At 43.9% G+C, this 1,153,433-nt stretch overlaps 1 protein-coding gene and 1 pseudogene across 6 annotated transcripts; both read left to right on the top strand.

Moving 5' to 3' along the window:
• The first annotated feature begins 213,226 nt into the window (after positions 1-213,226).
• Positions 213,227-955,185, top strand: TBC1D5 (TBC1 domain family member 5). 6 transcript variants are annotated; one of them, XM_073677951.1, is made up of 24 exons: positions 213,227-213,349; positions 249,136-249,200; positions 320,853-321,155; positions 368,262-368,337; positions 474,985-475,092; positions 544,222-544,288; positions 592,415-592,523; positions 606,307-606,396; positions 606,487-606,561; positions 619,846-619,913; positions 628,070-628,172; positions 635,492-635,580; positions 637,894-637,944; positions 639,717-639,786; positions 651,113-651,285; positions 717,102-717,244; positions 738,830-738,936; positions 800,534-800,619; positions 806,398-806,687; positions 857,627-857,790; positions 908,096-908,195; positions 941,162-941,241; positions 943,169-943,333; positions 954,273-955,185. In XM_073677951.1, the coding sequence occupies exons 5-24, from the start codon at positions 474,999-475,001 to the stop codon at positions 954,564-954,566; spliced, it is 2,418 nt and encodes an 805-aa protein (XP_073534052.1). In that variant the 5' UTR covers positions 213,227-213,349; positions 249,136-249,200; positions 320,853-321,155; positions 368,262-368,337; positions 474,985-474,998; the 3' UTR covers positions 954,567-955,185. The 6 variants fall into 6 exon arrangements, with proteins under 6 accessions (XP_073534052.1, XP_073534049.1, XP_073534054.1 ...); XM_073677949.1 differs by having other exon boundaries at positions 213,228-213,349; positions 474,981-475,092; positions 954,273-955,184; XM_073677948.1 differs by lacking the exon at positions 320,853-321,155.
• Positions 955,186-1,137,434: 182,249 nt separating this feature from the next.
• LOC141264630 (uncharacterized) lies at positions 1,137,435-1,146,056 on the top strand (annotated as a pseudogene).
• Positions 1,146,057-1,153,433: the final 7,377 nt, after the last annotated feature.

Below are 1,153,433 nucleotides of genomic sequence, written 5' to 3'. Positions count from 1 at the left end.
GGACCTGAAACCAGGGAAGGCCGTGTGCGACAATGCTGCAAACCTGGGTGCGGCCCTTCGCCGGGGCAATGTCACACACGTGCCTTGTATGGCTCACGTGTTGAACCTGGTTGTCCAGCAATTTTTAGCCCACTATCCCAGACTAGATGGCCTTCTGCAGAGGGCACGGTCGCTGTGTGCTCACTTCCGCCGTTCGCATCCCGCAGCTCAGCGACTTACATCTCTACAGAAGTCGCTGGGCCTGCCACTTCACCGGCTAAAATGCGATGTGCCTACCCGGTGGAATTCAACTCTGCACATGTTGCAGCGACTGTGGCAGCACCGACAAGCCCTGGTGCAATACGTTCTGACGTATAGCCTGGGCCAACGAGATTCAGAGGTGGGGCAAATCACGCTGGAGGAGTGGTCTCAGATCAGGGACCTATGCACCCTTCTGCACAGTTTTGAAATGGCGACGAAGATGTTTAGTGCTGACGATGCCATTATCAGCATGACTATTCCGGTGATTTACATGCTGGAGCACATGTTAAACAGAATTCGGAGTCAGGTGGTGGCACAAGAGGAGGTGGAGGAAGTAGAGGAGGAGGAGTTGTATGCGGAAGGGCTAACATCCGCAAGGTCCAGACGGTCGGCAGCACCAAGGCGGCAGGCATGTGAGGGTGGGGGAGATGGTTTTACCAGGGCGCATGGTAGCAGCCAAACTAGTGAGGAAGGTAAAGGAGCCCAGGAAGAAGTGGAGGACGAACTGATGGAAGACTCATCAGATGAGGGAGACCTTGATCACATTTCTGTTGTGCGAGGTTGGGGGGAGAGGACAGAGGAAGGAAGCATGATTGTTACCTCGCCACCAACACAACAGGGACTTGGTGCTCCTGGATGCGCAACACACATGAGTGCCTTCTTGCTGCACTACCTGCAACATGACCCTCGAATTGTGAGAATTAGAAATAATCCTGACTACTGGGTTGCCACACTGTTAGATCCCCGGTACAAAAGTAAATTTGCAGAAATTATTCCTGTCATAGAAAGGGATGCACGCATGCAGGAGTATCAGCAGAGACTGTTGCAGAATCTTACATGTGCTTTTCCACAAAATACCAGTGGTGCACGTAGTGAATCTCACAGTTCCAACTTGCCAACCGTGGGACCGTCAAGTGTTCAGCACTCAAACCGTAACAGAACCACAGTATCTGCTGGTAACATCAATTTTGCGGAATCCTTTCACCACTTTTTTAGCCCATCCTTTGCAAGGCCACAGGAGACAAGAAGTCTGACACATAGTCAACGCCTAGAGACGATGGTACAGGAGTATCTCCAAGTAAACATTGAAGCCACGACTGTGTCACTGGACCCTTGCTCTTTTTGGGCTTCCAATCTGGATAAATGGCCGGAGCTAGCCACTTACGCCTTGGAGATCTTGTCATGCCCCGCAGCCAGCGTTCTGTCTGAACGTGTGTTCAGCGCTGCTGGTGGTGTGCTGACAGATAAGCGCACGCGGCTCTCCACTGATAATGTAGACAGACTCACGTTTATAAAGATGAACAAATCATGGATCCGAAACGACTTTTCTACCCCTGTGTCATCCTGGGGAGAGTAAAAGCTTGATGATTGTTTAAAATCACCCTACCAACCGTTTTAAGCTTTCAAATTACTAATCATGTTTATCTGTATCTTGACTGGAAAATAATTTGGGCTTTGTAGCAGTGTGCAGCACTGATCCTATTAGGCCATCTATAATAAGCTCCACCAGATTTAAAATTAAAAATAATTTTTAGCTGCATCTAGCCCGGAAAATAATTTTGGGGCTCCGAGATGCGCAAGACACATAAGTGCCTTCTTGCTGCACTACCTGCAGCATGACCCTCATATTGTCAGAATTCGAAGTAATCATGACTACTGGGTTGCCACACTCTTAGATCCCCCAAACTTTTCGATCAACCTTTTCATTTTAATAAAGACCAAAAAAATGGTCATTTTTGAAATTATAAGCATTAGCAGGTTGTTAGAAACTGAAATCAAACAGTTTTCAACTCAAAACTTTATTCTAGGTGATGTTACATTTTTACATAGGACCCCTTGTTCGAAAGGAGCTTCTGAACTCTCTCGTCCATTGAATTTGTCAGGTTTTGGATGGTTTCTGCTTCAATTGTTTTGCATGAGGACAGAATACCCTCCCAGAGCTGTTGCTTAGATGTGAACTGCCTCCCGCCATCATAGACACTCCTTTTAATGATGCTCCAAAGGTTCTGAATGGGGTAGAGGTCAGGGGAGCATGGGGGTCACACCATAAGTTTGTCCCCTTTTATGCCCATATCAGCCAGAGATGCAGATGTTTTATGTGCAGCATGAGATGGTGCATTATCATGCAGAAAAATGATCTTGCTGTGAAATACACGGTTCTTCTTCTTGAACCATGGCAGGAAGTGCTGTTTGAGAAAATCCACATACATTATCGAGTTCATCTTTAGCGCCTTCAGGGATCCTAAAGGGGCCGACAATCTCTCTCCCCATGATTCCAGCCCAAAACATTACTCCACCTCCTCCTTGTTGGCGCTGTAGCCGTGTTTGCGTGGGGTGTCCATCAACCAGCCATCCTCCACTCCATCCATCTGGACCATCGAGCGCTGCACGGCACTCATCCGTGAACAAAACAGTTTTGAAATCAGTCTTCATGTAATGTTTGGCCCACTGGAGCCGTTTCTGCTTGTGTGAAGTGGATAGAGGAGGTCGACAGGATGGCGTATGCACAGCTGCAAACCTCTGAAGGACCCTGCATCTTGTTGTTCGGGGGACGTTGGAGGCACAAGCAGCTTCAAAAACTTGTCTGCTGCTATGACAAGGCTTTTTTGCCGCTGCTCTTTCAACCTGACGTAATTGCCTGTAGGAAAGAGTCCTCAATTTGCCCTTATCAGCACGCACACGTGTGTACTGTGAATCAGCTACATACTTCTTGATTGCCAAGACACTTCATCCTGATCATCGCACAATGTTGATTGTAGTCATGCCTTGACCTAAACACTCCACAATTTGTTGCTTCTCAGCAGCCGACACATCCTTTTTCTTTCCCATTTTGGCAGAAAATGTAGGCTGCTGAATAATGTGAGAGAGCCTTCTTAAGTAGTCTTGCCTTTCATTGGACACACCTGACAAACTAATTAGCACTGGTGTCTGCAATTGCTTACAGTGATATAAAGAGCCCTGACACACATCACCATCAATGAGTTTAACTGACAAACAAACAAATTCTTCCCTTATCACTCCTAAACACTTTTTGCATAATAATTTGGAACACAGTGTACATGTGCTTTTCCACAAAACACCAGTGGTTCACGTAGTGAATCTTACAGTTCTAACTTGCCAACCGTGGTCTGTATGGAGTTGTTCAATAAAGGGCCCAAAATTAAGATAACATAGATGGGAGAGGTCTCTATGAATAGGAATTCCTAAGTATTTGATACCCTGTGAGGGCCAGGCAAAGGGAAAGTTGGACTGGATGGAATCCTATATGGATTTGGGGAGGGAGACATCGAGGGCCTCAGACTTCGCTGCATTGATTTTAAAATTTGACCATGTAACAAAGTGATCTATTTCAGCCATAACAACATGGATGGATATATGTGATTGAGTGATATATACTAGGACATCATCAGCAAATAGAGAGCACTTGTACTCGGTGCCTCCCACCTCAATCCACCTAATATTGGGGTTATGTCGAATTGATGAGAGCAGGTGCTCCGTCACTAGGATGTATAAGAGAGGGGACAGAGAACATCCCTGCCTTGTCCCATTGGTGATTGTGAAAGGTGATGAAAATGTTCTGACGCGCCCCCTGGGCCTTGGGACACCCGGAGCCGGACCCTTTTTGGTGGATGCTGGTGGTTGTAGTCTCCGTGGCGGCAACCCGGTTCCGTGGCTCAGGGTGGTCAAACCAGTGGCGGAACTATTTATGTGGTTTTGATGTTTAAATGTCCGACTACGCCACCCGTGGATTGCGGTCAGAGTGAACCGCCGCTCCAGGGCAGACCGCTGAGGCTGGTGTTGTGGGTGCAGCAGAGCGTAGCATAACTCCCCACGGGAGGAGTATAGCCTCAGGGCAGTGTATGCGGAGGATGGGGGTGATGGTGCAGGGCAGCAGCAGTAATGACACGGAGTCAGTGATGCAGTCCAGGGCCTTTACTCACAGTTCTTATTATCCAGACCACGTCTGCAGGTAACGGCTGCCCACGTCGTACTGTGCTCACCAGGTGAGGGGCTCAGACAACTCCCAGATAACTTTGGAGCGCTTCACAGGACCCCCTTTGTGTGTCCTTTATCTGGCCTTTCTTACCAACCCTTCTGTCCGGCTGCCTCGGGCCTCCTCTTGGTAAACTTGACGCCAGTTTCCCTGACCCTATGTGGTGCCTTCCTAGCGGGTGTAGCGAGGGGCTGCGCCACATAAAATGTCACAGCCTCCTGTTTCTAGCTGAGGGTCGTTTACTGCCTCCACTAGTTTCGGGGACCGGTCTCCCCCTTTGGCCTGACCCCTCCACGCAGGTGGATTCTGGCGTGCGGTGGCGACTCGCCCGTCCGCACCCCTGAGATCCCTTCATTCCTCGTTCCTGGAGCCTTCTCCGCTCCTCTTCCTTCCTTCTCCCTCTTCCAGGCCTGGGCCTCTGTTACTAGGCCCGCCTCCGGAGCAGAGCTCATGCAGAGCCCCTGCTCCCTGCCACTTCTGCTCAGACTTCTCTGCACTGAACTAAGATGGTGCCCACCTTTTATACTCCCTTCTCAATGCACCCAGGAACTGCTTCCTCCCTGCTCCTGCACTACAGGGTTCCCCTTCCTCAGTGTTCCCTCCCCCCACTCCAGCCAGGGACAGGGACTGTCGTGCCCATCTCAGGGGCATATTGGTCGCCCTGCCCCACGGCAATGTGGTGTAATGCATGCAGGTGTCGGGTCCTGATCCACACTACATCCTTACCTGAGAGTGAGATATCACACCTCTGGGTGAAGTGCAATACCTCTGTAGCAACCGAGCCCTCAGGGTGCTACAGTTCCATTTATCTTCAGCCTAGGTGACGTATTGCGATACAGGGCCGTGATTTTGGCTATAAAAGGGTCCCCTAGACCCCTACCCCAAGCTTTTTAAGAGAATCATATATGGCGTGCCAGGAGACTCTATGGAATGCTTTCTCAGCATCCAACGAGAGTATCTAATTACAAATTTTTAACTGCATCTAGCCCAGGAAATACTTTGTGCCTAGTAGCAGGGTCTGCTAGTCAGCGGATTATCCCGGCTGTTAAGCAAGCTACACCACCTGTAGTTTGGACACTTAATTTTTTCAAAGGAAATGCTTCGGGACCACGGGATACTCAGTGAAGAGCATCAGGAGGCACCCCAAGGCATAGGGGCTGGGACTGGCAGTAGGATGCCTTGCGGTGGACAGCCGAGCTCGATCCTTATAAAAGCTTTTTAACTGCAGCAGCTTTAGTGGACGCTACTGGAGCTGGAATTACGCGGCTGCTGGCATGAGACTTGCCCTCCAATAGATCCTTGTAAATGGATTTAAAGTGTATTCATTCAAATTAGAGAGACAATTTAAATTAAAAAGCTTAGAGCTGCCTCCACCACAGGGGGGCTCGCTCGACCCACCAGCGGACAGGCACCAGTATTGGGAGAGGGGGGCTGGCCATCAGGGTTCACCGCGGCTCTGGCACAAACCCGGCGACAGGGAGGTGGCACGGGCAGGAGCGGACTGGCCGTGTCGGCTTCTCACTTTTTGGATTTTAGAAGGGCATGACATGCCTATATCTGTGTCTCCCCCTCCTTTTACTCCTCCACCTCTTTTATTTTCGCATGACTATATGTACTTGTCACTTTTCCATGTGTTAGTTATGTCTTCTGAGCAGTTTGTCAGCTTTTGGACACCTTTGAAGGTGTCTTCTATGTGTTTCTATGTGTTTTTGTTTGCCTGCCATTGGTTTTAACGGTGTTCGAAGGTGTTCGACGAACAGTTCGACGAACAGTTCGGCGAACACACGGGTGTTCGACGAACCAAACCGAACTCGAACACTACGGGGGTGGCTCAACACTACTCCAAACTATCTTCTCCCTGTCCAGCACTGACAGCCTGCATGGCACAGGGATGGTGCTCCATTCCTATGCCATGCAGGCGATCAGAAAAAAAAATGTGAAAGTCCCACAGTGGAACAAAGTAAAAAAATATAAAAACTGTCAGAAAGTAAAAAAAAAAATTGTAAAAATATAAAAAAAAATAAAAAAAATAATCCACCAAAAATAAAAATATAATGTACCCATCAATAAATATTATTATAAAAAAATAAATAAATAAAAATAAATAAAAGTACACATATTTGGTATCGCCGCGTCCGGAACGACCTGACCTATAAAACTGTCCCACTAGTTAACCCCTTCAGTGAACACGGAAAAAATAAAAAATAAAAAACGAAGCAAAAAACAATGCTTTATCACCATACCGCCAAACAAAAAATGGAATAACACGCGATCAAAAAGACAAATATAAATAAAAATGGTACCGCTGAAAACGTCATCTCGTCCCGCAAAAAGCAAGCCGCCATACAGCTCCATCAGCCAAAAAGTAAAAAAGTTATAGCTCTCAGAATAAAGCTATGCTAAAAAATATTTTTTTCTATAAAATTGCTTTTATTATGTAAAAGTGCAAAACATAGAAAAATGACATAAATGTGGTACTGCTGTAAATGTACTGACCCGAAGAATAAAGCTGCCTTATCAATTTTACCACACGCGGAACAGAATAAAAAAAAAAAAAAAACAATTACTGAATTGTTGGTTTTTGTTTATTCTGCCTCCCAAAAATCAGAATAGAAAGCAATCAAAAAATGTCACGTGCCTGAAAATGGCACCAATAACAACATCAACTCATCCCGCAAAAAACAAGCCATCACATGACTGTCTGCCAAAATCTGGAAAAATTATAGCTCTCAAAATATGGCAATGCAAAAACTAGATTTTACAAAAAATGCGTCTTTTAGTGTGTGACAGCTGTCAGTCATAAAAACCCCATATGATTCTGGTATCACTGTAGTCTCACCGACCCGAAGAATAAGGTCGTCTAATCACTTATACCGCACGAGGAACGGCGTAAAAAAGAAACTCTCGGGTTAGGGTTGGGCTAGGGTTAGGGTTAGGGCTAGGGTTAGGGTTGTGATGGGGTTGGAGTTTTTTTCAAAAGTAAGAAAAAAAGATGACGATATGGCGACTAGTGTTGAGCGCAAGTGCTCGCTACTTGAGTTTGCATCGGGTGCTCTGGTATGCATTGAGTATCGTGGGTATTTGAGCGATATGCTCGAGTCTCCGCCCCATATGCTTAGCGGGCAAAAAAACTTTGCGGGGATTGCCTGCCATGCACGAGAGATGCCCGCATGTTTTTTTTTTGGGTGTCTAATAACCGTGAAACATGCGGGGCAGGGACTTGAGCATGTCACTCAAACACACGCAGTACATTGTGCATCCCTGAGTACCCGATGCAAACTCAAGTAGCGAGCACTTGCGCTCAAGACTAATGACAACTTATTCAATATGATGACCTAATGTTACCAAATTCTGTGTCGTACCTCTGGGTTCAAAATGTTCACTATACCCCTTAATAAAATCCTTGAGGGGTATAGTTTCCAAATTGGGGTCACTTGTGGGGGAGCTCCACTGTTTAGGCACATCAGGGGCTCTCCAAACGCGACATGGTGTCCGCTAACAAATTAGAACCATGTCGCGTTTAGAGAGCCCCTGTGTGCCTAAACATTGGAGCTCCCCAACAAGTGACCACATTTTGGAAACTAGAGCCCCCAAGGCACCTATCTAGATGCATAGTGAGCACTTGGAACCCCCAGGTGCTTCACAAATTGATTCGTAAAAATGAAAAAGTGAAAAAAAAAAAAACACTTTTTCATTTTTACGAATCAATTTGTGAAGCACTTGGGGGTTCCAAGTGCTCACTATGCATCTAGATAGGTGCCTTGGGGGGTCTAGTTTCCAAAATGGGGTCACTTGTGGGGGAGCTCCAATGTTTAGGCACACAGGGGCTCTCCAAACGCAACATGGTGTCCGCTAACAATTTGAGCCGAATTTCCATTCAATTTGTTAGCGGACACCATGTTGCATTTGGAGAGTCCCTGTGTGCCTAAATATTGGAGATCCCCCACAAGTGACCCCATTTTGTAAACTAGACCCCCCAAGGCACCTATCTAGAGTGAGCACTTGGAACCCCCAGGTGCTTCACAAATTGATTCGTAAAAATGAAAAAGTGAAAAAAAAACACTTTTTCATTTTTACGAATCAATTTGTGAAGCACCTGGGGGTTCCAAGTGCTCACTATGCATCTAGATAGGTGCCTTGGGGGTCTAGTTTCCAAAATGGAGGTCACTTGTGGGGGGAGCTCCAATGTTTAGGCACACAGGGGCTCTCCAAATGCAACATGGCGTCCGCTAATTATTCAAGCAAATTTTACAATCAAAAAGTCAAATGGCGCTCCTTCCCTTCCGAGCCCTGCCGTGCGCCCAAACAGTGTTTTTTCCCCACATATAGGGTATCTGCGTGCCTAGGGGAAATTGCACAACAAATTTTGGGGTCCATTTTTTCTTGTTACCCCTGTGAAAATAAAAAAATTGGGTCTAAAGTAACATTTTTGTGAAAAAAGTTAAATGTTCATTTTTTTCTTCCACATTCAAAAAATTCCTGTGAAGCACCTGAAGGGTTAATAAAGTTCTTGAATGTGTTTTTGAGCACCTTGATGGGTGCCGTTTTTAGAATGGTGTCACTTTTGGGTATTTTCTGTCATAAAGACCTCTCAAAGTGACTTCAAATGTGATGTGGTCCCTAAAAAAATGGTTTTGTAAATTTTGTTGGAAAAATGAGAAATTGCTGGTCAACTTTTAACCCTTATAGCTCCCTAACAAAAAAAAATTTTGGTTCCAAAATTGTGCTGATGTAAAGTACACATGTGGGAAATGTTATTTATTAAGTATTTTGTGTGACATATCCCTCTGGATTTAAGGGCATAAAAATTCAAATTTTGAAAATTGCAACATTTTCGCCAAAATTTCCGTTTTTTTCACAAGTAAACGCAAGTGATATCGAAGAAATTTTACCAAAATCATGAAGTACAATATGTCACGAAAAAACAATCTCAGAATCAGGGGGATCCGTTGAAGCGTTCCAGAGTAATTACCTCATAAAGTGACAGTGGTCAGAATTGTAAAAATTGGCCTGGTCATTAACGTGCAAACCACCCTCGGGGGTTAAGGGGTTAATTAAAGGTATGTAATTACACTGCCGGGAAAAAGGTCCCAATGTTATTCCACTAGTATTACTAAAAAATATAGAATTTGGCATAAGCACCATTTATTTGAAAGTCTCCACTTCCAAATTATGCTGTTTATTTTTGTAAGGCTACATTCATATATTACAGCTGGGAAAGGATGATATTAAAGCCTAACTTTTATTTGAGTCATCATAAAATAGGAATAATACCTGAGTAGGATCAATAAAACGAAAAAAGGAAACCTCATATATGTAATAGCCTTGGGAAGGTCTCGTGTACAATCAAATGGTTATTGTGATGTTAGTCACTACTCAATGTGATGCTAGTCACTACTCACGGGCTTGCCCTGTGGCAGGATAGTCAAGAGTTCTGGGTTCAGTACCAAGAGGGCTCATAATAGACAAAGGGAAAAGACAAAAGAATAGTCAGGTCACAGTCCAAGGTCAGAGTATCAGGTAGGTAGATGATCAAGGCAAAGGGGTAAGTCAAACGGATGGTCAAAGGTAAATCCAAGGTTGGCAACAAAGATCAGAATACAACTCAAAGCACAGAGCAAAGACAATCCACTTGAGCAAAGCTACAATTGGCAATGGTCTGAGTATTGTCAGAGTGCTAAATAGCCCTGACAAGTACATGAATGAGGATAACACCTGGAGGAGATCCCACAGACCAAGCCAAGCTGAGCTGTCATTCACAATACTCACACCTCTAACTCAGATAGAGTGATTGAGCTGTCACTCACAATCCTGACAGTTCAGAGAGCCCTACATGCCATAGGGCTATCATTCATAGCATCCATAGGACACCCTGAGTGGTGGGATCGTGACAGTTATTCAGATTGTATCCATAGGTAAAAAAAACAATATCAATATATCAGCGCCCAAATATAAAAGTGCTCATATCGAAAAAATGGTTGGATCTCACCCAATCTGAGTGAAGTTGCTTCACATTTCAGAAAGCTCTACGGGGACTATAGGCAGAGTAAATATGATCACTATGATTAATAACCACGTCTGTCATGCCCTGTGTGATAGCTTCCACCCCTACAATGGCAGTGTCAAAGGGTCGGTCTATCACTACCGTGAAAAGACCCCTTAATTCATAGTTACATAGTTACATAGTTTATAAGGCCGAAAAAAGACAAGTGTCCATCCAGTTCAGCCTATTTCTTGTGCACTGCAGCTATTCCGCAGCGTTGATCCAGGGGAAGGCAAACAAAAACAAAAAAACATGCGATATAGGCCAATTTACATCATTGAGAAAAAATTCACTTCCCGACACCAATCTGGCAGTCAGATTAAATCCCTGGATTAATTAACTAAGCATAAGATGTAATTTTATTGTTCTCAAAAAAAGCGTCCAGGCCTCTCTTGAACTCATTAAGTGAGTTGGACATCACCACTTCCTCTCCCAGAGAGTTCCAGAGTCTCACGGCTCTGACCGTAAAGAATCCCCTTCTATGCTGGTGCAGGAACCTCCTTTCCTCCAGACGCATAGTGTGCCCCCTCGTCTTTGTCACCATCCTTGGTATAAACAGGTCATGGAAGAGATCTCTGTACTGCCCCCTGATGTATTTATACATGTTTATGAGGTCTCCCCTAAGCCTTCTCTTTTCCAACGTAAATAGGCCTAATTTTGACAACCTCTCTGGGTATTCTAGTCCCTCCATTCCCTTTATTACCTTAGTTGCCCTCCTTTGTACCATCTCTAGCTCCAATATGTCTTTCCTGAGCACAGGAGCCCAGAACTGTGCACAATATTCTAAGTGCGGCCTTACCAGCGCTTTATACAGAGGAAGAACAATGTTCTCATCATATGCCCCTATTCCTCTTCTGATGCATGCCATGACTCTATTTGCCTTCGCAGCTGCTGCCTGACACTGGGCACTCCAATTTAATTTGCTATTAACCAAGACGCCCAGGTCCTTCTCCATGTCAGATTTCCCCAACGGTTTCCCATTTAATATGTATGGGTGACTGCTGTTTTTCTTTCCCATGTGCATGACCTTACATTTATCGGCATTGAACCCCATTTGCCATTTTTTGGCCCAACTCCCCAATTTATCTAAATCCTCCTGTAACTGTGCCCTATCCTCATCTGTATTAACTACTTTACAAAGTTTAGTATCATCTGCAAATATTGCTATTTTACTAAGCAACCCTTCCACTAGATCATTAATAAATATATTAAATAATATAGGGCCCAAGACAGACCCTTGAGGCACCCCACTAGTAACCCTGACACACCCTGAGCTTACTCCATTGATAACCACCCTCTGCTTTCTATCACTCAGCCAGCTATTTACCCACTTGCACACATTATCCCCCAGACCAAGCATTCTCATTTTATATACCAACCTTTTGTGTGGCACGGTATCAAACGCTTTGGAGAAGTCAAGGTATACAACATCCACTGACTCTCCCCGGTCCAGCTGTGAGCTCACCTCCTCGTAGAAGGCGATCAGGTTTGTTTGGCAGGAGCGATCCCTCATGAATCCATGTTGATATGGAGTTAGACAGTTATTATCATTAAGATATTCTACAATAGCATCTCTAAGAAATCCTTCAAACAATTTACCCACAACAGACGTTAAGCTGACTGGTCTATAGTTCCCAGGGTCACTTTTAGACCCCTTTTTGAGTATTGGTACCACATTTGCTTGGCGCCAGTCTAGTGGGACAGTCCCTGTCCATAAAGAGTGCTTGAATATAATATACAGCGGTCTGTCTATCACATTACTTAATTCTTTTAGTACCCGGGGGTGTATGCCATCTGGGCCTGGTGACTTGTCTATTTTGATATTATTTAGGCGTTTCTGAACTTCCTCCTGGGTTAGGTGGGTGATATTTAGCGGAGGGTTTACTTTATCACTCTGCATTTCCTCCGATAAATTGTTTTCTTTTGTGAAAACAGTGGAGAAGAAGCTATTGAGTAGGTTTGCTTTACCCTCATCGCCCTCTATGATTTTACCCAGGTTATTTTTCAATGGGCCAACTCCATCAGTTTTAATCCTTTTACTGTTTATATAGTTAAAGAACAGTTTGGGATTCGTTTTACTTTCCTTGGCAATTAGTCTCTCTGTCTCCTCTTTTGCTATTCTTATTTGTTTCTTACAGATTTTGTTTTTTTCCCTATAAGATATTAGCGCTTCCTCGCTGCCTTCTTGTTTAAGTTTACCGAAAGCCCTTTTTTTGGTTTTCATTGCCCTCTTGACTTCCTTATTTAGCCACATTGGCTTCCTCCTATTCCTAGCCCTTTTATTCCCATAAGGTATGTACCTTCTACAGTGACTATGTAGGACTGTTTTGAAAATTTCCCATTTTCTATCCGTGCTCCTATTACTAAAGATACTATCCCAGTCTATAAGGTGAAGGGCATCTCTTAGCTGATCAAACTTTGCCCTCCTAAAGTTCAGTGTGTTTGTGACTCCCTTGCTGGGCACCCTACTGAAGCACATGTGGAATTGTATAATGTTGTGGTCACTATTTCCCAGTTGCCCCCCGACCTGCACCTCAGTTATTCTGTCTGGCCTGTTAGTTAATATTAAGTCTAAAAGGGCCGTCCCTCTAGTTGGTTCCTGCACAAGTTGTGACAAATAATTGTCTTTGATAATTGACAGAAACCTGTTTCCTTTCTGAGATATACAGCTTTCGGTTTCCCAGTCTATATCGGGGTAGTTGAAGTCCCCCATAATAATCACCTCGTTATTTTTTGCTACTTCGTCTATTTGTCTCATTAATAGACTTTCCGTGGCTTCTGCTATATTTGGTGGTTTATAACAGACTCCTATGATAATTTTATTATTGTTTTTTGCCCCATGTATCTCCACCCATAAGGACTCGACCTCCTCATTTCCCTCCCATACATCCTCCCGTATTGTAGGCTTTAGACATGTCTTTACATATAGACAGACTCCACCCCCTTTCCGACTTATTCGATCCCTTCTAAACAGACTGTAACCCTGTAAGTTAACTGCCCAGTCATAGCTTTCATCTAACCATGTCTCGGTTATTCCCACTATGTCATAGTTACCTGTAGATATTTCTGCTTCCAGTTCATCCATCTTGTTTGTCAGGCTCCTGGCATTTGCTAGCATGCAGTTTACACGATTTTGTTTTGTTCCAATCTTCTCCCTGTGGATTGTATTAGAAATTTTCTTACCTCCCTTCCAAGTATCTTGTCTTGGAACTTCTTTGTCGCACTTTATATCTTTCATTAGTATGTTCTCTGGTTGATGTTTGTGTCCGGCGTTTTCTTCCAATCCCCTCTTCTTCTAGTTTAACGCCCTCCTGATGAGTGTTGCGAGTCTCCTGGCGAATGTGTGTTTCCCGGGTTTGTTGAGGTGTAGTCCGTCTCTGGCAAGGAGTCCGTCATAGAGGTAATTCACACCGTGGTCCAGGAATCCAAATCCTTGTTGTCTGCACCATCATCTCAGCCAGTTGTTCACATCAAGGATCCTGTTCCATCTCCTGACGCCATGCCCGTCTACTGGAAGGATAGAAGAAAAAACTACCTGCACATCCAGTTCTTTTACTTTCTTCCCCAATGCTTCAAAGTCCTTGCAGATTGTCGGTAGGTCCTTCTTTGCCGTGTCATTGGTGCCAACATGTATCAGAAGAAATGGGTGGACATCCTTGGAACTGATGAGCTTCGGTATCCTATCGGTAACATCCTTGATCTTCGCCCCTGGGAGGCAGCATACTTCTCTTGCGGTTATGTCCGGTCTGCAGATAGCTGCTTCTGTTCCTCTCAGTAGTGAGTCTCCCACCACCACCACTCTTCTTCCCTTCTTGGCTGTCCTTTTTCTTGTCGCTTTTGGGTGTTTCTGGGTGCTCTTTTCTTTTTTGCTTGCTGGTAGTTCCTCATCCTTAGGTGTGCCATCTTCGTCCTCCACAAGTCCTTGGAATCTGTTTCTCAGTTGTGTGGTTGGTGGTGTCTCCATGGTCTTCTTGCTTCTTTTGGTCACTTGCCTCCACTTGTCTGCCTCTGGAGGTTCTCTGACGCTTCCTTCACTTTCCGTGACCAGTAGTGACGCTTCTGTTCTGTCCAGGAAGTCTTCATTTTCCTTGATGAGTTTTAATGTCGCAATTCTTTCTTCCAGTCCCCGCACCTTTTCTTCTAAAAGAGCCAGTAGTCTACACTTCTGGCAGGTGAAGTTGGTTTCTGCTTCTGGTCGATCTGTGAACATGTAGCACATGTTGCAGCTCACCATGTAGGTTGTCACATCTGCCATGCTGCTCCTTGTCCCTGCTGACTTGATGTCTGTCTTCTTTCTTGTGATACCCTAGGATAAACAAATTAAACAAATTTGCATGCCGTCAGGCACGCGGTTTGGCGATGCTTTCCAAGCAGCTGGTCCCGGCTGTACCCAACGATCTTCTAGCTGAAGGAGACTCTTCGCTTTTCCCAGAAGGCACCTGGAATATGCAAATTGTCCTCTTCAAGCTTCAATCCCTGGTTTGGCGATGCTTTCCAAGCAGCTGGTCCTGGCTGTACCCAACAATCTTCTAGCTGAAGGAGACCCTTCGCTTTTCCCAGAAGGCACCTGGAATATTCAAATTGTCCTCTTCAAGCTTCAATCCCTGGTTTGGCGATGCTTTCCAAGCAGCTGGTCCCAGCTGTACCCAACGATCTTCTAGCTGAAGGAGACTCTTCGCTTTTCCCAGAAGGCACCTGGAATATGCAAATTGTCCTCTTCAAGCTTCAATCCCTGGTTTGGCGATGCTTTCCAAGCAGCTGGTCCCGGCTGTACCCAACGATCTTCTAGCTGAAGGAGACTCTTCGCTTTTCCCAGAAGGCACCTGGAATATGCAAATTGTCCTCTTCAAGCTTCAATCCCTGGTTTGGCGATGCTTTCCAAGCAGCTGGTCCCGGCTGTACCCAACGATCTTCTAGCTGAAGGAGACTCTTCACTTTTCCCAGAAGGCACCTGGAATATGCAAATTGTCCTCTTCAAGCTTCAATCCCTGGTTCATCACAGCGAGTTTCATCCTCAGTCCCCAGGAATCATCAAGGGAGTGTACTTGTGGGGGTGCTCAGAGAAGGGGACCTGTTGTGGAAGGGAACCTTTGTTAGGTGTGCAGAGTGCTGTACTGCTAAGTAAAATGGAGGTAGGAGGGTGTTGAAAACTACAGTGGCATTTAAAAGTTTCGGTACCCTTGGTCAAAATTACTGTCATTGTGAACAGTTAAGCAAGTTCAAGATGAAATAATCTCTAAAAGGCCTAAAGTTAAAGATAACACATTTTCTTTGTATTTTAGGCAAATATATATATATATATATATATATATATATATATATATATATATATGTATATATATATATACTCATTTTTTACATTTTAAAAATTACAAAAAGGAAAATTGGTCGATGCAAAAGTTTGAGCATCCTTGGAGATCTGTGTGTTCAGATAAAATTGACTAAGGTTTCAGACCTTAATTAGCCTGTTAGGGTTATGGCTTGTTCACTAACATCATTAGGAAAGACTAGGTGAGGCAAATTTCCCAGCTTTATAAAAACCCAGCCTCTTCTAACCTTGTACCAAAATACAACAGTCATGGATTCTTCTAAGCAGCTGCCTAGCACTCCTAAAATAAAAATGGTAGATGCCCACAAAGCAGGAGAAGACTATAAGAAGATAGCAAAGTATTTTTAAGTTGCCCTTTCTTCAGTTCGAAATGTAATTAAGAAATGGCAGTTAACAGGAACAGTGGAGGTAAAGATATGGTCTGGAAGACCAAGCAAAATTTCAGTGAGAGCTGCTCATAGGATTGCTAGAGAGGCAAATCTGAATGCCCGCTTGACTGCAAAAGACCTTCAGAAAGATTTAGCAGACTATGGATCTGTGGTACATTATTCTACTGTTCAGAGACACTGCACAAATATGGCCATCATGGAAGAGTCATCAGAAGAAAACCTTTCCTGTGTCCTCACCATAAAATTCAACATCAGAAGTATGCAAAAGAACATCTATACAAGCCTGATGCATTTTGGAAACAAGTCCTGTGGACCGATGAGGTTAAAATAGAACTCTTTGGCCACAATGATCAAAGGTATGTGTGGAGAAAAAAGGGCACAGAATTTTAGGAAAAGAACATCTCGCCAACCATTAAGCATGGGGGTAGATCAATCATGCTTTGGGGTTGTGTTCCAGCCAATGGCAAAGGGAACATTTCATGGGTAGAGGGAAGAATCGATTCAATTAAATTTCAACAAATTCTTGATGCAAACATAACACCATCTGTAAAAAAGCTGAAGTTGAAAAGAGGATAGATTCTACAAATGGATAATGATCCTAAACACAAGTCATAATCCACAATAAACTGCCTAAAAAGGCGCAAGCTGAAGGTTTTACAGTGGCCCTCACAGTCCTCTGATCTGAACATCATTGAAAATTTGTGGCTAGACCTCAAAATAGCAGTACATGCAAGACGACCCAGGAATTTCACAGAGCTGGAAGACTTTTCCAAGGAAGAATGGATGGAAATCCCTCAAACAAGAATTTAAAGACTGTTGTCTGGCTACAAAAAGCATTTACAAGCTGTAATACTTTCAAAAGGGGGTGCTACTAGGCACTAACCATGCAGGGTGCCCAAACTTTAGTATCGGCCTATTTTCCTTTTTGTAATTCTTAAAATGTAAAAGATGAAAATATTTTTTTTTGCCTAAAATACATAGGAAATATGTCATCTTTAACTTTAGCCCTTTTAGAGATCATTTCATCTTCAACTTGCTTAACTGTTCACAATAACAGTAATTTTGACCAGGGTGCACAAACTTTTACATGTCACTGTCCATTCACACATTTATGTGAGTTTTATTATCCAAGAGATAATCTTTTTTGCATCCTAGTGACTTCATTTTTTTTCTCTTTTCCGTTTTTTTCACTGAGGATGTGTGCTTGCTTCCAAACCAAAGATCATATGCTTTTATTCAAATTTATTCTAAAGCAACAAATCCTTAAGACATGGATAAAAACAGAAGTATTTCAATTTGAATCCGGGTTTCATGTAACGGGACTTGCTCTGAGTCTCACAGATCTCACACATTTGGATCTGTGATTGTCACAGATTTGTGAATGGATCAATTCAACTATGTGTTCGTGGGGTGCTCACTGTCATTTCACATGGATGAGTGAATGCAACTTTAGGGAAGAAGACAAAGCTTTCCACTCAATTGAAGTATGACATATTTACAAAATGTTAACCTCCATTTCTTTGTAAAGAGTGAGAGCAAGTGAGACTTGATATTGTTACATACTGTAATTTCCATTTGCCTTCTTGTCAACAGTCCTAATTTTGCCAGGCTGTAACAGGGGTGTGGCCATTTAGGGGGTGTTCTCAGTTGTTTCTTGGAATCTGACTTAAATTTACAAACTTTGCTATTTTATGTGATGCCTCAGAAGCAAAACTTCTGGTGAAATCCTTGATTAGGTCATAATTCTAAATTACTACAGTATTCATAAAATTATATTATCTAAAATTTGATTATTTTCTTGTTTGGTGTAAAAGAAGCACCTCCACCAATCAGCTGTTATCAGCTCCGATAGCATGGCTGAACAGTCACACTACCGGGTGTTGCAGTATTAAGGTAGTGGACAACCTCCTGTCTCATTGCTTGACAATTCATTTTAAAATTCTATAGTTGAAGCTATAGCAGTAGGACACTTAGGTCGTGTTCACCTATTCCTGTCCTGTACATTTTTTTGTTGTGATTTTCCAGATAGGAAATTAAAATTGCCACATTTTACCAGAAATCAGAGGAATTTCTATATTTGCAAAGCTGGACAAAGATATAATAATTATTGTTCACAATCCAAATGATCATTAAAAATAATTGTTACATCTAAGGCATTAAATACAATCAGTTCTCTATGGAAAAGTTTCAAGTGCTCCCTCACACAAGAACACATTATAGTTCTAAGAACGTAATGTATATTGCTATTTTTACTTATGTCAAAAGAGATGTTAAATCACTTTCATCTCCATTAATTTAAGTGCTTGTATCTGTTTTGCAGCTGCAAGCTACAGGTCAGGCCAACAATATTTTTCTTGAACAGTTTTTTTTATAGTATATGTCAGTTTTAACACTTTTCAATGTATTACACTAATTAGGAACAATCACATAAAGCGTATGTCTGTTCTTGTGTTTTGATTATGGTATTATAATAAATGCAGTTTTTATCCTGCAATGTTTTTCACAACAAAACTAAATGATCAGGAATAATGACCCAGTCAATTGTGGTATTTACCACCATGTGCCATAGAACAAGATGGTCCACTGGCTCCTGGATATGGACACAGTTATTATTACTAATCATACAGTCTGAAAAAATAATTATTTCTATCTACCCGCAAAATGTACAGATAGGTAAAGCAAACTGGGAGCAGAAAATGAGCCCAAAAATGTAAGGGTCTAATGGTGTAGCTACATGCAATATGTATGATGAAATAACAAGTGAAAACTTTAAAATGCTAATTATAAAAATGATTGGAATTCATAACAAATGATATTAGTAATATAGATATATATAACATGATAAAAATGGTAAATAAGATCAGAGCCATAATGGAGGATAAGACGGCATCAACAAGGACCAAAGGAGGAGCAAGAGAATGGCCATTACAAAAAAAAGATAATAAAATAGTAACATTGTTATTAGTAATAAATATAGATATATAAAGAAAAAAAACATCAAAATCTGTGACTGGATGTAGTGCGTAAGATAGCAAATAACGTATGGATGAATCATTGCATATTACGTTAACAATGCCAAAATTAAGCAAAGAGAATGTGCAGAAGTAGACCCACTAAACATTACACTTTAGTTAAAATATTAAGTGCTCTTTAGTGTTGAGCAAGCGTGCTCGTTTAACCTTTTAAACTTGATGGTATGGTGTGGTATATGGGGTACAAAGATAATGGGGCCATTCTTCATCAATGGAAACCTCAATGCCACTGGATATCTGAAATTGCTACATGATGATGTGGTTCCCTCTTTATGCACTGAAGATGGCACGTTCCCTGAGTTTTTCCAACAAGATGGTGCACCACCACATTATGGGTGTCAGGTCCGAGCATTCCTACATGAACAGTTTCCTGGAAAGTGGATTGGTCATCGTGGGCCAGTTGAATGGTCACCAAGGTCTCCCGATCTGATCCCCTTAGACTTTCATCTTTCGGGTCATCTGAAGGCAATTGTCTATGTTGATAAGATACGAGATGTGCAGCATCTGAAACAACGGATACTGGAAGCCTGTGCTAGCATTTCTTCTGCGGTGTTGCTATGAGTGTGTCAAACGTGGGAGAAGAGGGTTGCATTGACAATCTAACACAATGGGCAGCACTTTGAACACATTTTATAAGTGGTCATAAACTGGTAAAAAACTCATGAAAGAATAAAGTTACGTTAAAACCAAGCGCACCATTGTTTTTCTTATGAAATTCTCAATAAGTTTGATGTGTCACATGACCCTCTTCCCATTGAAAACAATAAAGTTGGATCCAAAATGTCCGACTTCAAAATGGCCGCCATGGTCACCACCCATCTGGAAAAGTTTTCCCCCTCCCATATACTAATGTGCCACAAACAGGAAGTTTATATCACCAACGATTCCCGTTTAATTTAGGTGTATCCATATAAATGGCCTACCCTGTATGTCCATCTGAACTAACAGTCCTTCTAATCCAGCTGCATATAATCAGTGTTAGGCAGGAGTTAGGCAGGCAGGCAGTGTATGTGGCAGACTGCAGTGCATGTAGCGCAAGAGGGTGCATTGAACGTCCTGCCATTTCTACCTTCCATTTCGTTGCAGTGTGTTGGTCAAGCTATTCACACTAGGTCTCTGTACAGAATAATATTAGTAAATTACAGGCCTGCTATTTAAAACCGTGGTTCTCTGTCAGACATACCACCTAGAACAATGTACAAAAATCAGCCATTTCTTCCATTTTCATTTCGTTGCAGTGTGTCGGTCAAGCTATTCACACTAGGTGTCTGTGCAGAATAATATTAGTAAATTACAAGCCTGCTATTTAAAACCGTGGTTCTCTGTCAGACATATCACCTATAACAGTGTTCCAAAATCAGCCATTTCTGCCTTACATTTCCTTGCAGTGTGTTGGTCAATCTATTCACACTATGTTTCTGTGTAGAATAATATTAGTAAATTACAGGCCTGCTATTTAAAACCGTGGTTCTTTGTCAGACATATCACCTATAACAGTGTTCCAAAATCAACCATTTCTGCTTTCCATTTCGTTGCAGTGTGTTGGTCAAGCTATTCACACTAGGTCTCTGTGTAGAATAATATTAGTAAATTACAGGCCTGCTATTTAAAACCGTGGTTCTATGTCAGACGTAACACATATAACTGTGTTCTAAAATCAGCCATTTCTGGCTTCCATTTCCATTCGTTGCAGTGTGTCGGTCAAGCTATTCACACTAGGTCTCTGTGTAGAATAATATTGGTAAATTACAGGCCAGCTATTTAAAACCGTGGTTCTCTGTCAGACATATCACCTATAACAGTGTTCCAAAATCAGCCATTTCTGGATTCCATTTTGTTGCAGTGTGTTGGTCAATCTATTCACACTAGGTCTCTGTGTAGAATAATATTAGTAAATTATAGGCCAGCTATTTAAAACCGTGGTTCTCTGTCAGACATATCACCTATATCAGTGTTCCAAAAACAGCCATTTCTTCCATTTTCATTTCGTTGCAGTGTGTTGGTCAATCTATTCACCCTATGTCTCTGTGTAGAATAATATTAGTAAATTACAAGTAGTGTTGAGCCACCCCCGTAGTGTTCGAGTTCGGTTCGGTTCGTCGAACACCGGTGTGTTCACCGAACTGTTCGTCGAACTGTTCGTCGAACACCTTCGAACACCGTTAAAACCAATGGCAGGCAAACAAAAACACATAGAAACACATAGAAAACACCTTCAAAGGTGTCCAAAAGCTGACAAACTGCTCAGAAGACATAACTAACACATGGAAAAGTGACAAGTACATATAGTCATGCGAAAATAAAAGAGGTGGAGTAGTAAAAGGAGGGGGAGACACAGATATAGGCATGTCATGCCCTTCTAAAATCCAAAAAGTGAGAAGCCGACACGGCCAGTCCGCTCCTGCCCGTGCCACCTCCATGTCGCCGGGTTTGTGCCAGAGCCGCGGTGAACCCTGATGGCCAGCCCCCCTCTCCCAATACTGGTGCCTGTCCGCTGGTGGGTCGAGCGAGCCCCCCTGTGGTGGAGGCAGCTCTAAGCTTTTTAATTTAAATTGTCTCTCTAATTTGAATGAATACACTTTAAATCCATTTACAAGGATCTATTGGAGGGCAAGTCTCATGCCAGCAGCCGCGTAATTCCAGCTCCAGTAGCGTCCACTAAAGCTGCTGCAGTTAAAAAGCTTTTATAAGGATCGAGCTCGGCTGTCCACCGCAAGGCATCCTACTGCCAGTCCCAGCCCCTATGCCTTGGGGTGCCTCCTGATGCTCTTCACTGAGTATCCCATGGTCCCAAAGCATTTCCTTTGAAAAAATTAAGTGTCTAAACTACAGGTGGTGTAGCTTGCTTAACAGCCGGGATAATCCGCTGACTAGCAGACACTGCTACTAGGCACAAAGTATTTCCTGGGCTAGATGCAGTTAAAAATTTGTAAGTAGATACTCTCGTGGGATGCTGAGAAAGCATTCCATAGAGTCTCCTGGCACGCCATATATGATTCTCTTAAAAAGCTTGGGGTAGGGGTCTAGGGGACCCTTTTATAGCCAAAATCACGGCCCTGTATCACAATACGTCACCTAGGCTGAAGATAAATGGAACTGTAGCATCCTGAGGGCTCGGTTGCTACAGAGGTATTGCACCTCACCCAGAGGTGTGATATCTCACTCTCAGGTAAGGATGGAGTGTGGATCAGGACCCGACACCTGCATGCATTACACCACATTGCCGTGGGGCAGGGCGACCAATATGCCTCTGAGATGGGCACGACAGTCCCTGTCCCTGGCTGGAGTGGGGGGAGGGAACACTGAGGAAGGGGAACCCTGTAGTGCAGGAGCAGGGAGGAAGCAGTTCCTGGGTGCATTGAGAAGGGAGTATAAAAGGTGGGCACCATCTTAGTTCAGTGCAGAGAAGTCTGAGCAGAAGTGGCAGGGAGCAGGGGCTCTGCATGAGCTCTGCTCCGGAGGCGGGCCTAGTAACAGAGGCCCAGGCCTGGAAGAGGGAGAAGGAAGGAAGAGGAGCGGAGAAGGCTCCAGGAATGAGGAATGAAGGGATCCCAGGGGTGCGGACGGGCGAGTCGCCACCACACGCCCGAATCCACCTGCGTGGAGGGGTCAGGCCAAAGGGGGAGACCGGTCCCCGAAACTAGGGGAGGCAGGAAACGACCCTCAGCTAGAAACCGGAGGCTGTGACATTTTATGTGGCGCAGCCCCTCGCTACACCCGCTAGGAAGGCACCACATAGGGTCAGGGAAACTGGCGCCAAGTTTACCAAGAGGAGGCCCGAGGCAGCCGGACAGAAGGGTTGGTAAGAAAGGCCAGACAAAGGACACACAAAGGGGGTCCTGTGAAGCGCTCCAAAGTTATCTGGGAGTTGTCTGAGCCCCTCACCTGGAGAGCACAGTACGACGTGGGCAGCCGTTACCTGCAGACGTGGTCTGGATAATAAGAACTGTGAGTAAAGGCCCTGGACTGCATCACTGACTCCGTGTCGTTACTGCTGCTGCCCTGCACCATCAACCCCATCCTCCGCATACACTGCCCTGAGGCTATACTCCTCCCGTGGGGAGTTATGCTACGCTCTGCTGCACCCACAACACCAGCCTCTGCGGTCTGCCCTGCAGCGGCGGTTCACTCTGACCGCAATCCACGGGTGGCGTAGTCGGACATTTAAACATCAAAACCACATAAATAGTTCCGCCACTGGTTTGACCACCCTGAGCCACGGAACCGGGTCGCCGCCACGAAGACTACAACCACCAGCATCCACCAAAAAGGGTCCAGCTCCGGGTGTCCCAAGGCCCAGGGGGTGTGACGCGCCCCTGGGCCTGTGTCGCGCTGCGCTGCGCATGCGGGAGCTTACCCGGAGCCGGATCTGTGGAGGGTTGTAGTCTCGTGGCGGTGACCCGGTCCGTGCCCAGGGAGTCAAACTAGACGGCAGTCCATTAGTAGTAAATGGTTGAAGACTACGCCACCCGTTGAGTGCAGCCAGGGGGCTGCTGCTGCAGGGCAGACCGCTGAGGCCGATGGTGGGATTGTGCAGCGTGATAGTATAACCCCCAACGGGAGGGGTATGGCCTCAGGGCAGCCGACGTGGATGATGGGGGTAGCAGGAACCACTCAGAGACGGTACGGTGTAGTTCAGGGTCTTTACTGGTAACAACAAAAGACCCTCCCGGAGTACTTGCTAGCGGATGGGGCCTGGTCAGTCCTTGAGCAGATGGGATCTCCCCTGGCCAGGCGTAGTTGTAGGCCTCCCAAACTGACTGTACTCTTCTGGCTACCTTGCTAGGAGCTGATGTAAGTAGCCCACGTCCCTGAGTGTACCGTGTGGTGCTCACCCGTATGGCCGGTGACTCGGGGCCTTCTAATGGCTTCCGCTCCACGATGGCGGTGCTGGTCCCACGCGTGTGACCGTGCCTTCGGGCTTCTGGGCCAGAGGACCTGAAATCCCCTGCCTGACGGATTCTGCTGCTGGGCAGGAATTAGTCCCCACAGCCTCGGACTCCGGGTCCGGTAAAAAGTCTTCTTAGTCAGGGCGAACTCTGCAGCTGCCAGCCCCTGACTCCTTGTAACTGCTGTTTCTTCCTATGCTGTCTCTACTTCTTCTCTTCTTCTACTCACTCACCCTGCCTCAGCCCCAGGTTTATATAGGGGAAGTTCTTCCCCTCCCAAGACTGGGCAGGAGGTGTGGCATGCACAGGATCCCTGACTAAAGGACCTCCCACCTGCTCTCAGACATAACATTACGTTACTGTGGCAACCAGACCCCTGGGGTGTCACATTCCCCCCTAGTAAAATTTAGTACTCCGGGACTAAACACATTTAGAAAACATAACAAGGCAAAACATTAATAATACAATAAGAAAACACATAAAGATGGTTACGGCGTGTCCGCAACCGGGTGCAGTCTCTGAAGAAAGCAAGGTGTCCATTTCACCAACACAGGGAGACGTAACCAGGTAGGGGTCTGTTCTACCCCGAGTCCTTGACAGTCTTTAGTCCATCCTGGGTTACGCTCCAACTATATACAAGGATTCCCGGTAAATCCACCAAGGATTCCTAAAAACAACTAGAAATACAAAATTACACACAAGCAACTATAGACAGGTAAACATTATAAAATAGCTTAAACATTTAGATCCTCCAACGTGCGGGTAACTGGCCTCTAGTGGCCCTAGTGGACCTACGGAGCTGACTGTCTGGCCCTGAACTACAGGGTGTAGGAGCTGTCAAGGGTAAACTGGGCAGCTGTCTACCGGCTCTTTGTCTCACTAGGGGTACGGCAGGCTCACTATAAGCAGAGGGTTGATTCTCCTGTTCTACTTGTGTGGAGTCTTCTGCCTCCTGGACCGGCTGTTCTTCCAGCTCTACCCGTTGCTCCGTAGGTTCTTGGGATGATGGTTGGAGGAAGGTGAGTACGGGTACCACAACTGCACCATTGACTTGAGTCCAAGACCGAGGGAAGTCCCCGAGCACGGTACTAACCATATCTTCCCTTTCTCCCACGGGTCGATGGTCTTCTTGTTCCTCTTCAGGGTTCCTCAGTTGTTCGGGACACTTCTTCAGGTGGTCCCGGGATACAATGGCTGTGGTTTCCCCTCCGTCTTTACTGATGGTACAGACCTTCGGGTTCTCGTGGCTTGAGGGCAGTACGGTGTACGGGTCCTTCTCCCACTGGTCATCCAACTTGTGGAGCCGTCTTTTCCTCTTCAAGACCTGCTCTCCGGGTACCAGGGGAACAGCGGGAGCATACTGGTTGTAAGTCTTCTCTTGTCTTTCCCTAGCCTGACAGAGACTTCGCTCCACGCTCTTCTGTACTCTCCGGTACTGCTGCTGCCTCTCTGTGTCCCAGTCTGTTTCTGGTGAAGTGTCCTCAGGTGTCAGGACTCCCATTTCCAGGTCAACAGGTAACTTACCAGGTCTCGCCCTCATTAGGTAAGCCGGGGTACAGTTGGTGGAACCTACCGGGATGTGGTTGTATAGGTCCACCAGATCGGGCAACTTCTCAGGCCACAGACTGCGTTCTTCCAGGGGCAATGTTTTTAGAAGATCCATTACCACCTGGTTCATTTTTTCACAAAGTCCATTAGTTTGCGGATGGTAGGGTGTCGTCCTTATCTTCCGGCAGCCATACAGATTGCAGAATTCCTGGAAGACCTCCGCTTCAAAGGCAGGTCCCTGGTCCGTCAGCACTTGGTCCGGGTACCCGTGTGGACGGCAGAAGTGCTGCTGGAAGGCCCTAGCTGCTGTTTGAGCCGTTAAGTCCTTGACGGGGACGACAACCAAGAACCGGGAGTAATGATCCACGATGGTTAACGCGTAGACGTAGCCACTTCTGCTTGGGGTCAGTTTTACATGATCCAAGGCTACCAGTTCCAACGGTTGCCGGGTGACGATGGACTGCAGGGGAGTCTTCTGGCTGGCCCGGTCCTTCCTTCTCAGATTGCACGGGCCACAGTCTCTGCACCACTTCTCGATGGTTCCCCTCATGCCTACCCAGTGGAACCGCTCGCGCAGCAGGAACTCCAGCTTTTTCCACCCGAAGTGTCCAGCTCTGTCGTGGTATGCCTCCATCACCATGGCTGCGTCTCTTCGGGGCACCACTACTTGCCAGAGTAGTTCATGCGTCCGGGAGTTGACCATTCTGCGGCACAACTTCCCCTTGTAAAGGAATAGTCGACTCTTCTCCGCCCATAGTTGTTTGGCTTCCTCCGGAGCGTCTGGTTCAAGGCGAGCCTCCGGCCGAGTCAGCATCTCCTTCACCAGTCGGACGGCAGGGTCGCTGTCTTGCGTTTCCGCCCAGTTGTAGTGGGGTAAGGGGTTCAACGTAGCAGCCTGCTTACCCCTTACCCGGTGGGAATACTGGATAGTCCCATGACGGTGGAACGCAGGGAGTTCAACTTCTTCCAGTCCCTCCGGATCTTCTCCTTCGTCCGGCAGGTTGGGCATCCTGGACAGGGCGTCCGCGTTAGTATTGGAGCGTCCTGCCCGGTATTTGATTGTGAACTCGTAGTTGGACAGACGGGCCATCCACCTCTGCTCCAGGGCACCGAGTCTTGCCGTGTCCAGGTGTGTCAACGGGTTGTTATCCGTGTATACGGTGAACCGGGAAGAAGCGAGGTAATGCCTAAAGCGCTCGGTGACTGCCCATACCACGGCCAGGAACTCTAGCTTAAATGAGCTGTAATTTTCGGGGTTCCTTTCGGTGGGTCGCAGTTTTCGGCTGGCATAGGAGATTACTCGTTCTCTCCCCTGCTGAATCTGGGACAGTACGGCTCCTAGCCCGATGTTACTGGCGTCGGTGTAGAGGATGAAGGGCTGGCTATAGTCCGGGTACGCCAAGATTTCATCCCCCGTGAGGGCCATCTTCAGCTGGTGGAAGGACTCTTCTTCTAGCTTTTCCCATTTGAAGGGCGGCTTCTGGTTCTTGGCCTTCCGGGACTGGCCTATCAGGAGGTCCTGCATAGGTGCTGCCTTTTTGGTGAAACCGGGAATAAACCTTCGGTAGTAGCCTACCAACCCTAGGAACTGCCGCACTTCTTTTACGCTGGAGGGGCTTGGCCATCCCTTAATTGCGGTGATCTTATCGGGGTCGGGAGCCACTCCGTCAGCGCTCACCACGTGTCCCAGGTATTGCACCTTTGGTTTCAGGAGGTGACACTTGGAGGGTTTCACCTTTAGGCCGTAACTCGCCAGAGCTTCGAACACCTCCGCCAGGTGTTTCAGGTGGTCCTCATAAGTTTTGGAGTATACGATGACATCGTCCAGGTACAACAGGACCGTCTCGAAGTTTCTGTGGCCCAGACAGCACTCCATTAATCGTTGGAAGGTTCCTGGGGCGTTGCAGAGTCCGAACGGCATGCAGGTGAACTCGCTAAGTCCCATCGGGGTGGTGAATGCGGTCTTCTCCCGGTCCGCCTCTGCTACAGGAACCTGCCAGTACCCGCTAGTGAGATCCAAGGTAGAGAAGAAGTTAGCAGATCTTAAAGCAGCCAATGACTCCTCTATCCTTGGTAAGGGGTACGCATCCTTGTGTGTGATACGGTTGATTTTCCGGTAATCTACACACATCCTCATGGTGTTGTCTTTCTTTTTGACTAAAACTAGTGGGGCTGCCCAGGGGCTACAGCTATCCCGGATTACCCCAGCCTCCTTCATGTCTCTAAGCATCCCCTTGGCGTGTTGGTAATGTGCAGGGGGTACGGGTCGATACCTCTCTTTTATGGGAGGATGATCTCCCGTGGGGATGCGGTGTTCTACCCCCTTGACTCGCCCGAAGTCTAACGGGTGTTTACTAAACACTCTCTCATACTCTTGAACCACCCGATAGACTCCTTGTTTCTGATGTGAGGGAGTGGAGTCAGTACCCAGATGTAGTTGCTGACACCAGTCCTCCATGTCTTTCTTAGAGCCGTTACCTTCCTCCGGGTGAGATGGAGGCAAGGGTTCCACAGATTGTATAGAATTTTGATTAGTGGTATATAATTTGGCTAGCGTGGCATACCGGGGCAGGTACACTTCCCTCTCCCCGATATTTATTATGCGAACGGGCACCCTCCCATGGCGTACATTGACCACCCCCCGTGCTGTCAAAATGGTGGGCCTACTGTCTGAGTAAACTGGTTCTACCATTGCCTGGTAATCTCTACCTCTCAGACCAATAGCTGCCCGGCACCAAATCATCATTTCACTTTTTGGGGGCATGGCAATAGGAAAAGGGTCACACATTCTTACGCTACCAATCTCACCGCCGGAGAGTTCCACTTGTTGCCGTTGCATCAGTGCCCGGATCTCTTTCTGGAGCACCCGCTGCTCGCCGGAGCTGGCGTTCTTGGCAACCTGCTGTAAAAGGAAAATCACCTCTGCAAGACAATTTTCAATTACGTTAGTTCCTAGAGTTATTTTTGGGTGACTCTCATGTTTATCAATATCTACAATGATCAGTCCCTGTGCGGCCAGTTCGACTCTACCGATTTTGAGGGTCACCTCTTTAAATCCGATCTGTGGCACGGGCTGGCCATTGCTGGCGATGATACTCAAGTCGTCGTCAGGGTAGCGGGTAATATCCGAGTCATTCCAGTACTGCTTGAAGAGCACGTACGGGATGGTGGTGACCTGTGACCCGGTATCCAGTAGGGCACTCATGGGAATGCCATCCAGTACCACAGGCAAGACTGGACGTCCTCCCACATATCTGTCGCGCCAGTTCGATGGGCCTGGTGATCTTTTTCCTGGGGGTTGGCCCTCTACCCCAGGTTGTGCCCGTTTAAAGAACAGTACCTTTCCATATGTCCGGGTTGATTGCAGCGGCGGCAGATGGGTCGTCCATCCTCGCTGTATCGGTCACTGGGTCTTCCTCTGGCCGGTGGGGTCCTCCTTGGTCGACGCCACGGGATGTCCTCCGGTCCGGATGCCAGCTGGATCTTCCCTGGGGTGGAAACCTGTAAAGACTGCACAGTTCGGGTTAGCGCAGCAACGCTCTTAACTAGCTCTTGGACCTGATGGTGTAGGTCTGGAGCCGGGTCATTGTCCAAAGCCTGCGCATGAGCTCCCACAGGCCCTGTCGACAAGGGCGCCGCCTCCTGGTGGTAAGTGATAGCTGGGCGCCTGTGGGTCACAACGCCACCCGGTGCTGGTTCTCGGAGCACCCGGATAGCTCTATCCTTGAACTGTGCAAAGTCCAGATGGGGATCCTGTAAGGCCATTGCCCGCAACTGGGTTCGGTGGGCATTGCAATATAAACCCTCTATAAATTGTTCAGTCAACAGCCTGTCCTCGTTTCCCACCCCATCAGGGTCGGTCTGCTTTATGGCCCTCAGGGCCTCTTGTAGGTTTAGTGCATAGTCCCTTATACTCTCATGCGCTCGCTGCTTGCACCCGTAGAATCTAAGCTTGATCTCGGCTGAGGTGCGGGTATCGAAGGTGTCCCTCAGCCGGGTTAGTATCTCTGCGACAGTCCTCCTCCCAGGTGGCCAAGATTTTACTTCTCTTTTGGCTGCCCCGGTTAGTTGGGCCACCAGGATGCTCACTTTTTGCTCTTCTGTGAGGGGGTACACCTGGAAGAGGCTATCCAGCTTTTCTCTAAAGTCATGCAGGGTATGTGACTCCCCTGAGTACTGGGGTAGCCAAGCTGCTCCCGGGATATAGGGCATGGTGAAGGGCATAACTGCAGCAGCGGTAGCGCTGGCGGGGGTTGAGGCAGTGAAGCTCTCCTCCGTATCCGACATCTTTCTCCCCCCTAGTGGACCGTGGCCTACCTTGCGATGATCCTCTTCCGTAGGCCGCGGCTCCGCAGTGGATCGTCAGGGTTGAGGACCTTCCGTCGCGCTCCTGTGACGTCGGCGTCTGCTGGGCTCCTTCCAGGACCTTACGCAACGTCCGGACGTGAGGCGGGGCTTCAGTTCTCGCGCGCTTTCGGAGTCCACGCCCCTCTTCTTCCCGCGCGGCGTCCTCAAGATGGCGTCCAATGGCGGGAAAACTCCACGGATGGCGGGAAGAAGGTCGAAGATGGCGCCGGATGGCGGGAAAACTTCGCGGATAGCGGGAATCTTCACCACTGGTAAGTTTGAACAGTCTTTGCTTTTCAGGCACGCAGTACCCGGTGGTTGCGGGCACGAAATCCTGCCGACTACGCCAAAGTTGACGCGCCCCTGGGCCTGTGTCGCGCTGCGCTGCGCATGCGGGAGCTTACCCGGAGCCGGATCTGTGGAGGGTTGTAGTCTCGTGGCGGTGACCCGGTCCGTGCCCAGGGAGTCAAACTAGACGGCAGTCCATTAGTAGTAAATGGTTGAAGACTACGCCACCCGTTGAGTGCAGCCAGGGGGCTGCTGCTGCAGGGCAGACCGCTGAGGCCGATGGTGGGATTGTGCAGCGTGATAGTATAACCCCCAACGGGAGGGGTATGGCCTCAGGGCAGCCGACGTGGATGATGGGGGTAGCAGGAACCACTCAGAGACGGTACGGTGTAGTTCAGGGTCTTTACTGGTAACAACAAAAGACCCTCCCGGAGTACTTGCTAGCGGATGGGGCCTGGTCAGTCCTTGAGCAGATGGGATCTCCCCTGGCCAGGCGTAGTTGTAGGCCTCCCAAACTGACTGTACTCTTCTGGCTACCTTGCTAGGAGCTGATGTAAGTAGCCCACGTCCCTGAGTGTACCGTGTGGTGCTCACCCGTATGGCCGGTGACTCGGGGCCTTCTAATGGCTTCCGCTCCACGATGGCGGTGCTGGTCCCACGCGTGTGACCGTGCCTTCGGGCTTCTGGGCCAGAGGACCTGAAATCCCCTGCCTGACGGATTTTGCTGCTGGGCAGGAATTAGTCCCCACAGCCTCGGACTCCGGGTCCGGTAAAAAGTCTTCTTAGTCAGGGCGAACTCTGCAGCTGCCAGCCCCTGACTCCTTGTAACTGCTGTTTCTTCCTATGCTGTCTCTACTTCTTCTCTTCTTCTACTCACTCACCCTGCCTCAGCCCCAGGTTTATATAGGGGAAGTTCTTCCCCTCCCAAGACTGGGCAGGAGGTGTGGCATGCACAGGATCCCTGACTAAAGGACCTCCCACCTGCTCTCAGACATAACATTACGTTACTGTGGCAACCAGACCCCTGGGGTGTCACAGGTGCATCAGAACATTTTCATCACCTTTCACAATCACCAATGGGACAAGGCAGGGATGTCCTCTGTCCCCTCTCTTATACATCCTAGTGACGGAGCACCTGCTCTCATCAATTCGCCATAACCCCAATATTAGGTGGATTGAGGTGGGAGGCACCGAGTACAAGTGCTCTCTATTTGCTGATGATGTCCTAATATATATCACTCAATCACATATATCCATCCATGCTGTTATGGCTGAAATAGATCACTTTGTTACATGGTCAAATTTTAAAATCAATGCAGCGAAGTCTGAGGCCCTCGATGTCTCCCTCCCCAAATCCATATAGGATTCCATCCAGTCCAACTTTCCCTTTGCCTGGCCCTCACAGGGTATCAAATACTTAGGAATTCCTATTCATAGAGACCTCTCCCATCTATGTTATCTTAATTTTGGGCCCTTTATTGAACAACTCCATACAGACCACGGTTGGCAAGTTAGAACTGTAAGATTCACTACGTGAACCACTGGTGTTTTGTGGAAAAGCACATGTACACTGCGTTCCAAATTATTATGCAAAAAGTGTTTAGGAGTGATAAGGGAAGAATTTGTTTGTTTGTCAGTTAAACTCATTGATGGTGATGTGTGTCAGGGCTCTTTATATCACTGTAAGCAATTGCAGACACCTGTGCTAATTAGTTTGGCAGGTGTGTCCAATGAAAGGCAAGACTACTTAAGAAGGCTGTCTCACATTATTAAGCAGCCTACATTTTCTGCCAAAATGGGAAAGAAAAAGGATGTGTCGGCTGCTGAGAAGCAACAAATTGTGGAGTGTTTAGGTCAAGGCATGACTACAATCAACATTGTGCGATGATCAGGATGAAGTGTCTTGGCAATCAAGAAGTATGTAGCTGATTCACAGTACACAAGTGTGCGTGCTGATAAGGGCAAATTGAGGACTCTTTCCTACAGGCAATTACGTCAGGTTGAAAGAGCAGCGGCAAAAAAGCCTTGTCATAGCAGCAGACAAGTTTTTGAAGCTGCTTGTGCCTCCAACGTCCCCCGAACAACAAGATGCAGGGTCCTTCAGAGGTTTGCAGCTGTGCATACGCCATCCTGTCGACCTCCTCTATCCACTTCACACAAGCAGAAATGGCTCCAGTGGGCCAAACATTACATGAAGACTGATTTCAAAACTGTTTTGTTCACGGATGAGTGCCGTGCAGCGCTCGATGGTCCAGATGGGTGGAGTGGAGGATGGCTGGTTGATGGACACCCCACGCAAACACGGCTACAGCGCCAACAAGGAGGAGGTGGAGTAATGTTTTGGGCTGGAATCATGGGGAGAGAGATTGTCGGCCCCTTTAGGATCCCTGAAGGCGCTAAAGATGAACTCCATAATGTATGTGGATTTTCTCAAACAGCACTTCCTGCCATGGTTCAAGAAGAAGAACCGTGTATTTCACAGCAAGATCATTTTTCTGCATGATAATGCACCATCTCATGCTGCACATAAAACATCTGCATCTCTGGCTGATATGGGCATAAAAGGGGACAAACTTATGGTGTGACCCCCATGCTCCCCTGACCTCTACCCCATTCCGAACCTTTGGAGCATCATTAAAAGGAGTGTCTATGATGGCGGGAGGCAGTTCACATCTAAGCAACAGCTCTGGGAGGGTATTCTGTCCTCATGCAAAACAATTGAAGCAGAAACCATCCAAAACCTGACAAATTCAATGGACGAGAGAGTTCAGAAGCTCCTTTCGAACAAGGGGTCCTATGTGAAAATGTAACATCACCTAGAATAAAGTTTTGAGTTGAAAACTGTTTGATTTCAGTTTCTAACAACCTGCTAATGCTTATAATTTCAAAAATGACCATTTTTTTGGTCTTTATTAAAATGAAAAGGTTGATCGAAAAGTTTGGGGGATCTAAGAGTGTGGCAACCCAGTAGTCATGATTACTTCGAATTCTGACAATATGAGGGTCATGCTGCAGGTAGTGCAGCAAGAAGGCACTTATGTGTCTTGCGCATCTCGGATCCCCAAAATTATTTTGCGGGCTAGATGCAGCTAAAAATTATTATTAATTTTAAATCTGGTGAAGCTTTAGTATAGATGGCCTAATAGGATCAGTGCTGCACACTGCTACAAAGCCCAAATTATTTTCCAGTCAAGATACAGATAAACATGATTAGTAATTTTAAATCTGGTGGAGCTTATTATAGATGGCCTAATAGAATCAGTGCTGCACACTGCTACAAAGCCCAAATTATTTTCCAGCCAAGATACAGATAAACATGATTAGTAATTTGAAAGCTTAAAACGGTTGGTAGGGTGATTTTAACCAATCATCAAGCTTTTACTCTCCCCAGGATGACACAGGGGTAGAAAAGTCGTTTCGGATCCATGATTTGTTCATCTTTATGAACGTGAGTCTGTCTACATTATCAGTGGAGAGCCGCGTGCGCTTATCTGTCAGCACACCACCAGCAGCGCTGAACACACGTTCAGACAGAACGCTGGCTGCGGGGCATGACAAGATCTCCAAGGCATAAGTGGCTAGCTCCGGCCATTTATCCAGATTGGAAGCCCAAAAAGAGCAAGGGTCCAGTGACACAGTCGTGGCTTCAATGTTTACTTGGAGATACTCCTGTACCATCGTCTCTAGGCGTTGACTATGTGTCAGACTTCTTGTCTCCTGTGGCCTTGCAAAGGATGGGCTAAAAAAGTGGTGAAATGATTCCGCAAAATTGATGTTACCAGCAGATACTGTGGTTCTGTTACGGTTTGAGTGCTGAACACTTGACGGTCCCACGGTTGGCAAGTTGGAACTGTGAGATTCACTACATACACCACTGGTATTTTGTGGAAAAGCACATGTAAGATTCTGCAACAGTCTCTGCTGATACTCCTGCATGCGTGCATCCCTTTCTATGGCAGGAATAATTTCTGCAAATTTACTTTTGTACCGAGGATCTAACAGTGTGGCAACCCAGTAGTCAGGATTATTTCTAATTCTCACAATTCGAGGGTCATGTTGCAGGTAGTGCAGCAAGAAGGCACTCATGTGTGTTGCGCATCCACGAGCACCAAGTCCCTGTTGTGTTGGTGGCGAGGTAACAATCATGCTTCCTTCCTCTGTCCTCTCCCCCCAACCTCGCACAACAGAAATGTGATCAAGGTCTCCCTCATCTGATGAGTCTTCCATCAGTTCGTCCTCCACTTCTTCCTGGGCTCCTGCACCTTCCTCACTAGTTTGGCTGCTACCATGCGCCCTGGTAAAACCATCTCCCCCACCCTCACATGCCTGCCGCCTTGGTGCTGCCGACCGTCTGGACCTTGCAGATGTTAGCCCTTCCGCATACAACTCCTCCTCCTCTACTTCCTCCACCTCCTCTTGTGCCACCACCTGACTCCGAATTCTGTTTAACATGTGCTCCAGCATGTAAATCACCGGAATAGTCATGCTGATAATGGCATCGTCAGCACTAAACATCTTCGTCGCCATTTCAAAACTGTGCAGAAGGGTGCATAGGTCCCTGATCTGAGACCACTCCTCCAGCGTGATTTGCCCCACCTCTGAATCTCGTTGGCCCAGGCTATACGTCAGAACGTATTGCACCAGGGCTTGTCGGTGCTGCCACAGTCGCTGCAACATGTGCAGAGTTGAATTCCACCGGGTAGGCACATCGCATTTTAGCCGGTGAAGTGGCAGGCCCAACGACTTCTGTAGAGATGTAAGTCGCTGAGCTGCGGGATGCGAACGGCGGAAGTGAGCACACAGCGACCGTGCCCTCTGCAGAAGGCCATCTAGTCTGGGATAGTGGGCTAAAAATTGCTGGACAACCAGGTTCAACACGTGAGCCATACAAGGCACGTGTGTGACATTGCCCCGGCGAAGGGCCGCACCCAGGTTTGCAGCATTGTCGCACACGGCCTTCCCTGGTTTCAGGTCCAGTGGAGACAACCATTCATGAAATTGGTTCTCCAGAGCTGACCACAACTCCTCAGCTGTGTGACTCACATTTCCCAGACATTTCAATGTAAAAACCGCCTGATGACGTTGAGCCCTACTGCCAGCATAGTAAGGAGGTGTGCAGGATCCCTTCTGCGCAGTTAGAAAGCTTGTGGCATGACCAGACAGGCTTTGGGTGCAGGTGGAAGACCGAGAGGAGGTTGAGGAGGCAGAAGCAGTGGAGGAACTTTGACATAAAGAGGATTAACGCACAACTCGTGGGGACGGCAAGACTTGGACAGCAGCCCCTTGTCCTGCTGTCACCATAGTTACCCAGTGCCCAGTCAGCGACATGTAACACCCCTGTCCATGCCTACTCGTCCAAGTGTCTGTGGTGAAATGCACCCTGTCACACACAGAGTTTCTCAAAGAAGCGGTGATGTTGTGTGCGACATGCTGGTGGAGCGCAGGTACACCTTTCTTTGAGAAGTAGTGCCGACTGGGCATCTGGTACTGGGGCACTGCGACGGACATAAGGTCTCGAAAATCCTCTGTGTCCACCAGGCGGAAAGGCAGCATTTCTGTAGCCAAGAGCTTGCAGATGGTGAAATTCAACCTCTTAGCTTTCTCATGGCTAGGAGGAAATGGTCTTTTACTTGTCCACATCTGAGGGACCGAGGGCTGGCTATTGTGCTTAGACGGGGTTGATAAGGGTGTCCCCGGCAAACTGCCGGTCTGTGAGGAAGATGCAGGCGGACATGTTAGGTTGCCTTGATCCAAAGGTGGTGCTATCGATGTCGGACAGCGCTCAACACCAGCTGGTGTTACCACCTCCAAAGAAAATGATGACCTGCCAATCACGCTGGCTGTTGCGGGTAAAGAGGTGGCAGGTCTGCGCCCCAAAACAGGTGTGACTGCTGTCCCCCCAGTCACAGAGGATGAAGAGGCCGCGGATGCACAAGATATGGCAGACGGTGGTTGGCCCGGCCGGCTAGGCCGCATTGTAGCACACTGAGCTTCCCACTGCAACTTATGCTTCATGTCCATGTGCCGGTTCATGCATGAAGTACTCAAACTATGTATTTTTTGGCCTCTACTTAGCTTTTGCTGACAAATGTTACAGATAACACGAGTTGGGTCATCTTTATCGATCTGAAAAAATGCCCAGGCTATGCAAGGCTTAGCACCCATGCGACCTGAAGAGCCACCACGACTTGTGGTGAGAGGCAGAGTTGTGTTTGAGGATGCAGTTGTTGACGTGCTTCCAGTACTACGTCTCTGTCCAGGAAGGCGCAACCTGACCTCGTCATCACTAGCATCTTCCTCCACCTCATCTGCTGACCTCATCTCTTGGCTGACTGTGGGTTGACAGTAAGTGGGATCTCCAACCTCATCATCATCACCCTGTGCGTTATCACACCCGTCGTCCTCAGAGCCAACCTGTTCCTGCCCTGACAAAAAACTAAAGTTGTCGCTCCAATCAGGTATTTGAGTCTTATCATCGTCTTCCTCATTGTCTCCACCAACAGGAGTTACAGTTTGGGAATGAGGGTCTACATTATGGTCAGAACCTTCTGCGTCTGGTCCTGGATCCGACTCATAAAGATTCTGGGCATCAGTGCAGATCATTTCCTCGTCTGGATTCACAGAAGCGCTGGAGTCGACCTCTGATTCCCAGGCTATAGTATGAGTAAACAGCTCTGCAGACTCAACCATCTGTTCTACCTCATACTCAGACGGGCAGCTGGAGATTTGGGAGCTGTGAGGAAGCAAGATCGATTGGGGTGACACCTTTGAGGACTGGAGTATTTGTGATGTTGAAGTTGATGTGGAGGAGAGCCCACTTAAAGGAGCACTTGATATCCGTTGAAGCACCTGCTGTTTTTGTGCCTCATCTGGAATTTGTAGCGATTGGCGTGGCCGTAAGAAAGGGATCTTATCACATTGTCCGCTAAAAGAAGTAGACATTTTAGTTTGGCTGGAAGATGGTCTTTCTTCTGCAGATGTTACTGTTGCTTTAACACCTACCCCACGGACACAACCTTTTTTCCCCTTCCCAACACGCCTATTCCCCTTTCCACCAGCAGCAGGCCTTTTTCCACTCATTTTGGTGGTTAACTAATTCACAACTCTGCACAAAAAAACAATGGATGGGAACCGAGCAGAGCTGAGTGGCCAAACTGTGGTATTAGGCCAAAACTATTGGCTGGGTTAGATGCAGAAAAAAATTATATTCAATTTGCAACCTGATGGAGGTCTGTATAGATGGATTAATAGAACAAGTCCCACACACAGCTAGAAGCCCAATATTTTTTCAGAGGTAGATGCAGAAAAAAATATATTCAGTTTGCAACCTGATGGAGGTCAGTATAGATGGACTAATACAACAAGTCCCACACACAGCTAGAAGCCCAATATTTTTTCAGAGGTAGATGCAGAAAAAAATATATTCAGTTTGCAACCTGATGGAGGTCTGTATAGATGGATTAATAGAACAAGTCCCACACACAGCTAGAAGCCCAATATTTTTTCAGAGGTAGATGCAGAAAAAAATATATTCAGTTTGCAACCTGATAGAGGTCTGTATAGATGGATTAATAGAACAAGTCCCAAACACAGCTAGAAGCCCAATATTTTTTCAGAGGTAGATGCAGAAAAAAATATATTCAGTTTGCAACCTGATGGAGGTCTGTATAGATGGATTAATAGAACAAGTCCCACACACAGCTAGAAGCCCAATATTTTTTCAGAGGTAGATGCAGAAAAAAATATATTCAGTTTGCAACCTGATGGAGGTCAGTATAGATGGACTAATACAACAAGTCCCACACACAGCTAGAAGCCCAATATTTTTTCAGAGGTAGATGCAGAAAAAAATATATTCAGTTTGCAACCTGATGGAGGTCTGTATAGATGGCTTAATAGAACAAGTCCCACACACAGCTAGAAGCCCAATATTTTTTCAGAGGTAGATGCAGAAAAAAATATATTCAGTTTGCAACCTGATGGAGGTCTGTATAGATGGATTAATAGAACAAGTCCCACACACAGCTAGAAGCCCAATATTTTTTCAGAGGTAGATGCAGAAAAAAATATATTCAGTTTGCAACCTGATGGAGGTCAGTATAGATGGACTAATACAACAAGTCCCACACACAGCTAGAAGCCCAATATTTTTTCAGAGGTAGATGCAGAAAAAAATATATTCAGTTTGCAACCTGATGGAGGTCAGTATAGATGGACTAATACAACAAGTCCCACACACAGCTAGAAGCCCAATATTTTTTCAGAGGTAGATGCAGAAAAAAATATATTCAGTTTGCAACCTGATGGAGGTCTGTATAGATGGATTAATAGAACAAGTCCCACACACAGCTAGAAGCCCAATATTTTTTCAGAGGTAGATGCAGAAAAAAATATATTCAGTTTGCAACCTGATGGAGGTCTGTATAGATGGATTAATAGAACAAGTCCCACACACAGCTAGAAGTCCAATATTTTTTCAGAGGTAGATGCAGAAAAAAATATATTCAGTTTGCAACCTGATGGAGGTCTGTATTGATGGATTAATAGAACAAGTCCCACACACAGCTAGAAGCCCAATATTTTTTCAGAGGTAGATGCAGAAAAAAATATATTCAGTTTGCAACCTGATGGAGGTCAGTATAGATGGACTAATACAACAAGTCCCACACACAGCTAGAAGCCCAATATTTTTTCAGAGGTAGATGCAGAAAAAAATATATTCAGTTTGCAACCTGATGGAGGTCTGTATAGATGGATTAATAGAACAAGTCCCACACACAGCTAGAAGCCCAATATTTTTTCCGAGCTAGATGCAGAAAAAAATTATATTCAATTTGCAACCTGATGGAGGTCAGTATAGATGGACTAATAGAATGATGCTATGCCCAAAAGATTTTACTTCACTAGGTGCAGTAAAAAAATTGGTATTCTATACACAGGTGGTATATCTTGCAACACAGATAGGCTACTCCACTGACTAACACACTCTGCAATAGGCCAAAAAGGATTAGCTTTGCTAGATTCAGCCAAATGTTGTGAAAAAAAATTGCACAGCACTGGCACAGACCTGCCTGGCAAAAACTGATAGGAACTGATGTAACCTAGTCCTGAAAAGGACTCCAATTCCAATTAGTCTTTACTCCCGCAATCTATCTATTTAAGAGCACAGACCTGCCTGATAAAAGTCGTAGGAAATGCTGTAACCTAGTCCTTAAAAGGACTGCTATCACAACTATTCCCTACTCCCAAGCTATCTGTAGATTTGTGCGAAAATTGGCTTGAAATTAACAAGGTATAGCGCACACAGCAACAGCGGTGCCGTCTAACACGCAGCTGCAGCAGTGAGAAAATGGTGGTGACGGGGAAAATGGCTTGGTCTTATAGGGCAAGGACATGTGACATACACTGCCAATGACACATGCCCTTGCTTGTGTGAAAAAAGCACTTCGCTCCGTGTGTGCGCTGCTGATAGGCTGACAGATTGCACCTCCCCACTGCAAATGCGGGAAAGAGAAAAAAAAATGGAGATCTTCATTGTTCCTGCAGAGATCCATCCCCTGCCCCTCCCCCCACCCCGCTGTACACTCAAACTGCGTATTAACATTAATTTTCATCATTACTGAGAAAAAATCCAGTTATGATTTTGGTGCACGAACAGTTATCGAACATAACCTCGAACAGCCGAATTTTTCTCAAATTGTTCGTGTTCGCCGAACGGCTCGAACACCGCCCAAAACAGCTCGAATTTGAGATTGGCGAACAGTTCGAGTAGAACAACGCTCATCTCTAATTACAAGCCTGCTATTTAAAACCGTGGTTCTCTGTCAGACATATCACCTAGAACAGTGTTCCAAAATCAACCATTTCTGCCTTCCATTTCGTTGCAGTTTGTTGGTCAAGTTATTCACACTAGGTCTCTGTGTAGAATAATATTAATAAATGACAGGCCTGCTATTTAAAACCGTGGTTCTCTGTCAGACATATCACCTATAACAGTGTTCCAATATCAGCCATTTCTGCCTTCCATTTCGTTGCAGTGTGTTGGTCAATCTATTCACACTATGTCTCTGTGTAGAATAATATTAGTAAATTACAGGCCTGCTATTTAAAACCGTGGTTCTTTGTCAGATATATCAAATATAACAGTGTTCCAAAATCAGCCATTTCTGCCTTCCATTTCGTTGCAGTGTGTTGGTCAAGCTATTCACACTAGGTCTCTGTGTAGAATAATATTAGTAAATTACAAGCCTGCTATTTCAAACCGTGGTTCTCTGTCAGACATATCACCTATAACAGTGTTCCAAAATCAGCCATTTCTGCCTTCCATTTCGTTGCAGTGTGTTGGTCAAGCTATTCACACTAGGTCTCTGTGTAGAATAATATTAGTAAATTACAGACCTGCTATTTAAAACCGTGGTTCTATGTTAGACGTAACACATATAACTGCGCTCCAAAATCAGCCATTTCTGATTTCCATTTCGTTGCAGTGTGTCGGTCAAGCTATTCACACTAGGTCTCTGTGTAGAATAATATTAGTAAATTACAGGCCTGCTATTTCAAACCGTGGTTCTCTGTCAGACATATCACCTATAACAGTGTTCCAAAATCAGCCATTTCTGGATTCCATTTCGTTGCAGTGTGTTGGTCAATCTATTCACACTAGGTCTCTGTGTAGAATAATATTAGTAAATTATAGGCCAGCTATTTAAAACCGTGGTTCTCTGTCAGACATATCACCTATATCAGTGTTCCAAAAACAGCCATTTCTTCCATTTTCATTTCGTTGCAGTGTGTCGGTCAAGCTATTCACCCTATGTCTCTGTATAGAATAATATTAGTAAATTACAGCTGCTGCTGTCCTCGCTCTGTATATCCCCCTGCCAGGTTGGGTCAGTTGTCCCTAACCCAGTCCTTGGAACACAAGCGCAAATACGCAGCCAATGCCCCTCAGTCCACGCTACTAAATTCACACATTTCACGACTGCTTGCATTCAAAATGTTGCCATTTAAGCTCGTGCAGACGGACGCTTTCTGCAACCTGATGGCGGGGGCCATCCCTCAGTACTCGGTCCCCACAATTTCTTTAGGTGTGCCGTCCCCGCATTACACGAGCATGTGTCCCACAACATTAGCCGTGCGCTCAACAATGCAGTTACTGGGAAAGTCCACCTAACCACAGACACGTGGACAAGTGCTTGTGGGCAGATACGGTACATTTCGCTGACAGCACACTGTGTTAATATAGTGGAAGCCGGGACCCAGTCGGACCTTGGGACGGAACACGTCCTCCCGACGCGGAGGGTTGCGGGCCCTGGGTCAATCAGGGTTGCCTCCACAGTCTACTGCTCCTGCAGCTCCTCCTCTTCCTCTTCAGCCTCCATCTCCGAAATAACCACATCAGTCGCAAGCTGGAAGCAGGTCCTCGGCCAAGCGGCAACAGGCTGTGCTGAAGCTAATATGCTTAGGTGACAAACCCCACAACGTTGAAGAGTTGTGGGCAGCTCTGAAAGAGCAGGCAGATCTGTGGCTGACACCGCTGACCCTACAGCCAGGCATGGTCGTGTGTGACAATCGGCGGAACCTGGTGGCGGCTCTGAGGCGAGGCGAGATCACACACGTACCATACCTGGCCCATGTGCTTAATCTTGTGGTTCAGCGGTATCTGCTTGTCAAAGTACGCCGCCTGTGTGCCCATTTTAGAAAGTCAGCTACAGCTTCTACCGCCATTGTCGTGCTTCCAGCTCACCGACTGATCTGCGAAGTCCCCACTCGTTGGAACTCTATATTGCAGTTGTTGGGAAGGATTTGTGATCAGAAGAGGCAGCTGTTGACTACCAGCATCAACAAGGCTGTCGGTATTCAGGTCAGACTGCGCACATAAGACCTCAGGAGTGGACATGGATGTCAGATATATGTACCATCCTCCAAAACTTTGAGGACTCAATCAAGATGGTGAGCGGCGATGACGCCATAATTAGCGTCACCATCCCGCTTCTCTGTCTTATGAAACGCTCTCTGCTCATAATTAAAGAGGATGTATTAAAGGCGGAGCACGATGAGATGGAGCAAGGAACCATACAGGGTGATTACACACAGCCCAGTCTCATCTCATCCCAACATGGATTGGGTGACAATGAGGAAGAGGAGGAGAAGGAGGAAGAAGAACAGGAGCTAGCTTCCTGCACTATAGATGGTATTACCTGCACAACTGTCAAACCGTCTGTTCAGTGTGGATGGTCTGAGGACAGGGAGGAGGAGGATTAGAATGAGGAGGAGAGCATGGTCAGTCGTCCTCTTGGTGAGGACATGAAAGTCTTGCCTGTTAGCAGTCTGGCACACGTGACTGAGTTTATGTTACGCTGACTTTCCTGTGACCCTCGCATTGTCCAAATTTTAGGTGACAGTCATTACTGGTTGGTGACACTTCTAGACCCACGCTACAAGGAGAACTTTCTGTCTCTTATTCCCTTGCAGGACAGGCCTAATAAAATGGTGCAGTATGAGAAGGCCCTTGTTGCGGAATTATTTAAAAAATTCCCATCTGAAGACGCTGGTGGCAGAAGTCACAGTTCTTTGGACAACCAAGGAATAAAGGCGAAAGAGACACAAATGCTATTCAGCAGTGGCAGGGGAACATTGTCAAAGCTCTGGGACAGTTTTTTCAGACCCTCACATCGCACAGGCCCTGAGGTGCGGGGTACTCTCCCAAGGAGGGAAAAGTTTCGGAAGATGGTGAGGGAGTACATTGCCGACCGTACCAAATTCCTCCGTGATTCCTCTGGGCCTTATAATTATTGGGTATCCAAGCTGGACACGTGATATGAACTGGCTCTCTACGCCTTGTTGGTCCTGGCCTGCCCTGCCGTTAACGTTTTGTCAGAGCGGGTTTTTAGTGCCGCCGGTGGAATTATCCGCCTGTCAACTGAAAATGCTGACAGGCTGACTCTTATAAAAATAAACAAGGGCTGGATTGGGCCAGACTTCTCAACACCACCAAATGATAGCAGCGTAACATAAACTCAAATACAGTGTCTTTTTTTTGGGAGGTTTAACTCTATTCCCATGCACCTCTGTCTTCACACCCAGACAGATTTTGTCTATTTGCTCTTGTCCTCCTCCTTCTCCGCATCCTCATCCTCCACATCCTCCTACATATCACCACCATATCTACCATATCACCATATCTACGTCTCTTGCAAGGGACATTGGAGTTCCTCCAAATTTTGGCAGCCATTGCATTCAGTGCATAGGCAAACAGTATGGGAGACCCACTTCCTAATAATGGGAACATTGTTTTCAGGAGGCCCTCTGACCTTTATGTCTCATGCAAGGAACACTGGAGTTCCTCCACATTTTTGGCATCCGTTGCATTCACTCCATAGGCAAACAGTGTGGGAGACCCACTCCTTTTTAATGGGAACATGTCATACTCGTTACTGTAGCCCAGCTCCATGTGTCTTTAAATTGCTAGTAGGGTTTTTCCTAAATTTTGGCAGCCGTTGGACTCACTGCATACCCTATAACTGGATAGCAGACCCTCTCATTTCTAATGGTAACGTGTCGTTACTGTGGCCCAACTATATGTGTCTTTAAATTGTTAGTGGGGTTTTTCCTAAATTTTCGCAGCTGCTGGACTCACTGCAAACCCTAAAACTGGATAGCAGACCCTCTCCTTTCTAACGGGAACATGTCGTTACTGTAGCCCTGTGTTTAAATTGTTAGTGCTAGACCCTTCTCTATGTCTCTTCAAAGGGGTATTGGGTTGCATTCAAATTTTCGGCAGCCCTTGCAGTCACTGCATACGCAATAACAGTATAAGAGACGCACTCTTTAATAATGGGAACAACAAAGCATAGCCGACTGCTGGCCCTTTAAGAATAGTAAGGCTGTAAAAATTGTGTTTGTGACTTTCACAATCCTTCCTTCATAAATGAAACAGGATGTGTCTGATGATGTGTCACATATCACATGGCTAGATAAGGTTGTAAAATTTAAAATGAACCAGGGATTGAAGCTTGAAGAGGACAATTTGCATATTCCAGGTGCCTTCTGGGAAAAGCGAAGAGTCTCCTTCAGCTAGAAGATCGTTGGGTACAGCCGGGACCAGCTGCTTGGAAAGCATCGCCAAACCAGGGATTGAAGCTTGAAGAGGACAATTTGCATATTCCAGGTGCCTTCTGGGAAAAACGAAGAGTCTCCTTCAGCTAGAAGATCGTTGGGTACAGCCGGGACCAGCTGCTTGGAAAGCATCGCCAAACCAGGGATTGAAGCTTGAAGAGGACAATTTGCATATTCCAGGTGCCTTCTGGGAAAAGCGAAGAGTCTCCTTCAGCTAGAAGATCGTTGGGTACAGCCGGGACCAGCTGCTTGGAAAGCATCGCCAAACCAGGGATTGAAGCTTGAAGAGGACAATTTGCATATTCCAGGTGCCTTCTGGGAAAAGCAAAGAGTCTCCTTCAGCAGGAAGATCGTTGGGTACAGCCGGGACCAGCTGCTTGGAAAGCATCGCCAAACCAGGGATTGAAGCTTGAAGAGGACAATTTGCATATTCCAGGTGCCTTCTGGGAAAAGCGAAGAGTCTCCTTCAGCTAGAAGATCGTTGGGTACAGCCGGAACCAGCTGCTTGGAAAGCATCGCCAAACCAGGGATTGAAGCTTGAAGAGGACAATTTGCATATTCCAGGTGCCTTCTGGGAAAAGCAAAGAGTCTCCTTCAGCTAGAAGATCGTTGGGTACAGCCGGGACCAGGTGCTTGGAAAGCATCTCCAAACCAGGGATTGAAGCTTGAAGAGGACAATTTGCATATTCCAGGTGCCTTCTGGGAAAAGCGAAGAGTCTCCTTCAGCTAGAAGATCGTTTGGTACAGCCGGGACCAGCTGCTTGGAAAGCATCGCCAAACCAGGGATTGAAGCTTGAAGAGGACAATTTGCATATTCCAGGTGCCTTCTGGGAAAAGCGAAGAGTCTCCTTCAGCTAGAAGATCGTTGGGTACAGCCGGGACCAGCTGCTTGGAAAGCATCGCCAAACCAGGGATTGAAGCTTGAAGAGGACAATTTGCATATTCCAGGTGCCTTCTGGGAAAAGCGAAGAGTCTCCTTCAGCTAGAAGATCGTTGGGTATAGCCGGGACCAGCTGCTTGGAAAGCATCGCCAAACCAGGGATTGAAGCTTGAAGAGGACAATTTGCATATTCCAGGTGCCTTCTGGGAAAAGCGAAGAGTCTCCTTCAGCTAGAAGATCGTTGGGTACAGCCGGGACCAGCTGCTTGGAAAGCATCGCCAAACCAGGGATTGAAGCTTGAAGAGGACAATTTGCATATTCCAGGTGCCTTCTGGGAAAAGCAAAGCGTCTCCTTCAGCAGGAAGATCGTTGGGTACAGCCGGGACCAGCTGCTTGGAAAGCATCGCCAAACCAGGGATTGAAGCTTGAAGAGGACAATTTGCATATTCCAGGTGCCTTCTGGGAAAAGCGAAGAGTCTCCTTCAGCTAGAAGATCGTTGGGTACAGCCGGGACCAGCTGCTTGGAAAGCATCGCCAAACCAGGGATTGAAGCTTGAAGAGGACAATTTGCATATTCCAGGTGCCTTCTGGGAAAAGCAAAGAGTCTCCTTCAGCTAGAAGATCATTGGGTACAGCCGGGACCAGGTGCTTGGAAAGCATCGCCAAACCAGGGATTGAAGCTTGAAGAGGACAATTTGCATATTCCAGGTGCCTTCTGGGAAAAGCGAAGAGTCTCCTTCAGCTAGAAGATCGTTGGGTACAGCCGGGACCAGCTGCTTGGAAAGCATCGCCAAACCAGGGATTGAAGCTTGAAGAGGACAATTTGCATATTCCAGGTGCCTTCTGGGAAAAGCAAAGAGTCTCCTTCAGCAGGAAGATCGTTGGGTACAGCCGGGACCAGCTGCTTGGAAAGCATCGCCAAACCAGGGATTGAAGCTTGAAGAGGACAATTTGCATATTCCAGGTGCCTTCTGGGAAAAGCGAAGAGTCTCCTTCAGCTAGAAGATCGTTGGGTACAGCCGGGACCAGCTGCTTGGAAAGCATCGCCAAACCGCGCGCCTGATGGCGCTCAAATTTGTTTAATTTGTTTATCCTAGGGTATCACAAGAAAGAAGACAGACATCAAGTCAGCAGGGACAAGGAGCAGCATGGCAGATGTGACAACCTACATGGTGAGCTGCCGCATGTGCTACATGTTCACAGATCGACCAGAAGCTGAAACCAACTTCACCTGCCAGAAGTGTAGACTACTGGCTCTTTTAGAAGAAAAGGTGCGGGGACTGGAAGAAAGAATTGCGACATTAAAACTCATCAAGGAAAATGAAGACTTCCTGGACAGAACAGAAGCGTCACTACTGGTCAAGGAAAGTGAAGGAAGCGTCAGAGAACCTCCAGAGGCAGACAAGTGGAGGCAAGTGACCAAAAGAAGCAAGAAGACCATGGAGACACCACCAACCACACAACTGAGAAACAGATTCCAAGGACTTGTGGAGGACGAAGATGGCACACCTAATGATGAGGAACTACCAGCAAGCAAAAAAGAAAAGAGCACCCAGAAACACCCAGAAGCGACAAGAAAAAGGACAGCCAAGAAGGGAAGAAGAGTGGTGGTGGTGGGAGACTCACTACTGAGAGGAACAGAAGCAGCTATCTGCAGACCGGACATAACCGCAAGAGAAGTATGCTGCCTCCCAGGTGCAAAGATCAAGGATGTTCCCGATAGGATACCGAAGCTCATCAGTTCCAAGGATGTCCACCCATTTCTTCTGATACATGTTGGCACCAATGACACGGCAAAGAAGGACCTACCGACAATCTGCAAGGACTTTGAAGCATTGGGGAAGAAAGTAAAAGAACTGGATGCGCAGGTAGTTTTTTCTTCTATCCTTCCAGTACACGGGCATGGCGTCAAGAGATGGAACAGGATCCTTGATGTGAACAACTGGCTGAGACGATGGTGCAGACAACAAGGATTTGGATTCCTGGACCACGGTGTGAATTACCTCTATGACGGACTCCTTGCCAGAGACGGACTACACCTCAACAAACCCGGGAAACACACATTCGCCAGGAGACTCGCAACACTCATCAGGAGGGCGTTAAACTAGAAGAAGAGGGGATGGGAAGAAAAACGCCGGACACGAACATGCAACCAGAGAACATACTAATGAAAGATATGAAGTGCGACAAAGAAGGTCCAAGACAAGATACTTGGAAGGGAGGTAAGAAAATTTCTAATACAATCCACAGGGAGAAGATTGGAACAAAACAAAATCGTGTAAACTGCGTGCTAGCAAATGCCAGGAGCCTGACAAACAAGATGGATGAACTGGAAGCAGAAATATCTACAGGTAACTATGACATAGTGGGAATAACTGAGACATGGTTAGATGAAAGCTATGACTGGGCAGTTAACTTACAGGGTTACAGTCTGTTTAGAAGGGATCGAAGAAGTCGGAAAGGGGGTGGAGTCTGCCTATATGTAAAGACATGTCTAATGCTTACAATACGGGAGGATGTATGGGAGGGAAATGAGGAGGTCGAGTCCTTATGGGTGGAGATACATGGGGCAAAAAACAATAATAAAATTATCATAGGAGTCTGTTATAAACCACCAAATATAGCAGAAGCCACGGAAAGTCTATTAATTTGACAAATAGACGAAGTAGCAAAAAATAACGAGGTGATTATTATCGGGGACTTCAACTACCCCGATATAGACTGGGAAACCGAAAGCTGTAGATCTCAGAAAGGAAACAGGTTTCTGTCAATTATCAAAGACAATTATTTGTCACAACTTGTGCAGGAACCAACTAGAGGGACGGCCCTTTTAGACTTAATATTAACTAACAGGCCAGACAGAATAACTGAGGTGCAGGTCGGAGGGCAACTGGGAAATAGTGACCACAACATTATACAATTCGACATGTGCTTCAGTAGGGTGCCCAGCAAGGGAGTCACAAAAACACTGAACTTCAGGAGGGCAAAGTTTGATCAGCTAAGAGATGCCCTTCACCTTATAGACTGGGATAGTATCTTCAGTAATAGGAGCACGGATAGAAAATGGGAAATTTTCAAAACAGTCCTACATAGTCACTGTAGAAGGTACATACCTTATGGGAATAAAAGGGCTAGGAATAGGAGGAAGCCAATGTGGCTAAATAAGGAAGTCAAGAGGGCAATGAAAAACAAAAAAAGGGCTTTCGGTAAACTTAAACAAGAAGGCAGCGAGGAAGCGCTAATATTTTATAGGGAAAAAAACAAAATCTGTAAGAAACAAATAAGAATAGCAAAAGAGGAAACAGAGAGACTAATTGCCAAGGAAAGTAAAACGAATCCCAAACTGTTCTTTAACTATATAAACAGTAAAAGGATTAAAACTGATGGAGTTGGCCCATTGAAAAATAACCTGGGTAAAATCATAGAGGGCGATGAGGGTAAAGCAAACCTACTCAATAGCTTCTTCTCCACTGTTTTCACAAAAGAAAACAATTTATCGGAGGAAATGCAGAGTGATAAAGTAAACCCTCCGCTAAATATCACCCACCTAACCCAGGAGGAAGTTCAGAAACGCCTAAATAATATCAAAATAGACAAGTCACCAGGCCCAGATGGCATACACCCCCGGGTACTAAAAGAATTAAGTAATGTGATAGACAGACCGCTGTATATTATATTCAAGCACTCTTTATGGACAGGGACTGTCCCACTAGACTGGCGCCAAGCAAATGTGGTACCAATATTCAAAAAGGGGTCTAAAAGTGACCCTGGGAACTATAGACCAGTCAGCTTAACGTCTGTTGTGGGTAAATTGTTTGAAGGATTTCTTAGAGATGCTATTGTAGAATATTTTAATGATAATAACTGTCTAACTCCATATCAACATGGATTCATGAGAGATCGCTCCTGCCAAACAAACCTGATCGCCTTCTACGAGGAGGTGAGCTCACAGCTGGACCGGGGAGAGTCAGTGGATGTTGTATACCTTGACTTCTCCAAAGCGTTTGATACCGTGCCACACAAAAGGTTGGTCTATAAAATGAGAACGCTTGGTCTGGGGGATAATGTGTGCAAGTGGGTAAATAGCTGGCTGAGTGAAAGAAAGCAGAGGGTGGTTATCAATGGAGTAAGCTCAGGGTGTGTCAGGGTTACTAGCGGGGTGCCTCAAGGGTCTGTCTTGGGCCCTATATTATTTAATATATTTATTAATGATCTAGTGGAAGGGTTGCATAGTAAAATAGCAATATTTGCAGATGATACTAAACTTTGTAAAGTAGTTAATACAGATGAGGATAGAGCACAGCTACAGGAGGATTTAGATAAATTGGGGAGTTGGGCCAAAAAATGGCAAATGGGGTTCAATGACGATAAATGTAAGGTCATGCACATGGGAAAGAAAAACAGCAGTCACCCATACATATTAAATGGGAAACCGATGGGGAAATCTGACATGGAGAAGGACCTGGGCGTCTTGGTTAATAGCAAATTAAATTGGAGTGCCCAGTGTCAGGCAGCTAGAGTCATGGCATGCATCAGAAGAGGAATAGGGGCATATGATGAGAACATTGTTCTTCCTCTGTATAAAGCGCTGGTAAGGCCGCACTTAGAATATTGTGCACAGTTCTGGGCTCCGGTGCTCAGGAAAGACATATTGGAGCTAGAGAGGGTACAAAGGAGGGCGACTAAGGTAATAAAGGGAATGGAGGGACTAGAATACCCAGAGAGGTTGTCAAAATTGGGCCTATTTACGTTGGAAAAGAGAAGGCTTAGGGGAGACCTCATAAACATGTATAAATACATCAGGGGGCAGTACAGAGATCTCTCCCATGACCTGTTTATACCAAGGATGGTGACAAAGATGAGGGGGCACACTATGCGTCTGGAGGAAAGGAGGTTCCTGCACCAGCATAGAAGGGGATTCTTTACGGTCAGAGCCGTGAGACTCTGGAACTCTCTGGGAGAGGAAGTGGTGATGTCCAACTCACTTAATGAGTTCAAGAGAGGCCTGGACGCCTTTCTTGAGAACAATAAAATTACATCTTATGCTTAGTTAATTAATCCAGGGATTTAATCTGACTGCCAGATTGGTGTCGGGAAGTGAATTTTTTCCTCAATGATGAAAATTGGCCTATACCGCATGTTTTGTTTTTTTTGCCTTCCCCTGGATCAACGCTGCGGAATAGCTGCAGTGCACAAGAAATAGGCTGAACTGGATGGACACTTGTCTTTTTTCGGCCTTATAAACTATGTAACTATTTCCCAGTGAATGCATTTGTAACGGTTGAAAGCAATGCAAAAGTGCAAAAACGCATCAAAATCGCTATGTGTGAATATAGCCCAAGGTGTGGAGGAACATTTTTGTTTTTGGCTATTTATTTTGCCTTATATACAATTCATTACCCTGGAAAGGATGTTCCTTAACATCTTTCCCAGGAAAATCCATTTTGTTTTTGTATGTTTTATAGTGAGTACGTAAAAGTGGGGTAATGCCTCTGACAACATTGTTGACAGAATTGACCTGGGAGTCAGAAATTCTTCCAGGGGTCTCCACCATGCTGTTCCCATGTCATTTGAGCACTGTTCCCATCAATTTTGGCAATTTTTAGGCCCTCTGAAGACCGCCGGGGGAGGGGGGGGGGCAGAAAAAAGCTTGAGTTTCCCATAGACTTACATTGGGCTCGTTACTCAGACCGAGCACTCGAGCATTACAATTTGCTCAACCCGAGCAACGAGTACCCAAGCATTTTAGTGCTCGCTCATCACTAATGGCTTCAGTCCTAATGTAAGTTTTGGTGCTGCCTTCTTCTGGGGCATGAACAGCTGAATGTCCAAGCATAAGCATCGCAATGATGTCAACATCCAGTTACTTGGGATGTATTCATATGTTAAAGGGAATCTGTCAGCAGTTTTTTGCTATGTAATCTGAGGACAGCATGAATCATAGAATGTTAGAGTTTGAGGGTACCTGCAGGGTCATCTGGTCCAACCCCCTGCTCAATGCAGGATTCACTAAATAATCTCAGACAGACTGTCCAGCCTCTGTTTGAAGACTTCCATTGAAGGAGAACTCACCACATCTCATGGCAGCCTGTTCAACTCATTAATCACCCTCACTGGCCGCTCACAGGCATCACGTGACCCCTGGCTCTGACATCCGCTGATGGCACGACAAGTGCTGGCAGCAGCAGGGGGTCTTTGTCCTCCTGGCTCCACGGTGGATGCCAGGCTGTGGGCGGGGTTGCCCCCCCCCCCCCCCCGCTTCACACCCGGCATCCATCGCTCTGCCTCTCCCCATTCATTGGGAAAGCGCTGGATGTGACACGGGGGGTAACCCCTCCCACAATCCAGCAGCCACCGCGGGGACCCCAGCGCTGAGTCACGCCTCACTTGTTGTAACGTCAGCGCGGTGTCACGTAATGCCTGCGAGCGGCCACCGATAACGCCGCTCACAGGCATTATCTGCAAACGGAAGGTATTTACAAAAACTCTTAGGGGCCCCCGGGGGGATACATTGGGGAAATAATATAAAGTAGTGCACAAATTCTTTAACCACTTCGAGCCAGAGCCTGTTTTCGCCTTCGTGACCAGGCCAATTTTTTCAATTCTGACCACTGTCACTTTATGAGGTAATAGCTCTGGAACGCTTCAACGGATCCCCCTGATTCTGAGATTGATTTTTTGTGACGTCTTGTACTTCATGATAGTGGTAAAATTTCTTCGATATCACTTGCGTTTATTTGTGAAAAAATCAGAAATTTGGCGAAAATTTTGAAAATTTTGCAATTTTCAAACTTTGAATTTTCATGCCCTTAAATCAGAGAGATATTTCACACAAAATAGTTAATAAATAACATTTCCCACATGTCTACTTTACATCAGCACAATTTTGGAACCAACATTTTTTTTTGTTAGGAAGCTATAAGGGTTAAAAGTTGAGCAGCGATTTCTCATTTTTCCAACAAAATTTACAAAAACATTTTTTTAGGGACCACATCTTATTTGAAGTGACTTTGAGGGGCCTTTATGACAGAAAATGCACAAAAGTGACACCATTCTAAAAACTACACCCCTCAAGGTGCTCAAAACCACATTCAAGAAGTTTATTAACCCTTCAGGTGCTTCACGGGAATTTTTGGAATGTGGAAGAAAACAATGACCATTTAACTTTTTTCACAAAAATGTTACTTTAGACCCAATTTTTTTATTTTCACAAGGGTAACAGGAAAAAATGGACTACACAATTTGTAGTGCAATTTCTACTGAGCACGCTGATACCCTATATGTGAGGGAAAACCACTGTTTGGGTGCACTGCAGGGTTCGGAAGGGAAGGAGCGCCATTAGACTTTTTGAATGTAAAATTTGTTTGAATAATTAGCGGACGCCATGTCGCATTTGGGGAGCCCCTGATGTGCCTAAACAGTGGAAACCCCCCACAAGTGACACCATTTTGGAAACTATACCCCTTAGGGAACTTATCTAGATGTGTGGTGAGCACCTTACACCCACAGGTGCTTCACAGAAGTTTATAATATTGAGCCGTAAAAATAAAATTTTCACATTTTTCCCACAAAAATGTTTTTCATTCCTTAATTTTGCATTATCATAAGGGTAACGGGAGAAATTGCATCATGAAATTTGTTGTGCAATTTCTCCTGAGTATGCCGATACCCAATACGTGGGGGAAAACCACTGTTTAGGCGCACTGCAGGGTTCGGAAGGGAAGGAGCGCCATTTGACTTTTTGAATGTAAAATTTGCTTGAATAATTAGCGGACGCCATGTCGCATTTGGGGAGCCCCTGATGTGCCTAAACAGTGGAAACCCCCCACAAGTGACACCATTTTGGAAACTATACCCCTTAGGGAACTTATCTAGATGTGTGGTGAGCACCTTACACCCACAGGTGCTTCACAGAAGTTTATAATATTGAGCCGTAAAAATAAAATTTTCACATTTTTCCCACAAAAATGTTTTTCATCCCCTAATTTTGCATTATCATAAGGGTAACAGGAGAAATTGCACTATGAAATTTGTTGTGCAATTTCTCCTGAGTACACCGATACCCCATATGTGGGGGAAAACCACTGCTTTGGTGTACGGCAGGGTTCTGAAGAGAAAGGAGCGCTATGTTGGCAGGGATAGGTTGCAGACACCATGTCACATTTTAAGAGTCGGTGACATGCCGAAACAGCAGAAACCCCCACAAGTGACCCCATTTTGTAAACTACACTTCTCAAGGAATTCATCTAGGGAAGTAGTGAGTATTTTTTCAATTTTAAATTTATACCATTGGGCAGTGAAGAAAACATAATTATATTTTTACCACAAGAAAATGTTTCACCCTCAGATTTTACATTTTCACACAGGGCAATGGGTAAAAATGGTGCCGAAATGTGTCACACAATTTTTTCTAAACGTGGCAATACCCGATATGTGGCTGTACCGTACCGCTTAGCCATACGGCAAGATCCAGGAGGGACGGAGCGCTATTTGACTCTTGAAGAACAAATTATTGTAGAATAGTTTGCGGACTTCATATACACAGCCCCTAAGTGCTAGAAGAGCAGAATCCCCCCTCAAGTGACCCCATTTTGGAAATTATACCCCTTTGGGAATTTACCTACAGGTGTAGTGACGATTTTGACTCTATGGGTCTTTTCCAGAAACAAGCAGCAGTGGATGTTGCTGAGTGAAAATTTCAAACTGCTGTTGAAGTGACCAGTACGCTGTAGTGACCAGTATGCTGTATTTTCTGAATTTCTTTTGGGGGACAAGGGCCATTTTGCTTTTCCAGAGCCTTTCTGCTACCAATTACTTGGAAGTCATTATATATTTTTAACAGATAACGACCCTGAGTGGGGACTAGCTTTTTTTGAGGACTGAGTTGAAGCTTTTATTGGGAACATTTTACATAACATTTATCTGGCGCTCTAGGCTGAGCACTTACATCTGGGTTTCCATCTAAATTTCCAAGTGATGTAATTCAGATGAAGCCCCTGCGGGATCCATTCACTATAATGAGGCAGCATAGTTACTCTGGACTCCGTCTGGCCTCTGTTTAGCAGTGTCCTTTTTTTCAGAAGTGCACAAAATCGTGGCCAACCGCACTTTTATGCACGCCTAAAAAAACTGACACCGTGGGATCACAGGACAGACGGCATCCACAGTGCCTATATCTGCCTCATTACAGGGAATCTTCCGTCATGGGTTCCGTCTGAATCACGTATTTCAGAGATTTACATGGAAACCCCGGTGTAAGTGCTCAGCGCAGAGCACAGGATAAATGTGAGCAGAGCCTTACTGCGATCTTTGGGAGACATAATAAACAAATCAGCAGCAGGTGAAGAATTGGTTTTATTTATTTTTTACGCCGTTCCTCGTGTGGTATAAGTGATTAGATTACTTTATTCTTTGGGTCAGTGCGATTACAGCTATACCAGATTCATATCGGGTTTTTATGATTGACAGCTGTCACACACTAAAAAATGCTATTTTTGCAAAATCTAGTTTTTGCATCGCCATATTTTGAGAGCTATATTTTTCCATATTTCGGCCGACAGAGTCATGTGACAGCTTGTTTTTTGCGGGACGAGTTGACATTTTTATTAGTACCATTTTTGGGTACCTGACATTTTTTGATCGCTTTCTATTCCGTTTTTTGGGAGGTAAAATGAACAGAAACCAACAATTCAGGAATTGTTTTTTGAGGGTTTTTTTATGCCATTCTGCGTGTGGTAAAATTGATAATGCAGGTCTTCGGGTCAGTACGTTTACAGCATACTACACTTATATCTTTTTTAAGTTTTGGCGCTTTTACACAATAAAACTATTTTATAGAAAAAATAATTTTTTTGCACCGCTTTATTCAGAGAGCTAGAACTTTTTTATTTCTCGGCTGATGGAGCTGTATGGCAGCTTTTTTTTTGCGGAACAAGATGACGTTTTCAGCGGTACCATTTTTATTTCCATTTGTCTTTTGGATCGCATTTTATTCCACTTTTTGTTTGGCAACATGATGAAAAAGCATAGTTTTTTGCTCCGTTTTTCATTTATTTTTTTTACGATGTGCACAGAAGGAGTTAATTAGTGTGACAGTTTTATAGATCAGGTTGTTTCAGACGCAACGATACCAAATATGTGTACTTTTTTTGTTTTTGCATAAATATACAGATTTTTTGGTGTAATATTTTATTTATTTATTTTTATTTATTTTGTGATTTTTTTTAACAGTTTGAAAACATTTTTTTTTATTTTTTTTACATTTTTACTTAGTCCCTGTGTGGGACATTAATTTTTATTTTTCTAATCACTGTTCTCATGCAATGCAATAGACATGTATTGCACTGCATGAGAGCTCTGCTGACAGTGTAAAACTGTCATTATCTCCTGCTAGACTCAGCTACTGAGAGAGTAATGATGGGGGTGCTGAGAGAGAGCAATGATGGAGGTGGTGGGAGAGAGCAATGACCGGGGTGCTGGGAGAGAGCAATGACGAGGGTGCTGGGAGAGAGCAATGATGGGGGTGCTGGGAAAGAGCAATTATGGGGGTTTCACTTTGCTTGTACTGTGAAGCCTTGTATGTTTTCCGTGTGCAGATAGCCTTACAGTTAATTGGGGAGAGTCACAGAGACTGAATAATTTATATTATTGGCCGGTGAAGATTATAGTTAATGGGGGGCACAGTGCTGCTTATCACTTTATATTTTGATTACTAAGTAGCTAATAGTATATTAATGGGGGGGTTACATATCTGTATTCGAGGACGCAGAGCGGGGGAGACACATGTATGCATACAATATGTGACCTTGTTATTTTTTAGGCTGGAGATCATCGTGACAAGACGAGTCATGGCTGGGAGATGTCGACATGATGGTCTGACCAGATGGAGAAGAAGCAGCAGAAACCGGCTCTGATCAGATGAGACATCAGCGGTAAGTGCCTGGATGTAAATATTATTCTGTGTGACTTGGAGTGATAATGTTATCTGTAAAATCCCTTAGGCCACATTCTCACATTTGTGTGAAATGTTTGTGTGCTGCCAAATCTTTTTATCGGATGGTCCACAGACTCTTACAGTTTTATAGATCCATTCACACATCCATGAAAATCACAGATCTGAGAATGAGATCTAAGAGGGTCAAAGAATGTCCTGTTCTGATCCGATTTTGAGGTTTAGAATAGGACATGCTCAATGCATCAGTAAAACAGGGCAGCACACCGACACTGCACACAGATGCAGGAATGTAGCCTTATTATGTATAGCACAGTCCCTTAGTATATAGTGTACTCACTTATTATGTATAGCGCCATCCTTAGTTATATAGTTTCCTCTTTTATTATGTATAACACCCTCCCTTATTATGTACCATCCTCTCTAGCGGCTCACAGTTGGGGGATCATACTGTGTTGGGGTCAACATACTTTACCCTGGGAGTTGAGGTGGGGTACAGTAGGGTCATTATAATGTGCATGTGGAGGAATTCACCATGGGGGTTTCATACTGTGTTTGGGGGCCCCTTTTATTGGCATCACACTTTATGGGGCAATGAAAGAGAGATCTAGGACGTCAGCAGGAGGAAAATTACTATGTAAAGGATGGAAAGTTGTGAGATCTGATCTTTGGTGACCCCGACAATTATTTCATTTTTTTTTGGGGGGGGGGGGGCAATTAGAGCTTCTGCTATGGGGCCCCATGATTCCTATGTACGCCCCTGGTCAGAGGCCACAGGCTAAAAAGGCTACAGTGGACACACTTGGTACAAGCCACTCCTTCAGGCAGATTCCAGAGGAACCCCAACACCCTTTAATCCCTGTACAGGGATCTGGACTTTCAACGGGGCCCAGTGGATTACTACTGCGGAAGGGCTGCTGTCCGATCCAGAGTCAGGATGGTCTCCAAGCAGGGTCAATGCCAAGATCAGAATCAGACACAGGAAATACAAAACAGAACAAAGGAGCCAAGTTAGTGGTCACTAGCTGAAGACCAACTAAGAACTGGCAGCTAGAGACTGTCTGCTGGGGTTTATATAGAAGGGAGCCCTGCCCATGGCTTCCAGCAGAGAGCTAATTACCTACCAGCTCACTGCAGCAAAACACAAGTGAATAACAAAGGGGAAGCTAGTCTCAGCAATCTGAAACTTACAGACCCACACGCTGTCGTTGTCCAGCAGTAACCATAGTGTTACAGCAATAGATCCAGACACGGATGTGACAACTACACAGATTAAAGTTACAGCCAAGTCAATGCAACATGGAATGGTTCAGGATGATTAAAAATAATTTAGGCCTTGTGTTCTTGTTAAATACTAAATCTCTGACACCAAAAAATGCAGTGACACTAACACTGACATTAATATGGTTAGTGGTGGTGGAAGTTTTTATGATGCCAAGGATAGCACTGACAACTGCACTATACTTGTTTTAAAAAATATTGGACTGACCAATGTATGCTCCTGACACATGTGAACACAGTCTAGTAAAGGCTCCCATACACACTAGAGTAAAATATGTTGCTGGTTTAACAATGTTTTAACAAACAATCATTTAACAAATGCCAACACAGCCATACGCATTTTAGTCCATATTGCCCATACAAATTGGTCAATCTGGCCATAGATAGGTGATGAATGGACATTCTTTCTGGGAATAGTCTTTCAAAGAAAGATCATTCAAGGACAAACAGTCTATCATTGAACAAAAGATCTTTTGTACGAAACAATCAAATACGACCAACTTCACTTTTAACTATGACAGTCTATGGTTGGCTGAAAAGATCGTTCATTCTTAGGCTAAGACTCAAGAATTGATCATTTTGGTTAAAATCGTTCATTTTCATCAGTTTTAAGCCAATGTGTATGGGAGCCTTAAAACCATGCCACAATGACGATTACCCATACACAGTGCCAAGACAGTAAACTTTTCATGAAAGTTAATCCTGACCATCCTACACAAACCTCTGATTTGTTATACACCTTTAATATAGTAACAGCAAACTTCAACAGAGGGCAAAACTTCCATTTTTTGAAGTAAAATTGGAAGAGTTGAGGCAGAGCATATGAGTAATTAGATGAATATTGGGTGTTAATGGCATTGTATAGATAGCGTGGTGAAGAAAAGATATATTAAATATATACCCTAAAAATTAAATATAAAATACATAATTCTGTATTAGAAACAATTGAGAGAACTGCACAATACCTTCATGTATGCATGCATGTTAAAGAACATTAATACTAATAATGGATGATAAATAACTGTTCATATTATATTAGTATATTCAGAAATTCACAAACGAGCCCTCAAATATATCATATAGATACCATTGATAACAATTCTTAAATTTTTTCAGATATTTTTTACTATTACCTAGACATTGTATCTTCCAAGTTTGAAGCCATTGCTGTCTACATCTGATTGCAATACAGGAGCTCATTCACTTTAGCACATTCAATCCATCAGCTTTTCAAACAATTGCCAGGGGCTACAACAATTGCTGTTTGTGTTCGAGAAACACTGATTAATGAATGCAACAATTCTCAAATTTATCAATGTTACTGTAGCAATTTACTCCTTACAAAAATGCATTGCAAATGTATTTTATATACATCTCGCAACAAATGGCATTGCCAAAATTAATCCAACTGCCCCTAAATTCTTGATAATGATATTGAAATTGTACTTATGGCATTAAATGAAGTTTGCAACTGGCATGATTGTAAAATAGAGTGAATAGTAATAAATCAAAAAGTCAAATCATTATGATTCATTAGAGAAAGGAAGAATAGACATAAAATGTGCCATCCCACAGCTGTTTTGCCTTTACTCTGCTAATCTATTCAATATATATACAGTATATGCATTCCTTCAGGTATGTTTCCTGCATCACTGAGAAATTGTCAATGTAAGATTATGAAGCCAAATAAAGTCTCAGGTTCACAGTTCTATTCTAAGATAAACTACAGACCACTCAGAAAGCCTGAAAAAAGAGAATGAGATATTAGCATCAATCGACATTATATATAAACAATACAATAATTTAGAAACTAGATGCTAATTGTGCTTAAATGCCCATAAACACAAAATCAGACCCACAAATGAACGTCCTAACAATCAGGTCCCTTAAAGGGCTGTGCACCACTTAGATATTGATGTTCTATCCTTACCCGACACCTGGCACTCCCACTGCTCTTAAAGAAGTAGTCCAAAACACAAATTAATTTTCATTCTATATCCCTATCTAGTTAATGCCATAATCTAATCTATTTTCTAAGATATTTCAATTAAAAAGTCCCTATCCTTCACTAACTAAACTATCTAACTGCTTTAATTTTTTTTTCTACCACTTGTATCTTGATGACACTTCCTTTGAGAATCCCAGTGCATGCTGGGATACTCAAATGAAGGGTCAACAGGGGGCAGAGGCTGCAGACACTTCCGCAAACTCTGCACCCTCCCGGAAATGAAGCGTCATCAGTGACCTTCATTTCAGGGTCTGTTCTAGTCCCTGCTCCACTGAGCATGCATCGATTGTCAATTTTGATGGATGCTCAGTAGATTCTTGTCACTGTGCAGTGTGTACAGTGACCGTGCGCTCTCTTTCTGGCTTTGATCAGAAGTAATGAACCAGGAACAGAGCGCACTGTCGTTGCAAGATGAATATCTGCCATGCAGAGACAAGCGCCGCAGTTTGTGTAGTTAGGGAAGGATATGGACTTCGTATTTAATGTATATTAGAAAATAGATTCGATTATGGCATTAAATAGGCACTTAGAATTAATATGAATGTGTTTAGGACAACCCGAGATTAGGAGATTAGGAGCTGAGCTTTAGTACCCAAGAATGGCAACTACACAGTGTATGGAGCTATAGTGTACTGCTTCTGTACACTGTTTACTTCCAGTCAGCACTGCAAACAGCTAATCAGAGGAGGTGTTTTTTGTCAGACCCCACTGATATACAGTGGGTACGGAAAGTATTCAGACCCTTTTAAATTTTTCAATCTTTGTTTCATTGCAGCCATTTGGTAAATTTTAAAAAGTTCATTTTTTTTCTCATTAAAGTACACTCTGCACCCCATCTTGACTGAAAAAAAAACAGAAATGTAGACATTTTTGCAAATTTATTAAAAAAGAAAACCTGAAATATCACATTGTAATAAGTATTCAGACCCTTTGCTCAGACACTCATATTTAAGTCACATGCTGTCCATTTCCTTGTGATCCTCCTTGAGATGGTTCTACTCCTTCATTGGAGTCCAGCTGTGTTTAATTAAACTAATAGTAAGACAAGAGGGGTGGGGTGGAAAAGCCCAATACTTGCGTGAACCTGTGTGAAAAAGGGGTTGTTACAAGCAAATAAAGGGCTGTGCAATGGGGACGAGGGTAGCTCCGAGCTACGCGAATATCTTCATGGGACGCTTTGAATCTTTGTTCATTACGTCTTCTCCTCTAACTCAAGGTCGTATACGATTATATCATCGTTATATCGATGATCTGTTCTTTATCTGGGAAGGGACGGAAAAATCAGCCCAGGATTTCTTTGAAACTTTGGATAGTAACCCATGGGGTCTTAAGTTCACTGTGTCCATGTCAAGTGACTCCATACAGTTTCTTGACTTAGTTTTGAAGTTGGATGATTTGGGGAACGTTTCTACGTCCACCCATTTCAAAACGGTGGATGTAAATAGCTACCTCAGATTTGATAGTGGCCATCTTCCAAGGTGGATTAAGAATATCCCGTATGGCCAGTATTGGTGTATACGGAAAAACTGTACGCAGGATGAGGACTTTGAAAAGGAGGCTGATGTCCTTGAAAAAAGATTTTTGAGGAACGGGTATGCAAAGAAATTGATTAGGGATGCACATAAAAGAATTAAGCCGTTTAGTCAGGAATTATGTTTAGCTCGAATTTCTAGCCCCAAATGTGAGCATGCGAATACTGGGTACAGAGATTGGAGTTTAGTGACCACTTTTAATAAATCTAGAATGTATATACAGAAATTACTAAATCGTTATTGGTGTGTCTTGTTGAACGATCCGGTTCTGTACAAGCATCTGCCATACAAACCCAGGATTATTTATAAGAAGAATCAGAGCTTACAGTCCTTTATATCACCTAGCAATACGAAAATGAAATCTGCAGCTTTAGTACGGAAATCTGGTAGGCAAAGGCAAGAAGGAGTAGGTTGCTTTGCTTGCAGATCTCCTGCTTGTTTATGTTGTAGCACCATTAATCATGGGGCAGTGTTTTTCTCTTCACAAACCACTGGTGAGCAATTCCCCATTACCTGTAAAACGGACTGTCATTCTGACTATGTGGTCTATTTGTTGCAGTGTGGATGTGGTTTACAATATGTGGGCCGGACCATACAAAGAATGCAGGCCCACCTCAATAAACATCGCTCTAATATTAGAAATGGGTATATGCAGCATAGTGTTTCCAAGCACTTTTTGACTGCCCACCAGAAAGATCCCAGTAGCTTGAAACTCACAATTTTAGAACAAATCCCTGAAAATGTAGCAAATCGGCTTAATTATCTTATGAAGAAAGAGAATTTTTGGATTTTTAAATTAGGTACATTATATCTGGAAGGATTGAATCTAGTGATTGATAATGTGTGTAGATGAGTCATTAATATCTCTGAGATAAAGAACTGATGACGGTACAGATGATTATGGATATGCTTCACCAATTTTTATGTATGACACAGAAAAGAAAAAAAGGAGTTTTTTGGATATTATAAAAATTGTATAAATTTTATTAACAAGAAATTAGAGCAAGACAAAACACATCATAAAAGAAAGGACATGTGCCAGAGGGCTGGAAAAAATAGCAGCAGGGCACAAGCAGTGTCGGGGGAAGGCTACAGAAAATCACATGCTATAATTGCAGTCACACATTGGCAAATACAGATAACACCCATGGATCCCATAATATAGTTGCTGTTGCAAACTAGCTCAGCTGAATTTGCCTCTGTAGGTTAAATATTAAGTATGGCAATTTCATAACTATTCAGTAACTGAGGAGTATATCAGCCATGATGAATTTAGTAATGTGATAGAAAACCACATCAGCATTCAGCAGCAACAGCATAAAATGGATGGAAGGTGACAACGCTTACCCCAGGCCGATGTGCCAAGAAATGAAAAGTGTAAGCCGCTTCCCAACGCGCGTTTCGCGTGTAATCTAGTCGGCTTTCTCAAGGGAAGGTAGATTTGTGTAGGTAGAGGACCTTAAAATACATCAGGTGGGCGGTTACATGGTGCACCATGTGACCGTCAAGCCACCAATAGCATCCATAGTACGGCGCGTGCGCAATGGAACAGGCAGGTTCCGCAGCAGCTACACGGCGGTCACTTCCGGGAGCACGCAGCAAGGGGCTGCGTGGTCACAGAAGGGAGAACGTCGGGCGCCGCAGCTCGGAACATGATCGCGCCAAGCGCACGCACACAGGATGCTGGTAGAAAGGTATACACAAAATGTTTTAAAGCAACAAAGCACCATGTCACCCCATAAATAAACTGCTTGCATATAAATAGAACATATCAACACATTTATAAGTATACATACACAGCAGTAATACATGCAAATAGTCAAGAAATAAATTCTGAAGTAAGATAGGTGTATAGCTGCATATCTTGGGAAGATGAAAGACACCTGGACAGAAAATAAACGGAACAAAATGCAGAAGTTAGAAAACACCATAAACACCACACAAGAAAAAAGAAGATAATAAAAAATGTGAATAAAAGCTGCTAACGTATCACCCAACGGGTCTTTGGTTCAGACCATGATATAGTTTCATCAGGAGAAGGAACCCACGTGGCTTTTCATAAGAACGAAGCAAAACTAAGGGTCTCATTCAATCCCTTTGGGGACAGTGTATCCAGTGTGACTATCCACTTTGTTTCTCTCTGTGCCAAAAGGCGCTTCATGTTGCCCCCTCTTGCCCCAAGATGAACTACATCTATGCCCCGAATAGAAAGTGATGAGGGATCACAATTATGAAAGAGGCGAAAGTGTCGGGAGAGGGTTTTTAACTCAGAAGGGTCAGTCACTGACCTGGCAGCAGCAATGTCCCTAACGTGTTCCCGGACTCTAACTCTGAGTTCCCTAGATGGAAGGCCAACATAGATAAGTGAACAGCCACAAGTGGCGTAATAAATGACATTAGTGGAACTGCATGAGATACGATGTTTAATGACATATTGTTTATCACCTGCTGCAGAGTCAAAAGTCCGGGTACGTAGGACATTACTGCACGCCAGGCAGTGGCCGCATGGGAAGCACCCCAGTGTAGGTTGAAATGCTGAGAGAAAGGTCTTATTAGAAGGAACATAGTGGCTCTTGACTATCAGATCACTGAGATTTTTGGCTCTCCTAGATGTCATGGACGGGAAATCTCCAAGAGCGTCCGCCAAGGAGGGTTCCGTTAACAATATAGGCCAATGTCTCTTAAGAATGGCACACATCTCATTCCACTTAGTATTATATGTGGAAATGAAGCGGGTCTGATTGTCAGTTGATTTAGTACTTCTCTGACCATACAGTAATTGGGAGCGAGATGTTGCCTTGGCTCTATTATATCCTCTTTTAATCGAGCGCTTACTGTAGCCGCGTTGGAGAAATCTTGACCTTAGGGACCTGGCCTGATCTTCAAATGCCTCCGAGGAGGAGCATATCCACCTCACCCTCAGAAACTGTCCAACCGGGACGGCCCTAATTGTTGCGGGATTATGTGCGGAGGAGACATGAATCAGTGAGTTTACAGCTGTTGATTTCCTAAATACGTCAGTCCTGATGGAGAAATCGTCGTCAACCTCCAGGCTGACGTCAAGGAAGTCAACTTTAGCTGTGTCCGCTTTATATGTTAAGCGGATATTCAAATTATTGTTGTTAATCTCACACATAATCCTCTTGAGCTGCTGCGGTGTACCCCTCCACAAAAAAAGGATATCGTCTATATATCTATACCAGCATAAGACATGGGTGGCGGCCCACGCCCCCTCATCGCCAAAAAGAGATCTCTCCCAGGCCCCCAGGAAGAGATTGGCGTACGAAGGCGCGCAGGCCGCGCCCTTTGAGGCTAATATTATTGACAAAAAGGTCCTTGAGGGACTTACAGTGCGGTTCCCTAGGGTCCCTAATCCCGCAACAATTAGGGCCATCCCGGTTGGACAGTTTCTGAGGGTGAGGCGGATCTGCTCCTCCTCGGAGGCATTTGAAGATCAGGCCAGGTCCCTAAGGTCAAGATTTCTCCAACGTGGCTACAGTAAGCGCTCGATTAAAAGAGGATATAATAGAGCCAAGGCAACATCCCACTCCCAATTACTGTATGGTCAGAGAAGTACTAAATCAACTGACAATCAGACCCGCTTCATTTCCACATATAATACTAAGTGGAATGAGATGCGTACCATTCTTAAGAGACATTGGCCTATATTGTTGACGGAACCCTCCTTGGCGGACACTCTTGGAGATTTCCCGTCCATGACATCTAGGAGAGCCAAAAATCTCAGTGATCTGATAGTCAAGAGCCACTATGTTCCTTCTAATAAGACCTTTCTCTCAGCATTTCAACCCACACTGGGGTGCTTCCCATGCGGCCACTGCCTGGCGTGCAGTAATGTCCTACGTACCCGGACTTTTGACTCTGCAGCAGGTGATAAACAATATGTCATTAAACATCGTATCTCCTGCAGTTCCACTAATGTCATTTATTGCGCCACTTGTGGCTGTTCACTTATCTATGTTGACCTTACATCTAGGGAACTCAGAGTTAGAGTCCGGGAACACGTTAGGGACATTGCTGCTGCCAGGTCAGTGACTGACCCTTCTGAGTTAAAAACCCTCCCCCGACACTTTCGCCTCTTTCATAATTGTGATCCCTCATCACTTTCTATTCGGGGCATAGATGTAGTTCATCTTGGGGCAAGAGGGGGCAACGTGAAGCGCCTTTTGGCACAGAGAGAAACAAAGTGGATAGTCACACTGGATACACTGTCCCCAAAGGGATTAAATGAGACCCTAAATTTCGCTTCATTCTTATGAAAAGCCATGTGCGTTCCTTCTCCTGATGAAACTATATCATGGTCTGAACCAAAGACCCGTTGGGTGATACGTTAGCAGCTTTTATTCATATTTTTTATTATCTTCTTTTTTCTTGTGTGGTGTTTATGGTGTTTTCTAACTTCTGCATTTTGTTCCGTTTATTTTCTGTCCAGGTGTCTTTCATCTTCCCAAGATATGCAGCTATACACCTATCTTACTTCAAAATTTATTTCTTGACTTTTTGCATGTATTACTGCTGTGTATGTATACTTATAAATGTGTTGATATGTTCTATTTATATGCAAGCAGTTTATTTATGGGGTGACATGGTGCTTTGTTGCTTTAAAACATTTTGTGTATACCTTTCTACCAGCATCCTGTGCGCGTGCGCTTGGCGCGATCATGTTCCGAGCTGCGGCGCCCGACGTTCTCCCTTCTGTGACCACGCAGCCCCTTGCTGCGTGCTCCCGGAAGTGACCGCCGTGTAGCTGCTGCGGGACCTGCCTGTTCCATTGCGCACGCGCCGTACTATGGATGCTATTGGTGGTTTGACGGTCACATGGTGCACCATGTGACCGCTCACCTGATGTATTTTAAGGTCCTCTACCCACACAAATCTACCTTCCCTTGAGAAAGCCGACTAGATTACACGCGAAACGCGCGTTGGGAAGCGGCTTACACTTTTTATTTCTTGGCACATCGGCCTGGGGTAAGCGTTGTGTCACCTTCCATCCATTTTATGCTGTTGCTGCTGAATGCTGAAGTGGTTTTCTATCACATTACTAAATTCATCATGGCTGATATACTCCTCAGTTACTGAATAGTTATGAAATTGCCATACTTAATATTTAACCTACAGAGGCAAATTTAGTTGAGCTAGTTTGCAACAGCAACTATATTATGGGATCCATGGGTGTTATCTGTATTTGCCAATGTGTGACTGCAATTATAGCATGTGATTTTCTGTAGCCTTCCCCCGACACTGCTTGTGCCCTGCTGCTATTTTTTCCAGCCCTCTGGCACATGTCCTTTCTTTATGATGTGTTTTGTCTTGCTCTAATTTCTTGTTAATAAAATTTATACAATTTTTATAATATTCAAAAAACTCCTTTTTTTCTTTTCTGTGTCATGCATGTCTTTGGAGTTTTACATTCATAGTTGCACACAGTCAGTGGCTTTTACTGTGTGCTCCTGGGCAATTTGCCTTTGGGATTTTTTGTTGCAACAATTTTTATGTATATATTTTTTATATGTATTTTTCTTATGTATATTATTTATTATTGTTTATATATGCATTTTATACATGTATGCATTTAAAATGCATTGCCGCTTATATTCACATTTTTATAGTAAGTTTATAATGTGTGGATATTGACCTGTAATGTCTTTTTAGCTCTTTTTGTTACAAATTTGAATTGTCTTTCATGGATAGTGATTAAGGGGTTAAGTACCAAGTGTGTTTGGTACCTCCCATCTAGTTCCTTTGCTTTATGCATAAAGTGCCTGTCTCTGCCATTTCCCCATAACTCCACCTAATGAAGGCAGCAGACCACTGCAGAAACGCATTGTGGGAATAATAATACCAATAAAGAGGTTTGTTTTTACATCTTTTCCCAGCGCCTTAGCCAGTTTTTGGCGCCCCACTGACCCCTTCATTTTGCACACCTAATTAAACTGATAGGACTTGATTTGGAGAGGCACACACCTGTCTATATAAGACCTCACAGCTCACAGTGCATGTCAGACCAAATGAGAATCATGAGCTCAAAGGAACTGCCCAAGGAGCTCAGAGACAGAATTGTGGAAAGGCACAGATCTGGCCAAGGTTCCAAAAGAATTTCTGCAGTACTCAAGGTTCCTAAGAGCACAATGGCCTCCATAATCCTTAAATGGAAGAAGTTTGGGACCACCTGAAATCTTCCTAGACCTGACCGTCCAGCCAAACTGTGCAATCGTGGGAGAAGAGCCTTGGTGAGAGAGGTAAAGAACAAACCCAAGATCACTGTGGCTGAGTTCCAGAGATGCAGTAGATAGATGGGAGAAAGTTCCACAAAGTCAACTATCACTGCAGCCCTCCATCAGTCGGGCCTTTATGGCAGAGTGGCCCAATGGAAGCCTCTCCTAAGTGCAAGACATATGAAAGCCCACATAGAGTTTGCTCAAAAACACATGAAGGACTCCCAGACTATGAGAAATAAGATTCTCTGGTCTGATGAGACGAAGATAGAACTTTTTGGTGATAATTCTAAGTGGAATGTGTGGAGAAAACCAGGCACTGCTCATCACCTGCCCAATACAATCCCAACAGTGAAACATGGTGGTGACAGCATCATGCTATGGGGGTGTTTTTCAGCTGCAGGGACAGGACAACTGGTTGCAATTGAAGGAAACATGAATGCGGCCAAGTACAGAGATATCCTGGATGAAAACCTCTTCCAGAGTGCTCTGGACCTCAGATTTGGCCGATGGTTCACCTTCCAACAAGACAATGAGCCTAAGCACACAGCTAAAATAACAAAGGAGTGGCTTCAGAACAACTCTGTGACCATTCTTGACTGGCCCAGCCAGAGCCCTGACCTAAACCCAATTGAGCATCTCTGGAGAAACCTGAAAATGGCTGTCCACCAACGTTCACCATCCAACCTGACGGAACTGGAGAGGATCTGCAAGGAAGTATGGCAGAGGATCCCCAAATCCAGGTGTGAAAAACTTGTTACATCATTCCCAGGAAGATTCATTGCTGTACTAGCTCAAAAGGATGCTTCTACTCAATACTGAGCAAAGGGTCTGAATACTTAGGACCATGTGATATTTCAGTTTTTCTTTTATAATAAATTTGCAAAAATTTCTACATTTCTGTTTTTTTCAGTCAAGATGGAGTGCAGAGTATACTTTAATGAGAAAAAAATAACTTTTTAGAGTTTATCAAATGGCTGCAATGAAACAGAGTGAAAAATTTAAAGGGGTCTGAATATTTTCCGTACCCACTGTAATATTGAGGACCTACATAAAGGATAGATAATTCAATATCTAAGTGGTAGAAAATCTATTTAAGGCTCCAATAGTAACATTTAGTAACAATTAACCACAACCTAAATACATTTTGAAAAACTGGTGAAATCGTAACTAAAATATTGTTTGAAGCCTTCTGGTAATGTTTAGGAAGGTGTCTCATGTGTCATCATGTCTCATGAAGCAAATACTTAAAGCGTAGTCATTTTATAATTCAATAGCACTTGTAAAAATAAGAAACTTTGTAATATATGTTTTTAAAGAAATCTGATTCTTCTTCCTCCTGGATCATTCATTCCCTAAATTATCAATTCACAGGTAAAATGTGTTTTTATTGAATACAGATTTTCACATTACTGAGATAGGAGATGGCAGTTATTGCTTATAAATTTCTATAAAAAGAGGAGTAGAGATAGAGAAGGGAGGAGCTATAGGCAGACAGATATTCTGCTGCAAGTTCTCCTGAAATGACTGTTACACTCTAAATGAAGTGAAGGGGGATTATCAAACAAATCAAATAAATAAAAAGTCCTAGATAGCTATTTATACATTTTTCAACTTTTTTTTCCTTATCTTTCTAACTCCTCAGCACCATTGCCAACCCATGCTATTGTGGACAAGCTGCTGGGCAGTATGACATGATCCATGTCTCTATTTTCTGCGTAAAACCCTTAAAATGCTTTGAACACACTCTGTGGACCCGTTGTACATGCCAGTTGTGATGTGATGAGGAGGTGTGCTGGAGTCAAACGCTCCTGATTCATGAATCATAAGCATCGGGCAAGCTACGTATACCTTTGGGGGTACCTCACCACAAATCCTACTCCAGTCCCTGCTGGAGTTAGATTTGTGGAAGGCGTAGCAATAGCAGCAGTCATCACACCCCCATCCCACCCAGCTTCATTCACTTTGTCAGAGCTGGGCGAAAACAACTTGAAAATGGCAAATATTGCATAATTTTAGCGCAGCCTCGAGTTTTGCCAAAATTTTGTACCTTAAAATGCTAGAATTGGGTTTTTTTTGGTCAGAACACCTCTCTACAAAAATGCAATAAAAAGCGACCAAAATGTTATATGTACCCTAAATTGGTAACAATATAACAATCAGCTCGCCATGAAAAAACAAGCCCTCACACAGCTCAATCTATAGAATAATAAAAAATGTTCCAGGTCTCAGAAAATGGCGTGACAAACCAAAATTTCTTTTAAAAACTTCATAATTTAAAAAAATCTGTGTTAGTTTGGTATCATCCTAATCATACTGATCTGGAGAATCATGTTACAAAGGTCAATTTTGCCATAACGTAAAAACTAAACCCAGAAACCAATTGCATTTTTTTTTTCACCATTTCATCTCACTTGCAATTTCTTTCCCATTTTTACTTTACATGGTAAAATGAATGATATAATTCAAAACTATAACTCGTCCAGCAAAAAAATAAGCCCACATGAAGCTTATGTCACAGAAGAATAAAAAGTAAATGGTCTTGGAAGAAAGGAATGGAAAAATAAAAATGTTAAAAATTTAAATTGTCTGCAAAGAAAGAGTAATAATGAGTATGAAACAGAGTATTTTTACAAATAGCCTTGAATAAAATACCCTACTGTGATTCCATAAGAGAGACACAACTCTCACACAAAAAATGTTTGTCTCCATTGTGACAGTCTACTTTGATCCTGCAACCATATTATGCGCAATCAGTCTCCTACTTTTTGCTAATCTACATTCAGATGGTTAAGATAGCTGTTAAAAGAACTATAATTGCATAATTTGACTACATTGGGTTTGTTTGTAGTCTGTTACCATGGAGACATCTCACTCTGAATAAGAACTGTATAAACCAGAGATGTCAAACTTAAACACACAGAGGGCCAAAATGAAAAATTTGGACAAAGTCGCGGGCCAGCCAGTATACAGTATAGTTGGGTTCTACAAAATCCTCCATACAAAATAATTGGCACCACATAGTCATCCATACAGAATAATGGGCCCCACATAGTACTCGATACAGAATAATGGGCCCCACATACTCATCCATACAGTATAATGGGCCCCACATAGTCCTCGATACAGAATAATGGGCCGCACATAGTCCTCCATACAGAATAATGGCCCCACATAGTCCTCCATACAGAATAATGGGCCGCACATAGTCCTTCATACAGAATAATGGGCCCCACATAGTCTTCCATACAGAATAATGGGCCCCACATAGTCCTCCATACAGAATAATCGCCACACATAGCGGTGGTGGTTCTGGTGTCGCGGGCCAAATAAATCCACCCTGCGGGCCAGATTTGGCCCATGGGACAAAGTTTGACATGCATGGTATAAACGAAAACTTCAGGATATCTTTAAATAGGACTAGAGATGAGCGGATCGATTTGCTGGACTCCGTTAAACATACACTCCAGTGGTACTTGGCAGCTAGATGGGAGGCCCACAAATCTCTTACCTTCCGACATCTCCGGCATGGCTTTTCATTACCCAGGGCTGGGGCGACTTCATCTGTGCATCACGTTGCACAGATTATGTCGCGCCAGCCACGACAAATCAAATCCCATGCTGGAGACACTGGTAAAAGATAGGTAAAAGATCTGCGGGCATGCCGTCTAGCTGCCAGGTACCACTGACGTGGGGCCAGAGTCCCTCAAATTGATCCGCTTATCTTATTTAAAAATATCCTAACATTTTGGTTAATGCTTTTACCTTGCAGACATAGATGTCTTCATGGTAACAGACTGCAAACATGGTAACAGACTGGAAACAAACCCAATGTAGACAAATTCTGCAATTATAGTTCTTTCTAGAACGAAGTCCTGCAAATCGATCTGCTCATCTTTAGGACTGTTTGCAAAGTTGTTTCAATTTATAATATATTTTTAAATAATTTTACAAATACAAATAGTTGAAATTGTAGACATACGCCTTACTACCTATATTTTTTTATAGAAAATAAAAGCCCGCGGAGGAAATTTCCCCTAAATTTCCCCTAAAATTCCAATTCTTGTAAACATCCTGAATCAAAAGCTATAACAAAACATAATGGAAACACTTTGTTCAGTGTGCCCCTGCTAGTCCTAAACTTTAACAAAAAAAAATCTAATGGTAATTCCCACGTACAATATCCCAGGGAGAAGAACAGCTCGGTCAATGAACCTGTGCGGTATTTTTAAAATGCAAATATTGATGCATTGTTCTACTAGGTCTTATTTATCATACAGGAGCAGATTTATATGACATCCTCTATATGCAATTGTAACTACAATTTACCATGTCAAACGTACTTGACTAAACAAAATGCCACTAAGTAGGCTATTCAAATCTGTTACTATAATACAACCGCAGAATTATGCAGGTAAAGGTTTCTTCCTGCCACTAGTGCATAGTGACATGTTGCTATGTTTTTTCTTTATTTTACAAAACATTTGTTTTCAAACTATATTGTTTCCTCAGTGCATCTGAATCAGCAGTATTTAAATACCCAGTATATCAGAACAGATACGCACACAACAAATACAGCAGGTGTTTAATTGTGGTTTAGGATCCGCATTGTTCACATTTTATAATCACAATTAAAATCAAACAATAACACCAAAGGAATTTCAGTACATGACAATAATATTTAGCCATATAGTGGAATTGATAAGGATCCAAATATTTCCCTGCCTATTGTGGTAACCCTGTGGTGACTGATTGCTGTTATGCAGTCAACAAGCAACTAAGAAATGCTTAATTTTTTTATTTTATTTTTTCTTAAATTATCAATTTGTTTCATGGATATGAGAACAATGTAAACCCCAAGGAGAGAGCAATAGTTAGTGTGGTATTAAAACAGTTATATAACTAATAAAAACACTAAATCAACTTAGATATGCAGTAGTGTGTCATTTTCATTTTAATAAAAAAGGACATTATTCTCCTCTCAAAATTATAAAATTGTGTTTTTTAACTCCATGCCAGGACAATCTGGAAGTGAAAAGTAATAAATCCACGGATTCTAAAATTGCTGTTTGAGCCATTTCACTAATCTCCAGAAAGGTAAAAAAGTAACAATAGAAATGCTTGCCAATATCAGTATTCTGCATTAGAGAATTTAAACAATTCAGCTGCTTCATGTTCTCGCTTTCTATTTTCAGCTGGGATATGCATTCGCTAATTTGTCTAGCTGGGTATGTACTGTACATAACTAAATAAATACAGTAAGTCTGGGTAACCAGATCAAATGGCGCTATTGAGAAAAACAAGTCATTTGTCTCATAGCATAATATAAAATAAGCCATGGCCCATGGGTTTTATTATAAGGGGAGAAAATGGAAGAGACCTATATGCAGATAATGCATGTTTATCCTACCAAAAGCATAGCTCAATTAAAAATTGCAAAAAATATTTTTAAAGGGGATGCTTCGTTTAGATATCCCATTTGCAAACACCCTATTAGGGCATTCAGGGTTAATAAAAACCTCACTCCTTTGGGATCTCTACCTGGAGCAAAGAGCAGTTTCTCCTTGGAGGACCCAGAATATATATACCCTAAAGGACACTATATTTCCTGCATGGTTGGACTTCAGATTAAGGATATATTGATTAACTTTTTCAGAACAAGGTGCTAGAACTGAAATAAGATAAAAAAAGAGATGAGCTAATATTCGTTAGAGGCCAATCAAATTCGTTATGGATTTTACAAAAAAATAGGATTTCCCCCAATTTTTTTTTTTTTTTGTGATTTCCTTTGTGCCAATACAGAAGGTTGGCACCCATTAAACTCCCATTTTGTTTGAATGCAGAAGGCTGCTAATGAGGTTAAAAAAAAAATTACACTCAGCTTGTCGATTACCGGTATCACCGGCCTAGCTCCCATACGGTTCCTCTGGTGACTCCGTTCTCTTCTGGTCTTCATGGCAGACAATGTCCTCTTCTGCAGCTTCATTCACTTTGCTTCGGAGCTATCTGTGTAGTGCTGTGTAGGCCTTGGGTGATACACGTCATGCCTTCGATCACCTGAAGCCTACTCCATGCAGGCACAGAATGAAGGAAAAAGAGGAAGAGGAAGCCACTTGCCATGTAGACTAAAAGAGACAAGAGTTGGAAGGAGCCAGTAGAGAAGAGGGTGGCGAGCTGCGGTGTCAAGACAAGTAAGTATTATGTTTTTTCAATCTTAGTATGAAAAGACCCCACATCATAATAAGACACATTTGAGTAAATTTAATGCAAATCGAATTTCCTAGCTAAATTTGAATAAACTGCCCGATAGGAATTTATTTGAAATTAGAAAACCGATTTTCATTCATTAGTAAAAAATGGGTTCAATAGCACAATATCCACAAATGTATTTCTGAAAAAAAATATTTTTTCAATGATATGTGATTGTAACAATATTAATTGACATTATTTTTATTTATGTAAGATGGATACATTTTCTGGAGAATGGAGTACATTTAAATGTATTGGAATGCAGTGTTTTTTTTCCTATTTATGGTACATAATATGTTCATACAAACCCAACTAAAAAAAAAGGTAACAATGCTGATTAAAATATAAAGACAAAAAGAATGCAATGATTTGGAAATCTCTTATAGCCATATTGTATTTACAACAGAACACAGATCAGAATGGAATGTTAGACATTTTTCCATTTGAAAAAAGTTAATGGGTTTTCCCACGAACAAAAGTTCATTTTAAAAATTGTCTGTGTCTGACCGTGTACGGATCATACCACATTTCCTGGGCAGGGGAGGAAGCAAAAGAGTATACAGACATGACAGCATGGGATTGCAGCTGATTCTTTCTTTGAAGTAAAACATTATTTAAAAACAGGCAGTGAAATGTTTTACCTTACAAAATGAATCCTCTGTGATCCCCTGCTGTATTGTCTGTATTGTCTTTTAAGTCATTTAGAAACTGATGGCAGCAACACATCTCAAAAAAGTTGGGACAGGGCAAAGTCCACCATTGTGTAGCATCCCCTCTTCTTTTCAAAACAGCCTGTAAATGTCTGGGATATGAGGAGATCAATTGCTGGAGTTATGGGCGAAGAATGTTGTCCCATTCTAATCTGATGTAGGATTTTGCTCACCAGTTTTGGGACTTCCGTGCTATATTTTTTCATTTCATAATGTGCCAAATGTTTTCTATTGGTGAAAGGTCTGGACTGCAGGAGGTCAGCTCATCACCTGAACTCTCCTTCAAAGTAATACTGTTGTGATGAATGCACAAACCTCCCAATGAGAACAGTATTTTTTTTTCAAAGCTAAAAAAACTCAAGATGCTCTGTTACAAATTATTATGCACAACAGAGTTCCCAAACATTGTATAGGTTGTAAAGAACTGAAAATGGTCATTTGTTGAAATTGCAGCATTAAGAGATCACATTTACTGAACTCAAAACCTTTCCCAAGAAAAAACATCTTAACAGGCCAACCTACATTTTAACAGGCGACACCTTCTTTGATATCACCTTCACAGTTCTTGCATCCATTGAACTTATGAGTTTTTGGTTAATTTCAGCTTGATTTTTTTTGAAGGATGTCAGAATAGCCTCCAGAGCTGCTGTTTTGATGTGAACTGCCTCCCACCCTCATATATCTTTTGCTTGAGGATACTCCAAAGGTCCTCCATAGGGTTGAGATCAGGGGAGGATTGTAGCCACACCATGAGTTTCTCTCCTTTTATGCCCATAGAAGCCAATGACTCAGAGGTATTCTATGCAGCATGAGATGGTGCATTGTCATGCATGAAGATGATTTTGTTTCTGATGGCATGGTTCTTCTTCCTGTTACATGAAAGAAAGTGGTCATATATAATTCACTGAGGTCATTTTCACATGTTCAGGGACCCTATAGGGACCTACCAGCTCTCTCCCCATGATTCCGATCCAAAACATGACTCCACCACCTCCTTGCTGAAGTTGCAGCCTTGTTGGGACATGGTAGCCGTCCACCAACCATCCACTGCTACATCTATCTGGACCATCCAGGCTTGCACCGGCACTCATCAGTAAATAAAACTGTTTTAAAATTAGTCTTCATGTATGTCTGGGCCCAGTGCAACCATTTCTGCTTTTGAGCACTGTTTAGGGGTGGCCAAATAGTTAGTTTATGCAAACTGCAAGCATCTGGAGGATCCTACACCTTGAGGTTTGCGGAACTCCAGAGGCACCTGCAGCTTCAAATACCTATTTGGGGCTTTGCAATGGTTTTTAGCAGCTGCTATCTTAATTCGATGAATTTGTCTGACAGAAACCTTCCTTATTATGCTTTTATCTGCACAAACCCATCTGTGCTCTGTATCAGCCACAAATCTCTTCACAGTACGATGATCACGCTTACGTTTTTGTGAAATATCTAACGTTTTCATACCTTGTACAAGGCATTGCACTATTTTATGTTTTTTGCCAGCAATTAAATCCTTTTTCTTTCCTACTGTATATGGCTTGAAACCTATGGCCTGCTTAATAAAGTGGAACAACCTTCTTAAGTAGTTTTCCTATAGTTGGGATCACCTGGCAAGCTAATTATCAAAGGTGTTTGAGACTGATTCCAGTGATCAAAAGAGCCCTGAGACACACTACCATCCATGAGTTTTTTTGATAAACAAAAAATAAAATCTTTATGACACTAAAATTCAATTTGCATAATAATTTGGAATACGGTGTAATCATGTAAAAACAAAATTAATCAAAACAAAGTACACACATTTGGTATCGGCTTGTCCGTTACAACTTGATCTATAAAACTGTCACACTATTTTATATTTATAGTGAACTTCATATTTAAAAAAAACATGGCAAAAACTATGTTTTTTCATCATACTGCCAAACAAAAAGTGTTTTTGCGATCAAAAAGCCGTAAGCAATTAAAAATGGTATCCCTGAAGACATCATCTATTCAGCATAAAAAAAAGTCCATCAGAAGAAAAGTAAACAAGCTATATCTCCCAGAATATGGAAATATAAAAACTTTTTTTTCTATAAATTTGATTTTATTGTGTAAAAGCAGCAAAATCTAAAAAACATCTACATTACTGTGGTATCAATGTCAATGCACTGACCAAAAAAATATAGTTGCTTTATCATTATTACCATACGGTAAACAGAATTTTTTTAAAAAAATTGTGAATTACTGTTTTTTGTTCACTTTCCATCCCAAAAATCAGAATATAAAGTGATCCAGGCATGATATGTACTCCAATATGGAACCAATAAAAACATCAACTCATCCCGCAAAAAAAAAAGACGTCATGTGACTCTGTTGGCAGTAAAATTGAAAAATTATAGCTTTCAAACTATGGTGATACAAAAAAGTTTTATTTGTAAAAATGCATTTTTGTGCCTTAAATTAGCAAAACCTAAAAACTATATAAATCTGTTATTGCTGTAATCTGACTGGCCAGAAATATAAAAAAGAAAAATGAAAACAAAAAGGTAAATGAAAATTTCCTGCTAAACTTAACTATCCTAACAAAAAAGGCATTTCAAGCATTATGCTGATGTAAAGTACAGTAGATATGTTGTAGGAATGCCTCGCCGAGACCGTGAATGACGAACAGTGTGTTGTCTGCCGGATGCTCAGGTTCGACATTACGAATCTAATAGATACCTGGGTGGGGCTAGGGAAAACCCAGTGGTCATGGTACACATTGGTACCAATGACAAAGTTAGAGGGAGGTGGAAGGTCCTTGAAAATGATTATAGGGAACTAGGAGAGAAGCTGAATGCCAAGACCTCCAAGGTGGAGTTTTCAGAAATAATAATAATAATCTTTATTTTTATATAGTGCCAACATATTCGACAGCGCTTTATATACATTATCAGATACAGAGATATAACCCAGCACCACCTTATAGCTAGACATACACCTGTGCCAAAGTCCCTGAAAAGTCAATTAGAAAGGGGAGGTTAAGGGCAAAACAGGCACCAAGCATAATCAATAATCAGATATAGAGGCAGTGTAAAGAAAACATTATTGTCATTATCATAATGTTTTCTATACACTGCCTCTATATCTGATTATTGATTATGCTTGGTGCTTGTTTTGCCCTTTGCCTCCCCTTTCTTATATACATTATCATCACTGTCCACATTGGGGCTCAAAATCTAAATTCCCTATCAGTATATCTTTGGAGATGTTGCCAGTGTCACGATTGCCTCTAGAAGACAGCGGGAGCTAAGGTAGATAAATAAGTGGCTTAAAAATTGGTGCAGGAAGGAAAGGTTTGGGTTCATGGAGAAATGAGCTGACATCTCTGCCGCCTACAGGCTCTACAGTAGGGACGGGCTGCACCTCATTGGGGAGGGTGTAGCTGTGCTTGGGGATAAAAATGTTCAGACGGATGGAGGAGTTTTTAAACTAGGATCTGGTGGGAGGGAGGGTATTTGTGCTAATAAGGGGATAGATAGTGTAGACAGAGAGAGTGAGACAGTAGGAGTTAATGAGGATTTAGAGGGGACTGGGATATGGAAGAAAAGTAGGGAAATGAGTAGGAGCAATAAATGTGCTAATAGTATTAAATGTCTGCTGGCAAATGCAAGAAGTCTCGCAAACAAAATGAATGAATTGGAGATTCTTATGTCAGCCACAGAGTATGATGTGGTGGGCATGACGGAAACCTGGCTGGATGAAAGCCATGACTGGGTGACAAACATGGAGGTTTACACTACATTTAGAAAGGACAGGAAATACAAAAAAATGTAAGGGCTGTTTATTTTCATTAAATCCAACTTAAGACCTGTGCTCAATGATGACATTGGGGGAGCTGCGACAATGTAGATTCAGTTTGAGCAAATGTACACGGGGATGGCAATAATGGAAAGCTGCTAATTGGAGTTTGCTATGTCTCCTAATATAGTTGAACAGGTAGAGGATGAAATGCTGGAACAAATTAAAAAGGTAGCAAATAATAATAGGGTCCTTATTATGGGGGATTTAAACTATCCAGACATTTAATGAGACATACAGCACAATCTTCTGATTGTGCTAAAAGCTACAAGTTCTTATCCACATTTCAGGACAATTACCTCTCTCAGCTGGTAGATGAACCAACAAGGGGAGGTAATCTGTTGGACCTGGTGCTGTCAAATAGACCAGATACTGTTTCAGATATACAGGTCCGGGAGCATTTGGGATGCAGTTACCATAATATGGTAAGTTTTAATTTAATTTTCAATAAAACATTCAAAAGGGGAAATGCGAAAACCTGGAACTTTAGGAAAGCTCATTTCAACAAATTAAGGGAAGAGCTTAATTGTGTAGACTGGAACCATAATGATAAGAAGTTGGAAAAGTTGGGCTTGTTTAGCTTAGAAAAAAGACGTCTCAGAGGAGATCTCATTTACATATATAAATACAGTCATATGAAAAAGTTTGGGCACCCCTATTATTCTTAAGCTTAATGTTTTCTAAAAATTGGTGTTTTTGCAACAGCTATTTCAGTTTGATATATGTAATAACTGTTGGACACAGTAATGTTTCTGCCTTGAAATGAGGTTTATTGTACTAACAGAAAATGTGCAATCTGCATTCAAACAAAATTTGACAGGTGCATAAGTATGGGCACCCTTATCATTTTCTTGTTTTAAATACTCCTACCTACTTTTTACTGACTTACTAAAGCACTTTTTTTGGTTTTGTAACCTCATTGAGCTTTGAACTTCATAGCCAGGTGTATGCAATCATGAGAAAAGCTACTTAAAGTGGCCACTTGCAAGTTGTTCTCCTGTTTGAAGCTCCACTGAAGAGTGCCATCATGGGCTCCTCAAAACAACTGTCAAATGATCTGAAAACAAAGATTATTCAACATAGTTGTTCAGGGGAAGGATACAAAAAGCTGTCTCAGAGATTTAACCTGTCAGTTTCCACTGTGAGGAACATAGTAAGGAAATGGAAGAACACAGGGACAGTTCTTGTTAAGGCCAGAAGTGGCAGGCCAAGAAAAACTTCAGAAAGGCAGAGAAGAAGAATGGTGAGATCAATCAAGGACAATCCTCAGACCACCTCCAGAGAGCTGCAGCATCAACTTGCTGCAGATGGTGTCACTGTGCATCGGTCAACTATACAACGCACTTTGCACAAGGAGAAGCTGTATGGGAGAGTGATGCGAAAGAAGCCGTTTCTGCAAGCACGCCACAAACAGAGTCGGCTGAGGTATGCAAAAGCACATTTGGAGAAGCCAATTTCTTTTTGGAAGAAGGTCCTATGGACTGATGAAACCAAGATTGAGTTGTTTGGTCATACAAAAAGGCGTTATGCATGGTGGCAAAAAAACACAGCATTCCAAGAAAAACACTTGCTACCCACAGTAAAATTTGGTGGAGGTTCCATCATGCTTTGGGGCTGTGTGGCCAATGCCGGCACCGGGAATCTTGTTAAAGTTGAGGGACGCATGGATTCCACTCAGTATCAGCAGATTCTTGACAATAATTTTCAAGAATCAGTGATAAAGTTGAAGTTATGCAGGGGATGGATCTTTCAGCAAGACAATGATCCAAAACACCGCTCCAAATCTACTCAGGCATTCATGCAGAGGAACAATTACAATGTTCTGGAATGGCCATCCCAGTCCCCAGACCTGAATATCATTGAACATCTGTGGGATCATTTGAAGAGGGCTGTCCATGCTCGGCGACCATCAAACTTAACTGAACTGGAATTGTTTTGTAAAGAGGAATGGTCAAAAATACCTTCATCCAGGATCCAGGAACTCATTAAAAGCTACAGGAAGCGACTAGAGGCTGTTATTTTTGCAAAAGGAGGATCTACTAAATATTAATGTCACTTTTCTGGTGAGGTGCCCATATTTATGCACCTGTCAAATTTTGTTTGAATACAGATTGCACATTTTCTGTTAGTACAATAAACCTCATTTCAAGGCAGAAACATTACTGTGTCCAACAGTTATTACATATATCAAACTGAAATAGCTGTTGCAAAAACACCAATTTTTATAAAACATTAAGCTTAAGATTAATAGGGGTGCCCAAACTTTTTCATATGACTGTATATGTGTGGTCAATACTGAAGACTAGCACATGACTTATTCCTTCCAAAGACCATACTAAGGACCAGGGGGCACTCATTACAGGTGGAAGAAAGGCGAATCCGGCTAAGCAGGAAAGAGTTCTTTACTGTCAGAGCAGTCGGACTGCGGAATGCCGACCACAAGAGGTAGTAATGGCCGACACTATAACAGCTTTTAAAAAAGGGCTGGATGATTTCCTCAATAAGTATAACATTGTGGGTTATAATTAATTGAGTGACAAAATGTACAATTGGTGGAGAAAGGTTGAACTTGATGGACCTAGGTTTTTTTTAACTTATGTAACTATGTAATATTTTGTGTGGCATTACTATTTGTTTTAAACAACGGAAAGCCAGAAAGGATAGGAATGGTGCCAATTAAATCCGCGCTCCTCCACACATGGATAAGGTATCAAGGTTCAATTACAGTTCATCTTTTATTTAAGGCTAAAAAACTACGAGTTTCCTTGACGTCCTGTCCACTTCCTCAGGTATATAGCCAATATAGCCTGGATGTTGTGATCTGCAACATGTACTAAGGAAAGAAAGGGGAAAGCTGTCCCTACAGTAAGACTAAGCTGAATCCCTACGATGTAGTGGGCTGCCTGTTCTTTGCGAACAGACCCGCCTTAGTCCTCGGCTAGTCTGAACGAAGACCTATAGCATAAGGGGAGGGGTCCCTAAAAGAACTAAGGACTGGAACAAAAATGGGACACCTCCTGAACAGAGAAAGTTGATGCAGAACACAAAAAGACAAACTGACAAAAAGGTACTAGAGATCTCAGATGGACCAAGCGAACTGACAGAGAAAGGCACCAAAGCACCTGGCTAGCAAAACAGTCAAACAACACTGAAGTCCAGCACAATCAAAAGGGCGGAGCTGGAATATAAAGGCAGATGGTCACGTGACCGCAAAACACAAGATGGAAAAAACAAACAGGAGGGTTCTAACACTGGATTCCTTATCCATGTGTGGAAGAGCACGGATTTAACTGGTACCATTCCTATCCTTTCTGGCTTTCCGTTGTTTATCCCTTTGTGGATAAAGTGCTGCGTGCAGCCCTCCATTATACCTACCACATGTGTTGTGCATTTCACAACCCAAAAAGGTGAGCAATTCTCTTTCTGTTTTCTCACGACTTAATCTGGTAACAGCGCTATTTACGCTCCTTTCTTTATTTACTTTTAGTTTATTTGTTTTAAAGGCAAAAAAATATTAAATGCGTTTGAATTTGAATTTTTTAAATTTCAGATATTTTCATAAATAAATGCAAATCATATAGACCTACTGTAAATTTTCGACCATTATGAAGTACAATATGTCACAAAAAATATTCTCAGAATCACCTCAATATGTTGAAGAATTCCAGAGTTATTATCACATAAAGAGATACATGTCAGATTTGAACAATTTGGCCTGGTCAGGAAGGTGAGACTAACTTCAGCATTAAGGAGTTAAAATATCAAAACTATAGAATAGTAGTGTATATTATAAGACCATCAAAACCATAACATACAAGTATTCATATCTGTAAATATATATTTCTTATATTGGTAAAGCTTCAGGGGAAAAAAAACAATAAAAAGATACTACCAAACAACTAAAATGACCAGGGCTAAAAGTTTATATTAATGTGTATACTTGCTACAGTAATTAGTTCTGTCAGTATAATGCAATATTGTATTTAAAATACCTGAAAACCCAGTGAAACCAATTAAATAGATGTGAAAACAGAAATATATTGTCACTAGGTGCACTGACTCACATCTAACATAGTATATGGTGAACTCCTAGGTGAACATGCAGATTTTAATATTCAAAACAACATATTTCCAGGTTGGCTTACAAATTGAAATGAAAGTATTAGCTAATGCTACACATACAATTATGCTGACTATTAAATTCTCTCATGTATGTACACTTATATAATGTTTTCTAAGGAAGGTTTTACTTCATGCCTATATTTATACTGCCATGCCGCATCTACATTGGAATTTTCTAAAAGGAACGGTAATTAGTCTATTAAACACTCTTACTTAAAAGACTAAATAGATGTTATTTATTTTAAAATATTTTAGCTGTTATTTACAACGCCATATTTAGAGCTCATGGTGCCCAAGACACTCTTAATACTCAGATTCCCTATTAGGGAATTCAGGCTAAAGAAATTGATCTCGTTGCGGGAGATTGAACTAAATAAATGCCACCTTCAGAGATTGACAGTGGCATTGGAGTGGTTAATCTGCAGTGAACAGAGCTAGCTCCGATTGCTGCTGTGAGGGTACGTCCCCACGATTAGGAACCAGCATCTCTTTGGACGAAGCGCATTTTCACTGCGTCAAAAGCGCTGCATTCTAATGCCGCACTTGTTTTGTTGTTCAGTACATGCGGATCCATTGCATGTAATGACATTTCAGTCGGTCAAAATCAGCAGCTGAGACTTGCGTCTTCGCTACAGAAATTGACATGCTGCTGCTGGTATAACCGCACCACGGGTGAGTTTATGCAGCATAAAAAACAAGCACAGTGGGTATGGGATTTCTCTAAATCCCATCCACTGTGCTTGAACTGTAGAACGCAGCGTTTTGAACGCAGCACAGCTGAGCTGCGTACAAAGCGCTGCTATTCCTTGTCGTGGGCACGTGCCCTTAGAGGCAGGTTGTCATGGGGATACCGAGACAGAGAGGGTCCAGAAGACCAGCGTCTGGTTACATGAACCCCTGAACTGATTAGAACTGCTTCACCTTTCTATTAGCAGTGCAGGTTTTCCTTGCTCTGTTATTGCAAGGGTTAATCAGTTCTGTTAATCTCCTGGAGCTCTCCATCCTGAATTGTCTTAGCTGTTCTGTGCTGGCCACATATCTCTGGTATATATGCTCACCATTTGCACTTGGGAGTTGCCAGTGATTGTTTACTACTACCTGGTTTACAATTGAAGGAGAAGTTCAGTTATTGGAGTAGGCGGTTGGTGTGTTTTTCAGGAGATATCTGCATGGAGTTGGTTTGTGTGTTTATCTCCCTATCCTCTACCCATTTGGTTTGTCCCTCCTATTCCTCCCGATTCCAACTTGGTTGTTTTGTGAGTGTATTTGTATGACTGTTGTTTTCTTTTATCCCTGTCTGTTTACCCCTGTCGGTCTGGTTTGTGTTATCATATACACTTCTGTCCCATACCTCCCTAGGTGGGGGAGAGAACAGAGAAGAGTTTATATAGGAGCATTGCAAGATACGAGACTCCAGTGTCTCCACCCATGGGACAGGGGGGTTCCCCTAGCTTGAGGGACAGAGTAGTTGCCCATTGTTCCTTGCAATTATGTGACACAGGTACAAGCTGTATAACACCTAAGTCCCCTCCATACACAGGAATTCAACAGTTGCACTACATTTACTGTGAATGTCAGGAAGTACTTAAAAGGGTGGTCCTGAACTTAAAATAATTTTAATCCTAAAAGCCTATTTATTGAATATCATAATCTAATCTCTTTTCTATATATTTTAATTAAAAGTCCCTATCATTCCCTCACTACTCTATCTAACTGCTTTGTTTTTTCTCTCTTTTACTTCCTCTTTGATGACGCTTCAATTGAGAATCCTAATGCATACTAGGATAGTCAAATGATTTGTCATCAGGGGGCAGAAGCTGCAGTCACTGATACAGTCTCTGCCCCTTCTCTGAAACAACATGTCATTAGTGATGCCCGTTTCAGGGGCTGGGCTAGTACCTCTTCTACAGAACATACTTCGGTAGGGCTTCAAATTCACCCGGATATGGGGTTCTGTCAGAACCTTGTGTTTAGAGATGAGCGTTGTTCGACTCGAACTGTTCGCCAATCTCAAATTCGGCTGTTCGAGGTTATGTTCGATAACTGTTCGTGCACCAAAATCATAACTGGATTTTTTCTCAGTAATGCTGAAAATTAATGTTAATAGACAGTTTGAGTGTACAGCGGGGCGGGGGGAGGGGCAGGGGATGGATCTCTGCAGGAATAATGAAGATCTCCATTTTTTTTTTCTCTTTCCCGCATTTACAGTGGGGAGGTGCAATCTGTCAGCCTATGAGCAGCGCACACACGGAGCGAAGTGCTTTTTTTCACACAAGCAAGGGCATGTGTCATTGGCAGTGTATGTCACATGTCCTTGCCCTATAAGACCCAGCCATTTTCCCCGTCGCCACCATTTTCTCACTGCTGCAGCTGCGTGTTAGACGGCACCGCTGTTGCTGTGTGCGCTATACCTTGTTAATTTCAAGCCAATTTTTGCACAAATCTACAGATAGCTTGGGAGCAGGGAATAGTTGTGATTGCAGTCCTTTTAAGGACTAGGTTACAGCATTTCCTACGACTTTTATCAGGCAGGTCTGTGCTCTTAAATAGATAGGTTGTGGGAGTAAAGACTAATTGAAATTGCAGTCCTTTTCAGGACTAAGTTACATCAGTTCCTCTCAGTTTTTGCCAGGCAGGTCTGTGCCAGTGCTGTGCAAGTTTTTTTCACAGCATTTGGCTAAATCTAGCAAAGCTAATCCTTTTTGGCCTATTGCAGAGTGTGTTAGTCAGTGGAGTAGCCTATCTGTGTTGCTAGCTACACCACCTGTGTATAGAATACCATTTTTTTTACTGCACCTAGTGAAGTAAAACCTTTTGGGCATAGCATCATTCTATTAGTCCATCTATACTGACCTCCATAAGGTTGCAAATTGAATATAATTTTTTTCTGCATCTAGCTCTGAAAAAATATTTGGCCTTCTAGCTGTGTGTGGGACTTGTTCTATTAGTCCATCTATACTGACCTCCATCAGGTTGCAAACTGAATATAATTTTTTTCTGCATCTACATCTGAAAAAATATTTGGGCTTCTAGCTGTGTGTGGAACTTGTTCTATTAGTCCATCTATACTGACCTCCATCACGTTGCAAATTTAATATAATATTTTTCTGCATCTAGCTCTGAAAAAATATTTGGCCTTCTAGCAGTGTGTGGGACTTGTTCTATTAGTCCATCTATACTGACCTCCATCAGGTTGCAAATTGAATATAATATTTTTCTGCATCTAGCTCTGAAGAAATATTTGGCCTTCTAGCAGTGTGTGGGACTTGTTCTCTTAGTCCATCTATACTGACCTCCATCAGGTTGCAAATTGAATATAATTTTTTTCTGCATCTACCTCTGAAAAAATATTTGGGCTTCTAGCAGTGTGTGGGACTTGTTCTATTAGTCCATCTATACTGACCTCCATCAGGTTGCAAACTGAATATAATATTTTTCTGCATCTAGCTCTGAAAAAATATTTGGCCTTCTAGCAGTGTGTGGGACTTGTTCTATTAATCCATCTATACTGACCTCCATCAGGTTGCAAATTGAATATAATTTTTTTCTGCATCTAGCTCTGAAAAATATTTGGCCTTCTAGCAGTGTGTGGGACTTGTTCTATTAGTCCATCTATACTGACCTCCATCAGGTTGCAAACTGAATATAATTTTTTTCTGCATCTACCTCTGAAAAAATATTTGGGCTTCTAGCTGTGTGTGGAACTTGTTCTATTAGTCCATCTATACTGACCTCCATCAGGTTGTAAATTGAATATAATATTTTTCTGCATCTAGCTCTGAAAAAATATTTGGCCTTCTAGCAGTGTGTGGGACTTGTTCTATTAGTCCATCTATACTGACCTCCATCAGGTTGCAAACTGAATATAATTTTTTTCTGCATCTACCTCCCTCTGAAAAAATATTTGGGCTTCTAGCAGTGTGTGGGACTTGTTCTATTAGTCCATCTATACTGATCTCCATCAGGTTGCAAACTGAATATAATTTTTTTCTGCATCTAGCTCTGAAAAAATATTTGGCCTTCTAGCAGTGTGTGGGACTTGTTCTATTAGTCCATCTATACTGACCTCCATCAGGTTGCAAATTGAATATAATTTTTTTCTGCATCCAGCTCTGAAAAAATATTTGGCCTTCTAGCAGTGTGTGGGACTTGTTCTATTAGTCCATCTATACTGACCTCCAGCAGGTTGCAAACTGAATATAATTTTTTTCTGCATCTACCTCTGAAAAAATATTTGGGCTTCTAGCTGTGTGTGGGACTTGTTCTATTAGTCCATCTATACTGACCTCCATCAGGTTGCAAATTGAATATAATATTTTTCTGCATCTAGCTCTGAAAAAATATTTGGCCTTCTAGCAGTGTGTGGGACTTGTTCTATTAGTCCATCTATACTGACCTCCATCAGGTTGCAAATTCAATATAATTTTTTTCTGCATCTAGCTCTGAAAAAATATTTGGTCTTCTAGCAGTGTGTGGGACTTGTTCTATTAGTTCATCTATACCGACCTCCATCAGGTTGCAAATTGAGTATAATATTTTTCTGCATCTAGCTCTGAAAAAATATTTGGGCTTCTAGCAGTGTGTGGGACTTGTTCTATTAGTTCATCTATACTGACCTCCATCAGGTTGCAAACTGAATATAATTTTTTTCTGCATCTAACCCAGACAATAGTTTTGGCCTAATACCACAGTTTGGCCACTCAGCTCTGCTCGGTTCCCATCCATTGTTTTTTTGTGCAAACAACTCCACAGTTCTGAATTAGTTAACCACCAAAATGAGTGGAAAAAGGCCTGCTGCTGGTGGAAAGGGGAATAGGCGTGTTGGGAAGGGGAAGAAAGGTTGTGTCCGTGGAGTAGGTGTTAAAGCAACAGTAACATCTGCAGAAGAAAAACCATCTTCCAGCAAAACTAAAATGTCTACTTCTTTTAGCGGACAATGTGATAAGATCCCTTTCTTACGGCCACGCCAATCGCTACAAATTCCAGATGAGGCACAAAAACAGCAGGTGCTTCAACGGATATCAAGTGCTCCTTTAAGTGGGCTCTCCTCCACATCAACTTCAACATCACAAATACTCCAGTCCTCAGAGGTGTCACCCCAATCGCACTTGCTTCCTCACAGCTCCCAAATCTCCAGCTGCCCATCTGAGTATGAGGTAGAACAGATGGTTGAGTCTGCAGAGCTGTTTACTCATACTATAGCCTGGGAATCAGAGGTCGGCTCCAGCGCTTCTGTGAATCCAGACGAGGAAATGATCTGCACTGATGCCCAGAATCTTTATGAGTCGGATCCAGGACCAGACGCAGAAGGTTCTGACCATAATGTAGACCCTCATTCCCAAACTGTAACTTCTGTTGGTGGAGACAATGAGGAAGACGATGATGAGACTCAAATACCTGATTGGAGCGACAACTTTAGTTTTTTGTCAGGGCAGGAACAGGTTGGCTCTGAGGACGACGGGTGTAATAACACACAGGGTGATGATGATGAGGTTGGAGATCCCACTTACTGTCAACCCACAGTCAGCCAAGAGATGAGGTCAGCAGAGGAGGTGGAGGAGGATGCTAGTGACGACGAGGTCAGGTTGCGCCTTCCTGGACAGAGACGTAGTACTGGAAGCAAGTCAACAACTGCATCCTCAAACACAACTCTGCCTCTGACCACAAGTCGTTGTGGCTCTTCAGGTCGCATGGGTGCTAAGCCTTGCATAGCCTGGGCATTTTATCAGATCGATAAAGATCGACACTCGTGTTATCTGTAACATTTGTCAACAAAAGCTAAGTAGAGGCCAAAAAATACATAGTTTGAGTACTTCATGCATGAACCGGCACATGGACATGAAGCATAAGTTGCAGTGGGAAGCTCACTGTGCTACAATGCGGCCTAGCTGGCCGGGCCAATCACCGTCTGCCCCATCTTGTGCATCTGCGGCCTCTTCATCCTCTGTGACTGGGGGGACAGCAGTCACACCTGTTTTGGGACGCAGACCTGCCACCTCTTTACCCGCAACAGCCAGCATGATTGGCAGGTCATCATTTTCTTTGGAGGTGGTAACACCAGCTGGTGTTGAGCGCTGTCCGACATCGATAGCACCACCTTTGGATCAAGGCAACCTAACATGTCCGCCTGCATCTTCCTCACAGACCGGCAGTTTGCCGGGGACACCCTTATCAACCCCGTCTAAGCACAACAGCCAGCCCTCAGTCCCTCAGATGTGGACAAGTAAAAGACCATTTCCTCCTAGCCATGAGAAAGCTAAGAGGTTGAATTTCACCATCTGCAAGCTCTTGGCTACAGAAATGCTGCCTTTCCGCCTGGTGGACATAGAGGATTTTCGAGACCTTATGTCCGTCGCAGTGCCCCAGTACCAGATGCCCAGTCGGCACTACTTCTCAAAGAAAGGTGTGCCCGCGCTCCACCAGCATGTCGCACACAACATCACCGCTTCTTTGAGAAACTCTGTGTGTGACAGGGTGCATTTCACCACAGACACTTGGACGAGTAGGCATGGACAGGGGCGTTACATGTCGCTGACAGGGCACTGGGTAACTATGGTGACAGCAGGACAAGGGGCTGCTGACCAAGTCTTGCCGTCCCCACGAGTTGTGCGTCAATCCTCTTTATGTCAAAGTTCCTCCACTGCTTCTGCCTCCTCAACCTCCTCTCGGTCCTCCACCTGCACCCAAAGCCTGTCTGGTCATGCCACAAGCTTTCTAACTGCGCAGAAGGGATCCTGCACACCTCCTTACTATGCTGGCAGTAGGGCTCAACGTCATCAGGCGGTTTTTACTTTGAAATGTCTGGGAAATGTGAGTCACACAGCTGAGGAGTTGTGGTCAGCTCTGGAGAACCAATTTCATGAATGGTTGTCTCCACTGGACCTGAAACCAGGGAAGGCCGTGTGCGACAATGCTGCAAACCTGGGTGCGGCCCTTCGCAGGGGCAATGTCACACACGTGCCTTGTATGGCTCACGTGTTAAACCTGGCTGTCCAGCAATTTTTAGCCCACTATCCCAGACTAGATGGCCTTCTGCAGAGGGCACGGTCGCTGTGTGCTCACTTCCGCCGTTCGCATTACACAGCTCAGCGACTTACATCTCTACAGAAGTCGTTGGGCCTGCCACTTCACCAGCTAAAATGCGATGTGCCTACCCGGTGGAATTCAACTCTGCACATGTTGCAGCGACTGTGGCAGCACCGACAAGCCCTGGTGCAATACGTTCTGACGTATAGCCTGGGCCAACGGGATCCAGAGGTGGGGCAAATCACGCTGGAGGAGTGGTCTCAGATCAGGGACCTATGAACCCTTCTGCACAGTTTTGAAATGGCGACGAAGATGTTTAGTGCTGACGATGCCATTATCAGCATGACTATTCCGGTGATTTACATGCTGGAGCACATGTTAAACAGAATTCGGAGTCAGGTGGTGGCACAAGAGGAGGTGGAGGAAGTAGAGGAGGAGGAGTTGTATGCGGAAGGGCTAACATCTGCAAGGTCCAGATGGTCGGCAGCACCAAGGCGGCACGCATGTGAGGGTGGGGGAGATGGTTTTACCAGGGCGCGTGGTAGCAGCCAAACTAGTGAGGAAGGAGCAGGAGCCCAGGAAGAAGTGGAGGACGGACTGATGGAAGACTCATCAGATGAGGGAGACCTTGATCATATTTCTGTTGTGCGAGGTTGGGGGGAGAGGACAGAGGAAGGAAGCATGATTGTTACCTCGCCACCAACACAACAGGGACTTGGTGCTCCTGGATGCGCAAGACACATGAGTGCCTTCTTGCTGCACTACCTGCAACATGACCCTCGAATTGTGAGAATTAGAAATAATCCTGACTACTGGGTGGCCACAATGTTAGATCCCCGGTACAAAAGTAAATTTGCAGAAATAATTCCTGCCATAGAAAGGGATGCACGCATGCAGGAGTATCAGCAGAGACCGTTGCAGAATCTTACATGTGCTTTTCCACAAAACACCAGTGGTGCACGTAGTGAATCTCACAGTTCCAACTTGCCAACCGTGGGACCGTCGAGTGTTCAGCACTCAAACCGTAACAGAAACACAGTATCTGCTGGTAACATCAATTTTGCGGAATCATTTCACCACTTTTTTAGCTCATCCTTTGCAAGGCCACAGGAGACAAGAAGTCTGATACATAGTCAACGCCTAGAAACGATGGTTCAGGAGTATCTCCAAGTAAACATTGAAGCCATGACTGTGTCACTGGACCCTTGCTCTTTTTGGGCGTCCAATCTGGATAAATGGCCGGAGCTCGCCACTTACGCCTTGGAGATCTTGTCATGCCCCGCAGCCAGCGTTCTGTCTGAACGTGTGTTCAGCGCTGCTGGTGGTGTGCTGACAGATAAGCGCACGCGGCTCTCCACTGATAATGTAGACAGACTCACGTTCATAAAGATGACCAAATCATGGATCCGAAACGACTTTTCTACCCCTGTGTCATCCTGGGGAGAGTAAAAGCTTGATGATTGGTTAAAATCACCTCACCAACCGTTTTAAGCTTTCGAATTACTAATCATGTTTATCTGTATCTTGGCTGGAAAATTATTTGGGCTTTGTAGCAGTGTGCAGTAATGATTCTATTAGGCCATCTATACTAAGCTCCACCAGATTTAAAATTACTAATCATGTTTATCTGTATCTTGGCTGGAAAATTTTTTGGGCTTTGTAGCAGTGTGCAGTAATGATTCTATTAGGCCATCTATACTAAGCTCCACCAGATTTAAAATTACTAATCATGTTTATCTGTATCTTGGCTGGAAAATAATTTGGGCTTTGTAGCAGTGTGCAGTATTGATTCTATTAGGCCATCTATACTAAGCTCCACCAGATTTAAAATTAATAATAATTTTTAGCTGCATCTAGCCCGGAAAATAATTTTGGGGCTCCGAGATGCGCAAGACACATAAGTGCCTTCTTGCTGCACTACCTGCAACATGACCCTCAGATTGTCAGAATTCGAAGTAATCCTGACTACTGGGTTGACACACTCTTAGATCCCCCACACTCTTCGATCAACCTTTTCATTTTAATAAAGACCAAAAAAAATGGTCATTTTTGAAATTATAAGCATTAGCAGGTTATTAGAAACTGAAATCAAACAGTTTTCAACTCAAAACTTTATTCTAGGTGATGTTACAATTGCACATAGGACCCCTTGTTCGAAAGGAGCTTCTGAACTCTCTCGTCCATTGAATTTGTCAGGTTGTGGATGGTTTCTGCTTCAATTGTTTTGCATTAGGACAGAATACCCTCCTAGAGCTGTTGCTTAGATGTGAACTGCCTCCCGCCATCATAGACACTCCTTTTGATGATGCTCCAGAGGTTCTGAATGGGGTAGAGGTCAGGGGAGCATGGGGGTCACACCATAAGTTTGTCCCCTTTTATGCCCATATCAGCCAGAGATGCAGATGTGTTATGTGCAGCATGAGACGGTGCATTATCATGCATGAAAATGATCTTGCTGTGGAATACACGGTTCTTCTTCTTGAACCATGGCAGGAAGTGCTGTTTGAGAAACTCCACATACATTATGGAGTTCATCTTTACCCCTTCAGGGATCCTAAAGGGGCTGACAATCTCTCCCCATGATTCCAGCCAAAAACATTACTCCACCTCCTCCTTGTTGGCGCTGTAGCCGTGTTTGCGTGGGGTGTCCATCAACCAGCCATCCTCCACGCCATCCATCTGGACCATCGAGCGTTGCACGGCACTCATCCGTGAACAAAACAGTTTTGAAATCAGTCTTCATGTAATGTTTGGCCCACTGGAGCCGTTTCTGCTTGTGTGCAGTGGATAGAGGAGGTCGACAGGATGGCGTACGCACAGCTGCAAACCTCTGAAGGACCCTGCATCTTGTTGTTCGGGGGACGTTGGAGGCACCAGCAGCTTCAAAAACTTGTCTGCTGCTATGACAAGGCTTTTTTGCCGCTGCTCTTTTAACCTGACATAATTGCCTGTAGGAAAGAGTCCTCAATTTGCCCTTATCAGCACACACACGTGTGTACTGTGAATCAGCTACATACTTCTTGATTGCCAAGACACTTCATCCTGATCATCGCACAATGTTGATTGTAGTCATGCCTTGACCTAAACACTCCACAATTTGTTGCTTCTCAGCAGCCGACACATCCTTTTTCTTTCCCATTTTGGCAGAAAATGTAGGCTGCTTAATAATGTGGGACAGCCTTCTTAAGTAGTCTTGCCGTTCATTGGACACACCTGCCAAACTAATTAGCACAGGTGTCTGCAATTGCTTACAGTGATATAAAGAGCCCTGACACACATCACCATCAATGAGTTTAACTGACAAACAAACAAATTCTTCCCTTATCACTCCTAAACACTTTTTGCATAATAATTTGGAACACAGTGTACATGTGCTTTTCCACAATACACCAGTGGTTCACGTAGTGAATCTTACAGTTCTAACTTGCCAAACGTGGTCTGTATGGAGTTGTTCAATAAAGGGCCCAAAATTAAGATAACATAGACGGGAGAGGTCTCTATGAATAGGAATTCCTAAGAATTTAATACCCTGTGAGGGCCAGGCAAAGGGAAAGTTGGACTGGATGGAATCCTGTATGGATTTGGGGAGGGAGACATCGAGGGCCTCAGACTTCGCTGTATTGATTTTAAAATTTGACCATGTAACAAAGTGATCTATTTCAGCCATAACAGCCTGCTGATGGATATATGTGATTGACATCATCAGCAAATGCAGAGCACTTGTACTCGGTGCCTCCCACCTCAATCCACCTAATATTGGGGTTATGGCGAATTGATGAGAGCAGGTGCTCCGTCACTAGGATGTATAAGAGAGGGGACAGAGGACATCCCTGCCTTGACCCATTGGTGATTATGAAAGGTGATGAAAATGTTCCGATGCGCCCCCTGGGCCTTGGGACATCCGGAGCCGGACCCTTTTTGGTGGATGCTGGTGGTTGTAGTCTCCGTGGCGGCGACCCGGTTCCGTGGCTCAGGGCTGTCAAACCAGTGGCGGAACTATTTATGTGGTTTTGATGTTTAAATGTCCGACTACGCCACCCGTGGATTGCGGTCAGAGTGAACCGCCGCTGCAGGGCAGACCGCTGAGGCTGGTGTTGTGGGTGCAGCAGAGCGTAGCATAACTCCCCACGGGAGGAGTATAGCCTCAGGGCAGTGTATGCGGAGGATGGGGGTGATGGTGCAGGGCAGCAGCAGTAACGACACGGAGTCAGTGATGCAGTCCAGGGCCTTTACTCACAGTTCTTATTATCCAGACCACTTCTGCAGGTAACAGCTGCCCACTTCGTACTGTGCTCACCAGGTGAGGGGCTCAGACAACTCCCAGATAACTTTGGAGCGCTTCACAGGACCCCCTTTGTGTGTCCTTTGTCTGGCCTTTCTTACCAACCCTTCTGTCCGGCTGCCTCGGGCCTCCTCTTGGTAAACTTGGCGCCAGTTTCCATGACCCTATGTGCTGCCCTCCTAGCGGGTGTAGCGAGGGGCTGCGCCACATAAAATGTCACAGCCTCCGGTTTCTAGCTGAGGGTCGTTTCCCGCCTCCACTAGTTTCGGGGACCGGTCTCCCCCTTTGGCCTGACCCCTCCACGCAGGTGGATTCGGGCGTGCGGTGGCGACTCGCCCATCCACACCCCTGGGATCCCTTCATTCCTCATTCCTGGAGCCTTCTCCGCTCCTCTTCCTTCCTTCTCCCTCTTCCAGGCCTGGGCCTCTGTTACTAGGCCCGCCTCTGGAGCAAAGCTCATGCAGCGCCCCTGCTCCCTGTCACTTCTGCTCAGACTTCTCTGCCCTGAACTAAGATGGTGCCCACCTTTTATACTCCCTTCTCAATGCACCCAGGAACTGCTTCCTCCCTGCTCCTGCACTACAGGGTTCCCCTTCCTCAGTGTTCCCTCCCCCCACTCCAGCCAGGGACAGGGACTGTCGTGCCCATCTCAGGGGCATATTGGTCGCCCTGCCCCACGGCAATGTGGTGTAATGCATGCAGGTGTCGGGGTCCTGATCCACACTCCATCCTTACCTGAGAGTGAGATATCACACCTCTGGGTGAGGTGCAATACCTCTGCAGCAACCAAGCCCTCGGGGTGCTACAGTTCCATTTATCTTCAGCCTAGGTGACGTATTGCGATACAGGGCAGTGATTTTGGCTATAAAAGGGTCCCCTAGACCCCTACCCCAAGCTTTTTAAGAGAATAATATATGGCGTGCCAGGAGACTCTATGGAATGCTTTCTCAGCATCCGAGAGTATCTAATTACAAATTTTTAACTGCATCTAGCCCAGGAAATACTTTGTGCCTAGTAGCAGTGTCTGCTAGTCAGCGGATTATCCCGGCTGATAAGCAAGCTACACCACCTGTAGTTTGGACACTTAATTTTTTCAAAGGAAATGCTTCGGGACCACGGGATACTCAGTAAAGAGCATCAGGAGGCACCCCAAGGCATAGGAGCTGGGACTGGCGGTAGGACGCCTTGCGGTGGACAGCCGAGCTCGATCCTTATAAAAGCATTTTAACTGCAGCAGCTTTAGTGGACGCTACTGGAGCTGGAATTATGCGGCTGCTGGCATGAGACTTGCCCTTCAATAGATCCTTGTAAAAGGATTTAAAGTGTATTCATTCAAATTAGAGAGACAATTTAAATTAAAAAGCTTAGAGCTGCCTCCACCACAGGGGGGCTCGCTCGACCCACCAGCGGACAGGCACCAGTATTGGGAGAGGGGGGCTGGCCGTCAGGGTCCACCGCGGCTCTGGCACAAACGGAGGTGGCACGGGCAGGAACGGACTGGCCGTGTCGGCTTCTCACTTTTTGGATTTTAGAAGGGTATGACATGCCTATATCTGTGTCTCCCCCTCCTTTTACTCCTCCACCTCTTTTCTTTTCGCATGACTATATGTATTTGTCACTTTTCCATGTGTTAGTTATGTCTTCTGAGCAGTTTGTCAGCTTTTGGACACCTTCGAAGGTGTTTTCTACGTGTTTCTATGTGTTTTTATTTGCCTGCCATTGGTTTTAACGGTGTTCGAAGGTGTTCGACGAACAGTTCGGCGAACACAAGGGTGTTCGACGAACCGAACCGAACTCGAACACTACGGGGGGTGGCTCAACACTACTTGTGTTCTATGATATCTGTATACCCCGTCAAATCTGACCACAGGTCCCAATTTTGCTGCTGCAATTCCTGACATTGCTGTTTTTGGGCCTTCGACAGCGTCTCAGCTATTGTGATATCTTCAATGTCCCCTTCTGGCTTAACTGGCAAACATAGAGCTTCAGCGGGGTCCCTTTCTTGCCATGCGTTGATGAGTAGTGGCACAAGGGGATTGCGAAAGTGAGAGGTGGGAGCGGTTTATTGGCAGGTGGGACAGGACTTGCAATACCTTAGGATTTTCTGGAGACATCTGGGCCAATAAAACCTCAGCCTGACCCGTTCTTGGGTTTTGTCGACACCCAGATGGCCACCCAAGACATATGAATGGGCCCTGTCCAACACCCTCTGTCTATAGGGTCCTGGTAGCAACAATTGCTCCACTATTTCCTCTCTGACCTTAGTAACCCGGTACAATAAATCCCCACTCATCATAAAATAAGGAAATCTGGTGTCAGCCCATGGCTCCTGTGTTATGCCGTTTATAACAGTTAAATTATTGAGCTCTTCTTTTAGAGTTAGGTCCCTATGTTGGCCGGACCCAAATTTTCTCTGGTCACCCCATCTCAGGAATGTCGGCTTCCGGGAATACTACCTCCTCATCTCCCATCATTACACAGATGTTAAACCCGTCAGGCTCTGGGATTGGTGAGACTTCTTTAGGGCCAACCTGTCTCTTACTTGAGTAATTAAGGTCTCCACCCCTCCCCCACAAGTCCCAAAACAACACAAAGTCTCGACCTATGATAATTGGGTGCAAGAAATCCTGGACCACGCTGACCTTGGGCCGTCACAATGACCACTCTGGCCACTGGATAGTCTTTAGCAACCCCATGAATGCAGCATACACCCATCTTCTTCCCAGGTATCAATTGAAGAGCAAGTGTGGCCCTCATGAGGGTCACCAAACTCCCTGAGTCTAATAATCCAGTCATTTGCAGACCACTCACTTTTACAGGATATGCTTGGGGCCCCTCGCCGGGTGGACAGTCTACATTGCAAACCAGATATGTGTAAAATGAACACCGGCGTTCCATGCTACAGTCCATTTGCTCAGAGGTCAGGGGACAATGGGCAGCTATATGTCCTGGGCCATAACATCTCCAGCAAATTACATCCCCCCATGAGACCCTCGGCATGACCTCCGCTGTTCTCTTGGATTTTGGACATCCCATCCCCTTTTTAGACTTTGCACCCCAGTATAGAGAGGCTTGCCTCCCCAAGGCACCGTCGACCCCCTGATACGTTTCGGCCAGTCCAAGTCATTGGCGTTCAGGGGATCTCCTTGGGTAACCAAAGTCTGCATAGGGCTCGGAAGGGAGTGCACGAAGCGGTCCATTACAACTCACTCTACCATCTGCACTCAGGTAGAGGACTCCATCTGCACCCTGTTTTGGACGAGGTACAGCAGATCGAACATTTGGGAGTGAGGGGGTTTGGCACAGTGATATGCCCAGCGGTGGACCCGTTGTGCCCTGACAGACATCGTCACCCCCAAGCACGCCAAAATTTCTGTTTTCAATTTCGCATATTCTTTGGCATCCTGTAAGGCTAAATCTTAGTAGGCCTTTGGTGGCTCCCCCATTAAGTATGGTGCCAGGACTTCCGCCCACTGCTCTGGCGGGTGTTTCTCCCTATTGGTGGCCCTTTCAAAAATGGTTAAAAAGGCCTTTATATCGTTACCCAGGATAATTTTCTGCAAGGCTCTCCTCATTGCTGCCGCCGTGCCACGAACTGTGTCTGTGAGTAATTCAATCTGCTGCTGCTGTTGTCGTTGCTGTTGCTGGTGCTGCTGCTGTTGCTGAAGTTATTGCTGCTGCTGTAGCTGTTGCATCAGCAGCTTACTTGTCTCCTGTTCTGCCAGCTGTTGCTGCTGTAGCTGTTGCTGGTGCTGCTGCTGCTCCTGCTGGGCTTGCACCAGGTGTTTAATCAGGTTATCCATGCTGTCTGACATTGCTCTCTGGCTTAAAGCTGGCTTCACCCAGGACATGCAGTACCTCTGGAGCAGTCACACGTGTTCCCTGGGAACGCTGCCCACACTTCTAACACCAAATGTAACAGTGCTACTCACTTGTGAGCAATATGAGGTATCACAGGAACCATTTCTATTTAAACTATATCACAGGAAACTCAAATACAGCTCTTGTCCGGCTCAAAGTACAAAATAAAGCAAAAAGACCACGCAATAGTGCTGGTTAGCCCGCCTGGCTTAGAGTCCAGCTTCTTAGTCTGTTAGCAAAGGCACTCAATTCAGATGAACTGCACACCTCCATACACACCGCATGTGTGAGACGAACAGGTCTTAATTTATCAAGTGAACCACACCCGGGGTGGAGATATGGTGAGCAACCATTCAGCTGCTCATAATCAACCTGTCATGGCCGAGTATCCCCTTATAGTCCTACATGCACTAAAGCATTACTCCAGGTTTATCTCTTATCCATTGTGTGTAACAGCCACCTTAGAATGGTTTTTGAGTGCATAACATCATTCAACTTACTGACTGTGATGAACTAACTTTAAAATGTAATTTTATTAGGATATTAAAAACTATTATTCAAACATCCACCATGCTTTTGTACAGTCTATGCCCTCTGTATCCTCATTCAAGGACAGAACCGGATACTAACAATAAAACAATGTGTATAACCATCAATCTTGAATGTCTCTTATAAACTTTGAACTAATTCAGCAGAGTATCACCTACACTCAACTCATTCATATTGCACAATCCCCAATATCTTTATTTGTGCATAGATATTTATTTCATTTTCAGTCAAAATATAAAAGACCATATATTACACTTAGCCCTAAGGCCATAGATAACAAATCCCCTACTCGTTCCACTATCAGGTGGCCATTCACAAACTCCCTTAGATGCATTGGGATATCTGTGCCCACTACCTAGGGATTTTTGTGTTTTATGACACAGTGTCATTATTTCCCCTTCATCAAGATTAATGGCTTGCACATTAAACTATCTTGCTCATAGTTCATGGAAACAGCAGTCCCTATTTCCTTTTATTTAGTCCAGCTGTAGTATATGAGGTCATATATCCTTCTTAAGCATAGGGCATATATTACCCCTCTACTGCCTACTCCTCCGCTCACTACACCTCATATATTAGTTTTTGGCTGTTTTACTGCCAGGACAGCGCTTATAGAGACTTCCTACAGCATGACCATCTATTTAATCTACCTCGACACATTTCACCCATTCATATTGTGGGTACATCAGGAGGTTTTTATTACTGTCACTACTATAAACTGTGCCGCCTAATTCATTTCGCCGCACAGACGCTATTTCTCCCGGTCATGATGCGAGCCGCAGCTGGCGGTATGAACGCCGAACTTAAATAAAGATTCCCCCGGCCACCAAGCTTGACGCATCCACATTCCAGCCAATCATCGATGGTCTCTCTTCAGACCAATCGCGTTCGGCCACGTCGGCAATGCGTGTCTACACATCGGCTGTATTGTGGCGGTAACCTAGATACATAACGCTACAGAAGAAGCGCCTAAGGATTTAACCCTTTCTCTATCGGTTAGTGCGTAATCGTTCAAACTCCCAATAACAAATCCATACTGCAAACCCTTATCACTTCCTCTTAATTCACATTACAGTACAGGCTATATGGTCTGTGCATGACCCTTATTTAAAGCATTTTTAATTCTAGAAACCAGATGAAATGCTTATCTACTAGTGGAGCTACTATTTTACCATGATACTTTTAGAATATATGGGGCATATATATATATATATATATAAAATGTTCCCATCTTTTAAACCTTATGGCTATATATGGGGCATATATAGAATGTTCCCTTTTATATCATAGAGCTTCTAGATTTTTGATACCCCCTTCCTCAAATGTGGCACCACTTATGGTCTATTCCCCATATGGACCTTATTCTAAATCCCACAATCCCATACCACTTACATTAGATAAATGGGATATATGAGATCTTCTCATTTAGGCCCAAGGGGGCTACTGTTTTTAGCCTAAATGTCCATTGAGTTTCCTTTCTCAGGATTTTGTTGTCATGATCCCCTCCCCTTGGTGATGCCCTTATCTTTTCTATTCCCTAAAATTTGATTGCCTTTACATTATCATTATGTTTTTGCCATATATGCCTCGAGATGGGAGTATCCGCTTTTCTTCTGATACTGCCTATATGTTCCAAGATCCTCCTCCTAAATTGTCTATCTGTCTTTCCAAATTTTTGGGCAGTCACATTTTGCCAGGTACACAATCCCCTCCGTCAGGCAATTTATGAAATCCCTATTCAAGTTTCTTTTTCTTGTCACATCACTTACAAATGAGTCACTCTTTAAGATAAACTCACAGGCCTTACATGACTCACACCTGTAAGTCCCCGTTGTTTTTGTATGGTTAAGCCACGTTGGATCCACTTGCTCTGGCTACAGATGACTATGCACCAGCCGATCTTTGATATTACGTCCTCTTCTATATGTGATAGATGCCTTGGGCGTCACTAGATCTCTCACATCTGGGTCCATCCTAAGTATGTTCCAATACCTCTTTAGGATACTCATCACCTACCTTGACCCATGATCATACATCTCTATAAGTCTGATATTTCCATCATTTTCTTCCCTTGGTTTTGGGACCAACAGAGAGGTTCTATCCTCTAGCATGATGATATGCAGATGTCAGGACCCACTCCGGGTATCCTCGTCTAGCAAACCTCAATCCTAAATCCTTTGCTCCCCTTTCAAAATCATCAAAGGAGGAAAAATTCCGTCTTAACCTCAGGAATTGCCGCTTCGGGATTCCACGCTTTAGAGGTAAGGGGTGATGGCTTCTCCATTCTAACATATTGTTAGTCGCTGTAGACTTCCTATAAAGGTTTGTGGTCATATGACCTTCAGAATTCTTTTACTATGACAAGATCTAGAAATGATAAACGATACTCATGTATCGAAGACGTCAGCCTTAGGCCCACACTGTTGTTATTAAGGACATAAACAAAATCTTTAAACTGTTCAGTCGTTCCAGTCCACAGGATCAGGACATCATCTATGAATCTCGACCATAGTAATATCTTAGATGTTCACTCCTCCTGACTCTCACAAAAGACTAGAACCTCCTCCCACCAGCCCAGGAATAAATTTGCATATGTGGGAGCACAAGGGCTCCCTATAGCTGTACCCCTGAGCTGGTGGACGTAACGCCCAACAAACAGAAAGTATTTCCGGCTCAAAACAAATTTAACCAAGTCCATTATCAGTGCATTATGTCGTCTCAGATGTACTCCTCTCGCATTAAGGAAGTACTCCACAGCTCTACAACCCGCATCATGTGGGATTGAACTGTACAGCGCCTCCACATCCAAGCTTGCAAGGAGGACCCCCTCATCTATCTGCAAATCGTCTAACTTCCGCAGGACATCCATTGTGTCTCGGACATAGGAAGGAAGCGCCATAACAAACAGCCTCAAGATAACATCAACATAGGTACTAATCCCCTGTGTTAAACTCCCTATGCTCCAGACAATAGGATGCCCCTTGAGGGGCATACACCCCTTGTGCACTTTTGGTAGGCTATAAAATGTTGCCGTTTGAGGGCATTTTGGTCTTAGAAAGGAAAACTCATTTTTATCAATAAGGTTGTCATCCATTGCTTTTAATAGTATAACCTCCAATTCCTGTAGATACCTTTCAGTTGGGTCTTGTTTCAACACCTCATAGCATTCTTTATCTGACAGTAAACTTAGGCACATTTGTTTATATTGTAGTCTGTCCATAATTACAATATTGCCCCCTTTATTTGAGGGCTTTATTATAATTGCATGATCTCTTTCTAGACTCAGGAGGGCTTGCAGCTCCAAGGCTGTCAAGTTGCTTCTAACGTTCTCCACTTTAATTTCCTTTAGGGCTCCACCAACCAGCTCCTCGAAGATATCTATATGACTAAGACTACATTCAAATATTGGTGGAGGCTTAGTACTTTTCACTCTAAGCTTTGTAAAATGTCCATCTCCTACACCTCCTTGCCCTTCATGCCACAGATTTTCCAATAACCTTAAGTTGGGTAGTTCATCATAAGGGAAACCTATATCCCTACACTTGCTTCGTTCATTCTGTTTCATGAACTTAGCCCATCTAAGTTTCCTTGTGAATAACGCCACATCCTTAGCCCACTCGAAAACTTTGTTGTCGGGACAAATGACAGTCCCTTTGACAAAAGACTCAACTCTTTATCGCTGAGGACTCTACTCGATAAGTTGATCATCCTCAGCTCACCATCTCTAAGTGCGGTCTCCAGGTACATAACATCATTCATACACAAATGCAATTATCATAAGCAAATGTGAGCACTAGGATGGGCTGTTTAGAGTAGCTAAGTGATTTGGAGCAGGGTATAGTTGAAGGACAATATGCCACCCACCCAAGATGTCATGCAATGTCAATATTCAAGCTCCATGATGATCTTGATGGTGAATGGTTGCAAATACCCACAACTATGTTTCAAAAATCCAGGGACTCCACCACATGCACTTAGCTTTAGAATACAGTGTTTTAAGTACAATTATTATTTCCTTATGACACTTTGTCTCAGGTCATTTAGTTATTAGTCTTTCCTAAAAGTGACCTTGTTAGACATTCAAAAAATATATTATTCATTCTATTTTACATTTCTTTTCCACCAAACCAAGTATATACATACAATAAATACATGTATTCAAAATGAAACACCCTTGCATGGTTGCTTGTGAATATTTGCACATTATATGCAAGAACAACATAACCTTAGGCAATGCAAAACACATTAATATACACAACTGTCAGAGATGTAGCAACATAAGGGAAAGTTCACACATGTAATTTGTAGTATAGGTTTCAAACAATTTGCACTACAGAATCTTATGAATCATTGTGCTTCATGTCAAATGCAAATTACTAAACATAAACTATATTTCATTGTGCATGTTAACATTCTAAATCCATGCAGGTCCTATCCAACATGTAAATTTATAGCTGTATTAATTCAGTGGTAGAATGTAAAAATATGTGAATCTGATCAGACGTGTTAAGAATTGCACTGATTTAATGGCACATTATCTGCAACTCCCATGGTGCTGGGGCCATTTTATCTTGCTCTTCATGCTGGTAAGGATTGAATCAATGAGATTTTTAATAATGTGATCATTATGACATGTCTGGCTATGGAAGAGTGTAGGCATGTAGTAACTAACCAAAAAATAATAAAATAAAAGGTGGATATCTTTCAGGAGATTGCACTACTTTCATAGCCCTAATATTTAGAAAATTAAAGTAGGTAAATGCTAGGTTATGAGGTGGCTTTATAAAAATACTTGTCACTTGCTGGCTGATTCGTTCGTGACATTCAACTTAACCCTTTTCTGACATGATACGTACTAATATGTATCTGCGCCCTGGGCCTTATGGATCACATTCCTATTACAACGCATGATCTTTAATGCTGCACTGCGACTTCGGTCGCGGTGATCACATTAAATTTCCGGCGCCATCTTACCTCAGGGTAGATGGCGTCGGCATCGGGGGGGGTGTCGCTGCCCCCCTGCAACCACGATCGCTGTGATTGGCTGTTCAATTCTGAACAGCCAATCACAGCATTTCTGCTTCCGGCAATCAGATTGCAGGAAACAGTGATGTGCAGCCTAGAGCACCGATCCTACGCTGTTGCCTAGTAACGCCAGCCCTCTCCCCAACCCGTCCTGATTGGTGCAATCGCCGATTACATCAAACGCACCAATCAGAGCGACGACCGCGAGGTTACCGGGCGGTCACAGGGTGGTGACTGGCTTGTGACCTGCCTGTCACCTCTCTGTGACCCCCTGTAGTGTCTGTCCAGGCCCAAGCCGGCTCTGATTGGAGCGATCGATGATGACATCGATCGCTCCAATCAGAGTGCCTGACTGGGAGGTGACCGGGTGGTGACCGTCCTGTGACCTGCCTGTCACTACACTATCACCCCCCTGTGACCGCCCTGCAGCTCCTCACGCTTGGTAAGGATTTGTACAGAGTGGTCACACTTTTGATTGCTGGTGTGTTGGGCCTTGTTGTGCCACAGAAGCCTCTGTGACACCACAAGACCATCTCTTACCTGCTCCGGTCGCTGCTCCTGCTGGGCCTGCTGCTGCTCCGGTCTCCTGCTGCTGCTCCCATCCCTGATCGACTGCTCCGGTCTCCTGCTGCTGGGCTCCTGCTGGTAAGCTGCTCCCACTGCTGATCCTGCTACAGAGCCTGCTCCTGCTGTTGATCCTGTTGATCAGAGCATGAAAGAAGAACAGAGAAGACCTTGGTAAGTCCATCTCTGATCTCCCCTCATCCACCCCCAATTACCTTCTCCTCCCTATTCTTACCCCCCTCCACCACCTTTTTACCCCCCTTCCCACTCCTCAGGTTTTTTTTCCGTGCGTCTTGCAGCGGCCGAGCGCTGGCCAGTGACTACGTCACTGATCAACGTCCGTGCTCGACTTTTTTTTGTCCCTGTCCATTTCCCCCCCCCCACTGTGCACCACCTCCGTGCGGGCATCTAGCAGGCGCCGAGCGTTGATTGGTGACGCAAATCACCGATCAGCACTCGCACTCGTTACCTTACACTTTTTTTTCCACTAACCTTTTTTCTTTTGTAGAGGGCGGTCGCGCTGTCCGATTGTGCGCCGTGCTGGGCCTTGCGGTAACACCACAATCGCCACTCCTGCTCCAGAAGACATCTGACAGAAGACATCTTACAGAAGATATCTGACAGACGACAACTGTAAGTAGAATTTCTTGATCCCTCCTCATCCACCTCAAACCCCCTCTCCCTCCCTCTCCCCCTTCCCTCGTTCCCGTCCGCCTTTCTGCCACCAAGTGCTGATCATTACTTGATCAGTATTTGATCGCTCGACTTTTGGCCGTTTTTTTTTCGTGCTTCCTGCAGCGACCGAGCGCCGATCAGTGACCACAAATCACTGATCCGCACTCATGCTCGCTGTTTTACACCCCCCCCCCCACCTTTGCACCACATCCAGCAGCCGGCTCACCGATCCACACTCGTGCTCGCTGTTTGCACCACCTATGGCTGTTTCTTTTTTTCTCTTTTTTTTTTTCAGAAAAAAAAAGTTCACACCAAGCACACTGGCACACACACACACTCCAAATAAAGTACTGACACACACGCACCACATACATAACAAAAAGTGTCCCGCTCATCCCAAACTCGCTATTCAGCGGAGCAGTGCCTCCAACACTGACAGCGAGGGAGAGAATCCCACATTTCTTTATTTTTCTGACTCCTCGTCGTCTTCATCCTCGTCCTCCTCTTCCTCCTCCTCTTTCTCCTCAGGTGCTGCTGGACCGCCACGCAGTTGCCCCAGGAGAGAAGATGAACTAGCGCCCCCCACTACTGACACCATATGGACCTCGTGCCCCGAAAATTATGAGCCATTGATTCCTGATTTCGTGGCAGAATCAGGAATCAAGTTTGACACCACAGGCCTCACAGAACTAGACTTTTTCAAAGTTTTTTTCTCTGAGGATTTTGTAAACCTCATGGTGGGCCAAACTAATTTGTACGCTCATCAATGTTTGGAACAAAACCCCTCTTCATCATTTTCTAACTGGTCTCCTGTAGACGCAGTAGAAATTATGAAGTTTTGGGGCCTGGTCCTTCATATGGGGATCCTGAAGAAGCCAGAAGTTCGGCAATACTGGAGTGTTGACGTTTTGTATAACACTCCAGTGTTCCGCATGGCTATGATCCGGACACGTTTTGAGGCCATCCACAAATTCTTGCATTGCAACGATAATGCAAAGTGTCCTGACCCAAACTTTGATCGTCTATTTAAAGTTCGGCCGGTCATCGAGCACCTCAACAACGAGTTTGCTGAAGTGTACGAGCCCCAAAGGGACATCTGCGTAGATAAGTCCTTAATCCATTTTAAGGGGCGGCTTGGATTCCGGCAGTACCTGCCCAGTAAAATGGCCAGGTACGGAATCAAGCTGTATAAATTGTGTGAGAGTACCTCAGGGTACACTCACAAGTTTAGAGTTTACAAAGGGAAGGACTCCCGGATTGAATACCCTGAAGGCCCCCCTATTCTGGGAGTTAGTGGGAAAATTGTGTGGGATTTGGTGCACCCACTGCTGGATAAAGGTTATCACCTCTACGTGGATAACTTTTATACAAGTATCCCGCTCTTCAAGTCCCTCTCTCTGTGAGGTGCCGCAGCCTGCGGTACGGTGCGCAAAAATCAGAGAGGCCTCCCAAAGACGCTAATTGGGCAGCTGCTCAGAAGAGGTGAGAGCAGAGCCCAATGTAGCGACCACCTGCTGGTGATCAAGTACAAAATCAAGAGGGATGTCCTTCTCTTGACTACCATACATGGTGATGGCAGCACCCTCAGCAATGTATGAGGTTACACTACACAGGTCGTCAAACAAGACTGTGTAGTGGGGTACAACATGAAGACGGGGGAGGTGTCCTCTCTGATCAAGTCCTCCAGCCGTACAGTGCTTTGAAAAAGGCCAGGGTGTGGTACAAGAAGCTGGCTGTGCACATCGTACAGATGGCAATCCACAACGTTTTCCTTCTTTCACAATGTGCAGGCCAGACTTCTACCTCGTACCTTCAATTCCAGGAGGTAGTTATCAAGGCCCTGATATTTGGCAGTGGTGACAGAGCGGGCCCCAGCACTTCCGGAACTGAAGGACCATGAATTGTACCAGGCCAGCATTTCCTGGGGGTGGTCCCCTAGAGTGGAAAAAAAGGTAAGTCACAAAAGAGGTGCCGAGTGTGTTCCAAAAGCGGAATACGCAAGGACACCATTTATCAATGCGACACCTGCCCCAAAAAACCTGGCCTGTGCATGAAAGAATGCTTCAAAAGGTACCATACTTCCATGCACTACTAAATTAATTTTTGACGTATGACAACCTGATGAATACTACACAACTGACGTAGTGTTCGTCAGGTTGTCATTAGAGATGAGCGTTGTTCTACTCGAACTGTTCGCCAATCTCAAATTCGAGCTGTTTTGGGCGGTGTTCGAGCCGGTCGGCGAACACGAACAATTTGAGAAAAATTCGGCTGTTCGAGGTTATGTTCGATAACTGTTCGTGCACCAAAATCATAACTGGATTTTTTCTCAGTAATGATGAAAATTAATGTTAATACGCAGTTTGAGTGTACAGCGGGGCGGGGGGAGGGGCAGGGGATGGATCTCTGCAGGAACAATGAAGATCTCCATTTTTTTTTCTCTTTCCCGCATTTGCAGTGGGGAGGTGCAATCTGTCAGCCTATCAGCAGCGCACACACGGAGCGAAGTGCTTTTTTTCACACAAGCAAGGGCATGTGTGATTGGCAGTGTATGTCACATGTCCTTGCCCTATAAGACCAAGCCATTTTCCCCGTCGCCACCATTTTCTCACTGCTGCAGCTGCGTGTTAGACGGCACCGCTGTTGCTGTGTGCGCTATACCTTGTTAATTTCAAGCCAATTTTCGCACAAATATACAGATAGCTTGGGAGTAGGGAATAGTTGTGATTGCAGTCCTTTTAAGGACTAGGTTACAGCATTTCCTACGAATTTTATCAAGCAGGTCTGTGCTCTTAAATAGATAGATTGTGGGAGTAAAGACTAATTGTAATTGGAGTCCTTTTCAGGACTAGGTTACATCAGTTCCTATCAGTTTTTGCCAGGCAGGTCTGTGCCAGTGCTGTGCAAGTTTTTTTCACAGCATTTGGCTGAATCTAGCAAAGCTAATCCTTTTTGGCCTATTGCAGAGTGTGTTAGTCAGTGGAGTAGCCTATCTGTGTTGCAAGATATACCACCTGTGTATAGAATACCAATTTTTTTACTGCACCTAGTGAAGTAAAATCTTTTGGGCATAGCATCATTCTATTAGTCCATCTATACGGACCTCCATCAGGTTGCAAATTAAAAATAATTTTTTTCTGCATCTAGCTCTGAAAAAATATTTGGGCTTCTAGCAGTGTGTGGGACTTGGTCTATTAGTCCATCTATACTGACCTCCATCAGGTTGCAAATTAAAAATAATTTTTTTCTTCATTTATCTCTGAAAAAATATTTGGGCTTCTAGCAGCGTGTGGGACTTGTTCTATTAGTCCATCTATACTGACCTCCATCAGGTTGCAAATTAAAAATAATTTTTTTCTGCATCTAGCTCTGAAAAAATATTTGGGCTTCTAGCAGTGTGTGGGACTTGGTCTATTAGTCCATCTATACTGACCTCCATCAGGTTGCAAATTAAAAATAATTTTTTTCTGCATCTAGCTCTGAAAAAATATTTGGGCTTCTAGCAGTGTGTGGGACTTGGTCTATTAGTCCATCTATACTGACCTCCATCAGGTTGCAAATTGAATAAAAAAAATTTCTGCATCTAGCTCTGAAAAAATATTTGGGCTTCTAGCGGTGTGTGGGACTTGGTCTATTAGTCCATCTATACTGACCTCCATCAGGTTGCAAATTAAAAATAATTTTTTTCTGCATCTAGCTCTGAAAAAATATTTGGGCTTCTAGCAGTGTGTGGGACTTGGTCTATTAGTCCATCTATACTGACCTCCATCAGGTTGCAAATTAAAAATAATTTTTTTCTTCATTTAGCTCTGAAAAAATATTTGGGCTTCTAGCAGTGTGTGGGACTTGTTCTATTAGTCCTTCTATACTGACCTCCAGCAGGTTGCAAATTGAATATAATTTTTTTCTGCATCTAGCTCTGAAAAAATATTTGGGCTTCTAGCGGTGTGTGGGACTTGGTCTATTAGTCCATCTATACTGACCTCCATCAGGTTGCAAATTAAAAATAATTTTTTTCTGCATCTAGCTCTGAAAAAATATTTGGGCTTCTAGCAGTGTGTGGGACTTGGTCTATTAGTCCATCTATACTGACCTCCATCAGGTTGCAAATTAAAAATAATTTTTTTCTGCATCTAGCTCTGAAAAAATATTTGGGCTTCTAGCAGTGTGTGGGACTTGGTCTATTAGTCCATCTATACTGACCTCCATCAGGTTGCAAATTAAAAATAATTTTTTTCTTCATTTATCTCTGAAAAAATATTTGGGCTTCTAGCAGCGTGTGGGACTTGTTCTATTAGTCCATCTATACTGACCTCCATCAGGTTGCAAATTAAAAATAATTTTTTTCTGCATCTAGCTCTGAAAAAATATTTGGGCTTCTAGCAGTGTGTGGGACTTGGTCTATTAGTCCATCTATACTGACCTCCATCAGGTTGCAAATTAAAAATAATTTTTTTCTTCATTTAGCTCTGAAAAAATATTTGGGCTTCTAGCAGTGTGTGGGACTTGTTCTATTAGTCCTTCTATACTGACCTCCAGCAGGTTGCAAATTGAATATAATTTTTTTCTGCATCTAGCTCTGAAAAAATATTTGGGCTTCTAGCGGTGTGTGGGACTTGGTCTATTAGTCCATCTATACTGACCTCCATCAGGTTGCAAATTAAAAATATTTTTTTTCTGCATCTAGCTCTGAAAAAATATTTGGGCTTCTAGCAGTGTGTGGGACTTGGTCTATTAGTCCATCTATACTGACCTCCATCAGGTTGCAAATTGAATAAAAAAAATTTCTGCATCTAGCTCTGAAAAAATATTTGGGCTTCTAGCGGTGTGTGGGACTTGGTCTATTAGTCCATCTATACTGACCTCCATCAGGTTGCAAATTAAAAATAATTTTTTTCTGCATCTAACCCAGCCAATAGTTTTGGCCTAATACCACAGTTTGGCCACTCAGCTCTGCTCGGTTACCATCCATTGTTTTTTTGTGCAAGCAACTCCAGAGTTGTTAATTAGTTAACCACCAAAATGAGTGGAAAAAGGCCTGCTGCTGGTGGAAAGGGGAATAGGCGTGTTGGGAAGGGAAAAAAGGTTGTGTCCGTGGGGTAGGTGCAGAAGAAAGACCATCTTCCAGCCAAACTAAAATGTCTACTTCTTTTAGCGGACAATGTGATAAGATCCCTTTCTTACGGCCACGCCAATCGCTACAAATTCCAGATGAGGCACAAAAACAGCAGGTGCTTCAACGGATATCAAGTGCTCCTTTAAGTGGGCTCTCCTCCACATCAACTTCAACATCACAAATACTCCAGTCCTCAAAGGTGTCACCCAAATCGCACTTGCTTCCTCACAGCTCCCAAATCTCCAGCTGCCCGTCTGAGTATGAGGTAGAACAGATGGTTGAGTCTGCAGAGCTGTTTACTCATACTATAGCCTGGGAATCAGAGGTCGACTCCAGCGCTTCTGTGAATCCAGACGAGGAAATGATCTGCACTGATGCCCAGAATCTTTATGAGTCGGATCCAGGACCAGACGCAGAAGGTTCTGACCATAATGTAGACCCTCATTCCCAAACTGTAACTCCTGTTGGTGGAGACAATGAGGAAGACGATGATAAGACTCAAATACCTGATTGGAGCGACAACTTTAGTTTTTTGTCAGGGCAGGAACAGGTTGGCTCTGAGGACGACGGGTGTGATAACGCACAGGGTGATGATGATGAGGTCGGAGATCCCACTTACTGTCAACCCACAGTCAGCCAAGAGATGAGGTCAGCAGAGGAGGTGGAGGAAGATGCTAGTGACGACGAGGTCAGGTTGCGCCTTCCTGGACAGAGACGTAGTACTGGAAGCACGTCAACAACTGCATCCTCAAACACAACTCTGCCTCTCACCACAAGTCGTGGTGGCTCTTCAGGTCGCATGGGTGCTAAGCCTTGCATAGCCTGGGCATTTTTTCAGATCGATAAAGATGACCCAACTCGTGTTATCTGTAACATTTGTCAGCAAAAGCTAAGTAGAGGCCAAAAAATACATAGTTTGAGTACTTCATGCATGAACCGGCACATGGACATGAAGCATAAGTTGCAGTGGGAAGCTCAGTGTGCTACAATGCGGCCTAGCCGGCCGGGCCAACCACCGTCTGCCATATCTTGTGCATCCGCGGCCTCTTCATCCTCTGTGACTGGGGGGACAGCAGTCACACCTGTTTTGGGGCGCAGACCTGCCACCTCTTTACCCGCAACAGCCAGCGTGATTGGCAGGTCATCATTTTCTTTGGAGGTGGTAACACCAGCTGGTCTTGAGCGCTGTCCGACATCGATAGCACCACCTTTGGATCAAGGCAACCTAACATGTCCGCCTGCATCTTCCTCACAGACCGGCAGTTTGCCGGGGACACCCTTATCAACCCCGTCTAAGCACAATAGCCAGCCCTCGGTCCCTCAGATGTGGACAAGTAAAAGACCATTTCCTCCTAGCCATGAGAAAGCTAAGAGGTTGAATTTCACCATCTGCAAGCTCTTGGCTACAGAAATGCTGCCTTTCCGCCTGGTGGACACAGAGGATTTTCGAGACCTTATGTCCGTCGCAGTGCCCCAGTACCAGATGCCCAGTCGGCACTACTTCTCAAAGAAAGGTGTGCCTGCGCTCCACCAGCATGTCGCACACAACATCACCGCTTCTTTGAGAAACTCTGTGTGTGACAGGGTGCATTTCACCACAGACACTTGGACGAGTAGGCATGGACAGGGGCGTTACATGTCGCTGACTGGGCACTGGGTAACTATGGTGACAGCAGGACAAGGGGCTGCTGTCCAAGTCTTGCCGTCCCCACGAGTTGTGCGTCAATCCTCTTTATGTCAAAGTTCCTCCACTGCTTCTGCCTCCTCAACCTCCTCTCGGTCTTCCACCTGCACCCAAAGCCTGTCTGGTCATGCCACAAGCTTTCTAACTGCGCAGAAGGGATCCTGCACACCTCCTTACTATGCTGGCAGTAGGGCTCAACGTCATCAGGCGGTTTTTACATTGAAATGTCTGGGAAATGTGAGTCACACAGCTGAGGAGTTGTGGTCAGCTCTGGAGAACCAATTTCATGAATGGTTGTCTCCACTGGACCTGAAACCAGGGAAGGCCGTGTGCGACAATGCTGCAAACCTGGGTGCGGCCCTTCGCCGGGGCAATGTCACACACGTGCCTTGTATGGCTCACGTGTTGAACCTGGTTGTCCAGCAATTTTTAGCCCACTATCCCAGACTAGATGGCCTTCTGCAGAGGGCACGGTCGCTGTGTGCTCACTTCCGCCGTTCGCATCCCGCAGCTCAGCGACTTACATCTCTACAGAAGTCGTTGGGCCTGCCACTTCACCGGCTAAAATGCGATGTGCCTACCCGGTGGAATTCAACTCTGCACATGTTGCAGCGACTGTGGCAGCACCGACAAGCCCTGGTGCAATACGTTCTGACGTATAGCCTGGGCCAACGAGATTCAGAGGTGGGGCAAATCACGCTGGAGGAGTGGTCTCAGATCAGGGACCTATGCACCCTTCTGCACAGTTTTGAAATGGCGACGAAGATGTTTAGTGCTGACGATGCCATTATCAGCATGACTATTCCGGTGATTTACATGCTGGAGCACATGTAAAACAGAATTCGGAGTCAGGTGGTGGCACAAGAGGAGGTGGAGGAAGTAGAGGAGGAGGAGTTGTATGCGGAAGGGCTAACATCTGCAAGGTCCAGACGGTCGGCAGCACCAAGGCGGCAGGCATGTGAGGGTGGGGGAGATGATTTTACCAGGGCGCATGGTAGCAGCCAAACTAGTGAGGAAGGTGCAGGAGCCCAGGAAGAAGTGGAGGACGAACTGATGGAAGACTCATCAGATGAGGGAGACCTTGATCACATTTCTGTTGTGCGAGGTTGGGGGGAGAGGACAGAGGAAGGAAGCATGATTGTTACCTCGCCACCAACACAACAGGGACTTGGTGCTCCTGGATGCGCAACACACATGAGTGCCTTCTTGCTGCACTACCTGCAACATGACCCTCGAATTGTGAGAATTAGAAATAATCCTGACTACTGGCTTGCCACACTGTTAGATCCCCGGTACAAAAGTAAATTTGCAGAAATTATTCCTGCCATAGAAAGGGATGCACGCATGCAGGAGTATCAGCAGAGACTGTTGCAGAATCTTACATGTGCTTTTCCACAAAATACCAGTGGTGCACGTAGTGAATCTCACAGTTCCAACTTGCCAACCGTGGGACCGTCAAGTGTTCAGCACTCAAACCGTAACAGAACCACAGTATCTGCTGGTAACATCAATTTTGCGGAATCATTTCACCACTTTTTTAGCCCATCCTTTGCAAGGCCACAGGAGACAAGAAGTCTGACACATAGTCAACGCCTAGAGACGATGGTACAGGAGTATCTCCAAGTAAACATTGAAGCCACGACTGTGTCACTGGACCCTTGCTCTTTTTGGGCTTCCAATCTGGATAAATGGCCGGAGCTAGCCACTTACGCCTTGGAGATCTTGTCATGCTCCGCAGCCAGCGTTCTGTCTGAACGTGTGTTCAGCGCTGCTGGTGGTGTGCTGACAGATAAGCGCACGCGGCTCTCCACTGATAATGTAGACAGACTCACGTTCATAAAGATGAACAAATCATGGATCCGAAACGACTTTTTTACCCCTGTGTCATCCTGGGGAGAGTAAAAGCTTGATGATTGGTTAAAATCACCCTACCAACCGTTTTAAGCTTTCAAATTACTAATCATGTTTATCTGTATCTTGACTGGAAAATAATTTGGGCTTTGTAGCAGTGTGCAGCACTGATCCTATTAGGCCATCTATAATAAGCTTCACCAGATTTAAAATTAAAAATAATTTTTAGCTGCATCTAGCCCGGAAAATAATTTTGAGGCTCCGAGATGCGCAAGACACATAAGTGCCTTCTTGCTGCACTACCTGCAGCATGACCCTCATATTGTCAGAATTCGAAGTAATCATGACTACTGGGTTGCCACACTCTTAGATCCCCCAAACTTTTCGATCAACCTTTTCATTTTAATAAAGACCAAAAAAATGGTCATTTTTGAAATTATAAGCATTAGCAGGTTGTTAGAAACTGAAATCAAACAGTTTTCAACTCAAAACTTTATTCTAGGTGATGTTACATTTTCACATAGGACCCCTTGTTCGAAAGGAGCTTCTGAACTCTCTCGTCCATTGAATTTGTCAGGTTTTGGATGGTTTCTGCTTCAATTGTTTTGCATGAGGACAGAATACCCTCCCAGAGCTGTTGCTTAGATGTGAACTGCCTCCCGCCATCATAGACACTCCTTTTAATGATGCTCCAAAGGTTCTGAATGGGGTAGAGGTCAGGGGAGCATGGGGGTCACACCATAAGTTTGTCCCCTTTTATGCCCATATCAGCCAGAGATGCAGATGTTTTATGTGCAGCATGAGATGGTGCATTATCATGCAGAAAAATGATCTTGCTGTGAAATACACGGTTCTTCTTCTTGAACCATGGCAGGAAGTGCTGTTTGAGAAAATCCACATACATTATGGAGTTCATCTTTAGCGCCTTCAGGGATCCTAAAGGGGCCGACAATCTCTCTCCCCATGATTCCAGCCCAAAACATTACTCCACCTCCTCCTTGTTGGCGCTGTAGCCATGTTTGCGTGGGGTGTCCATCAACCAGCCATCCTCCACTCCATTCATCTGGACCATCGAGCGCTGCACGGCACTCATCCGTGAACAAAACAGTTTTGAAATTAGTCTTCATGTAATGTTTGGCCCACTGGAGCCGTTTCTGCTTGTGTGAAGTGGATAGAGGAGGTCGACAGGATGGCATATGCACAGCTGCAAACCTCTGAAGGACCCTGCATCTTGTTGTTCGGGGGACGTTGGAGGCACAAGCAGCTTCAAAAACTTGTCTGCTGCTATGACAAGGCTTTTTTGCCGCTGCTCTTTCAACCTGACGTAATTGCCTGTAGGAAAGAGTCCTCAATTTGCCCTTATCAGCACGCACACGTGTGTACTGTGAATCAGCTACATACTTCTTGATTGCCAAGACACTTCATCCTGATCATCGCACAATGTTGATTGTAGTCATGCCTTGACCTAAACACTCCACAATTTGTTGCTTCTCAGCAGCCGACACATCCTTTTTCTTTCCCATTTTGGCAGAAAATGTAGGCTGCTTAATAATGTGAGAGAGCCTTCTTAAGTAGTCTTGCCTTTCATTGGACACACCTGCCAAACTAATTAGCACAGGTGTCTGCAATTGCTTACAGTGATATAAAGAGCCCTGACACACATCACCATCAATGAGTTTAACTGACAAACAAACAAATTCTTCCCTTATCACTCCTAAACACTTTTTGCATAATAATTTGGAACGCGGTGTACATGTGCTTTTCCACAAAACACCAGTGGTTCACGTAGTGAATCTTACAGTTCTAACTTGCCAACCGTGGTCTGTATGGAATTGTTCAATAAAGGGCCCAAAATTAAGATAACATAGATGGGAGAGGTCTCTATGAATAGGAATTCCTAAGTATTTGATACCCTGTGAGGGCCAGGCAAAGGGAAAGTTGGACTGGATGGAATCCTATATGGATTTAGGGAGGGAGACATCGAGGGCCTCAGACTTCGCTGCATTGATTTTAAAATTTTACCATGTAACAAAGTGATCTATTTCAGCCATAACAGCAGGGATGGATATATGTGATTGAGTGATATATACTAGGACATCATCAGCAAATAGAGAGCACTTGTACTCGGTGCCTCCCACCTCAATCCACCTAATATTGGGGTTATGGCGAATTGATGAGAGCAGGTGCTCCGTCACTAGGATGTATAAGAGAGGGGACAGAGGACATCCCTGCCTTGTCCCATTGGTGATTGTGAAAGGTGATGAAAATGTTCTGACGCACCCCCTGGGCCTTGGGACACCCGGAGCCGGACCCTTTTTGGTGGATGCTGGTGGTTGTAGTCTTCGTGGCGGCGATCCGGTTCCGTGGCTCAGGGCGGTCAAACCAGTGGCGGAACTATTTATGTGGTTTTGATGTTTAAATGTCCGACTACGCCACCCGTGGATTGCGGTCAGAGTGAACCGCCGCTACAGGGCAGACCGCTAAGGCTGGTGTTGTGGGTGCAGCAGAGCGTAGCATAACTCCCCACGGGAGGAGTATAGCCTCAGGGCAGTGTATGCGGAGGATGGGGGTGATGGTGCAGGGCAGCAGCAGTAACGACACGGAGTCAGTGATGCAGTTCAGGGCCTTTACTCACAGTTCTTATTATCCAGACCACGTCTGCAGGTAACGGCTGCCCACGTCGTACTGTGCTCACCAGGTGAGGGGCTCAGACAACTCCCAGATAACTTTGGAGCACTTCACAGGACCCCCTTTGTGTGTCCTTTGTCTGGCCTTTCTTACCAACACTTCTGTCCGGCTGCCTCGGGCCTCCTCTTGGTAAACTTGGCGCCAGTTTCCATGACCCTATGTGGTGCCTTCCTAGCGGGTGGAGCAAGGGGCTGCGCCACATAAAATGTCAGAGCCTCCGGTTTCTAGCTGAGGGTCGTTTCCTGCCTCCACTAGTTCGGGGACCGGTCTCCCCCTTTGGCCTGACCCCTCCACGCAGGTGGATTCGGGCGTGCGGTGGCGACTCGCCCGTCCGCACCCCTGGGATCCCTTCATTCCTCGTTCCTGGAGCCTTCTCCGCTCCTCTTCCTTCCTTCTCCCTCTTGCAGGCCTGGGCCTCTGTTACTAGGCCCGCCTCCAGAGCAGAGCTCATGCAGAGCCCCTGCTCCCTGCCACTTCTGCTCAGACTTCTCTGCACTGAACTAAGATGGTGCCCACCTTTTATACTCCCTTCTCAATGCACCCAGGAACTGCTTCCTCCCTGCTCCTGCACTGCAGGGTTCCCCTTCCTCAGTGTTCCCTCCCCCCACTCCAGCCAGGGACAGGGACTGTCGTGCCCATCTCAGGGGCATATTGGTCGCCCTGCCCCACGGCAATGTGGTGTAATGCATGCAGGTGTCGGGTCCTGATCCACACTCCATCCTTATCTGAGAGTGAGATATCACACCTCTGGGTGAGGTGCAATACGTCTGTAGCAACCGAGCCCTCGGTGCTACAGTTCCATTTATCTTCAGCCTAGGTGACGTATTGTGATACAGGGCCGTGATTTTGGCTATAAAAGGGTCCCCTAGACCCCTACCCCAAGCTTTTTAAGAGAATCATATATGGCGTGCCAGGAGACTCTATGGAATGCTTTCTCAGCATCCAACGAGAGTATCTACTTACAAATTTTTAACTGCATCTAGCCCAGGAAATACTTTGTGCCTAGTAGCAGTGTCTGCTAGTCAGCGGATTATCCCGGCTGTTAAGCAAGCTACACCACCTGTAGTTTGGACACTTAATTTTTTCAAAGGAAATGCTTCAGGACCACGGGATACTCAGTGAAGAGCATCAGGAGGCACCCCAAGGCATAGGGGCTGGGACTGGCACTAGGATACCTTGCGGTGGACAGCCGAGCTCGATCCTTATAAAAGCTTTTTAACTGCAGCAGCTTTAGTGGACGCTACTGGAGCTGGAATTACGCGGCTGCTGGCATGAGACTTGCCCTCCAATAGATCCTTGTAAATGGATTTAAAGTGTATTCATTCAAATTAGAGGGACAATTTAAATTAAAAAGCTTAGAGCTGCCTCCACCACAGGGGGGCTCTCTCGACCCACCAGCGGACACGCACCACTATTGGGAGAGGGGGGCTGGCCATCAGGGTTCACCGCGGCTCTGGCACAAACCCGGCGACACGGAGGTGGCACGGGCAGGAGCGGACTGGCCGTCTCGGCTTCTCACTTTTTGGATTTTAGAAGGGCATGACATGCCTATATCTGTGTCTCCCCCTCCTTTTACTCCTCCACCTCTTTTCTTTTCGCATGACTATATGTACTTGTCACTTTTCCATGTGTTAGTTGTGTCTTCTGAGCAGTTTGTCAGCTTTTGGACACCTTTGAAGGTGTTTTCTATGTGTTTCTATGTGTTTTTGTTTGCCTGCCATTGGTTTTAACGGTGTTCGAAGGTGTTCGACGAACAGTTCGACGAACAGTTCGGCGAACACACGGGTGTTCGACGAACCGAACCGAACTCGAACACTACGGGGGTGGCTCAACACTAGTTGTCATACGTCAGTTGTGTAGTGTTCGTCAGGTTGTCCTACACAACTGACGTATGACACTACATTCTAAAATTCACAAATCAAGAATCAGTTCCAAAAAGGGGGCACTTGTTGGGCATTTCCACTGTTTAGGCACATCAGGGGCTCTGAGAACGTGACATGATGCCCGCAGACCATTCCATCAAAGTCTACATTCCAAAGCATCACTCCTTCCCTTCTGAGCCCTGATGTGTGCCCAAACAGTAGTTTTCTCCAACACATGGGGTATCAGGGTACTCAGAAGAAATTGCACAACAGATTTTGACGTCCACTTTCTCCTGTTATCCTTGTGAAAATATTTTTTTTAACATTTTTGTTGAAAAAATTAGATTTTTTTTTTATTTTCACAAGTCAACATTATAATTTTCTGTGAAGCACCTGGGGGTTCAAGGTGCTCACCACACATCTAGATAAATTCATTAGGGGGTCTAGTTTCCAAAAAGGGGGCACTTGTTGGGCATTTCCACTGTTTAGGCACATCAGGGGCTCTGAGAACGTGACATGATGCCCGCAGACCATTCCATCAAAGTCTGCATTGCAAAGCGTTACTCCTTCCCTTCCGAGCCCTGACATGCGCCCAAACAGTAGTTTTCGCCAACACCTTGGGTATCAGCGTACTCAGGAGAAATTGCACAACAACTTTTGGAGTCCAGTTACCCTCGTGAAAATAAAAAAATTGTGGCTAGAAAATCATTTTTGTGGAAAAAAAGTGATTTTTTTTTCACGGCTCTAAATTAAAAACTTTTGCGAAACACTTGGGGATTCAAAGTGCTCACCACACATCTAAATAAGTTCCTTAGGGGGTCTAGTTTCCAAAATGGGGTCACTTGTGGGGGGTTTCCACTGTTTAAGCACATCAGGGGCTCTCCAAATGCGACTTGGCGTCCGCTGTAAATTCCAGCAAGTTTTGCCTTGAAAAAATCAAAGGGTGCTCCTTCCCTTCTGAGCCCTGCCGTGCACCCAAACAATGGCTTTTCCACACATATGGGGTCCAATTTCTCCTGTTACCCTCATGAAAATAAAAAAATTGGGGTCTAAATTAAAATTCTAGTGAAAAAAAGTTAAATGTTCATTTTTTACTTTCACGTTCGATCAATTGCTGTGAAACACTTGAAGGGTTAATAAACTTCTTGAATGTGGTTTTAAGCACCTTGAGGGGTGCAGTTTTTAGAATGGTGTCACTTTTGGGTATATTCTGTCATAAAGGCCCCTCAAAGTGACTTCAAATATGATGTGGTCCCTAAGAAAAATTGTTTTGTAAATTTTGTTGTAAAAGTGAGAAATCGCTGGTCAACTTTTAACCCTTATAGCTCCCTAATAAAAAAAAAAAATTGGTTCTAAAATTGTGCTGATGTAAAGTAGACATGTGGGAAATGTTATTTATGAACAATTTTGTGTAACATACAGTATCTCTCTGATTTAAGGGCATAAAAATTCAAATTTTGAAAATTGCTAAATTTTTGCCAAATTTCTGATTTTTTCACAATTAAACACAAGTGATATTGAAGAAATTTTATCACTATCATGAAGTACAATATGTCACGGAAAAATAATCTCAGAATCAGCGGGATCCGTTGAAGCGTTCCAGAGGTATTACCTCATAAAGTGACAGTGGTCAGAATTGTAAAAATTGGCCTGGTCATTAACATGCAAACCACCCTCGGGGGGTAAAGGGGTTAAAGCCCCCGATACTCTTTAGACTAATGTCAGCAAAACCCTCCAATTTTGACACGTTTGATCAACAGTCTAATGTGTATGGGAGCCCCGGACAATTTATTTTCAAAGGAAATATCTATCCAGTGTGTGACACTGCCTGCATGCTTAGGATTGGATACATGCGTCGCTCATAGTCCGTGACTGGGTTATACGTGGCGCTCACTCATTGGTTTGGGGTTATATATATAATGTCTCCTGCTGGTCTGACGCCACACTCGTTGACAAAGGTTAGCGCCAAAACGCGCGTTGGGACCTGGCGACATTCCTGCAGAAGGAGATGAATACAGGTTTGTGCATCTTCTTGCCTTTATTAAAATAGGTAACCTTTAATTACATTTGCAGTCTTATACATTGTTTACTGACTGATGGGGTAATTGATCTTTCAGTCATATATTTACTCTACATACTTGTGCTGAGATGTTCATCCCCTCCTGCTGTTTTATGCTGCCTTTAGTATGTACTCACTGTGCCTTTTTAACCTTATGTTAATACCATTACCAAATAAATATTTATATGATATATTATCCAATTTGTCTGGCTAAATAATTTTGTCAATAGGTTTATGTTGGTATCCTATATAGCCCCAATATAATATTTTTTTGCTTTTTGGTGCCATAATGTGTCTTGATACATATATCTTTATTTAATGTGAATTTCTCATACCGAGTGCACTGTTCTTGCTGATAATTAGCTTGAAATAGCTATCCGGCATATTTGGTTTCGGACTGACGATCGTATTGTCTTCTGAAGATAAGCCGCTGCCAGGCATGCATGGTGGCAACTATTTCATGAAGAGCATATGAACACTTGGCCAAGATGTATGCCAGCCAAATGACTGGCCAAACCATCGTTCGGCCTGCAGCCATCTAATATATATTGCAAGCTGAACTGTCCAGTATGGGAAGCAGTATATGAATATAGAAGATAAGAAAATACTGCTTTAGTTTTATACAGCATTTTAAATGGTCAGCTAAATTGTTAACTAATTAATATAATATTTTACCATCAAAGCTTGAGCAGATGACCAGATTTTTGGTCCGAGTGCAATCTGACAAAACATCAGATTGCACTCAGACCAATGTTAGTTCACGGGGTCGTGCAGATGTCCGATCTCCTCTGAGTCTGTCCAAGGAAATAATTCACAGCATGCTGTGACAATGTTACTGGTTTTATATGTGAGGGGAGGTATGTGTCACTCAGGATGCTCTCCTGTGTGAACTAAGACCTACTTTATTTCTGCCAGCATGTTATATGCTGGTGAGTTTACTCTGATAAAGGGTGTGCGGTTTTATGGGAATGGCAAAGAGGGCGGGACGCCATTCCCCATACCTCCCCTCAGGGTGTGGCTGAGCAATGTGTAAAAGCTCAGTCCCTTCTTTTTCTCTGGAGTGTGGTCTGGAGAGTGAAGTCTCCATACAGTGTTGTGGAAGCTATAGAGCTTTTCACAAGGACTTTGTCTGTGCAGTTTATGCTACCGAGAGCGGGTGGAACCTGCTCACCTATGGACTGAGCTATATTTTGTTTTGTTTTCCCTTTTAACCCAGAAGGGTCTTGTTTATTTTTCCTGTGGAACCTTGCATGAGTTTATGTCATAATAAACCATCAGAAAGGTAACCTGAGAAAGTGTGTCCTGAGTCTGCCTTCGGGAGAGCCGAGCGAGTCGTCTTGCCACAGTTGGTGTGAGAGTGCGTGCAGGATTCCAGGAACACGTGTACCTGCCACAAAGACCGGTGGATGTCCTGGGTGAAGGCCGGCGGCCAGCCAGAGAAGTCCGGCAGCATGGAGGAGCTCTTTAAGCACCTGGTCCAGAGCCAGCAGACCATGCAGCAGCAACACCTGCAGAGCCAGCAAAGCATGCAGCAGGCCCAGCAGAGCATGCAGCAGCAGCACCAGGAGATGACCAAACTGTTGCTTCAGCAAATCCAGTTGCAGCAAAAGTCTCAGCAGCAGCACCAGCAGGAGGCGCAACAGCAGATACAGCTTCTGGCGGACGCCATCGAGAGCAAGACGGCTGCCCCACCCCCATTGCCGACTGATGATTCTCACGTCAGGAAGGCGGTAAGGCGGGCCATGCAGAAGATGACCCCTGGGGATGATGTAGAAGCATTTCTGACTGTTTTTGAGAGGGTGGCTGATCGGGAGAAACTTCCACCAGGACAGTGGGCACAGGTTCTGGCGCCATATTTATCGGGTGACCCCCAAAAGGCATATTTCGACTTGGCGCTGCAAGATGCTAAGGAGTATCCCAAGCTAAAGACAGAGATCTTTGCACGCCTGGGAGTAAATATGGCGGTGAGAGCCCAACGAGTTAATCACTGGGCGTATGCCAGCGACAAACCCCCTCGCTCGCAGATATTTGACCTACTGCATCTTGTTCAGAAGTGGCTACAACCGGAATCCTCCACTCCGGCCCAGATGGTTGAGCGTGTGGTGATTGACAGATTCATGCATTCCCTTCCCAAGCCAGTACAGACCTGGGTTGCCCAGGGTGATCCCCAGAATGCAGATGACTTCATCGGCCTGGTAGAAACATACCAGGTAGTTGAGAGATCCCTCGGGAAACCGGATACAGTCATTTCTCCATACTGGGATACCCAAAAGGGGGCGGGTTCAGCACGGAAGGGGTCTAGAGCCACCACTGGGGGACATCCCACTCCCACTGAAGGTGCCGTTAGGACTGTTGGTAAAGATATAGTCTGTTGGCGGTGTCACAACCCTGGACACATAGCCGCCAGGTGTCAAATATCCCCTGAGCCCATGGACTGCAGCCTAGGCAGACGGGTCTCCTATTAGGCCTATCCAGCCTGTAGCGTGGACTGTCGACCTGGCAAGAGGCCGCAGATGTGTGCAGTGTCCGTTAATGGAGTAAAAGTGCTTGGGCTGTTGGACTCCAGGAGTCTGGTGACCTTGATTAGAGCTACCCTTCCCCACCAGTTGATCCCTTCCAAAACTGTGGGCGTTCGGTGCATCCATGGTGACGCCAAAGACTATCCCATGGCCACAGTGACAGTGGGGACAGACTGTGGTGCCCAGTCCCATGAAGTCGGGGTAGGGAAGGACCTGATACACCCCGTCATATTGGGCTGTGATTTTTCCTTATTTTGGGACTTGTGGGGGAAGGGAACTGGACTAAGCAGCGTGGGGAAAAATCAGGTCCTTGGAGAAGAATCCCCGACGAAGTCTCAGGTGGAGGAGTTCCCACTGTGCGTCCTTATCGGTGACGAGGGTGAGATGGTAACCGAGGAGACCGACCTCCCTGAGTTAGATATGTCCAAAGAGAACTTTGGGACTGCTCAAGTTCGAGACCTGACCTTAAAGGGGGCGTTCGACTAGGTTACTGTATGTAATGGGGTTGCCCAAGAGCGGGGGGCCGACACAAGATTCCCCCACTTTGCAGTGCAGGGGGAGTTGCTATATCGAGTGGCCAAATTAAGGGGCGGTGAGATAGTGGAACAGCTGTTAGTGACGGGGCCATACAGACGGAGGGTACTAGATATGGCCCATTCACATGTTCTGGGGGGACACCTAGGGGTGGAGAAAACTCAGGAGAGGATACTGAGAAGGTTTTATTGGCCAGGGTGTTACCGAGAAGTTCAAAACTATTGTAGGTCCTGCCCCACCTGCCAAATAACCGCTCCCTCCTCCCACTTCCGTAGCCCCTTAGTCCCACTACCTGTGATAGAGGCTCCCTTTGAGAGGATTGCCATGGAACTCGTGGGCCCCTTAGTTAAATCCGCTCGGGGCCACCAATATATCCTGGTCGTCATGGACTATGCTGGGAAAGGAAGTTGTTTCTGCGCTCTCTGGACTCACGACAAACCATTAGTATGGATAAAAAAGTAGGTTTATTGTCTACGCGTTTCAGAGTCCACCGACTCCTTCCTCAGGACAACCATATATAACCGAATTATAAAGTCCTTTCCCAGCACCTATCTCTGACATATCCAGAGGAAGCTGCAGCATTTGGAGTCCAGGCTTTATAGGTGTTGTGTCCCACACAACCCTACTAGGTAAGCAGTTTTTAATACTTTTATGTAACATTTATTTATTGGATAAGACCCTATTGCGCTCTTGCATTTTTCCATAGTCATGGACTATGCGACCCGGTACCCTGAAGTGGTTCCCCTAAGGAATTCGTCCAGTAAAAGTATAGCCCGAGAGCTGATCCATATTTTTCCTTGGACAGGACTGCCAAAAGAGATTCTGACAGACCAAGGAACCCCCTTCATGAGCAAGGTGATGAAGGAGCTTTGCAGAGTCCTTCAGATAACTCAGATTCGGACCTCGGTTTATCATCCACACACGGACGGCCTAGTGGAATGCTTCAACAAGACCTTAAAGGCGCTGCTCAGGAAGGTTGTTGAAAAGGATGGGTGAGACTGGGACTACCTGCTCCCATTCCTGCTTTTCTCGGTCAGAGAAGTTCCTCAAGCCTCCACTGGCTCCTCTCCATTTGAGCTCCTATATGGGCGGCATCCAAGAGGTCTCCTAGACATCGCCAAGGAAACTTGGGAGGCCGAAGTCACGCCACACCGGAGTATCATCGAACATGTCACCCAGTTACAGGAGAGAATGTCAAAGGTGATGCCCATCGTGAAGGAACATCTCCTCCAGGCTCAGGAAGCCCAGGCGAGGGTATATAACCGGTCGGCGAGACTAAGACAGTTCCAGCCCAGGGACCGTGTTTTGGTGCTAATCCCTACCGTCGAGAGCAAGTTCCTCGCCAAATGGCAAGGTCCGTACGAGGTGGTGGAGAAAGTCAGCGAGGTTAATTATAAAGTCCACCAGCCTGGCCGAAGAAAGCCGCATCAAATATATCATAAACAAAGGAGGAGAAAGAACTCAGCAAATGTTGCAAAAAATATTTATTTAGTTATACACAATAAAAAGGGTAGAAATAGAAATTCAGACAATGAGGTAGTGTCAGATGATAAAGTGCTTTCAAGTAGGGTAGATGTAATATATTTAAAATGAATCCATGAGACTGCAAAATTGCACATTGCCCACAGAAATAATTTAGTTATAAGTAAAAGTCAATTTAAATAAATAAACTGGGACAAAAATCACAGGATTATCATGATTCACATAATCTCACTCAGATATTAATGGAACAAGTCTGAACGGAGACCTATAGAGAAAGGGAGGGGTCCCTAAAAGAACTAAGGACTGGGACAAAAATGGGACACCTCCTAACAGAAGTTGTTGCAGAGCAAAGGATAAACTGACAAAAGTACTAGAGGTCCCAGAGGACCAAGCAAACTAGAGATAGATAGGCAAAAAAGCACCTGGCTAGAGAGACAGTCAAAACAACACTGAAGTCCAGCAAAGCCAGAAGGGCGGAGCTGGAATATATAGGAAGATGGTCACGTGACCGCAAAACACCAGATAGAAACAAAAACAAGCAGGAGGGTTCTAACAGTACCCCCTCTTTTATGAGGATCCTCCGGATCCTCCAGGCCCAGGCCTATCTGGAAATCTCCTGTGGAAAGCTCTGACAAGTCTAGCGGCAGAGACATCATCCGCCTTTACCCAGGAGTTATCCTCGGGACCGAAACCTTTCCAACCTCTCCCTCTATGCCCTCTGGAATTCAGGATACGAGAAATTTCATATTCGCCGTCTTCCACCACCGGAGGAACTGTGACAGTGGCCTCCCTATCCAATACATCAGCCTTTTTCAACAAGGAAACATGAAACACAGGATTAATCTTCCAGGAGGTGGGAACCTCCAACCTAACAGCAGACTGGTTAACCACCTGAAGCACCTTAAATGGCCCCACAAACTTCGGACCCAATTTTTTAGAGGGAATCCTTAACCGCAGATTCTTTGAGGACAACCAAACCATGTCACCTACAGTAAACAAAACCTCTTTACATTTCCTGTTAAATTACTTCTTGGACTTTTTGTTAGCCTCTTGAAGGTTACAACGTACATTAGTCCAAACTCTCTCCAAATCACCGGAAAAATTCTCCTCCTCCGGCACTGCCGACCCCAATTTGGAGAACGAACCAAAAGACGGATGTCTCCCAGTACAACAAAAAAAAGGAGAACACCCAGCAGAGGAGGATGTATGGTTGTTAAGAGCAAATTCTGCGAGTGGCAGAAACTCAGACCACCCCTCTTGATTGTCTGCCACATAACAACACAAAAACTGTTCAACATCCTGGTTCTTTCTTTCAGTCTGTCCATTAGACTCAGGATGATAACCAGACGAAAATGACAAATGGACTCCCAACCTGTCACAAAAAGCACGCCAAAAGCGAGCCACAAACTGAGGTCCCCTATCAGAAACAATGTCGGTGGGAACGCCATGGAGCCTGACAATTTCCTTAACAAACACCTTAGCGAGTGTCTTAGCGCAGGGTAGCTTAATGAATGGAACCAAATGACACATCTTGCTAAAACGGTCCACGATCACCCAGATGACAGTGAAACCCTCGGACACAGGAAGGTCAGTAATAAAATACATTGGCAGATGCGTCCAAGGCGCACTAGGAACCTCCAGAGGGCAAAGCAACCCCGCAGCAGGGGTATGTGAAGCCTTTGACCTAGCACACACCGTACATTGACGCACCCACTTGATGACTTCCTTCTGCCACCCAGGCCACCAAAAACTGCGACTGATAAGTCTCTTAGTCTCAGAAATTCCTGGATGACCTGCCAACCGAGACTCATGATACTCCACAAACAAATCTCTCCTAAAGGTTCTAGGCACAAACAACCTCCCATGAGGAGTGTTAGATGGGGCATCCTCTTGGGCTTTCAGAATCCCATCTTCCAAAACGGAGTCCAATGCTGCTACCACAACTCCTTCCTGTAAAATGCTCTCCTCCTCCTCGGTACCAGTCATGGGAGAAAAGCTGCGAGATAAAGCATCGGCATTCTTAGTACCAGGGATATAGGTAACAGAAAAATTAAACAGAGGAAAAAAAAGTGCCCACCTAGCTTGACGGGCATTCAAGCGTTTGGCAGCATCCAGATAAATCAAATTCTTATGATCTGTGAAAACCTGAATAGGAAATTTAGCACCTTCAAAGAAATGACGCCAATGTTAAAACGTGAGTTTAATAGCCAGCAATTCCCGATTACCAACATCGTAATTAAGTTCGGTTTCTGAAATTTTTTTTTAAAAAAAAGCACAGGGATGTACTCCATCCTTGTTCTCCTGAGACAAAACTGCACCGACCCCCACCGAAGAAGCATCAACCTCGACCAAAAAAGGCTTGGTCTCATCAGGCTGCATAAGGATAGGGGCAGAACTGAACCTCTCCTTGAGATACACAAAAGCTTCAATGGCCTCAATAGTCCACTGGACCGTATTCGCACCTTTCCTGGTGAGATCGGTCAGCGGCTTAACAATTATAGAAAAATTCTTAATGAGTTTCCTGTAATAATTGGCGAACCCCAAAAATCTCTGTATCGATTTCAAACCAATAGGCCTAGGCCATTCCTGCACAGCCTGAACCTTCACTGGGTCCATCTCAAAGCCCTCGCTGGAGATAATGTAGCCCAAAAAACTAATTCTCTGCACTGCGAACTCACATTTCTCCAGCTTAGCAAAAAGTGAATTATCACTCAATAACTGCAACACCTCACGTACGCTCTGTCAATAGGACTCCAGATCTGGTGAATAAAACAGAATGTCATCCAAATACACAACCACATTCTTACCAATCAAAGGTCTCAGGATGTCATTAATAAGGTTCTGAAAAAACGCGGGTGCATTTGTAAGACCAAAAGGCATCACCAGATTCTCAAAATGACCTAACGGAGTGTTAAAAGCAGTTTTCCATTCATCACCCTCCTTCATTCGTAACAAATTGTATGCCCCCCGGAGATCAATTTTAGAGAACCACTTGGCTCCCTCTAACTGGTTAAACAAGTCAGGAATTAACGGCAATGGGTAGGAATTGCGTACGGTAATCTTATTAATTTCACGAAAGTCCAGACATGGACGTAAACCGCCGTCCTTTTTTTAAACAAAGAAAAATCCAACGGTCACAGGCGACTTAGAAGGTCTAATGTGACCAGCAGCCAAGCTCGTCTGTATGTATTCCTCCAAGGCCTTTCTTTCAGGGATAGTCAGATTAAATAAGCGACTCTTGGAAAGAGTAGCTCCAGGAACAAACTCAATGGTGCAATCATAGTCCCTATGAGGAGGTAAAACTTGCGACTCCTCCTCTGAAAAAACCTTCCAAAAATCCTGAATAGGTACAGGTAATTCCCCTTTTTCCACAGCCGCAATGCGACCATTACAACATTTATCATAGCACTTAGGACTCCAAGACTTAATCTCATTAGTAGACCAGTCCAGTAAAGGATTGTGCAGTTTTAACCAAGGCAAACCTAAAACGACTGGAGAGGGTAAATTATTTAATACCACCAAATCCAAATTTTCTTTGTGAATGCCGTTGATAGTGAGGGGAAATGCAGCAACCTTGTGAGTAATACATTTCAAAGGAGTGTTATCAATTGCAATCACAGAAATAGGTGATGACAAAGGCTTGGATTCCAATTTAAGTTTTTCCAAAAACCCCTTATCAATCACATTAAGTGTTGAACCACAATCCACAAATACCTGAAATTCAATCAAATCTTCCTGCAATGAGGTACTCCCTGAAAGAAATACTCCCTTAGAGCTCAAACAAGCAATATGGGCGTAACTGACCTTTTTTTTATCTTTACTTAAACGAAGCTCACAGTTCTTAATCAAATGTTCAGTTTTACCACAATAAAAACACAATCCCTTGGAAAACCTGCGGTCTCTTTCCTGAGAGCGGAGTGACATCGCCCCAACCTCCATCGGTTCTCCGCTGTCCGAGCAGACCCTCTGGGGACTAGGAGCTGCCATTGCAGGAATTTTTTCATCATTAACCCTGGCACGCAGTCTCCTGTCCACACGTATAGCTAATTGCATGGCTTCCTGCAAGGTCTCAGGTGCAGGAAATGCAATCAGCAGATCTTTAACCCTTTCACTTAGACCAGCAAGAAAAAAACATTTTAACGCCGAATCATTCCATTTCACTTCTGAGGACCACCTTCTGAAGTGTGTACAATAATTTTCAACATCACCTGACCCCTGATTCAAATGCCTCAGTTCTGTCTCAGCAGATGAGACTCGATCAGGATCGTCATACAATAGCCCCATAGCAGAAAAAAAATCCTCCACTGACCTAAAACGCAGATCATTAGGTTGGAGAGAAAAGGCCCACCCCTGTGGTTCCTTGCGCAAAAGTGACATGATAAACCCAATGCGCTGTGATTCATTCCCAGAGGACCTTGGTCTCAAACGAAAATATAATAAACAAGCATTTTTAAAGGAAAAAAAATCTTGTTGTTTACTATAAAAAATATCAGGGAGTCCTACCTTGGGTTCGACAAAATGCGCTCCAGAACAGCTACTCACGTGTTGCCGGAGCTCGGACACCTCCAGAGACAATCCCTGCAGGCGTTGAGCCAAATCTTGAACAGAAACCATACTGATCCCTGGATTTCTTTCCTTAAAGTTTTTGTTTGGGCTGGACTTACTGTTATGATCTGCAACATAAACTAGGGAAAGATGGGGAGAGCTGTCCCTACAGTAAGACTAAGCTGAGTCCCTACGTTGTAGCGGGCAACCTGTTCCTTGTGAACAGACCCGCCTTCGTCCTCGGCTAGTCTGAACGGAGACCTATAGAGAAAGGGAGGGGTCCCTAAAAGAACTAAGGACTGGGACAAAAATGGAACACCTCCTAACAGAAGTTGTTGCAGAGCAAAGGATAAACTGACAAAAGTACTAGAGGTCCCAGAGGACCAAGCAAACTAGAGATAGATAGGCGAAAAAGCACCTGGCTAGAGAGACAGTCAAAACAACATTGAAGTCCAGCAAAGCCAGAAGGGCGGAGCTGGAATATATAGGCAGAAGGTCACGTGACCGCAAAACACAAGATAGAAAAAAAAACAAACAGGAGGGTTCTAACACTGCCCACTCAGTATTACCTCCAGCCCACTCTGTCTGAGTTGCTAAGCTGTTCACGTGATCGCAAGGGGCTGTCAATAAAGTTCTGCTTACCTCATTATAGTGATATGAATGCTGATAACACGACTTGAGGTCTCGTGGTCATTAGTGATGAGTGAGCGTGTTCTGTTAACCCTTTCGGCGAGCATGCTCGGCTGCTCACCGAGTATTTACGACGTGCTCGAATGTTATGTTTGAGTCACTCTGTGTGCATGATTTGCAACTGTTTGACAGCTTTAATACATGTGAGGAATGCCTAACAACTAGGCATTCCTCACATGTATTAAACCTGGCAAACAGTCGCAAACCATGAGCACGGAGTGACTCTAACATAAGTCTAACGTAACGTAAATCTCGAGTAACGAGCATGCTTGCTCATCACTAGCGGTCATGTCATTATTATAGTCTGTTATACTATGAAGCTCCAGGTGTCATAATGTTGAATTATATTGGTGAAAAGAGGCAATATCAGACTGCAAGATATACTAGTAAGTTGCTGCACGTGGATATAGAGACACTATGGGAGGTTTCATATTTCCCCTATAAACACTTTAATTCATATTCTATAAGGGCTAGTAAAGAATTTTTTATGTGTTTGATTAGTGTCTGACTTTTGACTCAGTAGATCATTCAGCGTGTCATTTCACAAAAAGAACCAAAGCCGGATACAATGGCAGCTTTCAATTCTTGAGATGTTCAGACACCTTACGGTGCTACCAAAAGCTCTTTCGGCTGACCGCTATCTCTGCTGACTATCCCATACGCAAACATGCACAGTTTTAGCGTTCATGGTTTCATTGCTTGTCTCTCAAGGAACGAAAAGATCAGGCCTAAAAATTGAATATGCCTGATCCTTCTTTCTCCTGAAATCATCTGTTGGATAAAAGTTCGAAGACTCCCATACACATTACATTGGTTTCTCTGCAGACTTACTTATAAACAAGTACCCCCTCTCTGCTCAGACATCGAAGCTTCTAGCCGCGGCTTATTTCCCAAATCCTGTGTTATCAGTGAAGTCAGGAGCCCCCATAAATGTCACATATGATAGCATCATACAACTAATCTAACGGGCAGCACGGTGGCTTAGTGGTTAGAACTGCAGCCTTGCAGCATCAGGGGCCTGGGTTCAAATCCCACCAAGGACAACATCTGCAAGGAGTTTGTATGTTCTCTCCATGTTTGTGTGGGTTTCCTCCAGGTTCTCTGATTTCCTCCCACACTCCAAAGACATACTGATAGGGAATGTAGATTGTGAGCCCAATGGGGACAGTGCCCATAATGTCTGTTAATTGTGCTGTGGAATATAAATAAAAAGATTATTATTATTATGTTGAAGAGCAGATTGAGGTATGTTACCCGACAAATGTCAGAAGCCAGGTGGGTCTAACCATGGCCATTTTCATGAGAAAAAAAATTATTCCTACCCAATTATAATTACAATCCTTTAAGTAAATGATAATGGCAATATTATTGTATGAAAGAAAGAAATGTGCAATAAGTATGAAAACACTCTGTAGTCAGAAAATCCTCTGGGAAAGCGAAAGGAACAAAAAAAACCTGTCTATGACACTTAATGTAGATTGTTCCAATATAATGAAGCGTGATTGGAATAATAATATTCAGAGAACACTTTTTTCATCAATCCGGAAAATATCTCAGTACTTTTAAAGAAAGTATAATTAATGGAATAAACCTGTTATAATAATAACTCCTTCTTCTTGTACAGTGGGTATGTGTTTAATAGATTTGCAGTATATTAGCATAATGTGGTGCTTTTACTTTCTGCAGCTAATCTTTAAGAAACACACATTAATATACTGTACTGTATTCTTCCTGAGATAATATTACTTATACTCAGTTGATGTTAATAAGATTTAGGTTGCTAACACTTTCATGCCGAGATGCAAATAAGGCTTTTTCTTTACTGATTATAAAAACAGCAGAACAGCATACAATTATTATGGTTTTCTGTCTCGTCAAAGTGCTCTTTTCTGTTTCTGCCTATCAAGAACGCCAGCTCGGGATGTCTTTTTGTTATATTTTTGTTGATTTTTTTCCTGTATGTTTGTTTCTGTTGTTTGTGTCCTTTTTTTGGGGGGGGGGTGGGGGGGGCATTTAATAGCTGGCACATTTCAGAACTGACACATTCAGATATGTCCAGTACATGGGCAGGAAGAGTATGGAATTGATGAAATTCCTTTTTCATCTTATAAAAGACCTTTGAAAGTTCTTTATTGTTTGAGACAGAGGCATTTCTTTGTAAATAGAATTCCTTAGAGCTTTGTATGGGTGGTGTGCAGTATCTTTGGACCACATGCCCAAACTACATCCAAGCCTGGTAAAGAATTGAAAACAATCCCTCGTTGATGTCAAATTGCATTAGTTTGTTTGGAACTGCGCTTTAATATTATGTTCTAACTTATTAATGGACTTAAAAATAAAATCAATGTAAGGCTATATTCACACCACTTTGGATACTTACATACTCAAAGTAAAGACATGTGCATGTCATTTTTTGACTATTAACTGCTATTAAAAAAATAAATAAATTTTAAAAAGCATATTGCTCAGTATATGTTTTATATTGTGGCTACAGAATCTTGTTTACTGGCCAAATGAATAATAAAATTATACGTATTTTGAAGACTATGGATCGATTAATGTCTATTGGCATATTGCCATATTTACAAAATACTGCAAAAACTAGGAAATGTACTCAGTATATAATCCAGGCATCTACCACATGGTGTGAACTTACTCTTCGGCTACGTTCACATATCAGTTTCTGTTTTTACGTCCATGTAAAATGGACCATTTTTCTTCCTTGCGTTATGTGTTTTGCCTATTTTTTGCATCCATATTATATCCGGGTTTTTTCTCATCCATTTTTAGACTGTCTGAAGTTTTGACAATGGATCCGTAAAAAATAGATGCAGCAAATATGGAAAACTGAAGTAAAAAGATTATCTTCTGTTTTTCATCCGTGTTCAAGGGAACCCCATAAACTTTAATGGCCGAGTCTGCTGCGCAAAACATATGAGAATAGGATGAGAAATGGTCGTGCTCTGAGCCTCATAAATGAGACATATGGATCTGTTTTCAAAATGGATGTGTGTAAATATCTCTAAAACTGTATGGGTCAGTGTGCTGGTTGAGAAAAAAACAGACAGCATACAGATCGGTACAATGGATGTGTGAATGAAGCCTAATTAATATATATTTACAATTGGTTCTGAAGCTGTGAAACCAATCAAGAACTGGGATGTGTTTGTATAGAAATGACTTTTAGTACAGCAGTATCTGCAAATGCTTGCATATTTATCACCCAAAACGACCACAGCGAATGTTTGCATGGACAGGCATCTTGTGAAGCTATTTTTTTCACCCAGAAAACACCATCAGAGTACGTGCACATGATGTCTTTTAGATGCTGGCGGAAACACAGAGTTTTCCAAGGTGACAACCCTTCAGAAATTTGCCGGTGGTGGTTTTCATGAAGGGTCTTTGCTGGCACCTTTTCAGCCATTATTGCGATGGCTCCACCACCGATATCTTTGCTTTATACGTACTTTCAAGAAAATAGAAAAAGCGGTTTCCAGAGCCCTAAAGCAATTAAAAGAAGTGACATAAGATGGAACATATGCACAGGAATGTCGGGGCGGTGTTTGTTTATTTGTTTTTTTAAAAAAGCCAGGGTCGTATTTCTGTCTAGCCACTTCACCGATGCCTCCGCCTTGTGCCAGTCATTGCACTGGGTACCCATCCGCTACAGAATACGATGCAAACTTATCTCTCTCACCCATAAGTTTTGCACTACCTTATATCTCAACCCTTATTTCTGTCTATCACCCTACCCATGCCCTCCATTCTGCAACTGATCTAAGACTACCATCCTCCATAAGCCTGACCTCGCACCTTCGTATCCAAGAAGACTACACTGGTGCTGCTCCAGTGTTCTGGAATGCACTACCCCAAACGATCCCACTAACATCTAGCCCCCATGTTTTTAAGCATGCTTTAAAGACACATCTGTTTAGACAGGCCTATCACTTCAACTCACTAACCTAATTCTCCCCTGTTCCCTTCTTCTAAATGTTAATCATAATCTGGTCCCTCCTTCATCTGTTTCCACATCCTCCATGCACCCAATAGCATACTGACTGATGACTGGCTTCATATGAAAACCCTTATTTATTATATTGATGGTTAGATCATACATGACAAGCAAGTTCTACCTACTGTGTCCCCCCTATTTCCTTATAGTTGGAAGGTTGCAAGCAGGGCACTCACTTCTGTAACTGTTGAACGATGTGGTACTTTATATTGTTTTTATTGTCTGTACATGTCCCCGCTTCATTGTAAAGGGCTGCGGAATATGTTGGCGCTATTTAAATAAAATTATTATTATTGTGCACATACCCTTATAAGCAGATTTCCACTTCACCCTTCACGGGTCCAGCTCTGGCTCTCCACTGCTGCTCTGGTCTCTGTGTGTTGGCTTCAGTGATGACATCATGACTACAGAACATATCACCGCTGCAGCCAATGACTAAGCTGAGCAGCTCATGTAGTCTATGTCAGTAGAGCCGCTGAGCTCAGTGATTAGCTGCAGTAGTGATGTCCTTTGTAGTCATTGTTGATGTAGCCACTACACACAAACCACGGAGGCATTTAGATAAAAATCTTGTAGCCATATGCTACTTTTTATTTCCAATTGAGTGATTTTATCATCTTGGCTGCAGTAAGTTCATTTCTGATGCTTTCTGATGCAGATTTTCTGCAGCATTTCTGAACCTATTAGCTAAATCATGTTATTTGCAGATTTTCATTGCATTTTGGAGTGCATTTTTTTACATGCGTATTTATCACGTTTTTCTGTGTTTCAACCTACATATGAAAACGATGATCTTTATCACCTGTTTGGTACAATTAGTAACTTATTCACCTGCCTTTCATCCTACAAAATCCTTGACTTCATGTAAGTGTACCTTGCTGTTCTCAAGGCAAAGGGTGATGACACCAAATATTGATTGTATGTAGATTTCATTTTTGTTCATTCACTTTGCATTTTGTTGGTTGAAAAAAAAAACCTTTAATACATCTATTTTTTTACAGCATTTTTACTTTCCACCATTTTTCCACATCTGCATAAAGAAATGTACACAGTACTTTGTGCAATGTTGTTTTTCAAATAAATTCATGGATGGTATTGTGTCTCAGGGCTCTTTGGATCATTGAAATCAATCTCAAACACCTGTGATAATTAATTTGCCAGATGAGCCCAACTAATGGAAAACTACTCAAAGGGAATCTGTTAGCAGTTTTTGTTACCTCATCTGACAGCAGCATAATATAGGCAAAGAGAAGCTGAATCCAACAATGTATCACTTACTTTACTGGGTGCAGCCGTTCTGACACAATCAGAGTTCTTAGATGCAGCATGAAGCAGAGCTGAGAAAGCTAACCCCGCCCACACCAGGATCTCTGTGCACAAAGTCCATAGACAGTGAGCTGTTTATCACAGGGGGAGGGGGCCGTTGCCGGACTAATGTAGTCCTAAAATGTTAATCTCTTAGTGATAAATCCTTCACTGATAGTAAACAACAGCACGCACTTTGACAAGTGACACATCCCTGAATTCTGTGTTTCAGCCTCTATCTCCTGCTGTCTTCAGATTACATAGCAAAAACCTGCTGACAGATTACCTTTAATAAGGATGTTCCACAATATTAAGCAAGACGGAGGGAAAGCAAAAGGAGCTCTCTGCTACTGAAAAGTGTCAAATAGTGCAATGATATAAACAAAGTATGAAAACATTAGATATTTCATAAAAACGTAAGTGTGATCATCTGTGAAGAGATTTGTGGCTGATAAAGAGCACAGAGACGGGTTCATGCCGATAAAGGCATAATGAGTAATGCTTCTGCCAGAAAAATTAATCAGATTAAGGGTAAGTGCCCACGATACAGATTTGATGCACAGCGTTTTTGCCTCTCCCTGGCAGAAAAAACGCATGCAGGTTTACATGCATTTTTTCTGCCAGGGAGAAGCGTTTTTTCAGCGTTTTTACCTGCGTTTTCGCATGTGTTTTTTCAAGCGTTTTTCCAAGCGATTTTGAGCATCACTTGGAAAAGTGCTTGACAAGTTGGTCACACAATATAAATCCATGCAACTGGCATGGATTTATATTGTGTGACCAACTTAGATGCTTTAAATGCAGCATCCATAGTAAAAAAAAAAGAATTAAAAAGTTAAAAATAAAAAAAACCTGTATACTCACCTCTCCGGTCTCCTCCCGGCAGCGATCCTCTCTCCTCGGTGTCCCGCAGTGTACTGGCAGGACCTGCGGTGACGTCATTTAGTCAGCTGATGGTCACGCGACCATGACCTGACCGCTGCCATCAGCGGTCTCGTGACCATCAACTGATTAAATTACGTCACCGCAGGTCCAGCCAGTACACCGTGGGACGCTGAGGAGAGACGATCGCCGCCGCCGGGAGGAGACCGGAGAGGTGAGTATACAGGTTTTTTTTATCGTTAACTTTTTTTATTTCTTGTTTTCACTGCGTGGTAGCCGGGATGAGGAGGAGTTGTAGTCTCCACTTCATCCTGGGTACCACAAGCACCGCGATTACGCTGCAAATTCGCGGCCATTGAATTTAATTGAAACGCAGCAAATCCACATATACCTGCATGTTGGCTGCGTTTCAATGTTCCTCAATGGCCGTGAATTTGCAGCGTAATCGCGGTAGAAATGGTCATGCTCTGTTTTGCAATGCAACGCAAATTCGGCGCGCTAATTAGCACATCATGTGCACAGCACATCCGAATTCACATTGTTTTGAATGGCAGATGGTTTTACAAGCGTTTTTGCGGCCATAAAAACGCTGCAAAAACGCTTCAAGAACGCTAAATGGGCACATAGCCTAAGAGAACAGCTGCTAAAATACCATTACAAAGCAGCAAACAGGTATTTGGAGCTGCTGATGCCTCTGGAGTCCCGCAAACCTCAAGGTGTAGGATCCGGCAGAGGCTTGAAGTTGTGCATAAACCTAATAGTCGTCCACCCCTAAACAGTGCTCACAAGCAGAAACTGTTGCCCTAGGTCCAAACATACATGAAGACTAATTTAAAACAGTCCTGTTTACTGATGAGTGCCGTGTAATCCTGAATGGTCCAGATGGATGGAGTAGTGGATGGCCACCATGTCCAAACAAGGCTGCAACGTCAGCAAGGAGGTGGCAGAGTCATGCTTTGGACCAGAATCAAGAGGAGAGAGCTGGTAGTTGCCTTAGGGTCCCTGAAGGTGTGGAAATGACCTCAGCAAAGTATATAGAGTTTCTGACTAACCACTTTCTTCCATGGTACAAAAAGAAGAACCATGCCATCCATAGCAAAATCATCTTCATGCATGACAATGCACAATCTCATGCTGAAAAGAATACCTCTGAGTGATTGGCTGCTATGGGCATAGAAGGAGAGAAACTCATGGTGTGGCCACCATACTCCTCTGACCTTAACCCTATTAAGAACCTTTGGAGTATCCTCAAGTAAAAGATCTATGAGCATGTGAGGCAGTTAACATCAAAAGAGCAGCTCTCGAGGTTATGCTGACATCCTACAAAGAAATTCAAGCAGAAACTATCCCAAAACTCACAAGCTCAATGGATGCAAGAATTGTGAAGGTGATATCAAAGAAGGAGTCCTATGTTAACATGTAACTTGGCCTTATCTACAATGCTGCAAATTCAACAAATAACCATTTTCAGTTCTTTACAATCTATAAAATGTTTGGAAACTCTGTTGTGCATAATAATTTGAGGGTCTTTTTTTATCTTTTAAATAAATACTGTTATCATTGCCCAATAAAATTTAATTTATACTCTAATGGTTGATGATTTGAACATTATACTCGCTCATTTGCATAGACCATTTAGGAAAATCAGAGTAAAATATCATTTGCATAATAATTTGGAGCATGGTATATACAACAAATACTGCATATAGACATTCTCATTGATTTTCTGCTGTGCAGTAGGGTGATTTTGTTTGATTTTGCTTTGAGTGTCAATGGTATTCCATGTTACAGTAGTGTTCAAAATAATAGCAGTCCAATATGACTAACTAGATTAATCACTGTTTTTGGTATAAATTATATTACCACATGTCAAACAATTTACCAGTTGGTGCAGTAGATTCTAAGAAAACCAACAGACTCAGCATTCATGATCTGCATGTTTTTGAGTCTGTGTATTTTAATAATTAATTGAAAGGGTGTGTGTTCAAAATAATAAGAGTGTGGAGTTCAATTAGTGAGGTCAATCATTCTGTGAAGAAACAGATGGGAATCAGGTGGCCCTTATTTAAGAGTGAAGCCAACACTTGTTGTACATGCATTTCTCTTTGAAAGCCCGAGAAATATGGGTCATTTGAGACATTGTTCAGAAGAACACCGTACGTTGATTAAAAAGTTGATTGGAGAGGGTAAAACTAATAAAGAAGTGCAGACAATGATAGGCTGTTCAGCTAAAATGATCTCCAATGTTTTAAAATGAAAGCAAAACCAGAGAGACGTGGAAGCAAAAGGAAGACTACAATTCGATTTTATCGAAGAATAGCCAGAATGGCAAAGGCTCAGCCAATGATCAGCTCCAGGATGATCAAAGACAGTCTCAAGTTACCTGTGAGTACTGTGAAGGTTAGAAGACGCCTGTGTGATGCTAATCTCTTAGGAAGAAGTCCCACTGTTAAAAAAAAGACATGAACTGAAGCGGATACAATTTGCCAAAGAACACATTAACTGGCCTAAAGAGAAATGGAGAAATATTTTGCGGACTGATGAAAGTAAAATTGTTCTTTTTGGGTCCAAGGGCCAGAGACAGTTTGACAGACGACCCCCAAACTCTGCATTAAAGCCACAGTACACTCTGAAGACAGTGAAGCATGGTGGTGCAAGCATCATGATATGGTCATGTTTTTCTTACTATGGTGCCGGACTTACTATGGTGCCGGATTTACCACATACCGGGGATCATGGACAAGTTTTCAAGTCTTCATATATTAAAATACTTGAAGAGGTCATGTTGCCTTACGCTGAAGAGGATATGCCTTTGAAATGGGTGTTTCAACAAGACAACGACCCTCAACACACCAGTAAAAGAGCAAAATCTTGGTTCCAGTCCAACAAAATTGAGGTTATGGAGTGGCCATCCCAATCCCCGGACCTTAATCCGATAGAACACTTGTGGGGTAACATCAAAAATGCCATTTCTGAGACAAAGCCAATAAATGCCAAAAAAATTGTTGGATGTAGTCAAAGCATCCTGGACTGACATAACAGTTGACAGGTGCCAGAAGTTGGTTGACTCTATGCAACATAGATGTGAAGCAGTTCTAAAAAACTGTGGTTATACAACTAAATATTAGGTTAGTGATTCACAGGAATGCTAAATCCTCAAAAAATAGTACATATTGTGAGTTTGTAAAGACAAATGCAGACACTGCTATTTTTTAGAACAGCCCAATGTTCATTTTTTGCTATTTTCTGTAAAGTAGTTAAAATTATATACATTTCTCTTCATGTTTTGAATTAGAAAACAGTGTGCAATGTTCCCAATGCATGGAAATAAAAACTAGTATAAAGATTTTGTGCTTAACTCATGTTTTTGAACACACTGCTATTATTTTGAACACTACTGTATATGTTCCATGTCATGGCTCTTTGCTCCATTTATAAACTCATTTTATAAAAGCATGCCGAAATGGCCAGTGTTTCATTTGTTCTTGGGCAAATCACCATCATGTCAAGAACATGTGATCTATGTGACTTTGACAGTGGCATGGTGCCAGATGGAGTGATGTGTGATCAATTGAAGGCAGATGGGGTGATTTGATCATCTCCATCACTACTAATCTCTTGGGAAATTCACACACAAAAGTACCAGCACTGGTGCACAAAGCATATTCTGTGAATAAAATATTCCATTTCAGTTAGAGAAGTCACTGATTTTTGACCAGACTTGGACATATATACACCATCTAATGTATACTGTCGTAAAAGCTGCATATATGTGACTATAGTCTCTTCTAGAAGTAATGCTTGTAAGGCAGTATGTCTCATAACATACAGCATTGGATGAAGCATGTCACAATTTCATTTCTGTTAAAATTGAATGGAAAAAACAGAAAATACTTTTTATGGGTTCACAGACATACAAAGTTACAGTAAGAGCCCATACTTTTGTTTGGGTACCACATTATGGCACTGTACAACTCAGAGGTTGTAAAGTCATAATTCAACCATGTGGAACTGGTAGTTAATTCTGCCACAAACTTGCAGCAAAATATGTGTAATAATGCAAATTGTGCCACAGAATTGGAATTTTTAGAAATAATTTAGATTTTTCCTTAACAGTCTAATTGCAATACTGATTTTTTTTATGAAGGGAGACTTTAAGGGTATGTTCACGAGTAGCATGGTTTGCTTTGTATTAAAAAAACAGAGTGTTGGCAGGATAAACACTACAGTACAATATGCGCATTTTTGACTCGTTTTTACATGCATATTTGCATTTTTACTTGTGATTTTTTTCTTGATCATTTGTATGGGTGAAAAATGCTGCAAAAATGCAGACAGAATGAATATGTTTACAAAACCGTCACAGTGGATATATACAAATCTCATAGTCCCGAAAAAGGAAGAGTGGTTTTACTCCCTCAATATATATAGCCTATAAATGTTTGGAGCTCTGAACCCCAATGAAAAATTGTACTAACAAATAACCTGTAGTGTATAAAAAATATAAATAATAATAAAGAAACGGGGAGCAGTCATAACATAGTCTACATCCAGCCACAAGGCTGTGTTGTGATATCCACCTCAGAAACAGATATAGATTACAAGTAATAATCTACTGATCATAAAGTAACAATTCCACAGTGTAATAGAAAATCTATCTACTCACTGAGGGCATATAGTGTAAAGCTATATCCCTATCTCCCATTCTAAAGTGCAATATAGTGCTTACCCATGTTTGCAGAGTATCAAATAACCGTTTGTGGCGTCACCCCGACGCACGTTTCGAATGTTGGGCTTCCGCGGGGGGGCAGAATGAATATGTTGCAGTTTAAAAAAAGAAGTGCCACAGTTCAAAAAATAAAAATTGCACAGTCCGTTTGAATGAAATTTTAGAAATCATTTATTTTGCTGCTACTGTAAAATGCTGCATTTTTTCAGCACATAAAAAAATGCAGTAAAACCGCTATGTGTGAACGTACCCTTAAAACTAAAGTCCCCTATTGCTAAAGTTACAACATGTGGATAATTGAACCCAGAGGCTGATAGATAAAATATTTCATAGCTGTTATTATGGTTATAAAAGAGGTTCTTCACTTTAATAAAAAAAAACAGAGAAAAAAAATGTAAATGAGTTTTTCTGAAATTTTATATTACTTACTACTTTACTTCTGCCAAAGCACCACTGATATCCCCAATTCTCCCACAGTCCCAAGTCAGAGCAGCTCAATTTCTATCCCAGAGAAAGTTTCCTGTATTGGCTGTGTTGTGTTAAGAAGGCTGTTTAACTGTTCATTTCATTAGCTAAGCCAGCCCACCTTTTCCTTTACAGTCAATGCATAAACAGAGAATTCAGCTGTCTTAAATAATAAAATGAGCAGCTCCCTTAACACATAGCTCAAATGATGATCCATGTGGGCAACAGACAGCAAACTGACCCTCTAATGATCTATTGTCAAATTTGACAAATTAAGGATTACCTCACCTACATTACTACGGTACCAGAACCACAATCAGTTCATAAATAGATCACCAGAACCACTCACAGTACAAGAATGCAACACCAGAACTATCATCAGTACATGAATACATCATCAGAACCACTATTAGTACATAAGTAAATTACTAATATATTAATATATCACCAAGCTTATCACAGCGAGTAATTGCAACGTCAGGTCGGCCCCTGCCAAATAGAATTGTATTGCAAGAATCTGCAAATCCCATTATGCCCTTAACAATTGTAAGGAGATGATGGAAGTTGTTGTTACCAGCCATCATCAGATTGCGTAACATACAGGAACCACTGTGCTGATTAGACGCAGGCAATAACACTATTAAACATTTAAAGATTAACTAAACTTTTGGGAGATATTTATTATGCTTTAGGTATGTTTCCTCAGAGCAAATTGGTGGGGGTCTGGGTCCTGAGACCCTAAAATTGCTTAAAAGACCTGCTTGAAGTGCACAGCTCAGGAGACAGGGGCATATCACTTTTAACGGCATCTGTACTCTGATGTATGATCTCCTGTCTCCTGAGCTGTGCACTTCTAATAGCTCTTTTGAGCAATTGGTGGGGGCCTCAATATTTGAACCCCCATCGACTTGCTAAGAATTAAAGAGCCTAAAACATATTTAAAAAATTCCCAAAAGCTTAGTTCCTCTTTTAGGTGCATTTTCCCTGGCTGATAATTGGGGACCAATTACCGGCCTATCTAAGCTGGCTGCCAATCATGACATCTTCTTTGTTTGGAGTTGTTCTCATCCCTTTCTTCTTCATCTGGTCCTGATGCAAGGGTGACTTTTCCCAGTCACAGCTCACCTTTTCAGGTTTCCCTAATCTCCATTCTTCTGCAGCACATGCTCACACACTGCCCTTGAAATCAATAGTGTCAATATAATACCCCATGAATAAAAATATCCGCCCATTCTGTTCCCCTGAATAATTAATTGACCCTCACTATGCTCCTTGCGTAAAAAATTACCCCCATACTGTCCCTCTTATAGTACATAGCCTCCACACTGTACTCTCCTATAGAATATTGTCTCCATATTGCCCCCTATTATATACTATAGTCACCACACCAACCTCGCTTACGTACTATACGCGCCACGCTGTTCTCTCTTATGTTCTATGAGCACTATACCATATCATACCCCTTGATGTACAATGAGCACCACACTGCCACCTTATGAACTATAACTGCCACAGTGTACCTGTATAATTATACTCACATCATCCTCCCTTATGACTTATGGCCTCCACACTGTTCCTCACATGCTACCCTCTCTCCATACTGTGCTCCTTCTTCACACTGACCCCCGATACACTGCTCTCCCACCACACTGTGCTGGCACATTATCGCTACATCTGTACACTGACCTCCCATACTGTGCCCTCACACTATATACTGCCTGCAATACTGCTACCCCTCCCATTATATACTGTCCCACATATTGTGCCCTCACTATATATACTAACCTCCATACTGGGTCTTCACACTATATACTGACCCCCATACTTCACACTACATACTGCATCCCCATATTATTCCCTCACACAATATAATTCCCCCCAATACTGTGCCCTCACACTGTCCCTCCTTCTGTATATTGCCCCTGCATTCTGTGCCCTTACATTATATCCATCCCCCATACTATATACTGTCCCTCCCATACTATACCCTCACACTATATACTGCCCCTCCCATACTGTGCCCTCACAATTTATACTGCCCCCCCCCCCTATATTGTACACTCATACAATATCCTGTCCTCCATCCACCCCCGGCCCTGCATGACATAGGAAACACAATCTGGAAGTGGAATTTTTGAGATCTGATACCAAGTAAGAAACGGGGCCATCGGTGGACTTTGGTAACAGAAGTAGGGTAAATTAGAAAATTATAAATAATAGCAAAAAGAACAAATCAAAATGAGAGATGATCAAAAAGGTTTGCAGACCCTGGTCCATTCGCAACATCGGTAATCCATGCCAGAGCTCTGTGAATCTCCTCCATCTTGCCGGAATCCCCAACACTTCTTTTGATTAGTAGGCCTAGCGCCCAGTCCTATTAATCAGTAAAGGCGCTGGAGATGCCAACAAGTAGGAGGAGGTTCACAGGGCTCTAGCCTGGTGGCCACAGACTAACGACATGGCCACTGTACCGAATCCTGTGAATCTGTGTGATCATCTTTAATCTAAATACATTTTTGGACAAACGCTTTAAGCCAGTAAGCAAATGAAAAAAACCTACAAATTTACAATACCTTCACCTCCTATGGCTCTATAGAACAATACTTTCCCTTTTGTACCTTTTTAAGGAAATTATTTGTTTTAAATATATTTTCTATTATTGCTGTGATACTGCAATAATCTCTGTGTATCCAGAACATTAGTGCAACATTTTCCAGGGTTCTATCTAGTTGCATTCCTCAATGACATTAGTGCAATTGATAGTTCTTATATTGCCTTAAGCCGAAATCATACTTTAAGTGATCCATGATGAAAATTATATTTGACTGATTTAGTTGCAATGCATCCAACAGCATTAGCCAGTGATTAAATTATTAAGTGAAATACTGCTAGGAAAATCGAGCCAAAGCAGATAAACTCTCTATAGAAGGGCTTACTGCCTTACATAGGATAAATGATTATTAGGACATATTCATGTAATGTTATTCTCTAAAATCAGGATACTTTAGGTGGTTTCAAACAAGTAATGAAGACTAGTTTGGACATAGGCACTAAAATTGACCTGTTAGCATATTTAACATGTAGGATATCCCTTAGCAAAAGCAATTTTTGGGGATATTTTTCTAGATTTCCATGTTGTTCAATTCGCCATGAGCTTGTTTGAACACACTGTCCTATCATTAGGACTGGCAAACCACAGTACCAAAGGATTTTCCAGTAGGACCAGCCTCTCATACAATATTATACCCCTAATACAACATGACCTCAAAAGTCTATCATTAGACAACCAATGAGCCACTAAAGTCTATTTATGAGGTAATTACCTTATTAATTAATAGTAGTTACTATTGGACCTTTTAATGTCATGTTCTGCATTTACAAAGATAGCAACAAATTAAACAATTAAAAGTGAACTGGTACAGATGGTGGATGAACCTTAGAATAATTTCCCTTGGTGGGATCAAGAAAAAAAATGTTGTACCTTGTAGTGTAGCGTGGATGTGTTCAAATATCTACCATCTGCTGTTGTCTCATGTTCCCAGCCCCGTTCTGGTCCTCCTCTGTACCAAGTGACTGCAATTCACACAAACTAGCTAATACAGCATCTTCTGTGTGGACTGGAAGATGCTTTCCCAATATGTCTATAAGACTCATCAAGGCTCTTATGACCTTACATCGAGAAATAGACTTCCGGTCTACACAGCAAACACTGTATAAGTCACTTAAGTTTCGGTCGTGTGGTGCTGAAAAGAACCAGAATTGGGACCACTCGGAACAGGAGAATAAATTAAAATGGTGGGAATTATTACTGTAGGATCAGACTTTATGAACTTTTCTGTAGTCTCTTATCATGAAGATCCACTGGTCTACATGGGAGCTGTAGATACAAAAATATTTGTAAAGGTATTTTGTTTTTCATGTTATACAGGCTAGAACAATAAAATAAAATTTGATGCAAAAGTGTAATCTGGAAAGACCAAAGTTTTATCTTTTGGACTCCATTTGCCCAATTAGAGTGATTGGATACATTGGCAAGACAGTTTTTTATATGTAGCTCCCTGACATTTTAGCAGAAAGTATTTACATATTATGAACCCAGAATTAGGTTTGCCTCACATGTTCGAGTTTTACCATCCATGGCCCTGATTCATCAAGACCGGCATTGTTCATGCTGCTCTTGCTGAGAGGGCATGTTGGAGTCATGCCTCTTAATGAATCAGGCCCGTCTGCAAAGTTTTGTGCAACCACCATGCGCCTAGCCACAAATCTTACTCCAGTCAAAGACTGGAGTAAAATTTTTAGTGTAATGTATACCACAGCTTATCATGAATTAGATAATCTGGACCATCACACTCCTGTTCCACCTCTGTCCTGCCCAAGTTCTGACCATTTTGGCAGAGCTGGTTGAAACTGGTGTGAAAATCCCAAAAGTCGCTTAATTTTGGGGCAACCTTGAGTTGTTCAAAAATGTTATGGCTTATCAAAGTGTTTTGCGCCAGCTTTATGGCAGAAACATTTTGATGAATCGGTCCATGTACGTAGCATGATTTCAAAACCAGTAGCAGTTCTCCTGACACAAACTCAAAAGCCTCAAATATGTCTCCGAGGCTGTTCAGTTTGGGTCTTGAGACCCACACCTAGCCCAGAAAGTGCAGCCCGTACATGGACCGCAATACTCAGACTTGTGAAGTTAGCAAATTAGAAACAGACTAGGCGGGGAAAGTAATATAAAAAGATGAATAGTAAGGGATGTAAGTTTAGAAAATTTACCTCTAAGGAATCTTTGAAAATTAGTCCCCAGCATCAGATATGTATATGATCTTAGCAAATATTGATTTTTTTTTTAAAGCAATGTGTTATTTTGTAATGAGAGGCTAAGAACAAGTATGAAGAAAAGAACCAGTCATGATTTCATGCATTTCTCTTAACACTTATGATCTTTAGTAAGAATAGCAGTGGTCTAACTTCACTGGTGTGTTTAGTTATATGGTTATTTATTCGTAACAATTGAATCTAAAAACACCTAATTAAGTTGAAGAGCTGTGACAGCAGGGAGATCTGGAATAATTGTGTTATTTACACTTGCTTAAAAAAATGACTGTGTTTGTGATATGTCGGGAATGTAAAATAGAATGTTTTAGAAAACTATTCCTTCCATGTCTGATTTTACAAAGAGTCTTGACCTTAAAATATTTAAATTACAAGATTAGAAGCACTAATTGCAGTTTAAATTAAAGAAATAGTTAAAAATACCTGTGTCATAAAACTGCTATAGAATTCACAAGAACAGTAGCTGTCAAAAAATGCAACAACAGATAAGCAATTCACTACATAGAGATTAGATCTACACACATAAGAAAGTAGTAGTCAGAAATATGTTTACTTGTTCAATTGCATATATATTTATATATACAGTATATATATATATATATATATATATATATATACATATATATATATATATATATATATATATATATATACAGTGGGAATGGAAAGTATTCAGACCCTTTTAAATTTTTCACTCTTTTTTTTTCTCATTAAAGTACACTCTGCGCCCCATCTTGAAAAAAAACAGAAATGTAGACATTTTTGCAAATTTATTAAAAAAGAAAAATTGAAATATCACATGGTCATAAGTATTCAGACCCTTTGCTCAGACACTCATATGCTGTCCATTTCCTTGTGATCCTCCTTGAAATGGTTCTACTCCTTCATTGTAGTCCAGCTGTGTTTAATTAAACTGATAGGACTTGATTTGGAAAGGCACACAACTGTTTATATAAGATCTCACAGTGCACGTCAGACCAAATGAGAATCATGAGCTCAAAGGAACTGCCCAAGGAGCTCAGAGACAGAATTGTGGCAATGCACAGATCAGGCCAAGGTTACAAAAGAATTTCTGCATTACTCAAGGTTCCTAAGAGGACAGTGGCCTCCATAATCCTTAAATGGAAGAAGTTTGGGACCACCAGAAGTCTTCCTAGACCTGGCTGTCCAGCCAAATTGAGCAATCGTGGGAGAAGAGCCTTGGTGAGAGAGGTAAAGAAGAACCCCAAGATCACTGCGGCTGAGCTCCAGAGATGCAGTAGGGAGATGGGAGAAAGTTCCACAAAGTCAACTATCACTGCAGCCCTCCACCAGTCGGGCCTTTAAGGCAGAGTGGCCTGACAAAAGCCTCTCCTCTGTGTAAGACATATGAAAGCCTGTGTAATACAGGTACTTAAATGCAGTGACACAGAAACACAGAGCAGCCAATACAGGGTTAATAAACAGGGGAGGTTTATGATAACAAGATGAATCTCCACGCAGGGAGCAACAAGAAAAATATGAGGGAAAAACAAGGGAAATAGCAGGTATCAGTCTGTAACTGACAGTTTGCAGTTTAACTGGATGTAGCAGAGTCAAACTGGTAACAAACGACAGTTTTTTCACTTAGCTGACTTGTATCCTCCACAAGGCAGTTGCCAACTGGTAACGCTGACTTCAAACAATGCTCCGTCTTCTGGCGGCAGCGGGCGGTCTCCAGTTTTACCCGCTGAGCCCCTAGTCCATAACACAGCACTTCACGTGCTCAACTCCACCGTGCCTGCGTCTCTTCTCCCTACAGTCGGCTTGACTCCTCCGGTCCACTGCACTCAGATCCCTTGCTCCAAATACTGTAGCCAGGAGCCTGGACCCTCTCACACTGCTCTGCTCAGCAGGACCCAGCTTTTCCGAGCACACGTTCTCGTCTCTTCCTCTCTCTAGTCACAACCCAAGTCTGTCGGTCACCTGACTTCCCAGCTCTGTCTCTGGACACACACCCCACTTCCCAGTCACATAATTCCTGTGCTGTCAGTCTGTCTTCCCCCTGCAACAGGAACTACGGCCCCGGCAGTTCCGGATTCCTTGCTCTGAAAGCACTTACACCCCGGTCTTCCCCCTTACACCTGCATAGAGTTTGCTCAAAAACACATGAAGGACTCCCAGACTATGAGAAATAAATAAGATTCTCTGGGTTGATGAGACGAAGATAGAACTTTTTGGTGATAATTCTAAGCGGTATGTGTGGAGAAAACCAGGCACTGCTCATCACCTGCCCAATACAATCCCAACAGTGAAACATGGTGGTGGCAGCATCATGCTATGGGGGTGTTTTTCAGCTGCAGGGACAGGACGACTGGTTGCAATTGAAGGAAACATGAATGCGGCCAAGTACAGAGATATCCTGGATGAAAATCTCTTCCAGAGTGCTCTGGACCTCAGATTTGGCCGAAGGTTCACCTTCCAACAAGAAAATGACCCTAAGCACACAGCTAAAATAACAAAGGAGTGGCTTCAGAACAACTCTGTGACCATTCTTGACTGGCCCAGCCAGAGCCCTAACCTATACCCAATTGAGCATCTCTGGAGAGACCTGAAAATGGCTGTCCACCAACGTTCACCATCCATCCTGACGGAACTGGAGAGGATCTGCAAGAAAGAATGGCAAAGGATCCCCAAAACCAGGTGTGAAAAACTTGTTGCACCATTCCCAAGAAGACTCATGGCTGTACTAGCTCAAAAGGATGCTTCTACTCAATACTGAGCAAAGGGTCTAAATACGTATGACCATGTGATATTTCAGTTTTTCTTTTATAATAAATTTGCAAAAATGTCTACATTTCTGTTTTTTTCAGTCAAGATGGGGCGCAGAGTGTACTTTAATGAGAAAAAAAAAAGAACTTTTTAGAATTTACCAAATGGCTGCAATGAAACAAAGAGTGAAAAATGTAAAGGGGTCTGAATAATTTCCGTACCCACTGTATGTATATGCTCCAATATAATCCCCAATATACACAATAGTGCTGTGCAGAAATTATTACCACTCAAATTGGGAGCTGGGCTCATTTGTGCTCACAATCTAATTTATTGATCTCAAAAATACACACAGGCCAACTGACATAGGCACAAATTTTATTAATTCGCTGAAATTAGTGAATTCAAACAATGTGATTCACTTCCAATGGAGAGCCTAAAATAGCCACCGACATTTTACACATTGCAGAAGATTACATCAGAGAAAGCTCATATTAAGCTGGGCATGGCTGGGTAGTGGGAGGAAGCAGAGGACATTATGGAATATATGGTTCAGAGTAGCAGAGTGCTACTTTGTTAATTGTATATGGAGATGGCTACTCCTAGTAAGCACCTGTACACACCTATTTCTTGTTTTGGAAGTGAAGGTCAGTCTTTTTTGTTTATATGCATAGGCCCTCTGACTGTGCACTCCGCCTCTAAGCCACGGCAGTTTTAATTATATCAGGATCTTAACTTCCCATACACATCAATATATCAACACTATGTTGAGCCTAAGGACATCGGCTCAACAAACAAGAAGAGAATTCAATACTATAAAAATATTCTTTTTATTTAAGTTTCGCCTGATGCTTCTTCCAAGGGGCGTTAACAACAAGAAGGGGGGATGTTCCATAAATACCCAGTGGTCTGGATCTGGCCAATCCCAGGAACGTTGTCCCAGACAAAAGGCGGCGCATGAAGCACTCAGCGGCCGCCCACATGAAATGTGACTTCCGTCTGCGGCACTGTGGAACGCATGGTGGACCGCATGCAGTTCCTGTAGCGACGGACCGGAAGTCTGTGGGTGCCGTGGGTGCGCATGCGCACTGACTGGGACAAGGAAGATGACAAGAATGTGGCTGCAACATACCGCAAGAGGTACAGAAGGGGAGGGGTTTAGGGGAACCCAGGAGGTAGTGTGAAAAAACATAACAACAGCCCAAACACACAAACAAAGAAAGAAGACAGGGGGGAAGAAAATATATAATGAAAAATAAAACGGGAATACAAAACGGGGAAATTACCTTTCCACCAATAAACCATAACAATTGACCAAATGGTCACTATCAGGGAAAGGTAAAACCCACACAATAAAGAGACCCGAATTATCCATACAAATGAATAAACCGACATAATAAACAAAATAAGAACACAATAAAGAACTTTCCCTCTTCCTCCCCCTATCCCAAATAATCCAAACCCATGTTCCCATTACAGTCACCCACAGGCTAATAGAAAAATAACACATGCAGACTTTAGTCTCTAAGAGAGTATTCACATTGGTAGGTTCCTGGTAACGAGAAACGCCTTATTGTGGCTACCAGGTACACATGAATTGACCAATTTATGTGCTAAGATTTCTCAGTTATTTCTATTTTCTTGAGCAGTAATGCAATTCAAATTTCATATATTTCATGTTTGCATACTTAGCGTTGCAGAGTGCTACTTTATTTGTTACTTGTAAAGGGACCTTAGTCATACTGGCATGCATGGCAATCTGCATGCTCTATTGCTTGTGGGCTTAGGTATTCGGTATTGTTAGGATCAAAGAAAGGGATATAGCCATGCTTTTAGACCCTCGTTATAAAACCAAAATGAGGGAATTTTTCCAGTTTCCCAAAAGGAGTCAAAATTTGTATATTACCTATTATTATTATATATTATTATAGCACCATTTATTCCATGGAGCTTTACATGTGAAAAGGGGTATACATAGCAAATACACTTACAATAATCTTGAACAAAACGAGTCAGCGACTGATATAGAAGGAGAGAGGACCCTGCTCGCGTGAGCTCCCAACTACAAGGGATGGGTGAGGATACAGTAGGTGGGGGTAGAGCTGGTCATGCAGCGGTATGTTGGAGCGGTGGTTACTGCAGGTTGTATGCTTGTCGGAAGTGGTGGGTCTTCAGGTTCCTTTTGAAGGTTTCCACGGTAGGCGAGAGTCTGATATGTTGGGGTAGAGAGTTCCAGAGTAGGGGGGATGCACGGGAGAAGTCTTGTATGCGATTGTGGGAAGAGGAGATAAGAGGGGAGTAGAGAAGGGGATCTTGTGAGGATTGGAAGTTCCGTGCAGGTAAGTACCGGGAGACTAGGTCACAGATATATGGAGGAGACAGGTTGAGGATGGCTTTGTATGCTAAGGTTAGGGTCTTGAACCTGAGTCTCTGGGCAATTGGGAGCCAGTGAAGGGATTGACAGAGAGGAGAGGCTGGGGAATAGCGGGGGGACAGGTGGATTAGTCAGGCAGCAGAGTTTAGGATAGATTGGAGGGGTGCAAGAGTGTTAGAAGGGAGGCCACAGAGCAAGAGTTTGCAGTAGTCGAGGCGGGAGATGATGAGGGCATGCACTAGTGTTTTTGAAGAGTCTTTGCTGAGGAATGTGCGGATCCGGGAGATATTTCAGAGTTGGAGTCAGCAAGGAAGTGGAGAGGGCTTGGATATGTGGTTTGAAGGAGAGATCAGAGTCCAGGGATACACCGAGACAGCGAGCTTGTGTTACTGGGGAGAATGGGCAGTCATTAACTTTGATGGATAGGTTAGTTGGGGGGCGTTGAGTGAGGCAGGGGAAAGATGATGAACTCAGTTTTGTCCATGTTAAGCTTTATAAATCTGGTGGAGAAGAAGGATGAAATAGCAGAGTGCTACTTTATTTGTTACTTGTAAAGGGACCTTAGTCATACTGGCATGCATGGCAATCTGCATGTTCTATTGCTTGTGGGCTTAGGTATTCGGTATTGTGGGACATTGTAGGTTTCTGGTTAGTAAGGAGGAGATATCAGGTCCAAAGAGGTAGATCTGTGTGTCATTAGCATAGAGGTGATACTGAAAACCATGAGACTCTATGAGTTGTCCCAGGCCAAAGGTGTAGATAGAGAAGAGCAGGGGCCCTAGGACTGAACCTTCGGGGACACTGACAGATATGGGGCGAGATGAGGAGGTGGTGTGTGAGTGGGAGACGTTGAATGTCCTGTCTCTTAGGTATGAAGAGATCCAAGATAGGGCCAAGTTTGTGATGCCAAGAGGAGAGAGAGTCTGTAGTAAGAGGGAATGGTCCACTGTGTCAAAGGCAGATGACAGGTCCAGGAGGAGGAGTACACAGTAGTGACGCTTGGATTTGGCGGTTAGTAGGTCGTTGGTGACTTTAGTCAGGGCAGTTTCAGTAGAATGGTGCGGTCGGAAGCCTGATTTTAAGCGGTCAAAGAGGGAGCAGGAGGAGAGGTGGGAGGACAGTTCAAGTTGGACGTGTTGTTCCATTAGTTTTGAGGCATAGGGGAGGAGTGATATGGGGCGATAGCCTAGACAGAGAGGATGGGTCGAGGGAGGGCTTTTTGAGGATGGGTGTGATTGAGGCATGTTTCAAACATGAGGGGAAGACATCAGCTGTTAGTGACAGGTTGAAGAGGTGGGTTAGGGTTGGGATGAAGACTGTAGAAAGGTTAGGGATTAGGTGGGACGGGATTGGGTCGACTTCACCGGTGGTGAGGTGTGATTTGGAGAGTAAAGCGGAACCTTGATCTTCTGTAATGGTGGAGAAGCTGGTTTTGGTGGAGGAAGGTTGGGTAGATATGAGGAGGGGCTGTGGGGACTTAAGGCAAACGCTTTGTCTGATGGTGTCAATCTTCTGCTTGAAGAATGAGGCAAAGTCTTTGGCTGAGATGAGAGGAGAGGGAGGAGGCACTGGGGGACGGAGGAGAGAATTGAAATTGTTGAATAGCTGTTTAGGGTTATGAGACAGGGAGGATATGAGAGATAAGAAGTAAGTTTGTTTTGCTGCAGTGAGTGTGGACTTGAAAATGGTGAGGGATTGTTTGAATGTGATGAAGTGCTCATTGGAGCGGGACCTTTTCCATCTCCGCTCAGCAACCCTGGAGGCCCATCGCAGTTCTTTAGTCCGGTTGGTGTGCCAGGGTTGCCTATTGAATGTGCGAGCTTTGGTGGATGTGAGAGGGGCGATCGAATTGAGAGCTGCAGCTGTTGCGGTGTTATATAAAGCAGCAGCAACTTCTGCATCGTGTAAGGAACTTATGTGTGTAAGAGGGAGGAGGGATTCAGAGAGTGAGTGTAGGTCAAGGTGTTTGAGATTTCTGCAAGGATGTGTAAGTTTGTGGAATGGAGTTTGTGGACCTGGAGAGGAGAGGGAAGAGAATGTAAGTAGGTTGTGGTCAGATAGAGGGAGAGGTGAGTTAGAGAGGTTAGATAGGGAACAGAGGCAGGTGAAGATGAGGTCCAGTGCGTGGCCATCTTTGTGAGTGGCTGTGGAAGACTACTGAGCAAAGCCGAAGGAGGAAGTGAGGGATAGAAGCTTAGAGACAGATGAGTGGGAAGTGTCAATGTGGATGTTGAAGTCGCCCATGATGATAGTGGGGATGTCAGTGGAAAGGAAGTGAAGTAGCCAGGTGGTGAAATGGTCGAGAAAGGTGGAGGCTGACCCTGGGGGATGGTAAATGACAGCTGGTTGGAGGGGGAGTAGATGCGCATACAGTACACCTCAAAAGAGGGGAGAGTAATGGAGGGTGGTAGTGGCATTTGGATGAAGGCACAGGAATCAGACAGGGAAAGGTGGAATCCACCGTATGAGAGTGCAGTTGGAGAAGCTGTGTCAGAAGGGGTGAGCCAGGTTTCGGTGATGGCGAATGAAAGTTTGTTAGTAATGAAAAGATCATGAATGTAGGAAAGTTTGTTACAGACGGAGCGAATGTTCCATACAGCTCCTGTTAGTGCGACTGGGGAAGTGGGGGCTGAGTGAATGTTAATGAGGTTAGATAGGTTGCGAGAGTTTGTGACAGATCGTGGATAGGAGGTGGAAGTGACTGTGGGGATGTCGTGAGGAGGACCAGGATTTGGAGAGATATCTCCAGCAGTGAGGAGGAGCAGAGAAAGTGTTAGCAGGTGGCAGTAGGAGAGAGCATGAGGTGGCTGTCTGTGCTTAGAGATACAAGATAGAATGAGGAATAGATCTGAGGAGAAGGTGAGGTGGATGGGGAGGATGGAGGGAGAGATGAAGAGTTCATTACTAGGTGTAGGGATTAGGGGGATTAGTAGAAAGTGAAGGATTATGGGGGTGAGAGTGAAAACAAACAAAAACATGGTTAAAAGAGAGTAAGCAAAGTGTGAGTTACCTAGTAAAGCCATGTTTCCAGTCGCCAAAGCTTTTGCCAAACAAATGCTTGTCGGCCACATGTCTGACCAGGATAGCCCTCTCCTTTCCCTACAAAGTCAACATTCTCCTTGGCAAAAAAGTAGCTTTAACCCCTTAAAAGCCCAAGGCGTACTAATACATACCTGCGCCCTGGGCTTTAAGAGCCAAGTACATATTAGTACACCCTGTTGATTTCACCCGCACACAGGCTGTGCGGGTGCGATCGCCGACGGGTGTCAGCTGATTGTCACAGCTGACACCCGGTGCTATATGCTAGGAGCGGTCCCGCACCGATGCCAGCACATTATCGAAGTCGATCGCAGCATTGCGGGGGCAAGGGGAGGTGATCGCAATACTCACTTCTCCTGCCGGAGTCCAATGCTGTCTGCCGTGACTTCCCGGATGCTGCCATGATGACCCAATGTCGTCATGTCAACATTAGGGTCACCAGACAGCAGGAAGATACTTAGGTCATGTGCAGTGCATGACCAAAGTATCTTCTGCATCTGCAGCGCTGACAGCCTGTATAGCACAGAGATGGTGCTCCATCCCTATTCTATACAGGCGATCAGAGTAAAAAAAAAGTGAAAGTCCCATAGTGGGACAAAGTATAAAAGTAAAAAAAGAGTTAAAAAATAAAAAGAAAAAAAAATTTTAAAAATATTTTTAAAAAAATAATCCTCCTAAAATAAAAATATAATGTACCCATCAATAAATATTATTATGAAAAAAAAAAAAATAAAAGTACACATATTTGGCATCACCGCGTCCGGAACAACCTGACCTATAAAACTGTCCCACTAGTTAACCCCTTTAGTGAACACGGTAAAAAAATAAAATAAAAAACGAAGCAAAAAACAATGCTTTATCATCATACTGCCAAACAAAAAATGGAATAACATGAGATCAAAAAGACAAATATAAATAAAAATGGTACCGCTGAAAACGTCATCTTGTCCAGCAAAAAACAAGCCACCATACAGCTCCATCAGCCGAAAAATAAAAAAGTTATAGCTCTCAGTATAAAGCGATGCAAAAAAATTATTTTTTCTGTAAAATAGCTTTTATTGTGTAAAAGCACCAAAACATAGAAAAACTATATAAATGTGGTACCGCTGTAAACGTACTGACCTGAAGAATAAAGCTACCTTATCAATTTTACCACACGCGGAACAGCATAAAAATTTTTTAAAAAAAACAATTCCTGAATTGTTGTTTTTTGTTTATTCTGCCTCCCAATAATCGGAATAGAAAGCGATCAAAAAAATCTCACGTGCTGAAAATGGTACCAATAAAAATGTCAACTCATCCAGCAAAAACCAAGCTGTCACATGACTCTGTCAGCCAAAATATGGAAAAATTATAGCTCTCAAAATATGGCGATGCAAAAACTAGATTTTACAAAAAAATGCGTCTTTTAGTGTGTGACAGCTGTCATTCATAAAAACCCAATATGATTCTGGTATCGCTGTAATCGCACCAACCCGAAGAATAAAGTCGTCTAATCACTTATACCGCACGAGGAACGGCGTAAAAAATAAACTCTAGGGTTAGGGTTGTGCTAGGGTTAGGGTTGGGCTAGGATTAGGGTTGGGCTAGGGTTAGGGTTGGGCTAGAGTTAGGGTTGTGGTTGGGCTAGGGTTAGGGTTGGGGTTGGGCTAGGGTTAGGGTTGGGGTTGAGGTTAGGGTTGGGCTAGGGTTAGTGTTGGGCTAGGGTTGGGCTAGGGTTAGGGTTGAGCAAGGGTTGGGCTAGAGTTATGGTTGGGCTTGGTGTTAGGGTTAGGGTTGGGCTAGGGTTGGGGTTGGGTTAGGGTTAGGGTTGGGGTTGTATTAGGGTTGGGATTTTTTTCAAAAGTAAAAAAAAGATGACGAAATGGCGACTAGTGTTGAGCGCAAGTGCTCGCTACTTGAGTTAGCATCAGGTGCTCGGGTATACACTGAGTATCGCGGGTGCTCGAATGACATGCCCGAGTCTCCACCAGATATGCTTCGCAGCCAAAAAAACCTTGCGGGAATTGCCTGCCATGCACGAGCGATCCCTGCATGTTTTTTTTTGGGTGTCTAATAACCGTGAAACATGCGGGCGGGGACTCAAGCTTGTGACTCGAGCACGCACGATACATGGTGTATACCTGAGTACCCGATGCAAACTCAAGTAGCGAGCACTTGCGCTCAAGACTAATGACAACGTATTCAATATGATGACCTAATGTTATCAAATTCTGTGTCGTACCTATGGGTTCAAAATGTTCACTTGATAAAATCCTTGAGGGGTGTAGTTTTCAAAATGGGGTCACTTGTGGGGGGGTTCCACTATTTAGGCACATCAGGGGCTCACCAAACGTGACTTGGCGTCCGCTCTCAATTCCAGCCAATTTTGCGTTCAAAAAGTCACACAGTGCTTCTTCCCTTCTGAACTCTGCCATGTGCCCAAACACTTGCGAAAATAATAATTTTTTGCGGAAAAAGTTTGATTTTTTTATTTTCACGGCTCAATGTTATAAACTTCTGTATAGCACTTGGGGGTTCAGGGTGCTCACCACACATCTAGATAAGTTCCTTGAGGGGTCTAGTTTCCAAAATGGTGTCACTTGTGGGGGTTTTCCACTGTTTAGGCACATCAGGGGCACATCCGCTAATTATTCAAGCAAATGTTACATTCAAAAAGTCAAATGGTGCTCCTTCCCTTCCGAACCCTGCCGTATGCCCAAGCAGTGGTTTTCCCCCACATATGGGGTATCGGCTTGTTCACGAGAGATTGCACAACAAGTTGCATGGTGCAATTTCTCCTGTTACTCTTATGAAAATGCAAAACTGGGGGCTGAAAAACAATTTTGTGGGAAAAATGTGAAAATTTTATTTTCACGGCTCCATGTTATAAACTTCTGTGAAGCACCTGGGGGTTCAATGTGCTCACCACACATCTAGATAAGTTCCCTGATGGGTTTAGTTTAAAAAATGGTGTCACTTGTGGGGGGTTTCTACTGTTTAGGCACATCAGGGGCTCTCCAAACGCAACATGGCGTCCGCTAATTATTCAAGCTAATTTTACATTCAAAAAGTCAAATGGCGCTCCTTCCCTTCCGAACCCTGCCGTGCCCCCAAACAGTGGTTTTCCACCACATATGGGGTATCGGCGTGCTCAGGAGGAATTGCACAACAAATTTCATGGGGCAATTTCTCTTGTTACCCTCATGAAAATGCAAAATTGGAGGCTGAAAACATTTTTGGTGCAAAAATATGAAAATATTATTATTACGGCTCAATGTTCTAAACTTCTGTGAAGCACCTGAGGGTTCAAGGTGCTCACTACACATCTAGATAAGTTCCCTGAGGGGTCTAGTTTCCACAATGGTGTCACTTGTGGGGGGTTTCCACTGTTTAGGCACATCAGGGGCTCTCCAAACGCAACATGGCGTCCGCTAATTATTCAAGCAAATTTTACAATCAAAAAGTCACATGGCGCTCATTCCCTTCCGAACCTTGCCGTGCGCCCAAACAGTGGTTTCCCCCATATATGGGGTATCTGCTTACTCAGGAGAAATTTCCCAACAAACTGCATGGTGCAATTTCTCCTGTTACCCTTATGAAAATGCAAAATTAAGGGCTGAAAAACATTTTTGTGGGAAAAATGTGAAAATTGTATTTTTACGGCTCAATGTTATAAACGTCTGTGAAGCACCTGGGAGTTCAAGGTGCTCACCACACATCTAGATAAGTTCCCTAAGGGGTCTAATTTTCTAAATGGTGTCACTTGTGGGGGGTTTCCACTGTTTAGGCACATTAGGGGCTCCCCAAACGCAACATGGCGTCCACTAATTATTCAAGCAAATTTTCCATTCAAAAAGTCAAATGGCGCTCCTTCCCTTCCGAACCCTGCCGTGCGCCCAAACAGTGTTTTTTACCCACATATGGGGTATCTGCGTGCTCAGGGGAAATTGCACAAAAAATTTTGGGGTCCATTTTTTCCTGTTACCCCTGCGAAAATAAAAAAAATTGGGTCTAAAGTAACATTTTTGTGAAAAAAGTTAAATGTTAATTTTTTTTCTTCCACATTCCAAAAATTCCTGTGAAGCACCTGAAGGGTTAATAAAGTTCTTGAATGTGGTTTTGAGCACCTCGAGGGGTGCAGTTTTTAGAATGGTGTCACTTTTGGGTATTTTCTGTCCTAAAGACCGCTCACAGTGACTTCAAATGTGATGTGGTCCCTAAAAAAATGGTTTTGTAAATTTTGTTGGAAAAATGAGAAATCGCTGGTCAACTTTTAACCCTTATAGCTCCCTAATAAAAAAATAAAAATGGGTTCCAAAATTGTGCTGATGTAAAGTAGACATGTGGGAAATGTTATTTATTAACTATTTTATGTGACATATCTCTTTGATTTAAGGGCATAAAAATTAAAATTTTGAAAATTGCTAAATTTTCAACATTTTCTCCAAATTTTTTTTTTTTTCACAAATAAACGCAAGTGATATCAAATAAATTTTACCACCATCATGAAGTACAATATGTCATGAAAAAAAAATCTCAGAATCAGGGAGATCCGTTGAAGTATTCCAGAGTAATTACCTCATAAAGTGACATGCGTCAACCTGACACACATCAGTAAGCATTTCCCTTGTAACTGGGGCTAGTATACCAGCCCCAGTCACAAGAGAAATGAGATGAAAATAAAAATATTTCAATATTAAAATACCCCCTTTTTCCCCACCCCCGAAAGGTCTTTTATGATGTTATGAGGGGCACAATGTGTAAAATAAATGAAAAATAAATAAAAAAATAACAAGTAAAAAAATAAATAAATAAATAAAAATGCCACTGTCAATCCAAATTGCTGTATATGTATTAGCCATGATATAATTTCTCAACATAAGGCAAGAATGTCTAAAACAAAAGCTAAAAATGTATTGAAGATTGTGGTGTGTAAATAGGACTGGGGAAGTAGAGAGGGCACATTGAGAACATACGGATAGGGAGTGACATAATATTTTTAGGACCAAAACTGGGCATTTTTCATCGGGAAGGTTTATACTTTTGAATTTGAGTAAATGACCTGTGAAGCATTGTTGCATTATAAAAACCTTTATATGATATATTACATACGCTTTATATGTCAACACCTTTAATTAAGAACTAAAGTTGAGACTTTCACACACTTACTATTTTGGATACAGTCATCTTTTGGCACCATCACAATGGAATGATTCTTCGCTTTGTTGAGAGGTGCTGTGAATATTTTCACTGCTGGCTGACAGACTGTTGGTGATTAATAAAAAATCACTTTCCACATGTTAAATGATTAGGCAAATTCTGTGACAAAGTTTACAGAGATAAATATTATCTGATGACAATTTGTTTTCAGGATGTCTGTAAATGTTACGTTTCATTGGCTGCGTACAATAATGCCAGAATTCACAGCTGCTTTGTAAATTATTGTGGACTTGGACTCGGGGAAGACATTCTTCATCATTAAATCTATGAAATTGTCAAAAGTGTTTCTAAATTTCCGTAATCTGGATTTTGATATATAGGAAGCTCTGTAAGCAGAAGTCACCGCGCAGAATCTAACATCATAATAAAAACCTAACTACAGCATCACGAAAACTTTGTCCATATCGGGATACGGGGGGATATTTAGACTTTTCTCAAGGTGGTTCAGTAGCAAATACAAAGACATCTGAGCACACACAATTGCCAGTCACAAATACCTTTAAGCCAAGTTCACACATTCAGTATTTGGTCAGTATTTGAAGCCAAAATCAGGAGTGGAACAATCAGAGGAAAAGTATAATAGAAACACATCACCACTTCTGCATCTTTCACCCACTCCTGATTTTGGCTTACAAATACTGATGTAAAATACTGACAAAATACTGAATTTGTGAACGTGGCCTTAGAGCAACCCCCTATAAATGTGCCAGCTACAGCGCTCAATAACATTGCCAGCCATTTATGTAAGCGGTTCCACCCTCAGAAGGCACATGACAATAATTAAAGCAACATGCACCCAACGCTTTGGTATACATAGTGTACTTCAGCATTATTGCCTGTCAGTAGTAAACTGATAGGCAATTAGGCAATGCTTGGTAAGACTAGAGGTCTATGTTAGGCCACTAGCTGCCATGACAATTCCGCAGCACCCTATGATTTTTGGATAATAAAGGGAGTCCCCTACATCAAACCACTTAGATGTGGCAACAACGCAACAACTATCAACAGCTGCGCCAAAGACATCAAATGTTGGGGATTAAATTTACCTTTGATCTGGCCTGGAAAGGCTAAGCTATTTGTTATGAGTGACCACCATCACTAGACAAATTAGGACCTATTTGCACCACGTTTTATCATTTATGCCCAGTATGTCCACCAGGTAACATACTGACATTACAAGCTAAAAATGTCTGCAAGTATTCATATCAGATGGAGGCAAAAACAGCGTTCTTTCAGTCTCCACCTGGCCCGTATACAGTAGTAAACTAAACCACTAAAAAAAAAAAATTGGGGGCATAAGTAAGTAAACTATGTAAATCCAACTAAAGGAGTGCAGTAAAAAAAAAATTTATACAACTTTTTAAACATGAGAATTCATGGGAGATAGATGCCACTGTTTCACATGTGGTTTGTCCTGAGGAAGAAGTCTGATGACTTAGAACCACGTAAACAAAAGCGCTTTTATCATTGTTTGTGTCCTGGACCTCACAGTGAAATATCAGCAGCGCAGGTAACCCTCTTTTCCATTTCTACTTATCCTGGTTCCTGTGGGCGTGCAGCAGCTGATTACAAGCGTTTACAGTGGTTGTGTCTATCACAACCCCATTAGATGAGCTCATTTTTACACCTCTTGTTCATTTTATACCCAGATATGACCCTATTGAGCCTTTCTTGTCTCTCCAGCAATCCTATAGATGCCAATGTTTGGCACTCATTACAAGCATCTATTAAATGAATATGTCATGAGGTTTATAATACCTTTTCCCAGTGTATGTGTTAAACAGAGAAAACAAAAAATGATGTGAGCAGGGCCCTAGATGGTATGCCAACTCAGGGGCAATTTAGTTCATGGAATCACTATCTTCTTGGTAAGATGGTTCTCAAACAAAGTAACTTTTATTCTAATATGGTGAAAGGCTCCAATCAGCTTTATTATCTTCATGTATTGCAAAACAAGGACATCACCAGGGCTGTGGAGTCGGTAAGCCAAACCTCTAATTCCGACTCCTCAATTTCCCTGACTCCGACTCCGAACTACTGAGCATGTACATAAAGTGCAGTACAGATTCATTTCAACTAAATGCCGAGATCCTTGGATCAGGAACAGAACAGACATTTATAGGACATTTCATAACTTTCCCAAATTCTTATGAAAACATTTACAGCACTTACTGCATTGTACTACTGCACCAGGGGGACAGACAGGGCAATCTGTCACAAAGACTGGGATCGCCGAACGGTGTGCTGCCTCCCTGGCGCTCGAGTCCGGCACATCGCGGATCGGGTTGACAGGTTACTGGGTGGGGCTGGCGAAGACCCAGCGGTCATGGTCCACATCGGCACCAATGACAAAGTGAGTGGTAGATGGAGGGTCCTTAAAAATGATTTCAGGGACCTAGGTAGGAAGCTTAGGGCAAGGACCTCCAAGGTAGTTTTCTCAGAAATACTACCAATCCCGCGAGCCACACAGGAGCGCCAACGGGAAGTTAGGGAGGTGAATAAGTGGCTAAAGAGTTGGTGCAAGGCAGAAGGGTTTGGGTTCATGGAGAACTGGGCCGACTTCGCGGTCGGCTACAGGCTTTACCGTAGGGACGGGCTGCACCTCAATGGGGAGGGTGCAGCGGTGCTGGGGAAGAAGATGGCTAATAGGTTGGAGGAGTTTTTAAACTAGAGACGGGGGGGGGAAACCAAGAAAATAGGTGGGATGTGAGGCAAGAAAGGGGGAAGGGGAGAAGTGAATATAATGAGGGTGGAGAGGGGGGTGGGGATAGTACAGTTAGATCGTTAGAGAAGAATAGGATGCTAAATAACCCCAAAGTTTTATCTTGCATGCTGACCAACGCAAGAAGCCTGACAAATAAGGCGGATGAGCTGCGGGCACTTATATCGGAGGAGAGGTATGACATCGTAGGTATAACAGAGACTTGGCTAGACGATAGCTACGACTGGGCGGTAAATTTATTAGACTATAGTTTATTTAGAAGGGACCGGAAACAGGGGAAAGGCGGAGGAGTCTGCTTATATGTAAAGTCATGTCTAAAACCCAGACTAAGGGAAGATATAGGAGAGGGAGAAGAGGGGGTCGAGTCCATGTGGGTAGAGATAGAGGGGGCAAAAAATAATAATAAAATATTACTGGGGGTCTGCTATAAGCCACCAAATATAACAGAGGAGAATGAGAATCTGCTATTAGGACAAATAGACAAAGTAGCAAAACATAATGAAGTGATTGTAATGGGGGATTTCAACTTCCCGGATATTGACTGGGAAACAGAAACCTGTAGATCTCAGAAAGGAAAAAGGTTCTTGACAAATATTAAGGATAATTATCTCTCCCAACTAGTGCAGGAACCAGCGAGAGGGAAGGCCGTGTTGGACTTAATATTGACTAATAGGCCTGATAGAATAACTGAGGTACAGATAGGGGGGCACCTAGGTAATAGCGATCATAATATTATCAATTTCAAAATGCACTTCAGTAGGGTTATCAATAAGGGAACAACAAAAACATTAAACTTTAGGAGGGCGAAGTTTGATCAGCTGATAGAAAACCTTCAACTTATTGACTGGGACAAAGTTCTTAATCAATGGAATACGAATAGTAAATGGGAAACCTTCAAAAGAATTCTGAATACTCAGTGCGAGAGGTATATACCGTATGGGAATAAAAGGGTCAGAAATAAGAGGAAACCAATATGGTTGAACAAGAACGTAAAAGGGGCGTTAAATAGCAAAAAAGAGGCATTCAAGAGATTAAAACAGGAAAACAGTAAGGAGGCACTAATGTGTTACAAGGAAAAAACGAGAACCTGCAAAAAACAAATAAAAATAGCGAAGGAGGAAACAGAGAAACGTATTGCTAGGGAAAGTAGATCAAATCCCAAACTGTTCTTTACGTATATAAATAGTAAAAGGATTAAATCGGATAATATTGGACCGATAAAAAGTGAGGAAGGCAAAATAATAGAGAAAGATGAGGATAAAGCTAATCTATTAAATAATTTTTTTTCGACAACTTTCACAAAGGAAATAGAACTAACAGGAGAAATGAGAAGTGACAAACTTAATCCTCCACTAAGTATGACAAATCTAACCCAAGCTGGGGTACAGAAACACCTCAGTAACATTAAAATAAACAAATCACCAGGACCTGATGGCATACACCCACGGGTACTAAGGGAACTAAGTAATGTGATAGACAGACCGTTATATCTTATATTTAAGGACTCTGTTGAGACTGGGTCTGTACCACTTGATTGGCGACAGGCGAATGTAGTGCCAATATTCAAAAAGGGAGCGAAAAGTAACGCCGGAAACTATCGGCCAGTGAGTCTGACGTCCGTTGTGGGCAAAATTTTTGAAAGCTTCATTAAAGAGGCAATTACGGAGCATCTTGATGCTAATAATCTTTTAATCCCGAACCAACATGGATTCATGAGGAATCGCTCCTGCCAAACAAACCTGATTGACTTCTACGAGGAGGTTAGCTCTCGAGTAGATCAGGGGGAACCAGTGGATGTCATGTATCTCGACTTCTCAAAAGCGTTCGATAGCGTGCCACATAATAGGTTGGTATACAAAATGAGAATGATGGGGCTGGGGGAAAATGTCTGCAAGTGGGTAGCTAACTGGCTAAAGGATAGAAGGCAGAGGGTAGTTATAAATGGAATATACTCAGATTGGGTAAGCGTCACTAGTGGGGTACCACAGGGGTCTGTACTAGGCCCAATGTTATTTAATATCTTTATTAACGACATAGTCAACGGGATAAATAGTAAAATATCAATATTTGCAGATGACACAAAATTATGTAAAACAATTAATACAAAAGAGGACAGTGCAGACCTACAGAGGGATTTGGATAAGCTGGGTAGGTGGAGCATTAAATGGCAAATGAGGTTTAACGAGGAGAAATGTAAGGTCATACATATGGGAAGGAAAAATGGAAGTCACCAGTACTCACTGAATGGGAAATCATTGGGGAATTCAGAGATGGAGAAGGACTTGGGTATCTTGATTGATAGCAAACTAAATTGGTGTGCCCAAAGTCAGGCCGCTGCTGTAAGGGCAAACAGGGTAATGGGATGTATCAGAACAGGTATAGCTGCAAAGGATGAGAACATTGTTCTTCCACTGTACAAAGCACTGGTCAGACCACACTTGGAATACTGTGCTCAGTTATGGGCCCCAATATATAGAAAGGATATAAATGAGCTTGAAAAGGTACAAAGGAGGGCAACAAAATTAATAAAGGGAATGGAGGGACTGCAATACCCAGAGAGGTTGGCAAAACTAGGACTATTCAGCCTGGAAAAGAGAAGGTTGAGGGGGGACATAATAAATGCGTACAAATATGTTAGGGGACAGTATAGAGATCTTGCCCGGGATTTGTTCAAAAGGAGGGATATTACGGTAACAAGAGGGCATTCGCTAAGACTGGAAGAGAAAAGGTTTCAGCACCAGCATAGGAAGGGGTTCTTTACGGTAAGAGCAGTGAGAATATGGAATTCACTGAGTGAGGAGACGGTAATGTCAGATTCACTACACCAGTTCAAGCGGGGACTGGATGCATTTCTAGATACGAGGCAGATTTCAGCATATACTTAAAAATAAAATAAAATAGTAGGTTGATACAGGGATTTATTCTGACTGCTGGTTTCACAGTCGGGAGGGAATTTTTCCTCAGGTGAAGATTGGCTAAATCATTTGGGGTTTTTGCCCTCCTCTGGATCAACTTTAGCAATTACAGAACTAACAGGTCGAACTTGATGGACGCAAGTCTTTATTCGGCTTTACAAACTATAACTATAACTATAACCAATTTATTATATACAGGGTGGCCCAAAAGTAGGTGGACAGAAAGTGTAATAAGGTTATCAAGGGGGAGATTTATCAAACACTAAATTGCAGCCGCCTGTCTGGATCATCCTCCAATAAACCATGAATTAGACGTGGACGATAAGCTTTCCACCCAATAGATTTCAGGATTCGCATGATAGAAGCTCATGAAATTCCCAATTCTAAAGAGGCTCTTCTGGTGGACTTTTTGGACTCTGAACAAATGTTTCAGCAAAAAGTTGTTTATTATCTTCTGTACAGACTGTTTTGGGTCGACCAGTTTTTGGAGCATTAAGGATTGAGCAAGTGACATTGAATTTGTCACGAATGCGGTAAATGGTTTGTCTCTTTGGGGCTTGAGTACCAAATGTTTCAACCCAATTTGCTCTAACGGTTTCAGCATTTTGAGATTTCCAATACTCTGTTAAAATCCATTTTCTTTGATCTTTATTTAAAATATTTGCCATTATGTGTTATCTGAATTATCTGAAAAGAAAACAGATTTGGGGGAGATCTATCTGTGAAAACTAGATCTGTGAAACTGGCTCAGTTGCCCTTAGCAACCAATCAGATTCCACCTTTCATTTTCCAAAGAGTCTGTGAGGAATGAAAAGTGGAATCTGATTGGTTGCTAAGGGCAACTGAGCCAGTTTCACTTTACACCATGTTTGATAAATCTCCCCGTTCATAACCTTATTACACTTTCTGTCCACCTACTTTTGGACCACCCTATATTTTAGGAGTCAGAGTCAGTCCATTTTATACCGACTCCACCAAAATGGACACCGACTCAGACTCCACAGCCCTGGACACCACAGTACATAATAACAAAAAAGTTGGTCACTAACTAAACATTTCAATGTCCCTCACTATAAGACCCTGGTCCTAATAACAAACAAGTCAGACCCAACAGCATAGTCCATATTATTCCTGACGCTGACTCTCATAGACCTAATCTCAACCTGTTTCTCAGATTTGAAGCACTTGTGGGATCAGAACAGATGTTTTCGTGAAGCCCTCAATACTGTTATGAAATAAACTTAAAGGGTCATTTTCATCTCAGCTTTTTATGGCTGAGACAGAAATCATTTTGTCCAGGCTCTGACCTGTGGAGGTGGCGCTTTGGAAATAGATGAAGGTAGCTTCATCTGTGGTGGTCAGAGCATTGACGGGGTTAGGCCTTATTCACACAGCTGATTTTTCTATTTCATATATAGCCTGTATAAACATCAACTCTAAATCGAGCAGCACACAGACCATACTACAATCAATGGACTAAAAAGCCCAGTACGCACAATCACATTCTGATTTCTAGAATAAAATTGACAGCAAAAATTTATGGAGTCAAAACAAAACACAGAACAGTTAAATGGATCACCCAAAAGCATCTAATTTTAATCCATATAAAAGATCTGATCTTAAAATAATCAGTGAATTTAGACAATAGAGAAAACATTTCTAATGTAAAACAGATTAGAGAAACAATTAGATATGGCTAGAATTTGAAAAAGAAAAACAGGCCTAAAAAGAACATATGAACTTGAAGTTGACATACATATGGATGAAAAAGACATTAAAAATGATTTTCACATTACACCATATTTTAGGATGAAAATAATACGATTTCGAAATTGGTCGTGTGAATTAGTACTGTCTCGGTCATGAATGCCTGAGATGGAAATAACGCCTTAATCAGTGTTATTCACCTGTCTGAACTCAGGCTCCGGGCCTTGTTTCCTTCCCCTTCCTGTGTTTATGCGCATGAATGGTTCTTCTTCATCTGGTTTTTCATGCTCAGTTTGTCTGTCTGTCCTCCTGCATAGCCTCCTTTCCTGGTCCTCATTGATTCCTGTGCTGTCAAGGCCTGCTCCACTGCACCATCACTTCCGGTCCATGATTCTCACCTTGACCTTAGAGAATCCACCTCACTAGATGAACCCATAACAATCAACCATCTTAAAACATGAATCTAAAAAGAACTGTAGTCCTATTCTGGGATTTAGTCTGAACCTGAATCTGAAAGAAATGCTTCTTTCTCTACTGCATATACCCTGGTTGTCACTCAACGACTTGCATGACCAAAGTAGACGAGGAAAATAAGTATGCAACCGCAATATCTAGACACAGGAGGACTTTTATAAATTATTCCAGAGGAATAATTTCTTATGCTTTTTTTTGTTATCTAAAAGGGTTACTCTATATTTAGAACATGAACAAATTAGGAACAATTTCTACAGAGTATGTTTTGTTATGATGACTTTATTGAAATCATCCCATTTAGTAGTCTAATGAGTAGAAAACGGCAAAATTTCTCACTAATGACGTGGATCAATAAAACAAATGTTGGTTTGGTGTCAGCAAGACTGATATGTGGCATGTAAGCAATCTCCATGTTCTAAACCCTTAAACCTAGCAGGGGGGTGTGGACTTTCCTCATCAAATGACAAGGTTGTGGTAGAACCGCAACATAAGTACTTTGATTTATAGGCAATTCACACAGACTGGATGTTTTCTTTAAATAAACAAAGTAGACACTTGATATTTAAGAAGTTCTTAAATATATTCACACGGGCACTTTGGACTACTAGCAATATATTTGTCACCTTTTAGTCCTTTAACTTACTGCTTAGCACATTTTCTTACCTTACATCTATTATTTATCTTAATGCTTGCTGTATAGAAGACATTTCAACCTATAGCTAAACAGGTCGCCAACTCATGATAACATACAAATAAAATCATTAGCACTTATCCAGGCAAGGAAACATGTATTTGCAAATCTTCTTTAATACAGTTAATACAAGCCCCCAACTAAAAATCTCACCTTTTTCAAGGACTAATTAGATAATACCAGCCATTTATAATTTTTCAATGTACTTGACCAATATAACTAAATTAAGCAAAAATCGATTGCTTCATGATGCTTAAAATATAAAAGACACTTAAAGTAAAGGTCAGTACACTGACAGTTGCTGTTAATGATTCAAGAGTCTCTAAGGTCATCTTGAAAAGGAATCATATTAAATCTTTTCCAAATGAAAAGTTTTATGGAGTATATAATCAAAGCAAAAGAATTATATTTTGGCTGTTGAGCCATCATCATACAAACTATAGACTTAATTCAAACCTATTTTTGAAAAGTAAATGTATGATTAATAAAGAAGAACTAACCATAAGAGAGAAAGAAAATGTATGAAATTTGTTGGGTTCATAATTGGGGTACGACCCACCAACTGGCTGCATAAAATACAATGTCAGACCATTAAGGTTATATACAGAACAAGTTTCCTGATTTAACTGATGAAAGTAACATAGTATATGATATGTGTATATGTCGCAGATGCAGACTTGATATTGGCTCATGTCTTCGACTTGACTTAATTTTAATACTTCTCATTCGACCAAAGGTTATCTAAAAATCATTTTAACACTGCAAAATATCATGGGACAGTTCAGCTTGCTATATATCTATTAGCTGAATTGCATCCTTTATAAGAGGTGTGTTTCTGCTAATAGAGAAGAGAATCGGTGAGGCAATAGAATTCCCTATGCCCGTCTTCCCTTGACCACTTGTCTAATACAAGTATTGCTCAAAGAGATTCTATTATGTATTTGAAAGTGCTTATGGCAATCAGTACAGCTGCTCTGCTCTTTCCGCTGTAAATTTTCTAAAGACATTGGAAAAGGAGACACGTGAAACACAGCATTTATTTTGCCACATTTGTCCTCTTAGTCACTTTAACCCCTTAACGACTGCCAATATGCATTAAAACTACGGCCGCTAAGGGGCCTTATTCCCTCATTGCCGTTTTAAAACGATGATCGGGAATATGGGTATAGCGACCCCCCCAGAGTCAGAAAATCTCCGCGGGCTAAGCTATAGCTGTCATGACTTCCCTTGGCAAAATCCACTATTTGCTGCAAACTGGAAGTGAGATTCTAATGTCAAAGTAAAAACAGATAAGATTGTGCTTACTATAGTTGTTACTTAGCTACAGATAGAAAAGAAGGAGTGCCAACCGACACTACTTCTGAGCATATGTATTACAAAAGGTACAATGTCATTTTACTTACTTCACGGGGGGAGAGAATGCACCTTTACCCACTAATCCTGGTAACACACATAAGCTCCTACTGAGACCTCCCCCTGCAGCAGTCCTCTGGAGGCGCACTCTTCTGCTTGATGAGCACAGATCTTCTTGGTCCACCTTTCTTCTTCCTTAGTCTGGATGGTAAATTCACTCTGTGATTATCTCCCTTGCAATCTTCACTGCTTCAAATCGACCACACTTCAGTGTTCAAAGGAAAATTTACTTAATCATAAAAAAAAAAACACAAACTAGCTACACGGTGTTTCGTGGAAAAAGCCTTCTTCAGGCATATCAGAAGTCTAAAATTAATCTCTCTGTGTACCCTCCCTCTGATGATTACCAGTAGTGATGAGCGAGCTTGCTCGTTTAACCGAGCATGCTTAGGTGCTTAATGAGAATTTTCGGTGTGCTCGTATATTATATTCGAGTCCCTGCGTCTGCATGATTTATGGCTGTTAGACAGCCTCAACAAATGCAGGGATTGCCTCTTTGTTAGGGAATCCTCACGTGTTGAGGATGTCTAACAGCCATAAAATGTGCAGACGCAGGGACTCGAACATAATATACGAGCATGCCGAAGATACTCGGTAAGCACTCGAGCATTCTCAGTTAAAGGGTTAAATGAGCATGCTCGCTCATCACTAATTACCAGACATCATGAGACTGCGGACCATACAGGAACCACAGAACTGATGAGATATAGTCACTATCACAAATAAACATTCACATCCAGGTATCTTACAGATGACATGTTCTCTTATTGAAGTTGTTCTCCCTTTTTTTCTTCTCCATTTTGTCCAGACACAATGATGAGATTTCATGCCCAAAACTCATCTCTGCAGTCTTCAATCTTTTGCCTTCAGCAGCAGTTCCTGACAGTGCCTTAAAAATAAAAGTATCATTTTACCGCCCCAAAAAGAAAGGAATGGCGTCTCCCAGACAACTTTACAGGCCGCACAATATCCTTCAGTGGGCCGCATGTTGTGCAGGCCTGTCTTATTTTGATGTAAAAATGCTAAGAGAAATAGGAAATATTTAATAGGACCAGAGGAAGAGGAAGGCAGGGTAGAAGTAGTTATCAAGGATTAAAAGGAATCTGTCAGAATCTCACAGGATTTCACACTTTAAATTATTTATATGTGCATGTAGCTCTTTCAAAGTCAAGCCCAGAAATACATTTACCTAGATAGTCTAATCCTTCAAGAGAAATCAGTGTTTGAATTGATATGCAAATGAGGCTGTAGATCTGTAGCCTCTTTCACTCCAGCTCTATTGCCCGCTCAGCGCCGTCTCCTCCTGCGTGACTGACAACTCCTTTGCCTGAAGTCACAAAGCATGGAATCTGTCAGTCAAGCAGAAGGAAGCTGTGCTGGGCGGGGAAAAGAGTTGGAGAGACAGAGGTTTCAGATCTATAGTCTCATTTCTAGATCAATTCAAACGCTGATTTCTCAGTAATCGAGGAGTGGACTGGCCATGTTAAGTTATTGCTGGACATATCTTTGAAAGAGCTACATGCACATATAAATAGTTTGGGGGGGGGATACTTCTGATGGATTCCTTTTCAGTTTTATGCACCTTCCAATCCCTTGCAATACCCATTTATTCTGGGTTGGTCACCAGTTTTAGCTTTAGTCTAGGATTGCACGGTGAACAATGACAGCAATACTCAGACAAGCAGTGCAGCTACAAACATTTGTACAACTTGCCTGCAACTAGTTTAGAGCTATGATTTTGCTGAAAACATCTAAAAAGCAGACAAGTTGGATGTGGATTGCAGTCAGTTGTGAATTGCATTGTAGTCCATGGCAAGTAAGTTGTATGAAACTTTAGACCACTGACAAAAAAAATCAAACCAATTTGGAAACTTTTAAAACATAGCATCACAATAACTGTGGGTTGCACTGCGACACCCTATGAAATCATAAGATGTCGGGGGACACAATTCACTGTGTGGCCACAGCATTATGGCAGATAAAAGCTCAATTGTTTTTGGGTGAAAAGCTAAAGAACATGTGAGCTATAAATGTATATATGAACTGTAATTGGAGAAGCTTCACTACAGCCCTCCTAGGACCTTTCATAAATTACAGGGTAGGCGTTTGCCAACTTTACAATGTGACCCATCAGGAACAATCATTATTTAATGATAGTAAGTGACATGACCACTTATAATAGCATCTATAAGATTAACAAAAAAGGGCCCTATCATAATGGGAGATGCCCATGAAACGTACTGTAAAAAAATATGAGAGCAAATTCGACCCTGTAAAAAATATTGAAATATTTACCCCCTTATTGATTGCCTGACTTGTCATCTTTCATTGACCATATATAATATGTCCAATAGCTGCAGCAACATTTTGTACCGGCTACCAAAGATTAGTTTAAATAAGTAGCATTCAGTATTAATTTCTCCCTTCACATCCCTAATACAGTTACTTTTTCTTGTTGTGGGAAGCTCCCGTCTCTTTGTGTTTTCTCATTATAATGCACATGGTTTAAAAGTGAATTAAAACATGTCTGGGCTTTATAGTTTTGTTGGACCGTTAGAAGTCCCCTGTGATTAATCACAAATAATTTAAAAAGATGCAGCTTGGTTATATCTTTGCTCTATGTATTTTGGCTTTTGTTAGCACATTTTAATTAGTATCTGGTATCTGCAATAAACAGTAAACATAAAGAGCTTTGCAAAAATGTATTAGACTGTTTGTTTTCACACTCTAATGCATATTTGCACAATTTTACCATGAAAAAGGAAAAACATGCTAAGCTCTTGGGCTCCTTCCCAAATATCCTGGAACAGAATGTAGAAATGACTAAGAATAAAACGGAGTCACATCATGCTTCAGGATTTAACCAAACAGAACTGAGCAAATCCTTTACAAAGAGAGCTGTATGAGAATATCCCCCTACCTCTTCTAGAGAGGGCTGGAAATCATTGGACCTCAGTATCTGGAACAGAATAAGTGATAATGAGATCAGATGCTTAATATTGTGAACATGGAGATAAGTACGGCTTCTGGTATTGATGTTGTTGTGACTTTGGTCAGGTGCAAAATCCACTGATATCAGCTACATTGCATTATATAATCCACTGATTAGCTACATTGCATTATATATTGTAATATAATTTAGAACGTAGATCTTAAATAGAACCTGCTATTTAAAGTCTAAAAAAATTAAAAAGTTTGTCCCAACTTTAATAACAGTACTTTCACATTTTGACCTCTTCAAGTCAGATGTTCTATCATAGTGAATTTGAGTTTAAAGGATGTTTATTCAGATTTTTTTTATTAATATTATTGTTCATTTGCTTCCAAAATGTTTGGCAACTTACTAGTAATGAGCGAGCACTAAAATGCTCGGGTCGAGCAAATTGGAATGCTCAAGTGCTCAACCCAAGCAACGAGCCCAATGTAAGTCTATGGGAAACTTGAGCATTTTTCCTGCACCCCCTCGGAGGTGTACAGGGGGCCTAAAAATTGCCCAAATTGATGGGAACAGTGCTCAAATGACATGGGAGCAGTATAAGGAAGACCCCTGGAAGCATCTCTGACTCCCAGGCCACTGCTGTGAACAATGTTGTCAGAGTATTACGCCACTTTTACGGACTCACAATAAAACATGCAAAAATTAAACCAAAATGGATTTTCTTGGGTAAAATGTTAAGGAACCTCCTGTACAGGGTAACGAATTGTATATCAGGCAAAATAAATTACCAAAAACAATAATGCTCCTCCACACCTTGGGCTATGTTAGCGTTTTTGAAGCCTTTTTGCACTTTTGCATTGCTCTCAACGGTGAAAAATAAATTTACCAGTAAATGTCATTTTAACATTTTACTACCTTATCTGACCATGTGGTGTGTGAAACATAATCAGACACATGCTGTTTCATTTATGAAGGAGGGACTCTGAAAGTCACAAAGCCTATTGTTACAGGGCCATCAGGCGGCCCTTACTATTCTTAAAGGGCCAGAAATCAGCCCTCACTATTGTTAGAGGGCCATCAGCCGGCTATGCTTTGTTGTTACCATTATTAAAAAGTGGGTCTCCTATACTGTCGTTGCGTATGCAGTGACTGCAAGGGCTGCCAAAAATTTGGATGCACCCCAATACCCTTTTGAAGAGACCTATAGGAGGGTGTCCGTAACAACATGTTCCCAATAGAAAGGAGTGGTTCTGATATACAGTTATTGCATATGCAGTGACTGCAATGGCTGCCTAAATTTAAGAAAAAGCCAAATACCAATTTAAAGACACATAGAGGAGGGCCTCGGTAACTAAATGTTCCCTTTATAAAGGAGTGGTTCTACTATATAGTTATTGCATATGCAGCGACTACACCGGCTGCCTAAATTTTGGACACAGTCCAATGCCTCTTGGAAGAGACTTAGAGAAGAGCCTCATGAAAAAAATGTTCCCACTATAAATGAGCGGGTCTCCTATACAGTTATTGCGTATACAGTGACTGCAATGGCTGCCTAAATTTAGGAAAAACCCCAATACCAATTTAAAGACACATAGATGAGGGCCTCCGTAACAACATGTTGCCATTATAAAGGAGCGGTACTGCTATACAGTTATTGCATATGCAGTGACCATAACAGCTGCCTAAATTTTGGACTCACTCCAATGCCCCTTGGAAGAGATGTAGAGAAGTGCCTCATGAAAAAAATGTTCCTATTATAAAGGAGTGGGTCTCCTATACTGTTCTTGCATATGCAGTGACTGCAAGGGCTGCCAAAAATTTGGATGCAATCCAATGCCCCTTGGAAGAGGCATAAAGGAGGGCCTCATGAAAAAATGTTCCCATTATAAAGGAGTGGGTCTCCTATACTGTTCTTGCATATGCAGTGACTGCAAGGGCTGCCAAAAATTTGGATGCAATCCAATGCCCCTTGGAAGAGGCATAAAGGAGGGCCTCATGAAAAAATGTTCCCATTGTAATGGAGCGGGTCTCCTATACTGTTCTTGCATATACAGTGACTGCAAGGGCTGCAAAAAATTTGGATGCAATCCAATGCCCCTTGGAAGAGGCATAAAGGAGGGCCTCGTGAAAAAATGTTCCCATTATAAAGGAGTGGGTCTCCTATACTGTTCTTGCATATGCAGTGACTGCAAGGGCTGCCAAAAATTTGGATGCAATCCAATGCCCCTTGGAAGAGGCATAAAGGAGGGCCTCATGAAAAAATGTTCCCATTGTAATGGAGCGGGTCTCCTATACTGTTCTTGCATATACAGTGACTGCAAGGGCTGCCAAAAATTTGAACGCACTCCAATGCTCCTTGGAAGAGAAGTAGAGGAGGGCCTCATTAAAAAAAATGTTCCCATTATAAAGGAGCGGGTCTCCTATACTTGTAATGTCCATGCACTAAGTGCATGGGCTGAAAAACATTTACCCCTGAGGGGTATACATGAGCATACTGTATAACAAACATTTCCTACGGGCATCATACACACCCTTCAACAAAATTATGTGAGTGCTGCATTATGGTCAATCTGCTGATATGGTGGTGGAGGATGAGGAGAAGGAGGAGGATAACAGAAAATAGACAAAATCAGGAAGTGTATACACATGTCTGGGTGTGAAGAGGTGCATGGGAATAGACCTTCCAAAAAAAAGATACTGGATTTGAGTTTATGTTCTGCTGCTATCATTCGGTGGTGTTGAGAAGTCAGGCCCAATCCAGCCCTTGTTCATTTTTATAAGTTTCAGCCTGTCAGCATTTTCAGTTGATAGGTGGATGCGCCTATCAGTTATAATTCCCCCAGTGGCACTAAAAACCCACTCTGAAAAAACGCTGGGGCAAGGCAGGCTAGAACCTCCAAGGCGTAGAGAGCCAGTTCATGCCACATGTCCAGCTTGGATACCCAATAATTACAGTTATATGAAAAAGTTTGGGCACCCCTAGTAATCTTAAGCTTAATGTTTTCTTAAAATTGGTGTTTTTGCAACAGCTATTTCAGTTTGATATATGTAATAACTGTTGGACACAGTAATGTTTTTGCCTTGAAATGAGGTTTATTGTACTAACAGAAAATGTGCAATCTGCATTCAAACAAAATTTGACAGGTGCATAAGTATGGGCACCCTTATCATTTTCTTGTTTTAAATACTCCTACCTACTTTTTACTGACTTACTAAAGCACTTTTTTTGGTTTTGTAACCTCATTGAGCTTTGAACTTCATAGCCAGGTGTATGCAATCATGAGAAAAGCTACTTAAAGTGGCCACTTGCAAGTTGTTCTCCTGTTTGAATCTCCTCTGAAGAGTGGCATCATAGGCTCCTCAAAACAACTGTCAAATGATCTGAAAACAAAGATTATTCAACATAGTTGTTCAGGGGAAGGATGCAAAAAGCTGTCTCAAACTGCCCAAACTTTTTCATATAACTGTATAAGGCAGAGAGGCATCACGGAGGACGTTGGTACGATCAACAAGGAAAATTCTCTTTGTAGTGTGGGTCTAGAAGTGTCACCAACCAGCAATGACTGTCACCCAAAATTTGGACAACGAGAGGGTCTCGAGAAAGGTAGCATAACATAAACTCAGCCATGTGTGCCAGACTGCTAACAGGCAAGACTTCCCTGTCCTCACCAAGAGGACGACTGACCATGCTCTCCTCCTCATCCTCCTCCTCCCTCTCCTCAGGCCATCCACACTGAACAGATTGTATGACAGTTGTGTGGGTAGTACCGTCTATAGAGCAAGAAACAAGCTCCTGTTCTTCCTCCTCGTCCTCTTCCTCATTGTCACCCAATCCACGTTGGGCTGAGATGAGGCTGGACTGTATGGAATCCCCCTGTATCGTTCCTTGCTCCATCTCATCGTGCTCCGCCTGCAATGCCTCCTCTTTAATTGTTAGCAGCGATCGTTTCAGAAGACAGAAAAGCGGGATGGTGATGCTAATTAAGGCGTCATTGCCGCTCACCATCTTGGTGGAGTCCTCAAAGTTTTGGAGGACGGCACCGATGTCTGACATCCATACCCACGCCTGAGCTCTTATGTGCAGAGGCTGACCTGAATACCAATGGGCGTTTTGAAGCTGGTACTCAACAATTGCCCTGTGCTGCTCATAAATCCTTTCCAACATATGCAATGTTGAGTTCCAATGCGTGAGAACATTGCACACCAGTCAGTGAGCTGGAACCTGCAAACACTGCTGAAGCACTGCAAGGGCGTGGAAGCTGTAGCTGACTTTCTAAAATGGGCACACATGCGGCATACCTTGACAAGCAGATCCGGGTAGGTTTTGAGAAACCGCTGAACCACGAGGTTGAGCACATGGGCCAGGCATGGTGCGTGTGTAAGCTCACTTCAGAGCCGCCATCAGGTTCCGGCCATTGTCACACATAACCATGCCTGGCTGTAGGTTCAGCAGTGACAGCTACAGATCTGTCTGCTCTTTCAGTGCTGTCCACAACTCTTCAGCGGTGTGCGGTTTGTCACCTAAGCATATTAGGTTCAGCACAGCCTGTTGCTGCTTGGCCGAGGCAGTGCTGCAGTGCTTCCAGCTTCTGACTGACGTGGTCATTTTGGAGATGGAGCCTTAAGAGGAGGAGGGGGGGTGGAGGAGCTGTAGAATGTGGGGGCAACCCTGATTGACCCAGGGCCCGCAATCCTCGGCGTCGGGAGGACGTGTTCCGTCCCAAGGTCTGACTGAGTCCCGGCTTCCACTATATTAACCCAGTGTGCCGTCAATGAGATGTACCGTCCTTGCCCACAAGCACTTGTCCACGTGTCTGTGGTTAAGTGGACTTTCCCAGTAACTGCGTTGTTGAGGGCACGGCTAATGTTCTAGGACACGTGCTTGTGTAATGCGGGGATGGAACATCGGGAGAAATAGTGGCATCTGGTGACCGAGTACCAAGGGACGGCCACCGCCATCAGGTTGCAGAAAGCTTCCGTCTCCATGAGCCTAAAAGGCAACATTTAGAGTGCAAGCATTTATGAAATGTGTGAGTTTAGTAGTGTGGCCTGTGGGTCGTTGGCTGCGTATTTGCGTTTGTGCTCCAAGGACTGGGGTAGGGACAACTGAATGCTGCGCTGGGACAAGGATGTGGATGTGATTGCTGATGGTGGTAGTTGCAAGTGTGCAGCGACAAGTGCAAGGCGGGAGGCATCTTCGCGGAACAAGCAGTGGTGTCACACGCAGACACTGTTTTTGGACCCTGGCGTTCGGCCCACCTAGTCGGGTGCTTTGCTGTCATGTGCCTGAGCATGCTGATGGTGGTCAGGCTACTAGTTTTGCTACCCCTGCTGATGCTGGCCTGGAAGATGGTGCAAATGGCCTTTTTGGGGTTATCTGCAGAGTCTTTAAAAAAGAACCAGACTCTGTCTGTGGCCACCACAATGCTTGTTCCTGTCTGTTGTGGTGTTACGTCTCCCTTCCCCTGTGTGCTACTGTCCTCGCTCTGCATGTCACCTTGCCAGGTTAGGTCAGTGACTTAACTGTCCACCACTTCGTCTTCCACTTCCATACCCTGGTCCTCCTCCTGACTTTCTGGCAATAGTGTCTCATCATCATCCACCTCTTGCGACAGTAATTACACTTTCCCACCGTTGCCTTCATGTGACCGTGGCTGCTCAAATATTTGGGCATCACTACACGCATTCTCCTCTTGCCCCGCTTGAAGCTGGCCGGGTGAGAGGCCCGAATCTATAAATGGAAAAGTGAACAGCTCTTCGGAGTGTCCAAGTGTGGGATTAGTTGTCTCCTGGCACTCGGCATGCTGGAAGGAAAGAGGATCAGGGTGAGGAATATGCAGTCAAAACTCACGGCTACTGAGACTTGACAGGGTGGTGGTTGCAAAGTGACTAGAAGCATTATCTGCTCTTCAACCAACAACCTTTTGACACTGCTCTGGGTTCAATAGTGGTGTGCTGCAGTCCCCTAGTAATTGGGACATGAAGGTCGGGCGACAAGATGTGGGTGTTTGTTGTGGCATAATTTCAGCTTGCCCACGGCCTCGGCCTCTGCCTGCACCATCACCATCACGTCCACTTCCCCATCCCTTGCCACACGCCTTGCCCATTTTAAATGGAGGATAATATTTTGCACGGTCACTAAAAATGGCTGGATTTGTACTGCAGTTATATGTGATACGTCTGACGGACGCCCATGATTTTAAATGGCAGGCTTGTGGTTTTCTATTATTGCCAGTGACCAAGTGTGAATAGCTTCACTGACACACTGCTGTCAAACTGTAAATGGAAGACAATATTTTCCAAGGTCGCTACAAATGGCTGGATTTGTACCACAGTTATATGTGATACGTCTGACAGACACCTACGGTTTTAAATAGCGGGCTTGTAGTTTCCTATTATGGCCAGTGACCACATGTGAATAGCTTCACTGACACACGGCTTTTGTAGTGTCCACACCAGGTACTGCAGTTTATTCTCATTTTCTTGAATAGGACTGATTTGCAGGGAGCTGCAGTACCAGGCACAACTTCTAAAAACTATACAGAGCTGTGTGCCATAAGCAAAGAGGAAGATATGGCAAGCACGTTAGATAGATATCTGCTGAACCGCTATCTCAGCTGAGGACTATCTCTAACTACCTATACACATTCAAGCCAGAGCATATCTGCATATGTTTTATACAAGGAAATGAGAGTGAGCCAACACCTTTAGCAGCAACTTATCTCCAGGAGAAATAAAAGGAACAAACATTTTAATTTAAAATACCAAATCCTCCTCCTCCTCCTCAAAATAACCTATCAGCAGGAGTTGGGAAGCCCACATACACATCAGGCTAGATTCACCTGAATGTACTCTAATGTGTAGGGTGGTCCTTAAGTGGGGTGAACCTGAGGTCTATGATCTAGAATAGAGGTGGCTACAGAGAGCCCTCATGTGATGGCACTGCTGCCTCTGATTCTGCTCCTCTGCATGCTGATCAGGGCTGTGCGTCGGTAAGTCAAACCTCTGACTCCTCAATTTCCCTGACTCCAACTCCTGACTCCTACTCCCTCGTACATGGCTCATGTTTAAGTAATACAATTATTCTAGTAAAGTGGTAAGATTGGGCTTTTCATTACCATTATGATACAATAATCAAGCTATTTAGAACGTAAAATAAAAAAATTACTATTCACTCTAGCAGTTCTGAGATGAGTGCAGGCATTCCTTCCCAGCGCCTCTGATCTGTACATGAGGAGCTTCACTATTGAGCATGTACATAAAGTAGAACACAGATTAATCTAAACTAAAAGCTTAAATCCTTAGATCAGGAATAGAACAGACATTTATAGGACATTTCACAACTTTCCTACAGTCTTATGAAAAAATATTCAACCCATAATGCATTGAACTACTGAACCCAATTTCTAATATTTTTTAGGAGTCGGTCCATTTTATACCAAATCCAACTTCACCAAAATGGACACTGACTCCGACTTCACAGCCCCGGTACTGACTACATCTATGCCAAGAACTAGATTTCCTGTTGGATGAGGTGAGGTGGCTGCACATGTATGATTAACTTACTATATATAAACCTAGACATATAAAAACAAAACAAGGAAATTGTGCATAGGATATATACTTTTCAGCCCTCAGATGGCGTTAGAGGCTATGTTTGGTGAGGAAAGTAATGCTTCTTCAACCCCTTCACCCCTAAAAGTTGTTTGCACGTTAATGACTAGGCCAATTTTCATAATTCTGACCAGTGTCACTTTATGAGGTAATAACTCTGGAACGATTCAACGGATCCCACTGATTCTGAGAATGTTTTTCTGTCACACATTGTACTTCATAATAGTGGTAAAATTTATTTAATATGACTGGCGTTTATTAGTGAAAAAATCTGAAATTTGACAAAAATTTTGAAAATGTTGCAATTTTCAAACTTTGAATTTTCATGCCCTGAAAGCAGAGAGATATGTCACACAAAATAGTTAATAAATAACATTTCCCACATGTCTACTTTACATCAGCAGAATTTTGGAAACAAAATTTTTTTTGTTAGGAAGTTATAAGGGTTAAAAGTTGACCAGTGATTTCTTATTTTTCCAACAAAATTTACAAAACCATATTTTTAGGGACCACATCACATTTGAAGTGACTTTGAGGAGCCTGTATGACAGAAAATACCCCAAAATTACATCATTCTAAAAACTGCACCCTTCAAGTTGCTCGAGACTACATTCAATAAGTTTATTAACCCTTCAGGTGCTTCACAGGAATTTTTGGAATGTGGAAGAAAACAATGAACATTTGTTTTCACAAAAATTTTACTTTAGACCCCAAATTTTTTATTTTCGCAAGGGTAACAGCAAGAAATGGAACACAAAATTTGTTCTGTAATTTCTCCTGAGCACGCCGATACCCCATATGTGGAGGAAAACCACTGTTTGGGCGCACGGCAGGGCTTGCAAGGGAAGGAGCGCCATTTGACTTTTTGAATGGAAATGGAAATTAATTTATTCTTATTTTTACACCAGGATACAGGGGGAGCAGAATACTACTCTCATCATTGTCCCTTGCTCGCGCTGATCGCAGCGCAAGCAGGGGACAATGATGAGGACATCGTTCAGCACCCGGTGCTTGGGAACAGCGCTAACTGTACACGGATTCCCAGGCACCAGCACGTGTCACACTGATGACACACGGATGTCATTCGTGTGTCACCAGTGTGGGATGTTTTGCGGCCCATGCAGCCCGAAAAAAATGGACATGTCAACGTGTTTGGCCCACGGACACGGTCCATGGAAATACACTGAGATCTGCACAGACCCATTCATTTCAGTGTCTCCGGTACTTGTGGAAACTGTCACCACACGTACCAGACACACTGACGTGTGAAAGAGGCCTAGCCCTGGTGCCTCATTATAGTGAATGGATCCCTTGGGGATTTATCTGAATTACGTAGGAGCTCTGTATATGGTGTCTGCATACTGCTCTAGGAAAATCTGCGCTGCAGGAGGCAAATAGCTCTCTGTCCCTCCCGAGTTTGACCGTGTGGCTGAGCAGCACTGTACAGCCACATATGGGGTATTTCTACATTCAGCAAAAATTGTGTGACAAATTTTGGTGCCATTTTTACCCATTTCCCAGTGTGAAAATGTAAAATCTGGGGCTAAAACAAAACTTTGGTGGTAAAAATGTACCGTATTTTTTGGACTATAAGACGCACCTAGGTTTTAGAGGAGGAAAATATAAAAAAAAATATAAGCAAAAAATGTGGTCATAATGCACTGTTAAGGGGAGGGGTTCTGCTGCTGACACTGTTATAGAGGTAATGTCCCCCAATTCTGTTAATATCCCCCATCCTGGTATATATGGCCCCCATCTTCCTATTATACGTGGCCCCCATACCCATCCTGGTATGCATGGCACCGCTCCATCCTCGTATGCATGGCAGCCCTGATCTCCATCCTGGTATGCATGGCACACCTGATCTCCATCCTTGTATGCAAGGCACCCCTAATCCTGGTATGCATGGCACCCTTCATCCCTCTTCCTGGTATGTATGGCCCCTTCATCCCTCTTTCTGGTAGGCATGGCACCCCTCCTCCTTGTATTCATGGCACCCCTCATACCTCTCCAGGTATGCATGTCCCCTTCATCCCTCTTCATGGTATGCATGGCACCCCTAATCCCTCATCCTTGTATGCATAGCACTCCTCATCCCTCTTCCTGGTATGCATAGCATCCCTCATCCCTCTACCTGGTATGCATGGCACCCCTCATCCTGGTATGCATGCCAACACCCCCCCAATCCCCATCATGCTGCACACAAAAAAAATAAACAATTTAACTCACCTTCCTTCTCTTTCCTCCAGCGCTGCGTCCTGCTCTTCTGCCAGCACTGGTCTCGCCGTGTGAGCCGTGCATGACATCACTGCCATGCGCCCTCACAAGTTGAGATCAGCTGCCAGAATGATCACTGCTCCCCACCCCGAGACTGTGTGTGGGGGGAGCAGTGACTTCATACTCCTTAATAGCCGGCACACAGTGTAGCCGCAGTGAGGCTCCTGCAGCTGCTGGGCAATCGCGTGTGCCAGCTATTAAAGAGCATGAATATTCACCCTTCTCCACGCCCATGGGAGTGAAGAGGGGTGAATATTCATGCATTTTAATAGCAGGCACACGTGATCGCCCGGCCGCAGCAGGAGCCGCACTGCAGCTACACTGTGTGCGTGCTATTAATGGAGATGGCACGTTCCCTGAGTTTTTCCAACAAGATGGTGCATCACCACATTATGGGTGTCAGGTCCGAGCATTCCTACATGAACAGTTTCCTGGAAAGTGGATTGGTCATCGTGGGCCAGTTGAATGGCCACCAAGATCTCCCGATCTTTGGGGTCATCTGAAGGCAATTGTCTATGTTGATAAGGTACGAGATGTGCAGCATCTGAAACAACGGATACTGGAAGCCTGTGCTAGCATTTCTTCTGCAGTGTTGCTATCAGTGTGTCAAGAGTGGGATAAGAGGGTTGCATTGACAATTCAACACATTGCCAGCACTTTGAACACATTTTATAAGTGGTCATAAACTTGTAAAAAACTCATGAAAGAATAAAGTTACGTTAAAAGCAAGCACACCATTGTTTTTCTTATGAAATTCTCAATAAGTTTGATGTGTCACTTGACCCACTTCCCATTGAAAAAAATAAAGTTGGATCCAAAATGGCCAACTTCAAAATGGCCGCCATGGTCACCACCCACCTGGAAAAATTTTCCCCCTCCCATATACTAATGACCTTGACGTTGGTAGAGTGGCTTAGCATACATTTTTTGCAAAAAACGTGTCAACTAAATACCCTGTTTTTTATCACCTTTTTACTAGCACTTGCTGTTTACTGTTACTTTTTTACAACAGAGTATTTTTATTTTGTTTTACTGTGTCCTTGTCTGTTTCAGTCTTTTGGTGCTGTGAACATTGTCCTACAGACTTGTTCACTGTGTGCATGGCCCATGTGTTAGTATTCAATTCAATTTGTTTCTTGCTTTTGCAAGATTAGTGAGGTCTCCACCCCTCCCTTGTGGGCCATGCACATAAAATGCCGTCCTCTGCAGCGTGTCCACATGGACATTACCTGTTAGATCTTCTCATATAGGTACCATACACATGATCAGTTTTTAAATACATCAGATAGGGACTGCTCTGATCTGGGTTACCTTGACTTTGGTAGAGCGGTTTAGTATACATTTTGTACCACAAACAGGAAGTTGATATCACCAATCATTCCCATTTAATTTAGGTGTATCCATATAAATGGCACACCGTGTAGTTTTCAACCACATATAGGGTATGTGCGTGCTCAGGAGAATTTTCACAACAACTTTTGGGGTCAAATTTCTCCACTTACCCTTGTAAAAATAAAAAAATTGTGGCTAAAATATAATTTTTGTGGAAATAAAGTGATTTTTTTATTTTCCCGGCTCTACGTTATAAACTTTTATGAAACACTTGAGGGTTGAAAGTGCTCACCACACATCTAGATAAGTTCCTTAAGGGGTATAATTTCCAAAATGGGGTCACTTGTGGGGGGTTTCCACTGTTTAGGCACATCAGGGGCTCCCCAAACTAATGGCGTCCACTAATTATTCATGCAAATTTTACATTCAAAAAGTCAGATGGCGCTCCTTCCCTTCCAAGCCCTGCCATGTGCCTAAACAGTGGTTTTCCTCCACATATGGGACATCAGCATGCTTAGGAGAAATTGCACAACAAATTTTGAGGTCCATTTTTTCCTGTTACCCTTGCAAAAATAAAAAATTTGGGGTCTAAAGTAAAATTTTTGTGAAAAAAAAGTTAAATGTTTATTGTTTTCTTCCACATTCCAAAAAATTCCTGTGAAGCACCTGAAGGGTTAATAAACTTCTTGAATGTAGTCTCAAGCACCTTGAAGGGTGCAGTTTTTAGAGTGATGTCATTTTTGGGTATTTTCTGTCATAAAGGCTCCTCAAAGTCACTTCAAATGTGATGTGGTCCCTAAAAATATGGTTTTGTAAATTTTGTTGGAAAAATGAGAAATCGCTGGTCAACTTTTAACCATTATAACTTCCTAACAAAAAAAAAATAGTTTCCAAAATTCTGCTGATGTAAAGCAGACATGTGGGGAATGTTATTTATTAACTATTTTGTGTGACATATCTCTCAGATTTCAGGGCATGAAAATTCAAAGATTGAAAATTGCGAAATTTTCAATTTTTTTTCCAAATTTCTGTTTTTTTTCACCAATAAACGCCAGTCATATCAATTAAATTTTACCACTACTATGAAGTACAATGTGCCACGAAAAAAACAGTCTCAGAATCAGTGGGATCCGTTGAAGTGTTCCAGAGTTATTACCTCATAAAGTGACACTGGTCAGAATTGTAAAAATTGGCTTGGTCATTAAAGTGCAAAAATCCTTTAGAGGTAAAGCGGTTAAAGAATCATTACTTTCCTCACCAAACATAGCCTCTAATGCCATCTGAGGGCTGAAAAGTATATATTCTACGCAAAATTTCCTTGTTTTGGTTTTATAAGTCTAGGTTTATATATAGTAAGTTAATCATACATGTGCAGCCACCTCATCTCATCCAACAGGAGATCCAGTTCTTGGCGTAGATGTAGTCAGTACCAGGGCTGTGGAGTCGGAGTCAGTATCTATTTTGGTGGCTTCGGAGTTGGTATAAAATGGACTGACTCCTAAAATATATTAGAAATTGCAAATTGGATGAGGGGTGACATGCATACCAGGATGGGGATCAGGGGTGCTATGCATACCAGTATGGGGATCAGGGGTGCCATGCATACCAGTATGGGGATCAGGGGTGCCATGCATACCAGGATGGGGATCAGGGGTGCCATGCATACCAGGATGGGGATCAGGGGTGCCATGCAAACCAGGATGGGGATCAGGGATGCCATGTATACCAGGATGGAGGGATGCCATGCTTACCAGGATGGAGGGGTACTAGGAATACCAGGATGAGGGATGCCTTGCATACCAGGATGGGGATCAGGGATGCCATGCATACCAGGATGAAGGGGTGCCATGCATACAAGGATGGAGGGGTACCAGGCATACCAGGATGGAGGGGTACCAGGTATACCAGGATGGAGGGGTACCAGGCATACCAGGATGGAGATCGGGGTGCCATGCATACCAGTATTGGGATCAGGGGTGCCATGCATATCAGGATGGAGAGGTGCCATGCATACGGGGATGGAGGGTGCCATGCATACCAAGATGGGGATGGTGGCCACGTAGAATAAGAAGAGGGGGGCCATATTTACCAGGATGGGGGATATTAACAGAATTGGGAGACATTACCCCATAACAGTGTCAGCAGCAGAACACCTCCCCTTAACAGTGCATCATGACCACATTTTTTGCTTATAGTTGTTTTCTATTTTCCTCAGTGTGACACGTGCCGGCACATGGGAATCATTGTGCAGTTAGCACTGTTCCCAAGCGCTGGGAGATGAACGCTGCCCTCATCATTGTCCCCTGCTTGCGCTGCAATCAGCGCGAGCAAGGGACAATGATGAGAGTGATATTCTGCTCCCGCTGTGTCCTGGTGTAAAAATAAGAATAAAATAAAAAAATGGTCATACTCACCTGTCCGAATATGTCCCTCGCTGTAAACCAGCTGACCGCTCACGCAGAGGAGTCGGGTAGAATGATTCGCTCCAGCGAGCCCCGGAGCTTCGCTGAGCTCAGTGAGTGTGTTACGGGTCCAGGTGGCGGAACCCCTGTGCTTCGGTGCAAGGAGGGACCAGAGGGGCGGGACTAAGTGCCTACTCGGCCTGACCAAGGTCGCACGGCGGCTCAATCGACTCCGTGAACCAGGGAGGGACCGAGGAGGGGGACCAGGTGCTACTCTGGGACCAACCTTGTGTGAGAGCAGTTGACTCCCACGGGTCAGATGGCAGGAACTGACCGGTACAGCGGATGAGCACGGCAGGAAGGCTGACGGGTGGTCCGGGTAGATAAGCAGGCTGGTTTGGCAGATAGCCAGATGGGTGCTCCGGGTAGGCGGGCACGACAGGTAACTGGCAGGTGCTCTAGGAAGGCAGGCTGGCGAGCAGAACTGTAGACAGACTGGCAAGCAGGACTGACAGGCAGCGGGACCTGAGGGCTGAAGCAAGTATTAGCACTCAGAAAAACAACCTTGCACAGGCACCTCTATTTTGGAGAAGGTGCCTTATATGGGAGAAGTCCTCCGGCCATTGGCCGGGGACTCTTTAGGACGGCGCACGCGGCCCCTTTAAGAGGGAGGGAGAGCGCCCTAAGCACAGTACCCGGGAAGCTGCGCGCGGTGCGCGTCAAAGCAGCAGGGGGGCGGGAGGACGCCGGACCTGGACCTCGGTGGTGAGGAGAATGGCGTCTCTGCCTGGCATGAGGCAGAGACGCCGATGCTACAGTACCCCCCCTTTACGCCCCCTCTTCTTCAGGCCCACAATAAATTTTTTAAGAAGATGAGGGGCCTGAATGTTCTCCCTGGGTTCCCAATACCTCTCCTCAGGGCCAAACCCCTTCCAATCCACAAGAAAGAAAGTCTTTCCTCTTACCCTCTTGGTGGCCAAAATGTTTTCTACCTCAAAGATGTCCTCAGCAGAGACTGGAGCTGGAGTGGTACCTGGATCGTCAGAGAAAGAATTAAGGACAACAGGTTTGAGGAGGTATACATGAAAGGAGTTGGGAATCCGTAAGGTGACCGGGAGTTTCAGCTTGTAAGCCACGGGATTGATTTGGTTCAGAACCTCGAACGGACCGATGAACCGCGGACCTAACTTATAGGAAGGTATCTTGAGACAAACATATTTGGAGGAAAGCCAGACCTTGTCTCCCGGACGGAATTGAGGCGGATCCAGGCGTCTCTTATCAGCATGTTTCTTCATCCGCTCGGAGGACTGAAGAAGTGCAGATCTAGTGTCTTCCCAAATAGCTGAAAATTCGCTGACCAGAGACTCTGCGGCAGGATTGTCCACTGAAGAGGAGACGGGAAACGGAATCCGGAGGTGTTGACAGTAGACCACAAAGAACGGGGATTTGGAAGAGGACTCCCTTTCATGGTTATTATAGGAGAACTCGGCCCAGGGCAGGAGCTCAACCCAATCGTTATGGTGAGTTCCACGTTCCACTTGACCATTGGACTGAGGATGATAAGCAGAGAAGAAATCCAAGGAGACATCCAGCAGTTTACACGTAGCTCTCCAGAAGTGCAAAGTGAACTGAACCCCACGATCAGACACAATGTGGAGGGGTAAGCCGTGGAGACAAAAAATGTGATGAATGAAGTCCTTAGCCAGCACAGATGCAGATGGAAGACCAGGCAGAGGGATGAAGTGGGCCATTTTTGAAAAGCGGTCAGCGACCACCCAAATAACAGTACAACCAGCAGAAACAGGGAGATCCGTAATGAAGTCCATTGCACTGTGTTGTCACGGAGCTAAAGGCACGGGAAGAGGAAGAAGACGGCCGGATGGAAGGTGCCTGGGAACCTTGTTACGGGCACCGGAGGAACAAGCCGCGACGAAGTCCGCAACATCCTTGAGCAGGGAAGGGCAGGGATGAGCAAAAAGGTCTTCCTCTGGCCAGAATGACTGGCCAGTTTGGATGAATGGGCCCAGAGTAGAACCTTCTTACGATCCAGAACTGCTACAAAGGTCTTACCGGGTGGAAGATGAGACAGGTCAAACGTGGCCACGGTCATTACTTTAGAGGGGTCGATGATATGTAGAGGTTCCTCCTCTTGGTCAGAAGACAGGAATGAGCGGGATATAGCATCAGTTTTAATGTTCTTGTCTGCTGGGCGGTAATGCAGAGTGAAGCAGAATGGGGCAAAGAAAAGAGACCACCTGGCCTGGCGCGGATTTAATCTTTGGGCGTTCTGCAAATAAGCAAGGTTTTTGTGGTCAGTGTAGATGACCACCGGGTGCAGAGCCCTTTCCAGCAAGTAGCGCCACTCCCCCAGCGCTAATTTGATGGCCAGCAACTCACGATCTCCTATGGAGTAATTGCGCTCACACGAGGAGAATAAGCCGCAGGTTACCATTCTCCCGGACAAGGACTTCTGGGTGAGCACCGCTCCGGCTCCGGAGAAGGATGCATCAACCTCCAGGAAGAACTGCTTGTTGCAATCCAGACAGTGTAGCACAGGGGCGGAAGAGAAGGCTTGTTTCTGGGAGACGAAAGCCTCCTCCGCTTCGGAAGTCCATTCCCTGGGATTTGCTCCTTTACGGGTGATCGCGGAGTTGGGAGCAGTCTGTGAGGAGAAATGAGGAATGAAGAGACGGTAATAATTTGCGAAGCCCAGGAATCGCTGAATCGCCTTCAACCCCTCCGGACAGGGCCACTTTAAGACGGCAGAAACCTTCTTGGGATCCATCCGCAGACCAGTCTCGGAGATAATATAGCCCAGGAAAGGTAGAGAGGTCTGCTCAAAGAGGCATTTCTCGAACTTAGCGTATAGGCTATTCTGCCGGAGCCTTAGCAGAACCTGACGAACATCCCTCTGGTGTGAGAGCAGATCTGGAGAGAATACCAAGATATCGTCCAGGTATACCACTACGCAAGAATACAGAAGATCATGAAAGATGTCGTTAACCAGCTCCTGGAAGACGGCTGGAGCATTACAGAGACCAAAGGGCATCACGCGGTACTCGTAGTGACCATCCCGGGTGTTGAATGCCGTCTTCCACTCGTCTCCCTGGCGGATCCGGATCAAATTATACGCCCCACGAAGCTCGAGCTTAATGAAGATCTTCGCACCTTTAAGGCAGTCGAACAGCTCCGAGATGAGAGGCAGGGGGTACTTATTTTTGATGGTAATCTGGTTAAGACCCTTGTAATCGATACAAGGACGTAGGGAGCCGTCTTTCTTCTTGACGAAGAAGAATCCTGCACCAGCCGGAGAGGTGGATTTGTGGATAAATCCCCTAGCAAGATTCTCCTCTATGTACTCAGACATGGCCCGGGTCTCAGCCAGCGACAAGGGGTAGATATGCCCGCGGGGAGAAGAAGCGCCAGGTACTAGGTCGATGGGGCAATCATACGGCCTATGAGGTGGTAGTGTCTCAGCTTCCTTTTTGTCGAAGACGTCCGCATAGGACCAGTAGGGTGCCGGCAGACCAGGTAGATTAGCAGGAGTTGACGGGGGTCGAGCTGGACGAACCGGAACCAGACAGGACTCATGGCATTCCTGACCCCAATGGAGCACTTCACCAGATCTCCAATTCAGGACAGGCTCATATCTTTGTAACCAGGGTAGACCAAGCAAGAGGGAGTGAGAGAGACCGGAGAGCACATGAAAGTAGATCTTCTCCGAGTGCAGCATTCCCACCTGAAGGGTTACAGGCTCTGTGACGAATAAGATGGTCTCCGGAAGAAGCCTTCCATCTACGGAGGCAACCACCAACAGTTCAGCCAGGTGTACAGTAGGACTCTGATACCGCTTCACAACTGCCTGTTGAATGAGATTCCCAGCAGCTGCGGAATCTAGATGGGCAATCTCAAAGCGGGTCTCACCACTGGAAATAGAAACAGAGTCAAGGACAAAGACGGTTTATTCTTGCCTAGGATGGCCTCTCCGAGCGGTCCTAGACACCGGAGTTTCCTGGCCTCACCGGGCAGGAACATCTCAGATGCTCTTTACTGCCACAGTAGAAGCAACTCCCCTCAGTTCGGCGCGTCTCCTGGCAAGACTTGACCATCCTGGTTTGTTAAATTTGCATGGGCTCAGGCGAACATGCCCGGGGAATTGCAGGTTGCGAGGCTGGCTTTTGGAATAGAGGAGCGACACGCGGAAATCTTCTCTCCTGGGTAGTCTCCTTGGCACGTTCCAGAAAACGGATGTCAATCCGGGTAGCTAATGACACCAGGTCGTCCAGAGTGGAAGGGATGTCACAACCGGCTAGCTCATCCTTGATCCTTCCAGAAAGACTCTCCCAGAAGGTGGACACCAGGGCCTCGTTGGTCCAGGCAAGCTCAGATGCGAAATGTATGGCATACTGGCCCACGGAGAGACTCCCTTGGCGGAGACGGAGAAGTGAGGAGGCAGTAGAAGATTTTCGTCCAGGCTCATCGAAGACCTTCTGTAAGGCAGTGAGGAAAGCCGGAAGATCGGACACAGAGGGGATCCCCTCTTTCCCACAGAGGGTTTAACCATGCCAATGCCTCCCCGGTGAGGTGGGACATGATGAACGCCACCTTGGTCCGGTCGGAGGGGAACTGATGTGCCAGGAGTTGAAAGTGCAGCGTGCACTGATTTAAGAAGCCCCAACATAAGACGGGATCACCACCAAAATGTGGAGGCGCAGAGAGCCGGGTGCCATAGCGCCAGTAGTTTGAAGTGCCGCCAGAACGGGTGCTGCTCGCTAGAGTCGGACACAGACGGGATGGACAGCGTGTCCAGGCGGGAGTTGAAAGTCCGCAGATAGGACAGGATAGTCTCCTGTTGGGATCTCTGACGTGAGACCACCTGGTACAGGTCAGAGAGTGTAGGACTCTGGGGGCCACGGGTTCCATGGCCTGTGCAAACTGTTACGGGTCGGGTGGTGGAACCTCTGTGCTTTGGTGCAAGGAGGGACCAGAGGGGCGTGACTAAGTGCCTACTTGGTCTGACCAAGGTCGCACGGCGGCTCAATCGACTCCGTGAACCAGGGAGGGACCGAGGAGGGGGACCAGGTGCCACTCTGGGACCGACCTTGTGTGAGAGCAGGTGACTCCCACGGGTCAGATGGCAGGAACTGACCGGTACAGCGGATGAGCATGGCAGGAAGGCTGACGGATGGTCCAGGTAGATAAGCAGGCTGGTTCGGCAGATAGCCAGATGCGTGCTCCGGGTAGGCAGGCACAACAGGTAACTGGCAGGTACTCCAGGTTGGCAGGCTGGCAGGCACTACAGGTAACTGGCAGGTGCTTACAGGTAAGCAGGCTGGCGGGCAGAACAGTAGACAGACTGGCGAGCAGGACTTACAGGCAATGGGACATGAGGGCTGAAGCAAGTGTTAGCACACAGAACAACAACCTTGAACAGGTACTTCCATTTTGGAGGAGGTGCTTTATATGGGAGAAGTCCGCGTGCGGCCCCTTTAACAGGGAGGGAACGCGCGCCCTAAGCACAGTGCCCGGGAAGCTGCTCGCGGTGCACGCCACAGCAGCAGGGGAGCGGGAGGACACCGAACCTGGACCTCGGTGGTGAGGGGAACGGCGTATCTGCCCGGCCGGAGGCAGAGACGGTGATGCTACAGAGTGATAGGACACTGTTCACTGAGCACAGCTCCAGGGCCCGCTCGCGAGTCATTCTCCCTGGCGAGAGCAGTCAGGTGGGTTACAATGATGATGGGACAATGATGAGGGCAGCGTTCAGCACCCGGCGCTTGGCAACACACGGTTGCCACACGTATACCACACAGGTGCACACGGAGACGGGTATCTCCAGTACTGTTTTTTCCGGTACCAGAAATATCAGGATGTGTGAAACCGGCCTTACTCTGGACTCCGTCTGGCCTTTGTTTAGCGATGACCTTTTATTCAGAGGTTCACAAAAACGTGGCCATCGGCACTTTTAGGCAAGCCTAATAAAAAGACGGACACCATGGGATCACAGGTCAGATGGCGTCCACGGTGCCTCCATCTGCCTCATTACAGGGAATCTTCCGCTTAGGGTTCCATCTGAATCACGTATTTCAGAGATTTACATGGAAACCCCAATACAAGATGACGTTTTCAGCGGTACCATTTTTATTCACACTCATCTTTTGGATCTCGTTTTATTACACTTTTTGCTCGGCAATATGATGAAAAAGTTTCTTTTTTTTTTTTACGGTGTTCACTAAAGGGGTTAACTAGAGGAAGTTTTATAGGTCACGTCGTTTCGGACGCGGCGATACCAAATATGTGTACTTTTATTGTTTGTTTTTTTCATAATAATATTTATTTATGGGTACTATATATATATACATTATTAAGTTTTTTAAAAATATTTTTACAACTTTTTTTTTATTATTTATTCTCAGTTTTTTACTTAGTCCCACTATGGGACTTTAACTGTTAGTAGTCTGGTCACAGTTATAAGGTATAGCAGTACAAGATCACTACTATACATTATTACCTGTCACTGCTGCAGAGACAAGTTAGTTTGATCATGCAGAGGGGCTTTTGTCCCTCTGCTCGCTTGCTAAATGATGCGATTGCAGCATTTAGGGGGTTAAAGTGCTGGGAGCGGTGCAGGCATCGCTCCTGGCACTTAGTGCTGGGTGTCAGCTGTCAGAATCAGTGGACACTCGTCGGCGATCGCGCCCGCACAGCCTCTGTGCGGGCGCTATTGTCTGGGTGTAATAGTACATACCTGATCCATAAGGCCCAGGGCACAGGGACGTATTATTACATACCATGTTAGAAAGGGGTTAATCTTCTAAACTCATCCTGAGCCACAGGTAAAATATTTGTTTTACACATGACTAAATGACATCATGGAAGGTCCTTTTACATCACCGCGAACAGCTGAAGAGCCAGCAGCGCCGCCGGGAGCAGACAGGGGGCCATCAGAAGGTAAGTATATGTTTTTTTTTTTATTTTAATTCTTTTTTAACTACAGATACTATGGTAACTGGGTCTGGGGGAGAGTTCTCTTCTCCAGACCCGGGTACCATCCGCACATTGAATCGCATAATATCCGCATGTCTACGTCTAGTCATGCGGATGTTATGCGGTCCAATGCAAGTCAATGGCGGTGATTTTGCCGCGATTCAGCAAAAGTAATGGTTGCGCTGCAGATTTCTCCGCAATGATGCACAGTACATGCGGATTATCATTGGGAAACATGGCAGACAACTTAACAAGTGTTTTTAATGCGTTTTCGCGGCGGCAATGGCGCCGCGGAAACGCATTAAATCCGCATCGTGGGCACGCAGCCTTACACTGCTCAATATTGCAGTATAATGTCTGCCAACTCAGAAAAAAATGAAAATTAGAGATTGAGCATGCAAATGGAAAAAAGTGGTGAATAACCAGGCTGCATGTCATAATGGCCAGAAATAGTGCTTATTTTGAACATTACCGTAACCTGAAAAGAGACATGCCATGAATCATGTAACTTGCAAGGTGGACCCTCCATGGATCCTACTTGGGTTATTTTGGCACATTGCACAGATGCTCAAACAGTTTGACATCTAGGGGATTTTGAGACCAAGTTAACAAAGTGGACCCTTTGTCATATTACTCAAGACATTCTTTTTGCAGTGTCACAAAGTGTACTTTTTTCCTAAAAAAGGAAGCTGGCATTATAAAATACTGTGGCCCAGGAGAAGGGTCCTTCTTCTCTAACAATGTTTAGGTACAGTATGTGGTTTATGTCAAACTAACATCCACTTGAATGCCAAAGTTCAATTGTTATTGTTGTATCAGAGGTGACAGACAGTCGCCCTGCAGTTGGTTTCAGGAGATCTCTACGTTTGGCATTACAGACATCTTCTTAGATCAGAGGCTGTCTCTACGACCTAGCGGCTACCTCCCTTTGGTAATTAGCTCCCTGGCCTGGGTGTATATATACCTTGTGTGTCTGAGAGGGAGGTGCCGCCTATATTCATTTCTACTTGTGAAGGCTTAGCAACAGCAGTACTTCGTCCTCTCTGGAGCTTGAGGCCGAGTTCGCACTTGTCTGGAGGCGTCTAAAGCTAAGCATTCTCCCCCTGTTTGTCTACCCTTGTTGTCTATAGAGTTTAGTGGAGATCGACTAGTGCTCATCTCCTCCCAACCCTAGCCTTAGCCATGCGCCAGAGAAAGTCAAGGCGAGGCACGCATGTGGCGATTGCTGAAGAGGCAATATAAGGACGGTAGTTGAGACAGAGTGACACTAGACCAGACTAGGAGGTCTCCCCTACCTCCTTTCCCTAGTGTCTGGGCTCCCTTTCCCTCTGTGTTGCAGTAAGTCTTTCCCACACCTGGCGTGACACCAATGTGTTCAAGCAGAACATTTGCCCAGAGCATTTCACTGCCTCCCATAGCTTGTCTTCTTTTCATGCTGTGTCCTGGTACCCTGGAAGGTAACCATATACACTTGGCCGCACACAAAATAAAAAAGAAAACCAGACCACCTAATTCTATTGCTAGGAGAAAAAACAACTAAATATTATATAAAAAGTACAATTTTAATAGAACTGCTAGGAATTGCCCTGCAATGATGGAAAGGTACCATATGTATTGTACATTGAAATATATTATTATTTCATTTAAATTATTTATTGGAGACTATAACTGTTGTTTGCTCAAGTATAATTAAAAATAAATAAATATATATAAAGAACATTGATTGAAACATTTTTATTAATTAAAAATTACATGCAACTTATTAATTTAGCAAGATAATTGAAACTGACATATAATCATCGCTGTTACCTTTCCTTGTAGGTGTAATCTTACTGTTTGGAAAGGCATTAGTATATCAATTTTACCTAATTGGAATCAGTCACACAAAATGTTCCGTTCTGATGATATACCACAGATCAAATCAGGTAACACATTTATTATTTCACTTAATGTGTTCTAGAAGGTCTAGCAAAACAAAAACTACAAAGAACATTTTAATTTATACATTAAAAGTTTAAAAAATATATGTTGAGTCGCAATCTAAAGATTGAAGTCTGGAAATACCAAGAAGTTTTATGTGAGTCTTAGATTTGTCTGAAAATGTAATGATATGTTTATTCCCCTAAGAATTGTTAAAATGCAGTGCGCAAATTATATAACCCTGTCTGCTATTTGATTCTGATGATTGGTATTTTTAGCTCAAAACAAAGACTGGCATATTCTGTAATAAATCATTTCCACTGAGAGAAGATTAGACAAAAAATACATATATGACATTATTTTTTCTGAATTGTGAACTTTCTATAATAAAGACTTTCGTCATTGTTTCATCCAATGTGGTCCTTTTGTGCCTCTGTAATGTCCAACAACTACTGGGGGTGATTTCTGTCTCTCCAGCAATGTTCAAATTGATCATCCCTGGCAAAGTTCAGCACCCGATGTGGAAATACTAGGACACCGGCTGCATCCAAATCAACTTGTGGTGTGCCCATAACTGCACAACAAGACAAGTTGAGCCTCCTCAATCCCACCTACATGGAAAATACTGAGCCTTTTAAAGGGGTCCCAACCCTATGAGCACCCCCAATTTTGATGCGGATCTGGGAAGATAATGGTTTTCTTTAAAAGACCAAGCTAGTGTACGATACTTGCAAGCAATTTTCCATGGGAAAAAGTATGCAACTTAATTCTCCACCTGTTCTTCACCTCTCTCTGGCAGGAAATCAGCTGCATCAAAAACGCTGGTTTTGCTGCATTTTTCAGCATTTTTTCACTGTCCTTGTGTCTCTATTTATGGATGTACAGTCATGGCCAAAAGTATTGAGAATGAGACAAATAGTAATTTTTCCAAAGTTTACTGCTTCATTTTTTGTAATGGCAATTTGCATATACTCCTGAATGTCAAAGAGTGATCAGCTTAACAGCAATTACTGTACTTGCAAAGTCAATATTTGCCCAGAAAATGAACTTTAACCCCCAAAACACATTTCAACATCATTGCAGTCCTGCTTTAAAAGGAGCAGCTAACATCGTTTTAGTGATTGATTCATTAACACAGGTGTGGGTGTTGATGAGGACAGGGCTGGCGATCAATCAGTCATGATTAAGTAAGAATGACATCACTGGACACTTTAAAAGGAGGCTGGTTCTTGGTATCATTGTTTCTCTTCAGTTAACCATGGTTATCTCTAAATAAACACGTGCAGCCATCATTGCACTGCACAAAAATGGCCTAACAGGGAAGAGTATCGCAGCTACAAAGATTGCACCTCAGTCAACAATCTATCGCATCATCAAGAACTTCAAGGAGAGAGCTTCCATTGTTGTCAAAAAGGCTCCAGGGCGCCCAAGAAAGACCAGCAAGCGCCAGGACCGTATCTTAAAACTGTTTCAGCTGCGGGATCGGACTACCAGCAGTGCCGAGCTTGCTCAGGAATGGAAGCAGGCTGGTGTGAGTGCTTCTGCACGCACTGTGAGGCGGAGACTCTTTGAGCAAGGGCTGGTTTCAAGGAGGGCAGCAAAGAAGCCACTTCTCTCCAGAAAAAACATCAGGGACCGACTGATATTCTGCAAAAGGTACAGGTGTTATGTTCTGCTACCAGAGCTAAGGAAAGAGAGGAGATCTGTCCCTACGATAGAACTCAGCTTTATCCCTACGATGTAACAGGGGACCTGATCCTGCGATCAGACCTGCTAAAGTCCTAAGCTAGTCTGTACGGAGACCTATAGATGTGGGGAAGGAATCCCTACAAGTACTAAGGACTGGGAGGAAAATGGGACACCTCCTAACAGAAATAGTAGCAGACAGACAAACAAACAAAATATATAGAACACTGAGGTCCGTAGACCAAGCAAACTAACAGAGTTAGATACAGAGCACAGGCTAGCTAGAAAGTAGTTATACAATGAAGTCCAGCAAAGCCAGAAGGGCGGAGCAGGATTAAATAGGCCAACAAGGTCATGTGACCAGCAAAGGAAAAAACCTAAGAGCAAGGTTCTAACAGTACCCCCCCTTCTAAGAGGATCCTCCGGATCCCCTAGGACCAGGCTTATCAGGAAATCTCCTGTGAAACGCTCTGATAAGTCTGGACGCGGAAACATCATCTGACCTCACCCAAGAGTTATCCTCGGGTCCGAAACCTTTCCAGGCCACAAGATCCTGCAAACTACCTCTATACCGTCTAGAGTTAAGGATGCGAGAAATTTCATATTCCCCGTCCTCCACCACCGGAGGAACAGAGGCAGAGGCGTCACCATCCGACACAACAGCTTTTTTTAACAGAGAGACATGAAATACCGGATTAATTCTCCAGGAGGTAGGAACCTCCAACCTAACAGCAGATTGGTTGACAACCTGAAGCACCTTAAAGGGCCCTACAAACTTGGGACCCAATTTCTTAGAAGGAATCCTCAACCGCAGATTCCTAGAGGACAACCAAACCATGTCACCAACAGCGAACAAAACCTCCTGTCGTTTCCTATCAAAGTAGTCTTTAGATTTTCTGTTGGCCTCCTGAAGATTACCACGCACATCCGTCCAAACTCTCTCCAAATCACCGGAAAAATTCTCCTCCTCAGGCACGGCAGATCCCAACTTGGAGAACGGCCCAAACGACGGATGTCTCCCAGAACAACAAAAAAAAGGCGAACAACCAGCAGAACAAGATGTATGATTGTTCAGAGCAAATTCAGCAAGTGTCAGAAACTCAGACCACCCCTCTTGATTGTCTGCCACAAAACAACGCAAGAACTGCTCAACATCCTGGTTTTTCCTTTCTGTCTGGCCATTAGATTCAGGATGATATCCGGACGAGAACGACAAATGAACTCCCAACCTGTCACAAAAGGCACGCCAAAAACGAGCCACGAACTGAGGACCCCTATCAGAAACAATGTCAGTAGGAACGCCATGAAGTCTGACAATTTCCTTGACAAAGGCCTTAGCGAGAGTTTTAGCGCAGGGCAGTTTGACGAAGGGAACCAAGTGACACATCTTGCTAAAACGGTCCACGACCACCCAGATGACAGTAAAACCCTCAGAGGGGGGAAGGTCAGTTATAAAGTCCATAGCCAAATGTGTCCAAGGAGCACTGGGAACCTCCAAAGGACAAAGCAACCCCGCAGCAGGAGTATGTGAGGACTTAGATCTAGCACATATAGTACATTGACGCACCCACTTAATGACTTCCTTCTGCCATCCAGGCCACCAAAAACTGCGACCCACCAGTCTCTTGGTCTCAGAGATTCCGGGATGACCTGCCAACCGAGATTCGTGACACTCAACAAACAAATCTCTCCTAAAGGTCCCAGGCACAAACAACCTCCCATGAGGAGTGTTAGATGGGGCATTCTCCTGTGCTTTAAGAATCTCATCTTCCAAAACGGAGTCCAAAGCAGCTATCACAACACCTTCTTGTAAAATGTTCTCCTCTTTCTCAGCACCGACTATGGGAGAAAAACTGCGAGACAAGGCATCCGCCTTAACATTCTTAGTACCAGGGATGTAAGTAACGGAGAAATTAAACCGCGAGAAAAACAGTGCCCACCTAGCCTGACGGGCATTCAGGCGCTTGGCAGCATCAAGATATATCAGATTTTTATGATCCGTAAGAACCTGAACGGGAAATTCCGCACCTTCCAAGAAGTGGCGCCAGTGTTCAAATGCGAGTTTAATAGCCAATAATTCCCGATTACCAATATCGTAATTCAGTTCAGTCTCCGAAAATTTTTTTGAAAAAAAGGCACAGGGATGTAATCCATCCCCGTTATCCTGAGACAATACTGCGCCAACCCCCACAGAGGAAGCATCAACCTCAACCAAAAACGGCTTAGTCACATCAGGCTGCATAAGGATGGGAGCAGAGGTGAACCTCTCCTTGAGATACACAAAAGCTTCAATAGCCTCAGAAGACCACTGAACCGCATCAGCACCTTTCCTGGTGAGATCGGTCAGAGGTTTGACAATACTAGAAATTTTTTTTATGAATTTTCTGTAATAATTGGCGAAACCTAAAAACCTCTGTATCGATTTCAAACCAATAGGCCTAGGCCATTCCTGTACAGCTTGAACTTTAACCGGGTCCATCTCAAAACCTTCGCTGGAGATAATGTAACCCAAAAAACTAATTCTCTGTACAGCGAACTCACATTTCTCCAGCTTAGCAAAAAGCGAATTGTCCATTAACAACTGTAATACCTCACGTACGCTCCGCCAATGAGACTCCAGATCCGGCGAATAAATCAAAATGTCATCCAAATACACAACCACATTTTTGCCGATCAAAGGTCTAAGGATGTCATTAATAAGATTCTGAAAAAATGCAGGAGCATTAGTAAGACCAAAAGGCATAACCAGATTCTCAAAATGACCCACAGGAGTGTTAAAAGCAGTCTTCCATTCGTCACCCTCCTTCATGCGCAACAGATTGTATGCCCCCTTAAGGTCAATTTTAGAGAACCACTTGGCCCCCATTAACTGGTTAAACAGATCAGAAATCAATGGCAGTGGGTAAGGATTGCGTACAGTAATTTTGTTAATCTCACGAAAATCCAGACAAGGACGTAAACCGCCGTCCTTTTTTTTTACAAAAAAAAATCCAACCGCCACAGGAGACTTAGAGGGCCTAATGTGACCGGCGGCCAAACTTGTCTGTATGTATTCCTCCAAAGCCTTCCTCTCAGGAATAGTAAGGTTAAATAAACGACTTTTAGGAAGAGTCGCTCCAGGGACAAATTCAATAGAACAATCATAGTCTCTATGGGGAGGCAAAACCTGCGATTCCTTCTCAGAAAAAACTCTCCAAAAATCCTGAATAGGAACAGGCAATTCTCCCCTATCCAAAGCTGCAATACGCCCGTTACAACACTTGTCATAACATTTATGGCTCCAGGATTTAATTTCACTGGTAGACCAATCCAGTACAGGATTGTGAAATTTTAAGCAGGGCAATCCCAATATTACTGGAGAAGGCAAGTTATTCAAAACTACCAAATCCAATTTCTCATGGTGAACACCATTAATAGTGAGAGGAAATTCACAGACCTTGAGAGTAATATTCTTCAAAGGGGAACCATCCACAGAAACCACAGCAATGGGGGATGATAAAGGTTCGGGTTTTAAATTGAGTCTTTCCAAGAATCCCCCATCAATTACATTCAGAGTAGACCCACAATCAACAAACACCCGAAATTCCATTAATTTTTCCTGAGCAATCGTGGAAGCAGCTAAAAATACACCCTTGGAATTTAAACAGGCAATACGGGCATGACTGACCATTTTTTTTTCTTTCCTCATACGAAGCTCACAGCCTTTAATCAAATGACCAGATTTTCCGCAATAGAAACACAAGCCTTCAAAAAATCTACGGTCTTTTTCTTGAGAGCGAGGTGCCACCGATCCAATCTCCATCGGTTCACCACTGTTAGTACACACATTCTCATAACCAGAAACTAACATAGCAGAGGATTTGCTCTCATTAACCCTTGCACGCAGTCTCCTATCCACCCGTATAGCTAATTGCATAGCCTGTTGCAAATCTTCAGGTGTAGGATAAGCAATTAGCAGGTCTTTAACCCTTTCATTGAGCCCAGCAAGAAATAGACTTTTCAGAGCAGAATCGTTCCACCCTGTTTGAGTAGACCAACGACGGAAATGAGTACAATATTTTTCCAATTACCTGATCCCTGTTTCAAACGTCTCAACTCAGTCTCAGCTGATGCGACACGGTCAGGATCATCATATAATAGTCCCAAAGCAGAAAAAAAACTATCCACTGATCTGAAGCATGTATCACTAGGTTGCAAAGAAAAGGCCCACTCCTGAGGCTCTTTGCGCAAAAGTGACATTATGAACCCTATGCGCTGGGATTCATCCCCAGAGGACTTGGGTCTCAAACGAAAATACAATAAGCAAGCATTTTTAAATGAAAAAAATTCTCGGTGTTCACCAAAAAATAAATCCGGCAAACATACCTTAGGCTCCAAGAAATGTGCTCCAGGACAGTTACTCACGTGCTGACGGAGCTCGGCCACCTCCAGAGAGAGTCCCTGCAGGCGATGAGCCAAATCCTGAACCGACACCATGATGGAACAGAAAAATCTTTCCTTAGAGAATTTGCAGGCTGGACTTACTGTTATGTTCTGCTACCAGAGCTAAGGAAAGAGAGGAGATCTGTCCCTACGATAGAACTCAGCTTTATCCCTACGATGTAACAGGGGACCTGATCCTGCGATCAGACCTGCTAAAGTCCTAAGCTAGTCTGTACGGAGACCTATAGATGTGGGGAAGGAATCCCTACAAGTACTAAGGACTGGGAGGAAAATGGGACACCTCCTAACAGAAATAGTAGCAGACAGACAAACAAACAAAATATATAGAACACTGAGGTCCGTAGACCAAGCAAACTAACAGAGTTAGATACAGAGCACAGGCTAGCTAGAAAGTAGTTATACAATGAAGTCCAGCAAAGCCAGAAGGGCGGAGCAGGATTAAATAGGCCAACAAGGTCATATGACCAGCAAAGGAAAAAACCTAAGAGCAAGGTTCTAACAACAGGGAGTGGACTGCTGAGGACTGGGGCAAAGTCATTTTCTCTGATGAATCCCCTTTTCGATTGTTTGGGACATCTGGAAAACTGCTTATTCGGAGAAGAAGAGGTGAGCGCTACCACCAGTCTTGTCTCATGCCAACTGTAAAGCATCCTGAAACCATTCATGTGTGGGGTTGCTTCTCAGCCAAGGGAATCGGCTCACTCGCAGTCTTGCCTAAAAACACAGCCATGAATAAAGAATGGTACCAGAATGTCCTCCAAGAGCAACTTCTCCCAACCGTCCAAGAGCAGTTTGGCGCCCAAAAATGCCTTTTCCAGCATGATGGAGCACCTTGCCATAAAGCAAAGGTGATAACAAAATGGCTCATGGAACAAAACATAGAGATTTTGGGTCCATGGCCTGGAAACTCCCCAGATCTTAATCCCATTGAGAACTTGTGGTCAATCATCAAGAGACGGGTGGACAAACAAAAACCAACAAATTCTGGCAAAATGCAAGCATTGATTATGCAAGAATGGACTGCTATCAGTCAGGATTTGGTCCAAAAGTTGATTGAGAGCATGCCAGGGAGAATTACAGAGGTCATGAAGAAGAAGGGGCAACACTGCAAATATTGACTTGCTGCATTAACTCATTCTAACTGTCAATATAACCTATTGGTACTCATAATATGATTGCAATTATATTTCTGTATGTGATATAAACATCAGACAAACACTAATAAAAACCAGAGGCCAGCAGATCATGTGAAAATATAATTCTGGTGCCATTCTCAAAACTTTTGGCCATGACTGTACATAAAGTTTCTGTGACAAAAAAGAACCCCATCAAAAATGTTTTTTTCACCACCCATTACTTCCTATGAGTGAAAAAAAACACTGAAAGAAGTGACATGCTCTATTTTCCAAAAACTCAACCAATGCACAAAATACGCGGCAAAAAAAAAACCAAGAGGTGTGAACATTCTAGTTTCTCATTGACTTTGCTAGTACTGCAAAACGAAGCTGAAAATTTGATAAAAATCTGCAGCAAAAAATGCTGAAAAACCCAACATGTGTGAACATAGCCTAATTTGGCTATATTGATGGAAAAATAAAAGTTATGAAACTCAAAATGGATTCATGAAAGATTTAATCTTTTCAGGTGTTGTCTGTTTTAAAGCATAAACAGTATTGGTAATATGGATGTGATGAAAATGACAATATTTTGCATAGTCACCTGCAGTCATCCCTGTGGATCCAGCACATGCACTGGTAGTGATGCAGTCGCTGTTCTTCTGTCATAGTATCACTGAGCCCAATTACTAGATGTAGAGGTCTGTGACTCCCCATTACAGCAACCTGGTTAAATGGTCAAGTATTTGGCATGCGGAGTGAGCTATAGAGCCTTCAAATAATATACACCCTTCAGTGTATATTATGCAAATCACAAAATCCTTATAACACCGCCAATCATCGGCTCAATATTGGCATTTAAAGGGGTTGTCAACAACATGTAAACCCTTTTAACTAGGCAGAGGATTTTACACAAAAATAAAATAGAAGAACAATGCTCACCTAATGGATGGGCACTGCTCCTCCAGTCTGCTGATAGTTTCCCCTTTTTTGGTGTCATGTGACTTATGGAACCAGTGGTCATTGATCAGCTGCAGCCGTGACATTCAGTCCAAAAAAGGACAGTTTCTAACAGCTTGAAAATGTCAAATCCACAGCACCATTTAGCTAACGTTGTGGATTTTTCTGTTCAGTGTAAACATACCCTTAAAGTCAAAGTAATAATCAGCTTTATGTGTCATTGTACATGAAAAAGAGAAAAGTGTAGCTAAACAGTTTTTCTTTACATGTCTGTGCAATTCTTGTCTTTTAAGGGAAACAGCTAAGCTACAGATAGACACTACTGACTTAGAATGAAGTTTGTTGTGTTCTGACGTGGTGCCTATTATTTTGGCAGGAATAGTGCTGCATGCTGTGCTGTTCTGCCTTTCACAATCTGACTTAAAAGAGTAGTCCAGGTTTGGCACGAAAGTCTGCAGTCTATGTAACTGCAGACTTGTGAATCCTCAGTGCGCCCAGCATGCTGTCAGGATTCTTCGGCACTGCCTCGCTCAATACAAGTGAATTGAGCAAGGCCACGCAAATCTAGTCGGAATGTGGCTGGGAGTATGCATATCGCATACTTACGGTCACATAACTGCTCGTCGAAAGCTATATAATCTAAATGCACAGCCCACAAATTGGGAGCCATGCCCTTGTATGTACAAAGTACAAAAAAAGTTAGCAAGAAATGAGATGGAACATATGTTGATATGAGTGCAAAGTGTAGGTGCACATACACACAGTGGCCATTAAAGGGAACCTGTCACCTAATTTTTAGCTATTAAACTCGCCACAGTGTGCTGTTAGTGATGCATCACTAAAAAGTTTTTGCCAAAGAAAAGCTCCAAGTATTATGTTTAAAAAAACACTTTATATCATTAGGGGATCCCCTCACATGCCTTTCCTTTTAGTCATAGGGGTGGCGACTTTATCTGTTCAGTCACAGACTTTTGAAATTAGGCATGCCCACAGCATTGTATTTCATTCCCTTGACTGTCCCAAAGTCACGGCACATATCAAATCCCGCAAGTGCGCACTGCCCATATGCTCTCAGGGCATGCGCACTGACTCTGGGTGTACAGTCCCAGCTTCATGTCAGATGCACGCATGCGCCGGAGCCGCTCTGCATCAGTGGCTACATGACATGTGAGCGTGCACACTTTGCGTTATCACTGTGGGTGCCCTATTCCTTGTGAATAGCCTCACCGACGCTCCTGCACTGAACTCAAACAAAGACCTGAAGGAAGGGGAAAGGGTGTCCCTAAAAGATCTAAGGACTGGGAGCAAAAACAGGAGACCTCCTAAAAGAAAAGTTAGTTGCAGAAACGAAGATAAAAGGAAACAAAACTGGTGGCACAAGAAGTCCCAGGATATCAATTGTCCTAAGCACAAAGAACTAACAAGTCAACTTAGCCAGATAACAAGCGTAACAACTCTTGATGTCCAGCGAGGAATGGGAGACAGGTGCTGAGTAATAAAGAGTGAGGAGATCACGTGACGAAGACACCCAGCACCAGAAGAAAAGACTTGAAGCCAGCAAGCCACAAAAAGATGGCTGAAAAGTAAAACAACATGGATTCTAACAGTGGTTGCCGTGACTTCGGGACAGTCAAGGGAATGAAATGCAATGCTGTGGGCATGCCTAATTTCAAAAGTCTGTGACTGAAAAGATAAAGTTGCCACCCCTATTACTAAAAGAAAAGGTATGTGAGGGGATTCCCTAATGATATAAAGTGTTTTTTTAAACCTAATACTGGGAGCTTTTCTTTGGCAAAAACTTGTTAGTGATGCACACTGCATCACTAACAGCACACTACAGCCAGTTTAATAGCTAAAAACGGGGTGACAGGATCCCTTTAAAAAAACAAAACCCAGGATAAACACAAAATTAGCAAATATCCTGCAGTAAATATATAAGTATATAGTAATAATACATGTAAATAACATAGGGTACTTAGTTAACAATATTTTCATACAAAGTGTAAAAGCCATCCCACTAGCCATACTATATACAGATGCACACATACTGTGTGTATATACTATATACAGAGATTCACATGCTGTGTGTATATACTATATACAGATGTACACATACTTTGTGTATACACTGACGAGCAAAAGGATAACACAATGCTTTGAACTTTTGGCTTTCAGGCTCCATATCTCACCATCCACTACTGCTTTGAACATGAGACCATCATTTAAAGACAATCATCTTGGCTATCTCATACATACATTTGACTTTGAACTATTTAGTATATGATTAGTTATGCAGATTTTGTCATGTCACTGCATTGTTACTGTTTTGCTCCTAAAAATCTAAATTAAAATTTTTATTATTTTGCTAGTATTTTGTAAATCCACCTTTGGCTTTCAACACTGCCTAAATCCTTCTGAGCATGCTCTCAATCAGATTCAAACATGTTCAACCGAAATCTGATACCAGGTCTCTTCTACATGTTCCCATAGTTGGTGCATACTGTTCCACTAACTTGGGTATTGTCAAGTATTCCACAGCGACAACATCACGGTGTCATGGATTTTGTCCGGAATCGCGAACACACGATCCAGACTACTCCTTAGGTATCAGCAAGCAACCAGTGAGAGTATGGCGTCACACCTCCAGATTCCAAAGCATGGAATATGTGTGCACGCCCCGTACTGTCACTGTCAGCTTCACGATAGGCCAATTATTAATATTCTCTGCCACCACCATCCAGATTTGTAATATAATACAGGCCTGGGAGGGGGCCTGCGTTCTAGTAGTGTATGGCTTCGGGGGAGGGCGCGAACAGAAGAAACAGAACTATTAAATTTTAATATTAAATTATTTAATCCAAAAGGGAGGCAGTGTTTAAGAAAAATATACAAGATTTTACAAAGGAGAAATTACAATACAGAATATACAGTTACACAAAATAATAAGGATTAAAGAAGAAACTTACTCTATAAAGATCGCTGCGACGATTCAATATAGCCGGAGGGGAGCTCTCCTTATTACCGTTCAGCGGAATGTGACCTCTTGCTTATGATACATATGCTCCCTGCAGTGAGTATTGATCAATCTTCCGTCGGCTCTCTTATGCCGAAGGGGGAGATCTGCCCACACCCTCCTGTGATGACATCATGTGGGTTTGGATCCACCCTTCGTATTTGTATTAAAAATCTGGTTTTTGGAATAACTTATCGCTGGTTGATCTCAGAAACCCAAAAGTGGTACCATGTGTTCTATTATGATTTTATCTTCATTTAGAGATCACACATGATGTATTTGCAACTTGTCATTCTGGTGCTTTTGCGCTACTGCTCCACACAGGGTTTTACAGTGAGAGGGAAATATGCATATTGCTCCTTGGCTGACGCTGCCACTAAAAATATAGGTCCCGTTATTACCAGAGCTATGGAACTTACAATATTCCATATTCCGGATCGGTGCCGGCCTGTCTATAGATTTCTTTTTGAAGCTCGGGAGTACATTTTACTCATCTCACTGTAAATTATTGCAGGCCAGCGTCAGTGGGAAATACATTTGCATTTTAATTAGGTTGTAAAACTTCTTGGCTGGCATTTGTTTGCGCAAGCTATTTTGGCTCTAAGTGATAATTTGCAGATTGTCATCTCTGGACAAAAGCGATAGGAGATGGGCTTTGGAGAAATGGCTAATATTCTCTTAATATCTCCCTGACAGGTATGTATACAGCTTTTTCTTTAACTCTACCCACAAGTGTTCAATTGGGTTGAGATCTGTGCGGGCCTATCCAGCATCTCTACTCCATTGTCATTGAACCATTTCTTCGCCAATCTCAACATATGCTTTAGGTCGTTGTTGTACTGGAACAATATGTCGTCCTTTTCATACCCATAGTACTCGAGTGTACAAAGTAACTAGTCTTGTAGGATGTCACGCTGGCGTTTGTGGAACCACTGCGCAGCGGACAGGGGAGAGCCTGGTGGGGCGTAACTAAGCAACCACCTGGTTCTTCACTAGAGCTCCTGGTGGTGTGGTTAGACTTGAGCCCATGTGGACGCCAGGTGCTACTCCAGGACAGATACCGAAGCCACAGCGGCTGACCCCAAAAGGACAGGGAAGCAGGACTGGACTAGGAGACTCAGGCTGGCCAGGAACTGGTTAACAAGAGGAATGGATGAAGTACGGCTGGTTAAACAGAGCAGGTTCTGTAGAGGACTGCACGGCTGGTAGACAGAATGGATACAGGATCGGGCATGGACAGGACAGGTTCAGGAACACAGGGCAGACTCGTGTGCAGGATCACAGGTGCTGGTTCAGACTGGACAAGTGGGAATAATGGTACATGTGTGCACTAGGCAAATCAGGCTCAGGACTAGGTAAAAGGCAGGACGGGTTCAGAAATAGGTTCAGCAGAATGGACAGGATCAAGTTCAGACTCAGGGAGCACAGGTACATCCTCCTATAGGGGAGGGTGCCTTAAATATCTGATGTCACACAGCTACTGGCTAAAGACAATTCAGAAGAGCTGCCCTTTTAAGAAGCGGGGAGGGTGCACGTGCCATAAGCACGCACCCAGGAGACCTGCATGCCGTGCACAGATCCTGGGAGGAAGCAGATGCGGCAGGGACAGGAGCAGAGCGGGTGAGTGAATGAGCCGATTGGCGTTCCTGCCGAGAGGAGGAAGCGGGATCTTGCAGGGATGCTGGTGGTGCCATTACATAGGATACTCACATATAGCTCAGTATTGAGACCACCCACGATCCTGGTTAAGTATCCAATGCCTTATAGGGGTTTTCCCACGAACAAAAGTTTATTTTAATCAATAGATCTTGGAATAATAATAAGTTCCACAATTAGATGTGTTAAATAAAATGTTCCTGTGCTGAGATAATGTGTAATGAGATAATGTGTGATGTGTACTGTGTAATGGCTGTGTCTGACCTTTCAGGAACATGGTCTGATCATACCACATCTCCTGGGCAGGGGAAGAAGGAAAAAAGTATACAGACAGCACAGCAGGGGATCACAGCTGATTCTTTCTGTGAGGTAAAACATTCCCCTGCCTATTTTTAAACCATACCTTTTCTTTTAGTCAAAGGGGTGGCGACTTTATCTTTTCAGTCACGGACTTTTGAAATTAGGCATGCCCACAGCATTGCATTTCATTGCCTTGACTGTCCCAAAGTAACGGCAACCACATATTAAATCCCGTGAGAGCGAACTGCCCATCCGCTCGCTGGAGCGCAGAATGGAGAAGGAAAACAGTGACGCGCATAGCGTGCGCGCTCACACGTCAAGTAGCCACTGACGCAGCGCGGCTCTGGAGCATGCAGCTGCACTGAGACTCTGCGACTGGCTGCTTTGCAGCGTGCAGTCTCAGCTCAGATGGAGATCAGGCATCATGCATGCAGTGTGCTGCCATGTCTCTGACACATCATAGAGCCGCGACTGCCTTCTGCTTCATGACAGTGACTCTGAGTGGGCCCCTCTATGTGACGGGCCTAGGGCAACCGCCCCTCTGCCCTCACCAGTAGCTACACTACTGCCAACCCCATATCATCAGGCTTTCTCCTCCAAACTTAACAGTTCCTTCAATTTCATGATCCAATAGCCCCTTTTTCCCTTGTTTCTTCTGTCCACTTTTCGTACTTTTTTGCAAACTTGAGCCACCGCTTCTTATGACTATATTGAAGTCGAGGGTTCTTCATCTTTTTTTTCATCTCATTGCAAAATGCAAAAAAATTTATCTAATTTATACAATGTGTTTTTCTTGATTTTTTGGATATTCTCTCTCTCAATGTTAAAATTAACTTACCCTTAAATTTATAGACTGTTCATGTCTTTGTCAGTGGGCAAACTTACAAAAACAGCAAGGGAACAAATAATTATTTCCTTCACTGTATATCTCTCCATATATATCATGTTCCCTACTTGAAGTCCTTTTATATACAGCCCATTCACTAGTTCTCTGAACATAATTCTCCATCAAACTCGACCGCACTCAAAAGCATAACAAATACTGTCTGGTGACTACGGTAGTTCATGCAGCCTTTACCTATCCCTCATTCCCTCAAGATGGCTGGACCATCATTGTACATTAGCCCCTGTACTTTTTGTCACCCTATATATATTATATACAGATGTGCACATATTGTGTGTATATATCTTATACGGATGTATACTGTGCATATATACATATTTACTCATACTGTGTGTATATAGTCATGTAAGTATTCTGTGTGTATATACCATATACAGATGTAAGCATACTGTGTGTATATACTATATACAGATGTAAGTATTCTGTGTGTATATACCATATACAGATGTAAGTATTCTGTGTGTATATACCATATACAGATGTAAGTATACTGTGTGTATATACCATATACAGATGTAAGTATTCTGTGTGTATATACCATATACAGATGTAAGTATTCTGTGTGTATATACCATATACAGATGTAAGTATTCTGTGTGTATATACCATATACAGATGTAAGTATTCTGTGTGTATATACCATATACAGATGTAAGTATTCTGTGTGTATATACTATATACAGATGTAAGTATTCTGTGTGTATATACTATATACAGATGTAAGTATTCTGTGTGTATATACTATATACAGATGTAAGTATACTGTGTGTATATACTATATACAGATGTAAGTATTCTGTGTGTATATACTATATACAGATGTAAGTATTCTGTGTGTATATACCATATACAGATGTAAGTATTCTGTGTGTATATACCATATACAGATGTAAGTATTCTGTGTGTATATACTATATACAGATGTAAGTATACTGTGTGTATATACTATATACAGATGTAAGTATTTTGTGTGTATACACCATATACAGATGTAAGTATTCTGTGTGTATATACCATATACAGATGTAAGTATTCTGTGTGTATACACCATATACAGATGTAAGTATTCTGTGTGTATATACCATATACAGATGTAAGTATTCTGTGTGTATATACCATATACAGATTTAAGTATACTGTGTGTATATACTATATACAGATGTAAGTATTCTGTGTGTATATACCATATACAGATGTAAGTATTCTGTGTGTATATACCATATACAGATGTAAGTATTCTGTGTGTATATACCATATACAGATGTAAGTATACTGTGTGTATATACTATATACAGATGTAAGTATTCTGTGTGTATACACCATATACAGATGTAAGTATTCTGTGTGTATATACCATATACAGATGTAAGTATTCTGTGTGTATACACCATATACAGATGTAAGTATTCTGTGTGTATATACCATATACAGATGTAAGTATTCTGTGTATATACCATATACAGATGTAAGTATACTGTGTGTATATACTATATACAGATGTAAGTATTCTGTGTGTATATACCATATACAGATGTAAGTATTCTGTGTGTATATACCATATACAGATGTAAGTATTCTGTGTGTATATACCATATACAGATGTAAGTATTCTGTGTGTATATACTATATACAGATGTAAGTATTCTGTGTGTATATACCATATACAGATGTAAGTATTCTGTGTGTATATACCATATACAGATGTAAGCATACTGTGTGTATATACTATATACAAATGTAAGTATTCTGTGTGTATATACCATATACAGATGTAAGCATACGGTGTGTATATACTATATACAGATGTAAGTATACTGTGTGTATATACTATATAGATGTAAGTATTCTGTGTGTATATACCATATACAGATGTAAGTATACTGTGTGTATATACTATATACAGATGTAAGTATACTGTGTGTATATACTATATAGATGTAAGTATTCTGTGTGTATATACCATATACAGATGTAAGCATACTGTGTGTATATACTATATACAGATGTAAGTATTCTGTGTGTATATACTACATACAAATGTGCACATTCTGTGTGTATATATATAATATACAGAGGTGAACATACTGTGTATATACTATATACAAATGTAAGCATACTGTGTATATACATTTTATACATATGTGCACATACTGTGTATATACATTACATACAGATGTAAGTATACTGTGTGTATATACCATATACAGATTTAAGTATACTGTGTGTATATACTATATACAGATGTAAGTATTCTGTGTGTATATACCATATACAGATGTAAGTATTCTGTGTGTATATACCATATACAGATGTAAGTATTCTGTGTGTATATACTATATACAGATGTAAGTATACTGTGTGTATATACTATATACAGATGTAAGTATTTTGTGTGTATACACCATATACAGATGTAAGTATTCTGTGTGTATATACCATATACAGATGTAAGTATTCTGTGTGTATACACCATATACAGATGTAAGTATTCTGTGTGTATATACCATATACAGATGTAAGTATTCTGTGTGTATATACCATATACAGATTTAAGTATACTGTGTGTATATACTATATACAGATGTAAGTATTCTGTGTGTATATACCATATACAGATGTAAGTATTCTGTGTGTATATACCATATACAGATGTAAGTATTCTGTGTGTATATACCATATACAGATGTAAGTATACTGTGTGTATATACTATATACAGATGTAAGTATTCTGTGTGTATACACCATATACAGATGTAAGTATTCTGTGTGTATATACCATATACAGATGTAAGTATTCTGTGTGTATACACCATATACAGATGTAAGTATTCTGTGTGTATATACCATATACAGATGTAAGTATTCTGTGTATATACCATATACAGATGTAAGTATACTGTGTGTATATACTATATACAGATGTAAGTATTCTGTGTGTATATACCATATACAGATGTAAGTATTCTGTGTGTATATACCATATACAGATGTAAGTATTCTGTGTGTATATACCATATACAGATGTAAGTATTCTGTGTGTATATACTATATACAGATGTAAGTATTCTGTGTGTATATACCATATACAGATGTAAGTATTCTGTGTGTATATACCATATACAGATGTAAGCATACTGTGTGTATATACTATATACAAATGTAAGTATTCTGTGTGTATATACCATATACAGATGTAAGCATACGGTGTGTATATACTATATACAGATGTAAGTATACTGTGTGTATATACTATATAGATGTAAGTATTCTGTGTGTATATACCATATACAGATGTAAGTATACTGTGTGTATATACTATATACAGATGTAAGTATACTGTGTGTATATACTATATAGATGTAAGTATTCTGTGTGTATATACCATATACAGATGTAAGCATACTGTGTGTATATACTATATACAGATGTAAGTATTCTGTGTGTATATACTACATACAAATGTGCACATTCTGTGTGTATATATATAATATACAGAGGTGAACATACTGTGTATATACTATATACAAATGTAAGCATACTGTGTATATACATTTTATACATATGTGCACATACTGTGTATATACATTACATACAGATGTAAGTATACTGTGTGTATATACCATATACAGATTTAAGTATACTGTGTGTATATACTATATACAGATGTAAGTATTCTGTGTGTATATACCATATACAGATGTAAGTATTCTGTGTGTATATACCATATACAGATGTAAGTATTCTGTGTGTATATACTATATACAGATGTAAGTATACTGTGTGTATATACTATATACAGATGTAAGTATTTTGTGTGTATACACCATATACAGATGTAAGTATTCTGTGTGTATATACCATATACAGATGTAAGTATTCTGTGTGTATACACCATATACAGATGTAAGTATTCTGTGTGTATATACCATATACAGATGTAAGTATTCTGTGTGTATATACCATATACAGATTTAAGTATACTGTGTGTATATACTATATACAGATGTAAGTATTCTGTGTGTATATACCATATACAGATGTAAGTATTCTGTGTGTATATACCATATACAGATGTAAGTATTCTGTGTGTATATACCATATACAGATGTAAGTATACTGTGTGTATATACTATATACAGATGTAAGTATTCTGTGTGTATACACCATATACAGATGTAAGTATTCTGTGTGTATATACCATATACAGATGTAAGTATTCTGTGTGTATACACCATATACAGATGTAAGTATTCTGTGTGTATATACCATATACAGATGTAAGTATTCTGTGTATATACCATATACAGATGTAAGTATACTGTGTGTATATACTATATACAGATGTAAGTATTCTGTGTGTATATACCATATACAGATGTAAGTATTCTGTGTGTATATACCATATACAGATGTAAGTATTCTGTGTGTATATACCATATACAGATGTAAGTATTCTGTGTGTATATACCATATACAGATGTAAGTATTCTGTGTGTATATACTATATACAGATGTAAGTATTCTGTGTGTATATACCATATACAGATGTAAGTATTCTGTGTGTATATACCATATACAGATGTAAGCATACTGTGTGTATATACTATATACAAATGTAAGTATTCTGTGTGTATATACCATATACAGATGTAAGCATACGGTGTGTATATACTATATACAGATGTAAGTATACTGTGTGTATATACTATATAGATGTAAGTATTCTGTGTGTATATACCATATACAGATGTAAGTATACTGTGTGTATATACTATATACAGATGTAAGTATACTGTGTGTATATACTATATAGATGTAAGTATTCTGTGTGTATATACCATATACAGATGTAAGCATACTGTGTGTATATACTATATACAGATGTAAGTATTCTGTGTGTATATACTACATACAAATGTGCACATTCTGTGTGTATATATATAATATACAGAGGTGAACATACTGTGTATATACTATATACAAATGTAAGCATACTGTGTATATACATTTTATACATATGTGCACATACTGTGTATATACATTACATACAGATGTAAGTATACTGTGTGTATATACTATATACAGGACGTATACACACACGTGAGAACACCAGCCTACATATGCCCCAGCCCCAGCCCCGCTCTCGGCCGCGATACACTGTACGCTCTCACTTCCGGCATTCTGCTCTGCAGCGGAGAAACTGCTTGACCCTCTTCGGCCACTGTAGAAGCTCAGTCGCAAAGGCTGCTGGGATTTGTAGTTTGCTGCTCTTCCTAGTGTCTCCCTGTCATGGCTGCTTCCAGTTAGGTACTGTGCTTTTCCTCATTTCTAATGGCACTTGTGTGTTGCTTTGTACAGTACACCGTTCAGGTGGTGGTGCAGGGGAGACCGGGGCTGTGTACACGTGTGTGGTACAGATGCTGGGGTCCTGGGGGAGTGTCAGGCAAGTGACCACTACAGTGTGTGCCCTGCCATGTACGTGCCCTTATGTACAGACAGATGCCGGTCAAGCAGAGGTTTATGGAGGTGACAGTCATATGATGGAGGACGTGCAGTGAGGGTCGTGCTGCTGCCAGGACTGGGCTTTACAGCTCTGCCCATGTGTATCACAGCTGTCCTCATCACACAGGAGCTGGGGGTCTGATTTGATGGGGAGTGGGTGATGAGGGGCAACGGTGCATTATTACACATGTGAAGAGATAATGTCACAGAAAAGCTCAGCTCATCACTTATGACAGTGTAGTTCCTTATGTACCAAAGCCCCAAAACCAGCCGCGAGACTGGACGACCGCATAACCAGCCACGAGACAGAGCGACCACAAAACCAGCCGCGAGACAGGGCGACCCCGAAACCAGCCGCGAGACAGGACGACCCCGAAACCAGCCGCGAGACAGGACGACCGCATAACCAGCCACGAGACAGAGCGACCACAAAACCAGCCGCGAGACAGGGCGACCCCGAAACCAGCCGCGAGACAGGGTGACCCCGAAATCAGCCGCGAGACAGGGCGACCCTGAAACCAGCTGCGAGACATGGTCGACCCTGAAACCAGCCGTGAGACAGGGCAACCCCAAAACCAGCCGCGAGACAGGGCGACCCTGAAACCAGCCGCGAGACATGGTCGACCCCGAAACCAGCCGTGAGACAGGGCAACCCCAAAACCAGCCGCTAGACAGGGTGACCAGGAAACCAGCCGCGAGACAGGGCGACCCCGAAACCAGCCGCGAGACAGGGCGACCCCGAAACCAGCCGCGAGACAGGGTGACCAGGAAACCAGCCGCGAGACAGGGCGACCCCGAAACCAGCCGTGAGACAGGGCGACCCCGAAACCAGCCGCTAGACAGGGCGACCCCGAAACCAGCCGCGAGACAGGGCGACCCCGAAACCAGCCGCGAGACAGGGCGACCCCGAAACCAGCCGCGAGACAGGGCGACCCCGAAACCAGCCGCGAGACAGGGCGACCCCGAAACCAGCCGCGAGACAGGGCGACCCCGAAACCAGCCACGAGACAGGGCGACCCCAAAACCAGCCGCTAGACAGGGTGACCAGGAAACCAGCCGCGAGACAGGACGACCGCAGAACCAGCCGCGAGACAGGGCGACCCCGAAACCAGCCGCGAGACAGGGCGACCCTGAAACCAGCCACGAGACAGGGTGACCAGGAAACCAGCCGCGAGACAGGACGACCGCAGAACCAGCCGCGAGACAGGGCGACCCCGAAACCAGCCGCGAGACAGGGCGACCCCGAAACCAGCCGCGAGACAGGGCGACCCCGAAACCAGCCGCGAGACAGGGCGACCCCGAAACCAGCCGCGAGACAGGGCGACCCCGAAACCAGCCACGAGACAGGGCGACCCCGAAACCAGCCACGAGACAGGGCGACCCCGAAACCAGCCACGAGACAGGGCGACCCCGAAACCAGCCCCAAGACAGGGCGACCCCGAAACCAGCCGCTAGACAGGGTGACCAGGAAACCAGCCGCGAGACAGGACGACCGCAGAACCAGCCACGAGACAGAGCGACCGCAAAACCAGCCCCGAGACAGGGCGACCAGGAAACCAGCCGCGAGACAGGGCGACCCCAAAACCAGCCGCTAGACAGGGCGACCCCAAAACCAGCCGCTAGACAGGGTGACCAGGAAACCAGCCGCTAGACAGGGTGACCAGGAAACCAGCCGCGAGACAGGACGACCGCAGAACCAGCCCCGAGACAGGGCGACCCCGAAACCATCCGCGAGACAGGGCGACCCCGAAACCATCCGCGAGACAGGGCGACCCCGAAACCATCCGCGAGACAGGGCGACCCCGAAACCAGCCGCGAGACAGGGCGACCCCGAAACCAGCCGCGAGACAGGGCGACCCCGAAACCAGCCGCGAGACATGGTCGACCCCGAAACCAGCCGTGAGACAGGGCGACCCCGAAACCAGCCACGAGACAGGGCGACCCCGAAACCAGCCACGAGACAGGACGACCAGGAAACCAGCCACGAGACAGAGCGACCACAGAACCAGCCCCGAGACAGCGCGACCGCAAAACCAGCCGCGAGACACGGCGACCAGGAAACCAGCCGCGAGACAGGACGACCAGGAAACTAGCCATGAGACAGGGTGACCAGGAAACCAGCCGCGAGACAGGGCGACCGCAGAACCAGCCCCGAGACAGAGCGACCACAGAACCAGCCCTGAGACACGGCGACCAGGAAACCAGCTGCGAGACAGGGTGACCCCGAAACCAGCCGCGAGACAGGGCAACCACAGAACCAGTCCCGAGACAGGGCGACCGCAAAACCAGCCCCGAGACAGGGCGACTACGGAACCAGCCATGAGACGGTAACCGCGGAACCAGCCTTGAGACAGGGCGACCGCGGAACCAGCCATGAGACAGGGCGCTCATAATACATAATTATTATTATAGCGCCATTTATTCCATGTCGCGTTACATCCAACTGTATTCAAAACGTATTATAATCCACATGGAGCCAGTGTGTATGGACCTGACAACTGGCTGCCCGACTAGCTGTGTCCTAATATACAGACCTGACACCTGGCTACCAGACTGACTGTGTCCTAATATACAGACCAGGCTGCCGGACTAGCTATATCCTAACATACGTACCTGACACCTGGCTGCTGGACTACCTGTGTCCTAATATACGGACTTGACACCTGGCTGCCAGACTAGCTGTGTGTCCTAATATACAGACCTGACACCTGGCTGCCTGACTAGCTGTGTGTCCTAATATACGGACCTGACACTTGGCTGCCGGACTAGCTGTGTCCTAATATACGGACCTGACACCTGGCTACCAGACTAGCTGTGTCCTAATATATGGACCTGACACCTGGCTGCCAGACTAGCTGTGTCCTAATATACGGACTTGACACCTGGCTGCCAGACTAGCTGTGTCCTAATATACGGACCTGACACCTGGCTACCAGACTAGCTGTGTCCTAATATACGGACCTGACACCTGGCTGTTGGACTTGCTGTGTTCTAATATCCGGACCTGACACCTGGCTGCCAGACTAGCTGTGTCCTAATATACGGCGCTTTTTATACCCACGCAGTAAAACCTGCGACGTGCGCTGTAGACAGGTATTCCCATTCACATGAATGGTCAGCTTGTTGCCAGCAGATTTTAAACATTTTTTATGTGGATTTTGGTACAGAAACCGTTTCAAGATATTGTGTGTGAATATAACCCTAATAAATTCAGCTGCTGTGAGGATTCTTAATGCCGCATGCCAATTCCTGTGCAGATTGGTCACGGGTTTATTGTACATATTTTTCTCTATTGAATTCTACTTAGAAGAAGAACTCTGCCTTTTCTTCATAGATTTGTGCAGGAAAATCCTCAGGTACTGGTTTAAAATAAAAGCGGTGTACTCACTTTAATAATCTGCTGTCGCTCTCATTATGAGGATTGCCTGCTCCCTGCTACCTTGTATGCAGATGTCATTGCAGGACACCGACACTGGTCAGAATCGATATGGGAGCAGCTTAAAGGGGTTATCTAGAACAATATATTACTGGCTTAAGAACTAACAGGCAGTTGCCAACTACCTGCATATTGCGCCCGGAGCTGATCTCTGTTGGCACAGAGTGGTCATAGAGCGTTCCTACCGGCGAGTTAGCAGCTTCTGCTGAAGTCACTTTGACAGAGCAGCGACTTCTCTTCCGCCCTGTTCATAGGATGTGACTGTTGATGTCATGCTGATTGACATCAAGCTTCCCACTACCTAACAGCGGGGAGCCAGCTGTCAATCCGAATGGCGTCGGCAGTCACGCCCCGTCGACAGACCAGTCCAGAAGAAGAAGAGCTGCTCTGTTGACGTGGAGCTCCTGAATAGCTGACAGGACTGGTCAGTGACTGCTCTGAGCCGGTTCTGGGTAGAACAGGCAGGTAGTTGCTTTTGTTAGCAATTACCTGCCTGTTAGTAAAAGAAAATATAACTTTCCTGGAAAACCCCTTTAAGATCAGGTAGCAGTCTACTCCTCTTTTAAAGGTAAGCAGTCAGAAGGATTTTGCTAACCAAACTACAGCAGTGTCATGTTGGGGCTGCTGCACTGATTAAATTGATAACTGAGGTGAAGAAATTCATCTTGTGGTTCTTGTGTAATCATTATTTGCAGTTCTGAGTTAATGATATGCCGGTGCTCCGGGGCAGGACTGTAGACAGGTCTTATCATAGTGCTCTAGGCCAGATCAGCAAATTAAGATCTGCCTACAGGCCGGCCTGAAGCACAAGGATGTTCCTCATCACAGAGACAGATAGGGGCAGCCTGTGGGCAGGTGTTTTCTTGCTGATCTGGCCTACAGCACCAGGATAAGATCCTGCCTACAGTCCGGCCCCGGAGCACCGGCATATCATTAACTCAGAACTGCAAACACTGAATACACAAGAACCACAAGACTGATTTCTTCACCTCATGTATCAAATTAATCAGTGCAGCAGCCCCAACATGACACTGCCTGTAGTTTGCTTAGCAAAATCTTACTGACAGGTTCCCTTTAAGCAGATTCTGAGCAGATTTCCTTTCAGATTTGCTGTGTAAATTTTTTGCAGCAAATCCAATACATGTGATTCTATTTGAATGGTGCCCTTAGTTGTTGCTTATACATCATAAATGACATCCTGGATGTATTCTCCCAGTGTCTGCTGTGGACTTGTGATCAGAGCTGCTGACTTCCTCTTCTTCAGCGTTTGTCACCACAATTTCCTGCCTGCTGCACTGTTATAAATGGTATTGGAGGGACAATTAATACTTCCGGCCATATCACAGATCGTTGTTATACAGATAGCCTACCGTGTGCTCATATTGTACCTCCATTTACCTCTACATTGGCACAAACTTGAATTTCTCTCATGGATCCATATGTGGCGTGTCCCATCACCTGCCATGTTCGTCCATAGCAGCCATACAGCTGAGTACAGTGTAAGTTACCAGTGTAACTATGGGATGGTCATTTGAACTTAATGTTCCTAAATACACTCTGTGTGCAATGAAGGTGACATAGAGGTATATGGCCAAGAAGGCCGCTGTGGAGGCGTGGGTAGTGATGTTGTAAGTATGAACCTTGCCTCCTTGCTTTTCCATGGGTGTGGAACGGGCCGGTGATAATGACATTGGTGTTGTATACATTCAGCCTTCACCGCAGCCATTTTTAACATGAATAGAACAGGTCACTGATATGAACGAGGCAACAGAGCAGGAGTCGCATTAATTACACATTTTCCATTGTTTTGTGTCTATTGCTCCTATGCAGACTCCTGTATTTTCATAGTAAAGGACTATAAACGAACCCTGTGGAGTCTGGTCCTGCAGACACTCTCTTCTATATGTCATTTGCTTCCTCCCCTGCCCAGGAGTTGTGTTATGATCAAACCATATTTCTGCACTGTCAGACACAGCCATTATACAGTACACAGCGCGGGCACATTTATAAGATTATCTCCCCACAGGAACATTATTTTTAATCACATTCAATTGTAAAAACTATTATTATTCCAAGATGTATTGATTAAATTGAACTTTTGTTCATGGGAAAACCCCTTTAAGTTTTGTCTAGGCAATCCTCCACCATATTGCCATAACGTTTATTTTATAATTGTTCTCTCTCGTGCAGGGCTGTGGGGTCGGTAAGCCGAACCTCCGACTCCTCAATTTCCATGACTTTGGGCTCCGACTACACGACTCCGACTCCACAGCCCTGCTCTCGTGTGGGGGTCCTATTCCCAAATCAGTGGCAGTATCAGGTCTATACAAGAATGTGGTCGTCCCCATGTAGCTAAAGAAAGGCTTCATTATGGTGGTTAGAGGGGCTTCCCGGCATTGCACTCCAATAATTGAACAACAATGGCCTGTCCTATTGATAATATCGAAAGGCTTTTAATGTTTTGCTCCTACATAATTCCTGCTCACTTCCTATATATCACAGACTGTGTGTTTGTGTGTGTGTGTGTGTGTATATATATATATATATTATACATATACAGTACAGACCAAAAGTTTGGACACACCTTCTCATTTAAAGATTTTTCTGTATTTTCTTGACTATGAAAATTGTACATTCACACTGAAGGCATCAAAACTATGAGTTAACACATGTGGAATTATATACTTAACAAAAAATTTGAAACAACTGAAAATATGTCTTATATTCTAGGTTCTTCAAAGTAGCCACCTTTTGCTTTGATGACTGCTTTGCACACTCTTGGCATTCTCTTGATGAGCTTCAAGAGGTAGTCACCGGAAATGGTCTTTCAACAATCTTGAAGGAGTTCCCAGAGATGCTTAGCACTTGTTGACCCTTTTGCCTTTACTCTGCGGTCCAGCTCACCCCAAACCATCTCGATTGGGTTCAGGTCTGGTGACTGTGGAGGCCAGGTCATCTGGCGTAGCACCCCATCTCTCTCGTTCTTGGTCAAATAGCCCTTACACAGCCTGGAGGTGTGTTTGGGATCATTGTCCTGTTGAAAAATAAATGATGGTCCAACTAAACGCAAACCGGATGGAATAGCATGCCACTGCAAGATGCTGTGGTAGCCATGCTGGTTCAGTATGCCTTCAATTTTGAATAAATCCCCAACAGTGTCACCAGCAAAGCACCCCCACACCATCACACCTCCTCCTCCATGCTTCACGGTGGGAACCAGGCATGTAGAGTCCATCCGTTCACCTTTTCTGCGTCGCACGAAGACACGGTGGTTGGAACCAAAGATCTCAAATTTGGACTCATCAGACCAAAGCACAGATTTTCACTGGTCTAATGTCCATTCCTTGTGTTCTTTAGCCCAAACAAGTCTCTTCTGCTTGTTGCCTGTCCTTAGCAGTGGTTTCCTAGCAGCTATTTTACCATGAAGGCCTGCTGCACAAAGTCTCCTCTTAACAGTTGTTGAAGAGATGTGTCTGCTGCTAGAACTCTGTGTGGCATTGACCTGGTCTCTAATCTGAGCTGCTGTTAACCTGCGATTTCTGAGGCTGGTGACTCGGATAAACATCCTCAGAAGCAGAGGTGACTCTTGGTCTTCCTTTCCTGGGGCGATCCTCATGTGAGCCAGTTTCTTTGTAGCGCTTGATGGTTTTTGCAACTGCACTTGGGGACACTTTCAAAGTTTTCCCAATTTTTCGGACTGACTGACCTTCATTTCTTAAAGTAATGATGGCCACTCGTTTTTCTTTACTTAGATGCTTTTTTCTTGCCATAATACAAATTCTAACAGTCTATTCAGCAGGACCATCAGCTGTGTATCCACCAGACTTCTGCACAACACAACTGATGTTCCCAACCCCATTTATAAGGCAAGAAATCCCACTTATTAAGCCTGACAGGGCACACCTGTGAAGTGAAAACCATTTCCGGTGACTACCTCTTGAAGCTCATCAAGAGAATGCCAAGAGTGTGCAAAGCAGTCATCAAAGCAAAAGGTGGCTACTTTGAAGAACCTAGAATATAAGACATATTTTGTGTCATAAGACATGACTTTTGTGTTTTCATTGGCTGTAAGCCATAATCATCATCATTAACAGAAATAAACACGTGAAATAGATCACTCTGTTGATAATGACTCTACATTATGAGTTTCACTTTTTGTATTGAAGAACTGAAATAAATTAACTTTTTGATGATATTAGTGAGATGCACCTGCGTATATATACAGTGCAGACCAAAAGTTTGGACACACCTTCTCATTTAAAGATTTTTCTGTATTTTCATGACTATGAAAATTGTACATTCACACTGAAGGCATCAAAACTATGAATTAACACATGTGGAATTATATACTTAACAAAAAAGTGTGAAACAACTGAAAATATGTCTTATATTCTAGGTTCTTTAAAGTAGCCACCTTTTGCTTTGATGACTGCTTTGCACGCTCTTGGCATTCTCTTGATGAGCTTCAAGAGGTAGTCACCGGAAATGGTTTTCACTTCACAGGTGTGCCCTGTCAGGTTTAACAAGTGGGATTTCTTGCCTTATAAATAGGGTTGGGACCATCAGTTGTGTTGTGCAGAACTCTGGTGGATACACAGCTGTTAGTCCTACTGAATAGACTGTTAGCTGCTTTTTTCTTGCCATAATACAAATTCTAAGTAAAGAAAAACGAGTGGCCATCATTACTTTAAGAAATGAAGGTCAGTCAGTCCAAAAAATTGGGCAAACTTTGAAAGTGTCCCAAAGTGCAGTTGCAAAAACCATCACGCGCTACAAAGAAACTGGCTCACATGAGGACCGCCCCAGGAAAGGAAGACCAAGAGTCACCTCTGCTTCTGAGGATAAGTTTATCCGAGTCACCAGCCTCAGAAATCGCAGGTTAACAGCAGCTCAGATTAGAGACCAGGTCAATGCCACACAGAGTTCTAGCAGCAGACACATCTCTTCAACAACTGTTGAGAGGAGACTTTGTGCAGCAGGCCTTCATGGTAAAATAGCTGCTAGGAAACCACTGCTAAGGACAGGCAACAAGCAGAAGAGACTTGTTTGGGCTAAAGAACACAAGGAATGGACATTAGACCAGTGGAAATCTGTGCTTTGGTCTGATGAGTCCAAATTTGAGATCTTTGGTTCCAACCACCGTGTCTTTGTGCGACGCAGAAAAGGTGAACGGATGAACTCTACATGCCTGGTTCCCACCGTGAAGCATGGAGGAGGAGGTGTGATGGTGTGGGGGTGCTTTGCTGGTGACACTGTTGGGGATTTATTCAAAATTGAAGGCATACTGAACCAGCATGGCTACCACAGCATCTTGCAGCTGCATGCTATTCCATCCAGTTTGCGTTTAGTTGGACCATCATTTATTTTTCAACAGGACAATGACCCCAAACACTCCTCCAGGCTGTGTAAGGGCTATTTGACCAAGAAGGAGAGTGATGGGGTGCTACGCCAGATGATCTGGCCTCCACAGTCACCAGACCTGAACCCAATCGAGATGGTTTGGGGTGAGCTGGACCGCAGAGTGAAGGCAAAAGGGCCAACAAGTGCTAAGCATCTCTGGGAACTCCTTCAAGATGGTTGGAAGACCATTTCCGGTGACTACCTCTTGAAGCTCATCAAGAGAATGCCAAGAGTGTGCAAAGCAGTCATCAAAGCAAAAGGTGGCTACTTTGAAGAACCTAGAATATAAGACATATTTTCAGTTGTTTCACACTTTTTTGTTAAGTATATAATTCCACATGTGTTAATTCATAGTTTTGATGCCTTCAGTGTGAATGTACAATTTTCATAGTCATGAAAATACAGAAAAATCTTTAAATGAGAAGGTGTGTCCAAACTTTTGGTCTGTACTGTATATTTGCGAAGCAGCACAAAAAATACTATAGTATGGTTGCAAAGCTTTTTGGACATACGGTATGCCCTTTTAGTCCAATATGATATAAATAGAAAAATAAGCAGCTCTCCTAATAATGTGAAAAAGGGAAAGGACTTTTTTTTGATTGGATGGATAGACATGTTAATGATATGCAAATGACGAAGCAATAGAATCAAAATTTTCAAACCATCTCGATTTATTCAGTATCAAGTATGATTGCCATGCACAGAAAAACACGCACCATGGCTGCTATCATTGAGGTTATTAATAGTTGTCTGAGGAATGTTCTGCCATGTTTAAGGCAAGATCCGCTTCTGGCAGCTCCTTTTTCAATTGCTGACCAATGGTGTCCTAGATGTGCTCTATGAGAGACAAGTCCGGAGAAACTGCCAGACATGGTAGCACGAGCAACATGCGGCCTGGTGTTGTGTTGAAAAACGGCCAAGACTTAAGCCTGTGTATTTCCTCATATGGCATCATACTCATTACTGAATAAATCTAGATGTTTTGAAAATGTTCTTTCCATTTGTTCATCCTTTTCTTATCATTAACACGTCTATCAATCCATATTTCCACGACTTTTCCTATTTGGTGTTGTAACTTCAATGTTGAGGAAAGTATATAACCGAGTGAAGCCTCACCCTACAGCGTGACATGAATAAATGTGCTTAATGGGCAGCAAAATTACAGATAAGGTTCAATGTTGAGAAGTGTAAGATGTAGCCATATTTGGGTGAGTAAAGAACTGTAGGCAGGGCGGGTGTAACTGTAGAGAATAAACCAAACTGTATCCCTCAATGCCAGTCAGCAGAATCAAAAGCAAACAAGACAATGTTCTGTATTAGTAATGTCAAGTCACGGCCACTGGAGAAGAAAGTGTTGTTTGACCCCTTTATAAAGCATTGGTGGGAATCTTGAGTATTCAGTCCCGTTTTGGGCAATAGTGCACAGTTCAATATGTTTGCATGAATATCCAGAGTTCTGTTACAAGAGTCAGACATTGACTCACAGAGTAGCTACCTCCTGTAGATGGCACTAGAGAGACAGCGATCTTGGTCCATGAGGAGATCATGGCCCAGGAAGCATTGCCTCGCCCATATGTCCCCCTTCGTCAGCTGGCAGTCCCCACACTGAGACACAGTGCCCCCTAAACCTCCATCAAAAGTTTCTCACATAGCCAGCCAGGTGCCTTGCTTCTTCATTGAGGAGAGCTTATTTACATACCCTTTTCCCAGAAAAGCCTAGAAGTCTCCACAAAGAGAAGCAGTATCCCCTAGACCTATTACAAATTCTGCAAGGATTACTTTAAAGAGGTTGTCCACTACTTTTTCCTTAGGATAGGTCATCAATATCTGATTGGCCGGGGCTGACACCTGGAACCCCCGCAGATCAGCTATTATTAGTGTTGGCGGCTGCAAGCCGGAAGTAGTTACTTGCAAAACTTGGCCGTCTACTTGTAGTGGTCGCCGTAGGATACTGCACATCCGCCTCCTATTGATTTGAATAGGAGGTGGATATGTAGTACCCTCCGGCTGCCACTACCAGAAGACAGCCGTCTCCGCAAGTATTACTGGCCAGCGGTCGCTGCCAACACCGATTGCAGCAGATCGGCAGGACCCCGGCCGATCAGACATTGATGACCTCTCCTAAGGATAGGCCATCATTGTAAAAGTAATGGACAACCTCGCACCAGTCCGTTGTCCAGAAGTGACCTACTCTCATTAGGTAATTTTCTGCTTTTCTCTCCCAGTCATCAGCCGCGGGGATGATTGCTCCATTGCTGGGTATCTGCCTCTGTTTTTGTCTCTCTGTGCCACCGACATCCGTGTTTAGGAGGCTTCACATGTGACACAGTTGTCTCCCCTCTGCTTTGCTGATTGCCTCATTTTTTGTGATTCTTTACCTGCCGGATGAGGGAAGCGAGTGATGGCTGACAAGTTTTTCACCTGATGTTTTTGAATTTTCAATGCGGTTTTGAAAATGAGTGTTCTTCCGGATTCAGTAATTGCAAGTGATTATAATTACTGATTATACTGATTATGAGTGATTTGTTTTTGGAATGATGATATCTTTAAGGTGTTTTATAGTTTGGTGTTTCATTGATTTTTTTTCTTCTTCCTGGGGGTGAATTGACAAGGAAGATGCAGTTGACATAGATTTGATTTTTAAATGCCTGGATCACGCATGACAAGTAGCTGCCTCAGTGCTGTAGTAAGCATCTGATGAGTGTATGGAGCATTGGCTATCCAGGTGTACAACTTCTACTACTACTCCTCATCTCCAAATCTGAGGAATTATAACTATTCCCACAACATAGACATAGGGACGCTTCCTCTTCTCATGTGACACCATGTGATTTTTGACTGTTGTTTCTAGTCACGAGCTGAAAACTCACATTCCGAGCAGCAGCATGTGATTTTACAATGTTGGAAGGAAATCCAGATGATTCTCATTTTTTCTGCTGTCAGTGAATGGGGTTTGTTAATGACTGCACGTTTCTGTAGTGCACTCATTTTTGTGGGACTTCACGTTTGCAGAAGTTCAGTTTCTTTTCAAATGTTTTACTGTACATCTCAGGTCATTATAAATCAGTGCAAAGCATGTTTTTAAACCATAATTATATTCATATTTTTGGTCTTAAATGATTATTCCTCATTCATGTACATGTACTATCTGTAATTTTCCAATTTAGAACACGTACCCTTTATAGTCTATGGAGCTGTTCACACTTTCGGAGACATGTCCGTTTTGGATCCGAGTCACAGATCAAAATTACAAACACAAGTCTGTCATACCACAAAATCACTTATGAAACTCTGATGGTAAAAACCGCCACACTGATGACCCGTCAATCCGAAACACAGTTCTGGTCTCTGGTGTATAAGAAAGACATAGCTGAACTAGAGAGGGTGCAGAGAAGAGCGACCAAGGTTATTAGAGGACTGGGGGGTCTGCAATACCAAGACAGGTTATTACACTTGGGGTTATTTACTGTGGAAAAACGAAGGCTTAGGGGTGATCTTATTACTATGTACAAGTATATGAGGGGACAGTACAAAGACCTTTCTGCTGATCTTTTTACTCTGAGGACAGAGACGGGGACAAGGGGGCATCTTCTACGTCTGGAGGAAAGAAGGTTTAATCATAATCACAGACGGGGATTCTTTACTGTAAGAGCAGTGAGAGTATGGAACTCTCTGCCGCATGATGTTGTAATGAGTGATTCACTGTTAAAATTTAAGAAGGGCATGGATGCCTTTCTTGAAAAGTATAATTACAGGTTATATATACTAGATTCCATGATAGGGCGTTGATCCAGGGAACTAGTCTGATTGTCGTATGGAGTCAGGAAGTAATTTTTTTCCTCAATGTGAAGCTTAGTGTTTGCCGCATGTTTTTTTTTTGCCTTCCTCTGGATCAACATGTTAGGCTATGGGCTGAACTAGATGGACTTAGTCTTCCTTCAACCTTAAAAACTATGTTACTGATAAAACTCGGACCGTTTTTTAACGTGCAAGAAAAATCACTGACTTCCGAATTATGTCCTTAGTTTCAACATTATTGAAGGCGTTGTCCACTACTCGGACAACCCCTTCTCAATCCCTATGTTTTCTCCTTGTAAAATAATAACACCAATACTCACCTCCGGTGCGAGCATTCCAGCGGTGTCGGCACTGGCTCTGCCGGGGATCACGTAGTGTCAGAGTAGTGGACAAACTAATTAATGGTTAGAATTACCAAGTGCTGGTAAAAACAATAAACTTTGCAATTTACCTCTTATTAAAAATTCTCTCCATTCCCAAGAAAATGAGCAGTACTTCCAAGCTATTTTAATTAGAGCTCGAAAGCCCTGGTCTAAAGCTGGACAGATAACTAGGTTCGGACAGCTTTAAAGTCACTGCATTCATTTGATGCAGAAGAGACAAAGCTCTGACCAAAAGCACAGAAATGCTGCAGAGATAAAGATCTGACCAGGAGCACAGAGATGTTGCACAGACAAAGCTCTGACCAGGAGCACAGAGATGTTGCACAGACAAAGCTCTGACCAGGAGCACAGAGATGTTGCACAGACAAAGCTCTGACCAGGAGCACAGAGATGTTGCACAGACAAAGCTCTGACCAGGAGCACAGAGATGTTGCACAGACAAAGCTCTGACCAGGAGCACAGAGATGTTGCACAGACAAAGCTCTGGCCAAGATAGCAGAGATGCTGAAGAGACAAAGAGCACACAGTTTGGGCCAGTGGTCATATCATGCCACTGGTCAGAACTGTCAGTCTACGGTATCGCACCGCCCCCTTGGTAAGTACAGAGACAGGAGCGTTTGGCTCCTGTAGATGAGAAAACCCCTTTACGACCTTTAACATACCCATAAGTCATGGTCAAATAGGGGTTCCCGACCTTTGACATATGGGTACGTTCATGGCAATCATGCGGGGCACACAAGCTGTGCCCGCGCGATCGCCGAGTTAAGTCGAGACCCGGCTGTCATTGCTAGGAACCGTATCTGCACTTATCCAGGCATTTTAACCCCCTCAATATCGATCACAGCATTTAGAAGGCTGGTTGAGAGAGGGTCGCAGCATTTAGAATGCTGGTTAAGAGAGAGGGCTCCTTCTGCCTTCCGATCGGTGCCACCGCCGGGACCTCATCGTGAGGTCCTGATCATTGCCAGGGCAACTTGAGGTCATCATGACGACCTCCGGGTCAGCCAGCTGCAGCAAGCCTGTTAGACTATTCCAGGAGCATGGTCTAAGAGGCTTCTGTCAGTGCAGCCACATATTTATTTAGTCCCATAAAGGGACTAAATAAATTGTAAAAATATTTTTTAAAAACAACAAAATAAAGAACAAAAGAAAAAAATATTATACCAATAAATACACATATTTATGTAAAAAAAGAAACAATAGTACACATATTTGGTATCGCCACGTCTGGAATGTCCCGACCGATAAAACTGTCACACTAATTAACAGGGCTATGGAGTCGGTATGAAATGGACTGACTCCATCTCCTAAAATATATAATAAATTGGGTACAGTAGTACAATGCAGGATGTGCTGTAAATGTTTTCATAAGAATTTGGGAAAGTTATGAAATGTCCTATAAATGTCTGTTCTGTTCCCGATCTAAGGATCTCGGCCTTTAGTTGAGATGAATCTGTGCTGCACTTTATGTACACGCTCAGTAGTGAGGCCGGGCTGTGGAGTCGGGAGTTAGGGAGATTGAGGCGTTGGAGTCGGTGGTTTGGCTTACCAACTCCACAGCGCTGGCCACAACAGTGTCACTTCACCCGCTGATACTAGCTGACATTGCGGGAAAGAGACCGCTGCGGAAGAGCCAGATCTGCAATCCTCTCAGGTGATGTCTTGCATGTTAATATCAGGAAAGCTCCAGCTCCTAATAAACAGAAAACCATTATACGTTTATCAGGAAATTGCTTTTCGAGCCATTCCCCATCCTAACGTTCACATAGCTTTTCGGTAACATCCCGTCTTTTAATTTTTAGAGATCTTGTAGAATCCATAGTGCCGCCATCCAAGTGTCATTTATTATTGTTGACCAAAATCAAGACCAAAGTTTTAGTTTTGCAAATTTGGCATTTTTGTTGATTTAGAAACTATTCTAATGCAATATACATGATGAAGATACAATTCTGCTCTCTGCATCAATTTGTTGACTAGATGCTATTGATGAGTGTAAATTACTCTGGATTCATACTTTATTACCTATTGATTGTATAAAGCTTTATTCTTTAATAAAATGAAGTCTTCTTTTAAATTATATTGTTTTCTACGTGTCTATTCCAGATTTTTTTTTCACATTATCTTTTTGCAATGATGCAAGTATTGAACAATTCAAATCTTGCAACGTTTCATTTTTTTGAGTACTGGGGTGGGGCTTTTTTTTTTAATTATTTTTAAGTAAAATATAAATATTGCTAAAATGACATATGTGCCATAGTAACAGTGTTATAGAGAAATAATCATTTTTAAATTAATTTTTATTATTGTTTCATCATTTCTAATATATGAATATGGCTTTGGCTCTGTCCCAATTTTTGCCAGATAAATGACCATGCATACTTTAATAGGAAATGAAGGTGCTGGGCCCTCCAGCATACCTGTTGTGGGGGTCCCATAAACTGTTTGCTCCTTGGTTATTTTCATACGACCTATACTGTGGATATGCTATAAAATTATTTTCTTTAATAGTAGCGGAGCCGCAGCATCTGACAGCGGTCAGTAAACAGTGTATTAAGCTGGGGGGTTCTGTTCTGTACACATTTTACATCCAGGGGTAAAAACAGCTGATCAGCGGGGGTGCCAGTTCACAGACCCCCAACATTGTTATTTTTATGACCTATCCAAAGGATATCAGTGTAAAAGTAGTGGGCAAACCCTTTAAGGGTGACATGGCTGAGCTTCTGGAGCACATATAGCAGATTCCTAGTTCTTTGTCTGAATTGCGCTCTGTAGAGCTCTCTGTGTCCTTGTAGGTCAAGAGCATTATCTGCCTTATTTAGTGGGGATTTAAACAGGGCCTGGATGCAGTTCTTGATGCAATATAAGCATTTATTAAAAAAAGCCCTCGCTCCTCATATTTAACCCATTACGAACAAGTGCAAGCTGTTTTCTTCAACTGACACCTGTCTGTAGCTGAGATAAATCTCAGCAATTTAACCCCTAAATGCCTCAGTTAAAGAATTTTCTATCATTTTTTTCAACTATAGGTATTAAAGGGAATCTGTCACCAGGTTTTTGCTACATCATTTAGAGCAGCATAATGTAGGAAAAGAGACCCTGATTCCAGTGATATACCATATAGTTTACCGGGTGCAGCAACAATGTCTATAGACAGTGAACTGCTTATCACAGGAACGGGTGTGGTCGGACCACTTGGCACAAGGGAGCTAGTCTGTACAGTGATAATCTCTTGGTGATAAAACATTCATTGTATGGAAACAACAGCACTCAGCCTAATAAATGACACATCCCTGGAATCTGTGTCTCAGCCCCTACATAGTACTGCTACTCCCCTGCAATGTAATTGTGTGTTGCTGATGAGTAGTTATGACATTTGAGAGCCTAATGAAAGCCCCTAGGATTACCATTTTAATTCTCTCTATTAAGCCCTGCCATGCATCTTACTATAATAACACTGATAGGACAATACATTGCAATAAAGAGGTATTTATCCAGGAGATAGATGGAGCTATCACTTAAGAACTGGGAAGGGTGCAATAGAGCATGCCGAGGAAACTTCTCAGAAAGGAATGGTCACTAGTTACCTGTGAGGATGCAGGTATTAAGGAGAATCTGTCACCAGGTTTTTGCTATCCGATCTGAAAGCAGCATGATGTAGGGGCAGAGACTCTAAGTATAGCGATGTGTCACTTACCGGGCTGCCTGCTGTCTTTTTGATAAAATCCCTGTTTTCTCTACTGTAAGGCTATGTGCCCACGATGCAGAAATGAAGCAGAAAATTTCTGCAGCATTTCTGCATCTCCCTGGCAGAAAAAAACGCATGCAGATTGTGCATGCGTTTTTCCTGCAGAATACATGCGGATCCACATGCGGGTTCACATGCGTTTCCGCATGCAGATTGACAAGCGCTTTCCAGGCGATAGCATCACTTGGAAAGTGCTTGACAACTAGGTCACACTATATAAATCCATGCAAACAGCATGGATTTATACAGTGTGAACCGTAAAAATGAAAACAAATAAAGCTATACTCACCCCCGAGGCCCCGGCGTGTGCTGCAGCGCTGCTTCCTGGCTGGTTCCCGGCTGCCGGCATATCGCGAGACAGAGCGGTGAAGGGCCTGCGGTCACATGACTGTGACGTCACCGAAGGTCCTTCAGCGCTGCTGGCATTCAGAGAGAAGACGCCGGACAGGTGAGTATAAACTTTATTTGTTATTTTATACTTTTTTTACAGGTACAATGGTATCCAGGTCTGGATGAGAGTCTCCTCTCCTCCAGAACTGGGTACCATCCGCACATAGAGACGCATAGAAGCCGCTTGTAAAAATGTACAGTCGCGGTTTCTATGCGTCTCAATGCAAGTCAATGGCGGGAGTTCCGCTGCGCTTCCGCAAAATTAAATGACATGCTGCGGATTTTTGTACGCAGCATAAACGCTGCGGAAAAATCCGCAGCATGTGCATAGAACATGCGGAATCCCCTTGGGGACCATGGGGTGCGGATTACCTAGCGTTTTACAAGCGTTTCCGCTGTGGAAATTCCGCAGCATAAACGCTTGAAAAACGCTACGTGGGCACACAGCCTGAATCTAGCAGTTCTCTGAATGCTGAGCTCTGTATAACTCCGCCCACACCACTGATTGGCAGGATCCTGCCCATGTACATTGTACAGATATACACAGCTCATGGATGTGGAGGACTACCTGGTAGCAGGATTACTAGTCCTATAGTAATAATCTCATGCTGATAAAACAGAGATATTACCAAAATTACAGCTAGCAGCCACGTAAGTGATAAATCGCTGGGATCAAGGTCTCTGTCTCTAAATTATGCTGCTCTCAGATTAATTGGAAAAAACCTGGTGACAGATTCCCTTTAATATACAGTAAAGTAACGGAAGATATTAAAACATATTTTCATGTACAATAGGGGAGAACATATCACCAGGTCAAAAGTGGCCAGTTTTGCTCTTATTTTCTTCTCTCTGCTCCTCGTATTATTGAGCTTTTTTGTTTTGTTTTTTAATCCGCCATCAGTTGCAGAGACATGGGCCTTATTGTTTAGTGCTAATTCTCATGATCTTTACCAAGAGCTGTGGCTCACAGATTAATAATGTAGAGCAGCCTAAAGACACATCTCTAGAGGATCCTGTCAGCCGCGGCACCATAGTAAAAAACATAAAATTTGCACTAAATAAAACATCCCTGGAACTGTTTTGCGGATTAAAAAAAAACATTTTACTCAGAGGAGCAAATGGAATAAAATAAGAGCAAAACTGACCACACGTGACCTGGTGACGGATGCTCTTTAAAGGAGTTGTCCACTTTTCTTCATTTTAATAAATGTGTTGGGGACATAATTTAGTGGCACTTACTAATATATCAGTATTACAGGTTCTCCTCCTGCACTCGTAATAAAGTCTTCTGCTCAGACAGCACAGTGTCCTGTTCTGAAAATGGCCGCTGGTGGAGGAGCATGTGACCAGATCAGTCCATCAGCCTCCTCTGGTTGAGAAACACCTCACATAGAAAATCTGTTTTTCTATTGGAGGAGGCTGAGGGACGAGTCTGGAGACATGCTCCCCCAGAAGCCATTTTGATAACAGAAAAGCATGCAGTCTGTGAGGAATAGGGCACTAACAAGTGTAGGAGAACCTGTAAAACTTCTATATTAGTAAGTGCCAGAAAATCATGTCCCCAACACATTTGTTAAAATAAAGATAGGGCCTCATTCATAAAGACCGACGTTGTTCAAGCGAGTCTTGATGAGGAGATGTGCTGGAGCCAGACACTCCTGATTCATGAGGAGGCGTATGCTTCTTCATGAATCAGCAGCGTCGGACGAGTGACGTACACCTCTCTGTGCACCACAAATCATATTCCAGTCCCTGTTGGAGTAAGATTTGTGCCGTAGTGAACTTGACGCTCGTCATGAATTTGACAAGTGGCGGTCGACACCCCCCCGTCCTGTCCCAGCTCCATTCACTATCTCGGAGCTGGGTGAAAATGGCGTGAAAATGCCAAAAGTCTCAAAATTTCAGCGCAGCCTCCAGTTGCACCAAAATTAAGTGATTTTTCAAAGCTTTTTACGCCAGCATAATAGCTTTGTAATCTTCTGTTATGTTATTACTTTTCTTGGTACGAAATGCAATAGTTTAAAGGGGTTGTCCACTACTCAGACAACCCTTTTCAACCACAATATTTTCCCTTATAGAGTAAAAAGACCTTATACTCCCCTCCAGTGCTTTTCCAGGGACATCGATATCAAGTCTCCTGGTGCTAGCATGACATTATGTCAGGTGAGCCCTGCGGCTAATCAGTGGCTGCTAATGGCCCGCTTCACTCTCACTTCAGTTTCGGGCGAAACTGACATCCCTGAGGAAGTGAGAGTGGCTTCTGTTCTCAGACCTCCTCCACGTGTCAGTTACATCAAAAGGAAATGAGAGTGAGGTGACCCATTAAGAGCCACTGATTGGCTGCAGGGCTCACCTGTCATAACAATGTCACGTTAGCCCTAGGGGCCCCAACATCGCTGGAACGGTGCCAGCACCAGAGATGAGTAGAAGGTGTTTTTACTCTACATGGGGGAATATAGTAATGGGGAAGAGGTTGTCCGAGCAGTGCACAACACATCCTGTGATGAAGGTCTTATCAATATATTGCTCAGAAATATAGACGTAGGCAGAAAGAACACCTAGTAAATACACGTGTAGCCTAAAACCAGTTTAGTAATTAAGAATAGTTTTTGTGACATTTAAGAGTAAATTCATTGTGGAGAGCATTAGTTACTCTGGAGGCTTAATCCAACTCTGCGCACAGAGACATTGACAGATAGCCGCTACTAGCCTCATTTCATTTGCACAGCGAGGCATCCTGCCCAAAGTTTGGATGCTCAGCCAAAACAAATACAAAGCCTATAGCTAAGCAAGCATCTTATTTTTTTATTTATTTTTTTTTACTTTTATTTCATTCCCGAGAGGCATGTGATACTTGTTAACTAAAAGTTAACCAAGTGTTACATGTTAATTTTGTCCTTATCCGTTTTTCTCTTTACATCTGAATTGGTGCCAGGTTGCACAGATTGTATGTCAAATTAAATGCAGAAAACAGGGCTCAGTCTGCTATCGCGTTTCACCGAAATACTCCATAAGAGTAGCCCGACTGCAGACAATCAAAAAAAAAACCTCGCAATTGTTATTTTGATTGTTAGGATTATTATTAACAGAGAGAAGAATTGAAAGCAGACATTCAACATTCAGGAGCTGTTTCCTATAAAGAGACCGAAACGCGCTGCCAAAGATTTGACGGAGCTATTCCCCCTCCACCTGTGGCAATAATTTTTAAGTGTTCAAAATGGCAACAAGACTGTATAACGTTACAAACTGCTAATGATGTGTTTACTGCAACCAATTTATATTTAAGGTGCAGCTTATATCACGGTGATAGGCTCCTGTATCTTAATTCATTTCCCTTACACAGCTATCCATCATAAAAGCCTGTCTAGCCTCGCAGAGCATTTCCCAGCACGTCTGACATCTGCAGGATATACATTTATGCAGCCCTTTCAACACGTTTTTTTTCGGCTACTGGACCCTGGAATAAACAGAGTTAAAAATGTATGCTTCCTTCGACATTTGCTTACTACTTCACAATTTCCTTTATATTGCAGAATTATTTATTTGCTGGTTTATTTATGTATTTCATTATTTATTTGATTATTTAGTAAATTATTTATCTGATGAATTATTAATACTTTTTCATGATGTGCTTTAAATTATTTATCCCTTAATTTTGAGTTTATTGCTTTTAGATGTTGCCTTGCCACTAACTAGTTTTTAGTGATTTTATTTTTTTTTTATACTTGCTTATTGAAATTTAACCTTTTTCCTGCCACAAGGTCTGTAAAAGAAGTTGTTTTTTTCTTTTTTTTAATCTTTAAGAAGACTGTTTGACAAGTTTTGATAGTTCAGGATAATCCTGTGCAAAAACATAAGAAACATTTCTTATTATTTTTGAGACATTTTAGGGAATTTAAATGTTAAACAACGCTGCACATTAGTTATAAAATTGTCAGTTATGTTGGAATTGCATTGTTTTTTTTTTTTTTTTTTCTATATGTTTGAAGTTTTATTAAAGTTACTCTTGAAACAGAAGCGCTCACCAAACACATCGGAGGCAATTCATCAAAGCTTTTACACTAGAATACTGGATTCTGCGACTTTTTGGCATGTTCACACCAATTTAAAGGGAACCTGTCTCGTCCTAGCTACTATCTACACTGCCCCCATTGCTTTGTTAGTGATGCAATGTGCATCACTAACAGGCTTTTTTCATTAAAATCGGTGGTAGTATAATGATGATATAACTTTATATACACTTTGTCCTACCTGCTTTTATTCAGTCATAGGGGTGTGATTCTCTCATCCAGTCATTGCTGGTGCCGCCCATGTATTTGAATACTGCTCCCGGCAGGGTCGCGTCTACATCGGAGGTGATTTTTTGTTCTCCTCATTTTAGCCACCGATCTAGACGCTTCACTGCTGAGGAGACTGGATCGGAGTTCCTTGAGTGAGGGCCTCAGTAATCCCCTCCAATGTAGACAGTTCAGCACTGACACCACTAGATCGGAGTTGCTGGAGTGAGAGCCTCAGTAATCCCCTCCAATGTAGACAGTTCAGCACTGACACCACTAGATCGGAGTTGCTGAAGTGAGGGCCTCAGTAATCCCCTCCGATGTAGACAGTTCAGCACTGACACCACTAGATCGGAGTTGCTGGAGTGAGAGCCTCAGTAATCCCCTCCAATGTAGACAGTTCAGCACTGACACCACTAGATCGGAGTTGCTGGAGTGAGGGCCTCGGTAATCCCCTCCGATGTAGACAGTTCAGCACTGACACCACTAGATTGGAGTTGCTGGAGTGAGAGCCTCAGTAATCCCCTCCGATGTAGACAGTTCAGCACTGACACGACTAGATCGGAGTTGCTGGAGTGAGGGCCTCGGTAATCTCCTCCGATGTAGACAGTTCAGCACTGACACCACTAGATTGGAGTTGCTAGAGTGAGGGCCTCAGTAATCCCCTCCGATGTAGACAGTTCAGCACTGACACCACTAGATCGTACTTGCTGGAGTGAGGGCCTCAGTAATCCCCTCCGATGTAGACAGTTCAGCACTGACACCACTAGATCGTACTTGCTGGAGTGAGGGCCTCAGTAATCCCCTCCGATGTAGACAGTTCAGCACTGACACCACTAGATCGTACTTGCTGGAGTGAGGGCCTCAGTAATCCCCTCCGATGTAGACAGTTCAGCACTGACACCACTAGATCGGAGTTGGTGGAGTGAGGGCCTCAGTAATCCCCTCCGATGTAGACAGTTCAGCACTGACACCACTAGATCGGAGTTGCTAGAGTGAGGGCCTCGGTAATCCCCTCCGATGTAGACAGTTCAGCACTGACACCACTAGATTGGAGTTGCTAGAGTGAGGGCCTCGGTAATCCCCTCCGATGTAGACAGTTCAGCACTGACACCACTAGATCGGAGTTGCTGGAGTGAGAGCCTCAGTAATCCCCTCCAATGTAGGCAGTTCAGCACTGACACCACTAGATCGGAGTTGCTGGAGTGAGGGCCTCGGTAATCCCCTCCGATGTAGACAGTTCAGCACTGACACCACTAGATTGGAGTTGCTGGAGTGAGAGCCTCAGTAATCCCCTCTGATGTAGACAGTTCAGCACTGACACCACTAGATCGGAGTTGCTGGAGTGAGGGCCTCGGTAATCTCCGATGTAGACAGTTCAGCACTGACACCACTAGATCGGAGTTGCTGGAGTGAGGGCCTCGGTAATCTCCTCCGATGTAGACAGTTCAGCACTGACACCACTAGATTGGAGTTGCTGGAGTGAGAGCCTCAGTAATCCCCTCCGATGTAGACAGTTCAGCACTGACACTACTAGATCGGAGTTGCTAGAGTGAGGGCCTCAGTAATCCACTCCGATGTAGACAGTTCAGCACTGACACCACTAGATCGTACTTGCTGGAGTGAGGGCCTCAGTAATCCCCTCCGATGTAGACAGTTCAGCACTGACACCACTAGATCGGAGTTGCTAGAGTGAGGGCCTCGGTAATCCCCTCCGATGTAGACAGTTCAGCACTGACACCACTAGATCGGGGCTGATTCCAGGATCCTCATACTCACTGCTGTCTTGTCGCCTCTTCTGGCTTTTTATTGTTTTTCTTATGCTTTTTTATGCAATTGCTCATGTTTTTAATGGAGCAAACATCACAAGTCAAAAATGATTTTCTTACACTGTTATAGAATTTATGTATTTTTACACGGTTATATATTTTATGGATTTGGGCAAAATTCTTTTTTTTTCTTGATGAATGAAACTTACATTTTTATTGTCGTTTTATGTAATATAAAAAATTCCCCTTATTGCTGATTGTTCAGTTTTGCCTGAATGTGACTCTTCCCATTTGTCCACAGTCCTGTCCGCAGCACCGACATTGTGAAGAGTGGGCAGAGCTCCGCGGGGAGAGGCGTAAAAGAGCGCCCCCGACAGTCACCATAATGTACAACACAGAAGTGCCAAATTATTACAGGAATGTCTAAGGTCACTGGAGAACACTGCTAGTATAATTTATGCCACTTTTGTGATGTCAATTATGATGATTCTGTCGACTGCTCCGTCACTGGCTGAGACTTGTGGACATACAGGAAAATTTAAATTCTATCAAAACTGAACAATCAGAGCTATGTGTAATTTTTTATATTACAGAAATCGATAATAAAAAAATTCACGAAGGGGCCGAGCTTTCTCCCTCTCACCCTTCATTAAAGGGGAAATCTGGGACTTTATGAAAAACAAAAAATGTGCCTAAGCACTAACAGGCAGGTAATTGCTACTTACCTGCCTGTTGTGCCTGGCGGCGTTCTTCCCCGGCACAGAGCAGTCACAGACCGTTCCTGTTAGGGATTCAGCGCTGCATTTGCTGACGGGGCAGAGCGTGATGTCCGACTCATTCTGATTGACAGCCTTCTCCCCCAGTTAGACAGTGGGAATCCAGCTGTCAATCAGAATGACGTAGTCAGTCTCGACCTGTCAACACTGTGGAGTGAAAAAGAAGCCTCCGCTCTGTCAACGTGACGTCAGCAGAGGCAGCTGAACGACAGGAATGGATATCCCCTTTAATGAAGGGTGAGAGGGAGAAAGCTCGGCCACTTTGTGAATTTTTTTATTATCGCTTTCTGTAATATAAAAAATTACACATAGCTCTGATTGTTCAGTTTTGATATAATTTAAATTTTACTGTATGTCCACAAATCTCAGCCAGTGACGGAGCAGCCGCCCACTCTTTACAATGTCGTGCAGTGGACAAATGGGAAGAGTCACATTCTGGCAAAACTGAACAATCAGCGATAAGAGGAATTTTTTATATTACATAAAGCGACAATAAAAATGTAAGTTTCATTAATCAAGAAAAAAAAGAATTTTACCCAAATCCATAAAATATATAACAGTGTAAAAATACATAAATTCTATAACAGTGTAAGAAAATCATTTTTGACTTGTGATGTTTGCTCCATTAAAAACATGAGCAATTGCATAAAAAAGCATAAGAAAAACAATAAAAAGCCAGAAGAGGCGACAAGACAGCAGTGAGTATGAGGATCCTGGAATCAGCCCCGATCTAGTGGTGTCAGTGCTGAACTGTCTACATCGGAGGGGATTACTGAGGCCCTCACTCCAGCAACTCCGGTCTAGTGGTGTCAGTGATGAACTGTCTACATCGGAGGGGATTACTGAGGCCCTCACTCCAACAACTCTGATCTAGTGGTGTCAGTGCTGAACTGTCTACATCGGAGGGGATTACTGAGGCCCTCACTCCAGCAACTCTGATCTAGTGGTGTCAGTGCTGAACTGTCTACATCGGAGGGTATTACTGAGGCCCTCACTCCAGCAAGTACGATCTAGTGGTGTCAGTGCTGAACTGTCTACATCGGAGGGGATTACTGAGGCCCTCACTCCAGCAACTCCGGTCTAGTGGTGTCAGTGCTGAACTGTCTACATCGGAGGGGATTACTGAGGCCCTCACTCCAGCAACTCCGGTCTAGTGGTGTCACTGCTGAACTGTCTACATCGGAGGGGATTACTGAGGCCCTCACTCCAGCAAGTACGATCTAGTGGTGTCAGTGCTGAACTGTCTACATCGGAGGGGATTACTGAGGCCCTCATTCCAGCAACTCCGGTCTAGTGGTGTCAGTGCTGAACTGTCTACATCGGAGGGGATTACTGAGGCCCTCACTCCAGCAACTCCGGTCTAGTGGTGTCAGTGCTGAACTGTCTACATCGGAGGGGATTACTGAGGCCCTCACTCCAGCGACTCCGGTCTAGTGGTGTCAGTGCTGAACTGTCTACATCGGAGGGGATTACTGAGGCCCTCACTCCAGCGACTCCGATCCAGTCTCCTCAGCAGTGAAGCGTCTAGATAGGAGGCTAAAGTGAGGAGCACAAAAAATCACCTCCGATATAGACGCGACCCTCCCGGGAGCAGTATTCAAATACATGGGCGGCACCAGCAGTGACTGGATGAGAGAATCACATCCCCATGACTGAATACGAGCAGGTAGGACAAAGTGTATATAAAGTTATAACATCATTATAATACCACCAATTTTAATGAAAAAAGCTTGTTAGTGATGCCCATTGCATCACTAACAAAGCAATGGGGGCAGTGTAGATAGTAGCTAGGACGAGACAGGTTCCCTTTAAAGCATTTTCTAACAAAATGAGTGGAGCTAGGGAAGAGCTGGGGCGCGACTGTCACCCGTCAAATTCAGCAAAAGTGCCTGCATTTTTATGTTTTTTATTTTCCCAAAGGAGCATGCAAGGTGTTTAAGGCTCCTGCTACTGTCACGCCAGACCTGGCATGTCACTCTCCACAAGGAGAAACCTTACCCATTTTAAATGTCTAAGAAATGCTTATTCCCACCTCCCGCATTGGTACCGTGTCTCCCAGCATGGCGTGACATTATTATGTGGTGTGAACGCTGAAGCCAATCAGTGGCTCCTGACTGGCTGCAGACTTTATTATTTTGTCAGGGTGGATGTCCAATCTGATGGAGTAATGATGGGCTGCAGCTAGTGTTGAGCGAGTATGTTCTATTAACCCTTTCGCCGAGTATGCTCGGGCCGAGCTCCGAGTATTTATAGCTGCTCGGTGATATGGTTGAATCGCTCCCGTGTGCATGATTTGCGACTGTTTGACAGCTTTATTACATGTGAGGAATGTGTAAGAAATAGACATTCCTCACATGTAATAAAACTGTCAAACAGTTGCAAATCATGCACACGGGAGCGATTCAACCATATCACCGAGCAGCTGTGAATACTCGGAGCTCGGCCCGAGCATACTCGGACAGAACATACTCGCTCAACACTAGCTGCAGCTAATCAGTGACTACTGATTAGCTGCCATGCACACGTGACAAAACAATGTCACATGAGCTTCCAGGAGACCTGGTGGCAACATTGCTGAAACTGTTAGTATAAGATTTTCTTTACTCAAAGGACTTGAGCATTTAAGAAGGGATTGTCCAATGAGTGAACAATCCCTTTAAGCGTTTGTTGGAGAACTTTACCCATTTGTTGCATTTCACACTATAATAGTCCTGTATAATATTATAGCTGATGTCTATGCATTAATAGCTTAACAGAACTAAGTTAGTGGACTATGGGTGGTTTTTAATAGATAATCCAGTCTAGCCCCATGGTTTTTTAAAAAACATTTTTAAAGCCTAATTGGGTCTAAACTTTAGAGAAGCTAAGTCATATGTACAAACGAAAAGATCAGTTCAATAACACCCCATAGTCATTATGCTGTTTGTTTCCTCTAACAGCAGGGGGGGGTTGGAATTCTGTTGTTTCTCTTTGTAGCCATCACAATGTAGTATTGGATTCAAACCTTCATGGGAGGAAAATGAAGCTGTGCTAGAAGTTTAGAAAGTAAAAAATAATTTCGGTAATATTTAAAGTGGTGTCCAGTTGTGAGCTCAAGATGTGTCGCTAGATACTGTTAACATGCAAGTTATTTTGCTCAGTACTTGTTGTTTAGCAGCCTTTTAGCACATCTTCATTAGGGCAGAGCTGAGATCTGTGACTACAGTTTTCCTGCAGTGCCCACAGGAGTGTTGGTAGTCTTAGACACACCCCCTGCCTCGTCATTGGCTCAGGCTGCTGCTCTGTCCCTCCCCCAGCAGCTCTGCCTTCTCAGATAGGCTGCGGTGAATAACCCAAGTCTGCTACAGGCTGATTGTGAATTCAGTGCCTATAAATTGTATTTCTTACAGCAATGACAGAATGGTTGGAATATACAGATTATTAAATTTTGCATTGAGAAAAAGAGGAATATTAGATATTTACTGCACAAAGACTGAGAGGAACTAAATGAGAGGGAACCTGGAGTCGCTCTAAGCGGTATTGTAGGTCCACTTTTCAGCCAAATTATGCTTTAATTGGAACCTCACAGTTATACTACCCGCACAAGCACCGGTAGTGTAGGATAGGGGACTGTATAGCATTATGAAAGAAAGCTAATATGGTGCCATTCACTGTGCTTTTACCCTGAAATTTGGCTTTTATTGATATGCAAATTAGGTTCACAAGTGCACTCTCATAGATTGTAAGCTTGCGAGCAGGGCCCTCACTCCTCTTGGTATCTGTTGATTTATGTGATTATTGTTATTCTTCAATGTCTTTTATTGTGTCCACAAGTCCCCTGTAAAATGTAAAGTGCTGCAGAATATGTTGGTGCTATAGAAATAAAATTATTATTATTATTATGGGCGTATCAGTACACTTGCAGTCAATAGCTCTTCTATACTTCTCCCAGCCAACACCACCCCATTCTTCTTGATTGACATTGGAGACAGAGACTCTGCTGCATAGCGTCATTTTTGTTCTCCACTGTCCGTCAAAAAGTGGGGGCAGCACTGGCAAGGACAAGCACTCGGAGCCAGTGACTGCCATTGCAATGATATGCCCAGCTGGGCACTTGTGAGCCTAATTTACATATAAATAGAATGCAATAGCACCACAATTAGGTATCTTTCAGAATGTTTTTCACTGCCCTAAACTGCACTACCTGTGCTTGCAGGGCTCATTTTATTAACAGATTCCCTTTAAACATCTCATTGTTTCATTAAAAGAGGATCTGTAATCTCTCCTGACTTATCTGTATTTTTTATTACTCATGTTAACCGTGAAATAACATGCTGGAGTAGCTTCTTCAGAAAAATATGCATTACCTGATTCCTCTGTTGGTGCTCCTGGAATTCAATTACAAAATTGAGAACTGGGTGCTTCTGTTCCTGTAACATCCCTGGCGGCGTGCTGGCATGGCTTACCACCTCCCACCATGCAAGACCGCCATCTTACCTATCAGTCCAGGCTACACACTTTGCTCCAGTACCTGCTGTGTCTCTTGTCTGATTGCTTAGAGCGGCGGCGCGGTTACTGCCTGATTCTTATAGTTACTGTGTGCGCACTCCTAATGCATCCCCAGCCTATTGCTGTGAGTCACTGGATACTTAAACCCCCTCCACCCAGTAGGAGGTGCCTAAGCAACACTTTCCTTCAGTGTGTTCCTTGCAACTGAGTTGCCAGGTCCTGTCCTGTATCTTGTCTGTTTCCGCCACCCTGGGGGCTGTATACCCAGGCCTGTTACCTGTATCTGTGACTTCTAGTCTGTTCCGCCACCCTGGGGGCTGTATACCCAGGCCTGTTGCCTGTATCTGTGACTTCTAGTCTGTTTCCGCCACCCTGGGGGCTGAGTTCCCAGGCTCGTTCTTGTATCTGGCTCCTGTCTGAACTGTGTCCTAGCCCGTTACCTGTTTGTGTCTCTGTCTGAACCTTCCCTTTTCCTATAGTGTCTGAACCTGCACCTAACTCCAACTTGTTGTCTCTGTACTTCTGTTTGTGAGTTTTGTGTCCACTCGCTACTTCATTGTAAGTACCTTGTGTGTATCTGGTTCTGCTTGTCCCGTTTCCCTGCCTCCGTATCTACCTCCTGTGTTCTAACTATCTTCCTGTATTTTCCATTCTGTTCCATGTGAACAGAGCCCTGTCCTGTCTGCCTGCACCTTCTGCTCTGTTCTGCTCTGCTTGTCCACCGCATCTGCGCTTTCGCTCTGCTCTGCTTGTCCACCGCATCTGCGGTTTTGCTCTTTTCTGCTTGTCCACCACACCTGCGGTTTCGCTCTGCTCTGCTTGTCCACCGTACCTGCGGTTTCGCTCTGCTCTGCTTGTTCACCGCACCTGCGGTTTTGCTCTGCTCTGCTTGTTCACTGCACCTGCGGTTTTGCTCTGCTCTGCTTGTTCACCGCACCTGCGGTTTCGCTCTGCTCTGCTTGTTCACCGCACCTGCAGTTTTTCTCTGCTCTGCTTGTTCATCGCATCTGCGGTTTCGCTCTGCTCTGCCCGGCTTGTCCTCCGCGCCAGCGGTTCTGCTCTGCTAGTCCACCGCACCCGCGGCTCTGTTCCTGTATCCCAGTCTGTACTGGTCCCTATCCAGCCTGCGTTCATACCTGCCAGTATCTGCCAGTCTTCATTCCAGCCGTGCCTGTCAGCACCCGCCTGTCTGCATACCAGCTGTGCCTGCTAGTGCCCGCCTGTCTGCATACCAGCTGTGCCTGCCAGTACCCACCTGTCTGCATACCAGCTGTGCCTGCCCATTCCTGCATTCCCCGGTGTGGGTCAACAGCTGTGACTGGAGTCTGACCTGGAGTAGCACCTGGTCCCTCTGCTCGGTTCCTCCCTGGTTCACGGAGTCGACTGAGCCGCCGTGCGACCTTGGTCGGACCGAGTTGATACTTAGTCACGCCCCTCCAGGCACTCCTCGGTTCATGGTCCAGTGGGATCATTAACCACGCTCACGCCAGTTAGTCCGGGCGTGAGCGTAACAATTTCCCTTTTTAATGGGGTGAATTCTAGTGTATAGGACCATAGTGACTTTCATGTTGATAAAAAATATATACATATTAGGCCAAACTGTGTATACTCTACATATATTCTCTGGTAGCCACTTAGATAAAGCAGCAAAAGGTTTATTGTCCATCATAAACTTTTTGGCTTCAAAACGAAAATGGCCTTCCTTCAGCACAAATGAATAACATAAACAGTCCTTTCCTCAGGTACAATAAACAAAGTAAATGTAGCAGCCTCACCAATCTCGGTATTCCCGGCAGAATTAGTACAAGTTGTATTAAACACGTTCACCAAACAAACACTTCTCTTCAGTTCCAGCACAACTCCACTCTGCTGAGCTAACACAGCTGCTGTTATTAGTCCTGTAAACCCTGGGCTGGATTATGGGAACAAACTTTTCCATCCAGACTCCTTTGGTTGCTCCTAAAACCTGAATCCAAAATCCAGTCAAATTAACCCTCTCAGTACCGTAGTGATACTGGTACAGATTACAGATTTTTATATTACCAAGGCCAACCACCTCGGTGGCACATATCTGCCATCTAGTACCTTACCGTCTGCTTTCTTACAATATATGTGTGTGTGTGTGTGTGTGTGTGTGTGTGTGTATATATATATATATATATATATATATATATATATATATATATATATATATATATATATATATATATATATATATTATATTATAGATTTTTTTTATGTACACATATATACTGTACCTACGTATATTTATGTACGAAGGTGTAAATTTAGGCAGTAACAAAGCTTCTGTGTTGTGATATCTGCTCTTTACATTTTGATTTTGAATCCCAAATTTCTCTCTGCTTGTAAACATGTTTTTTAAAAAAGAAAGATCCTTTATAAATAGCACAGCATGTGCTCCGTATTTTTCTAATTCTGACATATGTTATACAGTAAGGCAACTGAAGTAACATATTTGGCCTAGCTGTAATAATTTAATATTCTTGCTAACTTTACAAGAGAGAGATGACAATGAATGTGGACAGTGACATCAATTCAAGTTTCAGAAATGCTCGTTACGGGTCCACTCACACATTCAGGATTTACTACGGTTATTTCTGTAATAGGTAGAGGTAACTGTCCATCAAGTATGGTCAGTGGGGTGATCGTATGTTATCTTTGCTCATTTTTGGATTAGCAGTGTAGGTAGCTGTCCTAATCATTGATTCACAGCTACAGTGTATGAACAAAAATATTGGGTCACCTCAACATTACACCTACAAAAGCTTTTATGACATCTTATTCTAAATTGTTATGAATTACTATCGAGATGCTCCTCCCTTTGCAGCTATAACCGCTCCCAACCTTCTGCTAAGGGTTTCTACAAGATTTTGGAGGAGTGTATGTGAATTTTTGCTCATTCATCCAGAAGAGCATTGGTGTAGCGTTACGTTGGGTTCAAGGACCTGACTCAATCTCTGTTCTAGTTCATCCCAAATCTATTGGATGGGGTAGTGGTCAGGACTCGGTTCAGGACAGACACATTTTTCCACACTAAATCCACCAACCATGTCTATATGGACTTTGCTTTGTGCACTTGGGAACAGAAAAGAGCCTCCCCCAAACTGTTCCTGCAACAAAAATTTGGAAGTAAACAATTGACCAAAATCTGGTGTGCTGATGTGTTAAGATTTCATTTCACTTGCACTAAGGTGCCAAGACTGACACCTGAAACCTATCCTCTACTGTGAAACAAAAAATGGTAAAGCCTCAGTTTTTTTTCTCATTTTGCCTCCCTACTAAAAAAACCAAACATGATTATAGAAACACAGTGATAATGAAAAAAGAAGAAAAAACAAAGTCCTAAAATAACTACATCCTAATTGGGTAAATAAGAGGGTTTCCTCTACGAATGCAAGCAGGGCATTTGTGATATCTCTGCACAGGCTCGGCATGAGATTTATTCCAAAGCTGGCAAGGCTCCTCTTATAGTGCATGCAGTGATATGCTGGCAATAAATGAGCAATACTGGAACCATTCTATCCAAAGACCTGGTTGATTTATTAGTGTTGTAGGCACTTTGCGATTTAAAGGGAATCTGGTCATTTTTGTGTAGTATCCTGAAATAGGGCTTGGGCAGTCCTTTCAGGCTATGTAACTTTTATTTCTATACGTGGCCCCTTTGTGTTCCTGTAAGCCCCGGACACATTTATTGTCTCGTGCTGGCAAGTCAAGCGTATGTAAATATCAAATGAATATTCACCCCTTCTCCCGCCCATAATCACGTCCACCACTCTGCACTGGAGTCTCTGATTCGGTCAGACTGCCGTATGCCTGAGGATCGCATCGTGATCCTCGGACTGGCTGTCGGCTCTCCTGACCTGAAAGTGACAGCTGCAGGGAAATACATGCTTTCACGCTCATGTTAGGAGAGCAGACGGCCAGTCCAAGGATTGTGATGCGATCCTCGGGCGAGTAACATGGCAGTCTGACTGAATCTGTGATGGTGGGTGGGATTTGGGGGAGGGAGGGAGAGGGTATTTATTTGGCATTTACATACTTTTGATTTGCTGACGCCTATGTAAATGCGAAATGAATATTCACTCCTTATCCTGCCTATAATCCTGCCCACTCCTCAAGGCCAGCGTCACTGATTCAGACTGTTGAGTTACTCATCAGAGGATCGCCTCGCAATCCTCGGACTGGCCGTCTGCTCTCCTGACCTAAGCGTGACGGCATGTGTTTCTATGTCACTCTCTGGTCCGGAGAGCCAACGGCCAGTCTGTGCACTGTGATGCCTTCCTCGGGCATACGGCAGTCTGGCTGAATCAGTGATGCCAGTGCTGAGGGGTGGGCAGAATTAAGGGCGGAGGAAGGAGTGAATATTCATATGCAATTTACATGCGCTTGACTTGCCGGCGCGAGGCAATAAATCTGTCCGGGGCTTACAGCAACACAAAACGGGGCCACATACAGAAATAAGCGTTACATATCCTGAAAGGGCTGCACAAGCCCTATTTCAGGATACTATTAGTACACTACACAAAAATGACCTGACAGATGTCCTAAATTATACAAAATATGGTCTATAGAAGGCCAAGCCATAGGTGGAATAGAGAATAGAGAAGTGTTTAAAGATGTGCTGAATTTATCAACCAACACCGCTGTGAAAAATTTGGATCTTCTTATCTAACTCTAAAGCTGGCCATAAACATTAGACGGCTGTCGACTGAACAGTGCTTTGGCTGATTGCTCAGCTGACCGTCAACTCGGCCGGCTCTCCCATACAAAGGAGCGCTTGCTTAGCCGGCAATTCATACAATGTATCTTTGGGAGAACAAAGAGATTGGCAATCCAAAATCAGATATGCCCAATCGACATGTCCTCTGACGATCATTTTGCTGGAGCCCCTCATTTTAGCCTATTATAGTTGAGCTTTCCAGATTTGAGATATATGAACTATGCATAACTTTTTACAAGTAGGTTTTCTATAAGTTTCTATGACTTTCTGATTATGTGGCAGCCTTCAGATGTCTGTATATATACAGTACAGACCAAAAGTTTGGACACACCTCATTTAAAGATTTTTCTGTATTTTCATGACTTTGAAAATTGTACATTCACACTGAAGGCATCAAAACTATGAATTAACACGTGGAATTATATACTTAACAAAAAAAGTGTGAAACAATTGAAAATATGTCTTATATTCTAGGTTCTTCAAAGTAGCCACCTTTTGCTTTGATGACTGCTTTGCACACTCTTGGCATTCTCTTGATGAGCTTCAAGAGGTAGTCACCGGAAATAGTCTTCCAACAATCTTGAAGGAGTTCCCAGAGATGCTTAGCACTTGTTGGCCCTTTTGCCTTCACTCTGCGGCCCAGATCACTCCAAACCAACTCGATTGGGTTCAGGTCTGGTGACTGTGGAGGCAAGGTCATCTGGCGTAGCACCCCATCACTCTCCTACTTGGTCAAATAGCCCTTACACAGCCTGGAGGTGTGTTTGGGGTCATTGTCCTGTTGAAAAATAAATGATGGTCCAACTAAACGCAAACCGGATGGCAAACCGCATTTGCCACAGAACAACAGGATTGGCAAAGTCGCCACTAGTGCCCTGTGCTCTTCACTGATGAAAGCAGGTTCACACTGAGCACATGTGACAGAGTCTGGGGACGCCGTGGAGAGCGATCTGCCTGCAACATCCTTCAGCATGACCGGTTTGGCAGTAGGTCAGTAATGGTGTGGGGTGGCATTTCTTTGGAGGGCCGCACAGCCCTCCATGTGCTCACCAGAGGTAGCCTGACTGCTATTAGGTACCGAGATGAGATCCTCAGACCCCTTGTGAGACCATATGCTAGTGCGGTTGGCCCTGGGTTCCTCCTAATGCTGGACAATGCCAGACCTCATGTGGCTGGAGTGTGTCAGCAGTTCCTGCAAGATGAAGGCATTGAAGCTATGGACTGGCCCGCCCGTTCCCCAGACCTGAATCTGATTGAGCACATCTGGGACATCATGTTTCGCTCCATCCACCAACATCACGTTGCACCACAGACTGTCCAGGAGTTGGCGGATACTTTAGTCCAGGTCTGGGAGGAGATCCCACTGGCGATCATCCGCAACCTCATCAGGAGCATGCCCAGGCGTTGTAGGGAGGTCATACAGGCACGTGGAGGCCACACACAATACTGAGCCTCATTTTGACTTGTTTTAAGGACATTACATCAAAGTTGGATCAGCCTTTAGTGTGTTTTTCCACTTTAATTTTGGGGGGTGACTCCAAATCCAGGCCTCCATTGGTTAATAAATTTGATTTCCATTGATGATTTTTGTGTGATTTTGTTGTCAGCACATTCAACTTTGTACAGAACAAAGTATTCAATGAGAATATTTCATTCAGATCTAGGATGTGTTATTTGAGTGTTCCCTTTATTTTTTTGAGCAGTGTACATTTAGTTTACTCTTCAAAGGGAATCTGTCAGAAGGATCAACCCTCCTAAGCCGTCTATATGGACACGCAGGTTATAGGAAGCTGAATAAAATGATACCTTGATATCTACGATCCAATGTCTTATTCCAGAGAAATACATGTTTTTCTTAATATGTAAATGAGCTGTTAAGATCTATGGGCCGGACATAGATCTCTCTGAGAATCTGCCTCCAGAGCTTATTTTAAATATAAAGGGGCATTACCAATGTGAGTCTGTAATGACTGACTGACAATGTAATGACTGACAATCTGCTCTTATTATCTACATGTCTCACTCTTGTAACACCTTCTTTAATTTAAAATAATCTCTGAAGGCAGATTCTCAGGGAGATCAGTGTCCGGCCCATAGATCTTAACAGCTCATTTGCCTATAACAAAAACGTGGATTTCTTGGGAATAAGACATTAGATCGCAGATATCAAGGTATCATTTTATTCAATTTTATATGACCTGCATGCCCACATAGACGGAGGGTTGATTCTACTGACAGATTCCCTTTAACCATATTTAATAAGTATAAGAACATTAAGAAAGATCTTGAGACTGTGTAGATGAAGTGCGTTACACACCCCGCTCTGCAGAGACGCTTTCAGATTAATTATGACTGGTAAAGAACTAAACATGTTTGTGTCTTTCTTAGGGAGAAGGTGGACAGGTTGTGCTTTGGAATCAGCCGGACCCAGTGGGAGACGTGCATCTGCCAAGGTAATGTTACTAGACAAATCTAAAATAAAATGAAAATAGTACGGTACATCTGTAGAAAGTATCATTTGTGGCTAGTGTAGACTTTTCGGGGTGTTCGGTAACATCTGTACCGATTACCCAGAGGGAATGTCATGAGATTACACATTGCACTGTGGTACATAGTATTAATAATTTGCATGGTTTTTGCTGATGTCTCTGAATATCCGCAAGAAAAAAAATTGTTATATACATTTAGTTTTTTTCTCTATTATAAATTCTTTTTTTAATTTTTTTAAGTTTATTATAGAGATACTTCCCAGTGTGCACAATTTATGTGACATATATTTCAATAAAAATAACATTTTACTTTTGTTATTATTATTGATATTTTTTATACCAGACGTTTTCTTTATTATCATCATCATCATCATCTTTAATATTATTTTATCAGGAAAAATGTAAGGATTTATTGTTATTTTTTTGGAACTACCTTTAAAAAGTGAACCATTAAAGGGAACCTTTAGGTCTATAGGGTTAATCTGCATGCTAATACCATTATGAAGGTGCCTGACCTCAGTATTGAAAGTGCGGCACCTGGGAGAAAATGAGCTTTATTTCTCCCAGAATTCGCTGGTTTTCAGACATACAGGCGTGCCTGGAGCAATTACAGTGCATCAGTGTGGAGCCGGCTGTCAGTCAATGCCGGCGCATGCTTACAGCTACGGATCTCGGTGCCGTGAGCGGTGACTGTAATTCCTCCAGGCACGCCTGCATGACTGAAGGCCGGAGGCTCCCAGGAGAAATAAAGTTAATTTTTTCCTGGTTGCTGCACTTTTAGTACTGCGGCCAGGCACCTTGATAACGCTATTAACCTGCAGATTCACCCTATGTCTGCAGGTTAATTGCTTTATCGGATCTGACAGGTTCTCTGTAAGGTTACGTTTTTCAATAGTTCTCCAAATGCACCGTTTTATATAAATAAAGCCTAAGAAGCTTTTCCTATACCTAGAAGTAATAAATCTATCTTCACTGGTGGCTCCACTGATCTCGATGTCAGGAGAACTGTGTGAATACATCTGCTACCTTGACGTGTTATATAAGGGATTTGTGAGGGTTTCAAGTTAACCACATGGTACTTCCAGCAAGGTCTCAGAGGCAAAATACCTGTTTGACAGCTCATTTTTCTCCAGTATAATATCCAAAATTTTCTTGCGGAACCTTAAAGTGAACCTGACAGATGATAGATGCTGCCCAATCCATGCTTACTAGTCGGACATGCGGATCCCCGGCTTCTTCTCCCCGCCCGCTGCCCTGGAGTGACAGGCTTCTGCCTGTACTTGCACGTAGGCAGAGACCTATCAATCCAGGGCAGCGGGCGGGGAGAAGCTGCCAGCTATTAAAGTATATTTTTTTCTGAAACACTACAGCATTTCAGTGCAAACATACCTGACTAAGTTCACACAGTGAGTACCTATTACATGCTTGATTGGTCAGCATGTATCAGCTGACAGATTCTCTTTAAATTATTTGGCATGAACTAAACCCGCATATCCTCACCCCATCACCCCCGAGGAGGTCGGCTCTGTACATTATGGTCCGATAGTACAAGTATGTGACGTGTTGATCTTTGCTGCTACCAGTAAGCCTCTTTAACACACAGTACAATTCATGATGCACAGTAGTGTTGAGCGAGTATGTTCTATTAACCCTTTCGCCGAGTATGCTCGGGCCGAGCTCCGAGTATTTACAGCTGCTCGGTGATAAGGTTAAATCGCTCCCGTGTGCATGATTTGCAACTGTTTGACAGCTTTATTACATGTGAGCAATGTCTATTTCTTACACATTCCTCACATGTAATAAAGCTGTCAGACAGTTGCAAATCATGCACACGGGAGCGATTCAACCATATCACCGAGCAGCTGTAAATACTCGGAGCTCGGCCCGAGCGTGCCAAAAGTCTACAGTCACACAGAATGACTGCAGACTTTTCATTTTAGACCGGACTGTATAGTCCTCCATACAGTATTATGAGCCCCATATATTATTCCATACAGTATATAATGCCCCCATATGTTGCTCCATACAGTGTATTATGGGCCCCATATAATGCTCAAAACAGTATAATGGCCCAGTATATTGCACCATACAGTATAATAGCCCCATATATTGCTCCATACAGTATATAATGGCACCATATATTGCTCCATATAGTATGTAATCGCTCCCTACTATATAATGGGCCCATATAATGCTTCATACGTAAAAAAATCTAATCTCCTCATTCCCCGCTGGCTGCTGCTCCTGTCTCCTCAGCATCTTCTGGCTTTCCGCACTGCTCTGCATAGAGGGCACGCTGTACCGACGTCATCGCGCCCTTCTGCCCTGAGATGTCACAAAGAGTCAGAAGACGCTGAAGAGAGTAGACTGGAGCAGCGGGGAATGGGGAGAGGTGAGTATTTGAGGGAGGGGACCTGATGCCAGCGCTGGTACCCGGCTCCCGGGACTCACGGCCCCATAGTGTCCCGATGTCCCCGACGGCGAGTCATCATCTCCCGTTCGTACAGGGCCCCAACACTTGCCTGAGTGTGCCGGGTGGTGACCCCGGCCCTGGCGGCCGCCCACCCAGCTGGTGTTAGAAGAGTAGCGGTGTTGGTTTGGTAAAATATATTGTAGTTTTTCAGAACCCGCTGCAATTGTTTTTTTTTTATTTTTAAAGTAAAGGGTGGAGAAGACCTTTAATTTACTGTTCTTCATGCAGTGATTAATCATTACTTCTATGATTCGTTCTATTTTCTAAGCCTGGACTAATAGTTTCACGGTTATCAACACAACTAATAATTAAAGGAGGTGTCCCTTATGAATAACCCCAGAGTGCTGCATAAAAAACAGTATTCTGACTTCCCGGACCAGTGCTGCTCTTTTGTTCTTAAACTCTGGGAACCCACTTTTAAGGTGCATGCAAATATTACATTTCCCTCATTCCCAGATTTACTTCTGTTTCTATATAATAATAAGCTAGGTAATTTGTTGAATGAATGATGAGCTGCTGTTTTCATCTGTACATGGTGAATCAAATGTATTGGGCCAACTACTGCTCATGTTGGGGGGTAAGTGGCTTATTCCTGCATCAGGGCCCACCAGGGGATTCACCGCTTCCCCTATGGGCCAGTCCGTGCCTTCCCTGGGGCCATTAATCAGGGGTTGTCCAGTGTTTAGAACTTCTCCCAATCAAATTTTAAATAGTAATTCCCTTTAATCTTCTGTAGTTTCTCTGTGTGCAGTTGTGCTATAGCAGCCTTATACATTTCTAGAGAGGAAACTGATTACACATTTGTATCTTTCATAAATCGGACCCACATCTTCATGTCTGTTTGGAAATAGTTTTGAAGTGTCCGTGCAAAGGATCTTTACAGGTAGCCACTTGTAGTTTTCTTTGATACTATTTTCACTTCAAAGCCTTGTAGTCTACTGAAGCGACAGCTCTTGAGAACATTACATTCCTTCATAGTCAAAGAAGTCAGTGTCTGCTTCTTATCAGTCTGCTATCTGATTTTTCACTTTATACTTCATAGCATACTTTTACATCTTTTTGAAATAGGAAATACATATGTGGGGTCAATAGTGTAAGTCTTAACTCGAGTTCCTGGAAATATGCTATAATCATACTTATTCCTATTGAAAAAAAATATATGTATGTTATCATTTGATTATTATCTATTAGTTTGTGTGACATATTCTGGAGGACAATGCTGTGCTCCTTCACATCAGACACAAGTTTGTACTAGATGTTTGTAAAATCTTTGTAAAAGTCTTCCCTATACTAATCTAACAAGCCCCTGAGAAATGTCCACATTACCACCTATTTTTTTGTTACTGATCTGTCTTCCAATCTTTACTTGAAATCTTCATCCGCAGAATTTATGCTCTTGTAGACAAGCCAATAATTTGGGAACGAGCACTCATGGGAACATGTCCCGACTATTGGCCTCTTTTATTCTGGTAGGCCGGCAATCACCTGAAAAATGGGCAAAATGCTCATTCGTTGGGTGTAATAGTTTTTAGGCAGGCTTAAAAATCATCGTTATGGACAGCACATCACCCCCATGTAAACAGGTGATGTGCGGCCCATAATATGATATTTTATGGGCACAGAATGAACGTACTAACGATCATTCTGTGTGCATGGAATGTTAGTCAACCTTTCTAAACAGGCCTTCAAGCAGCCCTCCCTATTGGTATGCATGTAGCTAATTTATGGTTGTGTAACAGCATGGATCATCCTGTCTAAATGGGTCATTAGCTTAGGACTGGGAGCCAACTTCCATAACTCTGGTTTTATGGGTGCAGCATCCTTGCCCAGTTCGCTCCCAGTCCGTTGCTTGAATTATTGTGTCCACGGCAGTCTATTAGGAGCTTAGATTTGGATGACCAATAAGACAGAAAGTCATGTAATTTCATTGGCAGATGAAGACAGTGAGACATCATTTGGTGTAAAAGGGACATTATTTTATCACTTACAGTGGGGAAAAAAAGTATTTAGTCAGCCACCAATTGTGCAAGTTCTCCCACTTAAAAAGATGAGATGCCTGTAATTGACATCATAGGTAGACCTCAACTATGAGAGACAAAATGAGAAAACAAATCCTGAAAATCACATTGTCTGATTTGGAAAGAATTTTTTTTCAAATTTTGGTGGAAAAGTAAGTATTTGGTCACCTACAAACAAGCAAGATTTCTGGCTCTCACAGACCTGTAACTTCTTCTTTAAGAGGCTACTCTGTCCTCCACTCATTACCTGTAGTACTGGCACCTGTTTGAACTTGTTATCAGTATAAAAGACACCTGTCCGCAACCTCAAACAGTCACACTCCAAACTCCTCTATGGTGAAGACCAAAGAGCTGTTGAAGGACACCAGAAACAAAATTGTAGCCCTGCACCAGGCTGAGAAGACTGAATCTGCAATAGGCAAGCAGCTTGGTGTGAAGAAATCAACTGTGGGAGCAATAATTAGAAAATGGAAGACATACAAGACCACTGATAATCTCCCTCGATCTGGGGCTCCACACAAGATCTCACCCCGTGGGGTCAAAATGATCTCAAGAATGGTGAGCAAAAATCCTAAAACCACACGGGGGGGGCCTAGTGAATGGCCTGTAGAGAGCTGGGACCACCGTTACACAGGCTACCATCAGTAACACACTACGCCGCCAGGGACTCAGATCCTGCTTAAGCCATTACATGTCCGGGCCCGTCTGAAGTTTGCTAGAGAGGATTTGGATGATCCAGAAGAATATTGGGAAAATGTCATATGGTCAGATGAAACCAAAGTAGAACTGTTGGGTAGAAACACAACTCTTTGTGTTTGGAGGAGAAAGAATGCTGAGTTGCATCCAAAGAACACCATACCTACTGTGAAGCATGGGGGTGGCAACATCATGCTGGTGAGGAGCTGCCCACTTACTAAAGACTATGATACTTTTCCAGCAACGGACCACCATTTTTGTCAATATTATTATTGTGTTTTATTAGTGATTTACTTGTTATGTTTTATATAGTTCTGCTAACTTGTCAGTATGTGCACTAGATTCACTTGTAAAATGTCCAGCATTCCACTAATCTGTATCTCAGGCTATCTGTATCTCAGGAGTATCTAACCATTGTTCCAACAGCCAATAATCTCATTATGTGTGTGTAGATTGTAGACACAGTGGAGCCGTCACCACAGGGGGTCTTACATGCAGTCTCAGATGAAGGCTTCTAGAATATTCTTCATTGTTTTCAGCTAACAGTAAATGTTTAAGGGGGAGGGTGATCACTTCTGACCTGGGAGGGGACTGATCCCAGTGAAAGAAAGGAGAGTCATGTTTTAGGAAGAGTTGGTGGAAGGATGCCGGAGGGTTAGGATCTGTGGCTGTGGACCTGGAGCTATTGGATGGATGACTTACGGAGTGTTGGAAGATCTGTTATCAACTAAAGTAGATAAACGTGCTTCAGTTGTGGATATGTCATTTGGATTTAAACTTTATTGAAGGACTGCTGCTACTGGATATCTGTGCTTTCATAGTTTTATCTGTCATCTGGAGGATCATGGACTGTGGCTACAGACTATACTGGCTGGAGATACGAATTCTGTGGGTCAACCAAAAGTTGGGAGACAGTGGGTATCACCTGATACAAAGCCAGTGGAACTACTGATCCCAGGTTGAGAACTTAAGGACTGAGAGAACTGTATTTTGGCCATTTACTTGGAATTGCTGCATTACCATGGAGGTAATTAATAAAATATTGCTGCATTGTTAACCTGCCTAGGTGATTACTTACAACCCACAACCTCAGATCTCTACAATGCTTTAGGGCTGTTTCTCTGCCAAGGGACCAGGAAGACTGATCCGTGTACATGAAGGAAAGAATGGGGCCATGTATTGTGAGATTTTGAGTGCAAACCTCCTTCTATCAGCAAGGGCATTGAAGATGAAACATGGCTGGTCTTTCAGCATGACAATGATCCCAAGCACACCGCCAGGGCAACAAAGGAGTGGCTTCATAAGAAGCATTTCAAGGTCCTGGAGTGGCCTAGCCAGTCTCCAGATCTAAACCCTATAGAAAACCTTTGGAGGGAGTTGCAAGTCCGTGTTGCCCAGCAACAGCCCCAAAACATCACTGCTCTAGAGGAGATCTACATGGAGGAATGGGCCAACCTTGTGAAGACTTACAGAAAACGTTTGACCTCTGTCATTGCCAACAAAGGATACATAAAAAAGTATTGAGATGAACTTTTGTAGGTGACCAAATACTTATTTTTCATCAAAATTTGAAAAAAAAATTCTTTCCAAATCAGACAATGTGATTTTCAGGATTTGTTTTCTCATTTTGTCTCTCATAGTTGGGGTCTACCAATGATGTCAATACAGGCCTCTCTCATCTTTTTATGTGGGAGAACTTGCACAATTGGTGGCTGACTAAATACTTTTTTTCCCCACTGTAACTGAAGGCTTGCATACACATTAGATTATAATTGGCCAACCACTTAATGTATATGGGGAGATTTCATTACTGCGTGCTTAATTCTATGTGCCTGATTGTGGGTAAAACACCTCAGCTCAATAATTATTTGGGATGACCACATATTTCTGGCCAAATACTCTATGTAGGAATGATATGTAACATTTGTAATTAAGAGGTTACAAAAATAAAAAATAAAAAAATCAATAAAATTAGTGGGGTTATGTCATGAAGACATCCCGCTGGTCTGCTGATCAACATGGATCCAACTTCTCTAACCCAGGGTCAGTCTGCTGATACCCCAGGGAAGCCATGTTTAGGCAATACCTTTTCATTTCCGCAACTGTGCAAATAAAAACAAGCATTGCATGGCGATTATTCAAATGTATGGGGGCCTTTGAACAAGATGGTAGCTCTCTGTCCACCTTAGCAGAAGTGGTGTGCTCTAATTGGGCATATAGACGGGAATTAATGTTGTGAGACAACCCCTTTAGAGTAAAAGGAAGGAAAAAAATATATATATATGATACTCAATTCCTAAAGGCAAGTCAGTAATGTAATGAATGATTGAGATTGATCTTAAAACACCACTCCATCGTTTTTTTTTTATTTTTATTGCAGCGCTGGTGTGGTGCTTTAAATGTAAGTCCTCTGTCTCATACTCACCTGCTGCCGCCGTCTTCATCATTTTCCAGCAGCGCTTCAGTCGAAAAGTGATCTGCTCGCAGATCCAGTGTTTCATGGAGCGGCGCGGAGTTCACTTTTCAATACAAGTCTATGAGAGCCTCTTTCTGGCTTCGTTCTCGCTCTCATGGACTCGCATTGAGCTCTTGTGATGTTCTGATTTCCGGCCAGTCAGAAGTTACAGGCACGAGATGACGCCACGGGACTGGAGCGGCGTTGGTAAAAGGAGAAGCATGGGGCTTGCATTTAAAACGCCACTCCAGCCCTGAAAAAAAGAATGGTGCATTAAATAGCTGAGAAAATAATGTGGTTGTTTTAGGGCCTGTTGTTTATAAAATTAGGTTCTTCTGTGCCACTTAATTATGTTCTGGTGAGTTTTTGTCACAATTTTAGAATCATTTGCAAATATTTGACAGTTTTCCAATAAAGACTGATTAATAATGAGTAGTTTCAAGCTTTGTAGAATGTGGAATATTTTAGTGATATTACCCTATCAAGCTGTGAGAGGTTTTGTGATCAAAGAATATAATTGTTCAGCTCTTCAGTGAATCGACTTACATACATTCATACCAAATTGTTTATTTCTGTAGTTGGAGCTTTGCAATAAAAATTACATTCAAGTGAATTGATTCTCTTAGGCCACATTCACACTTTCAGTATTTGGTGATTTTTTTTACTTCAGTATTTTTAAGCCAAAACCAGGAGTGGGAGAAAAATACATACGTGGTGACGTGTATCTATGATACTTTACCTCTGATTGTTCCACTCCTGGTTTTTGCTTACAAATACTGATGTAATAAACTCCCCAAATATTCAACATGTGAACGTAGCTTAATATTTGATGTCACCCTATCAAGAACAAAATAAGACTATTAGAAATTGGAGAGTTTTTTGGACACACCCACACACAAAAAATCTGGCTGTTCCTGTAATGGTTCCCCAAATCCTCCTGTTAGCTTTATTTTGTTTCTTGTTTTGTCTTGTTTTTTAGCTCTCCTTCAGCCCTCTGCAGCCATTTTTGTGGTTTGTTTTTGAACTTCCTGCCAGCTTTCTCTCTGTGCCTCTAGACTACATTTTTTCAAGTCAGACCTGTATCTGTCCCACAGTTTGTTCATTCCTTCTCTTAGTACCTGCCTACTCCACCTACAAAGCACCATCTAGAGACTCCTATCCAGTCTAAAGATGGAGAAATCACTGCATATATAGTTTAATCTTCCTAACATTCCTCTCACTTCACCAAGTATGTACTATCATGACACTCTCCTGCAGTTAATACCCTTACTGATACTTGCTGGCTTCTTGTACTGTAGGACAACAATGTATTCATGTAGTGTCATGTAAACCTAGCATTCAGGAACACCCAGCTCTATGCCCTATTGCTAATGTCGCAAGTTGATTACTTTGTTCTTTGTGGAGCCTGCAAGGTGCTTTCACTGCTGTCTCTCCCTCCCTGTGCACATCCCCGGTCACTGTAAACTTGCTAATGATCACGGGCCATGCCCACCATGATATCACCATTTAGAGTTCCCTGCAGAGCTGCCGCTGACCTGTTCAAAGCACAGAGCACAAAGATTTCTTGTCTGTGCTTTGAACAGCTCAGCCAGTAGCTCTGCACTGTGCTCTGAATGGTGATGTCGTGGGGAGGCTTGGCCTATGATGGACTGTGTTAAGGAGCTGGATTGGATGTCACATTGCCACATGTGACAGCTCAGGAGCACAGCAGAATTTTAACAGTAAGTAAATGATGAAGTTTTTTCATTTCTGATAGCCTTTAATGATTTAATAATTCATGTTCCCAAAAAACCCTTTAAAATATAGCAGTTTTTACCTCCAATAATAAGCAGAGTACACACAAACATAACTTCTAAGTTCAAGCCCGAAAATGACAATTTAATTCTGATTAATTGCATTGTTAGACCCCAATGTTTTTTAATTTATGTGTATTTTACAAGAACATTTTTAATGTCACACTAAGTTTTAGTTTCGAAAATTCTCAATTAGAGCAGCATGGTGTTGTAGTGGATAGCTCTGGTGTCCTGGGTTAGATCCTGATCTGCGTCAATATCTTCATAGAGGTTATATTAGGCAGTTATGGATTTCCTTCCAAATGCCAAAAACACACTTGTAGATTAATTGGCTGCCTATTAAATCTGGCCTTAGTAATTAGGCTGTGGGCCACTTTGGGGACGTGGATTGGTGTGAAGAATGACAACTTCTGTACCGCTTTGCGGAAGACATTACAACCTGAGTGAATAAATAGGTGATAGCCTGCTTAGTTCATAGTTGCTGCTCAGTTTCTACTCATTTCATTAAAGGATATGTAGCATTTTAAAAAAAAAATTCTGACTTGTCAGAAGTTTTGATCAGTGGAGGGTCAAAGTCCTGAGATCCCCACCGATCACTAAAGTAAGGAGACAGTCACCATTAGGAGACCCACCTCTGGGACCCACTGATCCCCTCGTCTCGCCCATTGACTTTGTGACTAATTGGATGAGTGGTCACACTTGACCATTGACACTGTTCAGTGTGTATGGGACTGACAGAAATAGTCAAGAGCACTTTCTCCATCTGTCACAGAGACTGGAACGTGTGGTGAGTGGCGCATGATGATGTCTGTAGCCGTGTTTATCACAAAATTGAAAAGTTAGAGGTGAACATATATGCGGAAGCTGCCTGGGCATACGTACCTTGAATGAATCTTGAGTTCCACGATATCTGGATAGGCTATTTTAATTCTATGGTGTAAAGTAAATATTCTGGTATATTTTACAGGTGGGTAAAAAGAATTGCCGGACCCTGGTCCAGCAGCAGGTAGTTTGTGGCCGCTGGTCTATCACCCTGCGAAACTCCTTACGTGTTTCAGAATCCGTTGACTCCTTCTTCAGGACAACCACAAATCCTCATCTGTGGTTGTCCTGAGGAAGTAGTCAGATGGACTCTGAAACACATTGACATTAAGCCGCTTTTTCCTGAGATCATTTGTATTGTATTAAATCAGCAGTGCATATCAAAAATCCACTTTCCCTGATATTTCTCTGAAAACACTCGTGGATATTGCAGCAGCTGACATTTTCGCCTCATCAGTGGTTGTGTCTTACACAACCCCTTCAGGTGAGCTTATACCTTTTTTTTTTTCCTCACCAGTTTACATGGATTAGACCCCATTGCGCTCTTGCATTTTTTGTCCAGAATTAAAAAAGATAGCAGATCCTGTCTTTCACTTGACAGGTGATGTGGGGGAAGAGAAGGATCCAGCATGGTACATTTCACTGGTTGATCCTTATAATCTCCCTGGAAGTAAGCTGCTGCCAGACTCTCATAGAGAACACCGGAGCGCTCGGACGAGTGTGAGAGTTCCCGTGTATGGGGGCTTTGAAAAAGATCTATCACCCGAACAATCAGTTGTCTAAGGTGTATAGGGGCCTATAATCCTCTCTTGAGGATCAAAAGTTTCTGTTGTCCAGAGTTTTTCATGGACTTCTTGAGAGTTGTGCTGACTGTAGAAATCCCGCGTTAAGCACTCTTTTCTCCGAAAATTGTTGGGGCGAGGTTCTGAACACAAGCTCGAGAGTAGAAAAGCGGGAAATTATCTTTTTTTTCTTTTTTTGTAGCTCTTTGCAAACATGCCTCACACCCGTCTAATAAAGCATTGCTTATAACTATTGGACATCTGTTTAGCTACGAACCAGTTTGTCATTTGAACAACAGTGTTTTTAGGTAGAAATTGAGTGAGCCAAACACATAAATAAACATATTCATCTGGAATTGGGAAATCTGTTAATTCCACTCATGTACCAGTTGTTAACTGGCCTTACATATGACTGATGTCGGTATAATTTTATCTTTATGCGCTTATCCAGAATATTGCAAGTGTCTGCGAAGAAACAGTTAATTCATTTTCTTACTGTTTTTCTCGAGCTTATAAAAAAAAAGCAAGAAATATACATTTGGAAGCAAAAGGCATACTTGTAATATCATCAAAGTTTGGATTGTTCTTTCCATATGATTAGAGTTTCTTAAAGCTGAAAAATGTGTTATGCTTTGCAACAAACAGATGCTGCTCTAACAATGCAATACATTATGTACCAAAAATGATCTCTGTTTTAATCATAGATGCTGATTTAATGAGATAAGACTCGCTTACATCAAAAATGGATTTTGGATGTGATTTTAGTTTCGGTATATTTCCTCTACATAATTAATAGAAATATGGCACAAGCAGGCTGGAAAGTGCATTGTTGTATTATTTTTGTTCTGCGGTGGATTTAAGATATACTCGGCTTCTTTACAGCAGCGTTCACAGCTTGTGACTCCTATAACCCCCGAAATCTGATAGTTAAATAAATTACCAAGCACAATTTTACACTCTTTTCATTTTTTTCACCCTTACACTCATTTATTTAAGGGGTTAACCAGGATTTTTTTTAACTATGTATCGTACCTAAAAACTAACAGGCATGTTAGTTGCTAACAGAGGCATCTACCTGCATGTTGTACCCAGCGCCGGCTCAGAGCAGTCACTGAGCGCTCCTGCCAGCGAATCAGCTGCTCTGTGTTAACTGACTGCTGTCGTCTTGCTGATTGACAGCCAGCTCTCTGCAGATAGGCAGCGGGGAGCCAGGTGTCGATCAGCATGATGTCAGCATTCACGCCCGTCAACAGAGCAGAGGGGAAAAGAAGCCGCTGCTCTGTCGACGTGACGTCAGTGGAAACTGCAGAGTCGCTGGCAGGAGCCACTCTCTGCCGGCAGAGATCTGCGCAGGGCGCAACAGGCGGGTAGTTAGCAACTATTTGCCTGTTAGTGCTTAGGCACATTGTAGAAAAAAATTCCTGGATAACCCCTTTAACTGATTCATGACTGGACTCGAGTAATGGTGAAAAATTATGTAATACAAGCATTGGCTACTTCGAAGGTTATTTTTTACATGTATATTTTATAATTTTTTCTATATTTATTTCATTTTAATCCTAATATTTTAATGGGGTGCAGATGCTTTGCGTAGAGGGAGCTGCACACAGAACGTGATCTGTGAAAACATATTTTCATATACCCTAATAGCTTATTCTTAGTTAACAAAGGGGGTCCTCTATTCCATGTCCTCACTTCTTGGCTCAAAATGCATCTCTTTCTCTCTATGGAGAAGCCGTCTTTTATTACACTGACAAGCCGTAGCTTTAAATGGATATGGTGTAATGCTTCATTTCTCCTGTAGTGGCGCTGCAGATAAACACGTACTACAATGTTTTTCCAAAGAATAATGCTGACTACTTTGGGTCCCAGCTTTGGGATACTTTGTGATCAGTTTATTCAAGGGGCCCATCTAACAAGTAGGAATTGGAGAGTGGAGAAGCCTTTTAAATTGTTCACCTTCTAACTCTATAGAGATTTCTGTACTGATGATGTCACAGTCATTATTCGCAGTATTGCAGTATTGATACAGTATTGCAATATTAATATAGAATTACAGTATTGATACAGTATTGAAGTATTGATACACTATTGCAGTATTGTTACAGAATTGCGGTATTGTTACAGAATTGCGGTATTACAGAATTGCGGTATTGGTACAGAATTGTAGTATTGTCTATAAGGACAAACTGGCAGTCTAGGAAAAGGAGAATCTGGAATATTAAATTGTTATATGAGAGAAGCAGAAATATGGCTAAGAGATGAAGTTAGCATTTATGACGTGTGGCTATTATGGGGGTGAAACAGAAACCATAGGTTTAATGTATATTTATCCCTTTAATCACCGTGTTACATATAGTTTTGATCTACATATCATGTTATGTAGCTTTTTATGTTGCACTACTTGTCTTCTGTTGGTAATGAAAGTGGTTGTCCTCTTTGAGAAAACTTTTTCCTGTCTACAAAGTTCGTTGTAAGTAAAACCTCCCCAAAACTGCATTATTTACCTTCTTGGTCCAGCGCTGTGTCTCCGCTGTTACCACGGTTTCCGCTGTTTGCAGCTTTTACATCACATCAAGATTGCTGCAGCCAATCATTCAGCTTAGCGGCTCTGTCTGTGAAGAGGACACAAGCCGCTCAGAACCTCTGACCTCAATGACTGCCTGCAGTGATGTTGATGTGGCATCATTGCTGCAGCCAAACAACAAAGACCAAGCATCAGTGGAGACACTGTGCTGGTCCCAGGGACGGTAAATAAAGTTTGGCTTGTTTTTTTCCTTTTACCATGAACTGTACATATAGGAAAAAGTTCTCTGAAAGGGTACAAACCATTTAATGGAAGTAAATACATACTTGATGTCAGAGAGATCCCTAGCAGTTTAGAAGAAATGTCGTAAAAGTGGTTATCTATGATCAGTGATGTTGCTGTTGAGGTCAGTGGCTGCTGTGGTCGCCTGTTTCAACAGGACATGAACTCTACAGTCAAATGAGCAAGGACCGTCAGGGTGTACCGGGGTGGCAGGGCTCAAGCCTCAGGGTCTAAACAGGTGAGTAATACTTCTATTAGGCTAAGTGCCCACGATACAGAAATGCTCCGGATGTGAAGCGTTTTGATCATGCGATTTCGCATGCGGGTTGACAAGCGCTTTCCAAGCGATTTTAGCATCACTTGGAAAGTGCTTGACAACTTGGTCACTCTATATAAATCCATGCAACCGGCATGGATTTATATAGTGTGACCAAGTTAATAGTTGAAAAAAAGATAAAAAATGGCAAAAAAAACCATTATACTTACCTTCTGATGGGCCCCCGGTATTTTCTCCGCTGCGTCCGGTCTCTTCTACGGCTCGCGATGGTCTGAAAGGACCTGCCATGATGTAATTTAGTCATGTGACAGGTCACGTGACCGCCGATGTCATGGCAGGTCCTTTTAGACCATCGCGAGCCGTAGAAGAGACGCAGCGGAGAAAAGACCGGGGGCCATCTGAAGGTGAGTATAATGTATTTTTTTATTTTAATTCTTTTTTTTTTTTACAGGTACCATGGTACCCGGGTCTGGAGGAGAGTCTCCTCTTCTCCAGACCCGGGTACCATCCGCACATTGAATCGCTTAATATCCGCATGTGCACATGTAGTCATGCGGATATTAAACGATTCAATGCAAGTCAATGGCGACGAAAACGCCGCATTTGCGCAAAATAATTGGTAGTGTTGCGGATTTTTCCTCAATGATAATCCGCAGCGGAAATTTCCGCAGCATGTGCAGAACACATGCGGATTATCATTGGGGGACATGACAGGTCTTCTACCATGCGTTTTTTAAGCGTTTGTGCCGCGGAATTGCCGCTGCAGAAACGCTTAAAAAACGCATAGTGGGCACACAGCCTAAATTTATTGCATTTTCCCCACTGATATATTTCCTTTTGATTCTGGTTCAGCCCTTAATTTTTCTTATGTAAAATCTCTTTATGATGTGATGGCAATACTGATGCCTGTAGATTAATGAGTGCAGATCTGGGCTGTATCACAGTCTGTAATGCAGGAATAATGACTAAAGCCCAATGACATGGGCAGCACGGTGGCTCAGTGGTTAGCACTGCAGCCTTGCAGCGCTGGGGTCCTGGGTTAAAATCCCACCAAGGACAACATCTGCAAGGAGTTTGTATGTTCTACCTGTGTTTGTGTGGGTTTCCTCCGGGTTCTCCGGTTTCCTCCCACACTCCAAAGACATACTGATAGGGAATGTAGATTGTGAGCCCAATGGGGACCGTGCCGATATTGTCTGTGAAGCGCTGTGGAATTAATGGCGCTATACAAGTCAGTAAAATAATAATAATAATAATAATAATAATAATAATAATAAAGCATGCTTACAGAGTTACCTAACTCTTTATGTAGATTAATTATATGTCATTGTGTAAAGCGACCATGTAACAGTCGTACACTGGATAATCTGTGTAGATAAAAGTTAGTTTACCAGTAATGTGGAGCACATCTTTTATATGTAAAGGATAAGGTAATGGTGATAAATAAGTTGAGCCAGAGGATTCGCAGAACCCTGGTCCAGAGGCCTTGTAAGTAATATGTGGCTGCCGGACTAGAGCCCTGCGAACCTCCTACTATCTACAACATCCCCCGGCACCTCTTCAGAGTAGAAGGCACTGGGGATGTTGCAGCTAGTAGGAGGTTTGCATAGCTCTGGTCTGTTGGTCATGGACTACTGACATGGCCTTTGGACCAGGTTCTTGCAAATTTTTTTGCTCAACTCTGTTAATCACTGTTAGCATATCCTTTATGGATGTTACCTTTAAATTCACTGATTTGTATAGGGGTACAATTGAAGTGATTGCTGCAAGTGGAAAATGTAGGTTATCATCACTACTCACGATACTGTGAGCGTGGCTGTAATCACTACCCAGCACTTTGACAGCCTATTCTGCAGGGTGTGTGTGTAGTGTATGTGTGCAGTACGTGTGTGCAGTGTGTGTGTGTGTGCAGAGCAGGCCATCAATTAAAGTGCTGTGAGTGATGACTGTAACTGTTCTGTGCACCATTTCTATTACTGAAAGTGATCGGCTACAGGGAGGATATAAGTTCATTTTCTCCTTGTAGCCGTGCTTTCAGTAAGGCTGGCAAGCTTGATTTTAACGCTATTTACCTACAAATTGATCCAATTTCTGCAGGTAAATAGGGTTTCCCAACATGACTGGTTCTCTTTACAGTACTTTAAGGTGCAAGATTTTGCAGACCAATCAGATATGACTTTGGAGATGTCATCAGTATTTTAAGCTTGGATAACCCTTATAATAAGTGTGTATTAGCTTGGAAGACCCTTTTAAAGGGAAATATTAGCAGGATTTCACCTCCTTAAACTATTTATATGTACATGTAGCTCTTGCAAAGACATCTGAAGCGATACCCTTACTTGGCCAGTCCTCCATTATTGAGAAATCAGCGTTTGAATTGATATGCAAATGAGACTATAGATCTGAAGCCTCTGTCACTCCAGCTCTACTCCCCACCCTGCGCCACCTCCTTCTGCTTGTCTAACAGCCTCTATACTGTGTGATTTCTGGCAAAGGAGTAGTGAGTCAAGCAGGAGGAGGCGAAGGCTGGGCAGGGAATAGAGCTGGAGTGACAGGGGTTTCACATCTCCCATAGTTTTTAAGCCTCATTTGCATATCAATTTGAATGCTGATTTCTCAGTATCGGAGTAACAGACTGGCCATGTAATGGTATTGCTGGACTTGTCTTTGGAAGCGCTACATGTGCATATAAATAGTTTGGGGTGTAAAATCCTGCTGACAGATTCCCTTTAATAATTGTGCATTAGAAGATTGGTCTTAATGAAATGCCTTATAGTCAATAATCCACTCAAGACTTCTGTTTTATGTAGTACTTTAACATTATATTAGGGAATTGCTTTTTATAGACCACAATTCCCTTATATATTCAGTTCTGTTTCTCCAAAGGTGGAGTATCACTTCAGTTTAGGGAATTCAACCTTGAATTAATACCAGAAACATTCAACCAACAACACTTAATGTATTTAACACAGTCTCCCCATAAAGGGCTCTTCTTGTCAGTACCATGCTGTGCACTGCGAAGGCAGGCAGGATGTTTTTACATCAAATTTCAGATGTTTGCTCTTTGCTACGGGCATACCCCTTTACATAAAAAAAATGGGGCGATAACTCATGGCAGCACCTATGCCTTGCCGCGGTCCTTCGCTGCCTTTTTATGTGTGCTTTTTCACATTTGAATACAGTTAAATAATAATACACTTGAAGCAAGGAAAAAAAAAATCTTCATATTGTATTTTTAATTCAGCTGAATACCCAGCAGAGTTAAATGCAGTTTGGATGCACAGGGAAGAATTAATGATTGGAAGATACAGAGTTGGTAAATTATTTATTCTGGCCCTGAGGAAGCTGAAAAGCTGAGTGAAAGACTAATAAATCATTTGTGGTAGTGCTGGTTGTCACTTCCAATTATTTTAGACGGTTTTGTGATAAACTACAGCACCTGCTATATATCCCTACGCTATCCCTTGATGCTTGCAGGGCAGCTTGTTCAGTTGATTATCAAAGGCAAGTTTGTCTAAACTTTCCTTGAGCAGCAAAGAAAATTACTTGAGATTTTCGTGGACTTGTTCCATTTTTAGTTTGATTTTATTTGTCGTGCGTCGGTAAGCCTCCTGACATAATCGAGCCCGGCCCTGTTGGTGTAAATAGACGAGTCCCTGTCTGCTCTTACTGAGATTCGTCAAGTCTTTCCGAATTCCCGTCGTGTTGTATCCTAGGTAACTTTTCACTGTTTGATGCCGAGAATGTGCAACTTCTGGATAAACATTAGAACTTGCCACCTTTTTATCCTCTTTGTATGTTTAATCTGATTTCCAAAACTTATCGAGGGCAACGTCTGTCTCCGCATTATAAGTAGATTGCAGGGAGGTTGGAGCTGACATTACGTTTTCTCCAGATGATGATTGTGGGAGTTTTTATGATTCTAATAGACATATTTATGACCTACCAATAATGTTTTAATTATTTTACTTAGACTTTAATTTGGGTATTAAAAGGGTGGTCCCAAACTAATATTGATTTTCATCTTAAATGTTTCTCTAATTATTATAGTACTTTAATAGTTTTTCTAATATGGTTTAATTAAAAAGTCCCTGTCCTTTCCTCTCTAATCTAACTGCTTTATTATTTTATTTTATACCCATTTCCATTTTGATGACGCTATGTTTGAGAATCCACAAATGCATGCTGGGATACTCAAACGGGATATCATCAGGGGGCTGAGGCTGCGGTCACTGCTACAGCCTCTGTCCCCACCCTGAAATGTAGCATCATCAGTGATGTCCGTTTCAGAGGCTTGTCTATTGAGTATGCGTTGGTTGTTAATGCCAATGTATGTTCAGTACAAGATTCCTTCTTACTGTGCGATATTCTTCTCGGGGCATAGTGACAGTGTGCTCCCTCACCGACTCTAATTAGAAGTGATGTGCTGGCACCAGAGCTCACTGTCAGTGCGCATTGTAAGGCGAGAATGTGGCGAGCAGAGAGCAGCCGTACCTCGAAAGTGACGTCTGTTTCGAGGCTGGGTTGGGCTCTGCTCACCAGGTTAATTCCCTACAATGCGCAATGACAGTGCGCTCTGTTGCCGACTCATTGCAGCTCAGCCCTATTTACTAATCTCAAAAGGGTTGCCCCATGAATAAATATTATTTACGCCAAACATTCACCTAATATTTTCCATGCTAGTGAGAAGAAGGTTCTGCTGGAGTGTAAAAATCACTCTCGGACAGTTTGCTGAAGCAGCGTTGGCTCAGCATGGGAGAAGCAAAGGGAGCAGAGGCTGTTTGAAATCAGTCACCCGGCCAGCTTCAGCGGGGCAAGAGCAGCATAGTACCTGCTACTGGCACTAGCTCCCTCAATAGGTAGCTGGCCACATTGAGATGACCAGTAACCTAGTCAGCAAGTTGTACACTATAAAATTAAAAATCCCTCCAGTTTTGATAAACCACAGGATTTTTAAGAAGAAATAATTTGAAAAATTGCTTGTTTTTCTAAGCACTTTTCAATTTTAACCACATAAAAACTTTAAACACCAACAACATTTTACTATAATCCAATAGAGATGAGTGAATCAATTCACTGTGAATTGAAGTTGTCAAATGTTTTGAAATTCGCAGATGCTGTCGAATTCTAAGACTTTGCAGATTGATTAGTCAAATCTCAAGTGCTCAGTTCCATTTTACGCATTGCAGAAGATTGAACCAGCCACAGAAGGCGTCCTTTGCATCTGCCAAGCATATTCGTGGTGTGAAAGCGGAGGACGTTATGTAATATATGGCCAATGACACGTCTCAGTCACAGCAGGATAATGTTCCCTCTGGCAGCAACACTGTCAGTGTCAGTCAGTGTTCTGCCCAGAACGGTCTGCATGATCATAATTGACCAAAAGGGATCATTTTTTAACCATTTTCTAATTTTAAAAAACATGAAAAAATTGTCAGTGCGCAGTGTTGTTAAATAGGTTGTGGATTACTACTGGGTTAGCATCCATCTCTATGGTGAGGTCACGTTTCACATTATTAAGGTTGTGTTTGTGTTTAAGATCTTGAAAGGAGTTAGATATAGTTCTAGGAGACCTCTAAGTGTGAAACATGTCTTTTCAGAGTGCAATTGAAAGCTTTGCATTACTCATGATTCATGGTGAATAAATTCGGTGTAAATCAGATTTTTTGGAAAAATTTGTCGAACCTGGAAAATTCAAATTTCAAAAGATTTGATTATCTCTCTAATCCAGGCACTTGGTCAAAACACATATTTACTATGAATATACGACCATGCAGTTCACAACCTATGCATAACACACTGCTTTGACATCACATAATTATTCTACTTTTGTCAATGTAGCAATTTAAGGACTTGTTCTTGGGGAGATCAGGGGGAAAAAAGCAGCAATTCTGCCCTTTTTATAAGCAGTATTTACAGTGCATGAGACATAACATGATACTTTATTACTTTGAATCGTTATGGCCGTGATACAATGTTTTTGTTTAAAATCCATTTTTAACAAATGGGAAAAGTTATTTTTTTTTTTTATAATTTTCCCTTTTTAGTATTTTTCTTTTTTTTTCAGCCAACTAAGGGACTTGAACATGTGATCGATTGCTAGACCGGTACTTATGTAATGCAGTATATTGTCCCGTCGCAATCTTCTAATGTAGGAAAGCTAAGGACTACCAAATCGGCAGGCCTTACGAAGGCGTCCAGCTGCCACAACAGCTTATCTGCACCATACAGTCACATTTCCAGGAAGAGAGTAATGGGATGAAAAGGATGACCTACCCTCCATCTAACTGCTCAGGTGCTATTGGTTTTATCCAGACAGTTGCAGGCCGGTGTCTGCTGTAAAATACAGCCTTCACCAGCCATGTATGAACGGTCAGAGCTGGCGAAACATCATTATGCATCATGTTGCACAGATGACATTTCACCAGTGCTGACCAATCAAATGTTGTGTGGGGGACACCGGAAGGTAAGGGGTTCGGAGGCCTTCCGTCTAGCAGCTAGGTGCCACTGTCCCGGGTGCTGGACCGGAATCCCACGAATCGATCCGCTCATCTCTAATCACTAGACCATGCTGTATTACTCTGAGTACTTAAGGGGTGAGAAGGAGTAAGAAAAGCATATGTTGATTCTAGGTTACCATTATTTTCTAATCATTGAATTCTTAGTCTTGTTTAGTAAAGTTTTTGCCTTCTACTCTGTGCTCTTACTACACTACAGAATGAACGGTACATTTCCTAAAACTGTTGCCTTACAGGCATCCAGCAGATAAGGTGTTATGTGATGCTTTCACTTCATTACCGGTAGAGTATGTTGTGAAAAAGGGATGCTTCATTAAAAGTGTTGATAGTTTCCGTCTTAAAAATTGTGCATTTTTCTGCTTCATTTACTACGTTTAATATATTTAAATTAAAAAACAAATTTTTTTTAGAATGGTTAATAAGGGGTGTGAATGTTTCAACTTTCAGCATCAATCGGTATAAGGTTTATCAGGGTATAAAAAAAATCAAGTTTATATTGAACCGTGGTAAAATGTTTTATTTTTACATTGTCTATACTGCTGTAATTGTTAGGCTCGTAGCATACTTGGATATACAGACTATAGCACAGCTTTCTCTATAGCCTTTTAAATTGCCCACCATACTTTATAATTAAAAATAAGTTCCAAATGCAATAAATAGTTCATGCCTTGAATATCTTAGACCTTCATTTGTCATGCAATCAGCATCTGCCGCTGCATACTCACTTGTTTAATGCATGTAAATGGCATGAGGAGTAGGATCGCTCGCACCAGGCAACCTTTAAGAGCAGTGTGATTGCGAAAGTGACTTCAAGAAATGGAAACTTAAGTTGGGAGTGTAAAATTAATTCCATAAAACAAACAGTATTCCATAATAAAATATTTCTTTGACACAACTGTGTATACCCTATTATCAGTCTCATAATTAAAGAGCACTTGTGGTTGGGGCTATTTCTCTGACATGTATCAGGTAATTACATAAGAAAATACCCAAGTGCAGAGTTCCTCCGGTTATGTGGTCTAGAGATGAGCGAACCCGAACTGGAAAGTTCAAGGGTTTGTACCGGACACGTGTCCGGTGCTGAACTCCGAACACAGACTCCTCCTGGAAGTCCATTTTACAGTTCGGGAGTTCAGAGAGAGAGCGAGAGAGAGATTTTCCAGCTCCAAAGTTCGGGTCCCCATTGATTTGAATGAGGCTTGTTTTTGGGTTCCGGGTTGAAGTTCGGGTGCAGTTCTGGACTAAAGTTTGGTTGGGTACCAGAACCCGAACTTCCACAGGTTCGTTCACTCTTAATGTGGTCACTTTTACCAAATACTAAAAGTAGTAGCTGGAAGTGAAGAGACTAGAGTGCGCAGCAGCCCTAGATGACCATATGCCCACAGCGCTGAGAGTGTAGAGTACTTTTATCTGCTTTCCTTCTCTAGATAACAGTTACATTACTCTAACTAGCAGCAGAGAATAAAGGAATATTCACATTTGGTCAATCTTAAAACGAGAAATGGCTACCATGCATATTAGGTTTCATTCATCCAACAGCTATATCTGTCAGCCTCCACATACACTTGCATACTTGATTTGTCCAAGCATGCTTGTGTTCTGTATAGATTGTCAGCTGGCTTTACAATAGTCATCATGTTCATACTTTTTTCATCGAATATGTATGACCAGCCTATGACTGCATTTGGACTCCGGTTGGGATTACAGTATCATGTTGCGTTGTTTTGTGTATCTTTTATTTCTTTTTCCCCTCAACATAGATGTGAATGGGAAAAGTTACTTTCTCAACAGCTTTGATTCCAGGTCGCTTGTATTGGGCATGGACTTTCTCCCCAGGATGTATGTTGCACCAAAGTGGCAACTTTTGTTTATCTGCGACTCTCTTATACTAAATACTAGTGATCTGAAACTTGTGGCACCCCAGCAGTTGTAAATCTTCAACTACCAGGGCACGCTTAGAGAAATAGTTGCCAAACAGCAGGGTTTACTGCATCTGAGTATATCTCATCCCTCATTTCTTTCTATCACCCTTCCCGTGCCCTTCCTCCGTTCTGCAGCTGATCTAAGACTAACATCCTCCATAATCCTAACCTCGCACCTCCGTCTCCAAGATGTCTCTCGTACTGCGCCTTGTTTTCTGGAATGCACTACCCCAAGTGATCCGACTAATATCTAACCCCCATGTTTTTAAGCATGCTTTAAAAACACATCTGTTTAGAAAGGCCTATCACCTCAACTCACCAACCTAACTCTCCCCTGTTCCCTCCTAAATGTTAATCTTCATCTGCTCCTGTCTATTCATCTGTCTCCACATCCTCCATGCACCCAATAGCACATGGTAACTGTAGTTAGACAGATACTGGCAAATGACCATGTTCTACCTATCTATTGTGTCCCCCTATTTCCATATAGATTGTAAGCTTGCGAGCAGGGCCCTCACTCCTGTAACTGTTGAAATGTGTTACATTGTATTGATTTTATTGTCTGTACAGGTCCCTACTTAATTGTAAAGTGCTGCGGAATATATGTTGGCGCTATAGATCTAAAAATTATTATTATTATATAAAGTGGTGTGACAACACAGCTTCTAATCTTAATTAGCCAGACGTCTAGATTTGTTAGGCCAAGAGAAATACACTATTGTGTTTGTGTTGACTTTTGAATGTATGTGTTTCTTTGGCTGGTCAAGAAGGACAGTGACTCAGGGTAGAACAATAGTGTTTGCTAATATGCTAATTACATATTGTACTAAGCCAGCTAGTTGTTGATTTACAGAGCAGAAGGATACAAACTATGTAAATTGATTAAATGCTTAAACAATGAGACCTGAACCCTGCACCTTTCCCCCTGACTTGTGAATGATGACCTGAGTCACAGAAAAATATAAAAAGGGATTTATATCATGCTGCAAGGAGAATCAAAGAATCGGAGAGACACTTCTGGACAGTTTTTTGGCAGCATGGCTCCATCCAGAGAGACACAGATTTGGATTCTACAGGATTCCAGCCTAAGGGTACACGGTCCTGGCTGGAAGGATACAGATCTGCTCAGTTGACCATCAGAGAACTCATGGATACATTTGGGGAAACCAGGTTGGACATTGAGGTCTATAACATTGTAACATTGACAAAGCTGTACTGTGCGGCTTCACAACTGAGTACTTCCAGCTGCTGTTGGCACTGGGAACAGCTAGTTAGTGGAGGTGCTGGGTGTCCCACCCTCACCTATCAGATATTGATGACCTATCCTAAGGATAGGCCATCAATGTAAAGGTCTCGGACAACCCCTTTAAGAAAGGATATCTATGAAAGCAATACATTAGAACTATAGCGTCAACATGGGAAAAGTAAGATTCAACAAAGAGCAACTTACATGTAACTTAGTGCAACACTGAAATATGTAATCAAAGTTGTCTTTCTAGCTTTACCACGATTACATTTTTTAAAATATCTAATATAGAAAAACTTTGACCACACAATAGCATTATATCTATAAAACCTCAATCCCAAATTAAAGAGCCAGTTTATCTACCTATGGCAAAACACAAAAAGGAATCTGCGCAAAAAAAAGATCTGGCACCTTTGATTTTGGAACCCATGATTACTTTTTTGGCCGCAGTTGCAGTCCTAATGATCTTATTTCCTACGCTATGGCTAGATGACAGGATAGCTTTAGTAATTTAGTGTTATGCAATGCAATTGATCCCCACCCCCATTGAATCTGTTTTTATAATTTAAAGGGGATCTGTCAATGGATTTTTTTAAATGACCTCAGTATCTCCTCCAGATGGTGGTGCTCCACTGGTCTTGGAACAGCTTATTTTTTCCTGTACCTCACCATTCCAAAGTTATTCCCTTTGTAATAAAGACCAGTATGCAAATTTACTCTTCAACCAATTGGTGATTTACTACAGAACTTCTCTGTGGGTGTTCTCAGCTTGATGACAATGGGCAATCAAAAGTGGCCGCGTCGTAGAGGGTGAAAAAAAAAACGCTCTCAGATAACTCTGCCCTTCACCTCGCCAAACAGACATACTTCACCACCCTGATCTCCTCACTATCCAACAACTCAAAAAAAACTCTTGACACTTTTCACTCCCTCCTCAGTCCCCTATCACGGACATTTGTGCTGAGGACTTGGCCTCCTACTTCACAGAGAAAATAGAGAACATCCGTCAGGAAATCAGCTCTGAGCCACCAAGTGCCGTGACTCCCATCCCTACCCTCATCTCCTCTGGATCACTCTGCACATTTGACCCAGTCATAGAAGAAGTCTCCAGGCTCCTCTCTTCTTCTCATCCCACTACATTCACCACTGACTCCATCCCCTCACATCTACTCCAGTCTCTCTCTTCAGTCGTTACTACTCGCCTAACTAAAATCTTCAACCTCTCCCTCTCTTCTGGTATCTTCCCTTCCCCTCCTCCTTCAAACACTCCATCATTACTCCATTATTAAAAAAGCCCTCTCTTGACCCTTCCTGTACAAACAACTACAGACCAGTCTCCAATCTCCCCTTCATCTCAAAACTCTTGGAGCGCTTGGTCTACTCCTGCCTTTCCCATTACCTCTCCATTCTCTCTCTTCTAGACCCATCACAGTCCAGCTTCCGCCCCCTACATTCTACAGAAACTGCATTCATAAAGTAACCAGTGACCTTCTGACAGCAAAACGTAATGGTGACTACTCTCTGCTCATTCTTCTTGACCTCTCTGCAGCTTTTAACACCGTTGACCACCACCTCCTACTCTCTATGCTCCACTCAATCGGCATAAAGGACACTGCTCTCTCCTGGTTCTCCTCCTACCTTTCTGACCGCTCTTTCAGTGTATCGTTCGCAGGCTCCACTTCTTCCCCCCCTCCTCTCAATATTGGGGTTCCTCAGGGTTCAGTCCTTGGCCCTCTTCTCTTCTCTCTCTACATGGCCCCAGTTGGACAGACCATCAGCAAATTTGGCTTTGAGTACCATCTTTATGCTGATGACGCACAACTATACACCTCATCCCCTGACCTTACCCCCACTGTACTACAGAACACCAGTGACTGTCTGGCTGCAATCTCCAACATCATGTCCGCTCTCTATCTGAAACTCAGCCTTTCCATAACTGAACTTCTGCTCCCACCGTCTGCTCACCTCCCTAAATCTGACATCTCCCTGTGTGGCACCACAGTAACGCCGAGCCAGCAGGCGCGCTGTCTGGGCGTTGTGTTTGACACCAATCTTTCCTTCGCCTTCCATATACAATCTCTTGCTCGCTCTTGTCGCTTGCACCTGAAGAACATCTCTAGAATCTGCCCCTTTCTCACCTTGGAAACAACAAAAACCCTCACTGTTGCCCTGATCCACTCCCGCCTTGACTACTGTAACTCTAACTCTATATTAATTGGCCTCACCCTCACTCGAATTTCCCCTCTCCAGTCCATCCTTAAGGCTGCAGCCAGGGTCACCTATCTGGCTAATCGTTACTTGGACGCTTCCGCTCTGTGCCAGTCATTGCGCTGGCTGCCTATACATTATAGGATCCAATTTAAATTGCTTGTTCTCACACACAAAGCCCTCCACAGTGCGGCACCCCCCTACATCTCCTCCCTCATTTCTGTTTATCGGCCTACCCGTTCTCTACTCTCCGCAAGCGACTTTCGACTAACATCCACACTAATCCGTAACTCTCACTCCCGGCTCCAAGAATTCTCCCGAGCTGCACCAAACTTTGGAATGCTCTACCCCAAGAAATTAGGAAGAACCACAATTTACACAGTTTTAGGCGCTCCCTAAAAACACACCTGTTTTAGTACATTCATTATTTCTCCAAACATAAGTCTCTACCTAAGTCCAGCCAAATGCTGGCTGGTGACGATCTCATGCAGCCTTTATCTATCCCTCATCCCCTCAAGATGGCTGGACTATCATTGTAAATAAGCCCCTGTATTTTGTGTCACCCCCACCTCATTGTAGATTTTAAGCTCTTACGAGAAGGGTCATCATTATTTTTGCTTTAATTATTGTATTATCTGTAGCTATGTTACTTATGACTGTTGTATATGAATCTCTGAATTCTAAAGCGCTGTGGAATATGTTGGTGCTATATAAATAAAGATTATTCTTATTATTAGATAAGATCACAGATGCAGCCTTGCTCATCATGTTCTCCTAAAAGAACACGGTTACTGCATCCCTTCCTGCTATTGGAGCACAGGAGAGCAGCAATCCTGTATCATTGCTGCCAGGGCTGTGGAGTCGGTAAGCCACAGTTGCGACTCCGACTCCTGGATTTTATCAGGCTCCGGCTCCGGCTCCGACTCTGACTCCTTCATAAATGGCCAATTCGTAACAATAAATTTACTGTTGTAAAATATTAACATCGTGCTTATTCAGTTTCTCACCATCATATCAGTAATCAGACCACTTAGAGCAAAAACTATATTTATTAGAATATAGCAAATAACTTTTATAAACTTTTCTAAACTCTTGTAAGTAAATATGCAATAAACACTGTTATGCAGTTAATAGGAAGAAATCTATAAATTTGTCCTCAGAAAAACTATTGCCTCTGTCAGATCCTCCTTCATGGATGCCCTCAAATCTGATCTAATTATTTTGAGAGCAGAGAACAACCTCTCTACAGTAACTTGGTGGCAAAGCAGTAACCACTCGGGCAACATCTCTGACAATGTCAGGATACAGAGGATTCGCTTGTTGCACTGTTATTTTTGATGAACGGTCAAATTTCTCAATTTCTTTTAGTGCACATGAAAAATTCTGCTGAAATTTACTGGCTGTGTTCTTTGATGGGGATGACTCTTCTTCTATGCGGGAACGCTTTGCACGGTCCTTGTGATCCAAATATTTTTCGAAATTAAATTCTTCATCAGTTGATGATGAGGGTGAAGATGTGGCAGGACGACCAAATTCTTCTTGTTCCTCCTGACTGTTCTGCAACCCTTTCATCCTTACTGCTATTTCAAACAGAGCTTCTTTTCCTTTAGTTAGCTGTTGATCATCTAGAAGAATCCGATGCATTGGGTCTACATAAACAGCTGCCAAAAGAATGGTATTTTGTAATAGTAGCTCCTCTCTCCGTTTCATTGATGTAGCAATGCCACTTGCAATTAACTCTCCTCTTTGGGACAGGCGAAACATCAGGTTCTTCCACTCCTTTAAGAAAATACCTGGAGTTAAGTCCTCTGCTTGTAATTTTTTAGTCACTGTAAATGGGTGCTCTAGCAATTTTTCCAGCTCAGTCACCTGATTCCACTGACTTTCATTTAGCGTCAGTTGAGGGTTAGCCATGTCTACAAGAAAGGTTTTCAGTTCAACCAAGCGCTGAATCATTAAGTAAGCACTGCCCCATCGTGTGGCTTGATCAATAATTGCCCCTTTTCCAGCACGTCTCTATAAATTGAGTCAACTTTAGGGGTTCTGGCAACAGTAGCCAATTTTCTCACCTTGCCAATCAGTGCAGCAGCATGTCCTTCTTGCAGACTGTCTCTTATAGCCAGCTGTAGCGTATGCACAACACAGCGCATGTGATGAATGAAAGAACGTATTGACACAGTTTCAACAAGATCATCTAAACTATCATGTTGCTGTTCATCTGAAGCAACTTCAGTTTGCTTCTCAGTTACAATACTGTGTTCCTCTATTTCAAACATTTCTGTGTCTGTGGACCCAGAATGTTCTTCTAGTTGCTGGTCACCATCATTACTCTCATTCATTAGTTTAATAGTACTTATCATATTTGAAGCATTGTCAGTTACGACAGAAAGAACTTGCTCTTTTTGAAGTTCATAGTCTTGCAGAACCTTTTCCACCAAGACCTGGAGAAACTCACTGGTGTGATGAGCTTTGGTGTCTTTTACTGCCAATGTCTTGGTAACTATTTCATTTTTGTCACAAACAAATTGGACATTGATGGCAAAATAGTTCACTCTGTGACGTGTGCAGGCATCCATTTTAAGAAACAGAAAGCGTCCCTTGAGAGTTTTTTTAAGTTCTTCCTTTTGTTTAAAAGCTTCTTCGATTACTAATTTTCTAATACTCTCTCTCTCCAGAGAAGCACCAAGCTTGCGGGCCATTTCCCCATTCAGACACATAAAATCTGGTCGTGAAAATAATGAAATAGGCACACTATCCTTTACAACAAGCTCTATGATCTGTTTTTTAAATGTATCTACTGTCATTGTCACAGTAACTTTGTCACTGACAAAATATCTTGCAACTGATGGCTGCAAAGTTCTCTGCTCCTTTGTTTGGCTGGAAGAGCTGGGCACTGGTTCATTGGTTTGGATGCAGTCTTTCTCATCCACTGCTTTCAGTACTTCTGGATGAAAGCGCTGTAAATGTCTCTTTAGATTAGAAGCTCTGGTAGGAGCATTTTTATCTTTGCCTGAATATGCACTGATCTTGGCTTCATAGCATTTGTTTCCGTCTGGATCATTTGTCATACACTGACAGACTTAATGTTTTCTATCTTGAGTGATGATGAAATGTTCAAATACAGCTGATTTAATGTGACACTTCTTTGACATTCTCAGGTTTTTATTTCTGCATTCACAATCCAAATGACAATTGTTTTTCCTAAAAACAATTGTACAAAATTATTGCCAGGTCGTACAACTGATATAGTGGTCAGAAATACTGTTATTCCTCATGTACTCACAGTTAACTGTTGCAAAGTTTGTTGAAAGGATAATGCTTCTTACAGTCTTCCTCTTCTGAGTAGCAGCTGTGAGATGCTTGGAAGATGCACACCTAGTAAGCATCTAGTCTAGAGGAGGAGCTTTACTACTAAGAATTTGCAACACATTTTCACTTTCAGTTTCATACATTGTGAGTAGGGGGGTTGGGGCAGCATGAGGTTAACCAAGTATAAGGTTAGATAAGGGCAGTGGAGAACAGTGACACACAAGAAGTAAGAAATGTCTCTATCTCAAGCAGAACTGCTTATCACTGTTGTTCATAGTTTGATAGAACATATATATTTGAGTAACATTTATAAAATTCATATGAAAGTTCAATTCTGAAATATTACTAAAAAATTTTTAAAGTTGGAGTCGGTACATTTCTACCGACTCCGACTCCAACCAAAACTAACTCCGACTCCACGACTCCGACTCCACAGCCCTGATTGCTGCAGTAGCAGGTGGTAATCAGTTTAAAGGAAATAATCCAGTGAAAGGTCCACTTAAGACTGGGGCTGCACAGCGAATTTGGCTGCAACACCTGTCTTGTGACCAAAGTTTGCTAGGTGTCATTGCTCCATCACAGTGCAACTGGGGTCGCATCACAACCTCCGAGGATACTGTGATCACGACAAGCAAGTCACAAAAAGTCCAACCTATTCGCTTATATTGTATTATGATGTAGTAGCGACACCTAGCGAACTTCGGTCGTGCGAAACATGTTGCGGCCAAAGTCACCATGTAGCCCCAGCCTTAGGAGCCATGGATCCAACATTCACACCCCAGATCTTAACAATACTGGGGAGTTACAGAGCACACATTTTTTTTGTGCTTTATGGTAAATTAACCATCTCCACTTCAATTTGCAGCGGATGAGATGATAACCTAATTTTGTAGAATAAAAATAATAGTTTCTTGTCATGTAGACTTGGCTTGAAGGTAGCAGATTACAGACCACTAAGACCACTGTGCTACAAGTGAATTCAAAGTCCCGTAATCCTTTCTAACAGAAAATAATAGCAGTCTGTTGTGATATTTCCGTATTACTTTGCAGTTCTGTGTCTACCAGCACTGCGGAAATTCTCATTAATAATAGTGTAGCACGCTCACAAATGAGGGCTCCCCACTGAGTTTACCTCCAGCTTCTCTTCTCACTTCTTGATATTATGTTCACTTAATCAGTAATTATAAGGAGGTGCAGCAATTGTTACACGCACCGAAGCTTCAGTGCTTCACTCCAAACCCTCAGATTTAATCTCCTGCTAAGGCTCTTCAAATTCCCCAAATACATGTATAACTTGGTGTGCATTGTTTTTAACTTATTTGATAAATGATAGAAGGTGGTCTAGCCGGAAAAAATACCCCATATCATTGCAACGAAAATCAATGTTTGTACCAAGGTGTTTTATAAATTGTAACAAATGATGTAATAAAATAGCAAATACAGATAAGTTCTATAATGGTAATTCAGGAGTAATGGAAAGATAGACATGTATGTCATGGAACGCTGTCCCCTGTTTTACATGAATACGAAAAAAGGAGTAATTTAATATTTTTCTGAAAGTCCATTAATGTTCCTGCATGTTTCTCCTGATACTTATTATGCCTGTACAAGTTTACGACATAGGGTTATATTGCTGTGCCATGCATGTGTTATAAAGACCTCATATTGATCGCAAAGGCTCACTTTGATGAGCGGACCCGTGGAAGTTCGGGGTATGGTACCCGACCCGAACTTTATTCCAAAGTTCGGTTCTGGTACCAGAACTGTACCTGAACTTGGACCAGACCCTGAACCCCATTGAAAACAATGAGGAGCCGAACTTTGCTGAAAAAAAAAAATCTCTCTCTGACGGACCGCCTACGGAACTCCGAACATTGCAACAGACTTACTGGAGAAGTCCGTGTTTGGTGTTTAGCGCTGTCTAGCTGCCATCTTGGTGTTCCTATGAAGCCCAACCTGTAGCTGGACTTCATAGGAGATCAGTCATTTTCTATATATTACAAATATGGTATTGCAGTATATACTACAATATATAAAATGATCGCAAGGTCTTGACCTCTAAAACTAAAAAATAAATTCAAATAAATATCGTATCCTGAAAATTGTTTAAACGACATAGTAAACACCATAAGGCAAAAAAAAAAATATATCGATGAACCAGAATTGTCGTTTTCGGACACTGCACTTCTCTAAGAGAAAAAATCTAATAACTGGCAATCAAAATGTTGTGTATATACCCCAAAATTATACCAATAAATATGACAGCTTGCCACGCAAAAACAATCCCTCATGCAGGTCCATCAATGAAAAACTAAAAAAAATTATGGGTCTCAGAAAATAGATTTATTTTTATCCATGAACAGATAAATAAAAACTTAATAAGGGTATGTGCACACAGCGTGTATTCCGCCCAGAATCCACCTGAAAAAGCACAGCAAAAATCCCTTATTAAATGAATATAGTGCACAGCAATGTCAAAATGACATTGCTGTGCACGTGTTCCTTATGTCACTACTTTTAACCACTTTAGAGACCCCAAAGAAGTTAGAGCAGGGACGTCAAACTCAAACACACAGAGAATTGAAAACCTTGGACACAGTCATGGGCCAACCAGTATACAGTATAATAGACCCCACGTAGTCCTCCATGCAGAATAATGGCTCATAGTGGTGGTGGTTCTGGTGTCGCGGGCCAAATGTAATCACCCTGCGGGCCAGATTTGGCCCACGCGCCAGAGTTTGACATGTATGAGCTAGAGGAAGTGACATGCTCATTCATTAGGCGAAACCTCCTTCTATCTGTATTTAACATTATAAAGGGAAGGCCGCAAATGTTTTCCTGAAGTGGCTTTTTCTGGTAAGAACCTAAATTTGGTATGATTAAGGGTGTCACGTACCAAAAACGCATTGATGTTTAAAGGACTTATTGATACTGATATTTTAATCTTGTTTGCACGGCTTTTTTGTGTTACTCATCCACAAATAAACATTTGCGTGTTTGTGAAGCTGGACCTCTTCCTCTTTTTCTCGCTATAATTGTACTGACCTGAAGGATCATGGTGGCAGATCATTTTTACCGCTAATGAACACTAAAAACAAAACCCCCAAAACATGGTGTACTGAAAAGTCAACAAAATAATAAAAAAGTTGCGGCCCTTAGAAGAAGGGGAGGAAAAAATGGAAGCACAAATACAAATAATGTCTTTGGCAGGAAGGGGTTAAAATTGTGGAAATGTTTTTAGGGAGAAAATATGGCTCGTCACAGAGGCACCATGTGCTTTGCAGTCTTTATACTGGTTCATGAAGATGGACAGGTAGGATATGTGCATACTGACTTTTTTTTTTAAGTTTAAGTGGAAACTCTCCAAAACTTGGACTTGTTGCTCCGTTTCTGCTCCGAAAACACAGCAAAGAGACTAATTGTGCACATACCCTTATTAAAATCTCAAAACGCCAAAATGATTCCGCTATTTGTCTTGTGCATCACCTGGGATTTAGCCTGAAAAGTCTCCCAACTGTGTTATCTTCTGAAGTGAGGACATTGTTAAATATGAAATTTCCATTTAACCTCATCAGAGGGAAAAAAATGATTTTATAATCCGAAAAATACGGTAATTTTTGCCTTCAGGTGGCTGAAAATTTTCAAGATTTTCTTGTTTCAATACTCTAAGAGGTGTAATTAGTTTTTGCTGCTTTTCGTGGCTGAGGATTGTGATTTGTGGTTGGCACTGTTTAAAAATGGAAGCTTAATATATTTTAATTTAGATGTCTGATTTCAGGTTAAAGGGGATTTTAATTCCTTTACGACCTATGACTTATAGGTATGTCATAGGTTTCCCCCCCCTCTTTGATGCGGGCTTCAGCGCTGAGCCTGCATCTTTTCAGGCACATGTGCTCGTAACAGCCACGGGTGGAATCGCGATCCATCGGCTGCTGTTAACATGTTTAATGCCGCTATCAGTCTCTGACAGCGGCATTTAACATGCAAGCCCCGGAAGCTCGTCATAAGACCCTCTCATCGGTGCCCCTGTCACATGATCGCGGGGTGCCGATGGGTTAGCATTACAATCCAGGATCTGTAGGAGACCATTGTGGTTGTCATTTCCGATCTGCTATGAGTGTCACCCAGTGGCTGGCGCTCATAGCAGATGATCATTTTTCCTACATGTAATGAAATGGCACTAGAGAGACCCCGCAGAATCCCACATCTGCCACCACTTGCGATGAATCCACACCCCGCCTGATGTCACAGTTATGTCAGACGGAGCACATGATGCGGATCTGCCCTTTGCACCAGCGTGACATTCTGCACCCCCTCGAGGACGCATAAGGTCAGATTGGTACAGACACCCCCTGTCCACACGGGTATAGGAAGGCACCAGGGAGTGAGAAGAGGTGGCCCACTCAGTCACTGACGTGGCACCACACTCGCTCACACCCCTGACAGGCTGAGAGGCTCCTTCACTAGCTCCAGTGAAGCAGAGCCTGGTTGGCCTGGGAGAGCTGCCACCAGTTTCTATTAGATATAGCAGACTTATATCGGGCTAGGAATCAGCCCGGTAGTGTGATCGTGGACCGAGATAAAAGAGCAGCCCAAGGTTAAATTATATATTTAATCGCTGTAAGGGCACACTAGACAATACACTATATACATAAGGGTTAGACATACACATTGGTCAGAGTTGCAAACACAATAGTAGGGATACAAAAGATATAAAGCAGTTATTAAGAGTCAGTTACCAGTCAGATGGACGACCTGGCTTTCGGGGGAAGGGCTGCCACATGGGAGGCTTGTGGGGGCCCGATCTTTATTGCCGGACTTCTCCCACACGTTGTGACGTCACAACCTCCCAAGGAAAAAGATACTGGCTTCTAGCTGCAGGGACTCTTCTCTGGGTCACTTCCACTCCTGGCTGCGCCCAAATCTCCACCCCTTTTCTCTCCCAGCTAGAAACTCCCAAAAACTAAAATGGGCTATACCTACTTAATGGACGGTCCTAGGGAGCCGGTTCTGGTGTCATCTGACCTTGCTACGCATGGATACCAAGCACCGGGGCCCTAGGGGCCCCCGCAAGGCTGTGCCGAGTATCTCCCTTTCCCTACGCACTGGACTGTGCTGAAAGCCAGGGTGACATTCCCCATTCTCTTGGGTCTCCAAAAATCTAGTTGGTTTATCACTGGGAGGTATCTTATTCCCATAATTCGGTGTTGAATTGTAGTATCTTACACAAAGGACCGCATTGCCTGGGGGAGGGGTCGCCACTCCCTACCTCTCAGGTCCCTCCCTTGCAGCTGAAGTGTCGAATTATACTGTGCACTTGAGTTCTCTATAATCACCTCCAAACAGGGCACAGTGATTGACATGGGATTATCTTGAATATTCTTCACACTACACATTGCGGGCCTGAAGCCCTGCTGTGTCTAGCACAACCAATCAGAAGATTGCAGCTTCAAGTCTCCTAAGGAAACTATTGGAGCATGTAAAAAAAAATAAAAAATGTTTTTAAAACAATTAAAAATATATAAAAGTTCAAATCACCCCCATTTTGCCTCATTCAAAATAAAAAAAATACTCCCAATCTATCAAGCTATGAAAAGAATTAATCCGATCGGTAAAAAAAGGCGTAACGAGAAAAAAAATCAAAACGCCAGAATTAAGGTTTTTTTGGTCGCCGCAACATTGCAATAAAATGCAATAACAGGCAATCAAAACATTGTATGTACCCCAAAATGGTATTAATAAAAACGTCAGCTCGGCACGCAAAAAATAAGCCCTAACCCAGCCCCAGATCCCGAAAAAGGGAGACGCTACAGGTCTCGGGAAATGGCACCATTTTTTTTTTTACCACTTAAATGAAAAAATAACCTATACATGTTTGGTATCTACGAACTCGTAATGACCTGGAGAATCATAAAGGAAGGTCAGTTTTAGCATTTAGTGAACATGGTAAGAAAAATCTCAGAAGGTTTTTGCTACCTCATCTGAGAGCAGCATAATGTAGGCAAAGAGAAGCTGAACTTAATGATGTGTCACTTAGATTACTGAGTGTAGCTGTTCTGACACAATCAGAGCTTTTAGATTTAGCAATACAGCAGAGCTGAGGAACCTAACCCCGCCCACACCAGGCTCTCTGTGTACAAGGTCCATAGACAGTGAGGTACTTATCACAGGAGGGGGCAGAGTCGGACCAGGAGGCACACTCTACTGTGTCCAGCAATGATAAGCTCCTGGTGCTAAAACAAGTATTGCAAGCAAACAAGACCACTGGAGCTTGATAAGAGAGGCATCACTGAAATCTGTGTTTTAACCTCTACAGCATGCTGTCTTCAGGTTACATAGCAAAGTCCTGCTGACAGATTCCCTTTAAATAAGAAGCATGCATGTACAGCAATGTCCAGCGTAGTACATTTATTATTCTTGGTGTTAAGCATACGTCCTAAAAGAGAAATATATTTAGATTTTAACGTTAGGTTGTAATTGTATTCTTATTTTCCCAGTATTGACTCAGCGTTAATACAACGGCTAATTCCTTCTGAGATATTTTATAATAATGAATACAGCTTATTACTTTACTATTGAAATTATTTGAAATGATCGGTATAATTAAGCTGAGGAATGGGTTAAGCAGCTGATAAATGACTTAAAATGGCATCACACAATTTGCATTGATTTTTTTTCCTCTTTGCAGTCTTGCTGTATATCCTGATAGGGATAATAAGGTTTGAGTGCCAAGCACACTGCTTTAGTTAACAAAGAATTTAACACAAATGCTTCCTTTGGCAGGAAGACTCAAGGGCTGCCAACTATGAAATTTCAGTAGCCTTAGGCTGCTGTTAAGTTCAATTCCTGCTTGTAAGATCAGGTGGCACAACCGATTGTGCTATTTCCCGAGACAAGAATGTTGCAAGTTTTATTAGAAGAAAATTAAACTTTCTTTAAGAAAATTGTGACAGGCCTACGCTAGACATTTGGTAAAAGTTTATAGCCCGGAGGCATAATAATATTTAGTTTGATCTACTTTTTAAAGTACTCTTTGTCCATATTTTATTTGTGTTTTTGAGGATCTGCACAGTTGATGACTCGACTAATAACATCAATTGTTTGAAGAGTTACCTTTATTTTAATATTTTTTTTCATACATCAATAATACACGTGAAAATAAGAAACTTTGTAATTTGCTTTATCACAGAAATTTGCCTTTTTCTACTCCTGGACTGATCATTCATTCTCAAAATTCTCTATTGATAGGTAAAATCGGTCTTCGATTTTCCCATTACTGAAATAAGAGATGACAGTTGGTGCTCATAAGGTTCTATGGAGAACTGTAACTGTTATTTCTGGAGAACTTGCAGCAGAATCTGCCTCTAGCTCCTCCCTTCTCCATAGAATTGTAAAAGCACCAGCTGTCATCTTTTATCACAATAATGGAAACATTTGTCTTCACTGAATTACTCATGAATTGAAAGGGAAAATCAGTCCAACAAAAGAAAGAAGCAGATTGCTCTGATTAGATATATTACAAAGTTGCTTATTTTCATGTGTACTAATCATGTTTCAAATACAAATGTAAAATGATGATTACTTTTGAAGCTTTAATTTAAGTGCATGTCGATATTTAAGATATGTTCCATATATTGCTAAATGTACAAGTATCAGATCTGTAGCAAATTCACAAAATATCTGCAGTGGCAAATCTACCTAAAACTTGTGCACATTATGCAGCAGGTAATAGTTTGCTTCTGCTGATTTTGAAAACAAAAAAATGTCAATGAGTTTGAAAAATTAAGATATTTTCCTGCTGATTTTGCTACTGATATGCAAGGAATTTGTGGCAAAATCCTCAAGAATGCATTGTAATGCTGATTCATTGACAAATAGGTATCATATGGACAAGCTGCAGACATTACAATGTGCAGTGTGGGGCAGATCCGGCGTGGGAATACTTGCAACGTGTAGACGAGGCAGATTTATCATGCAGCAGATTTCATTCCATGCTTTGGAAAAGGGGAATTTTGCCATGAAAGTCCACAACAATACTGCAAATTATCACCCCGGATCCACCCAACCAGATAAATTCTGAGCATTTTTCTTGGTAAAAGTGGGATGAGATTTGGTAAAATCTTCACCAATTTGCAGTGAATTTTCTGCCCTGAAAATACTGACATGAAATCTGCAACATAAGAGTATGGAAAATAAAAAGTCATCATGATGCCAACAAATGATGAGAACAGTGAGGCTGCTGTGCATAGTGGAGCACCATGGTCCCTGCACTCATGACCAGGGCTTAGGCCACGTTCACACGTTCAGTATTTGGTCAGTATTTTACATCAGTATTTGCAAGCCAAAACCAGGAGTGGAACAATCAGAGGAAAAGTATAATAGAAACACGTCACCACTTCTGTATTTATCACCCACTCCTGGTTTTGGCTTACAAATACTGATGTAAAATACTGACCAAATACTGAACGTGTGAACGTGGCCTTGTACTGATCACTTATTGCTGGATTTTTCCAGGGGGACAGAATGAATGAGTGTAGTAAATAGGAATTGAAACAGCTTTTATTACACAAAACCATTTTATCGTGTGTTCACTGGGGGTGCATTATGTAAGATTCGTGGTCATTGGAACACAACCATATAACAATAAAAATAGGTGAACTAATGGGGAGTAGGAAAAAAAAAACACATTTTCATAGGTCCCACCTATATGTATCTTGCAGTATACCATAGTCTTAAGTCTGGTTTATTGTAAATGTCAGCAAAGACTTTCCATGATCTTATTATATACAGAATAATGGATGAATAAATCTGCCTTTATTGACCTGTAGCTTTCTAGTGTCACCGTGACCTGCGATTTTCAGTTCTCACTGATTTGTCTTGTTGATAAAGTAGATTGTTGCATTATTATTTGCTTTGAGAATATCACCTATTTGTCTCATCGGCAGGGGCACATCGCGTGTGGAATGGCAATACATATTTTTACAGTAATTAGGATGTTATCTAACTTTTTTTTGTGAATTTATGTAACAGTCTGAAGTTGACATTTGTAGAACTAATTTAAATGGACTGAAAAGAAAAACATGTGTTCACAAGTTGAAGGTGTCTGAGTAATTCTTCTTTTATCCCTTCATTGAGTATGTGGATTGCCATTAATATTGAATGTTCTATGTACTTTTTAGACGAATGTAAAGCTGTGAATTTACATGTCGCTGTGTTTGTTTTGCTGGAGGGGAGGGGATGGAAGAAAGTATGCAAGATAGTGTAAAAGCCTTCATTCCTATGGTGGTCAGATCTATCATGCCATCGTTATTGGACATAGAGGGTATGACCTGCAGTTTAATTGCAAAACGATGCGGGTTTCGCTTAAGGTTTTAGCAGCTCCTTAATTTTATTTCTAAAGCAGCTAATAGCATGGATGGAATGACTGTAGTTTAGCTGCAAAATCACACGCTAAGTAAGTCACTCTGATCCTGTCCCAATTTTTTTGGCCACTCTTTTTTTCCATGCCAAAAGGGTTCCCGGACCAATGACAGTTTGTGACAGGTAGATGTGGAGCTCATGGTTTTTAGGTTCTTCACCTTTATATGCTATATATTGGAAAAGTGCGTTGCAATCAGGGCTGTGAAGTCGGAGTTGTGGAGTCGGAATCTGTGTCCATTTTGGAGGAGTCGGTATAAAATGGACTGACTCCTAAAATATATAATACATTGGGTTCAGTAGTTCAGTGTAGTATGTGCTGTAAATGTTTTCATAACAATTAGGGAAAGTTGTGAAATGTCCTATAATTGTCTGTGCTGTTCCTGATCTAAGGATCTCGGCTTTTAGTTGAGATGAATCTGCTGCACTTTATGTACACGCTCAGTAGTGAGGCCGTGCTGTGGAGTCGGGAGTCAGAGAAATTGAGGAGTCACTGTCCCCGTTGGGGCTCACAATCTAGATTCCCTATCAGTATGTTTTTGGAGTGTGGGAGGAAACCGGAGAACCCGGAGGAAACTGATGCAAACATGGAGAGAGCATACAAACTCCTTTCTGATGGTTGTCCCAGATAAAGTCCTACCCAGGAGGATAGCTGACAAAATAATCCACCACACTCTCTGGAGTTTGGAAGTTGCAAGTCATTTATTGTGAAATAAGCAGAAAAGCAATAGTGTGTGATAAAGGTACATGGACGACCAAATAGACGTTTCATCCCTTCCCAGGTCTTTAGTGTGTAGTCGCTGTGCCCAGCGTGTAATGGTGAAGGGAGAAAGCAAGTGCCGCCCGCGCTAATGTAGGAGGATCAGCCAATCATATAATATAAATGCATTTCCACTCCACCCTGATGGCTGATGTTGGAAGAAGGGAAGGATGGGCATGTTGGATATTAACCTGCCTGATCATTTTTTTTCCATCGTTGTCCGCTGCTTATTCTTTTCCCTTTATAAATCCACTTGGCAGAATCTGCATAGGTATTGTTATGCTCCAGTATTTGCACCAGACGTTACTCTACTAGTATGTCTAGCCAATCTTAAATTACTAGTAGGGGTACAAAAGAAAACTGTACCTTTTATGATGTCTGCAAAGCTGCAACAAAAACTACTAATCCGGGTATTTTGTACCGCAGTTCAGTTGTCCACTGTAGTCACTACTCAATGGCTATTCAGGAGTAATGGAGAAGGAAAGAAAAGGACATTGACAAAGCCGTAGTTTTTACTGCCAATTGAAAGGCCCAGAGCACTATAATCAGGTGCACTCGGAGGACATGGAATTAATCAAAGGAGGCTTAGATCTGGTAACATAGCAGTCAAACATGGCCCAAAGCTACTACCAGGGAAAGCACAGGGGAATCTGGAGTGCTAGCAGAGCAATCAATGGAATCTCGGAGCAGGCAGCAGAACAATTACCTGGGAACATCTAAAAGCCTCTAGTAGAGCAATCATTATTGTAACCTGGGCGCGAAGATGAGTAATAAGTAGGGACTTGTTGCAATCACTGGAAACCGCTCCAATTCTAGCAGGGTAACAAGTGGAGGCTCACAGGTGTCAGCTTTTGGGACTTGGTAAACAGATGTAAAAGCAGCAAAGTAAGGCCTCATTCAGACATCAGTGATTGTTCTCATGCCAAAAAAAAACGATCCGAGTTGTACCAGTAGTTTTTTTTTTTTTCCTGATTTTGATCAGTTTGGTCGGTGTGTCAGTTTTTACCATGAGAGTTTCATCGTTTTTTAGCATGAAAAAAAAATGATGCAGCTTCTCCTATCAAACAGTCCGCGAAAAACGGCTAGCACGTGGATGGCATCCGAGTGCTTCTGGCTTTTTTCATTGATCCATAGACTTACATAGACTCAGATTGGACATGTCTCATTGATTTGTGAGTACTACTCGATCCACAAACATACAGTACAGACCAAAAGTTTGGACACACCTCATTTAAAGATTTTTCTGCATTTTCATGACTATGAAAATTGTACATTCACACTGAAGGCCTGAAAACTATGAGTTAACACATGTGGAATTATATACTTAACAAAAAAAGTGTGAAACAACTGAAAATATGTCTTATATTCTAGGTTCTTCAAAGTAGCCACCTTTTGCTTTGATGACTGCTTTGCACACGCTTGGCATTCTCTTGATGAGCTTCAAGAGGTAGTCACCGGAAATGGTCTTCCAACAATCTTGAAGGAGATCCCAGAGATGCTTAGCACTTGTTGGCCCTTTTGCCTTCACTCTGCGGTCCAGCTCACCTCACACCATCTCGATTGGGTTCAGGTCTGGTGACTGTGGAGGCATCACTCTCCTTCTTGGTCAAATAGCCCTTACACAGCCTGGAGGTGTGTTTGGGGTAAGCCAAACCTCCGACTCCTCAATTTCCATGACACCGACTCCAACTCCGACTCCACAACTTCGACTCCCTCATACATGGCTCATATTTAAGTGATAAATTTACTGTAGCACAGATTCATCTCAGCTAAAAGTCTAGACTCTTAGATCAGGAATAGGACAGACATTTATAGGACATTTCATAACTTTCCCAAACTCTTATGAAAAAATATTCCCCACAAACTGCATTGAACTACAGTACCCAATTTATTATATATTTTAGGAGTTGGAGTCGGTCCATTTTATACCGACTCCACCAAAATGGACTCCACAGCCCTGGTACCGTATGTTACATACATGATGAAAGTGCAAAAAACATTTGGTGAATGCAACAAATTATGCTTGAAATTCATGATGTTTCTTTCCTCTTACTCCAATTCTAACATTGACTCAGAAAAAAACATCAAAAACTGGACCTCAAACTGCAGCTAAAAGTTCGTATGTGATTTTCACCCTAATGAGGATCAATTACCAAATCTAACAATATAGTCTGTATACAAAATGAAATAGATCACCTGGTCCTGATGAGGCTGGTATACCTACTTTGCAAAACCATACCAGAATGAGTCTTTAATCCTTTCTGAAGACTCAGAATTTTATGAGTCAAATTATACACTACTAGTCCTATACAGTCCAAGTGTATTCAGGCTGCAAACTATTTCCAACCACCTAGCTTGCTTGACAAGCTTTTTCCCCTGTTCTCCTCCCTGCTCCTGATGCTGTAATTTTGCACTTGCTAAGTAAAAGCTGTAGATTTCATAGCAATACAGTCAGAAAAAGCCCCGGCTTCCAGCAGCACCTTTATGTGTAACAACAGCTTCTAACACCAATTTGGAAGAACCATATTCACCAAAGATAAGTCTTTCCTTCTAACTCCATTGTCACTCTACTCCCTTATCATCCTTGTATCAGACAGTCATAATTCATCAGTAATGAAGTGCCTGTTACAGGACCTGCAGTCCCTGTATCTTGCTTCCCCAGAGATGAGCTCCGTATGCTCATAGTGACTTGGTAAAAAAAAGAAAAAAAACAACTTATTTCTTTCATAAATTTTGAAGGTATATTCAAGCAAATGTGGGGTCAAACAAGGACTCAAAACCTTAAAAAGTTTGTCCACTACTGTGCAACCCCTTCTGAATCCCTGTGTTCCCCCCCCTGTATAATAATAACACCTATAAACACGTCCAGTGCCAGCACCGTTCTGCCAATGTCGGCACTAGCTCTCCCAGGGATGGCATGACTTTGCTATGTCACACAATCCCTGTGTCCAATCAGTGTTGGCTTCACTCTCCTTTCCTATGAATGTAATTGACAACTGGAGGAAGCAAGAGCTGCGGCTGCTCCCTTACTTCCTCCAGATGTCTTGATTTGTCCGACGGAGAGAGTGAAGTGGCCCATGATTGTTCGCAGTGATGGCGTGACATAATAATGTCACACAAGCCCTGGGAGAATCAGTGCCAACACTGCTGGAATGGTGCCGACACAAGAGGTGACTATTGGTGTTATTATTTTACTTTTGCCTTGCGTTGCTTTTCAAAGACCCATAAAAGTCAAAGTAATTGTCACACACTGAACTACAGCTTGCAGCAGCACTTATGTGGATGTGATTACATTCGCTACCATAAGCTGCTGCCAAGACCATGTCTTTTTCCTTAGCATAAATCATGTCTAAAGGACATGTGCGCCAGTTTAGAAGTTGGTATAGAGATAATAATAAGTGTGTTATAGGTATTTGCTTTACACTTTTATACTCCGTGTGTTCAATAAAACATACAAAGTTCGCAACTAATTTAAAATGTATTTTTAGTGTCTAATTTACATGACATTACTAAAAGCTAATTGATAACTGGTTGCTGGAGGTCATTACACTTACTAATTTTCTTTTTCCCTGTCCATATACATATGTTTGGGGTGATGTGTGAAATGCTTATACTTATAGCTGATAAACATGAAAAAAAAATTGTTTTTCTGCAAGGCAAAATGCGTATTTTTAGATTTTTACTTTGTACGCAACAAATATCTTCTGTCAGATGTCTGGTAAATTGCACTTTAGTAAAACCAATGGTGAATGATAAGCTCTTAAAGGAGACGAACATCTTTCAGATGGCTGTATCTTCTGTTCGGCTGCGTTCCCACGATGAGTATTTGGTGAGTTTTTGATGTTGCAGATTTTCTGCGCTGATTAGGTAAATTAAGTTACCGTACTTTTGTTTCTTTCATGGCATTTCTGAGTGCAGGTTTTTTTACATACATTTTTACTGTGTTTTTTTTGTATATCATGTTTTAAATGAAGCTACTTTGTTTTTTATACCTCCTGGTATGTGGATTTGACTAAACTTTATTGTGGGGATTAAATGCGTTTTTCACCTGCATACTTTCCGTATCTAATGCAATTCTATGGGGAAAATCTGCACAAAAGGGTACTCTCACATCCGTGTATAAAAAGTAGCTGAGATTCTCAGCCAGAAAAGTTGGAGAGTGTTAGGCTAGTGTCATGCGTTTTTTTTCTCACCTAGCATCCATAGGCTATTAATATCAGCCCGCAGCTGTCTGCTTAGCCTTTGCTTGGGAAGCTCCATGTTTATTACCCCCTTCTCAGACTATAATCTTCAGCCTCCAGCTGTCGGCTTTCCCTGGTCAGTGTGCTGTGCGATTTTTTTTCTTTCGCACCCATTGACTTTCATTGGTGAATCTCAACCGTTTTACGCAGCCATACGCAGCATGTTGCAAAGTTTTCCTCGCCCCAATTCCAGGTGAGGAAAAACTTGCCGATGAGCCATTGACTAACATTGTAGTGAGTACAATGCTGCAATGCTAGGTTTTCTCACATTACACTTACCGAGTTTAAACGCAGATTTGAGCGAACCCTAAAGCTCAGCATACCCGCAATAGAAATTTACATGTTTTGGATTTCAAAAACACACCGCAGGTCAGTTTACTTTGCGATTAAAAAAAAAAAAAACACAAAACACAATGGGCATGAGATTTCCATAAATCTCATCCACTTTGCTGGAACTGTAAAAAGCTGGTTTTACACCTTAACCACTTTTATAATTAGCTTTATTATACAATACCCAACACTTCTCCCTATCTAGCTAATCCCTAAATGTGTTTTTTTTTTCCCTGTGATGTTTTGAGAGGAGTCTTAAACATGACCTCGAAGGAGGCTGGTGCTGCACTTACTTCCCTACAGTTTCTATCACCCACACACACCGGAACAGGACCTTGTCAGGGGGGCCGCACACTGCAGCTACTACAGTTTATTGCATCGCCACCCTCTGAAAATGTCCTGGATCCATGGGGATAGACGCTGTGAGAGAGGTGAGCACAGTGCTGGTACTCTGCCTCTGCTCCTGTGACAAAAGACATCAGGGGGCGGAGATAGAAGCAGTGAGTAACACCAGCGGATCCCCACAGCTTCTAGCACTGCCATCAAACGGGGGCAACACTTGTGTTACTCACACAGCTTCTAACACCGCCCCCTGATGACTGTTTGTTTGTGGGCAGTGCTAGAAGTTGTGGGGGACGCTGGTGTCGCTCACTGTCTCTGTCTTCGCCCCCTGACAATGTCTTCTATCACAGTTACACGATGCAGCGGAGATAAAAGCAGAGTGCCGGTGCTGCACTCTCTCATGGTGTTTATCACCATGGATCAAAATCTTCAGAGGGTGATGATTCATGAAACTGTAGTAAGCTGCCCCCTGACGTCCTGTTCCAGTAAGGGTCATTCCATATCAAGTGATTCAAATCTGAATATTTTTTTTTCTTTTGTTTTTTTTGTAAAGTTCTACCTTAGTGAATTAGAAAAAAAGTTCTGCATTTTTATCTTCATTAGTTATTTTTTTATAGATTTCTAAAGTTTTGAAAAAGTCTGAATTTTGGGCTTGTATTTTGGGCTTGGGTTAGAAATAAGATAAAGAGATGGGAGAGGCATTGTTTTGTTTAGAACGATAGAGGCTTTATTTTGATATGTCACAAGATTATGTGTGTTGATATTTTGTTTTTGAGAAGTCAAATTCAAAATTTTGATGCACAATTTTGAAAAAACAATATGTTATAAAATTTAAAAAAAAGGGTGATGTTACTTGAGTTCTTGGTTACATTTGTACAAGGATTCAAGTTGGCTCTCCTTGGTATCATATTTTTAAGTGTGATTTTCTAAATACAGTCTCATCCTAATCATATGTTTAATACTAAAGTAAAAGAAGCAATATTACATTTTTAAATATATGTTTATCGATTTTTTTTTTTAATATTATGACACTAGACATGTCCTTTTTCAAGTTTTTAAATAGAGTATTGTAGTTACAGTAAATCATCACGCTTTATGATAAAACAAAATTAACTAGTCTGAGCAATTAATAGTAAGTCTTTACACTGAGCTTTTATCATCAATTTGTCCCTTCTACTGGGCAAGATTTAATCTTGTCCACAGTCTCTTACTCACAATGGCCGGTTCCATTTTGGGCAGTATGTACGGCTTTTATTGGGTTTGGATCCACCTGAGTTCTATCTGATTTTTGTTTACTTTAAGGCTATGTGCCCACGATGCAGAAATGCTGCTGATTTTTTCCGCTTCTCCTTGGCAGGAAAAACGCATGCGGATTTTACATGCATTTTTCCTTCCAAGTAGAAGCGTTTGTCAAGCGTTTTTGCATGTGACGCGCCCCCTGGGCCATATTCTTTAGGGGGAATATCCGGAGCCGGATCAGATGGGAGTTGTAGTCTTCCGAGTGGCTGTGACCCGGTCCGTGCCCAGGGTGTCAAACTCAGTTGTATGTGGCAGTCCTACAGATGTTAATAAGTTCTTAATGTCGACTACGCCACCCGTTGTATTGCGGTCACTATGGCCGCCGCTGCAGCAGGGTCCGCTGAGGCTGATGGTGTAGGTGCAGCTTTTGATGGTATAACCCCCAACGGGTGGGGTATAGCCTCAGGGGGTCAGGTGCAGAGGATGGGGGTTGTGGTGGTGCAGCATAGATGTTAAAGGAAGACAGAGTCGGGTTATGCAGTTAAGGGTATTTACTCACTGCTGATGTTCCGGTCACTCCAGCTTCAAGTGACCTCCCGAGCCGTGCTGCATCCACCAGGTCCTGGATCCAGCCAACCCCCAAGCGAGTCCGGAGCGTGACCCTGAGCTCTCCTTCTGTCCTTTCTCTGGCCGTCCCCACTATTGATCCACCCAGGTCCAGCTCCCTCGGGCCTTCTGTTGGGAGACCCTTGGCCTTGGGTTCCCTGACCCTCCACGTGGTATGCCTTCGGGGTGGATGTGGTGGGTGGCCGTGGCAGACGCTGCCCACGGCCTCCGGTCTCTGGCTGGGGTGTGTTTTTGCCCCCACCAGCTTGGGTTCCGGTACCCTGATGCCAACTCTTCACCCGGTGATGGACTTTGGGTTCTCAGAGTCCTTTTCTTTTTCCCCCTCTGGGTCTTTCTCTCTTTTCTCCTCTCTCACTCTGGCTCAGGCTTCTCTGCTCTGCTCTTCTGCTCTCCAACAGACTCTTTGCAAAAGGCTGACTCACTCCTCCTCTACAGCAGACTGACCCTGTTCTTAGTTGGTGCCCACCTTATATACACCCTCTATGTGTGAGCTCAGGTGACCAGCACCCAATGAGCTCCTATCTTTACCCAGGCTGCTCCCCCTATCTGCCCCTACACTACTTGGGATGTACCACCCCCCTCCCACTCCAGCCAGGAACAGACTCGGTCGTACCTGCACATTTCTAAGTGGGAGTACCGTCGGTCTGCTCCTCGGAAATGGGATGTGTGTAGTGCATGCAGCCTACCGAGCTCAGTTCCACACTCCTTCCCTACCCGGGAGTGGAATATCACACCTCTGGGTTGAGGTGCAATACCCCTGTAGCAGCCGAATCCTCAGGGTGCTACACATGCATTTCTGCATGCGGGTTATCAAGCGCTTTTCCAAGCGATTTTAGCATCACTTGGAAAAGTGTTTGACAACTTGGTCACACTATATAAATCCATGCAATCCATCATTAGCATAATATTTGGAGAGTCCATTAGCCACCAGTGCCGATCATATGCACAGGGCACATAACCAGTTATGTCATCCATTGCCAATCGTGTGCCATCTTTAATCGCGTCATAGACATCACTGTCGTTGCTGAATGAAAAAATCATTGTTTTTATTTTTGTTTCTCTCAATGGAATGAAAGTATGGTATTGCTGAGTCCCTTTAATGGGTTCTGTTCCTTTAACCGATGTTTAACAAACTCTCCTCTTCTTCGTAGTCCTGGTTTGCACATTACATGAACTGTATGTTAGGAATATTTTGCTCACTCCAGTTGAAAAGTTGCATGGGTGTTCAGATTTGGTCTGAAGATGGTCTTTGGCGGTCTTTCTGTCAGTACTAACCCCTTAATTTCCCCTTTAGGTATTTATTAATTTGTTCCTTTTTTATTTTAATTATTGCTATATTCCACACCCCTTCTGGGATGTGCTTGTGATACTCACCTTTCTAGAATCTGCTCAGGTTGTCTGTTACTGGGCAGATCTGGGAGATGTGACTGGATTGGTGGACAGCAGCCTGAGCGGGAAGATTTGCGTGTTTATAAAGCTCCTCTCAAGGTCCGGTCATCTGTTTGTCATGTGAAGAAGCAGTCGAAGCATCCCTCCACGCTCCCAATATCTAAAAAAAAACCATACGTTTTTTATATGGAAAACATAGACTCTACTTTTAGACCACGGGCTGAACAGATCTGAATTCAAGATTTTCAAATTGACTGTGTTCATATAGGGTTTTTTTTTATTTTTTTATGTATGATCCCATTGAGAGCCCAACTCTTTTGGTACAGATGTGGCTAGGAGCATAGGAGGCACATGTGATTTTTTTGCAAATTTAATATCCTATTGATTTCTCAAAAATGCGTTTTGAAATTTTGCGTTTGATTCCACATGAGTAAAATATTACCAAAGATACCCTTGTTACATATCTGTTGAAAGCCTGCACTGGTCTGAGTTGAATGATGTTTTTCTCATTTCTCTATCTTGTTTCTTGCTTGAGTTATGAGGAGAAACGTAAAGGCATGCAACACAGAAATTAACATTTTTTTACAACTTTGAAAATTAAGAAAAAAAAAATTACAATTTATAGAATTTTTTTTTTCTTCACATTTTGCATAATCTAACACAGTATTACCAAAGAACAAATTCTCAAAAGAATTAAAAATATAGTGATAATATTCATTGGGTCGCTTGACCCGGAGGGGAGATGGACACTGAAGGGGAGTGAGTGCAGCCCCAGCCTCCTGTGACGTCCTGTTTGAGACTCAAAATGAAACATTGCAAGAAGTGAAGTTTAAAGGGGTTGTCCACTACTTTTACATTGATGCCCTATCCCGCATCAATGTATGATAGGTCAAGGTCCCGCACGCTGCACCCCGCCAATCAGCTGTTAAAGGTGCTGCCGCCCGGAGGTGCTCACCCACGGGGCTCCGCCATCAAGTGGTAGTGGCCGCTGCGGTGTACTGCAGTCATGGGAGGCGGATCTCCAGTACACCGCGGTGGCCACTACCACTTGACAGCGGAATCCCGCAGGTGAGCTCTTCCGGCCGGAGATCGATAACAGCTGATCGGCGGGGGTGCCGTGTGCAGGCCCCCAGACGATCATACATTGATGCCCTATCCTAAGGATAGGGCATCAATGTAAAAGTAGTGGACAACTTCTTTAAAAAAACACATTTAGGGATTGGCTAGATAGGGAGAAGTGTAGTGTACTTTATAATAAAGCTAATTACAAAAGTGGTTAGGGTGTAAAGACAGATATTTAGAAAGGACATTTTAGGCACCGGGTCATCCCTTTAATCATAGTGTTCTGTACAAGTTAACATAGAGAGCACGCTAACCAATTTTAGTCTATTGCCAACACACACAAACTTCTGTATTTTCTATAAAGACTAATGGTCACTGCATGCACTAGTCTTGTCAGTTTCAATTATAACTAATCTCTAATTTTATTTTTTGCAATTGCTTTATGTGATCCATCATAGGATCTCTTGCTTAACAGTTTGCTTAAGGGGTTATGCACCACAAACATAAGTCTTACTTCACATACTATAGGAATAGAATTAACGTACTAATATAGTTATATCAGCCTAGGTGCCCTCTTTGGCAGGTCCCCTCAATCACACTTCCCGTCCTGTACCTGGCACCAGACAGCATTTACGGTGTCACTTCACCACCAAAACAGTCAGTAAAGAGGTCCAGTTGACTACTCATTTCAATAGCTAAACCATATCTGGACAGAGAAGGGGGCTGGCTTAATTATTGAACTTAGTAGTCAGATGCCCCCTTCACACACTGCTGTGGTTATGAGCCAGCACAGAAAACCATGTGTCGAGGGTAGGTGTGTTATTCCTACAGAATAACTCTAGTAAAGATACAAAAGGTCAAATCACAATTTGATTGGGTCACATCCACCAGTTGTTTTTTTTTATATCATGTAACAGATTGGGCGCAGCAGACTGTGACTCTGTGACTGCAGACTTGTGAATCCTCACATCGAGCCCTCTGCACACTGTGAGGATTCTCTGATGCCGGCATAGTCACAGGTATGTGCATTGCATACATGCAGTCATATGCCAACTAGATGGGCGTGACCTCGCTCAATGCAAGTGTATTCAGTGAGGCCGGATATAGTCTAGTCGGAATGTGGCCGGAAGTATGCGAATTGCATTCTTGTGGTCACTTGCCTGCCTGCTCTGGGCACCAGAGAATCCTCAGAGCGCATGGTGCACGCAATGTGAGGATTCACGAATCTACAGTCACATAGAGTTACTGAAGACTTGTAGCTTAAGACCAGACAACCCCTTAAATTATGATGGACATTCATCTGAATATTTACAGATCCATTAAAGTTAAAAAAATTTTTTGAACAGCAGCATTTGAAAAGGATAGTGATGTGAACCGGCCACAACAGTGTGGCGGTCTACCTACTCGCTTCAACCCTGTTACTAAGCCTCAATTGGTGCCTCCCCTCCATTTTGACCATCCCATTTTCTGGATAAGTGAGGTTCTCAGTGGTCTCATGCCCACTGATCCACAAGTTGTAATCTATATTGCGCATAGCTTTAAATATTGGGAGTAATTCTTAAAGGGGTTGGAAAGAACAAGAATGAGTAATTAGAGTAGGCAAATCCAGCTTGTCAGACTTTTTCTTAAAATAATAGAATTTTTTCAAATCGCATCATTGCAGAGGAGATTAGCAGGAAGACGGAGATAAATTGTTATTTGTGTAACCTTCATTTATATGTTATAGCTATTTATTTTTTGTTAGGGGTTTAGTGATAGATGACTAAGTGGCTTATTTCTGCTGTAATGCCACTGGGCAGCTGTTGTATTACTGAATGGAGCGCACTTCCGGTGTGCGCTCCTGTGTAGTAAGCATGCCTAATGTCCCTTTCAAGTGAAATAGTAATATCATTGCTGATAAGAAGCGTTAGGATTCATTTTCTGGTTGAATTGTAGATTGTTTAAACAGCATTTCTTTGCCTATTAGACTAATTCAGTGTATGTCGCGCTTCTCTTAACTTTGTACAGCGCAGGACATTTCTTTTTGCATTAATTGGCTGACACTGTTTGACCTTAATTCAGAAAAAGGGCTTTAATGAATTTCAGAGGCATGGAAATATTTTGGGTAAGTATTGTTGTTGAACTATCGAAAAAATATGTATATCTTCCAGATTGTTAAAAAGAATTGATAGGTTCATTCCAGTCTTCACTTATTGTCCAACCTTCCCGGCTGCAGAAACATGGCTACAGAGAGAGTCACAAAACTGTGCTTCACGTGGCTTGGCTTTGGAGACAGCTGGACACCTAGTAGTAGAAAAGGTTATTTTTTTATGTCTTGTCTGTTTTTTCAGTTTTAAATATTTTTATTTTAAAAAGTTAAACTTGTTTTCAAAGATTTACTTGTTTTCTTCCTTATTTCTTGCAGACTATAAAAATAATAAAATACGGTTTGCTCACCAAGCACAGGTATAGCATCTCCCATATACTCTGTTAGGCTACATTCACACGTTCAATATTTGGTCAGTTTTTCACATTTGTATTTGTAAGCTAAAATCAGCAGTGGGTGAGAAATGCAGAAGTGGTGACGTGTTTCTATTATACTTTTCCTCTGATTGTTCCACTTCTGATTTTGGCTTACAAACTCAACGTGTGAACATGGCTTTAGTTTGCCTGTCTGCACTGAGGAAAGTATGAGATCATGAATCACCTTACAGTTACCTCGGTTTTAGACGAGGAAACTACATTTGTGGTTCACTTTCTCATTTTTCCTTTCTACCCAGATAATTCTTCTCTTTTCTCTGCTCTATGTAGAAACAGGAAGTCCCTGAATTTATCATTCTTCTCTTCAACTCCTCCCTCCTGTCAGAGACTTTTGCAGTGACTTATGACTCATACAGGTAAAATTGACCTGTTTCTTCATAGAGCTTAGAAGGATTCAGCTAGTTAGATTTTAATCATGTGACATCATAGATCTAATCGAAAAATAGAAGAATTATCTAGGTAGAAAGGCAAAATGAGAAATTGTAAGTACACAGTGGTGCTATATAATATGATGACTGCAATATATTAAGATGACAAAAATGTTGATGGGAGTGCTTTTTTTAAGCTCCATTAGTAGTGTAAAAAACACGCTGTGATTTGCTCAGCTTGTCGGGTCTAGCGTTGAGTCTCCACCGCAGCTCCTGGTGTCTTTTGTTGTCAGCATCACTGACATCAGGTCGACAGTAATGTAACAACTGAGCTCATCAACTCAACTCAACACAAGCCGCTCATAGCCGCTGAGCTCACTGATTTGCTTCCGGCAATATTAGCATATATATATATATACACAGTAGGGAAAATATGTATTTCATACACTGCCAATTTTAAAAGTTTTCCAACCTACAAAGAATGAAGAGGTCTGTAATTTTTATCGTAGGTACATTTCAACTGTGAGAGACAGAATCTAAAAATAATAACCAGAAAATCACATTCTATGATTTTTACATAATTAAATTGTATTTTATTGCATGAAATAAGTGTTTGATCAGCTACCAGCTAGCAAGAATTCTTGCTCTCACAGACCTGTTGTTTTTTCTTGAAGAAGCCCACCTACTCTGCATTAATTGCACTTGTTTCAACTTGCTACCTGTATAAAAGACACCTGTCCACACACTCAATCAATCACACTCCAACCTCACCACCATGGCCAAGACCAAAGAGCGGTCTAAGGACACCAGGGACAAAATTGTAGACCTGCACAAGGCTGGGATGGGCTACAGGACAATAGGCAAGCAGCTTGGTGAGAAGGCAACAACTGTTGGCACAATTATTAGAAAATGGAAGAAACACAAGATGACTGTCAATCTTCCTCAGTCTGGGGCTCCCTGCAAGATCTCACCTTGTGGGGTAAGGATAATTCTGAGAAAGATCAGGAATCACCCCAGAACTACATGGGAGGACCTGGTCAATAACCTGAAGAGAGCTGGGACCACAGTCTCAAACATTACCGTTAGTAACACACTACGCCATCATGGATTAAAATCCTGCAGGTCACGCAACGTCCCCCTGCTCACAACAGCTCATGTCCAGGCCCATTTGAAGTTTGACAATGACCATCTGGATGATCCAGAGGAGGCATGGGGGAGAAGATCATGTGGTCAGATGAGACCAAAATAGAACTTTTTGGTATCAACTCCACTCGCCGTATTTGGAGGAAGAAGAAAAAGGATGAGTACAACCCCAAGAACACCATCTCAACCGTGAAGCATGTTGGAGGAAACATCATACTTTGGGACTGCTTTTATGTAAAGGGGACAGTATGAGTGCACCATATTGAAGGGAGGATGGATGGAGTCATGTATCTCAAAATTTTGGCTAAGAACCTCCTTCCCTCAGTAAAAGCATTAAAGAGTCGTGGCTGGGTCTTCCTGTTATGATCTGCAACAAGTACTAAGGAAAGAAAGGGGAAAGCTATCCCTACAGTAAGACTAAGCTGAATCCCTACGATGTAGCGGGCAGCCTGTTCCTTGCGAACAGACCCGCCTTAGTCCTCGGCTAGTCTGGACGAAGACCTATAGCATAAAGGGAGGGGTCCATAAAAGAACTAAGGACTGGAACAAAAATGGTACACCTCCTGAACAGAGAAGATTGTTGCAGAACACAAAAGATAAACTGACAAAAAGGTACTAGAGGTCCCAGAAGAACCAAGCGAACTGACAGAGATAGGCACAGAAGCACCTGGCTAGCAAAACAGTCAAACAACACTGAAGTCCAGCAACTCCCAATTTCCAACATCATAATTCAGTTTGATTTCCGAAAATTTTGTCGAAAAAAAGGCACAAGGATGTACTCCATCCCTGTTCTCCTGAACAAAACTGCTCCGACCCCCACCGATGAAGCATCGACCTCAACCACACCTCTTGATTGTCTGCCACAAAACAACGCAAAAACTGTTCTACATCCTGGTTCTTTCTTTCTTTCAGTCTGTCCATTAGACTCAGGATGATACCCAGACGAAAATGACAAATGAACTCCCAACCTGTCACAAAAAGCACGCCAAAAGTGAGCCACAAACTGAGGTCCTCTATCAGAAACAATATCCGTGGGAACGCCATGAAGCTTGACAATCTCCTTAACAAACGCATTAGCGAGTGTCTTGGTGCAGGTCAACTTAATGAATGGAACCAAATGACACATCTTACTAAAACGGTCCACGACCACCCAAATGACAGTAAAACCCTCGGAGACAGGCAGATCAGTAATAAAATCCCTTGTGAGATGCGTCCAAGGCGCACTATTATAACGGCAGTGACCGCAAAAAACAAGATGGAAAAAACAAACAGGAGGGTTCTAACAGTACCCCCTCTTTTATGAGGATCCTCCGGATCCTCCAGGCCCAGGCCTGTCCGGACACCTCTTGTGGCACCGCATATATTTGTATTTCTAGGTTTAACATTTGCTCAGTGTTTAGCACAACAGCTTTCTAGAACTGTGGTCATGGATTAGAAACTTACCAGGACATTTTTGCTACTGTATGTGATAAGGAAATAAATAGTCTGCCCCTCTGAGTATAAGATTACTGTTAGAACCCTCCTGTTTGTTTTTTCCATCTTGTGTTTTGCGGTCACGTGACCATCTGCCTTTATATTCCAGCTCCGCCTTTTTGGCTTTGCTGGACTATAAAGGCAGATGGTCACGTGACCACAAAACACAAAATGGAAAAAACAAACTGGAGGGTTCTAACACTTCCAGCATGACAATGACCCGAAACACACAGCCAGGGCAACTAAGGAGTGGCTCCACAAGAATGCTTCTGCATTTCATGGTCCTGGAGTGGCCTAGCCAGTCTACAGACCTGAACCCAATAGAAAATCTTTTGAGAGAGCTGAAACTCAATGTTGCCCAGCGACAGCCCCGAAACCTGAAAGATCTGGAGAAGATCTGTATGGGGGAGTGGGCCAAAATCCCTGCTGCAGTGTGTGCAAACTTGGTCAGAAACAACAAGAAACGTCTGACCTCTGTGATTGCAAACAAAGGCTTCTGTACCAAATATTAAGTTTTTTTTTCTATAGTATCAAATGCTTAATTAATTTGCATTTTATTGAATGAAATATGTAAAAATCATATAATGTGATTTTCTGGATTTTTTTTTTTAAGATTCTGTCTCTCACAGTTGAAGTGTACCTACGATGTAGGTGGGAAAACGTGCAAAATCAGCAGTGTATCAAATACCTATTTTCCCCACTGTATGTAATATATATATATACAGTACAGACCAAAAGTTTGGACACACCTTCTCATTTAAACATTTTTCTGTATTTTCATGACTTTGAAAATTGTACATTCACACTGAAGGCATCACAACTATGAATTAACACATGTGGAATTATATACTTAACAAAAAAGTGTGAAACAACTGAAAATATGTCTTATATTCTAGGTTCTTCAAAGTAGCCACCTTTTGCTTTGATGACTGCTTTGCACACTCTTGGCATTCTCTTGATGAGCTTCAAGAGGTAGTCACCGGAAATGGTTTTCACTTCACAGGTGTGCCCTGTCAGGTTTAATAAGTGGGATTTCTTGCCTTATAAATGGGGTTTGGACCATCAGTTGTGTTGTGCAGAAGTCAGGTGGATACACAGCTGATAGTCCTACTGAATAGACTGTTAGGGTATGTGCACACGATGCAGAAATGCTCAGGATTTTTTCCTGAGCCTTTCTGCATCTCCCTGGCCGGAAAAAACGCATGCGGATTGTATATATATTTTCCTGCCAGGGACATGCGGATGTGAAGCGTTCTTCACTTTCATTTCCACATGCGGGTTGACAAGCGCTTCCCAAGCGATTTTAGCATCACTTGGAAAGTGCTTGTCAACTTCACACTATATAAATCCATGCAACCGGCATGGATTTATATAGTGTGTGAATGTCCAAAAAATAAAAAAATAAATACATACTACCCTCCGATGGCCCCCGGTGTCCTGCTTCCCTCCGTCCCGGCTGCCGGCAGTGTAAGACTGAAGGACCTGCTGACGTCAGCGTCACGTGACCCGTCACATGACTCTGACGTCAGCGTAGGTCCTTCATTCAACCGCGAAGTGCCCGGGAAGCCAGGAGGACGCAGCGCGGGACGCCGGAAGGTGAGTGTATATATATATATATATATATATATATATATATATATATATATATATATATATATATATAGTTTTTATTTTATTCTTTTTTTTTAATGGTACCTGGGTCTGGATGAGAGTCCTCTCATCCACACCCGGGTACCATCCGCATATTAGAACGCATGGAATGCGCATCTACATATACAGTGATGCGGATTCCATGCGTTCTAATGCAAGTCAATGGCGGCGAAAAAGCAGCGTTTCCGCAAAATTAATGGACATGCTGCGGATTTTTGATCGCAGCGTTTACGCTGCGGAAAAATCCGCATCATGGGCACAGCACATGCGGATTTCCATTGGGGAACATTGCTGCCCTTCTACCATGCGTTTTTAATGCGTTTCCGCAGCTGCAGAAACGCCGCGGAAACGCATTAAAAACGCATCGTGTGCACACAGCCTTAGAATTGGTATTATGGCAAGAAAAAAGCAGCTAAGTAAAGAAAAATAAGTGGCTATCATTACTTTAAGAAATGAAGGTCAGTCAGTCTGAAAAATTGGGCAAACTTTGAATGTGTCCCCAAGTGCAGTTGCAAAAACCATCAAGCGCTACAAAGAAACTGGCTCACATGAGGACCGCCCCAGGAAAGGAAGACAAAGAGTCACCTCTGCTTCTGAGGATAAGTTTATCCCAGTCACCAGCCTCAGAAATCACAGGTTAACAGCAGCTCAGATTAGAGACCAGGTCAATGCCACACAGAGTTCTAGCAGCAGACACATCTCTACAACAACTGTTAAGAGAAGACTTTGTGCAGCAGGCCTTCATGGTAAAATAGCTACTAGGAAACCACTGCTAAGGACAGGCAACAAGCAGAAGAGATGTGTTTGGGCTAAAGAACACAAGGAATGGACATTAGACCAGTGGAAATCTGTGCTTTGGTCTGATGACTCCAAATTTGAGATCTTTGGTTCCAACCACCGTGTCTTTGTGCGAAGCAGAAAAGGTGAACGGATGGACTCTACATGCCTGGTTCCCACTGTGAAACATGGAGGTGGAGGTGTGATGGTGTGGGGGTGCTTTGCTGGTGACACTGTTGGGGATTTATTCAAAATTGAAGGCATACTGAACCAGCATGGCTACCACAGCATCTAGCAGCGGCATGCTATTCCATCCGGTTTGTGTTAAGTTCGACCATCTTTTAGTTTTTCAACAGGACAATGACCCCAAACACACCTCCAGGCTCTGTAAGGGCTATTTGACCAAGCAGGAGAGTGATGGGGTGCTACGCCAGATGACCTGGCCTCCATAGTCACCAGACCTGAACCCAATCGAGATGGTTTGGGGTGAGCTGGACCGCAGAGTGAAGGCAAAAGGGCCAACAAGTGCTAAGCATCTCTGGGAACTCCTTCAAGATTGTTGGAAGACCATTTCCGGCGACTACCTCTTGAAGCTCATCAAGAGTATATACAGTACATAACAAAAGTTTGGACACACCTTCTCATTTAAAGTTTTTTCTGTATTTTCATGACTATGAAAATTGTACATTCACACTGAAGGCATCAAAACTATGAATTAACACATGTGGAATTATATACTTAACAAAAAAGTGGGAAACAACTGAAAATATGTCTTATATTCTAGGTTCTTCAAAGTAGCCACCTTTTGCTTTGAGGACTGCTTTGCACACTCTTGGCATTCTCTTTATGAGCTTCAAGAGGAAGTTGCCGGAAATGGTCTTCCAACAATCTTGAAGGAGTTCCCAGAGATGCTTAGCACTTGTTGGCCCTTTTGCCTTCACTCTGCGGTCCAGCTCACCCCAAACCATCTCGATTGGGTTCAGGTCTGGTGACTGTGGAGGCATCACTCTCCTTCTTGGTCAAATAGCCCTTACACAGCCTGGAGGTGTGTTTGGGGTCATTGTCCTGTTGAAAAAGAAATGATGGTCCAACTAAACGCAAACCGGATGGAATAGAATGCCGCTGCAAGATGCTGTGGTAGCCATGCTGGTTCAGTATGCCTTCAATTTTGAATAAATCCCCAACAGTGTCACCAGCAAAGCACCCCCACACCATCACAACTCCTCCTCCATGCTTCACGGTGGGAACCAGGCATGTAGAGTCCATCTGTTCACCTTTTCTGCGTCGCACAAAGACACGGTGGTTGGAACCAAAGATCTCAAATTTGGACTCCTCAGACTAAAGCAAATATTTCCACTGGTCTAATGTCCATTCCTTGTGTTGTTTAGCCCAAATAAGTCTCTTCTGCTTGTTGCCTGTCCTTAGCAGTGGTTTCCTTGCAGCTATTTTACCATGAAGGCCTGCTGCACAAAGTCTCCTCTTAACAGTTGTTGTAGAGATGTGTCTGCTGCTAGAACTCTGTGTGGCATTGACCTGGTCTCTAATCTGAGCTGCTGTTAACCTGCGATTTCTGAGGCTGGTGACTCGGATAAACTTATCCTCAGAAGCAGAGGTGACTCTTGGTCTTCCTTTCCTGGGGCGGTCCTCATGTGAGCCAGTTTCTTTGTAGCGCTTGATGGTTTTTGCAACTGCACTTGGGGACACTTTCAAAGTTTTTCCAATTTTTCGCACTGACTGACCTCCATTTCTTAAAGTAACGATGGCCACTCGTTTTTCTTTACTTAGCTGCTTTTTTCTTGCCATAATACAAATTCTAACAGTCTATTCAGTAGGACTATCAGCTCTGTATCCACCAGACTTCTGCACAACACAACTGATGGTCCCAACCCCATTTATAAGGCAAGAAATCCCACTTATTAAACCTGACAGGGCACACCTGTGAAGTGAAAACCATTTCCGGTGACTACCTCTTGAAGCTCATCAAGAGAATGCCAAGAGTGTGCAAAGCAGTCATCAAAGCAAAAGGTGGCTACTTTGAAGAACCTTGAATATAAGACATATTTTCAGTTGTTTCACACTTTTTTGTTAAGTATATAATTCCACATGTGTTACTTCATAGTTTTGATGCCTTCAGTGTGAATTTACAATTTTCATAGTTATGAAAATACAGAAAAATCTTTAAATGAGAAGGTGTGTCCAAACTTTTGGTCTGTGCTGTGTATATATATATATATATATATATATATATTTATATATATATAATATACAGGGTTGTCCTAAAGTAGGTGGACAGAAAGTGTAATAAGTTTATGAAGGGGGAGATTTATCAAACATGGTGTAAAGTGAAACTGGCTAAGTTTCCCTTAGCAGCCAATCAGATTCCACTTTTCATTCCTCACAGACTCTTTGGAAAATGAAAGGTGGAATCTGATTGGTTGCTAAGGGCAACTGAGCCAGTTTCACAGATCTAGTTTTCACAGATAGATCTCCCCCAAATCAGTTTTCTTTTCAGATAATTCAGATAACACATAATGGCAAATAATTTAAATACAGATCAAAGAAAATGAATTTTAACAGAGTATTGGAAATCTCAAAATGCTGAAACCGTTAGAGCAAATTGGGTTGAAACATTTGGTACTCAAGCCCCAAAGAGACAAACCATTTTCCCCATTCATGACAAATTCAATGCCACTGGCTCAATCCTTAATGCTCCAAAAACTGGTCGACCCAAAACAGCCTGTACAGAAGATAAACAACTTGTTGCTGAAACATTCGTTAAGAGTCCAAAACAGTCCACCGGAAGAGCCTCTTTAGATTTGGGAATTTCACGAGCTTCTATCATGCGAATCCTGAAATCTATTGGGTGGAAAGCTTATCGTCCACGTCTAATTCATGGTTTATTGGAGGATGATGCAGACAGGCGGCTGCAATTTAGTGAGATTATGCTTAACGAAATTGAAGAAAATCCAGTAATTTTAGATAACATTATGCAGCGTGATGAAGCTTCTTTCAAATTATCCGGCCATATTAACAGACATAATTGTATTTACTGGTATAATGAGAACATGCATTTAACATTAGAGCAACAACTAAATGAGCCTGGTGTCAATGTTTGGGGTGGTATTTCAAGTTTTGGTGTTTTAGGACCAATATTTTTTGATGAAACAGTCACAGGAGATAAGTATCTCGAAATTCTAATGAATCAAGTTGTTCCCCAGTTACAGCAACAGCCTAGTTCAAATGACCTATTTATTTCCAACAAGATGGGGCCCCTCCACATTATTCAAGAGTAGTCCGCGAGTATCTTGATGAAACATTTCCTAATAAATCGATTGGCCGAAGAGGTCCACTTGATTGGCCGGCACGTTCACCAGACTTGACCCCAATGGATTTTTTCTTTTGGGGAGTACTCAAGGACAAAGTTTATAGTCGAAAACCAAAAAGTATCAGTGATTTGAAAAATTACATAAGAGATGCATTTCAAGAAATTAATACCCAAAGAGACTTGTGCAAAAAAGTTTGTCGAAGCGTAAGAGGCAGACTTCAAAGCTGTGCAAATTGTAATGGAAAACATTTTGAGCACCTGCGTTGATAAAATTTAAGGGCTTTTGTATTATTGTTCAGAATAAAATGTAATTGTCAATGTTATGCTTTTGTTAGTAAATATAATTTTATATATAAATCAAAATAAATGTTATTATTTTCTGGCCACCTACTTTTGGACCACCCTGTGTGTGTGTGTATGTATATATATATATATATATATATATATATATATATATATATATAATATATGAAATATTCTCATTGAATACTTTGTTCTGTACAAAGTTGAATGTGCTGACAACAAAATCACACAAAAATCATCAATGGAAATCAAATTTATTAACCAATGGAGGCCTGGATTTGGAGTTACCCCCAAAATTAAAGTGGAAAAACACACTACAGGCTGATCCAACTTTGATGTAATGTCCTTAAAACAAGTCAAAATGAGGCTCAGTATTGTGTGTGGCTTCCACGTGCCTGTATGACCTCCCTACAACTCCTGGGCATGCTCCTGATGAGGTTGCGGATGGGATCTCCTCCCAGACCTGGACTAAAGCATCCGCCAACTCCTGGACAGTCTGTGGTGCAACGTGATGTTGGTGGATGGAGCGAAACATGATGTCCTAGATGTGCTCAATCGGATTCAGGTGTGGGGAACGGGCGGGCCAGTCCATAGCTTCAATGCCTTCATCTTGCAGGAACTGCTGACACACTCCAGCCACATGAGGTCTGGCACTGTCCTGCATTAGGAGGAACCCAGGGTCAACCTCACCAGCATATGGTCTCACAGGGGGTCTGAGGATCTCATCTCGGTACCTAATGGCAGTCAGGCTACCTCTGGCGAGCACATGGAGGGCTGTGCGGCCCTCCAAAGAAATGCCACCCCACACCATTACTGACCTACTGCCAAACCGGTCATGCTGAAGGATGTTGCTGGCAGATCGCTCTCCACGGCGTCTCCAGACTCTGTCACGTCTGTCACATGTGCTCAATGTGAACCTACTTTTTTCTGTGAAGAGCACAGGGCGCCAGTGGCGACTTTGCCAATCCTGGTGTTCTGTGGCAAATGCCAAGCGTCCTGCACGGTGTCGGGCTGTGAGCACAACCCCATCTGTGGACGTCGGGCCCTCATACCACCCTCTTGGAGTCGGTTTCTAACTGTTTGTGCAGACACATGCACATTTGTGGCCTGCTGGAGGTCATTTTGCAGGGCTCTGGCAGTGCTCCTCCTGTTCCTCCTTGCACTAAGGCGGAGGTAGCGGTCCTGCTGCTGGGTTGTTGCCCTCCTACGGCCCCCTCCACATCTCCTGATGTACTGGCCTGTCTCCTGGTAGCGCCTCCAGCCTCTGGACACTACGCTGACAGACACAGCAAACCTTCTTGCCACAGCTCGCATTGATGTGCCATCCTGGATGAGCTGCACTACCTGAGCAACTTCTGTGAGTTGTAGAGTCCGTCTCATGCTGCCACGAGTCTGAAAGCACAACCAACATTCAAAAGTGACCAAAACATCAGCCAGAAAGCATTGGTACTGAGATGTGGTCTGTGGTCCCCACCTGCAAAAACACTCCTTTATTGAGTGTGTCTTGATAATTGCCAATAATTTCCATCTATTGTCTATTCCATTTGCACAACAGCATGTGAAATTGATTGTCAATCAGTGTTGCTTCCTAAGTGGACAGTTTGATTTTGCAGAAGTTTGATCTACTTGGAGTTATATTCTGTTGTTTAAGTGTTCAATTTATTTTATTGAGCAGTGTATATATTGTCAGAAAGCTGCCGGACAGGTCTTTGAGGGGGAGATATGTATCATCGAGGTTGGTAGCTTTGGTGATGTAAGCCCGGGAAAGCATTTTCCAGCACTTATAGTGCTGAGAGAGTTAATAGGGCTTATCAGGACCTGGTTTTATGAGCAGTCAAAGAGATGGGTGGGAGTGGCTGCTCACATATCCCCCCCCGATGGGCGTGGTTTGGCAGATAAAATGGAGACCGAGTGTTTCTTTCAGTGTCTGTGACTGGAGGTGTGGAGACCTCTAGGGTGTTTTCTTATAGGACACTGACCTTATCGGGCGAACCCGCCATACTGTATGGACTGTTTATTTTCTGTTTTTCCACTCTGTGCCGGAAAAGACTGTAGTTAGTTTACTTCTGATGTGCAGTGTATGCAGTTATAATAAACCTGTCGGGGCATTTTAATGGAAACTGCTTCCTGTGCCTACCTCAACCGCAGTGATTACAAAACCCTACAAGTGGTGCTAGAAGCATGGACACGAATCCCGAGGGGGCAGTGTGACTGCCGCAGAAATACCGCATGTCCTGGGTAAAAGCGACTGCAGGAGCAAAGGCCAACAACATGGAGGAATTAATAATGCATCTGGTGCAGGCTAATCTCCAGCAGCAACAGATATGGCAGCAGCAGTACAGGCAGCAGATGGAACTCCTAGCTGAGGTGATACATGGCAGGGCACTCGCCGCACCTTAAGTCCAGGTGATGACTCACACGCGAGGAAGTCGGTAAGGAGAACCTTGCAAAACATAACCCCAAGTGATGACGTTGAGGCGTTTGTAACGGTTTTCGAAAGGGTGCCGGAATGGGAGAAATTGCCTCCAGATCAGTGGCTGAGGTTCTGGCGCCATATCTAACGGGGCAAATTAGTGGTCTGTTGGACTCAGGGAGTTTGGTAACCCTAGTGAAGGCCACAATTCCTCATCGGCTGATTCCTGGGAAAATGGCGGGCGTCCACTGTATCCATGGGAACACTAAGGACTACCATGTGGACTGAGTGGTCATAGACACAAACTGTGGCACCAAGTCCCATGAGGTGGGCGCAGTCAAGGACCTATTCCACCCTGTTGTAATAGGGTGGGACTTTGCCTTGTTGTGGGACTTGTGGGGGAAAGGGAGGACTCCGGGTTGTCCGGACAACAGCCAGGTCACTCCTAAAGAAACATCGGCGCAGGCCACAGCTGATAGGTTTCCCTTTTGTGTTCTTGTTGGCGATGAGGATGAGGCAACATCCCCGAGGCCAGCATCCCTGAGCTGGAGGTGTCCAGGGTAAACTTTGGAACCGCCCAACTTTGGGACTTAACCCTAAAAGGGGCGTTTTATAATGTGTCTGTACTCAATGGTGTTGCTCAAGAGCCAGGGGCTGACACCCAATACCGGTACTTGGCCGAAAATGGGGAGTTACTATATCAGGTCACCAAGCTGAGAGGGGAGGAAATCAAGCAGTTACTGGTGTTAGGGTCATACAGACGCAAGGTGTTAGAAATGGCCCATACACATGTGTTAGGTGGTCATCTTGGGGTAGAAAAAGCACAGGAACAAAGCCTCCTGAGGTTCTGTTGGCCCGGTAGTCACAGAGAAATTTTTAATTATTATAGGTCATGTCCCACCTGCCAGCTGACCTCCCCAGTGGCTCACTTCCATAGTCGATTAGTGCCATTGCCGATCATTGAGGTGCCATTTGATCTCATAGCCATGGATCTAGTGGTACCCCTGGTCAAGTCCACCAGAGGGCATCAGTATATCCTGGTAGTACTGGACTATGCTACACGGTACCCGGAGGCTGTACCACTACGAAACTACTCCAAGTGTATAGCCCGGGAGTTAGTCCACATCTTTTCTAAAACGGGGTTGCCAAAGGAGATCTTAATGGACCAAGGGACACCATTTATGTCAAGGGTGATGCGGGAGTTGTGCAAAACCCTGCAAATCACACAACTCCGGACCTCCGTCTACCATCCCCAGACGGAAGGCTTGGTGGAAAGGTTTAATAAAACCTTGAAGGCCATGTTAAAGAAGGTCATAGAGAAGGAAGGCCGAGACTGGGATTGTCTACTGCCGTACCTTCTGTTCTCCATCAGAGAAGTCCCTCTGGCCTCTACTGGTTTCTCCACGTTTGAGCTGTTGTATGCCCAACACCCCCGCGGACTCCTGGATGTAGCAAAGAAGACCTGGGAGGCGGAGTCTACACCCTACAGGAGTGACATTAAACATGTGGCCCAGATGCTAGAGAGGACTGTCGAATTGATGCTCATTGTGAAAGAACACTTCCTCAAAACACAAGAGGCACAGTCGAGGGTGTACAATAGATCGGCGAGGGTAAGACACTTCAACCTTGGGGATCTGGTATTGCTGCTTGTACCTACGGTGGAGAGCAAATTCATGGCCAAGTGGCAGGGCCCCTATAAAGTAGTTGAAAAGGTTGGCAAAGTCAACTATAAAGTCCACTAACCAGTGAGAAGGAAGCCCTACCAGGTGCACCACTTCAACCGGATTAAGCGAGATAGGGAGCCCGTGGAAGCTCCCTGTTTGGCGGCGAAGTCTGAAGTAGATGTGGAAGAGGTCAAGGTGGCAGAGTCGCTGTCACGTGCCCAAAAGCAACAGTGCTGAGAGTTGCTTCATCGGAACTGAGACCTGTTCTCAGAACTACCGGGGTGTACTCAGATCATAAAGCATGAGGTTCTTACGAAGCATCATATCCAGGTAAACTTGAAGCTGTATCGGATTCCCGAAGCCTGCCGAGAGGTGATCTCGAAAGAGGTGAAGCTAATGCTGATCCTGGGAATAATTGAAGAATCCAAGAGTGGCTGGTCCAGTTCCATAGTCTTAGTGCCAAAACCTGATGGAGAATGGCAGTTTTGCAATGACTATAGGAAGCTGAATGAGGTCTCAAAGTTTGATACATACAAAATGCCCCATGTCGATTCATTTATTGAAAGGCTATGGCCGGCCCGGTACATTACCACCTTTGACCTCACGAAAGGGTATTGGCAAATTCCCTTGTCCCAAGACACCGAGGAAAAAACTGCCTTCTCAATGCCAGATGGATGCTTTCAGTACACTAGGATGCCATTTGGAGCACCAGCCACCTTCCAGAGAGCCATGGACCGAATCCTATACCCCCACAAGAGGTATGCAGCAGCCTATCTGGATGACATTGTGATCTTCAGGCCAGGATTGGGAAGCCATCTGAGCAAAGTAGAGGAGATACTTGATGCTCTACGGAAGGCTGGGTTTTCCATAAACCCAAAGAAATGTGCCATGGGAATGGAAGAAGCTAAACACTTGGGCTATGTCATAGGCAGGGGCGAAACATAGCCCCAAATAAATAAAGTTGGCTACAACCCCTCTCAAAGAAACATGTCAGAGCATTCTTGGGCATTGTGGGATATTACCGCCGGTTTATCCCTAACTTCACCATGATAGCCGCCACTTTGACCGAGCTCCTTAAAGGGGCAAAGTCGGCTGTGGCTAAATAGTCTCCAGAAGCTGACACGGCCTTCCAGGAACTGAAGCTAGCCCTCTGTAAACGGCCAGTGTTGGTGGCACCGGATATCTCTATGGAGTTTGTGGTCCAGACGAACGTTCAGTTGTTGGGCTGGGTGCTGTCTATCACATGAAGTGAACGGGGAAGAGCACCCCATAATGTATTTAAGTCGGAGTGAAGAAGGAATGTTTGGCCATCAAGTGGGTGTTGGATACTCTAAGGTACTACCTCTTAGGCAGGAAATGCAGGCTAGCATCAGACCATGCCTCACTAAGGGGGATGAGGGAGAAGAAGGAGAACAATGCCGGAGTGACCAGGTGATTCCTAGCCCTTCAGGATTTTAGCTTTCATGTAGAGCATAGGCCTGGGAAACTGCATGGCAATGCTGACGCACTGTCGAGAGTCCACTGTTTGATGGCAGAAAGTGCCAAGCTTTGGGCAAAGGGGTGGAGTATGTAGTTTAGCTGCTGCACAGGTTCTTGAGGAGAGATATGTATCATCGAGTTTAATAGCTTCAGTGATGTAAGCCCGGGAAAGCATGTTCCAGCACCTATAGTGCTGAAAGAGTTAATAGGGCATATCAGGGCCGAGTTTTACGAGCAGTCAAAGAGATGGGTGGGAGTGGCTGCTCACATAATCCCACCCCAGGGGGCGTGGTTTGGCAGACAAAATGGAGACCAAGTGTCTCATTCAGTGTCTGTGACTGGAGGTGTGGAGACCTCTAGGGTGTTTTGTTATAGGACACTGACCTTATCGGGCGAACCCGCCATACTGTATGGACTGTTTATTTTCTGTTTTTCCACTCTGTGCCGGAAAAGGCTGTAGTTACGTTTATTTCTGATGTGCGGTGTATGCAGTTATAATAAACCTGTCGGGGCATTTTAATGGAAACTGCTTCCTGTGCCTACCTTAATATAAATAAATAAATAAATATATATATATATATATATATATATATATATATATATATATATATATATACTCACACATACAGTGGTGTGAAAAAGTGTAGCCCCCTTCCTGATCTCTTATTCTTTTGCATGTTTGTCACACTTAAGTGTTTCAGATCATAAAACAAATTTAAATATTAGACAGAGATAACACAAGTAAACACAAAATGCAGTTTTTACATGAAGGTCCTTATTATTAAGGGAAAAATAAATCCAAACCTACAGGGCCCTGTGTGACAAAGTGATTGCTGCCCCCCCCCCCGGTTAAAACATAAATTAACTGTGTTTTATCACATCTTTGACAAGCTGAGTTCAATTTCCCTAGCCACACACAGGCCTGATTATTGCCACACCTGTTCTCTATCAAAAAAATCACTTAAATAGGACCTGCCTGAAAAAGTGAGGTAGACCAAAATATCCTCAAAAGCTAGACATCATGCTGCAATCCAAAGAAATTCAGGAACAAATGAGAAACAAAGGAATTAAGGTCTATCAGTCTGGAAAAGGCAAGAAAGCCACTTCTAAAGATCTGTGACTCCAGCAAACCACAGTGAGAGCCATTATCCACAAATGGTAAACATGGAACAGTGGTAAACTTTCCTAGGAGTGGCTGCCCGACCAAAATTACTGCAAGAGCGCAGCGAGAACTCATCCAAGAGGTCACAAAAGACCCAATAACAACATCCAATGAAATGCAGGCCTCCCTTGCCTCAGTTAAGGTCAGTGTTCATGACTCCACCATAGAAAGAGACTGAAAAAAAAATGGCATTAATGGCAGAGTTCCAAGCCGAAAACCACTGGAGAGCAAAAAGAACATAAAGGCTCTTCTCAGTTTTGCAAGAAAACATCTTGATGATCGCCAAGACTTTTAAGAGAATACTCTGTGGACTCACAAGACAAAAGTTGAACTTTTTGGAAGGTGTATTACATCTGGTATAGAAGTAACACAGCATTTCAGAAAAGGAAAAGGAACATCATACAAACAGTAAAATATGGTAGTAGTGTGATGGTCTGGGGCTGTCTTGCTGCTTCAGGACCTGGAAGACTTGCTGAGGTAAATGGAGCCATGAATTGTGCTGTCTACCAAAAAATCCTGAAGGTGAATGTCCCGCCATCTGTTCGTGACCTCAAGCTGAAGTGCACTTGGATATAATGATATAAAAATACATCAGCAACCTCTGAATGGCTTAAGAAAAACAAAATTAAGGCTTTGGAGTGGCCTAGTCAAAGTCCTGACCTTAATCCTATTGAGATGCTGTGGCATGACCTTAAAAAGGCGGTTCATGCTCGGAATCCCTCCAATATGTCAGAATTACAACGATTTTGCAAAGATGAGTGGGCCAAAATTCCTCCAGAGCGTTGTAAAAGACTCATTGCCAGTTATCGCAAATGCTTGATTGCAGTTGTTGCTGCTAACGGTTGCCCAACCAGCTATTAGGTTTAGGAGGAAATCACTTTTTCACAAAGGACCCTGTAGATTTGGATTTCTTTCTCCCTTAATAGTAAAGACCTTCATTTAAAAACTGCATTTTGTGTTTACTTGTGTTATCTTTGTTTAATATTTAAATTTGTTTTGTGATTTGAAACATTTAAGTGTGACAAACATGCAAAAGAATAAGAAAACAGGAAGGGGGCAAACACTTTTCACACCACTGTATGTAAATACAGAGATGAGCAAAAGGGTAATTTTTTGAAGATCATTTTATAGACTATCATCTTGGCTATCTCCTACATAAATTTGACTTGCAACTATTTAGCATATGATTAGTTATGCAGATTCTTGTCATGTCATTGCATTTTTACTGTTTTGCTCCTAAAAATCTAAATTTTAATTTTTATTGTTAGTATTTTGTAAAACTACCATTGGCTTTCAACACTTCTGAATCCTTCTGGGCATGCTCTCGATCAGTTACAAACATGTCTCGACTGAAATCTGATCCCAAGTCTCTTATACACGTTCCCAAAAGTGGTGCATACTGGTCGACTCATTTGGGTATGTATACAGTTTTTTCTTCAACTCTGCCCACAAGTGTTCGATTGGGTTGAGTTTTGGGGATTGTGGGGGCCAATCCAGCACCTCTACTTCATTGTCATTGAACTATTTCTTCATCAATCTTGACGTATGCTTCGGGTCGTTGCCCTGCTGGAACACTATGTTGTCCTTTTCATGCTCATGTATGAAATAACTCGTCTTGTAGGATACTCACATATAGCTCAGCATTAAGACCACCATTGAAGCTGGTCAAGTATCCAATGCCTTTGGCTGTGAAACAACCCCACAACATCAGGCTTCCTTCACCGAACTTGACAGTTCCTTCAATTTCTCTAACGGTTAGCCCCTATTTCCCTTGTTTCTTCCAGACCGATTTGCACCCATCAGAGCCTAGTCTATTGACTTTCGTCTCATCGCTCCAAATCGCCTCTTTCCATTCTTCTACTGTCCACTTGTCGTACATTTCTGCAAACTCGAGCCTATGCTTCTTATGACGATATTGAAGTCAAAGCTTATTCACCTTTTTTCGAGTGACCATTCCAGATTTGTGTTGCACCATACTTGCATGGACATTTGTGATCTCACTATTACGAAGCATACGAGCCACCTCCACTGCCATTTTTGTCGTGCCAGAACTGATAGACCTTGTGATGAGCCACTTGTTGACTCCAATATTTTGTCTGGATGTCCACTTCTTGGTTTTTGTATGAATGGGCTGACTTCTTTTCGTATTCTTCCAACTGTCATGGCTCTCACATGATACAGTTTGGCAATTTTCTTGGCCGAGAGACCGCTATTGATGAGCTGAATGATGCTGTTTCTCTTTTCTTGGGAAATCTCCTAGATGGCTGCTCCTTGATTCAAACCCGTGACCTTTCGCTTGGGAATCAATCTGATAACACAATGAGCCGTTAGGGAATGTGAGAACAGGTTGTATTTTGTATTATAAAGGAAGAAAAACATATTTCCACCACCGAGAGAAAAACAGTAACAATGAATGCAGTGACATCACAAGATTCTGCATAACTAATCATGTGCTAAATAGTTGCAAGTTAAATGTCCTTATGAGATAGCCCAGATAATTGTCTATAAAATGATGGTAGTCTCGCATTCAAAGCAGTAGTGGATGGTGAGATATGGAGCCTGAAAGTCAAAAGTTCAAAACATTGTTACCCTTTTGCTATAATATTTAGGGAGATTTTTTAAAGCCATTAAAAGCACATGTATGTTTAAAAAAAACATATATATGTATTTATATATATATATATGTCATCAATGTCTGATCGGCCAGGGTTCGACACGCTGCACTCCTAACGATCAGATGTTATCGCTGTTGGTGGCGGCAGCCATTGGCCGGAAGTACTTACTTGTGGAGCTGGCTGTCTATCTGTAGTGGCCGGGGCTTGGTACTACACACGGTACACTAACATGTTGCTAATTTTCTCACATGCCACTGTAGCTGGCAGACCTTGAGACAATTATTTGGCCTTGAATTACCATCTCTGGATGCCGATTTTGTTAGAGGAAGCTCCTTCCTATGATAACCATCTGGATGCTGCTGTCACTATCGACAGCAGCATCTAGGGGGTTGATCAGTCTCGATCGATGCTAACACTGATCGCACCAATCCAGCTGGGGGTCAGCTATAGCATACAGCTGACACCCTCCGCTTTTTATTTGTCGAGGATGCTATTATTTTCATTCCTTAATTTAGTAACATGGGTGTTGGGATTCATTAAGGGGCTAATGTAATGTACATTTAGTTTGTAGGAAGTTGTCAATTGTTTTACATTTTGTCTTAAAAGTTTACAATGTTAGATATATTGCACGCCAGATTAAAATATCAATCTATGGATTTTATATAGAAAACAGGTGGTGCCTCATGGTTTCCTGCATCTGATACATCAAAATATGCTGAAAATAAAATCCGCTTTGATGATGATAGACTAACATAACCTGAAGAGATATCATTGTACCTAAAGTGAGATATCGCTCATTTTACTAGAGCTCAGGGCAATAAAATCTTTACCGTGTGCAGAAAGTTTCCTGTAAAATGTAATAGTGTGAGAAAAGTACTAAAGATATAGATTAGCCATATTTCAAGAAAAAAAAATATTTTTTATCTTCATTATTCTCAAATTCTTAAATTGTGTGACTAGTTAATAACCTTTAAGTGAATGTGTCATCATAAAATAAAATATTGTTTGACGGTTTATACTGCATGTTAAACATGTCGTTTAAAACAATTTGATATGTTGTTTTTTTTTTTACATTTTTAGATCATTATTTCTATTAAAAAAAATCTTGAAATTTTCACCCTGTCCACTTAGACTAAAACTAGAGTCACACCTCCTGTTCTTTACACAGGAGATTTCAGTAGTCTCATTATCATGACAGACAGGATTGCAATGAAAACTGAGACCAGTATACAAACATAGATAACACAGGATGCACCATTCACAGTAGGTAATGGTCACAGCTCTGTACTCTCCTTTTCTTCACAATAATGACTGCCCTAATACAATGCCTGTGGTTGTTAGGCATTATAACTCTAGCAAGCTGACGGTCATGGAATGGTTTTATTGGAATGTGCACATTGTAGATTCTTACTAAAGACAACAAAACCACGGAGGCACACATATGGAAATAAGTAAAGAATCACATGATAAACAAACCCGAATGTGTGTTAAAACTTTTATTGCTACTTTTATTGCTCAAAGTACCCACTTTTATTTTGATGACAATTTTAGCCCCCTTTGGCATTTTCTCAAGCAGCTTCATCAGGCAGTCATCTGAAATGGCTTTTCAGTAGTCTTGAAAGAGATGCTGAGCACTTGTTGGCTTCTTTGCCTTCACTCTGTGGTCCAACTCATACACAACTTAAACACATGCTAAAAAGAAAGAAAGAAATGTTTATTAAATGGAAAGAGGGAGGCATATCTAAAGAAGATTATAATGCAGTCTGCAGATCCTGCAGGGCACGTATCAGGTTAGCTAAAGCTGACAATGAATTAAGGCTTGCAAGAGATGTCAAAAGCAATAAAAAAGGATTTTGGGGGTATGTCAAAAGTAAAAGAAAAGTCAAAGATGCTATAGGATTTTTACAGGATGAAAATGGAGAAATGGTAAGAGAGGATGTTGAGAAGGCCAAACTTTTTAATTCCTATTTTGCATCTGTTTTCTCTCAGAAAGAAAATGTAACATCAACTGATCTTCACTGTCCTTTTAAAGGAATAGAGGAATCCAAGTTATCTGTAAACAGAAAGATTGTGAGGGAATATTTAGCTAACATAAATGAGTTCAAGTCTCCAGGTCCAGATGAATTACACCCCAGAGTACTGAAGGAGATCGTAGAAGAAATTTTAGAACCACTCTCCATAATCTTTGAAAATTCTTGGAGAACAGGAGAAGTCCCAGAAGACTGGAGAAGAGCAAATGTTGTTCCTATCTTCAAAAAGGGGAAGAAGGTGGACCCAGGGAACTATAGGCCGGTGAGTCTGACTTCTATACCAGGAAAGATCTTTGAACAAATTATTAAACAACATGTATGTAAGTACATGGATAAGAATGAAGTGATTAACCAGAGTCAGCATGGGTTTGTAACTAACAAGTCATGTCAGACTAACTTAATTTCCTTCTATGACAGAATCACTGACTGGGTGGATCAGGGAAATGCTATAGATATAGTATATCTTGACTTCAGCAAAGCATTTGACAAAGTATCTCACACCATCCTTATTGAAAAAATGACCAAGTATGCAATGGACCAGGCAACTGTTAGGTGGATTCATAACTGGCTTAGTGATCGGACTCAAAGGGTGGTTGTAAATGGCTTCACATCCAGCTGGATGAATGTCTCAAGTGGGGTACCACAGGGCTCCGTCCTGGGACCTATATTGTTCAACATCTTTATCAATGATTTAGATGAAGGAATTGAGGGTAAGCTGATTAAATTTGCTGATGACACAAAGCTAGGAGGGATAGCTAATACTAGAGAAGAGAGAGAGAGGATTCAAAAAGACCTAAATAAACTGGAGCAGTGGGCAGCAACCAACAGAATGGTTTTTAACAGGGAAAAATGCAAAGTACTACATCTGGGCAATAAAAATGAAAAAAGCATATACAGAATGGGAGGAATAGAGCTAAGCAACAGTACATGTGAAAAAGACTTAGGTATACTAATAGATCATAGACTGAACATGAGTCAACAGTGTGATGCAGCAGCAAAAAAGGCAAATACAATTCTGGGATGTATTAACAGAAGCATACAGTCTAGATCACGTGAAGTCATTATCGGTCTTTACTCCTCTTTGGTCAGACCTCATCTGGAATACTGTGTACAGTTTTGGGCACCACATTTTAAAAAAGACATAGACAAACTGGAGCAAGTTCAGAGAAGAGCGACCAGAATGGTGACTGGTCTGCAAACCATGTCCTATGAGGAACGGTTGCAGGATTTGGGAATGTTTAGGTTGCAAAAAAGAAGACTGAGAGGAGACTTAATAGCTGTCTACAAATATGTCAAGGGCTGTCACATTGTAGAAGGATCATCTTTATTCTCATTTGCACAAGGAAAGACTAGAAGCAATGGGATGAAACTAAATGGGAGGAGACACAGATTAGATATTAGAAAAAACTTTTTGACAGTTAGGGTGATTAATGAGTGGAACAGGCTGCCACGAGAGGTGGTGAGTTCCCCTTCAATGGACGTCTTCAAACAGAGGCTGGACAGACATCTGTCTGAGATGATCTAGTGAATCCTGCTTTGAGCAGGGGGTTGGACCAGATGACCCAGGAGGTCCCTTCCAACTCTACCATTCTATGATTCTATTCTATGATTCTATGATAACTGTTAAGAATTGTGGTTCTGTGCTCCCACCTGGGAATGGAGCAGGTCCGGTGCTATGCTACTCCACAAGCGCTGCCGTTGTTCTGAACTTGGAGGCGGAGCTACTATGTGTGCAGGGAAACGGTCCCAATCTTGTAGAGCGTCGCATTCTGGTGTTGTGGGATGTGTGAGGACGCGGGACCTCGTGTCTCTCACTGATTTCTCGGCCCAGGGAAGATGGGACTCTGTTTTCCCTGGTTGCCAGGCAACACAGGATGCTGTTGTGTCTGGTACTAAGCAGTGGTGTGATTATGTTCAGTCTGCTGCTGAAGCTAGCGGGGAGTGCCTGTCTGGGGATGATTGGGAGGTAATAAAAACCTGATCATTAGGCTGGCTATATAATCATGCTCCCTGCTCAGTCCTTTGCTGTTTATTGCAGTTCCTATGTGCCTATATTGATGAGTGGTGCTAGCATTAGGTTTACTATCTTTTCAGGGATTTTCTCATTTTCTCTTCTGGCTTCACTTCATGGGGTTCTTGCAGAGGTACTCATCTAGTCCTCGACTAGGCACCAGTCGCGTTACCAGACACCAGCTGTCTGGCGACAGTGGGCCTGGGAAGGGATCTGCCAAAGTTTTGCTTCCATTTACTGGATGCTGAGTGTTCCCGACCCTCAAGGGCTCGACTAGCTGAGCAGCTTGTGCCATGTGCGTCTGTGGCTGCGCATTTGCTGGTTTGGTGTCGGTCTTGCTGGGTCCCTCTGCGAAGCGCATAAAAGGTGATTGTGGAGGCCATCTCCTTTTTGGTCACATAGCCACATAGGTCACATAGTCACATATAACTGGTATATTTTGGATCATTGTCCTGTTGCAACGCATATGATGGTCTCACTATGTGCAAACATATGGCATGGCATGGCACTGCAGAATGCTGTGTAATCCATATTGGGTTAGTGTGCCTTGAATTTTTAATAAATCACCAACAGTGTAACTAACAAACCATCCTCACACATCTCACAGCTTCCCCTCCTTTCTTCACAGTGGGCACCTCCCATAGAGAAACCATCCACTCACCTTTTCTGCGTTTCATAAAGACATGGTGGTTGGTACCACAAATCTAAAATTTTGGTTCATAAGACCTGCTTGTCCTAAATAAGTAGTGGCTGTTTTGAAGCAATATGACAATAAAAGCCTACTTCTCATAGTCTCCTCTGGACAATGGATGTTGAGATGTGTCTGCTATTTGCTATCTGGGCAGCTGAGTGCTGTCTGTAGTGTGGTCAATTTGCGGTTTATTTATTTATTTTAATCACTTATATAGCGTCATTAATTCCATAGAGCTTTACAGACATTATGGGCACTGTCCCCATTGGGGCTCACAATCTAAATTGCCTATCAGTATGTCTTTGGAATGTGGGAGGAAACCGGAGAATCCGGAGGAAACCCACGGGAAGAACATTCTGAGGTTGATAACTCTGTTGAGCTTATCCTCTGCAGCAGAGGTCATTCTTGGTTTTTACTTTTCTGTGGCTGTCCTCATGAGAGCCAGTTTCATCACAGCAATTGATTTTCATGTTTGCACTTGAGGATAACATTAAGGTTCTAGCAATTTTCCGAATTGGCTCAGCATTGTATGGAATTGTATACCAACGTTTCCTCTGCAAAATACACCTGATAACAGCAGACACTTGCTGAAGACAGATGTTTCCACAAATTCCATGGAAGCCATTCCGGGTGATTATCTGATAAAGCTGCTTGAGAGAATTAACGCTGTCATGGAATTAAAAGGGGGACTAGAACTTTGAACACATATTTTGGTTTGTTTCGCATGTTTCTTTGTTTCTGTATGTGTTCTCTCATGATTTTGCTGCCTTCAGTATGAATCTTCTATGCGGACATTCCAATAAGAACAAGGAAAACCATTGCATGAACAGGTGTGTGCAAACTTTGACTGGTACTGTATGTTTAAAGCCAATAATTTTAATATGGAGACATTAGCTGCATCCACTGTAAACTGGAAAAAGATGATAATTACAGTCATAATAAGCTCAAGCTGCAAAGAGTTACAAACATAAGATTTTTACAATGGGCTTGGAAAAATTTCCCAATTTCTACAGACTGTCCAGGAATTTTTGGACGGTTAGCGACCCTGGCGCTGAACATGCACATGAAAATCATTGCAGAGGCTTTCTAAATACATTGATGACTAATGGTAGCCTCTGACTATCATATTGGGGAAATGGTAAGTATGCAGTTATGTAATACAGGTGTTTCCAAATAAGTGGTCCTGCTTTCTAAGTTGCCCTGTGACATCGCAGCTATGATGCTGTTGGTAAAATCAAGTAGTATAGCAGCTGGGACATAGGACAATTCATATATTCTAGTATATACTGTATGTATGAGGTCATTTTAGGGGGACTGATTATTTTGTCAGTTGGCATTGCCAACTTTGTTTTATGAGGGGCAGAAAAATGACATTATGGTCTTTTTATAGATGGGTTGATATATAGACCAATAGACACCTTGTTCAGAGTTTTGCATACATTTTATACATAGACGTAATAACTTTAGATGTGATTATTTTATAGGTTAATCAAAGTCCATTTGAATAGCCAGAAAAAGAACTTGCATTTCTCATATTGAGTGGTCACTGGCCCGCTGTATTAAGGTTACTTTGTAGCTCATCACTTAGCTCTCTTATTAATATTTGGATGGCTTCAGCTATTAACATTATGTGCACAGTCATCAATTATTGCCTTGCCAATAAGAAGTTTAGCCAATGTTTTAACCTTTACAGTACTGCCGTCATTAAGTTCATAGCGGACTAACTTCACAGAGTCTTCAAAGAGTACATAAATACTGTGGATTTGAGAGGAGTGAAACGATGTACTGGACCCAATTACAGCGGCCAGGTCAGTATTCATTGCCGCTGTATAGGAGCCTTGTAAGCCTCCTTCTACCTACCAGCATCTATGGCTCATATTTTTGATTAACCAGCCTGGCACAACGTCATCATTACGGCGTGGCGAGCACACAACGCCATTCTAGGCCACTTAACCAAAAGTGGAGCTGCAGATGCCGGAAGATAGGAGGTGGTTCGCAGGGCTCCTGTCCATCTTCTGACCTTGCCACTGGACCAGGATCGTGTCCATAACTACACTGCTCAAAAAAATAAAGGGAACACTCAAATAACACATCCTAGATCTGAATGAATGAAATATTCTCATTGAATACTTTGTTCTGTACAAAGTTGAATGTGCTGACAACAAAATCACACAAAAATCATCACTGGAAATCAAATTTATTAACCAATGGAGGCCTGGATTTGGAGTCACCCCCAAAATTAAAGTAGAAAAACACACTACAGGCTGCTCCAACTTTGATGTAATGTCCTTAAAACAAGTCAAAATGAGGCTCAGTATTGTGTGTGGCCTCCACGTGCCTCTATGACCTCCCTACAACGCCTGGGCATGCTCCTGATGAGGTTGCGGATGGTCTCCTGTGGGATCTCCTCCCAGACCTGGACTAAAGCATCCACCAACTCCTGGACAGTCTGTGGTGCAACGTGATGTTGGTGGATGTAGCGAGACATGATGTCCCAGATGTGCTCAATCGGATTCAGGTCTTTGGAACGGGCGGGCCAGTCCATAGCTTCAATGCCTTCATCTTGCAGGAACTGCTGACACACTCCAGCCACATGAGGTCTGGCATTGTCCTGCATTAGGAGGAACCCAGGGCCAACCGCACCAGCATATGGTCTCACAAGGGGTCTGAGGATCTCATCTCTGTAACTATTGGCAGTCAGGCTACCTCTGGTGAGCACATGGAGAGCTGTGCAGCCCTCCAAAGAAATGCCACCCCACACCATTACTGACCCACTGCCAAACTGGTCATGCTGAAGGATGTTGCAGGCAGCAGATTGCTCTCCGCAGCGTCTCCAGACTCTGTCACGTCTGTCACATGTGCTCAATGTGAACCTACTTTTATCTGTGAAGAGCACAGGGCACCAGTGGCGACTTTGCCAATCCTGGTGTTCTGTGGCAAATGCCAAGCGTCCTGCACGGTGTTGGGCTGTGAGCACAACCCCCATCTGTGGACGTCGGGCCCTCATACCATCCTCATGGAGTGGGTTTCTAACTGTTTGTGCAGACACATGCACATTTGTGGCCTGCTGGAGGTCATTTTGCAGGGCTCTGGCAGTGCTTCTCCTGTTCCTCCTTGCACAAAGGAGGAGGTAACGGTCCTGCTGCTGGGTTGTTGCCCTCCTATGGCTCCCTCCACATCTCCTGGTATCTGCTCCATGCTCTGGACACTGTGCTGACAGACACAGCTACCCTTCTTGCCACAGCTCGCACTGATGTGCCTTACTGGATGAACTGCACTACCTGAGCAACTTCTGTGGGTTGTACTGTAGACACCGCCTCATGCTATTGTACTGGACAGGTAGATTTCATAGAAGTGTTATTGACTTTGAGTTACATTGTGTTGTTTAAGTGTTCCCTTTATTTTTTTGAGCAGTGTATAATAGATGAAGGGGTTTTAATAACTCCCAGGTCTTTGAGCCTAGGGGGCTCAAAAGGGCCCTTTTGCCAATATGAAAAGACTATTGCTATTAAACACATGCAATAGCTGAGGGCCCTGTTGAGAGATTTAGCATTGGGTTCCTCAAGCTTCAAGTTGACTGACCAGGATCCTGCAAATGTATTCACTTATCTCTACTGTAGATAGATCAGTTTGTTGCTTGAACTTTTTAACATCTTTATATTACCGTATATTATTCTTTTTAAAATAAAAATAATGCTTTTACAGAGTTTAATTAAATGACTTGCCTCTTGGTTCAATTATTTCATAAGTCGCAGCCTGACCTATTTTTTCCTGCTTTTTTGTGGTTGATTTTCCAGTAATACAGTATATAGCCAAGCAGACGACCTTATATATAGGCTTCAAATAATTTATTTTTAAACCCATAATGGTGTTTTTTTCATATCGGGAAAATTGAGCCAAGGGAAAAATGACTTCAAATATGCCTTATAAAATAATATGGTAAACCCCCTGCTGTTCCAGCTTCTCCAGTCTTTCTTTACTTTTCTGTTACGATGTTATCACAGACTACCCTGGCAACTGCTGCAGCAGCATCAAAGCAGAGCAGTAAACAAAGACTGCCAGGGAGCACTGTTTTTGATTTGTGTTGGTTTTATCACATGAGTAAGCTTTTATGATTTCATTGCATTTCCATTCCTTTGGCCAAATTTTTTCGGTCTTGGAAAAGCCCTTTAAGGAAGTATTCTGGGTGCACCTTGTAAAGTTCATGTTGCTCTTTTTTTTCCTCAGCTTTTATCATCATCATTAATGCATAAATGTATAAATTCCAGGACTTTTCTGAGTCTTTATACGAGTTATGTTCATGCTGGGATGACTTTTTTCAGCCTATGCCTTGGTCAACTTGCTTTTTTGCAAGGGTTGATTTTTCCTTCTCAAACTGTGAGACTGCACATTACATAGTACTTATCCAGGCTCCAAAATTCTCTGGTTTCCCAGGGTCATACCGACAGTGTGTCTTCTGCTGTGGCAGAGCAATTGAGATTACTTACAGACACCAAGCTAATACTCAATGCTGGACCCCCGGGAAGGATGCGTAAAGAACATCCATAAAAAGAAAAACTGCATTTTCCAATTAAACAAAAATTTTTTTTATACAAAATTCATTAATTCATCAGCATGGCAGTCCATGATGTTTTTTTTTTGAGGGTTTGCATCAGTTCATGCCTACAACTTTGAACATTTGGTTTTCTTTTTATTGTGAAGCAAACACATAGGACAAAATTACTGAGAACTTAAGTGTGCATATCTATTCACCCCCCTAAAGTCAGTACTTTGTAGAGCCTCCTTTTGAGGCAATTACAGCTGCAAGTCGCTTTAGATAAGCCACTATGAGCTTTAAACATCTTGCCACTGGGATTTTCACCCATTCCTCAAGACAAAACTGCTCCAGCTCCTTCAAGTTAGATAATTTCCTCTGGTGAACCACAATCTTCAAGTCTGACCACAGATTCTCAATTGGATTAAGGTCTGGGCTTTGACTAGGCCACTCCAAAACATTTACAAATTTCCCCCTAAACCCCTCGAGTGTTGCTTTAGCAGTATGCTTTGGGTAATTGTCTTGTTGAATGGCGAACCTCTGTCCCAGTCTCAAATCACTGACAGACAGAAACAGGTTTTGCTCAAGAATATCCCTTTATTTAGCACCATCCATCTTTCCCTCAACTCGGACCATTTTCCCTGTCCCTGCTGCCGAAAAACATCCACACAGCATGATGCTGCTACCACCATGTTTCACTGTGGGGATGGTGTTCTTAGAGTGATAAGCTGTGTTTTTTTGGCGTTTACCTTGGTGGCCAAAAAGTTCAATTTTGGTCTCATCTGACCACAGCACCTTCCTCCATACATTTGGGGAGTCTCCCACGTGTCTTTTGCCAAACTCAAACAGAACCTTACAATTTTTTTGTGTAAGTAAAGGCTTTTTTCTGCCCACTCTTCCGTAAAGGCTATCCCTATGGGGTGTATGGCTTACTGTGGTCATATGGACAGATGCTCCAGTCTGTACATGAGAACTCTACAGCTCCTTCAGGGTTACCTCTGGTCTCTGTGCTGCCTCTCTGATTAATGCCCTCTTTGCTGAGTCTGAGAGTTTTGGTGGGCGGCCCTCTCTTGGCTGTTTTTTTGTGGTACCATGTTCTTTCCATTTGATGATAATGGATTTGATGGTGCTCGGGGGATCATCAGAGATTGGGATATTTTTTTATAACCCAACCCTGACTAGTGGTGCCTCTTGCTTAATGGTGTTGCAGCCTCTGTGGCCTCTCAGAAAAGGTGTGTATATACTGACAGACCACTTGGCACTTAGATTGCACACAAGATGGGCTTCCCTTCACTAAGCGTGTGACTTATGAAGGGAATTGCTTGCACCAGAAATTTTTGGGGGCTTCATAGCAAAAGGGGTGAATACATATACACATGCCAATTTTTAGTTATTTGATCCCATAAATTTCATTTATGCCTATATTTTTCTCACTTGACCAACTAAGACTATTTAGTGCTGAAGCATCACACACAAATCAGATTACAAAAATATTTAAACACAGGTTGCAATGTAACAAAATAGGTAAAACGCCAAGGAGGGTGAATACTTTTGCAAGCCACTGTACATTAAATCATTACAAACGTTCATTCCATTTGGGAATCTCATATTTAATTTCATAATCCATGATGCTTCATTCATAAATAAAACCTTTCTCTAATCTCCTCCCGATTTGGGTCTGTTAAACCTTACAAAGCAATAAAAAAATCAAATGACTTTAAACTACCTCTACGTGTCTCTGAAAAATGTTTAGCAGCACCAGAGGTATTAATTGTTTTTCTTTTTTCTTAATAATATCAGCAATATGTTCTGCGATTCTACTCTTTAACTCCCTAGTGGTGCATCCAATATACATCAATTTATACTGATCGCATATACACCACGTGAAATGATCACAGTTGATAAATGAATTGGTGTAAAATACCTTACAATCATTTATTTTTCATTGTGTTACCTTTGATAGTATGTCTGCACACAGTACATTTGATACCTCTACATTTAAAAAAAATCCATTTGGAATGTTTTCTTGTAGAAATTAGATTGATTGCTCTTGTAGAGGCTAGGTGATAACATATCCCTCAAAAAAACGTTCTTTTTAAATAAACCTCCTGTAAACTGGGTTTTTTCTTAAAAATGGAAAACCCCTTTTAACAATTTGGTATTTTAATGAGAAAAATTCCCAGGTGGCAATGACATTGTAAATTGTAAAAAGATTCTCCCATGCATGTCCATAAGTGTCTGGCAGGAGATGGTCTTACTTCTGGGGGCCTCACTCATCAGGGGATTAGAGTTGAATCAATTCCAGTTGCCAGTTACTGGCCACTGATGTACGAGGTTCTTTACACAGCTACATACACTTGGATGGAGAGGGCAGTGCAGAACAGGGTTTACCAGACTCCTCGTTCTTCTGAAGTCAAAGGTCCTAGAGGTGTGACCTGCACCAAAGATGGGAATACCCCTTTAACCTTTACATCTAGACTAGTATCAATTAGATATAGCCTAGAATAAAAACAATGCAGAGAAAGACTGCAGTAAGTAAATAGTAACACATGTTAAAAACATAGGGCACTTAGTTGACATTTTTTTTAATAAAGCGTAAAAGCCATCCCACTGTGACAAGGTGTACCCAATCAGGATAGTCACTATCTGTAATATCTCATCTTATGTGCCAGCAGGCCTTTAAATAGGAAGGTGCTGAGCAGGACTTGGGTCTGACTGTGATTAACACCTGCCCATGGAAAGAAGAGCAGATAAGGTGCACAGCCTAAAGAGGCGGCCACAACCCCATTAGAACGGACTATAAGAAACTGAAGCAAAACCAAAAAGCAAGGGCTAGCACCTCTGTTGGTATGAGTGTAACGTGTAGGTGCACATTCACAGTGGCTGTTAACAAATATAACCAAGAATAAAAACACTGTAGTATGTGAATAAATAGTAACAGGTAAAAAACGTACCGTATTTTTCAGATTATAAGACGTTCTTTTTTGCACCTAAATTTGGGTCTTATAATGCGAAGGTACTGTATTTTACCTGGGGGACGTCGTCGGTGGAGCGGGTTCACAGATACAGAAGGTTGGCGGCGGCTGCGGCAGGAGTGGGGCGATGCTGCGGGCCCCATCCTCTCAAAAGAATTCGGCGGTGAGCTGAGGTTTCCTCTCCCGTACATAGCCCTGCGGTGGGCTTCGGGAAAATGGCCACCGGAGCATGCGAAGATTAAGATCTCAGGAGACTATTTTTCACCCCAAAATTTGGGTTGCGTTTTATAATCCGGTGTGTCTTATAATCCGCAAAATATGGTACATAGTTATATATACTTCGATGGAGAGGACAGTGCAGAATAGGGTTCACAAGAACCTTCTTCTAGAAGGTAAATGTCCCAGAGGTGTGACCTGCACCAAAGATGGGAATACCCTTTTAACCTTTATATCTGGACTAGTATCAAGATATAACTAGTATCAAGATATAAAAACAATGCGTAAAAACACTGCAGTAAGTAAATAAATAGTAACACGTGTAAAAAGCAGAGTACTTAGTTGACTTTTTTTTAAATAAAAGAAAGCATCTAAGCCATCCCACTGCAACAAGGTGTACCCACTGATGATCATCCTTATCTCTAATATCTCACCTTGCTACATGCCAGTAGGTTGGTACTAAGTAGATAAAGTAGGGCAGCACGGTGGCTCAGTGGTTAGCACTGTTACTTTGCAGCCTTGGGGTCCTGAGTTCTAATCCCACCAAGGACAACATCTGCAAGGAGTTTACATGTTCTCCCTGTGTTTGCATGGGTTTCCTCCCACACTCCAAAAACATACTGATAGGGAATGTAGATTGTGAGCCCTAATGGGGACAGTGCCGATAATGTCTGTAAAGCGCTGTGGAATTAATAGCACTACATAAGTGAGTAAAATAAATAAATAAAGTAGATAAAGTGTACTAGCCAAGGAGGTGGCCACAACCCCAAATATAGTGAGCACAAGAAACTGAAACAAAACAAAAAAACATACTCTTAGGCTATTTGCCCACGTTGCGAAAGTGAAGCAGAAAATTTCTGCTTCATTTCCGCATGTCCTCTCCCGGAAAAACGCATGCGGAATTCTGCACACGTTTATTGCGCGTTTATCACGCTTTTTCAACATGCGGAATTGCCTTGCGTTTTTTCATGCATTGAATACGGCAATTCCGCATGCTCAAACGCAAAATTAATGAACATGCTGCGGATTTTTGAACGCAGCATAAACGCTGTGGAAAAATCCGCAGCATGGGCATAGAACTTGCGGATTCTCATTGGGGACCATGGGGTGCGGATTAACAAGCGTTTTACAAGCGTTTACGCTGCGGAAATTCCGCATAAAAAATGCTTGTAATCCGCAACGTGGGCACGCAGCCTTAGTATGAGTGTAATGTGTAGGTGCACTTATACACTGTGACCCTTAATGGAAAAATATAACCTAGAATAAAAACAATGCATGGAAACACTGCAGTAAGTTCATAAGTAGTAACACATATAATACATGTACATAGTTACATGTACTTTGATAAAGAAGGCAGTTCAGAACAGGGTTCACCTGACCCCCTTATCCCATAAGGTGTGACCTGCACCTAACATGGCATTACCCTTTTAACCTTTATGTCTAGACCAGTATCGAGTAGATTTACAAATATTATAATGCAGCTTCTACCCTCGGTCCCATTGTCACTGACTGGTGGGATTTCCATGTTTTCCATTAATGTATAATTCTGAATATTGTTTTGCCACAACCAGTCATTGTAGGTTTTCTGCAGCGGGGATGTTTTTGCCGTGCATCAGAACAATTTTCATGCCTCACTCAATTTCTAATGTAAATTAGTAGGAACATTGGTTATCCATTTGAGAAATTGAGTTGGTTTAAAAATAAAAATGCACTTATGGTGTGTGGTGCTTTGTGTATCATCCAGGGAGTGTTTTTCTGTTTATCTGTCACTTACATTAGAAGAAGCAGTCACTGGCTGCAGGTGACATTAAATATTAACCATTAACCTCAATTCCTTTACTGACCAAACATACTAGAGAAAGTTCTGCTGGATGCGTGCCCTGCAAGCGCTCACAGCCGGGGAGCAGCACACTGTGCTGGCTCACTGGTGTAACCCTGTGTGTGTGTATGTCTGTGCCTACGTGTGACTTTAAGCCTCTCATCCATCATAAACCCTCGTTTTACATTGGAGATGTCACATTTACGTCTCAGGACCACTTGCTAAAAGCAAAAGGCAACATATTTAAATATTAATTTGTATCAGTGACATACTCCTTGTTGATCTGCTGCCACACTGTTTTATATTCATACATGGGCTGCGGATATTAGTGGAAAACTAAATCCCCCATCATTTGCACAATTACAAAAAATTTCATTATGAGAAGGATCACCCGTAGATTTGCCAACCAAAATCTGAATAGATAAAAATAAGTGAAGGGTAATAAATAACCTGTTGGACTGTTAAAGAAGCACTCCCATCAAAGTTCTTATCCTCTTAATATATTGCGATCATCATATTATACAGTACTGTGTACTTACAATTACTCATTTTGCCCTTCTACCCTTTTTAATTCTTCTCTTTTCTATCTAAGGTCTATGACATCACGAGTTAAAAACTGACTTGCTGAATCCTTCTAAGTTCTATGAACAAAAAGGAGGTCTCTTTTCTACTTCCATGAGTTATCATTAGAACTACAATTCACTGCAAAGTCACTGGCAGCCCAGCTCCACACCCTCTTCAGCTCCTGACCCAGCTGCTCTTCTCCTCCCCCCTGACAGGGACTTTGCAATGATGTTGAATTATAGTTCTAATGATGACTCATGCAAAGAAAAGAGACTTCCTATTTCAACATAGAGCTTAAAAGTTTTCAGCTAATCATTAATTAAACAGGTAGAAGGGCAAAATGAGAAATTGTAAGTACACAGTGCTATATAATCTGATGATTTAGAAAAACTATGAAAGGTGTCAGTAATTCCGCGCTCCTCCGTTAAAACAGATTATACTGAATCCAGTCCTTGTGCTGTAAGTTTATTCTTTTGACAAGCTAAAAACAGATTCGTTTCGTGGACTTCATCAAGTGCATAGCTTAAGAGATGTTGGCGGCAGAGAACGTATATACCATGGAAAGTGAAAAAAAAATGCAAAAAAACTGGCGTCAAAGTGCCAGCAGCCGTTTTTGTTTAAAACCCAAACCTTTACATATTCCTTAAAACAGTGTGTATATTAGTGTCATTAGAAGAACACTCTTAAAAAAGTAATGAGAATTGTATAAAATCGAAATAAACTTAAAACATCTTCTATATAAGCTATAAAAAATAAATAAAATAAAAAAGTTTTTGTATATGTGTAATGATTCGAACCCGTTGTTTCTTGGTATTATATACCTTACCAGGACAACGTCCATGGTTAGTGCCTCTAGACCACGGAGGTATGATAGTTGGTCAACATTATTTAGCCGTCTTTTAGGAGGGATATAACGGTATGACACATCAACAAAGAAAAATATGATTAGCATGATTAAAATGTATGTTCATGGTGCAACCCTGGCCAGTTTATGCATATGCTTCCTATCTTGTCCATATCCCTATCGTTAGGATGAAATATAAATATGCTTCATGTCATCAATAAAACCAAAGCAGTGATTAGATTAAATTAACCACATCATGGGGAAAGAGTATGATAGTATTTTGTGCTCCTCCTGAGACCTAATTTCATATGACTTACTATCCCAGGTAGTGGGGATAATGAAAATGGGTACTCAATGATCCCGTAAGTCAATTGGATATAAGATGGAATATCCCCTTGTGCAACGCGTGTTGCAGTACAGTCTAAAGTAGTTTTGCTCCATTAGGCGGTGATAACCCGGCAAATGAAGAATTGAGCTGGCATGGGTTGATCTTTTCTATACTTTTGATGATTGCGGACCGTGCTGGTACGTTACGGTCCTGAATGCAAAGAAAGCCTATGACCACACTGGAGCGTTGTGGCTGGTGTGGGAGATCACTTATTGGATGGAATTGAGAGATATCTTTTTGAGAGTGCTGGAAGGAGGCCAGCTACAGAGGAATTGGAAGTGGAACCCATGATGACAGGAGGCGCTGTGATGCAACACCCCAGGAGATGAAAGGGAATGTTGAGCCACCGTATCACTGTTAATGTAACAAGTGTTGACAAGGCGCTGCACTGCAACATCTTAGTAAGAGGAGATATTCAGCCTTTATACCTGTGTTTTTGGTGTTTATATGCTATGACCAGTATTTTAGGTGTTTTTTAGAGAAAGGTCTCTGTGATCTCATATAACCCTCGTGGTTTCAGTGTATCCAGTTTGTATATCCAGTAAATCTCCCTTCTGTTGAGAGTTTGAATTCTGTTAGGGGTGTTATCTGAAATATGCTCTATAGGCATGATTTTCAAGCTGCTGAAATCCTTGTTGTGTTGATGGGCCATATGCCTTGATAGCCCATGTTAGGGGAAACCCATGACTACATTGTGTCTATGAGAGTTCATCCTTTTGTGAAAAGTCTGTGTGGTCCCACCTATATATTGTTTACCACAAGGGCATTCTATTAAATATATAATAAAGTCCGTATCGCAGGACATATTATGATTCATTTTAAACCCCTCCCCAGTCGATGATGAGACAAAGGTGTCAGTGCCATGTGTGATGTTTCTGCAGCACATGCAATTCCTTTTCCCACATTTGATGATAATTCTTTTCTTAGATTTTGTTTCATCTTTTTTTCTCCATGTGGGAGGAGTGGATTCTGCTGGGAGCTAGAATGTTTCTGAGGGTAGGTGCCCTTCTATAGGTAATGGAGGGTTTCTTAGGTAGGATTTCTCTGAGACTCGGGTCATTTAATAAGATGAACCAATTCTTATGCAGAATTTCTCTAAACAGTTTATGTTGACAGTTATAGGTGGTGATAAACTTCACATTATGTTCAAATTCTGTATTTTTTACTCTGGAACCGGTGAGGAGGGAATCCTGGCTACAAGTGTCTCTTACTTTTTCAAAGGAATCCCTGACCAATTCCTTGGGGTAAGCTTGTTAAAGAAATTTGTCTTTCAGAGTACCTGATTGGTCTTTGAAGCCTGATTCCGAGCTACAGTTCCTCCTAATTCTATGGAATTGGTTATATGGTATATTGCACAGCCATTTGTTGTAGTGTCCACTGTTGTAGTGGATATAACTGTTAGTGTCTACCTTTTTGAAGAAAGTTTTAGTGTGGATGGTCTGTGTGAGATCTAGAAAGTTAATGCTGTCTTCGCCGAGTTCAGAGTTGAAAGTAATGCCCCATTGATTGTTGTTGAGGAATTCTGTGAAGGCTAACGGTTCTATAATGCTCCTATTGATGATAAAAATCAGATCGTCAATGTACTGTTGATAAAAAACAATCCCCTTCCAAAAGGGGCCTCCATAAATGAACACAAGTTCAAACACCCCCATAAAGATGTTAGCAAAAGTGGGTGCGAACTTTGACCCCATCGCAGTCCCTTTAATTTGGTGGTATGTGCGATGGAGGAAGGTGAAAAAATTATTACTGAGAATGAATGATAACCCCGCCCGAATTAATGACTTGTGGGCGGGGGATAAACGAGTATCTTCCGTGATTATGTACTCTATGCATAGGAGACCAATTTCCCAGTCGATGTTTGTGTATAATGATGTGACATCTAGGGACAAAAAAATATATGTATCTTCCCATTTTATGTTCTAAGTGAGTTTGATGAGATGACTCGAATCACGAAGATAGCTCTTTAAATTTTTAACATGGGGCTGCAGGGGAATGTCAATATATTCTGCTTAATTGCTGGTTAGATAGCCTATGCCCGATATGATCGGTCTCCCCGGGGGTCTGTCAATATTCTTATGTATTTTTGGTAGGTGATAATAAAAGGGCATGCTAGGGTTTTGTATTAGCAAAAATATTTTCTCATTTTCATTTAGGACTCCTTCGTCATAGCCTTTTCTAATAAGTTTGACATACAGTATGTCGCTTGGATTTGTTCTAGGGGTTGTGATGGATTTCTCTATAATATGTTCTGTCAGTCATAATTTTATTTGCTTCCTCTATGTAATCATTGTAGTTTTGTATTACAATTCCTCTCCCCTTGTCAGCTGATCTAATGACTATGTCTTTGTTACCCTGAAGATTTAGAAGGTTTTTTTTTCACCATTGGTGAGGGTTCTATTTTTCCGGAGTATTGGGGTTTCAGTTAGTTTTTTGAAGTCATGCATGGTGACTTCACTAAAGGTATCAATTTGGTGGCTTCGGCTTTCAACTGGATAAAACTTGGATTTGCTTTTTAGAAGGGTGTCCAGTTTGTCTTCACAGACCAGACTTATGTCTTTGTGCGGGGTGTCAGTTGTGGGCTTGTTGGCAAAGTGCCTTTTCAGGGTGAGTTTTCTCACAAAATCTTTGCTCTTGTAAGTGGGACAAAAAGATTATCCTTTGGATAGTAAGGCAGTATCATGTTCACTAAGTGTAATGGACGACAGGTTGTATATACTGGATTTAACTGCTATGCGGGGCTCTATTTCTCTACGAGTCTTCTTTTGTTTGCCTCTTCCTCTACTCCCTCTTTTGTGTTTTTTCTTTTCCCTAGTCTCTTGAAATAGTAATCTAGTGTTTCGTGTCCCGGGACCAGGACCCGGGGTAAAAAATTGGTTATGCATGTGGTGCAATTCTTCTGAGTGTTATCGATTAACGTGGTGGTGTTAATAGGAACCTGCAGAGGTGTCTCTACCTCCACATTGGTGGTCTGACCTGCAGGTGCAGATGTGGATGCATCAGGAGTACAGTGTATCGAAAAAATTCAGCAAATCGGTAATATCCATCGGTGTCATATTAAGTGAATTCCCTTCATTGAGTGAAAGTTCACTTATGGTGCTGAGGGATTTCCTCCTCTCCTCTTATCTGAGACTAATCTGTTTGATTTCTTCTAAATTCTTCTTGGTTTTTGCTAGTGTCTGATAAGCAACTAGGGACTGGACAGTCCTGGAAGAACTCCGACTCACAGGGCTGCGGTCAGGAGAAAATAGAATGATGGGGCTGGCAACTGTTATGTTGTTGGGTGTTGGTGCTTTGATAGGGTTTTTAGGGGAATCAGAACTTCTTGGAGGTGACGTGGACCTAGCAGGGGGATTTATAGTAATTCTTTTGTGGGTTGGAGCATTCCCTGTCCTGGTTGCCTCTTTCAGGATCGTGCCTGTTTCCATGGAAGGCAGATCAGAAGGTGTATTTGTGAAGTTTTTGATGAAATCAATTTTGTGCAGAGGTGCAGTGGGAAACGGAGGGGAAACTTTAGTGATACCGGTATGGAGTGGGGTATTTTCCCTACTTGTTGTTTTTTTTAGGCATCATGCCTGTTTTCATAGAGGGCTGGTCAGGATTGTTCCTTTTTATATGATACCTACTGTTGGAGAAGGTTCTGTCTCTGTTTGTAAAGTTTTTACCTTTATTTGTATCAGTCCTATCAAGGGTCCCAGTATGGTGTGACTTGGTGGTATTGATGCCTAATTTGAGCGCACCATCATCATGATTTAGAAGATTCAATCTGTAATCTTCTCTATCCCTATGTAGTTTTTTTGCTTTCTGCAAAATGATTTCATGCTCATTTTGCAGAATACCAGCAGTAATGCTGTTGTTTATCTTACTGAAAAGATGGTGTGTTTCAAAGGATAATAATTCCTTGGAAATATCAGATATACTGTTGGTAACCAGCAAGCATAAATTGGATCTTTTTTTGTGAATGCATCTTAACATATTCTGCATGCAAAGTTCAAGAATACCTGACCATTCCACTCTAAAATCAGAGTCCTCTTGAAAGGGAGGGGGTATATTGATCCTGAGTCCCCTCGGGCAAATCTTTTCATCTATGGACATTGAAAGAAAACGTAGTTCCAGTTCAAGACGCAGTTCCTCTTTTAGATTTTCCTCTAGTCTATGGAATAAGGTTTTCATCGTTTGAGTCTCTCCTTCACTGAAAACAGCTGTATCTTCACCTGCTGTTTCGACTATGTGAGTTATGGGGGTTCCAACGGCTTGTAGTATAAGCCTTTCCCGGGACGAGAGTTGGTGATTAAAATAATCCATGTTGAAGGTATAATATTGCTGAGGCACAGATGCAGCTCCCCACCACGAATAATCACTGTCACTTGGTTGAACTGTCTCCAGTCCAATCAGTAAAAATGATTCTATCAGGACATTTACCTGACTACGCTTTTGTCTCTTTCCTCTGTATGACGTACCCTCTTGGCTATTGACCTCGGACTACTTGACTACCCTGGCTTTCTGCCTGTCCGTGAGAAGTGACTCAGCATCAAAGTATCCATCTATTATCTTTGTTGAAAACTGTGCTTGTTTCGCTATACTTTGAGCACCAGTGGCCAAATATTACTGCCTGTTGCTGAGACTGTCCCTTCTCTGACTGATGTCACACAAAGGTAGTGCCGACTACTTAAATATATTGAATTTTAACCTTTTAAAGGTACTGTTCCTTACTCAGAGGCAATGGGGGCAATTCATTCCTGCTACAACTCATGGCAGCCCAATAACAGACACGGGCTGTTTTAAGGTACGTATTCTAGTGACTAGTTCTTCGGGAAACCACATGAAATCTGACCTGGTGTATTATTGGGACAATCTCATAGCTCACAGGGATTTTTATTTTTCTTATATGGATTGTACCAGATCAAAATATGTTTGATTACTTCCAGGGGATGTGTATAGCCATTCAGTCTTATTCCCTTAAAAAGGACTTAGCTGAAATATAAGAGACCGCCCATGGAAAAGAGCTGTGCTGTATCTCTAAGAAAGTAGTCATGCTGTCTACTTTCCTTCAACGTTAATAAAGTGAATTACCGCAATATTGGGTTAAATTGATACCCCTCCCCCCAAAAAAAGTATGGCTAGTAGTATGACAGTTAAATACATATTCATTCTTTATACAGTAGTACCTTGATAAATTAAATTAGTGCCTAACTCTATTATTCCAGAAAGTACTCTCAATATAAGAGCATGGCCGGTAGCGGGTCTGAGGATCCAAACTGATTATTTCATAGGGATCTTACGGGACTTGTATCTGTGAGATGCACAAATAAAAAGTTAATGATAAAGTTGCCTGAAACTGACCTACCGTATGTCATTGAAATGGTCGCTGCACTTTCAGACAAGATCTGATTTGATAATTAGCTAAATTCGCAAATCATGTTATTTAAAAGTAATATTTTAACGCTGAAAAATCACTCCAAAGTGCCAGCCATCATGAGATGCTTCTCTTCTGTAAATCTTGCGTAATCCATCTCTAGTAGAAGAAAGATCGAAACGGACTACAAGAACTGAATGTAGGTGATCTTTGTCTCGCTGCACCTCCACTCATATCTGTCAAACAGTATCCATGTGTAACAGACAGGTGGGCTTTCAATTCAAGCCACTGGAAAAAGCAATAGCAATGCATGCTGGGGAATAAAAAAGATCAAGTTCTAGTACATTCAGTGCTGACAGAATGCCGAAGAGGAATAGAAAACAAATGGAGAACAAGTTACAGAGAATGAGAATTGTGAGAGTTCTAGAACATATTAGACTGATATGAGTATTGAAAGCAGTCTAAACTTTAAGTGGAGGATAAAAGTAACAAGACATGCTTTTCTAAGGGTTGTGTATAAAAGGAAATAAACGCTTTAAAGAAGCACTCCTCCCATCAAAGTTTTATCCTCTTAATATATTGCAATCATCATATTATTCTACAAAGAGATAAGAATGGGGGCACAATAGCGCTGTTACCCAGGTAAACAAAATTAATAAATGAAAATATGCTTACCTTGCGGGGTTGTGACATGCACAACTCCTATATTAAGCGTGAGAGAGGGCTGCTGGAGACACCAAACCTTGGTGGTTAGCAATGTAGAAGAACGATGAAAGGTGTCAGTAATTCCGCGCTCCTCCGTTAAAACAGATTATACCGAATCCAGTCCTTGTGCTGTAAGTTTATTCGTTTGACAAGCTAAAAACAGACGCGTTTCGTGGACGTTCCGTCCACTTCATCAAGTGCATAGCTTAAGAGATGTTGGCGGCAGAGAACGTATATACCATGGAAAGTGGGAAATAAATGCAAAAAAACTGGCGCCAAAGTGCCAGCAGCCGTTGTTGTTTAAAACCCAAACCTTTACATATTCCTTAAAGCAGTGTGTCTATTAGTGTTATTAGAAGAACACTCTTAAAAAAGTAATGAGAATTGTATAAAATCTAAATAAACTTAAAAGATCTTCTATATAAGCTATAAAAAATAAATAAAATAACGTTTTTGTATATGTGTAATGATTCGAACCCATTGTTTTTTGGTATTGCACTTGATGAAGTGGACGGAACGTCCACGAAACGCGTCTGTTTGATAGCGCCGCTCACAGGCAGTAACTGCAACAGAAGGTATTTACAAAAACCCTTATGGGCCCCGGGGGGATACATTGGGGGCATAATAAAAAAGTAGTGGACAACTCCTTTAAGGGTTGGAATTGTGACAGATACCGCACTTACCAGCTGGATCTTTAAACAGTAGAAAGCGCTTTATTCAATATATGTGCAAAAACAGGTGGGGTGGGGGAAAGTACAAAGCGGATATCCTACAGCCATTTCACATGATCCGCACTTTCTCACTGATGATCAGTGCTGCCTTGAGAAAGCATTGATCCTGTGAAAAGGCCGTGGGCTATTTGCGTTCCTCTACCTCCTGTCTTTACACATATTGTATAACGTGGATTCTACTGTTTAATGACCCATCTGGTAAGTTCCACATTTATCCATTCTCTACGTTGAAGACAACTGTTAAAGGGACTCTGTCAGCACAGACAGTTCCAACCAAGTACCTTCGCTCAGTGCATCATGGCGGGGCCAAACATTTAATCTACACCTTCCCACCTGCTTGTTTTCCATCTATTTCCTCCCTTCTCTGTCTCTATGAACTCACAGCTGACAATCAAAGAAGAGGGGGGAGGTAGAGATTGAGGGGAAAACAAGCAGGTGGGAAGGTGTATTTAAATGACTGGTCCTAGCATGAAGCACCGAGCGCCTGTATTATGTTTGAACAGTCATTCTGTGCTGATAGTCCCTTTAAAAAGGTTATACTCATGTTCAATCTTCAGGAGCGGACTGCTCCCCTGCCTCACGGCTTCCTACTTCTGGGGGGTCAGTGATCTCCTGATGATCGACATTTCACACCAGCGGCATGGAAGAACTGTTTACCCAAATTGTGTTCTCTGTAATGCTGCTACATGAGGCAATTTTGCATTTCCAGCATCAGAAGAGCACAAGGTTACTGAAGTTGATCAGATTCAGTGATCTGGCCAGCCTCGGAGCAGCGCTTTCAAGCTCCATAGCAAAGAGCTTGCAATCGCTGCACTCCTAGCTTAGGAGACTGGCCACCTTTTATACACCACACATTGCATTTAAAATCCCTCAGTTCTTCAAAACAAAAAGATTCTTTAATAAGGAGTAAATTGCAAAGTTCCTTATTTTTACAGACAACCCCTTTAATTCCCCTGTATTATAGAATTTTTTATGTAAGCCATTTCCTAATATATTGGTTAGCATAGGCTCAGATCACACCTTACTTTTTTAGTTTGGTTGCAGCTACCTTTTCCTTCAGATGCAGTATGAAGTCTGCCGGCTCTTAAAGGGTGTCAGATCGTTAGATTTCTCTTCCAATTGTTTTATTATGCCTTAAAATAACTTTCCCCAGTAAGTATGAAAAGATAAAAATGAGCATTTATTTCCAGATGAAGATCCATGTCTGTTATTAGATATAAATATTGCAATTATACCATCATCCCAGAATTGTTACTTAATGTGGATCTTGTCCAAATGGAAACACAAAACAGAGTTCCCATTAATGTTTATTACAAGACAACGCAAAGAAACAATTACATGGTGTTGATCAAATATTTCTGTCTAATAAGTGGCAGTAACCATGGTAAGGATAACAGGCGGTGGGTGGGCATTAGGCAGCAAAATCCCTAAAATTCTAATGCTAATTATAAGCACGAGGACAATTACCTCCCACATACTGAACTGTTGTTCTGTGCTGTTTCCTTCTCTAGAGTTCATCAAACACTACATATGGCTTTTGTTTAACACTTTCCACTTTCCTGTGTTATGCCTCACACGCGGGAGGAAAAGGAAGTAATAGAAAATGAGGGATACATGAGGTTTATGATCTCGCTTGTCAGGGAGCCAAAAAGCCTGCGTTCTCGTGTGTCTGTATCCAATATGGCTGATGTAAAGTATGGATAAGGATAATCTGAGCAATCAGTTCAGAATGGAATTGTTTTCAATAAATGTATCATTTTATGCCTAAGTGTCCTTAATATATTTCTTTAGTAAATTAGTTGTAAGACTTGCATAGTCCATAATCTATACCAGTGGTTCTTAAAGTGGAAGGTGACCTTCATTATCAGAAATTCATGACTGGAGAGGGATCTTTGGGGTTCTGTTCGCACGTTGCTTTTTTTTTTTTTTGACAGCCATACCTTTCTTGGTATTAAAAAAACTGTAGACGAAAAGCATGTTTTGCTGGCTTTTTTGCTGATTTTCTTGCTGCGTTTTTCAGGATCCCAAAGTTCAGCTTTGCTTCCACCATACAAGATGTTACACCACCAATGTAAGACGTATGTGAAAAACATTTTGTGAAAAAAAGGGCAATTTGATCCACTTATTTAGTGGAAAAAGTTTTTTATGTCTGGAAAAATAGTGACTATTCTGAACAAAAAAGTTCATGAAAATATACAAAGTTGCAAATGTAAAACTGCAGGGGGGAGTTGAATTGGTCAGGTATAGTTTACCTAAGACATTAGCAGTGCATGGAGTATGTCCGACACTGTCAGACTTTGTTTACTTTAACACATGTCACTAATTTAAGGACCCAGCCACTTTGTACATTAATGTAGTAGTAGTAAGAGTCGGCACTCTGCTGGCTGTTGTGGTGCTCGTGGAAGAAACACTGTAAAGTCTTTATAATAAATCCTGGCACTCACGTGTAGATTGAATTTCAATTAATGAAGATCCACATACAATTGACAAAAGCCTGGGAAGGCTGAAACGTTTTGTATGTGGATCTTCATTAATTGAAATTCAACCTACACGTGAGTGCCAGGATTTATTATCAAGACTTTGTACATTAATGTCCGAGCCTCATTTTTAAAATCTAACCAGTATCGCTTTAAGAGGTAATAACTCTGGACTGCTTCAATGTATCCCAGTGATTCTGTGAATGTTTTTTCTTAATATGTTTTAAATTTTGTTCAATATGTTTTGCGTTTATGAAAATATCTAAAATTTGGCAAAAAATATAAAAATTTTGCAATTTTCAAACTTTGAATTTTTATGCCCTTAAATCAGATAGTTATGCTATACAAAATAGTTCATGAATAACATTTCTCATATGCTTAAAACCACAATCAAGAAGTTTAAAGTCAAGAACTTTATTAACCCTTTAGGTACATCACAGGAATTAAAACAACGTAGAAGGAAAAATGAAAATGTTACTTTTTCCCACAAAAATATTGCTTAAGGCCCAAATTTTTCATTTTCGCAAGCGTAGCAGGAGAAAATGGACAATACAATTTGTTGTCCAATTTCTCGTGAGTATGCTGATACCCCATATGTGATGGAAAACTACTATTTGAGTGCAGGGCTTGGAAGGGAAAGAGCCGCATTTAACTTTTTTAGTTCAAAATTGTCTTAAATAGATAACGGACGCCGTGTCACGTTTGCAGAGCCCCTGATGTGCCTAAACAGTGGAAACCCTCCACAAGTGACACCATATTGGAAACTACACCCCTCAATGAATTTATTTAGATGTGTGAGGAGCACCTTGAACCTAAAGGTGATTCACAGAATTTTATAACGTTGACCCATGAAAATGGAAAAATACATTTTTCCTATAAAAATGTTGCTTTAGCCCCATATTTTTCATTTTCACAATGGTAACAGGAGAAAATGGGCCATGCAATTTATTGTACAATTTCTCCCTGAGTACGCCGATACCCCATATGTGGGGAAAAACTACTGTTTGAGTACACAGCAAAGCTCGGAAGGGAAGGAGCACCTTTTGACATTTGGAGGGCAAAATTGTCTGGAATAGATAGTGGACACTATGTCACATTTGCAGAGCCCCTGATGTGCCTAAACAGTGGAACCCCCCCCCCACAAGTGACCCCATTTTGGAAGTAACACACCTCAAGTAATTTATCTAGAGGTGTGATGAGCATGTTAAACCCAGAAAATGGGTATTAGGAGAAAATGGACCACATAATTTGTTGTGCAATTTCTCCTGAGTACACGGATACTCCATAGGTGCTCAGAAACTCTTGTTTGGGCAAACAGCAGAGCTTGGAAAGGAAGGAGCGCTATTTGATTTTTGGAGTGCAAAATTGTCTGGAATAGATTGTGGATGCCATATCGCGTTTTGAGAGTCACCAAGATTCCAGAAGAGCAGAAACCCCACAAGTGACCCCATTTTGGAAACTACACCTCTCGAAAAATTCCTGTAGGGGTGTTTTGAGTATTTTAAACCCACAGGTATTTCTTAGAATTATATAACTTTGGGCTGTGAAAATGAAAAGTTACATTCTTTCCACTAAAATGTTGTTTTAGCCCCAAGTTTTTAATTTTCAAAAAAGATAATAGGAGAAAATGGACCAAAAAAATTGTTACGCAATATGTTCTTAGTACGACAATACCTCATATACGGTCAAAAAGTACTTTTTATTCACACTGCAAATCTCAAAAGGGAAGGAGCTCCATATCGGAGTGCGGATTTGCCTGGAATGGTTTGCGGGTGCCATGTCGGATTGTCAGAGCCTCTGAGGTGTCAGGACAGCAGGACCCCCCATAAGTGACCCCATTTTACAAACTACACTTCTTAATTAAATCATCTAGGGGTGCAGTGATCATACTGACACCACTTGTGTTTCACAAAATGTTATACCATTGAGCGGTAAAGAAAAAAAACTTACATTTTTACCACTATAAGGTTATTTTAGAACCTGGCATGTGAACAAAGCCTTAGTCCCCTGATTCATCATTTGCAGGGTTTTTTAAGACACTTTCCTTTTTAGTCTTGTGATATTGGTGACAATTTTTGTTGCCAAATTCTTCAAAGTAGCGCACACTTGTCATGAATTTGGCGCAAAGTCAAAATTGTCTTTTTTTTTTGTTTTGAACTGTTTTTGTGACTCTTGGTGCCCAAAAAATTACGGCAGAATTGCAACATGCTCACAAATACACCAGAAGGATGGGTGGGGTGGTATTTCACCAAATTTTGCAACTTTAAAGAGGTTGTCCACTACTTTTACATTGATGGCCTATCCTTATTCAAATCAATAGGAGGCGGATGTGTAGTACCCTGCGGCAGCCACTACAAATAGTCGGCCAGCTCCGCTAGTAAGCACTTCCGGTCGCTGACACCGATAACAGCTGATCGGAGGGGGTGCTTTGTGTCGGAACCTGGCCGATCAGACATTGATGACCTATCCTATGGATAGGCCATCATTGTTGAAGTCCCAGAAAACCCCTTTAATATCAGCACAAAGACTGAGCACGGGGAGCTTAATGGCATGTTTTTTTCTTTAAATATCACAATTGATGAATCAACTGAAAACATCTGGAATTGCCAAACTAGGTCAAATTCCCAACATTGCCGGAACGCGGTCAGTCCAGGAGGTGAGTATTATGTGTTTTTATTTTGTCCTGTAGCTCGGAGTTTGGCTTTCCTTAGTGGATAAACCCTTTACCAGTGTATTGCACACTGCTGATGTGTCATAAACTGTACACATATTTCTTAACATCTTTTTGATTGAATACAATTTTTCAATTTTTTTTTACAATTTTGTTTGTGTTGAGTCGGGCACTTACCCCCCTTTATACCCTGATACTTGTTTGACTTCATGTCTTCTTCTTCAAACATAATTTTTATGTGCAACTACCATTGAGCGAGGCCGCGTCCCGTCCAGTGGGCATGGTCTCGCTCAATACAAGTGTATGGAGTGAGGCCGTGCCCACTAGATGGGTTATGCTCGGGAGTATACATATCGCATACATCACCTCCATTCCCAGATCAGAAACCAGTGACTCCTTGCAGCACACAGTGCGTGCTTTGGGGGGATTCATAAGTCTACAGTCACACTGAGTGACTTCCAAGTTTTCATTTTAGACTGGACAACCCCTTTAAGTGTAAGTACAAGTCCTCACCTACCATAAATTGCATGTATTATCGGATGTGCATAGGTAGGACCACTTTACTTTAACAGTTTTTTTTTCTTCACTTAAAGGCATGTATTTTGGGAAAAAAATAATTTTAGCAATTGGGTTTAGTTATAAATTGTGCACCATTTGGCTTTTACAGGCTCTTTGTTTCCTGCACATTGCTGACTGCAAAATTAGTTAAACAAGAATCCATCAGTGAGCTTGTTCTCTTCCTCTTTTTTTAAGCTCCTCTCAGTCATTTTATGACCATAGCAAAGTTCTGCTCAACTGTGATGTGGTTTGTAGACTTAAAACTGCATAGAGGAGGTTAGAAAAAAAACCTGATCAAGATTATTACAAACTCTTAAGTTGGAACTAACTCACTGATAGAGTCCCAGTTAGCTCATTTTGCAGCCAGCAATTGACAGGGCAACACAGAGACTACAAAAGGCAAAGTGGAAAATCTTTAATGGAACCCAAATGCAAAGAAAGTAATTTTAGCACAAAATAAACGCATTTAGGTAAAAAAAAAAGGTGTCCATATCCTTTAAATCCAAAGTCAAATCTTTAGCAAATCTGCATTTTTGTGGATTTGTCTCGAATTTGTGACGAAATCTTCAGACTGAGTTGCAGTGGACTTCTCAGTACCATGTGGACGTATCATTAAACATCACTGTCACATCTGAATACAAACAGGGTAGTCAATCAGCTGCATGAACTCATTACACAGGTCTGCATAGGAGCTGTATACGCTAAACGGCAGGACATTTAAATTCTTCTTTATTTTTTTCTTCGTTGTATTGAAACAGTAATAAATGTTTGCAACAGTTCTCATAGATTTTTAATGCGAACACCCATTCCAAATACTCCGTCACACATTAATTTCTACTCCTTGATATCTTACACTCACGTTAGAACACCTGTGTCTGCCTTCTGGCTGATCTAAAGCCACACTTTATACCATCTACAAAAAGATGGCAGCTAGTTCTTCCATTCTGAGACACGCAGCTGCTGCTGGTTTTTTGATATCCTTCAAAAAATTCCACTTAAATTTTGTTTTCTGTCTCAGTCCTTTAATCGTATTATTTTCTGCAGTTTTAGTTTGGTTTTTGTAATGGAAATTAGTAGTGTACTGTAAAAAAAAAGCACTTGTAAATTGTGTAGAAAACAAAACCTTCTTTAATTAGGAGATGTTCCTTAAAAAAAATGAAAAGTATTGCCTCGTCCTTACGTTCCTAGAAAACTTTGTCGTTATGAAGAAAAGAAAAAACCCACAAGTTGTAATCTGGCTTTATGGATTTTCGTAACTTGTAATTTAAGATCAGTTATTAGGTGTGTTTCTGCATTTTATATATTGTTCCCAGATGCTGCAGTATTAGTTTTTATCACTGCATATTTTATGAAATGTCAGCCTTCTGTTGACTGTTCACGCAGCATTGTTAGTGATCAAAGCCGCAACATAAAGGGGAAGAATCTAAACAGTTGGCTTATCTTTGTCCTTCACCGTGACACAAATAAAATTGCTTCAGCAATAAAAGAAAAAGAAAAAAAAAAAAAGCCCCTGTGTTAGGAGCTTTCGGGAAAAAAAAGGTAAAATTGTTTGTTTGTCTCACCGATAGGTTGAAGAACCACCAGATTTGCAGATTTGTAAGAAATGTTAAAAAAAAGGAGTAGTCGAGGCTGGGGAGAAGAATCTGAAATGAGGAATGATCGAGAAAGACGTTTTTGTAAATAGTTGTCCCTTGATCTTTACAGACGAGTCTATTTTAAAGCACCGCTCCAGCATTTTTTTTTTTTAATGCAGCTGTTTTTGTTCTGACCCAAAGTCAGATAACGGGATGATCTCTGAGGCCAAATTAAAGCACCACTCCTGCGGAGGTTTTTTTCAGCGCTGGAGTGGCTCTTTAAATGTAAGCCCCCTGCCCCCGTTCTTATACTCACTTTACGGTGGCTTCACCTTTTACTGACGCTGCGCAGGTCCCTCGGCGCCATCTTATGCCCGTAACGTGTGACTGGCCGGAAGTCAGAAGCTACGTCACAAGCTCTCAATACAAGTCTATGAGAGACAGATTGAGGCTCTCTGAGGCTATGTGCCCACGTTGCATTTATGAAGCAGAAAATTTCTGCTGCATAAATGCAAGTCCTCTCCCGGAAAAACGCATGCGGAATTCCGCACGCGTTTATCGCGCATTTTTCGCGCGTTTATCACGCGTTTTCCACATGCGGAATTGCCTTGCGTTTTTTATGCATTGGACAAAGGCAATTCCTCTTGCGGAAACGCAAAATTAAATGACATGCTGCGGATTTTTGAACGCGGCATAAACGCTGCGTAAAAATCCGCAGCATGTGCATAGAACTTGCGGAATCCCATTGGGGACCATGGGGTTCGGATATACATGCGTTTTTCAAGCGTTTACGCTGCGGAAATTCCGCAGCATATTCGCTTGAAAAATGCTACGTGGGCACACAGCCATAGACTTGTATTGAAAAGTGACCTCCGGCGCGCACAAACAGACACTGGAGCAGCCGGCAGGTCACTTTTCGCCGGAGATGGACCGGAGCGATGCTGGAAAAGAATGAAGGGGACGACAGATGAGTATGAGACAGGGGACATGGGAATTACATTTAAAACACCACTCCAGCGGTGCAATAAAAAAAAAACTCAATTCTGTGTATTCTTCTGTGAGGAGTTTTTCTTATACCATTTACAGACAAACATAGTTCCCATTAGAAATTTTACTTACCCCCCCCCCATCCTTCTGATGAACATGTTATGAGTTCTTTACCTTATTATGGCTTTGTCTTAATAGCTACCCATAACACGCACAGTTTCTCAAAACATTATATATGAGATATGAAGATATTAGACCAAATATTAGACCTTAAAAAATTAGTAAACATAATATGAGACTTTGCGACTTGTTAACGCTACACAAAATATAGAACTTAGAAAAATATTAACCCTTCTATATCAGTTCCCCCTTTTGTAAATGGTATAACCTTTATCACAGTGTAAGTAATATACTTTAGTTTAGTATATACAGCACTTTTTTTATTTCAGTGCTGGAGTGGTGCTACTAATCTCAGTTCCCTGCCCCTAGTATTATACTTACTAGCCGCCATCTTCATCTGTTCTCGGCACTGCTCCGGTGGTGTTCTGCAGTTTGGGACCTGCCGGATCACTCCAGTGTTATCTGGGCGATCCAGAAATCACAACTCATTGTAAATCTATGAGAGCCAGAACGAGGTCAGAACCAGGCTCTCATAGACTTACATTGAGAGCTTGTGATTGTTATCTCTGACTTCTGGTCAGTCCGAAGTCGCAATCATAAGAAGGCGGTGCCGGACCGGAGCGGCACCGGGAGGAGCTGAAGAAGTCTGCTGGTAGTGATAATACTAGGGGCAGTGGATTTAGATTAGTGGCACCAATCCATCGCTGAAATGAAAAAAAATGCTGGAGTGGTGCTTTAATATATACTAAACTAAAGTATCTTAACTCCCACATATAAGGAATAATCCCTAAAAGCAATGGGGCACCAAGATATGTTTTATCTTTATGGGCTGTGCCATTTTGATATTTATTGCACTTGTCTGGCTCCTTGTAAAGCTCATGTATTCCTGCGCTTCCTTTCTGAATTGTAGCTCAGAATCAGAACAGTATATGGTGACTATTATCACAGAAGGGCTGCAGTAGTAGCTACTTTATACAAATGGTAGGAAATTGCACAAATAGCAGCTCCTCAACTTACTGTCATAGGTCGAATTCCTCCTGCTGGTTTGGGAAGTGATCTGAGAATGGAAGTCTGCCAGTAACTTTGCAGCCAGCCTGCCAATAGTTTGTAGCCAGCAGTCTATTAGCTAGGACTGAAGACTAGACAGCTGTAAGAACAGTGTAGCTGCTAATAGGACTCCTGCCGCAAGGAATGTGACTTTACACTAGCGAGCTGCTCGATTTTCAGCTATAAAATATTTCGGAACGGGAAGCAATTGCTGATACTTTACAGGGAATCTGTCAGCAGGATTTGCTGACCAATCAGCTGTGCCTATATAGAGGTCATCAGTATCTTGGATGACCCTTATAATAAGTGTGGATTAGCTTGGAACACTTATTTATACGGAATCTGTCCACAGGATTTCACCCCCAAACTATTTATATGTACATGTACCTTTATCAAAGAGAAGTCCAGCAATAGCAATAGCTTTACTTGATCAGTCCGTTCCTCCGTTACTGAGAAATCACCATTTGACTTGTTATTCAGATAAGCTTGAATAACTATATGTAGATCTGACGCCTCTGTCACTCCAGCTCTATTCCTTGCCCGATACCGCGTCCTTTTTCTTAAAGGGGTTTTCCCATGAACAAAAGTTATTTTTAATCAGTAGATCTTGGAATGATAATAAGTTCTACATTTGAATGTGATTAAATAAAATGTTCCTGTGCGGAGATAATCTTATACATGTGCCCCTGCTGTGTACTGTGTAATGGCTGTGTCTGACCGTACAGGGACATGGTCTGATCATACCACAGCTCCTGGACAGGGGGGGGAAGCAAAAGAGTATACAGACATTACAGCAGGGGATCGCAGATCTAGACAAATAGACTGGGGAAAAGCCAGGGTTTGGAAACCACTTGCATGCAATATTTTTTTTTTACAAGAAAAAACTGGAATCCCTAAGAAAGTAATTTGCGAAGTATCAGATCTTTCCAAGATGAACATAATTATTATTAAAATAAACTTTAAGTACCATTGTACATTGGTGGTATAGATTCACCGATAAAGTATTATGTCAGCTAATGTATTGTCTGTACTTTGCTATAGAATACTTTGGTGCAACATGAGCAGCATGAAATAAATTACTATTCCCTCAGTATTGTCCTGAGAATTTGTCAACAGGGACTAAGAGTCCTGAGATCTAGAACCTACAGACTGTCAGTAGCTTATTACCGCAGACTACCACTGGTATCAAAGTAAGCTTCTTTTGAAGTTGTGAAATTTAGTCTATTGGATATTTATATTATTATTTTATTGTAACCTTAAATCCAGGGCGCTGTACATATGAAAACTGGGTTAGGCTATGTGCCCACGATGCAGAAATGCTCAGGATTTTTTCCTGAGCGTTTCTGCATCTCCCTGGCAGAAAAAAACGCATGCGGATTGTACATGCGTTTTTCCTGCCAGGGACATGTGGATGTGAAGCGTTCTTCACATGCATTTCTGCATGCGGGTTGACAAGCGCTTTCCAGGCGATTTTAGCATCACTTGGAAAATGCTTGACAACTTGGTCACACTATATAAATCCATGCAACCAGCATGGATTTATATAGTGTGACCGAGAGAATGTCAAAAAATAACAAAATAAAAATGTATACTTACCCTCCGATGGCCGGCGGTACACTGAAGGACCTGCCGATGTCAGCGTCGCATGACCCGTCACATGACTCTGACGTCAGCGCAGGTCCTTCATTCCATCGCAAAGTGCCGGGAAGCAAGGAGGTAAGTATACATTTATTTTTTATTTTATTCTTTTTTTTACAGATTTTTTAGTGGTACCTGGGTGTGGATGAGACTCTCCTCTCCTCCACACCCGGGTACCATCCGCACATTAGAACACGCCAATTACGCAAGTACAGATGCAGTCTTGCGGTATTGGCGCGTTCTAATGCATATCAATGGCGGCGAAAACGCAGCACTTCCGCAAAATAATTGGTATTTCTGCGTTTTTTTCCGCAATGATAATCCGGCGCTGAAATTTCCGCAGCATGTGCACAGCACATGTGGATTATCATTGGGGAACATGGCAGGCCTTCTACCATGCGTTTTTTAAGCGTGCCGCTGCGGAAACGTTTAAAAAACGCATCGTGGGCACACAGCCTTACAGTGCATGACAATCACTTAACAAAACATACGGTAGGTAGAAAACAAGTATAACTACAGGTTCAATTGGAGAGGGGAACCTGCCCATGAGAGATTGCAGTCTACAGGGGAAGTGGAAAGGATACAGTAGATGAGGGTAAAAAGCCGCAGACATGACAGTGTGGGGGCAGCTGGGTTATTGCAAATCGTAGCTTTTCTCGAAGAGATGGGTTTTGAGGTTGCTTTTGATGACTTGAGGGGGCAGACTGTGAACATCATGCTAAGTAATTGCCCATATTTTTAACTGTATTCTCTCGGTAGTGGGAAACCAATGGAGAGATTTGCAGAGGGCAGAGCCAGAAGACTATCAAGGTTATAGGTGGATTATTCAGGTGACAGAGTGCTCTATGGAAAGCCACAAATGAGGATGTGGCAGTAGTCTAGTCAGGAGATGATGAGGGCATGCATTAACATTTTTAATAATTTAAAGGTGAGAAAATATAGGATTTGAGAAATGTTTGAGTTGGAGTCAGCACAAAGTGTTGGTTTTTCCACTATTTTGTGACCCTCTTTTATATGTCCAAACTTTTCATAACAATAACTTTTCTAATATTCTTCTTTCCTTACCTGTGCTTCTTCTATGAGCACATCTTGGTGTGAGTGGGTCACGTAACCCTCTGTCTGTCCCTCACCTGGGCACAGGATTCAACCGAAATGAGAAGAGAACATCACTGCTCATAATTGGGGTGGAGTGGCCTTTAAATGGTTTACAGGAGTCTGAGTGTAAGATCAGTCCTCATGGATCTTGCTGGTGTTTTGGAGCTCTGGTCCTTTCAATTGAGAAGTTTTCCGATATGGATTGTTATTAGAAAGCACATTGCAGGACTTGTCAATTGAAGAGTCAGGCATCAGCTCTCCAAAGCATTGTTAAGATTAGTCTGCTTTCATCAGCAAGCTTAGATGTCAGACTTCACTGTTCTCTGTCCCAACCCTGACAATGATTTAGAGCAGAGGTCCCCAACCGCCGGTCCGCGGACCAGGACCGGGCCGTTGGGGTTTTTCAGCCGGTCCGCGGGGAGAGGGGGCCCCTCCAGCCTCCAGCAGGGCCGCCATCAGGGCATGACTGCCCTGACTCCAGTGTGGGGCCCGGCCGGTAGGAGCCCCCCTCTTGTGCGTCTCTATCCTCATGGGGCCCCCGGCCGCATGCTAAGCGCCGGGTCCGGGACATCTTAGCGCTGCGCTGCTGCGGCAGCACCTTCATGATTCCCCTGACTTCCGGTCATGTGACGGCGCCGTCACATGGCCGGAAGTCAGGAGAACCTGGTGTCAGCGATTTGGACGAGCGCCAGGATTCTGCAGGGATCGCATGGGGGTAAGTATAACAAGTTTTATTTTTTTTTAAATACAATTAACTAGGAGTGGGGGGAATGGGAGATGCACATGGGGGGAGGGGAGAGATGAGAGATGCACATGGGGGAGGGGAGAGATGAGAGATCCACATGGGGGGGAGGGGAGAGATGAGAGATGCACATGGGGGAGGGGAGAGATGAGAGATGCACATGGGGGGGAGGGGAGAGATGAGAGATGCACATGGGGGAGGGGAGAGATGAGAGATCCACATGGGGGGAGGGGAGAGATGCACATGGGAGGGAGGGGAGAGATGAGAGATGCACATGGGGGGAGGGGAGAGATGAGAGATGCACATGGGAGGGAGGGGAGAGATGAGAGATGCACATGGGAGGGAGGGGAGAGATGAGAGATGCACATGGGGGGAGGGGAGAGATGAGAGATGCACATGGGAGGGAGGGTAGAGATGAGAGATGCACGGCGGGGTGAGAGATGCACGGGGGAGTGAGAGATGCACGGGGTGGATGAGAGATGCACGGGGTGGATGAGAGATGCACGGGGGGGGTGAGAGATGCACGGGGGGGATGAGAGATGCACAGGGGGTGGATGAGAGATGCACGGGGGGGTGAGAGATGCACGGGGGGGTGAGAGATGCACGGGGGGGATGAGAGATGCACGGAGGGGATGAGAGATGCACGGAGGGGGATGAGAGATGCACGGAGGGGGATGAGAGATGCACGGGGGGGTGAGAGATGCACGGGGGGGTGAGAGATGCACGGAGGGGGATGAGAGATGCACGGGGGTGAGCTGCACATGGGGGGGTGAGAGATGCACATGGGGGGGTTATGTTTACATAACTTTGTTGCCTTATGAAGGGCGGGGGGGGCCCCCAAAAATTTCTTGCACAGGGGCCCACTACAGTCTGTGTCCGCCCCTGGGATGAAGTAAATGCAGCTGAACAGCAGCTGTCAGGACAGCTGCCCTGTCCTGCTGCAGGGCGTGATGGGGCCTCAGTGATGCGGCTCCTGGCACAGCACATTATGTGGGGCTCCTGGCATAGCTCCTGGCGGGGACCTGGTCTACACTATATGATAAGTATGCACTAAACTCCAAATCCCTCCATTACCCCGCCCCCATATGACCAAAGCCCCGCCCACCCCACCCCCTCCTTGCTGGGCCATGGAAAAATGATCTTGCTTCAAGCCGGTCCCTGGTGCAAAAAAGGTTGGGGACCACTGATTTAGAGCATAAGTGCCAGCCCCTTTAATTAACAAGCACTGCAATGTTCTTTCTAATAATAAGCACTTTGCTGCAGTTATTAATTTAAGGGGCCAGAACAACAAAGCATCAGCAGGATCAGTGCAGAGGACAGCAAAAACTATCATCTGAGCTTCCATGCCCCGACACACTGTCAATCATTTAAAGGCAGCTTCGCCCCTATCAGAGGCAGAGTAACATGCCCTTGCTCTACTCATTCTGTCCAAATCCTGTACTCAGAAGAGGGGTGGATCAGATGTAACAGAGCAGGAAGGAATGCCTGCATGTCATCAAAGGATGACCTAACCCACTAAAATCCCTGTTTCCTCTGCTACAAATCTAGCAGATCTCTGAATGCTGTGAGTGACAATTGTCTGTGCATGCTGTGCATAGGCAGAAAGCTGCCAATCAGTAATGGGGCTAAGGATAAACAGAGATCAGGAATATCAAGCAGTACATTGCTGCAGGTGGGCTAGTCCTCTCAACAATAATCTCTTGCTGAAAAAACAGTGTTTTATCAAAACTATAACAAGCAGCCCAGTAAGAGATACATCGCTGGAATCAGGGTATCTGCCTCTACATTATACTACTCTTATATGGGGCATCAAACACTTGGTGGGAGAAGTGGTGGGAAAATAATATAGCTTTGTCCATGTTGAGTTTAAGAAAGCGGGTGATACAGCTGATAGACTCTCTGAAATTCTGAATAGTGGAGAGATGACATCTGGGTCAGAGAGTTGTACTGTCACTACAGTAGGTGGCCAAGGCTAATGAGTCCTGTGAAGGCTAGTGATTCTAAGCTCACTTGTGGGACTCTGTATGCTCTATTATACTTACACTTTAAAGAAATTGACTCCATTTAGTAAGCAACAATATGCAGACATGAGGTCCATAAGTTTGACAAGTTTTAGGTAATCTTTGGTCCATAGGTGACCCACAAAATATAGGCTATGGGCCTGGACTTTTCATTTTTCTCTGTTTCATGTCAACAATAAGGACCTACGAATGATGAAACCTGTGGCCAGCTCTGCATTGGTGGTGGTGGGGGGTGTCTCCAGAATGATTGTGTAATTTCCTTAAAAATACGGCATCTTAAAACCCTCCATAATATGTGTTAGGGGTTTTAAGACGTGAATAAGAGCTTGCCTATTCATTTATTTTAGGTACTGTTACTCTTTAAGTAAATTGTCATGTGAATGGAGCATTTAGTCATCACTTAATATTTTGTGTATTCTGTCAATATATATTTTTCATGCAGAACATAAAATTGCTATTACCATCATTAAAAAACATGCATTTCTCTACTGAAACCTCCTGACATACATTGTTGTATAATAATGCTCATATTCCAATTCATTGCTTCACTGTGTATGGAGCTACTGTTGATTGGTGTAAAAAGAGCGAGAAAAAAACTACAATAAAAGTACAGAATTAGGAACTAAACAATATGATCGGAGCCCCAGACACTGCCTCAAACACTCTCCTATGCATCATTCTTAGGATCTGTGCCCACAAAAGGAATGTAATGTCCATTATTATGGAGTTATTAATTCTTATATATCACAATTGAAGCACTATGAATCAATCTGCTAGGCTGGCAGAAGAGCACGGGCCCTTTATATGCTCCTAGGAAAGAAATAGTACGGGAATAAAAATCTTGAATGATTTTGATCAGCTGTTGTGTATGCCCAGCACAGCAGTTGGTTCAATCAATTTTATGTTTTGGGATGTTTTTATTAAAACGAGCTGCTGCTTTCTGTAAATCACAGAGAAAGATGTGATCAGTACGCATGGCTTCATTTCTCTACCTATAACTTATCTGTGGTACTCAGTAAAGTTAAGGAGCAAAGTTTTTTTCATGTTTTTTTATAGCAAAAGAAGATATATATATAGTTTGTATTTTTTTCTTGTTCTTATTGTTCTTAGATATTTATTAGATTTAGCAATTATTATCCTATCATAGCAGGGCTGTGGAATTCAGGAAGCGATCCTTAGATCAGGAACAGAATAGAACATTTCATAACTTTCCCAAATTCTTATGAAAACATTTACAGCACATCCTGCATTGTACAACTGTACCCAATTTATTATGTATTTTAGGAGTCGAAGTCAGTCCATTTTATACCGACTCCACCAAATTGGACACAGACACCAACTCCGACAACACAGCCCTGATTGATAGCTTGTGATGTCATAAGAGCTGACCAGTCAGCCGCACACCGCCATTGTAACAGTAGATGGAGAAAATTGTTCAATAACATTACAACTTATATTTAAATTGTCTTTTTTTGACATGTCGACATGGTAGACATGTCTTTACCAATAATGTGTTAATGAGTTGATTTATTTACTTCTTCAACACTTTTCTGAGACTTTTGACATGATTTTACGCCGGGCGCCACAGCTGCTTATTTAGCTCTTAAGACCACCATGAATTTGTATTAAAGTGGATATTTGGGACTAGTTTATTTTTATTTTACTATGGGCTTAAGGACTAACAGGCAGGTAGTTGCTTCACTAGTCAGTGTGTCTTACCCAGTAAAGTAGACTGGAAGAAATGTCCGAGTGTATCCATAGAGTTTCTCTTTTCATTAGCTCATATATCAGTGCAGCTTCTATTTCTATAGCCTGTTTTCTCTGCCCTCCCCGAGACTCTATCTCCTGTCTTTACGATGTGGAGTTCTGTGTACAAGTCCCTTCTGCACTGTTACTGTCTCTAACAGAGAGAGAAGGTGAGAGAGAGCAGAAAGAGCTGTCAGAACCAGGAGGTCTGACAGATTTGTAAATTTTTTTGCATTTGGGTAGCTAAAATACTTAGACACTCTGCATCAGCAAAATTTTCTAAATATTTTAATTATTATTTATGTGACATGCAGAAGTAGTGCTGTTGCTTTAAAAACATTCAGCAACTATTAGTAGTAACACAAGCACATGAGACAGGAAGTGTTGTGCTACAGAAGAATCCAGCAACTAGAGGGGTTAACACAGTCACAGGAGAAGGGGAGTGTTTTAGCAGAGCCCCAGGGGAATTGTGGGGAAGTTGTTTACTGTTTGGCTGGAGCCAAAGAGAAAGGTGGTGTGTGTGTTCTGTATCTCACAGAAGCGCCCCTGCAAGTGAAAAGGATTCAAGTCAGGAGTGAAGCTGAGCACAGGTCAGGTAGAGTTCCTGAACTAGCAGTGCAGAGTATTGTCAGGCAGGAAGATAAGTACCGGAAGAAGTGGTGTCACAGGGATCATCTCCTTCAGCAAATCCTCCCCACTCCTCCATCTCACTGTGCTGTAAAGAATGCTGTGTTCATTAATGTGCCTTTGCATTAGAACTGTGCTGTCCTGTACTACTGGGAAGACTGTGAACTGCTGTGCTGCTAAGGAAACTGTACTGTTTGTCACTGGAGCCCGTTGCTCATAAGACTTAAGTTGCACTGGCTGTGCGGCTTCTTATTAAATGCTACTGTTCTACCGTTTATGAGGACTCTTGTCAAGTGTGTCTGGTCTGCAAGTGAAACAACCTACATGTCTGTGCCTGAGGGTCAATACCCCTGTGTGCCTGAGAGAAGCTGCAGCGAATGGTCTATGGCCGCCCTGAGTAACGGTTCCCCCAGGATTCCAAAGAATTCATGTCACCTGTCATGCCCGTATCTGAACCCAGCAGCGTGCGTATAACATTTAGAAAGTTTCTTAACTTTGTGTTTAAGAAAGAAATAAAAAATCTTTGTGAAGGTGTACTTTAACAGTGAACTATGTTTCCTCTGTTAATATGCATGTTGGCCTATAAATGGTCTGATTTAAATAAGGTCTACCACTAAATAGTTCACCTGGTATCTATATAACTGGCCACATTTAAAGCTGCATTCACACAGGTTTTTTATGTAGATTTTTAAGCTCAAATTCGAAAGTGGATTCAAGAGAAGTCTTAGTCTCTTCTTCCCAGCTTTGACTTCATAAAGGTCAACATGAAGACACCCTCTATAGCCTCTACTCATATGGTTTTAAATTGGCGTTTAATATTCCTTTGCATTCTTTGCTTGCATCTTGTATTGTCATCCTTGGCTAAAACACTAATTAACCCATTGATTTTTATACACTACTATCAGTTCCCCTATAGTAGTTCAATTGAACGCTAACATTTAACTTGCCTAGCTAGCCATAGGTCAGATAATCATTCTGTCTCTGCTGCTAAAATGATCTGTGCCAACCAGCGCTGACAATTTTTGGAAATGCTTTGTTTTTTTTAAATTTAGCCATTTATTTCCTGAAAAAATGGGTATCCCTATAGTTCAGTGATCAGTTAGGAGTTAATCTAACTTTGTACGGGTCCTTTTCAATGGGCTTATCAATTGCCCTTTAAGGAAACCCGTCACCATGAAAATGCAGTCTAATCTGCAGGCACCATGTTATAGAGCAGGAGGAGCTAAGTAGATTGATAAATTGAGATTCTGTATAACCTGTGTTTTTATCATTTAATTCCCTGCTCTTTCCAGGATTTTTAGTCCAGTGGGCTGGTCCTCTCTGTGACTGACAGCTTCCTTTGTATTCAAGCACATACAGAGGTAGCGGTCGACCCACTGGCCTGAATGTCCTAGAAAGAGCAGAGAATTAAATGATGAAAACTCAGGTTATACTGAATTCTTTCTCACAAAACTCTACAGTGGGTACGGAAAGTATTCAGACCCCTTTAAATTTTTCACTCTTTCTTTCATTGCAGCCATTTGGTAAATTCTAAAAAGTTATTTTTTTTCTCATTAAAGTACACTCTGCACCCCATTTTGACTGAAAATAAACAGAAATGTAGACTTGCTAATTTATTAAAAAAGAAAATCTGAAATATCACATGGTCATAAGTATTCAGTTTTGCTCAGACACTCATATTTAAGTCACATGCTATCAATTTCCTTGTGATCCTCCTTAAGATGGTTCTACTCCCTCATTGGAGTCCAGCTATGTTTAATTAAACTGATAGGACTTGATTTGGAAAGGTACACACCTGTCTATATAAGACCTCACAGCTTACAGTGCATGTCAGACCAAATGAGAATCATGAGCTCAAAGGAACTGCCCAAGGAGCTCAGAGACAGAATTGTGGCAAGGCACAGATCAGGCCAAGGTTACAAAAGAATTTCTGCATTACTCAAGGTTCCTAAGAACACAATGGCCTCCGTAATCCTTAAATGGAAGAAGTTTGGGACCACCAGAAGTCTTCCTAGACCTGGCCGTCTGGCAGGTCCAACTGAGCAATCATGGGAGAAGAGCCTTGGTGAGAGAGGTAAAGAAGAACCCCAAGATCGCTGTGGCTGAGCTCCAGAGATGCAGTAGGGAGATGGGAGAAAGTTCCACAAAGTCAACTATCACTGCAGCCCTCTACCAGTCAGGACTTTATGGCAGAGTGGCCCAACGGAAGCCTCTCCTCAGTGCAAGACTTATGAAAGCCCGCACAGAGTTTGCTCAAAAACACATGAAGGACTCCCAGAGTATGAGAAATAAGATTCTCTGGTCTGATGAGACGGAGATAGAACTTTTTGGTGATAATTCTAAGTGGTATGTGTGGAGAAAACCAGGCACTGCTCATCACCTGCCCAATACAATCCCAAAGGTGAAACTTGGTGGTGGCAGCATCATGCTATGAGGGTGTTTTTTAGCTGCAGAGACAGGATGACTGGCTGCAATTGAAGGAAACATGAATGTGGCCAAGTACAGAGATATCCTGGATGAAAACCTCTTCCAGAGTGCTCTGGACCTCAGACTTGGCCGAAGGTTCACCTTCCAACAAGACAATGACCTTAAGAACATAGCTAAAATAACAAAGGAGTGGCTTCAGAACAACTCTGTGACCATTCTTGACTGGTCCAGCCAGAGTCCTGACCTAAACCCAATGGAGCATCTCTGGAGAGACCTGAAAATGGCTGTCCACCAACTTTCATCATCCAACCTGACGGAACTGGAGAGAATCTGCAAGGAAGAATGGCAGAGGATCCCCAAATCCAGGTGTGAAAAACTTGTTGCATCATTCCCAAGAAGACTCATGGCTGTACTAGCTCAAAAGGGTGCTTCTATTCAATACTGAGCAAAGGGTCTGAATACTTATGACCATGTGATATTTCAGGTTTTATTTTTTAATACATTTGCAACAATTTCTGAATTTCGTTTTTTTTCTGTCAAGATGGGGTGCAGAGTGTACTTTAATGATAAAAAAAAATTAACTTTTTAGAATTTACCAAATGGCTGCAATGAAACAAAGAGTGAAAAATTTAAAGGGGTCTTGAATACTTTCCATACCCACTGTATATTAATCTAGTCAGTTCCCCCTAGTCTATAACATGGTGCTTGCAGATGGGACGGAATTTTCATGGTGACAGGTTCCCTTTAAAAGAATTTTATCAGCCGAAACTGACATTTTAAACTAAGCATATACCATAATGGGGGATAAAGCCCCTATAGAAATCACACCTTTTAGTTTTCTTTTTCTGCTGTCCTGAAATTGTAGTTAGATCAAATATGCTAATTAAGGTGCTTGGTGCACCCTTGGTGTGACTGAGCGCCTCGGTGCACCCTTGGTGTGGCTGAGCGCCTCAGTGCACCGTTCATATCATCGGTTTTGCATGTGTCTGCCTCCCTCTTTGTTGATTGACAGCGCTGTCTTGCTTGGAGTGAGCGCTGTCTACCAGATCAATCAACATAGAACGAGGCGGATGCATACAGAACGTATGTGCGGGACGGTATATTTAGTCATTTGGCCTCACTATGCGTGCACTGAGCACCTTAATTACTATATTTAATCAAATTCATGGAGAATGAAGGAAGCGATAAGAAAACTATAGGTTTTTTCTGCTGTAAGACCTTTTAGTTCAACATGGTGCAAGTAGTGAAAGACATTTTCCCCTCCCCCATGACAGCACACCTTGAGAGAGGATCCGCCCCACCAAGGACAGGAAACCGTCTGAAATAAAAGGGCGGCACCTCTCCCTCGCTTCAGTTGGTTTCCTGTCCTTGATGGGGAACCTGTCGGGAAGAAAGAAGACTTACCTGGGGCTGTCCCGGTGTGGAAGAGCGGACACTGGCCTGTGCACCGGGTTCAGTATCCCAGAAGCACCGTCCGCAGCTTCCCCTGGGGTCTCTGCGTCGAGCGAGGCGCACGCGGTGAAGCAGGCTCTGTCCTCCCGGAGACCGCGGCGCCGTCCTCGCCCTAAAGTGTGGAACGCTTCCGGGTGTGACGCGCCTGACGTCACGGCACAGGGCACGCTGGGAGCGGCACGCTGGGTGATGTCAGGAGGCGGCACCGATCCAAGATGGCGGCGCCCATCGGAGCGTTCCAGGCCGGTTTTTTTCGATGGAGCTCCAGCCTGAGGAAGGGGGAGGGCCCACAGAGAGGCTGGATGGCCCTATTTTTAAGGGGGGGAGCTGTCCTGGAAGCGTGGTGCGCTTCTGAAACATGGCTGACCCGGATAGCCAAGAGCAGCAGCTTACCCCCCCCCCTCAGCAACAAAAAAAGCAGAGGGATGCATCGCATACAGACAGCCGCTCGAGTAATCGTAGTGGCAGCCGCAGGAGTAAGGCTTCAAGTGCCTCAGGACCATCCAGAATGGAATCATCAGTTCCGCGGCAGCCTCCGAATCCGGTACCCGTTTGTGACCTCCAGGGGTAAGTGAGCTTCGTGAATGTCACTGGTTAGTAACGGGAAGTCTCTTATGTGCTTCCTTTTTTTAGGAGCCTAAGAAGTGTAGTGCCAAGCAAAAGCATAGAATGTGTGCCCTTTGCCAAGCTTCTCTCTCAGTAGAGTGGCAGAAACCACTTTGCCAGGGCTGTGTGACCAAAACCATAGCTGAGAATTCCCGGGATTTTGCTGCAAATTTAAAGTCCATAGTACATGCAGAAGTTCAGGGGTCCCTGAAAGGGTTCCTTAGAGGGAAGAAAAGACCCCGTAGAGAGATTTCCTCCGTCTCTGATTCCTCCCAGTCCGAGGAGCAGTGGGATTCATCGTCCTCTTCCTCATCGGGGGGCGGTAGACCCTGCTTCCCCATTGAGAATACAGACAAACTGGTTAGGGCAGTAAGATCAACCATGGGTCTGGAGGAAGAGAGAGCATCTAAATCCCAGGAGGACATCATGTTTGCGGGCTTGGGAGAGAAGAAGAGATGCTCATTTCCGGTTACCAGTAAGATTCAGGGCCTCATTGACCGGGAGTGGAGGAGACCAGAGAGATCAGGGGCTTTACCTTCCTTCTCCAAAAGAAGGTACCCCTTCGAAGAGAAGGATGTGGAACCTTGGGATAAGATCCCCAAGGTGGACGGGACTGTGGCAAGGTCATCGAAAAGATCTTCCCTGCCCTTGGAGGACTCTGGTGTTCTAAAAGATGCCCTGGATAAAAGAGCTGACTCCTTCCTGCGCCACACGTGGGAGGCGGCGGCAGGAGGCCTAAAACCGGCGGTGGCTAGCACCTGTGTGGCGAGGTCCTTGATGGTGTGGCTCCAACAGCTGGAAGACCAGCTTAAAAATAAAAACGTCTCCAGACAGGCAATACTTGCGGATCTACCTCTAATACAAACAGCATCGGCCTTCCTGGCCGACTCTTCAGCAGACTCGGTCAGACTGTCAGCTAGGGCAGCGGGACTATCCAACGCAGCCAGGCGGGCCTTGTGGCTCAAAGGTTGCCCAGGCGACCTATCTTCGAAACAGAAGCTGTGCTCCCTCCCGTGTGACGGTAGACTCCTGTTTGGCCAAAAGTTAGAAGACCTGTTAGAAAAAGCAGGCGATAAAAGCAAAGGGTTCCCGGGATTTTCGGGGGAACCAAGAAGATTTAGTTTTCGGAGGAGGAAATTTAATCGGGGTTGTCCTCCGGGAGACAAAAGGAGATGGGAAGCCAAGTCCAAAAAGGAGTCGGGCTACATGTTTGGAGGACCATCCTCGAGTTCAAAGAGATCCTCCCAATGACGCCAGGCTGGAAGTGGGTGGAAGGCTTTCCCACTTTCTTCCAGCTTGGGACGCGATAACAACAAACCCCTGGATTCTGAAAATTATCAGTGGGGACCTGAAGATCCGGTTCAGCCAGACCCCCTGGCGGACCTTTGTGGTTACCCCCCTACGAAAGGTCCAGGAAGAACAGTTAGCCCTGGAAACAGAAGTGTTAGAGTTAGTAGGAAAGCAGGTCCTTCTCGAAGTACCGGCACCACAGAGAGGGAAGGGGTTCTATTCCCCACTATTCATGATAAAAAAAAACAAACGGGTCCTTAAGGACCATCATCAACCTCAGGAGTCTGAACCAAGTAGTAGAAAACCAGACTTTCAAGATGGAGTCAGTAAGCTCGGCAGTGAAGCTCTTACTTCGCAACTGCTTTATGGCTGTAATAGACTTGAAGGACGCATATTATCACGTCCCAATCCATCCGGAGTATCAGAAGTATCTGAGGGTAGCCCTGTTTATTCAGGGGAAGCTGAGGCATTTTCAGTTTGCTGCCCTACCCTTTGGCCTCTCCATTGCCCCGAGAATATTTACAAAACTAATAGCAGAAGTGACAGCCTTCCTATGGATCAAGAATGTAGTGATCGTGCCATATTTAGACGACTTCTTGATAATAGGGAAAACAGAAGCCCACTGCTCCAGTCAGCTCCTAGTGGTCACGGAAGTGTTGCATCAGCTGGGGTGGTTAGTGAATTTCCAAAAATCAAGACTAACCCCCTCCAGGACTCAGACCTTTCTGGGTCTAATCCTAGACTCTCGTCACCAAACCTGCTTCCTCCCAGAGGACAAAATCTGCAGGTTGATTGCATTAGTCTCGAAGGCCATTCAAGCTCCAGAGATGTCTCTGAGAGAGGCAGTGTCCCTCCTGGGTTCTATGATAGCCTGTCTCCCAGCAGTAATGTGGGCCCAGGGGCATATGAGGCAGCTACAGTGGGAGGTCCTGTCAGTACAGAGGTCCTGCAACGGGCATTTAGAAGGCAGGCTCTCTCCCCAGAAGTAGTAGATTCCCTTTCGTGGTGGACAGTCAGGGGAAATCTGACCGCAGGCGTTCAGTGGTCCAGACCAGTAGATTGGGTAATTACGACCGACGCAAGCAGTTCCGGATGGGGGGGTCATCTGGCAGAACTCTCAATACAGGGTCACTGGGCTTACCACGAGAGGGGAGCATCCTCAAACATAAAGGAGCTTTGGGCAGTAGAAAGATCCCTCAGGGGCTTCCTCCCTCACATCCAAAGTCACCATGTCCAGGTCAGGTCCGACAACCAGACAGCAGTAGCCTATGTGAATCACCAGGGAGGGACAAGGTCACGCCCTCTGATGATGGTGGCAGACAGGATCCTTCGTCTAGCAGAGCGAAACCTCCCATCCCTCAGCGCCCTTCACATAAAGGGGGTAGAAAACGTGAAAGCAGATTTTCTAAGCCGCCATACCCTAAGACAGGGGGAGTGGGGGTTAAACCCGGAGGTCTTCCATCAGATTGTCCAGTTATGGGGGCAGCCAGACATAGACCTGTTCGCCACAAGGGCAAACAGGAAGGTGCAGAGATTTTGCTCCCTAAATCCGGCAGAAAATCCCCATGCCGTAGATGCCCTCCAGATTCCTTGGGGGTTCAGGAACGCCTATGCCTTTCCGCCATTAGTGATGATCCCAGTAGTGGTGAGGAAGATCCGGGAGGAAGGCGCCAGGGTGATTTTGATAGCCCCTTTTTGACCCAAGAGGCCTTGGTTCTCTCTGCTTCGGCTAATATCGGTGTCAGATCCCTGGATTCTACCAGAGAGGCCGGACCTTCTCATGCAGGGACCAGTATTCCATGCCCAGGCCAGGGGGTTCCATCTTTCGGCATGGAATTTGAGAGGTCACTATTGAGTAACAAGGGGTTTTCACCAGGCTTAGTTTCTACTTTATTGGGGAGCAGAAACCAATTACAACTAAGATTTATAGCAGGGTTTGGGGTAAATTCCTAGAGTTTATAGATATCCCACTATCGAGCAAACCTCCGATCAGAGGGATCCTGGAATTTCTGCAAAAGGGGCGGGACCAGGGTCTAGCTACAGGGACCCTTAAGGTTCAGGTTTCAGCTTTGGGAGCACTCTACAATTGTAATCTGGCTGGGAATAGGTGGATCTCGAGGTTTATCAAGTCCTGTGCCAGAGCAGGACCGGTTAGGTCCATGGGTGTTCCTCCTTGGGACCTGAATTTAGTCTTGAACGCTCTTACCAGTGAACCATTCGAACCCCTACACAAGGCCTCACCGCTAAGACCATCTTCTTAGTGGCCTTAACGTCAGCCCGTAGGGTGGGTGATCTGCAGGCCCTCTCGGTTAATCCTCCTTACACACAAATCTTTGAGGATAGGGTCACCTTGCGGCCAGATCCAGCATACCTTCCCAAGGTGGTATCTAGATTTCACCGTAGTCAGGTTATTGTGCTACCCTCGTTCTGCAGCAATCCCAAGAACCCAGGGGAAGTCAGATTCCATAGCCTAGATGTTAGGAGGTCCCTGCTACAGTTCATTCACATGACTAGTCTGTGGAGGAAAGACTATTCTTTGTTCCTGGCCTTTCAGGAGTGTAGGAAAGGTCACGGGGTTTCCAAGGGTACGATCTCTAGGTGGCTCAGGGAGGCCATTTGCTTAGCCTATACGTCCACAGGGGTTCCAGCCCCGGACAATGTGAGGGCTCATTCCACCAGAGCCGTCGCAACCTCCTGGGCAGAGAGAGCAGACGTCTCAATCGAGCAGATATGTAGGGCTGCTACTTGGTCTGCACCATCCACCTTTAAGCTCTATCGGTTGGATCTGTCCTCTTCTGATCTCACCTTTGGGAGAAGGGTACTTCAGGCGGTGGTCCCTCCCTAGGGTGCTCATAAATTCTCAAAAATTCTCTCAAGGTGTGCTGTCATGGGGGAGGGGAAAACACCAAGGTTACTTACCGGTAGCCGGTTTTTCCTGAGCCCATGACAGCACCCGTAGTTTCCCCCCTTATTTTTTCTATGTTTCTCACACCCTGGTGTGCACTGTTTTGGGTGGTGTGTATATGTATATTGTGGTGTTGGTTATATGCCTAACCTGTTTAGGAAGGTCCTCTCAATGCTCTGTAAACAACTGAAGCGAGGGAGAGGTGCCGCCCTTTTATTTCAGACGGTTTCCTGTCCTTGGTGGGGCGGATCCTCTCTCAAGGTGTGCTGTCATGGGCTCAGGAAAAACCGGCTACCGGTAAGTAACCTTGGTGTTTTTTTTGCGAATATTATGCCAGAATACTGGCACATTTGGCTTTAATCAACCTCCCCCATTGTGTCCTAACCAGTGGGATGTTGGACAGACCTTTGAGTACAGCCTCTGCCCGGAGTTGTGAAACTATTGCAGTGATGCTAAAAATCATGACTGTCTAGTCGTATCGATAAAGTATTATAGTAAATAAAATATTTAATTGTGTGATCTGAAAACCATTTATGTCTTTTTCCTCATTTCAGGTTTACAGAGTCCTTCAATTTGAAATATCAAAAGGTTAAAATTTACCTTTCACCAGACAGGAGACTATAAAGCAAGGTATTGTGTTGGGAGACGTCTATGTTGTATGTGTCTATATGTGAACACCCAGTGGTTGTGATGTGAGTTTCTTGCATGTCAAGTGTTTTGCTTGTGGTAATGTATTGCATTTTTATCATGAGAAATTAGGGTGCTTACTGAAATATAGGTAGACGTGGGCACATCTGTAATGGTATGGCGAAGGGGATGTAACGGGGTGGTTGGACTCCTTCTCCTCTGTTATTAGACTAGTGCAGGCAATTTTTGATGACTTATCCATAAATGCTGACTTAAACGGGTTGTCCAATTTCCCATTGGATTGTTGTTCATGATAAAATAAGATATCTCCTGAAAATAAGTCCGAACCCATCTTTCGGAGCAAAAATTAATATAAAACCCTGTCTTATTTTCAGAGAAACGCAGTAAGTGATACTAACATACATAGTTAACGTGGAGGCCTCTCTGGTGGTCCTTGTTTCGATATAAAGCTATAATTTCATTTTCCAGTCACTTGCCATTTATAGGATTTTTGACAAGGACCACTTGAGTGGCCAAAACCAGTGAGTGGACCTCTTTTAGTTTTTATAGCCATTTCTGCCGTTTCAAACTTTTTTTGAGGGATAAGTTGGACAACCTCTTTGAGGTCATAATGTTTTTGAACATATTTCCTTTTCAATGTAGTAAACTTAGCTACAAGTTCCTAAATGTAGCCACTCGTCCGCTAAGACCAGCTTGCGGGTTGCTATGCTCAAGTTGTATAGCAACTCATGAAGCCATCCATTCCACGGCTGGGATAGGCATTCTCCCTCTCGTATATGTTAATGGTCACCAGGGATTACGTGGCATAGACTCCTTTTGTAAATTGGAGATTAGAGAGTATTGTATTCCTGGATTGGTACTAAAGCATTGACATTGTTTTTTAATCTGATAACGTATGGCTTTAAATTCATGTTCCTTCAGTCGCAGGCGACAAATCTAAAGCAGCATTTCTTGGATTTATGAGGATAAATCCTGTTTGGCAATCTTGTAGATCCTCCAGAGAATAGTTAAACAGTGATTAATCATTGTTTCTTCACTGAGTGTGCAGAAAAGAATGGGGAAGCCGCATTTCACACCTCTGAAGCAATTAATCCCCATGATCTTAGCCAGGCTTGTCTTGTAGATAAGTCAGGATACAAAACTGTACCTAATTTATCAATGTATGCATGCCATAAAGTATAAAACACACTATTTATTTCATATCATTTATAGTCAAATGTAAAAAAAAAAGTGACTTTTCCGTATCCAAGAGTGTTTTTTACATTGCCTTCATATAAACTAAGTACCAGAGATTACAATGGGATTGCTGTTTATTGTGCACATCTGGTGCAGTCACTATGCATTTTCTCATTCACTTGCTGGCATTTTTAGTGATTGTGGCATAAATCATTTTGCTAATCAGAAACATAAGTGACGGGAAGTCATCTCCTTTTTTTGAACAATGGGAAAAAACATATGGCTTCTTAGACAGGACTTGGCTGTTATGCTATTTATGTGGCATTGTACTCTGTATTTAGAATTTCATATTAATTGCAATGGTTTGATTGAAGGCATACAGTGCCCAAGGTTTACGTTCAAAGTATTTCTTTTATGCCTTGTATATGGCACACTTTGAGCTTAACTTTTATGGTCCACCTGCTTGCAAAAATAAAGTTGTAACATATTATGTTATCAGATTCATGAGCAGACTACTTTAAGTAGCTCGGCTACAATGACTGCGTGTTATAATTGGCAGCTCGGATCGGCATGCAGAGAGTGTCGGCTCTATCTGGTAAAATAGATGTTTACATTGATTAGATGTTTCTGACCAAGGAAATCTCGTAGGGGCTGCATCTAACAAATTGTGGTGCCGCTAGGTTAAGGTATATGTTGGAGAAATATATATATATTATAGGATATACTAATATGATCAAATACAGTAGAATGTAATAGAGTATGCTGTTTGTTACTCCTTTATATGCTCCTCAACATTAAAATTGCAACACCAAGAAGAAAAAGTCATGGAGTTATGGAAATCGCAGGAAGGATAGACAAGTTGTTAAAGAAGTTGTCCACTACTTTTACATTGATGGATGCCCTATCCTTAGGATAGGGCATCAATGTCTGATCGGCTGGGGTCTTACACCTGGCACCCCAGCCAATCATCTGTTTTCGGCGGTGGCCACCGGCCAGAAGTACTTACTCGCGGAGCTTGGCCGTCTACTTGTAGTGGCTGCTGCTTGTTACTACACATCCGCCTCCTAGTGAATTGAATAGGAGGCGGATATGTAGTACCCTGCGGCAGCCACTACAAGTAGACGGCCAAGCTCCGCGAGTAAGTACTTCCGGACTGCGGCCGTTGACAGATGATCTGTGAGGGTGCCGGGTGTTGGACCCTGGCCGATCAGCCATTGATGCCCTATCCTAAATATAGGTCATCAATGTAAAAGTTGTGGACAACCTCTTTAATATGTAATTGATAAAAAAAAATTCTAAAAATATTGATTTATTCAGTATCGAGTATGTAGAAATCCCCACACTTACACACCTTGGCTGCTATTAATAAAGTAATTAATTGTTGACTGAGGAATGTTCTGCCACACTCGATGCACTTGGCCAAATCATAGAGATCCGCTGCTGGCAGCTCCTTTTACAATCGATGAGTATTGACGTCCCATATGTGCTCGGTCTCGGTATGAGACAGGGCCAGAGAGTCTGCAGACCATCGTAGCACGTGAAGGCCACGCAGGCTGCTCACAGTAGCACAAGTAATATGCAGCATTAAGTTGTCATGCTGAAAAATGGCTCCAGGGACACTAGAGAAATGGCTATATTACTGGTTCCACAACCAAATTAATGTATAGCTGAGATATTAGTGAACCTGGAATGAAGGCTAGAGGGGCCTGGCTTTAGTATATTATGCGATCTCACATCATAATAACGGGAATAGGATCAGTGTAATGTTCCCTCGTTAAAGCCTCTTAATGGCGATAGCCACGTTGTCTACAGACCAATATCTGGCTATCATTGTGTCCAAGGTAAAAGTGGGACTCATCACTCTAGAGTACAAACCTCTATTCCAGCCTCCATTGATGTCTTGCTTTGTTATATGATAGCCTTTGAAAGCGGTGGTGTGACTGACATCAAACCTGTAGCTGGACATGTGGCTCGTGGCCCAATTGTCGTGCACATGTCTTTTGATGGTTTGTGTAGACATTGTTTGGTTCTTTAGGCTTGGTATGTAACTTCCAATTTCTTTTGAGGTACAGAATAGATCAGTAGTGTAACCGGAGGTACGTCCATTTCCCAAAGTGTCTCAGGAGCCTTTTTTTAACACAATGTCAACCTGCATTTTGCTGTCACACCTTTTATACACAGCTGATTACACAGGATCCACCATTCACAATAGGTGGTATCACAGCTGTCCCTGCTTCCCCTCCCTTTGCACTGGCTCATTAGATGCTTCATTACAAATGATAGGATTGTACTCTGCTCAATGTGGCATTGTGCATATGTTGTTTCCTGAAACAACAGTGGCCAGTGTAATAAATGCAAGGTTTCAAATTTTTATCTTTAATACAGAATGTGATATATATATATAATAGCTTCCCTTTAAGGTGGATCTTTGTGTGCTTATGCAGCTTAACTACAACCAGGTTTGGAACTGTAGCGATAGCAGCCACTCTACCCTGGACTGCGGCTGGGCCCGGGACACCAGTAAAAAATGTAATGTCCTGCGGCTGTTCTGCAATAGTATGTGCCACTAGGATGCTTGCCAAACCAATGAAAGAAACAGCCTGCTGAGCATTAGGCCGGGGTCGTATTAACGTATAGCAACAGATGTGAGATGCTAATGACACTCAGCTCCTGATCTGCTGTGAGTGTGAGCCGAGTGTCAGCTCCAATCCTCTCGCATGAGAGCATCGCAGCACAGGTGCCGAGGAAACGGAGAAAGTAATTTCTCCAACTCCTCCTTTGCTGGCGTCGGCGGGAATCGCACTGCACTCAGATGATATCCGAGTGCAGTGCGATGTTTCATATGCACCCATAGGGTTATATAGGTGCGTGTGTGATCTGAATTGTGCATGCAATCCCAGCATGCTGCTTTTTTTTTCTTTGCAATCATAATCTGATCGGAGCAGGAAAAAAAACACCACTGAGAGCGCAAGCATAGGATTAAATTGGTACGAATGCAATCCAATTTTTAATCGGATTGCATTAGTCCGATTTAATCGCAAGTGGGAGCGAGCCCAAAGTCTCTCCTTACCAATACCCCACTTTGGGTTTGGTGGCTGATATGTCGTGGACTAAAAAAAGATGACTGATAAGGAAAAAGATTATGGGGACGATTTATTAAGACTGGTGTTGTGCACGCCATTCTTAATGTAGGGTGTGCTGCAGTAAGGTGCACCGAATTAAGAGGTGCATGCCACTGATTGAATTTGGCACATCTTCTCAGTGGCGTACGCCTCCTTGGGCCTCAACAGTAATGTTAATCTAGTCAGGGATTGAAGTAACATTTCTGGGATAAGTAACACTGGCACTACTGATGAATCTGACAGGTAGGCGTGCCAACACTTAGGCTATGTGCCCACGATGCAGAAATGCTCCGGATTTTTCCTGAGCGTTTCTGCATCTCCCTGGCAGAAAAAATATATGTGGATTGTACATGCGGATTGTACATGCGGATTGTACATGCGTTTTTCCTGCCAGGGACATGCGGATGTGAAGCGTTCTTCACATGCATTTCCACATGTGGGTTGACAAGCGCTTTCCAAACGATTTTAGCATCACTTGGAAAGTGCTTGACAACTTGGTCACACTATATAAATCCATGCAAACATCATGGATTTATATAGTGTGACCCCAAAGAATGGTTAAAAATAAAAAAATAAATCTATACTTACCTTCCGATGACCCCCGCAGTCTTGCTTCGCTCCCTCCTGGCTTGCCGGCAGATCGCGGTACACTGAAGGACCTGCCGTCACATGACTATGACGTCAGCGCAGGTCCTTCAGTCCACCGCGATCTGCCGGCATGGGAGGACAAGTGCAGCGGGGGCCATCAGAAGGTAAATATAATATTTATTTTTTATTTTATTCTTTTTTTTACAGGTTCTATTGTACCTGGGTCCGGAGGAGAGTCTCCTGTCCTCCACACCTGGGTACCATCCGCACATTGAAACGCTTGGATTCTGCATGTACAGATGCAGTGATGCGTAATCCATGCGTTCCAATGCAAGTCAATGGCAGCGAAAGCGCAGCGCTTCTGCAAAATAATTGGTAGCGCTGCGTTTTTTTCCGCAATGATAATCCGCAGCGGAAATTTCCGCAGCATGTGCACAGCACATGCGGATTATCATTGGGGAACATGGCAGGCCTTCTACCATGCGTTTTTTAAGCATTTCTGCAGCGTTTTTGCCGCTGCGGAAACGCTTAAAAAACGCATCGTGGGCACACAGCCTTACTGTAGCTTCTCCCCAGCTCTGATCATTTTGGCATAGCATAGCTGCTTGAAACTGGCATGAAAACTTTAAAAGTCACACAATTTTTGCACAACTCTGTGATGTGCATACATTTTGGGACTTATCAAGGTGTTTTATTGAAGTTTTCTTGTGACAATACTATGCTGAATTAACTCCATTGGACATATACTTTTGCCTCGGGACACAATTGTGGTAAAATCTTTGAGTATTTTCAGGCAGTTTTGCTCCATGTGTCCCATGTTTTGCCTCTAGTTACCTTGTAGTGAGGTTGCCTTGCTACCTCTGTAAACAAAGCACTTTCATGTACACATTTCCTAAGTTTTTACTGCAAGCTACCTTACAATCCGAGTAATGACATCAGCCCCTCCTACTTCCCCAGTAATCGTAGCAGGTCCCGACATCAGCCCCTCCTACTTCCCCAGTAGTCGTAGCAGGTCCCGACATCAGCCCCTCCTACTTCCCCAGTAGTCATAGCAGGTCCCGACATCAGCCCCTCCTTCTTCCCCAGTAGTCGTAGCAGGTCCAGACATCAGCCCCTCCTACTTCCCCAGTAGTCGTAGCAGGTCCAGACATCAGCCCCTCCTACTTCCCCAGTAGTCATAGCAGGTCCCGACATCAGCCCCTCCTACTTCCCCAGTAGTCGTAGCAGGTCCAGACATCAGCCCCTCCTACTTCCCCAGTAGTCGTAGCAGGTCCAGACATCAGCCCCTCCTACTTCCCCAGTAGTCGTAGCAGGTCCCGACATCAGCCCCTCCTACTTCCCCAGTAGTCGTAGCAGGTCCACGATCTTAATGATCAAAGCAGAAGCATCTTCAACAAGCAGTGTGAATAAGACACAACAATGCCTCTGAACAACCCATCCTACAACTAGTAATCATAACCAAATTTTTCTCAACCCCCTCTTTCTCCTAGAATTCACAGCCAAGCTGCCCCAAAGCAATCTACCCTCTTTTCAGTAAACTGGACAAATTCCATCACACAATCCAGCGCTTGTTTAAAATGGTAACTTCTTTATTTCATAATGATAACTATTCACATAGGCAGATAAGAGCCAGAGCTGAAAACTCCAGCAGTTCTTACTCATGGTTACCACGTCTCACCTTTGTTGTATTTTGTTCCTCTTTTCAGTAGTCAAAGCTAGATTTTTTCCCAGTTGCCCCTCTCCCAGTGTTCATAAAAAGATTTTCATCCTGGTGCATCACTTCCCCTCAACTTTGTAGCCACAGCAAAGTTTTTTCCCCTATCCATTTTGCCATTTTGTTCTAACATCTAGGCTTTTCCCTAGCATCATCGTATACATATTTCAGTGAGTATAAAACATCTACACACCTGTCAAAATGCTAGGTTTTTGTCATGTAAAAAAAATCATACCAGAAAGAATAATTTCAGAACTTTTTCCACCTTTAATATCAACCCGTAATCTGTACAAATCCATTGAGAAACAAACTGAAATCATTTTGAGGAGGAAAGCAAAAAAAAAAAAAGACTTCATAAGGCTATGTGCGCACGATGCAGAAATGCTCTGGATTTTTCCTGAGCGTTTCTGCATCTCCCTGGCAGAAGAAACGCATGCGGATTGTACATGCGGATTTTACTTGCTTTTTTTCCTGCCAGGGACATGCGGATGTGAAACGTTCTTCACTTGAATTTTCGCATGCAGGTTGACAAGCACTTTCCAAGCGATTTTAGCATCACTTGGAAAAGTGCTTGACAACTTGGTCACACTATATAAATCCATGCAGCCGGCATGGATTTTATATAGTGTGATCAAGTTAGTTAAAAAAAAGAATAAAAATGGTAAAAAAAAAAAAATTATACTCACCTTCCGTCCGGTGTCTCGCGGTGGTATAAAAGGACCTTCCATGACGTCATTTAGTCATGTGACCCGTCACATGACTAAATGACGTCATGGAAGGTCCTTTTAGACCATCGCGAGCTGCCAGGACGCATCGCTATGGAGACCGGGGGCCATCAGAAGGTGAGTATAATGTATTTTTTTATTTTAAAGTCTTTTTTTTTACCGGTACTATGGTACGCGAGTCTGGAGGAGAGTCTCCGCTTTTCCAGACCCAGGTACCTTCCGCACATTGATTCACTTAATATCCGCATGTGCACTTGTAGTCATGCGGATATGAAGCAATTCAATGCAAGTCAATGGCGGCGAAAACGGCGCAATTACGCAAAATAATTGTTAGTGCTGTGGATTTTTCCGCAATGATAATCTGCATCGGAAATTTCTGCAGCATGTGCAGAACACATGCGGATTATCATTGGGGTACATGGCAGGCCTTCTACCAAGCTGTTTTTAAGCGTTTCAGCGGCATAATTGCCGCTGCGGAAACGCTTAAAAAACGCATAGTGGGCACACAGCCTTAGAGTGAGCATCCTCTTTTAATTGGAGATGTGGTTGTGTTCAGAATTAGCCAATCACATATAAACTCATTTTAAATAGTAGTCATTACACAGCTGCCAAATTTTTTTAATAACCGCATATAAAGTTTAGCTGTTTTAATAGGATTTTCCTCTGACATTTTCTTAGTTCCATTTAATAGCAAATGCCATGGTCCATAAACAGCTTACAACACAGCAAAGATATCTTATTATTGAAAGTTATGAGCCATAAGACGGGTACAAAAAAAGTCCAAGGCATTAGCTATACAAAGTGACATTACCTAGAACTGGACGACTTTCTAAAATTGGTGAAAAGATAAGAAGAAAATTGGTCTGTGAAGCTGCCAAGAGGCCTACAGCAACATTAAAGGAGCTGCAGGAATTTCTGGAAATTACTGGTTCTGTACTGCATGTGTCAACAGTTTCCTGTATTTTTCATATGTCTGGTGTGTGGATTAGGATGGCAAAATGGAAGCCTTTTCTTACAAAGCAAAACATCCCAACCCGGCTATATCTTGCCAAAAACGACATTGTCTGATGAGACCGAGGTTGATCTTTTTGGCCATTGTTCCAAAAGGTATGTTTGGTGCAAAGCCAACACGGCGTGGCATCGGAAGAACACTATACCCACAGTGGGGCTGTTTTTCGATAACTTGAACTGGGGCATTAGTCAATGTGGAGGAAAATATGAAGTGTTCCAAATATCAGTCCATTTTAAAAACTACACCTTCAGACTGCTGCTAAAAAGCTGAAGATAAAGAGGAGTTTCACTTTTCAGCACAACAACAACAACTCTAGGCATACCTCCAAATCAAGAAAAGAATGGATTACCCAGAATAAAATCAAAGTGTGAGACTTTCCACGCTAGAACCCAGACCTGAATCCAGTTTAAAATCTGTGGTGACCTGAAGAAGTACGCAGGAGATGCCCCCCAGTCTGACAAATTTGGAGCGCTGCTGAAAGGAAGAGCCGGTAAAGATTGCCAATTCTAGGTGTGCCATGCTGTTGGACTCATACCCAAAATGACTGTCATAATTTCAAAGGGTACTTCAACAAAAAATTTGTTTATGGGTGTGCATATTTACACAACTGCATTATTTTAGTTCTTTTTTTTGTCTACCCAAAAAGATTTTAATTTATTTTTCAATTCACTTGTACAAAATAAAGTTGGAAGTTCTGAAATAATTCTTCTTGGTGTGGTTTTGGTCTACATGACCTAGACCTGCCACTTTAACAGGGGTGTGTAGACTTTTTTATTATATATCCACTGTACATAGTAGTTACAGCAGGACTTTCCTTCTTCCAATTTCTCACCCCCATTGTTTCTGCAAAGTGCCCTCTGCAGACGGGTAGTGACTTACTGCTGACGTAGCGTCGGGCATCAGCCTTTCCCAAGACCCTATGCGCCTCTCGTCACGGCCTTACACCTCACCGTATACCTCTGAGAGAAGGCTCAGACATAGGTCACTATAGGGCTAAACAGTGCTATACACCTTCCATTGGCACAATATTATTTACATTTTTTTACTGTTGGCTTATGGTTTTTCTTTCATTTGCAGTGGCTCACTATATGGCCACGGCCCCACGATCAGTATTTGGTCAGTATCCGGTCAGTATTTTTTCTCAGGAGTGGGAGCCAAAACCAGGTGAGGAACAATCAGAGGAAACGTATAATAGAAACAAGTCACCAATTCTGCATTTATCACCCACTGCTGGTTTTGGCTCCCATTCCTGAGAAAAAATACTGACCGAATACTGACCAAATACTGATAGTGGGGCCGTGGCCTATAGGAAATTGTAGTTTACTGCGCTTCCTATACAGAAAAAAAAATTCTTCTGACGTCTATCACCAATACGGAGACCAAAAAGACACTGATCTCTATTGTGCATGGCATTTTATTTTGGTCATATAGTTTCTAGCACTTTTTGATACATTTTGAAGCAATGTATTTTTTATATATATATATATATATATATATATATATATATATATATATATAAATAAAATATTAATAGATTACTTTTTAGATTTGATGAAAGTTGCCCGTTCTCCTGCTGCACATTTTGCCGGCTACCTACTTGATGGCTGTATATGAGTTATATTATCATAGTGATACTAATATTTGGGTTTCATTATCCAGGTGACATTTGTTATTCAGAATCTGTTCTTAACATTTATGTATCTTCAAATGAGCAGGATTAGTCGCCATCCATAAACATAGTGAATTTTAAAGAGCACGCCGACGCTCTTAAAATGCCACACTAGCAGTCCTTATGGCCAATTTCAACGTGGCCTTTCTGCGGCGTGTTTGTATTCATTTGTGTTTGTTATATAGAAGATAAATGTGACGTATGTCGGAGTAAGATTAGCTCATCAATGCATACTATTGGGAGAGGGGAAAAAAAAAACCTGCCTAGAAAAGAGACAAATTAACGGAGGTTGAAATCTATGTCTCACTGATTACAATTATGCACATTGCTTGCAGTTCAGACAAGGGGTTTCAGGCGCATTCGTTCTGCTTCCCCTGGAAACATCTGTGCAGACAGTGCAATAGGGGGTGTATGCTGTACAATCACACTCCAAATAAGTGGTCCGGCTCCTCTTGATATCATGTTCTCACATTCACTTGAAAATCACGCTTAAAATTGACTTTCTGCAGTTGGCAGCTCCTTATTTTGGCCAGTTTCGCAATAAAGGGCATCATCCTAATCACTCTTTATTTATGATGGTTTTTATTCTGGTATCTAACGACGTAACTAGTGACATCACAGTGACGCGGTGCTTTATAAATAATTGCTGTAACTAGTTTGGTAAAATGTGCAGCGTCATTGAGTCGACCACTTTCTGCCTCCTTTCTTTTAACCCTAGTGTACTCTGTGTATCCGAAATTTGAAATGCCATATTTATATATATTGATTTCATTAATTCATTTATTTATTAATTTCCACTAAGGATCAGGTTGCATTCCCATTAAAATCCACATGTTACATTTATGTATTTTATTATTTGCATTGCAAAAAAACTGCAGCAAATTTTTAAAATCCATTAATTGTCTTCAAATCTCCCACAGAAAAATGTAGGACATGAGAATGAGGTTTTCTAAACCCTATTCCCATGTATTATATTTTCAGTGCAGAATCCATCCATTCGATGCAGGGATGAGGAATGATGGAGACATCTTGTTGGTAATTTGGGGCACAAAAATGAACCAGTTGTTTGTGACAACTATTTGCATTTTTCAAAAGACTCTTAAAAATTTGAGATTGAATCTGGTTAGTCAGTTACTTCACTTCTCATTTACACCAATGTATTTAGTAAATGCATGCTTTATATGTAGCAGGGACCTAGCATTCATTCCAGTTGTACAAAATGCATCCAAGTAAGAATTCTTTCAACAATAGAAGTGTTAATAGTTTATTTTTTTTCAATTAACAAAATGCAAAGTCAATAAACAAAAGAGAAATCCAAATCAAATCACTTTGCCTTAAAAACAGCATTAATTCTTCTAGATACACATGTACACAGTTTTGGAAGGAAGTTAGCAGGGAGGTTGTTCCAAACATCTGGGAGAACTAACTACAGATCTTCTTTGGATGTACACTTGTGCAAATCCTTTAAATACAGATTTGATGTGACCACCTTTTGCATTCAAATGAGCATTAAAGGGAATCTTTCTGTAAGATTAACCATCCTACATGGGCATGCAGGTCACAGAAAGTTTAATAAGATGATACCTTGATATCTGTGATCCAATGTCTTATTTCAAAGAAATCCACGTGTTTCTTAATATGAAAATGAGCTGTTAAGATCTATGGGCCGGACACTGATCTTCCTGAGAATCTGCCTTCAGAGATTATTTTAAATGAAATTGGGCGTTACCAGTGTGAGACATATAGATCAGGAGAGCACACTGTCGGATATTACTTGTCTCACACTGGTAACGCTCCCTTTCATTTAAAATAATCTATGGAGGCAGAATCTCCTGGAGATCTGTGTCCGGCCCATAGATCTTAACAGCTTATTTACATATTAAGAAAAACATGGATTTATCCAGAAAAAGACATTGTATCACAGATACCAAGGTATCATTTTAGTCAGCTTTCTATGACCTATATGCCCATATAAACGGCTAAGAAGGGTTGATCCTAATAACAGATTCCCTTTAAAGCATTTTCATATAATTTTTGAAGGAATTTGGCAGGGAGGTTGTTCCAAGCATTTCGGAGAACAAACCACAGATCTTTTGTGGATGTAGACTTTCCCAAATTCTTCTGTCTCTTTATGTAAAGCCAGACAGATGCAATGATGTGGAGATCAGGGCTCTATGGAGTTACTTCCAGGACTGCTTATTCTCTTTTACACTGAATATTGTTCATAATGATATTGGCTCTATGTTTGCGGCCGTTGTCCTGCTAAATTTGAGTGAAGAATATCTCTAAAACAGCCAAATGGATTTCTTTAAGCAATATATGGATTTATTCAGCATTACAGGGCCTTTAAACATGAGATTAGTTTGGGGTATGAAATTCTGATGACAGAATCTCTTTAAGAGGCACATCTTTCAGCTGCCCATACACCAGAGTTAGAAATATACTCCAGTCATGAGCTGGAATACATTTTTGCTATAATTTACATAAAGATTCCAAAACTTGTAATATTGTTGTGCGTTGCGCAAAAATGTGCAAGTTTTAATCAATTGTTTATAAGATTTTTGGTGTATAATGTTTGTTAAAATTAGTGTGCAGTTTTTTATAATGTTGATAATCTTGTTGATTACTCTGCTTTACTATTATCTACGATTTGGGTGAAAGTTAAAGGGGTGTTCCCATCTCCAAGCTCATATCCCAATATGTAGTAGGTGTAATAATAATAATATTAGCAAATACCTCCAATTAGAAATGTAGAATAGTTCTTCTGATTCGCTTTATCTCTTTCCTCCTGTGCAGGGCATTGCAACAGCAATGGTTACGACCACTAACAACTAACTGTCACTACATGAGTATTCAGAACCATGGATACATACAGTGAAGGAAATAATTATTTGATCCCTTGCTGTTTTTGTAAGTTTGCCCACTGACAAAGACATGAACAGTCTATAATTTTAAGGGTAGGTTCATTTTAACATTGAGAGATGGAATGAAATGCAAATAAATTTGTCTAATTTATTCAATGTGATTTTCTTGATTTTTTTGGATATTCTATCTCGCAATGTTAAAATTAACCTACCCTTAAAATTATAGACTGTTCATGTCTTTGTCAGTGGGCAAACTTACAAAAACAGCAAGGGATCAAATAATTATTTCCCCCAGTGTAAGCTACTGCAATACCCTGCACATGGGGTAAGCAAAATACTGAATCAGAACAACTATTCTACATTTCTAATTGGAGGTATTTGCTAATATTATTATTATTACACCTACTGCATATTGGGATGGGAATACCCCTTTAATCCATTTTTGAGTATATTGATTTGGATCTGTTAGCCCAATATTCTGTCCTTTGTATGGACAGCAGATTGCAGCTAAATTTATATTCCTAGTTCCTAAAATGACACAAGGAACGGTGTGCCGCTTGGTTTCTAGTATCAATGAGAGAATACACAGGATACAGAATTGATGGGACTCATTCATCAAGATTGGCGCTTGATACACCAATGCAAATAAAGCGAATTAGTCAGCAGGTTTTTGCTGTGTAATCTGACAGCAACATGGGGTAAGGACAGAGACCCTGATTCCAGAGATGTATCACTTAGTTAACTGGGTGCAGCAGTTATGATATAGTCACAGTTTTCTCTGCAGCAGATCTGGCAGAGCTCAGTTGTTATTCTGTGTATAACCTGCCCACACCACAGCTTTCTGTGTACATTGTATAGTGACAGAGAGCCACTAAATCATTGCTGGGGGCGTGGTTAGAGTAGGATGCAGAAGGTCATTTGTCCTGCTGTGATAATCTCCTGCTGATAAAACACTGATTGTATTGAAACAGCAAAATGCAGCCTAGTAAATTACACATCACTGTAATCTGTGTAATTTTGGTGCTCTCATATTATAAAGCAAAAACTTGCTGACAGATTCCATTTAAGAGGTGTGCTCCTCTTAATGAATTTGGCACTTCTTTCAGCTGCCAATCACCAGAGTCAGAAAGGTACTTTTCAAAAATTTGGCAGATGCCAGAAGTTGCAAAATGTTTGCAAGCTATGTGTTGTGCAAAATTTTTGCTGCAGTTTTATGACAGTTTTCTGGCACAAACTATTGGATGAATCTAGTCCTATGAATTGATGGGGCGAGATCTCCCCTTCCTCTGGTGATGCACAGGCGGTGCTGTATACTTGCATTCCCTGGAGGATTTGGGAAGGCTCCTTGCGCCTAAACTATTGATCTGATTTATGAAGCTAAATACTCCAGAATTGTGATTGTAATTTTTGCCATATAACTGCCTTTCATGACCTGCTTCATATTTCTGCGCCTTGTTCGACAAGGGGGCATTACCTTGGTGAAAGGGGGCATGGTTTGCCTGAAAAAGGACATGGCCTAATATGTGACAGTGCGCCCCCAAAAATTGCTAAAATGTTGGCACAGGGTTTCTGGTAGAAAGTAAGCAGCCAATAGATGGCATAACCTTCGACTAGACTGATTTATCAAATAGAATGAATCGCTATGATAAATCTGCCGCATTATAAGGCTGTTTAGTCTAAGAATTAGACAGTATTGATATATATCCTCCTATGTGTCCAGTGATTTCTTTTAGTCCACCTAGTAACTTAACTACACAAAAAATTTTTGGTGAAGTTTTAGTTAGAAGTACTCACCTGTAGCTGCATATAGATATTATAAATATATTAAAGGGGTTGTCCACCTTTTGGGGACATTTTTTTCTACTTAGATGCATGTATTTGGGGTTAAACATACGGTCATTTCTGCAATTGGGTTTAAAAAAATTGTTAAAACTGTCAATAAGAATCTACTGTTTGGCTTTTACCAAGTCTCTGTTTCACTGCACATTCAATTTTGATAAGGTCTGTAGCAATAAATCTGCTGAGAGGAGCTTAGAATAAAGACTCATTCAGCCATCCAGCCAAAATCGGACAGCTATATACAGACCCGAATGTGTATGCCTCGTAGAAATGCATGAAGCTCTCTTGTTTAGTTAGGGAGACTCACGGCCAGTCTGAGATCAGACCAACTTGCAACAACATCTGAATGAGCCCTAAGGCAGATACAGGAGTTACAAACTCTTCCCCCTTCAATCTGAATGAGCCCACAGATGGATTCTCAGTTAAAGGGAATCCGTCAGCAGGATTGTACTGTGTAATCAGAGAGCACCATAATGTGGGAGCAGAGACCCTGATTAGTGATGTGTCACTTACTAGGCTGTGTTTTGCTGTTTCAATACAATCAGTGTTTTAACAGCAGGAGATTATCACTACAGAATAACTTGTCTCGTGCATCCTAGTCCATCCACACTCCCAGCACTGACTAGTGGCTCTCTGTCACTATACATTGTACACGGAAAGCTTTGGTGTGGGCGGGTTATACACAGATAAACAACTGAGCTCTGCTAGACAGGGCTGTGGAGTCGGTATAAAATGGACCGACTCCTAAAATATATAATAAATTATATTCAGTAGTACAATGCAGCTGTGATGTGCGGAATATTTTTTTTATTAGAATTTGGGAAAGTTGTGAAATGTCCTATAAATGTCTGTTCTGTTTCCGATCTAAGGATCTCGGCTTTTAGTTGAGATGAATCTGTGCTGCACTTTATGTACATGCTCAGTAGTGAGGCCGGGCTGTGGAGTCAGAGTCGAAAGTCAGGGAAATTGAGGAGTCGGAGTTGGAATTGGCATGGGAGTTGGAGGTTTGGCTTACTGACACCACAGCCCTGCTGCTAGATCTCGAGCAGAGAAAACTGATTCTATCACAACTGCTGCACCCAGTAAACTAAGTGATACATAGCTGGAATCCCTAGAAGCATCATAGAGACACGAAACGGCCGTCATCCACCTGTCTCTCCCCGCATGTCTCCCCTGCTTTTATGAAACACAGTTGTACCTGATGTACTACATGAAATAAAGAACTTTTAGCCTATGGATATGGTGAGTGCTGCTGTTCTGTTTATCTTCTAACTTTGCCCAGACTCCCTTTAACTCATGTTGCAGCCAATGATCAAAAATGCCACACAGAGGCTATAAAAGGCAAGTGGTGCACAATTTTTAATAAAACCCAATTGCAAAAATTTGTTTTAGCCCCAATTGTATACATTTAGCTAAAAAGAAAAGACAACCCCCAAACAGATCCGCGCAGACATTTAAAGGGCACATTTTAATATGATTACAGTTTCCCCTTTAGGGTGTAGAGCGCATGCTGCGGTATAAAAAAAAAAAACTTTGCAGGTAACGCAATGTATGAATTTGTTATATCTTGTTTGCTGTCTTTTTGTTCTGATCATTTTAGTTTGGATTCAATACCTGACCATGTTTTGGCCAATAAACTGCCTGACATTGCTCCCGCTACCTTCACGTTCTATAGGAAAGCAACGATGTTGCCATATACCGCGTGGTCTGGCAGCACAACTGGTCGCAGTGATTTTACCATACAGTACATGCTTTACATGGTTGCTTTAGACTTTTGCTCGGGATTGATAGTCTAAGATATTTGCCCATTTACATATTTATGGCTCATGTTCTTAAAATCCCTCAAAGACTGGCTGTTAATTTATTTGCTCTGCGCAGTGTAAACGGCAATGCTATATATACATTTTATATTTATGGGCAGAGGAACATTGCTAAGGGGTGCTTTGAAACCACCTTTTTAGCTCTAAATAGCTATTGTGTACATATGGTAAGGTACTGCTGCTTAACAATTAGTAACTGCTTTGATGAAACTAAATTACATTTTTAAGTTCCCATCAGGAAGTCGCTCCACATATCTGTATTAATGTATTCAAGGCTCGAGAAGGAAAGTTAATTTTCCAGCTTAAATATTTAATTCAAGCTTAAAATTTAGTCTGTAATTAGAGCTCCCAAATGGCAGGAACATGGAGTATTTGTCCATTTTAATTAGATTGTTGTTTACCTATTAATTATATATCATATCTTGTCATATAGTTTTGATGGTAACAGATGGTGCTAGGAGTTAGTAAGGGTTTGAACAAAATAAGATTCCACATGATTTATTAAGTTGCACTTTATTAGTGAGTGGTCTGCTTTAGTTAATTCTCTGGGAAAAGAACTTAGCTCAATTTTTACTAATTTTTCTATGATTATTCCTTTGTGGAATGAACATCTCTGCATCATTTTTCACTGGAAAAGAAAATATTGCGCTTTCATTTCTCTCTGGTAAAAGTAACACTCCTTCGCTGTCATGCTGTATAATTTGATTTCCTTAAGATATATAGTTTCTGCTCTGAAAAACCCAATAATAAAGCATTTAATGTTCTTGTATAGGAAGAATTTCTGCTGCGTGTCTGCCCACGTTACTGTAGTATTTATTATGGTGTGTGCGTAATAGTTTCAGACTGCTTTGGGAATGAACATATTATGCGTGCATACACCGTGTGTAAGCGTGTGTGTCCGCCGTCTTGTTTTTGTAAATTTAAAAGGACTCCATCACCAGGTTTTTGCTTCTCCATCTAAGAGCAACATATTTTAGGAGCAGAGACCCTGATTCCAGCGATGTATCACTTACTGGGCTGCGTGCTGTAGTTTTAAAATCACTGTTTTCTCTGCTGCAGATCTAGCAGATCTCTGAATGCTGAGCTCTGTATAGCCCCGCCCACACCACTGATTGCCAGCTTTCTGTGTACACTGTACACAGACAGAAAGCTGAAAATCAGTGGTGGGGGTGGGATTATACAAACTTCATTGTTATGGAGGACTGTATAGCTGCAGGTTTACTAGTCCTCTACTAATAATCTCCTGCTGATAAAACAGTGATTGTATGAAAACGATAACGAGTGTTAAATAACTGGAATCAGGGTCTCTGCCCCTACATCATGCTACTCTCAGATTAGGTGACAAAAACCTGGTGACAAATTCTCTTTAACCCCTTCACCCCCGGGCCATTTTCCGTTTCTGTTTTTTTGCTCCCCTTCTTCCCAGAGCCATGACTTTTTTACTTTTCTGTCAATATGGCCGTGTGAGGGCTTGTTTTTTGCTGGATGAGTTGTACCATATCGTGTACTGGAAAAAAGGAAAAAAAATCCAAGTGCGGTAAAATTGCAAAACAAGTGCAATTCCACAGTTTTTTTTGTTTTGTTTTTTTACCATGCTCACTAAATGCTTAAACTGACCTGCCATTATTATTCTCCAGATCATTGCGAGTTCATAGATGCCAAACATGTATAGGTTAATTTTTATTTGAGTGGTGAAAAAAAAATCCAAATTTTTTTTTTCTAATTTTCTAAGACCTGTGGCATCTCCATTTTTCGGTATCTGGGGCCGGGTGAGGGCTTATTTTTTGCGCGCCGGGTTGACGTTGTATTGATACCACTTTGGGGTAGATACGATGTTTTATTGCAATGTTGCTGCGACCAAAAAAACGTAATTCTGGCTTTTTGATTTTTTTCTCTCATTACATTTTTATTGTTTTATTTTGAATGGTGCGATAGGTGGGTGGATTTTTATATTTTTTACATTTTTGAATATTTTTAAAAACATTATTTTTTTACTTTTACATTTGCTTGAATAGTCTCCATGGGAGACTGGAAGCTGCGATCATCTGATCGCCTGTGTGTAGCAGAAATGCTCACTGGCTATGAGCGCCGACTGCTGGGCAGCACTCATAGACTCCCTAGAGATTGACAGCGGCATTTAACATGTTAACAGTCGCGGGTGGATCGCGATTCCACCCGCGGCTGATAAAGGCACATGACAGCTGATCAGATCAGCTGTCATGTTCCCGGAAAGGTGCGGACTTATCGCCGGAGCCCGCACCAAAGGGAGAGACCCGACATGTAGCGTACATATACAGCACATGTCGGAAAGGGGTTAAGTTTGATTGTCATGTAAAACGACTACATCTCTTCTTTTGAGAGACTGGGGCTCTGTTCACATTATATCATGGCTACTGTTTTAACAAAGTTATGACAGCTCTGGTAGTTTTCAGTTGGGTCCCAATAAATACTGATTTATCCAATTAACATGTAATAGAAAGACTACGCAATATTTACTGCCAATTGAAGCTGGAAAGAATTTGGAATGGTGTTAATGTGAACAAAGCCTTAAAGGGGTTCTCCACTTTCCCTTAATTGTAACAAATGTTTTGGAGACATGATTTTGTGGCACTTGCTGATGTCTAGAAGTGTTCTTCTAGTTTGTGAAGCGTTGGCTGAATATGAGGCAATCTTCCTCACAATTCACCTGCTGCCGCAGTTTATGGAGACACATGACCTGACCCGACCATCAGCCTCCTCCAATTGTAAAGCAGCTTTCCCATGTCTTTCAGTTGGAGGAGGTTGATGGACAGGTCTGGTCACATGAACCTCCATCAACTGCCATCCGGAGAACAGGAAAGCTGTGCAGTCTGTGAGGAATATGCAAGGCCAGCAGGTAGTACAAGTGAGGGGAGCCTGGAATACTTATTTAGTATGTACGTGCCATACAAGATAAAGTCCATCCCTTTAAACATCCCATACAAAGATGTCAAATGATTGCAAAATAAAGGCACCTAGCAGTCATCATGGATCACTGGTCCAGTCTAGCGCTAATACACACATTACAATTGGATATAATAATACGACCTGACTCATGGGTCTGATGTTCCATCCATGCTGAGGACCTCTAGCTATATGCACCGGCTCTAGGACATTCTGCCTATTGGTAGGACTACATGTACAACATGACAAGTTCCCTGTAAGTCTGGTAAATTAGTCCCATTTTTTCTCTATTGCTTTAGTTTAAAACTTTATTCCTTATTAAGCCATCCTTGTATTCTACAGTCCTTGCCATTCTGACAACGATCCATTCCATTCATAATATGCTAATCATGCAGAGGACAGGAATGGCACTGTGCTCTCCTCACCACTCATGTAGCCTCCTCACTGCAGAGGACAGGAATGGCACTGTGCTCTCCTCACCACTCATGTAGCCTCCTCACTGCAGAGGACAGGAGTGGCACATTGCTCTCCTCATCACTCATGTAGCCTCCTCACTGCAGAGGACAGGAATGGCACTGTGCTCTCCTCACCACTCATGTAGCCTCCTCACTGCAGAGGACAGGAGTGGCACTGTGCTCTCCTCACCACTCATGTAGCCTCCTCACTGCAGAGGACAGGAGTGGCACTGTGCTCTCCTCACCACTCATGTAGCCTCCTCATTGCAGAGGACAGGAGTGGCACTGTGCTCTCCTCATCACTCATGTAGCCTCCTCACTGCAGAGGACAGGAATGGCCCTGTGCTCTCCTCACCACTCATGTAGCCTCATCACTGCAGAGGACAGGAGTGGCACTGTGCTCTCCTCACCACTCATGTAGCCTCCTCACTGCAGAGGACAGGAATGGCACTGTGCTCTCCTCACCACTCATGTAGCCTCCTCACTGCAGAGGACAGGAGTGGCACTGTGCTCTCCTCACCACTCATGTAGCCTACTCACTGCAGAGGACAGGAGTGGCACTGTGCTCTCCTCACCACTCATGTAGCCTCCTCACTGCAGAGGACAGGAATGGCACTGTGCTCTCCTCACCACTCATGTAGCCTCCTCACTGCAGAGGACAGGAATGGCACTGTGCTTTCCTCACCACTCATGTAGCCTCCTCACTGCAGAGGACAGGAATGGCACTGTGCTCTCCTCGCCACTCATGTAGCCTCCTCACTGCAGAGGACAGGAATGGCACTGTGCTCTCCTCACCACTCATGTAGCCTCCTCACTGCAGAGGACAGGAATGGCACTGTGCTCTCCTCACCACTCATGTAGCCTCATCACTGCAGAGGACAGGAGTGGCACTGTGCTCTCCTCACCACTCATGTAGCCTCCTCACTGCAGAGGACAGGAATGGCACTGTGCTCTCCTCACCACTCATGTAGCCTCCTCACTGCAGAGGACAGGAGTGGCACTGTGCTCTCCTCACCACTCATGTAGCCTACTCACTGCAGAGGACAGGAGTGGCACTGTGCTCTCCTCACCACTCATGTAGCCTACTCACTGCAGAGGACAGGAGTGGCACTGTGCTCTCCTCACCACTCATGTAGCCTCCTCACTGCAGAGGACAGGAATGGCACTGTGCTCTCCTCACCACTCATGTAGCCTCCTCACTGCAAAGGACAGGAATGGCACTGTGCTTTCCTCACCACTCATGTAGCCTCCTCACTGCAGAGGACAGGAATGTCACTGTGCTCTCCTCGCCACTCATGTAGCCTCCTCACTGCAGAGGACAGGAATGGCACTGTGCTCTCCTCACCACTCATGTAGCCTCCTCACTGCAGAGGACAGGAATGGCACTGTGCTCTCCTCACCACTCATGTAGCCTCCTCACTGCAGAGGACAGGAATGGCACTGTGCTCTCCTCACCACTCATGTAGCCTCCTCACTGCAGAGGACAGGAATGGCACTGTGCTCTCCTCACCACTCATGTAGCCTCCTCACTGCAGAGGACAGGAATGGCACTTTGCTCTCCTCATGACTCATGTAGCCTCCTCACTGCAGAGGACAGGAATGGCACTGTGCTCTCCTCACCACTCATGTAGCCTCCTCACTGCAGAGGACAGGAGTGGCACATTGCTCTCCTCATCACTCATGTAGCCTCCTCACTGCAGAGGATAGGAATGGCACTGTGCTCTCCTCACCACTCATGTAGCCTCCTCACTGCAGAGGACAGGAGTGGCACATTGCTCTCCTCATCACTCATGTAGCCTCCTCAGTGCAGAGGGCAGGAGTGGCACTGTGCTCTCCTCACCACTCATTTAGCCTCCTCACTGCAGAGGACAGGAGTGGCACATTGCTCTCCTCATCACTCATGTAGCCTCCTCACTACAGAGGACAGGAATGGCACTGTGCTCTCCTCACCACTCATGTAGCCTCCTCACTGCAGAGGACAGGAGTGGCACTTTGCTCTCCTCATGACTCATGTAGCCTCCTCACTGCAGAGGACAGGAATGGCACTTTGCTCTCCTCACGACTCATGTAGCCTCCTCACTGCAGAGGACAGGAATGGCACTGTGCTCTCCTCACCACTCATGTAGCCTCCTCACTGCAGAGGATAGGAATGGCACTGTGCTCTCCTCACCACTCATGTAGCCTCCTCACTGCAGAGGATAGGAATGGCACTGTGCTCTCCTCACCACTCATGTAGCCTCCTCACTGCAGAGGACAGGAGAGGCACTGGGCTCTCCTCACCACTCATGTAGCCTCCTCACTGCAGAGGACAGGAGTGGCACTGTGCTCTCCTCACCACTCATGTAGCCTCCTCACTGCAGAGGACAGGAGTGGCACTGTGCTCTCCTCATCACTCATGTAGCCTCCTCACTGCAGAGGACAGGAATGGCACTGTGCTCTCCTCATCACTCATGTAGCCTCCTCACTGCAGAGGATAGGAATGGCACTGTGCTCTCCTCACCACTCATGTAGCCTCCTCACTGCAGAGGACAGGAATGGCACTGGGCTCTCCTCACCACTCATGTAGCCTCCTCACTGCAGAGGACAGGAATGGCACTGTGCTCTCCTCACCACTCATGTAGCCTCCTCACTGCAGAGGACAGGAGTGGCACTGTGCTCTCCTCACCACTCATGTAGCCTCCTCATTGCAGAGGACAGGAGTGGCACTGTGCTCTCCTCATCACTCATGTAGCCTCCTCACTGCAGAGGACAGGAATAGCACTGTGCTCTCCTCACCACTCATGTAGCCTCATCACTGCAGAGGACAGGAGTGGCACTGTGCTCTCCTCACCACTCATGTAGCCTCCTCACTGCAGAGGACAGGAATGGCACTGTGCTCTCCTCACCACTCATGTAGCCTCCTCACTGCAGAGGACAGGAGTGGCACTGTGCTCTCCTCACCACTCATGTAGCCTACTCACTGCAGAGGACAGGAGTGGCACTGTGCTCTCCTCACCACTCATGTAGCCTCCTCACTGCAGAGGACAGGAATGGCACTGTGCTCTCCTCACCACTCATGTAGCCTCCTCACTGCAGAGGACAGGAATGGCACTGTGCTCTCCTCGCCACTCATGTAGCCTCCACACTGCAGAGGACAGGAATGGCACTGTGCTCTCCTCGCCACTCATGTAACCTCCTCACTGCAGAGGACAGGAATGGCACTGTGCTCTCCTCACCACTCATGTAGCCTCCTCACTGCAGAGGACAGGAATGGCACTGTGCTCTCCTCACCACTCATGTAGCCTCATCACTGCAGAGGACAGGAGTGGCACTGTGCTCTCCTCACCACTCATGTAGCCTCCTCACTGCAGAGGACAGGAGTGGCACTGTGCTCTCCTCACCAGTCATGTAGCCTACTCACTGCAGAGGACAGGAGTGGCACTGTGCTCTCCTCACCACTCATGTAGCCTACTCACTGCAGAGGACAGGAGTGGCACTGTGCTCTCCTCACCACTCATGTAGCCTCCTCACTGCAGAGGACAGGAATGGCACTGTGCTTTCCTCACCACTCATGTAGCCTCCTCACTGCAGAGGACAGGAATGGCACTGTGCTTTCCTCACCTCTCATGTAGCCTCCTCACTGCAGAGGACAGGAATGGCACTGTGCTCTCCTCGCCACTCATGTAGCCTCCTCACTGCAGAGGACAGGAATGGCACTGTGCTCTCCCACCACTCATGTAGCCTCCCCACTGCAGAGGACAGGAATGGCACTGTGCTCTCCTCACCACTCATGTAGCCTCCTCACTGCAGAGGACAGGAATGGCACTGTGCTCTCCTCACCACTCATGTAGCCTCCTCACTGCAGAGGACAGGAATGGCACTTTGCTCTCCTCATGACTCATGTAGCCTCCTCACTGCAGAGGACAGGAATGGCACTTTGCTCTCCTGATGACTCATGTAGCCTCCTCACTGCAGAGGACAGGAGTGGCACATTGCTCTCCTCGCCACTCATGTAGCCTCCTCACTGCAGAGGACAGGAATGGCACTGTGCTCTCCTCACCACTCATGTAGCCTCCTCACTGCAGAGGACAGGAATGGCACTTTGCTCTCCTCATGACTCATGTAGCCTCCTCACTGCAGAGGACAGGAATGGCATTTTGCTCTCCTCATGACTCATGTAGCCTCCTCACTGCAGAGGACAGGAATGGCACTGGGCTCTCCTCACCACTCATGTAGCCTCCTCACTGCAGAGGATAGGAATGGCACTGTGCTCTCCTCACCACTCATGTAGCCTCCTCACTGCAGAGGATAGGAATGGCACTGTGCTCTCCTCATCACTCATGTAGCCTCCTCACTGCAGAGGACAGGAGAGGCACTGGGCTCTCCTCACCACTCATGTAGCCTCCTCACTGCAGAGGACAGGAGTGGCACTGTGCTCTCCTCACCACTCATGTAGCCTCCTCACTGCAGAGGACAGGAGTGGCACTGTGCTCTCCTCATCACTCATGTAGCCTCCTCACTGCAAAGGACAGGAATGGCACTGTGCTCTCCTCATCACTCATGTAGCCTCCTCACTGCAGAGGATAGGAATGGCACTGTGCTCTCCTCATCACTCATGTAGCCTCCTCACTGCAGAGGACAGGAATGGCACTGGGCTCTCCTCACCACTCATGTAGCCTCCTCACTGCAGAGGACAGGAATGGCACTGTGCTCTCCTCACCACTCATGTAGCCTCCTCACTGCAGAGGATAGGAATGGCACTGTGCTCTCCTCATCACTCATGTAGCCTCCTCACTGCACAGGATAGGAATGGCACTGGGCTCTCCTCACCACTCATGTAGCCTCCTCACTGCAGAGGACAGGAGTGGCACTGTGCTCTCCTCGCCACTCATGTAGCCTCCTCACTACAGAGGACAGGAGTGGCACTGTGCTCTCCTCATCACTCATGTAGCCTCCTCACTGCAGAGGACAGGAGTGGCACTGTGCTCTCCTTATCACTCATGTAGCCTCCTCACTGCAGAGGACAGGAATGGCACTGGGCTCTCCTCACCACTCATGTAGCCTCCTCACTGCAGAGGACAGGAATGGCACTGTGCTCTCCTCACCACTCATGTAGCCTCATCACTGCAGAGGATAGGAATGGCACTGTGCTCTCCTCATCACTCATGTAGCCTCCTCACTGCAGAGGACAGGAGTGGCACTGTGCTCTCCTCATCACTCATGTAGCCTCCTCACTGCAGAGGACAGGAGTGGCACTGTGCTCTCCTCATCACTCATGTAGCCTCCTCACTGCAGAGGACAGGAATGGCACTGGGCTCTCCTCACCACTCATGTAGCCTCCTCACTGCAGAGGACAGGAATGGCACTGGGCTCTCCTCACCACTCATGTAGCCTCCTCACTGCAGAGGATAGGAATGGCACTGGGCTCTCCTCACCACTCATGTAGCCTCCTCACTACAGAGGACAGGAGTGGCACTGTGCTCTCCTCATCACTCATGTAGCCTCCTCACTGCAGAGGACAGGAGTGGCACTGTGCTCTCCTCATCACTCATGTAGCCTCCTCACTGCAGAGGACAGGAATGGCACTGGGCTCTCCTCACCACTCATGTAGCCTCCTCACTGCAGAGGACAGGAATGGCACTGGGCTCTCCTCACCACTCATGTAGCCTCCTCACTGCAGAGGACAGGAATAGCACTGGGCTCTCCTCACCACTCATGTAGCCTCCTCACTACAGAGGACAGGAGTGTCACTGTGCTCTCCTCATCACTCATGTAGCCTCCTCACTGCAGAGGACAGGAGTGGCACTGTGCTCTCCTCATCACTCATGTAGCCTCCTCACTGCAGAGGACAGGAATGGCACTGGGCTCTCCTCACCACTCATGTAGCCTCCTCACTGCAGAGGACAGGAATGGCACTGGGCTCTCCTCACCACTCATGTAGCCTCCTCACTACAGAGGACAGGAGTGGCACTGTGCTCTCCTCATCACTCATGTAGCCTCCTCACTGCAGAGGACAGGAGTGGCACTGTGCTCTCCTCACCACTCATGTAGCCTCCTCACTGCAGAGGACAGGAATGGCACTGGGCTCTCCTCACCACTCATGTAGCCTCCTCACTGCAGAGGACAGGAATGGCACTGGGCTCTCCTCACCACTCATGTAGCCTCCTCACTGCAGAGGATAGGAATGGCACTGTGCTCTCCTCATCACTCATGTAGCCTCCTCACTGCAGAGGACGGGAGTGGCACTGTGCTCTCCTCATCACTCATGTAGCCTCCTCACTGCAGAGGACAGGAGTGGCACTGTGCTCTCCTCATCACTCATGTAGCCTCCTCACTGCAGAGGACAGGAATGGCACTGGGCTCTCCTCACCACTCATGTAGCCTACTCACTGCAGAGGATAGGAATGGCACTGGGCTCTCCTCACCACTCATGTAGCCTCCTCACTACAGAGGACAGGAGTGGCACTGTGCTCTCCTCATCACTCATGTAGCCTCCTCACTACAGAGGACAGGAGTGGCACTGTGCTCTCCTCATCACTCATGTAGCCTCCTCACTGCAGAGGACAGGAGTGGCACTGTGCTCTCCTCACCACTCATGTAGCCTCCTCACTGCAGAGGACAGGAGTGGCACTGGGCTCTCCTCACCACTCATGTAGCCTCCTCACTGCAGAGGACAGGAATGGCACTGGGCTCTCCTCACCACTCATGTAGCCTCCTCACTGCAGAGGACAGGAGTGGCACTGTGCTCTCCTCACCACTCATGTAGCCTCCTCACTGCAGAGGACAGGAATGGCACTGTGCTCTCCTCACCACTCATGTAGCCTCCTCACTGCAGAGGACAGGAGTGGCACTGTGCTCTCCTCATCACTCATGTAGCCTCCTCACTGCAGAGGACATGAGTGGCACTGTGCTCTCCTCATCACTCATGTAGCCTCCTCACTGCAGAGGACAGGAGTGGCACTGTGCTCTCCTCATCAGTCATGTAGCCTCCTCACTGCAGAGGACAGGAATGGCACTGGGCTCTCCTCACCACTCATGTAGCCTCGTCACTGCAGAGGATAGGAATGGCACTGGGCTCTCCTCACCACTCATGTAGCCTCCTCACTACAGAGGACAGGAGTGGCACTGTGCTCTCCTCATCACTCATGTAGCCTCCTCACTACAGAGGACAGGAGTGGCACTGTGCTCTCCTCATCACTCATGTAGCCTCCTCACTGCAGAGGACAGGAGTGGCACTGTGCTCTCCTCACCACTCATGTAGCCTCCTCACTGCAGAGGACAGGAGTGGCACTGGGCTCTCCTCACCACTCATGTAGCCTCCTCACTGCAGAGGACAGGAATGGCACTGGGCTCTCCTCACCACTCATGTAGCCTCATCACTGCAGAGGACAGGAGTGGCACTGTGCTCTCCTCACCACTCATGTAGCCTCCTCACTGCAGAGGACAGGAATGGCACTGTGCTCTCCTCACCACTCATGTAGCCTCCTCACTGCAGAGGACAGGAGTGGCACTGTGCTCTCCTCATCACTCATGTAGCCTCCTCACTGCAGAGGACAGGAGTGGCACTGTGCTCTCCTCACCACTCATGTAGCCTCCTCACTGCAGAGGACAGGAGTGGCACTGTGCTCTCCTCATCACTCATGTAGCCTCCTCACTGCAGAGGACAGGAGTGGCACTGTGCTCTCCTCATCACTCATGTAGCCTCCTCACTGCAGAGGACAGGAGTGGCACTGTGCTCTCCTAGCGACTTTGTTCTAGAGACAAATACCGTACACTTTTGTCGTGTGTGTAATATTTCTATAGCTAAGGCTAAGTTCACACTTCGGTTTTGAGGAACAGACAAGCGGAATAATATAAAAAATTGGATCCGTTGTAAATGTATGCAAATGTAGGCAGAGGGAAACAATTGATGGGATCCATATACTTTCCTTTTTTTTTTTTATTATTTTTTAGAACAGAAAATAAAGGACATCATTCACAACTTCTTCTTCCTTTCTGAAAACGGATATATAACATGACCCAGATGGGGCTCATAATAATTAGGACATTATTCCATTTGTCTGTTCTTCAAAACAGAAGACAGGCGGAATGTCAAAACAGAAGTGTGTCTATGGATGGAATGTAAGCCAGCTAATGAATATGGAAGCCTTGTGCGGCTCGACTCTCAGACTTGATTGCCATTTTGGGATTTTTGTTCGAACGGTTGTCTGGACTGGGATGGGATTTTTTCCTTTTTTTTTTTTTTTCTCCCCACTCCCCTTCCCAGTCCCCCTCCCCCGTCTACTTTTCTCTTTTAGTCCCTTCCTTTTTTGCCTGAAGTTCTTCTTTTTTTTCTGCTCTTCTTCTCCTTCCTGTCTTAATATGAAAAATTTGGACGAAACTAAAGTCACAATGTGGATTCTTGATTACATCACAGATGTTTATTATATTTATATATTGACAGTTCTATGATACTTTTGTATTTTACTGTATTACTCTGCCAAAAATATGTTTAATGTATGGCTTTATCTATATACTTGCTATGTTTTATGTTTCGTTTCTAAATTAAAAAAAAAACAAAAAGTGTGAATATAACCTTAAATCTGACTTTATATGTATACAAAAGTGGCACTCATTTTATTCTTGCCCTTTGAATGAGCCGTATATAAGGTGAACTATATACAAAACAGATTCTTGACCGACTGACCTGTGCATGTGATTACACCTCTGTTTTCCAGTTCTGAGTCCATTTAATAGGTGCCCTAATTTTTCTTAGACTGGGATTGTCCATTCTGAGAAAAAAAGTCTGCAGTCACTCTATGTGACTGCAGATTGCTGAATCGTGACAGTGTGTGCACCTGTATTCCACATGAGGGTGGGCGGCCAAGTGCCGACGAGTCTTACCAGGCTTCTCTCAACAAGTGATTTACAAAGATGCAAATTGCATATCTTCAGTCACGTGACCTCACGCACGAGATAAACAGGTGAATCGTGACAGTGTGCGCGTCGCCCACTGTCACAACTCGGCAGTCTGCAGACCTTTCTTCTGAGATGGAACAATCCTTTTTATATTTTGTTTCTTGGTGACAGATTCTCTTTAAATTACCTTATTACTTTTCTTACTTCTGAAAACACTGTACACCATTTGTAACACTGAGCTCAGGTTATTTATCATTCTTAAAGGGGTTGTCCAGGAGTTTCATATTGATGACCTATTCACTCAAGTGAATGGGAGCTAAATTAGTACTCAGCAGCAGCTACTAAACAATGTATGGAGCTGCAGTGTTCTTCCCCCTAGATTGTTTAAATCCGGCCAATGCCTGAGCAGATTTCAGCTGACCAATGGGATGCCAGGGGTCAGACCCCCACCAATTTCATATTGATGAACTATCCTACAGATAGATTATCAATATGTAAGTTTCGGACAATCCCCGTAAGATAAATTACTCGAAAAACAGACATTTTCTGTACTTCCCCATGCTTCATGTACAGATTTGCCTAAAATCTTCAGAAGGGCCAATTAATTGCTTTAAGCATAAAACTCTACACTCGATGTGTGATTAAACCACAAAATGTAAACTGATTAAAAAAACTGTTTTCCCGTTCCACCATGTGCCGAACATAAGTAATCTCCATTATGAGAGTAATCTCTTAATAAAGAGGATCATAAAAGCCATCCATGTATCTGAGTCCTTCTTTTGGGTTCAGGTTCGTCCTATTTAATATGGACACGTTCGATGTAAGCGTTTCTTTTTGTCTTGTTCCCCTCGTTTGTGCCATGTAATCGGATGCATGCGGAAGGCAGTACGTTGCGGTGTTAGTTCTTCTGACTGGTTTATAAATTAGCAGTAAATTACCGGACCACTTTATTATTCCACTAATTGCTTTTCTAAGATCTCGCAGCTAATAAAATGTATAAATACGCAGGGAATCAGCTGCCGCCAAATTTATCACAGGTAATATCTCAAGTTGTGGAAAATAAAGAGCAGAAATAGACACAATTGGGTCAGCGAAATGTTCTTTATTACTATATTCCTGGAAACTGATTGACAGTCGAGAAGATGTTTTTCTGTCTCATCTGTGTAAAACAGTATGGAGCAGTATTTTAATGCTATTAATGGCAACATACATTATCAAGTTCTATTTTTTTGTCTCCTTTAATCAAGCAGGCTGCTGAAAACTTTCATGTAAGCCAAGCTCTTTTTTTGATAATTAGATTACTTTTTTATTTCTTGTATTGAATGACAATGAAATTATTATTAGCTTCTGCTTCAGTATTGCGGTATAACTATTGCAGGTTTTATAGAGTTCATTTTTCAAACCAAGGGCCATATTCATCATTTGTGGGGGGGTTTTGTTTAAAAGACCACGTCAACATTTTTGGGTTTTCATTGCTGGAGTGGTGCTTCTAATGTAAGGTCCCCGACCCAAGTATTATACTCACCTGCCACCATCTTCACCTTTTATAGGCACCGCTCCGGTCCCGCAGTGTCATCTTGTGACCACCACCACTTCTGACTGGTCGGAAGTCAGAGGGTAATGGTCACGAGCTCTCAATGCAAATCTATGACAACAAGAACGAGGTTCTCATAGACTTGCATTGAAAAGTGACATCCAGCTCTCTCCAGCAAACACTGGAGCGATCCGGCAGGTCACAAACTGCCGGAGACCGACCGGAGCGGCAGTGGTAGAAGGTGAAGACTGTAGCGGGTGAGTACAATACTCTGGTCAGGGTGCCCAATCAGCGCTGGCGTCACTGTCTCTGCCTTCTGTCGAATTGAACATGAAGAGGAAATCCAGGCTGCAGCTGATCTCTGACTTCCCCTTCATGTTCAATTCTACAGGAGGCGAGGACAGTGACACCAGCGCTGATTGGGCGCCAGGCTCATGTGTCACAATAACCGCACAGGAGCCCCGGAAACTTGAGTGCCGACACCGCTGGAACGGCACCGCCACGGGAGGTGAGTATAAGCTTTTTTATTTTATTGGGGCCAAGCATGGGGTATGGCAAGGAGTTGTCCAAGTGGTGGAGAATTTCTTTAAGTCACTTTCCTTTTTTGTCTTGTGAGTATTAGTTGCTGTTTTTTTGCCCCAAATTCTTCACAATGGCACACGCGATTCATAAATTTGTTGCAACGTCATGGACTTTTTTTCTGCCTTGATCTGTTTTTATGACATTTTAGCGTAAACAGTCGCACATTTCACAAAATGTCAGAAAAATTGTGTCAAAGTACTTGGTGGTGTGCTAGTTGCAGGACATGGGTGACAGGTGAGGAGGACAGGGATGAGAATGTGAGTAAATGGTGGTCAGATAGGGGTAGGGGGGAGGTTGTAAGGTTAGATAGGGAGCAGAGTCTTGTGACGATGAGGTCTAGTGTTTTTCCGTCTGTGTGTGTGGCTGAGGAGAACCACTGAGTAAGTCCAAAGGATGAAGTAAGCAACAGGAGTTTGGATTCTGCTGGCTGACGAGTGTCAGTGGGGATGTTTAAATCACCCATGATGATTGTGGGAATGTCAGCAGAGAGAAAGTAAAGAAGCCAGGTGGAGAATTGGTCAATAACGGCAGTGACCGTGCCTGGAGGTCGGTATATGACAGCCGGTTGGCGGTAGAGTAGATGCAGACAGAGTGGACTTCAAAAGAAGGGAGAATAAGGGAGGGTAGAGGTGGGATAGGGATAAAGGTGCAGTTGGTAGAAAGGAGAAGACCCACTCCTCCACCATGTCTGTTACCAGAGCGAGAAGTGTGGGTGAAGTGTAGGCCACCGTAACACAGCTCAGCAGAGGAGGCAGTGTCGGATGTCAGCCATGTCTCTGTGATGTCCAGGAAGGAGAGATTGCGAGAGGTAAAGAGGTCGTGGGCAAAATGGATCTTGTTGCAGACAGAGTCTGCATTCCAGAGTGCTCCAGAGAGAGGGAGCAGGGGGGTGGGCGTCAGGGGCACGGGTTTTACGTATGAGTGGTTGTGGTAGTTTGCAGTTGGTTGGAAGCGATAGGTGGGGGAATTGGTGGAAGGTGTAAGCTGTGGGGGTCCAGGATTGGGAGATATGTCGCCAGCAGTGAGGAGAAGCAGAGAGAGGGAAAGCAGGTGGGAGAAGGAGAGTGTCCGGCTTTTTTTATGTTTTGGTAGGATAGATCTGAGGTTGAGGAGCAGGTCTGCAGAGGAGGTCAGGTGGGGGGGTAAGAGGGAAGGCGAGATGGTGATTTGGCTAGATCTTGCTGGGGTTTGGGGATAGCGAAGGAGAGTGAGGATTAGAGGAGCAAAAACCGTAAGGGCGTATGTAAGTATAATGAACGTTACGTGTGAATGAGAAAGAGAAACGAAGTACAATTAGTAAATAGTTACTTGTACCTTCTGGTCACTTCTGGCTCATATCTGGCATATTTCTATAAGACCCTTAAGATCGAGCCTTTAGAGCCTGAACCACAGTCTCTGCTAGACCTGGCTTGCTAGATTTATGAAGCTCGTAACTGCACATGAGATGGGTCAGGTGTGTGCAGGAGGAGAGGAGCCGCAGGAAGACTGCTCACAAAAGCATGGGTGGAGGGGGGGGAGTAATTAGGAGTTAGGAGACAGGCTAAATGTTTTCAGGAAATAGACGGATGGGGACGGAGTGTATATTGGGATCAAAGGATTGAGGTGATAAGCTTGCAGATGGGATCAAACATACCCAGGATAGATAGAATGAAATTAGCAGAGATCAGTGGATACTGCAGGGATTGGATGCAGGAACATACCCAGGATAGATAGAATGAAATTAGCAGAGATCGGTGGATACAGCAGGGATTGGATGCAGGAACATACCTGTGGATAAGCAAACAGATTGTCAGATGAAGAGATAGTCAGATGAAGAGTGGGGTTATATATCTGGCATATTTCTATAAGACCCTTAAGATCGACCCTTTAGAGCCAAACCCTTGCTAGATTTATACCTTTGAAATCAGTCTAGGGATGCTACCAAGCATGTGCAGTAACTGCTTGTTAATGCACATGCTCAGATTCTATGGACACCACTGAAGTCAATGGAGCCCATAGCGGTCTAAGGGTTGACCATGCAGAACATTCTGTCAGGAATTCTAAGTCATTTTTTTGTAATGTGAAATCCCCTTTACAAATTTGAGGTCACATTTGACTATTCAAATCACTGACACTCCAGCACATGATACAGGATGTGCCAGTCTATGCCTTCTCCTAATTTAGTTTCTTAAAATTCATACAGCACATGATGCGTCTAATTCTCTGGTTGATCTTTCTTTTTTGTGTGTGTTTGTGCACTTATGGTTCCAATCCCAAGTGAATAGCAAAAGATATTTGTGCGTAAACACACAGATCCTGTAGTAAGTGTTCATCTGCTTAATTCATTGAATAATGTGCCAAATCTACTCTTAGCAGTATCACTAAATGAATCAGACGGCTTTATATTATTGGATAAAGAAACACGTTTTACATAATGCATATTATTCACTGAAGCTGTTACTTGGTTTCTTGTTTTTTTTTCTTGCATAGGTTTGTTTTTTTTCCCTTTGCACAATAAACTAATGTTTTCCTGGATGTGATGTTAAAAACTAATAAAGATGCAGTGATAATTGAAATCTGTAAAAGTGTTTGCTAGTTGTTAGCCAACTGAAACTCACAATGCAAGTTCTGTCATAATAGTTTATTTTGTAATATTTCAATTTGAGCCCGATTGTGCGGATGTTGCTGACAATATTTGGTTAATGATTGTTAATGATCCTGAATTATTGTGCTTTTGATCAGATTAGAAAACTGACTCAGGATTGTTTCGCCCTTCTGGTGCCAGACATATGATGTATTTAGATTTGTGAAAAACATGTGGGCTCCTGTCCTCCCGGGCCAGTATTGGGAGACAACAATATGGGCTGACTGCTTAAAAGTTTGGTTTGTGTAAACTTCACCGAGTTGTCTCAGCCCTAGAAATATCACATAATTAAAAACACATAGCATTCATGGAATTATTTTCTATTTTTATAGAAAATAATTTGTTAAGACGTCCAGGTATATCCTTCCTGAATATTTACCAATCCAATGTGGATTTTTTTTAAAAGAATCCATCATAGGAATCCAGGTGTGAAATCTAGGTTTACACAAGGATTTGCCCCAATGCAATTCAACAATGTTAATTCACAGCTTTTCCATATGGAACCCGCATGAATAATGAACATGCTGCAGCCATGAAGTTGCCTGCTCAGAAGAAGCAATGTTCTATCAAATTGCCCTCTCTCTTGAGAGTAGAGAACCCCCAGGCACATAGGCTCCGATTCACCAAAGCTATTTCGGCAGAATTCTGGCGTAAGTTATTTTGGTTACGTCTTCACGCCAGTTTCACCAGCTATGCCAAAATGGGTGGAGCTGTGGTGTGACGGAGGACAGTGGGGCATGATGCCAGGGCTCATCTAATTCATGACGAGCTGTGGTGTTACTTATGCTGGAAATCTTAGAACATACGGGGACTGGTGTAAGGATTCTGGAGTGGCACACACCACTCTTGAGACGCTCCTCTTCATGAGTCTAGAGCGTCTGACCTCACTACAGCCACTCATCATGTCCAGTGAGGAAACCACGGGTATTGATGAATCGGGGCCATAATGTCCTGCACGATGCCTTCTATCATGACCACGTGGCTGTACTCCCTATGCTTGGAAAAGAGCAATTCTTGCATTCTCTTTTAAAGAGGACCTATCACCAGATCAAAAGTGGCCAGTTTTTGGTCTTATTTCATTCCCACTGCTCCTCTCAGTATTCTGTTTTGTTTGTTTGAAATGTGCCGTAAGGTTCCAGAGATATGGGCCTTTTTATTTAATGCTACTTTGTGTAGTTTTTACAAGTGAGGCTCACATGAAATGTTACCCCTTAGATACCGGTCTGACCCCTCTCCCCCAGCCAAACCAGATCTCATACTTTGCACTGACGAGGGGCAGTACCCCGAAACACAGTGTCTGCAAACTGAGTTTCTCGTTCTGACTTGTATCCTAAGTCATGTGGTAAGGCTCGTTAAAGAGTCACTATTAACTTTTAGGATTGCTACTTCCTGTAGGTGGCACTAGAGTTCTGGTCCCCTTCCTCTCTGAAGAGACAATTTGCTCACATGGTAATAATGCAGTGCTGCCTAATGACACACCCCAAGAGAATCCTGAGAGCCACGCCTTGTTAGTAAAAAAGACATAAAAATTAGCACTTAATAAAAATTCCTGTATCTCTGGAACCGTTTGCAGGAATTTGCAAAAAAAAGCAAAAAACAGAATACTCGGGAGCAGCAGGAATAATATAAAAACTGTCCACTTTTGACCTGGTGAAAGCTCCTTTTTAAAGTGGTTGTCCCCTTTCATAAAAGTTTTTCGTATAAGTTTCCTTTCTAGTAAAAAAGACCTAATTGAGCTTTACTTACCCTGGCTGGGTCCTGCGCTGGGTCTCGAGATCTGCTCCCTGTGTTAGTTTTAGTTTGCAGCGCTAACTGAGCTCGGCGGCTCTGCCTGTGTGGTAGCCAGACAATGAGCTCCGTGTCTCTGAGTGGCTTGTGCCGTCTACACAGGAAGAGCTGCCGAGCTCGGTTGTCTGCAGGAAGAGTGAGTAAAGCACACATTGTTCTTTTCTTTTTTTTTACTACTAAGAGAATTTATATTATTACATTTTTTGAAAAGGGACAACCCGATAACAATGGGATTAGAACAGAGCGCGGGGTCCGTATCTGATGGCCCAAAGCAAGAAATATGATTATCTGATTTGATTATTCATTGTAAAAGTTCTAGTAATCGGATGGGGACTTAGGACTTGGACCTCGGGAGAGATTTAGGTTCTGAGCCCAAATGCGATCTCTCAAAAGACTTGTAATAAGGGCAGTCGGCTCCTTCCTGAGTGTGCACAGAGCGTTGTACACTGGCTCATTGACTTTTGATTATATATTAATAGTAGCAATATACAAACTGTAAAATAATGCTTCCATACCCAGTTGTGTACCTATAATATCGAGACATCCTTTGAATAGTTGGCATATCCCCTTCATGGTAGGGTTGGGGTCATGGATGACTGCACTGGCTTGGTCACTGCACTCTTGTAGAGGTCCTGAGCTGTCACTTACAATAGAAGTTGGTGGAGAGTATCACCTAAACATCGTGACTATCTGCCAGGAAGAAAAGGGCGTCTGGTATCCAGCTCATGATTTTAAGATGATATTTGTATTTTATTGGTGTAGCTGTGAAGAGGTCGTGGGTGAACCAACAGGGGACCTTCTTCTCTGACATAGCTTTACTATGCACATCTACCATGATAATAGGAACATCTGAGTTATTGAATTATCTCCGTGTGATAAGAACAATCTAATTGAATTCAAAACCTATGACAAAATTGGGGCTCATTTATCTAAACTGTCTAAAAGGAAAATTGTCTTTGTTGCCCATAGCAGTCAATCGGAGCTCAGCTGTAGGTTGGGGCTACACAGCGACACGAGCCGAGCGACAGCAACTCTCCGACAAAACGCATGGCCAAAAACAATTGTGCAACTTGTCGAATTACTGTTGAGTTGTGAGTTTGGTGTAAAAAGATAAACAGCGAAATCTCAGACGCGTGCAGGTTGCAGGCACATCTGACTTGCATTGAAGTCTGGGGCTAATGATTTGGTTGCAACTGGCTGCCAGCACCAGAAAAGCCAGCACATCTGGAAACTTTTTTTGTTTTTTTCCTTTGGGCACTACTACTTGTTAAAAGGACCACTTGATAATAATGAGATCGCCGTGTCGCCTTTCGGACCCTCACATGCATATGATCTGCAGTAAAACTTAGCTGTGTTCAATTTCTCTGCAGCGCCACCTCAGGGTATATAAGACATTACACAGTGCCAATTTAAATCAATGGATTTCCTGTGTAATGAAGGATAGGGCAAGACCTCCAATTCGAGAGGCAATTTGTAATCGCTCTAATCCCTGGTACAAAGATTACAATAGTGGACAAAGGATCCCTATTTTTTCACAAGTAGTCTTATAGGAGAAGGAGAAATTGGGCTTTACTAAACTGGATAACCCCTTCACTCTCTTTGTTGCAATATGCAACAAAACGGGGTTTTGTTAAAAAAAAAGACAAACATTTATTTTGACTTATTTTGAAAATCTCAAAGAAAAAATAGTTTCTATGGGTAATCATTTATGTAGACCAGAACATTCCTTAAACAATTAGTTAAATGTAAATTGCAGTTAAAAAGTAAAGGGACACTGAGCTTTTATTACATTATAGGCTAAAGACATAAGGATTAATATGAAGTTGATTCCCCTTTCTATATGATTTTGGCGTTTGGGAATTTTTGCCTATTCATACCGAACTTCATTTGTACGGTCCGGAACTGATGTTGGAGGAGAGGGCCTGGATCGCAATCTTTGTCCAAAGGTGTTCACAAGGGTTGAGGTCAGGGCTTTATGCATGCTAGACGAGTTCTTTCACACTAAATTCACCCAACCATGGATTTATGAACTTTGAGTTGTGCAACAGGACACAGTCATATTAGAACAAAAAAGGACCTTCCACAAACTATTCCCACAAAGTTGGAAGCATAGAATTGTCCAAAATGTCTTGGTACGCTGAAGCATTAAGATTTCCCTTCATTGGAACTAAAGGACCACAGCCAACCCATGAACAACAACCCCATAGTATTATCCACCAAACTTTACAGATGGCACAATGCAGTCAGGCAAGTAATGTTCTTCTGGCATTCACCAAACTCAGACTCATCCACCTGATAAAGAAACCTAAGTTTGTCACTCCACAGAACACGTTTCCATTGCTCCACAGTCCAGAGGCAGCGTGCCTTACACCACCCCATTTGATGCTTGGCATTGTGCTTGGTGATATAAGGCTTGCCATGCAACGGCTCAACCAGTAAAAACCACGCCATTAAGCTCCCAGTGCTCAGTTTTTGTGCTGATATTAAAGGTGTTGTCCAGGACTTTAACAGTGATGGCCTATTCTTAGGATAAGTCATCAGTTTCAAATCAATGAGGGTGCAACACCCAGCACCCCCGCCGATCAGCTGTTCCCAGTGTCAGCGGCGGCAGGATGTACTCAGTTATGGAGCTTCACAGCACAGCTCCGTCCACTATATAGTGGCCACAGCCCAAGTACTGCACACCTGCTCCCTATTCCAATCAGTAGGTGGTGGATGTGCACTTCCTGGCCGTGGACAATATTCCATTGACGCAGCTGTGCTGTGCAGTTTTAGCCGCCGCCAACACCAAGAACAGCTGATCAGCGGGGACATGTGTCTCACCCTCACCGATCAGACATTGATCACCTATCTTAAGGGTAAGCCATCAATGTTAAAGTCACGGACAAACCCTTTGTGGTCTGCAGAGTCGTGGGCTACAGGCTGAATTTTATATACCTGGGGCAATTGGACTGAAAAAAACGTTTTTTTAATTATTAAAGAGGTTGTCCACTATTTTTGCATTGATGGCCTATCCATAGGATAGGTAATCAATGTCTGATCGGCCAGGGTCCGACACACGCTGATCAGCTGTTATTGGTGTCGGCGGCTGTCGGCCGGCATTACTCACTTGCGGAGCTTCTCCGTCCTCTGGTAGTGGCTGTGGTCATCAATGTCTGATCTGCCGCAGTCCGACACCCAACACCCCCGCCAATCAGCTGTTACTGGTGTCGGCGGCCACTGGCAGGAAGTGCTCACTTGCGGAGCTGGCTGTCTTCAGAGAGTGGCTGCCGCAGAGTATTGCACATCCACCTCTTATTGATTTGAATAGGAGACAGATGTGCAGTACCAAGCCTCGGCCACTAGCAGAAGACTGAGAAGCTCGGCAATTGAGTACTGCTGGATGGGGGCCACCGACACCGATAACAGCTAATCGGCGAGGGTGTTGGGTGTCGGACCGCGGCAGATCAGACATTGATGGCGTATCCTAAGGATATGCCATCAGTGTAAAAGTAGTGGACAACCTATACCCCTTTAAGGCTGTGTGCCCACGATGCGTTTTTTTAAGCGTTTTCGCAGTGGTAAAAACGCTGCAGAAACGCTTAAAAAATGCTTGGTAGAAGGTCTGCCATGTTCCCCAATGATAATCCACATGTGCTGTGCACATGCTGCGGAAATTTCCGCTGCGGATTATCATTGCGGAAAAATACGCAGCATGTCCATTAATTTTGCGGACACGCAGCGTAATTGCCGCTATTGACTTGCATTGAAACGCATATTATCCGTGTCAGTACAATTGCACACACGGATAATATGCGTTTCAATGTGCGGATGGTACCCGGGTCTGGAGAAGAGGAGACTCTCCTCCAGACCCAGGTACCATAGAACCTGTGAAAAAAAGAATAAAATAAAAAATAAATATTATATTTACCTTCTGGCGGCCCCGGTCTCCTTGTCTTTGCTTGCAGGCAGCTCGCGATGGACTGAAGGACCTGCGCTGACGTCCTAGTCATGTGACGGCAGGTCTTTCAGTGTAGTGCACCGCGAGCTGCCGGCAGCCAGGACGGAGTGAAGCAAGACTCCGGGGGCCATCGGAAGGTAAGTATAGATTTATTTTTTTATTTTTTACCATTCTTTAAGGTCACAGTATATAAATCCATGCCGGGGGGATGCAGAAACGCTCAGGAAAAATCCGGAGCATTTCTGCATCGTGGGCACATAGCCTAAGAGTTGCTTTTCTCCATATACTGTGTATTATCACTTTACTTGAGTACAGAACATTCCCCCATATTGTTATGGTGCATAAGGCATTAATACAATCTCTGCTCAGCATCAATAACTGCTGCGAATGCCCAGGAGAGGGTCCATATTATTTATTTCCACTATATTTGGCGGCAGCGGACATATACTTCTGCACACAACATTGCGTTCCCCCAGCCTATATGCTTTACGGTTTCATCACTGTTCAGTATTTAAACTCTTTCAAATGTGCAAAGATTAAATGTTTAATAAAAATTGCCTGTTGTTTCCAACATCTGTGTTGGAAGAACAATGGGCCACTGGAGTGCGGAAAGCTTGTAAAGTTACAAAATGTATTGAGAATGACAGAAAGTTCAGTGAAGACTTTGCTTTTCTCATTACAGAACTACTTCTGTGGCTGCGATTACACTAAGAGCATCTTTAATTGCTTTAAAATCTGAATGCATGATAAGAATGGATTAATTTGATTTTTCTGTTACTACAAGTAGCAGATGGTTTATGTCTTAGGAATGCTCGTGTTGTAAAATGAGCTCCCCAGCTCCTTCCTGATTGGTCACTGTTAATGAAGCATGCTGTGCTGATTATTGATTTAGAAAATGAGGATGACATGAGTATTGTGTGTGTTGCTGTTATAAATTAAAGAGGAGTATTTTAATAGCCAGCAGACATACACCTTAAATAACATGAAATATTTGATTTTCTATTCAGGTGGTCTCTGCCCTGTCAAACTAATTTTATTGTTTATTAAAAAGATGTACTTTTATGGTTCCAGCTAACAAGCAGATGGTCTTTACTTATTTGTGTTTTGTATTGCTGTATGACCGATCGGATGCATGATAAGAACGCAGATTAGCTTGTTGTCTCCGCAGCCATGGCACAGTCACGAGGGGGAGTCTATTGGCGGTATATAATGTGTGTGCAGGCATGTGTGCGCAGCTTTTATTAGTCTATATTAACGGTGATTTATTCTTCTTTCTCAGCAAAGACTTTAATTCTCTCCTTTTATTAAAAAGGAATGAATTATTGTATTATTTTCGATTTATTTTTCCTTACCTATTTATCTATTCCATCTATATTCTCTATTTTATCTATTCTTTCTTGTCTATTCCATCTATATTATCAATTTTATCTGACCTAATCGCTATCTCTTTTATTTCTCCCTTATCGATTTATTAATCCGTTCTATCTTATCTATCATATGTATCTCAAGTGTTCTGTTGATCTCATTTATATTTTCTCGCAATCATCTTTATCTTCATATCTATATATTTTTTCCTTATTTATTTATCCACTATCTATATTATTTAATAATATTGTTTTTTAGTTATAGTATTTATATTTTCTTACCTATTCCATCAGTCTATTCTATTTCACCTAATCAATATGATCTATCCCTTATTTCATTTATACATTTATTAATCTAGTATATCTATCACATGTATCTCAACTATTCTATTGATCTCATATAGCCTTTCTAACTTATCATCTCATCGTATCTTATCTATTTAGAAAACTAGAGAAGCACCTGTCTGTCTGTCTGCCTATCTATCTATCCTATCCAGATAGAAAAATAAAAGCTGCACTTTTCATGCAAAAATGGGCGCAAAGCCCCCAAGGTTATCACTAAAACCTCTTGTATGCAAATCGAAAAAATGGGGGCAGCACTTCAAGGTCAGATGGTGCAAAAACTGTTTGTTTTTTTTTGTTATTTTTTTAAACTATAATTTTTATTAGGATTTATACATAAGTAACATAAACCACATATCAAAAATTATGCAATGGAATATTAGAAGAGTTTGAAAAATCATACATAGTAGAAAACCTTAGAAGTCCCTGAAATAAAATATGACGGATGACACAAGATCATAAGGGAGCAGTGCTGTTGAATCTAATAATAATCTTTATATAGCGTCAATACATTCTGCAGTGCTTTACAATTCAGAGGTTCATATACAGCAGTCATAAGTAACATGGTTAAAGATAATACAATAATTAAAGCAAAAATAATAATGACGACCCCTCCCGTAAGAGCTTGCAATCTACAATAAGGTGGGGGTGACATACAGGTACATATTTACAATGATGGCCCAGCCATCTTAAGGGGATGAGGGATAGATAAAGGCTGCATGACCTAGTCACCAGCCAATATTTGTAGTGCTTTTGGGTGCAGTGGAGTTTGAATTATGTTCAGAGAAATAGTGAATGGGCTGTATATAAAAGGACTTCGATTAGGGAACGTGATAGGCCGCCATAAACAGATGTGTTTTTAGGGCCTAAAACTGTGTAAATCCAGAAATGAAAGTGCTATGCAAGAAAATGTGCTTAGCATACTTTACTCTTCAAATCACACCTCACCACTTGTGAACTTGACCCAATCCCATCCCATCTCATCCCTAATCTTACCACAGTCTTCATCCCAACCCAAACCCACCTCTTCAACCTGTCACTAACAACCAGTGTCTTCCCCTCATGTTTCAAACATGCCTCAATCACACCCATCCTCAAAAAGCCCTCCCTTAACCCATCCTCTCCGACTAGCTATCGCCCCATATCACTTTTCCCCTATGCCTCAAAACTACTGGATCAACACATCCACCTTGAACTGTCCTCTCACCTCTCCTCATGTTCCCTCTTTGACCGCTTACAATCTGACTTCCGACCGCATCACTCCACTGAAACTGCCCTAACTAAAGTCACCAACGGCCTACTAACCGCCAAATCCAAGCGATACTACTCCGTTCTCCCCCTCCTGGACCTGTCATCTGCCTTTGACATAGTCGACCATTCCCTCTTACTACAGACTCTCTGATCTTTTGGCATCACAGACTTGTCCCTATCTTGGATCTCCTCATACCTAACAGACCGGACATTCAGCGTCTCCGACTCACATAGCACCTCCTCATCTCACCCCCTATCTGTCGGCGTCTTCCAAGGCTCAGTCCATGGACCCCGGCTCTTCTCCATCTACATCTTTGGCCTGGGACAGCTCATAGAGTCTCATGGCTTTCAATACCACCTCTATGCTGGTGACACACAGATCTACCTCTCTGGACCCGATATCAACTCCTTACTAACCAGAATCCCACAATGTCTGTGCACTATTTCATCCTTCTTCTCTGATAGATTTCTAAAACTTAACATGGCAAAAACTGAATTCATCATCTTTCCCCCATCTCACTCAACTTCCCCATCTGACCTATCCATCAAAGTTAACGGCTGCCCGCTCTCCCCAGTCCCACAAGCTCGCTGCCTCTGGGAAACCCTGGACTCTGATCTTTCCTTCAAACCACATATCCAAGCACTTTCCACTTCCTGCCAACTCCAACTCAAAAATATCTCCCGGATCCGCACATTCCTCAGCCAAGCCTCTGCAAAAACACTAGTGCACGCCCTCATCATCTCCCACCTCGATTACTGCAACCTCCTGCTCTGTGGCCTCATTTCTAACACTCTCTCCCCCCTCCAGTCTATGCTAAACTCTGCTGCCCGACTAATCCGCCTGTCCCCCCGCTATTCCCCGCCCTCTCCTTTGTCAATCCCTTCACTGACCCCCCATTGCCCAGAGACTCAAGATCAAGACCCTAACCCTGGCAAACAAAGTCATCCACAACCTATCTCCTCCATACATCTGTGACCTAGTATCCCGGTACTTACCTGCACGCAACCTCCTAACCTCACAAGATCTCCTTCTCTACTCCCCTCTTATTTCCTCGTCCCACAATCGCATGCAAGATTTCTCACGTGCATCCCCCCTACTCTAGAACTCTCTACCTCAACATATCAGACTCTCGCCTACCGTGGAAACCTTCAAAAGAAACCTGAAGACCCACCAGTTCCAACAAGCCTACAACCAGCAGTAACCATCCGCTCCACCACATCGCTGCACGACCAGCTCTACCCTCACCTACTGTGAGCCCTCACGGGCAGGGTCCTCGCTCCTCCTGTGCCAGTCGCTGACTTGTTCTGTTAAGATTGTTGTAAGTGTTTTTTGCTATGTATACCACCTATTTCACATGTAAAGCCCCATGGAATAAATGGCGCTATAATAATAATAATAATAATAATAATAATAGTGCAATTCAAGAATAAATAGTATAGTAATATCACAAAGTAGAGTGTATACATATGTACAGAGGTGGATAGTAAAGGCAAGACACAACCTGGTGGTGTAGGGTGGGACCCCAACGCGCGTCTAGCTTCTTCCTGGGGGGGTTGAGTGGCAAGCACTTTCATTTTTGTATCTGGATTAAGGTGACCTGCTAGTATTTGTATGCTATATGGTGGATCATATGATTAAATAACTATACTCTTTTTGCTACTATTTGATACTTTGCAGGACTTCTGGTCCGCTTTATTGTTTATATTTGATTTATGTGCTATTCTGAAATTAACTTTGGATTATGCTTAAGTATTTTCTCTGACTATTTGATACTTATAAAATCTATTTTGATAGTGGGTTACTATTTTTAAGATTATCTTCTATTTGAATACAGATATATATCACTATAGATTTTTATACTAAACTATTTCCCCCTTGGTAAAGGCTATGGTACTCCCAGTGAGTGTAGCTCGCTGCATTTTTTCCCTTCTGTTTTTAAAATTTATTGATTTACTTTGTGTATAAATAAGGAGAATTTTTTTTTATTTGATATGGCTCTAATTTCCCTCTCTTGTTTGGTTATGTAAGTCCACAGTTGACTGTTTTTTTTGTGCATTTCTTAGAATATTTTATTATATTAAAAATATAAAAATAAATAACTGTTTTTATTTTCCTATGTTCCGTAAGTTATAATGTTATATAAATACATATATATATATATATATACAGTACAGACCAAAAGTTTGGACACACCTTCTCATTTAAAGATTTTTCAGTATTTTCATGACTATGAAAATTGTACATTCACACTGAAGGCATCAAAACTATGAATTAACACATGTGGAATTATATACTTAACAAAAAAGTGTGAAAGAACTGAAAATATGTCTTATATTCTAGGTTCTTAAAAGTAGCCACCTTTTGCTTTGATGACTGCTTTGCACTCTCTTGCCACTCTCTTGATGAGCTTCAAGAGGTAGTCACAGGAAATGGTTTTCACTTCACAGGTGTGCCCTGTCAGGTTTAATAAGTGGGATTTCTTGCCTTATAAATGGGGTTGGAACCATCAGTTGTGTTGTGCAGAAGTCAGGTGGTTACACAGCTGATAGTCCTACTGAATAGACTGTTAGAATTTGTATTATGGCAAGAAAAACGCAGCTAAGTAAAGAAAAACGAGTTGCCATCATTACTTTAAGAAATGAAGGTCAGTTAGTCCGAAAAATTGGGCAAACTTTGAATGTGTCCCCAAGTGCGATTGGAAAAGCCATCAAGCGCTACAAAGAAACTGGCTCACATGAGGACCGCCTCAGGAAAGGAAGACCAAGAGTCACCTCTGCTTCTGAGGATAAGTTTATCCGAGTCACCAGCCTCAGAAATCGCAGGTAAACAGCAGCTCAGATTAGAGACCAGGTCAATGCCACACAGAGTTCTAGCAGCAGACACATCTCTACAACAACTGTTAAGAGGAGACTTTGTGCAGCAGGCCTTCATGGTAAAATAGCTGCTAGGAAACCACTGCTTTGGACAGGCAACAAGCAGAAGAGACTTGTTTGGGCTAAAGAACACAAGGAATGGACATTAGACCAGTGGAAATCTGTGCTTTGGTCTGATGAGTCCAAATTTGAGATCTTTGGTTCCAACCACCGTGTCTTTGTGCGAAGCAGAAAAGGTGAACGGATGGACTCTACATGCCTGGTTCCCACCGTGAAGCATGGAGGAGGAGATGTGATGGAGTGGAGGTGCTTTGCTGGTGACACTGTTGGGGATTTATTAAAAATTGAAGGCATACTGAACCAGCATGGCTACCACAGCATCTTGCAGCGGCATGCTATTCCATCCGGTTTGCGTTTAGTTGGACCATCATTTATTTTTCAACAGGACAATGACCTCAAACACACCTCCAGGCTGTGTAAGGGCTATTTGACCAAGAAGGAGAGTGATGGGGTGCTACGCCAGATGACCTGGCCTCCACAGTCATCAGACCTGAACCCAATTGAGATGGTTTGGGGTGAGCTGGAACGCAGAGTGAAGGCAAAAGGGCAACAAGTGCTAAGCATCTCTGGGAACTCCTTCAAGATTGTTGGAAGACCATTTCCGGTGACTACCTCTTGAAGCTCATCAAGAGAATGCCAAGAGTGTGCAAAGCAGTCATCAAAGCTAAAGGTGGCTACTTTGAAGAATCTAGAATATAAGACATATTTTCAGTTGTTTCACACTTTTTTGTTAAGTATATAATTCCACATGTGTTAATTCATAGTTTTGATGCCTTCAGTGTGAATGTACAATTTTCAAAGTCATGAAAATACAGAAAAATCTTTAAATGAGGTGTGTCCAAACTTTTGGTCTGTACTGTGTATGTATGTATGTATGTATGTATGTATGTATGTATGTATGTATGTATGTATATATATATATATATATATATACATATACACACACACAGTGCAGACCAAGAGTTTGGACACACCTTCTCATTTAAATATTTTTCTGTATTTTCATGACTATGAAAATTGTGCATTCACACTGAAGGCATCAAAACTATGAATTAACACGTGAAATTGTATACTTAACAAAAAAGTGTGAAACAACTGAAAATATGTCTTATATTCTAGGTTCTTCAAAGTAGCCGCCTTTTGCTTTGATGTCTGCTTTGCACACTCTTGGCATTCTCTTGATGAGCTTCAAGAGGTAGTCACCGGAAATGGTCTTCTAACAATCTTGAAGGAGTTCCAAGAGATGCTTAGCACTTGTTGGCCCTTTTGCCTTCACTCTGCGGTCCAGCTCACCCCAAACCATCTCGATTGGGTTCAGGTCTGGTGACTGTGGAGACCAGGTCATCTGGCGTAGCACCCCATCACTCTCCCTCTTGGTCAATAGCCCTTACACAGCCTGGAGGTGTGTTTGGGGTCATTGTCCTGTTGAAAAATAAATGATGGTCCAACTAAACACAAACCGGATGGAATAGCATGCCGTTGCAAGATGCTGTGGTAGCCATGCTGGTTCAGTATGCCTTCAATTTTGAATAAATCCCCAACAGTGTCACCAGCAAAGCACCCCCACACCATCACACCTCCTCCTCCTTGCTTCACGGTGGGAACCAGGCATGTAGAGTCCATCCGTTCACCTTTTCTGCGTCGCACAAAGACACGGTGGTTGGAACCAAAGATCTCAAATCTGGACTCATCAGACCAAAGCACAGATTTCCACTGGTCTAATGTCCATTCCTTGTGTTCTTTAGCCCAAACAAGTCCCTTCTGCTTGTTGCCTGTCCTTAGCAGTGGTTTCCTAGCAGCTATTTTACCATGAAGGCCTGCTGCTCAAAGTCTCCTCTTAACAGTTGTTGTAGAGATGTGTCTGCTGCTAGAACTCTGTGTGGCATTGACCTGGTCTCTAATCTGAGCTGCTGTTAACCTGCGATTTCTGAGGCTGGTGACTCGGATAAACTTATCCTCAGAAGCAGAGGTTACTCTTGGCCTTCCTTTCCTGGGGCAGTCCTCATGTGAGCCAGTTTCTTTGTAGCGCTTGATGGTTTTTGCGACTGCACTTGGTGACACTTTCAAAGTTTGCCCAATTTTTCGGATTGATTGACCTTCATTTCTTAAAGTAATGATGGCCACTCGTTTTTCTTTACTTAGCTGCTTTTTTCTTGCCATAATACAAATTCTAACAGTCTATTCAGTAGCACTATCAGCTGTGTATACACCTGACTTCTGCACAACACAACTGATGGTCCCAACCCCATTTATAAGGCAAGAAATCCCACTTATTAAACCTGACAGGGCACACCTGTGAAGTGAAAACCATTTCCGGTGACTACCTCTTGAAGCTCATCAAGAGAATGTCAAGAGTATGCAAAGCAGTCATCAAAGCAAAAGGTGACTACTTTGAAGAACCTAGAATATAAGACATATTTTCAGTTGTTTCACACTTTTTTGTTAAGTATATAATTCCACATATGTTAATTCATAGTTTTGATGCCTTCAGTGTGAATGTACAATTTTCAAAGTCATGAAAATACAGAAAAATCTTTAAATGAGAAGGTGTGTCCAAACTTTTGGTCTGTACTGTATATATAATATTCCTTGTCTAGGAAACCAGCCACCACTGATGGCCTGCAAAGGTGGCCGGTAACCAATAAGCAGTAAACTATAGAATTAAAAATCCCTTCATTCTTGAGAATAGAGAGGATTTTTAATAAGAAGTAAATCGCAAAGTTGCTTCTTTTTCCAACCACTTTGACGATCCCTTTAATCCGCAGCCACGCTGGGAATGTGTCTGGAGGAGATCTTATGTCAGGTGTGCCTCTGTGTGGTTGGGTCTGTGTTTGGTGATATCTTGTTTCTTAGTTTCCTATTCTTTTTGTAACCTAATTTCTTTAAACATGATATGTGCGTTTCTGTTGAAAGCCCCTCCATAAGCGCACAGCTTTCTGCCTGTAACACTCCAGTGACTGTGACGTATCACCGCATTTCTATAGTTTATATTCACGCGTTCTCCTCTGGGGATCAGAATTGAGTGCTCCTTATTCCTGCTATTTATCCCGGTAAAGGAGTTCTTAGTAATCTGTTACTTTTATAGAGAGTCTGCTGAGCAAGTGGAGAGACTGCTTTCATGCACTATAACGTTGGCTCATGCCAATTAATGTATATTAACGAAGATTCCCGCTGTTTTTGTTTTGTTTTGCTTTCTGAAGCCCCCTGCTGCTGTTGATTACACCTAGATCTGCTACTGATTGGAACTGTTAAAAGGCAGATAGTGTGTTGGGTGATTACAGCTGAATCCTTTAATCGTACAACTGTAAAAACTCTGTATTTCATTCCGGCTTTACATCACACAGCGGATCATGAACAGCTCAGTAATTTCCAGCAATGACCAAATACCCAGCCGATATTTTGTGCTTCATGATTTTTGATGGATGATCATCAAATATAGTGTCTCTTCAGCACTGCTTCTTCTTTTCCTCTGTGTTATTTTAATGCCATGTCAATGTCATGTTATTGTTCATTTCCAATCTTAATTCCCAGTTTCACAGCTTGTCAAAACTTAACGGTATTCTGGTTTAAAGTGTATTAAAGGGGCTTACCACCACACTGATAGTGATCATCTGTCATCCTTGGTCAGGTCATCATTATCAGAGTGACAGGGATCCCACACCCAGAAACCCCATGATCAGTTGTGAGCAGCTCTGGCAGCGTCTGGATTAAACAATATACGGAGTGGAATACCACTTCTACATCACACTGTTTAGTGGCTGCTCCCGGACAGTGTAGATCAGCTCCTAGGTAGCAAAAATCGGATCCCGGTTAGTACTAATCAGCTCCCTGGAAGCGCAGATCGGCTCCTGGGTGGTGCAAATCATCTCCCGGGTGTTATCTGCATGACAGCGTGGCAAATCAGGGATGTTCGTGGGCGGAGGCGATTTTTTTGCGCGAACAAGCCGGAACCCCGAACACGAACCCGAACTTGAAATGCCGAACAAATTCGCTCAACACTAGTTCTGATGCTCCATAGATCGATGGAAGAAGGCGGCAGCTGGTGAGTATAACAACAAGCACACTACACACTCATATACACAGATTTACTAAAAAGAAAAAAAACTTCATGGGAGTGCTTTTTCAAATAAATCAGAGTTCTTTCAGTGTTAGTCCATGTGAAAAATGTCATCCATTTTCCATGGGAACAGAGCGGATCGGTGCTCGAGAAGCTCTAACTTGTGTCCCCTAAGTTACATCAGGAGGTTGGGATATTGCAAGACTATTTTTCCTTTCCAAAAAGTAATGCAAAGAAAATGAACTTTCCTAGTTTTAACTGTTGTTTATTCGTCTTTTTGCGAATTTTGATTTTCAACCCTGTTCCTAGAGAGTAGTTTTGTTTCCCTTTTATCTTAGCAGTTTTTCCTTCCCCTTAATATAATACATAAACCTATTCTGAATGAACAGTACAATATAGCAATAAAATACATAGAAAAGCAAAAATGGAACACTGACCTACAAAGTGCAAGATATGTTCAGCTATTAAGCCACCCTTCTGTCATAGTACCAACAATACCCCAATATACGTCCGTCTGCAAATCTATTTTCTCTCTATATTAAGTTTTGCAGACAAATTAAGTATAATTAAGTCATCTCTGTCTTCTCACAAGCTTTTTTTATTTTTTTCTGAGCATATGCTTGTGCATCTTCAATTTCCTGAACTTTGACTCTCCTGAAAATGAGCTCCATAGATTCGGCGCAGTACCATGTGGCATCATTTATAATCTAATTAGTAAACACAGGGGACAAGTGCTGTTATTTGCACCTGCCCATTCACGCTCCCAGCCTTTTAATGTCCAGTTAACAAGACGTCAGGCTTTTTATTTTATCTGTAAATTTCAAGTCTTTTTGTTAACAAAAAAAAAAAAAGTGTTGTATTCTCTACTTTTTATTATGGATCTGAGCCCTTTCAAACTTCACATTTTGGGTATTATTAATAGGTAACACTATATTGCAAAAAAAACTCCTATAGCATATGACCAAAGCACATAAGGCCATGTTCACATAGCGTTTTACCTTATGTTCAGTGGCTCCGCTGGGGCTCATGTCCGAACCCCCGCAAAAGAGGATTCAGGTGTATGCGCTGACGGGGACATGGATAGTAATTATGCAGACAGAGTCATACTGTGCTGTGTCGTACAGCATTTTGCCATATAAACTTGCTGGCACCAATAGATCTCTCTGAGACTCTGCCTCCAGAGCTTATTTTAAATATTAAAGGAGGCGAAACCAGTGTGAGGCATGCCGATAAGGGGAACGGACTGTCAGTCATTACATGTCTCACTCTGGTATCTCCCCTTTCATGTAAAATAATCTCTGGAGGCAGATTCTCAGGGAGATCTATGTCCGGCCCATAGTCCTGAACAGCTCATTTAAGAAAAATGTGGATTTCTCTGGTATAAGACATCAGATCCCAGATATCAAGGTATCACCTTATTCAGCTTTCTATGACCCACATGCCCATATATATGGTCTAGGAGGGTTTATCCTACTGACAGACTCCCTTTAAAGCCTGGGGCATATTAGTACGCCCCAGGCCATCAGCCCCGGTCCAGTGAGGGCTCCGGCGCTGAGCCCGCACTGAACTGAGCACATGTCAGCTGTAATAATCAGCTGACATGTGCCTGCAACAGCCACGGGTGGAATCCCGATCCACCCGCGGCTGTCAACCAGTTAAATGCTGCTGTCAATCTCTGACAGCGACATTTAACAGCGCCGAGCAGGCGTCACCCCGCCCATCGTCACGTGATTGCAGGTCACTAATGGGTGGGCATGACAACCCTAGGTCTGCAGCAGACCCCAGTGGTTGTTATGTAATGATCGCTATGAGCGCCACCTAGTGGTTGGCGCTCATAGCACAGAAGAATTTCTGCTACATAGAGGTGATCTGCTCATCACCTCTATGTAGCAGAGGCAATCAGACAGTTGCTGCTTCTAGTCTCCTATGGAGACTATAGAAGCAAGCAGAAAGTGTAAAAAAAAGTTTTTAAAAATATAAAAGTTTAAATCACCCCCCTTTCGCCCCATTCAAAATAAAATAATAATAAAAAAAAACCACATAAACATATTTGGTATCGCCGCGTTCAGAATCGCCCGATCTATCAATATAAAAAAGAATTAATCCGATCGGTAAACGGCGTAAAAAAAAAATTCTAGACACCAGAATTAAGTTTTTTGGTCTCCGTAACATTGTAATAAAATGCAATAACGGGCGATCAAAACATTGGATCTACCCCAAAATGTTATCAATAAAAACGTCAGCTCAGCGCGCAAAAAAATAAGCCCTCAGCCAGCTCCAGATCCCGAAAAATGGAGACGCTACGGGTCTCAGAAAATGGCGCCTTTTTTTTTTTAGCAAACTTGGGATTTTTTTTCACCACTTAAATAAAAAAGAACCTATACTTGTTTGGTATCTACGAACTCGTAATGACCTGGAGAATAAGAATGGCAGGTCAGTTTTAGCATTCAGTGAACGTGGTAAAAAAAACAAGCAAAAAAACACATCTGTGGCATTGCACTTTTTTTGCACTTTCACTGGACTTGGAATTTTTTTTCCATTTTCCCGTACACGATATGGTAAAACCAGTAATGCCGTTCGAAAGTACAACTCGTCCCGCAAAAAATAAGCCCGCACACGGCCATAGTGACCAAAAAATAAAAACGCTATGGCTCTGGGAACAAGGGGAGCAAAAAACGAAAATGCAAAAACAGAAAATCCCAGGGTTGCGAAGGGGTTAAGCTGTGCCCATTTTTCAATAATTGATGATGAGCCCTGATGAAAGCATGTGATGATATGTAGATTGTGCTGTTTGGTGACATTTATCTGCATGTGTTTTATATGATTTTTGTAGGATCTCATAGACTGGGACATTCTTGTATACACATTCTTGTATACACTTGTATACTCATGTATTACACCTTGGCTCCTACCACCTTTGAGTCTTGTATGCATTCTTCAGGCCTCATCAGCTGTTAGTGACATGTGTACATCTCTTAATACATAGATACATTGGTTAGATCTTTGACTCTGTTATTTAATAATGCTTATCAGTGTAATTCTCCTCTCTGTTCACTAAATGTTTTTTAGCATCACATTCTCATGACTTATGTTGAAATAATATCCTATTTCTCATTCCATGTAAAATTATATTTATTAAGCCTGAAGAAGGTCACTTAGCACATCCAAAGCGTTGCATTATTGACTATTCTGATGACAAGTGTGTCACGCTGTCTCTGTATACTGGAGGTAGGGGGCCTAAGCTGACCCTAAGCTGGGGCCCTGACTAATCCCTCAACCTGGAGGTACTGTTAAAGGTACAGAGGTCCAGGCCGCCAGCGTAACCCCTACCTCCTGAGGATCCCTGCACCTAAGTAATCTAGTCCTGAGAAGGACCCCGATCACAACAAAAGGGGACAAGTAATAATATGCCCACACACAGTACTTAGACGAACGAGACAGTACAAGGGAAAAACCAAAACCACCTTGCATACAAAAACTACACAACTACAACAGAGGGAACACCAACGGGAAAGGAGATAAATGATAAAGCGAGGAAGGGAAAAAACACTCCAAATACACTTATCTCTGAAACTCCAAATACCACGATCCGCTCTGTTAGTCTGCATGAAATGCTTTCACCGACACTTCCCTAACAGACCAGCAGGCATTTGAAGGAGTCTCACTACAGCAGCATTGATTGCAGCTGGGCGAGGCTGGACCTCGTCTAGCACAGAGAGAGAGAGAATTAACTCCCTCACTGCCGAAAAACACAAAGCACCAAAAAGTCAGCTGCGAGAAGTCAGGCTGTGTAATCGTGACGATCTTCGTGGCGACACACCCGTGACAAAGTGGAGGTGAAAATTATTTTAAGTGTAAATACAGTTGAAACCAGAAGTTTCCATGTGTCCATGCAAAACTCACGGAGACATGTCTTTTTTCCCGGCAGCACGAATAGCAAGGGCCAATAAAAGTCTATGATTCTATGAAAAACACATACAGCACACAGATGGCTTTGATGTATGTATTTAACATAGCAAAATTTAGGAGAAAATGAACTGATGGTAAAAACTGACACATGGACCAAACACTGATGACACACAGATGGTAAAAACTGACACGCAGACCAAACACTAATGACACCCAGATGGTAAAAACTGACACACGGACCAAACACTGATGACACACAGATTGTAAAAACCGAGACACGGACCAAACACTGATGACACACAGATGGTAAAAACTGACACACGGACCAAACACTGATGACACACAGATGGTAAAACCGGATACCTGGACCAAACACTGGTGACACACAGCTGGTAAAAACGGACATATGGACCAAACACTGATGACACACAGATGGTAAATGCGGATACACGGACCAAATACTGGTGACACACAGCTGGTAAAAGCTGACACACGGACCAACACTGATGACACACAGATGGTAAAAAGCGGGTACACGGACCAAACACTGATGACACACAGATGGTAAAAGCTGACACATGGGCCAAACACTGATGACACACAGCTGGTAAAAAGCGTGTACACGGACCAAACACTGATGACACACAGATGGTAAAAGCGGATACATGGACCAAACACTGATGACACACAGATGGTAAATGCGGATACACGGACCAAATACTGGTGATACACAGATGGTAAAAGCAGACACATGGACCAAACACTGATGACACACAGATGGTAAAAAGCGTGTACACGGACCAAACACTGATGACACACAGATGGTAAATGCGGATACACGGACCACACTGATGACACACAGCTGTTAAAAACTGACAAACGGACCAAACACTGATGACAAACGAATGGTAAAAATCGATACATGGACCAAACACTGATGGTAAAAAAACTGACACACGGACCAAACACTGATGACACACTGATGATAAAAATGGACACATGGATGACAGACTAATCCAAAACCGTGATGACACTGCTATTATTTTTTCACAGACGTGTGAATGAGGACTAATATGGTAAGCAACCTGCCTCAAGTCTGCGGTACATTCATGCGTGCTAGTATTAGTACACTTATCCATATATTGACGGTCAGAGAATCCCTTTAAATATTAGGATTTGGCTATTTACAATATTCACTACAGGGAAGACTGTTACTGTATCCAGGAATAGACGGCTATTCATTTTATAGCACATTACTTTTAATATTACTTTATGTGGTAGCAAAATACCACCAGAATATCACCAAAACGAATGCACGGGCTTTAAAATGCCATCTCTGCTTTCAGTATAAATATGATTATTGTATATTCCTTTCCCTCTCATTAGTCATTTAGCACCCCCTGCTTCTGCATCTTCTATAGCCTTGAATGTTTTATGACTTTTCCTGTGTTTGAGTTTTGTATCTAATATCCTGCAAAGAATAAAACATGACGCTGTGAGTGATACACTGCTTAGGGGACCCGAGGATCTTACCATCTTCTCCAGGATTCAGATACAGCATTTAACCCTTCCTTCGTCTCGGGCTTCACATTTGGCGGAGGGCACTTTTCTTAAGGATTGCAATCCCTGCCAATGACAGTTGCTACATATACTCCATGATGATCATAATTTTTTTTTGTTACTTTTTTTGCTGTATTTCCGTGATGTTCATTTATTTATCTACCAATTCTATTTTGTAAATTGTGTACATGTAAGAACGAGGCTAATCTTACGGGCTGTTGTTTCCTGGAGTGTCGTGTGGAGAAATTCAAAGACACATTGGGTGTTAGTATTTATTTATGGGGCGATATTTCTTAATTTGTGTGATACTTGCTAAGAGATTCTGCAAAAGTTCGATAAAAAAAAAAAGGCAACAGCACTGGCGTGACTGGCAGACATGAACGGATTATGGGCTGTGAAACTTTTTGAAAATAACTTTAAAGGACTTAAGAATATAAATAAATACCCGTAAATTTGGCTGACACCTGTAGTATAAACCTCATCAGCCCCAGAGAATTCTGCAAGATGGGCGAACACAGCCTTCATGCATCAGAGATTCTTCCTCTAGTGGCGTCCTGGCAATTATTTCAGACTTTGCTTGTTCTTCATATGCTTCATAGCCATTTCTCAAGTTCTGCAATTCAATTACATTTTGTTTCAAGTATTTTTTTATTTTCAGGATGTAACATATCTCCAACCACCTTGTTATTATCATACTTACAGTCGTGTCCGAAAGTTCTGGCACTCTTGAAATTGTTCAAGAAAATTAAGTATTTCTCCCAGAAAATTATAACAATTACACGTGTTTTGTTATACACATGTTTATTTCCTTTGTGTGTATTGGAACAACACACTAAAAAAACTGAGAGAAAAAAAGGCAAATTGGACATAATTTCACACACAGCCCCAAAAATGGTCCTGACAAAATTGTTGACACCTTTCCAAAATTGTGGGTAAACAACTTTGTTTCCAGCATATGATGCTTGTTCAAACTCACCTGTTGCAAGTAACAGGTGTGGGCAATATGAAAATCACACCTGAAACCAGATAAAAAGGGAGAAGTTGACTCAATCTTGGCATTTTGTATCTATGTGTGCCACACTAAGCATGGAGAACAGAAAGAGGAGAAGAGAACTGTCTGAGGACTTGAGAACCAAAATTGTTGAACAATATCAACAATCTCAAGTTTACAAGTCCATCTCCAGAAATCTTGATGTTCCTTTGTCCATGGTGCGCAACATAATCAAGAAGTTTACAACCCATGGCACAGTAGCTAATCTTCCTGGACGTGGACGGCTGAGAAAAATTAATGAAAGATTGCAATGCAGGATAGTCCGGATGGTGGATAAGCAGCCCCAATCAAATTCCAAAAAATTCAAGCTGTCCTGTAGGGTTAGGGTGCATCAGTGTCAGCGCGAATTATCAGTCGACATTTGAATGAAATGAAATGCTGTGGCAGGAGACCCAGGAGGATCCCACTGCTGACACAGAGACATAAAAATGGTAGATTGCAGTTTGCTAAAATGTTCGGGAGTAAGACAAAATCCTTCTGGGAAAGCGTCTTGTGGACAGATGAGACCAAGATAGAGGTTTTTGGTAAAGCACATCATTCTACTGTTTACTGAAAATGGAATGAGACCTACAAAAAAAAAAGACAGTATCTACAGTCAAATATGGTAGAGGTTCAAAGACGTTTTGGGGTTGTTTTGCTGCCTCTGGCACTGACTCTTGACTGTGTGCAAGGCATCATGAAATCTGAAGATTACCAAAGAATTTTGGGTCGCAATGTGGTGCCCAGTGTCAGAAAGCTGGGTTTGCGTCCTAGGTCATGGGTCTTCCAGCTGGACAATGACCCCAAGCATCCTTCTTCAAGAAGCACCCAGAAATGGATGGAAAAAAAAGGCTGGAAAGTTCTGAAGTGGCCAGCAATGAGTCAGGGTCTAAATCCCATTGAACAGCTGTGAAGAGATCTTAAAATTGCTGTTGGGAGAAGGTGCCTTCAAATATGACAGACCCGGAAAAGTTTACAAAAGAAGAGTGGTCCAAAATTCCAGTTGAGAGGTGGAAGAAGCTTGTTGATGGTTATAGGAAGCGATTGATTGCAGTTATTGATTCCAAAGGGTATGCAACCAAATAGTAAGTTGAGGGTGCCAACAATTTTGTCCGGCCTATTTTTGGGGCTTTGTGTGAAATGATGTCCAATTTGCCTGTTTTTCAATTGTTTTGAGTTGTTCCAATGCGCACAAAGGACTAAACATGTGTAGAACAAAACATGTGTAATTATACTAATTTTTTGGAACAAATTTAAGGGTGCCAACACTTTCGGCCATGACTGTATATCAGTCAATGTTTACAGCCCATTAGTAGGAAGAATCTTTTGCACTGGTAAATTTAGAAAAACGTAAGATCTGTTTATTTTTATTTTTTGAGATAAAGTATAAATCATATGATGATTGGCCTTTAAAGAGAACCTGTCAATGACGCTATTCGCTTGAATCTGGCATTGTTTTTCTTTTGTTCCCGTGCTTTTTCATTCCTGAAATATGACCGCTCTTCTGTGTATCCAAAGCCAAAGGGTTGTGATTCTCATGAAAATTACCATAGAGAAGAGCTGAGAATTCTGCCCCCTTGGCAATGTAGAAGGGGGCAATATCTCAAGAATGAAGAGGTGCAAGAACAAAAGAAAAACAACCCCAGATTCAGGAGAACAGCGACATTTACACCAGGGAAATATATAACATTTATGGTAAATTACCGTATAAAGCTGGCGGGTGTGACTGTAACGTGGATGTTTGTGGACCCACTGTGCCACGGGCTGGGCTTACCCTGGAGGGGCGTAACAAAGTGACTACCTTGTATTCACTAGAGCCTCTGATGGTGAGGATAGGCTTGGCACAGGTAGTCACTAGGTACAATTCCAGGGCAGTCTTCGGTTCTGCAGCAGCTGACCTGAGGGTCAGAGGCATGGGTACAAGGAACGGGACGAAGGCAAAGACGTGGTCAGATAATCCGAGATGAGGGCAGGCGAACAGGGTCAGAGTATAAAACCGAGGTAAGGAGCGAAGAGGTCAGACATGACAGGTATACAAGCCAGGTGGCTAACTGGAGAGAGAGAACAAACATGTACCCACAGGATCCAGAGACAAGCAACTGGGTATCAACAATTGGTAAAGGAGCTGCCTTATAAACCCCCTGCTGCCTGAGGATAGGCTGGGGAAGGCAAACCCTGCAGGACACAGCAGGTTAAATTCCTGTAGGATCTGGTCGTGCCTCCCTATAACCAGGTGGAGATTCTGGCAGAGCTGGCAGTGAGCACAAGGCAGCTCAGGGAGGTGGTCTGACGCCTCTGGAAGCAAAGTGGTGAACGCAGTGAGTGGGGCGGCGCTGAGAAGGTGTGTGAGACGCTGGCGTGACAGACAGATCCTCTTTTAACAGCCATCTTTTAAATACTCCCAATAATGCCTCTTTCTAATGATTAAGCTATTAAATAGGTTATGTAATCTTATAAGAAGTAATGGCATATCACTAGGATAGGGCCGCTTCTATTGATTCTCCCTGCACCATGGCACCTGTCAACCTTCTATGTAGGGAACGTCAGCACAGCCCTATATGAGTTAATGGGGTATGCTGCAGTTCCCTGCATGGTCAGAATTGCTGTTATGCAGTAAGGAAAGCGCAACTGTAAAGGGGTTATCTAGAATTTAAACGTCGATGACTATTAGAGGAAGCCTGCAATGTTTGATCGGTGGGGGTCTGATCTGCAGGACCCCTAGCATTCAGCAGAAAGTTCAAGCAGACTCCACAGCTGTGTGCTTGGAGCTGCAACTTATCCCATACTGCTAAATAGAACCAAATTGAATTCTGTTACAATTGCTTCTACCACTGACACACACAGACAGAAGAGAGCGCCTGTGCAAGAACAGTATATGGACCCTTTGCAGTCCAATAGCTCCTCATAATGCACAATGTCACCTAATTTGGAGATGGAAGTGTAGCCCCTTGCCTCCTGTGCCTCTGTGCTGCAGGTGCATAGGATGCACCAATGATATGTCCGCCCCTGCCTTCTAAGGATCAGCTCCTGTGTCTGTGTTAACAGCAAAGGGGTTTTAGCTATGCTGATATGTGAATATCCTAGCATTGGATCCGTCATTGATTGATGTTTAAAGACTCTGAGAAAAAGGAGGGTGGCAGCCTATGGCTCAGGAATTGAAAGAACATGAACACCACATGAGAGCCCCTGTGTCATGCGCTGCCTCTTTCAGGTATAGCCCATTGTATACATTTTATCAAGAGTGGTCCTTTTAGGATCACAGGTGCAACATTGCTTCTCGTGGAGCACAGATGTGGATGTGTGCGTCATAAGAAGATCCTTTGGGTGCAGTATAACTTGTATGCTCTTGAGCCGACATCTAGAATATTAAGTCCGACACCATGTTATATGTGAAAAATAACCGGAGTATATTTAACATTGCAGCAAATAACTTTGCTCATATTAATCCTAAAAATATAATCCACCTGCTTTCTAGAATTAGAATTTAGAGTGTATAGTCCTGTATGTCCCGGCTCTTGGTTAGTGCTATGAACTATTTATAGGTTGCCAATGTATGTTACTTACAGAAGAGAGAGTAGGGGAAATAAGAGCTTAGATGCTTCACACAGCCATCAAGGGATTGACATGGTTCATTAATATATGCATGCATTAATGCTGGTGCAATAAAACTTTCAAAATTGACTTGGCGTGAGATTATCTTATTTAGGGCAAACCAAAATTCTTTGAAAACAAATGATATGCCTTTGCTTGACTTTTAAATTGCTGTTTGGGTTGGATGTATTAAAGGAACCTGTCAGCAATTTTATGCTGCCTGTACGACATGCGGCATGAAATACAGTCAGACTCCCTCATTGCAAAAAAATGTATGTTGTATTCTGAAATGCTGCAGTGTTTAAGAAGAAAAAATTGTTGTAAAGCAGCTGTGAAAAAGTGTCCACTGGGTGCCTGCTTGTCAGGACTAGAGATGAGCGTTGTTCTACTCGAACTGTTCGCCAATCTCAAATTCGAGCTGTTTTGGGCGGTGTTCGAGCCGGTCGGCGAACACGAACAATTTGAGAAAAATTCGGCTGTTCGAGGTTATGTTCGATAACTGTTCGTGCACCAAAATCATAACTGGATTTTTTCTCAGTAATGATGAAAATTAATGTTAATACGCAGTTTGAGTGTACAGCGGGGCGGGGGGAGGGGCAGGGGATGGATCTCTGCAGGAACAATGAAGATCTCCATTTTTTTTTCTCTTTCCCGCATTTACAGTGGGGAGGTGCAATCTGTCAGCCTATCAGCAGCGCACACACGGAGCGAAGTGCTTTTTTTCACACAAGCAAGGGCATGTGTCATTGGCAGTGTATGTCACATGTCCTTGCCCTATAAGACCAAGCCATTTTCCCCGTCGCCACCATTTTCTCACTGCTGCAGCTGCGTGTTAGACGGCACCGCTGTTGCTGTGTGCGCTATACCTTGTTAATTTCAAGCCAATTTTCGCACAAATATACAGATAGCTTGGGAGTAGGGAATAGTTGTGATTGCAGTCCTTTTAAGGACTAGGTTACAGCATTTCCTACGACTTTTATCAGGCAGGTCTGTGCTCTTAAATAGATAGGTTGTGGGAGTAAAGACTAATTGTAATTGGAGTCCTTTTCAGGACTAGGTTACATCAGTTCCTATCAGTTTTTGCCAGGCAGGTCTGTGCCAGTGCTGTGCAAGTTTTTTTCACAGCATTTGGCTGAATCTAGCAAAGCTAATCCTTTTTGGCCTATTGCAGAGTGTGTTAGTCAGTGGAGTAGCCTATCTGTGCTGCAAGATATACCACCTGTGTATAGAATACCAATTTTTTTACTGCACCTAGTGAAGTAAAATCTTTTGGGCATAGCATCATTCTATTAGTCCATCTATACTGACCTCCATCAGGTTGCAAATTAAAAATAATTTGTATCTGCATCTACAATACCTCTGAAAAAATATTTGGGCTTCTAGCTGTGTGTGGGACTTGTTGTATTAGTCCATCTATACTGACCTCCATCAGGTTGCCAATTAAAACTAATTTTTATCTGCATCTACAGTACCTCTGAAAAAATATTTGGGCTTCTAGCTGTGTGTGGGACTTGTTGTATTAGTCCATCTATACTGACCTCCATCAGGTTGCAAACTGAATATATTTTTTTCTGCATCTACCTCTGAAAAAATATTGGGCTTCTAGCTGTGTGTGGGTCTTGTTCTATTAATCCATCTATACAGACCTCCATCAGGTTGCAAACTGAATATAATTTTTTTCTGCATCTACCTCTGAAAAAATATTTGGCCTTGTAGCAGTGTGTCGGACTTTCTCTATTAGTCCATCTATACTGACCTCCATCAGGTTGCAAATTAAAAATAATTTTTATCTGCATCTACAGTACCTCTGAAAAAATATTTGGGCTTCTAGCTGTGTGTGGGACTTGTTGTATTAGTCCATCTATACTGACCTCCATCAGGTTGCAAATTAAAAATAATTTTTATCTGCATCTACAGTACCTCTGAAAAAATATTTGGGCTTCCAGCTGTGTGTGGGACTTGTTGTATTAGTCCATCTATACTGACCTCCATCAGGTTGCAAACTGAATATATTTTTTTCTGCATCTACCTCTGAAAAAATATTGGGCTTCTAGCTGTGTGTGGGACTTGTTGTATTAGTCCATCTATACTGACCTCCATCAGGTTGCAAACTGAATATATTTTTTTCTGCATCTACCTCTGAAAAAATATTGGGCTTCTAGCTGTGTGTGGGTCTTGTTCTATTAATCCATCTATACAGACCTCCATCAGGTTGCAAACTGAATATAATTTTTTTCTGCATCTACCTCTGAAAAAATATTTGGCCTTGTAGCAGTGTGTCGGACTTTCTCTATTAGTCCATCTATACTGACCTCCATCAGGTTGCAAACTGAATATATTTTTTTCTGCATCTAACCCAGCCAATAGTTTTGGCCTAATACCACAGTTTGGCCACTCAGCTCTGCTCGGTTACCATCCATTGTTTTTTTGTGCAAACAACTCCAGAGTTGTGAATTAGTTAACCACCAAAATGAGTGGAAAAAGGCCTGCTGCTGGTGGAAAGGGGAATAGGCGTGTTGGGAAGGGGAAAAAAGGTTGTGTCCGTGGGGTAGGTGTTAAAGCAACAGTAACATCTGCAGAAGAAAGACCATCTTCCAGCCAAACTAAAATGTCTACTTCTTTTAGCGGACAATGTGATAAGATCCCTTTCTTACGGCCACGCCAATCGCTACAAATTCCAGATGAGGCACAAAAACAGCAGGTGCTTCAACGGATATCAAGTGCTCCTTTAAGTGGGCTCTCCTCCACATCAACTTCAACATCACAAATACTCCAGTCCTCAAAGGTGTCACCCAAATCGCACTTGCTTCCTCACAGCTCCCAAATCTCCAGCTGCCCGTCTGAGTATGAGGTAGAACAGATGGTTGAGTCTGCAGAGCTGTTTACACATACTATAGCCTGGGAATCAGAGGTCGACTCCAGCGCTTCTGTGAATCCAGACGAGGAAATGATCTGCACTGATGCCCAGAATCTTTATGAGTCGGATCCAGGACCAGACGCAGAAGGTTCTGACCATAATGTAGACCCTCATTCCCAAACTGTAACTCCTGTTGGTGGAGACAATGAGGAAGACGATGATAAGACTCAAATACCTGATTGGAGCGACAACTTTAGTTTTTTGTCAGGGCAGGAACAGGTTGGCTCTGAGGACGACGGGTGTGATAACACACAGGGTGATGATGATGAGGTTGGAGATCCCACTTACTGTCAACCCACAGTCAGCCAAGAGATGAGGTCAGCAGAGGAGGTGGAGGAAGATGCTAGTGACGACGAGGTCAGGTTGCGCCTTCCTGGACAGAGACGTAGTACTGGAAGCACGTCAACAACTGCATCCTCAAACACAACTCTGCCTCTCACCACAAGTCGTGGTGGCTCTTCAGGTCGCATGGGTGCTAAGCCTTGCATAGCCTGGGCATTTTTTCAGATCGATAAAGATGACCCAACTCGTGTTATCTGTAACATTTGTCAGCAAAAGCTAAGTAGAGGCCAAAAAATACATAGTTTGAGTACTTCATGCATGAACCGGCACATGGACATGAAGCATAAGTTGCAGTGGGAAGCTCAGTGTGCTACAATGCGGCCTAGCCGGCCGGGCCAACCACCGTTTGCCATATCTTGTGCATCCGCGTCCTCTTCATCCTCTGTGACTGGGGGGACAGCAGTCACACCTGTTTTGGGGCGCAGACCTGCCACCTCTTTACCCGCAACAGCCAGCGTGATTGGCAGGTCATCATTTTCTTTGGAGGTGGTAACAGCAGCTGGTGTTGAGCGCTGTCCGACATCGATAGCACCACCTTTGGATCAAGGCAACCTAACATGTCCGCCTGCATCTTCCTCACAGATCGGCAGTTTGCCGGGGACACCCTTATCAACCCCGTCTAAGCACAATAGCCAGCCCTCGGTCCCTCAGATGTGGACAAGTAAAAGACCATTTCCTCCTAGCCATGAGAAAGCTAAGAGGTTGAATTTCACCATCTGCAAGCTCTTGGCTACAGAAATGCTGCCTTTCCGCCTGGTGGACACAGAGGATTTTCGAGACCTTATGTCCGTCGCAGTGCCCCAGTACCAGATGCCCAGTCGGCACTACTTCTCAAAGAAAGGTGTGCCTGCGCTCCACCAGCATGTCGCACACAACATCACCGCTTCTTTGAGAAACTCTGTGTGTGACAGGGTGCATTTCACCACAGACACTTGGACGAGTAGGCATGGACAGGGGCGTTACATGTCGCTGACTGGGCACTGGGTAACTATGGTGACAGCAGGACAAGGGGCTGCTGTCCAAGTCTTGCCGTCCCCACGAGTTGTGCGTCAATCCTCTTTATGTCTAAGTTTCTCCACTGCTTCTGCCTCCTCAACCTCCTCTCGGTCTTCCACCTGCACCCAAAGCCTGTCTGGTCATGCCACAAGCTTTCTAACTGCGCAGAAGGGATCCTGCACACCTCCTTACTATGCTGGCAGTAGGGCTCAACGTCATCAGGCGGTTTTTACATTGAAATGTCTGGGAAATGTGAGTCACACAGCTGAGGAGTTGTGGTCAGCTTTGGAGAACCAATTTCATGAATGGTTGTCTCCACTGGACCTGAAACCAGGGAAGGCCGTGTGCGACAATGCTGCAAACCTGGGTGCGGCCCTTCGCCGGGGCAATGTCACACACGTGCCTTGTATGGCTCACGTGTTGAACCTGGTTGTCCAGCAATTTTTAGCCCACTATCCCAGACTAGATGGCCTTCTGCAGAGGGCACGGTCGCTGTGTGCTCACTTCCGCCGTTCGCATCCCGCAGCTCAGCGACTTACATCTCTACAGAAGTCGTTGGGCCTGCCACTTCACCGGCTAAAATGCGATGTGCCTACCCGGTGGAATTCAACTCTGCACATGTTGCAGCGACTGTGGCAGCACCGACAAGCCCTGGTGCAATACGTTCTGACGTATAGCCTGGGCCAACGAGATTCAGAGGTGGGGCAAATCACGCTGGAGGAGTGGTCTCAGATCAGGGACCTATGCACCCTTCTGCACAGTTTTGAAATGGCGACGAAGATGTTTAGTGCTGACGATGCCATTATCAGCATGACTATTCCGGTGATTTACATGCTGGAGCACATGTTAAACAGAATTCGGAGTCAGGTGGTGGCACAAGAGGAGGTGGAGGAAGTAGAGGAGGAGGAGTTGTATGCGGAAGGGCTAACATCTGCAAGGTCCAGACGGTCGGCAGCACCAAGGCGGCAGGCATGTGAGGGTGGGGGAGATGGTTTTACCAGGGCGCATGGTAGCAGCCAAACTAGTGAGGAAGGTGCAGGAGCCCAGGAAGAAGTGGAGGACGAACTGATGGAAGACTCATCAGATGAGGGAGACCTTGATCACATTTCTGTTGTGCGAGGTTGGGGGGAGAGGACAGAGGAAGGAAACATGATTGTTACCTCGCCACCAACACAACAGGGACTTGGTGCTCCTGGATGCGCAACACACATGAGTGCCTTCTTGCTGCACTACCTGCAACATGACCCTCGAATTGTGAGAATTAGAAATAATCCTGACTACTGGGTTGCCACACTGTTAGATCCCCGGTACAAAAGTAAATTTGCAGAAATTATTCCTGCCATAGAAAGGGATGCACGCATGCAGGAGTATCAGCAGAGACTGTTGCAGAATCTTACATGTGCTTTTCCACAAAATACCAGTGGTGTACGTAGTGAATCTCACAGTTCCAACTTGCCAACCGTGGGACCGTCAAGTGTTCAGCACTCAAACCGTAACAGAACCACAGTATCTGGTGGTAACATCAATTTTGCGGAATCATTTCACCACTTTTTTAGCCCATCCTTTGCAAGGCCACAGGAGACAAGAAGTCTGACACATAGTCAACGCCTAGAGACGATGGTACAGGAGTATCTCCAAGTAAACATTGAAGCCACGACTGTGTCACTGGACCCTTGCTCTTTTTGGGCTTCCAATCTGGATAAATGGCCGGAGCTAGCCACTTACGCCTTGGAGATCTTGTCATGCCCCGCAGCCAGCGTTCTGTCTGAACGTGTGTTCAGCGCTGCTGGTGGTGTGCTGACAGATAAGCGCACGCGGCTCTCCACTGATAATGTAGACAGACTCACGTTCATAAAGATGAACAAATCATGGATCCGAAACGACTTTTCTACCCCTGTGTCATCCTGGGGAGAGTAAAAGCTTGATGATTGTTTAAAATCACCCTACCAACCGTTTTAAGCTTTCAAATTACTAATCATGTTTATCTGTATCTTGACTGGAAAATAATTTGGGCTTTGTAGCAGTGTGCAGCACTGATCCTATTAGGCCATCTATAATAAGCTCCACCAGATTTAAAATTAAAAATAATTTTTAGCTGCATCTAGCCCGGAAAATAATTTTGGGGCTCCGAGATGCGCAAGACACATAAGTGCCTTCTTGCTGCACTACCTGCAGCATGACCTTCATATTGTCAGAATTCGAAGTAATCATGACTACTGGGTTGCCACACTCTTAGATCCCCCAAACTTTTCGATCAACCTTTTCATTTTAATAAAGACCAAAAAAATGGTCATTTTTTAAATTATAAGCATTAGCAGGTTGTTAGAAACTGAAATCAAACAGTTTTCAACTCAAAACTTTATTCTAGGTGATGTTACATTTTCACATAGGACCCCTTGTTCGAAAGGAGCTTCTGAACTCTCTCGTCCATTGAATTTGTCAGGTTTTGGATGGTTTCTGCTTCAATTGTTTTGCATGAGGACAGAATACCCTCCCAGAGCTGTTGCTTAGATGTGAACTGCCTCCCGCCATCATAGACACTCCTTTTAATGATGCTCCAAAGGTTCTGAATGGGGTAGAGGTCAGGGGAGCATGGGGGTCACACCATAAGTTTGTCCCCTTTTATGCCCATATCAGCCAGAGATGCAGATGTTTTATGTGCAGCATGAGATGGTGCATTATCATGCAGAAAAATGATCTTGCTGTGAAATACACGGTTCTTCTTCTTGAACCATGGCAGGAAGTGCTGTTTGAGAAAATCCACATACATTATGGAGTTCATCTTTAGCGCCTTCAGGGATCCTAAAGGGGCCGACAATCTCTCTCCCCATGATTCCAGCCCAAAACATTACTCCACCTCCTCCTTGTTGGCGCTGTAGCCGTGTTTGCGTGGGGTGTCCATCAACCAGCCATCCTCCACTCCATCCATCTGGACCATCGAGCGCTGCACGGCACTCATCCGTGAACAAAACAGTTTTGAAATCAGTCTTCATGTAATGTTTGGCCCACTGGAGCCGTTTCTGCTTGTGTGAAGTGGATAGAGGAGGTCGACAGGATGGCGTATGCACAGCTGCAAACCTCTGAAGGACCCTGCATCTTGTTGTTCGGGGGACGTTGGAGGCACAAGCAGCTTCAAAAACTTGTCTGCTGCTATGACAAGGCTTTTTTGCCGCTGCTCTTTCAACCTGACGTAATTGCCTGTAGGAAAGAGTCCTCAATTTGCCCTTATCAGCACGCACACGTGTGTACTGTGAATCAGCTACATACTTCTTGATTGCCAAGACACTTCATCCTGATCATCGCACAATGTTGATTGTAGTCATGCCTTGACCTAAACACTCCACAATTTGTTGCTTCTCAGCAGCCGACACATCCTTTTTCTTTCCCATTTTGGCAGAAAATGTAGGCTGCTGAATAATGTGAGAGAGCCTTCTTAAGTAGTCTTGCCTTTCATTGGACACACCTGCCAAACTAATTAGCACTGGTGTCTGCAATTGCTTACAGTGATATAAAGAGCCCTGACACACATCACCATCAATGAGTTTAACTGACAAACAAACAAATTCTTCCCTTATCACTCCTAAACACTTTTTGCATAATAATTTGGAACACAGTGTACATGTGCTTTTCCACAAAACACCAGTGGTTCACGTAGTGAATCTTACAGTTCTAACTTGGCAACCGTGGTCTGTATGGAGTTGTTCAATAAAGGGCCCAAAATTAAGATAACATAGATGGGAGAGGTCTCTATGAATAGGAATTCCTAAGTATTTGATACCCTGTGAGGGCCAGGCAAAGGGAAAGTTGGACTGGATGGAATCCTATATGGATTTGGGGAGGGAGACATCGAGGGCCTCAGACTTCGCTGCATTGATTTTAAAATTTGACCATGTAACAAAGTGATCTATTTCAGCCATAACAGCATGGATGGATATATGTGATTGAGTGATATATACTAGGACATCATCAGCAAATAGAGAGCACTTGTACTCGGTGCCTCCCACCTCAATCCACCTAATATTGGGGTTATGGCGAATTGATGAGAGCAGGTGCTCCGTCACTAGGATGTATAAGAGAGGGGACAGAGAACATCCCTGCCTTGTCCCATTGGTGATTGTGAAAGGTGATGAAAATGTTCTGACGCGCCCCCTGGGCCTTGGGACACCCGGAGCCGGACCCTTTTTGGTGGATGCTGGTGGTTGTAGTCTCCGTGGCGGCAACCCGGTTCCGTGGCTCAGGGCGGTCAAACCAGTGGCGGAACTATTTATGTGGTTTTGATGTTTAAATGTCCGACTACGCCACCCGTGGATTGCGGTCAGAGTGAACCGCCGCTCCAGGGCAGACCGCTGAGGCTGGTGTTGTGGGTGCAGCAGAGCGTAGCATAACTCCCCACGGGAGGAGTATAGCCTCAGGGCAGTGTATGCGGAGGATGGGGGTGATGGTGCAGGGCAGCAGCAGTAATGACACGGAGTCAGTGATGCAGTCCAGGGCCTTTACTCACAGTTCTTATTATCCAGACCACGTCTGCAGGTAACGGCTGCCCACGTCGTACTGTGCTCACCAGGTGAGGGGCTCAGACAACTCCCAGATAACTTTGGAGTGCTTCACAGGACCCCCTTTGTGTGTCCTTTGTCTGGCCTTTCTTACCAACCCTTCTGTCCGGCTGCCTCGGGCCTCCTCTTGGTAAACTTGGCGCCAGTTTCCCTGACCCTATGTGGTGCCTTCCTAGCGGGTGTAGCGAGGGGCTGCGCCATATAAAATGTCACAGCCTCCTGTTTCTAGCTGAGGGTCGTTTCCTGCCTCCACTAGTTTCGGGGACCGGTCTCCCCCTTTGGCCTGACCCCTCCTCGCAGGTGGATTCTGGCGTGCGGTGGCGACTCGCCCGTCCGCACCCCTGAGATCCCTTCGTTCCTCATTCCTGGAGCCTTCTCCGCTCCTCTTCCTTCCTTCTCCCTCTTCCAGGCCTGGACCTCTGTTACTAGGCCCGCCTCCGGAGCAGAGCTCATGCAGAGCCCCTGCTCCCTGCCACTTCTGCTCAGACTTCTCTGCACTGAACTAAGATGGTGCCCACCTTTTATACTCCCTTCTCAATGCACCCAGGAACTGCTTCCTCCCTGCTCCTGCACTACAGGGTTCCCCTTCCTCAGTGTTCCCTCCCCCCACTCCAGCCAGGGACAGGGACTGTCGTGCCCATCTCAGGGGCATATTGGTCGCCCTGCCCCACGGCAATGTGGTGTAATGCATGCAGGTGTCGGGTCTTGATCCACACTACATCCTTACCTGAGAGTTAGATATCACACCTCTGGGTGAGGTGCAATACCTCTGTAGCAACCGAGCCCTCAGGGTGCTACAGTTCCATTTATCTTCAGCCTAGGTGACGTATTGCGATACAGGGCCGTGATTTTGGCTATAAAAGGGTCCCCTAGACCCCTACCCCAAGCTTTTTTAGAGAATCATATATGGCGTGCCAGGAGACTCTATGGAATGCTTTCTCAGCATCCAACGAGAGTATCTAATTACAAATTTTTAACTGCATCTAGCCCAGGAAATACTTTGTGCCTAGTAGCAGGGTCTGCTAGTCAGCGGATTATCCCGGCTGTTAAGCAAGCTACACCACCTGTAGTTTGGACACTTAATTTTTTCAAAGGAAATGCTTCGGGACCACGGGATACTCAGTGAAGAGCATCAGGAGGCACCCCAAGGCATAGGGGCTGGGACTGGCAGTAGGATGCCTTGCGGTGGACAGCCGAGCTCGATCCTTATAAAAGCTTTTTAACTGCAGCAGCTTTAGTGGACGCTACTGGAGCTGGAATTACGCGGCTGCTGGCATGAGACTTGCCCTCCAATAGATCCTTGTAAATGGATTTAAAGTGTATTCATTCAAATTAGAGAGACAATTTAAATTAAAAAGCTTAGAGCTGCCTCCACCACAGGGGGGCTCGCTCGACCCACCAGCGGACAGGCACCAGTATTGGGAGAGGGGGGCTGGCCATCAGGGTTCACCGCGGCTCTGGCACAAACCCGGCGACACGGAGGTGGCACGGGCAGGAGCGGACTGGCCTTGTCGGCTTCTCACTTTTTGGATTTTAGAAGGGCATGACATGCCTATATCTGTGTCTCCCCCTCCTTTTACTCCTCCACCTCTTTTATTTTCGCATGACTATATGTACTTGTCACTTTTCCATGTGTTAGTTATGTCTTCTGAGCAGTTTGTCAGCTTTTGGACACCTTTGAAGGTGTTTTCTATGTGTTTCTATGTGTTTTTGTTTGCCTGCCATTGGTTTTAACGGTGTTCGAAGGTGTTCGACGAACAGTTCGGCGAACACACGGGTGTTCGACGAACCGAACCGAACTCGAACACTACGGGGGTGGCTCAACACTAGTCAGGACCCTTTGTGTATGAAAATAGAGAAAGACCTTGTCAATCTAGCCAAACTGGGCAAGGAGAAGCCAGAGGGAACCCCCCCACAGTACCTTCTCCCCATGTCTGGATAGATTCAAAACCATGGCTTCCATTTATCAAGACTTGCCATGCCAGTCACTCCAGTATTGATAAGGGGGCATGTTGGTGTCAGAGTCGCCTGATTCATTAAGGGTCACATGCATTAAAGGGATTTTCCCCCGAACAAAAGTACATTTTAATCGATAGATCTTGGAATAATAATAACTTCCACAATTGGATGCGTTTAAATAAAATGTTCCTGTGCTGAGATAATCTTATAAATGTGCCCCTGCTGTGTACTGTGTAATGGCTGTGTCTGACCGTGCAGGAACATGGTCTGATCATACCACAGCTCCTGTGCAGGGTAGGAAGCAAAAGAGTATACAGACATTACAACAGGGGATCACAGCTGATTCTTTTTATGAGGCAAAACATTCCCTGCCTGTTTTTAAATAATGTTTTACTTCAAAGAGAGAATTATTTGCGATCCCTGCTGTAATGTCTGTATACTCTTTTGTGTCCTCCCCTGCCCAGGAGATGTGGTATGATCAGACCATGTTCCTGCACGGTCAGACACAGCCATTACACAGTACACAGCAGGGACACATTTATAAGATTATCTCAGCACAGGAACATTTAATTTAATCACATCCAATTGTAGAAGTTATTATCATTCCAAGATCTATTGATTAAAATGAACTTTTGTTCGTGGAAAAACCACTTTAAATATATCAAGCGCTTCTGAAAAGTGACATGTGCTTTCATACGACTAGCCACAAATAATATTTCTGGCATAAGGTATGCCCCAGCTAATCGTGAATTAGACAAGCTGTGGCTTCACTTCCCCGTCCCCCTCCCGACCCACCTTACCATCACCCATTTTACATTAAGCAAAACATGTCAACTTCTCAAAGTGATTTATGACAGAATTCTGGTGTAATCGCTTTGATTACAGAAATAGAATAAATAAACTATTAGGCTTCGTTTCCACAATGAGCTTTTGGTGCGTTTTTGACGCTGTGTATTTTTGCTGCATCAAAAACGCAGCGCCTTGCAAAGTGAGTAGGATTTATAGAAATCTCATGGTCACTGTTCTTCTTTTTAACATAACGTAACCTGATCTGCGGTGCGTTTTTGGAATCCGCAGCATGTCAATTTCTCTTGCGGGTACGCTGAGTTATCTGTGTGGATTTTCTCTATAGACTTACATTAGATGCGGAAAATCCGCAGCAAAAAAATGCACATGCGTTTTTAGTGCGTTTCTGCAGAGGAATCGCATTTAAACCGCCCCTAAGTATATCAATAAAGTTTTGTTAAAGCAGAAAAACGGAAAGTATCAAAAACATTTATTTAACGGATGATGCAGCTTAAAAAAATGTGATAAAAACATGTTTAAAAAAATGCACACAAAAATGCACGTAACCTAATTTAAATAATAGGTGCAGAAATTCTTCAACATCAAACATGCACCAGAAGCTCATCGTGGGAACGTAGCCTTAAAAGTACATAAATTGTAAGAGGGAAAAAGCTCTGATTAAAAAGGAATTAATGCTTTTTGTTGCTCTATGATAAATTGCAATAAATATTATTATTATTAGGATTTATTTTGTCTTATAATGATTTTCAAGAGTTGGTTACTTAAAATTGAGGCAGATGTTATATATACTTTTTTTTGTACTTATACATTTACTATGCAAGTCGCCTTTTCAAGCAACTGAAAATGTGATTTAAAATAGAAGTGACATCGCACTTCTGATAGTTGTGGCAAATCCACACTAGTTACATTATGAATGGCTTGTCTTATAAAGGCTGCATCTTATCAGCATAGTAGTCTGTACTGTGTACTGCAGGCGCCATACCTGTGGTTCTGAGCAAGGTGTAGATGACAGTCTTTGCCTGTGAGTTTTCTGCTAGGGCTCTTTCATACGTCAGTATCTCCGGTACGAGTGGTGACAGTTTCCACATGTACTGGAGACACTGACACACGCAGACCCATTCAAATCTTTGTACACCTCAGTGTGTTTTTGCGGACCATGTGTCCGTGTACTCCACACGGAGACAAGTCAGTTCATCGTGAATTAGACAAGCTGTGGCGTCACTTCCCCGTCCCGCTCCCTACCCACCTTACCATCACCCATTTTAGATTAAGCAAAACATGGCAACTTCTCAAAGTGATTTATGACAGAATTCTGGTGTAATCGCGTTGATTACAGAAATAGAATAAATAAACTATTAGGCTACGTTTCCACAGTAAGCTTTTGGTGCGTTTTTGACGCTGCGTATTTTTGCTGCATCAAAAACGCAGCACCTTGCCAAGTGAATAGAATTTATAGAAATCTCAAGTCAGTTTTTTTGCGGACACATGGTCCACAAAATGTACCACACGGATGACATCCTTATGTCATCCGTGTGACACGTACTGGTGCCTGGGAGTCACGCTGTTCCCAAGCACCGGTGCTGAACGCTGCCCTCATCATGGTTCCCTGCCGGCGCTGTGATCAGCACCAGCAGGGACCATGATGAGGGTAGTACTAGTGTACTCTCAGTGTCCCCACCTGTAAAATTAAGAATAAAATAATAAAATCCTTATACTCACCTCTCCTAGGTTTCCCCTGCTGTCATCCATGCGACCGCTGCTGCAGAGAAGCCGGGGAGAATGAGTCGCTCCAGAGCTGCAGCTCAGGAGCGGTGTCCTGTCACTCACTGAGCGCAGCTCCGGAGCGGCTCATTCACCCCGGCTTCTCTGCAGCAGCGGTTGCATGGATGACAGTGGGGGACACCTAGGAAAGGTGAGTATAAGGATTTTAATATTTTATTTTTAATTTTACAGGTGGGGACACTGAGAGTACACTACTACTACCCTCATTATGGTCCCTGCTGGTGTCGATCACAGCGCCGGCTGGAAACCATGATAAGGGCAGCGTTCAGCATCGGCGCCTGGGAACAGCGCTACCTGTAGGGCTGATTCCCAGGCGCCTGTCCATGTGATCCAGATGCGGCACATGGATGTCACACATAAAACACACACGGGGCACGGATATCTCTGGTACCGGAAATATCCGGACATGTGAAACCGGCCTTAGTGTGTGGATCCATGCTTGTCTGAGGGGCAAAAACCCAAAACACGTCTGCAAATAGAGTTTCTGGTTTGACTTCATATCCCAAGTCATATGGCAAGGTCCTTCAAAGGGACACTATTGACCTTTAAGATTGCTACCACCAATACGTGGCACTAGAGCTCCCGTTCTCTTGCTCTCTAAAGAGGCTATTTGCATCTTTAAATACCCATGGGTAGGGATGAGCGGATGCGTGGAAGTTCGAGTTTGTCGAGTTTGACTTTAGTCCAAAGTTCGGTTTAAGTATCAGAACTATACCCGTACTTTAACCTGAATTCGAACCCCATAGAAATCAATGGAGACCCAAACTTTGGAGCTGGAGAATCTATCTCTCTCTCTCTCCTCCCTGAACTGTAAAACGGACTTCCCGAAGAGGTCCATGTTTGGAGTTCAGCACCAGACACCGGGTTTGCTCATCTTTACCCATGGGATCATTGCAAGGCCTATACGTCTCCTATGCCAAATTGTCTCTCTCAAGAAGAATAAACTTTACTCCTTTGTCCCACTGCTAACCAAAAAAAGTTATACATATAGTGAGGGCAGACTGGATAAAGCTTGGCCTAAATTGTCGTTAAGCCCCTCTGACACTACAACCACTACGTTTTGGCTATGGATCTGTGGCAAGTAATAATACTTGTGATATATTGTATACTTCAGAAGTATCTCACTATCCACTTCTTATCCAGACCAATTTATTGGTTGGCCAAAAATGTAATTTTTTAATGCCTAATTGCGGATTTCTCTTCCTTCGCGGTCAACCGTCTACAAACAAAATTGGTAACACACAGTGAAATATTTATGAATTGTGCAAAGTAAAGCATTTTGTGCAGAATATTATAATGCTTTTGATGAAAACTTCTGTGAAAGTAGTCTATGCACACTAATGCCTTTTGGGAAAATACTGTACAGGGTGACTTAAAACTAAAATTGTTAAACAGAAGATGGCTCCAATATTTTAGCAGCTGTCACCTCATATCACTTAAAATATGTGGAGATATATTTTTGAAGTAGGCAAGGAGTTTTGATTTTTTTTTCTTCTTCCCTTCCTCTGCCATAAAATGATTGTTGCTGATTTACTGAATTGTGGCAATTGTGTTTGCAAATGGAGACAGCTGGCGAGTCAGAAATTTTACCACTAGAGAAATCTAGTGCACAAATTATATCAGCATAGTAAGGAAACTATAAAATACACCGTTTGGTTGGGTACATGTGTTCCCCTTTTGAAGTTTTTATGTTTGTTATTTTCTTGAGGATTAAAAGAGCTATTAAAAGTGATATTTTAAGAGTCCACTATATTAAAAAAATAACACTAGTGGGAAATATGGAAAGCCCTTATGAGCTGTCGGCTTTTTTTTTTGTATTTTCAGCAGCAAGAAGTCTGAAGTGAAGTCGAAACAATAGAATAAGAAAATAGATGATGGCAGTCAATTAGTGGGCAAGATTGTGCTGTGGTGGGGAGTTGTATGGTTGGTGGCTGAAATGGTGCATATGTAGCCGTTGAATTTATGACCGGCAACAGTAGTGTATCATGATCTGCTATCCTCTCTATTACAATTATCACTAAAAGGAGAGAATGGGAGCAATATAAAGCATGTTGTTGTGTCAATGCGTTGTTTTAGCAATTTTTGGATTGTCTGGTGAGGTGGTTTCACAAAGCCATAGGTCAGAGTGGACGCACATACCCATGGCTTTGGCACAGTAGACTTGACGGCTAGTGGAGCAGCAAGGACTTGGACACATCGGCAGGGCTGTGGAGTCGGAGCCCATTTTGGTGGAGTCGGTATAAAATGGACCGACTCCAACTCCTAAAATTGGGTACAGTAATTCAATGCAGTTTGTGGGGAATATTTTTTCATAAGAATTTGGGAAAGTTATGAAATGTCCTATAAATGTCTGTCCTATTCCTGATCTAAGGGTCTAGACTTTTAGCTGAGATTAATCTGCTACAGTAAATTTATCACTTAAACATGAACCATGTATGAGGGAGTCGGAGTCGTGGAGTCGGAGTCATGGAAATTGAGGAGTCGGAGGTTTGGCTTACCGACCCCACAGCCCTGTACATCGGTAACCACAGAACCAGGAGGGCTGATGAAGCTGGAAATGGCAAATGAAAAGCAGCACACAAAGGAACGGAGAGGAAACGGCAAGGATTAATGACCAATATGAACAGAGTCCAATAAAAGTTTGTGATGCCATAAAATCTCTATGGGGTTGTGTGTTTAGCCTTCTCTGTATAATTATCTTGTATGCAACATCCACTTGGAAAAGACTATAAAATCAGCATATTTGGTGCACTAATAAAATGGCTTATATTTTTGGTACGGCATAGCAGATTAGAAGACAAAATAAATAAAACGAAATACTCAGGAGCAGTGGGAATAAAGCCGAATCTAATGTACAGTATTCAACTGACAGTACTCCAGTGTGTGTAATATCACAATCCATAGTGTCCCTTTAAATCAACCAGTTTGCTCTGTATAAGTTATTGGTGCGCAATCTATGTGATGAGGTTTTTTTCTCCTCTGTCGCATTACATCCTTGTGAAATAAATGCAAAGACAAGTAGTTTTAAGTTGACAATGCTGAATGGCATATTTATTGTATAATTCATTTGGATTACTTGTTTTGCTTTAATTGCTGGCCGTCCTTTCTTATTTATTTATGACTAACAGATATTATGTCAGTGTATCCAGCTGCTTAATGCTTTCTGCTGAAAACAGGTGGCTATCATCATTTGCAGTCAGGTCACTGGGAAGAGAAGGGAGACAATCATGGTGAGGAAGTGAGTGCGGAGTGGAGGGCACACTGAGGGTGGGAGAAGGCGACGCTGGGTTTTCAGAGTGGAACTTACACAGCAGAAAAGAGGAAATGCTGGAACAATAAGGCAATAATTAAGTGTCAGTAAATATAATTAACATAATCTTGGGAGATTATCTTTAATGTTTAATTCTTTTCTAAGTGTATGTTTTTTTTTCTCCCTGTTGTCTGGGAATTTGGACACATACTTCTTAAATTATACTGTACGTTTTATATGTCATATGCAAATACTGCTGTTTTCAAGGCTAAATCAGTTGCCAGTTTAAAGGGGTACTATCAATAAATGAAAAAAAAAAAACACCAAAATGTCCCTCCTCCCGAAACCCCCCCTACCGTGTGATGACATGTCAGCTAATTACACTCAGGTCTGCTGTGCGCCAGCACATGTCATCACAGTGAGGAGAGCAGACTGTTTGTCATTGCTATTGTTGGGGCGTGTTTTTCTTTCTCCAGTGTGTTGCTACCAGCTTATGATTGGTCAGCTTCAGAAAGAGGAAGAAGTTAACGCCTGACCCCCAGTGAAATCTCTCTGGGAACCTCCCACTTGGACTATTTTAATAAAAGTTAACTGTTTAGGTGCCAAATACTTTGATTTCTAATATCTCTACAACGGAAAGGCAAAATAAAAAAAAAACAAAAAAAGCTATTATTCTGCTCTGCAGCCAGTCTTATTTCATGTGCCCAGTTCAGCATGAAAACATTGGTGAAAAGTCCTCTTTAAATAATGCAGCTTAACTAATATAACAAGTAGTTTCTCTAAATACAGCAGAAAATGCCACTTTTAATCACTCTTCGGCATTGTTCAACACTTTCATGACGTGCGTCTTTAGTGCTTAGTTAGAACAGCTTTGGCTTTTCTGACTTGATGCAAAGCCATTTACTCGGTTCTGGCAGTGTTCCTGGGGAATCTTAGGGCAGTGGCCTCCAGTTCACTAATATTCTTGGGTCTCCAGGCAGCAACCGCCTTCTTCAGATCTCTCCAAAGATTTTCTATGGGATTAAAGTCAGGCTTCTGTACCAGCCACTCCAGAATTGTCAAACACTACTTCTTAAACCAAGTATTTGGTAAACCTTAAAGGGGTTGTTCACTACTTTATATGATCCTCCAATGTATTCCCCCAGGGCCCATAAGTGTATCTCTAAATACCTTGTGGTGCCTTTTCTGCCTGTGAGCGGCGCTATCACTGGCCGCTCACAGGCATCACTTGACCCACAGCTGCAACCGGCTTTGACATCCACTGACATCACGACAAGTCCAGGCTGCAGCCGGGGGTCCCTCTTCCGCGTTCCACTGGTGGCTGCTGGGTTGTGGGCGGGGTTATCCAGCACGTCACACCCGGCATCCACCGCGCGCTCTCCCTCTCCTCATTCACTGGGAAAACGTGTGGTGGATGCTGAGTGTGACGCATGGGGTAACCCCGCCCACAGTCCAGCGTCCACCGCGGGGAGCGCGTCACTGATGTCACGCCTCACTTGACGTGACATCAGTGACGGGTCACGTGATGCCTCTGAGCGGCCAGTGATAGCTCCGCTCAGAGGCAGAAAAGGTACCGCAAGGTATTTACAAAAACACTTTTGGGCCCCGGGGGGATACATTGGGGGGTTCATATAAAGTAGTGGACAACTTCCTTAAGCTAAGCTTAGGATCATTGTCTTATTGGAAGGTCCAATGGTGCCTAAGATTCAGCTTCCCTGCAGAAGGCATGTTTTTATCTCCTAGGATTGCTTGGTACTTGATTGAATCCATTTTGCCACCCAGACGAGCCGATTTCCAGTCCCCGAGGAAGCAAAGCAGCCCAGAGCATTGCCAAGCCACTTCATAAAAAAAGTGCTATTTACCTGGACATATAGTGCTAATCTATAAGTAGATAGCATTTTAAACATGTTGGGCGTGCTTACTGGATCAGTGGCAACTAGGAGAAGAAAATTATGTTTTATTCTCCCTGCAGCCCACCCACTCAAAGTGGTTCAGGGAGCGTTCTGTAATCACCCCCCCCCCCCGCACCTTAACCCCTTTCTGACGTGTGACCTAATAGTACGTCATGGTGACCTGGACCGATTGGACCAATGACGTACTATTAGGTCATATGGCGATCGCGCCCGCGCACAAGCGGTTCGGGGCGATCGCCGCCGGGTGTCAGCTGATAGTCACAGCTGACACCCGGTGCTATGTGCTATGTGCCTCTCCCGGCCTCCAGCGCTGTCTGCCGCGGCTTCCCGGATGTTGCCATGATGATCCGATGACAACATCCGGGTCACCAGACAACAGGAAGATATTTTGGTCATGCGCAGTGCATGACCAAAATATCTTCTACATCTGCAGTACTGACAGCCTGTATAGCACATGGTGCTGCATTCCTGTGCTATACAGGAGATCAGAATAAAAAAAGTGAAAGTCCCATAGTGGGACACAGAATAAAAGTCCCAAAAGTGTTAAAAAATGAAAAAAATAAATAAATAATCCACCAAAAATAAAAAATATAATGTACCCATCAATCAATATTATTATGAAAACAAAAAAACAATAAAAGTACATATATTTGGTATCACCACGTCCGGAACGACCTGACCTATAAAACTGTCCTACTAGTTAACCCCTTTAGTGAACACGGTAAAAAAATAAATAAAAAACAAAGCAAAAAACAATGCTTTATCATCATACCGCCAAACAAAAAATGGAATAACAAGCGATCAAAAAGACGAATATAATTAAAAATGGTACCGATGAAAACGTCATCTTGTCCCGCAAAAAACAAGCCGCCATACAGCTCCATCAGTCGAAAAATAAAAAAGTTATAGCTCTCAGAATAAAGCGATGCAAAAAAATATTTTTTTCTATAAAATAGCTTTTATTGTGTAAAAGCGCCAAAACATAGAAAAACAATATAAATGTGGTACTGCTGTAAACGTACTGACCCGAAGAATAACGCTGCCTTATCAATTTTACCACACGCGGATCAGCATAAAAAAAACCCATAAAAACAATTCTGGAATTGCTGGTTTTTGTTTATTCTGCCTCCCAAAAATCGGAATGGAAAGCGATCAAAAAATGTCAAGTGCCTGAAAAAAACAAGCCTCTGTCGGCCAAAATATGGAAAAATTATAGCTCTCAAAATATGGAGATGTAAAAACTAGATTTTACAAAAAAATGCGTCTTTTAGTGTGTGACAGCTGTCAATCATAAAAACCTGATATGATTCTGGTATCGCTGTAATCGCACCGACCCGAAGAATGAAGTCGTCTAATCACTTATACTGCATGAGGAACTGCGTAAAAAATAAACTCTAGGGTTAGGGTTGTGCTATCGTTAGGGTTGTGCTATCGTTAGGGTTGTGTTAGGGGTTAGCGTTGTGTTAGGGGTTAGGGTTGTGTTAGGGGTTAGGGTTGTGTTAGGGGTTAGGGTTGTGTTAGGGTTAGGGTTGTGTTAGGGTTAGGGTTGGGCTAGGGTTAGGGTTGGGCTAGGGTTAGCGTTTGGCTAGGGTTGGGCTAGGGTTAGGGTTGGGCTAGGGTTAGGGTTGGGGTTGGGGTTAGGGTTGGGCTAAGGATTTTTTTGAAAAGTCAAAAAAAAAAAGATGACGATATGGCGACTAGTGTTGAGCGCAAGTGCTCGCTACTTGAGTTTGCATCGGGTGCTCGGGTATGCACTGAGTATCGCGAGTGCGCAAGTGACTTGCTCGAGTCTCCGCCCCATATGCTTCGTGGCCAAAAAAACCTTGCGAGGACTGCCTACCATGCACGAGCGATCCCCGCATGTTTTTTTTGGGGGTGTCTAATAACCATGAAACATGGGAGCGGGGACTCGAGCATGTCACTCGAGCACGCGCAATACATGGTGCATACCCGTGTCCCTGATGCAAACTCAAGTAGTGAGCACATGTGCTCAAGACTAATGACCGCTTACTCAATATGATGACCTAATGTTATCAAATTCTGTGTCGTACCTCTGGGTTCAAAATGTTCACTATACCCCTTGATAAAATCTTTGAGGGGTATAGTTTCCAAAATGGGGTCACTTGTGGGGGTTTCCACTATTTAGGCACATCAGGGGCTCTCCAAAAGAGACATGGCGTCCGCTCTCAATTCCAGCCAATTTTGCGTTCAAAAAGTCACACAGTGCTCCTTCCCTTCTGGACTCTGCCGTGCGCCCAAACAGTGTACTTTCCCCACATATGGGGTATTGGCGTACTCAGGAGAAATTGCACAACAGTTTTTGGGGTCCATTTTCTCCTCTTACCCTTGTGAAAATAAAAAAATTGGGGCTAAAACATAATTTTTGTGCAAAAGGTTTGATTATTTTATTCTCACGGCTCCATGTTATAAACTTCTGTAAAGCACTTGGGGGTTCAGGGTGCTCACCACACATCTAGATACGTTCCCTGAGGGGTCTAGTTTCCAAAATGGTGTCACTTGTGGCGTTTTTCCACTGTTTAGGCACATCAGGGGCACATCCGCTAAGTATTCAAGCAAATTTTCATTTAAAAAGTCAAATGGTTCTCCTTCCCTTCCGAACCGTGCCGTGCGCCCAAAAAGTGGTTTTCCCCCACATATGGGGTATCTGCTTACTCAGGAGAAATTGCACAACAAACTGCATGGTGCAATTTCTTCTGTTACCCTTGCTAAATTGGGGGCTGAAAAACATTTTTGTGGGAAAAATGAGAAAATTTTATTTTTACGGCTCAATGTTCTAAACTTCTGTGAAGCACCTGGGGGTTCAAGGAGCTCACCACACATCTAGATAAGTTCCCTGAGGTGTCTAGTTTCCAAAATGGCGTCACTTGTGGGGGGTTTCCACTGTTTAGGCATATCAGGGGCTCTCCAAACGCAACATGGCATCCGCTAATTATTCAAGCAAATTTTACAATTAAAAAGTCAAATGGCGCTCCTTCCCTTCCGAACCCTGCCGTGCGCCCAAACGGTGTTTTTTCCCCACATATGGGGTATCTGCGTGCTCAGGGGAAATTGCACAACAAATTTTGGGGTCGATTTTTTCCTGTTACCCCTGCGAAAATAAAAAAAATTGGGTCTAAAGTAACATTTTTGTGAAAAAGTTAAATGTTCATTTTTTTCTTCCACATTCCAAAAATTCCTGTGAGGCACCTGAAGGGTTAATAAAGTTCTTGAATGTGGTTTTAAGCACCTTGAGGGGTGTAGTTTTTAGAATGGTGTCACTTTTGGGTATTTTCTGTCATAAAGACCCCTCAAAGTGACTTCAAATGTGATGTGGTCCCTAAAAAAAATGGTTTTGTAAATTTTGTTGGAAAAATTAGAAATCGCTGGTCATCTTTTAACCCTTATAGCTCCCTAATAAAAAAAAAAATGTTTGGTTCCAAAATTGTGCTGATGTAAAGTAGACATGTGGGAAATGTTATTTATTAACTATTTTGTGTGACATATCTCTCTGATTTAAGGGCATAAAAATTAAAATTTTGAAAATTGCTAAATTTTGAAAATTATCGCCAAATTTCCGTTTTTTTCACAAAAAAACGCAAGTGATATCGAACAAATTTTTACCACAATCAAGTTCAATATGTCACGAAACAACAATCTCACAATCAGGGGGATCCATTGAAGCGTTCCAGAGTAATTACCTCATAAAGTGACAGTGGTCAGAATTGTAAAAATTGGCCCGGTGATGAACGTGCAAACCACCCTCGGGGGTAAAGGGGTTAAAGGGAATTTGTCAGCAAGTTTTTGCAACGAAATATGAAAGCACCATGAGGTAGAAACACAGACCCTGATTACAGTGATGTATCACTTAGTTTACTGTGTGCAGCAGTTGTGAAAGAATCAGTTTTCTCTGCAGCTTTCTGTGTACATTGTATAGTGACAGAGATCTGATAATCAGTGCTGGGGGGTGGGGTTGGACTAGCATGCACGAGGCCATTTGTCCTCTAATAATACTCTCCTGCTGATAAAACACTGATTGTATTGAAATAGCAAAATATAGCCCAGTAAGTGACATATCACTGTAATCAGGTACTCTGTCCCTCCATTATGTTGCTCTCAGCTTACATAGCAAAAACCTAGTGACAGATTCACTTTAAGTGACCATCTGCTTTGCTGCGTGAGTGCAGAGCAGGCAGTCAGTTAACTGTTCAAAATTTTACTTTGTCAATACCTTTATCCCCAGCCAGGTAGAAATAGGTAAGTTTCAATCCAGGATTGATACAAGCAAATATATATCCAGTATATAAAGAGAATTGTTGTCTTCATAACTCAGCAGGATATCGTAAAGTACAGTGCTGCTCACCATTGTTGGCACCCTTTCATTTTTTTCATATACTGTACAATATATTCAGAAATAATTGGAAATGTACCAAAGTTATATCCTCAGGATTTTTTAATTAGTGGTCCAAAGTAATACAACAATAAAATATTGTTTTCAACTTCCATGTTGCAATTTCAAAGAAGAAACAGAATAAATAACATGTGCAGCAATAAAGGCACCCCTAATTAATACCTGGTTGCACACCCTTTGGCATTGCTGACAGCCTCCAAACGTTTCTTGTAGCCATCTCTTAAGCTTCTTGCACTTCTCAGCTGGAATTTTCTCCCACTTCCTTTGAAGTTTTTTCAAGCTCTTGAATGTTTGAAGGGTTCTTTTTCACAATGGCAGATTTCAGCTCACCCCAGAGATTTTCAATGGGATTGAAGTCAGGACTCATTGCTGGTCATTTTAAAACAGTCCATTTTTTATTTTTCAACCATTCCTGTGTACTTTTGGATGTGTGCTTTGGGTCATTGTCTTGCTGGAGGACCCATGATCTTCGACTCAGACCAGGTTTTCTTACACTGGGTAGGACATTTTGCCTTTTTTTCATTTTTTTGTGTTGTTTCAATAGACACAAAGGAAATAAACATGTGTAATTGCAATAATTTTCTGGGAGAAATACTTACTTATCTGGAACAATTTCAAGGGTGCCTACACTTTTGGCCAATTCTATACTTAGTAAAGTTTTGTTTGAAATTAATTTCATTCTATTAAATCTTCACCTAATAAGTTTTTATCTTTGTTCTTTAATTGAACCTAGTGCCCTACAGTGATTTTCTAATTTTCCATTTTATTCTTATTTTTCATTAATTGCTAAATTGCTTTTTGTGAGTGAAAGAGTTTCAGGAGTAACACAAAGTACCAAAAGTGAGCATATAAAAAAGAAGAAAAAGTTATTATTGAAAATAGAAATAAATAGGATTGTATATATATATATATATATATATATATATATATATATATATATATATTCATATTTTACATTTTAAAAATTACAAAAAGGAAAATGGGCCAATGCAAAGGTCTGTGCAACACCTGCATGGTTAGTACCTAGTAGCACCCCCTTTTGAAAGTGGCACAGCTTGTAAACACTTTTTGTAGCCAGACAAGTCTTTCAATTCTTGTTTGAGGGAGTTTCATCCATTCTTCCTTGGTAAAATCTTCCAGTTCTGTGAGATTCCTGGGTCATCTTGCATGCACTGCTATTTTGAGCTGTATCCACAGATTTTCAATGAATTTCAGATCAGGAGACTGTGAGGGCCGTTGTAAAACCTTCAGCTTGCGCCTTTTGAGGTAGTCTGTTGTGGATTTTGACGTGTGTTTAGGATCATTATTAGTGTTGAGCATTCCGATACTGAAATATTGGGTATCGGCCGATATTCGCGGTATCGGAATTCCGATACTTAATTCCGATACTTTTACAATATCGAATACCGGAATCGGAAGTTCCCATACTGCCTGCGCTCTGCAGTGTCTCTGAAGTATGACAAGCTGGATGGCAGCGCTCAGCTGAGATCCAGCCTGTCATCAGAATGCCATCCCAGCGTGGGAGAATTCTCCTGATCGTTTAAAAGCCGGCGGGCGGTAAAAAGCCGCCGGCTTTTAAACAATCGCACAGCCCCATACTGCTTCCCCGCAGCCTCCCACCCCGATCCTCCGCTCCCCTCGCCACCTCCCATCCCGATCGTAAGTTAGGACCGGGCGGGGAGCGCAGCACCAAGGAGCGGGGAGCGAAGGACCCGGGCGGGGAAGCCGGCAGTGAAAAGACTTCACCGCCGTCTTTCCCGTTCTGTGCTGCGCTTTCCCGCCGGTTATTTCAAATGAACAGCTGAGGTATCAGGTGATGCCGATCAGCTGTTCATTTGAAGTAGCCGCGGTGCCCTCAGAGGGTTCATGTGAGTTCATGCTTGACTGCATTGCATGAACTCACATGAACTTTCCCACGGCCGCACAGGTCAGCCTCACATCCCAGACGATCAGACCCATCATGATTGGTGTGTGCGGGGTGTCTGTGCGTGTGTCTGCGAGTGTGTGCGGGGTGTCTGTGCGATGTCTGCGGGTGTGTGTGCGGGTGTGTGCGGTGTCTGTGCGATGTGTGCGGGTGTGTGCGTGCAGGCAGACATAGGCCGATTTGACACTACTACTCCCATCGGCCTATGTCTGTCCCCGGTCCACTCGTGCCAGCAGGATCAGCTCAATGGGAGCAGTAGTTCCCATCAGCCTGATCCTGCTATTTAAATTGCCCTACTGTGTCCCCAATAAATTTTAAATACATGTCATTGGTGGCCAGTGGTTACCTACAATAAATTAGTTTATACATTACCTGTCCCCGCTGACCGCCACCTAAAATAAAGTAAAAAATAAAAAACTACACCTATACTCACCTAGACACCTAATTCCCTGAAGCCATCGATCTCCTGTAATAAAATATAAAATAATAAACCACAACCTTATCCTTACCCCTCCGTAGTAGTCCACGAGTGTCCCACGATGATCTCCAGTTTAGAGCAGCCACATAGAATGTGACCGCTCTGAACCGCTGCCGCCGCTAGAATGATGGGGCCGTAAAGCAGCCAGAGTTCAGGCAGCGCTGCTCCGGTTAGCTCCTTTACGGCCCTGCTGTATCGTGAGAAATTCCCACGGTACAGCAGTGCCGTAAAGGAGGTCTCCGGAGCTGCGCTGCCTGAATGCACTCCGGTGACCTCAGTCAGTGGCTCCCGCTGCCAGGAGCGGGCGTGTTCCCGGCAGCGTGAGCTTACAGCAGCCATGCACAGCTGTCACCATCTCCAGATGTGACAGCTGTGCATGGGAGATCAGCGCAGGAACGTGGACAGGTAACTATTTTTTTTAAGTAAACTAAGAATTAAATAAAATGGTGTGTTTTATTTCAAATAAATTATTTTTTTCTGGGTGTAGTGTGTGTTTTCTTTTTAACACTTTGTAGGTTAGTAATGGGGGTGTCTTATAGACGCCCATCATTACTAACCTGGGCTTCATGGCAGCTGGCGCTGACATGAACCCCAACCCTATTACCCCCTGCCACCGCACCAGGGCAGCGTGGAAGAGCGAGGCTAAGTGCCCGAATTGGCGCATCCTATGGATGCGCCATTTCTGGGGCGGCTGACGGCTGGTGTTTCTAGCCTGGGAGGGGGCTAATATTCATGGCACCCTTCCTGGGCTATTAATATCAGCCCCCAGCTGTCTGCCTAGCCTTTGCTAGCTATTAAATAGGGGGTACCCCACGTCATTTCTTTGGGGGGGTCCCCCATTTTAATAGCTAGTAAAGGCTAGGTATTCAGCTGGGGGCTGATATTAGTAGTCTGGGAAGCTCCGTGGGTATTACCCACTTCCCAGGCTTCAAACATCTGCCCCAGCCGTCTGCTTAACCTCCGCTAGAGACTAAAATTACGGGGAACCCCACGCCAATTTTTTTTTAAATAAATCCTTTATTTTAACACTAAATGACATTTAAGGAGTCAATAAAGATGCAGTCCCTAAATTATTATTTATTTTTTCATTAATTTTTCCCAAAAATTTTTACGTGGGCTTTGCCATATTTTTGTATGCCAGCCAGGTACAGCATCCAGCTTCTATGAACGCGCCATTTTCCGGGGTGGCTGCGGACTGCAATTTGCACCGGGGGGGGTGGCAGAAAGCTTGGGCCTCCCTGTGCTGCAGATTCCATCCCCCAGCTGCCTAGTTGTACCTGGCTGGACACACAAATAGGGAGAAGCCCCACGTATTTTTTTTTTAAATTATTTCATGAAATTCATGAAATAATTAAGAAAAAAAGGGCTTCCCTATATTGTTGTGTCCATACAGGTACAAATAGGCAGCTGGTGGATGGGGGCAGCCCGTTCCTGCCTGCTGTACCTGGCTGGACACAAATATAGTGCGAAGCCCCACGTCAATTTTTTTAAATTATATCAGGAAATTCATGAAATAATTTAAAAAAAATTGACGTGGGGCTTCGCACTATATTTGTGTCCAGCCAGGTACAGCAGGCAGGAACGGGCTGCCCCCAACCACCAGCTGCCTATTTGTACCTGTATGGACACAACAATATAGGGAAGCCCTTTTTTTCTTAATTATTTCATGAATTTCATGAAATAATTAAAAAAAAAAATACGTGGGGCTTCGCCCTCTTTTTGTGTCCAGCCAGGTACAACTAGGCAGCTGGGGGCTGGAATCCGCAGCACAGGGAGGCCCAAGCTTTCTGGCCCCCCGCCCCCCCCGCTGCAAATTGCAGTCCGCAGCCGCCCCGGAAAATGGCGCGTTCATAGAAGCGCCATCTTCTGGCGCTGTACCCAACTCATCCAGGGCCCTAGTGCGGTGGCTCACTGGGTAATAAAGGGGTTAACGCCAGCTTGGCATTATCAGCTGGCCCTAAGCCCGAAATTCATGGGGTCACTCCAATATTAGACATGACCACCATGAATTTCTAGTAAAGTATTTAAAAAAAACACAACACCCAGAAAAAGTCCTTTAGTTGAAATAAACACACAATTCTTTATTGTTCTAAATTAAACCATACTTACCGTCACGCCCATTCCAGCTGAAGCCAACGATCTCCTGCAATAAAAGAAAAATAATAAAGCAACCTCATCCTTACTTTTCCATGGTTCCCAGGACAGCTTCAGCTCTGCTACATCGAGATGACAGGCTGGACCGCAGCAGAACGCTGCCATCCAGCCTGTCATCCCGCAGACACTGAGAAGCGCAGGCATGCTTGCGCTCCTCAGTGTCTCTCTGTGACGGCATAAAGATGAGCCGAGGTCATGTCCAATGAACTCAGCTCACCTCATGCATGTCACTGACAGCGTTGGAGAATTCTCACGCTGAAGCGCTGAGTGCAGGAGAATTCTCCCACGCTGTCAGTGACGTGCATGAGGTGAGCTGAGTTCATTGGACATGAACTCGGCTCATCTGGATGCCGTCACAGAGAGACACTGAGGAGCGCAAGCATGCCTGCGCTTCTCAGTGTCTGCGGGATGACAGGCTGGATGGCAGCGTTCTGCTGCGGTCCAGCCTGTCATCTCGATGTAGCAGAGCTGGAGCCGTCCTGGGAACCATGGGAAGGTAAGGATGATGTTGCTTTATTATTTTTCTTTTATTGCAGGAGATCGTTGGCTTCAGCTGGAATGGGCGTGACGGTAAGTATAGTTTAATTTAGAACAATAAAGAATTGTGTGTTTATTTCAATTAAAGGACTTTATTCTGGGTGTTTGTGCTTTTTTTTAACTTTGACTATGGGGTTAGTAATGGGGGTGTCTTATAGACGCCTCTCCATTACTAACCTGGGCTTGATATCAGCTGGCATTATAAGCTGACTTCAACCCCAACCCTATTACCCCACTGCCACCGCTACTGGGCAGTGGGAAGAGCGAGGCTAAGTGCCAGAATTGGCGCATCCTATGGATGCGCCATTTCTGGGGCGGCTGACAGCTGGTGTTTGTAGCCTGGGAGGGGGCCAATATTCAGGGCACCCTTCCTGGGCTATTAATATCAGCCCCCAGCTGTCTGCCTAGCCTTTGCTAGCTATTAAATTAGGGGGGACCCCACGTCATTTTTTGGGGGGTCCCCCATTTTAATAGCTAGTAAAGGCTAGGTATTCAGCTGGGGGCTGATATTAGTAGCCTGGGAAGCTCCGTGGGTATTACCCCCTTCCCAGGCTTCAAACATCTGCCCCAGCCGTCTGCTTAACCTCCGCTAGAGACTAAAATTAAGGGGAACCCCACGCCAATTTTTTTTTAAATAAATCCTTTATTTTAACACTAAATGACAAGTACAGTAATCAACACTGTCACTGTACTTCATATATATGTGACTGACATGTTTCTATCTATCTAATCTATGTGTGATGCTCTATTCTGTCTGTTATAAATTGTCTGGTACCGCTGCTGAATTGCCGGCCGGCTTTTTTAAAGAGACGGTGCATGAAAACACAATTATTTTTTTAAATAAATCCTTTACACTAAATGACAAGTACAGTAGTCAACACTGTCACTGTACTTCTTATATATGTGACTGACATGTTTCTATGTATCTAATCTATGTGTGATATTCTATTCTTTCTGTTGTAAATTGTCGGGTACCGGTGTATGCCGCTGCTGAATTGCCGGCTTTTCGCGTAATACATTCTACATTATTCTTAGTTGTTTTACTTCATGTAGAATTAACCTACAAGGAAAGAAAGGGTTTATTTTCATTCCGATATTTGTGTCCCATTGACTTGCATTGGTTTCCGGTATCTGAATCGGCGATATCCGATACTTTTTGGGTATCGGTCCGATCCAATCCGATACGATATTTCCTGATATCGGAAGGTATCGCTCAACACTAATCATTATCCATTTGTAAAAGCCATCCCCTTTTCAACTTTAGCTTTTTTACAGATGGTGTTATGTTTGTATCAAGAATTTGTTTGTGCCCATGCCATTGGCTGCAACACAACCCCAAAGCATGATTGATCCACCCCCCATGCTTAATGGTTGGTGAGATGTTCTTTTCCTGAAATTCTGTGCCCTTTTTTCTCCACACATACCTTTGATCATTGTGGACCAAGAATTCTATTTTAACCTCATCGGTCCACAGGACTTGTTTCTAAAATGCACCTGCATAATGCAAGGATTCTGACACTGAATTTTATTGTGTGGACGCAGGAGAGGTTTTCTTCTGATGACTCTTCCATGAAGGCCATATTTGTGCAGGTGTCTGTGAACAGTAGAACAATGTACCACAACTCCATAGTCTACTAAATCTTTCTGAAGGTCTTTTGCAGTCAAGTGGGGGTTCTGATTTGCCTCTCTAACAATCCTGCAAGCAGCTCTCATTGAAATTTTGCTTGGTCTTTATCTTGACCTCCATTGTTCTTGTTAACTGACATTTCTTAATTACATTTCGAACTGAGGAAAGGGCAACTTGAAAACGCTTTGCTATCTTCTTATATAGCTTTCTCCTGCTTTGTGGGCCTCCACCATTTTCATTTTCGGAGTGTTAGGTAGCTGCTTAGAGGAACCCATGGCTGCTGTTTTTTGGCACAAGGTAAGAAGAGGCTGGGTTTTTACAAAGCTGGGAAATTTTCATCACCTGGCCTTTCCTAACGATGATAGTGAACAAGCCATAACACTAACATGCTAATTAAGGTCTGAAACCTTGGTCAAAGTTATCTGAGCACATACATCTCTAAGGGGGCCCAAACTTTTGCATCAGCCCAATTTCCTTTTTGTAATTTTTAAAATAAAAAAAATTACTGTATCAATTTTTTTGCCTAAAATACAAAGTAAATGTGTCATCTTTAACTTTAGATCTTTTAGAGATCATTTCATCTTCAACTTGCGTTACTGTTCACAATAGCAGTATTTGACCAGGAGTGCCCAAACTTTTACATGCCACTGTAAGTATCCCAAAGATAGGAGCAGTACAGTGGCTCCATAGTTAGCACTGTTGCTTTGCAGCCCTTGGGTCCTGGGTTGAAATCCCACTATTGCCCTCCTCCGAATGATACTCGACTGGTAAGGAAGGACGCGATGGGCCTCATTGATTTGTTTCACTGCTTTTATTCAATGTAAGCTGGCTCAGTGGTTAGCACTGTTGCTTTGCAGCTCTGGAGTCCTGGGTTCAAATCCCACTAAAGACAACATCTCCAAGGAGTTTGTATGCTCTCTCCGTGTTTGTGTGGGTTTCCCCCGGGTTCTCCGGTTTCCTGACACACTCCATAGACCTACTGAAATTAGGTTGTGAATACATCTCTCTCCCTGCTCCTGTGCTCTCCAGCATGGACAATACGTATGCACAGTCCCAGGTGCAGAGAAGCATGCCCATGACTAGATGGTTTGGAACTGGACAGAATACCATTGTGGTCACCGGTTACGCCCCTCTGCCCCATAGCCTTCAGTGTTGTTAATGGATTCCTCTTGCAGAGGGGGTTATAGTACAAATCGTCTTGTATTCTGTAATTGTAAACTCGTGGCCCTGTGGCTAGATTATCTTCAATGATAATTTCTATGCAGAGTATAAATTCTATATTCTTCTACATTTTTCAGACATGCAGATACATTTCCCCTTCAGATGCTCATTTATGTGTCAGGAAATCTGTAAACACATTACAAAAAGAGTTCTTCCATTCAACATAAACAGGGATTACAGGGCAAAAATGTTGAACAACAACTTGTCAAAATATTTTCTCATGCTAGTTAGATTTTGAGCCTTCCGTGTCCTCTCTTTACCATCTCATTTTCTACTTCCATAGCACTGAATGAGCAATGTAGAAACACTTATTTCCATCACCATGCAGCTGTGCATCCCCGCAACACCTTTCCCACACTTTCCATGCTTTTCATGCACATTGACCTAAGGCAGCGACTGTCGCAGAATATCTTTCAGCACGGTATACATGAAGGCGTTCTGATTTTTTTTTCTTATTTGGAATTTATTTTCCTTCGATCAGAGGGTGAATTTTAACTTATAAAAATGAGATATAAAAATTCTGTGCAGAGTTGAGTTTTAATTGTACATTTCCATTACATTTTGCTCTTGGCTGCTTTTACAAATCAAAGTAGTAGCTTGAATGATTGTTGTTTCATGCACTTTATAGTACAAGTATCCTCTTATTTGACAGAGGAATTATTGGGCTACCTAAGTCAGCCATTATGGCCATAGTATTTTTTTTTGCTTAAATTTTATTCAATTGTGTCAAAGTCACTGCAGTTTTTCAGTGGTTTAGGAAGATTGCAACACTTAGGCTATGTGCCCACGATGCAGAAATGCTGCATATTTTTTCTGCTTCTCCCTTGCAGGAAAAACGCATGCGGATTTTACATGCGTTTTTCCCGCCAGGTAGAAGCGTTTGTCAAGCGTTTTTGCATGCATTTCTGCATGCGGGTTATCAAGCGCTTTTCCAAGCGATTTTAGCATCACTTGGAAAAGTGCTTGAGAAATTAGTCACACTATATAAATCCATGAAACCGGCATGGATTTATATAGTGTGACCAAGTAATAGTTAAAAAAAAAAGAATAAGAATGGTGAAAAATAAAAAATAAAGATTATACTTACCTTCCGATGGCCCGCGGTCTCCTTCTCTGCTCCGTCCGGTCTCCCCGTTGTCTCGCGGTGGTGTGAAGGACCTGCGATGACATCATTGAGTCATGTGACAGGTCACGGGACCGCCGACGTCAGCGGTCGCGTGACCTGTCACATGACTCAATGATGTCAGGTCCTCACACCACTGCGAGCCGCCCAACACACCGCACGTATCGCTGAGGAGGCCGGGGGACATCGGAATGTAAGTATAATCTTTATTTTTTATTTTAAATTCTTTTTTTTTTTTAACAGGTTCTATGGTACCTGGGTCTGGAGGGGAGTCTCCTCTTCTCCAGACCCGGGTACCATCCGCACATTGAATCGCTTCATATCCGCGTGTGCACATGCGGTGATGCGGATATGAACCGTTTCAATGCAAGTCAATGGTGGCAATTACGCTGCGTGTCCGCAAAATTAATGCACATGCTGCGGATTTTTCCGCAATGATTATCCGCAGCGGAAATTTCCGCAGCATGTGCACAGCACATGCGGATTATCATTGGGGACCATGGGGCACGTATTACCAAGCATTTTTTAAGCGTTTTCGCTGCGGAACTTCCGCGGCAAAAACGCTTGAAAAACGCATAGTGGGCACACAGCCTTAAGTTGCCATACGGCCTCAACGTGTGAACCCAGTCATATCGACTTTACTCCCTCCCGACATATAAAGTAATGCGTACGTCCAATATCAGATCTAGGTCTATGGAACAGGCTCAGGAACTGAGTCCACACAATGCCTGGCTGATGCCAGCTGTGTCATACGGCTGACATCCTCCAAAAGTTGCAGCAACCTGGAGCTAGCCCTGATCACTGATGTTCGACTATTTTAATGGCATTGTCAATGAGTAACAGCAGAATTTAAATGGACTTGTAGCTCGTGTACGTGTGCACGTACTGCCATCGGCTCCCCTACAACCCAGTTTTAGGGTGCTGATGGTTTAACAAAGCAGATAGGGACATACTGAATGACCCCGCCGCTGCAGTCACTGGTCTTCCTATAATATAGTATGTTATACTGTTACTATATACTGATATCTGTGCTACTGCAACATATAGAATAGTCGATCAAATGATCGTAGGTTCACGTTTTAAAAAGTATCAAAACTTCTAAAAGTTTGAATCACCTCCTTTTTCCTAGTGTAGGAATAAAAAAATAAACATATGTGGTGTTGACACATCCTTAAAAGTCTAGTCTATTAAAGCGTAAAGATAGTTACCCCTTATGGTAAATGCCCAATGACCAATGTGCATTTATTATATATGGTTCCATAGGGACACAGTGTTGTGCCCATATAATCATCACATCACATTCCAGTATTGCATTCAATGTATTCGCATGTAATACTCCAGCACTTGGAGTTTTTAAGAATGTGGTATCCAACTTGCCTCTGTCTCCAACCTTTCACCAAATTTTTCATGTTAAGCTGGTCCGACACCCAGCAACCCCGCCAATTAGCCGTTAACGGTGTTGGTTGCGGCAACCGGTTGGCCGTAAGTACTCGCTTGCGGAGCTGGCCGTCTTCTGATATTGGCCGCTTCAGGGTACTTCACATCCACCTTCTATTCAATTGAATAGGAGGCGGATATGCAGTACCCTGCCTCGGCCAGATGACCAGCTCCACAAGTGAGGCCGCTGACACCGATAGAAGCTCATTGGCAAGGGGTGTCAGGTGTCGGACCCTGGTCGATCAGACATTGACAACTTATCATAAGGATGGGTCATCAATGAAAAAGTAGTGGACAATCTCTTGAATTCAAAATGGCAATAAAACTATATAAGTCCAAAAAAGCTTAGTAGCTAATAGTATTTGCTCCTCCTGTGCAGAACGTCTTAGGACCATGACCTCTTGAGTGACCCAGGCTCTAATCTACAGTATTCTTGGGATGGTAAAAAAATATCCACTTGTTGTGCCAGTAACAGGTGAAATCATCAGTCTCTGCTCAGAAAGTGTGAATGAGTGGTTTATAGCCGGTATCATGGGTAAGATATCTTCCTAACCATGCTGTGCTCTGTCTCTCTTCCGTAAACAGCACTTTAAGCAACAGGGAGCAATTTGCAAAGTCCCACGAGTGAACTTAAAAGAAGACAGGAAATAATTCTGCAAGGGGAATACGGGAACCAAATTGTCTTTCTTTAATTGCTGGTATAATTTTACAAATTGCTTTTATAACTTTACAATTTTAGGGCAAGAAGGATATCGGCATTCTGACTGTTCATTAAGACTTCAGCCATTATTAATTAAGAGGAAAAACAGTATGATTCTTACATTAGATGACATAGCGCTGGTTAGCACGATGTGTGGAGAATGTTTTCCTAGAAATGCACATTGAAAAGTCTGAGTCTTCACAGCAAATGAGAAATTAACTTTATTCTAGCATCATGAGAACACTTGGAGACTATTTACCTTTGAACCTGTTATCAATCACCCTATTGAGGCCTGGAATATCAATGGCCAATCCTTAGAACAGTTCACATTATCAGATCAGTGGCGGTCCGACACCCAGCACACTCACCAATTAGCTGCTAGCTGGTCATGCAGCCACTGGATGACCACAGTATGCAGAGCTGGAACTTCACAGCTTCTGTGTGATAGGTCATTTACTTCAACTCAAGCTGCAGTATCCATAAACATCCAAGTGGCACTGTGGTGATTTGGTTCCATACACTGTGCATATTCACCTGCCGTGGGTCCTGCTCACTGCTGCTAATTGGTGGCAATGCTTGGTGTTTGATCCCCACCAATATGTTATTGCAAGTTTAGGTTATCAAGATCATAATCCTGGAGAACCCTTTTAATAGTAAGGCTCTTGACCCATTGAGCTGATAGTGTTTGCAGGTTGCAAGGGAGTAATTAACATCCATCATAACTAGTGTTGAGCGATACCTTCCGATATCAGGAAATATCGGATCGGATTGGATCAGGCCGATACTCAAAAAGTATCGGATATCGCCGATTCCGATACCGGAAACCAATTCAAGTCAATGGGACACAAATATCGGAATGAAAATAAACCCTTTCTTTCCTTGTAGGTTAATTCTACATGAAGGAAAACAACTAACAATAATGTAGAATGTATTGGGGGAGGTGGTTGCCCAAATCGATGGGAACAGTGCTCACAGTGAAACATGATAAGCCGGCAATTCAGCAGCGGCATACACCGGTACCCGACAATTTAGAACAGAAAGAATAGAGCTTCACACATAGATTAGATAGATAGAAACATGTCAGTCACATATATAATAAGTGCAGTGACAGTGTTGCTTACTGTACTTGTCATTTAGTGTAAAGGATTTATTTAAAAAAATAATAGTGTTTTCATGCACCGTCTCTTTAAAAAAGCCGGCCGGCAATTCAGCAGCGGTACCCGACAATTTAGAACAGAAAGATAGAGCATCACACATAGATTAGATAGATAGAAACATGTCAGTCACATATATAATAAGTACTGTGACAGTGTTGGTTACTGTACTTGTCATTTAGTGTTAAAATAAAGGATTTATTAAAAAAAAAATTGGCGTGCGGTTCCCCGTAATTTTAGTCTCTAGCGGAGGTTAAGCAGACGGCTGGGGCAGATGTTTGAAGTCTGGGAAGGGGGTAATACCCACGGAGCTTCCCAGGCTACTAATATCAGCCCCCAGCTGAATACCTAGCCTTTATTAGCTATTAAAATGGGGGACCACAAAAAAAAATGACGTGTGGTCCCCCCTATTTTAATAGCTAGCAAAGGCTAGGCAGACAGCTGGGGGCTGATATTAATAGCCCAGGAAGGGTGCCATGAATATTGGCCCCATCCCAGGCTAGAAACACCAGCCGTCAGCCGCCCATGAAATGGCGCATCCATAGGATGCGCCAATTCTGGCACTTAGCCTCGCTCTTCCCACTGCCCTGTAGCGGTGGCAGTGTGGTAATAGGGCTGGGGTTGATGTCAGCTTATAATGCCAGCTGACATCAAGCCGAGGTTAGTAATGGAGAGGCGTCTATAAGACACCCCCATTACTAACCCCATAGTCAAAGTTACAAAAAAACACAAACATCCAGAATAAAGTCCTTTAATTGAAATAAACACGCAATTCTTTATTGTTCTAAATTAAACCATACTAACCATCACGCCCATTCCAGCTGAAGCCAACGATCTCCTGCGATAAAAGAAAAATAATAAACCAACCTCATCCTTACCTTTCCATGGTTCCCAGGACAGCTCCAGCTCTGCTACATCGAGATGACAGGCTGGACTGCAGCAGAAAGCTGCCATCCAGCCTGTCATCCCGCAGACACTGAGAAGCGCAGGCTTGCTTGCGCTCCTCAGTTTCTGGCTGTGACGGCATCCAGATGAGCCGACAATGAACTCAGCTCACCTCATGCATGTCACTGACAGCGTGGGAGAATTCTCCTGCGCATGTGGTGAGCGTGAGAGAATTCTCACGCTGAAGCGCTGAGTGCAGGAGAATTTTCCCACGATGTCAGTGACGTGCATGAGGTGAGCTCATGTCCAATGAACTCTGCTCACCTCATGCACGTCACTGACAGTGTGGGAGAATTCTCACGCTGAAGCGCTGAGTGCAGGAGAATTTTCCCACGCTGTCAGTGACGTGCATGAGGTGAGCTGAGTTCATTGGACATGACCTCGGCTCATCTTTATGCCGTCACAGCCAGACACTGAGGAGCGCAAGCATACCTGCGCTTCTCAGTGTCTGCGGCATGGCAAGCTGGATGGCAGCTTTCTGCAGCGATCCAGCCTGTCATGTGAATGTAGCAGAGCTGAAGCTGTCGTGGGAACCATGGAAAGGTAAGGATGATGTTGCTTTATTAGAACAATAAAGAATTGTGTCTTTATTTCAATTAAAGGACTTTATTCTGGGTGTTTGTGTTTTTTTTTAACTTTGACTATGGGGTTAGTCATGGGGGTGTCTTATAGACGCCTCTCCATTACTAACCTGGGCTTGATATCAGCTGGCATTATAAGCTGACATCAACCCCAGCCCTATTACCCCACTGCCACCGCTACAGGGCAGTGGGAAGAGCGAGGCTAAGTGCCAGAATTGGCGCATCCTATGGATGCGCCATTTCATGGGCGGCTGACGGCTGGTGTTTCTAGCCTGGGAGGGGGCCAATATTCATGGCACCCTTCCTGAGCTATTAATATCAGCCCCCAGCTGTCTGCCTAGCATTTGCTAGCTATTAAAATAGGGGGGACCCCACGTCATTTTTTTTGGGTGGTCCCCCATTTTAATAGCTAGTAAAGGCTAGGTATTCAGCTGGGGGCTGATATCAGTAGCCTGGGAAGCTCCGTGGGTATTACCCCCTTCCCAGGCTTCAAACATCTGCCCCAGCTGTCTGCTTAACCTCCGCTAGAGCCTAAAATTACGGGGAACCCCACGCCAATTTTTTTTAAAGTAAATCCTTTATTTTAACACTAAATGACAAGTACAGTAAGCAACACTGTCACTGTACTTCTTATATATGTGACTGACATGTTTCTATGTATCTAATCCATGTGTGATGCTCTATTCTTTCTATTCTAAATTGTCGGCCGGCTTTTTTAAAGAGACGGTGCATGAAAACACTATTATTTTTTTTAATAAATCCTTTACACTAAATGACATGTACAGTAAGCTGAGCGCTGCCATCCAGCTTGTCATCCTTCAGAGACGCTGCAGAGCGCAGGCATTATGGGAACTTCCGATTCCGGTATTCGATATTCTAAAAGTATCGGAACTCAGTATCGGAACTCCGATACCGCGAATATCGGTCGATAGCCGATATTTCAGTATTGGAATGCTCAACACTAATCATAACTGTTCCTTTCTGCACTTTGAACTTCTTCATTATTTTTTTAGGAAAAATCAGTAGCGTAGGCAAAGATAATCTCTTTTTTTTATAGTTCAAAACATACGTTTATTTTTTCACTAGTGGACAGCTTAAAAATAATAATTGTCCAGGAGATATGAGCTAAAATTATTACTTCACTGTTATGAAACTGGTGTAGTACTGCTGGAAACCAGTGGCCGAAGGAGCACAAGCAGGAACAGCAAGCGGTAGTAAAAATTCTTGGAGCTAGCAAGGAGATGTAGGAATCAATCCGTCGATAAATTAGAGCAGTCTGGGCAAGAATGTTCAGGAGCTGGAGACTGAAACTAGACTAACAGCTAGGCACAATACCCAAGCAATGATTGAGAGATCTATGTGGCTGTAAATAGGCCCAGGAAACAAGATGGATCCCACAGGTTCAGAATCTGCCATCTCAGTAAAGGGCAATTGCAGAACACAACAGCACTCTCCAGTGGTAAGGAGTGAAACTTCAGCACAATTATTAAAGTAAACAATAGCGGCCACTAGTGGTCAAACTGTAGAAGGCAACAAATCCTGACATTCACAGTTATTTAGTGCCAACAGTTGCCACATCTCTGTACAGAGATAGTTACCAGCCGCAATAGTCTCTGTCCCTAAAGTGGCTCAAAATCTACCAATTGACCTTTTAGTATATTTTGAAGTGTGGGATGAAACTGTGGTATATAGAAAAAATCCATGCAAAGATGGTGAGAACATACAAACTCTGGTCAGATGATGCCCTGCCTTAGATACGGGAACAGCAACAAGGTAAAAATGCCAACCGCTGACTCACAAAAATATCTTATTGCCCGTAGTTGTGTTTTCTTGAAGGAATTCTTTTGTATTGTAGCTTCCTCTGTAGAAGAAATTGATCTCTACTGAAAAATAGATATGTCCAGAATATTTAAAGTCTTATGTCTTAAAGAGAGAATGGGCTAAATTTTTCTTCACTCTGTAACAACCACATTGCTTTGTAGTGGGCCTTAAACTTAAACACACTATTAGACTTTGCTTTTAAAGGGATTGTCTCATCTTTCAAAGCTTGTAAATGCAAGCTACTTTGTAATTTAGCTCTAATTAAATATCCTCCTTGTTATTAAAAATTGAAAAAAAAATAAAATTTTTTTTTGTACTACTCATCGTTGAATAAGTTACCAGCCACTTTAGTCTCCTATGCAAGAAGCACAGCGCTTACAAGCTCTTTGCAGAAGAGCTTTCAAGTGTTGCTCTGGACTTAGCTGGATTGCTTGATCCAGCCAACTTCTGTACCCCTGTGCTCCTCCAACACTGCAGAGGCAAAACTGCAGCTTGGGAGAGTGCACAGTTTGGGCCAGCAGACCATGGTCCAAACTGTGGTCCATGGTGTCAATCATCAGGAGCACATCACAGCTGGCAAGTAGGAAGCCAGGAGGCAAGGAGGGAGTAGTGTGCTCCTGAATGCAGAACGGGGACAACCACTTTAGGTTCCTAATTTCATTCTCTTTATAAATTTGTGTTACATTTACAATTCGCTCTGTGGTTTGGGTTCAGAATGTAGATCGTGTTGTTTGGTTCATTACTCTTTATGGTATGTGTGGCTTTTGTCAGTTCTGTGTATGATATTGTCATGGGTGTGTCAGAGGTGACAAACAGTCGCCCTGCAGTTGGTTTCAGGAGATCTCAATGTTTGGCATTACAGACATCTTCTTAGAGGCTGGCTGTCTCTAGGACCCAACGGCTACCTCCCTCTGGCTAATTAGCTCCCTGGCCTGGGTGTATAAATACCTGGTGTGTCTGAGAGGGAGGTGCCGGCGATATTCATTACTACTCATGAGGCTTTAGCAAGAGCCGTACTTCGTCCTCTCTGGAGTTTGAGGCCATGTGCGCATTTGTCTGGAGCAGTCTAAAGCTAAGCAAATTCCCCCTGTTTGTGTACCCTTGTTGTCTATAGTGTTTAGTGGAGATCGACTGGTGCTCATCTCCTCCCTTCCCTAGCCTTAGCCATATGCCAGGGAAAGTCGGGGTGAGGCACGCGTGCGGCGATTGGTTGAGAGCCAACATAGGGACTTTAGTTTAGACTGGGTGACACTAGACCAGACTAGGAGGTCTCCACTGCCCCCTTGCAATAGTGTCTGGGCTCCCTTTCCCACTTCCATCTGAGTTGCACTAAGTCTTTCCCACACCTTGCGTGACAGATATGGATACATTTTATAGAAGTTTCACATGTAGTTCATTACTTGGGTGCCACAGGATTGTATATTATCCTCAGGTTTGTTTGTTGCAGTTTTACTGATATTGTGTCCTGCTGTGTTGAGAATCTATGTTAAACCACATGAGAGAGATTAAATAGAAAACATTTGACTATTACAAAGTGCGGCTGCTAAGAATTGATTAGGGTTTCAAGGCAGCATCAATGGGCGATATTAAATATTGAATGACACGTGTAAAGACAAATGCTGGCGTATATATAATTTATTTGGCCTGGTAAATGGATTTGTCTTGCAACATGCAGACCCCCCACAGTTATCGAGACTAATCTGGTGGGGGCCGGAGTAAATAAATAATAAAACCGCTTTATGGTACAATCTAACAGTATTAAATATTAAGGTTTTCAGACAATTGATTTTTAATTCTTAATCATCTTACTTTATACCATATGTAGCATTGTTTGGGAGTCGAAACTTAGGAATTTAGGATGAATCTTGAATTAAGATCGACAGGAAACACCAATAAATTATTAACATTGCCTATTATTCATATAAAATGTTTATGCTAATTTTACTGCATCAGATTTTTAAGCATTTTGAGCTTCAGTTGTGTTTTATACCTTGTTTTTCCTGGTCAGAAAATGCTTCCTTATAGGAAATAGTACTATATTTCTTATTTTCTAGTTACTAACATTATATTTATACATTTATTTGAATAAAAAAATGACAAGAAAATATGTTATCATATCATTGTATCGAAAGAAAACCATCAGTAAACTATTGTATATATGTTAAATTATCTGTGACCCACTAAAAATGTGTAATTGTCTCAAGTGCACTGTTCATGCACCCTGGCAGCTCTTAATAGAGCTTTCAAGGATAGGCTTAGCATTATCCACTCTATCTACCATATCACAGAGACTGCCCTGGACTTCACTCTTTTAGCTCCTGTACATGGATCTTGACTTACCCAGGGTTTTGGCCATAGAGTAGGCTGCTGGCCAGTGGATCAAGCTGGCAGCAAGAAAGGTCGTCACGTGGGTTAGTTACCAGGAAGTCTAAGTCAGAGTTCAAAATCTTGAAGCTGGCGGGTGGTCAGATTACAAGATGAGGTCAGAAAACAGAATAATTAAAATAGCACCACAGGAGATGAGAGCAGAGATGTAGATCAGGTCAAGTTCAACTTAAAGAGTAACCGTCATTTTAATTTTTATTTCATAAATCAATAACAAAAATCTGAAGAGATGAACTGGAACAGACAAAGCCAAAGATGAAAACACAATAAGCAAATACCCTGCAATAAATAAATAAATAAAAAGTAATAGTGCATGAAAATAATATAGGGTGCTTAGTTAACATAGTTTTGATAGAAAAAACATAAAAGCCATCCCACCACGTTACAGTGACCCTATTCAGGACAGTCCTAACCTAATAGGGTCACCTTGATGTGGTGGGATAGCTTTTAATTTTTTTTGATCATTATGAAATTATGTTAACTAAGCACCCTATGTTATTTTCATGCACTATTGCTATTTGTTTACTACAGGATATTTGCTTATTTTGTTTTTAGCTTGTTTTTCTCCAGAAATCAATAGTACGTATGAAAATAAGTAACTTTGTAATATATCTTATCAAAGAAATCTGCTTCTTTTTCTGCCAGAATTGATCAGTCATTGTCAAAATTCTGAATTCTGAGGTAAAATCTGTATTAGTTGAAGACAGACTTTCCCATGTCATAACATGTCTAGGAACATGTAGAGGTTATAACTCTCGGTGTCAACATTTTCAGTTTTCAATCAGAGGTTGACTAAAAATCTGTTTTTGTAGAGTCCTATATATAATTTGGTGTCTATAAGTAAAAGTCCCAAATAACCTTGTAGGTCAAAACTGCCTAGAAATTCCGTTTGAAATTTCATGTGAGAAGATTCGTGCTGTAGTAATATTAGTATTCTCCAAAAAAGGCCACCTGCAGTTTGCGAAGGTGGCAGGTGCAAGGAGCAAAAAAAAAAGTATGTTCTTGATACCTTCTTGTTTGTGGTTCTGAATAAGTTATCACATTGCATGAATTTAAACATATTTACTAAAATAGGTACACAACCTAGAAAACCTGCAATATACGCATAACTTTATCTTCCTGAACGTGGTGAAACCATCTGCTGCTTCTGTCTCCTGAAAGATGGCTGTTAACCCTTTATCAGGGAGCGCATATAACAGAAAGGTTTAATGACCAAATTATACATGCCTGGGTTATTTTATGCTTATTGCATACAGATAGAATTTTATGTAAGCAGCCTCACAGAAAATTAATAATTTACTTTCATCATTACAGGAAAGAGGGCAGTCAGTCTAATAGTCCAGAAACAAGAAGTCAAGCATGGTGAGATCAGCTCACATGGCTTACTAGTCTGCCATCCAGTCCTTGCTTACTACTTGATTAAACTAAAATATATAAAATTAAAAAACGCATCCAGTATACTCTTGTGCCTTCTCTTTTATTCATTGACACATTTGTGAGCAGCGACTTCTTTCCTTTGGTAACATGCAATTCATTGCATTTATTATCCAGTATTTGTATGGCACTGTCGTGTTAGTGTGCTTGCAGCAATGATACTTGCAATCAAATATCTACTATAGCTCATGCTAGGGCGGTAGATATTGGGTATTATACATGTAATTTGAAAGCGCTTTATTCTAGGGATTTTTATATAGAGAAGTTCCCTAATGTAAAGTTTACCTTTTAAGTGGAGGTCTTCCGCTTATAAAATGCTGGCCTTTACTTCTCATGTTTCATGACAAACCACTCGGGGAACGCATGCTTCAGTTTGCTGTGGCCTGTATATTACAACCACCATTTTATCATATTTGTCATTATCTACAATCTCCCATGAACGTACCAATTCCCTTTGTGGAAGTTCAGTTCAAAAGGCCAGTGCTAAAAGCAAGTATGCAAAATAGTGCTCCTTTAGGCCACATGTGTTGCACAATAAAGATCTTGCTATAGCATTGCGACATTGCATCTAATGATTATCAATATAGTTGTGTTGCTATCTGCCACTTACTGTGGTGGGACCATCGCAAAAAATATAACGCTGTTGAATTTTTTGTCTCAAGTTGCTCATAAACTTGGCCCCATAAGCTTCAATGCAAATCCATGCAACCTATCTGTAAATTGATTGAATTTTACAGTCAAATTTCTGCTTATAAAATTGTTTGTGACTTACTGACGTGCAACTGCCCTCCAATCATATTGGATAGTTGTTGGCTTTTAGTGTGACAGCAGCCAAACATAAAAGCCTACTATAAATCTGGTATTGCTGTAATCGCGTCGGCCCACAGAATAAAATCGTCTAAACACATACCGCACGAGGAACAGCGTAAAAAATAAATAAAACAAATTCTTCACCTGCTGCTGATTTGTTCATTCTGCCTCCCAAAGATCGCAGTAAGACTCGGCTCACACTCATCCTACGCTAAGCGCTTACACCGGGGTTTCCGTGTAAATCTCTGAAATCAGTGCTCAGAGATGGGAACATTTTAGACAACATTTTGGATCACAATAAAAACTTTGTCTCAATCCACAAAAAAAGCAGGCCCACACTCAGGTCCGTCATCTGTTAATGGAAATAAAGGGGGCTTCCACTTTACTAATAGCACAAAGGCTCTGGAAAACGAAATGGCCCTCATCCCCCAAAAGAAATTCAGCAAATTCTGTGCTCCCAAATCCAAATGCCCACCTCCCTTTTGAGCCCCACAGTGCCTAAACCGCAGTTAGTGTCAACAAGTTTGGCATTTCTGTAGCTGTGAGAGCCTGCCTAATTTACGGGTGCATGTCTCCAGAAGCATGAGCTGGGCATAACGTACTGGTCACTGCAACATACTGGTAGCTACAACGTACTAGTCACTACAACGGCAGTTTTTAATTTTCACTCTGCAACATCCACTGCTGCTTGTTTCTGTAAAACACTCATGTAGTTGAAATCCTCACCACACCTGTAGATAAATACCCAAAGGGGTCTAATTACCAAAACGGGGTCAATTTTGGCGGGATTCTGCTCTTCAGCACTTAGGGTCTCTGTATGTGGAGTCAGCATACTATTCTAGCAAAAACCTGCGCTCCGTCCCTCCCGAGTCTCACCGTGTGGCTAAGCAGTGCTGTACAGCCACATATTGGGTATTTCTACATTCAGCAGAAATTAAGGGACAAATTTTGGTGCCATTTTTACCTATTTCCCAGTGTGAAAATATAAAATCTGGGGCTAAAACAGAGCTTTGGTGGTAAATGTGAATTCATTGAGAGATTTAGTTTTTAAAATGGGGTCTCTTATGGTTTTTTTTGCTGTTCTGGCACCTTAGGGTCTCTGCCAATGTGACATGGCTCCTTCAGACCAGTCCAGCAAAATATGAACTCCAATATGGCACTTCTTCCCTTCTGAGATTTGCACTGTGCCTCAAAAATAGTTTTCGACCATGTATCGGCGTACTCAGGAGAAATTACACAACAAATTTTGGGTCCACTTTCTCATGCTATTCTTGTGAAAATTAAAAAATTGAGGGCTAAAACAACATTTTTGTGGGAAAAATATATATTTTTTCATGTTCACAGATCAACGTTGTAAAATTCTCTGAAGCACCTGTGGGTTTAAGATGCTCACCACACATCTAGATAAATTCCTTGAGGGGTCTAGTTTACAAAATGGGGTCACGTGTGGGGGTTTTCCACTGGTTAGGCACATCAGGGGCTCTCCAAACGCGACATGACACCCGCAGACCATTCCATCAAAGTCTGCATTCCCAACCGCCTCTCCTTCTTTGCTGAGTTCTGCCGTGCACACAAACAGTAGTTTTTCCCCACATATGGGGTACAAATTTTGGGTTCCGTTTTCTCTTGTTATCCTTGTGAAAATAAAAAAATTGGTGCTAAAAGAGTATTTTTGTGGGAAAAATGTGACATTTTTATTTTCACGGCTCAGTGTTGTGTCACTTGTGGGGGGGCACATCAGGGGCTCTCCAAATGCGGCATGACGTCTGCTAATTATTATTATTATTTTGGGGTCCATTTTCACTGGTACTCTTGCAAAAACAAAAAAATTGGGTCTATAGTAAAATTTTTGTGAAAGAAAGTTAAATGTTCATTTTTTTTCTTCCACATACCAAAAATTCCTGTGAAGCACCTGAAGGGTTAATAAACTTCTTGAATGTGGTTTTGAGTACCTTGAGGGGTGTAGTTTTTAGAATGGTGTCACTTTTGGCTATTTGTTTGTCATATAGACCCCTCAAAGTCACTTCAATTGTGATGTGGTCCGTAAAAAGAATGGTTTTGTAAATTTTGTTGGAAAAATGAGAAATCGCTGATCAACTTTTAACCCTTATAACTTCCTAACAAAAAAAAAATTGTTTAAAAAATTGCGATGTGGTAATTGTTATTTATTAACATTGACATATTGTGACGATAGAGCTTAAAATTTTAATAAGCCAGACAATTAGATTAGTTAAGCCAAGAGAAATACACTATTGTGTTCATGTTGACTTATCTTCGTTTGGAAACTATGAATGTTTGGTAATTAAATTGATTTACCTTTGTGGACCCTGTGGCTTATTGACTCACAAGACAGGAGAACAAACTAAGCAAATTCATTAAATGCTCAAACAAAGAGTCATGAGGCTGCCCTTTCCCCTCTTGACCTGTGAATGTGTACTTAAAAAGGAGATATGCTTCTGTAGGAGTCAGACTTAAATCAGAGAATCAAGAAGAAGCAAGAGAACACTCAGACTCTCTGAGAACATCAGCTTGGAAGTATGACTTTACCCAAAGAGACACAGATTTGGATTCTACATGATTCTAGTCTAAGGGTATATAGCCCTGACTGGAAAGATACGGATCTGCTCCATTGACCATCAGAGAAACATGGATACATATGGGGAGACCAGGTTGGGACGATGAAGTCGCCTGGTCCAATGGATATGTTGTTTTGGGTTGCCAGGAGGGACCCACCTGTCACCTGGAACTCATGGAGACATTCGGAGAAGCCAGATTGGGACCAACCGGTCATCTGGCCCCATGTAAACTCTCGGAGGGGCCAGGGTAGCACCATCGGGTCTCCTGGCCTTGTACCTCGATGAACTGTTAGCTTCCTAACTTGCCGCTACCTTCTCTCTGTGGGGACCCACCAGAAGCAAGGGGCCAGTGGTTGAGGTAGTTGGAAGTCCCAAAGGCGCAGCTGTTCTATCCCAGGTGGGCGGAGCGGAATCGGGAGACTGTGTAATGTACCATCTTGGGTATTTGCTGGGATTGTTCTATGTGTTATTGTCCGCTTTGTGGTTCAATGAAGTATTGCCACGCTATTCTACACGCACCCTGTGTTGTCTGAGTAGTTTTACGCCCACGGAAGACCCCGGATCTTCACACATATCTCTCTGATTTAAGGGCTTTATGAATTCAAAATTTAAAAATTGCAAAATTTTAAAAATGTTCTCCAAATTTCCTTTTTTTTCACAAATAAACGCAAGTCATATCGAAGAAATTTTATCACTATCATGAAGTACAATATGTCACGAAAAAACAATCTCATCTCAGAATCAGTGGGGTCTGTTGAAGTGTTCCAGAGATATTACCTCATGACACTGGTCGGAATTGTAAAAATTGGCCTGGTCATTAACGTGTAAACCAACTTGGAGGGTAAAGGTGTTAAAGGGGTGGTCCGAAGTCGAACTAAATTTCATTCTAAATTCTCATTTGTTTATTGCCATAATCTAAGCTATTTTCTAATATACGTCTATTAAAAATTCCCTACTGCTCCCTAACTACACCGCTATTCTGGGGAATGTTAGACGTTCAATCATAGGTCGAGAGTCAACAATTCGGAAAATAAAATTAAAATCTAACATCTATTTTCAAATGTGTCCTCCATGTCACATTGTAAGTCAGCGGGCTATCACAGCTTTCTTTGGTCAACACTATACAGTGACATTTTCTAACACATAGCTGCTTATGCCAAGAGCGGTGGCCAGCAGTCAACTGCCATAGTCATAGTCACATGACGACAACAAATCGCCCTAGTGAGGTACCCCATCTTCATCACTGATCTTTAGTATTCGAGTACGGGGAGGGAGCAGGTGCTCGATGATGGATCGGACAGACTGAACTCCATCCTGCTGTCTCAATGTTTCTTCTAACCATAAATGTTGAAGGTCTTCTGAGCAAACATAAAAGTTTCCTCATGTAAAAATCAGAAGGTACCTTATATGAAGTATGATCTTCGCTGGCATAAATGCGTTTATAAGTTAGCCATTTATGTTTATCCTTATTAGTCATTTACAAATGTTTCTTCTTTCTTTTAGCTAGACATTTTTTTGAACATGCAAGAACCTGAGCCCCAAACTCACCATCCTTTGCAGTCTGAAGAAGTTGGATTTGACCCATTACAGAGTGATCCTGGAAAGCATGATTTAGGTAAGAGTTCTGGAAACCATTGTAAGTCCATGCCGCTGTACAGAAACACACCGATTACGGAACAGTGTTAATCCGGTGATCATACACCACTCCTTTATTACGACAGCTCCATGTCACTGTGCAGTTAAAGGCGCGTAATATCGGCTTGTTTAATGCGCTGTCACCTCCTTACTGGAAATACAGCGTCTGAATTCACATCAGATCCTACGTTCCCCATACCGTTATATCTCGTTATTCTGTATGAATCTTGTTTACGTCGTTTGCACCGTCCGTAAGTAAATAAATGCTTTATTTCTGTGTGATTGACACAAGACTTTTGATTACAGAAACCATAAAATCAAATTAAAATAATTGTAGTTAAAGTTTGCAGTTCTTTCAATTTAGGGATAATAATAAGCGTTAATCCTACTGAGAGCTGCATGGGGAGAGGAAGCTGTCTGTGATTATGTGTGTCACTGTGCCTGGGATTCTTCACTCACTCGCTAGCAGTGACAACATAGTTTGAGGAAGTGATGAGCCTAACAAGCTGCTTGAAACGTGATCCTTGTCGCGAAAACATTCTGCGAGTAGTCTGTTATACACCATGACACCTAAACTAATTTTCCAGTCATTGAACATGTGCATCTGGAACCAAGGAAGTGAAATTTATTTGTAATCTTAAATCTAAAATAACTGTGCTGTGCATGCCGCGGAAGTCTCAGGCTGAGCATGCACAGCGTCTGTGCGTCTGCTCCGAGCTCATTTTATAGAGGCAGCAGATAGGCGAGGATATAGTATTGCCCGTATTTGGGTGGCGAATAACAGAACGACAATCCTATAAGTATTACCTGATACATATCAGATGCAGAATAGGTACTGTGTAGAGGTCTCCTATTGATGTTTTAGAGGACTAACTACAAATCAGTCCCTATGAAATTCTGCCATATTTGCGTGAAGACAAACAAGGCCCTGGATCCCGAGTAAGTTTTTTTATTTTGTAGAAAAATAACTACATGATGAATGGGGCTGACCTGATGAGAACGGTTACTATACTCTTAAGGGCCACTGAAGTTCCACCTACAACTTGCTGTGCTTGATGTGTTATTTTAAATCTCCGGGAATGGAAAAAATAAATAACTGAAGGAAATGTTATTTTGAATAAATTCCTAAATGCCTTTTGTTAGAAAACCACAATCATTTTGTCTAGGGAGGTGATCACTATAGAATTAATATGGCTGCTACCTGATTTCACTGAAGAGACTGCTCACACAGCTGTCCACCTTGTCTTTCTGAACTAATACTCGACATACCAGTGGTGCGGATGTAAGGCAAAGCTGCTCACATTGCTGTCCACCCTGTCTTTCTGATCTAATACTGGAAATACCAGTGGTGTTGAGGTAAGAAGAGGCTGCTCACACTGCTATCCGCCATGTGTTTCTGATTTAATACTGAAGATACCAGGGTGCTGAGATAAGATGAGACTGTATTCACATAGCAATCCCCTTAAAACTATATCTTTATTAAATCTTAATTAAAATATACCCAAGTGAAAACAAAATAAATATCAAAACATTCAATGGAATGCTATGCACAAGGGTAAGGATTAAGATAAGAGAGTGGTCACAGTACCTGTTTAGGTCTTACAGTGGGAGCTCACCCTATTTCATGATCCTTGCCTAAGCTAAGGAGGTTAGCACCCTAGGGTCACGACGGTGGTGCCCCTGATCGATGACGGCTTTCTCTAGAATTCCCTTACCTATCTGGAAAGGGAATACAAAACATGTGTTTCCTTTAATATATCACAAACAGAAAAAAATAAGACTGCACAAACATACCACACACTTCTGACACCTAAGATCCCAGATATCAACTCTTATGGTAAGTTTGCAGAGATAGTTTGGCAAAGGAGGCTAACTTATGTTACCCGTACAACCAGATCCCATCTGTAAGATCTACAAAAGTACTGTGACCACTCTCTTTTCTTAATCCTTACCCTTGTGAATAAGATTCCATTGAATATTTTGATATTTATTTTGTGTTCACTTTGGGTACATTTTATTTATGATTAAATAAAGATATAGTTTTAAGGGGCTTGTTATGTGAATATTATTTTCATGTCCTTTAACTAAATCAATACTGTTAGTAAGTTGATAAGATGAGACTGCTCACACCGCTGTCCTCCTTGTCTTTCTGATCTAATACTGGAGATACCAGTGGTGTTGATGTAAGAAGAGGCTGCTCACACTGCTGCCCACCCTGTATTTCTGATTTAATACTGAAGATACCAGGAGTGCTGAGATAAGATGGGACTGCTCACACTGCTTTCCACTTTGTCTATCTGATCTAATATTGGATATACCAGGGGTGCTGAGGTAAGACGAGGCCACTCACACTGGTTTCCACCCAGTCTTTCTCATCTAATTCTGGAAATACCAGATTCTGGTCTCCGGTGTATAAGAAAGACATAGGTGAACTAGAGCAGGTGCAGAGAAGAGCGACCAAGGTTATTAGAGGACTGGGGGGTCTGCAATACCAAGACAGGTTATTACACTTGGGGTTATTTACTGTGGAAAAAAGAAGGCTTAGGGGTGATCTTATTACTATGTACAAGTATATGAGGGGACAGTACAAAGACCTTTCTACTGATCTTTTTACTCTGAGGACAGAGACGGGGACAAGGGGGCGTCTTCTACGTCTGGAGGAAAGAAGGTTTAATCATAATCACAGACGGGGATTCTTTACTGTAAGAGCAGTGAGACTGTGGAACTCTCTGCCGCATGATGTTGTAATGAGTGATTCACTACAAAAATTTAAGAAGGGCATGGATGCCTTTCTTGAAAAGTATAATATTACAGGTTATATATACTAGATTCCTTGATAGGGCGTTGATCCAGGGAACTAGTCTGATTGTCGTATGGAGTCGGGAAGGAATTTTTTCCCCAATGTGGAGCTTAGTGTTTGCCACATGGTTTTTTTGCCTTCCTCTGGATCAACATGTTAGGCTATGGGTTGAACTAGATGGACTTAGTCTTCCTTCAACCTTAAAAACTATGTTACTATGTTACTATATCTGTGGTGCTGAGGTAAGAAGAAGCTGCTCACACTGCTATCCCCATTGTCTGTATGATGTAATACTAGATATACCAGGGATGTCTCAAATCTGTTCTATTTTTTATTTGTTTTTTGCAGTTCTCTGAACAGTCTACATTTATTTTATATATTGTACTGTTAGACCCGATGAGGCTGGTGTAGTTATTTTGAAAATCCGTGGCAGAATAACAGTATAGTCCTCAAATTAAAATTAAAATCAGACCATCTAAAGCAGGAAGGCTTTCAAAAGGGATTATTTATTTATTTTACTCACTTATATAGCGTCATTAATTCCACTGCGCTTTACAGACATTATCGGTACTGTGCCCACTGGGGCTCACAATCTACATTCCCTTTGGAGTGTGGGAAGAAACCAGAGAACCCAGAGGAAACCCACGCAAACACAAGGAGAACATACAAACTCCTTGCAGATGTTGTCCTTGATGGGATTTGAACCCAGGACTCCAAAGCTGCAAGGCTGTAGTGCTAACCACTGAGCCACCGTGCTGCCCTGTGTTTATACAAGCATTTTGACATGGGGTTTCAAAGTAAGTACACCAGTCCCATAAGATCTAAGTATTCGATTTAATAATATATGTGGTTTGTATTGTGATGATCTTTACTTTTTTTTTTTTTTTATAAATTACCATTAAGTGTCATTTTCTGAAAAATGATACCACAAATACAGCAATATTAAAACAATATATAGGTAAAATAAGTGAAAGCAGCAGAAATGTAATGAGGAGGTAAGAGAAGTGTGAGGCATTCTACGTCAGCTGACCATACTTATAGGCCATATTAAACTTAGCCATATTTTCATTTTATTAAAAAAGATGCTCTTCTGTCGATGGTCTCATTTGCAGCATAAATCTGCAACATTTTAGATAATAAAGGGTCTTCTAAATTCCCCAATGAACAACTGTAGCTTCATTTCTAATCCCAGCCTGATACTTCTGAGCGCTATAATTAAAGTACATCATATTTAATTTTTTAAGAACTGATTTCTATTACATTTTATTATAAAGTGCAGACTTGTAAATCAAAATGAAAAATATCTTCTGCTTAGAAAAGAAAAAAATGAAGTGCGCTTAACATCTATCATGGAAACAGCAAGTTTCGGGTATGTGTGCACGTTGCAGATTTAGTGCTTTTTTGTCGCGTTTTTTTCTGCGCGGATTTGTGGCAAAACCTGATGCCGGCAAAGTGAATGAGAAACCTGAAGTGTCACGCACACGTTGAGTATTTTTGACTTGCAGATTTGGTACAGAAAATAATCTGCAGCGTGCTAATTCTCTGTGCATTTTTGCCTGCGTTTTTCACCCATTGAATGCACTGAAAAAACTCGGGCAAAATGGTGGCTGCGTTTTCCTGCCAAGAGATGCAGAAATGGTGCAGAAATCTCTGCACCAAATACTCAACGTGTGCACAAACCCTTGAAGTGAAAATCCAAGACAAACTTTTTTTTCCTTCTCATATTCTTGTTTATTTTGGCCATTGTGTGACAATATATTCCATGTGACAAGGTGAGACTGGCCAATAGGAACTCTACTCTAAAAAGTAATGGTCTCTTAATACAAAAAGCCCCAAGGGTCCAGTAGAAGAGCACTTATATGGCACTTTGGCCCTTTTTATGAGCTGATTCGAAAATAACCTTTTTTTTCTACAGCACAATGATCATACCAAAAAAATGAACAGTGGACATGTATGTATTATCTGTATATTAGCTATAGATGTAGAATGGCCAAAGGAGAACTTGTCTCTAGGATTCTGTCACAAAACTGCCTGTTTGGTGGTTGCTGCAGATTTCTGCTTTCAGCAGAATCATTCAGCATTAGACTCCGTGGAAGAATGAACTGTTTCAATTGGGAAATAAAGCAAAACCAGTCATACAGTATATTCTACAGAGACTCTAAAAATTCACACAGCACCGACTGCTGTCTCCTCAGGATAGCCACCACACTGGCATAAGCCTGCAGCTGTTGTACTCATATTCTCCAACAGTGCTGACACTCATTGTGCTGGAGAAATGATGGGTGAGAATATTGTTTTGCTCCATCAGCACTCCTGGATTCTGGTGTGTGAAAGGAGCATGGTCACTGGTTCACAGTACTTGAGCCTTAACTCCCAACTATCCCGGTTTGATGCATTTTTGGTGCATATTTGAGATTTTTTTTTATATGCGCTGCTTACATGCATTTTTTCAAGCCCCCCATAGAAGCTTATAGAGACTAAATGCACCAAAACTGAACAGTGCAACATCATTTTTAGACGCACAGTGGGCAAAAGTTTCATGAAATCACATCCATCCACTTTACTTGGACAGTTAGACAGTGTTCACACATAGTGTTAAATGTAGCATTTTTTTCTGCTCTATAGAAAATCTGCTTCATTTAACAGTCCAAGCAAAGTGAGTGTGATTTCATAAAAATTCGGCCCACTCTGCGTTTATAGACTGTTGAACTGAGCAGTTTTGATGTTTTTTGAATCCGTCAGAAGAACTTGACCAAGGGTGGACGAAACATGTTAAAAACAGGCTGCGCTACTGGAATAATATTCTCTTGACGTAGTTGATTGGAAAAATGTTATCACTTACCATTTTGACGCTAACTTGCATCTTTTTCAAGTTTTCTCTCACTTATTCCAGAAACGCTGCCTGTTTCTAACTTGTTTCGTCCACCATGCCGCCTTTAACATCTTCTGCCAGAGTAGAAAGAATTTATAAATGGAAGTGGTTTTTAAAAAATTTAAACTTTGCTTTAATATGGAAATGTTGCAGGGAAAAAATTCAGTCTGTTATATTCAGAGCCCATTTTTGAATTAATTTTTTGTACCGAAGAGAATATTTTGCTTTTGCAGCATGTTTAGTTGCACAGGGGCCATGGGGGACCTTTATTGACGGTATCATTAGCAAAAGTCCCAACCATATATAGATAGATATAAAGGGAAACTGTCAGTAACAGTAACATTTGCGCTAGGCAAGCTGAGGTACTGTTGGATAGGGCAGTGTGAAACCTTTACTAAGATACCTGGTTTGTTCCAATCTGATGCTCCATTGCACTGAAAATTGTCTTATATTCATATACAAATTGTTACGCTCGCGCCCGGACAGACTGGCATGAGCGTGATTAGTGATCCCACTGTACCATGAACCGAGGAGTGCCTGGAGGGGCGTAACTAAGTATCAACCCGATCCGACCAAGGTCGCACGGCGGCTTAGTCGAATCTGTGGACCAAGGAGGAACCGAGAAGAGGGACCAGGTGCGAATCCAGGTCAGACCCCGGTCACAGTTGTTGACCCACACCGGGGAATGCAGGAACAGGCAGGTTAGACTGGCATACAGGCTGGTGGGTATTGGCAAGTACGGCTGGTATGCAGACAGATGGGTACTGGCAAGTACGGCTGGTATGCAGACAGGTGGGCACTGGCAAGCACGGCTGGTATGCAGACAGGTGGGCACTGGCAAGCACGGCTGGTATGCAGACAGGTGGGCACTGGCAAGCACGGCTGGTATGTACACAGGGAGATACTGGCGAGCATGGCTGGTATGCAGACAGGGAGATACTGACAAGCACAGCTGGAGTGCTGACAGGGAGGTACTAGCAGGTTGGAGCGCAGGCTGGATAGGGTCCAGTACAGACTGGGAGACAGGTACAGAGCCGCAGATGCGGTAGACAAGCAGAGTAAAGGGAAACCGCCGGAGCGGAGGACAAGGCAGAGCAGAGAGGAACTGCTGGTGCAGTGAGCAAGCAGAGCGGAGCGAAAACCGCAGGTGCGGTCGGCAAGGCAGAGCGGAACCGCCAGAGCGGTGGACAAGGCAGAGCAGAGAGAAACCGCAGGTGCGGTGGACAAGGCAAAGCAGAGCGGAACCGCCGGAGCGGTGGGCAAGGCAGAGCAGAGAGAAGCCGCCGGAGCTGTGGGCAAGGCAGAGCAGAGAGAAGCCGCTGGTGCGGTGAGCAAGGCAGAGCAGAGAGAAACCGCCGGAGCGGTGGGCAAGTCAGAGCAGAGAGAAACCGCTGGTGCGGTGAGCAAAGCAGAGTAGAGAGAAACCGCCGGAGCGGTGGGCAAGTCAGAGTAGAGAGGAGCCGCCGGAGCGGTGGGTAAGGCAGAGCAGAGGGAAGCCGCCGGAGCGGTGGGCAAGTCAGAGCAGAGAGAAACCGCCGGAGCGGTGGGTAAGGCAGAGCAGAGCGAAGCCGCCGGAGCGGTGGGCAAGTCAGAGCGGAGAGAAACCACCGGAGCGGTGGGCAAGACAGAGCGGAGAGAAACCGCAGGTGCGGTGGACAAGGCAGAGAGGACAGGGCTCTGTTCACATGGAACAGACAGGAAAATGCAGGAAGATGGCTAGAACACAGGAGGAAGATACGAAGGAAGGGAAAAGGGACAAGCAGAACCAGATACACACAAGGTACTTCACATGAAGTAGTGAGTGGACACAAAACTTACAAACAGAAGTACAGAGACAACGAGTTGGAGTTAGGTGCAGGTTCAGATACTGCAGGAAAAGGGAAGGTACGGACATAGAGACAAACAGGTAACAGGCTAGGATACAGTTCAGACAGGAACTGCTACTGCAATGAGATACAAGAACGAGCCTGGGTATACAGCCCCCAGAGTGGCGGAAACAGACTAGAAGTCACAGGTAACAGGCCTGGGTATACCGCCCCCAGAATGGCGGAAACAGACTAGAAACAGTACAGGACCTGGCAATTCAGTAGCAAAGACTAACCGAGAGAAGGTTTTGCTCAGGCACCTCCTTCTGGGTGGACGGGGTTTAAATATCCAGTGACTCATAGCAATAGGCTGGAGACGTATTAGGGGTGCACCCAAAGCAGCTATAAGAATCAGGAAGTAGCCGGGCCGCCGCCCTAAGCAGTCAGTCAAGGGACATGCACACAGCATGAACTGGAGCAAGGTTTGTAGGCTGGACTGACAGGTAAGATTGCAGTCTTGCATAGTGGGAGGTGGTGCACTATGCAAGCACGCCGCCAGGGATGTTACACAAATTTGCTTTGTAGGGCCACTGATTGGGATATCAGTGCACTTGGGATCGTCAGCTCCTCTTTGCTGCTTCTTGCCGGCTCTTCCCTCTGCTACTTGATTGGCATTGGAGATCAGAGGTGATGTTATATAGCAGAGCTTCTCCATTGTAAGGGGTGGTGCAGGCACAGATGAGCATAGAGGAGCTGAAGACTGCAAGTGCACGGATACATCCACCTCTGCTATTCTGGAGCGAATTTGCATATGAATAAAAGATGAATTTTAGAGTGAAGGAGCATCAGATAGTGACAAAACCGGTATCCTTGGAAATTGCCCTTTCCTGTAGTATATCTGTTTGCCTAGGGCATATGTTACTGACAGATTCCCTTTAAGTCCATACAGGGAAAATGCAAGTTCACCATACCCCCTCCAACTCGTAAATGAGACCCAACGTGTGGTTCAGTACTGCTGTGTTCCTGTCTTGTTATAGGGTAAAGGAAGGGGAAGATGCAAGCGATTTTTACCGGCAAAGTTACTTCACTGCTCTGATGAGGTCATGGGTTAATAATTACTGATACAAATGCTAGCAGATTTCCTAAAAAAAATGGCCTGACAAGTGGATGATACCTCCGTGCTCTAGAACGTGCTGAATATTACAGACAGAATAGCTTTTCTTCGCCGTAAAAATCAGAAATCTTTAGATGTTCAGAAATGCAATGTTGTATGGGAAAGTTTGTACTGAAATCTAGCTGCATGAACTGCTTACGAAGCAAATGTGAGACTTCACATTACAGACCGTTATTAAACCATTATATATGTATCTCACGTTTTTCATATTATTAGGCTTTGTTCTGTTTTAACCACAATTGTGAAAAGTTTACCATGGTGCTTAATTAGAAACTCAGTATTCATCCCTGCTGCTCAGGCATTGTGCAGAATGGAGTCATGTCTGAGACAAAAGCCAGTAATGAAGATAATTATAAAGGGACTCTACGAGCGGATATTATAGGTATAGTATTTAGTGTAGACTTGTGTAGACATTGGCGGAGATTTATGAAACTGTCTTTGTTGCCTAAAGCAAGTTTTTCTTTTAGACAGTTTCATAAATGTGCCCCAAATTGTTTTATGATGATGTTGGATTACTCGAAAACTGTTGGAGATGTGGTTCCAAATTTATAGTGTGCCCCAAAATGTGCTAGCCCGGGTTTGTTCTCATTTTTCATTGTTTTTTTTTTTCATGCTGTCATGATAATTTCATTTTTAATGTTCTTTCAGAAATGTCTGATATTTTTCTCCCAATTTCTTAAGGCTATTGACTCTATTATAGAAATGATCTTCTTGGGTCACCCTGAAATGTACGACACAAAACAATAGATCATGTGCTCCTCTGAGCTAAAATTATCTTTTTGGTGTATGCTTATCAAAGTGTAGAAAAGTTAGGGTGGGACAGGCAATAAACTGTGTCTCCCTATGTTATGCTATATATATATCCAGGGAATCAAGAATTCTAATTTTATAGAGCAAAAGAGGACTTGAACTCTATAGTACCACCTATTGGAAGCAATTATTTTTCTCTGAAGAGGCAATTTGCATATTAAATTTCCCAGAAGATCATTGTACAGCGAATAAGCCTCCTTAGCTTGACGTGCCAGAGCCGATATGTCACTCTCCATAAGGATAAACGTTACCCCTTAGACCTCAGTCCAGAGCCTCTCACCTAGCCAAATCAGATCTCATACTTTGCACTAACGAGGGTCAACTGCCCAAAACACCGTGTCTGCAAATTGAGATTCTGGTTTGGCTTTTATCCTAAGTCATATTGCACGACTCGTTAAAGGGTTGATTGTGACTTGTAGGATTGATGCTTCCAATAGGTGGAGCTATAGATGTCAAGTCCTCTTTTTCTCTGAAGAGGCAAGTTGCATATTAAATTTCCCATAGGAGCATTGCACGGTGAATAAGCCTCCTTACCTTGACGTGCCAGAGCCGGTATGTCACTTTCCACAAGGAGAAACTTTACCCCTTTAACTTTATAGAGTGTTTTTTCCTCTATCCACATTGATGCAAGATCCATTTTTCCATAGAATGTATGATAAAAGATCAAGCTTAATTGCAAAACATAACTTTGTAATATTAAAAGAAATCTGAGATGTTTAAGAACCCCTCTCTCTTCAGGAGCTCGTAACAAAACTTTGGATTTTACCAATGGAAGAGTATAGACCAATTTAGATGGGATGATTTCAGCCGATCAACCATATACAGATCTGCTCTCAGTGGCCCATTCACACAAGCAAAAAATGTTTTTTCTAGGAAGAGTGATCATTCTTAATATCATTCCAACGTTCTGCATCATCATGCCCAGTTTATTACATGGGGCGATATGTTGCAGATAACAATTATTTTTGTGCCGACATAAATGTTCTCATCACTTCACGAATGAACATTTTGCTCGTTCGTTTGGCGATAATCAGGAATGAACATTTTTACAAATGGACAATGGAGAAGTGATGTACAGAAGATGCTAGAAATGGTTTCCTACAGCGGCTGTGAAAAGCTGTGCCTGTGTTATCTTGTCCAGGATTCTGCCACACTAGATGTTCGATATTCCAAACTGGAAGCTGGTTGCTTCAGTTTGGGAACTTTCTGAGAATTAGTTTAATAAATCTTACCTTTTAGGTAACCCCCTCAGATTAACGGCGCACATTGTTAGGTCTGGAAATTGACTAGTAATTCATTCCTGTGTTTCTGTGAATGAGTCTGTGCATACTTAGCCCTCCATCACCACCCGATTCTTTCCTGAATCAAACATGGCAAATTGGACATGCTCATGAATAATACTGCTGTCCTCTTCTGAATAATACTCGACTGGTAAAGAAGGACACGATGGGCCTCAGTGATTTCTTTCACTGCTCTCATAAAATGTAAGCTGGCTCAGTGGTTAGATCTGTTGCTTTGCAGCGCTGGGGTCCTGGGTTCAAATCCCACCAAGGACAACATCTGCAAGGAGTTTGTATGCTCTCTCCATGTTTGCATGAGTTTCCTCTGGGTTCTCCGATTTCCTCCCACACTCCAAAGACATACTGATAGGGAATCTAGATTGTGAGCCCCAATGGGGACAGAGATTCTGATATCTGTATAGTGCTGCAGAATATGATGGCGCTATATAAGTAAGCATAATAAATAAGCTGAGTGCTGGAGTTGGCTACAAAGACCTGTGCTGGTGTCAATTCTTCCAGAAACTACCCCACTCTTTCTCATGGGCTGGGTCTATCGCATATATATTGACTAAATCTTTCCATACATATAGGATACATGGTGGACAAACACTCATTCTCAATAAGGAGTGGGTAATAAGTTGCTTCAAGACACTTCTGGCAGCGGCTTACTTTCTCAAGAACAAACCCATCGGGCAGTTGAAATTCATCTACGTCCAATCCTTGTCCCCCTGACAGCTGCCATCAGGGAAAGAGTCAGGAGACCCCTATACACATTAGATTGTTGGTCACAGTTGGCAAGGTTGGCCAATGTACTGTACATCCAATGTGAATTTCCAGCTTTACTTAGAGCACTTTTGTGGTCGTTTTAGGATCAATAACTGTAATCACGATTATGATCAGTATAGAGTAAAATCTCAATTTATATACGTTTTCTTATATATTTTTTGGGGGGGTCACAAAGTGATTACTTCTGCTTTGTTTATGTGATGTTTTAATATTACTATTTATTCAAAAAATCGAAATGAAAAATATCTACTTTGTGCCCGTTAAAATGCTGTAAATTTGGCTGCTATAACGTAGGCTTTTGTTGCATATTTTGAATATTTCTGCAGCTAGCGTATGTGTTTAATGTCTTTTTCTATTCTCTTCATCCTTTGAGCAGTTGGTAGGACCAGATCATGGCTCGATTTAGCTACGATAACATTTGAAGACACCCGTGAAACTGAAAGTTATTAGGTCTGAATTTATGTTTAAGAGTGCCATTAATTCATTTACCCCAAATGTTCATTAACAATGTAAATGTATGCTGATGTTCCTGGAGACAAGGGAGTGACTAATGACTCCTCACACTAACAACACTTAAAATGAATAGAAACTTAAGATAGCTAATCTTGAAGTAATCAAGACCCTCATTCAGCCTGGCATCGCTGTATGCTCTAAAACAGCTGTCAACTGATTAAAAAAATTACGATATATATAAAAATCACATATAAATATCTCACATGTACACATTTCCTCTGCCCCGGAATGCTTTAGCATGAATCTATAATTATAAATTGTGCTTAAGTGTGATTTACATTGGGATAAGCCCCAAGCGGAGGCATCCAAACTAGGACACTTTTATTGTAATTTGTAGGATGATCTGTTCGGAAGATCACAATCATTATATTAGTTCCCTACTGATATTCTATCAGTGTGTATAGATAAAATAGAAGGTAGGCTGTGTTCACATGGCCAGTAGTTATGTCCGTTTTGGGATGACGAAAGTGGAAATAAAATGATCCGTACAAGATCCGTTCATTTGTATGGACAAGGAAATATCCTAAAATGTCTTCAGTTTGTCTACTTTCCAGCTGCAATCCATTTTTTAACAGGATCAAAAAACGTAGTCAGGCCAACTTTTCTGTCCAGCCAAAAAAATAGCAACCGTATCCGTTTTATTTGTTTAACATTCAAGCCTATGGGAAATGGATCATAATCGAACAACGATCTTTTATGGAATCTGTTAATGGACTTCTGTTTTTGATCTGTTTGTAACGGATCCAGTTTTTTAATACAGGATCCGTTACAAATGGATAACAATTGGACATGTGAACAGAACCTTAGATTGTGTGTATCAAGACTGTATTGAATTGAGTCACCAATCATCTACTTTGAAGATGTTCCCAAATAATGACTTTATAGTCTATTGATTTAGGACATTTTATGAATTTTAATATTTATCTGTATTAACTTAGTGGTATCTGAATTTCAATTTGTATAATTGGATGAGAAATTGAATTGTTATGTCACCAATAGTAATTAAATGTCCTCAGTTTCCTTGTATAAGCTACAGTATATTTGGGCACCAACAGTGCTATAATCTCATGCCAGTGTTATGAAATTATATAAAGTATAGGATGTGAGTTATATCCTATCTGGGTTGTGTAATATCAGTTAAAGGTAACCTGTCACAAGTTTTTTAGTATTCCAACAAATGCCACTGTAACATACCTGGCGGCGTCCTTGCATAGTGGTCCATCTCCCACTGTGCAAGAGCGCGCACTTGATTTCCAGTCCAGACTATCACTCTGGCTTTCCTCCATGCTGTCTGCTTGCCTCTGTTTCTTCTGCTTAAGGGCGGCGCCCGATCACTTCCTGCTTCTTGTAGCTGCTGCGGGCACACCCCTTGTGCGTCCTCAGCCTATTGCTGTCTGTCACCTGGTATTTAACCCAGCTCTTTCCTGGAATCCTTGCCTGAGCATTGTGTTCTGTCAGTTGTGTTCTGGTCGCTGACGTGCCAGGTCCTTTCTATGTTTCCTGCCTTGCGGTATCAGTTCCCGTGTCTGAACTGAGTCCTGTCTGTGTTCTCTTGCCTGCTGCCTTTCCTGGAGGCTGTATTTCCAGGCCCGTGTGAACTCGCTCCTAGCCTGTTCTTTCCGCCTTCTAGGGGCCGCATACCTAGACCCGTTCCTGTATCTTGGCTGTTCCTGTCTGAACACGCTCCTAGCCTGTTTGTTCCGCCTTCTAGGGGCCGCATACCTAGAACCGATCCTGTATCTTGCTGCTGTGTCTGTTCTTGTCTGAATACTCTCCTAGCCTGTTACCTGTTTTTCTCTATGTCCGTACCTTCCCTTTTCCTGCAGAATCTGATCCTGTACCTAACTCCTACTCGTCCGTGTACTCCCGTTTGTGAGTTTAGAGTCCACTCGCTACCTAATTGCAAGTATCTTGTGTGTACCTGGTTCTGCCTCTCCCTTCCAGTCTGTTCCGTGTGAACAGAGTCCTGTCCCCTCTGCTCTGCCTTGCTCACCTCTCCGGCGGTTCTTGCCTGCTCTGCCTTGCTCACCGCTCCGGCAGTCTCGCTCTGCTCTGACCCTTTGCTCGCTGCTCCGGCAGTCTCACTCTGCTCTGACCCTTTGCTCGCTGCTCCGGCAGTCTCGCTCTGCTCTGACCCTTTGCTCGCTGTTCCGGCAGTCTCGCTCTGCTCTGACCCTTTGCTCGCTGCTCCGGCAGTCTCGCTCTGCTCTGACCCTTTGCTCGCTGCTCCGGCAGTCTCGCTCTGCTCTGACCCTTTGCTCGCTGCTCCGGCAGTTTCGCTCTGCTCTGACCCTTTGCTCGCTGCTCCGGCAGTCTCGCTCTACTCTCACCCTTTGCTCGCTGCTCCGGCAGTCTCTCTCTGCTCTGACCCTTTGCTCGCTGCTCCGGCAGTCTCGCTCTGCTCTGACCCTTTGCTCGCTGCTCCGGCAGTCTCGCTCTGCTCTGACCCTTTGCTCGCTGCTCCGGCTGTCTCGCTCTGCTCTGACCCTTTGCTCGCTGCTCCGGCAGTCTCGCTCTGCTCTGACCCTTTGCTCGCTGCTCCGGCAGTCTCGCTCTGCTCTGACCCTTTGCTCGCTGCTCCGGCAGTCTCGCTCTGCTCTGACCCTTTGCTCGCTGCTCCGGCAGTCTCGCTCTGCTCTGACCCTTTGCACGCTGCTCCGGCAGTCTCGCTCTGCTCTGACCCTTTGCTCGCTGCTCCGGCAGTCTCGCTCTGCTCTGACCCTTTGCTCGCTGCTCCGGCAGTCTCGCTCTGCTCTGACCCTTTGCTCGCTGCTCCGGCAGTTTCGCTCTGCTCTGACCCTTTTCTCGCTGCTCCGGCAGTCTCACTCTACTCTCACCCTTTGCTCGCTGCTCCGGCAGTCTCTCTCTGCTCTGACCCTTTGCTCGCTGCTCCGGCAGTCTCGCTCTGCTCTGACCCTTTGCTCGCTGCTCCGGCAGTCTCGCTCTGCTCTGACCCTTTGCTCGCTGCTCCGGCTGTCTCGCTCTGCTCTGACCCTTTGCTCGCTGCTCCGGCAGTCTCGCTCTGCTCTGACCCTTTGTTCGCTGCTCCGGCAGTCTCGCTCTGCTCTGACCCTTTGCTCACTGCTCCGGCAGTCTCGCTCTGCTCTGACCCTTTGCTCGCTGCTCCGGCAGTCTCGCTCTGCTCTGACCCTTTGCTCGCTGCTCCGGCAGTCTCGCTCTGCTCTGACCCTTTGCTCGCTGCTCCGGCAGTCTCGCTCTGCTCTGACCCTTTGCTCGCTGCTCCGGCAGTTTCGCTCTGCTCTGACCCTTTGCTCGCTGCTCCGGCAGTCTCGCTCTACTCTGACCCTTTGCTCGCTGCTCCGGCAGTCTCGCTCTGCTCTGACCCTTTGCTCGCTGCTCCGGCAGTCTCGCTCTGCTCTGACCCTTTGCTCGCTGCTCCGGCAGTCTCGCTCTGCTCTGACCCTTTGCTCGCTGCTCCGGCAGTCTCGCTCTGCTCTGACCCTTTGCTCGCTGCTCCGGCAGTTTCGCTCTGCTCTGACCCTCCAGGCAGCCTTGTCCTGCTCTTCTCTCGCTCACCGCTCTAGGCGGTCTCGTCTTGTTCTGCTCTTGCTCGCCGCTCTGGGCGGCCTCACTCTGCTGTGTTTGTCCACCGCATCTGCGGTTGTTCCTGAGTCCCAGTCTGTACTGGGTCCTATCCACTCGGCGCTCCAACCTGTCGTACCTGCCAGTACCTCCCTGCCTGCATACCAGTCGTGCTTACCAGCATCCGCCAGTCTGCATACCAGCCGTGTCTGCCTATACCCAGCAGTCTGTGTGCCAGCCTAACCTGCCTGTTCCTGTATTCCCCTGTGTGGGTCAACAGCCGTGTCCGGGGTCTGTCCTGGAGTAGCCTGTCCGTGTGTGTGCAAATAGGCCGGGTCTCCCTCTGAGCTTCTCTCAGAACAAGGGTACGGGTTGCAGCTCCGCTCCGTCCGATACCTGGTGGGATCCTCAGGGCCTACCGGGCTTTCCCGACCAGGACTTGGAGTGGCAAAGTCGGGTGTCGGGGGCTGGACTCCCTCTGAATATATCAGCATGGCGAGGACAGGTGGCGTACACCGCTCCGTCTGCATCCTGCCTGGGATCCATTTGCTATGGAGCCACACTCTTAAGCTCCGGGCCTTCTTGGTCCTGGTCCTTGACCGGGTCGAGACATTCCTTGTCTACAACCTATCCCTCGTCCCAAGGCCGGGGCACGAGGGCTGTGTCTCCATCCGTTGCGGGCCCACACAGGATCCGCGTTAGGATGGGAGGTCACAGTTCACTCAGCGACTGACAGCATAGAGACAGTCCAAGAGCGATTGAAGGCAATCAAAGAACCAAGAACCAAAATGGCTCTTTATTAAATATGAAATTCTAAAGTGTAACTAACTTGTAAGTCCTCCACCATCACCCACTAACTGGTTCCCCTAACTCTTGGTTCCCCAGTCTCCCTGTAACCAGGAAGGCAGCACCTAGTGCATACTAGCCCCCCTCTGGTGGAGAAATGTGGTGTTGGATGCAAAGGAAGGGTCCCGACTATCACACTGCTCTTACCTCAGAGGAGGAACACCACACTCCATTAAAGAAGTGCAGCATCCCTGTGGCGGTCGAACCCTCAGGGGTGCCACATTTCCCCCCCAGTAAATTAATAACACTTATACTTACCCGTAGTGCCTTACCAGCAGTGTCAGCACTGGCTCTTCTGGGTATCTCGTAATCCCTGCGGTCAATCAGCTCTTGCTTCACTCTTCTATCCTACTGATGTAATTGACATCCAGAGGAAGTGAGAGAGCAGCAGCAGCTCTCTTTTCTTCCAAATGTCTTGATTTGTCTGAAGGAGGGGAAGGTGAAGCTAGCGCTGATTAGCCTCAGGGATCATGTGACATAAAAATGTCATGCAATCCCCGAGAGAACCAGTGCCCAACTCAGCTGGCAATGGCTGGAGGTGAGTGCTGGTGTTATTATTTTACTGGGGAAAACATAGGGATTCAGAAGGGGTTGTCCGAGAGGTGGATAACCCCTTTAATGTTTAAGAATAATAGCTAAATACATATCCTTATGTGGTTCCTGTTCGCTGCTTTCAATTATCAACTTAGTGTCCGTTTTCAGAGGCAGATTAATGATGTAGGTAGTAGACAGTAGGTTTAATAATTGCATAAAAAATTAGATAAGTAGTTTGACGTTTGATTGGTTAACACAGAACAATGGGCAGGAATGAACTTCTGTGGCAGCGTTGGCCCACCCAGTCATAAATATCCTAGTGTTGTTCAGCAGATTTCAGGGCAGGCTTGACTACTTAGTCTTACAGATGTACCTAAGTTGAACTACACAAAAAGGGTGCTATCTTGATAAGTTGGCACAGAACGTTATCTCACTTAAGTGGTTGCAAAATCCATTGACCGATCTCAAATAGGTGTCAATTACACTTTTCTGTACCTTAATATTCCAGTTCTGCATTTTTTTTAACCATGGCTACATCTGTATATCAGATATGTGACCCCCGATACCAGTCTACAACCTCACCTTAGTCCTGATCTGCTGTCCCTAAAATGCTATTCAATTTCTAAATGTCAGAGGTCTCATCAATTCTTTAATATATTACCTATTTTTGTAAAATCATACATGTTTCTAGACATAGGTTTAATTATACATGGGGGGAGGTTATCAATAATTCTGAAATACTATGCTAATGCTGCTAAAGGCGTTTTCCAGACTTATTATATATTTCTGCAGTTAGCAAATCGTGACAGTGTGCATACTGCACTGTTTGCCTGCTCAAGCGATGATCATGTGACTGTTTAAATGTGATTTGCATATTTGTTGTCACATGTTGGCTATCTTCTCATCTACTACTCTTAATAAAACATTGAGGAAATCAGGAAAAGTTGCTATTCATGACCGCCAGTATGCAAATTGTATCTGAGCCATCATAGGATGGCCGCTCGAGCAGGCAAACAGAAGGGGAATCCTGACAGTGTGCATATTGCTCAGACAATATTCGACAATTTGCAATGAGATTCATAATTTCCACAGAGATTACCTTTAAATCACACCAGTTGCATAATCTGAATTGCAGTATTTCAGAGCCAACAATGCTTTAATATCATGCCAACTGTATACAATCACAAGAGTCACCTGGGATGAGTTGTATGTCTAGGGCATCAGCAATATTCTAATGCCACCCATATTATTTCCCTGGTATATGTTGTGTGCAGGGAAACAGATGAACCTAGCACTCTTGCTTTCCTTCCTGTCATACATTGAATAGCTGCTGCATACGACACTTAAAGTCTTTTGCCGTTTTCCAGGATGGATGCAGAAATAATAAGCCAATCACAAAACAAAAGAACTGTAACATACATAACTGCTTGTTCCATAAAAAATATCTGCATTAGTTTTTTTTTCTGCTGATATAATGGGAATCATGGCACGGCTAAGACATATGGAATGAATTACTTTAATTTTACAGTCAACCCATAATGAGACCTATTCTTTGTAATCTAACAATTTCACTTGATGGTGAAATCTATTCACAAACTTCACAACTGTAAATCTAATAAGCTTGTAATATGGGAATTGAGAGCTTTCAGGGTTTGAAACACGTTGATGTAATGTCAATCTTCATGTGACATGTTTCAGAATACCAGGTTTATGAGCTGTGCTGCGAGGTAGATGGAGAGAGAGTGCAAAGATGAAGGAGGGCACAAGTTGCCCTCAGACATTTGTGTCGTATCCAGACTTGTATTTAGCCTTGAACCATAAACATAGATGCCGATTCATCATTTGCTTATTATTTTTAAGTCAATTTCCTTTATTATCTTGTGGTATTGATTTTGGTGTCAAAATCATAAAAATGGCACACTCAGTTCATGAATTTAGCACAAAGTAAAAAATAGAATTTTTTTCTTTCTTGAACCAATATTTGAACTTTCGGCACCGAAAGTTACAAAAATTATGCCGGAACGTATTTTCGCATACTCAGAAATTCACCGCAGTGTACAGATCCTGTAACCCCTTTATATCCTCAGACGTGCCCCTTCATACCTCAGAAAAAGTGTTTAATACTTGTCCCATGCTGGATGTAAATTACACTGTCCGGTCTGATGGGTGTTTTCAAATTGTGATCACCACTGCCTTGGTCCTTTCAAACGTCACCTTTTATAAGTGCATGTAAGTGGATGACGTCCCTCCGTCATCCACAGTGTCCGAAATCTCGCGCCTGCACAGTGGAATTACTGGCTGTCCAGTAGGACATAGTGAGGTGCGCTTGCGCAGTGGAATCACTGACTGCCAGTAGGACATAGTGAGGTGCGCCTGCGCAGTGGAATCACTGGATGTCCAGTAGGACATAGTGAGGTGCACCTGCGCAGTGGAATCACTGGATGTCCAGTAGGACATAGTGAGGTGCGCCTGTGCAGTGGAATCACTGACTGCCAGTTGGACATAGTGAGGTGCGCTTGCGCAGTGGAATCACTGACTGCAGTAGGACATAGTGAGGTGTGCCTGCGCAGCGGTATCACTGGATGTCCAGTAGGACATAGTGAGGTGCACCTGCGCAGTGGAATCACTGACTGCCAGTAGGACATAGTGAGGTGCGCCTGCGCAGTGGAATCACTGGATGTCCAGTAGGACATAGTGAGGTGCACCTGCGCAGTGGAATCACTGACTGCCAGTAGGACATAGTGAGGTGCGCCTGCGCAGTGCAATCACTGGATGTCCAGTAGGACATAGTGAGGTGCGCCTGCGCAGTGGAATCACTGGATGTCCAGTAGGACATAGTGAGGTGCACCTGCACAGTGGAATCACTGACTGCAGTAGGACATAGTGAGGTGCGCCTGCGCAGTGGAATCACTGACTGCCAGTAGGACATAGTGAGGTGCGCCTGCGCAGTGGAATCACTGGATGTCCAGTAGGACATAGTGAGGTGCACCTGCGCAGTGGAATCACTGGATGTCCAGTAGGACATAGTGAGGTGCACCTGCGCAGTGGAATCACTGGCTGTCCAGTAGGACATAGTGAAGTGCGCCTGCGCAGCTCTCTGATTCCGCTGCACAGGTGCGAGGCTTTGGGCGCGGAGAGACGTCATCCACTTACATGCACTTATAAGAGGCAATGTTTGAAAGGACTGGGGCGGCGCTGATCACAATGTGGAGACATTCAGCGGACCGTGTAATTTACATACAGCGCGAGACAAGTATAAAACACTTTTCCTGAGGTACGCAGGGGCACGTCTGAGGATATAAAGGGGTTGCAGGTTCCTCATTTTTATGATGGGCATAATTTATAAGCGAAAAAACTGTTGACAGGTTCTCTTTAAAAACCGCTGGCTGTCTGGAACTGACCTCTGTAACAGAGTTTCACTGTCCTTCCAGAATGTTGCACCAGAATAATATATTGTTTCAGGTGTTTCATATATTTTTAATAATTCCTGTATGTATTTAAAATAGAAATACAAATTTTGAAATCTCCTGACTTTTAACATGTTGCCTCAGTCCGCCACCAATGTGCTTTCAGGAGCCTTTCTCTTCCTGCACTCCCTAGATGACGCAGGGTCACACGACTGATGTTCTCTCATCTGAGAAAACCAGTCTGATTATGCTAATTATACTCTGATCAGAGTTTAATCAATGGGTGATCAGAGTGTGACCCAATTTTCTCAGAGGTGGAGAAAAAAAAAAGAAGAAGCTTCTCCACCTTCTCCATTCATTCTGTCTGCAAAAATTGGGCCGCACTCTGATGTCATCTGAGTACTGCCCGATGTTTTCCTGGACTCATAAACTTGAATGGCCAAGTTTGATCCAATTATCGGAGGCAAATCGCACAAGCTGTAATTTTTTTCTCCGACCTCTTGGTCCAGGGAAAAAATCGGACATGTACGCGGCCTCATTGAATAACATGGGGACAATTGCTATCCATCAAAACAACGGCTCGCAATTGTCCAATTATGCGAACCCTCAGGGACTTGACGTTGCAGTTGTGGAGGTCAATCAGTGCCATGAGATGTGACCTCACTGTGTGTAAAATATCACTGCAAACCACTTAATGGCCTTTCTGGCTACCTGATGTCACCGTTAGTCGGGTCTCAGGTAGAATGTAAAATATGAGTATATTATACTTTATTTTTTATGATAAAACCAAATTTTGCATTAAAAATACAACAACATCTCTCTAGTATGTTAGGATTTAGTTCTTCATTCCTTATCTATAGTTAAATACCTTCTGCTCACTCTTGCATCGAGGCTTCCCCTCAGTAGTTCTGTCGGGGAGTGGGTTTTGGGTATTGTAGTGCATCTCTATGATTCTTTTTTTCTTAATGTTAACCAGTTCAGTGCCTTGCTGCATTTACAAATCCAATATCGTATGTTGTTGCACGTTCATAATCACGAGTGAAGGACTCCTGTAATTTAATAATTATCGCTTGATATCACTGGAATTAATTTTCAGCATTATTGATATTCCTAGTCGAGTGCTACATTAACTTGGGTACTCCACATGATTTTTTTTTTCTCCAAAAGTTGTTTATTTTCTTTCTTTTTTTTTAAAGTATGTGTATCTAATTTAAATCTTCGCCTTTCAGTAGTCTTTGCCAGATGGTATTTAATACAGCCGCTTGGTTGGTTGGTTGGTTGATGTGCAAGTCTCTAGATGCTGCAACTTAGTGCTGTGTGATTTACTAAGTCCACTGCAAATACTAAGAGTGGAAAGCATTGTATTTCTTCTAAATATTCCCTCTGAAGGATTGCACCCTGATGGAGAGCGATATTGGCAATCAAATGCCAGGTGCAAATGAAGTGGAGGGGAAAGAAGATTATATCAGCCTTGACGTATTACTTACTTTACCAAATGACAGCTCCCAGTCTATTCCCTACATCCTCCACTGATAATAAAGCGATTATTAGAGATTGTACACCCTTCTAGAGTACACCGGCTCAGCCATGGAGCTGAGATGGAAATGTACCTATGACTTTTGCTCAACAATTATATAGACATAGGTTTCATTCCCGCCAGGAACTTGTGAATATCATTTATTTTCATTTTTAATACTTTAGATTACAATTCTCTATTACATTGTAACTATTATAATTCCCTCCCTTTACATGTTAAGATCGGAGTATGTATATATATATTACACATTGGACATACTTGAGTATACGATAGTTACCCCCTCATTTATTTATTGTCTTCTAGTTGTATTCTTCCTGTTTGTTTTCTCCAAATAGCTGAATGTTCTCCAGAAGGCAGCTTATATATTTTATTTAAGCTCGTATAATGATACATAAAACTGTATGTCAGCCCTGTGATTCTGCTTAGACTGTTGCTATAAAATAAATATTTTATTCCTGTACATAGTATAAAACAAGAACATCAATGACTATGCAAAGAACATCTCGCATTTCAAAGGTTCTAGCTTTAAACAAGAGTTGTGAATACTGTATTCCTTTTAAAGATGACTTGATTCACAAAAGACTTACACATACTAAATACCTTGTTTCCTCAACTCATCACGGTATGAGCCACTTCTCCTGATTCACCTTTATCATTCTTAAGGGGGCCGTACACATCAGATAACTGTCGGCCAAGTGCTCCTTTGGCTGACAGCTGTCTCTTCTGACCCCCCCGTACACATGCATGCCCATTTTGGCTGAGTTGGATGTGTTTTATATGCAGGAAGTAGAGTAGACCGCCCCCTGTTGCCTATGTCCAGAGTGAACAAAATGATCTGGCATTTAAGTAAAAAATTCCGACTCTAACTGTCATGACTGTCAAAAGTTTACCTTGGACAGACTTCCCACAAGCAACTCCATTTAGCATATTCCAGAGGAACCCCAACCTTCACCCTTTAACCCCTGTACAGGGACCTGGTCTTACAATGGGGTCCAGTGAATGCAGACCAGAGGACCAAACCATATGCAGGAAGGGTCACCAAGAAGGGACAGAGCCAAGAGGTCATGTCAGGAACAGAATCGTAAAACAAGGGCATGGTCAAAACTCACACCGAGGTCGGAAAACTTAGTATATAAAAAGTTTCAGCCAGCTCACCTGAGCAATCCGAAGAATGGAGCACAGAAATTCGTTCTGACCAGACGCCAAGAATACTGAAGAAAACAAAAAGGAAAATTTTAAAATAGCAACTTTATTAGAAAAAAATCATAAAAATGAATCCATCCAAAAATAAAGTTGCTAATTTAAAATTTTCCTGTTTCCTCGGATCCTGGAGCTTGATATCTTTTTGATTTCTTCGGAATTGGGAAAACACCACAAGCAAGGACAAGCGCACAAGTAGGAAAAAAACGAGTTTATTACACATAAATTCAACGTTTTGCCTATTTATTGCTGTGAGTTGCTGCCCAACATATGAAATGCCATAGCGCACACGTGGTTGGAACAAATGGGTATAAGTGAATTTTTCTTTCTCTAATAAGAATAATATGTACATGTCTATATATAATTTAATTAGTTTTCTTCCATTCTTATAAGTGGCAGCTAAGACATGACATACTGTACAGGAATAGATTTGTGGGCAAGTTTCCCCGATATACTGTGAAGAATAGCAATACACATCAGCATACATCAGACCATATGTACACTGTCATTAATATCTCTTGTTGTCTGCCCTTCAACTCTTATCAAGCCCAAGCGGGAAGGAGACTATTCCTGCACAATCTGGCTTCCGAACAAAGAAAAATCCGCTTTTCTCCAGGATGTTCCCTCTGCATTTTATGAACACCTCTGCCAGGACGCAAAGCAGATTGAGTCAGTTACGAGTCCGCATTTCCATGGTACAGCCTAATATTGGCAATTATATGTAGCGATCAGACTAGCAGATAGCCTAAAACAGAAGGAAGGCCATTTGTATCAATTTGGTAAAGCGGCGATGGTGTTGAAATAAGTTACCAATGCCATGTTGCTTCAAATAGAGTTTTTTCCTCAAGGATTTGTAAAGGTTCTTGCCAGATAATCGCATCCCTGTAATAGTAAAAGCCTTAGTATGGTAGACACAATGTCTATGTATTCATTGTTTGCCTAGTGATCAGTAATCTTGCTATCAATGCCGCCAAGGAGTTTTCAGCTTCTAATGAAAATCTTTCTCAATCTAATAGATTCAGCTGTGAGAACGGGCATACATTAACGATGACAAAGAAGTTCTCCACCGAGCCAACGTTTGCCTTTGTTGTTTTTTTTTTTCGCATTGCCTAATGATGAATTGCACACACAAATGTTCCAGGTTATTTTAATTTTGCTTTTTCCTCAGCACAATAATAAATGTCTTCAGTGTTTACCTTTCCTGTTACAGCTTCTTATTATTACTAATCAGTTCTTATTAGATGGGCGTTCTAGCAAACCTGGATCCATTCAGTTTTGTTACAAAGCATTTCAGAAAGGATCTCATAAAACTTTTGTACATACCTTTTGTCTTGCTCTATTAAAGGAGTTGCCTTCCTCGGTTTATATACCCTATTTAGCATATGGATGTTCCTCAATTGGAGCACCCATTCTGTGAACACAAGAAAATTCTCTTTTGTTGAAAAGCCCATAGGGTCCAATTTCATCGTTTGCATTTTTTTTAAGTCACTTTTCTTTTTAACTTGTGGTTTTCTTTAACATGATTTGCGTAAAATTTGTCAAAATGGCGCATACGATTTATACATTTTTCACAAAGTCCAAAATTGTATTTTGTTTTTTGACTATAACTGGTTTTGTGACGTTTTTAGCAGAAATAGTGGCTCGTTTTGCAAAATGTCACAAAAAATGCACCAAAATAATTGGCGTTCGTAAAATCACTCCAGGGGGAACTGCAATAGTGTTGAGCCAAATTTTAACGAAGTCGCATTTTATGAATCTGTCTAAAACATCTGGTAAAGTCACATTAACGTAAAAATCAGATAACTAACTAAACCTCAAAAGACAAATTGTTTAATGAATTTGTAGCAAATCAAAAACTCACTAATTGAAAGGTGTTTACACCAAAAAATTGGCGGAAATGGCATGATAAATTGGGCTTTTCAATTTCTTGTCGCATGAACAAAATACATTTTAATCAATAGATCTTGGGATGATAATAAGTTCCACAATTGGATGTGTTAAATAAAATGTTCCTGTGCTGAGATAATCTTATAAATGTGACCTGCTGTGTACTGTGTAATGGCCGTGTCTGACCGTATAGGAACATGGTTTGATCATACCACAGCTCCTGGGCAAGGGAGTGTGGGTTCTCCCCTGTGTTTTCACATTAAGTTTCTTCGTTTAATTTAAAGAGGACCTGTCACCAGTCCAAAAGTGGACAGTTTTTGCTGCTCTTTTACTCCTGCTCCCCTGAGGAATCCTGTTTTTTTTCTTGTTTGTTTTTTTTTTTTGTTTAAATCCGCCATATGGTTCCCAATATATGGGTCTTTCTATTTAGTGCTAATTTTTGACAGTCTTTACCAAGCGGGCATTGCTCACTGGAGCTCTCAATGTACACTCCTCTGCCAAACATTAGAACATAGGTGTCCTAACAAAGAACAAAGCAGGAGACTATAATAAACTGGCCACTAAGTGCATCCCACTTGGGGCCTAAATATAATGAATGATAAACTTTGTGTAACATTGGCTTATAATAAACAAAAAAATTATACACTGCTCAAAAAAATAAAGGGGACACTGAAATAACACATCCTAGATCTGAATGAATGAAATATTCTCATTGAATACTTTGTTCTGTACAAAGTTGAATGTGCTGACAACAAAATCACACAAAAATCGTCAATGGAAATCACATTTATTAACCAATGGAGGCCTGGATTTGGAGTCACCCCCAAAATTAAAGTGGAAAAACACACTACAGGCTGATCCAACTTTGATGTAATGTCCTTAAAACAAGTCAAAATAAGGCTCAGTATTGTGTGTGGCCTCCACGTGCCTGTATGACCACCCTACAATGCCTGGGCATGCTCCTGATGAGATTGCGGATGGTCTCCTGTGGGATCTCGTACTAGACCTGGACTAAAGCATCCGCCAACTCCTGGACAGTCTGTGGTGCAATGTGACGTTGGTGGATGGAGCGAGACATGATGTCCCAGATGTGCTCAATCGGATTCAGATCTGGAGAACTGGCGGGCCAGTCCATAGCTTCAATGTCTTCATCTTGCAGGAACTGCTGACACACTCCAGCCACATGAGGTCTGGCATTGTCCTGCATTAGGAGGAACCCAGGGCCAACCGCACCAGCATATGGTCTCACAAGGGGTCTGAGGATCTCATCTCGGTACCTAATGGCAGTCAGGCTACCTCTAGCGAGCACATGGAGGGCTGTACGGCCCTCCAAAGAAATACAACCCCACACCATTACTGACCCACTGCCAAACCGGTCATGCTGAAGGATGTTGCAGGCAGCAGATCGCTCTCCACGGCGTCTCCAGACTCTGTCACGTCTGGCACATGTGCTCAGTGTGAACCTGCTTTCATCTGTGAAGAGCACAGGGCGCCAGTAGCGACTTTGCCAATCCTGTTGTTCTGTGGCAAATGCCAAGCGTCCTACCTGGTGTTGGGCTGTGAGCACAACCTCCATCTGTGGACATCGGGCCCTCATACCACCCTCATTGAGTCGGTTTCTAACCGTTTGTGCAGACACATGCACATTTGTGGCCTGCTGGAGGTCATTTTGCAGGGCTCTGGCAGTGCTCCTCCTGGTAGCGGTCCTGCTGCTGGGTTGTTGCCCTCCTACGGCTGCCTCCACGTCTCCTGGTGTACTGGCCTGTCTCCTGGTAGCGCCTCCAGCCTCTGGACACTACGCTGACAGACACACCAAACCTTCTTGCCACAGCTCGCATTGATGTGCCATCCTGGATGAGCTGCACTACCTGAGCATCTTCTGTGGGTTGTAGAGTCTGTCTCATGCTACCATGAGTGTGAAAGCACAACCAGCATTCAAAAGTGACCAAAACATCAGCCAGAAAGCATTGGTACTGAGATGTGGTCTGTGGTCCCCACCTACAGAACCACTCCTTTATTGAGGGTGTCTTGATAATTGCCAATAATTTCCATCTATTTTCTATTCCATTTGCGCAACAGCATGTGAAATTGATTGTCAATCAGTGTTGCTTCCTAAGTGGACAGTTTGATTTCACAGAAGTTTGATGTACTTGGAATTATATTCTATTGTTTAAGTGTTCCCTTTATTTTTTTGAGCAGTGTATATGAATAGATAGACACACCAACGTTTTAGCTAGGTATGGAAAATGCTGAGGATATATTTAATATATATACCGTATTTTTCGGACTATAAGACGCACCGGACCATAAGAAGCACCTAGGTTTTAGAGGACGAAAATAGAAAAAAATGTAAGCAAAAAATGTGGTCATAATGCCCTGTTAAGGGGGAGGGGGTCTGCTGTTGACACTGTTATAGTGGTAATGTCCCCCAATTCTGCTAATATCCCCCATCCTGTCCCCCTCCTTCCTGTTATACGTGACCCTCATCCCTATCCTGATAAGCATGGCACCCCAATCCACTCTCCTGGTGTGCATGGCACCCCAATCCCCCATCCTGGTATGCATGGCCCCCCTCATCCCTCTTCCTGGTATGTATGCCACCCTTCATCCTGGTATGTATGGCCCCCCTCAGACCCATCCTGGTATGTATGGCACCTTCATCCCTCTTCCTGGTATGTATGGCACCTTCATTCCTCTTCCTGGTATATATGGCACTCTTCATCCCTGTATGTATGGCCTCCCTCATCCTGGTATGTATGGCACTCTTCATCCTTGTATGTATGGCCCCTTTCATCCCTGTATGTATGGCCCCCTTCATCCCGGTATTTATGGCCCCCCTCATCCTTCATCCCGGTATGTATGGCCCCCTCATCCCTGTATGTATGGCCCCCCTCATCCTAGTATGTATGGCCCCCCTCATCCTAGTATGTATGGCCCCCTCATCCCTGTATGTATGGCCCCCCTCATCCCGGTATGTATGACCCCCTTCATCCCTGTATGTATGGCCGCCTTCATCCCTGTATGTATGCCCCCCCTGCCTCATCCCTATATGTATGGCCCCCCTCATCCCTCTTCCTTGTATGTATGGCACCCTTCATCCCTGTATGTATGGCCTCCCTCATCCTGGTATGCTTGGCACCCCCTGATCCCCATCACGCTGCACAGAAAAAAAATAAACAATCATACTCACCTCCACTCTCCTCCAGCACTGCGTCCAGCTCTTAATCTTAATCTCCAGCTAGTAATCTTAGTGTATGTAAACTTTTGACTTTGCAGTAAGTAATACAAATGCCTTAAAACATTCTCTCTCATTATTCTGGCATTTGGCAAATATTAAAAATGATGGTAATCCTAATTGACCTAAAACAGGAAAGGTTTATTCTGATTTCATGTCAGATATTGAGAAAAACATGCATATATGTCTTTTTATATAGTGTATGTAAACTTCTGGTTTCAAGTGTATACTGTATATATACACATGCACACAGTATATGTGTAGAATTCATAGATACTAAGATGCTAAGCTTTACATTTGATGCCCATTGGAGTTTCACACGATGTTAAATGTTTATAATACCATAAAGCAAATGTGTATAAAAATACAAATAAATATTACGTAAAAAAGCAGCATTTTTCTATAAGAAATGTAAATTTGCAAAAATTGCTTTCCTGGTGGGCATTTTACCATGCCGTCAGTGGAAATTTACATCAGATTTGATTTGCTTACTTGTGGCCAGAACAGATGTTGTCTTAATAAGAGAAAAGGAAAACGAGGAACGTTGATCCGCACTGTCTATTTAATATTCCCTCACCTTGCTCTCTGATTTTGCCAAAGTTTGAGAACATTAAAGTTTTTCTTTTTTTTTTAACTCTGTTCCATGCTGATCCTACTTTGAGACATATTAGGAACTACAGTAAGTTCGTCTATTAACCCTTTCCCTGCAGTTTTCACAACTGATGCCTCGGTTTATAGCTGGACCTGCTATTTTGCTTTGTGCTGTGTTGTTGGCTCACAGGAGACCAGGAATTCCCAGTATTGGCATCAGTGCTCTGATCTCATTAGCCCTGGGATCTGTCTGTAAAATCCAAGTTTAATATGTAGCGTGCGAATGTATGAATTTTACAGGTGATCTGTCACCAAAGAGACTCTTTAAAGCACCTTTGTCTCTTATGCTAAGCTATCTGAGAGCAGTATAGGTTACAAGAGTTGCCTAGCCAAAACCGATGTCTGCAGTCACTCTGTGTGACTGCAGACTTATGAATCCCCCCATACAAGTGTATGGAGAGCGAGGCCGTGCCTACTGGCCGGGTTTAGGTATAACTCTTACATACCTTTTGGTCTCAGGTCTGAAACCTGCGAATCCCCGCAGCGCACAGTGCGTGCCCTGGGAGGATTCATAAGTCTGCAGTCACACAGAGAGACTGCAGACTTACCGGTTTTGACCGGACAATCCCTTTAACCCTCCGTCACATACAATATCGGTTCTAACGAGTTCACATACAATGTGACTGTCAGGCGCAGGCTAGAAAAATACCTATAATATCTAATGTTTGCAATTTCAGTGCTCTAAAAGTGATCAGTGACCTTCATAGGGATGTAATAAAAGAGACTACACATAATCAGGTGCAAAAAAACCATTTACTTAACATAAAACTAATAACTCTGAAATACAGAAACTCTACAAAGAAAATTTATGGAAACTAACTTAATTTTAAGGTACCTTAAGTACTATTAAGCACATATTCAATCAGAATTAGATCCTGAAGTTTCCCCAGAAAAATTACACTTGCAGAGCAAAGAGCAAGAATTACACATCATTTTTGCATGTGTCAGGCAGATTGCATTATGACATTTGTGACATTCATAATTAGAAAGCCTTCTGATTCCGCTTTCCGTGGTGCAGGTGGTGCATCTCCTTCTTTTGGGAGGTGGTGCAGGTGGTGAATTTTCACTATCATCTTCTGGGCGGAATCTTTTGAGCTGAACTTGAAGGCGAGAGGGGATACCGATTGTTTTCATACTTCTCCTGCGTAGCTCTCCAAGCACTAGTTCATGGGCCAATTTTTTCAGATAGAATCGTCTACGGAGTGGTTCAAGCTTGTTTTCAAGGTAAATGACTTGTGAATTTATACCACCCAAATTCAACATAGCAAAAAATATGACCATTGGCCAGCGTTTGGTGTTTCTGCTGACGTTGAAAGTTGAGCACATCTGATCAGCTGTATCAACACCCCCTTTGGTTGCATTATAAAATGTAATTATCTCCGAGGTTTTTTGTGCCTCAGTCCCAGGATCGATGGCATCATCATCATGAAGTGTTGATAGAAGAAGTACAATTTTTTTTGCTTGTGGTACATAGGAAACCAATGGAATGCAATTATGGAATGCAAACATACTGCTGTACTGTTGTCTGCCTTTCACACTTACAAACTGTGTAGGCAATTCTTTTTTATTTTTTCTTACAGTTCCGACATATGAAAGCTTCTGCATTTTCAGATAATCAATCAGATCACAATTTGAAAACCAATTGTCAGCTGTTATATTGTGACCCGATCCAAATAAGGGCTCAGCCAGTCTTTTTACAACATCACTGGGTTTGTTGCTGACACAGTAAGGACTTTCTGGTTGTTTTCCTGCATAAACTTCCAGGTTGTAAGTGTAGGTCTTACTGGCATCAACAAGGGCATACATTTTTATTCCATATTTGTTAGGCTTTGATGGAATATATTGATGAAAGGCACATCTACCACGAAAACCAGGGAGCATTTCGTCAATAGTGAGATTCTCCCCAGGGCAATAGCTTTTTTTACAGTTTTCAACAAATTTTTGGAATATATCACGAATTGGAGCAAGTCGGTCATGTGTTTTACGTTCGGTTCGGGTAGTTCTGTCGTCAAACCGAAGGCAACGAATTAGAAGCTTGAATCTGTTTATGGACATAACAAGGCCAAATTTTTCAACTCCATCCCCATCTTTACTCCAAAGTTCCTCCAAACTTTGTCTATTTGCCCTATAAGCTCCTGCAAGGTATAATAATCCAAAAAAAAGCACGCAGTTCTATTTCATCTGTGGCCTTGATGGTTCTGTTGCAGATGAACTTGTCCTTTATAATGTCTATATATTGGTTGGTATATGTGACAATAGAGTCCAGAATGTCATCTGTGAATAAACTATTCCAGCATTCAACTGCAGTTTTTGCATTACTTGCAGTTCCTATAACTGCTGGAAGGTGAGTAATAATGTTTTGAGGTTCCCTACGTTTTTTCTGGAGTGGCTTCTTGTTCCATTGTTTTTTTTTTATCTTTTCCCATATAATAAGATTCTACATCTTCATCCTCATCACTGTCACCATCTTGCTCTGTTTCAGAATCCACTTCACATACTTCCACCTCATCATGAGAATCAATCTCACTTTCCTCTCCTAAATCCTCATTCAGTGTGGGGTCTGCATCATCTAACAGCATGTTTGTTACTTCCTCAACATCAAGGTTTTTTGATAAATTGTACATTTTCCTCTCCATTTCAGCAGATAATCTGAAGCAAGAGAAGGAATATGTGTTAGGGAACTACTGTATATGCCTGAGCAGCACACTTTCTTTTTTAATCTGCCTTATTTCTATGAAATATCCTCACACTTTGTGCTATACATTCATAAAACAAGCTAAATAAACAATTGTGATGAATAAAAACATAAAATACCAACCTTATTGAGTGTGACGTGTTCACATACAATGAGCCTGAGAGATTAGCGCAGTTATATCTGTCCTCCTGAAGCTCTGCAATCCAACTGTGGAATGAGGTTTCACAGAGCTGCTAGAGACAGGAGACTACCTGGAGGGAGGGGATTTCCTCACAATCTGGTGAGGAAGGAGAAATGAAAGTAAAAGAGATAGGCCTGTCAGGCCTATTGTATGTGACGGAGGGTTAAGGAGAAATGCTGACCACGTGGCATATATGTTTCTATGATTATATTCAGCCTGTACTTGTAAAAAGCTGTTTACAAGCTATAACATGTAAAAATGTTTTAACATATATTAATTGTTACTTTAAATAACGGGAATCTGTCTGCAGATTTTTGCTATGTAATCTGACAGCAGCATGAGGTAGGGACAGAGACCCTGAGGCTGTGTGCCCACGATGCGTTTTTAATGCGTTTCCACAGCGTTTTTGCAGCTGCGCAAATGCATTAAAAACGCATGTTAGAAGGCCTGCCATGTCCCCCAATGATAATCCGTATGTGCTGTGCACATGCTGCGGAAATTTCCGCTGCGGATTATCATTGCGGAAAAAAACGCAGCACTACCAATTATTTTGCGGAAGTGCTACGTTTCGCTGCCATTGACTTGCATTATAAGGCGCCAATTCCACAAGACTGCATCTGTACTTGCGTAATTGGCGCGTTCTAATGTGCGGATGGTACCTGGGTGTAGAGGAGAGGAGAGTCTCATCCACACCCAGGTACTATTAAAAAAGCTGTAAAAAAAGAATAAAATAAAAAATAAATGTATATTTACCTTCCGGTGGCCCGCGCTGCGCTCCTCCTTGCTTCCCGGCACTTCGCTGTGGATTGAAGGACCTGCACTGACGTTAGAGTCATGTGACGGGTTACGCGACACTGACGTCGGCAGGTCCTTCAATCCACCACTGCCGGCAAGGGAGAACGGAGTGAGCAGGACACCGGGGGCCATCGGAGGGTAAGTATACATTTATTTTTTTATTTTTAACCACTCTCTCGGGTCACAATATATAAATCCATGCCGTTTGCATGGATTTATATAGTGTGACCTAGTTGTCACAAGCACTTTCCAAGTGATGCTAATCGCTTGGAAAGCGCTTGTCAACCCGCGTGTGGAAATGCAAGTGGAGAACGCTTCACATCCACATGTACAATCCGCAAAACGCATGTACAATCCACATGTACAATCCGCATGCGTTTTTTTCTGCCAGGGAGATGCAGAAACGCTCAGGAAAAAATCCTGAGCATTTCTGCATCGTGGGCACATATCCTGATTCCAGAAATGTATCACTTAGTATACAGGGTGCAACAGTTGAACTTGTTTTAGTATCGGTTTTCTCTGCTACAGATGTAGCAGAGCTCAGTTGTTTATCTGTGTATAACCCGCCCCCACCACAGCTTTCTGTGTGCATTGTATAGAGATAGCTGACAATCTGTGCTGAGGGCGTGGTTGGACTAGGATGCACAATGGCATCTAGTCCTTGATAATCTGCTGATAAAATACTGATTGTATTGAAACAGCAAAACACAGCCCAGTAAGTGAAACATCACTGGAATCCGGGTCTTTGCCTCTACATCATGCTGCTCTTATACATTGCGACTTAGGTCGCCATTCTAGTGCGCTTTTTTTCCTGCATCATTTACTATTGGACCAACAACAATCTGTGTCTGATGAATGTCCAAGTATAGGACCGAAACGTTACAGTTTTTTGTTGGATTGCTTTACAATAAAATCTGGAAAAATATAACCTTTATTTTGGAGTGCCAAGTATTATTTATTTTATGATCTATCGGATGTGGAACCCTTCTTGAGCACCCTTCACCTTATAGGAGTGCCATATACTGTTTTTGAAAAACTCATACACTTTGCCTTTTTCTTTTCCTCTGGCTGAAAATTGCTTTTTCCCCCTTATGCTCCTCTATGCCAATCATGTAACCCCTTTGTTCTTGACATTGAAGAAGTTGTCTGAACTTCTTAAATGGGTAAACTTGCAAACTGCTTAAAGAATGGCGTTTTTTTTCAAATATCTATTGTATTGCTTATTGCATAGATTACCAGCCACCTCTACAGTGCTTTAGTGGTGGCTGGTTTCCAAGGCAAAATTGCAAGCTCTTTACTTTAGAGCAGGAATGTGTAAACTAAAGGGAAGACATTTTTATATTATATATTTTATTAAGATATACAGTTAAAAACATACCAAACAATTGTGCAAAAAAAACCCCACAAAACAACCCGACCAACAGACTAAATGTTGTATCCTAATTACCAATCAAACAGAAAAGCAGGAATGTCAAACTTAAACACACAGAGGGCCAAAATGAAAAACTTGGAAAAAGTCGTGTGCCAACCAGTATACAGTTTAATGGGCCCCACATGGTCCTCCACACAGTATAATGGGCCCCATAAAGTCCTCCACACAGTATAATAGGCCCCATAAAGTCCTCCATACAGTATAATGGGCCCCACATAGTCCTCCATACAGAATAATGGGCCCCATATAGTCCTCCATACAGAATAATGGGCCCCATATAGTCCTCCATACAGAATAATGGCTCCACATAGTCTTCCATACAGTATAATGGACCCTGCATAATCGTACATACAGAATAATGGCCCACATAGTCCTCCATACAGTATACTGGGCCACACATAGTCCTCCATACGGAATAATGGCCCCACATAGTCCTCCATACAGTATAATGGCCCCACATAGGGGTGGCGGTTCTGGTGTCGCAGGTTAAATATAACCACCCTATGGGCCAGAGTTTGACATGTATGCTCTAGAGCCTGCAAGCGCTGCTCTTAAAGGGAACCTATCACATGAAAAAATGCTATTACCCTGCAGATATGGGGTTAATGTGCAGGTTAATAGCATTCTAAACCTGCCTGGTGCTAGCGCTTAAACACCCGCTACCGGGAGGAAATTAACTTTATTCCTCCCAGTAGCGGCCGGTTTCAGTCACAGGCGCGGGTTCACTCACTGCTCTGTGTATAGAGAGCGGCGGCTGTAAATACATGCCCCCCGACACTGACTAACAGCCGGCCCTAATGCTGAGCTGCTGTCAGTCAGTGCTGGGGCTAGGTCAGTTACTAGATGAAATATCCAGTAAAGTTCAAGTAACAGAACCACAATCTCCAAATTAGAATAAATAACTGGTTTTCTTCACGACCACATTATCAGATTCTCCTGAGAAAGGAATATTGTGGAGTCGAAACTTCATGCACATGTGATGGTGGATTAGACCAGCTATTGGTTTTGATTTAAAAATCATGGATCGGCTACTTTACTAAGGGTATGTGCACACGATGCAGAAATGCTCAGGATTTTTTCCTGAGCGTTTCTGCATCTCTCTGGCAGGAAAAAAAGCATGCGGATTGTACATGCGGTTTCCTGCCAGGGACATGCGGAAATGAAGCGGTCTTCACTTTCATTTCCGCATGCGGGTTGACAAGCGCTTCCCAAGCGATTTTAGCATCACTTGGAAAGTGCTTGTCAACTTTACACTATATAAATCCATGCAACCGGCATGGATTTATATAGTGTGTGAAAAATGTCAAAAAATAAAAAATAAATCTATACTTTACCCTCTGATGGCCCCCGGTGTTCTGCTTCATCGGTCCCGGCTGCCGGCAGTGAAGACTTTAGGACCTTCCGTCGTCAGCGTCACGTGACCCGTCACATGACTCTGACGTCAGCGAAGGTCCTTCATTCAACCGCGAAGTGCCCGGGAAGCCGGCAGTACGCAGCGCGGGCCGTCAGAAGGTGAGAATATATATATTTTTTATTTTATTCTTTTTTTTTTAATGGTACCTGGGTCTGGATGAGAGTCCTCTCATCCACACCCGGGTACCATCCGCACATTAGACTGCATGAAAAGCGCATCAACATATACAGTGATGCGGATTCCATGCGGTCTAATGCAAGTCAATGGCGGCAAAAGAGCAGCGTTTCCGCAAAATTAATTGACATGCTGCGGATTTTTGACCGCAGCGTTTACGCTGCGGAAAAATCCGCATCATGGGCACAGCACATGCGGATTTCCATTGGGGAACATTGCTGCCCTTCTACCATGCGTTTTTCATGCGTTTCCGCGGCGTTTACGCAACTGCAAAAACGCCGCGGAAACGCATGAAAAACGCATCGTGTGAACTCAGCCTAATAGTGCAAAACGTTGATATAGTTAGGTCTCATTCAGACGCTAGTGTTTCATACATGTGTTCTATACCTGTTTGTCATAGAGTGAACACATACCCTCTGCATTCTATGGGCATGTTCACATTTCCATGAATGTTTTTCCAGACTATTTGTCCACAACAACAAAACGGAGATATTCAATTTTGATCCAGTTAGCAGATCAAAGATCTAGAGATGAGCAAATCTAATGGTAGAACTCTAATCTAGAGGCCATGTCAGTAGCCCGTGGCCTCCGGACAGGAGACATGCAAACCTATTACCTGCTGGAATCTCCTGCACCTTTTCTGCTTTGTAGGCTTAGAGCAACATCATCATTGCGGTGTGACGCCCACATGATGTCGTGCCAGGACTACTAATCAGAACAGGTGCCAGGGATGCCGGCAGGTAGGAGGCAGTTTGCAGGGCTCCTGTCCAGCATCCACGGGCTGAAGATATGGCTGATGGACTCTCGATTCACCCATCTCTAAGTCATCCATTCAAATCCAAGAGTTTGTGGAAAAAATGGACTGCACGCTGATGCCATTGATTTGTCATCGAAATGCTGTCCATTTTTATTTGGGCTTGGAATTTAGGGATTTTTTTGCATCTGAGGTCAATGAATTCTGCATTGATTTTAAAAATGGACACATGGTCCAAAAATGAATGAAAATCAGAAAAATCAGATCTAGCACACTGATAAAATATGGTCAGTTATTTTTTTAGCCCTCAAAAAACATGAGGCATCCTGGGTGCAATCTCCGTTAGTATTAACAGTTTATTTAAGCATTTTTTATTGAGCAGAATAAAAAAATATATACTGTATAATTATCGATATATAGATAGATAGATATAAACAATATAATTTTCAATCCCAGATTCAATTTGTTGTTATTTGCTCTTTGTATTTTTAACATGGATGGGCATCAAAGTTAGTGGACTTTAGAATAATAATGCAATTAAAACAATAAGCCCTTTTAATCTTTTTTATTGAGTCTTTTTTAGTTCCATATTTTTCATATTTTCCGTGACTGTCATTCTTTCCCAAATTTGGAATAGCTAAAAGCAGAAAGATGATGAAAGTCTACATTTTTTTACTTTAAAGGGATATTTTTTTTAGACTTTACCAGTAAACAATATTTTACCGTGAGATACAAGGTATTCTATATACAGGTGTAACTGGAAAATAAGTCAATACCAAAAAAAAATACAGCAAAAAAGAAACTTGTCAGGTATCTAAAGGGTCAATAAAATGTACAAAATCTCAGATAACATGCCTAGACAGAGAGAAAGAGAGAAAAAAACACAACAAAACACTTCCACAGCTTTGCAGCACGTCAGCGTTTCTTGAGTTTGTTGCAATTTACACGAATTGTGATTTGAAGAGAAAAAAAGAGAAAGCAAAGAAAGACGCCTAAAGACGAGTCGTTGTAATCATGTCCGAAATTAAATATTGAAATGGACCTCACTTAGCAGCTGCATAAACATTTGGCTGCTGTATAAGCTTTTTATGCAAGGTATCACTGCATGCTAATGCTCCATCTCCGACCCCCTCTTCCTTCAATCTGTGCGTTTTTTATTTCCAGACCAGTGCATCATTAAACAACTCATTGGTTTGCAAATACTTTTCATACCTTTGCTCCACACCTGATTTACATTCAGCGCATACCTTGTTTACAATCTATTCCGCAGCGCCGAAATTACACATAGGTGTTGTCATACATGAGCACCGCCGTCTCCTAGACCTCTCCTCAAGTGCTCGGCTTTAACAACAGAAGGAGAAGCGTTAGACTTCCTGTCTTCCTTTATTCGAGTTTGTGCCGAGTTACTGATCTTTTTTTTTTTTTTTAAAAAAATATTTTTTTTGCTTTCTTTTAGGATTAATAATTGATGCTCCAACTCACACGAAAGAATTAGTTACCACTGGAAGATCAGGTCACCATAACTCATTGACATTAGACCGCATAACTGAATAATGTCTTACTACAGTGAAATACATCAAATGAGACCAACAATTATGACTCATAAACATGCCTTGCAGGCATAAAACAGCAGGGAATTAGCATGTGAGCCTAATAAATATGCATGTAAATAAGCTCCCAAGGGAATAACATGGGTTTGATTGATAGGTTTAGAATTGTAACATATGTAAACCCCTTTATTCTTCTTTCTGGTGCTGCTAAGTTTTAACAAAAAAGAATTATAAAAAAAAAATCTTTTCACTTCTTAATAAGTTTTGTCAACTCTTTCACTTCTTGATGACACTTTATTTGTTTTTTGGTTGTTTTATGCCACATACAAGACACTTTTGATAAATAGATTTTCTGAGAAATGTTCAGCATAAGCCATTGGTATTATCTCTGTCTTAATTTATGTTTTCGTTTGTGTATCTGCCAGTCTATGTTTTTTTGAAAAAGTTTTTTTTTGCAGAATATAGTACATTGTAATGTATTGCTTGAGATAGCATGACTATTTCCATTTTTAGCTGGACTCAAGATTACACAGCTAATTATGATAAGGATTTTCAAAATAAGTACACCAGTCTCATCAGGTGTAAGATATATATTTAATAATGTACACAGTTTGTATTGTGAAATGTGGTGAAAGATTAATTTTAACAAGACTAAGCTTTGAATGATTCAGTGGGCCAATTCATCAAAAGCAATTTTGCCAGAAATCTGGCGTAAATTGTTTTGAAAAGTCAACATTTTTGCACAATTTGGAGTTGTGCAAAAATTCTTTAACCTTTTGTTTTTCCACAACCGTTTCTTCTAGCTCTGCCAAAATAGGCATTACGGGGGTGCAGCAAGGGCATGACGCCACAGGTTGTTTAAAACACGACTAGCTGTGGCGTTCAGTACCCCAGAAATCTTACTTCAGTCAGGGAGTCTTCATAAATCAAGAGCGACTGACTCCTACACGTTCCCCAATCAAGACCAGTAAGAAAATTCTTGGTCTTGTTGAATCTAGGCCAATATCTTTTGGTTATTGGTCTCTTCATTGACAAGACCACTATTCTATTAGACTACTTTTCAATCCCATTTTTGCACTTTTTTTCCTGTATGTTTTGCAGAGGAAGTTCTGCCATTGTGCAGTTGACTAGATAGCTAAGCCTCCTGTTTTCCAGGTTGCATCAGTTGCATCTGCCACAGTCACTTTTGGTGGGAGATATGACCAAAATCATTTTTGGAGTTACTTTGAAAAGCTTTTTATGTTTACCCAAACCTTACCAGTACTCTGCTAGCTTTTTAGTTTGCATTCCTGCCATGTAAAACTCTGTAAAATCTTCTGTAAACCCTAAGAGATAAGAAGACTCAAATCACACTAATGACCCCCATACACATTAGACTTAACATTGACCAAACCTGCCCCCCAACTCACCCCTGACAGACGATGTCAGGGATAGGGATGAGCGGACCCATGGATGTTGGGGTTCGACTGAACTTTAGTCCAAAGTTCGGTTTGGGTACCAGAACTCTACCCGAACTTGAACCCAAACCCCATAGAAGTTAGGCTAAGTGCCCACGATGCAGAAATGCTCCTGATTTTTCCTGAGCGTTTCTGCATCTCCCTGGCAGAAAAAACGCATGCGGATTGTACATGCTGATTGTACATGCGGATTTTACATGCATTTTTCCTGCTAGGGACAAGTGTAAGTGAAGCGTTTTTGTATGCATTCCTGCATGCGGGTTGTCAAGCGCTTTCCAAGTGATTTTTAGCATCACTTGGAAAGTGCTTGACAACTTGGTCACACTATATAAATCCATGCAACCGGCATGGATTTATATAGTGTGACCATAAAAGAATGGTAAAAAATAAATATTATACTTACCTTCTGATGGCCCCCGGTGTCCTTATCCGATCTGTCCGGTGTCTATCGGTGGTCTAAAAGAACCTGCCATGATATCATTTATTCATGTGACGGGTCACGCGACCACCGAAGTAAGCGGTCGCGTGATCCGTCACATGACTAAATGACGTCATGGCAGATCCTTTTAGACCATCGCGAGCTGCCGGCGAGCCAGGACGGATCGGATAAGGAGACCGGGGGCCATCAGAAGGTAAGTATAATGTATATTTTTTATTTTATTCTTTTTTTTACAGGTACTATGGTACCCGGGTCTGGAGGAGAGTCTCCTCTTCTCCAAACCCGGGTACCATCCGCACATTGAACCGCATGTTATCCACATGTGCACATGTAGTCATGCGGATATTATGCGATTCCATGCAAGTCAATGGCGGCGAAAACGCTGCGATTCCGCAAAATAATTGGTAGTGCTGCGGATTTTTCCGCAATGATAATTTGCAGCGTAAATTTCCTCAACATGTGCACAGCACATGCGGATTATCACTGGGGAACATGGCAGGCCTTCTACCAAGCATTTTTTAAGCGTTTCTGCAGCGGAATTGCCTCTGCGGAAACGCTTAAAAAACGCATAGTGGGGACACATCCTTAATGGGGACCCGAACTTTGGTGCTGTAAAATGGTCGTAGTAATCTCTCTTTTTCTCCCTCCTGTCCCGGAACTCAGAACACTAAAGTGGACGTCCGGGAGAAGTCTGTGTTCGGAGTTCAGCACTGGTACGAACCCCAAACTTTACAGTTCGGGTTTGCTCATCTCTAGTCAAGTAAGATGAGAACCCAGCATGTATCATTTCGGAATGCCGATCTATTTGTTCTTGGTGTGATATGCCACCACCAGAGGAATAAAGAACACAGGAGCACTCGGCAGAACGAATGCTCCTGTTCATGGAGGAATTAGGAGAGATGAACCATCATTCAGCCAACACATATCTAATGTGTATGGGGGCCATTTAAAGGCATATTCCATTTTTCCAACTTTTACACAAGCCAATTATTGTCCCAAAGATCATACATATTCATTGTCCAATGTAAATATGCCCAGAAATCGAACAACAATGGATAATTTGCCGGTTTAATGTTGATTGCATATTTTATACTGATATAAAAACCATTGTTTTTGACGTCAGCAAATCCTCTAGTGTAACTTAGCACCTACCTAATGTAATGTATGGAAACCGTATGGGGGATATGTTTAATGTTTTTATAAACGATTGTTTGTATGAAAGCCTTCCCAATTATCCACACCTTTAGCTGCACGCAACCGATGATGGACTTTTTATTTTTTAACTTGGAGCTTGTGATGGGCAATTTATCTGTCACAAGGACCCTTATTGTCTTAAGTTTTTTGCTTTTCTTTTCCTGTTACTTTTTCACTTGTAAATTCATATCAGAAATTAGTTTTTCCTTGAAAGCTTTCAGAGTCCACCAACCAAGATAAAAAAACCCACTAACTTGATGGAGGAAATATAATTAAACACTTCATCTGTCCTTCACCATTGTTCCCACAATTAGTTCTGGAGACTACGTTTTCAATGAGCTTATATAAGGACTAGATGGTGGCCCGATTCTAACGCATCGGGTATTCTAGAATATGTATGCGGCCGACCGGGCGCGACTAATCAGCGAAGCAGTGTTTAAATGGGTTGTGCACTACTTTAAATTAACCCCCCAATGTATCCCCCCGGGGCCCCTAATGAATTTTGTAATTACGTCATGTTGTCAATACTGCTTGTGACAACATCGCTGACCACGCACAGCCAGCACGTAATTCCCCCGGCTGCAGCCGGCTCTTGCTCCCGCTTACATCACGACTATTTGCGGCTGCAGCTAGGGGTCTCCTGTTCCGCGTACCACAGTGAATGACGGGCGGGGTTATCCCCCATCGTGTCACACCCAGCATCCACCGCGCGCTCTGTCAATGAATGCACGTGCGGTGGATGCCGGATGTGACGGGATGGGGGATAACCCCGCCCACAGCCCATCACTCACCGTGGAATGCGAAACAGGAGACTCCTTGGCTGCAGCCGCAAATAGCGAAACGTGTTAGTGAGGACCGGGGAGCGGCGCTGCCTGTGCGGGTACTTCCCCTGCGAGCAGCCGGGAGATGACCGGCTGCATCGCTGCTGACCTCCATGCGGCTACCGTCGGGAGATCAGCGGCTAGGGCCACTGATCTCCCGACGGCAAGTGTGAAGGGAGGACCGGGGAGCGAGGCCGCTGGTCGGGGCACTTCTGCTGCAAGCAGCCGGGAGATGACCGGCTAGCACCGGTCATCTCCCGGCTGTGTCGTTGCTGACCTCCGTGCGGCAGATGAGCCACTAACGGTCGCCATCTTGTTCTGAAATCTCAGGTCGCTGATTTGCCGCGGCCGTACCAATCAGCGACGCGGGATTTCCTGGACGGACAGACAGACGGGATAAGCCGATTATATAGTAGATGCTGTCTGGTGTCATGTCATACAAACCTTTGATGCCATTATGATCTAACCGGTTTGCCTTCAAAATTGGTATTGAAATGCTGAGAAGTCAATGTCTCTGCTTACCAGCATTACAGAATATACAGCTCACTGGTAATAGAGAATGCAGAAGCCGATGCCGGACTAGTCTAGTTTCTCCATATGGTCCTCATCTGGACCTTTAAACTATGTTTTATTCTGAAACGCTGTGGCTTAAGCAGCATGAATCAATTGACTGGGTTCCCCTTTAATCTTTTCCTTTTACTCCTATTTTGTCTAATATTAAAATAAAACTAATCTTCTCGGTGTGTCTCAGGAGCTCGGTCATGTTCCCCTGCTCCTCACTGCCCTATGTGTGGCTGTAAGACAGCTGTGGCTAGAGAAGAACCTGCAAACCAGTGCCCTGTCTGCAGGAGGACAAAATATTTTTAAACTCCAATGCTATTATTCCTGTATGTTTTTAGATTTAATTTCTAGATTTAATGGGAACCAGTCATCTGATCTGTGCTGACCCAACCGCGGGCAACATGAATCAGATCCTGGCTGCACGATTGCAGCCATGTATATATTTCTGTGAAATTCTCCGATGTTTTAGAAAAACTGTACTTTAAAGAAGCCCTCCCATGCAGAATATTTTTTTTTTATAAATCGATGTATTTGTGCGTGTAGTGTGGAGAAGAGTGTATTAATATACTCACCTACCGTCCCCTTCTCCGAGATCCAGCGCCACTCTGCTCCTCTTCTCAGTGATGTCACCGCTCTTCAGATTCTCTGCCTCGCTCTATGACTGAGGCACAAGTCTCTCTTACAATGTAAGTCTATGGATCCTCATTCTAACGCACCATAACCTTACACTGTAAAAGCCATTTCTGGATCACACAGCGCTGCGTGCCTCGGAGAGTCTGCAGGGTGGTGACGTCATTGAGAAGAGGAGAACAACGGCGCTGAATCCTGAAAAGTTAGGGGATATGTGAGAATATTAACACACACACACTACACTGCAAATAATATACACAGATTTAAAAAATGAAATAATGAAAGGGCTTCTTTAAAGAAACCTGTTAGCATGATTTTGTAATGTAAAGTAATGATATGGCCATAATTGCACTGTTATACAGATTAATTTGATACCTTTGGTGAAAAAAATCTGCATTTTTGTTCTTTATCAGTATTTGAAGCTTTCTTCTCATGATATTTAGGTGCAAAGGGGCTGAACTGTGCACTGATCTTCTCCTCCTGGTCCGACTGTGCACTGGTCTTCTCCTCCTGGTCAGACTGTGCACTGGTCTTCTCCTCCTGGTCAGACTGTGCACTGGTCTTCTCCTCCTGGTCAGACTGTGCACTGGTCTTCTCCTCCTGGTTAGACTGTGCACTGGTCTTCTCCTCCTGGTCAGACTGTGCACTGGTCTTCTCCTCCTGGTCAGACTGTGCCCTGGTCTTCTCCTCCTGGTCAGACTGTGCACTGGTCTTCTCCTCCTGGTCAGACTGTGCACTGGTCTTCTCCTCCTGGTCAGACTGTGCACTGGTCTTCTCCTCCTGGTCAGACTGTGCACTGGTCTTCTCCTCCTGGTCAGACTGTGCACTGGTCTTCTTCTCCTGGTCAGACTGTGCACTGGTCTTCTCCTCCTGGTCAGACTGTGCACTGGTCTTCTCCTCCTGGTCAGACTGTGCACTGGTCTTCTCCTCCTGGTCAGACTGTGCACTGGTCTTCTCCTCCTGGTCAGACTGTGCACTGGTCTTCTCCTCCTGGTCAGACTGTGCACTGGTCTTCTCCTCCTGGTCAGACTGTGCACTGGTCTTCTCCTCCTGGTCAGACTGTGCACTGGTCTTCTCCTCCTGGTCAGACTGTGCACTGGTCTTCTCCTTCTACCCAGGTCCTTCTACCTGCCTCAGTTGAAAACTTAGTCACTTGTCTCTTGTTTGAAATCTGGCGCTGTCATTGCCAGGGACAGTACATGCGCAGATTGATTTTCCGCCTGATGCAAAATATAATGGTGCCTTGGGTGGCGCATGCACAGCGGTCTCTAATGTGCCATTGAGCCGAGATCTCAATCTGCGCAGGCCATGGCGCCATTTTATTGCAGACCAGCTGCGAAATCGATCTGTGCACTCATCCCTACAGCAATGACGACCTAAGATTTCAAATAGGAGGTATGTCACTGAAAAATCCGTGACCTGTCATTCAAACACCAGAGGCAGGAGAGGGGCAGTAGAAGACCCCCAGCACAATCCAGCCCTGTGCACCTAAATCTCATTAGAAGAAAACTTCAAATAGTGATTAAAGAAAAACAAAGATTTCTTCACCAAAGGTATCAATGTAATCTCCATAACAGCACCATTATGGCCATATCTTTACCTTACATTGCAGAATTTTGCTGACAGGTTCTCTTTAAAGAGCCCTTCCCAGCTTGGCTCCTGGTGATTAAGAGGCCGGATTGGTGGAGTATATGGTCACTGAAACGCCGTAGTGTTTCTGAAAAGTATGTATCTGACTGCAATCTTGCAGCTAGGTTTTGGTTTATGCTGCATAAATCAGATGTCAGGTTTGCTTATGTAGAACTGCGTTCTTTGAGATCCAGGGAATGTTTTACACATGCATAGTGCAGACATTGTGTTATAAGCCACTCATCTCAATTCTCCTCTTATGACAGTATTAATTCATTGCTCTCGATTTCACCTAATCCCCAAATTATTCACGTTATTACCAGGTGAATATACTGCAGTTACTTCTGTCACTGACTTAGTATGGCTGTGCCTAATGTAGCCACTTGAATTCTCCAAAAGCTAAATATTTTCCCACTATTCTCTAAATAAAAGCAATATACAATAGCTATTTTCAGCCAGTCTTACAATACTCCAGCAGCTAATTTTACTGCCATTGCCTGACAAAAGGGTGAGGATTTGTCTCTTGTTCTGCTTTGCTTTGTAATTGAATATACAGGGCGGGCGCCATAAATTCTCCGGTAAATGGGTTTATTCCATACTTGTAGCTACCCCAATTTATAGGTTATAACATTTCCAAATGATTTTTTTTATTTTTCAATCCCTGCTTCTTTTTTTTCTCTCTCTTAACCATTTGTCTAGACTCATGCGTGAACACTTTTGCAGTCATATTTGCTCTTCCATTATACTGCACAGTCTTCACCTAACGGTAGAGAATCTGCTGGTGGCATTCTGTAGCATGGTGGCATTCTATAGCCCGGTGGCATTCTGTAGCATGGTGGCATTCTATAGCCCGGTGGCATTCTATAGTCCGGTGGCATTCTGTAGCCTGGTGGCATTCTATAGCCAGGTGCCATTCTGTAGCATGATGGCATTCTGTAGCCCGATGCCATTCTGTAGCCCGATGGCATTCTGTAGCCTGGTGGCATTCTGTAGCCTGGTGGGATTCTGTAGCCCGGTGCCATTCTGTAGCCCGATGCCATTCTGTAGCCCGATGCCATTCTGTAGCCCGGTGGCATTCTATAGCCAGGTGGCATTCTGTAGCCCGATGCCATTCTGTAGCCCGGTGGCATTCTGTAGCCCAGTGGCATTCTGTAGCCTGGTGGCATTCTATAGCCCGGTGCCATTCTGTAGCATGGTGGCATTCTGTAGCATGGTGGCATTCTGTAGCCTGGTGGCATTCTGTAGCCTGGTGGCATTCTGTAGCCCGATGCCATTCTGTAGCCCGATGCCATTCTGTAGCCCGATGCCATTCTGTAGCCCGGTGGCATTCTGTAGCCCGGTGCCATTCTATAGCCAGGTGGCATTCTGTAGCATGGTGGCATTTTGTAGCCCGATGCCATTCTGTAGCCCGGTGGCATTCTGTAGTCTGGTAACATTCTGTAGAATGGTGGCATTCTGTAGCCCGATGCCATTCTGTAGCCTGGTGGCATTCTGTAGCCTGGTGGCATTCTATAGCATGGTGGCATTCTGTAGCATGGTGCCATTCTCTAGCCCGGTGGCATTCTGTAGCCCGGTGGCATTCTGTAGCTTGGTGGCATTCTGTAGCACGATGCCATTCTGTAGCCCGGTGGCATTCTGTAGCCTGGTGGCATTTTGTAGCCTGGTGGCATTCTATACCCCGCTGGCATTCTGTAGCATGTCGGTAGCACAATATAAGGTCTTCATTCAAATTCCTTGCTCGCATAGAGCTCAGAGCTGTAGTTTAGATCTGCTACTTTTTCGTAATCAGTCAGTGTTTTATCTGTATAGCACATTTCCTAGACATAGTTTACCTGCAGATGCAAAGTTGTTAAACTTATTAGAAAAAAAAACCCAAACATTCTAAATTAGTTTATGTACAGATATTTAACCAATTTCTGCCCAATCAAACCAAAACTGATTTGTTTTAAATGACCATTTGATTTCATGTGAAATGTGTTTCATACACCAAAATATTCATCTGATGTGCTTAAAGAGGTTTGCCAGGCTTGGCACGAAAGTCTACAGTCACTCTATGTGACTGCAGACTTATGAATGCTTACAGTGTGCCTAGTGTGCGCTGTCAGGATTCCTTGGTTTAACACCGAGATGATGGGGGGGGGGTCATGTGATTGCAATTCAGCAATATGCATAACCCCTTGCCATATTCCAACTAAACATGCATGACTACAAACTTGTGAGTCTCCACAGTGCGCCCAGTACACGCTGTCAGGATTCTTCAGTGCTGGCGCCGCACAGATGGGATAGGCATATTTCTGGCCACATTCCGACTAGACATGCGTGGACTCACTTAATGAAAGCAAATTGAACAAGGCTATGCACGTCTAGTCAGAATTTGGCCAAGAATATGCCTATCCCATACTTGCAGAGCCAGCACTGAAGAATCCTGACAGTGTGTGCTAGGCGCGCTGTGAGGATTCACAAGTTTCCAGTCGCATAGACTGACTGCCGATTTTCATATCAAACCTGGACAACTTCTTTAATAATGTGTGCCAAACACAATTTATCTATGCTATCTAATTCTTATATGGTGCAAACTAAAGGTGCATTTATACTGCTCAATTATCGTGAATGAACATTCTTAGGAACACTTGTTTTATGATAATCGTGAATAATCAAACAGGCTGCCAATTACCCAATAAAAGAGCAAACCGCTCATTCATTGGCTGGAATGATTTGTTTTGATTTACCGTAAAGGTAAAGTTCTTGGCTGAGCATCGTCCCGTGTAAACAGGCTTGCACTGCTGAGAAAAATAGCAGTTTTTGTGCACAGAATAATCTATTACTGATCAATCAGTGTGAGAATCTGAAGCATCCCTTTCCCAATAAGTCCCACCTATTTTTTCAACTACGTCGTTCCCTTTCTTTGGACAAATCGTAAAAAAGGGTCCAAAACTCACTATAAATATGGTGCAAATCATTGTTTTTTTTTGTTTTGTTTTCTTATTAATTCTGGTGCATTTAGCTTGATAAATATGCCATAATGATTGTGGTGTGGAAACGATATCTGAAAGACAATTCCATTATTAGGAATATGGAGGTTTTATGTTAGGAAAATTACAATCGATGTGGAAGATGAGAATCTAAGTGTAAATGGCTAACTCAGAACAATTTCATAATCTGTAAGACTGGCCAGACATCTGTGTAAACCCAGTCCAGGATGTCATATATTTATATTGGTTATAGTATCCATTTATTGTGATTTCATGAGATTAGAAAAGCATAGCTGCCTACTTAAAGGGGTTGTTCAGGCCAGATGGATAAGTCTGCAGTCCATCTGTGTGACTGCAGACTTATGAATTCCCCCAGCGCACGCACTGTGTGGTGCGAGGTTTCACCGATTTCTGACCCGGGACCGGAGGGTATGTATGAATCATACATACTCCCAGTCAGTGGGTGTGGTCTCACTTCATACACTTGTATGACCCTCTAGTCGGCCACACCCACTGGCCAGCTGCACCACTAGACGGGCGCGGCCTCGGCTCAACACAACTATATGGAGTGAGGTCACGCCCACTGGCTGGGAGTATGTATAACTCATACATACCCTCCGGCCCTGGGTCTGAAACCAACGAATCCGTGATTCGCCGGGGGATTACTCCCCGTGGGGATTAATAAGTCTGTAGATTGACTGCAGACATAATTAATTTGGACCGAACAACCCCTTTAAGAATAGCGCCACACTTGTCCAAGGGCTGAGTGTGGTATTACTGCTCCGTCCCATTCTCAGTGTTAGAATTTTTGGAAGAAAGCCACCATTTTTCATCTGTCTCCTATAAGCCCTTTGAAACATCGCAGCTGACATTGGTGACTTATGTAATGCTTTGGGTTGGTATTGTTTCTTCTCGTGAAGATCGCCCAATGATGTAAGCCTGGCAAAGTTATGCAAATTGATTCTTCACCTTGAATAACAAAACTGTCTAGTGCCATCTCGTGGCAGTAGCCACCATATACGCCAGTTAGCCATCTCCAAAAGGTAGAAATAGTACCCCCTCAAACTCCATCATTAGCCTCCCACCACTACACTGCTCTGCACTGACCACAGGCAGGAACCCAAAAGCAGCTGTCTTTGTGGATTGGTGTTTCCTTTTTTCTGGTTTGGCTAAATAAATCATTTGGCAAGGCTAGTTAAAGGGGTAGGCTACCGCAAATAGGCAGCACTAGAGATATGCTGCATGAATTTATGGGCAGCACGGTGGCTCACTGGTTATTAGTGTTGCTTTGCAGTGCTGTGGTCCTGGGTTCAAAACCCAACAATGACAACAAAGGGGTTGTTTCAAGTTCCTATGTTCACTGTCTCCTGGCTTCCTGATTATCTGGGATAGTGTTATCCTGAAAATTGAGAATTCAGGCTAGCGGCATAACTGAGCCGCTGGTGTGAACCACCTGGTGTCCGATGATGCTAGCAGTGGTAGCTTTGTCTCTTCAGGGTCAGTGGAGCACAGTGACACTGAACCTGCCCCTGTATCCAGTGATCTGTCCAGCCTAGAGCCGAGCTTATAAGTTGTATAGCAAAAGTATTTTCCTTCCTGTGTGGTAGATAACAGCATATCTTTGTCTGTAAACAGGGTAATTGAACACCTTTATTTAGTCTATTGATGTTCTTATCCTATCGTAAATTAAAAGTTGTCCTACAAAGGAATCTCTTTGCTGATTACGGTGATTGATTAGTTGATTCAAGCTTCACTGAGAATGTAAACCATAGTAAAAGAATTGGATATTATCTTGTGTTAACATAAAACAGAAATTACTAATGAAATGAAATAAATAAAGAAAATAGGAAAAAATTTTTATACTAATGAAAACTTCCCTAGTGGTCCAAGGAAGTTGAGCAGTCACGTACTTTAGTGGACATTACGTTCAACTTCCCCTCTTCCCTTCCTCCTCTGATCTTACAGATCACTGTTGGGTAGAGGGGTTAGAAGCTTGCACAGTTCTCTATTTTTATTCTAAAGCTACAAATAAAAGATTTCAGTGGCAGTCACCAGTCAGTAGAATGGGGAACTTTTATCCCCATTAGAAAAGAGTGGCGGCGCACATTCTCGACCACAGCTCTGTTCATTCTCTATAGAACTGCCGAGCGATTTTCTCGGCTTTTTCTAGCTATACATTTTTGCAAAGGGGATAAAAATACCCCATTCTGCCGATCAATGTAGGCCCCAGTGGTCAGGTACCCACCAATCAGCAAGTTATCACCTTGGATGGACAGCCCCTTTAATTTGCAGGTCCATAAAGGAGACAGTTATGTAACTATGAAGGTGGGAGTATGAAAATAAAATAAAAAAATGATTGCTCTCCAAACAGTACAGTACCTCCACTGTCTTGGGCTTTTTCGAGTAATGGTATTTGAGCAATTAATGCATTTTAAGGGGCTTGTATTCACAAGTTTGCAGTTACATTGACTGCAGATTTTCGTTCTTACAATGATCAAGAAGAGAGCTTTCTGAATGTTCTTCCCAATCATTAAGCCGTCGTTAGAGATCCGAGGGTTTTGGTGTTGCCAGGTCGCCTTTTCCTAGAGCGATAAGACGCTCAAACTTTTTAACCAGGTTTTCTTTGCTAAAAACAAATTTTTGTAGTTCAAAAAATTATTGTAATTGCTCCAGCAATCAAGTCTTTACATACACCACATCTTTCTCTACACAAGATTCCTGATACCATACGGTCTTTTTTAGGGTGAATACCACCCGGTTCCTGGATTTCTTCCTTCAGCTCAGTGTCTTTCCATTGACAACAATCTAATGGTAGATTACAGGCGCAATTGTACTCACTTTTTATCATTACCGAGGGATGTTTGGTGTTTCTCTTTTCAGCCTGAAGTAGGGTACATTACCTGAAACATTGCTACACTTCACCTTATATTTCATTTAAAGCTGGGTGAATTATGAGAAAAGCAAAATAAAAAGCATTTAGAGCATCTCTGTGCCTTTCCACGTGTTGTTTCTCCAAGTGCTGATTACATATTGATGAGCCTTGGAGTAAAATAATCTGCTCAATATGACCTAGCACCCACCTTCTTCCCTGCATTGAGGGTTGAGCAACCTACACGTAAATTCACTTGAATCCCGAGACAAGTGTCACAAGATGACCATCTGAATAGTGCTTATGTCCTGGAAGCCCCTGGTTTACTGGAGATATTGGAAGGATTGAATTAACCGTTGTCAGGTCTACCCCATCAGTGGATTAGATAGTGATGACACTAGTGTGGCCAATGATTTGGATCTTTAAAATGTGGTCACCACAAGGCTAAGAAAAGCCAATGCAAGCTTGTCATTGGAATTTAGGAGCTAATTGAAGAAAGCCTTGAGCCTTTAACTCTGCAAAGAAATACTGTACACTTTAATTTCCACCTTTCTCGCATATGCTAAAGAGCACTTAACATATTGCTTCTTATTTTTCTAGTAAAAAAATAGCCTAAAGGGTTAAAAAAAAAAAGGTTAAACGAGCTCTAAATCTAGAAAGCTACTGGGTCTTAAAGCATTCTAACAACATTACTTTAAATACGTCTCTGGAGGTTCGTAGAACTGGAGATATGTGAGATGGCACTGATCGTAGGAGCAGACACCGTAATCCCAACTGTATGGCCCTTTTTCATACAATGTCGCGTTCGCTCTTGCATTCTGTACTGAATTATTTCGTAATATACAGTACAGACCAAAAGTTTGGACACACCTTCTCATTTAAAGATTTTTCTGTATTTTCATGACTATGAAAATTGTACATTCACACTGAAGGCATCAAAACTATGAATTAACACATGTGGAATTATATACTTAACAAAAAAGTGTGAAACAACTGAAAATATGTCTTATATTCTAGGTTCTTCAAAGTAGCCACCTTTTGCTTTGATGACTGCTTTGCACACTCTTGGCAAAAGGTGGCTACTTAACTAAGTGCCTATTGATGTAACTATCAAAGAAACAATATAATTTGTGTTTGAAAAATTAGAAAAATTTTTGTCATTTAACCTGTTGTAACAAGTGTAATGCATAGTCAGTGTAGTAAATGGCGATTACTTCTTCAATGCAATATTTTTCTTCCCAGAGTGGCTGATTCTCCATAGTACTGCTTAGCCTCATCTAAAAAATGATTTTAGTGATCAGCATCTTTTATTTTGTAATGTGAAAAAATGTTGCAATCAGGGTTGCAGGCTATGTTTTTTTTCTGGACAGGTAAAAAGTACAAAAAGTCATAGATAGGCGAAAGCTGAGCGGGCAAGTTTAGAAACCAAAAATGAGTCAGAATATGAAATATATGTCTAGAGCTCAGATACTAATATGAAAACATCATATTGTGAACTGTGATAATATAATTACTGTAACTTGTACAAACCCTCCAGATTAAAAAAAATCACAGACAACTTTGGCCAAAAGCCCTTTATTTTACTGACTGTCCTTTAATATTCTGGAATGTATCTCTGAGAGATCTATGCTATGTGATTGCGTACTGGTTTGTCCTGTGACTGCACACTAGAGATGCCTTCACTGCGTCATTCCCACACAGACTCTGCGCACATATCACCCTATGTGATCTATCATTCAAGAGGCTCCATTGCAGGTTTATCAGGACTGACCCAGAAAGCTCTAACCACAGACTTGGTGAGAATATTGGCTGTGTCACCTAATCCCTTCATCCATTCCTGTAATGACCTGATTGATAACATTAGTTTTGTTCTACATGCCAGGAATTTGTAATGTAACTTTCTGGTTCACTCTTTATGAACTGGCCAATGCCATTCACTGTAAAGCATCCTCTGTCCTTCCTGCATCAGCTGGGGAAGGTGAATCCTTTTTTTCCCATGTTAAAAAAATGATGTCTGTTCATTTTATTCATTTTATCTTAGGAGGATGAATTATTAACGTATACTATTTTACAAATTTGTTTAGCTCCAAATAAACCTAAATGCAAGAAAAAAGAATTAAAGATTTATTATTAGTATTTGGTATTATTAAAGATTTAAAAAATAAAACCAACAAATGTATGTGTAAGAATAGGTAACAAAGTGACTACTTTTCCCTCTTCCTCTCCTCCCTCTCCCTCTTTCTTTAACCATCTTCCTCCTTCTTTTCCTGTATTTTTCTATTCCTCCTTTCTTAATTTTTTCTTTTTCTTCTTTCTTTTTTCTTCTTCTTTCTTCCTTCCTATTTTCTTCTGTTTCGCTCCTTTCTTTTTCCTTTTTTCTTTCTTCTTCCTTCTTTCTTTTTCTTTCTTCTTCTTTTTCTTACTTATTTTTCTTAATTCTCTTTCTTCTTTTTTTCTTTATTCTTCTACCCCTTCTTCCTTCTCTTTTTTCTTCTTTTTCTTTCTTTTTCTTCTTTCTCCTTCGCCTTCCTTCTGTTCTTTCTTCTTTTGTCTTTCTTCTTCTTCCTTCTCTTTTTTTCTTTCATCTGTCTTCTTTTTCTTTCTTCTTCTTTCTTCTTTTTCTTTCTTCTTTTTTTTCTCCTTCCCATTCTTCTCCTTCTTTCTTTTTTTTTTCTTCTTTTTCTTTCTTCTCCCCCTTCTTCCTTCTCTTTTTTCTGTCTTCTTCTCTCTTCTTCTTTCTTCTCCTTCTCTCTACTTTTTCCTTCTTTTTCTTCTTCTTATTTTTAACTCTTGACTTAATTTATGTCTCCTCCAAAAACTAAATGTTAACATTTGCGAAAAGTTATAGAATTCCATAAAAGTTTTTTTTTTATTAAGTCATTATTAAGCTGTTCTCTGTATTCCTGATAAACTAGTTTGCTTCTTGAACTCTTGATGGAATTCAGCGTAGAACTGCTGTCTAGATCCTCAAACCCGGAGGTATTATGTGAAAATGAATTAAGGCTGTGCCATAAACGCCGGCTGTTCTTATGTAGAATATGCCTCCTTTTAAAGTTGATTTTTTTTTTTTATCAAAAAAAATAAAATACTGAAGTTCAATCTGCCACATCAACTTTATGTCCTAATAATTATTTTATAAATATCAGAAGTGTAGTGCACTTAATTTCTTTGCTGATGGCATTATTCTCAGCTTCTGAACACTGCCTGGAGCTTGCTCTTTTTAATCATTTTAAAAGTGTATTTGGTGTAAATTGAGTTTAACACTGTTGAAAGGGTGTTGTTCAGGAACTCCAAAAGAGCAGTGCATGTAGTCTCATACCAGAGCCGCTGCAGCAGGAATCATCCTAAACTCTCTAGCACCCTCTCTTGCTCAAAATAAGAAATGCATGCCGTCTTTTCAAGTCCCTGTTAAATTGACTCTTGCACTTCCCATTATCAGTAGAGGTATTCTTTTATAGTCTTTTAGCAGAAATATATACTGATTTTAACATATATTTGATATTGTGCCTGGTTCTACACAAAAAAGGGAAGGAGAAACATAAATATACCGTAATTAGATTTGTTAAAATATATTACACTTTTTTTTTTTAAATGAAACAATAGATATTAATCTGGATTGTGCTCGGGTAGACTATACATATCTCCTTTTTATCTTAACATCTGTTTGTGTCTAAGAACATAGATGTCGTGTTCACAGGAGCATGTCATTTTACAAAGTTCTTCTGTCATGTCTCCCGATATTGGAAATGAACAGATGCCAAATGAAAAGCAGAAAATACAATAATATAATGAATGTGTCAGGTTGTACCTTATGGATTGTTTTAAATGCAAAATGAAGATACTTTAGGGGGTGCAGATCATTTTCATTTCTGATAGGGGGCACAAAATGAATCTGACTTCTGTGATATCCAATATGCTGTAATTCCAGTATAGAGAACCTTTACCAATGTGAACCATGTGCAGAAATGGCATTATTAGCATGTCCCTCTTGTAATTGTACTATCTGGCTGGCCTTCTTTACAGGGGAAATCGGATAACTCTCCATGGCTGTCTCTGCAGGCCCATCTTTCAGGCTTTACAGCCTGAACTTAGGGGTGTTCAGCACAGGCTTTATTAAAAAAATTCCTAAATTACATTAAAAAAAAAAGAAAATAGCTAAAATAACAATTCAGAAATTTGTAATTGGAAATGCATCTGGCATCTATGTGCACAATTCAGTAATAAAGCTCGTTAGAAAAGTAGTTAAAGTTTACACAGTTTTGCAGAGAATTTATAAGGAGAATATAGTCTACAGTTTATGGCAGGCTGCATTATGTGAATGAGACCTCATCTTCTTATATTGCATGAAAGTTTGCACCAAAAAGGGTTTTCCATAAAATAATTGATAAATGTTCTGTGGTGGGTGTCTGAATGCTGTAATCCCCTCTCATGCTTGGCCGAGAGGAGAAGATGCGTTCTGCTGTTTCCGTACTCCCTAGGGACTGGTATAGATCAGGCTCCCTACTTCCATGACCATTGCTTTACTTCCTATCTATGGGAGGGGGTAGGGAGACCTTTGTTGGGAGTTTCCGAAGGTCAGATCATTAATAGTATTAACTAAAAGGGTATAATAGCTAGCATCACGTTATCACCTATCCATATGATAGGTGTTCATTTCTAGATCGATGGGGGTCTGACCGATGGGACCCCAACTAATCTCAAGAATGGGGCAGGGTTATCTTTATTCTCTGTGGGACTGCCGGAGTGCTATATTTGGCTTTTTTCAGCAGCCCTACAGTGAGTAAATGGAGCTGCAATTGAGCATTTGTACTGTCAATACATTCTAACTAGGGATGAGTGGACCCATGGAAGTTCAGGTTCTGGTACCCGACCCGAACTTTATTCCAAAGTTCGGTCCGGTTACCAGAACTGTACCCGAACTTAAACCAGAGCCTGAACCCCATTGAAAAACAATGGAGACCCGAACTTTTAATCTTTTGAGGTGCAAAATTCTCTCTCTCTCTTCCTGGACTTCCCCCGGAACTCCGAACATTGCAGTGGACTTCCGGGAGAATTCAGTGTTCGGGATTTAGCACCGAACTTAGTGTCCGGTACGAACCCCAAACTTTTAAGTTCTGGTTCACTCATCTCTAATTCTAACGGGGATAACAGTGGCCTATTCTGGCAATTGGTTTGGATCCCATTGGTCAGAACCCCAACTGATCTAAAAGTTACCACCCATCCTCTAGATAGGTGATAACTCGTGCCACACAGAATCGCCCTTTATGTTGCACTTTTTGGCCATTGATCACTTAGATATATAGCAATATAATACATTTAAGATGCCCATAAACCTTTGGTAGTTTCACTATTTTTGCCCCTCATACACATTACCCGTTTTCAGTACACTGAACTTAGGGGTTGTCACACTAGGTTCCGCCAAGGTGCATGTGTTTTTCATGGTTAGCTGCTGTCAGACCCTTCTGGTGGCGGCTTATTTCCCCTGAATACAAAAGGATCGTGCAATCAGATTGAGAATTCTCATTCCTTCTTTCTACCGACTGACAATGAGTGAGATGACGAGGGTCGGGAGGCCCCATGTGCATCAGATACAATCTAGTTACACTGAAATCACCTGATTCAGGCGGCTGATGTGCATGAGTTCCTTGACAGCTGTTTTCCAGCTTGGTCTCAAGGCTTCCAAACAAGTCAGGAGTGTTCCCAATGCAGAACATTATGTCTAAATATCTAAAAAAAAAAATTTTTAATATTTGCGGGTCTATTTGATGTTTTCTTAATTGGAAATTATTTTTATTTACAGTACAATAATGGGATTATTTTCTGACTTTTTTTTCTAATCATTATTAATAGTGGCAATATTCTATACAATGCTTTTCTAAAGAAGATGCTAAAAAGCTAACATGCAGATAAATAAAGCGTCCTGAAATGAGCACCCCATCGATGTCTCTGTACGGTTGATTAGAAAACACAAAGCCGCTCTTCCCTCCGAGATTCCTCATTCATTTGTTACTTAATGCCAAGACCTCACATTCTTCCTGAAATTGGCTGCATGCAAACGGGGCGCCGCACGAATACAAATTCCTAATGCCTTGTCTTATATACCTTTTATTTGTCAGAGTTTGTTATCTTTCAAAACAATAAAGAGAGCCCGGACTCATCTATGCTAAAATTAAGAATTTATAACTATATGGAACAGATGTTTTCATAAACATTTGCTATAATTAATTTCAACTAGGGATTGAAGGAACAAAGCCATTTTTTTCCTCTTGAAAACTTTATTGCTATTTCCCCACACACCAAACTGAATTCTTCACTTTAATATTGTTAATGAAACAAAATTACTATTCAATTTTGTTTTCATTGCAAGAAACAAAATCTTAATAGGTGCACAAACCATTTAGACGCAGATATATAAAAGTCGCAGCATAAAGCATTACTTCTAGAAATGTAAAACAAAAAAAAAGTCTCTGCGGCGTTTCCTTCCCTCTTTTTGAACCCACCTCTTTTTCGGTGTCAGTTTTGGGGTCATGGATTGATATTTTTCTCCTTTTGGTTCACCTAGATATACTGTCATTAAACATTTCGATGATTTATCTTCCTTCTATTAAAACATTATTATTTCTTTGCTTGTTTGATTATTCCATGACCGTTACTGTTTTACTTGAGTGTTTTGTGTGCGCACATTCTTTTCTGCTATGTGTTTTGTAGCATGGGGGCTTTGATGCTAGAAGTTATGGGCTTAAATTCCAGGAGTTAATTATTTTGTCTGTCAACTTGTGGTTGCGAAAAGACCAACCGCAGAGACTTCTGAGCAATCAGCGGGCTGTTGGGGTACTACAGGATCCAGCATAACCATCAGTGTGCAATGTTGAACTGGAGTGCCAAGGGCCCACCAATAACACTGACTTTGGGGGCCCAATGTTCAGCTATATGCAAATATTACATTACCCTCAGTCACAAATTAACCTATGCTTCTATATAATATTAAGCTAGAATCAAGTGTAATGTACCAACTACTGCTCATATATGGGGGGAGTGATGGGGGGATACCAGGGTTTCATCAGTTCCTCTGTGGGCCAGTTTGATGGGCCTTAAAGAGGTTGGCCACTACTTTTTGTTTTTATTAATGACCTATCCATTCTTTCATTATTGTGAGTTACAATCTGAATTATAGCGCAAATCCATATTCACATTTGTACTCTTTGCTATTGGAAACAGTCAGAATGCTGGCTGACAGACACAGCTCTACCAGCTTTACTGTGCTCGTATAATGCAGTTGACAGGAGAAATGAGTCTGTCAGCCCAGCATGACTGTTCAAACCAAGCACAGATGCTTGGTTCACCCTTGGTATGACCGAGCTTCTCAGTGCATCTTCCCAACTACCTGTTATCCACTTTTTCCACTTCCCTTACCTTGGTTCAGATCTCTGGCTTTAGAGGAGCCATAGAAGGGCTGAGATAGATGTACAATAAGTAGATTTGAAGGTGCACTGGATTGTTTGACCATGCCAAGGGTGCACCGAGCATTTATGCTTCCTTTGAATAGTCATTCTGTGCTAACAGATTCCCCTTAAAGGGGTTTTCCCATGAATAAAAGTTAATTTTAATCAATAGCGCTTGGAATAATAATAACTTCCACAATTGAATGTATATAAATAAAATGTTCCTGTGCTGAGATAATCTTATAAATGTTCCCCTGCTGTGTACTGTGTAATGGCTGTGTCTGACCGTGCAGGAACATGGTCTGATCATACCACATCTCCTGGGCAGGGGAGGACACAAAAGAGAGTATACAGACATTACAGCAGGGGATCACAGCTGATTCTTTCTTTGAAGTAAAACATTGTTTATAAACTGGCAGGGAAATGTTTTACCTCACAAAAAGAATCAGCTGTGATCCCCTGCTGTAATGTCTGTATACTCTCTTTTGTGTCCTCCCCTGCCCAGGAGCTGTGGTATGATCAGACCATGTTCCGTACACGGTCAGACACAGCCATTACACAGTACACAGCAGGGGCACATTTATAAGATTATCTCCGCACAGGAACATTTTATATGAACACATCCAATTGTGGAAGTTATTATTATTCCAAGATGTATTGATTAAAATGAACTTTCGTTCGTGGAAAAACCCCTTTAACCGGTATGAAAAGAAAGGTAGGTCCGGCTAGGCAGGTGTTTGTAAAATATCTTCAGTACTTTGGGTTTACAGAGAGTGAAGGCCCGTAAAGCTCCCGAAACGCTTTGTTGGTACAGATGTTTGTATGGATTTGCTCTAATTTTAATGATTCCAAAATAAAGTATTGAAGATTTTCTTATGTACACCTGCTGAGACTGGCCTACCTTTCTTCTTGGACTGTTAGAAGTTACGCCACAACACTGGCATCATCTCAAGCCCTTTATCTTCTGATTTTTTGGTGAGTTCGCAACATCTGCTTTTACTGTATTAGATTCTTTTTAAGCCTCACTATACACATTTAGTGACAAGTAGTCTGAAGCTGCAGATTTCAGTAGGACTGGGTTATATTGAACATGAGAGCCCTCCTGACTCTTCCCCCAATGGATGAAGTAGGGAGAGAGAAGGAAGTATAGAAAGTATCGAGAGTGTAGATGACAGTAGTACTCCATTCCCCTGAGGCTTTACAGCTTGTTTCCCCATCTCACAAATTGTACATGTGGAAAGTACATAAATACCGTACAAACATACATACAGTACAGACCAAAAGTTTGGACACACCTTCTCATTTAAAGATTTTTCTGTATTTTCATGACTTTGAAAATTGTACATTCACACTGAAGGTATCAAAACTATAAATTAACACATGTGGAATTATGTACTTAACAAAAAAGTGTGAAACAACTGAAAATATGTCTTATATTCTAGGTTCTTCAAAGTAGCCACCTTTTGCTTTGATGACTGCTTTGCACACTCTTGGCATTCTCTTGATGAGCTTCAAGAGGTAGTCACTGGAAAGGGTTTTCACTTCACAGGTGTGCCCTGTCAGGTTTAATAAGTGGGATTTCTTGCCTTATAAATGGGGTTAGGACCATCAGTTTTGTTGTGCAGAAGTCTGGTGGATACACAGCTGATAGTCCTACTGAATAGACTGTTAGAATTTGTATTATGGCAAGAAAAAAGCAGCTAAGTAAAGAAAAAACGAGTGGCCATCATTACTTTAAGAAATGAATGTCAGTCAGTCCAAAAAATTGGGCAAACTTTGAAAGTGTCCCCAAGTGCAGTTGCAAAAACCATCAAGTGCTACAAAGAAACTGGCTCATATGAGGACCGCCCCAGGAAAGGAAGACCAAGAGTCACCTCTGCTTCTGAGGATAAGTTTATCCGAGTCACCGCCCCAGAAAATCGCAGGTTAACAGCAGCTCAGATTAGAGACCAGGTCAATGCCACACAGAGTTCTAGCAGCTGACACATCTCTACAACAACTGTTAAGAGGAGACTTTGTGCAGCAGGCCTTCATGGTAAAATAGCTGCTAGGAAACCACTGCTAAGGACAGGCAACAAGCAGAAGAGACTTGTTTGGGCTAAAGAACACAAGGAATGGACATTAGACCAGTGGAAATTTGTGCTTTGGTCTGATGAGTCCAAATTTGAGATCTTTGGTTCCAACCACCGTGGATGGACTCTACATGCCTGGTTCCCACCATGAAGCATGGAGGAGGAGGTGTGATAGTGTGGGGGTGCTTTGCTGGTGATACTGTTTGGGATTTATTCAAAATTGAAGGCATACTGAACCAGCATGGCTACCACAGCATCTTGCAGCGGCATGCTATTCCATCCGGTTTGCGTTTAGTTGGACCATCATTTATTTTTCAACAGGACAATGACCCCAAACACACCTCCAGGCTGTGTAAGGGCTATTTGACCAAGAAGGAGAGTGATGGGGTGCTACGCCAGATGACCTGGCCTCCACAGTCACCAGACCTGAACCCAATCGAGATGGTTTGGGGTGAGCTGGACCACAGAGTGAAGGCAAAAGGGACAACAAGTGCTAAGCATCTCTGGGAACTCCTTCAAGATTGTTGGAAGACCATTTCCGGTGACTCCCTCTTGAAGCTCATCAAGAGAATGCCAAGAGTGTGCAAAGCGGTCATCAAAGCAAAAGGTGGCTACTTTGAAGAACCTAGAATATAAGACATATTTTCAGTTGTTTCACACTTTTTTGTTAAGTATATAATTCCACATGTGTTAATTCATAGTTTTGATGCCTTCAGTGTGAATGTACAATTTTCATCATTATCATTAATTTCTCCTATTGTACTGTAGTTCTGTAATTATCTTGGTCTGTAATTAGAACTACCTCACATATCTCCGAAAAGAGAAAAGGAAATACCAAAATATTGGTGCGGTATGTGGGTAAAGCATAATCTAAGGCTAATTTAAGATTAATTTGTAAAACATTCCTACTGAGAATCAGAACCAGAAGATATCATATTTTCTATCATATTTTCCATGAGGTCAGTACCGTGCTGATAAAATTATGTAACCTTATATGGCATGTTAAATTGCGTTTTATCACATCTCTATCAGGCATGTTTAGGCCATGTTCACATCTTCAGTACTTGGTCAGTATTTTACCTCAGTATTTGTAAGCCAAAACCAGGAGTGGATGATAAATACAGAAGTGGTGACGTGTTTCTATTATACTTTTCCCCTGATTGTTCCACTGCTAATTTTGTTCTACAAATACTCTTATGAAAAACTCACCAAATACTGACCGTGTGAACTGAACATAACGTTATATTTTTAAGGGGGTATCCCAAATCTTCTTTTTAAAACTCACTGTGGCCTAATCACTTTTCTAAATTTTAACTATTTAATTGCCACAGTTAATCCCAGAAAGCGGCATTTAAATAGCATGATCGCCGGTGCACATTCTCACTGATACCCATTTGGCCCCCCAAGTTGTGATCGGAGAGAAACGATGGGTTACAGTGACAGACAGGGGCCTGCTGAAGGCCCCTTCCCTATATTGGTACTCCTCTGAGAATCAGCTGTAGGCTGATTTTCAAAAAAGTCTGGGATTTATACTATATAAGGCAATACTGTGGTTAAAGTCCCTAAGGAGACTAAAAATAAGTTATAAAATAACTTTTTTTTTAAACATATCAAAGTTTAAATGACTCCTCCCCCCTTTTCCCATTTTTAAAATAGAGAAATAAAAAAGAAAAAGAAAAGTAAACATAATTGGTACATCGGTAAAAGTCTGGATTATCGAAATATAAAATTATTTAAAATATTCGGTGAACGCTAAAAAAAGATCAAAATGCCAGATTTGCAGTTTATTCACTCTCCATAGTTCAAAAAATGCAATAAATAGTAATCAATATGTCATATGTACCCCAAAATGGTAAAAATTTAAACGACAACTTGGCACGCTAAAATACAAACCCTCACACAGCTCCTTTGATGGCAACATAAGTTATTTTTAATATTTTTAGTCATTTTTAATATTTTTTTTTACAACTTTCACAAATTTTTTCACTACTAAAACATAAAAAATCTATACATGTTTGGTATCACCATAATCGTGCTGACTTGAGAAATCATGCTGCGAAGTCAGTTTCATTGCAAAATGAACTCCGTAAAAAGAACCCCCGCCCCCCCCAAAAAATGTCTGAATTACATAATTGCATGTTTGTTTGTTTGCTTTTTTCCTACAATTTTACCCCACTAAGAAGTTTTTCCATTTTCCAGTACTTGATACGGTAAAGTGAATGGTGGTGAAAACTACAACTTGTCCTTCAAAAAAAAAAGCTATGTTGACAAAAACATTGAAAATATATGAAGTTTGGAATGAAGGGAGGAAAAAATGAAAGTGCAAAAAAATGAAAAGTTAGTCTTTCAGTAGTTAACACAACAGGAAGAAAACCCAAAAAAAACAGACAAGCTGATACTGTTTTTTTTACTCGTTATGTCATGATGGGGAGATGGCTGATATATCGAGACCCTTTACTGACATGTCTCTATTGCGCTTCTTTTAGCTCCAGAGCTGAAATCACAAGCCCATCATATGGAAGCTTGGAATAATAATAAGTTCCACAAATGAATGCATTAATATAATGTTCCTGTGCTGAGATAATCTTATAAATGTGTACTGTGTAAAGTCTGTGTCTGACCGTGTAAGGAACGTCGTCTGATCATACCACAGCTCCTGGGCAGGGGAGAAGAAAAAGAGTATACAGATATTACAGCATGGGATCATAGCTGCTGCTTTCTCTGAGGTACAACATTTCCCTCTGTTTAAAACAATGTTTTACCTCACAGAAACACGCTGCTGTGATCCTGTGCTGTAATGTCTGTATACTCTCTTTTGCTTCCTCCCCTGCCCAGGAGTTGTGGTATGATCAGACCATGTTCCTGCACGGTCAGACATGGCCATTTTTGATCTTTGTGGATAAATGATGAATAAGAAGTTCTCACCTTCAACAACCTTTTTATGCCTCAAAATAAGCTTCTTGACTGTTTCCATTGTGGAACATCAAAAACATTAATGTAGCTCTAGAATAAAATACAGGCCAGAACAATACCATATAAGCATAGGCGGATTATAATGAGGGCAATCCGGGCTACCGCCCGGGGCCCCGAGCCTGCAGGGGGCCCGCGGCTCCGGGCGGGGTGTCTAATGCCGGATTGCCCTCATTATATGTGTGGGCCGCCGTGGAACATACCGGTAGCAGTGGCGGGAGGGGGGTCCCCGGACCGCTCCCCCAGCAGCGGCCGCCGCTACTTCATCGGCCGGGCCAGCACTGCAGCAGTTTACTTCCCTGTGCTGTGCGCGGCCGTGTCTCCTAGCTGTGACTTCACGCAGTGCGTGCCCAGCCTGCACTGCTGCAACGGAGAAGTCAGAGCAGGCAGGAGGAATGGAGCCGGGGGATGGTGAGTCTGTGTGTGTGTGTATGTGTGTGTGTGTGTGTGTGTGTGCAGGCAGATATCATTGTGTGATGTCTGTTTATATGTATTTTTGTGTTTCAAATGTGTTTATGCGTGTATGTATATGTCTGTATTTGTTTGTGTGTGTGCGTGACTGCATGCGTGACTGCGTGCGGCCTCCTGCTGAGTATAGTTGGTGCCGTGCGGCCTCCTGCTGCCTCTGGGGGGGGCGCCGTGCGGCCTCCCACTATGTATAGATGGCGCCGTGCGGCCACCCGCTGTGTATAGATGGCGCCATGCGGCCTCCCGCTGTGCATAGATGGCGCCGTGCGGCCCCCCTGCTGTGTATAGATGGCGCCGTGCGGCCGTCTGCTGTGTATAGATGACGCCGTGCTGCCCCCTGCTGTGTATAGATGGCGTTCGGCCTCCTGCTGTGTATAGATGACGCAGTGTGGCCTCCTGCTGTGTATAGATGGTGCCGTGCGGCCCCCTGCTGTGTATAGATGGCGCCGTGCGGCCCCCTGCTGTGTATAGATGGCGCCGTGCGGCCCCCTGCTGTGTATAGATGGCGCCTTGCGGCCCCCTGTTGTCTATAGATGGCGCCGTGCGGCCCCCTGCTGTGTATAGATGGCGCCGTGCGCCCCCCTGCTGTGTATAGATGGCGCCGTGCGGCCTCCTGCTGTGTATAGATGGCGCTGTGCGGCCTCCTGCTGTGTATAGATGGAGCTGTGCGGCCTCCTGCTGTGTATAGATGGCTACGTGCGGCCTCCTGCTGAGTATAGATGGCGCCGTGCGGCCTCCTGCTGTCTCTGGGGGGGCGCCGTGCGGCCTCCCGCTGTGTATAGATGGCGCCGTGCGGCCCCCTGCTGTGTATAGATGGCGCCGTGCGGCCCCCTGCTGTGTATAGATGGCGCCTTGCGGCCCCCTGTTGTCTATAGATGGCGCCGTGCGGCCCCCTGCTGTGTATAGATGGCGCCGTGCGCCCCCCTGCTGTGTATAGATGGCGCCGTGCGGCCTCCTGCTGTGTATAGATGGCGCTGTGCGGCCTCCTGCTGTGTATAGATGGAGCTGTGCGGCCTCCTGCTGTGTATAGATGGCTACGTGCGGCCTCCTGCTGAGTATAGATGGCACCGTGCGGCCTCCTGCTGTCTCTGGGGGGGCGCCGTGCGGCCTCCCGCTGTGTATAGATGGCGCCGTGCGGCCTCCTGCTGTGTATAGATGGCTACGTGCGGCCTCCTGCTGAGTATAGATGGCGCCGTGCGGCCTCCTGCTGTCTCTGGGGGGGGCGCCGTGCGGCCTCCTGCTGTGTATAGATGGCGCCGTGCAGCCTCCCGCTGTGTATAGATGGCACCGTGTGGCTCCCGTTGTGTATAGATGGCACCGTGCGGCTCCCGTTGTGTATAGATGGCTAAGTGCGGCTTCCCGCTGTGTATAGATGGCTACGTGCGGTCTCCCGCTGTGTATAGATGGCACCGTGCAGCCTCCCGCTGTGTATAGATGGCTACGTGCGGCCTCCTGCTGTGTATAGATGGCTACGTGTGCTCAATATTGAGTCATGCAATTAATGTAAGGCTATGTGCCCATGATACAGAAATGTTCCGGATTTTTTTTGAGCGTTTCTGCATCTCCCTGGCAGAAAAAACGCATACGGATTTTACATGCTGATTGTACATGCGGATTGTACATGCGGTTTCCTGCCAGGGACATGCGGATATGAAGCGTTCTTCACTTGCATTTCCGCATGCGGGTTGACAAGTGCTTTTCCAAGCGATTTTAGCATCACTTGGAAAGTGCTTGACAACTTGGTTACACTATATAAATCCATGCAACCAGCATAGATTTATATAGTGTGACCGTAAAAGAATGGTAAAAAATAAAAAATATATACTTACCTTCTGACATAGCCATATGAGGGCTTGTTTTTTATTGGATTTAGTTTTCAATTACTTCCTTCACTTTACCATATATTGTAGTGAAAAATGGGAAAGCAAATTCCAAGTGTGAAAAAAATACAATTTCACAATTTTTATATTTTTTTTTTTATTTGAGTTACCATTTTACGGCATTCATTGTGTAGTAAAAATCTTTCAACTTGATTCTCGAGATCCATAAGATAACAGTGATACTAAACTTGTACAGTATATATATATATATATATATATATATATATATATATATATATATATATATATATATTAGTGGCTTAAAAAGATGTTTAACTTTGTTAAAAAAAAACATTAACACACTTTAGCACAAACTGATTCATTAAAATCAGTGCCCCAGTCCTGTTTTTCAGGGCTTCAGATGAAAGCCCTGATGGAGCCACTGATGTGGCAAAAACGTAATGCGAACATAGCCCTGGTCTGATAGACTTTGGATAGAGACTTGGTGAGCTCCACCTGCAATACAGATATGTTGAGAATTAATTAGCGCATAGTGTTTGAGCTTAAAATGTCATGTTGTAAAAAAGGTAGACATTCACTTTAAAGGAGTTGTCCAGTCTTAAAAGGGAACCTGTCACCATTTTTTTCTGATATAACCTACAGCCTCCACCTTTCAAACCCATGTGATATCATTCTAGAACACTACACATATGACTCCAATTCACCCTGCAAGGCAAAAAAAATACCTTTCATTACACTCACCTACATGGCGGTCTGGTCTGACGGGCGTCGCTGGTCTTGGTCCGGTGCCTCCTCTCTTCTTGCGATGCCGTCCTCCTTCTGTGATTCTTGTGGATGACGTGTCCTACGTCACCCACACAGTGTTCCCCTTTGCGTTTCTGTGCAGGTGCACTTCTCTCTGTCCTACTAGGGCAGAGCAAAGTACAGCAGTGCGCATTCGCCGGGAAAGGTCAAACGAGTGCCAGAGCATATGCACTGCAGTACTTTGCGCAGAAGCACGAAGCGGAACACTATGTAGATGGTGTAGGATGCGTCATCCACACGAATCACAGAAGGAGGATGGCATAGCAAGAAGAGAGGAGGCACCAGACCAAGACCAGAGACACCCATCGGACTGGACCGCCATGTAGGTGAGTGTAATAAAAGGTATTTTTTTTGCCTTGCCGGGGCGAATTGGAGTCATATGTGCAGCGTTTTAGAATGCTATCACATGGGGCTGAAAGGTGGTGGCTGTAGGTTATATGGGAAAAAACTGGTGACAGGTTCCCGTTAAGCTTAGAGTAAGCTACAATAGAGTGACTACAGACTTGTGAATCCTCCCATCGTGTGCACTGCTCGCTGTGAGGATTCTCCGGTGCCAAGATCGGGAGGTCATGTGACCCCCAAGTATGTGATTTGTGTACTCCCAGCCACATTCTGACTAAACTATATTCGGCATTGCTCAATACACTTGCATTGAGCTAGGCCGCAGCCATCTAGTTGGCACGTAACCGCATGTATGCAAATCATGTACTTGCTGTTACGCTCCCAGCACAGGAGAGTCCTCACTGCGCACAGTGCACGCCATGTGAGGATTCACACGTCTGCAGTCTTATAGTGTGACTGCAGACTTGTTGCTTAAGACTAGACAACCCCTTTAAGTCTGAAAAGTCTTTTTGGCAATAGGAAATCTGTACTAGACATCCTTTGCTAATTTTGTGGATGTTTGGCTGATGCTTCTGTACGGCAGTGATTTAAGTTTAGGCAAAGAAAAGCATTTATGAGGCTTTTATATTGATTTAGTGTCCCCCATTTATATATCTCCCATGAATGACATTACATCTTGTTTCCTAATGAGAATATTGCAGCATGCATGGGATTAGGTTGTGCAAATGTTTCAAAATGATTCCTCACATAAATCTCCGGCATATTCTAGAAGCAACCAAATCACACATTCCAATAAAATTCACATATTCCCCCAATAAAAGCTTATTTTCAGATATTAGCAGACGATTTGCCATTTGTTTTATAGCTTCCATGTTTTCCATATTGAACGCATTTGTTTTCAGAAAACCCGAACCCGCAGCTGTATCCTTACTCCAGTCTGTTGTCAAACTCAATCAACCTCTCGTTTTAGTTATAGGCTAAAATGTTTTCTATTAAATAATGTGGAAATCTGATTGTGTCAGTATTGCAGGGCATTAATCTAGCGGTAATTCCCTGTCTTTCATACATTTGACGTAGAAATGCCATGGGGTGTAAGCTAAATGACATAAAATACACATTTTTAAGACAATTATGTGGTCTATAAGGCTATTAATACGCAGATGTAACAAGATTCATTGCTCAGTCTTGGGTTTGGGTGATATATTGACGCTATATTAAAATTTATTATGTCAACTTTATTACTCCCCTGTTTCGTTCTTATAGGTTTATGTCTCCAAACCTGTTTTCTGAAGCTTTCGCCATCTTTCTTTTTAAAAAGGATTCATACCTAAAATGGAAAAATGGTCATGTATTAGGAAATCAGAAGTTAGAACAGTTTCCAAAGTTTAGCCATTATGTTTCTTTTAGTTACCGAGATATTTGTGCCTGATTTTTGGCTACTTTTTAGTGTTTTGCACCTTTTTTTTTTGCTTACACCTTATTCATTTTTCCATTTGCACCTTTTTTTAAGTTTATTTAATTTATTCTTCTGTTGTGCTTGTTTTTTTAGTTCACCGCTGTGAGCGCAGTTTGGGGTTTTTATATGTTTTCACCTTGTTCGTCATTTGCAACTTTTCAACAAGTCAGAAAATTTGTTGCAAATGTCCCTTCCCCTCGGAAGTTTTGGTGCACATATGGCTCTAAAAAGTAGCAAAAAGGTTAAAGACAAAAATGAAGACCAAAAGCACAAAATTCAGGAACCATGTGCGCCATGTTGAAGAATTTAGCATAAAAAATGGCAACGAATAGCACAAGGCAAAAAAAGAAAAGTGACTTAGCAAAAAAAATTCAAATGGTGATTCCAGGCCAATGGTGTTTTGTTCTGTTGAGTTGTGGCGGCCATTCTTGCTAAAGTTAGCCAAGTTGGTTGTCTTCTTCCAAAGTTTTTTTTTTGTGACTGCCACTTTTAGGCTACAGCTCCTCTGTCAGTATTTGATCAGTATTTGGTCAGTATTTTTTCTCTGGAGTGGGAGCCAAAACCAGGTGAGGAACAATCAGAGAAAAGGTATAATAGAAACAAGTCACCAATTCTGCATTTATCACCCACTCCTGGTTTTGGCTCCCACTCCAGAGAAAAATTACTGACCGAATACTGACCAAATACTGATAGTGGGGCCGTGGCCTTATATTAGCAGAACTTGCAAAAGGAAAATTTCCGCTTCCCAAAAAGCTAATTTTCATTGCTGGTCCAACTTCCAATTTGATAATAGTTATTGTCTTAAACTGATATTTATAAAAGGGAAAGTTCTAAAGTGATTGGTCAACCTCGTTCACCATATAGATGTGTCCTTCCTTACCTCTCCCCTTGGCACAACAACATTGGTATGAAATGGTCAAAAAGAAACAAAAACTTGATTTTGAGATACTCTGTCAGAAGATGTTTATGCTATATGTGTCTATGTGTGACTATCCAGTGACTATGATTTAGATCACAGTCTATCATATGTTTTGCTACCATGTCACAATAATGTATGAATTTATATAGAAGTTGTTTTGTCACAAATTGTTAATGAAATTCATATATGCAGAACTACTTTTCCTAAAGGTTTTTGTATTTACTGCTTATAAATCGCACTCATCTTGACATATCCTTGATCTTGATTTACATATCAGTGGTTATTTTAGTACTTTTACGGGTAGATTTTGTAAGATTTGGCTCTTTATTGCATCTTTTTCTCTTACAGGAATATCTGTAGATGAAAAAAAATCTCAGCCAGCCCCAAATTCCGAACACATCTTTATATCATACAGGTATTTCATTAAATATTGATCTCTTAATTGTCTGTATGGCACTTCCATTACACAGTCATGATTGGATCATTCATATAAGGGAAAGGTTTATTTAAAGTGGATTTTTCACTACAATCACAATGCCATGCTGTCTTGCTGAAAGTCAATGTAATGTTGGGACAGGTCCACTGTACTATTTGCCCAAACAGCACGAAAATATATTGCTCGATTTTTGATAATTAAGCCCCTAAAAAAAGAATACCTTAGCCTCATGGTAAAAAATCTGCTTTATTCCTGAGAACTCTGACCCGATCTCCTCATGCCATATTAACCCGTTTACCACCTTGGCATTTTCCGTATTTGCTTTGGCTCCCCTTCCTCCCAGAGCCAGAACTTTTTTATTTGTCCATCAATATGGCCGTGTGAGGGCTTATTTTTTGCGGGACGAGTTGTACTTTTGAATGACATCATTGGTTTCACCAGCTAGTGTACTGGAAAACAGGAACACATTTTCCAAGTGCTGTGAAATTGCAAAAAAAAGTGTAATTCCACAATTGTTTTTTGTATTATTTTTTTTACCATGTTCACTAAATCCTAAAACTGACCTGCCATTATGATTTTTGTTTTTTAATTTGTTTATTAAACAAAAAAGCTTACATGTTTTGTATATAACCAATATAACGTATACACACTCATCATAGTAATAATAATAAAACAGCAAGTTTGTATAATGAGTCATTTGTATAAACTTCAATTCCCCAAGTCCATATTCTTTTGCGAGGATTATGGAACAATTGAGGAGTAATTAGAAGACTCATTATTCAAATTTATATATGTTTGGTTATACATAACTCAGAATGATACAATCCATCCATCTATTATATTCTTAAAGAAGGAAAAACGAAGACTACCCTGCTGCCAAGAACGGTTTATACATATTCTTCAAAAAAGAACCTATTAAGATTGCGACATTGTTAATAACATTGTGATACTATCAAGTGTGGGTCAATGTGTCCTTTACTATAGCTATTATGATGGTTCCAGACCATTATCTACGTGTTGATATAGTAAGATGAGACGAGTTCCACACATCCCAAATCTTATTGAATTTCTCCAAGCAGCCTCTATTCTGATACATTGTTCACTCGTAGGTTCTTTATTATTTAAGTGGTGAAAGAAAATGAAAAGTTTGTAAAAGAAATAAATAAAAAATGGCGCCATCTTCCAAAACCAGTAGCGTCTCCATTTTTTGGAATCTGGTGCTGGGTGAGGGCTTATTTTTTTGCGCGATTCCCTGACGTTTTTATTGATACCATTTTGGAGTAGATAGAATTTTTTGATCGCCAGTTACTGCATTTTATCGCAATGTTGTTGCCACCAAAAAACTGTTATTCTGGTGTTTTTTCTTCTCGTTACTCCTTTTACCGATCCACATATGTTTCTGCAGACACACATAACAGACCGACTGCCTCCACATGGAAAAGGGAAGGGTGGTTTATTACCAGATCTGCATTCCTGATCACTGCATATATATGAGAGAGCACGATGTATACAGTTTAGGAAACAAACAGTGCTTCCTCCTCCAATCCTAGTGATCATGTGATCGCCTGGTGTGGAAGGGAGCACGAGCTGCTGGGTCTTAACCGCTCAGCACTGGACTCACGAGGCAATGTGTGAAATAAAAGATCAAAAAAGAAAGAAAAATAAATGAAAGAAAGAGACTGCCAGCCCAAATTGCTTTATCTAACCCTCCAATGATCAAAAAAAGCAAACATATGTCCAATATATTAACATAATTGTTCTAGAAAGGGGAAAAAAATGTAAATGTATTTTACTGTGCATTTGAGGTCTTAACAAAAAATAAATTTATCTAAATATAAAATAAAAAATTAGATTCCACGTGTGACGGAAAAAAATAATTTTTGAATAACCAAACAAGAAAAAAAAAAGTAAAGCTCTTAAAGGGAACCTGTCATGTCCTGTGCCGTATCTAAACTGCCCCCATTGAGTAGTTAATGATGCAATATGCATCACTAACACGCTTTTTTCATTAAAATTGGCGCTAATATAATGTGTAAAAACCACTTTATATGTTTATATCATACCTGCTTGTTTAGTCATAGGGATATAATTCCTCGCATTTAGTTATGATTGGCTCTGCCTACGCCATTTGAATTCTGCTCCCGGCTTGCGCGGACGTAAGTATGCGGCGTCTGCGCAGTCAGTCATGACCAGCTAAGCTGGGACGAGCGGCTCCCCGCGTGTGCGCAGTCAAGCTGTGTAGTTCTCAGCTTCCTTGTGTGCGGCCAGAACCTCTCGACACCGCGCATGCGCGGCTCCCTGAGATACAAGCGCGGCTGGTCATGACATACAGCACAAACGCCGCATACTTATGTCCACGCAAGCCGGGAGCAGAATTCAAATGGCGTGGGCGACGCCAACCTTGACTAAATGCGAGAGATCATATCCCTATGACTAAATGCTTCGGTAGGATATAAACATATAAAGTGCTTTTTACTCATAAGATTAGAGCGGATTTTAATGAAAAAAGCGTGTTAGTGAATTACACTGCATCACTTACTATGCAATGGGGGCAGATTAGATACTGCACATATGAAAAATAAAATGTGCCTCATAATGAATGGGGGAAATGACCCTGTCTTGAATTGGTTAACCTTGCTAGCTCCATTATTTCCTGCCCCCGATCCCTTTCCTGGGTATTCTCTCTCTAAATACAATGCCAGGGACTGTGCACACATATCGAGAGAGCCAAGAGAGGGTCAACTGGAACGAGGACAAGCAGGCCAGTTACGGCTTCAGACTTGTCAGCTAAGACACATAGTCTCCAGCCAGCTTTTCTAAGTATGTATACTGGCTGCAAACCAGTGTCTTATTTATGCTACCCTTGTTTCGGGAAGCATGAATCTGATGGCAACCTCCTTTTAATTGAATTCAATGAAAACTATGTACATCATCATTCTGCTCAATTATTGATCATGACTTAAAGGTAACCTGTCAGGCAGTCCATGCTGTCCAAATGACGGGCAGCATGATTCGCAACCTGGCTGCACGATTATTGTCCGAAACTCTCTGGCTTTTCAGAGAAAATTCACTTTGGAGATCTGGCCGGAGACTATAGCCGGAGAGCAGACTAGGCCTGCTCTGCCCTCAGCCGGATTTTCCCAGTGTCACCTCAAGTGATTGGCAGGTCTCTCCCACACATGTATATATGGAAGGACCTGTCAATCACCTGCAGTGGCGCTGGGAAGAGCCGGCCAGGGGCAGAGTCGGACTAGTTGGCTATGGTATCCTGCTGGATTTTCAACAAATAGTGTCTCTGAAATGCTGAGGCTGCAATCATGCTCCCAGTCTGCAGTTCATTCTGCCTGTTGTTTGAGCAGCACGAGTCTCCTGAGATGTTCCCTTTAACACTTCATTGCTTGACCTTACAGCAAAGATGGTAGAGTTTATTTGGGAGCCTAACATGCCTGGGATTTTCTGCCACTGTGCATCCAGCGCATTTGATAGCAATAACTCCAGTACTTTCTGTCATTTAGTGTCATTTGTGGTACTGCGCTCTGAACCATATCGGTGTGCCGACATTGTGCCATTTATCACATCATAAATATCCCCATACCTCTTTCTTCTGCTCCTCACATTTACTTTGATCTGAGCAGCATATTTTATGTATGCCACTCAGAATATTTAAAGGTGCAATTTCACACCCAAACATATTGAGCAGATGTTAATTATGAGTTTTATTAGCATCATTAATTAATTCAAACATGGCAAAAAAAAATCTCTTTTCCAGTCCAGTGAATGCGTCGCTGTCATTACATATTCTGTTTTCTTTTCATCAGATCAGATCACATAGTATTGTGTGTAAGAGCAGAACATTTGTTGGACTTATGTTCTTTGTAAGATGTTGGTTTTAGTAAATCTTTGAATATTCTATTTTTGGTACTGACTAATTTGATGTATTATTTTTTTTTCATGACATTTTTCTGTATAAATTTTGATCTATAGGAGAAAATAAAAATCTAAATTAATTCTACATCCCATTATCGCATTTTGCACATTAAAATATATCTATATTCTGTTAATTAACATTCTCTTCCTTGAAGAATAAAAAAAAATTCTGTATCCATGGGTTTTTCCATTTCCCAGCTGTCTGTGTACAAGTGTCCCATACATTGTACAGACTGAGGAAGGCTGGGACCATGTACTAACTTAAGCAGAGTTGGAAGATGAGGTCAATTTTTTACTAATATTATATTTGAAATCGCAGATTTTATATAGGTACAATGACTAAATAAACCACATTTATACAAATAAGCCATAACATTAAACCTACCTGCCTAATATTTAGTTGTTTTGCTTCATTTTACCAAAAGAGCACTGACCCATTGAGGGATGAATTCTGTAAGACCTCTTAGGCTGCGTGCCCACTATGCGTTTTTCAAGCGTTTTTGCCGCTGGATTTCCACAGCGAAAACGCTTAAAAAACACTTGGTAATACTTGCCCCATGGTCCCCAATGATAATCCACGTGTGCTGTGCACATGCTGCAGAAATTTCCGCTGCGGATTATCATTGCGGAAAAATCCGCAGCATGTCCATTAATTTTGCGGACACGCAGCGTAATCGCCGCCATTTACTTGCATTGAATCGCTTAATATCCGCATGACTACAAGTGCACATGCGGATATCACACTGTTCAATGTGCGGATGGTACTCGGGTCTGGAGGAGAGGAGACTCTCATCCCGATCTGGGTACCATAGTACCTGTAAAAAAAATGAATTTAAAATAAAAAATAAAGATTATACTTACCTTCCGATGTCCTCCCGGTGTTTTCTCCCCTCCGTCTGGTCTGCTTTATGGCTCGCGGTGTTGTGAAGGACCTGCCATGACGTCATTGAGTCATGTGACCTGTCACATGACTCAATGACGTCACCGCAGGTCCTTCACACCACCGCGAGCCACCCAAGACACCGGACGCAACAGAGAAAACACCGGGAGGACATCGGAAGGTAAGTATAATCTTTATTTTTTACCATTCTTTATTCTTTTTTTTTTTTTTTTTAACTAACTTGGTCACACTACTATAAATCCATGCCGGTTGCAATGATTTATATAGTATGAACAAGTTGTCAAGCACTTTTCCAAGTGATGCTAAAATCGCTTGGAAAAGCACTTGATAACCCGCATGCAGAAATGCATGCAAAAACGCTTGAGAAACGCTTCTACCTGGCAGGAAAAACGCATGTAAAATCCGCATGCGTTTTTCCTGCCAGGGAGAAGCGGAAAAAATATGCAGCATTTCTGCAGCATGGGCACATAGCCTTAGGCTATGTGCGCTCATTCAGTATTTGATTGCAGAATTTTCTTCAAGGTTTCGGCATCTCTTTGCAGCAAAAATGCTCGTTTTGCTGCGATTTTGGTGCATTTTTAATGCATTTTTGCACAGCAATGAATGCTTTTTGGAGCTAAATAAAGATATTTGAAAAAAGAAACATGGGACATTGCTTTAACCCTTGGATTATCGTCAGACCTTGGTTAATTTAAATGATTAAAGAATTTGTCTGTTTTATTTCAAATAAAGTGTTGTTTTCTCAGTGTGTGTGTTTATTTAACTCTTTACTTACAGGTTTAGTAATGAGGGTGTCTGGCTGACACTTCTTCATTACTAAAGCCAGGGTTAGATGTCAGCGTAACCTAATCCCATTAACCCTAATCCCATTACTAATGTCGCATTTGTTTTGTCAATACATGCGAAACCACTGCATGTAATGACATTTCAAACTGTTAAAATTTACAGCGTCTCCACTACAGAAATTGACATGCTGCGGGTTTGACGCTGCTTTTTTATGCAGCGTCAAACCTGCAGCGGCCAGATGTTACAGTCAGGGCTGTGGAGTCGGTAAGCCAAACCTCCGACGCCGACTCTTCAATTTCCTTGACACCGACTCCAACTCCACGACTCCGACTCCCTCATACATTGCTCATGTTTAAGTGATAAATTTACTGTAGCACAGATTAATCTCAGCTAAAAGTGTAGACCCTTAGATCAGGAATAGGACAGACATACATAACTTTTCCAAATTCTTATGAAAAAAATATTCCCCACAAACTGCTTTGAACTACTGTGCCCAATTTATTATATATATTAGGAGTTGGAGTCGGTACATTTGATACCGACTCCGACTCCACCAAAATGGACACTGACTCCACGACTCCGACTCCACAGCCCAGGTTACAGCATAGTGGATGGTATTTCTAGAAATCCCATGTCCACTATGCGTGCATTTAAGGCTGTGGATCACCCGCGGACACTGACATGCAGCATGTCATTCAGGACTGCAACATGTCAATTTCTCTTGCACAGTCGCTAGTCTCCACAACAGAAATTTGACCACTAGAATGTATTGAATGCGGTAAATCCGCATGGTTCAGTGAACACATGCGGATTTACCTGCATTCAATAGAACGCAGCATTTTGAACGCAGCAAAAATATGCTGCGTCCAAAGCGCTAATACTTCCGGATCGTGGGCACATAGCCTAAAATTAAAAAAATGGCGTGGGCTCCCACGTCATTTTCGTAACCAGCAGAGGGAAAGCCAACAACTGGGGGCTCATATTACTAGCTGGGGAAGGGGCCATTAGCCAAAGATGTTCCCTGGCTATTAATAATAGCCCACAGTTGTTTGCTTAGCCTTTACTGGCTAGATTACAGGTGGAGACCAGAAAAAAATTGATAAAGGATCCCCCTATAAAATCTAACCAGCAAAGTCTAGGCATATTAATAGACAGGGAAGGGGCCATTGATCCTGGCCCCCTCAGAGGGCTATACATACCCCCGGCCAGTTGGCGTGGCCTCGCTCTCCATACACTTGTATTGAGCGAGACCACACCTTCAAGTCGATTGCGCCCACTGGACGTCTGCGTCATTAGATGGGGCGTGGCCTCGCTCTATACTAGTGTATGGAGCGAGGCAGCGCCCACTGGCCAGGTGTATGTATAACATATATATACCCTCCGTTCCCGAACCTGAAACCGGTGAATCCCCGCAGCACACAATGCGTGCACTGAGGGAATTCATAAGCCTGCAGTCACACAGAGTGACTGCAGGCTTATCACTTTTGACCGGACAACCCCTTTACAGTGTCCAGTTTTAGCTGGCAACAGAACTTTAGCAAGTTCTGTAAGTTGCGCGTTAGGGCCTCCATGGACCTGCATTGTTTTTCCAGTAGAGTTGTTTGATTACCTTATCACTTTATCATGTTCCTGAACATTTTTTGCCATGTGGCAGGCAGTATTAACATGCTAAAAATAGCCTTTAACATACTAGTGAGGGAATACCATTGCCATGAAGGAGTGACATATTGCCCTCCAACCAGGGCTGTGGAGTTGGTAAGCCAAACCTCCCACTCCGACTCCACAGCACTGCCTCACTACTGAGCATATAAAGTGCAGCACAGATTCATCTCAACTAAAAGCCGAGACCCTTAGATCAGGAACAGAACAGACATTTATAGGATATTTCATAACTTTCCCAAATTCTTATGAAAAATTGTACAGCACATCCAGCACTGAACTACTGTACCCAATGTACTATATATTTCAGGAGTCGGAGTCGGTCCATTTTATACAGACTCCAACTCCACAGCCATGTCTTCAACAATGTTTAGGTAGCTGGTACATTTCGAAGTAAAGCCTACATAAAGGCCAGGACTTATGGTTTCCCAGCAGAACGTTGCCCAGAGCATCACCCTGCTTGTTTTCTTCTCATAATGCATGCTTGTACCATCTTTTCGCTTGGCAAGAGACGCATATAAACCAGCATGACAGCACAGTTCCTAACATTTAGAGAACAGGGGGAGTGTCGGAGACTTTCCTTGTACACTGAGCATCAGTAACTATTGGAAAATTAGATTCTAATAACTGGAGTGGAGCCTTGGTGTAGGATAGTATGTGTTATAACCATATTGTTCAGAATTATGTGGTAATTTTAGGCATGTTATATGAAATAGTATAATTTGATGAATATTTGAGATTTCTGCTATTGGGCATTTCCGGTATTAATATATATATATAATATATTATATATATATTATGTTTTAAGTAACGTCTGGGAAACATGGCTAGTTGATGCTAATATGTTCCCAGAGGAAGTCAACATTGGCGAAACTCGAGTTGGGCTAATGAAATTTGGTTGTGATATTCTCTTTTTTATATTCAGTTTGTGAGTATAAAAATACACTTCTGACCATATAAGACATTTTTGCACTATTTGTTTGTAATCTTCCCAGATGCTTTGGTGTTGTGTGACCAGGGCACAGAGTGCATGGGGTCAGAGGCAGAGGAATATGGATTGCCATTTATGACTAGTGTTAACAGAAGGAGTAGACATTTCAACTTTTCATACTTGGGTAAACCTTTTGAGCACAGCAAGTACTGTTTTATATTAGGCTCTCTTCACATGCACATTTACCTTTTCCTTTTGTCTGTTCTATTTAGTGCAGACAAACGTAACAAATACATTGCGTTAGAATCCTGTGCATTCCTGTTTCAAATGGAAGCTGAGAGACCACATTCATTTATATTGGGTCCATCTGGTTTCCTTTTGTAGTTTATCTTTACAATGAAAAAAATGCCCTCATTCAGAACTTTTCATCCGCTCTAAAAACGCTAATTCCGTTTATTGTTCTGTGTATCTATTGTAAACTGAACAGATATTTTAACAGAGCTTTAATGTTGTTAAAAATCCTTAAAAGGGTTGTCTTGGACTTTTACGTGGATGGCCTACCCTTAGGATAGGTCAACAATATCTGATCGATGGGGGTGCAACACCTGGCATCCCTGCCGATCAGCTGTTGCCGTTGCTGGAGCTGCACAAAGTGCTCAGTTGCAGAGCTGTAAAGCTCAGTCAAAAGTATAGTGGCTGCAGAGGGATTCTGCACATTGGCCTCCCACATGGGGCCGATGTGCAGTACCTGGCTGAAGCCGCAATACCGTTGACAGAGCTTTTCCAAGTCTTTCTCTCCTTGGCCCAGGTAAGACGCTTCTGGCATTGCCTATTGGTCATGAGTGGCTTGACACAAGGAATTCGACTCTTGTAGTCCATGTCCTGGATACGTCTGTGTGTGGTGGCTCTTGAAGCAATGACTCCAGCAGCAGTCCACTCCTTGTGAATCTTCCCCAAATTTTTGAATGGCTTTTTCTTATCAATCCTTTCAAGGCTGCGGTTATCCCGGTTGCTTGTGCACCTTTTTCTACCACACTTTTTCCTTCCGCTCAACTTTCCATTAATATGCTTGGATACAGCACTCTGTGAACAGCCTGCTTCTTTAGCAATGACCTTTTGTGGCTTACCCTCCTTGTGGAGTGTCTCAATGACTGCCTTCTGGACATATGTGAAGTCAACAGTCTTCCCCATGATTGTGGAGCCTACTGAAACAGACTAAGGGACCTTTTTAAATGCTTCGGAAGCCTTTGCTGGTGTTTTTTGTTACTTATTCTAATTTACTGAGATAATGACTTTTGTGTTTTCATTGGCTGTAATCCATAATCATCAATATTAACAGAAATAAACACTTGAAATAGATCACTCTGTTTGTAATGACTCTATATAATATGAGTTTCACTTTTTGTATTGAATAACTGAAATAAATTTACTTTTTGATGATATTCTAATTTAGTGAGAAGCATTTGTATATGATGTAGAGATGCAGATTTCCCCAGCCAGATATTTCATATACCTCCATATATCAGCAAGGTTTTCTTCACCCTAAAGTCACATGGCTGTCCTTGGAGTAGAAAAAAATGTTTTCCCACTAAATAGCAATATGCAGTAGATTGTCAGTAGCAATGATGTTGGCCTTTTGTAATACTGGTATTTATGCAGACAGGTTGAAAATGAGCTTAACTGATGGTTGTGTGGCATGGAGTCATTAAACATTTATGCCAGCAGGTGTAGACATTGAGGAGGGTCTATATCTTAAATACCACCCAACGTAGTCCTAGGCTCTGTTGTGCTGTATCTCATCCCTTTTGTAAATGGAAAAAGGAAATTCATAGAGGAGTTGTAAATTAAAAGTACATTTTAATTTACCACCAGGGTCTTTCCAAGATTCCTTTTAAATAGTTAACAAAGTACCAGACTAAATTGGAATGATAAATCTTGTTCTTGAGGTACACATTGAAATATTAATGATGCTATGATTATTCTTATAAGTTAGAATAAAATATATTAAAAAGTGATCCTGTCACCCCTTATAGTAAACCATGTGGTTTCATGCTCGTGTTCAGTTCCTGTAGAGCACGATTGGGGAACCTCCAGTCTGTGGTCCATTTATGGCCAGCGATGACCTTTTCTTTGGCCTCTGCGCAGATTCTCGGGTATCACAGTGCTCGGGCCGGCGGTTTCGTTTTGCCGACCACCGACCCTTTAATTCCTTCTTGTACTGCGATTTTGTGCATGCAGCGTTCACTACAGAACTCTGCGGCGCATACATTGAAGGATTATGTCCTGACACTGGCCAGTACCAGCGTCTGTACATATTATGTGGGCGGAGTTAGCTCACGATACGCTTATGTCCCGGAGATGAAGGCAGCATCAGCCCCTGTAATGTATATGCTCCAGCTCCACTGTCTTCTGTGATCTATATGCTACAGCCCCACAGCCTCATGTGTTGTATATTGAAGAACATATTCCAGCCCCAATGTTTCCTGAGATGTCTATGCTCCAGCCCCAATGTTTCTTGTGATGTATATGCTCCTGCTCTACTGTCTCCTGTGATGTACATGCTCTAGCCCCACTGTCTCCTGTGATATGCTCCAGCCCCAATGTCTCCTGTGATGTGTATGCTCCAGCTACCATGTCTCATGTGATGTACATGCTCCAGCCCCACTGTCTCCTGTGATGTACATGCTCCAGCCCCACTGTCTCCTGTGATGTACATGCTCCAGCCCCAATGTCTCCTGTGATGTATATGCTCCAACCCCACTTTCTCCTGTGATGTACATGCTCCAGCCCCACTATCTTCTTTTATGTACATGCTCCAGCCCCACTATCTCCTGTGATGTACATGCTCCAGCCCCAATGTCTTTTGTGATGTGTATGCTCCAGCCACCATATCTCCTGTGATGTACATGCTCCACCCTCAAGGTCTCCTGTGATGTGCATGCTCCAGGTACACTGTCTCCTGTGATGTATATGCTCCAGCCTCACTGTCTCCTGTGATGTGTATGCTCCAGCCCCAATGTCTCCTCTGATGTATATGTTTCAGCCCCACTGTCTCCTGTGATGTATGTGCTTCAGACCCATTGTCTCCTGTGATGTACATTCTCCAGCCCCAGTGTCTTCTGTGATGTATATACTCCAGCTGCACTGTGACCTGTGATGTACATGCTTCAGCCCCACTGTCTCCTGTGATGTATATGCTCCAGCCCCACTGTCTCCTGTGATGTATATGCACCAACCCCTCTTTATCCTGTGATGTACATGCTCCAGCCCCACTATCTTCTGTGATGTACATGCTCCAGCCCCACTATCTCCTGTGATGTACAGTACAGACCAAAAGTTTGGACACACCTTCTCATTTAAAGATTTTTCTGTATTTTCATGACTTTGAAAATTGTACATTCACACTCAAGGCATCAAAACTATGAATTAACACATGTGGAATTATATACTTAACAAAAAAGTGTGAAACAACTGAAAATATGTCTCATATTCTAGGTTCTTCAAAGTAGCCAACTTTTACTTTGATGACTGCTTTGCACACTCTTGGCATTCTCTTGATAAGCTTCAAGAGGTAGTCACCGAAAATGGTCTTCCAACAACCTTGAAGGAGTTCCCAGAGATGCTTAGCACTTGTTGGCCCTTTTGCCTTCACTCTGCGGTCCAGCTCACCCCAAACCATCTCGATTGGGTTCAGGTCTGGTGACTGTGGAGGCCAGGTCATCTGGCGTAGCACCCCATCACTCTCCCTCTTGGTCAAATAGCCCTTACACAGCCTGGAGGTATGTTTGGGGTCATTGTCCTGTTGAAAAATAAATGATGGTCCAACTAAACACAAACCGGATGGAATAGCATGCCGCTTCATGATGCTGTGGTAGCCATGCTGGTTCAGTATGCCTTCAATTTTTAATAAATCCCCAACAGTGTCACCAGCAAAGCACCCCCACACCATCACACCTCCTCCTCCATGCTTCATGGTGGGAACCAGGCATGTAGAGTCCATCCGTTCACCTTTTCTGCGTCGCACAAAGGCACGGTGGTTGGAGCCAAAGATCTCAAATTTGGACTCATCAGACCAAAGCACAGATTTCCACTGGTCTAATGTCCATTCCTTGTGTTCTTTAGCCCAAACAAGTCTCTTCTGCTTGTTGCCTGTCCTTAGCAGTGGTTTCCTAGCAGCTATTTTACCATGAAGGCCTGCTGCACAAAGTCTCCTCTTAACAGTTGTTGTAGAGATGTGTCTGCTGCTAGAACTCTGTGTGGCTTTGACCTGGTCTCTAATCTGAGCTGCTGTTAACCTGCGATTTCTGAGGCTGGTGACTCGGATAAACTTATCTTCAGAAGCAGAGGTGACTCTTGGTCTTCCTTTCCTGGGGCGGTCCTCATGTAAGCCAGTTTCTTTGTAACACTTGATGGTTTTTGCAACTGCACTTGGGGACACATTCAAAGTTTGCCCAATTTTTCGGACTGACTGACCTTCATTTCTTAAAGTAATGATGGCCACTCGTTTTTCTTTACTTAGCTGCTTTTTTCTTGCCATAATACAAATTCTAACAGTCTATTCAGTAGGACTATCAGCTGTGTATCCACCTGACTTCTGCACAACACAACTGATGGTCCCATTTATAAGGCAAGAAATCACACTTATTAAACCTGACAGGGCACACCTGTGAAGTGAAAACCATTTCCGGTGACTACCTCTTGAAGCTCATCAAGAGAATGCCAAGAGTGTGCAAAGCAGTCATCAAAGCAAAAGGTGGATACTTTGAAGAACCTAGAATATAAGACATATTTTCAGTTGTTTCACACTTTTTTGTTAAGTATATAATTCCACATGTGTTAATTCATAGTTTTGATGCCTTCAGTGTGAATGTACAATTTTCATAGTCATGAAAATACAGAAAAATCTTTAAATGAGGTGTGTCCAAACTTTTGGTCTGTACTGTACATGCTCCAGCCCCAATGTCTCCTGTGATGTGTATGCTTCAGCCACCATATCTCCTGTGATGTACATGCCACACCCCCACTGTCTCCTGTGATGTTCATGCTCGAGCCCCACTGTCTCCTGTGATGTATATGCCCCATCCCCACTGTTTCCTGTGATGTATGTGCTTCAGACCCATTGTCTCCTGTGATGTACATTCTCCAGCCCCAGTGTCTTCTGTGATGTATATACAGTTATATGAAAAAGTTTGGGCACCCCTATTAATCTTAAGCTTAATGTTTTATAAAAATTGGTGTTTTTGCAGCAGCTATTTCAGTTTGATATATGTAATAACTGTTGGACACAGTAATGTTTCTGCCTTGAAATGAGGTTTATTGTACTAACAGAAAATGTGCAATCTGCATTCAAACAAAATGTGACAGGTGCATAAGTATGGGCACCTCACCAGAAAAGTGTCATTAATATTTAGTAGATCCTCCTTTTGCCTCTAGTCGCTTCCTGTAGCTTTTAATGAGTTCCTGGATCCTGGATGAAGGTATTTTTGACCATTCCTCTTTACAAAACAATTCCAGTTCAGTTAAGTTTGAGGGTCGCCGAGCATGGACAGCCCTCTTCAAATGATCCCACAGATGTTCAATGATCTTCAGGTCTGGGGACTGGGATGGCCATTCCAGAACATTGTAATTGTTCCTCTGCATGAATGCCTGAGTAGATTTGGAGCGGTGTTTTGGATCATTGTCTTGCTGAAAGATCCATCCCCTGCGTAACTTCAACTTTGTCACTGATTCTTGAACATTATTGTCAAGAATCTGCTGATACTGAGTGGAATCCATGCGTCCCTCAACTTTAACAAGATTCCCGGTGCCGGCATTGGCCACACAGCCCCAAAGCATGATGGAACCTACACCAAATTTTACTGTGGGTAGCAAGTGTTTTTCTTGGAATGCTGTGTTTTTTTGCCGCCATGCATAACGCCTTTTTGTATGACCAAACAACTCAATATTGGTTTCATCAGTCCACAGGACCTTCTTCCAAAAAGAAATTGGCTTCTCCAAATGTGCTTTTGCATACCTCAGCCGACTCTGTTTGTGGCGTGCTTGCAGAAACGGCTACTTTCGCATCACTCTCCCATACAGCTTCTCCTTGTGCAAAGTGCGTTGTATAGTTGACCGATGCACAGTGACACCATCTGCAGCAAGTTGATGCTGCAGCTCTCTGGAGGTGGTCTGAGGATTGTCCTTGACTGATCTCACCATTCTTCTTCTCTGCCTTTCTGATGTTTTTCTTGGCCTGCCATTTCTGGTCTTAACAAGAACTGTCCCTGTGTTCTTCCCTTTCCTTACTATGTTCCTCACAGTGGAAACTGACAGGTTAAATCTCTGAGACAGCTTTTTGTATCCTTCCCCTGAACAACTATGTTGAATAATCTTTGTTTTCAGATCATTTGACAGTAGTTTTGAGGAGCCCATGATGCCACTCTTCAGAGGAGATTCAAACAGGAGAACAACTTGCAAGTGGCCACTTTAAGTAGCTTTTCTCATGATTGCATACACCTGGCTATGAAGTTCAAAGCTCAATGAGGTTAAAAAACCAAAAAAGTGCTTTAGTAAGTCAGTAAAAAGTAGGTAGGAGTATTTAAAACAAGAAAATTATAAGGGTGCCCATACTTATGCACCTGTCAAATTTTGTTTGAATGCAGATTGCACATTTTCTGTTAGTACAATAAACCTCATTTCAAGGCAGAAACATTACTGTGTCCAACAGTTATTACATATATCAAACTGAAATAGCTGTTGCAAAAACACCAATTTTTATAAAACATTAAGCTTAAGATTAATAGGGGTGCCCAAACTGTTTCATATAACTGTACTCCAGCTCCACGGTCTCCTATGATTTATATGCTTCAGCCCCACTGTCTCCTGTGATGTATATGCTCCATTCCCACTGTTTCCTGTGATGTATGTGCTTCAGCCCCATTGTCTCCTGTGATGCATATGCTCCAGCCCCAATGTCTCCTACTGTATAGTCTTCCGTCCCTGGGTCTATTACTGTATGTGCTAAATATGCTGCAGGCCCAGCGTCTCATATGTGATGTATATGCTCCTGCCTTACTTTCTAAGTGATGTATATGCGACTGCCGCAGCATTTTATGTGGGATGTATATACTCATAATCCAGCATTTCTTATGTGATGTATCTGCTACTGCCCCAGTGTCTCATATGTGATGTGTCTGCTGCAGCCACAGCGTCTCCTGTAATGTATATGCTTCTGCCCTAGTGTCTCCTATGTGATGTATATGCTACTGCTCCAGCGTTTTCTATGGGATGTTTATGCTCATGCCCAAGCATCTCTTATATGATGTACAGTACAGACCAAACGTTTGGACACACCTTCTCATTTAAAGATTTTTCTGTATTTTCTTGACTATGCAAATTGTACATTCACACTGAAGGCATCAAAACTATGAGTTAACACATGTGGAATTATATACTTAACAAAAAAGTGTGAAACAAATAAAAATATGTCTTATATCCTAGGTTCTTCAAAGTAGCCACCTTTTGCTTTGATGACTGCTTTGCACACTCTTGGCATTCTCTTGATGAGCTTCGAGAGGTAGTCACTGGAAATGGTTTTCACTTCACAGGTCTGCCCTGTCAGGTGTAATAAGTGGGATTTCTTGCCTTATAAATGGGGTTGGGACCATCAGTTGTGTTGTGCAGAAGTCTGGTGGATACACAGCTGATAGTCCTACTGAATAGACTGTTAGAATTTGTATTATGGCAAGAAAAAAGCAGCTAAGTAAAGAAAAACGAGTGGCCATCATTACTTTAAGAAATGAAGGTCAGTCAGTCCGAAAAATTGGGAAAACTTTGAATGTGTCCCCAAGTGCAGTTGCAAAAATCATCAAGCGCTACAAAGAAACTGGTTCACATGAGGACCGCCCCAGGAAAGGAAGACCAAGAGTCACCTCTGCTTCTGAGGATAAGTTTATCTGAGTCACCAGCCTCAGAAATCGCAGGTTAACAGCAGCTCAGATTAGAGACCAGGTCAATGCCACACAGAGTTCTAGCAGCAGACACATCTCTTCAACAACTGTTAAGAGGAGACTTTGTTCAGCAGGCCTTCATGGTAAAATAGCTACTAGGAAACCACTGCTAAGGACAAGCAACAAGCAGAAGAGACTTGTTTGGGCTAAACAACACAAGGAATGGACATTAGACCAGTGGAAATCTGTGCTTTGGTCTGATGAGTCCAAATTTGAGATCTTTGGTTCCAACCACAGTGTCTTTGTGCGACGCAGAAAAGGTGAACGGATGGACTCTACATGCCTGGTTCCCACCGTGAAGCATGGAGGAGGAGGTGTGATGGTGTGGGGGTGCTTTGCTGGTGACACTGTTGGGGATTTATTCAAAATTGAAGACATACTGAACCAGCATGGCTACCACAGCATCTTGCAGTGGCATGCTATTCCATCCAGATTGCTTTTAGTTGGACCGTCATTTATTTTTCAACAGGACAATGACCCCAAACACACCTCCAGGCTGTGTAAGGGCTATTTGACCAAGAAGGAGAGTGATGGGGTGCTACGCCAGATGACCTGGCCTCCACAGTCACCAGACCTGAACCCAATCGAGATGGTTTGGGGTGAGCTGGACCGCAAAGTGAAGGCAAAAGGGCCAACAAGTGCTAAGCATCTCTGGGAACTCCTTCAAGATTGTTGGAAGACCATTTCCGGTGACTACCTCTTGAAGCTCTTCAAGAGAATGCCAAGAGTGTGCAAAGCAGTCATCAAAGCAAAAGGTGGCTACTTTGAAGAACCAAGAATATAAGACATATTTTCAGTTGTTTCACACTTTTTTGTTAAGTATATAATTCCACATGTGTTAATTCATAGTTTTGATGCCTTCAGTGTGAATGTACAATTTTCATAGTCAAGAAAATACAGAAAAATCGTTAAATGAGAAGGTGTGTCCAAACTTTTGGTCTGTACTGTATATGCTCCTGCCCCAGCGTCTATGTGATCTATATGCAGCAGTCCCAGTGTCTCCTATGATGTATATGCTTCAGCCCCAGTGTCTCCCTTGTTATATATGTACTGCAGATCTCCCACTGCTTGCATTCTATAAATGTACTGTGAGCAGTGATGAATTTCCCATTTTGAGGATACATGTAGTGTAATATACATCTTTTTTCAGGACAACTTACTGCTGCAATTTCAGTACAAAACTCATCACAAAGAGTTGACTGCACTCCAAACCGATGCAAACCTGTAAAAGCAGTTGTCAGAATCAACATCATCATTACCACCGAACATCACAAGTCTCCCCAAAGACAAGCAGTTCAAGCCATCACATTAGGGATGAGTTAATTAATTGTTTGACCAAATATAACAGACTAATTTTCAAGTTGATCATCTTGTGCGGCCCCCGAATGATGGTATAAATATCCAAATGGCCCTTGGCAAAAAAAAAAAAGGTTCCCCATCACTGTTGTAGAGTAATCGCATGGTCCAAGAACAGTACTGGGTAGGGCTGCTTTTTCAGGATTTTGTTAAAGATGTGCCCTTTCTTACCTTCCTATTCGCTGAACATATCCCATAATAAGTCTTACAAGATGTCCAGCTTTAAAAAAATCGAACAATATTGTGTCGGGTGATGTGTGTCTATATGTGATCACCTTGGTGTTATAATCTGTATTGCAGTATGTATATCAATTTGCTAACATGTCCAGATAATGTATTATCCTCTTAATATATTGCAATCATCATATCATAAAGCACTGTACACTTACAATTTTCCTTTCTACCCACTTAATTCTTCTGTTTTCCATTAGGTCTATGACATCACTTGATTAAAATCTGACTAGCTGAATCCTTCTAAGCTCTATGTAGAAACAGGAGGTCAATATTCTCTGCACAAGTCATGAGTCTCTGCAAAAGCCTATGGCAGAGGGAGGAGTGGAGCAGCTGGGTCAGGAGTTGAAGAGGGGGATGGTAAATGCAGGGACACAAGACTTCCTGTTTTTACATAGAAAAGAGAAGGAATAGCTGGTAGAAAGGCAAAATGAGCAATTGTAAGTATGCAGTGCCATATAATATGATGATTGCAGTATATTAAGAGGAAAATAACTTTGTTGGTAGTGCTTCTTTAAACTAGGTGTGAAATAATAATTATATAGAGTTGTCCCTGACTGTGTGAATTCCCATTATTCTTCTGCATTATTGCAATTATTTTTTTTCTCTGATTGTCCCTTTTTAATCAAGACAGAGCCATCCATTAATAATTCAGAACTTTTGACTTTTTTTGTGCTGTATACTTTTATGTATAGAGCTATTACCACACATTCCTGGTGAATGCCTCACTAAAAAGCCTTTTTATATAATGATTGTTAGAGATTTACAATCCCCACAAGGGAGCTCGAACAAAGGAGAGATTAAAGTGTTATTCAAAAGAGTATTAAATATTGTTTGTTGATATCTAATTTGGGATTTTCTCAAGTAGATAGGACAATGTTAATTTCTTCATTAGTAATTGCACAGAGCCAGCAAGTTAAAAGATGTTTTCAAATTGAGCATCAGATCTTGCAATGAGATCTAAATTTCTGTCAAAATCAAAACGGCTCATGTATATATAGTGCGCACATGTTATTGTAGTACCATGTACAGTACCTCTGTCTAGAGGGCATTTTAGGAACTTTAACCCCTTTGGAACACAAACATTTTTAGTTTTTTAACTTTTGTTCTTCCTCTCCTTCCGAAAGTCGTAACTTTTTTTTAGTATTCTGTCGACATACTCGGATGAGGACTTCTTTTTTGCAGGATGAGTTGTAGTTTTGAATGACAGTTGATTTTTTTCGACCATATATTGTACTGAAAAATAGGAGAAAAAAATTCCAAGTGAGGTGGGAATTTAAAAAAAAAAACAGCCTTCCCCTGTTGTTTTCTGGGTGTTTTGGGGATGTTCTCTTTGCTTTAAAAATGACTGGTAATTTTGTTCTGTGGGTCAGTACAGTTGTGATGATAACAAATTTGTACAATTTTTTTTGTCACTATTTAAAAACAATCTTGACAAAAAGGTGGGAATCATACTTTCTGATCTCTTTTTATTATATTTTTTGGGGGTGGTGACTTGACAAAAAGAAACATTCTGCCATATGCTTTTTTTTATTTTTTTTTCTATTTGTATTCCATTTTCATTTTAGATCTTATTAGTATCTACTATTTAACAGTGGAAAATATATAATTTTTTTCGATTTTGCAATTTGAATTTTGGGAAAATGGGGTGATTTCAACTTTTAGATTTTTAGTATTTTTTATTTTATTTTTTTAATGTTTTTAGATGCTGTATTTGTTTTCTTAACTTGAACCGACACTCACTTGATCACTTATTCAACACTGCATGTCTAGGCCCCCTGCTGCCATTGCAACTCATCGGCACCCCGATGAGTGACGGAATCTTCCACCCTTTGGTAAAATTTTTAATGTGGTTACGATTGACAGCGCATTTAAGAGGTGAAACTGTTGTGATTAGATATCTCGCGGGATGAGGTGGTACAGTAGGTGCACATATCTGCAGTAAATGTACAGCGGATGTCACTAACTGGTTAATACAGAATCCACTTGGACCCTTGAGTAATCTAGCACCTTTCAACTCTATGTAAAATGCAAAAGTAAAAGCTTTTGAAAATGTGAAGTGAGTAGAAGTAGAAGGGACAATTGGAAGCGTTGCAGATGGACAGTGAGGTTGTGAATTCATTAACTGGACAATTAAAACATGAGGGGAATTGTTCCACATATTTGTTAAAAGGGTCTCCATAAAAATAAGATCCCTGCTGAGACCAAGTCCTGCAGCAAATGCAGTGCTCCAACAGGGTAAGTGAAGTATTACATGGTGCCCAGTGAAATCTATGAGAGGGTAGGTCCTCCAGAGTCACTCTCCTCTGGCTTTGATAGCGATCTTTAAAAAAAAAACAACACATAACTAAGAATGGGTATTTGCGTTTTCTTAACCAGACAACACCTTCAGGATATTACTTACCCTGGAATTGCTGACACAGTCTTGATTGACTGAATATAGTGAAGATTATTTTTGGAAATGTGTTAAATAGGTTATCTAATATATACGTGTAGACATACCATGGGTGCAACCTGTGTGACCTCACAGGGGCCCAAGAGGTAAGGGGGCTACTGCCACCTCTAAAGCAGGTGGAATTGTTTATGATGATGAGCTGTTGGCCTGCAATAGTTCTTGCACAGGGCCCCTCTTCTCACTAGAATGTACTTGTGTGTAAATTATTGAGCAGATGTTGGACACAACAGCCTCCTGTAAAGTCGGAGTTATGGAACGGATCTTACAATGATTTACTATATATTTACATTGGTGCTACACTAGAAACTTCTCATTTTAAATATGTCCTTTCATAAAGGGGTTTTCCACTACTAGGACAACCTCTTCTTGATCTAAATGTTTGACCCCAATAAAATAAAAAGGCTTATACTCCCTTCCCATATTGGCGCCAAATCCAGTGGTGTCGGAACTCACATTCCCGGGGCTCTTGTGTGGTTGTTGTGACTCGTGAGCCTGGCGCCCAATCAGCGCTGGTGTCACTGGCCCCGCCTTCATATGGTTAAGTACTTAACAGGAAGTGAGAGACAAGGGAGGGCAGTATAGGCTTTTTTTATTTTATCAGGGCCAAACATTTAGATCAAGAAGGAGTAGTGCTAGTAGTGGATAACTCCTGTAAGAAAGAACTGCCACATAAAACCTATGTACCTGTAGCTCGTTTCTTGTAGTGTCAGGGCACTTCATATTCTTGGTACAAGTGAAGTTTGCTGTTGCATTATGTAATTTTCCTTGTTCAATCTGCAATACACAAGTTAAACGAAATGAAGCCTCACTGGGCCTTGTTCTTCTTGTGAGAAGCAAAATGCCACATGCAAATTGCATCTTCCAGGCAATGTGCAGAACTGTATGGTCCACCCATTATGATGCTTCTATGGATCGAGCTGCATGCAGTGGTGGTATGACCAAGGTACAGTGGGTACGGAAAGTATTCAGACCCCTTTAAATTTTTCACTCTTTCATTGCAGCCATATTGTAAATTCTAAAAAGTTCATTTTTTTCTCATTAAAGTACACTCTGCACCCCATCTTGACTGAAAAAAATCAGAAATGTAGAATTTTTTGCAAATTTATTAAAAAAGAAAAACTGAAATATCACATGGTCATAAGTAATTAGATCTTTTGCTCAGACACTCATATTTAAGTCACATGCTGTCCATTTCCTTGTGATCCTCCTTGAGATGGTTCTACTCCTTCATTGGAGTCCAGCTGTGTTTAATTAAACTGATAGGACTTGATTTGGAAAGGCACACACCTGTCTATTTAAGACCTCACAGCTCACAGTGCATGTCAGACCAAATGAGAATCATGAGCTCAAAGGAACTGCCCAAGGAGCTCAGAGACAGAATTGTGGCAAGGCACAGATCTGGCCAAGGTTACAAAAGAATTTCTGCATTACTCAAGGTTCCTAAGAGCACAATGGCCTCCATAATCCTTAAATGGAAGAAGTTTGGGAACACCAGAAGTCTTCCTAGACCTGGCCGTCTGGCAGGTCCAACTGAGCAATCGTGGGAGAAGAGCCTTGATGAGAGAGGTAAAGAAGAACCTCAAGATCACTGTGGCTGAGCTCCAGAGATGCAGTAGGGAGATGGGAGAAAGTTCCACAAAGTCAACTATCACTGCAGCCCTACGCCAGTCGGGCCTTTATGGCAGAGTGGCCCGACGGAAGCCTCTTCTTAGTGCAAGACATATGAAAGACCGCATATATTTTGCTCAAAAACACATGAAGGACTCCCAGACTATGAGAAATAAGATTCTCTGGTCTGATGAGAGGAAGATAGAACTTTTTGGTGATAATTCTAAGCGGTATTTGTGGAGAAAACCAGGCACTGCTCATCACCTGCCCAATACAATCTCAACAGTGAAACATGGTGGTGGCAGCATCATGCTATGGGGGTGTTTTTCAGCTGCAGGAACAGGACGACTGGTTGCAATTGAAGGAAACATGAATGCGGCCAAGTACAGAAATATCCTGGATGAAAACCTCTTCCAGAGTGCTCTGGGCCTCAGACTTGGCCGAAGGTTCACCTTCCAACAAGATAATGACCCTAAGCACACAGCTAAAATAACAAAGGAGTGGCTTCAGAGTACTCTGTGACCATTCTTGACTGGCCCAGCCAGAGCCCTGACCTAAACCCAATTGAGCATCTCTGGAGAGACCTGAAAATGGCTGTCCACCAACGTTAATCATCCAACTGGAGAGGATCTGCAAGAAAGAATGGCAGAGGATCCCCAAATCCAGGTGTGAAAAACTTGTTGCATCATTCCCAAGAAGACTCATGGCTGTACTAGCTCAAAAGGGTGCTTCTTCTCAATACCGAGCAAAGGGTCTGAATACTTACGACCATGTAGTATTTCAGTTTTTCTTTTTTAATAAATTTGCAAAAATTTCTACATTTCTGTTTTTTTTCAGTCAAGATGGGGTGCAGAGTGTACTTTAATGAGAAAAAAATGAACTTTTTAGAATTTACCAAATGGCTGCAATGAAACAAAGAGTGAAAAGTTTAAAGGGGTCCGAATACTTTCCGTACCCACTGTATATTGCAGGCTCCCAGAATAATGGGACTATGTGCAATACCAGTAAATAAAGTGAATTCAATATAATTATAATAAATCTGACTTGTCTCATTTAATCCTAAAAGTAAAATTCTTTTTAAGGAAAGAACTGTGCACTACAATAAATTTCACCTAATTAGTTAATAGACGTGCATTTTAATTAATTTGGCGCATCTTAAACTGCCATGCCTCACCACCAGAAATGTCACTCCTTCCAGGGACTGGAATTTATTCCTAGTGTAATTTATGTCATTTTAGTGGCGGAAATGATCATGAATTAGTTGGGTGCGCTTTGTCATGTCTCTTCACAGCTTCGCCTTCTTCATTTTTTAAAATGGGCGGAGCTAGCCATGGAGTGGCTTAAAAATAGCAAAAACTGCAAAATGTTTGCGCAACTTTGAGTTTGCAACATTTCAATGTGTTTTACCCATGGGCATTGATTCAATGAAAAATTGGCCAAATCACAAACAACGCTTGCAAAAAATTATTTTCTTCTTTACTTAGCTGTTGGACATGAATTTTTCAGCCAGAAAAATCCACATCAAAAAGCTCTGTGTTAACATGGAGTATTTTCACATGGATTTTGGAGTAGATTTTGCTTTTATACTTCTTTCTATGTTGTAAAAGAAGCACTGTGTCCGTTCTTGAAGTGTTTCTCCTTGGAAAAATGCTCCAAATTTGACTAATGAATCAAACGAAGAGCAAAAAAAAAAATCAATCAATAAAAAAATCATGAAAAGCACCCCTATAACTTAGTTGTTTAGCTTTTCTTTAGTGGATTTTTGAGCTCGAAAAGTCCACTTTAAAAAACTGCACGAATGTGCCCTAAATTTCCCTTGTTTTCCAACTTGTTCAAGTACCCCTGGCTGATGGCTTCCTGGTTTTACATGATCGTTTAACTCCAGGCATTTCTTTAATCAATATAGAACATTATTCATGTACTGTTCTGCTTAATTGCAGAGTATTTTCTGGGTTTAATACTGTGCACAATCAAGAATTTATTAATTGCAAGCTGTTGGCCAATATATGCACATGTCTGACAGCACATCAAGGCTATGAAATGGTGTGAGAGCACATTACACGGCAACGTCTGCTAAACATATGAGCTCATTTGATTTTTAAAATAACACCCAGCTAAAAGAATATTAGAAATAATTGTCTGAAATAATTAGAAGATAGTGCAATAAGGTTGTAAAAACTAAAGGAGAGATTAGTTTAGTAGCTGTAGTAAAAGGAAAATGTCAAGACTTAGGCCACAGCCCCACTATCAGTATTTGGTCAGTATTCGGTCAGTATTTTTTCTCAGGAGTGGGAGACAAAAGCAGGTGAGGAACAATCAGAGAAAAGGTATAATAGAAACAAGTCACCAATTCTGCATTTATCACCCACTCCTGGTTTTGGCTCCCAGTCCCGAGAAAAAATACTGACCGAATACTGACCAAATACTGATAGTGGGGCCGTGGCCTTAAAGGGGCTATCCGACAGTAAAAACTTTTTACAAAAAGAAGTCTGCTATTATTGTAGAATACCAAAAGGGACCATAATCAGCTAGTCTCTTCACCAGTGATCGTGAATTAACATTCCTGTAGAGCTTCCAGTCTTGGTTTAGTTGTGGTTAGCACCTAAACGCTGCCACCACTGATTGTCTGCAGTTGTCACATGCTAGATGTGCGCAAAGGCCAGGAAGGCTGCAGGAGGCTTAGAGCTGAATCGCTGACAGAGAGACTAGGTGGGTATGGATGCTTTTGGAACTTTACTATACTTCCAGTGGTTTTGAAACTATTTTTAATGTTGCATAACCCCCTTTAAGAATTGTTTGTGACTGCTTGTCACTGCACCACTTTACTTCTAGATTTGAATAGCTTTGACTTTATAGTAGTCTTACAAACATGTAGGCTTGATATAATCTACGTGAAGTATAGCCACCATTTATATCTTTGTTTATTGACGAGGTTGCTTATAATTAGGAAAACATCGCTGCTTTCTTCTGTACCTGCTTTAGTCTGGTTTTGCAGCTAAATTCACTTAAAGGGGTTGTCCACTACTCAGACAACCCCTTCTCAATCCCTGTGTTTCCTCCTTGTAAAATAATAACTATACTCTCCTCTAGTGCCGATCCTGGCTTCGGACAAATCACATGCATCCGGAGGAAGTGAGATCTCCTTCTCTATCACTTCCTCTGAATTTATGTGATTCATCTGAAGGCGGGAAGAGTGAAGTAGGCTCTGATTGGCCACAGGGATCACGTGACATATTAATATCACACAATCCCCAGGAGAGACAGTGCCGACACCGCTGGTACGGCACAGGCATCAGAGGTGAGTATTGATGTTAATGTTTTACAAGGGAGAAACACAGGTATTGAGAAGGGGTTGCCCGAGTAGTGGACAACCCCTTTAAATCGGGCTGAGCTGCGATGTCAGACACAATTTATGGACAGATGTTGCGCTGCTCCTGTAAGTAAGCTGCCATGTTTTTCATTTACTCTCCTTTTAGTGTGCATCTCTTATTTTAAACAACTTTCCAAAAATCGACAATATAAACAAAAATAAAAAAATGAATTGATAAAATCTGTTTTCAGAGAGGCAGAGATAAAGAAGGATTTCCAGCTCACTGAGAGATTGTTACATGTGCTGCTCGTGGAAGTCTATAGAGGGTCGTGGGAAGGAGAGGGAACGGCCGCAAAGAAAAAAATTAGACGCACACAGATGTTGCTGCTGCTTGTAGTAAATGTTCTCTCTCACCCAAGTGTTGAATCTCCAATAACCCTTCTCAGCACTGTTACATCACTGGAGTGAGTCAATAAAACACTTATTAGAAGCTGCAGCAAGTTCTGTCTCTGTCTCACTTTTTATTTTTCCCTCCCTCTGCGGCTGCTCCCTTCTCCACCACCTTACCTCTCTATGCATCGATGGACTGGAGCTGTAACTTGATCTCTCAGTGAAGCTGAAAATCAGTCACCTCTCTAAAGACTAATTTTAGTAGTACATTGAGAATGCATGATAAGTGCAAGAGAGGGAGAATAGTTTGCTAAGCAGAGAAAGAACACTTGTCTGTAATTATGGTAGATATTGAAAAAAGTTTCCTACATTCACTTGTATTATTGATTTATGTAAAGTTGTTAAGAATTGCAATTCTACTTTAAGTTTTCACAAGTGCACGAAAAACTTTTTTTTCAACATATATTTTTATCCTATCTGATGATAGAAAAATATACGACTACAGGAATTTACATTTCTGCTTATGTGTTAGTTCTTCATACTGCATCTTAGGAATAAATGTATCACTGTGGGTGATGATAAATTTATTTGCTGGTCACAGAACAGTTTCTTAGACATCTCAGACTACTGACAAGAGTGGAGACTGTCTTTCACTTCTTCTCAAGGGCAGCTGACCTTCTCATCGCCAAAAAGGGGAGCCCCTTGCCAGCACATATGACTACAGACTATTACATTAATCTGTTTAGCCGCTGTACCAGCTGCTTGCATGTTTTTAATTATCTTATTAGATGAAATAACGTTGACCTATCAAATAAAAATCAAGGTGAGTTATTTTTTAACTTTCCGTTTTGCATGTTATTTTCCTAAATACATCGTAATGGCTTGTCTACTATTATTGTAAAGAAAGCCATTGAAGTTGACATTTTATTTTGGCTCATAAACGAGCTGAATTCCTGAAGGGCAATTGCAATTTGCTAGAGATTAAAGTTTAATGCTTCGTTTAAAACTATACTGTCCTCTGACTCAATGCAAGAGAGATCATCTTTTTCTTAAGGAATCATTATAGGCTTTGAATAAAAGCAGCAGTTAGGGAGTGAGAGCTTCATTATGTAACAAATTTGTGTGTGTGTGTGTATATATATATATATATATAGATCTATATATATACATACGGTACAGACCAAAAGTTTGGACACACCTTCTCATTTAAAGATATTTCTGTATTTTCATGACTATGAAAATTGTACATTCACACTGAAGGCATCAAAACTATGAATTAACACATGTGGAATTATATACTTAACAAAAAAGTGTGAAATAAATGAAAATATGTCTTATATTCTAGGTTCTTCAAAGTAGCCATCTTTTGCTTTGATGACTGCTTTGCACACTCTTGGCATTCTCTTGATGAGCTTCAAGAGGTAGTCACCGGAAATGGTCTTCCAACAGTCTTGAAGGAGTTCCCAGAGATGCTTAGCACTTGTTGGCCCTTTTGCCCTCACTCTGCGGTCCAGCTCACCCCAAACCATCTCGATTGGGTTCAGGTCTGGTGACTGTGGAGGCCAGGTCACCTGGCGTAGCACCCCATCACTCTCCTGCTTGGTCAAATAGCCCTTACACAGCCTGGAGGTGTGTTTGGGGTCATTGTCCTGTTGAAAACTAAATGATGGTCCAACTAAACGCAAACCAGATGGAATAGCATGCCGTTGCAAGATGCTGTGGTAGCCATGCTGGTTCAGTATGCCTTCAATTTTTAATAAATCCCCAACAGTGTCACCAGCAAAGCACCCCCACACCATCACACCTCCTCCTCCATGCTTCACGGTGGGAACCAGGCATGTAGAATCCATCTGTTCACCTTTTCTGCGTCGCACAAAGACACGGTGGTTGGAACCAAAGATCTCAAATTTGGACTCATCAGACCAAAGCACAGATTTCCACTGGTCTAATGTCCATTCCTTGTGTTATTTAGCCCAAACAAGTCTCTTCTACTTGTTGCCTGTGCTTAGCAGTGGTTTTCTAGCAACTATTTTACCATGAAGGCCTGCTGCACAAAGTCTCCTCTTAACAGTTGTTGAAGAGATGTGTCTGCTGCTAGAACTCTGTGCGGCATTGACCTGGTTTCTAATCTGAGCTGCTGTTAACCTGCGATTTCTGAGGCTGGTGACTCAGATAAACTTATCTTCAGAAGCAGAGGTGACTCTTGGTCTTCCTTTCCTGGGGCGGTCCTCATGTGAGCCAGTTTCTTTGTAGCGCTTGATGGTTTTTGCAACTGCACTTGGGGACACTTTCAAAGTTTTCCCAATTTTTCAGACTGACTAACCTTCATTTCTTAAAGTAATGATGACCACTCGTTTTTCTTTACTTAGCTGCTTTTTTCTTGCCATAGTACAAATTCTAACAGTCTATTCAGTAGGACTATCAGCTGTGTATCCACCAGACTTCTGCACAACACAACTGATGGTCCCAACCCCACTTATAAGGCAAAAATCCCACTTATTAAACCTGACAGGGCACACCTGTGAAGTGAAAACCATTTCTGGTGACTGCCTCTTGAAGCTCATCAAGAGAATGCCAAGAGTGTGCAAAGCAGTCATCAAAGCAAAAGGTGGCTACTTTGAAGAACCTAGAATATAAGACATATTTTCAGTTTTTTCACACTTTTTTGTTAAGCATATAATTCCACATGTGTTAATTCATAGTTTTGATGCCTTCAGTGTGAATGTACAATTTTCATAGTCATGAAAATACAGAAAAATCTTTCAATGAGAAGGTGTGTCCAAACTTTTGGTCTGTACTGTACACACGCACACACACACACACGTATAAAGTATGTCACAGGTCATGAAGGGCTTAAACGCCTCACCTTTGCTATGTCCACAATTTTGAAGCCATCATTTCCCAAACCAGTTATCATGGTGTCATCACTCCAGAGTATAGAGTCCCAGTAGTCTTCCTATTTTTCAGCATTGGTCCTTAGGAGAGGCTTCCTTTCCTCTGCAGTGTACTCCATATTGTGTCACGGGATACACTCAACCTGGTTTGGCTTTCTAATTATTTAGCTGCTACTGCGCATGTGCGGGCGCCGTTTTCTTGCGGCAAAAAACTTTTTTAGCTCCAGCAAAATTGCCGTGGCGCGCGCTCAGTAGCATCTATCAGCAAACGATAGCTGCTACTGCGCATGCGCAGCACCCTTTTGCTAGAGTAAAAGAAGAAATTTCAAAAACAACAACATGAACTGCGCAAGAGCAGTATTTAAAATAGGAGGCGGGTCACTGAAGGTTCAGTGACCTGTCATTTAAGTCACATTGATGAATATGAGAATAGATCGACAATGAATTTCATCAACCCAGATATCATTTTAATCCGTGTAACGGCGGCAACCTGACACTGCCTGTAGCTTCCTTAGCACACTCCTGATTACAGGTTCGCTTTAAAACTGTGAAAAATTGGCAAAGTATTGAGAAAATATGTACAACTTTCTATTACTATTCCACTTTCTATTCTATTCATCGAATGAATGGTCTACAAATAGAAATAATAATGATTATACAATGACTAATCTTTATTCACTTACAGCAATTTGTCCCAAATCAGATAGCTATATACTTATTAATCAGTTTATGCCTGTTTTTTTCTTAAATTGATCTCAAAAAGTCGTATTTGATGGCAGCACCATTTTAGTGCAAGGGTTTGTGAATTTTGTCACTAGTTTTGAAAAGTGCTAAAAAAAAAGTGGCCATGGTTTCACTGATCCACTACTTTTTGACAAATGTTTAATTCAAAAGCTAGAAAATATCTCAAAGTTGGTCCAAAGTTTATGCTAGACAATCAAAAGTGTGCCATATTTACTAAATAGGTGTGTGCTTTACAATAAATTCGGGGAAATTTGACCAAGCTTTTTAACATTATTTTAGGCCTCATTCAGACGTCCGTGTTGCACGTATGTGTTCTACCCATTTTTTTCACAGATAACACAAGTACCCATTATAATCTATAGTGCAATTCACATGTCCGTGTTTTTTCATGGACCGTATGTCCATGCAAAACTCATGGAAACATACCAGCTTTCCCCCCGCACTTTTCTCTGTATTTGTGGGGGAACCAGCAGTTGGACCCTAAGCAATCAGAAAGTTATCACCTATGTTATGGATTGGTGGTAACTTGCCCAAAAGGGAATACTCTTAAGGTGCCCATAGAAGTAACTGTAGTGGCTCATGTAGTTTAACCCCTTCGCAACCTTGGGTTTTGTCGTTTTTGCTTTTTCGTTTTTTGCTCCCCTTGTTCCCAGAGCCATAGTGTTTTTATTTTTTGGACAATATGGCCGTGTGAGGGCTTATTTTTTGCGGGACAAGTTGTACTTTTCAACGCCATTACTAGTTTTACCATATCTTGTACGGGGAAACGGGAAAAAAATTCCAAGTGCGGTTAAATTGCAAAAAAAGTGCAATACCACAGTTTTTTTTTGTTTTTTACCACTTTCACTGAATGCTAAAACTGACCTGCTATTCTTATTCTCCAGGTCATTACGAGTTCTTAGACACCAAACATGTATAGGTTATTTTATATTTAAGTGGTGAAAAAAAATTCCAAAATTTGGTAAAAAAAACTAAAAAAAATAGCACCATTTTCCGAGACCTGTAGCGTCTCCTTTTTTCGTGATCTGGGGCTGGGTGAGGGCTTATTTTTTGCGCGCCGGGCTGACGTTTTTATTGATAACATTTTGGGGTAGATCCGATGTTTTGATCGCCCGTTATTGCATTTTATTGCAATTTTGCTGCGACCAAAAAACGTAATTCTGGCTTTTCGAATTTTTTTCTCGTTACACCGTTTACCGATCAGATTAATTCTTTTTTTATATTGATAGATGGGGCGATTCTGAATGCGGCGATACCAAATATGTCTATGTAGGGTTTTTTTTTTATATTTTATTTTGAATAGGGCGAAAGGGGGGTGATTTAAACTTTTATATTTTCTTTATTTTTTTTATATTTTTAAAAACTTTTTTTTTCTCTTACTGCATGCTTCAATAGTCTCCATAGGAGACTAGAAGCAGCAGTTGTCTGATCGTCTCTGCTACATTCAGGGGATCAGCAGATCCTGTGCATGCAGCAGAAATGGTCCTGTGCTATGAGCGCCGACCACTAGGTGGCGCTCATAGCGACCAGATCATGACAACCACAGGCGTCTGCTGCAGACCCTGGGTTGTCATGCCCACCCATCGGTGACCCGCGATCACGTGACGGGGTCGCCGATGGGCGGGGCTTATGACGCGCAACCCGGAAGCGCGTGTTAAATGCCGCTGTCGGAGATTGACAGCGGCATTTAACATGTTAACAGCCGCGGGTGGATCGCGATTCCACCCGCGGCTGTTGCGGGCACATGTCAGCTGTAAGAATCAGCTGACATGTGCTCGGTTCAGTGAGGGCTCAACGCAGCAGCCCTCACTGAATGGGCAGTACGCAAATGTGCGTACTAATAGGGCAAGGGTTGGAAAGGGGTTAAAGGGAATCTTGTCAGCAGGTTTTTGCTACCTCATCTGAGAGCAGCCTGATGTAGGCAAAGAGAAGCTGAATCCAACGATGAATCACTTAGTTTACTGGGTGCAGAGTTTTTAGATTTAGCAGTGCAGCAGAGCTGAGAAAGCTAACCTTGCCCACACCAGGCTCTGTATATACAATGTCCATAGACAGTGAGCTACTTATCATAGGAGGGGGTGTGTCAGACTAGTATGCATGGGCTGCTATGTCCCAGTAATGATAAGCTCCTGGTGCTAAAACAATTATTGCAAGCAAACAAAACCACAGAGCTTAATAAGAGAGGCATCACTGAAATCTGTGTTTTAACCCCTACAGCATGCTGTCTTCAGATTACATAGAAAAAACCTGCTGACAGATTCCCTTTAAGCACAAATTACAGTGGTTTGATACATTATCTTAGCCCAGGCACCCTTAGTAGGCATTCATGCCATGTAACTCAAGGATTGAGCTCTTCATGAAGACTGACCGTTTGTCTTTGGAAATTGTTGTTGGTTCTAGATCATGATTGTATCTGTGATATATCAGAAATCATATTAGCAGCAGGAAAATGTCAGTTTTATGTCAGTTGTCACATTGTACTCCCTATTCTAATAGGACACACAGGCCTTACATCTTAGCGAGGAAATAACTGTATACCCGTTGATGATATTTCAGAAAATCATCTCAACAATCACTTCATTCTGTTTCTTAACTGCTCCACTCCCCCCACATTTATCATCATCTTAACATATATATTAAAGGACACTACACTTCAAGTATTTAGAGACAACTTAATAGCTCTAGACTGACTTAGATTACATTAAAGATCAGGCCTGGAGTATACTTAGCAATTCCTCAGATCAAATATTCTTAGCTTAATAAACAGTCATCCCCTGCTGGAAATCAGTCTACCCTGTGGCTTTTCTCCATGCACAGTTCCCTTTACTCATTAAAGATCTGTATGTTGGAGCTGCACATGGATAGTCCTTGGTAAAGAGCTTGACTCTGTTAAAAAGTAATTACATTTTATATAGTTTACCATAAATACTATCTGTGTCAATTTGAAGTTTGATTATTTTATATTAAGGAAATATGGATAAATGTTTATAATGTGTTCATAAGGACCTTAAGATCAGGACATGTATAAGGTTCACTAAGGCAGGGGCTACACAGCGACTTTGTCCGTGACACAGGTTGTGTTGTCAAAGATCGCTGTATGCTGCTGTTACACTGGAGGGTAGTGCAATTGAATGGGGTCTCGGAACTAGCTGGAATTGTTGGTGACTTGCTTGTCACAGAGATAGTACTTTGGCGGTCGCAAAGTGTTTCTATTTACTTTTACTGCAATGTAGCAGCAGTGTACAGCAATCTTTGGCCGCATGCAGACTTGAGTCATGGCTAGAATTGCCATTTAGTCGTAGACCAAAAGGAAGCTCATCACAGGCAGTCCCACTACTTGTATTCCAAGAGATCAGCAGTAATCTGTGAGTCTGGCTGCAAGTGTTTAATTTCCCTGCACTGCCCCCACAGGAGAAGTCAAGTATTACTTGATGCCTGTTGAAATTAATGTGACTGTCTTTTATACTGTATCTATGTGCTGGGTCTTCTTAAGAGTGATAGATACGCTTTCTAGCTGTTTTGTCCTCCAAAAGAGACAACCCTCTTTATTAAAGGGTTTTATCATTTTATCTTTATTTTTACATATGTGATCAGTATAAAATAGTTACTTACCAGTATAATGTAATGGTAAAATATACCTAGTTGTCTTCACTGTGAGAATTCTCCAGTGTCAGGAGCTGCAGGCGTATTACCACAAGTATGGATTTGAATACTTCCAGCCACATTCCGACTATCCGGCCTCGCTCAAAACACTTTCATTGCGCAAGACCACACACTTCTAGTCTACATGTAATCGCATGTACACAAATCATATACTTGCATACATGTGCCTGCTGCTCCCGGCACCAGAGAGTCTTCACAGCACGCAGTGCACGGTGTGAGGATTCCCAAGTCTGTAGTCACATAGATTGACTGCAGACTTGTAGCCTAAGGCTGGACAACACATTTAATGGGGCATGTAATTACTGTTTTTCTTTGTCTGTTTTTTTCAATGTCTGGGTTAGCAATTCCTTTTCTCTGCTCATTATAGATCAGGAGAGTCAAGTAGGTGCTATTGTATTAACATATATGTTCTTCTCCATACAAGATAGCTACTAAATTAAGTAAGACTCATGATTGTTGTTAAAATCATGATGTCAATCACATCCGCAATACTAATGGGTGCAGGAGAGGCATGTTTTTACATGTCGGGTTTGCAAAATGACCAGACTACAGGTTTTTTTTTTTAACATGGACCATCCATCCGTCTGTGTGGAAAATTGCTTGTGTATACAGGAACATAGGTTGATATTGGTCAGTATTTGTTTACTGCACATAAGGACAGCATACTGACTGAATATATGTCCATTTTAATGAGGCCTTAAAGTATGCCTGTTGTTCCACATAACTTTTCAGAATAACCTGTCGTGTGTTTACATGGTCAATTAATTTTTGGTCCAAATCTAGAAGGCCTCTGACCATAGAAAAGGTTTCCTATAGGACAAGTCTTAGAAAAAGGACCATTTTTGGGGAGGCCTAGGTGCTATGCCCAAAAATATCAGAAGTCCAAGGGTAAAACGAGCAGGTGCACGGAAAAAGGAAATAACTTCCTTTCAAATTCCAATCAGAAAGATTCTTCCCCCTCCAAAGTGGGAGCTTGTCTCCCAGAGATAGTCATCAAAGAAGATTATCTCATAGATTTCCCCTTCCAGATTTGTTATCACAATATTATCTTCGATAGATTCTTCCCTTCTTCTAGATGAAGTTTGTGTGTTAATTCATTTGGATGCCATTTGTCTTGTGCCAGCAGAGGGACAGGGTAAAGGTACTCAAAAAATTTCTTAATAAAATAATCAAATGGTAATCAAAAACCTTAAGCCACTAAACAAATTTGTAATCTGCAGAAACAATCACATCAGCAATATAATTAATAAGGAAATATTTTCTAATGTTGACCATATACTTGACCTCAGGCTCAACAGTTTCTCCTGTTTTCTATTCAGGTAGATGGCCAGAATTTCCATTATCAATTTAGATGTTTTCAAAGTCTCATCAGCAGCCACTTGGATCTTCACCCATGTCATGGTGAAAGTGGCAGCCAAACTAAGTCAGAACTCCATAACTATAATTCCTTTATTCGATGGCATCCTTACCATTGCACGTTCCAGGGACCAGGTGCTAAAATATATTCACGCAACAATAGTATTTTTTCTAGCCTTGTGCTGGAAAATCAACTGCGAAAAGTCAGACCTCACTCCAGAGGAGGTCTTTGTAACGGGTCTGGGAGGCGGAACCTCTGAGCTACTATACAAGGGGGCGGTCCTTGTAAGGGAGCGGGTGGCAACCAGGGTAGACGGGCAGGCAGTCACAGCAGGTGACTGGGACAGTCTCTGAATGAACGGACAGGAGGTCACGGCAAGTGACCGGGGCAGTCTCTGGATGAACGGGCAGGAGGTCACGGCAAGTGACCGGGGCAGTCTCTGGATGAACGGGCAGGAGGTCACGGCAAGTAACCGGGGCAGTCTCTGGATGAACGGGCAGGAGGTCACGGCAAGTGACCGGGGCAGTCTCTGGGTAAAGGATTGGTACGACCTGTGGCGGCAGATGATAGACGTGAGCTCCCAGGTGAGCAGGCGAGAGTCTCTGGATAATCGGGTGGTCACAGCGTGTGACGGCGGAGCCTCCAGGAAGACCAACAGACAGGTAGCAGATGAGCGCTCCCAGGTGAGCGGGCAAGAGTCTCTGGAATAGCAGGTGGTCACAGCACGTGACGGCGGAGCCTCCAGGTAGGCAAGCAGGCAGGTAGCGGAGGAGCGCTCCCAGGTGAGCGGGCAGGAGTCTCTGGAATAGCAGGTGGTCACAGCACGTGACGGCGGAGCCTCCAGGTAGGCAAGCAGGCAGGTAGCGGAGGAGTGCTCCCAGGTGAGCGGGCAGGAGTCTCTGGAATAGCAGGTGGTCACAGCACGTGACGGCGGAGCCTCCAGGAAGGCTAGCAGGCAGGTAGCAGATGTGCGCTCCCAGGTGAGCGGCCAAGCTGGTCCATAGACAGACTGACAGGAGTAGGAAGGCAGACCGTCGGACCTCAGGCTAACAAGCAGGTAGCAGGAATATCAGGCAGGAAACAGACAGCAAACTGGCAGGACTCTGGCAGGAATCAGGCAGGTAACTGGCAACGGGACCTGAGGGCTGAAGCAGAGTAGTGAACAGTGCAACAACATTGCTCGGGCACCTCCATTTTTGAGGAGGTGCCTTATATATGGTGAAGTCCTCCGGCCATTGGCCGGGGACTCCTTAGGACGGCGCGCGCGGCCTCTTTAAGAGGGAGGGAGCGCGCGCGCCCTAAGCACAGTGGCCGGGAAGGAGCGCGCGCTGCCAGCAGAGCGGGAGGAGGACGCCGGGCTCGGAGCAGAGAGGTGAGGGGAACAGCGTCCCTGCCTAGCAGAGGGCAGGGACGCCGACGCTACAGTGCCCCCCCTTTTTTAGGCCAGACAGAAATTTAGCAAGGATGAGAGGGGCATGGATGTTCTCCCGGGGCTCCCACGTTCTCTCTTCCGGACCAAACCCCTTCCAATCTACTAGAAAAAAGGTCTTCCCTCTTACCCTTTTGGTGGCCAGAATGTTCTCTACCTCAAATTCGTTTTCAGCGGAAACCGGAGCAGGAGGCGTGCCTGTAGACTTGGAAAAAGAGTTAAGTACCACAGGTTTGAGGAGAGATACATGGAAGGAGTTAGGGATCCGCAAGTTGGCCGGGAGTTTCAATTTATAGGCCACCGGGTTGATCTGACTGATGACCTCCAGAGGACCGATGAACCGAGGCCCTAACTTATAGGAAGGAATCTTGAGCCGGACATACTTGGACGAGAGCCAGACCTTATCCCCTGGACGGAATTGAGGAGGATCCAGACGTTTTTTGTCAGCATGTCTTTTCATATGCTCGGATGACAGAAGGAGTGCGGACCGGGTACTCTCCCATATGGAGGAAAATTTGTTAACAAGAGATTCCGCAGCCGGATTGTCCACCGAGGTGGAGACGGGAAACGGGATCCGAGGATGCTGACCGAAGACTACAAAAAACGGGGATTTGGAGGAAGATTCGCTCTCGTGATTGTTGTACGAGAATTCGGCCCATGGCAGGAGATCCACCCAGTCAGAATGGTGGGCATTAACAAAGTGCCGGAGGTAACTGGTCAGGATCTGATTGATCCGCTCCACTTGACCATTGGACTGTGGGTGGTAAGCGGAGGAGAAGTCCAGGGTGACGTCTAGCAATTTACAAGTGGCTCTCCAGAAACGAGAAGTGAACTGTACCCCACGATCCGACACGATGTGACGGGGCAGGCCATGAAGACGGAACATGTGGCGGATAAAGTCTTTAGCCAGCTCGGGTGCAGACGGGAGGCCTGGCAGGGGAATGAAGTGAGCCATCTTGGAAAAGCGGTCAGCGACCACCCAAATGACCGTACAACCGGCAGAGACGGGAAGATCAGTTATGAAGTCCATCGCTATATGCTGCCAGGGGGCAGCAGGTACTGGCAGAGGAAGGAGGCGACCGGCTGGCAGGTGTTCCGGAACTTTGTTGCGGGCGCAGGACACACAGGCAGAAACAAAGTCTATTACATCCTTGTGCAGGTTAGGCCACCAGTAGTGCCGGGTAATAAGCTGGAGGGTCTTTTTCTGACCGGCGTGGCTAGCTAGTTTAGATGAATGACCCCAGTGTAGGATTTTCTCCCGATCAGGTACCGATACGAACGTCTTACCGGGAGGGGGACGATTTAGACTCACGGGAGCCACCTGCATTACTCTGGCGGGATCGATGATATGTTTAGGTTCTTCCTCGAGATCAGATACCAGAAAGGATCGGGACAAGGCGTCCGCTTTGATGTTCTTGTCAGCCGGGCGAAAATGTAGAACAAAATCAAAGCGAGCAAAAAACAAGGACCACCGGGCTTGGCGCGGATTAAGTCTCTGGGCATGCTGGAGATAAGCCAAGTTCTTGTGGTCAGTGTAAATTATTACCGGATGAAGAGCCCCCTCGAGTAGGTAACGCCACTCCTCCAATGCCAGCTTGATGGCCAATAACTCTCGGTCTCCTATGGAATAATTACGCTCAGAAGAGGAGAAGAGTTTGGAGAAGAAGCCGCAAGTTACCATCCTCCCGGAAGAAGATTTTTGAGTAAGTACAGCTCCGGCTCCAGAGGAGGAGGTGTCAACCTCCAGAAAGAACTGCTTGTTGCCGTCCGGACGATGCAGCACCGGGGCGGAAGAGAAGGCCTGTTTTAAGGAAAGAAAGGCCTCCTCTGCTTCGGGCGGCCACTCTTTGGGATTAGTACCCTTACGGGTGAGCGCGGAAATTGGGGCAGTCCAGGAAGAGAAGTGTGGTATGAAGAGGCGGTAGTAGTAGGCGAAGCCCAGGAACCGCTGAATGGCCTTCAACCCCTCCGGTCGGGGCCATTTCTCGATGGCAGACAGTTTCTCTGGATCCATTCGTAGGCCGGTCTGAGAAATAATGTAGCCCAAAAACGGAAGCGAGGTCTGCTCAAAGAGGCACTTCTCATATTTAGCGAAGAGGTGGTTCTGCCTGAGCCTGAGCAGGACCTGACGAACGTCCCTCCGGTGAGTCTGGAGATCCGGAGAGAAGACCAAGATGTCGTCCAGGTACACCACAACGCAGGAGTAGAGAAGGTCCCGGAAGATGTCATTGACCAACTCTTGAAAGACGGCAGGAGCGTTACAGAGACCAAAGGGCATTACCAGATATTCATAGTGGCCGTCCCGGGTGTTGAATGCAGTCTTCCATTCATCCCCTTGACGGATACGGACCAGGTTGTACGCCCCACGGAGGTCCAGTTTGGTGAAGACTCTAGCCCCCCTCTGGCGATCAAATAATTCTGGAATGAGCGGAAGGGGGTACTTATTCTTCACCGTGATCTGGTTAAGGCCTCTATAGTCTATACAGGGACGGAGAGAGCCGTCCTTCTTTTTTACGAAGAAGAAGCCTGCTCCCGCCGGGGAGGTAGATTTCCGGATGAATCCCCTGGCCAAATTCTCCTCAATATATTCGGACATCGACCGGGTCTCAGCAGCGGACAATGGGTAAATACGCCCACGGGGAGGAGTAGTACCGGGTAACAGGTCGATAGGACAGTCGTATGGTCTATGAGGGGGTAATGTCTCTGCCTCCTTTTTATTAAAGACATCAGCAAATGACCAATAGGGAATCGGAAGTCCAGGTAGATTAGTTGGGGTAGGAGAAGGACGGACGGGATGAACAGGAACCAAACAAGTCTTATGACAGTCCTGTCCCCAGCGAAGGACTTCTCCGGTCTGCCAGTCAAGCACGGGTGCATGTCTCTGGAGCCAAGGTAGACCTAGTAAGAGGGCGTGAGAGAGTCCAGGCAGAACATGAAAAGAGATACTCTCAGAATGCAGCATTCCCACCTGCAGAGTTATGGATTCGGTGATGAGTTGGATGGGACGTGGTAAGAGGCCCCCATCCACAGCCGCGACAGATAATGGTACAGCCAGAGGTTTGGTGGGAATGCGGTATTTTTCTACCAGGGACTGTGAGATAAGATTCCCGGCCGCTCCAGAGTCAAGTTGGGCTAGTTCGAAATAACGATTCTCCCCGCAGATAATAGAGACTGACAGTAGCAGAGATGGAGAGGATTTATTCTTGTCTAGGTTGACCTCTCTGAGCGAACCTAGACACAGGCGTTTCCCGACCTCTCCGGACAGGTACGGATCCGGTGCTCCTTACTGCCACAGTAGAAGCAGCTCCCTTCGGCACGGCGTAAGTCCTGACGGGTTTTGACCATCTTGGTCTGGTCGACCTGCATAGGCTCAGGAGAGTGTACCTGGGGAGAAACGGAGGGAGTGACAGGTCTCTGAAAAGTAGGAGCTAGACGTGGAAACCTCCTCTCACGGGTGACCTCTTTGGCACGCTCCTGGAACCGTAGGTCAATCCAGGTGGCAAGAGTTATTAGGTCATCGAGAGTGGTAGGAATGTCTCGACTGGCAAGTTCATCTTTAATACGGCCGGACAGACCCTCCCAGAAGACAGACACCAGAGCGTCGTTATCCCAAGCCAGCTCCGAGGCAAGGGTACGGAACCGTATGGCATATTGGCCCACGGTGAGATTTCCCTGGTGGAGGCGTAGCAGAGATGATGCGGATGAGGTCTTCCGTCCGGGTTCGTCGAAGACTTTCCGGAAAGCCGTGAGAAAGGCAGGCAAGTCGGACACCAGGGGGTCTCCTCTCTCCCATAGAGGATTTAGCCAGGCCAGGGCCTCCCCGGTGAGATGGGACATGATGAAGGCAATTTTGGCCCGGTCGGAGTTAAACTGGTGGGACAGGAGTTCAAAGTGCAGGGTGCACTGATTTATGAAGCCCCGAGCCTGAGCGGAGTCGCCTCCGAAGCGAGGAGGTGCAGAAAGCCGGGGTCCGGGGTAGGATACCATGGTATTGGTGGGCAGCGGAGCTGCCGGGTTGCGAGTCATAGCACTTGCGGTGGTTGCTGGTGGAGCAGTCAGAGTGTCCAGGCGAGAATTGACATTCCGCAGGTGACCCAGGATGGACTCCTGTTGGGACCTCTGACGGGACAGTTCATGACAGAGGTCCGAGAGCGAGGGAGCTTGGGTGCCACCGGGTTCCATGGCCCGAGCAAACTGTAACGGGTCTGGGAGGCGGAACCTCTGAGCTACTATACAAGGGAGCGGTCCTTGTAAGGGAGCGGGTGGCGACCAGGGTAGACGGGCAGGCAGTCACAGCAAGTGACTGGGACAGTCTCTGAATGAACGGACAGGAGGTCACGGCAAGTGACCGGGGCAGTCTCTGGATGAACGGGCAGGAGGTCACGGCAAGTGACCGGGGCAGTCTCTGGATGAACGGGCAGGAGGTCACGGCAAGTGACCGGGGCAGTCTCTGGATGAACGGGCAGGAGGTCACGGCAAGTGACCGGGGCAGTCTCTGGGTAAAGGATTGGTACGACCTGTGGCGGCAGATGATATACGTGAGCTCCCAGGTGAGCAGGCGAGAGTCTCTGGATAATCGGGTGGTCACAGCGTGTGACGGCGGAGCCTCCAGGAAGACCAACAGACAGGTAGCAGATGAGCGCTCCCAGGTGAGCGGGCAAGAGTCTCTGGAATAGCAGGTGGTCACAGCACGTGACGGCGGAGCCTCCAGGTAGGCAAGCAGGCAGGTAGCGGAGGAGCGCTCCCAGGTGAGCGGGCAGGAGTCTCTGGAATAGCAGGTGGTCACAGCACGTGACGGCGGAGCCTCCAGGTAGGCAAGCAGGCAGGTAGCGGAGGAGCGCTCCCAGGTGAGCGGGCAGGAGTCTCTGGAATAGCAGGTGGTCACAGCACGTGACGGCGGAGCCTCCAGGAAGGCTAGCAGGCAGGTAGCAGATGTGCGCTCCCAGGTGAGCGGCCAAGCTGGTCCATAGACAGACTGACAGGAGTAGGAAGGCAGACCGTCGGACCTCAGGCTAACAAGCAGGTAGCAGGAATATCAGGCAGGAAACAGACAGCAAACTGGCAGGACTCTGGCAGGAATCAGGCAGGTAACTGGCAACGGGACCTGAGGGCTGAAGCAGAGTAGTGAACAGTGCAACAACATTGCTTGGGCACCTCCATTTTGGAGGAGGTGCCTTATATATGGTGAAGTACTCCTTAGGACGGCGTGCGCGGCCCCTTTAAGAGGGAGGGAGCGCGCGCGCGCCCTAAGCACAGTGGCCGGGAAGGAGCGCGCGCTGCCAGCAGAGCGGGAGGAGGACGCCGGGCTCGGAGCAGAGAGGTGAGGGGAACAGCGTCCCTGCCTAGCAGAGGGCAGGGACGCCGACGCTACAGTCTTCTTGGGTTTTCTATTACAAACCTCTTTTCTTCTAAAACCCAAGGTCTTTTCGATGCAAAATCAAATACATTTTTTTTATTTTTTGTCGCTTGTCCTCAGTTTGGAATATGTTGTCAATTCTGGGCCACATGACATCCTGCATTTCTGCCATAGTATGGACCCAATTTCATACAAGACTTTTTCAAAAATGCATTCTTTCCAACTGAAACAGAAGTCTGTCCTGCTGCAAGGAAAGAAGGATTTTCATACCAGCCGAAGTCAAGTCCTATCTAAGATCATGGCTCTTGACCTGAAATTTATTCAGAGAGGGTACCTTGGCTTCCGGCTCAGGTCTATCCCATCAGTACCGACCTCAGGCAGGAGGGGCTGAACAGTACATTCCATACAGATAACTCTGCAGAGAAAATGGTACGATTATGTGTCTTTTCGTTCCTTAAACTACAAGAAAATTCTACAAATTTGGAATACCTCTTCAACTATTGAAAAATGTTTCCTTTCCAAATGGAAGTGATTGATAGTTCCCATAGAAAGAATGATTTTCATGCCAGCCGAGATCAAGTCCTCTCCAAGATGGTGGCTCTTGACTCAAAATTTGCACAGAAGGGTTCCTTGGCTTCTGGATCAGCTTCATCCCATCACTAGCGACTCGAGCTAGTGGGACTGAGGAGCGCATTCTGTGCAGATAAATCTATAGGGAAGATGGTCCCATCATGTGAGTCTTCAATCCTTAAGCTACCAGGAACGTCTAAAAATTTGGAAGGTCTTTCAGAAGTCCCAGAACTTGAACCCAAGCCATCATATTCTAATTTATATAGACAATAAACCAATACACCTGCAGTGGCTTTCTTTTGGCACCAGGGTAGAAAAATCACCATCTGCTTCATTTTGTTGCAAACTGAGTTTTTTGTTGCCCAGAAATTAGGCACTCTCTCTCTTTCTGCCGTTCATCTTGGACTTTTTGAGTGATCAAAGTTTTGATATGGGCAAATGGTCACTCTAGCATCGGCGTCTCTGCCTCCTGCCGGGCAGAGATGCCGTTCCCCTCACCGCCGCAGTCCCAGTCCGGCGTCTTCCTGCTCCCCTCCTGCTGCTGCGGTGGCACCCACTGCGCGCAGCTTCCCGGGCACTGTGCTTAGGGCGCGTGCTCCCTCTCTCTTAAAGGGGCCGCGCGCGCCGTCCTAAAGAGTCCCCGGCCAATGGCTGGGGGACTTCCCCTATATAAGGCACCTCCTCCAAAATGGAGGTGCCTGTGCAAGGTTGTTGTTTTGCATGGTAACACTTTCCTCAGTCCTCAGGTCCCGCGGCCTGTCAGCCTTGCCTGCCAGTCTGTCTTACAGTCCTGCCCGCCAGTCTGTTTACCTGCCGTGCTCGCCAGTCTATCTACCCTGGAGCACCTGTCAGTTACCTGCCGTGCCCGCCAGCCTGCCTACCCGGAGCACCTGCCAGTTACCTGCTGTGCCCGCCAGCTTGCCTACCTGGAGCACCTGTCTGGCTATCAGCCGTACCTGCCTGCTTATCTACCCGGATCACCCTCAAGCCTTCCTGCCGTGCTCATCCGCTGTACCGGTCAGCTCCTGTCATCTGACCCATGGGAGTCACCTGCTCTCACACAAGGTCGGTCCCAGAGTGGCACCTGGTTCACCTGCCCGGTCCCTCCCTGGTTCACGGAGTCGACTAAGCCGCCGTGTGACCTGGGTTGGTCCGAGTAGGCACTTAGTTACGCCCCTCTGGTCCCTTCTTGCACCGAAGCACAGAGGTTCCACCACCCGGACCCATAACAGTCACTAGCCCCAAAGATCTTTCATTAGTATCCAGGTACAGTCTCCCTCAAATAGACCTCTTTGCAACAAGTTCAGTGTTTTTCAGTAGAAGGGCCACTACTTCAAAAATGTATCTTAAAGGCAATCTGTCAGTAGGATTAACCTTCCTAGGCCGTCTATATGGGAATCTAGGTAATAGAAAATGTAATAAAATGATAACTTTATTTCTTATTCCAGAGAAACCAATGTTTTTCTTAATATGAAAATTAACTGTTCGGTTCTATGGATGGGACACAGATTTCCATGAGAATCCGCCTCCAGAACTTATTGTAAATGAATGGGGGCATTACCAGAGTGAGACATGTAGATCAGGAGAGCAGACTGTCAATCATTACATGTAAAAATGTACATACTTATATGAAGCACTACAGACTTGATGTTTTAACTTTGGCGGATATGGCAATCGTTAGGAAGGTACTGAATGCTGTAAAGTTACTTTAAATGCCACCAGGGACCAAGCAGTATGGGAGACTAGGTGGACCCTTGAGTGACAGGTCTCTCCCTATACACAGACGCAGGTTGAGACCTGTCAATGACTGGCAGCAGGCGAGGAAAAGCTGATAGAGGCCCGCCAGTCTAACCAGCCTCCAGTGTGGCTCAGTCCCCGTATGCTTTTCTCTGAAATGCTGCAGCATTTCAGAGTCAAACATATATGGCTAAAATCATGCAGCCAGCGTCTGATACATGATGTCCGCAGATCAGGCAGCACGTATCAGCTGACATGTTCCCTTTAAAGTTCAGATACAGTAAGCAGTATATTTCAATTGGCTGTTGATAAAATAACTAGAAAACGTACTGTTCTGTGATATCAAGAGCATAGTGTGTGGCTGATGACTCATTTTTCATTCCCTCTAATAAGAGAAATTAAATGCCCAACAATGTTATTGAAATGGGAACAAATGTTGCTTGATAAAGATTTGGAATTGTATGGATGTAGGTGGAAAGTAAATAATATCCTTTAATGATCAGAGCAAACTCGTGCATTTTAGAAGATAACAACCAGAATAACAAGTTACAGATGTTTCACAATTGACCACCGTCACCAATATAAAAAAACAGTATCTGCCATATGTAGGAAAAGAATGTAATATTTTGCTGGTAACTTTTTGCTTAGCTGCAGCCTAATTATCTTTATTTGATTTCATTAAAGAAATTCTCCACTACTTGGACAACTCTTTGTCACATCCCACACTTTGCCCCGATAAAATAAAGAAGCTTATACTCACCTCCCGTGCCAGTTCCGACACTCGCGTTCCTGGGGCTCTTGTGTGGTTGTTGTGACATGTGAGTCTGGCGCCCAATCAGCGCTGGCGTCACTGTCTCACATGAAGAAGAAGTCAGAGATCAGCAGCAGCCCTGATTTCCTCTTCATGTTCAATTCGACAGAAGGCGGGAACAGTGACGCCAGCGCTGACTCGCACCGGGCTCACGTGTCATAACAACCGCACGAGAACCACGGGGACCGTGAATGTGACACCACTGGAACAGTGCCGACACAGGAGGTGAATATAAGCTTTTTTATTTTATCGGCCCCAAGCATTTAGATCAAGAAGGGGTTGTCCTAGTAGTGAACAACTCTTTTAATATACATATCCAGTGGGGAGCTATGTAACCAATTCTGTCCCCCTGCGATCCAAACTGAGCACTTTCCAGCTGTGCTCCAGTTTTTAATTACATGCTGATGGAGTATGGCCACTGAGGTCATATGCCGTTATATTTGCATCACTACTCAACAATCACAGCCGTTATGTCGGTAGTGTAGAACAATGGCGGCCCTTATGTCAGTAGTGCAGAACAATGGCAGACGTTATGTCGGTAGTTCAGAACAATGGCAGCCGTTATGTTGGTAGTGTCGAACAATGGCAGCCGTTATGTTGGTAGTGCAGAACAATGGCAGCCCTTATGTCGGCAGTGCAGAACAATGGCAGCCCTTATGTCGGCAGTGCAGAACAATGGCAGCCCTTATGTCGTTAGTGCTGAACAATGGCAGCCTTTATGTCAGTAGTGCAGAACAATGGCAGCCCTTATGTCGGTAGTGCAGAACAGTGGTAGCCCTTATGTCGGTAGTGCAGAACAATGACAGCCCTTATGTCGTTAGTGCCGAACAATGGCAGCCTTTATGTCGTTAGTGCCGAACAATGGCAGCCCTTATGTCGTTAGTGCAGAACAATGGCAGCTCTTATGTCGTTAGTGCAGAACAATGGCAACCGTTATGTCGGTAGTGCAGAACAATGGCAGCCGTTATGTCGGTAGTGCAGAACAATGGTAGCCGTTATGTCGGTAGTGCAGAACAATGGTAGCCGTTATGTCGGTAGTGCAGAACAATGGCAGCCGTTATGTTGGTAGTGCAGAACAATGGCAACCGTTATGTCGGTAGTGCAGAACAATGGCAACCGTTATGTCTGTAGTGCAGAACAATGGCAACCGTTATGTCTGTAGTGCAGAACAATGGCAACCGTTATGTCTGTAGTGCAGAACAATGGCAACTGTTATGTCTGTAGTGCAGAACAATGGCAGCCGTTATGTCGGTGGTGCAGAACAATGGCAACCGTTATGTCGGTAGTGCAGAACAATGGCAGCCGTTATGTCGGTGGTGCAGAACAATGGCAACCGTTATGTCGGTGGTGCAGAACAATGGCAGCTGTTTTTTTAAATATTTTACTCAGTTTGATCACCCACTTAATATATTGTGACTTTACTATTCACCTCTATCAAAGAATTTCAAGCCCAGCTAATCCAAAAATAACTGATTTTTTATGTTTTTGATATCAATTGTATTAGCAGGATTGGTCCTTCTTTGTAGGTATTTACTAGTTGATTGACAGACATTAGGGAAGCAAAATGCTTTCACATTCTGGCATACATACTATGTGCCAAATGTATTATTTGCTTTGCATAGTTCGTTAAAAGTGTTGAAAATAAATTTATCACATTTATTAATAGCAGACACCATTTTTTTGGCAACAGATACTTTACAACAATAAGTCAGCCAAGAGGTGGCATAAGAAACAGACAAGTGGCTAACAAATATAGCAAGATTTACCAAAATCACGCAACATGCACTAGTGTAATACATTTGGTGCAGTTTTGGCCTGTCATTCCTAGTTTTATGTAGTCTACATTTTTAATTATATCCGTACGGTGATGTTCTTCCTCTGGGGAAAGCTGTGTTTTCATATTTTAAAAGGGTTGTCTTTTTCTTCAATTTAAGTTTTCCCATGTTCTGACTTCAGGAGCCCTATAATCCTTAGCCTCCTGCCTGATTGTTAAGGGAAGTACATGCCTGATAATTGACATTTCTGATCAGCTGTATGATAAAAGAAGCACTCCTCCCATCAAAGTTTTTATATTCATAATATATTGCAGTCATCATATTATACAGCACTGTGTACTTACAATTGCTCATTTTGTTTTTCTACCCAGCTAATTCTTCCCTTTTCCATTAGATCTATGACATCACATGATTAAAAACTGACTAGCTGAATCCTTCTAAGCTCTATGTAGAAACAGGAGATAAATTTTCTCTGCATGGATGATCATCAGAACTACAATTCTACATTACTGCAAAGTGGGGGAGGGATGAAACAGCTGGGTCAGGAGATGAAGAGCTGTGGAGCTGGGCTGACAGGGACTTTGCAGTGATGTAGAATTGTAGTTCTAATGATGACTCATGCAGGGAAAAGAGACTTCCTGTTTCTACATAGAGCTTAGAAGGATTCAGCTAGTCAGTTTTTAATCATGTGATGTCATAAACCTAATGGAAAAGAGAAGAATTAGCTGGGTAGAAAGGCAAAATGAGCAATTGTAAGTACACAGTGCTATATAATATTATGACTGCAATATATTATGAGGATAAAATCTTTGATGGGAGGAGTGCTTCGTTAAGCTGCTGGTCTGAAATGTGAATTCTCTGATGCTGCATAAAGAGGCAGCTTTGAACCCCTCAGTATCGGAGGAGTGCAGGGGAACTGAAGCTGGCTGGCATCAACAATCTGGCAGCGCATGGAATCTCTAAAAGACCTTGCATGCACTGCACTCACTTCCTAGGAGACCGACCACCAGTGTTGGAGTGCAGTAGCAGCCGGTAACTTAGGAAATGGGCAACGATCAGTATTGTTCTTCATAACGGAGAGTATTATTCATAAGAGGTAAATTGCAAAGTTGCTTGTTTTTACAATAATGGCATGGTTGTCACTGGGCTATTGCATTTAATTATTATTATTTTTTTAATCAAAACATCTTATCCTTTAAGAAAAGTATACCATGTCTTCAATTATTCGCTTATTTCAAAATTACCTTGTTTGTGTCTGCTAATTGCTAACAAGCGTCAGCTCGTCAGGTCACCGCGTATTGTCCTCGAGCCGATGATGTGTCATTCATGGCGTTTGATTCACACAACAACGGAGAAGAATCCAAGTGAAATTCTTTTGTTCAAACTCTGTAAATGGTTTGGGACAATTAATTTCCAATCGTTTCCCAGTAGAGCAGATTTACTTGTATATTAATGAGGCACAGGTGTTAGGCCCCTTGTGTGTCTAAGCCTGGGAGGCATATTTAGGTTGTTTATCTAGTCAGCCATAGGTACTGCAAGGTGCTCAAGCTTGCCTTCCCTAACAGTTTATACAGTCAGGCTTTTTTATTTTTTCATTTTTTATGCTTTTTTATTTAAATATGCCTGCACCTGTTAAAAATTTAAAACTGTTCATGTAGAAATAAGTGTAAGCCGTTCCGGTGGTAATAGCGCTACCGGTTAAGTAATGCAGTCCTCTATTATGTTTAACAGCCCGGTCTATCATTAAGGCTAGACAAAAAAAAAATAAAAAGTCAATTTAAAACCAAATATTTTATCGAGGAGCTAATAGTTATTAGCTCCGGTTCCTCTCAGATAATTTCTGCCAGCACTTTTCTCTCCTGCCTGTGTACGGAAATCTGGTCGTGCCGGTATTAATATTCATTTTTCTTGTTTATTCACTGAACTGCAGTCCCAACATTTTAGAGAAAATGGAATGGCCTCCATAGGCATTATGAATTTCAGTATCTGGCATAATTATAGCGATCTACATATTCATTAAATCCCGAGAAGAAATGTGTCCAAAAAAGACATCCATGCGTTTTTAAACTATGCGTGAAATAAAATCATTGTTAAAGAAAAAATATTTCAAAATTGAAGAAAAAAAAAGTATTACAAATGCTACTTGTATTCTGGCAAGTTGCGAAGAAGAAGCGCTCCGATGATATGTTTCTTAAATATAATACATCTGTGTTATTTACCTCCGTAGCAAAGAATGGGAAGAACTTTTTGTAAACAGCAATTATTTGGCAGCGATCCGTCTGAAAGGGATTAATGGGCAGCTGAGAAGCAGCAGGTTCCGGAGTGTTTGCTGGAAGGTAAGGAGAAAATATTTATTTATAGTTTGCGGTTGCAATGTATCAACATTTTACCTGATGCGCTTGAAGATTACTGATGCAGTCATAGGATTTTCCAGGCGACTAAATCTACTGTCTCTGAATCCTTTATTATTTTGTGCCGGATTTTTATTTTTTTCAAGATGGGGGGGGGAATGTCGAAATTATACAGAGCTGCTTTTTGTAATGATTTTAGAGGAAAAGAAGGATAAACATTGTAGTCCTTTTAATGTTTATTCAGTGGAGACACAACTGGTTACATTTTCTGCTCTCCTTGTCTATCCCTGTTGTATTGTGGTGGGAGGTTCATCCATTGTTTATACAAGGGCATACCACAAACCATCTAAGCCATGCCACTTTCCGTCATACTTAATAACACTTTGCATATCCTGTTATCCTGTATCCCAGACATGCTGACGAGGGGCAATTTCTGACTTTTCATTATGCTCATCCTCTTAAATAAACACTGCTGATAACATACAATTACCGCTGCGGAGCAGGACGGATCGCTTTCCACACAACTCAGGGACTACTTTATTCAATCTTTTTAAGGTTGGATTAGCGTGGTAGCTTTTTTATTCTTAGCAGTGTTTCTAGTTGAAAGAAAATGTTTAATTTTTTTTCAGACTGAAAAGTTTCTTTTCGCTTGGTCACTGATGATGGAAGTTTTCTCTATGCCACTACACAACTCAAGCATAGGCCAAGTCTAATCTCTTGTGAAATCCCCTACTTATAGGGATTGGATGGGATATTACTAGTCAAGGAGACTTCAAAAGGGATTTAAAGAGCATCTTTTCTTAAGGCCACCATATACTTTTTTTTTTTTTTACTTTAAATATTTGTATTGGGTTTTAACAACATTGATATGAAAACAGAACATTCCAATTACCGTATTTTTCGGACCATAAGATGCACCTAGGTTTTAGAAGAGGAAAATAGAAAAAATAAATTTAAGCAAAAAATGTGGTCATAATGCCCTGTTAAGGGGGAAAGGGTCTGCTGCTGACACTGTTATAGGGGTAATGTCCCCCAATTCTGTTAATATCCCTCATCCTGTTATACGTGGCCCTCATCTCCATCCTGATATGCATGGCACCCCAATCACCCATCCTGGTATGCATGGCACCCCAATCCCTCATCCTGGTATGCATAGCACCCCAATCCCCCATCCTGGTATGCATGGCACCTACTGATCCTCATCCTGGTATGCAAAGCACCCCTCATCCTGGTATGCATGGCACCCCTCATCCTGGTATGCATGGCACCCCTCATCCTGGTATGCATGGCACCCCTCATCCTGGTATACATGGCACCCCTCATTTTGGTATGCATAGCACCCCTCATCCCTCTTCCTGGTATGCATGACACTCCTCATGCCTGTATGTATAGCATGCTTCATCCCTCATCTTGGTATGTATGGCACCCTTCATCCCTCTTCCTGGTATGCATGGCACCCCTTATTCCTCATCCTGGTATGCATGGCCCCCCTCACCCCTCTTCCTGGTATGTATGGCACCCTTCATCCCTCATCCTGGTATCTATGGCACCCCTCATCCTGGTATGCATGGCCCCCTCATCCCTCTTCCTGGTATGCTTGGCACCCTCTGATCCCCATCATGCTGCACTCAAAAAAAAAAGCCAAAACAATTTTACTCACCTCCTCTCTGCTCCAACACTGCATCCTGCTCTGCTGCCGACACTGATCTCACTGTGTGAGCCTCACATGGCGTCACTGCCATGCGCCCTCACACTGTGAGATGCTGTGCCGGAATAGTCACTGCTCCCCACGCCGGGACTGTGTGCTTGGGGATCAGTGACCATTCACTCTCCTTAATAGCGCGCACACTGTAGCCGCAGCGTGGGGAGCAGTGAATATTAATTTTCTTAAGCAGCGGGCACAATGTAGGCTGCAGAAGGCGGCTGCTGCCTCTTGTGCCCCGCTGCCGCTCCCCCCCACCTCCTACCACCCACAGCGATAATATACATATACACTTAACAAAAAAATAAAGGGAACACTCAAATAACACATCCTAGATCTGAATGAATGAAATATTCTCAATGAATACTTTGTTCTGTACAAAGTTGAATGTGCAGACAACAAAATCAAACAAAAATCATCAATGGAAATCAAATTTATTAACCAATGGAGGCCTGGATTTGGAGTCACCCCCAAAATTAAAGTGGAAAAACACACTACAGGCTGATCCAACTTTGATGTAATGTCCTTAAAACAAGTCAAAATGAGGCTCAGTATTGTGTGTGTCCTCCATGTGCCTGTATGACCTCCCTACAACGCCTGGGCATGCTCCTGATGAGGTTGCAGATGGTCTCCTGTGGGATCTCCTCCAGGATGGCACATCAATGCCAGCTGTGGCAAGAAGGTTTGGTGTGTCTGTCAGTGTAGTGTCCAGAGGCTGGAGGTGCTACCAGGAGACAGGCGAGTACACCAGGAGACTTGGAGGGGGCCGTAGGAGGGCAACAACCCAGCAGCAGGACCGCTACCTCCGCCTTTGTGCAAGGAGGAACAGGAGGAGCACTGCCAATGCCCTACAAAATCACCTCCAGCAGGCCACAAATGTGCATGTGTCTGCACAAACGGTTAGAAACCGACTCCATGAGGGTGGTATGAGGGCCCGACGTCCACAGATGGGGGTTGTGCTCACAGCCCAACACTGTGCAGGACGCTTGGCATTTGCCGCAGAACACCAGGATTGGCAAAGTCACCACTGGCGCCCTGTGCTCTTCACAGATGAAAGCAGGTTCACACTGAGCATATGTGACAGAGTCTGGAGACGCCGTTGAGAGCGATCTCCATCCTGCAACATCCTTAAGCATGACCGGTTTGGCAGTGGGTCAGTAATGGTGTGGGGTGGCATTTCTTTGGAGGGCCGCACAGCCCTCCATGTGCTCGCCAGAGGTAGCCTGACTGCCATTAGGTACCGAGATGAGATCCTCAGACCCCTTGTGAGACCATATGCTGGTGCAGTTGGCCCTGGGTTCCTCCTAATGCAGGACAATGCCAGACCTCATGTTGCTGGAGTGTGTCAGCAGTTCCTGCAAGATGAAGGCATTGAAGCTATGGACTGGCCCGCCCGTTCCCCAGATCTAAATCCGATTGAGCACATCTGGGACATCATGTCTCGCTCCATCCACCAACGTCACGTTGCTCCACAGACTGTCCAGGAGATGGCGGATACTTAAGTCCTGGTCTGGGAGGAGATCCCACAGGAGACCATCCGCAACCTCATCAGGAGCATGCCCAGGCGTTGTAGGGAGGTCATACAGGCACGTGGAGGCCACACGCAGTACTGAGCCTCATTTTGACTTGTTTTAAGGACATTGCATCAAAGTTGGATCAGCCTGTAGTTTGTTTTTCCACTTTAATTTTGGGGGTGACTCCAAATCCAGGCCTCCATTGGTTAATAAATTTGATTTCCATTGATGATTTATGTGTGATTTTGTTGTCAGCGCATTCAACTTTGTACAGAACAAAGTATTCAATGAGAATATTTCATTCATTCAGATCTAGGATGTGTTATTTGAGTGTTCCCTTTATTTTTTTGAGCAGTGTATATTCGGACTATAAGATGCACCCCCCACTTTCCTCCAAAATTTTGGAGGAAAAAAGTGCATCTTAAGCTCTTACATGAACCAAATAATTATGTGGGTCCTAGAGGAATGTAAAGAAGAAATGAATCCAGCAGTTCAGAGGAGACCACATCTACCACAACATTCTATTTTAAGTATTATTTTCTGACAATCAGATTGCCAGGTCATTCCCCTCGCTGAATAATATCCATTGGCGATGAAAAGTTTTGAAGCGATTGTTATCATGTGCAATCATGTCTTCCATTTTCATAATATTGTTAACCTCTTCCCATTTTTAACCCATTGTGACAGAGTCACTGGTGTTATATGTGAGGGGAGATATGTTTCACTATGGCTACTAGCCTTAGTGAACTGAACCTACAACTTTTCTCCAGCATGTTATATGTTGGGAGGTTAAATCACTATTGTCAAGGGGGTGTTTTTTTGTGAATGACATTATTCATCAGCATTTTGGATCCAGTTTTCATCAGTGTTTGGTTAGTGCGTCTGATTTTACCATTATGCATTCTTATCGCCACAAAGCTTCTCCTACACATGGCGATAAGAACACATGTTAAAAAAGCAATGAAAAAAACACAAGTGATGTAGTTTAGCTAATTAGTGCAGAAAGTTTGCAGAAAATCTGCAACTTCAAAAACTGACCAATTTACCTTTACTCCAGGCTATTAGAGAAGATTGTGCTAAATCATCTAAACATTTCTATACTTGGTTTGGGAGATGTGAAATTTTCAAAATTAACATCCTCCCTCGCATTTTATATCCTCTCCAAACTCTCCCTATTAAAATCCATAGATCCTTTTTAAATCCATTGATTCTCTGCAGATAGACTTTATTTGGGCAAACAAACCATCCAGATTAAAGCGGATCCTTCTTTGTAGACCTAAAATTAGGGGAGGGTTGGCAATCCAGATTTAAGGGTGTTTTAGCTGTCTACCCATATGTCAAGAGTAGTAGATTGGTGTAGACAAACCTCCTTAAAGCCATGGGTGCAAATAGAGCAGTTTCTCTGAGCTCTCTTTATTAGTCTTGCCTTGGCTATCCAACATTAACTTCCCCTCATCGAATGCTAATTAAAAACAGCATTAGATTCACACAACCATGTGAGTGTTACCATGCTTCCATTTGTTTTTCTTCTGTTTTTTAAGGGTGTTTTCACATTGCGTTCTGGCACATAACCGGTAGCCCTATCAGGGCTTACGACTGAATCCCCCGGGTTCAGTCGTAAAAAACGTGATTCAGACATATGTGCCGAAGGGGCCATAGACTGTAATAGTGCCGACAGAGTGAATGTGCTCTCTGACTTGCATATTTTTGGACGTGTCCGCCTACTGAAATCGGACACTCGGACCTAGTAGACTGCCTCTGGGTGTCCACCTCCATTAAGCGTATACTCCCGAAAATGATGCACGGCAGAGCGCATGTTCGATCTGTGGCCCCGTTGGTGCATGCGTCGGAATCCTGTTTTGCAGGGGGTTTTCACATAAGCCCTGACGGGGTTACCAAGCAGGTCCCGTAACGCAATGTGAAAGCACCCTCACTGATGAGGTGTGCTTGCTTCCAAGCCAATGAAAAACCCTTAGAAGGTCACATATTTTTATTTATGTTTGTCACGAAACATCAGAGTCTTCTTGATTAAACTGATTCAAAATCGAAGCAGATCGGAAGCCTTCCAATTTGCACCCTTGTCATATTGGCACATACAGTGTACTGCTGCACTCTTCGGTTTGCAGTCACAGCAGCTTGCACCTGTTCACTCTTGCTTCATTCCTTTAGGAGGTGCTGGTCAGGTTTTGTTGCTTTGTAGTGTCTTCAGTCTATTTTTCTGTACACTGTATGGTCCTGTTCAGTAGTCTTTCAGCCTGTTTTTATCCTCTTCCATCTACTTTAACACTGCTAAATGGGTGTGTTTTTACATCATTGATCCATATTTCCCAAGTGTCCCGGATCCAGCGACACAGTCCCAACTTAGGGGAGGTGACTTCAAATGTATTTTTGCCTTGCCTCACCATTATATTCAAGACACAGATAAGTTGAATATAATGGTGAGGCAAGGCACTGACAGGTCCTTGCTTCACCATTTTGTCAAGGTAGGCCCTGAAGATCCTGCAAGGCCCTTTAAGAATGTCACATGAATTGAAGGTACGTACAGAAACATGCTGAGTGACCCAGAAGCAACAAGCAGAAATGTGAAGCATAAGTGTGAATTGTATGTGTGTGCGTGACTGTGTATGGTGGCATCATACTGTGTGAGCGAAGCTTTTATGGCATTATACTGTGGAGACATTCTGTGTGGTGGGCTGTGGGGGCAATTATACCATGTGGCGGAGCTGTGGATTGCATTATGCTGTGTGGGGGACTTTGGAGATATCATACTGAGTGGAGTGGACAGTGGAGCTATCAAACTATATGTGTGGGAATGTTGGGGCATTATTCTGCATGAGGGCATAATATTTTGTGAGGGACTTTGGAAGCATCATATAGGAGCATGGGGGGGGGGACTGTCTGGGCATCGTCCTATGTGTGTGAGGAATGTGGGGACATTATACTGTGTGTGGGAGGCATCACACTGTGTGTGGTGAAATGTACTGTAGTGGGCATTATAATTACATTCACTGTTTGGGGGACATTATACTGTGTCTGGTGGAAAAAAGCTATGAGGCATCTTCATACTGTATTGGGTGAACTTTCTGTGATAACATCATACTATGTGTCGGGACTGAGAGGGTATCATTCTGTGTGTGGGAGAATGTTCTTTGGGTGAGTACTATGAGGGCATCATACTGTATAGGGCAGTGGGGTCACCATCATTTGTCTGGTGGAATGTACTGTGGCAGCATCATACTAGGTGTGTGGATGTCAGGGTATCATACTGTGTATGGGTATGTATTGTGGGGGCATCATACTGTGTGTGTGAGCAATACACTCTGGGGGCATAATACTATTTGGGGTTATCAGGGAATCTTTCTGTGTGTGATAGAATGAACTGTGGGGGCCATCATAATGTGTGTGGGAAATGTACTGGGGGCATACCTTAAGGGAATCATACTGTGTGTGTGGAATCCACAGAAAAGCAAAAAATCCAGCACGAAATCCAGGTAATGTGAAAAATGTTAAAACACACAATAATTAGAAACTCAGCACACAAGTTTCTAATTATTGCCTTTTGTGTGTCTATTTGACTTTGATTTCTTTGGATATGGGTCGCACTATAGCACCCCGTCACACTAAGCGAGATCGCTAGCGAGATCGCTGCTGAGTCACAAGTTTTGTGACACAACAGAGACCTCAGCAGCGTTCTCGTTACGTTTGACACTTAGCAGCGACCAGGCCCCTGCTGTGAGATCGCTGGTCATGTCGAAATGGCCTGGACATTTCTTTGATCGTTGAGGTCCCGCTGGGTAGCATGCATCGGTGTGTTTGACACCTTACCAACTACCTTGTTGACGACTCAGACACAGAAACACATAGGCGGGCATTATTATACAGATTGTTATGGGTCGCCGCATCGTTGCTGCGTCGTTGGGAAGATCTGACTGTTTGACATCTCACCAGCGACCACATAGCGACGCAGCAACGATCCCTGTCAGGTCGTATCGGTGTCGGGATCGCTGTAGCGTCGCTTTGTGTGACGGGGCCCTTAGACTAAGAACATCTGAGTTCAAAACATGTTATTGTGACTCCTAAGTCCCATTGTCTTGTTTTAACTTTTTCACAATAAATGGAGTTTTAACTTTTTTCACATTACCTGGATTTCGTGCTGGATTTTTCGCTTTTCTGTGTGTGGAATGTATTGTGGGGGCATCATAATGTGTAAGGAAGAATTTACTGTGGGGGGCATCATACTAAGTCAGGGAAAGGACTCTAGGGGCATCATACCATGTGTGCGGGAATGTACAGTGGGGGCATCATACTATGTAGTGGAATTGTACTGTGGGAGGCATTATATTGTGTATGAGGGAAAGTAGTGTTAGAGGACATTATACTTAGTGTGGGAAAATCATACTCTATGTGGGGTCATCATATTGTGTGCACGAGAACGTACTGTGGGGGCATCATACTTTCTGTGTTGGTCGCACTGCAGGGATACATGTAAGCGGCATCGTTCTGTGTTGGAACGTTAATGGACTTCACTTGGAGGAAAATTTCTGTATGGGCACATGTATAGGACTGGGTGAGGTTAGGAAAGTTGACGTAAAATAGAAACTTCTCTTTCAATGTTGGGAGGTTTTTTGAACTGTTCGTTGGTTTCCAATAGAGAGCAACAAGTCCTACTCTCTGGTCTGCATCCACAATGGCGCACTGCGCAGATAACACAAGCACGGTTCAGCTGTGTTTGATGGCTGGTTGCTGACAGATTAGGGATGGAAAACTGCAAAAAGTGCTCTATTGATGCATATGGCAGAAGATAATCATCTGACATTTTCATCAACAGACTTACATTTGTAGTTTCACATCCGTTGTTCTAACATGTTTTTTAACTTTAACTTTTTCATGTTTTAATCTACAAATAAATGTGATGTTTTAATGAATTTTGCGGTTGATGGATTTTCCACAGTTTTTCATAGCTCAGCCCTGCTTGTATCAGCTTTACAGTGCCTAGTTAGTACATGCTCCATTGTGCAGACAGAGCTGAGTCCTTGACAGTTGAGCTCTGCTGAAAACCAGCTAACAGAGAAATGATGTAACCTCACAGTTGCAGCTGTGTTGATGTAGATGTCGGCAGAAAAAATCCTTCAGGCGGAGCTGTGTACAGGATAAGACAGTGTACAGAAATATAGAATGTATTCTAATCATATATTAGCTTGATGATGTTCCAGATGTCTGTGGTGGATACAGTTGCACTGTGATAGTACTGTATCCAATTTATGGCAGAGCTATGCTATAGACCTGTGCTATTTTACATATTCATCAGTTAGCTGGCTTCCAGCACAGCTCTGAGTCATCAATTCAGAGATGTGGAGCTAGTCAGGGGCACACACCAGAGGACAGGAGGAGTCTGCAGCACTGAGGAGAAGCCGGGTGCTGTTGGGAAATTTAGTTTTAGCAGTGTAAAAATAGGACTATGTGAAGCTAAAAACATAGAGGGGCAGATGGAGGTTAAACAAAAGACACAAAGGTACAATATATAATCTTTATGTTGGACTTGATCTATAAATTAACAATAATTATCATTTACTGTGTTTTGTGGAAAATAATGTGATTGTGGGAATCACCCTTTAAAATGAGTAAAACATACTTAGAAGTAGTAAATCTTAAAAGAAAACTTTAGACTCCATCTCTTAAGGTGCATACAGGCGTCTTTTAGTTTACTTGGACTATAGTAATTGAGAATGGGTTGTCTGAGTAGTGGGTAACCCCATTAATCTAAACGCACTGTGTTAAACGACCACCAATTGGCAAGATGTTCACTGTACGATTAGTAATAGATCGTTTTGTGCACATAGGATGCCATTGTTCTTGGCAGCACAGGTGCTTTTTACCCAGGATGATTTTCTGCCGACCATAATGATGCTTTGGGTAGACCATTTCAGCAAAACACTCTTTCATCTGGTGATCGACAATCTGTTAACACTGCCCAATTATTGGAAAACGAGTGTAGATACACACAAGAAACATATTACGATACAGAAAGTTAACCCAACAAACCATTGAATTTGTGTAGTTAGGTGTCAAGTTAGACTTTTCTGGATAGCTTTCTGCATCGTGAAATCTTTGTAATTTTAAGAAATGCATTATCTGTATATACCTGTTCACTATTAATCTATTGTGTCTCTGTACTATGACATCACTGTATTTGTTGACCTGTGATGTGATGTCATTGTGTTCATTCTTAACATTCTAAATAAACTTTTGAATATGATTGGTTAACAAGTATTTTTAAGCATTGCTTTTTCAATGTTTTTTTTCTTTTTAACCGGTCGAAGCCTTTTAAAAATATTTCTTATTCGCTGGTCAAACCAAAAAGTGTGTCGATGTTTCAACATAGTGTTCTTGTCTTGAATTATTTCCACTTAGTTTACATCAATTCAAATACAAACATTGTCTTGTAAATTGTTTTCTGAAGGACGCCGTGCCTCTTCACACTTGCTACATGAATGATTAGATATTGAGTGGTAAGACACGTGGTATCTTTATAAGAATGAGATAAAAAAAATACACACAACGCTGTACTTCAGCAAAGACCATAAATTATTGCACAAACAATCTTTAAATGAATTAAGTTTGATTAATTTCCCAATTCTCTGAACACTAATATTTCTTAGATTTGAATTTATTATTCCAAAAATACCTATCCCTGCAGAACATGTGATGAGAGGGCAGTAAAACATTCTGACTGCCAGCAGTGATTATAGGAGATGTCTGGCTGAGAGTTAACAGAGGAGGAATACTTACTGGTAAGATCACACAGCAGACATCACATAGAGAACACCACTAGTGATGAGCGAGCATGCTCGCCACTGCTCGATACTCGCCCGAGCATCTCAGTAGTCGAGATGCTGGGAGCTCGCCGAGTACTTGCGCGATGCTCGGGCGGGAGCTCGGGTCCCCGTCCTGCATGTTTGGCACTATTTAGAGCACCAATCATGCAGGGATTGTCTGCCACTCACTGTAATGTCACAGCCATGGTGGTTGTGGCATTACAGTGATTGCCCAAATCGATGGGAACAGTGCTCACAGTGAAACATGAAAAGCCGGCAATTCATCAGCGGTATACATCAGTACCCGACAATTTAGAACAGAAAGAATAGAGCATCACACAAAGATTAGATAGATAGAAACATGTCAGTCACATATATAATAAGTACAGTGACAGTGTTGGTTACTGTACTTGTTATTTAGTGTTAAAATTAAGGATTTGTTAGAAAAAAAATAATAGTGTTTTCATGCACCCGTCTCTTTAAAAAAGCCGGCAATTCAGAAGCAGCATACATCGGTACCCGACAATTTAGAACAGAAAGAATAGAGCATCACACATAGATTAGATAAATAGAAACATGTCAGTCACATATATAATAAGTACAGTGACAGTGTTGGTTACTGTTCTTGTCATTTAGTGTTAAAATAAAGGATTTATTAAAAAAAAAATTGGCATGGGGTTCCCCGTAATTTTAGTCTCTAGCAGAGGTTAAGCAGATGGCTGGGGCAGATATTTGAAGCCTGGGAAGAGGGTAATACCCACGGAGCTTCCCAGGCTACTAATATGAGCCCCCAGCTGAATACCTAGTCTTTACTAGCTATTAAAATGGGGGACCCAAAAAAAAATGACGTGGGGTCCCCCCTATTTTAGTAGCTAGCAAAGGCTAGGCAGACAGCTGGGGGCTGATATTAATAGCCCAGGAAGGGTGCCATGAATATTTGCCCCCTCCCAGGCTAGAAACACCAGCGGTCAGCCGCCCCAGAAATGGCGCATCCATAGGATGCGCCAATTCTGGCACTTAGCCTCGCTCTTTCCACTGCCCTGTAGCGGTGTCAGTGGGGTAATAGGGCTGGGGTTGATGTCAGCTTATAATGCCAGCTGACATCAAGCCCAGGTTAGTAATGGAGAGGCGTCTATATGACACCCCGATGTATGCCTCTGATGAATTGCCGGCCGGCTTTTTTAAAGAGACAGGTGCATGAAAACACTATTATTTTTTTTTTTCTTAATAAATCCTTTATTTTAACACTAAATGACAAGTACAGTAACCAACACTGTCACTGTACTTAGAAACATGTCAGTCACATATATAATATCTATCTAATCTATGTGTGATGCTCTATTCTTTCTGTTCTAAATTGTCGGGTACCGGTGTATGCCACTGATGAATTGCCGGCCGGCTTTTTTAAAGAGACGGTGCATGAAAATCGGAGGGCCCTAGTGTGTTCCAAGTGCCCTGCTATGTTTTTCATGCACCCTCCAATATACCCTGCCTGCCTGTCTGCCTATATTTTGTGCCTGCCTACCTGACGTTTAATTGAGCACTGTTCGATTTGGGCAATTTTTGACCTTCTGCAGACCGCCGGGGGGGACAGCCAGAAAAATGCTCGAGTTTCCCATAGACTTACATTGGGCTCCTTGCTCGGGTCGAGCACCCGAGTATTCCAATGTGCTCGACTCGAGCTTCGAGCACCCGAGCATTTTAGTGCTCGCTCATCACTAAACACCACAGTCACGCGGAGCATGAGCATAAGCATTGACATGTTACTCTATAAAGAATTCCCCTACAGCTCACAATGTCAGTTCACTCATTGATTACTTGATCTGTTTTCACTAATATGCTGCCCATTTATCCTCTAGGGATGAGTGCCATAGCTAGACCACTTATTTCATTTAATAGATGGGATTCCAATAAATATATGTGGGCATTCAAGTTGCAATATACAATAATGGTTGTCCTTAGGATAATACATACAATGTATCATCTGTTCAGGACCTACTACCTAGCATCAACAAAACTGATTGGAGAATGATGCGTAACTGTGCGCCACGTACATATGTGCCACGTACTGCAGCTCAGCACACTCAGGAAAATCGGGCTCCATGCAGAATAATGGGCCCCACATAGTCCTCCATACAGTATAATGGCCCCACATAGTCCCCCATACAGAATAATGGGCCCACATAGTCCTCCAAGCAGAGTAATGGGCCCCACATAGTCCTCCAAGCAGAATAATGGGCCCCACATAGTCCTCCATACAGAATATTGGGCCCCACGTAATCCTCCATACAGAATAATGGGCCCCACATAGTCCCCCATACAGAATAATGGGCTCCACATAGTCCTCCATACAGAATAATTGGCCCCCATAGGCCTCCATACACAATAATGCCCCCCATAGTCCTCCATACAGAATAATGGGCCCCACATAGTCCTCCATAGAGAATAATGGTCCCCATATATCCCCCCATCCAGAAGAATGGACCCCACATAGTTCTCCATACTGAATAATGGGCCCCACATAGTCCTCCATACTGAATAATGGGCCCTACATAGTCCTCTATACTGAATAATGGGCCCCACATAGTCCTCCATACAGAATAATGCCCCCCCCCATAGTCCTCCATACAGAATAATGGCCCCCCATAGTCCTCCATACTGAATAATGGGCCCCACATAGTCCTCCATACAGAATAATGAGCCCCACATAGTCCTCCATACAGAATAATGAGCCCCACATAGTCCTCCTTACAGAATAATGAGTCCCACATAGTCCTCCATACAGTATAATGGGCCCACATAGTCCTCCATACAGAATAATGGGCCCCACATAGTCCTCCATACAGAATAATGGGCCCCACATAGTCCTCCATACAGAATAATGAGCCCCACATAGTCCTCCATACAGAATAATGAGCCCCACATAGTCCTCCATACAGAGTAATGGGCCCCACATAGTCCTCCATACAGAGTAATGGGCCCCACATAGTCCTCCATACAGAATAATGGGCCCCACATAGTCCTCCATACAGAATAATGAGCCCCACATAGTCCTCCATACAGAATAATGAGCCCCACATAGTCCTCCTTACCGAATAATGAGTCCCACAGAGTCCTCCATACAGAATAATGGGCCCACATAGTCCTCCATACAGAATAATGGGCCCCACATAGTCCTCCATACAGAATAATGGGCCCCACATAGTCCTCCATACAGAATAATGAGCCCCACATAGTCCTCCATACAGAATAATGGGCCCCACATAGTCCTCCATACAGAATAATGGCCCCACATAGTCCTCCATACAGAATAATGGCCCCACATAGGGTGTCGAGGGCCAAATAAAACCATCCTGTTTTTGTGACTGCAGACTTGTAGGCTAAGGCCAGACAGCCCCTTTAAGTACACAATATTATACTTTTATTATAATATTGGCCAATGACACATTTTGTTTGCGTGTGTGTACAAATATATTGTTATTGACCCATGATCATGACCTGTCCTTATATATGGTAGGTGTCTATCATTAGCTTCTCATTATGTATCATCTTTCATTTTGGATGAAGTTTTAGAGAGGCGTCCTGGAGTGCCACCTATCAAACTTATTATCTGTATCGCTTCTGCTTGCTTTTTCCATGTTCCTGCCTTTTTATTCTCAATGTATTACATTTTTCCCTTGATAATCAATGTCCTTTCCTAAGCTTGTTTGTAACACATTTCCATTTTTTATTGGCAGCTGTTTCTAAATGTTTTACCCCAAGACAGAAGCCAATGGATAAGTAAAACGGCAGAGTTAAGAGCGTGGTATAAAAAGATTAAGGAAATAGTAAGTGATATTTCCACTATTATCCAGCACTGCTTTGAAACAGTGTCTGATTGAGAGAATTGTAATGTTACCATATTTGTTTTATTTTAGCATATTACAAATCCAAGGAAAGCAGCCGGACAGCAGGACTTAATGATAAATAATCCATTGTCACAGGATGAGGGGGTAAGTAGACGTCAGTCTGAAGACTACTACAAGAAATGGATCCCGACACAATATTTCATATGAAGCATCAGTAAAACCTCTCATACAGTGATTGTGCAGAGAGCAATTGCCCTCACTGTACTGCCTCCCAAAATACTACTACTAATAATCTATATTTACAGGTGCATCTCACTAAACTAGAACATCATCAAAAAGTTAATTTATTTCAGTTTTTCAATACATAAAGTGAAACTCATATATTATATAGAGTCATTACACACAGAGTGATCTATTTCAAGTGTTTATTTCTGTTAATGTTGATGATTATGGCTTACAGCCAATGAAAATGGCCTTAGATGTGTGTTTTGGATCATTGGCATATTGGAAAAGTGCACGTCTACCAAGGGCATGGAGTTTTGGTAGCATATTCTCTTTCAACACAGATCAGTGTATCTGCGAATTCATGATACCATCAATGAAATGTAGCTCTCCGACACCAGCAGGACTCATGGAGCCCCACACAAGGACCCTGCCACCACCATGTTTCACTGTAGGCACCATGCATTTTTCTTTGTACTCCTCACCTTTGCAATGCCATACAGTTGTGAAGCCATCAGTTCCAAGAACATTTATCGTGGTCTCATCACTGCAGAGTAAAGAGCCCCGTAGTCTACATATTTTTCAGCATGGGCCCTGACAAATTGTAGGCAGACTTTTTTGTACATAGGCTTTAGAAGAGGCTTCCTTTGTGGACCATACACGCCATATTGTGTCATGGCAAACACTCAACTCAGTTTGGCTTTCTACTTCTGTAGATAACTACAGTAAACTGCCGTGTCAATTCTCTTCAACCCTTCTTGTCAGAAGACACTCTTGTTTACATCATATACAGTACACATGCTCCGACTAACATGAATTAAACCGAGTCAAGAGAACCATAGTGTAAAATAATACATTTTTGTTAGAAACCACTTAAAACAACTTAAAATTACAGAGTGCCCGGTAGGGTGGACACCTCTCTATCCATTTAAGTTAATGTATTACTGACATTTTCAATAGGTGGAAAACAAATGGAGTAGGGAGAGGGTATTTATTAACAATCAAGTTCCATCTTTGTTAAATTTTTAAATCACATTTACTACAACATTCTGACTGATAAGTAAAGCTCTGTTGATCTTCTTGTAGCCTTCACCTTTCTTGTGTAAATAAATTATTTTCTTTCTGGGGTCTTGTGACATTTCTCTTCTATGTGGTGTCATTGCTGACAGATTGGAATGGGCAGAGATTAAGTAACTTTTTATAGTTACCTGTTTAATGAATAATTAGATTTACCTGTGCTTGAATACTTACGTTTGCTAGTAAAAATTTCAATGGGGTGTACTAATTTTTTCAACATGGTCTTGAATTAATTTGCTTTTGAAAATTTACTTTTTTGGGTGTGCAAAATAACAAATCTTGTTTGCAATCCATGGCCAACATTTGTGGGAGTATTTTGTAGCATGGTATCCTTAAAAAAATGATTCTGAAAGGAAACTAAAGGTTTTCTGACAAATCTACACTCCCTGACAGAAGTTATGTCGCTTATCCATGTTATGTAAATAAAAGCTTATAACCTGACGTTAAATTCATCCATTGGTTTTATAAATTATTCTTTTGAAATCTGAAACCCGCCCAAATTTGGTTTAGGTTAAGAAAATAAATTGGCATCAATGCTGAAATATTGATCATTTAATGAACACAGAATGGTCAGATTTTGGCAAGACAAAAGTTTTGTCACCCACAGAAAGTAATGTGATATTCAAACAAATAATTATCTTAAAATACAAATATATGTTGCATAACATTGGTGAATGAAGTTGTGGTGCTATTAGAGTCATATTTAATATTTTGTGTGACTTCCATGAGCTTGAAGGACCGCATCCATGCGGTTCAACAATGATTCATACAATTTATTAATGAAGTCATCAGGAATAGCAGAGAATGCAGTCTTACATGCCTCCCAGAGGTCATCTAGATTCTTTGGTTTTGTCTTCCAAGCTTCCTCTTTCATCCTACCTCAAACATGCTCAATGATGTTCATGTCTGGTGACTGGGCTGGCCAGTCCTTGAGCACCTTGATCTTTTTTGCCTGGAGGAACTTTGTTGTAGAGATGGATGTATGAGATGGAGCACCATCCTGCTGCAGAATTTGACCCCTTTTATGATTTGGAATGTAAGAGATAGCTAATACTTCTTGATATTTTAGGCTATTGATATTGCCTTCCACCTTGCAAATGTTTCGCACACCCCCATACTGAATGTAACCCCAGACCATGATCTTTCCTTCACCAAATTTAACTGTTTTCTGGAATTTTGGATCCATATGGGCTCCAGTAGGTCTCCTGCAGTATTTGCGAGGACTGTGGTGTAATTCTACTGAAGATTCATCAGAGAAATCCACCTTCTGCCACTTTTCCAGCGTCCACCTGTTTAGCATGCTGTGGGACTTTGCAAATGCCACACGTTTTTTTATTTGCCTTTTGTTTATTGCTGGCTTCTGGGCACTGATTCAACCATGGAGGCAATTTCGAGACAGAATCCTACAAACTGTTCTAGTTGACACAGGGACTTGAGGTGACCAGGCCTGTTGTAGCTCTGCTGCAGTGGAAGAGGGACTTGCTTTGGATTATCTAACCAACAAACGTTCCTCCTGAGCAGTTGTCTTGCGGGGTCTGCCGGACCTGGACTTGTCAAACACATCTCCAGTCTCTTCAAATCTTTTTTTTAATTCTTTGTACTTGACGCTGAATCACATTAAAGGTGCCAGCCACCTCTGCAGTGGATCTAGTCTTCAGCCTCTTGATAATCAAGGGTTTGGTCGCAGGGTGGATTTTTGGCAGTCCAAGTTAAGGTGTGGGGTGCTGGGTTTCTTTTTATACACACCCACTAATTAATCGATCATTTACTGAGCACTGGTGAGGATGTAAACTAGGATTGGGTGCATTATATGACCAGGCGACAAAACTTTCGTCTTGCCAAAATCTGACCATTCTGTGTTCATTAAATGATCAATATTTCAGCATTGATGCCAATTTATTTTCTTAACCGAAACCAAATTTGTGAGGGTTTCAGCTTTCAAAAGAGTAATTTATAAAACCAATGGATGAATTTAACGTCAGGTTATAAGCTTTTATTTACATAACATGGATAAGCGACATAACTTCTGTCAGGGAGTGTATTGGGGTGTACTTATTTATGCTGAGCACTTTATTTCCTAATACTTAAAAACTTCCTGATGGTGTAAAGAAGTGGAGGGGGTTAATATCAATTATTTGTAATGCACTAGGGTAGAATAGAGAAGTAGTAGCTTTCTAGTTAGTGTTTTGCTGCAGCAAATGTATTATACACATAGCTTTTTAGCACGCACATTATGTTCACTCTGCAGCACACACATACACACAACACTGCTGTTTGCACACTCACCTCTACTTTATACACACACAACGCTGCTACATATACATAAAGCTCTCCTATATTCTCCTATTTACACACAGACACATCTGCTACATCAACATACACACAGCTCTTCTACATCGCCCCCACACTCATCCCATCCCTAACCCATCTCTTCAACCTATCACTTCTGGTACCTTCCCTGCTGCCTTCAAACATGCCACAATCACGCCCATCCTCAAAAAGCCATCCCACGACCCAACCACCTTGTCCAGCTACTGCCCCATATCGCTGCTCCCATTTGCCTCCAAACTCCTTGAGCAACACATTCACGCTGAATTTTCCTCTCCCTTCTCATCTAACTCTCTCTTCGACAACCGACAATCCAGCTTACGCACTCACCATTTCACTGAAACTGCCCTTACCAAAATTACTAATGACTTACTTACAGCCAAAGTTAACAGACAATTCTCTGTACTCCTTCTTCTTCACTTGTCCTCTGCTTTCGACACAGTTGACCACTGCCTCCTACTACAGATCCTCTCTTCCTTTGGCATCAAAAACCTTGCCCTAACCTGGATCTCCTCATACCTTTCTAAACGCACATTTAGTGTCTCCCACTCCCACACTACCTCCTCACCCCACCCCCTCTCTGTTGGAGTCCCTCAAGGCTCTGTCCTAGAACCCCAACTCTTCTCAATCTATACGCTTGGCCTGGGACAGCTGATAAAATCCCATGGCTTCCAGTACCATCTGTACGCTGATGACATCCAGATCTACCTCTCTGGCCCAGATGTCACCTCTCTGCTGTCCAGAATCCCAGCATGTCTAGCAGCCATATCCTCCTTCTTCTCCCACTTCCTCAAGCTCAATATGGACAAAACTGAACTCATCATCTTTCAGCAGCAGAAGGGAAGGAAGGGAGACACAAATCCTTTACTTAGTGGGTAGGCGGAGCCCCATAGGATAGTTCACCTCAGATTAGAAAAAGTGACGACCGGCCCCTCCAGTATAAAGGCTCCTCCTACTCCCATGTTCTCCAGTCTTTTATCTGAGGTCTCAGAGGATAGTCGCTGCCTCGGCAGCTCCTCAGAAGAGTTTGTTTTTTTTATATCCAGCGAGACCTGGACCCCCCGTGGTCTAGAGGTCTCAGGGGGTCTCGGCACTACTGAGACCCCTGACCCTCCCCTGGCGGCTTTGTGTACCCCTTGAGGAGGTCCCCACAGAAGCCTGCCGGCCCCGGGGGATACAGGGCGCTCCCTGGCGGACGCGCACACCACATCTGGGGGTCCCTGCGTGTTCCGCCGTAGGGGGGAGCAAAGGGCCACGGTGCCACACATCCCTGAGGATCTCTGTGGCGTTCAGCCGGGTAAGTGCTCTTTTGTATAAGAGCGTCTTAACTGCTGCGGCAGCAGCCGCCGTTTCTATAAGTGTGACTGCCTGTGTGTTTTTTGTCTATTGCAGACGCTGCCTTTACTGGGGGGAGCAGAGACGGAGGCCAGTAATGTTTATATGTGGCCCCACATTGCTTAGCTTCCTGCCATGTATCAGGCAGGAAGCTTTTTGTATAAGCGCACACTTTTTCTTTTCTTGCTTCCTGCCTTCATAGAGGCAGGAAGCTCTCTGTATAGCGCGGGCTCTGTCGTTGGGCGTGGCTTAGCGTCTCCTGGCTTCCTGCCGTCATGTCTCAGGCAGGAAGCTCTTGGTTTGGGCGCGCGCTGTGTCAGTCCCTGCTTCTCCGGCTTCCTTGTTCCATCGGGCACCTCCTGCACTCTGCTCCCCGTCCACCGCCACACACTCCGGAGGAGCGGTCGCCGCGGTATCGGTGAGTTCCCTCTGCCTTTGGCAGAGGTTCCCTGACAGCGTTTTTCACTTTGGCTAACCTGCTAGGGAGACATAGTGAGCGCTACCGCTTCTCTTTTGAAACTATTTACTTCGCTGACCTTAGTAGGCAGTGTAGTATTTTAGTTGCAGTGATATTAACCCCTTCTGAACAGAATGGTTCTTTAGGGTTGTTTTTTCTTTTCCTGGGGAAACACCTTGTGTTAAATTATTTGCTCTGCAGCTCTGGGGTAGCTCTTTCTAAGGGTGAGCTTTAACCCTTCAGAGCTTGAGGCATACAAAAAAAAAAAAAAAAAAAAGAAGAGTTTTGAAAACAGGCTGTGCAACTTTCACACTTTTATTTGCCATCCTTATTGTAACATCCTGGCATCTGGTGTGGGTGGCATGTCGGATCAGGGGCCTGGGAGTGCGGACCGCTCTCCTGATCCGTTCCAAGTTCGGTCGCACGCTTCTGATACACCCAGGCCTTCCACGACGTCAAGTTCGACCCTTAGTGATGTTAAGGTGGAAGCGCTCACTCGCTCCATTGATAGTCTTTCTAGCCTCCTGGGTCAGTGGGTGTCAGCCAGATCGCATCCGTCGCCACGAGGAAAAAAGCGCCGCAGGACTGTGGCACTATCTCCCTCGCACAGCACATCAGAGGTTTCGGTTTCACCAACGAGTTCGGTTGAGAAAATCTTTGATTCCGAAGAAGAGGATAGACGAGGTCACTCTATTTCACTTTCAGGCCGCGTAGATGTGCTTATTAAGGACATGCGGGAAGTGTTACAGCTGTCTGAAGAGCCGGCAAGACCGTCTAAAGTCTGCCCGGCTATATCAGGAAACGCGCCGTGCTCGTCCAACGTTGCCTGCGCATGAGGAACTTAACGAGGCAGTGGAGAAGGAGCGCCGGTGTCCGGATAAACGCTTCCAGGGGATGCGGTTTTTTGATGCTCTGTATCCCTGCGCTATGGAGATGGTCACTGATTGGGTTCCTTCTCCCGAGGTGGATATATCCCTGTCTCAGTTGAGCTAGTCCTCCTTGCTTCCGGTTAAAGGGAAAGCCAATCTTCAGGATCCTCTGGACAGGAGATCGGAGTCAGCGGCGAAATCCATCTATGAAGCCACAGGTCATGGTTTCCGAGCGGCCTTAGGGGCCATGTGGGCCGGTGAGGCTTCCCTGCGGTGGTTGGATCAGCTGCAAACGGCATGGCAAGAGGGGACTCCGCGTTCAGAAGTGGAAAGGCTTTTTCAGTTGATGGAAGAAGCCATGTGTTATGGCAGGGATGCAGTACTGGACACTACTTCAATTTTGTCCAAGGCTCAAGCTTCGGCCGTCACAGTTAGAAGAGCACTGTGGCTTAAGCAGTGGACCGGAGATACAGTATCCAAGCAAGGTTTGCTTAGTCTTGCATATAGGGGCGGTCAGCTTTTTGGTTCGGACCTTTCGGAGCTGATTGCCAAGGCCAAGGACAAGGATGTTTCCCTGCCTCTAAAGAAGGCAGCGGCATCCACATCTGGCATGTCAGGGCCCGGTAGAGGTCATCGGTCCTTTCGGACCAGGGGACGATTCGGTCAGCCTTCTTGGAGATCAGGTCGTCCTTCATCCTCCGGCAGATCCTCCCAGAAATCTCGTACTCCTTGGAAGCAACAGTCCTGTCAGGACAGACGGGAGGTTGACAAAAGATCCGCTAAGGCTAATTGACGCCAGGGATCCCCCCGAGGGTTCTCGGGTGGGAGGTCGTCTGCTACAATTCGGGTCAATTTGGGCATCCCACATATCGGACGCCTGGGTGACGCGGGTTATGTCGGCAGGCTATTTCATAGAGTTTCATTCTCCACCTCCAGACAGGTTTCGTCAGACGTGCATTCCATCCATGCCAAGGCTGGCTGCTGCACTGTTAAAGGAGGTCGACTCTCTCCTGCAGCAGGGTGTGGTGGTTCAGGTTCCTCCGGAAGACCAGGGAAGGGGTTTTTACTCCAACCTTTTTGTGGTCCCCAAAAAGGAGGACAAGTTTCGCCCGGTACTGGATCTCAGAGATTTGAACATTTACGTCCGAACACGGAAGTTCCGCATGGAGTCTCTCCGTTCGGTGATAGCGACCCTATCGCAGTACGATTTCTTGGTGTCTATCGACATCCCGACGCCTATTTGCATATCCCTATCGGCAGGGCTCACCAGCGTTTTTTGCGTTTCGCCATAGGTCAAACCCATTACCAGTTTGTGGCCCTACCATTCGTTGTTGGCATCGGCACCCAGGGTTTTTACAAAGGTTCTGGCTCCTCTCATGGCGCTTCTTCGAAGACAAGGGGTTACGATCCTTCCCTACCTGGACGACCTGTTCATAGTGTCGCCCACAGCGGAGGAGGCCATAACAGCTCGCGACCTCTCCCTTCAGTACCTGATGGACTTCGGGTGGCTGATCAATTGGAAGAAGTCGTCATTGGAACCAGCGCAGTCCATTCTGTTCCTGGGGATGCATTTCGATACAGTTCGGGCAGTTGTGTCTCTGCCTCCTGTCAAACAGGCGAACCTTCGGTTTCTGGTCCAGGCTATGAGGTCGGCGTTGTCAATGTCCCTTCGGGAATGCATGCGCCTTCTGGGTCAAATGGTGGCAGCTATGGAAGCAGTACCGTTTGCACAATTTCATTCCCGGGATCTCCAAATTCTTATTCTGACACATTGGGATCGATCTCTGACTTCTCTGGATCGCTCGGTCGTTATCTCCCGCAGGGTACGAGAGTCTCTTGGATGGTGGTTACGTCCAGAGACTCTATCCCTGGGGAAATCCTTCCTTCTCCCGAGGTGGTCGGTGATTACCACCGACGCCAGCCTGACTGGTTGGGGGGGAGTTTGGAATGACCTCTGGGTTCAGGGGGTCTGGTCGTCAGAGGAGTCGTCTCTCCCGATCAACATTTTGGAGTTGAGAGCGATATTTCTCTGCCTCCAACATTGGACGGTCCTTTTGAACGGTCTACCGGTCCGGATTCAGTCGGACAATGCGACGGCGGTCGCGTATATCAACCATCAGGGCGGGACGAGAAGTTCCAGACTCATGATGGAGGTCTCTCGGATCTTGGTTTGGGCCGAGTCCAGGATTCCAGCAATCTCTGTGATCCACATCCCAGGTGTGCTGAATATCTCGGCGGACTTCCTCAGTCGCGAGCAGGTGGATCCTGGGGAATGGAGTCTCCATCCAGATGTTTTTTCTCTGCTGTGTTCCCGTTGGGGGACTCCTCAGGTGGACTTGATGGCGTCCAGGCTGAATGCCAGGGTTCCAACGTTCATGTCCAGGTACAGGGATCCGGAGGCTGTGGCGGTAGATGCTCTAGTAGCCCCGTGGGACCAGTTCGAGCTGGTCTATGTATTTCCGCCGATATCCTTACTTCCTCTGGTAATCCGACGGATCAAACTCGAACAAGTATCGGTAATCTTGGTAGCACCGGATTGGCCACGAAGAGCGTGGTATTCGACGCTGGTATCTCTTCGAGCTGCGCTTCCGTTTCCACTACCCCTTCGCTCGGACTTGTTAAGCCAGGGGCCCATTCGTCATCCGGACCTGAGGTCACTTTGTTTGACGGCGTGGCTCTTGAGACCGAGATCCTGACCCGTCGCGGATTTTCGCCCGAGGTCATTGCTACCTTGCGGGCAGCCAGGGGTCCAGCTACAACTAGGATTTATCACAGAACTTGGGAATCTTTCTATTCATGGTGTTCTGGATCTTCAAGAAACCCGAGGGTTTTTTCCATCCCCAACTTCTTGGCTTTTTTGCAATATAGTTTGGCCAGGGGTCTAGCGTTTAGTACTGTGCGGGGTCAGGTATCTGCACTTTCCACACTTTTTAGAAGGGCTATTGCCTCACGCAGGGATGTGCGTTCTTTTTTTCGCGGAGTCGCACCTCAGTTTCCGCCGCGGAGGGCAGTTGTGGCTCCGTGGCGGCTTAATCTAGTCCTGGAAGCCCTTCAGCATAGGCCTTTTGAGCCTATGGATTATGCTAGACTTTCGTTACTTTCTTGGAAGGTGGCCTTCTTGGTGGCAGTCACCTCTTTGAGAAGGGTGTCGGAGTTGGCGGCACTATCTTGCTCGCCTCCTTTTCTGGAATTCCTTCCGGATCGCGTGGTGCTTCGTACCCGTGAAGATTTTTTACCTAAGGTAGTGTCACAATTCCACATTAATCAGGACATTGTGTTGCCTTCTCTTTGTCCAAAACCTAAGAATCCAAGGGAGCGGGCCTTGCACTCGTTGGACTTAGTGCGGGCATTGAAGTTCTATCGTACAATCACACAAGGTTTTCGGAAGTCGAACTCTCTTTTTGTGATTCCGGCTGGTCGTCGGCGTGGTCAACGTGCTTCCAAGGACACGATAGCTCGGTGGATCCGTTCGGCTATCCTGGAAGCGTACCGGCTCAAGGGCGAGCCTTGTCCGGTTAAAGTTCAAGCTCATTCCACGAGAGCCATTGGCTCATCGTGGGCTTTTCGTCAGGGGGCCTCGGCAGCGCAGCTCTGCCGGGCGGCCACCTGGCGCTCCGTTCACACCTTTACTAAGTTTTATAAAGTGGACGTGAGTGCTTCCGCTGATGCGGCCTTGGGGCGTAGGGTCCTGCAGGCGGCGGTAGTTTAAGTTATCTCTTTATTGTTTATTTTTTTCTTTGTTCAGCGCGGTTTGCACTCTTGCCTAAGTTGTTGGGGTGTTGGAGATTCTGCCACTATTTCCCACCCTTAAGTGAGGTACTGCTTTAGGACGTCCCACTAAGTAATGGATTTGTGTCTCCCTTCCTTCCCTTCTGCTGCTGAAAGTCGGATTTTGGTAAGAACTTACCTGTAAAATCCTTTTCAGTGAAGGAAGGAAGGGAGACACAGCATGGCAGAAGTGTTTTTTTTGTGTTTCTAGATGCAGCGCGTCTCCTTCCTGATGACGATCATCTGGACTGGGTTTAGCGCTCTACGGCTCTCCTTCCAGTATCGCCAGCTCTGCACAGTTGTCAGGTCCAGTGAGGTATGCCTAGGACTGTGTGTTTCTATTACATAACCTGTTTTCTCTCATTTCTGAACTTTCAGAAGGGGATGTGTTGTTCTGCTGGTGTTGTCTGCTCTTCCTTAGCTTGTGTACGGACTGGAGAACATGGGAGTAGGAGGAGCCTTTATACTGGAGGAGCCGGTCGTCACTTTTTCTAATCTGAGGTGAACTATCCTATGGGGCTCCGCCTACCCACTAAGTAATGGATTTGTGTCTCCCTTCCTTCCTTCGCTGAAAAGGATTCTACAGGTAAGTTCTTCCTTCCTTCGCTGAAAAGGATTTTACAGGTAAGTTCTTACCAAAATCCGACTTTCCCCATCTCACATATCTTCCCCACCTGACCTTTCTATCACAATAAATGACATCACACTTTCCCCTGTATCGGCAATCCGCTGCCTCGGAGTAACCCTTGACTTTGCCCTGTCCTTTAAACCCCACATCCAATCTCTTGCCACCTCCTGTCACCTCCAGCTCAAAAATATTTCCAGAATCCGTGCTTTCCTCAACCCTCAATCTACTGAACTGCTTGTGTATGACCTCATCATCTCTGCCTCGACTACTGCAACATCCTCCTCTGTGGCCTTCCTGCTAACACTCTCGCACCCCTCCTGTCCATCCTTAACTCTGCTGCGCGACTATTTAATCTCTCGCCTCGCTACTCCTCAGCTGCCCCCCTTTGCAAATCCCTTCATTGGCTCCCAATTGCCCAGCGTATCCAGTTCAAACTACTAACACTGACCTACAAAGCCATTCATAACCTCTCTTCTCCGTACATCTTTGAACTAATCTCCCAATACATTCCCTTACGCAATCTCCAGTCCTCCCAAGACCTCCTTCTCTTCTCCACACTTATTCGTTCCTCGCCCAATCTCCTCCAAGATTTCTCCCGAATATCCCTCATCCTATGGAATTCTGTGACTCAATGCGCCCGAATATCCGCCACACTTGGATCCTTCAGACAGAACCTGTAAACCCATTTCTTCAAACAAGCTTACAGCCTGCCATGACCTTGCCTGCTGCCACCTCAACAACACCAGAGCTACTGCAACCCCCCAACCTACTGTCTCCTTCCCCGTTCCTGTAGAATGTAAGCCCGCAAGGGCAGGGTCCTCTTCCCTCTGTACCAGTCTATCATTGTTAGTTTGTTTACTGTAAGTGATATCTGTATTTGGTACGTAACCCCTACTTATGTACAGCACCATGGAATCAATGGCGCTATATAAATAAATAATAATCACCACTGAGATATGCTACATTAGCACTCACACACAGCTCTGCTGCATCAGCACACCTACCTCTGCAGCACACTGTGTATACACTACCACATGCTGAAGTTCCTTACAGGTATGTGACTGATAACATGGCCTGAAAGGTCCATCACCTTATCAGATCCCGCATCATCTGTGCAGCTTTAGTGATGTGTAAGTACTGTTACCTTCCTCTCCCGCCCTGTACTCAGATAGATCAGTATGCACAGTTCTTGCAGAGATAACGTAGGATGCTGTGTCAGCACTTTCCTCCATTATAGGCGGCTGTATCTGGAGTGTAAGGGCCCCGTCACACTAAGCGATGCAGCAGCGATCCCGACAACGATACGACCTGTCAGGGATCGTTTCTGCATCGCTAATACATCGCTGGTGAGCTGTCAAACAGGCAGGCTCACCAGCGATCAGGGGAGCAGCGATATCGTGGAAAGAATCGTTCCACGATGTCCTGCTCCCGTTACCAGCCTGCTGCAAGCAGGAGCAGGCTGGTAACTATGGTAAACATCGGGTTACTAAGTGCGCGTGTGCCCCTAGTAACCCGCTGTTTACCATGGATACCACTCTGCTACGGTGCGCGGGAGCCTCCGTGCACCGTAGCAGAGTGGTATCCATGGTAAACAGCGGGTTACTAAGTGCGCGCGTGCCCCTAGTAACCCGATGTTTACCATAGTTACCAGCCAGATCGTTGGTCCCGCTGGTCACACACAGCGATGTGTGCTGGCCAGCGGGAGGCCAACGACCAAAAAATGGTCCAGGACATTTTGCAACGATCAGCGACCTCACAGCAGGGGCCTGATCGTTGCAAAGTGTCACACACAGCGACATCGCTGGTGAGGTCGCTGGTGAGTCACCAAAACCGTGACTCAGCAGCGATATCGCTAGCGATATCGCTATGTGAGACGGGGGCTTAAGATACATTTTTTTTTAAGCAAGTTTTTTTCCTTGTTAAAAAGTGCATCTTGTATTCCAAAAAATAAAGTAAACTGCTTCTCATTGGGGATCCCTACTGATTTCGAGAATGGGGCTCTGCAGAGTCCTGTTTTGTATGGAGTTTAGGGTCGCATGCTCGTCTTCTGCTCCATTTATTGTATATAGGTCTGCTGGAAAAAGCCAAATACAATGCTTGCCTATTTCCGGCAGTCCCTTTGATAATGAATGGAGCAGAGGATGAGTGTACACACCTCCTATTGATTCACAACTGGGCTGTGCTCTTGGGGTTCTGGTGGAGCCATCAGCCACACATTCCATTTCCTACAGATAGGGAATAGCTTGCAATTTTGGAAAACCTCCTTGATGAAATTAAACAGGGCTAATTTGAGGAAATATTTTGGATTTTTTTTAGGGACTAGATATGTCGTAGGTCCCATACAGGGTAAGGCTTAGTTCACTATACTCCTAGTGTATTTGTGTATGGGTTCCGCCATGTATCTGGCAAACTGGCGTAATTATACCTGTATTTCAGCTATATTGAAAAGCATTATTTACTTCTATTACGATGAGATGCTGTAAAAGAAGTAAACAGCATACGCCATACAGTAATATTTATTTCTCCTGATGCAAGTATTATATACATTGCTTAATTTGATATTCGGAAGTAGAATAGTGTTGTCCTATAGCGTCAATGAGTGACCTCTCATAAGAGTGTACTCCACAATTAACCTTATAAGATGACTGCTAGTTGTATATACTGGTGATTCAGGTGACATGATCAAAAGAATGGTGCCATGATGCTTTTTCCTAAATTTGATTTATTTTTATTTTTTACAACAGAGTCTTTGGAATAAGTTCTTTCAGGATAAAGAACTCAGAGCGATGGTTGATCAGGATGTTAAAAGAACGTATGTATATGCTTTGTGTATTTCATCTTTTTCTTCTTGTTTGTGGTTTTTTTTTTTAATACTGTAAATTTTATTGAAAATTTATAGGTTTAACAATAGAACCAAAGAAATAACGCATAAACTGAAATTAATAGAGCATGTTGGAAATCTGCTATGGATCATACACTTATCTGCGTTCTTCTTGTAGTCTTCTAATAAACAGTGTTTAGTCCAAGCACTATTATACGAGCAGCTGAATATTTCCATAGTTTGTGTAACTGTAGGAGCTGCTCGCTTACTCAATCATTTGCTATAATCTATATTAGTTTACAATTTCAGAAACACTACAAACCTTTATGACACAGACAGGAAAACAACAGGGGGAGGGGGAAGGGTAATAAGGTAAAATACTGGAAGATTTCAGCAGTAAACTCTGTTCTCCTTTCCTTGAACAAATATCAGGTATTAAATTGGGCCCAGTAATAGTCCCATGGTCCCCACACCTTATTGAATACATCTAATTTGGCGTTTATTACTGCCGTCAGGTGTTCCATTCTTCGTATATCCGCAATTCTACTTAGTAAATCTCTATTAGAGGAGGGGAGCGTTTTTTTCCAGTGAAGAGCTATGAGGCATCTAGCTGCTGTTAGGATGTGGAGAAGCAGCTTTGAGGCGTTTTTACCCATCCCTCTTGGAGTAACAGTTAATAAATATATAGCCGGGTCTAGAGGGATTTCAGTGAACAATACTTCCCGCAGGAGGGATCTGACATTTTCCCATAATGGGGTCAGGATCTGGCATGTCCAGAAAATGTGGATAAGGGACCCCGTAGCAGCTCCACATCGTCAGCATCCATCCGGGACAGAGGGGTTTAATTTGTGTAGTAGTTCAGGGGTATGATACCAAAACATCATTAATTTATATTTGTTCTCCTTGTACAAAGTGCAAAGAGAGGTTTTGGATGCCTTATCCCAGATGGACTGCCAACACTGCGGTGTTAGTTCCTTTCCCAGAAACCTCTCCCACTTAGTCATGTATGAGTGTTTAGGAGGTGGATCCCCCCCGGGGAGTGTTAATTAGACCATATATGTCTGATATCGGACCCTTTGTTGATGGGCCCTTTTTACATATCTTTTCAAACTCAGTAGGAGAGGACACCTTCAACGACCCAAGCAAAGAAACTGCAACAGATTTAATCTGCATAAATTGAAAGAATTCCCTGTTTGTTATTCTAAAGTTAGCTATAATGTGGTCAAAAGTGTGTAATTCTAATGAGGTTCCATCTACCAGGTCTGCAAATCTAAAAAGGCCTGCTTTTATCCATGGGAGCACCATGTCCGAGCTCAAGATATTTGGAATTAGCGGTTCATATATGAAGGATATCATTTGCGATCTTGGGGAAGTTAGTTCAAATCTCTTATCACAGGTCTGCCATATTTCCCTTGTGAACCTGATAGGACCCAAAAGGGGACAACTTATCTTTAAGGGTCTACTGGTCCAAAGCAGGGCCAGCCATAACTTCTCTATTTCAGTCCATTTATTGTATGCCCATAACGAAGCCCACGAGGGGACTCTTCTGAGATGAACCGCCCAATAATACTTAACATCCGGTACCGACATACCTCCCTGATTTCTGTGAGTGGTTAAGATTAGTGTTGAGCGAGTATGTTCTATTAACCCTTTTGCCGAGTATGCTCGGGGCCGAGCTCCGAGTATTTATAGCTGCTCGGTGATATGGTTGAATCGCTCCCATGTGCATGTTTGACAGTTTTATTACATGGGAAGAATGTCTATTTCTTACACATTCCTCACATGTAATAAAGCTGTCAAACAGTTGCAAATCATGCACACGGGAGCGATTTAACCTTATCACCGAGCAGCTATAAATACTCGGAGCTCGGCCCGAGCATACTTGGACAGAACATACTCGCTCAACCCTAGTTAAGGTTTCTCTATTCTATGTCTTTTATCATTCCATATAAATCTCATTATTGCTGCTTGAAGGGATTTGAGTTCTCCCATAGGGACTCTCACCGGAAGGGTCTCAAAGTGATAAATTAATTTAGGGAGGAGAGACATCTTGACCGAGGCTATTCTCCCCATCATGGAGATTGAAATAGATTTCCATTTTGTTAGCAAGTTTTTCAGCTCTCTAAATAGGGATGGGAAATTCCTAGCATATAGGGTGTTATAGGATGAGGAAAGGTTGACTCCTAGATATTTAATTTCATCTGTTTTCCAACGGAATTTGTAGTTTGATTTCAAGTGATCAAGGACTTGGGGGATAAAGTTCAGGGGTAATGCCTCCGTTTTAGCTGTGTTAACTTTGTATCCTGACATAAGCCCATATTCCTTTAGTGTGTCCATAAGGTTGGGAAGTGATACGTGAGGAGAGGTTAGGGTCATTAGGACGTCATCCGCGAACAGTGATATCTTGAAAATTTTCCCCTTAATCTCCACACCAGCGATACTAGAATTTTAGCGAATCGCCGCCTCCAACGGCTCTATGCACATGGCGAAGAGGAGGGGAGATAAAGGGCACCCCTATCTTGTTTCATTCGAAATTTTAAATTTAGGGGAGGTATGAAGGGGAGTTTTAATAGATGCTGAAGGGGTTCCTTAAAGAGCCCTCAATGCCATCATAAAAGACCCAGACACTCCCTTATTGTTTCAAATAGAAAGGACCGACTGAGGTGATCGAAGGCCTTCTCTGCATCTAAACTAAGGAAAAGGGCCTCGGTCTTATTGGTATTAACCACATCTATGAGGTCCACAACTTTCCTGGTGTTATCTCCTCCTTGGCGAAATGGGATAAATCCTACTTGATCCTTATCTATTATTTGTGTAAGCCACTGGTAAAGCCTATTTGCTAGTATTTTGGTAAATATTTTCAAATCTGAATTTAATAGAGCAATGTGCCTATAATTATCACAATCTAATGGGTCCTTCCCTTGGCTTGAGAATGAGGATTAGGTGAGAGAATGAAAAGAATTAAACAGATTAATCATATGAGGAGACAGCTCATCTATGTAGGTCTTGTAGTATAGATATGTCCACCCATCAGGGCCCCGGGGCCTTTCCCAGTGGAAGTTCTTTTATGTTATCACACAATTCCTCAGCTGAGATTGGGTCATTAAGAGCTTCCACCGCCTCCGGGGGGAGCACTGGTAGATTAAGCGCGGACAGATAATTGCTAAGTAATGTCACCCTACGAGAAGGATCCAGTGGCCATGTTTCCTGGAGGTTATAGAGTCTCTGATAGAACTCCTGAAAGATTTTAGAAACATCCACTGGGTCGTATCATATAGTGCCCTCTCTGTCTCTAAGTGCCTGGGGGTTTGAGTTTGTATGTCTATCTTTGAGCTGTCTGGCTAATATAGTGTGAGCCTTGTTTCCCTTCTCATAATACCTCTGTTTGGAGTAGAGGAGTAGTTTTTCCAGAGGAGGACAGTTTATTTTCTAGAGATTTAAGTTGAGAGGTTAGTTTAGACTTTTGAATTTGGGTATTTTTTTTTAATCTGGCCCCTTCCCTGATACAAAATCCCCTCATCACCGCCTTATGGGCCTCCCACAGTACAGCCGGTGAGGATACTGAATTCATGTTCAAATTGAAGAAGTCTGTTAGGTGGAACTCAAGGGTCTTCCTAATAGTTGGATCTTTAATCAGAAACTCGTTAAGCCTCCAGTGACATGTTCGCATTGGGGGGCCCATTGATTTTATGTCTAATATCACCGGTGCATGATCCGACCATGAAATTGCCCCTATATCAATTTTTCTCATAGTCCTGAGAACTGCAATGTTATCGGAGAAATAATCTATGCGGGTATGGGTGCGGTGGGGGGGCGAGTAGAAGGAGAAACCTTTTTCTTTTGGGTGCTCTATTCCCCATAGGTCGAACAGCGAGTTGGCTCTTATGAGTTTACGAAACTCCAGGGACATTCTGCTTAGCTGCACTGAGGGAGGCCTATCCACAATAGACTGCCTATCAATGGACTCAGAAAAGGGGATGTTAAAGTCGCTACCCAATAATACAGGATCTGGCTGCAGTCTATGAATCAGGGTAAATACCCTACGTAAGAAATTTATCTGTCCCGAATTAGGAGCGTAAACATTACCCAAAATTATGCAATTACCCTGTAATAAGGATTCTAGCAAAACTTATCTACCCCCTAGGTCCACATGTGTTGCCTTCACCTGTATCGGGCAGTTTGTGGCTATTAATATTGCTACCCCTCCCTTTTTGTTGTTATTATGGGCCGAATAAACTGTGGGGTATTGTTGGGAAGCAAAGTTGAATGTGCTCTTATTGTCAAAGTGGGTCTCCTGCAGGAAGACTATATCCGCCCTCAGGGATCTCATCTCCTGAAGTATGAGACGCCTCTTTCTAGGGGTGTTAAGACACCTTACATTAAGTGAAATTATACGTGCCATGATTATATCTTGTTGTATGGAATGTGCCTTTTAATGTGCCTCTACTCACGGAACGCTTCCGAACACCTTCTCCATCTGGAAACCTTTGTGCTGGGGAGTCTCTGAAATGCCCCATCCTCTGACGAAGAATCCTCAGCCCGCATAGGAATGGAAGGGAAGGGAGACACATGAGGGAAGTGGGGAGACACTGACGAGAAAACAAAATATGCATTAAACACACTGACACTACACCAAATTCTACGTTCAATACACTTGTTCCCAGGATATCTCCTGGAGAAAAAGGGGGACCCTCCTGTAGCACAAAATGAGCCCACAGAATAGGCAAATTTAAAGTGAAACCCCCTGGAACTATCCAGGTATTTGCTAAAAAACTATAGGTGAAAAAAGGGAATACCCCTTTAACTGATTAACTTGGGAGGGTGTCCTGAAAGATTCTTTAACTACCAACTAGGGATGGGAATTTTCGTCTCCCAAAGGGGAACCCACTAGAAGTAGAGAGGAAGGAAAACTGAACAAGAGTACAACACCTCTCAGTGGCTCCCCAGGCACTTATTATATATAGTGAATGAATAAAACATGTCCAGCAATTAAGTGATGGATTGTGCCACCACTATCACAACTTGTTTAGCACCGGCCTGTGCAAGGCTCCCTCCCACCCAAGGCATACAAAAGAGAGGGGAGACAAAGAAACTATAGAAACCCCAAAACTAGGGGGTTAGTGATCAACGGGGGGAATTTTGGAGAGGTGACCCCACATCTCCCTCCCTCCTCTCTTCCTTCCCCGTCGCTCCTTCCGGGACCACAAAAGTGAGGGAGCTTCCTGGGGGTTAGGAGCCTCCCAGTCCTGAATCTTTGGGCACGGCAATCCCAGGGAGTCACAAAAATTCGGCCTGTCCTCCAGAACTCTCAAGGTTAACGTTGTTCCATTGCGGCTCACGTGCAGGGCAAAGGGGAAACCCCATCTGTATGGAATCCGCTGGTCTGTCCAGATCTTTAGTAGCGGTTTAAGGATTCTTCTTTTCTGAAGTGTTACTCTGGAGAGGTCCGGAAACAGCTGCAGATCTCTGCCTTTATACGTTATGGATTTTTGTGTTCTGGCTTTGTACATTATCTTCTCTTTAGTTTCAAAATCATGCAAGCAACAGATGATGCCCCTCGGGAGTGCAGAGGAGCCCTTTGGTTGAAGGGTCTTGTGGGCTCTGTCCATCTTTATATTGGATGTAGGGGGTTCCCCTAGGACAGAGTTGAAAATCACTTGAAGAATTGCTTTGGGATTTTCCTGCCCCTCAGATTCTGGGAGCCCCCGGACTCGTATGTTACTACGTCTGCCCCTGTTGTCTAGATCCTCCATGTGGGACTGCAGCTCCTTCACCATCTTATTTTGTTTGGCTATGACATGCTATAAGTCCTTCATGTAAACTCTAATGGCATCATGATCCTCCTTCAGAGTATTCAAGCGCCCTGCTAGGCTTTGTAGGTCTTGCCTGACACATGATATTTCAGACCTGCAGGCTTCTTTCACTTCAGCTATTAGGGTTTTAAAATCTTCTCTGGAGGGAACCTGGGACAGAAATTTCTTCCAAGCATACTGGGAATCCGGGGGTGTTTGGCACCACCCTATCTCCTCTGACTCACAAGGCAAGGAATCTTGTTTGTGTTTTTGTTATTTTGATAGTATGATATTCATCAGTTATTCCAGAGTTTGAAAAGTTTCCAATTTGCTGAGAGTTGTAGTTTTACAACAGCTGGAGGTTGGAGATTATTTTTGGACATGATGACCATGATGTAGCAATTAGCCAGATATAGTTGCTATCAAAACTTTTGGGCCCCCATTGCAAATTTGGTTTATTAGCAAAATGTACAAACTGTCTGCTGTTTGTAATAAACTAATGAAACCAGAACAATTCATATAGCTCAAGATAAGTAATTTAACAAGTGTTTTCTCCAAATTCATTGCAAAATGCCACTTCTAATGTTTACTAAAGTATCCAAATTATTCAACTCCTGTAGGACAAACCTCTTTAGAACTTAGCAGAGCACCTTTTGCTGTTATGACCTGCTGTAAACATGCATAGCCGAACACCATCTTATGACCATATTCCTGAGGAATATTAACTCATTATTCATGTTTTTAGCCATCCTCAAGTTCTTTATTACTGTTGGGTTGTCATGAGAGAGGTCCAAATTTTACATTTCAGGTTCAAATTTAAAGGAACAATGGCTTCACTACTTGGACGTGACAGAAAGAGGAGCTATCTCTAGCTCCATACTAAAAGCTGAAGGTCTACATACCCAAAAGCACAAGAAAACCCAGGTCTAATATGCTGTAAACCATATAAATAAGCCTCAAAAGTTTTGGAATTCTGTTCTGTGGAGCGCTTAAATAAATATAGAACTTTTCAGGCCTATAGATCAGCGTTATATCTAGAGGATGAAGGATGAGGTACACACACAAAAAAAGACTCTGCCTATAGTGAAGCATGGAGGTGGCTCAGTGATTCTTTGGGACAGTATTCCTTCATCTGGCAATGCAAACCTAAAGCGTGACATCCTTGAAGAAAGCCTCACCTCTTCAATAAGCAAAATGAACCGTGGGCATCATTGGACCCTACAAAAGTACAATGAACCCAACCATAAGCACCAAGTAACTATATATATATAGTTGATCAACACTCTTTAAAGTGGGACGAAATTGGCACGTCTAATACCCCTGATGAAGCCACTCTTTATGGGTAGCATATTATTTGGTATTTGTTTAATTTATTTTTGATATATATTACAGCATTTACCTGTTCTTCTCATTTGTGTACCCTCTTTGTCATTTATAAGTCATTATATGCTTTATTGGGCTTTCATTTTGCACATTGATATTTGGCTTTTCCCATTTATCTTGATATTCCATCACTGTTTTACCTATAATTGTATATGGATTAAGGTTGGTTCTCCACATACTTTTTTCTGTGAGAACCAAGGAATTTATTGTTTTTAATCCTTGTTTGTTCATTACGGTATATGTCTATTAAATATTTCCATTTCTACTATCCTTGGTTTTTGGTGATATTGTAGGGATATTGGTGCCTATTTCATACCCTCTGCCACCTTTTTGTTCTTTACTATAGTCTTTGGGTATATGGAACATCTCTCTATGTATTTGGCGGTGCACTTTCTCACCATCTACGTCTAATTACACCATAATTTCTTTGCTGTCACAGTTTTCAATGCCTTTTGTAAATGTATGTCCCTATACATGCTGATGTTATCTGCACAGATTAGATTGTGTAGCGACAAACCCCATTGACGAGAGGAACGGTTACACCAAGTTTATGTTTATGTATACATTTCTAGGCGGAAAAAGGAAGAACGGCACAAAGCTGAGTTCTATAAAACATGAATTGTTTGAATTGTTATTTTATGAGGAATACAAGTATTTACTCAAGTAGACATGTTAATAGAGCCGACAGGTGGTATATAATGGGAGGCAGACTCTTCTCAATATAGCTGGAACACGGAACTAAAGGGATTGAAGCATAGTAGAATACATAAGTGAAAATGTCAACTAGCAGAATTATAAGTGGACCAGGGGTTTCCTTTAAGAATTTTTCATGAAAGATAATAGTATAGTAGTTTCACTCCTGCAGAATATTTGTATATGTGAAAGTGAAATTTGCATTTATTTGCTATCATTTTCACCACTTCACTGATAAAATTGAATATTGCTTAATCATATCTAAAATCTCTCTTCCAGATTTCCTGAAATGCAGTTCTTCCAGCAAGAAGATGTGAGAAATATCCTCACTGATGTACTTTTCTGTTATGCAAGAGAGAATGAACATTTGCTTTATAAGCAGGTCAGACAAGCCATTTACCTATAGGATCCATTGCCCTATTGATTATTGCTGTGCATTATGTGAAGTTGGAAACAATTGTGAAAAATGGTTATTTACCGTTGTAAACTTTGTTTTTCTCTCATTATTTTGTTGTTTTTAGCCTTTTACCAGTTATATCACATGTCATGTGCGAGTATATTGGAGGAACTGAGTTCACTTCATACATGGCAGGTGCCAGCTGTGTCATACAGCCAGCACCCGCCTGTAACTGCAGCAATTAGAGCTAGATTCAGTCATTGCAGTTTAACCCATTATATTCCATTGACCACAGTATCTAAGTGGTTGGACATTGGGGAGAGCCCTTTTGCCACTTCGTCAACCCCCCCCCCCATCCTCTTGACACCAATGGGTTGCCTTTGCAGCCAAAGCCTCCTAAAAGCCTCAAATGCCATAGAAACCAATGGCAGCCATCTGTTTACTAGTCTGAAGCATTACAACACGTTTCACCCCCCAGGTGATTTTCCGTTTTAGTTTTTTCCTCCCCTTTTTCCAAGAGCCATAACTTTTTTATTTTTCCACCGACATAGCCGTATGAGGGCATGTTTTTTTGGCGGGACGAGTGTTACTTTTGAATGACACTGTAAATTTTATCATTTTGTGCACTGGAAAGAGGGAAAAAATTCCAAGTGCGTTGAAATTGCAAAAAAGTGCAATTTCACAGCTCTTGGAGGGTTTTATTTACCATGCTCACTATACAGTAAATCTGATTCCCCAGGTCAGTATGATTACGCAGATACCAAACATGTATAGTTTTTTTTTTTTATTTAAGTGGTGAGAAAAAAATTCAGAAATTTGTAAAAAAAAAAAAATACCCTTGCTTGTGTCGACATTTTCCGAGACCCGTAACGCTTTAAATTTTGGGGAAATAATGCTGTGTGATGGCTTTTTTGCACCCTGAGCTGACATTTTTATTAATACCATTTTGGGGTAGATATGATGTTTTGATTGCTTGTTATTGCATTCTATTGCAATGTTGCGGCAGCCAAAAAAACGTAATTCTGGTGTTTTGATTTGTTTTCTTGTTATGCCATTTACTGATCGGATTAATTTTCTTTATATTTTGATAGATCGGACTTTTTTTATTTATTTTTAATTGTTTTACTTTTAATGGGGCTAAAGGGGATGATTTGAACTTTTGTGGTTGTTTTTTATTTTTTATGGTTTTTAACTTTTTTTTCCTACTTTTTACTGTATTTAATAGTCCCCTTAGGGAACTTAAAGCTGCAGTTGTCTGACCACTTGTGCTGTACATAGCAGTCCATCAGCACTGCTATGTATAGTGAAAAACACGCACTCCTATGAATGCCAGCTACGAGCTGACTTTCACAGAAGAATCGTTATGACAAGCCTTTAGGTCTTCAGCAGAGTCAAGGACATGACATGGAGTAAATGTACGTCATATGTCATGAAGGGGTTAAATATAATTTGTCACCAGGTTTTTTCTTTCCCATTTTTGAACAGCATGATGCAGGGTCAAGGATCCTGATTCCAGTGGTTTGTCACTTACTGGGCACTTATTGCCATTGATAAGATGAGATAGGACACTGTTTTACCTGCTACAGCTCCGATAGTCTTCTCCTTAATATGCTTCCTTCATTTAATCCTCTATATCTATGATCTCTCTCTATCCTTTTCTGCCTAGCCACAGTATAGACAGAAAGATATCAATCAATGGTGAGGGTGGGATTTGAGAAAGCTCATGATTGAGAGATTTTGCAGATAAAACTGTGATTTTTATCAAAACTATATAACAAAAGGCCAGTAAGTAACAAATCACTAGAATCGGGGTCTCTGCACCTATTTTATGCTGCCAACATCCTGAAAAGCATAAACCTGGTGACAGATATTGTTGAAAAAAAAATTTTTGAAAATTTTTGAGCAAATTTTTTTTGTACCATATCACACTAAAAAATCTGAATCTAGCAGTTTTTTCTCTGGCTGCTGAGCATTGCGATAACCTGACACTTCCTATTCTGTAGCTAGCACTTTTAAGTAGTCATCTGATTATCATAACAGGCAGTTATACAAGGAACGATCACACCTGTATATCGATAACTGATGATCATCCGGTCACAATAGGTAATGGTCACAGATCACCTCCTCCCCTTTACTATGCATTGACATCGGCACTTTATTATTATTTATTATTATAGTGCCATTCATTCCCTGGCGCTTTACATGTTAAAATGGGTATATAATAAAAACAAGTACAATATTCATGAACAATACAAGACACCGACTAGTACAGGGGGAGAGAGGACCCTGCCCGCAAGGGCTGACAGTGTATAAGGGATGGGTGAGGATACAGTAGGTGAGGGTAGAGCTAGTCGTGCAGCGGTATGTTGGAGCGGTGGTTACTGCAGGTTGTAGGCTTGTCGGAAGAGGTGGGTCTTCAGGTTCCTTTTGAAGGTTTCCACGGTAGGTGAGAGTCTGATATGTTGGGGTAAAGAGTTCCAAAGTAGGGGGGATGCTCGGGAGAAATCTTGTATGCAATTGTGGGAAGAGGAGATAAGAGGCGAGTAGAGAAGGAGATCTTGTGAGGATCGGAGGTTGCGTGCAGGCATATCACAGCATGCCTAGAATACATTTCAATATAAGTCAATGAACATCTCCAGACTCCTGTTTCCTATGTTCCTTGTGGCTGTTGTATAGCATTACTCTTACTACTCTTACAGTGGTGGCCAAAAGTATTGGCACCCCTGCAATTCTGTCAGATAATACTCAGTTTCTTCCTGAAAATGATTGCAATCACAAATTCTTTGGTATTATTATCTTCATTTAATTTGTCTTCAATGAAAAAACACAAAAAGAATTGTCCTAAAGCCAAATTGGATACAATTCCACACCAAACCTAAAAAAGGGGGTGGACAAAAGTATTGGCACTGTTTGAAAAATCATGTGATGCTTCTCTAATTCGTGTAATTAACAGCACCTGTAACTTACCTGTGGCACCTAACAGGTGTTGGCAATAACTAAATCACACTTGCAGCCAGTTAACATGGATTAAAGTTGACTCAACCTCTGTCCTGTGTCCTTGTGTGTACCACATTGAGCATGGAGAAAAGAAAGAAGACCAAAGAACTGTCTGAGGACTTGAGAAACCAAATTGTGAGGAAGCATGAGCAATCTCAAGGCTACAAGTCCATCTCCAAAGACCTGAATGTTCCTGTGTCTTCGGTGCGCAGTGTCATCAAGAAGTTTAAAGCCCATGGCACTGTGGCTAACCTCCCTAGATGTGGACGGAAAAGAAAAATTAACGAGAGATTTCAACGCAAGATTGGCGGGTGGTGAATAAAGAACCTTGACTAACATCCAAACAAGTTCAAGCTGCCCTGCAGTCCGAGGGTACAGCAGTGTCAACTCGTACTATCCGTCGGCGTCTGAATGAAAAGGGACTGTATGGTAGGATACCCAGGAAGACCCCACTTCTTACCCCGAGACATAAAAAAGCCAGGCTGGAGTTTGCCAAAACTTACCTGAGAAAGCCTAAAACGTTTTGGAAGAATGTTCTCTGGTTGGATGAGACAAAAGTAGAGCTTTTTGGCAAAAAGCATCAACATAGAGTGTACAGGAAAAAAAAAAGGCATTCAAAGAAAAGAACACGGTCCCTACAGTCAAACATGGCGGAGGTTCCCTGATGTTTTGGGGTTGCTTTGCTGCCTCTGGCACTGGACTGCTTGACCGTGTGCATGGCATTATGAAGTCTGAAGACTGCCAACAAATTTTGCAGCATAATTTAGGGCCCAGTGTGAGAAAGCTGGGTCTCCCTCAGAGGTCATGGGTCTTCCAGCAGGACAATGACCCAAAACACACTTCCAAAAGCACTATAAAATGGTTTGAGAGAAAGCACTGGAGACTTCTAAGGTGGCCAGCAATGAGTCCAGACCTGAATCCCATAGAACACCTGTGGAGAGATCTAAAAATGGCAGTTTGGAGAAGGTACCCTTCAAATATCAGGGACCTGGAGCAGTTTGCCAAAGAAGAATGGTCTACGATTCCAGCAGAGCATTGTAAGAAACATATTGATGGTTACCGGAAGCGGTTGTTCGCAGTTATTTTGGCTAAAGGTTGTGCAACCAAGTATTAGGCTGAGGGTGCCAATACTTTTGTCTGGCCCATTTTTGGAGTTTTGTGTGAATTGATCAATGATTTGATTTTTGCTTCATTCTCTTGTGTTTTTTCCTTGCAAGCAAATTAAATGAAGATAATAATACCAAAGAATTTGTGATTGCAATCATTTTCAGGAAGAAACTGAGTATTATCTGACAGAATTGCAGGGGTGCCAATACTTTTGGCCACCACTGTAAATGCTGCTAAAGCACCACTCCAGTGGTTTTCTTTATTTTAGCACTGGTGTGGTGCCAATAATCTAAGCTCCCTGACCCTAGTCTTATACTTATCACCCGCCGTCTTCAGCTCTTTCCGGCGCCGCTCTGGTCCTGATTGGCCATGTTGTGACTGCAGCTTCTGGCTGACCGTAAGTTAGAAGTAATGATCACAAGCTGTCAATATAATTATATAACTCTATGAGAGCATTGTTCTCTGGAGTATCACAACCTGCTGGAGACAAACCGGAGTGGTGCCTATAACAGATGTAGAAGACAATTGGAAAGTATGAGACTAGGGGAACTTAGATTTGTAGCGCCACTCCAGCTCTGCAATAAAAAAAAACTCTGGAGTGGTGTTTTAAAGTAAGCTTGGACAAGATGGCGGTTAGCGAGTCGTGTACAGAAAATAAAATAAAAATTCTCTAATAAGAAAGGTAAAATCAGATTAGAGTAAAAAGAGTTTATATAAGTATTTAGTTTTAATTGGTGAAGAAAAAAAAGGTCATGGGTCCCTTACCTATAGTTAATGGCTAAGGGCTGTAGACCCCAGACCATGGCCAATGCCTTACTAAACCGTATCATATATAGCAATGATGAGTGTGATATCGTAACCCAGGATTAAAAGAGACTGCGCAAAACTGTTTATATTCAGCAGCTATTAGAGATTTGGAGAAACATAGGGGGCCTCCTAGCAGAGACTCATTTTCAAGTTAATGCCGTTTTTGTATTAGTTTTCGACAGAGAACATTGGGAAAAAAGACACTAAAGAACTTTGTAAAATCAAATTACGTTAACTAAGCAATAAACAAGTTCGGCAAGGCATATTTCCTAGCTATGTTAACTGCGATGCGAAAACGAATCGTTAAGCCAAATAAAAATTAATGGCGAGCAATTTTTTTTTCCTTATTTTATTTTATTTTATTATAAATTTCCTTGGTCGTAATTATTCAACGGTGTCCATTCCCACAGCGTTAAGTGAATACACCCCAGGCACGTCATGCATTGAAGTGGGAAACCGTGTATAATTTTAAACAAAGTCTGTCATTTACTGAACTAGAAAGTAATATTATTACTGGGTAAGAATTAAAACAGCTTAATTACCCCCTGCTTGGGTTTGATATCTTGAAGATGCCTTACAGAGAAATAACACCTTTCTGCATAAGGAATGAATATTTAACTTGATAACATTTAAAAGAAGAGAAAAACTTAAGTCTCCTCACAAGCTGTTAAAGCCATTACTTTGTAGTAGGTGACACCCCGTTTAACATAGACCATATTGTTAATAGTTATGGGGTTTTATTGAATTAATGAGACTGTTATCATGTAGTAGAGTGTCTTGCTGAGTTAATTGAAACCGCATAGATTACATAAATGGTATTAATGAACTTTGACTGCCTGATGCTCCAGCTTTAATAAAGACTGCTTGGTGGGCTAAATGAACACAGGCATATAAAGAACAGGTTCAATTTTGCGAGCCTACAGGCTGTTGACAAACACAAAACTTTACCACAGTTTTCTTTTTCTTTTCTTTTTCCGTTTGCAGCATTGCATACTGATAGAAGGAGTGCAATGTGGAAAGTTCTCTTAAAGGGAGTCTGTCGGCACCAAAGGACTGTTCAAACCAAGCACAGGAGCTCACTGCACCATAAGCTTGACCAATCAGTTCAGTACACCTACCCACTTGTTCTCTCTTTCTCCCATAAAGCCACAGCTGTCCAAAAAGGAAGTGGAAAACGGAGACTGAAAGAAAACAAGTAGATGGGAAGGGGCACTGATCTGTTTGACCAAACCAAGGGTTCACCAAGGGAATGTGCTTGGTCTTAACGGTCATTTTGTGCAGGCAAATTCCTTTAAGACATGGCTGAGATCATACAGCCAGTGCCCGATACATGCTGCCCATGTATTGGGCAGCATGTACAGCTGGTGAAACAAGTATTGAACACGTCACCAATTTTCTAAGTAAATATATTTCTAAAAGTGCTATTGACATGGAATTCTTATCAGATGTTAGTGACAACCCATCCAATCCACACAGGCAAAGAAATCAAGCCATAGATGTCCATAAATTATGTTATGTGTAATAATGAGAAATGACACAGGAAAAAGGTATTGAACACCCTTTGTTGGTGATGACAGCATCAAGACGCCTCCTATATGGAGAAACTAGTCGCCGGCATTGCTCAGGTGTCATTTTGACCCATTCTTTCACACAAGCTATTTTCAAATCCTGAAGGTTCTGTGGGCTCCTTCTATGAACTCTGAGCATTAGTTCCTTCCATAAATTTTCTATTGGATTCAGGTCAGGTGATTGGCTGGGCACCCCTGGAAAAGGATTCCAGGAGCCGATGTGTAAGCACCCAAGAGTGGCATGTGGTAGTTGCCCACCTGTGGCATAAGTGGTGTGAGCGTAACACATTTTTATGTACAGCTGAATTTGAGACTTTAGGAATACCTTCTATAATCAATAAGTAGCCTTTATGGCCAAATTTATGTAGTCAGCGCTAATAGTTGATAAAGAACTTATCCAGCACTCCTCACTTCTGCATCAGGAGGTGCACGGAGCCAATTATTTCTCGTCTATGCTGTGATGAGTACACAATCGATAGGTATTGTGCACCTGTTCTATGCATTAGGTATAGGACAGGTGATTGATACCTGTCGATCATGCATGCGTCCCAACGGGTGTGTGTAATCACAATGTGACAGGATAGGTGCACAATATCCACAAACATACTTCAAATTTGTGGAAATTTTTCGCAGAAGACTGAAGGCTGTTATATCTGGAAAGGGGACCCAACTCTATATCCTCCAGGTTATTCCCTGTATTAAATAATAATTTCAGATAATTTAACCTGCATAGAACAGCCTTAAACAGTCATCTATGTTTACATGTATATTGTTTTTTGACATTTCTATTAAATTGAGCACTGATAATTTACTCTTAATTTTCAGGGAATGCATGAACTGTTGGCGCCTATATTATTCATACTGCATTGTGATCATCAGGCGTTTATGCATGCAAGTGAAGCTGCACAACCAAGGTGGGTACTCCTACACCTAGTGTGGGATTTTAGCAAGTGATCCACGGGCGCCTTGCAGCAGACGGCTCTTGCACTGGTTGGCTGTGATGTATTCTTTGAACATAATGAACTGCACCGTCATCACCTGTCTATCAATTAATGAAATAATAGAAAACATTACATATAATACACAGAGAAAGACTGAAATCCCTCACTGGCTCAGCTTATATCCTAGACATAGGATAGATTTTTTTTAAAAAAAGCTTGATTTTGATGAAAATTCGGTCTAAGCTCATGTAAAGATAGTAATCTCCCTCCATCCTGCCATGTCATACTTGCAGGAGTTTAGTCCATCTGCCCCTTTGTAAGCTTGTCTGTCTACAGTTGAAGCTAATAGTTTTGAGATTGGCACAAATGTTGACTCGCTGCTTCAGTTTTTATAGTGCCATTAACCTTAGTTGTTGTTAAGAGCAATCAGATGAATTGCAAAAAAATTGCAGTCATTTCTTGCATGAAAATTATCTTAATCTGTAAAACCTCATTTCCACTGAATTTCAGCCTTGCTATAAAGTGACCTGCTTACTTCATTTCAGTGATCTTCTCGGCAGGTCAGGAGAAAGTGTTATGAGGACAAGGCAGCTGATATCACTCTGTTGTTCTGATTGAATTATGGAGCTGACTGGTTGCTTTCAAAGGAGGCTTGAAATGATTGTCCTATTCTGATAACCATGGTCACCTCCAAGGAAACGTGCAGTCATCATTACTTTACATCAAAGTGGCTTTATTTCCAAAGATCATTGTTGTTGTACGATTGCCCTTAGATGAACCAATTATTAGATCATCAAGAACTTTAAAGAGAGAAGATCAATTGTTGTGAGGAAGCCTGCAGGGAGTCCAAGGAAGTACATCAGGTGCCAGGACAGTCTCCTCCAGAGGATTAGGGGTTAGAGATGTGTGAACCCGTACATGGACTTCCTAAAGAAGTCTGTGTTACTGTTACTGCGGTGTTTCCCGCGCTGTCATCTGTGTGACAGTGCGAGAAACATCGTCGGCTCTTATCAGATGACAGCATGAGCCCGCAGCCGTGACTGTGACTGACGGTAAAAAGCTTACCGCTGGTCACAGGCATCGGCTGATGAGAGTACTACTCCCATCAGCCTACACCTGCTGTCGCTGATAACAGCGCGAGCATGCGTCGCTGGTGGGAGTAGTCATCAGCCGGTGCCTGTGCTCAAAGTAAATAAATGAATAAATATTGAAATAAAAATAAAAAACACAGTTACACTCACTTGAAGCCCTTGTCACCTGTAAAAAATCCAAAATAAAAAAACACCATAATACTCACCTATCCGACGTAATCCATACTGTCCCACGACGATCCGTATCACTTGTAGAGCAGTCACATCAGCTGATGTGACTTCTATACCCGGCAACCGGCTACACACTGACAGGAGTGTAATCGCTCCTGCAGTGTGTAGCACTGAGCTGCCGTGAGAAAGTTCACAGGAGTTCATCAGCTGGATGAGCCCCGGTGATCTCACTTACGGCACCGTCGCCGCTGCGGTTATGGTCCTGTCAGTGTGTAGCCGGCTGCCAGGTACAGCAGTCATATCAGCTAAAGCTAGGGCAGATATGTAGTGTAAAAGTCTGCACCATAGATCTGAGCCTCCTTAAGTCGCATATTAGCATAATTAGGAGTGGGTAGTCCAGTTCAGTTTTTATTTTTGCATAAATGCTGAAAAAGTATTAAAAATAAAACAAACAATACTCACCCCCTCTTCCATTGCAATGCTGCCGAGTTCCTCACCAATTCTACGTACTGCTGCAGCAATGACATCCCGACACAAGGAAATATAACCACTGCAGCCAATCACTGGCTCGGACTGGTCAAAAATGAGGCCAGTAATTGGCTGAGAAGTTATATCCTGTATGTCAGTAGGGACTAGGAAGTGAAGACCAGCAAATGACCAAGGACATTTTGGAATGGGAGCCGAAGGCTCACATTTTTTTTTGTTTTACCACTTTACTGTAAAAACACAAGTTATATATTAGGACGGAGTAGCACAACTCATTGAGAATCTGCCTGCTACTTGCTTGCTTAGCTGGCGATAATAAATGCCAATGCCTCCACCAACTGATGAATGTTGCCTCATTTGTTCTTCAGTAACAGTCTGAAGATTAATGACTGTTGTAAGTGTTTAGAAGAAAAAACAGTTTTTTTATTTTACATGTTCCAAAAGAAACAACTCAAAAATACATATTTTTCAATCATAAAATGTATTGACATTATGGTGTGCAGAATAAAAGACATTAATATTATGTATTTTTTTCTAGTGAGGAAATGAAAGTTCTGTTGAATCCTGATTTCTTGGAACATGATGCCTAGTAAGTCAGAAACCTTAGCAATGCTGAACTGTTTAATGTATATCAATTATTACAGTTCGTAATGCGCATTTTGAACAAAGTTTGAGGTGCACTGCTTCCTTCATTCCTGGGGTGCACCTCTGCTTTACATGCTGCAGGTGACTTTACAGTCACTCCAACAATTCATTAAACTTTACAGATTCCATCCTATAAACCTATTCAAAGGCTCAACTGTTATTTATTGTCCATATCTGGAATAGGATACTCTTTGCCCCTGGTTAAAGGGGTTCTTTGGAAATAGAAAAAAAAAACTAAAGAAAATGTCATTATAAATAAATTCCTTCCTAAATACTTTTTTATTAGCAAATCACAATTGTTTTGTCTAGAGAGGTAATCGCCATAAAATTCAACTGGCCATCATCTTATTACATTGAAAGAGAATATTAATAGGATGGGTGCCTGTGAGCATGTGCAGTAGGAAGTGCCGCCATTCCCTTCTTTTGTAGGACGTTTTGCTCCCAATACTGGAGATACCAGAGGTGCTGAGGTAAGAAGAGGCTGCTCACACTGCTGTCTATCATGTCTATCTGATCTAATACTGGAGATACCAGGAGTGCTGAGGTAAGAAGAGGCTGCTCACACTGCTGTCTATCATGTCTATCTGATCTAATACTGGCGATACCAGGAGTTCTGAGATAAGATGAGACTGCTCACACTGCTGTCTATCATGTCTATCTGATCTAATACTGGAGATACCAGAGGTGCTGAGGTAAGAAGAGGCTGCTCACAATGCTGTCCACCCTGTCTATCTGATCTAATACTGGAGATACCAGAGGTGCTGAGGTAAGAAGAGGCTGCTCACAATGCTGTCCACCCTGTCTATCTGATCTAATACTGGAGATACCTGGAGTGCTGAGGTAAGAAGAGGCTGCTCACACTGCTGTCTATCATGTCTATCTGATCTAATACTGGAGATACCAGGAGTTCTGAGATAAGATGAGACTGCTCACACTGCTGTCTATCATATCTATCTGATCTAATACTGGAGATACCAGGAGTGCTGAGGTAAGAAGAGGCTGCTCACACTGCTGTCTATCATGTCTATCTGATCTAATACTGGAGATACCAGGAGTTCTGAGATAAGATGAGACTGCTCACACTGCTGTTTATCATATCTATCTGATCTAATACTGGAGATACCAGGAGTGCTGAGGTAAGAAGAGGCTGCTCACACTGCTGTCTATCATGTCTATCTGATTAACATTCTAGGACAATTTTCTGTCAGTGTAACAGGACAACGGCCATTTTATTTCTATAATGATTACCTCTCTAGACAAAACAATGGTGATTTTCTAATTCAATTTATTTAGGAATTTCCCTATGTTATTTTGTTATTCTTTTCTGCAGAACCCCTTTAAGGAACGCCTTGCTACTGCTCTATTATATAACAGAAGAATAACTCCCATGTGACCTTTTCTATTAGATTTTATTTATGGAATTTTTTTATATGCCATTGCACCCTTGAAGATATTGAGTTTAAGAAATTAGATTTGTATACTGATAGCATAATTTTAACAGAAAAAGTTTTTCAAGTAAGTAAGACACTTTGAACAAATATTCAGTTATTAATGGGTGAATTTATTACAGTGAGATGAATGATCAAACTCCCTATTATTCCCTGTTTATTGGCCAGTTTGGTGCTTATTATACAATGTACAAGTCTCTCTTGGCGCAGGTCAACCATATTGTTCGGCAGAGTTCTTGTTTATGACAAATATTCTTACTTATTCTAGTGCCTTGTTTTCAAACCTTATGGGAAGCGCCGAGCCTTGGTTTTCCACATATGAACATGATTCTCGCAAGGTAAGTTACAAGGAATGTCATATTTGTATTTCTGTATTTTTTCTTATTGATTTTTTTGTTTAATTGCTTAGCCCAAACCGTCATTTTCTTGCAGTTCAATTTAGTGGTAAGCCACAAGAAAAAAAAGAAAATAGCCAATATTATCTTGAGATCTTTATAAACAGCATGTATTGTTAGTGCCTGGACTCAAGGCTATAGTTCTTGCTTGTTTTTGGCCTGTAGCAATTAAAAACATCAGTGTCACTTTAAAGGATATGGACACGTTTGGATACATTATTACCTAAATCTATGTATTTTTGGCTAAAAAGCATTTGTTTGCAAAACGGTTTTATTAAATGGGTTCTCCGGGAATAGAAAACAATAAGTAACTAAGGGAAATATAATTATTAATACATTCGTAAATATGTTTAATTATGAAACACACTCGCATTATCTAGGGAGGGTAATCACTATAGTGCATAAAATAGCCTGACATATGGTTACAATGTCAGAAACTTGGCCTAGAATGTTGTTAGGAGAGGTACATGTGAGCATGAAGCTCTGCCTTGACACGTAGGAAGATGTGCTCCCACTGGATATTATTATCTAATATTAGAGATGCCAGAGGTGCTAAGGTAAGAAGAGGCTGCTCACACTGCTGTCCACCCTGTCTATCTGATCTAATGCTGGAGACACAGAGGTGCTAAGGTAAGAAGATACAAGTCACACTGCTGTCCACCCTGTCTATCTGATCTAATACCGGAGATACCAGGGGTGATGAGGTAAGAAGAGGCTGCTCACACTGTGGTCCACCCTGTCTATCTGATCTAATGCTGGAGAGACAGAGGTGCTAAGGTAAGAAGATACAAGTCACACTGCTGTCCACCCTGTCTATCTGATCTAATACCGGAGATACCAGGGGTGATGAGGTAAGAAGAGGCTGCTCACACTGTGGTCCACCCTGTCTATCTGATCTAATGCTGGAGAGACAGAGGTGCTAAGGTAAGAAGATACAAGTCACACTGCTGTCCACCCTGTCTATCTGATCTGATACTGGAGATACCAGGAGTGCTGAGGTAAGAAGAGGCAACTCACAATGCTGTCCACCCTGTCTATCTGATCTAATACTGGAGATACCAGAAGTGCTGAGGTAAGATGAGGCTGCTCACTCGGCTGTCCAGCTCATCTTTCTGATCTAATACTGGAGATACTAGAGGTGCTGAGATAAGAAGAGGCCACTCACTGGCCTGCTGTCCATCATGTCTATCTGATCTAATACTGGAGAAACTAAGGGCTTGGGAATGCTACACAATGGTAAACATGGCTGTGTCCCAACTTTTTTTCTCATTTGTTACTGTAACTAATTACTGTAAATGAGTTAACTTTTTCAAATAAATGGAAAAAATTCTAACTAATTTTCTGATCTGTGTTCTATGTTCTGTTGTGAATAAAATATGGCTGGAAGACATTTTCAAATCATTGCATTCTTGTTTTCTTTACATTGTACACACCGCACTTTTTTAAAATTATGGTTGTATTTGAGAAAGGGTTATATGTTGTTCGCTTTTTACCTCATTAGGTTTTCTAGGAGGTGATTGGTGCTCTTTAAACTTGGACGTAAATAAAAAAAAAAAACAGTAAATGAGTTTGTGGGAGAGTGTTTTTTGTGATGTGCAGCGGGGAGGGAGTGATATGTGCAGGGAAGGATCTATTAATTATATGTTGTCTATTGTGTCATCCTTTAATTTCTACCTTCAACTTTACAATAGCCATGCTGCCTTACATTATAATTGTGCTTATTGTTGCTCTAGTATACAAAACAGAATTTGATATGTGATCTCTACTGTAGAGAACATGCAATTTACTTTTTGCTAGTTCTGGGCTGACAAAGTATTTCTATCAGTTTTCTGGGAGGAAATATTAAAAAAATGGTAGATAGGCTTGTCTCTTGTACAAAAACAAATAGGTATATAGTAGAGGTAGAGATAAAGGGACATAGATCTATCAGTGTTCTGAAGCTGCTGAGACTGTGGCCAAGACTCCTAAGCTTAAAGTAGATAATGGCACTCCGAGACAATGGTTCACTAGTAGGGTCCTACCCCTTATAGCAGCTAGGAAGAACTAAGGCAGCGGTGGGGCACCTCCAGGCTGCAACGTCGTTTTCTCTGGCCCCCAGTGAGATTCCCGGGGAACGCAGTGCTCATGTAGCCAGCTCTTTAATTGGCACTAACACTGCGTGCACGCAACTTTTGACTCGCCCCCTGGGCCATGGGGCACTCAGATCCGGGCAGTAGGGGAACGATGGGGGTAGTAGTGGCGACCCGGTTCCGTGGCTCAGGGTGGTCAGGCCAATGGTAGTCTGCTACGTTCTGCTGATAATGTCCGACTACGCCACCCGTGGATTGCGGTTATTAGGAACCGCCGCTGCATGCAGACCGCTGGGGCTGATGAGGTGTGCAGCTAGGGTAGTGTGACTCCCCACGGGAAGAGTGCGGCCCCAGGGCAGTATAATGGATGGTGGGAGTGATGGTAGTGAGAGTCCCAGTGCTGATAGTGCTGGAGGTGCAAGGAGCACACAGACAACAAGTTGCAGTCCAGGGTCTTTACTGAAACAGGTAAACTGACCCATAAACAGTCCCAGCTAGGAGGGGACCTGGATGTCTGAGAGCAACGGGGAAATTGGCCCTGGTCAGGGTGAGGGTGTAGGCCTACCGTGCTTTCTGCGCTCCTTCTGGCTATCTCCTCGTTATAGGGTAACAGCTCACGTTTCCGAGCTTTCCGTGTATTCTCGCCTGTATGGCCTGCGACGTGGGTTCCTTTCTGCTCCCAGCCTTGTACGGCTTTGCTGGTCCCTTCTGTTGTGGCAGGGCCTCCAGGCTTCTTAGGCTAAGGAATATACAGTCCCCTGCGAACTGGTTATCTGCTGGAGGATGTGGAATCCTCCCAGCCTCAGACACCAAAGTCTGGTAAAATAAGTCTTCTATCTGCCAAGACAGGCTCTCTTCGCCTCTTGTCTCTGGCTTGTGGCTCTCCTCCTGCCACACTTCCTCTTAGGTGCAGTGCAACTGTCTGTCCCTGCTCTGCTCTGGGACAAGTCTCAGTGCTGAGACAGGCCATCAAGTTCTCCCTAACCCTGCCCCCAGCACCAGCTTTTATAGGGGCAGCCTGCTCCCCCTACTGGCCTGAGACAGGAGGCATTGCATGCTAATGTTCCCCTGACTAGAGAACCTCCCCCTTGCTCTCAGACACAGCTTTAATACATTTTGTGGCATCCAGGCCAGGGTGACACACTTTCACTACTGAACGATGCGGGACATGGAAGAAAGGATTACTTCCTACGTCAGGACGTACTTTTTGAACAGAGTCACGCTCTATGCTTCACGCTCCAGTCCCACCGACGAAAACTTTCCCTTCTGTGATTCATATGCCCCCAGCCCCTCCTGTGATGTATATATGCCCCTGCCCCTCCTGTAATGTATATATTCCCCAACCCCCTCCTGTAATGTATATGCCCCCAGCATCTCCTGTGATGTATATGCCCCCGGCATCTCCTGTGATGTATATGCCCCCGGCGTCTCATGTGATGTATGTGCCCCTAGCACCTCTTGTGGTCCTGTAATGTATTTCCCCAACGTCACCTGTGATGTATATGCTCCCAGCGTATCCTGTGAAGTATGTGCTCCCAGCGTCTCCTGTGATGTATATGCCCCCCAGCTCCTCGTCTGATAAGAATATGGTTCCAGCCCCTCCTGTGATGTATATGCCCTCAGAATCTCCTGTGATGTATATGGCCCCAGCATCTCCTGTGATGTATGTGCCCCAGCATCTCCTGTGATGTATGTGCCCCCAGTGTCTCATGATGTGTGTGCCCCCAGCGTCTCCTGTGATGTATATGCCCTAGTGTCTTTTGTGATTTTTGTGCCCCGGCGTCTCCTGTGATGTATATGCTCCAGCATCTCATATATGTGCCCCGGCATCTCCTGTGATGTATATGCTCTCAGCCTCTTCTGAAATGCATATGCTTCGACGTCTCCTGTGATGTATGTGCCCTGGCGTCTTCTGCGATGTATGTTCCCCAGTGTTTCCTATGATGTACATGCCACGTCTCGTGTGTGAAATGTGCCACAGTGTATAATATATGATGTATAAGCCGCAGCCCCAAAGTCTCCTATGTGATGTATATAGAGCAGTCTCGGTGTCTCCTATCTGATGGATATACTTCCATTACCCCACTTCTTGAGTTCTATAAATGTAACTTGAGCTGTGATTCCTCTTGTGAGGAGACCTGCAATGTAATATGCATCTGTGTTCAGAACTTACTGCTGCAAGTTTTTTAAAAACTCATCTCAAGAGGTTGACTGCACTCCAGACCGACACAAATCTAGAAAAGCAGTTGCGAGTAGCAACATCATCAATACCATCTAACATCACCAAAGACTAAATATAGCAAGATAAATTTCAAATTAATAATTTTGTACAGCCACCGAGTGATGGGCTAAATATCCAAATGGTCCCTGGCAGAAAAAAGGTTCCCCACCCCTGAACTAGGCACTCGTTAGTCAAATGGAGGTTATGTTTATTTGCAATCCAACATACAACATTTCGGTCAATAACTTAGACCTTCATCGGATATACAGTCTGCATTGCAAATAGGAGAGTTATGTATGATAGAGAAGCACTAGTGGTAATGCGGCATGACACAGAGGTGCCTCACCAGTGTGGTCATGCCCCATTACAACTACTGCTTCTCTATCATACACACCTCTTCTATATGCAATGCAGACTGTATATCTGACAAAGGTTTAAGTTATTGATGAAACATTACAGTGAAGGAAATAATTATTTGTTCCCTTGCTGGTTTGTAAGTTTGCCCACTGACAAAGACATGAACAGTCTATAATTTTAAGGATAGGTTAATTTTAACATTGAGAGATAGAATATCCCCCCCAAAAATCAAGAAAATCACATTGTATAAATTAGATACATTTTTTGCACATTGTATTGAGAAATAAGTATTTGATTCCTGTGGCAAACAACACTTAATACTTGGTGGCAAAACCCTTGTTGGCAAGCACAGCAGTCAGACGTTTTTTGTAGTTGATGATGAGGGTTGCGCACATGTCAGGAGGAATTTTGGTCCACTCCTCTTTGCAGATCATCTCTAAATCATTAAGATTTTGAGGCTGTCGCTTGGCAACTCGGAGCTTCAACTCCATTCATAAGTTTTCTATGGGATTAAGGTCTGGAGACTGGGTAGGCCACGCCATGACCTTACTGTGCTTCTTTTTGAGCCACTCCTTTGTTGCCTTGGCTGTATGTTTTGGGTCATTGTCTTGCTGGAAGTCCCAGCCACGACTCATCTTCAATGCTCTTACTGAGGGAAGGAGGTTGTTGGCTAAAATCTTGCGATACATGACCCCATCCATCTTCCCTTCAGTACGGTGCAGTCGTCATGTCCCCTTTGCAGGGAAAGCACCCCCAAAGCATAATGTTTCCAACAACATTCTTCACGGTTGGGACAATGTTCTTAGGGTTGTACTCATCCTTCTTCTTCCTCTAAACACGGTGAGTTGAGTTAATGCCAAAGAGCTCAATTTTTGTCGCATCTGACCACAGCACCTTCTCCCAATAACTTACAGAATCATCCAGGTGTTCATTGGCAAACTTCAGACGGACCTGCACATGTGCCTTCTTGAGCAGGGGGACCTTGCAGGCACTGCAGGATTTTAAACCGTTAAAGCGTAATGTGTTACCAATGGTTTTCTTGGTGACTGTGGTCCCAGCTGCCTTGAGATCATTAACAAGTTCCCCCCGTGTAGTTTTAGGCTGATCTCTGACCTTCCTCATGATCAAGGATACCCCACAAGGGTTTTGCATGGTGCCCCAGATCGATGTCGATTGACAGTCATTTTGTATTTCTTCCATTTTCTTACTATTGCACCAACAGTTGTCTCCTTCTCAACCAGCGTCTTACTTATGGTTTTGTAGCCCATTCCAGCTTTGTGGAGGTCTATGATCTTGTCTCTGACATTCTTAGCAAGCTATTTGGTCTTGCCCATGTTGTAGAGGTTAGAGTCTGACTGATTAATTGAGTCTGTGGACAGGAGTCTTTTATACAGGTGACTATGTAAGACAGCTGTCTTTAATGCAGGTAATGAGTTGATTAGGAGCGTCTAACTGGTCTGTAGGAGCCAGAACTCATAATGGTTTGTAGGGAATCAAATACTTATTTCTCACTGCAAAATGCAAATACATTTATCTAATGTATACAATGTGATTTTCTTGATTTTTTTTAATGGATATTCTATCTCTCAATGTTAAAATTAACCTACTGTTAAAATTATAGACTGTTCATGTCTTTGTCAGTGGGCAAACTTACAAAAACAGCAAGGGATCAAATAATTATTTCCTTCACTGTATATATTGTAATGCAAGTAAACATCACCTCTATTTCACATCCGAGTGTCTAGTTCTTCATGACTACCAAGCGGACTGCTCAAACTACAGTTGTCATCAATATTATTAAACTATTGTTGCAATTTAGGGCCACTTTTATAACCCCGTCCCGCAAAAGGATGTTATATTCAGGTCCTGGAAAGAGGTCCTAAGATGTATAGGGAGCTCAGGATCTTAGCTCCCTCCTGCAGATACCGGTAATATTATATAGCCAGCATCTGTCTGTAACAGCTGTGGCTGGCCAAGTCCTGGCCTCAGCTGTTAACCATTTAATGTCGCTGTCAACATGTCGGGATTGGCTAACAAACAGGCAATCCCTACATGTGTTTCGGCTGTCTAACGGCCGCAAATCCTGCAGCCGCGGGGACTCAAACATAATACTCGAGCACGCTCAAGATACTCGGATAACACCCGAGCGTGCTCAGATAACACGATACCAGAGTATGCTCAGATAACACGATATCCGAGCACGCTCGCTCATCACTATTCATTACTTAAATAAAAAAAATTGATGCATGTTTGGTATTGCTATAATTGAACTGACATAGACAATCATGATTCCAGGTTGTCTATGAATGCCATATAAACCTAACCAAAAAACTATGGTGGAATTGCATTTTTTACCATTTCTTCTCATCTAGGTTATTTTTTCCTATGTTTCAGTACATTGTATTAGTAAAATGAATAGTGCCATGCAAAAGTACCACTTGTCCTGCAAAAAACAAGCCCTCACACGTCTATGTCAATGGAAACCTAAACTTATGGCTCTTGAAAGAAGGCGAGGAAAAAAACAAAAAATTTCCCTATTCCTTAAAGGGTTAATGACTACTGCAGTGTCAGAATAATTCCACCTCATTATGAAAAGCATCTCTAGTACTTAGTAGAGCTCCGTTTTTCTGTTATTACCTGCTGCAAATGTGGTGCATAGCCAGGCATAATTTTATGGCCTTATTTCACAGGAATCGTAGCACATTCCTCTTGGTCAGTGGCTTCTCGTTCACTAAGGCTATGTGCTCACGATGCTGAATTGATGCGGATTTTTCCTGAGCGTTTCTGCCTCTCCCTGGCAGAAAAAACGCATGCGGATTGTACATGCGAAATTGTACATGCGGATTGTACATGCATTTTTTCTGTCAAGGAGAAGCTTTTTCGCATGCGTTTTTTCAAGTTCTTTTCCAAGCAATTTTGAGCATCACTTGGAAAGTGCTCGACAAGTTGGTCACACAATATAAATCCATGAAACCGGCATGGATTTATGTTGTGTGACCAACTTATGCTGCTTTAACTGCAGCATCAATAGTAAAAAAAAATAATTAAAACGTAAAAAATGGAAAAAAAAAACATTACACTTACCTCTCCGGTGGCGTCCTCTGTCCTCGGCGTCCTGCAGTGTTCAGGAAGGACCTGCAGTGACGTCATTTAATCAGCTGTCACGTGACCATCACATGACTAAATGACGTCACCGCAGGTCCTTTCAGAATACCGCGGGACGCCTATGACTGAGCACGCCGCCGGAGAGGTAAGTATAATGTTTTTTTTTATTTTTCACATTTTAATTCTTTTTTTACTAATGGTACCCAGGTTGGAGGAGAGTCTCTTCTTCTCCAGACCCGGGTACCATCAGCTCATTGAACTGCATAACATCCGCATGCATGCATGTGGATGTTATGCATTTCAATGCAAGTCAACGGCGGCGATTTCGCCACGATTACGCACAATAAATGGTTGTGCTGTGGATTTTCCGCAATGATAATCCGCAGCGGAAATTTCCGCAGCATGTGCACAGCACATGCAAATTATCATTGGGAAACATGGCAGACAACCTAACAAGCGTTTTTAATGCGTTTTCGTGATGGAAATGCCGCCGCGGAAACGCATTAAATCCGCATCGTGGGCACACAGCCTAATACAGTATTATTCGGATTGCAAGCTGCAACCTTCTTCTTCAAATCCCACCAAAGTTGTTCTATAGAGTTTAAGTCAGGCGACTGTGACTACCACACCAGAGTCTTCCTGGACTATTTATGAAAGTAAGCCTTGGTAGACTTTGAGGTATGCTTGGGATCAGTGTCCTCTTGTAAGTCTCAGCTTCCTCACTGAAAACATGATGTTTTCTTTAAGAATTTCCTGATACTTCTTTGAATCCATACTCTCCTCCATACACCGCAAGTGTCCAGTGCCAGACTAAGGCAAAGCAGTCCCAGATCATCACAGAGCACCACCATGCTTCACTGCAGGCAGCAAGTTTTTTTCAGCATATGCGTCATATTTCCTCCTCTACACAACGGCTTGTAGGTTTGTTTCATTGCTCCACAGAATAGAATCTCAACCCTGCTTTGACTTGTTTATATGGTTTAGAGCATATCGCAGCCAACTTTTCTTGTGATTTTTGGATCAGTGAAGTGTTGGTGTCCTACCCAGTTTTTTATTGAAGAGCACACAGATTTATTGAGTATGTCCTATCTTGATCCTGAAAATCAGATCAGAATAGGACATTCTCTGAGTTTCACAGATCTCATTCTCAGAACCATAATTTTTAACGGATGTCTGAATAGATCCATTTAACTCAATCTCTTCTCTTTTTGGATCTCTCTCTTGACTTAGCAATGTTTATACCAGACAATCAAATGTCAAGTTAAAAAGCCCCTAGCCAGTCCAGTTATTTGATATGTTTTATATCAAGGAGACCTGATGAAAGTAATGAAGCCCTTTATGAGATAATACCTACGGTAATTTTCAAATATTTCTTCCCATGAGGGATTTTATTCAAGGGGTTGAATAATTCTGAATAGTCCATAAAAGTGACATTTTGTGTTGAAATTGAAGAAACCACTTGTTATATTGGTTGTGTTCAGCTATTTACATTGTTCTTGATTAAGTGGTTTATGGCGTACAAATTTGTAAATTTTGTAATGGGGCGTTTCAATAAGTTTTATAACAACTGTAAGTGTTCAAAAACACTTCAGAAGACAAATCATGCCTTTATTTCAAGAAAGAGCTATTTTGACTTGTACACAATTTACAGAAATATCTTTCTTCATTTTTCTTCATTTTAAAACGTCTGTGTTGTGATGTATTTTTTGTGATTTAAAGGACAATATGACGTAGTGTCTGCAGGAGTCCAGTGCAGCAACTGGGATCCAGTTTTGGGCTCCACATTTTAAAAATGATATTCGGAAGTGAGAGTCATTTCAAAGGCGGCAACTAGATTATTACATGGGATGGAAGGCCTCTCATATGATGAAAGGTTAGAAAAGTTGGGCTTATTTATCTTAGAAAAAAAGATGTCTCAGAGGAGATCTCATTTCCATGTATAAATATATGTGTGGTCAGTACAAAAGTACAAAGGACTGGCATTTGACTTATGCCTTCCAAAGACCATACTAAGGACCAGGGGGCACTCATTACTGGTGGAAGAAAGGTGATTCCGGCAGATAAACAGGAAAGGGTTCTTTACAGTCAGAGCAGTCAGACTGTGGAATGTCACAAGAGGTAGTAATGGCCAACACTATAACAGCTTTTAAAAAAGGGCTTGATGCTTTTCTCACAACAAACGGCATTGTGGGTTATAAATAATCTAGCGGTAGAGAATGTATAACTGGAGGAGAAAGGTTCAATTTGATGTCCCGAAGTCTTTTTACAACCCACATAGCTATATAACTACAGTGGGGAAAATAAGTATTTGATACACTGACAATTTTGCAAATTTTCCCACCTACAGAGATGTTCTGGTTTTTATTTTAGGATTCTGTCTCTCACAGGTGAAGTGTACCTAAGATAAAAATTACAGACCTCTCCATTCTTTGTAGGTGGGAAAGCGTGCAAAATCGGCAGTGTATCAAATACTTATTTTCCTCACTGTATGTAACACAGTTACTTATATGATATGTCCATTTCTGTGTTACCACAAATTCAGAAGTTATTTAATGGGCTCCCAACATGTCCTAAAAAAACCTTAGGAACTTTGGCGCTGACTAATCAAGAACGGCAATTTTCACACAGTTTTGATGATGAAGCGAGCTGGAGTCAGACACTTCTTAATATGCTTCTTAATGAATCCGAAGCTTCTGACAAGTGGGGGGCGCCTCTTCTACTCCAGTCAGGGAAGTAAGGTACACCGCCGCTCGTCATGAATTTGTCAAGCAGGGGTTACCAAAATGGTGTGAAAACATCAGAAGTTTGAAAGTTTCAGCGCAGCCTTGCATTGCGTCAGAATTTTGCGATTTTTCAATGCTTTTTTCTAATGTAAAAACTTTTATGAATCCGGCCCTTTCCCTATTAAATGCGTGTTGTTCGCTAGCAAGTAAAATTCTTGAAATTGGCGAAGAAGTTTGAGAACTTTTTATTATATGGTGTTTTAACGCATAGTGATATTGAGGTAATTAAAGATGTCTTATATTGTATTTAATATGATTATACATTTTTGTATTACTGCTTTTAATTTTACTATGTTTAATTGGTGGTCAGTTTAGTATAAATGACATATACAGCCAAATCTGGCATTAGTGCATCCGGTTCCCTTTCCCCTTCTAGCAACTTCTGATATTGTCCCAAAGATTGTTAGATAGCAGATATATATATTAAAGGGGTTTTCTGGAGTCCAGTATGGGTTACATTTAGCAACTTTACATATCACCAAAGGGGATTAAAAAAAATAAAATGTAATATTGGGAATGAGTTCATATAAAATCCTTGGACGGCATTGTTCAATGTCTCTAGATTTCTTCATAGTTGAGGGCATTAGGAAGCTTCACTAACATTTTCCTACTACAGAATTAATGGAGCCATGCACCTAACATATATACAGATAGACAATTAGGCAGCTGTCACAAGTGCCATGTTTCACAGAGCCTGCAATTCAAGGTAATCAGCTTGTTCCTTCTCACTGCAGGAGAAGGATGCAATGATTTCCACCATGCCATTTGCCAGACCTCAAGACATAGGACCTTCTATTGCTATTGTGACAAAGGTGAATCACATCCAAGACCAGTTACTGAAGAAACATGACATTGAGCTCTACATGCATCTCAACAGGCTGGAAATCGCTCCTCAGATCTACGGATTGTAAGTATAACAAAACTCCGCTGACAGTTTTAATCTGGATGTGCCGTGCAATATGTTGTTTTTTGGACGGGATCCTGAGAACGTTTCTATGAAATGCTCCGTCAGCATGGAGTGGTGGCTGCGCATGTACACCATTAATGGCGCATGGGACTGCCAGAGATACTCCAGTACTGCTCTTGGCTTTTTCCCTGGAATCTAGCATACAGAATAAATAGAGAGGTGGTGCTCATGTATGGCCACGCTCTAATTCATACATCTCAATCTCTGGCCTGCAGGGTGATTATATTTTGCCCACGACACCAGAACCGCCACCCCTACGTGGGCCCATAATACTGTATGGAGGACTATGTGGGGCCCATTATTCTGTATGGAGGACTATGTGGGGCCCATTATACTGTATGGAGGACTATGTGGGGCCCATTATTCTGTATGGAGGACTATGTGGGGCCCATTATTCTGTATGGAGGACTATGTGGGGCCCATTATACTGTATGGAGAACTATGTGGGGCCCATTATTCTGTATGGAGGACTATGTGGGGCCCATTATTCTGTATGGAGGACTATGTGGGGCCCATTATACTGTATGGAGGACTATGTGGGGCCCATTATTCTGTATGGAGGACTATGTGGGGCACATTATTCTGTATGGAGGACTATGTGGGGCCCATTATTCTGTATGGAGGACTATGTGGGGCCATAATTCTGTATGGAGGACTATGTGGGGCCCATTATATTGTATGGAGGACTATGTGGGGCCCATTATACTGTATGGAGGACTATGTGGGGCCCATTATTCTGTATGGAGGACTATGTGGGGCCCATTATTCTGTATGGAGGACTATGTGGGGCCATAATTCTGCATGGAGGACTATGTGGGGCCATAATTCTGTATGGAGGACTATGTGGGGCCCATTATATTGTATGGAGGACCTTTTGGGGCCATTATACTGTATGGAGCACTATATGGGGCCATTATTCTGTATGGAGGACTATGTGGGGCCCATTATTCTTTATGGAGGACTATGTGGGGCCATAATTCTGTATGGAGGACTATGCGGGGCCCATTATACTGTATGGAGGACTATGTGGGGCCATTATACTGTATGGAAGACTATGTGGGGCCCATTATACTGTATGGAGGACTATGTGGGCCCATTATTCTGTATGGAGGACTATGTGGGGCCCATTATTCTGTATGGAGGACTTTATGGGGCCCATTATTCTGAATGGAGGACTGTGTGGGGCCCATTATTTTGTATGATGGACTATGTGGGGCCCATTATACGGTACACTGGTTGGCCTGTGACTTTGTCCAAGTTTTTCAATTTGGCCCTGTGTGTTTGAGTTTGACATCCCTGATCTAATTCAAAAAGACATTTCAGAGTCAGCTTCTTGGGGTTACCACCTAGCTTTCATGATAGGTGATAACTTTTATTGATGTGGATAGCCCTTTAAATACTGTTTTGATTTGAGCCTTTTGGTAGCTGCAGACTTATTAACTGCAAGTCATGTTCTGTAATCTGGTAAGAATAAAATAGATCACATACTATTGCTCTGCATTTTCCATTCATATTGTCCTGTCTGCATGAAGAAATGCAAACAGGGGCAGAGGGCACTGAAATTCTGGCCAGGCACTGTAAAGCACACAGGCCTGTGTTGCCCCTCCACTCCCAGTTTTCAATATAGGGGTCTCTATTATAAATATGGACCCGTCTGATATTGGAGGAAATAAAAATGAACTGTAATTTAAATGTAATTCTAAAAAGCATGCAAGGCCTTTTTTTCCTAATAGGCTGTACAGGGGTGCTCTGTCACAAAGATAAAATGATGCATTGCATAATCAGGGCAGTGCGCAGGTTAGGCCATGTTCACACCATCAGTATTTGGTCAGTATTTTATATCAGTATCTGTAAGCCAAAACCAGAAGTGGAACAATCAGAGGAAAAGTATAATAGAAACACGTCACCACTTCTGTATTTATCACCCACTCCTGGTTTTGGCTTACAAATACTGAGGTAAAATACTGACCACAAATACTGACTGTGTGAATGTGGCCTTAGAGTCAGGACTGAGCGGGTTGAGTTTAGAACCTGATCAGCTTTGAGGGAGTATCAGGGGAGTAACCAAAGTCTTAGCTTTTGGGTCTGGTCCCCTCCTCCAGCATATTACTCAAAAGCTTGATGACTACTTCCATCCATGACTCGTCTCTGCAGAAGGTAACGCACAGACATCTTGTGCCGTTAGACCTGAAATGTAAAAACTAAAGTTATAACTTGTTATATACATTTTTTTTATTAAATTTAAATTATTAAGTTTTTGTGAATATTTTTTATATGTAACTATTTTATTATCCTAGCCTAAGCCTAATGTTATCCCTTATGTTAGCTTTCACTCTTATTCATAATCCTAAACTTGTTCCTAAACTCAGTCCTACTTCTAACTCTAATTAGAGTATGTAAAAACATAAAGGCCCTTATTCATCAAGGCTTTTGGCCGGCTTTGACCACACTAAAATGTTGTGATTTTTAATGTTTTCACGCCATTTTTGCTCAGCTCTGACAAAGTGGATGGAGCTGGGGTGGGACAGGGGCATTTCTTCTTACACCACAAGTCTTACTTCAATCCCTGACTGGAGTAAGATTTGTGGCGAGGCGCCTGCCATTTTTAAGATACTCTGGATTCATTAACAGGCTTGCACCTCTTAATGGATCAGGAGCATCTGACTCCAGCACGCCTTTTCAACAAGACCGGAGTGAAAAACATCAGTCTTAATCATTCTGGGGAATACTTTTTTATACTTTTTTATACCGTTAATTGGCTTTTTTTTTTTGTTTTTTTGTTTACATAACATTTTTTTTTTACATTTGAGAGCACTCCACCTGCAGGTCTTTGTCTCTCCTCTAATAAAATAATAAGTTAGCGGAGAAGTATGGGAAAGCACAGTACAGACATTGTCAACTCAGTTGTTGCCTATGCAGAGCATAGCAGTCGAGATGACAGTGGGTACGGAAAGTATTCAGACCCCTTTATATTTTTCACTCTTTGTTTCATTGCAGCCATTTGGTAAATTCGAAAAAGTTCATTTTTTTCTCATTAAAGTACACTCTGCACCCCATCTTGACTGAAAAAAAAAATAGCAATGTAGAAATTTTTGCAAATTTATTAAAAAAGAAAAACTGAAATATCACATGGTCATAAGTATTCAGACCCTTTGCTCAGTATTGAGTAGATGCACCCTTTTGAGCTAGTACAGCCATGAGTCTTCTTGGGAATGATGCAACAAGTTTTTCACATCTGGATTTGGGGATCCTCTGCCATTCTTCCTTGCAGATCCTCTCCAGTTCCGTCAGGTTGGATGGTGAACGTTGATGGACAGCCATTTTCAGGTCTCTACAGAGATGCTCAGTTGGGTTTAGGTCAGGGCTCTGGCTGGGCCACTCAAGAATGGTCACAGAGTTCTTCTGAAGCCACTCCTTTGTTATTTTAGCTGTGTGCTTAGGGTCATTGTCTTGTTGGAAGGTGAACCTTCGGCCAAGTCTGAGGTTTTCATCCAGGATATCTCTGTACTTGGCCGCATTCATGTTTCCTTCAGTTGCAACCAGTCGTCCTGTCCCTGCAGATGAAAAACACCCCCATAGCATGATGCTGCCACCACCATGTTTTACTGTTGGGATTGTATTGGGCAGGTGATGAGCAGTGCCTGGTTTTCTCCACACATACCATTTAGAATTATCACCAAAAAGTTCTATCTTCGTCTCATCAGACCAGAGAATCTTATTTCTCATAGTCTGGGAGTCCTTCATGTGTTTTTGAGCAAACTCTATGCGGGCTTTCATATGTCTTGCACTGAGGAGAGGCTTCCGTCGGGCCACTCTGCCATAAAAGCCCAACTGGTGGAGTGCTGCAGTGATAGTTAACTTTGTGGAACTTTCTCCCATCTCCCTACTGCATCTCTGGAGCTCAGCCACAGTGATCTTGGGGTTCTTCTTTACCTCTCTCACCAAGGCTCTTCTCCCACGATTGCTCAGTTTGGCTGGACAGACAGGTCTAGGAAGACTTCTGGTGGTCCCAAACTTCTTCCATTTAAGGATTATGGAGGCCACTGTGCTCTTAGGAACCTTGAGTACTGCAGAAATTCTTTTGTAACCTTGGCCAGATCTGTGCCTTGTCACAATTCTGTCTCTGAGCTCCTTGGGCAGTTCCTTTGAGCTCATGATTCTCATTTGGTCTGACATGCACTGTGAGCTGTGAGGTCTTATATAGACAGGTGTGTGCCTTTCCAAATCAAGTCCTACCAGTTTAATTAAACACAGCTGGACTCCGATGAAGGTGTAGAACCATCTCAAGGAGGATCACAAGGAAATGGACAGCATGTGACTTAAATATGAGTGTCTGAGCAAAGGGTCTGAATACTTATGACCATGTGATATTTCAGTTTTTCTTTTTTAATAAATGTGCAAAAATTTGTACATTTCTGTTTTTTTCAGTCAAGATGGGGTGCAGAGTGTACTTTAATGAGAAAAAAAAAAGAACTTTAAAGGGGTCTGAATACTTTCCGTACCCACTGTAGATGCTGTGCTCGGCATAGTGTGCGACCGAAATGCAAAGCTCAAATCAACATGTTGATAGCTTTGTAATATTACTTGCTGCCTATGCAGAGTGCAGCAGCCAATAACAAACTCATCTCAACTGCTGCTCTCCGAATGGGAAACTGTGGCACAGAGCTAGATATCAAAGCAGCCCCTAGATGCTTTAATCATCTAGTTGGTTGGGCACTCACTGCGCTGCAAGAAGGATCTGCAGTGGAGAGCGGGAGATAGATTTTGCACCACAATGCCACTGTACTAAATCAAAAGAATTGTACTGTACTTCAATTATAGTACTTGATGCTGCACAATATTAACCATTGCCTTTAATTTGTGTGTTAGGGTCACTTATAAGTGTTCACGTGAAGACTGAGAGTTTCCTATGTCTTGTAATACATTTCCAAACAGAGCAGCAGTATATGTAGCAAGACAGGAAGGAAGAATTGGCATCTTCTAATGGGCATGGGAATTCACACTGTAAAATAACCTGAGCTGTTCAGGTTATATGCCACTATGATTTATTACCAGGTCTTCAGTGCTCCTTAATGGATATTATTGATGAAAAATAAGTCGGCTATTAATAGAGAGAACTTGCTGCACGCCGGCTGTAGGTATCAGCCTTATGGAGGTTACATCCTGATGGTTGGATTTAGGTGAGTAAGGCGTAATCCTACTCCCAATGATTGCTGATAAACCTCCTAGGACACCAGAGTTGCACATTTCATGTGTAATTTTCGCTTACATTTTCAGTATTACTTGCTTAGATGAAGGTATTCATTTATATTTTTCAGAGGACCTGTCAGCTCCCCTGACTCGTCTGTCTTGGTAGATAGGTGTATTCTCCATAAAAACCCAATAATGGGACATCTTTTCTTAAAAGTCTACATTGTGCCGTTGCTATGCTACTCCTCCTTAAAACTTCTGAATAAATTGACAAATGAGTCTGATTATTCTCCTTGTCAAATGGGTGTGTCCTTACACACTGACGCAGTCACTACTAGTGATGAGCACAAGTACTCGTTACTAGAGTTTGCATCGGGTGCTCGGGTATGCACAGAGTATCGCGGGTGCTCAAGTCCCCATCCCGCATGTTTCGCAGCTGTTAGACGGCCAAAAAAAACTTGCAGGATTGCATGCCATACACGGGCAATTCCCGCATGGTTTTTGTGTGTCTAACAGCCGTGAAACATGCGGGCGCGGGGACTCAAACATGTCACTCGAGCACCCGCGATACTCAGTGCATACCCGAGCACCCTAGGCAAACTCTAGCCACGAGCACTTGCGCTCACCACTAATGTTGACTGAACCTGCTTGGATAGCTTGTTATCCGTGCATGCTCGGTCTTATGTGAGTACCTTTGGCTTGCTCGTGTAACAAACAGGCAATCCCCGCATGTGTTGTGTCTGTCTACGAGTGGAAAACATGCAGACGCCGGGAGGCAAACATATTAGATGAGCACGACGAAGATACTTGGATAAGACCAAGCATGTACTGATAACTAGTGTTGAGCGAACATGCTCGACACTGCTCGGTACTCGCCCGAGCATCACGCTACTCGGGATGTTCGGCGAGCACCGAGCATTTCCGGGTTACTCGGGCGGGAGCTCGGGTCTCCGCCCTGCATGTTTGGTGCTCTTTACAGAGCCAATGAACATGCAGGGATTGCCAGCCAGTCACTGTAATGCCGCAGCCATGTTGTTTGTGGGCATTACAGTGATTGGCTGGACGCACAGCGTCACCTCCCAGACGATCAGCCCGTCTTGATTGGTGTGTGTGGGTGTCTGTGCGTGTGTCTGCGAGTGTGTGCGATGTCTGCGGGTGTGCGCGGTGTCTGTGCGATGTGTGCGGGTGTGTGCGGTGTCTGTGCGATGTCTGCGAGTGTGTGCGGTGTCTGTGCGATGTGTGCGGGTGTGTGCGTGCAGGCAGACATAGGCCGATGTGACACTACTACTCCCATCGGCCTATGTCTGTCCCCTGTCCACTCGTGCCAGCAGGATCAGCTCGATGGGAGCAGTAGTTCCCATCAGCCTGATCCTGCTATATAAATTGCCCTACTGTGTCCCCAATAAATTTTAAATACATGTCATTGGTGGCCAGTGGTTACCTACAATAAATTAGTTCATACATTACCTGTCCCCGCCGATCGCCACCTAAAATAAAGTAAAAAATAAAAAACTACACCTATACTCACCTAGACACCTAATTCCCCGAAGCCATCGATCTCCTGTAATAAAATATAAAATAATAAACCACAACCTTATCCTTACCCCTCCGTAGTAGTCCACGAGTGTCCCACGATGATCTCCAGTTTAGAGCAGCCACATAGAATGTGACCGCTCTGAACCGATGCCGCCGCTAGAATGATAGGGCCGTAAGGGTTCGCCGGAGTTCAAGCAGCGCTGCTCCGGTTAGCTCCTTTACGGCCCTGCTGTATCGTGAGAAATTCCCACGGTACAGCAGTGCCGTAAAGGAGGTCTCCGGAGCTGCGCTGACTGAATGCACTCCGGTGACCTCAGTCCGTGGCTCCCGCTGCCGGGAGCGGACGTGTTCCCGGCAGCGTGAGCTTACAGCAGCCATGCACAGCTGTCACCATCTCCAGATGTGACAGCTGTGCATGGGAGATCAGCGCAGGAACGTGGACAGGTAACTATTTTTTTTTAGTAAACTAAGAATTAAATAAAATGGTGTGTTTTATTTCAAATAAATTATTTTTTTCTGGGTGTAGTGTGTGTTTTCATTTTAACACTTTGTAGGTTAGTAATGGGGGTGTCTTATAGACGCCCATCATTACTAACCTGGGCTTCATAGCAGCTGGCGCTGACATGAACCCCAACCCTATTACCCCCTGCCACCGCACCAGGGCAGCGTGGAAGAGCGAGGCTAAGTGCCAGAGTTGGCGCATCCTATGGATGCGCCATTTCTTGGGCGGCTGACGGCTGGTGTTTCTAGCCTGGGAGGGGGCCAATATTCATGGCACCCTTCCTGGGCTATTAATATCAGCCCCCAGCTGTCTGCCTAGCCTTTGCTAGCTATTAAATAGGGGGTACCCCACGTCATTTTTTTTGGGGGGTCCCCCATTTTAATAGCTAGTAAAGGCTAGGTATTCAGCTGGGGGCTCATATTAGTAGTCTGGGAAGCTCCGTGGGTATTACCCACTTCCCAGGCTTCAAACATCTGCCCCAGCCGTCTGCTTAACCTCCGCTAGAGCCTAAAATTATGGGGGATCCCCACGCCAATTTTTTTTTAAATAAATCCTTTATTTTAACACTAAATGACATTTGAGGAGTTAATAAAGATGCAGTCCCTAAATTATTATTTATTTTTTAATTAATTTTTCCCAAAAATTTTGACGTGGGCTTTGCCATATTTTTGTATGCCAGCCAGGTACAGCATCCAGCTTCTATGAACGTGCCATTTTCTGGGGTGGCTGCGGACTGCAATTTGCATCGGGGGGGGGGGGGCAGAAAGCTTGGGCCTCCCTGAGCTGCAGATTCCAGCCCCCAGCTGGGCTTCCCTATATTGTTGTGTCCGGCCAGGTACAAATAGGCAGCTGGTGGTTGGGGTCAGCCCGTTCCTGCCTGCTGTACCTGGCTGGACACAAATATAGTGCGAAGCCCCAAGTCAATTTTTTTTAAATTATTTCAGGAAATTCATGAAATAATTAAAAAAAAACTGATGTGGGGCTTCGCCCTATATTTGTGTCCAGCCAGGTACAGCAGGCAGGAACGGGCTGACCCCAACCACCAGCTGCCTATTTGTACCTGGCCGGACACAACAATATAGGGAAGCCCTTTTTTTAAAAAATTATTTCATGAAATAATTTAAAAAAAATTGACGTGGGGCTTCGCACTATATTTGTGTCCAGCCAGGTACAGCAGGCAGGAACGGGCTGCCCCCAACCACCAGCTGCCTATTTGTACCTGGCCGGACACAACAATATAGGGAAGCCCTTTTTTTCTTTATTATTTCATGAATTTCATGAAATAATTTAAAAAAAAAATACGTGGGGCTTCGCCCTATTTTTGTGTCCAGCCAGGTACAACTAGGCAGCTGGGGGCTGGAATCCGCAGCGCAGGGAGGCCCAAGCTTTCTGGGCCCCACCCGCTGCAAATTGCAGTCCGCTGCCACCCCGGAAAATGGCGCGTTCATAGAAGCGCCATCTTCTGGCGCTCCTCAGTGTCTCTCTGTGACGGCATAAAGATGAGCCGAGGTCATGTCCAATGAACTCGGCTCACCTCATGCACGTCACTGACAGCGTGGTAAAATTCTCACGCTGAAGCGCTGAGTGCAGGAGAATTTTCCCACGCTGTCAGTGACGTGCATGAGGTGAGCCGAGTTCATTGGACATGAACTCGGCTCATCTGGATGCCGTCACAGAGAGACACTGAGGAGCGCAAGCAAGCCTGCGCTTCTCAGTGTCTGCGGGATGACAGGCTGGATGGCAGCTTTCTGCTGCGGTCCATCCTGTCATCTCAATGTAGCAGAGCTGGAGCTGTCCTGGGAACCATGGAAAGGTAAGGATGAGGTTGCTTTATTATTTTTCTTTTATTGCAGGAGATCGTTGGCTTCAGCTGGAATGGGCGTGATGGTAAGTATGGTTTAATTTAGAACAATAAAGAATGTGTGTTTATTTCAATTAAAGGACTTTATTCTGGGTGTTTGTGTTTTTTTTTTAACTTTGACTATGGGGTTAGTAATGGGGGTGTCTTATAGACGCCTCTCCATTACTAACCTGGGCTTGATGTCAGCTGGTATTATAAGCTGACATCAACCCCAACCCTATTACCCCACTGCCACCGCTACAGGGCAGTGGGAAGAGCGAGGCTAAGTGCCAGAATTGGCGCATCCTATGGATGCGCCATTTCTGGGGCGGGTGACGGCTGGTGTTTCTAGCCTGGGAGGGGGCCAATATTCATGGCACCCTTCCTGGGCTATTAATATCAGCCCCCAGCTGTCTGCCTAGCCTTTGTTAGCTATTAAATTAGGGGGGACCCCACGTCATTTTTTTGAGGGGGTCCCCCATTTTAATAGCTAATAAAGGCTAGGTATTCAGCTGGGGGCTGATATTAGTAGCCTGGGAAGCTCCGTGGGTATTACCCCCTTCCCAGGCTTCAAACATCTGCCCCAGCCGTCTGCTTAACCTCCGCTAGAGACTAAAATTAAGGGGAACCCCACGCCAATTTTTTTTAAAATAAATCCTATATTTTTACACTAAATAACAAGTACAGTAATCAACACTGTCACTGTACTTCATATATATGTGACTGACATGTTTCTATCTATATAATCTATGTGTGATTCTCTATTCCTTCTATTCTAAATTGTCGGGTACCGCTGCTGAATTGCCGGCCGGCTTTTTTAAAGAGACGGTGCATGAAAACACTATTATATTTTTAAATAAATCCTTTACACTAAATGACAAGTACAGTAAGCAACACTGTCACTGTACTTCATATATATGTGACTGACATGTTTCTATGTATCTAATCTATGTGTGAAGCTCTATTCTTTCTGTTGTAAATTGTCGGGTACCGGTGTATGCCGCTGATGAATTGCCGGCTTTTCGCGTAATACATTCTACATTATTCTTAGTTGTTTTACTTCATGTAGAATTAACCTACAAGGAAAGAAAGGGTTTATTTTCATTCCGATATTTGTGTCCCATTGACTTGCATTGGTTTCCTGTATCGGAATCGGCGATATCCGATACTTTTTGGGTATCGGTCCGATCCAATCCGATACGATATTTCCTGATATCGGAAGGTATCGCTCAACACTATCCTTAACATATTTCACAGGAAAGCACTTTCACTTTCGTTTTTGAACGTTTTATTTTGAGCCTGTAAAAGTGGCTTAATACCTCTGACCACGTTGTTGACAGCAGTGACCTGGGGGTCAGAAATGCTTCCTGGGGCGATCCCCATGCTGTCCCCATGTCATTTGAGCACTGTCACTATCGTTTTGGGCACTTGTTAGGCTTTTAAAAGACTGCCGGAGGAGCCGCCGCAAAAATGCTCGAGTCTCCCATAGACTAACATTGGGCTCGTTGCTCGGGTCGAGCACCCGAGTATCACGGCGAGCTCGGCCCGAGCTTCGAGCACCCGAGCATTTTAGTGCTCGCTCAACACTACTGATAACACGTTATCCGAGCACGTTCGCTCAACACTAATCACCACCAATTGGACAATGTCAGACATGTGACATTTTTATTGATCCCATTTTGGGCAGATACTATGCTTTTATCGCCTTTTATTGCACTTTTGCAGTGTTGCATTAGTCAAACAAATAAAAACTCAATTCTGGCATTTACATTTTTTTTTCATTACATCATTTACCGATCAAGATAAATAATTTTAGATTTTGATAGATCAGACTATAACGGACTTGGCGGTATCATATATTCTTTATATAATTCTTTATTGTTATTAGGAGAAAGGGACCTGAACTTTTATATTTTTTCTATATGTATTACATTTTTTTTTACTGTATTTTGTAGTCCTCTTAGGGGACTTGAACCTGCAATCTTCTGATTGCTTGTATTGTATACAGCAATATAGCAAAAATCCTAGTCTTCTATGAACTCCAGCTGCAGACTGGCTTTGATAGGAGTATAGCCATGACAAGCATGGGGATATTGACCAGACCCTTGGCCATCATGGAAGCCCATTGGTACACCAGGATCACATTGCGTCTATGGGTGGTTAGAACAGTGCGCCCCCTGGGCTCTATGATATAAATGCCGCTGTAAGAGATACCATTAAGTCCTGTGGCGGAAAGGGGCTAAAAATGTTGCACCATTTGTCTTTTATAGCCTCATTTATTTATTTATTTTACTCACTTAAACAGCGCCATTAATTCCCCAGCACTTTACAGATATCACCGGTACTGTCCCCATTGGGGCTCACTATCCAGATTCAGTATATCTTTGGAGTGTGGGAGGAAACCGGAGAACCCAGAGGAAACCCACACAAACACAGGGAGAACATACAAACTCCTTGCAGGTGTTGTCCTTGGTGGGATTTGAACCCAGGACCCCAGTGCTGCAAAACAACAGTGCTAACCACTGAGCCACCATGCTGTCCCATGTATAAATTTTGGCCTAATCACTTGTCACTAGTCAGTATTTTTTATGGGATTGTTTGCTCCATTTCATTTTCTAGAATATATGTCTCAATATATGTTTTTTTTTTATTTTTCATGGAGTTACAATTTAAGCAAAAAACAATCGGTAGCTTTTTTATACACAGCTTTAGAAAAATCTGAAATTGACAATGTTTTAGAGATTTTCACCCGTTTTTGAGCTCACTCTGATAAAATTAAATTAAAACCTTTGCCCCGGTAATAGTCAGGGATATTCTCTGATTTGCTAATTACATATATTTGAGAAAAAATGTATAATTAATTTAATCTACTAACATTTCTTTTGTTTTTCTCATAATCGATAGGTCCTCTTTACTTCCAGAATGACCATAGGTGATAAATATTTGGACGTTTCACGTTGTGCTTTGTGTAGTAGAGCAGCTGCACATGATTTTGCTGCTGTGGAAGTGGAGATTTGGCTGTAAGACACAGCTAGACCTCCCATAGAGAAGGCAGGGATGGTTCATTACCGTCTCTGCTTTCTAAATCGCTGTATATGTAGTATTGAACAAGCGCTGTATGTGTAGTAACAGAAAATGATGTCAGTGCTTCCTCCTCTGAGCCCAGCGGTCCTGCTAGGTCCTAGGAGACCCATTCAGCTAGGTTATGCTGCCAGGAGGCTGCATTTCCACTGTATCTGGGGTTAACATACCAGCCCCGGTTACAGGAAAAATTGGGTTCAAAAAGAAAGTATTTAAATATTGGAATACCCCCCAAAGGTCTTTTATTATTAATTTGGGTAGCAGAAAATGTGAAGTAAATGACATTTAAATAAAAAAAGTGTATAAAATTCAGGTGAAAACTAAATACATAATAAAGAATGCTGCTACCAAACCAAATGGTTGTTACTACTCCTACGCCCATTGGAATAAAATGTATCCGATATGTAAAAATAATTGTTTCAGAAAGGGGAACAATTTTATGTATTTCAGTGGTTATTGTGGTCATAAAAATTAATGAATAAAAATGTGAAACATAGACACGTATTTCCTTCAGTTTCCCCCTGATCTTGGTAAAAAAAAAAAAAAAGCGAAAATGACAGAAAAATAAAGCCCTATGCATTACTAAAAAAAGATGCAAAAACTGTTGAATATCCCGATGTGAAAAATCATACAGCCCTTTTTACTGCATGTGCGAAAAAAAACAAAAATGTGCCTGGTCTGGAATAGTTGTAAATGGCCTGATCTTGAACTGGTTAAATGCGATACTGCATTCTTTCGTTTCACTAACATTAATGTTATTGTTGTTGCCCATTTATGACGCCCATTAAGAAAATCTAACATCCTGTGGTATTTCGTTAATAATATAAATAGTGGTTACCTGCAAGTACAATATGTACCGGATCTACACATTTTCCCTGTGACATGCAAATAAACCTCTTTTTAATTATAATCTCTTTGCTCTAGGCAGAGTGCACTCTACAATTTAAATAATTTACAAAATATGAACTTACAAAAAATACATGTAATTATCCGAAAAGAATAGTATGTAATTCTGCAGTAATTTGTGTATTTTACAGACTACTCCTGATTTAATGCTCCAATCAAATTAATAGCCAATCTTGAATTTGATTGGAATCAGCGATAGTTTACCATCTCTTGTTATATGACTCTGCTGTATGCCTGGAATCTAGAATGAGTTATTAGAGAGCGCACCTAGTTCCATCCTGTAAATTAGGGATTGTATTCAGCTTGCTATGTCCACATGTGCAGAGATTTCCTACTTGAACCTTCTTTTGGTTTAGTAATCGAATCGGTCTCAACCTGGCTACATTTTATTTGCATTTTGATTTATTTATTTTATTATATTAATTGTAATATTATATATGAAATCGATTGCATATTTACTCCTAACTCATGTTATACTGTAGAACTAACTAAATAATGGTATACTATTTGAACTTATATATGTTACAGTTTATCCCTTGGAACAATTTATCATGATATTAATTATAATAATTAGTATAAGTTTTATATGTGGTTTTACGTTGGAGTTAAGGGGACACTATTATCAGAAAAGTACATAGATTTTAATAAATTTTTGTGAAAAGAACATTTTTTCAATGTAGATTTTGCGTTTTCTCATGCATATCAATGTAAAAGGTTTTCACTTATGCTGACATCTAGTGGACAAATGGGCTACAATGCAGACTGGTAGAACCAAAACTATATATATTACAGCCTACGGTAAAGTATGCTCTAACTACGGCAGTGGATTAAAGGGGTTATTCAGTTTTTTGAAATATTTGATCTGGTGGTTGTCAAAATATCGGCACCCCACGATCTTTACGGAGCTATATGACGGGGCCATTCTCCTCTTGTGTGATTACAGTGCCCTCTTCATTGGGAGCTCTGTTTTTTAGTAGTGTCTCTGTACCTATTTTCTTCAATGGAAGAAACTTGCATTAAACTGTAATACCAGGAACAACCACTAGTAGTAGTATGGCGCTGTGCTCATAAACAATGAAGGGGATACCGCTCTCCCAATCTAATATTGATGGACAATTCTAAAGCTGACAATCACTATCGTTCAGCTGACCGCTACCTCTCTCCAAGCTCCCCCATACACAGGAACGCTTGGATGGGCTGAGCTCGCCTATGTTCTCTTCTGGTGGCAGCTTATCTCCCAGAGAGCAAAAGGATCGACAGATAGAAATCCAACATTCTTCTATCCTACAACAGCAGATGTCGAGGAAGAGTAAGGAGGACCCCATACACATTAGACTGTTGGATGATGCTGCCAATGGCGGAGAATTCTGACCGCTTTAGTCTTCTAGGTATAGTAGGGGCTTTTAGCAGAGCGTATCTGCTCAATGGACAATCATTTTATCCCCACATAACCAGTCACAGGACAGTCGAAAAGCCCCAATGCACATTGGATGATCCCGCTGAAAATAGCAGATTCTGACAACTGTTATCCAGTGAGTTTTATGGCCTAACATGGATCAGATTGATATAAATGTTTGTGGGAAAAGTTTCAGGAAAACTTGCACTTTATTCATTAAAATCTCTGGTGTTTGCATGAGTCCAGTGGGCGGTCCTATTCAGTGATTGCCACTCCTCCCTCTATGACAGTGCATGAACAAATAGCTGTCAATCACTGAGTAGCACCGCCCACTGGACTCGTGTATAGAAACACCAGGGATTTCAATGAATAAAATACAAGTTATATTGAATAATTTCCCACAAACCTACATATCATTCTGCTCCTTTTCTTCTTCTCTATGTGCAGTCCACAAATCTGATTGCATGTAAAACATCACAGGTTCCCTTTAAGAATGGGCCATCAATTTTAGAGAAATAGATAGCCCCTTAAAGGGGTTTTCCTACAAAGAAAAGTTCATTTTAATCAATAGATCTTGGAATAATAATGTGTTTAAATAAAATGTTCCTGTGCTGAGATAATCTTATACATGTGCCCCTGCTGTGTACTGTGTAATGGCTGTGTCTGACCGTGCAGGAACATGGTCTGATCATACCACATCTCCTGGGCAGGGGAAGAAGCAAATGAGTATACAGACAGGACAGCACAGGACCCCATAACCACGCATGTTTACTTCTAAATGTAAGCATACAAGTTATACGTTTATAGAGCTTGGAGATGTGAACAGCGGACAGACGCTTCTGGAAAAAGGTTTTGCCAGCTTAGATAATTAGGGCATATTTGCAGGATCGGAAGAATTGGTTGCATGGCTGTTCTGTATTGCCCATAGACTTGAATGGAGAGACCTATGCACATGCTCATCCAACTTTAGATGCTTGAACCCTGTCCTATCTCAGATTTATGGCATATCCTACAGATGCCATAAATTTCTAAAATTGTAAACCCCTTTACTTTCATTTTACTACACTTTTGCATTTTGTAATATGCCCTAATATTAAGAGACCGTCCATGATACGGTTGTCTATTATATTGCCATAGCAGTCAGCAAAATGTTCCTGATGTGACCTTGATGCAAATGTCGCTGACGCTATAATGTTTAATTTTTCAGTGTCCTTAGACTATGAGCTATACTGCTGAATTTTAATGCATTTCTTGAATTTAATAATGCAGGTTATTTCACTATTCTCTAACCATTATGTGTATGAGCTTATATATGTATGATGGGTATAGGCGCTTTATGTGCAGCTGCTGAAGTCTCGGCTGTGCGCTCTGGATCCTGATATTTTTTTTCGTTACAGTTTATAACTATATAAGCTTAAAAAAATGCAGTTAATTTCTTAAAAATATTCCATTGATCATCTAATTTTATTAATGAGCTTTGTTCAGAAGAATAATGCTTCCTCTGACCAGGCGACCTCCAGTCTGAATTGCTAGACAGCAAATAATCGTAATGTGTTTGAATATATTCCTTGGACTGTGGCCTAAAAACGATTGACCTCAAATGTAATAATGATGTATCAGCCGCAGTAAAAGTTGGATTGACTGTTTCAGTGCTGGCATCGCACTCCTGGATGTCTTTAACACTTTTTTTTCCTCTAGATTTTCCCTACTTCCGTTTCTTTAAATATATAATGGCTTGCATTTTGGGGCTTTCGTCAGTGTTGGAGTCAAAAAAAAAAATTATGATTCTCTCCTTTTTTTTATAAATAAACTATCGGCAGTGACGGAGGAGCGGGGCACAGGAGGAAGGAGCCACAGCTGCAACCTACACTGTGCCTGCTACTAAAGAAAATTAGTATTCACTGCTCCGCATGCCCATGGGCGTGGAGAGCAGTGAATATTCATTCTCCTCAATAGCGCTCACACTGTACCGCAGCGCGGCTCCAGCTGCGCTCGGCGGTCATGTGTGCCCGCTATTAAAGACCATGGATATTCCCTACAATCCACTCCCATGGGTTGTAGTGAATGTTCATGCGCTTTAATAGCGGGCACACAGACCGCCGGCCGCAGCAGGAGCCGCACTGCAGCTACAGTGTGCGCGTTTTTAGGGAGAATGAATGGTTACTGCTCCCCTTGCACACAGTCCCAGCGTTAGGAGCAGTGACTCTTCTGGCACAGCATCTCACAGTGTGAGACGCCATGTGCGGCTCACACTGTGAGATCAATGCTGGCAGCAGAGCGGGACGCAGCACTGGAGCAGAGGGAAGAAAGGTGAGTAGGAGTGTTTATTTTTTTGTGTGCAGCATGGAATGGGAGGTGCCAAGCATGCCAGGAAGACAAATGAAGGGTGCCATGCATACCAGGATGAGGGGGACCATGCATACTTGGATGAGGGGTGCCATGCATACCAGGATGGGGGGTGCCATGCATACCAGGAAGAAGGATGAGTGGTGCCATGCATATCAGGAAGAGGGATGAGGGGTGCCATGCATACAAGGATGAGGGGGGCCATGCATACTTGGATGAGGGGGGCCATTCATACTTGGATGAGGGGTGCCATACATACCAGGATGAGGGGTGCCATGCATACCAGGATAAGGAGTGCCATGCATACCAGGATTGGGATCAGGGGTGCCATGCATACCAGGATGGGGATGAAGGGTGCCGTGCATACCACGATGGGGATGAGGGGTGCCTTGCATACCAGGATAGGGATGAAGGGTGCCATGCATACCAGGATGGGGATGAAGGGTGCCATGCATACCAGGATGGGGATGAGGGGTGCCGTGCATACCAGGATGGGGATCAAGGGGTGCCATGCATACTGGGATGGGGGTCAAGGGGTGCCATGCATACCAGGATAGGGATGAGGGGCTCCATGCATACCAGGTTGGGGATGAGGGGCGCTATGCATACCAGGATGGGGATCAAGGGGTGCCATGCATACTGGGGTGGGGGCCACGTATAACATGAATGAGGGGCCACATATACCAGGATGGAGGATATTAACAGAATTGGGGGACATTACCCCTATATCAGTGTCAGCAGAAGACCCCCTCCCCCATAACAGTGCATCACGACAACATTTTTTGCTTACATATTTTTTCTATTTTCCTCCTCTAAAACCTAGGTGCGTCTTATAGTCCAAAAAATACGGTACTTCAAGTTATATAACTTGTCATAATACCATTTGTATACAATTTAGCAAAATTCATATACATTAATGTTATTTATTTTATTTTTGTTTTTAACATGGGCGAGATATGTCCCTAAGATGGCTGGTGGCATCTGTTGAGGCATCCATAGGATGGATTTTTTATATGCTTGTTTAATATCACATGAATTACACCTCTGGATATGTTGGGAAACAAATTAAAGAAGCACTCCCACTAACTTTTTATATCCAGTAAATTGTGTGCGTATGTGCATGTAATGTAATGTGAGTGTAGTAATATACTCGCCTACCGCCACTCCCTCCGGTGTCCAGCGCTGTTCTCTGCTTCTCAGTGACGTCATCACAAATGAAACCAGCCGGCTCGCTCTACGCGCTATTCATGACCCGGAAGTCTCTTTTACAATGCAAGCCTCATTCTGACGCTCTATAAGCTTTCACTGTAAAAGAGACCTCTGGGTCACAGAGAGCGCAGCGTGACCCGGCCTGTCCGCAGATTGGTGACGTCACTGAGAAGCAGAGAAGACCGGCGCTGGACACCGGAGAGAGCGGCGGTAGGTGAGTTTATTACTACACTAGCACTACATTACATGCATTTATTCACACATTTAATAAATAAAAAAGTTAATGGGAGTACATATTTAAAGAAAGTCAAATCTGTACTTATTCTATTGCCAATAATAGGACAGAAGAAACATTTGCGCTGTTGCTGTATTTTGCTCACATACCATTTAGTAGACTAAAACATTGTTGCAAGCAGGTCAGCTGTGCTAGCAGAACTGGGTTAGATTGGGTTTTCATCCTCTGATATTTCCAATCAGTTTCTAGTGTGGCCTTTCCTTATATGTAATTTTTCATTTATATTCCTGCCCAGATCTGTTCTAAACATACAGTATATAATTGTGGTTGTTTTTGCAGCACATGCATGGGATATTTCCAAAACTAATTTACTATTGCAAAAAGTTATAATAAAATTAATTTAAGGTAAAAAAACAAACAAAACAAATTTCCTTTCTAATTAGAGATGTGCAGCTTCCCCTTTAAAGAAATGTACGTGGATATTAATATACAAGTTTCCAAAAGCTAAAATCCAGATATTAATGCCCCATCTGTAATTATGTGTGCAGTGCCAACATCACCATGGCTCATAACACCATGTCTAAACTTTGAAGCACTTCTTGTAGTGCAATAATCCTAATAACAAAGCAATAAAAAGATTATTTGACTGAGAGTCCTAGAAGCAAAGTGGTCTCCTTGTGGCCCCCACTACCTCTTTACGGGCTAAACAGAAGGGTGTCATTATTCAAGTTTCTCTCCCCTGTTCCCAGTTTTCTCCTGTAGTAAAATATTACAGTGATTACACATCATAAAGCCTATCTGTAATAAAACGCATCAGCTGGCCAAGGTTTTCATCGCTCACTCAATAATCCATTAATACAGCGACGCTGCCCAGGCGTCTTTATAATACCAACTCGGAGGTAATTTTAATCAGCCGCACCAGCTGGTATTTAACAGCAGCTGCTGGAGTCGCCACAAATATACTCAATAGCTGGCATCTTTATTTGCAGTATTTCAAGGGGAGAAGCGATCCCCCTGTGGTTCCTGGTGTTTTCTGTGTATGTACATGACTGCACGGAAGGAAAAAAAAAAGTTGTTTTAAGATCATTGCTACTTTTTTTCTCTTCTTTTACACTACAATGCAAAAGAATTAGTATGGCTTGTGGAACCATTGACAGTCAAATAATTCCCTTGAAAGACTCATCTGGAATAGGTAAGGTACTTAATATGTAGGGTTGTTCATGTACAGAACAATCTGTGCTTCCTAGTGCACAAATAGCAAAAGAAAAGAGCAAAGCAAAAAGAAACAACACAAATGGTTAAAAACATTTAAAGCCCCACTCCATTTAATTTTTCGTTTGTTAGCTATCATGTATGTAAGTGTTGTGAAGGTAGTAACATACTTACCAGTTGCCATCTACTCCTGGTTTCAGCGTGCATCATTCTGCCCTAGCACCACTTGACCGTATCTCTAACCTGCTGGATCACTGTGAGGAATGGTGTTACACTCGCAAAGTCTGGGAGACACAGAACGGGCTCTACAGTCTTATAGACTTGCATTGATAAAAATTTAAAAAAGTGACCTCGACTGCACACAGCAACCACAGGTCACAAATGCAGTTACATGGTGCCGCAATGCCCCCGAGCTCTGCTGAAAACGGGAGAAGACGACGGCCCATAAGTATGTTACTACCTTCATGACCATTACACATATAATGCATAATAAAGGTTCAAATAAAAACAAATTAACTAGAATGGGGCTTTAAAAAAGCACCAATGTGCTATTCACAGAAATCAATTACCTCCTGTAAACAAAGGTCCCTGATTAATGCAAAAAAAAAGTATCATATAGCATAAAGTGCTAGTAAGTGTAAGAAAGCATATGAATATATTAAAGCTAATATACCCATACCAAGAATAACATAAAATTCAACAGCAAGCACTAAAGTGTGTCAGTGCAAAGAATATATACTATGTAAGGTCACAGAGACGCTTTTGGATGTAGCAGATCTGTAGGTTCTCATGCGTTTCGCCCAGTTACACGTGGCTTCCTCAGGGGTACCAGTGCTCAAGTGTTACATTGGAAAAGTAAAAGCTCTAGCAATTAAAATGGGTATTAAAACATAATAATATAGGAAGTTAGATACATCTAACCAAGCTTTGTTAAATCTGGATGTTATTTAGATCGCCATTGCTAAAATGGTTACGATGATTTACTACCCGGTAGTGTAACGTATATGGACTTGTCTACTTCATACACTGAATCGGTCTGTATATAAAACATTAGTGAACAGAGACTTTTATTAAAATGTATGATTTTATTACTTGTCTGGCAGTCTCCTCACTGCATTTCTTTATTTTTACTTTGATTTTGTGGCCATATAAAAGGCTAAGGGCTTCAAATTTCTTGATTTGCTCCATAACTTAATATGAGACGAATGCGTCTACTCTATTCCTAATAATAATTTTTTTTCACCAGTGGTTTTACATAAAAATCCAGATAATAATGGCAAGGCGGACTATTCTTACATTTGCTACTAAATAGAAATGATAATGCTAATAATAAAAATGTTAATGGTTGCATTACTCATGTATCATGTTTAGTATCAATTATAAATGATAATAATAACTTGCCCATGGATCCCTTGGTAAAGAAATCTAATAATGCAAATAACAGTGTAATAATTAAAAAGACATTATTACAGGAAAGTTTTTAGTATGAAATCTACACAAAAATAATAAAATAGACTTTACGTGTGTATTATTCATCTGTATGATAAAAACATAATAATATAATAGATAATCGTAACAAAGACATTGCTCCTATGTCATCTTTAGTCATTTTTATAAATAATAATAATTTTCTCATAAAACATACCGCGAATAATAAAAAGAATAGCCATGTTGTTCTTGTTGTTATTATTACTATTTTTTAATATTGTATTACTTTTTATTTACTCGTTATTTCTTCATTATTTCTTTCATGACTATTATAAATATTAATTTACACTAAAATCATAATCTGTTCTTTGTTGAGCCAGGCCAAATAGAAGAGTTTGAATATTGCTGAAATATCAGAGAAAATTTTGTGAATAGCCATCAGTGCAAACTTTGTCCACTAGTCATGTCTTCCTTTCTTGGGGTTTTTTTTTGCACCTTCGTTTAACTATATCCTGTTTTTTGTTACCCCTAAAAACTGGATGAGAAATTCTTGAAGTGCAGTAATTAGAAAATAAAACATCAATAATAAATACTTCACTGCAATTTAGTTTGCATTTATTTAGTAGGAAAATATACTTGCAGTAATGGACTCTATATTGGATCTTCGGCGGAGTAAACTTGATAGCATTTGTTCACATGATCAGAGACCTCCTGTACTTGACAGAGATACAGTGAGCACCAAAAAGAATTCCCTGCACAAGGCTTAACACGCTGTATAAATTTTGTTGGGAATGGTCCTTTAGCGGTACTTGTGTTTTATTTTTTTTTAGTTATATCTAGATAGAATATCCAGACTATCTATTTTTTATGCTCTTTATTTTTTTTCAATATTAAAGAGGTTGTCCACTACTTTTTGATTGCTGACCTATCCTTAGGATGTCTAATCGGCCGGGGTCCAACACCCGGTACCCCCGCCGATTAGCTGTTATCGTGTTGGCAGCAGCTGCCAGCCGGAAGTGCTCACTTGTTGAACTGGCCGTCTTCTGGTAGCAGCCGAGGCATGGTACTACTATTAAAATCAGTAGGAGGTGGATGTGTAGTACCCTTCTGCGGCCACTACCAGAAGATGGCCAGCTCCGCAAGTGAGTACTTCCGGCCGGCTGCCGCTGCTGCCGATACCATTAACAGCTGATTGGCGGGGGTGCCCGGCTGATCAGACATTGATGACTTCTCCTTAGGATAGGTCATCATTGCTAAAGTAGTGGGCAACTTCTTTAAATTACTTCTCAAGAAACTTGTCTACTAGTATCACTAAGATATGAATATCTTCTCTTGTCTAGAAAAAAAATGCAGAAACAAGAAAATATAGATTTCTTCACAGTTAAATAAGTACAGTTTGAAGAGCACTTTGGTATTTATTTTAAATACGGCCTTGAAATAAATAGTTGCAATCCAGTTCTAATTTTTTTTATTAATTGTTAGCAGCTGTCCAAATGAGAGGCGTCTCTAGCTTGCAACTATAAAAGTCATAGATGTATTTGCACCCTTAGTGCTACAGGTGTTGTATGGCACAGAGGTACAGCATCATGCTAATGATATAGTTGCACTAGGGGGCATGACTGTAGTTCTGTAGTTAGCCCTGATGATACTAGGTGGCTCTTTTGCAAATCGCTTTATTTAAAAATGATGCCTTTCACCCCAAAAATCACCCCAAAGTGCTGACCATTGCATATCTCCCTTATTTCTAATTTGCAGTTTCCTGCCTATTGTTAGGTGTAATCCATTTCTAGCAGCAGAGACTCCCAGAAGGATTTCAAGAAGTGGGCAGGTGTTTGTCTCTCTGTATCTACTCTCTCCACTCTCAAACTGCATGCAAGCATAACAGAGGGTCCATCAGTAGGAACAATATATCCATAGAAGAGAGGGAAAGAAAGTTCCCACATCAATAGTGCTGTCAGAATAACAATGAACAGGAAACAACAATACAAAAAGAGTGTATGGCAAGTTTTAGAGCATGAGAATCAGTAGGGTTACCTGACATATTAGACTGGTGTGAGCACCAAAAACAGGTGTACCCTGTGATCCCAGACACACTGCTATCTGTATTTCAGGACCCCCATTTCCAGGTATTATTCTCATTCCACTGGTTGGACACTGTTGAGATAGTATATGTATAATATAACATGACTCTGGTCATATTATCACTTAAGCAAATCCTTTTGACATATAATGTGACCTTGTACAGACCAGGTGGAGTAGAATTTGTTTTTAAACTGCTATATCACAGAAATCTGTATTAAAGGATTTCTTTACTTTGGACTGTCACCGCTTGTTTGTAGGGGCCTTGACTAAAAGTCTTGTCCACCCCCCTTCCACTGTTCGAGCCTCAGCAATCAGCTGAAATCCGTGAAGATACCAGTCTGTAAGTTTTCAACATCTCTGCAGTGCCATCACAGGGGAAACCAAATATGCTAATTGCCTCTTCAGAGTGGAAGATGACTTGAACTCTAGTGCCACCTGTAGGAAGTAGCAATCCATCCTAAAAGTCAATATCGAGCTTTAACAAGCCTTGCAACATGACTTAGGATAAAAGCCAAACCAGAATCTTAATTTGCAGGCAAGGTGTTTCGGGGTGTTGCCCCTCATCAGCGAAAAGCATGAGATCTGATTTGGTTGTATGAGTGGCTTATGACTGGGATCTAAGGGGTAATGTTTCTCCTCTTGGATAGTGACATGCCTGTCATGTCAATGTGAGGAGGCTTATAACCCATGCAATACTCCTCTGGGAAATTAAATATGCAAATTACCTCTTCAGAGAGGAAGAAGACTAGAACTCTAGTGTCACCTATTGGAAGTAGCAATCCTAAAAGTTAAGCATTACACAGTATTCATTCAAATCAATGGCTGGTTTATGTAGAGAAGGACAAGACAGGTCCTCCAGAGCAAAATACGCTTTTTGTAGCTAGAGATGGTGATCCCTCAATTAACTCAGCTTTCCTTAATTAGGTATATGAAAATGAGTTTTCTGCCACTTTTGAGGGTGTGTTACTACAAAGGGCTTTTTTTTTTACATGCATTTTGAAGTGGATCTGCTTGAAAATCCACATCAAATGGTACTGAAGGGGGGATTTGAATCAGTTTTTGATGTGGATTTTGAAGTCAAAGAAACTCCATGTGAACATATCTTAAGGGCATTTCTCCTAAATAACCCTTATATGCCATAAGTAGGGGTCCTCCATATCCATGTATTACATGTAACCCTACATTTAGGTTGCTGCAGGGCATATAAATGGCCAGATGCAGTTTTGGGTTACTATAGCCTTAAGGAATAATCCATTGTATACAGTTTGTCTATTCCTTGATACAAAATCATCATCCTTTTGTCTTCTACCCGCACGGCTTCGAGTCCTAAATACAACATCAAGAAACGTTTCTGTTTCTCATCAGCACACATTGCTAATTCATCTAAAAGTTACACTGAAACCAGTTGTTTGAGAGCGTTCATTTATCAGTACAAGCAATTTTCAAAGCTTCAGCCAAATATGGATCTGTCTGCTTTGGACTATGATTGAGTACGTACAGTTAAATCCAACAACAAAATGAATTACTGGAATAGCAATTTGAATGCAAAAATTACACGGCAAGCACTTTCCCTGTTATTTCTAGTGAAAACAGGCTGTTAAAGTTTGTTTAGTGTGTTTGACAACAGACAGTTTGATGTATTGCCGGGCACAGCGGTAGGTTGGACTTGAGTGGTATTAACTCCCTGTTTTGATTAATGGTAATTGTTTCAACGAGAAAGCATGTTTTACATACAACTCATAGTCGTGGAAAGCAGAAGTTGACTTGTGAGATCCATAATTAGCGTTCTGAGTTAGCATATAAAAAGATCATGAGGAACATGCGGGCAGAATATACTCAAGCGTCTATTGTTTAGCATTGTATTGCTTCTAAACTATTCATTAGAGAAAATTAAACCTGGTTATTTATCTTTTGTTCTCTGTTACAATGTGATTTATGAGCCATCGTCAAAGCCTACAGCACTTTAAAGAATAAAACACAGTAGCAAGAAAAAAATGAAATTGTACAGTACCGGTGTATAAGACGAGGCGGAAAGGTAATCAGATATCGCAGTGTCTAATTGCTGTGGGAACAGAACAGGATTTGGCAACATAAATCTAGGAAAAAAAATGCCGTAGAACATTCTGCATTGTAATTTCGAGAGGTAACGATGGGAGAGGAAATGGGACATTGTGATGGAATCGGAAAGAAAAAATATATTACTGTTTTTTTATATATATATTATGTGATATTGTGTAGTGCAGTTATGTCCCATGTGCTCACTTATCAGTGCCTAGATATTCAAGTATGGTAGACGCCAATTATTTAGATCATCTTTCTATAAAGTTATGTAAGATCATGATCATGCCCAAATTATTATTTTATTTTTATACAGTACAGACCAAAAGTTTGGACACACCTTCTCATTTAAAGATTTTTCTGTATTTTCATGACTTTGAAAATTGTACATTCACACTGAAGGCATCAAAACTGTGAATTAACACATGTGGAATTATATACTTAACAAAAAAGTGTGAAACAACTGAAAATATGTCTTATATTCTAGGTTCTTCAAAGTAGCCACCTTTTGCTTTGATGACTGCTTTGCACACTCTTGGCATTCTCTTGTTGAGCTTCAAGAGGTAGTCATCGGAAATGGTTTTCACTTCACAGGTGTGCCCTGTCAGGTTTAATAAGTAGGATTTCTTGCCTTATAAATGGGGTTGGGACCATCAGTTGTGTTGTGCAGAACTCAGGTGGATACACAGCTGATAGTCCTACTGAATAGACTGTTAGAATTTGTAGTATGGCAAGAAAAAAGCAGCTAAGTAAAGAAAAACGAGCGGCCATCATTACTTTAAGAAATGAAGATCAGTCAGTCCGAAAAATTGGGCAAACTTTGAAACTGTCCCCAAGTGCAGTTGCAAAAACCATCAAGCACTACAAAGAAACTGGCTCACATGAGGACCCCCCCACGAAAGGAAGACCAAGAGTCACCTCTGCTTCTGAGGAGAAGTTTATCCGAGTCACCAGCCTCAGAAATCGCAGGTTAACAGCAGCTCAGATTAGAGACCAGGTCAATGCCACACAGAGTTCTAGCAGCAGACACATCTCTACAACAACTGTTAAGAGGAGACTTTGTGCAGCAGGCCTTCATGGTAAAATAGCTGCTAGGAAACCACTGCTAAGGACAGGCAACAAGCAGAAGAGACTTGTTTGGGCTAAAGAACACAAGGAATGGGCATTAGACCAGTGGAAATCTGTGCTTTGGTCTGATGACTCCAAATTTGAGATCTTTGGTTCCAACCACCGTGTCTTTGTGTGACGCAGAAAAGGTGAACAGATTTACTGCACATGCCTGGTTCCCACCGTGAAGCATGGAGGAGGAGGTGTGATGGTGTGGGGGTGCTTTGCTGGTGACACTGTTGGGGATTTATTCAAAATTGAAGGCATACTGAACCAGCATAGCTACCACAGCATCTTGCAGCGGCATGCTATTCCATCCAGTTTGCGTTTAGTTGGAACATCATTTATTTTTCAACAGGACAATAACCCCAAACACACCTCCAGGCTGTGTAAGGGCTATTTGACCGAGAAGGAGAGTGATGGGGTGCTACGCCAGATGACCTGGCCTCCACAGTCACCAGACCTGAACCCAATCGAGATGGTTTGGGGTGAGCTGGACCGCAGAGTGAAGGCAAAAGGGCCAACAAGTGCTAAGCATCTCTGGGAACTCCTTCAAGATTGTTGGAAGACCATTTCCGGTGACTACCTCTTGAAGCTCATCAAGAGAATGCCAAGAGTGTGCAAAGCAGTCATCAAAGCAAAAGGTGGCTACTTTGAAGAACCTAGAATATAAGACATATTTTCAGTTGTTTCACACTTTTTGTTAAGCATATAATTCCACATGTGTTAATTCATAGTTTTGATTCCTTCAGTGTGAATGTACAATTTTCATAGTCATGAAAATACTGAAAAATCTTTAAATGAGAAGGTGTGTCCAAACTTTTGGTCTGTACTGTATATATATATATATATATATATATATATATATATCTATATATATTGTAAGAATTGAAATCTTTATCATGGTGATGTGTTTTAATGGAATTAATCAGTATACAGAGGCCTTATGGCTTCTTAGTATTGCTGCAGTTCCCCTCTGCTGCGGTATAGGATCCGTCAGGTGCCGTGGGTACAGAGATAATCTTGTCCGAAAGAAACGTCCATAGAGGAGAAAGCCTCCTTATCAAATTGGGGGATATGAAGAAACAGTGAGCCCTGTTATAATGCAGAACCAAGACCCATGCTTTAGGCCTAAAGTGTTTCTTGTAGTATAGCAAGGTCGTTTATGTCAATTACAACTTTTTTCATTATAAACTATTAGACCACGGACCCACTATTAGTATTTAGTCAGTATTCAGTTAGTATTTTTTCTCGGTAGTGGAAGCCAAAACCAACAGTGGGTGATAAATGCAGAATTGGTGACTTGTTTCTATTATACCTTTTCTCTGATTGTTCCTCACCTGGTTTTGGCTCCCACTCCTGAGAAAAAATACTGACCAAATACTGATAGTGGGGCCGTGGCCGTAGGATATATTTCGGGAGCAGACACAAACAGAAGAGGGCCCCCATGCAAGAACAATATATGGGCCCTTTGCATTCCGATAACTCTTAATCCATAATTCCTGCTTTGGAGATTACAGTGGGCCCCCTTACCTATTGAACCCCTGTTTGGCTGCACAAGTTCCACCAATAGTATGTCTGCCCTTGGGAACATTCACATATAGCAATAGTAATAATTGGTGCAAAAGTAGGTAGATTTAGTACAGTCCATAAATTTCTCACACAAAAAGAAAGCAAACATTCTTTCTCTGGCATATAAATCAGGATAAGGAAGAACAAAACCATTTAAATGTCCAGCTCTCTCTCAACTCCTGTCAAGGAGATCAGCACCAGGAGGTATTTCGCCTCTCATTCACAGACTCCACTGAGGCAGCTCAGCTGCCTTAAATTGTTCATTCCCTGGAAGTGAAAAATGGGAATGGTCAGTCCCACCCATCTCTTCTGGATGTTCCTAAAACCCAGACCAAATTTAGGCCCATTATAAAACCCTCTCAGCACGAACGGTGCTGGAGCTTGCTTTTTTGGGCTTCGCATCACCGAGGCTAACCACCTCAGTGATATACATATCCCGTCTAGAAATTGTCCAGCTGCCATCTTACACTACATATTGTATTCAGAGAGGTTTAGAAACATGAAATGTAAACAGTTTTTAAATTAACTCCTTGCATTTAGATGGTCCGCCATTGCATGAATGAGCAGCCTATCAGCGACGAACAAGCAAACTACTCATTTAATGGATGATCAGATCTTTTATGCCAGCATAATAATGATCTTTATCGTCAGCATATCACCCATGTAAATGGGGGGCGTACTGCCGATAGCATGATACTGTATGGGGAAACTGCATGAGGCTGTGTGGGGACAGAATGCTCATTTGAAAGATCATTCTTCTCCCATCAGTACTCATAAGCCTATGTAAAGAAGCGCCAATCGTATATAGCGGTGATCTGGACTCGTTAACAGGCTTAAATCTACTTGTCTAAATGCACCTTTACCCTGTCGACTGAATAAGCTGGCCTTGTGCCTGCCTGTGACATAGAGTGGACATTTTAATCTCTATTTTTTTAAATTTCTGTGACTAATAAAATAATGGGTCTGTAAGGTAAATGACCACATTTTGCCCTCTATGTCACATGGCAGGCACTGCATTAGCTAACCCATCTCTATTTAAAAAAACTTAGAGCATTTGTATCCTAAATCTTGAGACATTTTAAGCACTTATTTTTTTAAACAATACATTTTTATGAAGGATTTTAACATATCACAGTCATAATAAATAATAACATATCAGTACAAGCATATGATTAAAGGAGGCAAACATTTAAAGGGGCGGGGAGGAGAGAAGTGCGGAGGGCAGGGAAGGGAGGACCAAAGGGGGGAGACCTGTCAAGTATCATGATTTCTAGGAACTTTTGCATGGGTCTCTACCCAGTCTATTCTGAGCTGAACAATTCTCAGTAAGTTATCAATAAACTAAAATGAGAAGTGTACATTTCTGATGAAATTGATGCCTGACCTGTTAAAGAGGTTAAAGGGAATCTGTCAATAGGTTTTTATTACCCCATCTGGGGACTTATTGGGTTGAATGGAGCAGTTTTAATAAAATCCTTGTTTTCTCTGCTGCAGATCTAGCAGTGGAGGTCTACATGGCAGCAGGTTTACTAGTTCCCTAGTAATATTCTCCTGCTTACTAAACTACTAGATTTTATTGAAACTGTAGCAAGAAGCCCAGTATGTGACACATCACTGGAATTAGGGTCTCTACATTATAGTGTTCCCAGATTATGTGGCACAAACCTGATGACAGATTCACTTTAAGTGTCAGTCATTCAGATGAATGCCGTATATGTATGCATATATGAGAAAGTATTTTACTTTTTTATTTCTAATTAAAATTAGATACTGATAAATATTTTTTTCCTAAGCATTGTTTTATTTTCTAATTTTTTTTTCTTATATTTTCTGTACTTGCGGTTACTAGCATTCAGAGATCTGCTTTGTAGCAGCCATGTGGAAATAAAGAGCCTGCAGGCGAAAATTCTTTTGTGCAGGGAGGTGGTGGGGGTGAGCTGCGGCCATCACTTATTGTGAATGGTGTTGTCTTGTGTCATCTATATGTAGCTGTTATTCTTCATGGTAATCCGGCCTGTGATGATAATAACTACTAAAAAGTGATCTCTATGGAGCAAGACGTTTCAGCCTATTATGACTCTTGTTGGTTCAGTGTAAACACTACAAGATTTGGAGATTTTTTTTAAAAAAACCTACATGGGTAATTCTATAATATAGTTTCTTGACGAGGCACAAACTTTCCTTAGGTAGCGTTAACTTGATTTGGAAACAAATGACTATAATTTTTTTTTCTCACTAAGTACATAGGCATTATATAATATTATTTCTAAACTATACAAAAAAAATCAAAAGACTTGACCAAAAATTTATTAAAAGCTTGTTTAATGGGATCCATGCCCCAAACTGTTTATATTGTCATGTTGCTCTCTGAACGATTACGTCATCCACACTTTTACTTATACAATCTGTTGCTTCCTGATTGAAAAATAGCTTTTTTAATAGATATGCAAATGAGGCTTAAGTGCTTTGGGAGTGTCAGAGAACTTCCCAAGCCTCTGCCTCCCCAGATCTATTACCCACTGAGCCACACCTTCCTCTGCTTGAATGACAGCTTATTGGCTTTACTGCACAGTCAGTGGGCTGTCAGTCAATCAGAAGAAGGTGGGATTGGGCATAGATTAAAGCCAGGGAGGCAGAGGAAGTGCCTTCACACTCATCCTCATTGCCATTCGATTTAATTGCATAAGTGAAAGTGTGGGTGACATTATCTTTCAGAGAGCACGATGATGATCTAAACAGCTTGGATCATTTTGACAGATTCTCTTCAAACATGCTTTTAATCATTTTTGGCAGTCTTTTGAATATTTTTAGGTTTTATTTTTAAGAATAAATATTTTATTATAATCATGTTATTAGTGATAAAAAAAAAACACATTATAATCATTTATTAGTTTCCAAATCAAGTTAACGTTACCTAAGGAGGGTTTGTGCCTCCTCAAGAGACTAGATTATGGAATTACCCACAAGGGTATATATATATATATTCCAAAAATGTTCTTGCTACTCAGAGTAGTAAAACGATTCCAATAAGTTTCTTATAATTCAGGATTTAATTTCAGATATTTCCTTTAAACTATACCCCTCCCCCACATACCACCATAGATGTGTTTAGTGGTAAGTTTGTCAGAATGTTTTAAAATCTGCATTTAAAAAAGAAGAAATGTGACTATCGTGCCCCCTGTGTGATGTAATTAGGTTTCAGTATGTCAAGGGTGCGTCTTGTGTGTCGAGTATACATGCACCTGCCCGGCAGTAACGCGTCCCTGGAAATGCGATTCCCATTTTTGTCCATTGAAAATACACACAGCGTAATCTCTCACTGTAATAAGAGCCCTTCACATAATTAAATATGCTATTCCTAAGAAGTCTGAACAACATTAATTTGCAGATAGAAATGTCTTAATAAGCCACGTTCCTCACCTCGGGTTCTTTAGCCATCCCTCGAGATTCCCAATTAAGGTCATAACATTGATGAGATTGAGCTTCTAAGAGCTAATAAATCCAGAGGCTTTTGTTGTATTTGCTGCAGATTCACCTGCGTGTTGAAAACATTTAGTATATGTTCTCTTTTCACTATATAAAGTTTTGTGTCTTTTTTTTCTACGGCTTTAAAAAAAATAAAAGCTAAATAAATATTTATTTTTTTAAACTATTTTTTTCAGGTAGTAAAAAGAACAGCCTGACTATATTACATACAGTATGGCGCAAAACCTGGGGCAGAACATGGCTGAACTGTGTGTACAAAGAACGATAATCATAAAAGTTGACTATGCAATCAAGTGGCTAAAATAACATCAAAGGGGTGTTCCCATTTCATACATTTATGGCTTCTCCGCAGAATATGGCATAAATGTCAGCAATGGGACCTGCATATATTTTGAGAACAAGACTCCTTTCACTTGGGAGGTGGTTGGAAGTTCCATACGAATAAATGGGAATTCCGACCACCTGTCCGATGACGGCAACGCCCGTCACAGTATCGTTCTCTAGACGGATTCAGGTCCTATTGGTAGAATCTACATCCACTTTACACTTATGGATGAGTAGATTGGAAGACAATAACGCAATAGGGTGTTATTCTGGTAAAAAAAAATGTTAACATAGGGAGATTTTCTCACCTTAACGCATTTAGATACAGGCCCACAGAATAAGGACAACCAAAGGTGGAACCAAATGGGACCATTGTCAGATGAAGTCAAAGACCTGTGAAGATTAAGATTTGCCAATGCGCTTCAAAGTAGCACACTTCTACTTTAGGACAAACCAGACTGGCCACAGTAATCCCTGTCCAAGTAGCGCAGGAATTAACCCATTCAGTTCCACCTTTGACTTCACTTTACATTTATGACATATTCTGTGCCTATGCCTTAAATGGACAAGATGGGACTACTATGAAGTTTCACGTCTCTATGAAAAAATTAACACAATTATTGATGATGCAAAATTTTTATGGTCAATAGAACAGTGTCTTCCGCCAATCCATTTTTTTTGTGTAAGGCCCCTTCTGTGAATTTTTATATTACTCTTTTCAGTTCCTTCTGAATTATTTTGGACATGATTGTTGCAATTAACACCAGCCTTTATAGCACTTTCTATAGTTCATAATCAGCTGATAATTCCTTATTAGAAAACAGACTTACGTTTCCTATTCCATCATCACTCCTTCTGCTCTTATATGCAACAGTGGGTCTTAAATGGGTTGTCCACTTAAAGTAATATCTTTAGATGTGTTACTAATATAAATATATCCATTTAATACACTTGTATTAAGAAAAGTGACCTAATGTATAGACACTGTATCAGTGCTGACTCCAGCAGCTCTACTGCTGGCTCATGTTTACACAGGAGTCTGTGATGGTTGAATGCTGTCGGAGCCTCTTGTGTGTATGGCGTTGGCCTCTTGACTTACTTCAGTAGCTAAGGCCGCCTCTATGGTTTAGCTACAAACCTGCACATGCTCGACCACCTTTCTATTTATTCTGTATGTGGTAGGTAGCGGCCTACTCACCAGACCTCGATGCTGGACATATGTTTGGTTTCAGCTACCTATCAGATATGTAAAGGAGCACTCCAATGAATATTTTTTTTACATTTAATGTGTGTATATAGGGTAGTGTGTGTGTGTATTAATATAATCACCTACCGCCTTTTTCTTCTGGATCAAGCGCCGTTCCGCTCCTCTTCTCAGTGACATCACCGCTCTTCAGACTACCTGGATCACTTAATGCATGTGCTGAAAGTCTCTTTTACAATGTAAGTCTTTGGAGCCCCGTTCTGACGCTCCATAGGTTTATATTGTAAAAGTCACTCCCAGGTCACACAGAGCGCAGCGTGACCCAGAGAGTCTGCAAGGGGTGACGTCACTGAGAAGCAGAGCAGGACGGTGCTGGAACCCAGAGAAGACAGCAGTAGGTGGATATATCAATACATTCACACTGCACATTATACACATATACACACATTTAATGAAGAAAATTATTCATAGGGATGCTTATATAAAGGGAAAACCCAATAGCAGAAATGGAAGCAGTGAAGCCCAAATAAAATATTACAAAGCTTATTAGTACTTAATCAGACATGACAAAACACATAATAAAATAGGACAAAAAGCGTAAGGGAACAGAGGTACCAAACCATCCAGGAAGCCAATTATTAAGCATATAGTATAAATCACATATATGATTATAGATAATATACATTTGATCACAGGTCATAGATATGATCATAGATAATGAATAGGAGGCATATTAGTCCATAGACTGTGATATATATAAATAAATGGATCATTATTCAATCATATCCCAGTGAGGCCACATCACAAAAACCAAACCATAGCTAGAGTGTAGATCAAGCACTATACTGAATCATAGAAATATATCAAAAAGGAGACTGGGAGGGCCTGGACCAAAACTCCCTAAAGGGTTTGTTTCATAGTCTTGCTGACATAGAAATTAGCAGACTCATGTATTCTCAGCCTCCCCAGGTCCAGCTCTGTCCCGGTCTTTGTAAACAAGCTGCTGCAGCGGCTCCAGGTTTTTGTCGGCCTTGGGCGAAAGAGTTTCAGTGGTCCCCTTTAACACATACCATGATTCATGATGCACAGATACCGCAGAGAAATACACTGCTCAAAAAAATAAAGGGAACACTCAATTAACACATCCTAGATCTGAATGAATGAAATATTCTCATTGAATACTTTGTTCTGTACAAAGTTGAATGTGCTGACAACAAAATCACACAAAAATCATCAATGGAAATCAAATTTATTGACCAATGGAGGCCTGGATTTGGAGTCACCCCCAAAATTAAAGTGGAAAAACACACTACAGGCTGATCCAACTTTGATGTAATGTCCTTAAAACAAGTCAAAATGAGGCTCAGTATTGTGTGTGGCCTCCACGTGCCTGTATGACCTCCCTACAACGCCTGGGCATTCTCCTGATGAGGTTGCGGATGGTCTCCTGTGGGATCTTCTCCCAGACCTGGACTCAAGCATCCGCCAACTCCTGGACAATCTGTGGTGCAACGTGACGTTGGTGGATGGAGCGAGACATGATGTCCCAGATGTGTTCAATCGGATTCAGGTCTGGGGAACGGGCGGGCCAGTCCATAGCTTCAATGCCTTCATCTTGCAGGAACTACACTCCAGCCACATGAGGTCTGGCATTGTCCTGCATTAGGAGGAACTCAGGGCCAACCGCACCAGCATATGGTCTCACAAGGGGTCTGAGTATCTCAACTCGGTACCTAATGGCAGTCAGGCTACCTCTGGCGAGCACATGGAGGGCTGTGCGGCCCTCCAAAGAAATGCCACCCCACACCATTACTGACCCACTGCCAAACCGGTCATGCTGAAGGATGTTGCAGGCAGCAGATCGCTCTCCACGGCGTCTCCAGACTCTGTCACGTCTGTCACATGTGCTCAGTGTGAACCTGCTTTCATCTGTGAAGAGCACAGGGCGCCAGTGGCGACTTTGCCAATCCTGGTGTTCTGTGGCAAATGCTAAGCGTCCTGCCTGGTGTTGGGCTGTGAGCACAATCCCCATCTGTGGACGTCGGATTTGTGGCCTGCTGCAGGTCATTTTGCAGGGCTCTGGCAGTGCTCCTCCTATTCCTCCTTGCACAAAGGCGGAGGTAGCGGTCCTGCTGCTGGGTTGTTGCCCTCCTACGGCCCCCTCCACGTCTCCTGGTGTACTGGCTTGTCTCCTGGTAGTGCCTCCAGCCTCTGGACACTACGCTGACAGACACAGCAAACCTTCTTGCCACAGCTCGCATTGATGTGCCATCCTCGATGAGCTGCACTACCTGAGCAACTTCTGTGGGTTGTAGAGTCCGTCTCATGCTACCACGAGTGTGAAAGCACAACCAACATTCAAAAGTGACCAAAACATCAGCCAGAAGGCATTGGTACTGAGATGTGGTCTGTGGTCCCCACCTGCAGAACCACTCCTTTATTGAGGGTGTCTTGATAATTGCCAATAATTTCCATCTATTGTCTATTCCATTTGCACAACAGCATGTGAAATTGATTGTCAATCAGTGTTGCTTCCTAAGTGGACAGTTTGATTTCACAGAAGTTTGATCTACTTGGAGTTATATTCTGTTGTTTAAGTGTTTCCTTTATTTTTGAGCAGTATATATATATATATATATATATATATATATATATATATATATAGTACAAGGCCAAAGATTTAACTTCTTAAATTACATGACCGATATCTATTGTAAATTCCACAATAACTACTGGCCCCCTTATAACGCTCCATACAGGATACTGGCCCCCATATAACGCTCCATGCAAGCTGTGCCCCCACATAATGCTCCATGCAGGCTGTTCCTCCCCACATAATGCCTCATACAGGCTGTTCCCCCCATATAATGCCCCACGCAGGCTGTTCCCCCTTATAATGCCCCATGCAGGCTGCTCCCGCCATATAATGCCCCATGCAGGATGTTACCCCCCCCTTATAATGCCCCATGCAGGATGTCACCCCCCCATATAATGCTCCATGCAGGATGTCACCCCACTTATAATGCCCATGCAAGATGTCACCCCCCCTTATAATGCCCCATGCAGGATGTCAACCCCCCTTATAATGCCCCATGCAGGGTCACCCCCCTTATAATGCACCATGCATTGTCGCCCCCCCATATAATGCCCCATGCAGGATGTCACTACCCCCTTATAATGCCCCATGCAGGATGTCACCCCCCTTATAATGCCCCATGCATTATGTCACGCCCCCTTATAATGCCCCATGCAGGATGTCACTCCACCCCCCATATAATGCCCCATGCAGGATGTCACTCCCCCCACATTTTAATGCCCCATGCAGGATGTCACTCCCCCCCGCCTTTTAATGCCCCATGCAGGATGTCACCCCCATCCTTTATAATGCCCCATGCCTCCATAGATTAAAAAAAAAGAAAATCAAATACTCACCTCACTTCTCCTCACCTGCTACTGCTGCTCAGCTCTGGATTCCAGCGTCGCCGGCGTCTTCCCGCTCTGCGTTGTGACTGCTCAGTAGAGGGCGTGGTGGAAAGACATCACCGTGCCTTCTGACCTGAGACGTCACATTTAGAGGACGCGGAAGAGACCGGAGCTGCTGCAGAGGCACGGGGAGGGGTAAGTATTGTGCCGGCTGCTGGGGCCCTGAGCAAACGGGAGGGGAGCGGGCGCTTACTCCGTTCTCCTCCACTCACGGGTCCTATAACGCGGCGCAGTGCCCAACGGCGAGTGGGCCCCCTGCCTGCTCAGGGCCCCAGCACTAGCCTGGGTGATGACGCCGGGCCTGTGCAGCGGTGACATCACAGCTAAAGTACATCCAATCAATGGACTCAGCTGAGATGCTGATGTAGACAGCACAGCAAGGACTCCAGTGGTCACGTGTTCTGTTGTCTTGATGTCACCAAGGAAGCTGCTAAGAGGCAGCGCTGGACCTCAGAGGAGGAGTACCATATTTTTCGGACTATAAGATGCCCTTTTTTCCCCAAATTTGGGAGGAAAATGGGGGTGCGTCTTGTAGCCCGAGATTTCAATCTGCGCATGCCATTTTCCTGAAGCCCACCGCCTAGAAATCAATGGAAAGGTGACTCCGCTAGTGCTTGCTGATATTTTCTTGAAGCCCAGGGCCCGTAGCCTTGCACCATCGGACCACCCCCTCCTCCCAGCCCAGGCCCCACATCATCGCCCCACTCCTGCCTCCGCCAGCTTCCTGTAGCAGCGACTCTACTTCCTGTGTCCCCACTCCATCGCCGCGGCACTCCCGGTAAGCTACCGTATATTCGGACTATAAGACTGGCCACCATTCTATTAAAAAACATTTTTTTCCTAATTTCTTCCCCAAATTTGAGGTGCGTCTTATGGTCCAATGCCTCTTATAGTCCACAAAATATCTGGGTTTGTTACTTTCTACATCTGCCAACCTAATCGAAAATAGAAAGGGATTCCGGACAACTTTTTTGGCGGAACATCCTGTAGATATGCCACAAATATGCAAGATTGGACTAACCTTTTATAGTTAATACCTATTGTAGTGTAATAAGGATAGAAATATTTTCCCAGCCTGGAATCCTACATTTACATGGAAGCAAACAGCCAAATGTTTAATTCAACCCTTTTTTATATTTTTTGTGCTCACTGCTGTTTAGACAAAGATAGCAGCTGAAATAGTGTCCGCCATTACGGGGGAGAAGTGTAGTTGTAAGTTTCTCAGTATTCTGCAGTGTTTCATTGTGGCATCTTTTATAGAAAAGAACTTTATTTAAGTAGCATAAACTTGTTAGATTAGCTTCAATTAAGTGATGATTTGTTAATGCAAATGTGTGGAGAATGACTGGTGCTACATCTGTCTCTTCATCAATAGGCCATTACTGAGCCACATTAGTACATGATTGTAAAGAAACTGGAAATCATTAGCTGCAGATAGCACAAATTCACTCACATCTGACCTTATGCCTCAAAAGCTTAAGACACAAAATAACCAAGAAATGGGGAAAGTAAGCCAAGCCATAATCTTCTATATAACCCTTTTTATGATCAATAATTTTCCATTATAAGTGACATGGATGAAACCGTTAGATTGATAATTATGTGAGTCCGTAGAAAGACAAGTGAAGAGCACGACCTCCATAATCATGGGGAAAGAGCCTTATATATTATATTTTATAGTGGGCATCATTTCACCCGCCGCCCACTGATGATCTGTAGTAGAAAAGTTTCAGAACTCTGCGGTGTCTGTGATTTTAAAGGGAACCTGTCGCTATGAAAATTCCGTCCAATCTGCAGACATTGTGTTATAGAGCAGGGAGAACTGAGCAGGTTGATAAATACAGTATAACCCGTGTGTGGTTTCATCATTTAAACCTTTGGGATTTTTGGTCCAATGGGTGGTACGATCAGTGATTGACAGCTTTTTTTATATATACCGTATTTTTCGGACTATAAAATGCACCAGACTATAAGACATACCTAGATTTTAGAGGAAGAAAATAGAAAGAAAAATTTAAGCAAAAAATGTGGTCATGATGCACTGTTAATGGGGAGGGGGTCTGCTGCTGACGCTGTTATAGGGGTAATGTCCCCCAATTCTGTTAATATCCCTCATCATGGTATATATGGCCCCCCCTTCCTATTATACATGGCTGCCATCCCCATCCTGGTATGCATGGCACCCCAATCCCCCATCCTGGTATGCATGGCACCCCAATCCCTCATCCTGGTATGCATAGCACCCCAAATCCCCCATCCTGGTGTGCATAGCACCTCAAATCCCCCATCCTGGTGTGCATGGCACCCCTCATCCCCATCCTGGTATGCATGGCACCCCTCCATCCTGGTATACATGGCACCCCTGATCTCCAGCCTGGTATGCATGGCGCCCCTCATCCTGGTATACATTTCACCCTTCATCCTGGTATGCATGGCAGCCCTCATCATGGTATGCAAGGCACCCCTCCCTCCATCCTGGTATGCATGGTACCCCTCCATCCTGGTATGCTTGGCACCCCTCCATCCTGGTATGCATGACACTCCTGATCCCCATCCTGGTAAGTATGGCACCCCTGTTCTCCATCCTGGTATGCATTGCACCCCTCATGCCTGTCCTGGTATGCAAGGCACCCCTCATCCCTATCCTGGTATGCAATGCCCCCCTCATTCTTATCCTGGTATGCAAGGCACCCCTCATCCCTATCCTGGTATGCAGGCCCCCCCTCATTCTTTTCCTGGTATACAAGGCATCCCTCATCCTGGTATTCATGGCACCCCTGATCCCTATCCTGGTATGCATGGCCCCCCTCATCCCTCATCCTGGTATGCATGGCACCCCTCATCCCTCTTTCTGGTATGCATGGCACCCGTCCTCCCTCTTTCTGGTATGCATGGCACCCCTCATCCCTCTTCCCGGTATGCATGGCACCCCTCATCCTGGTATGCATAGCACCCCAATCCCCCAACAAGCTGCTCACAATTAAAGTAAACACTTCTACTCCCCTTTCTTCCCTGTGCTTCAGTGCTGTGTCCCGCTCTGCTGCCAGCACTCATTTCACAGTGTGAGCCGCGCATGATGTCACTGACATGCGTCCTCACACTTTGAGATGGTCTACCGGAATAGTCACTGCTCCCCACACCGGGACTGTGTGTGTGGGGAGCAGTGCCACACCGGGACTGTGTGTGTGGGGAGCAGTGAGTGCACTCACCTTAATAGTTGGCACACAGTGTAGCCGTAGCAGCGCTCCTGCTGCTGCCAGGCGATCGCGTGTGCCCGCTATTAACAAGCATGAATATTCACCCCTCTCCACACCCAAGGGGGTGCAGAGGGGTGACTATTCATGCTCTTTAATAACGAGCACACGTGATCGCCCGGTCGCAGCAGGAAGCCGTGGCTGTGGCTACACTGCGCGTTATTAAGTAGAATGGATATTCATTGCTTCCCACACCCATGGGTGTGGGGTTCAGTGAATATTCATTTTATTTAGCAGCGGGCACAGTGTAGGCTGCAGCAGGCGGCTGCTGCCACCTGTGCCCCGCTCCTCCGCCGCTGCCTCTCCCCCCACACCCGTCACCAGCCACAGTGTATGTATGTGTGTGTGTATATATATATATATATATATATATATATATATATATATATATATATATATACAGGGTGGTCCAAAAGTAGGTGGACAGAAAGTGTAATAAGGTTATGAAGGGGGAGATTTATCAAACACTAAATTGCAGCCGCCTGTCTGGATCATCCGCCAATAAACCATGAATTAGACGTGGACGATAAGCTTTCCACCCAATAGATTTCAGGATTCGCATGATAGAAGCTCGTGAAATTCCCAATTCCAAAGAGGCTCTTCTGTGGACTTTTTTGGACTCTGAACAAATGTTTCAGCAACAAGTTGTTTATCTTCTGTACAGACTGTTTTGGGTCGACCAGTTTTTTGAGCATTAAGGATTGAGCCAGTGGCATTGAATTTGTCACGAATGCGGTAAATGGTTTGTCTCTTTGGGGCTTGAGTACCAAATGTTTCAACCCAATTTTCTCTAACGGTTTCAGCATTTTGAGATTTCCAACACTCTGTTAAAATCCATTTTCTTTGATCTGTATTTAAATTATTTGCCATTATGTGTTATCTGAATTATCTGAAAAGAAAACTGATTTGGAGGAGATCTATCTGTGAAAACTAGATCTGTGAAACTGGCTCAGTTGCCCTTAGCAACCAATCAGATTCCACCTTTCATTTTCCAAAGAGTCTGTGAGGAATGAAAAGTGGAATCTGATTGGTTGCTAAGGGCCACTGAGCCAGTTTCACTTTACACCATGTTTGATAAATCTCCCCCTTCATAACCTTATTACATTTTCTGTCCACCTACTTTTGGACCACTCTGTATATATATATATACACACTACCGTTCAAAAGTTTGGGGTCATTTAGAAGTGTCATTATTTTTGAAAGAAAAGCACATTTTTTTTCAATGAAGCTAACATTAAATGAATCAGAAATACACTCTATACATTGTTAATGTGGTAAATGACTATTCTAGCTGCAAACGTCTTGTTTTTATTGCAATATCTACATAGGTGTATAAAGGCCCATTTCCAACAACCACCACTCCAGTGTTTTAATGGTACATTGTGTTTGCTAACTGTGTAAGAAGGCTAATGGATGTTTAGAAAACCCTTGCACAAGTATGTTAGCCCAGCTGAAAATGGTTTGGCTGATTTGAGAAGCTATAAAAGTGACCTTCCTTTTAGCTAGTTGAGAATCTGGAGCATTACATTTGTTTCTTCTATGAAACTCTCAAAATGGCCAGAAAAAGAGAACTTTCATGTGAAACTCGACAGTCTATTCTTGTTCTTAGAAATGAAGGCTATTCCATGCGAGAAATTGCCAAGAGATCTGAAGATTTCCTACAACGGTGTGTACTACTCCCTTCAGAGGAGAGCACAAACAGGCTCTAACCAGAGTAGAAAGAGAAGTGGGGGGCCCCGCTGCACAATTGAGCAACAAGACAAGTACATTAGAGTCTCTAGTTTGAGAAATCGACGCCTCACAGCTCCTCAACTGGCAGCTTCATTAAAAAGTACACGCAAAACGCCAGTGTCAACGTCTACAGTGAAGAGGCGACTCCGGGATGCTGGCCTTCAGGTCAAAGTGGCAAAGAAAAAGCCATATTTGAGACTGGCTAATACAACCCCTGGCAAAAATTATGGAATCACCGGGCTCGGAGGATGTTCATTCAGTTATTTAATGTTGTTCAAAAAAAGCAGATCACAGACATGGCACAAAACTAAAGTCATTTCAAATGGCAACTTTATGGCTTTAAGAAACACTAAAAGAAATCAAGAAAAAAAATGTGGTACTCAGTAAGGGTGATTTTTTTTCAGACCAAGCAGAGGGAAAAAATTATGTAATCACTCAATACTGAGGAAAAAATTATGGAATCATGAAAAACAAACACACAAAAGAACACTCCAATACATCACTAGTATTTTGTTGCACCACCTCTGGCTTTAATAACAGCTTGCAGTCTCTGAGGCATGGACTTAATGAGTGACAAACAGTACTCTTCATCAATCTGGCTCCAACTTTCTCTGATTGCTGTTGCCAGATCACCTTTGCAGGTTGGAGCCTTGTCATGGACCATTTTCTTCAACTTTCACCAAAGATTTTCAATGGGATTGAGATCTGGACTATTTGCAGGCCATGACATTGCCCTTATGTGTCTTCTTTCAAGGAATGTTTTCACAGTTTTTGCTCTATGGTAGGATGCATTATCATCTTGAAAAATGATGTCATCATCCCCAAACATCCTGTCAATTGATGGGATAAGAAAACTGTCCAAAATATCAATGTAAACTTGGGCATTTATTGAGGATGTAATGACAGCTATCTCCCCAGTGCCTTTACCTGACATGCAGCCCCATATCATCAATGACTGTGGAAATTGGCATGTTCTCTTCATGCAGTCATCTTTATAAATTTCATTGGAACGGCACCAAACAAAAGTTCCAGCATCATCACCTTGCCCAATGCAGATTCACGATTCATCACTGAATAGGACTTTCATCCAGTCATCCACAGTCCACAATTGCTTTTCCTTAGCCCATTGTAACCTTGTTTTTTCTGTTTAGGTGTTAATGATGGCTTTTGTTTAGCTTTTCTGTATGCAAATCCCATTTCCTTTAGGCGGTTTCTTACAGTTCAGTCACAGACATTGACTCCAGTTTCCTCACATTCGTTCATTTGTTTTGTTGTGCATTTCCTGTTTTGGAGACATATTGCTTTAAGTTTCCGGTCTTGATGCTTTGATGTCTTCCTTGGTCTACCAGTATGTTTGCCTTTAACAATCTTCCCATGTTGTTTGTATTTGATCCAGATTTTAGACACAGCTGACTGTGAACAACCAACATCTTTTGCAACATTGCGTGATGATTTACCTTCTTTTAAGAGTTTGATAATCCTCTCCTTTGTTTCTATTGACATCTCTTGTGTTGGAGCCATGATTCATGTCAGTCCACTTGGTGCAACAGCTCTCCAAGGTGTGATCACTCCTTTTTAGATGCAGACTAACGAGCAGATCTAATTTGATGCAGGCGTTAGTTTTGGAAATGAAAATTTACAGGGTGATTCCATAATTTTTTCCTCAGAATTGAGTGATTCCATAATTTTTTCCCTCTGCTTGGTCTCAAAAAAATTACCCTTTCCGAGTACCACATTTTTTTTCTTGATTTCTTTTAGTGCTTCTTAAAACCATAAAGTTGTCATTTGAAATGACTTTAGATTTGTCCCATGTCTGTGATCTGCTTTTTTTCAACAACATTAAACAACTGAATGAACATCCTCCGAGCCCAATGATTCCATAATTTTTGCCAGGGGTTGTAAAAGGAAAATATTAATATGGGCAAAAGAACACAGACATTGGACAGAGGAAGAATGGAAACAAAATTTATGGACAGACGAATCAAAGTTTGAGGTGTTTGGATCACACAGAAGAACATTTGTGAGATGCAGAATAGCTGAAAAGATACTGGAAGAATGCCTGACGCCATCTGTCAAGCATGGTGGAGGTAATGTGATGGTCTGGGGTTGCTTTGGTGCTGGTAAAGTGGGAGATTTGTACAAGGTAAATGGGATTTTGAATAAGGAAGGCTATCACTCCATTTTGCAACACCATACCATACCCTGTGGACAGCGCTTGATTGGAGCCAATTTCATCCTACAACAGGACAATGACCCAAAGCACACCTCCAAATTATGCATGAACTATTTAGGGAAGAAGCAGGCAGCTGTTATTCTATCTGTAATGGCGAGGCCGGCGCAGTCACCAGATCTCAACCCCATTGAGGTGTTGTGGAAGCAGCTTGACCGTATGGTACGCAAAAAGTTCCCATCAAGCCAATCCAACTTGTGGGAGGGGCTTCAGGAAGCATGGGGGGAAATTTCTCAAGATTACCTCAGCAAATTAACAACTAGAATGCCAAAGGTCTGCAATGCTGTAATTGCTGCAAAGGGAGCATTATTTGACGAAAGCAAAGTTTGAAGGAGAAAATTATTCTTTCAAATAAAAATCATTATTTCTAACCTTGTCAATGTCTGGACTATAATTTCTATTCATTTTGCAACTCATTTGATAAATAAAAGTATGAGTTCTCATGGAAAACACAAAATTGTCTGGGTGACCCCAAACTTTTGAACGGTAGTGTATGTACCATACACACACACCACATGTAGAGTATTAGACACGCCCCCTACTTTCCTCCAAAATTTTGGAAGAAAAAAGTTTGTCATAGTCTGCAAGATGCGGTATATATGAGTGCATACAGAGATCATTGTCAGTCACTGATAGGACCGCCCACTGGACCATAAATCCAACAGAGGGTTAAATTATGACAAAAGCTGGATATACTGAATCTTTTCTCACAAAACAGTATATCAATTTGTTCTGCTCCACCTGCTCTATAACGTGGTGCCTGCAGATTGGACTTCTTTCTATAGCCCAATCATATATCTCAGGTACATGCAGTGTACATGAATACTGTATAATATATAGCCAGGGAACCTGTATAATCCAATCATACATCTCAGGTACATGCAGTGTACATGAATACTGTATAATATATAGCCAAGGAACCTGTATAATCCAATCATACATCTCAGATACATGCAGTGTACATGAATACTGTATAATATATAGCCAAGAAACCTCTATAATCTAATCATACATCTCAGATACATGCAGTGTACATGAATACTGTATAATATATAGCCAAGAAACCTCTATAATCTAATCATACATCTCAGATACATGCAGTGTACATGAATACTGTATAATATATAGCCAAGAAACCTCTATAATCTAATCATACATCTCAGATACATGCAGTGTACATGAATACTGTATAATATATAGCCAAGAAACCTCTATAATCCAATCATACATCTCAGATACATGCAGTGTACATGAATACTGTATAATATATAGCCAAGAAACCTCTATAATCTAATCATGCATCTCAGGTACATGCAGTGTACATGAATACTGTATAGTATATAGCCAGGGAATCTGTATAATCCAATCATACATCTCAGATACATGCAGTGTACATCAGTACTATATAGTATATAGCCAGGGAATCTGTATAACACAATCATAAATCTCAGGTACATGCAGTGTACATGAATACTGTATAATATATAGCCAGAAAATCTCTATAATCCAATCATACATCTCAGATACATGCAGTGTACATGAATACTGTATAATATATAGCCAAGAAGCCTCTATAATCTAATCATACATCTCAGATACATGCAGTGTACATGAATACTGTATAATATATAGCCAAGAAACCTCTATAATCTAATCATACATCTCAGATACATGCAGTGTACATGAATACTGTATAATATATAGCCAAGAAACCTCTATAATCTAATCATACATCTCAGATACATGCAGTGTACATGAATACTGTATAATATATAGCCAAGAAACCTCTATAATCTAATCATACATCTCAGATACATGCAGTGTACATGAATACTGTATAATATATAGCCAAGAAACCTCTATAATCTAATCATGCATCTCAGGTACATGCAGTGTACATGAATACTGTATAGTATATAGCCAGGGAATCTGTATAATCCAATCATACATCTCAGATACATGCAGTGTACATCAGTACTATATAGTATATAGCCAGGGAATCTGTATAACACAATCATAAATCTCAGATACATGCAGTGTACATCAGTACTATATAGTATATAGCCAGGGAATCTGTATAATCCAATCATACATCTCAGATACATGCAGTGTACATCAGTACTATATAGTATATAGCCAGGGAATCTGTATAACACAATCATAAATCTCAGGTACATGCAACTTACATCAGTACAGTATAGTATATAGCCAGGGAATCTGTATAATCCAGTTATACATCTCGGCTACATGCAGTGTACATCAATGTTGCATACTGTGTGCCCTGAGACATGACTTACTCATTCATGACTTCCTTCCTGAATCAGTGATGGTAGGGCTAATAGACTTTAATAAATGACTCTCTTGAACCTTGTAATGGACACTGTAGGGCTAATAGACGGAGGCGTTGTGGTGTCTCTCTAGCACAAAATTCACTCCAGAACAGACTGCAATGAGTTAAATGTGGATAATAAGGAGGGAGGTTAATGAGCTCATTAGGTGTGATTTACATAGTGTCTGGGGCCCCTGATACTGTCTATTTCAGACAAAAAAAAGGTGATCTGCGTTAATGTGTGTAATGTCATGTCGGCTATATCCCGTCTGCTTATTCCTCTGAAGATGGCTGCTTATTTATTAACTGGAGATAACATATAATATTAAAATCAATGAAGTGTAACTGTTCATCATAAATCTGAGCACTTATTATGTAAAAGCAGAGGTATGCCATTACAGTATGGGAGGAAACCTGAGTGTCAGGAGGACAAGCTGAGTGCGGCCCCTGTACTCGTGGTGCTTTGTACATTTCTTATATTCTCTGTGAAACTATTTGGAAAAAGATGGGTCTTCATTAGTTTACAGAAACATTCAAGCAACTGCAATACCAGACTTAGCCTACATACTTGAGTGGCGTTGTCCTAGGACAAAAATAAACTAAGTTTTCTATTTCCGAAGACTCATTTTGCTCATTAACCAAACTGTAGAAACCAGTTAGATTTTATATGTACACCTAGTCTGATATCATTTTCTGATTGCATGCTAAATGAAATGTTTTTAATTTTTTTTTACGAACACAATGGTAGCTATCTGTGACCTAAAATAAAATAAAGGTTTACCCATACCTTCTAAATCCATGCGACTCATTCCATTATCAGTATCCATCAGGCTGCGTGCCCACGATGCGTTTTTCATGCGTTTCCGCTGCGGAATTTCCACAGCGGAAACGCATCAAAAACGCTTGGTAATCCGCACCCCATGGTCCCCAATGGCATTCCGCAATGTCAATGCACATACTGCGGATTTTTCCGCAGCGTTTCTGCAGCGCTCATAAATCCGCAGCATGTTCATTAATTTTGCGGAAGCGCAGCGGAATTGCCGCCATTGACTTGCATTGAGACGCATAGAATTCGTGTCAGTACATTTGTACACGCGGATTATATGCGTTTCAATGTGCGTATGGTACCCAGTTCTGGAGGAGAGAAGACTCTCATCCAGACCTGGGTACCATTGTACCTGTAAAAAAAAGAATAAAATAAAAAATAAAGTTTATATTCACCTGTCCGGCGGTCCCTGCAGCGCTTATCTTCCAGGACCTGAGATGACGTCGCGGTCATGTGACCGCACGCTGTCTCGCGAGAGCCCGGCAACCAGGAAGAAGCCAGGACGAGCGCTGCAGCACACGCGGCGGGGCATCGGAGGTAAGTATAGCTTTATTTTTTTATTTTTACGGTCACACTATATAAATCCATGCCGTTTGCATGGATTTATACAGTGTGACCTAGTTGTCAAGCACTTTCCAAGTGATGCTATCGCCTGGAAAGTGCTTGTCAGTCCACATGCGGAAACACATGCGTTAACGCATGTGGATACGCATGTGAATCCGCATGTATTCTGTAGGAAAAACGCATGCACAATCTGCATGCATTTTTTCTGCCAGGGAGATGCAGAAATGCTGCAGAAATTTTCTGCTTCATTTCTGCATCGTGGGCACATAGCCTTACAGTATCACGAGGCATGGAGGGTTCACTCTGATCATCACACCAGATTATAGAGATTTCTGTGAGTGAACACTATGACGGAACTGAATATTTGCCCATTTTGCTTAAAAACATTCTAAATTAAACACTAAGTCCCCAATTCATTAAGACTGGTATTGTACTCACAGGTCTGAAAGGGGTTGTCCACTACTCAAGCAACCCCTTCTCAATACCTATATTTCCCTCTTCTAAAATAATAACACCTATACTCACCTGTGGTGCTGGCGCCATTCCAGCGGTATAGACATTGGCTCTCCCAGGGATCGCTTGACATTATTGTGTCACGTGATCCCTGCAGTCAATCAGCCCTGGCTTCACTCTCCCTTTCTTCAGACCTATCACATACAGTACAGACCAAAAGTTTGGACACACCTTCTCATTTAAAGATTTTTCTGTATTTTCATAACTATGAAAACTGTACATTCACACTGAAGGCATCAAAACTATGAATTAACAAGTCGAATTATATACTTAACAAAAAAGTGTGAAACAACTGAAAATATGCCTTATATTCTAGGTTCTTCAAAGTAGCCACCTTTTGCTTTGATGACTGCTTTGCACACTCTTGGCATTCTCTTGATGAGCTTCTTGCCATAATACAAATTCTTACAGTCTATTCAGTAGGACTATCAGCTGTGTATCCACCTGACTTCTGCACAACACAACTGATGGTCCCAACTCCATTTATAAGGCAAGAAATCCCACTTATTAAACCTGACAGGGCACACCTGTGAAGTGAAAACCATTTCCGGTGACTACCTCTTGAAGCTCATCAAGAGAATGCCAAGAGTGTGCAAAGCAGTCATCAAAGCAAAAGGTGGCTACTTTGAAGAACCTAGAATATAAGACATATTTTCAGTTATTTCACACTTTTTTGTTACGTATATAATTCCACATGTGTTAATTCACAGTTTTGATGCCTTCAGTGTGAATGTACAATTTTCATAGTCATGAAAATACAGAAAAATCTTTAAAGGAGAAGGTGTGTCCAAACTTTTGGTCTGTACTGTACATCCAGAGGAAATGAGAGAGCAGCAATGTCACTTAGAATGGTGCCGGCACTGGAGGTTAGTGTAGATGTTATTATTTTACTAGGGAGATTCAGAAGGGGTTGTCAAAGTAGTGGACAACCCATTTAATGTTAGGAGCATGATGGAGTAAGAGGCGCCTGATTCATTAAAGAAGTTGTATACTACTTTATAATATGCCCCCAACGTATCCCCCCGGGCCCCCTAAGACTTTTTGTAAATACCTCATGCTGCAGATAATGCCAGTGAGCGGTGCTATCGGTGGCCGCTCACAGGCATCACGTCACGTGACCCCCCGCTAACGTCATGACAAGTGGGACGTGACTCAGCGCTGGGGTCCCCGCAATGGCTGCTGGGTTGTGGGCGGGGCTACCCCCGCGTCACACCCATGGGGTGAATGGGGAGAGGCAGAGCGTGCGGTGGATGCCGGGTGTGATGCGGGGGGGTAACCCCGCCCACAGCCTGGCATCCACCTGGAACGCGAAAGACAAAGACCCCCAGCTGCTGCCAGCACTTGTTGTGACATCAGTGAATGTCAGAGCCGGCTGCAGCAGGGGGTCACGTGATGCCTGTGAGAGGCCAGTGATAGCGCCCCTAACAGGCATTATTTGCAACATAAGGTATTTACAAAAAGTCTTAGGGGCCCTTGGTGGATACATTGGGGCGGTAATATAAAGTAGTGTACAACCCCTTTAATACGCCACTTAAAAAAAAATCAGGCACTTTTTACAAGTGGCATATACCTCCGTCCGTCTCTCCAAAATTCTTACTCCAAATGGAAACTGGAATAAAATTCCTGGTGTAAGGAATGCCATGAATTTAAGGGACAGGTGTTGTCATGTCTCCATCCTGCCCTTGATCTGAGGAATTTGGAAGAGCTGGCTGGGACTTGCATTGCGCAAAAATTTTGTTAATTTTTAAATTGTTTTTTTCTAGCGTGAACACTTTGATAAATCGGGGCCAATATTTTATATATAGTAAAAGTAAAAAGGTTGTGCAAAAAAGCTACACTCCGAAACGAAGGCCTCATACAGATAGTCACTATAGTCCTAAAGGGATTAGGAGATGAGCATGTATGTATTTTTCTTTTTTTTGGGGGGGGGGGGATTGGGCCCTCTTTTTAATCTAGGCATCTTAACCCCATAAGGGAAGATTTAAATACTGTATCCTCTAGTTTTAAGGATAAGGCAGAATTATTTCTTCTTTAAGTAACGGAGTAGTATTTATATTGGACTAGTAGTTTTTGTACAGATTACAACTTGTATAGCATTGCCCCGACAAGATGATTAAAGCGTGTTGTAAGAGCATGAGCATTTTTTGGAGAAGTGATGTTGTACTTGTATGTGATTATTATGGAGTTCCCCAGTTCAAAGTGCCCATTGTTCCGAGATCCCCAAAAGAGAGAATTTGGAATGGAATATACGGCAAATCTGACGTGAAACGTGTTAACCATGCGAGGGTTGATCGTCAGGCAGCGCAGTCCTGATGTAGACAATGACATGTAACGAGCTGCTCATCTTGTTGATGCTGGAAATAGTTTGCATTGACAGTTTACCTCGTACTTTTTGGAGAACACTAGTTTGATGGGTAATCACATACGCTACTTGACATTTGTCCCCAATCAGACCGGATGCTACATGAAAAATTTACTCAGGCAAAGGGGCTCGTAGGAATAGAGCATTCTCTAGTGTCGCTCACTGGGGACTCTGCAAGGTGAGCGGAACTTCAGCTTGTCACGGATGCACTGTTCTGACAAACATAAGTAGATGCTAATGGCTAAATCGTGACAGAATAAAGTCCCACCACCATATGGCTAATTGCCACAACAATATCTTCAGTGTTATTAATCAAGTTTTCATAGTGTGCCATGATAATTGGAATAATTAGAAACAGCATAGACTCCTTTCCTTTGCCACACGTTGTGCAAACAGGGACCAAGTAGTGCTGCAATCACACTTCCAGGACTGCATTGTTTTACTGCTTCCTTTCCCAACCAATAGCGAGGTTAATTAATAAGTTAACTGCTTGCTGCCAAAGCCATTAGTATGTAAGTGGAAAGCAAGAAGATAGTATATCGAGTGTGCCCACACTCTGTTCTACCGTTCATTATTAAAGAGGCATTTTGCTGACGGAAAGGTGTACGGTGATGATAATTGTGCCTAGGACTTGTCAGGTTTTTTGCATCCTCTCCTAGAAAGGTATGTCGATTTTAGGGGTGATCTCTTTTCTTAGAAGACACGCACATTGAAAAATAGGAGGGGCAAAAGGGGCTATTAGAAAATCAGGGAGGATTGGCAAAAACTTTGCAATAATAATGGAGACCAGTAGCCAGGAAGCAAAGGATGATTTCTAGAGGCGTGGAAAGATATTGCATTTTCTTTCTTTGTTCTACATGGGTTGGGGCCATTTTTAAAAGGCTAGGTAAATATAACTTTTCCTGTTGTAGTGAAGAATATGCTTTGACAAACTAATAGAGAAGCTCTGGAGACGGACAGAAGCGCACACAAAATAAGGCAATACCGTCTGGTAAGGGATAGGTATAATCGATGGTAGCATTTACCTAAAAGTTTTGTGTGCAGGTTCAACACCTGCAAAGACATGGCAAGTCTGTGCTGCTGGCAAAAATGGAAGCTGGCACGTTTAGGCGGGCTATGCGGTAGGAATGAAGAGCCTTGGGATTCCAAAATAGTTTTTATTAATACCAACGCGTTTCTATGCCAGACCGGTACCTTTCTCAAGGTATAAAAACCAAGCGGTTTCAGTTTTTATACCTTAAGAAAGGCGCCGGTTCCGCATAGAAACCTTTTTGGAATCCCAAGGCTCTTCATTCCCACAGCGCAGCCCGCCTAAACGTGCCAGCTTCCATTTTTGCCGTTGCCAAAATAATAGTGACTTCTGACTACATGAGTCATTATTGTTCCAGGTATACCAGTGGTTACATGTGGTTTTTCATGTCTTAAATATTAACCTCAATTGCTTTTGAGGGGTAAATGGTTACTATCCCTTCGGAAATATGTATGTAGAGATGTGAAGATGGAGTATGTAGAGTAGTCACAACCAAACCATAGACCAGATGCTGTTGGCTGTAGCGAATCGAACAGTTACATTATAAGGTAAGCTCATACATAGAATAAACCTTCTAATCACCACGATTGTCAGCTTCTATATGACTTGGTGACATTGGATGTCACTTGCAAATTAATCTGTCTTAAATTTCCCTTTACATTGCCCTAGAACTCATCCCTGCTGTATTGTATAGGGAAGCACAGTGCACAATACATAAATTTGTATTCATAATTCAGCTCACCCCAATATGTTTGGTGCTGCCATCTGGAGCAAGGAAACGTTTGTGCCGGAGCGTATAATATAGAAGAATAAGGGGAAAATCCAGCTTCACAGATGCAGTCTTCTTTATTCAGTGGAAAAATTCAAATTACATTTCAAACAACTACTAAAATAGTAAAGGCATCCTTCAACACGTTTCACAATATGATGATTCAGCGTGCCTTGACACGTGAAACGCGTTGAAGGATGCCTTTACTATTTTAGTAGTTGTTTGAAATGTAATTTGAATTTTTCCACTGAATAAAGAAGACTGCACCTGTAATGGGAGGGCAGGGAGGTAGCCATGGTTGAGTGGCACGTCTGCTTCATCACCCCGGCACGCTACAGAAATAGGGCACTTAGAAAATCCTTGGGTGTGTGTGGGAGGCAGTGTTTCTGTGACGGTCATTTTCACACTCATTTCTGATTCACCATTTGCGGCGCCGATCTTTTCGATTTCCAGAATGAGATAGCGAGCCAACTTGAAAATGCAAAGTCCTTTTTACTTATAAATACACTTAAATACAAGGAATGGCAAGAAAAACATTTTCCTTTTTCTTCATACATAGCCAACTGCACTTTCCCAGTGGTCATGGACACAGAAACAGTTTTAACAATAAAAATGGTAGCAGAGTGTTTCAGCCCTAAGGGAAACTCCATTTTCTGGAACTTAGACGTAAGGGAGCTCCTGCTACCACCCTACTGTTCCCACTATCCGACTATCCTAGATCCACCTTGCTGATCAGGCTGTCCTAGTCCCGGCACATTTGTGGACTCCCCAAATTGGCTTACTTGAGGTACCCTGTTCTGCTTGTCCCCATTGCTCCTGGTCCCTCATATTTGATGCCACACACACCCATCTCCTCTTGTCTAGTTCATCTAGCACAAATATCTCCTCTGAGACTCTCTCACTAACTGGTTCTAAGATGGATGCCCCCAAAAACTCCCAGAGATCCCTGAGTTTAACTGCTGCCCACCTAAGGGCCGGCCTAAACTGGTTAACTATCTCTTGTTCTAACAGGACATCTAAGCAAAGTGAAATGAACTGTAAACACAGTGCTGCCATCTAATGGCCATATCATAAATAACACATTTTATGATAACATACAATAAAACAGTTTCAGAGGGGCATGAGAATCCTTGACCACCCTCTCACACACCCGTGAAGCTGGATTTTCCCCATATTCTTCTATAATACATAAATACAGTAACTGATTCTCTTGTTTCCCATCTACAAAAGTAAAAATTCACCTAATTTTTAGATTGCAGATTTAGCAATACAGTCAATTCATAGACAATGCAGTTTTAGACTAGACAATCTTGAAATATGCCAGATTCAGACAGTCTAGTCAAAGTTTACACCGCGTATTGGCTTGCTTTGCTCCCGAAAGTCAAGACCCTTTTTTGTGAAATTGCATCCCCTTGCCACAAAAGTCTTTGAAAATATCTAAAACACCTAAAGGGAATCTGTCAGTAGATTTTTGCTATTGAGGCTGAGGACAGCATGAGGTAGGGGCTAAGACACTGATTTCAGCGATGTGTCACTTATTAGGCTGTGTGCTGTTGTTTCAATACAATAAGTGTTTTATCAGCAGAAAATGATCACATGGTCCAACCATGCCCCCACCACTGATTAGCAGTTTACTGTCAATATACAATGTACACAGAAAGCTGCTAATCAGGGATGTGGGCCGGAGCAGCTTTCTGAGTTCTCCTACATGCTACATCTAAAAACTGATGGTATCACAACTGCTGCACCCAGTAAACTAAGTGATACATCGTTAGATTTGGGGTCTTTTTCTTTACATCTTGCTGCTCTCAGATGAAGTAGCAAAAAACCTGGTGACAGATTCAGTTTAATAAACAAAAAAATTTGGGGCATATTGCTCCACAATTCTAGCACATTTCGCTTGATAAATCTTCCCATTGTCTTTACAATGCCATGCACTGAGTGACGCCCTTTCTAACAACTATTGTAGCTTATTATAAATTTTTCCATCCTTACAGTTAAAGGGAAAGTGTTGTCAAAAAATAAGGGGTGTAGTTTCCAAAATGGGGTCACTTGTAGGTGGTTTCCACTGTTTAGGCACATCAGTGGCTCTACAAACGCGACATGGTGTCCGCTCTCGATTACAGACAATTTTGCGTTCAAACAGTGCTTTTTCCGAGCCCTTCCATGTGCCCAAACAGTGGTTTTCACCCACATATGGGGTATTGGCGTACTCAGGAGAAATTGCACAACAATTTTTATTGTCCATTTTCTCCTGTTACCCTTGTGGAAATAAAAAAATTGGGGCTAAAAGTTCATTTTCGTCGAAATAATTTATTTTTTATGTTCATGGCTCTATGTTATAAACTTCTGTGAATCACCTGAGGGTTCAAGCTGCTCACCACACATCTAGATAAGTTTGTTGAGGGGCCTACTTTCCAAAATGGTGTCACATCAGGGCCTCTCCAAAAGCAACATGGCATCTGCTCTCGATTCCAGCCAATTTTGCGTTCAAACAGTGCTCCTTCCCTCCCAAGCCCTGCTGTGCACCCAAACAGTAGTTTTCCCCCACATATGGGGTATCGGCATGCTCAAGAGAAATTGCACAGCAAATTTTGTGGTCCATTTTCTCTTGTTACCCTTGTGTAAATAAAAAAAAATTGGGTGTGAAGTAACATTTTTGTGAAAAAAAAGTAAAATGTTCATTTTTTTCTTCCACATTGCTTCAGTTCCTGTGAAGCACCTTAAGATTTAATAAACTTCGTGAATGTGGTTTTGAGCACCTTGAGGGGTGCAGCTTTTAGAATGGTGTAACTTTTGGGTATTATCTTTTATACCCCCCAAAAGTCACTTCAAATGTGATGTGATCCTTAAATAAAATCGTTTTGTCAATTTTGTTGTAAAAATGAGAAGTCGCTGGTCAACTTTTAACCATTCTAACTCCCTAACTAAAAAATATTATGTTTCAAACATTTTGCTGATGTAAAGTAGACATGTAGGTTATGTTATTTATTAACTATTTTTGTGTGACTTAACTCTCTGGTTTATGGGCATAAAAATTTAAAGTTTGACAATTGTGAAATTTTTGCCTAATTTTTGTTTTTTTCACAAATAAAAGCAAGTCATATCAAATAAATTTTACCACTATCATGACAATTTTGCTTGGTCATTAAGGTCAAAATTAGCTCTGTCACTAAGGGATTAAGTTAGAGAGGATTCTTTTTACAGTCACATGTTGATCTACTTTGCAGGAAGGAAAGCGAGACCTCGCAGGCCTCTTTAGTCTGCTTATTTCGGCTGATGCAACCTGTATTTATCAGAAATTAAGATAATCAGATGCCGCAGTTAGATAAACAACGGCAAGCCTGCTATTGTCTGCATTATTTTGCACTCGGCACTAATTTAACAGGTCAGGTGAGAATCTGAAGGAACATTTGTTTATTGCAGTTAATGCTTTTGTCATTAGAAGATTATTTATGTTATTCTTTGTTGCTTGGTCGGGGAGGCATTTGATGGCCTCTTTTTGTTTCTTTGCCGAGTATAATGGCCAAGGAAGACTGGTAAAATATGAATTATTATATTATCGCTAGTGATAAAACTCAGCACTATGAACATTTCATGGTGCAGGTGTAACAGATGCAAAACAAGATTAATAGGACAGAGTAATAATTAAAGCGCAGCCAGCTGTCTCCAAAAGAATGGGTTTCTCTTGTCCCTTTCTATCATTGCGGGGATACCTAATATTTTTATATGTCAATGAGATTACAAAGATTTCCTTAGCTGTTCCGGCAGAAATATCCTTGTCAGGGAAAAGAGGGACTTAATTACAATAGATCAAATCCATCTGTATTGCATTTGTACGAACTCTATAAATGATCACATAACGGAAGACCGTAAAATGACATTGTTTAGGGAATGGAATCAGAATTTAGTACATCGCTATTTCGTTCTCTCCACTTATGGGTTTAGCGGGGACGTAACGTGAAAAAAATGGCATTTTCTTTGCTATAAAAAGCATAATAATAATTTTGTAAAATTCACAGTTCACTAATATAATAATGAAATGATTTCTTTACAAGCAGGAGCCATTTCTCTATTGGGATTATTTTCAACATTTGTTGTTTAATCTTTAAAAGAGAGCATGATCTTGCTACCATTATCTCTCACGGTTAGGTAAAACTGCATTTGGTGCATATATCTAACAGGAGCTATTCACTCTTTTTGAGTGGACAGTTCCTCTTCATTAGCATTCTGCCAGCACTATAGTAGCTGGAACTTCATTTATTTTACTAACAGCATACACTGTATCTGCAACTGTTCAATGACTTGTCTGCCTCAGACTGAAAGCTCGCCTTTCATATATATGCAGCTTGGCAAACAGGAAAGAAGGACAAAGACCCACCCTACTTCCTGTAATCTGTCTCAAGATCTCTGCTGCTGAGACAGCTTGCATAAAATAACAAGTTAGACAGAGGGAAGACTCCTAATGGCCATGGGAACAAAATTCTTTGAAATTTTCTATTTGAATTGCCCTTCAGATGAGCCAAAGCTTATTGAAACAATAGTAGAATTTTAAGAGCACTAATGTTTTTCTTATTTCCATCTGCGTTGTATTTTGCACTTCAAAAAAACTGATTGTGCGGTTTTTGTTTTTTTTTATTAACTTTTTTGTCCTTTAAAAAAAGATGGAAATGCATACAATTGCAGATGTTGTTATAGAGAACCTTGGTGAAGCATGTAAGTGGCATTAAGAGAGCAGTTGTATGTGCACACTCTTCAGGAGCTTAATTGGGTTTGAGTTGAGGGTCGACATGTACAGCAGTGACGGACATCCTCTGCAATAACTGAACGTACATGTTTTCTGAATGGGGAGAGGGGAGTAAGCTGCTGTAAGACACCTTTTGTGACTTAAAGAAGCGCTCACTTCAAAGTTTTTATCCTCTTAATATGTTGCAGGCCTCATATTATATAGCACTGTGTACTTACAATTGCTCATTTTACCTTTCTACCCAGTTAATTCTTCTCTTTTCTCTGCTCTATGTAGAAAACAGAAAGTCTCTTTTCCCTACATGAATCATTCCTCTCTTCATCTCCTGACCCAGCTGCTCCCTCCTCCCCCCTACCAGGGACTTTTGCAGTGATGACTCATGCAGGGAAAAGAGACTTTCTTTTCTACATAGAGCTTAGAACGATTCAGCTAGTCTGTTTTTAACCCCTTCATTACATCCACCATACATGTACGGCGCTGCAGTAGGTGCATTCCCGCAAATTGTTCGTACATGTATGGCCTGACGATCGCGTGGGCTCACGCCGAGCGCTGGCGCAATCAAATATGTGTGTCAGCTCTATATGACAACTGACACCCTGCAGCAACAGCCACGATTGGTGCTAGCGCCGATCGGTTGTGTTTAACCTCTTTGATGCCGCTGCCGCAGCTCCTTCTCTGCTGCGATCGGCACAACATGATTGCGATCGCGTTGTGCCGATGATCTCCATGGTAACCCCAGGCCGAAGGATGGCTGCGGGGTCACCCAGGGACAGTGGCCTGTAAGTTCCTGTTCAGAGCAGAAGCTGACACACCTCTTCCCTGTCTGCGAGATGCTGAGCTAAAGCCCGGCAATGCAAGAGCATTGCAGAGTATTAGATCAGCGATCAGGGCACGGAAAGTTAATGTCCAATCCTGGGACAAGGTAAAAAAGTAAAAAAAAAAGTTTTTAAAAATTGGAAAAATATTTTTTTTTAAATCACACAGTAAAGAAGCAAAAAATGAAAAAAAAATTTGAATCCAATAAATGTAATGTAAAATAAAAAATAAAAAATTTAAGTACACATATTTGGTATCGCCACTTCCGGAACGACCCGACCTATAAAATTGTCCCACTAGTTAACTCTTTCTGTGAACACTGTAAAAAAAAAACGTGGCAAAAACCTATGGTTTTTATCATGCCGCTGAACAAAAAGTGGAATAAAACTCGATCAAAAAGTCAAATGTAAATAAAAATGGTATCTATAAAAACATCATCTTGTCCTGCAAAAAACATGCCACCATACCGCTCCTTCAACACAAAAGTAAAAAAGTCAGGGTATGTGCACAAAATCCTTTTTGGCATCGCTTTGAGCGCAGCATACTTGTGCTGCGTCCAAAGCGCTGCACGCAGGATTCACCGCATCCTATACATTACAGTGATAGAATTTCTCTATCTGTGAAGGCGCGCCGCATGTCCGTCTCCGTGGGTGAGCCGCAGGAGCACCCAGACGCATAGTGGACATGGGATTTCTTGAAATCCCGTCCACTATGCTCTAACATCTGGCGCAAGTTTGCTGCGTCCAATCCGCAGTGTTTACTGACCGTGTGCATGCACCCTTATAGCTCTCAGAAAATAGCGATGCAAAAACAGTTTTTCACTATAAAATAGTTTTTATTGTGTTTAAAGCGGCAAAACATAAAAAAATATATAAATGTGGTATCTCTGTAATCGTACTGACCCGAAGAATAAAACTGTTTTATCACTTTTACCACACGGTAAATAGCAAAAAAAAAAAGCAATTAAGAAATTGCTGTTTTTTTGCTCATTCTGCCTCCCAAAAATAGGAATAGAAAGTGATCAAAAAAAGTTATGTGACTGAAAATGGAACCAAATAAAACGTCAACTCGTCCTGCAAAAAACAAGCCCTCACATGACTCTGTCGGCCAAAATATAGAAAAATTATAGCTCTCAAAATATGGTGATGCAAAAACTTTGTTTTGCAAAAAAACCCAGTCTTTTAGTTTGTGACAGCAGCCAAACATAAAAACCCACTATAAATCTGGTATCACTGTAATCGTACCGACCTGAAGAATAAAGTCATCTAATCACTTATACCGCACGAGAAACTGCATAAAGAAATAAATAAAACAAATTATTCACCTGCTGTTGATTTGTTCATTATGTCTACCAAAGATCGCAACAAGGCACATTTATCCTGCGCTCTGTACTGAGCGCTTACACCGGGGTTTCCGTGTAAGTCTCTGAAAGACGTGATTCAGACTGAACCCCCGGGGGAAGATTCCCTGTAATGAGTCAGATGGAGGCACTATGGACGCCGTCTGGCCTGTGATCTGGCAGTATTCGTCTTTTTAAGCGTGCATAAAAGCACGGTTGACCATTGTGTACATATGAATAGAAGGACACCGCTGAACAGAGGCCAGATGGAGTCCAGAGTAACTGCTGCCTCTTTGTAGTGAATGAATTCCTCGAGGGTTTCATCTGAATCACGTCACTTGGAGATTTAGATGAAAACCCCAATATAAGTGCTCAGTGTAGAACGCCGAATAGATGTGATCCCAAATGTTATGTAAAATGTTCCCAATAAAAGCTTCAACTCAATCCACAAAAAAAGCTAGTCCCCAATCAGGTCCGTCATCTGTCAATGGAAATATAGGAGGCTTCCACGTTACAGGAAGCACAAAGGCTCTGGAAAGGCGTTAAATCTCATTGCCCATGAAAGAAATCCAGCAAATTCTGCACTCCCAAATCCAGATGCCCCTCTCCCTTCTGAGCTCCAGTGTGCTTAATCTACAGTTAGCATCCACATGTTTGGCATTTCTGTAGCGATGAGAGCTCGCTTAATTTTACAGGTGCGTGTCTCCAGCACAAGCTGGGCACAGTGTATGGGGAATACAGTGTACAGGCACTACACTGTCAGATTTGCAATTTTCACTCAGGAACATTCACCACTGCTTGTTCCAGGCAAACACCCATAAAGTCAAAATCGTCACTGCAACTGTAGATAAATTCCCAGAGGGTTATAATTTTCAAAATGAGGTCACTTGAGGGGGGATTCTGCTTTTCTGGCACTAAGGGGCTCTGTACATGGAGTCCGCAAGCTATTCTACAATAATTTGTTCTCCAAGAGTCAAATAGCGCTCCTTCCCACCCGAGTCTCGCCGTGTGGCTAAGTAGTACTGTATAGCCACATATAGGGTATTGCAACATTATAAAATTCTGTGAAGCACCTGTGGTTCCAAGGTGCTCACCACAGCTCTAGATAAGTTCCTTGAGGGGTGTAGTTTCCAAAATGGGGTCACTCTTGGGGTTTTCCACCGTTTAGGCACATCATGGGCTTTTCAAATGCAACATGGTGTCTGCTATTGATGTCAGCCAATTTTGCGTTCCAAAAGTCAAATGGTGCTCCTTCCCTTCTGAGCCCTGTTTTGCCATGCGCCCAAACAGTAGTTTTCCACCACATATGGGCTATCGGTGTACTCAGGAGAAATTTCACAATAAACTATGGTCTGTTACCTTTTTGAAAATGCAAAATTTGGGGCTAAAGCAATATTTTTGTGGGAATAATGTGATTTTTTATTTTCACGGCTCAATGTTATAAAATTCTGTGAAGCACATCTAGATAAGTTCTTTGAGGGGTGTAGTTTCCAAAATGGGGTCACTTTTGGGGGTTTCCCACTGTTTAGGCACACCACTGGCTCTGCAAACACGACATGGCATCCACTATCTATTCCAGCTAATTTTGCACCCCAAAAGTTGAAGAATGCTCCTTCCTTCCTAGCCATCCTGCACGCCTATACAGTAGTTTTTTTCACCATATATGGGGTATCGGAGTACTCAATAGAAACTGTACAACAGATTGTATGTTCCATTTTCTCCTGTTACCCTTTTGAAAATGCAAAGTTTGGGGCTAAATCAATATTTTGGTGGGAAAAAGTAACATTTTAACTTTTTTCCTTCCACATTGCTTTAATTCTGGTGAAGCCCCTAAAGGGCTAATACACTTCTTAAATATGTCTTTGAGCACTTTGAGGGGTGTAGTTTTTAAAATGGTGTCTTTTTCTTGTATTTTCTGTCATATAGGGTCCTCAAAGTCACTTCAAAAGGGATGTGGTCCCTAAAAAAATTTGGTTTTGTACATTTTGTTGGAAAAATGAGAAATTGCTTATAAACTCATAAACTTTCTAACATCCTAACAAAAAAAAAAATCATGTTTAAGAAACTATGCATATGTTAAGCAGACATGTGGTAAATGTTATTTATTATCTTTTTGTGTGATATAACTATCTGGTTTAAGGGCGTAAAAATTTAAAGATTGAACATTGCAAAACCTTCAAATTTTGTTTCTCAAATTCGGTATATTTTCATAAATAGAAGCAAATCATATCGACCTTAATTTACCACTAATATGAAGTACAACGTCTCAAAATAACTTGGCCATGTTGAAGCGTTCCAGAGTTATTATCTCATAAAGTGATACTGGTCAGAATTGAAAAAAATGTCCTGGTCAGGAAGGAGAAAACAGTCTGGGGGGTGGAGGGGTTAAACAAAAAATGGCAAAATATTGTCTGACTACTTATAGTTTAATATGCAATTGTGATTAGTGTATATCCTTTCAAAATTCTTGTCTTGGTTGTGAATTCCAGTGTCAATTATTTTGAGGCAGTAAAGTAACAATTAGCTACTAATTGTCTACTGATAATTTAGTATTTGTTAATAATTCGGAAGAATAGTGAATTAATCACTGGGTTTTCCTGTCACTGTTGGGGAGATCTCCTCCAGTCTGAAATGTGTGTGAGAAAGGACAACGCTTGTCAACTCCAATAATGCAATCTGCATCCTCCTTTCTACTTAAAAAATAATTTTTGTGTCACATACCAAACCGCCAGGTGTTTCAGACATAATTTAAAGCTTATTCGACTTGTTTTTCTAATTTTGGATCACTACCATATCACATTCTGATGATTTGATATAGCACATGTGCATGCAGGTGGAAACTCACCAATGTAGTGTGATTTTCTTCCTTTCAATTATTTGTGGTGCCGCTTACTTAGGCACATAACACGATAATTGCCAACTCTTTGTGACTTCCTTAGTGTTTTAATATTCCTTGACTACAAACGTGATGAACCTGTATGGACTGTAAGCTTTGGTGATGGAGTCTGTGTCCCTGCACATTCCCAGGCATGGATCTCTCGGCCCAACAACCCTTAATGTTTTATGCAGTTTTTATTATCACTGATATCTATGGGAGCTATCCTATTGATATACTTAACTGGAAATTTTAGTAGACTATAGTCATATGTAATGTCCCTTCATGGACTTCCAAAGATTTAACCACACTCACATTTATGATTTCAGTAGATGTACTTCACTCAGCCTGTGTCACGCAAGGTGTGGGAAAGACTTAGTGCAACACAGAGGGAAGAGGGAAAGGGAGCCCAGACACTAGAGAAATGGGGGAGTAGAGACCTCCTGGTCTGGTCTAGTGTCACCCTGTCTCAATTACCATCCCTATATTGGCTCTTCACCAATCGCCGCATTCGTGCCTCGCCCTGACTTTCCCTGGCGTATGGCTAAGGCTAGGGAAGGAAGGAGATGGGAACTAGTTGATCTCCACTAAACTCTATAGACAACAAGGGTAAACAAACAGGGGGGATTGCTTAGCTTTACACTACTCCAGACAAATGCGCACACTGCCTCAAGCTCCAGAGAGGACGAAGTACTGCTCTTGCTAAAGCCTCACAAGTAGTAATGAATATCGCCGGCACCTCCTTCTCAGACACACCAGGTATTTATGCACCTTGAGCAGGAAGCTAATTATCCAGAGGGAGGTAGCCGCTAGGTCCTAGAGATAGCCAGCCTCTAAGAAGATGTCTGTAATGCCAAACTTAGAGATCTCCTGCAACCAACTGCAGGGCGACTGTCTGTCACCTCTGATACACCCTTGATAGCCTGGAGATACAATACAGATATCTTTTTTTATGTATACAGTTAACATTGTGGGGGTACAGGGGTGGTGTCCCTAGAAGCCATGTTCTATGGTGGAAAAATGTAATTATTTTACATACATGTATTGCTAAAGAGAATAATGGTCTTAAGTAGTTCAGTGAATGCTTTTAAAGGGTGTTTGTAGGCTCTGAAATTGGTATCAAAGTGTACATATTCTTGTAAGGAACCTTGCAGTAAGACATATATTTAGTTTAAAAATCCACTGGACAGTTTTAGAGAAACTATTCTTTATGTTCATATGGAATAGTGGTGCAGTGTGAGCAGAGTCATCCTTATTTCCCCAGTTTCTTGTCAACCTATGCAACAGAGGGCAAACCTGTGAAAGAAGCTGTGCTCCATACCATACACCCGTGTCCACAGTGCTCCTGCAATCTTTTCTCTACATTATCCAACAATTTTTTATTTTACACTGTCCATTTACTGAGAAACTGCCTCTAATCACTTATGGGGGCATGTTCTTATTTGATTTGAGTGTTGCTGCCTGCTTATGATTGGTCAGCAACATACAGGGGCACACACCCCCATTGAAAACTGTCTGATAACACCCTCTTGTACTTGAATTAACTTTTTTTTAATTTTTTTTATTAGTTGCCAAAAACTTTGATTGCTAATATCTCTGCAACGAAGAGGCAAAATGTAAACAATAAAAACAAATGTTTTATTCCGCTCTGCAGTTACTATTACATTTTGTGTCCAGTTCAACATGAAAAATTTGGTGAAACATCCTCTTTAAATGCTTATTTTGAGCCACATTAAAGTACAGCACAGCTTAAACATTTGTCTATTACATACATAAGTTAGAATTGAGAAACATGGAGGTACATGTAAGTATCAGATTTGTAAGTGTTACCACCATTTCTTGACAACAGAATTCTAAAGTTTTTGAAACTTTTAATTTTGGATCTGCGTTAAGCCTCATTCCTATTTTTTCTAATTAGTGAAAACAAATTCCACCAGTGTGCTAGATCAGATTTTCATAAGTGTTTGGTCAATGTGTCCATTTTACTCATCACTAATTTTCTCGTATGCAAAAAAAAAAATTACAGACCCATTGCAATGTTAAAAATGGACAGCAGGCGGATGGCTCACAGATGGCATCAGTGTGCTGTCTGTGATTTTCACGGGACCATAGACTTGCATGGGTAGTTTCGATATGTAACTCACGGTTCACTAAAAAATACAGAAATGTGAACAGCTCCGTTCTCTATTTTGCGTTTGTGTTCTATCTGTGACACACACATATAGAACACATATATGAGAAACAGACATCTGTATGATGAATGACGCCTTACAGTATATGTTCATCTTAACTAGTATTGCCAACCATTATATGTCCGATAAAGGGCAGTCGTAATGAATAACTAATCTGGCAAACATTGATAAAGGTCCTTACAAATGATCAATGCCTAACTGTGTGCATTTACCCTTCCAGGAGTTGGGGGAAAAATCTGAGCTGTCACGTACCCTTTAGAAACTGTACAGGGTTTAATTTATTTTTTATCTGGTTTGCTATATACTGTAATTGATCTCAACACCAGGATAAGTGAATATTTGGAGCAATACTTGTGTCTTTTTTGTTCTTTTCACACTTCTATTATTTTTCAATTGGGGTAGATAAAAGTTTGGTTCTTTAAAATTGTTTTAGAAGTGATAGTTGAATAAAAAGCTCCATTCAACCCATCTTTAAATGTATTTTGCTGCCTTTAGCATTCATTTTACGCCATTATCCACTATCATTTCATCTAATACATTTGTCAGATACTTGTTTGTTTTAGCATATTTCCTTTTTTTTTGCATCTTTTATCTTGCCAGCACTTATCTCTATTGTATTTTTTTTTATATCTAAAATTGCATTTATTGTAAACTAATTATGGATGGTAATCATTCATGCAAATAGTTGTGTGTTTCATGATATTTTTATATTTTTATTTCATTTTTATGTTTTCTGTACATTTTTGAGATGGAGCTGGAATTGTGCATTCACGATCAGGAGTGGCAGGCAGTCAAAGATGAGCTCCTGCTCTAATGGTTCGTTTTACCATTAAAATTGTGAGAAAATATAGTCGGAGATGCCTTCTCTGTAAGACGGGGTTTGCATGTTGTACCACAATGTGGCAGAAGCTACGCTGGCATGCTGATCGGCACAGTTCTCAAATTAATTGTAGCGAAATAGTTGGTGGTAGACAAAGAGAGAAGAGGGCCAAAGTTCAGGAGATGGTAATGGGGACCCTTACCTCTTGGGCCCCTATGCAGCACCACAGCTTGCACCAATCATATATCCGCCTCTGTTAAGAGTGGTTTTATTTTTGTCCTAGCTCAATGAGCTCAGCGCTGCAGCCAAAACTTTGAGACCAGAGCAACGAATGAGAGCTGGCACTGGATTCGGGGATGATAAGTATTATGTGATTTTAATAGTGATGAGCGAGCGTGCTCGTTTAACCCTTTAAACGAGCACGCTCGGGTACTCGCCGAGTAGTTTCGGCGTGCTTGGCATTTCAGGTTCAGCCGCTGCGGCTGCATATGTCACGGCTGTTACACAGCTGCGACACATGCAGGGATTGCCTAACAAATAGGCAATCTCTGCATGTGTCACAGCTGTGTAACAGCCGTCACACATGCAGTCGCAGCGGCTGAAACTGAAATGCCGAGCATGCCAAAACTACTTGGTGAGTACCCGAGCATGCTCATTTAAAGGATTAAACGAGCACGCTCCCTCATCACTAGATTTTAATACTTTCCGTTACAGTAAATGTTTGGGGTCCACTTTTCATAAAAATGTAAAACCCCTTTAAAATGATTGTCTTGCGTTAAAAAAAAGACTGCTTTATATTGGCTGCAACAAAAAATGTTTTTGATTATCACCAAAAATATGGGGTACGATATCATATTTGGGTATGGAAGATCATTGGACGGTTCTTGGAGATTCTAGTGGTTCAATCGGAAATCCCTTGAGCATAAATGAGTGAACCATGTGATATGTAGAGGTGCCAGATTTAAGAACAAACAAAAAATAAACACAAAAAAAGGCATAAAAAAAGTTTAAAAAGAAATATACAAATAAAGTACCTTGCCCATGTGGCTGCATTATATGAATTAGGCTGTTCTTTATGCTTTGTAAATCTTGAGTAACTTCATTTATAATGACACTTATGGTACAATTTTTCTTTCTTTTCTTTCTTTACCCTTTGTTTTAGACGATGGGTGAGACTCCTCTTTGGTCGAGAATTTCCGCTTCAGGACCTCCTTGTGGTTTGGGATGCTCTCTTTGCAGACAGCAATACTCTAGCCTTGGTGGATTATATTTTTGTTGCCATGCTTTTATATATCAGGGATGCATGTAAGTATCATGGCTTTTTTTAATCATTTTTTATACTCGACTGTTAGACTCTGTAAACTAGATTTCTTTCTATCACACCACTGATCGACAGTGGACGGCATGTGTGATCAAACTGTGTGTGAACCTGCACATGGATCTTAAGGAATAGAGGGGCTCTGTGTTCCCTCCTGTCCACACAAGCAATTTGCTGTCTGGAATATTGTCATTTCAGATGTAGAATTCTCTGCTTGCAGGAACCTGTAGTAGAAGCTCCTGATTTTTATTCCTCCCTTGCTCTCTGCATGCAGATTTTAGGTGATGGTACTAAGAGTGTCTTTAAGAATTGGTTTTCCAAAATTATTTTTTAATTCTTTTGCAACCATGAATGTGTTTTTATCCAGATAAGTTGTTTTGGGTGTAGCAAACATGTGGAATATGTATGGGCTATGCAGTTCAGTTTTGGGCACCAGATCATAGAAAGGAAGCCCTGGATCTAGAAAAGTTATAAAGAAGAGCCACAAAACTGATAATGAGGATGACGGATCTTGGTTATGAGGGAAGATTAAAAGATTTCAGTTTATTTAGTCTTAAAAAGAGACATCTAAAGGGTGGACATGATTAACTTGTACAAGTACATAAAGGGCCCATCCAAAATATATGGTCAAAAAGCTGCTTTAAAGACTGCTCCAAAGAAAAGGGGGCACTCCCTCCATCTGGAGGAGAGAGGTTCAATCTCCAGAGGAGACAAGCCTTCTTTACCGTGAAAACTGTAGATCTGTGGAATAGTCTACTTCAGAAGCTGATCACAGCGGGAACATTCAGAGGTTTCAAAAAAGGATTAGAAGATTTAGAAAACATAACATAAATACTTAAGGTAATGTGTAGAATTCTTGTTCTGAAGGCTGATCCCATGCATCATCTACACTCAGGATCAGGAGGGAGAATTGGCTTGTTTAGGGCAGATGGGTTCATGCATTGTGGCTTTATCTATACACTTTCCCTTTATCTTTTCCCATCCCTCGGTTGAAATTGATGGATATGCCTTTATTCATCTGTACGTTGTAACTATATATGTATTACCAAACATTGTGATTCTGATTTTCACTATAAAAAGTAAGGTTTTGTTGTTTGAGTATGTTATGGTACTCTCATACTGACGTAGATTCTCTCATGCGAGAGAATCCGGCCAATTATGCTAATGACTCTGTCAGAGTTTGATCCAAGTGTAATTTGATCCAATTCACATCACAGGTGCGGAGAAGATGGAGAACTTAATTTCTCCATCTTCTCCATTGTCTCTGATGACATCCGAGTGCAGTCAAATGTTTCACACGCACCCACAGACTTGAATGGGTGCGCATGATCTGAATGTCGGAGCCAATTGCAGCATGCTGATATTTTTTTCTCGAGCCAAATCAGCAGAAGAAAATAATCGCAGATCTGCACTTCCCCATAGTATAATATTGATCCGAGAACTATCTGATAAAACATCGCATAGCACCCGCTTCATATGGTAGTATGAATGTACCCTTAGTGTAGCCAGTGAACTACTATGTCCATTATACCCAGGAAAAATAAAGTTGGTTCTGATATGTAAGTCAGTTCCAGAAGATGATGGAAGCACATTTAATGTGAGAACTAAGAGTGCACCATCTGCACAGATTATTCTTTTATATTATAGTTTCAACTGGCTCTCATTTGAAAGGGAAAAGTATATTTTAGTAGCAAACCTTTCCAAGTACAACAGAAAAAAAATCAGAGTCACAGGACATTTCGCTAAACAGATAGCATCATCTTTTTACTGAAAACAGATATGGATCTTGGCAGAGTGAAGAAAAAAACTATTCCCAAAGATTCCTTCATCCTGCTGGGACACGAGCCCGAGGTGAAAGGGGAAAGAACCTCTTTATTGTATGCAAATATTGCTGAAGTTCTAAGGTTACAGAACTGATGCCTCAATGGTGGCATGATACCACAGAAATGATCGTGTTCTTTGTTGCTCACCTTTAGGCTGTTAGTAAAGCTGCATGGTTTTTTATAGAATCATAGAATGGTAGAATTGGAGGGGACCTCCAGGGTCATCATGTCCAACTGTCTGCTCAATGCAGGATTCACTAAACCATCTCAGACAGATGTCTGTCCTCCTCTGTTTGAAGACGTCCATTGAAGGGGAACTCACCACCTCTCGTGGCAGCCTGTTCCACTCGTTAATCATCCACTCGTTAATCAGGAAGCGACTAGAGGCTGTTATTTTTGCAAAAGGAGGATCTGCTAAATATTAATGTCACTTTTCTGGTGAGGTGCCCATACTTATGCAATTGTCAAATTTTGTTTGAATGCAGATTGCACATTTTCTGTTAGTACAATCAACCTCATTTCAAGGCAGAAACATTACTGTGTCCAACAGTTATTACATATATCAAACTGAAATAGCTGTTGCAAAAACACCAATTTTAAGAAAGCATTAAGCTTAAGATTAATAGGGGTGCCCAAACTTTTTCATATAACTGTATATCACTGATAAAGATTTTGAGCAGCACAGGGCCCAGGACAGAGCCTTGTGGTACCCCACTTGAGATGTGGATGTACAACCATTTATGACCACTCTTTGGGTCTGATTAGTAAGACATTGGTTTTACAGTACAGTTCTTGGCTACGTGATTCTTGCAGACAAATTATACTTTTTAACATAAAACTCACCTGACCAATAACTGCACCACATAATCCCATCAATTAGTATAGTGCTTTCCATTTTTACACCATGGTAATTGTACATGCAGCACAGTACTCATCAGGTGAGCAGATGGTCCATGGTCTAGTTCAGTGGACAGGTGCTGCACGAATTTCCAGATCTTTTAATTCTCCAGCCTGGTATGACATCATATGTGTTGCGTGCAGCGCACATACCAGTAGCGCACAGTTGACTTTGCGCCAGCCCGGCTAACTATAAGCAGATCTTGGGATCCTGGAGGGTAAGGAAATTTACGAAACTTCCTTTCTCAGCCAGAGAACACTGACCTGGATTGTGGCTTGTGGTTGCGCGCAATGATCCGCTCATCTCTAGTTTTGAGTAGTTTTCAGAGACTTTAGCAGATAGCTTTTCTCCCTAGAGTGCATGTTCTCACAGTTCATAATTATTTTAGCTAGAAAACTAATGTATTTTTTACTTGTCATATGACTGTTCATATACGAGTTTGGTCTTATATGCGAACCACACTCACATGTCAAAGACTGGATCCATGATGAATTGGACAGCACATAGATACCATTATAGTACATTTGTGTGCTGTTAATAAAAAATGGTGTGAATTCAGCCTTTCATGGATATGTTTAGATTTGCAAGGATCATTTAACCCTTAAAGGTAGCACAATCTCATATTAAAATAACTGCACGTCTGTACTAAATCTGGTGATTGTACTGCATTATTTCTTTGATAAATTGCTGTACACTTCCATATAAATAGGAATATACAATTGTGGCATTGATAAAAACAGTAAAGTGTAAGTAATGGCATCTTGATGGATCACCTAAGGATGTCTGTTTTTAATACGTAAATTTTGGACAAGAACATAAATGTGCCAAGTCATATTTAAAAAAGCATTAATATATCATTTTGTTTGGTTAAGACAAGGTTCTGTGTATAGTCAGAGTTTTGCCATCAACTCAGTAACAATAAGTGAAATTGATTGTTGCACGATAGGCTAAACTGGGTCAACAGCAACACATTTCTTGTAGTTCAGAAAGATAAATGTGTTGTCCAGCTTTGGGGACATTTTTTTTACTTAAATGCATGTTTTTGAGGCTAAAAATAATTTTTGAAATTTGGTTTCATTAAAAATTTAGCTTTTTATAGTCTATTTCTTTCCTGCACATTCAACTTTGAAGTGGTCTATAGCCATAAATAAGCTGAGAGGAGCTCAGAAGACAACACTACAAGATCTCCGTCTGACTGTCATAACAGGCTGACTGACGGACTCTCAGATAACTCATTCAGTAGACAGCAACAGACAGCGCAACACAGAGGCTATAGAAGGAAGCAGCACACATGTTTTAATGAAGATGAGCACAACTGCTCATTACTCGAGTTTGCCTAGGGTGCTCAGGTATGCACTGAGTATCGCGGGTGCTCGAGTGACATGTTCGAGTCCCCGTGGCCACATGTTTCCCGGCTGTTAGACAACCACAAAACATGCGGGTTTTGATTGAGAAAGAGTCTTAGAAGTGACGATCTAGCCACACAGAGCCCTGATTGCAACATCATTGAGTCTATCAGGGATGACATGAAGAAGCAGAAGGATTTGCACAAGCCTACATCCATAGAAGATCTGGGGTTAGTTCTCCAAGTTGTTTGGAACAACCTCCCAGACGAGTTCCTTAAAAAAAAAACTTGTATGCAAGTGTACCTAGAAGAATTGATGTTGTTGGGAAGACAAAGAGTGGTCACACCAAATACTGCTTTGACTTACATTTCTTTTTTGTTTTTTTATTTTGCAGTTTTTTAATTGATGAAAAATAAACTATTAATGCTTCTATTTTTTTAATTATTTCTACTTTACAGTATTTTTCCACACTTACCTAACACTTTGCACTATACTGAATGTTACAAAAATATAAAAAAAAGGTGGAGAGTAACTTGAATGTATAAAAAGGCATACTTAAGACATTAAGTTACTATGATGCACAGATTAGCAAGATTGTCACATCTATTTTCTTGGTCCAATGATAAAAGATTTCTACAAGACTATATTTGAAAACATGACCCCAAGTTATCAAGACTGGCGCTAGAGTAAGATGCGCCAAATTCATTAAAATCAACTTTAGTTAGTAGGAAAACCCCTTTAATCAATAGATCTTGGAATAATAATAACTTCCACTATTGGATGTGTTTAAATAAAATGTTCCTGTGCTGAGATAATCTTATAAATGTGCCCCTGCTGTGTACTGTGTAATGGATGTGTCTGACCGTGCAAGGACATGGTCTGATCATACCACATCTCCTGGGCAGGGGAGGACACAAGAGAATACAGACAGGACAGCAGGGGATTCATTTTATGAGGTAAACTGCCTGTTTTTAAATAATGTTTTACTTAAAAGAAAGAATCAGCTGTGATCCCCTGCTGTAATGTCTGTATACTCCCCCCCCCCCCCCCTGCCCAGGAGCTGTGGTATGATCAGACCATGTTCCTGCACGGTCAGACACAGCCATTGATTAAAATGAACTTTTGTTCGTGGGAAAACCCCTTTAAGAGACATGAACATCTTTCCGCTGTCAGAAGCTGAAGTATGTTAATGTCATAGGATGAATTTTTTGTCTGTGCTTATACAGTAACGACCAAAAGTTTAGCATTTTTTTGTAAAGTGTGATTACTTCTGTCTGGTTGTTGTGATGCCATTTTCCTGGTGATGAATTGAAAGTACATGAAGTTAATTTTAACCAAAATGCTTTTGAAAATAGGTATGGTCATTTAATTAAAGAAAACTGACCTCCAAAAGTTTTGCATATACTATTTATTGATCACAACATAGAGAGTAATTCATTGTTCACAATGCCATAACTTAGTATTTTGTGGCATAACCTGTTGCTTTAATTACTGCACTACACCGACGGGGTATTGAAGCCACTAGGGTATTCAAGACATCTTGAGAGATCTTGCTCCATTCCCTTTGCAAATCTGCAAAACATTCATCTTTATTGCTCTGGGTACGGGCCCCAACTCATTGCCCTAACTCATCCCAAAGGTGCTCTATAGGGTTTAAATCGGGTTATTGGCATGGCCATTGCAACAGGCGAACATTTTTCTTTGCTAACCAATTTTTTATTAAATTGTATGTGTGCTTAGGAGCATTGTCTTGCTGGAATTTCCATCCCCTGCCTACTTTGGTTTTACCATGTGGCAGCATTACATTCTCCAGTATCCTTGCACATGGTAGCATTCATATATCCATCAATTCTATGCAGAGGGCCAATGGCAGATGCAGAAAAGCAGCCCCAAACCATGACATTGCCACCACCATGTTTCACTGTAGGTATTTGGCATCTTATATCATTACGTTTTCCAATTGGGTGGCATATATAGTGCTTGCCATCACTACCAAACAGACTGAACTTTGATTCACCCGACCACAACACTTTAGACCAATCTGTCTCTTTCCATTGCTTGTGTTCTTTGGCAAACTCAAGTCTGACCTTCTGGCTCTTTGCAGAGATGAAAGGCTTCTTGACTGGAGCTTGTGCATTCAACCCTACTGCTCTTAGCCGTTGCACCACAATTTGGCGACTCACTTTGACCCTATATTCTTCGTTCATTTCGTGCAAAATCTGTACAGCACTTTTATGGACATCAGATACTGACTTTTTCTTAATAATGTGATCAACTCTGGGGGAAGTTTTCCATGGTCGTCCATTTATAGGTTTCTCAGCTGTTCCATAACCTTCTGCTTCTTTCTTTAATATACGTGACACATGACTCTGAGAACAGGTGAATTCCATAGCTACCTCTTTTTGGCTTTTACCTGACTTCACTCTCAGAATAATAAGCTTCCTGACATCTGGTGATTTGGCTTTGTCCTTGCCATGTTTTAACCTAAAAGCGCACACACATACAAAAAAAAATAAATGTAAGCAAAATTTGACTACCCATGATAAAATATACAAAACATTTGGCCCAAAAAAAGTTGAAAACTAACACATAAAGGGATAAAACAATGTCAAACACAATTGTCCTCCTTATAGCTGACAACCATTTGCTTCTAGTTTACTAAAATCTCCAGGAAAATGGCATCACAACAACTAGATACACTTTTAAAAAAAATGCAAAACTTTTGGTCGCTACTGTATGCCCCCTCCTGGCTAAGCTATGTCAACTCTTCAAATATTTAACAATGCTGGCTGGGACTGATGGAAAAATGCCAAAAGTCTCAACTACGAAGCTGCACAAAAATTTTGCAATATTTCACACTTTTTATGCCTAAATTCTGATGAAAACTGATGAATCGATGCCTTAGTTTAGTCTCAGTGCAAGAGTTCTGAATCCCATTTCTACCCTATCATCCTGGCTGCCCTATTCTAGCAACCAAAAAGTCTTGTTTTTCATGCCGATCTTTTCCCCCATAAGTCTATTGTCATAGGGCTCAGGCCTGTTGAGTTAGAGCTACAATTTCTAAAATTTATTTTCTGTTTAAAACAAAATTTATGCTTTAAAGTTATGATTTTTTTTCCTAAAATCCATATTATTAAAAAATATTTCTTTAAGTTGTTGCATTTCTCTAGCGACAACAGAGAAAATCCAAGTAGTGATTACTGTGGAAGAGAATCAATTACGAGGATCAAATATAAAGTGAGAAAGTAATTAGAGTCAGTACATGATATAAAATCAGAGGTGAAATTGAGCATTGACTAACGCATTATACAAGCCCTGGACCTTTTTATTCATTAAGCCTTAAGTATTTTGTGCAGATTATCTAACACTAGCTTACAATATTCATTAACAATAATAATAGTTATAATACACATATATATATATATATATATATGTGTATATATATATATGTGTGTGTGTGTAGTACAGACCAAAATTTTGGACACACCTTCTCATTTAAAGATTTTTCTGTATTTTCATGACTATGCAGCTATTTTACCATGAAGGCCTGCTGCACAAAGTCTCCTCTTAACAGTTGTTGTAGAGATGTGTCTGCTGCTAGAACTCTGTGTGGCATTGACCTGGTCTCTAATCTGAGCTGCTGTTAACCTGCGATTTCTGAGGCTGGTGACTCGGATAAACTTATCCTCAGATGCAGAGGTGACTCTTGGTCTTCCTTTCCTGGGACGGTCCTCATGTGAGCCAGTTTCTTTGTAGCGCTTGATGGTTTTTGCAACTGCACTTGGGAACACTTTCAATGTTTGCCCAATTTTTCAGACTGACTGACCTTCATTTCTTAAAGTAATGATGGCCACTCATTTTTCTTTACTTAGCTGCTTTTTTCTTGCCATAATACAAATTCTAACAGTCTATTCAGTAGGACTATCAGCTGTGTATCCACCTGACTTCTGCACAACACAACTGATGGTCCCAACCCCATTTATAAGGCAAGAAATCCCACTTACTAAACCTGACAGGGCACACCTGTGAAGTGAAAACCATTTCTGGTGACTACCTCTTGAAGCTGATCAAGAGAATGGCAAGAGTGTGCAAAGCAGTCATCAAAGCAAAAGGTGGCTACTTTGAAGAACCTAGAATATAAGACATATTTTCAGTTGTTTCACACTTTTTTGTTAAGTATATAATTCCACATGTGTTAATTCATAGTTTTGATGCCTTCAGTGTGAATGGACAATTTTCATAGTCATGAAAATACAGAAAAATCTTTAAATGAGAAGGCGTGTCCAAACTTTTGGTCTGTAATATATATATATATATATATATATGGTATATATTTACACACATGCAATTAATTGTGTCTATGGTCTGAATGTGAATGTGTGTATATAAATATATATATAACTTTGTAGTGTTTCTCTTATTTTTTCTGCTGTGAAGCAAGTTAATGGCTCCTTTTCTGGAAGAATAAGGCATCATTTTTAATTAACCTAGGAGGTTTACAAGATTTTCCTTATTATTTACTTCATTATTTACTTCAGTCATGTCTTTACTTGTTTAAGCAATTAGCTTTAAATCAAATTAAAAATGATGCTACAAGAGAATTGTTTGATTAGAAGTGGCAATACCTTTTAAAGAATGTGATTTATATTTATAATGCGCCATATTACATATTGCTTGATGCTAAGTTGTACTTTCTGATACATGTGGTAATTTCAGACATATATAAGATATTATAATGGGTTAAATTTGTTGATTATATTTTTTTTAAATCCAATCACTGTACATTTTCCCAATGTTGCTTTATTTTTCTTTGGTCACAGGCAGTGAAGGACTGACCATTGGACATTTGGCCAGTGACCTGTGACAAGCTTCTAAGTCAATTACAGCACTCACAAAATTTTAGTATAGGCCACGCAACAATTGAAAAATACTCGTTGATGGTAATTCAGTAATCCAGGCACAATATGATGTGGCTTAGGCTGGTTTCACACATCTATCTTTCCCAGTCCTAGTATGGACTGTGGCTGCTAGTCTCTTGACTCAAACTCAACAGCCTGAGGCCCCCTTCACATGTCCATGTCTCCAGTACTTGTGGCATCCGTTTTCACACTTACCGGAGACACATGTCCACACGTACCTATAAAAACCTATGGTGATCTTGTGTCCATGTGAACCACACGGAGACATGTCCGTTTTTTCCCAGCAACATGGATGATAAGGCCCAATACAAGTCAAAGAGTCCGTGTAAATACGTACAGTACACGGATGACATGTACCAAAATGAAATGCATTCAAGAAATTACTGATTTTTATGCGTTAAGGATGTGCAAAGATGATAGACAGACAGATAGCTATCTGCCAGATATATAATTTGTGCCTTGTGTACATGTGTAGCTTATTGTACAGCTTTCTATTAACCTAATAAATAATTGAAAAAAATGACATGGGGTCCCCCTCATTTTTGGTAACCAGCTAAGGTAAAACAGAGAGCTGAGAGCTGATATTATCAGGCTGAGAAGGTCCATGGTTATTGGGCCCTTCCCAGTTTAAAAATACCAGCCTGCAGCCTCCCCAGAAGAGGAGCATCTCATGAGATGCTCCAATTCTGGTACTTCACCTCGGCTCTTCCTGATGCCCTGGTTCCTTGGCAATCGGGGTAATGGTGCATGGGGCTGATGTCACCTGTGAAGTGTCCAAAAGCACAGCTGAGATCAAGCCCTGGTGCTAGTAATGGAGAGATGTCTATTCTACACCCCTATTGCTAACACAGTAATAAAAAGGAAACACACAAAAAGACTTTATTGAAATAAACACTCCCCCCACTTTCCCTGGTTAACCACTTTATTAAAAAAGAAGCAAAAACCCACGCAGGTCCGACGTAGTCCACCGACTCCGATGTAGTACAGCGAATCCAATGAAGTCCAGTGAATCCATCATACATCCCTATGGCGCCTATGCGCCATGTGTAACCTGGTGACTGTGAGGAGTGGTAACGTTACTGATGTCACCGTTCTTCAGAATCGCCAGGTCTCATTAGCACTACATGACCATTAAGTGGTTGTTTGCAAAGCCTATGGAGCATCAGAACGAGGCTCCATAGGCTTTGTATGGCAGATTTGCTGGACTTCGTTGGATTCACGACTACATCGGATTTGGTGGACTACTTTGGATCTACGTGGAAGTTTTTTCTTTTTTAATAAAGTAGTGAACCAGGGAAAGTGTGAGGGACTGTTTATTTCAATAAAGTATTTTTGTATGTGTTTCCTTTTTATTTCTGGGTTAGTAATTGGAGTGTCGGATAGACACTCCTTCATTACTAGCACCAGGTTTGATCTCAGCTGTGTTTTTAGATACCTCACAGCTGACATCAACCCCAAGCACCATTACCCTGATTGCCAAAGCACCAGGGGAAAGCCAAGGCGAAGCGCCAGAATTGGAGCATCTCATGTGTTGCGCCACTTCTAGGGCGGCTGTGGGCTGGTATTTTTAGACTGGGATGGGCCCTATAACCATAGACTTTCCCAGCCTGATAATATCAGCTCTCATCTGTCTGCTTTACCGTTGCTGGTTACAAAAAATGGGAGGGACCCCTTATTATTTTTTTCATTTATTTAGTTATTAGGTTAATAGAAAGCTGTACAATAAGGTACACATGCAAGGCATAAATTATATATCTGATGGATTTCTATCTATCTATCTTTCTATTATCTTTGCACATCTTTAACACATAAAAATCAGTAATTTCTTGAATGCATTTTGTTCTGGTATGTTTCATACAGACGGCACATGGACTGCACGTGGATTGTACACACGGATGGCCAACAGTAAACCACACAGACAGGCGTGAAGGGGGCCTCAAAGACATTTATGACGCTGTTGAGTTTGGGTCAGGAGACCAACAGCCAGTCCGTACTCAGACTGTGAAAAATTGATGTGGCAAGAACTTAATTGGACCATGAAATGTGCATGTGGCCAGTCCATGCTCGGACCATGTAACGTGAATGTGGCCAGTCCTTATTCGGACCATGAAACATGGATGTGGGCAGTCCATATTCAGACCATGAAACATGGATGTGGGCAGTCCACATTCAGACCATGAAACATGGATGTGGGCAGTCCACATTCAGACCATGAAACATGGATGTGGCCAGTCCATACTTGGACCATGAAACATTGATGTGGCCAGGCCGTATTTAGACCATGAAATGTGGATGTGGCCAATCCGTACTTGGACCATGTATTATGGTTGTTGCCAGTCCGTACTTGGACCATGAAATATGGATGTAGTCAGTCTGTACATCATTGACCATGAAATATGGATGTGATCAGTCTGTACATCATGGTCAGTCTGTACATCTGACTGTGAAACACGGAAGTGTGAAACTGACATCAGTGTTTGGTAAGGGGACTAAAACTTTTAATGCCCGAGATCTCAGGCCATCCTCTGTCTGCCACTGTCACTGTAAGATAGTTATGGCATATTGTATGAATATGCCATTAATGTCAGAGATAAGGATTAGAGATGAGCGGTGTTCGACTAGAACTGTTCGCCAATCTCAAATTCGAGCTGTTTTGGGCGGTGTTCGAGTTGTTCGACGAACACGAACGATTTGCAAAAAATTCGGCTGTTCGAGGTTATGTTCGATAACTGTTCGTGCACCAAAAGCGTGTCCTGCATGTCTGGCGCTATTTAGAGCACCAATCATGCAGGGATTGTCTGCCACTCACTGTAATGCCACAGCCATGGTGGTTGTGGCATTAGAGTGATTGCCCAAATCGATGGGAACTGTGCTCACAGTGAAACATGAAAAGCCGGCAATTCAGCAGCGGCGTACACCAGTACCCGACAATTTAGAACCGAAAGAATAGAGCTTCACACATAGATTAGATAGATAGAAACATGTCAGTCACATATATAAGAAGTACAGTGACAGTGTTGATTACTGTACTTGTCATTTAGTGTAAAGGATTTATAAAAAAAAATATTAGTGTTTTCATGCACCGTCTCTTTAAAAAAGCCGGCGGCAATTCAGCAGCGGTACCCGACAATTTAGAATGGAAGGAATAGAGCATCACACATAGATTAGATAGATAGAAACATGTCAGTCACATATATAAGAAGTACAGTGACAGTGTTGATTACTGTACTTGCCATTTAGTGTAAAGGATTTATTAAAAAAAATATTAGTATTTTCATGCACTGTCTCTTTAAAAAAGCCAGCCGGCAATTCAGCAGCGGTACCCGACAATTTAGAATGGAAGGAATAGAGCATCACACATAGATTAGATAGATAGAAACATGTTAGTCACATATATATGAAGTACAGTGACAGTGTTGATTACTGTACTTGTCATTTAGTGTTAAAATAAAGGATTTATTTAAAAAAAAATTAGCGTGGGGTTCCCCTTAATTTTAGGCTCTAGCGGAGGTTAAGCAGACGGCTGGGGCAGATGTTTGAAGCCTGGGAAGGGGGTAATACCCATGGAGCTTCCCAGGCTACTAATATCAGCCCCCAGCTGAATGCCTAGCCTTTACTAGCTATTAAAATGGGGGACCCCCCAAAAAATTGACGTGGGGTCCCCCCTATTTTAATAGCTAGCAAAGGCTAGGCAGACAGCTGGGGGCTGATATTAATAGCCCAGGAAGGGTGCCATGAATATTGGCCCCCTCCCAGGCTAGAAACACCAGCCGTCAGCCACCCCAGAAATGGCACATCCATAGGATGCGCCAATTCTGGGACTTAGCCTCGCTCTTCCCACTGCCCTGTAGCGGTGGCAGTGGGGTAATAGGGCTGGGGTTGATGTCAGCTTATAATGCCAGCTGACATCAAGCCCAGGTTAGTAATGGAGAGGCGTCTATAAGACACCCCCATTACTAACCCCATAGTCAAAGTTCAAAAAAAACACAAACACCCAGAATAAAGTCCTTTAATTGAAATAAAGACACAATTCTTTATTGTTCTAAATTAAACCATACTTACCGTCACGCCCATTCCAGCTGAAGCCAACGATCTCCTGTAATAAAAATAAAATAATAAACCAACATCATTGCATGACGTGACGTGCATGAGGTGAGCCAAGTTCATTGAATAATAAAGCAACATTATCCTTACCTTTCCATGGTTCCCACGACAGCTTCAGCTCTGCTACATCGAGATGACAGGCTGGACCGCAGCAGAACGCTGCCATCCAGCCTGTCATCCCGCGGACACTGAGAAGCGCAGGCATGCTTGCGCTCCTCAGCGTCTCTCTGTGACGGCATCCTGATGAGCCGAGGTCATGTCCAATGAACTCGGCTCACCTCATGCACGTCACTGACAGCGTGGGAAAATTCTCACGCTGAAGCGCTGAGTGCAGGAGAATTCTCCCACGCTGTCAGTGACGTGCATAAGGTGAGCTCATGTCCAATGAACTCAGCTCACCTCATGCACGTCACTGACAGCGTGGGAAAATTCTCCTGCACTCAGCGCTTCAGCGTGAGAATTCTCCCACGCTGAAGCGCTGAGTGCAGGAGAATTTTCCCACGCTGTCAGTGACATGCATGAGGTGAGCCGAGTTCATTGGACATTAACTCGGCTCATCTGGATGCCCTCACAGAGAGACACTGTGGAGCGCAAGCATGCCTGCGCTTCTCAGTGTCTGCGGGATGACAGGTTGGATGGCAGCGTTCTGCAGGTCCAGCCTGTCATCTCGATGTAGCAGAGCTGGAGCCGTCCTGGGAATCATGGAAAGGTAAGGATGATGTTGCTTTATTATTTTTCTTTTATTTCAGGAGATCGTTGGCTTCAGCTGGAATGGGCGTGACGGTAAGTATGGTTTAATTTAGAACAATAAAGAATTGTGTGTTTATTTCAATTAAAGGACTTTTTTCTGGGTGTTGTGTTTTTTTTAAATACTTTACTAGAAATTCATGGTGGTCATGTCTAATATTGGCGTGACCCCATGAATTTCGGGCTTAGGGCCAGCTGATAATGCCAAGCTGGCCCTAACCCCTTTATTACCCAGTGAGCCACCGCACCAGGGCCCTGGATGAGTTGGGTACAGCGCCAGAAGATGGCGCTTCTATGAACGCGCCATTTTCCGGGGTGGCTGCGGACTGCAATTTGCAGCGGGGGTGGCCCAGAAAGCTTGGGCCTCCCTGCGCTGCGGATTCCAGCCCCCAGCTGCCTAGTTGTACCTGGCTGGACTCAAAAATAGGGCGAAGCCCCACGTCAATTTTCTTTAAATTATTTCATGAAATAATTAAGAAAAAAAGGGCTTCCCTATATTGTTGTGTTCGGCCAGGTACAAATAGGCAGCTGGTGGTTGGGGGCAGCCCGTTCCTGCCTGCTGCACCTGACTGGACACAAATATAGTGCAAAGCCCCACGTCAATTTTTTTTAAATTATTTCATGAATTTCCTGAAATAATTAAAAAAAAATTGACTTGGGGCTTCGCACTATATTTGTGTCCAGCCAGGTACAGCAGGCAGGAACGGGCTGCCCCCAACCACCAGCTGCCTATTTGTACCTGGTTGGACACAACAATATAGGGAAGGCCTTTTTTCTTAATTATTTCATGAATTAATAAAAAAAAATTGAAGTGGGGCTTCGCACTATATTTGTGTCCAGCCAGGTACAGCAGGCAGGAACGGGCTGCCCCCAACCACCAGCTGCCTATTTGTACCTGGCCGGACACAACAATATAGGGAAGGCCTTTTTTTCTTAATTATTTCATGAATTTCATGAAATAATTAAAAAAAAAATACGTGGGGCTTCGCCCTATTTTTGTGTCCAGCCAGGTACAACTAGGCAGCTGGGGGCTGGAATCTGCAGCGCAGGGAGGCCCAAGCTTTCTGCCCCCCCCCCACCCCCCTCCCCCGCTGCAAATTGCAGTCCGCTGCCACCCCGGAAAATGGCGCGTTCATAGAAGCGCCATCTTCTGGCGCTGTACCCAACTCATCCAGGGCCCTGGTGCGGTGGCTCACTGGGTAATAAAGGGGTTAGGGCCAGCTTGGTATTATCAGCTGGCCCTAAGCCCAAAATTCATGGGGTCACGCCAGTATTAGACATGACCGCCATGAATTTCTAGTAAAGTATTTAAAAAAAACACAACACCCAGAATAAAGTCCTTTAATTGAAATAAACACACAATTCTTTATTGTTCTAAATTAAACTATACTTACCATCACACCCATTCCAGCTGAAGCCAACGATCTCCTGCAGTAAAAGAAAAATAATAAACCAACCTCATCCTTACCTTTCCATGGTTCCCAGGACAGCTTCAGCTCTGCTACATCGAGATGACAGGCTGGACCGCAGCAGAACGCTGCCATCCAGCCTGTCATCCCGCAGACACTGAGAAGCGCAGGCTTGCTTGCGCTCCTCAGTGTCTCGCTGTGACGGCATAAAGATGAGCCGAGGTCATGTCCAATGAACTCGGCTCACCTCATGCACGTCACGTCATGCAATGATGTTGGTTTATTATTTTATTTTTATTACAGGAGATCGTTGGCTTCAGCTGGAATGGGCGTGATGGTAAGTATGGTTTAATTTAGAACAATAAAGAATTGTGTGTTTATTTAAATTAAAGGACTTTATTCTGGGTGTTTGTGTTTTTTTTAACTTTTACTATGGGGTTAGTAATGGGGGTGTCTTATAGACGCCTCTCCATTACTAACCTGGGCTTGATGTCAGCAGGCGTTATAAGCTGACATCAACCCCAACCCTATTACCCCACTGCCACCGCTACAGGGCAGTGGGAAGAGCGAGGCTAAGTGCCAGAATTGGCGCATCCTATGGATGCGCCATTTCTGGGGCGGCTGACGGCTGGTGTTTCTAGCCTGGGAGGGGGCCAATATTCATGGCACCCTTCCTGGGCTATTAATATCAGCCCCCAGCTGTCTGCCTAGCCTTTGCTAGCTATTAACATAGGGGGGACCCCACGTCATATTTTTTGAGGGGTCCCCCATTTTAATAGCTAGTAAAGGCTAGGTATTCAGCTGGGGGCTGATATTAGTAGCCTGGGAAGCTCCGTGGGTATTACCCCCTTCCCAGGCTTCAAACCTCTGCCCCAGCCGTCTGCTTAACCTCCGCTAGAGACTAAAATTATGGGGAACCCCACGCCAATTTTTATTTTAATAAATCCTTTATTTTAACACTAAATGACAAGTACAGTAACCAACACTGTCACTGTACTTCATATATATGTGACTGACATGTTTCTATCTATCTAATCTATGTGTGAAGCTCTATTCTTTCTGTTATAAATTGTCGGGTACCGCTGCTGAATTGCCGGCCGGCTTTTTTAAAGAGACGGTGCATGAAAACACTAATATTTTTTTTACTAAATCCTTTACACTAAATGACAAGTGCAGTAACCAACACTGTCACTGTGCTTCTTATATGTGTGACTGACATGTTTCTATCTATCTAATCTATGTGTGATGCTCTATTCCTTCTTGTCTAAATTGTCGGGTACCGGTGTATGCCGCTGCTGAATTTGCCGGCCGGCTTTTTTAAAGAGAGTGTCTTCTGAGCAGTTTGTCAGCTTTTGGACACCTTTGCAGGTGTTTTCTATGTGTTTCTATGTGTTTTTGTTTGCCTGCCATTGGTTTTAACGGTGTTCGACGGTGTTCTAAGGTGTTCGACGAACAGTTCCTCGAACATCCCGGTGTTCGACGAACCGAACCGAACCCGAACACTATGGGGGTGGCTCAACACTAATAAGGATAAGCCTTTACATCTGTGTGAATAATTCAGCTGCTTACATGACATGTGGCAGGAAGGTAACACTGATCACTAGTGATTTTTGGTGTATGTTGTCTATAATCTGGCACATTTTCTGACTCATTTTTGCCATGCCCCCTTTTTCTAGACTTTGTTCAAAACTATCTAGTGAAATGCAAAAAAAGTATTTAAAACACATAATAAATATTCATACACACACTAAGTTAGGTGGAATACATGTACTTTTTTTGTTGAACATTGAAACAGAATTCTGCTGCAATTTTGTTTTATGAGCGTCCCCCTGAGTTCTGCATGGCTATGGTGTTATGCATAATTGGAGCATCGGGGGTTAAGAGTGTATTGTAAAATTACGGACTTTTACAACTTACATCTTGCAGCCTTACAGGCAAGGATGGCTACAAGCCACCTCTGATTCTATGGTGGCAGAGGTGATCTATGGATACATGGATTGCATCCATATTATTATTTGATGTTACATTTAAAAACTTTTGTTCAGCTTTAAAAGAATAAGCGTTAAGGGAAACTTGTTTGCAATGCACTGGCAGCTAGTATTGTTGCAGGCAGTCAATATGGTGTACTAAACAAGCATCATTAATAGGCTTTGCTTTGACAGCCACAGCAGATGGATTGCTTGCATTTCGATTGGAGAAAAAAATGCTGTATTCATAGGCCTGCTTTGAATGATGGGTTTAGTAATTGCCCTTATAAAATGTCTGATTTTGGAAGTGGAAAAAAAGAATAGAGGAAAACAAAAAGCAGTTCTCAAAGAGAAAAGTCGCATATTAGGCACAGGTATAGTCTTTTGTCACTCAGGAATTAAATTACCATGAAACAGTTTTTCCAACACTGTCAGGTTGTGCTTGTTTTTAGTGTTGGTTTTCCATGTGAAGTGCAGCAGTAAAAGTGTGCGATTGTGGCGAGTCAGGCTCAGAATGTAATTGTTCAGTGTCTAGTAAACTAGATAACTAGTAACAGAGAATACATAGTGTTGTGTAAAAGAGGGCTGGTCACTTCTCTCCCTGACATAGTTACGTGGTTGTTTTATATTATGCTTGTGCGATAATATTGCACAGGCATCTGCTGAAAAGTTAGAGGTTGTCCACTACGTTATCATTGATCGGTCAATGTCTGATCTGTCGGAATCCAATACCCGGCAACCCCGCCAATCAGTCGGTGGTGGCGGCCGCCAGCTGTAACTGCTCAATTATGGAGCTGCTCCGTCTTCTAATAGTGGCCGCGGCCAGGTACTGCACATCCGCCTCCTATTGATTTGCATAGGAGGCAGATGTGCAATACCCAGCCGCAGCCATTATCAGAAGACGGAGCAGCACCGCAATTGAGCATTTCCAGCTGGTGGCCTCACCGACACAGAGAACAGCTCATTGGTGGGGGTGCCGGGTGTCGCTCCTCTCATCAATGATAAAGTAGTGGACAACCTCTTTAAGGCCACAGCACCACTGTCAGTATTCGGTCAGTATTTTTTCTCAGGAGTGGGAGCCAAAACCAGGAGTGGGTGATAAATGTAGAATTGGTGACTTATTTCTATTATACCTTTTCTCTGATTGTTCCTCACCTGGTTTTGTGTCCCACTCCTGAGAAAAAATACTGACCAAATACTGATCAAATACTGACAGAGGGGCTGTAGCCTAAGGCTTTGAAGAGTACGCTACAAACATAGTTTGGACGTATGCTACTTTATGCATTGCAGTCACTGTCAGCTGGGGTGGCAAGGGCCTACCAGTAACATTGACTCTGGGGGTCCACTGTTCAGCTACATGCAATTATTACATCACCCTCTTTCACAAATTAACCTCTGCTCCTATGTAATAATAATAAACTAGGTAAGCTACTAGGTAAGCGCCTTACTCCTGCACAGGGGTCCACTGTTGACCTGTTCCCCCGTGGGCCAGTCTGAACCCTCATGCAGTTTCCTCTGCCATTGATGCCTTTTTTTAAAAAAAAAAAAAAAAAAGTTTACTGTTCAATTCAAAGCTACTCCTGGTTGTTGGACATCAGCTATCCCCTTCAGCCCTGTCCTCTCCCCCAAATACACATGCAGCCCTGTTCGGACGAGCAAGCATGTGTTTTCAAGGGGATGAAATGCAAGCAAGATGCTGCCAGATCTTTAAGAAAGCAGCTTACAGTGTTGGTCCGGAAAGAGCAAACAGATCAGGCGTGGAAATTCAAAATGCTCTATCCTCATTCTTGCTACCCCAACATAATCTCTCGAGAGGCCCCTCACATGTTATATAGGCGACTAATCCAGCCAAGATCAATGTTCTAAGCCAACTTTTTCTTACATGTATGGGGACCTTTGGACAGTGATGTTGGTTTTTTAAGCATTTCTCATCTGCAATCATTTACATATGATGTAAGGAGATCACTTCTGATCATTTCATATCAGCTGGTAATTTTTTAAAATGGTTCTAATCTGAATTGTAAAGTGCTGTGGAATATGTTGGCGCTATATAACTAAAAATTGTTTTATTACTATATAGAAATTATACCGTCTATTTGTATAACTACAGTACATTTGCCAGTGTCATCAGGGTGTTCATTTACACTCATGATCTAATGTACGACTGATCAGCAAAGTGTCAGCCACTTTTTTTCCTTACATAAAAACATTCTGTCTGTAGTAATAAAAAGCTATGTGAATGGCACTTTTTATTTTTGCTCACTTTTAAATGAGGTATTCTCAAGTTATGAAATTGCTTTAAATTGTTAGACAGCATGAAAATAAGCAAGATTTCAAGTTACTTGCTTTTTATATCTTCTGTCATTATTCTGCAGTGAGAACTTTTATCTATCATAGTATACAGTTGGTTTCCATGGAGCTCGGCCATTGGAGATTGGTTAGCTCCTAATATCCCAGCCAGCTCTCTCCAGCTCATTGATTTCTATGCAGCAGTTAGGAGCTTACCTCCATCCCACTCCCTCTCAGTTTCTGACAAGCTGCTGTTATAAATCTTCCAAAATAAGCCCCCACCATCAGCTACTTCCAAAGCCGGTCTCCTTATTTCGGCTCTTGCAGTTCTAAGCTGTGTGCTAGTTCAAAAGCCCTGTTATCTCTATATGTAAATATAATGGTAACAGTGTACAATCCAGAACAAATCACTGATAGCTGAATGTGTTACAGCAGAACTTGTGCTGAGCTTTAGAGTTCTACTAACACAGGTCTACTCACCAGAACTGTCACTAAAGGAGGATAGCCTGCCATGCCAGAAAGCAGGAAGTAAGGAGAATTCATAGCTCTAAGCTGCTCAAGAGACAGCTTGGGAATACCTGTTTAACCTTACCCGATTCTGACTGAATCTGGCTAGCTGCATATATCTGCTACATTTTTTCCTAGATCATATGGATGAATGGTTTGTTTATCTGTACTTCTGAAAAGTGATAATTGTAATGTTGATACCTCTCCCTTTACTGCCCTTAGATATAGAGTGCTATCATCCACTTTTTATAATATATGTATATTTTATGTATTGATTAAATAAAAATCATTGTTTTTACATGTTTGGTTATACTTGTAGGCTTTGCCTATAATCCGAGAGCAGCATTTTGTAGGGACACACATCCTGATTCCAGTGATGTATCACTTAATGGGCTGCTTGCTGTCATTCTGTGTTCTCTGCTGCAGATCCACCAGTTCTCTGAATGCTGTGCTTTGTATAACCCTGCCCATATCATGGATTGACAGCTTTCTGTGTGCACTGGAAATTTACAGAAAACTGCTAATCAGTGGTGACGTCAAGGTTAAACACAGCAGGAGGACTACATGGCACAAGGCAACTAGTCCTCTAGTGATAATCTCCTGCTGATAAAACACTGATTTTATTGAAACTATAACTACAGTCTAGTAAGTGACTCATCACTGGAATCAGAGTCTCTGCCCCAACAACATGCTGCTCCCAGATTACATAGCAAAAACCTGTTGAAAGATTCTCTTTCATTCAAGGATTTATGGGTGTCCAAAGGATTTGACCCACACATTACAAAGTAATTGCTTACAATAGCAAATTGATATCACTTTATATGACAGGCAAACCCCATTGGTTCAGAATTTCCTTATAGGGGTTATAGAAATAGTTGTCTAAATGGCTTTATTAAAACTGGACGCATGCATTGTACTATTCTGAAGTTGTACTTTTGTCCCGGCACTGTATCACTCCATTGTGCGGTAACAATTTTGCACGTCCATTGCCCAAGGAGATGCCAATGTGAACTTAGGTGGAGGTACACTTTCTCCATGCCTAGCACTTTTAGCCATTTCATTATAAATGTTTTGGAAATTAAATGAAAAAATCTACATGCCTTGTACGATACCCGTAGGCTTTTATGGAGAAGCATTTTGAAATACATCTGCCATCTGCCTGAGAAGAAAGAGGCGAAAAAGAGTCAGTCTTGTGTATGCCAACTCTATCCAAACTGTATTTCTTTCTGCATCCCGTTTCTGCAGTAAAAAAAAAAAATAGAGCATTTTTCAACAAGGTTTATTAAACCAATTACAAAAGAGCCCACGAGAATTTACACAACATAAAACCTACAAGTCGCCAACGTGAAAGAAATAGAAATAAACTACAGCAAAAAACTCTATAAAACAAGATGTTCTACCCCTTTCACTCATATATGCCTATGATAAAATGTTCTATTGACCTGTTGGTGCTTTTTCTCTCTCGATGTCTCAGTGTCTCCCCTTGTTGTCAGGAGTATGTAACTACATGGGATGTTCACACTGTAGCTTGATATATCTGTATTGTTTTTTTTCTTCCTCCAGTAATCTCCAGTAACTATCAGACGTGCCTGGGTCTCCTAATGCACTACCCACCGATCGGTGACGTTCACTCCCTCATTCTCAAGGCTCTGTTTCTGCGAGACCCAAAGGTATAGTAACACTAAAAGCCTGTTCTCTTCGGTGCCTGAAGCACACCAACAATTACACCATCAAAGAGTAGAAATGTGTTTTAGACGGAGAGCTTACTTGGCAGCTAGTAATAGACATTAGCATAAAGTTTTGGGACCTCATGGAGAGATTACGTCTGGAGGCTGTCATCTACTATCTGTACTGACAATGGTACATATCATTAATCACAGAGGGTGCATGTAGAGGGGGGAGATGCTTGAGATCTGTATTAATCGTGTGCTGTATAGCAACAAGTTCTGCCCAATTGTTTTTGAAGCAGGTGAGACAGACATTTTCTGCACTTTTATGGTATAGTTAATGTTTCATTTCATATACCATGCATATTGTATAACAACGTGAAGGTTAAAAAACATCTATTCCTATTCACATAGTTGCTGCATGACATTTTGCTTGGTGACATTTTTCTGCTATTGTTATATGTTTGATACTATTTGCATAGTTGTTTTTTTATTTATAACCAATTAATGGGTAAAGAAATGCAAAATAGTATACAAAGACATGTCTAAAGATACCATTGTAGGGTCCAACAAGATCTCCAAGATCGCAAGATCACAGCAATGAGGCAGCTGTGGGGTGGTTACTGGACCATGCAGTTTTGGTTACCATTGTCCTCTTTTATGGTCATTTGAAAGAGATTTGTGCATACTGTAGATTGTCGCCTTAGTCTTAAGGCCCCGTCACACTTAGCGACGCTGCAACGATCCCGACAACGATACGACCTGTCAGGGATTGTTGCTGCGTCGCTATGTGGTCGCTGGTGAGCTGTCAAACAGGCAGGCTCACCAACGATCAGGGGAGCAGCGACATCGTGGAAAGAATCTTTCCACGATGTCCTGCTCCTGGTTACCAGCCTGCTGAAGCAGGAGCAGGCTGGTAACTATGGTAAACATCGGGTTACTAGGGGCACACGCGCTCCTAGTAACCTGTTGTTTATCATGGTTACCACTCTGCTACAGTGAGCGCGAGGTTACCTCTCACTTTAGCAGGCTCGTAACCATGATAAACAACGGGTTACTAGGAGCGCGTGTGCCCCTAGTAACCCGATGTTTACCATAGTTACCAGCCTGATCGCTGCTCCCGCTGGTCACACACAGCGATGTGTGCTGACCAGCGGGAGAGCAACGACCAAAAAATGGTCCAGGACACTTTGCAGTGATCAGCGACCTCACAGCAGGGGCCTGATCGTTGCAAAAGTGTCACACATAGCGACATCGCTGGTGAGGTCGCTGTTGCGTCACCAAAACCGTGACACAGCAGCGATCTCGCTAGCGATCTCACTATGTGAGACTGGGGCTTTAGAGATCACTGGGTTTCGCTTGACTTCACTTTGAAACACTATAGCAGTGATATCAAACTCAAAACACACAGAAGGCCAAAATGAAAAACTTGGACAAAGTCGCAGGCCAACCAGTTACTGTATAATGGCCCCACATAGTCCTCCATACAGAAGAATGGACCCAACATAGCCCTATATACAGTATAATGGGCCCCACATAGTCCTTCATACAGAATAATGGGCCCCACATAGTCCCCCATACAGAATAATGGCCCCACATAGTCCTCCATACAGAATAATGGCCCCACATAGGGGTGGTGGTTCTGGTTTCGCGGATCAAATATAACCACCCTGCAGGCCAGATTTGGCCCACGAGCCAGAGTTTGACATGTGTGCACTTTAGTATGTAAACATTGAATATATGAAATTGGAACTGCATTACTGCTGTAGAAAACATGTTAAAAATTAATGTACTTAGCGCACTAATTGGCCAATTCGTGTGAGCCCAACACCCAGCGACAAGGCCTTTGTTGGGACCCTAAACCTAACATGATGCCTCTCCTAGGCTGATGGTAGGAGTGCTCAGTTAGAAGGCATGTAATGCAAATATCAAAAAACTGACCGGCATTTCCAAATATGTGAAGACAAGTGTGAACAGGTGCAAGTTAAGAAAGCCACTCTAAGAATTTCTAAATTGGATTTTTGGTGCCCATTAGCTCCTGATAGATGACCCGCTCTAACAATCAGCTAGTAATTATAAACTCGGAAATTCTCTTAGCTTGGTCTTTCTCCTAGTCAGTAAAATTCTCCCTTTCAGTGGCATTGTTGGTGTGCAGGTTGGGCATATTGTATGTCCACCCTATTTATACAGAACATAGGCATATAAATTTTAATTACATTGCACACCGGACATATCAGTACTTTTTTATTTATATTTCTGAATTAACATGTAAAAATGTAGTGGTGGCCTGGAGAAATTTAGAGATTAGCTCCAAAGGCATCTCCAAATAGGTTTATCTTCTACTGTACACTGTGTGGTGCAGAATTATTAAGACAAGTGAGTATTTTGACCATATCATTTTTATGCAGATTTTCCACCTTCAAGCTGTATAAATTGAATGCTTATTGGATAAAGCAGATCAGGTGATGTGTATTTGTGTAATTAGGGAGGCCTAAGATGCAACACACTGTAACACGGTGTGCAGATTATTAGGCAGCGTGTTTCCCCTCAGTGAAAATTGTCCAAAAAAGTGATTTAGGTAACTCTGAAAAGTCAAAAATTGTTACAAGTCTTACAGAGGGATGAAGCACTCTTGAAATTGCTAAAATTGCTAAGGACATGATCACAGAACCATCAAAAGTCTGGTTTCAAATATTTAACAGGATCACAAAAAGCATGCTGAGAATGAGAGTCACATCAACTACCAAAGATTTGAGAAGAATCAAACGTGAACTGACCAGGAAGCCATTATCCTCCAGTGCTATCATATTCCAGAACTGCAACCTCCCGGAAGGCCCAGAAGTACAAGCTGTTCAGTGCTCAGAGACATGGCCAAGGTAAGGAAGGCAGAAACCGACCACTACTGAAAAAGACACAGAAGGTGAAATGTCAAGACTGGGCCAAGAAATATCAAAGGTTTTATGGACTGATGAGATGAGAATGACTCTTGACGGACCAGATAGGCCTGTGGCTGAATCAGTAATGAGCATAGACCTGCACTTCGACTCAGACACGAGCAAGGCGGAGGTGGGTTAATGCTATGATCACTATTATGAAAGATGAGCTAGTTGGACCTTTTTCAGGTTGAAGATGAACGCAAAATCAACTGTCCCACCTACTGACAATTTGTAGAAGAACTTTCTTCAAGCAGTGGTACAGGAGAAAGTCTGCATCTTCGAAGAAAACCATTATTCTTATGCAGGACGATGCTCCATCGCAGCATCAAAGTCTCCACTGCTTGGCTGCCAGTAAAGTCCTTAAAGATGAAAGAATGATGACAAGGCCTCTTTCTCACCTGACCTAAGCCCTATTGAGAACTTGTGGGCCCTTCTTAAATGTGAGATTTTCACGTTAAGGAAAACAGTATACCTCTCAGAATAGTGTATGGGAGGCTATGATTGGTGCTGCTCAAAAAGTTTATTGTCAACAGATTAAGGAACTGATAGACTCCATGGATGAAAGGCTTATGACTGTTATTGAAAAGATGGGTGATTGTTATATATAATATTTTTTTTTTATTTCAGAAATTTATTTTTGTAATTTTGAGTTTGGTTATTATTCTTACTTTAACAAGAAAATAAACAATTGAGATGGCAAAAAAGTTTGTCTTTTAGTTGCATAATAATTTTGAACACTAATGGCTCATTCAGATGTCCAATATTGTCGTACGAATGCTATCCTTGGCTTCACAGATAACACTGTGACAGTCCATGGGGCCATCAGATGTCTGTGATTTTTCGCAGGCCCATGTCCAATTTTTATCCGAGGGTTTCATCAAAATCGGCAATGCAAGTCTATGGATCTATGACAAAATCAGACCACTTGGATGTTATATCCTACTTTCACAGGTTGTCAGAAGAAGGTGAAGAAACTATTTGTTTTTTCTCCACATTCAAGAAAAACTGATGACGTTCAGATCACACTAAATCTCTATCAAACTCTGATCAAAATAATCCTTCTGTTTTTCCCATACGTGAGAAAAATCGTCGTCTGAATGAGACCTAATAGTTGACGAAAGACACAACCTCACTTTTCCTTTGTTTCAGGGTTCATTAACCTTTTGGATTGACTGACAGCACTCTATTTATTCAATAATAAAAATAATCATCAAAAATACAAATTACCTAATAATTCTGCACGTATTGTACTTTAAAATTTTATTATTGGATTGAAGTCTGGGCCTAACGGTGATTCCTCTGGTACTCTTGACAGGCTAGTCCAACCGTTTTTAGATCGCAATAAACTATCTTCAGACATTTTTGTGTAACCTAACATTCTAACATTTTTTGCATAAAGGATCACGATATAAGTCATATTGGTTTAATAGATTTTATATATTATATAATAGAGTCATGAAGCAAAATTGTGTAGTATGTACCGATGCTGTAATCGCATGCTGCCTAAGCCCATGACCGCTGTGGCCAATGACCGGTGTTGAGTGAGCATATGTGATCTGCTGTCAGGCAGTAAATGGAGACTAGTGGGGATCAGAGCACCCACAGGTTCCTTTATAGTTTTTAATTGATTGTTATTTTATCACATACCCTGCATTTGAAAAAGGAAATTATATACTGGACAACTCCTTTTATTTTGGGCTCCATTTTGCCCCCACCCCCCCTTCTCGTTCTTTATTGATCGTTTAATGACCTCCTTAGTATTTACCATCTTATTCTTTTGAGGGAGGAAAAACTTACACCCAATTAGAAACGAAAAGTCATAGAGGATGCGAACATATTGTTTTCTTTAAATAACCAGATGTTCCGTCGTGTCCTGAAGGCAGTAAGGCCCGAGAATAAAAGGTTTGAGACTATTGTTTTAAGTTAACGGTGAATTTTGAAAATCTGTCTGTACCCTTTAGCACATAAAATTCTAATATAGCAACATCAGCATCGAAATATTTCCTTGCTACATATCCATATCCGTGTTTCATTGATTTTAAAAGTGTTAACCTTATCACAATGAGTGATACCTACCACGTTGCTAAATTTGTAAAGCAAACATTACCATTTCAAATGAGCTACTAAGAACAAAACAAGAGCTTTCCTTTAATTTTATGACCATTTGTGTTTATAGCAATAGCCAGAAGTGAATTCAGCAGTAACAATTACTGTCATATATTGTTCTCAGTAAGTCTTTATATACATATAGGCCTTTACTTTCTAAGTCTTTGTTAATAACCAACATGGCGCTGTAAGCCGTGACGTTGTTATACTTTGTATGATCTTCTATTGTAAACTGTGAATTTTCATTAAGTCAATAATAAGAGTAATTGGTGCTAAATTATTACCATGGACCCAAACTGTCTTCTATTATTTGAAGGCCCATATATCTTTTAAAACACGCCCCTAATTGTGCTATAGTGTGCTCCCAATTTAACTAGATGGCCACACTGTATATTACATAATGGACATTCAATTTTTAATCGCGCGTTGGGGTGAGCGCCACTCAGCTGGGAGTCTCCTAGTCTTTCATTGCAGTAAGTACAGCTTGTTCATCCATAACAATGCTGTATACAGAGCACTTCTGCACTTTCTACATCGGTTATATGCCATAACCACATACACTTGTGTGTGTATATATAGACTAGCATATACGATTTTGCATATGTTTGGTAATATAACTAACTCCCTTTTTGATACATTGACTTTTATATACCTTGGGTATGTGTCCCTGCATCATTGTATATTTCTTTGTTACCTTCCTGATTTATTCAATAAAGTATATAAATTTTATATTATCTTTGTTCATTCTGGGCTTTTCATGGTCGGTTCCTTTCTTTTTTCTTTACATAAGAGTGTCGGCCGAGCCCAAAAATATTGGCAGGTTTGGCCAACATTCGTCTAATGTGTATGGGGCCTTATGATGGGTCATCAGTGACTAGTATTAGGTAACCTCTATTCCGGGACTGCTCATATTCTGCTTTTGGAGATTATTAGTACTGTTTAAGTTGCGCCTACAGATACCTGCTGGGACGCAATGTCCCATTGTAATAAATAGCATTGGTGCACATTTCGTGCTCATCATTCGCACCTCCGGGCATGTATCTGTAAATGTGATGTCATTGGCACTACTCACCTCCCAATATGGAACTGAGTGGTGCCGGAATAAGCCTTTAAGCTGCTGCCTAGTCATCAAAGTAATCCAATTTTATGGAGTAGAACACAAAAATAATATAATTTCACAAAAATATTAAGTAATAATTAATAAATTGGTTTTAAAAAGTGAGAACTGTCAGCTACTGACTGGTTTAACACAGAGCATTTTAATATGTTTTTGGTGAACTTTTTTGTCTCCTTTTTTGTGACCCGGCATTATATTTAAGGCTATTTTAAAATATTGTAACATATACATCTACAACACCTTTTGGAATCAATAAAAAATATATATTTATAATTATAAAAATGTAAAAAAAAGTGTACTGTATAAATTGTACTAGATAAAAAGTAGTACAATGTAAACTGTGCATTGACTGGCTTATTAGTTCCGCAACACTTTTCTGGGCTACAATGTACAATAAACCGTCCCCATGCTTCTTGTTTTCTGCTCAAAACTTTAGCAATTTGAACAGGAATTAGCAAAGATATAAATGATATATAATAACCGAGAAAATTGGATGCGTACTTTAACATCAGATAGATGATGCTGGCAACGCTCTGCGAGGTGCTTGTGCATTGACCATCTTCAGCTCTGACATCCACTGCAAAATAAAAGGCTAAATTAGCATTTTCATTTAGAAATATCACAGGCTTTGGAGGAATTAAGATGGATCTAACATCACAAAGGAGACCAAGGAGAGTATTTCTACAAGCTGTCTTTTTTAGAAATATTTGTTTAAATAAGGCTAATTTAGTTAATCCTTTGCAGTTTTGCAGTAATTGCCGTTCTTTCAGGTTGTTTGTTCCAGGTTTAAAATACTGCGGAATTTTCCTGTCCAAAAAAATACAAAGGAAAAAAAATCAGTTTCGCTGGCGCTGAAGAGACAAATATTTTTGTCTGACAGTTTCACTTTGCATATACTGTTAAGTATCGCTATGTATCTTAATCTCCCGCTTGCATTCAGACAATTTGGTTTCTGTTATGTTCCTCTAAATCCCTTTTAGTGGCTGAGGCTTGGCCCACCTGTCTCCTCTAAAACACCTGCAACATATGTTTGCCTAACCCTAATGTGCATTTGCTTTTGGGGCCTATGAATTTCCCCTTGAGCTTTTTGCTTATAAACAGCTGAGTAATTTTGTTTTCTAATGACGCTTTCATTTCCCCTGGCAATGAGGCAATAACGTATTCTGTAAACCAAGTGTCATTTTTCACTGGGCTACATTTTTTAGATATTTTGTGGGGGTTTCTTTGGTTTACAATGTTTGGATCATATCTCTAAACGATTCTGTCTTAATTAATACAGTAAGTAAAAGAAGCTCATTTTTGACTACTTTTGCATTTCTGTAATGACAGTTTGGCTGAAGACTGAAATAAAATATGTTTCTTTCTCCACAGCAACAAGGAATTTTTTTAAATGGCACTGCAGTGTATGTGTATTTAACAAAGCGTAAAATCACAGTTGAGATATTGGCAATTTCCGAAAGACACGACTTTCATTTTTGGACAAGCACATTTTGTATTGAATTGGTAAAATGTATATTTTACCCGATTCATAAACTAAACTGTAAGGTAAAACACTATAAAAGTACATACATGCTAAAAGCAGATACATACATATGTTTTCATATAACCTCGAAGTTGTGTGAAGCTGTAGTATGGCACCAATACAAATCTGTTGGACCTACTCTAAATTTGAAGAAGCCTTAAAATGAAGATATTTCATTGATATTTAGTTACTTGCTCTTATTTGACAAGTTATTGTATTATATTTTTTTATAGATTGAGTAGTATCACAGGTTTTATGCCTTGAAATCTAAAAACCCATAATACCATATATACAGTAGTGTTCAAAATAATAGCAGTCCAGTAGGACTAACCAGATTAATCACTGTTTTTGGTAAAAATTATATTACCAAATGTCAAACAATTTACCAGTTGGTGCAGTAGATTCTAAGAAAACCAACAGATTAATTGAAAGGGATTGTGTTCAAAATAAATGTGAATCAGGTGGCCCTTATTTAAGGGTGAAACCAGAACATGTTGTACATGAATTTCTCCTTGAAAGCCTGAGGAATATGGGTCGTTCGAGACATTGTTCAGAAGAACAGCGTACTTTGATTGAAAAGTTTATTGGAGAGGGTAAAACTTATGAAGAAGTTCAGACAATGATAGGCTGTTCAGCTAAAATGATCTCCAATGCTTTAAAATGGAAAGCAAAACCAGAGAGACATGGAGGAAAACGGGAGACTACCATTTGAATGGATCGAAGAATAGCCAGAATGGCAAAGGCTCAGCCAATGATCAGCTCCAGGATGATCAAAGACACATCTCAAGTTACCTGTGTGTTATGGGTCCGGGTGGTGCAACCTCTGTGCTTCGGTGCAAGGAGGAACCGGAGGGGCATGACTAAGTGCCTACTTGGCCTGACCAAGGTCACACGGCGGCTCAATCGACTCCGTGAACCAGGGAGGGACCTGGCAGGTGGACCAGGTGCCACTCTGGGACCGACCTTGTGTGAGGGCAGGTGACTCCCACGGGTCAGATGGCAGGAACTGACTGGTACAGCGGATGAGCACGGCAGGAAGGCAGACGGATGGTCCGGGTAGATAAGCAAGCTGGTTCGGCAGATAGCCAGACGGGTGCTCTGGGCAGGTTACAGGCTGGTGCTCCAAGTAGGCTGGCTGGCGGGCACTACAGGTAACTGGCAGGTGCTCCAGGTAAGCAGGCTGGCGGGCAGGACTGTAGACCGACTGGCGGACTGGTCTGTCTGTAGACAGGCAGCGGGACCTGAGGGCTGAAGCAAGTGTTAGCACACGGAACAACAACCTTGCATAGGCACCTCCATATTGGAGGAGGTGCATAATATAGGGGAAGTCCTCCGGCCATTGGCCTGGGACTCTATAGGGCGGCGCGCGTGGCCCCTTTAAGAGGAAGGGAGCGCGCGCCCTAAGCACAGAGCCCGGGAAGCTGCGCGCTGAACGTGCCACTGCAGCAGGGGAGTGGGAGGACGCCGGACCTGGACCGCGGCGGTGAGGGGAATGGCGTCTCTGCCCGGCTGGAGGCAGAGACGCCGATGCTACACTGTGAGTACATTAATATACTTGAAGAGGTCATGTGTCCTTACGCTGAAGAAGATATGCCTAGAATTTAATTTGTTTTATTGCTGTATATGGGAGATGGGACTTGCCCTTAGAATTATCCAAAGTTGGGTCTAATGTTATGTTAAGGTCTCCACAGAGTATTACAGAACCTTTTTTTAGGGGGATGGAATGATCAGTTAGGTTAGATAAAAAAGTTACTTGATACTGATTTGGGGAAAAGGCATTGATGATGGTTTGACCTGGCCCTCTATCAAGGTTGTAAGAATTATATATCTGGCATTGGAGTCAATGGAGTAATGGATTATTTGATGAGGGAGGGATCAGTGAATTGCTATGGCAACCACTTTTGAACTTGAGATGGGATCATCAGCATAGTGTCAGCTCATATAGTGCTTATTTTTGATATTGGGGGCATGATTTAATTTGATTTAATTTGAAGTGGGTTTCCTGAAAGCAGATAATGTGTATCTTACGTTTGTGACAATGGTGCAGGATCTGGGCTCTTTTTTCAGGAGTATTTAGACCCTTCACGTTGAAGGATGCGATGTTCAGTTCCGTCATTGGGAGGGTTTAGGGTTTTTCTTGGTGTTGTCCTCTGGAAGTACCTTGATGAGGAGTATCTGCTTTCGGGGGGCCCCCGTATTGCACTGCGATCGAGAGGAAAGAAAGAGGAAGAAAGGGTGACAGGAGTTAGGACAATAACAAGGAGGCAGTAGTACAGCTACTGCAGCATTAACAGGAAGAACAAGAGTTTCACTTAGGAGCTTAGAGGTCGTCAACATGTGTGACTTAGGCTCCCGACCTATTGGGGGGAGAAAAATGGGTGCCCTGGTGGAGACACAGCTCCGCTAGATAAAAAGAAGAAGCATTAAGTATAAATGATACCACAAAATCAGCATGGTACATAGGGATCAATGTAATATGCTCATAGTCCAAGAGAGGGGCAGGTGGTTAGGCTATTAGTGCTAGGACATGAAGTTTATCTTCGCAGACACCCTGCCTGACTGATAGATAAGCAAGCTGGTCTTAGGAAGTAACCATATCCGCGAAAGGCAGGGTATCACTTTCAGCACCAATTGTGTGCATCCTATAAAGACCGTCAATCCGCGTCATGGGCCTCTGTGACTGTGGTTGGTTCCTTCTTCGGTTGCCATGAGGAGTGTCTCATGGAGGAAGGGCATCCTGGGTCTCCACAGCCTTCACGGAGGATGATGGTTTTGGTCTCCCTCCAGAGCCAGAGTGGACAAGACTGGCCAGGTGCGGAGGGAAATTTTTGGCAGGTCTAGTGCCTGTAAAAATGGCGAAAGGTCTCCAAGCGAGCGTAGAGCGTGGGTTCTGGACCCTCTTTGTACATTCAAGGAAAATGGAAAACCCCATCGCAAAGGAATGTCCTTAGATTTTAACACATCTAGGATCATCTTCAGAGTTGCTCGTTGTGCCAAAGTGTGATGAGAGAGGTCTTGTAGTATGCGGATTGGGGTATTGTTGTATTTGATCAGTTGTTTCTTCTGAGCTTCTTGGAGCATGCGGTCTTTGATGGAATAAAAGTGAACTCTGCATATTATGTCTCTAGGTCTTGGGTGCCCTGGGTCTTTATAGCGTAGTGCCCTGTGGGCCCTGTCGAGTTCTATGGCTTGTCCTGGGGGACGGTTGAGTAGGTCGTTAAATATTGATGTGAGAACCGAAGGGATGTCAGCGGGGGAGATGGACTCCAGGAGACCCTGGACACATAGGTTGTTACGTCTGTTTCTGTTCTCTAGGTCTTCCAAGTTTTGTTGGAGTGAGAAAAGCTGCGATGACTGCTTCTGAACAGTTTCTTGGAGCTTCTGAATGGCTACGGCATCAGAGGATTGGGCTCGTGTTAGGGAGTCAACCCTGGTTGAAACAGAGGACAGCTCTGTTTGAAAAAGGGAGAATTCTTGTTTGCGCTCAGAGACCACTTGGTTGGCAAGCGCTAGTATGTGTTTTCTTGTTGGGATGGTCTGTAGGAGTGCATGAAGGTTTGCTACAGAAGCCGGTCTGTTGTCGTCTGATGGTGGCAGGGAACCCACAGCCTCCACGCCAGAGTGCCCAGGCTGTTGTTGAATTTGGAAGAAGGGCCCAAAGGACACTTGTCTGAATTGGGTGACATCCCCACCTTCCTTTGACATGAATAGAGCTGAAGCTGCTATAAGCCGCAGGTGAGGTTGACCCCCCTTGCCTCCGGTGTGGAGTGTCAACATGGTCACGGACATCATGAAGCGCGCCCCTCAGGGAGTGAGGTGGGGACAGCACACTCCACGAAGAGCCCGCAGATCACATTGGGGAATTGGTATAGTTAATGGGGACCAGCACAGGGGGCTGGGTAGATGGGAGATCCCAGGGGTGTGAGATCTGGCCAGGATCAAAGTTTGGTGAGTTTGTAGGAGCGCTTTGCATGTGTGCACTCTCACCTAGTTCAAATGTGACAGAATTCTGAGGGATCCTGGCCCCTCCAAGACATTGGGGGGCAATGGGGTAGCCCCAGACCAGGGTTGGCCCGAGTTGGTAAAAGCTGAGTCATCATTTGAACCTTGAGAGGCACTAGCTGGGTCTCTGAGACCTTTTGTTTGGATGGCAGCGGTTTCCTTGATGTGGGCTCTCATGTTGCAGCAGGGCCGCTCCTGCTCTCTGTCATCGCGGCCATCTTGATTAACCGTCTCTGAAGAGGCATTCAGGCCGTCTTGGCCAGAGGTGCACGGGAGATCGTCCAGGCATCCGGGGTGCGGGAGAAATCTGCTGGGTGTTGGTGTTGGAGCCTCTGCCTCTCACGGGGGGACCGACCTGTTGCGGGCAGCGGCCGCGGCGTCAAAGCAGGGGGATGATCCCAGCACATTAACCGTGCCGCCATCTTGGACTTCCTCGTGGTGCACACGTCTCTGAGGTGACGGCTCTTGTTGCGGTCTTTGGAGCTGCAGGAAGCTTTCTATGGCCCCACGGGGGGCAGGGGTGCAGGACGAAGACCTCATCTTCGTCTTTTTGCCTGTCTTGTCCATCTTGGAGAGCTGTTAGAGGGTGATCTTGTGGATTTGTGTAGCAGAGCTGAGCAAGGACGCAGCTTCACTCAGTCATGGCTAGCCACGCCCCCAGGGTATGTGAACTTTTGATTAGGGTCATTTGGATGTTTTTGATTGTCATTAAGATTTAAAAAGAGAAAACACAGTAGTTTGACAATAAATGGCTTCACCCAACCAATAACCATGAGTGGAAAAAAAGTTTTTTTTGTTATCATTCATATTCTCTGAAACAAGGCCAAGAAAGACAAAATTTTGCCGGGGTATGTAAACTTTTGAGCACAACTGTATGTATGTATGTGTATATATATATATATATATATATATATATACCGTACAGACCAAAAGTTTGGACACACCTCATTTAAAGATTTTACTGTATTTTCGTGACAATGAAAATTGTACATTCACACTGAAGGCATCAAAACTATGAATTAACACATGTGGAATTATATACTTAACAAAAAAGTGTGAAACAACTGAAAATATGTCTTATATTCTAGGTTCTTCAAAGTAGCCACCTTTTGCTTTGATGACTGCTTTGCACACTCTTGGCATTCTCTTGATGAGCTTCTCTTGGTCGGTAGACAGGAAAGAGCGGGATTGAGCATCAGCTTCAATATTCTTGTCTGCCGGGCGGTAATGGAGAGTGAAACTGAAACGAGCAAAGAACAAAGACCATCTGACCTGACGCGGATTTAGTCTTTGGGCGGTCTGCAAGTAAGCGGGGTTTTTATGGTCAGTGTAGATGACCACTGAGTGCAGAGCCCCCTCAAGCAAGTAGCGCCACTCCTCCAGCGCTGATTTGATGGCCAGCAATTCTTGATCTCCTATGGAGTAATTGCGCTCGGAGGGAGAAAAGAGTTTGGAGAAGAAGCCGCAGGTCACCATTCACTCGGACGAGGATTTCTGGGGGAGCACTGCTCTGGCCCCGGAGGAAGAGGCATCAGCCTCCAGAAAGAACTGTTTATTGCAATCTGGGCGATGTAGCACTGGAGCGGAGGAGAAGGCTTGTTTAAGAGAGACAAAGGCATTTTCCGCCTGGGAAGTCCATTCCCTGGGATTTGCTCCTTTACGGGTGAGAGCAGAGATGGGAGCAGTCTGGGAGGAGAAATGAGGAATGAAGAGGTGGTAATAGTTGGCGAATCCCAGAAACCGCTGAATAGCCTTCAACCCCTCCAGTCGGGGCCACTTTAAGACAGCAGACACCTTCTCGGGATCCTTCCGCAGTCCGGTCTCAGAGATATACCTCAAAAATACCTCAGAGATATACCTCAAAAATGGCAGTGAGGTCTGCTCAAAGAGGCGTTTCTCGTACTTGGCATACAGGCGATTCTTCCGGAGCCTCAGCAGTACCTGACGAACATCCCTCTGGTAAGAGGGCAGATCAGGGGAGAATACCAAGATGTCGTCCAGGTACACCCCCCTGCAGGAATACACGAGATCTCGGAAGATGTCATTCACTAACTCCTGGAAGACGGCTGGAGTATTACAGAGACCGAAGAGCATCACGCGGTACTCGTAGTGACCATTCCGAGTGTTGAATGCCGTCTTCCATTCGTCTCCCTGGCGAATCCCGACCAGATTGTAATCGCCACGAAGATTGAGCTTAGTGAAGATCTTCGTGCCTTTTAGGCGGTCAAACAACTCCGAGATGAGAGGCAGCGGGTACTTATTTTTTATGGTAATTTGGTTTTAGGCCCCTATAGTCGATACATGGACGAAAGAGTGCCATCTTTCTTTTTGACGAAGAAGAATCCTGCTCCAGCCGGAGAGGTGGATTTCTGGATAAATCCCCTAGCAAGATTCTCTTCTATGTACTCAGACATAGCACGGGTCTCGGCCAGCGACAAGGGGTAGATTCGCCCTCGAGGAGGTGAAGCACCAGGTATTAGGTCGATGGGGCAATCATACGGCCTATGAAGTGGTAGTGTCTCTGCCTCCTTTTTATCAAAGACGTCCGCATATGACCAGTTGGGTGCCGGCAGGCCAGGAAAGTTAGCTGGAGTAGATGGAGGTCGAGCAGGACGAACCGAAACCAGACAGGACTTATGACATTCCTGACCCCAACGGAGCACCTCACCTGAACTCCAATTCAGGACGGGTTCATGTCTCTGTAACCAAGGCAGGCCAAGTAAAAGGGGATGAGAGAGACCGGACAGTACGTAAAAGGAGATCCTCTCCGAATGTAGCATTCCCACCTGAAGAGTTACAGGTTAAGTGACAAAAAAAATGGACTCAGAGAGAAGCTTTCCATCCACAGAGGAAACAGCTAAAGGATCAGCCAGACGTATGGTAGGAATCTGATATCGCTCCACAACGGCAAGTTGAATGAGGTTCCCAGCAGCTCCAGAATCAAGATATGCAGTCCCGAAGAAGCGGATCTCACCGCAGGTAACCGAAACGGACAGAGTCAAGGGCGGAGAGGAAGAACTTTTGCCTAGGACAACCTCTCCGAGCGGTCCTAGACACTGGAGTTTCTCGGTCTCACCGGACAGGAGCGGATAAGATGCCACAGTAGAAGCAACTCCACTCGGCGCAGCGGATCTCCTGGCGAGACTCGACCATCTTGCATAGACTCTGGAGAAGACCCGGGGGGGGGGATGCTGGTTGTGAGACTGACCTTTGGAAGGTTGGTGCAAGGTGCAAGGGTCTTCCCTCGCGGGTCGCCTCCTTAAAATGCTCCTGAAAACGGATGTCAATCCGTGTAGCTAATTACACCAGGTCATCCAGAGAGGGAGATATGTCACTACCGGCTAGCTCATCCTTGATCCACCCGGAAAGTCCCTACCAAAAGGTGGACACCAGAGCCTCATTGTTCCAGGCAAGTTCAGATGCGAGGGTGCGGAAACGCACGGCATATTGTCCCACAGAGAGACTCCCTTGGCGGAGTCGGAGAAGAGAGGAGGCAGTCGAAGATTTTCGTCCAGGCTCATCAAACACCTTCCGGAAAGCCGCGAGGAAGGCCTGGAGATCGGACACCAGAGGATCCCCTCTCTCCCACAGAGGGTTAAGCCACGCCAACGCCTCTCCAGTGAGGCGAGAAATGATGAATGCCACCTTGGCCTGGTCGGAGGGGAACTGGTGTGCCAGGAGCTCAAAGTGCAGCGTGCACTGATATATGAAGCCCCGACATAGGGCAGGGTCCAAAACGTGGAGGCGCAGAAAACCGGGGTCCAAAGCTGGATGCCACAGCGCCACTGGGTTGAGGTGCCGCTCGGTTAGAGGCTGACACAGTTGGGATGGACAATGCTTCCAGGCGGGAGTTGGCTGTCCGCAGATAGGACAGGATAGTGTCCTGTTGAGATCTCTGGCGACAGACCTCTTGGTACAGGTCTGAAAGCGAAGGAGCCTGGGAGCCACTGGATTCCATGGCCTGTGCAAACTGTTACGGATCCGCGTGGTGGAACCTCTGTGCTGTGATACAAGGAGGGACCAGAGGGGCGTAACTAAGTGCCTACCCGGACCGACCCTGGCCACACAGCGGCTTAGTCGACTCCGTGAACCAAGGAGGGACCGGGAAGGTGAACCAGGTGCCACTCAGGGACCGACCTTGTGTGAGAGCAGGCGACTCCCACGGGACTGATGGCCGAGGCCGACAGGATGAGCACGGCTGATAGGCAGGTGATTAGGGTAGGCAGGCACGGCTGATAGACAGGCTGGCGGGCACTGGAACCTGAGGAATGAGGAGAGTGTTAGCACACAAACAACAATCTTGCACAGGCACCTCCATTTTGGAGGAGGTGCCTTATATAAGGGAAGTCCTCCGGCCATTGGCCGGCGACTCTTCAGGACGGCGCGTGCGGCCCCCTTTAAGAGGGAGGGAGCGCACACGTGCGCGCCTTAAGCACAGTGACGCTGGGGGGGAGCCAGAGGACGCCGGACCAGAACCGCGGCGGTGAGGGGATCGGCGTCTCTGCCCCGCAGGAGGCAGAGACGCCGACACTACACTCTATACTCTGGGAGAATGAGACCAAGATAAATGTTTATGGAACTGATGGCTTCAAAACGGTATGACTTCACAAAGGTGAGAAGTACAGAGAAAAATGAATGGTGCTTACAGTGAAACATGGTAGTGGCAGTGTCCTTATGTGGGGCTACATGAGCTGCTGGTGTAATGAAGCTACATTTCATTGATGGTTTTATGAATTCACAGATGTACTACTCTGTGTTGAAAGAGTAGATTCTACCATCACTCTGTGCCCTTGGTAGACGTGCACTTTTCCAATATGACAATAATTCAAAACACACATCTAAGGCCACTTCCATTTCTGAAGGAGAACAGAGTGAAAGTAATTAAGTGGCAAAGTATGTCTCCTGATCTGAACCCAATTGAACACCTGTTGGTAATTCTGAAGATGTACAGGACCTGTGCTGCTGAAAACAATGGCAGGATATGCGCACTAAAGTACAATTAGGTTCAGAAATATTTGGACAGTGACCGAATTTTCATGATTTGAGTGCTGACTACCACTATTTTAAAATGAACAAACAACTGAGATGCAATTGAAGTGTAGACTGTCAGGTTTAATTAAAGGGTTTGAACAAAAATATCCTGTAAAATGTTTAGTATTTGCAACCATTTATCTACAAAGTCTCCTCAATTCAGGGGCTCAAAAGTAATTGGACCAATAAACTTTACCATAAACAAAATGATAATTTTTAATAGTTTGTATATAATCCTTTGCAGGCAATGACTGCCTGAAGTCTGCAAGCCATGTACGTAATTGTTGTTGTTACTAGAGTTGCACATATTATTCAGAAGTTTAAGATCCATAGAACTGTGTCCAACCTTCCACACCTCTCTTGGCCAAAGTGGACTTCATAGAAGACCACTGATGAGGAAACCACTTTTGAAAGCAAACCATAAAAAAGAGAGACTGAAATCTGCAAAAATGCATATTGACAAGCCACAATGCTTCCTGGAAAATGTCCTTTGGACAGATTAGATAAAACTGGAGCTTTTTGGCAAGTCATATCAGCTCGAATCAGCACATCAGTTTGGTTATATCTTTAATCTGTGCAGGGTACAATGAAATCTCAAGACTATCAAGTAATTCTGGAGTGAAATGTGCTGCCTATTGTCAGAAAGAATGGTATGAGTCACAAGTCATGGGTCCTGGTACAGGATAGTGAAACAAAACACAGCTAAAAACATCCAAGAATGGCTAAGAGCAAAGCATTGGTCTATTCTGAAGTGGCTTCTATGAGCCCTGATCTTAATCATATTGAACATCTCAACAAGAGTGGACAAAATACTTGTGGACTGTGCAGAAGTCTCTTTGAGAGTTATAGAAATCGTTTGTTTGCAGTTATTGTTAAAAAAAAAAAGGTTGCGCAACAAAATATTCAGTTATGGGTAGTGTTGAGCGATACCTTCCGATATCGGGAAATATCGGATCGGATTGGATCGGACCGATACCCAAAAAGTATCGGATATCGCCGATTCCGATACCGGAAACCAATGCAAGTCAATGGGACAGAAATATCGGAATGAAAATAAACCCTTTCTTTCCTTGTAGGTTAATTCTACATGAAGGAAAACAACTAAGAATAATGTAGAATGTATTGGGGGAGGTGGGGGAGACAATAAAGGCATAGAGGTTTAGCCCAATCAAATGGAATAGCAGGAATTAATATTTTTTTTAAGACATTCTGAGTTACGGAAATATTGACTGTTAAGTATTTTTATATTTTGTCAGATATTTATGTTTCACTACTTCCATGCTCTTCACCTTCTTGTTTACTTCTCCCACACTTTCTCCTTCATCATCCTCAGCATCAGCATCTTTTTCATCAACTTCTTCACCTTCTTCATCTTCTTCTTCTTCACCTTCTTCGTATTATTCTTTTTTTTTACATTCTTCATATTCTTCTTATTCAACTATTATTCTTCTTCATATTCTACTTCTTCATCTTCTTCATATTCTTCTTCTTCATCATATTCTTATTTGTGACAGGCATTCCTGTAGTTGTTATCTATAAAAGTTTGAACATTAGACCTTTCGTTCTGCCCGTCACAAAAGATTTACAACAGGATTTGTCCGCGTTCAGTTTGGCCTGCAGCAGCAGGTCTTTTCCAGGGGCACCACGAGGAGGAACGGACTCACCCCCATATACTGCTTAGTCATCTTCTGCTTATAATTTAGATATTATCTTTTGCTCTGATTTTTAGTCTTATGCTTAATGTTCTTCCGCTTTTTGTTCTGCAGCTTCTTGTACTTCTGCTTCTTGGTTTTCTGTCTCTTGTTCTTCTGTATCTTGGTGGTTGTCTTCTCTTCTTTGTCCTCTTGGTCAACTTCTTCAGGGTCGTCGTCTTCGGGGTCCTCGTCTTCAGGGTCGTCGTCTTCGGGGTCCTCGTCTTCTTCGGGGTGGTCTTCAGGGTCCTCGTCTTCAGGGTCCTCGTCTTCTTCGGGGTGGTCTTCAGGCTCCTTCTCTTCAGGGTCCTCGTCTTCGGGGTCCTCGTCTTCTTCGGGTTGGTCTTCAGGGTCCTCGTCTTCAGGGTCCTCGAATTCGGGGTCCTCGTCTTCTTCGGGTTGGTCTTCAGGGTCCTCGTCTTCAGGGTCCTCGTCTTCGGGGTCCTCGTCTTCTTCGGCGTGGTCTTCAGGGTCCTCGTCTTCAGGGTTCTCGTCAGGGAGATCCAGAGTGATTACCAAGAACCATTTCAAAAAGCTTGAACTTGGAAATGTAGCAGAAGGTACAAGAAGGCTGAGGAACTACCGAGGACCAGCTGACGGTACTGGAACCCGGATGGGTAGCAGAAGGTACAAGAGCCAATGGAACTACCGAGGACCAGCTGACTGTACTGGAACTCGGTTACTAAGCAGGAGGTACCTGTGCCAGAAAGCACTACCAAGGACCAGCAGACGTTGGTGGAACTTGGATACCGAGAAGGAGGCACCTAAGCCAAAGGCACTGCCGAGAACCAGCTGACGGTACTGGAACCCGGATGGGTCAGTAGAAGGTACAAGAGCAAATGGAACTAACGAGGACCAGCTGACGGTACTGGAACCCGGATGGGTAGCAGAAGGTACAAGAGCCAATGGAACTACCGAAGACCAGCTGACGGTACTGGAACTCGGTTACTAAGCAGGAGGTACCTGTGCCTGAAAGCACTACCAAGGACCAGCAGACGTTGGTCGAACTTGGATACCGAGAAGGAGGCACCTAAGCCAAAGGCACTGCCGAGAACCAGCTGACGGTACTGGAACCCGGATGGGTAGCAGAAGGTACCCATGTAAAAAAAAGTTTCAAGGCTGCGAGCCGGCCGCAGTTACCAAAACCCACAGTCCTACAGGGGGTGCTTGTCCTATTGGCACTATGGAACCAGCCTTCATTGCCAGATCCCGCAGCCCACATAGGAGTCACCTAAACTGCAGGCACCATAGAGTCGGCTAACCCGACCGCAACACAACAGGACAACGCATTGGAGGCAAAGTGACGTTAACACTACCCGGAAACAGCTGGCGTTCTGGAACCAGGCTTGGCAGGAGGGAGTACCCGTGCCAAAGACACTGCCGAGAACCAGCTGACGGTGCTGGAACCCAGGGTAAATACTAAAAACAGAGTGGAGCCAGAGGCGTAATTGGAGCAACTTTAAAATCTGTAGTAGTGTGAATGTGGACAGAGCAGGAGAAATTGCCGGACACACAGCTGGGGATCAGCTGACGTTACTGAACCCCAATAACACTGGAGCAAGCGTTGACTGTGCAGACGGCACTTCTGAGCAGCAACTAGCAGTATTGAAGCCCAGGGTAAATACTGAAAACAGAGGAGCCAGAGGTGTAATTGGAGCAAGTTTTAAATCAGTAGTACAGTGGATGTGGACAAAGCAGGAGAATTTGCCGGACACACAGCTGGGGATCAGCTGACGTTACTGAACCCCAATAACACGGCAGCAAGCGTTGACTGTGCAGACGGCACTTCTGAGCAGCAACTAGCAGTGTTGGAGCTCAGGGATAATACTGAAAACAGAGGAGCCAGAGGTGTAATTGGAGCAACTTTAAAATCTGTAGTAGTGTGAATGAGGACAGAGCAGGAGAAATTGCCGTCCGCACAGCAGGGGAACAGCTGACGTTACTGAACCCCAATAACACGGCAGCAAGTGTTGACTGTGCAGACGGCACTTCCGAGCGCCAACTGGCGGTGTTGGAGTTCAGGGATAATACTGAAAACAGAGGAGCCAGAGGCATAATTGGAGCAACTTTAAAATCTGTAGTAGTGTGAATGAGAACAGAGCAGGAGAAATTGCCATCCACACAGCAGGGGAACAGCTGACGTTACTGAACCCCAATAACACGGCAGCAAGTGTTGACTGTGCAGACAGCACTTCTGAGCACCAACTGGTGGTGTTGGAGCTCAGGGATTACAGTTCAGGTGGTAGAAACATGAACACAACAGGAGACCTGGATACTGTTGCCAGCCAATTATTTATTCTGGAAGAGGACTGGCAAATTCATGAGAGATCCAGGCCTTGTTCATTTTGAGAAATGTAAGCCGGTCAACGTTATCGGAGGATAGTCGCATGCGACGTTCTGTTAGTACACCACCTGCGGCACTAAAGACGCGTTCCGATAATACACTAGCAGCAGGGCAAGCTAGCACCTCCAATGCATACTGACTAAGCTCTGGCCATGTATCCAGCTTACAGACCCAAAACTTGAAGGGAGAAGAGCCGTCTGGGAGTACACTAAGAGGGCAAGACATGTAATATGTCACCATCTGACGGAAACGTTGCTTCCTGCTGACTGGAGCCATCTGTGATGGTGTAGACATTTGTGGCGGCGGGGACACAAAACTTTGCCACATTTGGGCCATACTGGTCTTGCCTTGTGCTGAGGCGCTGCTTCTGCTCCCTCTTTGTGCAGAGCTTCCTCCACTGCCTCGATGCACTGAGCTGCTTTGTAAAGCACTAGCAGCACTGCTCTCGGTTGGAATGGAGAACATGATGGAATGCCCCAGTGCGTCTTGGTACTCCCGCCTTTTACGCTCCCGGTTCAATGGTGTTATGAGGCTTTGTAAGTTGTCCCGGTAGCGAGGATCTAGGAGGGTGGACACCCAATAATCAGCCGTGTTGAGAATGTGGGTGATGCGGCTGTCGTTTCTCATGCACTGCAGCATGAAATCAACCATGTGCTGCAGACTGCCAGCTGGACAAGAAATGCTGTCCCCTGCTTGAGGCGTGATCTCTGCCTGCTCTGCATCACCCCACCCTCGCTCTAGATACTGACTACTAGAGCATTGTGTACCTCCCTCCTCTGGACAGATGTCTTCCTTATCCATTGACTCCTCCTCATCCTCCTCACAAAGTGTCCCCTGCCTAGGCCTTTGTGAGGAACCACGTTGCGCAGACTGTAGAGAAGCAGATGGTATTTGTGACTCCTCATCCTCCACCTCTTCCAAAACCTCGTCCCTTAATGCTGGCAGTGTTTTTTTCAAGCAGGCAGATAAGGGGGATAGTCATGCTGACTAGGGCATCATCTGCACTCGCCATCCGCGTGGAATAATCGAAGGCACGCAAAACGTGGCAAATGTCCTTCATAGAGGCCCACTCAGTGGTGGTGAAGTGTGAACGGCGCGCACTGCGACTTGTTTGCGCCTTCTGCAGCTGGTACTCCATTACTGCTGCCTGCTGCTCACACAACCTCTCCATATGTAACGTTGAATTCCACCTGGTGGGTAGGTCACATATGATGCGATGTTCCGGAAGACGTAATCGGCTCTGCAGAGCTGCAATGCGTGATCTTGCATTGCTGGAACGCCGCAAGTGAGCGCACTCTATGCGGACCTTGTGAAGCAGTGCATTAAGATCCGGATAGTCCCTCAAAAAACTCTGCACGACCAAGTTGAGCATATGTGCCAGACATGGGATGTGAGTGAGGTTGCCTAGGCCCAGAGCTGCCACCAGATTTCGGCCATTGTCACACACTACCATGCCTGGCTGGAGATTCGCTGGCACAAACCACACGTCGCTCTGCTGCTTGATGGCGTTCCAGAGCTCCTGCGCTGTGTGGTTTCGATTCCCCAAAGAAATTAATTTTAATACGGCCTGTTGACGTTTGGCCACGGCTGTGCTCATATCGGTCATCATAACAGGTAACCCGTTCACGGGTCGATGTGGAGGTAGACCGTGACGGCTCCTGCAGCGCTGATTCAGAGGAACTGGAGTATGAGGAGGAGTCAATGTGTACAGACTGGATTCCTGCAATCCTTGGAGTTGGCAGAACACGTACAGCTCCACTCTCAAGATCTGTACCTGGCTCCACAATATTTACCCAATGGGCAATGAAGGAAAGGTATCGTCCCTGTCCATGCTTACTGGTCCACGCATCGGTGGTCAGGTGGACCTTGCTACTGACGGCGTTTTGTAGCGCAAGTTTAATTTTTCCCTCCACATGATGTTGCAGGGCAGGGACTGCTTGCCTGCTGAAATAAAAGCGGCTGGGCACGTTGTATTGTGGGACTGCCAATGCCATAAAGTTACGGAAGGTGTCAGTCTCCACCAGCCTGAATGATAGCATTTCAAGGGCCATTAGTTTAGCAATGCCAGCATTCAGAGCCTGTGCTCGGGGGTGGTTTGCCGAGTATGGGCGCCTTTTCTCCCATACCTGTGCTAACGATGGCTGTAGACTGGTCTGGGAGTGTGAGGATGACTGGGAAAGTGGTGCTGTGGGTGGAATTACACTGTGTCTCTGTACAACAGTGCCAGAGATTCTTCCATGGCGATCCTGTGAGGAAGCCGAACCAGCTGTGTGTGAGCTGGAGGAAGAGGCTACAACACGAGCTGTAGAGGTGGTAGGTGGTGCTGTAGGTTGGCCTAGGTCTTCAGTGTGTTTTTGTAACTCCACCACGTGCTTGGTCCGCACATGTTTCCACATATTTGTGGTATTGAGGTTGCTGACACTTTTCCCTCTTTTCACCTTCTGATTACACAGCTTGCATTTGACAAAGCAAATGTCATCTGCAACTGTGTCAAAAAAGGACCAGGCACTGCAAGTCTTGGGAGCGCCCGCTTTGGATTTTGGAAGAGCCATGCTCCTAATGGGTGCCGAAGTGGAGGCTACAGGCAACCAAGTCTGCCCCCTCCCTCTCCCTCCTTTTCGGGGAATCTCTTCCTCAGAGCTGCTCCCACCACCTTCCTGTCCCTCACGCCATGATGGGTCAAGGACCTCATCATCTACACCACCCTCTTCAAACAACTGCTTCTCCTGGGTAGTCTCGACAGCACAGTACGCACCAGAAAGGGGCACCTGAGTCTCATCATCAGATGCGTACTGAGGTGTGCTGCTGACCATAGGCACTGGCCCACCCGCCTCTTCAGATTCAGAGAGACAAAACGGTTGCGCATCACTGCATACTACCTCTTCTTCAAATTCTCGAATTCTGCTTGGCTGGCCCCCTCTTTCCAAGCCAAAAGATTCAGAGAACAGAAGTAGAGATGGCTCCTGTCCAGGGCTCTCTGACTGCCTGGGCAATTTGGCAGGTGGTGAAGAGACAGATGGGTGCTCTTCAGTGCTCAGGACCTGAGAGGATCTGGAACTAATTGAAGTCGATGCGTTAGCTGCCATCCATCCGACAACTGCTTAAATTTGGTCCTCCCGCAGCAGTGGGGTACGGCTAGCTCCTACAAAGCTGCGCATAAAGGACTGTTCCCTGGTAAAACTGGGGGATGCTGAGTCACTGGTGCCCACAGCAGGCACAGAATCCCCACGTCCTCTCCCTGCAGGCACAGAATCCTCACGTCCTCTCCCTGCAGAAACTCCATGCCCACGCCCAAGACCACGACCACATGCCTTACTCCCTGCCTTCTTCATCTTGGTAGACTGATAAAGATAGGCAGAAAAGTACTAAGGGCTTAGTGTGCTTATTCCTGAACAGCTGCTAACAGGTATAAGAAACACTAATTTTATAAAGTGTGGACTAGACTTTAATATGAGCTAATGTGGCCTACACAACTGTAAAGTGGAGTGTTTGGTGAACTTTATTTAGTTTTTTTTGTCACAAAAAGACACTGGATGTGCCCAAAGATGTAATACCGATAGTATCACAAACTTTTTGTAGCTATTACAGTGTAGGAAGGTAACCTACAATGCAATAGATGAGGCTTCAAAAAATAGGCTAATACTAATCTGGCTGGGGCTGCAGGGCACAATGCTGCAGAAAGGCTCCTCTAACTACTCCTATATAGTGTGTTTGGAACCAATGTAGCTGAATACGGATGGAACCACCACACTAATAGGAGAAATCAGGAAAAATTATGAATTGGCAAAAAAGGACAATGTATGAGGCAGTGACGCATGCTGAGCGCACTACAACCAGACGTGGCTAAAGCACACACTACAGGGTGAGCTACTCACACACACAGACCTTGCAGACAGCGGTGAACAGTGCAGATGCAGAGCACTGTGCACTAGCGCTGCAAGACAAAACAAAATTCTCTATCTACTCCTATATAGTGTGTTTGGAACCAATTTAGCTGAATACAGATGGAACCACCACACTAATAGGAGATATCAGGAAAAATTATGAATTGGCAAAAAAGGACAATGTATGAGGCAGTGACACACACTGAGTGCACTACAACCAGACGTGGCTGAAGCACACACTACAGGGTGAGCTGCACTCACACACACAGACCTTGCAGACAGCGGTGAACAGCACAGAGAACTGTGCAGTAGTGCTGCAAGGCACAGCGATTTATAAAGTAGCTTGGGTAAAGCAGAATAGACCAAATAGGTAGCTAAAACTGTCCCTCAGAACAACAGCGTCCTATCCCTAACTGAATTCACAGCAGAGTGAGCTCAAAATGGCAGCGGCGGCTTTTATAGTGCATCATGACATCATTTCAGCAGCCAATTACAGCCATGCCATTAGTTAAGATGCCTACATGCCTAACAGGATGTGCCCACACTTCTTAGGATCCTCATTGGCTGAATGAAATGAAACTGGCTCATTGCATTATGGGAACTTCCGATTCCGGTATCCGATATTGCAAAAGTATCGGAATTAAGTATCGGAATTCCGATACCGCGAATATCGGCCGATACCCGATATTTCAGTATCGGAATGCTCAACCCTAGTTATGGGTAACATTATTTTAATCGAGGCCATTTTCATTCTTTTTTTTTTCTGGTGAACCACAATTGAAAAGCACAGGTTCACACAGTGATGCAGTCCACAGGTTCAAACAAACTGGTGGTTTATTTAGTGTCCATAAACCCGTCAGGAAACAAAATATTACTGCCTCTTCCTGGCACAAAAAGATATAACAAAACAAAACTCAAAATAACCAGTCCATACAGCATGGCCTCAGCCATTTAAATGAAGTCCTTTGCTCTGCCTTCAGCAAGGTCTGAACTGCACCTGCAAACCTGCTCACCTTGCACAACACACAGACAGACTGAGACAGGTGCAGCTGTCTTGAATCAACCTTCCAAGACCTGGACTGGAGGTAACTGAGCAGCTGATCCCCCCCCCCCCCAGCTCTTTCAGCTGCTCGTAAAACACGGCCCTTTAATCCGGGCCCACTAACTACCTCTCAGCACTATGTGTGCTGGAGCCTGCTTCTCCGGGTCCTACATCACCGAAGCTTGGCACCTCGGGGACACATACCTCCCGTCCACAACCTGTCCAGCTGCCACCTTACATACCCCTCCTCTGCCCAAAGTTGGGGGGCTTGGCTCCTTCTGCCACCATATAATAGACCCTTGACCACTCTCTTGACCATCTGGGCTGGGGAACAAGTCTCTGGCTGCAGCCACTTCTGTACCAGGTGCAGAAGATCAAACATTTGTGACCGAGGAGGTTTGTTCCTGTTGAAGTCCCAGAGGTGGACTCCTTGTGCTCTGACTGCCAGGGTTGCGCCCAGCTGCGCCAGGATCTCAGCCTTAAGCTTGCTATACTCCTTAGCGTCCTGCAGGGTCAGATCAAAATACGCCTTCTGTGGTTCCCCAGTCAGATATGGTGCTAGAACCTCCTCCCACTGCTCCGTTGGTAGTCTCTCACGGTCCGCCAACCTTTCAAACACTGCCAGGAACGCCTCGACGTCATCCCCCGGAGTCATCTTTTGCAACGCCCCTTTCACGGTTTTCCTCACCTGGGTCTTGTCACTTCGACCTGGAGGTGGTGCGGCTTCTCTGCTTCCAAGGGACTCTGCCAGGAGCGTCATCTGTTTCTGCTGCTGCTGCATCTGTTGCTGTTGCATCTGTTGAAGCTGGAACTGTTGTACTAAGAATTTGTTGGTCTCCTGTTGAGCTTGCTGCTGATGCATATTCGCCTGCCCCAGTTGCTTTATCAGCTCCTCCATGCTGCCGGACGAACCTTGCTGGCTGGCGGCCTTCACCCAGGACATCTACGTTTTCCTGTAGCAGTCACATTGCCCCTTGCGATTTGTGCCCGTGCTTCTAGCACCAATTGTAGGGATTTGTACTCACTCAGCCATGTTAGAGGTAGGCACAGGTTCACACAATGATGCAGTCCACAGGTTCAAACAAACTGGTGATTTATTTAGTGTCCATAAACCCGTCAGGAAACAAAATATAACTGCCTCTTCCTGGCACAAAAAGGTATAATGAAACAAAACTCAAAATAACCAGTCCATATAGCATGGCCTCAGCTGTTTAAATGAAGTCCTTTGCACTGCCTTCAGCAACGTCTGAGCAGCACCTGCAAACCTGCTCACCTTGCACAACACACAGACAGACTGATACAGCCGCAGCTGTCTTAAATCAAGCCTTCCAAGACCTGGACTGGAGATAAGTGAGCAGCTGATCCATCCCCCCCCCCAGCTCTTTCAGCTGCTCTTAAAACCCGGCCCTTTAATTCGGGCCGAATAACTACTTCTCAGCACTATGTGTGCTGGAGCCTGCTTCTCCGAGTCCTACATCACCGAAGCTTGGCACCTCGGGGACACATACCTCCCGTGCACAACCTGTCCAACTGCAACCTTACAAAATATATACACTAGCTATTGAGCCCGTTCTGGCGGGCATTTATATTGGTATATGGTCTCCCATCCTGGTATTTGTGCTGCCCCCATCCTGGTATTTGTGCTCCCCAATCCTGTTCCCCCATCTTGTTATGTGCTGCCTTCATCCCTATCCTGGTATACATGGCACGCCTCATACCTATCCTGGTATGCATGGCACCCCTCACCCCCAATCCTGGTACGCATGGTACCCCTCACCCTCAATCCTGGTACGCATGGCACACCTCACCCTCAATCCTGGTATGCATGGCACCCTCACCCTCAATCCTGGTACGCATGGCACCCTTCAACCCCAATCCTGGTATGCATGGCACCCCTCACCCCCAATCCTGTTACGCATGGCACCCCTCAGTCTCAATCCTGGTATGCATGGTACCCCTCATCCCTATCCTGGTATACATGGTACCCCTCATCCGAATCCTGGTATGCATGGCCCCCCCAGATCCCTATCCTGGTATGCATGGTACCCCTCATCCCCCAATCCTGGTATGCATGGTAACCCTCATCCCCCAATCCTGGTGTGCATGACACCCCTCAGCCCCCAATCCTGGTATGCATGGTACCCCTCATCCCCCAATCCTGGTAAGCATGGCACCCCTCATTTCAAATCTGGTATACATGGCACCCCTCATCCCAATCCTGGTATACATGGCACCCCATCTCTCATCCTGGTATGCATGGCATCCCTCATCCCAAATTTGATATACATGGCACCCCTCATCCCAATCCTTGTATGTATGGCACCCCTCATCCCCCAATCCTGGTATGCATGGCACCCCCCATTTCCCAATCCTGATATGTATGGCACCCAATCCCTCATCCTGGTATGCATGGCTTTCTCATCCCCAATCCTGGTATGTATGGCCCCCTCATCCCTATCCTGGTATGCATGGCACTCCTCAACCCCCAATCCTGGTATGCATGGTACTCCTCATCCCCCAATCCTGGTATGCATGGCACCCCTCATCCCCCAATCCTGGTATGCATGGCACCCCTCATCCCCCAATCCTGGTATGCGTGGTCCCCTCACCCCCAATCCTGGTATGCATGGCCCCCCCATCCCCAAATCCTGGTATGTATGGCACCCCTCATCCCCCAATCCTGGTATACGTGGCCCCCTCATCCCTCAACCCTGGTATGCATGGTCCCCTCATCTCCCAATCCTGGTATGCATGGTCCCCTCACCCCCAATCCTGGTATGCATGGTCCCTTCATCTCCCCAATCCTGGTATGTGTGGCCCCCTCATCCCCCAATCCTGGTATGTGTGGCCCCGTCATCCCCAAATCCTGGTATGTGTGGCTGCCTCATCCCCCAATCCTGGTATGTGTGGCCCCCTCATCCCCCAATCCTGGTATGTGTGGCCCCCTCATCCCTTTCACGCTGCACACATACAAAAAAAATAAACGCTTATACTCACCTTTCTTCCCTGTGCTCCAGCGCTGCTGTGTCCTGTTCTGCCGGAGGCCGGGGGAGGAGTGCGGCGCCTGAGTACGCGCTGTCTGGCGCCATTTTGCTGAAGACACATTGCAAATGTGTCTTCAGTAAAATGGCGCTGGATAGCGCTATGCGCATGGGCCGATTCCGACGCCTTCACTCCGCCCCCATTCTTCTGCCAGAAGAGAGGTGCCGCGGCAACTCTCCTCCCGGTCAGGTAAGTATGTAAGTATGGCGCCGGAGATCGCGGTATGCGTTCAGTGTCTACTCATACCGCGATCTTCGGCGCCATACACCCCTCTTACCTGTAATGGCTCCATGCTTTCTTCTGTCTGGGGCCAGACTGCGCGTCTCGCATGCGCAGTTTATGGAGGTTTTCAGACAGAGGGACGCTTGGACGATTATATTATAGATTATTGCAATAAGGCCCTTTTGAATAAATCTCTGAGCTTTCCACATCTTGCCACTGGGATTTTTGCCCATTCCTCAAGGCAAAAATTGCCCCAGCTCCTTAAAGTTAGATGGTTTCCTTTTGTAAACAGCAATTGACCACAGATTCTCAATTGGATTAAGGTCTGGGTTTTGACTAGGCAACTCTAAAACATTTACACATTTCCCATTAAACCACTCTAGTGTTGCTCTAAGAGTATGCTTTGGATCATTGTCTTGTTGGAAGGTGAACCTCTGTCCAGTCTCAAATCACTGACAGACTGAAAAAGGTTTTGCTCAAGAATATCCCTGTATTTCACACCATCCATCTTCCCCTTGACTCGGACCATTTTCCCTGTCCCTGCTGCCGAAAAACATTCCAACAGCATTATGCTTCCACCACCATTTTTTACTGTGGGGATGGTGTTCTTGCGGTGATGAACTGTGTTGGTTTGGCGCCAGACATAACCAATGGTAGCCAAAAACTTGTTTGGAGATCTCCTTGGTCTTCATGGTGTTGTTTGGTTAGTGGTGCCTTTTGCTTAATGGTGTTGCAGCCTCTGTGGCCTTTCAGAAAAGGTGTGCATATACTGGCAGACCATTTGACACTTAGATTGCACAGAGGTGGACTTCCTTTGACTAAGCATGTGACTTATGAAGGTAATTGCTTGCACCAGAAATTGTTAGGGGCTTCGTGGCAAAAGGGGTGAATATTTGATCCCATAAATTTAATTTATGCCTACCATATTTTTCGGGCTATAAGACACACCGGTCCATAAGACGCACCTAGGTTTTAGAGGAGGAAAATAGAAAAAAATGTAAGCAAAAAACGTGGTCATGATGCCCTGTTAAGGGGGAGGGGTCTGCTGCTGACAATGTTATAGGGGTAATGTCCCCCAATTCTGTTAATATCCCCCATCCTGGTATATACTGCCCCCTCCTTCCTGTTATAAGTGGTCCTCATCCCCATCCTGATATGCATGGCACCCCTCATCTCCATCCTGGTATGCATGGCACCCTTCATCCCTCATCCTGGTAAGTATGGTCCCCCTCATACGCATCCTGGTATGTATGGCACCCTTCATCCTGGTATGTATGGCACCCTTCATCCCTCATCCTGGTATGTATGGCCCCCCTCATACCTCTTCCTGGTATGTATGGCACCCTTCATCCCTCTTCCTGGTATGTATGGCATCCCTCTTCCTGATATGTATGGCACCCTTAATCCCTCATCCTCGTATGTATGGCACCCTTGATCCCTCATCCTGGTATGTATGGCCCCCCTCATCCCTCTTCCTGGTATGTATGGCACCCTCCATCCTGGTATTTATGGCACCCCTCATCCCTCTTCCTGGTATTGTCACGGGTGTGTTGCCACGAAGATCGTCACGAGTACACAGCCTGACTTCTCGCAGCTGACTTGTTGGTGCTTTGTGTTTTTTCGGCAGTGAAGGAGTTAATTCTCTCTCTCTCTGGGCTAGCTGAGGTCCAGCCTCGCCCAGCTGCAATCAATGCTTCTTTAGTGAGACTCCTTCATATTCCTGCAGGTCTGTTTGGGAGGTGTCGGTGAAAGCTTTTCATTCAGACTTACAGAGCGGATCGTGGTGTTTGGAGTTGCTGAGATAAGTGTATTTGGAAGTGTTTTTTCCCTTTCCTCGCTTTATCATTTATCTCCTTTCCCGTTGGTGTTCCCTCTGTTGTAGTTGTGTAGAAGTTGTATGCAAGGTGGTTTTGGTTTTTCCCTTATACTGTCTCGTTCGTCTAAATACTGTGTGTGGGCATATTATTTCTGGTTCCCAATTGTTGTGATCGGGGTCCTTCTCAGGACTAGATTACTGAGGTGCAGGGATCCTCAGGAGGTAGGGGTTACGCTGGCGGCCTGGACCTCTGTACCTTTAACAGTACCTCCAGGTTGAGGGATTAGTCAGGGCCCCAGCTTAGGGTCAGCTTAGGCCCCCTACCTCCAGTATTCTGTGACAGTGTGACATTTTCACCGACCAACTTAGTTTTTCTCCAGCTACCATGGATCCAGTAGCCGGTCTAGCTCGGCAGTTGCAGAGTTTGTCCATGGGGCTGGCGGACGTTAGGTCCAAGGTTTTGCATCCTCTGGAGCAAGCCGGACCAGAACCTAAAGTAGCTCTCCCTGACAGGTTCACTGGGGGGCGGGACAAGTTTTTTGTTTTCCGGGAGGCATGCAAATTGTACTTTCGGCTGCGGCCTCGGTTATCGGGCAGCGAAGAACAAAGGGTGGGAATTGTCATCTCGCTCCTACAAGGGGACCCACAATCTTGGGCGTTCTCTCTTCCCCCAAGCTCCCCGGTTCTCCAGTCAGTGGATAGGTTTTTCGCTGCTCTGGGACTCGTATATGATGACCCAGATCGGATCTCCCTTGCTGAGTCTAAGTTACGTAGGATTCAGCAGGGAGATCGTCCGGCGGAGGAATTCTGTTCGGAGTTCCGTAGGTGGGCCACGGACACCCAGTGGAATGACCCGGCTCTTAGGAGCCAGTTTTGTCATGGTTTATCCGACAAATTACAGGATGTGTTGGCACAGTATGACTCTCCCGCGTCACTGGAAGCCGCTATGGCCCTTGCCATTCGCGTTGACAGACGGCTTCGGGAGAGGTGCGGGATAACTCTACCCCCTGTAATGTCTCCACCTCCTTCAAGGTCCCCTCATATGGTGGTTCCCCTGGTCAGTCCGGAGGAGCCTATGCAATTAGGAGGGACATCATTTCGGGGAAGGGGACCGGTGGAGCACCATAAGACAGGAAGGTGTTTCCTCTGCGGGAAAAAGGGACATTTTATTGGGGGGTGTCCATCCCGTCCCTTGCAGAGTAAAGAGTCGTCGAAAAAACTGTTGATCCCAGGTTGTGTGGTGGACGGCAATCTGGGAGTAGGTATTTCGTCCCTAGGTTCGTCTCAGTTTCTCGTACCGGCGGAGGTGGTGGTGGGTGCGAGAACTGAGAGGATATCTGTTCTTCTGGATAGTGGGGCCGGGGCTAATCTGGTTGATGCTCGGTTTGCCCGGGTTCAAGGTATGCGATTGAGTGAGTTGGCTAAACCCATCCCCATATTCTCGATCGATGCCAGGCCTCTCGGTCAGGGAAGTTTTTTGCAAGCTGTGCATGGCGTAAAACTTCAAGTGGGGGCAATACATAAAGAACTGTTGTCTTGCTACGTGTTGGAGGGTCTTCCCACTCCTATAGTGTTGGGCCTTCCTTGGTTAGCTAAGCATAACCCGGTTATTAATTGGCAAACCAGAGAGATAAGCCAATGGAGTAAATTCTGTAATAAAAACTGCATGAACACGGTCATCGGTGCGGTTACTCCTTGGGTCTTACCTCCATTTCTGGCGGACTTTGAGGATGTATTCTCGGAGAATGGGTGTCAGGAACTACCTCCTCATCGCGAGTATGACTGTTCTGTAAAACTGCTCCCTGAGGCCAAGTTACCTAAAGCTAGGTTGTATAACCTTTCTGGTCCTGAGAGGCAGGCCATGAAGGATTATATTTCTGAAAGTCTGGCTAAGGGGCATATTAGACCTTCATCTTCACCGGTGGCCGCGGGGTTCTTCTTTGTTAAGAAGAAAGATGGAGGCCTACGCCCTTGCCTGGATTTCCGTGAACTTAATCGGATTACGGTCCGAGATCCGTATCCGCTCCCACTTATTCCCGATCTCTTTAATCAGATCGTGGGCGCCAAATGGTTCTCTAAGTTGGATCTCAGGGGGGCGTACAATCTGATTAGGATGAAGGAGGGGGATGAGTGGAAGACGGCTTTTAACACTCCGGAGGGGCATTATGAGAACCTTGTCATGCCATTCGGTCTGACTAATGCCCCGGCGGTGTTTCAACACTTTGTTAATGATATTTTTCGCCACCTGGTGGGACAGTTTGTTGTCATATATCTGGATGATATCTTAATTTACTCGCCGGATCTGGTGTCTCATCAGGAGCACGTTAGACAGGTGTTACAGATCTTGCGGGATAATAAACTGTATGCCAAGTGGGAAAAGTGTGTGTTCGCCGTACAGGAACTCCAGTTTTTAGGCTTCCTGGTTTCAGCGTCCGGTTTTCGTATGGACCCTGGGAAAGTGCGGGCAGTTCTTGAGTGGGATCGGCCGGAGAATCTTAAGGCACTACAACGTTTCCTGGGGTTTGCTAACTATTACCGGAAGTTCATTCGTAATTTCTCGTCCATGGTTAAGCCTCTCACAGACATGACTAAAAAGGGGACGGATTTTTCTAGGTGGTCTGACAAGGCTTGTCAAGCATTCTCCTCCTTGAAAAAATGTTTTGCCTCGGCACCCATACTCATTCAACCTGATGCGTCTCAGCCATTCTTTGTAGAGGTAGACGCTTCCGAGGTAGGGGTGGGAGCAGTATTGTCACAGGGTTCGTCCCCTGGTAAGTGGCATCCGTGCGCCTTTTTCTCTAAAAAATTGTCGTCCGCTGAGAGGAATTACGATGTCGGCAATAGGGAACTCTTGGCCATTAAGTTAGCTTTTGAGGAGTGGCGCCATTTTTTGGAGGGGGCAGTTCATCCAGTCACCGTCATCACCGATCACAAGAACCTGCTATATCTGGAGTCCGCTAAACGTCTGAATCCCAGACAAGCTAGGTGGTCATTGTTTTTTACCAGGTTTAATTTCGTCGTTACATATCGTCCTGGGTCTAAAAATGTAAAGGCGGATGCCTTATCTCGTAGTTTCCCTGGGGCCGGGAATACGGACGACCCGATTCCTATTCTTCAGGAGGGGGTGGTGGTTTCGGCAGTATGCTCTGAGCTGGAGGAGGAGATATTGGAGGCTCAGGGGGACGCCCCTGTTGGACCTCCGGGGAGACTGTTCGTTCCAGATCAGTTGCGACAAAAGGTGATCGAGGCACACCATAACTCAGTTTTTGCAGGACACCCGGGGAGTAAAGCAACTGTGGATCTCCTCTCGCGTCGGTTTTGGTGGCCTAACTTACATAAAGAGGTGGTAACTTTTGTCGCGTCCTGTGGGGTTTGTGCGCGCTCTAAGACCTCACATACCCGTCCGTCTGGGGCCCTTTTACCTTTGAAGATCCCGGAGCGTCCTTGGACTCATCTGTCTATGGACTTTATTACGGACCTCCCTCCGTCTTCGGGTAAAACGGTCATACTCGTTGTAGTGGACAGGTTCAGCAAGATGGCACATTTTATCGCTCTTCCGGCTCTCCCTAATGCTAAAACTCTTGCGCAGGTGTTCATTGGGGAGATTGTGAGGCTTCACGGGGTACCCTCCGAGGTGGTGTCTGATCGGGGGTCTCAGTTTGTGTCCAAGTTCTGGAAGGCGTTTTGTGCACGGCGGGGGATGCATTTGTCATTCTCGTCGGCTTTTCATCCTCAGACCAATGGTCAGACGGAACGTATGAACCAGAGCTTGGAGACATATCTTCGGTGTTTTGTGTCAGAGAACCAGGAGGACTGGGCTTCTTTCCTACCTCTGGCAGAGTTTGCTCTCAATAATAGGCGGAGCGAGTCCACTGGTAAGTCCCCGTTTTTTGGGGCATATGGTTTTCACCCCCAGTTTTGTACTTTCAGTAGGGGGGGCTCTTCGGGGGTTCCGGAGGAGGAACGATTTTCCTCATCTCTCGCTTCAGTATGGAGAGGGGTGCTGAAGAATCTGAATACTATGGGGAACCGATACAAACGTATGGCTGATAGGAGGAGAGTGTCTGGTCCGGACCTAAGTGTGAACGATCAGGTATGGTTGTCTACCAGGAATATTAAACTTAAGGTTCCCTCCTGGAAACTGGGTCCCAGGTTCATCGGGCCGTACAGAATCAGTTCTATTATTAATCCGGTGGCATTCCGTCTTGACCTCCCCCCTACGTTTAAAATTCACAACGTGTTTCACAGATCATTGCTTAAGAGGTATGTGGCGCCGGTGTTACCGTCACTTTTACCTCCCCCTCCTGTGGTTGTCAATGGTAACTTGGAGTTCCAGGTATCGAGGGTCATTGATTCACGCTTTAATCGCCGGTCCCTTCAGTACTTGGTTCATTGGAAGGGGTATGGTCCTGAGGAGAGGATGTGGGTTCCTGCGTCGGATATTAACGCAGACCGATTAGTTCGGGCCTTCCACACGACTCACCCGAATAAACCTGGCCCTGAGGGTCCGGAGGCCCCTCGTAGAAGGGGGGGTACTGTCACGGGTGTGTTGCCACGAAGATCGTCACGAGTACACAGCCTGACTTCTCGCAGCTGACTTGTTGGTGCTTTGTGTTTTTTCGGCAGTGAAGGAGTTAATTCTCTCTCTCTCTGGGCTAGCTGAGGTCCAGCCTCGCCCAGCTGCAATCAATGCTTCTTTAGTGAGACTCCTTCATATTCCTGCAGGTCTGTTTGGGAGGTGTCGGTGAAAGCTTTTCATTCAGACTTACAGAGCGGATCGTGGTGTTTGGAGTTGCTGAGATAAGTGTATTTGGAAGTGTTTTTTCCCTTTCCTCGCTTTATCATTTATCTCCTTTCCCGTTGGTGTTCCCTCTGTTGTAGTTGTGTAGAAGTTGTATGCAAGGTGGTTTTGGTTTTTCCCTTGTACTGTCTCGTTCGTCTAAATACTGTGTGTGGGCATATTATTTCTGGTTCCCAATTGTTGTGATCGGGGTCCTTCTCAGGACTAGATTACTGAGGTGCAGGGATCCTCAGGAGGTAGGGGTTACGCTGGCGGCCTGGACCTCTGTACCTTTAACAGTACCTCCAGGTTGAGGGATTAGTCAGGGCCCCAGCTTAGGGTCAGCTTAGGCCCCCTACCTCCAGTATTCTGTGACAGTGTGACAGGTATGTATGGCACCCTTCATCCCTCATCTTGATATGTATGGCCCCCCTCTTCATGGAATGCTTGGCACCCCTCCATCCTGGTATGCTTGGCACCCCTTTTCCTGGTATGTATGGCCCCCTCATCTCTCTTCCTAGTATGCTTGGCACTCATCCATCCTGGTATGCTTGGCACCCCCTGATCCCCATCACGTTGCACACAAAAAATAAAGAATTATGCTCACCTCCTCTCTCCTCCAGCACTGCGTCCCGCTCTGCTGCCGACAGGGATCTCACTGTGTGAGCCGTGCATGTCATAACTGCCATGCGCCCTCACACTGTGAGATGCTGTTCCGGAACAGTCACTGCTCCCCACGCCATAACTTAGTATTTTGTAGCATCGCCTCTTGCTTTAATTGCTACACTACAATGACGGGGCATTAAAGCCACTAGGGTATTCAAGACATCTTGAGGGATCTTGCTCCATTCCATTTGCAAATCTGCAAACAATTCATCTTTATTGCTATGGGTACGGGCCCCAACTCGTCGCCGTAACTCATCCCAAAGGTGCTCTATAGGGTTTAAATCAGTTGATTGGCTTGGCCATTGCAACGGGTGAACATTTTTCTTTGCTAACCAATTTTTGACTAAATTGGATGTGTGCTTAGGAGCATTGTCTTCCTGGAATTTCCATCCGCTGCCTGCTTTGGTTTTACCATGTGGCAGCATTACATTCTCCAGTATATCCTTGCAGCATTCATATCTCCATCAATTCTATGTAGAGGACCAATGACAGATGCAGAAAAGCAGCCCCAAACCATGGCATTGTCACCACCATGTTTCACTGTAGGTGTTTGGCACCTTAAATCATTACGTTTTCCAATTGGGTGGTATTTATACTGTTTTCCATCACTACCAAACAGATTGAACTTGGATTCATCCGACCACAACACCTTAGACCAATCTGTCTCTTTCCATTGGCTGTGTTCTTTGGCAAACTCAAGTCGGACCTTCTGGTTTTTTGTTGAGATGAAAGGCTTCTTGACTGGAACTCGTGCATTGAACCCTACTGCTCTTAGCCGTTGCACCACAGTTTGGCAACTCACTTTGACCCCATATTCTTCGTTCATTTCGTGCAAAATCTGTACAGCACTTTTATGGACATCAGATACTGACTTTTTCTTAAAGGGGTTGTCCGGTCAAAAGTGATGTCTGCAGTCACTCTGTGTTACTGCAGACTTATGAATCCCCCCAGCGCAGGCACTGTGTGCTACGGGGATTCATTAGTATGAGTACGTTATACATATCCCCAGCTATTCAGCACCTCCTCGCTCCATACACTTGTGACGTGGATGGCCAGTGGGCATGTCTGACTAGAAGGCGTGGCCTTGCTCAATACAAGTGTATGGCGAGGGAGGCTGTGCCCACTGGCCTGGGGTATGTATAACACATACATACCCTCTGTTACTTAGTCTCATACCGGTGAATCCCCGCAGCGCACAGTGGCTGCGCTGGGGGGATTCATAAGTCTGCAGTAACACAGACTGATTGCAGACTTATTACTTTTGACCGGACAAACCCATTAATAATAAGATCAATTCTGGAGGAAGTTTTCCGTGGTCGTCCACTTCTAGGTTTGTCAGCTGTTCCATAACCTTCTTTTTCTTTCTTTAGTATATGTGACACTTGACTCTGAGAACAGGTGAATTCCATAGCTACCTCTTTTTGGCTTTTACCTGACTTTACTCTCAGAATAATAAGCTTCCTGACATCTGGTGATAAATTTGGCTTTGTCTTTGCCATGTTTTAACCTAAAAACACACACACATAAAAAAAATAAAAAATTTAAACACTGTTAAAAAAAAAAGCAAAACTTTTGCTCACTACTGTATGTATATATGTATATATATATATATATATATATATATATATATATATACAGTACAGACCAAAAGTTTGGACACACGTTCTCATTTAAAGATTTTTCTGTATTTTCATGACTTTGAAAACTGCACATTCACACTGAAGGCATCAAAACTATGTATTAACACATGTGGAATTATATACTTAAAAAAAAGGGTGAAATATGTCTTATATTCTAGGTTCTTCAAAGTAGCCACCTTTTGCTTTAATGACTACTTTGCACACTCTTGGCATTCTCTTGAAGAGCTTCAAGAGGTAGTAACCGGAAATGGTCTTCCAACAATCTTGAAGGAGTTCCCAGAGATGCTTAGCACTTTTGCCTTCACTCTGCGGTCCATCTCACCCCAAACCATCTTGATTGGGTTCAGGTCTGGTGACTGTGGAGACCAGGTCATCTGGCGTAGCACCCCATCACTCTCCTTCTTGGTCAAATAGCCCTTACACAGCCTGGAGGTGTGTTTGGGGTCATTGTCCTGTTGAAAAATAAATGATGGTCCAACTAAACGCAAACCGGATGGAATAGCATGCCGCTGCAAAATGCTGTGGTAGCCATGCAGGTTCAGTATGCCTTCAATTTTGGATAAATCCCCAACAGTGCCACTAGCAAAGCACCCCCACACCATCACACCTCCTCCTCCATGCTTCACGGTGGGAACCAGGCATGTAGAGTCCATCCGTTCACCTTTTCTGCGTCGCACAAAGACACGGTGGTTGGAACCAAAGATTTCAAATTTGGACTCATCAGACCAAAGCACAGATTTCCACTGGTCTAATGTCCATTCCTTGTATTCTTTAGCCCAAACAAGTCTCTTCTGCTTGTTGCCTGTCCTTAGCAGTGGTTTCCTAGCTGCTATTTTACCATGAAGGCCTGCTGCACAAAGTCTCCTCTTAACAGTTGTTGTAGAGATGTGCCTGCTGCTAGAACTCTGTGTGGCAATGCCCGGGTCTCAAATCTGAGCTGCTGTTAACCTGCGATTTCTGAGGCTGGTGACTCGGATAAATTTATCCTCAGAAGCAGAGGTGACTCTTGGTCTTCCTTTCCTGGGGCGGTCCTCACGTGAGCCAGTTTCTTTGTAGCGCTTGATGGTTTTTGCAACTGCACTTGGGGACACTTTCAAAGTTTTCCCAATTTTTCGGATTGACTGACCTTCATTTCTTAAAGTTATGATGGCCACTCATTTTTCTTTACTTAGCTGCTTTTTTCTTGGCATAATACAAATTCTAACACTCTATTCAGTAGGACTATCAGCTGTGTATCCACCTGACTTCTGCACAACACAACTGATAGTCCCAACCCCATTTATAAGGCAAGAAATCCCACTTATTAAACCTGACAGGGCACACCTGTGAAGTGAAAACCATTTCCGGTGACTACCTCTTGAAGCTCATCAAGAGAATGCCAAGAGTGTGCAAAGCAGTCATCAAAGCAAAAGGTGGCTACTTTGAAGAACCTAGAATATAAGACATATTTTCAGTTGTTTCACACTTTTTTGTTAAGCATATAATTCCACATGTGTTAATTCATAGTTTTGATGCCTTCAGTGTGAATGTACAATTTTCGTAGTCATGAAAATACAGAGAAATCTTTAAATGAGAAGGTGTGTCCAAACTTTTGGTCTGTACTGTACAGTATATACACCTAAAAGTATTGATAGAGTCTTGGCTATGATCCTAGTATATGCTCTGGTAGGTAGAAGCTTGTCAGTCTTCAATTTAGCCTCACAGCAGCAGCATCCATCCAATGTCACATATCACTAATAATTCTATTTATTTTTGCTGTATTTATGGTGTAAATTGAAAATATTTTAACCGGAGGTGCTATATTTCATCAGCCGTGTGTCATATTTAATGGAGCTGCCTTGACTCCTTCATAGTACTGTGCTGATATGGCTGACATTTCTTTTGGTAGTTGGGTAAAATTTATTTGTTCTAGTTATTTACGCTCTTGCTTTAAAGTAAAAAAAAATGTGCTGTATTGTAGACAGGTGATAAATATTTGCAAAAACAATGCAATTTTCACAGTCACTTCCGCAGAGTAGTTAGTGTAATTGCACTCAAAGATATTGCTCAGCATTTAGTGTCAATAAATAAATGGCAAGAAAGTTTTATAGCCAGCCACTGTAACTTTTACCTATATTGTTACTATATTATTGAAGAATGGCTACTACCAGAGTTGTGAGCCCCTTGAGTAGTGCAGGAATATTTAGCTTTATGGTTTATCCTGAGCAGCATAGACTGCTGCAAACACTGGGTTATTTTTGTCGACTTGAGCTCCCTTGCAAGGAAACCACATAGGACCAACACTTCCTAATTTTGGTCAGGCTTTATCGTAATGTTAGCCAATATAATTGTTGGACTGAAACAATACTGCCCTGCTCTGCCCACATAATGCCACCATATTTACTTCCAAAATAATAAACACAATCCTAACATTGCTCTTCTAATAAGACCAAACACCCCCACATAATAAGGTATTTCGATTACTGAGTACTACTATATCAATAAATAATAATAGCTGTTTTTTGGGGGGTCTTCTGTTTCCGGGTGACCCCCTAGGAAAGTATCTTTATCTACATCAGCAAAGTAGAGTATTACGAACTAACATGCATTAGATGATGATAATTTTTCCAGTTATGAGAGATTATATCAAAGTAATAGACACTGGCTCTACACATGCTGAATAATTCTTAAAGGGGTATTTTCAAGTTTGGAAATAGTTCCTATTGCATGGGAAGAGGATATTTTGCTATCCCTGGGAGTCTGACCGTTGGGACCCTCACTGATCAACAGAACTGAGGCTATGAAGAGCCCCATGTGAATGGAGCTTTGGTTGATCTTTCGCACTGCCGCTACGTTAATTTTTAGTGGGACCGCTGCACTTGGCTGGTTTTTCGGTACTATCATAAGAATGAATGGAGCGACAGTGCGAAAGATCGACCACTGCTCCATGGAGATGGAGGTCTTCTGATCAGGAAGTAATCGTTACTCCCTATCCTATGAGTAGGGGGATAGCTTTCAAACTTGATTTAATTATTTCTGTCCATAGAGAAGGATGACCTTTCAATGGTTATCTTACTAGTCATTTGAATAAGATCACACATTTTGGACTCTGTAATTCTATCTGATGTGTAATTTTATATCCATGATTGCCTTGGATGTTAGAGGTGAGTGGTTGTCATTATAGATAGTTCATGTTTTCCCCAAGATGAAACTCACAACGGTGCTTGATAGCCTAAGCTCATGTTAATATGTTCCATTATTGGCACTAGATATAAAGCAGATCTGTCATCAGAGTTCACAATACAAACTGCATACATTATCAAATAGATCTCTCGTGTCTGATAGACTGTTGTACTTACCTTGTATATCCATATTAGAATGGCTGCATTTTAAGGTGAGCTTTTTATGACTCCTTCTAAAGAGTGAGAGCTCATGAGTCCAAGTGATTCAGTCTTCTGCCTGACTGGCAGCTGCAGCTTGTGCTGAGCAGTGTGAGACCACAGCAGCAGCAGGAAGGAGGGACCATATGCCAAGGCTTATCTGTCATGATGAAATTCAATATGCCCATCCTTTCTCTGACATCTGCCAACAGAGGACAGTCATTTTCCCTAAATACATTAAATTGTTAAATGCCTCTAAAATCTATGAGCAAATTAACATTATATTCTAATGCTTGTTTATGAACAAATAAATGCGGGTAGGCTGTAATAAAGGACACAACAAATAGACAGGAGTGACAAAAAAGCACATCACTTTTTAATAAGCTCATTTGTCCTTTAAGGGCCAAGATGTTATAAAACATAATTAGGTTCTCATTATTAACCAGTAGGGATGAGCGGACCCGTGGAGGTTCAGGTTCTTGTACTTAACCCGAACCTTATTTCAAAGTTCGGTTCGGTTACCAGAACTCTACCCGAACTTGAACAGGAACCCATTGAAAACAATGGAGACCCAAACTTTGGATCCCTCTCATTGTAACGGACTTCCAGGAGAAGTTTAGCACCGGATACTAACTGTCCAGTACGGACCCCAAGCTTTTAAGTTCGGGTTCGCTCATCTCTAACCAGTTTGATTTACCTTGCGACGTACTACTTACAGTACTTATAAGATGATAGGTTATATTTTCTAGGAAGTTGGGGCTACTTGTTTAGATACTCAGCCTTTCCTTCCTTGTCTTCTAAAGACTTTAAATCACATGCTCATTTTTGGGGTTTGTTCACATATGACAGAAGGTGCTGTAGATTTTCAATATGAATTTGCCCACACTAAATCTGCAGCACAATACAATAACAGAGAAATTAATGAGATTTTCACTTATCCACAAACTGCTTATTTTTTGCACACAGAAATTGAACTACGATGGAAAATTTTAAACCTGCACCATTAATTTCTACTGTGGAAGGAGTAAGGATTTGTTGTGGATTTTTCCATTGATTTAAATAGGGAAGAAAAATTTAATCAAATTCTAGTTTTCAAATCGTAGCAGCTCTGCATTATCAATGCAGAAGCCAAAATAACACGAGTAGTAAACCAGTAAAGGATCAGCGGAGCAGAGATTGGTAAGGTGGGCTATAGACTTTTTACTTTACGGAATCCAATCGTGTCTTAAAATCCACAGCTGTAAAACTGCAGTACAATCTGCACTAAAATCCATACAGTTTGCTGTGGATTTTCCACTGCAGACTACTTCTGTTGTGGATTATTTCTGCGTCTAATCTGTTACGGCTACTCATATAACAGACACAATTAAATGCTACTCAGGCTTTAAAGCATTTCTGGCTCCAGACATACCTGCTGTCAAAATGCAGATAATTATGTTACATAAGCAACATAGAGGACAGTTGTTTGGAAATTTGTAAACCCAGCAAAATAGTGACCTCAACACGTGATTGCACTAGACCATAACTGGGCGCAATAATGAGATCATTTTATTTTTCCCAATTTTTAATTTTGTATATTTTTTGACAGGGACAAAAAATTATCGCAGAAGTAAGGTGACTTTAAGGCTGGGGCTACACAGTGACTTTGTCTTCGACATTTATCATGCGACCAAAGCCTTAAGTGCTACTGCTTCCTCGTAGCACAATACATGTGCATTGCAACCCTGATAAGAAAGTCAAAAAATTGTTACTGTAACAAGCAAGTCCAAAAAATCTGTCACAGTTGGCTTCTTGCAGTAGGTTGCAGTACCTTCGTGGTCGCATTCGACCCCATTCACTTGTATTGTACTACGATGTAGCAGTCACATCTAGCAAATTTTGGTTGCACGACCGATGTTATGGGCAAACTGACCGTGTAGCTCCTGCCGAAAGAGGACCTCAACTTGCCATTGATATGTAATTTTTTTGACCTGGTGTAAATGCCTGTGTTTCTTCAGAATCTGGCATTTTTTTCATTTTGATTTCTGCTTCTCTCTTTTCCTGAGATACTGCCTCTTCCTGTATATGAAACTAGTCTTGTTGGCTAAATGTGTGTGGTCCTCAAGAAGGACTGCCTTGTAGAAGACCACCAACCTGGCTGACAAGACAAAATGTACATACAAAAAAGAGGGGGTGATATCGGAACAGGCACAACAAAAAACAATCTCAGATTGAGGAGAACAGCGGCATCAACAAAAGTGAAAAAAATAATACATATTTATGGAAGTGACATGTCCTCTTTAATGTCCGACTTAATCAAGCTGGTTTTAAGGAACAGTCATGTGAAATGCGTGACTAATTCATTAAAGACTGAGGGACATCTGTGTTCGTATGTAGTATGTCTCATGACAGAGACATTTCCAAATTTCAAACTGCAAAATAGGAGCAATATTTTTAACACAATCCTAAGATGTAGTTCAGCTCACAATCCGCTCTACTTTTGACTGTCTCATAATTAAAATACTCACCTCCTTGTAGTGACAGAATATTAATTTACAGAAGGGTTAATACGGCGGTCCTCTTGTCAGGGGGCTGGCACTCAAAATATGGGACTATTCTGTATCTTAAATTTCCAAGAAATAATTCTTCAATTTTGTTCTCACATTTCCATTATACCTTCAAAATTGCATTTCAAGTGCACTTTTTAATCTCCCCATACTGTAAACAGCTCATTTTAATACCAGCAAACCTCACAGGAATGTAAATTGCCCTGCTGAAGTAATACTTGTATCTTATTCATATATTCAGGTAGGATCATTATTCCTAATAATGGATGTGAGCACTTAGATGGCAGATCTGTGTTTCTCGTCCTGAATTGCTTGTCAATCCTTTGAAAACACATGTGCACCATATGATCTATCTGCTCATTGTTTTCAATAACAAGACGCTTAATCCTGAGAATTGAGAGAGCTTAGACTTTATGTGGTTTTAGAAAACACCGCCGCCTTGTCTTCTTTTTTCTCTATTATTTTTTTTTTTTTTTTACTCCAGTTTGCAGAAATTGATACTAACAGTTTTGTCTTCATTAAGAGCTGCCCGCTTATTATTAATATAGAAAAGAGGAATATATACGGCCTGGAAATGCGCCAGGCTGTCTGCAGCCAAAGTCTTTTCTTCATTCATTCATTCACCAGTTATTGTACTGTTTGCTTGTTCGCGTTCTGATACATCTAGGTATCCTGCCAGCACCGTCACTGGAAGTACGAGGCAGTAGAACAAGTTTATGAAGTCAAACAATGACATTGCCTCTGCAGCCGTACAAATGTGAAGCCTTGAGTCCCCTTTAGCCATCTTTTCCAATTTGGCACCTGTTACAACTCCCACAATGGTCGTCATTAATCCTTCCCATAACGACAGATCTATTTTCATTACCAGGTTTTGTATTGCTGACCCGTTGCCGATTTTCCTAACATAAAGTTGGGTGACGATCTCTGTAGGAGCTGTAATGTCATCATATTGCCCTAGAAAGAGCACCACCTTTGTATATGACCCTAGCCTGTGTCAATACAAGTCACAGTTTATGGACAAGAATGGCGCTGTTTCTGGGATACATTTTTGAAATTTGGACAACACCCTTTATTGCCGATCATCAGTGTATTTAAAGATTTCCCTCTGGACATTTACCTTCATTGTACCTGTACTAAGATTTACTTTCCTCAGTATATTATTGTATACCTCTTTACAGTCGGAAGTCCCAATAATGCCGTAGACTTTAAACCTCCTGGTGATCTGCACTTTATTCTGCACTGACATTCTAAAATGTTAAGGCAAAGTATGCAGCTTACAGGACATTGTGCAGGGAATTGTAGGACATTGTATGGGGAGTTGGCTATCAGACACAGCCAGACTCCCCACGGAGATGGCAAACTTGGTTTATTACCATCTCTGCCATCCTGATCACTGTATACACAATGCTGAACAAGCGTTGTGTATCCCGATTAGGAATCACTGACCATGCTTTCTCCTTCAGACCCAATGATGATGTGATCTCTGTTTGTAGGGAGAGAGCAGGAGCTGTTGAGTCCTGGGAAAGTCAGCTCTGTTACGCAAGCAGGAGGCTGACTTTCCCCTGTAACTGGGGCTAATTAATCAGCCAAAGTTACACAGGAAATCAATAATAAAAAGAATGTATTAATATGTTAAAATTCCCCTGAAAGATCTTTTAAGAACTCATATGGGGCACACTGTGTGAAATAAATGAAAAAATAAATAAACGGGAAAAAAAAAAATACAATAAAACAAAAATCAAAAGACACACCACCAGTGAGAATCGCAACAACCTTGTTGGAAAAAAAACATGTGCATTATATAAAAATCATTTTGACGGAAATGGGAACACACTTTGTAATGTTTTGGGGTTTTTTTTAACGATGCTTTATGGTTGTCAATAAACAAAAAAAAAGTGAAAAATTTACACATATTTCCTTTTTTTCTTTACATTTGATTATCTGAATGAGAACATTTTTTAGAGTTATTAAAAGTATACTTGAGAAAAGACATGAAAATGTGTCTGGTCAGGAATGGGGAAAAATGGTTAAATTCCCCAAATATTCCCATTTGTGCAGAATTTCTGTCAGCCATTTTATAGCAGCCTGTCTCCAGTGCTCAATATTCAGAATAACGGTTTCTTTATCTCCCCTCAGCTCTGCTACTTACGGCAGCTTTACCTCTATTTGTAAGGGGAGCAATTCCTAAAATAATAATATTCACCTAAACAGAACAAACCTTCACAGAGGAGCTCTAATATTCCCCAGACCTGTACATGGTCATTCTATAATGGTCCAGAGGCCATAAAGTGAAAAGATCAAGATGCGATTCATAGGATGGGTTACGACTATGTCATGGGTTAAGCTGGTTTCACACTTCCAAAATTTACTGTCCGATTGAGGACCATGATGTCTGGATCGGCAATGGATCTTCTTTTTTATTCAAAAAGGGACCAGAATGGACAGTTTCACACACCTGAAGTTTTCGGTCCAAGTAAGGACCACGATGTCTGGAAGGGTCACTGGTCTCTTGATAGGGACTCCATAGCCTCATATGTACCTCTATATGTTGAGTTCGGGTCAGGACACCAATTCGTGGCCAGTTTGGTCCAGAAGGTGAATGTTGGATATGTGAAATCATGCTTAAAGAGATGGATGTCATCCGTTTTCAATGAAAAACATTTTCTCTCTACAGAATTTTTAGTTATTAGAGGTGAACACATTTTTTTAATTCAGTTGCATTTTGACGTCCATTGCACTGCATTGGTGAGCCAATTTGAGAAGCTTAAAGGGAACTTGTTATTGCGATCCCATCTAAGAGAAGCATGTAGGGACAGAGACCCTGATTCCAGCAATGCATCACTTCACAGGGTGCTGCAGTTTTGATTAAAAACTGTTTTATCTGCTGCAGATCTAGCAGTTCTCTGAATGCAGAGCTCTGTATAACACCGCCCACACCTCTGATTGGCAGCTTGCTGTGTACACTGTGCATAGGCAGAAAGCTGCCAATCAGTATGGGGGGATTCCATGGTTGGTCTACCTGGCAGCAGGTCAAGTAGTCCTGTAGTTATAATAAAACAATGATTTTATCAAAACTACAGCAAGCAGCCTAGTAAGTGATATATTGCCATTATACTGCTCTTTAATAAGGTAGCAAATCCTGGGGACAGATTCCCTTTAAGTTCATCAGTAAGTTGAGTCTCCATTCCTCATCATTTCCTGATATCTACGCTCTGTCTGAGAATAGAAATCATAACCTCTGGTGCTTATAGGGAGTGTATGGTCTTATATTGGTCACCTGACAGAATAGGCTACAGGTTTATATTTGGATATATTTTATAACGATTATCATTTACCAGCATTAACACCATAACTGGCATCGAATTTATATGTATCATGGTTATGGATCATCAGCCCTGAGACATAATTCAGATTTTGGACATTGTAACAATCTATTATATCAAAGTTTTGTAAGTGCACAAAAAATGTGACACAGGTAACCTAACATCTTAACCCATTTATGACCGAGCAAATTTTCTCTCTTGCGCTTTATCTTTTTCCTCCTCTTCTTTGAAGAGTCACTTTTTGTGGCTTGTTTTTTTTAATGACACTATTCAAGTGGGAAACCATTGCCTGTCTGGTAAAATGGTGAAAAAATGCAATTATGCCTTGTTTTTTTTATGGTCTTCATTGTGCAGCAACATGATTCTTCAAGTCAGTTTGATGACTGACAGCAATACCAAACTTGTGTAATTGTTTTGTACTGGTTAAAAAGTTCTGATTTATATATATATATAAAATTGGTTTGTGTTGCCATTTCCTGAGACTTTTGTAACTTTCCCTTTTATTTATTTTTATATTGACAGAGCTTTTTGAGGGCTGTAACTTTTATTGTTACTATTTTGAAGAACATACTGTACAACACTTTCATTGCTATTACATTTTTTGGTTGTGCAAAATGACCATAAAATGGCAATTCAGGCCTTTTGATTTCTTTTTTTTGTCTTTTTACCATTTACCATAAAGGGTAATTAATATTAGAATTTCATAGATCACACTTTTACAAACATTGCAATACTAAAGTAGTTTCATTATTTTTTTTAAATTTCTCTATTTTGTAGAGCAATTTTTGTCACGTTTAAAAAAAATCTTAATTTTTTAGAGTAATTTCATTAGTTGCAATTTCTTAAAATTTCATCCACTTTGCTGTTACTGTAACATGCAGGGAATTTTCCGCACACAAATCCGTATTGGAAAATCTGCGTGTGAACACGTAGAAGAGTATATGGCAGCTGCTTGCCTGAGTGCTTCCATTGGGAATACGTACCATCTGAAATGCCCTTCAGACATCAATTCACTTGTGTGCTCCATTACCCACAACAATGAATAATTAGCTGATTGTGAACTGGCATTACTCACTATGCAGCACAGAAAGGTGGCCTGAGCACTTACATCTGTAACGCACAGCGCATACGTGTGCATGTCCATGACTGCTCCCGTGTTACTTTATATAAGTTTGTTCAGTAGTTTTTCACTTAGACTTCGGAATCTGTTTTCTAGTAAGATCCGTTTTTTTGTGGATCCCGAAAAGACAAAGACTATGCCTGCCATCTAGTGGTCTCTGGTGGTATTTGCATTGGTAATATTATCAAATACCTTCTAATCTGTAATCAGTCAATAATGTTGTTATTTACTTACAAGCGCTCAGGTTGTCTTAATTATATGTAGATCTGGAAAATGAATTCATGATTGATGTCTTAAAAGGTTCTGCTTTATTAAAGTTTAACTTGCTATGCAATTCATATCTCAAAGAGTAAAATGCTGGATGTAGAAGATAAATATATCCTTTAATATGCCATTCTTCCACACGGCACCCGTTATTAAATATCAACATTTTCCAGGAGTCTGAGAAATCCTCCATTATTTATTAGCCTGTGTATTGTTTATTGGGGTACTTATAGATGGATTTAGTAGTGATGTGTCCTGGACTTCTTGAACTTACGGTTCACCTACATTGGGGTCAGGTTGTCACTACCTAATTGTGGGGTGAATGATTGATCTGGCCCTAAGATACTGTTAGAGTCCCTGACCGTTATAAGGCCCTACGGACCCCCTTCTGCCCCATGGGGATGGTGGGGTGTGTATAGTGACTTTTATCTATCTGCGCTTTTTCCATTATTTAATTGCACTTTTTTTTTAGTTCACTTAGTTTCATCTGTGTCTTTTTTTTTTTGTCTGATAATGTCGGCTTCGTTGTCCTTATCCTTTCAGGGTTAATTCATAATTTGTGACTTTTCAAAATGTCTCAATTTTTTTTTTAAATTTTCTTCTAGTTCCTTTAGCCCCTTCAAGACTTTTGACGTACTTGTACATCAAAAGTAGTGTTGAGCCACCCCCGTAGTGTTCGAGTTCGGTTCGGTTCGTCGAACACCCGTGTGTTCGCCGAACTGTTCGTCGAACACCGTTAAAACCAATGGCAGGCAAACAAAAACACATAGAAACACATAGAAAACACCTTCAAAGGTGTCCAAAAGCTGACAAACTGCTCAGAAGACATAACTAACACATGGAAAAGTGACAAGTACATATAGTCATGCGAAAATAAAAGAGGTGGAGGAGTAAAAGGAGGGGGAGACACAGATATAGGCATGTCATGCCCTTCTAAAATCCAAAAAGTGAGAAGCCGACACGGCCAGTCCGCTCCTGCCCGTGCCACCTGCGTGTCGCCGGGTTTGTGCCAGAGCCGCAGTGAACCCTGACGGCCAGCCCCCCTCTCCCATTACTGGTGCCTGTCCGCTGGTGGGTCGAGCGAGCCCCCCTGTGGTGGAGGCAGCTCTAAGCTTTTTAATTTAAATTGTCTCTCTAATTTGAATGAATACACTTTAAATCCATTTACAAGGATCTATTGGAGGGCAAGTCTCATGCCAGCAGCCGCGGTAATTCCAGCTCCAGTAGCGTCCACTAAAGCTGCTGCAGTTAAAAAGCTTTTATAAGGATCGAGCTCGGCTGTCCACCGCAAGGCATCCTACTGCCAGTCCCAGCCCCTATGCCTTGGGGTGCCTCCTGATGCTCTTCACTAAGTATCCCATGGTCCCGAAGCATTTCCTTTGAAAAAATTAAGTGTCTAAACTACAGGTGGTGCAGCTTGCTTAACAGCCGGGATAATCCGCTTACTAGCAGACACTGCTACTAGGCACAAAGTATTTCCTGGGCTAGATGCAGTTAAAAATTTGTAATTAGATACTCTCGTTGGATGCTGAGAAAGCATTCCATAGAGTCTCCTGGCACGCCATATATGATTCTCTTAAAAAGCTTGGGGTAGGGGTCTAGGGGACCCTTTTATAGCCAAAATCACGGCCCTGTATTGCAATACGTCACCTAGGCTGAAGATAAATGGAACTGTAGCACCCTGAGGGCTCGGTTGCTAAAGACGTATTGCACCTCACCCAGAGGTGTGATATCTCACTCTCAGGTAAGGATGGAGTGTGGATCAGGACCCGACACCTGCATGCATTACACCACATTGCCGTGGGGCAGGGCGACCAATATGCCCCTGAGATGGGCACGACAGTCCCTGTCCCTGGCTGGAGTGGGGGGAGGGAACACTGAGGAAGGGGAACCCTGTAGTGCAGGAGCAGGGAGGAAGCAGTTCCTGGGTGCATTGAGAAGGGAGTATAAAAGGTGGGCACCATCTTAGTTCAGTGCAGAGAAGTCTGAGCAGAAGTGGCAGGGAGCAGGGGCTCTGCATGAGCTCTGCTCCGGAGGCGGGCCTAGTAACAGAGGCCCAGGCCTGGAAGAGGGAGAAGGAAGGAAGAGGAGCGGAGAAGGCTCCAGGAACGAGGAATGAAGGGATCCCAGGGGTGCGGACGGGCGAGTCGCCACCGCACGCCCGAATCCACCTGCGTGGAGGGGTCAGGCCAAAGGGGGAGACCGGTCCCCGAACTAGTGGAGGCAGGAAACGACCCTCAGCTAGAAACCGGAGGCTCTGACATTTTATGTGGCGCAGCCCCTCGCTACACCCGCTAGGAAGGCACCACATAGGGTCAGGGAAACTGGCGCCAAGTTTACCAAGAGGAGGCCCGAGGCAGCCGGACAGAAGTGTTGGTAAGAAAGGCCAGACAAAGGACACACAAAGGGGGTCCTGTGAAGTGCTCCAAAGTTATCTGGGAGTTGTCTGAGCCCCTCACCTGGTGAGCACAGTACGACGTGGGCAGCCGTTACCTGCAGACGTGGTCTGGATAATAAGAACTGTGAGTAAAGGCCCTGAACTGCATCACTGACTCCGTGTCGTTACTGCTGCTGCCCTGCACCATCACCCCCATCCTCCGCATACACTGCCCTGAGGCTATACTCCTCCCGTGGGGAGTTATGCTACGCTCTGCTGCACCCACAACACCAGCCTCAGTGGTCTGCCCTGTAGCGGCGGTTCACTCTGACCGCAATCCACGGGTGGCGTAGTCGGACATTTAAACATGAAAACCACATAAATAGTTCCGCCACTGGTTTGACCGCCCTGAGCCACGGAACTGGGTCGCCGCCACGAAGACTACAACCACCAGCATCCACCAAAAAGGGTCCGGCTCCGGGTGTCCCAAGGCCCAGGGGGTGCGTCAGAACATTTTCATCACCTTTCACAATCACCAATGGGACAAGGCAGTGATGTCCTCTGTCCCCTCTCTTATACATCCTAGTGACGGAGCACCTGCTCTCATCAATTCGCCATAACCCCAATATTAGGTGGATTGAGGTGGGAGGCACCGAGTACAAGTGCTCTCTATTTGCTGATGATGTCCTAGTATATATCACTCAATCACATATATCCATCCATGCTGTTATGGCTGAAATAGATCACTTTGTTACATGGTAAAATTTTAAAATCAATGCAGCGAAGTCTGAGGCCCTCGATGTCTCCCTCCCCAAATCCATATAGGATTCCATCCAGTCCAACTTTCCCTTTGCCTGGCCCTCACAGGGTATCAAATACTTAGGAATTCCTATTCATAGAGACCTCTCCCATCTATGTTATCTTAATTTTGGGCCCTTTATTGAATAACTCCATACAGACCACGGTTGGCAAGTTAGAACTGTAAGATTCACTACGTGAATCACTGGTGTTTTGTGGAAAAGCACATGTACACTGCGTTCCAAATTATTATACAAAAAGTGTTTAGGAGTGATAAGGGAAGAATTTGTTTGTTTGTCAGTTAAACTCATTGATGGTGATGTGTGTCAGGGCTCTTTATATCACTGTAAGCAATTGCAGACACCTGTGCTAATTAGTTTGGCAGGTGTGTCCAATGAAAGGCAAGACTACTTAAGAAGGCTCTCTCACATTATTAAGCAGCCTACATTTTCTGCCAAAATGGGAAAGAAAAAGGATGTGTCGGCTGCTGAGAAGCAACAAATTGTGGAGTGTTTAGGTCAAGGCATGACTACAATCAACATTGTGCGATGATCAGGATGAAGTGTCTTGGCAATCAAGAAGTATGTAGCTGATTCACAGTACACACGTGTGCGTGCTGATAAGGGCAAATTGAGGACTCTTTCCTACAGGCAATTACGTCAGGTTGAAAGAGCAGCGGCAAAAAAGCCTTGTCATAGCAGCAGACAAGTTTTTGAAGCTGCTTGTGCCTCCAACGTCCCCCGAACAACAAGATGCAGGGTCCTTCAGAGGTTTGCAGCTGTGCATGCGCCATCCTGTCGACCTCCTCTATCCACTTCACACAAGCAGAAACGGCTCCAGTGGGCCAAACATTACATGAAGACTGATTTCAAAACTGTTTTGTTCACGGATGAGTGCCGTGCAGCGCTCGATGGTCCAGATGGATGGAGTGGAGGATGGCTGGTTGATGGACACCCCACGCAAACACGGCTACAGCGCCAACAAGGAGGAGGTGGAGTAATGTTTTGGGCTGGAATCATGGGGAGAGAGATTGTCGGCCCCTTTAGGATCCCTGAAGGCGCTAAAGATGAACTCCATAATGTATGTGGATTTTCTCAAACAGCACTTCCTGCCATGGTTCAAGAAGAAGAACCGTGTATTTCACAGCAAGATCATTTTTCTGCATGATAATGCACCATCTCATGCTGCACATAAAACATCTGCATCTCTGGCTGATATGGGCATAAAAGGGGACAAACTTATGGTGTGACCCCCATGCTCCCCTGACCTCTACCCCATTCAGAACCTTTGGAGCATCATTAAAAGGAGTGTCTATGATGGCGGGAGGCAGTTCACATCTAAGCAACAGCTCTGGGAGGGTATTCTGTCCTCATGCAAAACAATTGAAGCAGAAACCATCCAAAACCTGACAAATTCAATGGACGAGAGAGTTCAGAAGCTCCTTTCGAACAAGGGGTCCTATGTGAAAATGTAACATCACCTAGAATAAAGTTTTGAGTTGAAAACTGTTTGATTTCAGTTTCTAACAACCTGCTAATGCTTATAATTTCAAAAATGACCATTTTTTTGGTCTTTATTAAAATGAAAAGGTTGATCGAAAAGTTTGGGGGATCTAAGAGTGTGGCAACCCAGTAGTCATGATTACTTCGAATTCTGACAATATGAGGGTCATGCTGCAGGTAGTGCAGCAAGAAGGCACTTATGTGCCTTGCGCATCTCGGAGCCCCAAAATTATTTTCCGGGCTAGATGCAGCTAAAAATTATTTTTAATTTTAAATCTGGTGAAGCTTTAGTATAGATGGCCTAATAGGATCAGTGCTGCACACTGCTACAAAGCCCAAATTATTTTCCAGTCAAGATACAGATAAACATGATTAGTAATTTGAAAGCTTAAAACGGTTGGTAGGGTGATTTTAACCAATCATCAAGCTTTTACTCTCCCCAGGATGACACAGGGGTAGAAAAGTCGTTTCGGATCCATGATTTGTTCATCTTTATGAACGTGAGTCTGTCTACATTATCAGTGGAGAGCCGCGTGCGCTTATCTGTCAGCACACCACCAGCAGCGCTGAACACACGTTCAGACAGAACGCTGGCTGCGGGGCATGACAAGATCTCCAAGGCGTAAGTGGCTAGCTCCGGCCATTTATCCAGATTGGAAGCCCAAAAAGAGCAAGGGTCCAGTGACACAGTCGTGGCTTCAATGTTTACTTGGAGATACTCCTGTACCATCGTCTCTAGGCGTTGACTATGTGTCAGACTTCTTGTCTCCTGTGGCCTTGCAAAGGATGGGCTAAAAAAGTGGTGAAATGATTCCGCAAAATTGATGTTACCAGCAGATACTGTGGTTCGTTCACGGTTTGAGTGCTGAACACTTGACGGTCCCACGGTTGGCAAGTTGGAACTGTGAGATTCACTACGTGCACCACTGGTATTTTGTGGAAAAGCACATGTAAGATTCTGCAACAGTCTCTGCTGATACTCCTGCATGCGTGCATCCCTTTCTATGGCAGGAATAATTTCTGCAAATTTACTTTTGTACCGGGGATCTAACAGTGTGGCAACCCAGTAGTCAGGATTATTTCTAATTCTCACAATTCGAGGGTCATGTTGCAGGTAGTGCAGCAAGAAGGCACTCGTGTGTTGCGCATCCAGGAGCACCAAGTCCCTGTTGTGTTGGTGGCGAGGTAACAATCATGCTTCCTTCCTCTGTCCTCTCCCCCCAACCTCGCACAACAGAAATGTGATCAAGGTCTCCCTCATCTGATGAGTCTTCCATCAGTTCGTCCTCCACTTCTTCCTGGGCTCCTGCACCTTCCTCACTAGTTTGGCTGCTACCATGCGCCCTGGTAAAACCATCTCCCCCACCCTCACATGCCTGCCGCCTTGGTGCTGCCGACCGTCTGGACCTTGCAGATGTTAGCCCTTCCGCATACAACTCCTCCTCCTCTACTTCCTCCACCTCCTCTTGTGCCACCACCTGACTCCGAATTCTGTTTAACATGTGCTCCAGCATGTAAATCACCGGAATAGTCATGCTGATAATGGCATCGTCAGCACTAAACATCTTCGTCGCCATTTCAAAACTGTGCAGAAGGGTGCATAGGTCCCTGATCTGAGACCACTCCTCCAGCGTGATTTGCCCCACCTCTGAATCTCGTTGGCCCAGGCTATACGTCAGAACGTATTGCACCAGGGCTTGTCGGTGCTGCCACAGTCGCTGCAACATGTGCAGAGTTGAATTCCACTGGGTAGGCACATCGCATTTTAGCCGGTGAAGTGGCAGGCCCAACGACTTCTGTAGAGATGTAAGTCGCTGAGCTGCGGGATGCGAACGGCGGAAGTGAGCACACAGCGACCGTGCCCTCTGCAGAAGGCCATCTAGTCTGGGATAGTGGGCTAAAAATTGCTGTACAACCAGGTTCAACACGTGAGCCATACATTGCCCCGGCGAAGGGCCGCACCCAGGTTTGCAGCATTGTCGCACACGGCCTTCCCTGGTTTCAGGTCCAGTGGAGACAACCATTCATGAAATTGGTTCTCCAGAGCTGACCACAACTCCTCAGCTGTGTGACTCACATTTCCCAGACATTTCAATGTAAAAACCGCCTGATGACGTTGAGCCCTACTGCCAGCATAGTAAGGAGGTGTGCAGGATCCCTTCTGCGCAGTTAGAAAGCTTGTGGCATGACCAGACAGGCTTTGGGTGCAGGTGGAAGACCGAGAGGAGGTTGAGGAAGCAGAAGCAGTGGTGGAACTTTGACATAAAGAGGATTGACGCACAACTCGTGGGGACGGCAAGACTTGGACAGCAGCCCCTTGTCCTGCTGTCACCATAGTTACCCAGTGCCCAGTCAGCGACATGTAACGCCCCTGTCCATGCCTACTCGTCCAAGTGTCTGTGGTGAAATGCACCCTGTCACACACAGAGTTTCTCAAAGAAGCGGTGATGTTGTGTGCGACATGCTGGTGGAGCGCAGGCACACCTTTCTTTGAGAAGTAGTGCCGACTGGGCATCTGGTACTGGGGCACTGCGACGGACATAAGGTCTCGAAAATCCTCTGTGTCCATCAGGCGGAAAGGCAGCATTTCTGTAGCCAAGAGCTTGCAGATGGTGAAATTCAACCTCTTAGCTTTCTCATGGCTAGGAGGAAATGGTCTTTTACTTGTCCACATCTGAGGGACCGAGGGCTGGCTATTGTGCTTAGACGGGGTTGATAAGGGTGTCCCCGGCAAACTGCCGGTCTGTGAGGAAGATGCAGGCGGACATGTTAGGTTGCCTTGATCCAAAGGTGGTGCTATCGATGTCGGACAGCGCTCAAGACCAGCTGGTGTTACCACCTCCAAAGAAAATGATGACCTGCCAATCACGCTGGCTGTTGCGGGTAAAGAGGTGGCAGGTCTGCGCCCCAAAACAGGTGTGACTGCTGTCCCCCCAGTCACAGAGGATGAAGAGGCCGCGGATGCACAAGATATGGCAGACGGTGGTTGGCCCGGCCGGCTAGACCGCATTGTAGCACACTGAGCTTCCCACTGCAACTTATGCTTCATGTCCATGTGCCGGTTCATGCATGAAGTACTCAAACTATGTATTTTTTGGCCTCTACTTAGCTTTTGCTGACAAATGTTACAGATAACACGAGTTGGGTCATCTTTATCGATCTGAAAAAATGCCCAGGCTATGCAAGGCTTAGCACCCATGCGACCTGAAGAGCCACCACGACTTGTGGTGAGAGGCAGAGTTGTGTTTGAGGATGCAGTTGTTGACGTGCTTCCAGTACTACGTCTCTGTCCAGGAAGGCGCAACCTGACCTCGTCGTCACTAGCATCTTCCTCCACCTCCTCTGCTGACCTCATCTCTTGGCTGACTGTGGGTTGACAGTAAGTGGGATCTCCGACCTCATCATCATCACCCTGTGCGTTATCACACCCGTCGTCCTCAGAGCCAACCTGTTCCTGCCCTGACAAAAAACTAAAGTTGTCGCTCCAATCAGGTATTTGAGTCTTATCATCGTCTTCCTCATTGTCTCCACCAACAGGAGTTACAGTTTGGGAATGAGGGTCTACATTATGGTCAGAACCTTCTGCGTCTGGTCCTGGATCCGACTCATAAAGATTCTGGGCATCAGTGCAGATCATTTCCTCGTCTGGATTCACAGAAGCGCTGGAGTCGACCTCTGATTCCCAGGCTATAGTATGAGTAAACAGCTCTGCAGACTCAACCATCTGTTCTACCTCATACTCAGACGGGCAGCTGGAGATTTGGTAGCTGTGAGGAAGCAAGTGCGATTGGGGTGACTCCTTTGAGGACTGGAGTATTTGTGATGTTGAAGTTGATGTGGAGGAGAGCCCACTTAAAGGAGCACTTGATATCCGTTGAAGCACCTGCTGTTTTTGTGCCTCATCTGGAATTTGTAGCGATTGGCGTGGCCGTAAGAAAGGGATCTTATCACATTGTCCGCTAAAAGAAGTAGACATTTTAGTTTGGCTGGAAGATGGTCTTTCTTCTGCACCTACCCCACGGACACAACCTTTTTTCCCCTTCCCAACACGCCTATTCCCCTTTCCACCAGCAGCAGGCCTTTTTCCACTCATTTTGGTGGTTAACTAATTCACAACTCTGGAGTTGTTTGCACAAAAAAACAATGGATGGTAACCGAGCAGAGCTGAGTGGCCAAACTGTGGTATTAGGCCAAAACTATTGGCTGGGTTAGATGCAGAAAAAAATTATTTTTAATTTGCAACCTGATGGAGGTCAGTATAGATGGACTAATAGACCAAGTCCCACACACCGCTAGAAGCCCAAATATTTTTTCAGAGCTAGATGCAGAAAATTTTTTTATTCAATTTGCAACCTGATGGAGGTCAGTATAGATGGACTAATAGACCAAGTCCCACACACTGCTAGAAGCCCAAATATTTTTTCAGAGCTAGATGCAGAAAAAAATTATTTTTAATTTGCAACCTGATGGAGGTCAGTATAGATGGACTAATAGACCAAGTCCCACACACTGCTAGAAGCCCAAATATTTTTTCAGAGCTAGATGCAGAAAAAAAATATTTTTAATTTGCAACCTGATGGAGGTCAGTATAGATGGACTAATAGAACAAGTCCCACACGCTGCTAGAAGCCCAAATATTTTTTCAGAGATAAATGAAGAAAAAAATTATTTTTAATTTGCAACCCAATGGAGGTCAGTATAGATGGACTAATAGACCAAGTCCCACACACTGCTAGAAGCCCAAATATTTTTTCAGAGCTAGATGCAGAAAAAAATTATTTTTAATTTGCAACCTGATGGAGGTCAGTATAGATGGACTAATAGACCAAGTCCCACACGCCGCTAGAAGCCCAAATATTTTTTCAGAGCTAGATGCAGAAAAAAATTATATTCAATTTGCAACCTGCTGGAGGTCAGTATAGAAGGACTAATAGAACAAGTCCCACACACTGCTAGAAGCCCAAATATTTTTTCAGAGCTAAATGAAGAAAAAAATTATTTTTAATTTGCAACCTGATGGAGGTCAGTATAGATGGACTAATAGACCAAGTCCCACACACCGCTAGAAGCCCAAATATTTTTTCAGAGCTAGATGCAGAAAATTTTTTTATTCAATTTGCAACCTGATGGAGGTCAGTATAGATGGACTAATAGACCAAGTCCCACACACTGCTAGAAGCCCAAATATTTTTTCAGAGCTAGATGCAGAAAAAAATTATTTTTAATTTGCAACCTGATGGAGGTCAGTATAGATGGACTAATAGACCAAGTCCCACACACTGCTAGAAGCCCAAATATTTTTTCAGAGCTAGATGCAGAAAAAAATTATTTTTAATTTGCAACCTGATGGAGGTCAGTATAGATGGACTAATAGAACAAGTCCCACACGCTGCTAGAAGCCCAAATATTTTTTCAGAGATAAATGAAGAAAAAAATTATTTTTAATTTGCAACCTGATGGAGGTCAGTATAGATGGACTAATAGACCAAGTCCCACACACTGCTAGAAGCCCAAATATTTTTTCAGAGCTAGATGCAGAAAAAAATTATTTTTAATTTGCAACCTGATGGAGGTCAGTATAGATGGACTAATAGACCAAGTCCCACACACCGCTAGAAGCCCAAATATTTTTTCAGAGCTAGATGCAGAAAAAAATTATATTCAATTTGCAACCTGCTGGAGGTCAGTATAGAAGGACTAATAGAACAAGTCCCACACACTGCTAGAAGCCCAAATATTTTTTCAGAGCTAAATGAAGAAAAAAATTATTTTTAATTTGCAACCTGATGGAGGTCAGTATAGATGGACTAATAGACCAAGTCCCACACACTGCTAGAAGCCCAAATATTTTTTCAGAGCTAGATGCAGAAAAAAATTATATTCAGTTTGCAACCTGATGGAGGTCAGTATAGATGGACTAATAGAATGATGCTATGCCCAAAAGATTTTACTTCACTAGGTGCAGTAAAAAAATTGGTATTCTATACACAGGTGGTATATCTTGCAACACAGATAGGCTACTCCACTGACTAACACACTCTGCAATAGGCCAAAAAGGATTAGCTTTGCTAGATTCAGCCAAATGCTGTGAAAAAAACTTGCACAGCACTGGCACAGACCTGCCTGGCAAAAACTGATAGGAACTGATGTAACCTAGTCCTGAAAAGGACTCCAATTACAATTAGTCTTTACTCCCACAATCTATCTATTTAAGAGCACAGACCTGCCTGATAAAAGTCGTAGGAAATGCTGTAACCTAGTCCTTAAAAGGACTGCAATCACAACTATTCCCTACTCCCAAGCTATCTGTAGATTTGTGTGAAAATTGGCTTGAAATTAACAAGGTATAGCGCACACAGCAACAGCGGTGCCGTCTAACACGCAGCTGCAGCAGTGAGAAAATGGTGGCGACGGGGAAAATGGCTTGGTCTTATAGGGCAAGGACATGTGACATACACTGCCAATCACACATGCCCTTGCTTGTGTGAAAAAAAGCACTTCGCTCCGTGTGTGCGCTGCTGATAGGCTGACAGATTGCACCTCCCCACTGTAAATGCGGGAAAGAGAAAAAAAAAATGGAGATCTTCATTGTTCCTGCAGAGATCCATCCCCTGCCCCTCCCCCCGCCCCGCTGTACACTCAAACTGCGTATTAACATTAATTTTCATCATTACTGAGAAAAAATCCAGTTATGATTTTGGTGCACGAACAGTTATCGAACATAACCTCGAACAGCCGAATTTTTCTCAAATTGTTCGTGTTCGCCGACCGGCTCGAACACCGCCCAAAACAGCTCGAATTTGAGATTGGCGAACAGTTCGAGTAGAACAACGCTCATCTCTACTGATGACCTTCATGCCTATCATTGATCCTTCTATGAATGCCGGCCCTTAGGAGATCATGTTTTTTGCTATAGCACAAGCGATCAGATGATCGTAGCTTCAAGTCCCCTAAGGGGACTATTAAATACAATGTAAATTGAAAAAAAAGTTTTTAAAAATGTGAAAAAAATAAAGAAAAGCACAAAAATTCAAATCACCCCCCCTTTTGACCCATTGAAAATAAACAGTAAAAAAAATACGCATTATTGGTATTGCTGCATTTATAAATGTCCGGATCTTTAAAAATATAAAATAAATTAATACGATAAATGGCGTAACGGAAAAAAAACCGCCAATTTTGGGCTAATACAACATTGCAATAAAAGGAGATCAAAACATCATATTTATCCCAAAATAGTATCAGTAAAAATGTCAGCTCAGGGTGCAAAAAATAAGTCCTCACCCAACCCTATATCCCAAAAAATGAAATCGTTACAGTCTCGTAAAAATTGTGACATGAGCAAAAAAAAAATTATACATTTTCAAAAAAACTTTCACCACTTACCGGTAAATAAAAAAATATTATACATGCTTGGTATCAACGTAGTCATACTGACCTGGAGAATCCTATTGCCAGCTCGGTTTTAACATATAGTGAACATGGTAAATAAAAAAAACAAAAAACAATTGTGGAATTGCACTTTTTTTGCAATTTCAACACACTAGGATTTTTTTTCCACTTTCCAGTGCATCGCATGATAATATGAATGAAGTCATTCAAAAGTCCAACTAGTCCCACAAAAAACAAACCCTCATATGGCTATTTGACCTGAAAAATAAAAAAAAGTTATGGCTCTTGGAAGATAAGGAAGAAAAAATAAAAACAGAAAATCACTGCTTAGTGAAGGGGTTAATGTCTGATTTATTAATATGTGTAAGTTTTGGGTTGATTCTTTCTTCAATGTTACAATGCCTGGGTCTTAAACCTGTCATGCACATACCATAAAGAGGTATATGTCGTGCTTGCACCATGTTAATGCTGTACTTTTGATTTATAATTATAGGCTTGACGTTACTTTAATGTAATTTATTTTAGTAGGGGTCATTGACTTTGCAGTCGTGTAGAACGTTTCCTGTTGTTAGGATTTTTTATTTTGTGATTATTTGAAAGTAAGTCCTTATACCGCAGCAGTTTAGAAAAATGCTAATAATTCTTCTGAAGTATGGAAACAATATTTATACTTCACATATTTCAGGCTGATTTATCATTGTAAAATATCAAGATGGTGGTGCATTCATCTCTTCTTTTCTTTTTGAAAGCTTTTTTTTAAAATACACCTCTTTGTGCAAAATGATTATAGAGTAAAATGACAATTTTGACTGTTTTAATAAATTTGAATTGCATGATTAATTTCGTATATGGCATATAGAACAGAAATGCTCAAGGTTGCAGTAAACATGGTTTTCTACAAGGTGAGCCTCTTAAAGTAAAGGGAAAATATAGGTACATTATAAGGTCAAGGTGGTCTTGTTAGAAGGGAGGTTTTTGGGGGGAGAAACAGCATAATAGTACATGAAAATTGTATTTGATTAGTCAATTGGAATTTTTGGAAGTATCATGATTTTTATTTCTCTTTTTGAATTTACAGAAAAATCCAAGACCAATGAGTTATCAGTTCCATCAAAATCTAGACTACTATAGAGCACGGGGACTTGATTTGATGAACAGGTCACGGTCAGTATCTCTGTCTATAACTGATTTACAGTTATCGTATAATATAGTTAAAGAAGTTGTCCTTTACTTGGCAATCCCTTCTCATATCCAACGTTTGTCCCAGATAAAATCAAAAAGCCTATACTCACCACCCGTGCCGATGCTGTTCCAGCGGTGTCTGCACTCGCGGTCCCGGGGCTGTGATGTGGTGGAAGGACACGTGGTGCCCGGCGCCCAATCAGCTCTGCCGTCACTGTCCCCGCCTTCTGACAAATTGAACATCACAAGGAAGTCCGTTCTGCGGTTGATCTCTCACTTCCTCTTGATTCATCTTCTTCCTCTTGATTCGTCTTCGCCCTGTTCGATTTGTACGAAGGCGGAGACAGTGAAGCTAGCGCTGATTGGGCACAGGGCTCACGTGTTATAACAAATAAATTAATCAGAAGCAGAAGTGTGCATATAGAGATACAGGATCACCAAATAACAATCAATAAAGTTTATTTATAACATATTAGAGCAGAAACAACACTACAGAATTAAAAACATTTAAAACCAGATAGACTGGGACATGTTCATCCAGAGAGTCCATATAAGGGCTCCTGTCTACCTTTCCACCAAAGTACTCAAGAATGTATCAAAAACATTATATCAAATATACACGAGTGTAACAGTGGGGAAGGGCGTATCCTTCCCTTGGCACTGAGATAGTTAAAGGAAGTGTTCCTGAAGTCAGACCTCTCTGAACTGTTGGTAGACCAAGCTAAGGGGTTAGCCTTAGTGGTCCAGTCAGTAGAGTAGAGGGGGAACTTAGTGCCCTGATCAAGCCTTGAGTGATATAGAGCTTGTTCCTGGCATAATTCCTTGTGGGCTGCAGTACCTGTAAACGGCCACAAGATGCCACTGTCCTGGGTGCAGATGTCAGGTTGAGTCTGCTAGCAGTGTTACAGACAGTGATGAGTTAATGCTGTGTGATGACAGCTCACTGAGGGTGGGCACATTAGGAAAATCTCTGTTTAGTTTCTAGAATCAGGAAGTGATTCTTCAGTAAGAGATAGGACAGTGAATTGTACGGGCAGCTAATATATGTGGCTGCTAGGGTAGACGGGAGCTCCATACCCTCAGACAGTGGGATCACCAGTGTGAAAGTCTCCCTACGCAAGAGCAAGAGTCCTGTTAGCTGGCCTGAGAAACTCATCAAAGGTAGTGAGGACCCGGGGCACTTCTAGTCTGCAGGAAGCAGAGGAAGATAAATAGGACTCCAGGCTAAGACGTGGGGGAGAGATATCGGATCCAGATCACTGTTGGTATTTCAGAAGAGTCTCTTGGGCCAGAGATTAGAGTCACAGAGATGCTTCACTTAAAGAGGGAATCAGGGCTGAAGGAGTTACCAGCGCCTGTGAGAGAGATGATAACCTGTCGGGCCTTATCCATTATATCTGCCTGTAAATATTGTACATATTCCTCTTCCCCAAGTAAAGTTCAAGTTCTGGTTAAGAACCTCGTGTCCTCTGAATTTATTGCTGCCCTGGTCCCAGAAGAGAAATGCCTGGAGACAGCCGCGATCGGATGGTTTGAAGTAAGTGGAGAGCCCCACATACACAGCCACACATCAGAGGGAGGACACGTATTGTCTGTAGGGTGCCAGAGCGAGAGTGGGCTACAGCTCGCCCACGACTACCTCGCTGGGGCACCTTACATTTGGCATAGTCAGCAGGATGCGAGCTCCTCGCATGAAGAAAGCGGGGAAGAGCCGACGCAGAACACTGAGGAGAAAGTGTTGGAAGGCATGCGGCCCAAGATGGTGGCCCGAAGCATGGATTCCAAGATGGTGACAATGGCGGTAAAGTCTGGGAGAAGAACCGCCTATTGTGGGAGTGGACGGCGCCGGAGAGCGCGAAAAGATGTCCAGCCCCTACGAGTTCCGGCCCAAAGAAGGATGGGCCCAGCAGTGAAGATGCGTCCCAGGATGGGACGTTCAGTGAGGAAGAGGGCGCGGCGTAAAGTGAAGTCCGGCCCCCGTGAGTATCAGCGCGCACAGAGAAGGGGCGCGGCTGAAGGCGGAGCTGCTGAGAGTGACGAGTGACTCGGCGGTCGCGTCAGAAAGCCGGCCCAGGAAGAGGAGGAGTTGGACGTGCAGGACGCGCGTCACTGGTAAGCGACCAGCGCCATTTTCCGTCCAGCACACGAGAGGAAGGAGGTGCTGCGGTGGATGCTCTGCGAAGATGGCAACCGGAGGATCGGATGACCTGTCTGGAATGCGCGCCGAGGAAGAGATGCTAGAGCTGAGTACTCCAGGGGCTGCAAGCGAGAGTCGCTCGCTCGCGGATGCCGCCCGTGAGTCTTTACCCCCAGTGGCTGTAAAGTGGTCCACTAGGCCCGATCCGGAACTGGGCCTGCTTATCCATGAGGTCCGCATGTGGTGCTGGAGCCGGATGCCGGAAGACCCGTCCCCCTCGGCCGAGGGTGGAGAACATTCTGGTGGGGTCGGAGCAACAGCTGCATCGGAGCCTGACGGAGGTGAGCAGCCTATACCCCAGCGGCCGGTTTCGCCTGAGGCGCCTGCCGCTACAGCTTCCACGGCGACAGGGGCCCCTAGGCCTGAAAGGGGTGGTGCGGAGGCGGAGGCGAGGCCTCCCAGGAAGAGGGCCCCGCAAGAGAGTTTCTGGCAGCTGGCAGTGGAGGCCATCGACACCCCTTCGGCAAAACGTTACGCCGAGCTCGGGAGTCTGAGGTGGACTACCCGCAACCCCCCGATGACGCCACGAGAGAAGCGGCGATGGACCGACACCTTCCTCAGAGGCTGGCTGGAAGGGTCCAACGCGGCACGGAGAGAGTCGGTGGAGGACTCCCAGACTCGGGGACGAGTCGTTGAGTTTCACATCCGTGAGGGGTACGGATTCCTGGAGGAGGAGTGGATCGGGCACGAGATGTTCGTTACTCGGGAGGTTATCAAACGCGACTACTTGCCTGACTTTCTCCACAATCTACGTGTGGGGGACATAGTCCACTTCGTAAAATGCGAATGTTCCAGGGGGTGGTATGCGGCTGCGCTCACCCGTCCATACAAGTGGGAGGATGTCCTTGAGAAGGACAGGGAAGTCTTCCAGCGAAGGGCCAAGAGGGAGGCTAAGCAGCGCTGGGCTAGGGAAGCCCCAAAAGGCTTTCTGTCCCCACCTAAGGCCAGTGCTATGCCAGCAGAGGAGCCTAGGAGGCGGCAGTGGGGAGAAATTGTAAGCGACGAGGAGGAGGATGTCGCAAGCGACAAGGAAGCTGATTTCCTTAGTGAGGTGCCAGAGAAGGAGTCGGCACCACAACACCCAGGAGGGGCTGAGGCAGTTGAGCAAGGGACTGCCAGAGAGACTCAGGCTGGTGCCAGTCAGGAGGTTCATCATTTTTCTGTGACCAGCTACGGCCCTACTCAGGTCGGCTGTGGCAGTGCTACGTCCTCGGACGAGGACCCCGGGCCTAGCAGATACCCCGATCATCCGTGGAAATGGAGGAAGCCACCCTCGTCTGCAGCATGGGCCGCCTTCATGAAGGAGCGACGGGAGGCCCGGAAGAAGTTAGTAGGCTAAAAGGTCCGTTGACCTTTCACCTCTTCTCCTACTAGGACCCACCGAAATGTGGTCCTGTTCCTGGGACTGTTTCCCAATGGGGGCGGAGTGCCCCATGTTGAAATAAGTTAAAAAGAATATATATATGGAGGACTGTTCCCCTACCTCCCAGGCCAGGAAGGCCTTAAGCAGCACCAAAGTTGTGTGCCCAGGAGAGCTGCTCTTTTTGTTTTTACTTTTTATTTTTCTTTTGTTGCGCTTGTTGCGCCTTTTTCTGCTGGAATTTAAAATGCTGAGGCACACCTTGAGGATGGATATCCTCCAAATCTAAAAGACTTGCGGCCTAGCGGGAAGAACCGGTGACCCCCGCTAGGGCCAAGAAGAAAGAGACTCACAGGGTGTTACCTGTGACTGTGTGCCTCAGAATGCAGCCCTTGAAGGAGATTGGGGGTTATTGAGGTGTTGGCCTGTCTTAAAAATATTGACATGGACACTGTGTTTCCAGGGTCCTTAACAAGAAGGACCGGTACTCCCGAGAAAGTTTTGAAAAGTTGATAATGGACTGTCCTGAGCTGCTGTTCCGGGGCCCTTAACCGAGAAGGGCCGGTCTCCCATTCAAGAAGACGTTTTTCAGGACCAGTCGTTTACTAAAATGTTTTAGTAAATCTAGTAAAGTGATATAATGTCATAGCTGCTGATCTGTGTTGATTGTTTAATGTGGTCAGGGATGACCAACATTAAAGTGTCGGGGAATGTAACAGTGGGGAAGGGCGTAGCCTTCCCTTGGCACTGAGATAGTTAAAGGAAGTGTTCCTGAAGTCAGACCTCTCTGAACTGTTGGTAGACCAAGCTAAGGGGTTAGCCTTAGTGGTCCAGTCAGTAGAGTAGAGGGGGAACTTAGTGCCCTGATCAAGCCTTGAGTGATATAGAGCTTGTTCCTGGCATAATTCCTTTTGGGCTGCAGTACCTGTAAACAGCCACAAGATGCCACTGTCCTGGGTGCAGATGTCAGGTTGAGTCTGCTAGCAGTGTTACAGACAGTGATGAGTTAATGCTGTGTGATGACAGCTCACTGAGGGTGGGCACATTAGGAAAATCTCTGTTTAGTTTCTAGAATCAGGAAGTGATTCTTCAGTAAGAGATAGGACAGTGAATTGTACGGGCAGCTATTATATGTGGCTGCTAGGGTAGACGGGAGCTCCATACCCTCAGACAGTGGGATCACCAGTGTGAAAGTCTCCCTACGCAAGAGCAAGAGTCCTGTTAGCCGGCCGGAGAAACTCATCAAAGGTAGTGAGGACCCGGGGCACTTCTAGTCTGCAGGAAGCAGAGGAAGATAAATAGGACTCCAGGCTAAGACGTGGGGGAGAGATATCGGATCCAGATCACTGTTGGTATTTCAGAAGAGTCTCTTGGGCCAGAGATTAGAGTCACAGAGATGCTTCACTTAAAGAGGGAACCAGGGCTGAAGGAGTTACCAGCGCCTGTGAGAGAGATGATAACCTGTCGGGCCTTATCCATTATATCTGCCTGTAAATATTGTACATATTCCTCTTCCCCAAGTAAAGTTCAAGTTCTGGTTAAGAACCTCGTGTCCTCTGAATTTATTGCTGCCCTGGTCCCAGAAGAGAATTGCCTGGAGACAGCCGCGATCGGATGGTTTGAAGTAAGTGGAGAGCCCCACATACACAGCCACACATCAGAGGGAGGACACGTATTGTCTGTAGGGTGCCAGAGCGAGAGTGGGCTACAGCTCGCCCACGACTACCTCGCTGGGGCACCTTACACGAGCACGCAAAAGATACTCGGTAAGCACCCGAGCATGCTCGGTTACATGGTTAAACGAGCACGCTCGCTCATCACTATTTGTCACCTATCTATCTGATAAGTGATAAATGTATGATCACTTGGTACTGGCATGCTGCTAGAATAGGAGTTACACAACCACAGTGAGGAGGAGTTTGAATGGGGTGGCAGATGACGATCCTGTGGATAGACGGTGAATGTATTTTGTGGCAATCGGTCAACAGGTTTTGATATTTAAAGCAGCATGATGTAGGGACATAAACCCCGATTCCGGTAATGTATCACGTACTAAGCTGTGTATTGTTATTTCAATAAAGTAAGTGGTTTATCAGATCAGCAGGAGATTATCACTAGAAGACTAGTTGTCTTGTGCCAAGTAGTCCTGCTTGCTTTCAATATGCGCAGTATAACCATCAATTGTCACTTTTTTCTTTTCTAGTGTGAACACCAAACCTGCTCCCCTCAATATAAACAAAGTGTCTAGCAGTATACTTAACTTTGGACGGAAGTTAATGGGGCCAAACATCCCTACTGGGGGGTCTATGAACCCTATGACTTCACCATCAAGCGCCAACACAAGCCATGGTGCTGTGAGTGCTAGTTTTACAGCAGCTATGCCAACTCAAACAATCATGGAGCCATCTACTCATCAAGCCTCAACATCCCAACACATGCAACAAAATCAGCGCATGATGAAATCGGAGAGCATGCCGGTGCAGCTTAACAAAGGTAATCAGATTTAAAAAAACAACAACTTTCCTTATTGATGTTATTGAAAAATACGAAAACCTGGCATGAAATGAAGAAAAAAAAACGTAAAGACTTCAGTATATCCAACAATTGTTAATTGGTCCACTATGTCTCGGTTTCGCATAGGGTAAACACAACCTGTCATGAGATTCATACTGCTCGAATTAAGTTATTTCAGCCATGTATATCTTACGATATTACGCTACAGCGTTTCCAAGAAAACGTAATCTGAAAAGCAGGCTGGGGACTATGTGTTAAAATTAGTCCAAGAGGCGGGTCCCTGTTGGATTCCCCGCCACCTCACTCTCCAAGACTGACAGGTCTTTTCCTATGTTTGGTTATGGAGAACCCTGTCACTCTAGAGGAGTGGTGCGAGAGTAAGCAACCAGGGACTTGCCTTGGACTAGTCATCTGAGACATAGAGTCCCCAGCCGGCTTTTCAAAGTATGTTTTCTCTGAGACGCCACAGAGTGACACATATATGGCTGCAATAATAGAGAGCCCCGGAGGAAGCGTTAGCGAAACTGCGTTGAGTTGAAAGACCGTCACTTCACTCTTTCCTCCTCTGGTTTTCTATTCCTCTTGCTAGGTAATGTACCTATTATTTTTATGGACCATCTATAGGCTGTTATCTATCTAGATACTATGGGCTGTATTACATCAATTTTACATATCAGGGGAAATGTATTGCTTGTCTGATATCCATTCATTTGCACTGATCACTTTATTTATATTATTATATAAAGCAATATATCCTTGACTATGGTGACATATTAATGTGGATAATATAGGTTGTACTCTTTTCTATATGCCTTCATGTAATACCATTATATCTATAACATCATCTTGACATCTCTATGGCCATTACTTATTGACCTGGCTATACTATCTGACCATCTGGAATTTAGCTGTATTGGTGCCTCCCCTTTGTTGGAGTATTTTCTTCCCCTGTTTTTTAATCTTTGTATGTTGTTTTAATTTTTTTGATTCAATAAATATTTCATGTTAATTCTCTAGATTGTCTTTAATCCTGTAGCCATGTTTGAGCTGTTAGGGATCTCATGTATATGATATACTGTATATAAAGTTTCTAGCTACTAATTACCTTATTTGGGACATATGTGATTAATAATGGAGACAGTGCCTGATCCATGCTGCTCATGGTTTGGATGACATGAATATACTGTCAAGTTTCCTTTAAATAAAAAAAAACATCAGAGAAGCTTTTAATGTAAAGATATACAGTTAGGTCCATATATATTTTGACAGAGACAACATTTTTCTAATTTTGGTTCTAGACATTACCACAATGAATTTTAAACAAAACAATTCAGATGCAGTTGAAGTTCAGACTTTCAGCTTTCATTTGAGGGTATCCACATTAAAATTGGATGAAGGGTTTAGGAGTTTCAGCTCCTTAACATGTGCCACCCTGTTTTTAAAGGGACCAAAAGTAATTGGACAATTGACTCCAAGGCTATTTCATGGACAGGTGTGGGCAATCCCTTCGTTATGTCATTCTCAATTAAGCAGATAAAAGGCCTGGAGTTGATTTGAGGTGTGGTGCTTGCATTTGGAAGGTTTTGCTGTGAAGTAAACATGCGGTCAAAGGAGCTCTCCATGCAGATGAAACAAGCCATCCTTAAGCTGCAAAAACAGAAAAAACCCATCTGAGAAATTGCTACAATATTAGGAGTGGCAAAATCTACAGTTTGGTACATCCTGAGAAAGAAAGAAAGCACTGGTGAACTCATCAATGCAAAAAGACCTGGGCGCCCACGGAAGACAACAGTGGTGGATGATCGCAGAATAATCTCCATGGTAAAGAGAAACCCCTTCACAACAGCCAACCAAGTGAACAACACTCTCCAGAAGGTAGGCGTATCAATATCCAAATCCACCATAAAGAGAAGACTGCATAAAAGTAAATACAGAGGGTTCACTGCACGGTGCAAGTCACTCATAAGCATCAAGAATAAAAAGGCTAGATCTGGACTTTGCTAAAAAACATCTAAAAAAGCCAGCACAGTTCTGGAAGAACATTCTTTGGACAGATGAAACCAAGATCGACCTCTACCAGAATGATGGAAAGAGAAAAGTATGGCGAAGGCGTGGTACAGCTCATGATCCAAAGCATACCACATCATCTGTAAAACACGGCGGAGGCAGTATGATGGCTTGGGCATGCATGGCTGCCAGTGGCACTGGGTCACTAGTGTTTATTGATGATGTGACACAGGACAGAAGCAGCCGAATGAATTCTGACGTATTCAGAGCCATACTGTGTGCTCTGATCCAGCCAAATGCAGCCAAACTGATTGGTTGTCGTTTCATACTACAGATGGACAATGACCCAAAACATAAAGCCAAAGCAACCCAGGAGTTTATTAAAGCAAAGAAGTGGAATATTCTTGAATGGCCAAGTCAGTCACCTGATCTCAACCCAATTGAGCATGCATTTCACTTGTTAAAGACTAAACTTCAGACAGAAAGGCCCACAAACAAACAGCAACTGAAAACCACCGCAGTGAAGGCCTGGCAGAGCATCAAAAAGGAGGAAACACAGTGTCTGGTGATGTCCATGAGTTCAAGACTTCAGGCAGTCATTGCCAACAAAGGATTTTCAACCAAGTACTCGAAATGAACATTTTATTTACAATTATTTAATTTGTCCAATTACTTTTGGTCCCTTTAAAAACAGGATGGCACATGTTAAGGAGCTGAAACTCCTAAACCCTTCATTCAATTTTAATGTGGATACCCTCAAATGAAAGCTGAAAGTCTGACCTTCAACTGCATCTGAATTGTTTTGTTTAAAATTCATTGTGGTAATGTCTAGAACCAAAATTAGAAAAATGTTGTCTCTTTCCAAATATATATGGACCTAACTGTATGTGGATCAATGTAAGAGGTTCATGTACTGACATCAGTAAGGTAGAAGGAGATCCTCCATGGAGGAGGGATATCAAGTTATAGAGACTAGTTCATAAGCAATAAAAAAAAATGTATAATCCGATAAGAGGATTCATACATATGCATGGGAGAAAGGAATATTTGTGTGGGGTGCAGAGTTGAAGGTGTGAAAGCTCCACCACTCGTGTACCAGAGCAATGTGTGGTTTTATTACCAGATATGCAGAGACCGATTGTAAAGGAATTTTATGCTTCTTAATGAGCAGAAGAATAGGCTATAGTTAAGATTTATCATGTTGTTATACACCATACCTACAGGGGGTTTCCCACAAACGAAAGTTGATTTTAATCAATAGATCTTGGAATAATAATAAGTTCCACAATTGGATGTGTTAAAAAAAAATGTGTAATGGCCGTGTCTGACCGTGTCTGACCGTGCAGGAACATGGTCTGATCATACCACAGCTCCTGGGCAGGGAGGAAACAAAAGAGTATACAGACATTACAACAGGGGATCACAGCTGATTCTTTTTGTGAGGTAAAACATTTCCCTGATCATTTTTAAACAATGTTTTATTTCAAAAAAAGAATCAGCTGTGATCCCCTGCTGTAATGTCTGTATACTCTTTTGCTTCCTCCCTGCCCAGGAGATGTGGTATGATCAGACCATCTTCCTATACGGTCAGACACAGCCATTACACAGTACACAGCAGGGGCACATTTATAAGATTATCTCAGCACAGGAACATTTTATTTAAATACATTCAGTTGTGGAAGTTCTTGTTATTCTCAGATCTATTGATTACAGTGAACTGTTGTTTGTGGGAAAAAAACCCTTTAAGGGCAAAGGGGAGTGGAGGATTAGGAAACAGACAACCTCGGGCACAATGCATACTGGGACGTTTCAGCACCTGTAATGCTGGCAGAATGATGATGAATATGAACTGTCCACTCAAAAAGAATGGATGGTACATTACAGAGCATGAGAATTGGAATAGTTCCTGCACATAGTAGGCTGGTATTGTGTATCAAAAGTATTTTTTTAGCTTGTCACTCTGGTGTTGGGTGAATTGACACGGGAACTCTTTAACTCTATACTGTCCGGAGAATATGTGGCACAGCAAATTTCCAAGGTACTAGTTTTCTGTGTCGAGTGGGACACACTTTATTCTGTAAGTAGTAGTCAACCACAGTCCACAATTGCTATGTATCCTCAAGGGTACTGAGGTCCCCGGTGTAGACCGCCATTGCACTACTTACAGATCTTTCAGGTCCATTGTCATATCCATCTCTTTACTCTTGGCACGCTGCTCTGAAGCTCAGATGGCTTCTTTACTGTTTTATATATTCCCAGCCCTACAACAGCTGTGAAGAATAACTTTACCATAGCGGTAGTAACTTCAGGCAGTATTTTCCACATCCATCCTTGTATCTTGCACAGGAAGCACTTTTATTTCCAATATGAACTTCACTATTTTACTTTGCTCCTCCGGCGTCCATATTGATATTGCCGTTTTTGTTTCATAGACCAATAAACAACCAGTTTCTATTAAAGAATCATATACAAGAAGCTTGAATGGTTTCCCAAGTCTTTGCATCTTAGCCTATAGACACCCTTTATGAAGATGGAGCAGAGATATTTTTATGTTATTCTTTGTCGCAAAGAAAAAAATTCAAAAGCTCAAACCATATTGAAACGGAGAAAAATGTGCTTACCCGTCAGAAGTAGAAGAGGCTGCTTCCATGTTTAATATGCAGATTTAAACAAATGATTAAGACTCGATTCCTGTACATGTGGCTAACTGATCCCTTCCAGGCAGGAATTCACGCAGATTATATGGTCTATCGGGAATAGTGCATGACTAGCCAAGCACAGCCAGTGTTATGAGCTGCGAGGGGATTCTTATTATCTCTCACTCCGAGGGTGCATAAATCAGCCTGGATTTATTCCTCCTATCAGTCAGTTTTCTAAACCTGCCATTGTGTTTGTTACTGCACATACAGTATATCCAAAGATTAATAATGTACATATGTCTGAATGACATAGCTATCCTTTATAGAAATCTGTGCATATATTTCACTACATTCTGCATGCACGTAGGAAGAAATCCTGAAGTGAAACACCATGCGATCGAAATGCTGCAGAATTCTTTTCCAGATTGCTAGACAAAAAATCCTGAGTGTATAAGGGTATGTTCACATGTGCGTTTTTGCAGCATTTTTTTCTGCACCAAAAACCTGTAATCCCTGACAGCGATATTAACAGCATAGGGTTGCGTCATTCTGTGCATACATCGTCTGCTGTTGACATGGCGGGGGGCGCTAATAGGTTGCAATAATAGCAGGGGGTCTGTTGAAGATTTCCGTGCCTGTCTTCATAGAGCTCCATTGAAAAAAGACCATGATTTTTTATATATGTACAGAATTAGAATTGTATGCTGTATGTAGCACAAGCGATCGGGCAGTCCCAGGTTCAAGTTCCCTAAGGGGACTAACAAATACAGTAAAAAGTTAAAAAAAAGGATAAAAGTTCAAATTACCCACCTTTTCTTCCATTAAAAATAAAGATATTAAAAAATACACATATGTTATCACTGTGTCCATAAAGGTCTGATCTATCAATATATAAAATGTATTAACCCAATTGGTAAACACCATCAGCAGTAAAAAAAAAAAAAATTAAAACGCCAACATTTTTTTTTACTGCGATACCACAAAAAAATTAGTGTAATAAGCAATCAAAATTTCATATCTACCCCAAAATGGTATTAAAAAAAGTTGTCTAGCCACACAAGTTAGCCCTCACACAGGGTTAAACTGAGCCCAAATTGTTGTAACCGGCAGAAATTTGCTATTTGCAAAGGAACAGTGGAAGAAGAAAAGTGCAAGTAGCTCACAGATGACTACAAAAATGGAGGCTGTCATTGATGCCAATGGTGGGGCAGGTAAGCATTAAGGAAGGGTATTAATAATGTTGACCATACAGTGTCTACACAATGCACATATTATGACACCATACAATGTACACATATTTTTACATAGATTGGCTACATAAAGTATTCAATATTACCATATAGAGCCCAAAAAATACTGGAATATATAGGCAAGATAGTTCTGACATGCCAAAATGACGCCTTTGTACAATGATCAAATAATAAAATAAATTATATCTATAGTGACAACATATTCCGCAGCACTTTACATTTCATAGGGGACAGAGAATAAAGACATTACAGAGTAATGCATAATTCAACAGATGCCAAGAGGAGTGAGGGCCCTGCTCACAAGCCTATAATCTATAAGGAAATAGGGGAGACACGAAACATAAGTGGTAAAAAATGCTTGTATTGTATGCTGCAGCCATCACTATAATAAATAGGGTAGTATTATACAGACATAGCACTCTATGTCTGTACACTTCAGACTTAGAGTGCTGTTAGGTGCATGGAGGCTGTGCAAACAGATGCTACAAGGGACCAGATTTTGAAGAAAATTTTGGAAGTTCAAAATTAAAATAGTTACATAAGTGGGTGAGGCGATAGGCCAGTCTAAAGAAATGCGTTTTTAGGGCACACTTAAAACTGTGGGTATTGGGAGTTCATTGAATTGTCCTGGGTAATGCATTTAAGAGAATTGGCGCAGCTTGCGAGAAGTCTTGGAGACGGGAGTGAGAGGTTCGGATTATTGAGGTTGTTAGTCATTAGCGGAACGGAGGGCATGGGTAGGGTGATAGATGAAGGAGGAGATGTAGGGTGGTGCAGAACTGTGGAGCGCTTTGTGGGTGAGTGATAAGTTTATATTGTAGCAGATGGGCAATCAGTGCAATGACGTAGATTTGTTGATGTTCAGGAGGTAATGTTATCCTTAATATAGCTTCTGACAAACAGGTCCGGAGATTAGATAATGAAGGTCCACCTAAACACTAGATACCTGGTAGGAGTAAAAGAGGGTGAACAAAACAAGTGAGAAACAGAAAAAAGCAATTAATAAAAGACCGGTCTTATAATTATCTGATCTCCTGACCTGTTTGTCAGAAGCTATATTAAGGATAACATCACCTCCTGAACATCAACAAATCTACGTCCCCATACAATGTATTACTTTGTGATGATATCTCTGTTTCCTGTTGTGCCATATACTCATATTTTATTGTGCTGTATGACTATGGTACTTTTCATGACATGCTTCTGGGACACATGATGCCTATTTATCTATTTATATTCTTCTGACGACATGTCCGCTTCCAATTACCCATCTGTGTATTTCTGTGCCCATGCGCCGCGTCGATCTGGTGTCGCGCGTGCCCTCGGCCGTCTTTATGCCTTCTGCGTATGTCCGGGAGCCTCGGTCCCTCCGTGCTTCTGTGCATGCACACTTGGCATGAGGGCATGCGACCACGTGTCGGCGCTGATGACACACGGCGCATGGGCCGTTGAGCGCATAGTCATACATCACCACCCACTCCACCTAGGTGATGAATGGTCACGTGATGGGTCACTTGACCGTTGCCATGGATATTTAAGGTCCTTCTGACACCAGTTACACATCGCCTCTTGAAAAAACACCACATAGCATTGCGAAACGCGCGTCGAGGCTGATATCAGCCTGCCTCCACCAGATGTTATACCCCTACACTCGTTGGTAAGGTTCAAATCTTTAATTTTCTTTAGCTATATAATTTTCATGGCATTGTCCAGTGATATTAATGCTTACTGGTATATATACCAAACCAATGTCCTGTCTACTTGCACTGCACTTTAGGTAGATGGAACTGTGTAGGATGTGTTCTCAAACTGAGGGCCCTTTCATTGTTTGCTGTCATTTTATTTTTACTTACCATCTTTGCTGTACCGTTTTCTTTGACCTTATTTGTACACTGCTCAAAAAAATAAAAGGAACACTTAAACAACAGAATATAACTTCAAGTAAATCAAACTTCTGTGAAATCAAACTGTCCACTTAGGAAGCAACACTGATTGACAATCAATTTCACATGCTGTTGTGCAAATGGAATAGACAATAGATGGAAATTATTGGCAATTATCAAGACACCCTCAATAAAGGAGTGGTTCTGCAGGTGGGGACCACAGACCACATCTCAGTACCAATGCTTTCTGGCTGATGTTTTGGTCACTTTTGAATGTTGGTTGTGCTTTCACACTCGTGGTAGCATGAGACGGACTCTACAACCCACAGAAGTTGCTCAGGTAGTGCAGCTCATCCAGGATGGCACATCAATACGAGCTGTGGCAAGAAGGTTTGCTGTGTCTGTCAGCGTAGTGTCCAGAGGCTAAAGGCGCTACCAGGAGACAGGCCAGTACACCAGGAGATGTGAAGGGGGCCGTAGGAGAGCAACAACCCAGCAGCAGGACTGCTACCTCCGCCTTTGTGCAAGGAGGCACACTAGGAGAACTGCCAGAGCCCTGCAAAATTACCTCCAGCAGGCCACAAATGTGCATGTGTCTGCACAAACGGTTAGAAACCGACTCCATGAGGGTGGTATGAGGGCCCGACGTCCACAGATGGGGGTTGTGCTCACAGCCCAACACCGTGCAGGACACTTGGCATTTGCCACAGAACAACAGGATTGGCAAAGTCGCCACTGGCGCCCTGTGCTCTTCACAGATGAAAGCAGGTTCACACTGAGCACATGTGACAGACGTGACAGTGTCTGGAGATGCCGTGGAGAGCGATCTGCTGCCTGCAACATCCTTCAGCGTGACCGGTTTGGCAGTGGGTCAGTAATGGTGTGGGCTGGCATTTCTTTGGAGGGCCGCACAGCCCTCCATGTGCTCGTCAGAGGTAGCCTGACTGCCATTAGATACCGATATGAGATCCTCAGACCCCTTGTGAGACCATATGCTGGTGCGGTTGGCCCTGGGTTCCTCCTAATGCAGGACAATGCCAGACCTCATGTGGCTGGAGTGTGTCAGCAGTTCCTGCAAGATGATGGCATTGAAGCTATGGACTGGCCCGCCCGTTCCCCAGACCTGAATCCGATTGAGCACATCTGGAACATTATGTCTCGCTCCATCCACCAAAGTCACGTTGCACCACAGACTGTCCAGGAGTTGGCAGATACTTTAGTCCAGGTCTGGGAGGAGATCCCACAGGAGACCATCCGCAACCTCATCAGGAGCATGCCCAGGCATTGTAGGGTGGTCATACAGGCACGTGGAAGCCACACACAATACTGAGCCTCATTTTGACTCTTTTTTAAGGACATTACATCAAAGTTCGATCAGCCTGTAGTGTGTTTTTCCATTTTAATTTTGGGGGTGGCTCCAAATTCAGGCCTCCATTGGTTAAAAAATTTGATTTCCATTGATGATTTTTGTGTGATTTTGTTATCAGCACATTCAACTTTGTACAGAACAAAGTATTCAATGAGAATAATTCATTCATTCAGATCTAGGATGTGTTATTTGAGTGTTCCCTTTATTTTTTTGAGCAGTGTGTTTATATATAATAAAATTATTTTTATACCAGCATAACTCCCGGTCCTCCTAGTTTTCCAATCTTTGTTAGGAGCTGGTAATATTTAGTGCTCCATGGCACTATTTAGTATCAGGTGCACTATTCCATGATCGTGCTACTGGCCTGTAATGTTTTGACATTCTGTATGTCTATTGGAAATTGTATTCCTTTCACATCTGGAAGCTGTGTCCTTTTTGAAGTTTGAGACATCTTCAAGACATCATACTGAAAGCACATATCAGTTGGAAAATAGAGCTTAGTTGCAGGTTGAAGCTACTTTGATTAGCAGTGTCTCACAGCATAAATTAGCTTGAACTAGTAGGTTTTGTATGTAACTTAGTAATAAAGTAATTTAGGCCAGATGCCACAATACATTTGTAGCAGCTCCATCCCAAGTCCTCGCTTGTTGGCTTTTGGTCCTATGCCCAAGACAGGACAGCATTTCCTGTGCACACTATGTTCAGAATTATTAGGCAAGTGAGTATTTTGACCATATGATCATTTTTAGGCTGTGTGCCCACGATGCGTTTTTAAGCGTTTCCGCAGCGGCAAAAACGCTGCAGAAACACTTAAAAGACGCATGGTAGAAGGCCTGCCATGTCCCCCAATGATAATCCGCATGTGCTGTGCACATGCTGCGGAAATTTCCGCTGCGGATCATCATTGTGGAAAAAAACGCAGCACTACCAATTATTTTGCGGAAGTGCTACGTTTCGCTGCCATTGACTTGCATTAGAACGCGCCAATTCCGCAAGACTGCATCTGTACTTGTGTAATTGGCGCGTTCTAATGTGCGGATGGTACCCGGGTGTAGAGGAGAGGAGAGTCTCATCCACACCTAGGTACCATTAAAAAAGCTGTAAAAAAAAGAATAAAATAAAAAATAAATGTATACTTACCTTCTGGCGTCCCCCGATGTGCTCCTCCTTGCTTCCCGGCACAACGCGATGGAATGAAGGACCTGCGCTGACGTCAGAGTCATGTGACGGGTCACGCGACACTGACGTCGGCAGGTCCTTCAGTGTACCGCTGCCGGCAGCCGGGACCGAGCGAAGCAAGACAGCGCGGGCCATCGGAGGGTAAGTATATATTTATTTTTTTATTTTTAAACATTCTTTCAGTCACACTATATAAATCCATGCCGGTTGCATGGATTTATATAGTGTGACCAAGTTGTCAAGCACTTTCCAAGTGATGCTAAACTCGCTTGGAAAGCGCTTGACAACCCGCATGCGGAAATGCAAGTGAAGAACGCTTCACATCCGCATGTCCCTGTCAGGAAAACGCATGTACAATCCGCATGCGTTTTTTTCTGCCAGGGAGATGCAGAAACGCTCAGGAAAAAATCCTGAGCATTTCTGCATCGTGGGCACATAGCCTTATGCAGATTTTCCAACTCCAAGCAGTTTAAGCTTATTATATGAAGCAGATCAGGTGATGTGTATTTGTGTAATGAGGGAGGTGAGGCCTAAAGTTACAACGTTCTTTATCAAGATGTTCAGAATTATTAGGCAGCTTGTTTTCCCTCAGGCAAAATGGGCCAAAAAAGAGATTTAACTGACTCTGAAAAGTCAAAAAAATGTTACAAGTCTTACAAAAATGCTGACTTTTGAAATTGCTGAGATATTGGGGCGTGATCACAGAACCATCAAAAGTTTTGTTGTAAATAGTCAACAGGACATGTTGAAAAAAAAAGACTACAAAACTTTGAAAAGAATTAATCAAATCTGAAGCGACTAGGAAGTCATTATCCTCCAGTGCGGTCATCTTCCAGATCTGCAACCTCCTCGGAGTCCCCAGATGTACAAGGTGTTCAGTGCTCAGAGACACGGCCGAAGTAAGAGAGGCTGAAACCCGACCATCACTGAGCAAGACACAGAAGTGGAAACGTCAAGACTGGGCCAAGAAATGTTTGAAGACAGATTTTTAAGGACAGGTTTTAGGGATTGATGAAATGAGAGTGACTTTAGATGGTCCATATAGATGGCCCGTGGCTCAATCAGTAATGGGCTCATTACTCTCCACTTCGACTCAGACGCATACAAGGCAGATGTGGGGTACTGCTATGGATTGGTTTTATTAAAGATGAGCTCGTTGGACCTTTTTGAGTTGAAGATGGACTCAAAATCAACTCCCAAACCTACTGCCAGTTATTATAACACGCTTACTTCAAGCAGTGGTACAGGACAATGTCTGCATCTTTCAAAAAATCCATTATTTTTATGCATAACAATACTCCATTGCATGCATCAAAGTCTCCACTGCTTGACTAACCAGTATAGGCCTTAAAGATGAAAGAATAATCACAACTCTGTGCTTGCTGGTCATCCAGGTGGTAAGGCAACGGCGGACCTCCTCTCTCACCGTTTTTATTGGCCGGGGTTGCATCAGGATGTGGTTGAACATGTTATCTGCTTGTAGTATTTGCGCGCGTTCTAAAGTATCGCATACCCGTCCGTCTGGTACTCTTCTTCCGCTACCTATTCCTAGCAGACCATGGAGACACTTGTCCATGGATTTTATTACTGACCTACCGGTATCTGCAGGCAAAACTCTTGTTTTGGTGGTTGTAGATAGGTTCAGTAAAATGGTTCACTTTGTCTCATTACTGGCACTTCCAAATGACAAGACTCTTGCTCAGGTGTTTATAAATGAGATCTTGAAGCTTCACAGGGTTCCCTCTGATGTGGTGTCAGATTGGGGGACCCAGTTTGTTTCCAAGTTCTGGAAAGCATTCTGTTCTCGACTGAGTGTGCAGCTGTCTTTTTCCTCTGTCTGCCATCCTCAGTCGAATTGACAGACCGAGCGCGTTAATCTGAATTTGGACACTTATCTCAGGTTTTTTGTCTGGAGGAAAATCAGGAGAATTGGGCATCCTACTTACCACTGGCAGAATTTGCTATTAATAATCATCGTCAAGAATCTACTGGCAGTTCACCATTCTTTGGTGCATACGGATACCATCCACTGTCTGGTACTTTTAGTGGGGGAGGAGCTTCGGGAGTTCCTGAGCAGGAGCGTTTTGCTTCGTCGCTCTCCTTGGTGTGGCGGGGGTTCTGAGTAATTTGAAGATCATTTGAGATACGTACAAACGTATGGCTGACAGAAAACACTTGCCAGGTCCGGACCTGAATTTGAATGACTTTGTGTGGTTGTCTACCAGGAATATCAAGTTGAAGGTTCCTTCTTGGAAGCTGGGACCTAGGTTTATTGGTCCCTACGAAATAACCACCGTCATAAACCCAGTAGCGTTTCGTCTTGAGCTAACCCAGGCCCTTAAGATCCGCAATGTCTTCCACAGGTCTCTATTCAAGAAATATGTGGAACCTCTTGAGTCATCACCCCTACCGCCGCCCCCAATAATGGTTGATGGTAATCTGGAGTTTCAGGTTTCGAGGATTGTAGATTCTCGTCTCAAACATCGTTCCCTACAATACTTGGTGCACTGGAAGGGTTATGGTCCAGAGGAGAGGATGTGGGTTTCAGCATCAGAGATGAACTCTCCCAGGTTGATACGTTCATTCCACACCTCTTATCCTGAGAAACCTGGTCCTGAGTGTCCGGAGGCCACTTGTAGAAGGGGGGGTACTGTCACGGGTGTGTCAGATGTGATAGACAGTCGCTCTGCAGCTGGCTGCAGAAGATCACTTCGTTTGGCATTACAGATGCCTTCTTAAATCTGTCTTACTTTAGGACCCAGCGGCTACCTCCCTCCTGCTCTGATTGACACCCTGGCCTGGGTGTTTAAATACTTTCAGTTTGCTGCAGGGAGGGGCCAGTGGTATTCACATGTTCCCTTGTGAAGGCTTACAGCTATTGCAGGCGGCTTACTTCCTCTCTGGTGCTTCAGAGGACGTTTGGTGTAATCTCTCTGAAGTCTGCTCAAGCTAAGTTTCTCCCCCTGTGTTTGTCTCCCTTGTTGTCTTTAGTTTATAGTGGAGACTGACCTGTGCTCACCCCCACCTTCCCTATCCAGGGCCTAGCTGTATGGATTTACAGGCCTTAGGTTTCCTGTTCGGTGATTGGTGAGGAACCAATATAGGGACGGTAGGGGAGACAGGATGATATTAGATCAGCCTAGGGGTCTCCACTCCCCCTTTCCCTAGTGTCTGGGCTTCCTTCCCCTCATCCCTTCGTGTTGCACTTAGTCATTCCTACACTGTGCGTGACACTCCTCCAGCTGAGTGCCAACTCAGGAAATTCTGTCTTCTGTCATTCAGTGGTGAAAAAAAGCCAAATGGTGGATTCCAGCATGAAGCGGCTACAGGAGGATTATGGTAATTGGTTTATAATAATAAGTAGACATCAGCAAAAGGATTTGCACTGCCCTGATCCAACTTTCACTTTAGTACCCTGTGCCAGTGCAAACTTCCTCTGCCATCACTTGAATCCTTGATGTGTACTGACATGTGGACAAATGCGCACATAGAGTAAAAACATGGGAGATAAGAAAGGGAGTGTGCTCACCTGTATGGGTTGTGACAGGCACAACTCCTTTGAAGGCATGTAAATCCCAGCTGCTGCTGCTCCGTGTGAAAGAGAATCTTTTTCAGAAGATAATTCATGTGGATGAAGGAGAATTTGCGGGAGGATAACTGCGCTGCTGGATGTTGATGAACCTTACACGTGGTGATAGTATATTATGAATGTGCAGTTTGTTGGTCTATGCGTTTTGGAGCTGCATCGGCTGCTTTTTTAAGACAAAAACCAAAGGAGCAGATGAGGCTCCAAAACGCATAGACCAACAAACTGCACATTAATATTTAAGTATCACCAAGTGAAAGGTTTATCTATATCCAGCAACGCAGCTATCCACCTGTGAATAATCCTTCACCCACATCACTTGAATCCTGGTATCTGTGTTGCTCCTGTTGATAAGTAACTAGGCCTCAAGTGACATCATACAGTTACAGGGGCTGCATCACGACATTGTGATGTTGCAGGAGCCTAGTAATCACAAAAGGAACCCAGGTTGCCAACTTTCAAGTACTGGCAACCTGATCTTGAAGTGGAAGTATTTTTGTAAATTATATAAATTAAAACTGATTTATGAAACACTTATATAGTAAAAAATATCATGGGACCATAATGTTGGTGTGGAGCCATATAATTTCATTCCAACATCTTGTCTCCCTAAAGTTAGACAGTTTCCACTGACCGATCTGTAGACCTTAAAGGCTTATAAATCTCCCCACATCGCTGTATATATATATATATATATATATATATATATATATATATATATACAGTACAGACCAAAAGTTTGGACACACCTTCTCATTTAAAGATTTTTCTGTATTTTCATGACTATGAAAATTGTACATTCATACTGAAGGCATCAAAACTATGAATTAACACATGTGGAATTATATACTTAACAAAAAAGTGTGAAACAACTGAAAATATGTCTTATATTCTAGGTTCTTCAAAGTAGCCACCTTTTGCTTTGATGACTGCTTTGCACACTCTTGGCATTCTCTTGATGAGCTTCAAGAGGTAGTCACCGGAAATGGTCTTCCAACAATCTTGAAGGAGTTCCCAGAGATGCTTAGCACTTGTTGGCCCTTTTGCCTTCACTCTGCGGTCCAGCTCGCCCCAAACCATCTCGATTGGGTTCAGGTCTGGTGACTGTGGAGGCCAGGTCATCTGGCGTAGCAGCCCATCACTCTCCTTCTTGGTCAACTAGCCCTTACACAGCCTGGAGGTGTGTTTGGGGTCATTGTCCTGTTGAAAAATAAATGATGGTCCAACTAAACGCAAACCGGATGGAATAGCGTGCCTCTGCAAGATGCTGTGGTAGCCATGCTGGTTCAGTATGTCTTCAATTTTGAATAAATCATCAATACTGTCACCAGCAAAGCAACCCCACACCATCACACCTCCTCCTCCATGCTTCACGGTGGGAACCAGGCATGTAGAGTCCATCCGTTCACCTTTTCTGCGTCGCACAAAGACACAGTTGTTGGAACCAAAGATCTCAAATTTGGACTCATCAGAGCAAAGCACAGATTTCCACTGGTCTAATGTCCATTCCTTGTGTTCTTTAGCCCAAACAAGTCTCTTCTGCTTGTTGCCTGTCCTTAGCAGTGGTTTCCTAGCAGCTGTTTCACCATGAAGGCCTGCTGCACAAAGTCTCCTCTTAACAGTTGTTGAAGAGATGTGTCTGCTGCTAGAACTCTGTGTGGCATTGACCTGGTCTGTAATCTGAGCTGCTGTTAACCTGCAATTTCTGAGGCTGGTGACTCAGATAAACTTATCCTCAGAAGCAGAGGTGACTCTTGGTCTTCCTTTCCTGGGGCGGTCCTCATGTGAGCCAGTTTCTTTGTAGATATTGATGGTTTTTGCAACTGCACTTGTGGACACTTTGAAAGTTTGCCCAATTTTTTGGACTGACTGACCTTCATTTCTTAAAGTAATGATGGCCACTCGTTTTTCTTTACTTAGCTGCTTTTTCTTGCCATAATACAAATTCTAACAGTCTATTCAGTAGGACTATCAGCTGTGTATCCACCAGACTTCTGCACAACACAACTGATCGTCCCAACCCCATTTATAAGCCAAGAAATCCCACTTATTAAACCTGACAGGGCACACCTGTGAAGTGAAAACCATTTCCGGTGACTACCTCTTGAAGTTCATCAAAAGAATGCCAAGAGTGTGCAAAGCAGTCATCAAAGCAAAAGGTGGCTACTTTGAAGAACCTAGAATATAAGACATATTTTCAGTTGTTTCACACTTTTTTGTTAAGTATATAATTCCACATGTGTTAATTCATAGTTTTGATGCCTTCAGTGTAAATGTACAATTTTCAAAGTCATGAAAATACAGAAAAATCTTTAAATGAGAAGGTGTGTCCAAACTTTTGGTCTGTACTGTGTATATATATACAGTTAGGTCCATATATATTTGGACAGAGACAACATTTTTCTAATTTTGGTTCTAGACATTACCACAATGAATTTTAAACAAAACAATTCAGCTGCAGTTGAAGTTCTGACTTTCAGCTTTCATTTGAGTGTATCCACATTAAAATTGGATAAAGGGTTTAGGAGTTTCAGCTCCTTAACATGTGCCACCCTGTTTTTAAAGGGACCAAAAGTAATTGGACAGATTAAATAATTGTAAATAAAATATTCATTTCTAGTACTTGGTTGAAAACCCTTTGCTGGCAATGACTGCCTGAAGTCTTGAACTCATGGACATCACCAGACACTGTTTCCTCCTTTTTGATGCTCTGCCAGGCCTTCACTGCGGTGGTTTTCAGTTGCTGTATGTTTGTGGGCCTTTCTGTCTAAAGTTTAGTCTTTAACAAGTGAAATGCATGCTCAATTGGGTTGAGATCAGGTGACTGACTTGGCCATTCAAGAATATTCCACTTCTTTGCTTTAATAAACTCCTGGGTTGCTTTGGCTTTATGTTTTGAGTCATTGTCCATCTGTAGTATGAAACGACGACCAATCAGTTTGGCTGCATTTGGCTGGATCTGAGCACACAGTATGGCTCTGAATACATCAGAATTAATTTGGCTGCTTCTGTCCTGTGTCACATCATCAATAAACACTAGTGACCCATTGCCACTGGCAGCCATGCATGCCCAAGCCATCACACTGCCTCCGCCGTGTTTTACAGATGATGTGGTATGCTTTGGATCATGAGCTGTACCACGCCTTCGCCATACTTTTCTCTTTCCATCATTCTGGTAGAGGTTGATCTTGGTTTCATCTGTCCAAAGAATGTTCTTCCAGAACTGTGCTGGCATTTTTAGATGTTTTTTTTAGCAAAGTCCAGTCTAGCCTTTTAATTCTTGATGCTTATGAGTGGCTTGCACCGTGCAGTGAACCCTCTGTATTTACTTTCATGCACTCTTCTCTTTATGGTAGATTTGGATATTGATACGCCTACCTCCTGGAGAGTGTTGTTCACTTGGTTGGCTGTTGTGAAGGGGTTTCTCTTCACCATGGAGATTATTCTGTAATCATCCACCACTGTTGTCTTCCGTGGGCGCCCAGGTCTTTTTGCATTGATGAGTTCACCAGTGCTTTCTATCTTTCTCAGGATGTACCAAACTGTAGATTTTGCCACTCCTAATATTGTAGCAATTTCTCGGATGGGTTTTTTCTGTTTTTGCAGCTTAAGGATGGCTTGTTTCACCTGCATGGAGAGCTCCTTTGACCGCATGTTTACTTCACAGCAAAACCTCCCAAATGCAAGCACCACACCTCAAATCAACTCCAGGCCTTTCATCTGCTTAATTGAGAATGACATAACGAAGGGATTGCCCACACCTGTCCATGAAATAGCCTTGGAGTCAATTGTCCAATTACATTTGGTCCCTCTAAAAACAGGGCGGCACATGTTAAGGAGCTGAAACTCCTAAACCCTTCATCCAATTTTAATGTGGATACCCTCAAATGAAAGCTGAAAGTCTGAACTTCAACTGCATCTGAATTGTTTTGTTTAAAATTCATTGTGGTAATGTCTAGAACCAAAATTAGAAAAATGTTGTCTCTGTCCAAATATATATGGACCTAACTGTATATATATATATATATATATATATATATATATATATATATATATATGCAGCCATGTGGGGAGATTTATGTGCCGTTAAGGTCTACAGATCGGTATATATATAGTATGGGAATTCTTCCACTGCTTACTACATGGAGTCATTCCCATGTATTGCCTTACTGTAGAATTTTAGTTTCAACACTTCTCTGATATATTTTGACAGGTTCACCAAGGGTGACTGTATATTTCAGATATTTCAAAGAGCTAAAAATGTTCTGTGAAATGTAAGATGATCTTGCGTGGCGAAAACTGTGCCGCGTATTCTTGTGAAATAAACGTTGCTTATATTTAATTTTAACACAACATATTAAAATCAAACTTTGATATTTTCCTGTTAAGAGAAATGGCTTGAGATTTAATTATGTTGTGAATTTTCTTTCAGTGAGCTAGAGCAGCCTCATACATCCTACCTCTGTATTAATGCCAGCAGATGTTTTGCTTACAACATGCCCGAGGAGTGAACCCTTTCTCAGCGCAAGCATAAAACGTGCAGATGTTTCAGAAGTTAAAGGATGTATCTTATGAAGGTTTTCTACTCCTCGCCTATGCTAGGGGAGATTCCTTCAAGTCAGCGATCCGATGTAAACGACACATAGTTCTGAAAGAAAGTTTTCTGAATTAAATTTTGGTCCAAACTTTTTTTTCCTTATTGTCAGCTAAATATAATTAATTTGAAATGTCGCATCTTCTTTTTATATTAACATTATGATCAAATGAAAAATCGAATGGGGACATTTTTCTATCCTCATAGATGGTGAATTTATTCTATTAGAACCTTCAATTCAGTTTTTGTGGATACCAAAACCTTGAATTTTTAAAAATCCTAAGGCTTTATAGTGAAGACTTTGCAGCAGAGGAAAATCATGGAGGTCATATGTGACGCAAGGTTAGCATTTTGTCTCTGACAGTGCCCTTCTCTGAAGGAGTAGTATTTTAGTAGGTGAAAACTAAGATAGAAACAAAATAAGCATAAACCCTGCTATAAGTAAGTAAAAAGCAATAGTGTATATAAATAACATAGGGTTCTTAGTAAACACTGTTTTTGATCAAAAAAAGCATAAAAGCCATCCCACCAGCGTCAAGGTGTACCCAGCCGGGGCGGTCCTAACCTCTAGTATTACAGCCTTACCATGTGTCAAAAATGGCCTCAATGTGAACATGGGCAAAACAGGACCGGGACTCAACCATGGACATCCAGCAATGGGAAGCTATAGAAACGTAATGCCCAGCTCAAAGAGAAAGAAGGCCAAGCCCTTGTCTGCACAGAGTGCAAGAACCTAAAGCAAATCCAAAAGAAATGAACTGGAATATAAGTTGGTATACATGCAACTTGTAGGAGCATGTTCACACTGGCCATTGAATAGAAAAAACCTAAGATAAAAACAAAATGAACATATACCCTGCTATAAGCATTTTAGTAGGTGAGTTGTCAATCACAATAGGATCGCAAGAGTGATCAGTGACAACTTTTGAAAAGATACTAAATATTTTGTGTTTAATAAGACTGGCACTGAAAAATCAGTTTTGCTTTGCACTGTGAGGCTGTGAATAGCAGCATTATTATAGAACTGGCACTTGTCAGGCTCACTTTGCGAGGTGGACCCACTAAGCCTAGGTCCAGTGGGCACACAGTCCCCGGCTGTCGGTCTAGGATGGCACATGGGGAGGGAAGAAGTGGTGTACTCTCAGAAATCTAGGCAGCAGCTGGATGGATGCCGTGAAGTCAGCAATAAAAGGAGCAGGTTAGCACAGTGTTCACATAAGGTGCAGTACATATTTTTGTTTTGTCATACACGTGTTTATTTCCTTCATGTGTATTGGAACAACACAAAAAAACAGTCCAGATGGTGGATAAGCAGCCCCAAACAAGTTTCAAAGAAATTCAAGCTGTCCTGCAGGCTCAGGGTGCATCAGCGTCAGCGTGAACTATCTGTCGATATTTGAATGAAATGAAACTATATAGCAGGAGACATATAAAAGCTAGACTTCACTTTGCCAAAATGTGTATGAGTAAGCCAAAATCCTTGTGGGAAAAAGTCATGTCAACAGGTGAGACCAAATTAAAGCTTTTTGTTAAAGCACATCATACTACTGTTGACCGAGAACGGAATGAGACCTACAAAAAAAGAACACAGTACGTACAGTCAAATATGGTGGCGGTTCAAAGATGTTTTTTTTTTTTGCTGCCCCTGGTACTGGGTGCCTTGACTGTGTGCAAGGCATCTTGAAATCTGAAGCTTACCAAAGGATTTTGGGTTGCAATGTAGTGCCCAGTGTCAGAAAGCTGGGTTTGTGTCTTCGGTCATGAGTCTTCCAGCATGACAATGAGCCCAAACATACTTCATGAAACACCCAGAAATGGATGAAAACAAAGCACTGGGGAGTTCTGAAGTGGCCACCAATGAGTCAGAATCTAAAACCTATTGAACACCTGTGAAGAGATCTTAAAATTGCTTTTGGCAGAAGGCACCTTTCAAATATGAGAGACCTGGAGCAGTTTGCAGAGGAAGAGTGGTCCAAAATTCCAGTGGAGAGGTGTAACAAGCTTGTTGATTGTTCTAGGAAGCGATTGATTGCAGGTATTTATTCCGAAATGTGTGCAACCTAATATTAATTTGAGGGTGTCAACAATTTTGTCTTGACCAATTTTGGGGTTTTGTGTGAAATTATGTGCAATTTGCATTTTTTTTGTGTTGTTCCAATACACACAAAGGAAATATACATGTGTATAACAAAACGTGTAATTGTAATAATTTTCTGGGAGAAATACTTCATTTTCTGGAACAATTTTAAGGGTGCAAACACTTTTGGCCATGACTGTATCTTTTAAGTGGTTTAGTTAGCGTTTTTTGGGGATGAAAGGCTCTTTACGCACAAGCCATTAGTTAGGGTTGTAATATCCTGATGACTGGATCGCTTTAAACTGATCAAAAGGTCAAAATGATATGTTGTATATTGAACAAATCTTATTTTAGAAGTCACTGCTACTATAGATAAACTTCAAATTATTGTAATACCCTTTTAATCTGCGACTGGGGTTCAACTGTTCCGACCCCAATAGAAAATATGCCAAAAAGCATGTCTTCTCAAAGGCACATTTATTAAAAGTCATTTTATTGGCAGAGAACCCTGTTTTTCCGAAGACCAGAACTGACCCTTTGTTTGTCAAAAATGGGAACCACTGATATTTGTTGTTTTTATTATTTTCGTACTGTGAGATATTGTGTAGTGTAGAAAGTAGATAACATCTCAACTGCACTACCCCATTAGTTGTCAGTGTGTTATCAGCTGGAATGTAATGAGGCATTACTGTGTATGTGCATGTAATGCGGATTAAGTCTGAGATTGTCCTCTTTGTGTTCCTCCATGAAGCCTGTTAACAATTCCTTGACCCTTAGTTCGACAGGCTGCATCGTCGCTGGATGAGGCTTAGGGATGTGCGATACCTGATGCTTAAAGAAAGTGGTTTTGTATCTCTGGTAGACAGAGAGCGCGGCAGGAGAACACAATTCTGCCAAAACCTCAATCAGTTATTTAAGAAACAGGTGCCAGGCAACTGTTGATTTTGACATGCTGACAATTCTACAGTAAATCCCTGGGAAAGCAACTGGCTGTGTCTGTTACCTCGATTGCCCCCACTGAATCTCATCATTATCATTATTAGATCAGTTAATTGAGAGACTTTGTTTAGCAAAAAATGTTAATTGTTAAATAGTGTTTGGATGTTTCATAGTTCTATGAATTTAGGCGAATGAAAAACTTTTTGGCTGGAAGTATATCGCCTTCTAGTAGTCAGGCTGTCAGGTTTATTCAGCAACATGGGACCAGAATGAAAGATTTGTGATAGCAGTTAGAGTGATTAGAACTTAAACAGTAACCATCGTTATAATTTTTATTTCATAACTCAATAGTTCACATGAAAATAAGCAACTCTGTAATATATCTTATCAGAAAAATTTGCTTCTTTCTCTGCCAAAATTGATCATTCATTATCAAAATTCTGCTGTAAAATCTGCATTCAGTGAAGACCGACTTTCCCATTACTGAGATAGGAGATGGCAGCCGCTACTGATGAGATTCTATGTAGACGGGAGGAAGGAGCTCTGTCTGCTCTCTCTGCTCTAGTTCCTCTCGTCTACATAGAATCTCATCAGTAGCAACTGCCATCTCCTATCTCAGTAATGGGAAAGTCGGTCTTCACTGAATACAGATTTTACAGCAGAATTTTGATAATGAATGATCAATTTTGGCAGAGAAAGAAGCTATTTTTTCTGATAAGATATATAACAAAGTTGCTTATTTTCACGTATACTATTGATTTATGAAATAAATATTAAAATGACAGTAATGCTTTAGGATGGCAGTACGCAATTCTTTTTCATTGATTGATCTATTTCCACAAATTTCATCAAAGATTGTACTTGTGCATGTGCGCACCTGGAAAAGATAAGGGCTTTTATCCTGCCTGACAGTATTGTTCTCCTGGGAGGCATCTGATCTGCCTGTCGGCTGTTTTCTCTCTCTATATTGTAATAATGATGCACTCCTAAACGTGCATTTACACTGTGTGATGATCAAGATTGAGCATTCATAGGAACGCTTGTTCCCCGATAATCATGCAGTGTGAACATGTTGCTGATCAACCAGCAAACAAGCAAAGATCACATTTATTGGATGAAATGATCTTTTAATTTTAGTATTTTTTCTTCATTCTCAGCAGCCCATCGCTCTGTGTATGCAAGATGTGTGCTGCCGAGAAGAATGGCAGGTTATGCGCACAGAACAATCTATTACTATAAGCTCAGTCGGCCTGTCTAAACAGGCTATTAAACTACCGCCAATTATCAGTTGTTAACTTCCGCAAATCATCTACCCTAAACGAGTCATTAGGCTAAGGTTTGCAAAAAAAGTTAGGCAAAATTTATAAAGCACATCCGTGAAATTTTTAAGCTCTCAGCCTGTGTACGTATAGTAGTGTAAATATGTTAATATATTCACCAATTGCTGTATTCCCTGGTTTCCAGCGCTGCTCCAGTTCTCTTCTCACTAACGTCACTGAATTTCTGACTTGCCCGTTCACACTGCGCTCTTCCATTATAAACAGCTGTGTCATGTGATCTCCTGTTTAATTCCTCCTGGCAGCTTTAAGACTTCTCCTTCCCCTCTGAGCTTTAACCTCCTTGTTCCTCTTTATATGAAATTGTCTTCAGTGCTTCAAAAGAAATGGTAGGCCAAGAGACCAGTAATATACAGTGAGTCCATACAGTGGTAAGCTGCAGATATATATAACCCCCATGTCTCACACTGACGTTCTCTGCAATTTGCTGGGTGCAAAGGGGTTATCCGGGACTATCTATTTTTTTTTTTACTATGGGATCTACAACTAACAGGCAGGTAGTTGCTACATATATGCCTGCTTTGCCCGGCACTGATTTCTGCCGGCACAGAGTGGTCACAGACTGCTCCTGCCGGCGATTTAGCAGCTTCCGCTGACATCACGTCGATAGAGCAGCGGCTTTGTCTTCCACTCTGCTCTCCTAACGAGTCATGATTGCCGACACCATGCTGATTGGTAACCGGCTGCCTGCTATATGATGTTGGCAGTCACGCCATGTCGATAGAGCAGCGTGAAAGAGGAAGAGCTGCTCTGTTGGATCAGCCGAATCGCCGGCTGGAGCAGCCAATGATCGCTCTCTGCTGGCGCTGGGCAGAACAAGCTGTTAGTGAGCAACTACCTACCTGATAGTTTTAAGGCCCATAGTCAAAAAAAATAGTCTTGGATAAACCCTTTATGTGTATCCTTGTTTACTTGTAGGAGCTAGCTGGGAGAAACTTATTGCAAGCAGAAGAAAGGGAAATCAATACACTGAAATATGTGCAAACAGAAGCCCAGCGGGGGTCCATGGAGTATTGTAACACGCTTCACATCCTATGTTTTAGGCTGAATCGCGGTGCACAGACTGGCTGCAGTTTTCTTGATCCCAACTTGACAGCCTCATGTATGGCTTTACGGCTATCCGGTTTGGGTGAGGATACTCGTGGCCATCCCATACATCACGGTCTGCACACACACCTTGTTCCATGGACTTCTGAATTCGGCCTTGCAACAACAAAAGGAATTTAAAGCAAATATTCCAAATTTCATTGTAAAGAAAAGTAATTGACTTGTGTTCTTCACCTGATGTCATTGACCTTAGAGCCTGTTCTGTATCATCCATGTACTTAATAGCCTCGGTCAGGACTGTGCACATATTGGCCGGCGACCAGTCCATGTATTATTATTTATCCTATTTAGTATATCAAGGCTGCATTATACAATTGTTTTGTTTAAAATTCATTGTCGTAATGTCTAGAACCAAAATTAGAAAAATGTTGTCTCTGTCCAAATATATATGGACCTAACTGTATGTACACTTTACCTTTTGTGTCTCCCCCATTTCCTCATAGATTGTAAGCTTGCGAGCAGGGCCCTCACTCCTTTTGATATGAGATATGCTTATTCTGTATTGTTTGTATAAGTCCCCCCTAAAATTGTAAAGTGCTGCGGAATATGTTGCGCTATAAAAATAAAAAAAATATTATTAATATTATTAATATTCTGTAAACTACAGGCCAAATTACTGGCTTCTAAATGTGGCCCTAATATTACTATCTAGAAGGCTATCCTGAACATTTTTTCAGTCTTTCATACATAAAATATGAAGCTGTCCATAGCACCCACTATATGTATGTCCCAAAAATATAAAACTACAGTGAGAGGCCTTGTTGCTTATAGAAATCAGATAATTTTCAAATTTCTGATTGATTTAACGTCCCCTTTTTACTAGTGGTCCATTTATTTTCTTATAATAAAAATAACCTACCAGTGGTTTGAATAACCACAAAAAATAGAGCTATTTCATAAAAGGTACAATTTTATTACTACATAAAACTTTAAAAAAATATTAAAATTGGTGGGGAGCTGTGCAACAAGGAAAGTACACGGAAAAGACGTATGGGGATAGGATATCATGATAATAATAGTGTTGTATTCTCTAAGATTACATATACCATACATAGCAAAACAGAAAAACATCAATGCATAAATAAATAATGATATATACAGTACAGACCAAAAGTTTGGACACACCTTCTCATTTAAAGATTTTTCTGTATTTTCTTGACTATGAAAATTGTACATTCACACTGAAGGCATCAAAACTATGAATTAACACATGTGGAATTATATACTTAACAAAAAAGTGTGAAACAACTGAAAATATGTCTTATATTCTAGGTTCTTCAAAGTAGCCATCTTTTGCTTTGATGACTGCAAGATGCAGTATATAATTCCACATGTGTTACCGTATTTTTCGGACTATAAGACGCACCGGACCATAATATGCACCCAAGTTTTAGAAGTGGGAAATAGTGAAAAGAAGACTTGCTTGCCTCTTATTCTGGACCCATAATAGGCAGGGAGCGGGGTCACACTGGCTGGGGGGCTGCGGAGGAGGCTGGGGCTGAGGCAGCGGAGGCGCCTGGGGCTGAGGCAGCGGAGGCGGCTGGGGTTGTGGCAGCAGGGGGCTGTGGCTGCAGGGGGCTACGGAAGCGGAGGGGGCTGTGGCAGCTGGGGCGGCGATGGAACTGTGTTACCCAGTAACGAGCGGCGGCAGCAGCATGTTTGTGGGCGCAGCCATGAATTCACTATGGCCGCGCTAGACATCAGGAGGTGGGCGGTCCCTGGTCCAGATCGCGCGCTGCTGTGACGTTACAAAGAGGCAGGGCCAGTGATGACTGCGCGCTGTACTGTTCTGCGTTGCCCCGGCCCTGCCTCCTAAGTAACGTCACTGCGGCGCGCAATCTGGACCAGGGACCGCCCACCTCCTGATGTCTAGCGTGGCCATAGTGAATTCATGGCTGCGCCCACAAACATGCTGCTGTCGCCGCTCGTTACTGGGTAACACTGTTCCATCGCCACAGCCCCCTCCGCTGCCGCAACCCCCTCCGCTGCTGCAGTCCCAGCCGCCCCCACATCACAAAATGGTACATTCGGACCATAAGGCGCACCCCCATTTTCCCCCATAATTTGGGGTAAAAAAAGTGCGTCTTATGGTCCGAAAAATACGGTAATTCATAGTTTTGATGCCTTCAGTGTGAATGTACAATTTTCATAGTCATGAAAATACAGAGAAATCTTTAAATGAGAAGGTGTGTCCAAACTTTTGATCTGTACTGTATATATATATATATATATATATATATATATATATATATATATATATATCTCTCTATACTTCAATACAATGAAACAGGTCTAGATTTTTGACGATGGGGGGGCTCCGGCCGCCCACAGTGTGCTGTGCTGGATACGCTACATGGACGATATTTTATTTTTGTGGCAGGGCTTCAAGCCAGCAGCTCAGGACTTTTATGGGCGGGCTTGGTGTGAATCAGTACAACATTAAATTGACTTATAGTTATGATCCCAAAAGGGTGGACTTCCTAGACATCTCGCTACATGTAGACTCTGATGGGTGCATGCAGACGGACGTGTATAGGAAGTCCACCGCAGTAAACTCACTGATCCACTCCGGGTCCGCCCACAGTCCCGCCACTATCAGGGCCGTCTCGGTTGGACAGTTTCTAAGAATGAAGCGGATATGCTCATCAGACTCGGATTTTGAACGCCAGGCCCAGGATCTGGGGCCGAGGTTCGTCCAACGTGGTTATAGTCGCAGGTGTATAAAACACGGATATGAGAAAGCTAGAACCCCACGTAATGAATTACTCCATTCCTTGAGAAGGAGAAAAGATGTGGATGACAAAATTAGATTTATCTCTGCTTATAACCACGAGTGGTCGGGCATGCGCCAGATCCTGGCTAAACACTGGGACATATTGATGACGGAGCCCTCCCTGAGAACGTATTTGGGGGACCGCCCTTTGATGACCCCCAAGAGATCCTAGAACCTTGGTGATCTCCTGGTTAGGAGTCACTATATCCCCGAAAGACAGTACCCATTTGGCTCGATGGGACCTTTGCTGGGTTGTTACAAATGTGGCCATTGTCTGGCTTGCCCCAATGTTTTCCGTTGTACCTCATTTACTTCGGCGGACGGGCGGAGGACCTTCAACATAAGACACCACATTTCTTGCAGCACTTCAGATGTGATCTACTATGCTATATGTAGCTGCTCTTTAATTTATGTGGGTCTGACGTCGAGGGAACTCCGCGCTCGCGTCCGCGAGCATGTGAGGGACATTGGGGCAGCTAGATTGGCGCCTGACCCGGACCTCCTCAAGACTATCCCGCGCCATTTCAGGGATAAACACGATTGTGACCCTCGCTCACTTTTGGTCCGTGGGATAGATGTTGTGAACCTGGGGATACGGGGTGGAAATATTAAGAAATGTCTCGCACAGCGGGAGGCTCAATGGATTGTGCGCTTAAATACAGTTACGCCTTTTGGCCTGAACGAAACTTTGAGCTTCTCCTCTTATCTATAATTTGGATTGGCACCCCTTATATACATTTCTGTATATTTTTCTAGGCAGTTTAGTTTTTAATTCTCTTATTCCTGTTTTTTATTTGCGGTGTTGTGTCTGTTACTAATTTACTAATTTTATTTTTTGTTTTGTCTCCTCATGGTTTCTTTGTCTTTCTTTAATACAGTCTATGCCAGAATTTGCATCTGTATCATGGCTCATCACTACAAATCTACAGCCCTACTATGTGTGCCTGTTATTATGCCTGCAATTGATTGTAATCTATGCTCTATTGTTTATATGTGCTGTGCTCTATTGTTAATGTCTGTGCTGTCTCAGCCTCATCTTTCTGGATGTGTACTTGAAGGAAGTGTGGTGAGCGTGCGCCCCGCCGTGGCCGTCCCTTTCGCGCTCCCGCCTGTCTCTCGGCTTACCTGGCGCGCTCTCTCAGGGCACATCCAGGTGGCTTGACGGCTGGGGGCGCGCTTGGGGTCTGGCTGCGGCGGCGTGCATGCGCCAAGCAACACACATTCTTGCGATCATGTGACACTTGTCACGTGATACCGGTGACGCACTTCCGGTTCCGGAAGTTGCGTTCCCGGATTCTCCATTGCACACATGGTTACAAGGTTCATATATATATGGGCTCCTCTTAATATACTAGTACTCCTGCCCTTGAGAAAGCGGACGGTTGTGCCGCGAAACACGCGTCGGGTGCATTCTTTTTCCTACCTGCCTTTTAATCCTTGGTAAGCATACTGGATATTGCATTGCTCCATGTGGTTTCTCCTCCCTACCTTTTAGACTGTTGTCTTGACTTCTCCTGTGCATCTGCGCCCTTATTATACATGATGGGCCATTGAGCCCTTATGTGTGTTTTTCACTAGCTACCCAGGCTTTTGTGAAATGTTTGAGGCTATTGCGGCATAGTGCAATAACGGGAGACTATGACTTTACTTGTTTGTGATAGGGTATTTTTCTAGATCCACCTGGAGCTAGTACAATAAAATCTGTCTTTATAACTGCCCATACAGTTAGGTCCATATATATTTGGACAGAGACAACATTTTTCTAATTTTGGTTCTAGACATTACCACAATGAATTTTAAACAAAGCAATTCAGATGCAGTTGAAGTTCAGACTTTCAGCTTTCATTTGAGGGTATCCACATTAATATTGGATGAAGGGTTTAGGAGTTTCAGCTCCTTAACATGTGCCACCCTGTTTTTAAAGGGACCAAAAGTAATTGGACAGATTAAATAATTGTAAATAAAATGTTCATTTCTAGTACTTGGTTGAAAACCCTTTGCTGGCAATGACTGCCTGAAGTCTTGAACTCGTGGACATCACCAGACGCTGTGTTTCCTCCTTTTTGATGCTCTGCCAGGCCTTCACTGCAGCGGTTTTCAGTTGCTGTTTGTTTGTGGGCCTTTCTGTCTGAAGTTTAGTCTTTAACAAGTGAAATGCATGCTCAATTGGGTTGAGATCAGGTGACTGACTTGGCCATTCAAGAATATTCCACTTCTTTGCTTTAATAAACTCCTGGGTTGCTTTGGCTTTATGTTTTGGGTCATTGTCCATCTGTAGTATGAAACGACGACCAATCAGTTTGGCTGCATTTAGCTGGATCTGAGCACACAGTATGGCTCTGAATACATCAGAATTCATTCGACTGCTTCTGTCCTGTGTCACATCATCAATAAACACTAGTGACCCAGTGCCACTGGCAGCCATGCATGCCCAAGCCATCACACTGCCTCCGCCGTGTTTTACAGATGATGTGGTATGCTTTGGATCGTGAGCTGTACCACGCCTTCGCCATACTTTTCTCTTTCCATCATTCTGGTAGAGGTCGATCTTGGTTTCATCTGTCCAAAGAATGTTCTTCCAGAACTGTGCTGGCTTTTTTAGATGTTTTTTAGCAAAGTCCAGTCTAGCCTTTTTATTCTTGATGCTTATAAGTGGCTTGCACCATGCAGTGAACCCTCTGTATTTACTTTCATGCAGTCTTCTCTTTATGGTAGACTTTGATATTGATACGCCTACCTCCTGGAGAGTGTTGTTCACTTGGTTGGCTGTTGTGAAGGGGTTTCTCTTCACCATGGGGATTATTCTGCGATCATCCACCACTGTTGTCTTCCGTGGGCGCCCAGGTCTTTTTGCATTGATGAGTTCACCAGTGCTTTCTTTCTTTCTCAGGATGCACCAAACTGTAGATTTTGCCACTCCTAATATTGTAGCAATTTCCCGGATGGGTTTTTTCTGTTTTTGCAGCTTAAGGATGGCTTGTTTCACCTGCATGGAGAGCTCCTTTGACCCCATGTTTACTTCACAGCAAAACCTTCCAAATGCAAGCACCACACCTCAAATCAACTCCAGGCCTTTATCTGCTTAATTGAGAATGACATAACGAAGGGATTGCCCACACCTGTCCATGAAATAGCCTTGGAGTCAATTGTCCAATTACTTTTGGTCCCTTTAAAAACAGGGTGGCACATGTTAAGGAGCTGAAACTCCTAAACCCTTCATCCAATTTTAATGTGGATACCCTCAAATGAAAGCTGAAAGTCTGAACTTCAATTGCATCTGAATTGTTTTGTTTAAAATTCATTGTGGTAATGTCTAGAACCAAAATTAGAAAAATGTTGTCTCTGTCCAAATATATATGGACCTAACTGTATTTAGGGCTTCAAACTGTTATATGTTTCCAGTTTTGCTTCTACCTTGTGTACTGTCTTTACTAACCTTTTTAACATTATAACTCAATAAAATGAATTTTTACACTTTATACCAGGTTGTCTGTCTAGTCCTCCTATTTTTTCTATGCTTTATTGACAGTATATGGTTGTTGTAGGGGGGATGTGCTGACCAAGTCTGGACAGTGATCTACCCCCTTTATGAGTATTGCTCCTTTTGGCCATGTTTTGGTGTCTATTATACAATATATGTACACTTTATAGGGCAGCAGGGCCCTCACTCCTTTTAATATGAGATATGCTTATTCTGTATTGTTTGTATAAGTCCCCCCTAAAATTGTAAAGTGCTGCGGAATATGTTGGCACTATAAAAATAAAAAAAATATTATTAATATTCTGTAAACTACAGGCCAAATTACTGGCTTCTAAATGTGGCCCTAATATTACTATCTAGAAGGCTATCCTGAACATTTTTTCAGTCTTTCATACATAAAATATGAAGCTGTCCATAGCACCCACTATATGTATGTCCTAAAAATATAAAACTACAGTGAGAGGCCTTGTTGCTTATAGAAATCAGATAATTTTCATATTTCTGATTGATTTAACGTCCCCTTTTTACTAGTGGTCCATTTATTTTCTTGTAATTAAAGTAACCTACCAGTGGTTTGAATAACCACAAAAAATAGAGCTATTTCATAAAAGGTACAATTTTATTACTACATAAAAGTTTAAAAAAATATTAAAATTGGTGGGGAGCTGTGCAACAAGGAAAGTACACGGAAAAGACGTATGGGGATAGGATATCATGATAATAATAATAGTGTTGTATTCTCTAAGATTACATATACCATACATAGCAAAACAGAAAAACATCAATGCATAAATAAATAATGATATATACAGTACAGACCAAAAGTTTGGACACACCTTCTCATTTAAAGATTTTTCTGTATTTTCATGACTATGAAAATTGTACATTCACACTGAAGGCATCAAAACTATGAATTAGGAGAATACAACACTTATTATTATTATTATTATATCCTATCTTTTCAATGTACTTTCCTTGTTGCACAGTTCCCCACCAATTTTAATATTTTTTAACTTGTATGCATTAATAAAATTATACCCTTTATGAAACCGCTCTATTATCCATTGGTAGGTTACTGGTTTTCTTAAAAATGAATATCCAGTAACATTGATGATATATGATTTTTGTTATTGTCTGTTTTTTTGTAATAAAAACCTAAGGATTTTATTTAAAAATGTAACTTTTTTTTATTTACTTGTTTACTTTACTTTTATTTACTTATCTGATCTGTTCAGTTTAGTTAATGTCATTTATGAGTTATGGGCTTTACATTGAGTTCAACCTGTCATTATGCCTTTTGTCCACACAGTGGCAGTATTGCCTGAGAAAACATTTACTATAAGGCTTGCTGTGCTGGGTGAGAGACCTCTGTGCGTCTTAAGAGCAAAGTGGATGAATTACTTTTGCTATTTCTCATGGTATACAGCATTGTATCACGGCTAAGCCACTTAGCAAATGATAGATGAACCTAATGAAATTGCCTCTGTCCCCTTGCTTTGTGTATATATTTTTATTTTGGAACTGAGGAGTGTGAAGACATTTACTTAGTTGTGCTTTGTACCCAACATGTGAGTTATTTCTTTTTTTATTACTGTCTGAAGAATATGGAGAAACAGGTAAAAGTGACTTTTCTTTGCATTCTTTACCCTCTGCGGATATGTTTGCTTGCCCTGTTCATTTCCATATATAAATGCATATATAGAATGTATACATAGATTCTTTAATAAATATAGCTTTAATGTTCAATTCTCAGCAAAGGTGAACATAGCAGGGTACGGTTATAGAATCTGGAAACCACCTTTGAGTTGTCCAAGAGAAAACTCAACAATTTATATAACTGATTTTGCCTCCACTTGGGGCTGACATAAGGATATACCTGTGGATATGCCATAAATGTCTGCTAGGGGATTAAAGTGGGTCTGTCACCAAATTTCACTATTCAAACTTCATGAATACTTTAGTCAATCACTGGCCTCTGCAGATTTGTGCCATACATGCAAGCATCACTGTTGGGGCCAGTGATTGGCTGCAGGGGTCACTTTGATGAACGACTTGTGATCACTACAGAAAACAGCAAAATTAAAAAACCAACAGGAACAACTTAAGTGACAGGAGTATATTTTGGTTATTTTATTTTTACACATTTTCTACTGTTAACAAAAAATGTGTAACTATCCTAGACAATCTCTTTAAGGCTATGTGCGCATGATCAGGATTTGAAGCAGAATTTTCCTGTGCGTTTCTGCATCTCCTTGGCAGGAAAAACGCTGCGGAAAAAATACAAGTTTTGCTGCGTTTTTGATGCAGTTTTTGATGCGTTTTTGAACATCAGCGATGAATGATTTTGTGAACTAAATAAAGTTATTTGGTGGGACATTGCTTTAAACCTTGGATTACCATCAGAACTGGGGTGAGTATATTGGTTAATTTAAATGATTAAAGAATGTGTCTGTTGTATTTCAAATAAAGTATTTGCTCTGTGTCTGTGTGTTTATTTAACTCTTTACTTTAATTAGGTTTGGTCATGAAAGGGTCTGATTGACACCTTGTCATCACCAAACAAAAGAGCTAGGTGTCCGCTAGTCCCATTCACCCAATCTTCATTAGAATTTCTATTCACGTCATTTATGCGGCAATTGTGAGCTGCTATTTTTAGCCTAGGAAGGTACCAATAGGCAAACATGGTCCCTTGCCATTATTAACAGCTCACAGCTGTTTTATTAGTCGCTACGTCCCCACGAACAGCAGGAAGCAGCGCTTTGGACTTATTTTTGCTTTGTCCTAAACACGGTGTTCTAATGCTGCACTTTTGTCGGTACATGTGAATCCACCGCATATAATGACACTTCAATCGGATAAAATCTGCAGCGGACACAAGGGTGTACGCTACAGAAATTGACATGCTGTGGGTGAGTTTGGGTACATGGCCATGATCAGGAGCCGCTGCAGGTTTGACGCTGCCTGTTTATACTGCATCAAACCCGCAGTGTCCAGATGTTACAGCATAGTGGATGGGATCTCTAGAAATCCCATGTCCACTATGCGTGCATCAGAGGCTGCTTATCAACCGTGGACACTGACATGTGGCTCATCTTTCAGGACCCCAGCATGTCATATTTTCTTGCGGAGTCGCTAGCCTCCGCAACAGAAATTTGATCACTAGAAAGTATTGAATGCGATAAATCCGCATGGTTCAGCGAACACATGTGGATTTACCTGTGTTAAATAGAATGCAACGTTTTGGATGCAGCAAAAAATATGCGTCCAAAGAGCTGCTACGTCCGGATCGTGGGCACAGAGCCTAAAATTGAAAAAAAAATGGCGTGGGGTCCTGTGTAATTTTTATAGCTAGCAGAGGGAAAGTCGACCGCTGGGGGCTGATATTAGTAGCCGGGGAAGGGGCCATTAGCCAACAATGTTCCCTGGCTATGAATATCAGCCCACAGCTGTTTGTTTAGTCTTTGCTGGCTAGATTACAGGGGAACCCCAGAAAAAAATTGACGTAGGGTCCCCCTATAAAATCTAACCAGAAAAGGCTAAACAGACTGCTGCGGGCTGATATTAATAGCCAGGGAAGGGTCCATTAATACTAGCCCCCTCCACGGCTATTAATATCACCCCTCAGCAGTCCCAGAAATGGAGCATCCATAAGATGCGCCAAATCTGGCGCTTAGCCTCCACTCTTCCCACTGCCCTGTAGCGGTGGCGAGTGGGGTAATGGGGTTGGGGTTCACATCAGCCTTGTAATGGCGGCTGACGTGAAGCCCAGGTTAGTAATGGAGGGCATCTATAAGACGCCCCCATTACTAACCGCGTAGTAAAGTTGTCTGCACTTTTTCAATAAGTACACGGCCAGAATAAAGTATTGTAATAAACTAAAAAACACACGGTTTAAAACATTTTTTTTATTGTACTCTGTCCGCGAAGCCATTTATCTTCTGAAATAAAAGTAAAGAAACAAACAACCATATCCCTGACTTGTCCGCCGTCAACGATGCAGTCCACGATTACCGCCGATTGGCCCTCCGGGTCACTTCTGCAGCTGTGACAGCAGCAATCACTGATGTCACTGCTATAGAAACCAGCAATATATTCTGACAGGGGTGTAAAATCACTCCTGTCAGTATACATGCTGCTGCAGGAGGTCACTGGGGTTGATCAGCTGATCAGCCCCGGTGAGCTCATCACCATGGGAACATTCTTCAGAATGTTCCCACGATGAGGTCACGTGAGCGATCAGCGTGACCGCAGATCCTGGCAGCACATTACACTGCTGGGAGCGAGCGCGCTCCCTGTAGTGTACCGCTGGTCGTCGGGGAGAGAGCATCGCCAGGGACCAGGAGAACATCTGGGGGTGCCGGACAGGTGAGTATAAGGTTTTTTTGTTTGTTTTTCTTTACTTTTTTTTTTTCTTTTTATTACTGTTGGTGGTTCCCGGCTCTGCTGAAGAGAACTACTGCTCCACTCAGCAGCACCCCTCTCGCTGTTATCAGCGGGAGCGGTGGTCAGATGAGGGGAGTAGTACTCCTCCTCTGCCGGCCGGGTACCACCCGCACCGTGTTTCTGCCGTGACTTGGCGCCTATTGGCTTTAATTGAAACGCATCAAATCCGCAGGTATAAATACACTGCTCAAAAAATAAAGGGAACACTTAAACAACTGAATATAACTCCAAGTACATCAAACTTCTGTGAAATCAAACTGTCCACTTAGGAAGCAACACTGATTGACTATCAATTTCACATGCTGTTGTGCAAATGGAATAGACAATACACTGTGTTCCGAATTATTAGGCAAATGAGTATTTTGATCACATGATACTTTTTATACATGTTGTCCTACTCCAAGCTGCATAGGCTTGAGAGCCAACTACCAATTAAGTAAATCTGGTGATGTGCATCTCTGTAATGAGGAGGGGTGTTGACTAATGACATCAACACCCTATATAAGGTGTGCTTAATTATTAGGCAACTTCCTTTCCTTTGGCAAAATGGGTCAGAAGAGAGTTTTGACGGGCTCTGAAAAGTCCAAAATTGTGAGATGTCTTGCAGAGGGATGCAGTAGTCTTGAAATTTCCAAACTTTTGAAGCGTGATCACCGAACAATCAAGCGTTTCATGGAAAATAGCCAACAAGGTCGCAACAAGCGTTTTGGCCTAAAAAGGCACAAAAGAACTGCCCATGAATTGAGGAAAATCAAGCGTGAAGCTGCCAAGATGCCATTCGCCACCAGTTTTGCCATATTTCAGAGCTGCAACTTTACTGGAGTATCAAAAAGCACAAGGTGTGCAATACTCAGGGACATGGCCGGCCAAGGTAAGGAAGGCTGAAAAATGACCACCTTTGAACAAGAAACATAAGATAAAACTTCAAGAATGGTTCAAGAAATATCTTAAAACTGATTTCTCAAAGGTTTTATGGACTGATGAAATGAGAGTGACTCGTGATGGGCCAGAGGCTGGATCAGTAAAGGGCAGAGAGCTCCACTCCGACTCAGAAGCCAGCAAGGTGGAGGTGGGGTACTGGTATGAGCTGGTATCATCAAAGATGAACTTGTGGGACCTTTTCGGGTTGAGGATGGAGTGAAGCTCAACTCCCAGACCTACTGCCTGTTTCTGGAAGACAACTTCTTCAAGCAGTGATACAGGAAGAAGTGAGTATCGTTCAAGAAAAACATGATTTTCATGCAGGACAATGCGCCATCACATGCATCCAACGACTCCACAGCGTGGCTGGCCAGTAAAGGTCTAAAAGAAGAAAAAATAATGACATGGGCCCCTTGTTCACCTGATCTGAACCCCATGGAGAACCTATGGTCCATCATAAAATGTGAGATCTACAGGGAGGGAAAACAGTACACCTCTCGGAACAGTGTCTGGGAGGCTGTGGTGGCTGCTGCACGCAATGTTGATCGAAAACAGATCAAGCAACTGACAGAATCTATAGAAGGCTGTTGAGTGTCATCATAAAGAAAGGTGGCTATATTGATCACTAATTATTTTGGTTTTTGTTTATTTCTAAATTTTGTGCACTGATATTGGTTTACCTGGTGAAAATAAACAAGTGAGATGGGATTATATTTGTTTTTTATTAAGTTGCCTAATAATTCGGGACAGTAATAGTTACCTGCACAAACAGATATCCTCCTAAGATAGCCAAATCTAAACTTCCAAAAATATTAAGCTTGGATATTTAGGAGTCTTTTGGGTTGATTGAGAACATAGTTGTTGATCAATAATAAAAATAATCCTCTAAAATACAACTTGCCTAATAATTCAGAACACAGTGTAGATGGAAATTATTGGCAATTATCAAGACACCCTCAATAAAGGAGTGGTTCTGCAGGTGGGGACCACAGACCACATCTCAGTACCAATGCTTTCTGGCTGATGTTTTGGTCACTTTTGAATGTTGGTTGTGATCTCACACTCGTGGTAGCATAAGACGGACTCTACAATCCACAGAAGTTTCTCAGGTAGTGCAGCTCATCCAGGATAGCACATCAATGAGAGCAGTGGCAAGAAGGTTTGCTGTGTCTGTCAGCATAGTGTCCAGAGGCTGGAGGAGCTACCAGGAGACAGGCCAGTACACCAGGAGACTTGAAGGGGGCCGTAGAAGGGCAACAACCCAGCTGCAGGACCCCTACCTCTGCCTTTGTGCAAAGAGGAATAGGAGAAGCACTGCCAGAGCCCTGCAAATTGACCTCCAGCAGGCCACAAATGTGCATGTGTCTGCACAAACGGTTAGAAACCGACTCAATGAGGGTGGTATGAGGGCCCGACGTCCACAGATGGGGGTTGTGCTCACAGCCCAAGACCGTGCAGGACGCTTGGCATTTGCCACAGAACACCAGGATTGGCAAAGTTGCCACTGGGGTCCTGTGCTCTTCACAGATGAAAGCAGGTTCACACTGAGCACATGTGACAGACGTGACAGAGTCTGGAGACGCCGTGGAGAGCGATCTGCTGCCTGCAACATCCTTCAGCATGACCGGTTTGGCAGTGGGTCAGTAATGGTGTGGGGTGGCATTTCTTTGGAGGGTCGCACAGCCCTCCATGTGCTCGCCAGAGGTAGCCTGACTGCCATTAGGTACCGAGATGAGATCCTTAGACCCCTTGTGAGACCATATGCTGGTGCAGTTGGCCCTGGGTTCCTCCTAATGCAGGACAATGCCAGACCTCGTGTCTGGAGTGTGTCAGCTGTTCCTGCAAGATGAAGGCATTGACGCGATGGACTGGCCCGCCCATTCCCCAGACCTGAATCCGATTGAGCACATCTGGGACATCATGTCTCGCTCCATCCACCAACGTCACGTTGCATCACAGACTGTCCAGGGGTTGGCAGATGCTTTAGTCCAGGTCTGGGAGGAGATCCCACAGGAGACCATTCGCAACCTCATCAGGAGCATGCCCAGGCGTTGTAGGGAGGTCATACAGGCACGTAGAGGCCACACACAATACTGAGCCTTATTTTGACTTGTTTTAAGGACATTACATCAAAGTTGGATCAGCATGTAGTGTGTTTTTCCACTTTCATTTTGGGGGTGACTCCAAATCCAGGCCTCCATTGGTTAATAAATTTGATTTCCATTGATGATTTTTGTGTGATTTTGTTGTCAGCACATTCAACTTTGTACATAACAAAGTATTCAATGAGAATATTTCATTTATTCAGATCTAGGATGTGTTATTTGAGTGTTCCCTTTATTTTTTTGAGCAGTGTATTATACCTGCTGATTTGATGCGCTTCAATTATATTCAATGGCCGCGAATTTGCGGTGGAAATACCCACACAATGGTCATGCTGCGGTTTTTACCGCAATGGTAATCATAAGCGGAAATTTCCGCATCATGTACACAGCACATCAGGATTACCATTGCTATAGCTGTCAGACCTATTAACAAGCGTTTTCGCAGCATTTCCGCGACAGAAAGACTGCCATGAAAACGCATCAAAAACGCTTCGTGTGCACTTAGCCTAAAGAAGACATATCAACAGGTCAAAAATGGCCACGTTTTTGCTCTTGTTTTAATCCTGCTGCTCCCAAAATATTACGTTTTTTTTTTGTTTTTCTTGTATGGGCCTTATTATTTGGTGCTAGTTTTTATGGTCTATGGACAAAGGGGCGTGGTTCGCAGGATTCTCTGGGGTGTGCTTTTAGGCTGCTCTGTATAATTATTCTGTGAACCCTTTGTAAAGACCATAAGGATTTGCAAATTTGTGGATTAAATAAAAAGGCTCCTATTTTTGGGCCGATATGGTACATTTAAAAGAAAGCAAAAAACGGAATACTCAGGGGAGCAGCAAGAACAAAGTAAGGGCTAAAACTGGCCACTTTTAAATAGGTGAGAGCACCTCTTTTAATTTGCAAGTTTGTGAGATGCTCTTTACAGCTGCTAATAAAGGGATGTACCCATCATCTGTAATGTCCACATGCCCACTTGGGACGACCTCCAAGGTTCTACCATAAATTCACAGAATATTTGATAACTCACTGATTGCTGGGACGCCCACTGATCCTCACAATTGGGCTCTGGAATTTAAGGGAGCGGTGGTCCCATACACAGTCCTCCAATCTATTTATTATCTATGAGACTTCCAGAGATAACTAGATATAGCAGCAATTCCATATAGAATGAATGGAGCGGTGGTCCCATACACAGTCCTCTAATCTATTTATTATCTATGTGAATTCCAGAGATAACTACATATAGCAGCAGTTCTATATTCAGTGAATGAAGCGGTGGTCCCATACGCAGTCCTTCAATCTATTTATGATCTATGGGACTTCCCGAGATAACTAGATATAGCAGCAGTTCCATATACAATGAATGGAGCGGTGGTCCCATACACAGTCCTCTAATCTATTTATTATCTATGTGAATTCCAGAGATAACTAGATATACAGGTGCATCTCACTAAATTAGAATATCATCAAAAAGTTAATTTATTTCAGTTCTTCAATACAAAAAGTGAAACTAATATATTATATAGAGTCATAATTGAGTGATTTATTTGAAGTGTTTATTTCTGTTAATGTTGATGATTATGGCTTACAGCCAATGAAAACACAAACGTCATTATCTCAGTAAATTAAAATAATTAACAAAAAACACCTGCAAAGGCTTTCTAAACATTTAAAAGGTCTCTTAGTCTGTTTCAGTAGGCTCCACAATCATGGGAAAGACTGCTGACTTGACAGATGTCCAGAAGGCAGTCATTGACACACTCCACAAGGTCCCAGAGTTCCAATTTTCATTTGGAAATCAAGGTCGCAGAGTCGGGAGGAAGAGTGGAGAGGCCACAATTCAAGCTGCTTGAGGTCTAGTGTGAAGTTTCCACAATCAGTGATGGTTTGGTGTCACACTGTCACAGAATACTGGAGGTAGGGGGCCTAAGCTGACCCTAAGCTGGGGCCCTGACTAATCCCTCAACCTGGAGGTACTGTTAAAGGTACAGAGGTCCAGGCCGCCAGCGTAACCCCTACCTCCTGAGGATCCCTGCACCTCAGTAATCTAGTCCTGAGAAGGACCCCGATCACAACAATTGGGAACCAGAAATAATATGCCCACACACAGTATTTAGACGAACGAGACAGTAAAAGGGAAAAACCAAAACCACCTTGCATACAACTTCTACACAACTACAACAGAGGGAAAACCAACGGGAAAGGAGATAAATGATAAAGCGAGGAAGGGAAAAAACACTTCCAAATACACTTATCTCAGCAACTCCAAACACCACGATCCGCTCTGTAAGTCAGAATGAAAAGCTTTCACCGACACCTCCCAAACAGACCTGCAGGAATATGAAGGAGTCTCACTAAAGAAGCATTGATTGCAGCTGGGCGAGGCTGGACCTCAGCTAGCCCAGAGAGAGAGAGAATTAACTCCTTCACTGCCGAAAAAACACAAAGCACCAACAAGTCAGCTGCGAGAAGTCAGGCTGTGTACTCGTGACGATCTTCGTGGCAACACACCCGTGACAGTACCCCCCCTTCTACGAGGGGCCTCCGGACCCTCAGGGCCAGGTTTATTCGGGTGAGTCGTGTGGAAGGCCCGAACTAATCGGTCTGCGTTAATATCCGACGCAGGAACCCACATCCTCTCCTCAGGACCATACCCCTTCCAATGAACCAAGTACTGAAGGGACCGGCGATTAAAGCGTGAATCAATGACCCTCGATACCTGGAACTCCAAGTTACCATTGACAACCACAGGAGGGGGAGGAAAAGGTGACGGTACCACCGGCGCCACATACCTCTTAAGCAATGATCTGTGAAACACGTTGTGAATTTTAAACGTAGGGGGGAGGTCAAGACGGAATGCCACCGGATTAATAACAGAACTGATTCTGTACGGCCCGATGAACCTGGGACCCAGTTTCCAGGAGGGAACCTTAAGTTTAATATTCCTGGTAGACAACCATACCTGATCGTTCACACTTAGGTCCGGACCAGACACTCTCCTCCTATCAGCCATACGTTTGTATCGGTTCCCCATAGTATTCAGATTCTTCAGCACCCTTCTCCATACTGAAGCGAGAGATGAGGAAAATCGTTCCTCCTCCGGAACCCCCGAAGAGCCCCCCCTACTGAAAGTACAAAACTGGGGGTGAAAACCATATGCCCCAAAAAACGGGGACTTACCAGTGGACTCGCTCCGCCTATTATTGAGAGCAAACTCTGCCAGAGGTAGGAAAGAAGCCCAGTCCTCCTGGTTCTCTGACACAAAACACCGAAGATATGTCTCCAAGCTCTGGTTCATACGTTCCGTCTGACCATTGGTCTGAGGATGAAAAGCCGACGAGAATGACAAATGCATCCCCCGCCGTGCACAAAACGCCTTCCAGAACTTGGACACAAACTGAGACCCCCGATCAGACACCACCTCGGAGGGTACCCCGTGAAGCCTCACAATCTCCCCAATGAACACCTGCGCAAGAGTTTTAGCATTAGGGAGAGCCGGAAGAGCGATAAAATGTGCCATCTTGCTGAATCTGTCCACTACAACGAGTATGACCGTTTTACCCGAAGACGGAGGGAGGTCCGTAATAAAGTCCATAGACAGATGAGTCCAAGGACGCTCCGGGATCTTCAAAGGTAAAAGGGCCCCAGACGGACGGGTATGTGAGGTCTTAGAGCGTGCACAAACCCCACAGGACGCGACAAAAGTTACCACCTCTTTATGTAAGTTAGGCCACCAAAACCGACGCGAGAGGAGATCCACAGTTGCTTTACTCCCCGGGTGTCCTGCAAAAACTGAGTTATGGTGTGCCTCGATCACCTTTTGTCGCAACTGATCTGGAACGAACAGTCTCCCCGGAGGTCCAACAGGGGCGTCCCCCTGAGCCTCCAATATCTCCTCCTCCAGCTCAGAGCATACTGCCGAAACCACCACCCCCTCCTGAAGAATAGGAATCGGGTCGTCCGTATTCCCGGCCCCAGGGAAACTACGAGATAAGGCATCCGCCTTTACATTTTTAGACCCAGGACGATATGTAACGACGAAATTAAACCTGGTAAAAAACAATGACCACCTAGCTTGTCTGGGATTCAGACGTTTAGCGGACTCCAGATATAGCAGGTTCTTGTGATCGGTGATGACGGTGACCGGATGAACTGCCCCCTCCAAAAAATGGCGCCACTCCTCAAAAGCTAACTTAATGGCCAAGAGTTCCCTATTGCCGACATCGTAATTCCTCTCAGCGGACGACAATTTTTTAGAGAAAAAGGCGCACGGATGCCACTTACCAGGGGACGAACCCTGTGACAATACTGCTCCCACCCCTACCTCGGAAGCGTCTACCTCTACAAAGAATGGCTGAGACGCATCAGGTTGAATGAGTATGGGTGCCGAGGCAAAACATTTTTTCAAGGAGGAGAATGCTTGACAAGCCTTGTCAGACCACCTAGAAAAATCCGTCCCCTTTTTAGTCATGTCTGTGAGAGGCTTAACCATGGAGGAGAAATTACGAATGAACTTCCGGTAATAGTTAGCAAACCCCAGGAAACGTTGTAGTGCCTTAAGATTCTCCGGCCGATCCCACTCAAGAACTGCCCGCACTTTCCCAGGGTCCATACGAAAACCGGACGCTGAAACCAGGAAGCCTAAAAACTGGAGTTCCTGTACGGCGAACACACACTTTTCCCACTTGGCATACAGTTTATTATCCCGCAAGATCTGTAACACCTGTCTAACGTGCTCCTGATGAGACACCAGATCCGGCGAGTAAATTAAGATATCATCCAGATATATGACAACAAACTGTCCCACCAGGTGGCGAAAAATATCATTAACAAAGTGTTGAAACACCGCCAGGGCATTAGTCAGACCGAACGGCATGACAAGGTTCTCATAATGCCCCTCCGGAGTGTTAAAAGCTGTCTTCCACTCATCCCCCTCCTTCATCCTAATCAGATTGTACGCCCCCCTGAGATCCAACTTAGAGAACCATTTGGCGCCCACGATCTGATTAAAGAGATCGGGAATAAGTGGGAGCGGATACGGATCTCGGACCGTAATCCGATTAAGTTCACGGAAATCCAGGCAAGGGCGTAGGCCTCCATCTTTCTTCTTAACAAAGAAGAACCCTGCGGCCACCGGTGAAGATGAAGGTCTAATATGCCCCTTAGCCAGACTTTCAGAAATATAATCCTTCATGGCCTGCCTCTCAGGACCAGAAAGGTTATACAACCTAGCTTTAGGTAACTTGGCCTCAGGGAGCAGTTTTACAGAACAGTCATACTCGCGATGAGGAGGTAGTTCCTGACACCCATTCTCCGAGAATACATCCTCAAAGTCCGCCAGAAATGGAGGTAAGACCCAAGGAGTAACCGCACCGATGACCGTGTTCATGCAGTTTTTATTACAGAATTTACTCCATTGGCTTATCTCTCTGGTTTGCCAATTAATAACCGGGTTATGCTTAGCTAACCAAGGAAGGCCCAACACTATAGGAGTGGGAAGACCCTCCAACACGTAGCAAGACAACAGTTCTTTATGTATTGCCCCCACTTGAAGTTTTACGCCATGCACAGCTTGCAAAAAACTTCCCTGACCGAGAGGCCTGGCATCGATCGAGAATATGGGGATGGGTTTAGCCAACTCACTCAATCGCATACCTTGAACCCGGGCAAACCGAGCATCAACCAGATTAGCCCCGGCCCCACTATCCAGAAGAACAGATATCCTCTCAGTTCTCGCACCCACCACCACCTCCGCCGGTACGAGAAACTGAGACGAACCTAGGGACGAAATACCTACTCCCAGATTGCCGTCCACCACACAACCTGGGATCAACAGTTTTTTCGACGACTCTTTACTCTGCAAGGGACGGGATGGACACCCCCCAATAAAATGTCCCTTTTTCCCGCAGAGGAAACACCTTCCTGTCTTATGGCGCTCCACCGGTCCCCTTCCCCGAAATGATGTCCCTCCTAATTGCATAGGCTCCTCCGGACTGACCAGGGGAACCACCATATGAGGGGACCTTGTAGGAGGTGGAGACATTACAGGGGGTAGAGTTATCCCGCACCTCTCCCGAAGCCGTCTGTCAACGCGAATGGCAAGGGCCATAGCGGCTTCCAGTGACGCGGGAGAGTCATACTGTGCCAACACATCCTGTAATTTGTCGGATAAACCATGACAAAACTGGCTCCTAAGAGCCGGGTCATTCCACTGGGTGTCCGTGGCCCACCTACGGAACTCCGAACAGAATTCCTCCGCCGGACGATCTCCCTGCTGAATCCTACGTAACTTAGACTCAGCAAGGGAGATCCGATCTGGGTCATCATATACGAGTCCCAGAGCAGCGAAAAACCTATCCACTGACTGGAGAACCGGGGAGCTTGGGGGAAGAGAGAACGCCCAAGATTGTGGGTCCCCTTGTAGGAGCGAGATGACAATTCCCACCCTTTGTTCTTCGCTGCCCGATAACCGAGGCCGCAGCCGAAAGTACAATTTGCATGCCTCCCGGAAAACAAAAAACTTGTCCCGCCCCCCAGTGAACCTGTCAGGGAGAGCTACTTTAGGTTCTGGTCCGGCTTGCTCCAGAGGATGCAAAACCTTGGACCTAACGTCCGCCAGCCCCATGGACAAACTCTGCAACTGCCGAGCTAGACCGGCTACTGGATCCATGGTAGCTGGAGAAAAACTAAGTTGGTCGGTGAAAATGTCACACTGTCACAGAATACTGGAGGTAGGGGGCCTAAGCTGACCCTAAGCTGGGGCCCTGACTAATCCCTCAACCTGGAGGTACTGTTAAAGGTACAGAGGTCCAGGCCGCCAGCGTAACCCCTACCTCCTGAGGATCCCTGCACCTCAGTAATCTAGTCCTGAGAAGGACCCCGATCACAACAATTGGGAACCAGAAATAATATGCCCACACACAGTATTTAGACGAACGAGACAGTACAAGGGAAAAACCAAAACCACCTTGCATACAACTTCTACACAACTACAACAGAGGGAAAACCAACGGGAAAGGAGATAAATGATAAAGCGAGGAAGGGAAAAAACACTTCCAAATACACTTATCTCAGCAACTCCAAACACCACGATCCGCTCTGTAAGTCAGAATGAAAAGCTTTCACCGACACCTCCCAAACAGACCTGCAGGAATATGAAGGAGTCTCACTAAAGAAGCATTGATTGCAGCTGGGCGAGGCTGGACCTCAGCTAGCCCAGAGAGAGAGAGAATTAACTCCTTCACTGCCGAAAAAACACAAAGCACCAACAAGTCAGCTGCGAGAAGTCAGGCTGTGTACTCGTGACGATCTTCGTGGCAACACACCCGTGACATTTGGGGAGCCATGTCATCTGCTGGTGTAGGTCCACTGTGTTTTATCAAGACCAAAGTCAGTGCAGCCGTCTACCAGGAAATTTTAGAGCACTTCATGCTTCCCTCTGCCGACAAGCTTTTTGGAGATGGAAATTTCATTCTCCAGCAGGACTTGGCACCTGTCCACACTGCCAAAAGTACCAATACCTGGTTTACACACAACAGTATCACTGTGCTTGATTGGCCAGCAAACTCGCATCACCTTAACCCCATAGAGAATCTATGGGGTATTGTCAAGACGAAGATGAGACACCAGACCCAACAATGCAGATGAGCTGAAGGCTGCTATCAAAGCAACCTGGGCTTCCATAACACCTCAGCAGTGCCACAGGCTGATCGCCTCCATGCCATGCCGCATTGATGCAGTAATTGATGCAAAAGGAGCCCGACCAAGTATTGAGTGCATTTACTGAACATACATTTCAGTAGGCCAACATTTCGGATTTTAAAACATTTTTCAAGCTGTTGTTATAAAATATTCTAATTTACTGAGATAATGACTTTTGTGTTTTCATTGGCTGTAAGCCATAATCATCACCATTAACAGAAATAAACACTTGAAACAGATCACTCTGTTTGTAATGACTCTATATAATATGAGTTTCACTTTTTGTATTTAACTGAAATAAATTAACTTTTTGATGATATTCTAATTTATTGAGATGCACCTGTAGCATCAGTTCCATATACAATGAATGGAGCAGTGGTCCCATACGCAGTCCTCCAATCTATTTATTATCTATGGGACTTCCAGAGATAACTAGATGTAGCATCAGTTCCATATACAATGAATGGAGCGGTGGTCCCATACGCAGTCCTCCAATCTATTTATTATCTATGGGACTTCCATAGATAACTAGACATAGCATCAGTTCCATATACAATGAATGGAGCTGTGGCCCCATACGCAGTTCTCCAATCTATTTATTATCTGTGGGACTTCCAGAGATAACTAGATATAGCAGCAGTTCCATCTACAATGAATGGAGCGGTGGTGCACATGGCCGTGCACTCCAGGACCTCGATCTCAAGATTGATGGAAGTCTCAGCAATTAGCAAATTATGTCTCCTGTTTCTCTGTAAACTGAATTAAGCAGCCTTGTAATGATGGCGAATCAGTTAATAACATTATATTAAGAGAATTGTGAGCTGGTTGTTCCTCGCTTTCCCTCTTACCGGGTGTATTTCCCTTCTATAGTTCTTTATTGTAAATTGTAGACTCAGCAGAACAAGTCCTTCAGTACAATGGAGAGGACACAATGTACTGACATAATAGCAAAAGACTCTGCTGTGTCATTTCTGAGCTTCCTGTAAATCTCTGTTCGGGGATTGCTCCCATGATTCATGGTGGCTTCTGCTTCATTTATCATTGTACTAACATGGCTTAGTGTTAGAACTTCATTAAATGTGAATTAGAAAACTATCGGGAGCTTTTTTCCTCTTAAATGTTGTAGACTCGTCATTCACAATTACATAGATAGTGCTCTAAACCAGTGATTTTCAACCTTTTTTGAGCCGCGGCACACTTTTTATACTTAGAAAATCCTGGGGCACACCACCAACCAAAATAGCACAAAATGACACTAAAACAGTCATATTATACATATAGTTAATAATATAGATTCTAAATTTATTTTACTCACTCAGTGTGAAACCTGGGCCTGTTTCGATAAACACAAAAGGGATATCCTGGCAGGAAAGGTGGAAAGACACACATGAAGCTCTTCCTCAACAGTTCTCAGTTTCTCCCTGTTTTTAGTTTTTATCGCAGTCAAGCTTGAGAAGCCCAGCTCACATAGATATGTGGTTGAAAATGGCAGCAATGTCAAAATAGCTTTGTTGGCCAGAATGGGGAACTCCTTGGCAACAGATAACCAAAAACTGTCCAAAGGAAGATCAGCAAACTTTAGCTTTAAATCGCGATCTTGCTTCAGTTCAACGAGTTCCTCTTGCTCCTTTAAAGTCATGTCCTTTCCAGCAACGGATAATGAGCTGTATGGGTCCCTAACCCAGTCAAGGCATTCTGTGAAGGCTGAAGAGAAATAGAACGATAACTTCTCCTCAAGAGTTTTCAAATGTCTGCCAATCGCTTCGCACATTGCAGCAGTATTGTCATCATGCAGTTTCTCGGTGAGTGGGAACATCTGAAGGTTGCCACCCTGCACATGTTGTTGCCAGAGCTGCACCTTTAAACGGAATCCGTTCATTTTATCAGTGCTTGTAAGCAGGTTTTCATTTCGACCTTGCATCCGTGTGTTTAGTTCATTCAGATATTGAAATATATCAGCCAGGTATGCCAGCTTTGCACACCACTCATCACTTGCAAGCAGCTTCGAATAATCGGACCTCTCGTTTGTAAGAAATATTTTAAGTTCCTCTCGCAACTCATACACACGGGCCAGCACTTTGCCGCGTGACAGCCACCTGACCTCCTTGTGGAGCAATAAGATTTTATGTTCCGCTCCCATTTCTGTACACAAAGACGCAAATAAGCGACATCTCAAAGGTCGCGTCTTCACAAAGTTCACTATGCGCACAACATCATCCAACACAGGAGCTAGATCTGCTGGTAAGGTCTTTGCAACGAGGGCCTCACGGTGCAAGAAACAGTGGGTAGCAAGAACATCTGGGTTTCTTTCTTTAACCCTACTTACAAAGCCTTTGATGCGCCCGACCATGGCTGCGGCTCCATCAGTGCAGACACCTGTGCAGTTTTCCCATGTAAGTCCACTTTTATCAAGCTATTCCGATGTGACTTGGAATATTGCCTCTCCTGTTGATTTTTCTGTCAGTGCCTTGCAAAATAGGAAGTTTTCTCTAATGGCTTCACCATCCACAAAACGCACATTGGCCAACAACTGACAATGTCCACTGATATCCGTCGACTCATCAAGTTGCAAGGCAAATTTCTTACTGATGCGCACCTTTTCCAAAACAACTGTTTCAATGTCCGCAGACAAGTCATCAATCCGTCTGGCAATTGTGTTATCAGAGAGAGGCACTTTAGCTATCTCTTTAGCTGCTTCAGGGCCAAGCATCTCATTTACAATAGCTTTACAAGCTAGTAGTATTAATGTTTCTGCCACAGTGTGGGACTTTTTTGATTTAGCTATGAGTTCAGCAACAAGGTAGCTAGCTTTGAGGGCTCTCTCATTTACCTTTGTGCTTTTTCTCAAAAAAGTTGCCCCTTTCTCATTGTTTGTACGTAAGCGTACAAAATACTCCATCGGTTTATTTTGAACGGAAGGGTGTTTCGTTTGGAGATGGCGTTTAAGTTTGCTTGGCACCATAGCGCTATTGGAAAGCTTCTCACCACACACCAAGCTCAGTGGTGTTGGTGCTGTCGCATCCCCAGTGGAAGTAAATCCAAATGAAAGATAGCTTTCACTGTATTGCCTTGAGCTCACCGTCTTGTCTTTTTTCTTTTGTCGAACTCTCATACTAGGGCCTTCATTTGGGTTAGAATTGTGTCCAGGGTCCTGTTCGGCATTTGCCTTTTCCATTCTCAAATACTTCTCCATCACTGCTGAGATAGTGTGCGCAGCCACACACTAAAATAGAAGAGTATTACATTATCTGCCACACTTAAAGGACCTCTGCTAGGCATATTTCATTCCTGAGGGCTTAAAAAGCAGCTCTCGTGGTGACAAGAAGCTGATTTAAACCCCCCAAGAGTGAACTTCACGAGAGCTGTATGTGTGTGATAATAACTTCTATTACTACGGCCTGCATTTCCTGCTTGAATTGACACTAGTGACGTAGCACTCAGCTTTCTCTATAAGTAGAATAGAGCCGGCTGCCAAGTGCTACGCCACTAGAGTCAATTCAAGCAGGACATGACTGCTGAAGAACGGTACTAATATCATTTATTATTCCATACATACAACTCTCACGGAGTTCACTCTTGGGGGTTTTAAATCAGCTTCTTACCACCACAAGAGCTACTTTTTTAGCCCTCAAGAGTGAAATATGCCTGGCAGAGGTCCTTTCAATAAATTATTTATTTAAAAAAAAGTGAAATAAAAAAGGATAACCCCCTCATATATTCAATCCCATGTAACCTCATAAATACAGTTCCACGTATATGAGCACATGATTATCAGCATCATATACTGTGGTGATGTGCACTGTACAGCGCCACAGTATATGGTGCTGATTATTATGTGGCTCATATACTGCAATATAAAGGGGTACAATGAGAAGTACTATGGCCATGAGGCCAGAGTACAAGTGCCAGCTCATATACTCAGCATATGAGCTGGTACTTGTAGTACTCCAGCCTCATGACTATAGTATTTCTCATTTTACATTTCTCATTGTTATATGCAGTATACTGCTGGAGTACTAAAAGTACCAGCTCATATGCTGAGTATTCTGCCAACAGTTCATATACTCAGGCAAAAACTCATATAGTCAGCATTATTGGCGGGCATTACCTTGGCGGCGGGCAAATGCGAGAGTCTCTCCGCTCTCAGGATGACTCGCCGGCCTCGGTGACGTCATTAAGTCGCGCGAGGTTCAAAGCTTGCGCATGTGTTATTGTACACGTCTCCTACATTGTAAGAAGGCGTGACTGCGCATCGAGCGCATTGCCGGGAAACAAAACACAGGGGGCACCATAGTTTGGGGAACTTTCCCCGCGGCACACTGGTTGAAAATCACTGCTCTAAACTATTACTATTCTGCACTGCAGTGTATGGATGGACCCGTACACCAGGCATGTGCTGTTATATCAGAGGCACATTGAGGTACAGAGCAAAGCAAAGATTTCCATTGGTACTATATTTGTGATCTGTGCGATATGTATGGAGAACACAACCACTTTCATAAGAACGTATTCACACTCCAGCACTAGGACGTTACAGCCATCTTTCTAACTTTTTTTTAAGTTTAATGGTCAGACTTCTCCTAGTGCAATGCTACAGGTGACCTCCACACTCTGAATCATTCAGTGTCGCACCCCTTCTGCCTCCCTACCTCTATTTAAGCATGCAGTCTCAGAAAAGCAAAAGAAAGTTGAAGATACTTCAGCTGCATCCCCCTCCTTCCCTTTTGTTTTTTCCTGTGTTACATCAATTTGGAATACTGATTTATGTAAAAAAAAATAACAATGGTGGTTACAAAACACTTTAACGCTTAACCCTATTGTAGGTTTTACAGGTTGCCAGTTTTTCATCTATGCTGACTTCATATGTATCTTAAAGGGGTATTCTCAAGTTTGGAAGTTGTCCCCTAACCATGGGAGAGGGGCTAACATAACAATCGCTGGAGGTCTGACTACTGGGACCACCACTAAAGAACCAGGGCTTTGAAGAGCCCCACATGAATGGAGCAGTGGTTATTCATGCGCACTGCTGCTTCAGTCATTCTTATGGGAGTGCCAAAGGCCAGCTGAGCACAGCGCTAGACTATCTCCAGCGGACCCATTAAGAATGAATGGAACGGCAGTGCCGATGATTGACCACCACTCCATTTACACGAGGCTCTTCAAAGTGCTGTTTCTTTGGATCGGTGGAGTTCCCATGGATAGAGGATAACTTCCAAACTTAAGAATACCCCTTTAAGTATGTGTATTTCCCACTCCTATTCTTCTTTTCCTCTTTCAGCATGTAGTTTAACATAAACGGTAAACTTATTTGCTGCACAGTTACAGATAGTGCTGTGCGGGATGAGGATGGTATATCATGCCATGTATTCACATATACCACTAATGTATGGAAGCTACCAGCTATCCTTCTCTGGTGACTTCCTTTCTGTCTTGCTTACATGTATTGACTCCCCTAAAAGCAGTGAATGCTCTGAACTGAACTAAACCGATTGCTCTTCTTAAAACGTGTGCTCTCTGTGTTTTATTCTAGGCCAAAGCTGTAAGAATGTCAGCTCGTCTCCCAGTATAGAGAGTTTGCCTGGAGGCCGCGACCACACAGATTCTCCTCCTCTGTCAGCTGGAAAGAAAGATTCCTTCTTCAGCAATATCTCCCGCTCTCGTTCTCATAGCAAATCCCAAGGGAAAAGGGAGTCTGTAAGTTCCTATCACTTGCACGAATGCTTCAGTTTATCATAAATATGTCACTATATTTATTTTTCAGCTCTGAAGGGGTGGCCGATGTGAAAAAACCCATTTTCAAATACAATTTTAGGGATTTCTGAGTAAATACAGGGTGGTACTCCATTTATGACATTCATTTATTAGACAGTGTAGAAAGTGGCTACAAAGAGCATTTCACACTCATTCATCGGGACTTTTAATGCTTCACTGGCACTGCAGATATATTAAACATCTGTATTAAACACCTGTTTTCAGGTTTATACCCAGATTATACCAGATTGTAGACAATCCCTTCAAGATATATTCTACTATGCATTGGCATTTATATCCTTGACTACTGAAGGTACATGGGATACAATCAGTCTATGTTGAATTTAGGCCAGAATAAGCTATTCATTACCTGAATGGAAGCTAAAACTACATTGCATTTTTTATTTAAAAAAAAAATTGTGTATAGTCAAGAATCTTATCCCTTATGCCTTGTGAGGATACACACAATGTTACAATTTAAAAGCTTTGTACACTTTTGCACTGCATTTCTTTTTATTGCTCGTTTTCTTCCTAAGTGCAGTGTTAGGTAACTTTCTGAATAGTCTTCATTAAACATTTTCTGCCATCTTGCTGCGGCATAGTGTCTATAAGTCCTCCTGTTGGCTCTCTCCGTTCTTTCCCCTACCTCCTCTCAGTGTTAAAGTTGGCAGCAGGAAGCAAGAGGGGTTGTACACTGATCTCAACAGCATGGAGAGGGGAGAAAGTATCTCAGGGAGGACAGAGAGAACAGGCTATAGAAAAAAAAGAAAACCTCATGTAGAGGCAAGAAGGGCTGCCACCAGGAATTTCATGGCCCCATACTAGCAACATTTTCGGGCCCCCTTGAGACTCCACCCAGGCTCCCCCCTAGAACCTTCCACATTCCCACTGACTACTCTTGGATTGGAAAAACTCCACTTCTTCACCGCGTCCTCACCAATCACACATTAACAGTTCCCATTGAACCATATCACATATGTAGCCATCAGCTTTTGTTTTGGCCAAAAGATTTTTTAAGCCGCCACCACCACAACAAAGTAGACTCTTTTGGCCGGGCCCTACTCTACTCTAACCTATTAAACATTTGTTAAAATACCCAATACTCTTTTTAGGTATATTTTTATTTATTTTTCTTTAAGGGAATGTGTTACATACATTTTTTAAAATGACCAATAATATCACATATAAAGGACAAATACTGCCAAACCGTGACCAGACCACATATTACCACCACATAGTGACCAAATAATATCACATACAAGAAACAAATACCGCCAAACTATGACCAGACTACATATTACCACCACATAGTGACCGAATACTACAATACTGATCATTAATAAAAAAAACGCAACACTGATATTACTATAAGTGCCATTATACACAGGAGCTCTGTATATAGTATACAGTGTATAATGTAAGTATACAGGTAATGCAGGGACTCACCAGAGACATTATGCACAGGAGCTCTGTATATAGTGTCAGTGTGTAGCGTAAGTGTACAGGTAATACACTGACTCACCAGTGACGTCTCTAGTTGAAGAGCACCGCTTCCAGAGCACATTCCCCAATTTTTCCCCAACTTCTACACAGCACCAGTTGAAGAAAAAAAGCGACATAGTGTCACTTTGCACGCTACCAGGGCCCCCCACACTGAAAACAGTATTCTCAAAAATAAAATACATCACAGAAGTAATATTATCCCTTCATTAGCCCCTACAATAATAAAGTCCCACATCCTGGCCCCTTCCAGTAATAATATCCCCCATCCTGGCTGCATGTGTCTTCATCCTGACCCCATATGTCCTCCCATTCTGGCCCTATATGTCCTCCCAACCTGCCTCCATGTGTCTCTATCCTGCTCCCATATGTCCTCCCATCCTGGCCCCTTATGTGTCTCCATCTTTCCCCAGGTGTTTCCATGCTGCCCCAGGTGTCTCCATCCTCCCCCATATTGCAGCTTTCAATACAGAAAAAAAAAAGTTTCAACTTACCTGGCCATGGTCCAGCGGTGTCTTCCTCATCCATTTGAGGCACAGATGCGCCGGCGCATAGCAGTGATGTCATTCGCCGGTGAAGTGCATGCCGACATCAACTGCCTTCCTCTGATTGGCTGGCGGCTGTTAACTGTTGCCGTGCAGGGCTTCCTGAACGGAAATAGATTTTAACTGAATGTGCGTCCGAGAACGCACTTTTAGTTACTGAACTGGTCGAAATCTGCCCCTGGGGCCCGGTGAGAAAAAGAAAAATGAAGCTTGTCCGGGCCACCCCTACTTGCTTCTGCTCACCCCATACACCAGTAAGGGCAGTAATGCTTTGATGGCGGCCCTGAGTGTAGGATAGAAGCTGTGCTAAAATATGAGCAGTAAAGACAACAGCATGATGGATAAACACAGACCTCTTATCCAACCTATATTACTAGGAGAGACACTCCCACAAGAGAAAAATATGAAATTGCTTATCAGGGGGTCAGAAAATAAATGAAGAAATGAAGATTATTTGCTGAGAATTTGTGCAATTTTATTAAGTAAAGATGACTTCTAACATATGTAAAAATGATTGTATGTCAAAGGTGTCCAGAGCCTATAAGCTATTAGATGCTGAATTGCTGCAGATCTTTAAAATATAGTCACAAATGTTATAGATTTAACAATCTTACAAACTGATTCTTCGTTCTTTTGCAATGAAAGACTTAACCATAGCAATGCCTCATACACGGATTATATAATTCATGCAGCAGTATTCTAGATGCAATGGTGAATATGTATCCTGGAAGTGCTGAGATTCACCAGATCCTAACATTTCCCAGATGAAGCATTTTCATCAGTAGCGGAGTGATTTGCTGATGGTATTGAGCACATTTTATGGCTTTCTAGTTCTGACTTGTCTCCAGTTACAAACCATAAGTCAGTACTGTGAGTATAACTAAGAGATTCACATTGGTACTGGAAATTCTTTATGATCAGGTAGGTGCAGTGAAAGTTAGATCTGTTCATGTTTGTAAATTTTAGATAATCCCGTCGTAACCTATAATGTGATTGACTATTCCCTTATTACAGGGTAAATATTCCTGAGGTCTTAACTAAGCATAATTGGAGACTACTAACTTTAAGAATGTAGAATCTCTTGCATGGTAATATAATCAGTGATATAAAGCAGAATATGAGGTTCTGTATACAATCTATAGTGGACTTCATTTTTGATGTCATTAAGAAAAATGCTATCACACTTACCCATTTTCTTCCTTTTTAACATGTTTTATGGGAGTACGTATGCATAATTTTACCTGGGGCAAAGATTCTCCCCACTTTTTCAAGACTGTTCCTCAGAAATGTCTGGCTGTTAGCTCAGTTGGCTTCTCACTTGTGCCCCCTAAGACATCCAGGATTGGACTATATGCTTTGCCAAATCCCTATAGTGAAACCCTTTTGGATATAGGATTTGTGTCAGTTAGGGCAGGTGCAGACGAGTGTATTTGCTGTCCGAGTGCGATCCGACAAAACATCAGATTGCAATCGGACCAATGTTGATCTATGGGGCTGACCGAGGAAAAAAAACACTGCATGCCCAAGTTTGATCCGATATTTGGATCGCCCTCAACCATGCAAGTCAATGAGTGCATGGGAAATGTTGGACTGCACTTTGATGACATCTGAGTGCAGTCCAATTTCCGCACACTGACAGAATGGAGAAGATGAAGAAATTTTTTTCTCCAACTTCTCATTCAGGAGAATAGGATCAGACTCTGATGAAACTCTGGTCAGAGTTTGATCAGGGTGTCATTTGCATAATCGGCCAGATTCTCTCAGATGAGAGAATCTACAGCCGTCTGCACTTGTCCTTAGTCAGAGAAGAGTGCTGCAGCAAACTTTACGCTCCGTTTTTGAGAACCACAGATGTCCATTAAAATCAATGAATCGCCGATGAATTAATTGTATGCCATGTAATGCATTGTTTGCCAGCAAAGACATGCATAAAAGGCAAGCGATTAGTTAAAGGGAACCTGACAGCTCATACATGCTATCTGATTCCTGGGCAGCATGTATCAGACAGTATGATTTCACCCAGGTATGTTTGACTCTGACACATTGCAGTGTTTCATAGAACATACTTTAAAAGCCATCAGGGTCAGAGCCTCAAGAAAGACTAGTCAGACAGGCGGATCCCCGGTGGCTCCTCCCTGCATACTCCCCTTGAGTGACAGGTCTCTCCCTGCATACATGTACTATGTCTCAGCAGTCAGGTTCCCATTAATGGGGCTGACCCATTGATAAAAAGTATTTTAAAAAGGCTTTAAACTGGTGTAAAATACAAAAAGAATCCATACCCTAACAGATCCCATCCTGTTCTGATGCGTCCTGCACTGGTCTTTACTTCCTGGTCCTGTTTCGACACCGGAACAGAACAGCTTAATATTTTGATCAATAACAATCTGCTGACAGCCAGTCACTTTGTATGTTGGAAGCCATTGCAGCTGATGGAAAGAGGGTTAATATTGAAATCTTTATAGAAAAAAACTGTTTTTGTCATATTATTTATCTGAAGGCAATAACATGTGCTGCATGTTGCATGTGCCGTTGTGTGTGGTCCATCACACGCCCAGCTATGGCCTTTTTCATCTCCATTTGTTAGACATTCTGTGCTTCTTGGCTGACAGCCCAAAGTGACATTTCACGGTTGGTTTTTATTTTTAGACTGAGCCACAGCTGCAAATGAATTTCCAATAACTATTGTGTTTTATAAGATTACTTGTCAATTTGACTTTAATTGAAATTGACATGGTCTTGAATTAATTTGAGCTACATTGGCGGGTGTTAACTATATTCCATGCAGAGCAAAAATCAATATTAATCAAATGAGATAGAAGCTTTCATCTGAGTCAGTCATTGGTTAGTGGATTTCTTCTTAGCTTCCTGCCCTTGCTAATTGGCTTTGGTTAGCCAAATACTCCACAATGTACATTTAGCAGCACACCCTAATTCACACCTGTTGGTTTATTCATAGTGATCATTCTGATACCTTTTATTTTTGAAAATGCCATATGTCTCTCTGTTTTTTAAAAAATCAAGATGGTATGTCTCTCAAAAACTGCCTATAGCTATGGCTTGGAGAAAGGTGACTGATTTTTGCTTATGTTTTGTCTGCTCCGTGTTTGCAGTGTGAACTAGTTTGATTGATGTGACGTTGGGGCCAAAGACGCACTGGTTTCTGCGTTTCAGCAATTATTGTATGTGGGACCAAATTTTAGTTTTTGCTCTGGGGTTACCATTTCCACATGTGTCGTTTAGACTCAACTCAATTATACAACTTCATCTAGGCTAAGCTGACACGTTTTTTGACTCCAAAACTATTACATATTCAACTTCACTTGCTCTCACGAACTAGTGCTGCTTTATTACAATCTTGATTTTTCCTTCTACAGTCCATTAGGGATCTTCTCTTCCTTGTGCTGACAGACACTGATATGAAGTAGTGTGTGATATTCCTTTCCCTGTCTGTTCTTTTCTTCATACACTCATACAAACCATTTATGATTTTTTATTCCTCCTCTGGAGATTGGCTTGTTTGTACTTTTTTTGCCCATCTATATCTTGCATGATCCGCCCTCCCTGAGAACTTGGATGCTTCATCCCCTCTTCACACTTTAATGTGTGCTGTAAAACATGCATCTTCACTGCTGCTAATTCTAACACTAAAAGATGGGGAATGTAGAGCAATGAGACGTGTTCTGTAATATCTATGTAAGAAGCAACAGGTCTTATGAATGACCTATATTGTCTGCAGCAGCTCCAAAATAGTAGGAAATTTTTAATGAACACTAATTCTACAGTTGCTTAATTTTGCATTTAGAAAACAAACTGGTAGCATGGATCTTATACTAATCTTCCACACCTGTCGATAAGGACATCATTCCTGTGATCAAGATTGAGAGGATCAAGATGGCATTGAAAGATTGTTTCATTTGGCTTCAGGCCCTGCTACAGTATCTTAACATTTGCCATTGACAGCTGCAGACTTGGGATCGAGGGTGGCCAGCATTATGTTTCTTCATTATCACTGTTTATTATGCTGCCTTGTTTGGTACATCTGCTTTTGTGTCAAGGATCTTGGTACCTTGACATGGTTAAAGCAGCTGGTTTGTATTTGAAATTCTTCACATTTCATCCTCGGCCATTCATCAGAAACCTGTGTCATCATGGAAATGTTTTATGAACATAGAAGGGTTGGATAGTAGTAAAATGAAAGTTTTTTCTCTTATGAAGTAACGCATATCAGTCTTCACAAGAGCAGTGCCAGCTGTGATATTATTCATACGGAATGTAATGTGAGCCATATTCAATCAGCCCGATGTCCGGGCACTAGAGGTAATGCCACTTTTTTGTATATGGTTTTCTAATGGGGGAACCAACTGCTTGGTAGGTCTACACGTTGCTTGCCGTTTTCACAGTGCAAATCCATTGGCATTTATATTGTTAGTACTGGCACAGTCTGCATAAAGGTCTTTGGTCCATGAATGTGTGGTATAGCAGGTGATTAATTGGTTTTATAACCACCTACATAATTGATCATGAAAAAAGACACATGGGGCCTCTTCATCATCTCAGAAAGTGATTTTGTAAACCACACTTAAGAAATATGTTATGCTTGCGCTCAGACTGTTTAGTGCGAGCGTGGATCGTGGTCCCATTGTGCCATGGGCCGAGGAGTGCCTGGAGGGGCGTGACTAAGTGCCACCCCCAGACTGACTTCATATGCACGGCAACTGACAGTGCCGCGATCCGAGGAGAGCCCGGGGGGACGGAACCAGGTGCTACACCAGGATTGACCTTGGACACATCTGTATGGTGGTATGCAGGTACTGGCAGGTTCAGCTGGTATACAGATTCGCACTGGCAGGTGCGGACAGGTCCGGCTGGTATACAGATTCGCACTGGCAGGTGCGGACAGGTCCGGCTGGTATAAAGATAAGCACTGGCAGGTCCGGCTGGTATACAGATAAGCACTGGCAGGTGCGGGCAGGTCCTGCTGGTATACAGATAAGCACTGGCAGGTGCGGGTGGGTCCGGCTGGTATAAAGATAAGCACTGGCAGGAGCGGGCAGGTCCGGTTGGTATATAGATTCGCACTGGCAGATGCGGACTGGTCCGGCTGGTATACAGATTCGCACTGGCAGGTGCGGACAGGTCCGGCTGGTGAAAAGATAAGCACTGGCAGGTGCGGGCAGGTCAGGCTGGTATACAGATTCGCACTTGAAGGTGCGGACAGATCCGGCTGGTATAAAGATAAGCACTGGCAGGTTCGGCTAGTATACAGATTCGCACTGGCAGGTGCGGACAGGTCCAGGTGGTAAAAAGATGAGCACTGGCAGGTGCGGACAGGTCTGGCTGGTATACTGATAAGCACTGGCAGGTGCGGGCAGGTCCGGCTAGTATAAAGATAAGCACTGGCAGGTGCGGACAGGTCCGGCTGGTATGCAGATAAGCACTGGCAGGTGCAGGCAGGTCCGGCTGGTATACAGATAAGCACTGGCAGGTGCGGACCGGTCCGGCTGGTATTCAGATAAGCACAGGCAGGTGCGGACAGGTCTGGCTGGTATACAGATGAGCACTGGCAGGTGCGGGCAGGTCAGGCTGGTATATAGATAAGCACTGGCAGGTGCGGACAGGTCCGGCTGGTATACAGATAAGCACTGGCAGGTGCGGACCGGTCCGGCTGGTATTCAGATAAGCACAGGCAGGTGCGGACAGGTCTGGCTGGTATACAGATGAGCACTGGCAGGTGCGGGCAGGTCAGGCTGGTATATAGATAAGCACTGGCAGGTGCGGACCGGTCCGGCTGGTATTCAGATAAGCACAGGCGGGTGCGGACAGGTCTGGCTGGTATACAGATGAGCACTGGCAGGTGCGGGCAGGTCAGGCTGGTATATAGATAAGCACTGGCAGGTGCGGACAGGTCCGGCTGGTATACAGATAAGCACTGGCAGGTGCAGGCAGGTCCGGCTGGTATACAGATAAGCACTGGCAGGTGCGGACCGGTCCGGCTGGTATTCAGATAAGCACAGGTGGGTGCGGGCAGGTCCGGCTGGTTTATAGATAAGCACTGGCAGGTGCCGGCAGGTCTGGCTGGTTTATAGATAAGCACTGGCAGGTGCCGGCAGGTCTGGCTGGTATACAGATAAGCACAGGCAGGTGTGGGCAGGTCCGGCTGGTATACAGATAAGCACTGGCAGGTGTGAGCGGGTCCGGCTGGTATACAGATAAGCACTGGCACGTGCAGGTTGGTCCGGCTGGTATATAGATAAGCCCTGGCAGATGCGGGCAGGTCCGGCTGGTATACAGATAAGCACTGGCAGGTGTGAGCGGGTCCGACTGGTATACAGATAAGCACAGGCAGGTGTGGGCGGGTCCGGCTGGTATACAGATAAGCACTGGCAGGTGCGGGCAGGTCCGACTGGTATATAGATAAGTACTGGCACGTGCGGGCAGGTCAGGCTGGTATATAGATAAGCACTGGCTAGTGTGGGCAGGTCAGGCTGGTATATAGATAAGCACTGGCTAGTGTGGGCAGGTCAGGCTGGTATATAGATAAGCACTGGCAAGTGTTGGCAGGTCAGGCTGGTATATAGATAAGCACTGGCTGGTGTGGGCAGGTCCGGCTGGTATACAGATAAGCACTGGCAGGTGTGGGCGGGTCCAGCTGATATACAGATAAGCACTGGCAGATGTAGGCAGGTCCGGCTGGTATACAGATAAGCACTGGCAGGTGTGGGCAGTTCCGGCTGGTATACAGATAAGCACTGGCAGGTGTGGGCGGGTCCGGCTGGTATACAGATAAGCACTGGCAGGTGTGGGCAGGTCCGGCTGGTATACAGATAAGCACTGGCAGGTTCGGGCAGGTCCGGCTGGTATACAGATAAGCACTGGCAGGTGTGGGCGGGTCCGGCTGGTATACAGATAAGCACAGGCAGGTGTGGGCAGGTCCGGCTGGTATACAGATAAGCACTGGCAGGTGCGGGCAGGTCCGGCTGGTATACAGATAAGCACTGGCAGGTGTGGGCGGGTCCGGCTGGTATACAGATAAGCACAGGCAGGTGTGGGCAGGTCCGGCTGGTATACAGATAAGCACTGGCAGGTGCGGGCAGGTCCGGCTGGTATACAGATAAGCACTGGCAGGTGCGGGCAGGTCCGGCTGGTATACAGATAAGCACTGGCGGGTGTGGGCAGGTCAGGCTGGTATACAGATAAGCACAGGCAGGTGTGGGCAGGTCAGGCTGGTATACAGATAAGCACAGGCAGGTGTGGGCAGGTCAGGCTGGTATACAGATAAGCACAGGCAGGTGTGGGCAGGTCAGGCTGGTATATAGATAAGCACTGGCAGGTGTGGGCAGGTCAGGCTGGTATACAGATAAGCACAGGCGGGTGTGGGCAGGTCAGGCTGGTATATAGATAAGCACTGGTAGGTGTGGGCAGGTCAGGCTGGTATACAGATAAGCACAGGTAGGTGTGGGCAGGTCAGGCTGGTATATAGATAAGCACTGGCAGGTGTGGGCAGGTCAGGCTGGTATACAGATAAGCACAGGCAGGTGTGGGCAGGTCAGGCTGGTATATAGATAAGCACAGGCAGGTGTGGGCAGGTCAGGCTGGTATACAGATAAGCACAGGCGGGTGTGGGCAGGTCAGGCTGGTATATAGATAAGCACTGGCAGGTGTGGGCAGGTCAGGCTGGTATACAGATAAGCACAGGCAGGTGTGGGCAGGTCAGGCTGGTATATAGATAAGCACTGGCAGGTGTGGGCGGGTAAGCACAGGCAGGTGTGGGCAGGTCAGGCTGGTACACAGATAAGCACTGGCAAGTGTGGGCAGATCCGGCTGGTATACAGATAAGCACAGGCAGGTGTGGGCAGGTCAGGCTGGTATATAGATAAGCACAGGCAGGTGTGGGCAGGTCAGGCTGGTATACAGATAAGCACAGGCGGGTGTGGGCAGGTCAGGCTGGTATATAGATAAGCACTGGTAGGTGTGGGCAGGTCAGGCTGGTATATAGATAAGCACTGGCAGGTGTGGCAGGTCAGGCTGGTATATAGATAAGCACTGGCAGGTGTGGGCAGGTCAGGCTGGTATACAGATAAGCACAGGCAGGTGCGGGCAGGTCAGGCTGGTATATAGATAAGCACTGGCAGGTGTGGGCGGGTCCAGCTGATATACAGGCTGATACTGGCATACACCACTGGTATACAGACACGGGTAGGACCCAGTTCAGACTGGACAGACAGGCAGGGAACCACAGATGCGGACAGGCAAGACAGGACTCTGTTCACAAGGAGTAGACAGGGTCAGGTTCACATAGGACGTATACAAGGATAGATACGAACAAGACAGACTGGATCAAGTTCACACAGGGTACTCACAATGAAGTAGCAAATTGTACTCACTAAGCACTAATGTTGCACAGCGACAACAGATTAGAGATAGGCACTCATTCAGACACTGCCGGTTTCAGGGGTAAGTACAGGTTCAGACACTGCAGGTTTCTGGGATAAGTACAGGTTCAGACCTTCAGGTTTCAGACACGAGGTGAAGGGAAAGATTCAGATACAGATACAAAACAGGTTCAGGGATAGGTCCCAATTCAGACAAGAACTGACACAGGTACAAACAGGTCCAGGGTTCTCGCCTGGGTACTCAGACCCCAGAGTGGCAGAAACAGGTCCTCCTTGTTGCTCTTATCTACTGCCTTTAATGCAGGAGCATGCAATGTAAAATCCTGAGGCGCTCACTCACGCACTGAAGAGAGTAGCCTATAAGTAGGAAAAGGACACTGCATATTTTAGCGTAGCCTGCAGCACTTCCTTTGATGAAGGTTTGCACAAATCCTTCTGTTATGTAATGTACATAGTAGTGGAACCACTGTGCCATGCTGGACATCTGATTTTGAAGGGAAGTAAGCATGTAAGGGTGGTGAGGATGGCATCTCACTCCTCTGATATTTCTGTTGGTTGAATGTACTTTACATGCATGTTACTGCTATGTATTTAATGGTTGTTTCCCTGTGGGCTGCAGAGTTGACCGGAGGCCACAAGATGTCACTGTCTTTCTTTTCACTCTGGTATAGAGTGTAGGTGAAATCTGCCCAGATACAGACATAAGATACATAGACAGTTTGAGGGTTAATTAGAAGTACAGCCCATAGTGGGAGGGAGCTTTGTGGCTTCTGGGAGAAGGGATCCATTTTAGTCAGTCTAGAAAAGTAATAGAAAGAGGAAAGACGGATTGTTCCTGGTGTGGAACTACGAGGCTCATGAGGACAAGGATCTAGTTACAGAGGCAGCAGGACGACACAGGCAAGTGGGGAAACCTGCAGAGAAGCTTAGAAGTCCAGGAAACGTACTGTCCAGCGAGAAAGGGGACCTTGGGACAAGGCATTGCCCTGCTGTGGGTACTGAAACAGGGAGCACGTCTCTACGAGCGGCCCCTGGGACTGATATAAGCAAGGACACAGGGGATCAGGGCATAGCGACACATGTGGACCCGTATGACTCTACCCCTAAGAAAATGCAGGCATTTAAGACCTCTCCTCACTACTGTGCCGTACCTGTTGCCAGAAACAAAGTGCAGACTGTAGCTCTGAGAATGGAGCCTGAGTACTGTGTGGCAAGTGATGAAGAATGCATAACCTGTTACTCTAAGTTCACCTGTTTGACTGTGCATAAAAAGAACACTGTTTATAACAGCTGGTTTGGCTTCTTGACTGAGAGGGTTAAACGGGACAGTTCTGTACCCAGCTCATTAACAGGGACTGTGGAGATCTCAGGCAGTAGGTGGAAATTATTGGCAATTATCAAGACACCCTCAATAAAGGAGTGGTTCTGCAGGTGGCGGCCACAGACCACATCTCAGTACCAATGCTTTATGGCTGATGTGTTGGTCACTTTTGAATGTTGGTTGTGCTCTCACACTCGTGGTAGCATGAGACGGACTCTACAACCCACAAAAGTTGCTCAGGTAGTGCAGCTCATCCAGGATGGCACATCAATGCAAGCTGTGGCAAGAAGGTTTGCTGTGTCTGTCAGCGTAGTGTCCAGAGGCTGGAGGCGCTACCAGGAGACAGGCCAGTACACCAGGAGACGTTGAGGGGGCCGTAGGAGGGCAACAAACCAGCAGCAGGACCGCTACCTCCACCTTTGTGCAAGGAGGAACAGGAGGAGCACTGCCAGAGCCCTGGAAAATGACGTACAGCAGGCCACAAATGTGCATGTGTCTGCACAAACAGTTAGAAACCGACTCCATGAGGGTGGTATGAGGGCCCGACGTCCACAGATGGGGGTTGTGCTCACAGCCCGACACCGTGCAGAACGCTTGGCATTTGCCACAGAACACCAGGATTGGCAAAGTCGCCACTGGTGCCCTGTGCTCTTCACAGGTTAAAGCAGGTTCACACTGAGCACATGTGACAGACGTGACAGAGTCTGGAGACGCTGTGGAGAGCGATCTGCTGCCTGCAACATCCTTCATCATGACTGGTTTGGCAGTGGGTCAGTAATGGTGTGGGGTGGCATATCTTTGGAGGGTCGCACCATGTGCTCGCCAGAGGTAGCCTGACTGCCATTAGGTACCGAGATGAGATCCTCAGACCCCTTGTGAGACCATATGCTGGTTCGGTTGGCCCTTGATTCCTCCTAATGCAGGACAATGCCAGACCTCATGTGTCTGGAGTGTGTCAGCAGCTCCTGCAAGATGAAGGCATTGAAGCTATGGACTGGCCCGCCCGTTCCCCAGACCTGAATCCGATTGAGCACATCTGGGAAATCATGTCTCGCTCCATCCACCAACGTCACGTTGCACCACAGACTGTCCAGGAGTTTGCGGATGCTTTAGTCCAGGTCTGGGAGGAGATCCCACAGGAGACCATCCGCAACCTCATCAGGAGCATGCCCAGGCGTTGTAGAGAGGTCATACAGGGATGTGGAGGCCACACACAATACTGAGCCTCATTTTGACTTGTTTTAAGGACATTACATCAAAGTTGGATCAGCCTGTAGTGTGTTTTTCCACTTTAATTTTGGGGGTGACTCCAAATCCAAGCCTCCATTGGTTAATAAATTTGATTTCCATTGATGATTTTTGTGTGCTTTTGTTGTCAGCACATTCAACTTTGTACAGAACAAAGTATTCAATGAGAATATTTCATTCATTCAGATCTAGGATGTGTTATTTGAGTGTTCCCTTTATTTTTTTGAGCAGTGTATATATATATATATATATATATATATATATATATATATATATGTGTATATATATTATATATGTATATATATAGATACACATATACAGTTGTGCTCAAAAGTTTACATACCCTGGTGTTACGGATCCGGGTGGTGGAACCTCTGTGCTGCGGTGCAAGGAGGGACCAGAAGGGCGAGACTAAGTAACTACTCAGCCTGACTAAGGTCGCACGGCGGCTCAATCGACTCCGTGAACCAGGGAGAGACCGAGCAGGGGGACCAGGTGCCACTCTGGGACCGACCTTGTATGAGAGCTAGTGACTCCCACGGGTCAGATGGCAGGAACTGTCCGGTATAGCGGATGAGCACGGCAGGCAGGCTGACGGGTGGTCCGGGTAGACAAGCAGGCTGATTCGGCTGATAGCCAGACGGGTGCTCCGGGTAGGCAGGCTGGCGGGCACAACAGGTAACTGGCAGGTGATTCCAGGTAAGCAGGCAGGCACGGCAGGTAACAGACAGGTGCTTCCAGGTAAGCAGGTGGGTAGAGCCCATAGACAGACTGGCGGACTGGACTCTACACAGACTGTCGGGCTGGATAGTAGTCCGACTGGCGGACTGGACTGAAGAACAGACTGGTGGACAGGACTGACTTTAAGAGGGACCTGAGGGCTGAAGCAACAGTAAGAATCACAGAGCAACAACCTTGCACGGGCACCTCCATATTGGAGGAAGTGCTTTAAATAGGGAAAGTCCTCCGGCCATTGGCCGGAGACTTTTTAGGACGGCGCGTGTGGCCCCTTTAAGAGGGAGGGAGCGCGGGCACGCCCTAAGCACACTGTCCTGGAAGCTGCGAGCAGCAGCAGGGAGGCCGGAAGACGCTGGACCAGGTGTGCAGCGGTAAGGGGGACGGCGCCTCACTCCCCCTCTTTTTTAGGCCTGCAAGAAATTCTTTAAGAAGAAGAGGGGCATGAATGTTCTCCCTGGGTTCCCAAGACCTCTCCTCTGGGCCAAACCCCTTCCAATCCACCAGAAAAAAAGTTTTTTCCTCTTACCCTTTTGGTGACCAAAATGTACTCTACCTCATAGACGTCCTCAGCGGAGACCTTAGCTGGGGTGATACCTGGATCGTCAGAAAAAGAATTAAGAACAACTGGTTTGAGGAGAGATACGTGGAAGGAGTTGGGAATCCGTAAGGTGGCCGAGAGTTTTAGCTTGTAAGCCACAGGATTGATTTGGTTGAGAACCTCAAATGGACCGATGAACCGTGGACCCAACTTATACGATGGTATTTTGAGACGAACATATTTGGAGGAGAGCCAGACCTTGTCTCCCGGACTGAATTGAGGTGGATCCAGATGTCTCTTATCAGCATATTTCTTCATCCACTCGGAGGACTAAAGAAGTGCGGATCTAGTGTCTTCCCAGATAGTAGAAAATTCGCTGATTAGAGACTCCGCAGCAGGATTGTCCACTGAAGCGGAGACGGGAAACGGAATCCGGGGGTGTTTACCGTAGACCACAAAGAACGAGGATTTGGAAGAAGACTAGGTCTCATGGTTGTTATAGGAGAACTCGGGCCATGGTAGGAGCTCAACCCAATCGTTATGGTGAGCGTTGACGAAGTGCCGGAGAAAGCTGATAATGACCTGGTTGATACGTTCCACTTGACCATTGGACTGAGGATGATAAGCAGAGGAGAAATTCAAGGAGACATCCAGCAGCTTACACGTAGCTCTCCAGAAGCGCGAAGTGAACTGGACCCCGCGATCAGACACAATGTGGAGGGGTAGGCCGTGGAGACAAAAGATGTGATAGATCAAGTCCTTAGCCACCACATATGCAGACGGGAGACCAGGCAGAGGGATGAAGTGGGCCATTTTAGAAAAGCGGTCAGCGACCACCCAAATGACAGTACAACCGGCAGAAGCAGGAAGATCCGTAATAAAGTTCATAGCAATGTGTTGCCACGGAGCGGAAGGTACCGGAAGAGGAAGGAGACGGCCGGCTGGAAGATGCCTGGGAACCTTGTTACGGGCACAGGAGGAACAAGCTGTGACGAAATCCGCAACATCCTTGCATAGGGAAGGCCACCAGTAATGTTGGGCGATGAACAGAAAGGTCTTCCTCTGGCCAGCATGACCGGCTAGTTTGGATGAATGGCCCCAGAGAAGAACCTTCTTACGATCCGTAACCGCTACAAAAGTCTTACCGGGTGGAAGACGAGACAGGTCAAACGGAGCCACAGTCAATACTTTGGAGGGGTCGATGATATGCAGAGGCTCTTCCTCTTGGTCGGAAAACAGGAATGAGCGAGATAAAGTGTCGGCTTTAATGTTCTTGTCCGCAGGGCGGTAATGTAGAGTAAAGCAGAATCGGGCAAAGAACAGAGACCACCGGGCCTGACGCGGATTGAGTCTTTGGGCATTTTGTAAATAGGCCAGGTTTTTGTGATCAGTGTAGATGACCACCGGGTGCAGAGCCCCTTCCAGCAGGTAGCGCCACTCCTCCAGTGCCAATTTGATGGCAAGCACCTCATGATCTCCTATGGAGTAGTTGCGCTTGGACGAGGAGAAGAGCTTAGAGAAGAAGCCGCAGGTTACCATTCTCCCGGACGGGGATTTCTGGATGAGCACCGCTCCGGCTCCGGAGGAGGAAGCATCAACCTCCAGGAAGAACTGCTTGTTGCAATCCGGAAGGTGCAGCACAGGAGCGGAGGAGAAAGCTTGTTTTAGGGAGACGAAGGCGTCCTCCTCTTTGGAAGCCCATTCCTTGGGATTTGCTCCCTTACAGGTGAGCACGGAGATGGGAGCAGTCCGGGAGGAGAAATGAGGGATGGAGAAGCGGTAATAATTTGCGAAGCCCAGAAATCGCTGAATCGCCTTCAACCCCTCTGGTCGGGGCCACTTTAAGATGGCAGAAATCTTCTCGGGATCCATCCAAAGACCAGTCTCGGAGATAATATATCCCAGGAACAAAAGGGAAGTCTGCTCGAAGAAACATTTCTCAAATTTTGCGTGGAGGCGATTCTGCCGTAGTCTTAGCAGAACCTGACGAACATCCCTCCGATGTGTGGGCAGATCTGGAGAGAAGACCAAGATATCGTCCAGGTAAACCACCACGCAAGAATACAGGAGTTCACGGAAGATGTTGTTAACCAGCTCCTGGAAGACTGTTGGGGCATTACAGAGACCAAAGGGCATCACGCGACATTCATAGTGACCGTCCCGGGTGTTGAATGCCGTCTTCCACTCGTCTCCCTGGTGGATCCGGACCAAATTGTACGCCCCATGAAGATCGAGCTTGGTGAAGATCTTCGCGCCTTTAAGGCAGTCAAACAGCTCTGAGATGAGAGGCAGGGGGTACTTATTCTTGATGGTAATCTTGTTAAGACCCCTGTAGTCGATATACGGACGTAGCAAGCCGTCTTTCTTCTTAACGAAGAAGAATTCTGCTCCAGCCGGGGAGGTAGATTCTGGATGAATCCCCTAGCAAGATTCTCTTCTATGTACTCAGACATGGCCCGGGTCTCAGCCAGCGACAAGGGGTAGATACGCCCGCGGGGAGGTGAAGCACCGGGTACCAGGTCGATTGGGCAATCAAACGGCCTATGAGGTGGTAGTGTATCAGCTCCCTTCTTGTCAAAGACGTCCGCATAGGACCAGTAGGGTGCCGGCAGACCAGGTAGATTAGCCGGAGTAGACGGGGGTCGAGCTTGACGTACCGGAACCAGGACTCTTGGCAATCCTGCCCCCAACGGAGCACCTCACCAGATCGCCAATTCAGGACGGGTTCATGTCTCTGTAACAAGGGTAGACCAAGCAAGAGGGAGTGAGAGAGACCTGACAGCACATGAAGGGAGATCCTCTCTGAGTGCAGCATTCCCACCTGAAGGGTTAAAGGCCCTGTGACGAGCAAGATGGTCTCCGGGAGAAGTCTCCCATCCATAGAAGCGACTGCCAATGGTTCAGCCAGACATATGGTAGGAATCTGATACCGCTCCACAAGGGCCTGAGAAATGAGATTCCCAGCGACTCCGGAATCCAGGTGGGTGGTCTCAAAGAAGCGGGTCTCTCCACGGGAAATAGAAACCGATAGAGTCAAGGACGGAGAGGATTTTCTCTTGCCTAGGACGACCTCTCCGAGCGGTCCTAGACACTGGAGTTTCCCGGCTTCACCAGGCAGGAACGGATCAGATGCTCCTTACTGCCACAGTAGAAGCAACTCCCTTCGTCTCGGCGCGTCTCCTGGCGAGACTTGACCATCTTGGTCTCCTTAGCTCGTTCCAAAGAACGGATGTCAATCCGGGTAGCTAAAAACACTAGGTCATCCACGGTGGAAGGGATGTCACGACCGGCTAGCTCATCCTTGATCCGTCCGGAAAGATCCTCATAGAAGGTGGACACCAGGGCCTCGTTGTTCCAGGCAAGCTCAGATGCGAGGGTACGGAAATGTATGGCATACTGGCCCACGGTGAGACTCCCTTGGCGGAGACGGAGAAGTGAGGAGGCAGTAGAAGTCTTTCGTCCGGGCTCATCGAAGACCTTCCGGAAGGCAGTGATGAAAGCCGGAAGATCGAACACCAGAGGATCCCCTCTCTCCCACAGAGGGTTTAGCCATGCCAATGCCTCCCCGGTGAGATGTGACATTATGAACGCCACCTTGGCCCCGTCGGAGGGAAACTGATGTGCCAGGAGTTCAAAGTGCAGCGTGCACTGATTTAGAAAACCCATCGTAAGACGGGGTCACCACCAAAACGTGGAGGTGCAGAGAGCCGGGGGCCAGAGCCGGATGCCATGGCACTAGTAGGCTGAGGCGCCGCCGGAGCGGGTGCCGCTCGGCTAGAGACGGACACAGATGGGGTGAGCAGCGTGTCCAGGCGGGAGTTGACAGACAGCAGGTAGGTCAGGATAGTTTCCTGCTGGGATCTCTGACGAGAAACCTCCTGGTACAGGTCGGAGAGCGAAGGAGCCTGGGGGCCACCTTGTTCCATGGCCCATGCAAACTGTTACTGAACCAGGTGGTGGAACCTCTGTGCTGCGGTGCAAGGAGGGACCACAGGAGCGTGACTAAGTACATACTCGGCCTGACGAAGGTCGCACTGTGGCTCAATCGACTCCGTGAACCAGGGAGGGACCGAGCAGGGGGACCAGGTGCCACTTTGGGACCGACCTTGCATGAGAGCAGGTGACTCCCACAGGTCAGATGGCAGGAACTGACCGGTACAGCGGATGAGCACGGCAGGCTGACGGGTGGTCCGGGTAGACAAGCAGGCTGATTCGGCCGATAGCCAGACGGGTGCTCCGGGTATGCAGGCTGGCGGGCACAACTGGTAACTGGCTGGTGCTTCCAGGTAAGCTGGCTGGCGGGCACGGCAGGTAACAGGCAGGTGCGTCCAGGTAAGCAGGCGGGCAGAGCCCATAGACAGACTGGCGGACTGGACTGTAGACAGACTGTTCGGCTGGATAGTAGTCAGACTGGCGGACTGGACTGAAGAACAGACTGGCGGACAGGACTGACTTGAAGAGGGACCTGAGGGCTGAAGCAACAGTAGGAATCACAGAGCAACAACCTTGCACGGGCACCTCCATATTGGAGGAGGTGCTTTAAATAGGTAAAGTCCTCCGGGGACTTTTTAGGACGGCACTCACGGCCCCTTTAAGAGGGAGGGAACGCTCGCGCCCTAAGCACAGTGCCCGGGAAGCTGCGTGCACCAGCAGCAGCAGGGAGGCCGGAAGACGCCGTACCAGTAGCGCGGCTTTAAGGGGGACGGCGTCTCTGCCTGGCAGGGGGCAGAGACGCCGATGCTACACCTGGCAGAATGTTTGCTTTCTTGGCCTTGTTTCAATATGAATGATAACAAAAAAACTTTTTCTCCACTCATGGTTATTGGTTGGGTGAAGCTATTTATTGTCAAACTACTGTATTTTCTCTTTCTAAATCTTAATGACAACCAAAAACATCCAAATGACACTGATCAAAAGTTCACATACCCTGGTGATTTTGGCCTGATAACATGCACAGAATTTGACTTGAATGGCTACTAAAGGTAACATCCTCACCTGTGACCTGTGTGCTTGTAATCAGTGTGTGTGCTTAAAAGCTGAATGAGTTTCTGGGATCCAGACAGACTCTTGCATCTTTCATCCAGCCACTGACGTTTCTGGATTGTGAGTCATGGGGAAAGCAAAAGAATTGTCAACGGATCTATGGGAAAAGGTAGTTGAACTGTATAACACAGGAAAGAGATCCAAAAAAATATCCAAGGAATTGATAATGCCAGTCAGCAGCATTCAAACTGTGATTAGCAAATGGAAAATCACGGTCAGGTAGATCAGCAAAAATTTTGGACACAACTGCCAGGAAAATTGTTTGGGATGCAAAGAAAAACCCACAAATAACATTAGCTGAAATTCAGGACTCTTTAAAAACTAGCCGTGTGGCTGTTTCAAGATGCACAATAAAGAGGCGCTTGAAGAAAAATGGGCTGCATGGTCGAGTCGCCATAAAAAAGCCATTACTGCGCAAATGCCACAAAGTATCTCACCTACAATACACCTAACAGCACAGAGACAATTTGGATTGATGAGACTAAAATTTAACTTTTTGGCCACAACCATAAACGTTACATTTGGAGAGAGGTCAACAAGGCCTATGATGAAAGGAACACCATTCCTGCAGTAAAGCACAGAGGTGGATCACTGGTGTTTTGGGGATGTATGAGCTACAAAGGCACATGAAACTTGGTAAAAGTTGAAGGAAAGATGAATGCAGCATGTTATCAGCAATTACTGGAGGCAAATTTGCACTTATCAGCCCGGAAGCTGCGCATGGGACGTACTTGGACGTTCCAACATGACAACGATCCAAAACACAAGGCCAAGTCATCCGGTCTGATACTCCTTCCATGTCAATATGATCGATTGCTCCTTGAGATGTTTAAAACTTGGGAAATCTTTTTGTATCCAAATCCGGCTTTAAACTTCGCCACAACAGTATCTCGGACCTGCCTGGTGTGTTCTTTGGTCTTCACGATGCTCTCTGCACTTGAAACAGAACTCTGAGACTATCACAGAGCAGGTGCATTTATACGGAGACTTGATTACACACAGGTGGATTCTATTTATCATTACCAGTCATTTAGGACAACATTGGATCATTCAGAGATCCTCACTGAACTTCTGGAGTGAGTTTGCTGCACTGAAAGTAAAGGGGCCGAATAATATTGCATGCCCCACTTTTCAGTTTTTAATTTGTTAAAAAAGTTTAAAATATCCAATAAATTTCGTTCCACTTCACGATTGTGTCCCACTTGTTGATTCTTCCCCCCAAAATTAGAATTTTATATCTTTATGTTTGAAGCCAGAAATGTGGCAAAAGGTAGAAAAGTTCAAGGGGGCCAAATACTTTCACAATGCACTGTATGTGTAACCTTTTACAATAATAATGCCACCTTGTTGCCGCCCTCTTTTTCTCCATATAGCAATAGTAGACTCTGTGTCTCCCCATAGTAGAATGCTATCTTCATGCCTCCATACAGTAATAATGCTCCCATCATTACTCTATACCAGGGGTCCTCAAACTTTTTAAACAGGGGGCCAGTTCACGGTCCCTCAGACCATTGGAGGGCCGGAATATAGTTTTTAAAAAAAACTATGAACAAATTCCTATGCACACTGCACATATCTTATTTTGTAGTAAAAAAAAACAATATTTAAAATGAAGAACAAGTAAAGTTAAATCAACCGGTATTTCAATAGGTTGGTAACTGTACCCAATAGGCAGCATAGGTCCTCAATAGGCAGGTAAATGTCCCCAATAGGCAGCATAGGTCCTCAATAGGCAGATAAATGTACCCAATAGGCAGCATAGGTCCTCAATAGGCAGGTAAATGTACCCAATAGGCAGGTAAATGTCCCCAATAGGCAGGTAAATATCCCCAATAGGCAGCATAGGTCCCCAATAGGCAGGTAAATGTACCCAATAGGCAGCATAGGTCCCCAATAGGCAGCATAGGTCCCCAATAGGCAGGTAAATATCCCCAATAGGCAGCATAGGTCCTCAATGGGCAGGTAAATGTTCCCAATAGGCAGGCTGTTTCCCCCTTATAATGCCATATGCAGGCTGTTCCACCCCTTATAATGCCCCATGCAGGCTGTGCCCCCCTTATAATGCCCCATGCTGGATGCCACCCCCCGTATAATACCCCATGCATCATGTCACCTCCCCATGTAATGCCCCATGCAGCATGTCACCCCCCCGTATTATGCCCCATGCAGCATGTCACCCCCCCATATTATGCCCCATGCGGCATGTCACCCCCCCCATATAATGCCCCATGCAGGATGTCACCCCCCCCATATAATGCCACATGCAGCATGTCACCCCCCCATATAATGTTCCATGCAGGATGTCACCCCCCTCATATTATACCCCTTGCAGGATGTCACCCCCCCCATATAATGACCTATACCTTCATACATTAAAAAAAAAAAAATCCAATACTCACCTCACTTCTCACTTGCTGCCGCTGCTCTACTCCGGTCTGGACTCCAGCGTCGAGGCGGCGTTGTCCTGCTCTGCGCTCCCTGTGACGGCACTCGGGAGGGCGCGGTGAAAAGACGTCACCGCGCCCTCTGACCTGAGACGTCACAGGAAGCGCAGAGCAGGAAGACAGCGGATCTGCGGAGGCACGGGGAGAGGTAAGTATCCGGCTGCCGGGGCCCTGAGCAAGCGGGGGAGAAGGGCGGGCGCTGACACCGCTCTCCTCTCCTCCGCCCATAGCCCGGCGGGCCGGATAAAAGTCCTTCGCGGGCCGCATGTGGCCTGCGGGCCGTAGTTTGAGGACCCCTGCTCTATACAATAGTAATTCCTCTTTGTAGCTCCATACAATAATAATAACACCCCGTACATGCATCCATACATTAAAGAGGACTTGTCACCAGGTCAAAAGTGCCCACTTTTTGCTGTCATGTTATTTCTTCTGCTCCACTGAGTATTTCTGTTTTTAATTTTCTTAAAATCCGCAATACAGTTCCTGCGACAGAGGCCTTTTTATTTAATACTAATTGTTATGGTCTTTTCAGGCGCCAACACAACAAAGCCTCCTCTTCACTAGAAAGCTAGTGTGGGCCCCGAACCTCTTGTAGCCCATTCTTGGCCATGACAGTAATCATTTTGCCCCGGCTGCTATATATACTATGAGAACTAGACAAGTAGGAAACCAGGAAGGGAAGGTTTTGACGCCTGTCTCTTTGCAAGCACAACCTTTGTGTGTTTGGAGAAGATTCAGTTTATGGAGTATAAATGTGTATTTATGAAGTGGCAACCACTGATTTCTAGCGGTGTGTCACTTATGCATGAATATGGTTTTATTTTTTATAACATACAGATGACTTGTGAGTCAGGAGTCTGATGTATTCATGTTATGTACACGACCCGGCCCACCCGCCGCAGATGATTGCTTTCTGTCTGTACGTTTTACTAGTGGGAGAGCTGTCACTCCGCAGCGGGAGGCTGGACGAGGCCTGCTGGATCCTTATTACAAACAAAAATGCTGCAGTGATTCAGAGAAAACAGCCTTTTCTTGGAAAAGCAGGCACAGTGGGAGACTACGACTTCTTGCTGTGCTCACCTTGAGACCTATCTGAATAAGTGGGAAGTTGTCTGTGTCTCCACTGCTATTGCAGCTGACTCAATTGGCAAAACTGGGGTCAATCAACCTTGTCCCCTCATTGGTAAAGTATAAGTCTAAATATCTAAGATGGTACTACCCCTATAAATTCCTACGGCATCATTCTCTAGAGCCATGTATTAACGGGGCCTTATATTGTTGCTTTCATGTATCATGTGTTTGCTGCCTTAGAACGTTTCTATAAACAGACCACAAAACTGCTCAGTGTGAATGAGCATGAATTAGCACATGTTCCAACAGCAGCATGCAGTACATAAGATTGCATATATCCGAATATCATTCCTTATAACATTCTAAAACCGGTGCAGTAACTGCAGCCACAAATTTCTTCCTATGACATTAGTTGTAGGTGTTCAGCTACAGTATGGTGTCATTAACTTGATATCTGCTGGAGCAAACTGAACTCTGTACGTTAGGTCAAGTCTAAAACATTCCAAAAATCTAGAATATGTTGCATAATTCATACATTTCATACCCTTCAGCTGCTGTGAATCGCTCATGGATGTTCGGTACGTATATAACGCTTGAGTGCTATATTTTTCCTTTGGCAAGCTTAACGTGACAAAAAGTTATGACATTTAAGTACACGGATATTACATGCAAATCTTGTTGCTTTACAGCTTTTCCCACACTTTTTTTTTTTTTACTACTGCCAGTTAAAATAATAATGATTCCTGCCTTTGGTATTTTATTTTTAGTGAATCTGTTGTTTTTGCCAAAAGGCCAAAACTTTCAGAAATAATAAACGGGTCTTTTTATGACTATTGTTGGTGGTGTGACGGAGACTTAATAAATGTGAGAAACATTGCCAACCTTACTATCTTCTAATAAACAGTAGTCTGGGGATAAATGTTAGATCGGTGGGGGTCTGTCTGGTTTAACCCACATGTCTGCTAAAATGGGGGAGGCCTCTACCTCCCAACTACATAACCACAGCCATGAGGAATGAGAAAAAAAGTATCTTAGAGCTCCCACTCCAGTCATTGTGAGTGAAAAAGTCGACTGTGATGTTTTGGGTTGGGATAAGCTTTTACATCCTCATACAGTAGTTATGGCATTGTATTTATGAACCATGCAGATCAGAATAAGCTGTGTTCCAGGTCCTTCCTAGCATCAGAAAATGACCTATTGATTAAATTAGATTTTTTGGTTACATTTATTTTATTTTTTTTAATTTTGGCAAGTTTTTTTTTCTTTTATTAAATAGCACAATTTATATTAAAAATAAAAAAAACTAGAAATTCTGCATGCAATTTTTATACTGGCCACTGTGGATTTTTTAGACTCATGCATCCTTTTGTTTCAGGAAACAACACATGTACATAGCCAAATTGATTGGATCCTGACTCTATCTTTTGTATTGAAGTGTCTAATGAGCATGTGCATAGGTCATTAATGGTAAAGAGAGGAGAGCAGGGCCAGCTGTGACATCGCCTATTGTGATCGGTGAATGCTGTGTAGAGAGGTGTTACTTGTCAATGTAATACTGACTCTGTTGATAAGAAAACCTCTGTGAACTCTTCCTATAAGGGCAGGAAGTATGAGCCTAATAAAGCCCTAGAGGCCAATGTGAAAAAATTGCTACAAATTTATTAGAAAATATATGTAACACAAAAATCTGATTTAAACAGTAGGTATTTTAATCTGGGGCCTCTAGATTGATGGCCTCTATAGAGTTATGCTGCTTAATGATTTGTCATATTGGAAATTGATTTTTTGGAATTTGCCAAGACTGTTCCAACTTTTTGAAACAATCCCCACAAATTTGCAAAATGGGTAATCCATGTGTGGTTAAGCAGCACCGGAGGCAGAAGTTAAACATTTCTAAATTACCTCTTGGGCCCCCATTCAGCTGCACAACTTACACCAATGGCATTTCCGCCCCTTGCCCTATTGATACACTTGGTGCATGTGACGAAAGCTTTTTCATCCAAAACAGCATCGCTAATGTGAACATAGTTTGAGCAGATCACAAGGCGCAGAACGTTGGCTCAGTAGATAGCACTGTTCCTGTGCGGCAATGGCTTCCTAGGTTAAAATCTGCATGAACTTATGTTCTCCCTCTGAGATTGTGTGAGATTTTCCAGATACTAATATAGTATAAATTTAGATTGTGAGCCCTACCGGGGACAGTGAATGATGAAAATGTTGATGCTATATAACAAATAAAAATTTATATATAAAATTACATTATAAGGTTGCGTTTCCACCATGAGCTTTTGGTGAGTTTTTGATGTTGCAGATTTTCTGCATCATTTTAAAGAAGATATTGAAAAACTGGAGCAAGTTCAGAGAAGAGCTACCAGGATTGTGAGCAAACTGCAAACTATGTCCTATGTGGAATGGTTAAAGGATCTGGGAATGTTTAACTTGCAAAAAAGAAGGCTAAGAGGAGACTTTATAGCTGTCTACAAATATCTGAAGGGATGTCACACTGTAGAGGGATCAGCTTTATTCTCATTTGCACAAGGACAGACTAGAAGCAATGGAATGAAACTGAATGGGAGAAGATACAGATTAGATATTAGAAAAAACTTTTTGACATTGAGGGTGATTAATGAGTGGAACAGGCGGACAAGAGAGGTGGTGAGTTCTCCTTCAATGGAAGTCTTAATACAGAGGCTGGACAGACGTCTGTCTGAGATGATTTAGTGAATCCTGCATTGAGCAGGGGGTTGGACACGATGACCCTGGAGGTCCCCTCCAACTCTAGCATTCTATGATTTATGCACCCATTAAGTAAAATAGGTTACTTACATTTTTTTGAAAATACACAGATCAAAAAACTCACCAAAACTAATTGTGGAAATGTAGCCTAAAGTAATAATATAAATATATTTATAAAGTAATAATATAAATATATGTCGAATAGACTCCTATAAAAATGTATGGCTTGTTATGGCAATGTTATGCATTTACTAGATACCAAAGCATATCTCCTGACTTTCCTGCATGAAACGTGTCACATTTTAATTTGCTTAAATAATTTTAGATCTCCTTGAGGATTATGTTGATAGAATTTACTGCATATTGGAGCTTTTGTTTTCTTTTTCCCTTTTTTTTTTCTCCAAGAACTCTGAAAACATAATTTGGTTCCAATTCAATTTGTATTTTAGCAGATTCGTGCAGGAAAGCTTGCTATTACACAATAATATTTTGGAAGCTGTTTGTTTTGCTGTGGATGTGCGCCATATCTTATGGTAGGGAGGCGTTATGTAATCTTCGGAAGCACTTTAATGTGACTAGCAAACAAACATAATGAAATCCAAATATGTTTACACTGCACATATTGTCTTCTCATCTGCGTTATACATTTCCATCAATAACCTCCTGCATTTTGCCATTCTTTCAATTCATGATTTCTTTACTCTGATGAAGGTAGAAACGACTGTACGTTTTGTAAGAAAAATTTTTCAAACTGTCGAATAATTTCCGAGTTAATGTACAGCATTGCTTTGCAATTTTTAGAATCCCTTCCCGTGGGGTAATTCACCTGCAGACTACCTGTTGTTAAGCTGCATATTACCCCCCTTAGATTGCAAAGGGTGAAATCCATGGTTACATCTACAGCCTTAATTCACACGCTGTGTGTTTAATATTAGCAGCACCTGTCAATTTATTCTAGAGCAAGAGCTAATGGAAGGAATTTATTAAGACTTCATCGGTCTTAATCTAAAGTGCACTTGAATAAGCTACATCTAAGTGTTTGTTTTTTTTGTTTAAAGGAAACTGGTCATGTTTGGTAATGCCAATAACCTGCAGATATAGGGTTAATCTGTAAATTAATAGCGTTATGAAGGTGTCCGACTGCTTTACTGGAAGGGCGGAACCCACAAGAAAATGAGCTTTATTTCTCCCGGGAGTCACCAGCTTTCAGTCACACAGCAGGCATGCCTGGAGCAATAACAATCCCCGCTAACAGCACTGAAAGCAGCGGCTATAAGCTCGCCCCGGGACTGACTAATATTTGCTTTGTACCTATGCACTGCAGGGCTGGCTGTCAGTCAATGCCGCGGCGTGCTTACAGCCGCGGATCTCAGTGCTGTCAGTGGTGACTGTAATTCCTCCAGGCACGCCTGTATAACTGAAAGCCAACGGCTCCCAGCAGAAATGAAGTTCATTTTATCCCAGTCGCCAGGCACCTTCATAACGCTATTAATCTGCTGAATAGCCCTATATCTACAGGTTAGTAGTTGTTTTATTGAAGAATAAACAAACATGAAAACATACAGTACTGTTATTACAATATACAGTAAGGGTATGTGCACACGATGCAGAAATGAAGCAGAAAATTTCTGCATCATTTCTGCATCTCCCTGGCAGAAAAAACGCATGCAGATTGTGCATGCGTTTTTCCTGCAGAATACATGCGGATCCACATGCAGATTCACATGCGTTTCCGCATGCAGATTGACAAGCGCTTTCCAGGCGATGTTAGCATCACCTGGAAAGTGCTTGACAACTAGGTCACACTATATAAATCCATGCAAACAGCATGGATTTATACAGTGTGAACCGAGAGAGTGTATATACTTACCTCCGATGGCCCGCGCTGTCCTGCTCACTCCGTTCTCCCGGCAACTTTGAATTGAAAAACCTGCCGACGTCAGCGTCACGTGACCCGTCACATGACTCTGACGTCACCGCAGGTCCTACAACTCACTGCAAGTGCCGGTAACCAAGCGGGAGCGCTGCGCGGGCCGACAGAAGGTAAGAATACATTTATTTTTTATTTTATTCTTCTTTTTACAGCTTTTTTAATGGTACCTGGGTGTGGATGAGACTCTCCTCTCCTCCACACCCGGGTACCATCCGCACATTAGAACGCGCCAATAACGCAAGTACAAATGCTGTCTTGCGGAATTGGCGCGTTCTAATGCAAGTCAATGGCGGCGAAATCGCCGCGTTTCCGCAAAATTAATTGACATGCTGCGGATTTTTGACCGCAGCGTTAACGCTGCGGAAAAATCCGCATCATGGGCACAGCACATGCGGATTTCCATTGGGGAACATTGCTGCCCTTCTACCATGCGTTTTTCATGCGTTTCCGCGGCGTTTACGCAACTGCAAAAACGCCGCGGAAACGCATGAAATACGCATCGTGTGAACACAGCCTTAGTCAGCAATTTAATCAGATAAATATATGAATGATAGGAGAAAAAAAACAACAAAGCATCAGTTCTGCTTTTACATGAATAACCAGGAATGTGTACACAAAATAAAATTTCCATCATTATGTTTACAGCTTAGTAAGGGCTGCAGAAAAGACTGTGTAATGGGCGAGTCGCACATCTTTCCGCACATTTTTTTTTTTTGTGAGCGCAGTCTCCATTTTCATATGCTATACTTGCATATCAAAACTGCAGTATTTATCTTTTTCTTCCATTGAGATCAGCATTTTTCATCTAAGATTCCAAATATATCTCAGCTGTGTAATCTATAGGTGCCTCCACCACTTCTAAATAAATGTTTACAGTTTAAAATCTGTGAATCTCAGAACAATCCCATATAAAATGACAGAAATCAGCATGGGGAGTATGACACCTATGACAGCAGTCAAGTGGCACTCCGCCCATACTATATAACCTAGAAGGAGTTAAGTAACTCTGATGTATAATGTATAGCTGAATCATTTTATTATTTACAGCCGGGAAGACTACCATTGGGGACCTAAGTGCATCTCACCAGTGCTCGTCCATTAATGTAGGAATTAAACTCTGCTATTATTCTTTGACAGGCAATAGGGTTGAGGAGATTCTGACACTTAAGTAAAAGGATGTAAAGTGCTGACACTATACTTGTGAGACCCTGCACTTTAAATACTACTATCATAGTGTATGATGATACTCTGTCTGGGGTGAGGAAATTGACTTGTGATTGCATGTCGTAATTGTAAATGCCTGTATAAGGCTGAACATGCAATTTCAAATTGAGATTGCATTTAGCCAAATGAAGGAGACTTTATTTGAAAAATGGGATTAATGATAGTAACTCCATGCTGCTTCCAAAACTCTTTCCATAACTAGGGTAAACAAATGGGTGTATTTAGGGTTATCAGTCACATAATTGAGTCATTGAACTTCTCCAAAGATTTACACGTGCTATATACTTACTGTGCAATTCTGTGAATAGACAATAATCTATTCAAGGGTGGTGTGCTAAATGTGCATCAACCTTAGACCTATCCTCATCCAATATCTAAGACCTTAGATATCTCAATTGACCCTCTAAGTCAGGGTTCCCCAAGTCCAGTCCTCAAGGCCCACCAACAGGTCATGATTTCAGGATTTCCTTAGTATTACACAGATGATGGAATTATTGCCTGTGCAGGTGATGGAATTATCACCTGTGCAATACTAAGGAAATCCTGAAAACATGACCTGTTGGTGGGCCTTGAGGACTGGAGTTGGGGAACACTGCTCTAAGTAATAAATATATAAGTCGGGCACGGGATATGATCTCTGGGTCTCTAGTTTCTCCAGTCACAATTTAGGTCTAGTATAGTAAAAACTGGTCATCAACGAGTGTAGCTGCTTAAAAAAGCCTTGAAAATTGGTGTTGAACTATGTTCAATTATATATAAGCACTTAAGAAGTGTCACCATTTTTATGAGATTTATCCTCCCAGCTACCAACAGTGGGAGCCAACCCAAAATCCTGAATTTGTCCCTAAGAAGATGCAGACGACAGTGAATATTATGTTTAACATCCTCAGCTGGGCTATTAATAATTATATCTAATTTTTTACATCTATATATAGGGAGTCCCCAACTTACGAACATCCAATTTATGTACTACTCCTACAAACGTCGGATGTTAAAAAGAAACAAACTAACATTTTCCTTATCGCTGACCTCTCCAACCACCGTATGGTCCTCTTCTTTCTACAGCCTGTTCACTATAGGCCAGGCTACCAGCCACATCTAGGCACGCATTGCATATCTCCAGCAGTGACTGTGGCTGTAAGCCCTGGCCTGTAGTGAAGAGGCCGAAGATGAAGCATGCTCGATGACAGAAAGAAAAGGACAAGATAGCGAGATGAGTATTGGTTAAAAAAAAAATTAATACCTTTTCAGCCTTCTTGTCTCGACCATCGCGCTGCGCATCTCCAAGCCTTCTGGCCGCATTCAAGCCCCAGAGATCACTGCACGTCATGGTGTTAGTAACCTCCGAGGCCTGGATGCGACCGTAAGTCTTGGCCTATAGTGAAGTGACTGTAGGTGCAATAACAGAAAGAAGAGGACTGGACGGAAAGCAGTGGAACAGCCAGAGAAGTGAGTCTTTGTTAAAAATAAATAAATAATACTCATTGCTACAAAGGCCCTGCTGCTCGCTGTCCGCTCCTTTTCTTTCCGTCACCACGTGCCGTATCTCCCAAGACTTCCAGGTCATCCAGGGCCTGGAGGTTACTGCGCGTCATAAGGTTGGAATGTTGACATTATTCCTTCTCGCTTTTCGTCCTCAATTTATGTTATAATGCGAAGAAGAAAAACAGGGTGAAGTCAGTTTGAAATTGACAGTGCACTTGTGATGGAGGTGAATCTTGATACAAATTTGCAATTAAATGTCTGCACTACATTTAAGCTTAAAGAGAACATGTCACTTGCACAAAAAATTGTTAAATACCTTATAAAAATCCCTAAGCTCCCCTGTTTTTGCTGCTCTTTTCAGCCTTGTTGTACTTCACTCCATTACATAGATATTCAAATTTGTTGCTTTTGGAGCACAATATGTGAAATCTTTGCTTGCAATCCAATTGGGTTTTTCTTCAGAGTCTTCTCCGGGGGCGTGTGCTTTCAACCCTTTTTCCCAGACACTGCCAAACACAGCTTAACAGCATCTGAGAATGCTAGATTGTCAGATCAGCTGCGTTTATGAGGGCTGAAAGCTCACAACCCCAGAAAAGACTCTTAGTAAGCTCCAAATGTAACAAATGTGAATATCTATGCAATAGAGCAATACACCCCCCCCCCAAGAAAACAGACTAGTCTTAGGAGCTTAGAGATTTTTGCAAGGTATTTAACCCATTTTTTTTGTTAATTTCAAGTCCTCTTTAACCATAATGGGTGTTTTGTAATTGGAAAGTATCCATTTGCCAATGCAATGCTACCAATCTTGTAACAGGTGTGCACGGTTTTCCTTACTTTTTTTTTCCGGTGTCCCATTTGCTGTTCTGAGCTATATACTTAATGTGTTGCATGACAAAAATCCATTGCATGTCATATTTAATAAGAAATCCCGCAATATTTTTGAGAATTATTTTAATGCAGGTACACGTGTTAAGTGACCTTAACAGTTGCTGGCAGAACCATTTATATAAATCCCCCTCCATTATGCTTAGTATGCTTAATATGTTTCTCTGACAGCAGTTGGTATCTCACATATTAACGCTGTTTTCGTTACTAAACCCGCTGAAAGCCTTTTAGTTAACATAATGACTTTCGGAAAATGGCTCTGAACATTAAAATGGCAAAAGCCAGACTTCTAACGTAGAATATGAAAGCATTAATCGAGCCTTTATCTTAAATGTTTTCCATTAGAGTGGAATTGTATTGGCACTGAGCATGGTAATTATTCTCGTATAACACAGTATGACTAGCAGGAGAAACAATATCTTACTCGAGGCACTGACAGATAAATGCATTGTGAACTTGTCAGGTCTTTCGTAAAAGGCAAAATGGGTAAGCGAGGAACCGTGACATAAGAGCTTTCTTTGTGATCTTGAGTGGTCAAGTGGGATTCTTGGGAAAAACGGAGTGTTATACTGCCTGGAGTAGACATGATAGATTAGCAAAATGTATCCTATATACTAGTTGATAGAGAGGAAAACATATTGTGGTGAAGCTTAAAATTAACGATATTTGCTTTTTAATTTCTGATAATTGATCCAAGAGATGAGACATGTACTTACAAAATATCATGCCATTTGGTGTTCAAAGTGTAAAGCAATATGGAAGTCCATATTGGTGGGCGCACATGCTCAGTCACCCTTCCCAGTTCTATGCATAGTAATCCTCTGTTCACTGCTGAGCTGACTTCTGTTCTGCTTGTCAGAGAAGGAGCAGAGACTCTGCAGGGGCATGGTAGAATAGCTGAGTAGTCTGCTTTTGCAGGGGTAGTTGGAAAGAACTATTTGTCAGCTGCAGAGTGGAGATCTGATTCTTTCCCAGCTCATCCACTGGCTGCACATATTAGCAGCAAAATCAAGCGTGACACATGGAAGCAAATAATGATTGTAACCCTCATATTGGGGATTGAAACATGACTACATTATAACTTGGAGAGGGAACAAGAGCTAATACTCTAAACACCCCTAACTGACCCCCTGATCAGTTTCAACCCACTGTTGTCAACAGGTAATTGAAGTGGGTTATCTGATGGAGAGCAGACACAAAGTCCGCACTCAGAGTATACAAGAGGCTCGGAGGCGACAAATTTATCGCCTGCGGAGATAACTCTTTCCATGTTTGAAAGAGCTACAAGCAGACTCTTTGGAGCCTGATCCCAGTTATAAATATAGTTTTTTTGTTACCAGCGTAGGTCCTATATTTATGGGAGACATATTTTCAGCGTCGTGGTGAACATAACGCATTGACTTGCATCACTGTGCGGCCTGGCTATCGGCTGAGTATTAATATCGGCCAGAAGGACAAATTTGGATATGCCATATCTCCTATCTATAGAAAGCTAAAATCATGATGGGAAATATGACATTAATACCCTGGGACCTCCAGGGAAGCAGATATCCTGAAAGTTGGGAATTCCATAATTTTGTGAGACCTAGCCGCCTCCTACTGATCAGCCCCATCTGGAGCAGGTATGTGGGAGTGACTTTTATCTAATAAAAGCAGATTCTGAATTATAATCATTGTTCAGTGCTGGAAGATACAGCTTCCTGTAGGATTGTTTCATTTTCCTAATTGGAGTTCTTCCCTCCATAAAGGATTTGCGCCATTTCTGAGAACACAGGTTTAGTAATTTTCTTTTGTTATCTTTCTATTTTATGTAATTGTACATACTGTATTGTGATGTTGTAATATGTTTTGTATATTTTTATAAACACTACCTAAATTTCGGATTAAATATATACAATGTAATAGCTTTGTCCCTCTTGCTGTTTAAACCACATCCTTGAAGCCTCGTGAGGCCGTACATTACCATAAACATGTGTCCAATTAGCCTGTACAAACGATCAGTGGTGGTAGCTAGTTTTTTTTGAGATATTGCTGAGCTTGGCATTGATGTACCTAGTAGCAAAAGCAGTCGTAGCCTCGTCCATCAACCATCAGACAATTGCATAATTGTCCTGACTGTTGGAGGTAGCGGAGTGCTGGTTCATGACAAACTGGTAGCAGCAATGGGATACCTGTGTAATCCCCTGGCTGTTCCCTGACAAATTGGTGGCAGCAGTGGGATATCTGTGTGATCCACCAGCTGTTTCCTGACAATTATAAAACTATTAATTTTTATAATTCTAGAAGCACCGTAAATTACTTAAAAACAACTACTAGTGATGAGCGAGCATGCTCGCTACTGCTCTGTGCTCGCCCGAGCATCTCACTGGGTTGCTCGGGCGGGAACTCGGGTCCCCTCCCTGCATGTTTGGCGCTCTTTAGAGAGCCAATGAACATGCAGGGATTGCCTACCATGCACTGTAATGCCGTAGCCATGTTGGTTGTGGGCATTACAGTGATTGGCTGGCCGCACAGCGTCATCAGGTCTATATCAGACCTGGCGCCGCCATGCTCGTCACAGTCACTCAGGATCAGACAGTGTAGGGAGAGCTGCTGCTGTGCAGGGAGAGATTTGATCGTGTATTAGGTAGTGTAGGGAGAATCCAATTCTGCCTTCTGCTGCTGTTAGATATTTCTATACAAAGGCCCAGGTCTCAGGGGTCAGGAATACTTTTCTTTGGATCTTAATCCTCATTATTTGCTTAAAAAGCAATCCAGAGAACACCATTTTTTCTGCGCCATTTGCTTGTTGGCACTGCAGAATACAGCCAGGTCCTTTCCATATTAGAGCACTAGAAATCCAGCTATTTAAAACTGTGTTTTCTCCATCAAACGGATCACATATACGTTGTCAGAAAATACTGCCATTTCTGGCCTCCATTAAAAATTTCCTTTAGTGTGTCATTGAAGCAATACACCGCAGTTTGCTGTTCAAACTACTTACCTACAGGCCAGGTATTTAAAACTCTGTTTTCTCTATCACACGGATCACATATAAGTTCGCTCCAAACTCAGTCATTTGTAGTGAGCGTGGAAGATACTGTCCTCCATCTAAAATGGGCAAGGCACGTGGCAAGGGAGGGAGAACTGGATGTGATGGTAATGGTGCATGCAGAGGCCAAGGACAAGGCCGTGGGTGAGCCAAAATTGTGCCACAACAAACACCCACATCTTCTCGCCTGACCTTCCTGTCCCAATTTCTAGGGGACCGCAGCACACCACTATTGAACCCAGAGCAGTGTCAAAAGGTTGTTGGTTGGATAGCGGATAATGCTTCCAGTCACTTAGCCACCACCACCACCCTGTCTTCCACACGGTCAAGTCTCAGTAGCCGTGAGTCTGGACCGCATATTCCTCACCCTGATCCTCCTTCCTCCTACCATGCCGAGTACCCAGAGACAACTGATCCCACACTTGGACACTCTGAAGAGCTATTCACTTTTCCATTTATAGATTCGGGCCTCTCGCCCGGTCCACTTGAAGCGGGGCAAGAGGAGATTGCGTGTAGTGATGCCCAAATATTTGAGCAGCCACGGTCACATGAAGGCGACTTTGGGAAAGTGTCACAAGAGGTGGACGATGAGACACAATTGCCAGAAAGTCAGGAGTAGGACCAGGGTGCGGAAGTGGAAGACGAGGTGGTGGATGATATAGTAACTGACCCAACCTGGCAGGAGGACATGCAGAGTGAGGACAGCAGCACACAGGAGGAGGGAGGCAGAGCGCCCAAACAGGCAGGAAGAAGCAGTGTGGTGGCCGTAGACAGAAGGCTGGCAACCGTTCCCCGTAACACCAACACGAAGGAAGTTGCCAGTACAACTGTTAGGTCTTCCTGAGTCTGGTTGTTTTTTAAAGTCTCTGCCGATGACCCCAAAAAGGCCATTTGCGCCACCTGCCAGGCCAGCATCAGCAGGGGTGGCAAAACAACCAGCCTGACCACCACCAGCATGATCAGGCACATGGCAGCAAAGCACCCAACTTTGTGGGCCGAACCCCAGTGTCCAGGAACAGTGACTGCGGGTGGCACCATTGCTTCTTCCGCTGTTGTGCATGCAAGCCAATCCCCTGTCCATGGTGCATGCAAAGACGCCTCCTGCCCTGCACCTGTCGTTGCACACTCTCAAGTAGCAGCATCAGGAAGCACGTCCATGTCCTTGTCCCAGCGCTGCGTTCAGTTGTCCATACCCCAGTCCTTGGAACGCAAGCGCAAATATGCAGCCAACGCCCCACAGGCCACACTACTAAATTCTCACATTTCACTACTGCTTGCGCTTGAACTGTTGCCTTTTAGGCTCGTGGAGACGGAAGCGTTCCGCAACCTGATGGCGGCGGCCGTCCCTCGGTACTCGGTCCCCAGCCGCCGCTATTTCTCCCGGTGTGCCGTCCCTGCATTACACAAACACGTGTCCCAAAACATTAGCCGTGCTCTGAACAACGTAATTATCGGTAAAGTCCACCTAACCACGGACACGTGGACAAGTGCTTGTGGGCAGGGACAGTACATCTCGCTGACGGCACACTGGGTTAACATAGTGGAAGCCGGGACCCAGTTGGACCTTGGGACGGAACATGTCCTCCCGACGCCAAGGATTGCGGGCCCTAGGTCAATCAGGGTTGCCCCCACGGTCTATAGCTCCTGCACCTCCTCCTCCTCCTCTTCAGCCTCCATCTCCGAAATGACCACATCAGTCACAAGCTGGAAGCACAGCAGTCACAAACTTGAAGCGGCAACAGGCTGTGCTGAAGCTAATATGCTTAGGTGAAAAACCGTACAATGCTGAATAGTTGTGGACAGCTCTGAAAGAGCAGACAGATCTGTGGCTCACACTGCTGAACCTACAGCCAGGCATGGTCGTGTGTGACAATGGCCGGAACCTGGTGGCGGCTCTGAGGCGAGGCGAGCTCACACACATACCATGCCTGGCCCATGTGCTTAACCTCGTGGTTCAGCGGTTTCTCAAATCCTACCCGGAGCTGCTGGATCTGCTTGTTAAAGTACGCCGCCTGTGTGCCCATTTTAGAAAGTCAGCTACAGCTTCCGCCGCCCTTGCAGTGTTTCAGCAGTGCTTGCAGCTTCCAGCTCACAGACTGGTGTGTGATGTCCCCACGCATTGGAACTCTACACTGCAGTTGTTGGGAAGGATTTGTGAGCAGAAGAGGGCAGTTGTTGAGTACCAGCATCAACAAGGCTGTCGGTATTCAGTTCAAACTGCACACATAAGACCTCAGGAGTGGACATGGATGTCAGACATATGTACCATCCTCCAAAACTTTGAGGACGCCACCAAGATGGTGAGCAGCAATGACGCCGTAATTAGCGTCACCATCCCCCTTCTCTGTCTTCTGAAACGCTCTTTGCTCACAATCAAAGAGGATGCATTACAGGCGGAGCACGATGAGATGGAGCAAGGAACCATACAGGGTGATTACACACAGCCAAGCCTCATCTCATCCCAACGTGGATTGGGTGACAATGAGGAGGAGGAGAAGGGACAGGATCTCGTTTCATGCACTATAGACGGTACTACCTGCACAGCTGTCATACCGTCTATTCAGCGTGGATGGCCAGAGGACAGAGAGGAGGAGAGCATGGTCAGTCATCCTCTTGGTGAGGACACAGAAGTCTTGCTTGTTAGTAGTCTGGCACGCATGGCTGAGTTTATGTTACGCTGCCTTTCCCATGACCCTCGCATTCTCAAAATTTTGGGTGACAGTCATTACTGGTTGGTGACACTTCTAGACCCATGCTACAAGGAGAACTTTATATCTCTTATTCCTGAGGCCGACAGATCTACAAAAATGGGGCAGTACCAGAAGGCCCTTGTTGTGGAACTATTTAAAAAAATTCCCATCTGAAAACGCTGGCGGCAGAGGGCACACTTCGTTGGACAACCAAGGAGTACAGGCGAGAGAGACACAACTTCAATCCAGCAGAGGCAGGGGAACACTGTCGAAGTTCTGGGAGAGTTTTCTCAGCCCCCCCATCGCACAGGCCCTGAGACGCAGGGTACTCTCACAAGGAGTGCAAAGTTTGGGAAGATGCCGACCGTACCAACGTCCTCCGTGATTCCTCTGTGCCTTATAATTATTGGGTATCCAAGCTGAATACGTGGAATGAACTGGCTCTCTATGCCTTGAAGGTCCTGGCCTGCACTGCCGCCAGCGTTTTATCAGAGCGGGTTTTTAGTGCCGCTGGTGGAATTATTACTGATAAGCGCATCCGCCTGTCAACTGAAAATGCTGACAGGCTGACTCTTATAAAAATGAACAAGGGCTGGATTGGGCCAGACTTCTCAACACCACCGAATGATAGCAGCGTAACATAAACTCAAATCCATTGTCTTTTCTTTGGAGGTGTATTCCCATGCACCTTTTCACACCCACACATGGGTATATGCTTCCTGATTTTGTCTATTTGCTCTTGTCCTCCTCCTTCTCCTCATCCTCCACCACCATATCACCAGGGTGACCGTGGTCCGTGATGCAACACCCACATAACTTTTTTATTAAAGGGTATTTATGATGCCCTTAAAAAAGTTTTTTATACAGTATGTTCATGTATACCCCCCAGGGGTAAATGTTTGTCAGCCCATACACTTAGTGCATGGGCATTATAAGTATAGGAGACCCGCTCCTTTCTAATGGGAGCATTTTTTTATGAGGCCCTCCTCCACGTCTCTTCCAAGGGGCATTGAAGTGCCTCCAAATTTTTGGCAGCCCTTGCATTCACTGCATAGGCCAACACTGTGGGAGCCTCTCTCCTTTCTAATGGGAATTTGTCGTTACTGTGGCCCTGCTCTGTGTGTCTTTTAATTCTTAGTGGGGTTTTTCCTAAAATTGGTCAGCCGTTGGACTCACTGCATACCCTATAACTGTATAGCAGACCCTCTCCTTTCTAATGGGAACATGTCGTACCTTGTTACTGTGGCCCTGCTCTATGTGTCCTTAAATTCTTAGTGCGGGTTTTCCTAAAATTGACCAGCCGTTGGACTCACTGCATACCCTATAACTGTATAGCAGACCCTCTCCTTTCTAATGGGAACATGTCGTACTTGTTACTGTGGCCCTGCTCTGTGTCTTTAAATCCTTAGTGGGGTTTTTCCCAAATTTTGGCAGCCCTTACAGTCACAGCATGGGCATTACCACTATAGGAGACCCGCTCCTTTATAATGGGAACATATTTTTTACTGAGACCCTCCTCTATGTCTCTTCAAAGGGGTATTGGGTTGCGTCCAAATTTTTGGCAGCCCTTGCAGTCACTGGATACGCAATAACAGTATAGGAGACCCAGTATAAGGGAACAACAAAGCATAGCCGGCTGATGGCTCTTTAACAATAGCTACGGCCGACTGCTGGCCTTTTAAGAATAGTAAGGGCCGTCTGATGTCCCTGTAAAAATAGGCTTTATGACTTTCAGAGTCCCTCCATCATAAATAAAAAAGGATGTGTCTGATGATGTGTCACACACCACATTGCCAGATAAGGTTGTAAAATGTTAAAATGACATTTCCCAGTGAATGCATTTGTCTTAAAAAATAACGTAAAAAAAACCAAAACAATAGGATCTTTCTTTAGTATAAAAAACAGCGTCACCAATTTAACCTCAATGTAATCACATTGTTCAGCTCATACACCTCCTCCATCTCCGAAATGATCACATCAGTCACAAGCTGACAGCACTGCCTTGGCCAAGCGGCAACAGGCTGTGCTGAAGATGACATGCTTAATGCTTAATTGACAACCTGCTCAGCGCTGCAGAGTTGTTGAAAGCTGTAACACAGCAGTCTGATCTGTGGCTCTCACCGCTGAACATACAGCCAGGCATGGTCGTGTGTGCCAATGGGCGGAACCTGGTGATGGAGAAATGACAGTCGGGGTAGATACGGTTTCCCTCTATGCCAGTCCTTTCACCGAGCTAAAGAATATGGCTGTGGTGAAATACAACTCCCACTGAGAAGCTGTTTCAGTTTGAAAAACATTGTGCCCACCAGAGGATTTGATTCTGAGAGCTAACCTTTCTCACTCGCTCAAGAGCCCCATAGCAGCTGTAAAGTTAGCACTATCATGAACTCTCCTGAGGTAGAAGCCAAGGCACACCAGAGGATTCTCTGGTGGGAACGTCCAACCCTGCTGAGAAGCAGTCATCGCTAAGAAAAGTGTGTGGGAAGGTTCCTGGACACGCTATGGCTGCTTTTTTTACTGAGGAGGAAACACACGCAAACACGGGGAGAACATACAAAGTCCTTGCAGATGTTGTCCTTGCTGGGATTTGAACCCAGGATCCCAGCGCTGCAGAGCTTCAGTGCTAACCACTGATCCAATATGCTGCCGTTCACCCTCTAATATCTAACAGGCTGGAGAAACTTGCACCTACTGCCACTCTATCTTCAGCTCCTTTGTGAGAAAATGTATTTGGGCAGCCACTCAGTCTACCAAATACAATTTCTGAGAAGGAAATTGGGGATGGCTTTGCTACTGGTACTGGGGGCAGTGCTAATACCATGGTGTCATACCATAGTTTGCTGGAAATATTCCAGGCTGGTAGGAGGCAAGCAAATTCCCAGAGAAAAGTACCAGCAGTAATGTTCAGGCCACATTTCAAGTGCAGTATCAAAAAGGAATAGTCGGCACTCCGTATAGCTAGAGTGGTGCACGTGGAAAACAATGTCTGTAGGAAAAGAAAATCCCGGCACTCACGTGTTGATAATCAGTTGATTTATTCCACAACTCACACAAGACGTTTCAGCCTGTCCAAGGCTTTTTTCAATTGTGGTTAAATACATTCAGTCAGGATATTTATAAATAAATCCCCGGAAATGACATAATTCTCATTAACATAAAAAAAGAGTAGACCAATAAAAAAAATTATATATAACAGAATTTACAACAACATACAAAAAATTAAGCAATAATAAACTCAAGTTGCATAATGAAAAAGAACAAGTGAATTCATATATTTAAATAATCCCCAATTACACATAAGACCATATACATCGCAGATTGTAAAATTTATTGCATGCATATACCACATTGTATCTTTATTTCTCCATATTCTTTTAGCTAAAAATATATAACATTTCATTGTTTTTCCAGAAAAAATCCTTAATGTTTTTAAGATTTTTTAATATTTCCCATGGAATCAAATATATCAATGACAAGTAAATTCATATATATAAATAATCTCCAACCAAATATGAGAATATAAATCCTAAAACATGGATTCCATTTCATAAATGTATCAAAGATATTCCCATCTAAATTTCTCAATGTTCTTTTTATTAAACACATTCAACATTATGTCATTTTTCTGGAAAAAAATCCTTGATATTTTTAGATTTTTTCAAAAAGATTTTTTATTAGAACAATACTGTTTATTACATTTGTATATACAACTGATTCCTCATGAACAGCCTGCAACAAGTGACTAAATCTATCTTTTATTCTCTTGCCCTTTATAATTCTATTAGTAAATACCTTATAAAGAGATCAGTATACTGCCATATTCCCATAGATCCCAATTCACATAGTAGAAAAAATTCATCATATTATTTCTATATCACTTTATATCTCATTATAAATTGTAACTACATATAAAGCTACTACTGAAGGAATAATCACAGACATACGGGAATAGAGAACATCTATGTCCTAAGTGATTCTCACCTCCCCCAGATCGTTGTCTGAGATAAGAGTGACTTTTTAAATTTATCCTTTGTTATCCTCTATTCCCTAAATTAGACCTTATTTATTTCGTTAAAGGTGACAGTATAATTAACTGTCCACCCGTGATTCCTAGAAATACATAGGGAAGCCGTCCAGCCTATATCATGTCTTATCTCCGCATTCAATCTTATTTAACCCGACAAAATGTGGCAAGTACAATATGCATCCCATTTGTTCCTATGCAGATACTTCAGGATTTCATCGCATCTGAGATGTCTAGAAAGAAAAATAGGATGTATATATTACTCATTATCCTAATCACATAATGCCACTAACATCATATTCTCGATTCAGGCCATTCGGATATAAAGTTCCCAAAGTATAAATCCAAAAGGCTTCTCTACGTAAAAGGATTTTTTTGATACTGCCTCCTCTTCTAGGTGTATCTATTTGTTCCAGTACCTGATATTTCAATTGGGCTATTGAATGTCCTTTTTCCTTAAAATGTAATGGAAGGGGAAGCGAAGTATCTCCACACCTGATAGTGGATTTATGTTTATTAACCCGTGTTCCTACTGACTGCGTTGTTTCTCCAATATATGAAAAGCCGCACGGACATTTAATCTGGTAAACCACATTTGTAGATTTACACGTGTAGAAGCCCTTAATATTAAATCTTTTACCTGTCCTAGGATGACTAAAATATTCTCCCTTAATTACATTACTACATTGAGCACAATTCAGACAGGGATACGTTCCTTTATTTTTTGTTGAAAGAAAAGTTTGTCTTGGAATTATTGCATCGCTCCCAACATCCGCCCGTATTAGTTTATCCTTCACATTGGGCAATCTCTTGTTACAGATAAGGGGAGGTATATTAAATTCCATCACACTCGGATATGCCTGCCCTAAAATATGCCAATATTTCTTTATAATCTGATCTACTTTTAAATTGACCGGATGATATTCCCTCACAAAGCATATACGTGATTCATTCCTTCTACGTGTTTTTTCATCAGTAACCACCTCTCTTAATGCCCCATCTAGAATACGTTGGGGATAGTCTCTCAATCTAAAATTTTCACACATTTCCTCAATTCTTTTTGAACAGATAGAGGGGTTGGTAACAATCCTAGTCACTCGCTGAAACTGTGATTTGGGGATAGCCTTTTTAACAGAATAAGGGTGTGCACTCCTAAAGTGTAAGATACTATTCCTGTCCGTATCTTTTTTATATAAATCTGTCTCAAAGTCCCCTTTCTCATTCCTCATTACCATAGTGTCCAAAAAATTTATCCTCTCAGTGCTATATGAAGTGGTAAATTTTAGTTCACTCCATACACTATTCAAATCATCATAAAATGTCATTAGGGTTTCTTGTGGCCCCTCCCATACGTAAAAGTGCCGGGATTTTCTTTTCCTACAGACATTGTTTTCCACGTGCACCACTCTAGCTATACGGAGTGCCTACTATTCCTTTTTGATACTGATCGTTTGAAGTACGAGCACACGTCTTTCCTGATGGCAGCGGTAAGCAAAACTTTTAATGAAGAGGAGGCTGCAAAGATTATTTCGTTATCCACAATCTCGACAGAATTTCTTAAGATACCTACAAGTGAATTTAAAAGACGAGATCTGGAAAAAGAGATGAAAAGGCTGGTTTCTTATGAACTCCATGCAGCAACATTAACGGAATACTACAAGGAGAAACGAATACCACGAGGGTTGAGAGTGCACCTACGCCCAACTCTTTTCTCAGACGATTTGGCTTTTTGTGACGGATTTGAACAGATTATAAATAAGTGTTCACTGGACTTAATTCTCCTGACAATTGATAGATTACAAAAAGCTATTACTGGTTTGGGGACTGAAATTAATAATATCGAGACTCAATTGAGTACTTGCTTAAAAGTGGATGAATTGACTGCCCTGAAAGACTCTCTGAATATCTCCATGGATAATTTTCGTAAGGATCTACAGGAAAGAAAACGCCGAAAGTTTGCTAGAGACACAGAGGATTATCTTATGAATAAGGTCTATAAGTGGCGGGACCCGGCTTTTGGTTATGAAAAATACTCCAGAACTTTTTTCCGCAGCAGTCAATATTCTTCGGATTCTGGGAGTGATACTTCAGGATCTTGGAACCCACAACGCCCTTTTTTCAGGAGAGGAAGAGGACGACATTTCAGAAGAAATCGAGGAGAGCCGGTCGTCATCACAGTAGGAACTACTCCAGCGATGACAACAAGGTCGCAGGTACTAAGGACATGCTAGTTATTAATATTTCCTCTAAGACTTTACAACTGTCACAAATAGAACTGCTACAGAAAGGTTTATCTTTTGGTGTTATGTCTAAACTTAATGGTTTTCAATTAGATCTGGACTTAAATCGTTTCTTTAGAAATGTAAGGTTAAAAACACATTTCTCCACTATACCACCACCGGCACCAGTTAGATCTGTTGTAGATAAGGAGGAGTGTTTGAAGTTAGCAGATTTAAATTTGAGAATTAAGAGCAGTTTTTCGCCACCTAAGATTTATCACCCGACAGAAACATATATTAGCTTTGTTACAAGAGAAGTTGAATCTTTATTGAATCGGATACAACTAGGAGGTTTTTCTTACAGTAGTAATCTAACCATGAAAGAAAGGGAAGCCCTTAAACTTTTACAGGATGATAAGACAATAGAGATAAAGCCCGCTGACAAAGGGGGATCAATTGTAATAATGGATAGGGAGAGATATATTGGGGAGATAATGAGACAATTATCAGATTCTACAACTTATCAACCATTAAAAGGGAACCCATTGAAAGATATACAAAGGAAAATTGAGATAATGATAGATAGATATAAATTAGGGGGTAATATTGATTCAAAGTTGGCTGATTTTTTGATTAAAGATGATCCTATCACCCCAGTATTTTATATATTACCGAAAGTGCATAAAACTTTAATTGATCCTCCAGGCAGACCAATTGTGGCGTCCACAGAATCAGTATTATCCCCTCTATCTATAACATTGGAACACATTTTGACCCCTCTAGTAAAGAAAAATAAATCTTTTTTATTAGATACAGGAGATTTTTTTGAAAAAATTAAAACCATTCATAATATATCTGCAGATGCCATCATTACTACAATAGATGTTACAAGTTTATATACATCAATAGAACATGAAAAAGGACTAAACGCAGTGAGGTGGCTTCTTGAGATTAATGAATTTCCAGGGGTTCAAAGAGATATAGTGATGGAGTTACTAAGGGTGGTTCTGTATGAGAACTATTTTTTATTCCAAGATGTATATTATAAGCAAAAGAGGGGATCGACAATGGGTGCGAATATGGCCCCCCCATACGCAAATACATATATGTCATTTTTTGAGGAGCATTATGTCTATGAACATCCTCTATTCAAGATACATGGAAGAGCCTGGTTTAGGTTCATAGATGACATTTTTTGCGTATGGGAGGGGCCACAAGAAACCCTAATGACATTTTATGATGATTTGAATAGTGTATGGAGTGAACTAAAATTTACCATTTCATATAGCACTGAGAGGATAAATTTTTTGGACACTATGGTAATGAGGAATGAGAAAGGGGACTTTGAGACAGATTTATATAAAAAAGATACGGACAGGAATAGTATCTTACACTTTAGGAGTGCACACCCTTATTCTGTTAAAAAGGCTATCCCCAAATCACAGTTTCAGCGAGTGACTAGGATTGTTACCAACCCCTCTATCTGTTCAAAAAGAATTGAGGAAATGTGTGAAAATTTTAGATTGAGAGACTATCCCCAACGTATTCTAGATGGGGCATTAAGAGAGGTGGTTACTGATGAAAAAACACGTAGAAGGAATGAATCACGTATATGCTTTGTGAGGGAATATCATCCGGTCAATTTAAAAGTAGATCAGATTATAAAGAAATATTGGCATATTTTAGGGCAGGCATATCCGAGTGTGATGGAATTTAATATACCTCCCCTTATCTGTAACAAGAGATTGCCCAATGTGAAGGATAAACTAATACGGGCGGATGTTGGGAGCGATGCAATAATTCCAAGACAAACTTTTCTTTCAACAAAAAATAAAGGAACGTATCCCTGTCTGAATTGTGCTCAATGTAGTAATGTAATTAAGGGGGAATATTTTAGTCATCCTAGGACAGGTAAAAGATTTAATATTAAGGGCTTCTACACGTGTAAATCTACAAATGTGGTTTACCAGATTAAATGTCCGTGCGGCTTTTCATATATTGGAGAAACAACGCAGTCAGTAGGAACACGGGTTAATAAACATAAATCCACTATCAGGTGTGGAGATACTTCGCTTCCCCTTCCATTACATTTTAAGGAAAAAGGACATTCAATAGCCCAATTGAAATATCAGGTACTGGAACAAATAGATACACCTAGAAGAGGAGGCAGTATCAAAAAAATCCTTTTACGTAGAGAAGCCTTTTGGATTTATACTTTGGGAACTTTATATCCGAATGGCCTGAATCGAGAATATGATGTTAGTGGCATTATGTGATTAGGATAATGAGTAATATATACATCCTATTTTTCTTTCTAGACATCTCAGATGCGATGAAATCCTGAAGTATCTGCATAGGAACAAATGGGATGCATATTGTACTTGCCACATTTTGTCGGGTTAAATAAGATTGAATGCGGAGATAAGACATGATATAGGCTGGACGGCTTCCCTATGTATTTCTAGGAATCACGGGTGGACAGTTAATTATACTGTCACATTTAACGAAATAAATAAGGTCTAATTTAGGGAATAGAGGATAACAAAGGATAAATTTAAAAAGTCACTCTTATCTCAGACAACGATCTGGGGGAGGTGAGAATCACTTAGGACATAGATGTTCTCTATTCCCGTATGTCTGTGATTATTCCTTCAGTAGTAGCTTTATATGTAGTTACAATTTATAATGAGATATAAAGTGATATAGAAATAATATGATGAATTTTTTCTACTATGTGAATTGGGATCTATGGGAATATGGCAGTATACTGATCTCTTTATAAGGTATTTACTAATAGAATTATAAAGGGCAAGAGAATAAAAGATAGATTTAGTCACTTGTTGCAGGCTGTTCATGAGGAATCAGTTGTATATACAAATGTAATAAACAGTATTGTTCTAATAAAAAATCTTTTTGAAAAAATCTAAAAATATCAAGGATTTTTTTCCAGAAAAATGACATAATGTTGAATGTGTTTAATAAAAAGAACATTGAGAAATTTAGATGGGAATATCTTTGATACATTTATGAAATGGAATCCATGTTTTAGGATTTATATTCTCATATTTGGTTGGAGATTATTTTTATATATATGAATTTACTTGTCATTGATATATTTGATTCCATGGGAAATATTAAAAAATCTTAAAAACATTAAGGATTTTTTCTGGAAAAACTATGAAATGTTATATATTTTTAGCTAAAAGAATATGGAGAAATAAAGATACAATGTGGTATATGCATGCAATAAATTTTACAATCTGAGATGTATATGGTCATATGTGTAATTGAGGATTATTTAAATATATGAATTCACTTGTTCTTTTTCATTATGCAACTTGAGTTTATTATTGCTTAATTTTTTGTATGTTGTTGTAAATTCTGTTATATATAATTTTTTTTTATTGGTCTACTCTTTTTTTATGTTAATGAGAATTATGTCATTTCCGGGGATTTATTTATAAATATCCTGACTGAATGTATTTAACCACAATTGAAAAAGGCCTTGGACAGGCTGAAACGTCTTGTGTGAGTTGTGGAATAAATCAACTGATTATCAACACGTGAGTGCCGGGATTTACATTTCAAGTGCAAGCAGCTTTAGAGGACTTCGTGGAAGAAATGACACGCAGGGTAGATAGGGTTTCCCTCTATGCCAGTCCTTTCACCGAGCTAAATACAACTCTCAGCCAAAAAAGTTGTGGACTGGCTCCGTACCGTCCCTGGCCACATTCACCTGGCCACATTCACCTGTCCACGTGTTTGTGTTAGGCGATCCTACCCAGTAAGTGCACTGGGGAGGGCACGGGTAATATTGTGGGACCCGTGCTTGTGGAAGGCGGAGGCCATACCGGGAAATATAGTGGCGGCTGGGGACCGAGTATGGACACCCGGCCGCCGCCGGCATGAGGTTGTGTAAAGCTTCCGCCTCCACGAGCTTAAAAGGCCATATTTCAAGTGCAAAGAGCTGCCCAGAAATCTGGCAGTTTAGTGTTGCGACCTGTGGGTGGGTGGGTGGCTGGCTGCATACTTGCACTTTCATTCCAAGTAACAGAAAGCTAAGCAGATGGTGGCCTCTATCATCATCATGGCCTCACCTCGGCACTATGAACTCTCCTGAAGGAGAAGCCAGGGCCCACCGGAGGAGTCTCCGGTTCTCTGGTGAGCCCGTCCAACCCTGCCGAAAAGCAGCCCTGGCTAAGAAACGTGTGGGGGAAGGTTCCCGGACACTCTATGGCTGCTTTTTTAATGTGGATCGGCCATGCTTATGCATGTTGTTTCTCAAAACGCATTACAGATCAGGCCATTGTCCGACTCTGTATTCAAGAAATTAAATGCGCAAAGAAAGTGTGTGTGTGTCAAAGCACCACCGACAAGTGCGAGTTGATGTTGGACAGGCTGCCATTGCTTTTGCAACAAGCTCAATTACAGGACTTCCTGGGAGAAATGACACGCAGGGTAGATACGGTTTCCCTCTATGCCAGTCCTTTCACTGAGCTAAATACAACTCTTAGCAAAAAAAGTTGTGGACTGGCTCCGTACCGTCCCTGGCCACATTCACCTGTCCACGTGTTTGTGGTTAGGCAGTCCTTCCCAGTAAGTGCACTGGGGAGGGCACGGGTAATGTTGTGGGACCCATGCTTGTGGAAGGCGGAGACGACACCGGGAGAAACAGTGGCGGCTGGGGACCGAGTAATGACACTTGGCCACCGCCGGCATGAGGTTGTGAAAAGCTTCCGCCTCCACGAGCTTAAAAGGCCATATTTCAAGTGCAAAGGGCTGCCCAGAAATCCGGCAGTTTAGTGTTGCGGCCTGTGGGTGGGTGGGTGGCTGGCTGCATACTTGCACTTTCATTCCAAGTAACAGAAAACTAAGCAGATGGTGGCCTCTATCATCATCATGGCCTCACCTCGGCACTATGAACTCTCCTGAAGGAGAAGCCAGGGCCCGCCGGAGGAGTCTAAAAGGCTACATTTCAAGTGCAAGCAGCTGTCAAAAATTTGGCAGTATAGTATTGCAGCCTGTGGGTGGGTGGGTGGGTGGGTGGCTGCCTTCATACTTGCTCTTGCATTCCAAAGAATGGGGTAGGGACAACTGAACGCTGCAGTGGGACAAGGACGTGGACAGTGATTGTTGCAAGTCTGCAACGACAGGTACATGGCGGGAGGCATCTTCGCATGCACCAAGGATCACTTATGATGGGCACACTTTTAGGCAGTGACCTGGGAGTCAGAGACGTTTCCAGAGGTCTTCCCCATGCTGTTCCCATGTCTTTTCAGCACTGTATGCATGTGTCTGATGATGTGTCACGCACCACATGGCCAGATAAGGTTGTAAAATGTTAAAATGGCATTTCCTGGTGAATGGATTTGTCTTGGTTGAAAACAATTCAAAAGTGCAAAAACGCATCAAAAACGCTACGCAACGCAAGTTGTGGTGGAGTATTTTTGTTTTTAGTTATTTATTTTCCCTTATATACAAATCATTACCCTGGAAAGGATGTTCCTTAACATGTTTCCCAGGAAAATCCATTTTGGTTTTGTTTTTCTATGTTTTATTGTGAGTCCGTAAAAGTGGTGTAATACTCTGACCACGTTGCTGACAGCAGTGATCTGAGAGTCAGAGATGCTTCCCCATGCTGTTCCCATGTATTTTGAGCACTGTTCCCATCGATTTGGACAATTTTTAGGCCCTCTGCAGACCTCCGGGGGAGCCACCTGAAAAATACTCGAGTTTCCCATAGACTTACATTGGGCTCATTGCTCGGGTCGAGCACCCGAGTATTCCAATTTGCTCGACCGGAGCATCGAGTACACGAGCATTTTAGTGCTCGCTCATCACTAACAACTACGAACAGCATCACATTAGGGTGTTTGTTACACACATGGAAATTGTTGTTGATGTTTTTTTGTTTCTTTCTTTTATCACACTGTAACCGTTTGTAAATCCTTTTTGTTCCACACAAACTTCAAATATATTAACTTTTGATAAAAATAAAGATCTGAAATTTCAAGCTGTGCTATTTTTTAGAACTTTTTTTTTTTTATATGAAAGCTTCTCAGTAAAGAAAAAACACAGACAGTATTGATTTCCTTAAGCTTTGGTGCTATCAAAGACTTTTTTATTTTAGAATATCATGAAAGACAAGGAAAACAAACTTTTGGATCGTTGACTAAATAAAGGATATTTTTTCACTTGAAACCGAATAACCAAACCAAATCTAATTTTGGGCATTTTATGAAAATACATATTGGATACAAGATAATAAGTGTAGTTAATGAACTGAAAGATGGGCAGTTTCCTAGAATCTATGAACACAGCATTTAGAAAACCATAGACTTAAGGGGGAAAAAAAAAAAAAAACTAATTTTAATTTATTAGGTCCAAGTACAAAACATATAAGTTGTGCCATTATCATTATGTATCAATTATAGTACTCCTGGTGTTTTGGACAGTATTCATATAGCCACCAGTAGTCAAAACGTATTGGTAGAACATTTGCTTCTAATATAGCGTTAAACCCATCTATATGAAGATTCATGGTTGCTTTCTTCCCATTCCCAAGGTTTCCTGAGGATTCTTAGTAGATTTTATAACCTAAACCTAAAAACGCACACAAAAACGCATGTTTTTTATGCAACATTTTTTCTACCAAGAGACACGATTTTGATCCAGAAATGTCTGCAGCAAATACTTACCGTGTGCATATACCCTTAGAACAGTAGTAAAAGTTGGTTATTAGAGTAGAGCCATTTTTGCAGAAGTCACAACCATTGAATTTATCCTTTCTGAATCTTGTGGTACAACTGTATCAAAATGAAGATGTTCATCACTTTCTGATCATCTACATTTATCCTTCTCAAAAGACCACCTTATTTAGAAGAAGACCTCTTATCTAGACAAGATTTTTTTATTGACGGAATTTTAGTTCCTTTGCGTGTTAATGGCATTCTTTTGTTGGGGTGATAACTGTCTAGTTAGACCAGTTTCTCAGCTATATTAATATGTATTTATTAATATGTATTTATTTTTATCTTTTGGGGGGGGCAAATCACATTGAATTACTGACTGGACAGTGAACTAATAAAAAATAATCTACATTCTAATTTCAGTTTTTGTTTTAAATTATACTTTTATAATATATTGGTTCTAAAAAGGAATATCATTTTGTTCATAGGAGGAAGATCTTGAAGCGCAGGTTTCATTCCTTCAGGGACAACTGAATGACTTAGATGCGATGTGCAAGTACTGTGCGAAAATAATGAATACTCACCTTGGTAAGTAGTAATATAATTCACCACATATCGAAAAACTGTCTCTTTTTCTTAAGTTAATGAATGTGGAATAGTATTTTTATTACTATTATAGATGTTCAGGTCAAATTCATGTCTTTTATTTAAAGTTCTACATTATTACTATAATATCCTTCATCACATTCAACAATTATCACCCATTATTCTTACATCAAAATGAAAAAGAGTTTACTGCATGGCGTGTATATATTTGGACTTAAGTATTCTAATATTGGATACCATACATTACAGATAAAAGTTGAAGTGTATCTGTCATCAGATTATTCTGCCCTTATGTATAGCCAAAGCGGAACAAAAATGATGCCTGATTTAGAAAGCTCATCATTAAATACTCTAGTAAGAAATTCTGAGTTATTTGATGGGGATCCCCTTTTTAGGACTCTTATTTATAAGCCAAAGAAAACACAGGCTACAATAAGCATCTATATCTCTGGTTGAAACACCACATCCTTGTGACGCGCCCCTGGGCCTGTGTCGCGCTGCGTTGCGCACGCGGGAGCTTACCCGGAGCCGGATCTCTTGAGGGTTGTAGTCTCGTGGCAGTGACCCGGTCCGTGCCCAGGGAGTCAAACTGAGCGGCGATGTAACAGCGGTAGATGTAGGACGACTACGCCACCCGTTGAATGCAGCTATGGAGCTGCCGCTGCAGGACAGTCCGCTGAGGCCGGTGGATGGATGGTGCAGCGTAGATGGTATAACCCCCAACGGGAGGGGTATGGCCTCAGGGCAGCAGATGTGGAAGATGGGGGTAGCAGGAACCACTCAGAGACGGTGCGGTGTAATTCAGGGTCTTTACTGGTAACAACGATAGACCCTCCCGGAGTACTTGCTAGTGAACGGGGCCTGGTCAGTCCTTGAGCAGATGGGATCTCCCCTGGCCAGGCGGAGTTGTAGGCCTCCCAAACTGACTGTACTCTTCTGGCTACCTTGCTAGAAGCAGATATAAGTGACGCGCCCCTGGGCCTGTGTCGCGCTGCGTTGCGCACGCGGGAGCCTACCCGGAGCCGGATCAGTGGAGGGTTGTAGTCTCGTGGCGGTGACCCGGTCCGTGCCCAGGGAGTCAAACTAGACGGCAGTCTATTAGTAGTAAATAGTTGATGACTACGCCACCCGTTGAGTGCAGCCAGGAAGCTGCTGCTGCAGGGCAGACCGCTGAGGCCGGTGGTAGGATTGTGCAGCGTGATAGTATAACCCCCAACGGGAGGGGTATGGCCTCAGGGCAGCCGACGTGGATGATGGGGGTAGCAGGAACCACTCAGAGACGGTACGGTGTAGTTCAGGGTCTTTACTGGTAACAACGACAGACCCTCCCGGAGTACTTGCTAGCAAACGGGGCCTGGTCAGTCTTTGAGCAGATGGGATCTCCCCTGGCCAGGCGTAGTTGTAGGCCTCCCAAACTGACTGTACTCTTCTGGCTACCTTGCTAGAAGCTGATGTAAGTAGCCCACGTCCCTGAGTGTACCGTGTGGTGCTCACCCGTATGGCCGGTGACTCGGGGCCTTCTAATGGCTTCCGCTCCACGATGGCGGTGCTGGTCCCACGCGTGTGACCGTGCCTTCGGGCTTCTGGGCCAGAGGACCTGAAATCCCCTGCCTGACGGATTCTGCTGCTGGGTAGGAGTTAGTCCCCACAGCCTCGGACTCCGGGTCCGGTAAAGAATCTTCTTAGTCAGGGCGAGCTCTGCAGCTGCCAGCCCCTGACTCCTTGTAACTCTGCTGTTTCCTATGCTGCTTCTTGTCTCCACTCTCCTTGTCTGACTCACCCTGCCTCAGCCCCGGGTTTATACAGGGGAAGTTCTTCCCCTCCCAAGACTGGGCAGGAGGTGTGGCATGCACAGGATCCCTGACCAAAGGACCTCCCACCTGCTCTCAGACATAACATTACATTACTGTGGAAAACCAGACCCCTGGGGTGCCACATTCCCCCCTAGTGAAATTTAGTACTCCGGGACTAAACACATTTAGAAAAACATAACAAAGTATAACAATAACAATACTATAAGAAAAACACATAAGATGGTTACGGCGTGTCCGCAACCGGATGCAGTCTTTGAAGAAAAGCAAAGGTGTCCATTTCACCAACACAGGGAGACGTAACCAGGTAGGGGTCTGTCCTACCCCGAGTCCTTAACAGTCTCTAGTCCATCCTGGGTTACGCTCCAACTATATACAAGGATTCCCGGTAAATCCACCAAGGTTTCCTAAAAACAACTGGAAACACAAAATTATACACAAGCAACAATACACAGATAAACATAAATAAAACTATTTTTACACTTCAAATTCTCCAGCGTGCGGGTAACTGGCCTCTAGTGGCCCTAGTGGACCTACGGAGCTGACTGTCTGGCCCTGAACTACAGGGTGTAGGAGCTGTCAAGGGTAAACTGGGCAGCTGTCTACCGGCTCTTTGTCTCACTAGGGGTACGGCAGGCTCACTATAAGCAGAGGGTTGATTCTCCTGTTCTACTCGTGTGGAGTCTTCGGCCTCCTGGACCGGCTGTTCTTCCAGCTCTACCCGTTGCTCCGTAGGTTCTTGGGATGATGGTTGGAGGAAGGTGAGTACGGGTACCACAACTGCACCATTGACTTGAGTCCAAGACCGAGGGAAGTCCCCGAGCACGGTACTAACCATATCTTCCCTTTCTCCCACGGGTCGATGGTCTTCTTGTTCCTCTTCAGGGTTCCTCAGTTGTTCGGGACACTTCTTCAGGTGGTCCCGGGATACAATGGCTGTGGTTTCCCCTCCGTCTTTACTGATGGTACAGACCTTCGGGTTCTCGTGGCTTGAGGGCAGTACGGTGTACGGGTCCTTCTCCCACTGGTCATCCAACTTGTGGAGCCGTCTTTTCCTCTTCAAGACCTGCTCTCCGGGTACCAGGGGAACAGCGGGAGCATACTGGTTGTAAGTCTTCTCTTGTCTTTCCCTAGCCTGACAGAGACTTCGCTCCACGCTCTCTTGTACTCTCCGGTACTGCTGCTGCCTCTCGGTGTCCCAGTCTGTTTCTGGTGAAGTGTCCTCAGGTGTCAGGACTCCCATTTCCAGGTCAACAGGTAACTTACCAGGTCTCGCCCTCATTAGGTAAGCCGGGGTACAGTTGGTGGAACCTACCGGGATGTGGTTGTATAGGTCCACCAGATCGGGCAACTTCTCAGGCCACAGACTGCGTTCTTCCAGGGGCAATGTTTTTAGAAGATCCATTACCACCTGGTTCATTTTTTCACAAAGTCCATTAGTTTGCGGATGGTAGGGTGTCGTCCTTATCTTCCGGCAGCCATACAGATTGCAGAATTCCTGGAAGACCTCCGCTTCAAAGGCAGGTCCCTGGTCCGTCAGCACTTGGTCCGGGTACCCGTGTGGACGGCAGAAGTGCTGCTGGAAGGCTCTAGCTGCTGTTTGAGCCGTTAAGTCCTTGACGGGGACGACAACCAAGAACCGGGAGTAATGATCCACGATGGTTAACGCGTAGACGTAGCCACTTCTGCTTGGGGTCAGTTTTACATGATCCAAGGCTACCAGTTCCAACGGTTGCCGGGTGACGATGGACTGCAGGGGAGTCTTCTGGCTGGCCCGGTCTTTCCTTCTCAGATTGCACGGGCCACAGCCTCTGCACCACTTCTCGATGGTTCCCCTCATGCCTACCCAGTGGAACCGCTCGCGCAGCAGGAACTCCAGCTTTTTCCACCCGAAGTGTCCAGCTCCGTCGTGGTATGCCTCCATCACCATGGCTGCGTCTCTTCGTGGCACCACTACTTGCCAGAGTAGTTCATGCGTCCGGGAGTTGACCATTCTGCGGCACAACTTCCCCTTGTAAAGGAATAGTCGACTCTTCTCCGCCCATAGCTGTTTGGCTTCCTCCGGAGCGTCTGGTTCAAGGCGAGCCTCCGGCCGAGTCAGCATCTCCTTCACCAGTCGGACGGCAGGGTCGCTGTCTTGCGTTTCCGCCCAGTTGTAGTGGGGTAAGGGGTTCAACGTAGCAGCCTGCTTACCCCTTACCCGGTGGGAATACTGGATAGTCCCATGACGGTGGAACGCAGGGAGTTCAACTTCTTCCAGTCCCTCCGGATCTTCTCCTTCGTCCGGCAGGTTGGGCATCCTGGACAGGGCATCCGCGTTAGTATTGGAGCGTCCTGCCCGGTATTTGATTGTGAACTCGTAGTTGGACAGACGGGCCATCCACCTCTGCTCCAGGGCACCGAGTCTTGCCGTGTCCAGGTGTGTCAACGGGTTGTTATCCGTGTATACGGTGAACCGGGAAGAAGCGAGGTAATGCCTAAAGCGCTCGGTGACTGCCCATACCACGGCCAGGAACTCTAGCTTAAATGAGCTGTAATTCTCGGGGTTCCTTTCGGTGGGTCGCAGTTTTCGGCTGGCATAGGAGATTACTCGTTCTCTCCCCTGCTGAATCTGGGACAGTACGGCTCCTAGCCCGATGTTACTGGCGTCGGTGTAGAGGATGAAGGGCTGGCTATAGTCCGGGTACGCCAAGATTTCATCCCCCGTGAGGGCCATCTTCAGCTGGCGGAAGGACTCTTCTTCTAGCTCTTCCCATTTGAAGGGCGGCTTCTGGTTCTTGGCCTTTCGGGACTGGCCTATCAGGAGGTCCTGCATAGGCGCTGCCTTTTTGGTGAAACCGGGAATAAACCTTCGGTAGTAGCCTACCAACCCTAGGAACTGCCGCACTTCTTTTACGCTGGAGGGGCTTGGCCATCCCTTAATTGCGGTGATCTTATCGGGGTCGGGAGCCACTCCGTCAGCGCTCACCACGTGTCCCAGGTATTGCACCTTTGGTTTCAGGAGGTGACACTTGGAGGGTTTCACCTTTAGGCCGTAACTCGCCAGAGCTTCGAACACCTCCGCCAGGTGTTTCAGGTGGTCCTCATAAGTTTTGGAGTATACGATGACATCGTCCAGGTACAACAGGACCGTCTCGAAGTTTCTGTGGCCCAGACAGCACTCCATTAATCGTTGGAAGGTTCCTGGGGCGTTGCAGAGTCCGAACGGCATGCAGGTGAACTCGCTAAGTCCCATCGGGGTGGTGAATGCGGTCTTCTCCCGGTCCGCCTCTGCTACAGGAACCTGCCAGTACCCGCTAGTGAGATCCAAGGTAGAGAAGAAGTTAGCAGATCTTAAAGCAGCCAATGACTCCTCTATCCTTGGTAAGGGGTACGCATCCTTGTGTGTGATACGGTTGATTTTCCGGTAATCTACACACATCCTCATGGTGTTGTCTTTCTTTTTGACTAAAACTAGTGGGGCTGCCCAGGGGCTACAGCTATCCCGGATTACCCCAGCCTCCTTCATGTCTCTAAGCATCCCCTTGGCGTGTTGGTAATGTGCAGGGGGTACGGGTCGATACCTCTCTTTTATGGGAGGATGATCTCCCGTGGGGATGCGGTGTTCCACCCCCTTGACTCGCCCGAAGTCTAACGGGTGTTTACTAAACACTCTCTCATACTCTTGAACCACCCGATAGACTCCTTGTTTCTGATGTGAGGGAGTGGAATCAGTACCCAAATGTAGTTGCTGACACCAGTCCTCCATGTCTTTCTTAGAGCCGTTACCTTCCTCCGGGTGAGATGGAGGCAAGGGTTCCACAGATTGTATAGAATTTTGATTAGTGGTATATAATTTGGCTAGCGTGGCATACCGGGGCAGGTACACTTCCCTCTCCCCGATATTTATTATGCGAATGGGCACCCTCCCATGGCGTACATTGACCACCCCCCGTGCTGTCAAAATGGTGGGCCTACTGTCTGAGTAAACTGGTTCTACCATTGCCTGGTAATCTCTACCTCTCAGACCAATAGCTGCCCGGCACCAAATCATCATTTCACTTTTTGGGGGCATGGCAATAGGAAAAGGGTCACACATTCTTACGCTACCAATCTCACCGCCGGAGAGTTCCACTTGTTGCCGTTGCATCAGTGCCCGGATCTCTTTCTGGAGCACCCGCTGCTCGCCGGAGCTGGCGTTCTTGGCAACCTGCTGTAAAAGGAAAATCACCTCTGCAAGACAGTTTTCAATTACGTTAGTTCCTAGAGTTATTTTTGGGTGACTCTCATGTTTATCAATATCTACAATGATCAGTCCCTGTGCGGCCAGTTCGACTCTACCGATTTTGAGGGTCACCTCTTTAAATCCGATCTGTGGCACGGGCTGGCCATTGCTGGCGATGATACTCAAGTCGTCGTCAGGGTAGCGGGTAATATCCGAGTCATTCCAGTACTGCTTGAAGAGCACGTACGGGATGGTGGTGACCTGTGACCCGGTATCCAGTAGGGCACTCATGGGAATGCCATCCAGTACCACAGGCAAGACTGGACGTCCTCCCACATATCTGTCGCGCCAGTTCGATGGGCCTGGTGATCTTTTTCCTGGGGGTTGGCCCTCTACCCCAGGTTGTGCCCGTTTAAAGAACAGTACCTTTCCATATGTCCGGGTTGATTGCAGCGGCGGCAGATGGGTTGTCCGTCCTCGCTGTATCGGTCACTGGGTCTTCCTCTGGCCGGTGGGGTCCTCCTTGGTCGACGCCACGGGATGTCCTCCGGTCCGGATGCCAGCTGGATCTTCCCTGGGATGGAAACCTGTAAAGACTGCACAGTTCGGGTTAGCGCAGCAACGCTCTTAGCTAGCTCTTGGACCTGATGGCGTAGGTCTGGAGCCGGGTCATTGTCCAAAGCCTGCGCATCAGCTCCCACAGGCCCTGCCGACAAGGGCGCCGCCTTCTGGTGGTAAGTGATAGCTGGGCGCCTGTGGGTCACAACGCCACCCGGTGCCGGTTCTCGGAGCACCCGGATGGCTCTGTCCTTGAACTGTGCAAAGTCCAGATGGGGATCCTGTAAGGCCATTGCCCGCAACTGGGTTCGGTGGGCATTGCAATATAAACCCTCTATAAATTGTTCAGTCAACAGCTTGTCCTCGTTTCCCACCCCATCAGGGTCGGTTTGCTTTATGGCCCTCAGGGCCTCTTGTAGGTTTAGTGCATAGTCCCTTATACTCTCATGCGCTCGCTGCTTGCACCCGTAGAATCTAAGCTTAATCTCGGCTGAGGTGCGGGTATCAAAGGTGTCCTTCAGCCGGGTTAGTATCCCTGCGACAGTCTTCCTCCCAGGTGGCCAGGATTTTACTTCCCTTTTGGCTGCCCCGGTTAGTTGGGCCACCAGGATGCTCACTTTTTGCTCTTCTGTGAGGGGGTACACCTGGAAGAGGCTATCCAGCTTTTCTCTAAAGTCATGCAGGGTATGTGACTCCCCTGAGTACTGGGGTAGCCAAGCTGCTCCCGGGATATAGGGCATGGTGAAGGGCATAACTGCAGCAGCGGTAGCGCTGGCGGGGGTTGAGGCAGTGAAGCTCTCCTCCGTATCCGACATCTTCCTCCCCCTAGTGGACCGTGGCCTACCTTGCGATGATCCTCTTCCGTAGGCCGCGGCTCCGCAGTGGATCGTCAGGGTTGAGGACCTTCCGTCGCGCTCCTGTGACGTCGGCGTCTGCTGGGCTCCTTCCAGGACCTTACGCAACGTCCGGACGTGAGGCGGGGCTTCAGTTCTCGCGCGCTTTCGGAGTCCACGCCCCTCTTCTTCCCGCGCGGCGTCCTCAAGATGGCGTCCAATGGCGGGAAAACTCCACAGATGGCGGGAAGAAGGTCGAAGATGGCGCCGGATGGCGGGAAACCTTTACCACTGGTAAGTTTGAACAGTCTTTGCTTTTCAGGCACGCAGTACCCGGTGGTTGCGGGCACGAAATCCTGCCGACTACGCCAAAGTTGACGCGCCCCTGGGCCTGTGTCACGCTGCATTGCGCACGCGGGAGCCTACCCGGAGCCGGATCAGTGGAGGGTTGTAGTCTCGTGGCGGTGACCCGGTCCGTGCCCAGGGAGTCAAACTAGACGGCAGTCTATTAGTAGTAAATAGTTGATGACTACGCCACCCGTTGAGTGCAGCCAGGAAGCTGCTGCTGCAGGGCAGACCGCTGAGGCCGGTGGTAGGATTGTGCAGCGTGATAGTATAACCCCCAACGGGAGGGGTATGGCCTCAGGGCAGCCGACGTGGATGATGGGGGTAGCAGGAACCACTCAGAGACGGTACGGTGTAGTTCAGGGTCTTTACTGGTAACAACTACAGACCCTCCCGGAGTACTTGCTAGCAAACGGGGCCTGGTCAGTCTTTGAGCAGATGGGATCTCCCCTGGCCAGGCGTAGTTGTAGGCCTCCCAAACTGACTGTACTCTTCTGGCTACCTTGCTAGAAGCTGATGTAAGTAGCCCACGTCCCTGAGTGTACCGTGTGGTGCTCACCCGTATGGCCGGTGACTCGGGGCCTTCTAATGGCTTCCGCTCCACGATGGCGGTGCTGGTCCCACGCGTGTGACCGTGCCTTCGGGCTTCTGGGCCAGAGGACCTGAAATCCCCTGCCTGACGGATTCTGCTGCTGGGTAGGAGTTAGTCCCCACAGCCTCGGACTCCGGGTCCGGTAAAGAATCTTCTTAGTCAGGGCGAGCTCTGCAGCTGCCAGCCCCTGACTCCTTGTAACTCTGCTGTTTCCTATGCTGCTTCTTGTCTCCACTCTCCTTGTCTGACTCACCCTGCCTCAGCCCCGGGTTTATACAGGGGAAGTTCTTCCCCTCCCAAGACTGGGCAGGAGGTGTGGCATGCACAGGATCCCTGACCAAAGGACCTCCCACCTGCTCTCAGACATAACATTACATTACTGTGGAAAACCAGACCCCTGGGGTGCCACATAAGTAGCCCACGTCCCTGAGTGTAACGTGTGGTGCTCACACGTATGGCCGGTGACTCGGGGCCTTCTAATGGCTTCCGCTCCACGATGGCGGTGCTGGTCCCACGCGTGTGACCGTGCCTTCGGGTTTCTGGGCCTGAGGACCTGAAATCCCCTGCCGGTCGGCTTCTGCTGCTGGGTAAGAGTTAGTCCCCACAGCCTCGGACGCCGGGTCCGGTAAGAAAGCTTCTCAGTCAGGGCGAGCTCTGCAGCTGCCAGCCCCTGACTCGTAGTAGTATTGCTCCACTGAGCTTCTGCTGTTTTCTCCTATGCTGCTTCTCTGTCTCTACTCTCCTTGACTGACTGACCCTGCTTCAGCCCCGGGTTTATATAGGGGAAGTTCTTCCCCTCCCAAGACTGGGCAGGAGGTGTGGCATGCACAGGATCCCTGACCAAAGGACCTCCCACCTGCTCTCAGACATAATATCTCTATCACTGTGGCAACCAGACCCCTGGGGTGTCACACTTGCATAACTCGTACAACCCATTGATATCGCCAGAAAAAGGTGAAGATGCCGGAGAGTAAGTATAAGAGCGGGGACAGGAACCTTACATAAGAAGCACCACTCCAGCGCTGAAAAACAAACAAACGCTGCAGTGATGCATCATTCAAAAATAATCATATCCTATATCCTAAAATTCCAAAATATAAAGGGTTACTATTTTTTAATTCTTTCTTGGGTGCCACATGATTAATTATTACATCTTGGCCAATTCCGTCTTTTATAAATTATATTGAATTTAATGTGATATTTTGAAGAAATATGACAAGGATATGCCATCACTTTATGATAGGTGGGATCCAAAAATCATGAGAATGAAGAGGACTGCATTCCCTTAGTTTTTTCCTTTGCACAGTGCTGTCTGACTACCTGATATGAAGAGAAGTGCAGTACAACTGATTCAAGTGAAATGTGACTAGTGTGAATTGGAGGGGACATCTTTATTGTGCAAAGAAGGATAATGTTGCAGTTTTTGATACTGGCTCCACACAGGCACAGTAGATCACATACTTGAGCAATCCTTGGAGCCTGTATCCTATTTACGTGTCTTCTTCTCCCCTCCTTGTACACATTCTCAGTCAATCACAACTTGCAGCGGATCACAGGCCATTCCTGTGTTACATCACTGTTCAGAGCACACGGAGAGCTGCGTGCTGTGTCCTGCCTCCTGCATGCAGGCTGTGGTGCTTGACTGGCAAGCTATGTTCTGTTCAAAGCACAGACAGGAAAACTCTGTACTATGTACTTTGAATGAACTGTAGCAAGAAGTAAGGCACTGGAAGTCAGATGATCACATGTGACAGCTCAGTACCTGTTAGGATAGTATAGCAATTCACTCTGGAAAATAGGTAATATACTAAAACTGCAACTCACCCTGCCAGTTCCTGTACATACTAGAGATCCTGACCCCGCAGTCATTAGTGGTTCCTGCGTAAGCTGAGATAGCCCTAAACACAGACTAGACTATGGCAACTCCGACCTTTGCTGTCGACCACTTCACGTTCCTCCTAAAGAACCAGAGAGCAGAGTGCAAATTACCTACAGAAGGGAAAGTGTGCTGACATAGAAAGAGATCCCAGAGTGAGTAAACAAACCACAAAATACAAAATAAAGAATTAAGTACGAACTGTTAGATAATATGCCCCCTTCTTCCTAAAAGGAAACAGGAGATAGGTACAGGGTAAAGAACCTAAACACCAGACAGATAAACCCCAGCTGGTCTTTCACTGAATAGCTTAAACTACAGCAGTATGGCTGGACATCCAAATGAGACTATCACCAGCAGTAAATACCAGCAGGGGGAAAGTATAAAAAGCCGCACCCTAAAGTTGATAGGGCAGACAAATGAGTGAATGAAAACACCTGTTAGCCCAAAAATACTGAAGCAAGGATAACCAAAACTAAACATCTGGAGAAAAGGTGTAACTGCTGTGGCTTGGCAGACAGAGAAGCCGACCATAGAGCAGAGGCTCAAGGGATCGAACCCAGACACATTACAGTACCACAGCTGAAGTAAGTAACAGTATGAAGAAACAAGATGGTCAGGCCAAGTTATTCTAGTCCAGAAGCAATATTAGGTTAGTACAGACGATTATTATACTGTTTTTCATTTTTAGAAGTCCTTTTTTCAGATGTATTCGACAGAACTGGATAGATGACACTTTGCACTTGGTTTTACTTGAAAGCGAAACAGCTATTTGCATTTACCATCGAAATCGTCCAAGAATCTCGCACATCAATGTTAGAAAATGGCCATTTAATTTTGAAAACTGGGGATGTGGAGCAATGTGGCATAATAAGAAGTCAAAAGCCATTAAGAACTTACTGCAATCTGATTTATTGGAAATGACAAATATCTGAATTGTACATCCTCCGTAACTTACATTTTATGGCAACTAATGATATTCTCATTTCAGGTAATATTTCTACTGAAGGATAGCTGCATTAAGTAAGGAGGAGAACATTTAATATGTTCTTATTCCTTGCAGCGCTTCAAAGTGAGATCCACATATGCAGTAATTTGCTGCCTGTCTACATTACTTATTATTTTGTTTAAAAACCGCCTAATTGTCACTATGGAAGTGAGTTGTACATCACACTGTAGCTTGGCTGCAAATTAATAAGATAAATTAGATATGCCAGGCTGAACATTTGTGAGGGATTATTCATTGGCGTAAACAAGCCAGGATAATGTGTTACTGATGAGCGAGTGTGGATGAAAGACTAAAAGAGACTCTTGAAAACATTACGTAAATTTTTTCTTTATTAGCTAATCAAGCATTGCTTACAATAGTGAATAACCTAAATGCTATGTACTGCTTTATGTATGTATAATGTTCCTTTATGATGACTTACAATGTTTGGTATGTAGTTTTTTTATTTGTTTTTTCTCCTTTCCCTTTCTTGACTTTGTTTGCTGCAGCTACAATTTAAGTGCTAGAGCTTAAATCTTGGTGTCTTATTAAAGTCCATTAACTTTCCAAATATACTGTACCTACATCAATATGCATTTACACACGTGGTCAAAATTGTTGGTTTCCCTCGTTTAATGAAAGAAAAACCCACAATGGTCACAGAAATAACTTGAATCTGACAAAAGTAATAATAAATTAAAGATCTGTGAAAATGAACAAATGAAAGTCAGACATTGCTTTTCTGCTTCCACAGAATTTAAAAAAAAAATAAACTCCTGAAATAGGACTGGACAGAAATGATGGTTCTCTTCTTAACTTAACATTTTGTTGAACAACCTTTTGAGGCAATCACTGCAATCAAACGATTCCTGTAACTGTCAATGAGACTTCTGCACCTCTAGACAGGTATTTTGGCCCACTCCTCATGAGCAAACTGCTCCAGTTGTCTCGTGTTTGAAGGTTGCCTTTTCCAGATGGCATGTTTCAGCTCTTTCCAAAGATGCTCAATAGGATTTAGGTCAGGGCTCATAGAAGGCCACTTCAGAATAGTCCAATGTTTTCCCCTCAGCCATTCTTGGGTGTTGTTAGCTGTGTGTTTTGGGTCATTATCCTGTTGCAAGACCCATGACTTGCGACTGAGACCAAGCTTTCTAACACATGGCAGCACATTTCTCTCTAGAATCCCTTGATAGTCTTGAGATTTCATTGTACCCTGCACTGATTCAAGACACCCTGTGCCAGATGCAGCATCCATGTTTCACAGTAGGGACAGTGTTCTTTTCTTGATATGCTTCATTTTTCCATCTGTGAACATAGAGCTGATGTGCCTTGCCAAAAACGTCCATTTTTGTCTTATCTGTCCATAGGACATTCTCCCAGAAGCTTTGTGGCTTGTCAACATGTAGTTTAGTAAATTCCAGTCTGGCTTTTTTATGACTTTTTTCAACAATGGTGTTCTCCTTGGTCGTCACCCATGAAGTCCACTTTGGATCAAACAACGATGGATGGTGCTATCTGACACTGATGTTCCTTGAGCTTGAAGTTCACCTTTAATCTCTTTAGAAGTTTTTGTTACCATTCGTATTATCCATCTCTTTGATTTGTCATCAATTTTCCTCCTGCGGCCACGTCCAGGGAGGTTGGCTACAGTCCCATGGATCTTAAATTTCTGAATAATATGTGCAACTGTACTCACAGGAGCATCAAGCTGCTTGGAGATGGTCTTATAACCTTTACCTTTAACATGCTTGTCTATAATTTTCTTTCTAATCTCCTGAGACTACTCTTTCCTTTGCTTCCTCTGGTCCATGTTGAGTGTGGTACACACCATGTCACCAAACAGCATAGTGAGTATCTGTAGTCCTATATACAGGCCCACTGATTGATTACAAGATTGTAGACACCTGTGATGCTAATTAGTGGACACAACTTGATTTAACATGTCCCTTTTGTCACATTATTTTCAGGGGTACCATCATTTCTGTCCAGGCCTATTTTATGAGTTTAATTTTTTTTTAAATTCCGTGGAAGCAGGGTTGAAAAGCAATGTCTGACTTTCATTTGTTCATTTTCATAGATTTTTAATTTATTATTACTTTTGTCAGATTCAAGTTATTTCTGTGACCATTGTGGGTTTTTCTTTCATTAAACGAGGAGTACCAACAATTTTGACCACGTGTGTACATGTAACAATCTATGCTCTTATCATAACTTTGATCACTTTTGAAATCACTTGTATTTCATCTTTTTTCTGCTTCTAACGACTTGCAGATGCTTGTTTGCACAAGGAAATAGGATGACAACCCCAAGTTTTAGATCATTAGGGTGAGATGACACGTAAGGCTATACACACGGCCGAAACTTCACTCACCAATGCCGGACAATTTTCAAGATTTTCAAACAATATCATGTGGCTATTGCCCACTAAGGAAGGTTGGAGCCTTGGCCAAATGTGAATGAACAAAATATAAATCTAAATCAAATCAATAGTTGTCTGAACAGTGAACACCGTTTGCCTTCAGAACAACATCAAAGCATCAATTCTTTTAGCTACACTTGCATACAAGAACTCGGCAGACTGGTTGTTCCAAACATCTTGGAGAACTAACCACAGATCTTCTGTAGGTGTAGGCTTGTGCAAATCCTTGAGACTTGATGTGTGTATTATCACTTCCAGGACTTATTGTTCTTCTTTACGTTGAAGATAGTTCTTAATGACTGGCTATATGTTTGTGGTCATTGTCCTGCTGAGTATTAAAAGCTAATCAGATACCTCCCTGATGGTAATGCATTATGGATAAGTATCTGCCTGTATTTCTCAGTATTGAGGACACCGGTGGTCCTGATTAAATTCCATACTCCTTTTGCTCAAGTGCAGCCCCAAACTTGCAAAGAACCTCCACCATGCTTCCTCATTGCCTGCAAACTCATTGTTGTACTGCTCTCCAACCTTTATTGAACACATTGTCTTCTATCACAGCAAAATGTCACATTTTAGATCATTAGTCCAGAGCACATGCTGCTAATTTTCTGCACAACAGTTCCTATGTTTTTGTGCATAGTTAAGTTGCTTTGTTTTGTTTCCTTGTCAAAGGTATGGCTTTTTGGTGGCAATTCTTGTATAAAGACCACTTCTGGCTTGACTTCTCCAAACTTTAAATAGGTCTAGCTGAGTTCCATAGGTGTCTGTCAGTTCTAAGCTGAAGGTACTGCTGGACATCTTCTGATTTTGAAGGGGAGTAAGCATGATGTGTCTATCACCTGCTCACTAAGTTTTCTTGGCCATCCACTGTGTCTACAGTCCTCAACATTGCTTATTTCTTGGTGCTTCTTCAAAAGAGCTTGAACAGTATATCTTGAAATGTTTGCCTGAGTGAGACCTTGCTGATGCAATATAACTACCTTGGGTCTTGCTGATATGTTCAGTTTTGTCATGATGTATATGACCTGTTACACGAAACTGTCTTCCATAATCTAACCCCTGTAGCAGAGGTTGGCTGTTCCTCACCTAGTTTTAAACCTTCTACACAACCATTTATGTTTCAGCTAATGACTGTGTTTCAAATTTCATATGAAAATGATGATCATTATAGCCTGTTTGGTATAATTGGTTACTCATACACCTGATAATAATCCTAAAAGTTCCTGACTATGTGCACGTGTACCTAAAAGAATTGATGCTGTTTTGAAGGCAAAGGGTGATTTAGATTTCTCTTTTGTTCATTCACTTTGCATTTTGTTAACTGAATAAAAATAAACTATTAACACTTCTAGATTTAACCTCTTCATGACTGGAGCATTTTTTCCTTTTTTTGCTCCCCTTCTTCCCAGAGCCATAACTTTTTTATCATTATGGCCGTGTGAGGGCTTATTTTTTGAGGGACAAGTTGTACTTTTGAACGACATCACTGCTTTTACCATATCGTGTACTGGAAAACGGAAAGAAAATTCCACAGTTGTTTTTTGGGTTTGTTTGTTTTTTTACCACATTCACTCAGTGCTAAAACTGACCTGCCATTATTATTCTCCAGGTCATTATGAGTCCGTAGATAACAAACATGTATAGGTTCTTTTTTATTTAAGTGGTGGGAAAAAAATCCAAAGCTTGCTAAAAAAAAAAAAAAGGCACAATTTTCCGAGACCTGTAGCGTCTCCATTTTTCTTGACCTGGGGCCGGTTGAGGGCTTATTTTTTGCGCGTTGAGCTGACATTTTTATTGATACAATTTTGGGGTAGATATGATGTTTTGATCGCCCGTTATTGCATTTTATTGCAATGTTGCGGCAACCAAAAAAACATAATTCTGGCGTTTTAGTATTTTTTCTTGTTACGCCGTTTACAGATCGGATTATTTCTTTTTTTATATTGATAGATCAGGCGATTCTGAACACGGCGATACCAAATATGTGTATATGTGGTTTTTTTTTACTGTTATATTTTGAATGGGGCGAAAGGGGGGTGATTTAAACTTATATTTTTTTATATTTTTAAAATATTTTTTTACACTTTTGCTTGCTTCAATAGATTCCATGGGAGACTAAAAACAGCACTTGCCTGATTGCCTGTGCTACACACAGCCGATGATCAGATCGGCTGTGTGTAGAAGATTTGCTCACTTGCTATGTGCGCCGACCGCTGGCAATCTGGCAGTGACAACCACAGGGGTCTCCTGCTGACTCCGAGTTGTCATGCCGACCCATCGGCGACCCTCGATCGTGTGACGGGGATGCCGATGGGTGGGGCCTATGATGTGCTTCCCGTAACAGCCGCGGGTGGATTGCGTTTCCACTCACGGCTGTTGCGGGCTCATGTCAGCTGTATAGATCAGCTGACATGTGCCAGGAAAGGTGCGGACTCAGCACCGGAGCCCGCACCAAACAGGGGGATCTGACGTAGGGCGTACTATTACGCTCCACGTCAAAAAGTGGTTAAAGTGTAACTGTCATTTTAATTTTTGTTTCATAAATCAATAGTACACATGAAAGTAAGAAACTTTGTAGTATATCTTATCAGAGAAATCTTCTTTTTCAGCCAGAATTTATCAATCATTATCAAAATTCCAAAATTCTCAATTCTGAGGGAAATTTGTATTCTGCGAAGGCAGACTCTCCCATTACTGAGATATGAGATAGCGGCTGATTCTATGTAGACAGGCGGTGGAGGAGGGAGGAGCTCTGTCTCTAGCTCCTCCCTCCTCTTCACCCTCCTATGTACATAGAATTGTATCAGTAACAGCCGCCATCTCATATCTCAGTAATGGGAGAGTCTGCCTTCGCAGAATACAAATTTCCCTCAGAATTGAGAATTTTGATAATAATTGATAAATTCTGACTGACAAAGAAGCAGATTTTCTCAGATAATATAAATTACAGAGTTGCTTATTTCCACATGTACTATTGATTTATGAAGTAAAAATTAAAATGACGGTTACACTGTAAAGCATTCTTACTTTGCTCCGTTATTTTCCACACCTGCTTAAGGCTGCGTGCCGTCTATGCGTTTTTCAAGCATTTTTGCCGTGGAATTTCCACAGCGAAAACGCTTGGTAATACATGCCCCATGGTCCCCAATGATAATCCACATGTGCTGTGCACATGCTGCGGAAATTTCTGCTGCGGATTATCATTGCGGAAAAATCCACAGCATGTCCATTAATATTGCGGACACGCAGCGTAATTGCCGCCATTGACTTGCATTGAATCGCTTAATATCCGCATGACTACACGTGCACACGCGGATATTAAGCGATTCAATGTGCGGATGGTACCCGGGTCTGGAGAAGAGGAGACTCTCATCCAGACCCGGGTACCATAATACCTGTAAAAAAAAAAATAATTTAAAATAAAAAATAAACATTATACTCACCTTCCGATGTTCCCCGGTCGGCGGTCGCGTGACCTGTCACATGACTAAATGAGGTCATGGAAGGTCCTTTTACACCACCGCGAGCCGTACAAGAGACCGGACGCACTGGAGAGAAGACCGGGGGCCATCAGAAGGTGAGTATAATGGTTTTTTTTTGTTTTTTTTTTACCATTTTTATTCTTTTTTTTAACTATTAACTTGGTCACACAATATAAATCCTTGCTGATTGCATGGATTTATATAGTGTGACCAATTTGTCAAGCACTTTTCCAAGTGATGCTAAAATCGCTTGGAAAAGCGCTTGATAACCCGCATGCAAAAACGCTTGACAAACGCTTCTACCTGGCAGGAAAAACACATGTAAAATCCGCATGCGTTTTTCCTGCCAGGGAGATGCGGAAAAAATCTGCAGCATTTCTGCATCGTGGGCATTTAGCCTAAAGCTCTTACACAGTATTGTCTGTGTTCTTAGATAGTGACATTTTTTTAATTGGAGGTAGTTATTATTAGGCCAGGACACTTAGCATAGAAGATGATGAAGGTGACAAATTACTGAAAATGCTTATTATTTGGCCATCTTTGAATGTCTTCTAAGTCTTTTAATCAGCCGAGCAGCAGAGTTTTTGTCATATGTGATTATTCATCCTTGTTTTATAGTTATGATCTATGGCCTTTCTGAATGCTGCTCAATAAAAGTGTCGAAACTGGCAGTAGTTTTTGTAGTTACTTTTCAGTCCATCTGCAAACCACATGAAATATTTTCTGACTAGCATATTGTTAGCAACCCATGAAAAAATCCTTTCTCCAACCTGCTGGTCTCACGGCCATTTTGTGATCTAGCCATAGGCCGATCAGTTTCTTCTGCTGAAGATTTCTCTCATTTCTCCATCAAGCTGACCAAAGAAATGAACATTTTGCTGATATACCCTAACCCTTGTGCAGTTTTAGACCTTTAAAAAAAAATCAATCTTAGAGCACATAATCACAGACGGGGATTCTTTACTGTAAGAGCAGTGAGACTATGGAACTCTCTGCCGCATGATGTTGTAATGAGTGATTCACTGTTAAAATTTAAGAAGGGCATGGATGCCTTTCTTGAAAAGTATAATATTACAGGTTATAAATACTAGATTCCTTGATAGGGTGTTGATCCAGGGAACTAGTCTGATTGTCGTATGGAGTCGGGAAGGAATTTTTTTCCCCAATGTGGAGCTTAGTGTTTGCCACATGGGTTTTTTTTGCCTTCCTCTGGATCAACAAGTTAGGCTATGGGTTGAACTAGATGGACTTAGTCTTTCTTCAGCCTTAAAAACTATGTTACATACACAAGACATGTCTACTGGGACTCCATGACCTGCCATGTGCTAGAAGTATTGCTTATTAGGAAGAATAGCTCTGTAATACCGTATGGAATGGAGCATGACAATTTGCTGTCAAATTTCTATTAAATCTATGAGAAAAATTTTTTGGAAACCTGCATCTAGTATATTTTCATGTCCTATATTGTTCCAGACAGGCTGGGGCAGTAAACTGTTAAGAGCACGAGGCCATAGAAAAAAAGGCTGAAATAATCTGTCAATGGATTGATAGTCTGACAGTACTGTAGTATTGCAGATATATCCCTTGGGTGCTCCATTTATGTCTTATCATGGTTTGGCAGATCTGTTAAAGGGTTAAAGAAAATAACAAATATAAAGAAAAACTCATGCAATCATACATGTCTTCCGTTATTAGTAGTATTATGAGTGTGACCAGCCTTACCTGTCGTAATAAAAAAATCCCACTTAAAGAGGTTTTCCCAAAAAATGCAAGTTATCCAATATCCACAGAATAGGAGTTATCATGCTGATTGGTTTGATCACAGGGACTCCAGGGATCCTGAGAAGGGGGCTCTGCAGAGCTCCATCTTGAATAGAGAGAAGAGTTTCATGCTCGACCTCCACTCTATTCATTGTCGGTGGGACTGTCTGAAATGGCAGAGTGATATACTCAGCTTTTTCTGGCAGTTCCATAGAAATTGAATGGAGCACTCAAGACAGGGCTGTGCTGAGCCCCTTCATTGGTATCCCAAGGTTTTCCATCCTAAGCAATCAGCAACTTAGCCTCCCTCCTATGGATAGGAGATAACATGCAATTTTTGGAAAATGAGCTGAATATAAGCTATGACTTCCACACTATATCGTAGTGCAGTTAGTTTATACATAATATATGTGTATACAGTACATGTGCCCTTTGAATTGTAAAGTGCTACAGAATTTGCTGGAGCTATAGAAATAAACGATTTGTTACATGTTCAGTATTTCCATAATGTAATTTTATCCAATAATTGTTTATGTAAAATGTTTAAAAAAAAAGCAAAAAGTAGAACCATTCAGGTTGAAAAAAAAGATCCATACTTAATCCAATTGAAGGAAATATCTTCTATGTCATGGACTATACATGGGTTCCGGGTAGGAGTCAATACTTGTTTGTCTTTATTGGTAAAACCGATGCGATTCGTTGATCGTTCCCCTTCTTCACTCAGTCCTATGACACGTAATAACATGCTGCTTGGTTACAGATGGTTATATCGCAGCAGATAACACTTCTCATTTTCAGTCGGTGCACTTAGATTCACCTTTCTTTCTAACGTAAAACAGAGTAGATTTACAAATAGGTAGGGATTACATTTCTTGCTCTAAATAGGATACAGTAACATATTTTCCTATAGATGCAGCAAAAGCGTGTCTCTCATAGTGACCACATTACTGGGATCTTGTTTCGAACATTCTGTTGTTGAAAGAGTCATTTCTGGAAACTTTTTTAATGGTACGGCACAGTTCTTGGTATATGTGCTGGTAAAAACGGCATGCTCTGTTCTAGAAAACACAAAATATCCACTATAATATTGCAAGTCATTGGATGTTCAGCACAAGTCCGAGATGATATGAATGCACTTCATGGGACAGTCATTCTTCAGCAGTGAAGGTTTTACTCTACTTGGAACAACTTTTTATTGCTTGTTTCCTAGGCAGTAAAATCAGGTCATATATGTGTGACATCCACAAAGAGAATATTCACAGTTTGTGGAAGGAGTAAGTTGTGTCAAAGATTACCTACAGTATCGCATGTACAGTCGTCTCCAAAATATATTAGCCAATTATTTACTGAAGGTTGTTCCATCTCACACATTCAAAATGTACTCAAGAATCTGTAGGCCGGGATTGTCTGATGCCCATATATTTTATACACCTTCCCAACTCCTCTATACACATGCACACTCAGTTTATTTATGTGTTTTTCAAGTTGTTGAAAAACGACCAACCCCATAGCATTATCCCTCCTCCAACATACATTACATTTGGCACATTTCTGTCAGGCAGGTCATGTTCTCCTGACATTCACCATACCCAGAATCATCCATCAGACCGTCAGATAGAGAAACCTGATTATTTACTCCAACGGATCATCCATAGTCCAGTGGCGTCTGCTTTACATCACTCTATCTATTGCTTGGCATTGTGCTTGGTGATATAAAGCTTGCATACAGCTGATCGGCAACAGAATCTCATGCCATGAAGCTCCCGACTCACTTTTTTGTTCTGATGTTAATGCCAGAACAGGTTTGGAACTCTACAGTTCTAAGGCAGCAGAGTGTTGGTGACTTTTATGCAAAATATATACTAAAAAGGAGATGAAAAACAATTGATAAATATATATCCAAATGCCAAACTGGAACTACAGAGTCATTTTTGCAGCAACATCAAAAAGTTTGCCAGGCTGGACAAAGTGTATTGAATACATAATGTTTGCAGGCTTTGGACTTGTTTGAATACCTTATGTCTAAGGAAAAGAGCAAATGATTGACTACTATTCACACTTCCACCGCAGTGCCAGCACAGGTTATAAGTCCTTTAATCACTTTCTGCGTTTCGACTTGTGATTCCTTACCATTCGATCCTGTAATAAATGAAAGGTGGAGCACAACCTCCAATAGCTTTGTGAAACCTTCTTAATCACAAAAAAAGATTTTATTTTACTTACAAACACATTGAAGCACACTTGTAAAATAACATATAAAGTGAGGTCGTCCGGCCGATTCCAAGTTCTTCCTTGCCCCAGGACACATCCTCTCTTTTTTTCCTTATTCAACTTCAGCTCAGACTCCATCCCATTATAAGTGGCTCATGTATAATAATTAAGTATAATGTATTGTAGGAAAATGAAAACCTCAAGCTTGTCATCACCATCATGTACTGTGTATATAATATTTCCTACTTTTACTTTGAATCTGGAGCTGGGAGTCGGTACATTTCTATTCCAACTCCTTTCCAAAACTGATTCCAGCTCCTTAGCCCTGGGTATGTGATTGATAGTCAAAGGTGGGCTTCGTCGTCTTATCCAAACAATTATTGTAATAACTACAGAAAAAAAAGACAGCCCTTATATATAATCCACATTGGGTATAACTCGAGTATAAGACACATGCGATTGGAAAAGTGTGCATCACTGAATCAGATGGATGCTTTGTTTTGACATTTACTGTTATCACTATGATTATTGAAAATAGTCTAATTTAATATCAATGGGGTAATGCAAACATGGGAAAATTGCTTAAGTCTCAGTTCCTGAAAAGGTTAGCTTTCCTTAAAAGGGATTGTCCGGTCTTCTGGTGAAAGTCTGCAGACACTCTATGTGACTCTATGTGACTGCAGACTTTTGAATCTTTACAGTGCATGCACCACACGCTGTCAGGATTCTCCGATGTGGTCACGGGTTGTCAGTGGTGACAGACAGTCGCCCTGCAGTTTGTTGCAGGAGATCTCTACGTTTGGCATTACAGACATCTTCTTAGAGGCTGGCTGTCTCTAGGACCCAGCGGCTACCTCCCTCTGGCTAATTAGCTCCCCTGGCCTGGGTGTATAAATACCTGGTGTGTCTGGGAGGGAGGTACCGGCGATATTCATTACTACTTGTGAGGCTTTAGCAAGAGCAGTACCTCGTTCTCTCTGGAGCTTGATGACGTGTGTGCATTTGTTTGGAGTTGTCTAAAGCTAAGCAATTCCCCCCTGTTTGTCTACCCTTGTTGTCCATAGAGTTTAGTGGAGATCGACTAGTGCTCATCTCCTTCCTTCCCTAGCCTTAGCCATACGCCAGGGAAAGTCAGGGCGAGGCACGTGTGTGGCAATTGGTGAAGAGCCAACATAGGGACCGTAGTTGAGACAGGGTGACACTAGACCAGACTAGGAGGTCTCCACTCCTCCCTTTCCCTAGTGCTTGGGCTCCCTTTCCCTCTGTGTTGCACTAAGTCTTTCCCACACCTTGCGTGACAGATGTTGATGGTGAGAGCAGCGGTCACTTGACTGAAACAATGAGATTTTTGCATACATGTGGTCATGTGCCGACTAGACATGCTCATGCTCGCTAAATACATGTGAACTGAGCAAGACCGAGCACGTCTAGTCACAATGTGGCCAAAAGTATGCAAATTGCAGACTTTCGGCCTCGTGATCTCCTGCTTTCGGCCACAACATTGAAGAAAGATGACTTTATGGTGGCACTCTGAAAGGATTCAGAAGTCTGCAGTTACATAGTCACTGCAGACTTTTGTCCAAAGACCACACCTCTTTAAAATAAAAAAAAATTTCAACATAAAACCCGTTCTCAAAGCAATGCCTGGTAGCAAATTACATAATACTTGCATGACAATGTCATATACTGTATTTTGCAGTTCCTAACATTTCCCAGATGAAGCATTTTCATCAGTAGCGCAGTGATTTGCTGATGGTATTGAGTACGTTTTATGGCTTTCTAGTTCTGACTTGTCTCCAGTTACAAACCATAAGTCAGTACTGTGAATATAACTAAAAGATTCACATTGGTATTGGAAATTCTTTATGATCAGGTAGGTGCAGTGAAAGTTACCGTACATCTGTTCATTTTTGTAAATTTGGGATAATCCCAAAATGTGACTGACTGTCCCCATAATATATGGGATCTATTCCTGAGCTCCTTAGTCCATGCAATATTAGAGAGAAATGTCTTTAGAAAATCCCATCTTACAATTACATATTACATGACAGATATAAAATAATACATACAGTTGTGTTAAAACTAAACTTTAAAGGGACTTTCCCGCCCCCAAAATTCAATTTAAACGACTTATACAGTTCTATAGGGGATTTATACATAGAGGACTTACACATCATACCTGCAATGTAGATTTCACATGTTTAGTATTTTAGGAAAACTTTTATTTCCTATGGAAGTAGGGGCTCCTTGGTGCACCCATTGTTTCGCTGCATTTTGCCATCAATTTTTTCTGAGGCTATAGGTGTGAGTTTCTCCATTTGCCACAGAGAATGGTTTTCCCTACACCTGTTTTTGCAATGACATGCGCAGCGGTATACACTGCTCCTGTATCACTGCAGGAGGTCCGTAGTGACGATGCTACGTGGGACCTAGGCTTCGGGTACAAAGGATCCTCATGTTTTCCCAATGCCTGCTTAATATTTGCTTCAAGCATTTGTATCTGAATCGGCATATTTATTCATAATGAAATACAGTGCAACATTAATACAGATTTGTGCTTTAATCTTTTTTTATTGTTACTGGATAATACTTCAGCAGCAGCTGCATATTATGTATGTGGCTCCGATTAATGGAAATCTCTGATTACATGGTTACTATAGCAACAATATAGGTAGCCACTTGCGACTTCTGATGGTCTTTACTCATTACATGGTAATTATTATTGCCTCCTAGGTACTAAGTGTCCCTATTAATCCTAGGACGAAGATGTTTTGCTGCTAGTTCTGGAAATGTTTGGTTTGTTTTTAACTCCAGAAACTACAAATCAGATAACGCTAATAACCTGCAGATATGGGGCTAACCTGCAGGTTAATAGCATTTTAAAGGTGTCCCAAATCAGTACTGAAAGTATGGCAACCTGGAGAAAATGAACTTTATTTCTCCCGGGAGCCTCCGGCTTTCAGTCAAGCAGATGTACCTGGAGCAATGACAGTCACCGCTCACATGACTGACAGTGGCGACTGTAAGCACGCCCCGGCCATGACTGAAAGCCGGCTTTGTACTGATGCACTGCAGAGCAGGTTGTCAGTCAGTGCCTGGGCGTGCTTATAGCTGCCTCTGTCAGTCATGTGAGCGGTGACTGTCATTGCTCCAGGTACATCTGCTTGACTGAAAGCAGGAGACTCCCGGGAGAAATAAAGTTCATTTTCTCCAGGTTGCCATACTTTCAGTACTGATTCGAGACACCTCTAAAACGCTATTAACCTGGTATTGCTCCGGGCATGCCTGTATGACTGAAAGCTGGTGGCTCCCAGGAGAAAATAAAGTTAATTTTCTCCCTGGTGTTGTGCTTTTAGTACTGCAGCCTGGCACCTTCACAAAGCTATTATTCAGCACATTAACCCCTTCACCCTTCGGCCAATTTTCCGTTTTTCCTTTTACCTTCCTTTTTTCCAAGAGCCATAATTTTTTTATTTTTCCGTCCATATAGCCATATGAGGACTTGTTTTTTTGTGGGACGAGTTGTACTTTTGAATGACATCATTCGTTTTATCATGTGATGTACTGGAAAGCAGGGAAAAATTCCAAGTGACAATGAAATTGCAAAAAAAGTGCAATTCCGCAATTGTTTTTGGTTACTTATTTACCATGTTCACTATAAGGGATGAGCAGACACGTGGAAGTTCGGATTTTGGTACCAGAACTGTACCCGAACCCCCACGGAAAACAATGGAGACCCAAACTTTGGATCTGGAAAAAAACCTCTATTTTTTTAATTGTTTTATTTTTAATGGGACAAAAGGGGATTGATTTGAACTTTTGTGGTTTTTTTTGGTTTTTTTTTCATATTTTATTTTATTTTTTTTTTACTTTTGGCTGTATTTAATAGTTCCCTTAGGGGACTTGACTCAGTGATCAACTGATCGTTTGTGCTATACATAGCAGTCTATCAGCACCACGGGCTGGCTTTCACAGGAGGATCATAATGACAGGCACGGGGGTCTTGACAACTCATCGGTGCCTCGTGATCACGTCATGGACACGCTGATGGGAGCACAGAAAGCCAGCGTGTGCCCCCTGCCTTCGTGTGTTCAGTGCAGCTATCAGAGATTGAGCTCCACCCATGGCTCTTAAAGGCACATGATGGCTGATAAAATCAGTCATCATGTGCGGGGAAAGATGCGGGCTCGCCATACGAGCCCGGATCAGTCAGTGACATGATGACTTTTGACGTACATGTAAGTCAAAAGTTGTGAAGTCGTTAACCATACATCTTCATGTTAGTACCGGTATCGGACCTGACTGGTTCCTTTTAAATCTGTATTGTAACATAATTTTATGTTTATCCAAGCATCCTGAAGCCTTCTAGGAGTGCCTTCTTTCACTGTCTATATCATTTTATTTATTTTATCTATATCATTTTATGTTTAATTACCTTTATAGGGAACTTGACAGCGGTAATTGTTTTAACCCTCAGGAGTTAATTAAACCTCTTTTTCCTCTACTGAAGTTATTAGGTCACTTTAGTTGGTCATACAAGGTTAGCAAAATCAACAGCCTCATAACATATTGAATCCAAAGGGAAACTGATACTTAAAAGTGCTGGTTTAGCAAAACAAAAAAAACTGGAAAAGCCTTTAAGCCCTAAGAATACAAAAATATAACATATCGCCTATATACTTTTTAATAATCAGATTTTTTATGTTCCATTTTCTGTACTTCTGTACATGAATTTAAATATGCGATAACCTTTCCAAGTACCGTAATTCTGATGGCGATAATAATGACATGACTGCTGAAAAGTGAACCCTCTAGAACAGGAAGTATCATTACTTTTAATGACCAAAGTTCAAATTGCAAGATATATATTTATTTATTTTTTTTAAATAAAATAGGTAAGCAAATACTTTTAATACATACTCTTTAACCACAGGTATAATTGGTTCAAGAATTTAAAGCCATACCTACTACTCCCTACTTACAACATAAACACATGCATCCTTGTTCAGAAAAAGGGTTCATTGGATAATCAACTGCAAATGATGCGTTTTCACAGGGTTTTAAGGTTGAAAGAAAACACAAGTCTATTGAGTTCGATCTTTAGCCTAACCTGTTGATCCAGAGAAAGGGTAGAAAAAAAAACATAAAACAGATTCGCCCATATTAGGAGAAAAATTCTTTCCTGACTTCACATACAGCAATCAGACTAGTTCCCTGGATCAACGCCCATAATATTAGTACCCATAATATAGTTATTCATTTTTAACCATTGCAACATTGTGTGGCAGAAAATTTTATAATCTCACTGCTCTTACAGTAAAGAATCTTTTTTAATTTAATGAAAAAATGTCTTCATCAGGGAGGGTTGGGAGGGACATTTGCTTTATTTTATATATTTATCTTTGGGGATGTTTTATGTATTTATTTTATGTACTTGATGTCTATGGACTTTTTCTAACGGTTAATAAAGTATTAAGAAAATTGTCTGAGATGATGATTAAACCTTCTTCATTAGTTATTGTATAATAGTATTATATTAGTAGCTGGCACATATACAGTTATAGGCCGGTCTATGGTATACAGTCTGGCTGAGCAGCAGCTTCTGCCTAGTACATTAGAACATGAAGAATAGGAGCCTCTTTTATGGAGAAATAAGCCCAGCAATCACACAGCCTATCACATGCCCTGAATGTCCTAGGGCTTTAACTACTAAGGATTCATTTACCTTTCTTTGCATAAAATTCCACCTTTGCCTTTAGACCATCAAGTAAATCTTCAAGGTTACATAAGAAGAAGTGGCCATGCAATCAGCGGCACGTTTCACTCCAGCTGTGCACGGTGATAAGCATAAGGAACCAGCAAGAATGATTGTTGCTATGGAAACCCAGCAATGGCGATTCTTAGTAACCTACAATATAAACTTTCCAATTTCTCAGTCTGGACAAAACATTAGAAATGAGTGAAATAAAATTATCCGCCAGGTTTGTACTGAAGTCTGAAATCCTCTCTGGATATAATGGACGGTTTACACACATTAGAGAAAACATTCAGTTTAAGGCCTTGTGCATTCGGCCCTTAGAGTCCCCTACACCGCCATACTGAAGGACTCTGTGTGCCACTGTAGGGTGATTTTTCTGATGATATACAGTACAGACCAAAAGTTTGGACACACCTTCTCATCTAAAGATTTTTCTGTATTTTCATGACTATGAAAATTGTACATTCACACTGAAGGCATCAAAACTATGAATTAACACATGTGGAATTATATACTTAACAAAAAAGTGTGAAACAACTGAAAATATGTCTTATATTCTAGGTTCTTCAAAGTAGCCACCTTTTGCTTTGATGACTGCTTTGCGCACGCTTGGCATTCTCTTGATGAGCTTCAAGAGGTAGTCACCGGAAATGGTCTTCCAACAATCTTGAAGGAGTTCCCAGAGATGCTTAGCACTTGTTGGTCCTTTTGCCTTCACTCTGTGGTCCAGCTCACCCCAAACCATCTCGATTGGGTTCAGGTCTGGTGACTGTGGAGGCTAGGTCATCTGGCGTAGCACCCCATCACTCTGCTTCTTGGTCAAATAGCCCTTACACAGCCTGGAGGTGTGTTTGGGGTCATTTTCCTGTTGAAAAATAAATGATGGTCCAACTAAACGCAAACCGGATGGAATAGCATGCCGCTGCAAGATGCTGTGGTAGCCATGCTGGTTCAGTATGCCCTCAATTTTGAATAAATCCCCAACAGTGTCAGCAGCAAAGCACCCCCACACCATCACACCTCCTCCTCCATGCTTCACGGTGGGAACCAGGCATGTAGAGTCCATCCGTTCAGCTTTTCTGCGTCGTACAAAGACACGGTGGTTGGAACCAAAAATCTCAAATTTGGACTCATCAGACCAAAGCACAGATTTCCACTGGTCTAATGTCCATTCCTTGTGTTCTTTAGCCCAAACAAGTCTCTTCTGCTTGTTGCCTGTCCTTAGCAGTGGTTTCCTAGCAGCTATTTTACCATGAAGGCCTGCTGCACAAAGTCTCCTCTTAACAGTTGTTGAAGAGATGTGTCTGCTGCTAGAACTCTGTGTGGCATTGACCTGGTTTCTAATCTGAGCTGCTGTTAACCTGCGATTTCTGAGGCTGGTGACTCGGATAAACATCCTCAGAAGCAGAGGTGACTCTTGGTCTTCCTTTCCTGGGGCGGTCCTCATGTGAGCCAGTTTCTTTGTAGCGCTTGATGGTTTTTGCAACTGAAGTTGGGGACACCTTCAAAGTTTGCCCAATTTTTCGCACTGACTGACCTTCATTTCTTAAAGTAATGATGGCCACTCGTTTTTCTTTACTTAGCTGCTTTTTTCTTGCCATAATACAAATTCTAACAGTCTATTTAGTAGGACTATCAGCTGTGTATCCACCAGACTTCTGCACAACACAACTGATGGTCCCAACCCCATTTATAAGGCAAGAAATCCCACTTATTAAACCTGACAGGGCACACCTGTGAAGTGAAAACCATTTCCGTTGACTACCTCTTGAAGCTCATCAAGAGAATGCCAAGAGTGTGCAAAGCAGTAATCAAAGCAAAAGGTGGCTACTTTGAAGAACCTAGAATATAAGACATATTTTCGGTTGTTTCACACTTTTTTGTTAAGTATATAATTCCACATGTGTTAATTCATAGTTTTGATGCCTTCAGTGTGAATGTACAATTTTCATAGTCATGAAAATACAGAAAAATCTTTAAATGAGAAGGTGTGTCCAAACTTTTGGTCTGTATTGTATGTGGTAGATGTTTGTCCCTTAGAAGAAGGAGGTGATACCTCTATGTTGTGTCATTTATTGAAGTGCTCTGGGGTAACAAGCTTCATCCCACATTTATCAAGGAAGTGTGTCAAAGTAGTAAAAAAGTATGACTTATAATATGCCAACCTGCATCAAAATATTAACCAATAAATGGTGTAAAGTTAGAAGTTTCCTTCTCCCTATTGCCTAATAATAATAATAATATTGTGAGAACGTCAACAGTAGCAAAATGTTAGCGCAGCCTCAAGTTGCGCCAAAACGAATCGACTTTTCAACGTTTTTTTTACACTGGAATACTGACATAAAAGATTTGACGGATCGGGCTCTTAAGTTTCTATTACAGAAACTGTCACGCAGATGGGTTATGGACCTACTGGGTCACGGACTGGGCTCACCCTGGAGAGGCGTGGCTAGGCGGCTACCTGGTTTTCACTAGATCTCCTGATGGTGGAATTAGGCTTGAGCTGCAGGTAGTCGCCAGGAACTACTCCAGGGCAGTCCCCGATACTGCAGCAGCTGACTCCAAGGGTCACGACCGGATACTGATGCTGGTTCAGACAGTGCGGGTTCTGGGATACTTGACAGACCAGACACTGTTGCTGGTTCAGACAGTGTGGGTTCTGGGATACTTGACAGACCAGACACTGGTGCTGGTTCAGACAGTGCGGGTCCTGGGATACTTGACAGACCAGACACTGGTGCGGGTTCTGGGATACTTGACAGACCAGATACTGGTGCTGGTTCAGACAGTGCGGGTTCTGGAACAGTTGACAGAATGGTGCAGGTTCAGACAATGCTGTTACTGGAACACATGACAGGACTGCCACTGGTCCAGGTTCAGAAAGTGCAGACCCTGGGACACTTGACAGGACAGACACTGGTGCTGATTCAGACAGTGACTCCTGGAGCACTTGACATAATATTGCAGAATATAGTTGAAATCACTGTCTTCTATGAAGACTATCCTGTGGAGTGCCAAGATGGCAGCAATGGTAGCCTTCAGGAGTCCCCTGGGTGCTATGGTAAATTTTCAGTGCATCATGAGGAGCTGATGGAAGCTTCAATTACATACAGCTGTCATAGATTATCAGCTGCATCTAAATGGTTAACAGCAGCAATTGGCGCTCATCTCCAGCCACTGTTGTTATACACGGTTATAGGAAGTTTCGCCCCCAGCAGTTCGCCCCCAGCAATTTGCCTCCAGCAGTTCGCCCCCGCACATTTCGCCCCTATCATTCGCCCCCGCACATTTCGCCCCCGCACGTTTCGCCCCCGGGGCAAAACATCCTGGGGGCCAAATGCTGGGGACGAAATATACGGGGGCGAACTGCTGGGGGCAAAGTGCTGGGGGCGAAACATCCAATTCCCGTTATACACAGATGCCTGCTATGTAACATAACCAGCATCTACCTTGTGTGGACAGAGATTAGCTCCTGAGCCCCCTTCGCATACTGTGACCCCAGCACTGACGTACATGTTCTTTATTTTGCAAAAACATCTCAGGTGCACACCCTGTTCATGTTATGCACCTACTGCGTTTTCTTATTACTGCAGCAAGTTGACAACAGCCACTTTATACAAATGTGTCCACCATTACATTTACCAATTTTAAGGACACATCTGTATATGCCAATATAGATAATTCTGGGAATCACAGAAGGTAGGGGACGGCAGAAGAAACCAGCAGAAGGATTGGGCTGGCTTGAAGTCTTCCCAATATATTGGTCCTTGGTAAATACGACTGATCAATACATTTTCAAAAGTTGGTTCAGAAATAAAAAGTCTTAATGATTTTGATGTGCTGAATTCAAATATCACAATTAAAAAGTCATTTGGCCCTTGTTTCTATAATATCGAAAATCTTCCGTTTTACTCCTACATATGTAGAAAATGCATAGAGATTTAGTTATTACTTTTAAACATTATTATTTCTTCCAACATAAAGATGCACATAGAATAAACGTAGCCATAATTACATTTACTATAACATAGCTAAACACTATTGAGAATTATAATTGGAAGGCACCATGCCAAAATAGTAATTGGTAGGGTGATCGGCCGGCTTATTCCAGACCATTGGAACTGCAAAATGCATAGACTACTTTTCTCATTCAACCATTGTGTAAGATGTGATGCACATCTATTCCTGCATGTGCGCGGGGCCAAGGTCTTACAGAGAAAATATAGATTTTAGGCTTTTCTGACCATGGGAGTCAAGTTTCTCTTTTGTGATTCAAAAGTCTCTTCGCTACATATATTGTTGTTAATGCCAGTATGACAGATCTCTGAATTTATTCTGATAGGAATAATGCAAATGGCTAACCAATAATGCTGTGTCACTGATAGAGTATTAAAGGGAATCTGTCAGCATGTTTTTGCTATGTAATCTGAAGATAGCAGGAGATAGAGTATGAGACACAGAGTTGAATGATGTGTCATTTATTACTCTGTGTGTTATTTACTTATAGTGAAGGTTTTATCACCTGTGATTAGCATGCACTACACTTGTCCGACCACGCCCCCTGTGATAAGCAGCTCACTGACTCTGGACTTTGTACACAGAGAGCCTGGTGTGGGCGGGGTTAGCTTTCTCAGCTCTGCTGCATTCTATATGTAAAAGCTTTGATTGTGTCAAAACCGCTGCACCCAGTAATCTAAGTGATTCATCTTTGGAATCAGGGTCTCTTTTCCTACATTATGCTGCTCTTAGATGAGGTAGGAAAAATCTGCTGACAGATTCCCTTTAAGGTTTCTATTGGTCTCTCTGAGATGATGCGATATTGATGATGCAATAATGAACAGGTAATTTTCCCTTAAATTTTAAGCATCATTTTTGTTTTCAGCATCCTAAAATAAAAGGGACTCTGTCACTTAATTCATGTTGTCCAAACCTTGGCAGCATGACTGAGAGTCTGACTGCATTATATACTGTAGCCAAGTATATTTTGAAGAGCCGGCTGGGGACCAAAGGCAGAGATGAGATTAGTCCTGGACCACTCCCGGACGGCTTTTCCTGGTGCCACTAGAGTATGACAGGTCTCGCTAGGTACACCCATGGAAGAGACCATTCAATCAATAGAGCAAAGCCGGTCGGGGCGGCGCTGTCTTCTCTCTGCCTATGGTCCCTTGCTGGATTCCAAACTATGTTTTCTCTGAAATGTCACCATATTTCAGTGAAAAACATATCAGGCTGCAATTGTGCAACCAGGCAATACTGCCTGTGGTTTGGGCAGCATGAATTGACTGACAGGTTCCTTTTATGTTTAACTGTTTGTATGGCTGAACCAATTTGGCTGTAGACCAGTGTAATTGGTGCCAGACCTGCTTATCCTATTGAAATAAATATGTGTGGTTGCTAATATCCTAAGGCTCTGTTCCCACGATAAAGAGCCGCTGCAGCCCCGACGCTGCAGAGCAGCCGCACCACTTCCGCAGTTGCACAGAGACGCGTAGTGGACATGGGATTTCTAGAAATCCCATTCACTATGCTGTAACATCTGGACGCTGCGGTTTTTAATGCTGCATAAATACGCAGCTTCAAAACCGCAGCAAATCCTGAACGTGGGAACGCACCCTTAGAGCTGAACTGTACGCTTGGCATCTTGTGCTTCATAAAACATTTGAAACAGGCTCAGTCCACTAATACTGTAGTTTAGTAACTAAAAATACTCAGAAACAAATTGACTTTGCTGTCAGATTCTGTAATCTGGTGTTTACTGGTCTTGTGCCTCATTTCTTATGATTCATATTAAGTTCCTGAAATCAAGTCAGTGGTTTCTCATGAATCAGTACTTTGTTTTTAGTTACTTTATTCTCCATGTCAGTCCCTGATGAAGATGTTTGGTGAACCATTAGTTTCTTTACACGTTGTAACTACAGTACGTGTCTTATCATTTATTGGCTTTTCTACTGTATTTTTATCAGTAATTATCACATTGATTTTACTGGTAAAGTGTTTAACTACTTACCTGAGCTGCTACTAGGTTTCTCACAAATAAAGGCAGCATGATGGGAGATAGGATATAGAACTTCCATTCTGATTTTTCAATTCTGTCTGATCTATAACAGGATATATTCAGGATGTCGTCTTACAAGAAAAGCTGGAAAGAGAAGACAAAATCCAGGTGTCTCTAGCAGTGCTGAAACAGGTGTGTATTGCTACATTTCATAGCATTATATTAGATCATTATTATTATTATTATTATTATTATTCTCTCTGAACCTCAGTCTCTTTACAGCCATGATTCTTCCTGTCTGACCATTTTATCAGCAGGGCAGATAGGGGTTATTTTAATGTGGACAACCATTGTAATTGTGAGTGAATAAAGACTGAGTGTAATCTTTTCTATACATTCTATTGGATCTAGCCTTGTCTTATAACCTCAAACAGTCGTGTATTACAAATTTAGTAATATTATAGAGGTATTCTCAAGTTTGAAAGTTATGCCCTAACCATTAGATAGGGGATAACATCCCAATTGCTGGGACCCTCACCGTTTCTGAGAACCAGGGCTCAGAAGATGGAGCACTGCCCGATCCATTCATCCTTTTGAGAGTCAGCCCTGGCAGCTTTGAGCGACCGGAATTTCGGACTAGTCACCCAAGTGGCATGGTTTACAGGCGGCTTTTCAATGTATGTTTTCTCTGAAGAGCTGCAGCCTTTCAGAGTTAAACATATAAGGCTGAAATGACATCAGGGTCTGATACATGATGCTGGTGGTTAGTGCTTGTGCAGTATTATTCTGCTGCCAGGTTCACTTTAAAGGGAATCTGTCAGTAGGATCAACCCTCCTAAGCCATATGGGCACGCATGTCATAGGGAGCTGAATAAAATTATACCTTGGTCTCTAAGATCCGATGTCTTCTTCCAGAGAAATCCATGTTTTTCTTATATGTAAACGACCTCTTCCAGGCTCTGGGGAGGATGTTGTCTGGAAGATAACTCCTGCCTCCTGAGATTATTTTACATTAAGGGGAGTCACCAGTGTGAGACAAGTAACTAACACCAAACAGGATAAATTAAATTATTCTTCTTGCAAACACATTTTTTCAGCTCTCTGAGCTCTGCTATATTGCAACCCTGTCTGCATGTGAGTTGGAGGCTGGCGCTGAGAGGAACCTGCAGATGTGTCAGGTATGGGTCCAACACCCGGCACCCCCGCCAATCAGCTATTCTTGGTGTCGGCGGCCACCGCTGGCCAGAGAAGCTCAATTTCGGAGCTGCTCCGACTCCTGATAGTGGCCGTAGCCGAGTACTGCACATCCGCCTCCTATTGATTTGAATAGAAACAGCTCCACAACCGAGCAATTCCAGCCGGCGACCACCAACACCGAGAACAGCTGAACGGCAGGGGTGCTGGGTGTCGGACCCCACCGAATATCATTGATGACCTATCCTTAGGACAGGTCATCAATGTTTGATGTAGTGGACAACCTCTTTAAACTGTGGGTCTAGCAATGATCTCTTCTCCTGTGTGAGCTTCTCTGCTCCCCTCCCCTATGCTCAGACTAGGATAGTGTTTGTAATTGGTGTTTGAGCATGGGGGGGGGGGGGTGCAGAGAAGCTCACACAGGAGAAAGGATCTTTGCTAGACCTGCAATTCAAATAAGCTCCTAAGACAACATAAATAAGGCCGATAAGACACTTTCAAGGAAGCAAAATAAAGTAATGAAGTATATAACAAAGATTCATAACTTTACAAAAGTTGATCAATAATTAAATAGAAAAATGTAGTTGCTCTTTAAGCTTGTCAGATTTACACCAATTTATATGTAGTGCAATGTCAAAACAATTGTTGATTTAAAAAAGAATCAACACATTTGACTTATCAGTAACAATATATTTACCGAAAAATGTCTCTACATGGATCACAAATTATTTTATGTATTACTGACATACTTTAATAAAGTAGAATTATATTTCCAAGCTGGACCAGTTGTTCAATCAATATCTTATTTATTTGAATATTCTTATTAAATTAATATTCAATATTCTTATTTTATTACATTTTAACACTAAGCTCACTTGGGTAGACAATTCAGGATGCAACTCATTCAGAATATTGGTATTTTCAGATAAAGGATATTTTGAAAGGATCGCTACGATTCAACCAAAGTCATCTGGAGGCTGAAGAGAATGAGGAGATTACCATCACTGATGATCATTACTGCTCCAGCATGCAGATGAAAGAGGGAGAGATGCGGGACTTCTTGACCCATAAACTGCCACAATCACATCAGGTAATGCAATACCGAGGCTTTAGACAACAGTAAAGTAAATTCGATGCAAAAAATAAGCGGCTTCCATTCAAATAAAGTGGCAAAAAAAGGTATATGACGTTTCAGCTCTAACGGTGACATGAGAAAGACTCGATGTTAGAGCCAAAATGTCCTGACCTGGTATAGAAAAATATTTTTCTCAAAAAAATTCTACTTTATTTGAAGGGAGGTGCTGTATTTTTAGCTAGCTTGATTGATTATACATTGATAGATTAGAAAGTTTATTGGCCCAGATAGAGCCTGTAATATAAGAGGTGACTTCGGAGACTCTCAGCAAAATCAGATACCTTATGAAAAACACTATCTGCCTCTTATTTAGTATTACATGTGCCACTGCTTGTTAGGGGCTCTCTGCTCTAGATCTTAGGGTCCCAAACAGGAAATCCACCTGTATGAGGTCCATTTAATGCTTAGTAGTTGACTTTCTAAATATCATAACACACTATGCTTCCAAATATTATTCCTGTACTTGATTTCGTTACCAGATCATGTCAAAAAGACATATGGCATCATGTGTAAGGTCATTATGTGAGGGAGCTACTGCTCGTATGTTCTGTCATTATTCATTTAGTCAGCAACTGAGAAGACTGGTTGGAACATGCTTCATGTCACTGTATGTTTCCTAAATCTGACATGAGCTCGGTATTTGACCCCTGACAAGTCTGTGTCATAACAACACATATCAAATCATACTATTTGGATCCATTTGTCTGTAGGTTTCTATTTTTCCGCTCAACCTCATCGGAGTTTTTGTTGATTCCTAGAGATGTGTGTTTCCAGATGCTTTGGGCAAGTCCTCCATCTACCCTTGGATCACAGCCATCATTAAACAACTGGACAGTGGCCAGTAAACACTAGCATATGTTATAACAATATGCTGGTTGGAGTATAAAAAACAGCTCAGTATGGCTTTAGTTAGAACACATTGTTGTAAAATGTGTTCTTCAGTTGGATATTTTCCTTGCATGTCATGAAATTAATAAGACATGTACTGTGAGGTTGCATTAATAGATATTAGCCGCAGGGATCAATGTTTGGCCTACTGAAGGCTGTAAATCGCAGGCTTGGTCAACCTGAGCCTAGTTCAGACTAGCATTCCATATTCTGTAGGCTTTTGAGCTGAAATCTCCCAGCATTCATTGGTGGCTTGATACTGGCACTGAGCTTTCTTTGGTTATTTGCCCGGGCACTGTACAGTAATGAGATATACACTAGATAAAGCTGTTTGACCTACTGCATTTTAGGAGTTCAGCTAGGAGGTTAGGACAACAAACTTATTGACCTTGTCTAATGGCGTGTAGAAGAATGGTGAATGCAGCTTTGTATGCTGTAACCAGGGCCGGACCCAGCTGGGGACTGGGTTCAATTTATGCTTTTTTGTTTTTAAATTGTATACCGTTAAAAGTATCTATACAACCAAGTAGAGATATTGTAAAATCTGTGCCCATTACGCGCACCAAGGCAGCTTTTCTCAGTCTAACTTTTTAGTGCAATAGAAGAACATTCACCTTTTTTACACCTCTTTCCAAATTATTACGCAAATTCTATTTTTATGAATAATGGACTAGCATCGTTGCTCATTTTGTGATCTATCAGTACAGTCATGGCCAAAAGTTTTGAGAATGACACCAAAATTATATTTTCACATGATCTGCTGGCCTCTGGTTTTTATTAGTGTTTGTCTGATGTTTATATCACATACAGAAATATAATTGCAATCATATTATGAGTACCAATAGGTTATATTGACAGTTAGAATGAGTTAATGCAGCAAGTCAATATTTGCAGTGCTGCCCCTTCTTCTTCAACACCTCTGTAATTCTCCCTGGCATGCTCTCAATCAACTTTTGGACCAAATCCTGACTGATAGCAGTCCATTCTTGCATAATCAATGCTTGCATTTTGCCAGAATTTGTTGGTTTTTGTTTGTCCACCCGTCTCTTGATGATTGACCACAAGTTCTCAATGGTATTAAGATCTGGGGAGTTTCCAGGCCATGGACCCAAAATCTTTATGTTTTGTTCCATGAGCCATTTAGTTATCACCTTTGCTTTATGGCAAGGTGCTCCATCATGCTGGAAAAGGCATTGTTGGGCGCCAAACTGCTCTTGGACGGTTGGGAAAAGTTGCTCTTGGAGGACATTCTGGTACCATTCTTTATTCATGGCTGTGTTTTTAGGCAAGACTGTGAGTGAGCCGATTCCCTTGGCTGAGAAGCAACCCCACACATAAATGGTTTCAGGATGCTTTACAGTTGGCATGAGACAAGACTGGTGGTAGCGCTCACCTCTTCTTCTCCGAATAAGCTGTTTTCCAGATGTCCCAAACAATCGAAAAGGGGAAATCAGAGAAAATGACTTTGCCCCAGTCCTCAGCAGTCCACTCCCTGTGCCTTTTGCAGAATATCAGTCGGTCCCTGATGTTTTTTCTGGAGAGAAGTGGCTTCTTCGCTACCCTTCTTGAAACCAGCCATTGCTCAAAGAGTCTCTGCCTCACAGTGCCTGCAGAAGCACTCACACCAGCCTGCTGCCATTCCTGAGCAAGCTTGGCACTGCTGGTAGTCCGATCCCGCAGCTGAAACAGTTTTAAGATACGGTCCTGGCGCTTGCTGGTCTTTCTTGGGCGCGCTGGAGCCTTTTTGACAACAATGGAAGCGCTCTCCTTGAAGTTCTTGATGATGCGATAGATTGTTGACTGAGGTGCAATCTTTGTAGCTGCGATACTCATCCCTGTTAGGCCATTTTTGTGCAGTGCAATGATGGCTGCACGTGTTTCTTTAGAGATAACCATGGTTAACTGAAGAGAAACAATGATACCAAGAACCAGCCTCCTTTTAAAGTGTCCAGTGATGTCATTCTTACTTAATCATGACTGATTGATCGCCAGCCCTGTCCTCATCAACACACACACCTGTGTTAATGGATCAATCACTAAAACGATGTTCGCTGCTCCTTTTAAGGCAGGACTGCAATGATGTTGAAATGTGTTTTGGGGGTTAAAGTTCATTTTCTGGGCAAATATTGACTTTGCAAGTTCAGTAATTGCTGTTAAGCTGATCACTCTTTGACATTCAGGAGTATATGCAAATTGCCATTACAAAAAATGAAGCAGTAAACTTTGGAAAAATTACTATTTGTCTCATTCTCAATACTTTTGGCCATGACTGTACATGGACTTACCTATCATGGATTTTAACCATGCTGACATAGGGCTGTTGGAGAGAGATGGTCTATACCCAGTGTAGGGTTTGTACTCACCCAGCTGCTTTTGAGGTAGGCACAGGAAGGGGTTTCTTTAAAATGTCCAAGGCAGGTTTATTGCAAATTCATAAACCGCACTCTTAGAAGTAAACGAAACTCAGCCTTGTCCAGCACAGAGTAACAAAACAGAAAATAAACAGTCCATACAATATGGCGGGTTCGCCCACTCACGGTCAGTGTCCTTTAGCACAAACACGCTTGAGGTCTCTACACCTCCAGCCACAGACACTGAATGAGACACTCGGTCTCCATTTTATTTACCAAAACCATGCCCTGGGGTGGGGATATGTGAGCAACCATTCTCTCCCATCTCTTATGACTGTTTATAAAAACCGGCCCTGATACGCCCTATTAACTCTCTCAGCACTACGTGTACTAGAGCATGCTTTCCCGGGTTTACAGCACCGAAGCTATTAACCTCGATGATCCATATGTCCCCTCAAGGACCTGTCCAGCGGACATCTTACATACCCCCCCTCTGTCCAAAGCCGGGGGGCTTGGCACCTTTTACTAACAAACAGTGAACCCTTGACAATGCATCAGCATTGCCATGCAGTCTCCTGGGCCTATGCTCTACATGGAAGCTAAAATCCTGAAGGGCTAGGAACCACCTGGTCACTCTGGCATTGTTCCCCTTCTTCTCACTCATCTTAGAGTGTCCAACGCCCACTTGATGGCCAAACATTCCTTCTCCATTATGGAGTAATTCTTCTCACAACATGTCAGCTTTCGGCTCAAATACATTATGGAGTGCTCTTCCCCGTTCATCTCTTGTGATAGGAAAACACCCAGCCCAGTATCTGACGCATCCATTTGGACCACAAACTCTTTAGAGAAATCCGGTGCCACCAACGCTGTTTACACAGGGCCTGCTTTAGTTCCTGGAAGGCCGTCTCAGCTTCTGGAGACCACTTAGTCATAGCCGATTTTGTCCCTTTAAGGAGGTCTGTCAAAGGGGCGGCTATCATGGCGAAGTTAGGCATGAACCGGCGGTAGTAGCAACGATGCCCAGGAACGCTCTGACCTGCTTTTTTGAGAGAGGTTGTAAGCAACCCTGGATCATGTCAACTTTATTTATTTGGGGCTTTATCTCGCCTCTGCCTCCTACATAACCCAAATATTTGGCTTCCTCCATGCCCATGGCACATTTCTTCGGGTTGATGGAAAACCCCAACTTCCATAGAGCATCAAAATCGCCTGGACTTTGCTCAGATGGCTTCCCCATTCCTGGCTGTGGATCATGCTATATCATGATATCATCCAGGTAGGCTGCTGTGTATTTCTTGTAGAGAGATAGGATCTGGTCCATGGCTGTTTGGAAGGTGGCTGGAGCTCCTTGCAACCCAATCGGCATCTTTTTTTTACTGGAAACAACCATCTGGTGTTGAAAAGGCCGTATTCTCCTTGGCATCTTGGCATATAGGAATTTGCCAATACCCTTTTGTGAGGTCAAGGGTAGTAATGTACCTGGCCGGCCCTAGCCTCTCAATCAGTTCGTCTACCCTGTGCATTGGGTATGAACCGAACTTAGAGACCTCATTTAGTTTCCTATAATCATTGCAAAACCGCCATTCTCCATCTAGTTTTGGCACTAAGACTATGGGACTGGACCAGCCACTCTTGGACTCTACAATTATTCCCAGACTTAGTATCCGCTTCACCTCTTTCGAGATCACCTCTCGGCGGGCTTTGGGAATCCGATACTGCTTCAGCTTTACCCGGACATGAGGCTCCGTAAGAACCTCATGCTCCATGATCTGGGTACAACCTGGTAGTTCGGAGAACAGGTCTTTGTTCCGATGTAGAAACTCTCGGCACTTTTGCTTTTGGGCACCTGACAGTGATTTTGCCACCTTGACTTCTCTCATGTCTGCTTCAGACTTAGCCACCAAACATGGAGCTTCCACAGGCTCCCTATCTTGCCATGGCTTAATCAAGTTGATGTGGTACACCTGGTAGGGCTTCCTTTACCCTGGTTGGTGGGCTTTATAGTTGCTGTCACCCATCTTTTCAACTACCGTATTTTTCGGACTATAAGACGCACTTTTTTCCTCCAAAATTTTGGAGGAAAGTGGGGGGTGCATCTTATAGTCCGATATTTTCATAAATACTGTGGCTGTGGGTGGTGGGGATATGGGGGAAGCAAAAGTGGCGGAGTAGCGGGGCACATGAGGCAGCAGCTAAAATGCTGAGGGGGGCTATACATACAGTGATGATGCATGAGGGGGGCCATACATACAGGGATGAAGGGTGCCATACATACAGGGATGAAGGGTGCCATACATACAGGGATGAAGAGTGCCATACATACCAGGAAGAGGAATGAAGGTGCCATACATACCAGGATGGGGGTGAGGGGAGGCCATACATACCAGGATGAAGGGTGCCATACATACCAGGAAGAGAGATGAGAGGGACCATGCATGCCAGGATGGGGAATTGGAGTGCCATGCATGTCAGGATGGGGATGAGGGCCATGTATAATAGGAAGGAGGGGGCCATATATACCAGGATGGGGGATATTAACAGAATTGGGGAACATTACCCCTATAACAGTGTCAGCAGGAGACCCCCTCCCCCTTAACAAGGCATCATGACCACATTTTTCGCTTAAATTTTTATTTTTATTTTCCTCCTCTAAAACCTAGGTGCGTCTTATGGTCCGGTGCGTCTTATAGTCCGAAAAATACGGTACTTCATACGGGCCCTTCCATTTAGCCAGGAATTTACTATCCACCGTAGATACCAGCACCAGTACCCGATCCCCAGGGTTGAAGTGTCTCACCCTTGCCAACCTATTCTGCCCCCTCGACTGTGCCTCTTGTGCTTTGAGGAGGTGTTCTTTCACAATGGGCGTCACCTCTGCAATCCTCTCTTGCATCTGGGCCACATGTTCGATTACCCTCCTGTAGAGTGTAGACTCCGCCTCCCAGGTCTCCTATGCTACATCCAGGAGTCCGGGAGGGGTGTCGGCCATACAACAGCTCAAAAGGGGAGAATCCAGTAGAGGCCTGTGGGACTTCTCTGATGGAGAATCGAAGGTACGGCTGTAGACAGTCCCAGTCCCGGCCGTCTTTCTTTACGACCTTCTTCAACATGGCCTTCAAGGTTTTATTAAATATGTCTACCAAGCCATCTGTCTGTAGGTGGTAGACTGAGGTCCTGAGCTGTGTGATTTGCAGGATCCTGCACAATGCTCTCACTTTTGACATAAATGGAGTCCCTTGGTCCGTTAGGCTCTCTTTAGGCAACTCTGTCCTGGAAAAGAAATGAACCAACTCGCGGGCTATACACTCAAAGGAGTTTTGTAGTGGTACAGCCTCCGGATACTGGATAGCATAGTCCAGTACCACCAGGATATACTGATGTCCCCTGGCGGACTTGACCATGGGTCCCATTAGATCCATAGCGATGCGATCGAACGGGACCTCAATGATAGGCAGTGGCACTAAAGGTCTACGGAACTGAGCCACCGGGGAGGTCAGCTAACAGGTGGGACAGGACCTACAATAATTCATGATCTCTCATTGACACCCGGGCCAGTAGAACCTCTGGAGGATCCTTTCCCGAGTTTTTTCTACCCCCAGAAGACCACCAAGACATGTCCATGGGCCATATCCAACACCCTGCGTCTGTACAACCCTGACACTAGTAACTGCTCTATTACCTCTCCTCTGAGCTTGGTGACTCGATATAGTAACTCCCCATTTACGGCAAAGTACGGATATCGGGTGTCAGCCCCCGGCCCTTGAGCGACACCATTCAGAACAGTGACATTATCAAACGCCCCTTTTATAGTTAAGTCTCTGAGCTTGGCGGTTCCAAAGTTTTCCCCCCGATACCTTCAGCTCAGGAATGTTGGCCTCCGAGGATGCTGCCTCATCTTCATCCCCGACAAGCACACAAAAAGGAAACCCATCAGCTGTGACTTGGTTGTTGTCTGAACAAGTCAGCATCCTTCCTTTCTCCTACAAGTCCTAAAACAAGGCAAAGTCCCACCCTAATATAACAGGGTGCAACAGGTCCTTGACTACGCCCACCTCATGAGATTCGGTGCCACAGTTTGCGTCTGTGACCACTCGGGCCACAGGGTAGTCCTTAGGAGTCCCCGTGGTTACAACGGACACCGACATTTCTCCCCGGAATCAGCCATTGAGGAATTATGGCCCTCACTAGGGTTACCAAACTCCCAGAGTCCAACAAACTAGTCATTTGCACTCCATTCACTGACACGGGGCATGCTTGCGGACCCTCGCCTGGTTGAGGAACGGCACTGCAGGCAGGATATGAAAAATACGAGCACTGCCGTCCTACGCTGCAGTTCATTGGCTTATTGGTCATGGGGCAACGGACGGCAATGTGACCTGTGGTATGACACCTCCAACAAATTACGACATTAGATGGGGCCTTTGCAGCAACTCTGACCCCTCCTGGGCTCTAAGACGCCCCCCAGATGTGGCTCTAGTGCCCCTCTTTTGGGTGTCCGCCCCCCTTTGGGAACCCCAGTATGGAGGCGCTACGACCCGTTGCTTCCCCAAGGAACTCTATACTGCCTGGTACCTTTCCACCAACCCCACCAGGTCATCAGCATTACAGGGATCTCCCTGGGCAGCCCAGGATTGCACCGACCTCGGAAGGGAGTGTATAAACCTGTCCGTGACCACTTTCTCCACCATCTGTGCTGGGGAGGAAGATTCAGGTTCCAACCACTTTTGGACCAGGCGTAGGAGGTCGAACATCTGGGACCAGGAAGGTTTGTCATTGCAATAGGCCCATTGGTGCACCCGTTGCACCGTGACAGTCAGAGTCACTCCCAAGTGCTCCAAGATCTCAGTTTTCAATTTGGAATTCTCCTCTGCATCCTGCAAGGCCAAGTCAAAATAGACCTTCTTCAGCTCACCTGTTAAATATGGCGCCAGAACCTCCGCCCACTGCTCTGGAGTCAATTCCTCCCATTCCGCCACCCTTTCAAATACAGTCAGGAACGCCTCGATGTCCTCCCCCGGGGTCATCTTTTGTCAGGCTCTTCTTACTGTCTTCCTGACGTGTCAGTCATCACCTGGACTTGGGGGTGGGACGGTTGCCCTGCCATGGATCACCTCGGCTAGGAGCTCCATCTGCTGCTTGTGCTGTTGCATCTGCTGCTTGTGCTGCTGCACCAGTTGCTTTATCAGCTCCTCCATGCTGCCAGACGTTCCTTGCTGGCTGATGGTCTTCACTCAGGATATAAATGGTTTCCTGTAGCAGTCACACTGCTCCTTGGGATTCGTGCCCATGCTTCTAGCACCAATTGTAGGGTTTGTACTCACTCAGCTGCTTTTGAGGTAGGCACAGGAAGTGGTTTCTTTAAAATGTCCAAGGCAGGTTTATTGCAACTTCATAAACCGCACTCTTAGAAGTAAACGAAACACAGCCTTGTCCGGCACAGAGTAACAAACAACATAAACAGTCCATACAATATGGCGTGTTCCCCCATTCACGTCAATGTCCTTTAGCACAAACACGCTGGGGGTCTCCACACCTCCAGCCACAGATACTGAATGAGACACTTGGTCTCCATTTTATTTACTAAAACCACACGCTGGGGTGGGGCTATGTGAGCAGCCATTACCTCCCATCTCTTATGACTGCTCGTAAAAACTGGCCCTGATACGCCCTATTAACCCTCTCAGCACTACGTGTGCTGGAGCATGCTTTCCCGGGTTTACATCACCGAAGCTATCAACCTCGATGATACATATCTCCCCTCAAGGACCTGTCCAGCGGCCATCTTACACCATCTAACACTGTGAAAGTGAGGTGAAACTTTGCAAGACTTTTTTTTACACTGCGTTTCAAATTATTATGCAAATGCTATTTTTCTCTGATTTTTTCTAAATGGTCAATGCAAATGAGTCAGTATAATGTTCAAATCATCAACCATTAGAGTATAAATCAAATTTTATTGGATAAACCTCCCAGTGATAACAGTATTTTTGTTCAAAGCTAAAAAAAAACCTCAAAATGCACTGTTCCAAATTATTATGCACAGTTTCCAAACATTTTTTAGGTTGTAAAGAACTGAAAATGGTAATTTGTTGAATTTGCAGCATTAACAGGTCACATTTGCTGAAATCAAAAGCTTTTTCAATTAGGAACGTCTTAACAGGCGAAGTTGCATATTAACATAGAACCTCTTCTTTGATATCACCTTCACAGTTCTTGCACCTGTTGAAACTTGTAAGTTTTTGGTTAGTTTCTGCTTGAATCTCTTTGCAGGCTGTCGGAATAGCCTCCCAGAGCTGCAGTTTTGATGTAAACTGCCTCCAGCTTCATAGATCTTTTGCTAGAGGATACTGAAAAGGTTCTAAATAGGGTTGATGTTAGGGGAGAATGGTGGCCACTCCATCAGTTTCTCTCCTTTTATGCTCAATCAGCCAATCACTCAGAGGTATTCTTTGCAGCATGATATTGTGCATTGTCATGAATGAAGATGATTTTGCTATGGGTGGCATGGTTTGTTTTTTTTACCATGGAAGAAAGTTGTCATTTAGCAACTCTATATACTTTGCTGAGGTCATTTTCATACCTTCTGAGACCCTGAAGGAATGTACCAGCTCTCTCCTCATGAATCCTGCCCAAAACATGAGTCTACCACCTTTTTTCTGACATTGCAGCCTTATTAGAACATGATAACCATCCACCCACCATCCACTACTCCATCCATCTGGACCATCCAGGATTGCATGGCACTCATCAGTAAACAAGACTGTTTTCAAATTAGTCTTCATGTATGTCTGGGCCCACTGCAATCACTTGTTAGCATTATTTAGGGGTGGACGAATAGTAGGCTTATGTGCACCTGCAAGCCTCTAGAGCAGTGTTTCCCAAACCCCATCCTCACGGCCCCCCACAGGTCATGTTTTCAGGAACTCCTTAGTATTACACAGGTGATTGAAGTATCATCAAGGCATCAGGAATTCTCTCACCTGTGCAGTACTAAGGAGATCCTGAAAACATGACCTGTGGGGGGCCGTGAGGATGGGGTTTGGGAAACACTGCTGTAGAAGATCCTACACCTTGAGGTTTGTGGAATTCAAGAGGCATCAGCAGCTTCAAGTACCTTTTTGCTGCTTTGTAATGGTATTTTAACAGTTGTTTTCTTAATCCGATGAATTTGTCTGGCAGAAACCTTCCTCATTATGCCTCTATCTGCATGAACCCAGCTCTGTATCAGCCTCAAATATTTTCAAAGTACGATGATCACACTTAAGTTTTTGTGAAATATCTAATCTTTTCAAACTTTGTCTTAGGCATTGCATTATTTGATGCTTTTCAGCAAAAGAGAGCTTATTTTTATTTCCCATATTGCTTGAATCCTGTGGCCTGCTTAATAATGTGGAATGTTTTTTTTAAGTAGTTTTGCTTTAATTGGGCTCACCTGGTAAACTAATTATCACAAGTGTTTGAGATTGATTTCAGTGATCCAAAGAGCCCTGAGACACAATACCATCCATGAAGTTTATTTGAAAAACGAAAAATTAAATCTTTATGGCACTTAAATCCAATTGGCATAATAATTTGGAAAGCGGAGAATAAAATAATGGATAAAATCTGCAAAACTGTACAGCTTGTTAACCATAATTGCATATTTCTCTTAGGTTGAAGATGACTTGTCTGAAAACACAGAGTCTCGGCACACAGAAGACTATATTCTGATCCGGAAGGAAGAAGACAACATTGGCTATGACCAAGACTTACAGCCAAAAGATACATTGCAGAAACACAAAGCTATAGACCAGAAGAAAGAACCTTCACCGCATGCACTGACCTTCTCTGACCCCCTCATGGGTGGAAACACACCTTCAAGTATACTTAGCTCCAGCCCAGATGATGACAGCAGCAGCAACAGCAAAGATTCAGATTTCACCATTGTTAGCCCGTTAGATATTTAACCGTTATGTCTTAAGTTTTTGTTTTTATACTTTGTAAAATGAGGAACACCCTTCACGTACTCTAATATACGTAGGGAATATTGTAGTTTTGTTACGTATGAGCAGCTGGATGTGCCAGAGCCTGTCATTTATGCAAGCTGCTAATCAGAGCACAAAATAACAATAGACGTTACAGAGAATATAGCCATTGTCATTATTGCCTTACATGTATATTTACCACTATATGATATGTCTACTGGATGGCAGTGCTTGCACAGACTGACAGGTCTACTGAAAATGGGGAGCCACTGGTTGCCTAGCCAAGCTTGGAAAAGCAGTGTTTACTAGTAAGATGGTACCTAAGAAAACTTATGTTAATATTGCCAACAGAAGTATGTGTACAACTAATAAAGGAGATTAAGACTATTTCATGTATTCTGTATTAAAATAAAATGTTATTGGAGCATTGTACTCAATTAAAGGGGGTTAAGGAGAATGGAATGTGACTTATTGATACAAGGAGCATATCATGCCAGACGTTTCTTCTAAAAATGTTATACATGTAGACCTAAGGCTCATCTGTCCTTTCATGCAAAACCTGAAGCCTGCTTTTGGTGCATACAGGTGCTTCTCACTAAATTAGAATATCATCAAAAAGTTAATTTATTTCAGTTCTTCAGTACAAAAAGTGAAACTCATATATTATATAAAGTCATTACAAACAGAGTGATCTATTTCAAGTGTTTATTTCTGTTAATGTTGATGATTATGGCTTACAGCCAATGAAAACACAAAAGTCATTATCTCAGCAAATTAGAATACTTTAGAACAACAGTTGAAAAATGTTTTTAAAATCTGAAATGTTGGCCTACTGAAATGTATGTTCAGTAAATGCACTCAATACTTGGTCAGGGCTCCTTTTGCATCAATGCGGCGTGGCATGGAGGCGATCAGCCTGTGGCACTGCTGAGGTGTTATGGAAGCCCAGGTTGCTTTGATAGCAGCCTTCAGCTCGTCTGCATTGTTGGGTCTGGTGTCTCTCATCTTCCTCTTGACAATACCCCATAGATTCTCTATGGGGTTAAGGTCAGGCGAGTTTGCTGGCCAATCCAGCACAGTGATACTGTTGCTTTTAAACCAGGTATTGGTACTTTTGGCAGTGTGGACAGGTGCCAAGTCCTGCTGGAGAATGAAATTTCCATCTCCAATAAGCTTGTCGGCAGAGGGAAGCATGAAGTGCTCTAAAATTTCCTACTAGACGGCTACGCTGACTTTGGTTTTGATAAAACACAGTGGACCTACACCAGCAGATGACATGGCTCCCCAAACCATCACTGATTGTGGAAACTTCACACTAGACCTCAAGCAGCTTGGATTGTGGCCTCTCCACTCTTACTTCAGACTCTGGGACCTTGATTTCCAAATGAAATGCAAAATTTACTTTCATCTGAAAACAACACCTTGGACCACTGAGCAACAGTCCAGGTCTTTTTCTCCTTGACCCAGGTAAGACGCTTCTGGTGTTGTCTATTGGTCATGAGTGGCTTGACACAAGGAATGAGACACTTGTAGTCCATGTCCTGGATACGTCTGTGTGCAGTGGCTCTTGAAGCTATGACTCCAGTCCACTCCTTGTGAATCTCCCCCAAATTTTTAAATGGCATTTTCTTAACAATCCTTTCAAGGCTGCGGTTATCCCGGTTGCTTGTGCACCTTTTTCTGCCACACTTTTTCCTTCCTCTCAACTTTCCATTAATCGCTTGGATACAGCACTCTGTGAACAGGCAGCTTCTTTAGCAATGACCTTTTGTGGCTTACCCTCCTTGTGGAGTGTGTCAATGACTGCCTTCTGGATATCTGTCAAGTCAGCAGTCTTCCCCATGATTGTGGAGCCTACTGAAACAGACTAAGGGACCTCTTTAAGCGCGTAGGAAGCCTTTGCAGGTGTTTTTTTTTTAAATTATTCTAATTTACTGAGATAATGACTTTTGTGTTTTCATTGACTGTAAGCCATAATGATCAACATTAACAGAAATTAACACTTGAAATAGATCCCTCTGTTTGTAATGACTCTATATATTATGAGCTTCACTTTTTCTATTGAAGAACTGAAATTAATTAACTTTTTGATGATATTCTAATTTTGTGAGAAGCACCTGTATCTCCAAAAACTGTCATGATTCTCTGTAATTTGCCGTTCACTCTTGTTGAGTAGCAGTTCCTCTTCAACAGCATTTTGCCAGCTATATAGCCACTGCAAATTCCTTTCCCTTATTTCCCAGCATGCATCACATCTCACGTTGTCCAATGGCTTGACTTTCCGAAACTGAAAGTCTGACCCTCAGTTATGCTGTATGCAGTGTAACTGACAGGAGGAGCAGAGAGACAAAGACCCGCCACCACTTCCTGTAATCCATCTCTACATCTCTGCTGCTAGAGCCGGATTACACTTGACAACAGGCAGTGAACAGCAAGTTATACCGAAAGGAGACAACTAGTGGCCCGCACTTTAGAGTGATTTTTTTAGTGTAAGAAATCTTAAATTTAAAAAGACCACTTTACCTAAACAAAGGCTGAGGTGAAGGAGCAGCACCTGTAATTCTAGACTATCTCTCCATAAGTACTGCCTCTGTAGAAGGAAGTAGTAGATTGAAAACTGCGAGTACTGTTAAGCAGCTGTTGGTCTATCCTGCAGTTACATGCCAGGCTCTACATTTGGAACTACAGTGTAGAAGAGATGGGTATAAAAGTAATGAGGAGAAAAAGGCCAAAAATAAGTTGGGAAGGGTTGACAAGGGGTAATTAACCCATCAACTCTCAAATTGACTAAACAATGTAATTCTTCATTAAATAGTAATTCTGAATAATCTTTTCTTGCCGCCCTGCATCGTGTCTTTTCTTTGTAATTCCTCATATAGTTATATGCATTCAATTGGCAACTGCACATTACAAGTTACCACATGACAGTGCCATTTAAATGAAGATTAGTAACAACCAGTTGTCAATTCATAGACACATGTCTTTTGCTTCAGAGGGGTCTGACAGCTAAATTCACACAATATTGGTCCTTCTGTCACTGGAGAAACCTTTATACCGGGATACAGAGAAGAATTAAAGGGAATCTGTTAGTAAGATAAACCCTCCTAAGCCATCTTTATGGGCATGCAGGTCATAGGAAGCTGAATAAGATGATACCTTGATACCTGCGATCCACATTTTTCTTATATGTATACGAGCTGTTAAGGACTATGGGCCGGACACTGATCTGCATGAAAATCTTCCTCCAGAGCTTATTTTAAGTAAAAAGACGAGTTTCCAGTGTGAAACATGTAATCTCTGCTCTCCTGATCTCACTGCAGATTGCAACTGATACACATTAAACACATCTCCAGATTCCTCTCAGCTTCCATTTCATAGGCAGTCAGTGTTGCAATACAGCAGAGCTGTGAGAGCTGCAGCAAATGTGTTTGTAAGAAGGCAAATTCCAGTTCTCCTGTCCTGTGTTAGTTACATGTCTCATACTGGTAACGCCTCGTTTCATTTATAATAATCTCTGGAGTCAAAATCTCATGCAGATCTGTATTCGGCCCATAGTCCTGAACAGCTCATTTACATATAAGAAATTCCAAATTTCTCTGGAATAGGACATCCAATTGCAGATATTGAGGTATCATTTTTTTCAGCTTCCTATGATCTACATGCCCATATAGATGGCTGAGGAGGGTTGATCCTACTGACAGATTCCCTTTAAGCAAAATATCGCTATTACATTAATTAAACTTTTTTTTTAAAATAAATACCCGAAGTAATTAAAGAACTGAATATATATACAAAAATGGTAGGAAACACAAATGGTAAGTAAGTGAGGTTATACATGGATAAATGAGGTTCACAGCAATGAATACGGGTGAAAAGGCAAATGAATGCAAGAAGATTATTGATAATAATGTCCTTTTAGCTCTGCTTAATAGCTGAAATACCACCCTGGAAATGGCTGTGTTGACCGTGAGGCAAAGGTCACAACACTTTTCATGCAAGAGATGTGTAACTTTATTGTGATGGTCCGACAGACATTAGGAAGCGTTGTCATTTTGAAGATGGTGGGAGGCTCTTTTTACCTTTTGTGCAAATTTCAGCTACACATACAGTATTTCTGCCACTGGAAGAGATGCTGGAGCACCATGCCTTTACATGTGTTTTTTCAATTCTATTCATAGATTAAGTCAGACAAATTGAATATATGTTAAGGCTAAATTCGCAAACAATTTTTACGACCATACAATCTTCATTCCTTAACTTATTTTCAGACCCCCTGATATGCAGTTTACTGTCTGATCCAAGCTTCAGATTTTTCTCTTGTAGGAGTGTCTCTCCCAATAACATAGGCTGGATGTGAACTCTGTGTGTATCCAGGATGCTGCTTTCTTCTCTTGCTTTCATCTATCAGCACACCTCCAATACTCCACTTATTTCCTTTCCATGTGCTTTCCTCCTTTTCTATAGTATGTTTTCTCTGCCAACCCTAAAATTCTCCCTTCCCTCCTCACTGCAGATCTGTGCAAAGCTCCCTCCCTCTTGCTATCTCTAACACTGGGTGAAGGGAAGCAGGAGCACAGAGCTGTCAGAGCCAGGAGCAGGAGCTCTGATGGATTTGAAACATTTTTGAAAAAACACTCAGCTAGAAAAAGGATTTACAGACACTCTGGAGCATCAAGATGCTAAAAAATTTTTTAATGAAAATTATTTAGAAAGCTGCTTAACTTTGCATTTAGGAAGCAAAGGTGAACATAGCCTTTAAAGTCTTATAGAGGCCAAATGGAAAATACCGTTTTTGTAGTATATTTAATATTTACATTTTGGCGTACAGCTAATATATAGCTGTCATTTAAAAAAAAAAGAAAAACACAGCAAGAAAAACTTTATGGTTAAATCACCCTAAAAGGGTTGGATAGGATTAGTAATAAGGGTTTGTTTTTGTTTTTTTTCAGAGACTGTCACAATTGTCCTTCATGGCTTTTGTCTGGTATTGCTGCCCAATCTTATTAAGTAGATATTATCAACATTGAAAGCTACTTATCATTGGTCCAGAGAACAGGGTTCAGTAAAGCATGTATGCTACCACTGTATTTGTTCTGTATGGGCTGCCATAGTTAGCCGATGGTGCTCTTTCCCCAGTGATATCATAGAGAATGGATAGAGCAATGTCACACATGCTTTAGAACAGTGTTTCCCAAACTCCCATTCTCATGGCCCCCAACACATCATTTTTTCAGGATTTCCTTAATATTGCACAGGTGATGGCATTATTATTAAGGCATCAGAAATTGCCACAGGTTCTCTCAATACAATACTAAGGAAATCCTGAAAACTTGATGTGTTGGGGCCGTAAGGACGGGGTTTTGGAAACTCTGCTTTAGAACTCTGTGCCTTTTAGAAAATTATTTTTTTTAGTAATCCATGCTATAAACATTGCGAAAGTGACAGCAATTGAAATAATTATCTTCTCAGATACTTGATGGTTAGCTTAAGCATGCATAGATGAAGCCTTGAGTTGCTTTGATTCCTTCTGGGAGAAAATATGGTGAATTATGCGTTTTGCTGGAGGGACACAACTATAAATAGCATTACTAAATCCCCAGGAAATAACACTCCCACTAAAACACAAAATCGCTTTCATTTACTAATGTCCACAAAATTGGGACATTAACAGTCTTCATCCACACTGCATGTCAAATATAGGCCAGTATACAGCAGCCAGCAAGGTTTAGTTTCACAGGCTGCCAACATGTCCTATTATGTGCCAGTGTGCTGAGCGCAGAAATTGCCCGTTAATATGCAAACGTGCTATTTTCCCTACAGTTTGCTTTATTGAGCTGCTTGTTAATGCTGTGTAGTCAGTGCTAGAGAATTAAGTGCATTCTCAATTGCATTAATGCTAACACATTAAGTTTAAGACGTGGCAAGAAAGTATAAAATGTACCTCGGAAATCACCTCGGCAATGCAAGGCCATCTCCGGCAGATAAAGCATTTTGACTAATATGAACTTGCTATTTGTCTTGCAGATTTCTTGATTGTAGAAATAATCTCTTGAACAAGTTGGGATAATAACGGCTTTATTTATGTATATTACTATTGTGCCTGACTTTTAGGGTCATTTAATACTGATATCTGTAAATACCACCAAGGCATCTGAAAATGATCGAGGCTGGATCCTGAATGCTACATTTTCTTTGTTCATAGGGTTATTGGCAATAAACAGTTATTTCCCCACCGATAATGAAACTTTGTGTTTTTCAATTTTTGCCAATTGTGCCTTTTATTTGTCAAGTGATAGTGGAATCTGGTTTTACCTATGACAAAAATTACTTTATGTATATGACAAGGAACATATTTGCCATAGAAGCAGGACGCTATTCCGATTGAATTTTTCAGAGATGGACCACACATCTTTCATGTGACAACAGGAACTTTGACTACACCAATGCTTCCTTACTAGTATTCCCTGGAGTTTTGTCAGGAATTCCCCCCAAAAGCTAACATTACCAAGAGTTGTAATGTCTACAATATGGCTGAGAAATGTATTTCACCCTGATTATAGATGATTGGCATGAGCACAGGCAAAGAACTCCACAAATCTTGACCAGGATATACAGTTGTGCTCAAAAGTTTACATACCCCAGCAGAATTTTTGCTTTCTTGGCCTTGTTTCAGACAATATGAATGATAACAAAAAAACTTTTTCTCCACTCATGGTTATTGGTTGGGTGAAGCCATTTATTGTCAAACTACTGTGTTTTCTCTTTTTAAATCTTAATGACAACCAAAAACATCCAAATGACCCTGATCAAAAGTTCACATATCCTGGTGATTTTGGCCTGATAACATGCACAGAATTTGACTTGAATGGCTACTAAAGGTAACATCCTCACCTGTGACCTGTTTGCTTGTAATCAGTGTGTGTGCATAAAAGTTGAGTGAGTTTTTGAGATCCAGACAGACTCTTGCATCTTTCAGAAACAGAAACATCCAGCCACTGACATTTTGGGGATTGTGAGTCATGGGGAAAGCAAAAGAATTGTTAACGGATCTACGGGAAAAGGTAGTTGAACTGTATAACACAGGAAAGGGATACAAAAAGATATCCAAGGAATTGATAATGCCAGTCAGCAGCATTCAAACTGTGATTAACAAATGGAAAATCAGGGGCTCTGTAAAAACCAAACCACGGACAGGTAGACCAACAACAATTTTGTCTGCAACAGCTAGGAAAATTGTTTGTGATGCTAAGAAAAACCCACAAATAACATCAGCTGAAATTCCAGACTCTCTGAAAACTAGCGGTGTGGCTGTTTCAAGATGCACAATAAGGAGGCACTGGAAGAAAAATGGGCTGCATGGTCGAGGCGTCATTACTGCGCAAATGCCACAAAGTATCTCAGCTACAATATGCCAAACAGCACAGAGACAAGCCTCAAAATTCTGGAACAAGGTAATTTGGAGTGATGAGACCAAAATTGAACTTTTTGGCCACAACCATAAACATTACATTTGGAGAGAGGTCAACAAGGCCTATGATGAAAGGAACACCATTCCTACTGTAAAGCATGGAGGTGGATCGCTGATGTTTTGGGGATTTGTTAGCTAAAAAGGCACAGGAAACTTGGTAAAAGTTGAAGGAAAGATGAATGCAGCACATTATCAGCAAATACTGGAGGCAAATTTGCACTCATCAGCCCGGAAGCTGCGCATGGGACGTACTTGGACTTTCCAACATGACAACGATCCAAAACACAATGCCAAGTCGACCTGTCATTGGCTACAGCAGAACAAAGTGAATGTTCTGGAGTGGCCATCTCAGTCTCCTGACCTCAATATCATTGAGCCACTCTAGAGAGATCTCAAGGGCGCAGTTCATGCTAGACAGCCCAGGAATTTTCAGGAACTGGAGTTTTTTTGCCAAGATGAATGGGCAGCCTTACCATCTGAGAAAATAAAGAACCTCATCCACAACTACCACAAAAGACTTCAAGCTGTCATTGATGTTAGAGGGGGCAATACACGGTATTAAGAACTGGGGTATGTGAACTTTTGATTAGGGTCATTTGGATGTTTTTGGTTGTCATTAAGATTTAAAAAGAGAAAACACAGTTGTTTGACAATAAATGGCTTCACCCAACCAATAACCATGAGTGGAGAAAAAGTTTTTTCGTTCTCATTCATATTCTCTGAAACAAGGCCAAGAAAGCAAAAATTCTGCTGGGGTATGTAAACTTTTAAGCACAACTGTGTATCCTGGTCAAGATTTGTGGAGTTCTTTGCCTGTGCTCATGCCTTTCACTGCAATTAGTGGTGCAAGTCTTTTGGGATATGTCTCTACCAGCTTTGCACATCTAGAGGCTGGCATTTTTGCCCATTCTTCTTTGCAAACTAGTTCAGTGAGATTGGATGGAGGTGTCTGTGAACAGCAATTTTCAATTCTTGCCACAGATTCTCAAAGGGATTTAGGTCTGGACTTTGATTGGACCATTCAAACACATGAATATGCTTTGATCTAAACCATTCCATTGTAGCTCTGGCAGGATGTTTAAGCTTGTTATCCTGCAGGAAGGTAAACCTATGCCCCAGTCTAAAGTCTTTTGCACAGGGAAGTACATAGGAATCATGGGGCCCCATAGCAGAAGCTCTAATTGCCCCCCCCCCCCCAAAAAAAAAAAAATTAAATAATAGTTGGGGTCACCAAAGATCAGATCTCACAACTTTCCATCCTTTACATAGTAATTTTCTTCCTGCTGACGTCCTAGATCTCTCTTTCATTGCCCCATAAAGTGTGATGCCAATAAAAGGGCCCCCCAAACACAGTATGAAGCCCCCATGGTGAATTCCTCCACATGCACAGTATAATGACCCTACTGTACCCCACCTCAACTCCCAGGGTAAAGTATGGTGACCCCAACACAGTATGATCCCCCAACTGTGAGCCGCTAGAGAGGATGGTACATAATAAGGGAGGGTGTTATACATAATAAAAGAGGAAACGATATAACTAAGGATGGCGCTATACATAATAAGTGAGTACACTATATACTAAGGGACTGTGCTATACATAATAAGGCTACATTCCTGCATCTGTGTGCAGTGTCGGTGTGCTGCCCTGTTTTACTGACGCATTGAGCATGTCCTATTCTAATCCTCAAAATCGGATCAGAACAGGACATTCTCTGACCCTCTTGGATCTCATTCTCAGATCCGTGATTTTCATGGATGTGTGAATGGATCTATAAAACTGTACGAGTCCGTGGACCATCCGATAAAAAGATCTGGCAGCACACGGACATTTCACACAAATGTGAGAATGTGGCCTAAGGGATTTTACAGATAACATTATCACTCCAAGTCACACAGAATAATATTTACATCCAGGCACTTACCGCTGATGTCTCATCTGATCAGAGCCGGTTTCTGCTGCTTCTTCTCCATCTGGTCAGACCATCATGTCGACATCTCCCAGCCACGACTCGTCTTGTCACGATGATCTCCAGCCTAGAAAATAACAAGGTCATATATTGTATGCATACATGTGTCTCCCCCAAACTGCGTCCCTGAATACAGATATGTACCCCCCCCCCCATTAATATACTATTAGCCACTTAGTAATCAAAATATAAAGTGATAAGCAGCACTGTGCCCCCTATTAACTAAAATCTCCACCGGCCAATAATATAAATTATTCAGTCTCTGTGGCTCTCCCCAATTAACTGTAAGGCTATGTGCACACGGAAAACATACAAGGCTTCACAGTACAAGCAAAGTGAAACCCCCATAATTGCTCTCTCCCAGCACCCCCATCATTGCTCTCTCCCACCACCTCCATCATTGCTCTCTCTCAGCACCCGCATCATTGCTCTCTCCCAGCACCCCCGTCATTGCTCTGTCCCAGCACCCTCATCGTTGCTCTCTCCCAGCACCCACATCATTGCTCTCTCTCAGCACTCACATCATTGCTCTGTCCCACCACCCTCATCATTGCTCTGTCCCAGCACCCCCATCATTGCTCTGTCCCAGCACCTCCATCATTGCTCTCTCCCAGCCCCCCATCATTGCTTTGTCCCAGCCCCTTCATCATTGCTCTCTCCCAGCACCCCCATCATTGCGCTCTCCCAGCACCCCCATCATTTCCTCTCAGCACCCCATCATTACTCTGTCCCAGCACCTGCATCATTGCTCTCTCCCAGCCCCCAACCATTGCTCTGTCCCAGCACCCCCATCATAGCTCTCTCCCAGCACCCCCATCATTGCTCTCTTCCATCAACATGTCATTTCTCTCCCCTTCCCCACCATCCCCATCATTGCTCTCCCCAGCCCTATCAGCCCCATTATTGCTCTTCCCAGCCCCATCATTCCTCTCCCCAGCCCCATTATTGCTCTCCCCAGCCCCATTATTCCTCTCCCCAGTCCCATCATTCCTCTCCCCAGCCCCACCATTGCTCTCCCCCCACCTCCCCTCCCCAGCATTTCAGTAAAAAAACAAAACAAAAACAACTTACCTCAGCAGCATCCTCCTGGTTGCCGGCAGCTTTCTTCCTGACCCAGGCGCGCGCTGCATGATGACGTCATCAAGCTGCGCGCGCCTGGATTAGGGAGGAAGCAGAGGACGAACCCTCCAGCTCCGCTGCTATTCTCCTCCTGACTGCAGCGGAGCTGTAGGGATCGCTCCCTGACCGCTGCGTGCAGGGAGCAGCTGCACCTTGCGGGCCCCTTGGTGCAGCTGCATGGTGGGGATCCGGCGCAGCTGCACCGGCGGCGGTATGTCCACCCCTGGACTGCTATGGGGCCCCCATGGCTCACGGGCCCCATAGCAGTCGCGTGGTCTGCCGCCATTGGCGGTACGCCACTGCTTTTGCAGCCTCTAACAGGCTTTCCTCCAGGATTGCCCTGTATTTAGCACAATCTATTTTTCCATCAACTCTGACCAGCTTCCCTGTCCCTACTGAAAAAAAGCATCCCGACAGCATGATGCTGCCATCACCATGTTCGAGAGTGGGGATAGTGTTTTTAAGGTGATATGCAGTGTTATTTTTTCGCCATACATAGCGTTTTGCTTTTAGCCAAAAAAGTTCTACTTTGATCTCATCTGACCAGAGCATCTTCTTCCACATGCTATGTTATAGTCCAGCTCAGTTTTTGGTTTTGCTGTAATCTCTTGTATTTTGTACAAACGGGGGGTGTGGCTTCCCTTTCTGAGCTAAGCATTTCTTCTGTATACCTTCCCATGGATGGGTATCTCAGTCAAGCACTGTCACGCTCTTCCCTTATGCACATTGATGTCGTTTGACACACTAGAGACTGGGTAGGACTAGTGATGAGCAAGCGTGCTCGTGTAACCCTTTCGCCGAGCCCACTCGGGTGCTTTCCAAGTATCTTTGGCGTGCTCGTATATTAAGTTCGAGTCCCTGCGTCTGCATGATTTATGACTGTTAGTCAGTCTCAACACATGTGAGGATTCCTTAACAAACAGGCAATCTCTGCATGTGTTGAGGCTGTCTTACAGCCATAAATCATGCAGACGCAGGGACTCGAACTTAATATACGAGCACGCCGAAGATACTCGAAAAAGCACCTGAGCATGCTCGGCAAAAGGGTTAAACGAGCAGGCTTGCTCATCACTAGTTAGGATCAATCCCGATGGGTACACCTTGTCGTGGTAGGATGGCGTTTATGCTTTTTTGAATAAAATAGTGTTAACGAAGTAACCCATATTATTTACATATACTATTACTATTTACTTTCTCTAGGGTATATGCTCATTTTTGTTTAGTTTTTTTGTTTTTTTCTTGGGTTTAATGGTAGTTTTGGTAAAAATTTAATTTTATCAGCAGGAGATCACAAGAAGACTAGTAAACCTCTTGCCATCCGCCATGTAGTCCGCCGTATACACTAACTTAATATAACCCTACTCCCAACACTGATTGGTAGTTTTTGGCCCATGCATAGTGTAAGCTGCCAATCATAGATGTGGGTAGGGTTACATAGAGCTCAGCATTCACAGAACTGGTAGATCTGCAACAGAGAAAACAGTGGTTTTATAAAACATACAACATGCAAGTAAGTGATACATCAATCAAATCAGGGTATCTGTCCCTACATCACACTGATACAGTGAAGGAAATAATTATTTGATCCCTTGCTGTTTTTGTAAGTTTGCCCACTGGCAAAGACATGAACAGGCTATAATTTTAAGGGTAGGTTAATTTTAACATTGAGAGGTAGAATATCCCCCCCCAAAAAAAACAAGAAAATCACATTGTATAAATTAGATAAATTTATTTGCATTTTACATTGAGAAATAAGTATTTGATCCCCTACAAACCATTATGAGTTCTGGCTCCTACAGACCAGTTGGACGCTCCTAATCAACTCATTACCTGCATTAAAGACAGATGTCTTACATAGTCACCTGTATAAAAGACTCCTGTCCACAGACTCAATTAATTAGTCAGACTCTAACCTCTACAACATGGGCAAGACCAAAGAGCTTTCTAAGGATGTGAGGGATAAGATCATAGACTTGCACAAAGCTGGAATCGGATACAAAACCATAAGTAAGACGCTGGGTGAGAAGGAAACAACTGTTGGTGCAATAGTAAGAAAATGGAAGAAATACAAAATGACTGTTAACCGACATCGATCTGGAGCACCATGCAAAATCTCATCTTGTGGGGTATCCTTGATCATGAGGAAGGTCAGAGATCAGCCTAAAACTACACAGGTGGAACTTGTTAATGATCTCAAGGCAGCTGGGACCACAGTCACCAAGAAAAACATTGGTACCACATTACGCCTTAAAGGTATAAAATCCTGCAGTGCCCGCAAAGTCCCCCTGCTCAAGAAAGCACATGTGCAGACCCATCTGAAGTTTGCCAATGAACACCTGGATGATTCTGTGAGTTATTGGGAGAAGGCGCTGTGGTCAGATGAGACAAAAATTGAGCTCTTTGGCATTTACTCAACTTGCCGTGTTTGGAGGAAGAGAAATGCTGCCTATGACCCAAAGAACACTGTCCCCACTGTCATGCATGGAGGTGGAAACATTATGTTTTGTGGGTGTTTTTCTGCTAAGGGCACAGGACTACTTCACCGAATCAATGGGAGAATGGATGGAGCCATGTACCGTAAAATCCTGAGTGACAACCTCCTTCCCTCCGCCAGGACATTAAAAACGGGTCGTGGCTGGGTCTTCCAGCAAGACAATGACCCAAAACATACAACCAAGGCAACAAGGGAGTGGCTCAAAAAGAAGCACAGTAAGGTCATGGAGTGGCCTAGCCAGGCTCAAGACCTTAATCCCATAGAAAATTTGTGGAGGAGGTTGAAGCTCTGAGGTGCCAAGCGACAGTCTCAAAATCTGAATGATTTAGAGATGATCTGCAAAGAGGAGTTGACCAAAATTCCTCCTGACATGTGTGCAACCCTCATCATCAACTACAAAAAACGTCTGACTGCTGTGCTTGCCAACAAGGGTTTTGCCACCAAGTATTAAGTGTTGTTTGCCAGAGGGATCAAATACTTATTTCTCACTATTTTTGGGGATATTCTATCTCTCAATGTTAAAATGAACCTACCCTTAAAATTATAGACTGTTCATGTCTTTGTCAGTGGGCAAACTTACAAAAACAGCAAGGGATCAAATAATTATTTCCTTCACTGTATCAGATAGTATAGCAAAAACTTGGTGACAGATTCTCCATCAGTAATAGATTTTGGAATCACTAGTCTGTACAGAAGATGTCCAATATCATAAGCAAACTAGAGATCATCCTTGGAACTAACATGTTCTGCAGGCTTCACCATCTTTCTGGCCTGGTAGATTATTCCAAGCATATATGCAGAGTAGAACATTTGGAACACCTGCAGAAAACTTGTAATACAGAATGTACAGGTGCTTCTCACTAAATTAGAATATCATCAAAAAGTTAATTTATTTCAGTTCAATACAAAAAGTGAAACTCCTATATTATATAGAGTTATTACAAACAGAGTGATCTATTTCAAGTGTTTATTTCTGTTAACGTTGGTGATTATGGCTTACAGCCAATGAAAACACAAAAGTCATTATCTCAGTAAATTAGAATATTTTATAACAACAGCTTGAAAACTGTTTTTAAAATCCGAAATGTTGGCCTACTGAAATGTATGTTCAGTAAATGCACTCAATACTTGGTCGGGGCACCTTTTGCATCAATTACTGCATCAATGCAGCGTGGCATGGAGGCAATCAGCCTGTGGCACTGCTGAGGTGTTATGGAAGCCCAGGTTGCTTTGATAGCAGCCTTCAGCTCGTCTGCCTTTTTGGGTCTGGTGTCTCTCATCTTCCTCTTGACAATACCCCATAGATTCTGTATGGGGTTAAGGTCAGGTGAGTTTGCTGGCCAATCAAGCACAGTGATACTGTTGTTTGTAAACCTGGTATTGGTACTTTTGGCAGTGTGGACAGGAGCCAAGTCCTGCTGGAGAATGAAATTTCCATCTCTAAAAAGCTTGTCGGTAGAGGGAAGCAAGAAGTGCTCTAAAATTTCTAAAATTTCCTGGTAGACGGCTGCGCTGACTTTGGTCTTGATAAAACACAGTGGACATACACCAGATGACATGGCTCCCCAAACCATCACTGATTGTGGAAACTTCACACTAGACCTCAAGCAGCTTGGATTGTGGCCTCTTCACTCTTCCTCCAGACTCTGGGACCTTGATTTCTAAATGAAAATTGGAACTCTGGGACCCTGTGGAGTGTGTCAATGACTGCCTTCTGGACATCTGTCAAGTCAGCAGTCTTCCCCATGATTGTGAAAAATACTGAAACAGACTAAGGGACCTTTTTAAATGCTTAGGAAGCCTTTGCAGGTGTTCTTGTTAATTATTTTAATTTACTGTGATAATGACTTTGTGTTTTCATTGGCTGTAAGCCATAATCATCAACATTAACAGAAATAAACACTTGAAATAGATCACTCTGTTTGTAATGACTCTATATAATATATGAGTTTCACTTTTTGTATTGAAGAACTGAAATAAATTAACTTTTTGATGATATTCTAATTTAGTGAGATTCACCTGTATGCAGTATGATACATGTATGTGTCGTTTTGTTGCATATTGCATAACAAGGTTCATACTGACAAGTACAGCAGTACACAATTAGCTAAAATAACTTTCAGAACATTGGCATATGAAGCACAAATTATTAGTAAGCTGCTAAGAATTTACAACACTTGTAAAATGCAACTCTTTTCCCCCAGGTAGCACATTGTATAAGGTGCTTCTAATCAGGGCCGGCTCCAGGTTTTTCTGGGCCCTGGGCGAAAGAGTCTCAGTGGGCCCTTTTAACACATGCCACGATTCATGATGCACAGATACGGCGGAGAAATATATATATAGTACACAGGGCCCAGCCTGCCACCTCATCCTTCACATATGCAGACATGCGCACACACACGGTACGCAGACATGCGCACGCACACACAGTACGCAGACACATGCACGCACACGCGGTACGCAGACATGCGCACACACACACGGTACGCAGACATGCGCACACACGGTACGCAGACATACAGTGCCTACAAGTAGTATTCAACCCCCTGCAGATTTAGCTGGTTGACACATGCGGAATTAACTTGGCATTGTGACATTTGTACTGTAGATCAGCCTGGAAGTAGGAAATGCACTGCAGCAAATTTTGTTCTTGTTTTTGTTTTTTGTTTTTTTTAAAAATGTTAAAAGTTAATTCAGAGTGTCATTTATTATTCAACCCCTCAAACCACAAGAATTCTGTTTGGTCCCCCAAAAGTATTAAGTAGTAGTTCAGGCATCAAGAATAATGAGCTTCACATGTGTGGATTAAAGATCTCTTTTGCCAGCCTTTTCTGACTATTTAAGACCCTCCCCAAACTTGTGAACAGTACTCAGACATGGTCAACATGGGAAAGACAAAGGAGCATTCCAAGGCCATCAGAGACAAGATCGTGGAGGGTCACAAGGCTGGCAAGGGGTACAAAACCCTTTCCAAGGAGTTGGGCCTACCTGTCTCCACTGTTGGGAGCATCATCCGTAAGTGGAAGGCTTATGGAACTACTGTTAGCCTTCCACGGCCAGGACAGCCTTTGAAAGTGTCCTCCCGTGCCGAGGCCAAGCTTGTCCGAAGAGTCAAGGCTAACCCAAGGACAACAAGGAAGGAGCTCCGGGAAGATCTCATGGCAGTGGGGACATTGGTTTCAGTCAATACCATAAGTAACGTACTCCACCGCAATGGTCTCCGTTCCAGACGAGCCCGTAAGGTACCTTTACTTTCAAAGCGTCATGTCAAGGCTCGTCTACAGTTTGCTCATGATCACTTGGAGGACTCTGAGACAGACTGGTTCAAGGTTCTATGGTCTGATGAGACCAAGATCGAGATCTTTGGTGCCAACCACACACGTGACGTTTGGAGACTGGATGGCACTGCATACGACCCCAAGAATACCATCCCTACAGTCAAGCATGGTGGTGGCAGCATCATGCTGTGGGGCTGTTTCTCTGCCAAGTGGCCTGGCCATCTGGTCCGCATCCATGGGAAGATGGATAGCACGGCCTACCTGGAGATTTTGGCCAAGAACCTCCGCTCCTCCATCAAGGATCTTTAGATGGGTCGTAATTTCATCTTCCAACAAGACAACGACCCAAAGCACACAGCCAAGAAAACCAAGGCCTGGTTCAAGAGGGAAAAAGTCAAGGTGTTGGAGTGGCCTAGTCAGTTTCCTGACCTTAACCCAATTGAAAACTTGTGGAAGGAGCTCAAGAATAAAGTCCACATGAGACACCCAAAGAACCTAGATAACTTGGAGAAGATCTGCATGTGTTATGTTCTGCTACCAGAGCTAAGGAAAGAGAGGAAATCTGTCCCTACGATAGAACTCAGCTGAATCCCTACGATGTAACAGGGAACCTGATCCTGCGATCAGACCTGCTAAAGTCCTAAGCTAGTCTGTACGGAGACCTATAGATGTGGGGAAGGAATCCCTACAAGTACTAAGGACTGGGAGGAAAATGGGACACCTCCTAACAGAAATAGTAGCAGACAGACAAACAAACAAAATATATAGAACACTGAGGTCCGTAGACCAAGCAAACTAACAGAGTTAGATACAGAGCACAGGCTAGCTAGAAAGTAGTTATACAATGAAGTCCAGCAAAGCCAGAAGGGCGGAGCAGGATTAAATAGGCCAACGAAGTCATGTGACCAGCAAAGGAAAAAACCTAAGAGCAAGGTTCTAACAGTACCCCCCCTTCTAAGAGGATCCTCCGGATCCCCTAGGACCAGGCTTATCAGGAAATCTCCTGTGAAACGCTCTGATAAGTCTGGGCGCGGAAACATCATCTGACCTCACCCAAGAGTTATCCTCGGGTCCGAAACCTTTCCAGGCCACCAGATACTGCAAACTACCTCTATACCGTCTAGAGTTAAGGATGCGAGAAATTTCATATTCCCCGTCCTCCACCACCGGAGGAACAGAGGCAGAGGCGTCACCATCCGACACAACAGCTTTTTTTAACAGAGAGACATGAAATACCGGATTAATTCTCCAGGAGGTAGGAACCTCCAACCTAACAGCAGATTGGTTGACAACCTGAAGCACCTTAAAGGGCCCTACAAACTTGGGACCCAATTTCTTAGAAGGAATCCTCAACCGCAGATTCCTAGAGGACAACCAAACCATGTCACCAACAGCGAACAAAACCTCCTGTCGTTTCCTATCAAAGTAGTCTTTAGATTTTCTGTTGGCCTCCTGAAGATTACCACGCACATCCGTCCAAACTCTCTCCAAATCACCGGAAAAATTCTCCTCCTCAGGCACGGCAGATCCCAACTTGGAGAACGACCCAAACGACGGATGTCTCCCAGAACAACAAAAAAAAGGCGAACAACCAGCAGAAGAAGATGTATGATTGTTCAGAGCAAATTCAGCAAGTGGCAGAAACTCAGACCACCCCTCTTGATTGTCTGCCACAAAACAACGCAAGAACTGCTCAACATCCTGGTTTTTCCTTTCTGTCTGGCCATTAGATTCAGGATGATATCCGGACGAGAACGACAGATGAACTCCCAACCTGTCACAAAAGGCACGCCAAAAACGAGCCACGAACTGAGGACCCCTATCAGAAACAATGTCAGTAGGAACGCCATGAAGTCTGACAATTTCCTTGACAAAGGCCTTAGCGAGAGTTTTAGCGCAGGGCAGTTTGACGAAGGGAACCAAGTGACACATCTTGCTAAAACGGTCCACGACCACCCAGATGACAGTAAAACCCTCAGAGGGGGGAAGGTCAGTTATAAAGTCCATAGCCAAATGTGTCCAAGGAGCACTGGGAACCTCCAAAGGACAAAGCAACCCCGCAGCAGGAGTATGTGAGGACTTAGATCTAGCACATATAGTACATTGACGCACCCACTTAATAACTTCCTTCTGCCATCCAGGCCACCAAAAACTGCGACCCACCAGTCTCTTGGTCTCAGAGATTCCGGGATGACCTGCCAACCGAGATTCGTGACACTCAACAAACAAATCTCTCCTAAAGGTCCCAGGCACAAACAACCTCCCATGAGGAGTGTTAGATGGGGCATTCTCCTGTGCTTTAAGAATCTCATCTTCCAAAACGGAGTCCAAAGCAGCTATCACAACACCTTCTTGTAAAATGTTCTCCTCTTTCTCAGCACCGACTATGGGAGAAAAACTGCGAGACAAGGCATCCGCCTTAACATTCTTAGTACCAGGGATGTAAGTAACGGAGAAATTAAACCGCGAGAAAAACAGTGCCCACCTAGCCTGACGGGCATTCAGGCGCTTGGCAGCATCAAGATATATCAGATTTTTATGATCCGTAAGAACCTGAACGGGAAATTCCGCACCTTCCAAGAAGTGGCGCCAGTGTTCAAATGCGAGTTTAATAGCCAATAATTCCCGATTACCAATATCGTAATTCAGTTCAGTCTCCGAAAATTTTTTTGAAAAAAAGGCACAGGGATGTAATCCATCCCCGTTATCCTGAGACAATACTGCGCCAACCCCCACCGAAGAAGCATCAACCTCAACCAAAAACGGCTTAGTCACATCAGGCTGCATAAGGATGGGAGCAGAGGTGAACCTCTCCTTGAGATACACAAAAGCTTCAATGGCCTCAGAAGACCACTGAACCGCATCAGCACCTTTCCTGGTGAGATCGGTAAGAGGTTTGACAATACTAGAAAAATTTTTTATGAATTTTCTGTAATAATTGGCGAAACCTAAAAACCTCTGTATCGATTTCAAACCAATAGGCCTAGGCCATTCCTGTACAGCTTGAACTTTAACCGGGTCCATCTCAAAACCTTCGCTGGAGATAATGTAACCCAAAAAACTAATTCTCTGTACAGCGAACTCACATTTCTCCAGCTTAGCAAAAAGCTAATTGTCCATTAACAATTGTAATACCTCACGTACGCTCCGCCAATGAGACTCCAGATCCGGCGAATAAATCAAAATGTCATCCAAATACACAACCACATTTTTGCCGATCAAAGGTCTAAGGATGTCATTAATAAGATTCTGAAAAAATGCAGGAGCATTAGTAAGACCAAAAGGCATAACCAGATTCTCAAAATGACCCACAGGAGTGTTAAAAGCAGTCTTCCATTCGTCACCCTCCTTCATGCGCAACAGATTGTATGCCCCCTTAAGGTCAATTTTAGAGAACCACTTGGCCCCCATTAACTGGTTAAACAGATCAGGAATCAATGGCAGTGGGTAAGGATTGCATACAGTAATTTTGTTAATCTCACGAAAATCCAGACAAGGACGTAAACCGCCGTCCTTTTTTTTTTACAAAAAAAAATCCAACCGCCACAGGAGACTTAGAGGGCCTAATGTGACCGGCGGCCAAACTTGTCTGTATATATTCATCCAAAGCCTTCCTCTCAGGAATAGTAAGGTTAAATAAACGACTTTTAGGAAGAGTCGCTCCAGGGACAAATTCAATAGAACAATCATAGTCTCTATGGGGAGGCAAAACCTGCGATTCCTTCTCAGAAAAAACTCTCCAAAAATCCTGAATAGGAACAGGCAATTCTCCCCTATCCAAAGCTGCAATAAGCCCGTTACAACACTTGTCATAACATTTATGGCTCCAGGATTTAATTTCATTGGTAGACCAATCCAGTACAGGATTGTGAAATTTTAACCAGGGCAATCCCAATATTACTGGAGAAGGCAAGTTATTCAAAACTACCAAATCCAATTTCTCATGGTGAACACCATTAATAGTGAGAGGAAATTCACAGACCTTGAGAGTAATATTCTTCAAAGTGGAACCATCCACAGAAACCACAGCAATGGGGGATGATAAAGGTTCGGGTTTTAAATTGAGTTTTTCCAAGAATCCCCCATCAATTACATTCAGAGTAGATCCACAATCAACAAACACCCGAAATTCCATTAATTTTTCCTGAGCAATCGTGGAAGCAGCTAAAAATACACCCTTGGAATTTAAACAGGCAATACAGGCATGACTGACCATTTTTTTTTTCTTTCTTCATACGAAGCTCACAGCCTTTAATCAAATGACCAGATTTTCCGCAATAGAAACACAAGCCTTCAGAAAATCGACGGTCTTTTTCTTGAGAGCGAGGTGCCACCGATCCAATCTCCATCGATTCACCACTGTTAGTACACACATTCTCATAACCAGAAACTGACATAGCAGAGGATTTGCTCTCATTAACCCTTGCACGCGGTCTCCTATCCACCCGTATAGCTAATTGCATAGCCTGTTGCAAATCTTCAGGTGTAGGATAAGCAATTAGCAGGTCTTTAACCCTTTCATTGAGCCCAGCAAGAAATAGACTTTTCAGAGCAGAATCGTTCCACCCTGTTTGAGTAGACCAACGACGGAAATGAGTACAATATTTTTCCACATTACCTGATCCCTGTCTCAAACGTCTTAACTCAGTCTCAGCTGATGCGACACGGTCAGGATCATCATATAATAGTCCCAAAGCAGAAAAAAAACTATCCACTGATCTGAAGCATGTATCACTAGGTTGCAAAGAAAAGGCCCACTCCTGAGGCTCTTTGCGCAAAAGTGACATTATGAACCCTATGCGCTGGGATTCATCCCCAGAGGACTTGGGTCTCAAACGAAAATACAATAAGCAAGCATTTTTAAATGAAAAAAATTCTCGGTGTTCACCAAAAAATAAATCCGGCAAACATACCTTAGGCTCCAAGAAATGTGCTCCAGGACAGTTACTCACGTGCTGACGGAGCTCGGTCACCTCCAGAGAGAGTCCCTGCAGGCGATGAGCCAAATCCTGAACCGACACCATGATGGAACAGAAAAATCTTTCCTTAGAGAATTTGCAGGCTGGACTTACTGTTATGTTCTGCTACCAGAGCTAAGGAAAGAGAGGAAATCTGTCCCTACGATAGAACTCAGCTGAATCCCTACGATGTAACAGGGAACCTGATCCTGCGATCAGACCTGCTTAAGTCCTAAGCTAGTCTGTACGGAGACCTATAGATGTGGGGAAGGAATCCCTACAAGTACTAAGGACTGGGAGGAAAATGGGACACCTCCTAACAGAAATAGTAGCAGACAGACAAACAAACAAAATATATAGAACACTGAGGTCCGTAGACCAAGCAAACTAACAGAGTTAGATACAGAGCACAGGCTAGCTAGAAAGTAGTTATACAATGAAGTCCAGCAAAGCCAGAAGGGCGGAGCAGGATTAAATAGGCCAACGAAGTCATGTGACCAGCAAAGGAAAAAACCTAAGAGCAAGGTTCTAACAGCATGGAGGAGTGGGCCAAGATAACTCCACAGACCTGTGCCGGCCTGATCAGGTCTTATAAAAGACGATTATTAGCTGTAATTGCAAACAAGGGTTATTCCACAAAATATTAAACATAGGGGTTGTATAATAATTGACCCACACTTTTATGTTTAAAATTTAATAAAATTCAACTGAGCAACATAACTTTTTGGTTTGTAAGATTTATGCTTCTGTTCATAAAACCTACTCTCGTTTGCAGTTTGAAGGCTCTAACTTATTTACATCTTATCAAACCAGCTAAATCTGCAGGGGGTTGAATACTACTTGTAGGCACTGTATGCACGCACACACGGTATGCAGACATGCGCACACACGGTACGCAGACACATGCACGCACACACGGTATGCAGACATGCGAATGCACACACGGTACGCAGACATGCGCACGCACACATGGTACGCAGACATGTGCACGCACACACGGTACGCAGACATGCGCACGCACACACGGTACGCAGACATGCGCACACACGGTACGCAGACATGCGCACACACGGTACGCAGACATATGCACGCACACACGGTACACAGACATATGCACGCACACACGGTACACAGATATGTACACATACAGACATACACACATTTTTACACAAATTCTTAAAGACATATATAAAACAGACAAATATATATACACAGTCATACACACTGACATTCACATACATGCACTCACACAGACCCATTACAAATATTTTTAATATGGGGATTGGGGAAGCCTCACTCACCTGTCCCCGGTCCAGTGTCCTGTCCAGCAGCTCCTCAGGTATGGGGCAGTGCAGGACCCCCAGCATGTCACAGACATCATGGCCCTGGACCATCAGAGGGGCCCACTTGCGGTCGGGTCCGGGTCCAGGCCGCTCCCCCCCATCTGTGCAGGACCTCCGACGGTGTTTGATTGCCGGCACTCCCCCCAGACATGGCCGCGCGCTGTGCGGTTGTGTCTGCTAGTAATGACGCGGCTGGGGCGACACACAAGCACAATTAAAGGTGCAGTGCCGTCGACCCTGCCGCGTCATTACTAGCAGACACAGCCGCACAGCGCGCGGCCGTGTCTGGGGGGAGTGCCGGCAATCAAGCAGCGCCTGCGTCACTGAACAGGTGCCGAAGAAGCGGCCAGGGCCCCGACAGTGAGTGGGCGGTGGGCCCCGACAGTGAGTGGGCGGTGGGCCCCGACAGTGAGTGGGCGGTGGGCCCCTCTGATTTTCCAGGGCCCTGGCACTTGCCCGGGTACGCCGAGTGCTGATGCCGGCCCTGCTTCTAATGCCCGCTTCTTAGGATCTGGCAAGTACAAATTGTTGGAACAGGCAGGAATAAATGATCTTCAATAGGTTGTTTTAGCAGACACAATTTCTCACAACTGACATTTAATGCAGGGATGGTGCTGGACTATGCTTGCTCATTCTCTCCTTACAATGTGCACTGACCTTTTGCTCTGTTGCCGACTTGTGACTTCTGATCAGAGCTGGCAAGAGAGCGCACTGTCACTGTGCACTGAGAAGATCAGTGCACAGTAAAAGGAATCTACTGAGCATTCAAAAAGAATTAAAAACCAGCACATGCTCAGTAGAGCTGTAAGGAGATGGACATATTGCCCTTGTTTCCCCCTTGAAGAATAAATGTATTATCATAATGGTATTAATAATGTGTGTGTTGTTTGCCAGTAGGGAAAGTAAAAGTAATTGGTTGGGACTAGCCCAGAGTGGGACGGGCTAAGCTGAAGGAACAGAGGTAGTTTCCTGTCAGAATGTTAGAAAAGACCCAGTGTGCATAGAAAGCAGACCTAGGATCTATTGGGAGCAGTTTCGCATGACATGGGTGGAACTAATGTGAGAGGAGACTGAGAGAAAGAGCAAGACACTAGCGGCAAGAGGAAGAGAAGTGACCAAAGGAATAGAGTGATCAATTGGAGATGGGTCATGCGACAGGACGCCTAGCAGTATGGTCCAGAGTTTCTAATTCATAGAGGTAACGGGGCAAGATAGGACAGAGTACGCAAGATGAACAGAGTGCCCGGGCGGGAGTTCCAGAGCATCAGGGACAGAGAAGATAAGTACCAGCCATACTGGCAATATAGTTCCCTAGAGGGGAAAGCAGACACGAAACAACGTGTTGAGAATAGGACTTTTGCTAACTGGACTGTAGTACTGAGCTGGGCTGCAGTGGAGTAGAAAGGAATGATGAAGGTACAGGGCAAGTGAGTAAAGAGGAAGGAATTGAAACTGTGTGGAGAATTATCCGTGTTGTGAAGGAAACAAGTTGTGCTGTTTGACATCTTTAATACATGTGAGGAATGCCTTTTTCTTAGGCATTCCTCACATGTATTAAAGCTGTCAAACAGTTTCAAATCATGCGCACAGAGTGACTCAAACATAACACCCAAGCATGTTGAAGATACTCGGCGAGCACCCGAATGCTCGCCGAAAGGGTTAACAGAACCTGCTCGCTCATCACTACACGTGACCTATCACATGATCTCTCAAACAGAATCATGTGACATGTCATGTGACACATCAAGTGCTGGGGAGGCTCATGCCTTCTAAATTGCTCGGGACCTTGGTTATTTTTAATCCGCCCCAGCCACTATGCTTTACAATTTGAGGCAAAGTACCAGAAATCTGAAGGTATTATTTAAGCAAGTAATTTTCTGTGTTTGTTGCACACTGCAAGTTTTAGGGTCAGTGATGATGGTGCACAGTTGGTGTAGATTTTCATGCATAAAATGTAGGTGAGATTTTAAAAATCTCATCCACACACTGCAGAGATTTTCCACAACTTAATTGACCGGTTGAGCAGTTTTTAAGTATTTCCGCATGTCAATTATTTCTGTGTTTTTTTCATTGTGCATTTCACCGTTTGCAATGTATAGAGTGAAATCAGTAAGGCTCTTTTCACGTACAGTGGGTACGGAAAGTATTCAGACCCCTTTAAATTTTTCACTCTTTGTTTCATTGCAGCCATTTGGTAAATTCTAAAAACTTATTTTTTTTTTCTCATTAAAGTACACTCTGCACCCCATCTTGACTGAAAAAAACCCAGAAATGTAGAAATTTTTGCAAATTTATTAAAAGAGAAAAACTGAAATATCACATGGTCAAAAGTATTCAGACCCTTTGCTCAGTATTGAGTAGAAGCACCCTTTTGAGCTAGTACAGCCATGAGATTTCTTGGGAATGATGCTTCAAGTTTTTCACATCTGGATTTGGGGATCTTCTGCCATTCTTCCTTGCCGATCCTCTCTAGTTCCGTCAGGTTGGATGGTGAACGTTGGTGGACAGCCATTTTCGGGTCTCTCCAGAGATGCTCCATTGGGTTTAGGTCAGGGCTCTGGCTGGGCCAGTCAAGAATGGTCACAGAGTTGTTCTGAAGCCACTCCTTTGTTATTTTAGCTGTGTGCTTAGGGTCATTGTCTTGTTGGAAGGTGAAGTATCAGCCAAGTCTGAGGTCCAGAGCACTCTGGAAAAGGTTTTCATCCAGGATATCTCTGTACTTGGCAGCATTCATGTTTCCTTCAATTGCAACCAGTCGTCCTGTCCCTGCTGCTGAAAAACACCCCCATAGCATGATGCTGCCACCACCATGTTTCACTGTTGGGATTGTATTGGGCAGGTGATGAGCAGTGCCTGGTTTTCTCCACACATACCACTTAGAATTATCACCAAAAAGTTCTATCTTTGTCTCATCAGGCCAGAGAATCTTATTTCTCTTAATCTGGGAGTCCTTCATGTGTTTTTGAGCAAACTCTATGCAGGCTTTCATATGTCTTGCACTGAGGAGAGGCTTCCAACGGGCCACTCTGCCATAAAGGCCCGACTGATGGAGGGCTGCAGTGATAGTTGACTTTGTGGAACTTTCTCCCATCTCCATACTGCATCTCTGGAGATCAGCCACAGTGATCTTGGGGTTCTTCTTTACCTCTCTCACCAAGGCTCTTCTCCCACGATTGCTGTTTGGCTGGACAGTCAGGTCTAGGAAGCCTTCTGGTGGTTCCAAACTTCTTCCATTTAAGGATTATGGAGGCCACTGTGCTCTTAGGAACCTTGAGTAATGCAGAAATTCTTTTGTAACCTTGGCCAGATCTGTGCCTTGCCACAATTCTGTGTCTGAGCTCCTTGGGCAGTTCCTTTGAGCTCATGATTCTCATTTGGTCTGACATGCACTGTGAGCTGTGAGGTCTTATATAGACAGGTGTGTGCCTTTCCAAATCAAGTCCTATCAGTTTAAGTAAACACAGCTGGACTCAAATGAATGAGTAGAACCATCTCAAGGAGGATCACAAGGAAATGGACAGCATGTGACTTAAATATGAGTGTCTGAGCAAAGGGTCTGAATACTTATGACCATGTGATATTTTATTTTTTCTTTTTAAATAAATTTGCAAACATTTCTACATTTCAGTTTTTTTTCAATCAAGATGGGGTGCAGAGTGTACTTTAATGAGAAAAAAAATGAACTTTTTAGAATTTACCAAATGGCTGCAATGAAACAGAGAGTGACAAATTTAAAGGAGTCTGAATACTTTCCATACCCATGAAGAGTTTTTGGGGAGTTTTTGTTGATGCAGATTTTCTGCACCGTTTCTGCATCCATTAAGTAAAATAGGTTTCTTGCATTTTTAAAAAAATACAAAGTGCAAAAAACTCACTGAAAACTCATTGTGGGAACGTAGCCTTAATGCTCTGCTGGAACAGTCGTTTAATCCACCCCAATGGCACCCAACGGACCATATTCACTTCTCATGAAGCCCGTGTGGTTCTGATGAGTTGTCTGATTGTGTTGCATGCAGCACTAGTTTTGTTGAGCGAATATGACAGAATTTGTGATGCAAGCTTCAAGTGGAGCAAATAATGCGGGCGTGAACAGACGTCAGCACCCAGTTTTTTACTACCACATAGTTTAGCAGTAATTCAATGTTTCTTTAAAATCCATGCTTAAAGCGAATCAGTCAGCAGATGGGAGTCATCTAAACCATTGAAAAAGCTACATAGAAACAATTAAAATGTAATAGCTCACATGCTGATTGCAGATTAGCAGGAAAGTGTTCATTATACAATTCTGAAACCTTCAAGTGTCCTCGTTTTTTGTTTTTCTCAGTGCACTATGATTGGTGATATAAGTAAACTAGACTCCACAAGACCTACATAGCTCTGTCAGCAGTTTGGGGGTCTCCGGTCTGCTGACAGCTTCCCTCTCGCTTGCATTCATTGTACATATTTATTTAAAATTATTTTAATTTCTTCAAACTGCTAGGAGCGACTGTAGAGAGATTAAGTACAAGTCCAGACACCCAGGGCAAACGACTGAATGAATTCGGTGCTACAGAACTGCTAAAATAACAATGACCTGTTATGCAAGTAAATTAATTTTTCAAACCTAAAAACAAAGACATCAATTAACCCCTTAATGACAGGTATAGTATGTCAAAAGCAGGTGTCAGTTCCCACATTATGATGTACAATAACCGTAACTGACTTTAACTGTCACTGTGTGTAAACACCCAGTGACGGTTCCATGCCGGCAGTAGTCACCAGTTTCGGTATTGCCACATTCAGAACAACCTGCTCTATAAAAGTGTCATGCTATTTAACACCTACAGTCAGCACCATAAAAAATAATAAAAAAACTGTGTTTTTTGCATCATACCGCCGAACAAAAAGTTTAATAAAACGAATCAAGAAGTCGTATGTGGATAGGGATGAAACCCCTGAAAACGTTATCTTGTCCTGCAAAAAACAATCCCCCATTCAGTGCCGCCAATGGAAAAATAAAAAACACAATAGCTCAAAAAAAAAAAAAAAAACTACATACAGTTATATGAAAAAGTTTGGACACCCCTATTAATCTTAAGCTTAATGTTTTATAAAAATTGGTGTTTTTGCAACAGCTATTTCAGTTTGATATATGTAATAACTGTTGGACACAGTAATGTTTCTGCCTTGAAATGAGGTTTATTGTATTAACAGAAAATGTGCAATCTGCATTCCAACAAAATTTGACAGGTGCATAAGTATGGGCACCTCACCAGAAAAGTGACATTAATATTTAGTAGATCCTCCTTTTTCAAAAATAACAGCCTCTAGTCGCTTCCTGTAGCTTTTAATGATTTCCTGGATCCTGGATGAAGTTATTTTTGACCATTCCTCTTTACAAAACAATTCCAGTTCAGTTAAGTTTGATGGTCGCCGAGCATGGACAGCCCTCTTCAAATGATCCCACAGATGTTCAATGATATTCAGGTCTGGGGACTGGGATGGCCATTCCAGAACATTGTAATTGTTCCTCTGCATGAATGCCTGAGTAGATTTGGAGCGGTGTTTTGGATCATTGTCTTGCTGAAAGATACATCCCCTGCGTAACTTCAACTTTGTCACTGATTCTTGAACATTATTGTCAAGAATCTGCTGATACTGAGTGGAATCCATGCGTCCCTCAACTTTAACAAGATTCCCGGTGCCGGCATTGGCCACACAGCCCCAAAGCATGATGGAACCTCCACCAAATTTTACTGTGGGTAGCAAGTGTTTTTCTTGGAATGCTGTGTTTTTTTGCCACCATGCATAACGCCTTTTTGTATGACCAAACAACTCAATCTTGGTTTCATCAGTCCACAGGACCTTCTTCCAAAAAGAAATTGGCTTCTCCAAATGTGCTTTTGCATACCTCAGCCGACTCTGTTTGTGGCGTGCTTGCAGAAACGGCTTCTTTCGCATCACTCTCCCATACAGCTTCTCCTTGTGCAAAGTGCGTTGCATAGTTGACCGATGCACAGTGACACCATCTTCAGCAAGTTGATGCTGCAGCTCTCTGGTGGTGGTCTGAGGATTGTCCTTGACTGATCTCACCATTCCTCTTCTCTGCCTTTCTGATGTTTTTCTTGGCCTGCCACTTCTGGCCTTAACAAGAACTGTCCCTGTGTTCTTCCATTTCCTTACTATGTTCCTCACAGTGGAAACTGACAGGTTAAATCTCTGAGACAGCTTTTTGTATCCTTTCCCTGAACAACTATGTTGAATAATCTTTGTTTTCAGATCATTTGACAGTTGTTTTGAGGAGCCCATGATGCCACTCTTCAGAGGAGATTGAAACAGGAGAACAACTTGCAAGTGGCCACTTTAAGTAGCTTTTCTCATGATTGCATACACCTGGCTATGAAGTTCAAAGCTCAATGAGGTTACAAAACCAAAAATAGTGCTTTAGTAAGTCAGTAAAAAGTAGGTAGGAGTATTTAAAACAAGAAAATGATAAGGGTGCCCATACTTATGCACCTGTCAAATTTTGTTTGAATGCAGATTGCACATTTTCTGTTAGTACAATAAACCTCGTTTCAAGGCAGAAACATTACTGTGTCCAACAGTTATTACATATATCAAACTGAAATAGCTGTTGCAAAAACACCCATTTTTATAAAATATTAAGCTTAAGATTAATAGGGGTGCCCAAACTTTTTCATATAACTGTAAATGTGGTATCACTGTAATCATACCGATCCAAAGAGTAAAGCCGTCTTATCACATTTTCCACACGGTGAACAGTATTAAAATAAAGAAAAATCTTGAATTGCTGCTTTTGCTCTTTCTGCCACCAAAACTTGGAATTATTATTATTTATTATTATAGCGCCATTTATTCCATGGCGCTTTATATGTGAAAAGGGGGTATAAATGCATGAACTATTACAAAGATCTTTAACAAAACGTGACGACGACTGGTACAAGAGGAACGAGGACCTTGCCGAGAGGGCTCACAATCTACAAGGGATAGGTGAGGATACAGTAGGTGAGGGTAGAGCTGGTCATGTAGCAGAATGGTGGAGCGATAGTTACTGCAGGTCGTAGGCTTGTCGGAAGAGGTGAGTCTTCAGGTTCCTTTTGAAGGTTTCCATGGTAGGTGAGAGTCTGACGTGTTGGGGTAGAGAGTTGCAGAGTAGGGGGAATGCACGTGAGAAATCTTGTATGCAATTGTGGGAAGAGGAGATAAGAGGGGAGTAGAGAAGGAGATCTTGTGAGGATCGGAGGTTGCGTGCAGGTATGTACCGGGAGACTAGGTCAGAGATATAAGGAGGAGACAGGTTGTGGATGGCTTTGTATGCCACGGTTAGGGTTTTCAACTGGATTCTCTGGGCAGTGGGGAGCCAGTGAAGGGAGTGACACAGGAGAGAGGCCAGGGAATAGCGTGGGGACAGGTAGATTAGTCAGGCAGCAGAGTTTAGGATAGATTGGAGGGGTGTGAGAGTGTTGGAGGGGAGACCACAGAGCAGGAGGTTGCAATAGTCGAGGTGGGAGATGATGAGAGCGTGCACTATTGCTTTTGCAGATTCGTGGTTGAGGAATGTGCGGATCCGGGAAATATTTTTGAGTTGGAGTCGGCAGGAAGTAGAAAGTAATTGAAAATTGAAATTGAAAGTAATTGAAAGAGAATTGAAAGTAATCAAAAAATGTTAAGCATCCAAAATGGTACTAATGAAAACTTCAACTCATCCTCGAAAAATGAAGGGCTCATTTGACTTTGACGGCAGAAAAATTATAGCTCTCAAAATGTGGTGTTTTTTTTTATGTATGAAAAAAAAAGTCTTTTAATGTGAAAGTGTAACAAAACCTTAAAAAAATTATATAAATCTAGTATTGCTGTAATCGTACTTATCCGAGAAATAAAGTCATCTTATCACTTGTACCACATGGTGAATGGAGTAAAAAAAAAAAAAAACAAGAAAAAAACCAATTCTTGAACTGGTGTTGATCTGTTCATTCTGCATCCCAAAAATCACAATAAGGCGGGTCTCACATTTATCCTACGCTCTATGCTGTTCACTTAAATGGGGCTTTATGTGCACATTTTTTGAAATACGTGATTCAGACAAAACCCCAACTGAACATTCCTGATAATGATTCAGATGGAGACAATTTGGCCAATGATCTGGTGGTCTTGTTGGCCATAGTTTTATGCACCACTAAAAAGATAAACACAGTTCTGGGATGTATAAAGAGAGGCAGATCACGTGAAGTAATTATCCCTCTCTACTCCTCCTTGGTCAGGACCCATCTGGAATACTGTGTCCAGTTCTGGGCACCACATTTTAAAAAAGACATTGAAAAACTGGTGCAAGTTGAGAGAAGAGCTACCAGGATAGTGACCCGTCTACAAACAATGTCCTATGAGGAATGGTTAGAGGATTTGGGAATGTTTAGTTTGCAAAAAAGACTAAGAGGAGACTTATTAGCTGTTTACAAATATCTGAAGGGCTGTCACAGTGTAGAGGGATCATTCTTATTCTCATATGCACATGGAAATACGAGAAGCAATGGAATGAAACTGAAAGGGAGAAGATACAGATTAGATATTAGAAAAAAAATTTGACAGTGAGGGTGATCAATCGGTGGAACAGGCTTCCACGAGAGGTGGTGAGTTATCCTTCAATGGAAGTCTTCAAACAGAGGCTGGACAGACATCTGGCTGAGATGGTTTAGTGAATCTTGCATTGAGCAGGGGGTTGGACACGATGACCCTGGAGGTCCCTTCCATATGTAACAGTCTATGACAGATACAGAGTTCAGAGTAACTCTGCTGCCTCATTAATGAGGGGATCAAGTTTCATCTGAATCTTGCATTTTGTATATTTAGATGGAAACCCCAATGTAAGTGCGCAGCCTAGAGAACAAGATAAATGTGAACTGATCCAAAATGTGAGGCCGGTGAGTCTGACTTCTATACCAGGAAAGATCTTTGAACAAATTATTAAACAACATGTATGTAAGTACATGGATAAGAATGAAGTGATTAACCAGAGTCAGCATGGGTTTGTAACTAACAAGTCATGTCAGACTAACTTAATTTCCTTCTATGACAGAATCACTGACTGGGTGGATCAGGGAAATGCTGTAGATATAGTATATCTTGACTTCAGCAAAGCATTTGACAAAGTATCTCACACCATCCTTATTGAAAAAATGACCAAGTATGGAATGGACAAGGCAACTGTTAGGTGGATTCATAACTGGCTTAGTGATCGGACTCAAAGGGTGGTTGTAAATGGCTTCACATCCAGCTTGAATGTCTCAAGTGGGGTACCACAGGGCTCCGTCCTGGGACCTGTATTGTTCAACATCTTTATCAATGATTTAGATGAAGGAATTGAGGGTAAACTGATTAAATTTGCTGATGACACAAAGCTAGGAGGGATAGCTAATACTAGAGAAGAGAGAGAGAGGATTCAAAAAGACCTAAATAAACTGGAGCAGTGGGCAGCAACCAACAAAATGGTTTTTAACAGGGAAAAATGCAAAGTACTACATCTGGGCAATAAAAATGAAAAAAGCATATACAGAATGGGAGGAATAGAGCTAAGCAACAGTACATGTGAAAAAGACTTAGGTATACTAATAGATCATAGACTGAACATGAGTCAACAGTGTGATGCAGCAGCAAAAAAGGCAAATACAATTCTGGGATGTATTAACAGAAGCATACAGTCTAGATCACGTGAAGTCATTATCGGTCTTTACTCCTCTTTGGTCAGACCTCATCTGGAATACTGTGTACAGTTTTGGGCACCACATTTTAAAAAAGACATAGACAAACTGGAGCAAGTTCAGAGAAGAGCGACCAGAATGGTGACTGGTCTGCAAACCATGTCCTATGAGGAACGGTTGCAGGATTTGGGAATGTTTAGCTTGCAAAAAAGAAGACTGAGAGGAGACTTAATAGCTGTCTACAAATATGTCAAGGGCTGTCACATTGTAGAAGGATCATCTTTATTCTCATTTGCACAAGGAAAGACTAGAAGCAATGGGATGAAACTAAATGGGAGGAGACACAGATTAGATATTAGAAAAAACTTTTTGACAGTTAGGGTGATTAATGAGTGGAACAGGCTGCCACGAGAGGTGGTGAGTTCCCCTTCAATGGACGTCTTCAAACAGAGGCTGGACAGACATCTGTCTGAGATGATCTAGTGAATCCTGCTTTGAGCAGGGGGTTGGACCAGATGACCCAGGAGGTCCCTTCCAACTCTACCATTCTATGATTCTATGATTCTGTGTTATGTACCCCAAAATGCCACCAATTAAACATTCAACTCAACCCACAAAAACAAGCCTCTACTCAGGTCTGTCACCTGCTAACAGAAATATGGAGGGTTTCCACGTTACTGGTAGCACAAAGGCTCTGGAAATGTGACATGGCTCCCCCACCCTCCCAATAGAAATCTAGTGAAATGTAAGTTTCCAAATGCCCCCCTCTCTTCTGAACCCCAATATATGCCTAAACTGCAGATAGTGTCCACATGTTTGTCAGTACTCTTGTGAGGAGAACCCACTTAATTTATGGGGTGAATATCTTCAAAAGCACAAGCTGGGCACTACCATGTATTGGGCATTACAATGTATTGGACACTTCATTGTTAGATTTGCAATTTACATTCTGCAATGTCCACTGTGTACTTGTTTCTGAAAAACACTTATGGAGTCAAATTCATCACTATACCCATAGATGAATTCCCAGAGGGGTGTAATTTCCAAATTGGGGCCATTTGAGGATGTTTCTATTGTTCTGGCACTTAGGGGCTTTGCAAATGGCATCCTCAAACTACTCTAGCAAAATCTGTGCTTCAAAAGTCAGATTGTGCTCCTTTTCTCCCGAGTCCTGTCATGTAACCAAACAGTACTGTACAGCCACATATGCTGCAATCAGGAGAAATTGTATAACAAATGATGGGTCATTTTAACCTATTTCCTCTTGTGAAAATGAAAAATCTGGGGCAAAAACAACATTTTAATGGCAAAAATGTAATTATTTTTTCTTTGCCGCCCAATGGTATAAAATTTATTGAAACACATAGAATCATAGAATCAAAGAATGGTAGAGTTGGAGGGGACCTCCTGGGTAGTGTTGAGCCACCCCCGTAGTGTTCGAGTTCGGTTCGGTTCGTCGAACACCCGTGTGTTCGTCGAACTGTTCGTCGAACACCTTCGAACACCGTTAAAACCAATGGCAGGCAAACAAAAACACATAGAAACACATAGAAAACACCTTCAAAGGTGTCCAAAAGCTGACAAACTGCTCAGAAGACACAACTAACACATGGAAAAGTGACAAGTACATATAGTCATGCGAAAAGAAAAGAGGTGGAGGAGTAAAAGGAGGGGGAGACACAGATATAGGCATGTCATGCCCTTCTAAAATCCAAAAAGTGAGAAGCCGACACGTTCAGTCCGCTCCTGCCCGTGCCACCTCCGTGTCGCCGGGTTTGTGCCAGAGCCGCGGTGAACCCTGACGGCCAGCCCCCCTCTCCCAATACTGGTGCCTGTTCGCTGGTGGGTCGAGCGAGCCCCCCTGTGGTGGAGGCAGCTCTAAGCTTTTTAATTTAAATTGTCTCTCTAATTTGAATGAATACACTTTAAATCCATTTACAAGGATCTATTGGAGGGCAAGTCTCATGCCAGCAGCCGCGTAATTCGAGCTCCAGTAGCGTCCACTAAAGCTGCTGCAGTTAAAAAGCTTTTATAAGGATCGAGCTCGGCTGTCCACCGCAAGGCATCCTACTGCCAGTCCCAGCCCCTATGCCTTGGGGTGCCTCCTGATGCTCTTCACTGAGTATCCCGTGGTCCCGAAGCATTTCCTTTGAAAAAATTAAGTGTCCAAACTACAGGTGGTGTAGCTTGCTTAACAGCCGGGATAATCCGCTGACTAGCAGACACTGCTACTAGGCACAAAGTATTTCCTGGGCTAGATGCAGTTAAAAATTTGTAATTAGATACTCTCGTTGGATGCTGAGAAAGCATTCCATAGAGTCTCCTGGCACGCCATATATGATTCTCTTAAAAAGCTTAGGGTACGGGTCTAGGGGACCCTTTTATAGCCAAAATCACGGCCCTGTATCACAATACGTCACCTAGGCTGAAGATAAATGGAACTGTAGCACCCTGAGGGCTCGGTTGCTACAGAGGTATTGCACCTCACCCAGAGGTGTGATATCTCACTTTCAGGTAAGGATGGAGTGTGGATCAGGACCCGACACCTGCATGCATTACACCACATTGCCGTGGGGCAGGGCGACCAATATGCCTCTGAGATGGGCACGACAGTCCCTGTCCCTGGCTGGAGTGGGGGGAGGGAACACTGAGGAAGGGGAACCCTGTAGTGCAGGAGCAGGGAGGAAGCAGTTCCTGGGTGCATTAAGAAGGGAGTATAAAAGGTGGGCACCATCTTAGTTCAGTGCAGAGAAGTCTGAGCAGAAGTGGCAGGGAGCAGGGGCTCTGCATGAGCTCTGCTCCGGAGGCGGGCCTAGTAACAGAGGCCCAGGCCTGGAAGAGGGAGAAGGAAGGAAGAGGAGCGGAGAAGGCTCCAGGAACGAGGAACGAAGGGATCCCAGGGGTGCGGACGGGCGAGTCGCCACCGCACGCCCGAATCCACCTGCGTGGAGTGGTCAGGCCAAAGGGGGAGACCGGTCCCCGAAACTAGTGGAGGCAGGAAGCGACCCTCAGCTAGAAACCGGAGGCTGTGACATTTTATGTGGCGCAGCCCCTCGCTACACCCGCTAGGAAGGCACCACATAGGGTCAGGGAAACTGGCGCCAAGTTTACCAAGAGGAGGCCCGAGGCAGCCGGACAGAAGGGTTGGTAAGAAAGGCCAGACAAAGGACACACAAAGGGGGTCCTGTGAAGCGCTCCAAAGTTATCTGGGAGTTGTCTGAGCCCCTCACCTGGTGAGCACAGTACGACATGGGCAGCCGTTACCTGCAGACGTGGTCTGGATAATAAGAACTGTGAGTAAAGGCCCTGGACTGCATCACTGACTCCGTGTCGTTACTGCTGCTGCCCTGCACCATCACCCCCATCCTCCGCATACACTGCCCTGAGGCTATACTCCTCCCGTGGGGAGTTATGCTACGCTCTGCTGCACCCACAACACCAGCCTCAGCGGTCTGCCCTGCAGCGGCGGTTCACTCTGACCGCAATCCACGGGTGGCGTAGTCGGACATTTAAACATCAAAACCACATAAATAGTTCCGCCACTGGTTTGACCACCCTGAGTCACGGAACCGGGTCGCCGCCACGAAGACTACAACCACCAGCATCCACCAAAAAGGGTCCGGCTCCGGGTGTCCCAAGGCCCAGGGGGTGCATCAGAACATTTTCATCACCTTTCACAATCACCAATGGGACAAGACAGGGATGTCCTCTGTCCCCTCTCTTATACATCCTAGTGACGGAGCACCTGCTCTCATCAATTCGCCATAACCCCAATATTAGGTGGATTGAGGTGGGAGGCACCGAGTACAAGTGCTCTCTATTTGCTGATGATGTCCTAGTATATATCACTCAATCACATATATCCATCCCTGCTGTTATGGCTGAAATAGATCACTTTGTTACATGGTCAAATTTTAAAATCAATGCAGCGAAGTCTGAGGCCCTCGATGTCTCCCTCCCCAAATCCATATAGGATTCCATCCAGTCCAACTTTCCCTTTGCCTGGCCCTCACAGGGTATCAAATACTTAGGAATTCCTATTCATAGAGACCTCTCCCATCTATGTTATCTTAATTTTGGGCCCTTTATTGAACAACTCCATACAGACCACGGTTGGCAAGTTAGAACTGTAAGATTCACTACGTGAACCACTGGTGTTTTGTGGAAAAGCACATGTACACTGTGTTCCAAATTATTATGCAAAAAGTGTTTAGGAGTGATAAGGGAAGAATTTGTTTGTTTGTCAGTTAAACTCATTGATGGTGATGTGTGTCAGGGCTCTTTATATCACTGTAAGCAATTGCAGACACCTGTGCTAATTAGGTATCATATTATTTGGTCCACAGTCTGATAAACTAGTCAGAAACCAAAATAGATTCAGCAATATTCAATCTTTATTAGTAAAATACATACACAAAAGTAAGAAAAGAGATCTGTGCTAATTAGTTTGGCAGGTGTGTCCAATGAAAGGCAAGACTACTTAAGAAGGCTGTCTCACATTATTAAGCAGCCTACATTTTCTGCCAAAATGGGAAAGAAAAAGGATGTGTCGGCTGCTGAGAAGCAACAAATTGTGGAGTGTTTAGGTCAAGGCATGACTACAATCAACATTGTGCGATGATCAGGATGAAGTGTCTTGGCAATCAAGAAGTATGTAGCTGATTCACAGTACACACGTGTGCGTGCTGATAAGGGCAAATTGAGGACTCTTTCCTACAGGCAATTACGTCAGGTTAAAAGAGCAGCGGCAAAAAAGCCTTGTCATAGCAGCAGACAAGTTTTTGAAGCTGCTGGTGCCTCCAACGTCCCCCGAACAACAAGATGCAGGGTCCTTCAGAGGTTTGCAGCTGTGCATACGCCATCCTGTCGACCTCCTCTATCCACTTCACACAAGCAGAAACGGCTCCAGTGGGCCAAACATTACATGAAGATTGATTTCAAAACTGTTTTGTTCACGGATGAGTGCCGTGCAGCGCTTGATGGTCCAGATGGATGGAGTGGAGGATGGCTGGTTGATGGACACCCCACGCAAACACGGCTACAGCACCAACAAGGAGGAGGTGGAGTAATGTTTTGGGCTGGAATCATGGGGAGAGAGATTGTCGGCCCCTTTAGGATCCCTGAAGGCGCTAAAGATGAACTCCATAATGTATGTGGATTTTCTCAAACAGCACTTCCTGCCATGGTTCAAGAAGAAGAACCGTGTATTTCACAGCAAGATCATTTTTTTGCATGATAATGCACCATCTCATGCTGCACATAAAACATCTGCATCTCTGGCTGATATGGACATAAAAGGGGACAAACTTATGGTGTGACCCCCATGCTCCCCTGACCTCTACCCCATTCAGAACCTCTGGAGCATCATCAAAAGGAGTGTCTATGATGGCGGGAGGCAGTTCACATCTAAGCAACAGCTCTGGGAGGGTATTCTGTCCTCATGCAAAACAATTGAAGCAGAAACCATCCAAAACCTGACAAATTCAATGGACGAGAGAGTTCAGAAGCTCCTTTCGAACAAGGGGTCCTATGTAAAAATGTAACATCACCTAGAATAAAGTTTTGAGTTGAAAACTGTTTGATTTCAGTTTCTAATAACCTGCTAATGCTTATAATTTCAAAAATGACCATTTTTTTGGTCTTTATTAAAATGAAAAGGTTGATCGAAAAGTTTGGGGGATCTAAGAGTGTGGCAACCCAGTAGTCATGATTACTTCGAATTCTGACAATATGAGGGTCATGTTGCAGGTAGTGCAGCAAGAAGGCACTTATGTGTCTTGCGCATCTCGGAGCCCCAAAATTATTTTCCGGGCTAGATGCAGCTAAAAATTATTATTAATTTTAAATCTGGTGGAGCTTAGTACAGATGGCCTAATAGGATCAGTGCTGCACACTGCTACAAAGCCCAAATTATTTTCCAGTCAAGATACAGATAAACATGATTAGTAATTTTAAATCTGGTGGAGCTTATTATAGATGGCCTAATAGAATCAGTGCTGCACACTGCTACAAAGCCCAAATTATTTTCCAGCCAAGATACAGATAAACATGATTAGTAATTTGAAAGCTTAAAATGGTTGGTAGGGTGATTTTAACCAATCATCAAGCTTTTACTCTCCCCAGGATGACACAGGGGTAGAATAGTCGTTTCGGATCCATGATTTGTTCATCTTTATGAACGTGAGTCTGTCTACATTATCAGTGGAGAGCCGCATGCGCTTATCTGTCAGCACACCACCAGCAGCGCTGAACACACGTTCAGACAGAACGCTGGCTGCGGGGCATGACAAGATCTCCAAGGCGTAAGTGGCTAGCTCCGGCCATTTATCCAGATTGGAAGCCCAAAAAGAGCAAGGGTCCAGTGACACAGTCATGGCTTCAATGTTTACTTGGAGATACTCCTGTACCATCGTCTCTAGGCGTTGACTATGTGTCAGACTTCTTGTCTCCTGTGGCCTTGCAAAGGATGGGCTAAAAAAGTGGTGAAATGATTCCGCAAAATTGATGTTACCAGCAGATACTGTGGTTCTTTTACGGTTTGAGTGCTGAACACTTGACGGTCCCACGGTTGGCAAGTTGGAACTGTGAGATTCACTACGTGCACCACTGGTGTTTTGTGGAAAAGCACATGTAAGATTCTGCAACAGTCTCTGCTGATACTCCTGCATGCGTGCATCCCTTTCTATGGCAGGAATAATTTCTGCAAATTTACTTTTGTACCGGGGATCTAACAGTGTGGCAACCCAGTAGTCAGGATTATTTCTAATTCTCACAATTCGAGGGTCATGTTGCAGGTAGTGCAGCAAGAAGGCACTCATGTGTGTTGCGCATCCAGGAGCACCAAGTCCCTGTTGTGTTGGTGGTGAGGTAACAATCATGCTTCCTTCCTCTGTCCTCTCCCCCCAACCTCGCACAACAGAAATGTGATCAAGGTCTCCCTCATCTGATGAGTCTTCCATCAGTTCGTCCTCCACTTCTTCCTGGGCTCCTGCACCTTCCTCACTAGTTTGGCTGCTACCATGCGCCCTGGTAAAACCATCTCCCCCACCCTCACATGCCTGCCGCCTTGGTGCTGCCGACCATCTGGACCTTGCAGATGTTAGCCCTTCCGCATACAACTCCTCCTCCTCTACTTCCTCCACCTCCTCTTGTGCCACCACCTGACTCCGAATTCTGTTTAACATGTGCTCCAGCATGTAAATCACCGGAATAGTCATGCTGATAATGGCATCGTCAGCACTAAACATCTTCGTCGCCATTTCAAAACTGTGCAGAAGGGTGCATAGGTCCCTGATCTGAGACCACTCCTCCAGCGTGATTTGCCCCACCTCTGGATCTCGTTGGCCCAGGCTATACGTCAGAACGTATTGCACCAGGGCTTGTCGGTGCTGCCACAGTCGCTGCAACATGTGCAGAGTTGAATTCCACCGGGTAGGCACATCGCATTTTAGCCGGTGAAGTGGCAGGCCCAACGACTTCTGTAGAGATGTAAGTCGCTGAGCTGCGGGATGCGAACGGCGGAAGTGAGCACACAGCGACCGTGCCCTCTGCAGAAGGCCATCTAGTCTGGGATAGTGGGCTAAAAATTGCTGGACAACCAGGTTCAACACGTGAGCCATACAAGGCACGTGTGTGACATTGCCCTGGCGAAGGGCCGCACCCAGGTTTGCAGCATTGTCGCACACGGCCTTCCCTGGTTTCAGGTCCAGTGGAGACAACCATTCATGAAATTGGTTCTCCAGAGCTGACCACAACTCCTCAGTTGTGTGACTCACATTTCCCAGACATTTCAAAGTAAAAACCGCCTGATGACGTTGAGCCCTACTGCCAGCATAGTAAGGAGGTGTGCAGGATCCCTTCTGCGCAGTTAGAAAGCTTGTGGCATGACCAGACAGGCTTTGGGTGCAGGTGGAAGACCGAGAGGAGGTTGAGGAGGCAGAAGCAGTGGAGGAACTTTGACATAAAGAGGATTGACGCACAACTCGTGGGGACGGCAAGACTTGGACAGCAGCCCCTTGTCCTGCTGTCACCATAGTTACCCAGTGCCCAGTCAGCGACATGTAACGCCCCTGTCCATGCCTACTCGTCCAAGTGTCTGTGGTGAAATGCACCCTGTCACACACAGAGTTTCTCAAAGAAGCGGTGATGTTGTGTGCGACATGCTGGTGGAGCGCAGGCACACCTTTCTTTGAGAAGTAGTGCCGACTGGGCATCTGGTACTGGGGCACTGCGACGGACATAAGGTCTCGAAAATCCTCTGTGTCCACCAGGCGGAAAGGCAGCATTTCTGTAGCCAAGAGCTTGCAGATGGTGAAATTCAACCTCTTAGCTTTCTCATGGCTAGGAGGAAATGGTCTTTTACTTGTCCACATCTGAGGGACCGAGGGCTGGCTATTGTGCTTAGACGGGGTTGATAAGGGTGTCCCCGGCAAACTGCCGGTCTGTGAGGAAGATGCAGGCGGACATGTTAGGTTGCCTTGATCCAAAGGTGGTGCTATCGATGTCGGACAGCGCTCAACACCAGCTGGTGTTACCACCTCCAAAGAAAATGATGACCTGCCAATCACGCTGGCTGTTGCGGGTAAAGAGGTGGCAGGTCTGCGCCCCAAAACAGGTGTGACTGCTGTCCCCCCAGTCACAGAGGATGAAGAGGCCGCGGATGCACAAGATATGGCAGACGGTGGTTAGCCCGGCCGGCTATGCCGCATTGTAGCACACTGAGCTTCCCACTGCAACTTATGCTTCATGTCCATGTGCCGGTTCATGCATGAAGTACTCAAACTATGTATTTTTTGGCCTCTACTTAGCTTTTTCTGACAAATGTTACAGATAACACGAGTTGGGTCATCTTTATCGATCTGAAAAAATGCCCAGGCTATGCAAGGCTTAGCACCCATGCGACCTGAAGAGCCACCACGACTTGTGGTGAGAGGCAGAGTTGTGTTTGAGGATGCAGTTGTTGACGTGCTTCCAGTACTACGTCTCTGTCCAGGAAGGCGCAACCTGACCTCGTCGTCACTAGCATCTTCCTCCACCTCCTCTGCTGACCTCATCTCTTGGCTGACTGTGGGTTGACAGTAAGTGGGATCTCCAACCTCATCATCATCACCCTGTGCGTTATCACACCCGTCGTCCTCAGAGCCAACCTGTTCCTGCCCTGACAAAAAACTAAAGTTGTCGCTCCAATCAGGTATTTGAGTCTCATCATCGTCTTCCTCATTGTCTCCACCAACAGGAGGTACAGTTTGGGAATGAGGGTCTACATTATGGTCAGAACCTTCTGCGTCTGGTCCTGGACCCGACTCATAAAGATTCTGGGCATCAGTGCAGATCATTTCATTGTCTGGATTCACAGAAGCGCTGGAGTCGACCTCTGATTCCCAGGCTATAGTATGAGTAAACAGCTCTGCAGACTCAACCATCTGTTCTACCTCATACTCAGACGGGCAGCTGGAGATTTGGGACCTGTGAGGAAGCAAGTGCGATTGGGGTGACTCCTTTGAGGACTGGAGTATTTGTGATGTTGAAGTTGATGTGGAGGAGAGCCCACTTAAAGGAGCACTTGATATCCGTTGAAGCACCTGCTGTTTTTGTGCCTCATCTGGAATTTGTAGCGATTGGCGTGGCCGTAAGAAAGGGATCTTATCACATTGTCCGCTAAAAGAAGTAGACATTTTAGTTTGGCTGGAAGATGGTCTTTCTTCTGCAGATGTTACTGTTGCTTTAACACCTACCCCACGGACACAACCTTTTTTCCCCTTCCCAACACGCCTATTCCCCTTTCCACCAGCAGCAGGCCTTTTTCCACTCATTTTGGTGGTTAACTAATTCACAACTCTGGAGTTGTTTGCACAAAAAAACAATGGATGGGAACCGAGCAGAGCTGAGTGGCCAAACTGTGGTATTAGGCCAAAACTATTGGCTGGGTTAGATGCAGAAAAAAATTATATTCAATTTGCAACCTGATGGAGGTCAGTATAGATGGACTAATAGAACAAGTCCCACACACAGCTAGAAGCCCAAATATTTTTTCAGAGGTAGATGCAGAAAAAAATTGTATTCAGTTTGCAACCTGATGGAGGTCAGTATAGATGGACTAATAGAACAAGTCCTACACACAGCTAGAAGCCCAAATATTTTTTCAGAGGTAGATGCAGAAAAAAAATATATTCAGTTTGCAACCTGATGGAGGTCAGTATAGATGGACTAATAGAGAAAGTCCCACACACTGCTAGAAGGCCAAATATTTTTTCAGAGCTAGATGCAGACAAAAAATTATTTTTTATTTGCAACCTGATGGAGGTCAGTATAGATGGACTAATAGAGAAAGTCCCACACACTGCTAGAAGGCCAAATATTTTTTCAGAGCTAGATGCAGATATAAATTATTTTGAATTTGCAACCTGATGGAGGTCAGTATAGATGGACTAATAGAGAAAGTCCCACACACTGCTAGAAAGCCAAATATTTTTTCAGAGCTAGATGCAGAAAAAAATTATATTCAGTTTGCAACCTGATGGAGGTCAGTATAGATGGACTAATAGAACAAGTCCCACACACAGCTAGAAGGCCAAATATTTTTTCAGAGGTAGATGCAGATAAAAATTATTTTTAATTTGCAGCCTGATGGAGGTCAGTATAGATGGACTAATAGAGAAAGTCCCACACACTGCTAGAAGGCCAAATATTTTTTCAGAGCTAGATGCAGACAAAAAATTATTTTGAATTTGCAACCTGATGGAGGTCAGTATAGATGAACTAATAGAGAAAGTCCCACACACTGCTTGAAGGCCAAATATTTTTTCAGAGCTAGATGCAGACAAAAAATTATTTTTAATTTGCAACCTGATGGAGGTCAGTATAGATGGACTAATAGAGAAAGTCCCACACACTGCTAGAAGGCCAAATATTTTTTCAGAGCTAGATGCAGATAAAAATTATTTTTAATTTGCAACCTGATGGAGGTCAGTATAGATGGACTAATAGAGAAAGTCCCACACACTGCTAGAAGGCCAAATATTTTTTCAGAGCTAGATGCAGAAAAAAATTATATTCAGTTTGCAACCTGATGGAGGTCAGTATAGATGGACTAATAGAACAAGTCCCACACACAGCTAGAAGCCCAACTATTTTTTCAGAGGTAGATGCAGAAAAAAATTATATTCAGTTTGCAACCTGATGGAGGTCTGTATAGATGGATTAATAGAACAAGTCCCACACACAGCTAGAAGCCCAAATATTTTTTCAGAGGTAGATGCAGAAAACAATTATATTCAGTTTGCAACCTGATGGAGGTCTGTATAGATGGATTAATAGAACAAGTCCCACACACAGCTAGAAGCCCAATATTTTTTCAGAGGTAGATGCAGAAAAAAAATATATTCAGTTTGCAACCTGATGGAGGTCAGTATGGATGGACTAATAGAGAAAGTCCCACACACTGCTAGAAGGCCAAATATTTTTTCAGAGCTAGATGCAGACAAAAAAATATTTTGAATTTGCAGCGTGATGGAGGTCAGTATAGATGGACTAATAGAACAAGTCCCACACACTGCTAGAAGGCCAAATATTTTTTCAGAGCTAGATGCAGAAAAAAATTATATTCAGTTTGCAACCTGATGGAGGTCAGTATAGATGGACTAATAGAACAAGTCCCACACACTGCTAGAAGCCCAAATATTTTTTCAGAGCTAGATGCAGAAAAAAATTATATTCAATTTGCAACCTGATGGAGGTTAGTATAGATGGACTAATAGAATGATGCTATGCCCAAAAGATTTTACTTCACTAGGTGCAGTAAAAAAATTGGTATTCTATACACAGGTGGTATATCTTGCAACACAGATAGGCTACTCCACTGACTAACACACTCTGCAATAGGCCAAAAAGGATTAGCTTTGCTAGATTCAGCCAAATGCTGTGAAAAAAACTTGCACAGCACTGGCACAGACCTGCCTGGCAAAAACTGATAGGAACTGATGTAACCTAGTCCTGAAAAGGACTGCAATTACAATTAGTCTTTACTCCCACAATCTATCTATTTAAGAGCACAGACCTGCCTGATAAAAGTCGTAGGAAATGCTGTAACCTAGTCCTTAAAAGGACTGCAATCACAACTATTCCCTACTCCCAAGCTATCTGTAGATTTGTGCGAAAATTGGCTTGAAATTAACAAGGTATAGCGCACACAGCAACAGCGGTGCCGTCTAACACGCAGCTGCAGCAGTGAGAAAATGGTGGCGACGGGGAAAATGGCTTGGTCTTATAGGGCAAGGACATGTGACATACACTGCCAATGACACATGCCCTTGCTTGTGTGAAAAAAAGCACTTCACTCCGTGTGTGCGCTGCTGATAGGCTGACAGATTGCACCTCCCCACTGTAAATGCGGGAAAGAGAAAAAAAAATGGAGATCTTCATTATTCCTGCAGAGATCCATCCCCTGCCCCTATCCCCACCCCGCTGTACACTCAAACTGCGTATTAACATTAATTTTCATCATTACTGAGAAAAAATCCAGTTATGATTTTGGTGCACGAACAGTTATCGAACATAACCTCGAACAGCCGAATTTTTCTCAAATCGTTCGTGTTCGCCGAACGGCTCGAACACCGCCCAAAACAGCTCGAATTTGAGATTGGCGAACAGTTCGAGTCGAACTGGGTCATCTGGTCCAACCCCCTGCTCAAAGCAGGATTCACTAAATCATCTCAGACAGATATCTGTCCAGCCTCTGTTTGAAGACGTCCATTGAAGGGGAACTCACCACATCTCGTGGTAGCCTGTTCCACTCATTGATCACCCTAACTGTCAAAAAGTTTTTTCTAATATCTAATCTGTGTCTCCACCCATTCAGTTTCATCCCATTGCTTCTAGTCTTTCCTTGGGTAAATGAGAATAAAGATGATCATTCTACAATGTGACAGCCCTTGAGATATTTGTAGACAGCTATTAAGTCTCTCAGTCTTCTTTTTTGCAAGTTAAACATTCCCAAATCCTGTAGCCGTTCCTCATAGGACATGGTTTGCAGACCGGTCACCATTCTGGTCGCTCTTCTCTGAACTTGATCCAGTTTGTCGATGTCTTTTTTAAAATGTGGTGCCCAAAACTGGACGCAGTATTCCAGATGAGGTCTGACCAAAGAGCAGTAAAGTCCAATAATGACTTCACGTGATCTAGACTGTATGCTTCTGTTAATACATCCCAGAATTGTATTTGCCTTTTTTGCTGCTGCATCATACTGTTGACTCATGTTCAGTCTATGATCTATTAGTATACCTAAGTATTTTTCACATGTACTGTTGCTTAGCTCTATTCCTCCCATTTTGTATATGCTTTTTTCATTTTTATTGCCCAGATGTAGTACTTTGCATTTTTCCCTGTTAAAAACCATTCTGTTGGTTACAGCCCACTGCTCCAGTTTATTTAGGTATTTTTGAATCCTCTCTCTCTCTTCTCTAGTATTAGCTATCCCTCCTAGCTTTGTGTCATCAGCAAATTTAATCAGTTTACCCTCAATTCCTTCATCTAAATTATTGATAAAGATGTTGAACAATACAGGTCCCAGGACAGAGCCCTGTGGTACCCCACTTGAGACATTCATCCAACTGGATGTGAAGCCATTTACGACCACTCTTTGAGTCTGGTCACTAAGCCAGTTATGAATCCACCTAACAGTTGCCTTGTCCATTGCATACTTGGTAATTTTTTCAATAAGGATGGTGTGAGATACTTTGTCAAATGCTTTGCTGAAGTCAAGATATACTATATCTACAGCATTTCCCTGATCCACCCAGTCAGTGATTCTGTCATAGAAGGAAATTAAGTTAGTCTGACATGACTTGTTAGTTACAAACCCATGCTGACTCTGGTTAATCACTTCATTGTTATCCAGGTATTTACATACATGTTGTTTAATAATTTGTTCAAAGATCTTTCCTGGTATAGAAGTCAGACTCACCGGCCTATAGTTCCCTGGGTCCACCTTCTTCCCCTTTTTGAAGATAGGAACAACATTTGCTCTTCTCCAGTCTTCTGGGACTTCTCCTGTTCTCCAAGAATTTTCAAAGAATATGGAGAGTGGTTCTAAAATTTCTTCTACGATCTCCTTCAGTACTCTGGGGTGTAATTCTTCTGGACCTGGAGACTTGAACTCATTTATGTTAGCTAAATATTCCCTCACAATCTCTCTGTTTACAGATAACTTGGATTTTTCTATTCCTTTAATAGGACAGCGAAGATCAGTTGATATTACATTTTCTTTCTGAGAGAAAACAGATGCAAAATAGGAATTAAAAAGTTCGGCCTTCTCAACATCCTTTCTTACCATTTCACCATTTTCATCCTGTAAAAATCCTATAGCATCTTTGACTTTTCTTTTACTTTTGACATACCCCCCAAAATCCTTTTTTATTGCTTTTGACATCTCTTGCAAGCCTTAATTCATTGTCAGCTTTATCTAACCTGATACGTGCCCTGCAGGATCTGCAGACTGCATTATAATCTTCTTTAGATATGCCTCCCTCTTTCCATTTGATAAACATTTCTTTCTTTCTTTTTAGCATGTGTTTAAGTTCTGTGTTCATCCATCCTTGTTTCCTTAAATGCTTCCCATTCTTCCTACTTTTCGGGATTGTTAACGATTGTGCTTTGAGAATCTCATTTTTAAAAATTTCCCATCCTTCCTGGACATTTTTGTCCTTCAGGACATCCAGCCATTGGATCCCTCCTATTCTCTTTCTGAGTCGCTTAAAATCTGCCTTTCTGAAATCTAACCTTGAAGTTTGAGTCTTCACATGTCTTCCTCCTTTAGTTATCCAAAATTCTATAATAGCATGATCGCTGCCTCCTAGGGTTCCAGCCACTTTTACCTCCTCAGCCATTTCCTCCCTGTTTATAAGAATTAGATCCAAAGTAGCAGATCCCCTTGTTTTCTCCCCTACCTTTTGGAAGATAAAGTTGTCAGCAAGAGAGGATAAGAGTTTGCTTGACCTGTTAGCTTTACTTAAGAAAGATTCCCAACAAATGTCTGGATAGTTGAAATCTCCCATGACCACTACGTCATATTTTTTGGAGAGCTTGGAGAATTTGATACATAAAGAGTTCATCCATATCTTCAGTTTGCCCAGGTGGCCTGTAGTAAATGCCTACAATGGTGTCCTTTCGTTGTTCTCTCCTTGTATTCTTACCCAAACAGTTTCCACAGAACTCCCAGTCTCTGCTTCAATCTCTGTGCAGTTATACGCTTTTCTAACATACAATGCGACACCTCCTCCTCGTTTATCAAGTCTGTTTCTTGTAAATAAGTTGTATCCTTTTAGCCTTGTATTCCAATCATGTGTATCGTCCCACCAAGTTTCAGTGATTCCAATGACATCATATTTCTTTTCCTGCGTTAGTAGTTCCAATTCTCCTTGTTTGTTGCCCATGCTTTGTGCATTTGTATAAAAACATTTTAGTTTGTGATTAATTTCTCTTCCTCCCATATTTTTATTATTTAAATGTTTTTGTCTTTGTTCTTCCTTTCCACTTCCAGTAGCAGAGATCTCATTAGTATTTGTCAGCTCTATATCTTTTTCTGGCCTTTTGCTTCCCTTCCCACATTGTTCTAGTTTAAAGCTCTCCTGATGAGTGTAGCAAGGCGACTTCCAAATACATGTTTTCCAGTCTTCGTAAGGTGCACCCCATCTCTAGCAAGTAGTCCATCGTATAGGTAATTCATTCCGTGATCCAGAAATCCAAATCCTTGTTGACGGCACCATCGACATAGCCAGTTGTTCACCTGTAGAATCGTATTCCAGCTCATTGTTCCATGGCCATCCACTAGGAGGATGGATGAGAAGACCACCTGCGCTCCCAATTCCTTCACTTTCTTGCCTAAGTCTTCAAAGTCACTGCAGATAGTTTCCAGGTCCTTTCTTGCGGTGTCATTTGTCCCCACATGTATTAGCAGGAATGGGTAGTGATCTGTAGGTTTGAAGAGTCTTGATATTCTGTCAGACACATCTTTAATTTTTGCTCCTGGAAGACAGCACATTTCTCTTGAGGTTATGTCTGGTCTGCAGATAGCGGCCTCTGTTCCTTTCAACAGGGAATCCCCCATGAACACCACTCTCCGTTTTTTCTTCACAACATTCTTCTTTCTCCATCCAGGAGGATTCTGAGGGCTTACAAGGTTATTCATTGTGGGCAAAGTTTTATCTTGCTGTATTTCTTCATGGTTCTCCTGCGTGAGAGCCTGGTACTGGTTCCTGAGCAGTATAGGTGCTGACTGCCTCTCGATACTCCTGCTTCTCTGGGTCACATGCTTCCATTCCTCTGTTTCGTCAGGTGCAGTTCGGATTTCTTCTCTTTCTGTATCATGAAGAGATAATTCTGCTCTGTCTAAGAACTCTTCACCTTCTTTAATGATTTTCAAGGTAGTTAACCTCTCTTCTAGACTTCGCAACTTTTCCGCTAACAGGGACACAAGCTTCCATTTCTGGCTTGTGAAGTTTGGCTTTTCCACTGGCAAGTCTGTGAACATGTAGCAGGATATGCAGCTCACCAAATGGCTCCTGGACTCTTCCATGTTCTTATTGTTGATATGTTATGAAAACAGGGAAAAACGCTCCAAAATTCACCGATGTCCTCATTTCAGCTCCAATGGCCAAAATCCAGTGTTCTTTGAGCTCGCGGAGACTCTTTACTTATCCCAAAATGCAGTGAGTATATGCAAATTGTCTCATCAGGACTCCTCCCCTGGTTCACCGATGTCCTTCTTTCAGCTCCAACGGCCAAAATCCAGTGTTCTTTGAGCTCGTGGAGACTCTTCACTTATCCCAAAATGCAGTGATAATATGCAAATTGTCTCCTCAGGACTCCTCCCCTGGTTCACAGATGTCCTCCTTTCAGCTCCAACGGCCAAAATCCAGTGTTCTTTGAGCTCACGGAGACTCTTCACTTATCCCAAAATGCAGTGAAAATATGTAAATTGTCTCCTCAGGACTCCTCCCCTGTTCACTGATGTCCTCCTTTTAGCTCCAACGGCCAAAATCCAGTATTCTTTGAGCTCGCGGAGACTCTTCACTTATCCCAAAATGCAGTGAGAATATGCAAATTATCTCCTCAGGACTCCTCCCCTGGTTCGACATGGTGTCAATATGCTCACTGTACCCGTAGATGAATTCATTGTTGGGTGTAGTTTGTGGAATGATGTCAATTATGGGAGAGTTCTGCTGTTCTGGCACCTCAAACACTCTGCCAATGTGACATGGCGCCTGCAAACTATTCCAGCATAATGTGCACATGAAGCTCCTTCCCTTCTGAGCTTTGCACTGTCACTGAAAAGTCGTTTCTGACCACAAATTAGGCACTGGTGTACTCAGGGGAAATTATATAATAAATTATGTGTTTCATTTTCTCCTATTAGCCTTTTTGAAAATTAAAAATTTGGTGTTAAAACAACATTTTAGTGGGAAAAAAATGTAATTTTTCATATTCACAGCTAAATGTTATAATTCAGTGGGTTCAAAATGTTCAATACACTCCTAGATTGATTCATCGAGTGGTTTCGTTTCCAAAGACGGGGTCACTTGTGGGGGTTTCTGTTGTTTTGGTACCTCTGGAACTCTGCAAATCTGACATGGGGTCTGTAATCTATTCCAGCTAAATTTACACTTGTAAGGCAGCGCTAGTCATCATACTGGGGGATACTCGCTGTACCGGGTAAATTAAGCACACGTGCAATGTCCTTCCGGTATTTCACAATGCAGACATTTATTAGTATCATAAACCACATATCACACATATAATGTCCATGAGCCTTCCTAGTGGCAGCTACGCCCACTTGGCTCCAGGTACAGCCTTCAGCAAGGTACTAACATAAATGTTCACAATAAGCAGTGTCTTTACCTTTGACGGGTTACATCTGCTTCGGTCCATTTGGTTTGCCACCACTGTGGCTTTGCGGCTTCCCAGATGGGGGTCCCTAGCCGTCGTCCCGTCCAAGGCTACTGGTATGTTTTCTCACCTACAACATCCAGCATCTGCCTTTCAGGCTCTTGTATTTCAAGCCGGCTTTTATCTCCAAGGCCACTGGCATCTACACACAGGATCCAGCCTCGACCTTTCAGACTGCCAGACTTCACCAGGCTTCACTCTAACGGTGTCCCACATGGGTACAGGCCTCATGCCTTTTCCCACACACACCCCATTCAAGACTACCAGGGTTTATATATCCTGTAGTACACACCTACAGGACCTGAGCTGATGTCACAGTCATGTGTTCAGACCTTCTTTGTGCAAAGGACCTGTCATGTGACCAGTCACCTGAGGGGGAAGATACATGGTCAGCCCAAAACACATCCTGGACCATACAGTAATGCCAAGCAAGCCGCTGCATTACACACTCCAAATAACAAATAGCGCTTCTTCCCTTCTGAGCCCTGCCATTCATCCAAACATCAGTTTTTAACCACATAAGAGATATTGCCGCATTTGTGAGAGATTGTGTAATGCATTTTAAGGTCCATTTTCTCCTATTACCCCATGTGAAATTGAAAAATTTGCACCCAAAGCAATATTTTAGTGTCAAAATACTGTATATAATTTTTCATTCTACTTTGACTTAACCATTCAGGTCCTACACAGGAATTAACACATTTTCTTACAGCAGTTTAAAATAATTTGAAGGCTGCAGCTTTTAAAATGGTATGACTTGTGGGGGCTTTTCTGTGATGTAGGCCCCTCAAAGTACCTTCAAAGCTGAATAGAGCTGTAAAAAATTGAATTTGTAAATTTACTTGAAAAAAAAGAAAAATTGCTGTTAAATTTTAACCCGTCTAACCACTTACATTGCCATGGTCGCACCATGACATCTTAGGGGTTGAAGGCTATGATCAGCGCTACAGTGATGCTTGAAATTTTATGAACCATTCAGAAGTTTCAATATTTTTGCACAAATTTGACCTAAAACTACATCAGATTTTCACAAAAGTCCTAAAAGTAGATAAAAGAACCAAATAACACAAATGAGTCAAAAATGAACGAGGAAAGTGATCCAATATCACATGCTTAAGAGTGGGGAAACAGTCAGCGAACTCCTGCACCCATTGTAGTTACACTACTGTGCACAGCGCAATCTCTGCTGGTTTCAGGTCTCATCTTCTTTAGCTTTTTATTTTTGCTGGAATAGACATTTACAAGTGATAAATATGACTGCATTAAACACTTTGACCTTGATTCATCATTTGGTTGTAAGTCGCTTTTCTTGTCTTGGGGTATTAATTGATATATGCTCTTCTCCTGCATAATTCCTCTGCTTGCTGTATATGCCGCTATCTAATGCTCTGCTCTCCTGATTCAACTCAGTGGTACATGCTCTTCTCCTGCGTAATTCCTCTGCTTGCTGTATATGCCGCCATCTAATGCTCTGCTCTCCTGATTCAACTCACTGGTACATGCTCTTCTCCTGCATAATTCCTCTGCTTGCTGTATATGCCGCTATCTAATGCTCTGCTCTCCTGATTCAACTCACTGGTACATGCTCTTCTCCTGCGTAATTCCTCTGTTTGCTGTATATGCCGCCATCTAATGCTCTGCTCTCCTGATTCAACTCACTGGTACATGCTCTTCTCCTGCATAATTCCTCTGCTTGCTGTATATGCCGCCATCTAATGCTCTGCTCTCCTGATTCAACTCACTGGTAGAATTCTCTGCTTGATATTTCTGCTTTATCTGTCCCTTTCCACTCAATACTCACATATGTCTGTCCTTTCCCCACTGTAGACTTTATCTGATGTTTAGAGGTGCTAAACTGCAGAGCCTACAGAGTCCTAGTTCTGTCTTTGATCACCCAGCCATCTCCTGGTGAGATGACCAGCTGCTAATTTAGCCACAAGCAGCTCCCACAATGCCCCTCACCTGATGGTTTAGTGTGACCTATATATTTAGAAGCTCTTTAAGGGGTGCACGCGTGCTGGGTTGTGCACGCGTCTTCTTGTGCAAAGTGGCTTCAGAGATAAGTGGCAGTTATTTCAGAGGCAGTTAGTCAGGGCAGGAGTCAGGTAACCAACACTTTGACCACTTACTCTCTTTTAACTATGTTTCTGTTAGCTCTCACTTTTTCCTCTATAGTCCTCCACTTTCTAGTAACCCCTCAAATCCCTACACCTAGTAAGAAACTCTTCATCTATCCCTCCATCCTCCCCATTCATCTCACCTCCTCCTCCGAATTATTCCTCAACATTCAATCCTGGATCTCCAAACACAGACAGCCACCTCAAGCTCTCTCTTGCTCCCACCTGCTAACACTTTCTCTGCTCCTCCTCACTGCTGGAGATATCTCTCCAAATCCAGGTCCTCCTCGCCATATCCCCACAGTTACTTCTACCTCCTATCCACGACCTTCCACAAACTGTCGCAACCCTTCTAACCTCATACCCATCCCACTAATCCCCACTTCCTCAGTTGCTCTAACAGGAGCTCTACGGAACGCTCGCTCCGTCTGCAACAATCTTTCCTACATCCATGACCTTTTCATTACTAACAAACTTTCCTTCCTCGCCATTACCAAACCTGGCTCACCCCCTCTGACACAGCCTCCCCAGCTGCACTTTCATACGGCGGAATCCACCTTTCCCACACCCCCCGCCCCAATGGCAAACATGGTGGAGGCGTAGGTTTTCTCCTGTCAAGATACCTGCGCTTTCACCCAAATATCACTGCCTCCCTCTGTTACACTCCCCTCTTTTGAGGTGCACTGTGTGCGCATCTATTCCCTCTCTGACCTCCAACTGGCCGTCATTTACCGACCCCCAGGGCTAGCCACCACTTTCTTAGACCACTTCACCACCTGGCTGCTTCACTTCCTTTCCACTGACATCCCCACTATCATAATGGGTGACTTCAACATCCCCATTGACACTTCCCACTCGTCTGTCTCTAAGCTCCTATCCCTCACTTCCTCCTTCGGCCCTGCTCAATGGTCTTCGGCAGCTACTCATAAAGATGGCCACACACTGGACCTCATTTTCACCCGCCTCTGTTCCCTATCTAACCTCTCTAACTCACCCCTCCCTCTCTCTGACCATAACCTCCTCACATTCTCTACCCTCTCCTCTCCAAGTGCACAATTCCCACTCCACAAACTTACACACGCTCGCAGAAACCTCAAACACCTTGACCTACACTCACTCTCTGAATCCCTCCTCCCTCTTGCAGACATAAATTCCTTACACAATGCAGATGTTGCTGCCGCTTCATATAATACCACAATAGCTGCAGCTCTCGACTCGATCGCCCCTCTCACACATACCAAATCTCGCACAATCAACAGGCAACCCTGGCACACCAAACTTACCAAAGAAGTGCGACCGACCTCCAGGGTTACGGAGAGGAGATGGAAAAGGTCTCACTCCATCGAGCACTTCATCGCATTCAAACAATCCCTCACTAACTTCAAGTCCGCACTCGTCACTACAGCAAAACAAACCTTCTTCTCATCTCTCATATCCTCCCTGTCTCACAACCCTAAACAGCTATTTAACACTTTCAATTCTCTCCTTCGTCCCCCAGCACCTCCTCCCTCTTCTCTCATCTCAGCCGATGACTTTGCCTCATTCTTCAAGCAGAAGATTGACACCATCAGACAAAGTTTTGCCTAAAGCCCGCACAACCCCTCCTCATATCTACTCAACCTTCCTCCTCCAAACCCCACTTCTCCACCATTACAAAAGGTCAAGTCTCCTCTTTACTCTCCAAATCACACCTCACCACCTGCAAACTTGACGCAATCCCATCCCACCTCATCCCTAACCTTACCACAGTCTTCATCCCAACCCTAACCCACCTCTTCAACCTGTCACTAACAACCGGTGTCTTCCCCTCATGTTTCAAACATGCCGCAATCACACCCATCATCAAAAAGTCCTCCCTTGACCCATCCTCTCTGACTAGCTACCGCCCCATATCACTTCTCCCCTTTGCCTCAAAACTACTAGAACAACATGTCCACCTTGAACTGTCCTCCCACCTCTCCTCCTGTTCCCTCTTCGACCACCTGCAATCTGGCTTCCGACCGCATCACTCGACTGAAACTGCCCTGACCAAAGTCACCAACGACCTACTAACTGCCAAATCCAAGCGACACTACTCCATCCTCCTCCTTCTGGACCTATCATCTGCCTTCGACACAGTGGACCATTACTACAGATTCTCTCATCTCTTGGCATCATGGACTTGGCCCTATCTTGGATCTCCTCCATACTTAACAGACAGGACATTCAGCGTCTCCCACTCACGCACCACCTCCTCATCTCGCCCCCTTGGTGTCCCCCAAGGTTCAGTTCTAGGACCTCTGCTCTTCTCCATCTACACCTTTGGTCTGGGACAGCTCATAGAGTCTCATGGCTTTCAGTATCACCTCTATGCTGATGACACACAGATCTACCTCTCAGGACCCAATATCTCCTCCCTACTAAACAAAATCCCACAATGTCTGTCCGCTATCTCATCCTTCTTCTCTGCCAGATTTCTAAAACTCAACATGGATAAAACAGAGTTCATTTTCTTTCCACCCTCTTATTCATATCCCCCATCTGACCTATCCATCAACGTCAATGTCTGTTTACTCTCCCCAGTCCCACAAGCTCGCTGCCTTGGGGTAACCCTGGACTCTGATCTCTCCTTCAAACCACATATCCAAGCCCTTTCCACTTCCTGCCGACTCCAACTCAAAAATATCTCCTGGATCCGTGAATTCCTCAGCAAAGACTCTGCAAAAACACTAGTACATGCCCTCATCATCTCCCGCCTCGACTACTGCAACCTCCTGCTCTGGGGCCTCCCTTCCAACACTGTTGCGCCCTTCCAATCTATCCTAAACTCTGCTGCTCGACTAATCCACCTGTCCCCCCGCTATTCCCCGGCCTTCCCTCTCTGTCAATCCCTTCACTGGCACCCCATTGTCCAGTTCAAAACCATAACCACGGCATACAAAGCCATCCACAACCTGTCTCCTCCATATATCTGTGACCTAGTCTCCCGGTACTTACCTGCACGCAACCTCCGATCCTCACAAGATCCCATTCTCTACTCCCCTCTTATCTCCTCTTCCCACAACCGCATACAAGATTTCTCCCGTGCATCGCCCCTACTCTGGAACTCGGTACCCCAACACATCAGACTCTTGCCTACCATGGAAGCCTTCAAAAGAAACCTGAAGACCTACCTCTTCCGACAAGCCTACAACCAGCATTAACCACCGCTACACCACATTACTGCATGACCTCCTGTACCCTCACCTACTGTATCCTCACCCATCCCTTGTAGACTGTGAGCCCTCACGGGCAGGGTTCTCTCTCCTCCTGTACCAGTCGCTGACTCGTTTTGTTAAGATTATGTAAATGTTTTTTCTATGTACAGTACAGACCAAAAGTTTGGACACACCTTCTTATTTAAAGATTTTTCTGTATTTTCTTGACTATGAAACTTGTACATTCACACTGAAGGCATCAAAACTATGAATTAACACATGTGGAATTATATACTTAACAAAAAGGTGTGAAACAACTGAAAATATGTCTTATATTCTAGGTTCTTCAAAGTAGCCACCTTTTTCTTTGATGACTGCATTCCACACTCTTGGCATTCTCTTGATGAGCTTCAAGTGGTAGTCACTGGAAATGGTCTTCCAACAATCTTGAAGGAGTTCCCAGAGATGCTTAGCACTTGTTGGCCCTTTTGCCTTTACTCTGCGGTCCAGCTCACCACAAACCATCTCAATTGGGTTCAGGTCTGGTGACTGTGGAGGCCAGGTCATCTGGCGTAGCACCCAATAACTCTCCTTCTTGATCAAATAGCCTTTACACAGCCTGGAGGTGTGTTTGGGGTAATTGTTCTGTTGAAAAATAAATGATGGTCCAACAAAAGGCAAAACCGGATGGAATAGCATGCCGCTGCAAGATGCTGTGGTAGCCATGCTGGTTCAGTATGCCTTCAATTTTGAATAAATCCCCAACAGTGTCACCAGCAAAGCACCCACACACCATCACACCTCCTCCTCCATGCTTCACGGTGGGAACCAGGCATGTAGAGTCCATCCGTTCACCTTTTCTGCGTCGCACAAGACACGATGGCTGGAACCAAAGATCTCAAATTTGGACTCATCAGACCAAAGCACAGATTTCCACTGGTCTAATGTCCATTCCTTGTGTTCTTTAGCTAAAACAAGTCTCTTCTGCTTGTTGCCTGTCCTTAGCAGTGGTTTCCTAGCAGCTATTTTACCATGAAGGCCTGCTGCACAAAGTCTCCTCTTAACAGTTGTCGTAGAGATGTGTCTGCTGCTAGAACTCTGTTTGGCATTGACCTGGTCTCTAATCTCAGCTGCTGTTAACCTGCGATTTCTGAGGCTGGTGACTCGGATAAACTTATCCTCAGAAGCAGAGGTGACTCTTGGTCTTCCTTTCCTGGGGCAGTCCTCATGTGAGCCAGTTTCTTTGTAGCGCTTGATGGTTTTTGCAACTGCACTTGGGGACACTTTCAAAGTTTTCCCAATTTTTCGCACTGACTGACCTTCATTTCTTAAAGTAATGATGGCCACTCGTTTTTCTTTACTTAGCTGCTTATTTCTTGCCATAATACAAATTCTGACAGTCTATTCAGTAGGACTATCAGCTGTGTATCTACCAGACTTCTGCACAACACAACTGATGGTCCCAACCCCATTTATAAGGCAAGAAATTCCACTTATTAAACCTGACAGGGCATACCTGTGAAGTGAAAACCATTTCCGGTGACTACCTCTTGAAGCTCATCAAGAGAATGCCAAGAGTGTGCAAAGCAGTCATCAAAGCAAAAGGTGGCTACTTTGAAGAACCTAGAATATAAGACATATTTTCAGTTGTTTCACACTTTTTTGTTAAGTATGTAATTCCACTTGTGTTAATTCATAGTTTTGATGCCTTCAGTGTGAATGTACAATTTTCATAGTGAAGAAAATACAGAAAAATGTTTAAATGAGAAGGTGTGTCTAAACTTTTGGTCTGTACTTAATATCCCTATCACATGTAAAGCGCCATGGAATAAATGGCGCTATAATAATAAATAATAATAAATAATAATAATATTTTTTGCACCAATTTATTCAATATGTGGCATGTGGTTAGTGAATTTTGCTCACAATCATTAATGCTCTTTTTTTCCCATTAATTTGTTTACCAATTTTTTTTAGAGACAAAAGTAGTATGTTCTGCAAAAGTGTTACACAATTTTCTCAAACATTTTTGACATGTATAAATTCACTTTTTGAGATGTCTCCAAATTTTTGCACAGATTTACTCTCCCCAATCCCTCCCAACTAGAATACATATGTGCAAACATTTTGTGACTTTTTAAAAACTTGTAATTGGTGAAACCTTAAACCATGCTCACAATGATGAACCAAAAAAATAAAGATGAGCACATATTAAATAGACTTTAAAAAAGGCGCAAATGAAAAACAGGTGCAAAATACCAAAAACTAAACTAAAAAGACCTAAATGCAATAATGAATTGGGCCCATAGTGCGTAATGTTGCTGTGGCTAAACTATCATTTGTAGTTAGTAATATCTTACTTAACCCAATTACTGTTACATTTTTATAAAAGCATGTTTATATTGTGTTATGTCCTTCATCCAGTATGAATAGTAAAATTATTTCACTTTCAGATAATTGTTCTGAAAGAGAAACGTTGAGGCAGATAAATACCATTTTTCCTTGCAGATGGATGGTTGTTTGGACAATAAGAGACATTAAAGCCATTAGTCTACATTGTAAAGCGCTCCCGCTGGCACAATGTTTTATGTTTGTCACACAGACTGTATACTCTCACTGTTCACAACCAGTAAGTCAAGTCGGTATTCTTCAGAAGTATGCCGTTCTTTAGCAGGCCATTCACTAAATGCCAGTGCCATGGGGGTGTATTAATTAGGGCATTCAGACTGGCTGTAGAATATTATAAATCTGCTCAGATCTATTGTGATACAGGGAAAATATATATTTGTGTACCATGTTAGCCATTAGATAGAAAAATATTTAGAGCTTAGTGGTTGATAACTGAAGCATCATTGTCAGAAGTTCCTTGTCATCTCCACCAGCTACATGTACCCTTCCCTGCAACCAGAAAAAATGTAAAACCGGTCCACTTATAATGACCACAGACAAGATAAAGATCCCCAATTCACATCAGAACTGTTTTACCCCTTTCCCATAGTGAACTGTTTTACCCCTTTCCCATAGTGATAGCTCTGCTTTACGTCATTTGTCTCATCTATTGCATTATTTCTGTGTTCCATTGTGTATAAATATGTGACTCTTCAGATTTTGTGGTATACTATGCCTGATGAAGAGACCTGAGTAGTCTCGAAAGCTTGCAACTTGTTACCATCTTTTCAGTTAGCCATTAAAAGGTACCAACCACTGAGGACTCTCAAATCGTAATATTTTTCAGAACTATTGTGTATTTTATTAGTACATGTCAAAAATTTAGCTGTCCAAGGGGTTAACCAACCATAAAGACCACAGACATAGTCATTTCAGTCAAGCTCTAACATTTTGGGTGCCCATAATAAACACAAACACATAAGTAGGGCTCAGTTCATATTGCCATCACGTGTTACATTTAAGTGGAGGCATAATGGATCTTAACAGATCCTAGTAAATCTTATTCATTTTCATTTTTAGTTTTTCTTCATCAGACATAAAAAGGCCAAAAGGAAATCTGTTGATGTGAAAAGTGCATTATACGAAAGTACATGACTGGCCTGATAGTTAAAACATTTATCTGAATTTGACCTTAAAGGGGGTAGTCATGTTTTGGAAAATCCTGACCCCCAAGGTTCAGTTTGTTATGAAACAAACCGTGCTTTACTCACCCTCCCCAGATCCATCAGAAAGTCTCCCCTTGCTGTTTCTGCTGCCTGACACTAGCTGAATCGCTGACATTACGTCGACAGCACAGCAGCCAATCACTGAGTTCAGCAGCTCTGCCTGTGTAGATAGAACTCCCCTCTCAGGGACATTGTGGTTGTCATAGAAATATGTGTTGTAGGCAGGGTCGGACTGGGCTGGCGGGGTACCTGGAATTTTTCCGGTGGGCCCCACCCCTTGCTTCAGAGGAGAGGGGGAGAAGAGTTTTAAGGGGTATGGTCCCTTTAAAAGCGCAGGCACAGTGTATGCACGGACGCACGCACGCGGCGTTCATTACCTGAGCCGCCGTGGTACACGTCCCAGTGAAGCAGCTGAAGCTGTGCGTCTCCCTTCGCCAGTCGGCGTATGACGTCATCGTCATGCGCCTGCTGTGAAGGAGGCGTGCAACTCAGCCGCCGGAGAAGGAGGACACCGTACGGGAGCGCAGGAAGTTAAGAGGTGTGTATCTGTGTGTGTGTGTGTGTGTATGTATATGATGCAAAATGGGATGGGCCTCTGGCTGAACACACAAGGGGGGGGGCCTGGCTGGGCACACAAGGGGGAACCCTGGCTGAACACACAAGGGGGAACCCTGGCTGGACACACAAGGGGGAACCCTGGCTGAACACACAAGGGTGGGCCCTGGCTGGACACATAAGGGGGAACCCTGACTGGACATACAAGGGGGGGCCCTGCCTGGACACACAAGGGGGAACCCTGGCTGGACACACAAGGGGGAACACTGGCTGGACATACAAGGGGGGCCCTGGATGGACATACAAGGGGGGGCCCAGCTGGGCACACAAGGGGGAACCCTGGATGGACATACAAGGGAGGGCCCTGGCTGGACACAGAAGGGGGGCCCTGGCTGGACACATGAGGGGGAACCCTGGCTGGACACACGAGAGGTAACTCTGGCTGGACACACAAGGGGGAACCCTGGCTGGACACACGAGGGGGGGCCCTGGATGGACACATGAGGGGGGCCCTGGATGGACAGACAAGGGAGCCCTGGCTGGACACACGAGGGGGAACCCTGGCTGGACACACGAGGGGGGCCCTGGCTGGACACACGAGGGGGGGTGCCCTGGCTGGACACATGAGGGGGGAGCCCGGATGGCCATATAAGGGAGGGGGGCAGGCTGGACACATGGAGGCCAGGATGGATATATGGGGGGGGACTGGACACATGGAGGCCAGGATGGATATTTCGGGGGTGGCAGGCTGGACACATGGAGGCTATTATGGATATATGGGGGTGGGCAGGCTGGACACACACATGGAGGCCAGGATGGATATATGGGGGGCCAGGATGGATATATGGGAGGGGGCAGGCTGGACAGATGGAGGCCAGGACGGATATATGGGGGGGCAGGCTGGACACATGGAGGCCAAGATGGATATGTGGGGGGGAAGGCTGGACACATGGAAGCCAAGACAGATATATGGGGGGGCAGGCGGGACACATGGAGGCCAGGATGGATATATGGGGGGGCAGGCTGGACACATGGAGGTCAGGATGGATATATGGGGGGGCAGGCTGGACACATGGAAGCCAAGACAGATATATGGGGGGCAGGCTGGACACATGGAGGCCAGGATGGATATATGGGGGGGCAGGATGGACACATGGACGTCAGGATGGATATGTGGGGGGGCAGGATGGACACATGGAGGCCAGGATGGATATATGGGGGGCCAGGATGGATATATGGGAGGGGGCAGGCTGGACACATGGAGGCCAGGATGGATATATGGGGAGCAGGTTGGACACATGGAGGTCAGGATGGATACATGGGAGGGGGGCAGGCTGGACACATGAAGGCCTGGATGGATATATGGGGGGGCGGCTGAATACATGGAGGCCAGGACGGATATATGGAGGCCAGGATGGATATGTGGGTGGGCAGGCTGGACACATGGGGGGGCTAGGATGGATATACGGGGGGGCAGGCTGGACACATGGAGGCCAGGATGGATATGTAGGGGGGCAGGCTGGACACATGGAGGCCAAGATGGATATATGGGGGGGGCAGATGGAGTCCAGTATGGATATGTGGGGGGGAAAGCTGACCACATGGGGGACTGGGATGGGTATATGGGAGGGGGCAGACTCGATACACGTGGGCTAGGATAAATATATGGAGGCGTCACACTGGACATATGGGGGCCAGAAGGGATATATGGGGGGGTGTCAGGATGGATATATGCGGGAGGGCCAGGATGGATATATCGGGGTGCCTGGCTGGACAAGGGACTTAATTACTGTTTGGGGGCCAGATTGAGGAACATACTTTATTAGTTTATGGTGGCCAGTGGGGAACATTATTATTTTAGAGTCCAAATAGGGACATTATTACATCTGTAATATAATTTACTTTTTAGGAAATTGTTTTCCATGGGATGGGACAAAAGAGGGGTCCTGTTACTGTGCAGGGTGGCACTATATCACTTTTTTTCTTCAACTGGTGTAGTGTAGAAGTCGGGGGGGGGAAGTGGGAATGTGCTCTAGAAGAGATCAGTTATTGATAACTGTGTGTTATTTTCTGCAGAGATGATTCCTGGCTGGAAGAAGTGATGGCGGTCTGCGCCAGATGAAGAAAAGTGAAGATGAAGGACTTCACCTAGAGACGTCACTGGTGAGTCAGTGTATTACATGTACACTTACACTGCACAGGTGGTCAAAATTGTTGGTACCCCTCGTTTAATGAAAGAAAAACTAACAATGGTCACAGAAATAACTTGAATCTGACAAAAGTAATAATGAATTAAAAATCGATGAAAATGAACAAATGAAAGTCAGTGTAATGCACACGCCCGGACTGACTGGCGTGTGCTTGTTTAGTGATTCCACTGTGCCATGAACCGGAGAGTGCCTGGAGGGGCATAACTAAGTATCTGCCCGATCCGACCAAGGTCGCACGACGGCATACGACGCCAGTGCACCAGGGAGGAACCAGGCAGAGGGACCAGGTGCTACTCCAGGTCAGACCCCGGACACGGCTGTTGACCCACACAGGGGAATACTGGAACAGGCAGGTTAGGCTGGCACACCGACTGGTGGGTATAGGCAGACACGGCTGGAATACAGATGGGTGGATGCTGGCGAGCACGACTGGTATGCAGGTAGGGAGGTACTGGCTGGTATGACAGGTTGGAGCACAGAGTGGATAGGACCCAGTTCAGACTGGGACTCAGGAACAGAACCGCAGACGCGGTGGACAACATGCAGAGTGAGGCCACCCAGAGCGGCGAGCAAGAGCAGAACAAGACGAGACCGCCTGGAGCGGTGAGCGAGAGAGGAGCAGGACAAGGCCGCCTGGAGCGGTGAGCAAAGAGTCAGAGCAGAGCGAGACTGCCGGAGCAGCGAGCAAAGAGTCAGAGCAGAGCGAGACTGCCGGAGCAGCGAGCAAAGGGTCGGAGCAGAGCGAGACTGCCGGAGCAGCGAGCAAAGGGTCAGAGCAGAGCGAGACTGCCGGAGCAGCGAGCAAAGGGTCAGAGCAGAGCGAGACTGCCGGAGCAGCGAGCAAAGGGTCAGAGCAGAGCGAGACTGCTGGAGCAGCGAGCAAAGGGTCAGAGCAGAGCGAGACTGCCGGAGCAGCGAGCAAAGGGTAAGAGCAGAGCGAGACTGCCGGAGCAGCGAGCAAAGGGTCAGAGCAGAGCGAGAGTGCCGGAGCAGCGAGCAAAGGGTCAGAGCAGAGCGAGACTGCCGAAGCAGCGAGCAAAGGGTCAGAGCAGGGCGAGACTGCCGGAGCAGCGAGCAAAGGGTCAGAGCAGGGCGAGACTGCCGGAGCAGCGAGCAAAGGGTCAGAGCAGAGCGAGACTGCCGAAGCAGCGAACAAAGGGTCAAAGCAGAGCGAGACTGCCGGAGCAGCGAGCAAAGGGTCAGAGCAGGGCGAGACTGCCGGAGCAGCGAGCAAAGGGTCAGAGCAGAGCGAGACTGCCGGAGCAGCGAACAAAGGGTCAAAGCAGAGCGAGACTGCCGGAGCAGCGAGCAAAGGGTCAGAGCAGAGCGAGACTGCCGGAGCAGCGAGCAAAGGGTAAGAGCGGAGGAAGACTGCCAGAGCAGTGAGCAAAGGGTCAGAGCAGGCCAGAACCGCCGGAGCAGTGAGCAAAGGCAGAGCAGGCTAGAACCGCCGGAGCGGTGAGCAAGGCAGAGCAGGCAAGAACCGCCGGAGCGGTGAGCAAGGCAGAGCAGGGGGGACAGGGCTCTGTTCACACGGAACAGACAGGAAGGGAAAGGCAGAACCAGATACCCACAGGGTACTTGCAGTGTGTAACGGGTCTGGGAGGCGGAACCTCTGAGCTACTATACAAGGGGGCGGTCCTTGTAAGGGAGCGGGTGGCGACCAGGGTAGGCGGGCAGGCAGTCACAGCAGGTGACTGGGACAGTCTCTGAATGAACGGACAGGAGGTCACGGCAAGTGACCGGGGCAGTCTCTGGATGAACGGGCAGGAGGTCACGGCAAGTGACCGGGGCAGTCTCTGGATGAACGGGCAGGAGGTCACGGCAAGTGACCGGGGCAGTCTCTGGATGAACGGGCAGGAGGTCACGGCAAGTGACCGGGGCAGTCTCTGGATGAACGGGCAGGAGGTCACGGCAAGTGACCGGGGCAGTCTCTGGGTAAAGGGTTGGTACGACCTGTGGCGGCTGATGGTAGACGTGAACTCCCAGGTGAGCAGGCGAGAGTCTCTGGATAAACGGGTGGTCACAGCATGTGACGGCGGAGCCTCCAGGAAGACCAACAGACAGGCGGCAGATGAGCGCTCCCAGGTGAGCGGGCAGAAGTCTCTGGACAGGCGGGTGGTCACAGCACGTGACGGCAGAGCCTCCAGGTAGGCTAGCAGACAGGCAGCAGATGAGCGCTCCCAGGTGAGCGGGCAGGAGTCACTGGACGGCAGGTGGTCACAGCACGTGACGGCAGAGCCTCCAGGTAGGCTAGCAGGCAGGTAGCAGATGTGCGCTCCCAGGTGAGCGGGCAAGCTGGTCCATAGACAGACTGACAAGAGTTGGAAGGCAGACCGTCGGACCTCAGGCAAGCAGGCAGGTAGTTGATGTGCGCTCCCAGGTGAGCGGGCAAGCTGGTCCTTAGACAGACTGACAGGAGTTGTAAGGCAGACCGTCGGACCTCAGGCTAGCAGGCAGGTAGCAGGAATATCAGGCAGGAAACAGACAGCAAACTGGCAGGACTCTGGCAGGAATCAGGCAGGTAACTGGCAACGGGACCTGAGGGCTGAAGCAGAGTAGTGAACAGTGCAACAACATTGCTCGGGCACCTCCATTTTGGAGGAGGTGCCTTATATATGGTGAAGTCCTCCGGCCATTGGCCGGGGACTCCTTAGGACGGCGCGCGCGGCCCCTTTAAGAGGGAGGAAGCGCGCGCGCGCCCTAAGCACAGTGGCCGGGAAGGAGCGCGCGCTGCCAGCAGAGCGGGAGGAGGACGCCAGGCTCGGAGCAGAGAGGTGAGGGGAACAGCGTCCCTGCCTAGCAGAGGGCAGGGACGCCGACGCTACAGTACCCCCCCCCTTAGGCCCCCCCTTTTTTAGGCCAGACAGAAATTTAGCTAGAATGAGAGGGGCATGGATGTTCTGTAGACTTGGAAAAAGAGTTAAGTACCACAGGTTTGAGGAGAGATACATGGAAGGAGTTAGGGATCCGTAAGTTGGCCGGGAGTTTCAATTTATAGGCCACCGGGTTGATCTGACTGATGACCTCCAGAGGACCGATGAACCGAGGCCCTAACTTATAGGAAGGAATCTTGAGCCGGACATATTTAGATGAGAGCCAGACTTTATCTCCAGGACGGAATTGAGGAGGATCCAGACGTTTTTTGTCGGCATGTCTTTTCATACGCTCGGATGACAGAAGGAGTGCGGACCGGGTACTTTCCCATGTGGAGGAAAATTTGTTAACAAGAGATTCCGCAGCTGGATTGTCCACCGAGGTGGAGACGGGAAACGGGATCCGAGGATGCTGACCGAAGACTACAAAAAACGGGGATTTGGAGGAAGATTCGCTCTCGTGATTGTTGTACGAGAATTCGGCCCATGGCAGGAGATCCACACAGTCAGAATGGTGGGCATTAACGAAGTGCCGTAGGTAACAGGTCAGGATCTGATTGATCCGCTCCACTTGACCATTAGACTGTGGATGGTAAGCGGAGGAGAAGTCCAGGGTGACGTCTAGCAATTTACAAGTGGCTCTCCAGAAACGAGAAGTGAACTGTACCCCACGATCCGACACGATGTGACGGGGCAGGCCATGAAGACGGAAGATGTGGCGGATAAAGTCTTTAGCCAGCTCGGGTGCAGACGGGAGGCCTGGCAGGGGAATGAAGTGAGCCATCTTGGAAAAGCGGTCAGCGACCACCCAAATGACCGTACAACCGGCAGAGACGGGAAGATCAGTTATGAAGTCCATCGCTATATGCTGCCAGGGGGCAGCAGGTACTGGCAGAGGAAGAAGGCGACCGGCTGGCAGGTGTCTCGGAACTTTGTTGCGGGCACAGGACACACAGGCAGAAACAAAGTCTATTACATCCTTGCGCAGGTTAGGCCACCAGTAGTGCCGGGAAATAAGCTGTAGGGTCTTTTTCTGACCGGCGTGGCCAGCTAGTTTAGACGAATGACCCCAGTGTAGGATCTTCTCCCGATCAGGTACCGATACGAACGTCTTACCGGGAGGGAGACGATTTAGACTCACGGGAGCCACCTGCATTACTCTGGCGGGATCGATGATATGTTTAGGTTCTTACTCGAGATCAGATACCAGAAAGGATCGGGACAAGGCGTCTGCTTTGATGTTCTTGTCAGCCGGGCGAAAATGTAGAACAAAATCAAAGCGAGCAAAAAACAAGGACCACCGGGCTTGGCGCGGATTAAGTCTCTGGGCATGCTGGAGATAAGCCAAGTTCTTGTGGTCAGTGTAAATTATTACCGGATGAAGAGCCCCCTCGAGTAGGTAACGCCACTCCTCCAATGCCAGCTTGATGGCCAATAACTCTCGGTCTCCTATGGAATAATTGCGCTCAGAAGAGGAGAAGAGTTTGGAGAAGAAGCCGCAAGTTACCATCCTCCCGGAAGAAGATTTTTGAGTAAGTACAGCTCCGGCTCCAGAGGAGGAGGCGTCAACCTCCAGAAAGAACTGCTTGTTGCCGTCCGGACGATGCAGCACCGGGGCGGAAGAGAAGGCCTGTTTTAAGGAAAGAAAGGCCTCCTCTGCTTCGGGCGGCCACTCTTTGGGATTAGTACCCTTACGGGTGAGCGCGGAAATTGGGGCAGTCCGGGAAGAGAAGTGCGGTATGAAGAGGCGGTAGTAGTTGGCGAAGCCCAGGAACCGCTGAATGGCCTTCAACCCCTCCGGTCGGGGCCATTTCTCGATGGCAGACAGTTTCTCTGGATCCATTCGTAGGCCGGTCTGAGAAATAATGTAGCCCAAAAACGGAAGCGAGGTCTGCTCAAAGAGGCACTTCTCATATTTAGCGAAGAGGTGGTTCTGCCTGAGCCTGAGCAGGACCTGACGAACGTCCCTCCGGTGAGTCTGGAGATCCGGAGAGAAGACCAAGATGTCGTCCAGGTACACCACAACGCAGGAGTAGAGAAGGTCCCGGAAGATGTCATTGACCAACTCTTGAAAGACGGCAGGAGCGTTACAGAGACCAAAGGGCATTACCAGATATTCATAGTGGCCGTCCCGGGTGTTGAATGCAGTCTTCCATTCATCCCCTTGACGGATACGGACCAGGTTGTACGCCCCACGGAGGTCCAGTTTGGTGAAGATTCTAGCCCCCCTCAGGCGATCAAATAATTCTGGAATGAGCGGAAGGGGATACTTATTCTTCACCGTGATCTGGTTAAGGCCTCTATAGTCTATACAGGGACGGAGAGAGCCGTCCTTCTTTTTTACGAAGAAGAAGCCTGCTCCCGCCGGGGAGGTAGATTTCCGGATGAATCCCCTGGCCAAATTCTCCTCAATATATTCGGACATCGACCGGGTCTCAGCAGCGGACAATGGGTAAATACGCCCACGGGGAGGAGTAGTACCGGGTAACAGGTCGATAGGACAGTCGTATGGTCTATGAGGGGGTAATGTCTCTGCCTCTTTTTTATTAAAGACATCAGCAAATGACCAATAGGGAATCGGAAGTCCAGGTAGATTAGTTGGGGTAGGAGAAGGACGGACGGGATGAACAGGAGCCAAACAAGTCTTATGACAGTCCTGTCCCCAGCGAAGGACTTCTCCGGTCTGCCAGTCAAGCACGGGTGCATGTCTCTGGAGCCAAGGTAGACCTAGTAAGAGGGCGTGAGAGAGTCCAGGCAGAACATGAAAAGAGATGCTCTCAGAATGCAGCATTCCCACCTGCAGAGTTACGGATTCGGTGATGAGTTGGATGGGACGTGGTAAGAGGCCCCCATCCACAGCAGCGACAGATAATGGTACAGCCAGAGGTTTGGTGGGAATGCGGTATTTTTCTACCAGGGACTGTGAGATAAGATTCCCGGCCGCTCCAGAGTCAAGTTGGGCTAGTTCGAAATAACGATTCTCCCCGCAGATAATAGAGACTGACAGTAGCAGAGATGGAGAGGATTTATTCTTGTCTAGGTTGACCTCTCTGAGCGAACCTAGACACAGGCGTTTCCCGACCTCTCCGGGCAGGTACGGATCCGGTGCTCCTTACTGCCACAGTAGAAGCAGCTCCCCTCGGCACGGCGTAAGTCCTGACGGGTTTTGACCATCTTGGTCTGGTCGACCTGCATAGGCTCAGGAGAGTGTACCTGGGGAGAGACGGATTTCTGAAAAGTAGGAGCTAGACGTGGAAACCTCCTCTCACGGGTGACCTCTTTGGCCCGTTCCTGGAACCGTAGGTCAATCCGGGTGGCAAGAGTTATTAGGTCATCGAGAGTGGTAGGAATGTCCCGACCGGCAAGTTCATCTTTAATACGGCCGGACAGACCCTCCCAGAAGACGGATACCAGAGCGTCGTTATCCCAGGCCAGCTCCGAGGCAAGGGTACGGAACCGTATGGCATATTGGCCCACGGTGAGACTTCCCTGACGGAGGCGTAGCAGAGATGATGCGGATGAGGTCTTCCGTCCGGGTTCGTCGAAGATTTTCTGGAAAGCCATGAGAAAGGCAGGCAAGTCGGACACCAGGGGGTCTCCTCTCTCCCATAGAGGATTTAGCCAGGCCAGGGCCTCCCCGGTGAGATGGGACATGATGAAGGCAATTTTTGCCCGGTCGGAGTTAAACTGGTAGGACAGGAGTTCAAAGTGCAGGGTGCACTGATTTATGAAGCCCCGAGCCTGGGCGGAGTCGCCTCCGAAGCGAGGAGGTGCAGAAAGCCGGGGTCCGGGGTAGGATACCATGGTATTGGTGGGCAGCGGAGCTGCCGGGTTGCGAGTCAGGGCACTGGCGGTGGTTGCTGGTGGAGCAGTTAGAGTGTCCAGGCGAGAATTGACATTCCGCAGGTGACCCAGGATGGACTCCTGTTGGGACCTCTGACGGGACAGTTCATGACAGAGGTCCGAGAGCGAGGGAGCTTGGGTGCCACCGTGTTCCATGGCCCGAGCAAACTGTAACGGGTCTGGGAGGCGGAACCTCTGAGCTACTATACAAGGGGGCGGTCCTTGTAAGGGAGCGGGTGGCGACCAGGGTAGGCGGGCAGGCAGTCACAGCAGGTGACTGGGACAGTCTCTGAATGAACGGACAGGAGGTCACGGCAAGTGACCGGGGCAGTCTCTGGATGAACGGGCAGGAGGTCACGGCAAGTGACCGGGGCAGTCTCTGGATGAACGGGCAGGAGGTCACGGCAAGTGACCGGGGCAGTCTCTGGATGAACGGGCAGGAGGTCACGGCAAGTGACCGGGGCAGTCTCTGGATGAACGGGCAGGAGGTCACGGCAAGTGACCGGGGCAGTCTCTGGATGAACGGGCAGGAGGTCACGGCAAGTGACCGGGGCAGTCTCTGAGTAAAGGGTTGGTACGACCTGTGGCGGCTGATGGTAGACGTGAACTCCCAGGTGAGCAGGCGAGAGTCTCTGGATAAACGGGTGGTCACAGCATGTGACGGCGGAGCCTCCAGGAAGACCAACAGACAGGCGGCAGATGAGCGCTCCCAGGTGAGCGGGCAGAAGTCTCTGGACAGGCGGGTGGTCACAGCACGTGACGGCAGAGCCTCCAGGTAGGCTAGCAGACAGGCAGCAGATGAGCGCTCCCAGGTGAGCGGGCAGGAGTCACTGGATGGCAGGTGGTCACAGCACGTGACGGCAGAGCCTCCAGGTAGGCTAGCAGGCAGGTAGCAGATGTGCGCTCGCAGGTGAGCGGGCAAGCTGGTCCATAGACAGACTGACAAGAGTTGGAAGGCAGACCGTCGGACCTCAGGCAAGCAGGCAGGTAGTTGATGTGCGCTCCCAGGTGAGCGGGCAAGCTGGTCCTTAGACAGACTGACAGGAGTTGTAAGGCAGACCGTCGGACCTCAGGCTAGCAGGCAGGTAGCAGGAATATCAGGCAGGAAACAGACAGCAAACTGGCAGGACTCTGGCAGGAATCAGGCAGGTAACTGGCAACGGGACCTGAGGGCTGAAGCAGAGTAGTGAACAGTGCAACAACATTGCTCGGGCACCTCCATTTTGGAGGAGGTGCCTTATATATGGTGAAGTCCTCCGGCCATTGGCCGGGGACTCCTTAGGACGGCGCGCGCGGCCCCTTTAAGAGGGAGGAAGCACGCGCGCGCCCTAAGCACAGTGGCCGGGAAGGAGCGCGCGCTGCCAGCAGAGCGGGAGGAGGACGCCAGGCTCGGAGCAGAGAGGTGAGGGGAACAGCGTCCCTGCCTAGCAGAGGGCAGGGACGCCGACGCTACACAGTGAAGTAGCGAGTGGACCACAAACTCACAAACGGGAGTACAGGGATAACGAGTAGGAGTTAGGTACGAGTACAGACTCTGCAGAAAAAGGAAAGGTACGGATATAGACAAAAACAGGAAACAGGCTAGAAGAGTATTCAGACAAGAACAGACACAGTAGCAAGATACAGGAGCAGGTCTAGGTATGCAGCCCCTAGAAGGCGGAAGGAACAGGCTAGGAGCGTGTTCAGACAGGCCTGGAAATACAGCCTCCAGGAAAGGCAAGCAAGCAAACACAGAAAGGGACCTGGCACATTCAGAGTGAAAGAGCACACTGAATGAAACACAATGCTCAGGCATGGTTTCTTGGGAGGAGCTGGGTTAAATACCAAGTGACAGACAGCAATAGGCTGAGGACGCATCAGGGGTGTGTCTGCAGCAGGTACAAGAAACAGGAAGTGATCGGGCGCCGCCCTTAAGCAGCAGAAACAAAGGCAATCAGACAGCATGGAGGGAAGCCAGGCTAGCCGACTGGACTGGAGATCAAGTGCGCGCTCTTGCACAGTGGGAAATGAACCACAATGCAAGGACGCCGCCTGGTATGTTACAGTCAGTCATTGCTTTTCAGCCCTGCTTCCACAGAATTTAAAAAAAAATTAAACTGATGAAATAGGCCTAGACAGAAATGATGGTTCTCTTCTTAACTTAATATTTTGTTGAACAACCTTTTGAGGCAATCACTGCAATCAAACGATTCCTGTAGCTGTCAATGAGACTTCTGCACCTCTTCACAGATATTTTGGCCCACTCCTCATAAGCAAACTGCTCCAGTTGTCTCGTGTTTGAAGGTTGCCTTTTCCAGACGGCATGTTTCAGCTCTTTCCAAAGATGCTCAATAGGATTTAGGTCAGGGCTCATAGAAGGCCACTCCAGAATAGTCCAATGTTTTCCTCTTAGCCATTATTGGGTGTTTTTAGCTGTGTGTTTTGGGTCATTATCCTGTTGCAAGACCCATGACCTGCGACTGAGACCAAGCTTTCTGACTCTGGGCAGCACATTTCTCTCTAGAATCCCTTGATAGTCTTGAGATTTCATTGTACCCTGCACAGATTCGGGACACCTTGTGCCAGATGCAGCAGATCAGCCCCAGAACATAACAGAGCCTCCTCCATGTTTCACAGTAGGGACAGTGTTCTTTTCTTGATATGCTTCATTTTTCCGTCTGTGAACATAGAGCTGATGTGCCTTGCCAAAAACTTGCATTTTTGTCTTATCTGTCCATAGGACATTCTCCAAGAAGCTTTGTGGCTTGTCAACATGTAGTTTGGTAAATTCCAGTCTGGCTTTTTTATGATTTTTTTTCAACAATGGTGTTCTCCTTGGTCGTCTCCCATGAAGTCCACTTTGGATCAAACAACAACGGATGGTGCGATCTGACACTGATGTTTCTTGAGCTTGAAGTTCACCTTTAATCTCTTTAGAAGTTATCCTGGGCTCTTTTGTTACCATTCGTATTATCCGTCTCTTTGATTTTTTGTCAATTTTCCTCCTGCGGCCACATCCAGGGAGGTTGGCTACAGTCCCATAGATCTTAAATTTCTGAATAATATGTGCAACTGTAGTCACAGGAACATCAAGCTGCTTGGAGATGGTCTTATAGCCTTTATCTTTAACATGCTTGTCTATAGTTCTCTTTCTAATCTCCTAAGACAACTCTTTCCTTTGCTTACCCTGGTCCATGTTGAGTGTAGTACACACCATGCCTCCAAACAGCACACTGCGTATGTGTAGCCCTATATACAGGCCCACTGACTGATTACAAGATTGTAGACACCTGTGGTGCTAATTAGTGGACACAACTTGATTTAACATGTCCCTTTTGTCACATTATTTTCAGGGGTACCATCATTTCTGTCTAGGCCTATTTCATGAGTTTAATTTTTTTTTTAATTCTGTGGAAGCAGTGTTGAAAAGCAACGTCTGACTTTCATTTGTTCATTTTCATAGATTTTTAATTTATTATCACTTTTGTCAGATTCAAGTTATTTCAGTGACCATTCAGGGTTTTTCTTTCATTAAACGAGGGGTACCAACAATTTTGACCACGTGTGTATATAGTATATACAAAGCTCCTGTGTATGTCACTGGTGATCACTGTATTACCTATACACTATATACAGAGCTCCTGTGTATAATGCCACTGGTGATCACTGTGTTACCTGTACACTAACACTATATACAGAGCTCCTGTGTATAATGTTGCAGTGTTGTTAGTATTGTGGTTTGTATTCATGATCAGTATTGTAGTATTTGGTCACTTTGGGGTGGTAATATGTGGTCTGGTCATGGTTTGGCCGTATTTGTTCCTTGTATGTGGTATGATTTGGTCACTATGTGGTGGTAATGTGTGATCTAGTCATGGTGTGGCGATATTTGTCCCTTTTTTATGTGGTATTATTGGTGTTGATATAGTGGACTGTGTTGTGTATGGCGGTCATTTTGTTCTTGCTGATATTAACTAGGAAAAGATTTTTTTCCATTAGGCCACAGCCCCACCATCAGTATTTGGTCAGTATTTTTTCTCAGGACTGGCTGCCAAAACAAGGAGTGTTCCTCACATGGTTTTGGCTCCCACTCCTGAGAAAAAATACTGACCGGATACTGTCCGAATACTGATAGTGGGGCCGTGGCCTTAGAGATTAAATACTTGGACCAGAGCAGCAGAGATGCACTTTAAGGGGTTCTCTGGTGAAAACAAGTAATCACCTCTCCACAGGATCAGTGATAATATTGATTGGTGGGGGTCTGACAGCTGGCACACACCGGCAGAATGTGGAGCTTTTCTCCCATTAGACTGGAGCGGCATGTGAGATGCGACCACTGATCCATTCATTCCCTCAGTGGCTGTGAGCGCTGCTCTTTTTTGGAAGCCCCCAAGAGAATGAATGGAGCTGCAGTCAGACGTCCCACCTGTCGCTGCATTTTAAAATGGGGATAAGTGTTCTGTCAGGGATAAAACTTCCCCATTCTTCCGATAGGTGCGTTTTCCAAAGTTCGGACCCAAACGCTCAATAAGTGATCACGTATCCTGTAGAGCCCATGGATCGGTGATAACTGGTTTTAACCAAAGAAGCTGACGCGCCCCCTGGGCCATATTCTTTAGGGGAATACCCGGAGCCGGATCAGATGGGGGTTGTAGTCTCCGAGTGGCTGTGACCCGGTCCGTGCCCAGGGTGTCAAGCTCAGAGCATGTGGCAGTCCTACAGATGTTACAAAGTTCGTTATGTCGACTACGCCACCCGTTGGATTGCGGTCACTATGGCCGCCGCTGCAGCAGGGTCCGCTGAGGCTGATGGTGTTGGTGCAGCTTTAGATAGTATAACCCCCAACGGGAGGGGTATGGCCTCAGGGGGTCAGGTGCAGAGGATGGGGGTTGTGGTGGTGCAGCGTAGATGATGATTAAAGACAGAGTCGGGTTGTGCAGTTCAGGGTGTTTACTTACTGCAGATATTCCGGTCACTCCGGCCTTGAGTGATCACCCGAGCCGTGCTGCGTCCACCAGGTCCTGGATTCAGCCAACCCCCAAGCAAGTCCGGAGCGTGTCCCTGAGCCCTCCTTCTTGTCCTTTCTTCTGGCCGTCCCCACCAGGGATCCACCTAGGTCCAGCTCCCTCGGGCCTTCTGTTGGGAGACCCTTGGCCTTGGGTTCCCTGACCCTACATGTGGTTTGCCTTCAGGGTAGATGTGGTGGGTGGCCGTGGCAGATCCTGCCCACGGCCTCCGGTCTCTGGCTGAGGTGTGCTTTAGCCCCCACCAGTTTGGGATCCGGTACCCTTTTGCCAACTCTTCACCCTAGGTTTGTATGTGGGTTCTCAGAGTTCCTTCTTGTTTCCCCCTCTGGGTCTTTCTTGCTCCACTCTCACTCTCTCTGGGGCTTCTCTGCTTTCTGCTCTCTTCCTCTGGCTGCTCTGCAAAGACTGACAGACTGACTGCCTTCTCACAGACTGACTGCCTTCTCACAGATTGACCCTGATCTTAGATGGTGCCCACCTTATATACTCCCTCTATGTGTGAGCTCAGGTGACCAGCACCCAATGAGCTCCTATCTTTACCCAGGCTGCTCCCCCTATCTGCCCCTACACTACTGGGATGTACCACCCCCCTCCCACTCCAGCCAGGAACAGACTCGGTCGTACCTGCACATTTCTAAGTGGGAGTACCGTTGGTCTGCTCCTCGGAAATGGGATATGTGTAGTGCATGCAGCTTTCTGAGCTCAGTTCCACACTCCATCCTTACCCGGGAGTGGAATATCACACCTCTGGGTTGAGGTGCAATACCCCTGTAGCAGCCGAATCCTCAGGGTGCTACATTCCCCCCTGGTAAATCACAGCACGTCCTCGGGCTGTAAGATATAAAAACACATCCAAAATATACAATTTTTTTCATAAACATTAACATATAAAACATATAAAACATCACATATATTATCAGCAATAAACTTTCCATATAAACATTCTTTCTTCTGGTTCCTCCTCCGGTCACTGTGCAACGTGTGACCGGGAAAAGTGCGACAGTCTTTGGAACTCGTGGCTTTCCTATAAAACCAGTAGGGGGCGCTTTAGGACGCGCAACTATTTACAAGGGATATGGCCGCTCTCAGTCCTCGGCCAGGTATTTAAGGGATAAACGGGTAAACAGTTCACACTTGCTGGTCCCAACGGGGACTATATTATCAGCAACAGTTCACTATGCCCCGACGGGCAACTATATACAGCTTGTACTCTGCTGTACTTAACGACGACGTCCTCCTGCTCTTTCTTTGTGGTTACCCTTAGCTTCAGACCCGTCCGGGTCCTCTTGCTCTTCCTCACACCGCAGCTCCTCCTCCGTCAGGCGATGCACATGGAGGGCGTAGGGTCCTTTGGCACACTTGTGCCGGGTGAAGGTGACCTCGTCCCCTATATACAGGTCACGACCTCTGTATCCCTCCGGTAGGTGGGACTCAACGTCTCTCCTGGTCACGAAGACGTCACCTGGGGTGCGGTGATCTCGGATGAAGCCCCACCCGTGCTGCATATTGAACTTGATCACAGTCCCGGTGGAAGGGGGACCATGAGCTGCACGGGGACTCCTCCTGGCCCGGCTCTTCTGCTCCGCGCTCTTTATTTGGGCTTGTTGTTCCCGGACCCGCCTCTCTCTCCGCTCCCTCTCAAAGACCTCGAGCTGCTGCCGGCAGCACTCTGCACGCTCCGCTGCAGCTGCCCGGGTCTCCTGAGTGAACCCCATGAGGTCTTCTCCGGTGGGGTCCCACTCAAACTGTGCCTCCTCTAGCGGGGGCGAGATCCTTTTTACGGGCTTTGGAACCGGAATCAGGGGCTCGTCTAGGGGTCTCTCTTTCCGGAGTCGAGGATGGTGAAACTCCGGTGGCCATATGAAGGGCTGCCCATCCGGGCACGTATGCTGGGCGAACAGATCTTCTCCCAGATGCGGCACTCTTGGTTTTATGGGCGCGGTGGTGGTGGCGCCCGGGTTGCCCAGGCCTTGCGGCCAGGCCTGGGGCACCTGGAAAGTGAAGGGCACCGTAAGGACGGCGGCGCCCTGGGCTACTTGGCCTTGCGACCAGGCCGGTGGCTCCGCGGAGGTAGGGGGCGCTGTTGGTATTGCGGCGCCCGGGGGTACTAGGCCTTGCGACCAGGCCGATGGTACTTCCTGCTTGGTCACGCTCGGGGTCGAGGCGTATGACGTCACAGGGGTCGCGGCCGCGGCTTCCGGTTGAGGCCTAGTCTGTGGCGGTGACGTTGCGGTTACGGGCACGGCAGGGGGTACTTCGGGCTCTGCGACGGGGAGCTGGGGCAGGTACGCGGTTTCCCGGTTTGGGGTAGAGACGTCCCCTTTACCTGCCTCCTTTCGTTCGGCTCCCTTCTCGGCGCCGTCTCCGGCCTTCAGTCCTCCTGCGCCATCCTCAGAGGCGGTCTGTCTCCTCGTCTCGGGTGGCGTGCTCCGCTGACGAGTCTCGGTCCGCTGGGCCATCTCTCGGCTCCACTCCGCCAACGTCTCCCGTTGCACCCGGGCCATCCTCCGTGCGAGGCCCTCCAGCGCAGTCTGTGCACACTCCCGATCTCGGGGGAGCTGTGCCAAGACCTCCACTAAGCCTAGTGGGGTCGTTGCTTCTAGCAGGCTCCTGACCAACGGGTCGGTGCTGCTCTGCTCTCCTTCCGTTGTCTCCAGCAGGCTCCTGGCCAGCGGGCCGGTGCTGCTCTGCTCTTCTCCCATCTCCGGGTAAGCTTTTTCTGGACTCAGCTCTAGGCTTCTTGCCTCCGGGTGCGCTCTCTCCAGACTGCTCCAGGCGACACCCATCTTTGCTCTCTTGTTCTCAGTCCTCCCACTTCGAGGGCGGTCCCGGGGCCACTTGGTGATTGTCAGCTCCAGGGGCAGTTCTTTCACGCTGACAGACACCTCTAGCATCACAGTCTCTGTTGGTGGGGGCGGTTTCCACTTTTGGCGCCATTTTCGGTCCTGGCCCACGATGGGAGGTGGCCTCTTGCCACCCTCTGGCACGCCCATAATGGCGTCCGCTCTTCCAAGGCGGGAAACCTTTGGAAATGGCGGGAATCGTCTCCCAGTGGCGGGAAACTCTGCAGATGGCGGGAAAAAGCTGTTAATGGCGGACAACCGGCGGGAATCGATCTGTGACGGAGTCCGATGGCGGGGACCCTCCGGAACCGGCAGGAGACTTCTTTTTGAGGTAAACTTGTTCTTTTCTTCAGGCACGCAGTACCCGGGTGTTGCGGGCACGTAATCCTGCCGACTACGCCAAAGTTGACAAAGGTGCTACAAAGCCCTTTAATGCAAACATGTACATCCCAGTTAGTGTCGCACAGTAGATGTGCAGGAGCCGCCAGTCAATGCTCCACTATAACAGGAATAGCGAATAACAGATATTTGCATATTGCTGTAGGTGGGCCCCTAGAGTCAATTCCCCCTGTGGGCCCCAGACACACCAGTCCCACCCTGGTCATCACTATACAGGAACCACAGTACTGATGAGACGCAGTACCACAAATAAGCAAATTTACATCCAGTTACCTTAGAGGTGACATCTTCTCTGATTGGAGCTGTTCACATCCTTTTTGTCTTCATGAAGCATATATGCCATGATGAGATTTCATGCTCAGAGCTCATCTCTGCAGACTTCCCTTTTCTCAGTCTTCAGGAGCACTTCCCGATATGAAGCTCTTAAAAATAAGAGTATCATTATACTGCCCAATAAATAACTCCCATGCTGCGCCCCTGAATAAATAATTGTTATGCTTCCTTCTCAAAATGTCCACACACACACTGCCCTTCTCCAAAATATCTCCCCATACTGCCCTTCTTGATAATATTCCCCTTGCGCTGCCTCTCTGCAAAATATCCTCCTCTACGCTGCCCCTCTCCAAATATCCCCCCTCACACACATGCTGCCCTTCAGTATAAAATATCCCACCCACTGCCTGTCACAAAACTGTGCCCCCTTTCACAATTGTTCCCCCATTATGTGCCATAACCCCCTCCCCCACTCATCCACATTGATAAAACATTTAATCTTCGGCTCCGTCGGTGCCCGACGTGTCTCTGCGGCACTAGCAACAGTGTGATAATGTTAGCAGCGTGCTGACCTCAACACGGTGCTGCACGTCGGGGCAGGCTGACTAGCGGCCCTCTGTCCCAGTCCCCATGCCACGCTATTCAAATGTATTCGTGGAAGGAGGGAGCGGCGTCTCCTGGACATCTCAGCGGAACTGATATAGAGGCTTGATCTATCGTCACCTCCAATCTCTCTTCAGCACCATGCACACCAGGCAGCATTAGTTTGCCTTGTGCACACAATCGCGCTGCAAAACTGAAATCAGCAGAGCAAGGGGGTGGCACAGAACAGCATAGCACGCTGCCACCTGGTCCTGCTGATTTCAGCTGTGCAGCACAATCATGTGTGCAAGTCAAGTTAATGCCGCCTGGCGTGCTTGCTGCTGGAAAGAGAGTGGAGGTGATCGAGCGGCCCACTACAGGGTCTGGCCCTTTTGGCATTTGCTAGAAATGCCAGATGGCCAGACAAGCCCTGGGTGGAAGAGAGGTAAACGATGTGGAGGGAGCCCAAAGGCCCGCATGATAGTCATGCGTGAAACACTCCGCCGAGTGGGGGAGGGCACAAGCTCTTGAGGCCAGCTTTCAGGGATACCTTTCAGTCTCACATTGTTCTGCCTGCCTCTATTTTCCTGATCATCCAGGAGGAATGCAAAGTCTTTTAATTGAGTACTGGATCTCTCATATTCTTCTCCAAGGTAGAAAATCTTTTTGCTAGGAACTTGTTTGCCGGTTCAGATGCAAAGATTCTATTATCAGAAGACACCAGTTCCCCATGTATAACATTAAGCGCTTGCTGCTGGGATAGTTCAATTCTTGACACAATTGAGTCCAGGTATTTATTTGTGGGGAGAGCCATCATTAAATCTCTCACAACTAGTGATGAGAGAGCATGCTCGCCACTGCTCGGTATTCGCCCGAGCATGTCAGTACTCGAGATGCTCGGAGCTCGCCGAGTACTTGCGCGATGCTCAGGCGGGAGCTCGGGTCTCCTCCCTGCATGTTTGGCGTTATTTAGAGCGCCAATCAACGTGCAGGGATTGCCTGCCACTCACTGTAATGCCGCAGCCATGTTGGTTGTGGCATTGCATTACTTGGGATCGTTGCTTGGGTCTAGCACCCGAGTATCACGATGTGCTCGGCCCGAGCTTCGAGCACCCGAGCATTTTAGTGCTCGCTCATCACTACTCACAACCTGAAAGTCCAGCTGCATACTTTGTGATCATGGGGGAGGGGAAGGAGCTGAGCAGCTGCCCCCTTGTAGTGTGCTGTAGTATCCTCCGTGAGAATACCCCCATACCAGGAGATGTATTGCGGACAGAGCAGGAGCCGAGGACGCCATCTCTAACTCATACTGACCCACCGGTGTCATCTCTGCCTCCGAGCGGGATGTGGACGGAGCTGCTGAAGAAAGGAATTGCTGCATGTTTCTGAGAGTTCTCATTGTCAAAGGCGAGGAGACCAAAGATCCTCTCTTTTTCCCTGGCGTCACCAGACTACAGCCCCAGCAAGACAGAAAAATAACACAGCCGGCCAAGGAGCTCCAGAGAAACACGACCTCACTCCTTCATGGCCAGACCATGCCCCGAATATTTTTTACTTTGATCTCTATTCTCATGCATTGCAGAACTTGTGTATTGCAGTGCCTGAGACCTGACTCTGAGTCAGTGAGTTCTAAAAGGCTACCGTACCCTAGGGTCAGTGGTGTACCGCCAATGGCGGCAGACCACGCGACTGCTATGGGGCCCGTGAGCCAGGGGGGCCCTATAGCAGTCCAGGGGTGGACATACCGCTGCTGGTGCAGCTGCGCCGGGTCCCCACCATGCAGCTGCACCAAGGGGCCCGCAAGGTGCAGCTGCTCCCTGCATGTGGCGGTCAGTGAGCGATCCCTGGAGCTCTGCTGCTGTCAGGAGGAGAATAGCAGCGGAGCTGGAGGGTTCGTCCTCTGCTTCCTCCCTGACCCAGGCGTGCGTAGCTTGATGACGTCATCATGCAGTGCGCACCTGGGTCAGGAAGAAAGCTGCCGGCAACCAGGAGGATGCTGAAGTAAGTTGTTTTTTTTTGTTTTTTTTTACTGAAACGCTGGGGAGGGGAGGTGGGGGGAAAGCAATGGTGGGATGGTGGGGCTGGGGAGAGCAATAATGGGGCTGATGGGGCTGGGGAGAGGAATGATGGGGCTGGGAAGAGCAATAATGGGGCTGATGGGGCTTGGGAGAGGAGTGATGGGGCTGGGAAGAGCAATAATGGGGCTGGGGAGAGCAATAATGGGGCTGGGGAGAGGAATGATGGGGCTGGGGAGAGGAATGATGGGGCTGGGGAGAGAAATAATGGGGTTGTTGGGCTGGGGAGAGCAATATTGGGGCTGATGGGGCTGGGGAGAGGAATGATGGGGCTGGGGAGAGGAATGATAGGGCTGGGAAGAGCAATAATGGGGCTGGGAAGAGCAATAATGGGGCTGGGGAGAGGAATGATGGGGCTAGGGAGAGGAATGATGGGGTTGATGGGGCTGGGGAGAGGAATAATGGGATGGTGGGTCTGGGGAGAGCAATGATGGGGCTGGGGAGAGGAATGACGGGGGCTGGGGAGAGCAATGATGGGGATGGTGTGGCTGGGGTGAGCAATAATAGGGCTGGGGAGAGGAATAATGGAGTTGATGGGGCTGGAGAGAGGAATGATGGGATGATAGTGCTGGGGAGAGGAATAATGGGGCTGATGGGGCTGGGGAGAGGAATGATGGGGCTGGGGAGAGCAATAATGGGGCTAATGGGGCCAGGGAGAGGAATGATGGGTCTGATAGGGCCGGGAAGAGGAATGATGGGGCTGATGGGGCCGGAAGAGCAATAATGGGTCTGATAGGGCTGGGGAGAGGAATAATGGGATGGTGGGGCTGGGGAGAGCAATAATGGGGCTGATGGGGCTTGGGAGAGCAATGATGGGGCTGGGGCGAGCAATAATGGGGCTGATAGGGCTGGGGAGAGGAATGATGGGGCTGGGGAGAGCAATAATGGGGCTGATGGGGCCGGGGAGAGGAATGATGGGGCTGATAGGGCCGGGAAGAGGAATGATGGGGTGGATGGGGCTGGAGAGAGCAATAGTGGGGCTAATGGGGCTGGGGAGAGCAATAATGGGGCTAATGGGGCTGGGAAGAGCAATAATGGGACTGATGGGGCTGGGGAGAGAAATGATGGTGCTGGGGAGAGCAATGATGGGGCTGATGGGGCTTGGGAGAGCAATGATGGGGCTGGGGAGAGGAATGATGGGGTTGATGGGTCTGGGAAGAGCAATGGGGCTGATGGGGCTGGGGAGAGGAATGATGGGGCTGGTAAGAGCAATGATGGGGCTGGGAAGAGCAATAATGGGGCTGGGGAGATCAATGATAGGGGTGCTGGGAGAGAGCAATGATGGAGGTGCTGGGACACAGCAATGATGGGGGGGCTGGGAGAGAGCAATGATGGCGGTGCTGGGACAGAGCAATGATGGGGTTGCAGGGACAGAGCAATGATGGGGTCTGGGAGAGAGCAATGATGGAGGTGCTGGGACAGAGCAATGATGGGGTGCTGAGAGAGAGCAATGATGGAGGTGCTGGGACAGAGCAATGATGGGGTGCTGAGAGAGAGCAATGATGGGGGTGCTGGGAGAGAGCAATGATGGGGGTGCTGGGACAGAGCAATGACGGGGGTGCTGGGACAGAGCAATGACGGGGGTGCTGGGACAGAGCAATGACGGGGGTGCTGGGAGAGAGCAATGATGCGGGTGCTGAGATAGAGCAATGATGGAGGTGGTGGGAGAGAGCAATTATGGGGGTTTCACTTTGCTTGTACTGTGAAGCCTTGTATGTTTTCCGTGTGCACATAGCCTTACAGTTAATTGGGGAGAGTCACAGAGACGGAATAATTTATATTATTGGCTGGTGGAGATTATAGTTAATGGGGGGCACAGTGCTGCTTATCACTTTATATTTTGATTACTAAGTGGCTAATAGTATATTAATGGGGGGGGTACATATCTGTATTCGAGGACACAGAGCGGGGGGAGACACATGTATGCATACAATATGTGACCTTGTTATTTTGTAGGCTGGAGATCATGGTGACAAGTCGTGGCTGGGAGATGTCGACATGAAGGTCTGACCAGATGGAGAAGAAGCAGCAGAAACTGACTCTGATCATATGACACGTCAGCGGTAAGTGCCTGGAAGTAAATATTATTCTGTATCTGCGCTGTGTGACTTGGAGTGATAATGTTGTCTGTAAAATCCCTTAGACTGCATTCTCACATTTGTGTGAAATGTCCGTGTGCTGCCAGATTTTTTTATAGGATGGTCCACGGACTCGTAGAGTTTTACAGATCCATTCACACATCCGTGAAAATCACGGATCTGAGAATGAGAGTTAAGAGGGTCAGAGAATGTCCTGTTCTGATCCGATTTTGAGGATTAGAATAGGACATGCTCAATGCGTCAGTGAAACAGGGCAGCACACAGACACTGCACACAGATGCAGGAATGTAGCCTTATTATGTATAGTACAGTCCCTTAGTATATAGTGTACTCACTTATTATGTATAGTGCCATCCTTAGTTATATAGTTTCCTCTTTTATTATGTATAACACCCTGCCTTATTATGTACCATCCTCTCTAGCTCTAGGGGCTCACAGTTGGGGGATCATACTGTGTTGGGGTCAGCATACTTTGCCCTGGGAGTTGAGGTGGGGTATAGTAGGGTCATTATACTGCGTATGTGGAGGAATTCACCATGGGGATATCATACTGTGTTTGGGGGGCCCTGTTATTGGCATCACACTTTATGGGGCAATGAAAGAGAGATCTAGGACTTCAGCAGGAGGAAAATTACTATGTAAAGGATGGAAAGTTGTGAGATCTGATCTTTGGTGACCCTAACTATTATTTACATTTTCTTTTGGGGGGGGGGGCAATTACAGCTTCTGCTATGGGGCCCCATGATTCCTATGTATGCCCCAGCCTGGGGTCATCATATGACCTCAGGGTAACATGGCAATGATAGGCACCCGCCATTACGAACTTGGGGGGGTGCGATCCTGACAAAGGAGGTCTTTTAACCCCCTTTTAACCACTTAGATTGACAGTTGTATTAAAGGGGTTAATCGGCCCCGATGATTTCCAAAACCGATTGGGCAGATGTTGCAGAGCATCAGCTGTCAACCGCAGGAATTGCACCCATGGCGGGGCCATTCTAAAACGGTGATCCGGAATAAGTTCCCTTAACAATTGCAGTTTTAATGTGTATTGGCGGTCATTGAGGGGTTAATCATTTTCTAACACCTACTTGTGTCCATTTAATTTAAAAATAAAAGTATTATAATAAAAAATAAATAATAAAACAAAAGCGCATTTTCACAAAAGAAAAGAAAAGAATAATTTCAGACCACTGAAAAAATACAACTAAAGTAAACTTATTTTCAAACAAATATTTAAATAGCATTGAAAATTCATATTGGCTGGAAACTTTCTATAATCCTATCTCCCATCAGTAATGTAAAGCAACATTATGCAGTGGGTATTCAACTCTATCCACCTATACTTGCATACTAAGATCCAAAAACCACTTGCAAATCATATATAAAAACAAAACTCTTTATTAAATATATTTAAAATACATAACAATATGCGGCATCAAAAGACAACCACATGGAGATGAGGAAAGAGAAAATTCAAGAAACAGTAGGTGAAATGGTCCAGGGTAAGGTCCAGCTGTCATATACATATATGTTGTAGAAAAAATATAACAGTTGCCCACAGTAAAAAACAGAAGGGTTAGCAATAACCCCCTTCCTCCAAATTACGTGGTCATAGTGGAGTGAGCGAATAATGTCCACTTATCAATCACAGCTCAAAAATATATGTATCCCCTCAAAGTGCCTGTACAAATCACCTATATGGAAAGCAGTATACCATGTTGCAAAGATTATCCTCCCCAAATCACCAAAGGGGAGAGGGTATAATGATGACACTATACTGCTTCACCAGCAGCCAACCATGAGCAACCGCCTGCATAAGGCAGACTATCGTAATGTAAGCAGCTTACCCATGTGAGCTAGTGCTAATGTGGACCACCACCAAAGAACACCCTGACGCGCATTTCAGACTCTCTTGGCTTTCTCAAGGGGAGTGTTTGAAGAGTAAAGTCCCATCCTATTTGTACCCGTTACAAAGGTATGTGCGCCAATAAACGCAGCGCATATTCCAGCACTCCTTTCTGGTATGGATCAGGGGAAATCCCCATTAGACGTTATCGGTGCCGTTACCGGAAGTGACGGAGGCCTTCACCAATGCAGGGATTGACAGGTTTGGCGAGCATGTGCATACCGGCGCCATCTTAATGGAGTCCCATGTACGCTGCCATCTTGCCAGGTCCATATCCAAATATTCACATATATGCAGGTCAACCCATATGCACAGAACATGTCACATAACCTAACACACACAAGGTAAGTCCATCCATACCAACCAATCATACAATATATTGTGAAAACTATATATGTACATATAGAGAATATCTTCATATCGTGCAAGGCAATTTATCAGGATGTTCCAAGAACAAATAAATACCAAGGTCCAAGGGTATTGAAAATGCAATTATCTCCTAACACCATTACTATCCCCGTACAGCAAACCCAAGGCAATATAGATGGTATACCAAAAGATCAAGTCTGATGGTGAACTATCCTCCCATAGTCATAAATTTACCATCATGGAATATTAGTACTAATCAAACCACAAGTCTTTGTCCCAGTGTGCTGAATCAGTAAACGATAGACAATTAGAGCACTATACACCTAGACCCAATTAAAGTCAGAAAAGTCCCAAAATATTGTAACATCTTCGTATATTTCAGGTTGAGGGATGACACTCTCAGTCACGGAAATATAACATCATCACTCCGACCATGGCATCCGGCTGACACGCATCTTTCTTCCAAGGTAAGTAGGTCCGGTATTCAGTAGAACAATTGGAACTGTATATACAAATTCTTTACTATAATCAAGAAAGGAAGAAAAAGGAAAAATTAAAAAAGGGCACAGAAGTTAAAAAGCAGAGATCACAGGAAAGGCGAGAAACTAAGCTTCTCATTTAGCCCACATGGGAACATTGTTCCCAAATCAACAATCCATTTCGGCTCCAGCTGAGCCAGTGCTTTTTTTAGTGTCCCCACCTCTGATCCCACAGTGGATTCTATCGATTCCTCTGATTTTGAATCCCCGTGGGTCAGGGTTGTGGCAAAGTTTAAAATGCTTCGGTATTGTTTTTAAGGAGAGATAAATAACACAGCCAGCCAAGGAACTCCAGAGAAACACAGCTTCACTCCTTCATGGCCAGACCATGCCCCCGAATATTTTTTACTATGATCTCTATTCTCATACATAGCTGAACTCGTGTATTGCAGTGCCTGAGACCTGACTCTGAGTCAGTGAGATCCAACAGGCCACCGTACCCTGGTGTCATCATATGATCTCAGGGTAACATGGCAATGATAGGCACCCGCCATTACGAACGCGGGGGGAGCGATCCTGACAAAGGAGGTCTTTTAACCCCCTTTTTAACCACTTAGATTGACAGTTGTATTAAAGGGGTTAATCAGCCCCGATCATTTCCAAAACCGATTGGGCAGATGTTGCAGAGCATCAGCTGTCAACCTCAGGAATTGCGCCCATGGCGGGGCGCTATTGACTTATTCTTGGCCGCCATTCTAAAACGGCGATCCGGAATAAGTTCCCTTAACAATTGCAGTTTTAATGTGTATTGGCGGTCATTAAGGGGTTAATCATTTTCTAACACCTACTTGTGTCCATTTAGTTTTAAAAAAATATTTATTCTAATAAAAAAATAAAAATAAAACGAAAGCACATTTTCACAAAAGTAAAGAAAACAATAATCTCAGACCACTGAAAACATACAACCAATTAAACTTATTTTAAACTTTGGAGAACAAAAATGTTTGATTTTCTTAATAATATGTAATAAACATTTAGCCCTTTTTCCTCCAAAAAAAAATACTTAAAGTACTTTCATTATTTTAAATAAAAACTCACAAAAGAAAAGAAGAAATTATTGGACATCTGGAGGGCTCATAATACCGCACTATGATACTGACATAATCATTCATATTAACAGAATACACATCCCAAGAAAAGATGTCCACCTTTTATTTCCCTGTACACAGCTGTATATTCACCAAGGAATCCTGCCCGACATTCAGTAACATTCAGCATTACCCATAACGGCTGAGGAACCCTGTGCTCCAGCGTGACCGCTGCCTCCGGGTTTCACAAGCTTCATGTGAATTTATATGTCTGCTGGTTAAAGAAACACTGAATACAGAAAGGAATATTTTATACTTTGCCATTATAAGTCGAAGTGCGGCTACAGAAGACATTGCAGGGGGCAAGTATTATTGCACAGTGGCAATTAACCCCTTAATGACCAGAGCATTTTCCATTTTTGCTTTTTCGCTTTTTACTCCCCTTGTTCCCAGAGCCAGAACTTTTTTATTTTTTGGTCAATATGGCTGTGTGAGGGCTTATTTTTTGCGGGACGAGTTATACTTTTGAATAACATCACTGGTTTTACCATATCGTGTACTCGAGAAGAGGAACGGGAAAGAAATTCCAAGTGCAGTGAAATTGCAAAAAAAGTGCAATTCCACAGTTGTGTTTTTTTTTTTTTTTACCACATTCACTGAATGGTAAATCTGACCTGCCATTATTATTCTCCAGGTCATTACGAGTTCGTAGACACTAAACATGTATATGTTCTTTTTCATTTAAGTGGTGAAAAATAGCGCCATTCTCCAAGACCCGTAGCGTCTTCATTTTTTGGGTTCTGAAGCCGAGTGATGGCTTATTTTTTGTGCGCCGAGATGACGTTTTTATAGATACCATTTTGGGTAGATATGATGTTTTGATCGCCTGTTATTGCATTTTATTACAATGTCGCGGCGACCAAAAAAACGTAATTCTGGAGTTTAGCATTTTTTTCTCGTTACACCGTTTACCGATCGTATTAATTATTTTTTTATATTGATAGATCTGGTGATTTTGAAAGCGGTGATGCCAAATATGTGTATGTGTGGTTTTTTTTATTGTTTTATTTTGAATGGGGCGAAAAGGGGGTGATTTAAACTTTTATATATTTTTTATTTTTTTAATATTTTTAAAAACATTATTATTATTTTTTTTTTACTTTTTGCATGCTTCTATAGTCTTGCCTGATCGGCTCTGCTGCATACAGGCGACAAGCAGATCACCTGTATGCAGCAGAAATGCTCACTTGCTATGAGCGCCGACCACTGAGCAACACATCATCATGTAGCAATTTCAGATATCCAGTGGCACTGAGGTTTCCATTAATGAAGAATGGCCCCACTATCTTTTTACCCCATATACCACACTGTACCATAAAGATACAAGATGTGCCACAAACAGGAAGTTGATATCACCAACCATTTAATTTAGGTGTATCCATATAAATGGCCCACCCTTTACAAGGGCTGAGTAGGTGAAAGTGACAATCGGGGCCTAATTACAGTGGCCTCGTCAGAGCTGCGCTCTAATAGAGGTCTCATCTTACATGCCCAGGTTGTAACGTACTGTCAAAGAGCCACGACAGTATGCTATGGATAAAAAATGAAAATGTTAAAAGTTAAAGTCCCCTAAAAAATTGTTTGATCCCCCAATTGTGTATGGTATTGTGCGAAGGTCAGCATTACAAACAGCAGGAGAATGAGGAATTGTGGGGGTAAAGGTAAATGACCAGTCTTGACTTGCCGCGCCTTAACCACGTTGCTCACCAACCTTTTATACGTACCAACAAATTTTTGGCATTTGAAGCTTTGGTCGAGCCATTCTGGGGTCACAATATACTTGGCCACAGAGATGGCAGTCAGAAACTTTACAGTTCTTGTGACTTTACTGGCAATCAGGTGGGTGCCCTTCTGTGCGGAGTCTACCACCTCTCCACCAAGAATATATAGTTTCTGAAAGAAGGAAAATATGGGCAGGAAATACATTAATTCATCCTTCAAGCCTGGGTTTCTAATTAGAAAACACTTAGCAGGTGATATCATCCTCTGTGGTGCCAACGCTGGACGACAGTCAGGAACCCGAAAAATAGAAGAAAGAGGCGGCTTATAGAAGATATGTGTAGGATGAGAATCCCTACAATACATCCACTACATTCATTCATTGTGTATGGAGTTTCTGTAATCACAAAGTCTACAAGATAATGGTAATATCCAATATGTCCTGCAAGGGTGCACCTCCAGCCTTCCATAGTCAGCACAACAAAATGTCTACTGGACTAAGAACCAATTAGCAACTTGGCAAGTAATGATCTTAAGACAAAGACATAACTGAATAAATATAATAATAATAATATAAGCCTGCCAAATCCCTACTGTATCTTTCCCTGTTGTTCAGTAATGGATTTTCTCAATCGTCACAAGCTATAAAAGGAAGATCTTTGTAATGGTAGAAGGAGGAACGGATTCTTAGCCGAATACTATACCTGGGCGGTTTCGGCTGAACTGCGGGCTCATTCTGTTTAGGCTTCAGTGGAATTCTTCTACTCTGTAAAAAATGGATAAATGTATAACGAAAGAGCTCACTGAAGAACGATCGTTATGTCCAATGTTGCAGTAAGGCAATGGAATAAGACCCACCATTAGCACTTCTGAAGACACTTTCAAAGGAACCCTCCACGCATCTGTGGCACCCCAGGGGTCTGGTTTCCACAGTAATGTAATGTTATGTCTGAGAGCAGGTGGGAGGTCCTTTGGTCAGGGATCCTGTGCATGCCACACCTCCTGCCCAGTCTTGGGAGGGGAAGAATTTCCCCTATATAAACCCGGGGCTGAAGCAGGGTTAGCAGTCAAGGAGAGTAGAGACAAGAAACAGCAGAAGCAATACTACTACGAGTCAGGGGCTGGCAGCTGCAGAGCTCGCCCTGACTGAGAAGCTTTCTTACCGGACCCGGCATCCGAGGCTGTGGGGACTAACTCTTACCCAGCAGCAGAAGCCGACCGGCAGGGGATTTCAGGTCCTCAGGCCCAGAAACCCGAAGGCACGGTCACACGCGTGGGACCAGCACCGCCATCGTGGAGCGGAAGCCATTAGAAGGCCCCGAGTCACCGGCCATACGGGTGAGCACCACACGGTACACTCAGGGACGTGGGCTACTTATATCCGCTTCTAGCAAGGTAGCCAGAAGAGTACAGTCAGTTTGGGAGGCCTACAACTCCGCCTGGCCAGGGGAGATCCCATCTGCTCAAGGACTGACCAGGCCCCGTTCACTAGCAAGTACTCCGGGAGGGTCTATCGTTGTTACCAGTAAAGACCCTGAATTACACCGCACCGTCTCTGAGTGGTTCCTGCTACCCCCATCATCCACATCTGCTGCCCTGAGGCCATACCCCTCCCGTTGGGGGTTATACCATCTACGCTGCACCATCCATCCACCGGCCTCAGCGGACTGTCCTGCAGCGGCAGCTCCATAGCTGCATTCAACGGGTGGCGTAGTCGTCCTACATCTACCGCTGTTACATCGCCGCTCAGTTTGACTCCCTGGGCACGGACCGGGTCACCGCCACGAGACTACAACCCTCAAGAGATCCGGCTCCGGGTAAGCTCCCGCGTGCGCAACGCAGCGCGACACAGGCCCAGGGGCGCGTCACATCTACAGACAGAAAACATTGTGAACATTTCATCATTGGACTCAAGGTGCAGAAAGATGTGAGGACGGATTCTTATCAATTAGCAACCAAAGACTAGTAGCTATTTCTACAGACAGCTGTGACGCAAGACATATGCTTAAAGGGGTTGTCCGGCCACAGGATAGGCCATTAATATGAGATCGGTGGGAGTCTGACAGTCCCATTGACCAGCTATTATTTGTTACAGTGACGGCTGGATGTAAATACTTTGAATGAAGCTGGAGATGTGCAGCGGTCGCTGCCAGGTACTGCTAATATACAGAATAGGCTCTGTATTGTAGTACCTCGCAGCGGACACTACATATTACATGGAGATGTGCTTTGTAGCTCAGTCAAAGGTGCTTACATCCGGCAGCCGCCTAAGCAAATACAAGCTTATAGATATGGGTGCAGAGTGTCGAACCCCAACTGCTCTCATATTGATGACCTGTGGATAGATCATTAATACTGTAATACTTTCCATAAACACGTATTGTGTAATAGCCATTACAAGCAAAAGTTAATGAGGTATCACTAGCTTATACATTCAGGATATATATCCTCAGAATATGCCATGAATGTAGTATTGTCTGTATTCTAGACAAAGGACCCCCGCATATCAGGTAGAAAACAAATTAACAGGTGGTCTCATACATCTGTGAACTGCTCTATTCAGTTGTATAAGAGTCAGTGAAATAGCCAAGTACGCCAAGCTTGTATGTTTCCATAACTCTCACAGAAGTGAAAGGACAGAGCCACGCACGTGTCCACCTCTCCATTCATTCTCCATCCATTTGTGTCAGACTCCTCACCAGGCGGACTCATGATCTGGAGATACATGTTGGTCCCAGATGTGTGTTTTAAATCAGACAACAGAAATATAAGAAGACATCTTACCGAGCAGATTTGACACAAGATATGATGCAGGAGCAAGTGGGTCCTTTAGGTTAAACATTGTGTATAGGCCATTTTGAATTTGTCTTAAACCCTCAAAATTTCCAAAAAGAATGTCACAGAGCCACAGGGCGTTGACACAGGTATCCTCCATTCTTTGTCTTTCTCATATTTCATACCAGTGGGCCTAAATTACAAAACAAATCATCAATGTAAATCCCAGGATGCAACTCCAGGGTGACACATAACGTCTACTATATGGAATGTAACTGGTGATGTAAAAAACAGTCCGTAGGCGACGAGGATCATCTCACTTACTCTTTGCAGATGAGAACCGTGTTGCTGCGGCAGAGATACCCTGTGTACCTGGCACCTGCCACAGCGGCCATAAGCTTGAAGTCGTCTCTATCACTATTGACAAATCCGGTGACAGAAATGATCTGGAAAGAAATATAAAATAATGTTATGATGGGACAATTATTCTTACTTTTTTTAACCCATTCCCAATGTACTTTTATGAAGACCTGCCTTTGATAGTGCTGTACATAGTTAAAGTGATCGGACAATCACAGATTCAAGTCCTCTAAAGGGACTAATAAATAAAGTACCACACAATGAACATCATAAAAACAAAACCCAAAAAACAATAATGGAAAAATGTTGTTTTTTTTTTCTTAATTTCACCACACTTGAATTTTCTTCCACGTTTTCCAGAATGCTGAATGATAAAATGAATGGCGGCATTCAAAACTAAAATGCGTCTTGCAAAAAAACAAGTTGTCATATGGCTTTATGTGGATGGAAGTATAAATAAAAGTTATGGCTCTTAGAAAGGGAGGGAAAAAACAAAATTACATTGCATAAAGTCTAGAATAGCATTTACTTACAGAGTATGGCTTCCTTACATGTTAAGAACAAGGCTTTCCTCTTGGTGGAAATGCCACTGGAAAGAGTAGAGCTTGGTGAGGCGGCACCATTTTCTTCTTCAAGACTGTGCTCAGCCAGTGAGCGGTGATGCATCGCCTTCTCTCCTTTATTGCCTATAAATGACAGAATCAGATTGCTTATAGAGTCCCACCAACCACACAAAACATTTAAGTCGTCAGGTTACTCAAGTTTCCATTTAAAATGAACCCCAAGTAGGAGATAATTTGCAAATCGGTGGGGATCCAAGTGCTAATAATCCTGAGACAGGAGCTTTGAATTGCAAGCATTCTCTATGGGACAGCTGGAGATAGCAGACTACCTCCACAAACTCCACCACAAACTAGTAGAAATGCTAATGAAACCATGTAAGACATTGAGTAAGGAGGTCACAAATCAAACTAAACCTACACGTTTCCAAGTTGCTCCAGATAATCAGCGATTGCAAACACACAGCCCATCTCAAAGTAATCTTCAGGAACTGAAAGTTCAAAGATAGACCCATAAATGAAAGGGAATAATGCATCATCAGAAAAATGACAACCATGTTTTTATTACAATTTGATTGTGATGTGACTATCACAAAAAAAATAAATCTGGAAATATTGCAGTTATCAGACTAGCGATTGTAGCACACATACAGCTGACATTCCCTGCTTCTGTAGCTCACTTGTCAAATTTACTGTGTAGACTGGGACAGATTAGGCAGAGTTATCTCACAGATGGAATATTTAATAGCAGCTCTATGAGGAGCCCTGTTGCTTTGCCGCGCTGGGGCTCTTGGTTCAAATCCCACAGAGGACAACATCTAGCAAGGAGTTTATATACTGTATATTCTCCCTGTGTTTGTGTGGGTTTGCTCCGAGTACTCCAATTTCCTTCCACAATCCAAATACATAGTAATAGAGAATTTAGATTGTTAGGCCCAGTGTAGACAATGATTATGATATCTGGAAAGCGCTGTGGGAATATGAAGGCGCCATAGAAGTAAAATATAGAATTATTCTGCTGCATGCCTAATTAGAGAATGATGGTCATAGGGGACATACATAAAGAAATTAGTGGAGTTGCTGTAGTGCAGGAAAACCTGAAATATAGTAAAATCACCTGTAGTAAAAAAAAGAAAAAGTCTAATTAGCTTACTGTCCAGTGATGGGTCATGTCCGTGAAGTTGTTGAGACTGGGATGGTTGCTGCTGTTGAAGTTGCTATTGTAACTTCTGAAGATTGTGTTTCTGCTGCTGAGCTTGTTAGGCTTGGAGCGGGGGCTGAGGAAGGGTCACCTGCTGAACCAAGGTCACCTGCTGAACCTGCACCTGTTGCAGCGTCACTGGCTATTGAATTTGTGCTTACGGAGTCTGCGGCATTTGCTGCTGCTGAAGGCCAACTTGTTGCAGCTGTTGCTGCTGAATTTGCTGTTATTGGAGCATTTGTGAGGGATTCTGATGCGATTTATGAGTTTGGTTCTGAGTTTGATGTTGAATCTGAAAATTGTGTGGTTTCATTTGGTGTTGCTGAAGTGCTGTGCCTATACTTGATGCTGCTGCTGAAGGGCTTGTGGTTGCACATAATGCTGTGGAGTTTGGGCCTGGATTTGCTGGTGTTGTAGGGATTGTATTTGGATTTGCTTCTGCTGTAGGGACTGTGCTTGCATTTGATGTTGCTGCTGAATGGCTGACGGCTGAATCTGCTGCTGGATTGACTGTGACTGAATCGGCTGCTGTTGTAGAGCTTCACTCTGGATTTGCTGCTGCTGCGTGTGTGTAACTGAGGGAGAGGCTGAATTTGCTGTTGCTGCTGCTGAATAGTATGCTGTTGAAGTTGCTGTTTTTGCTGCAATGTTAAATGTTATCTGCTGTTGCTGAATGCTTTGCTGAAGGTTTTGCTGCTGTATACCGGGCTGAAGGGTTTGCTGTTGCTGAATTATCTGCTGTAGTATCTGTTGATGCTGTATAGACGTCTGAATTGTCGTCTCCTGCTGCTGTAGAGTCTGCTGTTGTCCAGGAGTCTGCTGTTGTTGAAGAATTTGCTGTATATTTTGCCGCTGATGCGTTTGCTATAGTGTCTGTTGCTGTTGAAGATGCTATTGCGACTGCTGGTGCTGCTGCTGAAGTGCGTGCTGCTGTTATAAGTGCTGCATGGTTTGCTGCTTTGGACAAAGTATCTGTTGCTGCTTTGAATATTGCAACAGAGTGAAGTGTCGCTGTTGGTTTACTTCTGAAAACTGTTGCTGTGGAAAAGCCTGCTGGGTGATTTGCTGCTGCAGTTGTTGCTGCTGTATTTGCATGAGCAGCTGAGGCTGAAACTGCACAAGAGGATGGTGCTGCTGCGGGGTCTGATGCAACTGCTGCTGTAATAGTTGTTGAGCTTCTGGCATTAGGGATTTCATCTGATTGAACAACATGGCATATGGATGTCCTTGCTGGGGATGGCTGTCTTGTTTTAAGTTTTTGGTGGAACCAGACAGCGTTTGTAAAAGCTAAGGAAGAATGAGAACAAGTTAGAGACAAGAAGAGATATATACAGATATAAAGTACTGTGCAAAAGATTGGCCTGGACCAGTTGCTTAAATGGTTTGTCCTGTCTGTGTGACTAAAGACTTATGAATCCCCTCAGCAATTGCCAGTTTCTGAGCCCGGAATGGCAGTAATGATGCATGACCTCGCTCCATACATTAGACAGCCGTGCCCAATAGACAGGTTCTGCCCAGAAGCATGAATAATGTGACATCATATGACTTTTATATAGGTATACCAGAATTGGACCTATCCCCCCCCCTCAGTTTTTCCCCCCACCCATTAAATTCCGGATGACTTGTTCATTATTAAGCTACATATTCCATATTGACCCCATACAGGTTACTCAAATGTTCGCTGTTAACTTGAGTTGTGATCATTTCACTGTCTTTGTCTATTTGTGGCACCCCAGGGGTCTGGTCTCCACAGTAATAGCAATGTTATGTCTGAGAGCAGGTGGGAGGTCTCTTGGTCAGGAATCCTATGCATGCCACACCTCCTGCCCAGTCCTGGGAGGGGAAGAACTTCCCCTATATAAAGCTGGGGCTGAGGCAGGGTTAGTGAGAAGAGAAGAGAAGAAGAGTTGAGAAGAAGAGAAGCAGCTATAGGAAAGAGAGATCAGGAGCTCTGTGGGAGCAGTGCAAAAAGGAATCAGGGGCTGGCAGCTGAAGAGCTCGCCCTGATTGAAAAGTTACCACCGGACCCGGAGTCCGAGGCTGTGGGGATTAACCCAGACCCAGCAGCAGAAACCGCCCGGCAGGGGATTTCAGGTCCTCTGGCCAAGAAACCCGAAGGCACGGTCACACGCGTGGGACCAGCACCGCCGTCGTGGAGCGGAAGCCACTAGAAGGCCCCGAGTCACCGGCCATATGGGTGAGCACCACACGGTACACTCAGGGACGTGGGCTACCTTTACCGGCCTCTAGCAAGGAAGCCAGAAGAGTACAATTAGTTGGGGAGGCCTACAACTCCGCCTGGCCAAGGGGGATCCCATCTGCTCAAGGACTGACCAGGCCCCGACCGCTAGTCAGTACTCCGGGAGGGTCTATCTTTGTCACCAGTAAAGACCCTGAACTACACCGCATCGTCTCTGAGTGGTTCCTACTACCCCCATCATCCACGTCGGCTGCCCTGAGGCCATACCCCTCCCGTTGGGGGTTATACCATCTACGCTGCACAATCGTACCACCGGCCTTAGCGGTCTGCCCTGCAGCGGCAGCTCCATAGCTGCATTCAACGGGTGGCGTAGTCGTCCTACATCTACTGCTAATATACCGCCACACAGCTTGACTCCCTGGGCACGGACCGGGTCACCGCCACGAGACTACTACCCCTATCAGATCCGGCTCCGGGTAGGCTCCCGCGTGCGCAACGCTACTCAGCACAGGCCCAGGGGCGCGTCATATTTACTGGTTATCACTTGTATGAAATCATCTGCTGTAACTAATTTATACAAAATCATAGTAAAAATGATTAAAGAAAATAATATTTTTTGTAGAAGAAATACAAAACAATGATAAAAAGTAATGAAAAAATAATAAATAGAAGTTTGGAAAATATTGTTCCATGGTACCAAAGTCATTATTAGTTGTACCAGCAGGTGTTTTACATCACCCCCTGATGCTACAGTGGAGCCTGTCAATGCCTCACACCTTAAAACCAGTAGGGTAACAGCCATGACAGGACTTGTAGTGCCTTGAAATGGTCTTGAGCACAGAGATGTCATAAATCTCATGTGCTGCCTGGATATCTGACATGCTCCCTGGTCCGTATATACAGAGTTCCCGGGAAGTTAAACTTACATAAGTAAATAATGTGTAGTGCTACATGATATGTAATTTGTGATTTTAATTTTTTTTTGCATCTGCAGAATCAAATGTAAAGAACCTAATGATGTTTTTATATGCAATATAATCTCTGCAGGGGAACGACCCCATCTTTGGTCCCCTGCATACAGTATTGAATAGTCTGATTGGTCTGGCCACATAGTGGCCCCTAACCAGCAAATCCTGTAAGGTTTTAATCCTTCTATTTGTCAATAAGGGAACTTCAGGAAGCGTCAGAGCCAATGGTGGGTCAGTTTTTAGGATAGACCAATGTTTTTGCAAAATGTCACAGATGACCTCCCATTGAGAATTATAAGTGAAAATAAATCTCAATGTGGGATCACTCTGTGTTTTTTTTTCAAAGTGGAGGTCAATAAATTCAAGCAGGGTGCAGATTTACCACAGCGATAGCCATATTTGATAGATGTTTGGCTCGAGGCTATAGCAAAATAGTTCTTTCAGATCATCTGCTTGTCTCAAAACTTTTCTCAGAGGAACAGATCCTCCTCATCTTCAGGAACTGATCAGTGGGAATGGCCTGTATAATCGATCTAATATGGGCTGAAGATGTGTGCAATAATGAATTATCTGATGTCTCCTTTCTGAAGACATCCGTTTGTATTAGGCCAACCCCTGATGTTTTGAGTTGGATAGCCAAAAAATCAATTTGTTGTTTTTGAAACCTGTACGTGAGCCTGATATTGGAGTCATTGCGGTTCAGCACAGTCATAAAATCTTTATGTTCCATTTTGGTGCCCTGACAATTTATAAGCTGGTCAACAATGTACCTGTACCAACAATGCACATGGGAAGCAGCCTGGGGGTCACTGTGAAAAATCTCCCTCCCCCATAGGCCTGAGAAAGAGATTTGCATACGATGGCGCACAGGCCGTGCCTATGGCAGTGCCTTGCTTCTGTAAAAAGAATCTATCTTTGAATGTAAAATAATTATGCGTCCTCCTACCTCCCCTCCTATACACACACCTACCTGCCCTCATCAGCGTATAATTCTGTGTTTTTTCATAGAAATCAAACTCATTTGTGACCACCCGATTCTTTATATGATAATCAATCAACACTTAAAATGATACTGATTAGTGTTTGTAAATGTTAAAATCTTTAAATAAATAAATTATACTTACGTTTTCTTTAATCTGCCATGGTGCTGCTGAAGCAGCAGACAAACGCTCTGAGGAGCCTAGTGTTTAGAATGGAGAAAAAAGGACGGGAAGATCAGTCAATTTGGAAAACGGGAATGGAAAAGCGAAACGCTTTTCTCTCACTATGGGACATACAGTAGTTAGAGAAATAGATTGACAAATCACAGCTGACATGAACCATAACTACCATTACCCCGATTGCCATTACATCAGGGTAATCGAGAAAAGCCGGGCAAAATGCCAGAATTGGCGCATGTAATGTGATGCACCGCTTCTGGGGCAGCTGTGGGCTGGTATTTTTAGGTTGGGAAGGGCCCAATAACCATGGACCTTCCAGCTTGATAATATCAGCTCACAGTTGTCTGCTTTACCTTTGCTGGTTATCAAAAATAGGGGAGACCACACGTAATTTTTTTAATTCATTTATTTATTAGGTTAAATGAGGCTAAACACCGTTTGTGCCAGATGAAAGGCACTAAAGGGTGCAAGTTTATTATATATAGGGGGCTTGTGATATGAAATATGTACTGTATAGGATATCTATCTATTCTGAGGGTTCTGGCTGAGAATTTATTGTACTTGGCTGATTACATTTCTTGTTTCCTTTAAGATGTGTGCGTAAAAATCGGATGGCATATGCATGGTCCGTGTGCCGTCCAATTTTTTTTCTCGCACCCATTGACTTGCATTGGTGAGTCTCTGCCGATATATGAGACCATACGCAGCATGCAGAAATTTTTTCCACTGTCTGATTAGAGCTGAGGAAAAACTCCCAGATCAGCACTGACCCATTGCATAACATTGGTCGGAGTGTAATGTGATGGTTTCTCACATTGTGCTCCTCTGTATTACACGTCAGTGTGAGCGAGCCCTAAGTGTAATAGCGTGTCACATACAACAATGGGGGAAGCTTTTACTTACGTTGGTGGATGGCTGACTTTTGCTTTTTTGTCGCTTCTGCTGCTGGAGAAATAGAAGAAATTATCACAAATAAATACCATGTAAAATAATAATCAGGAACAAATCCCAGTCCCATAGGGACACAGACAATACACATAATGTATGACCGGTCTCATATACTTCCCCACATGATATAGATAGATGTCATTGCTAATTATTAGCTAATTGTATAAATATCACATTCACTTGTAAGGCGACTGATCTTCTGCCTGTGTAACTACCAGGATGAATCAATGTATAATTTTACATCTAGAAGACAGCAATTAGGACGTAAGGGCACGTCCAATTGTGGGAAGGGTTAAAATACCTACATGTTTTTGACAATGGTCCTGTTCGCTCTTCTAAACCATTTGGGCGTCCACCATTTACGTTTGTGTCTTAAAAAATCCAAACAAACAAATTGAGACTCAGACAGTTCACATTGTCATTCTGATTAGCCTATAGGATATATACAGAGATATTGTCCTGTGTAATGTCCTGCGCTTATGTCACAATACGGCGTCATCCTTCACAAGTCCAAGGCTCCAGTGGAGTAAATGCAGCCATGATTGCTCTTATTACTTACAGGATTGGCGCTGTGTAGGCCCACGCTGTCTTTATTTCATATCTATAATAAATTGAAGTTTTCATTAGAAACAGAGATACTTAGAAAATATCCTCTGTATAGTGTGTCTCTTAAATATATGCAATGACTGAAATAGTAGCGATCAGGGGCAGTTATAGAGAGTTAGTAGATAAAAAACAGATAAGCAACAATGGACTCCATGAACTTCACTTCTATCTATGTAAGAACCTTTACATCCGCATGTGAAAACTTCAGAACAAACGACTGGAGGGTTTCTGACCTCACAGAATATTTGCACTAAAGGTGTAAACGGGCAGATAGGAGTCACCGATTTCTGTGACCACATTCCATTTATTGCTCCTTTTGTGACTTTATGTTCAATATCTCATCTATCCACAACTGACATTCATTGACCCCGTTACAGAGGAAGAACTACAGCTATGTATATTGTAAGATGGCCATGGGACAGGTCCACAAGGGGAGATATGTATCATCGAGGTTGGTAGCCTCAGTGATTTAAGCCTGGAAAAGCAGGTTCCAGCACATATAGTGCTGAGAGAGTTAATAGGGTGTGTCTAGGGCCGGTTTTACAAGCAGTTAGTTAGATGGGAATCCACATATCCCCATCCTGGTGCGTGGTACAGAAGTCCAGCTGTATCATTAGGGTGGTGTGTGCAAGGTGACGAGACCTTGCTTGTGTGGCTCAGTGTCAGCTGGAGGCTGAGTGAAGCTCTGACGTATAATCGTGTGATCTCGTGTTATATGTAGGCTGTTTATTTTCCGTTTTGGTGCTGTTATACCTTTTGGACCCAGAAGAGGCAGTTTTCGTTTGTTAAGCCAGACGGTTTATGGACATTTAATAAACCGCACGTTTGTTATGAACCAAGTATAATAGAAACACGTCACCACTTCTGTATTTTTCATCCACTCCTGGTTTTGGCTTACAAATACTGATGGAAAATACTGACCAAATACTGAACATGTGAATGTGGCCTTAGAGTGGGTTAACTTCTGACAGCCATTGACACCTCCCCTCCTACGTGAGATGCAATTGTGGTGTGGCGATTGTTATTATGGCAGCCAGGAACCTTCTGGAGGCCACCATGTCTGCCATGTGAAATCTACTATAAACCTCAGCCTGAGCCCTCTTCAGTCTGTACCCGGCTGTAAGGCTATGTGCCCACGATGCAGAAATGCTCCGGATTTTTCCCTGAGCGTTTCTGCATCTCCCTGGCAGAAAAAACGCATGTGGATTGTACATGTGGATTGTACATGCGGATTGTACATGCGTTTTCCTGCCAGGGACAAGCGGGAGTGAAGCGTTCTTCACAAGCGATTTTAGCATCACTTGGAAAGTGCTTGACACTTGGTCACACTATATGAATCCATGCAAACGGCATGGATTTATATAGTGTGACCTTAAAGAATGGTAAAAAATAAAAAAATAAATCTATACTTACCTCCTGATGGCCTCCGCAGTCTTGCTTCCCTCCGTCCTGGCTTGCCGGCAGCTCGCGGTGCACTACACTGAAAGACCTGCAGTCACATGACTATGACGTCAGCGCAGGTCCTCCAGTCCATCGCGAGCTGCCGGCATGGGAGGACAAGTGCAGCGGGGGCCATCAGAAGGTAAGTATAATATTTAATTTTTTATTTTATTCTTTTTTTTACAGGTTCTATGGTACCCGGGTCCGGAGGAGAGTCTCCTCTCCTCCAGACTCGGGTACCATCCGCACATTGAAACGCATGGAATGCACATCGACAGATGCAGTGATACGTAATCCATGCGTTTCAATGCAAGTCAATGGCGGCGAAAACGCAGCATTTCCGCAAAATAATTGGTATTGCTACGTTTTTTTCCGCAATGATAATCCGCAGCGGAAATTTCCGCAGCATGTGCATAGCACATGCGGATTATCATTGGGGAACATGGCAGGCCTTCTATCATGCGTTTTTGCCGCTGCGGAAACGCTTAAAAAACGCATCGTGGGCACACAGCCTTACAGTCAGTTATCAGTCACAATTACACATATACAATCATATATTACCCATAATATGTGTGTGTCTCATTATCTCTTTACTTACGGACTGATGTTTCCGTCACTTTCATCTATTTTGAATTCCTGGATCATGGTGGTCTCTTCTCCAGTCTCTTCATCACTAAATAACAGAACCCATTATAAGAAGGGGTTAGAGCGTGTACACACATTGCAATCACGGTGCATTTTTTTGCAATGGTTTTTGCTGCGATTTTGGAAAAATATGGCAAGAAACACACCTCAGTCACATGGTGAGAAGTCACCACAGAGAAGAATCCTCTAGATTCTTTAAGAAAACCAACATCTTTCTGATGTTATCATCTGTTCTCTGCAGCACATGTACACAGGACAATGTGCTGCTGAGAACAATGATATTTAAAGCGAGTCTTTCACCCCCCAAATGCCATTTAACGTGCATACACATTAATAAAAGACTGAACATGTGGACAGCGAGGCGTCCTTACATCGCAGTGTATGAGCTCATTCTCTTTAGCATTTATTTAGAGCTTTTTCTGGCGGGTTACAGAGCAGATCACTGTGTGCACATACCCCTACTCTGACTGATCAGTAGGGGGCGTGATCACTTACTGTGCCTAGATCAGCATGAAAACCAAATACGGTTCTGTTAAAGGGGAAAATGGGCATTTAGAGGACATTAAATTTAGTGGCCATTTTCCTTTTATTCTCACTTTTATGGCTTTTTCACTACCTCCTATCTGTCCAACTGACAGATATTGACCCCCTATAGTACCCGTCCATATCAGAAGTGCGAGAGGAGAGGAGGACAATTAATGCGTAATGGGTCCCAATGTGTTACAACACAGAAAGGCATTAAATAAGCAAAGGATTAACCCTGACAGTAATTCTCTGTCACTTTTCGGAATAGAAAAAGTGTGAGAAATCTTTTTTAAGTTAACTTCTTGCATAAATATTATATATACAGTGCTGGCCAAAAGTATTGGCACCCCTGCAATTCTGTCACATAATACTCAGTTTCTTCCTGAAAATGATTGCAATCACAAATTCTTTGGTATTATTATCTTCATTTAATTTGCTTGCAAGGAAAAAACACAAAAGAGAATGAAGCAAAAATCAAATCATTGATCATTTCACACAAAACTCCAAAAAAGGGCCGGACAGAAGTATTGGCACCCTCAGCCTAATACTTGGTTGCACAACCTTTAGCCAAAATAACTGTGAACCACCGCTTCTGGTAACCATCAATGAGTTTCTTACAATGCTCTGCTGGAATTGTAGACCATTCTTCTTTGGCAAACTGCTCCAGGTCCCTGATATTTGAAGGGTGCCTTCTCCAAACTGCCATTTTGAGATCTCTCCACAGGTGTTCTATGGGATTCAGGTCTGGACTCATTGCTGGCCACCTTAGAAGTCTCCAGTGCTTTCTCTCAAACCATTTTATAGTGCTTTTGGAAGTGTGTTTTGGGTCATTGTCCTGCTGGAAGACCCATGACCTCTGAGGGAGACCCAGCTTTCTCACACTGGGCCCTACATTATGCTGCAAAATTTGTTGGTAGTCTTCAGACTTCATAATGCCATGCACACGGTCAAGCAGTCCAGTGCCAGAGGCAGCAAAGCAACCCCAAAACATCAGGGAACCTCCGCCATGTTTGACTGTAGGGACCGTGTTCTTTTCTTTGAATGCCTCTTTTTTTTCCTGTACACTCTATGTTGATGCTTTTTCCCAAAAAGCTCTACTTTTGTCTCATCTGACCAGAGAACATTCTTCCAAAACGTTTTAGGCTTTCTCAGATAAGTTTTGGCAAACTCCAGCCTGGCTTTTTTATGTCTCGGGGTAAGAAGTGGGGTCTTCCTGGGTATCCTACCATATAGTCCCTTTTCATTCAGACGCCTACGGATAGTACGGGTTGACACTGTTGTACCCTCGGACTGCAGGGCAGCTTGAACTTGTTTGGATGTTAGTCGAGGTTCTTTATCCACCATCCGCACAATCTTGCGCTGAAATCTCTCATCAATTTTTCTTTTCCGTCCACATCTAGGGAGGTTAGCCACAGTGCCATGGGCTTTAAACTTCTTGATGACACTGCGCACGGAAGACACAGGAACATTCAGTTCTTTGGAGATGGACTTGTAGCCTTGAGAATGCTCATGCTTCCTCACAATTTGGTTTCTCAAGTCCTCAGACAGTTCTTTGGTCTTCTTTCTTTTCTCCATGCTCAATGTGGTACACACAAGGACAGAGGCTGAGTCAACTTTAATCCATGTTAACTGACTGCAGTGTGATTTAGTTATTGCCAACACCTGTTAGGTGCCACAGGTAAGTTACAGGTGCTGTTAATTACACGAATTAGAGAAGCATCACATGATTTTTCAAAGTGTGCCAATACTTTTGTCCACCCCCTTTTTTAGGTTTGGTGTGGAATTATATCCAATTTGGCTTTAGGACAATTCTTTTTGTGCTTTTTTCATTGAAGACAAATTAAATGAAGAGAATAATACCAAAGAATTTGTGATTGGAATCATTTTCAGGAAGAAACTGAGTATTATCTGGCAGAATTGCAGGGGTGGCAATAATTTTGGCCAGCACTGTATATATATATATATATATATATATATATATATATATATATATATATATATATATATATATATATATATATGTAGGCATTCTTCAAGATAAAATTTTTTTCTAGGTCTCCCCCAGTCCAGGTCTATGGTTTCCATTGGTGCAAATGCAGCCATGATAGTTCTGATAACTTACTTGTTTGTCCGGGCTGATTTCTTTTGTCTCATTGTCCTATAAAAAAATGTAGTGTTTGTTAGAAAAAGTGATACTTAAGCAACAGAAAATATCTATTTAACGTCTAGTTAATAAATGTAATGAGAAATAGCAGCATTCAGGAGCATATAAGGAGTTATTAGGAAAAAAACAACCGGCACCAGGAATTGTACATGTTCACAGAGGCTGGGGTGAGATATACATTTACATATATATAGGGGAGCAGAAGCAGCAGTTGCATTGGGACCTGGTGCCCTTAGGTGTCCAAAAGCCCTTCTGCTACATCTAAATTCATCAGTATTATGAATGGTTTATGGTAGTTGAGGGTTCCTGATACATATTTTGTATTGGGACCTAAGATGTTCAGTTTACATCTCTGATTGCATCTATGTCTCATAGTGAAAAATAACTGAGGACTTCACACATTGAAAGTTGTGCACCATGATTACCCCAATTACTTACGGCAGTGACTCTACACTGGGCCATGCTCTTTTTAGATGGTATCCAAAGAGCCTGAAATAAAAAAATACAGCTGGTTAGAAGAATTGATGCTTAGGAAGCCTACGGATAAAGTTATCTGACTGTATACATCTGCTATAGATGTATCCTTGAGTAACTTTTTCCAGGAGACTCAGGGATGTTCTGGGAGTGTTGGCGACTAAGTTTTAATCTCACTATCTCTCTACTTACATTCTGATGTTCTTATTGCTGCCTTTTGATGTTTTGTCTATTATATCATCCTCTTTTTCCTCCTCTTCCTCCTCTTCTTTGTCCTCCTCTTCTTTGTCTTCCTCTTCATCCTCCTCTATCTCCTCCTCTTCTTCCTCCTCCTCTTCCTCTATCTCCTCCTCCTCTTCCTCCTCCTCCTCACTATTGGATATATAACAGAGACGCAATTTAGCAATTCTCATAAATTACCATTGTTATAATCACTAATTTTATAAAAGACATTTTTCTAAAAATGTCTGAATTTCTATCCATGGTCACTGTTATCCTCCAGTTGCCAACCATTAGCAGAAGACTTTGTGCTTAGGAAGCCTACGGATAAAGTTATCTGACTGTATACATCTGCTATATATATATCCTCGAGTAACTTTTTCCAGGAGATTCGGAGATGTTCTGGGAGTGTTGGCGACTACATTATAATCTCACTATTTCTCTACTTACCAACTGATGTTCTCATTGCTGCTGCCTTCTGATGTTATCTCCATCACGTCCTCCTCCTCTTCCTCCTCCTCCTCACTATTGGATATATAACATAGACTCTATTTAGCAACTCTCATAAACTACCATTGTTATAATCCCTCATTTTATACGAGAAATTTTTCTAAAAACTTCTGAATTTCTATATGATCACTGTTATCCTCCAGTTGCCAATCATTAGCAGAATGAAGGCTGCTATTTATGGTGGACTGTGTATGGAGGACATAAATGGTTTTATAAAACTCCCAGGCATGATCCATGAAAATCTCTCTAAGAAAAATGTCTGTGTTACTCACAGCAACCAATCAGATCATTGCTCTCATTTTAACGGAAACTGAGATGCTGAAATCTGGATTCTGATTGGCTGTGATGTGCCAAACTGATACTTTGTCTTAGAAGAGTTTTTATACATGAGTGCTCCTGTGTCTGCTGATGGTGGCTCAGTGACAATGAGGATATGTGAAATCCTCATGAATATCCAACTCTTTTCTACATCATTCCCCCTTATAGATGCATTGATTATGGCAATAGAATATATGGGGGAACCTCTTACAAATATGACCCTGTTTATCACACCAACTTACTAAATTGTCTCCAGAGTAGGGACGCGGGAAACTTTTTGAAATAAATCACTCCTATAAAAGAACATAGAGCTCTGGTTAGAATCATTAACACATTGGCTCAACATTTTGGCATCAAATTCATCAAAATAATGTGCATGATTAATAATTTTGTCGCAAAGTCCAAAATGGGCTTTTTTCCTCTCTTGAACTACTTTTGCGAAGTTTGGTCCCATATTTTGATATACTCAAAAATACACCAGACAGAAAGGGGAGACTAGAGTGAAATTGTGCCAAATTTTATGACTTTTAGAAAGTCACAATTGTTGAATCAGGCGAAAACATCTGGAATTGCTAAACTACAGCCACAAAGAGGAAAACAAAAAAGGCGAGCACATGTAAAAGAGACTTAAAAAAGGCGCAAATAGAATAACGAATTGGGTGAAAACAACAAAAGTAGACAGAAAGGTGGTGATGAATCGGGGCCATTATCTATATAACCTGTCCCTCAGATTACAACATGGACATAAACTCCAGGATCTCTATAGCTCTGTGTTCACATAGACTGTACTACACAGTGTGACTATACATTAATCTAGGGTATGGAGTCCTTCCCTTACTGGTATCATCACTATGGAGTCCTCCCCTTACTGGTGTCATCACTATGGAGTCCTCCCCTTACTGGTATCATCACTATGGAGTCCTCCCCTTACTGGTATCATCACTATGGAGTCCTCCCCTTACTGGTGTCATCACTATGGAGTCCTCCCCCTACTGGTGTCATCACTATGGAGTCCTCCCCTTACTGGTGTCATCACTATGGAGTCCTCCACTTACTGGTATCATCACTATGGAACCCTCCCCTTACTGGTATCATCACTATGGAGCCCTCCCCTTATTGGTATCATCACTATGGAGTCCTCCCCTTACTGATATCATCACTATGGAGTCCTCCCCTTACTGGTACACATACTACTCCTATATGAATGTGGAAGGAAGATGTAATAAGATAATTACTCAAATGCTGGCTTCCATTTCTCCACACCCCACAGCCATCTATTAAAGAAAAAGACAATAGAAAGAATGAATAATATTACAGATACACATTCACCATAATGGTAGGAAGATAAATTATACTATTGAGCCTTAATATAACCAATGCAGACTGATAATGAACATCTCTGCGGTGGATTATTACAGGTAGAGTCTAGGAGAATCAATAATCCCAATTATATGATATACATACAGCTCAAATAGATATTCATCAAATTCCTCCTCCTCCTCCTCTGCTATATTCATCCTATTGAAGAGTAAGGAAAACTATTAGAAATGATTGTATCCGCTCCATAGCCGATAACACAAGATTATCGATGGTCACTAAAATGTACAACTTTTGTATGCCAGAAACTGTCGCAGTGTAAGGCCCCCTTCACATGTATGTGTTACCGGTATGTATCGCATCCATTTTCACACGTATTGGAGACACGTATCCACACATACCCATTATAACCTATAGGGCTGCTCACATGTCCATGTTTTACCAGCAGCACAGATGACACGGGCCAATACTAGTCTATGGGTCCGTGTAAGACATGTACAGCAGACAGATGGCATCCGTGTGTCATCCGTGTGCCGTCCGTGAACTGTCCGTGTTTAACATTGCAAATATAGGAGAAGCTTTGGAACAAATTTTTCTTAAGCCTTAGTGGAGAAAAACGGATGTCACATGGATGGCACACGGGTGATACATTGATGACACTGATGGCATGCAGGTGACACACTGATGACACACTGATGGCTCACTGATGACACATGGGTGACACACTTATGGCTCACTGATGACACATGGGTGACACACTTATGGCTCACTGATGACACATGGGTGACACACTTATGGCTCACTGATGACACATGGGTGACACGCTGCTCATTGATGGCTCACTGATGACACCCATACCGTTTTTTCCAGTATTGGTATTATACGGACATGTGAAGGGGGCTTAGGGTGAATTTCTCCCCCTATGAATGAATTTTCAAAAATGTGGACACTATAAATCTGCCACATCTGAACTTGGCCTTTGGCTAATGCTTGGCGGTAATACAGAGTCACCGGCCATTCTCCTTCCTCACAAGCTTCAATGTTTCCCTGTGGGAAGCAGAATGGCAGGAGACTATGAGTGACATGGAAGGTGACTCTCCGCCATCAAGTGGCCCTAGTGACGCGCCCCTGGGCCTGTGTCGCGCTGCGCTGCGCATGCGGGAGCCTACCCGGAGCCGGATCAGTAGAGGGTTGTAGTCTCGTGGCGGTGACCCGGTCCGTGCCCAGGGAGTCAAACTAGACGGCAGTCTATTAGTAGTAAATAGTTGATGACTACGCCACCCGTTGAGTGCAGCCAGGGAGCTGCTGCTGCAGGGCAGACCGCTGAGGCCGGTGGTAGGATTGTGCAGCGTGATAGTATAACCCCCAACGGGAGGGGTATGGCCTCAGGGCAGCCGACGTGGATGATGGGGGTAGCAGGAACCACTCAGAGACGGTACGGTGTAGTTCAGGGTCTTTACTGGTAACAACGATAGACCCTCCCGGAGTACTTGCTAGCAAACGGGGCCTGGTCAGTCTTTGAGCAGATGGGATCTCCCCTGGCCAGGCGTAGTTATAGGCCTCACAAACTGACTGTACTCTTCTGGCTACCTTGCTAGAAGCTGATGTAAGTAGCCCACGTCCCTGAGTGTACCGTGTGGTGCTCACCCGTATGGCCGGTGACTCGGGGCCTTCTAATGGCTTCCGCTCCACGATGGCGGTGCTGGTCCCACGCGTGTGACCGTGCCTTCGGGCTTCTGGGCCAGAGGACCTGAAATCCCCTGCCTGACGGATTCTGCTGCTGGGTAGAAGTTAGTCCCCACAGCCTCGGACTCCGGGTCCGGTAAAGAATCTTCTTAGTCAGGGCGAGCGCTGCAGCTGCCAGCCCCTGACTCCTTGGAACTCTCCTGTTTCCTATGCTGCTTCTTGTCTTCACTCTCCTTGTCTCCAGGCTCAGGCCCCTGGACAGGGCCTGCCTGTGGAGCAGAGCCCATAGAGCAGCTCTGCTCCCTGTCTTCTCCTCTCAGAACTCTCTACCCTGCCTCAGCCCCAGGTTTATATAGGGGAAGTCCTTCCCCTCCCAAGACTGGGCAGGAGGTGTGGCATGCACAGGATCCCTGACCAAAGGACCTCCCACCTGCTCTCAGACGTAATATCTCTATCACTGTGGCAACCAGACCCCTGGGGTGTCACACTAGTCTACCAGAGAAATTGCAGATTTAGGATAAGTAAGCATTTACCTCATTCTCCTCTCTATAAACTCGCTCTGTAACTATAAAACCCTAAAATGATAGATAAGAAAAGAATTATAGCAGACATTGTATCTCATTCCTGTTTTGATATTTGTGAAGAATTGAAGGGTGAGGGGTCGGTTACTGACACCTCAGCTCATTAACTAAATAAAGATTCACTTTTTAAAGGGAATAGAAATCTATAAGGACATGGAAGTGACATCCTGACATTACAGGGTTAATCCCTATAGATACAGGAGAAACTACCAGGACATAATAAAGAACATAAAAAGAGACTAATACAAAGTTCACTTACACTTCACTGCTGACTGCACCCTCAAGTGAGTGTCCCCTCGGCAGTTATCATGATGTCACTGTGTGATGTCATCATCCCATTCCATGGATCACTAATCACCAGTAACAACAGCAACTGTCGGAAGTGACAAAAACCTTCAACCAATCCAGTATCCATGAAATGGTGCTTTATGGGATTGTGCAGTAATAGAAAAACATAACTGCTTTCTTCCAAAAACAGCACCACACCTTTCCACGGCTTGCGTTTGGCAACTTGTCTTCACAGAAGTGAATAGAACTGAACTGTAATACCAGACACAACCAACAGACAGGTGTGGCGCTGTTTTTCACAAAAACAAGACAGAATTTTTCAAACCTTGTACAACCCTCTTAGATTCTTTATCCTAAGTCAAAACCTTATATAAGAGACATCAATGTAATTATCTAAATATAAAGCAAATAGCCTTTTCACAGAGGAAGAGGACAGGAGCTCTAGTACCATCTATTGGAGATAGCAATCCTAAAAGTCACTATTGACCCTTTAATGAGCCTTGACACATGACTTGGGATAAAAGCCAAACCAGAAGCTCCATTTACAGACAAGTGTTTTGGGCTTTTTGCTTCTTATCAGTGCAAATCTACCACCAATAGGAGGCACTAGAGCTCCTGTTCTCTTCCTCTGAACAGGCATCTTGCATATTAAAATCCCCAGAGGAGCATTACTTGGCCTATAAGTCTCCCCACGCCAACTGGCGCCCTCCAGAAGGAAAAACTTTACCCCTAAGACCCTCTAAATATAATGTAACTGGTAAAAAAACAGTAAAAAATAAAGATTTATGGCAGTTATTTCTATATTCCTAATTATATCTAATCTATACATTGAACTGTATTGTTCGCATGTATGGACGGTGAATACAAAGAGAGAAGGCCGGTTGGATTAATGACACATTTTGCTCATTATCGAAACAAACGTTGAGATATTATTAGAGAATGAGGGAAATGGGGAGCGAGAGACACAGAAACAAGGGATATTATAGGACATAAATCAGGAGCTAATATACATGATGCTACTCACACTCCACTAACTGAAACCCTCAGACGAGTTCCGTTCGGCAGTTGATTATATGTCACCGTGATGTCACCACATTCCGCCACCTCATAACCGGCAGTCACCTACAACCAATGCACTATACATAAATGGTCTTCTAACCCCTTATGGACACAACTGGTTTGGGCCTTAAAGGGGTACTCCAAGAAATGTAATAAAATAAAAATAAAATAAATAGTACATAGTTACATATTAAACATTTTTCTACATACCTTTATTTAGCAAAAAGGTATTCTTTATGTACTGCACTCTGTCAGGATTTTTGCAAAAAAGAGTAGTCCAGAATTCCAGTTGAGAGGTGTAAGAAGCTTGTTGATGGTTATCCATAGTAACATAGTTTTAAGGTTGAAGGAAGCCTAAGTCCATCTAGTTCAACCCATAGCCTAACATGTTGATCCAGAGGAAGGCAAAAAAAACCCATGTGGCAAACACTACGCTTCACATTGGGGGAAAAAAATCCTTCCCGACTCCATACGACAATCAGACTAGTTCCCTGGATCAACGCCCTATCAAGGAATCTAGTATATATATATGTGATTATGATTAAACCTTCTTTCCTCCAGACGTAGAAGATGCCCCCTTGTCCCCGTCTCTGGCCTCAAAGTAAAAAGATCAGTAGAAAGGTCTTTGTACTGTCCCCTCATATACTTGTACATAGTAATAAGATCACCCCTAAGCCTTCATTTTTCCACAGTAAATAACCCCAAGTGTAATAACCTGTCTTGGTATTGCAGACCCCCCAGTCCTCTAATAACCTTGGTCGCTCTTCTCTGCACCCTCTCTAGTTCAGCTATGTCTTTCTTATACACCGGAGACCAGAACTGTACACAGTATTCTAAGTGTGGCCGCACTAGTGACTTGTATAGAGGTAAAATTATGTTCTCCTCATGAGCATCTATGCCTCTTTTAATGCATCCCATTATTTTATTTGCCTTTGCAGCAGCTGCCTGACACTGGCCACTAAACGTGAGCTTGTCGTCCACCAATACACCCAGGTCTTTTTCAGTGACAGTTTTGCCCAGTGTTTTACAATTAAGCATATAATTATACATTTTATTTCCTCTGCCCAAGTGCATTACCTTACATTTATCCCTATTAAAGCTCATTTGCCGCTTTTTCAGCCCAAGCTTCTAGTTTACATAGATCCTCCTGTAATATAATATTGTCCTCCTCTGTATTGATTACCCTGCAGAGTTTAGTGTCATCTGCAAATATTGAAATATTACTCTGTATGCCCCCAACAAGGTCATTAATAAATATGTTAAAAAGAAGGGGGCCCAATACTGACCCCTGAGGTACCCCACTGTTAACTGAGACCCAGTCTGAGTGTTTTCCATTAATAACCACCCTTTGTTTCCTATCACTGAGCCAATTCTTAACCCACATACATATATTTTCCCCTATCCCCATTGTTCTCATTTTATGTATCAACCTTTTGTGTGGAACCATATCAAAAGCTTTTGAAAAGTCCATATACACAACATCCACTGCATTTCCTTGGTCCAGTCCAGAACTTGCCTCCTCATAAAAGTTAATCAGATTAGTTTGACAGGAACGGTCCCTCGTAAACCCATGTTGATATTGGGTCATGAGGTTATTCTTCTTCAGATACTCTAGTATAGCATCTCTTAGGAAACCCTCCAGGATTTTACCCACAGTAGAGGTTAAGCTTACCGGCCTATAATTTCCAAGTTCAGTTTTTGTCCCCTTTTTGAATATTGGCACCATATTTGCTATACGCCAGTCCTGTGGTACAGACCCTGTTATTATGGAATCTTTAAAGATTAAGAAAAATGGTCTATCTATGACGTTACTTAATTCCTGCAGTACTCGCGGGTGTATCCCATCCGGGCCCGGGGATTTGTCAAGTGATTGATGCAGTTATTTATTCCAAAGGGTGTGCAACCAAATATTAAGTTGAGGGTGCCAACAATTTTGTCCAGCCCATTTTTGGGGTTTTGTGTAAAATTCTGTCTAATTTGTCTTGTTCCAAGGGCTTGCTCATAATCGAGTATAAAATAATCAATACGATGTTGCTCAAAAAAAGTTCCGTATGGAATCCGTATGGCTGATCTTATGTTATGCAAGTGTAATGCGAGTGTGTGATTTTTTTCTCACTGTAATGCAGCAGCTTGCTAGCATTACTGTAAATGGTCCAGGATGTGTTTTACCTGACCATGTACCTTCCCCTTTAGCTGACTGGTTACATGACTGTGACATCACACAGGTCCTGTATACACAGTAAAGGTCTGTACACATGACTGGGACAGCACAGGACCTATACACACAGCTGACTGTTCACATGACTGTGACATCAGCAAGGTCCTGTCAGTTTGTGTGTGTGTGCACAGGATATATAAACCCTGGTAATTTGAGACAGGTGTGTTCGGTGTGAGGTGTGAGGAGTGAGGCCTGTGCTCCGTGTGTGTGGGACACCGTTTGTGAGAGGCCTAGTGAGGCCGAATGAAGCCTGGCAGCCTGAAAGGCAAAGACTGGATCCTGTGCGGATGCTAGTGGCCTTGGAAGGCAGCGGCTTTGGAGTGAAGCCTGGTACCTGAAAGGTCGAGCCTGGATCCTGTGTGGATGTCAGTGGCCTTTGAGGGAGAGCCGGCTTGGTGAGGAGTCCTGATAGGCAAAGCCTGGATCCTGTGTGGATGTCAGTGGCCTTTGAGGGAACGACGGCTGGAGACCCCTACCTGGGTAGCCACAAAGCCACAGTGGTGGCATATTAAATGGACTGCAGCAACTAAACCCGGCAAAGGTAATACACTTTGTTACATGGACTGTGTTATGGACATTGATAATTTCTTACCTTGCCTTAGGCTGTAACCTGGAGCAAGTGGGCCTGTGTGCCACTTGGCTCGTGAATATTATAGATATGTGTGTCGGTGTGCCACTGAGTTGGACCCGGTGAACTGTGGCTTATGAAGTAATAAACTGCAGCATCGTGAGAAAAATGTAAAGACATTGCTTATGTGCCTTAATTGACCCGGTGCAGCGAGTATCCCCCATTATGATGACTAGCGCTGCCTTACATCACCAGCATCCGTATGACATCCGTATACAATGCGTTTTTAACATCATCTTTTACATACTGTATTTATGTAATTTAAAGCTAGTTTACAAACTAATAAAGCAATCTTTTATACAGATATAGATAAATGGATGTTAGAAAGATATTACATATATAATAGATAGATAGAATACATTGATAGATAGATTTAATAAACTTGCTCCCTTTAGTGCCTTTCATGTGGCACTAAAGAGTGTTTAGTCTTGTTTAACATAGTAAATAAATAATTTACAAAATCAATGTGGTGTCCTCCATTTTTTGATAACCAGCAAAGGTAAAGCAGACAGCTGTGGGCTGTCTGCTTAATTATCATGCCTTATATTATCATGCTTATTTGGCCCTTCCCAGCCTAAAAATACCCGCCCGCATCCACCTCAAAAGTGGCGCATTACATTAGATTCGCCAATTCTGGAACTTTGCCCAGCTCTTCCCAATTGCCCTGGTGTGGTGGCAGTTGGGGTAATGGTAATTGGGATTGATGTCAGCTATGATATGTCAAAAATCAAGCTGGCATCAAGATCTGGGGTTAATAATGGAGAGGTGTCTATAAGCACTTCCTTTATTAACCCAGTAATGGCAAAAACGAAAAAACACAGATAAAAAAATAAATTATATTTGAATAAACCCTGCCCGACACTTTTCCCTGGTTCACCAATTTATTTTTGAAAAAAAAAAAGCCATGCAGGTCTGCCGTAGTCTGCTGCATCCACCGTAGTCTAAGAATGGATATCTGAAAAACATAAAAAGAGAGAAAAAAAAACAATACTCTGTCTCTCTGTGAGCAAGTTATTAGGATGCAACACGCAGACAAGGACAAGGTGGAAGTAACCAACTTAACTATTTATTTTCTTAACACAGCTATAAGGAAGGGTTAGTTTTGTAGGAAGCAAATTGTTCAACTACAGAATATTAAAGTAGACAATATCAGAAAAGATGATAATAACCAAACTATAACATTTGCAGCAGGAAACCCCTATACTATCTAGCTACTTTCCAGCAGGTGCAACATTCACAACAACAAGAACGCCACTAAAATGGTTCTTAAACACGGATTACTTAACCCACGAACAAAAAGTTCATTTTAATCAATAGATCTTAGAATAATAATAAGTTCCACAATTGGATGTGTTTAAAGAAAATGTTCCTGTGCTGAGATAATCTTATAAATGTGTCCATGCTGTGTGCTGTGCAATGGCTGTGTCTGACCGTACAGGAACATGCTCTGATCTGATTTGGGTATACAGATAGCACAGCATGGTATCACAGCTGATTCTTTCTGTGAGGTAAACTATTTCCCTGCCTGGTTTTAAACAATGTTTTACTTCAAAGAATCAGCTGTGATCCCCTGCTGTAATGTCTGTATTTATTTATTTTACTCACTTACAGGTGCATCTCACTAAATTAGAATATCATCAAAAAGTTAATTTATTTCAGTAAATTTCAGTCAATCTTATTGCACTCATTCAAAGGCAGTTCATAGGTTGATATGATCCTATATTTGTGTGGCACCCTGCTACGCACAGGTGCCACAGAACCCAGTAGGGTGCATGGATGGACTTCTCCAAAAGAGGCCCTCATTACATTCACACACCTCCACCCTACCACCTCAGACCACCAGAGGGAGTCCTGATAGGGACATATATAAAGGGAGGGTGGGGCCAGGCAGCTAAGTGGAGAGTTGAGAGATTAGTCTGTGAGTGGAGAGCGTGCTGATGCTGAGAGCAGCGAAGACGCAGCTCGTCTGCTGCTGCCATAGTGAGGGCCCTGAGTGTGGCCGAAGGCAAGGAGGAAAGGAGAGAGGAGTTGAGGGAGCAGAGGAGCGTACCAGGCTCACCCCGAAGTATACACCGGACACCGGGTCCGCGCCTACAGGGACCTTTACACCCAGTAGGGACCACCGGATACCTGGAGGACTACAAGTCCCAGGCCGACCAACGCTGACTATTGTACCAGGGCTAGGAGTCATGGAGGCCACAGCATCCAGGGAGAGTGATCTCCAGGAGAAAGCCCTACCACCAGGTCAGCAGGTGCAAAAGAGAAAGAGAGACAGTAGTAAAGCCAGGCCTAGCTCCAGGCAGGTCAGAAGCTTAGCAAGTGGAAGCAATCGATCAGGAGGCCCTATACCCGCTCACTGGGGAGAGTCCAGAAGTGCACCCTGCGTACCGAGTACCCTGGACCATACCTGGATCTACATCAGTAAAGGTACCGAAGCAAACCCCCGTGTGAGTGTCCGTCATTTCTTCCTGAACCGCCCTGGCCGTCTCTCCCCTGTACCACCATCCATTTCCCCATGCTGCCCTGAGGCCTGCTCCACCTGTGGGGAGCCGTTCCATCATAAGCTGCCCTAACATTTGCCTCAGAGGACTGCTCCGCAGCGGCGGCTCCCTTTAGCCGCACTCCACAGGTGGCGTCACGAACACTTTCCAAATCCTCTATAAAGAAATCCCCTTTTGTTGACCGCCCTGGGCCACAGACCGGGTCAGCCACCGTGATACCCCCCGCCACCGGCATCCAGAGGCCCGGCTGCCGAGTACCCCACGGCCCTGGGGGCGCGTCATCTCTTTTCAGCTAGACTGCCTAGTTATTTCACCTTGACGCGTTTCACACGATGCGGCTCGCATCGTGGCCGGAAGGATTAGCTTCTGTGCTGCGTTATAAACAAAGCAGTACGGCTCGCAGTAGTTACTATTAAAACCCCCCTGATGTGCTAATGAAAAGCGATAAGTGAAACGCGTCAAGGTGAAATAACTAGGCAGTCTAGCTGAAAACAAATAAAGGATCATATCAGCCTATGAACTGCCTTTAAATGAGTGCAATGAGATTGGTCACTGGGAACAGGACGGTGTATGTTCTTTGTAGGAGTGTAGTGGTCTCTGATGCACTGTGACATAAAAACCTACTGGTGTATATGATGGTATAGTGCAGTGATTATGAGCCTAAGTGATTATTGAATAGCATAAAGCCCCATACTCTGGAGAAGAAAATAAAAAGGGGAGGGGGGGTGTTGATGGACATGCTATAGAGAATAGTTAATTGAGGAGTGCATGACAGATGTCCTGACTCAGTGCTCTCTATAGACCCATCCTTCCCGAAACACTACCCCCCATCCTTTAGTTCCATTGGATTCAGTTTGAATAGTAGGTGGCAATCTCCGGTCACAAAGGCTACACAACGCTGGGGAGCCTCATCCTTCACGGCACACCCCCTTACACCTCGTTCACCAATTTATTTGAAAAAATGTTCCCATGCAGCTCTGACATAGTCAAGCGTTCCCCAAATCCAGCACCGGCAACTGTGAATAGCAGTAAGTAATGTCACTGCGCATCAGAATCGCCGGCTACTGCTGCGATCCGGGAAACCTGGCGGCTCTGAACAGCGGTGACCTCAGTAACTACCATGGGTGTACCCAGGATCAAAACTGGGGGGGGGGCAAGCTATGGTCGTTCAGGTTGTAAAATTTTAAAACGAAAAAGGTGCAATGCTGGAAACAGATAAGACACCGGAGGGTGAGTATAAGATGGAACAGGAGAATTACATTTAGAGCACCAATCCAGGTAATCACATATACACTGTGTTCCAAATTATTATGCAAATAATATTTTCTCAGATTTTCCCAAATTACCTATATGAATTGCAGTCATTGTAATTTTCCAGTCAAATAACTATTAGAGTACAATTGAAAGGTTTTTGTACAAACTGCCTATGATAACAGTATATTTTTTAAAAAATAAAAAACTCAAACTGCACTCAAAATGCATGTTCCAAATTATTATGCACAGCAGAGTTTTCAACCTTTTCATTTTAATAAAGAACAAAAGAATGGTCATTTTTTAAATTTTAAGCATTAGCAGGTTATTACAAACTGAAATCAAACAGTTTTCAACTCAAAACTTTATTCTAGGTGATGTTACATTTGCACATAGGACCGCTTGTTCGAAAGGAGCTTCTGAACTGTCTCGTCCATTGAATTTGTCAGGTTTTGGATGGTTTCTGCTTTAATTGTTTTGCATGAGGACAGAATACCCTCCCAGAGCTGTTGCTTAGATGTGAACTGCCTCCCGCCATCATAGACACTCCTTTTGATGATGCTCCAGAGGTTCTCAATGGGGCTGAGGTCAGGGGAGCATGGGTGCCACACCATAAGTTTGTCCCCTTTTATGCCCATAGCAGCCAGAGATGCAGATGTGTTATGTGCAGTATGAGACGGGGCATTATCATACATGAAAATGATCTTGCTGCGGAATGCACGGTTCTTCTTCTTGAACCATGGAAGGAAGTGCTGTTTGAGAAACTCAACATACATTATGGAGTTCATCTTTACCCCTTCAGGGATCCTAAAAGGGCCGACAATCTCTCTCCCCATGATTCCAGCCCAAAACATTACTCCACCTCCTCCTTGTTAGCGCCGTAGCCGTGTTTGCATGGGGTGTCCATCAACCAGCCATCCTCCACTCCATCCATCTGGACCATCGAGATCATTTCATGCATGATAATGCCCCGTCTCATGCTGCACATAACACATCTGCATCTCTGGCTGCTATGGGCATAAAAGGGGACAAACTTATGGTGTGGCACCCATGCTCCCCTGACCTCAACCCCACTGAGAACCTCTGGAGCATCATCAAAAGGAGTGTCTATGATGGCGGGAGGCAGTTCACATCTAAGCAACAGCTCTGGGAGGGTATTCTGTCCTCATGCAAAACAATTGAAGCAGAAACCATCCAAAACTTGACAAATTCAATGGACGAGAGAGTTCAGAAGCTCCTTTCGAACAAGCGGTCCTATGTGCAAATGTAACATCACCTAGAATAAAGTTTTGAGTTGAAAACTGTTTGCTTTCAGTTTGTAATAACCTGCTAATGCTTATAATTTCAAAAATGACCATTTTTTTGTTCTTTATTAAAATGAAAAGGTTGAAAACTCTGCTGTGCATAATAATTTGGAACATGCATTTTGAGTGCAGTTTGAGTTTTTTATTTTTTTAAAAATATACTGTTATCATAGGCAGTTTGTACAAAAACCTTTCAATTGTACTCTAATAGTTATTTGACTGGAAAATTACAATGACTGCAATTCATATAGGTAATTTGGGAAAATCTGAGAAAATATTATTTGCATAATAATTTGGAACACAGTGTAGAGGCCTCCCCGTAGTGTAATTACATATAGCCTAGAATAATGACGCTGACACTCGGGGTACAGGATAATGACACCGACATTGGGTGTACAGGATGACACCGACACTGGGGGTACAGGATAATGACACCAACACTGGGGGTACAGGATGACACCAACACTGGGGGTACAGGATAATGACACCAACACTCGGGGTACGGATTAATGGCGCTGACACTCGGGGTATGGATTAATGGTGCTGACACTCGGGGTACAGGATAATGACACCGACACTGGGGGTACAGGATGACACCGACACTGGGGGTACAGGATAATGACGCCGTCATTGGGGGTACAGGATAAAGACGCCAATACTCAGGGTGCAGGATAATGGCGCCGACATTGGGGGTACAGGATAATGGCGCTGACACTCGGGGTGCGGGATAATGACACTGACACTCGGGGTGCGGGATAATGGCACTGACACTCAGGGTACGGGATTTTATTTATATTTTATTTAATTATATATAATAGTGCTATTGCTATAATAATTAACGTCCCCCCAGCTGGCCCAGCATTAACCACCTGTCCTTTCACCAGGTCCGGTTCCTACTCCCAAGGCCCAGGCCCCAGGCCCTTCCAAATTTCAATAATTACACAGTGAGTGAGTGTATTGTGTAATTTACACTGGCTGGCTGCCACAGTCACTGGCAGCCGGCCCACAGTAACAGGACAAGCGCTCCGCACCGGCGGGATTCTCAGAGACAGGAAACAGGGGAGGCAGGCAGCATGCTACGTCAGCACGCCTCAGGAGTCAGGACCCTGATCAGGTGACATGCAGCATTGCGGCGTGCTGTGTCACTCAGCGTGCGTTAAAGGCATAGGCGGATTATAATGAGGGTAATCCGGGCGACCGCCCAGGGCCCCGAGCCGGCAGGGGGCCCGCGGCTCCAGGCGGGGTGTCTAATGCCGGATTGCCCTCATTATATGTGCGGGCCGCCGCGGCACATAGCGGTAGCAGTGGCGGGAGGGGGGGGGGCGGACCGCTCCCCTAGCAGCGGCCGCCGCTACTGCTTCATCGGCCGGGCCAGCACTTCAGCAGTTAACTTCCCTGTGCTGGCCCGGCCGCGTCACTGCTAGGAGACACGGCCCTGTGTGCGGCTGTGTCTCCTAGCTGTGACGTCACGCAGTGCGCCCCGGCCTGCAGTGCTGCACCGGAAAAGAGACAGAGCAGGCAGGAGGAATGGAGCCGGGGGATGGTGAGTCTGTGTGTATGTGTGGGCTGGTGTGTGTGTTTGTGGGCAGGTGTGTGTGTGTGTGTGGGCAGGTGTGTGTGTGTGTGTGTGTGTGTGTGTGTGGGCAGGTGTGTGTGTGGGCAGGTGTGTGTGTGTTTGTGGGCAGGTGTCTGTGTGGGCAGGTGTGTGTGTGTGTGTGTGTGTGTGTGTGTGTGTGGGCAGGTGTGTGTGTGTGTGTGGGCAGGTGTGTGTGTTTGTGTGGGCAGGTGTGTGTGTGTGTGTTTTTGGGCAGGTGTGTGTGTGTGTATATGTGTGTGGGCAGGTGTGGGGGTGTGTGTGTGGGCAGGTGTGTGTGTGTGGGCAGGTGTGTGTGTGTGTGTGGGCGGGCAGGTGTGTGTGTGTGGCAGGTGTGTGTGTGTGTGTGTGTGTGTGTGGGCGGGCAGGTGTGTGTGTGTGTGTGGGCGGGCAGGTGTGTGTGTGGGCAGGTGTGTGTGTGTGTGGGCAGGTGTGTGTGTGTATATGTGTGTGTGTGTGTGGGCAGGTGTGTGTGTATATGTGTGTGTGTGTGTGTGTGTGGGCAGGTGTGTGTGTGGGCAGGTGTGTGTGTGTGTGTGTGGGCAGGTGTGTGTATATATATGTGTGTGTGTGTGTGTGTGTGTGTGTGTGTGTGTGTGGGCAGGTTAGAAAGTCTTGCCCTGTTGAACACTACACCTGACTTGAGGCCACCACCTCTTGGTTGTCCATTGTTCTTGCTTCTCTAGGGCTCTTCTCAGATATTCATTATACCAGCTCCCCAGAATACCAAAGCTAGGGTGGGTGACCGCGAGCCCTGGTGGTGGCCATAACTGCGGCCACCCAGGGGCAATACTCCATAACAACAATCCCCTGAGGTGGTGTAGGATGTAAGGACCTATTCACACTACATTCAGCGCTGCATTCAGGTCTTTACACAAGGCTTACAACTGAATCCCTGAATTTCAGGATTGTGCTGTCTGAAATGAGACATCTGAAAGCAGAGCAAATGGAGCCTAAAGATTCAGACTTTAGCCTCGGTTTGCCTTTGTTCAAATCAATGGCTATGTCGAGGCCCATCTGAATGCCATTTTTCAGGGATTTAGATAGAAGCCTGGAAAGAGGAGATGAATGCATTGCAAAATTCAGTGTGAATAGGCCCTTATATCTGGAGTCTTGATATTGATGCCACATGCATTTTACTTGTTTTTAACTTAAAAAAAAATACACACACACAAATTATACACACACACACACACACACTACACATAGACACACATTATACACACTATACATACACACACTATACATACACACACTATACATATACAGTATAGACCAAAAGTTTGGACACACCTTCTCATTTAAAGATTTTTCTGTATTTTCATGACTATGAAAATTGTACATTCACACTGAAGGCATCAAAACTATGAATTAACACATGTGGAATTATATACTTAGCAAAAAAGTGTGAAACAACTGAAAATATGTCTTATATTCTAGGTTCTTCAAAGTAGCCACCTTTTGCTTTGATGACTGCTTTGCACACTCTTGGCATTCTCTTGATGAGCTTCAAGAGGTAGTCACCGGAAATGGTTTTCACTTCACAGGTGTGCCCTGTCAGGTTTAATAAGTGGGATTTCTTGCCTTATAAATGGGGTTGGGACCATCAGTTGTGTTGTGCAGAAGTCAGGTGGATACACAGCTGATAGTCCTACTGAATAGACTGTTAGAATTTGTATTATGGCAAGAAAAAAGCAGCTAAGTAAAGAAAAACGAGTGGCCATCATTGCTTTAAGAAATGAAGGTCAGTCAGTCCGAAAAATTGGGCAAACTTTGAATGTATCCCCAAGTGCAGTTGCAAAAACCATCAAGCGTTACAAAGAAACTGTTTCACATGAGGACCGCCCCAGGAAAGGAAGACCAAGAGTCACCTCTGCTTCTGAGGATAAGTTTATCCGAGTCACCAGCCTCAGAAATCGCAGGTTAACAGCAGCTCAGATTAGAGACCAGGTCAATGCCACACAGAGTTCTAGCAGCAGACACATCTCTACAACAACTGTTAAGAGGAGACTTTGTGCAGCAGGCCTTCATGGTAAAATATCTGATGGGAAAGCACTGCTAAGGACAGGCAACAAGCAGAAGAGACTTGTTTGGGTTAAAGAACACAAGGAATGGACATTAGACCAGTGGAAATCTGGGCTTTGGTCTGATGAGTCCAAATTTGAGATCTTTGGTTCCAACCACCGTGTCTTTGTGCGACACAGAAAAGGTGAACGGATGGACTCTACATGCCTGGTTCCCACCGTGAAGCATGGAGGAGGAGGTGACACTGTTGGGGATTTATTCAAAATTGAAGGCATACTGAACCAGCATAGCTACCACAGCATCTTGCAGCGGCATGCTATCCCATCCGGTTTGCGTTTAGTTGGACCATCATTTATTTTTCAACAGGACAATGACCCCAAACATACCTCCAGGCTGTGTAAGGGCTATTTGACCAAGAGGGAGAGTGATCGGGTGCTACACCAGATGACCGGGCCTCCACAGTCACCAGACCTGAACCCAATCGAGATGGTTTGGGGTGAGCTGGACCGCAGAGTGAAGGCAAAAGGGCCAACAAGGGCTAAGCATCTCTGGGAACTCCTTCAAGATTGTTGGATGACCATTTCCGGTGACTACCTCTTGAAGCTCATCAAGAGAATGCCAAGAGTGTGCAAAGCAGTCATCAAAGCAAAAGGTGGCTACTTTGAAGAACCTAGAATATAAGACATATTTTCAGTTGTTTCACACTTTTTTGTTAAGTATATAATTCCACATGTGTTAATTCATAGTTTTGATGCCTTAAGTGAGAATGTACAATTTTCAAAGTCATGAAAATACAGAAAAATCTTTAAATGAGAAGGTGTGTCCAAACTTTTGGTCTGTACTGTACATACACACACATTATACACACACACACACACACACACACACACACTATACATACACACACATTATACACACACACACACACTATACCTACACACACAGATGTGTGTGTGGGCAGGTGTGTGTGTGTGTGGGCAGGTGTGTGTGTGTGTGATGTCTGTCTGTTTGTGTGTGTGTGTGTGGGCAGATGTCATTGTGTGATGTCTGTCTGTATGTATTTTTGTGTTTCAAATGTGTTTATGCATGTCTGTATATGTTTGTGTGTGTGTATGACTGCATACGGCCTCCTGCTGAGTATAGTTGGCGCCGTGCGGCCTCCTGATGTCTCTGGGGGGGGGCGCCGTGCGGCCTCCCGCTGTGTATAGATGGCTACGTGCGGCCCCCCGCTGTGTATAGATGGCTACGTGCGGCCCCCCGCTGTGTACAGATGGCGCCGTGCGGCCCCCCGCTGTGTATAGATGGCTACGTGCGCCCCCCGCTGTGTATAGATGGCTACGTGCGGCCCTCCTCTGAGTATAGATGTCGCCGTGTGGCCTCCTGCTGTGTATAGATGGCTACGTGCGGTCTCCCGCTGAGTATAGATGGCGCTGTGCGGCCTCCTGCTGTCTCTGGGGGGAGCGCCGTGCGGCATCTATACTCAGCAGGAGGCCGCACGTAGCCATCTATACGGCGCCATCTATACACAGCGGGAGGACGCACGGCGCCATCTATACACAGCGGGAGGCCGCACGGCGCCATCTATACACTGCGGGAGTCTCAGTGCTTTGCAACAGCAGTCAATAAATTCTGCTTGACTAATTCTGAGCACCATAAAGTCTGGTTCGCTTCTAACCTGCTGTCTTCATTTTCAGCTTGCTGAATTCTAACTCATTTACTGTCATTCGAGACGATGCCTTTGCTGGTCTCTTTCACCTTGAATACCTGTAAGTGCTCCACTTAATGTCATATTTTTGATTCTGTTCTTCTTCATCTTTTGGTATGTGCAATTGTATGAGCAAGTATTCATATGAATTTATGACCTGCTTAAACCTTGGAGGACCTTAAATTTTATTCAATCAAATTTTTTTCCAGTTTAAAACTATGGGACATATATGTGCCTTGGTCCTCAAAGGGTTTTTAAAGGGGCTGCAAACATAAATACGAAAAAAATAATTCAATTAGTGCTTTTTGTGTTCATTTAATTTTTATTTGAAGTCCATTTTTTTTATATACCTTGAAATTAAGCCCTACCCCATGGAATGAATCCCTACCTACATGACATCTGAGAGCTACATGGATCCCGCTTGTGAGGTGCCTGTCCGTCACTACTATTCAGTTTTAGGGTCCACTCACTAAGCCATATATTCCCTCATGCAAGAGAATAGGGCCAATTATGCTAATGACACTCGGCTCAAACTCTGTCAGAGCTTCAACTGAGTGTGATCCGATTCTCTCGCAGCACAGATATGGAGAAGATGGAGAACTTAATTTCTCCATCTTCTCCATAGTCTCTGTGAGTGTTCATCGGACTGCACTTGGATGACATCCGAGTGCAGTCCAATGTTTTACGTGCACCCGTAGACTTGTATGGGTGCACATGGTCCGAATATCAAATGAGATTATTTTCTCATGCCAATAATCGCAGATCTGCACTGTCCCATAGTATAACATAGGGCCGAGTCCTATCCGATAAAACATCACATAGCATTCGGCCGTGTTATACGACAGTGTGAGCGAGCCCTTAGAGTCAAGGAATATTTACATGCAGATTATGATATTACTCTCCAAGTGTATATTTTTTTAGGCGAGTTCATAGTAAATGTTTTGCCTTTTTGACATGTGATCAACTAAAGAACAAGAAAGATTTAGGACCTCCCCTATACAGAAACGGAAAATAGTTTGGAGGACTTGCATGTCCTGTTTTATTTATTATGAGAAAATCATAAAAGATCCCGTTTTTTAACCATGCTGTGACTTTCTGCTGAGGGAGAGGGAGAGAGCTGCCCTATTCAGAGTCTGTAATAAGACCTGCTGACAAAAGGGTTGAAGATACAGTCTAATGTGAATTAACAATGAAAAAAAGTTAATTTCACAAATGGCTTGTATTTTTTTTAATACAATTTTTTTTGTCTTTACAGCTCCTTTAAAGGGAATCTGTCATCAGGTTTTTGCCACCTAATCTGAGAGCAGCATAATGTAGGGTTAGAGGCACTGATTCCAGTAATGTGTCACTTACTGGGCTGCTTAGTGTTGTTTTGATAAAATCATTGATTTGTCAGAAGGTAATTATCACTAGATGACTAGTAAGTTCTGTAGGACCCCACCCCCATCACTGATCAGTAGATTTCTGTGTACACTGAGCATGGGCAGAAAGCTGCCAATCAGTGGTGTGGGCGGGGCTATACAGAGCGCAGCATTCAGAGAGCTGCTAGATCTGCAGCAGATAAAACGGTGATTTTCTCAAAATGACAACAAGCAGCTGAAAAAGTGACACATCGCTGGAATCAGGGTATCTGCCCCAATATTGTGCTGCTCTCAGATGAGGCAGCACAATTAATATTGTGCCAAATTAATTTCCCGTGAACTATCACATGATCTATCACAGGGGATCATGTGACATGTCACGTGATAAATCAGGTGTGGGGGGGGGGCCCCGCGCCTTCTAAACTGCCCGGGGCCCTTGCTACTCTTAATCCACCCCTGGTTAAAGGTAATCCCGGCCGGACCCCATGCAGTGACACTGCACAGTTCCAGCTGCCGGGTGCAGAGCAGAGCAGTCAACTGCGGCCGGCCGCAGAGGGAACTTTCGCTGGCCGCGACCACCAGTGATCTAAGTGTGTGTGTGGCGTGCAGGGGTGGATTAAGAGTAGCAAGGGCTCCGGGCAGTTTAGAAGGCGCGGGCCCTCACACACACACACACACACACACACCTGATGTATCACATGATCCCCTGTAATAGATCATGTGATAGTTCACGTGAAATTAATTTGGCACAATATTAATTATAATAATTTTTTTTAGGCTGTGTGCCCACTATGCGTTTTTTAAGCGTTTCCGCAGCGGCAATTCCGCTGCAGAAACGTTTAAAAAACGCTTGGTAGAAGGTCTGCCATGTTCCCCAATGATAATCTGCATGTGCTGTGCACATGCTGCGGAAATTTCCGCTGCGGATTATCATTGCGGAAAAATGCGCAGCATTACCAATTATTTTGCGGAAGCGCGGCGTTTTCGCCGCCATTGACTTGCATTGGAACACATGGAATCCGCATCATTGTATCTGTACATGCGGATTCCATGTGTTTCAATGTGCGGATGGTACCCGGGTTTGGAGAAGAGGAGACTCTCCTCCGGACCTGGGTACCATAGAACCTGTGAAAAAAGAATAAAAAAATAAATAAATATTATACTTACCTTCTGATGGCCCCCGGTGTCTTTATCCGATGCGTCCTGGCTTCCCGGCAGCTCACGATGGTCTGAAAAGGACCTGCCGTGACGTCATTTAGTCATGTGATGGGTCACGCGCCCGCTGACGTCGGCAGGCCATCAGAAGGTAAGTATATATTTATTTTTTATTTTTTTCCATTCTTTTACGGTCACACTATATAGATCCATGCTGGTTGCATGGATTTATATAGTGTGACCAAGTTGACAAGCACTTTCCAAGTGATGCTAAAATCACTTGTCAACCCGCATGCAGAAATGCATGTGAAGAACGCTTCACTTCCGCTTGTCCCTGGCAGGAAAAACGCATGTAAAATCCGCATGCGTTTTTTCTGCCAGGGAGATGCAGAAACGCTCAGGAAAAATCCAAAGCATTTCCGCATCATGGCACATAGCCTTACATTAATTGTATGACTCAATATTGAGCACACGTAGCGATCTATACTCAGCAGGAGTGCGCACGTAGCCATCTATACACAGCGGGAGGCTGCACGGTGCCATCTATACACAGCAGGAGGCCACACGTAGCCATCAATACACAGCGGGAGGCCACACGTAGCCATATATACACAGCGGGAGGCCGCACGGCACCATCTATACACAGCGGGAGGCCGCACGTAGCCATCTATACACAGCGGGAGGCCGCACGTAGCCATCTATGCACTGCGGGAGGCCGCACGGTGCCATCAATACGCAGCAGGAGGCCGCATGTAGCCATCTATAGACAGCAGGAGGCCGCACGTAGCCATCTATACACAGCGGGAGGCCGCACAGCGCCATCTATACACAGCAGGAGGCCGCACGTAGCCATCTATACACAGCGGGAGGCCGCACAGCGCCATCTATACACAGCAGGAGGCCGCACAGCGCCATCTATACACAGCGGGAGACCGCAACACGCCATCTATACACAGCGGGATGCCGCACGTAGCCATCTATACACAGCGGGATCACATTCACACATAATTGAGCTGAAAATACTGCCATTTTTGGCCTCCATTCAATTTTTTTTCAGTGTGTCAGCAAAGCTTTTGGCACCGGTTTGCTGTTCAAAATAGTTACCTACAGGCCAGGTATTTAAAACTGTGGTTTCTCCATCACACGGATTACATATAACTTCGCTCCAAATTAAGACATTTGTAGTGAGCGTGGAAGATATTGTCCTCCATTTAAAATGGGCAAGGCATGTGGCAAGGGACAGGGAACTGGACGTGATGGTGATGGTGCATGCAGAGGCCGAGGCCAAGGCTGTGGGCAAGCTGAAATTGTGCCACAACAAACACCCACATCTTCTCGCCCGACCTTCCTGTCCCAATTACTGGGGGACCGCAACACACCACTATTGAACCCAGAGCAGTGTCAAAAGGTTGTTGGTTGGATAGCGGATAATGCTTCCAGTCACTTAGCCACCACCACCCTTTCTTCCACACGGTCAAGTCTCAGTAGTTGTGGGTCTGGACCGCAAATTCCCCACCCTGATCCTCCTTCCTCCCACGATGTCGAGTGCCCGGAGACAATTGATCCCACACTTGGACACTCTGAAGAGTTGTTCACTTTTCCATTTATAGATTCTGGCCTCTTGCCCGGTCCACTTGAAATGGGGCAAGAGGAGATCGCATGTTGCGATGCCCAAATATTTGAGCAGCCACGGTCACACGAAGGCAATGGTGGGAAAGTGTCACAAGAGGTGGATGATGATCAGACACAATTGCCAGAAAGTCAGAAGGAGGACCAGGGTGCGGAAGTGGAAGACCAGGTGGTGGGTGATATAGTAACTGACCCAACCTGGCAGGAGGACATGCAGAGCGAGGACAGCAGCACACAGGGGAAAGGAGGCAGAGCACCCCAACAGGCAGGGAGAAGCAGTGTGGTGGCCGCAGACAGAAGGCAAGCAACCATTCCCCGTAACACCAAAACGAAGGAAGTTGCCAGTACAACTATTAGGTCTTCCCGAGTCTGGTTGTTTTTTAAAGACTCAGCCGATAATCCCAAAAAGGCTATTTGCACCACCTGCCAGGCCAGCATCAGCAGGGGTGGCAAAACTACCAGCCTGACCACCACGAGCATGATCAGGCACATGGCAGCAAAGCACCCGACTTTGTGGGCCAAACCCCAGGGTCCAGGAACAGAGTCTGCGAGTGGCACCATTGCGTCTTCCGCTGTTGTGCATTCAAGCCAATCCCCTGTCCATGGTGCATGCGAAGATGCATGTCCACGTACTTGTCCCAGCGCAGCGTTCAGTTGTCCATACCCCAGTCCTTGGAATGCAAGCGCAAATACGCAGCCAACGCCCCACAGGCCACACTACTAAATTCCCACATTTCACGACTGCTTGCGCTCAAAATGTTGCCGTTTAGGCTCGTGGAGACGGAAGCATTCTGCAACCTGATGGCGGCAGCCGTCCCTCGGTACTCGGTCCCCAGTACCACTATACCACTATACCACACCGGGAGAAATAGCCACTAATTCTCCCGGTGTGCCGTTCCCGCATTACACAAGCACGTGTCCCAAAACATTAGCCGTGCCCTCAACAACGCAGTTACTGGGAAAGTCCACCTAACCACGGACACGTGGACAAGTGCTTGTAGGCAGGAACGGTACATCTCGCTGACGGCACGATGGGTAAATGACGCGCTCCCTGGGCCTGTGTTGTGCAGGGAATACCCGGAGCCGGACCGCTGGGGGTTGTAGTCTCCGTGGCGCTGACCCGGTCCGTGCCCAGGGTGGTCAATTCAGTGGCAGTCTTAGTGTAATAACAAGTGTCCGACTACGCCACCCGTGGATTGCAGTCAGTGGGGACCGCCGCTGCGCTGCAGACCGCTGAGACTGATGCTGTATGCACAGCCAAGTATGGGATAACTCCCCACGGGAGAAGTATTGCCTCAGGGCAGCTAGTGTGGATGATGAGAGTGATGGTGTGAGCGTCCCAGTACTGATGGTGCTGGTGCGGCGATGAAACACAGAGACGTGTGGTTGCAGTTTCCAATGCTTTACTCACAGTTCTTTACTGGTCCTAGTCACCTCGGTACCGGCGGTGACTGCCCAAGCCGTGCTGCGTCCACCAGGCAAGGGGCTCGACCAACTCCCTGGCAATTCCAGAGCGTGGCACAGGGCTCCCTTCTCTTCCTTTCTCTGGCTGTCCCCACCAGTGACCCACCTTTGTCCAGCTTCCTCGGGCCTTCTCTTGGCGAAACCTATCTCCGGTTTCCCTGACCCTATGTGGTATGCTTTCCTGGTGGATGTAGTGAGGGGTCGCACCAAGATATAGTCACGACCGCCGGTCTTTGGCTGAGTATTAGTCGCCTCCACCAATTTGGGATCCGGTACCCTGTTCTGCCAACCCGTCGCCCGCAATCTCCTGGGCCTATGGGGTTCCTTCTTCTCTCGTGTCTCTGGGCCTCTTTTAATGTGTTGTTCCTTGTTTCCTTTCCCTTCTGTTCCTGTTCTCTCTGCTGTTTCTGGCCTCCACTCCAGGCCTGCCTCGTGGAGCTGGGCCCAGACTGAGCCACAGCTCCCTGTCAGCCCTCTCTGGCTGAACTCCTCTCTGAACAGACTCCCTGGACTGAACACTGTTCTAAGATGGTGCCCACCTTATATACCTCCCTCTATGTGTGAGCCCAGGTGGTTAGCAACCAATGGGCTCCTACCTATGCCCAGAGACCCACCCCTATCTGCTCCTACACCAATGGGTTTTCCTCCCCCTCCCCACTCCAGCCAGGGACAGATGCTGTCATGCCTGCACTTCTGTCTAGTGGGAGCACCGTTGAGCTGTCCCTCGGAAATGGGGTGTGTGTGGTGCATGCAGCCTACCGAGTCCTGGTCCACAATCCATCCTTACCCGAGAGTGGAATATCACACCTCTGGTTTGAGGTGCAATACCCCTGTAGCAGCCGAGCCCTCGGGGTGCTACATTCCCCCCTGGTAAACCACAGCACGTCCTCGGGCTGGAAAAGAATAAAAATAATTTAAAACATACAAATTTTTAAAGTGCACTCGCATATAAGACATTAACCAAAAAACTCATCCCTTTATGGGAGGTACTCCTCTCTTTTTAACGTTACTGGTTACACTTTCATACAACATCTTGCTAATGCCACTGGAACTCTTTTATAAAACACTCTGTAAAACTTTCGCATTACTATTTTAGCAGCATATTAAACTTCTTCACATAAGATATTTTCACGTAAAACATTTTCAAAACATATTCTTGAGTTCTGGCCGCTGTGGAACTTGCGACCAGGTAAAGGTGCAACAGTCCAGTTAATCTTGAGGTAGACGTTGCAGTTTTTGTATAAAACCAGTACGGGGCGCTTTAAGAAGCGCAACTATGTACAGGACAGCCGCTCTCAGTCCTCGGCCAGGTAGGGATTAGGGGCACACAGGTAACAGTCCTTTAACAGTTCCACACTAGTCCCAACGGGGACCACACTCCAATCAGTAACAATTTCAGCAACAGTTCTCATACCCCGACGGGTAACTATATACAGTTCAATCTACCGTTCCTTAGTAACGGTGTTCTCCTGACGCTCCTTGCTCCTCCGGGTAGTCTACAGACCCGTCCGGGTCCTCTTGGCTTTCCTCGCATTAGTGGTACTGCAGCTCCTCTTCCGTGAGCCGGTGAACATGGAGGGCGTACGGTCCTTTTGCGCCTGGGGAGTTCAGGTCTTGCGACCGGGCCTGGAGAGGGCCGCCGTTGATGACGCCCGGGATCAGAGGGTGCGACTTTGGGCCTGGGCGCGGGCTGGTGGTGGCAGCGCCCAGGGCTGGAGGGCTCGGCAGCAGGGCTTGTTGCAGGGTCTGGAGCAGGTCGGTGTCTGCAGCGCCCGGGATCGGCGGCTCCACCAGGGGGCCCGGGAGCAGGCTGACACTGGCAGCGTCCGGGACAGGGAGACTCCTCTTACCTGCTCCCGCGACCGCTCCTGCATCACGCGTCTTCTCCTGGCGCTGGTCGGGGCCCGCGACGGCTGGGGCACTGCCGATGCTGGGCAGCTTAGTCTGCTGCCGGTCCGCCATCTTGCCCTCCATTCTTGATGTCCTCCTCCCCCCTGGTTAACCGTGGCCTACCTTCCGGCGATCCTCTTCTGTAGGCCGCGGCTCCGCTGACGATGGTCTGCGTTGAGGACCTTGCGTCGCGCTCTGGTGACGTCAGCGTCGCTCCCTCTCCTTCCAGGACCTTGCGCAGCGTCAGTGCGTGGGAACGAGCTTCGGATCTCGCGCGCTTTCGGCGTCCCCGCCCCTCCCCACATGGCATCCCGAAGATGGCGTCCGATGGCGGGAAGCGGCTGCAGATGGCGGGAAGACGGCAGAAGATGGCGGGAAACGACCCAAGATGGCGTCCGATGGCGGGAAACGACTCCGGACAGCGGGAAACTTCTCTCAGGTAAGTGCAAAAGTCTTTTTTCAGGCACGCAATACCCGTTGGGGCGGGTTGGTTTGAATCCTGCCGACTACGCCAAAAGTTGACGCGTCCCCTGGGCCTGTGTTGTGCAGGGAATACCCGGAGCCGGACCGCTGGGGGTTGTAGTCTCCGTGGCGCTGACCCGGTCCGTGCCCAGGGTGGTCAATTCAGTGGCAGTCTTAGTGTAATAACAAGTGTCCGACTACGCCACCCGTGGATTGCGGTCAGTGGGGACCGCCGCTGCGCTGCAGACCGCTGAGGCTGATGCTATATGCGCAGCCAAGTATGGGATAACTCCCCACGTGGGAAGTATTGCCTCAGGGCAGCTAGTGTGGATGATGAGAGTGATGGTGTGAGCGTCCCAGTACTGATGGTGCTGGTGCGGCGATGAAACACAGAGACGTGTGGTTGCAGTTTCCAATGCTTTACTCACAGTTCTTTACTGGTCCTAGTCACCTCGGTAGCGGCGGTGACTGCCCAAGCCGTGCTGCGTCCACCAGGCAAGGGGCTCGACCAACTCCCTGGCAATTCCAGAGCTTGGCACAGGGCTCCCTTCTCTTCCTTTCTCTGGCTGTCCCCACCAGTGACCCACCTTTGTCCAGCTTCCTAAGGCCTTCTCTTGGCGAAACCTATCTCCGGTTTCCCTGACCCTATGTGGTATGCTTTCCTGGTGGATGTAGTGAGGGGTCGCACCAAGATATAGTCACGACCGCCGGTCTTTGGCTGAGGATTAGTCGCCTCCACCAATTTGGGATCCGGTACCCTGTTCTGCCAACCCGTCGCCCGCAATCTCCTGGGCCTATGGGGTTCCTTCTTCTCTCGTGTCTCTGGGCCTCTCTTAATGTGTTGTTCCTTGTTTCCTTTCCCTTCTGTTCCTGTTCTCTCTGCTGTTTCTGGCCTCCACTCCAGGCGTGCCTCGTGGAGCTGGGCCCAGACTGAGCCACAGCTCCCTGTCAGCCCTCTCTGGCTGAACTCCTCTCTGAACAGACTCCCTGGACTGAACACTGTTCTAAGATGGTGCCCACCTTATATACCTCCCTCTATGTGTGAGCCCAGGTGGTTAGCAGCCAATGGGCTCCTACCTATGCCCAGAGACCCACCCCTATCTGCTCCTACACCACTGGGTTTTCCTCCCCCTCCCCACTCCAGCCAGGGACAGATGCTGTCGTGCCTGCACTTCTGTCTAGTGGGAGCACCGTTGAGCTGTCCCTCGGAAATGGGGTGTGTGTGGTGCATGCAGCCTACCGAGTCCTGGTCCACAATCCATCCTTACCCGGGAGTGGAATATTACACCTCTGGTTTGAGGTGCAATACCCCTAAAGCAGCCGAGCCCTCGGGGTGCTACATAAACATAGTGGAAGTCGGGACCCAGTCAGATCTTGGGACAGAACACGTCCTCCCGACGCCAAGGACTGCGGGCCCTAGGTCAATCAGCACTGCAGCACTGCCTCAGCCAAGCAGCAACAGGCTGTGCTGAAGCTAATATGCTTAGGTGACAAACCGCACAACGCTGAAGAGTTGTGGACAGTTCTGAAAGAGCAGGCAGATCTGTGGCTCACACCTCTAAACCTACAGCCAGGCATGGTCGTGTGTGACAATGGCCGAAACCTGGTGGCGGCTCTGAGCTCACACACGTACCATGCCTGGCCCATGTGCTTAACCTCGTGGTTCAGCGGTTTCTCAAATCCTACCCAGGGCTGCCGGATCTGCTTGTTAAAATACGCCGCCTGTGTACCCATTTTAGAAAGTCACCTACAGCTTCCGCCACCCTTGCCGTGTTTCAGCAGCGTTTGCAGCTTCCCATTAGAAAGGAGCGGGTCTCCTATACTTGTAATGCTCATGCACTAAGTGTATGGGCGGACAAACATTTACCCCTGGGGGGTATATATGAACATACTGTCTAAAAAAAAAATTACGGGCATCATAAACACCCTTTAAAAAAATTATGTGGGTGTTGAATCACGGACCACGGTCACCCTGGTGGTATGGTGGTGGAGGATGAGGATGACGAGAAAAATGAGGACAAGAGCAAATAGCCAAAATCAGGAAGCGTATACCTATGTGTGGGTGTGAAAAGGTGATTGGGAATACACCTCACAAAAAAAGACACTGGATTTGAGTTTATGTTACTGCTTTCATTCGGTTGTGTTGCGAAGTCCGGCCCAATCCAACCCTTGTTCATTTTTATAAGAGTCAGCCTGTCAGCATTTTCAGTTGACAGGCGGATCTGCTTATCAGTTATAATTCCACCAGCGGCACTAAAAACCCACTCTGATAAAACGCTAGCGGCAGGGCAAGCCAGGACCTCCAAGGCGCAGAGAGCCAGTTCATTCCACGTATCCAGCTTGGATACCCAATAATTATAAGGCACAGAGGAATAACGGAGGACGTTGGTACGGTCGGCAAGGTACTCCCTCAGCATCTTCCCAAACGTTGCACTCCTTGTGAGAGTACCCCGCGCCTCAGGGCCTGTGCGATGGGAGGGGCTGAGAAAATCCTCCCAGAACTTTGACAGTGTTCCCCTGCCTCTGCTGGATTGGAGTTGTGTCTCTCTCGCCTGTAGTCCTTGGTTGTCCAACGAACTGTGACCTCTGCCGCCAGCGTTTTCAGATGGGATTTTTTTTAATAGTTTTGCAATAAGGGCCTTCTGGTACTGCCTCATTTTTGTAGACCCGTCCGCCTCAGGAATAAGAGATATAAAGTTCTCCTTGTAGCGTGGGTCTAGAAGTGTCACCAACCAATAATAACTGTCATCCAAAGCTTTGAGAAGGCGAGGGTCATGGGAAAGGCAGTGTAACATAAACTCAACCATGCGTGCCAGACTGCTAACAGGCAAAACTTTCGTGTCCTCACCAAGAGGACTACTGACCATGCTCTCCTCCTTCTCCTCTCTATCCTCAGGCCATCCTCGCTGAACAGACGGTATGACATTTGTGCAGGTAGTACCGTCTATAGCGCATGAAAGTAGCTCCTGTTCTTCCCCCTCCTCCTCAATGTCACCCAATCCATGTTGGGATGAGATGAGGCTGGGCTGTGTGTAATCACCCTGTATGATTCCTTGCTCCATCTCATCATGCTCCACCTGCAATGCATCCTCTTTGATTGTGAGCAGAGAGCGTTTCAGAAGACAGAGAAGCAGGATGATGACGCTAATTATGGTGTCATTGCCGCTCACCATCTTGGTGGAGTCCTCAAAGTTTTGGAGGATGGTACAGATGTCTGACATCCATATCCACTCCTGAGGTCTTATGTGTGGAGTCTGAACTGAATACCGACGGCCTTGTTGATGCTGGTACTCAACAACTGCCCTCTTCTCCTCACAAACCCTTTTTAACATCTGCAATGTAGAATTCCAACACGTGGGGACATCACACACCACTATGTGAGCCGGAAGCTGCACATGCTGCTGAAACACGGCAAGGGCGGCGGAAGCTGTAGCTGACTTTCTAAAATGGGCACACAGGCGGCGTACTTTAACAAGAAGATTCGGCAGCTCTGGGTAGGATTTGAGAAAACGCTGAACCAAAGGTTAAGAAAATGGGCCAGGCATGGAAGGTGTGTGAGCTCGCCTCGCCTCAAAGCTGCCACCAGGTTCCGGCCATTGTCACACATGACCATGCCTGGCTGTTAGTTCCTAAGCATATTAGCTTCAGCACAGCCTGTTGCTGCTTGGCCGAAGCAGTGCTGCAGTGCTTCCAGCTTGTGACTGATGAGGTCATTTCGGAGATGGAGGCTGGAGAGGAGGAGGAGGATGAGGTGCAGGAGCTGTAGACTGTGGGGGCAACCCTGATTGACCTAGTGCCCGGAATCCTTGGCATCGGGAGGATGTCTTCCATCCCAAGGTCCGACTGGGTCCCGGCTTCCACTATGTTAACCCATCATGCCGTCAGCGAGATGTACCGTCCCTGCCCACAAGCACTTGTTCACGTGTCCATGGTTAGGTGGACTTTCCCGGTAACTGCGTTGTTGAGGGCATGGCTAATGTTTTGGGACACATGTTTGTGTAATGCGGGGATGACACACCAGGAGAAATAGTGGTGGCTGGGGACTGAGTAACGAGGGACGGCTGCCGCCATCAGGTTGCGGAATGCTTCCAAGTGTGGGAATTTAGCAGTGTGGCCTGTATTGCATTGGCTGCGTATTTGCACTTGCATTCCAAGGACTGGGGTATGGACAACTGAACGCTGAGCTGGGACAAGGATGTGGACGTGCTTCCTGATGCTGCACTTGAGAGTGTGCAACGACAGGTGCAGGGCAGGAAGCATCTTCGCATGCACCATGGACAGGGGATTGGTTTACATGCACAACAGTGGAAGAAGCAGTGGTGCCACCCACAGACACTGTTCCTGGACCCTGGGGTTCAGCACACAAAGGCGGGTGCTTTGCTGCCATGTGCCTGATCATGCTGGTGGTGGTTAGGCTGGTAGTTTTGTCACCCCTGCTGATGCTGGCCTGGCAGGTAGTGCAATTGGCTTTTTTGGGGTTATCGGCAAAGTCTTTAAAAAACAACCAGACTCGGGAAGACCTAACAGTTGTACTGGCAACTTCCGTCGTGTTGATGTTACGAGGAACAGTTGCCCACCTTGTGTCTGCGGCCACTACACTGCTTCTTCTTGCCTGTTGTGGTGCTACGCCTCCCTCCCCTTGTGTGCTGCTGTCCTCGCTCTGCATGTCACCTTGCCAGGTTGGGTCAGTGACTTCTCCGTTCACCAACTCATCTTCCACTTCCGCACCCTGGTCCTCCTCCGGACTTTCTGGTAACCACAGTTTTAAATAGCTGGCCTGTAGGTTACTCTTTTTCACAGCGACCTCGTGTCAATAACTTCACTGACACACTGCAACAAAATTTAAATGGAGGCCCGAAATGCCTGCATTTGGAGCACACTTACTGTATATGTGATATATGTGACAGAAATCCACAGTTTTAAATAGCTGGCCTGTAGGTTACTATTTTTCACGGCAACCTCGTGTCAATAACTTCACTGACACACTGCAACAAAATTTAAATGGAGGCCTGAAATGCCTGAACTTGGAGCACACTTATATGTGATACGTGTGACTGAAAACCACAGTTTTAAATAGCTGGCCTGTAGGTTACTATTTTTCACAGCCGAGTATCAATATATAATAAAACCTGGCACTCGAAGACTCAATTTATTTTCTTGTTTTTAATAAAGTGAATAATAATACAGAGTACAAACGTTTCGGTCGCATAGGACCTTCATCAGTGTACAGTATTCAGAGGTGAGATTGCCTGGAGTGGGCTGAGACCACAATGAAGGCTTAGTTGAGCAAGTGGAATATAGATAGGTGTATGGGAATGCAGTGTCCTGACACCATAAGGAACAAGCGGTGGATAATTATAGAATTTTGGATAACTAGAGGAGGAAGACATGTGAAGACTCAAACTTCAAGGTTAGATTTCAGAAAGGCAGATTTTAAGCGACTCAGAAAGAGAATAGGAGGGATCCAATGGCTGGATGTCCTTAAGGTCAAAAATGTCCAGGAAGGATGGGAAATTTTTAAAAATGAGATTCTCAAAGCACAATCGTTAACAATCTCGAAAAGTAGGAAGAATGGGAAGCATTTAAGGAAACCAAGATGGATGAACACAGAACTTAAACACATGCTAAAAAGAAAGAAAGAAATGTTTATCAAATGGAAAGAGGGAGGCATATCTAAAGAAGATTATAATGCAGTCTGCAGATCCTGTAGGGCACGTATCAGGTTAGCTAAAGCTGACAATGAATTAAGGCTTGCAAAAGCAATAAAAAAAGGATTTTGGGGGTATGTCAAAAGTAAAAGAAAAGTGAAAAATGCTATAGGATTTTTACAGGATGACAATGGTGAAATGGTAAGAAAGGATGTTGAGAAGGCCGAACTTTTTAATTCCTATTTTGCATCTGTTTTCTCTCAGAAAGAAAATGTAACATCGACTGATCTTCACTGTCCTATTAAAGGAATAGAAGAATCCAAGTTATCTGTAAACAATGAGATTGTGAGGGAATATTTAGCTAACATAAATGAGTTCAAGTCTCCAGGTCCAGATGAATTACACCCCAGAGTACTGAAGGAGATCGTAGAAGAAATTTTAGAACCACTCTCCATAATCTTTGAAAATTCTTGGAGAACAGGAGAAGTCCCAGAAGACTGGAGAAGAGCAAATGTTGTTCCTATCTTCAAAAAGGGGAAGAAGGTGGACCCAGGGAACTATAGGCCAGTGAGTCTGACTTCTATACCAGGAAAGATCTTTGAACAAATTATTAAACAACATGTATGTAAGTACCTGGATAAGAATGAAGTGATTAACCAGAGTCATCATGGGTTTGTAACTAACAAGTCATGTCAGACTAACTTAATTTCCTTCTATGACAGAATCACTGACTGGGTGGATCAGGGAAATGCTGTAGATATAGTATATCTTGACTTCAGCAAAGCATTTGTGTCACACTGTCACAGAATACTGGAGGTAGGGGGCCTAAGCTGACCCTAAGCTGGGGCCCTGACTAATCCCTCATCCTGGAGGTACTGTTAAAGGTACAGAGGTCCAGGCCGCCAGCGTAACCCCTACCTCCTGAGGATCCCTGCACCACAGTAATCTAGTCCTGAGAAGGACCCCGATCACAACAATTGGGAACCAGCGATAATATGCCCACACACAGTATTTAGACGAACGAGACAGTACAAGGGAAAAACCAAAACCACCTTGCATACAACTTCAACAAAACTACAACAGAGGGAACACCAACGGGAAAGGAGATAAATGATAAAGCGAGGAAAGGGAAATAACACTTTCAAATACACTTATCTCAGCAACTCCAAACACCACGATCCGCTCTGTAAGTCTGAATGAAAAGCTTTCACCGACACCTCACAAACAGACCTGCAGGAATATAAAGGAGTCTCACTAACGAAGCATTGATTGCAGCTGGGCGAGGCTGGACCTCAGCTAGCCCAGAGAGAGAGAGAATTAACTCCTTCACTGCCGAGAAAACACAAAGCACCAACAAGTCAGCTGCGAGAAGTCAGGCTGTGTACTCGTGACGATCTTCGTGGCAACACACCCGTGACAGTACCCCCCCTTCTACGAGGGGCCTCCGGACCCTCAGGGCCAGGTTTATCCGGGTGAGTCGTGTGGAAGGCCCGAACTAATCGGTCTGCGTTAATATCCGACGCAGGAACCCACATCCTCTCCTCAGGACCATACCCCTTCCAATGAACCAAGTACTGAAGGGACCGGCGATTAAAGCGTGAATCAATGACCCTCGATACCTGGAACTCCAAGTTACCATTGACAACCACAGGAGGGGGAGGTAAAGGTGACGGTACCACCGGCGCCACATACCTCTTAAGCAATGATCTGTGAAACACGTTGTGAATTTTAAACGTAGGGGGGAGGTCAAGACGGAATGCCACCGGATTAATAACAGAACTGATTCTGTACGGCCCGATGAACCTGGGACCCAGTTTCCAGGAGGGAACCTTAAGTTTAATATTCCTGGTAGACAACCATACCTGATCGTTCACACTTAGGTCCGGACCAGACACTCTCCTCCTATCAGCCATACGTTTGTATCGGTTCCCCATAGTATTCAGATTCTTCAGCACCCCTCTCCATACTGAAGCGAGAGATGAGGAAAATCGTTCCTCCTCCGGAACCCCCGAAGAGCCCCCCCTACTGAAAGTACAAAACTGGGGGTGAAAACCATATGCCCCAAAAAACGGGGACTTACCAGTGGACTCGCTTCGCCTATTATTGAGAGCAAACTCTGCCAGAGGTAGGAAAGAAGCCCAGTCCTCCTGGTTCTCTGACACAAAACACCGAAGATATGTCTCCAAGCTCTGGTTCATACGTTCCGTCTGACCATTGGTCTGAGGATGAAAAGCCGACGAGAATGACAAATGCATCCCCCGCCGTGCACAAAACGCCTTCCAGAACTTGGACACAAACTGAGACCCCCGATCAGACACCACCTCGGAGGGTACCCCGTGAAGCCTCACAATCTCCCCAATGAACACCTGCGCAAGAGTTTTAGCATTAGGGAGAGCCGGAAGAGCGATAAAATGTGCCATCTTGCTGAACCTGTCCACTACAACGAGTATGACCGTTTTACCCGAAGACGGAGGGAGGTCCGTAATAAAGTCCATAGACAGATGAGTCCAAGGACGCTCCGGGATCTTCAAAGGTAAGAGGGCCCCAGACGGACGGGTATGTGAGGTCTTAGAGCGCGCACAAACCCCACAGGACGCGACAAAAGTTACCACCTCTTTATGTAAGTTAGGCCACCAAAACCGACGCGAGAGGAGATCCACAGTTGCTTTACTCCCCGGGTGTCCTGCAAAAACTGAGTTATGGTGTGCCTCGATCACCTTTTGTCGCAACTGATCTGGAACGAACAGTCTCCCCGGAGGTCCAACAGGGGCGTCCCCCTGAGCCTCCAATATCTCCTCCTCCAGCTCAGAGCATACTGCCGAAACCACCACCCCCTCCTGAAGAACAGGAATCGGGTCGTCCGTATTCCCGGCCCCAGGGAAACTACGAGATAAGGCATCCGCCTTTACATTTTTAGACCCAGGACGATATGTAACGACGAAATTAAACCTGGTAAAAAACAATGACCACCTAGCTTGTCTGGGATTCAGACGTTTAGCGGACTCCAGATATAGCAGGTTCTTGTGATCGGTGATGACGGTGACCGGATGAACTGCCCCCTCCAAAAAATGGCGCCACTCCTCAAAAGCTAACTTAATGGCCAGGAGTTCCCTATTGCCGACATCGTAATTCCTCTCAGCGGACGACAATTTTTTAGAGAAAAAGGCGCACGGATGCCACTTACCAGGGGACGAACCCTGTGACAATACTGCTCCCACCCCTACCTCGGAAGCGTCTACCTCTACAAAGAATGGCTGAGACGCATCAGGTTGAATGAGTATGGGTGCCGAGGCAAAACATTTTTTCAAGGAGGAGAATGCTTGACAAGCCTTGTCAGACCACCTAGAAAAATCCGTCCCCTTTTTAGTCATGTCTGTGAGAGGCTTAACCACGGACGAGAAATTACGAATGAACTTCCGGTAATAGTTAGCAAACCCCAGGAAACGTTGTAGTGCCTTAAGATTCTCCGGCCGATCCCACTCAAGAACTGCCCGCACTTTCCCAGGGTCCATACGAAAACCGGACGCAGAAACCAGGAAGCCTAAAAACTGGAGTTCCTGTACGGCGAACACACACTTTTCCCACTTGGCATACAGTTTATTATCCCGCAAGATCTGTAACACCTGTCTAACATGCTCCTGATGAGACACCAGATCCGGCGAGTAAATTAAGATATCATCCAGATATATGACAACAAACTGTCCCACCAGGTGGCGAAAAATATCATTAACAAAGTGTTGAAACACCGCCGGGGCATTAGTCAGACCGAATGGCATGACAAGGTTCTCATAATGCCCCTCCGGAGTGTTAAAAGCCGTCTTCCACTCATCCCCCTCCTTCATCCTAATCAAATTGTACGCCCCCCTGAGATCCAACTTAGAGAACCATTTGGCGCCCACGATCTGATTAAAGAGATCGGGAATAAGTGGGAGCGGATACGGATCTCGGACCGTAATCCGATTAAGTTCACGGAAATCCAGGCAAGGGCGTAGGCCTCCATCTTTCTTCTTAACAAAGAAGAACCCCGCGGCCACCGGTGAAGATGAAGGTCTAATATGCCCCTTAGCCAGACTTTCAGAAATATAATCCTTCATGGCCTGCCTCTCAGGACCAGAAAGGTTATACAACCTAGCTTTAGGTAACTTGGCCTCAGGGAGCAGTTTTACAGAACAGTCATACTCGCGATGAGGAGGTAGTTCCTGACACCCATTCTCCGAGAATACATCCTCAAAGTCTGCCAGAAATGGAGGTAAGACCCAAGGAGTAACCGCACCGATGACCGTGTTCATGCAGTTTTTATTACAGAATTTACTCCATTGGCTTATCTCTCTGGTTTGCCAATTAATAACAGGGTTATGCTTAGCTAACCAAGGAAGGCCCAACACTATAGGAGTGGGAAGACCCTCCAACACGTAGCAAGACAACAGTTCTTTATGTATTGCCCCCACTTGAAGTTTTACGCCATGCACAGCTTGCAAAAAACTTCCCTGACCGAGAGGCCTGGCATCGATCGAGAATATGGGGATGGGTTTAGCCAACTCACTCAATCGCATACCTTGAACCCGGGCAAACCGAGCATCAACCAGATTAGCCCCGGCCCCACTATCCAGAAGAACAGATATCCTCTCAGTTCTCGTACCCACCACCACCTCCGCCGGTACGAGAAACTGAGACGAACCTAGGGACGAAATACCTACTCCCAGATTGCCGTCCACCACACAACCTGGGATCAACAGTTTTTTCGACGACTCTTTACTCAGCAAGGGGCGGGATGGACACCCCCCAATAAAATGTCCCTTTTTCCCGCAGAGGAAACACCTTCCTGTCTTATGGCGCACCACCGGTCCCCTTCCCCGAAATGATGTCCCTCCTAATTGCATAGGCTCCTCCGGACTGACCAGGGGAACCACCATATGAGGGGACCTTGTAAGAGGTGGAGACATTACAGGGGGTAGAGTTATCCCGCACCTCTCCCGAAGCCGTCTGTCAACGCGAATAGCAAGGGCCATAGCGGCTTCCAGTGACGCGGGAGAGTCATACTGTGCCAACACATCCTGTAATTTGTCGGATAAACCATGACAAAACTGGCTCCTAAGAGCCGGGTCATTCCACTGGGTGTCCGTGGCCCACCTACGGAACTCCGAACAGAATTCCTCCGCCGGACGATCTCCCTGCTGAATCCTACGTAACTTAGACTCAGCAAGGGAGATCCGATCTGGGTCATCATATACGAGTCCCAAAGCAGCGAAAAACCTATCCACTGACTGGAGAACTGGGGAGCTAGGGGGAAGAGAGAACGCCCAAGATTGTGGGTCCCCTTGTAGGAGCGAGATGACAATTCCCACCCTTTGTTCTTCACTGCCCGATGACCGAGGCCGCAGCCGAAAGTACAATTTGCATGCCTCCCGGAAAACAAAAAACTTGTCCCGCCCCCCAGTGAACCTGTCAGGGAGAGCTACTTTAGGTTCTGGTCCGGCTTGCTCCAGAGGATGCAAAACCTTGGACCTAACGTCCGCCAGCCCCATGGACAAACTCTGCAACTGCTGAGCTAGACCGGCTACTGGATCCATGGTAGCTGGAGAAAAACTAAGTTGGTCGGTGAAAATGTCACACTGTCACAGAATACTGGAGGTAGGGGGCCTAAGCTGACCCTAAGCTGGGGCCCTGACTAATCCCTCATCCTGGAGGTACTGTTAAAGGTACAGAGGTCCAGGCCGCCAGCGTAACTCCTACCTCCTGAGGATCCCTGCACCACAGTAATCTAGTCCTGAGAAGGACCCCGATCACAACAATTGGGAACCAGCGATAATATGCCCACACACAGTATTTAGACGAACGAGACAGTACAAGGGAAAAACCAAAACCACCTTGCATACAACTTCAACAAAACTACAACAGAGGGAACACCAACGGGAAAGGAGATAAATGATAAAGCGAGGAAAGGGAAATAACACTTTCAAATACACTTATCTCAGCAACTCCAAACACCACGATCCGCTCTGTAAGTCTGAATGAAAAGCTTTCACCGACACCTCACAAACAGACCTGCAGGAATATAAAGGAGTCTCACTAACGAAGCATTGATTGCAGCTGGGCGAGGCTGGACCTCAGCTAGCCCAGAGAGAGAGAGAATTAACTCCTTCACTGCCGAGAAAACACAAAGCACCAACAAGTCAGCTGCGAGAAGTCAGGCTGTGTACTCGTGACGATCTTCGTGGCAACACACCCGTGACAATTTGACAAAGTATCTCATACCATCCTTATTGAAAAAATTACCAAGTATGGAATGGACAAGGCAACTGTTAGGTGGATTCATAACTGGCTTAGTGATCGGACTCAAAGAGTGGTCGTAAATGGCTTCACATCCAGTTGGATGAATGTATCAAGTGGGGTACCACAGGGCTCTGTCCTGGGACCTGTATTGTTCAACAACTTTATCAATGATTTAGATGAAGGAATTGAGGGTAAACTGATTAAATTTGCTGATGACACAAAGCTAGGAGAGATAGCTAATACTAGAGAAGAGAGAGAGAGAGGATTCAAAAAGACCTAAATAAACTGGAGCAGTGGGCAGCAACTAACAGAATGGGTTTTAACAGGGAAAGATGCAAAGTATAACATCTGGGCAATAAAAATGAAAAAAGCATATACAAAATGGGAGGAATAGAGCTAAGCATCAGTACATGTGATAAAGACTTAGGTATACTAATAGGTCATAGACTGAACATGAGTCAACAGTGTGATGCAGCAGCAAAAAAGGTAAATACAATTCTGGGATGTATTAACAGAAGCATACAGTCTAGATCACGTGAAGTCATTATCGGACTTTACTCCTCTTTGGTCAGACCTCATCTGGAATACTGCGTCCAGTTTTAGGCACCACATTTTAAAAAAGACATCGACAAACTGGAGCAAGTTCAGAGAAGAGCGACCAGAATGGTGACCGGTCTGCAAACCATGTCCTATGAGGAACGGTTACAGGATTTGGGAATGTTTAGCTTGCAAAAAAGAAGACTGAGAGGAGACTTAATAGCTGTCTACAAATATCTCAAGGGCTGTCACATTGTAGAAGGATCATCTTTATTCTCATTTGCACAAGGAAAGACTAGAAGCAATGGGATGAAACTGAATGGGAGGAGAAACAGATTAGATATTAGAAAAAACTTTTTGACAGTTAGGGTGATCAATGAGTGGAACAGGCTGCCACGAGAGGTGGTGAGTTCCCCTTCAATGGACGTCTTCAAACAGAGGCTGGACAGATATCTGTCTGAGATGATTTAGTGAATCCTGCTTTTCAGCAGGGGGTTGGACCAGATGACCCAGGAGGTCCCCTCCAATTCTACCATTCTATGATTCTATGATTATATGCAGCTGGATTAGTCCTCAGAAGGACTGTTAGTTCAGATGGATATTATACATATATGTTGTGGAATACCTATACTAACTATAAACAAGCAAATCTGTCCCTGATGCAGCAGCACCTCTCCCTACTCTGCCTGATTCCGGCATAGACTGTGACGAGCATGGCGTCGCCCGATCTTATATATACCTGATGATGCTGTGCGGCCAGCCAATCACTGTAATGCAACAACCAACATGGCTACGGCATTACAGTGTGTGGCAGGCAATCCCTGCATGTTCATTGGCTCTCTAAAGAGCGGCAAACATGCAGAGAGGGGACCCGAGCGCCTGCCCGAGCAACCAGGAAATACTCGCAGAGCACCGAGCCTCTCGAGCAGTGAGATGCTCGGGTGAGTACCGAGCAGTAGCAAACACGTTCGCTCATCACTAATCTGTATCTCACAGAAGGCAAGGGAACATAATTCAGGTCAGGAGGGAAGCTATTCAAATGTCAGTTAAACTCCCTGAGCTAACATTGTGAAGTATTATCGGCCAGGAAGATAAGGACTGGAAGGAAGCCTGTCATAGAGATCATCTCCCTTATCACACCCTTCCCCCCTCCATCTCCATGCAGGATAAAGAATGCTGTGTACTATTGAGTCCTTGTGAAGGAAATGCCTGTGGTTGTGTATGCATTAAAACTGTGCTGTACTGTGCTACCTGATAATAGACTGTGTACTGCTGTGCTGCAAAGGAGTTTGTACTGTTATTACTGGAGCCTGTTGCTCAAAGAGACATTTGCATTGCACTTGCCGTGCCTCATTAAATGTTACTGTTCTACCGTTTATGAAGACTTTTGTCCGATGTGTCTGGTCAGCAACTGAATCTATCGTGTGCCTGAGAGAAGCTGCAGCCTATGGTCGCCCTGAGTAACGGTTACCCCAGGATTCCAACAAATTTATGTAACCGGTCTCGCCCCTATCTGAATTTAGGCGGCGTGCGTGTAACATTGGTGGCCCATACGGGGAATCCTGAGGAGGAATTAGCGTGTAGAGGGAGAAGAGGAAAAGTGTCTGGAAAAACACAGCAGCACAGCACCTCAATTCAACTCTGCTACACCAGTTAAAGGGGACCATCCCTAAAGAAAAACTCACCAGCAGCAATGGATGTGGAAATACAAATGGACAGAATTAGAGAGCTGCTTCTTCAGTTAACCTGTGAAGAATTGAGAATAGTAGCAGAACATATAAAGATGTCAGTAGAACAGAGTTCCAAAACACACAACCGCAGGCAACTGTTAGCTGCCATTAATGCAAACATGGATGAGCTGGGGGAAAAAGAAGATGAAGACGTCATGGGGACATTCCTCCAGGAACTAACACAGTTTATAACCAGGTTGAAGTTGGAGGATGGAGGGGCGGCACCAATTACCAAAAGCGGGAATCTCCGTCCACAGACTGAGCTACAGGAATTGAAAGAACAATTCAAAGCCCTAAAAACAGCCCTGCAGGAATCGACCAAAGCCTCTGAATGGGTGATAGACTCAGACAGGACCTTTAACCTGTTTGGGTTAGATAAATCAGGGAGACAGTCCTCTCTAACACCACAAATCAACAGAAGTGAAAGTGACGCGCCCCCTGGGCCGTGTGTGGAGGAATACCCGGAGCCGGGTCTCTGTGTAATGTCAGGGGTTGTAGTCTCCGTGGCGGCGACCCGGTCCCGTGGCTCAGGGTGGTGAAACCAGTGGTGGATCTGTTTATTTGGTTTTTAATGTTTAAATGTCCGACTACACCACCCGTGGATTGCGGTCACTGAGAACCGCTGCTGCGGGGCAGACCGCTGAGGCTGATGTTGTGTGCGCAGCAGAGGGTAGTATAACTCCCCACGGGAGGAGTATAGCCTCAGGGCAGTGAGTGCAGATGGTGGGGGTGATGGTGTGCGGGAGCAACAGTAATGACTCAGAGTCCAGTGATGCAGTCCAGGGTCTTTACTCACAGTTTTACACTCCAAGCCACCTCTGCAGGTAATGGCTCCCCACGTCGTACTGTGCTCTCCAGGTGAGGGGCTCGGCCAACTCCCAGGTACATTTGGAATGCTTTTCAGGACCCCCCTCGTGTGTCCTTTCTCTGGCCTGTCGTACCCCACAATTGACCACGTTTCTGTCCAGCTGCCTCAGGCCTTGGCGGGCAAACGTATGTTCCGTTTCCCTGGGCCCTATATGGTGCCTTCCTAACGGGTGTAGTGAGGTGCCATAACACGTGCAATGCCACGGCCTCCGGTTACTAGCTGAGGGTAGTTGCTCTCCTCCACTAGATGAGGGATCCGGTTCCCTTTCTTGGCCCGACCCCCCTACTCTGGTAGCGGCGGGCGTACGGTGGCAACTGGCCGGTCCGCACCCCTGGGGTCCCTTCACTCCACTCCTGGAGCCTCCTCTGTTCCTCTCCTCTCTGTTTTCTCTCTCTTCTCCAGGCTCAGGCCTTGAGACTTGGCCTGCCTGCGGAGCAGAGCCTGTACAGAGCCCCTGCTCCCAGTCTCCTTCTCTCCCTGCTCTCACTCCTCTCTCTCCAAGATGATGCCCACCTTATATACTCCTCCTTACAGTGCACCCTTGATCTACTCTCCCCACCCACACACTACCGGGTTCCCCCTTTCTAGGTGTTCCCTCCCCCCACTTCAGCCAGGGACAGGGGCAGTTGTGCTCACCCTTGGGAGCATTGTCGCCCTGTCCCCCGGAAATGTGGTGTAGTGCATGTGGGTGTTAGGGTCCTGAGCCACACTCCATCCTTACCTGGAAGTGAGATATCACACCTCTGGGTGAGATGCAATACCTCTGTAGCGACCGAACCCTCGGGGCGCTACAAAAGAATATTTACAAGATCTCATCAACAGAGGTTGGGTCCAAAAGTTGAAATCGTCTTATTCCTCTCCTATTGTCTGTGTTAGGAAGAAGGACGGTACGTTGAGACTCTGTTGTGATTACTGGGAACTAAACCGAAAGTCAGTACCTGATAGACACCCGATACCAAAGATCCAAGAAACGCTGGATAGCCTATCAGGAAGCACCTGGTTCTCTGTCCTCGATCAGGGTAAGGCATGCCATCAAGGGTTTGTCGAAGAGTCCAGTAGACCCTTGACAGCATTCATCGCACCGTGGGGATTATATGAGTGGATCCACATACCGTTTGGGCTCAGTTCAGCTCCAGCAGAAATCCAGAGGAGCATGGAGACATGTGTAGAAGGATTGAGGGACGGTATCTGCCAGCCATACTTTGATGACATTGTGGTACACAGCAAAACCTTCCGGGAGCATGTTGAACACGTTAGGACCGTAATACAACAGTATCAACAACACGGAGTTAAGTTGACCCCAAAGAAGTGTGAACTGTTCAAAAGACAAGTCCAATTTCTAGGGAAAATTGTGTCCAGAGAAGGATATATCATTGACCCATCAGAAATCACTCCGGAACTGGCCTTAAAAGACAAGCAGCCCTCTACCGTCGGGGAGTTGATGCAGATATTAGGATTCCTCTCCTACTATCATACTTACGTTTGGAACTTTTCCAGGATTGCCGCCCCACTATACCTCCTCTTGGGGGGGACGACAGAGACAACAACACTCATGGAGAAAAAGAAGAACACGGGTAGGTCCGGGCTTAAAAGAAACAAAGCCGTTTCATCCCAACAGCCCATTCTCTAGACAGCAGACCACCAGGAGGTATTGGAAGAACTAGTAGACTACCTGGTAAAACCACTAGTGATGAGCGAGCATGCTCGGTACTGCTCGGTGCTCGCCCGAGCATCTCACTGCTCGAGATGTATTTCCGGGGTTGCTCGGCGGGAGCTCAGGTCTCCTCCCTGCATGTTTGGCGCTCTTTCCAGAGCAAATGAACATGCAGGGATTGTCTGCCACTCACTGTAATGCCGCAGCCATGTTGGTTGTGGCATTAAAGTGATTGGCTGACCGCACAGCATCATCAGGTCTATATCAGACCTGGCGCCGCCATGCTCGTCACAGTCACTCCGGAATCAGACAGTGTAGGGAGAGGTGCTGCTGAGCTAGGGAGAGATTTGCTTGTTTCTAGTTAGTGTAGGTAAACCAAACTATATTAGAGACACATATCCATCTTAACAAACAGTTCTTCTGAGGACTAATCCATCTTCAGAGATATCAGGCAGGCAGTGTATATAGGCAGGCAGGGTATATAGCAGACTGCAGTGCATATAGCACAAGAGGCTCCATTCCTGTTTTGTCTGCTCCTGCTGCTGTTAGATAGTTCTAGAAATAGGCCCAGGTCTCAGGGGCCAGAAATATTTTTTTTGGATCTTAATCCTCATTATTTGCCTAAAAAGCAATCCAGAGAACAAAGTTTTTCTGCGCCATTTGCTTGTTGGCAGTGCAGAAAACAGCCAGGTCCTTTCCATATTACAGAGCTAAAAATCCAGCTATTTAAAACTGTGGTTAGTCCGGATCACATATAATTGCACTGAAAATACTGCCATTTCTGGCCTCCATTAAAAATTTCAGTGTGTCAGTGAAGCTATTGACACCAATTTGCTGTTCAAAATAGTTACTTACAGGCCAGGTATTTAAAACTGTATTTTCTCCATTACACGAATCACATATACGTTTTCAGAAAATACTGCAATTTCTGGTCTCCATTAAAAATTTGTTTCAGTGTGTCAGTGAAACTATTGACACCAGTTTGCTGTTCAAAATAGTTACCTACAGGCCAGATATTTAAAACTGTGTTTTCTCTGTCAAGCGGATCACATATACGTTTTCAGAAAATACTGCCATTTCTGGCCTCCATTAAACATTTGTTTCAGTGTGTCAGTGAAGCTATTGACACCACTTTGCTGTTCAAAATAGTTACCTACAGGCCAGGTATTTAATACTGTGCTTTCTCCGTCACACGGATCACATATACGTTTTCTGAAAATACTGCCATTTCTGGCTTCCATTAAACATTTGTTTCAGTGTGTCAGTGAAGCTATTGACACCAGTTTGCTGTTCAAAATAGTTACCTACAGGCCAGGTATTTAAAACTGTGTTTTCTTCGTCACACGGATCACATATATGTTTTCAGAAAATACTGCCATTTCTGACCTCCATTAAAAATTTGTTTCAGAGTGTCAGTGAAGCTATTGACACCACTTTGCTGTTCAAAACTGTTACCTACAGGCCAGCTATTTAAAACTGTGGTTTGTCCGTCACATGGATCACATATAAGTTCGCTCCAAATTCAGTCATTTGTAGTGAGCGTGGAAGATATTGTCCTCCATTTAAAATGGGCAAGGCACGTGGAAAGGGACGGGGAACTGGACGTGATGGTGATGGTGCATGCAGAGGCCGAGGCAGTGGGCAAGCTGAAATTGTGCCACAACAAACACCCACATATTCTCGCTCGACCTTCCTGTCCCAATTAATAGGGGACCGCACAACACCACTATTGAAAACAGAGCAGTGTGAAAAGGTTATTGGTTGGATAGCAGATAATGCTTCCAGTCACTTAGCCACCACCACCACCACCACCCTGTCTTCCAACCTGTCAAGTTTCAGTAGCTGTAAGTCTGGACCGCATATTCCTCACCCTGAACCTCCTTCCTCCCACCATGCCGAGTGCACAGAGACAACTGATCCCACACTTGAACACTTTGAAGAGCTGTTCACTTTCCCATATATAGATTCGGGCCTCTCGCCCGGTCCACTTGAAGCGGGGCAAGAGGAGATCGCATGTAGCGATGCCCAAATATTTGAGCAGCCACGGTGGGAAAGTGTCACAAGAGGTGGACAATGATGAGACACAATTGCCAGAAAGTCAGGAGGAGGACCAGGGTGCAGTAGTGGAAGGCGAGGTGGTGGATGATATAGTAACTGACCCAACCTGGCAGGAGGACATGCAGAGCGAGGACAGCAGCACACAGGGGGAGGGAGGCAGAGCACCCCAACAGGCAGGAAGAAGCAGTGTGTTGGCTGCAGACAGAAGGCGGGCAACCGTTCCCCATAACACCAACACGAAGGAAGTTGCCAGTACAACTGTTAAGTCTTCCCAAGTCTTGTTGTTTTTTAAAGATTCTGCTAATAGCCCCAAATAGGCCATTTGCACCACCTGCCAGGCTAGCATCAGCAGAGGTGGCAAAACGACCAGCCTGACCACCACCAGCATAATCAGGCACATGGCAGCAAAGCACTCGACTTTGTGGGCCGAACCCTAGGGTCCAGGAATAGTGTCTGCGGGTGGCACCACTGCTTCTTCCGCTGTTGTGCATGCATGCCAATCCCCTGTCCATGGTGCATGCAAAGATACCTCCTGTCCTGCACCTATCATTGCATTGCACACTCTCAAGTAGCAACATCAGGAAGCAGGTCCACGTCCTTGTCCCAGCGCAGCGTTCAGTTGTCCATACCCCAGTCCTTGGAACGCAAGAACAAATACGCAGCCAACGCCCCACGGGCCACACTACTAAATTCCCACATTTCGCGGCTGCTTGCACTCGAAATGTTGCTTTTAGGCTAGTGTAGATGGAAGCATTCCGCAACCTGATGGTGGCAGCTGTTCCTCGATATTCGGTCCCCAGCTGCCACTATTTCTCCCAGGGTGCCGTACCCGAATTACACAAGCACGTGTCCCAAAACATTGGCTGTGCCCTCAACAACGCAGTTACCGGGAAAGTCCACCTAACCACGGACACGTGGACAAGTGATTGTGGGCAGGGAAGGTATATCTCACTGATGGCACACTGGGTTAACAAAGTGGAAGCCGGGACCCAGTCGGACCTTGGGACGGAACACGTCTTCCCGACACCAAGGATTGCAGGCCCTAGGTCAATCAGGGTTAACCCCACAGTCTAAAGCTCCTGCACCTCATCCTCCTCTTCAGCCTCCATCTTTGAAATGACCACATCAGTCACAAGCTGGAAGCACTGCAGCACTGCCTCGGCCAAGCGGCAACAGGCTGTGCTGAAGCTAATATGCTTCGGTGACAAACCGCACAATGCTGAAGAGTTGTGGACAGCTCTGAAAGAGCAGGAAGATCTGTGGCTCACACCACTGAACCTACAGCCAGGCATGGTCGTGTGTGACAATGGCCGGAACCTGGTGGCAGCTCTGACCTCACACACATGCCTGGCCTATGTGCTTAACCTCATGGTTCAGCGGTTTCTCAAATCCTACCAGAAGCTGCCGGGTCTGCTTGTTAAAGTACGCTGCCTGTGTGCCCATTTTAGAAAGTCACCTACAGCTTCCGCCGCCCTTGCCGTGTTTCAGCAGAGTTTGCAGCTTCCGGGTCACAGACTGGTGTGTGATGTCCCCACGCATTGGAACTCTACACTTCAGATGTTAGGAAGGATTTGTGAGCAGAAGAAGGCGGTTGTTGAGTACCAGCATCAACAAGGCCGTCGGTATTCTGTTCAGACTCCACACATAAGACCTCAGGAGTGGACATGGATGTCAGATATATGTACCATCCTCCAAAACTTTGAGGACTCCACCAAGATGGTGAGCGGCGATCACCCTCCCGCTTCTCTGTCTTCTGAAATGCTCTCTGCTCTCAATCAAAGAGGATGCATTGCTGGTGGAGCACGACGAGATGGAGCAAGGAACCATACAGGGTGATTACACACAGTCCAGCCTCATCTCATCCCAACATGGATTGGGTGACAATGAGGAAGAGGAAGAACAGGAGCTACTTTCATGCGCTATAGACGGTACTCTCTGAACAATTCACCTATTGGTGAAGACACTGAAGTCTTGCCTGTTAGCAGTCTGGCACGCATGGCTGAGTTTATGTTACGCTTCCTTTCCCATGACCCTCGCGTTCTCAAAATTTTGGGTGACACTCATTACTGGTTGGTGATACTTCTAGACCCACGCTACAAGGAGAACTTTATATCTCTTATTCCTGAGGCGGACAGGTCTAAAAAAAATGGGGCAGTACCAGAAGGCCCTTGTTGCAGAGCTATTAAAAAAATTCCCATCAGAATACGGCAGAGGTCGTAGTTCGTTGAACAACCAAGGACTACAGGCGAGAGAGACACAACTCCCATCCAGCAGAGGCAGGGAAACACTGTCAGTTCTGGGAGAATTTTCTCAGCCCCTCCCATCGCACAGGCTCTGAGGCGCGGGGTACTCTCACAAGGAGTGCAAAGTTTGGGAAGATGCTGAGGGAGTACCTTGCCAACCGTACCAACATCACCGTGATTCCTCTGTGCCTTATAATTTTTGGGTATCCAAGCTGGATACGTGGAATGAACTGGCTCTCTACGCCTTGGAGGTCCTGGCCTGCCCTGCTGCTAGCGTTTTATCAGAGTGGGTTTTTAGTGCCGCTGGTGGAATTATAACTGATAAGCGCAAAAACAGTGTTACTAAGAACCCTATTTTATTTAAATGCACTAGCTTTTTATTTATTTACAGCTGGGTTTTTCTGATTCATGGCCATTGTGAAACATGCATTTATGTGCTGCATGTATACCATTTTAAAGCAAGCTCATATTTTGTGTTTTAAAAAAATAAAACAGCACCTTTCTTTAGTATAAAAAACAGAGTCGCCAATGTAACCTCAATGGAATCACATTGTTCAGCTCCTGCACCTCTTCCTCCATCTCCAAAATGACCACATCAGTCACAAGCTGAAAGCACTGCAGCACTGCCTTGGCTAATCGGCAACAGTGCTGCCGTTCACCCTCTGATATTTAACAGGCTGGAGAAACTTGCACCTACTGCCACTCTATCTTCAGCTCCTTTGTGAGAAACTAATGTATTTGGGCAGCCACTCAGTCTACCAAATAAAATTCCTGAGAAGGAAATTGGGGATGGCTTCGCTACTGGTACTGGGGGCAGTGCTAATACCATGGCGTCGTACCATAGTTTACTGGAAATATTCCAAGCTGGTAGGAGGCAAGCAGATTCCCACAGAAAATTACCAGCAGTAATGTTCAGAGACCCGCGATTGTAGAAGGTGGAGACAATACCAGGAGAAATAGTGGCGGCTGGGGACCAAGTATGGACACCCAACCGCTGCCGCCATGAGGTTGTGGACAGCTTCCAACTCCACAAGCCTAAAAGGCCACATTTCAAGTGCAAGCAGCTGCCCAGAAATCTGGCAGTTTAGTATTGTGGCCTGTGGATGGGTAGGTGGCTGGCTGCATACTTGTGCTTGCATTCCAAGTAACAGAAAACTAAGCAGATAGTGGCCTCTATCATCATCATGGCCTCACCTCGGCACTATGAACTCTCCTGAAGGAGAAGCCAGGGCCCACCGGAGTAGTCTCCGGTTCTCTGGTGGGCCCGTCCAACCCTGCCGAGAAGCAGCCCTGGCTAAGAAAAGTGAGTGGCAAGGTTCCCGGACACTCTATGGCTGCTTTTTTTAATGTGAATTGAACGTGCTTATGCATGTTATTTCTGAAACCGCATTGCAGATCAGGCCATTGCCCAAATCAGTAGTCATGAAATTAAAGGCGCAAAGAAAGATGTTTGTGTGTCGAAGCTGATGTTGGACGGGCAGCCATTGCTTCTGCAACAAGCTGCATTAGAGGACTTCCTGGGAGAAATGACACCCAGAGTAGATACGGTTTCCCTCTATGCCAGTCCTTTCACTGAGCTAAAGAATATGGGTGTGGAGAAATACAACTCTCACTGAGAAGCAGTGTCAGATTGAAAAACATTGGGCCCACCAGAGGATTTGATTCTGAGGGCCCACCTTTCTCCCCCACTCAAGAGCCCCATAGCAGCTGCAAAGTTTGCGCCTATCATGAACTCCCCTGATGGAGAAGCCAGGGCCCACCCGAGGATTGTCTGGTGGGCCCGTCCAACCCTGCTGAGAAGCAGCTCTGGCTAAGAGAAGTGTGTGGAAAGGTTCCCGGACACTATATGGCTGCATTTTTAATGTGGAATGGCTCTGTACCATCCCTGGCCACATTCACCTGTCCACATATTTGTGGTTAGCGGTCCTTCCCAGTAAGTGCACTGGGGAGGGCACGGGTAATGTTGTGGGACCCGTGCTTGTGGAAGGCGGAGACGATACCGGGAGAAATAGTGGGGGCTGGGGGCCGAGTATGGACACCTGGCCGCCGCCGGCATGAGGTTGTGAAAAGCTTCCGCCTCCACAAGCCTAAAAGGCCACATTTCAAGTGCAAGCAGCTTTAGAGGACTTCCTGGGAGAAATGACAGCTGGAGTAGATATGGTTTCCCAAGTCCTTTCACCAAGCTAAAGAATATGGCTGTGGTGAAATACAACTCTCAGCAAAAGAAGCTGTGGACTGGCTCCGTACCGGCCCTGGCCACATTCACTTGACCACATGTTTGTGGTTAGGCGGTCCTTCCCAGTAAGTGCACTGGGAAGGGCATGGGTAATGTTGTGAGACCCGTGCTTGTGGAAGGCAGAGACGACACCGGGACAAATAGTGGCGGCTGGGGACCGAGTATGAATACCTGGTCATCGCCGCCTTAAGGTTATGGACAGCTTCCGCCTCCACGAGCCCAAAATGCCACATTTCAAGTGCAAGCAGCTGTCAAAAATTTGGCAGTATGGTTTGCAGCCTGTGGGTGGGTGGCTGGCTGCATACTTGCGCTTGCATTCCAAGGAATGGGGTAGGGACAACTGAACACTGCACTGGGACAAGAACGTGGACAGTGATTGTTGCAAGTCTGCAGCGACAGGTGCATGGCGGGAGGCATCTTCGCATGCGCCAAGGATCACTTATGATGGGCACACTTTTAGGCAGTAACTTGGGAGTCAGAGATGCTTCCAGGGGTGTTCCCCATGCTTTTCCCATGTCTTTTCAGCACTGTGTGCATGTGTCTGATGATGTGTCACACACCACATGGCCAGATAAGGTTGTAAAATGTTAAAATTACATTTCCCAGTGAATGCATTTGTCTTGGTTGAAAGCAATGCAAAAGTGCAAAAACACATCAAAAACTCTACGTGTGAACATAGCCCAAGGTGTGGAGGAGTATTTTTGGTTTTGGTTATTTATATTGCCTTATATACAAGTCATTACCATGGAAAGGATGTTCCTTAACATATTTCCCAGGAAAATCCATTTTGGTTTCGTTTTTGTATGTTTTATTGTGAGTCCGTAAAAGTGCCGTAATACCTCTGACAACATTGTTGACAGCAGTGACCTGGGAATCAGAAATGCCTCCAGGGGTCTTCCCCCTGCTGTTCCCATGTCATTTGAGCACTGTTCCCATGTCATTTGAGCACTGTTCCCATCGATTTGGGCAATTTTTAGGCCCTCTGCAGACCGTCGGGGGGAGCTGCCTGAAAAATGCTCGAGTTTCCCATAGACTTACATTGGGCTCGTTGCTCGGGTCGAGCACCCGAGTATTCCAATTTGCTCGACCCGAGCATTGAGCACCCGAGCATTTTAGTGCTCATTGAAAACCACTCATCTTGGATTATCCTGATTTCAATTTACCATTTGTTCTTCATTGTGACGCTTCTCAAGTTGGACAGGGAGCTGCCCTGTATCACCATCAAGATGGAAAAATGAGAGTCATTGGTTACGGTTCTAGAACGTTGACAGACGCCGAGAAGAATTACCGGAAAATTGGAGTTCCTGGCATTGAAATGGGCTATCTGTGAATGATTTAGAGTTCATCTCTACTACAGCAAAGAGTTTGAGATATACTCTGGCAACAACCCTTTGACCTATGTCCTTACTACAGCCAAACTAAATGCAACGGGTCAGAGATGGGTCGCTGAACTAGCTGACTTCAATTTCAGCATCAAGTACATGCCAGGAAAATGCAATGCGGATGATGACAGATTGTCAAGAATGCCACTAGACCCTGAGGAGTTCATACAAGAATGCTCAGAGGAAGTCAGTCTGGAAGCAATTGAGAGTACTACCCAAGCAGTACAAGCTAATCAGGAGAAAGACACACCATTGTGGTGTCCGTTGACAGTGGAAACCACCATAAAAAAGGGAGAGTGACAATGAGTCACCAGCAGTATCTGTTTTAATTAAAGAATGGACGAAGCTCTGCCTCAGTGAAGACGGTATCCTGTATTGTAAAGGAGGACAAAACTGGCAGTTGGTACTACCCAGAGTATTCCGTAGGTTGGTATTCAAAGAACTCTGTTACGGGTCCGGGTGGTGGAACCTCTGTGCCGAGGTGCAAGGAGGGACCCAGAGGGGCATCACTAAGTATCCACCCGAACCGACCCTGGTCGTACGACAGCTAACGACACCGTGACCAGGGAGGATCCGAGCTGAGGAACCAGGTGCTACTCTGGGGACGACCTTGTAAGAGAGCAGGTGGCTCCCACGGGTCAGATGGCTGGGACTGACCGGTATGGCGGATGGACACGGCAAACAGGCGGAAGTCTCTGGTAGCAGACAGGTGGTCACAGTTCGAGAAAGCAGGACAAGTAGCAGTCTTTAGGTTTACCAGGAAGGTGGTCACAGCAAGTGACGGCAGGGTCTCCAGGCAGGCTGGCAGGAAACAGGCAGGTGCTCCGAGGTGAGTGGGCAGACAGACGAGGCGGGTAACTGGCAGGTAACAGGTGGGCGCTCCCAGGTGAGCCGGCAGACAGACGAGGCAGATAACTGGCAGGTAACAGGTGGGCGCTCCCAGGTGAGTGGGCAAACAGACAAGGCAGGTAACAGGCGGGTGCTCCCAGGTGAGCGGGCTGACGGACACAGCAGGTAACAGGCGGATAACAGGTGAGCGTTCCAGGTGAGCAGGCTAGCAGGCTCGGCAGGTAACGGGCAGATAACAGGCTGGCAGGCATTACGAGAAGTCAGGCTAGCAGCGGAACCTGAGGGCTGAAGCACAGATCAGACACAGTGCAAACAACTTTGCTCGGGCACCTCCATTTTGGAGGAGGTGCCTTAAATGTGGGAAGTCCTCTGGCCATTTGGCCATTGACCGGGGACTCTTTAGGAAGACGTGCGCTGTCCCCTTAAGAGGGGGGGAGTGCGCGCGCGCACGCCCTAAGCACTCTGCTGGAGGAAGAACGCGCGCCGGCCACAGCAGGGAACGGAGCGCAGAGAGAAGCCACGCCAGGAGCCGGAGGGCGAGAGAGACGGTGTCCCTGTCTGACATGGGGCAGGGACGCCGCTGCGCCGACAGAGACAGGAGCGCTGGAGGGGCCCACGTGAGGAGCGCGGAGGTGAGAGGGACGGCTTCCCTGCCTAGCAGAGGGCAGGGACGCCAATGCAACAGTACCCCCCCCTTACGCCCCCTCCTCTTTAGGCCAGAAAGAAATTTATCAAGGATGAGCGGGGCATGGATGTTCTCCCGAGGCTCCCACGTTCTCTCCTTAGGACCAAATCCCTTCCAATCCACTAGAAAAAAAGGTATTTCCTCTTACCCTCTTGGTGGCCAGAATGCTCTCTACCTCAAGCTCGCTTTCAGCGGAAACTGGAGCAGGAGGCGTACCTGAAGACTTGGAAAAAGAGTTAAGTACCACGGGTTTGAGGAGAGATACATGGAAGGAGTTGGGGATCCGCAAGTTGGCCGGGAGTTTAAATTTATAGGCCACGGGGTTGATTTGCTTGATAACTTCCAGTGGGCCGATGAACCGGGACCCTAACTTGTAGGAAGGAATCTTGAGCCGGACAAATTTGGACGAGAGCCAGACCTTATCTCCAGGACGGAATTGGGGCGGATCCAGACGTCTCTTGTCAGCCTGTCTCTTCATCCGCTCGGAGGACAGAAGAAGTGCGGATCTGGTACTCTCCCAAATGGTGGAGAATTCACTAACAAGAGATTCCGCGGCCGGGTTGTCCACCGAGGCGGAGACGGGAAACGGGATCCAGGGTTGTTGGCCGTAGACTGTAAAAAACGGGGATTTGGAAGAGGATTCGCTCTCGTGATTATTGTAGGAGAATTCGGCCCACGGTAAAAGATCCACCCAATCTGAATGGTGGGCATTAACAAAGTGCCGGAGGTAACTGGTTAAGATTTGGTTGATCCGCTCTACTTGACCATTGGACTGTGGGTGATAAGCAGAAGAGAAGTCCAAGGTGACCCCCAGCAGTTTACACGTGGCTCTCCAGAAGCGAGAGGTGAACTGAACCCCTCGATCGGACACGATGTGGAGAGGAAGACCATGGAGACGGAAAATATGATGAATAAAGTCCTTAGCCAACTCAGATGCAGATGGAAGACCAGGCAGGGGAATGAAGTGGGCCATTTTAGAGAAGCGATCAGCGACCACCCAAATGACCGTACAACCAGCAGAGACAGGGAGATCCGTTATAAAGTCCATAGCAATGTGTTGCCATGGGGCAGCAGGTATGGGAAGAGGCAGAAGGTGGCCGGCTGGCAGATGTCTAGGAACCTTGTTGCGGGCGCAGGACGCACAGGCCGAGACAAAATCTATTACCTCCTTGCGCAGGGTAGGCCACCAGTAATGCCGGGCAATAAGCTGGAGGGTCTTCTTTGGGCCAGCATGGCCAGCTAGCTTAGACAAATGTCCTCAGTGCAGAACCTTCTCTCGATCAGGTACTGTCACAAACATCTTACCAGGTGGAAGACGATTCAGATCCAAGGGAGCCACTTGCATTACCTTGGCGGGGTCGATGATGTGCTTAGGCTCCTCCTCTAGATCGGAGAACAGAAAGGATCAGGACAAGGCATCGGCTTTGATATTTTTGTCTGCCGGGCGGAAATGAAGAATGAAATCAAAGCGGGCGAAGAACAAGGACCACCGGGCCTGGCGCGGGTTAAGTCTTTGGGCACTCTGGAGGTAAGCCAAGATTTTGTGGTCCGTATAAATCATTACCGGGTGAAGAGGCCCCTCGAGCAGGTAATGCCACTCCTCCAGTGCCAATTTAACGGCTAACAATTCTCGGTCTCCTATAGAATAATTGCGCTCAGACGAGGAGAAGAGTTTGGAGAAGAAGCCGCAGGTTACCATTCTCCCGGATTGCGACTTTTGGGTGAGCACCGCTCCGGCTCCGGAGGAGGAAGCATCTACTTCTAAGAAGAATTGTTTGTTGCAGTCCAGACGGTGCAGCACAGAAGCGGAGGAGAAAGCTTGTTTCAAAGAAAGGAAGGCCTCTTCAGCCTCGGGCGGCCATTCTTTGGGACTAGAGCCCTTACGGGTGAGCGCGGACATAGGGGCAGTCCGGGAAGAGAAGTGTGGAATGAAGAGGTGGTAGTAATTGGCGAAGCCCAGGAACCGCTGAATAGCCTTCAACCCCTCCGGTCGGGGCCACTTCAGGATGGCAGAAAGTTTCTCAGGATCCATTCATAGGCCGGTCTGGGAGATGACGTAGCCCAGAAATGGAAGCGAGGACTGCTCAAAGAGGCATTTCTCAAATTTTGCGTAGAGGTGGTTCTGCCTGAGCCTGAGCAGGACCTGACGAACGTCCCTCCGGTGTGTGGGAAGATCCGGAGAGAAGATCAAGATGTCGTCCAGGTACACCACCACGCAGGAGTAGAGAAGGTCATGGAAGATGTCATTGACCAACTCTTGAAAGACGGCGGGAGCATTACAGAGGCCGAAGGGCATTATGAGGTATTCATAGTGCCATCCCGGGTGTTGAATGCTGTCTTCCATTCATCCCCCTGGCGGATACTGACCAAGTTATACGCCCCACGGAGATCCAGCTTGGTGAAGATTCTGGCACCCCTCAGACGGTCAAATAATTCAGGAATGAGCGGAAGGGGTATTTATTCTTCACCGTGATCTGGTTAAGGCCTCTATAGTCTATACAAGGACGGAGTGAGCCATCCTTCTTTTTAACGAAGAAGAAGAAGCCTGCTCCCGCCGGGGAGGTAGATTTCCGGATAGATCCCCGGGCCAGATTTTCCTCGATATATTCAGACATGGCCCGGGTCTTGGCAGCGGACAACGGGTAAATACGCCCACGGGGTGGAGTAGCGCCGGGTACCAGGTCGATTGGGCAATCGTATGGTCTATGGGGGGGTAATGTCTCTGCTTCTTTCTTGTTGAAAACATCAGCATAAGACCAATAAGGAGCCGGTAGACCGGGTAGATTGGCTGGAGTAGGAAAAGAACGAGCAGTACGAATGGGAACTAAACAAGTCTTATGACAGTCCTGCCCCCAGCGAAGGACCTCTCCGGTCTGCCAATTCAGCACGGGTGCATGTCTCTGGAGCCAAGGAAGGCCTGACAAAAAGGCGTGAGAGAGTCCAGGTAGAGCATGGAAGAAGATCCTCTCAGAGTGCAGCATTCCCACCTGCAGAGTCATGGGTTCGGTGATGAGTTGGATGGTTAGTGGTAAGAGCCCTCCATCCACGGAGACGACAGATAAAGGTTCCGCCAAAGGTTTAGTGGGAATGCGGTATTTCTCTACCAGGGACTGGGAAATGAGGTTTCCGGCAGCTCCAGAATCGAGTTGAGCTAGTTCAAAGTAGCGGTTATCCCCGCAGATGATAGAGACCGACAGCATTAGAGATGGAGGGGGTTTACTTTTGTCTAGGACGACCTCTCCGAGCGATCCTAGACACTGGCGTTTCCCGGCCTCTCCGGGCAGGAACGGATCCGGTGCTCCTTACTGCCACAGTAGAAACAGCTCCCCTCGGCACGGCGTGACTCTTGACGGGTTTTGACCATCTTGGTCTGGTCGAGCTGCATGGGCTCTGGCGAGTGCGCCCGGGGAGTTACAGAGGAAGAGACGGGTCTCTGGAAAGTGGGAGCAAGGCGGGGAAACCTCCTCTCACGGGTGACCTCTTTGGTACGCTTCTGGAACCGGATGTCAATCCGGGTGGCAAGTGTTACTAAGTCATCCAGGGAGGTAGGAATGTCCCGACCGGCGAGTTCATCTTTAATCCGGCTGGATAGGCCTTCCCAGAAGACGGACAATAGGGCCTCGTTATCCCAGGCAAGCTCGGAAGCAAGGGTACGGAACCGTATGGCATATTGGCCCACGGTGAGACTCCCCTGGCAGAGGCGTAGCAGAGAGGAGGCGGAAGAGGTCTTTCGTCCTGGTTCATCGAAGACTTTCCGGAAAGCCGTGAGAAAGGCTGGCAGGTTGGACACCAGGGGGTCTCCTCTCTCCCATAGGGGATTTAGCCAAGCCAGTGCCTCCCCAGTGAGATGGGACATGATGAAGGCCACTTTGGCCCAGTCGGAGGTGAATTGGTGTGCCAAAAGAAAAGTTCGAAGTGCAGGGTGCACTGGTTAATGAAGCCTCGTGCCAGACCGGGGTCTCCACCAAAACGAGGCGGGGCGGATAGGCGGGGACCGGGAAGGGATGCCATGGTATTGATGGGCTGTGACGCTGCCGGGGTAGGAGTCGTGTGACTGGAAGCAGGTCCCGATGAAGCAGTCAGTGTGTCCAGGCGGGAGTTAACATTACGCAGGTGGCTCAGGATGGACTCCTGTTGGGACCTCTGACGGGATAGTTCATGGCATAGGTCCGAGAGTGAGGGAGCTTGGGTGCCACCGGGTTCCATGGCCCGAGCAAACTGTTACGGGTCCGGGTGGTGGAACCTCTGTGCCGAGGTGCAAGGAGGGACCCAGAGGGGCGTGACTAAGTATCCACCCGAACCGACCCTGGTCGTACGACAGCTAACGACACCGTGACCAGGGAGGATTCGAGCTGAGGGACCAGGTGCTACTCTGGGGACGACCTTGTAAGAGAGCAGGTGGCTCCCACGGGTCAGATGGCTGGGACTGACCGGTATGGCGGATGGACACGGCAAGCAGGCGGAAGTCTCTGGTAGCAGACAGGTGGTCACAGTTCGAGAAAGCAGGACAAGTAGCAGTCTTTAGGTTTACCAGGAAGGTGGTCACAGCAAGTGAGGGCAGGGTCTCCAGGCAGGCTGGCAGGAAACAGGCAGGTGCTCCCAGGTGAGCGGGCAGACAGAAGAGGTGGGTAACTGGCAGGTAACAGGTGGGCGCTCCCAGGTGAGCCGGCAGACAGACGAGGCAGGTAACTGGCAGGTAACAGGTGGGTGCTCCCAGGTGAGCGGGCAGACAGACGAGGCAGGTAACAGGCGGGTGCTCCCAGGTGAGCGGGCTGACGGACACAGCAGGTAACAGGCGGATAACAGGTGAGCGCTCCAGGTGAACAGGCTGGCAGGCTCGGCAGGTAGTGGGCAGATAACAGGCTGGCAGGCATTACGAGAAGTCAGGCTAGCAGCGGAACCTGAGGGCTGAAGCACAGATCAGACACAGTGCAAACAACTTTGCTCGGGCACCTCCATTTTGGAGGAGGTGCCTTAAATGTGGGAAGTCCTCTGGCCATTGGCCGGGGACTCTTTAGGAAGACGCGCACTGTCCCCTTAAGAGGGGGGGGAGTGCGCGCGCGCCCTAAGCACTCTGCTGGAGGAAGAACGCGCGCTGGCCACAGCAGGGAACGGAGCGCAGGGAGAAGCCGCGCCAGGAGCCGGGGGGCGAGACAGACGGTGTCCCTGTCTGACATGGGGCAGGGACGCCACTGTGCTGACAGAGACAGGAGCGCTGGAGGGGCCCACGTGAGGAGCGCGGAGGTGAGAGGGACGGCGTCCCTGCCTAGCAGAGGGCAGGGACGCCGATGCTACAAACTCCATGAAAACATGGTACACCTGGGAGTGGAAAGGACAACAAATTTGATCTGTGAACGTTTCTTCTGGCCGTAATGCAGAGAGATATTGAGAGGTATGTGACCAGGGATTGTGGGTGTCTGAAAGATAAACGTCCCAACACATCAACCCGGGCACCTATGGGCAACATCCAAACTACGTATCTGTTTGAGATGGTCTCAATAGACTTTCTACATCTCGAGACATGCAAGGGTGGTTATGAATACATCTTGGTGGTGATGGACAGTTTCACTCGATTTGCTCAAGCATATGCCTCCACCAATAAATCGGATCGAACAGCAGCAGAGAAGATCTTCAATGATTTTGCTTTGAGGTTTGGGTTCCCTACTAGGTTACACCACGACCAAGGAAGAGAATTTGAGAACCAGCTCTTTGCCAAGCTAGGAAAGTACTGTAGAATTCAGAGATCCCACACAATGCCTTATCATCCAGAGGGTAATGGACAAGTGGAACGTTTTAACCGCACATTATTGTCGATGTTGCGCACTTTAACAGCTGATGAGAAAAAAGACTGGAAGAGTTCTCTGTCAAAAGTGGTACATGCCTATAACTGTACAAAGAGCGATGCAATGGGTTACTCACCCTTTTTCCTATTGTATGGACGATCACCAAGACTGCCAGTCGACATCATGTTCGATACTTCGGTGTCGGAGACTTAGAGAACGTATCCGGAGTACGTTCGGAAATGCAAGGAACGGATGGCAGAGGCATACAATGTTACGCTCACACCCGGACTGTTTGGCGTGAATGTGGTTAGTGGTCCCACTGGGCCACGAACCGAGGAGTGCCTGGAGGGGCGTGACTAGGGGCCTTGCCAGATCCGACCACGGATGCACGGCGGCTTAATCGACAAGGGAGGTGGCCCAGGTGCTACTCCAGATCAGACCCCGGTCACACAGCTGTTGACCCACACTGGGGAATGCAGGAACGGGCAGGTTTGGTTGGTATGCAGACTGGCGGGTACTGGCAGGCACAGCTGGTATACAGACGGGCGGGTACTGGCAGGCACGGCTGGTATACAGACAGGCGGGTACTGGCAGGTAGGTAAACAGGCTGGATAGGGTTACAGGAACAGAGCCGCAGGTGCAGAAGGGAAGTGGAGCAGGGAAGAGCCGCAGGTGCGGAGGGCAAGCGGTGCAGGGCAGAGCAGAGCCGCAGGTGCAGAGGACAAGTGGTGCAGGGCAGAGCAGAGCAGAGCCGCAGGTGCAGAGGACAAGCGGAGCAGGGCAGAGCAGAGCCGCAGGTGCGGAGGGCAAGCGTTGCAGGGCAGAGCAGAACCGCAGGTGCGGAGGACAAGCAGAGCAGGGCAGAGCAGAGCTGCAGGTGTGGAGGACAAGTGGAGCAGGGCAGAGCAGAGCCGCAGGTGCGGAGGACAAGCAGAGCAGGGCAGAGCAGAGCTGCAGGTGTGGAGGACAAGCGGAGCAGGGCAGAGCAGAGCCGCAGGTGCAGAGGACAAGCGGAGCAGGGCAAAGCAGAGCCACAGGTGTGGAGGACAAGCAGAGCCGCAGATATGGAGGGCAAGCAGAGCAGGGTAGAGCAGAGCAGAGCTGCAGGTGCGGAGGACAAGAAGAGCAGGGCAGAGCAGAACAGAGCCGCAGGTGCGGCTAGAGAGGACAGGGCTCTGTTCACATGGAACAGACAGGGAAACACAGGAAGGTAGCTAGAACACAGGAGGTAGACACGGAGGGATGGAAACGGGACAAGCAGAACTAGATACACACAAGGTACTTGCTATGAAGTAGCGAGTGGACACAAAACTCACAAACAGATGTACAGAGACAACAAGTAGGAGTTAGGCACTGGTTCAGACAGTGCAGGAAAAGGGAAGGATTGGACATAGAGACAAACAGGTAACGGGCTAAGACACAGTTCAGACAGCAACAGACACAGGAACGAGATACTTGAACGAGATACAGGAACGAGCCTGGGCATTCAGCCCCCAGGGTGGCGGAAACAGACTAAAAGTCACAGATACAGGAAACAGGCCTGGGTACTCAGCCCCCAGGGTGGCAGAAACAGATTAGGTTCAGGACAGGACCTGGCAACTCACAGTTGCACAGAACACACTGTAAGAAAGTGTTGCTCAGGCCCCTTCTACTGGGTGGAGGAGGTTTAAGTATCCAGTGACTCACAGCAATAGGCTGGGGATGCGTTAGGAATGCACACACTGTATCTTTAAGAATCAGGAAGTTCCAGCGCCCCCGCCCTAAGCCAGCAGACTAGAGACATTCACACAGCAAGTAGAAGAGCATAGTGTACAGCCTGGACTAATAGGTAAGTTGGCGGTCTTGCATGGTGTGAGATGGTAAGCCATGCCAGCACACCGCCGGGGATGTTACATACAACATAGCGTCCAAAGTGGTTACGCAAGGACAGAGTAAGAGTAAGGAGTACTATGATTGAAAACGTTATGGAGCAGAATTGGCACCGGGAAGCCGGGTGCTAGTCAAGAATGTACGTGAGAAAGACGGTCCAGGAAAACTTCATTCGTACTGGGAAGACAAGGTGTATGTGGTCGTAAGGAGGAAAGCTGATGAAAGCCCAGTGTATGAAATCCGATTGGAAATGGGAGACAAGAAAACCAGAATAGTCCATCAGAATTTACTAGTACCCTGTGATTATCTCCCACCACAACAAGATTTCCCAGAAGTAGACCGACATCGTCCGAGATCGACTAAGGGACCACCACAGACTTGTTATGCACACGCCCGGACTGACTGGCGTGAGTGTGGTTAGTGATCCCACTGGACCATGAGCCAAGGAGTGCCTGGAGGGGCATGAATAAGTATCAACTCGGTCCGACCAAGGTCACACGGCGGCTCAGTCGACTCCGTGAACCAGGGAGGAACCGAGCAGAGGGACCAGGTGCTACTCCAGGTCAGACCCCGGTCACAGCTTTTGACCCACACCGGGGAATGCAGGAACAGGCAGGTTAGGCTGGCATACAGACAGGTGGGTAATGGCAGGCACGGCTGGTATGCAGACAGGTGGATACTGGCAGGTAGGAACTCAGGCAGGATAGGGAAAAGTACAGACTGGAATACAGGAACAGAGCCGCAGGTGCAGTAGAAAAGCAGAGCAGAGCAAAACCCGCAGGTGCGGCAGACAAGCAGAGCAGAGCAAAACCCGCAGGTGCAGCTGACAAGCAGAGCAGAGCAAAACCCGCAGGTACAGCAGACAAGCAGAGCAGAGCAAAACCCGCAGGAGCGGTAGACAAGCTGAGCAGAGCAAAACCCACAGGTGCGGCAGACAAGCAGAGCAGAGCAAAACCCGCAGGTGCGGTAGACAAGGAGAGCAGAGCAAAACCCGCAGATGCGGTTAACAAGCAGAGCAGAGCAAAACTCGCAGGTGTGGCAGACAAGCAGAGCAGAGCAATACCCGCAGGTGCGGCAGACAAGCAGAGCAGAGCAAAACCCGCAGGTGCGGCAGACAAGCAGAGCAGAGCAAAACCCGCAGGTGCGGTAGACAAGCAGAGCAGAGCAAAACCTGCAGGTGCAGTAGACAAGCAGAGCAAAACCCGCAGGTGCGGTAGACAAGCAGAGCAGAGCAAAATCCGCAGGTGCAGCAGACAAGCAGAGCAGAGCAAAACCTGCAGGTGCGGCAGACAAGCAGAGCAGAGTAAAACCCGCAGGTGCGGTAGACAAGCAGAGCAGAGCAAAACTCGCAGGTGCGGTAGACAAGCAGAGCAAAACCCGCAGGTGCGGTAGACAAGCAGAGCAGAGCAAAACCCGCAGGTGCGGTAGACAAGCAGAGCAGAGCAAAACCCGCAGGTGCGGTAAACAAGCAGAGCAGAGCAAAACCCGCAGACGCGGTTAACAAGCAGTCCAGAGCAAAACCCGCAGGTGCGGTTAAGAAGCAGAGCAGAGCAAAACCCGCAGGTGCGGCAGACAAGCAGAGCAGAGCAAAACCCGCAGGTGCGGCTGACAAGCTGAGCAGAGCAAAACCCGCAGGTACGGCAGACAAGCAGAGCAGAGCAAAACCCGCAGGAGCGGTAGACAAGCAGAGCAAAACCCGCAGGTGCGGCAGACAAGCAGAGCAGAGCAAAACCCGCAGGTGCGGTTAACAAGGAGAGCAGAGCAAAACCCGCAGATGCGGTTAACAAGCAGAGCAGAGCAAAACCCGCAGGTGCGGCAGACAAGCAGAGCAGAGCAAAACCCGCAGGTGCGGTAGACAAGCAGAGCAGAGCAAAACCCGCAGGTGCGGCAGACAAGCAGAGCAGAGCAAAACCCGCAGGTGCGGTAGACAAGCAGAGCAGAGCAAAACCCGCAGGTGCAGTAGACAAGCAGAGCAGAGCAAAACCCGCAGGTGCGGTAGACAAGCAGAGCAGCGCAAAATCCGCAGGTGCAGCAGACAAGCAGAGCAGAGCAAAACCCGCAGGTGCGGCAGACAAGCAGAGCAGAGTAAAACCTGCAGGTGCGGTAGACAAGCAGAGCAGAGCAAAACTCGCAGGTGCGGTAGACAAGCAGAGCAAAACCCGCAGGTGCGGTAGACAAGCAGAACAGAGCAAAACCCGCAGGTGCGGTAGACAAGCAGAGCAGAGCAAAACCTGCAGGTGCGGTAGACAAGCAGAGCAGAGCAAAACCCGCAGATGCGGTAGACAAGCAGAGCAGAGCAAAACCCGCAGGTGCGGTAGACAAGCAGAGCAGAGCAAAACCCCCAGGTGCGGTAGACAAGCAGAGCAGAGCAAAACCCGCAGATGCGGTAGACAAGCAGAGCAGAGCAAAACCCGCAGGTGCGGTAGACAAGCAGAGCAGAGCAAAACCCCCAGGTGCGGTAGACAAGCAGAGCAGAGCAAAACCCGCAGATGCGGTAGACAAGCAGAGCAGAGCAAAACCCGCAGGTGCGGTAGACAAGCAGAGCAAAACCCGCAGATGGGGTAGACAAGCAGAGCAGAGCAAAACCCGCAGGTGCGGTAGACAAGCAGAGCAGAGCAAATACATACAAGGTGCTTACAATGAAGTAGCGAGTGGACACTAAACTCACAAACAGAAGTACAGAGATGAGTTGGAGTTAGGTGCAGGTTCAGACACTGCAGGAAAACCTACAAACCGACCATATAGTATATGGTCCGTAATCCCTATGAAACTAGAAAAACTGACATATAATCTATTTTGGGAAAAAGAGGTTAAATATAAGGGGAGAACCTCCCCTGATTGTATATTGTATCTCAATCCGCCTATTGGTAGACCCAAAATGACATAAAAAGGGATTTTGTATCATAAATTATAAATTTTATTAAATATTATTTTCAATTACACAAAGACAATAAATAAGAAAGAGGGAGGGTAGGGGAGGAAGAGGACAGCTATAGAGGCAGGATAAGATGGAAAAAATCCTGCAAGGAGACTAACATCCCCAAACCAGCATAGATAATATGACAGATGTAAGTATAAGCTGCCAGCCAGGTAATATAATGGTAAAATATCCTAGTCTAGATCATATCAAATAGTACCTTCACATAAAGGACATCAATAACAGTGAGTAGATATAATATTTGGCGTTCAAGGCAATAGCCTTATAACGTAAGTCAGTGACAGTAAAGGGTATAGTATGTAGCATGAAAAAAGGCCATAATAGTCTATAGATTCAGAGGTTACACTATAAGAATACCCCTATTGTCAAGTCTAGAACAGCAGCCCTGTGAAATTTCTATTACCTTGTACCATGTCAGTGTGATCTGAGGCAGCGTGCACTGAGATGCTGGGGGGTGTGTGGCAGCCTCGACGCGCGTTTCGCCCGGAAGTGGCTTCGTCAGGAGGCGTGGCTGTCGTGAAGGAGGGGAACACCTTATGTATGCGATTAAGCCAATCAGAATTCCTCGCATAATAAGACTCCGCCTCCGGCGATGACGCGGGCGGACAAGCGCGCCGTACGCAGCTAGGGAGGGGAGGGTGGAATCTCCTCCGTTGCCGCGGCGACGCACTCCGCCCTGGACGCCACCTGAGCAGAAGCCTGCGTGCGCAATGGTAAGTAGTACTAGGTATGTGATATGTCTAAAAAGCAAAGTGTAAGAGGACTGGAGGCTGTATGGAGCACAGCGCAGTGCAGACACACGGAATGGCCACTTCACTGTGTCGTAGAGTGCTGTGCTTCCATCAGCAGGAGATAAGAGACAAGGATCAAGGTCTGTAAATCATAAATGGAGGCCCCTTAAAAATTGATGAATGGTCAATCAGAAGGGCCCACATCGAAAAATATAAATATAAGAAAAAATCATAATATGTCAGAAATGCAAATTCTTTAAACAGGGGTTTTGCGAAAAAGCAGAAGATATGACAATAACAATATGCATAACCCCCCAATAGGTCTCTTCTGTTACGTTATTCCTGTTCTCGAGTTCATCTGTACGAAGGTATATGGACCATGTTCGATATTCATTGGAGTTTTCCTTAAATCGCATCTCCCGCTGGGTGAATGCACAGATATGTCTCCATGTAGTCGTAACACAGCCAATCTGGATCAAATAAGCAGTCAAAAAAAGAAATGTAAGATAAAAGTATATAACACAAGGGGTGGTGACACCAGGAGGAATTAAAAAGAAAAAGAAGAGGACAGAAGGTGTCCGTTTAAAAACAGCTCAGCACTAGTGTTGAGCGATACCTTCCGATATCAGGAAATATCGTATCGGATTGGATCGGGCCGATACCCAAAAAGTATCGGATATCGCCGATTCCGATACCGGAAACCAATGCAAGTCAATGGGACACAAATATCGGAATGAAAATAAACCCTTTCTTTCCTTGTAGGTTAATTCTACATGAAGTAAAACAACTAAGAATAATGTAGAATGACATGAAAAGCCGGCAATTCATCAGCGGCATACACCGGTACCCGACAATTTACAACAGAAAGAATAGAGCTTCACACATAGATTAGATAGATAGAAACATGTCAGTCACATATATATGAAGTACAGTGACTGTGTTGCTTACTGTACTTGTCATTTAGTGTAAAGGATTTATTAAAAAAAATATTAGTGTTTTCGTGCACCGTCTCTTTAAAAAAGCCGGCCGGCAATTCAGCATCTGTACCCGACAATTTATAACAGACAGAATAGAGAATCACACATAGATTAGATAGATAGAAACATGTCAGTCACATATATATGAAGTACAGTGACAGTGTTGCTTACTGTACTTGTCATTTAGTGTAAAGGATTTATTAAAAAAAAATATTAGTGTTTTCGTGCACCGTCTCTTTAAAAAAGCCGGCCGGCAATTCAGCAGCGGTACCCGACAATTTATAACAGAAAGAATAGAGCTTCACACATAGATTAGATAGATAGAAACATGTCAGTCACATATATATGAAGTACAGTGACAGTGTTGCTTACTGTACTTGTCATTTAGTGTAAAGGATTTATTTAAAAAAATAATAGTGTTTTCATGCACCGTCTCTTTAAGAAAGCCGGCCGGCAATTCAGCATCTGTACCCGACAATTTAGAATAGAAGGAATAGAGAATCACACATAGATTAGATAGATCGAAACATGTCAGTCACATATATATGAAGTACAGTGACAGTGTTGATTACTGTACTTGTCATGTAGTGTTAAAATAAAGGATTTATTTAAAAAAAAATTGGCGTGGGGTTCCCCTTAATTTTAGGCTCTAGCGGAGGTTAAGCAGACAGCTGGGGCAAATGTTTGAAGCCTGGGAAGGGGGTAATACCCACGGAGCTTCCCAGGCTACTAATATCAGCCCCCAGCTGAATACCTAGCCTTTACTAGCTATTAAAATGGGGGAACCCCCCCAAAAAAATAACGTGGGGTCCCCCCTAATTTAATAGCTAGCACAGGCTAGGCAGACAGCTGGGGGCTGATATTAATAGCCCAGGAAGGGTGCCATGAATATTGGCCCCCTCCCAGGCTAGAAACACCAGCCGTCAGCCGCCCCAGAAATGGCGCATCCATAGGATGCGCCAATTCTGGCACTTAGCCTCGCTCTTCCACGCTGCCCTGGTGCGGTGGCAGGGGGTAATAGGGTTGGGGTTGATGTCAGCTTATAATGCCAGCTGACATCAAGCCCAGGTTAGTAATGGAGAGGCGTCTATAAGACACCCCCATTACTAACCCCATAGTCAAAGTTAAAAGAAAACACAAACACCCAGAGTAAAGTCCTTTAATTGAAATAAAGACACAATTCTTTATTGTTCTAAATTAAACCATACTTACCATCACGCCCATTCCAGCTGAAGCCAACGATCTCCTGCAATAAAAGAAAAATAATAAAGCAACCTCATCCTTACCTTTCCATGGTTCCCAGGACAGCTCCAGCTCTGCTACATCGAGATGACAGGCTGGACCGCAGCAGAAAGCTGCCATCCAGCCTGTCATCCCGCAGACACTGAGAAGCGCAGGCATGCTTGCGCTCCTCAGTGTCTCTCTGTGACGTCATCCAGATGAGCCGAGTTCATGTCCAATGAACTCAGCTCACCTCATGCACGTCACTGACAGCGTGGGAAAATTCTCCTGCACTCAGCGCTTCAGCGTGAGAATTCTCCCACGCTGTCAGTGACATACATGAGGTGAGGTCATGTCCAATGAACTCAGCTCACCTCATGCACGTCACTGACAGCGTGGGAAAATTCTCACGCTGAAGCGCTGAGTGCAGGAGAATTTTCCCACGCTGTCAGTGACGTACATGAGGTGAGCTGAGTTCATTGGACATGACCTCGGCTCATCTGGATGCCGTCACAGCCAGACACTGAGGAGTGGAAGTATGCCTGCGCTTCTCAGTGTCTGCGGGATGACAGGATGGATGGCAGCGTTCTGCTGCGGTCCAGCCTGTCATCTCGATGTAGCAGAGCTGAAGCTGTCGTGGGAGCCATGGAAAGGTAAGGATGATGTTGCTTTATTATTTTACTTTTATTGCAGGAGATCGTTGGCTTCAGCTGGAATGGGCGTGGTGGTAAGTATGGTTTAATTTAGAACAATAAAGAATTGTGTGTTTATTTCAATTAAAGGACTTTTTTCTGGGTGTTGTGTTTTTTTAAATACTTTACTAGAAATTCATGGTGGTCATGTCTAATATTGGCGTGACCCCATGAATTTTGGGCTTAGGGCCAGCTGATAATGCCAAGCTGGCCTTAACCCCTTTATTACCCAGTGAGCCACCGCACCAGGGCCCTGGATGAGTTGGGTACAGCGCCAGAAGATGGCGCTTCTATGAACGCGCCATTTTCTGGGGCGGCTGCGGACTGCAATTTGCAGCGGGGGTGGCCCAGAAAGCTTGGGTCTCCCTGCGCTGCGGATTCCAGCTCCCAGCTGCCTAGTTGTACCTGGCTGGGCACAAAAATAGGGCGAAGCCCCACGCATTTTTTTTTTTTAATTATTTCATGCAATTCATGGAATAATTAAGAAAAAAAGGGCTTCCCTATATTGTTGTGTCCAACCAGGTACAAATAGGCAGCTGGTGGTTGGGGGCAGCCCATTCCTGCCTGCTGTACCTGGCTGGACACAAATATAGGGCGAAGCCCCACGTCAATTTTTTTTAAAATAAATCCTTTATTTTAACACTAAATGACATTTGAGGAGTTAATAAAGATGCAGTCCCTAAATTATTATTTATTTTTTAATTAATTTTTCCCAAAACTTTTGACGTGGGCTTCGCCATATTTTTGTATGCCAGCCAGGTACAGCATCCAGCCATTTTCCGGGGTGGCTGCGGACTGCAATTTTCAGCGGGGGGCAGAAAGCTTGGGCCTCCCTGCGCTGCAGATTCCATCCCCCAGCTGCCTAGTTGTACCTGGCTGGACACAAAAATAGGGAGAAGCTTCACGTATTTTTTTTTTTTTAAATTATTTCATGAAATTCATGAAATAATTAAGAAAAAAAGGGCTTCCCTATATTGTTGTGTCCAACCAGGTACAAATAGGCAGCTGGTGGTTGGGGGCAGCCCGTTCCTGCCTGCTGTACCTGGCTGGACACAAATATAGTGCGAAGCCCCACGTCAATTTTTTTTAAATCATTTCAGGAAATTCATGAAATAATTTAAAAAAATTGATGTGGGGCTTCGCCCTATATTTGTGTCCAGTCAGGTACAGCAGGCAGGAACGGGCTGCCCCCAACCACCAGCTGCCTATTTGTACCTGGCCGGACACAACAATATAGGGAAGCCCTTTTTTTCTTAATTATTCCATGAATTTCATGAATTTAAAAAAAAAAAACGTGGAGCTTCGCCCTATTTTTGTGTCCAGCCAGGTACAACTAGGCAGCTGGGGGCTGGAATCTGCAGCGCAGGGAGGCCCAAGCTTTCTGGACCCCACCCGCTGCAAATTGCAGTCCGCAGCCGCCCCGGAAAATGGCGCATTCATAGAAGCGCCATCTTCTGGCGCTGTACCCAACTCATCCAGGGCCCTGGTGCGGTGGCTCACTGGGTAATAAAGGGGTTAAGGCCAGCTTGGCATTATCAGCTGGCCCTAAGCCCGAAATTCATGGGGTCACGCCAATATTAGACATGACCACCATGAATTTCTAGTAAAGTATTTAAAAAAAACACAAACACCCAGAAAAAAGTCCTTTAATTGAAATAAACACACAATTCTTTATTGTTCTAAATTAAACCATACTTACAGTCACGCCCATTCCAGCTGAAGCCAACGATCTCCTGCAATAAAAGAAAAATAATAAAGCAACCTCATCCTTACCTTTCCATGGCTCCCACGACGGCTCCAGCTCTGCTACATCGAGATGACAGGCTGGACCGCAGCAGAACGCTGCCATCCAGCCTGTCATCCCGCAGACACTGAGAAGCGCAGGCATACTTCCACTCCTCAGTGTCTGGCTGTGACGGCATCCAGATGAGCCGACAATGAACTCGGCTCACCTCATGTACGTCACTGACAGCGTGGGAGAATTCTCCTGCACTCAGCGCTTCAGCGTGAGAATTTTCCCACGCTGTCAGTGACGTGCATGAGGTGAGGTCATGTCCAATGAACTCGGCGCACCTCATGCACGTCACTGACAGCGTGGGAGAATTCTCACGCTGAAGCGCTGAGTGCAGGAGAATTTTCCCACGCTGTCAGTGACGTGCATGAGGTGAGCTGAGTTCATTGGACATGACCTCGGCTCATCTGGATGACGTCACAGAGAGACACTGAGGAGCGCAAGCATGCCTGCGCTTCTCAGTGTCCGCGGGATGACAGGCTGGATGGCAGCGTTCTGCTGCGGTCCAGCCTGTCATCTCGATGTAGCAGAGCTGAAGCTGTCCTGGGAACCATGGAAAGGTAAGGATGAGGTTGCTTTATTATTTTACTTTTATTGCAGGAGATCGTTTGCTTCAGCTGGAATGGGCGTGGCGGTAAGTATGGTTTAATTTAGAACAATAAAGAATTGTGTCTTTATTTCAATTAAAGGACTTTTTTCTGGGTGTTTGTGTTTTTTTTAAATACTTTACTAGAAATTCATGGCGGTCATGTCTAATATTGGCGTGACCCCATGAATTTCGGGCTTAGGGCCAGCTGATAATGCCAAGCTGGCCTTAACCCCTTTATTACCCAGTGAGCCACCGCACCAGGGCCCTGGATGAGTTGGGTACAGCGCCAGAAGATGGCGCTTCTATGAACGCGCCATTTTCCGGGGCGGCTGCGGACTGCAATTTGCAGCGGGTGGGGCCCAGAAAGCTTGGGTCTCCCTGCGCTGCAGATTCCAGCCCCCAGCTGCCTAGTTGTACCTGGCTGGACACAAAAATAGGGCGAAGCGCCACACATTTTTTTTTTTAATTATTTCATGAATTTCCTGAAATAATTAAAAAAAAATTGACGTGGGGCTTCACACTATATTTGTGTCCAGCCAGGTACAGCAGGCAGGAACGGGCTGCCCCCAACCACCAGCTGCCTATTTGTACCTAGCCGGACACAACAATATAGGGAAGCCCTTTTTTTCTTAATTATTCCATGAATTTCATGAAATAATTAAAAAAAAAAAAACGTGGAGCTTCTCCCTATTTTTGTGTCCAGCCAGGTATAACTAGGCAGCTGGGGGATGGAATCTGCAGCGCAGGGAGGCCCAAGCTTTCTGCCCCCCCCCCCCGCTGAAAATTGCAGTCCGCGGCCGCCCCGGAAAATGGCGTGTTCATAGAAGCTGGATGCTGTACCTGGCTGGCATACAAAAATATGGCGAAGCCCACGTCAAAAGTTTTGGGAAAAATTTATTAAAAAATAAATAATAATTTAGGGACTGCATCTTTATTAAGTCCTCAAATGTCATTTAGTGTTAAAATAAAGGATTTATTTTAAAAAAAAATGGCGTGGGATCCCCCATAATTTTAGTCTCTAGCGGAGGTTAAGCAGACAGCTGGGGCAGATGTTTGAAGCCTGGGAAGGGGGTAATACCCACGGAGCTTCCCAGGCTACTAATATCAGCCCCCAGCTGAATACTTAGCCTTTACTAGCTATTAAAATGGAGGACCCCCCCAAAAAAATGACGTGGGGGCCCCCCTAATTTTAGTCTCTAGCGGAGGTTAAGCAGACGGCTGGGGCAGATGTTTGAAGCCTGGGAAGGGGGTAAAACCCACGGAGCTTCCCAGGCTACTAATATCAGCCCCCAGCTGAATACCTAGCCTTTACTAGCTATTAAAATGGGGGACCCCCCCAAAAAAAATGACATGGGGTCCCCCCTATTTTAATAGCTAGCAAAGGCTAGGCAGACAGCTGGGGGCTGATATTAATAGCTCAGGAAGGGTGCCATGAATATTGGCCCCCTCCCAGGCTAGAAACACCAGCCGTCAGCCGCCCCAGAAATGGCGCATCCATAGGATGCGCCAATTCTGGCACTTAGCCTCGCTCTTCCACGCTGCCCTGGTGCGGTGGCAGGGGGTAATAGTGGTGGGGTTCATGTCAGCACCAGCTGCCATGAAGCCCAGGTTAGTAATGATGGCCGTCTATATGACACCCCCATTACTAACCTACAAAGTGTTAAAAAGAAAAAACACACTACACCCAGAAAAAAAAAATTTATTTGAAATAAAACACCATTTTATTTAATTCTTAGTTTACTAAAAAAAAAATAGTTACCTGTCCACGTTCCTGCGCTCATCTCCCATGCACAGCTGTCACATCTGGAGATGGTGACAGCTGTGCATGGCTGCTGTAAGCTCACGCTGCCGGGAACACGTCCGCTCCCGGCAGCGGGAGCCACTGACTGAGGTCACCGGAGTGCATTCAGGCAGCGCAGCTCCGGAGACCTCCTTTACGGCAGTGCTGTACCGTGGGAATTTCTCACGATACAGCAGTGCCGTAAAGGAGCTAACCGGAGCAGCGCTGCCTGAACTCCGGTGAACCCTTACGGCCCCGTCATTCTAGCGGCGGCAGCGGTTCAGAGCGGTCACATTCTATGTGGCTGCTCTGAACTGGAGATCTTCGTGGGACACTCGTGGACTGCTACGGAGGGGTAAGGATAAGGTTGTGGTTTATTATTTTATATTTTATTACAGGAGATCGATGGCTTCGGGGAATTAGGTGTCTAGGTGAGTATAGGTGTAGTTTTTTATTTTTTACTTTATTTTAGGTGGCGATCGGCGGGGACAGGTAATGTATGAACTAATTTCTTTTAGGTAACCACTGGCCACCAATGACATGTATTTAAAATTTATTGGGGACACAGTAGGGCAATTTAAATAGCAGGATCAGGCTGATGGGAACTACTGCTCCCATCGAGCTGATCCTGCTGGCAGGAGTGGACGGGGGACAGACATAGGCCGATGGGAGTAGTAGTGTCACATCGGCCTATGTCTGCCTGCACGCACAGACACCCCGCACACACACCCGCACACACACACCCCGCACACACACACACCCCGCACACACACACACACCCCGCACACACACACACACCCCGCACACACACACACACCCCGCACACACACCCCGCACACACTAATCATGACGGGTTTGGGAGGAGTGGCTGACCTGTGCGGCCGTGGGAAAGTTGATGTGAGTTCATGCAGTCAAGCATGAACTCACATGAACCCTCTGAGGGCACCGCGGCTACTTCAAATTAACAGCTGATCGGCATCACCTGATACCTCAGCTGTTCATTTGAAATAACCGGCGGGAAAGCGCAGCACAGAACGGGAAAGCCGGCGGTGAAGTCTTTTCACTGCCGGCTTCCCCGCCCGGGTCCTTCGCTCCTTGGTGCTGCACTCCCCGCCCGGTCCTAATTTACGATTGGGATTGGAGGTGGCGAGGGGAGCGGAGGATCGGGGTGGGAGGCTGCGGGGAAGCAGTATGGGGCTGCGTGATTGTTTAAAAGCCGGCGGCTTTTTACCGCGCGCCGGCTTTTAAACAGTCAGGAGAATTCTCCCACGCTGGGATGGCATTCTGATGACAAGCTGGATCGCAGCTGAGCGCTGCCATCCAGCTTGTCATCCTTCACAGACACTGCAGAGCGCAGGCATTATGGGAACTTCCGATTCCGGTATTCGATATTATAAAAGTATCGGAATTAAGTATCGGAATTCCGATACAGTGAATATCGGCCGATACCCGATATTTCAGTATCGGAATGCTCAACACTACTCAGCACTTGTTATTACAAAAAAGACTTGAAGCTGACCATGTCGTTCAGCCCCTTAGGGGAGATAGTATCTAATGCTACAATCCACCGAGTTTCTCTCTGAAGTAACTTCTTTTTAATATTTCCTCCTCTAATGCCCATAAGAGAGGCCGTACTCAGCCACAGGCTTTAGAGGGAGGCAGGCATGACAGGGTTAATGCGGGATACAGGGGGAAGGGCTTGCTTAGATATGGGTGACTAGGGTTCGGGTAGGTGCTTATCTTCAATTTGATTGGTGTATATGACGCGCCCCTGGGCCTTCTGTGTCGTGCGGCATCGCGCGCACGGGGCTTACCCGGAGCCGGATCAGATGGGGGTAGTAGTCTCGTGGCGGTGACCCGGTCCGTGCCCAGGGAGTCAAACTAAGCGGCGAGTCTATTAGCAGTAGATGTTAGAATGTGTGTCGACTACGCCACCCGTTGATTTGCGGTCATAAGGCCGCCGCTGCAGAACAGTCCGCTGAGGCCGGTGGTATGGGTGCAGCAGGGATGGTATAACCCCCAACGGGAGGGGTATGGCCTCAGGGCAGCAGGAGTAGATGATGGAGGTTGTGATAGTGCGGTAAGGAGGCACAGAGACGTGGGATGCAGTTTCAGGGTTTTTACTCACTGATGTTGCTTTAGTCACTCTGGCCTTGAGTGACCACCCGAGCCGTGCTGCGTCCACCAGGTGCGGGGCTCGGCTAACCCCCAGGCAGTTCCGGAGCGTGGTCCTGAGCTCCCCTCTCTCTCTCTTTCTGCTGGCCGTCCCCACCAGGGATCCACCTTTGTCCGGTTCCCTTGGGCCTTCTGATGGCAAAACCTTCTCTGGCTTTCCTGACCCTACTCTCGGTGTACCTTCCTGGTGGATGTGGTGAGGGTCGTGGCAAAGCTTGCCCACGACCTCCGGTTCCTGGCTAAGGGTTACTTTTGCCTCCGCCAGCTTGGGATCCGGTGCCCTTTTCTGCCAACCCTTCACCCTTTCTGGTTTGATTCTGGGATCTTAGGGTTCCCTCTGGCTCTGCCTCTCTGGGTCCTTCTTCCTCCTCTCTCTTCATGCTTGGCCCTGGAGCTGGGCCCAGCCGGAGCCACAGCTCCCAGTCAGCCCTCCTGGCTGAGCTCCTCTGCTCTGCTTCTCCTCAGACTGACTGACTAAAAAGACCCTGTCTCTAGATGGTGCCCACCTTATATACTCCCTCTATGTGTGAGCCCAGGTGACCAGCGCCCAATGGGCTCCTAGCTTTACCCAGAGTACTCCCCCTATCTGCCCCTACACTACTGGGATGTTCCACCCCCCCTCCCACTCCAGCCAGGGACAGACGCTGTCGTACCTGCACATTTACTTGGTGGGAGTACCATAGTTCTGTCCCCCGGAAATGGGATGTATGTAGTGCATGCAGCCTACTGAGCTCAGTCCCACACTCCATCCTTACCCGGGAGTGGAATACCACACCTCTGGAGTGAGGTGCAATACCCCTGTAGCAGCCGAGTCCTCAGGGTGCTACATTCCCCCCTGGTAAATCACAGCACGTCCTCGGGCTGTAAAAGAATAAACATACCAAAAACATACAAAATTTTTGCAAAAACATACACAACAGGTATAAAACACTATAACATTATCAGACTCTAGCAATAAAAACTTCTTCATATAAAACTCTTTCAGATAAATATTCTTGAGCTTCTGGCCACTGTGCACTTGTGACCAGGTAAAAAGTGCAACAGTCACTTGAAGGAAAACAGTTCTTCTATAAAACCAGTAGGGGGCGCCTTAGGAAGCGCAACTATATACAAGGGTATGGCCGCTCTCAGTCCTCGGCCAGTGGGGAAAAGGGATGGCTGCTCACAGTCCTCAGCCTGTTTAGGGATAGGGACACACGGGTAACAGTTTGTTGGTCCCAACGGGGACTATACTTTAACAGCAGCAGTTCTTGTACCCTTACGGGTAACTATTTACAGTTCCACTTTACCGTACTTCAGTAACGGCATCCTCCTGCTCCTTCTCGCGGGTAACCTTCAAACCCGTCCGGGTTCTCTTGTTCCTCCTCGCACTGTAGCTCTCTCTCGGTCAGTCGGTGTACATGGAGAGCATATGGACCTTTGGCACATTGATGCCGGGTGAAAGTGACCTCATCACCCAGGTAAAGATCTCGTCCTCTGTGTCCCTCCGGCAGATGGCTCTCGACGTCCCTGCGGGTCACGAAGACGTCGCCGGGGGTGCGGTAATCCCGGATGAAGCCCCAACCGTGCTGCAGTTGGAATTTGATTACAGTCCCGGTGGCACGGGGACCGTGGGCTGCACGGGGGTTCCGTCGGGTCCGGCTCTTCTGTTCTGCACTCTGTACTTGCAGCCGCTCCTCGCGGACCCGCCTTTCTCGCCGCTCCCGGTCGAAGACCTCCAGCTGTTGCCGGCAGCACTCTGCTCGCTGGGCTGCGGCCGCCCGGGTCTCTTGGGTGAAGCCGATGAGGTTTTCCCCTGTGGGGTCCCATTCAAATTGGGCCTCCTCCAACGGGAGCGGGGCGATCTTGACAGGCGCCGGAGCCGGAATCAGGGGCTCATCCAGGGGCCTTTCCTGCCGGAGTCGGGGATGGTAGTACTCCGGTGGCCACTCAAAGGGCTGCCCATCCGGGCAAGTATGTTGGGCGAACAAGCCTCCACCCAGGTACGGCACTGTGGAGGTTGAGGGCGCGGTGGTGGCAGCGGCGCCCGGGTTCACCAGGCCTTGCGACCAGGCTGGGGGCACCCTGAAGGAAAAGGGCACTGTTGAGACGGCGGCGCCCGGGGGTACTTGGCCTTGCGACCAGGCCAGTGACTTAGTAGAGGTAGAGGGTGCTGTTGGAACTGCGGCGCCTGGGGGTACTCGGCCTTGCGACCAGGCCGGTGGCGTCTCCTGCTCGGCCACGCTCGGAGTTGAGGCGCGTGACGTCACAGGGGGCGTGGTCGCGGCTCCTGCTTGAGGCCTAGTCTGGAGCGGTGGCGGTGCAGCGACGGGCACGGTAGGGGGAATTTCGGGCTCTGCGACGGGGAGCTGGGGCAGGCTCACGGTTTCTCGGCTTGGGGTAGTGACGTCCCCTTTACCTGCCTCCGTTTCTTCAGCTCCTTCCACTGCGTCGTCTCCGGCCTTCATTCCTCCTGCACCATCCTCAGAGGCGGTCAGACTCCTCGTCTCGGGTGGCGTGCTCCGCTGGCGGGTTGCAGCCTGCTGGGCCATCTCCCTGCCCCACTCAGTCAGCGTTTCTCGCTGCACCTGGGCCATCCTCCGTGCGAGGCCCTCCAGCGCGGTCTGTGCACGCTCCCGGTCTCGGGGGAGCTGTGCCAGGATCTCCACCAGGTCTTGTGGGGTGGTAGCTTGCAACAGGCTCCTGACCACAGGGTCGGTGCTGCCTGACTCTCCCTCCATCTCCGGGTACGGCTTCTCCAGACTCCTCCAGGCTGCACCCATCCTCTCTCTTTTGTTCTTGATCCGCCTACTTTGAGGGCGGTCCTGGGGCAACTTGGTGATTGTCAGTTCCAGGGGCAGACCCCCCACGCTGACGGACATCTCAATCATTGCAGTCTCTGCTGGTGGGGGCGGTCTTCGTTTTTGGCGCCATTCTTGGTCCTGGCCCACGATGGGAGGTGGCCTCTTGCCACCCTCTGGCACGCCCATAATGGCGTCCGCTCTGACAGGGCGGGAAATCGTCTCAGATGGCGGGAACCGCTTCCCAATGGCGGGAAACTCTGTGGATGGCGGGAAAAGACTGCAGATGGCGGGCAACCGGCGGGAAACGACTGCGGACGACGTCCGATGGCGGGGACCCTCTGGAATTGGCGGGAGACTTCTTCTTACGGTACAGATAAACTTTTCTTCAGGCACGCAGTACCCAGTGGTTGCGGGCACGTGATCCTGCCGACTACGCCAAAAGTTGACGCGCCCCTGGGCCTTCTGTGTCGTGCGGCATCGCGCGCACGGGGCTTACCCGGAGCCGGATCAGATGGGGGTAGTAGTCTCGTGGCGGTGACCCGGTCCGTGCCCAGAGAGTCAAACTAAGCGGCGAGTCTATTAGCAGTAGATGTTAGAATGTGTGTCGACTACGCCACCCGTTGATTTGCGGTCATAAGGCCGCCGCTGCAGAACAGTCCGCTGAGGCCGGTGGTATGGGTGCAGCAGGGATGGTATAACCCCCAACGGGAGGGGTATGGCCTCAGGGCAGCAGGAGTAGATGATGGAGGTTGTGATAGTGCGGTAAGGAGGCACAGAGACGTGGGATGCAGTTTCAGGGTTTTTACTCACTGATGTTGCTTTAGTCACTCTGGCCTTGAGTGACCACCCGAGCCGTGCTGCGTCCACCAGGTGCGGGGCTCGGCTAACCCCCAGGCAGTTCCGGAGCGTGGTCCTGAGCTCCCCTCTCTCTCTCTTTCTGCTGGCCGTCCCCACCAGGGATCCACCTTTGTCCGGTTCCCTTGGGCCTTCTGATGGCAAAACCTTCTCTGGCTTTCCTGACCCTACTCTCGGTGTACCTTCCTGGTGGATGTGGTGAGGGTCGTGGCAAAGCTTGCCCACGACCTCCGGTTCCTGGCTAAGGGTTACTTTTGCCTCCGCCAGCTTGGGATCCGGTGCCCTTTTCTGCCAACCCTTCACCCTTTCTGGTTTGATTCTGGGATCTTAGGGTTCCCTCTGGCTCTGCCTCTCTGGGTCCTTCTTCCTCCTCTCTCTTCATGCTTGGCCCTGGAGCTGGGCCCAGCCGGAGCCACAGCTCCCAGTCAGCCCTCCTGGCTGAGCTCCTCTGCTCTGCTTCTCCTCAGACTGACTGACTAAAAAGACCCTGTCTCTAGATGGTGCCCACCTTATATACTCCCTCTATGTGTGAGCCCAGGTGACCAGCACCCAATGGGCTCCTAGCTTTACCCAGAGTACTCCCCCTATCTGCCCCTTCACTACTGGGATGTTCCACCCCCCCTCCCACTCCAGCCAGGGACAGACGCTGTCGTACCTGCACATTTACTTGGTGGGAGTACCGTAGTTCTGTCCCCCGGAAATGGGATGTATGTAGTGCATGCAGCCTACTGAGCTCAGTCCCACACTCCATCCTTACCCGGGAGTGGAATACCACACCTCTGGAGTGAGGTGCAATACCCCTGTAGCAGCCGAGTCCTCAGGGTGCTACATATATTGTAGGGGAGGGTATTTTTGGGGGTAGGGGCATGTGTGGGGGAGGAGTGGGGTATATAGGGACGGCCATTTGGGATTTGGCAGCCATTTCAGGTTGCCATCATCCCTTAAGCAACATCTTTATTATGGAAGCCATTGAAGGGATACTCCAGCAGCTGCGGGACGCTGCCAGCCTGAACGGGGCAGATTGGCTGCAGGCTTCAGTTCAATGCCTGCTTGGGGATACAGGAGCCGGTACCGCTACACCAGCTCCTGAGTCACGACGGCCACGGAGGACTAGGCCTCCGGCGCGCCTTAGCCCTGAAGAAACCCCCAGGGTCCGGCGGCGTATCAGGAGCCCCTCTCGGGACCCTCCAGTCGGGAATAGCCCTCGCACTGCCGCTGCCCGTACTTCCCGCTCTGGGAGAAATACAGCGACACGCCGGGACCTGCGTCAGGAGGAGGAGCCGGCCTCCTCCTCTACAACACGAGGCGGCGAGTCATCAGGACCAGGTACGGCAGGCCACATGCAGCTGCGGGGGCCTGCTCGGCACAGTGCAGCAAGGACGACGCGAGGACCGGGGCCTAACCCGGGGGCCTCTCAGCGCGGGAGCGGTGACGATCGCTCCGCCCATCTTCCGGCAGGCGAGAACGATTTAACAACGGGCGGTCAGGTTCCAGCCGGCTTCGCCCACACTGCTAGCTCCGCCCACAATGCGGTCGCGGCGGCCGTCAATCATAACGCTGCAGGCATGCAGCGGGCAGCTGGCTCTGTAGATGCGAGGTCAAGCAACAACAGTCACGCAGAGGTGACTCAAAGATACGGGCAGCACAGTGCTGGCCCTGCCCCCTTATCTGTTATGACAGCTGGTCACGGCTGTAGCCAGGCTGGCTGCAGCCATTGGTCGCCGTATGCAGCGACAAATGTTGGGTCAGGATCAGAGTCGATGGCGGGGCAGCAAGTCGCTGGCCCCTCAGGTCTCAATCCCACGCCACACCGGGGCCTACAAGGATCGGATGATGGATGTCGACTCCAGGATTCAGGATTAGCGGCTGCTGGGTTCACAGCACCTAGGCAGCCAGGTGAGTCATCGCAAACTTTTCCTTTCAGGCTCCCGTTACCATCCTTAGCATTTAATTGTCAGGATGTCCCTGGGGAGGTTGGCAGGAGCATTAGTTTACTCATGCAGGGTTTAAGGATTTTAGCTGTTTTACTGGGGACGGGGATGAATGTGTCACAAGGCATAGTATCGCCTACTTCTGCATGGCTGGGTAATTTTCAATCGCCTCAGCTGGGACAGAGTGGGTTAGGTAGCTCCAACATGGAGCTTTTGAGGGTCTCCAATACAACGGGCGCAGGGGGAGCTAATTTGTCATCACGCGAAGCTAACACGGGCATTTCAGGACCTACACAAATTGGGGGAGGTGAGGGTGAAAAAGACAAAGATGATAATGTAAGATTAGATGATATGGCAAAAGGGGAAGTTTATGTTTGCTTTGAGGGGCCTCTGGGGGCTCATCTGAAGCCTGAGGTCAGGGAGAAGATATGGAAAGGGGAATATGTAGACATATTCTCTTTACTTCCATTGGAACGCTTCAATCTAGATAGGGCTAGAAAGGATGATTCCAAGAAGGAGGATGAAGAAAAACGAAGGTACCGCCTGATACCACGGACCTTTACGAACTGGTTGCAAATGTAGCACCCTGAGGATTCGGCTGCTACAGGGGTATTGCACCTCAACCCAGAGGTGTGATATTCCACTCCCGGGTAAGGATGGAGTGTGGAACTGAGCTCGGTAGGCTGCATGCACTACATACATCCCATTTCCGAGGAACAGGCCGACGGTACTCCCACTTAGAAATGTGCAGGTACGACCGAGTCTGTTCCTGGCTGGAGTGGGAGGGGGGTGGTACATCCCAAGTAGTGTAGGGGCAGATAGGGGGAGCAGCCTGGGTAAAGATAGGAGCTCATTGGGTGCTGGTCACCTGAGCTCACACATAGAGGGTGTATATAAGGTGGGCACCATCAGAGAACAGGGTCAGTCTTTGCAGGCAGGTCAGTCTGTCAGCCTTTGCAGAGAGAAGTCAGAGGAGGAAGAAGAGCAGAGAAGCCTGAGCCAGAGTGAGAGAGGAGAAGAAAGAAAGACCCAGAGGGGGAAACAGAAAAGGAACTCTGAGAACCCAAAGTCCATCAGCGGGTGAAGAGTTGGCATCAGGGTACCGGAACCCAAGCTGGTGGGGGCAAAAACACACCCCAGCCAGAGACCGGAGGCCGTGGGCAGCGTCTGCCACGGCCACCCACCACATCCACCACGAAGGCATACCACGTGGAGGGTCAGGGAACCCAAGGCCAAGGGTCTCCCAACAGAAGGCCCGAGGGAGCTGGACCTGGGTGGATCAATAGTGGCGACGGCCAGTGAAAGGACAGAAGGAGAGCTCAGGGTCACGCTCCGGACTCGCTTGGGGGTTGGCTGGATCCAGGACCTGGTGGATGCAGCACGGCTCGGGAGGTCACTTGAAGCTGGAGTGACCGGAACATCAGCAGTGAGTAAATACCCTTAACTGCATAACCCGACTCTGTCTTCATTACCATCTATGCTGCACCACCACAACCCCCATCCTCTGCACCTGACCCCCTGAGGCTATACCCCACCCGTTGGGGGTTATATCACCAAAGCTGCACCTACACCATCAGCCTCAGCGGACCCTGCTGCAGCGGCGGCCATAGTGACCGCAATACAACGGGTGGCGTAGTCGACATTAAGAACTCATTAACATCTGTAGGACTGTCACATACAACTGAGTTTGACACCCTGGGCACGGACCGGGTCACAGCCACTCGGAAGACTACAACCCCCATCTGATCCGGCTCCGGATATTCCCCCTAAAGAATATGGCCCAGGGGGCGCGTCAACTTTGGCGTAGTCGGCAGGATTACGTGCCCGCAACACTCGGGTACTGCGTGCCTGAAGAAAAGTGCAAGTTTACCTCAAAAAGAAGTCTCCTGCCGGTTCCGGAGGGTCCCCGCCATCGGACCCCATCACCAGTCGATTCCTGCCGGTTGTCCGCCATTAACCGCGTTTTCCCGCCATCTGCAGAGTTTCCCGCCACTGGGAGACGATTCCCGCCATTTCCAAAGGTTTCCCGCCTTGGAAGAGCGGACGCCATTATGGGCGTGCCAGAGGGTGGCGAGAGGCCACCTCCCATCGTGGGCCAGGACCGAAAATGGCGCCAAAAGTGGAAACCGCCCCCACCAACAGAGACTGTGATGCTAGAGGTGTCTGTCAGCGTGAAAGAACAGCCCCTGGAGCTGACAGTCACCAAGTGGCCCCGGGACCGCCCTCGAGGTGGGAGGAGACGAAAGGAGAGAAAAAAGATGGGTGCCGCCTGGAGCAGTCTAGAGCGAGCGCACCCGGAGGCAAGAAGCCTGGAGAAGAGTATCGGAGGAGCTTACCCGGAGATGGCGAGAAAGCAGAGCAGCACCGGCCCGTTGGCCAGGAGCCTGCTAGAAACCGAGGAGGGAGAGCAGAGCAGCACCGGCCCGCTGGCCAGGAGCCTGCTGGAGACGACTGTAGGAGAGCAGAGCAGCACCGACCCGTTGGTCAGGAGCCTGCTGGAAACAACGACCCCACTAGGCCTAGTGGAGGTCCTAGCACAGCTCCCCCGAGACCGGGAGTGTGCACAGACTGCGCTGGAGGGCCTCGCACGGAGGATGGCCCGGGTGCAACGAGAGACGTTGGCGGAGTGGAGCCGTGAGATGGCCCAGCAGATCGAGACCTGTCAGCGGAGCACGCCACCCGAGACGAGGAGACAGACCGCCTCTGAGGATGGCGCGGGAGGACTGAAGGCCGGAGACGGCGCCGAGAAGGGAGCCGAACGAGTGGAGGCAGGTAAAGGGGACGTCTATACCCCAGACCGGGAAACCGCGTACCTGCCCCAGCTCCCCGTCGCAGAGCCCGAAGTCTATCCTGCCGTGCCCGTCGCTGCAACGTCACCGCCGCATACTAGGCCTCAAACGGGAGCCGCGACCCCTGTGACGTCACACGCCTCGACCCCGAGCGTGACCAAGCAGGAAGTACCACCAGCCTGGTCGCAAGGCCTAGTACCCCCGGGCGCCGCAATACCAACAGCGCCCCCTACCTCCGCGGAGCCCCCGGCCTGGTCGCAGGGCCAAGTAGCCCAGGGCGCCGCCGTCCTTACGGTGCCCTTCACCTTCCAGATACCCCAGGCCTGGCCGCAAGGCCCGGGCAACCCGGGCGCTAACACCACCGCGCCCATAAGACCAAGAGTGCCGCATCTGGGAGAGGACCTGTACGCCCAGCATACGTGCCCGGATGGGCAGCCATTTATATGGCCACCGGAGTTCCACCATCCCCGACTCCGGAGAGAGAGACCCCTGGATGAACCCCTGATCCCGGCTCCAAAGCCCGTAAAGAGGATCTCGCCCCCGCTAGCGGAAGCACAGTTTGAGTGGGACCCCACCGGAGAAGATCTTATGGGGTTCACTCAAGAGACTCGGGCAGCTGCAGCGGAGCGTGCTGAGTGCTGCCGCCAACAGCTCGAGGACTTCGAGAGGGAGCGGAGAGAGAGGCGGGTCCGGGAACAGCTAGCTCAAGTAAAGAGCGCGGAGCAGAAGAGCCGGGCCAGGAGAGACCCCCGTGCAGCGCATAGTCCCCGCACCACCGGGACTGTGATAAAGTTTAACCTGCAGCATGGGTGGGGCTTCATCCGAGACCACCACACCCTAGGCGACGTCTTCGTAACCAGGAGAGACGTTGAGTCCCACCTACCGGAGGGACACAGAGGTCGTGACCTTTACATCGGGGACGAGGTCACCTTCACCCGGCACAGGTGTGCCAAAGGTCCCTACGCCCTCCATGTGCATCGCCTGACGGAGGAAGAGCTGCGGTGTGAGGAGGAGGAACAAGAGGACCCAGACGGGTCTGAAACTAGAGCCAAAGGTAACCAAAAAGCAAGAGCAGGAGGACGCCGTCGCTAAGGACAGCGAAGCAGAAGCTGTATATAGTTGCCCGTCGGGGCACAGTAAACTGAAACCGTAAACTGAAACCGTGAACTGAAACTGAAACTGAAACTGTTGCTGTTGCTAATATAGTCCCCGTTGGGACCAGCATGTGTGAACTGTTCTAATACCTGGCCGAGGACTGAGAGCGGCCATATCCCTTGTAAATAGTTGCGCGTCCTAAAGCGCCCCCTACCGGTTTTATAGGAAAACCAGTTTTCTAGAGAGACTGTCGCACTTTACCCGGTCACACGTTGCACAGTGACCGGAGGAGGAGCCAGAGGCGACGAGAATGTTTTATATTGATATATATATATATAATGTTTTATATGTTTTATATGTTTATGCAAAAAATTGTATGTTTTGGTGTTATGTCTTACAGCCCGAGGACGTGCTGTGATTTACCAGGGGGGAATGTAGCACCCTGAGGATTCGGCTGCTACAGGGGTATTGCACCTCAACCCAGAGGTGTGATATTCCACTCCCGGGTAAGGATGGAGTGTGGAACTGAGCTCGGTAGGCTGCATGCACTACATACATCCCATTTCCGAGGAACAGGCCGACGGTACTCCCACTTAGAAATGTGCAGGTACGACCGAGTCTGTTCCTGGCTGGAGTGGGAGGGGGGTGGTACATCCCAAGTAGTGTAGGGGCAGATAGGGGGAGCAGCCTGGGTAAAGATAGGAGATCATTGGGTGCTGGTCACCTGAGCTCACACATAGAGGGTGTATATAAGGTGGGCACCATCAGAGAACAGGGTCAGTCTTTGCAGGCAGGTCAGTCTGTCAGCCTTTGCAGAGAGAAGTCAGAGGAGGAAGAAGAGCAGAGAAGCCTGAGCCAGAGTGAGAGAGGAGAAGAAAGAAAGACCCAGAGGGGGAAACAGAAAAGGAACTCTGAGAACCCAAAGTCCATCAGCGGGTGAAGAGTTGGCATCAGGGTACCGGAACCCAAGCTGGTGGGGGCAAAAACACACCCCAGCCAGAGACCGGAGGCCGTGGGCAGCGTCTGCCACGGCCACCCACCACATCCACCACGAAGGCATACCACGTGGAGGGTCAGGGAACCCAAGGCCAAGGGTCTCCCAACAGAAGGCCCGAGGGAGCTGGACCTGGGTGGATCAATAGTGGGGACGGCCAGTGAAAGGACAGAAGGAGAGCTCAGGGTCACGCTCCGGACTCGCTTGGGGGTTGGCTGGATCCAGGACCTGGTGGATGCAGCACGGCTCGGGAGGTCACTTGAAGCTGGAGTGACCGGAACATCAGCAGTGAGTAAATACCCTTAACTGCATAACCCGACTCTGTCTTCATTACCATCTATGCTGCACCACCACAACCCCCATCCTCTGCACCTGACCCCCTGAGGCTATACCCCACCCGTTGGGGGTTATATCACCAAAGCTGCACCTACACCATCAGCCTCAGCGGACCCTGCTGCAGCGGCGGCCATAGTGACCGCAATACAACGGGTGGCGTAGTCGACATTAAGAACTCATTAACATCTGTAGGACTGCCACATACAACTGAGTTTGACACCCTGGGCACGGACCGGGTCACAGCCACTCGGAAGACTACAACCCCCATCTGATCCGGCTCCGGATATTCCCCCTAAAGAATATGGCCCAGGGGGCGCGTCACAGGCGTTTGCGATATTAGTCAATGTGATAGGTGAGAAAGCTCCTGAAAATTGTTCGGGGCTTTTCTGTTACTTAGATGCAATCAGGGAAGCTTGTAGGGTGTATGGGGGACAGGGCTGGTTACGCTATGACGAACAATTTCGTCAGAGGAAAGCGGTGCGTCCTAGTATCCGTTGGGACCATAAGGATATTGCCCTATGGCTGAAGGTAACAGCACCTAGCAGGAGTGGTCATACTAATCAGCCCTTTCTCGGGAGCGGTGGCGGTCTCGGACAGGCGGGACACTCGTCAGCTGTTCAAAGAGGATTATGTTTCCTTTTCAATGAAGGATCCTGTAAGTTCGGAAATAAGTGTAAATTTAAACACGACTGCTCCTCATGCGGTGGCAGCCATAGCGCATCCAGATGTTTCAGAGGGGGTAAATTCAGAAGCAGTGAAGGCAATGGAAAAAGGGGTGACGCCGGTGCGTCTGGCAGAGATGCAGCTATTTCTAAGTAGATATCCAGACAGGGCAGCGGCCTCGCTATTAGAAGAGGGTTTTGATGTTGGTTTTAGGATACTGTTCATTGATAGCAAGAATCAATTTCATGCAAAAAATTTAAAATCCGCGTTACAGTTTCCGGAGGTGGTTGCGGACAAATTAGGAAAGGAAGTGTCTTTAGGGAGAATGGCTGGGCCTTTTGCCTACAGGCCCTTAAAAAACTTACGTGTGTCTCCATTAGGCATTGTCCCAAAAAAGGACTTGGGTAAATATAGGCTAATTCATCATCTCTCCTTTCCAAAGGGCACGTCGGTGAATGATGGTATTGACCCTGATTTGTGTTCAGTGAGTTATACTCACTTTGACATGGCAGTTGGTTGGTTTCGGTTTTTTGGAAAGGGGGCATTATTGGCAAAAACTGACATAGAGGCGGCTTTTAGGCTGTTACCAGTACACCCGGAGAGCATGCATTTATTGGGTTGCTATTGGAATGGTAGCTTTTTTGTAGACCCGTGTCTCCCGATGGGTTGCTCGCTGTCCTGTGCGTACTTTGAAACATTCAGTACATTCCTTGAATGGGTCGTTAAGGATGTTTCCTGTTTGAATTCCTGCATTCATTATCTGGATGATTTCTTATATGTGGGTCCTGCTAATTCTCCCGATTGTTCGGTGTTGTTGCACACTATGGAGAGTGTGGCTAAGAAGTTTGGAGTGCCATTGGCTGTCGAGAAGATTGTAGGTCCGGTGACGTCTTTGAGTTTTCTCAGTATTTTAATCGACACAGTTAAAATGGAGTTTAGGCTTCCCGCTGAAAAGGTTGTTGATCTGTTGGAACTGGTATACAGAGTTAAAAAAACTGCATAAAATTACTTTGCGTGAATTACAGTCTCTTCTCGGAAAATTGAATTTCGCGTGTCGTATTATGCCAATGGGCAGGGCATTCTGTCGGCGTTTATCATTAGCAACGGCTGGAGCTAAATCACCTCATCACTTCATTAGGTTGCGCAAGGCGTTACGGGATGATTTGGGAATTTGGGCCCAATTTTTGGAGCCTTATAACGGCAAGTCGGTCTGGATTGCCCCAGTCGTGAATGCCAGTGAATTGGGATTGTGCATAGATGTGTCAAAGAAACAAGGTTTTGCTATCCTTTTTCGTGGTAGTTGGTTTGAGGAAAAATGGCCAGCGTCATGGCGTGATCGGAATTTGTTGGATAATCATACATTGATCAATCTTTTCCCCATCGTGGTCTCTCTGGCGCTATGGGGTGAGTACTTTCAGAATAAAAAGATTTGTTTTTCTTGCAAGAACCAAGGGGTAGTGTTAGCTATCAATTCTCTGTCGGCTGCATCGCCACTGGTAGTGAAAGTGTTGCAACGGCTGGTGCTGATTAGCTTATCTTGGAACATGTGGATAGTGGCGGAGTTCAGGTTGGATCCTTTAATCTCAACCGTTAATGCTGTTTCTCATTCGCAGTGGGATCAGTTCCGGTTGCCGGCTCCTCAGGCATCGTCCACAGGTTTGGTATGCCCTCCAGAACTATGGAATCTTCCCTTCGAGCTGTAAAGAAATTGATCGGTCAATCATTATCTACAAGGACCTGGTCATCATATGAGGTTGCTTGGCAGCTGTGGGAGGAATGGAAAACTACTATGCGAGATCCTTTAGAGAGTGATAGCCTTTTATTGTTATTGGTTGGTCATTGCTGGGAGGAAGGTTGGTCGGTGCCAAAAATTAATAATTTTATGGCTGGCTTGGCTTTTTGTTTTAAAATAAGGGGTCTTCTGGACGTAACAAAAGCAACTTTGGTCCGCCAGGCATTGAAAGGTTGGCAAAAAGGCTGGAAGGTGAGAGACTGCAGGCGGCCCATATCATATGGATTATTGTTAACACTAGGACAACTTCTTGGGTCAGTTTGTAAGTCTCCATGGGAAGTCAAACTATTTCGGCTAGCTTTTTCTTTGGCCTTTTTTGGGGCGTTACGTTTAGTGGAGTTGGTTAGCCCATCAAGATTTGTCAGTGGGGGTCTTTTGAAGGATGACGTGGACTTATATTCGGATAGGGTAGAGGTTTTCATTCGTTTTCAAAGACCGATCAATTCAGGAAAGGGTGTAAAGTGGTATTGTTCGCAGTCGCTGGGTCTCACATATGTCCTGTTCGTTGTTTGAGTGAATTTGGGCCAGGTGTAGTGGGGTTCAAATCACCATTATTGGTTCATGAGGACGATTCCTTTATGTCTCGCTTTCAGTTGATAGCCGTGCTGCAGAAGTGTCTGAAAGCTGGGGGCATTTCGCCAAAAGATTTTAGCGGTCACTCTTTCAGGATTGGTGCAGCCACTGAGGCAGCCAGGAGGGGGTTGGGTGACGAGTTGGTTAAGAAAATTGGGCGTTGGGAATCCATACGGTTTAGGTCTTACATACGCCCGGCTTGGGTATAATGAAGAGCATGTTTTAAGTTCTGGTTTGATGTTACTGTCTCTCAGAGTCATATTTTGTTTAACTTTACAGATGTGGGTCCCCGACTCGTATGGATCATGGGCCATTCTTTTGTTTCCTGGGCTGCACTGCGGTCAGTCAGTTGGGATTTTCGGTGGATGAAGCTATTCTTCGGTGGATTGGAAAGCAGGGAATGGTTTGGCGTCAACTCCTGGCGGAATTCCATCACTTTGTAAGGCTTGATCGGGTCCCTGATTTGCTGGTGTTACATTTAGGTGGTAATGACCTGTGTAAGAGGTCGTGTAGGGAACTTATCAAAGATATCAAATTTGATATACTAAGATTGTGGGCAATGTGTCCGAAGGTTTTAGTTATCTGGTCAGACATTGTTCCACGGAAAATCTGACGAGGGGCCCGATCAAATGATGGAATCAATAGGGCCCGGGTAAAAATAAATAGGGCGGTGACGCGTTTCATGGTGAGAAATGGGGCCTTGGCCATACGTCATTTGGAATTAGAGTCGGGAGAAGGGGAGTTCTGGAGGAGGGATGGGGTACACTTGAACGCGGTTGGTACGGATATGTGGTGCCTGGCAATTCAAGAAGGCATAGAAAAATGTTTAAGAGTGTGGAGGGACACAAATATTTGAGGCGTCAGAATATTTGTGCTCATGGCATGGGGAGATCCTCGAAGTTGGTGTTCATGGTTAATGGTGGATCAGTGGGGGGGGGACCTCGGGAAGTTCTGGACCCCCCTACATGGTATTCAGTGGTCTCGGGTGGTTGATCCCATGGGGAATGGATCAGAGGACCCTTGATTTGGGCATGTTTCATTGGCCAGCCTGTTTGAACTGGTGCCTCTGAGCTGGTGCTTAGTGGCTAGAGGTAATACGCAATCTGGCCTGAGACATAAGGACACAATTGGTTTCTTGGTTTAAAATAGTTTGGGGCTTCGAGGACCACCCCTTTAGGATATAGTTTATAATGTTTGTATTTATATGTTAATAAACGGCTGCTGTGGCCAATTTAATCCAACATATAATGTGTGGCGTGTTTAATTGAAAGGGGGGTCAGTTAGCTATGGGTGAGTTATATTGAACCCCATGACTCACAGATACCCGCTGTCATGTATATGGTCAATACCCCGGACAGTTAGGCCTTGTGGGTTGCCTTTATGTTTTCTAAAAAGTGCTTAGGTATTGTTTTAAGGGATCAGTACATACAGAGGCATTATTAATGTCTCTATTATGTTCTTGGATCCGTACTTTCAGAGCTCTGGTGGTCATGCCTATGTAGATTAATCCACATGGGCAGGTAATATGATAAACGACTGCTTCAGTATTACACGTAATATGGTGAACAATGCGAAAGGACTTCTCTCCATTAGAATTATAGAAATGTGACACTTTTGGGAAGAATCTGCACACTGAACATTTGCCACATGATGAACTTCCCCAGGGGGGACCTTTGCTTCTAGTTAGAAGTGAGTTTTTGGGTGGTATGTAGTGACTATTAGTTAGTAAATCACTCAATGTGTTTGACTTCCACCATGTCATGGCGGGACGGGTAGGGAGCTCACTTTTTAAGTCTTTATCGGTCAGTAATACTGGCCAATGTTTAGCCAAAATATTTTTTATGTCTATCCAGTTATTGTTAAACGTAGTTATGAATCTGGGGTACGCGTTTCCTAGGGACTCCCTTTCCTTTTGTTTTGGACTCCTAGCAAGAAGATTTTGTCTATCTGAGTTTTTTGCTCTAATGTATGCTTTGTTAATGTCACAGATTTTATAACCTCTGTTCAAAAATCTTTTAGAGAGGTCTTGTGCTTGATGATTAGAGCTATCATCGCTCGAGCATATACGACGAGCTCTAAGGTATTGACCGATGTGAATAGAGCTTTTAAGTTTTGGGGGGTGCGATGAAGAAAAATGTAATAAGGAGTTTGTAGAGGTCTCTTTACGGAAGATGTCTGTACCAATTCTTCCATCTTCCGTTCTGGAGATAGATATATCCAAGAAATCAATATGGGACTGACTATATTTCAAGGACCATGTCCCTTTCCCACAGCCCCAGGAAGAGGTTAGCGTATGAAGGCACAGAAGACGCCCCCATCGCTGTCCCCTGGAGCTGTAGGTAGGGTCGGTCCTTGAACACGAAGAAATTATGTGTCAAAATGAACTGCAGGAAAAGGGAAGATACGGACATAGAGACAAACAAGTAACGGGCTAGGACACTGTTCAGACAGGAACAAGATACAGGAACGAGCCTGGGAAGCCAGGGTGGCGGAAACAGACTAGAAGTCACAGATACAGGTAACAGGCCTGGGTATACAGCCCCCAGGGTGGCGGAACAGACTAGAAGTCACAGATACAGGCAACAGGCCTGGGTATACAGCCCCCAGGGTGGCGGAAACAGACAAGATACAGGACAGTACCTGGCAACTCAGCTGCACAGAACACACTGAAAGAAAGTGTTTCTCAGGCGCCTCCTACTGGGTGGAGGGGGTTTAAGTATCCAGTGACTCACAGCAATAGGCTGAGAACGCATTAGGACTGTGCACACAGTAACTATAAGAAACAGGCAGTAACCACGCCGCCGCTCTAAGCAATCAGACAAGAGACATGCACACAGTAGGTACTGGAGCAAAGTGTGCAGCCTGGACTGATAGGTAAGATGGTGGTCTTGCATGGTGGGAGGTGGTAAGCTATGCCAGCACCCCGCCAGGGATGTTACAAGACTAAAGCTCCGGAGGTGCATAGTGACCTTGAAAGTTTCGATGGAGAAGAACACACCGCTGTATTTCTTGGACCGGCAAGAAGAAGAATGTACCATTCTTAGGAGAGTGAACTAAGTTCTCAGGCTCCAGAGTTCGTACCAAGGAGTACAGATGAAGTCCAATTCAGATCTGACGATCGAACATCGGCCCCTGAAGAGACCGACCGACACTCAGGAGGAGCGGAATTACCAGACCGTGCGGAAACAAGTGGCGCTCCCCCTGGGCCGTGTGGTACCCGGTGCCGGGCCGGTAGATGCTGAGGGATGTCACAGCGGCGGTAACCCGGTCCGTGACACAGGGCGGTCAATAAAAAGGGGTTATTGATAGGGGATTTATAGTGATTGTATAAAATTCGTGATGCCACCTGTGGTATGCGGCTAAGGGAGCCGCCGCTGCGGAGCAGGTCCTCTGGAGCTAATGTTACTGCAGCAGGGATGGTGTGGCTCTCCACAGGTAGAGCTTAGCTCCAAGGCAGTGTAGATGTTATGGGCTATGCTGGATGTTGTAGTGCAGGGGTTGATGGCGCAGCAATAATCAGTCCACAACTTAATGGCGGTTTCCTCTTATCTTTACTGGTGGTGATTAGACAAGCCGGGACTAGAGTACTGACTAGAAGTGGAAGTCCGGGCAGCCTGGAAGCAAGTAAAGAATCCTCCTTGCCAGGTTCCACTAAACTCTTTGGCCCTGCTGCTTGTAGCTGTGCGGTGGCCCTCGTCCCTGAGTGCAATGTTTCTGTGCTCACCCGTATGGCAAGCAGCTCGGGCCTTGCTGGTGCGTCGCTCCCACGTGGCGGTGCTGGACCCTGCGGTGCTGCTGAGCCTCTGGGCGTCTGATGGGGCCAGGAGACCTGCAGTCTCCTGCCCTCCGGTTTCTACTGCTGGGCCTTCGGTGCCCCACAGCCTCGGACTCCCGTGTCCGGTTCTTCTGTGCTGGTTCTTCTGGGGTGAGCTGCCGCGCAGCTCCAGTCCCCAGCTCCTCTCTCCTCGATGTCCTGACTTCAACTACTCACACTAAGACTAACTAACCCCGCCTCCAGATCCCAGTTGCCAAGGGGAGGAACTCCCCTTGCTGGTCTGGAGCCAGGAAAGTGTTGCATGCTTAGTAAAACCTGATTAGGGGACCTCTGCTTGTTTCCAGGCATGACATCACCTCTTGTGAGGGAGGCAATGCCACTGTGGCAACCGGACCCCTGGGGTACCACACAAGCGACTCAGGAGAAGTACAGGAGCTTACAGAGACAGCTCCAAGAGCATCTGAGGAAGCACGGGAAATGAGTGCGGTGGAAGAAACTTCTGTGACCGAAGAACCCGTGGTCTCTGAGGAACAGCCCACCAGGAGGATGTCGACTCGAGAAGTGAGGAGGCCCGTGATGCTGACGTATGAGAAACTTGGTGAATCGAGTCAAGTGCCAAGGACTGTTGACTAGAAACAGGTATCTCTGCCTGCGGACCAGGTAAGCCCACTTGAGTGGTATTCACCACCAAGAGGCAGTATGGAAGATGTTGCCTGCTGGAAAGACTTGTTTTCATGCTTTGAATTTCCTTAAAAGACTTTGTAGAAACAAAGAACTGTTAAAGCATAGAGAGAGAGCTGATTGAAGACGTACGAAAAGCTCCAGGTGAAGAGATGCTGATTGTTTTAATTGTGTAAATTGTTTATTTCTTACTGGCATCCTACAAGAAAAAGTTCGTAAGAATAGGTTATCAATGTTTATGAACGTTATAACAATTTCACAATGCCAATTTGTATATTAAGTTATCCAACTCTCACCATTGTCTCAGAATTTGTCAGATTGACCAATTAAGATGAATGTCGAGGACGACTGTAGCATCGGTGTCCCTGCCCTCTGCTAGGCAGGGACGCCGTCCCACTCACCTCCGTGCTCCTCACGTGGGCCCTTCCAGCGCTCCTGTCTCTGTTGGCGCAGCAGCGTCCCTGCCCCATGTCAGACAGGGACACCGTCTCTCTCGCCCCCCGGCTCCTGGCGCGGCTTCTCCCTGCGCTCCGTTGCCTCCTGTGGCCGGCGCGCGTTCTTCCTCCAGCAGAGTGCTTAGGGTGCACGCGTGCGCACTCCCGCCTCTCTTAAAGGGACAGTGCGCGTCTTCCTAAAGACTCCCCGGCCAATGGCCAGAGTACTAGCCACATTTTAGGCACCTCCTCCAAAATGGAGGTGCCCGAGCAAAGTTGTTTGCACTGTGTCTGATCTGTGCTTCAGCCCTCAGGTTCCGCTGCTAGCCTGACTTCTCGTCCTGCCTGCCAGCCTGTTATCTGCCGAGCCTGCCAGCCTGCTCACCTGGAGCGTTCACCTGTTATCCGCCTGTTCCTGCTGTGTCCGTCAGCCCGCTCACCTGGGAGCACCCGCCAGTTACCTGCCTCATCTGTCTGCCGGCTCACCTGGGAGCGCCCACCTGTTACCTGCCAGTTACCCGCCTCGTCTGTCTGCCCGCTCACCTGGGAGCACCTGCCTGTTTCCTGCCAGCCTGCCTGGAGACCCTTCAGTCACTTGCTGTGACCACCTTCCTGGTAAACCTAAAGACTTCTACTTGTCCTGCTTTCTTGAACTGTGACCACCTGTCTGCTACCAGAGACTTCCGCCTGCTTGCTGTGTCCATCCGCCATACCGGTCAGTCCCAGCCATCTGACCCGTGGGAACCATCTGCTCTCTTACAAGGTCGTCCCCAGAGTAGCACCTGGTCCCTCAGCTCGGATCCTCCCTAGTCACGGTGTCGTTAGCTGTCGTACGACCAGGGTCGGTTCGGGTGGATACTTAGTCACGCCCATCTGGGTCCCTCCTTGCACCTCGGCACAGAGGTTCCACCACCTGGACCCGTAACAACGACATTCAAAAAGGAGGGAAGAGTGTGATATTCAGAAGTAGTGCTGTTGCTTTAAAAGCATTCAGCAACTATTAGAAGTAACACAAGCACAGGAAACAGGAAGTGTTGTGCTCCAGAAGCATCCAGCAACTAGAGGGATTAACACAGTAGAAGGGGAGTGTTTTAGCAGAGCCCCAGGGGGATTGTGGGGAAGTTGTTTATGGTCTGGCCAGAGCTGAAGAGAAAGGTGGCTTATGATCTGTATCTCACAGAAGGCAAGGGAGCAGAATTCATGCCAGGAGGGAAGCTAATCTAAGGTCAGTTAAACTCCCTGAGCTAACAGCGTGGAGTATTATCACCCAGGAAGAGAAGGACTGGGAGTAAGCCTGTCATAGAGATCATCTCCCTCATCACACCCTTCCATCCTCCATCTCCATGCAGGATAAATAATGCTGTGTACTATTGAGTCCTTGTGAAGGAAAAGCCTGTGATTGTGTATGCATTAAAACTGTGCTGTACTGTGCTACTGGATAATAGACTGTGTACTGCTGTGCTGCAAAGGAGACTGTACTGTTATTACTGAAGCCTGTTGCTCAAAGAGACATTTGCATTGCACTGGCCATGCCCCATTAAATGTTACTGTTCTACCGCTTATGAAGACTCTTGTCAGATGTGTCTGGTCAGCAACTGAATCTATCGTGTGCCTGAGAGAAGCTGCAGCCTATGGTCGCCCTGAGTAACGGTTCCCCCAGGATTCCAACAAATTAATGTAACCGGTCTCGCCCCTATCTGAACTTAGGAGGCGTGCATGTAACAGTGATACTGCAGGACTATGGGGCTGCATTATACTCTATGGGGGGTTGCATTATACTCTATGGGGCTGAATTATACTCTATGGGGGGTTGCGTTATACTGTATGGGGGTTGCATTATACTCTATCGGGGGCTGAATCATACTCTATGGGGGAGCTGCATTGTACAATGGGGGGGCTGCATTATACTCTATGGGGCCTGCGTTATACTGTATGGGGCTGCATTATACTCTATGGGGGCTGCATTATACTCTACCAGGTGGCTGCATTATATTCTATGGGGGGCTGCATTATACTGTATGGGGCTGCATTATACTCAACCAGGGGGCTGCATTATATTCTATTGGGGCTGCTTTATACTGTATGGGGCTGCATTATACACTATGGGGGATGCATTATATTCTATGGGGCTACATTATACTCTACCGGGGGCCACTTTATACTTTATGGGGTGGCTGTATTATACTCTATGGGGGTTGCATTATACTCTTTGGGTGGCTGCATTATACTCTATGGGATGCCTGCATTATACTCTATGGGGTGGCTGCATTGTACACTATGGGGTGGTTGCATTATACTCTATGAGGGCTGCATTATACTCTTTGGGGGTCTGCATTATACTCTATGAGGGGGCTGCATTATATTCTAAGGGGAGCTTCATTATACTCTATGGGGTGGCTGCATTATACTCTATGAGGGGGGCTTTATTATACTCTATGGAGTGGCTGCATTATACTCTGTGGGATGGCTGCATTATACTTTATGGGGTGGCTGCATTATACTCTATGGGGTGGCTGCAATATACTTTATGAGGGCTGCATTATACTCTATGGGGTGGCTGAATTATACTCTATGGGGTGGCTGCATTATACTCTATGAGGGCTGCATTATACTCTATGAGGAGGGCTGCATTATACTCTATGGGGGCTTCATTATACTTTATGGGGTGGCTGCATTATACTCTATAAGTGGGGCTT

The sequence above is a fragment of the Phyllobates terribilis genome, unplaced genomic scaffold (genome assembly GCF_046119375.1).
Source record: "Phyllobates terribilis strain yellow unplaced genomic scaffold, ASM4611937v1 Scaffold_4__5_contigs__length_816908805, whole genome shotgun sequence".
In the NCBI taxonomy this organism is placed as follows: domain Eukaryota; kingdom Metazoa; phylum Chordata; class Amphibia; order Anura; family Dendrobatidae; genus Phyllobates; species Phyllobates terribilis.
The sequence above is the reverse complement of the archived record's forward strand: the minus strand, read 5'-3'. Positions and strand labels throughout refer to the sequence as shown.

What these genes read in the sequence shown, in the direction of transcription:
- TBC1D5 (XM_073677953.1), top strand. Translation starts at nt 474,999, where the DNA reads ATGCAAGAACCTGAGCCCCAAACTCACCATCCTTTGCAGTCTGAAGAA. An exon ending in GATCAGGATGTTAAAAGAAC is followed by an intron (nt 619,914 to 628,069) that starts GTATGTATATGC and finishes TCTCTCTTCCAG; the next exon opens with ATTTCCTGAAATGCAGTTCT. An exon ending in ATGAACATGATTCTCGCAAG is followed by an intron (nt 639,787 to 651,112) that starts GTAAGTTACAAG and finishes TTCTCACTGCAG; the next exon opens with GAGAAGGATGCAATGATTTC.